Source organism: Ambystoma mexicanum, chromosome 11 (assembly GCF_040938575.1).
Source record: "Ambystoma mexicanum isolate Mex_15411 chromosome 11, UKY_AmexF1_1, whole genome shotgun sequence".
Classification (NCBI taxonomy): Eukaryota; Metazoa; Chordata; class Amphibia; order Caudata; family Ambystomatidae; genus Ambystoma; species Ambystoma mexicanum.
In genome coordinates, this window is record NC_090934.1 from 554,608,223 (window position 1) to 555,749,993 (window position 1,141,771).

General features: G+C 46.4%; 2 protein-coding genes across 3 annotated transcripts; one reads left to right on the plus strand and one right to left on the minus strand.

The window, feature by feature from the left end:
- The first annotated feature begins 40,063 nt into the window (after positions 1-40,063).
- LOC138504743 (uncharacterized) lies at positions 40,064-47,690 on the plus strand. Of its 2 annotated transcripts, none has more exons than XR_011279941.1 (3): positions 40,064-40,177; positions 45,592-45,714; positions 46,643-47,690. XR_011279941.1 is itself a non-coding variant. In XM_069625263.1 (3 exons), exons 1-3 carry the CDS (start codon positions 42,540-42,542, stop codon positions 47,209-47,211), a joined length of 1,095 nt encoding a protein of 364 aa, XP_069481364.1. In that variant the 5' UTR covers positions 42,292-42,539; the 3' UTR covers positions 47,212-47,690. The 2 variants fall into 2 exon arrangements, 1 of the variants encoding a protein (XP_069481364.1); XM_069625263.1 differs by lacking the exon at positions 40,064-40,177 and adding an exon at positions 42,292-42,942.
- A 165,233-nt stretch (positions 47,691-212,923) lies between these two features.
- TFIP11 (tuftelin interacting protein 11) lies at positions 212,924-856,212 on the minus strand. Its single transcript, XM_069623380.1, has 13 exons — positions 856,088-856,212; positions 788,880-789,082; positions 785,805-785,961; positions 745,151-745,307; positions 651,599-651,726; positions 650,476-650,628; positions 547,893-548,399; positions 437,869-437,972; positions 343,583-343,751; positions 269,633-269,876; positions 239,724-239,866; positions 237,733-237,898; positions 212,924-213,919 (listed from the first exon to the last, which is right to left on the minus strand). Exons 2-13 carry the CDS (start codon positions 789,074-789,076, stop codon positions 213,564-213,566), a joined length of 2,481 nt encoding a protein of 826 aa, XP_069479481.1. The 5' UTR covers positions 789,077-789,082; positions 856,088-856,212; the 3' UTR covers positions 212,924-213,563.
- Between the last annotated feature and the right edge of the window lie 285,559 nt (positions 856,213-1,141,771).

Consider the following 1,141,771-nt stretch of genomic DNA (forward strand, 5'->3'; position numbering starts at 1 on the left):
CCCTACGACAGTCCCAGTTGGCAAAAGCAGCGTTATCTACGTTTCATCCTAAAGGCGTAAGGAATAGGTCGGCAACCTCCTACAGCCCAGTCAGGCAGGTGGGCAGCACCACCTTCAGGCATCCAGTCTGAGACAATATCTGAAAAAGCAACAGCAACCCTGTTGTGGCTTGAAAGAGCACAGACCCAAGACAACATGTCCTGCCGTGCAGACGGCAGCCCTCTGACCCGCACCAAACTAAATACTGAAGGCTGCAGGCCAAAGTCACTCTGCGGTTCCCTGCACAGGCCCAGAGGTTATTTGCCAGGCCTAACGCAAGCTACGCAATTAGTCTCGCATAGACTCTACTCAAGCATGAGTAGGAGAGGGAACAGGGACTCCAGTGAGGAGTCGGACAAGCCACAGCAAGTCCATAACAGGGTCGATCCCAGCATGGGACAGGTTGTACAATAAAAAATATGCGCCGACTTGGGACCACTCAGCAAGCAACTGAGCACATTTGAGGACTGGATAGCCTTCTTACATGGGATGAGACAGTTGAGAGGGATCGCTCCAAGAGAGCCTTAAGATTCCAGTTCCAAGTTAGGGGGAAGGAAAAAAGCCAGCCAGGCATACAGGGGCCTCAACCTCCTGGGCTCACTGGACGGATTGGGGTTAGAAGCCCGTGACGGAAATGTTCGAGGGAGAAAAGACAGTAGATTATTTTTCTGAAAATAACCTTTGTTCTTTTCTCCCCTGAAAATATGTCTGACTTGGCTCACGCCCCCGTCTGCACCCACATCCACACCCCCACAACCCTAACTTACCTTGTGGCGGCACACTTCACTGTGTGCCGCCGACTCGCTGTGTCCCTGCAACGCTTGTTCCCTTTCACTCTGTGATCGGGAACCGGCGCCACAGGATCGTTTCCTTTTTTTTTTTACTTTTTGGGATCGGCTACGGGGAACACCCGTGAAAAATGTTCACAGGTTGCGTGATTAAGACACCCCTGCATCCCCGCCACCCTTAGCACCAAATGGGGGACATTAAAAAAGGCATAGACAGATCTTGGAAGTCCTGTCAGGGCAAGATGTTGGACATGGTAGGGCTCATAAAATGTTTTCAGATGGCTGAGGAGGAGAAAGAGGAGAAGGAGAGCGTAGATCCCAGCATTCTGGCCAGCTAGTCCAGCGAGCCATCTGTCTGTTGTGGAATGCGAACTGTGCCATTGCAACAGAGGGCAGGAGGTCTATCTTGGTCAAGATAGATGGCAAATTTGGAGAGCTGGCCTCCTCTGAAGCAGTGGCAGCCACCCAAAGGAAATCTTTTTGGTGATTTGTTTATTAAGGACATAGCCGCTGTGTGGGGGAAACTTGCGCAGTGCATAGAAAAATGGCAAGAAATCACTGGGGGCGCTTGGGGTCTTGAAACGGTGCAAGGCTTTCACTTAGGGTTATATCAAGAGCCGATTCAAGCGCAGCTCCCAGGCTCGATAGTTTTTTTTTCGAGAGGACAAGAGGCTGTTGGGAGAAGAGATTGCCGGCCTGCTGCGAAGGTACGTGATCGCGCTGGCAGCAGCCCTCTCAGAAAGGTTTGTGAGCAATGTTTCTGGTGAAAAGGAGCACAAACTGAGACAAGTCATCAACCTCCGTTCACTAAACATTTTCCTGGCGTACCGCCATTTCAAGATGGAGGGGATTCACCTACTGTGGGATATCCTGCAGAAGGGAGACTGGCTGAGCCAGATAGATCTCAGGGGCGCTTACCTAATGGTGCCAATCTTCCAGCCTCATCGTCGTTTCCTGCAGTTCTTTTGGCAGGGCCAGCGATGGGAATTTCCATGCCTGCCATTTGGTCTAGCATTGGTGCTGTGGTGCTTCACCAAGCTGCTAAAGCCGGTAGTCAACAAACAGGCTCATAGTGTATCTACACGACATCTGCATAATGTGTCAGGGCAAGCAGGTGCTGCAAGAGCAGGTGACTCAAACGACCACGCTCTTTTAGGACCTGGGTTTCCTGGTCAACTCTCAGAAATAGAAGACTTCTCTGTCTCAGTCGATAGAGTTCTTGGGTTTCGTCGTGGATGCAGTCCAAGGGAAGCTGAGCCTGCCGCTAGCAAAAGTGAATGCAATCTAGAAAGAGATCAAGGCAGTCATGACAAGAGATGGGATATCCCTGAGGGAGCTAGTGAGAGCGGTTGGTTGGCTTTTTTCCTCGATTCAAGCAATTTTTCTGGGGGCACTGCATTATTGCAGCATCTGAAAATCCAGCATCTCAGGCAGGGCCTCTTTTACGAGAAGAGGGTACCCCTCTACCCAGAAGTGTGGACAGAATTGTCTTGGTGGTTCTACCACATGGATGTATGGAACGTGAGAGCGATCTTCAGATCCTCTCCAGATCTGGTGATTGAGTCAGACGCCAGCCGGCGGGGCTGCAGAGCTCAATCTGGGGAGATGGCGACAGGAGGGAAGTGGTCAGAAAGAGAGCTTTTCTAGATATCAACTGCCTGGAGTTGCAAGAGGGCTATTTCACAGTGAGATGTGTGGTAGGTCATAAGGAGACAGGGTCACAGGTGGCCTTTTAGTAATCTGTTTTATTTAAATAATAAAGGAAAAGGCCTAATAGTGTGGTGTTTGCCCTAACGAACGCAAATCTAAATAGGGCATCAGTGAGAGTGTCCACATTAATAAACTGTCCTCCATCCCAAACTTATCTATTCTGTCCACGCCACTTTAAAAAAAAAAGGCTCAAAGAAAAGAGGGGTCCAGGAAAATGACCCCCTTCTCCTGGACAGGCTTTTATAGCCTTTGCAAAACTTTCTTGGGATGGCTTTTGGTGATTCTTTCAACAAGTTCCTTTAATTCTTCAAAGGGGCTCTTGTGCCTGTGGGGCTTCCCCTTTCCAACTACTGGCACAGCTCCTTATTCAAGCCCAAGCTTTCTCTCTCTGTTCCTTGTCAACATTTGAAAGACTTGGGATCCTCCCCTGTACTGTGGGTTTAGTTTCACATTCATTCTCTCTCTCTCTCTCTCTCTCTCTCTCTCTCTTTCCCGTTACCTCTGTAATACAGGATAGGGGTTATCGGTTCTTACTGCGGGGTCGGGTTTGGCTGTCTGACATAACCTGGATGGACTTCCTCGTCTTCCTTCTCCCTTCTTCCTTCTTCCGTACGTGGCTCCTGGTACAGTCTCAGTGTTGTTCACAGACTGCTCAGTCAACCCTGTCTGGGTCACACCACCGTCCCCAGGCCTCCTTGGGAGTATCAGTTCTGGCTTGTGCTTCCCAAATGCTTTTCTCTTCCCTCGGTCTGGGCCACCCGCTCCACAATCTCTGTCACTTGGACCTTACTTGGTTTTTATGAGGAAGTGTTGGGTCCTTTGTTTCTTTCCATGGTGCATTCATCATTCTTCGCCCTATATTCTTCGTCTCAGTGTGGCTGGCTGCCAATGACTGATTACTCTTCATGGTTCTCCCCTTCTTCTTCACAGTATGAGTGGTTGGTGAAAGTTGATTACTGATAATGTTACAGTAGCAAATAATGACTGGTTTGGAGGGAATGTTATGATTCTTTGATGTTATAGTTACCTCCTCAGGAGAGGACATAGGGCATTCCTGGACGGAACGGGAGTCTTTGCTCCCAAGAGAGGATTCTCCCCCTGTGAGGTCCTGCTGACTGCCACCCCAGGGGGATTATTGCATAGCGGAGTCAACTCCATAGCTCATAAGGAAGAGCTCCTCTTTGGGAGAAGTGACGAGATCCTGTGAATCATCACCTATCCCCTTGCCCTGAGGGACCTGCCTTCCCCTTGTTCATCGATGGGAACCTACTAAGGATATTGACCTTCACTTGTTCCTTTCCCTTCCTTTGTTCTACGGTGAAGCAGTTCGGGTAAAGGTCAAGGAACCATCGCATTACCCTCGAGTTGGTGTCTTTTTTTAGACTTATCCAGGTCAGAGTGCAACGATCAGTCATTAATCTGAACCTTCGCCCCATCAAATGATACTTCAGATACGTCACGGCCCCACTGGTCGGAGTGTATGAAAAGAAGTAGTATAACTATGTTCCCCACTGGCCTGCACCGCTCCCCACAGACCCCATCACCACGCCCCTTCCCATGCACAATAAAAACCACCAAAAACATGTGCGTGCTCTTTAAGTAAACGTCCTGCAGTGCACTGAAAGTGCAAGTTTCAACTTCTTCTTAGACTTTTATTTTAAAAAGAAACCGTTCCGGAACAGTTTCTTTTTAAAATAAAAGTATAGGAGTGGTAAAACTTAATTAAAATAAGTAGAGGAGCACCGCTCCTGACCGCTCCCGACCACTGTCGCCCACTTCGACCACTGCACGGCCCACTTAATAGAAAGGGCCTCTAACTCAATAGTGGAAATGTTTTGTTCTCGAGGGAAGAGTTTCATGCTAATTTACAGGAAATTATGTTCTACTCCCTCATATTCCTGTGAAAGCAGGGCCCCAATGCCACATTTGGACACATCTGTTTGGAGGATACACTTCTTGTTGAAATTTGGGTCCTTGAGAACAGGTTTGCTTCATAGAAGATACTTCAAGGTGTCAAAACTATCTTGGTCCCTCTTCCCCCACTTCAGTTTTTGTGGCTAAGCCTTTTTAAGCTCATCTGTGAGACAAGAAGTAATGGAGGGGGGTTTATAGTCATAATGTCGACAACAAAAATGTCGACAGTCAAAAAGTCGAAAAAAAAATGTCGAAAAAAAAAATGTCGACTTTTTTTTTCAATGCATTTTTTTTTTTTAAATGGGGGGGTTCCCCCCCAGCCCCCCTTTTTTTTATTTTTTTTTGATTTTTCCCTTTTTTTTTTACTCCCGAACCCCTAAAATAAATATATAATTAAAAAAAACGAAAGTCGACATTTTTTTTTCGACATTATTTTGTCGACATTTTTGTCTGTCGACATTTTTTTTTCGACATTATGACTCCCCACCATGGAGGGGTAACTAGGGATAAACCTGTGGCAACACCCACTGAGGCCTAAGAAGGCTCAGAGTTCCCTTTTTGTTTTTGGGTCTGGAGTCAGGTATACAGCTTTTACTTTCTCTAGTTGCGGTTGTAACAAACCATTACCCATGCAAAATCCCAGGTACTTAACTTAACTGGGGCAGGTGGCCCTTTTTGGGGTTTGGTGGTCAAGCCAGCCTTCCTCAGGGCCCTTACGATCTCATGATCTCATATCAATGCCAACGTTGATCCTCTAGGTTTCACTGTGTATGAGGATATCATCAAGGTATGCACATAAAAATGGGACGGTGGCGGGGGGCCTGTGTAGTCAGAAGGAAGTACTTTCAATTGAGACAACCCCCTCGGAGTGGAAAAAGCATTTTTACCCGATCTGAAGGGTTTAGAAGAACCTGCCAATAGCTCTTGGTAAGATCAATTGTGGAGCTGTATTTGGCAGGTCCCAGTTTGTCAATTAAATCATCTATCCTTGGCATAGGATAATTGTCAAACTTAGAGATGGAATTATATTTGCAAAAGTCAATACAGAATATCCATGACTGATCTGGTTTTGCAACAAGGACTATTGGTGAGGACCACAGATTTTCCGAGGGTTCGATTATATCGGCTTCTGACATGCTTTACACTTCCTTGAAGAATGTTTCCTTTTGGGCTTCGGGATCCGATAAGGTTTCCGGTTTATCACCTTCCCTGGGGGAGTTCTGATGTTATGCATGACGTTTTGGACTCTTCCTGGTTTATCACTAAAGATGTCCGGGAACTGGTCTTCAGGGTTAAACTCAGGAGGGACGTGACTTTCTGTTTTCCCTTCATCATTTGGAAGAGTGCCCATAGTCAGCAGGAGTTTTAAGCGGGATCCACCCGCCATTCCTTTAACAGATTAATATGATAGATTTGGGTTTTCTTTCTATGGTCTGGCTGGGCAACCACATAGTTATAAGGCCATTTTTTCCTATTATCTCGTATGTTTTGAACCATTTAGAGATCATCTATTGCTCAGATGTAGGTAGCAACACCAATACATTTTGACCCATAGAAAAGGAGCAGTGAACGGCATTTTTATAGTACTGGGCCTTTTGCTTTTCCTGGTACTGCTCCAGATGTTTGTTTATGACCTCTCTGACTGTTGCCATGTGTTGTTTAGAGGCGTTGAGCAATTTGGGAGATGGGTATAACTGCCTCTTCCTGGGTTTCTAGGAGAATATCCAGGATGTCTCTTGGCTACTGACCATATAAAGGTTCAAAGGGTGGGAATCCCAAGGAGGTGTGAGGGGATTTCCTTGCTGCAAAAAGTGGCCCTGGAATCATTGTGTCTCAGTTCTTTCCATCAGCTTCAACCAGTTTTTAAAACATTTTCTTTAAGGTCTGGTTGAAGTGCTCTACCAACTCGTGTGTTTGGGTATGATACACTGATGTCCGAAGTGTCTTTATTTGCAGTATTTCCTTCACCTCTGCCACATGAAAGTACTTCCCTGATCTGTTAAGATCTCCTTGGGAAATCCCACCCGAGATAAGAAGGGGATCAGATGCTTCATATCTGCTGGGTGGTGTTGTCCCTAAGCACAAAGACTTCCGGATACCATGTTTCATAGTCAACTATGACTAATATGTATTTGTTCCCCATTTTAGAAGGCTCAAGTGGACCAAGGTATTCAATCCTTTGTATTCCCCACCAAGGCTCGAGAGTGTCTGAGAAGGCAGGAAGCGAGGGAGGAGTCCAGAATTCTGCAGCCCTTTGTCTTTCACCTTGCCTGAAAGGAACCAGTTCCCACTAAGGGGCTGGCGGTCCTGATTGGACAGAAATAGTTGGTTGTAGAGGTGCACTCGTAATTCGCCTAAAAGGTTACTTAGTAGATGTAATTAGAACCAAATTGAATCAATTCTACGGTGCTTCCTGTTGGATCTGTGTTACCAGATCCAACATATGAGTGAAAAAGGATGGTGCCTCGAATTCCTCGAGGTACAAACCGGGGCACAGCCTATGCAACTAAATAAGCTGTCAAAAATATTAGAAAAGATCTCGCATGAAAGTTTAAATGATATTAATTATTAGTAATTGTATTCACTGATGAAAAGGTACTTTACATCAAATTTACAAAACAATTCAACATGGAAAATATTAGCATTTTTCAAGTATCAATTTTATACACAATTTTTCAAAATCAAAACACAGCCTGAAATTTCATAGACAAGACAGTTGAGAATCAATTTCTTTGATTTACAAAAACCAGTCTCCTATTTTGGTTAAGACTGGATGGTATCCTGATATCTAGACAGGGGATTACTATCTAAGTGTGCTTAATAATTCATCAGCTATCTTAGTACTATGTGTTTCGGGCATGTTGCCCTTCTTCAGGTATTGATAATGTGGATATTTCTTTCTGAACATTTTAACAAGAATAAATACATTTTAGTGACTTCATCTCTATTTAAATTGTAGGCGTATTATACAAAGTAAAATTGAAGGCTCACTACACTAACCTGTGAAGTAACTCATCACAAGTGGATGTGCTAGTAGTTAACTGCCTCAGAAAAATATACCGCTCCTAAAGGTGAAATAATTTGGCCATAATTACTCAAAATGCACTCCCTCGGTTATTAACTATCATACCCCTGAACTGATCTGTGGCGGGACAAGTCGTCTTTATTTGCAGTATTTCCTTCACCTCTGCCATGATCTTCAACATGAAAGTACTTCCCTGATCTGTTAAGATCTCCCTGGCAAATCCCACCCGAGATAAGAAGGGGATCAGATGCTTCATATCTGCTGGGTGGTGTTGTCCCTAAGCACAAATACCTCTGGATACCATTTTGCATAGTCAACTATGATTAATATGTATTTGTTCCCCAGTTTAGAAGGCTCAAGTGGACCAATAATGTCCTCTCCAATTCTGGAAAAAGGTATTCAATCATTTGTATTCCCCACCAAGGCTCCAGAGTATCTGAGAAGGCAGGAAGCGAGGGAGGAGTCAAAAATTGTGCAGCCCTTTGTCTTTCACCTTGCCTGAAAGGAACCAGTTCCCACTAGGCGGCTGGTGGTCCTGATTGGATAGCCAGACCGCCCCTTTCTGTAAACTGCAGGGATAGTTTTCAGAGGTTGTACTGTAGTTCCTGATAAATACCCTGATACTGGAAGCTGCTAACAAGTCGACCAGTGGAAGCAAATCTAAAGAGGAATATTAAGAAACGACGGCTGTAGCCATTTCCAGTGACCGAAGAGCCTGTGGTGTAACTGGAACCTGATGTAAACCTTCCTTCCAAGTGACCAAAAATTATTACACCTACCCAGAGACTGGTGAAACCCCTTAGTCTCCAGAAGACCAGCATTTTGAGCCATCCCACGACGAGCTGCAACCTTGTTGGGCTGAAAACCGCCAATACCCAGGGAATTCAAGCCAGTGTGCGATACATGGTCTTCCGAAGTCCAAACCTCACTGAAACTTTAGTAGACTCCTCTGGACCTCTAGAGTCACGATTAAAATCCCTGAAGTCCCCTCACCAGAGTGCAGGACTAAGAGTGAAGAGAATCCGACTGGCAATATTCATTCTCCTTCTGACTCCTGTAAAAAAGCACCAAATCAACAGAGCTTTTTTTTTTTTTTTTTTTTTTTTTTAAATATATTTATTGATTTTTCAAAAAACAAAACTTATACAAACAGCATCATCCACATAGCCATCAGTTATATATCCACAATAACTTCCCATTCCCTCCTCCCCCCATGCAAACCCGGACCGGGGTTGCGCGGTCTGCCATTGGTGTTAGGGTGAGCCCGGGCTGTCCGGGTCCTCACCTGAGGTACTGACTTCTGTAGGGCGGAACAGGGCTGTCGTGAGGGCTATCCATTGCAAGAGGTCTTCCGAGTCACCTGTCTTCTGCTGTCGCTGTGCCAGCTCCCAGGCCCCGGTTTCAGCCATAGACCACCTACGAAGGTCTTCCCACCATGCCACAAGTCTAGGGGCCCTGGGGCACTTCCAGGCCATTGCGATGCGCCTTTTTGCGAGGATGTACATCAAGTCCTTGAACCTATTGAGGGGTTTGTTTTTTTTGCCTCGCGGGTATGAGCCCAATAGACATGCCTTAGGGGATTGCACGTCTAGCGTTATGTCCTCCTCCGCCAACCTGGTCTGAATTTACGACCAGAAGGTTTGTATATCCGGGCAGGCCCAAAACATGTGGGTCAGTGAAGCCGCGGGTTCTTGGCACTTGGGGCACGGAACTACGCCGGCACCATTAAATCTCGAGATGACAGCAGGGGTAAGGTAGGCCCTGTGGATGATGTAAAATTGGATAAGCTGGAATCGGGCATTCCTGGAGACTTTTTTATGGTAATGTGTTATTGTTTCCCACTCCGTGTCTCCGAATAGCGTGTTTAGCTCGGCTTCCCATTTACCCCTGCATGTGAGTTCGTTATGTGTGGTGTTGTCAATTAGGATCTCATAAAGCCTAGAGGTTTCATGTCCCCCCTCTGCAACGCCCACCAAATTCTCAATGGACTCGTGTCCGGCGCATTGGGATTCCGCTTCCGGCCATCGCTTCCTAAGCCTGTCCATCACCGCCCCATGCAAAAGGAACTGACCCAGTGGAACCCCAGTCAACTCGTGCAGTTCGGAAAATGTGTGAGTGCCCTGGTCATCTATCAGATCGCCCAGGGTGGCAACACCGGAGGGTTCCCACATATTCCGGATCGCCTTCCGGTCCTCCGGTCTAGTGGACATGATGGCGGCTATAGGGATTTGTGGGGAGTAGGGGTCGGTCAACCCGACCGATTTGCAGGCCCGACTCCAGATCCGAGTGCCTAGGCGGATGAGGTATGCATCCAGTGTTTTGGGTATTGGTCTGATCCAGAGGAGGTCCCTAAGCAACCAAGGTGCGTCTGGGGGCTGCAATAGGCGTGTGTCCGTCGTGGCATCATCGGCCATCCACTGGATCACATGCTTAAGCTGGGCCGCTATGTAGTAGAGCTCAAAGTTAGGGGTCTTCAGGCCTCCCCTCTCGTACGGTCTTTGAGTTACGTCTAGGGCAACTCTGTGCCTCCCCTCCCGCCATAGGAGTTTCCTACATAGTTTGCTCAGGTCTTTGAAGAAACGTTGGGGGATGTTGTAGGGGACGTTAGTGAAGAAATGTAGAAGACGCGGGAGAGCAACCATTTTGAGGAGTCCCGCCCTGCCAGCCATTGAGAGGGGCAATTTACACCATAGGTCAATTGATTTAGCCAGTCCCTCCTTAGCCCTGCCCGTGTTTAATGCGTGTTCGGCCTCGGGGTCCCGGTGGATCGCGACGCCCAGATATTTGAACGTGGTGGGTTCCCACTTCAGGGCCAGAGGGGGGAGGTGTTCTTTCTCGGTTCCACTAAGTGCAGCCAGGGGGAATAGGCAAGACTTGCCGTGGTTAATCTGGATCCCGGTGCATCTGTGGAACCCATCTAGGGTTTCGAGAATGTAGGGGAGAAGAAATTCGGGATCCCTTAGGTAGAGGAGCATGTCGTCCGCATACAAGGAGACAAGGTGGTTCACTCCATTTACCACTATCCCCCCGTCTCCATACTCCTGCCTGAGGTATGCCGCCACTGGTTCAATCGCCAGGATGTAGAGGAAAGGGGATAGGGGGCACCCTTGCCGGGTGCCCCTGGCCAGACTCCATTTTTCCGAATAGGTGTTGTTGGTTCGCACTCTGGCTGTGGGATTAGTGTAAATGAGTTTGACCCAATTCAAGAAAGCCGTTCCGACCCCCATCTTGTCAAGGGTGGCATAGAGCCATGTCCATTGGACCGAATCAAAGGCCTTAGAGGCGTCTAGGGACACAACTGCATATTTACCGGGCATGCCGTTTGTGCTGTGTATCACATGATGCAGCCTTCGCAGGTTCTCAGACATGGAGCGGCCCTGCATGTAGCCTGTCTGATCTTGGTGTATAAGGTACGGGACGGCTGTACGCAGCCTTCTGGCCAGTAGTGCGGTAAGGATCTTATTGTCTACATTCAGCATGGATAAGGGGCGATATGAGCCGCAGTCAGAGCTTTCCTTGCCGGGCTTAAGTAAGGGGATGATGGTAGCTTCGGTCATGGAGTCGGGGAGGTGGCCTGTTTCATACGCCTCGTTATATACTTTGGACAGTAGGGGGGCCAGTATGTCCTCATAGGTCTTATAAAATTCGCCCGGGAGACCGTCCGGTCCCGGCGTTTTACCGGAGGGCAGTGCCCTAATGGTGGCTGCGACCTCATCTGGGATGACGGGGCCTCCGAGGGAATCTGCCAAATGGTCCTCCAGGCGAGGGAGCCTGATGGCGTCCAGGGCGTCTTCGATCGTGTGGTCTGGGGGCTGGGCTGGATCGGAGTAAAGGGTTTGGTAATATTGCTTAAACACTGCGTTAATACCCACTTGCGTGTGAAGGGTCAAGCCGTCTGTATTACAGATGGAGCATATGGGGTGTCTGGGGGTTTCTCGTTTATAAAGCCATGCAAGGAGTTTCCCGGGTTTGTCGCCCAGGGCGTGGTTCCTTTCCGTGAATTTGGCATAGCTGAGCCTCCCCAGCGTCTCCCAGTGTGTTAGGCATGTTTGTTTAAGTTCAATCATTTTCTGCAGGTGGGCGGGATCAGGGGGCGGGGTGGCTTCGAGGTCCTGGAGTTCGGTCTCAGCGTGCTCTAGCAGGGTCGTGACGGATTTCAAGGCCCCTCCGGCCGCGGCTATCATTTCCCCTCTAGTTACCACCTTGTAGGCTTCCCATGCTGTGCCCAAGTATCTAACGCTATCAATGTTGGTTTGCCAGTAGTGTATGGAGCCCTCCCTGATTTGTTCATTGAAGGCTTTATCTAATAGCGCTTCACTTCTTAATTTCCACGTCGGGATGGGGGGCCGGGGGGCTGTGGTCACCCAAGAGGTCATCAGTGGGGAGTGGTCTGAAAGCACCCTGGCCAGGTACTGCGTATCTTCAAACCCAGCCGCGTGCTCTTCGCTAATGAACAGGCAGTCTATCCTGGTGTGGACCTTATGTGGGGGAGAGTAGAAGGAGTAGCCTCTGATTTTGGGGTTTTGCGCTCTCCACAGGTCTTTCAGGGCATATTGCTGTGTGAGGGCGTTCAGTATCTTGGCGGGTGGGGAGGGGTCGCCATGCTTGCCATCCGATCTGTCTATGCGAGGGTTTAAGGTACAGTTGTTGTCGCCCCCCCATATCGTTATACATTCGTTACTCGGGGACAGTCGGGCGTACAACGAACGAAAGAAAACAGTGGCATCATGGTTCGGGGCATAAGTGCAAATCAGGCGAACGTCACGCCCCTCTATGGTGCCCTGAATTAGGGCCATCCTGCCTTCATTGTCCGTCTTGGTGTGGATCAGCTTGACTGGGACAGAGGGGGCAATCCATATCAAGACTCCTCTGGAGTAGGTGGAGTAGGAGGAACCCACTAGGGTACCTCGCCAGACCTTAGCTAGCGCTGCAAGCTTAGGGCCACATAAGTGGGTCTCCTGAAGGAGAGCGATGCCGACTCTGTGGCGCTTCATGTAGGCGTAAACGCGGCGCTGTTTGATGTAGCTGTTTAGTCCCCTGACGTTCCAGGACATGACTCTGATCCTCTCAGCCATAGTCTAGGTGTGGTCGTGTTGCTGTGGGAAGCCTGAGGTTGAGGTGTCCGGTGAACTTGGTCGTCCTGGTAGCAATTCCGCTGCACTTGGTCCCGGTCCGGTTTATGTCCGATTCAAACTGTGATCCCAACTTGGGGTTCAAACCCCCATGAAGAACAACGTCTAACTTAACTACAAACACAACTTCAAACACAACACGTCTAGCGAGGTTGCCCTTGCTCTGACATCCCCGTTTCTGCCCCATCAGACCGAGGTCTTCCGGTGCCCTACGGGCGGGTGAACTCACCCAAATTATCCTGGGGATAGGAGAGGGGCTACCTCCGAGGGTGTTATCAGGAGGTGCGCCACGACCAGCGCGGCTCCGGTACCATCAGTGTCGCCACTCTTACTGGCATATTAATGTACAAACGGCTACTGCAGCCAGTAAGTGGTGAGAAGAAGTCCCTTTGTTACAGGCGGCTAAGGCCCGCGCTGCCTCCGTTCAACGTCTGGGATCTGTTCACTGTCCATCCATTCGCAGGCCTCTGCGGGAGTGTCAAATAAACGTGCCTTATTGTTGTGCAGGACCTTGAGTCTGGACGGGTAGAGGAGTAGGTAGCGCAGGCCTGCCTCCTTGAGTCTTGCCTTGGTGTGGTGGAACTGGGCTCTGCTCCTTTGAACCTGCAGGGTGTAGTCGGGGTAAATTGCAATCTTCGCGGCGTCCCTCTGTATGGAACCGCCCATCCTAGTAAAGGCCAAAATGGCCTCCCTGTCCCTGTAGTTGAGGACTTTGGCTATTATGGGTCTGGATGGGCTCCCCGGTGGCGGCCTCCTGGCTAGGGAGCGATGGGCTCTTTCTATGGTGAAGCCCTGCGACAGTTTCCCAGCCCCAATTTCCTGAATGAGCAGGTTCTCGATGTAGTTGGTGGGGTCGCTGCCCTCGATACCCTCGGGCAGGCCGATGATTCTGATGTTATTCCTGCGGGCCCTTCCTTCAGCTTCCTCGGCCCTGTCTTCCAGATTTTTCACTCTTTGCGCCAAAATGTCCACATCCTTTAAGAGTTGAGTTTTGGCGTCTGTGTTGTCCCGGACTTGGATCTCAAGAGCGTCCGTTCTGCCGGTGATAGAGCGCACATCCTGCCTCAATAAGTTCAGGTCGATGGCGACCGCGTCTATTTTGTCCTCCATGGTTTTCTGGAGTGTCTTGATGGCCTCTAGCAGTTGGGAGTTGGCCGGCTCGGGCCTCTCGGAGCCCGATGCCTCCCCAGGGGCTGGAGCCTCCCTGGGTTCGGTCGCTCCAGCGGCCGCAAAGGACTCCATGGTGGTTTGGCGGTGTTTGCTACGGGCGCCCTTAGTGGACATGTCCTGTCCGCGGGATCCGCCTGGGCACTATACGGTTCACTGGCGCCGGCGTGAGATGCTTCGTGAGGGGGGGTTGTGTGTTGTCCGGGCCGTATCAATGGGCCGCTCGGCAGGGCGGTCGGGCCCAATCCTGCCGCAAAGCTCTTCGCTCCGGGCCCAGCAATGGTGCAGTTAAGGCCGCTCCAGGTGCCCCCCCCTCCGACTCCTTACCGCGCTTCTTCGGGACGCTGGAGCGTGAATCTCAGCTTAGGCCACCGCCGCCGCTTCAGTCCGAGTTCCACTAAGGCAGATCCCTGGTGAGCTCCTCTGGGGTCGATCACAGGGCTCCGCTACAGCGCTGGGCCAGGGATCATCATGGCCGCCATTTCCTGCCCTCGCATGGCGTTCTGTTTCTTTTCGCTGGTGCGGGCCAACAGAGGGACGTGAGGTTCCCAAACTTCGACAGCAGGCGGGTCACACCTGCACACGACCTGTGTTCGTTTTTCGGATGACTGCAGTCAAGTTAAACGATGGTTGGCGGCGGATCCATAATCGTATCGAGCGGAGCTGCCCCGAACACGTCTCTCCTACATGGCGGTTAGCCACGCCCATCATCAACAGAGCTATGAGAAAGCATGAAGACTCCTTTGCTGGAAGCCTCCTCTGGTGACTGCTGCTGCAAGTTCCCCTCCAGTGTCCATATCTTCAGTCTCCAGACCAAGAATCTAGGGACCGGGTCCTGTGCTGCTCCATCTTAAAGGCATCCATCCAGAAGCTCTTATTTTCTCCTACAGTACTGTGTGGGCTTGGGTAATACTTACCTTAAGTCTTGTGTGCATCCCGTGAGGCTGAGTGCGTGATTCGTGGGGTTAGGTGTTTGCCCATATGACTTGCCCAGGCCTAATGCTAGAACACATATAGGGATCTTTCTATAAAGTACCTGAACAATTTCAACTAATTCTAATGTGAATACTTACTTGTTTAAGAAGATATCCTCTGGAACTCTGACTTTCCTGCAACTGAACCCTATCCTGACCTGCCTACAGCTGGCTCTTAGAACACTAGAGCCCCTCTTCTGCCCCCGAGAAAATTCATGCTATTGACTAGGGAAGGATTTTAAAAGATAAGGCTTCTATCTGGAAAATTATAACAAGCATGTAAAAGTACTAACTTGATAAAGAAGTTACTGTAGTAACTGTATCTCTGTGACAGAAGAAGTTACAAAGTGTCATTAAGTTTATACTTACCTTTGAGTTGTATTCTGCCCCTCTAAAAGGTATATAAGTTATCTTACTGGCTTTGAATGGTGCTTCCCCCCCATCTAAAAAGTATGACACCATATGTGAGACAGGCACAGTATTAATAGAGACACAGACTCAAAAGGGTTTGTTAAAAAACCTTTATTTACTACGTTTCCTGGGTTGGTGTAATGCCTGACAGGCCCTAACTCTAAAGGGGTAATTCCCTTAACTGATGTTTCTAATGGCTGTCATTGTCTAAGAGGCCAAATTTAAAGTCTGTCTGTGTCTAAACCTATGCTTGCCCTCACTGCATACAAAAATGTGATAGGAAGTCTTTTAAAAATAAAGAAAAATAGTGGTTAAAAAAATGGGAACCAGAGTTGGTTTCAGGTGGTCTTCTTACCAGTTGCTGCTTGGTCAGTATCACACAAATAAGTTCAATCCACAGGGTTACTCGTAGGACCTTCTCCACAGGCCCCTTGTAGTTATTCCAACTACCGTCAGTGTTCTAGAGTTCCTTTGGATTCCCTTCCCCAAGCTTCAGCTTAATCAAGTTTCAAAAACACCATAAAGAATTGTAGCACAGTTCCTTTTGTAAGCTTGTTGGGGTTCCCTTTCCCACGCTTCAATGCTGTTAACAGTACAACAAAAAAGAACAAGTCTTGTAACTTGGCTAGGCCTCTTAGGGTTCCCTTCCACAATGTGAGACACCCAAAGGTGTCTCACCCGCTAGTCCCCGGCGATCTGTCATCCAGGTGGGCCAGGACACGGCCATCGCTATTGGATCCAGTTCCTAGGGGTGGACCAGTGCGGGAGGATCACCTGGATGGGGGGTCTTCGGAGAGTGGAAGTGGGACACCGAAGGGTGAGATGCGGTATCCTATTTCTTATGACACCTTTTCCCCATCCTGCCCAGTAGGATATTTAGAAACTGTACTCCCCTTTTCCGACACACTTTCTCACTCTGTGAGTGAAAACGGATTAACACCAGAGCCGTTTACCTGACATATCCCAACACAAGGGTCAAGCAGAGTCAGGCAATTGCCGATAACTATACACACCTGACTACCCTTTCGCTTCCCCACAGGGATAAAAGGCAGAGCAGGAGAGCACACTTTGAGCAAGGCAAAACGCACGAGGAAGCAGCTATTCCGGGACGGCAGTTCAAACAGAGGAGAAAGGCGGTGAGACCTGAAAGGAAGACAAGAAGGAACTTGCCCTTGCCCTTTTCATCCCAGACCAGCGAAGCCTCCAAAGAAGGAAACGTAAGACCAGGAATCGCAGCTGGTGAATGGTGTGACGGATGTGAGCGGTACATGGGACCCTCCCGCAATGATAGCCAGCGCGGGGAGAAGCGGTTGCCATCGTGGTACCCCCCTTGACTCCAGCGAAACAATAAACACCAACGAGTTCAGCACAACCAGTGAGTCAGAAGAAATTGAAGGTGGACCAGACTGTGTTAGACTCAAGGTTGCAGTGGCAACATCATACATAAAGAAAGAACATAATAGACAGAGGTTTTTTTGGTGAACGAACTTGGTACCAAGGACAGAGTAGTTCCGATGCCATGTGGGCACCCATTCGAATGTCTCTGACTGGTACCCCTCTCATGAAGAAAGAGAAGGTATTGAATTAGGAACTTTTGTTGTTGGAACTAAAAATACCAAGGGGCCTAGCGGAGGTGTCGTGAAGTGAAGTGGTCATACGAGGGTTATGCCAAACCACTTGTACAGTCGAAAGTCTTTGACATGTTGTGGAAGCAAAGTAAACTGTGTTATTTATGCCGGCTGAGGGATGCCTGCGAATTAATGTGGACAATAATACCCCTGTGAACATAGTGTTGACAAGCATGAACCCGACTAAGGGATGTCCACAGTGAATGGTTGGTCTGAGCCAGATTGACAGAGGCTATTGTTGAGAGAAGGATCGGAGCCCAGCTGAGGAGGATCCAAGGGCGAAGAGTAATCACCCAACTTGAAGATTAACCCATGGAACGTTTTGTTTGTTGTTTACGACACATCAGGCCCTCTGAAGCAAGAGACTTTGCATGAAAGCGACTTGGGCACAGAAGGTCCTGATATTGAGAAAAGGAATTGTAAGCTCGTGCCAGAAAAGCCCAGAAGTGTGCTGTGCTCAAGAGTCCCGCCTTGCCCCGTGCTAAAACCATGGGGATGGGAGATCTCGGCCATAACATCCAGACCTATCATTTTGTGAACACTTCTTTCTTTTCTTGTGAACATTATCCCACACTATTTTGTAGCGTAGCAGTAAGGATTGGCAATAGTTTTTTTTAGTATAGGCCCTTTTTTATTTGACTAGACTCCACTGGGACTGCATTACTATTATTTGATGGTTGTAGCTTGCTTCCATATTAGATTTAGGTTTAGATTAGGTGTTTATTACACCCATTGTTACAGTGTAATAAACACCCTTAAGCTATGATCACTTGTATCTGTCTTACTTTGATACCCTGCCTTCCTTACACCAAGCGCAGACCCCTTTCAGCCTTTAAACACAAAGTCTCTGTTATCGGGATGCTTTCTTTGATAGGCCTCTCAGGGTTTCCCCCACCCCCAAGCCTTAGGCCTCTTCCAGCTTTCAAACACAATATATCATTCAACACAGTTCTTTCCTGAGTTCATAGCGTGCCCTTCCTCAGGTTTAGGCCTCTCCAATTCACAACACAAATTCCGTTGGTCAGGATGTACTTTTTCTGATTAACAAATATTTTCCACATACCATCCTTTCATGGTGTAGAATCAGAGGCTTTCGAAAACACCAGGCTCTTTGCTTTTCGTAGCCGCGACCACTCTGACACTTTTGCCCTTGTCCTGGTTTCCTTGATCTCACTTTCTGACACTTCTTTGTTTCCTTCAGATGCTTCTTGCACCCCTTTTCTTCTGCTTCCCTTTCTGTGCACACTTTTACCCCTTTTAACGTGCCTGTGGCACCTTTCTTTATCTTTCTGTCTGCTTTTGTTTCCGTGCACACTTGCACCCTCTTTAGGGTGCCTCTGGCACTTTTCTTTACCTTTTTCCCATGCCCCTCTCTTGTTACGGGTCACTCACTATATCGTTTTCACCTTCTCTCGCTTTCTACTCCAATCTGTCTTTTCCTCGCTTTTTGCTCACATCTGCTTTTCTGTTGTTTTTCACAATGCCTTTAGCCTTTTCTGTTTTCCGCTTTGCCCTTGCTTTTTAGCCTTTTTATTCTTGCTTTCAATGTTCACAATCTTTTCTTTCTTATTCTGTGCCGCTTTCATGTCCGTGCCTATCTCCCGCTCCGCTTTCATTTTAAATCACGCTCCCGAGTTTCTCTCACATTAACTATGAAACTCACTGGGCAGCCTTGAGTTGAGAGGCGGTTCCTCCAGGCGTTGCAGGGTTAAGGTCAGGGTCTCACCACCTGCTCCCAGGCATCCTGGGGGTTGGCACTGGCCCCAAGGGAACAAGCGCTTTCCTGGACCAAGCCAGCAGAATGCAGGCAGCGGCTGCCCAGATCCCTGGAGGCACGGCTCCCTCGATATGCTGCAGCCCAAACACACACTGGGCCAGGGTTTCTGGACGCCATCTTCCTCCTGCCTGCAGCTCCTGCTGCTCTCTGCTCCTGAGCTCCACCGATTCGGACTGCATCCCCAGCTCGTTTATCTGTTTGTGAATGACCATTCCTTTTATAGCTGAACACACAGTCAAGTGGAGTCAGATGTGAATGTTCTACCTCAAAGAAGGCTTGTGTCCTCTTCTTCATATCTGTTGATGTTTTATGGGTATAGGGTTTTAGGCGGTTTTCCTGATGATCTGGAGAGGACGAATAAATCTTGCTCTCAATGCTCTGATCATGCATTATTTGCGCCTTCCGCCCTCTCCTTCTTGGGTAATCAGCTCCTTCCCATCTCCCTCTGGGGCGATGATAGTGCGAGATCTAAGGATCTTGCTACCTGGATTTGGGCTATGGGAATCAAGATATCCCAAGAAGGCATCTGGGACTTCCTCCTCCACCACTACCTGGTTAGAATACCACATCTCTCCTAGGGTATTCTCCTTAGGGCAAATTCTGGCCTCCCCTATCCAGGTGATCCTCCCTCGCTTGTCAAGCCCCAGGGTTGGGATCCAAAAGCGATGGCCCTCCCCATCCCACTTGAATGCCCCCCCATGCCACCTGAATAGAGGAATAGAGGATTTGCCCCAGGTTTCTCACACCTTCTATTCCACTGCCATTTGGTCGTCATACCTGGGCAGTAACTCCTGAAATACAGAACACTATTTAGTTACCTTAGTAAAATCGTTGAAGAGTATTTTATACCATCATAAACACAAGTAATTTATAACTTACCTGTAAAGGCTCATTAGAAGCATTGTGGCTCTTGATACTTTTGAGAACAAGGCCCCATTCTTCTTAGGGATTGGACTGCTTAAGTTAGGGAAATAACATATGACTTGGTTCCATCATTACTGTATTTAACCTTACTTAGCTTGTGTGTTGAATAAGTGATTTGAATGCATTTATGACCCTGTGGTGAATGTTTATAGCTGGTAAAATGGCTTAGCAGGTTAAGTGTTTGTTGCTGTGAGCTGTGTTTGAGCTGCAGGTTGCAAGTTCAAATCCCAGCATGGTCGACTCAGCCTTTCATCCTTCCGAGGTCGATAAAGCGAGTACCAATTTCGATTGGATAGTAATAATAATGTATGTAAATATGCCTTATATAAGCACTTTGGATAAAAAAATGCTCTATCTAAATAACAAACTATTATATGTTTATTATTGAGTATTGTGTGATAATATTACTTGTTAGTTTAATTTTTCAATGTGTGTAGAAGGACTAAAATAAATCATCATATTTTTATACATACCTGTCTGAATTTAATGATTGTGTATTATATTGTGGGGACTCATTGAGGGCCCCAGATCCCACATACACTATCCTGAGAATAGCCTTGACTGCTTTCCACGTTTACCTTGATTGGGTTTTGGTTAACCTCTCAGAGTTTCCGCTTCACCATAACTAGGGTGGGCCTCCTAAAATCTGTCCACCAGGCCAGATTCCAGAAATCCATCTTAACAGTGTGCACAAGTAGTGTGCCTGAGTTAAAGCACTTATGCCGCCGCTGTAGCTGTATGCTTGAGGTGGCACAACTACAGGGTGATTGCTGGAATGTTTTGAATTGATTATAGCCTTTGGCATTACTCTGGGAAACCTTCCAGGCCATCTTCTTTCAGCCTGCCATGCCATTACACAAGGGGAAAGGCCATATGCACATTAGACTTGGTCCCAAACCAAAAGGGACAGTCCAGGCTGAACTTCTAGGTCATATCCTTTCTGCACGAGACCACAAGCGACCTCAGACATGTTTTGCCTTTCTTGTACGTCATCAGGGAGATGTAGCAAGGGTCTCTTGAGTTAGTACAGCAATTTCTGAATAAAACAGAGGGAGTTTGTGTGCACTGATGTGAGCCTGTGCGCTTGAAGTGTTTTGGAATTTGGTGCATTGACATAACTTGAACCATCTCCCGACCATGGTGGTACAGTGACTACAGACTAATTTCCTCTATTGTCTCTAAAGAAGAGGAAAGGGCTCAGGAGCTTATCTGAGTAGAGTATTTATCACAAGCATCATGGGACAGCAGGTTACACGGATTGAGGTTGTTTGTTCGTCCTGGTGAACTGTCCAGAATATATCTGTTCGCACTAGAACAATTATCAGACGAACAAACAACCCCAATAAATATGAAACCGAAATGTGGCTGCCCCCTCCCAACCTCCCCAACTTACCTGTTTGCTTGCCTCCACGTCCTCTACACCCCTGCAGCATCAGAACCGTCCCTCTAACGCGGGTCGAATCCGACGACGCAGGGGCCCCTTTCAGTTTTCTTTTTTTTTTGGTCCCCCGCCTCCCCTGTTGAGGGAGTGGAGACACCCATGCAACTACCCCCCCCCAGGCCAAATAAACTGAACATGGGGAGCAGGGGTCACCCCCAAAACCCCACACCACATGTTCGGTATGTTTTATAATCAATCGAATGGTACTGGCAGAATTCGGTCAAATGTACCATTCGATCAATTATAAACTAACAATTTGGCTAATTCCGGTTACACATGTATCAACCACATGTATCAGCAGTCTCACCTTCACAAGCATACTGTGACAATCCTTCAGATAGCGCCACTTCTCCCCAGGGGTGATCCCCTTTCCATGAGGCTAGGGAGGTGAGGCCACTAACCAATAGTCCCCCTAGGGGTGGTAACATACAGGAGGACCTCATGGAGAGGAACTTCCCTCCTGGGGATAAAGACGCGAGTGGGAGACACAGCCCCTTTAAACCCCTATCCCGCAGGCTTATGTTAATTCCTGAATCTTCTACACATAAGATCAAGTCCGAAATTATGTGTTATTGTACAATATCAAATCACCCTGATGTAATAGGTACAGGGATGAAGAAGAGCTTGATAATGCTACAATCGAGCGGGAGGAATGCTTGACCAGCTGCTGTCCATTGGACTGACGTTACCCGTCCCTGCTATTTAAACTGAACAGCAAAGGACAGTGTTCTTCATGATCTTCTGACCCGTCCAGCAATGGCCCGTGTGGTTCTGGTATGCTGAAAGGTGTTGTACATCCAGAAGGAGAAAGTGAGAACCAGAAGCGAGCAAGGTGGCCCCATCGGAGCACGTAAGGTTGAACTTCAAGAGACTGCAGCAAGGCACGTCTTCAAAATGAAAGAGACGAACAGCGGGTTGCCCAGGAAGCACCTTGTGAGTCGGTTGGGAACTGGCGCGGCAGATCTGAGTTGGAAAGGTGGTGGCGCAACCTGTAGTGGGTGGACCATCCGGTCCGACAACGCTGGAGAGAACACCTACCATAGTCTACAGCAGAGCTGCTAAGGGAGTGTGCAGAGAGTGCAAAAGACTGTGGGGGTGGCGTGACCTGTTGTTGGTGGACTGAATGTTCCGACAACAGTGCTGAGACCCCTAACAGTAACTGGCCGTGGAGAGAAGCAGGCTGCAGAAGTAGCTTGAAATACATCCAAGCAGAGAGAGTGGATTTGCGACCCCTGGCGAAGCCGGTCAAGAGTTCCCCTGGAGAAGGTAACAGAAAAGGTACAAGTCTGGGAGGGTGACAGGAAGATTCGAAACATTAAACCATGAAGAAGTAGATGAAGTAGTGAATCACTTTGTAGCACAATTTCCTGGGCAGTTTCACAAGACTGTGGTACCGGAGAGTCGAGTGGGACTCAGGGAGCATCTTTGTCATCCCGGGTGGGGGCAGGATAAAGAAAGCAAAATGTGTTGAGACTTCCTTGAAGGAAATACATGTTTTGTTGAAAACTATAAGGAACATTGGGGAACCAGCTAGGAGAAGGGAGTCATTCTCCTAGCCTCACGAGGATCCTGTAGAACTGTCTGTTACAAAAATCCTGGAACCTTAATGGAACTTTTACTTTGAGAAGACTTGGCACCTTTGAGACACTCTGCATCCAGGAGAAGGGAGTCATTCTCCTGGGTCACGATCAGAACCCAAACTTTGTTATTGTTTATTGTAGTGACAGGGATAGCATAGGAGCTTTTGGACTGGGATGGGCCCTTTCGATTTGGACTTTCACTGACTTCCTGACGAGCACCTGAGTTTCTTTAGTTTAGGTAGGGAAACCCCATTAGAGTTAAGGACAGATAGGTTTATCTTTTTTTATTAAATAAAAGTGTATAACAATCACCACGGCACCACTTGGTCAAGCTCTTCATTCCTTGTCACCACAGTGTTCTCTCTCTCTCTCTCTCTCTCTCTCTCTCTCTCCCTCTCTCTCTCTCTCTATCTCTCTCACTCTCTCTCTGGAACCGTGCCTCATTTGCATGTGGTTTTTCTCCTTCTGTAATGAAACACGTGGATGAAAAACAATGGTTTGAAGGTTTGCCTAAATCAATGCCACTGTTTCATCTGTTTCATTCAAAAGTGTTCCAACGCTAGGGTTGCGTGTGGTCTCTTGCACAAGGGTTGTGACTGTCCCTTTGGTGGTGGAACCAAACCTGGTTTGCAAATGGATGTTGTCTTCTGTAACGTCTCAGCATGCTGAAATGATGGTTTGGAAGGTTTACCAGTGCATGGCCAGTGGTTATGATTGATTCAAAACTTCTACCCATAACATTTGGCCTGTTCAATTCACCTTTACCTGGACGTTCTGAATTGTTTGGGAAAAGGTTTCCAGGTTTTCTGTACATGAGGGAGGTCCGACCCATGCTAATAGAAAAGGATTAACCATTTAAATGAAACAACACTCATTAGAATTTATTAAACTAAATTATGAAGACATCCTCTGATTCAAGGGTATGCTTTGTAGAAAATAGATCTGCCAAATTAGAGTGTTAGAGTGCACAAAATGAAAATGTGTATCAGCACAGATTATTCATGTGCTGTAATTCTGAGGTTAAATCCTATGATCATTTGCGCTGGAGATGAAGGCCGTAAATAAACATTAAGGAATTACTCTTTTCTACTAAAGAATAGAGTTTTCCCTTATTCTACATGATATGTTATGCTTACAACTGGTGATATTTTCCTGACTCTTGTCAGTCAGAAACGTTGCTCTTTACACAGTTTATTGTATCAAAGTGTCCATTTCTATTCGCCAAATCTGATAAGTAACAATTCACTCTGTCCTGCCAGCAAAGTAGAAATCTGCATGCCTTTCCAGAGCAGTAGTAACCTTTAGCCCATAATTTCACAATTCGAGTATTCACCAAACCAGGTGTTAAAGTCCTGTGCATATCTCCTGCCAGGTGGCTGCGTTGTCTCTTATCCAGTGCTTGTTTGCAATGAAATCTCTATATCAACCGGGCACTCTGTACTGCAAACTATCTTACCAGAAGGGGGGTTATTTTGGTGCACAGTGTAAGGACGATTGGCGAGATAGGTTAGTGGGAGACAGGAACATTGTACTTTGTGGTAAGGTTGGACGATGATAATGACAGAGCAGGCATAACCGTTTAAAACTATTATTTCTACAGGTCAGATGGTAGGACCTTGTAGTGTAACCTGGTCATGGGTCACAGCTCTGTTTGTGAAATTGTAGACCTTTACTCCATGCCTGATAATCTGTCTTAAAGTCTCTATTTCAATTGGTTCTGGGAACTTGGACTTAAATTCTGAGTGGATACTTAGGCCCTCATTATAAATTGGGCAGTAAATCCGGTGTGGTGGGGAGAGTGCCACAGGACTATGTGGACCACAGTAAGAGGTGGAATCACCTTAAAGCCAGGGTCCACACCCTAGTAGCCAAACAGGGTAGGGAAACAGCAGCCACTGAAGGAGGGACAGTGGAGCTCCTGCAACTCACACTCGAGGAGGAGACTGTGAGCAACATACCCCACTTGGCAGGCCTGGAGGGTGTAGGAGCGGCAGAGGTCAGAGCTGGCAGCCAGGAAGACCATGGTGAATACATGAGTGACCCTTGGGCCCATTACCCACAAGCCCCAATTGAATATCATCCTACACACTTGCAAACACCCTGCAGAGCATCACCCTGCAGAACATGGGTCAGCCAATGCACAAGCACAATCAACACATCAGACACCAGAGAACTGTACATAAGGAGGCATGGCAGATCTCAACCCCCAAAAAGGACCACCATAGAGAAGGCCATTCATGTAGGAAATTCATTAGAAACTTGCTAGTCTAGTAGCCTGGACTGAAAATGAATCACAGAGTACTTCACCAACCACTGTATAGCGCATAGCGCTAATCCGACAGATGCTAGTAACCTGTATAACATGTGCAACAGATCAGTAGCAGCGAGGCCTCTGTATGTACAGTGTGTTCCCCCAAATGTCGCACTCACACCATGAAGGGTAGAAGTGCGCCTCTCAGGCGATAGGATAACGAATTGCAAGAAGAACATGGGCCCAGGTCTACATGGGCACCCATGAGCTTGCAAAACCGGAAAGTTCATGAGAACATAGGCCACCCAAGAAAAACATTCCCAAAACTTCAAAATCACAACCAAACATCAATCCAGTCACCTATGACATTGCCTGCCATTCAAACAAGCCCCTTTTGGGGCCTTTGCCCCCCGCACACAAAGTATTCCAAGAGCCTGACTGCTAAACTTCATGAAATCACACCCGACAATATTACTACAAGGGTAATCATGCCATGTTCCATGTCTCCCAACCAACACACCAGACAGACAGTAGGCCATGAAAGGGCACAGCAAATCTGCTGCTTCAGCTCATACAAGTGCCACTATGGCAACAGTGCATGCTGCAATGTCCAATGATGCTGCACCAAAGAAGCCAAGTAGTCGTGGCCACAAGGACACCTCCAGAGAGCACTGCTACAGCCACCTCCGAGAGCACCACTAAACTTTCAGTGATTGTGACAACCACAGCGGCCATAGGGCTCCGTGCAGAGGCCCCCACCAGCAAAGAACTGCTGGTATTACCGGCACCAGTAATACCAGTGCCGGTTATACCGGCAATCCCCACCATGAAGTCCGTTTTTCTTCTCCTCCTCTCTCCAGATATTCTCTTCTGTTTCCTCTATTGCCTCCAAATTGCTTGCTTGTCATTCTCTTCCTTTTTCTCCCACACTCCTCTCTCTCCCTCCCCTCTGCCTGCCTTTACGATTGCCTCCAATCCTGTCAGCAGTCTTCTCTAATCACATTCCACCCAATTCCAGCAACCAACAACCTCTGTCTGAGGATCCCCCATCTTATTGCTTGTCCGCTCGGTCACTACTCCTCCAAGGCTGGATTCTGAGTAAGAGTCGGTAGATGTGTGTGTTGTTACTAGGTCTCATACATGAATGTTGTGTCACTAATGCTCTCCATGCCCCTTTCATTATGTTAAAGGGCTGCATGACAGTGGTCTTCGCTTGAAGGCAGCATTAAAAACTGCTATAGCCATCTTGAAATCTTTCTTTCCCTGCCCAGTGCTCATGTGTGGAAGCATGGAGGTGCTGCTCTGTATCCACACATATTTTCGTCCCCACCGCAAATTATCCCTGATAAGGGAAAACAATTTTGGGACTGAATATAGTGATGAATCCTACAGAGTCCTCACAGAGTACTATCCTAGAGTATCCTCCAATGTGGTCAGAGGAAGGCAGTTGCTACCTGATCCTGACCCTGGGGGCAGTATTAAGAGGGAGGATCACATGGGAGAAGGCTATCAAGGGAATGTGGTGACTCTGTCAGGAGAGACACGTATTCCTCCTCTTTTGAGGATGGGGTCCCCATGGTACCTAAATGTTTAATGGCATCTTGTCATAGGCAGACCTCCATTTCAGTTACAGACCTGTGTGAAAATCTATATGCCCTCCAAAATCTTCTCTTAAACATGTGCCCTGTAAATCCCTAGGCAATGTATATTAAGGGATGTTATAACACCTAGGAAAATTATGGACTTCATGTCCCATAATGCTCCTAGTACTGAGACGTAGAAAAGGGATCAAGAGTTTCTAAAGCTTGAGGTGCAGTCTAGTTGATCTAATGACCCACACCTGAGAAGGACAGTTAAACATATAAAACCTGTCAAGATGCGAGCCAAAAGGAAGCAACAGGGGGCCAGGAGAAGCAGCAGACACTGCAGAATGAAGCGGGGACGGAGGCCGCCGCTGAGAGCCTGAAAGAGGTCAGAATCCTTAAAGGCAGAGGACGCGCAGTGGGAATCAATATTGGTGCCGGTGGCCACAAGGGAGAGAGAAGCTCCCTGCGTCCCCAACCCACTCCGGCGTGTGGAGTTTTCCGGTGAGCTTTATGGGATGTACAGGCTGCGAGGACAGGAGCCATCAAACTCTGCAGAAGTCCCAACAAATCAAGAAACGGTATCAGCGTGTCAGAAGGAGACTCCAGGAAAGACCTGTGAGTTTGCCTAGTGTAAGAAATCCCAGGGTGCTTTGAGGGAGACAGCTGAACATTTTTTAATACTGAACAGTTGAATGTAGGCAAATTGGGTGCATCTCTCCTATTATGAGATGTCAGATTGGAGATTGTAGTAACCCACATTGCCAAAGTCAAACTGGGGATATCTAGTAAAACAATATTCTAACTTGCATTGTCCAAACAAAAGAGGGGCAATAACAAAACAAAGAAGATACACATTTCCTGAAGACGGTTATCTAAAAAAGGGAAATTGTAATCTATGTTGCCAAAGTCAACCTAGGTTGAGACTGACATCCAGGCAAGTGAGATTCGAGAATCCCATATCAGGATACCTTGAGTGAGGGAGTTGTGAACCATACTACCAACAGCCAAAAGGTTATATTAAAGAAAGACTGATACAGCTGGAGAAAGCCCCTTCTTGTGACAAGGAACAAGGGGGAGAGAAGTATAACCTGCAATGCCTATGGCAAACAGATCTATGTGAAACCTATTGTCTTTTTGTGTAGCATGTTGGAGAACAAACTTGTATGCCAAATATGTTAACAAGCTTTACCACACTACATAAGTTGTAGAAGTGGGGGTTTTGTTTATCCGGGCAGGAGAGTACACCAGGAGAGGTACAATTAGTAGTAGTCCTGGCAAACGAGTGGACCAGGAAGAAGATAACAAAGTTTAATGAATGTGGTACAAGGTTGTAACAAAGAAGAAGTGGCAATTCCATTATTGTGTTAGATGAACTGTGACAGAAAAGTAGTGACAAAACCATGATTGTTTTTGATTAACTGTGGCATAACCATCCTAAGAATCTGTTTTTAAACGGGAAATATTGTTTAACTACAATTGTTTTAACTTTCAATTGGAAGAGTGGATAGAAAGTGAAGTCACTTTGGCCAATACAGAATATTTTGAATGAACAAGAACTTTTAACTTTACTTGTAGAAAAACTTGGAACTTTACTGAAATCGAAGTTTAACTGAATGTTCCCTGAATTATTTCAGGGGAAGGGGATCCAACCCTGGTTACAAGGATTCTTGGTTATAACATTGGTGTTCGAACTTCAATGTTATTTTTGTGAAGTTAAATTGTCAAATTATTCCTGTATGATTCGTTCTGTGTATTAGTGTGAGGGACAGATATTTGGACATTAGGTAGCTCTAGTTTGTTAGGTAGGGAAACCTCTGTTAGGCTAGGGAAAGATAGGCGTTTCTTTCAACCCTTTATTATTAAATAAAATGGCGACTTGTGACAAACGTATACCTACGTGTCCATCTCACGTGTCTGACTTGTCACAATATGTTTCTGTTAGCAGGTACGTCTCGCGCCCTCTTTCATTAGTGGGACAAGGAGTTTGGCAAGGCAATGGAGCCTGCTGTGTTACAAAGGGTCTTACAAGGACATGTGTTACTCTATGACCTATGTGGCAATCTCCAGCCTCCCACACATAGGAGAAGGAGGTAGTCTGGCGATCCCCCCCCTTACCATATCCAGATCCAGAATCACACTGCTGGTGGTGGCCCCCCTAGCCTATCACCTTCCCCCACAATAAGCGTCAGGCTGGGAACCTTGTCATAGCACACAAGCCCATCATATTACACTGTGGTTAATTTAAACCCAAAGTTAAATTGACCTGGCAAGTTCCTGCAACTACTGAGTAACACATGTTAGTGGTAATTGACCAAAGTACACATATTCTCGTTTGCCTGTGATATCATTCAACCAACACAAATGTATGTTTGTGAGACGGATGTATACCATAACCCTGTGTCTCCTAAGCAATTAATCCAGTGCTGTGGAGACTAGGCCTGACCACCCTGGACTACTTGAGTGTTACAGCCTACACCTTAGTAGCCTGGGCAATGTTGAATCCCTTATGTTCTTTTTCCCAGAAGCCCTACTGCTGTAATCTGATACTGCATTTCAATAAAGTGAGAGTCCTTAGCTTTCTGGATTTTTCTTCCTGCATTTATTTTCAAATACAAATGCATGTGTTTGCTCAGTTTGCATTTTTTCTTTGTGCCTAAAGTATGTGTAGGACAAATGGAGCACTCAACGAGTTGCATTGTTGTGCATGTGTTCACTCCATGCATTAAATTCCATTCCCATTCACAGCTTTGCTGCGCTCCTTTTTCCCAACCCCTTCACATGGTGATGCACTGCTTGGGGCGTGTGCTAGAGGAAGACACACCGAGGGCCACACATCTGCCTTTGTTGACAATAAAAACAAGAGGGAAGGATGTCTTTAAGTTGGTTAGATAACCTTTTTTCCCTCGTCAGGCTCGGTAAAGGACATCCTTGAACTCTTCATTACGGCACTGATGTACTTCAAATAGACAATGCTAATAAATCTTCACTTGGTTCTCCCTCCTCTGGGCAATTCACCGACTGGACTTTCCAAGAACGATTTGTCCTGAGTTTCTTCCATCTTACCTGAGTCTTGGTTAGTGATGGATTCCTTCTCATTAGAAGTGTGAGGACAACTTGCCCTTTGGTATAACACCACTTTTGCTATATTCCATTTCCTTACATCTTCAAGTACAACATTGTTCTTACTTGCTTTTTGTATTACCTGCGGCTGGCTATATTTTGAAGGAGTAATTGTATCCTTGGCAGGCATTCCTATTTTGATTTCGTTTCCTGTATGAATTGATGGTGCTTTTACTGCATATTTCCCATCATACCCTGCCTTCACGTCAATATGTTTCCGCTTCCTTTTGTACATTATTCCCTGTATGTCGATTTCATTGGGATTAGTAGTACTCAGCACATTCATGATGGAAACAACTATGATCTACCTCTTCTCCCTCTCATCAATGGAGTAATGCCACTGGTATTATAAAGTGTCATCCTGTGCACAGATATGGCCTTCAGAGCCATTTCTTTCCCTTCCATTCCTGAGGCTGCAATCTGTTGCAGGCTTCCTTTGACAAATCTGTTGGTGTGTTCCACCTGGCCATTTGCTTGTGGGTGATAGAGAGCAGTGCAGTTACATGTCTTTAGATTTCAGGCATTGGTTCATCTATTGTGATATTAGCGGGACTGGGTGGTCTGCAACGAGTTCTGCAGTATACTCTACACTTTGAAATATGCTTTCCAGAACTTCAGTTTTTGTGGAAATAGTTATGTTGTTCACAAAATATAATTCTGTCCACTTAGCGAGACAGTCTACCAGGGTGATTCCATATATTTCTTTCACTCCTTTTAACCAGATGACCTACCCATTCCTAACCTATCGTTGCCCACAGTTGGCCTAATATGTCATTTGATTCATGGGTGCATCCCTGGTTTGCACTAATTTTAACCACAGGATGTACAAATTCATAGCCTGGTTTTGTCCACAGTTGGCCTAATATGTCATTTGATTCATGGGTGCTTCCCTGGTTGTCATTCCAAACATACGGCAAACAGTTGGCGATTCTGATTTGTACATTGATATTCATGCCAGATCACAAATATCTTTTTCTTAACCTTCTTTTTATGAAGTTGGTACATAAGAGAACTTGGTGGGTTCTTTCTATTAGGTTTTTTCTTTAACCTACACAATGTACAAATGTGTGGTTGCTTGCAAGCAGACTGTTTTTGGACGCACGTTCATAGATACATACGCAAGTTGAAGCTGCATATGCACATTTATTTCTGGAGGCCATCCATTTGTATATACCCACACGGTGCTTTTTGTCATTTGGTCTTTCATTGCATGCCTTACTCAGATTTCTATGTGAATGGCTCTTTCGATTTTATTTCTTCAATTTCCTCGACTGATCGTCCTATGCACTTATCATTCAATACATCTTCACCATGATTATGTTTAACTGCAGTATTGACGAGCTATTAGCTTGTTTTTTGTTCCACACAGGTATCTACTCAACCTAGGAAGTAAGCTCTTGTAATATGGCTGCTCGTGTAGCCATCCTAAGGGCAACTGTTTTGATGCCTCCTGAATTTAAGATGGTACAAAGTTGATGAATGGCTGCACCAGGCATGTATGGAAAACGGGCAAATCGCAAGAATAATGGTAGAAGCACAGTGGTGTGATGGAACCACCGCAATCATACAGATTGGGATGCACTGCAGGGAATTCATGGGAATTCGGGCCACCATGGCCACTACCCGAACCAGCAGGCCAAGTGGGGTTCCCCTGTGCAACACCACAAGGAAGCAATCAAGAGCCAGCACAGCACCAATCTGGAAGGAAGGCGGCGACGTGCAGGTATTGCGCAAATATGAATCAAAGGATGGGCTGCCCTTGGTAAAAGTGCCTCCTTAAAATTATCAGCAAGAGTTTGATATCTGGTTAGACTTGCCACCCGACCCACCTAGAAGAATCTGGAAGCCCAACCAGTGCGCCCTCCTGTGGTAAATAGTTGGAGTATAGACTGTCGCTGCTGCTAACCGTTTTCATTACAGCGCAAGATCCGGACAGAAGAAGCTAAGTACCTGTGTGGGCGCCCTAAAAACAAAACGCCATCAATGGCAGCAAGGTACGTATAATACACCACTCCACTGGCCGCAGGCATAGCTATCCACACACATCAGTATGCAGCAAGGACTATGATAAAATGTGGTCATGCTGATCACATAACTCTCCACCTACTTACACCAGACTTTGCCTCAACACCTCTGACATCAGAATGTGGCGCAGACTTATGACAAATTTGGGCACGCTGAACACATAGCGAGTCTCTAGCACTGACACCACCTACTCCTCTCATCACCCATCCACATGCCTCACCGCATGGGTTGCTTCTGTACCAGAACCTGGCTAGCACTGCTAAGCCTTTTTTGGCCAAATACACACACTCATCCTAATCGTACTCCATGACCTCCAACATTGTGAATTTGGTCCTCCTAGGGTGTTACAACAGCACATTGAAACTATAATAATGGAAATGTCGTGCTATAAAAAGGACCAGTACAATACAGTGTCTATTAGTGGTTTATGGTTAGTGCAGAGTTTGAAGTCTTTGCCTCAAAAATAGGATTGAGAAGATGCAGTTGCACATACAAGCATTTCTTTCTCTATGACAGAGCAATTTAACCCTGCATTAGACAGCGTTTAAGAAGCATATGCCACTATCTTTTCTAGAGTGCTCAGCTTGACACCTAATCCATAAGCACGAACGTCAACTGTTACGCACGGGTACATCATTGAGTCAAATGGCTTAGTGCACTGTACATTCGAAGATCCTAGTTTTATGTCCTTGCACGATTTTTGCATCTTTTCCGGCCAATCAAATACCTGATTACATGTTACTGTTGCCTCATTTGTTCCGTTCTTGTAGGAAAGTTCATGATGAAGTGGGCATAGATTTCCATCAGCCTAAAAAAGAATGCAATTTGCCCTTATTCACTGGCCTGTGTGCAGTGTTGACTGCTGCCCCCAAGTCAGGTTTGGGTTTTATGCCTTTACCTGAGATTGTGTAACCTAGGTTATCCACCTGTTCTTGTAAAACGTTATTTTATTACTATTTATTCATAAAAATCACAAGGAAAGCAATGCATTATTGGTATAAAAATATTTACAGAGTTTACCATTGACAAAAGATCGGAAGGCATGGGTCCTTTACAATGGGGTGAGAGAATATGCAATGAAGATCATATGTTGCAGGGGAAGGTAGAAACATAAACCAGGGACGAGGACAAGACAGGATAGAATGACACAGCAATGTCATGGTTGAGAAAGTGGGGGGCTGATGTAAAGTGCTGTAGGAGTTGTCCATGAATGGTAGGGAGAGAGGAAAACAGGGTGATGCAGTAGCATAGAGTGCTAGGAACCAGATTCGTCAAAAAGGAGGAGAGCTTTGAGGTTGGATTTAAATAGTGGTACAGTTGGAGTAATACACAGAGGGAGATGAAGAGCATTCCAGGGTAGGGGAGAGAGTGGAAATTAGAGGGAGCATAGGGGGGCTTGAGTGGTGGCAAGAAGGTGAGCAGAGGATGATCTTAACAAGCAAGGAGGTGAGTAGGGAGTGTATGAGCAGATAGGTAGGGTGGGGGGATAGTTTTTAAGATGACGAGAAGAGGTTTATACTTATCCCTTTGTTTCATAAATTGCCAGCCAATCTTGCGATGGGCAGTGCAGGTAGAAGTAAAGCAAGAAAGGTTGAAATGTGTGCAGACTGTGAAGTTATGGGCTTTGGCCATAGGTGAAACAGCATAGTTGGGAAGGCCATACAGGAGACTGGCACAGTAGTCAGATCTAGAAAGGACTAGGGAGGAGATTAGCTCTTTAGCAGTATTGAAAGGAAGAAGATGAGGCTGAGGCTGGCTGCAGTGGCAGATTTAGAGATAAACAGTGAGAGGTTGTGTGATGGGCCAAAGATAACACCAAGGATACGAGCGAAAGTAGTGTAAGGAAGGTAGTCAGGAGAGAAGAGAAGAAGAGGAGGCGAGGAAGAGATAGTCTGTTTTGCTGAGAAGCAGAGACCTTCAGTCTTAGTGGAATTGAGCATGAGCGAGTGATATGCCATCCAATATTTGATGGCCAATAGACAGTTTAAAATTGTTTACAACAGCTCATCAGATAAGGGGTGAAAGGAGAAGAATATCTGAGTGTCATCAGCGAAGAGTTGATAGTAGAAGCCATAAGAGGAGATCAGGGCACCAGGAGCTGAAGTATAGAGAGTGAAGGGAAGTGGACCAAGGACAGACCCTTGGGGAAAGTGACACGTTTCTGTCTGTAATTTTAGTCCTACCGCATTTGAGTATGAGTTCTTGATCCAGTGCTAGGTAGTGGTTTTCTGCGTAATCTCCATATCAACAAATCATCTTGTTTTTAAAGTTTTTATGAAATACAAACCTAGGCAAGAAAATTACCATTCAATTATTCCAAGCAAAGGGTATAAAGTGCGCACTGAGTTGCGCATTACAATACATAAATAAAATAAAGACGGATAAGAAAAACAAGAGAAATGGTGATAATACTTCAGGAAATTGTGGAAAACATTGACCTGCTTATATGTACAAAAGTTAGTTTATAAAAAAAACATACTAAGCTTGGGAAAAATCAATATATCTGAAAAAGTAAAAGTTAAAAGACACAATTACCTTCTTAATAAAAACAAGATCAGCACACACACCATAAACGAACTTTAAAAAGGAAACGTTGAATGAAAACACACAATAGGCACAAGTGTTCTCATGAGTTTGACAGATGTCTGCAACACAACATGCTAACAGAAAAAAACCTGCCTAGGTTCCATCCAGTGGAATGGTTAAAGGTTCAAATCGTTGGTGATGAACAGACCCCAACTTCAAAAAAGCATTGTGTTACAATTACACTGGCCTTCATGCCTGGACATGCAACCACCTTTTGTACCTCTTCCCTCTTCCTCGCCCTAGCCCCTTACTTGCATTCTGTGTTGTATTGGGAGGAGGAATTGTCTGTTACTCCAACGTACTAGGCCAGTGCTCCGCAGCGCTCTGGGACACTCCTCTGACTCCAATAAACCTCTTCAACCGTGATTAGACTCAGCTTCAACTTATCTCCGGTCTCTACAGGCCAACCTGCCGCTGCACCAGCTTTCCTGCCAGCCAGTTGTCTTATGGCATTTTGCCATTCCACCCGGCCCTGGAACCAGCACCCATGCATGCCCTAAGGAACCCTGCCTCCAGGGGCTTGCACCTCCATTTGGTATGTTCCCCGATCAGCTGGGACCCTCCTCCCACACCAAAAGAATGGAGCACCACTGCGGCCTAGCAACCGGGCCCTGTAATGCAAGGAAACAGCCAGTGCCCCATAAACCTAGTAGGTCACGGACATCCAATTCCCCAAGACCACCACAGGAGGACTCCATGAACCCAGCACAAACTGAGGGCATTGGCCACAGCACAACTATAACGAGAGGCCCCAAACCTACATCAGTGAGGACAATGCAGAACCGCAGAGAGACTGAAACACAATGCCAAAATGAAGTAGAACTGGGCAGCGCTGTCCAACCCGCTGCCACGACACAACCCGAAACAGGGAGGACCATAGGTCACATGATAAATATCTAGCACATAGAAGCACCCCCAAAGTTCTTGCAGTCGACAGTAATCCTCGCTATACCCTGAAAGAGGTGGACACAAAGAATTCATTACTTATTTGGAAGCCACATAGGGGTCTCTTTAATGGACAGAGCGGTTAGTAGACAACTCAGAGAAGCACACATCATTTATAATGCACTGAGAAAGGCAAGGCAGATAGAGGTGAAAAGAAGAATTCATGACCTGTTTGGGGTCCACAGATGAGTCAGAATACCCACCAGGAAAACGCAAAGCAATTCTCACGCACTGCATGGGGTCAGAGGTGCAAGAACACTGTAGGCATTTACCACCCGCCCCCACACTGGTGCCAGGCATACAGAGGGACGCCTTTAAAGAAACAATTTCCAAATCAGCAAAATAGTATTTAGTCAAAAGAAAGAAACGGAAAGACACCTCTTCCACAATAGGTGCAGCCAGCAAGGAGAAATCACAGAGGTGTATGTAGTGTTGCTCTGCACAATTGCTGCCACATGCAATTTTGGAGGAAGACATTCTGCGCAACAAATTAATGGTCCACACTAACTGCGACAGAACCAGCGACAGACTCGCTCGACGAGGCCATACAACTAGCTAACTGAACAAAATACAAAGCCTGGTGCTCTGGAGCAGGGCCACTGCCCCCTGTGACATAGCATTGTTTCATACCTCATCCTGTCTCCTCTTGGTTTTGTCATGGACTGACCTGGTCCAATGAAACACCACTGCGCTCTCTCTCTCTAGAAGGGGAGCCGGCTCTCTTCCCATATCTTCAGATATAGTAAAACATTTTTTAATTTTTTTTTTATTCAAGGTCATTTGGTTTACACTTCGAAAACCTTTAAACATCCATCAATTACCACAGTTTTGTCAAGTCCACGTCTGGTTGGAGTCTCGTGTCAACTTCTAAAAAAGCGGTCGTCCAATGCTCTGCTACCTGTTCCTTGTTCCCTCTTCATCCGTGACCTCAAGTTTTTTGAGCATTGTAATTACCAGCTTTACGAGGGCCATGTTCATTTTAGTATTCCCTCCTTCAATCAGTGCTCTCCACCAATCATCCGTGCTTCTAGTCGGATAAGTTCTGAACATATCCCCTAGACATTCTCGCGTTCCTGGCTTTGGCCCCAACAGCAAAGGGTTAGGTGTTTTAACGATTCTTTCTCCCCCAGGAGTTCACACAGTCTGCACCCTATGTTTCTACTCAAAATGTTTCTTCTTTGCAGTATTTCTCCAGTCAGTAATACATTGAGTCTATATCTCATTAGAAGTGACCTGAAATACCAGTTTGGAAACAGTGACAAATACTCTGGTAGCAAGTTCAGTTTTCTTGGCTGAGCCCATAATTCTCCGTAAAACATCTCTCCCTATAGCTCTTACCTCTACATCACTGATTTTAAAGGTTTCAACCTTTCCCCCTTCCTGGATGGTTGAGCCCCTTATGTTATCTCTCCTTAAACAAACTCGAATTTGCTCTGGTGGTCTGCCTCTTCCTCTCATCCAAACTTCCACTCTTCCTTAGATGGTCCACGTCATGCACTCGGCAATAACACTCCTCCCTCTGATTACACTTCTCACTTCCTTCAACCTACTCCAGACTCTCCCTCCAACCTCCATCTTTCTCCGTCAGCTCCCCTCTATGAACTCCTCTTTCTTGCCAAACTCCTACCTGCCAGACTGAACGATTTTATATAGCAGGGACTCTCTTCCCTATGGGTGGTGCTTAGTGCTATTGAGAACATCTACATTCCAAGGGATGTACTGTTAGGTGATTGGGCTATGGGTTGGTGGTCATGTGTCTTGGAAGGGGGCTGGCTTGATGTTATATATAAGTCTGCCACCATCCTCCATTCCAGAAGGCCCATAGACAGGTGTGGGTGGTGTTTGCCTCCCTCACCCTGGGAGCCATGTTGCTTTTGCCTGCGTTACTCTGAGTCCCTCAGATCTCCTAGCATGTGAATCTGCACTTGGAAAATGTCTTGGTAATCTGCCAACTAGATTTAAATGCCTTTGGTTGTGTGGCCCTTGCAGCGAGAATGAGGGTTGTTTGATTGCTTCTGTATACCACGCACATTCCTCTTTGTTTGAACACATTGTAACAGCAGGGCTTCAATGGGATGTATATGCGTGAGCTATAATGTGGAATGATTCCTCTGGCATCAGTAGTGGAGAAAATGGTGTTGTTCCTTGCTTGTCAGGGTCTTTGAAATGTGGCAATCTTTGAAATGTGGCAATGTTGGTTCTTTAAATAGGCAGGCCTCATTTCATTTACTAGATGTTTGGGTCTGTCTAGGGAACTTTATAATCTCTCTGAGTGTATTCACCTTTTGGGAAGTTACCTCCCTGATGTGTGAGAGCATCTTGGTCAGCATAATGTAGATGACAGGGGTTTGAGCATTCCGATGACTGCCCCTTCCTTAACGCAGGGACCCAGTGTGGTTGGTCTCAGGATCCCCCATACAACTCCTATGGGCCCAGCATCCACTGGCATGGAGTTGGAAGGGGCCCCTAGGGGTCCCTTGCATTATGGAAACAAGGCAAGTCACCACACACGATAGATACGCCAGACACGAGGTTGTATTCGCAAAGCTAGGGTTTATTGCAAAGCAAATAGTCTCAGTTGGCCAACTCGGTCTCACGCCCCGCAACGTGTATCTCTAGACCTCGAGGGACACAAGAGAGCGAATTATGTACATCAGTTAAATATATACAAAATGCATATCATACAATCAGCTGTGACATGTTTAACACCCCCCTTATTGGGTTTCTTTGAACTCGGTTTGATGATGGACACTTCCGACGAATATGACACCCTCAAATATCTACTCTAGTAACAATATGCAACCTTGCAAGTGCAGAGACATCTTTTCTTTGTTGAACAGAACACAGTGCTTCTGTTCTTGTAAGCAAGCTACATACGGGGGAAGAGTCACATTCCAGACCTTGCTATCTATGAGGTGCTATTCGTGTCCTGGGAGCCGACACGCTCTACAGGGCTCGGAAAAGGGGGGCCGTAAGAAGAGCATAATTCAAGCTTAGCTGCTTTAGTCTAACATATTCTACCATATAACGAGACTGGCTGGCAGCTGTGAAATGATTAAATGCCCTGCGGCTCTGCTTCAAGGCTACATTCGGGAGGAAGCCGGGCATTCCTCCCCAGAGCTGCCTACGTTGTGTTTCAACGAACTCTTATTAGCCTTGCGGCCTTGCGGCCTTGTCCTTTCACGTTCAGACAACAATGTTAACAGTCGAGCAGTGTAAGCAGAAAATGTGCTGCGAAGCAATTTGAACAGAAAGCAATGAGCAATCGTTAGAAAACAAAATGGCGATCCTTGTTACACCAAAATGGTTGTTCATTGGTAAAACTCGGAAACCTGTATTTCTATTGTTTTGTACATGAGACGGTTGGCCTTCGGCCACCAAAATACGTTTGCCGTCAATCATGAAAGGTATCCATTTTTCTAGACTGACAGAGTGGCACCTGGGCCCAGTTGACCACCTCACTGTGGGATCTCAAGGACATGCAGGGTCTTTGACACAATTCATTTGCAGCTTATGATATGATAAGTTATTTATAATGCACTTAATACCCAGGGCTTTCTAAGCGCGGACCCGGGGATCGACCCTGTGTTGCTCCGTGTCGTCTTGCTTCCAAGGCGAGCACGTTGCAGCTGAGCTTTCCTCCCAAGCTTGTTTTCTACTATAAAAGTTAACTCTATGGTTCATAATGTTATTGTTCCCTACACGTTATTTTTCAAGTCTGTTAATTGCCTCTGCATATCAATCATAATTAGGCCTCATTACAAGTTTGGGGGTATTCCCGTGGTATATGCAGCGGAATACTGCCAAAACAAGTTACTGTTACCGCCACTTGGTCTGGCGGAATTATTGTCAGATTACAAGTGGTGCTATGGCAGTGTTAGTCCTCCTTTATGGAGTGCATGGGGATTTGGCATAATTACCGCCAGCGGTATTTCCGCCAGTTTTGCTGATTTTTCGTAATAATGCAGAAGAATTACCTCCAGCATTTGGCTGAAGGTTTTTCCTCCACCTCACTACCAAAGTTATAGTACAGCGAGCCGGTAATGCAGTGGCCACTGCATTGCTGACGTTGTTTCCCACAACCCCGTACTTGTAATGAAGTCCTCCTATGTATTTGTTAAGCAGCTTCTGACATTTTTGTTAAGCAGCTTCTGACATTTTCTCCATGGAATCTTTGGAACGTCTGGATGCAGAAAAAAAAGGCTGTGGAGCATTAGCTTGTTTCAAATGTATTAGCGGTAAGTGTTGGAAGCAAGTACGTTCTTAAATGTTGAATCTGATCCCGATTCATTGCCCTTGTTGTGATCTAACGTTGCATTCCAATAACGGCAGCATCCTTAGCTTTTGCATATTTCTTGCTGTCTTTATTTCCTAATACAAATGCTCAGTTTACACTGGTTTACATTTTACGTACGGGGGAACATGGCATGCTCGAGCTGCTGTGTCACACATGTTTTCTATGCACCCTGAATCAATTTAACAGCAACTCTCTGTCTGTGGTCTCACAGAGAGAGTGGTTAACCCCTTTCCATGGTGACGCACTCTGCTGGGAGACACGGACGGAAGAAAGACTAAGCACCACATCTACCTAGATATATAGGAACGTGCACCTGATACTACACCTATTATCACGGGAGGATAGCTCAAGGGCAACATCTTACGTTCGCCTTTGAAGCTAGATGATGGAGCAACAGACGTTCGATCCTGTCCCGCTTAGAAACCTCTGGGTATTAAGTGCCTTATAAATAACCAATTATAATTATCTCTGCCCTGTTCCATTCACCTTCAATTCTGGATTCTATTTAGAGAGACAGATAGGGATCACGAAGGCTCTGTGGGGAGGGGAGGACAGCGAAGTACATGCATTTCATTCCATTGAAACATTGTTACACTGACTCAGCAAATGTACCAGTCCACGCAAGGTGTGGTAGAGGGGCAGCTGGCATAGCGGTCCGCCCCTCTGGCCACTCCCTCAGTGGACTCGCCTCCTCTCACCGAGGGGGCGGAAGTGCATGCTCCCCTATGGTTAGGCAGAAATGGCCTGGCGTGGGGAGGCGCTTAAATAGCCTGGGCTGAGAGGGCCAGGTCTCTCTTCCAACCCAGGCATCAGCAGCAGCAGGCAAGGACATGCTAGAGAATAGTCGAGTAAACGAGGTATGAGTGGAGTTTAGGGGCGGGTGCCACGTGGGTCCTCCTTTGCCGGGCTGTTGTTGGGCCTATGGCATATCCTCCACAAGGTGGGAGTTGGTGGCCGGTTTTTTCCATGCTCTTTTCTTGCTTTGTTGCACCATATGGTGAACATATCGATGCCCAAACGTCTGGTCGCCGTGACGCTTGCTTCGAGTGCTGGAGATTTGTGTTTGTAATGTGATGTGCGGTCGCCGTTCCGCCATATGTGGGGGGGAATGCTCTGAGGTTTCGGAAGAAATGTAGGTTTCGAGAGAAATGTGCAGCCGCTGTGCCACTTTGTTCCTTCGGTGTGTGGATCACTGCTGGGAGATTAACGGGATCTCGGGAAACGCGCCACTATAAGTTTCAATATTTAAGTGAATGTTTTGCGAAGAATGGGGCGGTCGCCGAACTGCTTGTTCCTGAATCCCAGCAATTGGTCGTGGAAGGACGGCGGTACAAAAAATGTGTGGTCGCCGTGCCGCGGTATGGGGTGGCTCGGCTCCCCAAAAGTTTGATATTGGATGCGCGGTCGCCGCGCTGCCGCAAATTTTGTATGTGTTTTAATGTAATGAAAGAAAGCAAATGTTTCCTTTCGCTGCGCCTTTGTTTATTTGCTTCGGATTTCGGCTACACATAGGAGATGCATTGTGCGGTCGCTGTGCCGCTTCGTTTTAAATATGCAAACTAATTTGTGGTCGGCCTTGAGTGAGGAATGGGCTTGGGGATTACCGAGGGGTCACTGCAAAGAGGGTAATGTGGGAAAAGTAAAGGCTCATTGGGCAGGGGTAATGCAAGGTTGTAATAGAGATGGAATAAGCTGTTGTATAGGGTAACGGTTTTCCCCACTACGTGGGGCTTTGCGCCTGGGTCGGTTGGCGCAATCCACTAGAGGAGCTCAGAGAACAGGGAGACCAGGGCGCACAAGTGATAAGTGCGTGGACTTGGAGGCTGGAGCTCTAACGCCGCAGTGGGTGTATCCTTGGTGATTTTAATTTTGCATGTTCAGCTAAGTATTTTCTTCAGGATGTTGCCCTTCACGGCCTGAATTTACTCGGGGGTCTGGAAGTGAGTTGCTCTTCTGCATTTCCTTCTGCTTTGCCTGTAGTGGGTGGGCACGCAATACCTATCTGTGAGGACCAGAAGGTGAGTAGTAACAACACACTTCGTCAACCATCACGCGCTTAGGGACTGATCACCGGTGCTAAGCCCCTTATAAGAGAACAATTATCATTTATTAAGAGCAATGGCAGAGTGGATAGGTAGAACAAGGCACAATGAAATAGGGATGTGGGGCTGTATGGCGGATACAATGGTTTATCTGAGGGAACTCACTGATCAAGAAGCAAATGGCAGCGAGGATTAAGTTCAAAACCCTCTGCATTGTCCACAAGGCCGCCTGGGGCCTCAATACCTTCAACTCTCTCTTACTAAATATCTCCCTTCTCGAGCTCTTCGCTCATCCGCCTCTAACTCCCTCAGGGTCTGTCGCTTCTCCAAGCAACGAGTTGGTGGTAGATCTCTTCCTTCGGCTCGGGCCTCCCTCTGAAACAGCCTCTCTGAAAATTGAAGAGAACCAGCTCCGGTTCTGGAAGCACCTCAAGACCTTACTCTTTGCTTCTGCTTTCTCTCCTCCTCTCCCCTGCTGAACTCTTGACTGAAACCGAAACTGCACTGGTCACCTGGCTACCCTCTGTTCTCTGGCCAAGGTCCCCTCCCCACCAGTTGCACACCTGCACTGCCCCCCTGGCAACACTTGCACTATGGGGCTGTTTCTGTATCCCTACAGCCCCCTACCTTTACACCTGCCACCAGCTGGCCGCACTTCTTATTTATTGTTCTTATTTTTTATTTATTCACTGTTATCCTATGAACTGCACTTGCCCTCCCCCTCGCACTTTTCCCCTTCCGACCCCCCTCACCTGCACTTGCGCGGTCTCAATGTCACCTAGTAAGATCGTTGTCTCTGTCTTCCCTCTGTTCTCCTCCCTTGCCTCGTCGCGCCTTGAAAAATGTGTGTATATGCGCGTTATAAATGCCATATCATATCAGATAAATAAAGCTTCTTTGAGGTATTAACACGTTTACCCATGTGATGTTACAGGTTCCCAACGCGCATCCAGGGAAGGCTCACTCAAGGTTTGTCACAAGGAACAAAAGGCTAAAACGAGCAGTAAGAAGGGCGCACCGGTTTGGGCAAGCTGGGCTCATGCAGGTGCCAGGTTTGCAGGTTGCAGGTTTTCAAAGGAGGTAGGGATAAGGGGGCCAAGTGACAGGTTGGGGTGAAAGGCCATTGGCGAATGTGTAGTTGCAGCAACAGTGGAGTCAGGGGCCAGGGACTAAGGGAATGGTTTGTTTATTTGTAAAGCCCTTATACACAAGTGAAGTGCCTCAATGCGCTACTGGGAGGGAGGCAAACTTGGATGTGGTTCTAAAAAGCCACTTTTGTTTTGTTTATGTACTTTATAGAAGTATAATGTCCAGCCTTGGGTCGCTGAGCTTATTTGACAGCGGGGAGGGGACCTCAGATAGCGGAAGGTCTCAGGAGAGCATGGAGGCAGCCCAGCTGATGGCACTGTTCCATGAGAGGGTGCTCGGCATGGGGACAGGCTGGGCGAAAAGACTGCTGGGGCACTCTGAGGAGGAACAGCCACAGGACACGCCACCAGCCACAGCTGTTACTCCACTGGTACACGAGCCGGTTGTGGCCACACCTGCTAAAAAGAGGAGGACGCCAAGGCAAACAAAGTGTAAGGTGGTCACGGTCATGGTTGAGGTAATCACGATGCTGGATGTCACTGTGCCTTTGTTGCCTATAGGGCAGGTTTTACAGGTGGTTGGTGGGGGGCAACCCATGGTTGGGGTGCAAGAATTACCTGTGGTAACATTAAATAATGCAGGGCCAGTAGTGCACCAAGCCAGTGTGGGGCGCAAGTAGAGCAAGGGGTTGGGGCACACAACCAGAGCATGGAGTGGGCACAAATGGTGATGACAAGGCTCATGGATCAAATGCTGCAACGATGGAAAGGGTTGAGGAGGAACTGCAGGGTGCAAACGCAGGGGAATTTGGGAACAACTTGTGGGGCCGGCTGGTTTCATAGGGACACAGAGAGGCTTTCTAGGTGTAGGAACTCAGGAGATGGGCCAGGTGAATGGTATTGTACAGACAAGTGGGGGAGTTCCACCTCCGGTGCCTTGTTTTTCAGTGCCAGCAGTAGGCTCGCCAGTAGGGGGGTTAGGGTCAGATCCTGCAGCGGAGGAAGTGCCACTGGTAACAATCGCCCCACTGTTATCAGGGAAGTCTTCACTGTCATGGTACATCACTAGACAGGTGGAGGAGCGTACTTGGGCAAGGGATTATTTCGATTTATTTTCACTACTGTCACTAGAGACAGAGGGCCCTGATGTTACCATAACTAAGGAGGAAGAGAAGTGACAAAACATTTATAGAGCAGAGGAGACTATTGAAAACTGGACTAAGGCATTTTCCTTGTTAGCAGCAGTAATGATGGAAAGGTTCCCTGAGCAGGCGAATGCATTATGGAAATACAGGGACACAATAATAGAGGAGCACAAGCGCTATGGGTCAACGGGTTGGATTGATTATGACTGGGATTTCAGGTCGGAAATGGCACAGGTACCCAGCATGTCTTGGGACCAAAAGGATATGGAGTGTTGGGTGACATACATGAGGGAAAAGAGAAAACCAGCCAGCCAATCAGTAATGGGAGCAGACCTCCCCCTCATGCTTGGCAGGATAAGTACAGCGGGAGAAGGAAGGAGACCTGGCAGCCCTTTCGGAGCAGGCAGAATTCCCAAGGTAGGGAATGGTCTCACAAGAACAGGGTGCAGGGTACCGGGAGGGGTTCCATGGGGGGCGACATGGGCATGGGCACCTGCAGGGGCTTTAACACAGGTTATTGTGGCTTTGGACAGGAGTGCATATGTGCCCACGCATGCAAGAAATGTAAGGAGTCACATCCGTCCACAACATGTTACCGAGGCGCTGGGGGACAACAAGGCGGGGGGCAGAACAGGGGAGCGTGATAGAGGGTGCTGGGTCAAGGGGCCCTCGCCCATAAACAGGATTAAATTACATGGTTGGCTACAGGATTATCCAAAGCCAAAAGGGAGAAAATTGTTGTATTAAGGGTTTCAGGATGGGTTCCTTATTCCTTATGAGGGGCCACTAACAACACAATTAGCAAGGAAACTCGCCTAGGCTGACAAGTTACCAGGGATTGTGACAGAAAAATTGGGAAAAGAGAGAACTTTGGGCAGAATTATGTGACGGTTCAATGCAGCACACCTACCCAACTGCATAGTGTCCCCACTGGGGATGGTGCCCAAGAAAGAGAAAGGCAAATACATCTGTCCTACCCAAAGGGAGTGTCAGTTAATGATTGGCTGGACCCTGACTACTGCTACAAGCTTTCACTTGCTGGGATTTTAGTGTATGGGGCAATTTTACTTTGACAGGTGTATACCAATGTGGTGCAGGGTTTCATGTGCCTTCTTTGAACAATTCAGCTGCTTTGTAGAATGGGCAGAAAGCACACAGGAGTGAAGTGGGGCCATCATGCAATATTTGGATGATTTGTTGTTTATTGGAGGGAAAGGGTCGGATGACTGCTGAGCTGCACAGGGATCCTTCCAAGAACTGATGAGCGAATGGTGCATTCCACTGGCTCAGGATAAAGCACAGGCACCCGTGCAGGTATTGACATTTCTAGGGATAGAAATTGACACGGGCAAAGGCACTCGTAGGCTGCCCAAGGACAAGGTAGATGGGCTCATTGAGGAGATTAACATCAATTTAGGACAGAACTACGCTGGGCGAGGTACAGCAACTCTTGGGGAAACTCAACTTTGCAGCCATGGTAGTGCTGGCGGGAAGGGTATTTGCCAGGAGGTTGGCGAGGGCAACTGTGCAAGTCATGTGCAAACATCACCACATACGGTTCAGTGCAGCCATTAAAGAGGATTTAGGCATGTGGCGCAGGTTCCTGCAAGGGTTATCAGCATTGAGCTGCAGATGTACTTGGACGCTTCAGGGAAGGAAGGTTTCAGGGTTATCCTAGGCGCAAAGTGGTATGCTCAGAGATGGCCTACACAGTGGCAGAAAAAGTGGAGATTGGGCAATATAATGGCTCTGAAACTATTCCCTATTGTAATTGCCTTCCTGCTGTGGCGAGGAGTTGTGCAACAGAAGGGTCAGTTTTTGGTCCGATAACAAGGCGGTAGTCCAGGCCATCAAACTGCAATCTGCCTCATGCCCCGTGGTCCTAGGATTGCTCCGAAAACTGGTAAAAGTGTGCTCGTATCAGAATATTGAGTTTAGATCATGCCATGTATCAGGAACTGTTAATGTTGCAGCTGACGCTCTTTCTTGTTTTCAGTGGGAGAGGTGCCGGAAGGCCCATCCAAAGGCGCAGCAGCTGGTGTCATGGACCCGACGCTCTGGGAGCTTGGGGAGCGCTCGCTCACACTAGGAGTGCTGTCCAGATATCAGAGAGGCTACAGTAAGTATGTGAGCATGGCACAAGAATTGGGGTGTGCAGATCAGGATTTACAGGCCCAGGTGGAATGGTTTCTCGTGTGGGCTCACAGAGAGGGGCGGACCAGAAGCTGGGTCTCGGGACACCTTACTGCTATAGCATTCTATGCCAAACTAGAGGGTGCGGGGGACCCCACTAAGGGTTTCTCAGTGAGGGCCTCAATGAAAGGTTGGGGAAAGCTGGAGGGGCACAAGAAGGATGGCCATAAACCAATTGAGTGTGAGGTGCTGGTGAGGCTACTGAGTGCGTTACAGGGGGTTTGCTCCAATGGGTTAGGTCAGGTTCTTCAGGGACGCATTTGCAGTGGCATTTTTTGGGGCACTTCGGGTAAGCGAGCTGGTCGCGACTGGGAAAGATGAAGAGTCTGGTAGGGCACTGGCAATGGGGGATGTCACATTTAGGGGCAGGGGTGTCAGTTTAAGGGTGAGAAGGTCAAAGACGGATCAGGTAGCGAGTGGTATCTCTGTGACGTTGTACGGGGCGGTGGATCAAGACAGTTGCTCCACCTGGTGCTCTCTCAGTACATATTGTATAGGCCAGCGCGGGGGGGGTACCTCCTGGTTCATGAGAATGGGTCCCCTTTGACCATGTTTCAATTCCGCTGGGTGTTGGCAGCAACATTAAAGAAATAAGGATGTCATGGGGAAGGTTGGTCTTCACCTGGTTTCAGGATAGAGGCAGCAACGACAGCATTCCAGGTGGGTATGCTGGGGTCAAGAAGATGGGTAGATGAGAGTCAGATCGGTATAAGTAATATATCTGGGCGAGAGGGCAGGACACTGGGGTGCCGCCTGGGATGTGAGAGCTCAAGGAAGAATGCTGTGGGGTCATGGGGGTTGGCGGTTTGGAGGAGGCGTACTTTATAACATGTGGTGTTTTGTTTCTATTCCAGCGGGCCGCAAAGTCTGGGCCAATGGCCATTCTTTCATCACCCGGGCGGAAAAGAGGGCCCGGGCACGGCCTAGGCGAGGGATCCACTTCGGATTTCAGGAGACAGAGCGGGTCTGGCTGGGCACACCAGGCATGCAATGGCGTGCTTTGCTCCCCGCGTTGTGCAGTCAACTGTCCAGGATGGGGGCACCTAGGATGCTCATAGTACACCTGGGGGGTAATGACCTTGCTGATTTGGATAGGGGTGGGTTACTTAAGGAGATGCAGGAGGACATCAGATTTGTAGGTCGGATGCTTCCTGAAACAGAAATAGCATGGTCAGAAATCTTCCCGAGGGGTGTATGGCGTGGAGAGGGGTTAAACGCAGCCATGGAAAAGTCTAGGAGACAGGTCAATAAAAATATGGAACGATTTATGAAGCAGGAAGGGCTGGCTTTTACCAGGCACCTGATGTTGTGCGATAGAGACACGGCAAACTTTGCTAAAGATGGGGTTCATCTGCCTGATGCCGGTATGGATACCTTCAACTTAGTGCTACGGAGAGTGATGTCAAAGGAAGGATGTACATAGTTTGATGGTGAGTATGAGAGATGTAACTGAGGTTTGTGGGGGGGTCAGGAGTGGGCCACCCACACAGCGTGGCAGTGTTACAAGGGCGGTTCTAAAGAAGGAGGTACGCTGCAATCTTTCAGTGAGCTATGACCACTAACTGCATCAGCCAGGCTGTGGGAGACGGGCACTGATACCACTAGGGACAGTTGGGACTCCTCAACAACTGATGCAGTGGCCTTTTACGCTCTATTGACTAAATGGGAGTGACTGAACTGGCAGTCGGATACCAGAGCGGGCCATTCTCGCAAGAGCGGAAATGGAAGTGAGAAAGGCTCACCAGGTTGGAAATTGGACTATGTAATGCGGGATCGGCAGAGCCACCCAGGGAAGGATGATGGTTTTGGGCCAAGCATACTTATGGCCCGAGCAGGACTGGGACCGCCCGATAGGATGACTCTAAAAAAGCAACCATGTGTTTTTTCCAATAAAATGTAATATGTTTTTCAAAATTTCAGAAAAGACTCTGCCTCATCTTACTATGAGTGGACAAGGTATATGGGGATATGATGTATTACTGGGGAGGGGGCCATAGTAGGGGTTAGCCCCGCGAAGTGCTTGCTGTTTATCGCACTTGGCCAACCATCCACCCAGAGGCACAAGTAGCAGATGCCACCTGGCCTGTTTGCATTGCTCTTATCCAGGAGCCTTGTCGCTGTGTCGCACTTTACTTGATCCGGTATCTCCTCTATGAGCACCTATGTTGTGAAAATCCTTTGCTGTCTGGCACTGGTGTAGAACGGTTCCTGGTACATCACCTGTACCAGGCCAGCATTTCGACTACACATTATTTTTTTTTTTTCAAATTCTTTTTATTGGGTTTTGTCAAACAGGAAAACAACAACATGAGTACACAATGACAGGAGTCCTATGATCGGGGACACGGCACATATCATAACATTTGACAATAAGTGACACGATAGGAACAGAAGATTTGTTCCACCCACTGGGTGGGCACACAGGGTGCTCGGGCTCTCCCATTTTTCCTGGTTTTGATGTTTATTCTTCTCACTTCCCCCATATTTTCTGGAACTTCCGGGGGCACCCCCTTGCATTGTAGATTCGTCTTTCTAGGGAGGCGCATCTGTTCATTTCATTGGACCACCGGTCTATGTTTATCTTATCTACCGAGCCCCAGGTGGCAGCCGTTAGTCTCTTACCTGCCTCTAGTACCACCCCCAGAAATGTCCTTTTGTGTTTAGTGAGGTCGGTTTCACCCCCTATTCCCAACAGAATAAGTTTGGGGTCCTTCGGAATTATGGCACCCATTATCCTGGAGAGGCGCAGTAAACATGCTGTACAAAACTCCTGCAGCACCCCACATTCCCAAATCATGTGGTAAAAGGTGCCCTCCGCCCTTTTGCATCAGCGACATTCGGTACCGTCCTTTCCTCCCCAACTGGCCATTTTGCGTTCTGGAGTAATAAGACCTGTGTAGGATTCGCAGCTGTATCAGTCTGAGTTTAGCGTCAATGCCTATTTCCCTTGGGGATATCAGAGCCTCCACCCATTCTTCCGCCTTGAGTGCACCCAGGTCCTGTTCCCATTTTTCTCTGAGGTGGGTGAGTTCCCCCGAACCAAAGGAGTTGATTGCCTGGTAGTGGGTGGAGGTTACCTTGGAAGGAATATGGTGTGGGAGGACATTTGTTTCCAGGGGGGAGCAGGTGGGTATGTTGGTGAGGTTTGGGAATTGGGTGTTAAAAGCGTGTGTGAGTTGGAGGTATCTAAAGCAGTCCATAGGTAGCAATCCGTGTTTCGTTTGTAGAGTTTCGAAGTCTATCAATCGCCCCTCATGAATTATGTCTGCCAGTGTGGATATCCGTTTTCTCTCCCAGGTTTCAAAGTGGCCCATTCTCTGGATTTTCTGGGAGGTATGTATTGTGCCACAGGGGTTGGATCAAGGTTGGTCTGCCGCCCCAGCCAATATGTCTGTGTATTTCCTCCCAGACTCGATGAATGTGGAGGGACCCGCTCAGTACCCCCCTTAGGTTCTTTTTGTCATCATACATTATGTGTAGGGGGAAGGGGAGTCGGTGTCCCTTGTTTCGACCCGGGTATGTGGGAGCAGTGGGCCCCCATGTAGCCACTCTTTTGCCACTACTGCCTGTGCAGCCCAATAATATGTGTGGATGTTGGGCAATCCGATGCCCTCCTCCCACACTGAGCGGTGAAGCGTTTGTAATGCAACGCGCGGCTGTTTCCCTCCCCAGAGTAACATACGTAGGGTCCTATCGATGTCTGCAAATGTTGCGGCCGGGATGGGGAGTGGGGCATTTTGGAGGACATACAGGAATCTCGGGAGCGCCAGCATCTTAAACAGTGCCGCCCTCCCGAGTAGTGAAAGTGGGAGAGAGTGCCAGTGGGTGACGTCATTCTCGAACTTTTGCATTATCCGGTGCAGGTTCAGTTTGAGAAAGTCTTCCAGTGTTACACTAACCCGTATACCCAGGTAGGTGAAGCCCAGTACCAAAATGGAGTATGGGCAGGGTTCTGGATTTGCTTCATCCCCCCCCTTGGACCGGGAAGTAGATTGTTTTTTGTGTGCTTACCCGGAGTCCCCCGAAGTGTTGGTATTCCTCCAGGGTTCTGGTCACAATCGGGCAGGAGGTTTTGGGATTGCTAAAGTATAACAGGAGATCATCCGCGTACAGCGAGACGCGTTCCTCCCCTCCCTTTGGCCAAGCAAACCCCACCCATTGTGTCTGTTTGTAGCCTAATCGCAAGAGGTTTGATGGCCAGGAGAAATAGTAGGGGCAAGAAGGGGAAGACCTGCCTGGTCCCCCGAGCCAGCGGGAATGTCCTGGATGTCTTCCCATTGACTCTTACGGATGCCTCGAGGAGGGTGTAGAGGAGCTTGAGCCATGACATAAAATGTTGCCCGAAGCCTATACGTTCCATTATGGCTCACAGGGCGTCCCACCCCACTGAATCAAAGGCCTTTTCAAAGTCAATGCGAGGAGGGCCAACGGAGATGGGATCTCGGCTGCCTGGTCGAGGGCGACCTGGACCCTGCGGAGGTTCGTTCGTGTGGATTTACTCGCCATAATCCACACCGATCTGGGTGAATTAGGAACCCGATCACCCCAAGCAGTCTGTTTGCGAGGACTCTAGCTAATATTTTGGCCTCTCCATTTCTTAAAGATATGGGCCTGTATGAGGCACAGCGCTCTGGGGGTTTCCCTGCTTTGAAAATCACCACAATGGTCATTTTCCGGAGGTCCGGGGGGAGGCTGCCCCTTTCCCTACTGCGGAGGAACATGCTGTGCATGTGCTTTGTTGTCGTTTTGCTCAGTCTTTTCCACATCTCTACCGGAAATCCGTTGGGGCCAGGGGTCTTCCCAGCCTGTAATTGTGAGAGGGCTTCCCCTACCTCGTCTTCAGTAATGGCTGCGTCTAGCTGTTCTGACTGTAGCCCTGAGAGGTGGGGGATCGTGATCAAGTCTAAAAAGCATGGGGTATTTGTTATGGGTTCCTGTACTGGTGGGCAGTATAGTTCCCTGTAGTATTTTGCGAAGGCCTCCACGATCTCGGAGTCGCCCGTTAGCATTTCCCCATCCTGAGTTTGGATAGCCCGTACTCGTCCTTTACTCTGCTCCTGTCATTCCAACCAGGCTAGGGTCTTGGTAGCTTTATCCCGCCACTCGTATATCTGGCTCTGGACCAGCCACTGGGCGGTTTGAGCACTATCTAGGGCCCTGTCTTTCAAAATAGCTTGGGCTGTCACTAAGGCGTCATGCGCCTCATGAGTCCCCTCCTCTAGCAGTTGTTTTTCCCGCCTGGTTACTTGGGCCTCTGCTTCAGTGATTGCCTCGTTGTGCCGCTTGCGGTGAGCGGCCACCAAGGATATTGCTTCCCCTCTTATGACTGTCTCATATGCTTCCCACCTAACTATTGGGCAGTCCACTTCTTCATTTAAGTTAAAGTATTCCAACGTTTTATTCAAGAGCCCTTCCAGTATTTCCGGTATCCCCAAATAAAAAGCTTTCAAACGCCAAGTGGGTACCTGCTTGTGTACTAAACCCTTGAGTTTTGTCAGTAGGGGGGAATGGTCAGAAATCCCTCTTGCCAGGAATTCTGCAGATAATAGTCGGTGGGCCATGTTCTTCGGAGTGAAGATATAATCGAGTCTGGAGAGGGATCAATGTGCGTTGGAATAGAACGAGTAGCACTGTCTGATGTGTGGATTGCCCTCAATGTGTCTGATAGCCCCATCGCTTCGGCGAAGGTGCACAGCTTGGTCGGGGTATCCGCCGGCTTGTTGCCCATGTGTGTTCTAACCCAAGCTATCTACATGACTTCATTAAAGTCCCCCCCTATTGCCCACGAGTCCGCTTGTTCTTCCAACATTACGGCTTGGAGCTCGGTAAGGAGTTCTGCCGTCACCGTGGGAGGCGCGTAGAATGCTATGAGGCCTGAGGTCTCTCCCCACATATCCCCAAGTACCTTCACAAACCTGCCCCGAGGGTCTGCTCTCACCTTTCTGGTCTTGAATGGAACTCTTTGATGCAAAAGGATCATACTCCCCTGGAACCTCTGGGAAACCCAGCAAGGTATGTGTGCGGGTGGTTAGATTTCTTGAAGAGTCCGCTGTTGGTACTTATCAGGTGGGTTTCTGTGATGAATGCGATATCCTGGGAGTGTCGGTTGAGGTATTGAAGTACCAGTTTTCGCTTTACACCTGACCCCAAGCCATTCACATTCCAGGTCAGCGGGGATATTTGTCTCAACTGTGTTACGTCCGCGTGTCTCCTATTTTGGGGTTATTTGGGAGGATGTGATGTATTGGCTGTGTCCCCATCGTGTCTATTGCCATGAAGTACTCCGGGCCCCGGTGCCCGCCTGTCTCTCTCGCTGTGGGATTGCTTTTGTGTACTACATGTGAAAACCCTAGAACCACAAGCTGTGAAACATAGGCCGTGTCTATATGAATGTGAATATACGGGCCATTGGGAGCGATGTTTCGGCCCTCCTTGTGTCTCGTGCAAGGATTTCTCCGATCTTTTGTTTCACTGACCTTTGGTGCTGTTGCTTGTGTCATTAAGCCTTTCCCCTTAACAACTGAAACCCCCAAACTACCCCCACCCTGCACTTCCCCCCAACCAGAAGCACCTGTTTCCCTAAACAATCGAACCATCAAAAAGAAAAAAAATAACTCAGGGGTGGTGGGGTGTCAGGAGGACCCCCTACCCACACACGTGTGGCTTAGAGTACCACATAACATAAGTGGAAAAGCCCAAGTGGGCAGGGGGGGAAGGTGTTCCTTTCTCGACATCCCCGCCAGGGCTGCCAGGTTCGGAGGTCCCTTTCTGATTCTTTTATGGGTCTCTCTGTGTGCAATCAGATTTCAAGTGGGCCCCATTTTGGCCAGGGATCCGGCTTTCCCTGCCTCCCCGCGTACTGGTGTGGTTTGCTCAGAGGGTTCGACATCGCTTTTGTTGTCCTTGCGGGGTGTGCTTCCTCTTGATCTGTCAGGCATGAGGTAGAGAGGACCTGTGTTCCTAACCGCTCCCAGGCCTCTCGGGGGTTATGAAACACGTGAACCATGCTGTTGTGATACAATTTGAAGGTTGAAGGGAAGAAAAGTGCATATTTGATGCCCAGGGACATCAGTTTCTTTTTTATGGAGTCGTAGGATTGCCGCAACTTCTGGACCTCCCTTGTGTAATCGGGAAAGAATCCAATCCGATTGCCATTATAGGTGACCAGGCCAGTCGCCCTCGCCATGTGCATGAGTGTATCCCGATCCCTATAGTTCACAAGTCTTGCAATCACTGTGCGCAGGGGGCGCCCTGGGACCGGTCTGCCCGCTGGAATCCTATGCGCTCCTTCTATGGAGAAACATTTTGAGAGTTTCTTAGGAGCCATCAAGTCTTTTAGCCAGTCTTCCAGGAAGAGTTCCATGGAGGGTCCCTCCTCTTTTTCGTGGAGGCCAAGTATGCGAAGGTTGTTTCGGCAGGAGCTTCCCTCGCTGTCTTCGGCTCTGTTCTCCAGCGTGGTGATTTTCTGCTCCATTTGTTCCAGGCGGTCCCCCAGATTTTTAACGGTGTCCTCGGTGTCGGATACTCGTTGTTCTGTTGCACATACCCTGGATGTTTGATTCCTTATGTCTTGTCTCAAAAAGGACACTTCAGAGGCAAGACCATCTATTTTTGTCTCCACCGAGGTCCTGGAGTCGCTGATTGCCGCCTTGATATCTGTAAGCAACAGCGTTTGGCCCGTGCCCCCACTCGTTGTCTCCTCCTCCGCCTCGTTTGTTGGTCCCGGGAGCTTTGCTGGGGTACTCAATGTGTATCTGTCGATTTTATTCTGTGTTGCTCCCCTGCAGTGCAGGTTTTTCCCCATTTTGGCCCGATAAGGCGGCTCTAGGTGCAGATGTGTCCCGTCGGACTGGAGCATATCCCGCAAGGTGGTCCCCAGCACTCCATCTTGTGGTGCTCCTTGTTTCTTCCTGTGCGCTATCGGTGGATTGACTGCCGTGTGTAGGCCTCTCTCACTTTCTCTGCCCGTGTTGCCGCCTGGTCACTCTTGCCCCACCAATGTACCTCCTTATAAATTTCCTTGCGGGGTAGCAGACTTTATTGACCAGTGTCCAGGCCACTGTCTGTGATAGGCCGCATATGGGGTATGGCTCCTGCCTGGTCCCAGTGTTTCGAGGGTCCCTTGCTCCGGGTGTACACCCTATCTCGTAAGTATCGGTTGGGGTCCTTTCCCCATACTATGTTCTCTTCTGCCTCCTTCCGGGCCACAACTTGTCCTATCCGTCACCTGAGCACCAGAGTTGTCATCGGCTCCTTCCCTTCGATTCCCTGCTCTATGGGATTTGTTAGATGTATCTGCCCCTAGTTGGCCCTGGGCAGGTTAGTGCGTAGAGGTGCCGTTTGAGGGCTTTCTAGTGCCAGAGTCTTGCCTCCACCGCTACCCGCTTCACCAGTCTCACCAGGCGTCAGTTCCTTCTTGATGGATCACCCCAGGGTGATGCGGCCTGCCAACGCCCTCGTGTGTCCGCAATTGGCGCGGAGCCGGTTGTAGAGGCTCCTATCCAGTGCCCCACCGTGTCATTACCACTGCTTGTTTATGTGGCTGGTGTCCGTGTGGTCCGGTGATATCAGTTGACCAGGCGCCGGCCCTTGTACTTAGATTAAATAGCCGTTTGGTGCTTCAATCCCCGGTCCAAGGTGACCCACGCCCTGGCTCAGTATCCGCCGTGGAGTGCAGTCCACTGTAGCTGGTGCGTCCCAGCAAGTTGCTGCGGACCGCATATTCCTTAATTCAGTTCAGGTATGCCTCTGTCCCCTCTAACTGCAGCCAGTGTTGGGGCCAGGCAGTCACCCCACTGGTGTGACTGCCACAATCTTAGGCTCGTGACCCAGCCTGGACCGCTCTTCCCCCGGCCGCCAGAAGTGTGTGCAGCCCCCCCAGCTGTACCTTTTTCCCAATGGATTGTTGCCCCCACGGGCACCCCTCGACCCGGGCCGCTCGGCCGCTCGCACACAGCGCACATGGCGGGCACCAGGGAGGGGGGCTCCTGTGAGGGTGATGTGTAGAAGGCACACCGGGCTATGGCGTTGCTGCCGCTGTTTTCAGCCGGACTCTCCCCGCTGTTAGCCTTCCGTCGAGCCAAATGGATTCTGCTGGCCACGGGTGAGGGGGTGAGCAACACGGCCTGCGTTCACCCCCATTCAGGCTCAACACTTCCGTTCCGGAGTTGCTGGGTTCCCAGGTAGCGCTGTCCGGTCGGGGTCTCCAATAAAGCCCACTGTGCCATCGGCAGATGTCCTGAGGCTTCGGGTGGCTTGATCGCTTTGCTAGCCCCGTTCCGCAAGGTTCGATGAGAAGAATTTGCATTCCCTGTAGCCTCCCTTGACAGCATGTGGCAACTCCACCCCGCAAGTGTTGTCACGCAATCTCCTCCACCAGAACTGTGGCGGACGGTTCTTCAGGATGGCCGGGGAGACCCTAAACAACTCTGATATTTGCAGGATGTCGGGGGTGGCGCAGATACAGTCCCCTCTCTGTATATGTCGTTTTTTGCAGTTTAAGAACCAAAAGACAGCAGGATTATGAAGGATACGGGCAGCCCCGGCGGAGCGACGCGGAGCTGGGTCTGCATTCGGTGCCACCTTGTGGTCTCCCCTTGACTACACATTCTTGAACAATATACTGCACTGGACTATGCAGCTTTTACCACTTGAGGAAAGGGGTGGTGTTAATCAATGTCCATGACACTAAAGGCCTCATGCCCATCAAGAAAAAGCAATGCCACTAACTTCCATGACATGTTCAAAGATGTATAAATAAAAAGGCAACAGGTTTCGCCACATAGATGAAACCGTTTTGTGCCACTACAAACTTCACACACGTCTATGGTTGGGTTGTGAGTACTTTGGTAGCTCTGAACACGTGTGCCTTTGGGGAGATCACTGCTAATAAGGAATTAACTCATTCAACACTGTCATAATCCAATAGCCACTATGCCTTAGTGGAGATCATTTATTCGATGAAGCCATAACAACTGCAAAGGGCGCTGTCATAAACCACCCTTGATTGCACGTGCACTATTCGTCCATGCTGTGTGGATACGCTGAGAGCAAGCAACACTGATCAATCCCCTGCGCAGATACTGATAAGGGTGGGCACCTGACCTGAGCCGACAGTGGGAGGCTCATGCAGCAAAAAAAAGCTCCCTGTCCTACCCACACCTTGCAGCAGAGCCAGAAAATAGCCAGGAAACTGTCAATTGCATTTCAGAGGAGAAATGAAATCAAAGAAGGTGTACAGGAGTCTTGCCATCCCCTTTGTCTACCTACTACCAGGACGTTATAACCAAAAAGAATCACATGGCTGCCCTGAAGTCAGGAGATCCAAGCCCAGATCACTGAAAGCAAAAAGAAGGCCCAATGAGACACACAGAGGAGGGGATGTTGCCTTCTCATTTATGGTAGGTGGAAGTAGGCCTAAGGCAGGCGGAAGTACGCCCAAGGCACTTTCATTTTAGGAGAGGACACCCACCTTTGAAGCTGCCGATGAGCCTGACCTGGATCTAGGATGAAGGAAGCTTCAACACTGTTGAGTTCCACTACTACCTCTGAACCTTTGAAGAGGGCCCTGGGACACGTGAGATTGTGAATTCTTACTATTCTCCCTGAACATGTGAAGAGGCAAGGGAGCTTAAGATAGTTTTGTCATACTATTGTGACAGATTCCCCTGCCTGACCATCTGGACATCTAGTCCATCTAGTGGAGTGACCAAGGGTGTCAGGGCCCTTCCCTATCCAGCTAATGATTGAAAAAGCCATGCTATGGGGGATCTCCTGGTCATCCTCACTTACTCTCAACCATAAAGGAGAGTACCGTCACATGACACTATAAAAGTGGCCAGCAGGGAAGCTGGAAATGACTTTAGACCTTACTATAAGGTCTGCCCTGTCCTTTAGTATGAGCCTTCCCTTAACTCAGAGAGCAGTCAAAATTGGTAACATTGACCCTTTACGGGACCGAAGCTCTAAGACTCAAAAAACATGCAGCAGAGACCATTCTTTTCTCTAGCTCTGCGAATAGTGTACTGCTCAGACATCATGGGCACTTTGAATGTTTCGACATGACCTGCTGAGCAAGTCCCTGCAGACAACAAAGGCCCCCAAGTTTTGTTGTGTGGCTCATGATAGTATGCTTGCTCCCCTACACTACTGACAACCGAGGTAACAGGCAGAGAAATGGCAGCTAGTTTAAGAATGCCTTTTTCTTGCTCACTCTCATCAAGCATAGTAAACTGTAAACACATGCTTCAGAACATCCACAAACACTTTAGGGATACGCCAGTCAAGAAAGAAGAAACCTAAATAGTGGACCAGTCTTTTAAAGAAGGCCCTCATTATGACCCAGGCGGTAAGTTACCACCTGGGTCGTACCCTTACCACAATGGTGTAAACTACGTTTACACCATGGTGGATGGCGGATTTACCGCCCCATTCCAAGGTGAGTGGGGCGGTAAATCCCCATTTCCCATTTTACCCTTCCCCATTCCCATTTTTGAACCATAGAGCATAATGGTAGTGGGGAAGGCGCTAATTACGCCACCGTAAATTACGGTGGCGTAATTAGCACCAAGGTCCCTTTGCGGCATGGGTTTTAACTCCTGCAAAAAGCAGGCGTTAAAATCACCATCCCGCAAAGGGACCTTGGAATCAGGCGTTAAGGGTCGGCGCCGTTTACGGCGCCGTAAACCTCTTAACTCCTGGGTCCTAATGAGGGCCTTGGTCTGCCCTCAGAAGCTGACATTATAAATACCCGATCTCAGCCCTGCTCCCACTTACCTTCACATCTGCAGACCCTCCCTGAAAGCCCAGCCTAATGAGACAGACTGCAAGGTTATTTAAGTCTAGGATCAAAGTCTAGCAGTGGGGGTGATTGGAGTAGGAGCTGAAAGAGTTTGGCGCGAGTTGGAGGGCGAGGAAGTCATTTTAAGGGATGAAGAGGAGAGGTGATATACAATCGGAGGAGGTGGGGTTGAGATATCAGGAGGTTGTTGTAACAAAAAAGGTGGAGGTTGGTTGGAAACATCAAAAGGCGGTTAATGCAAGAAAGCAAGGATTGGTTGGAAACTTCAGGAGGAGGTTGGTTCAAGAGAGCAGGCAGTTGCTTGAAAACATCAAAGGTGATTTGTTAGAAATATCAGGAGGAAGTTGGAAAACACCAAGAGGCTAGCAAGGCCCCAGTTAATAAGATCAGGTTGGAACAAGATGACAAACATATCCCCCAAGGCAGGGGGTATCAATGAAACCTTAACCTGTAGGAGTCAGGCCCATGGTGGGAGGAGGACCAAGCATGGTGTGTGACTTAGAGGGTCAGGACCCTAGGAGAGGGAGGTGACATAAGACTCTCAAGGTCACCTGTGAAAACTCAGGATGGAACCCCCAGTTTTCTCTGTCTCAATTCGGAGGAGAAGGTGGACTAATAACTACAGGTCATGGTGGAGGCACAGCAGCATCTACAGGAACTACAAGGTCCAGTGGAGTTGTTCATATTCTATCAACAACCAAACTCAAGTAGGAAGACTCTTTGAAATTGTAACCTTGAGACTGTGATTAACGGGAAAGTATCTCAAACCGTGTGAACTTTTAAGACAACCCTGACACTGCTGGAATTCTGGGGACGAGACAATCCTCACCCTTTTCATTTGGATCTTGACCAATTAGACAACCCGTATGTTTAATAAAATCAGTTTTTACCTAAGAAATTGGGTTCAGACGTTTGTGAACCCTTCTCAGCTATTGTCATGCGCTCCTCACGCCTGTCTCCTTGGCGTCTTTGGAGTAGCTGGCGACTACACCACCATTAGAATGTTCCGTTCTTTCCCTGTACTTCCTGTTTGTCCGTGCTAGTGTTTTCTGTCTTTCTGTTTTGGTTCCGTATTTAACCACGCCCTTATTTTGTACCAATGCGTTGCAACCCATCGCTTTTGCTCCGGGTGTTCGCACTGTACTGTTTGTGCCTTTTTTGTCAATCCTTTGCCTTTTGGGTCTCGCCCCACTTCCCCTTGCCTCCTTTTTACCCCCTCTTCCTTGCTCCCCTGCCTCTAGTGTTTTCCCGTTGTTCGTTTCGTGCTTTCTAGGAACCGGCTTCGGTTGGCTCCTCCCTATTTTCTTAGCTAGCTGCTGCTCTTACTATCCTCTGCTGTTCTGTCCCCCTTTCCGGTCCATTCTTACATTCCTTGTGGTTTTCTTACTGCACAGGTTTTTTTTCGTTACCCGTTCATTTTCTGTTCCTTACCGTTTTACTACTTTCTTACCTTTCTTACCTCTGTATCCTGTTACCGTCTCTGTCCTTCCTAGTTCCTCTTCTGTTACTGAATTCCACTCTGGGCGGCGTTCTGCTCGACAGATCCGGTCCTCGATCTGCGCACTGGAGCTGCTTAACTTGTTCCAGGAGGACAGCCAACTACTGAACACTTACTGGATTCCAGGTCCGTCTCCTATCCATTGCTGGGAAAAGGAATTCTGACTGACTACAACAACAGCAGACATTGGAGTTTGTGCCTTCTATCTAATCACCCATACCATCAAAGAGAGAGTTTTTTTTTAGCTCTTGCCTTTTTCCTCTCACTGGCATCCTCGGAAGGGGACCCTTTGTTCCCCTGTCTCTCCAGGGTATCAGGGTGGCTTCCACCCGAGGGCAGCCATATCTCTTCTCAAGAAAAAAGCAGCAGATTAAGAAAGGCCAAAGACAGAAACATTTGTCCGAGGATTCAGGTGAGAAGGAGGGGGGTCTGGAAGTGAGTCCATCGTAACCTGAGAAAGCTAGTTTTGACAGCTATATGACACCGAACTTTAAGAATCTTTTTTTTTTTAAACTTTGTTTATTAAGCTTGAAATTACCACACAAGGAAAAGTAGCTTACAAGTAAGAAGCGAAATTACAGTCAACATGTTCAATACTATATGGCAAATACAGAGTAGTGCGGAATCCAGAAGAGAAGCACATGCTAAGTACATATGACAACATAAGAATCTTTTAAACTTGAATAATGAAAAGTTGAACACTAATGAACACGTTCTTGTATATTCAACTTCGCAATTTATCACAGCATGGAGCAGCCTCTAAAATGCATGCTAGGCATTCAGACTACAGATCCCAAAGATTAAGTATTGACAGTGGAGTGGTCTAGAGATTCTTTTCTTAATAATTGCTTTAGTATTTATGAAGAGCCAACCACAAACACAGTGTTTTCGTATAAGATGTTCGGAGCAAGGACAAGGATGATCGAAAAAACGAAGACCGGCAGACAAAAAGAAAGAAGAAACCACATGAGACTCAACAAAACTAAATGCGATAGATGTGGCAGTCAATTTCACAGCAAATCACCGTATGTTCCCACGAATTGGAAAAGGTGCAAGACATGCTAGAAGAAGGGGCATTTTGGCAAACTATTCAAAGAAAAACATAGCCAGAAAGTAGCAATAGCACAGGAGACTCTGTACATTTCGATCAGGGAACGTGTCAACTTGTCCTCAGCCTCACTTATAAAGTCAATAAATCAAGAATTTCTATTCCATCATCAATGGGTTTGCGTCACATTACAGGCCGATTTAGCGTTAATCTATGCAAATGCCCCAGAGGACACATTCACTGTCCTTAATCACCAGAATGTTACACTGCTTCGACATTGACCACCACAGCCCATGAAGACCAGGCAATCCAGGTTGTGGAGTTCAGACAATATACACTAGATATTAAAGATCAGATGGCAAAAGGAAAAGTGTATGTAACAAAACGAAGATCCTGCAATACCAACAGCAAAGATCGATGGAGATCAAATTTGACACCTACCGCAAAGAGCCAGTGTCAGTACTGCAAGTTCCCAAGTGTTTTGATCTGTTGCTTAAAACAAGTTTCTTTTCCCCAGTAACCCCTCGTCCAATTTTTGGAATGAAGTCCATTAAAGTCTGTGTGACAACGTGACTGGTCGAGCATAATGTCTAGATTATGTCACTCGCAGCTAGTCTGGACTTCAGTGAATTATTGAACAAATTGATCAATATCAAGACCATTAAACCTGTAGAAGCTACAGGGTTTCTCAGTCACTTAGTCCTCCCTTTCAAATGTGATAGTATTTAAGTATGTGCAGACATACATGTGAGGTCTCATTAACATCATTACAGTCAGCTACGGAACGTAATGGAGCTTGTTTGACTTCTGAACAGGCATCCTGATCTAGTACAGTAGGCAGTTCTATCACCAGATTGATTGAACTGCATCGAATTTAGAGCCCCCGCCCCTACCCCTCCCCCCATTGCATTTGTAAGCCTGGAAAGTGTTTTTCAGTATATGAAGAGGATCACTGGATTATCCTCACCAGCATTAGAATTTTTGATAGGCTTATCTGTAACATTATTCATGAGACACACTTTCAGGATGACATGTTCATGTGTTGGGCCAAGCAGGAGAATCGCGATTGCACTTAGGAGCAAATGTTACACAGAATACATGCGAGTGGCCTGACCCTATGAAATGCTTGGTTTTAAATGAAATGAGAGGTGCTAAACGGTTTTCGAGGACATCAAGAGAGCCACTGCGAACTGCCCTTGTTAAGCACATCTTCTGGCCTATCAGGATGGACATTGTCGTTGGGTATGCCAGCACCTATGGGTTGGATGCTACCCCTGAATAATTCACGACCTACATCTGGCCAGGACATTCTACCTACATACAGACCACAAACAGTACACAGACATCCATAGTTTGGCATCCCAAAAATGGGAATGTGAAGAAGTGTCAGGCTGACCGAGAAACTGCAAGAGGTCCCCTCGAGGTGCAATACATGCCATCTTTGAGGTAGACAGGTTCACAGCCTATCCAAGCAGCCTTCAGACAGTAATGAAGTAATACATTGGACTCAACATGAATGCACAACAGCCATCATGGCACCAGAGGGTGTATCAATGAAGAAGAAGGGGTTCATACCATCACATCTGATGACGTTCTAAAGTGCCTCAAAACGCCCGCTCGGAAAGGGTAGTCTTGAATATGAATAATTCCAGTAGTACTCAAAGGTGGCAGAGTAGAACTGAATACAATCAGGACAACAGTTAGGAGTGGCATGTACAATCCACTGCACTTCCTAAGGAAAACACTCATATTCATGGCTCATGTAGGCATTACACTAGTCACAAAAAGGCTCAAGAAAAAGGAGTAGTGGCAACCAAATATAAGAAAACAGAAGACAATGTCGCCACGTGTTACCTTGAATGTATGTGACAAACACTTAGAGACAGAAATAACACCAATGGCCAGTGTTGAGAGGCGATGTCAAATAGCCCACGCAAATGCATGTCACTAGGTAAAAAATATGGCTGAGCATTTACTGATTATAATTGAAAATTGTTGGAACTTGTGTTTCTTTTATTTATTATTATTTAAGTGGATTTGATTAATCAACCTTTCACACTAAAATCCTTATAAAAATACATACAAAACCATATCTGACAATTCACATCTTATACATAAATAAATAAATACAAGTTCATCATTTAATGTTACATCGAAAGAAAATTCATTAAAAATCAATACAAACTATGATCCGGAGAGGTCCCAGTTAGGAGAAAATCACCGGGCCCCTGAGACCGGGACGGGAATGCGAAACTTGAAGTGGTATATGTATAGAAGGGGCAGTGGATAATAGCAACACCATGGGGAAGAGAAGGGGGACGGGAGATGAGTAGACAATGGCAGACCCCACGGCGGACCTCGGAGTGGGATTATGGGGTAACCTCCACAAATGCGCAGAATTGACTCAGAACCAAATAAGCGAGTCGGCAAAACAGGAGCCTGATGAAGGCAGGCTCCAGCGAACCAGATGCTGGTCACACCTAAGAGCCAGTTTGTTCAAATGGGGGGTGGGCAGGGGATTTGAATACAGGGAGGTGGTTGGGGTGATTACGTTTTTCCCACTCTCCCATTCCCGGTTTGTTCTTTGGGAATGGGGGAGAATGAAAACTCAAACATTCTGTCATGGTGAGCTGTGTAATCAGTAAAGGTGTAATTGTGCGTTTTTGTAATTTAACCATGACTGTCTACCAATAAAACTAATTTTAAATAAAAAATAAAAAAAATCAATACAAACTGTCAGTCTACCTTTAACAATCTGCCATATACAATAGGCACCCGATACCAGTATAAGTGATTCCGCCCCATATAGCGTACTCCATAATTGGTCTTGATCAATGTCCTGAAACTCAGCATTTCCCTTTTCATACACAGATTGCAAATGTGAGCATTGTGTTAGAATGTGGTGAGATGTCTCCACACTGTCTCCACATATCCTACAAAGTTTCTTCTCTCTGGGAATGCTTTTCCATGCTCCAATGTATCCCAGAACCGGCAAGATGTCAAGCCTTGAACAAAGGACAAAGTGTATAAGGGAGGCTTACGCAGCTTAATAAGAGAGCTGCATGGGGTTTCCTCAAACATTCCCTGTTGGGAGTATTGAATGTACCTTGGTTGTGATGGCAGATGAGCCAAAGACAATATATAATCCCAGCCCTTTGACTTTTTCTCGATCCCAGCCAGATGGATTTCAATAACAGACTTAGGTGCCTCACTCATGCCGATGTCAAGAAAGTGGCTCAGAACCAGGCATTCCAATTCTCTAAACCAAACATTCCTTGTACACCTACGAGAGTGTCCTAGTGAGAGGTTGAGAAGACTTAGCTTTTTAGGGTCTCCATAACTAATCTTTGCCCACAATCTTCATATAGCAATCCTCCAGAGGGAGTTCAGGGACTGGAAGCCTAGTTAAAGCCTAATCGCCTGAAATGGGACCGCACTGGCCAAGCCCAATAATGAGCGCAAAATCGTTCCCTCCAGACGGGGCAACAAGGCAACAGCGTTCTCAGGCAACACCTCCAGTGCGCACAGTATCCTTGAAATTATAGAGTGATTGTATACCCTGATCTAAGCTTCAATAGATCTACCCCCAAACTATCGATAATCCTCCTAAGAGTAAGCCATTTGGACCAGGCCTTAGGGGTGACTACCTCTCCCACATGGGTTATGTTCTTAGTGGTTCGTACACTCATACCCATATATTTGTACTCTGTTACTTGTTCCAGGGGCAATCCTCCCTTTTTCCAGGCAAAGGAGGGTGCTCCATATGCTCGCCTCCCAACAATAATTCTTTTGGTTTTTGCAACGTTAACCAGAAGATCGTTTTCCAGAGCATAAAGATGTACTACATCAAGAGATCGTTGCAACCCCACTGCAGTGCGATTGAAGATCACTGTGTCGTAGGCATAAGTGAGGCAATGGCGGTCATTACAACCTTGGTGCTAAGTGCACCAACTTTACCAACATGGTGTAAACTACGTTTACACCATGGTGGATGGCGGATTTACCGCCCCATTCCAAGGTGAGTGGGGCGGTAAATCCCCATTTCCCATTTTCCCTTCCCCATTCCCATTTTTGCCCCATAGGGCATAATGGGAGTGGGGAAGGCGCCATGGACTTAAACGCCTGCCAAAAGCAGGCGTTAAAGTGGGAATCCGGCATTAAGGGTTAACGCCGTCGTTAACCCTTAACACCAGGGTTGTAATGACCTCCAATGTATGTTCTCGTTACCAAAGTGTGTCCCTTCTGATGAAGTCAATGCAAATGGGTCTAGATGGTCCCAGGAGAAAAATCCAACAGGTCAGTGCCCTGTATACATAAGGGTCCTACATGCTTGTTAGTTTTCTTTTGTGCTGTGTCTGAGTTGAATTGTCTTTGCTACTAATGTTAACATGAATGTGGACATTGGCTGGCTGAGGGTGTGAATGATGCAGTATGGAACCACATGCAGGGATGTCATTTGGGGGTCGCCAGAGATCGCAGTTGTGACCCCAGAGGTCTCCCTTGCTATCCATGTGCTCTCTCTTGCTAGCCCTAAAAAAAACTTTAAAAAAGATTATATTTTTTATGTAAATTCCTGGGATGTGGCCAGCGCCATGTGGCTCTTTATTTTTGGAGTGGCTGGCTTTCTTGTTCAAGCCTCTTAAAAAAACAGAGGGTTCCACAAGTGTAAAACTTTTAGCAGAGACCCTAGATAACACAGAATAGGAATAACAAACAATTTGTCTTTCTGGAGTTCTATACAATAATTTCTAGACTCATTAAAGGTTTATTTCAGGCACACTTCAGGCGGTAAGTCACTGATTTAGTCTGTTCTCAAACACCTCAACTCAGCCTTTCATCCTTCTGAGGTTGATAAATAAGTACCAGCACACGTTGTGTGAAATTGTATGTGTATTTGTACTATATAAAGCGCTAAAGCGTAAGTGCTATATAATAACACATAATTATCATTTTGGCCTTGGATGTCTGCTTGCATTCACAGTAATTTAGTAATGTGGGCCTATACACACTGATATTAACAATACATAAGGTGAGCCATTCTTGTATGAAATGTACATCACATTATAGTGATATTGTAACCATATTTGTGTAGTGTTCTTAGGAACAATGTTATGTGATGTCACTTCCTGTTTTGTCAAGAGGTCCGTCGCTTCCCATGATGTCACTTCGGAGGGGGGGGGGCAAATGAATGATCAAGTCAAAGGTTGCATTATGTCACTCCCGCTACCCCTGGCATTTTGGTGATGAAATAATGTCCTTGATGCATGCACCTCACATGCTTCGGTGTGCCTGGCGTCTGAAGTGTCCTGTAAAACCCTGTTGTAAAGTTGCCCACTCTTAAGTTCATCAGTTGAGTTTGGGCCAGAGCTAGCACACAAAGCGGGTCTGCATGCATCAACATCGCAATATATCACAAATAATTCGGTGACTGATGGCAGTAATTTTATGCAGCGGAAGAGTACGGAGGGAATTAAATGCGAGATTTGAACAAGAAAAGCCTACGGTACAACTTGTAAAGGGGTCCTGCAACTCTCCAAGACGAGCATGGGGGATGAAGGAGCGCTGTAGTCATATTTCTTATAGTCTGAAAACTGAAGAAGCCAGTATCTTCCACACATTTCTGCCAAGACTGAATATACCATGCTGCTTTTCTCTGTCACTTACCACAGGCCTTTTGTCGGGGTGTCTCTGCGTTTTCCACACATCTGACAGTGAGCATGGCTGCTGGAAAAAGGTAGCCCAGCACTACCAGGTCGAGTCAAGGGGGAAGAATGGTTGTGCTTTGTTGTGTACTTTTTATTTTTTTTATTTTATTGTGCATTTGCCAAAAATATGATATTTTACACAGTTTAGAGAATAAACAAAAATTCACATACATTATACAATTCTTTTTCCAATTTCTTATTCTATGCAAAGGATAAAATAACATAGACAATAGTAAAACATTTTAAAAAATGTAATTAAAACAAGACAGATCATACGCCAAAGAGTCATTCCATAGGATTCATGACATTATCATGTGTCTGCTAAGGGCCCAACGTTCACAACACCCTTATTAGCAGTTAAATTAAGTTCCTTTAGCAGCGCACCCACCTCCAGAGTAAGAAAGACCTCAGTTCCCGAGATCAGCCTGCTCCAAAACATATCCGAACCAAGTGAGTGAAGGTCATGGACGAATCTTTGAAATTTTGATACTCTAAGCAGCCAGGTTCCTGAGCAATCAACCAGAAGGTGACGAATAGTTTGTATAGCGTTTGTGTCACATTTATCACAGATGTTTGTCACATAAATGTCACCATACCAGATATGCAGGATTTCTTGAGTTCGTAACAGATTGAGTCTTAATCGCTGATCTAGGTTTGTCACTTATCACATGTGATGAGGAGAGTTTACACAGTCTCATTTTATCTATGAGCCTAATCCAATCCATATGGTGAAGTGCTTTCTTTGCCTTCAATGGATTTGGGATTAAAGTATTGATGTAAGTATCAGAAGCAGCCAACAGCTCATTGCATCTAAATCTCAGTTTATTCAGGAAAACATGGGTGGAATTGTGTAAAGCTAAAGCCACCTCATCTTATAAAGAGGATTTTGGAGGGACCAAAATAAACATATAGGTTGACACCAACTTCGACTTCATCCATCCACCAAGAGAGAGAAGCTCGAGCTCACACCTTAGACAGGAATTTTACTTTCTACCTTGCCCCAGTCGATGTCAAAATCCAAAAAACTACATTCCATACCAAATGTGATCACCGAGACCACCTTACCGATGTAAAATATGAGTGGCGATAGAGAGAATTTGCAGTACTGAAAGCAAATTTTCTTCATCTGAGCCACCACGTTAAGTACGTTCAGGTCTATGGACTCCAGAAGGGCGGCCTTGGCGGAAAAGGCTGTTCATTTAAAGCCCAAATTACTTATTTCTTTGAAAACAGGAATAGAGGAGTTGTTCAAATACCAAATAAATGGTTTCAACTTTCTTAATGGATGTTTGAAGACCATGATTTTAGATTTGCCTGGATTTATTTTTAGGTCATTTTCCTTGGCATACTCAGATAGTGCCGATTATAAGCACTGCAGTCCAACTTATGTGTGATCTAGAACCACAATATCGTCAGCATTCGCTCTCCAATTGACTTTCATACTGCCAAATTTGGGGCCTACCAGACCGCTCTTCTTTAGCCATTGCAAAAGATCTGACATATATAAAATAAAGAGAAAGGGTGCCATCAAGCAACCTTGACACACCCCTCTCCCTATTTTGACAGACTGAGATAGATCCCCTGATTTAGAGAGGCGTACCTTCAATGACGATTTTTCATGAAGCTCTATCAAAATAGACAACGGATTATCTGGGAATCCTCATGATTTTAATTTCATCCAGACTCTATTTCTATTGATAGTATCAAACGCCTGGGTGAGATACACCCAGGCTCTGAATAGCGAGGTCGCTCCTTTCACACACAACTCTGTGCGAAGACAGCTTAGAATCAAGGTACTAAGAGTGGTAGAGAGTCCTCTTCTAAAACCTGTCTGTTGTTTGGGGATAATACCAGTAACCTCTGCCCACTTTTCTAATTCCCTCAATATAAGTCCTGAAAAAATCTTCCCATCTGCATCAAGGAGCAATATTGGGCGATAGTTCAACAGGGATAATTGCTCACCTTTTTTTATAAATGGGGATTATAATCGAATTCCTCTAGGACTCTGGGATGGTTTTACTGAGAATGATGTTATCAAATAAGATCTTTAAGACTCTGGACCACAATTCTGGATTTAATTTGAGGACTGCATTACTTAGTCCATTGGGGCCAGGAGCCCTGGAACTAGACTATTTCTTTATCAACTTTGCAATGTCTTCACAAGTGCAGTTTAAGGACCATTTTGAAGTTATTACTGGTTTAGATTCCCGAGAATCAGTGGCGCCATATACCGACAAAAAGTGGTCAATCCAGGAACATTCTTGAATGACCGTGTCCAGAGATGGTCCACTTAGCGCCTTTGTCGAGCTCACAATGGACCAAAATTTTCGAGAATTTCTCGCACATACAGCCCTCAGCATTTCTTCCTCTTCCTTCTGTTTCCTATTATATAGCTATAAGATCTCAACTAATTTTATAACTATTATTTAGTGATCTTATTTCCACTTCTAGAATGTTGGGGTCTCGTATGGTTCTCTTTAGTAATACCCTTTGACGCTGTTTTAGTTTTTTCCTTTCATAAACTATTGAGTCAAAATGATATTTATTCAGCAAACCAGCAGCCCCAGAACCTTTAAGTGGATGGTTTAAATCCCATAATAATTTACTGAAATGGGAAGGATCACAGTATTTCTCCAGTTGTTGCTTTGTGGAGTCGTTAATCACCAGCTCTAAATTGTTGTTGAGCATCCTCAACTCCTGGTCTAACATGAAGCTCCACCAAGCATGACCACTATTGTTTATCTCTTTTTCTACAGCATTGCTCCTTATTGTCTTTAGACATTGGGAGTTGAGGTCGCCCATTATAATTAACTCATCGTCTGGATATTGATTCGATGACCCCACTAGGAGGTCAGCTAAATAACCCAAAAAATCCATCAGAGGGGCAGAAGTTTGATTCCAATATAGATTGATTACAATCCCACTGGGCCCTGGATCGGCCCCTCTTCCGTCAACCCTGATCGCCAGTATACCTTTGACATCATTAGTAGGGTAAGTAGGCCACCATTCGCCGCCCTTTTAATCCTCTCGAGGCCAACTGCTGAAAAGTGGAAAAACCATCTACCCATAAGCCAATGTTTCTTGAAATAAAATCACATGAAAGTTCTGCAAAATATAAGATTTTCTAGAGTGGACAGAAAAGGAACTAAAGCCTCTTGAAATCCACAACAAACACCCAACTTCATCCTTGACTAGAGCTGCTGCTCCTGTATTCCCAGCTTGAGAAAGATTTGAGATATGATTTCAGGAACTGACTCCCACATAGCTGGCAGTAGTATAGATGGTTTAACACAAATCGATTGGCGACCAGAGGTTATTTCCTTCGTTATTTGCAAGGCCTCCTTCCTTTCTACCTCTGGAGGTGTAGTTGATATCTGGAAACCTCTTATTGCCCAGTCTTCCTTTGCACCTAAAATAGTTTCAAAGGCCAATTTTGAATTCATACAAAGCTCTGCCATATTTGTCTACAACTGAAGAGGGAAGCTCAACTGTTGTATGTCAGGGGTAGAGAGGAATTTTAGGGCAGGGATGGTAGTCATTTCCCTTAATACTCTTGAGCGATTCAGGGGGAGGCCCTTTGTAGATTAGATTTGTTAAAAAGAAAAACTGTAAGGCCTGCGCACGGATCTTGTAGAGACTGATTACATCTTAACAGATTCTGGGTCCCCATCCTTGCCTATGCTCGTCCAGTAGTGTTGTTTTCCATTCTACCTTCAGCCAGTTTCTTTTGGCTATTATTATCCGTAGTTAACCCCTCCTGTGCTAGAAGACCAGATTGAGATTGAATATCCAGCGGAACCATAGGAGGCTGAGCCAGGACCCGGGGGATTTTTCCCAGTTGAAATGTTTTCACGAAAATGGGAGCAATTTTCTTCTCTGGGAGAGCATTCTTTACTTGGTTTTTAGTTTTCAAAAAGATCGGGGCAATCTTTCTTGGTGGAATAACTGGTTCAGTTTGGCTTCCAACTGTAGCCTGAATTGTTTGTGGGCTATTTCCTGTATCATCGATATTCCCTTTCTTTTCATCTACCATAATTTTTGGGTTTTTTCCACCTTTTGGACCCGATCCGTTCATACTTTCTTTCTTTGAGGCCTCTGAATTCACACCTTTCTGAACTTCTGGGTCGTCAGTCAGGGTAATGTTTTTTTATTTTTTTTGTTTCACTAGGTTCTGGGCCTGCCTTTTAGACAGGCCTTTAGAGCCCTTGGATTTTCTCTTCCGCCGTTTCCTTGTTTTCCCATTTGGTTTCTTGCCCCTTTTGCTCTCATCATGATTCCCATCCAGGATTTCTTCTGTAATTGCTTCCTCCTCTACCGCAGTTGGTATAACCCCTTCTTCCGCCAATTGGGCTAACGGGATAAATGTGTTCATTACTGATAAAGATAGAGGAGTATTGTTCGCTTCGTCCACTGGGATAATTGGTAGGGTGGCGTGCATACAATTCCTACAACCATTCTGTGCCCCCATCTTTGTATATTCATCCATCTTTGTATTCAATTTGATCATCTCCTCTTTTAGAACAACATATTGAGACGTCAATGAGTCAATTTTCTCTGCTTGTTTGACCGATATTGCAATCAAACCATTAGCAGTTTCTTCCCTATGATCGTTGTAAGCAGCTTTTAAAGCCACCGTCGATGTATCGGTCAATTCAAGCTCTTTGGTTACTTCCAACACAATCCAGTGTGTTGTTGGGCTTCCAATTTAAGATTTTCAAAGACCCTAAACAGAGAACTCAACACAAAATTAAAGGCTACTATTGATAAAAAGCCCAGGCCCTGGTCTATTTCTACAACTGACAAGTTCTGCTTATTTGGTGCATCATTAAGGTTAAAGGAAGCTAGAGAAATTGAAACACAGGTTCCTTCTGCTTCCTGATATGCCATTAAGTTCGTAGGAGGGATCGGTGGGCATTAATGGGTCCCCCTGACACTCTCCCCCTGTTAGGGGGAGCTGGTTTATAATAGTCCAACTCACTGTCTGGGGTGGTAGAAGAGGGGTACCCTGCACCTCATCTTCAGGATGTAGAGGGGGATCAAGCATGGTCTCTTCTCCGGTAGGTGGAAAATAATTCCCAATTGTGGACTTCATTGTTGTGGCCATTAGAGTATAATTGAGGTTTGCTGAGAGCATGTTTTTCATCAGAGGATTTATTGGGGTAGAGGCACTAGTTGTTCTAACATCAAACCCCAAATTTGGTGCAGTACCCGAAGTCGTGGGTTCCTGTAGATCATTTGCGAAGAAACTCTGCGGGGGGGGGGGGGGAGAAACAACCTCCCCCCATTTGTGTATGGCCTAAATGAAGACCCCCTCCCGTCTTTAAAGTTTAAGGAGAGACGTTCACCTGGTGGTCTTTAACATTTGAGGTTTCAGGTAACCTTGCACTTCGAAGATTGTAGGGCTTCGGACATATCTTTTAATGTCCAAAGACAAGTTAGTGGTGTTGGTGTCGGTATTGAAGCAGCAGAGTATAATTTACTAATACTCAACATGAGAGGTTTTTAAGTTCAAAGATTCTCCTATTAAGCAAAGGAGCAGACATGAAGACGTCAGACTCCTCTGCTCCAATGTATAGCGTGTCAGGCTCTGTGTCGCAAAACAGCATAGAGAGATGGCCAGTAGAGCAGCCACCACCCGGCTATCCTCTTCTTAATAGGAGGGGGAAACACACCCTCTAAGCAAACAACAAGCTTGATTACAGTGGCGGGCGAGTCAAAGGCATGCGCCTGCAGTCCCCACCCCCACAGAAAGACCAATGAAAGTTCAATGAGGCGACTCGTGAGGTGTTATGTCAAGGCCCAACGCTCAACTCTCAGCTTTCCCAATTTAAATGTTTGTTGTATACAATACCGGAGCCTTTACGCTGTGCTCCACGTCGCCCAAGACGACTTCAGAGCATTAAACTGACACCTTACCGTGCCACAGCAACGACGATGGTAGGAGAAGAAAGTGCATGGCTCACGTCAGATAAGCTCCTTGGAGAGGGACTATCTCTTCACTATTAATTACCAATGGCCGGGCTTTACCGAGTCCTAAATACGCTAGGGATATAATGTAGCACAATATATATACCTCAATTACTCTCATGTGAGAAATGCCCACGACACCCAAATGACCCCTTCCTCCCCTTAAATAAGTCTGAGGTTTTATGTGACTTTTTTAAAAGACCGATTTCTCAGCTACTTGTATTAGGTGTTTTCTTTTACGGTAGAACTAATTTGTTAGGGACGTTATGACCCACATACAAGTCTGTTGTAATAGGTTAGCACACTTCGTTCCCAGGATACCGCAATTTTGGACCATGACCCCTGCCACCGAGGCTAAATCGTGTTATGTATTATGTGGTCTAAAAGTCGCGGTGGTTTAACTTTCCTCTGACGTTAAAGGACCAGAAAAAGACTTGTTTGCACAAACACGACTGAAACAGCCTGTGCCTACAGGGATAACAATACCAACAATCCAAGGGTCCAAAGGGCCCTTTGCTACTGGGTCAAGATTCAGATCAGTGGGCAAACGAGAGGGACACACAGGAAGCTAATGGTGGAAACAGATTGCGCATTCTCTTCATATTCTGGCTGTACAACTTAACTTCAATCACCTTCGTTGCAAATGCAATACTTTAGCACAATCTACACAGGTTTGCGGTTTTTACAAAAACGTTGCTAGGAAAAACAGCAAAAACAGAAAAAATTACCTTCGTGGGGATTCGGGCACTCTTTGTTGGTGGCTCTCGCTCCTTCATAACTTGCTCGGAAGGCCTGCTCTTGCAGGCTGGCCTTTGAAGGTGCTCCACAGATGCTGCAGGAAGCTGCAATAGAATTCAGAATAAAGAACCCGGTACAGGTACACGATAACTCAGCTGCACTGAGCCCCCTGCTGTTCTTGTAAAGCGTGTTTAAGGGCACCTTGCCGCCAGCTCCGTGTCATGGAAATAGCGTCAATTCAAAAATAGGCGCTGTTTACATGACTCTAAGCTGGAGGGGGCAATGCGCCCTTTATTGTGGGGGCGCCCTTGTGCGGCTGCACCCTCTGAGCGCACCTTGAGCTGGTGCTCGGCACTGGCATATGCTTGAGGAGATGCGGAGGAGGGAGAAATACCAAGTAAGAGTAGATTAATTGCGCGTTTTACTGGCGCTCCCTCCTTTGCAACTGTTTGGGAAAAGGACACACAGCCAAACGGAGATGGAGAGGAGGTGCAGCACGATCGAGAGGTTTCCACCAAATCTGTGGAGCAGCAGGCATACCGCCTGGAGAGGTCCAGAGAATGGCGCTTGCAGAGCACGCAGGAAGTAGCCCAGGTGGCCGACCGACAGATCCCGGAACTGGACATTGCCTCTGGAAGGCTGCAGATGTTGCCCTACGTCTGGTGGAATGAACAGGGCTTCTCTGTTTAACAGGAAGACAATGCAGGGTGTATGTTTTGGTGATAAATGACACACCATTTGGCAACGGTTGCCTTGGTGAACCACCACCATGACTGAGAAAAGGTTTATCCGACCTGCAAAAAGGTAGGGTTCTTTCTTCCTTGAACTTAGACTTCTGGTCACATCCAAATTGTGGAGAGATTCCTCATCTGGACAACCATGAGGCAGTGACTAGAAGACAGATAAATAAATCTCCTAGTTCAAGTGAAAATCAGAGAGTACTTTGGGGAGGACAGTTGGAAACTGAGAACCACCTTGTCAGCATGAAAGACCATGTAAGCCATCTTACATAATAAGGCCTGAAACTTACTCCCTCTCCTAACAGTGGTGACGGCAACTAGGAAGGCAGGCTTCCAGGATAGGAGGTCAAGGTTACAAGAAGCCATGGGCTCAAATGGTTTCCTCAGACCAAACTGAACTAATGTGGAGGGTATTTACAGAGGGGTAAAGGTGAAAAAGGCCATAATTCTGGTGAGAAAAGAGATTGTCCTCCCTGTGCACATAGGCCGCAATAACCAGAAGACAGTCTTCTAAGAGCCAGTGTTAATGCTGGTACTGACCAAATGTGACATGAAAGAAATAACATTAACCACGGATGCAGTCAAAATGTCAATGCTACTCTCTAGAGCCCAATGACAGAAGCTGATCCAGGCCTCGCAGGAAGGAAAAGTCTTCCAAAGCGTCTGAGGCAGGAAATCCACAAACCTGTCCATCTGCGGCAAGATCTCTGCAGATAACATGGTAGGAATAGGATAGAGATATTGCTGTCTGGCAACATCCCATGCTCTACTTTTCCTATCCAAGGAATGCGAGACCTGGGAAGCCAGTACTTTTCCTTTCCCTAATGTAGCTGACACTACAGCCCATTCTGCTGAAAGGTCGCCCCCTGAACTATTACAGGATTCACATTAGAAGATATGCACTTCACATCAAGTATCTAAGCCATGGCATGCTCTGTAAAGAGCTTGTTCCAAAGCAAGGCAGTTGAATTAAGTATTGAGGTCTAAAAAGGAATAAATGAGGAAGACTCTTTTGGCCTGATTTTAACAAAGAGCTCAAAGCCTTTTCCAGAGGAGGGGAGCATGGAGCTGACACCTCTTAACTGCCTATTAGGCCTCGGAGGAGGAGGAGGTAGTGCTACCAACTGTATCAGTACTATTGAGAGGGAACTCAGCCATTTGGTGCCAGAATGCATGAGGAGGGACGGGCAGAGTATCTATGGGGTCTCACTCCTGAGGCTGGGCTGGGGCAGGAAGAACCCTGTGCCTGAGGATGTCTGCAAAAGGTTCCAGGCACTTATCGAAAGATAACATTTTCAGGATTAGTTATGACTCGACTAGGAGAATGTCAATGCACCCAAACCAACCTCCGACAAACAATGGAAGGCCGCGCTTTACTCACTCGACTATAACCTGTCAAAGTTACTGTGTTTGATGTGCAACTCACCTGGTGGGAATGGGTTTTCTTCTTCTTGTTGTGTTTCCTTTTTGTTGTTTGGGGGGGTTCACATTTTATATCCAAAAATGTTGGAGTTGACAGTGGAATATTCTGAGGGTATATACGGAGGATTCATGGGTGAGGTGTCAATTTGGCTCATTTGCTTTGAACTGTGGTTACATTTGAGCTTGGCTAGTAAGCGTTCGATTTGATTTGAAATTTATAATGTACAGTCACACCTTCATCTTCTCATGCATTGTTCCAGTATTCTGGTTAGAAATGTGAATAAAAAGATGTTTAAAAAAAAAAACAATGGAAGGCCGTGGGCAAGCAATAGTTATCGCTCACAGAGGCCTAGGACTTGAGGAGGAGTCTGGAAAGACCAAGGACAAAGGCACCAGCAGTTGCAGCAGGATATAAAAAATCGTAAGGATAGGACACTGAACTCTCGTTACAAACACACTTGGTACCATGGGGATAGCGTGAGACAGCAGCAGGATCCGCAAAAAAGGAGATACATTGAGAGTTTCCAGGAAAGAATCCACTCTGTGATCCAGGATAACGATCGCTGAATATTCTGGGCACTGCAGACCAACCAAGAAAATGCCCTGTAGTATTAAACCCAGTACCAGGGTAGGTACCTCCTTCCCAAGGAGGATGGACGTATTTTCTTGGCTTCCGACTTTTTCTTGTGGTGCCTCTTCTTCAGAGACAATAACTCTGGTACCAGAAAGCCAGGTCTGGTATGATTGAAGTCGTGTTTCGTCTCAGGGTTTATCAGAAGATCTAGCTTGAGACCCCATTTGCTGCATAGGCGCATTATAGATATCCAATAAATAAGCTGGGGAGGATAGAGCTCTAGTTGGCCAGACCCGAGAGTTCTTGCATGCTGTTAAGAGTCTCTAACTCCAAAATGCTGGGTTTGTGGCAGGATTAGTACTCAAACTTCAAAGGATGGACCAAGCGTACCACCCCTGCCATATCAGAAGATCCGGCTGGAACAGGATTAACCCCAGAGGTAGAGGGACCATTGTGGTGCGGAGTTGATATTGGTGCCCCTATTTATTACTGTAGTTAGCGTGCCCACGAATGAAAAGATGAGTGCACAAAAAGGGCAATTCTAAAGAGAAAAATTCATACGACGCCTAATTCTTTAAAAAATAGTTTGATCCCAATATAACCTTGTTCAAAGTAAAACTAGCGGCAGGCATTAGGGGCAGGTGACAGTGGAGCTTCAAATTGACCCCAATTGCATCAGAACATTTAAATTGACCACACAGTGACCAGGGACAGAAAATGTAAATGAGAGTTAAACCAGTTCTCAATATATGTAAATAAAAAGAAATCAGACTGGGAACCAGGTCACTATTAAACCAACGTACAAGCTCTGCCACAATATGTCAAATGTTTTACGCTAAAAATGATAGATTGCTACACAGAAATTTAACCCTTCAATCTCCAGGACTTTCCCAAGGTTTTGGGACACTATCGACGCAGTACATCATTTTAATCATCCTGAATAGCAAAAGCTCAGGGTCTCTTCTGTATCTATGCTCAGCACACACGCCCTGCAATCAATTCTAAGGCTTTTTCTGGAGATTATAAATAGCACGATTGCAACATCTGTGCCACCAAAAGCCCAGAAATGGCAATGGTCACTCGCTTATTAAAGTAGCAGCAAGCTGGCTCTGGCACACACTCACATTTCATGATCCATAGCTAATCTCAAAACTAATTGAAAGATAAAGCTTACAACATCTAAATGACTATGTCTAGCACCATGGCATTATGTGCCCAAATAAATCAAGCAGGTTTCCATCCATCACATGGTACAGAATTAGTCATTTAAAAATATGTTAGATGATTTGGGAACCCTAGCAGGTACAGCGGGAGTGGACGCTGTCGCTTTATTGGATCTCAGCTATGGTTTGACATCATTGAATACCAAATACACTTTTGTCTTCCCACTCCAACTTCGAAAATACACCATGTGGGATAGCACAGGTGGGTAGCCCTTTCGCAGCTGCTCTTTAACGTTTACATTTTCCTGCTCATGAAGTGGCTAGATTTCACGGGATGAGGTATCTGAACTATGTGGATGACACGCAAATCCTGCTCAAGATCTCTTTTGCACTTCTTGACTACATAATCTACTTTACAAATGAATGCCTGGATGGCAGCAAAAAAGGTGAAACTTAATTCCTCCAAAATGGAGATCACGATAGGCGATAGTTATACAAGAAGCCATTGAGTGAGTGTAATAAAGTATTTGATAAAGTAGCTTGAGAGTTAAATCTAACAAGGGAAGATATAGCCCTATTGATAATGAAATCTTCATCCTCAAGAGCGGGCAGCCCTAAAGGACTAACAAGCGCGATTCCAAAAATCTGACTTTGTTACTTGGTCTAGAAAATTGTTGGTGTTATTTACCAGTGTAATAGGAAATTTACAGTACCCACAGACCTGGATGATCACAGTCATAATCCTGATCTATAAAAAGGGTGATCGGGACAATCCTGTCAACTATCGCCCGATAGCCCTTCTAGATGCTGACAGCAAGGTCTCAGCAGTCGCTGTCTTGATAGAACTGCAAGCATGGGCCAATGCCAGGGGTATCCACCATAAACACCAAATTGGCTTTAGAAATGGTTAGCCAACTTCCCTAAATGATCTTATTCTAAATATCATATGTGGAAAGAGTTGGTCCAAGGGTGGCCCGATGATCTATGGGGCTTGGGAAGATCTCTCACAAGCCTATGGTTAAAATTAAAGTAATGGGGATTGCCCGCAAGCCTCCTAGCAATAATAATTAATCTGAATGAAAACACACAGATAAAAGTGAGGCTGGACGGTCAAGGTCATTTGACTAGTCCAGTACCAATTGAAAGAGCAGTGAGGCATGGGTGCATATTAGCTCCCTGCCTCCTTAACCTCTACCTGGCTGATCTATATGAGGCCTTGGATCCACATGCTTTGGGAATGCCTAAAATAGGGAATCAAACAGTTAGCTGGATCACCTATCCGGATGATATAATCTTAATGGACTATACTCCGATAGGCCCCCAGTATCTGTTGAATGCACTAAAGGAAAACTCAGCAAAGAACGATCTGCTAATTAATTCTACAAAATCAAACACCATCTGCTTCAGTAAACCGCTAAAAAGATTGACTGGCTTTAAGTGGACTCTAAATAGTCAATTAGTCCCTGTGATTAAAGAGGTTTTACACTTGGGTTTCGGAATTAGATCATACCCAAGTATTGCCTTTGTAGAGTCAGTTATACAGGGGAAAAATTGATCAACTGTCCTGCCAAATGAAAACACTTATTGCCAGATTGTGCAGATTTTCCATTATGCCACTGATACATTTCTATAAAGGCAAAATTATACTAACAGTTTTGTATGTGATGGACATAGACCCACAAGCCTGGGCTATTGACTGGACCAGAATAGAGGGTAGGTTGTGGAAAAAGGTACTACATTCAACACAATCCCTCCCGATGGCAAGCTTCCAACCGAACTAGGGTTACATTTGTTGTGGGCTAGTCTGGATTGGAAGCCTGCATCCTTATATAGATAAATATTCGCACCCCAAAAGCAATCCCTATGTGAGGATATTGGCCTATATTATAAATGGGGACCAGTTTGACTCTGTGTAACTTGAAGGAAGCCGTGGCCAGAATTTTGGTGAATTGTAATCGATTAGAGAAAGTCTGTGTTAGGCAGAATTATATGCCGTACCCTTTGGGAACACCACACACAATTAGGACTACAAGTGACAGTACAAATTCACCTTTGGTACAAGCCTGTACTATATAGTAAAGTGGTAGCGATGGCTGAGCAGCCAGACTTATCTCAAGAGTAAAGTGAGCAGTACCAATAGTTACACAAAGGACAGCAATTACTATGATTCAAACAAACACTGACTCAGGGTTTCTGAGTAAAAGAATATACATTTATTTACACATCAGTTATTAAACATTTCACTATTATCAAGCAGTTGAAAAATCACGTTTCTAATATGCTACACCACACCCAATAGATTCTGGACAAGTTAGGCTCAAACCGAAGTGTGAGCAAAATGGCACTCCAGTAATTTAAAAGGGAGGGAAAGACAAAGTTAGACAGAAGTTGAGCAGCACTAACAAGTAAGTAAACAGGGCAATCTAGAGAAAGGAACTACAGCGAGGAAATCAAATCAAGAGGCCAGGGCCAAAGTCAATGGACCAAAGTCTTTGCAGAGGATCACACAGTTCAGAGTAGTTCGCGGTTAAGTCTTTGCCAAGAGTTCAGAACGAAGTTGGTCAGACGAAAAGTTACTTTAAAGAATAGAGAAGGACAAGCCCTCGGATTGGCAAAAGATTTCACACACTTTCACCACGGCTGAACGAAACGAACAACTGGGTTAGCACAGTACCTTTAGAGCAGAAGAATGCTGTAGCTGTGGCAGATGTTCCTGGCAGGTCCTGCAGGCTCACGGTTCCTGAAGCGACTGTCGGACTGACAAGAAGGAGGAAGAACCAGCAGCGCAGCAAAGCGACGAATAAAAGGTGCGCTCCTTAAAACCCAAGCAGGGTCCGACCTTCCTGGCTATCTGGTTCACGGTAGCTGTGCACAGCAAATTCGACCAGAGGAGGGAGGCCTGGCTTGCAGTTTGGCGAACTGGTTGTTCCCACCAGCTCAAGGGGAGAAGATTCCTTGCAGATCTTCCCTGTTGTCGAAGTTTGGAGATTCGGACCCGCAGCAGGGCTTCACCGGGAGGTTCAGTCATGGTAGAAGTCCTCTTCTGTCAGCTTCTCTTCGGTTCTCTCGATCCAGTGGCGACTCTGCCTTCTCAGTCCCAGAGACCTGCTTTTTATGCAGTTTTCCCCCATTCACACAGCCTGGCTGTCAATCACACAGCAGGGGGGCTATCCCGCTGGGACAGTCACTACAGCCAATCATACCAGAGTGCGACATGGGTCTCCAAGAAGACCCTGTGCAGGGAGTCTTAAACCCCTCTTTCACATCCTGTCCCCCTCAGACATTCAGGTGCCTAAGGAGGGCTTCTGTGCAAAAGCCCGCCAAAGGTCGGTGAACAAAGGAATCAGACCTGGTTTGGCACGCAGAGTAAAACACGAGGAAGACTTTTACAAAAAGAAATGCCAAATAAACACAGCCGGAACCGTATAAAAGTAAATATGGTCCAGCGGGTTTAAGTTCGAGGCTACTAAAATAGCCTAAAACAATACCAAGGCTATTTAAAATAACAGTGGTAGGAAAAATAGGGTAGTTACCACTGCTATCAGCCAAATCTTAATGAAAAGGGAATGAAACAATGTTCCATGGGAAACAGACAAAAAGGGGTAATTATTAACCCTTTCCAGAACTCTATGTAAGATAGTTTGTACTGGGTCTGTGATTTTAAAAAGACTAATAAAGTTAATGGCAACTTTACATTAGACAGTAGTCAGTCCCAGAAAATGGAGTTTCAGTTGGGAAGTCTGAAAAAGACAACCCTGTGTCACTGCACTGAAGGTGCTGTGTAACACACAGTAAAAAGATGATGCCTATGGAGTAGGTGAGGTTATACAGTCTATGAACACAAAAATGGTAAACTCACACATCAAAACTCCTACCAACAAGAAAACAAACTACTACCACATCATGACCACCAAGGCGGCTAAATGGCCTTCCTCCTCGCCCGACCTATCCAAGACCACGCCTCATACCAGCCCTACCCCACGCTCAACCCCAGCCAAAATAGACAATCAGCCCCTCAAAGGAGCTCTCCTCAATTCGAGGTCCTTCGTGGCTCATGCCATTGACATAGCCGACTTAATCACATAAGACAATCTGGACTTCCTAGCCATAACGGAATCCTGGCTACACGATGCTGCAGGACCCGCACTCATGCTAGCCATCCCTGAAGGATAAACCATCTCTAGACAAGACAGAGATGGAACTTGAGGCGGCGGAATAGCTATCATCTCCAGAGAGAGCCTATCAATGAGAATAGTCCCTCCTCTAACCTTGCAATCTTGTGAATTCCTCTGCATCAAACTCTCGCTAAATAACTCCCAATCACTCACCATGCACGTAATATATAGATCTCCTGGGCCCATTGGAACATTTGAGGAGGACCTGCACAATAAACTTGCCAGTAAGCTTAAACCTACCACCCAAGTACTACTGCTCGGCGACTTTAACTTAGGCTTTAAAGACCCTTTGGACAAACAGGCCTTACAAATTGCCAATGCCATCAATGCTTTAGGACTATCGCAAAAAGTAAATGAACCTACCGATACTAAGGGTAGAACCTTGGATTGGGTAGCCGACTACAACTGCATAGCGACCATTACGTGTCCATGACTCTATCCACCACCAGACCAATAATCACAGTTCCCCAAGAAGCACCACCTTGTCTAACCAGATTGAAAAGGAACATCACAGTGGACAATCTGATCCCCAATATTCTACCCACCCTAAATTCTCTGCCCGATAATCTTGACCCAAATACCTTGGTGCAGGAGTACAATAAGATTATGCTCTCTACACTGGACAAAGTTGTCCCTCTTAAACTGAGACCAGGCAAAGCCAAAGCGCACCTTAACAAGTGGTTCACTCCACAATTAAAAGACTTGCGACTACTGAAAAGAAAATGTGAAACCGCCTGGCGGCTTTGCCTTTCTAGTGAGAACAAAAAGAAGCTAACTTCTATGGCTGTACACTACAAAAACGAAATCTGTCTGGCAAAACATAACTCATACAACAAACGCATTGCCAACTTCAACTCTAGCATGAAAGAACTATTCACAATATTATGGGAATTGGAGTCCCCCATCTCTACACCTGATACCTGTATCAAAAACAAGACCTGGTGCTCTGAGATCCAACAAGCCCTAACCAATAAAATAAATACCTTACAAATTCAAATAAAAAATAAGAAAGACGCTCTGAATTTACCCCCCACCGAGTAAAAAAAACATTGACCAAAACAACAGATTCCACTTTACCAAAACCTCCATCTTAGAAGTTGAAAAAACGATCCTATCACTCAAACCTTCTAACTGTAAAGGAGATGTCTGCCCAGCTCACATCATAAAAGATGCCGCAAGAGACCTCTCTCCATTTATTTCCAAGCTGATTAACACCTCTTTTGCCTCCGGCACAGTCCCAGCTAACCTTAAACAATCCTGGGTTCTCCCACTTCTGAAGAAGCAAACATTAGACCCACTCATCACCACAAACTACCGCCCCATCACGACAGTACCATTTTTACTTGGATTTTGGTTAAAGTCGCCTATTCGCATGATCCAAAAATACCTTCAGCTACACAAACTCCTAGGGGTCAGACAATCAGGATTCTGACCGTTACATGGGATGGAAACGGCATTGATAGATTTGAAAACACAAATTGACGAGTTGAGAGACAAAGGAAAGACAGCATTATTGCTGCTACTTGACCTATCAGCTGCATTTGATTTGGTGGATCACAAGGTCCTCTGCAGGCACCTTGATTCAGCAGCCCACTTCTCCACAAATGCTGTCAAGTGGATTGAATCATTCCTGAGCGACAGAACTATCAGAGTGTTCTCCCCCTCGGCGGCGGCTGATCTTACCCCATTCGTGTGTGGGGTCCCTCAGGGCTCATGCGTATCTCCAATCCTGTACAATATATTCACCAAACCTCTGTTCGATGATTTGGACATTCTGAGTATCACCTAAACTAACTACGCAGATGATACACAGATTCTCCTCCCGGTTTCTGGGGATCATGGTAAGGACTTGGCTTTGATGAATAGGATCTCCTCATCATTCAGGCATGGATAGCCACACATGGCCTATGCCTGAATTACGACAAGACAGAGCTAATAATTCTTGGTATCCCCTCTAACATCTCCAAACTAGGTCATGAATATGCCTCATTTATCATTGATGGCAATAATACCATAGTCTCAAAGGAGGTAAAAACACTAGGTTTCTACCTGGGCGCCACTATGTCTTTCAATAAACAACTGAAATCCCTGGCCTCCACGACAGCCTACACGTGCAAGCTTATCAGAGCAGGGAAGCCCTTCCTCTGTAACAACAGTTGCATTATATTGGCCAGAGCATTAATCCTCTCCAGGTTAGACTACTGTAATGCTCTCTACAGTAGTGCCAACAAAGCTAGCATCCAAAAATTACAAACACTACAGAATAATGCTCTTAGAGCCGCCCTAGGCATTACCAAAAGAGTGCACATGACCGCCATCAGACACCAATACAACTGGCTATCCACTCACAATAAAATACAACTAAAAATTGCCTCCCTCACACACAAATCATTACACAATGCTGCCCCCAGTTACATAAATGACAAATTGGCAAGAAGAACCTCCAGCAGGCCTACCAGAGTTGTCAACAAAAATTGTCTGGTGGTACCAAGATTCAAATCCTCTAAGATTGGCGGCAGCAGCTTCCCTGTGAAGGCCGCCAAACTTTGGAACTCCTTGCCACATGAGCTGAGAGCTGATCAACCCTACCCTCATTTTAGAAAACTCAGCTGCTTACTAAAAATGTAACAAAAGCAAGGGAACGACCCTCAAATATTTGTGCCCCTCCTTTATGAGTAATCCCAAACAGAATCAGACATGGCTACAAGTGGCACAGAGCAAGGGATTCCATAAATGTGGGGGCTGCTCAATGTGCATTCATGCACTAGAAACGTCAGTTGTTAAATTTGGAAAATTGGGAAATCACTGTATTGATTCATTTATTACTGCAACTCCAAATTTGTTGTATACTGTATCATTTGTGTTTGTGGATTACCGTATATAGGGAGTACGATTAGACCACTGAAAATCAGAATCAGAGATCACCTTTCTACAATTGGCAGTCAGGAAGCCAAATACCCACTATTCAGCCATCGGCAAAATACACACCAAATGAATACTAAACAGGATATAAAGTTTGTGGGAATAGCTAAGGTCTCGCTTCCACAGCGAGGTGATAATCTGATCCTCAAACTGAGGCAATTAGAAGCCAGACTTATACTAGACATACTAGTTACTTACCCTTTGTATATACATGCTTCCGCACAGACACAGCGGTAAGCGCTTGTCAACTTTCACTTCAGCTGCATTATTCCTAGCGGTAAGACGTTTGTTACGGTCCCTAAGACCCCCGCACAATAGTGGCATGTAATGATCACCTTTGGAAATAAGCATTAGTGTGGCACTGCATTTATTTTTGTTTTACATCTAATCCATTGATACTTAACCGCATTGGACAATACATCAACGGCTTAACTCTTCTCCTGGAAATATGATTTGATATGAATGTAATAGACTCTTCCACAACTGCGAAGTGGTAGAGGTACGCTCTTAGTTTAATCAACATTAATTTCTTAATTGACACTTAATTTTCCTATATTGCATTTTGTTACATTTATTTTTTAGTAAGCAGCTGAGTTGAACAGACATGTTTCATTTTGCATTCTAGCAATAGAGTACCAGAAAGGGTGTCCAGCAGGCTAATTACCTGTCTTGTAAGCTTAAGTTTTGTTCTTTTTCCCTTCCCTTTTTCCTCCATGAAAAAACTTTATTTTCCAAGAAGTTCGGTTGGTTATTTATATGGAGTCGCCAATTTGAATTTTCCCTTTCATGCTCAGGGTCCGTCTTTTTTTTTTATAAAGATTGGCAAAGGCAATCAAAAGACACAAGGTACTTTATATATTTCAATACATTTTGTGACCTGACTCTGGTGGGTTTGCTGTCTTGGCGCACATCTTGCGCGCCACTTTAATTTATTGAATAACAAAACTAACCAATTGCCTTTTTTTCTCTTTTTTTATTTTCTCTCTTTTGTTTTGTCTACAATATATGCATCAAATGTTGTTCATGATGACTTGGTTAAACCGTTTGTGGAATTTTTTGATGACCAATGGATATTTTGTGGTTGAATGGATTTGTCACTCTACAACGAACAATATATGAATGAACCTATATTAATGCATTTGACATATGTTTGACTGCCGTTTTTGTTACACCTTGGTTGGTTCCTTGGTTGATTCATTTATATTATGTATATACATAATTGTTCTGTATAATAATTGTTACTTAATGTCTGATCAGCCTCGGATGAAGAGCACGTATGCTCGAAACACGTGTCAGGCTGAACCGCTATACAATAAATCATATGCGATCTAGCATACAATAATTGAAAGTTTTGGCACAGTGTCACTGGATTGTTCTCATTCTATTGTCAAACCGTGGTGTACACAGGCAATATACACACACTTTCCAGCAACCCGCAGCCTGTCTGCATCTTGAATTTCACCTGTGCAAGTGGTGTGGATTCTATCTCATTGCCACTAGGAGTGCCAATACAATAGATCAAATGCGTAGCTATGTCATAGCAAATCATTCTCAATCCTTGATAAACATAAGGGATGCCCACCATCGTATCTAAAGTGATTCCCTAATTCTTGTGAGAGGGCAGAGTTTCTGAGATTTCACCCCAATCTGGTACCAACCGGTGCAATCCTGGCAGTGCGCAATAAGGAACTTGGTGAAGTTATGATATGATATGATAAGGCATTTATAAAATGTCTATACACAAGTATTTAAAAGTGCGACGAGGCAAGGGAGGGGGAACAGAGGCTAGACAGAGACAACAGTCTTACTAGGCCAGGTGACATTGAGATTGTGCAAGTGAAGGGGTGGGGGGGCAGGTAGTGCGGGTAGGAGGAGGGGCAGTGCAATACATAGGATCAACAGTAAAAAATAAATGGAATAAATAAAAACAGTAGGTAAAAGTGCGGCCAGCTAGTGGCAAGTGCATGGGTAACTGCAGACATCAAGTGTCAAGAGCTGGTGGGGACGGTAGGGATACAGAAACAACCTACAAGTGCAGGGGCTGCCCGGGATGCAGTGCAGGGGTGCAGCTGGCAGGGGAGGGGACCTGGGCCCGAGATCAGTGGGTAGCCAGACCAGTGCAGTTTCAGTCAGGAGTTCAGCAGGGGAGAGGAGGAGAGAAAGCAGAAGCAATGAGGAAGGTCTTGAGGTGCTTCGGGAACCGGAGATGGTTCTCCTCAAGTTTCAGGGAGGCTGTTCCAGAGGGAGGCCCCAGCCGAAGAAAGAGATCTACCACCAACTCATTGCTTGGAGAAGCGACTGACCCTGAGGGAGTTGGAGGCGGATGAGTGAAGAGTTTGTGAAGGAGGATATTTAGGAAGAGAGAGTTGGAGGTTTTGAGGCCCCAGGCGGCCTTGTGGACAATGCAGAGTGTTTTGAACTTAATCCTTGCAGCCACTGGGAGCCAGTGCAGAGATTTCAGTCCTGGAGAGATACGATCCCTGGGCAGACATGTTTCACTTTGCATTCTAACAGTCCTGTTCTGGATGAGTTGCAGAGGGCTGAGAGTAGAAGCAGGCAGATTTAGAAAGAGGCTGCTTCAGTAGTCCAGCCTAAAGAAAACCAGAGCTCTGGAGACAGTGAGCTTCTGGGTGAAAGAGAGGAAAGGAAGAATACCTCTGAGGAGGTTCAGCTGGTAGTGTGACTTCTTAGAACCGTCAGAGATGGGAGGAGAGAAGGAGAGAGTGGAGTCGAAGATGACCCTGAGGTTTTTAGCCTCACAGGTGGGAGAAGGAAGAGGGCCAAAAGAGGCCGGTCAGAGACCGACAGGAAAGGAAGGAGCAGGTGTGCCAATGACGAGAATCTCAGTCTTACTAGCATTAAGGCAGAGATCATTGGCGGCACACCACTCCTGGATAGCGGACAGCCAGTCAGAGATGAGAGAAGGTAGTGAAAGGGAGACTGAAAATGAGCTGAGTGTCATCCGCATAGCACTGAAAGTTGGGGCAGAGAGCGGCAATGCGGTGGGCAAGAAGTGTCAGGTATTAGTTGAACAGTCAGGGAGAAAGGTTAGACCCCTGGGGGGCACCACAAGTAGCAATAGAGCTAGAGGAGAGGAAGGACCCAAGTTGGACCTGGGAGGGTCGATCAGAGAGGAAAGAGGTTACCAAACCAGGGCCTGATCGGTGATACTCAGGTTATCACAGAGACGGTTGAGCAGGATGGCATGGTTGACCGTGCCAAAGGCAGAAGAGAGAGCAAGTAAGATGAGGACACAGGGGATATTGGAGTCAAGGTTGGAGAGCAAGTCTTCACGGATGTTCAGGAAAGCAGTTTCTGTGTTTCTGGCAGCTCTGAAGTTGCCTGCTAAGTTGAGCAGTCTGCAGTACCTGCATAGTGGATTTTCAGTCCACGGAGCAGTAGTTCAGCATAGAGAAGCGGCTTGTCTGAGGCTCCTCCTCTACCACTATGAAGCCTAATTTCCATCTGCGAAGTTGCCTGCTAAATTGAGCAGTCTGCAGTCAGCTTGAAGCACGCAGGGGTGCAAATTGAAGGTCAAAAGAGTCCTTTTTCAGCCTTACACAACTCTTTGGCGAGCCTTGTGAATTAAAGTTTTCTAATTATTTTAAAATACAGTTTTGCGCTGGGCTGGACTGTGGTTTTCCTTGTCTGAGACTGATCAGACTGAATACATAAATCAGTACACGGTCCTTTGAAAAGACGAAAACCTGTTGAATTGCGCCCCCAGCGCATTTCTTTGTTGTAGTAAATAAAGAGAGGAAGTCTGATTTTCTTAATTTGTCCGTAGTTTTATTATTGCTTATTATTTCCAAAGCTGTTTGTGCCATTGACACGTGTTTCACTGTCTTTTTATAAATATTGTCAGACAGTTCTTCAGGAGGGAAAGGAAGCCTTTTTCTGGCTTTTAGTTCGTCAACATTTTTAATTCGTCAACATTTGTTTTCAAAGCACTCTTTGGCGTTTCTTTTGGTTATTTTTGTATGTGGGAGAAATATGCCTTAAAGCGCATTTCTTGCTCTCACATTTTTCTATGTTGTCTGGTAGGTAGACTTCTTTATTCGTAAACAATCCTTTCAGATGCGGGATCAAGCACGAAGGGGTTTGTATCGGCTACTAACGCTACATACAGCTTTTCAAAACACTCTGAAATGGCAGTCAGAGAGCAAATGTTAGAAATGGCAAAGGAGTTGCCACTTCCGGATTCACCAGCCCCGGTCCCTCAGGGAATTAAGGAGAGGAGTATAATGCAACACAAAAGGACAGCTATGCAAAGAAACACGGTGGGTTGTGGCAACTTAGACATCATTGAGGAGCACTCGCAATTGTATAACATCCAAGGGGGATTAGCAAGAAGTAAGCCCTCTCTAGCTGTCCGATATCAGATGAAGAGTTAAACAGAGTCGCCGAAAGGCAGGACGAAAAAGTAGCGCCGGAGGTGGGGGGGGAGTTTTTTTCCCTTCATTCTATTCAGAGGTGGAAGAGGGAGAAGAACAAAACGACTCAAGCACATCTTATGCCTCCGCTCCACGACCGTCCTCCGGACCGGCTTCCAGATGAAGTTTTTTTTGCCCACAATATCGGCAGAGATTTGAAACCGACTCCAAGACACAAATGGCCCTGACAACCCTCAATTAGGTGATGTCAACCTTTGCAGGACTATATGATGCTATCAAAGCGGAGATGGGCCTCCACACGATTGTACTAGGGGCAATTCAAAGTAAAATGGACATTTTGTTCCAGTGCACCAGCATGAGGGTACCCCAGTCATTATCTCAACATGATGAAAGATCAGATCTATCACAATCAGTGTTTCTCATTCAAAAGGCTAACTCAGAATGTGGAAACATTCAGACCCAGTCCCAGCATCATAACGTAAGCGGTCAGTGAGGGGCATCTCACCAGATACCAACAAATGCAATTAGGATAAGGGACAGCAATCCAACGACGAGAACTGCGAGAGTGATAAGTGACTTGCCTATGACAGTTGGGTCTGGGTTGACTGAAAGTCTGCCCCAAGGAAGGATATGTAAAAAGGTGTTTGGGAAAAGTAAAACACCACGACAGTGCTGCAGAAAACAACGAAAGAGATGCACAAGGAGGAAATTAGTATTGCGTGCATTAGCAAACAACTGAGGAATTTGACTATTCCTGAGGTTTTGGCAGCACAGAAGCAAAAAAAAGATTTAATGGGAAACACGGAAAGGATTACAACTAAGATTATCATTATTGATAATTCACTGGAAGAGGAAGAATTGGAGGTTCCTGGAAGGATTGAGTCCAGAAATGTGAACGATGGAAGGGTTTTGGTGGAGACCTTTGATCACACCCCATTTATGGTGAAGCCATTCAAACACTCCATGCATACTCAATGTGACTGCATTATGAATGGTGGAGCCCCTCCTAAATGCTCAAAATCAACAGCCAATATGGAGAAGATGTTTGAAAGACGAATCAAAGAAGTTTGTTTGTGTCACACGCAGTACAATGGGCCCCAAAATGGAGGAGGCCAGGTCATCAGGCTTTAAATGGACACAAAGAGGACCCTTAACTCCGCAGATCACTAATTTCAGAGAACCTGACTCACAGAAGGAGAGAATATGGTTTGCCTGGTCAAAGAACTTGGGGTGTGAGGATTCGCCGAACAGTTGCGAGGAGATAGGCAGGACCGTATTACTAAATGGGCCACATCCTGATTCATCATACCTGCCAAGGAAAGTGTTTCACGTGCAGCGTGACCTGCCAAGCCCTCCTCATGTCACGAGGATTGGCACTGAGAGAACCAACATCGATATAGATGAAATACACAGAGGACATCAATTTTATGAGAAGATGTGCAGGAGAGGGAGACCTCTTGGCCCACCTTGGGGGTGATACTCTGAGAGGCACTCCCCAGGCATTACTGATTTAAATGGAGCGCAATAAATTTATGAGAAACTGAGCTCGAGAAGGTCCCTGGCCTTAAATGGTTACTCTGTCCAAGTGGACTCACGAGCTCTGAAAATTTTCTCAGTTTTGAAAGGAGGAAAGGGTAAAGAAGTGAATAACTTTACAAGAGGTGTGGTACATGAAAATGAGTACACAAAGACATTGACTGTCCACATACTCAACAAACAGTACCCTTTGTCAAGACAGCCAATCCTTAAGGTCTCACATGAAAGCATTTTTAGATTCGGCAGAGGCCTCATCCTTAATCGATCTGGTATCTTATTGTTGTTCCCAGAAATCACCAATCTCACTGCGATTTCAACTTGTGATATTGAGAACGTTGAATTTATTAATTCACAGAGAACTAATAAGGTGGTGTTAGGTTTTGAGTCTAGAGTTTTTTATGATCTCCTAATGAGGGAAATAATTACGCTGAGGAAAATTGGATTTTTGATGTCCATGTCCTCTTTTGATTCTGGGCTGGAGGCTATTGAAAGCAAGAATGTTGCATGTACGAAATATGGTGGTTCAACCACTGTTAATTTTAGGAATGACTTCCCCAACCTAATAGATCGGTATTATTAGATACCACGGGGAAGGAAACCGAGATCCGTCATAAGGATTGTACATGAGTTGCCACGGCCGTAAATGATCACCATTTTCAGGAGTCGTCCAAAAGGAGGCACTAGTGGAACCTCACCGCAATCTGGTGTCATGGAACTCTAGGGGCCACGTCCACCTGTTCTTAAAACATGAAGTGGGTCTTATACTAAGGAAATTTCATGTGATTTGTATCCAAGAGTCCCGGTTGACTGAAGTTCCTGCTTGGGACGGGTACTAGGCAGTATCCCAATTGGCATTAATGGTCCAGGAGTGCGACCTACAGGGGGTATCATCACTTTGTTAAAATCAGATACTGGTTTTGCCAGTGTCATGAAATCTGACATTAGAGAAGGCCTGCTGGGAACAGAGTGGGGCACAGTGGATGGGGAAACTCCAATATTTATTTTGTTGTGCAATATTTATTGGCATGAGGAAATGTGTCGATTGGAGTTGTTCTTAGACTCATTGGCACATTTTTTTATACAGTGGTTGGAGAACCATGTTAGTGGTCATGTGATCGTTCTTGGTGACCTCAACTCCACTTGCATTCAGCCTCTTAAAGATAGAGAAGTAGATAGCAGTATAGCTGCAGGGTTTAAAGATTCTGTAGCAGAACTTCTCAGCATGCAGGATAAAGGGGGAAATGGCGTAATTGTCTGAATAATTTGGGACTTTATCACCTGAACAGGGTTATCAAAGGGTATTGGTGGGCCACTCCACTTCGGGTAAGCAGAGTTCAACATTGGATTACATTTTTGTCGATAATTTTCTGATGGGGAGGTGCAAGGACATGGAGATCGTCAAGAACGGTTGGAGTGATCATGGTATGTTGCAATGTTCATTTAGGCGTGAGTCATGGCAGGAGCGGGTGACTTATGATGAAAGTGTGTTAATTAACGCAGCAAGCAATAGAATAGTTTGGAATCATCGCAAGATGGAACTGATGAATATTGAAATGGGGGAGGTGATCGCATCCACGAATTACAATTGGAAATTGTTAACCTTAACTCATGACAATTTCAATATTCCATTGAGACTTGCTGTGGAGCTGGAAACTATAAAAAATCTCCAAAGTATGATGAGGCACTGGGTATGCAGAAAATTTAAATGGGGGCAAGTATTAGATTTATCCAAAAGATGAATCCTCAGGAACCAGGAACATTGGGAAGAATAAAAAGGCAAAAACACAAGAACTGGATAAGAAACCATAAGGTCCAAATGGTGTAAGCAGATGCAGAGGAAATGCTGGGTGGTCTGTTATGGAAGGACTCACAAACCGTCTGGGCTCTAATGAATAATCAGTCTAAGGGAAATAGGGAGCTTGTGATCAATGCCATTACAGAAGCTGATTGGATGAAACATTTTCAGGATTTATACACAGAACCTGATCCCCATGTCAGGGAGAGAGATGGTGGGATTGTTAGCTTATGACTTTAGCAAAATATGTAATCTGATAATGAGAGCCAGCTATTCGAGGGCTCCTGGGTCAAATCAGACCTCAAACGTCTGTTTAAGGGATCACCGTTGGAGTGGGTGGGAATCCTGAAAATGCACTTTGATGACATTTTAAAGACTGACACTTTCCCAGCTTCTTGGCAAACTGCCTTCATTAACCCAATTTATAAGGCAGGCAGTAGAGCGGAACCAAAATATTATAGACTGATTTCGATATTACACTCTGACAGTAAAATCTTCACCAGCCTGATTTTGAACCATCTGGAATCGTGGGCGTATGGCAAGGGTCCTATTAGTAAATATCAAACAGGGTTCCACAAGCATCATGGAACTTACCTTAACAGGTTTGTTCTGCGGTGTTGTCAAGACCTCGTAGTGAAAGGGAAATACAATGTAATACATCTGGCATCTATTGACCTTTCATACGCTTTCAACACAGTATTGAGAGTGAAATTGTGGGAAAAGCTATCAAGTTGGGGAATTCCGCACGGCTTGCTTAGACTCATAGTGGCCTTACATGAAGGCTCCAATGTGAGGGTCAGACTGAATCAAGAAGGCGCCCTATCTCAGAAAATTGCGACATAGAATGGTCTCAGGTAGGGGTACATTTTGCCCCTTGTCTGTTCAATTTATACATAGCAGATGTTGGCACCTCATTGGAAGCAGCAGCCTTTGTAGCTCCTAAACTTGGGGCTCTGTCAGTGAGTTGGTTGGCGTACGCGGATTACTTTTTACTGATAGATTGCATGGGGGTAAAGGGCTTCAGAGACAGCTGGCTGCTTTTGAAGGTTTTGCAAATCAAAACTGCCTCTGAATCAATTCACGACAAACTAAGATTTTGTCTTTAACTAAAAGGAAAAGGAAGGCAGTATTGCAATGGAAACTAAATGAAACTATCCTTACCAGGGTCCACTCTGTAGTGTACTTGGGGTTTTCCATTATGGGCTGTCCATGCAAAACCAAAATCAGGAGCTATTTAAAATCGAAAGTAGAGGCGCTTATTCCTCAGTTAAAGCAGATAAAACAATGGATACTGCAAATTCTCGCTAATTCCCCTAATTAAATTTTTTTGAAGTAGCTTCAAAGTTATTGGATGGTATTGAACTCTGAAAAGACTGGGTTTTGACAATCTGACCGTGTTAGGTCTAATTTGGCAAAGGGTGCTGGAAGTCGCCAATGCAGTGCCAGTCACCGCTATTAGATACAAGTTGGGACTAAACTCACTTAAAGTAAAAGGGCAGTGGCGTATCCTGTCATTCTACAAGAAAAGTTTAGCAGCTCCGAATAACACCCTATATAGTGACTTTGCTGCTATGGTGGAGAAGGGGACTGTCTAAACTGTGATGGAACTCGTGGAACAATGCACAGTAATACTGCAAAATAATGGGGTTTCCACTGCTGATCTTCTAAATGAGCCTGTTAAGGTGAAAAAATCTATTCTTTATCTGGATTGATGTTTGAATCTGGAGAGGCTCCATGGGTACACCAGTTTGAGGCACTTACAGGGTGAACACAAACGTGTGGGTACACCGGCCCATTACTTAGATATGTTTCCTTGCCTAAGGATAAGGAAGGATATTCTCTGGTTTAGATGGAACCTATACTGTATGGGTGAGATTAGATGATTAGGACGTAACCAGGTGCAGAGTGCAGATTCCGCAAGCAAGATAATTTGGTTGAATCCAGTAAGCACCTTTTGGTAGAGTGTTCCCGCCTCTGTACACTCAGGTATCTACATTTTAGAAACTTCTTTGAGGTCCGTTAGCGTGGATTGTGAATCACTCTGGGAATCATGCTTACTTGGTTTGCAAGTATCAACTGTCTCAGCAGTGGTACATTTTTGTAAACTACTTGAAGTTAAATGATTAAGGAAACTTGTGTTTTTTAATTAGAGTACATTGTTAGTGTGGGGGTTTTAAGATGTGAAATTGGAGTAGTATGAATTGTTGTGTAAATTATTGGAGATAAGAAAAGCATTCTACTGTAATCAGGGTTTATTCATTTGATGTTGTTAATGACTTGTACATTGCATCTTTTTCTCTTTTTCATCTTCATATGGTAAATATTGTTAAGGTTGAATACATTTTAAACAATAAACAATTATAAATAAAAAAATAAGGAATTTTATAACGATGATAATTGTAAATTGTGAGGGGAATCAGAATTTGAAACACATTTTGATTGAATGTCGTGCGGCTCAGAGTCTTCCATTTTATGCGTTTTGTTGAAAACAAATAATGGTTAAATATGGATGATTTTTGGGAAAGATTATCCTTAGAACACGAAACCTATCTCTGGGTTTCAGTACTAAGAATGCTGAATGTTTTAAGCTTTATTAATTTGTGGACTGTTTGAACCATGTGAAGGAGGGCTATGTAATGCCCAACACTGTGTTCCAAGGATTGATAGTTTTTTTGTAAATATTGAATGTTTTATCGTTTGTATCTATGTGTAACGATGTCTAATGTGAAAAGTCGAATTGATTGTCTAAACCAAATTAATAATATATTTTTTTTAAGAGATAGTGAGATATTCACAAACAGGATGGGCCAACAGAAATATGGCTGTGGTCCCTGCTCTACCCCGATAGCACACATGCGTAATTTGGACAGCCACACCGACGCCAAGTTGCTGCCACTTTAAAGATGCTACATGTCCTTAGATGCCTACTTTCATTTTTAGATTCCAAACACAAGGTCCAGGCCATATTTGTCTTGGTGATTTCACGCATAGATTATGCCAATCATAGTTCCATGGGTCTTTCGGCCATCTTTTGCAACAAAACACAGGAGCATCATTGCTATGGGTTTCATGGACCCACTAACCGAGGCCCTTGCTCATTTACACAGGTAACCAGACCAGAAAAGAATATTTTTTCAGATCCTTTGTATTACTAACAGAGCTTTCATAGCACCGTCCCAAAATGTATCTGCGAGAAATTCAAAATAACACCCAAACAGATACATGTGCTATCAGTCAGTGTACATTTGAGAGCCTATCAAATTTTTAAAAATGAGAATCGGCAGTGGGGGCTTTGTTTAGTAAGCTACATTTCTCTCAACAGTCTTTTTTAACCCTGAATCTTTTCAGCTCAGCTTATGTTATCTTTCTTTCACTTCAGCGCCGAGCAGTCACTGCACTTTAGAAAATCATCAAAAACATAACACCCAAAAAGACGCAATTCCCACATAAAAGTGTGCAGATTCACAAAGGTTTTTAATAAAAGTGACTGTATCCCTTTTCTCATAAACTGCGTATGTCCACAACATGCATGAATGAGGAAACGTACCACATAATATCTGTAAAACGGTAATGTTCGAGTCAGAAAAAATATATATTCCCCAGAAAAAGAACGGACAAACTTAGGGCATCTTGCACTTGTTGGAATTATATGTCTTTGGGATGGCCACACAAATGTTTAACAGAGCCATGAGGCTACCAAATGGTGAAAGTTTACAAGACCACTTTCCAGTAGATCACCAAAACGTGGTTTTTGCATGATGGTGTTATTTTCTCTGCCAATGTGTGCAGAGATGGTTTTATTGAGTACTCATGCAAAAGATGCATTATTGTGCCAGAACAATTTTACTGCAAATTCCATAACATTGGATTTTTAATATCAAATTTAACCAAAATTATAGATGGGAGTGGGGTCTAAATGAAGGTGGGAGGGATGTGTGATGAGGCTCTGGGGGGTCTCCCCTTGCATATATCGGTGCAGAAATGGGTTAAAGGGAGAAAAAAAACAATCAATGTTATGGGACTCGCAGTAAAAAGTTTGATGTTTTGAGGTAGATCCAAACACGCTACCTATAGGAACATTACTATGCCTGGATTCTTATTAGTCATTAATGGAAGAGGTGAACTAGTACAAAATATGAATCTAAACTTGATGATTCTATTTTTTATACATAACATTTGTATTAATTCTACCCGCTTTGATGCTGGAAATGCTTCGGAGGGACAGGGCATCCTTGTACTTCGGGGTCTTTGGTATGTTTTCTGCCACAAGAGTCCAATCTGGATCTCTTGCAGTGAAATTCGTCATCTTTATTATTTGGTGAACTATACCCATGGGCTACACTTATGGCAACCATGGGTAGGAGTACACCTTGGTACCCCTAATGTGTGTTTTTGGGCACCTGTGTTTTGCCCACAGATCAAGGTAAGGGCTGGTAGCAGCTACATTCTGATTTGGCAGTGGCTCTGGGTCTCCCCCCAGTTTGCCACAGGCCCTGCCACAGAATCAATGTATTCCTGAGCAAAGGCAAGATGGCCACTGAAAGCCTCATGGCTTCCTGCCTTTCCCTTCCCATTTCTGAAAGTTCTGAGAAGCCTGGCTCTGTCCCCCTTCCCCTGATTGGATGTTGGGTGTAAGGACCATATATATGGCTCTGGGGCTGACCCCGCTAGACTGGTAGGAGCCTCCCAGAGACTGCTTGTTTTGGGTACACCCTAGGGGTCATACCTGAATGAATGGAAAGGGGAGTCCTTTCACATTCTGTGTTGTGGGTGTCTGGTTTTGGTTGTGTGTCACAATGCCTTTGGTTTGCCTGAGACAGCCCTGTCTGAAACTGGAGTGAATGTCGTGTTGGCTCTGAAAGGCTGGGATTTGCCCCAATACACATCCACTGAGTTGAGTGTTTGGTTTTGGGTGAATGACCTGAATGCCTGACAGCCTGATTGGGTGTTGTGTGAGGAAGGCCCTAGTGTGTGATTTGGTAACTGAGCTTAGCTTGAAGAAGTTCTGCTGCTGCAACTCTCCACCAAATCTAAAGGCTGATGTGCTGATTCAAGAACTGATCAAGAGAGGACCTGGATAGGTGACCTCTTCCTGTAACTATGAGGGGACATTGTGCAACTGCTGTTCTTTACTCAAAGTGGCCTGGAAGCCAGTCTTGAGTGCCTGCCGTCTTGCAGAGGTATTTTCGTGAGTCCAGAAGAGTGTCTGGATATTTTGCACCCAAGAAGTCCACCAGCATTGTCCTGTGTCCAGAGGCTGTCAGTTACCACAAGAAAACCAGATTGCTGTGTATCATCCAGAAGAGCGGGTACCCTGGCATAGTGCTGCTCGACGCCCAGAGCTTGCAAAGTTCCAACCAACTGAAGAAATCAAGTGGCACTACAGACACGACATCTGTCCACTTTTCCATGGCTGAGGAAGTTCTGTGTTGCTGCCTGCAGAGAAGTGCCCATCTGTGGGTTTCCCACCATTCCAGACTAAACAACAAGTGCCAAGAGTCGTTTATTTGTATATAGCCACATAACTTTTATGTTAGTTAATAAAAGATCTTTGGTAGTACCTAACATCGTGTGTAAACATTCCTTTGTGGGGGCATGGGGATTCACTGTACCTAAGAACCAGCCTGCATCACTTCCCTTGAGTTTCAGCCTTGGTTGCTCGCGACGTTAACCAATTGAGAACCGTGGCTGGGATGCCTCTGTGTCTCTACCCCAAACATATAGTGGGGTACTAGTGCAGATACCGCCCTCCAGTCTTTACACCCAGCATAACAATGATAGTGTTTGCTACACATACTGCAATGTTTCAACTACTCGGATGTCAGACTATAGTGCACTGATGATCCCAAAAAGGGTGCAATGCACATGTGGTTGCCTGCATCTTTTAGAGTGTTTTGCTTTTAGTTCATAAAAATATATAACAATTGCAATACCCTAGAAGACAGACAATTTCCTGGAGCAAAAACCATGCCTTTGAGCTAATTTGCATACCCACCGTGCATTGCTCAGTGACTCTGAATTGGAGGTGAACTTCCAAGGATGGCTACTGGGTTGTGCTGTGTGGCTTTGTTGAAATGGAAAATTCTACACTGTTAATGTAACATGAAATACAAGTCAAGTGGGGATACAGTATACATTTAACTAAACATCATGAAATAATAAAAAACATAGAAATACTGTGTACAGTTAAGAGCGAGAACAGAAAGTACTGTAGCATATGCTTTGTATGAGTCTCAAATGACTGCTATCGGGACTTGGTTAGCAGGCGGCACATATTTCTTTTTTTAGAATGAGAGAATCTATAAATACTTAATCCAGAGTTAATATTCGTGTGCGAAAATTAGAGGTTTTGGGATGAAGTCTTCACAAGAATGAATCATGTACTTGACACAGAACTACTGCTATTGTTCAACCTAAAGCAGATGATTAGGTGCATGCTGAATACTGTTCTCAAAGCACCCAAAAAAGCAACCTAACAGTGTTCGAGAAATTGCTAATTTCAGTGATCAATGGGGTCTTTGCGTTTTCCAGCTTCAAAGCATACCATTGTGGCTTTGCTTTAAAACATGCATGGCTCTGGACCTTTCTGACTTTAAATTAAACACCTATATGGGAGGAAGCAGAACAATTTGCCTGTATTTTGCTCTAAATTGGCTATTAGAAAGGGAGATAAAAGATATCTACCATCAAAAACACTGTGCATTTTTGTGATAAGGGGCTATGGACTAGGAGTGCAGTAGCTATTATGGTGAGTAATTCTATCTTACTCATACATTCCATCCCTTTTCCTTCCTACTAATGGTAGTTCATAAAGTAACCATTATTTCAGGAGATGGATTTTCCCAATGCTGAGAGAAATTCCCCAAAGATATTACAAATGACCTCCTCCCTGAACATTCTGTCGGATCTACAACTGGAGTGTACTGAATAGGGTATACAGAAGGCATACAGAGTAGTCCATGTAGCGGCTTTGCAGATGTCTTGGAAAGCTACGTTTCGCTGAAAGGCAACCACAGTCACTTTAGTTCTGAGCAGGTGGCCATGAGACCGCCTGGAAGATGGACCCTTTTTCAATTTTTATCACTCCAAAAGGAAAGAAACAATACAGCGTGCTATGGACTATTTAAGTCACTCTCATAAGTGATAAAAAATGTGAAGCCTTGAAGTGTTTCGAAAGAAAATATCAGCAACATCCAAGCTTTGCCTGAATCTCTCTGTATCTGAAGATGAATTCTGGATAAATACAGGCATATTAAGCTCTTGGTTCAAGAAGAACTCTGAGACCACCTTAGGCAGGAATTTAGGATGGATACAGAGCTATACCTGGTCTCTGTGATAAATTAAGAAGGGCACTTCTGTTCATAAGGCTTGGAGCACAGTGATCCACTGTGCAGAAGTCTGAGCCACAGATGAACAAATTACTCACACCTGGTGATGTTCTTTCGACTGGACGTTCCTCCTACGTATTCCTCATCTTTGATATATTCGTAAGTCTGCTTGCAGCTTCGGAAACATTTTTCCATAGTTTCAGATGCGTGCATCGTCGAGTTGTAGCCCTCGACGGCCTTCGGTCTGTCCTTAGCAGTAACGTCGACACTGGTATAAGAAGATTGTGCAGCACCCATTATTTTTTTCTTACCAATGCTCAGCCAAGTGTATGACCCAGGCATTGAAAGGAAGGAAGGTGCAAAAATACGGAAATTCTGGCTAAGATAGAGGGGTATGATATGATATGATAATGATACGATATGGCATTTATAACGCACCTCTACACAAGTGTTTCAAGGCGCGGGTAGGATGAGAGGCCAATGAGGAATATGTGGGAGGAACATCCAGTATAAAGAACATTACCAGTGGTAAGTAATTTGTTCTTCAAATGGATTGTGTCCTCCTACGTATTCCTCATCTTTGGTAGTCTCCCAAAGGACTCTGTTGAAGGGGGTGGCAGAGAATGATTTGTTGATTAATGCTGTGAAGCACAGCCCTGCCAAATGTTGCTTCCTGACCCTACATTGACTCCAAGCAACAGTATTTGCTGAAAGTGTCCATAGACGACCAAGTTGCTGCACTGCAAATGTACTGTATGGGCACCCCTCTCTGAAGAACCAAAGAAGTGGCCACTCCTCAGGTAAAATGCATTCTGAAGCCTTTGGGCAGATCTTTGCCAGCTAAGAAATAGCATTTAAGAAATGCATAAAATTATCCAGCGGTGGATGGTTTCCTTGGCAACGGCTTGTTCCAATTTGTGACCTGAATAGCCCACAAAGAGTTGGTCATCTTGCCTGATTTTGGACATTCTACTAATATAGAAGCTTAAAGCCCTTTTTGGGTGCAAGTGATGTAACCTCTTCTCCTTAGAGGGATGAGGAGGCGGGTAAAAAGCAGGCAAAACTATCTTCTGAGCCAAATGGAACTTCAATACTACTTTTGGTAAATAAGAAGGATAAACCCTCAAAACCAACTTATCCTTAAAAATGGTAGTAAAGGGTGGCTTAGAAGAAATAGCCTGAAGCTCACTGACTCCGCAAGCTGATATAATCGCTATTAGAAAAATAGTCTTAAAGGTTAACGTTCTGAGTGGACAAGAATGCAAGTGTTCAAAAGGTGCTCCCAGTAGAAACATTAACACCAGATTTAAGTCCCAATCTGGTACAATCAAAGGGTCCAGGGAAAGATATTTGCTAATCCCTTTAGCAATTGAACTACCATAGGAACTTTGAAATAGGAACCCTGATCTGGCCAACGCACAAAAATGGAAAGCGCTGCTAGATAACCCTTCACCGTGGAACCTGAAGCCCCTGATGGGCCAGATGTAGTAAAAATGATAGTAGAGAAACCTAGAATTCAGAAACGAATCCTAATGCGCTCCCCACATTTGGGCGGTCTGGGAGTTCCAGAAATTGACAGATACATTAGGGCGGCACAACTAGCACCAATGCTGCGATGGGCGAAACCAGAGGATTATAAAGGTTGGTGCAGAATCGAACAATCAGTCTCATTCATCCCCCTAATAGCCCTCTTGAGCCTGAGCAAAGAAAACCGTAACAGCAGAGGAGCTCTACTAGAAATGACGAAATGGTCTTTACTAAGCTGGGACAAAGGCCGGAAAAAGAAACGCATTCCTGGTGGATTGGGCCCATATACGCCACTGATGGGCAATCCGGACTTCACACCGGGTCTCCAACGGGGATACTGGGTGGGCTGGTCAGGGGCAGAATCGATGCAACTGAAAGACTTGTACAAAGACGGCGCTCCACTGCTCTTCACAGATTGCCAGTTAAAATTCAACATAGGGGAAAACGAACGCTATAGATATGCGCAAATCAGGCACTGGATTACACACCCAATGGTGAAGAAAGCGGGTACGAGGACGCCATTAGGCCTAGAAATGTCGCTTCAAGAAGGCAATACAGCGAAAGGGGTCTCCAGACTCTACAAACTCCTCTCCAATGACCTGCCAACCGATTATCTCGCATACAAAACAAATTGGGAGAGAGATATGCAAGAGTCACTAACGGAAGAGGAATGGTACCAAATATGGGCACGTGTACACAGCACCTCCAGATGCACCACAATAAAGGAATCTGCGTACAAATTGTGCCTCAGATGGTATATGTCCCCGAACCGCATCCACAAAATTGCAAAGTCCTACTCACCAAACTGTTGGCGAAACTGCGGTGAGAAGGGAGACCTGTTCCACATGTGGTGGACGTGCCCTTCAGCAGTTGCCTACTGGAAGTAAATACTAAGCTAAATAAAAGACATTTCAGGGGTGGATCTACCGAGATCTCCGAAGACAATCCTCTTAGGGGTCCCTAAAGAAGGGAAATACGCGATGTCAGGAGCGACAGCTAAACTCATCACCCATCTACTATCAGCAGCTAGAATGACTCTCGCACAAAATTGGAAAAACAAAGAAGGTCCAGTCTCAGCATGCTGCTGGGTTAAGATCTGGGGGGTGATGGCTATGGAGAAGATATGCGCCATCAACACCGGCAAATACCTAAGATTCCTAACTGTATGGAATCCATTTCATGAACATGTACGGGACAGAGAAGCCCATTTCTTCAAACCTCGCCTGTTCCGAAACACACACGTAACCTGAACTCTCTCAAAAATAAAGATAAAGAGACGCCTGGTCAAGAAAGGGAAGAACACGGTTAAAAACCTGGACTCTGAAATATAAAATAATACTTGTAGGGGGGTTGAGAATTGTATAGAGATGGAGGGACTAATAAAAAGGAATGGAGGGGTAAGAGAGGAGGGATGAGAGAGGGAGGGAGAGAATTGGGGAACCTCAGGAGGTAATGCGAACTATAATGTTCTGTAAGACAAGAACTTGAGTAAAAGGTAGAACATAAGAGTCCAAGGTGCTCAAGAGCTATGCTGTAATACCTTATATGCCCTGGAACCAAAAATAGTCATGGAAACTAGACTGAAATGGTAATGTCGGACTGAAAAACAGCCTTAGAATGGACTGTCACTAAGACACAACTCGATCCTATATAATGTATGTAAGTGAAACTGATTTTGTGTATATAAAGCTGGTTAAAAGCACAATTTCTTTTCGAAACAACACCAAAAGAGAATGGCCTAAGCACTGGTGGTAAGTAATTGAGTTGAACAGAGTTGTAATTTACAATGCCTTCAGAGGTAGTCCAAATTTATTAACGCTTCAGTAAAACATTGACGGGGAGATGAAGCAAGGAAGGCAATGTATTGCAAAGTTTTACAACGGGAACCTTAAGTTAGAACCCATTGCTGCGGGCAAAATACTTCCCGAAAGTACCCACTTTATGTTGCATATTCGATCTCAAGCCAAATCGGACTATGTAATAAGGTTCCCAAATGTAGTGGGGAGGATAATCGATTTTTGTTTATCAACTGTTCAATGGCTTTAGGAGATGACCTACTGTTGCTCTTATTCTTGTTGAATGTACGTAGGAAGAACTCTATCGAACTGTTTCTTATCATTACTGCTCTATGTGTTATAAATTGAAAATCTAATAAAATATTTGTTTTAAATGTCCCAAAAAAAAAATGATAGTACAGAAGGAGTTCTGCATGTAAACAGATCAATATTCTTATTACCTGCACCAACTGAAGAATTTATTCCAACGGCAGCAGTACAGAGATTTAGTTGCTGGCCTTCTGATCGAAAGCAACAGCTCCATTATATCTTCTGGAAGGTCCCATTATTTGTACCTTATTCTTTCAGAAACTTGGGGTGAAGATTCAGATTTCAGATTTCTGCATGGAGAAGGCAACCTCCCTCCTGCAAGAGCAAATCCTCTCTTTGGGGAAGACAAATTGGAGGGCAGATGGCCATCTCTAGAAGGTACCACGTTCTCCTGGCCCAATCCAGAGCAATCAAGATCATGGATTTCCCGAACTTCCTCAACCTCCTGATGACACGGACTGGTGTGAACGCATACAGGAGTGGAAATTACCAGTCAACTATGAACGCGTCCCCTAAAGCTCCTCTATGAGAAAATTCCCTGGAGCAGACACTGGACGCAAACAGATACACCTAAGGGGTTCCCCAAAGGGTGAAGATCTCTAAAAGGGCTTCCTGAGCCAACTCCCACATGTGGGAGACAGTGCTAGTGCTAGGTGAACTGCCAGTAGAGATATTCCTTTTCATAAAGGCCAGAACCAGAGGTGCATTGCCTATCTACACAGTGGCAGTGACCCTACACGTCCTCTTTTGTTGAGTTAATACATTGCCACTGTGTTGTCTATCATTATCAGGACAGTCTTCCCCCGTACAGAAGACAGAAAAGCCACCAGCGCTAGTCTGATTGCTCTCAGCGCAATAAGATTTATGTGAAATCTGGACTCCCTCAGAGACCAACGGCCACTGATGGACACTTTGTTCATGTGGGCTCCCCACCCTGTGAGGGAGGGGGCATCTGTCACAACCACTATCTCCAGCCATGGTTGACAAAATGTTTCCCCTTTCATCACTTTCTCCCGACATCCTGTCTGACCTTGTTCGGGACCCTGCTGGGAAAACTGTAACCACTGGGATCTGAGCGCCCAATGAAGAGACCTCATTCTCAAATAGGATTCTGGCACCAGAAAAATGCAGGATGCCATGAGGCATATTGGGCAGCCTGAAACTTTTGGACCATCTGCAAAAGGTTTTGAGCCCTCAACTAAGGGGGATGAGGCTTTCCCATATGACAAATCCAGGACCGCTCCAATAAACTAAAGCTTCTGAGATGGTGTCAAGTGGGACTTCTTGAAATTCATGGAGCAGTCCAGCCTGTGGAGGAAGAGGCAAGTCTGACTGAGATGGGGAGAACCATCTTCAGTTCTGGAAGCACCTTAAGACCGACCTCCTTGATGCTGCCTTTGCACCCCCCTTCCCCTGCTGATCTGTTCTCTCCCGGCACCAAGCACCTGGCCTACCCTCTGTCTTCCAGGCCCTGGCAACGGAAGCCAGAGGATAGCTCATCGGCAACGTGCTCGCCCTGGAAGCAAGACGACACGGAGCAACACAGGTTCGGTTCCCGGTTCCGCACTTAGAAACCTCTGGGTATTAAGTGCATTATAAATAACCTATCAGATTATATCATACCTGCTCACCCTGCCACCTTTTTCTTCCTGCACTTATCAGACATACCTTGTCTGCTGCCTTAAACCCAGCACTTGCCACTTGCTGGCCGCACTACCACTGTTTGTTGTCTTTTATTTATTTATGTATTATTATTCATCTGTTTTTCTCCTTTGTTCTGCACTTTCCACTTCTCCCCCCTCCCATGCACTTTTCCCCTCTCCCTCACACTTGCACATTCTCAATGTCACTGGGCCTAGTAAGATCGTTGTTTTATCCTCCCTTGTTTCCCCTCCCTTGTCTGGTCGCGCTCTGAAACACTTGTGTACAAGTGAGATATAAATAAAATATCAATATCAATGATCCTAAGCTCGTTCCGGAGAACAAGCTCTAGTCAGCCAATCGTTTAGGTAGGGGTAGATGTGAATCCCCTCCCTCCTTATACGTGCTACCACCATCACCATGAGCTAAGTGAGAACCCTTGGGGCTGAGGTGAGCCCGAATAGCAAAACCCGAAACAGAGTGAGAACAGCCAACGGCGAACCTCAGCTACTTTGTGCGCTTGGGATGAATTGGCACATCAAAAAGTAAGAATCCTGAAGGTCCAATGACACCAACCAATCCTGGAGTCGAAGGACATGAAGAATCTGCAAAAGAGTAACCATCTTGAACTTGTTCAAGCATCTCAAGTCCAAGATGGGTTGCAGTCCTCTGTCCTTCTTGGGGATTAGAAAATAAGGCGAGTGCCAACTTTGATTCCTCTCCGTCACAGGTATCGACTATCGCACCTTTCTCCCCATGATGAGAATTTCCTGTAAGAGGAGCGGATCCAGATCCTTCAAGACTTGGCCTCTTGGAGGAAAATGCAGGAGTCTTTTTAGGAAAGGGAGGCAGTAGCCGTGAGCCACAGTCTGAAGCAGCCAAGCATCAGAGGTTATGCCTCGCCAACTCTCCATATGCTGTATCAGCCTGCCCCCGCCCCACCACAGTCCTGTGAGACAAGGACTCAAATGGATTTTGGGGTTGTAGCTGAAGCCGAGGTCAAAGAAGCAGAGGCTGAGAGAAGAGTTTTTCCTCCTCCTCCTTGTGAGCCATGGGGAGCTATTCTTTGGCCCCTATGTGCAAACCGGCCTTTCCCTCAAGCAATTGATGAGTAGAAATGAAAAAGCCGACCTCTCCAACCATGGAAAGACCATTGAGATTGTTGAGGCTGGAGTATCGCTGCTCCCATCAATTTAGCTGCCGCCTGGGACACCTATAGTTTTCTAGGTTCCCATCGGCTTTGGAGCAGAAAAGCTGGAAGCCATCAAATGGCATGTCCAAGAGTCTTTATTGGATGTCAGGTGCAAAACCTACCTGACTTTCTCAACCAAGCAAATCTTCTGGTGACAGTACTCGCCACCCTAGCTCTGCTTGCCAAGTCTGCAGAGTCTAGTCTAGACTGGAGACAGAGGCACAATGCTGTCTTGCACCAGGTTAAGAAACCCCTCTCTCTCCTCCGCATAGGGGATATGCTCCACAGCCAATGCCATATACTTGGCCAGGGCACACATCACAGTAATGGCCTTCAGGGTCATGCTGCCTGTGGAAAACACCCTTGTCCCTAAGTGTGGGACCGTAATGGACATGTTGGTGTCACAATCGGAAACATAGTTTGAAACCGGTATTCGGTGTAGACATTTTTGACGAACTTCGAAACTACTGAAAATACGCAATGAGAAATCGCTGAGGCGATGAACCGTCCAAAGCGTGATGAGTATGCAGAAAACCAGATCTGAGGCAACGGGTGCCACGCAAGCTTCTTATACCAGCGTCGATGTCACGGCCAAGAACAGGACTTAGGCTGTTAAGGGCCATGACTCGATGACACCCAATACTATGGCAAAAAGTTTCTGAAGCGGCAAGCAGACTCACAAATATATCAAAGATGAGGAATACGTGGGAGGACACAATCCATTTCAAATGTTGTTTTGTTGGTAACATACATGACATATGCAGAGGCCATTAGCTCAAAAGGCTTGTGCACCAAAGCTGATAATCCTATATTCAAATCCCAGCTGGGATGAGGTTCTCTCACTTGTGTGGGAAAGGTCTCTTGAGGCCATTAAAATGTCTTTTGACAATCAATTTGGCCAGGGAGAAATCCACCTGTTCAACCTAACCGTAGGCACTCAGGGCTTACAAATATATTTTGCACACATCAGGATTAATGCCTGACTGGGCAAAGTCTGAAATGAAAGAGGACATTGTCTAGTGACATGCTGATATGAGTAATGTTCCTTTCTATCATACCAATATACCCCCTTACTGATGTATTTACTCCTGGTAGTCTTTTCCATGCTGTCTTGAGGATGTCTTGAGGATGTCCATGTCTCTAGATGATAAACCAAGAATTCAACCCAGAATTTCATCTCCTCTGAAGCCAAGCTGCTAAGAACTTGGACTGAGGGGATGGGTGGAGATGCCACCACCCCCACTCTGCTGTGATAATAAGGTCTATCTGCAAGGGGCGATCTGTGTTCCTGTACTGAAAAGTCCAGATGGTTAGAGAACCAAATCCTCCAAGGCCAAATGGGGACTAGTACGATCATCTGGAACTGCCCTGGATGGCTTGAGTTTCTGTAAAAGCTTAAGGATAAGGGAATGTGGAAAGAATGTGTAAAGCAGTTGGCCATCCAAAATAGCAGAATTGCATCTCATAAGGAACCTGTATCCCGTCCCATCCAAGAGGCATAGAAGAGACACTTCTTGTCCTGTTGAGTCACAGAGGTCCACTGGGTCATAGGGAGGAGGGGTGAGTACCGCACTTGTGAAATATCTGTAATGGGATCATCTTCAGTACCTCTTACTTGGGTGTGCTGTAAGGAAGGCATGGTATCAAAGTAGTGAAGACAGACACAAGTGACCACAGTTCAAGGGTGTTTATTGAACTTACACACTGGTTTGGGTTAGAAAAACCCCTACCTAAACCAAAATCTAAAGATCGGAGCAAGCTACGACCATCAAATAATAATAACGCAGTCCTAGTGGTGTCTAGTCAAAATAAAAGGCCTATACTAATAAACTCATTGCTAATCCTTACATCTAAATACAAAAATGTGTATAGGTAAACGGGTTTCTTAAAGGAAAAATCAATGTGGAACATAAATGTCAGAATGGCAAGTATTTATGTTGCTATGTCTCCCTTTCCCCACGTTTATATGGAACATGGATTTAAGGTGTAAAACTGGTACTTGGAAACGTTTTGATTGGCAGACACTTCGGCAGCTTGCTCTGTCCTTCAGAGTCTCTTTGGGTTCACAAAAACAATGTCTCTTCCATCTCGCAATAGTTCACAAAGGGCTCCCCTCGCTCGGGCTCAAGCCTTTCCTTATTAATCAGCAATAGTTCACCAATGGCTCCCCTCACTCGGGCTAAAGGCTACAATGTCTCGCTTTATCCTTCAATTTCCTGGGGTTCCCTTCCCCACACTTTTGCTAGTACTCTGGTATTGGTAGTTTCTTAAACACAGTTCATTTTCACTTCCGTTCCCCCCAGTCGGGATCAAACAGTTCAACTTTAAAAACCTTCTTTAGTTTTCCTCAGTCGGGCGTAAGCCATTATTCACATATTCTTTGGTTTCCCTCAGTCGGGTGCGAACCGTTATTCACCATTAGTACTTTCTTTGTCTTTCCTCAGTCGGGCACGAGCCGTTATTCATCCACTATGGTTCCCTTCAGCTCGGAACCTCAAGCGCTGTTTTTTACATTTTTCTTTCTCTCTTAATCTCTTCTAAATTCATTACACATTTCACAGAGACTTTCAACTAGGCGGTTTCCCCTTCGCCTGACCACTCGGTTACTATGTATCCCTCTGTAAGCGCTGGCTTCAATCGTGTTTTCCTATTACTCGGCCATGCCTTCAATTCCTGATACACTGTTGCAGCACTCTGCTCTACACAAACAAGACTTTCATCTCCTTTTCTCGACTCAGCGGTTGCGATGGGAGACTTGCCACTTTCGCGGCTTTCCCTCTGGAGTCAAGACCGTGGCTCTTGTTCTGCTGTTACCTCCCCAACTCTGCCGTTCACCCGGGAGGGCAGCTATTAACCTCGTGGTACTGGATACAATTTTTTGCTTCCCGCTGGGCTGGCTTGAATAACGTTCTTGGCGTCTTTGAATTCTAGCTTTCTGACAATAAGGGGATTTTGCTTGCAGCCTCTCTCCCCCGATTCTCTGGCCTCCTGCGTTTCTCTGCTGGGTTATCCACCTCTCTGGACAAACAGCTCCTCCCTGTGCACCGCCTTGCTCAGTGTGTTTTCGTGCTCTGCCTTTTATCCAGGTGTATATGATTGGGGTGGAGTACCTGATCCTGCCTGGCCTCGTTAATGGGACAAAATGGTGGTGGTTCATAGGAACTAATGACCCATGAGCTCCCAAGGGTAATCCTCATTGCTCTATGTTTGTTCTTCTTCATCACAGTCATGTCAGTAGGTTAGAAAGGGTGAGGATTATGAGAGTTGTGTTTTGAAAAATGAGGCAGAAAATAAATTTGAAAGGGTTTCAAATAGAATGCATTTTTCGGAGAATGTTTCTTAGAGTAATGTCTGGGAAGGGGATTTGGGGATAGTGAGTGGGGGACTTCCTATTGCTATATGCAGGGACGGTTCTACATTTTAGAGAAGGATATGGATGTGGTTGAGGTAGAACAACAGCATCCTACAAAAGCTGAAGGGACATCGGATAAGGACATTAGAATAGGGGAGGGAGAACACCCTGTGTCGCCTAATGGTGTTCTCCTCCTTTGGCGTTCTTCGCCGAACTTACCACTCAGCTTGGGAGAAGTAGGGAAAAGACTGTTGCGTTTTTCACAGTGCTCTGCATGATTCTCCTCCTAAAATCTTCTCTGACATTCAGAGATCCTGCAAGGTGAGTGGCCAATGGAGAAAATATTTTATTGATGTCCCAACTCCAAATCTCCTATGGCAATTCACATAGCCTGTGAAAAATGGCACCTCCCTGTTTGTTCAAATGAAACATGGCCATCCTATTGTCCATCCGGATGAATGCTCTGGCTCTCTAATGGAAGGCAAGAAGGACTTGAGAGGCAGAAATATGGCCTTCAGATCCAATTTCTGGATATGTCAAATCTATTTCTCTAGTGGCCATACCCTGTGGACCTGCAATGGGCAATTCTGGCTCCATAACCCAAAATGGATAAATATGTTGAGATCAAATTCCATGGTCCTAGTCGATTAAGGGGATGCCCACTCTCAAGCGGTTTTCCTGTAACCACCATCCTGTCTCTGCTTTCAATCGCTGTGGTACTTCGATTAGGGAAAACTGTGGTTGATCTCTTGTTCCCAAGGGGCTGAAAGGTGTTATTGAGTTGATCCCATGTATTTTCTGGCATAGAGCGCCTTAATGGCAGAGAAAGGTATCAAACCCATGATCCTCCGATATGTGATAACCGGGACGCTGTCTGTGTACAGAGGAACGCTCTGTACAAGATGTTTTGACATTTGTCAATACCCTGAGTGCAGAGTTTAAACTGAAAGATAGTACCTTCATTTGGAGGCAACCTCAAATTGTCACAAAACTGAGGTATTTGTGACAAGGACCTCCAATTGGAACATGCATATAGGCACCCTCAAGGTCATTTGCTAGGCGGGAATCCAATTCCCCTCCTCCAAAGCTCTAAGTATCTGTTATGGAGTGACTATTTTAAATGTCCATCAAGGCAGATATTTGACCAATCCAGTATTGTGTGATACCCCACCTAATCTATCTTCGTAATCGCAAGAATTCTGAAATAAGAACCATTCCGCCTCTGAGCTGCAGGTACTCTCTGAATTACCTCCAACTGTAGAGGTTTCTGTATTTCCCCAAAGAGATGATTTGTTTAAAGTTATTAGAGGGAATGGGAGTGAAAAGGAAGGCGGGAACACCAGCTGATGACCCAAAGGACCTAGGGATCTTGAGAAACTGCCTCCCATACAATCACAAAGGAACCCACCGCAGAGGGTTGTTTCCTGGGTAGAATTCAGTCCGTTTTTACATTTGTCAGTAGAGGTGGTGTGGTGGTGAGAGGAAAAGCCTCCTGGCTGTTCTTTGCTTGCTTCAGTATGGGGGTAGTATGGAAGGTAGTGGAGTCTCTAAACTCCCGCCTCTTGTGTTCTAGCTAGAAAGCCCCATAAAGCTGGATAAAATATTCTCTCGAAAACCAGGGTGTGAGTCGTAGTTATCTGTCTTGAAATAGATTGTGTTTTTGCTGTTAGTGAACTAGCTACTTCACTGGCCAAGATGTTATGCAGTGAGGAATTTAAAAGTTGAGTACCATAGAATGAAAGGCACCAGACCTTCTCCAGTACCACCGGAAGGAGGTTTGTGCTTTTGAGGCAGGAGAGGTTTGCATTATATCTAGGTCTGCACACTTGTCTCTAGTGGCAGTGTCAACATGCCCAGAAGCATTTTCAAACCTTCCAGCCATCACCTTTTTGTTTTGCTAAAGTCACCCGAGTGGGACGGGTATGCCCAGACGTGGGTCCCGAGTCTGCCCAGCATATAAACCCAAGCTATTCCTCACTGATGATGCCCAACAAGGCTGAAACATGTCTGGGGATGCTTGTGGTCTCGTGCAGAAGGGATGTGACCTAGCAGTTCGGGCTGGCTGCCCTTTTTGGGGTACAACCACGCCTGATTTGCATATGGTTTTTCCCCTTCTGTAATGGCTTGGCAGGCTGAAAGACGATGGTCTGGAGGGTTGCCCAGAGCTATGCCTCTGGTTATGATTAATTTAAAACCTTCCAGCCATCACCGTTTTGTTAAAGTCACCGCGAGTGGGACGGGTATGCCCAGATGTGGTTCCCGAGTCTGCCCGGCCTAGAGACCCAAGCTACTCCTCACTGATGATGCCCAACAAGGCTGGAACATGTCTGGGGATGCTTGTGGTCTCGTGCAGAAAGGAAGTGACCTAGCAGTTCGTGCTGGACTGCCCCTTTTGGGGTAGGAACACGCCTGGCTTGCATATGGTTTTTCCCCTTCTGTAATGGCTGGCAGGCTGAAAAACGATGGTCTGGAGGGATGCCCAGAGCTGTGCCCATGGTTATGATTAATTCAAAACCTTCCAGCCATCACCTTTTTGTTTTGCATTTTCAAACACAACCATGAAATAATTGGTCTTCCCTACGCCCACAAGGAAGTGATCTTATTTATCCACAGAAAGGTATCTGTAAATTCAATTTTCCACAAAAATCTAAAACTGCAGGCCACAAGTATGGCATCATCAAGTGCTTACCTCAAATGCATGGTGCTGTTAAGTTATACCTTTAGCCCAGTCTTTTGCCATCTTATCCTTGCCCATTGTCCTCAACACACTTACTGGCAAACCTAATGAACAAGGGTCTCGAAACACGAACATGGACACCATCTCCAGAAGGAGACAATCCCGGATCGAGAAACATTACCTTGCATATACCGAGAGGGCCAGGTTGACCAGTGATAGTTTTCTAATCCCTACAGGTGGAGAGAGATTTAAGCAGGGGGCAGGAAGTGTTGGCTTTTCGGGTGATGTAAGAGGTGGAGGACGACGATTAGACCAGAAGGAGGAGGGTGTGGCGGCTTGTGGAGGAAATTCATGGAGCAGGTGAGATATTTGCTTAGGTGTGACAGTGCTTCTGCAGTGTGAGTGTGCGTGTTTGTGAGAAGAGTGAGTAGAGAAGATAGATTAAAGTGTGAATGTGAAGTAAATGGTACAGGGTGAAAGGAAGGTGTCTGAGTAGCAGTGGGTGGAAAAGAGTAGTGTAGTTTTGCGGAGGAGAAGTGAAGCAACATCAAAGGGTGGATACGAGACTTGGCAATAAAACATCTGAGGGTCGGCGCACTAGTGAGAGTAGTAAGCCAAAGGGGTGTGGTAGTAGGAGAGAAGAGGTAAGTGTTTGTTACTGAACTAGACAGTATCCAACAGGGTAAGTGCAAGGTACTATCCAAACACCCATTGGAACACTAACCCTTGGTGAGAGTAGGGAGAGTTAGACAGTCCCTAAGGGAGTTAGATAGCCAGCACTTAAAGAGCTCCCATTAGAAGATTAGACAGTGGGCATCATCAACATTCGGGTGTAGTCAACATTCGGGAGTACTAACCAGTGGTTACAGATGCCTGGGTTAAGGAGGTTGTTTGTGGCAAGACAAGAGAGAGGAAAACAGCCCTAGCTAGGCCCAACAAAATAAATACAAAACCCTGACTGCCTCAAAGATTTAGCGTTTTCTGTGCCATCTGTCACACTGGCTTCTTTACTGATAGGAGTAGTGTAATTAATGACTGACAGGCTGAATAATTATGCCTTGTTCTCGAAAAGACTCAAATACCATGGCAAAACCTCTTTTCTGCTTCGGGTTGCGATGGATGATGAGGCTTCCCTGGAAGGGGGTTTGCAGGATTTACATGAATATGTGCTCCATCTGCTTTTCAAATCTTTCCTTTGCATGCTGTACTACAAACCTTCGGGTATCCTGAACAGTAGGTCAACATGGTCGCCACTAAACTCCCTCTCTCTAGGGGTGCCTTGCTGAGTTTAGCTAATACACTATCTGCATTTTCCTGGTTAATATTCGCATTCTCTGATACGCAATAAATTGTGCATCCCAATTTACCCCATAGGTCGCACCCTAGAAAATTCACTGATGATGGGGAGCCTAATGAGAGTTCATGTTGAGCTGAGAATCAACCTAGAGTTACAAAGGGCAACTGTAACAGAATATAACACATGGTTATTAGAAATGCCAATTGCTTTTGCAGTTACTGAAGTATGGTAAGGTAGGGAAATGGATTACATTTCAGAACGATTTGTTTTTTGATCTGTTAAAAATGTCACAATCTTACACCTAATTGTCTTAGTTTAGGATTAAAATTCTGTGCATTCACATTATGAAATGAGGGAGCACTGGGAACCTGGGCTGAAGTCTTTTGAGGCACTCAAACTTTAAATATCCTTTTGCTTACAATAATGAAAGGCATTATTTCTAGTCACAAATTCATTATGAAAACAGCACATTTAGAGAACCGGGGGCACTACCCTTTCATTCTCTGCCTCTTCCTCTCCTGAGATTCAGACATTCGTGTTGACATTTGCATTTCTGTTCGCACGTCGGCCTTACCCTTGTAAATTATGTAATTGCAGCGACATTAATTTGAACTCATTCATTTCTTGCCTTTGTTCTTCACAAGATTCAGTGATTGCATCAGCTACCAGATTTTAGCAATATCTTCAGTCTGGTCAATTTATACAAAACTGCGTTATCACAACTATTGACAATATAGCACCTTCTACTATTGCAAGCATTTCAGGAACAACTGCAACTGGCAAATGGACATAAAAATGGGCTAATCACAAGAACAGAACACAAAGCACAGCGGTTGAGATAGGACCAATGCCTCCTCCACCACATTTGAACACCTAAATCACATAGAAGAATCGGGCCTCCTGTGGTGATTAGTTGGAACATAGACTGTTTGCTGCTAACCGTTTCTTTCATAGCCACAAGAACCAAGAGAAGAAGCCAAATACCTGAGTGGGCGCCCTAACATCAAAGCGCCTCAAACTCGAGGCAATGGTATGTATAATACACCACTCCACTGGCTGCAGGCACGGCTAACTGCACACATCGGCATACAGGAAGGACTATGACAAAAATTGGTCATGCTGTTCACATGAATTCTCTGTCTACCTTCACCTGGCTACGCCTCAACACCTCTTGACAACAGAATGCATCACACTCCTATGATAATTTCAGGCACGCTGAACACATAGCGAGTCACTAGCACTGACGCCACCCCCATTCTTCTCGGGCACCCATCCACATGCCTGACTACATGGGTTGTTTTTCCACTGGAGCCTGGTTAGCCCTGCTAAGCCTTTTTTGGCCAAATGCACACACGCATCATAATCGTGCCCCAAGACCTGCAACACTCTGGACTTCGGTCGTCCAAGAGCGTTCCCACTAACAGCGTATTAAAAACTATAACAATGGTAAAATTGGTGCTATACAAATGACAAGTACAACACAATAAAGTACAATAGGAGTCAGGGTAGGAGTTTTGGAAGCAGAGGGGTTCCCAAATTGATATGGGGCAGCAGCCCCCACTGCCAAGAGGGAGGGTTGCTGCTTAAACAATTCTAAAGTTGGCATGAGTTGAATTTTGCAACCAGATGTTTACTCATTGGGGTGACCGCATGCAGGGAGGCCCAAGGTTCCTTAGCATCCTTTGGGACATCCGGTTGTACAGAGAGAACGGTCCTTTCCATCTTGGAGGGGAGTGCTGCTGACAATATTCCAAGTCTCCATAAAGGCAGGATCCTGAATCTCCAATACTAAATATTCCATAATACCCAGAAGGCGTTCGTGGAAGGCTTTAATACCAGAGGGAGTATCTTTCTCATCTCAATCTCTGTTATCTGTTATAAGGGGAGGTCGAGTTACTGGGACAAGTGGTTGACCAGGAACTGGGTAGCTGAGACATAAGAGGCATTAAAGCCATGGAGTGAGGAGGTTGTAGAGGTAGGCACTGTCCGACCTGGGCTTCTATTGAGGTAGGCACCGTCTGGATTGATACTGCAAGCCCTTGTATCTCTGGAGTCCAAGGCAACACCTGCAAAATCATGTCATAAAACAAGCCTTGCATGGCTGGAACCCCCATTGAAGTTCAGATCTTGATTAGCATGGTCTCTTCTCATGAAGAGGAATACTCTGGAGAGGTACTGGGGATTGATCCAGCAGGTAAGGACTGATATTGGAAAAAAGCAGGCCTGTACACTTGAGGCTGCTCTGGTAGCCTGTAGGTCATGGCACCTGGTGCAGCTTGAAGAGCATTACACCAAGGCTCAAAACCAGATTGCACATGGACCCGAGGGACCCTGTTCCCCTCAGAATCTCCATTGGAGATGGGGGGAGCGAGAGGCCTAACTCTCTGATGAGAGTTGTGAGGCTGTATCATTCTCCACCACAGCATGCTCCCCCTTTGAGGAAAGTGCCTTACACAACGCCTTTGCGAACTCTCTTGTAGGCTTTTTTCTGGCTTGTACACCATGCGCGCGTGTCTGTTCTCCATTTTGTCCCTGTGTCTGTGGTGCTTGTCTGCTAATTTGCTTACCCTAATGTGGATGGTTATGATCCAGCCTGGAGGGTCTAGAGTGTTCTTTGACTGAATGTGTAGCTCCCAGGCGGTGAGCCAGTACAGCCTTTGGAAGGTTACAGGAAGCCGGTGTTAACAAAATGTTTATCCGAGGATCTCTTCAGGACACTTTTGCCTCGCGCTGGAGTTAGCCCACTGGAGCGGCAGTTTAAGACATTCCTCCTGTGCTAGGTGCAGATAGTTTCTCGACAGTTGCAACAGAATAAGGCCGATACCACCTTGGATGAAGATCCTGAAGAGGACTGTGTAACCTACCCCTTTCGTTTTCGAGTACGTGCCCAGAATGTGCTCACCTCGTCGTGGATCTTAATAATAAAAAAAGCCTGTTTGCTTACCTTCCTGGAGGTGAGCTGTTCTAAAGTGCCCTTCCCAGCAGGAGCTTGCATGAAAAGGAGTATTGTATATGAGCTTCCCATAATGGGGAGGGAGGTCAGAAATGGTCCAGACAGAGGGCAGGACCATGAAAGCAAGCCCCCCCCCCTCTCTTGACAGATACTTCTTGAACCCCAGAGTAAGGGGCATATAAATGCAAGGGAAACGAAAAATAATGTAGGAAGAGGCAAAAAGTTACACACCTGCTTCTTGATGCTACCACCTCATACGCATTCAAAAAAGGATTGCTAGTTGGGTCCGGGAGCATGCGCCAGGGTGGTGCCACTGGGACTGTGGTTGTATTTTTTCTATTTAATAATACTGCCCAGCATCATGCTCCAGTCCCATGTTAAAGGGTGTAATGTCACAAAAATATAGCAGAAAGATGGACGTTAGTTTCTCCCATCTCGTTTCCTTGCAGATCAGTTGCTCCAAATTGCCTGCCCTGCCCTCCCCTCCCGTTTGCTTCCCGCTCCCTTGTATCTCACTCAGTTCTCCTCACTGTGTACTTGCCCCTATGACTTGTAAAGCGCTCTGTTGCCTCCCCAGGCAAGGGCAGCACTCAATAAATAGCCTATTAATAATACTATTAATATAGGTATTCAGTGAAAATGTATCCCAAAACATTTAGTCGGTGGTGAAAATACCTCTGCAATGAAAAAGATGCCAAGCAAAAAGTAGTCAAATGCAGCTGAAAAGCAGCCAGAACCGTGGTGCTGCTAGGGTAATTGTTAGTGTTAAGGAGCATGTAATGGACTTGTGATTGCCTGGTTTAGGGTTAGTATAGGGGTTAGGGTAAGGATAGGGGTTAGAGTAAACATGCCTGGATTTGGTTAATCACTAGGGTAGATTAAGTGTCAGGATTAGTGTTAGGGTAGGAGTTATTGTAAGACTAGAGCTAATAGAGTAATGGTTGGGGGAAGTGTTCAAGAAAGGGATAAAGAGGTTGGAGAGGGCTGGTGATGTTGGCGTAGAATAACGGTTAAGATAAACCTAAAGGTTAGGGTAGAGAAAGCATTAGGGTAAGTGGTAGCATTTCAGTTAGGGCAAGGCTAACGTTGGTATTAGAGCAAGAGTTTGGGTTAGGGCAAGAGCTATGTAATTTGTGACGAGCTTTGATACATTTTCAAATGACATTTTCCTGGGGAGATTTTTACATAGAACCACAATATATGCTCTATGGGATTTATAAAGCACAAACATGGCTCGGAAACAACGGAGCGCTGTACATAGAGGGCAAACCTAGTGGGTTTCAAGTGAACGGCTTGGACTTAGAAGGGGAGCTGCAATGGATATGGGGAGCAGGGAACAGGGGGAGCTCAGGGAGGGAAGAAGTTGTTTTTTTAGTGGAGTGATTAGTGATTAGCAAATGCTCCTTGAAAAGTATGATCTTCACATTCTTTCTGAAATGTAGGATGGAAAGGGAGCCTGTATTTGGAACACGTTTCCCTCCTGCAGCTCTTGGTTCTGTGAGGAGCCAGGAATGAGACACACAGGATTCATGGTAGTTGTTATAAACTTTTATTGAAATAATAAAAAAGGGTTGGAACATGCCTAACTGTCCCTAATCCAGGAGGCATTTTCCTACCTCAACCAAAACTAAGCATCTGTCAAGAGTCAAGATGTCTAACGCAAAAACAAACGCTCTGTATCCGAAACCTATCCTAGCCCTCACATTCTTTTTTTGTAATTCTTTTTATTGTTTACCAATGAACAGTAAACAAAATCATCAACACATTGGCATTAATCCGTTCCGTTAGTCGTTTCCGCCACTCCCAACATCTCTCCCCCCCCTAATTCCATCCGATCCCTGGGGTAAACATGCTGCCCATATCAGGGATTGTCATGCTCTGATCCTACAAACTAAGTGAGTTCCAAGAGTTTCAAGCATTGACGACTCCATAGTCTTCCTTCAAAAAAGTCAAAACCTCCCCCAGTCTTTTGAAAAAAAGGGCAGTCTATTGTTCATAGCATATGTTGCGAACTCCAGCGCCACACAATCCCACACTTTACGCAGCCAGCCCTGGAGAGACGGGGTCTCTGCCCCCTTCCATCTTTGCACTATGAGTAGCTATGAGTAGCATCGCCGCCAGCATTAGCACCAATCAGGCTTTCCTTCGACCTCTGGACATATCCTCCTTCGCACGCCCCCCAATATCAATGGCTAGCATTTGGGCCTCCTGTACTCCACCCGGGCCCAAAAAGGCTCAATTTCGGGACAGTTCCACCAAATGTATGACCATGAACCTATACTCCCATACCCTCTCCAACAAACCTGTGAAGATTCAGGGTATATTCTATGCACTCGGGCCGGGGTATAGCGCCACCTAAAAGTCAACTTTTACCAACATTCCTGCAGTTGTGATGCCTTTACCAGCCTCAGTACTAGCTTCCACAATCTCTCCCAGCCATCTACTTATTTCCTTCCTATTGATTTTTCCCATTGCACCATGTAAGGCCACGACACCCTGGGGGTGTAGCGTCATCTAAGATTTTATGGCGGTCTGATATAAGGCCCCTCATCCCATCAAGTTTGGAGACACATTTTTCAAAAGGTGTGAATGGGTGGTTCGCTGCTGCCTTAATGTCTGGGTTCAGGAGCCAATGCCTAATCTGGCCACTGGAGAAATGACCCTGGCTCCATTCCCAGAGTTATGAAAGATAAGGCATAAACGGGGAAGGGAATGTTGTGATACCATATTTCCTGGCTAATATATCCCAGGTGGCGGCCACCAACTTAGTTATCGCACTTAGGTACATATGTCCAGGTCTACCCTGATGCGTCATCCAAAGGATGTCGCACTGATGATGCCTCGTCACCACCCGGTCCATTGCAACCAATTGTTTACCCCCCCATGACCCGCCATAACCCGTCAATCATTAGTTTATTATCCGGATCTGGGTAGCCTCATAACATAGTTGGAAATTGGGAACCGCCTCCCCCTCCCCCATTCATTCCGCTTATCGGCCCAGCCACGAAATTCTAAATGTTTTCCATTTATGAAGGTCTGCTGTGATAGTGTCCAACATGGGGCGGATAATTGTGGCATACCAGCCTGAGAGTTGTGGAGTAATATGTATCTGCAGATATTTTATCCCCTTCAGGCTCCATATGAAGGGCAAAGACACCTTCAGTGTTGCTACTTCTCTTCCCCCACTGTCAGATTTTTTAAAAAACTTTTTAAAAAAATGTTTTATTGGCTTAAAAAAGAAACATAGAAATCAAGACCAAATACATGTTACATGATCTTGTTAATGAAAAACCTTTAACATTACAACACAATCATCATCCTTCTCTCTAGTAGCCTTCAATTTATTTCTAAAAAAAGGAACCTTTATCATTGCAACTCAATCATCATCCTTCACTCCAGTAACCTTCAATTTCTAGTTGGGAAGAGAATATCTCAAACCCCTTTCACCCTCTCCCTTCCCTGACAACAAAAAATCCAGCATTTTCATTGTAGCAATTACCAGTCGAGTTTGCTCCCCTATCAATACCCATTTCCACCATTCAATCGGGCTCAAAGTCGTTACTTTCCCCATATGCTCTTTTAAGAAGAAATGTCTGACGTGGGCCACCGATTGGCAGACCATTATCAAAAACATGGGGCATTCCACCATTTCTGGCAACTTACAAAATCTACACCATGGATTTTGGGCCCCAGGCAACTTCCTCCTCCACTGTACTTCCCTTGTGTCTAAGATGTTTAAACGACATCGAAGTAGGAGATCACAAATCTTTGAAGAGGGAAATTGCTGCAGGTAGATTGGAAGCTCATTCATGCCCTTACCATCCTCAATCAACTGAGATTTAATACATCAGACTTGGTTTTGTTGATCTTCAGCCCTGAGCCCGCTCCAAACTCGGAGAGGACTCCTCTGCATGCGCTCAACAATGTCTCTGGGTGCGTGAGGGAGAGGAGCATGTCATCCATGAATGCCACCACCTTATGCTGGTCCACCCTCCCCAAATGGAACTCCCAGGACTTTGTTAGATTCCTGCATGCGTTGGAGTAGCCCTTCCAAATATATCACGTAGAGCAGAGGGGAGAGGGCACACCCCTGCTTGGTCCCTCTAGTTTGATTAAGTCTACAAGAAAGTGTCCCATTGATAAGTAGCCGCGCCGCCAGGATGCTGTAATTAGCCTGGACCCTCTTAATAAAGTCCATCCCCATTTTCTCCATCACTCTGAACACAAATGACCATTCAGCTTGGATGAAGGCCTTCTCAGCATCAAGGGACAGGAGGATTGCAGGAGTCTATGTTTTATGGACTTTTTCCACCAGATGAACAATGCGTCTTATAATGTCAAATGTTTGAAGGCTTTGTACACACCCCGACTGGTCAGAGTGCCTCAAATCTGGAAGGAATACCTCCAACCGGTTAGTCAAAATGTTAGTATAAACTTGTGCATCAACATTAGTTAGTGCTATCGGTCAATAACAGCTGCACCTGGTGCGGTCTTTGGTGGGTTTGGGAAAAGGGTAATTTTAGCCTCTTCCATGAATGCCAAGATACAACCACTTTTCTGAAAGTGGTTAAAGTGTGCAGTAAGATGGGGGACTATGGTTCTCACAAAAGCCTTGTAGAAGGCTGCAGTGAAACTGTCCGTGCAGGGCGCTTTGTTGAGGGGCAGTGCTGATATTACTCTGCGCACCTCTTCTTCATTTATATCCCTCCCCAACACTGCCCTCTCCTCATCCCCTGGAATTGGCAGCCTAATATTCTCTTAGAAGTCCTCCTGAATTTGATCAGAGGGGCTTGCACCGTGAACAGATAAGCCTAGTACCGCGCAAAGCAGTCTTGGATGCTCACCATGACAGTATGGTGGCAGCCTTGCTCATCTATTACAGCTGTCACTTTTTCTTACTAGCCTCTGCTCTAAACAGCCGAGCTAGGAGCTTATCGGCTTTGTTTGCCTTAGCATAGTAGTGCTGGCAGGTCGACATTACCCTCTCCACCGTCTTCGTCCTGACAACATCCAGCTGACCTGCTGCCTGCCTATATTCCCTCATGACCCTCCTGGATCGGGTTGTCAACGATCGCTGTCTGATACCCTCCACTTCTGCTTCCAATTGGGTCTCCAGAAGCATCATTTGTTTATTCCTTTTTGCCTTAGCAGCAATAAACTCTCCCCTAAGCGTGGCCTTGAACACATCCCTGCATAGTCTCTCCCTCGTGTCTGATGCTGCATTTAGCTCAAAGAAGGAATCAATCTTGTGCTCCATTTCCCTCCTAAGTACAGCGTCCCTCAGCAGTTTCCCCTGGAGTTCTCCATCCCCAGATCCCTTGACTGCACCCTGGGATGCGCAGGGCCATTGTAACTACTGCATGGTCGGCTATACCTAGTGGGCCCACCTCTATGTTAGTGATTCCCCCGAGGAGCAGGGCTTATACCCAGATGTAATCATTTTGGGAGTGTGAGTTGTGTACATTAGAGAAGAAGGTGAAGCCCTCGCTGTCATCATGCACTCCCCTCCATGTGTCCCTGACACCCAGGGCTTCAAAGCGTTATTGCAGCATCTGGACGCTATCCCCACCCTTATGTGCTGTCCCCACCGATCTATCTTGTTTCCCAGACCAGGCCATATTGAAGTCCCCCATCAGTATAATGTGGCCCCTCGCAAATCCCTCCAGTGTACCCAATAGATCCTTCAAGAAGGTCTCCTGGCCCTCATTAGCGGCATAGACCGACGCTACTGTATAAGCCCCCTCAGTCTCCTACAACAATATTATACCTGCCCACCCTTGTCTGCCCTGGAGTCTGTTATGCTGAGAGCTACTCAATCTCGGAGTGCCAGGGCCACTCCACCCCCTCTCCCCAGCACGGTCCCCAGCACGGTCCCCAACCTCTGATGCATCCCATTCCCCACATTCTCCGTCTCCGTCCTATCCCCCCAACTCAGGGACTCACCCGTTTTCCTTCCTCATCCCCCACCTCCAACACCCCTCCCCCTCAGTCCTCCTGCTAGGCGTTCTCGCCCTCTCACAATCCAAGATGGAGCAATCTCCTGTGCTCCTAGTGCCCTACTGCATGCTTTCCATGTTCATCACCCCTTTGATAATGACAATTAGCAAGCTTTACTTCGACTCATGCCTCATTCCGCTGATGTCGACCATCCCTCCTCCCCCCAAGTTCTGGGTTGGGGGCCCCTGAAGGGGGGGTCTACACCTGCATCATTGTCCTGCTGTTGGCCCACTCCCAGGGTCTAGGTCTCCAGCGGATCTCGGGTTGTGAAGGGTGATCCTCCTTACAGTTGTGGTCTACATCCAGCTGCAAAAGAGCAGCCCCTTACCGAGTGGTTGTTATGCGCTTCTGCGCGCCTTCCCATTCAAAGACCAACCCAAATTGAAAGGTCAATTTGTAACAAATTCCCCTGCAGGCCAGCTCCCTAACAACCGGGCCCATCTGTCTCCTCTTAAGCAGCATGGACCCCGCCAAGCACTAGTATAGCTGGATGGGGGATCTCTGGTATGTTAGCGGTTCCCTGGCCCTTGCTGCTCGTAGCACCGCCTCCTTCTGAGTGTATTGCGTGAATGCCTCTAGTACATCCCACGGCCTAGTGCCCGGGCCCTTCACCACCCTGCTCATTCTGTGGATCCGACCAAGGTCAATTTCCTCCGGGGTCATATCTCCTAGGATGTCAGAGAAAATTCCCTGGACCTTTAGCTCTCTGTCCGTCACTGACTCTGGCAAGTTTGTTACCCGTATGTTAATTCTGTGTTATCTGTTCTCTACATCTTCCGTTTGCAATTCGAGGTTCCTAGTTGCTACATTTAGTCATCCTATGGCCTTGCTATTTTCTTTCGTGTCCATGTCCACTTCCTGGAGGCCCCTTTCAAGGACATACGTCCTTTCTCCCAATTGACCAACTTCTTGCCTCATCCCAGTTAGTGACATGTTGAGATCCGATCTCATTAACTGAAACTGCTCCTGAAAGGCCTTGAGTGTTGACTGTTGGCACATTAGGTCTTTTCTTAAATTTATTTTTTATTGTATTTGGTTTCAAAAGGAAGGAATCCTTTACAAAACTCTCAATAAAATCAGAAAATAATCATTACATTTCCAAATTGATATTACAGTTAAACACAAAACCTCCACAAAGGAGAAAAAAAAGGTCTTTGTGAAAATCTTGCCTCAATAAGAGCTTGAGCGGTTCCTGTCCAGTTGAGTCTGCCGTATCCTCCATATTGGGTGAAGTCTTGCTGGTTCCCCTCCCCTCACTGGGATGCCTTATCATTGGAAGAGTGCCCAGCGGGTCCCCAGCAGGAGCCTGCTTTAACGCCCTTGCTTTGGCCCTCGACATTCTCTCTGCCCCCTATTTGGGTTCTGTCTTTAATGCTGTCCTGTTGGGAGTTTCTGCCTCAGTACTGGGGGCCTTGTCAATACCCCAGCTCCCTAAATGTCATCCAGGGCTTGGTGTTCCTCGTTGCATTGCGTTCACTTGCCCAGGGGTTCTTTCCTCTCCTGGGTCCTGTTTCTGGCCATCCAGTGGGCAGGGGCAAGGCTTTGGTCTGGTGGGCTATATCTCTGCTGCCCTCTTCCCCCCCACAGGTGCTGGCAATCTCCTTGGGATCCCCTCATACCCTGCTCTAGGAGGTACCCAAGTGGTATGTAAGCTGCAGGTATATGGGTGGAGGGCCCAGTCAACTTATGGAAGCCTCTGTGGGGGACCGCTCCTTCTAGGTCCTCTGCTGCTTGTACTTTTGTATGGGGCTGCACAGGGGGAAAGACATCTCTGGCCTGGAGTACCCCTCCTCCCCACCCAGTCCTCTGAATGCCTGCTCAGAGCACCTCTGATGTCCCCTGGGCTGCCACACAATGTTCAGGTCCCTCTCTAGGCCACCTCTGCATCAGCCATGCATTGATGCCCACCTGGGAGTGCTCTACTGATCATGCTCACCCTGCTCTGCTAGTCCTCCACGGGGAGCAGAGCTGCGCTTTGCCTTAGTCACCTTTCAGGCCCCAGGCCACCGGTTAATGGTGGACCCTGCTCCAGGCTGCCTCACGAAGGTTCCGCTCCCATTGGCCGCCACCAATGCACTTGGAGTGCTCCTTCTTTCTCTGGGGCCTCCGGCTGCCCTCCTGCCCGGCCAGGGGCTGGGGGCAGGAGCCACCAGGTCTCCGGTCCCAGATCGATCCCACTGGCGGCGGGACCAATGCTTTCCTGTTGCCTGCCCTCCATATGTCTGCCCCTTGACGGGGCGTGCACTGGGCCTAATTGCTGCAATGAGCCTGCTTCTCTGTGCACTTCGGGCTGTGGCTGGGTGTGTGCTTCACCCCCCCAGGGACTTTTTATAACTGAAGGGATAGCCCCTACTGTGGAAGGAAAAAGGGCTGGAAAACAATATGGAACAAAGAGGGCTCCAACCACAGATAGACTTGTCAACACTCTCCTAATGTTGGGGTGTATTAATAATTCTTCAGGGACGACTGTCGTTGGCTACACTTCCTCCATGGCTCACGGGAGCGAGGAGGCGACTTCTGGGGTTGTGGAAAGTGGAAAGTGCCAAAACTCCTGCAAGCGGCTGTCAGCGCATCTACAGGGTGCCGGCAGCCATTTTTGAATCTTGCCCTCGCATTCTAAAACTAACTGTAAGGTGTTAACGAGATTGTCTTTTGTTTAGAATGTGCACAAATGTTCAAGGTCAACAAAAAATAAAACTCCAACAAAAGTTCCAAATGGATAATGTTTGCAGTTCCAGAGGGAATTGCTCCCTTCCCTGGGATTCTCTTCACCAAAACAAAAGTTCAAAGAATAACCAAGTTCTTTATAGTTCAAGTGGATAACTCTCTCCTCCTGTGGTTCAATTCAGTCTAAGGAAAATGATGACCTTCCCCAGGCCTTTTCGACATTCAATACAATTGCAAATCTTGAGGGCATGAGTCTTCCTTAGAATTCTCACACTCGGAAGACACCTGGTATACTACCCTGCCAGGTTCTTTTGTGCAATACAATTTAAGTGAGAGTCCCAGGCTTGCAAAACACCTACTATGCTCCCCTGCCAAGTTCTCTTGTGCAGGTGCAGGGCCCAGACTCGTAAAACACCTGGTATACTCTCCTCCCAGGTTCTCTCATATAACAACATTATTTATGGGTTTGGATCCCAGATCCGCTCTTCAACTGGTATACTCTCCTGCCAGGACTTTGTTATAATTTTTCTTTCTTACTTCAGTATAAGGGGGCATAGGTCGTCTCCAAGTTACTTTATGGAAAAGTACTGTGACAAGATGACACTGATTCCAATGAGAATTACTCTCTTTCTCCACTCTAGGCAACCAATTCACACTTCCAGGGTCTCCTTGCCTTAGTTTCGGCATTCCCTTCTCCCATCTGGGTTCACCAATCTCATCTGCATTCGCTCGCTGCATTCGCACACATTCGGGTACTCCCCTCGGTATCCGCTGAACTCAAGCAGCTTTCCCTAGTCAATGGCATGGAGAGTTCTTGCTCCTCACATCGGAAACGAAGCAAGTCCTGTCTTCTAGTTCACGCCGCAACTTCCATTTTTGGGCACATCCACGGACAACTGGGCACTACTTCCCAACATGGCTGATCCAGAGCTCGCCTTTACATCTCTCTTCTCACCGGCAATGCTCTGTAGCCACGGCTTGCAGTCCTGTCTTCTTCCTGGTTCGCCCGACTGGCTAGCAGCGCTTCGGTGGGCTCCCTCTCTCGCCGCCACCACTCACCTGCCTTTGGGGTTCGTTCCCGGACTGTGATGCCGTCTGCTCTGCATTACATCCTGCGCCTCTGCGCGGTTTCCAAGCCGACACTTGCAAAAGGAAGGTCTCTCCGTTATCTAGTAGCAGCTGATTTAAACTCCTGCCTCCAGGTTGGGAAATGTTCTGGACCAATCACATTCTTCACAACAGTTAACAGCACACTATGGTTCACACCCTTTCTCATGGCAGTCCTCTTCCTCATCTCAGTCTTCTCCTAACCTATGACAAAAGAGGGGTTAGAAATACCTAACATGTCTAATTTAAGATGATTATCAGCACCATCATAAACAATAGACGGGGAATAATGACTATAACAGCTGCATACATTTTTACTCCTAGCATTACAGGATGCCATGGAGGCTTGTGGAATTACGGAGGGGTAGTCAGGGTTTAAGGGAAAAGGGGGAGACCATGTTTCACCTGATGATGTGTCACTCCCCTGAGGGTCACCTTCCCCCATGTGGTCCTCCCTCAAATAGCCACTCCTAGGGTCAGGTAGCGGCTGCGGTCCCCTGGCCACATGGGGAGAGGCTATACCCGGGAGAGGAGTGATGGCATCATCAGATTCATAACAGTTCCCAGTTTGGTGATGTTGTGGCTTCTGGCAACAGGGTGGTCTCACAAGGTGGGGAGTATCCCAGCAAGAAGAGCAGTGTTTTAGTGGCGACTACTTAGTAGGTAATGCAGGCTGTCCTGAACATCATGTATTCTTGAAGGTGTAGCCAGTGCAGCTCCTTGGGAAGGACTGTGATGTGGCCGAATTTTCTTAGTCCTATGATGTGGTGTGGTGCAGCATGCTGGACAGCTTTCAGAGGGGCCAAAGTGGGACCGGACTGCTGCAGGAAGGGTGCTGCAACTATTCTGGTGTGAGATGATCAGATTTGGACAACTGTTGTGCAACCTGGGGCAGGAATGAAAAGCATCACTTCATGGAGGAGCACAAGATAGTATCATGCTGCTTGGTTCTTCTTGGTGACATATGTTTTCAATGAGAGGTCACAGTCAATGGCAAAGCAAAGAGATTTGGCTCTGGGTGAGAGCTGAGGCTTGAATCGGTTGAGCTTTATGTCAGTTCATCATTTCTGGATTTGGGCATGCTTGGTGGGGTTTCCCATTATAATTAATTCAGTGTTTGCCAGGTTAAGCTACAGATAGGTACTTCATATACAGGCTTCCATGAAGGACAGACTGTGCTTGAGTTGATGGAGGTCGACGATGCAATTAATCTTCAGGTAAAGCTGCATGTCATCTGCATATTGTTGTATCTTGATGTTGGAGAGCATTCCCCACATGCCCCGTGAGGTTCCACATAGAGGTTGAAGAGGACAGGGGACCATATGAAGCCTTGTAGAACTCTGCAGGTTACTCAGTGCCATAGGGATCTTTTGGGGCCCTTCTGGATGAGTTAGTTTCTGTTAGAGGTAGGGGGCGAACCATTGTTGGACTATACTGTCAAAGCCCATGCGTACAGCAAAGATATTAAGAAGGGCTTCATGGTCATTTGTATTGGAGGCAGCAGAGAGGTAGAGTATTGCGAGTAAGCAGGGGACCCCTTTGTCCTGGATGCGTAGAGCATCATCGATCGATGTCGGAACCCAGATTGGAAATCCTGTAGGAGATTGTGCCGAGTAATCCTCCCACGTAACTGGATGGCAAAAGTATTCTCAATCAATTTGCTGAAAAAGGGTAGATGAATGATGGGGCGATAGTTGGCTGGGTCGCATGGGATGAGTGTGGGTTTCTCCAGCAGGGTGATGATGTGCCTCATTTTCAGTGAATCTGGAAAGATGCTTTGTATGAGGGTTGTTTTGAGGACTTTGAAAAGTGCTTGATTCCTTCAACTGAGATGAGCTTTACAGTGTAGATGGGGAAGATGTCATTGTTGTTTGGTGGGGCGTTTGGAGCTGTCAATGTGTAGCCTTATCTTGTCTATATTATCTGTAAAGAAGTTGATGGTGTTGCATTTGTCACTGTATTGAGGCAGTGCAGAGTGTGGATGGGGTCGATCTAGCAGGGGTTGATGTAGTGCCCCATGGCTTGAAAGATAGCTTTCCTTCTTGAATGATTCCATGATAATTATGTAGTAGTTGGCTTTTGTTGTGATAGGGGGTGTCCTGCAGGGTTCTCAGGGTGGAGGCATTCTTATTGGTGGGAGTTTCTCTGTAACTTTCTTGTCTGTTGTTGGTGCTCTTGGACCAATGAGTTAATATGTGTACCAAAGTGTCGATGGCTTAGGTTAGTTGAGGAGAATGGGTGTTGGTGGTCTGAGTTAAGGTGAGGTTGAGTGCACTGAGCTGGGTGTTGACATTTTCAGAGGGGTCAGACGTTGATCCAAGGTGATGTGGCCTTCCAGTGCATCCTCTGATGAATCAGGAGTGATTCCGCCCAGATAGCTGGTCTGTGACCCTTCTAATGTGGCCAGGAAAAGGCAGATGGTTCCTGATCCCGGCCTTGTGGGTGGTGTACTGCAGGAGGATCACATGGGGGAGGGGAGGCCAGCAAGACTGGGAATTCTCCTGTTTAATTTTCCCCATAATCCCACACTTTTGATGGCTGTTTGCCAAACAGCAGAAGTTAGACAATTTAATTTTGTTGTTGAGGTCTACAGATCACATAGGTACTGGGACAAGGAAGAGGACTTAAGAGTTATGCTGTAGCAGTAGTCAGGCAATTAGGTCCAACAGCCCACACCTGAAGGAACATGGGAGGCATACAAGGCCCCCTCAGGTGCAGGCAATTAGAAGGAGCTGCAACTTTAACTGGAGTGGGTGTAGTAGCAGCAAAGACAGAAAGAGGAAGGCACAGTGTTGGCAATTAAAGCAGAAGTGTGAGAACCAGAGGGATGCCTGAACATGGATGCAGAATATTTCACCTGCTTGTTCTGAGAGGGTCCTGGCTCCCCCGAACTCTGAAGTGTAGAGGCTGTGCAGCGGAAGGCCTGCAGGAAGACTGCCTTTCCCCATGTGAGCCTGATTGCAGTGGAAAGAGGATCACAGAAGCCAGCAAGTCAAACCTGACGTTCTGATTCCTTGTGAGAGCACTGCCGCCAACAGTATCCAGCTTAATGTTAACTCGCATAGAAGCAGAAACAAGTTGAAGTTGTGTCTTGAGTTCCTAACAAGGAGACAATGAAAAGTAGCACTCACATGTGATCAGAAATATCACTTTTACTACTATGAAGAAGTGGTTGCAGAAAGCCATCATTGAACATTTAAACCTTGCAAAATTTGTGAAGAGGTGGTCACATGTGCCTAAGTTCGTTTTCCAAGAGAAGACTGAACATTACCTCTTTATTCACGCGAACAACCATTGTTCATAAAAGAAGTTGAGTGTATAAACATGGTTACCAGTCATTTGGTCGAAACCCAAATGGTCAAATGACCATTTGATCGAAGTAAAATGGTCGGAAAAAAAAGGTCGAATTTTTATTTTTTTATTTTTTTATTTTATGGGGGGGTTCCCCCCCAACCCCCTTTTTCTTTATTAAAAATATTTTTTAAGCAACCAAAATTTTTTTTAAAAAATAAATAAATAAATAAAGAAATTCGACCTTTTTTTTCGAACATTTTGATTCGATCAAATGGTCATTCGATCATTTATTTTCGACCATTTGACCGGACATATATAAACATTGCATCTGCAGTTGGAGAGAGCGCAAGAATTGCCCAAGCCAAGAGTATTCCCTTTTGAGATTGAAAGCAGCCTTTCTCAAAGCCAGAAAATGGTCTAATTGAGCACAATAAAAGTTCAACCGTGCCTACGATGCATTACTTGAAGCCAAGAAAGTGGCACTAAGGCTTCTGGGTAATCATTTGGCTAACAGTTGGCTGAAAGGTGAAGGCAAAGTTGGGGAAGGGAAACCTTTCTGCCTATACAGATTACTTGAAGTTGATATAACCTATATTGCGGAAGACTGCAAGAGAAAGAAAGAAGTGGGTCATAAAGGCAAAATTTAGTTGCTAGCAGACAGACAAGAGAAGCAAAGAGGCTGCCCCTTTTGAAGAAAGATATTCAGAGGAAGAGTGCCTTGCATATTTGAAGGTGATGCAGTGCCATAAAGTGAATCTTGTCAGAATCTGTCCTCAATCACAAAATGCTGAAGCTGTGGTGGTATATTTGGTTGTCAGTAGATGCAAGACCTCAGTATTACAAATTAAGTTGAATGCTATGAGGCAAAGGCGAATGTCCTTATGGTAAATTCAAGTAGAAGTGAAGTGGTTGAAGTAGAAGCAGCCGCACTGTGACATCATCCTGACAAATATACCAATTGTGAACCCTAATCTTTTGAATAGAGATAATAACTGTTAACCAAGACTGGTATTTCACTAACATTTATAGAAGTTGGATTTCTTTTGAACTGTATCAAGTCTTCTTGGATAACTGGAGGTGGTAGCAAAGCATTGTGGCTGGAAATAACATTGGTGCTATTCTAAAGAAGTGGAAAGTCTTTATTTCACCAATAGGAAGACCTGCAATGTTGTTGGAACTTTGCTTAACAGAACTTTACTGTGACATTGAAACATCAAGAATTGAATTGAGACTTTAGTACCTACGTGGATTTCCATGTTTCCTTTTTATGAACATTGAAGCTGACTTTATTTTGAATCCTGCGGAAGGGAGTTCACCCAGGTTACTGAAAGGTTATCAAGAAACTGTGAACATAACTGTTAATGTTATTTGAATTGCCATATATTTTCTTTGTGTATTTATGTTTAAGCGTGAGGGCCAGACATTCAGTGTTAGAGTGTTTCCCTTTAGGTTTTGTAGTCAGGGAAATCCTCATCAGAGAAGAGATTGTGAGGCATTTGACAGCATTTTTCATTTAATAAAATGGCATATTTTAAGCAATCATCAAAAAGTTGCCTGCCTCACATTGCTGACTCCTCACAATCCATGGAGATGTTCATGAAGGAGCGGTGGGGAGCCTTGGTCGGTTAGGGTAGGGGGAAGTGGTGTAGAAGGGTAAGCTGGAGTAGTCTTTCCACTCCAAAAGTAGTATAAGTGGAAGAAATACAATGGCTGGAGAGGTGTGAATACCAGGTTGAGCGATACCTGTGTTGTGGGTCAGTTTTCTCTGAACAGTTACTTCATGTCCATGGAGTCGAGTAGGTATAACGTATTTGGTGAGATTATATTGCTAGATACTGATAGAGTGGGAGGTTGAGCTTTTTCTTTCACGGCTACTAAACTGTGGAACAATTTACCTGCAGGTTTGAGGAGTACAGAAAACCTTGTTTTAGCTGCTGGTTATGACCTTAAAATCCTCGTGCCAAGATGCCCTTGGGTGAACGTGCATGCTATAAATTCCCCTAAAATAACATAGCAACATTGCATATACATGCCCAAAAGCATTATATTTTAATTGTATTTATTTATTTTGTGTATTTGAGTGTGGACATAGCTTCGAGAAGGAGCGCAGCACTGTACATCAGTGGGTTAACAGGAATACAGGGAAGGGGGTACAAATTAGAACAGGGCTTTGCTGCATTATTTTTAAACAACAGCAGCAATAAAAGGAGGAGATGGTTGACCTGCAGGGAAATCAAGGGTGTTTAAGGTGATTGTAGAAGGTGCTCCAGAAACAGGAGGGATTTATTGAGCTACTTTCTGAATTGTAATTCACTCTTTGTTAGGTTAAGATTGGGGTAGGTGCTTCATATACAGGTGTCTTTGAGGGACAAACCATGCTTGAGTCAATGGTGGTCGACGATGCAACTGATTTTTAGGTAAAACTGTGTGTCGTCTGCCTGTGTTTTGGTGTACCTTGTTGTTGGTGAGTAGTTCCTCTTCCTCCGTTCTGGATGAGCTAGTTTCTGTTAGAAAGACAGGGGGCGAACCACTGGTGCAAGTTTAATGTTGGTTACAAGGTTCCACAATCTGGTGATGTAGACCGAGCATGTCAGTTGTTCCTTTTTTCGGCAGCTATACTGTTGCTGCGTCCTAGCTTCTTGTGGAGCATTGATCAATTAAGTGCACTGAAGATCAGTTTAGTGCACCAATCACACTAGTTACTAACCACACTATTTTTGTGTTGTACTTCTGATAGACTCTGTAAGAATTACATAAAGCATTTGTGTTGTGCTATATAATACGTACAATGACGTGTTTTAATACTTATTTTGTAACACTTATAGTGAGTGAATACATTTTGTTTTATTAGCATATGACTGCTTTCTGATCAATACAACAGGGGGATCTGCACCCCAGTCTAGCTGTTGGCTACTATCCGTACCATACTGTGTGGAAAGGTGGGCTAACCTGTAATCAATTGTGTTTCTAGATTGTTTGATTACTCCCTCACGAGTCAGGCCTCCCCCCCCCCCCCTGAACAAAAAAGAGGGTCATACCCACATTTGTGTTTGACGCATTGGTCGCCAATGCATGTCATCTAGGTATGAAGCAAACAGTGGTTCCATGTTCCTACATCGCCAGGTTTTTTTCCACTGATTTGTTGGCTGAACATTTTCGGCTGAACAAAACTAATCAAATTCGTTTTTTTAAGATTTGAGGGGGGTTCCGAACTATCTTTGCGAACGAGCGAGTGGAAGGTGCAGCAGTGCACGAATTAAGGTGAGCTTTTTATTCATCGCTTTTCCAGTGTAACACGTGATAGATAGCATTTTAATGGCATTACCACTTTTATTTATATTATGCTACTGAAACCATGTTTTTTCAATGGAAGTAAAGCTGCACGTATCATGCAAAGACAAAATGTGGACCACAGTGGCTTCACACCCCTACCTCTTATATCCCCTTACGCACTTCCGCCCACCCCCTCATATTTTTCAATTCGTTTTTTCAGCCGAAAATGTTCGGCAAAAAAACTCTGTTACATCGCCAGGCTTTTAATTGCAAAGTTGTATCCAAAAGGTGACTGCTTTGTAAATGATGCAGCTGGGCTAGAAGGCGATGCATGCGTGTAGGGGTCAAGCAATGTAATTTGACAAAGTGTGGGTGTAAGGTTAGCACATTTGCAGAGGCCTTTGTTGAGGCAGGGCGCTGCATGGATTCTTCTCATTGATGTCAGGTTGGAAGTGGGTAGGCTGGTGAGCAGGGCATTTCTGTGGAAGTAAGAACAAGGGCCTGTACCTTTCTTTGGAAGTAATTGTGTGGAAGGAAGGGCTTGATTTTCCTGCAAGAGCGATAGTTGGTACCAAGCTGTGTTTTTTTTTGTTGGTTTGTGCATTTTGCCAGAGAGATGGCAGTCAATGTAGAATCTCAGGGCCCTGGCACATAGGACAATTGCAGGTTGAAGCCCTCTAGGTTCATGGCAAACAGCCTAGTCTGGATGTGGGTGCATTCAGTGTTATTGGAGAGAATTACCTTTTGGTGTGATTCAGTGTGACCTATGTGCTGAAGATCCAGGTTTGTATTGGGGTGAGGGGGCACTTGAGGTGATAGATGTCATTGGTGGAAGCCCGTCTGAGGTAGATTTCAGCATTGGCTGTGTATTGAAGGATCTAGATGTTGTGGCTCACAAGGTGGGATCACTGGGGTTCCAGGTAGATGTTGACCATCAAGAGTGATGGGATGGATCTTTTTGGGACTTCACCAGTGACAGGTGGGGGAGTAGATATTGACAAAGGGATGGCAATCTTTTAGGTAAGAGGTGAATCACTGGAGGACGATCTCACTGATTCCCATGCAGTTGTGCAACACGTCAAGTAGGGCTTGATGATCCACTTTGTTGAAGCTGTGGAACGTTCACGGCGGCAGGAGTGTCTATCATCGATGATGCTGGGTGCATAGTGTACCACTTAGATGGTGTAGTCTCTGTGATGCATCTGGGTCTGCAGCCAGATTGGTAGGTTTGTAGGAGTTTGTTGGTGTCTATTTGTGCTTGAAGGTGAATGGTTACAACTCTTTCGAGGATCTTGCCAAGGAAAGTAAGGCATGTGATGGGGCAATAGTGTTTGAGGTCATCATAGTCCAGTGCTGCTTTTTAAAATGTTTTTATTTTTTTATAGCAGGGTATTTATCCGGTTTTGAGGGTAGTGGGGAATGTTCCATGGGTGAGTGATTCATTGATAACCAGGAGTTGATGGAGTGCTTCTGTGGAGAAAGTCTTGAGAATGGAGGCTGGCAGGATGTTTAACTTGGTCAGATGAGCAGGCACTGTGTCTAATGCGGTTGGCATTGATGTTTTGCCTTTTTATCCGATTTTGTCAAGGAAGTTGCTGATGGTGATGAATTTCTCATGGAATAAGGGATTGGAGGCTCAGAAAGAGGGCTGATTCACTGTTTGACTGCATTGAAGACAGCTTTGCTTTCATTGTTGGCTTGAACTATGTTTGTGTCATACACCATGTCCCCATACCTGCTAGATTCCCCGCAGCACGTCCGATTCCAACATTTCCCACCTCTAGTACATATGCAGGACGGGGGCTGCGTGAGCAGCTTGGGGCCCACAATCCTCATTTATGGCATGGTACCTTTCATCACAGTGGAGGTCACAATCAGTCCCGATTGTATCCGTTCCTGCATTGGCAACTGCCGTGGCGTATTGGGTCTGGCAAAGTCAGGCAGTCACGTTAGTTTCCAGACCACGTGACAAGGAGGTCCCGGTCACGTGACAAGGAAACAGCGCCCACGTGACAGGTTTCCCGTTACAAAAGCCGATTTCCAGCGGGTGCACATTGCTTCACAGCTGTTTCTTTTCCAACTCTGTTTGGCGCTCTCAACTCAAACCTTGATTCCTGGATAACTCGAACACGGACCTCGAACTACAGACTTCCTTTGTCTTCTCCTTCTCATTTGGCGCTACTCTTCTGGATCTCTGGCTATTTCGACTCAAGGACCGTCTTACCGGACGTCTTTGCTCTACCCTGGATTGATCTGCTCCTCTCACGAACTTACCTGAATCCACATTTTGCTCGGATCATTCCTATGGTTATTTTTGTTTCATCAAGGACCACGTCAACAATTGCAGGTGTGCTCAATAACTGGTATTCCACATACACAGCGGTGACCACCCTGGTTACCCTTCCAAGGTCACCATTGCCAGCAACAGAGGGTGCTGCCCACGCACCCCCACGCAACTGTATACCAGGTCCCTGTGTGGTTAGCAGTGTCCTTACTACTACACTTAGGCAAGCCTCTTCTCTGACATTACCAGCCCATTCTGTATACCGTTGCTGTGATTGTTTGTACTAATACTTGTTTGCCTTACAGCGGCCTTGGGGTTTTCCAGTGTTACGTGGTTCCGGCGTTCCAGCATCTCCCACCTGTGGCCTCAAGAATCACACAGTGAGTCATTTTATCTCTCCCTGTGGGCTTTTCTAATCTTCACGACAATTAAGTCTTGACACTTTTTATAGTAGTAGATGTCTTTCAAGGTGAACAGTTTTCTGCTAGCAGTCCAGAGTTCTTTAAATCAGGTTAGGCCCGATGAGGTTTAGGACTCTGTGGCAACAAGGAATTAAGAGACTGACCACGTGGTGCCATAGTGGTTGCCATAGACTTATCAAATGAAAAACTAAACCTATCTATCTCTAACTCTAGGGGGATTTCCCCATCTAAACTAAAGACACTTGGGTGCTCGTCAGGAAGCTTGTAAGAGTCAAAAACGAAAAAATGCACTGTCCCGGTCACAAAGGCTCCTACTCTATCCATGTCACTAGAGAAAAACACCATGAAGTCCAACTACTGTTCGTAATCCAGGAGATGACTCCCTTCTCCTGGATGCAAAGCATTCAACCCCCTGTAAGGTTGTTCAAAGCAAAAGTTACATGAAAGTTTCAGGTTCTCTGTAACCCAACAGAAAATCAAATAAATCACAAAAGTTCTCGTGTGGCTAGGATAATGACTCCTTTCTCCCAGCTGGTTCCCCAATGTATTTCGCAGTTCTTAATACGATTTGTAGCTTCCTTATGGAGGGTTTCACAATCTCTGGGTTTTGCACATCTCTTGATCTGCCCCCACTGTGATGATGAAGCTGTTCACAGAGTCCCTCCTGACTCTCCATCACCACACTCCTGTGGAACGGAACTGGGAAGTGTATCACAAAGATAATTTACGGTTTTCTCCATTTTTTTAAGGTTTTTCAGTCTCACAGGATTCTCGATTCTCCTGGCTTTCCAAGCAAGAAAGAAAATGACAACGCCAATGGTTTTTCTTCTTATCTTGAGGAAGGCATGGTTAAGGTCAAACTGACAGGATCTGGTGTTAACCAATCAGCAATGTGTAACAGACAGATGACAGAAGATGATTGGGATCTGGCTTGATGGACCAGTCCTAGATAATTTTGGGGTGTGTCCAGGAGGACCTCTACATCTCTATCAAAGATTGCCCGCCTGAGGATTCTGTTCTGAACAGGTTTCAGTTTCTTCGGATTGTACTCGAGAAGGTAACCCCTTGTATACGGCTCAAGGGGCGTCTTGTTTCCGAAGCTGTACTGACAGACACTTTAATCCCAGTGGCCAAGAGGAGGGTTAGCTTGGTTACTTTACTACTCAATCTTTATTCGTGTTCAGCTAACAGTTCTTTACACCCTCCTGATATTATTCATGTCTTCTGAGGCTCTCTTAAGTTTCCCTGGGCACTCTCTCTGACTTTTAATAATTCCTGTTACGTGGTACTTGGGGGTAGGGAGTCTTTACTGGTTCGGTCTGGGTTTTCGTGATGGTCAATTGGCTTTTTCCATGCTCGTTGTGGCTCGCTTCATGGGCCCTGTATAGCTGACTGTCTGGAAGCTGAACAGGGACCCGACCTTCCTTCCCTGTACAGATCGTCCAGCCACCACCTCTCTGGATACTGTTCAGGTCAGTGTAGGTGGCTGTGCGAATGGGTAGGGTTTGAAGTTTCAATGCAGTTGTTGGACTGCCCGGTTCACACACTACAGGTCACGCCACCACAACCTAATCTCTGTCCTTTGGTAGGGCTGACTCTCAGGCCGACTGGTACGACACTTTCCAAGCGTTTTAAAGACAATGTACTTCTGGTTAACCTGGGTGTTCTGCCACTCCTCCTCCTGCTCGGCTTGACCCTCACCCACCGGCCACCAGGTTTCACTTGTACAATGTTTGGTGCTCTGCTTTCATGTAGGATGCCTATTCCCTTCATTTCTGCTTTCTCCATGGCTAACACCCAGTCAGCCTGCAAGATTTCCTTGTGCGTTCCCTTGACCCACACCCTCCACATCTCTTGCTCGAGCTTCGCAAGCCTATCTTTGGGTTTTCTCTCACGATCGATCTGTCTCTGTTCTCGATTTCTTCCTCCGCCTCAACTGCTCTCTCCATCTCATTTTATTTTTCCGGTTCTGGTACTCTCCTCGGTACTCTTTCTGGTACCCTTCCACCTTTGTTTGTTTCCGACGCCCTGATATAATAATAAAATAATAATAATAATTAGGCTTTTATATAGCGCTACAAACCCTCAGGTATCTGAGCGCTGCTTATTATTACCCACGGTGTGTGGTGCTCATTTATCGACCTCGGAAGGATGAAAGGCTGAGTTTGGCCCCGCCGGGATTCGAACCTGCGTTAACAGGCTCTGCACGGGTGTCAAAGCGGGCGCTCTACTCGCTGTGCCACTTGACCGGCTTGTCTAGGGCCTAGGGCCCGCCCTGGCATAATGTCCATTCCATTGACTACAGCTGTTCTGGTGTTTTTCCTGGTCACTTGGATTGTTCTTGAGTGTGTATTCATCTCAGTACCTAAAACATGAGGATGGTTCAATGTTTCACAATAACACATGGCTTTGGATGAGAGTTTAAACCCATAAGGTTCAGGTACTATCATCAGCCTACCGGGTTGAGGTTTATAGGGTCTGTGCCTTCCAATCGCGTCCTTATCCCCAGGAGAGGAGTCTCTCCATGAGATACTCCTGCATGTCACCACCTCTTTGGGGACTATTAGTTAGCAGCCTCACTTCCCTAGCCTTATGGAGAGGGGTTCTCCCGGTGACACCATCTCACGGATTGTCACAACTCGCATCAGGCTCTCTCTTGCTTTCAAATTACTTTTTTACTGATGTTAAAATCCTTGGTGGGGGGAAGAAGGATTATGCCTGATGGTTCGTTGTTTCTCTGAAGCATGTATGTTGATCTTCAAGGTATTATTGAGAGCTTCTATTGCAGTCCTTGTACTAAGGTCCTGATAGAAAGGCGGTTATGTTGGTGGGTCATCAGTGTGCGGTTTTATGAGGAAGAATTTGAAGGATTATAATGTCTGCCTGATAGGCTTTGGTTGTGTGCGGTTGGTTGGGGACGACACGGTTGATGGTGAATGGAATAACAAAATGATCAATGAAGGGGTGAAGGTGTGTTGTAACGGAGATAGAGCCTTGTTTGTTTGTTTGTTTATTCATTTGTTAGGCGCACCAGACTCGTGAGTAAAAAGGCGCAACAATATGGAAATGCAAAGCTTACAAGGGTTACGAGTATACACAGGATACAGTATTTACATGGTAGCGAGAAATACAATACTTACATGATTACAGGATATACACAATGTACAGAATAGAGGTGAAGACAGGGAATAGCCAATGTAGTTACAGAAATAAACAATAGACACTGTACAAAAGATATCTATGCCAAAAATGGGGCCCTTCGTGTAACACTTAGGCTCCCGGGTAGATTACATTACACAAGGTCTTCAGAGTTAACGCAGTAGTACATTATTAATGCAGGATGAACATGTCTCTTTGGATGTGGGCAGGTCCCCAGTGGGTAATGGGAGACTAGGCGTCAGTAGTGATGATGTGTTTTATTACATTTTTCCTGAAATGTAGGTAAGGTTGGTCTGCTCTAAGATCCTGAGCCAGTAAATTCCAGAGTTTAGCTGCCTTTACAGTAAAGCTATTACCCCCCAATAGTGGTGAGCTTATATTTAGGTATGGTCAGACAGTTAACATTCCCAGTTCTGGTAGGGCTGAGAGAGATTCTTCTCTGGAGTTTATCTATAAGGTAGCTGGGGGCTTTGTAGGTCAAGGAGAGTGTTTTTAGTTGTATTTTGTTAGATGTGGATAACCATTTATGTTGGTGTCTCAAGGAGGAGATGTGAGTTTTCTTGTTTATGCCTAGGGCCGCTCTTAGGGCATTATTCTGAAGTGTTTGGAGCTTTTGGATGGTAGATTTATTGGCACCGCTGTATAGGGCATTACAGTAGTCATTTCTGGAGAGTATTAGAGCTCTAGCCAGGATCAGGCAACTATTGTCAGAGAGGAACGGCTTATCAGCTCTGAGTATTTTACAGGTGTAAGCCGTGGCAGAGGTGAGAGATTTGACCTGTTTATCAAAGGACAGTGTAGAGTCCAAGTAGAATACAAGGGTTTTTACTTCCTTGGAAACTTTGATGCTGTTCCCGTCAATATTAAATTAGGAGAATTCTTGGCCTAGTTTTTTAATATTAGCCTGTGAGCCCAGAATTATAAGTTCCGTCTTATCATCGTTCAAGCACAGGCCATGAGTGGCCATCCATGCTTGGATGATAAGGTAAACTTTGTTCACTAAACCCTTGTCCGTGCTGTAATCCCCAGAAAGTGGGAGGAGAATCTGGGTATCATCTGCATAATTAGTGTAGGTGATACCCAGCTGGTCCAGATCGTCTAACAGTGGCTTAGTGAAGATATTTTAGAGGGTAGGCGAGACGCAAGACCCTTGGGGAACACCGCATAGGATAGGTATTGGGTCGGCGGCTGCTGAGGGGGAGAAGACTCATGGTTCTCTCACTCAGGAAGGACTCGATTCATTTGATGGCACCCGTGGAGAAGTGGGCTGCAGGATCGAGGTGCCGGCATAAGACTTTGTGATTGACCAGATCAAATGCGGCAGAAAGATCAAGTAGGAGCAGGAGTACTGTCCTACCTTTGTCTCTCTGCTCGTCTATTTGGGACTTTAGGTCAATTAAGGCTGTCTCTGTTCCGTGTAGTGGACGGAAACCAGATTGTCTGTTGCCTAAAAGTTTGTGCAGTTCAAGGTGTTTTTGAATTTGGATGTATGTATCTTTATCCAATATTTTTAGTAGAAATGGGACCGTGGTAATAAGAGGATCTAGTGTCTGTTTCTTAAGGAGGGGTAGCACCCAAGATTGTTTGAGGTTAGCAGGTATGGTGCCTGTGGCATATGAGGCATTTATCAGTTTAGTTATGAATGCGGAGAGTTCTCTGGCAGCATATTTTATTAGTTGTGCTGGGCAAACATCGCCTTTGCAGTTTGAGGGCTTCAGTGATAGGATCATTTTTTTCTACCTCCAGGATAGACATTTTAGAAAAATGGAAGGTAGTATGGTGTGCCGATGGTGACACGTTGGGCAAGAGGGTGTTGGGGGCGAGTGTGGAAGGTTCAGTACTTCTTTTTTTGGTGGAATTTTATTCTGGAGTGTATTAATTTTATTAGCTAAAGCATGTTGGATGTCTGTACACCAGGATTTGTCCTTGGTGCAGACATCAGGTATAGGAATTGGGGACTCAAGTTCTTTGAGTATAGAAAAGAGTTCTTTCATACTCGAGTTAGAGTTAGCAATACGCTCGTCGTATGAATTGCGTTTTGCCTGGAAAATGTCCTTCTTGTAGTGTGAGGAAAGTGAGGTTAATTTAGCTTTATTCTCATTAGAAGGGAAAAGTCTCCAATTGGTTTCACTTTTATTCTTTAAGGTGCGAAGGTCTTTAAGTTGTGGAGTGAACCATTTGTTTAAATGGGCTACTGGTTTGCTAGGTCTGAGTTTGACAGGGGCAGTTTTGTGGTGAGTGTGGTGAGCATAATGTTGTTAAATTCCTGAACTAGGATGCTAGGGTCAAGATTTTCTGGTAGTGCGTTGAGGATGGGAAGAATGGCAGGGATAACTTTCTCTACAGTAATTGCTTTTTTTACTTCTAGTTGAACATGGTGGTGCTAATGGTTGAACCAATGGAGTGGGTCTTATAGTAGATAGGTGGAAGGACACCAGAAAGTGGTCTGTCCACGATAATGGCAAGATGGATGAAATGGTAGCTGAGCAGTTAAGGTCCACTATCCAGTCCAGTATTCTCCCTTTTAGGTGGGTGGGTTTGACTTTTTGGGTGAGGCCTAGTGCGCTGATAGTGTTGGCTGTATCTGTTTTTATCCATTTGGTCATTAAAACCTAGGTTGAAGTCTCCTAATAGGAGTAGTTGCGAGGTGGGCTTAAGGTTATTCATAATTATGTTATGCAAATCTTCCTCAAAGGTACCAAGAGGGCCAGGTGGTCTATATATTAGGTGCATAGTAAGGGATTGGGAATTATTTATCTGAAGTTTGGCAGTGAGAACTTCACATGATTGTGATAGATGGGTGGGGGCTAGTCTAAGGCCAAGAGCAGTTTTAGAGATAATGGCAATGCCACCACCTCGGGCATTATCTCAGTCTTGTCTGACTATGGTGTAGTCATCAGGGATAGCTAGCATAAGAGCGGGTCCTGCTGCATTATGGAGCCATGTTTCCGTGATTGCGAGGAAGTCCAGGTTCCCTTCAGTGATTAAGTCGGCAATATCGGTAGCATGTGCGACAAATGACCTTACATTAAGAAGCTCTCCTTTGAGGGAGGGGGCCTCAGATGCTTTGTTGACTCGGATAGGTTTGTCAGAGATGTTACACACTTTAGGCTTATAGTTATTGAGCTAAGGGGTATTCATGTTCAAAATGGACAGTGGTGGAGACAACTTTGCGTGGCTAAGTCTCAGGTTGAGTTTTTGGTTAGTTTTGAGGTTAGTGGCCGGTAGGGCTCTTCTCAAAGGTTCAAATAATTTGGCTAGTCTGGCGCGGAGTCTGTCATTTCTAATAGACGTGGCACATGCTAGAGAGGCGTAGGATCCTGTCTCTAGGGCCCTATAGTTTATGAATGGATTGGATTGCGCAATATTTATAGGGGTTAGCAGGCTAGAGTCTAGGATAGGTACTAGTGACTGAGCAATGAATTCTTGGCTTCTAGAGTCCACATGCATGGCAGCAGCCATAGTACAGAGCAGTATTGCTATGAATAGCATCCTTCCAATTCCAGTATCAAAAATAGTGACGTATCAGCGATAGGGGATCAGAGATAGGGGATTCAGTAGCAGCTAAGTGGCGCAGATAAGTAGGTAGAACTAGGAAGTGACTAGCATGATTCGGTCAACAACATTAGGCAAGGCATAGCATGACGCACACTGATGTCAGTGCAGTGATAAGGCATAGGCATAGTGATGGCAGTAATATGTCGCCACAGCTAAAAGAGGTCCAATAATGGCATTCGAATAGAAGTTATGGCACACATGCAACAGTGATTAATGTGACTAGGAGTATGTGACACTTAAGGGAAAGATAGGTCACTCCAGGAGATGCAACTTAAACACTATAAGTACAACCGGGCACGTAGGCTAGGAGTACTGTGGAAACTGCCATGGCAGAATCAAGTTGCTAAGGCAGTGTAATGCAGGCAAGAAAGGCAGGGCTAGGTAAAATGCAACAATAGGCAGATTCGATTTTGCTGGCAGTGTAACACAAGCTAAGTAGGCAGGGCTAAGCAGTATACAATAGGTAGGTTCAGTTTGGCAAATAGTGAGCTAAAATAGGCAGGTTTAGTTGCGCTGGAGGGCGCATGGGGTATTCAAACAATAAACACACTAGGCATGGGTGCCTCGTAAGTGGGGCATGAAGAGATTGTTCAAGTGGCAATCAAGTAGCGTTGGTAAACCAGGCAAACCCCAAGACGATTGCGCCTCTTATAGGCCGATCTTATTGATTAACCTCGACAACAAGATTCTGGCCAAGATCCTAGCAAACCGTCTCCTTCCCCTCATGCCCGCACTGGTCCTGGGTGACCAAGCCAGCTTTATTCCTGGACGCAATACGACATACGGCATTCGCCGACTGTTTGGAGTCATTGCAGCACTCGACCCAACACAGCAGGCCATCGCAGTTTTGTTAGATGCCGAAAAGGCCTTCGACTCTGTCGAATGGCCAGATCTCTTCGCAACACTCACACAAATGGGTCTGGGAAAACTTTTTATTAGGTTGGTCTCATTACTATATAATGACCCCCGCTCCTACATCACCCTCGGCTCTACCAGATCTCCCGGAGTTAGGTTGGAATGCAGAACTAGGCAAGGATGCCCCCTGTCGGCCCTTATATTTGCCTTAATTATGGAACCACTTGCCTCCAGGCTAAGAACGCACCGAATTAATAGAGGCCTCACCCTAGGCCCACATAGACTGATCGTCTCCCTTTACGCGGATGACGTGATGCTGTTCATCAAAGATCCCCAAACAAATCTCAATCCAATCATGCGCGAGGTGATCCGATTTAGGGGCATCTCTGGTCACAAAATAAATCATTCCAAATCAGTAATATTTCTGCTAACAACAGCTACTCCTCAGTTCCGAGACGACCACGGATTTAAGTGGGAAAGCACCAGGGTTCGCTATCTTGGCATTCTCATGTCACTTAACCATGACGAGATATTTAAAGACAACTAAGGGCAAGTGTTCCAATCCCTCCGTGAGCGCATCCAGAGATGGAAGTCGCTTCCCCTAACACTATGGGGGAGGGTTTAGTTAACTAAAATGATGATTCTCCCCAAACTCCTCTATTTGTTCACGAATATACCCCTAATACTCCCACGCACATTCTTGTAGAAAATTAGAAGTCTCATTTTAGAACTAATTTGGGCTGGCAAACCAGCGAGAGTTGCCTACACGACACTGACATTACCGGTGTCACAAGGTGGCCTTGCACTTCCTGATATAGAAAAGTACTACTGGGCTGCTCAGGCTCAATTTCTTAGCCATTGGTATGCCTCTGAATATGTCCGTCCACATGTTCAGGTTGAGCGCGCCTTGGCCTCCCCAGACTTCTTAAGAGCTGTCATCTTCAGAAATCTCCTGGTCCCATATGGCACGCTAAATACAGTCCTATCCTCATACGCCCTCTGGAAGAAAATCGCCCGTAATTACGAAATACAGATAAGATACTCCCCGTTACTACCTGTCAAGTTTATCCCTGGCATTCCCCTAACCAACGAAAAGGTTTTTCTGATCTGGCTAGATAAAACCAACATAAACTCTATGGGAGACCTGTTCCCAGATGGTGTGTTCATTACCCCACAAATGATCAGGGAGAGGGGCGGCACCACCTCACTCGATATTTTCCTTTACTTCAGACTGCGTCATACCCTGCAGGCCCACTTCCCAACATTCCCCAAACAACCACCGACGTGGACCCTGTTGCATGATGTGATCCAGGCCGAGGGAGAGGGAAGGTTCGTGTCCATAATTTATAGATCACTGCTCGCTGATACAACTGTGACCGCCGCAAGGGCGAAACACAGATGGGAGGCGGCCCTCCATGCCACAATACCTGAAGACGACTGGACCTACATTCTCCGGCAAACCCAAAAAGTAGCGTTAAATACCCACTACAAGCAGACCCACTTTAACTTCGTGCATCATACATACTATGCTCCCCAAAAGAAACAACGTCACCACCCCGAAGCCTCAGACCAATGCGAAAGATGTGGCGCCCCCTCCGCTGACTTCGTTCACCTCGCATGGCACTGCCCGGGAATAGCCCGATTATGGTCCTCAGTTCTACAACACACGAGCGACATAATAGGAGAGGTGCTGGCCCCTGACCCAACCGTCGCGCTCTTGGGTATGACAAAACACCTACAAGCCCCAGTGCGGAAGTTGGCTTCTCTGCTCCTAGTGCTCACCCGTAGAAGGGTAGCCCTGACCTGGGGACGTGGCCCCCTTCCTCTACTTACCGCATGGAAGAAAGATATCCTTTACTGTCAAGACATGGATACTGAGTTCACACGGACTCTTCTCCTGCATGCGCGACCACCTGACATTTGGGGTCCATACATTAGTTACTTACTTGCTGCTACCGATGTTGCACATTCCCAATCTTAAACCCAGCGAATCACAACCCAGATAAAGGTCCAGGTCCCACTATTCACACAAGTACCCAGCGGAATAGACTTTCTTAAAAAACAAATATTCCGATGAATATTCGATTCACAAATATCTGATGTGTATTGTGTGTGCTATGAACGTAACGTTTGTGTTTTTTTTTTTGTTAATTGAACCTGTAGACACAGGCCGTTTTTGTATGCTTATGTTAAAACCCTAAAATAAATTTAAAAAAAAAAAAAAGTAGCGTTGGTAGACCAGTCTGTGGCAGTGGGTTACACGTAAGAAGGCAGATCAGTGCACTGCAGTGCAAATTACACAGTGTTGGACGTGCGGTGTACGGTAAGCGTGGCTTGACTAGGTGCAGGCGAGCTGGAGGGGGAATGGAAAGTTACCTCATAATAGGGGATTCGGCAGTCGATCGGCATCGAACAGGCATAAAACAGGCATAAAACAGGCAACAGCCTTGATTCATTGGGCCTTGGAGAACGTGGGCCGGCCACTGGCAGGGCAGGGAGGTCTCGAATGTTGCCTTGGTTGGGAGTTGGGGCAATTGAGTGTTGGATGATGTTACTTGCGTCTAATTATCTGAGCACTGCTTCCTTAGATATTTTGGCCTTCCTGCCTGTGAGATTGAAGTTGCAGAGGAAGACGGCCGGCGTGTGTGAGGAACATAATGGTGACAAGGTCGGCAAAATCATCAATGAAGAAGGTGTTGGGTTTGGGTGTCCTGTAGATTAGATTAGAGGTGATTGGTTCAGTGAGTGAGACAGGTAAGTTGCAGGATTGTGCTTTGAAGGAGCTGATAATGACTTCTGCATTCAGGGATAGGTCCAGGAGGATTTGGGGATGATCAAAAATCCTCCACCAGTCTTGTTCTGCCAGCCACAGACTTGAACGCCACAGGAGTTAAAGACATATAGGATGGAAAGGGGTGAACCAGGTTTCCGTGATGAAGTGTACGTCCCGGTCATGGGTGGTAATGGTGTTTGCAATGTCAGCTGCATGTGTGATTGTTGTGTGGGCATGGATGACCTCCAGCATCTACGTTTTTGTAGGAAGTGATGTGTGCATTTGCTTGAGGGCAAGCAAGATATATAGGCGAGTTGTCATTCTGTTAGTCCATGATGGTAACAGAGTTGTGTGTCAAATCTGTTGTCTGATGAGAGTAGGGCTGCGTTATGAAGAAAGGGGTTTTAAACACATTGCGTGTGGTGTTCTGGAGGTGTCTGGTGTAAAACGGCAGTCCCCCTAGTAAGCCCTTTACCTCTGGGACCCGGGAGAGGGTGCACCGCAAGGAAGGATGGTTAATAGTGGAAGTGAGAGGGGAATATCCGCATTTAACGCTGGAGGGGAGGGGTTGGAAATAAAACAAAAAAATCCAGGTGCATGTGGGCCCTTAGCAGTGGTTGCATGGCTTATTGCTACTAAGCCCAGGAGGCACGGATAAGGTGGAGCGGGGAGGGGTAGAGTCACCTAGAGGGCAAGGGATGGACTGGCAGAAGAAAACAGGAATAAATGGGAGGAAAGTTGGCAAGGAGAGGGGAGGAGCCGCAGAGATGTCTAGAAGCAGTTGGGGGAAGAAAACAAAACATGCAGAGAAATAGGGGAGGGAGAGGAGAGAAGCAGCACAGAGGTCTAAATGTGGGTGTAGGGAAATAGAAAACAAGCCTTGGCAAAGCCAACGTTTGTGGCTTTTGTGTAGGCATTTGTCTGGCACTGAAATGACATAAGATGGCAACAAATGGAAACTAGTGCAAGTACCTGAGCATATGATGGCAGTGTCTAGCAAATGCTGATCTAATGCTTATGCAAGACCAAAAATGTTGTTTTGCTTGCCACAAGAATTCCGTGCAAGGATCAGATATAGGGACACATGCTGCTTATAAATCAAGTGGCTTAAGGCACACTTGATTAAGACATTGGTTACAACTGCAATTAAAATATCACCTTTCAGAAGACTGCTTACAAATAACATGACAGCATCATAATAGCACATTGTTTGACAGGGAACACAATAAGGGTTGGATAAGCAGGAGCTAAAAGCACCTCATGGCCCTCTAGCATTAACCAGTCACCAAAAGCCATCACTGGAAAACAAGGAACTAGTAAATAGCGTACCACAAATCCAGCTCTCACATAAGATGTAAGCATACCATTTTGTCCAATACTCAAGACCCCCTATGCTTTTTGTGTCGTATAGATGTGTTCTGATAGTTATTTATAGATCGCCCCAAACGCACAGAGTTAAATTCACATAGACGTGTTTGCTTGGCATCAGTTGGGGTGCCAACTGTTGATGTGAAGGTAACTGTGATATTCTTCCACGTGGGCCGCCTCACGCTAGGTCATCGATCACTCAATCATTCACACAATGATTAGGCCGACACGGAGTTGGGGTGCAACACGTCTTTACTGCATCACAGTCAGACTCGAACTGCCCTGGGGGCGGTAACCCTGCCCCTTAACCCACGTGGGTCGCAGCCCACCAAAGAACAGAAGTAGACAGAGGACTCGGCCTCTAAATGCAGGCAAGAGTGGCGACACCACACCCTCCCGTCACTAAACTTTATGTCCCGCCCTCAGTTCATTTCTTCAATGAGGCGATGGGGTTTCTTTCTCGTTCTCGTTGGTCGATACTCTGCTCGGACCAGCGGATCTGGCCAGGTCTCTGGTGCTATGTTGCCTTCAGAGTCTTCTCTGTCGCCTTCATAGGGAGCATCCCATGGCGTGAACTCGTCACTCTGGTTTTTGTCGCCCCCGACTGGGACTCCCGGCATCCGTCTAAAGTGAGACGAGTTTCTCGTTATGGACCTGCGGTCTCCCTCCGCAGTGATGAGTGATCCCTTCCTTTTGACGATGATGAGTGGTTCCTCACTGAACGGTACTATGCTTTTCCGATGCTGAGGTTGGCGGACCACCACCAGGTCTCCTGGTGCTAAGTCGCTCACTTTGGCTCGTCGGGTGGCGTCTGCGTTCCGTTTCATGTTCTCCTTCATGTGTTCGTCTTTCTTTCTCATTTCTGTGTCCTTGTCATATTTATCTTCATCAACTGCCACATGTGGTAATCGTGTCCTAATCGTTCGCCCAAACATCACTTCCGATGGTGTCTTCCCAGTGGTGCTGTGTGGCGTGTTTCTGTAGTCCCTCATGAGTTGGTATAGCAGTTTCTCAACTGGCTCACCAGTGATGCGTGCGATTTGTGTTGTGCGCTTAATGTTGCTCATAAATCTTTCTACTTTGCCATTTGCTTGTGGCCACAGTGGTGTCACTTTTTGGTGTCGAAAACCCATGTATTCTGCAAATCTTTGGAAGTCTTGCCCCGTGAATGGAGGTCCATTGTCTGACTTTACTACCTTGGGTACTCCGTAGGTAGCAAACATCCGATCTAGGGCGGGTATGGTGTGATGTGCTGATGTGGACGGGACTATCTGTAGATCGGGGTATCTTGAATATTCGTCCACTACCACCAGAATGTATTCTCCCCCTTCCATGGGCCCAAAATGGTCGACAGCTATTTCCTCCCATGTTCCTTCAGGCAGTGCGGTCATGTTCAGGGGTTCAGGGGATGTGTGTGGCTTTACAAGCGCACAGGTAGGGCAGTCTTGCAGTAGTTCTTCCACGAGGTGTCTAGTTGCGGAAACCATAATTTCTGCCTTAGCATTCTTTTGGTAGATACGATCCCTCGGTGTCCTTCATGGGCAAGTTCTAGTACCTTCTGCCGCAGGCTGTGTGGAATTACGAGTTTGGTGCCCTTTAGCAGCAGCCCTTCGTCTGATTTTGCGAGTTCCTCCTTCACGGCTAGAAGGCATGTGATGTCATGCTTCACGTCCTCATTCATTGTCTCTCGAATCTGTTTGGCATGTTTCCATCGCCCTGTTCCTAGGCATCGTAGAATTACTTGTATCCCTTGGTCAGAGTTGGACTCACGAGTTACGTGATCCATGTCAAGTCCTTGTGGCGTGTTGCTGTGGATGACATATCTTATGTACTGGTCGGCTGTGGAGTGCTCTGGACCGCATGTGTCCTTTGGGTGTCTCGAGAGAAAATCTTCCGGGTTCTGCTCTTTCCCTGGCCTGTGTGTGATGGTAAATTGATAGTCTTGTAATCAAAGTGCCCATCGAGCTATCCTGGGTGGCATTTTTGCCTGAGGGTTGCCATATATGAAGATGAGGGCCTGGTGGTCCGTTACAACTAGAAACGGCTTACCATACAGGAACAAATGGAAATGTTCGCAGGCCCAGACCACAGCCAGACCTTCCTTTTCTGCCTGAGAGCAGGCTTGCTCGGTTTTGGAGAGGCTTCGACTGGCATAGGATATTAAATGCTTTCCGCTTTCCTCTCTGTCATCCAGTTGGGTTAGAATGGCACCTGGGCCAACCGGACTGGCGTCAACGATGAGTTCTGTGGTCTTCTTGGGGTCGAAGTATGCCATATTCCGGGCGTCGGAGATGCGGTCCTTGATGATTTGAAACGCTTCTTGGCATTGAGGTGATCAGACGAATTCTGTGTTGAGCTTGGTGAGAGCTCGGAGAGGTTCGCTGATGGAGGCGAAATCTCTTATATATCTGGTGCAGTAACTTGCAAGTCCCAAGAATGACCTGAGGTCTGAGGTGGTGGTGGGCGGCTTGGCTTCTCGGAGCGCACTAACTTTCTCTGGGTCTGGTGTCATGCCCTTCTCCGAAAATATGTGCCCAAAGAAACGGAGTGTTTTCTTGCAAAATTCACATTTCTCCTTGTTTAATGTAAGCCGTGCGTCTTCCAAAGCCATGCACACTCATTAGCGTGTCATCATGTTGCTCTTGATTTTGGCTGAAGACCAAGATGTCGTCACTGTAGTTCAAACAGTTTGGCACGTTCTTGATGACATTGTGAATCTCTGCTTGAAAAATTTCGGCTGCGGAGGACACTCCAAAGCTTAGTCGCTTGTAGCGGAAAAGTCCCAGGTGGGTAGCGAATGTTGTTATATAGCGAGAGCTTTTGCAGAGCTCCAGCTGGTGATATCCTTTGTTTAGGTCCAGTTTTGAGAACACGGTCGCCCCATTCAAGAGATGCACCATGTCTGTTATTCGAGGGGCTTGGTGGCGTTCTCTTAGAATGGCCTCATTCGGTCTCCTCATGTCAACGCATATTCTGATGTCTTGGGAGTCTCTCTTTGGCACCGGCACGATGGGAGAGACCCATGGAGTGGGGCCTTCCGCTGGCTCAATGATGTCTGCCTCCAGCAATTTGGTCAGTTCGCTTTCAACTTGTTTTTGAATGTTGATGGGGATTCCCCGGTAATGTTGGGCTACGGGTGGGACACTGGTGTCGATGTGGAGCTCGATCTGTCTGTACTTTAATTTGCCAAGACCCTTGAATAGTGATGGAAAGACTTGGTCTATGCTTGCTGTGGGGTCTAGGTATTTGTGTACCATGAGGCGATATAATATGTGGATGAGTCCCATCTCTATGGCTGCTTGATAGCTTAGTATGCATCTGCTCTCAGTGGCCGCTTCCAGGACGTGCATGGGGATATCTTTCTTGTGCTCTTTATATCGACACGATGCTATGAAGAATCCTTTGCATGCCAAGGGGCTCTTTGAGCCATATGGATAAATAAGTGTTCGATCTGGTTGCAGGCGAGGGGCGTTTGGTATGCTTTCATAGGCTTTCTCACTGATTACATTCACGGTCGCCCCTGTGTCAATTAGAAATTCAGCCGCCGCCTGGTTCACCTGTATTCGGAGTATCGGCTATGTTCTTTTGCCGTACTATTTCCTAGTGCGTATAAATATCCCTTTTTCCGTGGCGTTTCCGGTTGTCTTTCGAGTCGATGGGCCCTCTCATCTGATGATGCACTCGACACACTGTCAGACTGTGACTGCTCAATGAGGCACCGTACATATCTTCGGGGTCTTCTCCTGGTTTTTGATGGTAGGGTCTTGCTCTCCCTCCAGTCTCTTCTGTCTTGCCTTCTTTCTGGTTGTTCGTCATGGTGTTTGTGGCGCCCTTGTTCGTGGGGCTGGTATGCTCCCCGATGGTAGTGGGGTGTCGGCTGGTTTTGTTCCGGTTCTGCTATGGGTTTGTTGCTTCTCCCCGCTCCTCTCATTTTGCTGTGGAATATAAAACACACAGCCTTGTAATGGTTTTCCCCGCCGCACGCGTAGCAGTTCTGACCCATTGCAGGGCACGTTCCTTCGTGGGGGTATTCGTGTCCACACCGGTAACAGGAAAGGTCACTGTTTCTTCCCGTCCCCTCTAGCTTGTTGATGCTCTTGTGCTTTCCGTGGGTGATTTTTATGTCGTCTAGGCCTTCGACTTGTGCGGCGAGAGCAGCATCAGATCGCGCCAGGCGTAGGATTTCTTCTAGGCTGCGCGGCTGTTGCAGCAGTCATTTGCGGAAGTCAGCGCTTTCGCACCCCACTATTATTTGTGATCTGAGAGCCTCCTCGTTGGAGTAGTTGTTGAAATCACAGTGTTTCATTTTTGCTCGAAGTCTCATGACCAATGCATCTATGGTTTCACCTTTGTTCTGTTTGGTAGTGTGGAATATGTGTCGTTCATAGTCCACATTTGTGTGGGGTGTGAAGTATTCTGTGAGCGTTGTCTTCAGCTTAGTGTATGTGTCTATGTTGCCTTCCGGTATTTCCTCAAGGATGTCTCGCACGTTTGGTCCCACGGCATGGTTTAACAGGTTGAGTTTCTGTTCATCCTCCAATGTACCTGCCGCTTTTAAACACACTTCAAAGTCCCTCAGCCACCTCTTCCACCTTGATCCAAGGGTGCCGGTGTCAGTGAGGTCGGAATTTGCTGGCAGCTGTGTTAGTAAGCTGTCTGTCATTTTCCGGTGTTCTGTTCTGGCTGGAGTCACCGGAACTGTTAATGATTCTCCGAGAGCCGCTCATGAAGTGACGTTGCACTTGAGTTTTCCTATGAATGTGCTGGATGGAAGTTTCTTTGATCTAGTGCGATGGGGCCTTGGCGCCACAAGGGGGCGCCGCTCTGGTTTGCAGGTAGCTTGCAGGCGTTTTCCCGCCTTGTGCGTTGCGATTTTGCGCGCCAACCGGGGGGGCGCTGTGCCGCGTGTTGGCAGGCTTGTGAGGCCTAGTGTCTTGCTGGGGGCCCTGATCTGCAGCCGTGGTGTTGTTGCGTGCGCTGTTGGGCCATGTGGAGGTGAAGAGAAGAAAAAAAAAGGAAAGGGAGCGCTTGTGCTTACCCTTTAATGTGCTCTCGTTGGAGCGGGAGGTTCGCGCCTCCACCACTCGTCTTTGCTCGTTGCCGTTGGCAGGAGGCCAGTGCTCCTCCACCGCCCTGAATGCGTGAGCAGGGAGTTACTGCTCTACCTGCCAGTGTTTCAGCGTGCGCAGTAGGCCTTGCTGTCGTTGCCGTTGGCGGGAGAAAATCCGTTCTCCACCGCCCAGATGATCCGCCACGCGGGGAGCCGTCGCAGTTGCTCCACCCGCGGGAAGTGTGTGCGCCAGAGCTCGGGAGATGCTCACGCAGGGGGGCTTGTCCCGACGGTGGGGAGTCTTTGCGCTCCAACCCACTGAATCAGACTTCCCCGACAGGTGCGGTCCTGCGCTTCCAGTGGTGTCAGGCAGTACACCACGAGCACGGTGGACCTGATGATGGCAGGCACGGTGGGACCTCGTGTCCACCTTGTCCCCAATGTGATATTCTTCCTCGTGGACCGACTCATGCTAGGTCATCGATCACTCAATCATTCACACAATGATTAGGCCGACACGGAGCTAGGGTGCAACACGTCTTTAATGCATCACAGTCAGACTCGAACTGCCCTGGGGGCGGTAACCCCGCCCTTTAACCCACGTGGGTCGCAGCCCACCAAAGAACAGAAGTAGACAGAGGAAGGCAAGAGTGGCAACACCACAGTAACCAGGCTCTTTTAGGCTACAAGCAGGAGCTAAATAGCTCCTAGCTCCTCTTCTTTTCGAACATGTTTTGATGTTACTATGCAACAGAGCTAGCTCAAAGCTATCGTTGCATGGTGCGTGTTGGGCATGTAGTGGATTGGAATGGCCATGGGGGGGTCGCATTGGTCATGAAAGGATGGGTAAAAGGCCAAGCTACATCCACAAGGCTGTGTCCCCCCCAGCAGATCTATATTCCTATGCTAATAGTTTTGGCTGATAGGTGGGTGCTAAGGCATCACCAAACACGCAATACTAGAAACAGCGGGAAAAGATAGAAGAACAGCATTACAGGCTGGAGGTGGTCGGGGTGGGGGTAGAAAGAGATAATGCCAGGCAGGGGTGTTGCTAGGTCTGGAAAAGATCTGGGGCTACACTAATATCGGGATTGTTGGGACTCGGGGCTAGCTAGCCTTTTGGTTGTAAACCCTGAGATTCCATCCAGGGCTACAACCAAAAGACCCAGGGCTATAGCCCCCTAAACCACCACCTACCAACGCCTCTGAGCAAGCTGGTGGTTAGAAAGAGAATGCCAGACAGAAGTGGCCCAGTAGCAGTGGTCATGTCACCCATTACTAATACATGTGTATTACTACTAAAAGAATATTGTAAAGACAAAATGAGGTTAATGAGTTGGAATACATAATCCGAGAGACTATTTTACCTTTTAACCACCTACATTGGAAATTTCAGTCTGAATACTATGTTTTATTGGGTCTATATCATTGTATAAACTATTCAATCGAATAGACATGATCTAGGATGTATTTTGTATGGTTTGTATAAAACTGGTACACATATACTGGTGTTAATTTCACATTTCTGAATAGGAATCGGATGGCTTGGTAATGCAAATAGACTGAAAAATTGTTGGTGTTTCCTTGCGTTTCCGATGTGTTCTGGCGTGAGCGGCGGTGCACCGTAGCTAGCAGCAATGAAACCAGAGCTCTGCTTTTAACAGCCGCAGCAAGGATCTCTGTGGTTACGTGACGTACGTGAAGTAAGTGTTGGGGAATCCACGTCTGTGTGCAGACGTTTGCACACTACATATTCTACATGTCATACTGCCCATTTGATTGCCTGTCCCAGCTTTGCCATCTGTATCACTGCTACTTGCCGCTCCACATTGGGAAAGCTCCCATTCTTAAATTGTGGGCCACCCCCCTGAGAGAGAGAGGCGGCGGTGTGTCTGTGAATCCCCCCCCCCCCCCCGCCCTAAGCATGCGTAAACGCTGGGCGCCTAATCCCATTAAAACACGTGCAGGCAAACGAGCAAAGGTGGCTACTCAAGCCTCCTTTGAGGGTCCGTCTGTCTCTTTTGCGTGCAAGCAAGGCCCTCCACTGGGTTTGGCTGCATCCCCCTCACGCTCCTCATTACACCTTTGAGGAGTGTTGCAGAGGAACCACTCCTCATTGACTTACAACAAATTGTCTGCCCTAAAAAAAAACATGCCCGCTGTTGTCTGTAGGATCCAAGAAAGCTAACAGGGGCAACTTATCTGCTTCTAAATTCATGGACTATTACCCAGCTAATCATCATCGTGTGATTTTCCTCAACAATGGGGCTGTGGTTTGTGGGGGCTCCAGTGGGGTTCCCAAAGCCTCTACTGTCCCCATTGATGAAGCCTTTAGTACAAACTTAACCAACGAACTGCTGGCCTCTATAGCCTGTACTGGATCCAAAACGATTGTGGTGGTTCTGTAACAGCATTGATTACTCTGAGCACTGATCTGGGCAACCATGCCTCCATTGCATGCCATGATGCCCAACTAGGCTGAAACACGTGTATGGCGTTGCTGTGGTACTATTGTTCAGAGGAGAATTCAGGGACGTAGGAGATCCATAACATTTGGGGGGGGGCAGGGGACACCTTGGTACTTTGCTTTATTTATTGTATTTTAGTGAAAGAACTCGACTTTTCACAAAATTAAAATAGCAGTAGGTATTAAATCACATATATCATCACTGTATAAAACAAGAGAAAAGAAGAAAGAAAACAAGAAAATTAAGAAAAAGAAAAGCAGTTCAGAGTACAAAATCCTTAAATTCTGTCGTCCCTCTTAACACTATGTTTACTTTTTTCAATGTTATAGTCGTATTCACTATTTTTTTAAATAACAAACACAATAGTTTCAGGGTCTTTAAACAGCTTGGGTTATTATAACATAACGCAATGGCATTTATTTGGGCAACCTCAGGAATAAAGCACCAATTCTATCCCAGTTACAATCAAACCTGTGGACCACATGATCGATAGATCTTTTATGTCTTCCCCGAAAACACCTGCTCTCAGCCTCCCTTCACTGGGGCGCAAGCTAGGGGGAAACCAGCCAATTTTGTGCCATGAGGGAGGCAGGCTCTGTCTGCTGCGCTCCTCTGAGCAGTCTCTGCAGCCACAGGACTGGAGGGACTGTCTCAGCTACCACATCTGCCACGGCGGGAGTAGCCACCCAGCCAGATCTGACTTGCACAGATCCCCTTACGTTACCAAGAACAGTAAGTTACTTACATCTGGTGACGACAGTAAAACGACTTGAATTCTTGTATGGACTTTAAAAAGCGCAGACGAACATTGCACAAAAAACTGGAGGAGACATTTGGGACAGGTTGCTTTCAACATGTATTAGTGGCTGCGGTAACAAATCTGCCTCCAATGGGCCTAAACTGATTTACAACTAAAGGTAATGCACACACCTCCCCTCAGCCACAGTCACTGTCTTTTCCTGTTATCATGATTCATGAAATGAAACAAGGGTACGCCCCTCAAGTTTCTCAATTCATGAAACAGTTTAAGAGGCCAGGATTCCTTCCCTGAAGTGCCCATCTTCCTGTAAATACCTGAACAAGCAACTTGTTTATTGGTCTCAGTCGCATCTCACAATAACTCTGCACTCACCTACTACTCCATGCTCTCACACTAGGGTGGGGACCTCTCTACAAACTCCACTGGAGGCACCAATGTTTAAGCTTTAAAATACATATTTAAGGTCTCCAAATCCTTATTGGAATCATCAGCCATGGGAATGAAGCAAACAAGGTCTCCTGTTGATACTTAAAAAGCTGCACTCGCACAGCAGCCTTCTCAGTGACTGTTCGCCTGACATTGCTGCAATTAGATAACAGAACCAGAACCTGTGTCCATTTTGATTGGAATATAGACTCTGTGCGCGCTTGGCTTCTGTTGAGTTGATATGGGCCGGATGTGCCAAGGAATGGGAGTATCTAAGACTTCATAATGGTAGGTGATCCCCAATCACGAAACACTCCTGGTTTCAATGCATACAACGTTTTGAAAGCTTCAAAGCAATATCTAAGAGACGCATATTACTATTTAACATATCGCACAATAAGAGGCAACCACTTCTTGCGAGGATACCATACACAAACTCCTTACTCTGAGGCATGACTCAGCATTTCCGATTATGGCCATTAACTGAGCTGAAACTTTAGAAACATTATACACCGTTGGAATGACAGAGCACGATGTCTGGCTGATACTGGTCTTTCATTGTGGTGTGCGCTGCTCCATCTAGTCCTAAACCTGCCAGGAGAATGGCCCCTTTTAGCAGAGTTACATCTTAAAAAGATTTGAAAACACACAGCATTGTGTTGATGTTTGCTCTGGTAGCCCAGGTTTGTTGGTGCGTGGCGTGACGTCTGCTTAATGGGTTTGAACTGTGCAACTCGAACAGAAAGTTTTTCGATGAGTCTTTGATGTATTTCTCGCTTACACAGATTTGAGTATAAATAGTGCACTACAAGCTGTAGTGAGTGGACACACGGAGTGCAATGCAGTGGGTCTGCAGTGCATACACGCTTAATGAATTTCCTTCAGCTTAGTTGCCAGCGTGATAGGAAGGCATCTACCGCACCGTGCAAGGCCCCTGTGCCCTGCGAGGGTAGGGGAAGTTTGCCGTCTGGCACCCACCTCATGACAGCCCTGTACATGATCAGTCATGCCATGACGTTTGCATGTGTCAGAATGTAAGCAATCACATTTTGCTTCGTCGCTAGCCAGTAGCAGATTGAAAAACCATGACTACACTGTGCGCAGTGCCCTAGGTAAAGTGGGGCGGGGGGACTTTCTAGTATATAGAACAGAACATCAGGACTCATGCAATGGGACATTGTTTTGCCAAGAGTTGCTCCTAAGCAGAGGACATTGCATTGTTGGTGGGTGAATGTCTTCCTCCCATAAACTCTCCTTTCCCAGCCCAAGTGCGAGGCCTGGCAGTGGCTCACAGCCAAGCTTGGGTGACAGTCCAGCCAGCCTTCAGCATTCAGTGTTCTGGGGGTTCCAGGGCCTGTCGTGCTGGGTGGGGGGGCAGGCAAGCACATGCGGGACATGATTCATCCAAACCCTGGCCCCGGGCAGAACCCACCAGGTCATGAGCGTGTTCCCAAGCCCAGTTTGGAGCTCGAGACTCATCCCGTCCACAGCTGTGCCAGAGAAGATCTTCAGGGTTCTACTTGACAACCACTGCCATCGTCTCTAAAGGAGGGGAGGCCTGAGGACACCTCAACGAGGGGCATCAGGGCACCCAATGCCCACGAGGAGAGCGGGGAAAAATGAAGGGGATGTTGGTCATCGCCTTTCTGGCGCTGTGGAGTTTCTCTTTGGGTAAGAACGATGCAAATACCACTGTCGTCACCATCATTAGCAGCCGATTGGGGTTTGGTTTTTTTTTGGCATGGTGAACGAAAAGAAGTCCCAATGGCTGTTTAACGTGTGCCTTATTCTTTTAATGTGCAGCTGACATGAGGAATGTAGGAAGGACAAGGAAGGAAGGGTAAGGAAGGAAGGAAGGAAAAGTAAGAAAGGAAGGAAGGAAATGGAAAAGGAATGAAGGAAGGAAGGAAAAGGAAAGGGAACGAAAGAGGGAAAAGGAAAGGGAATGAAGGAAAGAAAGGGAAAGGGAATGAAGGAAGGAAGGAAACGGAAATGAAGGAAGGAAAAGGAAAGAAGGAAGGAAAGGAATGAAGGAAGGAAAAGGAAGAAAAAAAGGAAGAAAAAGGAAGGAAAGGGAAGGAAGGAAGGCAAAGGAAGGAAAAGGAAGGAAGAAAAAAGGAAGCAAGGAAAAGGAAAGAAGGAAGGAAGGAAAAGGAAAGGGAAGGAAGGAAAAGTAAGGAAGGAAAAGGAAGGAAAAGCAAGGAAGTAAGGAAGGAAAGGAGGGAGAAAGGGAGGAAGGAAGAAAGGACCTTGTTTACCCGCTGCAGCTGTCTGAAGTTTGTTGCACGCATCACTACACAGGCTGCAGAGCGACACAAATTGGGGGAAACTGGGGGGATAAATGCCATTTTATCCCCCCCCACTTAAAATTGTGTGGGTGGATGTGGCGCTGCCCGATGACGGGGTGCGCACGCAGCGGCGTGACTAGCAATATAAGTGAACGGGGCGTTTCCTGGCCGCGCAGAGCGACCGGGAAGCCCGAACCACAAGGACGTGTGCGGCTGATTCCTTGGGGCAGCCGGGGCTTGCGGACAGTGCTGGGGGGGCGCCAGTAACCCCCAACAGTGGTGACGAGTGGGGGAGATGATGCCCGGGCCCGGCGGTGATCATTTCTGATAAAAGATTTTTCATCAAAACGAGGTTGGATCACGACTTCGTTTCAGGCCGCGGGTAGTGCGTCACCCACGCGGCTGGCAGCCATTTTGTCTTTCAGGCCGTGGAACTTCACAAGGCTCCGGTTTGAGCTCTGAAGTGAATCCAGACCTAATTTTTGGAACCTATGGTAGCAGGCAGCTATACCTACACACACATGTGCCCAGTTGGTGATTTCTTCATTTTCTTGGGTCTCCTACGTCGAGTGCAAGCAAGGAGGAGGGCTAACATGGCTCGGCCTGCATAGCCCATTGTTCTTCTTGCCTCAATTTTTGGAACAGTCGAGGGCTGGAGCCTTCTTCATCCTTTTCATCATCACAGAGGTGTGCTGCAGTGACTTTAATGCTTCTTCATCAGGCTGGAACCATCTTCATCCTCTTCATCATCACAGAGGTGTGTGGCAGTGACTGTTTTTCCTCCCTGGTGGTGTTTTGAGTCCAAGTTGCGACCCCTTCTCCCACACTGGGGGTGCCTGTGCACTCGAGCTCATGAGTGACTCTGAGGATCAAGACAGTGCACCAGCAGTAGCAGCAGCAGCAGCAGGAGCAGGACTGCAGGTGCAGCAGCCTCTGGGTGGGCAGGCAGGTCCTCCAGGTCCGCTACCTCCTGTGCAGCCGGCGGTGGTACCCGTTCTCCAACAAATTCCTCCAGCAATGGCCCAACCTCGTGCACAGGCGGCCCTGCAGCCCATTCCGGAGTTTGATGTGTCGGGTCCACCTTCCAGCTTGGGGCCCAGATGGAAGAGTTGGGTCGACCGCCTGGACATGTACTTTCGAGCCGCTCAAGTGACTGATGATGACTCCAGATTGGCGACCATGTTATATTCAGCAGGGCCCTCAGTTCAGGAAATTTTTGAGTCTCTTCCGTCGGGTGATGGGTCCTATGGTCAGGCGAAGGCCGCCCTTCAAGCGCATTTTCTACCTCTAGCCAACGCGGACTATGAGCGCTTTGTGATGCTATCCGCCAAAGGAGGACGAGACTCTGGACACTTTTTATGGACGCCTGAGGTGCCTGCCGTTGGCTTGCGCGTGGGGTGATGCTGAAGATATGATCAGGACCATGCTCATACAGGCATGTTCTTCAGGAAAGCTCAGGCGACAAGTGCTAAGTGAGCATGGAATCACACTCCCACGCATCCTTGAACTGGGTAGGTGCCATGAGGTGTCCGAGGCGAGGGCAGCGAGAATGGAGACTGGGTCGCGCTCCATCAAAACCGAGGAGGTGTGTGCGATGTGGCGCGGTGGCAGGGGCACCAGAAGACCTGGCGGTGGCCCCCGAGACAGAGCGGAAGGGCAGGTGAGTCTTGCCAGAAGTGTGGCTACGACCTGCCCCACCCAACGGAATGCCCTGCGGCCGGAAAGACTTGTGGACGGTGTGGGCTACCAGACCATTTCTCAAGAGTGTGCAAGGCGGCAATGCCTGTGCTGGTGCCGCGAGGACCCGCCCGGCCCATCTTCAGTCGCCAGGGTCGACCGCCCAACGTCGCTCAAGTAGACCAGGGAGAAGAGGATGTTCAGGCAGAGGAGGCTGTTGAAGATGAGGAAGAGAACATCTTTTTTGTCTCAAGTGTGGAGGTCCTGAAAGGAAAAAACAGGAGACAGCCACGATGTGTGGTGGAGGTAAACCATTAAACGGGGCGTTTCCCGGCCGCGCAGAGCGACCGGGAAGCCCGAATCACAAGGACATGTGCGGCTGAGTCCTTAGGGGAGCCGGGGCTTGCGGACAGCGCTGGGGGGGGCGCCATTAACCCCCAACAGTGGATTTGTCCTCCCTGTCCCCCCCATGTCCTACGCCCATGGGAGAATTACCTAGCATTTCGGTGCTGGACTGCCCCTGGACAGGAGAAAGACTGATATGTGGGGAAATTTCTTCTCTGTGAAAAGAACAGTGAGCTAAAGACTTGGTTGAGACTCTCCCAGGGGCCATCCACCCAAGAACAAGTCAATGGGCTGTGTTCGTGCTGGTAGAGTTTCCCAGACCCCCCTCTGTTTTGCATACCAAGTAACTTTGGGTCTCACCCTAAGTTAACAGGGGAATCCAGATGTGGACCCCTTGCTCACTGCTCTTAGAGAGGCACAGCCTCACCTCACTGACGATGCCCAACTAGGCTGAAACACATGTATGAGTTTGCTGTGGTACTCTTGTTCAGAGGAGAATTGCCTAGCATTTCGGTGCTGGGCTGCCCCTGGGAAGGACAAAGACTGATATTCGGGGAAATTTCTTCTCTGTGAAAAGAACAGTGAGCTAAAGACTTGGTTGAGACTCTCCCAGGGGCCATCCACCCAAGAACACGTCAATGGGCTGTGTTCATGCTGGTAGAGAGTTTCCCAGACCCCCACTCTGTTTTTTAATCCCAGTACTGAGATTGAAAGGCTTTATGAGAGGATGCTGCTTGGGAATGGCGTCACTTAATCTTGCAACTTCTACAAACGTAACTGCTCCAAACATCATGCTAAGTGAAAACAGGCAGAGCCACTCGAGCACCACGCCCTTACCTTCCTGCCTGAGAGAAGCTATTGATGTTGATTCGGAGCCCTTGGTGGAGGCCTCAGGGGTTTGGGGGTGGGGGGATAGGGGTGAGGTCCTACTGGCCACCCAGGTGGAATACATCAAACTCAAGGTGGCAGGTGAGAGTAACATGAGCACCTCCTACGAGGGGATGTTCAATGTCTTAGGCACATTATTGGAGCAACTAAAATGGAGAGGTGACGATCTGTCCTGCTGTCTGACAAATGTTTGGGGACAGTCAGGTCAAATTATGGCCACTCTTCTTAAATTAATCAATGTGACCGGCACCATCGCCCAGCTGCAGGAAACAACCAATGCAAGACTATGTGAGCGTCAATCTCTGTCTAAAAAAACCGCTCATTATGCTATCAAAGTCGGTTCTTACTAAGCAAAATTCAGGTAAAGACAGATTGGACTTGAATACTACAGCATGGTACCTAAGCAAAAAGAAAGCACCCAAACAGGCCATAATGAATGAAGAACTTGCAACAAAGAAAAAAAAACAGAGCTTAGCTTCCCAGGCCCCTCCCCTCCAACTAAGCAGGGACCCGTGATCTTACGGGATTCCCCAACTAAAGGAGGGGCGTGTGGGGCAAGAAGCTCCTGTGGCTTGTCCAAGACTAATTGCGCGGTGACCATTGCATCTACCATTGATTTTGTTGCCAGAGGCCTGTACCATGGCAGATACTGCCGAACCCTCTCGTCTGCGAAAAAGCAACCACAGGCTATGCGACAAAAGAAAAAAGCAAAAGGCCCAGCAGGGGAATAAGGTGTCCAGCTCGGGTAGCAAAACTGCCCATAAACAGACGACCGAAACACAAGTCATTACCAACACAGAGGACACTACTTACATTCTGGAAGGCCTATTCTTGCCTCAATCGTCAGAGTCTGTGGCAATAATTGGTCAGAGTTCTTACACGACAACCACTCAAATTGAACTGGTCCAGGATGTCTCTCTGCTGGGCACCACTGGACCTCTTTCTTAGTCCACTAAAATAAAGGCCATACAAATATAAGGCATCTTTGGTGCCCCAAAAATAACCTACATCAATAGATCTCGAGTGTTCGAGCTTTTCTATTCTGTGCTCCCACTTTGATTCATCGCCAGTAACGACATACGAATTGTGGAAGATCAGTGTGACAGGAGGGCATTGTCCAATATCTTCTTCCACTCTGAGTCTACAATGACATATGTCCTGGACTATGGCTCGGTTCTGTATAAGCTTGGCTATGAATGCACCTTAATTAATGTAGATTGGCATGCAAATGGGAGGATGGGTTCAAAGTATGATGGCAAACAGGCTGGCCCAAGTGTGACATCCCAGCGCCAACCATCACCTCCATCCCTTCTTGCTGCTCCATCGGCTATGCAATTGAGTAATAAATGTATAGTGGCAAACCAGGCCGACAAATTTCATTGGTCTTGGCTGGCCCATTTGGTCGATCAGCGTGGAAGGGCACCATCCTAGCCGAGAATCTGGTGACTAATGTTGGCTTCTGAATTGGAATACTCGAGGGAACACACATTTTAGAAGAGGGTGGCTTACTTGTCTTTATTGACAATTTCGTAATTATAGCTCTACAAGAAACATGGCTCACCTCTGATATAGTGATTGATGGTTGGACCACTCTTTCTTCTCTTGCAGTTCAGGGTTCGAAAGATCGCCCGAAAGGAGGGCTGGATCTGGGTGTCAAGAAACCTTGGTCTTTAGAAGCTGTGCCCCTTGGTGTAGAGAATGCTTTGGTGGGTAGAGTTTGCACTTCCGAGGAGGTGGCTTTTATACCCAAGATAGCCTTCTACTTAGTTAATCTATATGACCCACCCCTCTACAAAAGGTGCTATGCAACGACTATTGGGGCCGTAAAAACATTTCTTGATCATTTAGGCCACAGCGCCTTGGTAATCATTTGCAGAGATTTTAGCACAAGGATCCCGAGGACTGTCTGCCCGCTTACAAGCAAATTGGCATTCACTTCTCTCCCCATGCAACATGGTAGATTGGATAAGCCTTGCCTATGGAGTTTCAGCTGGGCTGAGCTGTTGCACTCATACAACTTTAGCATGTTCAACGGCTGCTATCCATTTGATATTCCACATAGCTATACACGGATTGGGAACAGTTCAAGTAGCATCATAGAGTATGTTTGTGTGCCTAATCAATGTGACTTGGTTAAGGACATGTAGGTCATGCAGTGGGATGAAAGCGTCCACCTTCCTTTGGTGGTCTTGTTAAAACTGGGGGAGGGGAGGGGAGGGGGGGAGTAATTCCCACCCCTACTCATCCTGGGCAAGTGCATGTCAACTCAGCCCTGAGCCGCATTTCCTGGCATGAGGGGAACTTGGAGAGGGCATCGGCTGCAGCCCGGGAAACTCTTGATAGCTATGTAGGCTCTTAGGGCATCACTGAAATCCTTCCAGGTGCTGCACGCAGATGGGCCTACAGCTATAAACTACTTTGAGGCCTGTATGGAAAGTATCAGGGCCAGTTCTGTGCCAAGGGGTACAACTAATAATGGGGTGGGTACTATAACAAAGAAAATAAATGTCTATCAGTTTGATGAGGGAATCAAGGAGAGGAAAAGATCACTTCATCAAGCCCTGCGTGCACTGTCCTGAGAGTTTTTAGATCCGCCTTCCTGTGCACTACGGGCAAAGGTCTTAAAAAGGGATTATGCTGGGTGGCTCAGGAGGCACAGACTTGAGAGGGAATGGTCTACTTGGTGTCTCCTTGTATACTCCTCGCAGACCTATGATTTTACCCGGTTTCGGAGAATAATCGATGGCCACTCAGAGCTAGGGACCTAAATGGAGCTGTGGGGTCAACGTGGGAAGCATTCAAAGAGCAACATTTTGGAGGTGGACGCCAGAGCGATGTTCTTGCGACTTTGAGTCAGCATAGATGGGTTTACGGGAAAAACATCTGCAATATTCATAGAATAATCACTATGTGCAAATTGTCCCGTGCCCCCGGCCCGGATGGGATTTGTTTTTCTCTTATGAAGAGAGACCCTGCCCTCTGGGCCGAGGTACTCCACTGGTTATTCGTTTGGATCAGCCGTGTGCAAACAATAACACCTTCATGGCGTGACGGCATAATCATGCCTGCACACAAGAAAGGAACCCATTCAGATCCAAGAAATTATCACTTGTTGGCAATGCTGGACACTTCATCTAAGATCTTCTCTCGTATATTATTGTTGGAACTTGGGGGAATGGTCTAGCAAGCATAACATCATCCCCTTAAATCAGACTGACTTCCGTAAATGCTCCAACACCACAATCAATTGCTTGGCCATGTATACTGCTATGTAGCAGACATGGCTTATTAGCGGGTCGATAGTGTATGCAGCATTCATTGATTTTAGTGCTTTGTTTGACACCGTTGACAGGGGGTCGATTTGGAACAAATTGCTGCTGGGTGGCATATCGCAGAGTCATCTGCAGATGATAATTCATCTTCATGATCAGACTCGAGTAAAGGTCTGTATGGACCAAGCCGGCAGGACAACTGGATGGATTACAACCACCAAGGGTCTCAAGCAAGGGTGCACACTGGCCCCCATGTTATTTAACCTCTACCTAGCCGACCTGGGAAGAACATTACCTAGCCATTCTGCTAACCCACTATGGCTAGGCGGGAGAGCTGCGTCATGGCTGGGTTACGCTGATGACCTGGTTTTACTGGACACTACTCTTGTTGGCCTGCAGGCGTCCTTGAATAAATTAGCAGACTTTGCTAAATCCAACTCTCTGCTAATAGACAAAACCAAAATCGTGGTGCTTTGCCCAAAGGCAGTTAAGGCGATAGGCCTCAAATGGGCGATTGCCGGTGCCACAGTGGAAGTCGCTGGGGTTTTCAAATACCTGGGCATCCATTTGGATGAAGGGCTAAGGGGATCGAAGCACCTTGAGCATATTAAATTAAAGTCTCTGACAATGGCGGGTGCCATAAGTGCCTTTGCCTCAAAGGACGGTGGCTATTCTATAGGTGCAATTTTAGAACTGTACCAGGCTAAGTTCACCTTCGTCATATCATATGGGGCTGAAATATGGGCTCTGGGGCTGGTTACGGAAACCAGCACACTGGAAATCTTGATAATCAAGAGATTACTTAGATTGCCCTCACGAACATCTATTGAAATGCCCTATTTAGAGTTTGATGCAATACCCACACACATGACGCTACAACTGAGCTACAACTGAGCTGTCTGTACCTGGTTCGGAAGATACATCATTGCTGGGGTGGATTCTATGCTGGGCATACTGTATGAAGTGTTCAAATCCAGACTCAATTTCATGTCCAGCAGTTGCCTGGTCAAATTCTGGCTTGTAGCCAGGAGATAGCTTGTTCTTGCACCAAATGATGCATTGGCTGGCCTTTCTGAAATACAAAAAATGTATGAAGGCAATCGTCCTCACTCAGTGTAAGGAGCACCTAATGATAGATCTCGCTTCTCAGAGCCATGCAGCTGCATTTATTGCATACTATCTAAATAGAGTAAAGGTGCCGAATTGCATCTCTAGCTTCCTTGTATGGGTTTACCTAAAGGTGAAATGCAATACCATCAATACACACAACATAGTTGGGACATAGGGCAACATACCTAGACATCGCTGCCTCTGCTGTCTATGTGGGGGGACAGTGTTGAGACTGCTAAACATCTTTCATTGACTTGCGAAGCACTGGTGCACATTAGGGAAGGGTTCTTTGGTGCGATAGTCCGATGGAAGAGGCCAGACATAGAAGTACGGCAACCCGGAGTCCTATATTCACCATTTGTCCATGTTTTGGAGAAAGATTGCTCTTATTCGTGATGAACTTGGTGAGTTTATAGGTTTCCTTTTTTTTCTGCACTTACAAGACGTGATGTAATTAATGTAATGCTATGTTGGTTACGGTATTTTAAAAGTGGATTTGTTCGACTGTATCAAATAAAAAAATAGAAAAGATTAATCTCAGTAAAAGAGGGGAACGGTTTTTAGTCCAGCAACTTGATAAACCTGAGCACGCTTTTAAAACATTTACTGGATCTTAAATTAAATGCAACGATTGTCTAGTTATAGGTCACTTGCCCAAAACCCCCAAAAAAGCTGATTTTCGAGGGACAGATGGTTGCAAAAACAATCATTCTGCACAACGGAAGACATAAAATGCACTAGTAGTTGAAGTGGCAAAATGTTTGCTCTGGCACCCTTTAAAAGAAGCATTCCAAATGATGAGTGCTTAGAAGCAGTAGCAGAGGCAGCTTTTGGTGCGGGAGGGGGGGCGTCTAATAGGGAACCAGCAGGAGGCTTGGGGGCACACTGGGCACCAGGGAGGAGCCGGGTGGGGGCAGGAGCCACCCAGCATGTGATATGATATGATATGATATGGTATTTGTAACGTGCCTATACACAAGTGTTTCAAGGCGCGACGAGGCAGGGAGGGAGGGAAACAAGGGGAAAACAGACAAACGATCCTACTAGGCCAGGTGTCATTCAGATCGCGCAAGTGCAGAGGTAAGGGGAAAAGGAGGAAGTGCAGGGGGGAGGAGGTGGGGGGGGAAGTGCAGTACAAGGTAAGTAGCGTAAAAAAAAAAAAAAAAAAAAGTGTTATATAGATCAGTAATGGTATACGGTCATTGCATCGAATCCAAAGCATCGACAGACCATACCATTGAATGCATTTTTTTTAAAATGGTGAAGTGTTCAGTTTAGTAAAAATGTGTTTTAATGTCTTGGCTATTGAAACATGTCTGTCGGTGGCTATGAGGTCTATTTGCATTCCCCTCAATTTGAGATCTTCCAGGGATTTGATAAAACCATGTTTCTCCATGGCCACTGAGGATTTACATTCGGACACCTGCATGACCACCGAGCTCACAACTTTTTATAGTTTCCCTGTCCTGAAAGTGGTATCTGCAGTACTTTGCTGAAAATCTGGGGCTGTCACACTGTCCATCGCCAGCTAGCCTGAAGCGTTTGTCAGAGAATGTCCTTTCAATTGAGATTTGTTCAATTTTCCAAGCTTCACTAATAGCAGGGAATAAATATTCTCGTTGATATTTGTAGTACTATGTTTTAGAAAGGAGCTGGAGTTCCACAAATTGACAGAAACTGGACAACTTACTAGAAGTAGAGCCACTGAAAAGTAAAGCTGCTGCACACTGTAGATTTCCAGCTGGCACTTTGCCCACAATCGGTTGAGCTGACCATGAAAATGTAGCATGGAGCAGGACTCGGGTGGCTTGGATTTCCAGGTTTGTGCGTTGTGATACACGAGTTACATTCACCAATGACTGCCCGCATACTTCCCCACTCACTGGATGGACATATTTCAGCATCAGTATAATCTGTACCAGGCAGCTGTTGAATACAACGCATTTGTGCTCCTTTATTAGAGTATCGTCCTGCATGAATGTAGTTTGTGACTCAACTGTGGTGGACATATCGGCCGAACAGGACACACTGAAGGTGAGATATTTGGCTAATTCCTCAGTCAATTGTGTTGAGGCTTCAGCATCTGTTATTTCAGTTTGTGTTATTTGCACACGAATTGGAGAAACCATCAATGTCGATTGTTTATTGGGTGGCCCTTTTTTTACGGGTGTAGATTGTGTGAAGTGGTCACTGAGTAATTGATATGATATGATAATTTATTTATATTGCGCTCGTACACAAAGTGTTTCAGAGCGCGACAAGGCAAGGGAGGGAAACAGGGGAGAACAAAACGATCTTACTAGGCCCAGTGACATTGAGAACGCGCAAGTGCATGGGAAAGGGAAAGGGTAAAAGTGCATGGAAGGTGGAGAGTAGAAAGTGCAGAGCAGAGAACAAACATATAAATAAAATAGATAGTAGAGGCAATAAACAGTGGTAGTGCAGTCAGAAAGTGCTGTGTTTAAGGCAGCAGACTGGGTAAGTAGTGCAGAAAAAAGAAGAAAATGGGGGTGTGGGGAACTGAATGGGTACAGATACAGTCCACCAGTGCAAGGGGGGGCCAGGAGGCAGTGCAGGAGGGTGGCAGGGTGAACAGGTACCTGGGCCCAGGGGTCAGAGGGTGGCCAGGTGCACGGTGCCAAGAGAGCAGTTCAGCAGGGGATAGGGAGAGCGAAAGCAGAAGCAAAGAGGAAGGTCTTGAGGAGCTTCTGGAACCAGAGATGGTTCTCCTCAAGTTTTAGAGTGGCAGGGAGGCTGTTCCAGAGGGAGGTCCCAGCCAAAGACAGATCTACCCCCAGCTTGTTTCTTTGAAAAACGACTGACCCTGAGGAAGTTATAAGTAGATGAGCAAAGAGCTCAAGAGGGGAGGTATTTACGCAGGGATAGCTGAAGGCATTTTGGACTCAAGCCCCAGAAAGCCTTGTGGACAATGCAGAGAGTTTTGAATTTAATCCTAGCGGCCACTGGGAGCCAGTGAAGAGATTTCAGAGCTGGGGAGATACAATCCCAGGGCTTGAGGCCAAGGACAAGTCTTGCAGTCCTGTTCTGGATTAGTTGCAGAGGGCGAAGAGTAGAGGCAGGTAGATTGAGAAAGAGGCTGTTACAATAGTCCAGCCCAGAGAGAACCAGAGCTTGGGAGACAGTGAGCTTCTGGAGGACGGAGAAGAAAGGAAGAATACCTCTGAGGAGGTGCAGAAGGTAATTTGACTTTTTAGAGACCTTAGAGATGTGGGCAGAGAAGGAAAGTGTGGAGTCAAAAATGACTCAGAGGTTCTTAGCCTCGCAGGTGGGGGTAGGAGGCGGGCCAAGGGAGGCCAGCCAGAGAGTAAGGGGAAAGGATGGTGAAGTTGTGCCGAGAAGGAGGATCTCCGTCTTCCTGGCATTCAGACAGAGATCATTGGCGGCACATCAATCTTGAATGGCAGTTAGGCAATCAGAGAGGGAGAGGAGGTGGCCGAAGGAAGCCTGAAAATGAATTGAGTATCATCAGCATAGCACTGGAAGTTTGAGCAGAAAATGGCAATGCAGTGGGCGAGAGTTGCCAGGTATTGGTTGAAAAGCCAGGGCGAAAGGTTAGACCCCTGGGGAACACCACAGGTAGAGAGGAAGATAGATGATCGGAAGGACCCAAGTTGGACCTGGGAGGGTCAATCAGAGAGGAAAGAGGTCAGCCAGGCCAGTGCCTGATCATTGATACCCAGGTTATCACTGAGACAGTTGAGCAGGATTGTATGGTTGACCCTGTCGAAGGTAGGATGAGGACAGAGGGAATATTAGAGTCAAGGTTGGAGAGCAGATCTTCACGGATGTTCAGGAGAGCAGTTTCCGTACTTCTGGCAGCTCTGAAGCCAGACTGAATGTCATGCAAACAGCCAACAGAATCGGAATGAAGGTTAAGCTGAGAGATGGCCAGCTTTTCCAGGAGTTTCCCCAGAAAGGGAGTAATGGTAATAGGGCGATAGTTTGCCGGACAAGAGGGATCAGCTGTAGGTTTCTTGAGAAGAGGATGCACAAGGGAGTGCTTCAGAGCGGAGTTGGAAGGATCCTGAGGCAAAGGAGTGGTTGCAAAAATCAGCAAGCACTGTAGCAAGGGTGTCAATGTGATCCTTGATGGTTTTAGAGGAACAGGGATGAACCTGTTTTGATGAGGCCTTCATAGATCGGACTTGTCTAGTGACCTCATCAGGGGAGAAAAGAGGAAAGGACGAGAAGGAGGGTGGTGGAGTGGTAGAAAGAGGGTCAGCAAGCTCAGACTGAGAGGGAATAGGAGGTGATGGGGAGGAGAGGGTGGACAGGATGTCCTGGGTTTTTGAGATAAAGTGAGAGGCCAGTGCATTGCAGAGCTTGGGAGGCAAGAGGAGGGGTAGAGACTGCAGCGGGGTTGGCAAGCTCCTTGCAGATTTTAAAGAGTTCGGCCGAGTTGTTAGATGCCGCAGAGACACGGGCTTGAAGGTGGACTCTCTTCTTGGTGCGGACAGAGTCGGTATTGCCTTTGGAGCAGGCGACAGGCCAGTTTATCAGAGGGTGAACAAGAAGCCCTCCATTTCCTCTCAGCCACCCTACACCTATGTTTAAGTGTGGCTAGGTCAGAGTCATACCAGGAATTGCACTTGGCTTCGGACTTCAAGCAGACCCTCATGACAGGGGCAAGAGTATCAAGAGTATCAGAAATAGAAGAGTAAAGAAGGGACAGGGCTGTGTCCGGATGTGAGACAGCAGGAGGATGAGGGGGCAGAGATAAGGTGGCAGCGAAAGCCTCAACTGACACACGCTTCATGGGCTGGATGTCCGAGAAGGTAGGTGGCAGTGTTGGGGTAGGCTTGGCTTGGGGGGAAGAGAGTGAGAGATGAGAGGAGAGAAGGCAGTGGTCACTCCAGGAGAGAGGAGTGGTCAGAGGGATAGAGAGGGGGAGGCCAGAGGAGATCAAGACATCAAGTGTGTGTCCTGAAGAGTGCGTCGGGCCGGAGGGGAGCATAGAGAGGGAGAGGGAATCGCAGAGGTCGCGAAAAAGCAGGAATGAGGGACAGGGAGAATCAAGGTGGAAGTTGAGGTCACCAAGGAGGAGGAGTTGAGTGATAGAGGTCAGGAGGGAGGAAGAGAGGTCAGCCCACTCAGAGAGAAAAGAGGCGAATTGACCAGGGGGCCGGTAGAGAGTAGCAACAGTAAGAGAGTGGCTGGGAGAGAGAGAGAGAGAGAGCCTGCAGACAAGGCATTCGAAAGATGAATAAATCTGAGTGGGAATGATAGTGGCAGGAATCCACTCAGGAAAGATCAGGGCTACGCCCCCTCCAGGCCGAGTGGATCTGGGTACAGAGAGGATCTTGTAGCCATCACGGAGGAGAGTGTCAAAGCTCGTGACAGAGCTGGCCGTGAACCATGTCTCAGTGAGACCAAGGACATAGAGGTCCAAAAGCATCTTCCTTATATTCAGTTTCTTCTTTATCTTGTTGAGTTGTCACATTGTAGCAATGGTCCAAAAACACTTTGCTTCCTTTGCCAGTCACATTCAATTCATTTTCTGGCCATTGGGCATAAGCATCTCGAGTCTGCTTCTTGACTGGACTACGCCACGCCTCAAATATTAGTTGCTCCATGGTGGAATCTGTTTGGCAAGCAGCATCTTTGGTTTCATTTGTTGTCTGTGTCTTCATACTATGTTTTCTTCTGGGCCTCTAGGAGATGGGTTGTAAAAACATGTTCAAAGAATGTTATGAAGACAAGACCAGCCCAAACCACTTTTTGTAATTGAAATTGTTTGTTTGTTACCCTTGTTTTCTTGATTTTCTGTAAATCCGTGTTCTTCACTGTAACGACCGCACCAGCAAGCTAGTCCGCCACCTCCATGTGGGTCCTCTTCTAATTCCCGACCTTGTATACGTCCCTTGAATAGAATATTCATTAAAAAAAGTCAATCTTTTTCAAATCAAATTCTTTCCTCGCACACATCGTAAACTGTGTACGTCGTTTAGTCAAAATATACATTTCAAATTTCACTTGATTGATAGCTAGTGTACTCGATCAGAGATCACTGTGCCAAACCCACTGATTGTAATTTTGCACTCAAGCATTTTGCATTGTATTCGGCATTAGGGTAGAAATTGTAACGTTAGAACTGAAATGGTAAAGGTTTGAAAATATGCTTGTTTATAATAATGTCACTGCTAATAGTATCAGATGTAGGATATACTTTCTTTTATTCAACGGAACTGTCAGTACGCATATCTCATGCTCTGGATCAGCTCCAAAGGATGATGTAATTGTAGTTGAAGTACCAGCATCCCCATGCAACACAGTACTTGTTTTAGTATGGATGAAAACAGTGAAATTGAACAGACACAATCGGATGTAGTCAATGGTACATTTCAATAAAAACCCATAAATGAAACGTTATGTAAACAAACGACAGGATACGTAAACTATTTCATATCTAAAATTCCATGCCTATTACATTTCCGTAATCGAATAGGGAAATAAAACTACCTGATAGACGCTCGAAGTTGTTGTTGACTCTGGGAAAGAAACGGATGCATAATCTTGTTCCTTCATTTTCAGTGCATTGTCACGAAGTGGTAAAGGGAAAATTAGATTTGCATTAGATATGTGGGAAGATCCAACTCTCAAGAATATGAACTTCAACAAGTCTGTATGGCTCACCATTGGTATACTGGACGTGTCGGTGATGTCGTCACTACCAATAGTCTGTGCTTCAGTCAATATGCTCGCCTAAAAAAAATTGACATGTGAAGCAATCGATTACGAAAAGATTATGCTTATTTCGAAGGGCACGATAGCATAGTTTTCTGTGTATATAAATAATTTTCTATGATGCTCCTAAATCCAGGGACAGATGTCTAGCAAAATGGGATATAGATATAAAGCAATACAATCTGGTAAATATGCAAAGTTTAGTGAGAAACATTTACACCAAAAGCACCAATCCGTCCATGTAGTTACCTGTTCAGTACCCCAAGGCCGACAGCTAATTCATGAACCGTGACTCATCTGAGGCAGCGTGTGCATGAATAGAGTTGGAATTGCATTTGGAAGCAATTTACGAGACGTTCTGAGTCAATGCTTCTTTGGTCGTACATATTCGTGGTAAAGTGCAGGCTGCAGACGCAGAATAGATCACCCCTCAAGTCCCCCAAGACACCTGGGCTCTACTTTCAAGCTCGTCTGGCGCAAATTCACAATATCTGACCCATTCGCTTATTAGATCGATATTCCTCAGAAATATATGCATTATTGTGCCTTTAGGTTTGGTATGGATCTTAGAACGGCAACCGTAAACCATATAAGCAGGCATTGTCAAAAAATATGCTAAAAAAAGTCCACATCGTTAAAAAACTATTTTGCATTAAATGCGTGAGAAAGATGGAATTATATCATACATTTTTCTATGCAATGTTTGTTTTGGTCACAGAAGCAAAACCTGTGTAGAATTTATTGATGGGGCGCAAATCATAACGTGTTACTCGTCCCTTGAATGTACTATCATGCATCAAAAGGAAACCTGCTTATAGACACGGTCCGCGAAGGATGCAATTCTATTGACATTGATGACAATTGCTATATATCGAGAACAGAACAAATTAAACAGAAGTCAATGGTAATGGCAATGAGATGAATCAACATTACACTACTGGGTACATTCGTTCGAAATAGATAGAAATTTAGAGATCAAGAAGAGATGATTAGTTGACCTGCCCTTAACTTCACCAAGAAAAAGTTTGACTCAGCAAGCAGGGTAGTTAGTAGCAGGAGAACAGGTAGCAAGATCACAAGTTGACTTTGTGGTCACAGATGTTCTCAGGTAGCACGATCACGAGTTGACTTGCGGTGCTCACAGATGTTCTCACAATAAAAATTAAGTGGTTTATAAAGAATTAGAAAAGTGGGTGTGTATGTGAAGGGAATAGTTTCTTACCTGTAACTCCATTTCTCCAGCATTGGTATCTTTCATGGATTCACATGCTTAGAATATTCCCCGTCGACAGAGTGGGAACCCTCGGTTTGGTTCCCAGTCTGTCGACGGGGAATATTCTAAGCATGTGAATCCATGAAAGATCCAATGCTGGAGAATGAGTGACGTGTATATGGCGTGGTCTTATGTGGATTGCAGGGGCACGGCCTGCTTCAGTGGAGCCTGCATGGAGACACTGGGTCTGACTAGGCCGTGTGTACAATGGCCCCTGCGCAGAAGATACCTTTAAAGTGTACATGGTGTTTGGCACCTTGGCTGTTCCCATCCCTGCCAGCCCCTTTGGCAGCGCACATCCACAGGTGCGAACTGCCCCTGATAATGGAGGGCAGATGGATGGGCATGAGGCGTGCAGACAAGGCCCGGAACACTGCTGAAGGGAGAGACACTTATGTGGATTGCAGGGGCACGGCCTGCTTCAGGGGAGCCTGCATGGAGACACTGGGTCTGACTAGGCCATGTGTACAATGGCCCCTGCGTGGAAGAAACATTTGAAGTGTACATGGTGCTTGGCACCTCGGCTGTTCCCTCCCAGTCAGCCCTACCAAGACAAGTGTCATGATTCCTGCCCCTCATGTCCCCAGCCCTCCAAGATGTCAGGCTGGAGCCAGGCCGCAATCATCTACATGGCCCTCAAGGGCCTCTCCATCTCTCCAAAGACCCACTTGGAGTCAGACTTGGCGCTTGTGGCACCAGACTCACTCACTCACTCCCATAGGATAACATTGGGGATTGGACTTGCAGTGCATAGATGGGGACAAGATGGATGCCCCCACATATTTCGGTTCCAAGAACTGCATGTGCAGTCTAGTCTTTTGGGTGTGGTTCAGCCCAGAGACACCTGGGATACCCAGACACTATTTAAGCCACGCCCAGCATGAGAAACATGCTTTGCGTTTTCTGCACCTGCAGCGTGACACTCACCGTGTTCGGATCGGTCTCCAGTAGGACCGCATCTTTCTTCTGCGCTCAGCTCCTACAAGAACAGCGTTAGGAACAGCCTTACCTTGCAGCACTTCTGCCCATCATTCATCGCTCCTTCTGTTCTGCTGGCATCTTCGGCGGCGTCATTCCCATCCCGGCACGCCGCTTCCTAAGGAAAAGGGAAAAGAACAGAAAAAAGGCATTAGTAAGCATTCTGCAAATCTTCGCTTATTTTTAAATACTGTTCGAGCTTCAAACGCTTACCTGAATCCCAGCCGCTCTGGAGGAACTCTGTCTCCGGAACTTCTCATCCATCTGCAAGAGGGGAAAAGACACTCCAGCTTAGCGTGGAAACATCTAGAGGCGCCGCATACCGCGCTTACTCATCGCATTTGTTCTTCATAACTGGCATCCACGCTGAAAACATCGCGGCACCTAAAAGACACAGAAAAATAACTCTGTTCAATGAAAATACGAAAGGGGTGCATCGCGCATCGTGCTCTCACTCACCTTCAGCGCTACTCATCTCAGCAGCACGCCGCCATCCCCGGCCGCCGGCCATCATCTAAGGAAGGAAAGGAACGAAGTTAGCGAACTGTTCAAAAGACTCATTATACTTACCTGTCGGGCTCTTGCCAGTGAAGTAACTAGACAGCAACGAGCCCGCATCAATCAACGCGCCCCTGCACACTATCCAAGAAAACAAGGTGAGCAGTGGATCAAAGGGAAGGCTTGGACCCCGGGGAAGAAGGGGTTCAAGCACACAGACAATAGGGAGTTAAACACTACCAATCCTGTGTTTCAGGCCCAGTCTCCAGTCGAATAGCCTCCAGGGAAGGGTTTGAGGTCGTAAGAGGTCAGAACAGGCTGAGTGACGTCCCGTGGATACCAGGTGAGCGTTACAGAACTCAAAGCCTCACATCGAAATCCACATGGGCATCATGGAAACGTCAGAAGCGAACAGTTAGCCCACATGTTGGGGCAGTTACGTTCCGAAGTACATGCAGCCAGGCAGGAGACCAACACCCTGAGGAGAGAGCTGATAGTAGCCAAAGAATGCACTGATGATTTAAGCCGGCAACTTCTCCAGTCACAAACAGGGCATGCACCATTGCCGGGAAGCATGACCTCGATGCCAGCACCATCAGCCAATCCCGTTCAGAAAACCCTTCGTGGGGCAATTCCCAAACGATTTACGGGGATCCCAAGAGGTTTGCAACGTTCATGAACCAGTGCCGCCTGCACTTCCTTTGTAGGCTAGGGGCCTTTCCGAATGACCAATCACGGGTCGCTTTTGTGCTATCCTACCCAATTGGTAGCGCCGCGGACTGGTCTGTACCCTTTGTGGCCCAAGACGATCCTTTGCTGCATGACTTCAAGGTTTTCAGCAGGAGATGGAAAAGCTGTTCGCCCGTCGTACTCATGGGCAGGCATTAGACAACAAACTTCTGTCCCTACGCCAAGGGAATCAAGACCTATTAACATAGCCACGTTCAACAGACTCGTAGTTGAAGCATAATGGCCAGTGGAGATGTCATGATGCCTACTTCCGGGAAGCCAGTTCAGGACCAGCGTCCCCGAAAGCAGACATGTCCCCTGGGAGAGACCCAGCAACTCCTTATAGGGGCTCTTTAGACATTGTCCTGGCGCCTTTGGCGCCCGGCTCATAGAAGGCATCAGTCCTGGCACCATAGGCGCCAGGCTCATTATGGGAGTGCTTGGATGGACTTACCTGATGCAGACCATGCTGCCTGATCCAGACCTCCTTGAGGTCTGAAAGGGACTATTTTACCTATGGGACTATTTTACCACTCGGGCGTGGCGGAGGAAGAATACTTACCTGGAACTACTTTGGGGGCTATTTAAACCACGCCCAGACAGCAGCTCACGCTTCGCGTTGTTCTGCATCTAGTAGCTGGACGCTCACCGTGTCTGCTCCTGCATCCTGGCTCCAGCCACGCCCGCCTGCAACACCTGAAAAGGAAGGAAAGGAGAGAAAGGTGAATAATTGAACTTTACCTACCTCCATCCGGAGTCCGGAACCATCACTCCGACGATCCTGAGAAAAGACATTTTTAGAAGCGCATCGCATCGCTCGCTGCAGCGCCGCGTTCCACTCACCTTCACGAGGCGCCCTCGGGCTCTTCAGCGACCATTGGTACCATCCGTCGCCTTTCAGCACCTAAGGAGAAAAAGAGACAAAACAAAGGTGAGCGAAGGAACAGATTGAGGAAGGTCTGATTCTTCCACCTTAAGACTTGCCTGATTATTGTTGGGGCAATCTTTCCTCACCTCGGGTCGGCGCCGCTTCTTTGGCACTTCCGTACCCCGGCCCCTAAGGGGGAAAAAGACACACGCATTAGTGGGTGAAAGCAAGATCACTAAGGGAACCATCCATCAAAAAGACTCACCAGAGTTTACCTTCGGCGAATCCATTCCTCAACGCAGATTCTTCATCCTGCATCTGAAATAGAGAAAAGGACAATAGACAATTAAGGCTTGAACTTTTGCAACTGAATACTTACGGCCTCATATCGGAAAAGTCAAGCAGAGTTGAATGCTCACCAAACCCGAGATCCAGTGAAGTAACTGGAAATCAACGCGCCCCTGCATCGGAAGCAGGATGGAGAGCTCGTCCTTTCAGACTCTAAGGTGAGACTCTACGGGGAATCGCGGAGGGGGTTCGAGGAGTGTGAGAGGGGGAAGGAGGGAATCTGACACATTATCCAGCAGACAGTTGATCCCCTTTTCCATCTACAGAAGGATTCTTCTACGGGCCAGACAGGCGAGGTTTGGGGGTCCGGTCCAGTCCGTCTTCCGATTCCTGCGCATCACCTTAGAAGAGGTCATAGCAGTCCAGAACAGGTCGGCGTCTCCGTGGGAATCAGGTGAGCGTTACAGGAGAAGAGAACCACGTTATTTCATCAGGGGTTGCGGGGGGAGCTCAAGGATGTTCTCGCACAAGTAGTGAACCCCCCGAAAGACTGCTCAGAATTCATTGACCTTGTTGTTCAACTGGATCATAGGTTGCAGGACCGAAGAGCAGATCGAACCAGACAGGACCTGTGCCCTATGTATGTGCATTCAAAGGACAATACTGCCCGAACAACGGAAGGTTCAGGAGAACCAATGCAAATCGGGGGGGTCAGATCCCCCCCCTTGACTAAAGCAGAAAGGGATAAAAGGAGACAGCAGCAGTTATGTCTGTACTGTGGAAGGTCAGGTCATTTCCTTAAAGAGTGCCTGTGAAGCCACCGAGGAGGGCGATGGGGGCCACGGACAAGGAAGATACCATCAAGGAATCTGAAAACTCTCGAGCCTGGCAAGTTTAGGGGTCCACTTGTCGAGCGAAGAAAGTGAACTACAGACCTCCCATTTTGCACTATCTTTGGTCTTGATCAATCACCAACAACCATCTCGGATGCACGCAGTAAGAGCGTACATAAACAGTGGAGCCGTTGGGAATTACATCGACCAGGATCTTGTGGCAAAGATGGGGCTTCCGTTATGCCCTAAATCAACCACCGACACTGTTACCACTGTCGACGGCACGGAAATAGCTTCTGGTCCAGTATCCCAATGCACTGCAGCTTTAACCCTTCTGTGCCAGGATGGACACCAAGAATCTATCAATTTCAACCTCATTAAAGGCACCACAGTTCCGGTTGATTTTGGGAATGCCATGGTTGGTAGCTCACAATCCTCGAATCGATTGGCGAGCAAAATAATTGGCCTTTCCCGAGACTTGCGCCCACACATGTTATCGACAAGAGAAACAACCAATAGACACCAGAACCTCCACGCTTGCGACTGTGGCAATCGGCACCCTACCAAGTGAATACCAGGACTTTCAAGATGTCTTTCAGAAAGAACAGGCTAATACCCTGCCACTGCATAGACCATACAATTGCCAAATCGACCCGATACCCGGCGCACAAATCCCTTGTGGGTGAATTTACACATTCACGGTACCAGAAAACCAGCACCTGAAAGCCTATCTTGACCAATACTGGCCAACGGGTTCATCCGTCCCTCGAAGTCTCCAGAAGCTAGTCCTCTATTCTTTGTACCAAAAAAGGAGGGGGACATGAGAACGTGCATCGACTATCGCGCACTGAACCAGATTACCGTAAACAATCGTTACCCCCTGACACTGATCCCTGAATTGCTTGATCAAGTCAAAGATGCCCAAATCTACACAAAACTAGACCTGAGGGGGGGGGCATATCACCTTGTTCGCGTAAAACAGAGGGACAAATGAAAAACCTCTTTTCGCATCAAATACGGCTTGTACGAATATCAAGTAATGGCCTTTGGCCTTTGCAACGTGCCTGCTGCATTTCAATACTTCATGAACGATGTCCTATGGGAATTGATTGATGTCTGTGCTCTAGTGTACATCGACGATATCCTAGTATATTCCGCATCAAAGCAGGACCACGTTAAACACGTCCGATCCGTATTGGAGAAACTCTGTCAACACCAGCTCTACGCCAAGCTCGAAAAGTGCTCATTCCACATCTCCGAGGTGGAATTCCTGGGCTTTACTCTCAGCCCGAATGGAATCCGAATGGAATGTACATAATGTAGATGCTATCCTGAACTGGCCATCCCCAAATTCATTCAAGGGGGTTCAAAGTATGCTGGGTTTTGCAAACTTCTACCGCCGGTTCATCCCAGGATTTTCACAAATCGTGCATCCCATCACGTCATTACTTAGGAAAAGCAACAAAAAGTTCCAGTGGACAACAGAAGCCGAAGAGGCTTTCCAGGAACTCAAAGCAAGATTCACATCTGCCCCAATCTTACGCCACCCTCGCCCTGATCTCCCATACCTGGTGGAAACGGACGCCTCAAGCATGGCTATGGGAGCCGACCTCTCACAAAATGACCCCAAAACGGGCCAGTTACACCCTGTTGCCTTCTGGTCACGTAAATTCACACCCCCTGAACTCAATTACGCTATCACAGACAAAGAACTCCTGGCCATTAAGTCAGCCTTTAAGGCATGGCGGCACTACCTCTTGGGCGCCAGACACACAATCACCGTAATAACTGACCACTGGAACCTCCAGTACCTAAAAAGGCAAATGCCCAATCCTCACGACAACTACGTTGGGCTCTTTTTTTTGCTGAATAGGACTACGTGATTACATTTCGACCAGGGGTGAAAAACGGGAAGGCCAATGCCCTTTCCCGTATGGGGGTAGACGATCAAGGGTATCAGACCCCTGACCCAATAGCAATCATCCCGAGTGACAAGCTCCAAGGAATCAAAGCAACCATAACTCAAAGAATTACATGAAGAAATCCAAAACCTGATGAGTCCGGAGCAATTACAAGCGTGGAGTGCGCAAGGAGAACATTACATGATAAAAGATCAGTTGCCCTACTTCAGGAATCGTTTATTCTTACCAAACCAAGAACTACGAGAACAAGTTGTGTCCGGTTATCATGATTCCTTGATCGAGGGCCACCCTGGAATAGCTAAAACCCTAGCCAAGGTAAAACAAAATTATTGGTGGACTACGTGGCGTAAAGACATTATCCAATTCATCCTATCTTGTGGAGTGTGTGCTCAAACAAGTCATCCAAGCAGAAACCGTCTGGGCTATTACAACCATTGGAAATCCCACCAGCACCCTGGCACACGTTGTCCCTCGATTTTATTACTGACTTACCACCCAGTCAAGGGTTTAACACTATTCTTGTGGTCGTGGACCTATTTTCGAAAATGGCACATTTCATTCCTCTTTAGGGGCTCCCAAATGCTTACACTCTGTCAAAGGTATTTCTTGAAGGCATCGTACGGCTCCATGGGTTTCCTTCAGTTTTGGTCTCAGACCGAGGTACTCAGTTCGTATCTAACTTCTGGAGAACATGCAGCTGTATGGCCCAGATCGACATCCGGCTGTCCACCAGTCACCATCCCCAAACGGATGGTCAAACTGAGAGGACAAATCAGACGCTCGAGCAGTATCTGCGTTGCATGTTACACCAAGCTGAAGGAAGCTGGTTCAACCTATTATGGATAGCTGAATATGCTTATAATAATTCCCTACACACCAGCACTGCGCAGACACCCTTTTATACCATGTATGGTAGGCACCCACGTACTTCTGAGTTGGACGTTCCTACAACCCTGGAAATGCCAGCAGTCAAAACCTTGCACATGACCATTTCTCAAACCTTTAAAAGGGCAGCTGAACACCTACTTCAAGCTAAGAATCACCAAAAGAAGTTTGCTGATCAACACCGAGCAAAGGACCCCAAATACCAAGTGGGAGGCAAAGTCTGGCTGGCATCTAAACACGTCTCCATTAAAGGAACCCTAACTTTCTGTCCAAGATACCTGGGTCCATTCACTGTCACCTCCGTGATAAATCCTGTGGCAGTCAGACTAGCTTTGCCGTCAAACATGCAGATTCATCCTGTGTTCCACGTTTCTCTCCTTAAACCTGTTCAACCTGGGACCCGGGTAGCAACGCCACCGCAGCCAGTAGTAGTCGCCGGGGAGCCAGAATCCTAGATTCAAAGTACGTCAGATCCAAATTATACTACTTAGTAGACTGGAAGGGGTATGGTCCAAAAGACAGGACATGGGAGCCTTGGGAGTACATCCATGCACCTTGCTTGCTTAGACGATTTCATCAAAACCATCCAACCAAACCAGGACCAGACAGAAGAGCCACCTTGAGAGGGGCCTTGGGGGGGGGCTGTCATGATTCCTGCCCCTCATGTCCCCAGCCCTCCAAGATCTCAGGCTGGAGCCAGGCCACGATCACCTACATGGCCCTCAAGGGCCTCTCCATTCCTCCAAAGACCCACTTGGAGTCAGACTTGGCGCTTGTGGCACCAGACTCACTCACTCCCATAGGATAACATTGAGGATTGGACTTTCAATGCATTGATGGGGACAAGATGGATGCCCCCACATATTTCGGTTCCCAGAACTGCATGTGCAGTCTAGTCTTTTGGGTGTGGTTCAGCCCAGAGACACCTGGGATACCCAGACACTATTTAAGCCACGCCCAGGCTGAGAAACATGCTTTGCGTTTTCTGCACCTGCAGCTTGACACTCACTGTGTTTGGATCGGTCTCCAGTAGGCCTGCATCTTTCTTCTGCGCACAGCTCCTACAAGAACATCGTTAGGAACAGCCTTACCTTGCAGCACTTCTGCCCATCATTCATCGCTCCTTCTGTTCTGCAGGCATCTTCGGCGGTGTCATTCCCATCCCGGCACACCGCTTCCTAAGGAAAAGGGAAAAGAAAAGAAAAAAGGCATTAGTAAGCATTCTGTAAATCTTCACTTATTTTTAAATACTGTTCGAGCTTCAAACGCTTACCTGAATCCCAGCCGCTCTGGGGAAACTCTGTCTCCGGAACTTCTCATCCATCTGCAAGAGGGAAAAGACACTCCAGCTTAGCGTGGAAACATCTAGAGACGCTGCATACCGCGCTTACTCACCACAATTGTTCTTCATAACCAGCATCCACGCTGAAAATGTCGCGGCACCTAAAAGACACAGAAAAAGAACTCCGTTCAATACAAATACGAAAGGGGTGCATCGCGCTCTCACTAACCTTCAGTGCTACTCATCTCAGCAGCACCCCACCATGCCCGGATGCCGGCCATCATCTAAGGAAGGAAAGGAACGAAGTTAGAGAACTGTTCAAAAGACTCATTATACTTACCTGTCGGACTCTTGCCAGTGAAGTAACTAGGCAGCAACGAGCCCGCATCAATCAACGCGCCCCTGCGCTGAAAGCCGGATGGAGAGCACACTATCCAAGAAAACAAGGTGAGCTGTGGATCAAAGGGAAGGGTTGGACCCCGGGGAAGAAGGGTTTCAAGCACACAGACAATAGGGAGTTAAACTCTACCAATCCTGTGTTTCAGGCCCAGTCTCCAGTCGAATAGCCTCCAGGGAAGGGTTCGAGGTTGTAAGAGGTCAGAACAGGCTGAGTGACGTCCCCGTGGATACCAGGTGAGCGTTACAACAAGTAAGAGTGTCCTTGATTCACTGAAAAATTGAAACAACCATACATAAAAGTTCAGTTGCATTTTATTTTGTTGCTGATGTTGAGGGCACACATGTACTACACATTGTATACTTTGGGTTGTGTTAGGGAGAAGCAGCTTTGCTGGATTTCTAGGATTTATTTTTTTCACCTGGTAAGAGTGTGAGCCTTTTTTTCCCCACTAGTACATGTGTTTTGATGTGTGTGTTTAACATTTTTGTGTTCATAGACTGTGGAGCCTCACCTACTCCATAGGCATCATCTTTTCACTGTGTGTTACACAGCACCTTCAGTGCGGTGACACCCGGTTGTCTTTTTCAGACTTCCCACTTTAAACTACATTTTCTGGGACTGACTATTGTCTCCCAGAACATGTAAAGTTGCCATTGACTTTATTAGTCTTTTTAAAACCACAGACCCAGTACAAACTATCTTACATAGAGTTCTTGAAAGGGTTAATAGTTATCCCTTTTTTTCGGTTTCTGATGGAACATTATTTCGTTCCCTTTTCATTAAGATTTGGCTGATGGCAGTGATATCTACCCTATTTTTCCTACCATGGTTATTTTAAATAGTCTTGGTATTGTTTTAGGCCATCTTAGTAGCCTCGAACTTAAACCCGCTGGACCATATTTACTTTTATTTGGTTCCGGCTGGGTTTAGTCGCCATTTCTTTTTGTAAAAGTCTTTCTTGTGTTTTACTCTGCGCGCCAAACCAGGTTTGGTTCCTTTTTTCGCCGTCCTTTGGCAGGCTTCTACACAGAAGCCCTCCTTATGTGCCTGAATGTCTGAGGGGGACAGGATGCGAGGGAGGGGTTTCAGACTCCCTGCACAGGGTCTCCTTGGAGACCCATGTCGCACTCAGTGTGATTGGCTGTGGTGACTGTCCCGCTGGGACAGCCACCCCGCTGTGTGATTGACAGCCAGGCTGTGTGAATGGGGGAAAACTGCATAAAAAGCAGGTCTCTGGGACTGAGAGGGCAGAGTCCCACTGGATCGAGAGAACCGAAGAGAAGCTGACAGAAGCGGACCTCTACCATGAATGAACCTCCCGGTGAAGCCCTGCTGCGGGTCAGAATCTTCAAACTTCAACGACAGGGAAGATCTGCAAGGAATCTTCTCTCCTTGAGCTGGTGGGAACAACCAGTTCGCCAAACTGCAAGCCAGGCCTCCCTCCTCTGGTCGAATTTGCTGTGCACAGTTACAGTGAAACGGATAGCCAGGAGGATTGGACGCTGCTTGTGTTTTAAGGAGCGCACCTTTTATTTGTTGCTTTGCTCTGCTGCTGGTTTCTTCCTTGGGCAGTGCAGGACCCTCCAGACTTCCTACTTCGTGTCAGTCCGACAGTCACTTCAGGAACGGTGAGCCTGCAGGACCTGCCAGGAACGTCTTCCTCAGCTACAGCCTTCTTCTCCATTTAAGGTACTGTTCAAATCCGGTCCTTCATTCCGTCCGACCGCGGTAAAAGTGTTTGAAATCTTTTGCCAATCTGAGGGCTTGTCCTTCTCCATTCTATGAAGTAACTTTTCGTCGGACCAACTTCGTTCTGAACTCTTGGCAAAGACTTAACCGCTAACTACTTTGAACTGCGTGATCCTCTGCAAAGGCTCTGGTCCACTGACTTTGGCCCAGGCCTCTTAATTTGATTTCCTCACTGTAGTTACTTTTTCTAGATTGCCCTGCTTACTTACTTGTTGGTGCTACTCAACTTTTTTCTAACTTTGTCTTTCCCTCCCTTTTAAATTACTGGAGTGCCGTTTTGCTCACACTTCATTTTGAGCTTAACTTGTCCAGAGTATATTGGGTGTGCTGTAGTGTATTAAGATTGTGATTTTTCGACTGCTTGATAATAGTGAAACATTTTATAACTGATGTGTAAATAAATGTATATTCTTTTACTCAGAAACCTTGAGTCAGTGTTTGTTTGAACCATAGTAATTGCTGTCCTCTGTGTAACTATTGGTACTACTCACTTTACTCTTGAGCTAAGTCTGGCTGCTCAGCCATCGCTACCACTTTACTGTGTAGTATAGGCTTGTATCAAAGGTGAATTTGTACTGTCACTTGTAGTCTTAATTGTGTGTGGTGTTCCCAAAGGGTACTGCATATGATTCTGCCTAACAGGTTGCAGCACATTGTGGGGAAATCCCCTGTATTGACCGCTGCCACTGTGGAATGTGTCTCTAATGGCACCAACAACACAGGCGGGTATTACTCGTCAAACGCAGTGTCCAAGCCTCCCATGAATCCACCATATAAACGCACGATAGACCATAAGCCTGTACCACCTGTTGAAGAGAAAGATACAAACTGCATTTAAATGAACAAGTTAAGTGTATCAAACTTCAGTTGAAAATGCAATCTTGTATCCTATGGCATTGGTTCCAGTACAAATGTTACTTCACGGATCAATCAACTTGGGCTTTAAAGTGTAGACACATTACAAAAGTGAAGAACTATGCATTCCATTAAATTTGGGACACAGCGAAATATTGTTTCTTGGTTGTACGTGAAAGACACATAAGATGACCAATATCATTTCCCCAAATTGCGAGTGATGTAGAGAATTGCAAGACTAGATTCATTTGGCAGTGATAGATCAAAGTTACGACAATATAGGAGGCAAACATGAAATGTTAGTGGCCTAAGTGACATCACATCTCGAGTACACTTACTCATTACTTGGATTGTGAGGGTGAACTGTTGTGCAAAGTTCATGCATAAGCACCATCATAATCCTCAAAAAAGGACTGTGAGGCAGGCTGCCCTGAAGTCATGCAGCTCGGTAACGCATTGCATCCGTGTCTAGTCTTCTGATATGTAGGACAAGCATCCCGAGTTTTCTCAGCAGCAGCAGTTCTCCTCCTTGGTTGGCATTACCTCGCACCAATTGCAGGTACACCAGGTGGAGACATCATCCATGCGACCCGGCTCAGGCTCTTAATCTGGTGATTCGTCCTCCAAACTGTCGTCTGAAGCCCCATCGTTTCCGCATCTTTCTCTTTTGAGTAATTCCGCCTTGGAATACTCCGGCTCATACTGGTAGGGCTGTATTGTTGCCATTATGTGACAAAATTAAAAAAGATAGTAATGATAGTACTATTATCTGTTCGCATGGGCTACAAGCAACGAAGATAGCTGGACAGAGCAGAAACAAGCCACAGGATACGCAAAACAAGACAGTGAAAAGATTGGAAAAGCAAATCGTAAGTTGTCTGATGAAAAGCGGTCTGTTTATACTTATTAAGGAAAGAGGCGTCCTGCGATTTCCATGGAGGCACGTCATTAGCTGGAGCACACAGAACGTTGACACGAGACGTGCATTGGCATTGTGAAATGGGCCTTACGTGTCTACTGAGGTCAGCTTCAGGGGGTATGATTTAGTGCCGCCAGGGCAGTTCACCTTAAGGCGATGTGGCAATGGATAAGATTAGCACAAGATGGCCACACCCTCCTGCCTGATTTTGCATGTGTAAAAGTGAGGAAAACTACGCTAAGGTGTATAGGAAATGTATGTACGATCAATCAACGTATGCTTAAAAACACATGCCCGAACGCTCGGGACAATAATATTTTTGAGCGCACTATTCCTTTAATGCAATCAAGATGGTGTTGTGCAAGTAAATACAGCATAAGTAACAGGATGCTTTGTTATCTGGCACTTTCCCTCTTATCACACGGCCATGTTTAAGGTAACATTCTGTTATCGGGCATATTTTGTCTCTGATATGATTGATTATCTAGGTTTCTACGTCCAAGTAGTTTAAAAGAACCTTTACTGCATTTAATTTGGCCAGGATGGAAGGGAAGAGGAGACATCCTGTGTCTGTGCTTATAGGACCTTTCTCACAGCAGCCCATTTAATGAAAGCGACAAATGCTTTTCAAGCTATGTGCCTGAAAAGTTATTCACCCCAGACCTTTCCTTGTCGAAAGCGCATATGCAGTTTGCCCAAAATATGCATTTTGAAAAAGTGGTAATGAACCTCCTGCAAGATTTCGGTACCAACTGAAAAGATTCTGTGGAGTTGAGAAGATTTTCTGCTGACATATGCCAGTGCCTTTTTTAAGCAGCCTACAGGGACATGTGTATACGGTGTGATCCTGGCGAAAGACCGCACTTAGGTTTCAAATTGTGAGTACTTGGCAGTCTCGCACTGGGATAAGAAAAACCTGGGCACCAAACTAACGGGGTTACAGTCACAGATTACAATTCAATGATTTTCATAACATATTGAGTAGCCCTTGGGGAACTGATTTTGCAACACTAGTATTGTAAGGTTCTTTATTAAGCACTTTGGGCCACTCCGCATAGTGTAAACTACCAGATGCACAGTGCCATGAAACAGAACTCCTTTGGCACACAACGCTGGGACGGGTAGAGCCATTTAAATATTGTCCTGTTGCACAATCAGCCTATTACACCAAACTCTCTGTAATTAAGTATAGTGTTCTGATGTAAAAGATAAAACACAATTGCAGAGGCAGATTTTAGTGTTATGGAGGGGTGGTAGTTTCTGACGGGGCACCAAGATTAAAGATTATTCATGTTAAGTCGCAGTTAGCAAACATTCTCAAATTAGCCGGAAGCGACTGAGAAAAGTGAGTGAGAACAAAATCAAAAAAATATTAAGGGGGATTCGAGGAGTGGGGGGTTCTTCCCCGCAAGAATTTTTTTGCAAATAGGGTGTTGAGATGGGTCATTTTAAAGCACAATTTCAGGGGGAAAAGGGATCAAACCCATAAAATGTACAATTGGTTTTCTAGGGTAACATGAGAAAAATCTATTAAATGCTATGCTATGTCATAAACAGTAAACAGGAGCATTTTACAATATTTTCCTGAAGCTGCACGTACAATTGTTCTAAGCCACTAATGGCCACAAGGTAAATCACTTGCATGCTGCACCCACAATGTAGCTATGTCAATAAGAGTTGCGCAAAAAAATTACTTTCCTGACGCTGCACCCACAATCTATCAATGCTGGAAATGGCCATACATTAAATAACTTTCATAAAGCGCTGCCCAGAATGTATCTATGCCAATAATGGTCACTGTAAATCATTTTTCTTAAGCAGCACCCACAATCTATCTATGCCAGTAATGGTCACACAGTAAGTCACTTTCATGGAGCTGTTCCCAGAATGTATGATACTAATGGTCACTGTAAATCACTTGCATGAAGCTAAGTCCACAATCGATCAATGCCAGTTATGGTCACACAGTAGACCACTTTCATGAAGCTGTGACCAGAATCGATGACAGTAATAGTCACTGTAATGAAGCTGCGCTAATCTATCTATGCCTGTAATGGTCACTGTAAATCACTTGCATGAAGCTGCACCCACAATCTATGCTAGCAGTGGTAACACAGTAAATCACTTTCGTGAAGCAGAGCTCGATTCCCTCTATTTCAGTATGGTCACAGAAAATAATGTTCATTAAGCTGAGCACACAACATACAACATCAGTTGGTTGTAGTAAATCACTCATTGATCTATGTGCACAAATTAGATGTAATTAGCCTTTCTACTGACCGCCCATACAACACAATACACATACATGCTCTGCATTCACACTCAGACACCTGATCTTATACTCAGACAAGCGTTTGTGTACATACATAAAAAACAAACTCCGACCCTAACAAATATGCAGAATCAGTCTTGCTCAAAACCTTTATGAACACACACTGCAAGCATGATCTTCAAACATTCAGGGCCGTAAAAAGTACACAAACACTTGTGTTCACCAGCTCTGTTACCTGCATTTTTCCTAACAGTAGGAGGGAGCGCCACTGTGCCTAAACCTATTCAGGAAGTGCCGGCTAGCCATGAAAAGACTAACATACAGGGTGCACCGGCTGATGAATCTGTTTGCTAAGCAACCTGAGGGGCAGTCTGCACACGGAGCTTCATACTCCGGTGCATGCCTTTAAAAAAAAAAGAAAAGTTAAATTAATTGTGAAGTAATGTGTGAGGCATACTCAAGACCTATGGGAGCCGGGGTGGACAGTACACCGAAGAGGAGTCCGGGGGTGGATAGGTAACCACCCCTCCGTTCCCTGACACTCCATGGACAAAGGAACTTGCATCAGAACGAGTCATTCATGTTTTCACTTAAAAGGACCCTATGCCCTAGAATAAACATTGTGGGGGGGCAAGGGTGCTCTTGCTAGAGATCATACCATCCTTCGCATTCATAGAATGAAAGCCATTTGTACAAGAGGACAATAAGTTGTTTAAATGGATGACGGAAGAAGCAAACCGATGTCTAAACAGGGCTTCATTGTGGGGTCTTCTGCAAATATGCATGTTTACTTTGGTGCATCAGTTCCTTTATAAGAGTAAACAAATGTTTAAAGCTACAGTACCACAGTTACTAAGAATACACTAAATGATATAAAAATAGTGTACATTTACAATTAAGACACAGGTTAACAAGAAGTCTTGAAAAATGAGAAAGCATCATACAAGCAAAAATTACACACAAAAAGTAACATCTTCTAAACCCACAGCCTTTCTGATGAGTGCACCTTCCAAGGGCGCACCATATTTGGTCATGTAACCAAAAGTATGTTCCTTTGTTTGTCCAACACCACTTGCCACTCTTCACAGAGTAAGGCATGATCTTTTTTTTTATCAGACATCAAGCCACATTATTTAAAAAAAATGGGGAAGAGAAATATCACACTGAAATTAGGTTGGGACGGAAGGTTAAAGACTTTGCGGGAACAGGCAGATTCCTGTAAACATGTTCAAAAGTGTGCATCCTAACCCCCACCTCCAAGAAACATCTGTTCTAATATTTCAGCTGCAGGATTCAAAGGGTTTAAAAAACAAAACTGTTTCAGTCAATAATTCATAGAAAAGGGAGGTGCTTGAATACTCCATCTTCAAGGGAAGTTTGAAAATGTAGAGGGCAGCAATGTTTCACTTCTTTTTTGTGTGTTAAGAGTAAACCCAACCCCTGCATGGAAGGCATCCCTAGTGTATAGGCAAACACCTAATTACTTCAACCCAAGCAGGCCCACCACCTGAGGGACAAGTGCATGTTTTGTATGTAAAATAAGTTTATTGTACAATTGGCCAGGGGGTGGTTAGATGGTACCAAACTGACCCAAGTCTCAACGAACCACATCAGTTGATATATTTTATACAGTTTGCAACAGTTAAAACACTCTCAGATACTTTAGTACAATCTACCCCCACATGTGATTGGACAAAACCTCTTCAAAGAAATCCTATCTTTCTCCAATTTTACACTCATTGGTAGCCGTTACCTTAGCTACCATCTTAAGATCAAAATGGAAGTCAACCGTTGCTGGGGATTGGTCCGTGCTAGGTCGTGACATCATGACATAATAAAACATTCACATAGGAACATAATTCATTACTAGAAACAACTGACCTAAGGCCTTTTAACCTTAAGTGTGATTGCACATAGTCTGCACGGATAGCTTAGCAACATGAGGAAAAGTTGAGCAAACAGGATCTCTTTGAACTACTGATTGCTATCTCACCACCTTAGTTTACTGGCTCCACTTAAGTCATTCTAATTAATGTGACTACCACTCCAGCTAGTATGTCCTCCAGTTCCACCCTGAGAAAACAATTGACCACAGAACACCAAGATGGTACCCAAGAGAACAAAGACTCAAGACCCGGATCATTGGTAGTTGTCATGATGCCTACCCCCGGGGAACCAGACCAGGTCCAGCAACCCCGGAAGCAGGCATCAAGTTATTTTGAGCAAGCCCAAAAACCCCTGCTAGGGGCTGTTTGGGTGCGGTCCTGGCGCCTATGGCACCAGGCTCATATGGAGAGTCAGTCCTGGCGCCATAGGCGCCAGGCTCAGAGTAGAACTTACCTGATGCAGACCATGCTGCAGAGCTCCAAGCCAAATGAGGCTTGGAAGGGACTATTTTACCTAGGGACTATTTTTTACTCGGGTGGGGCTGGGGAGGAATACTTAACTGGGACTACGTTGGAGGCTATTTAAACCATGCCCGAAGAGCAGCACACGCTTCGCGTTATTCTGCATCCAGCAGCGTAACGCTCACCGAGTCTGCAAGCCTGCATCCAGTGTTCTGCCACGCCGGCCTCGAGTCTGCGGCTCCTAGAAAAAGGGAGGAACAGAAGGAGAAAAGGTTAGAATAAGAGCAAAACCTTCGATCCTTACCTGAATTCCGGATCCACCGCGCCTTCGAGCTGGAAGAAAGAAGCATTTTACGCGTGCTGCCTCGCCTGCTGCAGCGCCGCGCTGAACTCACTGGCCTTCGCAGCATCCTCACGATCCACTGCATCCTTCTGCACGTTCCCGCCGCACTCTGGCACCTAAGGAGAACTCAAGAACAGCAAAGGTGAGCCAAGGGAATAAACCGAGGCAATAGTAACTACCCCCATAGACTTACCCGATTACCGCCGGTGGTACTATTCCTCTTCATGGGTCGACGCAGTCTCCATTGCATCCTCGCCGTACCCCGGCCCCTAAGGGGAACAAAAGGACAACAAGGTGAGACAAAGGGACAAACAAGGGGAACTCTTCCCACCGCAATAGACTTACCTAATTTTACCACCGGAGGCATTATTCCCCGAACTTCATATTTTCTCTCCACACCTGAATAAGGGAGCAAGCAACAGGTTACATTCTGGCCTTATTTTATTGAACTGTGTAGGATAAGCCAAATCCTTACCTGAACTTCGTCAGCTACCGCGAGGAACTCTTCGCTGGGGTCAAGCTGCAAACTGCAAGGAATCGGACAAGAGTGAAAGTCAGACATGTGAACTCTTACGAACTACATACTTTTCGGAGTCAATATTGTTCTGGAACAACAATGGTTGTTCTGGAACTCACCAATTCCCTCGAGCCAGTGAAGCAACTGGTTATCAACGCGCCCCTGCGCTCAATGCAGGATGGAGAGCTCATCTTTTCAAACCATCAGGTGAGACTACAAGAGGGGACATCAAAGGTGATCTGTGGGGAGAACAGCGGGGGTGAGGGGATTTACGCTCCAACTCCACGGGTGGTTAATTCCCTTTCTCCATTTGCAGAAGAATATTCCTATGGGGCAAGCAAACAAATCTAGGTGGGCCAGTCCAGTCCGTCATCTCGGCCCTACGCATCACATTGATGGAGACCGCAGCTGTCCAGTTCAGATCGAGGCCTCTGTGGGAGCCAGGTGAGCGTAACAGAATGCGAAGCCTACCCACAAATTCCCACCCGGGCGTTATGGATACCTCAGAGACTGACCAATTGAGGGCTCAAGTGCATTCCGCCCGTCAAGAAACCAATGCTCTTAGGAGAGAACTGATTTTGTCAAAGGAGCGAACTGATGACCTTGCTAGGCAACTATTGCAAAGCCAGGCCGGACAAGCACCCCTACCTGGTTCCGGGGGAAATCCAGCTCCTGTGTTATCGAGTAACCCTGTGCAAATAAACCTACCAGGAAATATTCCATTAGCTCCACCCCGAACGCTTTGCCGGAGATCCCAAAAGATTTGCCGTGTTTATGAACCAATGCCGCTTGCACTTTTTATGCAGACCTGGAGCCTTCCCAAACGATCAAGCCAAGGTAGCCTTTGTATTGTCATATCTCAGCGGCAGTGCAGCTGATTGGTCAATTCCATTAGTTACTCAGGATGACCCAATTCTTCGGGATTTTCAGGGCTTTCAAACAACAGTCTTCCAAGGACAGGCCCTGGATAACGAACATTTGTCCCTACGACAGGGTAACCAGGACCTTCTATCCTACATCGCAACCCTTAATAGGTTGATTGTGGAAACTGGATGGCCTGAGGTAAAACAAATCACATTATTTCATCGAGGGCTTCGAGGAGAACTCAAGGATGTCTTGGCTCAAGTCGTGAACCCCCCCTCAAGACTGCGCTGAATATATAGACTTAGTGGTCCAGTTAGATCACAGACTTCAGAACAGAAAGGCTGATCGAGCCAAGTTTGAGAATCGGGTGTTGGTCAAAACCCACGCTAACCCCAAAGGAGCAGATGCTTCATAACCCATGCAAATCGGAGGGGTTAAAGAATATCGTCTATGTATACAACAACACAGAAGTCAAAGACTTCACGAAGGACATCATTCATAAAATACTGGAAGGCTGCTGGTGCATTGCACAACCCGAAGGGCATCACCTGGTATTCGAATAACCCGTACTTAGTGCGAAAAGCAGTCTTCCATTCGTCGCCTTTCTTTACACGTACCAGATGATATGCCTCTCGGAGATCTAATTTAGTGTAGATGCAAGCGTCCTTTACTTGGTCTAGTAATTCGGGGATCAGAGGCAATGGGTATCGGTTCTTAACCGTGATCTGATTCAATGCACGGTAGTCTATGCACGTTCTGATGTCACCTTCCTTTTTAGGCACGAAGAACAAAGCTGAAGATGCAGGGGACTTGGATGGACGAATGAAGCCATTAGCAAGGTATTGGTCCAAGTATTGTCGTAGGTGAAGGTTTTCGGGTTCCGTAAGGGCGTAGATCCTACTACATGGAGGTTGTGCACCGGGTATGAGATCGATTTGACAATCATATGATCCGTGAGGTGGTAGGGTGTTTGCCTGTTGCTTTTGGAAAACATCCTGGAATTCTTGATATTCCTGAGGTAACTGCACAACTGGAGTAGTGACTGTGGCCAGGCCTTGGTTCAAGGGTTTTTTCGGGTAACAAGTATGTGCACAATCCGGGAAGGTTATTCTCTTCTCTCGCCAATCAATACAAGGATTATGTGTTTGAAACCAAGGTATCCCCAGTATTATTTGGAACTGCGGGGCTTTGATTAAATCAAACACAATAGTCTCTCGATGCCCATCCTCCAAAGGAGCAGATGCTTCAGAACCCATGCAAATCGGAGGGGTTAAAGGACCCTTAAGCCAGAAGGAAAGAGAAAGGAGGTGGCAAATGCAATTGTGTCTATATTGTGGAACTTCTGGGCATTTTCTACGGGATTGCCCTGTAAAACCACCCAAGAAGGTGGTAGGAGCTGCTGATAAAAGCCATATGGAGTCAGACTCGGGAAACTACCACGCCCGACAAGTGTAGAGGTCCGCTTGCCGAGCTTGAAGAAGGATACTCAGACCTTGCATTTCATCATACCAATGGTCCTCGTAGATCCAGGGCAGCCATCGCGTATGCACGGAGTAAGGGCATACATTGATAGCAGGGCCATGTTACGCTCACCTGGCTCCCACAGGGGCGTCCGTCGCACCCGGACAGCTGCGGTCTCCACCCACGTGATGCGTAGTGCAGCGATGACTGACTGGATCTGCTCTCCTAATCTTCTCTTGTTAACCCGTAGAAATATTCTCCTGCAAGTGGAGAGATGGATTTAGCCACTTGTGGATTCAACTGATGGCACCCCCATAGTCTTCCCCAACTAATCACCTCCGAAATGCCCTCACAACAATCTCACCTTATATTCTTGAAAGATGAGCTCTCCATCCTGCGTGGATTTGCAGGGGCGCGTCGATTCCAGTTACTTCACTGGTTTGAAGGCTCGGGAGAGTTCCGGAGAGTATTGACTCTGAGGTTCCTGGTGAGGACCAGTAAGTATTAAGTTCATAGATTTCAATATGTCCGATGTTCACTCTTGTTGCCCCCTTCCTTTCTTGTCTTGCAGCTGGCTTGTGAAAAGATGCTCTTGTGGCAGCTGGTGGCGCTCAGGTAAGAGTCTGTATTACCCGGCGCTGTCCAGTAAATGTTGCACGTGGAAAACGTGTTGTTTTGTCTCTTTACAGATGCGGCACGTGAAAATATAGAGAGTCACAAAAGGATGCCTCCGGTGGTAAATCAGGTAAGTCTATGGTGGTAAGAATTATATTTGTTGGTTCCCTCGGCTCACCTTGTGGTTTTCTTTTGTCTCCTAGGTGCCGAAGTTCGGCGAAGAAATGATGGAGCAGCGCCGACCCGAAGGATGCTGTGAAGACTGGCGAGTATGGCGCGGCGCTGCAGCTGGAGGTGCGGCACGTGCAGAAATGATGTTCTTTACAGGTCCGGAGACGGGATGGATCTAGAATCAGGTGTGGAATAGAAATAAGTTCGTTTTCTAACCTTGTCCCTTTCTTTCCGCTTTGTTTTAGGAGCTCCAGATTCGGGGTGGGCGTGGCATAAAACTGGATGCAGGCTGCAGGCACGGTGAGCGTTATGCTGCTAGATGCAGAATAACGCGAAGCGTGTGTTGCTGGTCGGGCGTGGTTTAAATAGCCTCAAAAGTAGTCCCAGGTAAGAAGTCCCTAGAACCACACCCAAGTAAAAAATAGTCCCTGTAGAAAAATAGTCCCTTTCAGGCTTCATGTTGGATTGGAGTCATTTGCAGCATGGTCTGCCTGAGGTAAGTAATGACTATGAGCCTGGCGCCTTAGGCGCCAGGACTGATTTCTACTATGAGCCTGGTGCCTAAGGCGCCAGGACTGAACCCAAATAGCTTTAAGCCCCTAGCCGGGGCTGCTGAGGTTTTACTAAATGTCTAGATGCCTGCTCCCGGGGCTGATGGGCTTGGTCCGGATGCCTGGGGGTAGGCATCATGACAGGCCATAGGAAACTATGTGGACTATGAATTGGCTTCCAGGATGAATCTACCTCTCTGCCGAAAAACCACCTCAGATGTCATCATCACAGTCGATGGAACTGAAATTGCCTCTGGGCCTGTAACTCATTCCACTGCAGAGATGACACTATTGGGTCAGGATGGGCATCAAGAGACTATTGTGTTTGATCTAATCAAAGCCCCACAGTTCCAAATAATACTGGGGATACCTTGGTTGGAAACACATAATCCTTGTATTGATTGGCGAGAGAAGAGAATAACCTTCCCGGATTGTGCAAAAACCTGCTACCCAAAGAAAAATCAGAACGCAGGCCTGGCCACAGTAACCACAGCAGTCATGCAACTACCTCCAGAATACCAAGAATTCCAGGATGTCTTCCAAAAGTAACAGGCAAACACCTTACCTCCTCACAGTCAAATCGATCTCATACCCGGTGCACAACCCCCTTGTAGCAGGATCTATGCCCTTACAGAACCTGAGAACCTTCACCTACGACAATACTTAGACCAGTACCTTGCCAATGGCTTTATTCGCCCATCCAAGTCCCCCGCATCTTCAGCTTTGTTCTTCGTGCACAAAAAGGAAGGTGACCTCAGAACGTGCATAGACTACCGCGCATTGAACCAGATAACTGTTAAGAACCGATACCCATTGCCTCTGATCCCTGAACTACTAGACCAAGTGAAGGGCGCTTGTATATACACTAAATTAGATCTCCGGGGGGCATACCATCTGGTACGTGTAAAAGAGGGCGACGAATGGAAGACTGCTTTCCGCACTAAGTATGGGTTATTCGAATACCAGGTGATGCCTTTCGGGTTGTGCAATGCACCAGCAGCCTTCCAATATTTCATGAACGATGTCCTTCGTGAACTACGTTTGTGTTGTCGTGTATATCGATGATATTCTAGTATACTCCTCTTCAGAATCTGACCATGTGAAGCACGTCCGAGCAGTCCTTGAGAAATTGCGCCAGCACAAACTATATGCAAAACTAGAAAAAATGTGTTTTTCATGCCACAGAAGTTGAATTCCTTGGGTTTATCCTGACTCCAAAGGGAGTCCGAATGGACTCACGAAAGGTGGACGCAATCCTTAAGTGGCCATCACCAAGTTCTGTTAAAGGAGTACAAAGCATGCTCGGCTTTGCCAATTTTTACTGCAGATTCATCCCAGATTTTTCACATGTCGTACATCCCATCACAGCACTCTTGCGAAAAAATAAACGCTTTATTTGGACTGAAGAAGCTGAAAAAGCCTACAAAGAGCTGAAAGCGAAATTCACGTCTGCACCCGTGTTAAAGCACCCGCGCCCTGAACTTCCATACATAGTGGAAACTGATGCATCCAGTCTAGCCATGGGAGCTGTCCTGTCTCAAAAGGACCCTGAAACGGGCCAGATTCACCCAGTAGCATTTTGGTCCAGAAAGTTCTCGGCACCCGAGTTAAACTATGCGGTTACCGACAAGGAGTTATTAGCCATTAAGGCTTGGCGGCACTATTTAAAAACAGCCAAGGCCCAATCGTCTCGTCAACTCCGATGGGCTTTGTTCTTTGCAGAGTTCGATTTCGTGATAACCTATCGACCAGGTTGTAAGAATGGTAAAGCAGGTGCCTTATCCCGAATAGGGATGGGAGAGGCAAAAGTGAACCCAGAACCAGTACCTATAATTTCCGAACAAAGGATTCTTGGCATGACCACTCTACAGACACTAGAGGACATTCAGGTAAAGATCCAGAAACTCTTTGATCCTACAGCCCTGCAGGACTGGGTAAAGAACGGCCCAGACTACTCTGTCACCAATGATCTGCCTTATCACCAAGGGCGACTATTTCTGCCACACAAGGAACTACAAGAGCTAGTCATTTCCCGTTATCATGATACCCTAATGGAGGGGCACCCAGGTATTGCAAAAACTGAAGCTAAAATTAAAAGACAATTCTGGTGGCCCACCTGGTGAAAGGATATTAAATCATTTGTGATGTCTTGTGGCATTTGCGCCCAAAACAAAAGTCAAAAGAAAAAAACCAGCTGGACTCTTACAACCTTTAGACATTCCGCCTACACCATGCACACCTTATCGTTAGACTTTATTACTGATCTACCTCCTTGTATTGGGTTTAAAGCCATTCTAGTTATTGTGGATCTTTTTTCCAAGATGGCCCACTTTATTCCTTTAAAAGGACTACCTTCAGCCTCAATCCTGGCCAAAGAATTCCTCGAAAACATTGTTCGCATACATGGATTTCCATCTGTGTTGGTCTCTGACCGGGGCAGTCAATTCATTTCACATTTTTGGAAGAAATGTTGTCAATTGGCGCAAATCGACTTGAGATTATTGACCAGTCACCACCCCCAGACCGATGGTCAAACGAAGAGGACCAACCAGACTCTTGAACAATACCTGCGTTGTATGTTACATCAAACAGAGTAATTGGAAGGACATTCTTTGGATCACCGAATATGCATACAATAATTCAGTACATTCTGGAACTGGACAAAGTCCCTTTTATACCCTATAAGGGCACCACCCTCGAACCTCAGACCTTGACTCACCCCAACACTTAGAAATGCCTGCAGTGGACCATCTACACGCTACGATTACACAAGCCTTTAAGGAGGCACTGCACATTTAAAACAGGCGAAGGAGAAATATAAGAAAGATGCTGATCGGCATAGAAGTGATACACCACAGTACCAGATAGGGGACCAAGTATGGTTGGCCACAAAACACATACCTCTCAAGGGAACACGGACCTTTAACCCTAGATATTTGGGACCTTACTCTATTAAGGCCATTATCAACCCGGTGGCCGTCAAATTGGACTTACCTGCTAATATGCAAATTCATCCCGTCTTTCATGTGTCACTTTTGAAGCCAGTGCAACCAGGGACAAGACTAACCAAGCCACCAGACCCCGTCCTTATAGATGGGGAACCCGAATTTGAAGTTAAGAACATCCTGGACTCCAAGATGGTGAAGTCAAAACTTTATTTAATCGACTGGAAAGGTTACGGACCACAGGAAAGGTCTTGGGAACCTAGTGACCACGTGCATGCACCTCGATTAGTGAAAAGATTCCACCGAAATTTCCCAGACAAACCAAAACCATGGGAAAGAACCACTTTTGTGGGGGGAGGGGAGGGGGGGGGTAGTGCTGTCATGATGTCTACCCCCGGGGAACCAGACCAGGTCCAGCAACCCCGGAAGCAGGCATCAAGTTATTTTGAGCAAGCCCAAAAACCCCTGCTAGGGGCTGTTTGGGTGCAGTCCTGGTGCCTATGGCGCCAGGCTCATATGGAGAGTCAGTCCTGGCGCCATAGGCGCCAGGCTCATAGAGTAGAACTTACCTGATGCAGACCATGCTGCAAGCTTACCTGATGCAGACTATGCTGCAGAGCTCCAAGCCAAATGAGGCTTGGAAGGGACTATTTTACCTAGGGACTATTTTTTACTCGGGTGGGGCTGGGGAGGAATTCTTACCTGGGACTACTTTGGAGGCTATTTAAACCACGCCCGAAGAGCAGCACACGCTTCACGTTATTCTGCATCCAGCAGCGTAATGCTCACAGTGTCTGCAAGCCTGCATCCAGTCTTCTGCCACGCCGGCCTCGAGTCTGCAGCTCCTAGAAAAAGGGAGGAACAGAAGGAGAAAAGGTTAGAATAAGAGCAAAACCTTCGATCCTTACCTGAATTCCGGATCAACCGTGCCTTCGAGCTGGAAAAAAGAAGCATTTTACGTGCGCCGCCTCGCCTGCTGCAGCGCTGCGCTGAACTCACCGGCCTTCGCAGCATCCTCACGATCCACCGCATCCTTCTGCACGTTCCCGCCACACTCTGGCACCTAAGGGGAACACAAGAACAGCAAAGGTGAGCCAAGGGAATAAACAGAGGCAATAGTAACTACCCCATAGACTTTCCTGATCACCGCCGGGGGTACTATTCCTCTTCACGGCTCGGCACAGTCTCCATTGCATCCTCGCCGTACCACGGCCCCTAAGGGGAACAAAAGGACAACAAGGTGAGACAAAGGGACAAACAAGAGGAACTCTTCTCACCGCAATAGACTTAGCTAATTTTACCGCCGGAGGCATTATTCCCCGAACTTCATATTTTCTCTCCACACCTGAATAAGGGAGCAAGCAACAGGTTACATTCTGGCCTTATTTTATTGAACTGTGTAGGATAAGCCAAATCCTTACATGAACTTCGCCAGCTACCACGAGGAACTCTTTGCTGGGGTCAAGCTGCAAACTGCAAGGAACCGGACAAGAGTGAAAGTCAGACATGTGAACTCTTACGAACTACATACTTTTCGGAGTCAATATTGTTCTGGAACTCACCAATTCCTTAGAGCCAGTGAAGCAACTGGTTATCAACGCGCCCCTGCACTCAATGCAGGATGGAGAGCTCATCTTTTCAAACTATCAGGTGAGACTACAAGAGGGGACATCAAAGGTGATCTGTGGGGAGAACAGCGGGGGTGGGGGGGGATTTACACTCAACTCCACGCGTGGTTAATTCCCTTTCTCCATTTGCAGAAGAATATTCCTACGGGCCAAGCAAACAAAGCTAGGTGGGCCAGTCCAGTCCGTCATCTCGGCCCTACGCGTCTCATTGGTGGAGACCGCAGGCAGCTGTCCAGTTCAGATCGACGCCTCTGTGGGAGCCAGGTGAGCGTAAATTCCTATCTCATTTTCCAAGATCACCCTGCGCTTATGCAAGGCATCCATACTCTGTGTTAAAGTACCATTCTCAGTGTCTTTGGGGGGCTGAAATGTGCAGCACGTTCTCCGATTCCGACATACTCCGCCCTCCATTGCTGTTAGGAAGTTGAGTATGTACCGGTTCGGAAAGTTATTAGCCTTAGTAGCCCAGGGGGCTCCAGCTTCCCAGCCATTGCTGCTACACACTGAAACGCCCTACCGGCGCACATCAGGGGAATAGACTCCCACCTAGCGTTCTGCAAAGCCATCAAAACAAGACTATTTGCCTAACTGCCATCTGCTAACTCCCCAGCTTTTACTTAGTACACTACTGCAACCAAATATGAACACCCTTATCTGTACTTTGTAACTTAGCGTATATGTTGTAACCAAGTAACCACAGTTTTGAATTGTAATCTTGCTTACGTACACATTCTTGTAAAAAAGCGCCTCAATGCCTCTGGGCTGCAGTGCGCTCTACAAATGTAAAAAAAATAAAATTAAAATTAATAACCACAACTCTTCCCTAATGGCACAAAACTCTGGCTCAGACATGTAAACAAATAGTAGAGGTTCATACCTGGTCACCTGAAGCCATTTGGCATTTTCTGCTGCTTGGACACCAGGTGCCAGAAGAGAGGAAAAGGTCTCAGTATGACTAAATAACTGATATTGATCAGGAATGACCATTAAACCTGTTGATCATGCTGATGAAAGATAATTGGACCTTCTGATTTGTTACAATTGTCCTGATTTTCGCCAGACAGTCATAGGTTTGTCCATATAAACTGATGAAGGGAAGCAGGGGGCACAGATTTAGCCTTGGGCACTGGATGGGCAAGGACCAGGTGCTCCTTAGGGGATGAGGACTGGCACGGGGAGAGTAGAAAAGGCGCACAGACCTCAGCATGCTGGAGGCAACTGCCTATATGCATTTGGTGCACAGGTCCAGAAGGGCAGTTGTAACTCCAGTCAGAGCAGCGATGCGAAGCGTGCAACCTCAGTTCCCATTTGTGCCCACGGACAATGTGCCATCGCCCTTGAAACACAGAGAAAAATGTCTAAGTGTCTGTATCTTAACAGGTTTTTCAGGCTCTTTGAGCCACGTCAGATGCTGCAAGTAATTTCTCTATAGAGTCCCACATTCTTGATTTATTTGTGCCACCCCTTCTTCTGAGAATCCTCTCATTCCTCCATGTCTGCAACTCTTCATCCCTTGCTCCCAACGATTTTTTTAAAAAATAGCCCATACTAGACTCAGTTGGGCTCTCTGGATACCCGTATATTTTTCTGCTCTTTACGATCAGAAACTGAACAGTCTTCATCGATTGGAAGGATTGATGCTGTGACTGATTGCCCTTTAAACTGCCCTCAAACCCTGCATAAGGCTAGGTGCACCAGGCATAGTGCCTCTGCTACCTCTACCTCACTCGGTATAAACATGGGGGGGATGAGAGAGCAGATGTAGCAAATATCCTACTGATCTCCCTCTCCCAACCCTCATGTGGCCATCCCATATGTTATCTACTGCTAAACCATGTTGTATGACCCAATTCAGCATCCTGATCATTCAAAAAATCAATATCAGCATCTTTTTTCTCTGGACATCATTTCTTTGAATGCCACAAAACTAGATACATTTAAACCTTCTGTATTTACACTGGTTGCCATCCTCAGACATGACAAGAGAACAGTAAAAACCATGAAAACATTGTCGCAGAATTTACAAATGTAAACATTTCTTTTACTAAACAAAAATATAAACATTCTGGACCTTTATTCACCACCCCCCCTTTGCACTTGGCTGAACGGTGGGTTCTTAGGGCATACTTCATTTTGTGCCTGCTCCTGTGCGGGTGGAGGGATGCTGGTATTCCTTCTTGTATCACTGAAAAGAATCACATTTTTGTTGACCTCCACCCTCACAGCAATTGGAGTCGAGTAGATCATGCAATGAGGCCCATGGAAATGCTGTTCGTTCCAGCAACGCACAAAGATACAGACAATGATGCGGTTTCCTGAGAGAAGCTGTCTCTTCCATTGATCGCAGGTCTCTTTGCCGTTTTCTCCTGTAGTCTGTTGGTGAGAAGACACGACCTGTGAAAATATAATATTAACAATTCTAGTTAAAATTCCCTAAGTGTGAAAAACCTGAAGGTACTCTCACATCTACTCCCCTGGCATCCTCTTTTCAAGTGGCCAGGGAAGGGCCATCACTCTTGGATCCTGACCCTGGGGTTGGACAAGCGAGGGCAGATCACCTGAGTGGAGGGTCCTTTGGGATTGGGGAGAGTGTTCCTGATGGTGAGACATTGTATCCCCATTTCCGGACACTTACCTGCACTCCCATTCCCTCCCTTAGCCTTTATGGGCTATTGCCAGTCTCATTCCATCATCCCCTGTTAATTCCCCTTGAGTACTGGGAGGAAGAAGATGTAACTATGAGCAATGCAGATTTCCCATTGTAAAGACCACTGTGGTACTGTGACGAGGAAGAGAGGCTTAGATACATATAGCCATGAAGATCAGGCATGCCACACTAATGAGTTTACACAAAGCCACGCAATTAGGAATCACTTGTTCCACCTGAAATCTATCAAAAGCCATGGAACACATAAAAGATGGCGTGCAAAAGGAGGAAGGCAGAGGTTCGAGAAGTACGAGCACTGCAGAAGGTGCAGGAGGACTGGAGAACATGAGAAGAGCTGTGCAGAGGGGACGAGAAGCCGAAGCACCAGAACACCAACAAGCTTCCTGGGAGTCCCGCCGGGGATACAGTGCCAGACTGGGAACTGCTGTCAGGAAGGCGTAGAGCGACCGCTACAAAGAGCAGAGGTGGAGCCCAGCACAAAGGCCGGGAAGTGCAGAGGGAAGCAACCGCCAAAGTGGAGTTGCAGCCCGGTAAGTGTCAGTAGACACTTGTGAGGCCAGGGCACTCCAGGAGGGGCGGTTGAGCCCGATGCTCACAATCTTGAATACCAAACGTAATGAAAAGCTGCAAAAATCACAAAAAGCTTAATGTTTGTAATCTTGAATGCCGAACGTAAGGAAAAGCTGAACATTTACAATCTTGAATGTTGAACGAGATGAGACGGGCTACTGAGTCCATACAGTGAAATATATATATATATATATATATATATATATATATATATATATATATATATAAATAATTGACTTTGGCAGGAGTGGCTGCAGAGGCAGACACTACAGGAATTAGTGAAGTGAAGGACGTGAACCATTGAATATCAGCTATGAGAAATCTAGGGTTGCATGACCCGCGATGGGTGGACCTTTTGATCTGACAACTGCGCCTAGACCCTTAAGTTTCCTATGGTCAACTTTGCGAACATCAAGACCATCACAAGCAAGATATGTGGTTGCGTGATGTATGATGGGTGGACCGTGTGGTCCGACAACTGCGCCTGCACCAGAAGCCACAGAATATTTGACAAGCATCTAAGAGGTGTGAAGTTAACCAAAGGAGAGGTCAAGTGGACCCTGTGTTCTCTCATGAACTTGTGAATTTAATGTCCTGTGAATTTCAACTGTTGGAAGAGACTCTTTGGGAAGGGAACTCCGAGTAAAAAATTGGAGAAGCTTTGTCTTGGGGAAGGGAGTCCCACGACCACAGTGTAGTATATGCACATTTGTGGTGTTTGGGGAAGGGAGACAACCCTGACGTGAACTGTGATACTTACAAACCTACAGAAGGTTACTTCAGAGCATGCTTAGTCCTTGCTGAAAGGAAGTTACATTGGAACTGTGTTGAATTTGAACCAGAGAACTTCAGAAGAACTTAAATTGCCCCCCTTTGAACATTTGTTTTGGAGCACTAACTTTTTGGTTGAGAGCTTTTCTCCATTAGTTTGTTTGTAGTTGTGAAGACCAGCATAGATGCGCATTTTGGGGGAAGAGCTTTTTGGACAAGAGCTGTTGCGGCTGGACCGCTCTCTTCCTTCTGGACATTGTTTTACCTCCATTAGGTGAAATTGTACGATTCTCACTCCTTAGCCCAACATCCTCCTCTCTTCCCAGCATTCTACTAAAACTAGAGCACACGCACATTTTAAGGATGAGTTTTTTTTGGACAAACCTGTTGTGGCTGGACCGCTCTCTTCCTTCTGGACATTGTTTTACCTCCATTTGGTACGCCATCAGAAGAATGTGTATTCTGCTAACGGACTTGATACAAATACGTGTTCAAGTATTTACTATCTTTTCTTTATTTACTTATTATTAGGTGAAATTGTGCGATGCTCACTCGGTTTGCCCAACATCCTCCTCTCTTCCCGGCATTCTCGCGCCTTGAAACACTTGTGTATAGGCGCGTTACAAATGCCATATCATATCATATTCTACTAAAACTAGAGCACACGCGCATTTCGCGCACGCGCATTTTGGGGAAGAGCTTTTTGGACTGTTGTGGCTGTTAAGGCTGTGCAGGGCGTGCCGTGGCGGTTTGTAAGCTGCTGAGCTCACGCTGTAAGCAGTTTTAGTACCAAAGTACCCTGCATGTCCTACAAGAATTAGACATTTAGAAACACGACTACCACGATTACTAACGTAATCTCCATATTTGATCAAATGCCTCTGCTGTGAACGTTGCACGTGCAGAAAGGTAATCATTTTAAATGGTACACTTTAGCGACGGATATGCTGTCTCCGTCTAAATTAGAAACACTAAAACTTGATGAGCGCCTGAAGCGTACCCCTTTCAAATCCGACAAAACCTCTATTTCACAAAATGAACCCTCCTCTGGCACCTGCTCCCGCCATCAGCCTTTATTAGCTGACATACGCCAGTTTTATTCCGCTGTAATTCGTAAACCTCATCCAAGCCGAATATGACTTGTGAAACAGATAGGTACAGTCCTGAGAAAAAAGTTACAGCATCCAACCCCTTTGTAAGCGATAACAGAATGGTAAGCTTGCCGGCCACGGAAAACCGCATCCTGCTAGATTTAGAGGGAAAGGCCAACTCTTCCGACGCGAGTCGGAAATATGCAATATTGCAGACACTTGATTTAAAAGCTACCAATTACAGGCTTCTTGACAAACGGACTCTCCGACTAAAGACAAAAGTTTTGACCTTTTAGCTGAACCCACATGCTTTGCTAACATTTCAATGCAAAACCTCAGTCCCTTACAAGCTTCTACACAAAGTCCATCTATCGACCAGGGTATACAAAACAAGCCACTTCCTTATTTTAATTTATCCCAATCGCCTGAAATGTTCACGGACACACCGCATAATTCATCAGAGTTGTCCTTAAATTCATCGCGCCATGCCCGTGCCAAATGTGTAGAGCAAGACAGCTCTTATTTATCACCTCTGACTGTGCCTTCTGTGTGTCCGCTCTTACCATCTACCCTATCGGCCATTCACCTGGCCTTATCTTCCATTATGAAACTCTACGTGACCCTTGATGCGAAATTGTGTACACAAAACACTTTATTAGAAAACATTCTTCACCAACAGACGAGCACAACGACTGTTCTTGCGTCACTATCTCTGGCGGGGCCCTAAGAAATTGCACCAATGAGAAGACACTCATTCAAATATCATGTTAGAGAGTGCTCCAATTATAAAATACACAGCCGAGATCCTTCAAAACCTGACAAAAGCCATGACCGATCGGTTGCTAGCTGGCACTGAAGTGACAACCCTTACTTCAAAGACACTGCCAGAGCACGTACAATCTGTAGAGAATTCCATTGCATTAATAAACGAACCTCACCTGATTGACTCAACAGAGAAAGAACACACCAAAGCTGCTAAAAAGCAGAAGTCGAAGAAAAAGAGGAGTGGTCAAAAAAACAAAGGTGGCCAAGACATTACCGCCTTTTGCAAACCCATAAGTAAAAGCATAACTTCAAAAGAAAACATACTGAATGTAAAAAAAAAAAGAATATGAAGAATGGTAACCCATTCGAACAGGCAGCCACTAAGTCATTCTTGAAAAACGTATCTAAACCAAAAGACTAACTAGAGCCACAATCATCAGAAAATGTGCAAATATGGGTAAGCACAGTGCGGTAACGTCTCAGTCCCCCAAACCACGCCCATGACACACACGCGCGATACATGAACCACTAGATGACTTGTTGCACGCGAAAGATAGTACAAAGACACCAACGGAAGATCCTCCAAAGCAGTCCATCAATGAAAATGAAGATGTGCAAACCCACGCTTCTAAAAATAAATCCTGCGAAGATGAACTTGGTTCCTTGGAACAAAAACTTGCATATATAGAGAAATCAATCTATAGTCATCACCTGAATGTACTATCCTCTCATAAAGGCCCTAACATTCAATCTACCATGTCGCCTTACATATCCAATCAGGACCAGACACCCTCTACGCAGAGGCATGAGGCTTTTCCAGTTTGCAGACTTTCATACTTGCTTAGTCATAATTGCATGCCTGCATGACTGATGTAGCCCCTCATTCCATGAGGTGGGGCTTTTCCAGTGTGCATCCACTCATATCTGCTTGTGTTAATTGCAGGTGTGGTTTCCATAATGCAGTTGACCTACTTGTACCTGCACTTTTAATTTGTTTTGTATTTTGTACCTCTCCCCTTTCCACCTCCTGCACTTCCCTTTCTCCACGCAATCCTCTTTTTCACATCTCAGCACTTGCACAATCCGAATCGTCTCCCGACCTAGTAGGAACGCTTTTTGTTGTTTTTCATCCCTTTCTCCCCGTCCTGCACTTCCCCCCCTCCCCCTCCGCCACTTTGATCTCATGTCATAGCACTTGCGTTGTTTCGATTGTTCCAAGAACCTTTAGTTTTATACTGTTTTTTTCCTCATCCCTTCCCCCTGTCTTGATGTGCCTTGAAAGACGATTTATGCGGTATAGTGCGCATTACTAATAACCAATGAGTAAAATTAAGGCCTCATGTAAATATAGTAATCAAAGATCCATCAACTACAATAGCTACAGAGCCCCAAAAACTGCTGCATCTGTTTCACCTTGACTGGCTGCAGCATATTCTTAACTGCAGTGGCTCTGTCCAAGACTACCTTCCTTCCTGCAGGCGACATTACTTGCCCCAAATATACTACCTCTGTCTGGCAGTACTGCAAGTTTTCTTTGTCCACTACGTACCCCTTCTCCACGAGCTGGGTGAGAAGCGTAATCAAGTCTCCTCGACACTGCTTCTCTGAAGTGCTATAAACAAACAGATCGTCCACGTACTGAATTACGGTACTGGACACATGGCAACCCCCCAAATCCATTTGTACCAGTCTGTTAAAGACATCCAGAGATCCACAGTACCCCTGGGGCAACCTCGTGCGCTCAAATCTCTGACCACGATACGTAAATGCTGTGAGGTACTCCGAATCGGGGTGTAAGGGAACAGAGAAAAATGCATTTTTTAAAATCAATCACTGTGAAGTGGGTCGAAGCAGTAGGGATGTAAGAGAGAATGGCGGCAGGATTTGCTACCACTGGGAATTTCGCATCAACATTATTGGGGGCCGCAAATCCTGAGCCATCCTCCAAATGGACCCCTTCACTTTCTTCTCAGTGTAGAAGGCCGTATTGCATGGGGACACAGAAGGTTGTATTACGCCTTGCTTCTACACAAGCATAATCGTCTCATACATCCCTTTGACAGCCTCTCTAGACATGGGGTACTGCTTAACTCCTGGTAATACTGTACCAGGTTTCAATTTTATCTGCACTCCAACATTCTTTAGCAGCCCCACATGAGGATTGCTGGTCCACAAATGGTCCGGCACCTTTCCCAAATCCTCCTTCCAATACGGTGATGTATTTTTAACCAAGAGCATGGTCTGTGGTATTTTCCTTTGCTCTTTCGCCATCTGTCAAGGCACCATCAATTTCAAATTCCATCTCTCCTGTGTCTTCAGTGTCTTCGAACAATTGCTCGAGGACACGTTCCTTAGCGATTAGGTCAGATCGATGCACAGAACATCATTCTCCGACTTCCTAATCTGTGCCAGAGAGACCCACCATGTTCTTCTTGATGACCACAGCCTCAGAGAATCACAACAATGGTGCCTGGTGTTCCTTCCTGCGGCACAACAGGCCAAAATAAAACTCCATCGGTACTCGACATGTCTGATTTCTGATCCCTGGGACCCAACGCAACAATGCCATAAAGAAAATGTTGAATGTACCGGGATCCCCCTAATTGCGCTATCGCTACAATAGTCATGCAAACACGCTGCTTCTCTTACCGGATACAAACCTGGAGCATATACCTCCTCCATGAAAGCAATCGACATCTGTAACTTGCTCAGGAAGTCCCTTCCCAAAACATTTGCCAGTGTTTCCGTAGAATACAACAAAGGGACAGATACATTTTGATTACCTACCTTAAAACAGAGATCTCCAGTATAAGGAACTAACATCGTTTAGCCTGACAAGGAGAACTCACCTTCCTTAATGCAACCTTTTGTTGCCCCTGTGTCAACCATAAATGAGAATGTTTGATCACCTACCTGGACAGCCATCCAGGGTTTCTCTTCCAGATCGGTGTAACGGACAGCACTGGACGCAACAAAGACCCTTGTGGGCTGTCCTATTCCTGGTACTTATTAGTACAGGGGAGCGAAAAAGGACTCCCTCCAAACACACTTGCTCCTCTGTAGTGAGTAACCGTTCCTCGGGGTAAAGGATTCTTCTCCCATGTCTGCACCGATGCTTGTGCTGGCATGGTCGGTGGGCTCCCCAGTCGCTGGTCTCATGCCTGCTGCGACTGTACAGAGCCTGGTGCATATGGCAGAATCAGAGATTGCATCTGCTGAGCTCCCATGTTAAAATACTGTAGCGGGTCATGACAATCTCGTGACACGTGTCCCAGTCTTCCACACGACCAACACTGAATCCCATAGAACCCTCCATAATTATTAAACCGAGGACCCATTCCTCCGGACCCACCAAATAACCCACTTCCTGCGGAAATCCTCTGCTGCCCCTTTGAAACCCTCTTTTGTCTTGGACCGGAAACATACCCCTCCATCCACCCCTGTGTCATACCCGATTCACCCTGTGGTTCCAATTCCCCCAGCTGTCCCTCCATAGAGTTCGTAATTACTGCCCCTTGCAAAACAAATTTCTTTTGAACAAGCTTAGCCTTTGCTTTTTGTGCTTGCTCTTGACTCTCCCTTTTTTTCCTCCTGCCTCCTTTTACAAAAATGCACAATATGTGCTTGGATCGCAGACCAACTCATTGCCTCCATTCCTACCACCTTATCTAACTCATGCTGGACCACCTTAGGGAGCATGTGGTAAAAAATGGCATCCTTCGCCCGTCTCTGCCCTCCACATCTCCTGAATCAACTGGATGTGTGCAGCAGGATCATCTTCCAATTTCATTGTTTTCGTTTGAATCTAATTTATATCCGGCATATCCGGATACAAAATCTGCAGGGCCCACCAAACCTGTGCCCTATGATTATTAAAAGCTCCTCCGTCATTCGTATTCTTATCTAAATGAACTCCCGGATACCCCGCTCTTTTCCAAAGCTCATCTGACCGCTCCCCCCATCAGAGTCACAAATAGGCTTTATATATCCCCTATGGCCAACATGACACCAGCGGAATATTTCTCCAATGCATCAATCCACTTCCCGTCCCTGCAGTGAGCGAAGGGAGTGTCTTCATCAAGTGGTTTAGTCCATGTATGGCCACGGGACATAATATGCCCTTCCTTGGCCCTTCTAAGGTAATGGAAACGGAGTTATACCCGTTTTTTTTCCTGGGCATCCCCCATCTCTCCCCTACTACTTGCTACGGCCATGCAAGTACCCTGGGGTGTTCTACGACTCCATGGTGTGTTTTATATTGCTGCTACTAGGACGAGAGGTAGGGTGACTGCGCCCTGCTCGGCATCCCAGTCTTCTTCCTATTTATCTCCTTTTCTGATTAATACCACCCCTGACCATTCTACAGGCACAGATGTTTACTCAGCACTACCATAGGGTGCCGTCTCTTGTCTGCCCTGCTCAAGCCCTATACCTGTGGCAGCATTCCTGTTCTTCATATCCACATTAACCATTTTGATAACCGATTTATGCAATCTCACAAGAACCTGCCCACGCCTCCACCTTCCTTCTTCTACATCCCTTACCCATCTTCTCCCTTCTTCCTGCTTTTCATCTCTTTGCCGCCGAAGCAGAACTACCTCTTCCTCCACTAGGCTCAGTGCTTCTTTCATGTGTTTCAGCTCCTGAGTCTCCACCACTCTTTGTAATGTATCCTCTATCCTAGCCTGATAGCCCTGGTTCTTGACCCTCCATCCACGCTTCTAGCTGCCGTCATCACTCTCTCTCATTCCTTCACACTTAATCAGTCTGCTAATCCAGCATTCGGGCAGTTGTGCCAGTCACGCTCTCCGTTTGCAACCTCTCTGCAGCCCTAACCATGGAATGAGTTACCCTTCCACTTTCCTCGAAATCCCAATTCTTAGAAATTGTAACTGATGGAGGCGTTATCTGTGCCAATCTTGCAACCACTGGAGTTGTGGCTGGGGAAAATGGAGGTTTAAACAGGGTCTGTATACCCCTCTCAGGGAGATAAAGGATAGCACACACCTGGGGGCGGTGCAGAAGGAAGTCCTGCATCCTCCTTTTCTGCAACCTTTTTCCATGGTTTTAACAATATGGCCCTTCCCGCCTTTTTCATACATCCTCCATACTCCTAAACTATTTAACTGCTTCTCTAATCTGGAGGCCTTGTGCCTTGTAGTCAAGAAAGTATGCAAGTTCTCCAACACCGCCGTGTTATCGGTCACCTCGATATGCCAATAATTAGGCATTTTCCCCTTAGTTTCAGTCGTTCCCTATGGTACTTTAGAATTTTCGCCTTACTGCCAGGAAGTACCCAACACAAATGATTCTCCATACTTCACCCCAATTTATCCAAAATAATTTCACAAAAAACAATACAGAGCTGAACCTCAGGCACAAAAAATGTCCACCCAAAGAATCCCTCATTTTACCCCTATCGAGTTGTTTTGTCATTCCCCACACTGACTCACTATACTCGTTTATACTGCAATTACCTCGCTCAGCTACTCCCTTTAATTCTACTTCTCACTCTTACACAAAAGACAGCATCTTATCAATAACACTTGCCGGCCAACATCTACGAGATATCTCCCCCACTCGAGCATAGTTGGAGCACAATGCTTTTCACTACAGCACTGCTGCTCTCGCTTCCTTTGACTAGATTGGTCTCCTCTACTATAAAACTGTCTTTCCCTGACTACAGGAAGTTTCTCCGTCACTACTTCGACTAACCAAGAAAATCTAAGTGAGGGCTCCGCCTGCACAGTCAATACAGTATGAAAGATGCCAAGGGTATACTTCAGGAAGGTATCTATGGGTGGACTTACCATAAGAGGCCACCTCACCTCTAGGTGATGGCTCCCACCAAGCAACCTGAAGGATATCAGTAAACACTTAACACAGGCTGTACTGGATGGGATACCACCTCACACCTCTAAAATAACAAACTAGGTAAAAAATATATACAAGGAACTTACAACGCAAGATAGTTCACACACTCCCTCGAAGCACTCACCTTTTCAATCCTCGTAACCTCACCTAACTCAACACCCGTACTCCACGTCTACCCTTACAAAACCCCTTACTTCAAAGAAACAACCCACTTTTACCCGCATTTCCCCTCTTGCTTTACCTCCCGAAAGTGCACTCACGTGAACCAGAGGCGCTCCGATGTGGTGCTGTGTCAAGTCGTCCTGCACAGCTGAGCCACGGTACCACAAATCTGGGGAACAGACGGGCCTTTAACCAATATGGCATCCGCAGTCCCCTTGTTCACTGTGCACAGACGAGTGATTCCAGCAGTGAGTTGCCAAAGCAGAGTGGTGCGGACAGAAGTCCCCCCCCCCCCTCCAACGTCTTGGAAAGCTTGGGTGCCTACTTGGCTCACATATTTGTAGGCATGGACACTGAATTACCTGAACCTAAGCGTGCCCACCACCCGAGAAACAAGTGCCTGTTTTGTACATAAAGCAAGTTTATTGTACAATTGTCCAGGGAGCAGTTAGATGGTACTGTAGCACCAAACTAACCCAAGTCTCCATGAACCACATCAGTTGATACATTTTATACATTAAAACACTCCCAGAAACATTATTACAATCCACCCCCCACATGTGATTGGACAAAACCTCTTCAAAGAAATCCCATCTTTCTCCAATTCCTACACTCTCATTGGTAGCCGTTATCTTAGCTACCATTGGCAGATCATATTTGAACTCCACCTTTGCCGAGGATTGGTCCGTGGTAGGTCATGAGAGCATGTCATAATTAAAAATTCACATAGAAACATAATTCATTACTCGCACAAACTGGCCTAGGGCCCTTTACCCTAAAGTTGATTGCATATGACCCGCACGAATATTATAGCAACATGAGGAAAAGCTGAGCAAACAGGATCTCTTTCAACTATTGATTGCTTTCTCAACCGCCTTAGTTTACTGGTTCCACTTAAGCCATTCTAATTAATGAGACTACCACTACAGCATGTATGTTCTCTAGTTTCACCCTGAGAAAACAATTGACCACCGAACACCATGGCCCTGGGCGCCATTTTATCCCATCTTTATTGCCGGTGCAAGCAAATAGCCAAACCCTTCTGCGTGACTTCAATGCAATGGGCAAGAGTACATCTGTTCCTTGCAGAATTGTCAAGCCATAAACCACTGCGTCCTGTTCACCGGCTGACCTTCTACTGGATGGCTCATTATTCCTCTGTCAAGCTCCCATGCATTTAGGAGATTACATCTGCTATCTGCAATGTTTATCAAACCATAAAAACTATGGCCGGCTCCTTCATCTGAGTTGACCATATCTAAGGTCGTAGTTACTTATCATCCCATCCACTGGCCTTTGAAACTCAGTAGAACAAATTTCTGAAACTCACCCCTGACTGCCATGTTTTAATTTGCTAACAAAAAGCCCACTACATGTTGATTCATGAATCCCCTTTATAGGTTTGTTTTCTCAGTGTGCATGCATGTTTGATAAATACCATCTTTCCTTTACAGCGGATTCTTGCAGGACAGGCCCCCATTCTCGCATGCGCATGTTAAAAAACCTTCATTGCCTGTTCCTGCGCATTCCATTGTACATTATGCCTGGATCAAATTTATATTTCATTTGTAAGTTTTAGCATTTGTCCTTCTAGGCGCGTGCAAAGCTAATATGCATCTGTTCTAACCAAGAGTAACACTAAAAGTAACATATCCCATCCATAATTAACTACACTCAACACATACGAAATTGCAACATCGCGCCCAGTTCACCGCACCCCCAGTCATGAATATGGTGCGTGCAACATGAACACCCTCTTGCTTGTGGGGACCCTTCCTGACCTCCCCAACACTAGTAGTGTGCAGAGTGTACAGTTAAAACAAGAGATGCAGTGTGCAAGGCACAAAGGTATAGAGCACTACAGTTCTAAACAATTAAGCTTACTCTAGAATTGCAGGCACAGACTATAAAACTAAAAACCTTTATTTGAGAAAGTATAGTAAGCTAAAATGAAAACAGATCGAGTTTTTTTTGCTATGCCAGGTTTCAGCACATGATCCCGTCTGGCACAGAAAATCACTTCTTTTCCCAAGTGAGGAATTTCAGCCCATGTTAATCATAGAAGCCTGCGACTCTGAGCCCAGCTGGATCAATGTAGTGGGTCTTCCAGTCTGTAGTCCAGGCTTGCTGTTACATCTCCGCCTCTCTGTGCTCCACCCAAGGCAGGGACAAGTTAAAACAACTATCATTCAAGTTGGTTGCTGCAAGCTCCTTCTCAATCACATGTTTCCTAATAGTATGCAAATGTGAAAGAAAATTGATTATTGGCCAATTTTAACCAGTGGAGTGTGTGGTAAATTGTAAATCAAAGGAGTGGGGAGAACTAGGGAAGGGTGAGCACTATGAATGACTTATGCATGAGTTGTGAAGAGGTGTACTAAGGTGTTAGGACCAGAATTGATGACTGAGGAGGAGGCGTAATGACCAAGAAAGAATGAGGAATAATGATTTATGAGGCGGATGAATTATCATGCCCTAAAAGGTACAGTGTGTGAGGAGTAAGGTTGTGGAGGATTAATAGGTGTGTGAAGGGGGTGAAAAGTGTGAGAAATGAGGAGTGAATAGGATGACCGATGAAACAAAAGGACAGATGAGCAGTAAGGTGTAGAAGTGAGGCAGAATTGAGGTGTGGTCTTGTTCGTCCAACACTGAAGGCCCTGCACCATCTGTTTCTCAGCAGTATTCTCTTCAGTCCTCAAAAATGAAGCCAAAACGCTATCTATGCAAAAGAATTGTGACACAAGCTAGTATTTTCCCCTTTTTATTAAGATGCAGCAGTTAGTCTGGGTAAATTGCTACCTTGTAAAAGTAGCTTGTCGCAGGTCTACCATCCCTTCTATGGTGACTTTGTTATGCAGCATTATTGGAAGAACACATATTTTACATGTTTATAATTACAGCCTTTAATATGTGTCCTATACGGAATGGAGACCACACAGCTCGATGAACAGGTTATCCCTTCAATCGAATTCACTGGATCGAAATTCAAATCACACACTTCCTTCTGTAGCTTGTTGCTTGCACCATTTTCAGGTAGGGGTGATGCAGCAGTGACACCTAGTGGTCAGAACACAGCACTAGCAGAGGGCTTCAGCTTGGCATAGAAGTTGAGGAATGAACACAGAAGAGAAGCCAGCAAAAAGTAACATGTAATCTCAACCGTGACAAAGCTGTGGAGGTACTGCGCTTCCGAAGCCGGGATGTACATGAGCCAGGGTCTAAAATACCTGCTCCAAACTAATTTTTTTTAAAAAAAGATTTGTAAAAGTATAAGATGGACACGTTGCTGATCTTTTGTGAGCAAAAAGCTTCTGCTCAATGCAGTCATCCGTCAATGAAAAAGTGAATCCAAGAGGTAAACGAGAACTTGTATCCTCACAGCAGCTTACTTTGCCATGTCAATTAAACTCTGCAGAGACGTTGGCACCCACGTCTTCTCGCCTTGAACAAACACAACACCCCTGTCTATGTATATAACAATGCGTCCAAATGTATACAGTTGTTTCCCTTCATGTCGCTTGCCAATGACGGGCATGAAGACAATGTTGTGCTCCTCTGCCTTGGTTTGGATAAGGTCCTTGAAGTTCATTGGCACAGCACTAGCTGTGACTCCGATACCACGCTGGGCAATGGTCTCAGCATCGCGGCGCTCCTGCATGGCTTCGTACTGGAAGTCCTTCCTTCTCTCAGTGTGTGTGAGGTAGGCAATGTTCTCCCGTGCGCCTGGCTGCATGTAGGCACCTGGAGGAGGGACAAAAGAAGGAAGGCATCAGGAAGCAGAAACACACAGTACCCATATTCGACTTAGCAACCACAACATCTCCACCGGAAAGCAATCCATGGCACAGGTATTTTCGGAAAGATGATACTTGTTGTTAGAAGCCCAAGGGAAATAATGTGTGTAAATGGAGCTCCCACCACCAGCTCTCCCTTCCTCCCATGCAACTCTACAACTGCGGGATATCCAGATAAATGTATTGTTGAAGGCGTAGTAAGAGTCCTACCTACAGACATGGGGCTGGAGGAGAGGGTTACCCCAATTACCATATTTCCTTATTTAGACAAAAAGTTACTTCAATTCTTTTATATGGTGCAGAAACTTTACCGATTGTGTCAGAAATGGTTTGGGAAAAATTTGAGGCAAAGTTTTGGAGACGTAGTCTATGTTTACCAAATTGTATACCGATTGCTTTCATCCGCAACGAACTTGGCTTGACATCCTTGTATAGCCGCTATTTGTGGCAACTAATCAGCCTGTTTCGTAAATGCCCTGTAGCATAGAACTCAAATACGTTATTGGGGACTCTTGCACATCATCTTCTTAATTCTAACAATACCTTCCCTAAAAAATGGAGACAAGAGCTTATTAATGCAATTTCCTATGCTGATGCTTCAATTGAATTATTGTTACAAAACCCTACCCGAGTAAAAACTAAGCTGTTCCAATGGGACTGGGCCAGAAACAGACTTACTTGCTTAAAATACAAGGACTTTGATGAAAGGGCTTTTGCATACAAAAAATATAGCCTTCCAGAATCTTATTTGATAAAGTCCCCTTCAAGGAACCATAGATCTAATTTCCCGAGAATAAGATTTAACCTTTGGTCAACACTAGAGGTACAAATCAAACGGAAAATCGTCTCTCCACAAGTCATTCTCTGTAGATTTTGTAAGAGTACCTTAGAAGTCGAAACCTTAAAGCATATACTAATTGAATGCACTGCTCTACGAGACAAGAGACTGCTATATTTAAAACCCCCACTGAAAGAACATAGTGATGTATCGAAAGAAACATTATGGCTTATGATTATGTCGGGGCTTTTAGTATCATCGATAATTGGCACTATTCACTTTCTGAGTAGCATCCCTGAGTTAAAGAACTATATGGGAGACAGAACTTGAACTTACAAAATCAGTTCACCTATATGCCATTGAAAATATTCTGGACTCTGCTTACGAATAGAGCTGAACAGACCAGCCTTTTTATTCTCTATTTTTTATTATATTTCCTGTATGTGATGCTATTATCCTCAATTATATCAACTTTCTGTCTCTCTTCCTGATCCAGATGCTTTGAATTGTTATATTGTTTCATGTTTCTTTTCTCTTCTCTTGTATGTTCAAATGGAATTGCATATTAAGAATGAAAATATTGTAAAGTTCAACTAAACACAATAAAAAAAAAAAATATATTTCCTTATTTTTAACTCGATGGCTGTATTGGTCTTGAATTCTCATTCTGACTCCCTGATTTACATGAGTTACTCCCAGATTTTGGTCACTGTGAGCCCCCTGCTTTCAACTCCAACGTTGCACTCTGTTCTTAGATCCAGACAATTGAGTATGCTGTGTGCACAATACAAGCAACCAACATAACTATTTATCTGGCCTAACTATGAAATAATAATACACCAGTGATTCAGATATAATTATGGTGTTGGCCCAATTAGTTAAGAACCACTAGACTTCCAATAGAGAATAGGGGCTAGACCTTTCTCCCTCCAGCTCGACAACTCTATAATACACTTTGCTTTTATTTGTCATATCAATAGGCTCCAGGAGCTGTTAGGTGACCTGGATCTTATGCTGTGAGATGCATCTAAGACCATTATGATTTTCAAAGTCACCCCACCCTGGTACTGCCTTCGCATTGTGTCATGTCAGTTCTGATAAAAATGACACCCTTGCTGCCAAAGAAACAAATATTATTTTGCGACCTTCTAATACCATGGCAGGCCTTGCAAATTCTTAATAGTCCCACTAGACCTGCATGGCGAGATCCCTAGTTTACATACTTGTCCTAAGATAAATGCACTTGTCCCATTGTAACGGGTAACACAATATTTACCAATGCTTTCGGTAAAATGGTCACCAATGGTCACTTAATATTTGGTGCAATGCTGCAAACCAAAAGGTCAGCCAAACACAATGAAACGTGTTTGCCATTTGCTGCAAACAAATGTGTTTTCCAATAAATGCCAAATAAAAGTTTCTAACATCCCCATATCGCCAGCAAAGTTGAAATTGATGAAAATGCTATTCGTCCTTTATAAAACGTCCTGGCCAATGTGAGTGGGCAAGCCCTGTTACTGGAACTTCTTTCCAAGATTCATATAAAGGTCAGCCATTGAAACACTGCTTGGAATTTTAGCTCATCTACTCGGTTGAGCAATTTGGGATGGCCTAGAAGTAGAATAAATGGGAAGACGTGCTCCTTTCAGAGCTGCACCCGTTGTCAAAGCTATGGCTGTGGCTCTAGACCAGGGATCACTCATTTTCTCAGAATCAGAGTATCGAAAATGTATATAAACATCACAAAATTAATCTACCAGTCCCCACTGTCCAACCTTCAACCTTTATGGATGTGGATCACGAAATCAAAATAGGTTGCAATTTCATGGTGATCAGACAGTCTTACCCGTCCTGAGTCAGAATGAACACGGCTCTGATTATCTTAGCTAGTCGGTTTGGACACAGACTAAGTAACCCAACTGAGTTCTGAGAAGTTCTCGTTATATTTTGTGAATGCTATAGGATTATGCACCACCATTGCAGTTTCAAATATCAGAAGTACGCCCGAAGTACAGGGCTGTTTGGCTGGGGACGCTGGATGGTCGTGACGACTTGCCTGAAACGCTGTGTATGCTGCATGCACAAGTGGAAGCTGCCACATTTGCCGAAACACGTTAAGGATTGTTGTAATAGAAGTTGTTTGGACCTTGTCTGTTGACCTTGTTTGGTTTGGACTCCACAGTGCTTACCTCCCTTCTTTCTGTTTGCTTTTCCTAGACTGGCCCGCCTTCACTATCAGCATGTGGCCCGCCCCCCCCTTCCCAGCATTCTATTTTACTATAATGCGCACGCACCAGAAGTACGCCCGAAGTACAGGGCTGTTTGGCTGTTCGGGTGGGAGGGTGGCAGTGCGGTCTTAAAAGGAGGTTTTCACTTTGATGCTCACTAAGATATTTGTATTTACTGTTGCATTTGTTTATATTTTCAACGTACATGCTGGCAAGCGTATGGTATGCTGTCGTAGTTGGGACTGAGCTTGAGGGTATTTATGCTATGCTCTATGTCCGCAAACTTGTAAAAAAGTCGATCAAATAGCAGAAGCGGGCAAAAGGAGACCCCAAAAAGGGGATTAAGAGGGAAAAGAAAAAAATATATATATGTATATAAACAGTGTTTACTGGGTCCTGTGCTAGTCAAAAACCATGTCCTCACGTTTGCATAGTGGGTGGTTGGTTAATGAGTCTCCGCAAAAATCAGTTAAAGTGGCATGCGTGAAGGACACCAAGTTTGATGTACAGAAGCAGAAGCCGCCTAGTGAAATCAATACGGGAGAAAGGTTTCCTTTCATGGTTTCTGGTGATACAAACACACATTCCAAATCCTCACCAAACCCAGAACCATATGCCATGAAGTTGCTTTCGCTTATGCGAAATTGTGTAACAATCAACACAGACCGTCAGTTAGACAGACTCTACCTTTCACTCCTAAAAATCAAAAGGAGAACGTGATCAATTCTAGGAAAGGTTTTGAGCATGAGAGAGTGTGGAGAGTTTGTGCAGACTAAAAACGCAGGAGATGTTTCTTTGAATTCGCCCTCTGATGTTTCCATTCTTGCTCCTGCCGTCCTAATTGAACTGGAAAATCAGGTTCAATTATCGGACGGTCCCTCTACTCCTCTTAGGGCTAATTGCTATTGTTCACTTACATAGTAGCAACCAAGTCTTCCCAATAAGAGCCCCTAACGAGTCTTACTTGGATTAAGAGATTCCAACCAAGGAACGAATTCCAATGGTTCGTGACAGTGATATGGATGATGATAAATATATGACTAATGATAAACCACCGGTGGGGGTCACTAAAGACATGCCATCAAAACATCCTAGTGCAGATTATATTCCTCCACTGGGTGTTGATCGACTAAATCCAATTGATGATATGCACACATTGGAAGCTTCGTATCCTGTTCGCGCTAGAATCCTTAATTTATTGGATAGGGGCCATGACTGCACACACTACGAACTCAGGGATGTGAAAGCCTTCCAAGTAGAAACACTATCCAAACTAAATGAACTGGAGGGTTTTATTTTCTCCGATAACTTTAAACGGGAAGGTTGTTGAAAATCACCCTTGCCCAAGGCTGTGCACACCACTGCTGATGCAGCTACACAAACGGGTATTTGTAAATCAAATGAAAAACAGCGCTACAATCATGATGGTGGTCCCCCGACATTTATCTTTCCGCAATCTTTTGCACAAACGGTTGCAGAACCAGGATCTGCTGAAACGATCCAGATTTTTACCAATTTCCAACTTTGTCAAATGGTTTCCTCCAATGCTGAGAAAATAGATCAATTGCTATTTTTTACTCAGAATAATTATTCAGACCAGGAGAGGGTTTCCATTAAGGAACCAGTTCCATTCAGGGGAAAACGAGTACCCTGACAGTCCCACAGCACTAACAGCTCTAATAGAAGCTGAAGCTACTATTAAACACCTACAAGTGGAGTGTGAAGTAGTTAACGAGAAAATTCAATCTCACGCAAATTAACAATACTTAACATCCAGGAAAGAAAAACGGCTATATCTGCGGGCACTCAAAAGAAAGAACAACTGCCTAGCTGCTCAAACAGAAATAGATAATACAACTAAAAACGATAATAAAAAGAAACAAAACAATAAGAAGGAAACCTGCAACGCTAGAACAGATTAAGAAGGCACCAGCCAACCAAGGAGTTATATCTTCCCTCTCCACTGAACACAGCATTCATTTTGATAAACTGTCTGTGGAAAGTAAGTTGGCCTTGCAACTTGATTACGGGGTGATCCAACATGTACCCCCTATAGGGAATGCCCAAATGCGTCATGACAATACTAATGTATTGCAACCGAGCATTCTACCCAAAAAAAGCATACTGAAAAGGAGAGACTGAACTAATTCTAGAAAAGCAAAGTGAATTTACCTTCACTCTGACATTGCCTCAACAAACTCAGTTATCAATGTACTAAAAACCTATTGCGAACAAGAGAACTGATTTGGGTAAGGCGATCCGTGTTAGTGAGGGGAAAAGTGGTATTCCTAGGTTTGAGTTGTGATGTCTCAACTCTGAGACAGAAGGGAAATCTGCGGGGAGTCCTGGTCTGAACGGGAAGGCTCTATTGGGTACAAGCTTTCCCTGTCCCTCCTCGAACGCCCTTTTGGTGGATGCTTTGAACCTGGTAAAGTCACTTGGGAAGTACTCCACTAAAGTGAATAGTGTACATCTACATGACAAACAAATGAACAGCAAACTTCCCACTGAGTCTAAAGCCAAAGTTGCCTTACCAAAAGACAAGGTGGTAACAGCACAGGAGGATGACTACTTTACCACCCCGAATGTGCCCATCATTATGGGGTGGCTGAGTAATTCAGAGATTGAACCGATCATTTATGCTCCAGTCCTTTCAAGAAAATCCCGGCCTTGAGAACCTTATCCACTAAGGATATTAAGTGGATTACATTACCGCCAATTAATACTATTGGATGGTACTTAAAGTACAATCTGCAATAATTGCGGAACTGGTCTAGAACCACAGGATAGAACTTAAAGTGATCGGCTTAACCTTATATCCATTTGACTCTATTAAAGAGGCCATTGCTTTTAATGAGATGCCCCTCGAAACCCAAAAGTCCCCTCCAAACAATGATGGTGGGATCCCATTACCTATGCTTCCGGAAACAGCTGTGATAGCCCAACTCGGTGTACTTTCCTCGACAACCAAAGACTGGTCGTGGTTATCCGCGCTGGCGGGCAACTTCCAGACATCGGGTAATACGGCTTCCACATAGCAGCAAAACCTCACTGAAGATTGTTTCTTGGAATTTGTGTGCGCTCAAGAATTTCGCAATCTGGGCTGATCTCTCTAGCCCGCACAAATTTGTTGACATCATGTTGTGTCAAGAAACAATGTGTGAACACCTATTTCAACTAAAGGGTTTTGCAGCACTTCATGTGAAGCCTCAGCGCGGCTTACATGGGAAGCCCTATGGCAGCCAAACAATACTTCTCAATACTGACATGACTTTTCTGATTCACAAATTGTATAGATCACAGACTTTTTTGGCGATTGTGGTGGAAATCAGTGGGCTTGTTGAGGACACCTACCTAATAATATCCCTCTATCACAATCCACTTCAAAATCCGATTGAATCCATATTTGTAAAAATTGCAAGAATGTTTGATGAGGTGATCGCTGTGTGGCTGAATTGTAAGATCTTATTGGGAGGCGACTTTAACGCAGAATGTATAATCACTCAGAAGTGTGGGGTATTGTCTGACAGCATCTCGAAGTCCTCGTCACGAGACGCTGAGGAGTGCAATGGTGTGATTTTTTGGCCAATTGGAACATTTTTTTTATTGCCATTCAGGCTATTGGACACATCACGTGGAAGCGGCAGCATAAGAACTCCTGCATTGATTATTATGCTGCTTCTGCTAATCTTATTCAAGATGGTAGTGAGACTGTACTCACTTCTCCGGGCCTCAGTGACCATTCAATGTTAGGATTATCAATAGAGGTCATGAGCCTACAGATGGAGAGATATCACACAATGCCTATTAGATACTGATCGACCAGGCATGTCCCTGAGGTGGAGCGTCTACGTATGTGACGAGATGAATTCACTGATTGAACGTGAATTACATCCAATATGGTCCAACGGACCAATATATAGTACATTACATTTGAGAGTAACAAATCTCTATGATGATGCGTACTGCAATTGAAAAATTGGTAAAGTCTCAAAATTTTAAAAAAGAAGTACATCATGCTCACTCTTACAGTAGACTAATTAAACTGGCTAAAGCAAACAAAAATGCTGAGCTAAGACATTTAAAAACAATGTCCCTGGATAATGGGGAATTTCAGAAACGTAAGAAAATATGCAATTTATATAGAAACAAATGCAAAAATCATGGACTTTACTTACACCATAAAATCAATCAGGTGATATTGTTCAACTTATGTCGCAATGATAAACGCTCCACATGGGCTCTAATACGTTCAAATGACCCAAGAGCTACTTTAGAACAGTCTTCGAACATTACTGCAGATGTTTGGATACAATTTTCAGTCAAAAATTCGAATTACCTATGAGATTTACTAAACAACATTCCAAATTCACGACCATGACATCTGTTGACATTTTTGGGTGGTCCAAAGAAGAAATTATCATAGCCATTGGGTTATTGAAAAACTCAAAAGCGCCCGGGCCTGATTCTATTCCTCCATGTGTCATCAAGAGGAATCCTTTCTTGTGAGCTGCATTGTTAAAAGTTCAGTTTGACTACATCTTAGAAACTGCCAGAATCCCCGCTTCTTGGCTGCAATCAATAGTGGTCCCGATTTATAAAAAGGACAAGAAGACGGACGCGGCCAATTTTAGGCCCATTGCCTTGATTAATGCAGGAGCAAAGGTACTTGCAATCTTGTTACTGCAAGATCTCCAAACCCATATTGGTTCTCACAAAAGCCTGTCACGATTCCAAATTGGTTTTCGTGCCCAAATGGGCACAACCCTAAATGCATCCATTTTGGCCCACCTTCTTGTAAAAACTAAAATCCCTAATAAAGGCCGGATTTATTTGGCATCAGTTGATCTCTCGGCGGCTTTCGATTGTGTGATCAGAGCAAGATTATGGGAGAAGTTAGAACGTTTGGGTGTTCCCGAATATCTTATTGCCCTCATAGCAAAATTGCATCACAACACTTCATACCTTGTAAGGATCAACACTTCCGGTGCTACAACGCAGCCGATTCCCACGGGGGTAGTGGTTAAACAGGGTTGCAACTTAGCTGCAACCCTGTTTAACCTCTACCTCTGTGACATCGATGAGATCTGGGCAAAAGAGATCTCCTATCCTGCAAGGCCTGGCCATTTAAAGATCCAGTGGCTCGCCTTTGCGGACGACATAATATTTGACTGTATGCCCTTTGGACTGCAAATAAAGCTTAACATATTTGTGGATTATCTTTTTAATCATAATTTACAATGTAGTGTCCAAAAATCAAGGGTCTTTATATTTGGGAACTTCAAGAGGAGAACTCCAATTATAGAATGGACCATCAATCGTATTTCTATTCCTAAAGCTATGACCTTAACATATCTAGGCTACGATATAACCGACTCCAATTAATTAAAAATGTGGAAGAGTGGGTTGAATGAAAAGGTCACTGTTTTGGTTACGCAAATGCGGATTGTTTATGCTAAGTTTTGTAAATTTTCAATGGTTCCATTGTTTGAATTCTATATGCTCAAAGTGGAACCGATTATTCTGTATGGATTGGAAATGTGCCTCTTCAACATTGATAGTATCCTTGACCTGATACAGGGTGCTCTTTGGAAGGGCACTCTGTGCCTGGCCAAGTCACTGCCCAATGCTGTTCTTCGCCAGGAATTGGGGTTGACTTCCTTGTTGACTAGACTCCATTGGCGGTGTTTGACTAACTTATCAAAAACGCTGTATCCTCCGCCTAACTCACTATATGAAGAATTGCAACGAATAATTATGGAGAGAAATCCACCATTGGTAGCAAAGTTTTATGACTCTATGGTCAAACTGTTAGATGATTGTGCACACTCTCCAGCTGATCTAGAATTTCGTTTGCAACATGTGAAGAAACGCTTATTTGAAAATGACTGGGTAAGAACTTTGGAAGCGATTTCTGCAAGGAGACTATATGGTGAAGCGGCTTTGTTTGCATCTAAGTGGCTGCCCCGCCAAATGCACTTGTTGAAGTTTCCCTGCTGTTTATTGAGGGATGTCCATCTACGATTTAAGTTAAATCAGTTGTACATTCTAGAAAGAATTATGAAATGGGCTAAGATACTTGTAACCGAGGGGAGTATGAGGTGTCGTTTTTGCAACAATGCAGCACAGAAAGAAACCTGAAAACATATTGTAATCTAATGTAAACATTTTGAAACAAGCAGGCCGCATTCTTGGGGTGTTATATAGTAGGTTCAACGATGTGTGCTAGGGAATGGTGCTGGATGTCTCTCATGTGGGGATATTCAACAAAGGCAGTATTGTCCTTAGCAAAATATTTGGTAGTGCTGTCTGCTGAATTAGAACAAATGCGTGTACAATGCCAATAGTGATACTTCTATCTTGTGAAATCTATAAAATAGGACTAACTAATGAAATTGTAAATAGTAATTGTTGTTTTATGAAGGACTTTTGCTATTCTTATATTAGAGTACAGTTTTTTGTTCTTTTTTGTGAAATCGATGCGTGATGGTATTACATCGCCTTTACGATGTTTTAAGAATTGCCTTTTGCTAATATGTGATGTTGAGCTACTTGTTCGTAATCAAGAATGATATATTTGGAAAGATTCTTTTTATACATTATGTGAATGTTGTAAAAGTTTGTTGAACAAACTATAAAACAAGTGAACAATAAAAACAAAATATCAACCACTTCTGTTGCTTTCCTAGTGCTTGCGTGTGTACTTATTTAGATGTGCTTGTATAGGTTACTACTACATGTTCCTGCTACTTCTCGCATAAAAACTAAAAAAAAAATGCACTAACAAACAGTTTGTTATACCCATTTAAAATAGAGAGTGCATTTTAAAAAACATCCACTAACATGCAGAAGGAATATCTTACTTACCTGGAACTCCTGTTGTCCAGTCCAGCATTGGTATCTTTCATGGATTCACATGCTCTTGAATATTCCCAGTCGTCAGGCTGAATCCTCAGTAACATTGAAGTAGTCTACCTTTACATTTCATTTTAAAACCTTTATTTTAAGATTTGAGAAGTGCATCACATATGTCCAACAAATGTTGAATGTATACAATTTTAATATACAACAGGCTATGCAATATTGGGTTTGGGTCCACTTTGCATTATACGTGTGGTTGACTGTTTTCGTGTTCTCGGCTTGGTCTCTGGGATATTCCCATAGATCCGTTGGCTGGGTCATTGGCTGAGCTGGATGACTCAACTCCCGAAGTGTCGGGGGATGTCCTCAGATATCTCCTCAGTGGGGCCCAAATATCTTTCGGTCTGCAGGTGGGCACCACGTTTTTAACATATATTTCTTCAGTTTCCTGTACATGTATTAAGTCTCTCATCCAGGCTTGCCGAGTGGGAGGGGTTCTTGCCCGTGCGATTGCAAACAGGCAACGTGTTTTAATCGATGCCTTCCCGATGTCGCCGAGCAGGTATTTTGATGGAGTTTGCTGGAATTCGAAGCCCGACAATGTCACTCACCGTCTCGCTACCTCACACCAGAACTTTTTTATCAGGGGACAGTCCCAGTACATGTGGAAAGAGTTTGCCACTTGGATCTGGTATTTAGGGCATTCTGATTTAGTCGTGGGGTCGAATTTGGCGATTTTATTAGGAGTGATATGTAGATGGTTCAATATCTTGAATTGGATTAGTCTAAAGTTGGTGCATATGGAGACTGATTTGGTGAATTGGCAGTATTTCACCCATTGGGTGTCTTCAATGGTAATCCCCAGGTCCCTTTCCCATTTGGCCTTCATTGTGTTCTTGGAGGGGGTATGCCGTTGGACCGCATTATAGAGGGTGGAAATTCCTCCTTTGAAGCCCTTGGGTGTCATGGTATCGGTCAAGAATTGGTGAGTGGGTGGGCCTTCCGGGAAGGATGGCCATTGCTTCTTACATGCTGCCTCAAGTCTGTAGTATTGTAGTGACGTGACCAGCCGAGTCCCAACTTTCGCCTGGACAGTCTTCTGGGGTGCAAACTTCCCGTCAGGATATAGGTCTCCGAGATGCATTTCTTTCCCTGCGTCCCATCTTTTCTGGAGGGTCTTGTCCAGGGTGGGTTCAAGCTTTGCGTGATGCCATAGCGCGGTATGTGGCCAGTATGGGTTGTCGCACACCACTGTCCATTAGTTTGGACCATGCTCGCACTGTGAAACCCACCGGGTCAACCCCCCCCAATCTCTTAGCGCCTTTGAGTAGGGCATTGCCCGTAAGCTGAAAGGGGCTGCCTCAAACTTTTCAGCTTGTATGTGTGCGTATGTCTCGGTCGAGTCTGACCAGTATTTTGCAAAGTGGGTACCTTTACATTTATTTAAAAACTGCTTGTCACTTTAGTACTCTATTAAGAGTCATTTTGGGTCATACTGCCCGCAGTCAATTAAACAGGACCCCTTAGAACCACCGCTGTTGGCCATCTTTAGATTGGGCAGTGCATGTAATGTGGCAGTATGAGTTGGCAGTTCACCCACCCATCTGGCTGACGTAATGCCAACCAGGAATGCCGTCTTCCAGGAGAGGAACTTCAAGGAGGCTCTCCCTAGAGGCTCAAAAGGCGGTCCCATCAGCGTTGAGGTGAGCACATTTAGTTCCCAAGCTGTAACAGGGGCTCAAACAGGGAGATCCACACAAAACGGTCCTTTGAGGAATTCTTTCACCAATCTGTGTGCCCAAAAGGGAAGGCTGATCTGAGGTGCACGTGGAGCGTGAAATGGCTGATAAATGTGCATCAAACCAGCATTTGCTAAAGACAGGAGGAATGGCAAAATTTCCGCTTTCCGAACGTGCAACGGATCCAGGTGTTGACTTGCGCACCACATGGTAAGGCGTTTCTACTTGAATCTGTAGCAGGACAACGTAGATGGTGCTCTTGCCCTGACCAAGATTATTCTGCATTCTGGAGATAGCAGAATTTTTCCAAATTCTACGGCTGCAGGAGCCAGGCCACCAGGTGGAGGGATGTTGTGTCGTGGTGAAGTACCGACCCGGGGCAACTTGATGTAGGGTGCCACTGACGGGTGAAGAAGATCTGAGTACCAATTTTGCTATCATCACGCAGCTGTTATGTTTGAGTTTACTGAGACCTTTGGGTAGCAGAGAGATCCGTGGGTTTGGGGGGAATCATAAGCGAACAGCCCTTCCCATGGGAATGAGTATGCGTCATTCAGGCTCCCCTCTTGAGGAAACCGGCTTGCAAACGTGGTGTATTTTCGGATCAATCTCTGGACACCCCCACTTGGAGAATAGACAGAGAACTTGGCTTTGGTGAAGTTCCAATTTGTGGCAAAATCCGAGTTCCCTACTGAGTGAATCCCCTATGGTATTGTGGATCCCTGGCAGAGGGAAGGGAATTTGGAATATGTTGTGCGCCAGTGCCCATAGCCACAAAGACAGTGCCTCTGCAGACAGAATCAGATTGTGGGTCCCATCCTGCCTGTGGATATAGAACATGGTGGTGGTGTTGTCTGAAGATATGAACCACTCTGGTCTGCAACTGTGGTTTCAAAGACTTCAGGGCCCAGAACACCGACCTTAACTCTAGAACAGTGATGTGTAGGGCCTTTCCTTCGGGCAACCACAGGCCTCTGGCTTGGAAGTCTATTGTGTGGGCTCCTCATCCCTCCAGGGAGGCATTTATGGTCACTGTGACTTCATGCCCCGTAAGGCGAAATGGGGCTCCCTAAGCAAGGTTGAGAGAGGGACTCCACCAATGGAGAGTTTGGTGGAAGGATGATGAGAGGCAAAGCATGTCCTTCCAGACACTGCCAATAGGCATCTAGGAACTCCAGAAGTGGTCTCATTTGGAGCCTGCAGTGTGTGACCAATTAAATGCATGAGTACATCTTTCCCAGGAGGAACTTGAGCAAGCAGACTGACGCGACCGGCAGTCTTGACGGCTGCTGGACCTTATTCAGTAGCGTACTCACCCAGTCATCTGAAATCGTGGTGACACACCCAAGAGTGTTGAGACGTGAGCCCAAGAATAGCAAGTTTTTAGCAAGATGTAAGCATGACTTCGCAAAATTCACAGAGAACCCCAGAGATGTCAGACACTGAATGGTTTCCTCAGTGTGCTGCATCACTAGAGGTAAAGATGGGGCACACACCAACCGGTAATCCGGATACGGGTAAAAGCAAATGCCTAAACCACTGTAGCTACCTTGGGGCTACCTGGATCATTGTTCCTTTGTGGAACTTAAACTACATAAGAACCAAATGCTGGTGGAAAAAGGGAGTGGAATTGAGTACAAAGCTATCTTCTTGGCACTTGTGACTCTAAAGGACACGAGGCCTACTTCCCTTACCAGGGAATTACGCAAGTGCTAAGGGCCTTATTTTATAAGGCAGGGTATAACTGTTTCAATTTCTTTAACATTGCTTCACCTTGAATTTCAGTTGCTTTGCATTGCTTAACTATTTTTTACTAGCTTTACTGCGCACAGTTTTCCATGTTTCATATCTGAACCACATTCAACTGTCTCTAAAGTAAAGTGTGGGTGATCTCCAGTGAGATCATTAGCAGTGAATGTTATTGCGTCTATAGTACTGATTTAATAGTACTACTTATCTGTGAATTGTATAGTTTAGAGAGTGTTGAGGCCTAATAAATCAGTGGATTATGCTTACTCTCTAACTGGATTTGAGCTGTGTGTGTTTGTCATTGTACCATTAGCCCCCTCCTCCCTCCACATCTCCTGAAGCCTAACCCTTACTGCTCTACCACTTACCTTGAGTCTGGCTAGACCAGAGTGTCTTTTCCTGGTTCACTAAAATAGGGTGGGCCTCTCAAAACCCCCTTTCAGGGCCGGTACTGAAAATCCATCTTTATAGTGCAGGTTACAAAAAAGATCCACTTAGAGATGCCTGCATTTATACAAAACGTAGTCCACCACAGGCTGATGTAGAGATCACTAGTGAGACATTGACTGCAGCCTGCTGAGATGGACTACTTTATTACACGTCATTGAGATGGAATAAGTTACTAACCCTGTTCTCCAGCATTTGTATCTTTCATGGATTTACATCCTGTGAATATTCCCTGTTGTCAGGATGGGAATCCTCTTTAACAGTACAGTTTAAACTTAAACTGAACACTTTCAGTCACTTTTGTGTTCAAGTAAAGTCATTTTGGGTCATACTGCCTATAGCCAATAGGAACAACTCCCTTAACTCCTCCCCTGTAGGCCATCTTCAGATTTGGCAAGTGCACGTGAGTGGCAGTAAGAGCCAAAAGACGAGCCATTTGGCGTAGGTGGGAGGGTGGCATGTGAATCTATGAAAGATACCAATGATGGCGAACCAGAGTTTCAGGTAAGTAACTTATTCCTTCTCCAGCATTGGATCCGTCATAGATTCACATGCTGTGAATAGATTACAAAGCAGTATTACAACAATACATATGGGCGGAGGCACGCTCCCTGCATAACTTAACACTGGAGACTTTCTAACCTCACGCAAAAAGGTTCTGCAGAACCGACTGGCCGACTCTAGACTCCTCTGCAGAATCTCGGTCGACACAGTAGAACCTGGTGAATGTATGCACCGATCTCCAGGTAGCTGCACGGCAGATGTCAAGCAGCGGGATTCCAGAGAGAAACGCAGTAGCCACAGCCACTGCTCTGGTGGAGTGAGCCCGGGGCCTGCCGGGAAGCCAGCTGCTGGTAAGCAGTCTGCTGGCCTTTTGATGACAGAATGAAATGCAGGCAGCAATTGAAATGGAGAACTTCAAGAGAGCCTTCCTGGGCCAAGAAGGCCCAAATGAAATGGGTTAGTGCGTGCCACATAGCACTTGAGGGTGCGCACTACATCCAGCGTGTACAGTGTTCACTCCAGTGGAGACGGGTGTGTGCCAAAGAATACAGGCAAAATCACCTGCTGATTGAGATGGAAAGACGACGGCACCTTCGGCATAAAGGTCGGGTTAGTATGTAAAATAGCATTGTCCTTGTGAAATGTCAAATAGGGCGGTATGGAGGAAAATGCCTGGACTCCTCCCACCGATGTTATGGCCACCAAGAACACAGTTTTCCAGTAAAGATGCCAAATGGATGCTTAGTGCATAGGCTTGAAAGGCGGTCTCATGAGCCTTGCGAGCAGCACATTTAGCTCCCACGCCGGCGCCAGACAGGTGGAAAAGACAGGAACAGCCCACGCAAGAACTTCTCCAGCCAGTGGGACCACAGGGATGGCACCCCTGCAGAGCGATTGTACCTGGAGATTGCCGCCAAGTGCATCTAATTGAAGAATGCGACAAGCCAGACTGAGCCAGGGACAACAGATAAGGTAACAGATTTGTGGCTGGATGGATGAGGTCGCAGCTGATGGTTTCTGTACCACACTTGAAAACCTTTCCACTTGCTCTTGTAGCACTTCAAGGTGGACAAGCTCTTGACCATACCAGGACCTCCTGTCAGACTTGTGGAAGGGACAGAGCTCAGAATTCTAAGAACACAGGAGCCAGGCCATCAGATTGAGCGAGGCTGGGTCATGGTGCAGCACCGCCCCCTGGTTCCTGGACAGGAGTGACTGGTATGGGTGCAGCTTGATCGGAGTCGCTGATGAGAGGGTGTAGAGGTCGGAGTACCAAAACTGATTCGGGCAGGGGCCACCAATATCAGTTTGCACTGATACAGTATGAAGGAGCGTAGGACGTGAGGCACCAGAGGAATCGGAGGGAATGCATACAGTAACTTCCTCTCCCATGGAAACGCAAAGGCATCCCCCAAGCTCTCTGGATGGGGGAAGCAACTGGCAAAGGATTTGGCAAGACTGTTGTCATAGGTGGCAAAGTGGTCGATCTCCGGAGTGCCCCACGTCCGAAACAATAGGGAAAGTTGATCCTTGTGCAGCTCCCACTTGTGGCAAGAGTGCAACTCCCTACAGTGGGGATCTGCCAGAGTATTCTGATTCCCCAGCAGATGAAGGGGAATGAGAAACATGTGCTGTAGATCCCACCGTCCCCGCCAGCAGGGGGAGGAAAGACCGCAGGGCCAAGAAGATCACACGCAGCTCCAGAAGGTTGAGGTGTTGTCTCTTCTCCTCCTTGGACCAAAGGCCTCTGGTGTGTTGGTCTTGACAGTGGGCACCCCACCCTTCCAGTGAAGCATCCATTGTGACGGTGGCCCAGCAGCCTGAAAGGGGTACCTTGCACTAGATGTTCTCTAACCAACCACCAGCGAAGGCTACTCCGGAAAACCTGAGTCAGGACAATCCGGTCGTCCCAGGACCCAGAGGCTTATATCCAATGGGCATCCAGGAATTCCTGCACCAGGCTTTTGTGAAACCGGCAGTGGGTGATCAACGGGATGCACAATGACAACATCCCCAGCAGAGATTTGTAATCGTGCACCAGGGTCACATGGGCACTGCTGAGACAGCGCACCTTTTCCATAAGAGCCCCCCACCCTCTTGTGCGAGGGCCTGGCGGTGCAGGTGTCAAGTTTTGCCCCGAGATAGAGCGCCTGTTGTGATGGAACCAGGCCGACTTTGGGAAGTTTATGGAGAAACCCAGTTGCTGTAGACACTGGATGGTGGCCGTGGTGTTGACCTCTGCCAGCTGTTAGGAGGGGTCTCTCACCAACCAGTCGTGGAGATAAGGGTACGGTTAGAGAGAATTCTCATTTTATGGCTAATTTCCCTCTCCTAGTGAGTCCCCCAGCAGCTTTGCTGGATTTCTGGAGTTTATTTTTTTCACTTGGTAAGAGTGTGAGCTTTTCCCCCACTCTTACCCATTTTTTGCCATGTGTCTTCTACCTGTTTTTGTGATTGAGGACTCTGGAGTACACCACTTCAGTAGTCCCCTTCTTTTGTGCGTTACACAGCACCTTCAGTGCAGTGACACAGGGTTGTCTTTTAGACTTCCCACTCCATTTCTGAGGCATAACTACTGTCCCCCAGAAAAGGGTAAAGTTGCCATTTACTTTACTTGGTCATTTAACCACAGATCCAGTACACCCTATCTTACATGGAGTACTGGAAAGGGTTACTAAGTATCCCTTTTTATCTGTACCTCCTAGAACATTGTTTCGCTCTTTTAACATTTAGACTTGGCTGGTTGCAGTGGTATCTACCCTAACTTTTCTACCGCGATTATACTATATAAACGTGGTATTGTTTTAGGCTATTATATAAGCCTCGAACTTAAACCCGCTTGACCAAATACTTTGTCTTTTGGCTCCGGTCGGGTTTATTCGCCATTTCTTTTTGTTAATGTCCTTCTTGTGCTTTACCTTGCACGGCAAACCAGGTTTGCCTTCTTTGTTCACTGTCTTCTGGCGGGCTTCTGCCAAGAAGCCCTCCTCTACGCACCTGGGTGTCTAGGTGGGCTGAATGTGAGGGAGGGGTGTAGTCACCCCCTGCACAGGGTATCCTAGGAAACCCAAGTCACACTTGCCAGGATTGGCTGAGGTGGTTGTCCGGGCCGCACAACCCCCCTGTGTGATTGACAGCCAGGCTGTGTGAATGGGGGATTTTTGCATAAAAGGCAGGTCTCTTGGGCTAGAAGTCAGAGTCGCCACTGGAACTACAAGGAACCGAAGAGAAGCGGAGAAGAAGTCGACTGCTGCAACTATCCCGTCCTGGTGAAGCCAAGCTGCAGACCTGAGCTATCTACCCTTCGACTACCAGAGAAGATCCAGTCCGGTGTCTTCTTCCCTTGAGCTTGGTGGGATAACCAGCTCATCTCTACAGCCAGAGGATCCTCTTCGTGGTCGAAATCGCTGCACACTGCTGTAGTGGTCCGGATAGCCACCTGAACAGCCTCTCCTGTTTTTAAGGAGCGCACCTTTTATTCACCGTCGCTGCTACCGGCTTCATTCCTGTGTGTTGCAGCCCCCTCCAGACGTCCTCTTCGGATCGAAGCTCCAGGAACTGTGGGTCTGCAGGAAACTACCAGGAACAACTGCCATGGCACCAGCTTCTTCACTAAATAAGGTACTGTGTTCTGCTTGAGGAATTTGGCTGAATCCTTTTTCTTCGCCTCCAAGGCTTGCCCTCGTCTTCCCTCCTTCTTATAACTTTTGCTTCCTCTGTTGACAATAGCTAAGTACTCCTGGCTACATTGAATCGTGAACTATCAGACTGTGATCCTCGACAACAGGAACCTGGTTCCACTTGACACTGGCTCCGGCCTATTGACTTTTGAATTTCTGTCTAAGAGTGTTCTCTGGTTCTGTCTGCCTTGACAAAAGTATTGCCTATGATTTTTGCCCCCAACTCTCTCTGGGTATCTCAGGTGCTAAGTGTGTTTTTGCCCTGGTAACATTTCTTGCCGCGGATACGCGTTTCTTTAGTAAGACCGAACTGTCATTACTGTCAAAAAGTGATTGCAAGTGTTTTCCCGGTAACGTCTTTTGTTTCACAACACTGGTCCGCTAAAACACAGGGTACTTACCTTGAAGTATACCGTACAAAGTGAATTGGTTAGTTGTAGTGTATTTTACGTGTGGTTTTTGAATTAATAGAAGTGTCGTGTTCATAACAAATGGTTTAAAAAGAAATGTACTTTTATTTTTTTACCTGAAACCTTGAGTCAGTGTTTGCTTGAGTCACAGTAACTGTGGTCCCTTTGTGTAATCTCTGCTACTGCTCATATACTCTTGAGATAGGCCTGGCTGCTCCACTACTGCTACCACTTTAACATAGTAGTACAGGCTTGTACCAAAGGTAAAACTTGTATTGCCATCTGTAGCCTTAATTGTGTGTAGTGGTCCCTGAGGGCACTGCACAGGAATCTGCTTAACAGATACACGTGAATGCCCCTCCGCCACAGGTGCCACCACTGGTGCAATGCAAGTGCAACACCTGTGGAGCAGAGTGCAGGCCGAAACGAAGGGGATGAATTGAGAATGCACTCCTGCCACCATGTAGCATAGGTAGCGCTTGTGAGATTGGTGAATAGGGATGTTAAAGAAGGTGTTCTTGAGGTCGAGGGAATCCAAGAAATCGTACTGCAGCTGGGACTACACCTGCTGCAGTGTGACCATACAGAACGTCTGTGCTTTTAGGAATTTGTTGAGCACCCCAGATCTAAAATGGGCCTCCAACCCCCTGACTTGTTGTGCAGAGAGTTTTTCCTTACCAGGAAGTAGCAGGAGTAGACTCATGTGCCCACTTCATTGTTTGGAACTTTTTCCACTGCCCCTTTCTGTAGCAGAGGTCGCACTTCCTGCAGCAGGAGGTGTCACAACCTTTCTGGCTTGCGTGCGGTAGGAATGTCTGGTGGATAGTTTATCAACTCCAGTGAGTGACCCTGCTGGAGGAGGGATAGTACCCATTTGTCGGTTGTGATGTTTTCCCATTCTTCGATGAACCATGACAGTCGTCCTCCCACTGGGGAGCTGAAGCGGAGGACCGGGCCCTGGGCTGGTCATGGTTGCTTGCCAGACAGGCACCTAGACTGGGTGGAGCCACGGTGGTGCTGCAAACCCCTATAGGATTGGGACTTTCTTCTATACTGGTCTCCTGATGAGTACAGGGTCTTGTAGGAGGAGGAAGACTGGTATGTGGAGCAGTTGTCCCGCGAAGTCCCCTTTTCCATAGCAAAAAGACTGGCGCCTCTGCTGTAGTGTGCCCTGGAAGCAGGCGGTTTCTGTGTCAGTTTTGATGGACTGTAGGGCCTCATCCACCTTCTTCCCAAATAGGGTTGTTCCGTCGAAGAGCATATCAGTTACCCTGAAATGGCCATTGGGTCAAAAATCTGTGGCCTTGAGTGAAACTTGCCTGCGTAGAACTGCCCCATTCCCAAGCTGGCAATAACCGGCATCAGCAATGTCCACGGAGACCGTGATGGCATGGTCCGACGCCAATTCACCCTCATGGGCAATGTCCATGGACTTTTTCTTGTTATCCGGCAGAAACTCTAGCAGGGGTCGCATCTTGTACCACAGCTCACGATCATAATGTGCGAGTATACCCATTGCATTTGCCACCTTGATAGTCGCAGCTGCGGTGGTAATCACCTTCTTCGCAAAGGCATTTGCCTTCCTTCTCTGGAGGGATGGAGCAGGACGACTATGGATTAGCCGACCTGTTTCTGGCAGCAGCAAAGACAGAAGAGTCTGATGTGGGTTGGGTATGAGGGCACGCAGGGGCGCTCTCTGGGGCCCTGCACTTTTTGTTGAACTGGTCCTTTTTTGATGGGGCAGTAGCAGGACGCGCCAAGGTGACCAGGCCCTCTCCTCCCAGACGTCTTCCAACAGTGGTATGGACATAATAGATTTTCTGTGCTGCTCTGTGTGCTGGTATAGCACACAGTCTATGTGCTGCTCCTCCGGTGCAAGGGCAAACATCTTGGTCGCCCTGGACATAAGCACGTGGAAAACCCCTACCTCATCCTGGGGGGAGTCCCAATAGGAAAATCATCCGGTTCTCCATCACCTATGATGAAATCCTCAAATTCGTCAGTGTGGGACGAATGTGTGGAAACACGTCATCAAACTGGTAGGGATCAGTGTTCGTCCCTGTATCGGTCAGCTGCTGTGGCTTTGACAAGTGTTCACTCCTTCTGGGTGGACCTGGACAATTATCCTCATTCCTGGAGGGCACAGGGGTATCCATGTGAGGATATCTAGAAGGCACCATAACTGGTGCAGGTGCAGTCAGCTTTTGTTTCAAGGTTGAAACCAGCGTGGTCAGAGTAGATAAAATGTCTTGAAACATGTCTCTTTGAGGAGGCAGCAATGGCACTGGCTGCATTAAAGGTAGGTTGTCTTGTGCCTGAGCTGAATGCATAGGAGGCAAAGGTTGTAGTCTGATCAGGCTTGCCTCACTGCGCAGGGAAATGGATTGCCTTCTGGGAGGCAATGTTCTATGTGGCGGCGAAGGAGGCAGTGGCAATATGGCCACTTCCTCTTGTTCTTCTGTATCTTCTGACTCTGGTATGATAAGTCCCCCTGATAGCATAGCCACCCCAAGGTTAGGGAATGATGCTCGTGGACGCGCTACCAATGCTGACATTGTGCTGGTATGGTTATCCGAGACGTTTGTCACGATGGCTGTGGTAACAATTTTGTGCGGAAATCTACTTTCCGTCGGCGAGGTTGTTGACAGGGCCGTCGACGAGGACATCACGGCCGTCGGCATCTTCGCTGATCTAACAGTCGTGGTCAGTGTCAGCAATGATCTTGCTGGCGGGTTGCCGGTATGCTGCATCAACGGCTTTGGAGTATATGACCTGGAGGGAGGCTTGGCAATCGACGATGACGTATTCACCACTGATTTTGAAGGGGACGTCGACTGGGTAGCTTTCCCCGCCGAAGACGAAGAGTGGCTGCCAGACTTCGACATCGATTTGGCTGCTCCCTTGGGGGGATGGAATAGGGCTTGGCTCTCCTTCTCTGCGGACACCCCCTGGGCACTGACCTTTGGTGAAGACCGGTCCTTGTGCAAGGTTCTGGGCTCGTCGGCAGTGGATTCTTTATGCCTCCTTTTGCTGGTGCCGTGGACTTCATGTGATCTGGATCTCTTACTAGAGGTGATTCGGTGGGCTGTCCTGCCCACTGTAACGAGGCATGGCTCTGTACAGATGAGGAGTCACTGGCATCCTCGAGCCACGCTACGAGACGACGATCCCTCAGCATCTTGTTGGAGAACGACTGCGAGATTTTGAAGTCTTGGATGACATGATGAGGATGAAGACAGTAGAGGCAGTCGTTGTGGTTATCCTCCATGTAGAAATTTTTCATTCCACAGTGGGCACAGGCCTTGAACATGCTCTTCCTTGTGGAATCAGCCATGAGGTAGGCCCAACTACGCAGACAAAACCTCGGTCCACAGATCCAGCACTTTCGCTGCCAACGCCCGTCGTCGGAAAAGATGAATATTTCGTAGAAATATTGTTAAAAACCCAAATTATTTGAAGATAAGTTAAAGAAAAAATATTTCAGGACTCCTTACACCAACGTGCGGTAAAAAATCTGAAGATGGTCGTATTGGCTGTGTGGGCAGTATGATCCAAAATGACAGTACCAAAGCACAAAAGTGATTGAAAATGTTCAGTTTAAGTCTAAACTGCTCTATATTACCGAGGATTTCCAGCCTGATGAAGGGGAATATTCACAGTTTGTGAATCTATGAAAGATCCAATGCTGGAGATGGGCCCTCGCATGTCATGGATGTGCCGTCACAACTTCCTACAACTTGTTGATAGGAGAGCAAAAGCCTCAGCAAGCAAGTTCTGTTTCTTTAGGCACCAGCTCACCAGCATACTGATCACCAGCAGGCTGTCCTTCAAAGACCAAGGACCCTGTCACCGGGACCTTCAGAATCTCAGCTCTCATAGTAACATCGTCTTTCAAACTCTTGCCAGAGGAACCTGAAGATTACAGGATACAAGAACCCCAAGCAGCCTCTAGAATTCCCAGGTTACAAGTAAGTCTCCTGGTTTGAAACTGGCAAGCATGTACTTAATCACTTAAAACTTCCCTGGACAGCATTGACTAATGGTGATCTGAAACAACTGAAGATAGCCAATCTTCTCTCTCCTTGAAATCTGATCTCTTTCACAAAGGTACCAGTGTTTCATTTTACATTGGGACTGTCTGGAACAACAGCATCAGGACCAGTATCCCTCTAAGCCCATCAGAAATTGGCCCCTTGCACATGCAATTCCATGAGGGACTTCCTGGTGGAGCAGGTACACATGCTTAGGCATCTCTGGGGTGCAGACTGCCAAAAGTGGTACCAAAAGGACACACTTGAATTTTGACTTCATGAGTGAGCCAAAACTGCAGGGTCTTAACCCTTAATGAAGATGTTTTACTCACCTGTAGTGCGCACAAACATTTTACTTACCTTTTACAAAAGAAAGAATATTTTCCCAAAGCTTCCTGTAAGCACTCACAATTTTGTTCAACATAGTACTATGCGCTACCCAGTATCTTAACCAAGCACACTTTCCAGCATAAGAGTGCACCGTGATTACTCAAAATTGTTACTCCTTGAAGACAGGCCTGAGGGAATCCTCACCTACAATTACAAATCAGGATATATTTTTTATCTAGCACCTTTTGGCTTTCTTAGCTGGCTCGTTTCCATCCAGAAGGCTTCTGTTACAAGGCAATGACTGGTGCAGGATAATGGAGCTTTCTGGATAACAATTGGCCTTAAATAACAATGTTGTTGTAAAAGGAGAGGAAATGCAGCAACATTTCACCGTAACCTCTTCTTGGAAAGGTAATGTCATGGTCAGGGTATTTTTTAGAGTGCACAACTGTCATTGATGGGACTTTGCAGGTCCGTCCTGCAAGGTTAGATGGCATTTGTGTACAATGGGCTCAAATCGGAGGTCATGTACAACCCCTTCTGATCTTGAGCTACCCCTGTTGGGTTTGAGCAGTGATTTTCTCTTTCACTGCATTTTGGTTCATGTAGTTTTTAGTTTACCTTTAGCAATCCAGCCATATAAGGACCAAAATGGAGAGACAAAACAGGAGCTCATAAGCTACTCGCACTTGACATGGTATAACATCTACCGTAGCAACCCTTTAAAAAATAAGACCATGGATTGCATGCGCTTAAATCAATTTTTGACAGAGAACACAATGAATGTCCCATAATACGATTTCATAATATAAACATGCAGGGGCCTTTTGACGTTCAGAGTTCACAGGCAGTTGTTCTGGTGTGAATAACAGAATATGTTTGTAAAGCTTGCTTCTGTAACACTCAACAGCAGTACATTTTGGCACCAAACTCGGTGATCTGCTCAAACTTGTTGTCAAAAGTAGACAATATTCTAGGCCCACATCTTCAGCCTTTTGCTTACCAGCACTGGTAGCAACCGCCCTGTTCATGATGTCAAGTGCCTCATTGAACTTATCCTTGACAGTTGGGTGAGCCAGCACCTGGTCTGAGAACATGGACTTCCAACCAAGGTACCACTTGGTGATCTCTTCATAATTTGGATTGTTGCTGAGCCAGGAGCACAGAACCTATGCAGACAGGATGAAAACATGTACTTGTTTTAAAATGTCACAAAAGTAGCAGTCAAGTTCATCAATATTTCTCCAGTTAGGGCAATCTTTTTCTGAATCATAATCTTTAGAACACCGTGCCTGCTGCTTTATGCCGGGCGACAAGGGAGGAATTGTACATTTTATGAAAATGCAAAAGATACCATATAGGAGAAAGTCAGTAATAGCTGACGGGGCAGACTGCACACAGGTGAGGTCTTGCACAACGCCGATCAATATTTAACCAGGGCGACCTTTGGGCTCCCTCCAAATGGGCACACAGATAAGATGGCAGCATTGTGCAATTGATTGTGCAATAGGGCTGCAGAGCTCCCCATCGCTGTGCATTTGAACGCAAGACAAACAAGTTGTCTGGAAGTTTATACAAGACCACACAGTATCTCCTTTTATGTTCCCTAGTTTAAAAGGTGTTCTGGTTACTTGGTGACCTGCTTTTTTGTGTCTCTTGTTTTACATACTGAAGTTCAAGTAGAGAAGCGGTTGGATGTAGATTTTCTAAACCGAAGGCATTGGACACGTTTTAAATTAGTTGGTAAAGAATATTGCTTTCATCTGGCACTACATCTGCAGAAGACTGGCCTATTATGTAAAGCGTTAGGAGCTTGGTTACACTTCAATGCTATTGTTAGCATGGCTCATGTTTTGCATATGTTAATGCTGTTCTTTTAAAGGGGACTAAATCCTACACACTTGATTGCAACCCCCTTACTAAAGCATGGCACAACCTCCAAGGGATGGGGCTGGCTCTTTATTTTCCTTACTGTACCTTAACTTCTTTGTAGACCATTAGCAAATGTAATGGACCAGTTGGTCAAAGACGTGTTTCTGGGGAGTGCCCGCAAGTTATTTGTCACACATTCAGCATTCTTTTCACGATAAACAATAGCACTTTGTATGCCAGAACTTGTAGGCCATTTCTAATACGGGAAAACAATCTTCATGTCCCCAGAATGTACTCTGCTGTTGGCCTAAAAAGCCAAGACTAGCTCAATGTGTCAAATGATGCAAAAGGTGATGCAAAAAAACCTTTCTAAGTAGTGGAGTGTCCATCGTGGAATTGAGCTCTATGGAGTCAGTTGAGTGGGGCATTCAAGCACTTAAGAGCCACCCAATAACTGGAGCATGCACATCTAGAGCACAAGTGTGCCACAATCTCCTCTTGACTTCTGCACTGTGACCCATTGCTCCCATGTGGATCTGCTGCTTTTTAAGACTAACTCCAGGTTTTCAGTGAAACATTCTGGTGCCTGCCTTTACTGCAATTAAATTGTGACTGCAGCCCAGAGTACTTGTTATGTACAGTGTGATGTAGGGTATCCAGAGATCACACCAGTGGTCAGAAAATGTATCAGGGATACTATGTTTTCTTTCTCCCAAAGATTTTAGACCTGGAGTTTCTTCATGTTTATACTGGTCTTCGACTATGTTGGAAGCCTGATTAGTTGGAGAAAGAAATTCTCTGTTGACCCCAACAAACTTTTTTGTCACTAGTGTAATAATGTAAGGGTCACATAGCATTATTTGCATTGAGCTATATGTGAACCACAAAAAAAGGAATCATTTGTAAATTGATGTGTAACATTTTTAATCTGGCAAAAAAGGAGAATTGTGGTAATTGTAGAATCTAGATATGACAGAGTATTTTTTATTCACTTGTGCACTAGCCATAGCACTGCAATTATAAAAAGTCTAACATGATCTGGTGACCATAATCCTCTATTCAAAATCATGACAAAACCTAGGAATGTTTCCAAATGCTAGTCATGTGAGATGAAATACTCACCTGTAGCCACTTTGTAAAGAAGTTTTTATCCAGTAACCCAACCAGGCTGGAGACAGAGATCATGCCTTCCCAATCAATGACCCAGGAGAAGGTATCCATGTGCTGCTGGTGAGGGTTAATGACAAACTCATTGAGGCACAGAGCTGTTGGAGCAAACAGAAGACAAGTCAAAGTTTTAAGCGGCAAGCAACATCAGCCACTACACAACGGGTAACTATTGAAAAAACTCATGTAATTGTGTGCCTAAATCAAAAGTCACTTCATGGGCCAGGTTACAGAAAAAAAACACCTTTTAACCCACATTAGAGAGCGTTTTGTACTTTGAGGATATATACACATTAATGTTGTCCTTCCTTTGTGTTCCTGACTCTCAAAGTGGTGATATGTCCCTAGTAACCAAGGCAAATGTCAAAGTCCAAATAAACTTCTAGTATGGCTCACCAGCTACAGAAACAATGTCCCCCAAGTCCCAATGTTAAGTGTGAAAAGGCAAGTAACTGGGTCTTATTCAATCCAATCCAATCTCTTTATTTTTCCAGGAACACCATAAAAGATTAATACAACACAGGATAAAATAGTACATACAAATAATTAAAAACCAACGTTAAAAAAACAAACGTTCATCACAGATAATTATGAAGAACAACATTTTAGTGCATCAAAAGCCAAATGAATAGATAATGTATTTTGGGGGACCCATAGTGGCCTAAGCCATTGCTACCTCTCTACAAAATAAAATGTGCTAAAGAAAAAACCTTGCACTTCATTTTATATTTCATCAAGGAAGAGTGGGCAAGCAGATGTGTGACCCTTACTCCACTTGGCAGTGAAATAGCCCAGTGGAAGGATGTCCAAACAAGACTATGCATACCAGCTTTTAAGGTTGGGGTCCAGCTGATATTCTAAATATGCTTCTAAACCCCAATCCTTTTTTAGCTGCACAAAAACGCAGACTTTTTCCCTGCCAGGCAGTTATCAATCATCTTACTAAAAGTCCACTCAGTAAAACATTTCTTAACATGATCTTTGTACGCGGCCCCAAACTTTTGGGGGTTTTCCAAATAGGTCCACAAGCCCAATACTGGTTAGCATACTTCTAACATGTCTAGACCATGAGAGCTGTCTTCCACCCGGTGTGAGAAATACCTCAGATAGATCTTCCCGATATAACATAAGGGCTTCAGTATTCCAGAAACGTAGCCAATATAAACCAGGCTGAAACATAATCACATTTAATTTCTATTATACCAAACTCATAGGCCACCGGCGTGGATGGTGCACTTGAAGGAGGTCCCTCAAAAATCTATTCTCGGCTGTCTGGATGGAGGTGCAGTCACCATAACCCATTAATCCGGCTCTGCATGTTACTGCAGGAATCAGTTTGGCTCTGAAATCTTAAGAGGCATTGAGAGCGCCTCTCCATCCAGACGGTTCACAAGACTCGAGATTAACCCACACTGGCGTAGATGGTTTAATTGGCTTTTTTCAACCCGATTACACCATTTTAATTTATTAGAAAAAAATCAGCCCCAACTAACTAAAAGACTCCACTGACTCCAACAGCCAGGAGTTCAAATGAAATCTCACCCCCGTACGCACCTTACGCCCGACCTGAAGGCACTGCATAGTTTTTGTTTTAGAATAATTGATGCGCAGACGTTTTGCAGAGCACAGCTTATCAAAGACATCCAATTGATTATGCAGCCCCATCAGAGTTTTGACAACAATCGTTTGTTGTCTGCAAACAGAAGGAGACTTCATTTGTGACTTCCCAATCTCTGGGCATTCCCAATCTCTGTATGCAGTGCAGAAACCATACTATTAATATATAATAAAAATAGCAATAGGGCCAAAACACATCCCTGCCTGACCCCGATACCTATAGAAACTGGCTCGGTAGTCTCTCCATGTGGCCCCAAACAAATACGTGCATTATTGTTAAAATACAATGACTTGATAGCATTAGCGAGGGTTGGTGGGATACCCATTTCCGCCAAAACTATCCAAAGAAAATCCCTCTGCACAGTGTCGAAGGCGGCTTTAAGTTCCAAAAACCAGATACAGGCTTTGGGAGCCTGGTCTGACATGGCAACCGCTGGCCTGAAGCCCGCCTGGTCATGTTTAAAGATGCCCAAGTTATCCACCCAATCCTCCATACAATGTAGTATCACCCTCTAATATGTTTTTGCCAACGAGTCTTTCAAAGAAATGGGCCTATAGTTGGAAGATGTATCCCTGTCACCTTTCTTAAAGAACGGAAAAGGAACAAGTTACTTACCTGTAACTGTTGTTCTCCAGCATGGGTCTGGCATGGATTCACATGCTCATGGATATTCCCCGTCATCAGGCTGGGAATCCTCGGTAAAGAAAAAATCAGTTTCAGTTTCGTTTCTGAACTGTCTTTCTCCTAATAACCAATCACTTATCTCTGGGTCATACTGCCCCCAGCCAATGCGCGATGGGTTGTCCAGAAAGCCTGGCCAGCATTCATCAAAGTCATACTGCAGACCTCTCCTGCCTCACGCTCCTGCCAGCACTGTGTGAAATAAACACCAACCCTTCAGAAAAGTCGGAAATACACAAAGCGCACCTAAAATTCTATAACGCCAGAAATGACAAACGTAAATCATGATACTAATAACCCAATAATAAATAATAAGTCAACCATGCAAAAACCAGAACAATACAAAGATGTTGTATCGAGTCACGTTGCACAAGACTACGATTCATCTCCCCCTATAAAGAATAACACCGCGAGTGAAATCTGGCTATCTCCAGCCAAAAGGCGAAACACGCTCGCAATTGTAAATAAATTGCTGCTAGACTTGACTGAACTAAATGGGTCTTTAAATCTAAACACACTGGCAGCAAATGAAACGAAATCTAACCTAGAGGCTTCGAAAAGTGAATCCTGTAGACCACAGCCATCTTTAATGGCATCAGTCAAGGAATCTACCCCGCGACATCAATGGCCGATGGGTGCCAGAAAGAGAAGACACGAGGCAGCAAGCCTGTCACCCCCTTTCGAATGTTCACAGAATAGAGTCAGACAATCTGACAAGAACTCTCCTCTAAAACCAAACCGCTATGAGCAAGAGAAAATCATATCATCTACGAACCTTTCTTGTTCGAGTGTTGATGAGAGGTCATAGTTATCTAGTAATGACGAATCTCTATTGAACTCACCAGAGAAAGAACGGAATAACTTAAAATCAAAACGTTCGCATAACAGAGTTCCGTCAAATCAAAGCAGAGGCGATGCTCATGTTAAAAAATTAATCAAGGAGGCGCTATATGATTTAAGACCTTTCGTTATGTCCTCTGACAATAGCGATAGCCCCTATGCTCAAGCTGTATGAGCAAATCAGCAAAAATATAAAAGATCTCTCAACGCTGTCTGCCCTGATGAACTCAATACTGCCATTGCCTAATCCACAAGGATCCATGGTAACCGATAAACTATGGGCAAGCATCCAAAGAATAGATCAGTCCATAAAGGACTTAGCAGACCAAAAGAGAAATAATACTGAAGACAAGATAGCGCTAGCGGAAGTGACAAAAGAAGCCTCGGGACTATTGAAACTTAGCCAAAAACGGAAAAGGGATGAAGTAGAAGTAGCGACAACTCCAATTCTGCACCTTCCAGCAGTTAGATGTTACACAAAAGTCAAATATTGATGAAATGAGTCAACAATCAACAAGAGTTACTGACACCCAAATGTTCGTACCAGCCACACAAAAAGACAAGATCATGGTGCAAACAGAAATAATGGATGGTACGAATCAAGCCAATTCAGGATTTCTACGTCCCATTTTTAAGTAATCTACAGCCTCATCCTGTCCACCACTTTACGGTACAAACGAAGCCAATCCTTGTCATTCTGTATCGCCATATCCAACTATTGCCAATTATTCTGAAAAGGAGAGGAACGCAGTTGATCATAGTAGAGCTCCTCAATCTGAGGAGATTCCAACTACTTCTGCCAATGCAGACGGCATAATTGGGTCTGGTGAGGCCCTTATGCAAAGTCAACAAGTCATTCGGACTCCATTCGAACAAAGTGAAAAGGAAAAGTCTGCAAATGTCCCTAAAGAACTAACTGGGACTGACACATTTACTCCAGTCGTGGCAAAGGAAGTGGGTAGTATTAGACTAAGTGTGGAGATGTCATCTGAACAAATCCCTAGTAAGGATAAAACTTATGACATATTTCTAAAACTAAATTTGGTCAACTCAAACCAAGATTCAAGAAAAAAGCCTAAAAATCAGAAATGTAAAAGGAAAGAATAATTTGGGGTCTAGGAAATTCTTAAGGAATTTGAAGGCAGTGAACGTTTTTGTAAATACTGAACAGTCATCTGAAAACCATAAAAAAGTACCCCTAAACACAAACACAAATGAAAGAATTATCCTTGAAGAAACAATTATTAAGGCTGAAAATGTGGAAAGTCCACAGAGTTGGCTTCTAGATTTATCCACCTATGAAGATGAAATCTGTTATGAAGATAGACGAACAAACCGCTGAGGAAAGCACAAAATCAACCAGTGCACAATCCAAGGATAATTCTAGTGATAAAGTCTAGTTTAGACCTCACAAAAAGTGGAAGACTATGTCAATTAATATTACCCATTGAAGACTCAAAAGTTTCAAAGCCGATTCAACAAGAGACTAAGTTTGAGACTATGGATGAAAAAAGAAAACGTCAAGGAGCGGCCTACAGAGTGGATGAAACTTCGCAGGACCGAATTTATATAAGGCCCTCTTTGGATGAAGTAAAGGAGAAAGAACCTGGTGTAATTCAATGGCCTCACATTCCAGCTGGTGAACCGGCAAACGGAGCGTGTCTAGGGGAACTTAACACAAGAACAACTGCCAATAAATATGATAGAACAAAGACACTCTACACAAAAAAATAGCGCCCGACATGAGAAGCACAAAAAGCCTGGAAGATATGTGCTGATTTTGGAACGAATCTTGGACACAAAGGATGGCCTAATACTAAATAGAAATAATGTATTACGCCTATTGCAAAATGTGCCTGGTCTTCGCTCCGTAGAATCAAATGACAATCAAACTGTGGAATTTGTAAACGACCACCAGAATGTCAGAGTCCGACTTCACATTGACTCCAGATTAATATGTGATCTACTTATTAACGCAATCCATTTTTTGTTGACCCTGGGGTTTGATATTCATGAAGAGCGAGCCTTGCATGATATAGTTGTAAACCGTGACGATAACACAAAGGGAGACGCGGAAGCAACTAAAAATCAAGAAAGAAATGCTGTAGAAACTGATGCTGCCCAAACAGCATTGATAACAAAAAAACCAGACGAGCAATTGAAAACAATTCGGCTTGAAAAAGAGAGAGACGAAAAAAAACAATCATGCTTTAGGATAAGTGAACAAATTAAAATCACGATAAATGGAAATGTAAATACTGCAATAAACGAAAATAATGCAGTAGAGATACAGAGAAGTTTAATAAGAACTCGAATTGGAATTGGTTGGCTGGTGTTCTAGGTGGAAATTCGAGCTAATGCCAACAAGGGCCCGATTACAAACATCTTATCCTGGAACACGAGAGGCTTTGTACATTTATTCAATGACACAGAAAACTGGAGCGAAGACTTGACTGCAATCTGTTTACAAGAAACACGGATGGCAAAAATGTCCATTGTCAGATGCATATGAGCTTGCATTTAACCCTGCTATAACAAAAGCTAAGGGTCGCCCGTCATCTGGACTATTGACCATGATCAAGAAAAATTCAAGCTGGAATTTAGTGAAATCATTAAATCTATCTCCATTCATACAGTTTTCCGTAATTGCCACAAAAAATGAGTTGGATAATACTATAAAACAAATCCATATCATCAATTTATATTGGCATCATAAAAATGCGGGAAGATATAAATTCATAGGTATGGTGTGTAATTTGATTGACGAAATAAATAGCGTTCACCGAAATCCAAACATCATATGCTGTAGTGACCTCAATTTAGACTGTGTGAATGAAATGAAGACATCTGGACCGAAGACACAATACAAAAATTGGCAAAAAAATGGTGCGTTGATCTTGAGGAAAGAAACGTTACCATTGTAAACGGGACAATTGCGAGTGACATCCCGCCAGAGAAGACTTGGAGAGGCATGAAGCAGTCTTCAACTATAGACTATTTTTTTCTATCTGAGAATCTATACCAATGAACATTGTCGCTGGTAATCACACCTAACTTGAATAGTGACCATAGTCAATTAAAATTGTTGTTACAAATGGCGAATGTCAGGAAGCCTCAACAATGGCCCAACCAGGTGACTGTTGAACCCAATAGGTCCCGGTTGGGATTAAAACCTCAAGAAGTTAAGTCTTACGACAGGTACGTATCGAATACGACACAAATGAGAGTTGAATACAACTGCCTCCTTGAACAGTTTATGACTGTAGATAACGAGAAGACCATCCTTTCAAGTGATACACCATTTTGACAAGCAAGTTGGTGAAAGAAAGCAACAACTCCGAAAAGAATTGAGGCAACATAGATTCCTCAAAAACGAAGAACAAATGCAGGCAATCAAAAAGAGTAAACAAAAATACAACAACTGGCATATTTCTCACAAATCAATTATGTAGCAAAATGAAAGCGAAGCTATGTTTGCCAGCCTTGATAATAAAAATTCATCTGAGTTTTGGAAGCTAATAAATAGCATTGATTGCTCGCAAGATGCTATTCAATCAAGTATGGTGAGCGAAAGAGATTGGATCAAGCACTATAATACTGTGTATGAGAAAAAAAGTACCACCGCTGATCCAAATTTGCCTGAGCTATCAAAATGGGACTTGCAATTGAATAAAGAAGACATGGAGTATCCAAAGAAGCTCCTCTTCTAGGGCCCCTGGACCTGATGGTCTAACAAACTTTACTCTCAAACAAAACCCGGGAGAGTGGGCCTACTTCGCATCAAAATTGTTTGCTACAATTGCCAGCGAAGGAAACGTACCAACTAGTTGAAAAACAGCGATTGTTATCCCAATATTTAAAAAAGGCAACAGAGCAGAACCTACAAACTAAAGGCCTATTGCTTTATTGGACGTATTGGGAAAAGTATTCGCAACCCAATTACAGAAACAACTACTTGAATGGATACAAAATTCAAACCATTTGGATTGCCGACAAGCGGGATTTGTCAAAGGGATAGGTTGTGGATTAAATCTCCTTCTGTTGAACATACTCAAGATGGATGGTATAAAAAGAAATAAAAAGATCTACTTGGCATTCGTGGACCTGTCACAGGCCTTTGACAGTATCGACAGAGAGCTACTTTGGAAGAAAATTAAGGATTGGAAATGCCCAATTAGCTTGCTTCTAGCAATAAAAGCATTGCATACTAACACAGAGATAAAAATAAGACTAGACAAAAGGGGGACCTTGTCAGCTCCTATAAAAACATATCGAGGAGTAAAACAAGGGTGCCCATTAGCATCGATTATTTTCAATCTAATTATCTCAGATCTGGGCGACGCCTACACAAATGCTAACACTTTTTCACCAAAAGTGAATAGAAATGACGTTCACTGGTTATTGTATGCAGATGACCTAGTTCATTAGATCTGACTCCAATAGGCCTGCAACGTAAACTCGGAATTCTAGCACAATACATCGACCTAAATGGACTAAATGTAAATACCCAAAAATCGGAGATCCTAATCCTGCAAGACCTTCAAAAGAACAAAAAACCTGTTGGAAAAAACAAGTTCACATGGAAACTGGATGGTGGTACGATTGAGCTAAAAAATGAATCAAGATATCTAGGCATGCTGTTGAGTGCAAGTATTAATGACTACCCATGGGTAGAAAAAGTAAAATCGAAATGTAAACAATTGACAGCGCAAGCCTGCATCGTGAATATGAAATATGGAAAATACTCTTGTCTTGACCTTTTACAAGTCAAAAGTCATACCAGCTTTAATCCATGGTGCTGACTGCGCCTTTGGATGTCCAGCTGGACTATGGGCCTCCTTGGAGCATTCGTTTTGGTCTAAAGTCTTAAATTTACCTCCTGGCGTATCAACCGCCTGCATAAGACACGAGCTAAGTCTCTTATCCATCAATGGGAAGATTACGTGGAACTCACCCAACGAATACCGTAAAGCATCCGCTGAAACTCCAACCCCTCAATTTAATATGTTAAAAATGTCAACTATTAATCAGAATACCACCATTCTTTCCGTGTGGGTCCACCGATGTGAAAAAATCCTAAGCGACATAGGAGCGGACAAAAGTCTACTAAAAGAAAATCCAAATAAAGTGAAATCATTGTTGTGGTCACAAGACTGGATAGACACTGGTGACACGTCTAGAAAACATCGAATAATGAAGCTAATGCCCATTGCTGAGAGAAAATTGAATGAGACTCAGCCATATCTGCATAGATTTCCCGATAAAAATCGTCGAGCGATATTTATGAAATTCCGGCTCAACCAATTCGCGACACGAGAAAACATGATTTTACGGAATGGCGCGGATTCTAGCTCCACCATGTGTCACCTGTGTGGAGAAGACAATGAAACATTGAAACACCTAACGCTAGTTTGTTCAAAACTGACTCAGGAATGCATAAAGCACTTTGGAAGGTTCATACTGGCAAAACCTTCTGTGTCTATTGAAGAATGATGGAGACAATTTTTTTCAAGACTCAGATCGTAGTCTAACAATTGAACTAACTTTCTTCCTGGAATCAATGATGGAAAAACTTACAAAGGCAGAGATGAACTCAAATCACTAGTAACTATAGCCATCAGCGATGGCTAGTTAAATCAGCATGTGTGAAAACTATGCTTTATCAGATATCATGCAATATCTTTTAAAATGTCATGGTGAATGAGCAAAGTGCATGCATCAAGATGATGCCACTCGACGGCTGCCTTGTTCGTTTCCGCATGTTATTTAGCTTTTTGAGAGTTTTGTTGGTTCTTGTTTGCAACGTTTTAAAGGTTTGTAATAAACCCATAAAATAAAAACTAAATACATTTTAAAAAAAATAGACTAAGAACTTTGTTTTAGCAATGAAGGAACAGTTTGTTTGCGCAAACACACAGTGCAACCACATTCTTGTGATACCTGATATGACAAAAGGTACGGCAGCAGTGATGGATTACTACTGGGTTTGTGGCTGACAAACCTACATGCACCTCCCACCATCCTGGAGGTGTAAGTGTTCACTGGACACCCTGCAATGCCCCAAATTGAGACAAAATGTTGTATGAAGAATGGGTTAAATGCCATCAAAGTAGATCTCCTTGCATGGGGACTCAGGACGATGCAGAACCGCTACATGCTCACCATAGAAGGAGGAGCGGGTAAAAAGTTGGGCAGCAGCTGCTGCACTTTTGCACCCCCGGAGGATGCAGAGAATGGGTCACTATCCCACGTCATCAAGGCGTGCACAATCTAGGTGTTCAAATGAAGAAAGAAGGTGGAGTTCAGAACACGCATTGGCTATCGCTTGCCTTTGATTGAGTCCTGTCATGGCTGGGGGCAGAAGTAAAGATACTGGTGCCTGTTATCGTATTTTTCTTGGTCCTGTTCTGCACATGCCAATTGGGTCTCTTGTGTTGTCTCTATATAGCTCTTATTAGTGCAAATAGGTATCAATTGGGGGATCTAAAACACCTTCCCATACAATAAACAGAAACTCAAACTAATATTTCTGGGGTTGTAGATATGTTGGGGGGGGGGGGGGAGTGTTACTGTAGAAGTAACGAAAGGGGGAATGTTGGGAAGGAAACAGGATCCTCGTGCACCCCCCAAGCACTTTAGAATTAGGCAAGTCGTCTTTTAGGCACTATAAGGGACCAGGAGGAAGGAGGGGCACTGGGAAGGTCTCTTATGCAAATATAATCATATACACAGACATGGGCAGGCACTGAACAAAGGTAGTTATTGTTTAAATAAGCTGCAATCAACTATTAGCTGAATACATTTGTAAATGTCAGATCCTATGCATTTGTAAAATCCCGGAAAAAATGCAGCCTGTGCTAAAATTGGACTACAGGCTGTTAGCAGCACATGAAGGTAACTCACCAGCTGGCTGCTGTCTGTCAAGAGCCCATGCAGGTTAAAATGGGATTTACATGCTCGATGTATAAAATCCAGAAATGGGACCTATTATGAGTGTTAAGGGTGGGAGGAACCTACAGGACTCAGATACACATGAGTAGAATGAGTGAAATATGGAGAGAATGAATGGAAAATGTTTTTGTACATAAAATATTCATAGGTTGCAAAATGAAGGAAAGCATGCGCTACAGTGTATTTTTGCATAGGCTAGCAAAATGTAGAGCATCATGTTTTGACAGAAAACGCGGACAATGAAGCAAGGAATGCTTTGGAGCATCCCTTGTATGGAAGAAGGATGGATAGGGATGGACACAGCCTGTATCCAGGGACGCCACTACAGCAAGATCAGACTATATAAACTGCTGCCTGGCACCAGTTTGGTAGGATAAAGGAACAGATTAGGGACAGGAGAACACCGTTCAGGCAGCAATTCTTTGCTACCATCCTCATTTTTGTAAAATTAAACTTGTTATCCTTGCAAGATAGACTCCTGGTCTTACGTCCCTAGAGGGGTGTATTTATTCTGGTGTTTGAGCATAATTAGGTGCCTCCTTATAATCAGGGCCACCCTTACAAAGGGTGGGCGCATGGGAATCGAAGCAGATACAATCATCAGAAATGCTATTACGGTAAGTAATGCACCTCTTCTGATGCTTGTTAATCTGCTTAGAATCACATGCTGTGCATAGACAAACGAGCAATTCCCAGAGATGCTGGGATGTATGAAGGAACAATAGCAAAGAGGTCTTAGCACAGCTTGTCCCACCTGAGAATCAGACCTAGAGTGTGTGTCTAGGCAGTAGTGTTGTGTAAAGGTCTGTACAGAACTCCAGGTTGTTGCTTTACAAATGGACTCTAGGGGAACATTTGCAATTAATGCTATGGAAGCCCCTGTGCCCCGAGTAGAGTATGCTCTATGCAGTTTACGATCCACTTTGAAATAGCTGATTTAGAGACTGGTCCCGTTTCTCTATCAGCTGCCACTGGAACGAAAAACTGGTTTGTTTTCCTTAGTGGTCTTGTCTTTTCCAGATAATAGATCACGGCTCTCCTCACATCAAGTGTGCGGAGGCTTCTTTCTGCCACGTTAGTGGGGTTCTGGAAAAAGGTGGGTAGTTCTATTGATTGGTTCACATGGAACTTTGAAATACATGTAGGTGCAAACCGCGGGTGAGTGCGCAGGACCACCTTATCCTTGTGAATCGTGACAAATGGGACTTGAACTCAAAGGGCCTGCAGTTCACTAACTCTCCTTATTGATGCGATTGCTACCAAGAAGTTGGTCTTGTAGGCGAGTGCTTGAAGGCTAGCCTTATGCATAGGTTCAAAGGGAGGCACCATTAGTCTAGTAAGTACAACGTTCAGGTCCCATCCGGGAGATGGGTTGGAAATAGGGGAATTAAGTCTTAATCCCTTCCATAAATGCCTTGATTACTGGAATTTTCCACCGCAAAACCTTATGGGACATGGAGTATGCTGAAAGTGCAAGGTTATTGAACATTATTGGACTGGGCTTTAAAAGACAACATAAGTTACTCCCTAACCTTTCCATTACAGGTTGCCCAGGTTGGGGGGCGGGGGGGTTCCTACACTTGTACACCCTGACCAGAATGGGTTTATCCCCCCTAGATCTACGGCTCTTAACCTTCGTAGGCTCTTTGGTATTATGGCCCAAATGGAGCCGGGCAGAAAAGCTGTAGCCGTATCATTAGACGCGGAAAAGGCCTTCGATTCTGTGTCGTGGGCCTACTTGCTGGCAGTGCTGGAGGCATTTGGTGTTGGCCCCAACTTCATAAGATACGTGGAATTACTCTACACGGAACCTGGGGCGCGGGTATTGACCAACCAGTCAATTTCGGATTTGTTTTTATTGGGAAGGGGCACCAGGCAAGGCTGCCCATTCTCGCCCAAACTATTTGCCTTGACAATAGAGCCAATGGCTATAGCGGTCCGACCGACACTCCAACAGGGACATCAACCTTAAAGGGGCTACTCAGTTAATCTCGCTATACGCGGACGACACGCTTTTATATATCCGTGAACCAGAAATCAACTTAGCACCTATTATGGCTGAGATTCAAGAGTTCACCGCACACTCGGGGTACTCCATAAACAGAGACAAGTCGGAGGTTTTCCCCCTCACACCATCAGCCGGTTGCCCCGGCTCCCTGGGTGGTCTGAAGTGGTCTGGGGAGTCCATCCGATATCTGGGGATACTTGTCTCGCGTGGGAAACGCACGTTGTACACAGACAACTACGATGCCACACTACAGGCCTTGAAGACTAAATTGCTGTTATGGGACCGCCTGCCTATGTCTTTGCATGGTAGGATAGCAGTCCTAAAAATGATAGTCCTGCCAAAGCTATTATACCTATTTGTGAACATCCCAATATGGCCGGGAAGACCCTTCTTTAATAAACTCAGGTCTATGGCGACGACCTTTCTTTGGAATGGGAAGACTCCAAGAATAGGGTGGGAAAAACTAACTGAACCATACTCCGGAGGCGGCTTAGCAGCACCTAACTTTGAACTGTATTATTATGTTTCCCAGGCCCAGTTCTCGAATTATTGGTATTCCAAAGTCCCCCCATGTGGAGGCAGAGGAGCTCACCACTTCCCCCACGAACATACAGTCCGTAATCTTTGATGCACACTACAGGGACTCATGCGACTTCAACCCGGTGAGCTGTACAATTGGCGCATGGAAAGCTATATTTAAAAGACTGGGAGTACTAGCCCCGTATAATCACAAGGTTTCCCTCTGGAACTACCCTAACATGCCACCAACACACGACGCCAGCCTACGTGAGACCTGGGATCCCAGTGGAGAGATGAGACTGGGGGATATGTTTATAGATGGGAATTTTGCGACCCTTCAGCTGATCATGGGGGCGGTTGGCAGGGGCCCACTTAGGACACTGCAGTACTAGCGTATGAGATCGGCCTTCCAGAGGTGCTGGGCATCTTTCCCCGATGAACCCCCTACACACCCATGCGTGCAGATGATAACGGCTGGCGACCGATTGGGGGTGTCCAGTCTGTACACTGTAATACAGGCACACACACCCTCGACCAACCTGATCAAAGGTAAATGGGAAAATGATCTCCAAATCCCTATAGACGATAAGACCTGGGAAAGGTACTGTTCCCTTACCAAGAGGGTTTCCCTGAATGCTGGCCTACGCCTAATACAATTTAAAATTATAAACAGATTGCACTACACCCCGGCCAAAATAGCAAAGTTTGTTCCGGATAGTCCAGGCAAGTGTCACAAATGCAAGGCGGATCAGGCTGGTTCATTCCACATGTACTGGGGCTGTCCGGTGGTGGCTGGCTTCTGGAGGGAGGTGGCGGATATCCTTGAGGAAATTACACAAATCCCTCCCGGTGTTGACCCCACAGAAATATTTATTCGGAGATATAGGCAAGTGCTCTGAAAAAAATCAGAAGACTATTCAATGTCTCGTGCGCAGTTGCCAAATAATGTATTCTACAATGGAAGAATACTGCGCCACCCACTGTAAAGCAGTTCCTCTGGGAATTGACATATGTAAATGAGGCTGAAGAACAGTTTGTCCTCACCCGCCCATTGGCTAGCAGACCTAAAGATATTTGGGGGCCCTTCAGAATGTTTTTGTGTGATATGGTCTCCGATGAAGATGAAGCTATGTAAACGTACCACCTTGATGAGATGTATGATATCTGTACAGATTTTCTATTTTGTCACGTTTATTTCTAGCTGTAAGGTAAAGCTGTAACTGTGTTATGTATCTTCTGTACCACTAATTAAAAAAAAAAGTGTTAAAAAGAATCCACCTGAACTGTCTGCAGTTAGTGCATCTATTACTGGATTTAAGTAAAGTGTGGTACCACATAGAGTGTATATAAAGAAGCTGTGTTATCACCCAACATAATGTGTGGACATTCCTTTGTGGGAGCTTTGGGGAACCATTGTACTGAAGAACCTGCATGCATCAGGCTTGCTGGGGTGTTCTGTGCCTTTACCCTACCGTATAGAGGGCAGAAGTACAGATACTCCTCTCCAGTCTTTACAATCTTCCTCTCAGGGGACCAGGGAAGGGCCATCGCTTTTGGATCCCGATCCACTGGGTGGATATGCAAGAGAGGATCACTTGGGTGGAGGGACCTTCGGGATTGGAGGAAAGGTGCCATTAGGTGAGGCATGGTATCCCCCTTTCCCATGTCAAAATACATCCTACCCTCCCTAACCTTCATAAGTAATTAACACTCTTCCCCCCACTGTCACACATTCCACCTATGGAATCATCAAAAATGACAGTTCATTAAACCGAATAGGTGGTTTGGCCGAATTTCAGCCGTTCGAAAAATCACAACGGCCAAAAATTTCTACCAAATCACCCAGGCAGTGCTAATGGTTGCAGGGGTGTCCCCTGCACCCTTGCTCGCTATATTGTGAGCGGGGTTTGCGGGTGTGTCCCCCGCAGCCATCCTGAAAAAGCCAAAAAATAAAAAAGGAAAGGACCCTGCAGCGCCAGTTCCTGATCACAGAAGTAAAAGGGAACAGGTGCTGCAGGGACACTGCGAGTCAGCGGCCACAAGTTAAGTCGGGCTGTGGGCAAAGTTGGAAATGTCAGGGGAGAAAAGATCCAGGGTTATTTCGGAAAAATAATCTTCAGTCATTTCTCCCTCGAAGATTTGGATCTCGGGCTTTCAACCCCGATCCTCCACCTATATTCCATTTAGGTTCCTTTAAGACTGGGACAAGGAAGAGGTGATTAGGAGGAATGCACACTTCCACCTATGCATACCACTATGGTTCTGGGACGAGGAAGAGGACAGTAGAACACCATTCTGAAAAGTCAGGCATGTCACAGGGAGAAATTTAATTGGAGTCAGGCAAAGGACTTGCACCTGCAACCGCTTAGGAGGCTACAGGTGCATATAAGAAGCAGTGACCCGCATGAGAGAGGGAGATCGCCTGGGAAAGCGAGCTGAGGAGGAGAAACCAATGCAAAGTATGCTGGCGGCTGCAGGAGAGAACGAAGGACGCTGAGGCTGGAGAGAGCCGCAGGAGTCTCCAGAGCCCTGCAGAGCTCAGAGCCGTGTGTCCTCAGCTAGAGCTGGGTGACACAGAAGTTTACACTTGGCTCAAGGGGGCAGCAAGAACATGTGGGGGAGGTAAGCACGACTCGCCGGTGCTCCCAATGTGAGAGAGGGGAGCAAGCAAGCGAAAGCAGAAAAGGATTGCACAAGCACCCAGAGGAGCTGCCGAATATGAGTGAGTGGAAGGGGAAGAGCACTTGTACCGAGGCGCTCCTGGGGCTTAATCTGGGCCAAAGAAGGGGCTAAACAAACTAATGCATATAATGAAGGGGTATGGAACAAATATTGAATACCGAACTAAAGAAAAGTTATGCACAAGCGAAATGAAAATACAGCATGAATGGAGAGAAAGTGATGTGTATTTACAAGCAGAGTGAAATTAAGGAAAAAGCATGTATGAACAATGTGAAAGCGAAAAGCCAAGTGAAAACCAGTAATGTGAGTTGGAGAAGCATGTGAAAGGCAAATAAGCACTATTGGTTGGTGTGAAAGCAAAGTGAAAAACAAGTAATAAACAGCGCAAAGTGAAGTGTGTGAAAGGCACATGTTGGCAGAGTCAAGAGACTGCCAAGAAGAAACAAGAGTGTAAATGGACTGTCACAAGTGCAGAGTGGAAACATATGGTGCAAAAATAGTCCAATGAGAATCAGTGAACATTATAAAGTGCAAAGGGCTATCAGTTAAGTGACCTGGGATGAGTGGACCGTGTGATCTGACAACTGCACCTAGACCGAGTAACCCCTACTTGGGGTGAGCCAAGGAAAACAAGGAGATTGAAGTTGTTTTTTCTCATCATTCTGGAAGTGAAAAAAGGGAAGGAAGAAGCAACCAAATGATTAGGAAGCCTAAAAGGTTACCATTTATACTGAAAGCTGACGAAGATGAATTAACTGTGAACTGTGTTGAACTTGGGGAAGGGAACCCTGCGGTTATTTGGAACTGTGTTGACCTTAAGGAAGGGACCCCTGAGATTGATTGGAACTTGGTTGAACTTGGGCAAGGGAGCTCTTTTGTGGAACTGTTTTGAAGTTCAGGAAGAAGAAGCTGAAAATAAACTAAGAGCTAGACGAAGCTCAGAACTTTTCTCTGAACACTATTTCTTTGGTTGCAGACATCCTTACACATTGTATAGATTTAGTTGTGAGGGCAAGCATATGTTTTTGACAGACAGAATTTTGAGTTGAACTTCATGACACAGACTATCCTTAGTTTCTTTAGGTACGGAAATCCCGCATTAGCATAGGGCAAGTTAGGCCTTACTCCATCCTGACATTTGAGAAATAAAAGCTTTATTTTAGAAAAGTGAATCTGTTGTCTGTCTTTCACTTCATGATGCCTTCACAGACTATTAAAATGACACTGCTCAATATTGTTATATCTTATTAGCATGCGTCACCTCTCCATGAAAGACTTCAAACGCATCTGCAAGGGATTCCATAACTTTTCAGGGGGTCTGGAGTAGCGGGGGTAAAAGAACAAAGATACCCATGTTGGGTTTGTGAACTCTCCATCTCAGTGGAGTTTTTGGATTTGGGTACTTCATGAACTAACCATTACTATCGTGCCTTCACTCAAAGACTCAAAAACATTGGGCCCAACTAGAAATACGGTTGATATACACGAGGCCTCCATGATCTATTGAAAAGCTCTTGATACACTAATGCTAAACTTAACGTGCATTTGAAAGGGCAAAACGTCCTCCTCTCCACAATCAGCATTGCCGAAAAATAAATCCTGCTGCCAAAATTGGAGGGGGTGGGGGAGAAAAAACATAATGGAAAGACCTAGCAAAAAGCTGGCATCTTGCCCTTCAAAAAGATAATGCGACAGGGTTCCTTAGCAGACTTTTTTAAATTCAAGTACAAGCTAAGCAATTGCAAACACGACCAATATGGGAACCTGGCGGGCTGGTTTATTGTTTTCTCTGCACTATGTCATACATAATTGTACTCCTCACATGCCTTACTAACACTTACCCAGATCTCACCACTCTCTGCATCCACCATGTACGAATGAACCACAACTACTAGTGACAGTATAGCAATGCATAACTGCAAAATCATCTGCAACACTTTTAGACACACTCCTTTCAGATCAGCAATGGTGGTCAAAAATATTTGCCACTCCCATTAGGACTAAATTGCGCTTACATCTACGGTGTACAAAACAGAGGATTGCCTTCTATCTTTCCTGGGCACAGGTAAAGATGAAGCAGTAAAATCATACACTCTGGACCTGCAAAAGCAGTGTTGGGGACACTTTGTATGTTTTGGTTCTGTGACAAACGTCTGACTTCAGGGACGATTTGATAAAAAGAAATTCACTCGATAAGAAATTCCTCCATTCCAGCTTTGCCCAAGTTGTGCATTCTGGTTTGGCAACCCCAATCAATACAGATTTCTTCGATGGCCATTAAAGGGCTAAACAGAGCATTAGGAATTGCTACAATTCTTAAAAATATCAAATCCAGCATGCCACCCAATATAGATATTTGGATATCAGACGTTGTGCTACTTTCTGAGAGGGGAAAAAGTAATGTCCCAGGGGAAACATTCATGAAGAAAACAATCTAATGGGGACTCAATTTAATGATAACTATGTGCAGGTGCCCGTAACCCTCTAGATAAAGTATTATCACCAGCTGTGTACATTCATCCTGTTCTCCCTCCAGCTTGCCCCTATTTGAGCCGTTACAATATTGTGAATTGTGGGGGATACATATAGTCAACATGGTTTAAGTTACTTACCTGTAACTAGTGTTCTCCAGCATGGATTCACATGCTCATGAATATTCCCGTCAGGCTGGGAATCCTCGGTAAAAGAAAAAACAGTTTCAATTTCACTTTAAAACTGTATTTCTCCTCTAAATCAATCAATGTCCTCTGGGTCATATTGCCCCCATCCATTGACAGTACTCTCCTTAAGTCCCTCCTCTGGCAGCTATCTTCAGATATGGTAAGCATGTAAAGTGGCAATATGGCCAAGAAGAGCGCAGAGGGGGGCGACAGGAGTGTTCGCATGTGACTCCATGCCAGATCAATGCTGGAGAACAATAGTTACAGGTAAGGAACTTAAATCTTCTCCAGCACGGGGTCTGGCATGGATTCACATGCGCATGAATAACAAATACACAACAGTACAACATAACACGCACAGGAGGTGACATGGCTCGACAGAAGCAATTAACTCTTACCTCTGGAACAGACTTGCCTCATGCAAACAGGTTGCGTGGCACTGCTTGTCTGACTCTGGACTCCCCCTGGAAATCCCGGTTGACGCAGTCGAACTTCATGAAGGTGTGAGTAGACATCCACTGAGCAACCTTGCAGATGTCCAGCATGGGCACACCAGAAAGGAAAGCCGTTGTCGAAGGGATCGTTTTGGTGGAGTGGGCTCTCGGACGGCCTGGCAGCGGTCAGTTAGCCAACCAATGACGGTGCATGATGCAGCTGGAGAGCCACCTTGAGATGGAAGCCTTGGACAAGGCCTTCCCATGGTTCACAGGACCAAAGTTCACAAATGGCTGTGAAGTCTTCTGAAAACTCATAGTGCGTGTCACGTAGAACTTCAGGGCACGAGCAACGTTCAGCTAGTGCAAGGCCCCGTCAGCCAGCTTTGAAGGTTTCGGGAAGAAAACAAGCAACACCTAAGGCTCGCTAAGGTGGAATTCCGACTGGACTCGGCATGAAAGAGGGGTGCGTATGCAGAACCACTCTTGATTCGTGGAAAGTCAGATTCAGTGGCTGGCAGGATAAGGCCTGGATCTCACCCACACATCTGGCAGACGTGATGGCCACAATGAAAGCGGTATTCCACAAGAGGAACTTGGCAGAACCACAATGAGCTCCCACAAGTCTGTGGGACCACAGAGAGCATTTCCCTGGGTATCTGGTGTAGCGTGAGATGGCCGTCAGGTGTACCTTGATGGAAGCGTGAGCCAGTCCAGCTTTTTCCAAGAACAGCAAGTACGGGAGGATCTGCGGAGCCGTGACCCTCAGAAGGGTAATCTTCTGCGAGCAAAGTGCTTTCACTTATGGCCGTAGCACTTCAAAGTCGATGACGCCCTGGACTTGACGAGGACGTCCCTGAAGTCCGCTGGCAACTCGTAACCTCCAAACTCTAAGGCTGCAGGAGCCATGCCTTCAGTTTCTGCGATCCTGGGTCGTGATGCATTATTGCACCTCCTTCCAAGGTGTGCCCCTGGGTGAGAGCATCAAGCACCCATCTGTCGGTGGTGATCTTTCTCCATTCGTTGATGAACCTCGTCAGCCAGCCTCCCACCAGGGTGCACAAGTGGGGGCCTACATCTTGGCCGTTTCAGGCTTGTTTGGGTGCTGGCATCCTGCAATGCGGGCAACGCTGACCTTCACTACCGTAGGCCTGGGAGCGGCCTCTGTAGGCCTCTTGCGTTGAGGAGCGGGAAGGCTGTTGGTATGGCCTGCTTCATTTTCCCCTGGAGGAGCGAAAAGACGAGCTGTGCTGCTGAGGCGTGCCAAGGGAACGTGCCATCTCTGTATCTGTTTTGATGGCCTGGAGAACTCGTCGACGGCCTCCCCGAACAGATTCTCGCTGTTGAAGGGCATATCCAGCACCTTCGCTTGGACCTCCTGACAGAAGTTAGTAGTTTCATCCATCCCTGGTGAGGAAGGCAGACACCGTTCCCCATTTGCCCGGAAACCCGTACCGGCGACGACCACTGCCACTGTGATAGCATGGTCCGATGCCACTTTCCCCTTCCCTGAAAGAGGGCCAGGGCTTCCATCCCCTTGTCATCTGGGAGGAATTCCAGGATCGGTTCTAGCTTGTACCACAATTCCCTGTTGTACTGTTAGGGAGAATTCTCAGAAATATCCTCTCTACCTTAGAGACCCCCAGCGACTTTGCTGGATTTTGAGGACAGAGTTTTTAACCTGGAGAGAGTGAGACTCTTTTTCCCCACTCTCATGTATTTTAATATGATTTTGAACTCTTGTGTTTCTTTTGGTTGTGGATTCTGACAAACTCCATAAGCATCATTGTGTCACACAGCACCTCCAGTGCAGTGGCACAGGGAAGTCTTTCAAATTTCCCCATGGTTTAAATACCTTCTCTTGGATAAACTACTGTTTCCAAGAACATGAAATTGACTTTACTTACACTTGTAACTTTCTAGACCCAGCACATACTATCTTACAATAGGGTGCTGGAGGGGTTACTTAGTATCCCCTTTTTCTAGCTTTTCATGTAACATTATTATGCTACCCTTTCCTCGCTGGATGGCTGGTGGAAGTGGTTTACTTTTAACTACCGTGGTGTGCCTTTTTACCGCAGGCTGTGTTTTGTCAAAATGGCTCTGGTCTTCTTTTTTCGACATTTCTTTGTGGAAAGGTCCTTCTTGAGATTTACTCTGCGCACCAAAACCAAGTTTGGTCCCTTTGTTCGTTTTTCCTTTGGTGGGATTCACAACTGAAGCCGGCCTCTGGCTCCAGGGTGTCTGGCGGGGGTAGGAAGCGAGGTAGGTGCCCAAAACTCCTTGTGCTTAGTCTCCTAGGAGACATGAATGCACTCTTGGGTGATTGACCGGCTGGCTGTCCGGCAAGGACAGCCACCGTGCTGGGTGACTGACAGGCTGGAATGAATGGGAGAAACCTGCATAAAAGGCGAGGCTTTTTGGCTTGGAATGCAGAGTCTACCACTGGACGAAGGAATCCAAAGAAGAACTTGAAGAGACGCCTGCTGCAACTCCTGGACCGCTGGTTTGCCAGGTGAAGCCCTGCTGCTGTGCTGAAACTCAATTTCGTATCGCCTAGAGAAGCCCTGCAAGGACGACTTCTCCCTTTGAGTTGGTGGGACTAATCAACTCCAAAGTAAGATACCTGGACATCCTCTCAGAGCCGGTTGAAATTCCACTGCAGTTGCTGCTGGAACTAAATAGCCAGAGAGAGGAACACCAGATAATGTGCATTGCTTTAAAGCTGGTCAAGAGCTCCAGGAAGATCCCCCAGACTCCCAGGAAGCAGGACCAATTTGACATTTACTTGCCTTTATGGTCAGATTGGCCTGCTCAAGAGTCTGCAATACATATCCTAATACATTGCTAGATGTCCTCCCTCTTGTCCCCACGACTGAGGCCCGGAAACACTAAGATCTGCAGAGCCGCACAGGAACTGAAGTCATCTGCTGCCCTTTTTTATTCAACGGTACTGTACAGTCTAAGAGTACTTAACTCTTGTTGTGTAACTGCACTTGTTCTCTGTTGGGGAGACATGTTGTGGTTGCTCTGTAGAGTTGCTGATAGTTTCTTTACTTCACAAGTCTAAACAGCTTGTGGCCCTACTTTGAATTCTTCTTTTCTACAAAGACTTCTAAAACATTGTGCAAGACTTACCTGTAAGAAGTGCTTCAGCTCACCTAGACCTTTGCCCGATTGACATTGGCCTAGCCTGGCTCCCTGAAGGACTCTTCTGCCCTCTGACATTGGGCCTCATTACGCAGTAGGAGGTAGCCATGGTGCTATTAGCGCATATCGGGTCCGGGTTCTCAGAATGGGTACGTACCGGGTCATTCCAACCTTGGAGGACCCGTTAAGTCCCCATTCTGAGAACCATTCCCCATCCCCATGTGAGCCCCCATAGGGCTCAATGGGAATGGGGATCTAGCTAATAACGGTACCGCAATTTGCGGTACCGTTATTAGCTCTGAAGTCCCTTAGCGGGTCCCGTCCTTAACACCTGGTCAGACCAGGCGTTAAGGAAGGGACCCGCTAAGGGACCTCTGAATTTGGAGCTAAGGGATTACCGGCACCCTTACCAGTGCCGGTAATACCTTACCTCCTACCTCGTAATGAGGCCCATTGAGTTTTATCCTCCTTCCAGGAAGGTGTTAACTAACTTTGATTTGGGGGGTTACCAAAAGTACGTACCTGCTTCAGAATATTTGTGTGATCTCTTGTTCTGTTCTAATAACCTTTCTCTTTGACAAACTATTAAGTCTGATTCTAAATGCAAACAGTGGTATATTAATGTAAACAGTGTCCTAGTTCCTAAAGTCACCTGACGGTGTAGGAAGTGTCTGTGTGCCATCCCAAAAGGGTACTTACTGATTTAGAAATATTAAGAGTGTGGATTTGGGAGTGTATTTATGTGCTACTGTTATATTGCCTTCTTCTGAAGAAGGCTTACTTTAACAGACTGTTAAAATAAATTAATAATTGTTTAATCAAGAAACCTTGTGTGTACGAGTTTATTTGAATACATGTCACTGTGAATCTCCTTGTAACTCCCCTACAGCTCACAATGACCCCTCTTGAGATAAGCCTGGGTGCTCAACACGCTACCAACCTGTGTAGTAGATGTTATGCAGAAACCTGTGCAGTTCCCTTAAGGACCACTGCAAAAAGTTTAAGACCACAGGAGTAAGCAGTAAACCCAATTGGTAGCAGTCTGCACCACCCAGACTTACCTGGTAGCTGTGGCTGAGCAGTCAGACTTCTCTCAAGAAGAGTTAGGCAGTACATAGAGTATACACAATAGGGCTAGAAATACAGTAGCACAAGCACACACTGACCAGAGCTTTGGTATAAAATTATAGAATTATTTATTTAAAAACACACTTATGAAAATACACTGGCACTAATATATCAAGCAAGTTCAAACACAGTCACTAAGTATATACACCTCCCCAGTTAATTATTCGACAAGTCTAGGTTAAAACACCACTTATTTAGCGAAACAGGTGATCGTGTAACCGTAGATGGCACTCCAATAATTTGTTTAAAAAGGGAGAGAAAAGGCAGAGTAGGAAAATAAGACAGTACCAACACTTAAGAAACCACAGCAATCAAGAAAGGCAGGGTCTACTGTAGAGCAAAAAGTTCATAGGCCATGCCCACTCTTAGAGAGAGCAAGGTGGAATGTGCCCAAGATCACACAGTGGAAATGCACTCAAAATCTTTGCAGAAAAGTCAAAAGAGGTTGGATCAGTTCAGAAAGGCAAAGTTAGCAGGTCTGAGGTCAAGCCAGTTAGAGAGTCAAGGATTTACGGGACACCTTGGACAATCTGTTGCAAGGGAGAGCAGGCGGGACACAGTACCTGAAATGGTGAGAAAGCTCCAGCGTTGGCAGTTGTTCCTGGCAGCGGGTGAAAGTTGTGGCTTCAACCAGAGGAAGAGATGATCTCGACGAGGATGAAAGCTGGAGGTCGTTGCACTGCCAGGGAAGAAACCAGCCGCGGAGTTTCCCGATTAAAAGGTACAACCCTTTTATTCGCGGTAGTGGTGAAGCGTGGCTATCCGGCCGCCGGGGTGCTTGGCATGGGCGATTCGACCACGAGACGGTCCAGGAAGGCGAAAAAGGTGAACTGGCTGGTCCCACCAGCTCAAAGGGAAGAAGACTCTCCTGGAAGAAGATCTCCTCTGCCGTCGGGGAAGTGGTGAGTTCGCACAGCAGGGCTCCACCGGTGGCGTCGTTGTTGTAGATGGCTCAGCTTCTCACCTCTTCGGATTCTTTAGGTCCTGTGGCGACTTCTGAAGTTCCAGTCCCCAAAGCCCTGCTTTTATGCAGCAAAACCCCCATTCATCAGCCTAGCTGTCACTCAAACATGCTAAGTGGTGAGCCGGGCGGCTCACCACTGAGCCAATCACACAAGAGTGCGACTTGAGTTGCCAAGGCAACTCAGTCCATGGTGCCTAATCCCCCTCCCACACATCACACATCCTGTAGACCACAGAAAGAATGGCACCATTTGGAGGGCTTCTGTGGAGAAGCCCGCCAAAAAGTGGAACAAAGGGCTCAACTTGGGTTAGAGTTTCAGAGGCAAACACAAACACCATTTTAAAACCGAGTCCTGGCAAAAAGACCCAACCTGGGAATAAATATTAATAAATAACCCGGCGGTATCTTTAACATTGCACCAAAAAGTGGTGCGTTTAAAATGAATGGGAAAATCCCATAGAAAATATTCCGGTGGAGTATTTTTGCGTGGTATCCACTGCCACTAGCCAGAAACTCGACAAGGGGGGACTGGACAGTGCCTCCTTGGGAAACCGACCCAGGGACAATCGAATTACCCCTACCAGTACTTCCACAATATGATGGTTTGTACTGGTTCTGTTCACAATTTGAGACTAGTAAAGCCAATGGTGACTTTACATGCCCTGGGAGACAGTAGTCAGTCCCAGGGTATGGAGTCTATGTTTGGGGGTCACTATGACACCCCTGTGTTACTGCACTGAGGGTGCTGTGTAACACACATACCAAAAACACATGAAGCCCTATGGAGTAAAAGACCCCATAGCCCGTAAAACACATTCACAGTCAAAGGACATTCTCATATCATGCCTAAGAGTGGGAGAAAAAGAGTCTCGCTCTTAGCAGGAGAAAAAAAATAAACCCCAAAAAATCCAGCAAAGCTGCTGGGGGACTCACTAGGTTTGGGAAATTAGCCTTAACCGAGAATTCTCCCTAACAGTAGAGACTTATACCAAAGGTTGGGTTCCTGTTGGCAGGAGGTCAGGGTTGTTGTAGTGCACCCAAAGGGTACTGCATACAATTGTTCCTACCAAGTACCTGGCTAGGATCGCGAAGGCGTTGGCCGCTTTGATTGTGGACAACACCGTGTTGATCACTTTCTCCCAATAGAGTCCATCCTTTCTCCCTCGCTGTCCGGAGGGACTGACGACAATGAGGCTGGATTAGCCGACCGTTTCCTCACGGCCGCAGACACCACCGAGTCCGGTGATGGTTGCAACCTCAGGCACTTGGGTGCAGAGTCTGGCACCCTATACTTCTCCTCCAGCCTTTCCCGCTTGGCTGGCGCCGTACATGATAGTTTTCCTTTTGGCCTCTCGCCTTTCATACAAGAAGCCCTCCTTCTTTGTTTTCTCGGGCAACAGCTGGAATAGCTCAGAGGCCCTGGCAATCATGAGTGGTACAAGCCCACCTGGGGAAACTCTGTGAGGAGCATCCAAATGTGGTGATTCATTGTCTGCTGTGTAAGGAAGGCATGGTATCAACAGTAAGACAGTTACACACACAAGTGACCACAGTTCAAGGGTGTTTATTGAACTTCAAAAAGGTTTGAAAAACGCCCATCTAAACCTAAATCTAAAGATCGGAGCAAGCTATGACGTTCAAATAATACTGCAGTCCTAGTGGTGTCTTGTCAAAATAAAAGGGCCTATACTATTAAACATATTGCCAATCCTTACCTCTAAATACAAAATAGTGTGGGAAACAAAGTTATGCAAAAGAAAAGTGTTCAAGAAATTATACATGTTAGGATATCTGAGCCGTTAGCTCCCATTCTCCACGTTTTCAGGACAAGACAAGGCGGCACACTTGAGTTTAGCACAGTCTCTGGCTTCTCTAGCACGAGGATGCGGTTCAAAACATCACTGTCAGGGCCTCCTATGCCCAAGTATCTTTGCCACTCAAAGTCTCTACCTTCAGAGGGACTGATGCAACAAACAAAGTTCCCCTCTTCTCAGTATTTCAGATGCACAAAATGTTCTTAGGGGATTACTGTTCACCTCGGCTCCTTCGGGCTCAGATCCACGTTAACATCAATCTTCAATCAGTCTCCCTCCACCGGGTTCGGACCAATAACACATACTTGCTTTAACTCTTGATCCCCCCTCTGCTGGGCTCGGACCAACTTTACTTTGCCACAAAATTTCTTTATCAACATAGAAGACTTTCGACTGTGCGCAGGATTTTGCTTGGCCCATTGCAGGACCACTTCGATTCACAATCCTTTGTCACTCTTTCACTTTTGTTAACTCTGAGCTGGATACCTTCCATTGAGCACACAGGCGGTGCCAGACCACTCTGCCAAAGGTATCGTATCTTGGTTTCAAAGTTTAATCGCTCATATGTCGTTCAACCATCACTTGCGTTAGTATTTGCACGTGTTTCAAACAATGTTCGTTTCAGCGCTCCCCACACAATGTTGCCGCTTGCAACCTTGGCTTCAACACAGACCGGTCCTGTATCGGTATCTCCAACTCCCCGGCTGTGTTGATTTCACCAACGCTGCTTGTTGGAGCCAAGGACAGTACCACGGCAGCTGTCTATTCTCCCTGCCTTGATCATCAACACGGGAGAGCACCCGGGTACATCAGACACACAATATAGGATTCTTCAGCTGGGTTTCCTGGCCTTATGTTTTCTATTCTCGAGGTTTCATGAAAGTAACATTTCCCTGTCGAAAAGGTCAAGAGAACTTCCCTCCTTGTAATCCCTTTCTGGTTTCGGCGTCTTCCACCTCTTGTTAAACTGCTATCTTGGAACTGCCGTTTCCTTGTGGTCTTTGCCTCGCTCAGAATGTGCTCTCGGGCTCCGCCTTTCATCCGTATAGGGAAGTGTTCGTGTTGTAAAGGGGGGTGGGGGGGTTGAGTTCCTAAATATCCTACCCGACACAATGGGGTAAAGGTGTTACAGAGAAGGGGATACCACGTCTCACCATCCGGTGTCCCACTCCCACAAGACCCCTCACCCAGGTGATCCTCCCGCACTAGTCCCCCCCCGAGGAACTGGATCTAAAAGCAAAAGCGATGGCCGTGCTAGGGCCACCTGGATGACAGAGCCCCAGGGACTAGTGTGTGAGTCACCTTCAGGTTTCTCACAGCTGGGACAAAGTCCTCGTTCAACCCGTGGCAGTATCCATCCCAGTACCCATTTCCGGGTCCGCTGGGGGAGTTGTGGTCCAACGTGGTGGAGGCAGTTGGTATGGGGGCGCGAGATGATGCTTCCTCTTTTTAGGCAGAGGCTGATCAGGAGCCTGGGATACTCCAGGCTCCGGAGGCATCCTCATCTGGATCTCCAAAACCAAGGTGTGGAGAGTCGATAGAATGTCCAAAGAAATATACCCCGGCTGAGACGGTAAGGAGGGACAACTAGGCCCTGCGCTGTCGTTCTCTTGGACCGTGTGAACGGACTATTGCTTGTCGTCGTCCATGGACGAGACATCCATAGGTTGAACGGTGACCTGGGGGGCCTGTTTTGGGGCGTCCTCGCCCCCCCCCTTTTCCTCCCTGAGGTGTCCAAACCGGAACCTGGGCTGGTACCTTTACCCCTTCTGGAGTGCCTGCGGCCTTTGTCGAAGCCTCTGCGGTGGTGTCACATCATGGGGGCATGGACACCTTTTGCGCTCAGGGAGCCACCCTCGTAGGATCAGCGCCCGTAGTTGTAGATGTCGAAGAAGTCTCTGACGAGAACTTTGTCTGTGCCGGCTGAGCCTGCTTGGGCTGCGCAGCCTTCTTCTCCTCTTCTGTCCTTGGCTTATCCAATTTCTCCCCCAGCTTGGCTGGGGTGGATGACTTCCTCTTTGAACAGAAGCTCTATGGTAGGCTGGCTGTGGATGCAGAAGGTGAAGCTGATTGCGCCCTATCCAACTTGGGACCTGCATCAGCAGCGAACCCGGTGGACTCGGACTTGCAGATTTTGTCCTTTTCTTGGACCCCCATTGATGGGGCGACCTCAAAGGACTTAGAAGACCTCTCTTTGGACCGGCCGGTCCTGGATGAGGCATTCCCTGCTTGGAGCAGAGTGCTTGTTCGAGTTAAGCCATGCAGCCAGCGTACTATGTCTGTCTTTCGTCATCTTCTTCGAGACGCCTAGGCATATTTAGCACACTACCTCCTTATGGTCCGGGTGTGGGCAGTAGAGGCATTGTAGATGCTTGTCTTAGACAAACACATTCCATAGCCCGCATTTGGTGCAGGGTCTGAAGAGGGAGCTTCCCTCCTTCTCCTCTGTCAAGGTCAGAGGTAGACCCAAGAGGGCCTTCTAAAAGCTTCAATGAATCTTCACCCTTGAGGGGCACCGATCTTCACTGTCAACGGATCCCTGTTGCCAGCAGATGAGGAAAAGAGCACACAGGCTCTTTGGAATAATAATAAACTTTTTTCTCATCGAAAAACTCGAAAAAACTTACAAATAGCTTACAAAAAAGGACTCCCAACACTGAAGCGTGAAATAAAAATCTGAAGATGGCTGCCAGAGGCGGAACTTAGGGAGAGGATTGTCATTGGATGGGGGCAGTATGACCCAGAGGACAGTGATTGGGTTAGAGGAGAAGAACAAGTTACTTACCCATTGTAATGTTCTTTCGACTGGATGTTCCTCCCACATATTCCTTATCTTTGATACACTCCCAAAGCAGTTTACGTAATTTAGAGGTAGGAGTAGAAATTACTGTGGTTATGTATGCACTGAGTGCAACACTGCTTTTCCAAAAGCAGAATCTTGGCCTGAAGGAGTCTAAACTGTAATGTTTAGTAAAGGTGTGCACAGACGAGCATGTGGCAGCTGCATATATTTCCTTTATCGAAACTCCCCTCTGCAATGCAGACGAAGTTGCAATGCCCCTAGTCGAATTAGCTCTTAGATGTTCCGGAGGGTCTTGACCTGCCAGTTTGTAACACACATGGCCTCTGCTTGAGTGACAGTAAGACTGAGCTTCTCCTCCTGGGCTCTCAGTCCAGATTAAATAAACTAGACAGGCAAGTTAAATCCTTCATCACAGATGGTACTAACACTGCCGTTTCTAACAATGTGAAAACACTGGGGTTCTATCTTGACTCGTCACTAACGCTGACCAAACAAGTCAATGCAACATCCTCCTCAACTGCTTGCACCTGCAAATTAATAAATGGCTGCAGACCCTTTCTTTCGTCAAAAAAAGCCGAATCGCCTTAGCCAGAGCACTCATCCTTTCTAAATTAGATTACTGTAACGTTTTGTACATGGGGATCAACACACGCAATTAAAAAAAATTGCAGACTTTGCAAAACGCCCTCAGAACTGCCCTAAATATACCCAAAATACATCACATATTGGCGGCTAGACAAAATGCACAATGGCTATCCATTAAGGACAGAGTAGCCTTTAAAGCTTTAACACTCACGCACAAATGCCTAGCCAATTCAGCCCCAGAATATCTATCTTGCAAATTTGTCAGAAATTTCTCAGACAGATCTACCAGAACGCCTCAGTTACACTGCCTCAAAATCCCAAGATTTAAATTGCAGAAAGCAGGAGGGAGCAGCTTTCCCATACTAGCAGCAAAAATGTGGAACTCCATGCCTGTACCCCTAAGAGCAGAACCGTCGTTCCATTGCGTTAGGCATAACATAAAAAATTGGCTCACCTCTGAAGAGGCTTAAAAATGCCTAAATCCACCCACCTATCTGTATATATTTAATCTACCTCTCCTCGACATTTTGTAACTCATTTGTGATACTACTGGCCCTTGTGACTGGCCTATTCACTCCTTGAGCACAATCCTGTAATGTTTTCTTCCTGACTTGCATTGTATATACTATCCTGTACATTCACTCTTTATTGCACTGCTTTACTGCATATAACCAATTGTCTACATTGTATATACTATCTTGTCCATTCTTTTTACTGTACTGCTTTTACTGTGTGTAACCATTTTGCTTTGAGCCCAGATACCTCAGGGTTAGGTTCGCCATATAAATAAATAAAGTAAAACTATTTTCTTTTAACAAGGATTCCCAGCCCGACGACGGGGAATATTCATGAGCATGTAAACCCATGAAAGACCCCATGCTGGAGAAATTAGGTTTGGTTAATACTTATTTCTTAGACAGGTTTATTGATTTACTCGTACACTGGGTCCCATATTGATCATTGTGTTAAGAAAACTGTGATTAGAACCTAGCCCAGGCACTACTTGAATTTCTTGGCTTTTTCTCACCTAGTTTAGGAACAATATTTTTGACCATAAAGGCCTCCCAGGATCCAGGGGTGAACACGTCTTTCCATGGCTGGAGAATGAGTTTGGCAGAGGCGTCGCTGGGGTGCCACTTCTGCAATGCATTAGCCAGTTTGTTTCTAATTGGTGAGTAGAGAGGTTCCAATCGCACCTGCATCAATGGAAGCCAGGGGTGGATCCAGGAATGAATAGGGACCGTGTCAGTCAGGGGATTCCAGTTATCAACCTGAAATAAAGAAAATTCAATTCCGTCAGGCAGTTATTTCATATATTGTCATAGTATTAAAGTAGGTTTCCAAGCAAACTAAAACATGAAAACAATCAGTTCTGACATTATGTATCATTTGTCAATAACACATTATGACCCGAACAGAGCTGGCACTAAGATGAGTGTTAAGATTTTTTCACAGCCAATTGAGGAGAAAGTAAAAACCATCTATCCTAAGGGAGAGACTTGGTTCCAACCAAAAGATGGATAAAACCTGCTTATTGATATGTATGGCAGAGCAGTTGGGCGCGACACTCTAGGGAGAAAGGAAGGTCTGGTGATAAGGTAGAGTTAGTCCGAAGAGACATCATACATTATGCAGGTATACAGAAAAATGTACCCTTTATTATAAAGTTACACAAAAGATACCATAAATTCATAAGTACTTCGAATTAGACATCACACCATGAGCACAATGTTTTAAAAACAGTAACGAAGGCCAAAGTAGGCTCAACCAACTCCTTAAGCCTCAGCTAAGATTAGACCCTAGTGGCCAGTCCTGAGCCTTGGAATGCTAAAAAAAGAAAAAAAAGGGGGGGGGACAAAAGGGAATCCCTGAGCATAAACACAAGTTACATACTTTAGCGAATTCACACAACAAAAGCAGAACCTTAGGTCAAGTCCTTCCCACTGCCTACTAATACCAGACCTATACCTGATTGCAACTTGTAATATCAATATACTAAGAGAGGAATAGAAGGGATCCCTAGTTAGGTGAACACAATCGAAAAACAGTAAGAGGACCCACAAATGCCTAGGAATGGATTAGCCAAAGATTTCCCAGAACCTTTCACACCTAGTACACACACAAATTACAACAGGATGCTCTGACATGTTTATAGGGCAGTGAGGAGCTTCACAGGGTAGTGACGATGGAGCAAAGGGATTCAATACCATTAGGAACAAGGCCCAGTGGGCCAACCAAAAATCACAGGTAGTTCTGTTCACAAAGCCCTTTCTAAATAGGCTCAAGTCCACTCCGAGAAACATAATGGAAAACTTTGAAACAAAGTGTCAAATGTTAGTCAACTGCAGGAGTGACTTGCAGTAATGTATTGTATTGTATTAAAGACTCCGATAAAACACCTGTATCCAATACAAAGCCCAGACTTGGCTTAAAACTCCATCAAGGAAAATGTCTAGTTCCAGAATGACTTAAGTCATTAGGTGGGGTTTCAAAGTTCTGACACGTTTCCCTCATAGGGATGAACTAGACAAAGTCCATAGGCATGGCTGCGAGTATAGGAACGAGTCAGGTAGGAACAAGTTATCTCCTGTGGGTGCAGCCAAAGCAGCAACTAGTGCAACGATGTTCCAGAATGGACTTCCAATGAAGAGTTCCAGCGGCGCGTTTGAGCACCAGCAGGCCAGAGCAGTATGGAAGGAAGACAGGAATTTCCCCCAAAGCAAACCAATGGAGAAACATGGTGAGTGTACTTAAACAGCCTTATTCACTCAGGCCTACAGAAGACAGAAGCGCAGAACCAATGGATGAAAAAAAGACCACAGGGTCCAAGTTCTCATCACAGCTTAGAGATCCAGAGACAATCACACACAGCATCAGATAGGAGAGTACAGCCCAGTGTCAGGTACAGCATAGGTTTCCAGTATCCCAAAAACGGAATGAAGCAGTTCAGGGACAAAGGCAGGGGGGTGTAGAATCATCAGAAAATTGTCCCACAAGGAGGACAACAACCACGAACGGAACCACATGCTTCACAGGAGAGAAGAAGTTGACTAACAGTAGCCACTCAGTTCCAGGTGAAGGGCTCGAGCAAGAGACACATTTGAGTCACAAAGGGCGCAAAGGGAGGCAGCACAGCGACCCATTTAGCAGACCAGCAAGGGACTGCCAGCCCTATAGCAAATCAGATGGAGGAGGAAACCCCCATGCTTGGGGACTTCGAGCAGCGGAGTAGGAGATGGCAAGAATCCAGACCAAGGAGGGGTTTGGGGAGGCAGGGGGGAGACCCTGGCAGCAGCCCATCTTCCAGTGAGCAGTTTCCTCATGTTTTCTCTGCCCGAGACATTCAAGTGTCAGTAAACTGGCTTGGTTTGAATCTAATGTACCAAAAACTCTATTTGTTACAGGGAAACGAACAGATGTACTTTGATAAGGTTGTCTCTTTCCTAATGAATTTTGACTATTCACAATACTGTGAGTAGTAACTCAATTTATCAACAGTTAGGCACCAATCTCTGTCATACAATTGCCTTTTCACTTTAATAGGATTAACCAATTCAATAACGTCTGTACCCATCTCAGTTAGCAAATGAACAAGAGGGTAACTCAATTTGGCCAAAGATACAACTGTGTTATCAATTAAGATTTGTTTTTAATATTCAAATAAGCTATTTGGAGGATGTTAGGGGAGTATTGCTAAAGTCTACCAACAGGTAAGACTCTATAAAACTATCCCTTGGTATACAGGCCCCCAACTCTTAATATAAGAGTGTACTACCCAGAGGTTTGGTAGAATAGCAGAACAGCAAGGCTTATCTTAGCAGAAGGATGTGAGCTGTAGGTAAGTACAATCAACTCAGTAAACACATAGGCCCAGACAAACACTTCTAGTTATAGTAAAATAGAAATATATATATATATATATATATATATGTATATATATATATGCATTTTACCGTGCTGCCCTGCATATGGATTCTGCAATCTCAAAGTGAATGCCTAGCAGCACATAGGCATTTTGTTTTCTGCTGCCTACTTTCTCTGTTTTCTTGGGTGAATCCAAGATGGCGACCGCTTTCTCAGCATGCTGAAGGCATTGTGGCTGGTCTCCCAGTTTTCCTACTGTGCTCCCATTGGGCACTGGAGTGCTTTTCCTAACCAACGGGGGACTGGCAGGCTTGTAGCCGCCCCCCTCATCTTAGGGCCATTTCTAAGTACTTTATCTGCTCCCGATCTGCTCTCTGGCCGGGACTGTGGGTCCTCCGCTTCACACACCCCCCCATGTACACATGGAGGCAGAGGAAACCACCACGGTCCCAGAACCCAGGGCAAGAAATTAACTTCTGATCACTCTTCTGAATGTCAGCACCTTCTTCTAGCTTTCTATTCACTCCCCCACACTGGACGACCTCTCACTTTACCTCATCTGCCCTTCATCTAATCTAGCCCTGCCAGAAACTGAATGTGTTCTCTGTGCTGGTTTAAAATCGAGTTTAGCCTGTCTAGTGTTGCTGCATTCACCTGCCCTGCTTGGTTAATTGATTTTTAGCTGTGCTTTGCATCTGTCTGTGTTCCCACAAGGCTCAACTCCCTCTGTCCCCTCCACACCCAAGTGCATCAGTGCTTCAGTCCAGCAAGTGTCACCACTCCACTTATACCTATCATGTCACTATCTCTTCTATCCTCTCCAACTGATTCACTATCACCTATCCTTCCATCACTAAATCTGGTCTGAAGAAACTTAAGAAGGACACACTGGCCTCCAACTCAGGCCTTCCTATTGCAGACACAGACGTCAAGGCTTCCGCCAGAGAGACTGTTACTGACATCCTTTTCTTCGATAACTCACCTGAGCTATGGACTCGCTAAATGGTCAGCTTTCTCTCGCCTATCGTCAATTCTCCCATTAATGTTGGCACTTGCTGGGAGGTCCTCCTCGACCTCTTCAACATCTCCAGAGTCATCATTAATGTCTATTTCAACGGAACCATCATGGTTCAGGGTCCTCAACCCAACCTTCTCTTCGACGGGATCCTCCCTCACCTTGCTAATCTTACCTCTCCTTCTGGCCAGGTTCACTTGCCCACTGTGCCCGCATCCTCCTCTACATAGTCCCCCTTACCCACTATGCCTTCCTCTGTACAGGCGCCTGAGCCTTACCTTACCTTACTGTCCCGGCTCCCTTGTTGGCCTTGACTCCTCCTCCATCCATTACTCTCCCTCTGGCCCTCTTGCCACCCTGGGGGGGGGGGCAGGGGGGTGCACCACTGTCCCATGCGCCCCCCCCAGCAGAAGACCTTTAAGGATGGCAAACTGCTCCACATTGCCACCCTTAACACGTGCTCTGCTGTAAAACACTCAACCGATATCTGCAACCTCCTCGAACTCATGGATCTTGATGTGCTCGCCATCACTGAGACATGGTTCAAAGACATCTCTGTCACAAGCTTTGACACTCTCCTCCCTAAAGGCTACAAAATCCTTTCTGTGCCTAGGCTAAAGAAGGCAGGTGGAGGAGTAGCGCTGATCTTCCCTGAATGGATTCCTGTGTCTACTATCCCTACTCAGGCCTACTCCTCCTTCGAGTGCCTAGTCTGCAGGCTCCCACTCTCTCCTAATTTTTCTCTCCTCGTGGCCACCTTCTATTTGCCACCTGGACCGCTCACTCTCTTCCTTTCTGAATGGGCAGACCTAGCCTCCTCTCTACTCTCCTCCTCCTCCTCCTCCCCCTCCTCTCAACTCCTCCTGCTAGGTGACCTCAACATCCATCTGGAACTCTCCTGACTCGTCAGGACCTTTCCGCAATCTATGACTCTCTCTCTACTCTCGATTCTACCCTCTGACTCCACTCACTCCGCCGGCCACCCATTGAATGCTCTCATCTGCACTGACCTTCCACTCTCTATCCCTCTCACTACCTCTCTCTCTTGGACCGAGCACACTATCAACTTTCCTGAAGCTCTCCTCTCCTTTGGCAGCAACACACCTGGCACAAGCACTCCGCTTCAAGGTGACCACACCCATGAAAAAAGTGACAGTGACCGCTTTTGCCTCCACCTACTCTCCTTCTCCCACTCCAGTGGCAGACTCCCACCCTGACACAGCCCTCACTATCCTTAATCTCTCCATCTCCAACACTCTTGATATCCTTGCCCTGGTCATGAGGGTCTGACTTAAGCCTTCCAAAAAGTGCAACTCTTGGTACGACTCCGACATGGCTTCCCTTTAACGCAAGTGTAGGGCAGCTGAGCGGAAATTGAATTCTTCTGGTGGACCAACTGACAAACTGGCCTGCAGCCTCCTTCAATGGCAATATAGACTCTGCATCCGCTCCAAGTAAAGAGTTTTTATTCAAGCCTGCATATCCGCGGCATCAAACAACACGGCAGAACTTTTCAAAGTCTGCAAGAAACTGGCCAATCCTGCAGCAGCCGCCTCCTTGATCGCTCACACCCAAGACCTCTGCTCGGCCCTGGCAGCAGACTTCACCACAAAAACCCAAGATATCTCTCCTCCCTTCCCCCCACACCACTTCACACACCAGCACTGGTGCCTCCCTTGGCTCCACCTCCACATCCATTTTTCTCACTCTCTCCCGTCACAACTGATGAGGTAGCCAGACCAGTCAGGTCTATGAAGGCCTCATCCAAGCAAGTGGACCCTTGCCCTTCAAAAACCATCAAGGACAACATTGACTCCCTCGCACCAGCCTTGGCTGACCTTTGCAACCTCTCCTTTTCCACTGGAGTTTTCCCAACTGCTCTCAAGCACTCCCTTGTGCACCCTCTGCTCAAGAAACCTTCTGCTGACCCCTCCATTCCTTCAAACTACCGCCCAATCTCTAGCACTCCTTTCCTGGGCAAACTCCTGGAGAAGCTGGCTATCTCTCAGCTAAACCTCCACACAGAAGCAATCAGTTGTTTCCACAACCATCAGTCTGGCTTTAGAGCACCGAGAGGCACGGCAACTGCTCTTCTGAACACCCGTAAAGACCTGCTCTCAAATATTGACACTAACACTCCCTCTGTCCTCATTCTCCTTGACCTCTTCTCTGCCTTTGACACGGTTAACCACAACATCCTGATCTCACGGCTTTGCGACACCCTGGAAATCACAGATCAGGCTCTGGCGTGGTTAACCTATTTTCTCTCCAACCGCCCATACCAGGTCAAACTTGGTGCCTTTCTCTTGACTATCACCCTCTCAACCTGCTGCGCTCCCCAGGGTTCTAACCTATCCCCCTGGTTTTTCAATGACTACATGGCCACCCTGGCACGTGTGATTGCCACTTTCACCTCCAATTTCCAATGTTATGCAGATGACACGCAACTATCCTTCCGGCTACCGTCGGCCGCCTCCTCCTCACTCATACCTGACTGTCTGTCCGCTATTCAGGCTTGGTGTTTGCATTTGTTAAGCACACCTAACTCGGAGGCATCTAGCCTCCAATTACATAAGAGTAGCTGTTACAGTAATTCCATGTTATCTTAGATCACAGTCCATGCATGTTACATTAGGTTACATCATATGACGGGTTAGGTTACTGCAAACGACTTCTGTCTCAATGCCAGTAAAACTGAGATTCTTTACATTGGGACCCCCTGCTCCCGCTTTCCCCCTCTCAGTCTGGCTGGCTTCCCTTGGCCTGCTCCGACCCCCGCCTTTGAGGCCAAAAACATTGGGATCATCTTCGACTCCACTCTCTCCTTCTCCTCACACATTTCAGACATCTCCAAAAAGTCTACCTATCAACTACACCTCCTCCGAGGCACTTTCCCTTTTCTCACTTTCCCTCAGCAGCTCAGTGTCTCCAGAGCCCTGGTTCTCTCTAGGCTGGACTACTGCAACAGCCTCTTCCTCAACCTCCCTGCTTCTGCCATTCGCCCCCTGCAACTCGTCCAGAACAGAACCGCAAGACTTATCCTTGGCCTCAAGCCCAGGGACCACATCTCTCCGGCACTGAAATCCCTCCACTGGCTACCCATGGCTGCAAGGATCAAATTCAAGACCCTCTGCATTGTTCACAATGCTTTCTGGGGCCTGGGACCTACTTATCTTCAACGTTGTCTTCCTAAATAATGTCATTCCCGAGCCCTCCGCTCATCTACCTCCAACCTTTGGCGAGTGAGCAGGTTCTCCAAGCAGAGATTTGGAGGGAGATACCTTTCCTCAGCAGGTGCCGCCCTCTGGAACAGCCACCCTGTAACCCTCTGTCTTGAGCCTGATGTTCTTAAATTCTGGAAACTCCTCAAGACCTTCCTCTTCTCCTTTTCCTTCTCTCTCACCCTGCTAACCTAGCTCTCTGCTCTTCCCTCTCTCCCTCCTTCCATGCAGCTCACTGACAGGCCGCGTGGTGTACCCCAGAGTCTCACAGGTTCCAGGCACCCCAGCCAGTCCTTCTGCACTTGCCTCAGGGCCCTGCACCCCACCCACTCACTGCACTGGCAATACATCCTGAGAGCTTCTCTCTCCGCACTTCCCCAGTCTCTACTGACTGGGTGCACTTGGTCCGCTGCCCCTCCCTCGTCCTGCCTGCACTTTCCCTACAGCTCTGCCTGTAGATCTTTCTGCCCTTCCTTGTTTTACCCCTTAATGTGCACTTGATAAAAACGCAGAATCGCTATCAGGCCTATTTGTTGTATTTTAACTGTTAAATGTACCATATCCGCTTAATCTGCCTGCGCAGACAGTTATCGCTTCAGAAATTCAAGGGCTCTGAGCGACAGTTTTCCCTGTGTTCCAACCCTCCTTGAGCGCTTTGAAAACACTTACCTGTGTATAGGCGCTTTATAAAAAAACAAACCATACCATACCACAAGGAAAAGTTATATTCAGGTAAGTAAGTACTATTTCAATTTATCAACACGATAGAAAACATAAGCAATACTTTAGGTGAGTAAACCAATAGTAGGGAAATATACAAATTGCGAACACAGTTCAATGGTAAGTAAAATCACTTGTTCAGAGTCTTCTGTCAAGGTAACTAGAAGCACAAGATCTTTAATAATGCTCTCATATAAGGCAACCTTATCCACCATCTCCTAATGCTCATTCTATGTTCTTATGCAATCTACTACCCAGTCTGTATGTTGCAACTGATTTCAATGTGCAACGACTGTAACCTTACCCGTCATATGATGTAACCTAATGTAACATGCATGGACTGTGATCTAAGATAACATGGAATTACTGTAACAGCCACTCTTATGTAACTAGCGGCTAGATGCCTCCGGGTTAGGTGTGCTTAACAAATGTCAAAAGAAATAAATAGAAGTGAGGTGGGGTGTGTTTTTGTGTGGGGATACTACACAGGAAGTCTGTTTTGAAGGCTGCCCGGAAGTTCCAAAACCTCACCCTCCTAGCGGAGCAACGCAGAGTGAGGGAGTGTGTTCTCGCGTTGCCATGTCCTGTGGCCCGGTGGACCTGAACGATACTGTATCATCAACTGGTGAGTGCAAACGAGACTGAACTAAATTCTGTGTACAAACTATTGAACTTAACAGGTAGTGAAAAAGCAGAGCAGTGTACTAGAGAAGGATTGGCAAGGTTTTCATTGTTAATCTAAATCCCTGCGCGATCTCTACATCAGACTCGTAAGAAACTTTTAAAAGAATCAATTTGTGAATGTAAGCAGCTTCAGAGACGATAAGTATGACTTTGCTATATTATCTGAGAAGCGGGAGTTGAAAGGATAATTTGAATGCTCCTGAATTGGATGCAGGCTCGATAATGCATTGTATGAATAGTGTGGCTCAAAATACTCACAAGGAGTAGATCGAGGAGTGAAGCGCCGAGAAATAATTTAGAATACACTCTTACAACAACTTCAATGAAAAAGAGGATTACAGACCGGTTTACAAAAAGAAGATCCAGGAGCCTGAGAGATTCAGACTTGCTAAATATATCAAATGCCTTTTTATCCCCATGGCAAGGCTCTTCACATCTGAATTCTCAAATGAGGGAGGAGCTCTCAGTCAGAGAGGAGATTCCTACAAATAATACTTCTTTGGTGGGCTCACTGGTTGGGACTTTACCAGTCCCGAATGGCACTCTACAAGTTATGTGTCTAACAAAGGAGGCTGTTGATATTCTTCAAGCTATACTGACTGCATTACACTTTGTCCTGAACTCTCTGGTCAGTGTATTTGAACGTTTTAAAGGTGAAGTTCAAACGCACTCAAGCATACCTTTGGAAATTACTTCTGAAATAAGTAGTCATCGTTATTAGGACTTGTGAAAAACCACAGGGTGTTTCACAACCTAGTCCCCGGGGATTCCATACTGAAGTGGCAAGGGAAAGGCCATCGCTTTTGGATTCCGACCCTGGTGGTGGACAAGCGAGGGAGGATCACCTGGGTAGGGGTTGCTCGGGTAGTGGGGGAGAAACACCTGATGGCGAGTTATGGTATCTCCCTTTTTCCACAACCCATCTAACCCCTTATTCCTGCTTATTTTATGGGAAACTACAGCTCCCATAATTTCCCCCCACTGCACATTGACAACACTACTGAGCCGAGGAAGATGAGGAATGAGGCTAGGAAGATTACCTCTTATGACTTGTAATTGCTCTGTCCCTTTAAGGAGACCACACAGAGTCAGGCACGTAATCCTAACTATACACACATACCACTTGTTAACACTCCCTGTCAGGATAAAAGGTGGCATGTACACGCACACTCTGAGCGAGGCAGGGTACAAGAAGGAGCAGCTCTTTCGGGGCTGATGCGAACCAGGCTATGGAAGTTGGAAGGTGAAGGGGCTGATTGGCGGCGGCAAAGAACGAGAGAGAACAGGTGAGAATTCCTCAGGAAGACGTAATCGTTCCAAGGCTGAAACAGAGTGAGCTGAAAGGAGAAACTTTCAAGATGCTTCAGAGTGGCCCACTACCCACCCGGGTGAACAACAGAGTTGGGGAGGAGCAGAGGAGGCGTTGGTAAAGGCCTTAACTGCTACATGAAAGACCCTGAAGAGAGAAGCCAATTAACATGACTGGTGAGTTATCAGAGGCAACAAAAGCCCAGTTTGTGCTAAAAACAAAAGTAACTGTAATCAAGAAAGTTGAAGGTTGCGTGTGTGCCGCTGAAACGCATAAATGGAAAGGATGATTGCTGAATGATGAAGAAAGTATACAAAGCCGGGCGGAATCGCAGATTCGAAAGTCTCTGAAATGTTCTGAGTTGAAGTGTATTAAACTGGAACCAAAGGCAAGAAAGTATCTGTGATCCCAAACAAAAGTTGAATAAGTGAAAAGCAAAGTATGTGAACTCTGAATATGCCGAGAGGGCAAAGTATATGAACTTTGAAAGAGGCCAAGAGGGCAAAGTAAAGAGAATAAGAAAGGAACAAGTTACTTACCTGTAACTGTTGTTCTCCAGCATGGGTCTGGCATGGATTCACATGCTCATGAATATTCCCTATCGTCAGGCTGGGAATCCTCAGTAAAGAAAAAATCAGTATCAGTTTCGCTTCTGATCTGTCTTTCTTAGTAGTAACCAATCACTGGTCTATGGGTCATACTGCCCCCAGCCAATGAATGCCCTCTCCCTTTGCCCCGCCCCCAGCAGCCATCCACAGATTTGGTAGCACGTAAAGTGGCAGTATGACCAAGTGAAGAGCCGCAGAGGGGTATGAGGGAGGGTTCACATGTGAATGCATGCCAGACCCATGCTGGAGAACAACAGTTACAGGTAAGTAACTTGTTCCTTCTCCAGAATGGGGTCTGGCATGGATTCACATGCTCATGAATATTAGAATACATAGCAGTACACAGATACACAACCACGGGAGGTGGCAAAGGCTCAACATTAAGCATTACATAAACTCAACATTAAGCAACTCTTACCTCCTCACCAGGCCCAACTTCAGGCGAACAGGTTGTGCAGCACTGCTTGGCCGACCCTGGACTCCTCCCTGGAATCCCGGACGACGCAGTAGAATCTCGTGAAGGTGTGCGTCGACCTCCACGTAGCCGTGGTAGCAGTGATCGCTCTGGTCGAATGGGCTCTCGGACGGCCGGGCAACGGTTGGTTTGCCAATCGGTGACAGTGCATGATGCAGCCGGAGAGCCATCTGGAAATGGAAGCCGTCGAGAGGGCCTTCCCTTGGTTCACAGTTCCAAAGTTCACAAAAAGCTGTGATGTCTTCCCAAAACTCTTTGTGAGGTCCACGCAGAACTTCAGCGCTCTAGCTACATCCAGCGAGTGCAAAGTCCTCACGGCCGGCGACGAAGGCGACGGGAAGAAAACTGGCAACACCAAGGGCTCATTGAGGTGGAAGTCCGACGGCACCTTGGGCATGAAGGAGGGGTGCGTCCTCAGCACCACTCTCGTCTCGTGGAAAGTCTAGGATGGAGGCTTGCAGGATAGGGCCTGGATCTCTTCCACCAGTCGTGCGGAGGTGATGGCCACCAGGAACGCTATTTTCCACGACAGGAACTTCAACAGTGCCAAATGCAGAGGCTCTAATGGTGGCCCCATGAGCCTGGTCAGCACCGCGTTGAGCTCCCGTGCCGGGGCTGGAGCCTTCACCGGCGGGTCCGATCGGAACAGTCGCTTTCATAAATTCCTTTACCAGGCGATGAGACCACAGGGATGACCGTCCTGCAGTCCTGGTTTATCGGGAAATCGCTGCCAGATGTATCTTGATGGAAGCGTGAGCCAGTCCAGCCTTGGCCAGCGACAGTAGGTACGGTAGCACTTGAGGGGCCGTAATCCGTAGAGGGTTAATCTTCTGTGTACGGCACCATACAGAGAACCTCTTCCACTTGTGTCCATAGCACTTGAGAGTTGAGGACGCCCTGGCCTTTGCAAGAACCTCTCTGCAGTCCGCCAGGATATCGTACCCTCCAAACTCTAGTGCTGCAGGAGCCAGGCCTGCAAGTTCAGCGACTCCGGGTTGTGATGAAGGATGGCACCTCCTTCTCTGGAGAGAAGATCTGCGTCCGTCGACAGTTTGACTGGTGGGGACGCTGACAAGTCCGGGAACCATATCTGTCTCGGCCACGCCAGTGCGACGAGGATCATCCTGCACCAGGACCTCTTGAGTTGGTTGACGAGTCGCAGTAACAACAGCAACGGAAGGAACACATACAGGAACAGGCTGTCCCAGGGGATCTCTTACCTCCTCACCAGGCTCACCTTCAAGCAAACAGGTTGCGCAGCACTGCTTGGCTGACTCTGGACTCCTCCCTGGATTCCTGGTCAACGCAGTAGAATCTCGTGAAGGTGTGCGTCGACCTCCACGTAGCTGCCCTGCAGATGTCTAGTAGGGGCACACCAAACAGGAACGCTGTAGATGCAGCGGTCGCTCTGGTGGAGTGTGCTCTCGGACGGCCGGGCAAAGGTCGGTTTGCCAACCGGTGAGTGCCTGATGCAGCCGGAGAGCCATCTAGAAATGGAAGCCTTAGAGATGGCCTTCCCTTGGTTCACAGGGGCCAAAGTTAACAGCTGTGATGTCTTCCGAAAACTTGGTCCACGTAGAACTTCAGCGCTCTAGCCACATCCAGCGAGTGCAAAGTCCTCTCAGCCCGCGACGAAGGCGACGGGAAGAAAAAAGATAACACCAAGGGCTCGTTGAGGTGGAAGTCCGACGGCAGCACTACCCTCGTCTGGTCGAATGTCAGGTACGGCGGTTTACAGGCGAAGGCCTGGATCTCTCCCACTCGTCATGCGGAGGCGATTGCCACAAGAAATGCTGTCTTCCACAATAGGAATTTCAGGGGTGCCGAATGCAAAGGCACTAATGGCACACCCATGAGCCTGGTCAGCACCACGTTGAGCTCCCACACCGGGGCCGGAGCCTTCACCGGCGGGAACGAGCGGAACAGTCCTTTCATGAACCCCTTCACCAGGTGGTGGGACCGCAACGATGACCGCCCTGGAATTCTGGTGTAGCGCGAGATAGCCGCCAGATGGATTTTTATGGAGGCATTTGCCAGCCCTGCCTTGGCCAGCGACAGCAAGTACGGCAGCACTTGAGGGGCCATAATCTGTAGAGGGTTGATCTGTGCGCAGCACCAGACAGAGAACCTCTTCCACTTATGTCCGTAGCACTTAAGATTCGACGATGCTCTGGCCTTGGCAAGTACCTCCTTGCAGTCCGCGAGATATCGTAGCCTCTGAACTCTAGTGCTGCAGGAGCCAGGCCTGCAGGTTCAGCGATCCTGGGTCGTGATGCAGGATCGCGCCTCCCTCCCTGGCGAGAAGATCTGCGTCCGTCGGAAGCTTGACTGGAGGGGACGCTGACATTTCCAGAAGGTCCAGGAACCATATCTGCCTCGGCCACGCCAGTGCAACGAGGATCATCCTGAACCGAGACCGTCTGAGTTGACGGATGAGTCGCAGCGCCAGGCACTTGGTGAAGACCCTTGGCGCCGACTTCAAACTGAAGGGCAGTGCCTTGAACTGGTAGTGCCGCCCCTGGACCACGAAGCGTAGAAACCTTTGATGTCTTTTGTGTTTGGGGATGTGGAAGTATGCATCCTCCAGGTCCAGCGACGACAGGAAGTCCCCTTCTTCCAGCTGTACCAGCATGTGCAGAAGGGTGACCATCCAGAATTTTTTGTTTTTTTTGTACCTTTTGAGGTGGCAGAGGTCCAGGATAGGCCGCCAGCCGCCGGTCTTCTTTCGGACGAGGAAGTAAAGTGAGTATACTCCGGAGCCTCTTCGGGTCGAGTTCTATCGCGCCCTTTGCCAGCATCGCTCGTACCTCCAGAAGTAGTTGTGGGATGTGGTTTTCCTTCCTGGCCACTGGTGGAAAGTCTGGGCACTTCCTTTGGAACTCCAGAGTGTGCCCGTGGGCTAGGGCATCCAGCACCCAACGGTCGGTGGAGAAGGATTCCCACACGATGATGAATTTCGCCAGCTGGCCTCCCACCGGGGTGCTCGGGTGGGGGCCCGACGTCACGGGTTCAGTCCTGCTTCACCGAGGCCTTGCCCCTTTGTGCCCCTTGGCGACAGCGACGATGTCCACCGGCCTTGTTGCAGCCTCTGTAGGCTTCTTGCGCTGAACAGCTTGGATCCAATAGGCGTTGAGTCTCCTTTGTCTTGAGCCATGACCACGCGGGGTAGGCCTCAAAGATCTTCTGGAATCCTCCAAGAAGTGAGATTCAACGAAATATCACCGTCGAGGGGCGTAGAAAATTCCGAAACGGGTCCCCATTAATCGGAAGATGAATCAGTGGAGCTTGAGGATCGAATTTGACCGAAAAATTTGAGTAAACTCTTTGAAAAAATGCAACACGCAGTAAAAGCTCGAGAGCTAAGCACGAGGACTGCCAACACTTGAACGTGCGGTAAAAATCTGAAGACGGCTACCAGAGAAGGGGCTTAGGTAGAGGGCAGTCATTGGCTGGGGGCAGTCAGAGACCAGCGATTGGTTATTAGTATAAAGACAGTTCAGAAATGAAAATGAAACTGATTTTTTTTCCTTTACCGAGGATTCCCAGCCTGACGACGGGGAATATTCATGAGCATGTGACTCCATGCCAGACCCCATGCTGGCAAAGTTTTCTTGAGGTCAACATACAATTGGAACTTATGAGATAAGATTTCAAGAGCCTCAAATCGATTAAATCAGGGGAGGAGCTACAAACAGTGGCTTCAAGTCCTTTGCACGCGACAGTGCCTACCTACTCAGTTTTGGATGACACTCCCTTTTTCAACTTCAGTTATGTTTATGTTTATTGAGTTTATATAGCGCTTTACACCAAAGCGCTTCACAGAATAACAACAGGTACAGTAATGAATGAAGCATAATTTACAAATATGAAACAAACCAGTGATACAGTATTTAGAACAATTTACACAGAGGAGGGAGGGGGAAGCAGGGAGGGGGAAGCAGGGAGGGGAAGGGGGGGACCCCGGGTGACCAACGCACTAAGGTGGTTGCAGTATCTAAATTGGGGTTATCGGGGGAGGGGCAAAGGGCCGGGGAAGGGAAGGGGGAGAGAGGTAGGGAAGGAGAGTCAGGGGGGGAGTGAAGAAGAAGGGCTTTGAGGGAGGAGCGGAAAGATGGGTAGGTAGGGGAGGAGCGGATAGCGAGAGGTAGGGAGTTCCAATGAGGGGGGCAAAGACTTGGAAGGAGCGGAATCGCGAGGAGGCACAAGGGGTTGGGGGTACAGCGAGAAGGTGGAGATCAGCTGAGCGGAGAGAGCGGGAGGGAGAGTAAAATGAGAGGAGGGAGGCAAGATGGGGGGGCGAGGTCGTGGAGAGATTTGTAGACAAGGCAGAGGAATTGGAATTTCAGTTGTGGGAGGAAGGGGAGCCAGCCGAGTTGAGAGAGTGAGGTAGAGATAGAGTCTCGAGGGCCAAGAAGACAGAGTGCAGATAGAGGAGTGGTAGATGGATTTTAGGGGAGTCAGGTGAGAGACAGGGAGCCCAACGAGAAGAGAAGTAGAAGAGGCGGGAGAAAATAAGGGAGGAGATTAGGAGTTTAGAAGCGTGAAAGGTGAGGGAGGAGCGTATCTTAGATATGTTGAAGAATAGTTATAAGAAAAGTTATAGAAGAAGTTATTAGGCTGGTGCAAATTGGAGATGAACTTCGCCTGTAAAAGATCTGGGACCGGTTTCTGTCAGCCCTAGTCTTAACCAGATGTCATACAGCATGCAAACTAAGATTGCAACAAATACAAATAAATAAAACAAGAAAGAAATAAAGGCCAGGGAAGTGAGAAAGACTGGAGTCAGAAACCCAAACAAGGGAGGAAGGGCCCAAAATGAGTCAGAAAGGAAGAGGTAAGAAGGTGGGTAAACAGAATATCTTCCAAGCGCTAAATAAAATCTCAGAGGAGATTAAACTGCAAGAAAAATTGAATACTGCCAACGCCAAGCTAAAGACGCAGGGCCTACAGACGATGAGGCAGGTGGAGCATTCTCCTGCTCCTGATGACCTACCATTATTGCCTACTGAAGGTGTGAAGATTAAACGTTTGACTGTGCCGGATGTTACTGAAGGATACAAACACTTTTTGGGTGGTCAAACGGGAAAACTGTCTACACAAGCAATTAGGTGGGAACCCATCTTCTACAGAGGTAGAATAAATGAATGTGTTGACTCAGATAGCAAACCTCAGGAAGTGGCATCCTTGAAAGAGGTGCCAAGGGCCTCTACATTAGCAAGAGTCAATCTATCTGATTCGACAGAAACTATCCAAGCTTCTGACATGGACTGTCAAGAAGACGCGGTAATAGCAATGGAAGGAGGAAAGCAAGCCGAAGTCCTAAATAAAGCACAATGGAGAATCGGTCAAAATGAACATGGAGTACAATCAACCACACAAACCTTGAAGCCTTTTGCAGTGCCTAAAGTTTGGCTGAGTCGAGGAAATAAGGAGGCTGGCTCTAGGACTTTAAATTGTGGTGAGATTCTATCCATTTTGAGGGAAATCCCATACTTGTTCTTGTTTTCATCCTATGACATCGAATATATTTGCTTCCCATATCCGGAGGCTACATGCCTGGCTTGACTCCGCAATGGAACTGAGAAAGAAGGGAACTGAAATAACGACAGTCCTTGCGGCTCTTGAGGGTAAAAAAAGAAAACTGGTACTGAGATTAAGAAGAGGAATGGCCTTGAGGTGAAACTGCAGTTAAAGTCTGCTGGAGTCAATGGTGCTCTCAATGTCACACCAGTATCTAATAACTCTAGATCTGTTCTCTCTTGCTAGACATCTTGATTTAGATACGCCAAAAACTGAGTGAACGCGAAGAGTTACTTTAGTGCATCCTATGTGGAAAATGTTGTGCTGGAATATGCGGGGCTCCAATTCTTTTGAGATGCAATCCATGAGGGAATATATCTTTTGTAATCATAACCTAGTCCTCTTGCATGAAACATGGCTTCAAAATAGCCTCAGAATTGACGGCTTTGAGGTGATCAAACAATTAGCTGCGCACCTTAATCACGATAGGCCGTCAGGTGGTTTATTAATAGCTGCACGTAATTCATCAACTCTAAATTTAAACATATAAGAAATGAGGTGGAAGGGATCATGGTTGCTAGATTGTTCCTCAGAAAAAATGTCTTGATAAAGTCGATGATCTTTAACTTGTATAGGAACCCCGCTAGAGCCAGACTATCCTCGTATTTGGAAGATCTTTTGATACTGTTGACAATGGTAAACCCCAGATATGGAGAGGACAGTATATTGTTAGCAGGTGATTTGAACTCTCGCTGTCGTTAATCCTCTCTGGCCCTCCCGATTGTTAGGCAGAATACTGTGCAGTTCCCTTGGGGATCACTGCAAAAAGATTAAGACTACAGGAGTAAGCAGTAAATCTAATTGGTAGCAGTCTGCACCACCCAGATTTACCTGGTAGCTGTGGCTGAGCAGCCAGACTTCTCTCAAGAAGAGTAGGGCAGTATATAGAGTATACACAATAGGGCTAAAAATACAGTAGAGCAAACAAACACTGACCAGAGCTTTGTATCAAAAGTATATAATTATTTATTTAAAACACACTTCAGGCAATACACTAGCACTCGAAATCAAAAGCAAGTTAAAACACAGTCAGGTAAAGTATAAACACCTCCCTTGATAACTATTCAGAGTTAAAACACCACTATTTGTTAAAATAGATGCGAGCGCGTAACCTAGATGGCACTCCAATAGTTAAGCTAAAGGGAGAGAAAAAGGCAGGGCATAGAAATGAAACAGTTTCCAAAACTTTTAGCAGTTCAAAGCAAGGGAGTAAAGGCAGTATACACTGTAGAGCCACAGTTCATAGGCCAGGCCCACCTTAAATGGAGCAAAGCGAAATGTGCCCAAGATCACACAGTTCAAAATGCACTAAAAGTCTTTGCAGAATGTTCAAAAGAAGTTGGGGTGATTCAAGAAATAAAGTTAGAAGGTCTGGGGCCAACCCAGTTGGAAAGCCACGGATTTAAGGGTCACCTTTAGCAATCTGTGGAAAGGGAGGCCAGGCAGAACACAGTACCTTAAAGAAAGCGGAAGCTCCAGCAGTGGCAGTTGTTCCTGGCAATGGTTGCAGTTCGTTGTTTCGACCAGGGGAAGAGAGGATCTCGTCGAGGAGTAAACTTGGAGTCGATGCACTGCACAGTGATGAAACCAGCTGCGGAGTTCGTCGGTTAAAAGGTGCGTTCCTTTTATTCACGGTCAAAGTGGTGAAGCATGGCTATCCGGCCGCCGGGGTGCTTGGCACGGGCGATTCGCCCAAGAGACGTCTTTGGAAGGCGAAAGGGGCAAACTGGCTGTTCCCACCAGCTCAAAGGAAGAAGACTCGTCCAGCAGAAGATCTTCTCTTGTCGTTGGGTAAGTGGTGAGTTTGTTGCAGCAGGGCTCCACCGGTGGTGTCGTCGTTGCAGATGGTTCAGCTTCTTCCCTCTTCGGATTCTTAGGTCCTGTGGCGACTTCTGAAGTTCCTGTCGCAAAAGCCCTGCTTTTATGCAGAAAAACCTCCATTCAACAGTCTAGCTGTAACTCAAACATGCTAAGTGGTGAGCTGGGCAGCTCACCACTGGGCCAATCAGAATAGAGTGTGACTTGGGTTGCTAAGGCAACGCAGTCCAGGGTGCCAACCCTCCCCACACATCCTGTGGAACCCAGACAGAGTGGCACCATTTGGAGGGCTTCTGTGGAGAAGCCCGCCAAAAAGTGGAACAAAGGGCCTGACCTTGGTTGGAGTTACAGAGACGGACACGAACGCCATTTTAGAAAAGAGTAGACCCAACCGTTGATTTAATATTAAATAAATAAACCGGCGGTATCTTTAACATTGCACCAAAAGTGGTGCGTTTAAAATCAATGGGAAAATCCCATAAGAAATATTCTGGTGGAATATGTTGCCTGGTAACCACTGCCACCAGCCAGAAAATCGACAAGGGGGGACTGGACAGTGCCCCCTTGAAAACAGACCCAGGGGCAATCGAATCCACAATATGATGGTTTGTACTGGTTCTGTTCACAATTTTGGACCAGTAAAGTCAATGGTGACTTTACATGCCCTGGGAGACAGTAGTCAGTCCCAGGGTATGGAGTCTATGTTTGGGGGTCACTATGACACCCCTGTGTTACTGCACTGAGGGTGCTGTGTAACACATACACAAAACCAGATGATACCCTATGGAGTACAAAAAAAAAAACACAGCCCATAAGCACACACAAAGTCAAAGACATACCTCAAATCATGTCTAAGAGTGGGAGGAAAAGAGCCTCACTCTTAGCAGGAGAAAGAAACAAACCCCCAAAATCCAGCAAAGCTGCTGGGGGACTCACTAGGTTTGGGAAATTAGCATTATAGGAGAATTCTCCCTAACACCGATCCTGTATTGCGGGTTGCATTTGCGCTGGCGAGTTCCCGCATGCCGCAGGATTTACCTAGGGATGCTAGGCCTCCACTTCTCTACTGCAGGGTGCGCAGCTGTGACTCGCACCTCCTCGATGGCGGTGGTCCAGGGTCGATGGGTGCCCCCATGTTGTTACAGTGCCTCACGGACGTCACATTGTTCATCACATGATCGCATATGTCAACCCAGGTGTTGCCAGGCAAGCAGACCCAAAAACCTCATTATGGCGCTGGGGCATAAAAGGACTGCAAGCGCCAGCTCAGCGTGTCTCAACTTTCTTGTTGTCCACACTCCCTTCCTTTCTTCTGTTCTCTTCACCTGTGCTGGGTGCTTCCTTGCCCCGACTGCTTTCCTAGCTTTGCCTGCCTTCTGTTCTTTTCCTTTTGGTCTCTCTCTCTCTCTGCCTACTCCTTGCATCACGTTAATCTGGGGCACCTATGGTGGTGCAGGAAGACCAAGCCTGCACCTGGCCCCGATTCATTGTTTACAGTCGGTTGGCAGATGTTTTTTTTTTTGGTACCGCCTTTATTTCATCAACTCTGCAGACAAAGTGGCTACCACGGCTCAACGGTCTTCACGGTCAGGTACGCACCTGAGCTCAGTACTGCTTGACGGATGCTGCTGATACGAGTTACGGGATGAAGTGGTGGCACTTCACCAGGAAATGACAACCCTAAAACAGGAAAATCAGATGCTGAAAGAGACCACTGCACAATGTACGGTAGCACCTCTGGCAGAAAGCACTATGGCCTCCACTGAACCTATCAAATACGATGGAGATCCCAGGACTCTTACCGAATTCTGTAATCACTGCTGGGTACAGTTTCTATTCCGACCAGTGCATTTTGTGAGCGACAGGGCCAAGATAGGTTATATATCTTGAACAACCTAACTGGGAATGCCCTAGCATGGGCAACACTTTATGTATCGGCTAGGAGTCCAATCATGGATTCTTTCGCGGATTTTGAAAAGGCTTTTCTTGAACTGTTCCAGTCACCTAACAGCAGCCATGGCCCAGCCATAGCCCAGAACGGTCTTCTGGACATCGAACAAGGATCACAGAACATCATCCGCTACATTAGCTGGTTTCGTCATTTGAACAATGAAGCCCTATGGTCTGAAGAGACCCAAAAGACGTTATTCCGCAGAGGATTAAAAGAAGAATATAAAGACGAGTTGGTCCATGCACCTGAACCCATGTCTATTCAGGCCTTGATCGACCAGGTGATCAAGATAGACCATCACCTGTCAGAAAGGTGAACAGAACGCCGGCAAAGTGAATTCAGTTGACCTGTTACACAATAATCTCAGGCTCCTAGAGGTCCCATACCCTCTGGGGATGTAGTGGTGGAAACCATGCAGCTGGGGGCTGTATGGGGTCTCCCATCTGAAACAGAGAGGAGGAGACGACAGACCAATAACTTATGCCGATATTGTGGTAATGGGAGCCATTTTCTGAGCATATGTCCTGTGCGACCCGCAAAACCGAGGGGACACTCGCAAGCTTGTCGTCAGTCGGGAAGGAATCGACAAGCCCAGTTGTCCAAACCTGCCTTCCTATAGAAGCACTGCAGGCCATGCCACCTCACGCTTTGTGTTACAAGTGACACTATCCTGGGGCGCCATCAAACGGTCGGTGAACACTATGGTGTTGGTGGATTCAGGAGCCTCAGCCAATTACATGGATGAATAATTCTGTGTGCAACAAGGAATAGGAACCCATCCGAAGATACACACAGCCGTGGTGGACGGAATTGACAGGACACCTCTGGCCTCTGGTCTTCTGACTCATGAATCTGAGCCTGTCACGTTGACAATTAACCAACATTACGAAGCATTGGTCTTCAATCTTATTCAGTTTCCCTCCTATCCATTGGTGGTTGGCCTGCCATGGCTGGTCTTCCACAATCCCCATATGAATTGGGCTACTCATACGACGGACTACCGCACCAGAATGTGTTGTTCGATCTCTCAGTCTGCTTCTATCCGGTTTTCTCTTACCAATACGAGTCCCATACAGTCAATTTCCTTCTATCTGAAGCGGCCTTCTGAATATGCTGTCTTTGACAAAGTCTTTTCCTCGCCAGAAGACATATCACTGCCTCCTTCTGACCCCTACAATTGTGAGATACTTTTGTGTTGCGATCAACCTATCCCTCATGGTGGAGTCTATTCTATCACAACACAGGAACGCAAAGATCTGCGGCGTTACATAACAATGTCTCGAGAAAGGCTATATCCAACCATCGCATTCACCAGCAGGCGCACCTTTGTTTTTTGTGCCCAAGAAAGAGGGACCCCTTAGACCTTGTGCCGAAGATTGCCTGCTAAACGATATAATCGTTAAGGACAGGTACGCGCTACCTCTTATCCGAGACATACTAGAGTCCTTACATGAGGCCCGGGTGTTCACAAAGACCGACCTCTGCGGTGCTTACCAACTGATGAGAATCAAACCAGGGGAGGAATGGAAACCCGCATTTAAATCTAGCCTGGGGCATTTCGAATACTGCATAATTCCTTTTGGTTTGTGCAATGCCCCGCTGTTTTCCAGTGGTTTATGGATTCCATTTTTCCTAACTTGCTCGGTATAACCACTTGGTTGTGCCTTCAGGACATTCTCATTTTCTCTAAGTCCCTCTAAGACCATGTGATGAATGTGTCCAAAGTCTTACAAAGGTTGAAGGACAATCGTGTATATGCCAAGGAAAAAAATGCTCTTTTCATCAGTCACAGATGGAATTTCTGGGGTACTTGATCGATTCAAGTGGCATCCAAACGGATCCCAAGAAGATCAAGGCCATAAGGAAATGGTCCAGTCCTCGCGATGTCAAGGCAATCAAGCGTTTCTTGGGGTTTGCCAACTTCTACAGGCGTTTCATACAGGACTTCACCCAGAATTCGATGCAAAGGTGTTGCTTTCTGTTGGGATGAACTTGCAAAACGGGCATTGCAGGACATCAAAGCAGAATTCATGAAAGCACATCTTGCGACACCCTAATGAAGTATTTCCGTTCATAATTGAAACAGATGTGCCTGCCTGTGCCATCGGCTCTGTTCTCTTGAAAACGGAATCTTGAGACCAATCTCGACCATCCTATTGCTTATTATTCCTGTCAGCTTACACCCTGTGAACGGAACTGTGCCATCAATGAAAAAACTACTGGCCATTAAGGACAGTTTCACAGAGTGGAGGCATCACCTCCTTGGTGATCAGTATCCAGTGGAGGTCCGGACGGACACAAAAACCTACAATATCTACAGGCCTTGGGGCTCATTACAGGTCCGGTGGTAACAGTGCAGGTGCTATCGGCGGGTTGCCGCTGGACCTGTAAATATTTACCTGCGCCTGAATTCCCAGTGCCACCAGGGGATTACAATCCTGGCGGCCCGGAAAGTCAGCCGCAGGTAAAATGTTGTTCCCCATTCCCATCGAGTCCCATAGGACTGTATGGGAGGGGGGGACCACAGAAGCAATGGCACTGTTGATAACGATGCCAGTGCTTCTGTGACGGTCCGCCTACCAAGGCCACTGTGCCTGGCAGGGTCAGACCTGTTGGGCATTGCAGCTCCGGCAGGCAGACCTACCGGCACCGTTGTTTCCGGACTGGCATACTTGTAATGAGCCCCTTGTCTTATATCAACAGTCACAGACTACCCCCTTCTCCCGTTTGTTATAGCTTTAGACCAAAGTTAGCTTCTATTGGCTGACACTCATGTTTACAGACAAAAGACAGTCCCACACATCAGTGTTTTTTTTACATACCACGATTATCACTTCTTTCATTCATTTCATGGACACCTCCTGTGTGGCGAGGGTTTTGTACTAAAAACAAATCACATAACACATTGCATTATAAAGTGCATCATTTCATTTGTCACAGGTTAGTATAAAGGTACCCTCCTTTCTCTTGTACCAAGGATTTGATCTATTAACCGAAAACAAATGTTAAAGATGTTCAATCAGTTCCCGAACATTTCTTATCAGAGAAATCAAAAGCAAGGAAAGGAATCACAATTATGTTTTGTCTACTCCCTACCGATAAGGGACCTTGTATTTCTATATGATCATTCTACTTCATGTGGGTTCTTGTTGTACACATAACCTTAGGCTGTCCTCTGTTTCAGTCCTTTCTTTGCATATCTTAATCTCTGTGGGATAATTTGTGTCGGTTACCCCAATACCTTTTTACCAAAGGATGTACATATAATATTGTGTCGACGCTCTGCATTTCGGCCTAAACATCAAGGGATAATCCCATCCTAGGTAAGGTTTCCCTGATCGTTTCCATACGGCCTTCGTCAGGATAAAAGTTTGTTATTCCTCAACTGATCCTCATTCTTCTAACCAAAGTGCATTCCAGCCACACCAGCACGCTGCACAGGGAGACAGAGGCAGTGCCAGAACTAATGCAGATATGCGAGCACAGCACATAGAAGACAGAGGTATAGGCTACAGCATGTTAACAATGAAGTATATACTGTATTGACCGCTGCTGTTGAGATACATTTAGAACAACGTAGGGGAATCAGTCGTGACTGCACTAAGAGCTCTATAGTCCACACAGAATCTCAATTCCTTGGTTCCTGCTTCTGGCACTAGTACAACTGCACTAGCCCATGGACTGGTAGATGGCTATATAACCCCAAGATCAAGCATCTTCTTGACCTCTTCCTTTATGTGGGATCTTACATGGTCTGACATTCTGCAACCCCTGCTTTTGAAAGGGAGACTATCACCAGTGAGAATATCATGCTGGCCCCAAGGGGTCAAGTCTGGTGTTAGTGAGAACAGGGAGGCAAACTTATTTAACAGAGCCTTGCACTCCTCCTATTGTTGCAGAGTCAGATCTGAAGAGAGTTTTACTCCTTCAATTGTCTCATCTGAGGGTTGTCCATGAAGAGATCAGGGAGAGGCTCACTCTCCTCCAGCTCCTCTTGATCAGATGCTAGAAGCAAAGCTCCTAGTTCTGGCCTGGAAGCATAAGCCTTCAAATGGTTAGTATAATAAATCCTGGGGACCTCCTTGGGATTGCCCAAGTCCACTAAATCGACTTCTCCAAGATTACCCACAACCTTGAAGGGTCCAATCCATTTGTCCTATATGGCCCTCGGCCTTGTAGGTACCATAACTAGCACAAGCTGGTCTGGAGTAAACTCCACCATGTTAGCCTTCTGGTCATGTCAATGTTTGACCAGAGCCCGATCTGCTTTCAAGTTATCACAAGCTTCTGTCGTCATGAGTGCCATTCTCCTCCGGAAACCTAGCACATAGTCAGTGACTCTCAATGGCTTCAGGGAGGGAGCACTCTCCAACCCTTCCTTGATCAGGGGCAAAGGGCCTCTAACCGAATGACCATAGAGCAGTTCATAGGGGCTGAACCCAACCCCTGCTTGAGGGACTTCTCTATAAGCAAAGAGAAGGCATGGCAGTAGAAGGTCCCACTTTCTTATAAGGGGTTCCTCTAAAGCCCCCATCATGCTCTTCATAGTTCTATTAAACCTCTCTTTGAATCAGGCACGCCGCCCACGTTCCCATGACAACGAAAGCCTCGTACACGAACGCAGCTTTCGCCTATATGACAACGTTAACAGCACAGCAAAACCAGAGCTGACGGCTGCACACAGAGATGCGGACAGTCCTCGTCCACCTTACGCAGAAGCCACTGCCACTGGGAAACGAGCCTCGGCAGATGGGAGGATAGAGTTTGATAATATCAAGACCGCCACGGCAAGGCGCACCGCTGCCATTCTGTGGACCTTGAGGCTGGCATACCTGTTCAACCCCTACATAAGGGCACCTTGGTTTACCTGGGAACGGATTTATTACACCCTCAACCGGGACCAAAGAAAGAAGTACGGACACCTCAGTCCACACAACTAGCACCTGCATTAGGTACAGCGGCAACCCCACAGGAAGATAAGGTGCGCCTCGTTTCTCCAGCCCACTCCACAACCCAGAACTCGGGATAAGCTCAACTGCAGGGTCCCGAAATAAAATGCCCTGATGAAGGCGGATGCATGCGAGAGCCACAAGACCGCCGAAACGTGAATAGCTGGGATATCTCTACTCAGAAACATGTTGGCAAAGAATTCTTTTACCGTACCAAGACCCACAGGTTGGGCAAAATTGAAGCCCATAGAAAATAAATTTAACCAAACCCTATGGACAAAGGATTAGTTTAGTTATACCAATCCATATAGGGTATTAAGGGAAGCTAACTAGTAAAGAACTCCCTACATTCTCGGGGGTAACTACTTCATTTGAGTTTCCCCAAAGCTTGTTTGTTGTATGTTTTTCTTTCCTCTGTAATTTTCGTTGGATTGCACTTAGTAGCACACCTGTTGCAATTCTAACTCATGTTTGTCAAGTTGTCTTTATGCTTCAAAACAATTTACATATGTTTTCTTTCATATTTTCACACAATGCACCATGAAACTGAATGATCCATGTTATGTGTATTCATGTACTATACTTTGAAGAAATCAATATAAAGTTTTTTTTAAAAATGCACAAATGTTTTGGAGGAAATAATTTTTCCGAATGAGTATTTCTTCTATGATTTTGAATTGCTTAATGACTATAGGTCAACATATGACTGTTGTTCTTTTCCCTCCAACCAGCTCAACTTCACTAAAACAAGGACAAATGCCAGTATTAGTGAATTGAGACAATTTATAGCACTCTCGAAAAGAAATTGCCGTTTGTTTGCTCTCCTAGAACTCACTTCTAATTAGACTGCACTAAGAGGGTAGGGTACACCTATGTTTTATGGATTTCTATTAAACCTCTCCACCAACCCACTGGTTTGGGATGGTAGGCTGTTGAGAACTTGTAGGTCACTCCACAGTTTTTCCACATGGTCTGCATGTGGTGGGACATAAAATGTGACCCCCTGTCAGAGATGACCTCCTTAGGAAAACCTACCCTGGTAAAAATACCAAGGAGGGCCTTAGCTACTGCCTGAGCAGTACAATTTCTCACAGGAATGGCTTCAGGATACCTGGTAGCATGGTTTACCACACAACCAATATAAATCGGTTGCCTGGAGAAGTGGGAGGGTCTAGGGGAACAACAATGTCAATCCCCACCCTCTCAAAGGGGACTCCCACCACTGGGAAGGGCACTAAAGGTGCCACATTCTTGGCTCCACTCTTGCCAGACGTCTGACAAGTGTGGCAGCTCTTACAGAATTCTTCTACATCAGCACCCATCTTGGGCCAGTAGAAATACAGAGATAGCTTCTCCTTGGTTCTCTTGAAACTCAAGTGGCCAGCTAGAGGAATCTAATGTGCCAACTGTAAGAACGGTCATCTCACCTCCTCAGGCACTACAAATCTACTGTAGTCTCCTGGGGTAGGCTCAGTAGATTCACTGTAGAGGAGGCCATCCTCCCAGTAAAGCCTATGCTTCCATGGCTCTTGCCCTTCCAGCTGGGAAGCAGTCTGTTGGTGAAGACCTTCTAGAGAGGGACACTCTTTGACCTCTGTTGAAGTCTGCCCTAGAGGGTCCACCTTCTGCAGGTAAAGTCTGCAGCTCAGGAGGGTCTTTAGGATCAAGATCAACATAGGGAAGGTTTTCTTCCAGCTCTGTTTCACTAGAAGCGGACTCTTCCGAGTTTGGTTGGTCCTCCCACTCAACCTCAGCTGGGGAAGGGGTCACTGTGGTGACCTGGGACTGTCCTCTCAGGGATGTCCTTGTCCTGTGAACAGGTTTAGGTTTCAATCCTGTCTTTTTCCATGAGACCTTGGGTTTCCCCTTGATCTTCTTTGGGTTGGAAATAGAAGGGTGGCCTTCCTGTGGACTGGGGGTAAGGGGAATCTCCTCAAACCCCCACTGAGAGTCTCCTAAGGTTGCCTCTCTGGCCAATCTTGTTTGCTCCTGCTTCCTTTTATTGCGAGGCCTGGGGGTACTAGATACAACTCTAAGAGTTTTCAAATCATTCCCCAACAGGACTCTCTTAGGCACCTCATTTTGTACACAGACAGGTATTCTAACAGTCATATTATTACACTGGATGAGAGCTGGCAGTATAGGAACCATTTGGATAGGGCCTCCTGCAAGTTCAGTGGGACCTTTGGGTGCCTTAGCCACAACCTCAGGTTTGAAATGATGTTAATCAACCACTGCAATTCTTGCCCCAGTGTCTCTAATGGCAGGAGTCTCCTGACCATTTACAAGTACACTGTCCTTATTTTGTGTCATCTGGTATGGAGTTGTACACATCAACATTCTGTTGTTCCCATAGACCCAGGGACACTAATGAAACACTGGCCTGAACTCCAATGGGGTCTTCAGCCAGTAATTGAATGTTACTACTTGCCATATGAACTTCTCCCTCAGGGATGAAGGCTAAGGAGGCAGCGTGGATCCCTGAAGGTTTACCCTTGCATCTGGGACCCCCTTTCAAATGGTCAGTAGACCTGCATACAAAACACTTCCCAAATGCTCTTTGGAATGGGGGTTTCTGCTAACCACCCTCTGGTTTAGCACTAGGGGTTTCATTAGACCTACCAGGTTTCCCATGGAACGTATCCTTAGTATGTTTGTGGCCCTCTTTTGGATAGTTGGAATTAGAATTCTCATTTCCCTCTTTCTTGTGCTGCTTCCCCCCTTCCTTCTTGTGAGTTGCTCCAGAGTCCTTGCGATTGGCCCTGTTGACTACCCACAAGTCAGCAGCCTGTGCTAACTTTTTGGGATCAATCTCTTTTGAGTCAGCCAAGTTCTGTCTCAGTTCAGGAGAGCATGCATCAAAAATAGATTCTAACAAAAAACGATTTCTCGTTCCTTCAAAAGGTGGTCTCTAGAACCCTTAACCCAACCATCTAAGTTCTTTAAACACTCACATATCCAGGTAGCCCAAGGGGTACCATCAGTCTTTATGAGGGTCCTAAACCTCTTAAAGTATTGGGAAGGAGTTTTCCCAAATCTGGCTATTAGTGCCAGTTTCACAGATTCATAATCCTTTTGCTCAATGGCACCCAACTCCATTACAGCATCACAGCCATTCAGGCGACGCCTAGACATGAGTCAAGCGATTAAATCATTCCCACCGATTCCTTGAATAACATGTGTGTATTCAAAAATACCCAGCCATCCAATACATCAAGTTTTGATTCATACATACTCACTGCTTCTTTGGGCAGGCAAAGCCTCTTGGGACTAGCAGACCTAGAGGATGGTGGAAGGGAAGCAGACTCAAGGGACAATCTTTTCATATTTATTTCTTGTTGCATTTCCAATTCCCTGAGTTTGATGTCTTGATGTTTGGTTTCAGCGTGAGCCTTCAAACTTTTTGAATTCCAATTGCAATCTCATGGTTTCAAGAGAAACATATTCTGGGTTTAAATGTGGACCTTATGGTGTCCCAATGGAAATAGAATGAGGCAAAAGGGCAGGCTGTGGCAAAGAGGGTCTCTCTTCCCGAACCTCCTCTACCTCCTCTGACTCCCTTTAGAGGTTGGAGTTAGACTCTAAATTGTCATCCTCATCAATAATTTCCACATTACTTGCGATAGTAGGTGTTGCAGGCCTACTACCCAAACTTTGGTGATTCAATAACTTCGCAATTAATTCACATTTCTTTCCTTTTACAGGCAGACCCCTGACTTTGCACATATCTTTCAGTTGATCTACTGTCAGAACAAATCAGGGCTGCCTCATTGACGTTATCCATATTTGGCATGTTACAATTACTTCACTTTTTGAAAGAGCTTAGCCTTGTGGCTGGTTTAGTTGGGCACAAGTACGGCACAAGTACAACAAATAGTCAATGTAACCACTCTACACAAATCCTCACGCCTGCCACCAGTGTTGGGCAGGATTGTATGCAGTAACCCTGGGGAAAACACCAGTCTTGTCCTCTTTGTATTAGGTAACCCACCTATTGGTATAGGTCTAAACTACATATGTTGGTAGAGTGACAGAGCAGCCAGACGTATCTCAAGAGGGGTAAATGTGAGCTGTAGAGCTGTAGCATTGACATCCACACATACAAGTATCCAAATAACACTTACATCCAGGACAAGAGGGAGGACGTCTGGAAGACTCCTGCACAGCAGTTTGAAGGTTGGTTGCAGCCGGCTCTTTTCAGTTCAGCTGTACTTCGCGGTTTCAGCTACCGGTCAATAGCACCACCGCAGATTTTGACACTTGGAGTATCTTCGCTCCTTGAGCCCAGCACTCTGGTGAGGTGACTCGAGCTTGGGCCATTCTGCTTTGGGAGGGTCCTTAGGATCTTCCTGGAGCTCTGGTCTGGCTTAAAGACGATGCACTCGACTACGGATTTCTTGACCCCTGGCACTCGGTTCCATTAGCAGCAAAGTACAGCCAGTTGGGGAAGGTCTTCCAGCAAAGTTCGTCTTGGGGTTAGTTGGTCACAGTAACCCAAGGGAAGAAGTCATCCTCTCCGGAGCTGCTCAAGTCGATTCGAAAAAGCAGTTTCAGAACAGCAGCAGGGCTTCAATGGGCACTTCAAGGGTCCAGGAGGATGCAGCAAGCTTCTCTTCACGATTCCTTTGTCGGATGTTTCTTCCAGTGTTCGACTGTGTTCTGTTCAAGAATCCTCACCTTTAACGCAGGTTTCTCCCCTTCAAGCACAGCCTAGCTGTCACTCACAGAGCAGGGTTGCTGTCCTGCAAGGACATCAATCAGCACTGGGTGCATTCAGGTTACCAAGGACAGGGAGTTTTGGGCACCTGCCTCGCTTTCTGCCCTGCCAGACACACTGGAGCCAGAGGGGGGGTTCAGCACTGGAGCCTGCCAAAGGCAAAACCAACAAAAGGGTAAACCTTGTTTGGTATGCAGAGTAAAACCCAAGCAAGACCTCGCTGACAAGAAATGGCAAAAAAAGAAGACCAGGGCCATTTTGACACAATGGTCACCCATGGGTGCTATACTGCAGCTGAGGGTTCAGCTTGCGGTAGAAAAGCACAATGGTAGGAAAATTAAACCACTGCCACCAGCCATTAAAAGTAGTGAAGGTAACAAAAACATGTTTACATGAGTAAGTAGAAAAAGGGGCTACTAGGTAACCCCCCAGCACTCCACATAAGATGGCGTGTGCTGGATCTACAGAGAGAAAAGGTAAGTAAAGTAAATTTCACTTTACTACTCTTGGGAACAGTAGTTCACCCAAGAGAAGGTATTTAAACCTCAAGAGAAATCTAAAGGATTTCTCTGTGACACTGCACTGAAGGTGCTGTGTGTCACCATACAAAAAGTAGATGCCTATGGAGTTTGTCAGACTCCAAAAACAAAGAAAACACAGAATCCAAATCCGATCAAAAATACATGAGAGAGTGATAAGGTCTCACTCACTCCAGGATAAAAATTAAAAGTCCTAAAGTCCAGTAAAAGAGCTGGGGGTCTCGAAGGTTGAAAGGAATTAGCACAGAATTGAGAATTCTCCCCAAGAGTGCGCTGGTTGGGCACTAAAATGATCAGATTCGCCCTGGGAAGGGGCACTGACTGCTGGACTCCCACCTTGAATTCTTGCATCAAGCACAAAGAAGGTCCAGAATTGTTCCAGATAGCACCGATTGCTGTGCAAATCAGACCTGCTAATGAAGTTATTGTACTTAAGATATCTGGTGGTGCGCCCAGCTTGACTGTGCTAGCAAACTCTTACCCACAAAAGCAGTGGCCGTGACATGACTACCGACTTGAGGGTGGTCGGTGATCATATACTAGTCATTACAACTGATGTGTCAGTCCCGACTGCGATTCACCCATTGACTCTCCTGAAGGAAACTCTGGGTAAACTGAGTGGATCTCTTCCTGAGGGTGAAACCACTTACTTCATCCCCCCCCTCCGGAAGGTTCGTTGTCTGTATCTCCATTCTTTTTTCCTTCTTCCTCCAATGATAGGCTTAGTCTCCAGAGCAATGATAGCAGAGACTCTGCCGTGGTTTGATGTTTTGGAGCATATGCTGCTTACCATAATGGGCAGATCTGATGACATTTTGTCATATTTTAAAAAAAACAAGACAAAACACAATCTTTAATCATGGATGCAATAGAATCTGTGGAAAACTCTCAAAGTCATCAGTATTCAACCTTAGGGAAGGTGGTCTGAGTATTGAGAACCTGACTATTGCAGTCAATGGGGCTGGTATTATTAATGCCAGTGCTGCTACTGCGGGAGTCACCTTGGGCACTCCTGAACCATCTACAATTACTACTACGGCCCAGCGAATACAGTCAACTGTTCCCTTGGGCCCGTCTGAACTATCTACGATCACAACTACGGGGCAGGTAATACAATCAATTGCTCCCGTTTATACTTCCAAGTATCATTTCCCTGAACCTACCTCCTTCTCTGTGAATAACTCTCCCGTTGGCCCAAAGAGGAAAAAAAAGTAAAATAATTTGCCAAGCAAATAAGTATGGAACCTAGCAGCGGCTGCAGAACATTGCCACTTATAGCCTGTGTTTGAATCCTGGAGCCCCCCCCCCCCCTCACTGAAGTCTATGCAGTGCTTAGGAGAGGGTGTAAACCCAGTCATACATTGGAGATAAGTAGTCAGACAAGCAACTGTGAGGGTGGGGCTACTGCCCTCAACGTCTCGCCTCCGTTGCTGAGTGTGTTGGCTCTCTCGGGGGAACCAGATAATATGTCAATCGCTAAGGTTTGCTTGTTGAATAAACCGTTGACTAATGCTGCTTCTAATTGGCTTACTCAAGGTTCCCTGCATATAGTGGAAAATCTGAATCACCCTCTTGACTTCTGGGCAAATTCTGGTATCGAAAGCTGCCTTAGTGGATAAGAGTTCTGAGTACTGGTGATATATCTAAACATACCAAAAACAGAGCATCTGAAAGCAAAAAAGGTATCTGACCATGTTCCGGTGTACAGTTTGAGGACATTTTTTAATTTACCTGATAACTTGGTAGACTCGGTCCTCATCTGTAATAATACTGACTCTGTAGTAGCCAATGTTGGCATTCCTGAAGTTAAGAACACGGGTTCGTAAAGTCACCTTTCAAGATGGTCTTAATGATGGTGTTAACTCTGAACAGACTGGATCTAAGACTTTGCCTGTGTTAGAGCAATCAATCTCTTTGGATCGTGAAAGGGTGCTGAAAATTCAAAATCTATTCCGCAGTGACCCATATGACTTTTCAAATCGTGCACAAGTGATTGATCTGTTTCATTCAATCTTACCACTCCGCACGATTTGCCCTGCTGATATTAAATTAGTATTTCAAATTGAAAGAGTGGACTTTGTCACTTCATTGGTATACTTTTCTACTGATGGAACTGCAGACTACGTGGCTGAATATGCCCAATACTTTTTTGTGCTGGTTATGAATGCACTGTCCTGTCCTTCAATAAAGCGCAAATTACTAAATCTAGTAAGAGTAGCAGGACCCATAATGAGTTCTTGGTTCCTACCAAGCCACTGAACAAGCAAGTTATCTGTCACCGTTCACGTGCCGATCACTAGCTTTTGGGATGACGTCCTACAGCGTATGGAGCTTGTCCTAGGCTTATAACTTCCTCATACCCCATTGCTATGTGTATTGGGTTTGTTTCAGGTAGGTATTGATTGGGCTGAATCAGCTAACATTATACCTTGGAACCAAACTGGTTTTAAGAAAGGCTGTTCTACTTCAGTGAACGTACTGGCTCGGACATCTATTATAAAGCAATCATGGTTGATTAGAAAATGTCCTGTTTAAGTGGCGTATGTCAACTACAGTGCAGCATTCGACACAGTGAACCGAGCCAAGCTAGGGGGGGAAACTGAGCCACTGGGGGATCCCCCAGGGGCTGTTAAAGATGATCATTCTGCTACTTTACGATACAAGAGTAAACGTGAGGCTTGAGAACAAGGGGTGGGGGATACAAATTGGATTAAGACCAGAACGGGCCTGAAGCAGGGTTGCAGGCTGGCTGCAATATTGTTCAACCTATAACTCTTGGACATGGGGAACGATCTCCATGATTCTAGATGTAATCCCCCAAAGTTAGGTACTAGAGCTATTCAATAGTTCGGGTATGCAGATGACATTGTCTTATTAGACCTCACTCCATCAGGCCTACAGCTAGCTCTAGAAGCATTACATGTCTTTTCTACGAATAACTTCCTAAAAATGAACAACAAAAAGACGAAGATTATGGTGTTCAAGCCATTCCGCAAAAAAGGGAAATCTATTAGCTTGAGTCTAAATGGAGTTAACATCGAAGTTGTCAACCCGTACACCTATCTTTGTGTGGTTTTTAATGCCAACATGAAGACTGCAGACCATGTCTCTAAATTAAAGCTGCGTTGTGCCCAAGCTACTGGCGCTCTCTGCTCATTTGCGCTAAAAGGAGGTGGATTCTCAGTGGAAGTTCTCTTAAGGATCTACCTTATGAAAATTACCACTATGATCAGCTATGGCCCTGAGGTTTTGGCTCACTATGTGATGGAAGCGGTACAACAAATTTAAGTATTATCTTTAAAGAGGTTGCTTAGACTGTCAGCATTTGTTTCATCTGAAATGCCCCATTTGGAATTTGACATTCTACCAATTACTAGTCGAATAGTGTTGTCATCTCTTACCCTATATTGGAAGTTGGCCAATGCTGACCTAAACTCATAGGTGGGAAATGATCAGTTACGCACCGTAGTGACTAACGTACTCCTAGTCCATAGTCCCCTTTACTCCATACTGCATGGGCGTCCATTGCTAGGGACGGGAGACAGAACCTTTTCCAACAGAAAAATCATCTTCCCCCTTTAAATTTAGATGCAGGTGTGGGGCGTGGCCCTGGGAGCATCCGCTCCCCTGACTCCGCCCAACAGCGCCATTTCTCAGTCCACCTTGATGCATTGAGAATATGAACATTGCCTAATGACACCTGTTTTATTAGGGGGGGGGAGGTGGTGGGACGTATGAAGGAAAGGGGACTATGGACTAGGAGTACATTAGTCACTACAGTGAGTAACTGATGATTACTCCTACGTCCCATCCCCTTTCCTCCATACTGCATGGGCGATTACAACTGAATTGTAGCCCCAGGGTGAAGAGTTGCCCCTCCTAAGAAAACAAGTTCCTTAAGACTGCTTGAACAAATGCCGCCTCTGACCTGGAGCCGGCATCCAAGCAGTAGTGCTTGCAGAAGGCTAAGGGCGTAGCCCATGTAGCTGCTTTGCTGATAACCTGCCACGGCATGTTCCTTTGGAACGCGACAGCTGTGGCCTTACCTCTGATTCCATGAGCATGCATGTTCGCTGGAAGAGGTTTGTGGTGCCCCTCAAACGCCTCCTTGATGGCCGAAGCCATCCACCTAGCTATGGAAGCCTTGGAGGCCTGACAGCCCGGCTTTGACCCACCGAAGGTGATAAAGAGCGTCTGATTTGCGGAAGCTCTTGATCCTGTCAAAGTAGAATTTTAAAGCGCGCCTGAAATCTAGACAGTGCAGCACCCTCTGAGCGTCATCCCTAGGGTCCGCAAAGAAAGTTGGTAGCACTATCTCCTCATTCAGGTGGAAAGAGGAGACAACCTTAGGTAAGAATACAGGGTGAGTTCTAAGCACCACCATATCCTTATGAAAAGTAGTATAAGGCTCTGAGGCCACCAACGCCTGGATTTCACTGATCTGGCATGCCGAGGTGAGGCCCACCAGGAGGGCCATCTTATAGTGTCTAGCGTGATGTCCGCAGACACCATAGGTTCGAATGGTATGTGCACCACGGCGCCCAAGACAACGTTGAGGTCCGACACAGGGTGTGGTTTCTTAATGGGTGGGTGGGTAAAGCATGGTCAGACCCACCAAGTGTCTTTTAACCACCGGATTGGAGGATGGAAACACCTCATCCTTTGAGTTCCTGTAGGCTCCAATAGCGACTAGATAGGTGAGGCACGTGTATACCTGCACCCCCACGTGTGCGAGGTGTGCCGAGAAGGATAGCACATTGTCCAACGTGCAGGTCAACGGATCAACCTCCTTTGATTCTGCCCAGTGACAAAACCTGGTCCACTTGCTTTTGTATTGGCTCCTGGTAGCACCACTCCTAGCCCCTAATATAATGTCTAGGTTGGCTTGAGACAGCTGTAGATGCCCAAGTGTGACTTGTTCAGGAACCACGCTGCGAGGGCTAATTTCTGAGGGGCGGGGTGGATGACTGTGCTTCTCTGCTGAGAGAGTAGGTGTGCTGGACCCAGCAGAAGGTGCACCGGGGCCTGATCCGACAGGCTGAGTAGTTCCGAGAACCATGGTCTTGCTGGCCACCACAGAGCGATCAGGATGATACAGAGGTGCCGGGACTCCCGGATCTTGGCGATTACCCTGTGAACCAGTGGGGTTGGAAGGAAGGCATCCGCATTAATGTTGTTCCATTGGATCTCATTGCGTCGACCAGGGAGCCCCTGCTCTGTCTCTGCCAGGACGCAAACTGGGGAACCTCCTGTTGTAGCAGGTGGCGAAGCAGTCCAGCTGAGGATGACCCCACCTGTCGAAGATCCCATGAAGGACCTGTTTGTTCAACTGCCATTCGTAGTTGTCCACACCCAGCCTGCTGAGTCTGTCTGCCTCCAGGTTGGAGTCCCCCGGGAGGTGTATTGCTGACATGTGCATGTCATTAACCAGCGCCCACTCCCAAATGTCTACTGATAGAGTGCATAGGGGAGACCAGCTGGTGCCACCCTGCATGTTGAGTTAATACATACTGATGGAGCTGTCGGTCTGAATAAGGATCGCCCTGCCGCTGGTCATAGGGAGGAAGGCTTTAAGAGCAAGCCAGATGGCCATCAACTGGAGCCAGTTGATGTGAGCCGCCTTCTCCTGATGGGACCAGACCATGCGAGCGTTGTGGCTGCCCAAAGTAGCTCCGCAGCCCTCTAGGGACAAGTCTGTGGTGATGGCGACCGGAGGTGCTGGTCGACGGAAGGGCCTGCCTATCCGCAGGTTGCTACCTTCTCCTGGATCCAGGAGGCTGCAAAGTGTAGCTGCAAGCGCCTCATCCTGAGTATCGTATGCGGCACAGCGACATGCATCATGATGCCCAGGAGGTGTTGGTACCACCACGCGGAGGTCATTGCTCTGCTGAGAAAATGCCTGTGGCCTTCTTGATGGCTGTGATCTTGTATTCTGAGGGGAATATCCTCTCAGAGCTCGTATTCCAGATGAGGCCCAGGAACGCTAGACTTTGCGTGGGCTCCAGCTGTGACTAGAGATTGATGGAAAATCCCAGCTCGTGTAGTGTGTTCATGAGCCGGAGGCGGTGTGGTGCATTGCCTCCGGAGACCTTGCTCTGACGAGCCAGTCATATAGGTATGGCTAGACATGGTGACCCTGGGCCTCCGAGTAGGGTTGCCACTGGAGTCTTGTGAAGACCCTGGGGGCCGGATTGAGGCCAAAGGGTAGAACCTTGTATTGGAAATGAAAGCCCATGATCCTGAACCTCAGAAAGGACCGATGGGGCTGCCAGATACGTTTAGGTAAGCATCCTTCAGATGCAGGGAGCACATCCAGTCTCCTTTGCACAATGTCTCAGCTGTAAGCGCTGGGGTAACCATCTTGAACTTTTGAAGAGGGAGGGAGAGGTTCAAGGTGGAAAGGTCCAACACAAACTCTCAGGCCAGCCTGGTTCTTCTTGTGTATGGCGAAAATCTGTGAACAGAAACCCAGACTCCGCTTGGAGGCTGTGACTTCCTCCACTGCCTGATTCTCTACAAGCGAGCGAATTTCCACCAACAGAATTGTCCCAATCTGTGGGAGTGGAAGGGAGGAGAGTGGAGAAGGAAGGATAGGGATCCGGAAGCCCCTGGATACTACTGAGAGGATCCATGGGTCCGTGAAGCTTGTCCGCCAGCGCTGAGAGTGAAGGGCAAGCCTGCCCCCCACCGGAGACTCATGGATCCTGATGGCTGTGTCATGCCTTCTTTCCCTCTGGAGGCTGGGGCTGAAGAGGTGGACTGGAAAAAGCGCTTGTGAGACGCTTTGTGCTGCTTGCCCCTGTGCTGACTCAGTGATCTGTCCGGTTGTCTGGACCGTCTCTCCTGGAAGCCCCTGAAGCCACCCAAAGACCGACCCTTGTCTGAGTGCTGGTGTGTCTGGCTTTATGCCTTGGGGGTGGTCTGAGTGCTGGTGTGTCTGGCTATATGCCTTGGGGGTGGACCTTGTGAGGATCAATAAGGATTGGGTAGTCTGCAAACTATTCTTCTTATCGAGTTCCTCGTCCGCGGTAGAATGGAACATATCACCACCCTCGAAAGCTCCTAGACATCAGGGTTGAACTTGTTCACCCATAGCTAAGCCGTCCTTTTCATGTCAGTAGCAATACATATGGCACAGCCTGAGGTAATGTGAGCCACTGTGGACTCATTTAAGTCCTACGCTACTATTTTGGCCTCAGCCAGCCCAGCCTTAAAGCACGCCTGGCTCTGCACAGAGAGCTCAGGAAGGAAAATCGGCGATCTCTCCCCAGAGCCTTTGATTGACAGCAGCCAGCCTGGCATCAGCATTGGACTGGCACAGATGGAGAGAAGCATTGGAATAGATTTTCTTTCCATATGCTTCCAAAATATTCTCCTCCTTACCCAGGAGTGCAGAGGCTGATGTAGCCGATGACGATTGTGGCTTGGAATAGAGTGAAGCCGTGGCAATCACTGAAGAGTGTGGCTGGAGGTTAACCGACAGCAAGAGGGGGACGCCCTCCAGTTGCCTAAACTTGGCGTCGAGGTTCCTATTGGTAGGCTGTGCAGAGTGTGGTTTGAGCCATCCTTTTTTGGCAAGCGCCACCACATCCTTTTGCATTGGAATCCCCATTCTAGCTGTGGGGCGTAGAGTGAGGATTTCTGCCAGTACCCCCGCCTCTGGTTGTTCGACCTCAGGCTGTGGGAGACTCTCCTACTCGGCCAGGCCCGCAATCCGTTCAAGAAAGGCCTTGGCCGGCGAGGGCATGTCTGGGTCCTCCTCCTCATCTGTGTCCAACAATGTGTCCTGTTTGTCCGGTGCAGCAGGAGGAGTGGTGGGCGCAGCTGGCTGCGGCGTACTGACAGGCACCTGTGGCTGGCAGAGGCATGGGAGCCGGTGTCATTGTAACTGGCACAGCTGGGGCTGCATTGGACCCGGAAGTGCTGGACCCAAGGGCGGGGTGGCCGTGGGTACTAGCGGCAGTACCGGAGGGAGCATATCCCTGATAACATCCTTGGAGGATGATGCCCATCTCCGGGGGACCTTGTAAGTGTCAGGAATTTTTCAAAAACACTTTCTTCACAGGCCAGCGGAGCGCTTGGTGGAGTGGGCGTGGGGCCTTGAGGTTGCAGAGACCTGGGCACACTGTCTTGCTGTATATGGGTGTATCTGCCCTGCGACGCTGAAGGATATGCTCTGGGCCACGTGCCAGGCGATGACCAGTCCCACCTGAAAACTTGTTTGCCTACCTGGTCCCCAAAGGAGGATGGTGTCAGGCGAGCCGCCATTTTGCAGGCTGCGTGCTACGTGCCTGTGTCATGGCGCTTGCCGTGCTGGGCCCGGCCTCCTCCAGGACTCTTGGCGGTGGAGGTTAAGGCCTACCCTGCACCTCAGGACAGGGCCTGGTAGGCAGGCTGCCTTCGGCTGTGGTGCCGGTAGTGCTGCATACAAGCCCCCCCCTCGGACATCTGTTCGGTATTAGGACATAGCCCCTCGGGTTGAAACCCGGTAGTAGAACTTTGCGGTCTCTCAGTATAGTCACCGGTAGGATCTCACGACCACTCTGCCTGGTGGCCGGTAGCTGAAGCAGCCTTGGTCCCTGCACTTGTACTAGGACCGGAGGCCAAGGCAGTGGAGGCAGAGAGCGTGGGGGTCAGACGTAGGGAAGAGCCCCTCGCAGGCTGGACACATGCTGTAGCCCACTGACGTGGACATGCGCCGGGAAGGAGCATGGCGCCAGAGGACAGAGGTACCTGATTAAAGACAAGAAAAAAGAAGACAAAAGTACTTCTCCGGGGAAGCGCGCGTGGAATTACTAGGCCGGAGGTCAAACCCAGGAGCGCTGGTGAAAGCGGTCTGCTCCCGTTGACGTGGAAAAGAGGACTGAGGAGTGGCCCCAGTGAGTGGAGTCAGAGGTGCGCATGCTCCCAGGGCCACGCCCCCACAAGCATCTAAATTTAAAGGGGAAGATGATTTTTCTGGTGAAAAAGGTTCTGTCTGACATCCCTAGCGAGGGACTCCCTTGCAGTATGGAGGAAAGGGGACAGGACATAGGAGTATTATATATAAAGGTCTTCACCACTACTTTACCTTATATGGAAACATCAACACTAGGACACGTATCCCGTCTATATGATACATAGTGTTTTCGATCTATGAATTTTTCAACTGCAATGCTTCTCTTACTATCTAAGCGGTGTATGAGGTTGACACTTAAGGCCCTTAATACGGAGTCCTTGATAGTCAATATGGCTACTAAATCCACTGCATTTGACCATTGTCCATACATTCTTGAAAGACTGTCAATTCCTCGGTATATTAATAACTGTTAGTAATCATTTGGTGCGGGATTATCTGAGAATTAAATTGAACGCAGTAAAATCTCTGGAAATCACTGGTCGTTGGGCTAATGATCAGAGTGTTAATAGGCTATGCAGGTTTTGTGGTGACCAGGAATTGGAAGCCACTTGCCATTTACTGACTGAATGCAATGCTATGGCCTGGTTGAGATCAAAAGCTTTGATCTCAATGGGGCTTACTACATCAATTGATGCACCTGACTTACGGACATTGTTTTTAAGTGGCAATCATGAGGGGTGTATAATCTATCTCACCTTGCTATGGCGAACAATTTATGAAATTACATTAACTGTTGAATCCTAAATTGGATGTGATTGTAATGATTGATGTTTTAATGTAATTGATGAAATTGGATTTGTGATTGTGGATAGTATTAAAAGTCAATAAAATGACTAATATTACATAGAAATAATTTTTAAAAGTAGTCCATTGCCATCTATGCTTTTGAGGGTCAAAAAGGTTTCAGGGACCTTGGGAAAGGCTCCCTATAGGTGCACAAGCATTAGGTGTAGGCAAACAGCATGGGTGAACACCCAAACGCCGGAATCAGCACTCCAGCAACACAGCAGCGACGAAATGGCTTGAGGAAGTACCCAGAGTCCCAAAGTACCTGAGGAGTGATGAAGAAGATGCATCTAGATTTTTCACGGTCCAACAGTGGTGGACCTGGTCTCCTGTTCCTTGGTCGTGGTGACAAAAGGAGGGACTCTGGAAGGGATGTTGCAGCATCAGTCGAAAGAAAGTACTCTCAGCAAAGGGATCTTTGTCCTTCCATGCCTGGGTGCAGTTTTGGCCCCTTTTTACAGGCTCCAAGCATGAACGTTAGGCTCCAAGCATGAACGTTTTACCCCCCGGTCAATCTGCCTCGATTCTTCGTTCCTGCACCCTGGTGAGGGGACTTTGAGGAGGGGATCTTGTCTCTGGAGGTCAAAATGGAGCTCACCAAAGTGAGGATTCGTTCACGGATGACGGTGCACTGCAATTGGGTCAGATGTCCCCGGTTATTGGCGGTTTGGAGCCCAGCAAGTTCACAGCACGTTGGGGATGGCTCGTTCTGCAGGTCATTTTATGGCTAGTTGGTCATCCTCTTCTGAGCTCCTTTCTCGATTTGAAACCAGGGTCAAGACAGCAATGGTCTCTTCGCGGTTGCTGGAAGGGGCTGCAGGCATCTGTGGTCGTCTTCTTGGGATCTTCTGTTCCAGTGGTCGACTTGCCTTCTGCCTCAGGAACCTCACCTTTCTTTTTCAAAAACTTTTATTTAACATACGGTGGGAAACGGCAAGTGCATGAACATTAGGAACACATTTCAAAGAGTCATAATGAAGGAGTCCACAAAAGTGCCATATTTTCTGCGCAGCAGAATAGGTCAACCAGCCTAAAGCCCCATCCAACCATAAGTACTTCCAACCCTCTAACCACCAGCCCCACCCTCCAAACAAACGTTATTACAGCAATGAAAGTTTTGCATAAGCAGGGGCTTTATCACAATCGCCAGGTAGTTTTCCGTAAAGTCAATGAAAGACTTCCAGACGGTGACATATTTGACGTATCCCTCCTCACATAATGTAGTAAGTTGTCTGCCACCAGAATGTCCCATATTTTTACCCACCACATCTGGGCCACGGGGTCTTCCACAGATTCTCAGTTAAGGACAATAGTTAGCTTAGCCGCCAAGAGAAGGTGCACAATCAGAGTGGCCATTGGACCTGCCAAGGGGAATAACCCATCACCCGTAACGCCCAGTAATACCACCCGGGGATCCATAGGAAGAGACAGCCCTGTGATATCCTCAATTTTGAACAGCACCTCCTTCTAGAAGAGTCCCACTTTCACACATGTCTGCATCATGTGAAAGAGAGAACTGTTAGGGAGAATTCTCAATTCGGTGCCAATTCCCTTCAACCTTAGAGACCCCCAACTCTTTTGCTGGACTTTAAGACTTTTAAATTTTAATCCTGGAGTGAGAGCCCTTTTTCTCACGCTCTCATGTGTTTTGACCGGATTTGGATTAAGTGCTTTGTTTTTGGAGTCTGACAAACTTCAATGGCATCTACTTTTTGTATGGTGACACACAGCACCTTCAGTGCAGTGTCACAGAGAAATCCTTTAGATTCCTCAAAAGGTTTAAATACCTTTTCTTGTGTGAACTGCTGTTCCCAAGAATAGTAAAGTGAAATTGACTTTACTTATCTTTTCTCTTTGTAGGCCCAGCACACACCATCTTATGTGGAGTGCTGTGGGGTTACTTAGTAGCCCCTTATCCTACCTACTCATGCAACATGTGTTATGTTACCCTCACTACTTTAAATGGCTGGTGGCAGTGGTTTAATTTTCCTACCATTGTGCTTTTCTACCGCAGGCTGAATCCTCAGCTGCAGTATAGTACCCATGGGTAACCATTTTGTCAAAATAGCCCCAGTATTCTTTTTTCGCCATTTTCTGTTTGTGAGGTCTTTCTTGGGCTTTACTCTGCACACCAAGCCAGGTTTGAGCCCTTTGTTTGTTTTGCCTTTGGCGGGCTTCAGTACTGAAACCCGTCTCTGGCTCCAGTGTGTCTGGAAGGACAGGAAGTGAGGGAGATTCCCGAAACTCCCGTTCTTTGTCTTTAGGAATGCCTGAATGAGGATTTGTGCATTCGCACCCATATCCCCAACCATGCATCATCCTCTATTGGCCCACCCAGGTCATCCTCCCACTTATACGGCAAACGCACAACTGGGCCCCCTGTGCCCAGCAATTTATATAGTTGTGAGACCCGACCCTGAGAGAACCCCATCATGGACAGCCAATTCAAGTGTTCCGTGAGCGGCTGAGAAACCCAGTGCCTCAGTTGGGCATAGTGAAACTGCTCCGTTTCAGAGAGGGCAAAGGTTTCCTTACACTCTTTGAAGGTTGGCAGATACCCATCCTTATACAGCTACTGCAAATCACTAGTTATCCACGACTCAAAACTCATACTATCCCACGTTGGTCGGAAGCCTGGGTTGTTCCAGATCGGTTCAAGCGGCCCCAGTTTTGTGCCCCATCTGCAGAGCGCCCTACCCATGTAGTAAAGTGTTTGCCTAGTTTTAGCCAATAAACAGAAATCGATTAACACAATGAACAGGGCTCCCATGGTCAGAGAAGGATGAATGAGGGGAAAGAGAACTCATTTAGGAGAACAAGAAAAAGGTCCAGAAGTCCAGAAAAAGTGCTAAGGGTCTCACAAAGAGAGAGGTTTAAGCATGGAAATGATAAAATCTCCCTAACAGAGGGGAGTTCCAGATCTTAGTGTAAAGAGGCAGCTTAGCTTCTTCCAATTTACCAAAGATTCAAGGGATATGAGCCCCAGCTCCTGTCTCAATATACCATTTGGTATGCTTATGGCCAAAGCAAGAACTTCCAAAGAGCCTAGAAAGGGCACCAAATCAACAAGAACCACTTCAAGTCCATAGATTAATGCAGGGACAGTTATAGCGGAATACAACTTTAACGCATGCAAAATTGGAAAATGTACAGTAAGTTAGGTACAATCGCGTTAATTCAGCAGACAAAGGAGAGGACAGAGAATTCTGTTCCAACATTGACCAATGTCTAAATTGGTTTGCACCATCCTTTAAAGAAGCTAATAACTGAAACAGCTTCTTCACAAGCAAAACATAGGAGACAGCAGCCACACAATCACAGTATGTGCTTTAAGTATATTATTTCCTAAAGAAAACAAAAATCTATAGTTATGGAGCACTTCATGTGAACAACATAAGGCTGAACAATTCATAAACATTTATGTTTCCACAGTTCAAATGTATTAACATTAGTTACTCAAATATGTATGAGATTTCAAACAATAAAAAAAGGGGTCTGTATAGACTAAAAATCTGAAGGTTTATTTACGAATGCTGGCGATTTCCATGAATCCCTGTTACCCAATAAATCACAGCAAAATATTTGCCAATGTATAAAGCATTTCACAAACAATTCTTACAGTAGCACTAGTAAACTTGTAAAGCAGAAGAAATTCAATAGCACACATGTGCAAAGGCTCAAAGGGACCTCTATTGAGCTTGAGATACAAGCATTGTTTTCAGCAAGTGCAAGACAAGACCACAGCTGGAGCTGTCCCTCATTTCCCGTCGAAAATTGTAACAAGTGGGCACCCAACTGCCCTTTATGGTAGGTGGTGATACTTGAAATATGTCCTCTCCCTAAATCATGAGTTGAGGTATACGTGCCAGACACAGAATCCAGACTCTTTAAGGTAAACACAAAAGATAGAAAAGTGCAGCTAATCCATCATAATGTAAAAGGTCTTGATCCACGGAGGACCACAAAGCAGACCTTTTTTCACTTACTATCATACATTCTATACAAACATGCTAACTCTATTTTATCACATGGATGCTTTTTATGCCACCATATGCCACTTTCCAGTCGCTTCAAAGCACTTTCTGTACAGAGAGTAAAACAGGAAGAAAGGGCTAGTAGGCATTGGTAGGACTATCTGGCAGATTCCATTGGCTCACATGGATGGAAGATTAGGGTTAGGGAATAAAAGTGCAGAAGTAGTAGAGGGGACAACAAGGAGCAGTGATAATCTGTTACATAAGAATTGATGCTGTCTGGTATTAGGTAACCCACCTTTTGGTCTAGGTCGTACTACACAAGTTGGCAGTGTGACGGGGCAGCCAGGCCTATCTCAAGAGGGGCAAATGTGAGCTGTAGAGTTGTACAAATGAAATCTGTAAATACAACTAGCCAAGTAACACTTACACTCAAGGTTTCAGTTATAATTATTTAATTAAAAACAATTTTTAAATAAGCATTCTTTAAAAAGGCAATTTGTGTACCAATGTAAATATACTTTAAAATTACTTTTCAGAATCAAAACAAGTTAATGGATAATCTTGGGATGTGCTTCTTACACAATTCCTACACCCGAAGGTGACTTCAATCACAAGGACAGTAATGGCATTTATATATCACACTAGTTCTACTTTGCAGAAAAAAAGGTTAGACAAAGAAAAAGGTTACAGTTTTTCAGGATATGAGAGGACAACTAAAATCTTCTATTGAAATCTAGGTATGCCTTTCCCAGCGGTAAACAAGCTACCACCAATGGCGGATACACAGTATCAAGGTTAATGGATTAGAAGAGCCTTCAGGGATCCAGGACAGCCAAAGTCAATTTATACACAGTCTATGGATCTGTTGCACTTCTTAAATCAACCTCTTGCACAAAGTTAGAGAGTTAGTTAGAAAATCACTTGTAGCGTCACAAGCTGTTAAGCCTGTGAGAAGGGGAGTTGATTACTCTAAAAAGGTAAGCCAATGCAATTCTCAACTGAGAAGAGCGTGGGTACAAGGCAATAAGGTAAGTACCCCAAGCCTAAACAGTACCTCTGGTTTGAAGAAGAGTGGTCCAGCTAGACCATCGTTCCTGAGCCTCAGTCGTGGGGACAAGAGGGAGGACGTCTGGAGGGCACCTGTCAAAGGTCCAGGAGGTTGCAGCAAGCTTCGTTCACGGTTTCTTCATCGGGTGTTTCTCCCAGACTCTGCCTGAAGTCCCAAAACCCTCACCCTTTAAACAGGTTTCTCCCATTCATGAACAGCCTAGGCTGTCAATCACACAGCAGGGTGGCTGTCCTGAGAGGAGAGCCAGCCATCCAATCAGGACTAGTTGCATTCAGGCATTCCTAAAGACAAAGGACAGGGGAGTTTCGGGACCCTGCCTCACATCCTGTCCTTCCAGACACACTGGAGCCAGATGCAGGTTTCAGGGCTGAAGCCTGCCAAAGGCGAGACAATCAAAGGGCTCAAATCGGTCTCAACACACAGAGTAAAACCCAAGAAAGACCTCACAAACATAAAATGGCAAAATGGTCACCCATGGGTGCTGTACTGCAGCTGAGGGTTCAGCCTGCGGTAGGAAAGCACAATGGTCGGAAACATCAAACCACTGCCACCAGCCATTTAAAGTAGGGAGGGTAACATACAAATGTAACATGAAAATGTAGGATAAGGGGCTACTAGGTAACCCCCAGAATGCCACATAAGATGGTGTGTGCTGGACCTACAAAGAGAAGAGCGAAGTAAAGTCAATTTCACTTTACTATTCTTGGGAACTGTAGTTCACACAAGAAAAGGTAGTTAAACCTTATAAGGAATCCAAAAGGATTTCTCTGGGACACTGCACTGAAGGTGCTGTGTGTCACCATACAAACAGCAAATGCCTATTGAGTTTGTCGGACTCCAAAAACAGTGAAAACACAGAATCCAAATCAGGTCAAAAACACGAGAGAGCGAGAAAAAGGTCTCACTCACTTCAGGGTTCAAATTAAAAAGTCCTAAATCCAGCAAAAGGCTTATGGGTCTCTAAGGTTGAAGGGAATTAGAACATAAATGAGACTTCTCCCTAACACTTATCCCCTCCCAGACTAAGGGACAGGAGGATTTAATCCACTCCTGGATGAATCTCGTATTCCAGTCAGTCTGGAGAGACCATCAGCATTTTGGTGATTACACCCTGACCTGTGTTCTATGGTAACATCAAACCCTTGGAGGCTGATTGACCACCTCAACCATTTTGGATTCTACCCCTTCTTCTGCATTAACCATCTCAAGGGTTGGTGATCTGTCTGAATAATGAAAGTAGAACCATACAAGTATGGCCTAAACTTCTTCAGAGACCACACAATAGCAAAACATTCACTTTCTATGGTTGCCCACCTTGTCTCATGGTCCTTCAGGTTCCTGCTGATGAAGCAGATAGGGTGTTCACTGTCTTTCTCATCCATGTGGCTCAAAACTGCACCTATCCCCGTATTAGAAACACCTGTTTGCACAATGAAGGATTGGTTATAATTTTATTCAGGTAAAAGCCTGTAATTGTGTCAAAGAGTGTGGCACAGTTTTGTCCTGCAATTAATTCATCTTAGTTTCATCGAAAATGATTTCCTCGAGAATGGCTTTTCACAGATCCGACTTGTTAGAGTACTTGTGGGAGACCTCCAAAGTCATCTGACTAGTGGTCCCCTAGCCATGCTCTGCTTCAGTAGGTTCCGTGGGCAGGGCCTCGTTTATCTGTTTGAAAGCCATTTCGAGTAAATTTGTCATGTCCATTGTCCACCTAGTGGCTTCACCGGCGATGAGTCTGTTCCACAAAGTTTCTTCTTGAATCATCCAATGATTCGTGATCAGCGGTGATAGGTAGGTGATTCTATTCTGTTTCGTGCAGGGGCAGTTTAGAATTAAATGTCTGATCCTTTCCACAGTGTCTGAGTTTTTACATAGTCAACATACTTGGTTTTCCGCCATATTTCGAATGGCGAGTATTTGTTTAGTTTGTAGTAAATTTAGTCTTGCTTTCATAAACAAATATCTTTTTTTCTTGTCCGGGAATTTACTCAAGAATTTCATTGGAACCTTTGGTTTGTTGAACGTTGGTGGGAGATGTTGTAATAGTTTGTTTTCTGTTGCTGCCTCTATTGTTTTAATCCAATCCCTTTCTTCGAGTTTCCGTTTGATTTTATCTGGATTTTCTTTTAGGTCCGTTTCCATGCACAGTATTTCAGACAACCTTTCCTTTCTTAATTCTGCCCACTTCTTGAATAAGATGCAATTTCCATTGTCAAGTTCTTCTTTAATCAATGCATAGATTGGCAGGGAGTCAGCAAGGATGATTTTTCTGAATAGTCTCATTGCGTTGACATCGACTATCGAGGCCAAGGATATTAACCCAAGCTCCCTTCTGATAGCCGTTATTGCGGTTGATTTGGGAAGCCCCAGAACGGTTCTCCAAACAATGCCTTCTATTTTGTTCCAGATGTTCTCCGGGATACACAGTGATGCTTCCGTTCCACATGTCAGCGAGGGCACCAATTTCATTATATAGAAATGTATTGCCGGGGTTAGCGTAAATTTACCAAATTTCTTATCCAACGTTCTCATTTGCGCCGTCAGTCTCTTCGCTTTATCCCAGAGTGCTACTTGCATTGCTTTATCTGTTGGTGTGTTATCTAGTTCAAATCCCAGTTATCTGATGTTGTTTACTTTTTCGATTTTTGTATCGTCTAAGAACCATGACTCCATTGTTGTAGTAGTTTTCCGTTGTTTCTCAAGTGTCATGATTTTTGTTTTGTTTTTGTTTATCTCCAAGTGATTTTCCTCTAAGTATTTTGTCAGATTTGTCAATTTCCGCTGCAGGCCCACTTTCGTCTGGTCGCATTCCCTCAGAATCACGTCATCTGCGTATAGGAGACGAGGAATTGTGGTTTTTCCTAATTTAGGTGGAAACGTTCTGATCTTGTTTTCTGAGTACTGCAGGTCCCCCAGAAAGTCGATAAGGAGTGCGGGAGCAAGTGGGCAACCCTGTTTTACACCCCTTTCCACTTGTATTTCTTCTGATAAGGTTCCCTGTTGATTAAGCTTTACTCTCACTGTTGTGTTTGAGTGGAGCGCAATTAGTGGGTCGAGTAGTGATCTGGGGCATTTCCAGGCTTCCAATTTTTTCCATAGCATGTTTCTGTCCACTTTATGGAATGCTTTTGACAGATCTACAAACGCTAAGTAGATTTTTGGCGCCCCTTCTTTGACTTTTGCTTTAAAGATGTTTATTATCAAGATGTTAATTGCTATTGTTCCATTTTTTTGGAAGCCCGTTTGCAAGATGTCTTTGCACTCTGCCGATTTTTCCCATATCCTCAGATGGTCCAAGATGAGAGAGGAAAAGATCTTTCCTAGGATATCTAGCAACGCGATCGGTCTGTAGTTCACGGGGTCCTCCCGGCAGCCCCTTTTATAAATCGGGACGATGATTGCTTTAGACCAAGACTCCGGAATTTCGTGGGTTTGTTCACAAATGCTAAATATCATTCCAATTAGTTCTGACCATTCCTTCGGGAATTGCTTTAGCATTATATTTGTGAGTCCATCGGGACCTGGTGCTCTAGATGTTTTAAGGTTTCTTATTTTTGCTTCAATGTCTTCTGCGTTCGATGTCGTCACCCATGTTGTGTTTTTTGTTATTTCCAGGGGCTCTACCGATGTCTCGGGTTTGTCAAACTCTCTCGATAGGTATTCCATCCATTTTTCTTCTGAGACTGCATTTGTCGGTGCTAGATTGGATGCCCAATTGCTCTCTTTGATTAGGGACCAGAAGTCACTGGATTTATTGGTTGATAATTTTCTCATCATTTCTTCTGCGTCCAACTGGTATTGTGTTGCTTTAGATTGTTTTCGCCAGGTTGTATATCTTTTTTTTTCACATTTCCAATTTGCCCAGTCTTGTTCAGCTTTTGATTTCCTTGCCTTCCTTTTTAGTTGTCGGCCTAATTTCCTTTGTTCAACCAGCTCTTTGTTGTATACATGGCTGGGTTGAGAGGCCGCTGGGTTTCTAGTTCCTATTGGTTTTTGGTAGGGTGCAAGGAGAGGAAGGTAGTTTGGTTTCTCGCTTAATTTAGAACGATGGTTTGCTGTTACTTTTTCTTCCCAAGCTGATTTTATTTGTTGGATATTGGCTTCCGTTATTCGTAACCGAGTTTGTTGAACGTTAGTTTCAACCCTGGTTTTGTATACAAGTTTCGTTGGTCTCCGACTGCCCCACGTACACGTGAGTAAGTTATGGTCACTGTTGGTCGTTTTTACAACTTTAAAGCTGACTATGTTTGCTGCCAAGGCGGACAAGGTGAAAATGTAATCTAAGGTTGCTTTTGATGCTCCCCTTTCCCAAGTAGGTAAATTCTGTTGATTTGGAAACAAAGTCGCTATATTTTGTAGGTTTCTGGAGCTGATTACTTCCAACCAGGCTTTTCCACGTTCCAGTGTTGAGGTCTTCCACATTCTCTCGGTTACTTTATTACAGTTGGCGTTGAAGTCGCCGCATATCATAATCTCAATTTCGTCAAACTCTTCATAAAGCTGATCAATGGTTGCACTCATTGAGGAACAGAAGACTTTCGCTGGCGTACGCTGCAGGTTCCAATAGCAATTTATGATTGCCAAGGTGTTGCTTTTGGCCCTCATGCTTTTCCCCGTGGCTGGGGACCATGTGGACAGGGTCACCAGCATTTCGTATGATTCTCTCCATTTCTTTGATGGGTCTAGACCTAGGCCGTTTTTGATGGCTGTTAACAGGCCAGATAATGGTCTTCCTAAAGGACCCCTAGTTGCAGCAGAGATTTCCAAACAAAATCCGTCCAGCATTGGTTTCTCCAGTAACCACGTCTCTTGCAGACATAGAATATCAAAGGCCCCCAGATTCACGTCTCCAGGCGTTGTTAAGTGGTTATGTCCTCTGGTGTTCCAGGATCCTACAATATACTGGTCTTTGTCGGGCCGTTTCTTAGAGGGCGTCGCTGCATTCTCTCCCTCGAGGCTCGGCCCTTTCTGTTGCTATTTGACAGCTTTCTTTGACCAGGTAGATGTGAACTAGTCCCACGGGCCTCTCATTGGACGAGTGTCCTTTGTTTTGTCAGCTGAATTCCTCTCTGGTGTTTCTACACTGTCAAACCGGTTTGATTTTGATGGTTCAACCTTTTTCCCACTGTTTCTGTTTGGTCTCCTGTCGTACGGTCGCTTGGTATATTCCGAGGCCCTTCGTGGGTGCGAGCTTGGTCTCTCGCACTTCAAGGTTCCTTCCAGGTCAAACGGTGCTGGTCTTCGGCGATGTTTCAGGTCGTCTCGAGAAATCTCATCCTCCTTCCTTCTATTCCACCGATTCTGACAATACCGTTTTTCTGTTATGGAATGGTAATGTATTCTATGATTGTTGACTGTTGTTTTTTGGACTTGCTCCTCCTGCTGCGGCTTTGTTAGTTCGGTCAGCCGAAATCCCATTGATGCGGTCTTCGAACACCGATTTGTCCATGTGTGTGATACTCTCAGCTTTTACGTGTAAGTAAGATTTCGCAATCTTGCCCTGATGGTATGGTTCGACCAATACCAGATCTTTTGTTCTCACGCCCTTGAGAGTCTTAGATTTTTTCAAGATCTGCAAGATGGTTGGCCGGTTTAGGATTAAATTGATTTTTTTGAGGTCTTGTTGCTCTAGCTTAAATAGGCGAGTTGCGCCCTTTTCTGCTGGTTCCGTTTTCTCCGTTACTCTTGTGGGCATTTGTTTTCTCGGGCTGCTTCTACTTCTTGAGGTTTGGCTCTGCGGCGTGCATTTGTTGTCCTTCTGAGTTTTACTAGTTCGCACGTTGGCTACTCCTTTGTTGGATGAGTTCTCACTATCTTTTACTACTTCCCATTTATCCTCTTCGTCGCTCAGAGCTCTTATTTCTTCTGTGTTGCTTTTTTCTTCCCTCCTCATTTTGGTTACCGGCAAGGCAGTAGCCACCTGTAATCTACTGGCTGTTTGAGTTTGTTCCTCGTACAATGAGACATTCATCAACGACGAGTCCAACAAAAAATCTTCTGCCGTCCTCGGTGACCTCTGAGCGGGGGACTTTGACGGGGACAGACCGTCCCGGGTTAAGCAATCATCTTTCTTCACCTCTGCTTTTTGTTTTAAGGTTGGCACCCGAGGTCCCAGTTGCACGTTGCTATCCCAGGAAAGTGTGCGTGGTGCACTCGATGTTGCTAATTTGTTTTTGATCAATGGCTGATTTGCCATGTTCTTTTCTGTATTGGCCACCTGCGTATTTAGTCCTATACACAGGTTCTGTGGTTTGACTGTTGCGTGCTTACCCGCTGCTAAATCTTGGGTTACTACGGAGCCGATGTTTTGTTTCTCCAAGTGTTCTATTTTTCTTTCCAGAATCTCGATTTTATTTTCCCAGAGCGTTTCCTGAATACCTTTTTGTGCTTCTACTGCTGTTATGTAACGTTCCACATGTGACAATTTTGCTATCATGTTCGTAAGGATTGCTGTGTTGTCCTGCAACTCTTCTTTTAGTGCTTCATATAGTTTACAGAAGGGCGCTAAGACAATGGACATTGCCGACATAATTGTTACCATATCAGGATTCTTGTTTGAAGAGTCTTTGTGAATTGCCATGGCAATGTCGCTTAGCCGGCGATTTTTTGATGATAATTTGGCTTTTTCCGTCCTTTTTGATGTGCCTGGGGTTTGTAGGCCTGGATAGTCCATTATGGAACTATTGTCCTGGTCTATTAGCTGTCGACCCATCCTGGTATCACTCGGAGTGCGTGTCGGCTGTTCGTTCCTTTTTATTAATTCCGCCGTGTTTTGCAGACCCTTAGTCAGGTGCGGTTTCGTCCATGTTAACCGCTGATCTTTATCATTCATTGCTTCGAATGGTCTTTGTGTTGCCTTCGAAAACGGGCTTGAGGTACGGTTTTCTTTTGTCATCACTGCCTCACCCCCCTTGTTGACTTCCGAGGATGGTTGTGACTTGTTATTTTGTTCCGAGCTGGCCTTATCAGGGTCCCATGTGGGTTTCGTGTGCATTGACTCTATGTCTCTGATCTGAGGTTGGTTCTCCCCCCAGATCGTAGTCTGCGTTTCATTAGCTCTCTCGTTGCTGTTTTTTGCATTTTCTAAGGATTTCAGTTGGGGTTCTGGCCTCACGGTCTTTGACGGGGTTTCATCTGTTTTTCTTAGGTTCGACCCTGACGTCGAGTCTTGCATCACTTCCAGCATCTCTGCATCTGATACCTCTGAGTCCACTGTCAGTTTTCGTTTGTGTTGCTGGGTGAAGAACGCTTTTAAAGGGCAGGATAATGCAGGTAAGGATAGATTAGTGGTAGAAAGTCTTTTTTTTTTTTTTGGATGGTCTTTCTTTCCTCTATGAATTTGTAATTTACGTCTTTCGTATTTTTTTTGTTTATTTGCGGTACAGGTATCTTCCTAGGGGTTTGGTTTTTCTTGGATTTCACTTTTTTCTTTCTTTGTTGAGTTCGACCTGTCTTTGTGTGCTCGTCTTCTGTTTCCTTGTTAGAGTCCTCCTGTTCACTTAGACTAGGCGATTCTTCTGATGTATAGCACTCTACGAAGACTTTGTCACTCTCCCTATCTGAGGGTGATTCACCGGAGTTAATCTCAATAGGTCTCTTATTGATATTCGTTGAAGAACGGCCCGGTTGTGTCGATTTTGATCCATTGGGCTTGATGTTCTGGTCAGTGTCCTGAACTGTATTTGAAGAATGTATCATTGCTTTGATGATAGAAGACGTCTGCATAGTATCCGTTTTGGGTTCTAAGTCCAAAGGTGCGGATGATAAATTTGCTTTTCTTTGATCCATAGTAGTCTGATTTTGAAGGTTGCTTGCCTGTAGTGGTTCCGCATGTTGGCTGCAGTGGTTATGTAGTCCTTGCAACACCGGGGGATTAGATCCCAGCGAGATCTTCCTTTTGCTCGTTGAGGTTGGGCCTCTCTCATCTTGGGTGCTGAGACTTTTTACGGCTCCCTTTTGTATCGGGACCCTGTGTTCCACTGGTCTCTTCAACACCTCCAGTTCCTCGAATCCGGGCTCTGATTGTTTTGCGCCACTTTCCCGCGGGACTGTCCCGCACGCGGTTACACCGCCTCCGTCCTCCCCCACCCACCGACCCCCCCCTCCCGCCCCGCAGTCTGGGCCCCGTGAAGGGTCCGCCGCTGGCCGTCCTCCGACAGCTTCAGCGTCTTCCCCGCTCGTCACCAAGACAGTACGCGTGCCCTTTGTTGCGGCACAGTCGGACGGGGCGGGCGCGGCTGCTGCTTTCCTCACACCGCACGCGTCCGTCACCTCGGACTCGCTGGACCGCGGCTCCTCCTCCCTCGCTGGCCGGACTTCCCGGGCTCCACTCTTGCCCACCGTGGCGCCAGGTGGATCAGAGGACTTCTGGGTTAAGACCGGGGAAGATGAATTTGTCACCCACGTAGTAGGTAAGCCTGTTTGTAATAGTTTCTGCTGTATTTTTAGTAGAGGCTTACCTCTGGGGTTTCTTGGCTTTGCTGGACGTACGTCCTCTGATATCTTACAGGCGGCAGCCATCAATGCCTTTTCTTTGGTGGTCCGAATTAACGGCAACAGTTCTTCCACCTCTGGCGTTTCAGGTTGCCCCCTGACACCCCCGATACCGGGGCTGTTCCAGAGGTTTCTGTAATCACTAAGAGCGGCCGCACTTCTGTCTCCATTGCCCGCTTGCTACGCGTCTGCAGCGGACTGCTGCAGACTGGCTCCACCTCGGCTCACACCTCCGCTCACCGCTCTGCGATGTACTGGCTGTGATAAAGACTTCCTTACACAACGATGTGGTTGGTTATAATCAGGAGCTCTCAAGGCTGGTGCTTGACCAAGGGCTTTCTTCAGCCCTTCAAATGCCTCAGTGCACCTGACCTTCTTGGGGAATTTGGGCAAGGAGATCACATGTAAGGGAGAAGCTATGGCCCCACAGTTCTCTATGAAGTTGCCGTAATACCCAGTGAGACCTAGGAAGTCTCTCACTTGAGTCAGAGTAGTAGGGGTGGCTCTGTTTTATACAGCTTGTACTTTGCTAGGCAATGCCCTAGTTTCACCTCCTCCTACCTCATGCCCAAAGCAGACCACTTTACTCTGACCAATTTGGCATTTACTAGCCTTTATGGTCAGATGGGCCTGTTCCAGAGCCTGCAATACATATCCTACGATGTGAAGATACTTGTCCCAAGTAGGGCTGAACACTGCAATGTCATCCAAGTATGCCATGCAGTAGTCCTCTAATCCATTCAGAACTTGATTCACCATCCTCTGAAATGTAGCAGGTGCATTTGTAAGTCCAAAAGGCATAACCTTAAACTGGTATAAGCCTCCAATAGCCCGAGGTCAGGTCAAATGTGCTGAGGAACTTAACTGAACCAAGTTTGTCCACCAGTTCGTCTGTCCTGGGTAAAGGATGGGCATCAGTCGTGGTGACTGCATCAAAAGCCCTATAGTCCATGCAGAATCTCAATTATTTGGTTCCTGCCTTTGGTACTAGTACAACTGGACTAGCCCATGGACTTGCAGATGGCTCAATAACCCCATGGTCATGCATCTTCTTGACCTCTTCGTTTATGTGAGATCTGGCATTCTGTAACCCCTGCTTTTGACAGGGTGACTGTCACCAGTGAGAATATCATGCTGGGCCCAAGGGGTCAATCCTGGTTTCAGTGAAAAATTATAAATTACTCACCATAGTGACTAACATACACTTAGTCCTTAGTCCCCTTTCCTCCATACTGCATGGGAGACGGAACCTTTTTCACCAGAGAAAAACATATTCCCCTTTAAATTTAGAGGCAGTGGTGTGGGGGGGGGGCAGCCCTGGGAGCATGTGCTGCCCTGACTCCGCCCTCCAGCGCCACACCTCAGTCCCCATAGACGCGTCGACTATGGATTACAGGTAAGTAACTTGTTCCTTCTCCAGCATGGGGTCTGGCATGGATTCACATGCTCATGAATAAAAGAATACATAGCAGTACACACATGCACAACCACGGGAGGTGGCAAAGGCTCAACATTAAGCATTACATCCAAAATTCAACATTAAGCAATTCTTACCTCCTCACCAGGCTCACCTTAGGCGAACAGGTTGCGCAGCACTGCTTGGCCGACCCTGGACTCCTCCCTGGAATCCCGATCGACGCAGTAGAATTTAGTGAAAGTATGCGTCGACCTCCACGTAGTAGCTCTGCAGATGTCCAGCAAGGGCACACAAGATAGGAACGCTGTGCTAGCTGCGATCGCTCTGGTGGAATGGGCTCTCGGACGGCCAGGCAGCGGTCGGTTTGCCAACCGATGACAGTACATGATACAGCCGGAGAGCCATCTGGAAATGGAAGCCTTCGAGAGAGCCTTCCCCTGATTGACAGGTCCAAAGTTCACAAAAAGTTGTGATGTCTTCCAAAAACTCTTTGTGCGGTCCACGTAGAACTTCAGCACTCTAGCCACATCCAGCGTGTGCAAAGTCCTTTCAGCCGGCGACGAAGGCGACGGGAAGAAAACAGGCAACACCAAGGGTTCGTTGAGGTGGAAGTCCAACGGCACCTTGGGCATGAAGGAGGGGTGCGTCCTGAGCACTACCCTCGTGTTGTGAAGAGTCAAGTACGGGGGCTTGCAGGAAAGGGCCTGGATCTCTCCCACCAGTCGTGCGGAGGTGATGGCGACAAGAAACGCTGTTTTCCACGACAAGAACTTCAACGGAGCTGAGTGCAGAGGCTCGAACGGAGGTCCCATGACCTTGGTCAGCACCACGTTGAGCTCCCACGCCGGGGCCGGTGCCTTCACCGGCGGGGACGATCTGAACAGTCCCTTCATGAATTGTTTCACCAGACGATGAGACCACAAAGACGTCCGTCCCGTGGTTCTGGTGTATCGGGAGATCGCAGCAAGATGAATCTTGATGGAAGCGTGCGCCAGTCCAGCCTGTCATGATCTCTGCTTCCAAAAGGTCAGGGTTTTCCCAACTCCCTTGGAAGCAGATCCATAACCCAGGTTCCGAGTGCCAACCAGTCCCAATTGGGACCTTTTGGACCCAGTCCTGGCGCCAGTGGCACCAGGCTCATAAATATGCCCAGTCCCAGCGCTGGAAGCGCCGGGCTCATAATGCTTGGGTGGACTTACCTGCAGCAGACCATGCTGCTTACTTGCCTGCCAGTTGAGCCTCTGATCCTCTTCTGTTTGGAACTACTTTTCCTGTTGGGTGGGGCAGGAGCCACTCCCTAGATTCAGAACACTGGAACTCTTCTGGAAAGCAGGAACTCTTTTCTTAGGCGTGGCTGTGGAAGGAGACATCTAAGCACTACAGGAGGCTATTTAAACCACACCCGATGGATGAATCTTGCTTTGCGTTATTCTGCATCCTCTGCAGCAGAACGCTCATCGTGTCTTCTGCATCTGATCCTGGGCCTAAGGAAAAAGGCTTACCATCCTGAATCCAGTCTTTAGCAACACCTATAAAGACAAGAAAGAACAGGTTAGCATTACGGTCTTCAGTGACAGCTCTTCACTTACCTGGTCCATCGGCTGTCACCAACGCCTCGCGCTGCATTCCGGCATCTGAAAGACAAAGGCTTACCTACTCTTCGTGCGCTCCGGAGGTCTTCACACTGCATTTCGGCATCTGAAAGACAAAAGCTTACCAACTCTTCGCACGTTCCGGAGGCCTTCGGCGCTGCATCCCGCATCTGAAAGACAAAACAAGGTGCGTTTAAAGACATTGGGGAACTTTAATACTCACGTGCCATTACTCCTTTCCACATCTAACCCAGTGGGTATTCCGGCACCCTGCAGCCGCTCCGAACTTTTACCTGCAAAATAAAAAGACAGTTAGAGCGCATCGTGAAGCAGGCAACAAGCGCTTACTTACGTGCTTCCAGGCGCTTCTATTCATCACACGGGCTCCATCTTCAACTCACTTCAGCCCGTCATCCGCCATCGCCGGAACCCTGCAAAACAAGAGACATCATTACTAAAGACTTTAAAGACAATAGAATTACTCGAAACTTACCGTTCGTGCAGTAAACGACGGACAGCAGTCCTCTGAAGTCAAGAGGCCTGCTCCCCTTATCCAGTGAAGAAACTGGTTACAGCACCCTGCCCCGAGGCAGATGGAGAGCACAGCGTTCACTTACCTAAGGTGAGAGCGTTAACCTTTGGGGTTCTACAGGAGAAGAGAAAGGGAAGAAGAGAGAGACATTCAATAACCCAGTTCCTTAATCCCATATTTTCTATCTGCCGACATCTTACCCTTCAAGTCAGACATACAGTGCACAGAGGTCCAGCCCAAAGAGCCAGCCGTGTGTTACACATCACCTTTGAAGATACGGTATACGCCCAGTCAAGACCGGCGCCTCTACGGGAATCAGGTGAGCGTTACAGAACGCAAAGCCTACCACAAAACTCCCGTCCAGGCGCTATGGAAACCTCGGATACCGACCAGCTAGCCCAGTTACTTGGGGAACTAAGGGCAGAAGTGCATGCAGCCCGTCAGGAAACAAACGCTCTAAGAAGGGAACTGATTATTTCCAAGGAGCGAACAGATGATCTCGCTAGACAATTGCTACAGTCACAAGCCGGACAGACCCCGTTACCCGCATCTGGGGGAAATCTTCCTTCTACATCCTCTATGAATCCAGTGCATATCAACCTACCTGGGAATGTACCTCTGGCTCCGCCCGAACGATTTTCTGGTGACCCAAAGAGGTTTGCAGTATTTATCAATCAGTGCCGGTTGCATTTCTTATGCCGGCCAGCAGCCTTTCCAACTGATCAAGCTAAAGTAGCTTTCGTGCTTTCGTACCTTAGTGGCAATGCAGCAGACTGGTCGATCCCTCTAGTAAATCAAGATGATCCGGTCCTCCATGATTTTCAAGCTTTTCAGCTCAGTATGGAAAAACTGTTCGCAAGACATTCACAGGGGCAGGCCTTGGACAATGAGCTTCTTTCGTTGCGACAAGGTAATCAAGACCTTTTGGCTTATATTGCGTCTTTCAACAGACTGATAGTGGAAACTCAATGGCCTGAGGACAAAAGGATTACGCTGTTTTATAGAGGTCTACGTGGAGAGCTCAAGGATGTGTTAGCCCAAGTAGTGAATCCCCCACAAGATTGTTCGGACTATATAGACTTAGTTGTTCAAATAGATCACAGACTGCAGAACAGGAAGGCCGATCGTTCCAAGTTTGATGCTCGAGTATTTTCCAAACCGCCAACTCCTTCCAAAGGAGTAGACTCCGGGGAACCCATGCAAATAGGGGGTCTGAAAGGTCCTCTAACACAAAAGGAGCGGGAAAGGAGAAAACAGTTGCAATTATGCCTCTATTGCGGAAACTCAGGGCACTTTCTTCGAGACTGTCCGGTGAAACCTGCCAAGAAGGCAGTAGGAGCTGCAGTTACCAAAGTTACAAACTCTGAGCAGGGAAACGACCTCGCCCGACAAGAATAGAGGTCCTCTTGCCGAGCGTGAAAACCAGTTCCGTGACCTTGCATTTCGTGATACCTATGGTCCTCATTAGCCCTGATAATCCGGATCGATTACATGCAATTGAAGCTTACGTCGACAGCGGTGCCATCGGCAATTATGTGGATCATGAAATGGTTTTGAGGATGAATCTAACTCTTTGTCCCAAGGCTGTAAAGGACGTCATTACTACGGTGGATGGTACGGAGATAGCCTCCGGGCCAGTAACGCATACCACTCAAGAGGTGACGCTAGTAAGTCAAGATGGACACCATGAGAAGATCGTGTTCGATGTGATCAAGGCCCCTCAGTTTCAGATTATTCTAGGAATACCTTGGTTAGAGAAACACAATCCTCTGATCGATTGGCGAGCAAGAACGGTCCAGTTTCCAGAATGTGTCTCTACTTGTCACCCTCCACCTGGTGTTGCACTGGCAGCAATTTCTTCAGAGACTCCCCAGTTACCTCCCGAATACCTAGAATACCAAGATGTTTTCCGGAAGGATCAGGCTAACTCTCTACCTCCTCATAGGTCTTATGACTGCCAGATAGACCTGATACCTGGATCTACTCCTCCTTGTAGTAGAATTTATGCCCTCACCGAGCCTGAGAACCTTCACCTTCGACAATACCTGGATCAATACCTGGCAAATGGGTTTATTCGTCCTTCCAAGTCCCCTGCTTCTTCAGCTTTGTTCTTTGTTCCAAAAAAGGAAGGAGACCTTAGAACTTGTATAGATTATCGCTCCCTGAACCAGATCACCGTTAAGAATAGATATCCGTTACCTTTGATCCCTGAACTCCTGGACCAAGTCAGAAAAGCATGCATATATACAAAGCTGGATCTTAGAGGAGCTTACCACTTGGTACGAGTAAAAGAGGGTGATGAATGGAAGACGGCCTTCCGCACCAAGTATGGGCTATTTGAATATCAGGTCATGCCCTTCGGACTTTGCAATGCCCCGGCCGCCTTTCAATATTTTATGAACGATGTCCTCAGAGAGCTCATAGATGTGTGTGTTGTTGTTTACATTGACGACATCCTCGTTTATTCTTCATCGGAATCTGAACATCGGAAACACGTGAAAATGGTCCTCGAAAGATTGCGTCAACACAAACTTTTCGCTAAGTTGGAAAAATGTGTTTTCAACGTGACTGAAGTTGAATTCTTGGGATTCATATTATCACCTGGCAGAGTGCGTATGGATTCAAAGAAGGTCGATGCAGTTCTCAAATGGCCATCACCATCCTCCGTAAAAGGTGTGCAAAGCATGTTAGGCTTCGCTAACTTTTACCGCAGGTTTATCCCCGAATTCTCTCGAATAGTCCAGCCCATCACTGCCTTGTTAAAGAAAAACAAACGTTTTGAATGGTCTACCGAGGCGGAACAAGCTTTCCAGGATTTGAAGACTAAATTTATCTCTGCACCAATCTTAAAACACCCTCGCCCCGAACTCCCCTACATCGTGGAAACTGATGCTTCAAGCCTTGCCATGGGGGCAGTTCTATCACAAAAGGACCCGCTAACCAATCAGTTGCATCCCGTGGCATTTTGGTCCCGCAAATTCTCGCCTCCTGAAATCAATTACACGATTACTGACAAGGAACTTCTGGCTATCAAGTCTGCCTTTAAGGCTTGGCGGCATTATCTGCTGGGGGCCCGACACACCGTTACTGTGACTACGGATCACCGAAACCTGCAATATTTGAAAACCGCAAAAGCCCAATCCTCTAGACAACTCCGTTGGGCATTATTCTTTGCCGAGTTTGACTTCATAATTACCTATCGACCTGGTACAAAGAACGGTAAAGCTGATGCCCTTTCTCGGATGGGAGTGGAAGAACACTTGATCAACCCTAAACCTGTACCAATCATTCCCGAACAAAGCATTCTGGGTGTAATCGCCACAGAATCCATAGAGGAAGTTAAGGATAAAGCCAGGCAACTTGTAACTCCAGCAGACATACAGAATTGGCATCTGCAGGGAAAGGACTTTGCAGTAAAGGACAACTTATTGTATTTCCAAGAACGATTATACCTACCCAGCACAGATTTACAGAAAAAAGTAATCTCTTGTTATCACGATTCTTTAATGGAAGGACATCCCGGTATGGCCAAGACCTCAGAAAAGATCAAGCGCTACTTCTGGTGGCCGTCTTGGAAAAAAGATATCAGAGACTTTATAATGTCCTGTGGAGTATGCGCCCAAAACAAGAGTCGAAAGGAAAGACCAGCAGGCCTCTTACGCCCTATTGACATCCCACCTCGCCCTTGGCATACGCTTTCTATGGACTTCATCACCGATCTACCTCCATGCTCCGGATACAATACGATTCTAGTAATCGTGGACTTATTCTCCAAGATGGCGCATTTCATTCCGCTCAAAGGCTTGCCAACAGCAGCAACTCTGGCCCGAGAATTTCTCGAAAACATCGTCCGACTGCACGGTTTTCCTTCGGTTCTAATTTCGGATCGAGGTAGTCAATTTATTTCTCATTTTTGGCGAAGTTGCTGTCGGTCGGCTCAAATTGATGTGAGACTATCGACCAGTCACCACCCTCAGACCGACGGACAAACCGAGAGGACCAATCAAACTCTGGAACAGTATTTACGCTGCATGCTGCAACAAACTGAAAAAACTTGGAAAGACATCCTTTGGATAGCCGAATATGCCTACAATAACTCTGTCCATTCGGGAACTGGGAAAACCCCGTTTTTTCTTTTGTACGGCAGTCACCCTCGAACCTCGGAGTTGGATCCCCTCCAAGATCTTGAAACACCAGCAGTAGACTACCTGCATTCTACAATCACCCAAGCCTTTAAGGAAGCTGTTTCTCACCTTCAAAGGGCTAAAGAACAATACAAGAAAGGAGCAGATCAACATCGGAAGGAAGCCCCTCAATATCAAGTAGGAGATCAAGTCTGGTTATCCACCAAATATCTACCTCTAAAAGGGCCACGCACATTCAACCCAAGATACCTTGGTCCCTATTCCATCACTACCATAGTAAACCCAGTAGCGGTCAAGTTGGACTTGCCCCCGCACATGAAGATACATCCGGTCTTCCACGTCTCTCTATTAAAACCCGTGCAACCTCAAACCCGACTAACTAAATCTCCAAAACCTATCCTAGTTGATGGAGAACTCGAGTTTGAAGTCAAAAGCATTCTGGACTCCAAGATCTCCAAATCTAAACTATTTTACCTAATTGACTGGAAAGGCTACGGCCCCCAAGAGAGATCCTGGGAACCTGCTGAATATGTCCACGCTCCTCGCCTAATCAAAAGATTTCACAGAACATTTTCTGACAAGCCAAAACCCCCGGAGAAGCCCAGTTTGGGAGGGGCCTTGAGGGGGGGTACTGTCATGATCTCTGCTTCCAAAAGGTCAGGGTTTTCCCAACTCCCTTGGAAGCAGATCCATAACCCAGGTTCCGAGTGCCAACCAGTCCCAATTGGGACCTTTTGGACCCAGTCCTGGCGCCAGTGGCACCAGGTTCATAAATATGCCCAGTCCCAGCGCTGGAAGCGCCGGGCTCATAATGCTTGGGTGGACTTACCTGCAGCAGACCATGCTGCTTACTTGCCTGCCAGTTGAGCCTCTGATCCTCTTCTGTTTGGAACTACTTTTCCTGTTGGGTGGGGCAGGAGCCACTCCCTAGATTCAGAACACTGGAACTCTTCTGGAAAGCAGGAACTCTTTTCTTAGGCGTGGCTGTGGAAGGAGACATCCAAGCACTACAGGAGGCTGTTTAAACCACACCCGATGGATGAATCTTGCTTTGCGTTATTCTGCATCCTCTGCAGCAGAACGCTCATCGTGTCTTCTGCATCTGATCCTGGGCCTAAGGAAAAAGGCTTACCATCCTGAATCCAGTCTTTAGCAACACCTATAAAGACAAGAAAGAACAGGTTAGCATTACGGTCTTCAGTGACAGCTCTTCACATACCTGGTCCATCGGCTGTCACCAACGCCTCGCGCTGCATTCCGGCATCTGAAAGACAAAGGCTTACCTACTCTTCGTGCGCTCCGGAGGCCTTCGGCGCTGCATCCCGCATCTGAAAGACAAAACAAGGTGCGTTTAAAGACATTGGGGAACTTTAATACTCACGTGCCATTACTCCTTTCCACATCTAACCCAGTGGGTATTCCGGCACCCTGCAGCCGCTCCGAACTTTTACCTGCAAAATAAAAAGACAGTTAGAACGCATCGTGAAGCAGGCAACAAGCGCTTACTTACGTGCTTCCAGGCGCTTCTATTCATCACACGGGCTCCATCTTCAACTCACTTCAGCCCGTCATCCGCCATCGCCGGAACCCTGCAAAACAAGAGACATCATTACTAAAGACTTTAAAGACAATAGAATTACTCGAAACTTACCGTTCGTGCAGTAAACGACGGACAGCAGTCCTCTGAAGTCAAGAGGCCTGCTCCCCTTATCCAGTGAAGAAACTGGTTACAGCACCCTGCCCCGAGGCAGATGGAGAGCACAGCGTTCACTTACCTACGGTGAGAGCGTTAACCTTTGGGGTTCTACAGGAGAAGAGAAAGGGAAGAAGAGAGAGACATTCAATAACCCAGTTCCTTAATCCCATATTTTCTATCTGCAGACATCTTACCCTTCAAGTCAGACATACAGTGCACAGAGGTCCAGCCCAAAGAGCCAGCCGTGTGTTACACATCACCTTTGAAGATACGGTATACGCCCAGTCAAGACCGGCGCCTCTACGGGAATCAGGTGAGCGTTACAAGCCTTGGCCAGCGTCAGCAGGTACGGCAGTACTTGAGGAGCCGTAATCCGTAGAGGGTTAATCTTCTGTGCGTGGCACCAGACAGAGAACCTCTTCCATTTGTGTCCGTAGCATTTAAGAGTTGAGGACGCCCTGGCCTTTGCAAGAACCTCTCTGCAGTCGGCCGGTATGTTGTAACCTCCAAACTCTAACGCTGCAGGAGCCAGGCCTGCAAGTTCAGCGACTTCGGGTCGTGATGGAGGATGGCGCCTCCTTCCCTGGAGAGAAGATCCGCGTCCACTGGCAGCTTGATTGACGGGGACGCTGACAAGTCCAGAAGGTCCGGGAACCATATCTGCCTCGGCCACGCAGGTGCAACGAGGATCATCCTGCACCGTGACCTCTTGAGCTGGTTGGTGAGCCGGATCAGCAGCAGCAATGGAGGGAACGCATATAGGAACAGGCCCTCCCAGGGGAACGAGAAATCATTGCCCATGCTCCTCGGCTGGGGAAACCTGCTGGCGAACCTCCGGCACTTGGAGTTCGTTGCTGTCGCAAACTGATCGATCTGGGGTGTGCCCCACCGTCGGAAGAGGCGGCCTTAAAGACATTCTGAAGCTGGCATCCAAGGCAGAACCTGAACAGCTTTCCGGGCGTCGAGCTTCCCTTCTCCTGGGCCATGATCGAGATGGGCCTGAGAAACTTCTGGAGTCCTCCAAAAGCGTGGCTCGACGAAATCTTCACCCTTCAGGGGCATAGAAGAATCCGACACGGGTCCCTGTTGATCGGATAAAGAAACGGTGGAGCTTGAGGCTCTTTTGACCGAAAGAGAGAAAATGTTCCTAAGAAAAAGCACGAAAAAAGCACTAAAGCTCGAGAGCAATAGCACGAGGATCCCAACACTTGAACGTGCAGTAAAAATCGGAAGATGGCTGCCAGAGGCGGGGCTTAGGGAGATGGCAGTCATTGGCTGTGGTCAGTATGACGCAGAGATCAGTGATTGGTTACTACTACGAAAGACAGATCAGAAACGAAACTGATACTGATTTTTCTTTACCGAGGATTCCCAGCCTGACGACGGGGAATATTCATGAGCATGTGAATCCATGCCAGACCCCATGCTGGAGAATTACTCTTACGCCCCGTCCCCTTTCCTCCATACTGCATGGGTGATTACAACCGTGTGTAGCCCCAGGATGGAGAGGAGACCCGCCTTAAGCAAACAGGTTTCTAAGAACCGCCTGTCCAAAAGCCACATCTGATCTAGAGCCGGCATCCAAACAGTAATGCTTGCAGAAAGCCGAAGGGGTGGCCCAGGTGGCTGCCCTGCTTATGACCTGCCAGAGGACATGCCGCTGGAAAGCGGTGGCCGTTGCCTTGGCTCTGACCGCGTGGGCATGCATGCTGGCCGGTAGTGGCTTATGCGGTCCCTCGTATGCTTCCTTGATGGCGGAGACCATCCACCGGGCTATAGAGGTCTTGGATGCCTGATACCCCGGTCTTGATCCACCGAAGGTGACAAATAGTGCATCCAACTTGCGGAAGCCCTTGTCCTGTCCAAGTAGAATTTTAGGGAACGCCTGACATCGAGGGAGTTCAGAACTCTCTGAGCCTCGTCCTTAAGTTCAGCAAAAAAACCTAGGCAGCACCATCTCTTCGTTGAGATGGAAAGTAGAAGGCACCTTAGGTAGGAATGCTGGGTGTGTCCGCAGGACCACCTTATCCTTGAGAAAAGTAGTATAGGGCTCAGAGGCGACTAGCGTCTGGATTTCGCTCACTCTGCGAGCCGAAGTCAGCCCGACTAGCAAGGCTGTCTTAATGGTGACCAGCCTGATGTCCGCGGACGCCATCGGCTCAAATGGTTTGTGCACCAGGGCACCCAAGGCTACGTTGAGGTCCCATACGGGGTGTGAACTCTTGATGGGCGGGTAGTCTGGCGAGGCCCATCAAATGCTTCTCGACTATCGGATTAGAAGAGGAGAATACCGCCTCCTCCGAGTTTCTGTAGGCCCCTAAGACTGCCAGTGCAGCAGGTGTCCACGTGCAGGCCTGAGTGGGCGAGGTATGCCGAGAAGGAAAGCATGTCGTCCAACGTACATGCAAGGGGGTTGATGCCCTTGGAGTCTGCCCAATGATAGAACCTGGTCCACTTGCTCTTATACTGGGTCCTGGTAACCTTGCTCCTTGTGCCCTGTATGATCTCTAGATTAGCCTGGGACAGGGTGAGGTGCCCTAGCATGACTTGCTGTGAGGGCTAGATTCTGTGGCGCAGGGTGGATGACCCTGCCCCCCTGCTGCGCCAGAAGGTGTGCTTGGCCCGTCGGAAGGTGAATGGGCGGTCTCTCCGAGAGGCTGAGCAGCTCAGAGAACCATGGGCTGGCTGGCCACCACGGAGCTATTAGGATGAAGCTGAGGAGGTGAGACTCCTTGATCTTGCATATCACCCTGTGGATCAGCGTTGTGGACGGGAAGGTGTATGCTGTCATGCTGTTCCACTAAATCTGAAATGCGTAACCAAGGGAGCCGGGGCCCTGTCCCAGCCAGGACGCGAACTGTTGACACTTCATGTTGTCCCAGGAGGCAAAGAGGTCCACCTGGAGGTGTCCCCATCTGCTGAAGATCTCCTGTAGCACGAGGTCATTCAGTTGCCACTCGTAATTGTCCACTCCCAGTCTGCTGAGCCTGTCCGCCTCCAGGTTGGATTCCCCCGGAAGGCGGACGGCCGTGAGGTAGATGATGTTCTCCAGGGCCCATTTCCACATGCTGACTGCCAGTCTGCACAGTGGAGGGGATCTGGTACCTTCCTGCTTGTTGACGTAGAACATGCTGGTCGAGTTGTCTGTCTGAATGAGGACGACCTTGTCCCCCGATAACAGGAAGGGGGAGCCTAGCCAAGACATTATCCATGGAATCAAATCATTCCCACTTATTCCTTGCAGACTATAGGTGTATTCAAACATACGCAGCCAATCCAACACATCAAGTTTAGGTTCATACATACTCACTGCTTCTTGGGACTTAGTAAGGGTAACATAAAAATGCTACATGAGAATGTAAAATAAGGGGCTACTAGGTAACCCCCCCAGCACTCCACATAAGACGGTGTGTGCTGGACCTACAAAGAGAAAAGGTAAGTAAAGTCAATTTCACTTTACTATTCTTGGGAACTGTAGTTCACACAATAAAAGGCAGTTAAACCTTATGAGAAATCTAAAAGGATTTCTCAGGGACACTCACCATACAAAAAGCAGATGCCTGGATTCCAAGATGGCTGCCGGGGCAGAGAGACGTGCTTGAGTCTCGCTCCTGCCGGGCCGCACTGAAGCACCTCACTTAGCACCAGATCCGAGGGTAAAAAGCACCCCCAACAGCTGCCGACCCTCCCTGGGACTCACCGCTGCTACGGAAAGGAGAATCGGCACGGGGGAGAGCCCAAGCAGAGGCATCGGAGTGCCACCCCTCCCCCACCGAGGACGCAGCGTGCCCTGAGCGACCGTTGAAAGGAGAGACCGGGACAGGGACCTGTCTGCGGACGACAAGCCGGGGTATACAGGCACACAGACACATACCCACCAGGCGGAGGGGACCCACTGGCAAGGGATACGCCCGAAGCGAGGCACGGGGGGCCGCGGGCGGGCCACGCCGGATCTGCCCCTCCCCCCCTCCTAGCAAAGCACACTACGCGCCCGGGAACGGAACAACGACGGGAGCGGCGGCCCGGCAGTGCACCGTCTCCTGGGAAAACAACATCTGGCAAGAGGAGCTCCCGCTAGAACTCCAGAGCCGCGGCTGGGCCTTACCACGAGAGGAATAGATCGAAGGAAGCGTATGGCCCAAGGACCCGAGGAGTCTCAGTGACGGGCCGGACTGCAATACAGGTGAGAGGGCCCACCCCAACTGCACAGAGGCTCCCCCACAAGGCCAACCAAGCCACTCTGCATCCAGGGGGCAAATCCTCATACACTTCAGCCCATGTACTTTGGACAGAGTTAACGGGAAGAGACAGACTAGAGTCAAGGACTCTACCCCCAGACCTCCTAACAGCAGTGGGGGCAACTAGGCAAGAGGTATCCGGAGTCTGAAGGGCGAACAAGCGCCTCTGAAGAGAGGAGGCAATATAACTCGGGGCACACTATCAACCAAGCTCACCCCGCCAAATCAAGAACGGCTACGCAGTAGCGCCCAAGGCACAACGAAGCAACCAAGGAGTAAATAAACCCAGAGAGTACTTCACACTGCAAGGGCAATGTCCAAGACAAAGGGGAAAGGGGGTGCGACGCAACCAAACCAGCAGTCGACTAGACAAGATTCAAGCATACTTCAAATGTGGGCGTCCGATACCCCTATAACCACCAGGGGAAGGTCGCAGGATGAACCACCATTGGACTCCATCCCCCCCAACGCAAGTAACCAACCCCCGTCAAGGGACGACATGCACGCCTGGTTCATAGAGCTGTAAGACAAACTTATGTCGACGGTTCAAGACCAATTCGCCACGATGAGGAACGCCATGAAACAGGCAGTTCAGGACCTAAGGCAAGATGTAGCCAAATTGGAAGAAAGGACGGACACTCTAGAGAAAATTGTGCCAAACGTGGACGAAGAGTCACAACAAAATAGCGAAACCCAGGAACACCTAGTGAGATTAACCCACAACTTAGAAATCCAATGTGAGGACCTAGAAAATAGGTCCCGCAGATCTAACATCCACATTAAAAACAAGCCTGAGACCGTGCTGGGCAAAGATCTTAAGAAAGCGGTACAGGAAGTGTTCAGGGACCTAATTGAAGCACAGGAAGCGGACATCATAGGGATCGACAGAATACTCAGTGGGCCCGAAAAGAACGGGCGCCCCTGGGGAAAGACCTAGGGACGTACTGGCAGCCCTCACATCGTACCCACAGAAAGAACATATACTGAGGAGAGCGAGGCTGGCAGACCATATAAGGATGAATGGGGCAGACATACAGCTTTACCAGGACCTGGCTTCTGTGACGTTACTAAAGAGGAGGGAAATGGCACCACTAATAAAAGAGTTGATAGCAAAAGAAATAAGGTACACATGGACATTCCCTTTTGGCCTGCTATTCGAGTGGGAAGGGAAACAAAGGAGAGTGACAACTTGGGAAGAAGGGGGCTCCAAATATTGGACATACAAGCAGAGGAGGAAGGCGACAGGGGCATCAAAGCAAAAAGGGAACTGGAAAAAAGGCCGAGAGGTTGGGAGGTGGTTCGGTAGAAAAAGAAACCAAATGGTAGGAGGGGGGGGAGGGGACACCAAACCGGCAGCAGTGGAGTAGAGGAACACCCATACAGGACGATGTTAGGGGGCACCCCCCAGACTACGGAACTTGCAGAGGCACTCTACGAAGGAACTCGGAAAAAGCAATTCCCAGCGGCCCGGCTGAGGATCAGGTACGAACACGCAGAAGGTCTGAGGAATATGCAGGGTTTAGAACTCCCTGCAAAGTTTAACCCGAGTCCACAGAGGGCAGGAAGTGATAGGCGCAACGCCCTAGCATCCATAGGTACCCGGGCGCTACTCGGGATCAAAGTTGGTTGTTCGTTTATAACGGGGGGGAGATGGGAAGTTGGGGGGGAGGGGCGGGAGGGCTACTCCGGAGGATAGCCGGGATCACAACACTCTGGCTCACATGACACCTGATCATGGTCAACTGCAATGGGGAAAATCAGAATCTTAACGTTAAATGTTAGGGGCCTGAACTCCCCAGTGAAGAGGAAGAAAATAGAGAATACGCTTAAAAGGGAGAAGGCGGACATCCTACTACTCCAGGAAACACATATAAGAGCACAAGACAGACAGAAGGTCTATCTCAGAGGGTACAATGTACTGGCACAATTGAACGCTATAGAAAAGACGATGTCGCGAATAGATTACTTCTGGGTGTTGTTGGGGATGTTGGGCAAAGTGCAAGGGATGGAACTTGGCCCAATCGCAATCTCGGACCATGCCCCACTCTGGCTGGACGTACAGACCCCAGGGAAGGGTGGGGGGATCTGGCGATGGAGACTCCCTCAGGATATGCTTTCAGACCCGGTGACTGGAGAAGCAATCAGGGACAAGGTAGCAGAATATTTCGAACAAAATGACACAGGGGAGGTCCCACTGGTTACGGTTTGGGAAGCGTTCAAAGCAGTTACCCGGGGACACATGATAGCTCTGAAAGCCACCAAGGACAAACAAAGGCACAGGTGGGAAAGGGAACTAGAAAAAAAACTCACTGACATACGACAGGAGCTTCTAGTACACCCTACCAAAAGCCTTAAGAAAGCACTGAGACACACGCAAGGGCAACTGGAAATGCTTCGAATAAAAAGGCAGAGACATCCCTCCTCTATCTCAAGCAGAGATACTTTATCAAAGCAAACAAGGCAGACAGACTCCTAGCGAGGCAACTCTGCAAAACAAAAATCATTTACCATTCTAAACATTAAAGATGCACAAGGCGAGCCCCATACACGCACAAAGGACATAGGGGAGGTATTCAAGTAATTCTATCAAAAACTATACGCGACTGAGCACCCAGACGAGGGCGATCAAAACAGATTCCTGCAGTCTCTCCCCATCCCAAAGATATCGGAAGAACAGAAAATAGCTTTAGAAACCCAAATCACGGAGGAAGAGGTGAAGAAAGCAATAGCGGGACTCCCTTATAACAAGGCACCAGGCCAAGACGGCTTCACGGCCCCCTTCTATAAAATATACACAGATATCCTCACCCCATTCATCACAAAACTACTAAACACCTTCAAAGAAAGCGGAGACGTAACCCCATCTATGAATGAGGCTAAGGTCCTGGTGCTCCACAAACCAGGCAAAGATCCCTCCCTCCCTGGTTCTTACCGCCCAATTGCATTGATAAACTTAGATTCAAAAATGTACACAAAGATCCTAGCAGCCAGGCTTTCCCCGCTATTGTCCTCCCTAATAAACCCAGATCAATCAGGCTTTATCCCAGGCAGGCAAACCCACGACAACCTAAGAAGAGTGATACACTTAATAGAAAAAGTAGGCATTACACATACGCCAGCTATACTACTCTCACTCGACGCCGAAAAGGCTTTTGATCGGGTGGAATGGTCCATTCTTTTCAAAACGCTAGAGCATGTGGGTTTTGGAGATCAATTCATAAAAATGGTCAAAGCCAACTATATCTCCCCATCAATAAGAATAGCGATCAACGAAGAAGTCACAGACAGGGTGGAGATTACCAGGGGAACAAAGCAAGGATGCCCACTATCTCCCCTCCTATATGCGATATTCCTGGAGCCGATGCTAATTAGGATTAGGGAAACTACCCAAATAAAAGGGATAGAGATGGCAGGTAGACAACATAAGGTAATAGCGTATGCGAACTGGAGGCATTTGGGGAGATATCAGGCCTGAAAATCAATAGGAACAAATCCGAAATACTATTATTGGCAGGGGACAAAGAGGCACAGGAAAGGAGCACAAGGTCTAAAAATTGCAAATGAAGGAATAAGGTACTTGGGCATCACACTCACGCACAGGGTGGACTCACTGTACAAAGGCAATTACCCCTCATTACTGGCCACAGTGAAAAAGGACATGGAACGATGGTGCCCTCTGAGGATCTCTTGGTGGGGTAGAATCCAGTCGGTGAAAATGAATATTCTACCTAAGCTACTATATCACTTCCATGCCCTCCCGATAACAATTCCTAACTTATTCTTCAAAGCACTGTCAAAGGCAATTTCTTCATATATTTGGAATAAGAAACCCCCAAGGGTCGCAAGATCGCTCTTCACGACACGTCAAAGAGGGGGGAATGTCACTACCACACTTCAGGAAATACTACCAAGCAGCGCAATTATGGGTCCTGAAAGAATGGTTGGGGGATGACCAATTCGATCTGGGTAACTCAAGATAGGGCAGTCGCCAGATCTCCTCTGGAAGAGATCCTTTGGAAGCTAAAACAACATAGACACCCAAATCTCTGCATCAGTGAAATCATGAAAACTACACTGAGCGTATGGGACGAACAGACACGGAAGGGCTACATGACCACGGCGACAGCACCATTCACGCCCATCTGTAGGAACCCACAATTCCCACCAGGACAAGAGCCCGGGGCCTTTGAGAAATGGGAAGAGGCAGGCTGCAGGAAAATAGGAGAAATGTTCCTAGACAAGGAAGTACGACCCTTTGCAGACTGTAAAACTATGTGGAACCTGACAAAGGCGGATAGATACAAGTACGAACAGCTCACACACTGGCTGGCAACGCCACAAGGGAGTTAACCCCATTCGAAAAATACATCTTATCCAACTCAGGAACTAAGAAACTGATCTCCACACTATACAACTTCATCAATACACAGGACGAAGAAATAAAATGGACTTACATGAAATGATGGGAAAGAACATTAGGGGAAGAGATCCCAATTCAGCAGTGGCAGAAGCTGTGGGCAGGCATTCCCAAACTAACACGAGCGGTGCAGACCAGGGAAATGTGGATAAAAATAGTCACACAATGGCACTACACTCCGGAGAGGCTTAACAATATGTACCCAGGAACGCCCGACCGCTGTTGGAGAGGCTGCCCAGAAGCCGGCATGTGGAGGCATATCTGGTGGGACTGTCAAGAGGTCAAAGGATTCTGGTTGGATCTAATAACAGAAATGAATAAGATGTTCCCAGAGGTGGACCAACTGGGGGAGAAAGTGTGGATATGCGGAATGATAGGGCATCAATCCAAGAAATATAGCCAGGCACAATTGAGAAGCTTCATGAGCCTGGTCATAGCGGCATGGGCCACTATCACCCAAAACTGGAAAAAACGAAGACCCACCATTAATATACACTTGGTTGCAAAAGGTCTGGTCGCAAATGACAGTGGAAAAGATCACACACCGTCTACAGGGCTCGAATGGGTCATTCGTGAAGGAGTGGGGGGGAGTTCTGGAATACCTACAATCGGACTATATGGCACAATGGTGCCCGCACAACATCAGAATCACGGACATATTTACCTCATAGACGATCCCGAGGAAAGTTGGAACATGGAATATGCCTTCAGGAGGGAGTGGGGTGGGTGAGGGAGGGGGGGGGATCTAAGGGGATGTTACTCTGTTATATTGTACTATGATACACTGTAAAACAATAAAAATATGTTTTTTAAAAAAAACTAAAAAAAATAAAGCAGATGTCTATGGAGTTTGACTACAAAAACAGTGAAAACACCGAATCCAAATCAGGTAAAAACACATGAGAGTGGGGAAAAGGTCTCACTCACTCCAGGGCTAAAATTAAAAAGTCCTAAGCCCAGCAAAAGAGCTGGGTGTCTCTAAGGTTGAAGGGAATTGGCACAGAAATGAGAATTCTCGTTAATTCTTTTTTTTTTTTTGATGCTGTAGTTTATTTCAAAACTTCTCCCTAATATAATCAGTCTCTGTACATTGTAGTCAGAGTTCATTTGAATTGGTTTTAATCATTCAATCTCGTAGTCACAGCAGTCAAAAGCTTCCTTAAAAAGGTATACTTTTAAAATATTCCCCAAAGCTCAACACATTTCCGAGTCAAAAAGCCCATCTGTAGTCAACGTGACAATTGCAGTGGTTTAAAAGGCTTGTGCCAAGTAAAAAACATAATATACATCGCTAAAGACACAGAAGAGAAGCGGTCAATGTGTTAAGCGTCACAATCAATGTGTACAGAAAAGAAAAAAAACATGAATATGTTGAAAAACAATGGGTTAATGTACGTCTCAAAGTCTTTATAGGTCACAAAACAAAAGGTTTGTGCCAAATATCCTTTTATGTAGCGGAAAAATACACCAAAGACTAATGCTGGAAACGTTGTATATGTTACATCAATGTGCTCAGGGTGCCACTGCCAATAGCATGGATGAGTCGAAATCAGACATGACTGCCTATCAACAACAGGATATTCCACAGCATGCAACCCGATACATCATCTCATGCTGCCACATTACTAATGATCACATATTCACCAATGGATTATCTACTGGGTGCAGCATGAACAGAGAAGGCCTACGTCGTTCTGGATAGCTTTAGATTTTATTTTTCATTGGGTTGAACAGGATTAGGTCACAGCACATGGACAGCTAGTGATATTTGGGTTTTCCTACACCAACCCTCCTCAGCTCCCCTTGAAATAAATGTTAAGAAATGCACAATGTCTCCACTTGTTCTCTTCAGTGTGGAATGTTGTCCCAGAGTCCTGTTGCCTGCTCATTTTCTGTTTTGTATTTTCCAAATAAGAATGGAATTGAAATTCGGGGCCCACTTGTTAACTCTAAACTGGCCATTACCTGAGTAATGGGACAGATTTCTGCAAGTGCTTGGGATTGGTTCGTGCTTAGGACTGCACTTTTTTGAGACATGCACTGCACACTTTATTACCTTTATGGCACCGCTTGAAGACACATTTACCTAATGCAAACAGTTTCAGAATACAATAATATCAATGTCAAGCGCTCTCTGCTTATTTACATGGGACAGTTTTGTGCTATAGAAAGTTACGAAGTAAAGAATGATTTCAGAACGAGTGGTCATTCAATGTAGATACAGGTGTAGCGCTAATGACTTCCATTTTTTTTTTACCCTCACCTCGGTCTGTAGTTTTGGGAAGATTAGCTGATCCAGAATGTTGTCCATGATCCAGATTGGGATCAAATGCGACCAGCAGTCCAGAAAGTCCACCATACGGTCGCAGTTTCGTGGCTGCCAATGATTTATGACATTTCTTATACGTGGAATCCACATTTCCCAGATTAGTCTGAAATGGGAAAAGGAAACGTTCATGGTTACAACAAAGTAAACCCAAAACAACCCTCACATTTCATTGTGTACTAGGAGGCTTTTAGGAATAAGCTTCGGCAACATGCAGGGCAACTACCTGCATTTCTCTGCGCGTCTGGGGTGTTACGCATGGGGTTTCAAAAGCAGTGCAAGTTAAAAATGGAGTTTTCTGTGCTACAGGCCGAGATGTATAATACTGAACGGATAGCATGAACTGACAGCACCACTGACAAATCATTGGCTTACGATTGTGTCCCGCTGGCTAGGTGTAAAAATAAAAAACCCAAGGCACTCCATATATATATATATATATATATATATATATATATATATATATATATATATATATATATATATATATATAGATCGGTCAAAACGCACATAATTTATCCAATTTAAAAAGTCACCATTAGCGCACGCAACATTATCAATCATTATGCAAAAATCACAAATACCCAACCCTAAGTGTGGGGCACACGTAGAGATGGCTCCATTCAGCCGACAAAGGATTCTTTGTTTCAGGTCAGAGAAATCTGAACTCGGATTCCAGTTTTAGGTAAGCGCCCATTTTAGAGCCTTGTTCCATGGCTTTTTTTGTGCTCTAGGACAGAAGTCAATGAGCTCTGGCAGATATTCAGACTCAGCAAGAGGCAAATACAAGATTGCAGCGTTATTCGAATGCACATTCTACTCCTGTCAGGCAGTGTCTCTCAGCGTGATTCGCTTCACCTTCTTATAGCTGCGGCAAACACCAGGAGTCTGCAGCCTTTGGATCTCTAGATGTTTTGGACTACAACTCCCATCAGCACCAGCAATCAGTTCATGGTGATCGGTCATGGGAGTCTAAGTGCAAAACATCTGAAGAGCCACAGGTTGTAGAACCCTGGCTGAAGGGTGAAGGTCTGTGTACTCGTTTCTGGGTACACAGTGTAGAATCTTCACTCTACCTTTCCTGCTCTGCATTTCAACAACATCTCTGAAGAACCCATTTCATAAATTCAGCATAATTTTGACGCTCAACTTGTGGAGCTCTCTCAACAGCGGGTGAGTGCAGACTGTGGGAGCTGTGTGAAGGGGTGGGTTGGAGACACCCTGGGACAATTAACCAGGCATTCCGTTTTCTGCCCTGATCACCAGATGAGAATTGTTCTTTGCCCGACTGGCAAACCTCCAGGTGGTCCCAATGGAAACAACCTCTACAAGGTATGGTGATTAGCGACATGGTCCCCAACCTGTCCCTAGAACACTAAGAAAGGAGAAAAGGGGGAGGGAGGAGTCTGATATAAAGTTTCCTCGGGCAATCTCTCAACACAAACATTCAGACCGCCCAGAACCCCTGGTTCAGGTCACAATTTGCTTGCTTTGCTCTCGTTCCCACAACTTGAGGGCATGCTTCAGGGTCCATTCCCTATTGAACGCTACTTTTCCATTTCACTTCCCTTCTGGAACCATTTCAGGTTTTTGGCAACCAGTATGTTTATTTACTGAAATGCCTTGCTCATTGCTTCATCTCCACCCTAGCAGGACAGAGGTTGGGTAGAGGTTAAGGGACACATGTCACTGGTGGGTTATAGAAAACATCATGCCTGTAGCATGCGATAGTTTGCCAACTTTAAAAGTTTCCGTTTGCTGCATTTCAGTATTGCACATTGTTGCAGTGGTCAGGTTTGTGGTCGGTCCCTGGTTCTGTATTCTTAGTTTTTAGTTCTTTTTATCTGGTTACCAAACCCCTGGATTTCTAATTTAGTGTGGCAATTAGTATTTTCTGCTTCCTGGTTTACCTTTTCTGGCTTCCACTTTTTTTTTTATAGTCAGCGCTTTCCTGTGCTGCCAAGTTTGTCTGTGTTCTATAGTTTTTGACCTTGCTTTGTTCTGCACTGTAAACTCGATCCTTTGGACACCCCTCATTAAGATAATTCCTATTTCTGCACCTTTTCTTACCTTTCCTGGTGGGAAGGGGGGGGGGGAGTGTGTGGCTAGTACAGTTTAAGCTACTAACCTTTAACTATTGTTCTCCAGCATGGTTCTGGCATGGACTCACATGCTCATGAATATTCCCGTCGTCAGGCTGGGAATCCTCGGTTAAAGAAAAACAGTTTAACTTTCACTTAAAAACTGTATTTCTCCTCTAAACCAATCCTGAGTCATACTGCCCCCATGCAATGACAGTCCTCTCCCTAAGCCCCTCCTCTGGCAGCCATCTTCAGATTTGGTAGCACGTAATTTGGCAGTATGACCAAGAAGAGCCACAGAGGGGATGGAAGGAGGGTTCGCATGCTAGACCCATGCTGGAGAACAATGGTTACAGGTAAGTAACTTAAACCTTCTCTAGCATGGAATCACATGCTCATGAATAATGAATACATAGCAGTACAACATTACGCAACCACGGGAGGTGGCAAGGCTCCATAGAAACAATACATTCTTACCTCCGTAACAGTCTCACTTCAAGCGAACAAGTTGAGTAGCACTGCTTGGCCGACTCGCAACTCCCTGGAATCCCTGTCGATGCAGTACAACTTTGTGAGGGTGTGCGTGGACCTCCACGTAGCAGCCATGCAGATGTTCAGCAGGGGCACATCAGACAGGAACGCTGTTGTCGCAGGGATCGCTCTGATGGAGCGGGCTCTTGGATGGCTGGGCAGTGGTCAGTTTGCCAAACGATGACTGTGCATGATGCAACCGGAGAGCCACCTTAAGATGGAAGCCTTGGACAAGGCCTTCCCATGGTTCAGAGGACCAAAGTTCATGAACATCTGTGAGGTCTTCCGAAAACTCTTTGTGCGTGTCACGTGGAACTTCAGGGCACGCGCAATGCCCAGCGAATGCAAGGCCATTTCCAAGGTTTAGGGGAAAAAAACAGGTAACACTAAAGGCTTGGTGAGGTGGAATTACGACAACCTTCAGCATGAAAGAGGGGTGCGTCTGCAGCACCACCCTCGATTCGTGGAAAGTCAGGTATGATTGCTTGCGGGATATGGTCTGGATCTCACCTACCCTTCTGGCAGAGGTGATGGCCACCAGGAAAGCAGTTTTTCATGAGAGGAACTTGGGAGGGGCCCGATTTGTAGGCTTGAAGGGGGCTCCCATGAGCCTTGTCAGAACCACATTGTGTTCCCACGGCAGGAGCCTTCACCAGTGGGGAAAGATAGAAAAAGTCCTCTGAGAAACTCCTTGACGAGTCGATGGAACCAAAGTGAAGATCTTCCTGGAGGCTTAGTGTATCTGGAGATAGCCGCTAGATGTACCTTGATAGAGCCGTACGCCAGTCTGGTCTTGGCGAAGGATAGTAAGTATGGAAGGACATGCGTGGCCGTGACCCTCAGCGGCACCATGTAGTGAAACGCTTCCACTTGTGACTGTAGCACTTCAAAGTCGACAACGCCCTGGCCTTGGCAAGGACTTCCCTGCAGTTCGCAGGCAATTCATATCAAACTCAGAAGCCACCCCTCAGGTTCAGCGATCCTGGGTCGTGATGAAGGATTTCGCCTCCTTCTCTGGTGAGAAGATCCAGAACCACCGGCAGCATGACCCGAGGAGACACTGACGGGCTGAGAAGGTCTGGATACCACACCGGGGTTGAGGAGTATCATCTTGCATGGGCACTGTCTGAATGTGTTGAGGACTCGTAGCAGGAGAGGGAACGGGGGGGGAACGCGTAAAGAAACGGACCTTCCCACAGAAAGGAGAACGCATCCCCCAGGTTCCTTGGCTGGTGGAACCTGCTGACAAACTTCTGGCACTTGGAGTTTGCTGCCGTCACAGACTGATCAATCTGGGGTGTGCCCCACTTAACGAACAGGCCATCCACCTGATCCTGATGAAGCTCCCACTCGTGGCAGGAGCGCAGCTCCCTGCTGAGGGAGTCTGATCGTGTTCTGGACTCCCGCCAGGTGGAGGGGGACGAGGAACATTCCCCTGTCCGACGGCCCAGCGTCCCAAGTCCTGCACTTCCTTGGAGTGCCACAGATTTAGTGCCCCCCCTTGCTTCCTGATGTAGAACATGGTGGTGATGTTGTCCATAAAGATCCTCACCACCTTGCCTTTCAGAGACAGACACTGCCCGTAGCTCCAGGATGTTGATATGAAGATACTTCTCCTCCGGCAGCCACAGGCCTTTGCGTGCAGACGTCCGGTGTGTGCTCCTCATCCCTCGAGGGAGATGTCCATGGTGACCGTCTCCTGTTATGGTGGGCTTTGAAATCCAGTGCCTTGGGCGATGTTGGAGCAAACACCTCACCATACTATCGCCAGACAGAACTCAGCGTTGAGCGAGATCTTGTCCATGAAGCTTCCAGACACCTGTATCCTGCGGGCGTCCAGGAATTCCTGAAGGGGTTGCATTTGCAAGCTGCAGAGCCGGACGAGGTAGCTGCAGGACGACATCATGCCCAGTAACGACTTGATGGCCCAGACCTGGCCCGTCCTACTAGATGACAGCCGTTGCACCTTTTCTAGAATGGCTGCTATCCTCTCCTCCGAGAGTGACGCCAAGCAAGACAACGTATTGAGTCTAGAGCCTAAGAACAACGCATTCTGTGATGGCATTAAGCAGGACTTTGGATAGTTGACAGAGAATCCCAGATCCGTTAGTAGCCAGACGGTCGTCTGCGTGTTTTTCGACGGCTAGCTCCTGCAAGTGGGCGCGAATCAGCCAGTCGTCCAGGTACGGGTATACGTGTATGCCCTGTAGAGGTAGATGGGCTGCCACTGGTGGCAGGCATTTCGTGAACACTCTTGGGGCCGACTTCAAGCCAAAAGGTACGGCCTTGAACTGGTAGTGCTGTTCCTGCACCACGAAACGTAGAAACTTTCAATGTTTCTTGTGAATGGGGACGTGGAAGTAGGTGTCCTCCAGGTCCAACAACGTCAAGAAGGCTCATCTTTCCAGCTGGCCGAGCATGTGTTGCAATGTGACCATCCTGAATTGGTATTTGTTGAGATGCTGTAGGTCTAAGATGGGCCTCGAGCCCCCCGTCTTCTTTCTGACCAGAAATAACTGGAATAGACTCCGGAGCACCGGAGCTGTTGGGGAACCAGCTCCATCGCCCCTTTTCGCAGCATAGCTGTACCTCTTCCAGGAGCGGACAGATGTGCTGGCCCTGGCAGGGAACCGGAGGGATCCGCGGACACCTGCTTTGAAACTCCAGGGTGTGTCCTTCGGCGAGAGCATCCAGCACCCATCTGTCAGTGGTGATCTTTCTCCTCGTCAGCCTGCCTCCAACTGGGGTGCACGAGTGTGGGCCAGACATCCCGGCCGGTTCAGGGTTGCTTCGGCACCCTGCCCTGTGGGCGACGACAACACTGTCCTCCGCTACCGTAGGCCTGTGAACAGCCTCTGTAGGCTTCCTGGGTTGTGGATCTGGAAGGCTGTCGGTATGATGTTGAGAAACCTTTGGAAGACCTGCTTGAGTTTCCCCTGGAGGAGCAAAAAGAAGAGTGGTGCTGCTGGAGAGTGACAAGGGAACAGGCCGTCTCCGTATCCGCCTTGATACCTGGAGGGTGTCATCGATGACTTTCCCAAATAGATTCTCTCCAAAGGGCATGTCCAGTACCTTTGCTTGGACCTCCTGATGGAAATTCGTGGCCTTCATCCAGCCTTGGCGATGAAGGCAGAGATTGTTCCCCATTTGCCGGAACCCCGCGTTGGCAACGTCCAATAACACCGTGATGGCGTGATCAGACGCTACCTCCCTTTCCTGAAGAGAGTGATTGCCTCCATCTTCTTATCGTCGGGGAGGAACACCAGAATAGGCCCCAGCTTGTACCACAACTCCCTGTCTTACCTGGCTTGGACCGACAGTGCGTTCGCCACCTTGATAGTGGACACCGCAGTGTAAATCACCTTCTTTCGCATGGCGTCCATCCTCCTCCCCTCGCTGTGTTGAGGGACCGAAGATGAGGACGGGTTGGCCAACCGTTTCTCGCGGCCGCCGATACCACTGAATCCGGCGATGGCTGCGACCTCAGGCACTTGGGTGCAGAGTCTGGCACCCGATATTTCTTCTCCAGCCGATCCCGTGCAAGGGTTCATGAGGGCCAGGCCCTCTTCCCAAACGTCGTCCAGAAGGGGCACCGCCATGATAGTCTTCCTCTGGGCCTCACGCCTCTGGTACAATAAGCCCTTCTTGGTTTCCTCGGGTACTAGCTGGAATAGCTTGGAGGCTCTGGAGATCATGGAGGGGGAACCACCCCACCTCATCCATTGGGGACACCCTATCTGGAGGGGGACACCCTATGTGGAACATCCAAATGTAGAGATTCACCATCCGCTGCAACAATATCCTAGTCCGTCATCGTGGCTGTATCCATCCCCGTGTCTGGGACTGCTGGGGGAGAAGGAACCCAACGTGGAGGCAGAGGTTGACATGGTGGCGTCGTATGACGCTTCCGCTTCTTCACTGGAGGCTGATCGGGGTCCTGGGGGGGAATCACAGATGCCGGAGCCGGAGGCATCCTCATCTGGATCTTTGACACCAAGGTGTGCAGGGTCGACAGATTATCCAAGGAAATGTCCCTCGGCTGCGAAGTCAGAACAGGAAACTAGGCCCTGTGGCGTCGTCGTCATCCTCCTCCTCCTCCTCTTCCTCCTCCTCCTCTTCTTCAACGTCCTTGTGTACCGTGTGCAAGGACTCCTGGTCTTCGTCATCCGTGGACGAGACCTCCATGGCTTGGGCAACAGCCTGGGAGGGCTGCTTCAGGACCTCCTCGCCCACCCCTTTTTTTCCCCCGTAGAGTCTTGAACCGGGGCCTGAGCCGTTTCCCCACTTCTGGCGTGCCAGCAGATATTGCCAAAGTCACTACAAACGTGTTGCGCCTTGGGACACCTGAGCTGCAGCTTTGCAGGATCAGTGCCCTTTGCTGTCGTGGCAGTAGCAGTCGTCGACGCTGGCAAGATCTGAGCCTGTGCCGTTTGAGCCTGCTTGGGCTGTTCGACTTTCTTCTCCTCCGTCCGTGGATTCTCTGATTTTCTCACGTAGTTTAGCCGGGCTAGATGACTTCCTCTTCAGAGAGGAGCTTGATTGCCGGCTGGCAATGGCGGTGGAAGGTGATGTCGATCACACCCTATCCACCTTGGGAACAGCTTTCACAGCGAAACCTTGTGGATTCGGACTTGCGGCTCCTGGCCTTATCTTGGGCGCCCACGGATGAAGCGCCCTCAAAGGACTTAGAAGACCGCTCCTCGAACAGGCCGGTCCTAGGTGAGGCATGACCCTGCTTGGAGCATGGGTCAGAGGCCTTGATGTTAAGCCACGCCACCAGTCGACTGTGCCCGTCCTCCGTCGTCTTCTTGGAGAACCCGAGGCATATCTCGCACTCCACCTCTTTGTGGTCTGGGTGCAGGCAGTAGAGGCATTGCAGGCGCTTGCCCTCCATAAACACATTTCGTAGCCTGCATTTGGTGCAGGGACTAAAGGGGACCTTCCCTCCTTCTCCTCTGTCATGGTCAGAGTGCGCGAAGTAGGCCCAGATGGCCTTCCTGAATCTTTGACGATCTTCTCTCTTGGTGGCGCTGAACATCACTGACAATGGGTGCCTGCTGTCGGAGGGTGAAGCAAAGAGCACACAGGCTCCCTTGAAACAAAAATAGATTTTTCCCCGTCAAAAACACAAAAACACAAATCGCTCCGAGAGCAAACTCGAGGACTCCCAACACTGAAGCGTGCAGTAAAAATCTGAAGATGGCTGCCAGAGGAGGGGTTTAGGGAGAGGATTGTCATTGGATGGCGGCATTATGACCCAGAGGACAGTGATTGGTTTAGAGGAGAAATACAGTTAGTGAAATTGAAACTGTTTTTTCTTTTACTGAGGATGCCCAGCCTGACGACGGGGAATATTCATGATCAAGTGAATCCATGCCAGACCCCATGCTGGAGAATTGTGCTTTCCCTGCTCCTCAACTCCCTCTTGGACTCTCTTCCTGGTTTTCACCTGCACATCTCTTGGTTCCCTATTGGTTAAATGTGTTGTACGGTTTAGTCCTTCTCCTATGAGAATGCCTCGGTGTTCTTTTCATTCCTGTAAGCACTATTCCTACTTGTCCCTTATCAAGAGTATTACGTTCTCTTCCCTTTTTGATCAGCATGGTTCATGGACTTCAATGGTGTCCCAGGTGATGTTGCTCACCATCGTGAGATCCTTATACAACACTATCAAGGGTTTCACCTCACAGATTCTGTTATTCCTTGTCATATATGTGGACTTACAGCTGACAGTACCTGTACAGCAATTGTGGGTGAGGAACTTGCGGCATGTCCCTGTAATCATAAGTTGCTTGTAAGTACTTACTCCACATGTCTTTTTATATATTTCTATCACTTTCTACTTGCACATCCTCTGTGCTAGGGTGCATGTATCTTGTTTGATGAGTACATGTTGCTCGTTATAGATCACTCACTGTATGATCATTTTAACATTTCCCAAGCCATATCCACTGCCCTCTGGTCTCCCCATGAGAGTTCTGCATGTAGCCTAATAAGGTAATGTCCCTGGAAGCTTTTCTGCCACTTCCTTATCCCAGTTTTACACAGCATGCAATGTATCTTGTGAGAGGAAGGAAACCAACAAGGGACACCGTTATACATATTCAACCCACTCACTCAGACTTTCCCAGGGATCATGATGGATCAACTGGGGGAGGGAGGGATATTGCTGGGAGCGTGATCTTCTGTCCTTTGTTCCAGTGAGGCGGTTGCAGTTGCATAGATTCTTCTGGTTGGGTGCAACTGTGTTAGTTAAGAATTGGTGTAGTCACATTGTGTGAGACTACACAACACTTATCTGCTTAGTATCAAGTAACCCACCTTTTAGTATAGGTCTGTACTGCACATGTTGGTAGAGGGACTGAGCAGCCAGGCCTATCTCAAGAGGGGTAAATGTGGCTGTAGCAATGAAATCCGTATTTACAAGTAAACAAGTAACACTTAAACTCAAGGTTTCTTGAGATAGTTATTGTCTAGAAATAGTTATTTAACATGTAAGCATTCTTTAAAAGGGCAATTCATGTAGCAATCAAATATACTTTATAATACTTTTCAGGATCAGCACAAGTTAGTGGATACTCTTTTTACACAATTCCTACACCCGGAGGTGACTTCATTCACAAGGACAGTAATGGCATTTATATATCACACTGAATATACTGCAGATTCTGAGGTTGCAGAAAGGAAAGGTTAAAAGGAAGGAAAAAGGTTAAACAGGTTCTCAGGGCTTGTGAGTATACTTAAATCTTCCGATGAAGTCTAGATAAGCCATTCCCAGCAATAACAGCAATAACAGCCTAGAACAAGTCACTACCTATGAGGGATAGATATATCAAAGCCAATGGACTAGAAGAGTCTGCTGAGAACCAGAACAGCCAAAGTCAATGGGAGCACAGTCTATGGAACTGAGACACTTCTTAGATAATACCAGTCTTGCACAAAGTTAGAGAGTTTGTAGAAATCACTTGTAGGGTTACAAGCTGTGAAGCCTGTGGAAAGCAGAGTTAGAGCCAACTCTAAAAAAGTAAGCCAATGCAAGGCCCAACTCAGACGAGCACAGTTAAAGAGACATGAGGTAAGTACCCCAAGCCTCAACAGTACCTCTGGTTTGAAGACGGGTGGTCCAGCTGCATTCTGTCCTGTTACAGCGTTGCAGGCCCTGTGTTTCTGAGCCTCAGTTGTGGGGAAAAGAGGGAGGACGTCTGGAGGGCTCCTGCGGCAGCAATTTGAAGGTCGTCAGCAGCTACGGGCTCTTTTCGGTTCAGCAGCACTTCGTGGTTTCAGCGCTCGGTAAACAGCACCAACGCGGTTCGGCTTCTTGACGGTCTTTGGGAGACTCCTGGAGCTTCTGGACAGATTTCAGACGTTGCACTCGACTACGGATTTCTTGACCTTTGGCACTCAGTTCCAGCAGCAGTGAAGTACAAGCCGGTCGGGGAAGATGGTCCAAGATGGTCCAATGGAGTTTGTCTCGGGGTTAGTTGGTCCCACTAACCCAAGGGAAGAAGTTGTCCCTTCCGGAGCTTCTCTTGTCGATTAGAAAAAGGAGTTTCAGCACAGCAGCAGGGCTTCACCGGGCAATTGAAAGGTCCAAGAAGATGCAGCAAGCTTTGTTCACGGTTTCTTCTTCAGGTGTTTCTCCCAGTGGTCGACTCACCTCTAGTCCCAAAACCCTCGCCTTTTAAGAAGGTTTCTCCCATTTAGGCACAGGCTAGGCTGTCAATCACACAGCAGGTTGGCTGTCCTGAAATGACAGCCAGCCAGCCAGCCAATCAGGACTGGTTGCATTCAGGCATTCCTAGAGACAAAGGACAGGGGAGTTTCGGGACCCTCCCTTACATCCTGTTCTTCAAGATACACTGGAGACAGAGGCGGGCTTCAGGGCTGAAGCCCGCCAAAGGCAAAACTAACAAAGGGCTCAAACCTGGCTCAACAAGCAGAGTAAAACCCATGAAAGACCTCACAAACAGAAAATGGTGAAAAAAGACGACCTGGGCCATTTTGACAGAAATGGTCACCCATGGTTACTGTACTGCAGGTGAGGATTCAGTCGGCAAATTAAACCACTGCCACCAACCATTTAAAGTAGTGAGGGTAACATAACAAATGTTACATGAGAGTGTAGGACAAGGGGCTACTAAGTAACCCCTCAGCCCTCCACATAGGATGGTGTGTGCTGGACCTACTAAGAGAAAAGGTAAGTAAAGTCCATTTCACTTTACTATTCTTGGGAACAGTAGTTCACACAAGAAAAGGCATCTAAACCTTATGAGAAATCTAAAAGGATTTCTCTGACACTGCACTGAAGGTGCTGTGCATCACCATACAAAAAGCAGATGCCTATGGAGTTTGTCAGAATCTAAAAACAGAGGAAACATAATCCAAATCAGGTCAAAACATGAGAGAGTGAGATAAAGGTCTCACTAATTCCAGGGTTAAAATTAAAAAGATCTAAGTCAAGCAAAAGAGCCTGGGGTCTCTAAGGTGGGAGGAATTCGGCACTAAAAATTAAAATTCTCCCTAACAAACTGCAAGATGCAATCCCTGTCGAAGAAATGTGGATTCTAATGATGCAGAACAGCGCAGTATGGTGTCCATTCATGAAGGTTTAGCTTGGATGCCAACACATACTTGTTAGGGAGAATTCTCAGAAATGTGCTAATTCCCTTCTACCTTAGACCCTCCCAGTTCTGTTTTGTTGGACTCTTGGACTTTTAATTTTAATCCTGGAGAGAGTAGGACCTTTTTCAAACTCTCTTATGTATTTTTTCTGTGATTTGGACTCTGTTTCTTTTGGTTATGGAGTCTGACAAACACCATTAGCATCATGTTTTTCTACATTGTGACACACAACACCTTCAGTGCAGTGTCACAGGGAAGTCTTTCAGATTTCCCAAAGGTTTAAATACCTTCTCTTGGTTAAACTACCGTTTCCAAGAGCAGTGAAGTGAAATTGACTTTACTTACATTTTGTAACTTTCTAGACCCAGTTCACACTTTCTTACAATAGGGTGCTGGAGGGGTCACTTAGTATCCCCTTTGTCTAGTTTCTCATGTAACATTTTTATGTTACTCTTTCTACAATTAATGGCTGGTGGCAGTGGTTTACTTTTTACTACCATTGAGTGTTTCTACCGTGGGCTCCAATTGCAGCTGCAGTAAAGCACCCGTGGGTGCCCATTTTGTTAAAATGGCCCTGCCCGTCTTTTTTCACCATTTCTTGTTGGAAAGATCCTTCTTGAGAGTTACTCTGCGCGCCAAACTAGGTTTGGTCCCTTTGTTAGTTTTGTCTTTGGCGGGATTCACTGGTGAAGCCTGCCTCTGGCTCACGTATGTCTAGCAGGGGCAGGTATTGAGGGAGGTGCCTGAAACTCCGTGCTTAATCGTCTTGGTTACAGGAATGCATCCAAAGGTGATTGGCTGGGTGGCTGTGCTTGTAGGACAGCCACCCTGCTGTGTGATTGACAGCTAGGGTGCAAATGAATGTAAGGAACCTGCATAAAAGGCGAGGTCTTTTGCTTGGAAGGCACAGTCAACCACTGGACGAAGGAATCCGAAGAAGGACTTGGAAGAGACGCCTGCTGCAACTCCTGGACCGTTGGTTTGCCAAGTGAATCCCTGCTGCAGTGCTGAAGCTCCGAATTCGCCTTGACTAGAGAGGCCCTGCAAAGGACGACTCCTCCCCTTGGGTTGGTGGGACCAATCGACCCTGAGACGAGCTCATCTGGAAATCCTCTCGGAGATGGCTGCACTCCCATTGCTGCTGCAGGAACCGAATGCCAGGGAGAGGACCGCCAGAATCGAGTAAGTGTCTTTAAGTCGGACCCGAGCTCCAGGAAAATCCTCTGGACTCCTATGAAGCAGGACTGACCAAGCCGGAGCCACCTCAACACAGTGCTGGACCCCAGATGCGAGGAAAAACCACCAAGTGTCTGAGAACCGCAGTGGTGCTATTCGCGAGAATCTGAAACCGCAAAGTGCCGCTGATCTGAAGTTTGCCCATTGCTGCCGCCGATCTTCAAACCGTAGTGCAGGAGTCCCCAGACGTCCTCCCTCTTGTCCCCATGACAGAAGCCCAGGAACAACAGGATCTGCCATACTACAACTAGAACAGAAGCCAGCTGGAACCAATTTCTTCAGACCTAAGGTACTGTAAACTAAGGGGTACCTACCTCTTAGTGTGTAGCCTTGCTAGCTCTCAGTTGAGACTTGTCTTGGTTGCTTTTGCAGAGTTGCTTGCAGCTTTGCCCCTCACAAGCCTCCCAGCTTGTGGCCCTACAGAGATTCTATTTTCTAAAAAGACTTCTAAAACATTGTACAAGACTTTTTACATACCTTCAAGAAGTGCTTCAGCTCCACTAGACTTTGCTCAATTAACATTGGCTTTCCTCGCTCCCTGAAAGACTCTGCTATCCTCTGACATTGTGCTTCAACTATCCCTCAACAAAAGTCACACATTCCATAACTTGTGTAGCTGGGAAAGGGATAATTTACTTTGCATTGGAGTACATGAGTACTTACCTGCTTAAGAATATTTGTTAACCGTCATTTTTTTCCCCAAACCCTTGCCTTTTGACACCAAACTCATTATTGCTCTAAATGTGCCAGTGATATATAAATGTCTACAGTGGGCTAGTTATTTAAGTCACCTCAGGCTGTAGGAAGTGTCTGTGTGCCATCCCAAATGGATATCTACTGATTTATTGAAAATGAGATAGTGTATTTCTGAAGTATATTTTTGTGTTACATTACTTCCTTCTAAAGAAGGCTCATTCAAACTGACTGTTAAATAATTGTTTAATCAAGAAACCTTGAGTGTAAGAGTTTATTTGGATACTTGTCACTGTGAAACTGTGTTACAACCATACAGCTCACATTGACCACTCTTGAGATAAGCTTGGCTGCTTGCCAAGAGGACAAAGCTGGTGCAGTCTCCCACAGGGTACTGCATACAATCTTGCCTAACAATACGTATTGCAGGTTCACAAAGATAAGACATTTAGCATGACTGTGGCTGAATGTGGTACTGGATGTTTCTGGATGAAAGTCATATTTTTGTCAAAGGGTTTTTTTGTTTGTAGATACTAAAAGTTGGCTTATCAGCAAAACAATTTAGCAGGTTCTGGACTGTTGACAATATCATTCAGGGGTGAGGTGAGCCTGGATGGATTTATGTAAATGGCTCTGTCAAATGCTCCGAGGCAGTGGAGTGAGAATTAGGGCCATAATTCATTTCACTGCAGAGAAGTCAACTGCAGGAAGCTGGTAGTTGTTCAAAATGTTCATAGAAATATAACAGTAGAACAAGAAATCAGTGGTCTAAGTGTACGAAAAGAAGTAGTGGAACTATGTTCCCTACTGGCCTGCACCACTCCCCACAACCACCATCACCACGCCCCCTTCCATGCACAATACAAACTCCAAAACACATGTGCCTGTTGTTTAAGGGAATGTCCAGTGCATTGCACTAAAAGTGCAAGCTTCAACTTATTCCTACACTTTTATATTAAAATGAAACCATTCCGGAACGGTTTCTTTTTAAAATAGAAGTATAGGGACGGTAAAACGTAATTAAAAGAAGTAGAGGCGCACCGCTCCCGACTGCTCCCGCCCACTTCGACCACTGCAAGAAATAGATCACAAGTGTTTTAGTGATCTTTTTGCAGCTTGCTGGGATATTAGCATATTGCTGTCATACTCGCATATTGAACTGAAGACAATTGAATCAAGGTTACAGTGCTTTGCAGTGTGCTGAAGATGAAGTCCTAAAAGGTAATGAATTGGGCTTATTTTATGTGGTTAGCCTTTTTTCTTAAGCAATTTGGTTTGATTTGCTTCTGAAGTTTTACTCTGATTTACACACAAAGATACTGCTCGAAAACATATAAGGAACAGATTAAAATTGAGTGATGTTGAGGTTTTGATCTCAGGACACAGGCCCTCATCAATAATGCAGTAGAGTTCTAACATTCGAGCTATCGCATGTTAGAAACTCTGGAGCACTGATGTTTAATTGTGGCAACCACTATAATATGATACAATGTGTGAGACTGCTAAACAGGTGGTACACTATCTTGTTGGTCCACCTGTGGCCATTTTGAATGAAAATATTTCCCTCATTTGACCAAAATAAGAGTTGTGTGGAATGAATGTACAACTGTGTCAGATACGGGGCGGCGTGGCTTGAGCAGCCATGGAGTAGGACGTGCTTCCCGTGTAGCTCCGGAGGATCCGACAGATGATCCGTACAAACTACCTTTAAAAGTGCGCCACTGGTTCCACTGGTTCCAGAATCGATCACACACGCATGGGAATGGATGATTCGCTCATTGTAAAAAGAGCGAGAAAAATCGTAAGCGGGAGTCTGGAGGAATTGCTCGACGAACGACGGCGGCGGCTAGGTCCATTGTCACACAAGATGGCTGACAACAAAAGAAACTAAACCAGGGTACCCGAAGAGGACGAATAGAGACGGCGGCCACAGGGAAAGAACGACAATGGCGAGGTGAAGGCGGAATACAAAAATCCCTGGGGGCCGTGGGTCTTGAGTCGTGAAAGCTTGGGCGCTGGCCCGGACGGCAGGGGCCCAGGACAGCAGAGGTGTGAAAATGCAGGCCGCACCACGACCAGCACGAGATGCGCTCACTCGGCATTGAACTAGCAGCGGCGAGAGGAGGTGGAGGTTGCGACTGCCTGGAAACCACCGCGACAGTCGGCAAAGAGCGGAAATTGCGGCTGGGGAGACACTTGGTCGCTGAATCGGGACAGGGAGACCCAACGGTAACCAGAAAATGGCGGCGCGGGGGGCCGTGGGCAAGAATAAGACCAAACAACCCACGATGGATATTTTTGCGAAAGCACACCTGTCTCCTGTGGCCACCTCAACCAAAGGCCCGATAGAACAGGCTGAGGGCGTGACAGCTGCTGATAATCGTCAGATTTTGGAAGCCATTACGGAGCTGAAGGAATCTTGGGGGGTTGCGTTGATGGACCTACGCACTTCCCTGGAGGCTAAAATTGAAACAGTGGGCATCGAAGTCTCCCTGCTGAGACAGGATGTCAGGGGACTGGCGGAACGCACAAGCAGCCTGGAGGGCGCGGTAAAATCTAATACGGACACCGGTGCCAACAATACAAAAGAGATCCATGTCCTCAAGCAACAGGTGGCAATCTTGGAGTCTCGAGCAGAAGAAGCAGAAGGGAGAGCGAGGAGAAACAACATTCGTGTGGTGGGTCTGCCGGAAGGCGAGGAGGGCCAGGACCCGACTGATTATATTGAGAACTTACTCCTACAAGGAATCGGGGCCGGTACACTCTCGCAAGGATTTGTGGACGAGCATGCACATAGAGCCCTCATGCGGAAGCCGAGACCGGGGGGCCCTCCACGAGCGATAATTGCCAAGATACTGAACTATAAAGACCGGGAAAAAATATTGGAGTATTTTCAGAAAGGCGGAACAATCGAGAGGGCCTCGAGCACCATCACGGCATACCCGGATTACACTATGCTGGTCCAGAGGCAGCGGTACAGCCATGTACCCATCAAAAGGAGGCTGCGGGCGGCTGGGATAAAATATATGCTGCTGTACCCTGCAAAATTGAAGGTCGTGTATAAGGGCAAAATTCACTTTTTTGACACTCCGGAAGATGCGACAACGTGGTTGGATCTGCAGGGCTGCCCGGATCAAGACACGAAGGCGACACAAAATGGACGTGAAAAGTGACTTAGACACGGTATGCATTTTGCTATGGCGGCGAGCGAACATCCTAGGCGACGGCGGAGAATGAGGGGCCTGGCTGTAGGAGGCTGACATTCAGTAACATACTGTGGATTGTGAGAGACTTGATGGACTTGAATATAGTGAGATGTGCTATTGGAGCGGCAGGCCGGTAGCACCCTACCCCCCGAATTGTAGTTGTAGTTACAGTAGGTTGGCCACTAGGGCGGCCTCACCCTGCGAAGCTTCGAGTACAGGCAAAAGCCGGAAAGAGCTAGATGCGGGGGAGCCTGAGATCCAGGGATGGAGCTGGGCAACAGTTGGGGGGAAGAGTGTTGGGGAAGGGTGGAGAGGCGGGGGGGGGAAGAGTGAGTGGGAAGTTCGGTTTGTTTTTGGTTAACAGGGTTTTAGAAGGGGATGCAGGCCTATATAGATTGGAATGGAACTCAAGGTTACACTGCACCTGGGGGGGGAGGGAATGGGATCATACCAGGCCATGGGGGACCTTAAAATACTCACATGGAATGTGCAGGGGCTTAACAGCTATTTAAAAAGGAACAAGGTTATGCTGTATCTGCGCAGGCAGAAAATAGATATTGCATTGCTACAGGAAACCCAACTTACACGTGAGAAGATGGACACGATTGCGGGAAAGTGGAAGGGGGTGTTGGTGGGTTCTTCGTACTCAGCCTACGCAAGAGGAGTACTTATATGGGTGGCGCCACATGTCCCGTTTCAGCAGTTGCAAGTGGTGGCTGGGACAGACGGGAGGATGGTTATGCTGAGGAGATTGGTAGAGAATAGGGAGATAAGTATTGTTAACACGTACGGCCCGAACCAGAACACAGTGGCCTACATTAGGACACGGAGTGCGAACCTGAGCGTGTGTGTGGGAAGCGCAGTGATCTGGGGAGGGGACTTCAACTGTGTATTGAACCCAAGGGTGGATAGATCGGACGGGAAATTGGATAGACCGGCCCCTGCAGCCAGGGCGCTACAGACACTGCTTGATGACTTTGGGTTGGAAGATGCATGGAGAGTGTGGCATACTGGGGAAAGGCAATATTCGCATTATTCTGCCCCACAGCAGTTATCAACAAGGCTGGACTATGTCTTCGCATCACCAGAAATGATAGCGGAGATTGCGCACATAGAGTACAGGGTCAGGGTCCTCTCGGACCACTTGCCCCCGATTCTTGCGTGGCAATATTGCCCCCCGAGGGCGAGGATCCCGGCATGGCGCCTACGAGCGGAGGCGTTGAGAGACCCCTTCTTTAGAGAAGATTTACGGGAGGAGATAGTAAATTATTTTGAAACCAATACTGGGAGTGTGGACTCGGCGGGGACACTATGGGAGGCCTTTAAAGTTGTTATGAGGGGGGCGGCCATGGCGAAGTCCAAGGGCCTACAGGGTGGGGTTTCAGCAGAACTGAGGGAGACAGAAGCAAAATTGGAAGAGGCCTTAAAAGCCGGCGACGATACAGTGGAGAAACTAGATTTGATACTTTAGCTGCAGCAAAAATGTGCGGATTACTGGGAGAGGTTGTGCAACTATAAAAGGTACATTGAGAGACAGCATGCGGTAGGTGACAAACCGGGGAGACTTTTGGCGTGGTTGTATAAGAGCGAGACCCCAAGAGCCACAATCAGAACTATAGAGAGGGAAGATGGTAGCGTAGAGGACACCCAGGAGGGGGTTAATCAAGCGTTTGTGTACTATTATAAAGAGTTATACGGGGATAGTAGCCGGACAATGATGGAAGAAACGCTTGAGGATATGGGGCTGCCCAAGATAAGTGAGGAGGAAAGAGGAATTGGACTCCCAGATTACCCTGGAAGACCTGGGGGAGGTGGTGAGGCAGTTGCCTACTAGTAAGACCCTGGGGACAGACGGGCTCCCAAGCGAATTTTACTAGATATATATAGAAGAGGCCCCCCCTCCCCGCTGCTAGAGATGATAAATGAGGCGTTCGAGACGGGCCGCCTGCCGTAGTCACTGAGAGAGGTTGTTATAGTACCTCTCCCTAAACCAAATAAACCAGGGCGCAGCTGTGGTTCCTTCAGACCGGTGTCAATGTTGAACCAGGACGGCAAGATATTAACTGCGGTCTTGGCGAACAGACTGAAAAAGGTCATTGCTTAGTTAATACATCTGGATCAAATGGGCTATGTCCCCCATAGAAACATCACCAACAATCATATGCAACTTCAGAGGATCATTGAGTTTGGCAGTGGAAGTGAGGAGGAAATGGCGATCGTGTCCCTAGACGCGATCAAGGCCTTCGACTCCGTCAAGTGGCCGTGGCTGCTGGCGGTCCTGAAACACTATGGGTTAGGGCCTGGCTATGTAAGGTGGGCGGAGATTTTGTATAGCGAACCGCTAGCCAGAGTAAAGACGGGATCGGTGATATCGGAGAGGTGGCAGCTTAGTAGGGGTACTAGACAAGGATGCCCGTGGTCCCCTATGCTCTACATTTTGGCCCTGGAGCCTCTCGAGATCTATTTGAGGCAGCAATATGACACCATCGGCATCGGGGTGAACGGGGAGCGGCATTTGGTCTCCCTATATGCGGACGACATGTTGCTGTATGTGCGGTATCCGGAGGAGAAACTCCAGTACATTTTGGAAGTGCTTGGGAGATACGCTGTGCTGTCAGGCATAGCGGTGAACCCCCAGAAGTCTAGTCTGTTCCCGTTGGGGGGGGTATGTAGGGGTTCCAGCAGAGAGGTTACCGGTCTTACAGGTACCGTGGGCGGTTAGTACTTTTCGGTACCTGGGGATAGATGTATATCACACTGTGGGGGAAGAGCATAGGTGTAATACAGAGGTGGTTTGCAAAGGTAGCGGGCGCCCCTCTCTCGACAGAACAAGGCCTGATAACCTGTTCAGTGGTTATTAACCACTTGAGAGTTTGCAGCCACTGCTTTTACTCACTGTGCCTTTCACAGATGGGACATATCCATTTGCATATCAGTCTTTGTCCTGCCCAGGGGCAGTCCAGCACCGAAATGCATTGGCAATTCCAACCTGAACGAGAGTACCACCAGCAACCCAATACACGTGTTTCACCCTTGTTGGGGATCATCAGTGAGGTGAAGCTGATGCCTCTCTAAGCACAGTGAGAGGGAGACCACGTCTGGTTGCCCCCAGGAGACCTAGGGTTACCAATCCCAGGTTCCTTGAAATTTAGTTTGCAAAGGTAGCGGGCGCCCCTCTCTCGACAGAACAAGGCCTGATAACCTGTTCAGTGGTTATTAACCACTTGAGAGTTCGCAGCCACTGCTTCTACTCACTGTGCCTTTCACAGATGGGAAATATCCAGTTGCTGATGGTACTCTTGTTCAGAGAGGAATTGCCATAGCATTTTGGTGCTGGACTGCCCTTGTGGGTGGGACAAAGACTGATATGCAAATGGATATTTCCCATCTGTGAAGGTACAGTGAGCAAAAAGCAATGGCTGCGAACTCTCAATGTGGTTAATAACCACTGAACAGGTTATCATGCCTTGTTCTTTCGAGAGAGGGGCGCCTGCTACCTTTTTTGTATTTTTTAAAGGAACTTGGGTTGGTCACCCTAGGTTACCTGGGGGCAACCAGACGTGGACTCCCTGCTCACTGTGCTTAGAGAGGCTCAGCTTCACCTCACTGATGATGCCCAACAAGGCTGAAACACGTGTATGGGGTTGCTGATGGTACTCTTGTTCAGAGAGGAATTGCCATAGCATTTCGGTGCTGGACTGCCCTTGTGGGTGGGACAAAGACTGATATGCAAATGGATATTTCCCATCTGTGAAGGTACAGTGAGCAAAAAGCAATGGCTGCGAACTCTCAATGTGGTTAATAACCACTGAACAGGTTATCATGCCTTGTTCTTTTGAGAGAGGGGCGCCTGCTACCTTTTTTGTAATACAGAGGTGGCAATCCAAAAAATTGAGAAATGCATGCGGTTTTGGACAAAGCTGCCTTTGGCGATGATGGGGCGGGGAGCGATGCTAAAGATGGTGGTCCTGCCAAGCCTCCTACATTACTTCGGGAATATATTGTACCCGATTCCTAAGGGGTTCTTTACCAAACTGAATAGCATGTGTAGGGACTTTCTGTGGCATGGCACGCGAAATAGAGTGGCGTTATGGAAGCTTCAGAACTTCCATGACAAAGGGGGTATGAAGCTGCCCAATTACGAGGCGTACTATGTGGCGAGCCAGTTGAATATGTTGCCAAATGGCTATCTGATGAAGAGACTTCCGAATTTAGGCTGTTTGGGCGGGATTGTGCACCCTTTTATTTGAAAGAAGTTATGTGGGCACCTAGGGCGGAGATGGTGGGGCGCCCTAAAATGATGCTGCTGGGGTGGAAGGTGTGGCGTAGGGCATGCCAATTGATGGGGAACCCGTCCCCATACTCGCCGCAAATGCCACTGGTGGTATTGACAGGGGCAGATGCTCAGCTGCGACATACTCCGGACCCACTGGGAGCCGGCTGTGGTGGCAACGATGGGGATATTTGGCAGGGGGACTCTTGTGTTACATTTGAGGGGCTGCGGGAGGAGGCTGGGTTGCACGAAGGCCAGTACATCACGTACCACAGAATGGTACAAAGGATTCATAGGATCTGGCCCGAAACTGTGTTGGAGGAAGAACTCGACGCCACCATAGACGTTATATATGATATAGCTGAGGGGGGCTATGAGGTCTCCAGACTGTACAAGATGTTGATGTCTAAACTGGGGAAGGAGGTCACGCAGCTGAGATTGGACTGGGAAACAGAGGTTGGGGCCCAAACGGGGGATGGGATGTGAACGGGTGCAAAGGTATCATAAGAAGGTGTCTAGAAACGCGAGACTGAAACAGATACAGCTTTACATAACACACAGGGCTTATATGACGCCTGGGAGGATATCGAGGTTCGAGAATGCAGGTCGGCAAGCATGCCCTAAGTGCGACGAAGAGAAGGCAGGCATGGTGCATATGTTTGGTCTAGCCCGATCATAGAGAGGTTCTGGAGGGGTATAAAAGAGAAACTAGAAGGAAGAGGGGTCAAGATAGTAGTGGACACAGTATGGGCCTGCCTGCTGGGGGGTGGGGGATTCCCCAGACCACGGAAACTCAGGCATGTAAGCAAACTAAGGGACCTGGCTTATGTGCTTGCAAAGAGAAGGATTGCCATGGGATGGAAGTCATGCCATGTGCCGAGGATAGAGGTGTGGTGGAAAGACTTGCAAAAATGGGCAGAAGCCGAAACCATAGTATGACAAGAGGCGTGCAGCAACGGGGGAGGGAGGAGGAGATTGAGTCCCTGATGGCCTGGAAATCACTGATAGCCAGATTGTTTGGGTCATTAGAAGACCCGACAACCTGCTGAGGAGGAGACCGAACCACAGGGTGTGGAATCTGATGACTCAAGGTGATAGACTCGCAAGGGGGGTGGGGTAGTTGGAGTTTTGGTTTGGGAATTTAAAAAGTGTAATAAAACTGTTGAACGTGCACTGTTTGTTTGGTTTTATTGTTTGTTTGTTTAAAAATGTAATAAAAACTTTAAAAAAAAAAGAAAACTGTGTCAGACACCCACGCAATGTGTAACGTTCTGATGTCATTCTTTCGGATAATGCAGGAGTTTCACTTGCTAACACCACACTATGTTTTTTTACGTGGTTCAATTTTTTGAAATAGAGTTTTTGGATTACCGTCTCTACTTTCACTAATAGTAGCAGGTGTTTTAGGATAAATTATTCCAATATTAGGTCTCACATTGTTGGTTTTATTTTTATACAATCTTGGCAACCGGTTAAATCTTACTATAGAAATGCATGAGGAGTCTTGAGTGAGCACAATCATTTCGACATTCAGGACATTGCCTAAAGTGTATTTAAAAGTGACAAGTTCTCCCAGACAATGTTTCCTACACATTAAGGGGGTGCAGGGGTCAAGCCCAAAGACGTATCTGCAGGGTCAATTCCGCCACCACCTGTTACGGGAGTTTTCCTAAAGTCCTACTGGTAGTAAGACTTTAGTAAGCTTTCCCAGTGTCTTGTAGATCAGTCTGTACTAGCTCAGGACCTTGGTAGTGTCTGGCAGAGGCGTCAGGCTTATTTTAAGAGGAAGATGTGAGCTGGAGGTAAGTACTCTGAATCTAAGCTAGACAGGCAGAGCAAAAAAGCACTTACACGTATAATTATATAAAAGATATATATTTATTATATTTACACCAGAATCGCATCAAATACTTCAGACGGTAACGGTAGAACACTTAGGAATACAAGGGCATACACTTCAAAGGGCACTTTCACTTATGTGTTTGCTGCGCTTAGATTTGTAGCAGCATTATAGGGGAAAGACAAGGCTATCGCATCATCAGTGATTGCGCACTCATGCCTTTTTCAACAGGTTATACGGTAATGCATTTACTCTGCAAACATATATAGAAAAGTCACTTAAAGGGAGGAAAATAAGTGGTTAGTGCAACATGAGCTTAGTTCAAGGTTATAGAGACGGTTTCTTCGCCTGGCAAATCTTTGAAGTCCAAAAACGCAACCATAGCTAAAGGCAGTTCAGAGAGGGCTTGAAGTCTTGGCAAACAGCAGAAAACAAATTGCTCCTGCGGATTTCTTCCAGTGTCTTAAATCATTGAAAAAGCAAGTTAACAACCAACATCGGAGACTGAGAAACAGACTTTAAAAGAGTAAAAGGGACACAAGCAGCAGCTTGGGTCAGAGGTAAGAGGGGGTTGCCCTGGACACCTCTAGGTGCACACCAAAACTCTGGAGCGAGTTCCAGGAATCAGATAAGCAATACCTTTTTCCCCACAGAACTTTGAGTTTGAAGAAAGTGTTCATGTGGACTCCTCCACGATGTTGCAGCTCTAGCGCTGACCTCCGGATTCCTTGGTCTGGTGACGAAAGGCAGGACAATGGACAGTGTCTTCCAGCAGCAGTCTCGAGGGGGGACCTGTGGCATGACTTTCAGCAACTTTTGGTTCACGCTGCGGTTTTTGCGCCTTTTTAGCAGCACCAACAAAGGACACGGATCGCCTGGTCAATCTTCTTTGCTTCCTGCAGTCCCACACTCTGATGAGGGGGTCTGGGAGAGTTGGATCGGATCTCTGGAGTGTCCTTACGGGCTCAGTACAGATTAGGACGGATTCAGCCTTTCTACGATGAGGCACTCTAAATGGGCAGCAGGTCTCCTGGTATTGGGGTTCCGCAGCTCTGGAAACTCCTTGCACCTCGGGAGATGTTTTGTTTGAAAGTTCATCTTGGGACTTGTTGTTCATCCTCTTCGGAGCTCCTCTGTCGCATAGAAAACGGGGTCAGGACAGCAGTGGTAGCTTCATGGTGTTCCCAAGGGTCTGCAGGTGTCTCTGGTCTTCATCTTCGGTTACTTCGGTTTCAAGTGGTCAACTTGCCTTACACTCCAGAAGCCTCATCTTTTATTCAGTTCCAGCACACACTCCTCTGCAATCTCTCTTAGTTTTACAGAAAGGGGCAGTTGGCTGTCCAATCAGGACAGCCAGACCACCAGTGGGAGCTGGTCCTATTCAGGCACTCTAGCAGACAAAGGACAGGGGGTGGGTGGAGGACGACTCCACCACTTCCTGCCTGCCCAGACACTCTGGAGCCTAGGCGGGGATAACTACTGGTTCCCGCCAAAGGCAAAACGCACACACAGACCTACCTCTCCAAGAATGGTAGAAGGGCCAACAAAGAACAACCACGCTAGCAATGGCAAAAAAGAAGGGAGGCCCCAAGTTGGTACTTGGGTGCCCCTATTGTGTACTACCAAGGCTATGGACATAGCCTGCGGTATAAAAAAAATACACAATAGTTTGTAGAACACATCTACTGCCATAACATAACTAGGTGATCGTCTATGACTAAAAAGTCACAGGAGCAGAGACTCCATAGTACAGGTAAAATACAATGAATGGAGTTCCAAAAGAGACAGCCCATAAGAATGAACGAGTGGAAAAAGGCTCCACTCATTCAGGAATAAAATAAAAAGGTCTAGAAGTCCAGCAAAAAGTGCTGGTGACTCACTAGGAGAGGGGATGAAGCACACCAACGATAAATCTCCCCAACACCACCATTATGATTCCCATTTACTAGTCTTCAAATAGCCTCTGAGTTCTTGGCGGCTTCAAGGAGGAGTCAAATTCCAATAGCTGATCTCTATGTTACTACTCCAGATCAAGCATTTTAACCATTTGTGAGCAGACGGGATATTATGTGACCATGAAGTAGAGGACATACAGCTAAAAATGTAGCTGTGGATTTTGCAAAGCCGCACCTTCCCCCAAGCAGAGAGACTTGTCATCAGCAGAGTAGAGCCAGGTTAGCCTCAAAGAAGGTAGCGATTGCTGTGTTAGGTTCCCATTTAAAGGCGACATGTAGCATTGCCTGTGGTTTAAACTGCTAAATAGGCCTTCATGTCAATTCCTCATCAAAGACAAGGGTCCACTTTTTTGGGAAGTGGTCTAAAACAGTGCAGGAGTGGTTAATACAATATTGATGCAGGAATGCATATCGTGCACCGAAGAGAAAAACAAGAAGTCTGTCTTTTCACGGTTGAGCGTGCGCCACAGATCATGAATCTCAAAAAAAGACATTGCCTTGTGCACCTCTTGCGCTGCTGGTGTCTGGGTTTAGAGCTTGACCCGTCTCTAACTATGTCCAATATGGTATTGAAATATCCCGCCCAAATTATCTGTGTGCCTGCATATTTCAGAAGTGTATCGGCCAGGATTGAGAAGAATTGGGGGTGGTCTGTGTTGGGGACATAGATATTGACTAGTGTGATGCATGTCCCAAGCAGGGTCCCACAGGACATATATCAGCCCTTGTGGTCAATCTCTGAGGACACCATTGTAAATGGAAGGGTTCTGTGGATTATCATTAGCACCCCCTTGAGTTGGAGGAATATGACATGAAATAACGGGCAGGAACCCACGGCTTGGCAAAGGGGACTTGGCCTGGTCCTGTAAAGTGGGATTCCTGGATCAGTATTATCTTAGCATGTTGGCGCTCACAGTAAGCCTGAATCTAGCTGGCTTTGACCACATAATTAAGACCATGGACATTCCATTTAATAATCGTGCATGGTTTACCAATCCTCAAATGAGACATCCACTGACCATCATAATGCCCACTAGATGGAAGAATCACAGACGGTTAGGCACTGCCATACAATAACTATCAAATGGCAAGATAATTTTGAAAAACAGTGCAGTTATGAACAAACAACAACACGCCCCCATTAAGCACCATATCCTCACTGGCCTCCCAAACTAGCAGTGGTTCTCCCAGTTTCCCAAACAAACTACGGTTATCGCCCAGGGCTGTACAGAAAGCCAGTCCTGATGAGCCCTGAATGGGGGCGGAGGGACAGCAACACCAGAAGTACCATGACCACAAAGCGACTCAGACCAATACGTTACATTCTTGTTTACGGTTCCAAGCAAATGAGCCATGGCAAATCAATGTACATAAGTATTGAGCAGAGGGTGCGGGTGATGAACTATGTACTCTGCGCAGTGCTTGTGTCACGTCTTAATGATTTCGTTTTTTGTTGTGCCTGCTGCATGTGCTTTGGTCTGTGGCCACACCCGAAGTGCGCAGAGGGGGGTTGAAAATGGAAAAAGAATGACCAAAGGCAGCTTTGCGCATGCAGTGGATATCAAGGTGTTCGCTCCAGAAATGTATTAGTCAACATGTGAGATAGGTCACGCCTATATTCGTGACAAGTAGATTTACAATCTTCAAAATGAATAAACAGTGTTTAAAGGTTAGAACAGCCAACAGGTGTTTCAACCACAAGGGTCTTTATCAAGGCTGTGGTGTTTAAGTGACAAACAAATGTGATGCAGGGGCCTGATCTGGGCCCATGTAGGTCAGCCTCGTATCTGCACAAGCTCCTGCCGAGATCCTGCAGGCTGATCCTGAAGAAGCGGATTAAGGCGCCCTTTAGCTTGTTTAGAGGTGGATTTGTGCACATGAATATCGCGACAACAGGCTGATGAAACTGCGATCGTATTAGTGGCCTGGTGGGCTAGAGACGCTGTGTGAGAGAGTCGCTGGGGGAAGAGGCAAGATGGCAGAACGCGCTGCACAGGCTGTGTGGGCGGTGGTGGTGGCTCCTCGAGTCCTCCGGAAGAAGCTAGCAGGGGGTATCGCAGAGTAAGGCTGCCCTTTAGGAGTGATATACAGAGGCTGCAGCTGGAGCCACATTGAAGACTGCACGGGAAGGGGCTGCGACGGGACACAGAAGACAGAGGAGCAGACAGGGACGACATGGCGGTGCAGCTGGCTGACCGACTTGCAAGTAAGAGGCGCTGGATTGTGGAACCTGCATGTACGGGGACGTAGGACGCCAAATAGTGCGCTGCCAGAACAAAGGCGCACTGAATTGAGGGACAATAGTGCCCGACAGGCACAGGAAACGAAGTATAACCACTTTGTTGGCTTAGTCCAAGACACAGACGTATGCGGCACGAGAGGACCACCCACTGGGGGAAATGCCACAGCCTGGCTGCTGCAACGCACAGGGGGATTAACACTGCAGAACAAAGTGCGCTGGGAACGGGATATTAGCCGTGATCTGGGTCTGAACAGGTCTGGAGAGGCTTGCTGCACTGGCACAGTTGGAATTGCCCTGGGGGGCACCCTGCACAACGGTAGGCTAGATGCACCCACATATACCTCTTAAACAGTGAATTGCACTATACAAGCTACAGTTGGCTGCATGCAGGGACATGGTCAGTGCACTCTTGACGCTGTAGCTGGTGGAACTAGCTGCAGCTAGGCGACGCTGGGCTGTTAGTGGCCTGTGGAGCAGTGACTGGCGTGAGTCGCTGGCTGAGACTTGACTGTGGGCCTGCACTAGCAGGGTTACCGGGAAGTGAGAGGGTGCACAGGTGTGTCATTAAGCCAGCACTAGCGATGTCCCCTGCAAAACGCAAACAAAAAGGGGACAACCATGGACTCTTCTCTTCGTAGGCTTAGGTCAGGGAGACAGGACCGGAGGCCGTATTACCTTAGGAGGCAGCGTCCGAGCCCCTAGAGGATCCACATGAATCAAAGGTGGTAGCTGCAATCCTACACTTAAAAACATTACTGGAGGGGAAAATAGATGCAGTTGGGATATATATGAAGATGTCTGCACATTGGCAGAGAGAGTGACTACTACTGAGACTAGGCTGAAGGAGGTATCACCCTGCCACAGCCGACCTAACCGAAAGAATTTGAAAACTAGAATCCCGAAATGCTTCCCTGGAGGCCTGGGTTGAAGAGGCGGAAGCAAGGTCACGCAGAAACAATGTAAGGGTGATTGGTCTACCGTAGGGAATTGAGAGCCGTGACCCAACTGGCTACATCGAGAATCTCCTACTGCAGGAAATTGGGCCTGAAAAGCTGTCACAGCGTTTTGCAGTAGAGAGGGCCGACCGGTCCCTCTAAAATAAGCCCCCACCAGGATCATATCCTAGATCGATCTTTGTGCGAATACTGAACTTTAGAGATCAAGAGGTGGTGCTCAGTTTCTCCAGGGAAGGGGTGTCCCACAAAGAGAGGAGTGCGACAATTGCTATTTATACAAGCTATACCCCCCTGGTCCAACAGAAAAGGAACTTGTTCATTCCAATTAAGGCACTGCTTCGGCAGTTGGATATTATATATGCTGATGTTCCCGGCACGGTTGAAGATCATCTATGGTAGGAAGACCCACTTTCTTGAGATCCCGGCGGCGGCAGCAATGTGGCTGGATCATAACAATTTGGGTGACAAGGAGGATGAGGGCTCCCAAGATTACACGACTCACCCCAAGTAATCTGGAGATGGAGGGGAGAGGGCTTTCCTTGGAAAAGTCTGTAATAGAACTGAGAGACCGGCAACTGTGACTGAGCTGGTTATTGATGGAAGCTGCGGGTCACTGCTGATGGGAACTGTAGAGGTGCAGACTGTATTTTCTTGCAATGCCACTTACGCATGTGTGTCTGAGTTAATGGGAGTGAGCAGACACGCCACTAGGTTGTACCTAGACAAGCCCACACTTGGTGACTTTAGTCGGTTGGTTTGACACATGACTCAATACCTAACGGCCGAGAACGGTCTGGGAGGTACGGGCCTGCCTGAACAGGTTACTTCTGTTGGGCACAGATTACCCTCGCAGTTAGAGGGGCTAGTTTTGTTGTACTTGCTTATTTGTTTTGTTGAGCTGGAAAATGACTTATGCCAGGGTAAAGACACATGGACTAACATTGTGGGCATGGTGGGGGGGGGGTGGGAAAGTGGGGGGGTAAGGAGAGGGGGCATTCAATATGGGAGGTGGGAGCAAAGGGAAAAGGTCAATTTTGGAGGGGAAGAGGTCATTGAGAGGGGCCTTGGTGTTAAACCAATGAAAGTAGGCAGTGATGCCCAGGATGGTTGGGGGGGGGAGGGAGGAAGGAAATCAATTGAAGATCTTGTCCTGGAACGTTAGAGGTCTGCGGTCATATGAAACAAAATGGGATACGATCCTACCTCCAAAGGAAGCGGATATCTGTGGCCTTGCTACAGGAGACCCACCTGCTTCCTGAAAGTCAAGAGTTGCTAGTGTCCAGGTGTGGCACGGTGGGATATGAATCCACGTATTCAGTTTGCTACAGGGGTCCTTATATGGGTGGATGCAGCGGTGCCGCTGCAGGTATCGGAGGTCATAAAAGTTGAGGAGGGAAGATCTGTCATCCTGCTGTGTGGGTATATTGGCCAGAAGAAAGTCTGTATTGCGAATTCATATTTTCCCCAATACTTGGATTCCGGCACATGAGGGAAAGCGTGGCAGTAAGCTGGCTATGAGGCGGGACTTGACACGAGTGTGGGGAGGGGATTTTAATTTTGTGTGCAGTGTGCTGTTGGATAGGTCAATGCTACAGTGGCTTTGAACACCATTTAGTCTAAGCTGGCCTGTGTAAATGTTTGGAGAGAACTGCATCCGGGGTCAAGGGATACTCCTTTTATTCACCCCCACATGGCCTATACACAAGGATTGATTATGTGCTTGTGGGAACGGAAAGCCTGCTGGAATTAGTGAGTGCAGAATATGCTGGCCGCACTGTGTTCGACCATTCCCTGCTGGTAGTATTGTGGGAATTGGGCAGCCCAAGAACCCCTATTCCAACGTGGCAGTTCCCCGCTGCTGCCTTAAATGATAGGATATTTACTGACTCGCTGTACAAGACAATTGAGTAATACCTTGAGGTTAATGTTGGGAGTGTAGATAGATGGAGCACTGTGTGGGAGGCGCTGAAGTTTGTAATGCGAGGAGACACTGTAACTAAGGAAAGGGGTATCCGCAAACAACTGAAATATGACCTTGAGGTGTTGGAAGGGGAGATTGCCAGAGTAGAGGCGGGGTCGCCAGGGGCAGGACTCCACGAGAATTCACTCAAAGAACTATGCACGCAATGTGCACAGGCTTGGGGTAGACTATCGAAGTTTAATTACGAAGTGAAAAAGGAGAGAGTACATGCAGAGGGAGATATGTCTGGGAGGCTACTAGCCGGGCTGTGCAGGCAGGATGTGCCCCGGGTGAGGACTACGATATTACAAGATGAGACATGGGCCCCATGGAGGTCCCAGGTCGCCATAAATGACATATTTAAAGAGATTTATGCCCAGTTGTATAGTCACGGGGCACAGGTACCACAAGAGGAGATAGACACGGCCCTAGAGCAGATCAAGCTCCCGCAAATATCAAGAGAACAGGCCCTGGAATTATACCAGCCAATTACGATCGAGGAGGTTAAAGGTGCCATCTCGGCATTGGCTGCCGGTAAAGCCCGCCAGTATAGTCATCATTATTTTAGCATCATAATTTAATAGAGCTAATGGGCGATGAAAATCGCAGTACTCTGCAGGCTTCCCAGGTTTCAGTATCTGCAACACCAGTGTCTCCCTTGTTCCCAGCAGGAGCATGCCAGCATCGTATGCCTCCTCGTACACTTGCATCAGCGGCGTCAATATCAGGGAGCTATATTCCTTGTGTAATTCCGACAGCAGACCATCTTTGCCCGGGGCCTTACCGGCAGCCAATGCCGAGATGGCACCTTTAACCTCCTCGATCGTAATTGGCTGCCAGTAATGCCCCGGGCAGTGATGGTCTGCTGCCGGAATTTCACAAGGAATATAGCTCCCTGATATTGACGTCGCTGCAGCGAGTGTACGAGGAGGCATACGACGCTGGCATGCTCCCGCTGGGAACAAGGGAGACACTGGTGTTGCAGATACTGAAACCTGGGAAGCCTGCAGAGTACTGCGATTCTCATCGCCCATTAGCCCTATTAAATTATGATGCTAAAATATTAATGACTATACTGGCGGGCTAGCTCCGTAAAGTGATATCAACAGTTATACACCCAGACCAGGCGGGTTTGTCCTGGGTTGTAGCACGTCCCAAAACCTTCGTAGGCTGCAACATGTGATAGACTGTACTAATAACTGCCCGGAACACCTATTGGTGGTTTCACTAGATTCTATAAAAGCCTTTGATTCAGTCTTCTGGGAATGGCTGTATGCAACACTTCAGGGATTCGGATTTGGGAAGGCATTTCTGCTCTGTGTCAAACTACTATGCACCGAATTGGTGGCGAGGTTGAAATCGGGGAAGCACATCTCAGGGCTGTGGGAAATACAAAGGGGCCCTAGGCAGTGATGACCTCTCACACCAATGATCTATATATTAGCTTTGGAACCCATAGCAATACATCTCAGGCAAGAGTACTTGGAGGCTGGTATCCTGATTGATGGGAGGAGGCATCTTATTTTGCTATATGCGGATGATGTCCTATTATAATTGTGCGAACCAGAGCATAAATCTCCCCATCTTCCTCGATGTGTTAGACGACTTTGCTGTGTTGACTGGAATAAAATTTAGCAGGCAGACGTCCAGCTTATTTCCCTTAGCGAGTCTGCGGAGGGAGGATGAGTTAGACCTTCCTGACCTGAGGTTGAAATGGGAATCGACCATGTTTAAATATTTGGAGATTCAAATTGCACACAGCCCGCAGGACACTCATACTTCTAATACTAACCGCGCAATAAGGGGGGTAAAACAGTTGAAGTTTTGGGCCTGCCTGCCATTCTCTCTAATGGGTAGGGTGTCCATAGCTAAGAGGATTATACTTTCTAGGCTGTTGTATGCGTTCTCCAATGTTTGCTATTATATAGAACCAGGTTTTTTTTAAAAGGCTGGAGGCTTTACTAAGGGATTTTCTCTGGGTTGGGGGCCGACGTAGGATTGCCTCGAGCACATTATGCTTGCCGTACCAAGAGGGTGGAGTGCAGCTTCCACATTTTGAATTGTACTACTTGGCTGTGCAGCTCCGTTATGTTGCAATGTGGCTGTTGGATGAGGTCACTGCGGAGACTGGCCTGCTAGAGGAGGGTGAGAAACCGGCTCGGTTCAAGGAATGTTTATGGGTGCCAGCGGCATGTATGGGTTCTCGGTGCTTGCTACTGCAACTAGAACGGCAGGTATTGAGCAGGACACTAAAGCTGAAGCACCTACCGTGTCCATATTCTAGGAATCCTCCAATTGTTGCGTATGCCTGTTCTAATAAAATGGAACTCAGGGAGGACAGAATTTGGGAGAGACACAGGGTTTATACATACGGGGGCGGACCGGTTTGAGAATGGCCAATTTAGGGAATTGAATAACCTTATAGTGGAAGAAGGCTTGCCGAACGTTCAATATATCCGATACATGAGGGTTTGCAAAGGGGCTATGCAGAATTGGGGTGGGGGGGTGGACTGCCTGAGGAACCAGATGAGGTGGCCCTATTGACCTTACTTTACCAATTCGAGGATGGGTTTAAACCAACCACTAGGAGTTATGAATGTCTGAGAGGTATGGATAAGGATGAGGATGGGTTAAAACCAACCACTAGGAGTTATGAACGTCAGAGGTATGGATAAGGCTATGCATGGGAGGTTACAAGGTAAATGGGAAACTGATGTCGGGATGCAATTTACAGAGGTGCAATGGGAGCAGGTGCTGATTTTTGTTAAGCATGTATCGCGAAACATGAGGTTTCGTTTAATAAAACTAAATGTGTTGCATCGTACCTATATGGATCCCTGCGGGGTGGCGAAGTTTAGTAAGGGGGCGGCTCCTGGGTGTCCGTGGTTCAACTCCAAAAGTGCTGACCTGATGCATATGCTGTGGTGATGTGCCCGGGTACAAACGTTTTGGAGCCGCATTGAGCAAGCCTGCTGGGCAGTGGGGATACAGAGGTTTGAACGGTACCCAACGAAATGCCGGCTGGGTATATACCCCAGACCCACTAAATATAAACATGTGCTTAGGTTCATGGATTTAGCATGCAAACTAGCGAAAAGGCGCATAGCAATGTCCTGGAAGAGTAGACATGGTCCGGTGTATAAACAATGGTACAGGGAGCTGAAGAGCTGGAGCCTGGCTGAAGCAAAGGCATGGGCTGGGCCAAGCCAAGGGGTAGATGAGGAACAGTCAGACCAACTAAAGGCGTGGAACAGCCTACTGCTAGCAATGTTCCCTCCCTCCCTCCCTCCCTCCCTCCGTCCGTCCCTCCCTCCCTCCCTCCCTCCCTCCGATGAGCTGCCACCCTGAACGTGAACGTGAGATGTGCAAGCATTGACAGGCTAAACATAGTTAATCCTAGTGGGCTGATGCCCCCTGGGGTAGAAAGTGACCCCTGTTGCAGAGCACTCTAATATAGCACAATATCTAACCCCTGGCGTGTTTAACAAGAATTGACACATTTGAGCTCCGTTTGTGAGTTTGTTAAAAGTTGCTGTTATTGTATTGTATATGAAAGTTGATGGTAAAATCAACACAAAAGCGTAACTGCTGTGTTAGTTACTGCGGACTGATTATCGTGTTGTGTTATTGGATAATGGCTATTGTACCATTTGTTGGGTTTAAATGCAATAAACAGAGTTTAAAAAGAATTCATAAATCCTGTCTTTTCCGCACCTATCGTACTGCTAAGTTTTTATGCTCCTCCCTTGTATTCTCTTGCCATTTCCACTGTTCTGCTATTCTTCTCCGTCTTCCTGCTTATCGACTGGCCCCTCTTAGTTCAATCTATAACTTCTACAGAATAACAGAGTTAATTCGGATTTGGCCAAATCAACAGTGTTCAAAGTAAAAGTAAGGAGAAAGTGGAACTCCTCCGTGGCTCCCTTCCCCAAGTTCTAAGCACTCAGATTTAGAAAGTTCCAGTAAGCCTTAGGATTCTCTTGGCAAGTCAGATTGACTGGATAAAAGTTCACAATCCCTTCTCTTATCAGGATATTCTTCTGTAGCAGGTCTCTCGGGCTTCCCTTTCCCCGAGCTGGACCCCCTTGACTGGTTTACACTCTGCAAAATGTGTAACTGGCTCACCGTTGTCGCTTGTATAGTATTATAGTTCAGTTCACTGCACTTCATGCAGTTTGGGGCTCCCCTGGTCGTGGCGCAGTTGTCAGATCACATGGTCCACCGACTACAGGTTGCGCAACCAGGTGCCTTACTTGGTCAATGTTTCTTCAGTTTTCCTTGTGGGCTATCTGCGGCCCTCCTGGATCAACCTCCTGACTTGGGGCCACCCAATGCTTCTGTACACTCTTGGAAAGTCCCTTTTCCTTTACTCTGGGATTCTGCTCCCACTTTGGTTTTCACACAGCTCCCCTTTTCTGCACAGGCATTCCTCATTCAACTAGAGACTTTTGAGAACGTACACTCTTGTACGTGACCACTCTGTTAATTTGTTTCTCGTTTCAATAGAGAGTTCCTAGATACACTCGCTTTGCTTCCATTAAGAGCTTTCATTAGCGTGCAGCCTGCATGCGTTCACTCACACATGGTAGCGATAACATCACTGACTCGCGTAATGGGTTTCTATCACTCAGAGGTGGTCACCGGTCTGCTGGCTTTGTCTTCAACCGCTGAGGCTAGGGTCTCACCCCCTGTCCCTCAGACAGCCATGGGCTCCTTCTCATTGCCCAGTGGAACAAGCAATTTACAGAGTCTTGTAGGAATCGCATCGCCTCCCAACTACATACTTTGGATCCTTGCAGACACGACGCCCTCGCCACCTGTCCTCCTCCCTGCCTTACTCTGCAGGAGCAAGCGTCTTGGCGTCCTGCTCTCTGCATTCAGGTCCTGGGATACTCCGGCTCAGTTGTGACGTTCAATCACACTCCTGCTTATTTCAACCATTGAGTGCTTGTGTGCTTTTTATACTGATTTAAAGGTCTTACAGGCTGCAGGTGTGCATAATGAAAGTCAATTGCCTGACTCTGCCTGAACTTGTTAATGGGACACAGAAAATTGAGAGGTGGATGTGCCTTGATCTGCATCATCTTCTCAGTACTATAATGGTGTTTTTCATAGAAAATCTGTACTCTTCTTGATCTTCTCTTCTTCACCCCAGTACTGAAGTGGTGTTTGGGGGGAAAGAGTAGAATGTGCCTGAATAAATCCTATGAAGGCCAAGGAGTGGTGGGGAGTGGAGTTGGGTAGGTCCTTATCAAGAAAGGCAGATACCATGTCTCGCCCTCGGGTCTTCACTTTCAGAGGACCCCTCTACCCAGGTGATCCTCCCTCGCTTGTCCATCCCCAGGGTTGGGATCCAAAAGCGATGGCCCGCCCCTGGCCAGCTGTTTAGAAGATCCCCGGGGAGTAGGTTGGGACAGACCCATTTTTTTTTCACATACCCTTTCCCTATGCAATGTGGGAGGGTCTGCTTTGCAAGAGAATTTCGAAAGGAAATCAACGTTGCCTTGGTCTCAGCCCTTTTGATGTTCGACTGAGAAGCAGTATGGTTTTAATTCCAAAAACCCTTGCATAACTCTAGGGTACGATTCTTTCCTTGGGCTAATCCAGACTAAGTGAGAGTGGTCTGAACCGTCTGACAAATAGATAGTACTTATGATGGAGGATGGCCCACTTGATGGCTAAGGCCTCCAACTCCAAAACAAACGGTTACTTGATGGCTAAGGCCTCCAACTCCAAAACAAACGGTTACTTGATGGCTAAGGCCTCAAACTCCAAAACAAACGGTTATTTTCCCTAAAGAACAGTTTTCTGCTAATTAACAATATTGGGGTGTTCCATCCAGTCATGGTTTTGAGACAGGACAGCACCCAACCCCGTCAGGGAGGCGTCGGTTTGGAGGATAAACTCCTTTGAGAAGTCTGACAACTTCAAAATGGGACTTTGACACAATGGGCCTCATTACGATTTTGGCAGTAGCCATACCGCTATTGGCGGAATGGCTGCCGCCAAAATCGGGTCCGGGTTCCCAGAATGGGGAATTACCGGGCCATTCCGAGTTCAGCGGGCCCGGTAATTCCTCCCTCCTGGAACCCGGGCCCGGACCTTCCCCATTCCCATTTCAGCCCCCATAGGGCTGAATGGGAATGGGGGAGGGAGCAAACAACGGACCGGTTACGTTTGTTTGCTCCCTCTTCCCCTCGTGGGACCCGGGACCCGGTTTGACCAGGCGTTACTTACAGGGTTCCACGAGGGGAGCTTGTAATGAGGCGGAACGGGTTTAACGGGTCCGCATCCTTTAGCGGGTCCCGTTAACCCATTCCGCCTCACTTGTAATGAGGCCCAATGTCTGTTTCAAGATGTTAAAACAAATGTCATTATTCTATTTAGTTTTTGTGGCTCAGCATTTCTTAGTTCATCGGTTAACCTAGATGTTTTACCAAAGAAGAACAAGTTACTTACCAACTCCAACGTTCCTATGACTGGATGTTCCTCCCACGTACTACTCATCTTATGATATTCGTATCCTGCCAGCTTTGCTGCTTCGGGAAAACAAAATTTGAGAGGTTGTGGCGTTGATGTCCCTTGACGGGCTCCGTACTGTGTCGACATCACCATCAGTATAAATAGCTCCTGCAGCACCCATTGGCTTCAGTTCTGCTTTTTCGAGGAAATATTCGAGGAACACCCAGGCGTGCCTCATGACTGTACTGCGGGGTAGGATGGGAGGGTACAATGAGGAATACGTGGGAGAAACATCCAGTTGGAAGAACGTCACAGTTGGTAAGTAACTTGTTCTTCTTCGAATGGATTGTGTCCCCCCACGTATTCCTCATCTTATGATAGACTCCCATAGCAGTGGTAATTTTGGAGGTGGGAGCACTAGTTATTTTTCTCATGGACGGAATGAAGTACCGCCTTGTCAAATAAACCTTCATTGGAAGAAGAGGCATCTAAGCAATAATGCTTGATGAAGGTATGCATTGATGCCCATGTTGCAGCGGAACAAATATCTGCTGCAGCGACTCCCCGCTTCAGAGCCGCAGAAGTAGCCATCCCCCTAGTGGAACGGGCTCAAAGCCCATCTGGTGGGTCCTTTCCCGCCGATCTGTAGCACTCAATTATAGCCAGAATGATCCAGCAGGATATAGTCCGTTTTGTCACCGCTAATCCCAATTTATGGCTCGTATAACCTACAGAAAGTTGGTTTTCCTGACGCAATTCTGACATTCTTGAAATGCAAAAACTCTGAGCCCTTTCATGGTTCAGTCTATGCAAACTCTCCTCTTCTTTTCCCAAATGAGGAGGAGGATAGAATGTTGGTAATATGATTTTTTGTGACAAGTGGAAGTCAGAAGAACAAGTTACTCTCTTACCTGGTAACGTTCTTTCGATGGGATGGTCCAACGACATATTCCATATCTGTGACAGGTAATCACCACAGCTGTGCTGCTTTGGAAAATTTTCGGCATCTGCGTCGATACACTGTCCTAAAGGGCCTCAGTCGAGCCGACGTCACCGGATGTTATAAGTAGGACGCACGACGCCCGTAGTTTTTTCCCCCAGAACGTGTGGCACCAAACTACTGCCAGTATGACCACAGAAAGCCTTGCGGAAACGTAAACTGCAATCGCATAAGAAATTCTGTAGTGGGGCAGGTAGGGAGGGAGCGATATGGAATACATCATCGGACCATCCCATCGAAAGAACGTTACCAGGTAAGAGAGTAATTTGTTCTTCAAGGGGATTGGGTCCTCCGACGTATTCCATCTATGACAGACTCCCAAAGCAGTACCAACGTATGGAAGAGGGAAAAAGAATATAGAATATAGAAATTTAGCATGCCCAATCAAATTGCAGAGTAAAGGACCGCCTTGCCAAAGGCCAGATCCTGCCCATGGATAGAATCTAGGGAGTAGTGACGTACAAAAGTATGGACCGAAGCCCATGTGGCTGCTTCACAGATGTTATGAATAGGAACACCCCTCTGCAGGGCGGTAGAGGCAGCCATACCCCTAGTAGAATGGGCCCGTAGGCCTGCCAAGGGTCCTTACCCGCCAAGAGTTAACATTCAGAAATTGCCAAGATAATCCATCTAGACAAAGTCTGCTTAGTAACAGCTTGTCCCAAACGCCTTCCAGCGTAACCAATAAAGAGCTGATCGCCCACTCTGACCTGGAACATGCGTGAAATGTAGAAACTTAACGCTCTCCTAGGATCCAACCTATGGAGCCTCTCCTCTTCCTTATCAGGACGCGGAGGAGGATAAAATGCGGGAAGAATAACCTTCTGGCTTAAATGAAATTCCGACACCACCTTCGGAAGAAAGGAAAAACTAACTCTAAGGACAACCCTGTCCTTATGAAACACAGTGAAGGGTGGCTTAACTGACAGTGCCTGCAACTCACTCACTCACTCTGCGAGCGGAAGTGACCGCAACTAAAAATACAGTTTTAAGTGTTAACAGCCTCAAAGGACAAGAATGTAAAGGCTCAAACGGAGCACCCATCAGGAATTTTAGAATAAGGTTCAAATCCCAACCAGGCACATGGAAAGGTGACGGCGGAAACACATTAGCAAGTCCTTTGAGAAACTGAGAAATTAAAGGAATTTTGAAATAAGAACACTCCTCAGACAAGCACTTAAATATAGACCGCTCCGCCAGGTAACCTTTAACGGTACCAACTTGCAGGCCCCTGTGGGCCAACAAAAGCAAAAAAGACAGAACCACAGGAATGTTGCATGAAAAAGGATCCACATTCTTAACCCTGCACCAGTCGCAGAACTTTCTCCAACGGAAACGGTACAGGGACTTTGTTGCCGGCCGTCTGGCCGAAAGCAACACCTCCATCACGATCCCAATCCTTATACCTCAACCTTTCAGAAGCCAAGCGTGAAGGTTGAGGGATCTGACCTCTGGATGGAGAACCTTACCCCCCCCCCGTGAGAGCAGATCGTCTCGGTAGGGAAGACGACATGGAGGGCAGATGGACAAGTCTAGAAAGTCCGGGTACCACGTCCTCCGGGCCCATGCCGGAGCAATGAGGATCATCCGGGAACCGAACCTCTGTAACCTCCGCAGCACTTGCAGGGACTGGAGGAAACAGGTACAGCAGTGGGAAGGACCACTCCACCACAAACGCATCTCCTTAGGCTACTTTTAGAGGAAATTCCCGCGAGCAGAACCTTTCGCACTTCCAGTTGACACTGGAGGCGAAGAGATCCACTTGAGGGGTTCCCCAAAGGGCGAAGATCTGCAGGAGAATCTCCTGAGCCAGCTCCCACTCATGAGAGATTGTGCTCTGCCTGCTCAGAGCGTCCGCCGTCTCGTTTCCGTCTCCGGCCAGATGAACTGCCAAGATCGAAACTTCCTGCTGGATGGCCCAGAACCAGAGCTGCATCGCCTCCCTGCACAGAGGAAGTGACCCTGCCCCCCCCCCTTTTTGTTGAGGTAGTGCATGGCCACTGTGTTGTCCATCAGAATCAGGACATTCTTCCCTCGCACAGACGGCAGAAAAGCCTTCAGGGCAAGCCTGACGGCCCTCAGCTCCAACAGATTGATATGGAGTCTGGACTCCGACGGAGACCAACTACCGCTGACTGTCAACTCGTTGGCATGAGCTCCCCATCCTGTGAGGGATGCGTCACCTCCGGCCAGGGTAGCCAAAAGGAGCCCCCTTCATCAGATTGCCTACAACGGCCCACCACAGAGGATCCTGGGCGACTGAGGGCGGCACCTGAACGAGGGCGGCACCTGAACGAGGGCGGCACCTGAACGAGGGCGGCACCTGAATGGGGTCCGGCATCCTGCCGCAGGACTGTGACCACTGCATCTTGAGGAGCCCATTGCAGAGATCTCATCCGCAACCTGGCCTCTGGCACCAGAAGAATGCAGGATGCCATGAGTCCGAGCAACCTCAAGAACTCGAACGTCGGGAGACTCTGGGCGTGTTGAAACTGGAGCACCATCTGCTGAATGTGAGGAGCCCTCACCTGGGGAGGAAAACACTGCCCTTTTTTAAGTTGAGGGAGAAGCCCAGCTTGTGAAGGGAGAGGCAGGTGATTGACAGATGATCCAGGACTTGCTCGGGAGAGCACACCCTGATCAACCAATCGTCCAGGTAGGGGTAGGCGTGAATCCCCCCTTTCCTGAGATACGCTGCCACCTCCACCATGAGCTTGGTGAAGACCCTCGGGGAAGAGGTCAATCCTAACGGCAGGACCCGAAACTGAAAGTGCGAGTCGCCAACCGCGAACTTCAGGTACTTCTTGTGCTTTGGATGGATCGGCACATGAAATTAAGCGTCCTTGAGGTCTAGAAAGTCACCAAGCAGTCCTGAAGTTGAAGGGCCTGGAGAATTTGAGAAAGGGTAACCATCTTGAACTTGTCCTTCCGGAGGAGCTTGTTCAAACCGCGCAAGTCCATGACGGGTCTCAATCCCCCGTCTTTCTTCGAAATCAAAAAATAAGGGGAATACCATCCCTTGTTCCTCTGCGCTACAGGCACCAGTTCTATGGCACCTTTCTCCAGCAGGGATTGAATTTCCTGCGCAAGGACCGGATCCAGACTCTTCAAAGAGAGATTCCCAGGTGGATTGTCGTGAGGCCTCTGCCGGAAAGGAAGACAGTAGCCGTGGGCTATGATCTCCAGAACGCACACATCTGAAGTAATGGCAAGCCACTCTACAAGATGCTGCGCCAGCCTTCCCCCAACCGGCGAACCATGGCACATGGCCTCATGACTGCGCTGAAGCGGCTGCAGCAGTGCCTGAGGGCAAAGAGGCAACTGCCCGAGCGGCCTTGGCACCTCGAGTACCCTGTTTTCCACCTCTGGCACTATTACGGTGGCCCCTTTGACTTGCAGCTCCTCTCGATTTACTAAAGGATGAGTAATATCGAAAGGAACCTCCCCTCCATTGCTGTGCACTAGGATGAAAAGGTGGAGGTTGGCGAACTGCAGCGCTCAACGACTTTGCTGCAGCTTTTGAGGTCTGCAACCTCTCAAGGCTCTCGTCAGCCTTGCTGCCAAAAAGATGTTCACCATCAAAGGGCATGTTGAGGAGCCGGGCCTGCACATCAGGAGCAAACCCCCGACTTCCGCAACCACGCTAACCTGCATATTACGGTGCCCGCGCCATGGACTGGCTGACACAATCTGCCATGTCCAGACCCGACTGAACGGACTCACACATGGCATCCTTGCCATCCTGTACAATAGCAAGAAAACCATCCCGTTCCTCCCCTTCGGGAATATGTTCAGCCGCCAATGAAATACAGTTCCACAGAGTGTGCGCGAAACGTGACAAGGCACACACGGAGTTGGCTGCCTGTAAAGCCATACCCCCTGAAGAAAACACTTTCTTCGCCCAGCCATCAAAACGCTTGTAGGAGTGGGGTGCGTGGCCAAGTAGCAGGGGTCGCTATTGGCTGGGTGGTATTTTTGCAGCAAAGACTTGCTCACTGCCGGGAGACTCTCCGGAGCAGTCCAAGCCGCTGCCACCCTTCTTCGCAAGGCCATATGGAATGGCAGTACCGGGTCAGTTGGAGGACCTTGGTCGAGGATATCAGTAAGGTCATCCTGCAGAAAATCCACAGGTGGTGCAGACCACCCAAAGTATTCCGTGACCCTCGACATAAGGCGCCGGTACGAGGACTCGGCATGGGTGCCAGGCTCAGGCCCACAGAACTCCACCTCCGGAGAGGTGTCCAGACCACTGGCGTTTTGCAGCAACTGACGCAGGTCTTCAATCTGGCTATGACCAGACAAAATCTCTTCCGGCACCTCCTCAGGCACCATACCTTCCTGAGACCTCCTCATCCCCCTCAGAAATATAATCCAGAGGTTGGAATGAGGGCACAGAAAAAGGGACAAAGACATTTCTAGCTTTGGCCTGAGCCTTTCTGGGGGGTTCCACTGTGCCACGGGGTAAATCCGACAAAGCAGCCTCGAAAGGCGTTGACGGAATCGGTGTCGACATCGAGTGTGGCGCCGACAGCTTCGATGGCGTCGACAGTCCCTGAGGGCGGTGCCCCGAGCATGTCTGTCGACAGCCTGGGCGCTGATGGCGTCGACGGCTTCCTCAGAGGCGGAGCCTCGAGAGAGTCCCTCGACGACCTCTGCGCCGATATCTTCCTCGAAGACTTCAAAGGCTCCGACAGTCTCGAGGGCGTCGTGGACCGGGACCTGGAATGGGCATGTCTAGAGCGATCATCCTTGTCCGACTGGGACTTCGAAGGCACCCAGTGGTCGCAACGACCGCTCGAGCCCGAAGGCGGACGAGTGGCGTCTCTAGCATGTTCGCGGCTGGCGTCTTGACGGCGCGGACGGAACGGAGCCCTGCGACTGAAAAATCGCCATCATCTCCTGCCGGAACGAATCCCATTCTGCAGGAGTGGAATGCCTGTTGGGACAAGCACGGACGAGGACGGGGATAGGGAAGGCGACCGGTGATGGCGCCTCCGTGAGTGCCTCGAAGAGGCAGAAGAATGACAGGACCTACTCCTGGACCGAGACCCCCGAGACTTACGCCGACGATGCAGAGAGTCGGCCCTTGAATCGTCAGTTGAAAGCCCAGTGGATCGCGACTTCCGGGGCTTTGCCACCTTACCAACAGAAAGCTTCTTTTTATGCTCCCGCACGGCCTTCGATGGAAGCGACTGGCAGTTGATGTTATGCTCACCTGGCTCCCACGGGGGCGTCGATCTGAACTGGCCAGCTGTTTCCAACAGTGAGACGCGTAGTGCCGAGATGATGGACTGGACTGGCCCACCCAGCTCCGTTTGTTTGACTCGTAGGAATATCCTTCTGTAATGGAGAAAGGGAATTAACCACCTGTGGAGTTCGAGCGCTAACCCCACCTTCCCCTCTCCCGTAGTTCTTCCCACAGGCCACTTTTGGATTCCCTCTATGCTCTCACCTGATGGTTTGGAAAGATGAGCTCTCCATCCTGCTTCGAGCGCAGGGGCGCGTAGCTGACCAGTTTCTTCACTGGTGTGGAGGAGTTGGTGAGTTCCAGAACGGTATTGACTCAAAGAATGCCGGCGAGACGCCGTAAGTCTGTAGTTCCTAAGAGTTCAAAAAACATCTGACCTTCACTCTGTCCAATTCCTTTTAGGTTGCTTAATTGCCCTTATGAAGAGTTCCACATGGCAACCGGTAAGATGCAGGTAAGGGTTTATATTATCCGGCTCAGTTCGATAAAATGGTGTCAATGTATAACATGTGGCTTTTCCCCCATTCAGGCGCTGATGTGGTATGAGGTCTTGGGGATTGATGCCTCCAGCGGTAAAATCAGGTAAGTCTATTGGGAAAAAATCGGTTTCCCCTTATTGCGCCTTGCTGTTCTGTTGTTTCCCCATAGGGGCCGGGGCACGGCGGAGATGCAGCGGAGGCTGCGCCGACCCGAAATGAGGTAAGTACCCCCTGTGGTAAATCAGGTAAGTTTTGGGGGGGTAGCTTGTACAGTCTTAGAGTATCCCCTTGGCTCACCTTGCTGTTTTTGTCCCCTTAGGTGTCGGAGAGCGGCCGCGAGATGGAGAAGAGCGTGATGGAATGCTGAAGTGCTGCAAGGCAGGTGAGTACAGCGCGGCGCTGCAGGATGCGAAGTAAGGCGTTTTTAAAGACTTCTTCTTCCAGCTCCGTGGCGTGATGGATCAGGATTCAGGTAAGGATTAAAGGTAAAACTCCTGTTCTGACCTTTTCTCCTTCTTTCTTCTTGTTTCCAGGAGCTCCGGACTCAAGGCGGGCGTGGCTGAAGACTGGAAGCTGCTGCAGGCACGGTGAGCGTTACGCTGCTGGATGCAGAATAACGCGAAGCGTGTGCTGCTGTCCAGGCGTGGTTTAAATAGCCTTGGAAGTAGTCCCAGGTAAGTATTCTTCCACAGCCCCACCCGAGTAAAAAGTAGTCCCCTAGGTAAAATAGTCCCTCCTAAGCCTCATTTGGCTTGTGGCTTCTTGCAGCATGGTCTGCATCAGGTAAGTTTGCAGCATGGTCTGCATCAGGTAGGTTTTCTACTAGGAGCCTGGCACCCATGGCGCCAGGACTGACACTATTCTTAAGAGCCTGGCGGCATAGGCGCCAGCACTGCACCTAAACAGCCCCTAGCTGGGGTTTTTGGGCTTGCTCCAAATGGCATGATGCCTGCTTCTGGGGTTGCTGGGCCTGGTCTGGTTTCCCGGGGGCAGGCATCATGACAGCACTCCCCCTCAAGGCCCCTCCTAAAGTCGTTCTTCCCCTTGGCTTTGGTTTGTTTGGGAAATCTCGGTGGAATCTCTTCACCAACTGAGGTGCATGCACGTGGTCACTAGGTTTCCAAGACCTTTCCTGTGGTCCGTAACCTTTCCAGTCGATTAGATAGAAGAGTTTTGACTTCACCCTTTTTGAGTCCAAGATGTTCTTAACTTCAAATTCGGGTTCCCCGTCTATGAGGATGGGATCTGGTGGTTTGGTTAGCCTTGTTCCTGGTTGCACTGGCTTCAAGAGTGACACGTGAAAGACGGGATGAATTTGCATATGAGCAGGTAGGTCCAACTTGATGGCCACCGGGTTGATAATGGCCTTGATAGAGTAAGGTCCCAAATACCTAGGGTTAAAGGTCCGTGTTCCTTTGAGTGGTATGTGCTTAGTGGCCAACCATACTTGGTCCCCTATCTGGTATTGTGGTGCTTCACTTCTGTGCTGATCAGCATCTTTCTTGTATTTTTCCTTAGCTTTTCGTAAATGTGCAGTTGCTTCTTTAAAGGTTTGTGTAATAACCGCATGGAGATGGTCCACCACGGGCATCTCTAAGTGTTGGGGCGAATTAAGGTCCGAGGTTCGAGGATGGTGTCCATATATGGTATAAAAAGGACTTTGTCCAGTTCCCGAGTGTAAAGAATTATTGTACGCATACTTGGCGATCCAAAGAATGTCTTTCCAATTACCCTCAGACTGATGTAGCATACAACGCAGGTATTGTTCAAGAGTCTGGTTGGTCCTCTCTGTTTGACCGTCGGTCTGAGGGTGGTGACTGGTCGAAAGCCTAACATCTATCTGCGCCAGTTGGCAACATTTTCTCCAAAAATGTGAAATGAATTGACTGCCCCGGTCCGGAATCAACACGGATGGAAAGCCGTGTTGGCGAACTATGTTTTCAAGGAACTCTTTGGCCAGGGTTGAAGCTGAAGGTATTCCCTTTAAAGGAATAAAGTGGGCAATTTTGGAAAAAAGATCCACAATAACTAAAATGATGTTAAAACCATTGTACGGGGGTAGATCCGTGATAAAGTCGAATGACAAGGTGTGCCAAGGAGTAGGTGGGATGTCCAAAGGTTGTAATAGTCCAGCTGTTTTTTTCTTTTGACTTTTGTTTTGGGCGCAAATGCCACAAGACATGACAAATAACTTAATATCTTTTCGCCAGGTGGGCCACCAGAATTGTTTCTTGATTTTAGCTTCAGTTTTTGCAATACCAGGGTGTCCCTCCATTAAGGTATCATGGTAACGGGAAATGACCAGCTCTTGTAGTTCCTTTTGTGGCAGAAATAGCCGCCCTTGGTAATAAGGCAAACCATTGGTGACAGAGTATTCCGGGCCTTTCCTTGCCCAGTCCTGTAAGGCAATAGGATCAAAGAGTTGTTGGATCTTCCCCTGAATGTCCTCCAGTGTCTGCACAGTTGTCATGCCAAGAATCCTCTGTTCGGGAATTATGGGTACGGGTTCTAGGGTCATTTCTGCTTCTCCCATCCCAACTCGGGACAAGGCGTCTGCCTTACCATTCTTACAACCTGGTCGATAGGTTATCACGAAATCAAACTCGGCAAAGAATAATGCCCAATGGAGTTGGCGCGAAGATTGGGCCTTGGCTGTCTTTAGATATTGCAAGTTTCGGTGATCGGTGATGACCGTAATGGTATGTCTGGCACCAAGTAGACAGTGCCGCCAAGCCTTGAAGGCAGACTTGATGGCTAACAGCTCCTTGTCGGTAATGGCATAGTTTAATTCGGGAGCTGAAAACTTTCTAGACCAAAACGTCACTGGGTGAAGCTGGTTAGTTTCAGGGTCCTTTTGAGTTAGGACAGCTCCCATGGCTAGACTGGATGCATCAGTTTCCACTATGTATGGGAGCTCAGGACGCAGGTGCCTTAATACAGGGGCAGATGTGAATTTCGCTTTTAAATTCTTGGAAGGCGTTTTCGGCTTCTTCTGTCCACACAAAGCGTTTATTTTTTCGCAAGAGTGCTGTAATAGGATGTACAATGTGTGAAAAGTCCGGGATAAACCTGCGGTAGAAATTGGCAAAGCCAAGCATGCTTTGTACTCCTTTGACTGAGCTTGGTGAAGGCCATTTAAGAATTGCGTCCACTTTACGCGTATCCATCCTGATCCCTCTCGGGGTCAGAATAAACCCAAGGAATTCCACTTCTGGGGCGTGAAAGACGCACTTTTCCAGTTTAGCATATAGTTTGTGCTGGCGTAACTTCTCTAGGACTGCTCGGACGTGTTTCACATGATCAGATTCTGATAAGGAGTATACTAGGATATCATCGATATAAACGACAACACAAACGTTGATAAGTTCTCGAAGGACATCATTCATGAAGAATTGGAAGGCTGCTGGTGCATTGCATAGTCCGAAAGGCATCACTTGGTACTCAAATAACCTGTACTTGGTGCGAAAAGCAGTTTTCCATTCATCGCCCTCTTTGACATGTACCAGATGATATGCCCCTCGAAGGTCCAGTTTAGTGTATATACAAGCGTCCTTCACCTGGTCTAGTAGTTCAGGGATCAAAGACAATGGGTATCGATTCTTAATGGTTATCTGGTTCAGTGCGCGGTAGTCTATGCACGTTCTGAGGTCACCTTCCTTTTTGGGCACGAAGAACAAAGCTGAAGATGCAGGGGACTTGGACGGGCGAATGAAGCTATTAGCAAGGTACTGGTCTAAGTATTAGCGCAGGTGAAGGTTTTCAGGCTCCGTAAGGGCATAGATCCTGCTGCAAGGGGGTTGTGCGCCGGGTAGGAGATCTATTTGACAATCATACGATCTGTGAGGTGGTAAGGTGTTTGCCTGTTCTTTTTGGAAGACGTCCTGAAAGTCTTGGTATTCTGCAGGTAATTGCACGGCGGCTGGGGTTAATGGGGCCAGGACTGCGTTTAGTGTTTTCTTTGGGTAACAGGTGTGCGCACATTCTGGGAAGGTTATTCTCTTCTCTCACCAATCGATACAGGGATTATGTTTTTCCAACCAAGGTATCCCCAGTATTATTTGGAACTATGGGGCCTAGATTAAATCAAACACCATAGCCTCTCGGTGCCCATCCTGACCCAGCTATGTCATCTCTGCGGTGGAATGAGTGACAGGCCCAGAGGCAATTTCCGTTCCATCTACTGTGGTGATGACATCTGAGGTGGTCTTTCGGGTGAGAGGTAGATTCATCCTGGAAGCCAATTCATAGTCCACATAGTTTCCTATAGCTCCGCTATCAACGTATGCTTTTACCGCGTGCATACATGATGGCTGCTCTGGATCTACAGGGACCATTGGTATGATGAAATGCGAGGTCTGAGTGTCCTCCTTCAAGCTCGGCAAGCGGACCTCTACGCTTGTCGGGCGTGGTCGTTTCCCGAGTCAGGTTCCAAATGGTTTTTATCTGCTGCTCCTACAATCTTCTTGGGTGGTTTTACAGGGCAGTTCCGTAGACAATGACCAGTAGTCCCGCAATATAGACACAATTGCATTTGTCGTCTTCTTTCTCTTTCTTTCTGGGTTAAGGGTCCTCTAACCCCTCCGATTTGCATGGGTTCTGAGGCATCTGCTCCCTAGGGACTAACCTGGGTTTTGACCAACACCCTATTCTAAAACTTTCTGTTTTGAAGTCTGTGATCTAAGTGGACCACTAAATCTATGTATTCTGCACAGGCGGGTTCATGATTTGGGCCAAGACATCTTTGAGTTCTCCCCGAAGCCCTCGATGGAATAATGTGATTCGCTTTACTTCAGGCCATACGGTTTCCACTATTAATCTGTTAAAGGTTGCAATGTAAGATAGAAGATCCTGATTACCCTGCCGAAGTTCGTTATCCAGGGCCTGTCCCTGGGAGTGTCGGGCGAATAGTCTTTCCATGCTTGTTTGAAAGCCCTGGAAATCCCGAAGAATTGGGTCATCCTGATTGACTAGTGGAATGGACCAATTCACTGCACTGCCACTGAGATATGACAGTACAAAGGCTACCTTGGCTTGATCATTTGGGAAAGCTCCAGGTCTACATAAAAAGTACAAGCGGCATTGATTCATAAATACGGCGAACCTTTTAGGGTCTCCGGCAAAACATTCAGGTGGAGCCAATGGAACGGATCCGGTAGGTTTATGTGCACCGGGTTACTCGATGGTACAGGAGTTGGACTTGCCCCAAGTCCTGCTAGGGGTGTTTGCCCAGCCTGGCTTTGCAATAGTTGTCTGGCCAGATCATCTGTTTGTTCTTTTGATACAATCAGTTCTCTCCTGAGGGCATTGGTTTCTTGGTGGACGGAATGCACTTCGGCCCTCAGTTCCCCTAATAGTTGGGCCAACTGATCAGTTTCCGAGGTCTCCATAACACCCAGGTGGGTGTTTGTGGGTAGGCTTTGCGTTCTGTTACGCTCACCTGGCTCCTACGGGGGTGCCGATCTGAACTGGCCAGCTGTTTCCACCAGTGAGACGCGTATTGCCGAGATGATGGACTGGACTGGCCCACCCAGCTTCGTTTGTTTGACTCGTAGGAATATCCTTCTGTAATGGAGAAAGGGAATTAACCACCTGTGGAGTTCGAGCGCTAACCCCACCTTCCCCTCTCCCTTAGTTCTTCCCACAGGCCACTTTTGGATTCCCTCTATGCTTTCACCTGATGGTTTGGAAAAATGAGCTCTCCATCCTGCTTCGAGCACAGGGGCGCGTAGATGACCAGTTTCTTCACTGGCGTGGAGGAGTTGGTGAGTTCCAGAACGGTATTGACTCAAAGAATGCCGGCGGGACGCCGTAAGTCTGTAGTTCGTAAGAGTTCAAATAACGTCTGACCTTCACTCTGCCCAATTCCTTTTAGGTTGCTGAATTGCCCTTATGAAGAGTTCCACGTGGCAACCGGTAAGATGCAGGTAAGGGTTTATATTATCCGGCTCAGTTCGATAAAATGGTGTCAATGTATAACATGTGGCTTTTCCCCCATTAAGGCGCTGATGTGGTATGAGGTCTTGGGGATTGATGCCTCCAGCGGTAAAATCAGGTAAGTCTATTGGGAAAATATCGGTTTCCCCTTGCGCCTTGCTGTTCTGTTGTTTCCCCATAGGGGCCGGGGCACGGAGGAGATGCAGCGGAGGCTGCGCCGACCCGAAATGAGGTGAGTACCCCCTGTGGTAAATCAGGCAAGTCTTGGGGGGTAGCTTGTACAGTCTTAGAGTATCCCCTTGGCTCACCTTGCTGTTTTTGTCCCCTTAGGTGTCCGAGAGCGGCCGCGAGATGGAGAAGTGCGTGATGGAATGCTGAAGTGCTGCAAGGCAGGCGAGTACAGCGCGGCGCTGCAGGATGCGAAGTAAGGCGTTTTTAAAGACTTCTTCTTCCAGCTCCGTGGCGTGATGGATCAGAATTCAGGTAAGGATTAAAGGTAAAACTCCTGTTCTGACCTTTTCTACTTCTTTCTTCTTGTTTCCAGGAGCTCTGGACTCGAGGTGGGCGTGGCTGAAGACTGGAAGCTGTTGCAGGCACGGTGAGCGTTACGCTGCTGGATGCAGAATAACGCAAAGCGTGTGCTGCTGTCCGGGTGTGGTTTAAATAGCCTTGGAAGTAGTCCCAGGTAAGTATTCTTCCACAGCCCCACCCGAGTAAAAAGTAGTCCCCTCGGTAAAATAGTCCCTCCTAAGCCTCATTTGGCTTGTGGCCTCTTGCAGCATGGTCTGCATCAGGCAGGTTTTCTACTATGAGCCTGGCGCCCATGGCGCCAGGACTGACTCTATTCTTATGAGCCTGGCGCCATAGGCGCCAGGACTGCACCCAAACAGCCCCTAGCTGGGGTTTTTGGGCTTGCTCCAAATGGCATGAAGCCTGCTTCTGGGGTTGCTGGGCCTGGTCTGGTTTCCCGGAGGCAGGCATCATGACAGTTGACAGTCATCCGTGTCGTGGTCCTCCCCGAGGCACCAAAGGCAAGCGTTGTGCGTGTCCGTCAACGACATCTTGGACCCGCAGTGCCGACACTTCTTAAAACCCGGCCGCGTGGTGGAAGAAGCCGAAGACGACAGACTTCACAACGAGCAGGTTCGAAGAACCGAAGAACAGAACTCAGTAGAACCGAGGCATGCCGAAATCTCCGAAGCGAACACGTTTGTGGAAAAAACGGAACTGAGGCTACGGGCATCATGCATCCTACTTCTAATATCTGGTGACGTCGGCTCGACGCAGGCCATCGAGGACAGCGTATTGACGTCATCGACGCAGGCGCCGAAAATTTTCCGAAGCAGCACAGCTGTGGTGATTACCTGTCATAGATATGGAATACGTCGGAGGACCCAATCCCCTCGAAACTACTTTTGGTAAGAAAGAGGGTTTAACCTTAAGAACCACTTTGTCCTTGTAAAAAGTAGTATATGGAGGTTTACATGAGAGAGCCTGTGGCTCACTAACCCTGCGGGCTGATGTTAAGGCCACAAGAAGGACAGTTTTTAATGTTAGAAGCCTCAATAGACAGGAGTGCAGAGGCTCAAAAGGTATACAAGTTAGAAAGCACCATTGAGGTGCCACATTGAAAAGGGTCCACATCCTTATCTTTGCACCAGTTACTAAAGTTTTTCCAACCACACCGGTAAAAGGATTTTGTTGCTGGCCTTCTGGCCGAAAGCAAAATCTCCATTACATCATCCAGAAGATCCCAATCCTTGTATCTCAACCTCTCAGAAACCATGCATGAAAGTTGAGTGTTTTCACTCTGGATGCACAACCCAACTTTCCTCTTGCGAGAGAAGATCCTCTCTTTGCAGAAGACTTATTGGAGGGCAGATGGACATGTCCAGAAGGTCCGGGTACCACGTCCTCCTGGCCCAATCCGGGGCAATTAGGATCATGTTTTCCTGAACTTTCTCAACCTCCTGATTACATGAGGAATCACAGGGACTGGAGGAACGCGTACAGAAGTGGGAACATCCAATCCACCACAAACGCATCTCCTAGAGCTCCTCTTGGGGGAAACTCCCTTGAACAGAACTGTTTGCACTTCTGGTTGACTACGGTCACAAACAGATCCACTTGAGGGGTTCCTCAAAGGGCGAAGATCTCCAGAAGGACTTCCTGAGCTAGCTCCCACTCGTGGAAGACTCTGCTCTGCCTGCTCAGAGCGTCTGCCGCCATGTTCTGCTTTCCGGCTAGGTGAACTGCCGTTAGAGAGATTCCCTCTCGTATTCCCCAGAACCAGAGCTGCCTTGCCTCGCTGCACAGTGGTAGTGATCCTACGCCTCCTCTCTTGTGCGGTAGTACATGGCCACCGTGTTGTCCGTCATTATCAGGACATTCTTTCCCTGTACAGAGGGCAGGAAGGCCTTCAAGTGCTAGTCTGATTGCCCTCAGCTCCAAAAGGTTGATGTGTAGTTTGGACTCCGATGGAGACCAACGACCGCTGATTGTCAGATCGTTGGTGTGGGCTCCCCACCCCGTAAGTGAGGCGTCTGTCACTTATCTCCGGCCATGGTTGCCAAAAAGATTCTCCCTTGAGGATATTGTCGGTGCAAGCCCACCATAGTAGATCCTGAGCAACTGCGCTCGGGACTTGCAGAAGTTCTGACATACTCCTTGAGAACTGGGACCACTGAGTTCTGAGGGCCCACTGAAGAGATTTCATCCTGTGTCGAGCCTGTGGCACCAGAAAAATACAGGCTGCCATGAGGCCGAGCAACCTCAAAAAAATTGAAGGCCGGTTGATGTTGGGAATTCTGGAACTTTGTTACCATCTGCAGAATGTGGGGAGCTCTCACCTCAGGAGGCGAGGCTTTGCCCGAGGAAGTATCCAAGACTGCTCATCATGTGAGACTTCTTGAAATTGAGGGAGAAGCCCAGTTTGTGAAGGAAGAGACAGGTGATCGACAGATGTTCCTGAGCTTGTTTGGGAGAACACGCTCTGATCAACCAATCGTCCAGGTAGGGGTAGACGTGAATCTCCCCCCCCCCCCTCTCCTGAGACTGGCTGCCACAACCGCCATCAGTTTGGTGAAAACCCTCGGGCGGAGGTTAGCCCGAATGGCAGAACTCTAAACTGATAGTGAGTACTGCCAGCTGCGAACCTCAGGTACTTTCATGTGCCAATCCATCCCAAGCACAGAAAGTAAGCATCCTGACGGTCCAATGATACCAACCAGTCTTGGAGTTGGAGAGCCTGAAGGATCTGAGAAAGGGTTACCATCTTGAACTTATCCTTCCTGAGGAACTTGTTCAAGTTTCTTAAGTCCAAGACTGGTTTCAATCCTCCATCCTTCTTTGGAATGAGAAAGTAAGGGGAGTACCAACCCTTGTTCCTCTCCGCTAGAGGTACATGTTCTATTGCACCTTTCTCTAGCAGGGTTAAAATGTCCTGCAACAGGAGCGGATCTGGAATTTTGACAGAGTTGGTTCGCGGTGGATGATCCTGAGGCCTTTTTAGAAAGGGAATGCAGTAACCTTAAGCTACTGTTTCCAGTGACCAAGCATCTGTAGTAATGGCCCGCCATTCTTTCAGATGCTGAGGGCAAAGATGCCGTTCCTGAGGCTGGTTTTGCACTTTTTCCCTCGTCCACCAACATCGGCATTTCTTTTGCCTCTTTGTATGGATTGTCCTCTTCCTCTACCAAAAAGAGGAGTAGTACCAAAAAGAACAACCTCTACAGGAAGATGAGCCCGAATAAGGTTTCTGAGGCAGTCGCATAGAGGCGCTAAGAAATTTATCCGCCGCTTTTGAGGTCTGCAGTTTTTCTAAGCTTTCATCAGCTTTACTACCAAACAGCCTCAAGCCATCAAAAGGCATGTTGAGTAGCCTGGCCTGCAGGTCTGGTGCAAACCCCGACTTCCTCAACCACGCAAATCTGTGTAACACTGTGCTTGCAGCCAAGGATCTGCTGATACTATCGGCAGTATCCAGTCCAGAATGGAGACATTCCCCCATTGCCTCCTTTCTGCCTTTGACAATATTCAGGATGCCTTCCCTTTCCTCGTCTTCCGGAATATGTTCAGCCACCGCTGAAATGCAGTCCCACAGGGTATGGGTAAACCTGCCCAGGGTACAGGTGACATTAGTTGATTTGAGAGCCATGCAACCCGATTTAAAGACCTTACCGGCCCAAACATCCACCTTCTTATTCTCTCTATCCGGGGGGAATAGATGGATAGGCTGTTTGTCTTGACGAAGTTGCAGCCTGAATAACCAGACTTTCTGGAGTGGGATGACTACTTAATAATCAGGGTCAGAACTAGAAGTTCTGTACTTCTTTGGAAAATTACTGTTGACTGCAGCAACATCATCAGGAACTTCCCAGTTTTGTTCTACTGTTCTCTGAAGTGCCCTATGGAAGGGGAGAACTGGGTCCTTCTGGGGGCCCTGGTCAAGTATATCAGTCATATCATCCTGATCAAATGTGGGTGAGGCTCTACCCCAGCCCATGTATGGTCTGACCTGGCGGGTTTAACACCGCCCGCCTGCAGGCGGACGTGGAATCACCAGCACCATCACGAGATTGTGCCGGTGTTTCCACTTCCTCATTGAGTCCTATCGGACTCAATGGGAATGGGGATTTACCGAATTCCGCCTCCGGAATTCCCGGGACACCAGGGTCGTAATGCCCTGGTATTTCCTGGAGTCACGGAGGCGGAATGGTAATACGAGTCCGGCGGTAACCGAGGCAGTAAAACCACCTGGTTACCGCCGGACTCATAATGAGGCCCATAGACTTAAAGAAGTCTGTCTTAGGTAAAGGAGTAAATCTCCATTCCTGTACTTGAGTTTGGGTCGAAGGGAGCGTCAATGGTATCGAAGGAGTCTTCGAAGACACCAATGACGTCTTCAAAAAAGGTGTCGAAAACGCCTTTGGCTTCAATGTCGAAGCCGATGGCGTCGACAAAGTCGTCAAGGGCTTCAACGACTTGTGTTTTTTTAGTCAGTGTTGGGGAAACACTCGCTTCTCGATGAATCTTTGACGATTTGACGTTGACTCAAGATTTTTGAGGTTCAACTTTATTACTGGATCTTTCCACAGTTGTTCCCGACTTCCCTGTGTCGTCCAAAGGAGCGACCGGGGTCTGGTTCTTTTGAGGCTTCTTTGAGGGGGTCGAGGCCACATTCTCAAAGACTTTCATCATCTTCCTTCTAAATTCATCCCATTTTCTTGGGGAATCCGACTTAGTCGGACATCGTACCAATTCGGTAGACCTATCAGAGGAAGAGGAGGGAGATCTATGTCGCCTCTTAACCTTCTTTGAAGAGGAAGATGAAGCGCGTCTCGTTCTACTGCGTGATCAAGACCTCTTAGAATGTTTACGGCGATCAGATTCTTTCGAATCGCTCGATTTCCTAGGTTTTTTGACAAGGCCTTCAAGGAGGACTTGGAAGCTTCCCGCCCCACCGCCAGTTTACCTTTCCTCTCATGAAGGGTCTTCTCCGTCATCGACTGACAGGAGCCACAGTCGCCGGTTCGATGGTCTGAACCTAGGCACCAAAGACAAACACAGTGAGGATCTGTAATCGACATTTTCGATCCGCAGTCGATACATTTTTTAACGCCGTGTTGGGAGTAGGGGATGGAAGAAGATGAAATTTTCTGAAGATGTGAAGCATGCCGTTCGAGAGCGAAGCAATCAGAAAAACTGAACTGAAGCCAACGGGCGCGGCACAAGCTATTTATACTGATGGTGACGTCAACACGGTACAGAGCCCGTCGAGGGACATCGCCGCCACGACCTCGTGCACAGCGCCCTCTGCCGAGAAATTGTTTTTCCGAAGCAGCGAAGCTGGCAGGATACGAATATCATAAAATGAGGAATACATGGGAGGACACAATCCATTCAAAGTTGGGAACAAAGAGGCAATAATAACCAATCAGCCCTAAAAAGGCCCTCCAATCCTTTTTGTTCTTGGGAGTAGGTGTCTCAAAGACAGCTTGTGCTTTTACCTGTTGAGGTTGGACACCCCTGTTTCCCAGAAAGAACCCCAAGTGCTTTACAGCTGACTGGGCCAGTTTACACTTTTTGGGGTTGGCAGTTAATCCCTCTTTTAGTAAAGCTCTTGTGATGGCTTACAGATGGTATACGGGGTCTTCTCAGGTTTTTCTATGTATTATGATGTCATCAATATATGCACCGCAAAAATCTGAGTAAGGTTTTAAAACTTGATCCATTCATCTTTGGGACATAGCAGGAGAACCATGTAAACTGAAGAGTAAGACTTTGAAATGTAACAGCACTATGGGAGTGGCAAAACAGTCTTCTCCTCATCAGGCCCATGTAAGGGAACCTGCCAGTATCCATTTGTAAGATCTAGGGTTGACAAATAGACAGCACTACCCAGCCTATCTAGAAGATCATCAATGCATGGCATTGGGTAAGCGTCAAAGGCGGATATCGAGATTACCTTCCTAAAATCTATACAAAATCGCCAGCTCTGGTCAGGTTTAGCCACCAATACGATGGGAGAGCACCATAGGCTGGTGGAGCATTTGTTCCACTTCTCTGACCACCAATTCTTTACAGGCTTCAGGCAGTCTGTAGGGTTTTACATTCACTAACATGGCTGTTGAGGTACGTATGTGATAATAGGTAGGTGCCTTTTACTCTTCTGGGTTTTTCACAGAACACATCAGGAAATTGGTTTATAAGATCCATGAGATCTTGACTTTGGTTATTGGTACATTCTAGGGGAATCAAGGGTATTTACTTTTCTTCGGGTACCAAACAAGATAATATAGTGGCAATGGACTATTCGATAGTTAAAAAGGGCCCATCTGCTCCACCACTTCATATGGTCCATGCCATTTTGAAACATGTTTGTTGACTTATGTAGGGAATAATACCAAGACTAGATAATACCAAGGCCAATAGAAAAAGATCTTAAAAACACCTTTGTATCATAAGAAAGTTTCTGCTGTTGTTGGGCCTTTTCCATGTGTGTTTGTACCAGAGTCCTGACAGAAGCCATATGTTCTTTAAATCTTGTGGCTGTCTGGGAGAGTGGTAGTATTGGGGCCTCTTCTCAGGTTTCTCACATAACAATTCAAAAGGGAAAAACCCTGTAGCAGCTTGGGGTGTTTTTCTAATAGTGAAGAGAGCCCGGGGAATCATCTGGTTCCAATTCTTCCCATCTTCGTCTACCAGTTTTCTCAGGATAGTTGAGTTTTATTAAATCGTTCTACCAAACTGCCCATTTGAGGGTGGTACACAGAGGTCCAGAGGGTGGTAATATGTAATTAAATAATTGTTCTTTTATAACGTGCTTAATACCAACCAGTGGATTCTAAGCACAGGATTGGGATTTAAACCTGTGTTGCACTACATTATCTTGCTTTCAAGACAAACGTGTTGCCCCTGAGCTATCCTTCCTCTCCTCCCCCTCTTTTACCTCACCCAGGAGTTTATCCATGAAACTGGTACGCTGATCGGTCAATATTTTCCATGGGAATCCTACCCAAGAAAAAAATGGGGAGTACGTGTTTTAATATTTGTTGCGTGGTTTGGTTCTTAAAGGGAAGGCCTCCGTGTATCTCGTGGCATAATCCATCACCAGTACATATTTGTTGCCCAATTTGGAGGTTTCAAGAGGACCAATAATATCCATTCCAATCCTAGAAAAAGGGATTTCAATGATGGGCAAAGGGTTAAAAGGTACTGATGAGGGAATGTGTGTGCTGGTCCGTTGACAAATGTTACATGCTTGTACAAAAGGTTTGATGTCTGCATGTGTCTTTGGCCAATAAAACGTGTTACTTATGCGGGCTTGCGTTTGGTGTGACCCAAATGGCCCCCTGTTAAGTGCGAGTGAGCTATTTCCAATACAACTTGTTTATGCCTTCGGGGTACTACCAGTTAGGTTTTTGTTATTGCCTTCCCCTGTTTCTCCTGAGACGGTTTTTAAAAAAAGCAAGAGCCTTCTTTTCCTCTCCTTCAGTTTCAGGTAGTACCTTTAGAAAGGTCTCTGCTAATAAAGGGTTGTTCCTCTGGACAAAGGCCAAATCGGGAAGGGTGTCTGGTTCTTCGCTAGGTATAGGGGCGATAAGTGGATTGGATCGTTCATCTGCTTCCATAAAACCCAGGTTCTCCCCTTTCTCAGATTCCTGTTTGGGTACGGGAATCGAGGCTCTCTCAAGTATCCGTTGGGTTATTTGATCCCCAGGTTGGATTTTAAATGCCCTTTTACCTGTGGTTCTGTAAAAGAACTTTCATATCTCCTCTAAAGACCTTATCAATAACCCCAGCCAGGAAATCTAGTCCGAATTTCAAGGCGATTCCTAACTTTAGAGCCAATCTGATATAACACCCAGAAGGCGGTATTAGGATTAGATCAGTAGGTATTAGCCTTCTTTCCCCTGGAGGTACTGTTTCTTCTTGACTACTACAGATGCCAAACTTGATTGAGTCTTTTGTGGCAACAATAGGGTTTGAGGCTGTTACTCAACTTCATACTTTAGGGTCCCCCAACCTGTTTTGGCTGCCAACACCATAATCATATATGAGACAAGCATAATATCAAGAGATGACAGACAGGAAAATAGACTTTCTTTCAGTGATCAGGATGGGAAAATACCTAACTTGCCCCAACTCTAAGGTGGGAATGTTCCCCAACAAAAAGGAAAACGAAGGGGCGTCTGAAGTCAAAAGTAAAAGTCTGTCTGCATCAAAACCTATGCTTGCCCTCACTTCTACAGAATAACCAGGTGAATGGGATTTGTCCAAATCAACAGTATTCAAAGTAAAAGTAGGCAGATAGTGGAACTCCTCCGTGGCTCCCTTCCCCAAGTTCAAGGCACTCAGGATATGTTCAAAAAGCTCCTGCAAGCTGCTATTTTTACGGGCAACCTCTGCGAATCGGGCCACGAAGCGGGCCGGGAAGTGGACTGGAAAGTGACAAATTAAAAAAAGAAATCGGCTGACTTTAAAACTCCTCGTTCTAACTCAGTCTTTCCCCCAATTGCGGGCCAACGATGTATGGACCACTACTTTGTGAAAACCATTGCCACAAGTACGGAACTAAAATCTGTGGCCCCAGTGAAAGGGATGGCCATGCTCGATCACTCTGTTATGAAGGAACGGAGTATCTCGATGGGCGTAAAGATCTCACTGACCTCAGCATAATCGAATTTGCTGACCTGGCCATGGAAAACAACTTGCATATGGGGGATTTTGCCAAATGACACTTGGCAGTGCCATAAAGCAAACATGTGATGCTTCCAATTTGGGCTTTCCATCTGATCTAGCTAACATCATTGAAAATACTCCATTACTAACGATGGTCACACAAGACTCCTCTGCCGAGAGTCGATTTCACTGAACACGCTGCAATGCAACACACTCTTCGTGAAGTCGACGAAAGAATCAGTCTATCGTTTTAAGTTATTTGGTTGCTCTGTACACCAACATTAGGAATGGGCCGACATCCACAAATTCCATGATCTCTGAGGTGAATGGCAAACTGGATACCATTGGCTGAGAGTTGTGCTTCCACCCAACTGTGGACTGTCTAGCAAGTCGTGGAGGAGAGTCCTTGCCATCTACTGGAAAATGCGCTTTCTCCGACGAGGTAATCGAAAAAGCCGACCAGTCCATCGACCAGTCTACTGAAATTGTTTTGGCTCCTTCCTATGACGCACCTCCATCCCAGTGTTGCAATTTGAATGACTTTTTTTGCACCCCGACTAACCATCACGGGAAGTGCATTTATCAATTTCACTGAGGAATCTCTGATGCCTTCTAACTTGAATAAACCTAAAAAGGCTTGTGAGGAGATGCATGGCCTGAGCTCATGAAGTGAGGTCTGAACTGCCTGATGCTCCCACTGTGATCCTGCATTGATCCTCATAGTGGCGACTAAAATCGTTCATTCTCGCAGCTGTTTTCACATGCCTGCAGGGGAGTTTGGCACCTGCTGGAAGGGAATTTGTCCAATGCAAATCAGACCAGGGAACACAGAGAACTTCGACCTGAAACTTGAGACACGAGTTTCCCAAGATGGCGGCCGCGCTGATTCTTTTGAGCCCTCCGGGTCTTTGTTGTTCATTATACAGCTTTGCTGCAAGTTCCCCGGAAGGTGATTATCCCTCACTGCTTTCCCTTGGTGGGTGGGCAGGTCTAGTTGGAAAGACACCCGACCAGGAAACAGAACAGTTGCTGTGCCTCAGCCTGTGGCACTATCAGGTGAGCGGACTGGGGAGATTGCCTATCCGCACTGAAACTGTGTGGGGCTGCATGAACAGCATTTACAGTTCCCTTTGGAGCGGCAGCCCTCCTGGCTCCTGCCTCATCCTCTACACGTGTGTACGAAGCAGGGCTGCTGCTTGCATTGCAAGCGTCAGGGCAGGACTATCCAACCCCCAACTGTGGCGCTACACGCCAATGGCCGATTTTAAAGTGCACGGCCCCCGGCTCGTGGAACTACATCTATTGGAACAGACTTGCCTTAGGAGCACTCTTGGACACTGTCTGGTTGCCCTATTGTTTTGGTGCCCTCTGGCCCCACTCTCACTACGATATTCCATCTGTGGCTTCTGGGGTTGGCGGTGGACAAGCTTTTACAGCCTGGTGTGTGCACACTGAAAACTGCTGGGTTCTTGTAAACCTTGACGACACATGCTTGCCTCAAACCACGCCCCCACCCCTCCCTTGTGCTTGTATGTGAATTTGCATCTTTGTGTTGGTTACACCTAATGTTACAAATCTGTAGAACTAGCCCTGTAGTGGTGGCAACCTGATAGGGAACCCCATGCATTATAATTTCCCAAGCTTGCTGGACACAGACTCTGTGCTGACACTGGGACAAGAGGTCTACCCTGCCGTACGTGGCCTGGGCCTACTTGTGCAAACTACTAACACCCGCAGATACTCTGACTTCACAGTGTAGCATTACGCTTTTTTAGTTTGTCCCTGCCTCAGTGTCATGAAATGTTACCTACAAAACATAAGGGCAAACCACCAATCATGGACTTCTTCACTGGCCAAATTAAAAACTAAGAAGCCATCCAGACTGAGGTGGTGTCATGATGCCTACCCCCGGGCATCCAGACCAAGTCCATCAACCCCGGAAGCAGGCATCATGTTACCTGGAGCAAACCCAGGGACCCCTGTTAGGGGCTATCTGGGTACAGTCCTGTCGCCTATGGTGCCAGGCTCATATGTTAAAACTTACCTGATGCAGACCATCCTGCAAGGGATCCAAGCCCATTTAAGTCTTGAAGGGACTATTTTATTTTAGGGACTATTTTGTTACTCGGGTGTGGCTGTGGAGGAATACTTACCTGGGACTACTTTGAAGGCTATTTAAACCACGCCCGAAGAGCAGCACATGCTTCGCGTTATTCTGCATCCAGCAGCGTAACGCTCACCGTGTCTGCAGTCAGCATCCTGCCACGCCCGCCTCCAGTCCAGAGCACCTAGAAAGAAGGGAAAGAAGAAGAAAGGTTAGAACAAGAACTTTACTGGATTTCTTACCAGATTTCGGATTCAGCGCATCTTCGAACCAGAAACAGACTTCATTTTAAATGCGTCGCATCGCCAGCAGCAGCGCCACGCCATACTCACCGTTCCTCGCAGCATCTCTACGATCCGGTGCTGTCTCCATCACCTGGTTGCCGCATTCCAGCGCCTGAGGGGGACAAGAAAACAACAAGGTGAGCCAAGGGAACAAACAAGGACAATCTCTTGCCACCATATGCTTACCTGATTTTACCGCAGGAGGTATTATCCACCAGCACGCCAAATCTTCCTACGCTGCACCGGCAAGAAAAGAGAAAGCAGCGAGTTAAACCTTGGCATCATTTACCGGACAGTGTTACAAAACACAGACTCTTACCTGAACGCTTTGAGCTGCCACAAGATGATCATCTTTTTAGTCTAAACTGCAAAAGAAACAAGGAATTGGACAAGAGTGATTAATCGGACATTTTGAACTCATTAGAACTATATACTTACGGCCTTTCGCCCGGAGGTTTGGAGCCAAGATTTGTCCAACTAATGTCTTCCAATATCCTCAAGCCAGTGAAGTAACTGGCCATCAACGCGCTCCTGCATTCTTCGCAGGATGGAGAGCTCATCATACAAAACTATAAGGTGAGCTTTGTGAAAGGGAATGTCAGAAGTGATAAGTGGGGACGCAGTGAGGTGTTAATACTCAAATCCACGGGTGGCTAATTCCCTTTCCTCGTCTTTAGGAGACTACTTCTATGGGTCAAGCAGACAAAGCTAGGTGGGCCAGTCCAGTCAGTCATCTCTGCACTACGCATCACGTTAGTGGAGACCGTGGCTGTCCAGTTCCGCTCGACACCCCTGTGGGAGCCAGGTGAGCGTAACAGGAGGGTGCACAGGCTGGGCCGCTCACTCCTGCACAGAACCCACAGGAAGACCAAGTTCTTTTCACAATTGCCACCCTGAGGGCATCACTTGAAACCAGAATTGACGAGGTCAAGATTGATGTCCATTTACTTCGGCAGGACGTCGGGCAATTAGCAGAGAGGGTCACAACTGCCGAACTAGGGTTAAAGGAGACCGCAGACACCCCCAAGGATCTTGTGCCACGAGTCATAGAACTGGAAATGAGAAATACTGCATTAGAATCCTGTGCAAAGGACACAGAGGGTAGATCCCACAGGCACAACATTTGCGCACTGGGCCTACCAGAGGAAGCTGAGGGACCAGACCCAACCATGTACATCGAGAACATGGTGCTGCAAGAAACTGGACCTGGCAACCTCTCACAGGGCTTTCGCCGTTGAACGTGCTCACTGCGCACTCCAAAAAAAGACTCCTCCCGGATCTCACCCAAGGCCGGTCATAGCCAGGATCCTGAATTACTGTGACAGGGAAGTAATCCTGAAATACTCTAGAGAAGGTGGTGAGATTCGAGGGACAGCTCCAAGATCGCTATTTACCCATATTACATTCCTACGGTCCAGAAAGCAAGGAACTCATTTGTGCCGATAACGGCGAGACAAGTGGGCCTCAAATATATGCTCATGTACCCTGCTAGGCTGAAGAGCCTATACAACAGCAAATCATACTTCCTTGACAGTCCTGCGGAACACACAATCAGGCTAATAACGGTGCAGACACCTGAATGAACGCTTAACACCAACAGCTCCCACTATGCCATGTGTAGACCAGATGGTTAGGTTGCGCTTTACTGCTACAGTAAGGTTTGGGGGAAGCTGTGGCCTATGTGGAACCTGGGTACCGCACAATTTGTAAGCCCATCACAATGTCGCTATAATTATAACCAATGCCACTTCAGTAATTTATTTTTTGTTCAGTGGGAGCAAAAAAAGGCCATCACTCACTCCTGGTCTTATTTGCCCGCTCCAAGTTGACACTGGGAGCCGGCCTGTTGCTGGTTTCCCCTACCTGGTACTCAATGGCCGAATCAGGACTTGAAAGTACAGGCATGCCCGAGCAATATGTTTTTGCTGGGCAGTGTTATATAGTTTTGTTACTATTGTTATTTCTTTTTTGTTTACTCTGTACATTATGACTCTTAGGCCCTCATTACAAGTCAGGCGTTAAAGGTTTAACGGCGCCGTCGGCGCCGTTAACCCTGAACGCCTGATTCAAACTTTAACGCCTGCTTTTTGCAGGCGTTAAAGTCCAAGGCGCTAAGCGACCTTGGTGCTAAGTACGGCACCGCAATTTAAGGTGCCGTAATTAGCGCCTGCCCCATTCCCATTATGCCCTATGGGGCAAAAATGGGAATGGGGAAGGGCAAATGGTGAATGGGGAATTACCGCCCCACTCACCTTGGAATGGGACGGTAATTCCGCCATCCACCATGGCGGAATCCGGCATGGACCATGGTGCTAATAGCCTGACTTGTAATGAGGGCCTTAATGTGTTACTGGAAAGGATGGTGGGCGGGGAGTACGCGCCTATGGTCTGCTTGCATTCATGCTGCGTATTTGGTCAACCAGGCACTGGCGATAACACGCTATTGGTGACTTTGTTCTATGAGACTGTCATGATGACCTGGGGTGAGGCCAGTTGAATTTTGCTGGCAAAGTTTCCCCATGTTGAATGTCCATGGCCCCTGTTAGAATATATATATTTTTTCAATCTTCTTTTTATTGTTTTACAACAGATTAAACTCCTCTTCCCTCTCCCTCTCCCTCTCGCTCTCCCTCTCCCTCTCCCCCTCCCCCCTTTTCTTTTCCCAGAGCCCCAGCGCTTCCTTGTCCTGTATGTTCGCTCTTCCGGGAGGGCGTTAGGTCTGGTACAGCAGCTTGAGTCTTTGCTGGCACCACTGGGACCTGAAGTCCCTTTTCACGAAGGCCAGTGACTCTCCCATTCAGTAGCAAATTTCCCCAGGTCGTTGTTCATGGCGTATGAGACGCATTCTAGAGCCACCAAGTCCTATACCTTCCGCAGCCCTTTGTGCTCTGTTAGGATTGCTGGTAGCTTCCATCTCTGAGCTATGAGTGCCATTGCTGTTAGCGTAAATATCACCTTTGCCTTTTCCCTCCCTCTCCCCCCCCCCGTTCAGTGCCTGTGTCTCGTAGACCATCAGGATAAGCTTAGGGTCTCACCCCCTCCCACAATGCCTGCTCCTGTGCCTGCTGGACCTCCCCCAGAATGGCTTAATCCTAGGTCAATCCCACCAGATGTGAGCTGCTGTCCCCTCTTGCCCGCACCCTCTCCAGCACTCCTTGGACACCTCCGGGTAGATCATGTGCAGGTGTGCCAGGGTGTAATGCCACCTGTATAGGTACTTACATCAAGCTTCTTGGAGTTGTACAGCCCTTGCCACCTTGGGTATTCTTTTCCATAATCTCTCCCAGTCATCCCTCCCTATGCCTCTCCCCAGCATCTGGTCCCATCGGGCCATGTACGCCAAGCTATGTCTCGGGGTGGCGTTCTCAAGTAGTTTATATAGATCTGAGATAAGCCCTTTGACCCATCCTTTGTCAGAAAGAACCATTCAAATGGGTTGACCGGGAGGGTCGCTGCTTCCTTAACTTCCTTATTCATCACCCAATGCCTGATCTGGAAAAATCTTTGCCCTTCCCCTTCTCCTATTCCAAAGTCTTGTTTACATTCCTGGAAGGACCTTATTCTTTGACCTTGACACATGACCCCAATTTTCCTACAGCCCCCTCTCCTTCACGGTTCGACTGCCCCCCTTTCTATTCCCAGGGTGAAATCCCCATTATTGAATAACGGGGTGAATGGGGAAGGGAATGTAGTCATCCCCAACTTCTTTACCACCCTGTCCCATATGTCCGCGAGCCCCTTTGTTATATTTCTTAGGTATAGATATCTTGGTCTGAGGTGGCATGGGACCCAAAGCACCTCCCCCAGATCATGCATGTTGAGCCACCGCCCTATCCATCTGCACCCACTGTTTCCCTTCCGTCCCTGAGAACCATTCTCGAATCACCCTTAGCTGAGCCGCCTCATAATACAAGTGAAAGTTGGGTAGGGCCAGGCCCCCCTCCATTTTTGGCATCAACAATAGACAGCGGGCCAGGCGTGGCCTCTTTCACTCCCACACAAAATTTCTCATTATTGCTGAATCTTTAAAGAAAATCTGGGGCACTGCTAGCAGGATAGCCTGAAACAGATAGAGTAGTCTGGGTAGCGTGACTATTTTAACCACTGCCACCCTCCCCAGCCATGAGATTTTAAGGTTCCCCCACCTCTGGAAATCTTTTTTTTAAATTGTTTTTAGAATGGGGAGGTAGTTTGTCGTGTACCAGCCTTCCAAGGATGAAGTTATATTGACCCCTAGATACCTGACCCGACCCCCCCCCCCAAACTCCCCTGGGCCTCCACCTGAATGGGGACCCTGCCTTTAGACCTGCAGTGGCTTCTTTGCTCACTGATTTCTTCCAGTTAATTTGTAATCCAGACACCTCCCCGAACCTCTTCAGCAGAGCCATGCATGCCACCACTGACTCCCCCAGATTTGTTAGTGCCAGGAGCATGTCATCAGCAAATGCTGCTACCTTGTGTTGCCTACCCCTGGAAGCAATGCCCCGAACCTCCTCGGCCTCCCGTATCATCTGGAGCAGGGGCTCCTGGTAGATGGCAAACAACAAAGGGGGGAGCGGGCACCTCTGCTTGGTCCCCCGTCCCAGGTTTATTTTGTGTGACAGCCTTTCACCATCAAGCGCGTCGTGGGGTTTTTGTAGTTGGCTTGAACCATTTTGAGAAAGTACCCTCCCCAGTCCCATAGTCTCCATGACCCTAAACGGAAACAACCACCCCACCCGGGCAAATGCTTTCTTCGCGTCAAGGGTTGGCAAGACCGCCGGAATGGCAGTTTTCAGATTTTTTTTCACAATATGCGCCGCCCTTCTAATGTTGTCTGCTGTCTGCCTTCCCAGGGCAAACCCCCGCGTGGCCCTGGTGGACCAACGACAGGAGGTGCTTTTCTAGCCGCTTCACTAATATCTTAGTGTAGATTTTTGCGTCTGTGTTTATGAGGGCGATGGGTCTGTAGGAGGTGCAGTCCTCTATATCTTTTCCAGCTTTGGGGATGAGCATAATCTTAGCCTCCTCCATTGTTTGTGTGATACGTCCCCCATCTTTGAATGTATTGAATACCTGTGCCAGCTGTGGGGATAGAATATGGGAGTATGCCTTATAGAACGCTGACAAGCCTTATAGAATGGTGCTGAGTAGCCTTCCGGCCCTGGGGCTTTATTCCATGGCAGCTGCGCTATGGTGCCCCTCACCTCCTCCACTGTTACTGCCTGCCCTAGGAGGTCCTGCTCGTCTAGACATAGCTTTGGGAGTCGTATTGATCCCAGGAGGTCGATCTGTGACTGGGTCGGTGGGTTTTGGGAGGAGTACAGAGTCTTCTAATATCTGGCCAGAGAGTCTTGTATCTCTTCCGTACGAGTATGTCAGTTACCCCCTTTGTCTTTAATAGCAGTGATTGGATTCTGACATCTTGCCCCCCCCTTAGTAGACGTGTCAGGAGAGCATTTGCCTTGTTGACCTTGGCGTAAAATTTCTGCCTCAAGCGAAGCATAGCGCCTTCCACTTTCTTGTTTCTTAGTACCCCCAACCGGCCCACCACACACCTATACTCTTTCAGCGCTTTCCTTTTGGGGCATCCCTCACCTTTTGGCGCGCTTCCTTGACTTCCTCCTCTAGTGGGGTTTCTAGAGCCCTCATTTGCCTATTCCCTTCTAGCCTAATGTGCTATACATTCCCCTCTCAATGTGGGTTTAAACGCATCGCATCCCGTGCTTTCGCTTGTGTCAGAGCTCTTGTTCAGCTCGAAGTAAGCATTGATCTTGTCCCCCATTTCCTCCCGAATCACCAGGTCTCTTAACAGCTCCTCCGGGAACTTCCATTTCCAGACCCCCTGCCTCTGTTCCCGTAGGCCCCTTTTCATTTGTACCACACTGTGCTCCGCTATCCCCAGGGGGCCAGCCTCCACCTGCTCTACCATTCCCAGCAAGCCTGTGGACACCCAAATGTAATCTATCCTTGATTGGGTTCCATGGCCCCTGATAGGAGCGTGTAGCCCTCCTTCTGCCCCTTGAGTGCCCTCTATACATCCCTTATCCTGGCTCCCTCAAATCGCTCCCTCATCTGGGGGGAGGCCACTGCTCCCCTCTTGCCCCCTCCTGGAGTTGCTCTGTCTCCCCTCTTGGTCCAGGCCCGGTTTAGGTCCCCCATTAAAATAATGTGCCCCTTCGCAAAGTCTTCCACCATCCCCAGGAGATGGCTTTAGAATTGCTCTTGATCCACATTCGGTGCATATACTGACGCAATGGTATAAGGTACTCCCATGTATTCTCCCCTAGTCACCACATATCTCCCTCCTTTGTCCCTGTGGGTATCCAGCACTCTAAATACTAAGATTATCTGGGAGAAGCCCCTGAGGCGGAGGCGCCCCTGTTCTTTTTTGAGGAGGTGGGTTTCCTGCAATGCGAGCACATCTGGGCCCTGTGCTTTGGTAAATCTTTCTAGCTTTTTCCTTTTGAGGGGCGTGTTAAGCCCCCTTATGTTGTGTCATCCATTTAAACTTGGATCTCTATGCTGCTGCTGCTTCTGTTCGGGTCCCTGTTCCGTTCCTCTGGTCCTCCCAAGACTGTTTCCTTTTTTCCGTAGTCCCGGTCCCTCGCCTCTTCGGATCCTCCCTCCATTCCTGACCTATTCTTTCACATTGTTGTTCAGCCCGCTCTGGTTCAAGCTCTCTCCCCCCCTTGTCCTTGCCCCCCCCCTCCCCATCCCATGCCCCAACTTTGGGATGCGCTGGTCTTCCCCCTCCCCCAATTCACCCATACCCCCTATACCCCAGGTGTTCCCACACTTACTGGTTCCAACATGTTTTCTGCTCTCCCCGCCCCTTAGCCCCTCAACCTTATGTATGTCCACCACCCCCTTTATGTTCTCATTTACTGGGAATGCTCCACCTGAATCACCCTTCACCACCCGCCGCTTCCACCTCAGTCACCCCGCCCTTCGAGGGTGGGCCCCTTAAATTTGCCCACCTCCTGTGCCTCTCTCCTGCCGTCGACCACTCCCAGGGTCGGGCCTGACTCTGGCCTCCGATGTGACGGGCCCTCACGCCCTCGCTCGATGCCCAGGTCCTGGTGCATTATGTCCGCCACTTCTTGTGGGGTGGTTACTTGTTTTTGCACTCCTTCCCAATCGAACAACAAGCCGAAGTGGAAGGTCCATATATACTTAATACTTCTCTTCGTCAGTTCCTTCACTATCGGGCTCATATGCCTCCTTTTAAGTAGCGTAGTGTTCGCTAGGTCCTGGAACAATGCTATCTGTTGACCCTTGTATTGAACAGGCTCTTGTTGTCTGGCCGCTCTCAAGAGCGCTCCTTTCTGGGTGCATCTTGAAAAAGCTTCCAGGACGTCCCGAGGTCTGGCATTGGGGCCCTTATTCAGGCTGTCCACTCTATGTATTCGGTCCAGTTCAATTGTTTCAGGGCTATTAACCCAGGAGCTCTGCAAAGATCCTCTGTGTCTCCACCTTCAGGCCCCTGTCCGTAACTGTTTCCGGCAGAATTTTAACCCGGACGTTCACTCTACGTGATCTGTTCCCAAGATCCTCCAGCTGTAGTTCCAGGTTCTGTGTCGCTACATTTAGCCGTTCCATGGATTCACTGTCTCTGTAGTTTCTTTGTCCACCTCCTGGAGACCTTAGAGTAGGTCCGTTCTCTCACCTAGTTGCCCAAGCTCGTGCCTCATTTCTCCCAGTGCTGTTCTGAGGTCTAACCTCATCAGTTGGAACTTTTCTTTAAAGGTCTTGGCCCGGGTCACCTGTAGGGCTTGCCTCGTCATCTGCGCCATGTTGTCTTCCGCCTCAGGGTCCTTCCGTTCTTTCCTGCGGTCGTGGTTTCCTTTACTCAGCTTCCTGCCCTCCACGTTGGGCCACATTGTGGTGCGAGGACCCGGTGGGGGCCCCAGCTGTGGGCCTGCTTTCGCCGTTCTTCACTTCACCTTGGAAGTCATGTACAGCTGTCAGGCTTCCTTACCATCCGGGGTATTCCGGCATTCCCCCGGAGGCTTAGTTGTCCTCGGTTATGTGCTCCTGGACTAGGCTCATGTATTTTTTTTTTGTTTTTTTATTGTTGTGTTCATAGTTTACAGAAAACCTTACACAACATAGACAATATATGAAAACAATAGATGGAGGAAAAAAACTACTCATACAAATCTCCTTAAAAGATACATTAAAACATATATCAAGAATAAAGGATTCAAACGTACATCATAGATGATGAATATAAACAGGGGGCCTAATTACATCAAAGGTGGGCCAATGTAAAATATTCTGGATAGCCTACACTGACGATTTCTTGTTATTCCACAAATGTAAGGTTGGTCTAAGGTTGGTCTTCAAAGGCTCCTGAACATCTTCTTGCAATATGCCAAAGAGAATGGGCTTCCAATTAATCCTAGTAAGAATGTAATCTCTCTTGGTCTGTGGAAAACGTAATGTTTAAGACAAAACACAGTCTTGTCTATCTGGGTTTCAGCTTTGGGGCATGTTCAGGCTTGAAAAATATGATTGAGTTTCTCTTACAAAAAGCATTTGAGCTCCAAAACCAGATATTTAAGATCAATCGCAAATTCGGAAGATTCTCTATAAAACCTGCACTCATATTTTATGAAGGCAAAGTCGTTCCGAAAATTACACATGGCCTTGAAATAAATGGTGAGTCTATTTTCAAATCTCAGGCTCTGATTGAGGCAAAGATGTGGCGCAAGATACTGGGGGTCCCTAATGCAATCCCTCTTGCGGCCATCAGATTAGAGTTAGGAATCATCTCTCGAAAAGCTTGTGTTGAGTGGCGCTTGCCGTCATACTCAAAAATTATTTCCCCAAGTGCCGATTCCATCTATGAGGTTTTAGGTGCAGCCCTTGGGAACTCTAAAGATTCCCCAAGGAATTTGCAGTCCTTTGTCCAGTTTGGACAGAAACGCGAAGCAATACTTTCAAGAATCTCACTAGATCTAGATATCTTAATTGCAATCTGACCAAGGTTAAAAGGGCCTTGTATGACTTAAGAGTGGGTCATTACGACTGACCTGTTCCACTCCTATCCTTCTATGAGACACTTAGTCCATGAGCACAAAAGACGGGGGGGCCTCTCTCCACTCAGTTTTCACAATTTCCAAACCGGCACCATAGGTAGAGTTAAGACCTAATACCAACATTTCTACAATCAAAAACATACTGTCTGAAAACTCCTCTGATACTAATCAACGCACACCTCTTACCTTTGCTATGAAATCATTTTTGGAGAGTACAAACGACAAAGGTCAATTTGACTCTACAGACAATTTCGCTGCTTCAACAAACCGCTTAAGCAAGCTAGACTTTACAGCCCTAAAAAACAGGTCCAATACGATCCAGTCTGCTCTGCTTCCCGCTTTGCCCGTCTCACCTGTGGTTATGCGACGGCCACGAGTCTGATCTGGAGGCGCTCCCCTCGCCCCCTGTGCTGACTCCGCCGAGGGTGGCATTGGCGATTTTCTCCTCCTCCCTGCGTACCGAGCCTCCCATTCAGCCTATTCAGCCCACCCGCCAGACTCCCGCAGTAGCGAGGGGTGCCCAGGCTTCGGCTGTCGGATGACGGCTGGTCTCGGTCCCTGTACTGGCGGTACTGAATGGGGCTGAAATGGCCCCCGCGGTCTTGAGAGAGGGAGTCTGAGATAACGCTGGAGACCTGGAGGCGGGTCCCAGGGAACAGCATCAGTTGGACTTGCCCCTTGAAGCAATGAGCCCTTCACGTATCGCCCTGGAACCAAAAACCTTTGATCAGCCTTCGCTGAATACAGACCGGTCAGTGGCCCCGTTGGAGGGCTGCCAAGGGGGTACAGTGACGGACCGGAGACCATTGACAACGCAGGTCTCAGCACAAATACATGCTGTGATGGACCATCTAACTGGGAATAATACCTGTCTCCATTCTGTCTACTCTGGAAAGAAATTGAGATATTTCGGAAAATTGCCATGTTCCTGTTCTGGCAGCACCGACAGACGCTGCAGGTCGCTCAAACCCTAAAGAGCCCCTACCTGCTATTATCAACAATGTACACAAATCTCTTGCAAAACAGAGGTGCTTTGGATCGGATTCCCCTGAACATGTGATCACAGAACGACTGAATGAATCGCATAGCAAAACTGAAAAAACATTCAAGGCAGAAAAGCAAATATATCCAGAAAAAGACAAAAAAAACCTTACAAAAATCCCCAAAGGAATCAAGATATCCTCTGTGTAAAAATCAACTGATACAGTACAGAAAAAAGGAAGTAGGAAAAAAAAAAAAACTTCCTTACCCGCTTCTTTCTAGTGCTCTTGTGGATTTTTTAAGAAGCAATGTAAAAGAAAGCAGGACCAAGACCAAGAACTCTCAGACGCCGAAATCCTGGAGGCTATCCAAAACACACCTATCCAGCTAGTAAAGCAAGAAAAGTGACAGCAACAATCCTGAAACAGGTATTTCCTCTACCAGTAACTGATAAAGCCAACCCTGAAAAAAACACTGCAAAAGCAATCTGCCAGCTGCATGCGAGGATGATGCGACCTCTGCAGGCACTGCATGCCCAACCGATGCAAACTCCCCCCCTGAGATGACGAATCAAGAAGAGCTGTTTAAAACAGGTCCAGAGTGCCTTGAAGAGAAAAAGCACATGGAGTAATCTAATACATCTGCAAAATCAAACAAATTAAAGGGGAGGAAGACTTTCCCACCACTTTACAATTTGAATAAACCAAAAGAAAATTCATCTACACGACCAAAACCAGTATTTTCAGCGGCTTCTAGACAGCCCCCTATTCAAGATCTCACGTGGAGGATTCAACCGGAAAGCGAACGCTCCTTACCTCAATCTAAAAATCATGGACGGACCTACTCAAACAGAAGAGAGCTCTTTTGCCATATCACCATCGATCCCAACTACACCACAAGGCCGATCTCCTTTGAAAAATAGGAGACTAAGCAAAATAGCTCCACCAAGCATTAAAGAATCACTGGCAAAAAAAACTGATCTTACAACTATTATGTCGGCTAGAACAATTGCCTTAGCACCCTTTGGAAAGCTTTACAAAGCCATTAACGACTCCTTGAAAGATAGTGTCACAGTAACCGCGATGATGCACACCAAGCTGATTTTTGTGGAAGGCTATATTACAGCACTAGACCAAAGAAATAAGGACCACAGAGACTCTTGGGAATCAAAAAAAACTCTACTAGAAGAAAAACTAAAGCTTCTCAAATCTACCAGCCCCGCCAAAGTGAGGACCCTAAATAAAGAAACTCAAACAACGCCAGAGCTTCAGCCTGTAGAATTGGCTCCTCTGTAAGACCAAACGACAAACATCCTCGACCCTCGACCACATGCGCTAAACCTATGACATTAAGTGACAGCCAACAAAAAGTCACTACCACCAGCAAAAAGCACCCACTGCTGAAACTTTCAGGCATCTGCCAATCAGAGGCCCTCCACTCGAAAATAGTGACTGCCTTAGATCCTTTATCGGCTCCAAAAAAAACAACTAAAACAATAACGGGAGAGATGCAACGCCCCGCACAAGACAAACAAAGTATAATAAAGCAGCGGTAGACGCTTCCACCTCCCCCAAGACAGCAGAGGAATTTATGGTCCAAAGTTCTTTGATATTTAACTCATCATTGCGACTTAACATAAGGTCCTGAATCTCAAACCAAAGTTCTTACAATACTCGATGTATGGAGATATCTGAAAAAATAATAAAGACAAGTTTAAAAAAAAATAATAATAAAATAAATAATAATAATACTAAAGCAAGTGGATATGCTGCAGGCCTTTAAATCAGATGGTTTTACCTTGATCGAGCCATATCACAGGAACAAACAAGCAAAGGCCTACCTCCATATCAAAAACTCGGCACTTCGCGAGATGTCTACCCCGAACTAGCCCACCTAGGCTATACTCTGCACGAGATCCCAATCTTGACCACGAGCGATGAACAAGCAGATAAACACAGAGAACCCATAAACAGAAATTATAGACAAATTATGAACGGAGGACCTATATAGATCCAACAGAAGGAGAAGAAGTCCATCATCACCAACAAAACCCGACTATAGACACAGTAGACCAACTTTGGAATGGACAAATTCCACCAAACGATCGAAGAATGCTTCAACTGAAAATGCATAGACGCGACAGAAACTATAATGATTCTGGGAGACATCAGGCTCATTTAAACTCACCCCACTTCAGTCATCGAGAATACACAAAAACAGTGCAATATGTAAAGGACAGAAAAAAAATACCAGAGTCCTCCACAATCTGTACAGAGGAAGCACTAAACAAGGGCAGATGGTCATGGATTCGAGATGCCCTGACATCCAGCTCTAAAAGATAGCAACCACCAGGGGGTGTTGTCTCAGTCTTACAGCTACCCCGACTAAACCACGATCATCCAAAAACTGCCTTGAGCATAGCCTCATGGAACACCAGAGGCCACGTCCACCTAACTAAACCCGACAGTTATGATCTGGGAGCTTATGATGTTCTATGCCTACAGGAAACTTGGCTGCTGGAAAAACCGGCCCTAGACGGATTTATCATCGAAATCTCGTCAGCATCTAAAGGGCCGCTAGCTTCATCTGGCGTCCTGATAGCCACCTGCCTAGGTTCAGGTATAACCATCATAAAGAAAATAGCGGAATGCTATGAACACTTGGCTGTCCTTACTACGTGGACTCATGCAAACCCAGCCGAAAAGATATCTCCCTCTGACTCCTTGGCCATCATTAACGTTTATTGGAAACCCAAAAAACATCAACAGTGAACTTCTGTGACACAGCAGCCAACACCATTGATGGAATAGCGATAAAATATCAGACCTCTAACATCCTTATCTGTGGAGACCTCAATGCTAAATGTATTGAGTCCAATTTGCTTATGACGAAATCACCCCCCCCCCACTCTGACGGAAGTCAGGGGTTTGGCATGGATGAATCTAATGAAATCTAGGAATCTCCTTAAAGCAGCAATCATAAGCAACGACCGACCCTTGATACCTACATGGGAGTTTGATAGATCATCGGCTACGCTTGACTATATTCTTACCTCTGAAACTGTGCATCTACGCATAAACTCCTTTGAGGTAATCAGAACTAGGGAGAGTGATCACAATTTGCTGAACCTCATTTGCAACACCAGTGCTCGACCTCAGCAAATCTACAGAACATCTATTGAGACCAACCCTCAACAAATCCGTCTGCGTATGACCACCACGGACATCCGTAAGCTTTCTGGTAAATATAAAAGCTTGATGTCAAATACTGAAGCTCAAGAGGCAACCTTCAGGGCAAGCTACATACCCCTGCTCCTCACTTTTAAAAAGCCCAGGAGGGGTCCTCATAAACTCACTTCAAACCCCAACCACACGCACAATGTGAATTTGGTAGCTAAACAAAGAGGTTTGAGGAAATTATAGAGAGAAGCAATAAGGAACAAGTTAATTACCTGTAACTGTTGTTCTCCAGCATGGGTCTGGCATGGATTCACATGCTCATGAATATTCCCCGTCGTCAGGCCGGGAATCCCCGGTATAGAAAAAAATTAATATCAGTTTCGTTTCTGATCTGTCTTTCTTAGTAGTAACCAATCACTGGTCTCTGGGTCATACTGCCCCCAGCCAATGACTGCCCCATCCCTAAGCCCCGCCTCTGGCAGCCATCCTCAGATTTGGTAGCACGTAAAGTGGCAGTATGACCAAGTGAAGAGCCGCAGAGGGGTAGGCGGGAGGGTTCGCATGTGAATCCATGCCAGACCCATGCTGGAGAACAACAGTTACAGGTAAGTAACTTGTTCCTTCTCCAGCATGGGGTCTGGCATGGATTCACATGCTCATGAATAAGTGAATACATAGCAGTACACACATGCACAACCACGGGAGGTGGCAACAGGCTTAACATTAAGCAATACAACAACTCAACATTAAGCATCTCTTACCTCCTCACCAGGCTCCCCTTAAGCGAACAGGTTGCGCAGCACTGCTTGGCCGACCCTGGACTCCTCCCTGGAGTCCCGATCGACGCAGTAGAATCTTGTGAAGGTGTGCGTCGACCTCCACGTCGCAGCCCTGCAGATGTCCAGCAGGGGCATACCAGACAGGAACGCCGTGGTAGCAGCGATTGCTCTGGTCGAATGGGCTCTCAGACGGCCGGGCAGCGGTCGGTTTGCCAACCGGTGACAGTGCATGATGCAGCCGGAGAGCCATCTGGAAATGGAAGTCTTCGAGAGAGCCTTCCCTTCATTCACAGTCCCAAAGTTCACAAACAGCTGTGATGTCTTCCGAAAACTCTTCGTGCGGTCCACGTAGAACTTCAGCGCTCTAGCTACGTCCAATGAGTGCAGAGTCCTTTCAGCCGGCGACGAAGGAGACGGGAAGAAAACTGGCAACACCAAGGGTTCGTTGAGGTGGAAGTCCGACGGCATCTTGGGCATGAAGGAGGGGTGCGTCCTCAGCACCACCCTCGTGTCGTGAAACGTCAAGTATGGCGGCTTGCAAGATAGGGCCTGGATCTTTCCCACTCGTCGTGCGGAGGTGATGGCCACGAGAAACGCTGTCTTCCACGACAGAAACTTCAATGGTGCCGAATGCATAGGCTCAAATGGGGCCCCCATGAGCCTGGTCAGCACCACGTTGAGCTCCCATGCCGGGGCAGGGGCCCTCACCGGCGGGAATGATCGGAACAATCCTTTCATAAATTCCTTCACCAGTCGATGAGACCACAAGGACGCCCGTCCCGTAGTTCTGATGTATCGTGAGATGGCGGCCATATGTATCTTGATGGAAGCGTGAGCTAGTCCAGCCTTGGCCAATGACAGTAGGTACGGCAATACTTGAGGGGCCGTAATCCGCAGAGGGTTAATCTTCTGTGCACGGCACCAGACAGAGAACCTCTTCCATTTATGTCCGTAGCACTTGAGAGTTGAGGACGCCCTGGCCTTTGCAAGAACCTCTCTGCAGTCGGCCGGGATGTCGTACCCTCCAAACTCTAGTGCCGCAAGAGCCAGGCCTGCAAGTTCAGCGACTACGGGTTGTGGTGAAGAATGGCGCCCCCTTCTCTGGAGAGAAGATCTGCGTCCGTCGGCAGCTTGACTGGTGTGGACGTTGACAAGTCCAGAAGGTCCGGGAACCAGATCTGCCTCGGCCACGCCGGTGCGACGAGGATCATCCTGCACCGGGACCTCTTGAGCTGGTTGATGAGCCGGAGCAGCAACGGCAGCGAAGGGAATGCATAAAGAAATAGGCCGTCCCAGGGGAACGAGAAAGCATCGCCCATGCTGCTCGGCTGGGGGAACCTGCTGGCGAACCTCTGGCACTTGGAATTCGTCGCCGTTGTGAAGAGATCGATTTGGGGTTCGGCCCATCGTCGGAAGAGTCGATCCACTTGATCCTGGCGTAGTTACCACTCGTGGCACGAGCGCAGCTCTCTGCTGAGTGAGTCGGCGATCGTGTTTTTTTATTCCTGCCAGATGAAGAGCACCAGAAACATCCCTTGGGCGACGGCCCAATGCCACAGATCCTGGGTTTCCTTGGATAGGGCAGGGGATCTGGTTCCGCCCTGCTTCCGGATGTAGAACATGGTGGTGGTGTTGTCGGTGAAGATCCTCACCACCTTACGAAAGAAAAGACCTGAGGGCCCAGAACACTCCGCGGAGCTCCAAGATGTTGATGTGGAGTGACTTCTCCTCCGGGAGCCAAAGGCCTCTCGCGTGAAGATCTCCGGAGTGCGCTCCCCAACCTTTCAGGGAGGCATCCGTCGTCACCGTCACCTGGTGAGCTGGGGTCTGAAAGTCTGTGCCCGCCGACAAATGAGAGCGGGTACCCCACCACCGGATCGCCTGACGGAACGTCTCGTTGAGGGGGATTCCTCGACTGGACTCAGCGGGCGTCGAGGAACTCTTGTAAGGGGCACATCCGAAACCTGCAAAGGCGCACCAGATAAATGCAGGAGGACATCATCCCGAGGAGGGACTTGATAGATCTTACCCTGGCCATGTCTGTGGCCAGCAGACGCTGCACCTTGCCCAGAATGGTCCTGGTCCTCTCCTCTGACGGCGAGGCCAGCCGCACCACTGTTCGAGCTTGGATCCCAGAAACACGGCAACTTGCGACGGAACCAGGTGGGATTTTGTAAAGTTGATGGAGATTCCCAGGTCCGTGAGCAGCCGGACGGTCTTCGCAGTGTGCTCCACGGCGAGCTCCCTTGTCCTTGCCCGGATGAGCCAGTCGTCCAGGTAGGGGTAGACGTGGATCCCCTGTAGGCGCAGCTGCGCCGCCACCGGTGCGAGACACTTGGTGAAAACCCTGGGTGCCGACTTCAATTCGAACGGGAGGGCCTTGAACTGGTAGTGCCGCCCTTGGACCAAGAACCTGAGGAACTTTCGGTGTCTTTTTAGAATGGGGATGTGGAAGTACGCATCCTCCAAGTCCAACGACGACAGGAAATCGCCCTCCTCCAGCTGTCCCAGCACGTGCTGGAGGGTGACCATCCGGAACTTCTGTGCCTTGATGTACTTGTTCAGTCGTCGCAGGTCCAGGATGGGGCGCCATCCTCCGGTCTTCTTTTTTACGAGGAAGTACCTTGAGTAAACTCCGGAGCCTCGAAGCCTCTTTGGGACGAGCTCGATGGCACCCTTCTTGAGCATTGCCCTTACTTCCAACAGTAGTTGGGGGACGCGATTTTCCTTCCTGGCCACGGGTGGAACGCGAGGGCACTTCTTCTGAAACTCGAGGGCGTGCCCTTGGGCCAGGGTGTCCAGCACCCAACAGTCAGTGGAGATGGACTCCCACACGCTGCCGAACTTCGCCAGCCGGCCTCCCACCGGGGTGCTTCGGCGGGGGCCCGACCCCACGGGCGGTTCAATCTTGTTTGGAGGCCGCCTTGCCTCCTTGACCTCCCTGTCGACGACGACGGGCACCACCTGACTTGCCGCGTCCCCTGTAGGCTTCCTGGGACGAAGATCTTGCCGCTTGGCGGTACGTGGAGGAGCCACTGCCGGATCCCTTGGAGGCACCTTGTCTGCCTCCGGAACTCCGAAAGGACGGCCGTTGTTGTTGGAGCACTCCCAGTGCCCGGGCAGTCTCCGTGTCTGTCTTGATGGCCTGAAGGGACTCATCAACCGCCTTCCCAAACAGGTTGTTCCCGTCGAAGAGCATGTCCAAAACCTTGGGCCATCCTCGTCATCTCAGGCAAACGCTGTTGCCCAACTGACGGAAACCGGTGTCGGCGATGTCCGTTGCCACCGTGATGGCGTGGTCCGAAGCAATCTCTCCTTCCTGTAGGATTTCAAGGGCCTCAGCCCTTTTGGCGTCCGGAAGGAAGTCCAACAGAGGGGCGATTTCTGTAACGCTCACCTGATTCCCGTAGAGGCGCCGGTCTTGACTGGGCGTATACCGTATCTTCAAAGGTGATGTGTAACACACGGCTGGCTCTTTGGGCTGGACCTCTGTGCACTGTATGTCTGACTCGAAGGGTAAGATGTCTGCAGATAGAAAATATGGGATTAAGGAACTGGGTTATTGAATGTCTCTCTCTTCTTCCCTTTCTCTTCTCCTGTAGAACCCCAAAGGTTAACGCTCTCACCTTAGGTAAGTGAACGCTGTGCTCTCCATCTGCCTCGGGGCAGGGTGCTGTAACCAGTTTCTTCACTGGATAAGGGGAGCAGGCCTCTTGACTTCAGAGGACTGCTGTCCGTCGTTTACTGCACGAACGGTAAGTTTCGAGTAATTCTAATGTCTTTAGTAATGATGTTTCTTGTTTTGCAGGGTTCCGGCGATGGCGGATGACGGGCTGAAGTGAGTTGAAGATGGAGCCCGTGTGATGAATAGACGCGCCTGGAAGCACGTAAGTAAGCGCTTGTTGCCTGCTTCACGATGCGCTCTAACTGTCTTTTTATTTTGCAGGTACAAGTTCGGAGCGGCTGCAGGGTGCCGGAATACCCACTGGGTTAGATGTGGAAAGGAGTAATGGCACGTGAGTATTAAAGTTCCCCAATGTCTTTAAACGCACCTTGTTTTGTCTTTCAGATGCGGGATGCAGCGCCGAAGGCCTCCGGAGCGTGCGAAGAGTTGGTAAGCTTTTGTCTTTCAGATGCCGGAATGCAGTGTGAAGACCTCCGGAGCGCACGAAGAGTAGGTAAGCCTTTGTCTTTCAGATGCCGGAATGCAGCGCGAGGCGTTGGTGACAGCCGATGGACCAGGTAAGTGAAGAGCTGTCACTGAAGACCGTAATGCTAACCTGTTCTTTCTTGTCTTTATAGGTGTTGCTGAAGACTGGATTCAGGATGGTAAGCCTTTTTCCTTAGGCCCAGGATCAGATGCAGAAGACACGATGAGTGTTCTGCTGCAGCGGATGCAGAATAACGCAAAGCAAGATTCATCCATCGGGTGTGGTTTAAATAGCCTCCTGTAGTGCTTAGGTGTCTCCTTCCACAGCCACGCCTAGGTAAGAAAAGAGTTCCTGCTTTCCAGAAGAGTTCCAGTGTTCTGAATCTAGGGAGTGGCTCCTGCCCCACCCAACAGGAAAAGTAGTTCCAAACAGAAGAGGATCAGAGGCTCAACTGGCAGGCAAGTAAGCAGCATGGTCTGCTGCAGGTAAGTCCACCCAAGCCTTATGAGCCCGGCGCTTCCAGCGCTGGGACTGGGCATATTTATGAGCCTGGTGCCACTGGCGCCAGGACTGGATCCAAAAGGTCCCAATTGGGACTGGTTGGCACTCGGAACCTGGGTTATGGAGCTGCTTCCAAGGGAGTTGGGAAAACCCTGACCTTTTGGAAGCAGAGATCATGACAGTACCCCCCCTCAAGGCCCCTCCCAAACCGGGCTTTTCCGGGGGTTTTGGCTTGTCAGGAAATGTTCGGTGAAATCTTTTGATTAGGCGAGGAGCGTGGACATATTCAGCAGGTTCCCAGGATCTCTCTTGGGGGCCGTAGCCTTTCCAGTCAATTAGGTAAAATAGTTTAGATTTGGAGATCTTGGAGTCCAGAATGCTTTTGACTTCAAACTCGAGTTCTCCATCAACTAGGATAGGTTTTGGAGATTTAGTTAGTCGGGTTTGAGGTTGCACGGGTTTTAATAGAGAGACGTGGAAGACCGGATGTATCTTCATGTGTGGGGGCAAGTCCAACTTGACCGCTACTGGGTTTACTATGGTAGTGATGGAATAGGGACCAAGGTATCTTGGGTTGAATGTGCGTGGCCCTTTTAGAGGTAGATATTTGGTGGATAACCAGACTTGATCCCCTACTTGATATTGAGGGGCTTCCTTCCGATGTTGATCTGCTCCTCTCTTGTATTGTTCTTTAGCCCTTTGAAGGTGAGAAACAGCTTCCTTAAAGGCTTGGGTGATTGTAGAATGCAGGTAGTCTACTGCTGGTGTTTCAAGATCTTGGAGGGGATCCAACTCCGAGGTTCGAGGGTGACTGCCGTACAAAAGAAAAAACGGGGTTTTCCCAGTTCCCGAATGGACAGAGTTATTGCAGGCATATTCGGCTATCCAAAGGATGTCTTTCCAAGTTTTTTCAGTTTGTTGCAGCATGCAGCGTAAATACTGTTCCAGAGTTTGATTGGTCCTCTCGGTTTGTCCGTCGGTCTGAGGGTGGTGACTGGTCGATAGTCTCACATCAATTTGAGCCGACCGACAGCAACTTCGCCAAAAATGAGAAATAAATTGACTACCTCGATCCGAAATTAGAGCTGAAGGAAAATCGTGCAGTCGGACGATGTTTTCGAGAAATTCTCGGGCCAGAGTTGCTGCTGTTGGCAAGCCTTTGAGCGGAATGAAATGCGCCATCTTGGAGAATAAGTCCACGATTACTAGAATCGTATTGTATCCGGAGCATGGAGGTAGATCGGTGATGAAGTCCATAGAAAGCGTATGCCAAGGGCGAGGTGGGATGTCAATAGGGCGTAAGAGGCCTGCTGGTCTTTCCTTTTGACTCTTGTTTTGGGTGCATACTCCACAGGACATTATAAAGTCTCTGATATCTTTTTTCCAAGACGGCCACCAGAAGTAGCGCTTGATCTTTTCTGAGGTCTTGGCCATACCGGGATGTCCTTCCATTAAAGAATCGTGATAACAAGAGATTACTTTTTTCTGTAAATCTGTGCTGGGTAGGTATAATCGTTCTTGGAAATACAATAAGTTGTCCTTTACTGCAAAGTCCTTTCCCTGCAGATGCCAATTCTGTATGTCTGCTGGAGTTACAAGTTGCCTGGCTTTATCCTTAATTTCCTCTATGGATTCTGTGGCGATTACACCCAGAATTCTTTGTTCGGGAATGATTGGTACAGGTTTAGGGTTGATCAAGTGTTCTTCCACTCCTATCCGAGAAAGGGCATCAGCTTTACCGTTCTTTGTACCAGGTCGATAGGTAATTATGAAGTCAAACTCGGCAAAGAATAATGCCCAACGGAGTTGTCTAGAGGATTGGGCTTTTGCGGTTTTCAAATATTGCAGGTTTCGGTGATCCGTAATCACAGTAACGGTGTGTCGGGCCCCCAGCAGATAATGCTGCCAAGCCTTAAAGGCAGACTTGATAGCCAGAAGTTCCTTGTCAGTAATCGTGTAATTGATTTCAGGAGGCGAGAATTTGCGGGACCAAAATGCCACGGGATGCAACTTATTGGTTACCGGGTCCTTTTGTGATAGAACTGCCCCCATGGCAAGGCTTGAAGCATCAGTTTCCACAATGTAGGGGAGTTTGGGGCGAGGGTGTTTTAAGATTGGTGCAGAGATAAATTTAGTCTTCAAATCCTGGAAAGCTTGTTCCGCCTTGGTAGACCATTCAAAACGTTTGTTTTTCTTTAACAAGGCAGTGATGGGCTGGACTATTTGAGAGAATTCGGGGATAAACCTGCGGTAAAAGTTAGCGAAGCCTAACATGCTTTGCACACCTTTTATGGAGGATGGTGATGGCCATTTGAGAACTGCATCGACCTTCTTTGAATCCATACGCACTCCGCCAGGTGATAATATGAATCCCAAGAATTCAACTTCAGTCACGTTGAAAACACATTTTTCCAACTTAGCGAAAAGTTTGTGTTGACGCAATCTTTCGAGGACCATTTTCACGTGTTTCCGATGTTCAGATTCCGATGAAGAATAAACGAGGATGTCGTCAATGTAAACAACAACACACACATCTATGAGCTCTCTGAGGACATCGTTCATAAAATATTGAAAGGCGGCCGGGCATTGCAAAGTCCGAAGGGCATGACCTGATATTCAAATAGCCCATACTTGGTGCGGAAGGCCGTCTTCCATTCATCGCCCTCTTTTACTCGTACCAAGTGGTAAGCTCCTCCAAGATCCAGCTTTGTATATATGCATGCTTTTCTGACTTGGTCCAGGAGTTCAGGGATCAAAGGTAACGGATATCTATTCTTAACGGTGATCTGGTTCAGGGAGCGATAATCGATACAAGTTCTAAGGTCTCCTTCCTTTTTTGGAACGAAGAACAAAGCTGAAGAAGCAGGGGACTTGGAAGGACGAATAAACCCATTTGCCAGGTATTGATCCAGGTATTGTCGAAGGTGAAGGTTCTCAGGCTCGGTGAGGGCATAAATTCTACTACAAGGAGGAGTAGATCCAGGTATCAGGTCTATCTGGCAGTCATAAGACCTATGAGGAGGTAGAGAGTTAGCCTGATCCTTCCGGAAAACATCTTGGTATTGTAGGTATTCGGGAGGTAACTGGGGAGTCTCTGAAGAAATTGCTGCCAGTGCAACACCAGGTGGAGGGTGACAAGTAGAGACACATTCTGGAAACTGGACCGTTCTTGCTCGCCAATCGATCAGAGGATTGTGTTTCTCTAACCAAGGTATTCCTAGAATAATCTGAAACTGAGGGGCCTTGATCACATCGAACACGATCTTCTCATGGTGTCCATCTTGACTTACTAGCGTCATCTCTTGAGTGGTATGCGTTACTGGCCCGGAGGCTATCTCCGTACCATCCACCGTAGTAATGACGTCCTTTACAGCCTTGGGACAAAGAGTTAGATTCATCCTCAAAACCATTTCATGATCCACATAATTGCCGATGGCACCGCTGTCGACGTAAGCTTCAATTGCATGTAATCGATCCGGATTATCAGGGCTAATGAGGACCATAGGTATCACGAAATGCAAGGTCACGGAACTGGTTTTCACGCTCGGCAAGAGGACCTCTATTCTTGTCGGGCGAGGTCGTTTCCCTGCTCAGAGTTTGTAACTTTGGTAACTGCAGCTCCTACTGCCTTCTTGGCAGGTTTCACCGGACAGTCTCGAAGAAAGTGCCCTGAGTTTCCGCAATAGAGGCATAATTGCAACTGTTTTCTCCTTTCCCGCTCCTTTTGTGTAGAGGACCTTTCAGACCCCCCATTTGCATGGGTTCCCCGGAGTCTACTCCTTTGGAAGGAGTTGGCGGTTTGGAAAATACTCGAGCATCAAACTTGGAACGATCGGCCTTCCTGTTCTGCAGTCTGTGATCTATTTGAACGACTAAGTCTATATAGTCCGAACAATCTTGTGGGGGATTCACTACTTGGGCTAACACATCTTTGAGCTCTCCACGTAGACCTCTATAAAACAGCGTAATCCTTTTGTCCTCAGGCCATCGAGTTTCCACTATCAGTCTGTTGAAAGACGCAACATAAGCCAAAAGGTCTTGATTACCTTGTCGCAACGAAAGAAGCTCATTGTCCAAGGCCTGCCCCTGTGAATGTCTTGCGAACAGTTTTTCCATACTGAGCTGAAAAGCTTGAAAATCATGGAGGACCGGATCATCTTGATTTACTAGAGGGATCGACCAGTCTGCCGCATTGCCACTAAGGTACGAAAGCACGAAAGCTACTTTAGCTTGATCAGTTGGAAAGGCTGCTGGCCGGCATAAGAAATGCAACCGGCACTGATTGATAAATACTGCAAACCTCTTTGGGTCACCAGAAAATCGTTCGGGCGGAGCCAGAGGTACATTCCCAGGTAGGTTGATCTGCACTGGATTCATAGAGGATGTAGAAGGAAGATTTCCCCCAGATGCGGGTAACGGGGTCTGTCCGGCTTGTGACTGTAGCAATTGTCTAGCGAGATCATCTGTTCGCTCCTTGGAAATAATCAGTTCCCTTCTTAGAGCGTTCGTTTCCTGACGGGCTGCATGCACTTCTGCCCTTAGTTCCCCAAGTAACTGGGCTAGCTGGTCGGTATCCGAGGTTTCCATAGCGCCTGGACGGGAGTTTTGTGGTAGGCTTTGCGTTCTGTAACGCTCACCTGATTCCCGTAGAGGTGCCGGTCTTGACTGGGCGTATACCGTATCTTCAAAGGTGATGTGTAACACACGGCTGGCTCTTTGGGCTGGACCTCTGTGCACTGTATGTCTGACTCGAAGGGTAAGATGTCTGCAGATAGAAAATATGGGATTAAGGAACTGGGTTATTGAATGTCTCTCTCTTATTCCCTTTCTCTTCTCCTGTAGAACCCCAAAGGTTAACGCTCTCACCTTAGGTAAGTGAACGCCGTGCTCTCCATCTGCCTCGGGGCAGGGTGCTGTAACCAGTTTCTTCACTGGATAAGGGGAGCAGGCCTCTTGACTTCAGAGGACTGCTGTCCGTCGTTTACTGCACGAACGGTAAGTTTCGAGTAATTCTAATGTCTTTAGTAATGATGTTTCTTGTTTTGCAGGGTTCCGGCGATGGCGGATGACGGGCTGAAGTGAGTTGAAGATGGAGCCCGTGTGATGAATAGAAGCGCCTGGAAGCACGTAAGTAAGCGCTTGTTGCCTGCTTCACGATGCGCTCTAACTGTCTTTTTATTTTGCAGGTACAAGTTCGGAGCGGCTGCAGGGTGCCGGAATACCCACTGGGTTAGATGTGGAAAGGAGTAATGGCACGTGAGTATTAAAGTTCCCCAATGTCTTTAAACGCACCTTGTTTTGTCTTTCAGATGCGGGATGCAGCGCCGAAGGCCTCCGGAGCATGCGAAGAGTTGGTAAGCTTTTGTCTTTCAGATGCCGGAATGCAGTGTGAAGACCTCCGGAGCGCACGAAGAGTAGGTAAGCCTTTGTCTTTCAGATGCCGGAATGCAGCACGAGGCGTTGGTGACAGCCGATGGACCAGGTAAGTGAAGAGCTGTCACTGAAGACCGTAATGCTAACCTGTTCTTTCTTGTCTTTATAGGTGTTGCTGAAGACTGGATTCCGGATGGTAAGCCTTTTTCCTTAGGCCCAGGATCAGATGCAGAAGACACGATGAGCGTTCTGCTGCAGAGGATGCAGAATAACGCAAAGCAAGATTCATCCATCGGGTGTGGTTTAAATAGCCTCCTGTAGTGCTTAGGTGTCTCCTTCCACAGCCACGCCTAGGTAAGAAAAGAGTTCCTGCTTTCCAGAAGAGTTCCAGTGTTCTGAATCTAGGGAGTGGCTCCTGCCCCACCCAACAGGAAAAGTAGTTCCAAACAGAAGAGGATCAGAGGCTCAACTGGCAGGCAAGTAAGCAGCATGGTCTGCTGCAGGTAAGTCCACCCAAGCATTATGAGCCCGGCGCTTCCAGCGCTGGGACTGGGCATATTTATGAGCCTGGTGCCACTGGCGCCAGGACTGGGTCCAAAAGGTCCCAATTGGGACTGGTTGGCACTCGGAACCTGGGTTATGGATCTGCTTCCAAGGGAGTTGGGAAAACCCTGACCTTTTGGAAGCAGAGATCATGACAATTTTGAACCACAACTCCCTGTCGTAGCGGGCTACGATAGCCAGGGCGTTGGCCGCCTTGATAGTCGTCACTGCAGATGAGATGACCCGTCGTCCCATCGTGTCCAGCTTCCTGCCCTCGCCGTCCGGCGGGGAAGTTGATGTCGAGGCCGAAGCCCCCCTAGCTTTCTTCTTGGCTACCGCCGAGACGACCGAATCCGGGGTAGGGTGCGCCCGAAGGCACAAGGGGGCAGCGTCAGGGACCCGGTACTTCTTCTCGTACCGGTCCCTCTTTGCAGGCGCCGTGGCAGGGTTCTTGAGGAGGGCGAGCCCCTCATCCCAGATGTCATCAAGAAGTGGTACGGCGAGGACCGTCTTCCTTTTAGCCTTGCGCGATTGGTAAAGGAACCCCTCCTTCTCTTCTGGGCAGAGCTGGAAGAGCTCGGATGCCCTGGAAATCATGGCATGAAAGGATCCAATCTCGTCGGGCGGGGACGCCCGAGCAGGGGGCGACGAGGGACACGTCCCGTCGTCGCCTCAGTCGTCATCTGTACCTGTCGTAGCCGTGTCCGTGCCTGTATCATCCCTGTGGGTAGTAGACCGGGGGGAAGGCAGAGCAGGCCGCAGAGGTGGGAGAGGTGGCGTAGGATGCGTCCTCTTATGCAGTGGACTTTCCGAAGGTCCCGGCTCCGGTTCCCCCGTCGGGTCTGGCTCAGGTACCTCCGTCGGGGGCAGGGGCAACCTTGTCCTTATCTCCGAGCATAAGGACTGAATCGCTGACAAAATGGCCGCCGAAATGTCCTGCGGTGCCGGAAACTATGGGCGCGAGGGCTCTTGAGGAACCTCGTTGGCGACACCGTCGCTCTCGTTGTCGCCCTCGTCGGGATCCCTCCCGATGAGCTGGGCCTCTTCCACGACTTCGATGAGCTCTTCTTCAGAGGTCGTGTCCGTATCCACGATGGCCACCTGCCCCTCCCCCACCTTTTCCAAGGAGGACTTCGTGGGGGTCTTCTCAATGGGCCTGAAAGACGACTCCGTCCGCGATGGCAGGGAGATTGGGTCCTGAGGTCGCTTCCACTGGCGTAGCCTCCACAGGCTGAGCCAGGGCTGCTACGACATCCTCAATCGAGGTCTTAGCAGGGTGAATTAAGGCCATCGTCACCTTCTGTACACATGGGGCCTTCACCTTGGGGGGGGGGGAGGGTCCGAGCCTCGCTCCCCTTCTGCCGTAATCTTCGAGATCGACCGGGGCCTCTCCAGAAGCTTCGCCGGGTTCTCGGACTTCCTCTTACCCGAGCCAGAGCGTTGGCTCGTGGTTGATGGCGCCGGGGAGGATGCGCCCTGCCTGGCAGTCAAGGAGCCCGACTGTTCGGCGCTCCCGGTGCCCGCGGGACTCCCGGTGCTTGGCCTTTTGTTGGGCCCCCGTCGCCGGGGCGCCCTCACAGGATTTAGAAGACTGCTCGGACTTCTTTTTCTTCTCGCCTGACGGGCTCTTCGCTTCCAGCCAGTTGGCGAGACGGAGGTGGCGATCCTTCATGGTCCGCTCCGACATGTTCCCACAAAACGCACAGTCCTTCTCCGTGTGCGTCTTGTCCTCATGGAGACAGTAGAGGCATAACGAATGCTTGTCCTCCTTGAAAACATTCTGAAGCTGGCATCCAGGGCAGGTCCTAAACAGCTTCCCGGGCGTCGAGCTTCCTTTCTCCTGGGCCATGTCCGGAGTAGGCCTCGGAACTTCTGGAAACCTCCAAAAGCGTAACTCAACGAAATCTTCACCCTTGAGGGGCATAGAAAACTCCAAAATGGATCCTTGTTGATCGGATGTAGAAACGGTGGAGCTTGAGGCTCTATTTAACCGAAAAATGAGAAAAATCTCCTGAAAAAGCACGAGAACGCAGCAAAAGCTCGAGAGCTACAGCAAGAGGACTCCCAACACTTGAACGTGCGGTAAAAATCTGAGGATGGCTGCGAGAGACGGGGCTTAGGGAGAGGGCAGTCATTGGCTGGGGGCAGTATGACCCAGAGACCAGTGATTGGTTACTACTAAGAAAGACAGATCAGAAACGAAACTGATACTGATTTTTTTCTATACCGAGGATTCCCGGCCTGACGACGGGGAATATTCATGAGCATGTGAATCCATGCCAGACCCCATGCTGGAGAACCCTGAATATAACAACATTGTGGGAAATTTTCCACGTGGAGACAGGAAAATACAAACCATGGCTCAGAAACACAAGATTTGCCTTCTACCAGTCCGACGCAGAAGATGTGTTAGGGAGAATGCTCTCTTTAGGCTGAATTTCCTAACCTAATGAGTCCCCCAGCAGCTTTGCTGGATTTCTGGAGTTTGTTTTTTTCTCCTGCCAAGAGTGAGACTCTTTTTCTCCCACTCTTGGACATGATTTATGGTGTTCCTTTGACTGTTAATGTGTTTTCTGGGCTATGGGGTCCTTTACCCCATAGGGTCTCATGTGTTTTTACTATGTGTGTTACACAGCACCCTCCGTGCAGTAACACCGGGGTGTCATAGTGACACCCCACAATAGACTCCATGCCCTGGGACTGACTACTGTCTCCCAGGGCATGTAAAGTCACCATTGGCTTTACTAGTCCCAAATTATTAACAGAAACCAGTACAAACCATCATATTGTGGATGTACTGGTCGGGGCAATTCGATTGCCCCGGGGTCTGTTAGTCGAGGGGGCACGTCTCCATCCCCCCTGATCGAATTTTGGCTGGTGGCAGTGGATACTACTTTTTATATCCGACCGCGAATATTTCCCTATGGGATTTTCCCATTGTTCGAGGCTACTAACTTTAATTATTTAATTCTCATAGCCTCAAACATACATACGGTTTATTTAATTAATATTAATTCGCGGGGTTGGTATTTTTTGCCAGGACTCGAATTCTAAAATGGCGTTTGTGTTCTCTTCTGTTACCCCAACCCAAGTCGAGCCCTTTGTTCCACTTTTTGGCGGGTTTCTCCACAGAAGCCTCCAAAAGTGGTGCCACTCTGTCTGGTTACCACAGAGGGTGTGGGAGGGGGTTTAGGCACCCTGGACTGAGTTACCTTGGTAACTCAAGTCGCACTCTTGTGTGATTGGCCAAAGTGGTGAGCCGGCCGGCTCACCACTTAGCATGTTTGATTGACAGCTAGGCTGAGTGAATGGGGGTATGCTGCATAAAAGCAGGGCTTTGGGGACTGGAACTTCAGAAATCGCCACAGGACACGAGAATCCAACGAGGGAGAAGCTGAGCCGACCTACCACGATGACACCACCGGCGGAGCCCTGCGGAACCGACTCACCACTTCCCGACGACAGAGAAGATCTCCCGGCTGGAGAGGTTTCTTCCCCTGACTGGTGGGCACAACCAGTTTACCTTCTTTTCTTCGCACCCCAGACCGGTTTGTGGTCAAACTGCCCGTACCAAGCACCCCGGCAGCCGGATAGCCACTTACCACTGAACCGCGAATCAACAGACCGCTCCTTGTACCTGAGAAACTCTGTGGCTGGTTTCTTCCCTGGCAGTGCAACAGACTCCTGTCTTCCTCCCCGATGAGATCCTCTCTTCCCCCGGACGAAGCACTGACTTGCATCCGCTGCCAGGAACATCTGCCCCCGCTGGAGTGTTCTCACCACTTTAAGGTACCGTGTCCGCCAGGCCTCCCTTTCTAAAGATTGCTACAAGGTAATAAAAGCCCCTTAACTGTCTGGACTGGGCTGGCCACCTTGACCCTCTAACTGGTCCCTTTCTTTGGTCCAACTCCTTTTTGAACCGTTACAAGACTTTTGTGCACTGCAACCGTGTGACCTTGGACACATTTCGTTTTGATCCTCTTAAAGCGGATCCGGCCTACTGACTCTGAATTCACAGTGTTACTTTGCCTTCCTCTCTTGTTGTGTTCGTGAAAAAGTGTTGGGATCTGTTCCGTTTCAATTTATTCTCTGCTTTTCTCTCCCTTTTTAAAACGAACTATTAGAGTGCCATCTACGTTAAGCGCTCACCGCTGTCTGAAAATAAGTGGGGCTTTACTTAAGACTTGTCTAATATTCTTTTAAGGGAGTGTATATCTTTTAGTGACCGTGTTTTTTAATTGCTTACTATTAGTGCCTGTGTGTGTTTCTAGATGTGGTTTTAAATAAATAATGATATCTCTTTTACACCAAGCCCTGGTCAGTGTTTACTTGTTCTATTGTGTTCTCTTGACCTATTGTGAATACTCTGTATACTGCCTAACTTTTCTTGAGGGAAGTCTGACTGCTCAGCCACAGCTACCAAGGGAAACTGTGTGGTACAGACTGCTACCAAGTGAGTTTACTGCCAAACACCTGTAGTCCTAAATCTTTTGCAGTGGTCCCAGAGGGAACTGCACAGGTTTCTGCCTAACAATATGCTCAAAGCACTAACTAACAAAAAATCTCACACGTTTTGGTCACTCATTAACAAATCAAACAAACATCTTAACAGCCAAATGATCAATTCAGTCTCAGAAGCAAATTGGATCAAGCATTTTTCTCACCTTTTTGAGCCCCCTACACAGATTAACAACCGGACTAACCGTTCAACAGACGGAAACTGGGTGGACCTCTCTGACAAAGAAGAGATAAAGAAAGTCATACTAAGGCTGAAGTTGTCGAGAGCGCCGGGACCCGACGGTCTCGCCAGCACCGATCTAAAACAGCATCCAGACGACTGGGCAACTTTAATCAGCATGATCTTTAAAGACTGCAAAGAAAGAAAAATAATCCCAGATTCCTCGTCCCGAGCAGTAATCGTCCCGATTTTCAAAAAGGGCATTAGAGAAGACCCTTTTAATTATCGGACTATAGCCCTCCTTGATATCATTGGAAAGGTTTTTGCAACGATACTTCAGAGCCACTTTCACACATGGGCCCACATATCCCCGAACGCTGATCCACTCCAAATGGGGTTTCGGAAGAACGCCAGTACAGGAGCCAACATAATGCTATTAAACCTAATCATGGCAAAAGTTCTGTCAGGAGCACTGCGGGTCTTTTTAGCCTTTGTCGATCTATCCCAAGCCTTTGACAGAGTCGACAGACAAAAACTATGGGCTAAATTAAAGGCGTGGAACTGTCCTGAAGCAATCCTGGAACCTATAATCGCCCTACACTTCAACACCAATGTTACTGTTAGCCTAAACAACCAAGGCCTACTCTCTGAAGCAAAACTTCCCAACGCGGAGTGAAGCAAGGTTGCCCCTTGGCACCTGCTCTTTTTATATCTTTTCTCAGCGACTTCAAAGATAGTCAAGCCACGATCAGGTCTTTTGCACCTAAAATAGGGAAGGAGATGGTCCCAAGACTTCTATATGCAGACGACCTGATACTATTGGATCACACCCAGATTTGTCTCCAGCGCCAACTTGACAATCTCACACAATACATTAAAGACAATAACCTGGAGATCAATAAAACAAAAACCAAAATTTTGATTTTTCAAAAACCAGGGAACAAAAAAGAAAGAGAATCTGCAGTGGTATCTAAACAAGACTAAAATCGAAATCGTTCCAGCGTTCAAGTAACTGGTAGTCCAAATTGACAGCTCCAAAAAAGCAATGAAAATGCAGCAGACACTCTGGGCAAAAACAAAGAATCTAACGACCCAAATACGAGCAGTCGACAAAGTATGGTAAATGTTCCTTACTGCCAGCTATCCAGTTTCATAAGGCAAAAGTCATCCCGTCATTGACTTACGGGATGGATGCGACGCCGTCAATTTCGCCTTCACTGTGGTTAAAGCTGGAAGCTTTCATCTGGAGATCAGTACTAGGGCTTCCTAACTCTACATCTCTCGCTGTGATAAGAAGAGAACTAGGTCTACTCTCACTAAATGCAGTTGTGGAACAAAGCACTATGCAACTGTTTAGAAAAAACTTGCACCCAGAGAGCCTGCCAATTTACCGAATGATCGCCGAAGAAATTGTTAAAGGAAGCTACCATCTCCTAAATGATTGGGCTAATGCCCAAAAGAACAAACTGTGGGAGATTGCTTGCACAGAAGAGGAGCTGCTGCAAAATCCACTAAGAATTAAAACAAAAATGGAATGTCAAGATTGGATTGAAACAAATGCAAAAGCAGTTTCAAATAAACTACTAATTTATCTCCCAATGACTTAAACTAAAAGGAACCTATGGCGTACTGTACTAAATATCCGGACAATCCTCTAATGAAAACTTTAATGAAAGCGCGTCTCAACGTGCTTCCTACTCAGGAAATTATAGCAATAAGGACAGCCAGTGATGAAGACGTGCAGACTTTGCAAAGACCCGCAAAAGCCAGAAACGATTAGACATCTTCTGATGAGTTGCCCTGCAATGAACCAGGAAAGGAAAGCTTTTTTCAGCCCTCTGCTTCTAAACTCTTTTGTCAACGACAAAGAAATATGGTGGAACCGCCTCATCACAGGAGCTCAAACCAGATGGTCAATAGCGACAGTGAAACTTTTGAACATCGCTATGGATAAGACTAAACCATGTCTGATCCCCTTTGTAACCTCCACCTGAAAACATAGTCGAATAGAAGATTTTCTTCTCTTCTTTTCCTTGCTTTCTTTCCTTTCCAGTTTTGAACATTCAACGCTGTTCTACTCAACGATTTTTCTTTAATTTCTTGCTGAAAACGTCCTTGTAAAAATCTAATATGATTATATGCAAGTAAATAAAAAAAATAAAAAAATAACAGTGGAGCTCCTTTGCAGCTCCATTCCCCCAAGTTCAAAGCACTTAGATTTAGAACATTTCACAAAGTCTTAGGATTCTCTTGGCAAGTCAGATTGACTGGATAAAAGTTCACAATACCTTCTCTTGTCAGGATATTCTTTTGTAGCGGGTTTCTCGGGCTTCCCTCGCCCTGAGCCGGAACCTCTTGACTGGTTTACACTCCACAAAATATGTAACTGGCTCACCGTTGTCTCTTGTATAGTTATTATAGTTCAGTACACTGTACTTCATCTAGCTTAGGGCTCCCCTGGTCGTGGCACAGTTGCTAGACAGCACGGTCCACCAAACCACAGGTCGTACAACCAGGTGCCTTACTTGTTCAATGTTTCTTATGCTTTCCTTTCGGGTCTCTGCAACCCTCCTGGATCAACCTCCAGCCTGGGGGCCACCCTAATGCTCCTGTACACTCTCAGAAAGTCTTTCCCTTTACTCTGGGATTTTGCTCACCCTTCGTTTTTCACACAACTCCCCTTTTCCTCACAGGAGCTCCTCATTCAACTACAGAGTCTTGCGAGAACGTACACTCTTTTATGCAACCACTCTCTTACTTTGTTTCTCGTTTCAATAGTTTGTTTCTACATACACTCGCTTTGCTTCCATTAAGAGCTTTCATTAGCGTGCTGCCTGCACGAGTTTGCTCAGACACACTGTAGCAATAACAGCACTGACTCGCGTACAGGGTTTCTTTCACTAAGAGAAACTCACTGGGTTCTGCTGCTTCTGCTGGCTTCGTCTTCAATCGCTGAGGACAGGGTCTAGCACCCTGCCCCTCACACACTCCTGGGCTCCTTCTCACTGCACAGGGGATCAAGCAATTCACAGTCTTGTAGGAATCACGTTGCCTCCCAACTTCGGACTTTGGCTCCTTGAAACAAAGACTCCCTTGCACCCTTCCTCCTCTCTGCCTTACTCTGCAGGGGTAAGCATCTCTGCATCCTGTCTGCCTTCTGGTCCTGGGATACTCTGGTTCAGCTGCGACTACCATCCCCCCTCCTGCTTGATTCAACCATTGAGTGCTTGGGTGCTTTTTAGACTGATTTAAAGGTCCTACAGGCTACAGGTGTGCATAATGAAAGTCAATTGCCTGACTCCGTCTAGCGTTGTTAAAAGGGACATAGAAAACGGAGAGGTTGATGGGCCTTGATCTGCATCATCTTCTCAGTACTATAATGGTGTTTCTCAGAGGGAATCTGCACTGCTCTTGATCTCCTCCTCTTCGTCCCAATACTTAAGTGGTGATTGGGGGAAAGAGTAGAATGAGCCTGAATGCAACCTGTGAGGAGTTTGGTAGGTACTTATCAAGAAAGGGGGGATACCATGTGTCACCTTCGGGTCTTCCCTCACCAATCCTCAGGGACCCTCGCCCTAGGTGATCCTCCCTAGCTTGTCCACCCCCGGGGTTGGGATCCAAAAGGATGGCCCGCCCCATGTCACCTGTGTAGAAGATCCCTGGGGAGTAGTTTGGGAAAGACCCTTGGTTTTTTTTACATACCACAAAAATCATTTTACTCCCAACTTTAAAAAATGGGGAGTAAAATACTACTCCCACTTCCAAATCTTATCTGGAGCGGTGGCTCCAGTTGCTCCCAGCCCACTAGCAGCCCCAGGAAGAAGAGGCTTTCTGAAGCCACACTTAGTGCCCAACTAGTGACACAGAGCTCAGGACCCTGAAAACTGGCATGCTGTAGCTGAAGAGCATTTAGCATGGTTGGTTGGCATGTCTGAACCTCTGCGGATGGGAGGTGTGGTACTGGTGTATATAGATCCTAATACTAAGGAGGACTGTCCGTCAGATAAAAGTAGCATTAGTCTGCATGTTACCAGACACAGGACCTCTTAAACTGTCGCACACATTGCATCTTACTTGGGGAAATGCTAAATGGGGTGGCGGGAAGGCTTTACTGGGGAGCTCCCTCTGCAACAGAGAACCTTCCGACATCCTAAATGCTGATTATCAAAAATGTAGTTCACAGCACCCTGTCCTCTTGCTTAAAAGACTGAATGCCTAATCCAGATTTCACTTATCACTGGTCTCATTTAGACTTGTGTTTTACTGAAACTCTTCCAAAGATTCTGGTTTAAAAGCCATTTGTCATACTGACTGCTACAGGGATCACCGCTCCCCACAATATGCATTATCAACATAGTTAGAAAAGCATGACTAAAAGTAAATGTTTCCCAACAAAACATAGCACATTTTCAATGGATTAAATAATTAACATTGGGTATTGTGTTGAATCAATAGATAACTTCAGCAAAATCTAACAAAAGAAAAATCATACAAGGGACGTCCTCCAGACTTTCCTAAAAACTTCACAAAAGTCTAGGAGTAGGACAAAATTGAATGCACAGGTTTAACAAAAGGTTGCCATACCTACAACAAAAAAATATGCAACAGGATGCCTGATGAAAACAGTGCAAGTTATCCAAGCTATTCACTAAAGAACTTCAAGGTGTCGTTAACCACAAGCCTGAATTACAAGCAAACACAAAGAATGAACAGCGGGAAGAATCACCTGTGATACGGATCCGTCGCAGACTCCTGAGCACTATGAGAGAGGTGGCCTTCTTCCAGGAGGACTCTCCACCGAGTCATCACATCAATGCCATAAGTGGGTTCCTTGGAAGAAGAGAGAAGCAAATGTGTACATATGTGACAGATGCACATGCAAGCAGCAAAGGTATCTTTGGTCTTGCAAGCAAACGCAGTTGTGAGCTACAATCTAATGACATATACAATTGTGCAGCCTGGGTTACCATCAGGTCGACACAGGGCTGCATATAATAGAATAATAATATTCTGACTCTAAGCACTCAAGGGAAACATGAATAGCCTGTAAACGAAGATAATCATTGGCGGCTTCAAATTCACATAAATTAATAGCTCCATCTAAGGGTGGGACTGTGAAAATGTATATGTATGCATACATTTAAATACATCTTAGTTTGAAATTTGAAACTAATCATGCATATCTAGCGTTACTTCTTTTTGTTTAACAAATTCCTCCCAAAAAAGCACAGACTGCTGCTTTTCACTTGTTACCATTCCCATGCAAAACATTCAAAGTGCAATGCAACTATATTATTTTAATGACTAAGAAGAAGTTCCTTACCTGCAAGTGTGGTCTCCGGTATTTGTGTGTTGTACGGTTTCCCATACTTTTGCAAATGCCCACCCATCAGGCTAGGAACATCACAACCTTTATAAATAGGATTTAATATGAAGAAAATAAAAGTTACTCACTGTAGTGACTAGAGTACTCATAGCCCTTTGTCCCCTTTCATCCATATGTGTTAGCGTCCCCAGCCATGGGGACAGTACGGAACCTTTTGGCAGTGAAAAAAAAAAAAAAGCTTCCCTTTAAATTTAGTATAGCACTCACCTCAGTCCCTTTTTGACACATCAGATGCTAGTAAACCTGGCTATGCAATTAATTTAGCTTTATGGCCTACTAGCGGGGGAATGAGGGTGTGACGTATGGAGGAAAGGAGACTAAAGACTATGAGTACTCTAGTCACTATGGTGAGTAATTTATTATTCATATGTCCCGTTCCCTTTCCACTAGTCTTGTGGGTGATTCCACTGTACAAGAACGGGGCAGAACGGACCTAATGGCAGACAATTCAGCTCGAAGCAAAGAGTTTTCCTAAGGACTATCTGCCCAAACTCTGCATCCTTCCTGGAGCTGGTGTGCAGAGAGTAGTGCTTGCAGAAAGCAGATGGCATGGCTCAAGTAGCCGCCTTACTTATTATCTCCCAGGAGGCGTGCCTAAGAAAAGTCACTGCGGTCACCTTAGCCTGTATTGCGTGTGCTTGGATTCCTGGAGGCACTTTATATCCTGTGGCCACATATGCCTCTGAAGAGGCCAGGACCATTCAATGGGCGATGGAGGCCTTAGAGTCCTTGGTGCCCGGGCCGAGCCCCAAAATATGGGGATAAAACCGAGCTTCTGATAATTGGTTAACTAGACACACTTAAGAAGTTGGATAAACAGTACAGCTCCTTTACTATTGACCACTCGTCAATCCCAGTACTGCAAACTGTAAAAACCCTAGGAGTCTACCTCCACTCGGACCTCTCAATGAACAGACATGTCAATGCCATTGCCTCGACTTCTGCATATCATTCCAAACTCATCAATGCTGTAAGACCATATCTCTCATCGGATCAAGATTAGACTACTGTAATGCCCTCTTCCTAGGAACTTCCAATAGAAACCTCTCCAAACTACAGAAAGTCCAGAATAACGCCCTTAGGGCAGCCACTGGCATCTCCAAAAAGGGAACACATCTCTGACACAAGAAAACAAGTCCATTGGCTCCCCATCAAGGAGAGGATAGCCTTCAAAGCCCTGGCTATAACACACAAATGCTTCCACAACCAGGCACCCCAATACCTGGTGCAAAGGGTTGTTAAGCAAGAACCTACAAGACCCACCAGATCCGCCTATGCTAACAGGATATCCGTTCCTAAAACGAGGAGAGCGCGAGGAGGAGGATCCAGCTTTCCAGTTCTGGCAGCAACACACTGGAATGCCCTCCCTCCACACGCTAGGAACACTGCATTTCACCTGGCATTCAGGAAACTGATCAAAACCCTGCTGTTCATCTGAGCCCTCCTTAGATCACCTGACTGATGCACTCTTTTACCACAAGCTAGTGCATTCTCCTGTACCAATTTCTCCACTTGTAACTAATGCAACATTGTTTCTTAAGCTCAATGTAACCAAGAGCTAATTATCTCAGCGTAACTAAGCTAAATATGTGCATATAAGACAATCTCTGCAACAGCGCCTCGGTGCCTGCGGGCTGCTCGTGCGCTTTACAAATACAAATAAAATGTGACGAAAAGCGCTTCTGACTTTATCTGAGAGAGATCGAATTTGAGCACCCTCCTCCGATACAAGGAACGGAGAGCCCTCTCTGTGTCAGACTGCGGATTGGGGAAGAATGTTGGAAAGCAAATTTCATGATTTAGATGAAATGGAGACACCGCCGTGGGCAGGAGTTTGGGATAGATAATGTTCCAATTTCTCGCTGAGAAGGCAGCCAGGCAAAGCTTGCCCATGTCCAGGTGGCTCCACTGCCCAATGCTGCTGTGCAAGTGTTAGGCAGAAACCTGTGCAGTTCCCTTAGGGACCACTGCAAAAGATTTAAGACGACAGGTGTTGGCAGTAAACCCACTTGGTAGCAGTCTGTACCACCCAGATTTACCTGGTAGCTGTGGCTGAGCAGTCAGACTTCCCTCAAGAAGAGTTAGGCAGTATGCAAAGTATACACAATAGGCACTCAGATACAGTAATACAAGCAAACACTGACCAGAGCTTTGGAATCAAAGTATATAATTATTTATTTAAAAACACACAGTTTGAAACACTCTAGCACTCTTATTGTAAAATATTCTAAACACAGTTACTATTGTGATATATACACCCCTTTTTCCATATCAGATAAGTCACAGTAAAACACCACTTATTTCATACAGAGGTGAGCGCTTAACTAGATTGCACTCCAATAAGTTTGTGAGAAGGGGAGGGAAAAAGACAGAATATGAAAAGGTACACCACTCTAAGATTCAGGAACACTGTTAGCAAGGCAGAAGAGCAAAAAGTCACTGGTGAGCCAAAGTCCAAAGGCTGGGCCCACTCTTAGAGAGAGTAGAGCACAAATGCGCCCAGGATCACACAGTTACACTATGCTTAGAAAGTCTTGCAGAGGGTTCAAAAAGGGTTTAGAGAGGCTTTAAGAAAGTTTAGCCAGGGTGTCCCAGACTAACCCAGGTTCGAAAGCCGGGGGCTAAATATACCCCGTACAGTCGGTAGCAAGGGGAGCCAGGTGGGACACGGTACCTTAAATGGGAAGGATCCTCCAGCGGTGGCAGTTGTTCCTGGTAGTGGGTGCAAGTTGCGTCGTCGTCCAGGGGAAGAGAAGATCTCGACTTGGAGGAAAGATGAAGGTCGTTGCACTACCAGGGAAGAAACCAGCCGCAGAATTTTCCAGTTAAAGGTGGTACCTTTGTTTCGCAGTCGTGGTAAAACGTGGTATCCCGGTTGCCGGGGTGCTTGGCACGGGCAAGGCAGCCACGAGGTACGTCGGGAAAGCGAAAAGACTGTGAAACTGGTTATCCCCACCAGTCAAAGGAAGAAGACTCTCCGGCGGGAGATCTCCTCTGTCGTTGGGAAAAGTGGTGAGGCAGTCCAGCAGGGCTCCACCGGTGGTGGTGTCGTGGCAGGTCGGCTCAGCTTCTCCCTCGTCGGATTCTTAGGTCCTGTGGCGACTACTGAAGTTCCAGTCCCCAAAGCCCTGCTTTTATGCAGCAAACCCCCATTCACTCAGCCTAGCTGTCACTCAAACATGCTAAGTGGTGAGTGCGACTTGAGTTGCTTAGGCAACTCAGTCCAGGGTGCCTAAATTCCCCTCCACCCCTCCTAAGTACCCCAGACAGAGTGGCACCACTTTGGAGGGCTTCTGTGGAGAAGCCCGCCAAAAAGTGGAACAAAGGGCTCGACTTGGGTTGGAGTCACAGAAGAGAGCACAAATGCCATTTTAGAATCAAGTTTTGGCAAAAAATACCAACCGGAGAATTAATATTAATTAAATAAACCGGCGGTATGTTCGAGGCTACCGTAAATAATTAAATAAAGATAGTAGCCTAAAACAATGGGAAATCCCATAGGAAAATATTTGCGGTTGAATATAAAAAGTAGTATCCACTGCCACCAGCCAAAACTCGATCAGGGGGGACGGAGACGTGCCCCCTCGACTAATAGACCCCAGGGCAATTGAATTGCCCCGGCCAGTACGTCCACAATATGATGGTTTGTACTGGTTCTGTTCAGAATTTAAGACTAGTAAAGTCAATGGTGACTTTACATGCCCTGGGAGACAGTAGTCAGTCCCAGGTTATGGAGTCTATACTGGGGGGTCACTATGACACCCGTGTCACTGCACTGAGGGTGCTGTGTAACACACATCACAAAAACACATGAAGCCCTATGGAGTAAAATACCCCATAGCCCATTAAACACATCTAGATTCAAAGAAACACACTCAAATCATGCCCAAGAGTGAGGGTAAAAGAGTCACTCTTGGCAGGAGAAAAAAATAAACCCCAAAAATCCAGCAAAGCTGCTGGGGGACTCACTAGGTTAGGAAATTCAGCCTAAACAAGAATTCTCCCTAACACTCGCCCCCCCCCCCCCTTGCGACTGTCTTTTTTTAACATAATGGTTTTGTAGCTGTGGGAGAATTTAATCCACTCCTGGATGAACCTCATACCTCTAGTCGATGACATACATCCTAGAGAGTCCATCAGCATTTTGATGGTGACACCCTGACCTGTGCTCAATGGTGAAATCAAACCCTTGCAGGCAGATTGACCATCTCAATAGTTTTGGATTTCCCCCTTCATTTGCATTAACCATCTCAAGGGTTGGTGGTCAGTCTGAATGACAAAAGTATAACCATACAAGTATGGCCTAAACTTCTTCAGTGCCCACACAATAGCAAAGCATTCTCTTTCTATTGTTGCCCACCTTGTCTCAGGATCCATCAGTTTACGGCTGATGAAGCAAATGGGGTGCTCCCTACCCTTCTCATCCAGTTGGCTTAGAACTGCACCTATACCTACATTGGAAGCATCTGTTTGTACAATGAAAGTTTGGTGGTAGTCAGGAGCTCTCAATACTGGAGCTTGGCAAAGAGCTTTCTTCAGTTTTTCAAAGGCCTAATTGCACTCCTCATTCCATTTCACCTTTTTAGGGAATTTTGGAGAGGAGATTACATTCAGTGGAGAAGCTATGGCCCCATAGTTCTCAATGAAATTCCTGTAGTACCCAGTGAGGCCTAGGAAGGCTCTCACTTGGGTTTGAGTAGTAGGTGTTGTCCAGTTTTGCACAGCTTCAATCTTGCTGAGCAAAGGCATTATTTCTCCACCTCCTACCTCATGCCCAAGGTAGACCACCTTACTTTGACCTATCTGGCATTTACTTGCCTTGATAGTCAAATTGCCCTGTCCAAGAGCCTGCAAAACATGTCCTAGGTGGTTCACATGATCCTCCCAGGAGTGGCTGAAGACTGCAATGTCATCCAAGTATGCCATGCAGAAGTCCTCCATCCCAGCTAGAACTTGGTTCACCATCCTTTAGAATGTAGCAGGTGCATTTTTTAATCCAGAAGGCATGACCTTAAACTGGTACAAGCCAACTGGGGTGGAAAATGCAGTTTTCTCCTTGGCATGGTCTGTCAAGGCTATTTGCCAATAGCCTGACATAAGGTCAAATGTCCTGAGGTACTTGGCTGCACCAAGTTTATCCACCAACTTATCTGTCCTTGGTAAAGAGTGGGCATCAGTCTTGGTGACTGCATTAAGAGCTCTATAGTCCACACAGAATCTCAAGTCTTTGGACCCAGCCTTTGGTACTAACACAACTTGGCTAGACCATGGGCTAGTAGAGGGTTCTATTACCCCGAGATCAAGCATCTTCTTGACCTCCCCCTTGATATGGGTTCTCACATTTTCTGACATTCGGTATCCTCTGCTTTTGACTGGCAGACAGTCACCAGTGAGTATCTTGTGCTGTCCCCAAGGGGTCAAGCCTGGTGAGAGTGAGAACAGGGAGGCAAACTGATTTAACATAGATTTGCACTCCTCTTGTTGCTCAGGTGTCAGATCTGAAGAGAGACTGACTCCTTCAATTTTTTCATCTAAACGGTACACCTCTGAGGAGATCAGGGAGAGACTCACTCTCTTCTTCCTCTGCTGCTGAAGCTAGAAGCAAGGCTGTCGGAAGCGGCTGATCGGCTAAGCGGTTGAGCTAAGCGTTTTCAATGCGGCTTGACGGGTTGACGTCTCACATCCTACGGTCCTTTCCTCTACGGTAGAGGTGCGGCTTTGCGATTTGGACTGAGCAGGAGTTGAGCAGCTGAGGAGCTGAGGTCGGCCGGCTGTTTACCGAGTGCCGACTGACGGTTGGTGGCTGCCGAGTGGCGAGTGGCAAGTGCAGAAACAAGCGCCGAGTGTTGGATTGCGTGGCGTGGCCCGGGGATTGCCCTCGCTGCTCTCTCTTTTTATCTATCAGCCTCTCCTGTGCTGAGCTGTTTCCCGCGGGACCCGCTAGATCCGCCCTACCCACTCAGAGTGAGTTGTGCTGCGGGGGGTGGTGGGGTAGGCAGTAGGTCTGTAGAAAACTGCCTCCTGCCAACTCCCTGGTGCCTTGGTGCCAACTCATAACGGATAACGGGTAATAAACAAAAGGTAAAGGGTCAAGGCAAAGGTGTGGAGGCTTACTTGAGGAACTCAGTGTCGGCCTTTTGTATCTGATAAAGGCAGAGATAGGGCGAAAAGGGCTTCCATAAAAGAAATAGCCCCCCCCCACATCCTTACATATCCCTACCTGACCCACCCTTACTTACCAACTCTATTACACTCTATTCTAAATTGCTTTGTCAAGTGTGGTCATCAATACCTTTGTGGCTATAATAAGTGACAAAGGGTTTGACCAGGTGTTATCAGGAGTCGAGGGTGGTAGCGGATAGATAACTAACGGGTTTTGAGTCTGCAATCTGCCTGTCTGTATTGCTACTCCGCCCCCTCTTCCTGCCCCTTGGGGGTGCCGGACCTAATTTTTTTTTGAAGAAGCACTTCCTTCAGCAAAACTTTTGCTTTGATTCGAATAGGGGGTTATGTATGACCTTCGGAGTGCGGCTATTCCCTCAGAAGCTCAGAGACCATTACACTCTACTCCGGTGGATATGGGGAAGAAGGCTCCATGTAAAGAAAAGGCAAGAGCGAGGGAATACTTTTTCAAACCCTATAAAACGGGTGGTGGTATTTTCCTTCCTCCAGGTGTATACCCATCAGATGATCAGGTTCCAGCAGGCTCGGCTCTGCCATACTCTGTAACACATATGGAGGACTTGTCAGCACCTTTAATTCAACCTACTTGTACGCAATTCCAAGGTGATATTGATTTCACCCTGAGGACCTCTACCATGAAGAACGTGATTCTAAATCAACTGGGCTCCTTGGATGACCCTTCCCTGACTAATATTATGCCTCATTTGTTAGTCCCTAGGATCGGCGTAGTCCATTTAGAGAACTCTGCGATTCAACAGCCGGAGGTCTCCATTGAGCCAAGAGATGAGGACATGTTGGAGTTAGAAGCCGTAGTCTCAACTCCTGATAGGGGAAGGCCTTTAACATCGGTTGAAGTAAGTTCTCGGGAGATCCCCTCAGGAGCTGCCTATTTCTCTACCTGAGACAGAAGGGACCGGTTGCGTCTGTTCAGAATTCTACCGAAGAACTTGTACCACCCACCATAACAGCTCTAAACTTCGTTCTATCCTCTCTGGTTAAAGTCTTTGAAAACTTGAAAACTGAGGTCTACCAGCATACGGGTATACTAATGGAGATGAATAAGGACTTGAAACTAAATGAAATTGCCACGATAGCCTTAAAATCAACAGTCAATGAATCACTGGGAGGGTTTCTGACTGAGCTCCATAAAGAAGTAAAGGATCAATCATGTAAAATGGCCCTTTTGACTGATTTATGTGGGGATTTAAAAAAGATGTCCCTGATCTTATTAGAAAAAGCTGATCGCTCGGATAATCAATCACAGGAAGGCCCTTTAGGTCCCCCCATTCTTCCTCATGAGGTGACCACGGTTGATGATACTCCCCTCTCGATATCTGTGATGGAGGAGTTCATGAGGTTGGCTGCCCTGGCGGATAGTGATCCTCAAGTGGGGGTTCCACTTGAGGGTTCTCCAATAGATATTTCCTCTTCGGATTCGGATGTAGCAGTCCCTAGGAAGAAGAAATTAAATGAGAAGCCCAAAAAAAAAAAAAAAAGTGTAAAAATAGGAGGCTATCAGCCAGCGAAGCCATCACCCCTGTAATCAAAAAGGGGAAAGGAAAGAAAAAACAGATCAACTCAGGATCTAATCAGCATCCACGAAAATCAAATGTTGACCAGGAAACCCCTGAAAAATCCGTAAAGATTGTGGCTAAGTCTCCTTCCTCCAAAAAAGGGAAGAGAAATCCCAAATTAAAATCCCAAAAAGCACATCCTGTGGATGAAACGATATTGCCTGGTGGTAAATCCACAGTGGGAAGTCAAACTGACTATGTGGACAATTGCTCCAAAAAAAATTGCTCCAATCTTTTTAATGGCCAAACAAAAAAAGCTGCCGTCTAACCCTCTGGTTAAAATTGCTCCTCTCTTCCTGAAAAAATCAGCGAGGTTGGTGATAGATCAGGGAGCCAAGGGGGGGATCTGTTAGCTGTGAAAACTTGCAAGCTAATACTGCTGCGGTAATCAAGCGTCCGTCTGCTGGATTGGCTTGCCCTTTGTATGATGGTGCACCTCTGGCTGCAGGAATAGATGCCCCATCTGGTTTAGTCTCTTTGACGGAGAATGGTAATTCTGTCCTAGCATCTCAGTTGCCTGATGAACTATACAAACAGAACCCAGATCTGACAGTTTTTTTATCAAGACAAATTGCATCTTCATGTGTTGAGTCTCCATTAAATCGTTCGGCAATAATAACGGAATTGAAGTCAATCCCAGCTCTGAAGTATTTTTCTTCAAATGACATTGAAGCAGTGAGCTTCCCATATGATACTGACACTAATATAGAGGCAATAGAACTGAAATCAAGTCTGGGTTTGAATCCAATTATGGGTGAGGCGATGGCATGGGAGCAGAGGGGCCTGAAGATCTCTCGTACTTGCCCGATAACTACTGTCTCCGAGTCCTGCCGGACAACCAATCAAGATCACCGATGGGGGGCAACCAGTAAGGATTTCTCCACAACTGCCTCAACGAATATGTGGGATATGTTACCTGAAGTGATCGCCCAAGTTTTTCTTAAGATGGGGATGACCCATCCGAAGCTCTAGGGTCGCCTCAAGTTAATGTGCTATTATGGAATACTAGAGGCTACACATCCTTTTCTGAGGAGCCCAGGAGATCGGAAATTTTTAAAACTTTCGATCTAATTCTTTTTCAAGAAACTTGGCTAACTGGTCTAGTAGGCCTTGATGGATTCACAATTTTTCAACAGTTGGCCTTGGCTCCTGGGATGGATAGACCAATGTGGGGTTTGCTGGTGGCCTCTAGTAACGAGATGTTTAAATCCTCGGTAATTCTCTCAAATAGTATTCAGGGGATCCTCATGGTGAGAGTATCTTTGAGAAAACGCTTGAGCTGGATTGTGGTAAACCTTTACTAGAACTCAGGCGTTTCTCTACTTAGTGAGTTTCTGTGTGCTCTCTCGGAGGGTTTACTGGATTGCTCTATCCGTTACCCGGGGGATGAAATTCTTATTGCAGGGGACTTTAACTCTCAATGTATCTCTACAGTGGATCTCAGATCAGGCAAGTGTAAGCAGGAGTCTATGAATGGAAAAATATGGTTAAGGTTTATGCAGGATTGGAATCTATCAATGTTGAATGGAAATATAAGGGGGGATATTCCTAATTCCCCAACTTGGCACAGAGGTATTTCATTCTCCACGATAGATTATTTCTTTGTCTCTAACAATATTTTTGAAAATTGTAACAGTTTGATAGTTGGAGAAGGGAATCCTGATGACCATGCTTTGCTGAAGTTGACCTTATAGTACGATTGTGCTCCAGTAACTTTTAGTTATGATCAAGAGCTCCTTGTTAATAACTCAGGCAATGCCGTTAGAAAATTTCAAAAAGGAGGTCAGCTATTAAATAGTGAGCTTCGCCTTAGGACGAGCGATTTATCTAATCAGTGTTTGTCTGACTTCTGTATTCCTAGCGTTTTCCTGAATTTTCTGTCTGTACAGGCATTAGTGGAGCCCCACGCGCAGAAAACTCACAAGTTACATAAACACTCTTTTAATGTTCAAATTATAAATCGTAAAAAGGAATTGAGGTCTCAGATAACGTTCCTAAGGAGAGCGGGCTTGTGTGAGAAGGCCTATGGGGAGGGGTTGGTAACGCTGAAAAATAACTACAGGAATTGGATTCGTGCACATCATCTTCTGATATTACAGCAAGATGCTGAGAGAATGTTATATGTCCTGTCTCTTAAGAATTCCCGAAATTTCTGGTCTCTAGTCAATATGAACGAGACCACTCAATATCAGAAACAAGATTCTATTATTCAAGAGGGGGTGTGGATTGAACATTTCTCGAAGGTGTATGGTTCTGATGCCTCATTATGCTCGGTTGCTGACGTAATCCAAAGTTGGGTGCTTGAGTTTAATGTTCCAGTTATAGAACTGTTAATTAAAAAATCTTCAGCGTCCAGAGCTTCTGGACCGAATGGCTTAAGTAACTCGATCTTTAAATCGGATCCAGAAACATGGGCGAAGGTCCTTAAAGCCCTTTTTGATAATATTATCGCCCGGAGGAGAATCCCTGATTTGTGGAGACTCAATAGTCATTCCTATTTATAAGAAGGGAGATAGGCTATTGGCTTCTAATTATCGCCCCATCTCTCTCCTAGAAGCCGATAGTAAAATTTTCTCGGGTATTGTTCTAGGGGAGTTGGAACTCTGGGCAAAAACGAAGGGAATTATTCCGAAGCAGCAATCTGGATTTAGAAAGGGTCTGTTGACGTCACTGAATGGGTTAGTCTTGAGCTGCTTACCTGCAAAGTCCTTCACTAAGGGAGGCCCTCCTCTGTTTGGAGCATGGAGTGACTTATCACAGGCCTTTGATATGGTTGATAGAAATCTTTTATGGGGGAAATTAGTGGCCTGGGATATACCCGCTGGCTTACTCTCTATTTTAATAGAGTTGCATTCTAACAATCACATGCGGGTTAGACTGGGTAGGTCCGGTTTCCTCTCTGACCAAATCAGGATAACTAGAGGGGTCCGCCAAGGTTGTTTATTGGCTCCCTTGCTTTTCATCCTTTTTATAGCGGACCTAGCTGATTGGCTACAGAACATTGGGTTGATATCTCCCTCTATCGGTAATTCCAAAATTAATTGGCTAGCTTATGCCGATGATATAGTAGTGTTGGACCACTCTCAAGTGGGGCTGCAGCGCCTGCTAAGTGCTTTAGAATCTTATGCCAGGATTAATAAATTAAGAATAAATCCCTCAAAATCTAAGATTCTTGTATTCAGGAGGCCTAATAAAATAGTGAAGAATTTGAGTTGGAAGTTAGACCACTCTCTGGTAGAGGTTGTCTCTGAATTAACCTATTTGGGAGCAGAATTAAGATCCTTCCCATCTAGGTTTAATCTGATGGCATCTATGGATTTAAAATTGATCATGTTGGGATCCCAGATGAAAAAAATCCATTCTAAGTTTGGCAGATTTACCATCATTCCCCTTATAAGATTCTATATCGGGAAGGTAGTTCCCATTATTCTATATGGCATGGACTACAATTCTCTAGCCTTTGACTTAGACTGGGATGTTCTAGAATCAAAGATTTGGAAACGCACCTTGGGGCTCCCTGATTGTGTTCCGATCGTCTCCCTACGATATGAGTTTGGTCTGTCCTCACTCAGATCATGGCTAGCCTGGAAGTGGCTTACTCTTTATAGGTCAATTCTTGATCCCCCTAAGAATTCACTTTTCGAAGATTCTGATGTAGAGCGGGTACATGGCAATAACGTTTTTCTATGTAGGTTAGAATCAATATGTTTGGAATTTCTGTCCCGTTGTGATTCTGATGTTGAGTCCCTCCTACAAAACCCTTTAATAGTGAAGAAAAAATTGAAACTGGTTGATTGGATTCATACGATAGAGGAGATGCGGGGAACCAAAAGATCAGCTTCCCTCACACTCTTAGATAAGCGTTTATCGTTCCTTCCGGCATATCTTAAGAAGTCCCCTAGTTTTTGGTTTAGATCTGCTTTCTTGAGATTTCATTTAAATCTACTCCCTACCCTGGAATTGCTTGCAATAAGGGATAAAGAACGGGGTACTGCTCCAATCTGTGATAGATGCTTAACTATGGAAGTTCAGACCACTAAGCATTTACTTTCTAAGTGCCCGGGGACTTGGAGTGTCAGGGCTAGTTCCTTTGGCAGATTTGTTCATGAATCTCATTTAAATTCTGATGATTTCTGGGCGAGGTTATCATCGGGCAATGAGGTGGCTTTATCAATTGAAGTGGGTAGAGTTTTAAAGGAATGGAAGCTAATAACAACTTGATTTCTTTTTTGTAAAAAATGTGGTTGTTAAATTTTCTTTTTTTTTTTTTGTTTCATCTTGTCTTTTTATCTTGATTTTTCCTTATTTTTCTTTTATTATGAGATATGTGTACTTAAAAAGGTTTGTTTTTACTGCTTATGTAATAGTTTGTCTGTGAAATGTGTTAAAAGTCAAATTGTGGCTAATGCACTTTAAATAAAAAAATAAAATAAAAAAAAAGAAGCAAGGCTCCTACTTCAGGTCTGGAGATGTACGCTTTCAGTCGGTTGGTGTGGAAGACTCTAGGAGCTTCCCTGGGTCTGCCCAGATCCACCAGATAGTTTTCCTCTCCAAGTTTTCCCACAACTTTGAAGGGTCCCATCCATTTGTCTTGCAAGGCCCTCTGCCTTGTTGGGAGCATAACGAGAACTAGCTGGTCTTGAGTGAACTCAACCATGTTAGCCTTTTGATCATGCCAATGCTTGACCAAAGCTTGTCCAGCTTTCAGGTTATCACTAGCTTCTGCCATCATGTATGACATCCTCCTTCGGAGACCTATCACATAGTCAGTCACTCTGACTGGCTTGAGGGGAGGAGCGCCTTCCAACCCCTCCTTAATCAGTGCCAATAGACCTCTGACCGGATGGCCATAGAGAAGTTTAAAGGGAGAATAACCTACTCCCTCCTGAGGGACTTCTCTATAAGCAAAGAGAAGGCATGGCAGTAGAAGGTCCCCCTTTCTTTTCAGAGGTTCCTCTTAAGCACCTATCATGCTCTTCATGGTTCTGTTAAATCTTTTTACCAGCCCATTGGTTTGGGGGTGGTAGGCGGTTGAGAACTTGTAAGTAACTCCACAGGTTTTCCACATGGCTTTCATGTAGTGGGACATAAAGTTTGACCCCCTGTCGGATATTACTTCCTTAGGAAACCCAACCCTGGTAAAAATACCAAGGAGGGCCTTAGCTACAGCCGGAGCTGTAACAGTTCTCATAGGTATTGCCTCAGGGTATCTAGTAGCATGGTCTACTACAACAATGATAAACCTGTTGCCTGAGGAGGTAGGGAGATCAAGGGGACCAACAATGTCAATCCCTACCCTCTCAAATGGGACTCCCAAAACTGGGAGAGGCACCAATGGTGCCACATTCTTGGCGACAACCTTACCAGAGGTTTGGCAGGTATGGCAGCTCTTGCAAAACTTATCTACTTCGGCCCCCATTTTTGGCCAATAGAAGCAGAGTGAGAGCCTTTCCTTGGTCTTCTTGAAACTCAAGTGACCAGCCAAAGGAATCTCGTGGGCTAAGGGCAAGAACTGTTGTCTGTTTTCTTGAGGTACTACAATGCGTTTGTAGTCTCCAGGTTCAGACTCAGTTGGTTCACCGTAGAAGAGGCCATCTTCCCAGTGCAACCTATACTTCCCAGACTCTTGCCCATCAACCTGAGCAGCTGCCTGTTGGCGGAGACCCTCCAGAGTTGGACATTCTCTTTCTCCCTTACGGAAAGCTGCCCTGCTGGGTCCACCTTCTGCCAGTAAAGACTGCAGCTCAGGATGGTCCTCAGGGTCCAGATCTCCAATAAGTTCTTGGCCTCCCACTAGCTCTTCTTCAGAGTCTAGTTCAACCATACAGGGTTGTACCTCCCTCTCAGCCTCAGCTGGAGGTGGAGTTACAGGTGTAACTGTTGGAAGCACTGGAGTGCTTGCTACTGACTTTTTCCTAGGAGTGTTGGGTTGCCCCTTTGCTCCTGATCTGGTAGTTACTGCAGTGAGCTGCTCCACTGGTAAAGGAGTGATCTCGGTAATCATCTCCTGAGATAACCCTTGCAGGGTTTTCTCTCCTGCAGGTTTTGTGAGCTCCTGTAACCTTTTACTAGGTGGTCTGGGGGTATGTGACAACTCCAAGAGCTTTTAGGTCATTACCCAACAGAACCCTACCTGGCACTTCACATTGTACACTGACTGGTATTTTTACAGCCATGTCATTACACTGGATGAGAACTGGTAACTGGGGACACATCTGCACAGGCCCTCCAGCTAACTTGGTGAGGCATTTGGGTGCCTTAGCAACATCCTCTGCCTTGAAAAATGATTCATCCACCACAGTTATGCTGGCCCCAGTGTCTCCAATGGCAGGAGTCTCCTGACCATTTACCTGGACACTGTCTTTATAATACTCTTTAGTATTATCTGGGATAGAATTATACACATCTAAATTCTGTTGTTCCCACAACCCCAGAGAGACTAAAGAAACACTGGCTGAGACTCCAATGGGTTCATCAGCCAGCAGTAGAAAGTTTCCACTTGCCATTGGGACTTCCTCTTCTGGAGCAAAGGCTAAGGAGGCAAGTTGGATCCCTGAAGGTTTACCCTTGCATCTGGGATCTCCTTTCACATGGTCAGTAGAGCCACAAACAAAGCATTTACAAAATGCCTTCTGGAATGGAGGCTTGTTCTGACCTCCCTCTGGTTTAGCACCAGAGGAGACACTATTCTGCTGTGGTTTCCCTGGTGGCTTACCCTTCTGGTTTTGTTTGGGGCCCTCTTTGGAATTTGCAGTATTAGAATTCTCTTTGGAGTCCTTTTTAGGCTGTTTCCCCTCATCCTTTTTCTGAGTTACCCCAGAATCCTTGTGAGTGGCCCTGTTGGCAACCCACAAGTCAGCAGCCTTAGCTAGCTTTCCGGAATCTAATTCCTTTGAATCAGCCAAGTGCTGTCTGAGCTCAGGAGAGCAGGCATCATAAATTGACTCCAACATAAAAAGATTCTTCATACCTTCATGTGTGTTCACTTTGTAACCCTTAATCCACCCCTCTAAGTTTCTCAACCCTTCACTCACCCAGGTAGCCCAAGGGGTACCATCATGCTTTTTGAGGGTTCTAAACCTCTTAAGATACCGGGAAGGGGTCTTCCCAAACCTAGCTATCAGAGCTAGTTTCACACATTCATACTCTTTCCTATCCTCCTCCCCCAACTCCATTACCACATCAGTTGCAACAGGGGGAAGCCTAGAGAACAACCAGGTGAGCAAGTCATTTCCTGCGATATTCTGGAGCCCATGATTATATTCAAACAGAGACAACCAATCCAACACATCCAACTCAGGCTCATACATACCAACCAATTCTTTAGGCATCCGGGGTCTTTTAGGACTGGAACTTCTAGAGGAGCCAGAGAGAGAAGCATTTTCGACAGATAATTTCTTCATTTCTAGCTCATGCTTGAGCTCCATTTCCCTTAGCCTTAGTTCTTGATTCATTTCGTGATGTCTCTGTTCAGCCAGAGTATTCAGTCTCTTGAACTCTAGTTCAAGTTTCATTTTCTCTAATTCGAGATATTGAGGACTTAGTGTGGGGCTCGGCAAAGGCCCAGTAGGTACAGCAGGTAGAGCAGACAGAGGCCTAGGGGGGACAGTCACAGCAGCCTCACCCTCCTCTTCTGACTCTTCCTCAAGATTATCAACATTTTGATCAATATCAATTTCTATACTGTTATCTACATTTTCTGGCATGGTAGGTTCCTCAGAACCTTCATCCAGACTTTGGTTAGCTAACAACCTTTCTATTAATTCCATTTTCTTGCCTTTAGTCAGGAGGTTATTATGCTTACATAACACTCTTAAACAATCAGAAGTTTTTGTAGCAAGGGACTCTTCACTATAAGTTTCCATAGTTGACATGTTAGAAAGATTACTTTTTCATTGCTAAGCTTTGTGGTTAGTTGTACTAAGGTATCCTAAAGCACTCTAAAGTGTATACTCAATACAAATCCCACCGCTGTACACCAGTGTTAGGCAGAAACCTGTGCAGTTCCCTTAGGGACCACTGCAAAAGATTTAAGACTACAGGTGTTGGCAGTAAACCCACTTGGTAGCAGTTTGTACCACCCAGATTTACCTGGTAGCTGTGGCTGAGCAGTCAGACTTCCCTCAAGAAGAGTTAGGCAGTATGCAAAGTATACACAATAGGCACTCAGATACAGTAATACAAGCAAACACTGACCAGAGCTTTGGAATCAAAGTATATAATTATTTATTTAAAAACACACAGTTTGGAACACTCCAGCACTCTTATTGTAAGATATTCTAAACATAGTTACTATTGTAATATATACACCCCTTTTTCCTTATCAGATAAGTGACAGTAAAACATCACATATTTTCATACAGAGGTGTGCGCTTAACTAGATTGCACTCCAATAAGTTTGTGAGAAAGGGAGGGAAAAAGACAGAATATGAAAAGGTACACCACTCTAAGATTCAGGAACACTGTTAGCAAGGCAGAAGAGCAAAAAGTCACTGGTGAGCCAAAGTCCAAAGGCTGGGCCCACTCTTAGAGAGAGCAGAGCACAAATGCGCCCAAGATCACACAGTTACACTATGCTTAGAAAGTCTTGCAGAGGGATCAAAAAGGGTTTAGAGAGGCTTTAAGAAAGTTTAACCAGGGTGTCCCAGGCTAACCCAGGTTCGAAAGCCGGGGGCTAAATCTACCCCGTACAGTCGGTAGCAAGGGAAGCCAGGCGGGACACGGTACCCTAAGTGGGAAGGATCCTCCAGCAGTGGCAGTTGTTCCTGGTAGTGGGTGCAAGTTGCGTCGTCGTCCAGGGGAAGAGAAGATCTCGACTTGGAGGAAAGATGAAGGTCGTTGCACTACCAGGGAAGAAACCAGCCGCGGAATTTTCCAGTTAAAGGTGGTACCTTTGTTTCGCGGTCGTGGTAAAATGTGGTATCCCGGTTGCCGGGGTGCTTGGCACGGGCAAGGCAGCCACGAGGTACGTCGGGAAAGCGAAAAGACTGTGAAACTGGTTATCCCCACCAGTCAAAGGAAGAAGACTCTCCGGCGGGAGATCTCCTCTGTCTTTGGGAAAAGTGGTGAGGCAGTCCAGCAGGGCTCCACCGGTGGTGGTGTCGTGGCAGGTCGGCTCAGCTTCTCCCTCGTCGGATTCTTAGGTCCTGTGGCGACTTCTGAAGTTCCAGTCCCCAAAGCCCTGCTTTTATGCAGCAAACCCCCATTCACTCAGCCTAGCTGTCACTCAAACATGCTAAGTGGTGAGTGCGACTTGAGTTGCCTAGGCAACTCAGTCCAGGGTGCCTAAATTCCCCTCCACCCCTCCTAAGTACCCCAGACAGAGTGGCACCACTTTGGAGGGCTTCTGTGGAGAAGCCCGCCAAAAAGTGGAACAAAGGGCTCGACTTGGGTTGGAGTCACAGAAGAGAACACAAACGCCATTTTAGAATCAAGTTTTGGCAATAAATACCAACCGGAGAATTATTAATAAAATAAACCGGCGGTATGTTCGAGGCTACCGTAAATAATTAAATAAAGATAGCCTAAAACAATGGGAAATCCCATAGGAAAATATTAGCGGTTGAATATAAAAAGTAGTATCCACTGCCACCAGCCAAAACTCGATCAGGGGGGACGGAGACGTGCCCCCTCGACTAACAGACCCCGGGGCAATTGACTTGCCCCGGCCAGTATGTCCACAATATGATGGTTTGTACTGGTTCTGTTCAGAATTTAAGACTAGTAAAGTCAATGGTGACTTTACATGCCCTGGGAGACAGTAGTCAGTCCCAGGGTATGGAGTCTATACTGGGGGGGGGGGTCACTATGACACCCCTGTGTCACTGCACTGAGGGTGCTGTGCAACACACATCACAAAAACAAATGAAGCCCTATGGAGTAAAAGACCCCATAGCCCATTAAACACATCTAGATTCAAAGAAACACACTCAAATCATGCCCAAGAGTGAGGGGTAAAAGAGTCTCACTCTTGGCAGGAGAAAAAAATAAACCCCAAAAATCCAGCAAAGCTGCTGGGGGACTCACTAGGTTAGGAAATTCAGCCTAAACAGAGAATTCTCCCTAACATTGAGGAAGCCCCTGCTGAGGACTGGCAGATGGACCGGGCCCTGTGACCTGAGCTGTAGGAGGTCAGAAACCAAGCCCTTGATGGTCAGTGCAGAGCTATCAGAATAATGGTGCCTCCTACAGAGTTCCAAAACTTGCAGCGGATCCTCTGGAGCAGAGGAGGGGGTGGGGGGAGGCACAGCAGTTGTGGCAGTCCCAGCCCAAGCAGCTGTGAGCCTGCCCTGCCCATAAAAATAAACAATAGTGTTCCTGTGTAGATAAGGTTGTCAAAATAGTTCAAAAACACCCAGCGTGTTATTAGACTGGTGAATATATTGAATACATCTTAAGTAGAAGTATGATACCTGATATACTGTGGAGGTGCAATAAACGGATTGTGATTATTGACACAAATGGAGCAAAATAAATCAATCTGGAACATATAAAAAACTATGTTTTATTATTCCAATGGTTCAAACGAAGAAAACATCTCATCACAAAATTAGATAATACAAAAGACATGATAACGGTTGAAAACAAATATATCAGCTGAAAAATTATGTGGAGCTGATAAATTGCACCAGCAAGTGTTTGCAAAATAGAAATTTTTGGTTAGGGAAAATATTTTAAAGTTCAGCAAGTGTAGGTCAAAACTGAAAATCTATTCAGAATATGATTTGTGATCCACAAACTGAATTTGACAATAGGGCATCGATACTTAGCTTTTGTGGAATCTAGCTAACTGTCTCTAGCTCAATTGCTGCCGATTTCATGAGTCTGTAACACAAATGCTTGTCTCAAGATTAGTGAAAATGAGGCTGAAACACTACGCCATCCGCTGTCGTGAGTGGTTAGAAGCGTGGTCAGCCACGTTCACTAGTCACGAGTGTGATCACACCCCTAGTGCATGGACAGTGGAAATCTGGCATTTCAGTGGCAGAAGGAATATACCACCTTCATCAGGTTGAAAAATTGATAACTCAGCCCCTGCAAAAGTTGCGGATGCTTATTAAAACTTGCAAAGCATACAGCTATAATGGTGCCATTTTTTGAGTGTTCATGACATTGAGGAAGACCTCGGAGGTTTCCGTCAGACTCCATAGAGCAATGCAATCTGCCTGTTTGGATTATTTTTATTTAGAGTATATCCGGAACTTGAATGATAGTTACAGATTGCTCACACCATGAGGAGAAAATGCTGTAGAGGACGGTCAGAGAGAATCAAATTGCTCGTATCGATCGTAGCGTAACAATAAATGAGAAAGCTTCTATGTGCACACGTATCAGTTGCCTACGTCACAATGAATGTGAAAACTTCTACTATACGTGCGGTAACAGAAAAGCATTGCCCTGCCCATGACACAAAGAGGGGGCATTTGGACTTCTGTGGAAACGCAAACAGCTTGAGATCCGGAAAGCCCCACCTCTGAAAGAGATGTGACAAGGAGTCGATGTCTAATTCCCAGCCGGCGCAACCTGCCCGCTTCTGCATTGCTGTCCCCCGGGAGATGAACTGCACTGATCCAAATCCCTTGCGACAGGGACCATTCCCAGATAGAAATCGTCTCCCTGCAGAGACAGCAACTTGGTCCCGTCCTGTTTGTTCAGGTAGAACATCGTAGTTGAATGGTCAGTCCTAACCAAGACTGCTTTTTACCCTGGACCAAATGGCAGAAAAGCTTTGAAAGCCAGGTCCATTGCCCTGAGCTCCAGAAGTTTTATGTGCATCAAGGTTTCCTTCCTCAACCATGAGCCGTGAATTAAGAGGTCGCCCAGAGTTTCCCCAGCCTTGCATGGAAGAATCTGTTGTCCCCACCAGAGAAGGCTCCAGCTGCGAGAACGGAGCCACTATGGCCACATTGCAGTTGAGGAGCCCCCAGTGGACATCCGGGTGAAGAGTGTGCAGGGTGCAGGATGAGCAGCCTGTCCGACTGCGACCTGGGCTCCTGGTCTCATGAGGACAACAAATGAAGTTGAAGACGCCTCATTCTGAGTCTGACGTGTGGTACGGTCAGGATCAGCAAGGCCATGAGTCCCAGCAGGTGCTAAAACCACCACGCTGAGGTTGAAGGGTTGGACAGAAAAGTGTGAACTGTCTTCCGTAGAGCTTTTGATCCGTCAGCTGTGAGGAAGACCCTCTGGACCACTGTGTCCCCCCCAAGACACAAGATCCTGCAAGGGAAGCAACTGCAACTTCATTTGGTTGAGGGAAAACACCGGAGGACATCCGCCAACCTTTGGCAGGAGTGGAGCGCTCCTTCGGGAGAGCTGGCCCTCACTAGCCAGTCGTCCAAGTAGGTGGTGGTTCTCCAAGTAAAGAAGGTCCACCACTTCATTCATTAGCTTGGTAAATGCATGCGGCGCCGCATTAAGACTAAACAGGAGTACATTGTACTGGAAATGGTGTGACATCTTTGTGAACCGCAGGAACTTCCAAATCAGTTGGAAGATGGGGACATGCTGGTACGCATCCTTTAGTTCTTGGGAACTGCAGAACTCGTGGAATAATATCCAGAGCACCTGTCTGGTTCCAACACTAGCATGTTCCACAGGTGTAAGATATGGCTGGAGATCCTATCTACAGTAACGGTGGGGAAGAAGGAGGGAAAGAAGGAAGAGGAAGACTGAACCCCTTCCACACCAATGACAGAATCCAAGGATTGAAGAAAAAAACACCTCCAATTGCTCACGAACAGAGCCAGCTGACCCCCCACAGAAGAACTGTGGTCCCTGACCTGAAACTCATTGTTTTCTATTGTGAGAGTCAGGCGTGGAGGAGTGGGAGCGAAAGAAACCCTGTGTGGTCCGCTGCGGTTTTCTACTGTGCTAGATCAGCGACCTGTCTGGTTGGTGAGCCCTCTGCTCGCGGAACCCTTTGAACCCTCCGAATGATCATGGTTTGGAGTTTGACCTGCCTTGCCCTTGGAGGAAAGGCTTGTGTCCCGGCTTCTTAAGTATTACCAAAGACTTTGCTGTTCGTTAAGTAGTCATCCGTGGACGAGTGGAACAAGTCTGAACTCTTGAAAGGGAGGTCAAGGATTCTGTCCTGACCATCAATAGAAAACCTGGTTGCATGCATCGAGGCGGTCCTTCTCATTTCTACATCAAGGCATAGATCCCTTCTGGCAGTATCGATATGGGAGACTGAAGACTCCAGAAGATCCTGCGCCAATGTGCACACTTCCGCCAAAACCGGCTTCAAAGGCAGCCTGATTATCCAGCTGCAAGCAAGGGAGAAAATACCCAATTTCCAGCCACACCTGTGGTTTGTGGCAGAGAGGTTGGTGTTACAGTGCGAGAGGTGTAGCCCCGTATTGAGGAGGGCCCGTTCCCAAATGACTCGAGAACCATGTCCTCTTTAGACAAGCAATTGGAAGCCGATCAGCCTGCCGATTAACCTGAGGGTTTAAAGTACACAGAAGCAGCAGCCGAAAATGGCGGCGTGAGGTTGTGGGTAAGAGGATAGTAACACCTGTTCACACTCCAGGAGTGAAAGCGGGCATCAAACTTCTTGTTCAGCTGTGCGTTGGCCCTCGGTTTCTCACAGACCTTTTTTGCTAGAGTAAGGACGTCCTTTTGCAAAGGGATGTCTCAGCGGCATGTTGTACAAAGAGCTAGCACCTCCGCTAGGATCCCTGGTTCTTGCTGCACCTGTTCTGGCCGCAGCACCCCAAGAAACTAAGCCAGCCCCTGAAGATGGTCACAAAAGGCCTTGACCAAGACCGATGCCTCCTGAGCATCGTCATCCCAGTTATCGTCCTGCGAAGGGATAGAGGAGTCTGGGGTGTCAGCGGAGGGTCCTCCCCACCACTTGATCCGTGTCCTGCGGAGACTGAGCCGGCGCTGGCAAGGCTGGTATACCTGGTAGACCAGTTAGCTGCAGATTGCAGAGCTGAGCCCTGAGAATGCGGGGTGGATCCGCCCTGCGCTGCCCACTCCAAAGTAGAGGGAGCTGCCGGAGACCTAATGCCCACGTCGAAGATGGGCGTTTCATTTCCGAGAGCTATGTTGGCCCTTTTTAGGGACCCCTTACCTTCCTGCTTTTTTTCCATCTTATGTTTTGGATCTGCGACCCATTTCTGTGGCGAGGGAGACTTCAACTAAAGTCCCACTGCAATTGAAACCCTTTAAAGTATATTGTACTGGATATATGACATTACATAATGGTGCACATTTCACCACATTTTCACACACAATTTTTATGGGGTGAGACCCCAATGCCCCTCACTTCTAATGTCCCACAGTTGTGAAAGATTTTCTTTTTGCTTCTTTCCCCTGTAGACCTCTATGGGACACATTTTCCTTTTGCTTTGTTTTGACTGCTGACCTAATAACTGGGCGTAAATAATGCCTTCTGCTTTCCTTCCCATGTCTTTTTGCTCATTCTTATGGGGAAACTGATCAGCCTCTAAGACAATTAGTGCTGGGAGGCTATGTCTCCCTTAGTGGATTTCTTAAAGTGAAGTGCAGTTAAGACACTTTGTATACTTATAACTTTTTCTTTTGTGGCTTTTTGGTTACATTTACAATGTGTTAAACATGGGCTGGTAGCAGAAGATATTTCTTTGCTGTTTTTTGAACTTTTTACTTGTGCACTTTTCCAATTACCGCAAATGGCAACTAAGAGTGGCTAGCACTCTAAGATGGCTGTTCTATGAGAATTTCGGCTGTCCTTTGGCCATATTGTTCGTTTGGCCTTCTTCCTGCCCTCTCAGGTCTGGAATTGCCATATATGGGGTGCCCTCTCCTAGAGAAAGCAGAAGTCGTGGTGTGTATAAGCCAGATGTGGGGACTGGGACTGTCTGGTCTCAGTCCACCACCAGGTGCCTGAATGTCTGTTACTGTGCAGAATGTGTGGTCAGCAGCTATCCATGATTGAATGGCCAATGCCAGTGTGAATGGTGCAGATCCTTACCATTTGTGTACCTGGGGGAGTTTCCAGTCCAGATCTTAGAAAAAAGGAGGACTGCAACCATTCGATAGATCATCGGTGTAGTCAAGATTCCTGGGAAGAGGTGCAGCCACTGACGACCCAATGACGTCTTTTGCAGGTAACCAGCATCAATTCCAGTGAAGTCATGGTGAAGCCCTGGTTCTCTGCCTGATCTCAAGAAGAACCTAATGAATGCTTCAATCACTGGAACCAGTTCTGACCCGCTGCAGAGGATCCATGCCTTGGGAATTGATACCTAGCCGGTTCTCCTGGGCTACCTTGCTGCAGCCGTCGCTGTTCCAAGTGCACCCTTGGCATTAAGAGGATCTTCAACGTATACAATATGTCGCCTGCTCCAGTATTTTCAGCATTCTAGTCCCAACTGAAGTCATGCAGAGCCTGCTCCTTTGTTCGTCCGTTGAAGATCGCCTATCACCACCTAATCATGGCGATTCCTTTTGCAACCCATTTTCTGCACTCCGTGAAGTGTCCTGAGGTTTCTCTGCAGAAGTCTTAACTTTCTCACAAGGGTGTCACCAGGATAGTGCCTGGAACCAATATTCAGGTATCGCGGCCGACCAAAACTAAATCCCGAGTCTGATTGGGACTTTTGAACCCCAGAGCCCCCGACTCTCCCCTCGACCAAACCAAGCACAGAAGAACGGGTCTCCAATGTAATACAGAACCTCAGCTGTGGTCTCTGGAGAAAAAGGAGTACGTGGGTATGTTAACGCACCTGTTCCTTTTCCCCCTATCCTGCATAGGGTTACATGGTGTAAAGTCCTGTCCCCATCTCTCTTTCCAAACCTAGATTGGTGGTTTCCTAGTCAAGGATTCCCCTCCTGCGCCTACCCTAGTGTAGTGGGATTGAGAGTTACTTATCTGAACTTTCCTTAACTTTTTGGAACTTTTCGCAACCATTGGCATTGTCCAATCACATACTAATCCTACCCGAAAAATATATATATTTGAACTGACGCCTTTAGTGCACTAGGGCCCAATCTATCTTAGGGTTGCACTTCTTAAGGAACCGTTTTAGTGTTCCTCTAAAGTGTTACTGTGTTGTATGCATCTTATTACTTACCTGTATTTCACTAATTTTGAATCATATGAGTTTCTATCTTCTCACAAGAGTAAATGTATATAGGTATTTTACAGCATTTTTAAAGGCATAATAAAATCATATTTATTGTACTCGTCTATCTAACTGGAATTTGCCAACCTTTTCCCTACTTAAGCAGCCCTCCAGCTTATTTTCGTTTGCAGTTGGTGAGCAGGTTTAAGTTGATCTAGGTCATGTGGCCTAAGCCCGCTGACGTGCCAATCAATGATAAACTGTTGGTGCCTTCCTGTTTTGCCACCCTTTTTCCCTACTTAAGCAGCCCTCCAGCTTCTGTTCCTTTGGAGTTGGTGAGCAAGTGCAAGTTGATCTAGGTCACGTGGCCTATGCCCCACCCCCCCTTTTAGCCCTGCCTCGTCCTTTCTTCTCTTAACTCTTAGATCAAGGGTGTCTCTCACCCGGGCGTCTGAACTGAAGGGCAAACAAAGAAAAGGGCAATTCCTGTTTGGAACTGTTCGGACCCAGAGCCCAAACCCCATAAGAATGCGCCAACATGTTTTTTCTCCCTCCGTCCCGACAGACCACCATCACCAGGCAACGTCAACAACATCGCCCCCTCCTCTAAGGCATGGACTCTGCAATGCAGCAACCTCACCCATATCCATCTGCCTCAAGCCCATCAGCACCCCTTTAACGTCCATAAAACGGAAGTTGATGCTCGGCAACGTCCGCTCAGCTATCAACCATGCAGCAGACATTGCTGACACCCACCTCTACCCACATCACAGACGTCCTTGTCCGAGACGGCTACAGCATCCAACACAGAGACCAGCCGAACAAGACAGGCGGAGGCCTCGCAGTCATCCACAAGACCGTGTTGCCCTGCACAGCACTTAACATTAACAACACAGGATCCTTTGAAGTCCTCTCCAGCCACATGCCGCTCTCCCTGAAGGACAAAGTCACCTTCCATCTCATCTACAGACCACTCGAACCCAACATCCCCTTCATCAGAAACTTCACCAACCTGGTCACCACCATGTCCCTCACACACGCCAGCAACATCTTCCGAGGCAAAGTCAACCTCCCAGGCATCAAGGCCACGAAACCGTTGAAGGAAAATCTCCTCTGCCTTTTTGACACCCTCAGCATCACACAGTGCATGAAAGACCCAACGCACGAGAATGGTAACATTGACCGAATCATCAACGCACTGCCTTACCTCCACTACAGCTCTCATCTACCGCTTGACTGGTTTGACCACTTGGCTGTGCCTTTCAACATTCAGCATGCCACACCAGTCAAGCATTTCCAGCAGAAACCCATCAGACAACCTTTCAGGTCCTCCAAGATCTTCCCGGTGGAAGCTCTCATGGAAGACCTCGCCAAATTCTACGTCACATTGACTGAACACCCCCAACCAAACTGCGACTCTATAGGATGCACTCAACACCACTCTCTAAGCCACCCCATCAACTGACAGGCGCCTCTGAAATAATACCTCCAAACCGAAACCATCAACACACTGGTACACACATGAACTCAACCTCAGCAAGAGTCATCGGGGAAAAAAGAAAACCTGGAGCTGCCCCATGAGCACATCTGACCTGGCGCAAGGAACTCGGATCAACCCACTGATAGTAAATCGGCCTTGGCAGTGTTGATTAGTTATCAGAAACCATAGCAGAAGCCGATAACAGAAGCAGAGCCCTCTTCAAAGCGGTCAAGCACTGCGTCAACCCGCTACCCGAGTCTGCCATACCACATTCCATCGAAAAATCCACCACCATCAACACCTTCATCAACAAAATCAGCAAGATTCACCGGCACATAGACAACCGCTCTGCATCCACAAAGCCACCTCACCTCTTGCCAAATCGCCACACCATGGACAATATTCAAGACACTCTCTACAGAGTACCCGGTAGAAAGCCTGGCTGCCCTCAAAGCCACATTGTATACAGACGACATACTACAAGCATCCATCCTCAAAACACTCCCTGAAGAAGTTCTCCTTCCCTTTCTGGAGATCATCAACAGCTCCCTAACGCAAGGCATCTTCCCATTGACCCCAACGATAGGACAAATCTTCCCTCCAATAAAGAAACACTTTGGATCCCGACAACATAGGCAACTATTGCCCCATCACCCATCTTCCCTTCCTAGGCAAGGTCATCAAGAAAGCGGTGGCCACGCAACTGCAGCAACACATCGACACCAACAACCTCCTCCAAACCAACCAATCCGGGTTCAGATCCAGATCCAGATGCAGCGAGGTGGTTGACGACTCCCTCAACATACTGGACTATGGCCACCCCTTCTTCCAAGTCCTACCGCGCCAATCACAGCAGTTTGTTCAGATGGACTCCTCTAGATCGCCAATGCTACCAGTCACCTGTGGAGTCCCGCAGGGTTCCATCTTCTACCCAGTGATGTTCAATCTATACATGGAGCTGCCGGGAACCTCCTAGCCACACACAACATCCACATCCATATCCACATCCACCAAAACCTGCCTCTCGCTGATCCAGTCTTGTATGCCTAGTGCATACTTGAAGCACAACCCCTTCAAGACTGAATTCCTACTTCTCACCAACAACACACAAACACCTAGACATATAGACCTGCCTATCAAACCATGAACCCTGAAGGCCTCACAGCTGAGTTCACCTCCTATGCCAAGTCTGTGCCCCTCTGTATCCTACCCCCGCTGTACATTTGTATTGTTGTATACCTCTGTAAAGCGCTCCATTGCTTCTCAAAGCTAGGTCCGTGCTCAGTAAATACCATAATAATAATCATAGTGTTACTCTCTATGAACTCACTGTAGCCCTAGACCACTATCACAAGCCAAAGTCTAAGCTTGCCCGTTCTGCTACTTACCTTGATTGGGTTTGGCAAGACTCCAGTGTCTTTCCAGTTCACCATAACATGTAGGCCTCCCATAATCCACCCACAGGGTGGACTTTAGGAAATCCTTAGCACTGTGGGGGAAAACCTGGGGTTTTAACATTTTAAAAAACGTCCCTGACCCTGGGTGCATTATAACACTGTGCTGCTAATGCAAACTGCCATATTTAACAAATGCCTTATTGCCATAGTGAGGTGATCCTTATGTTCTACTGCGCACGTTCTAACCTCAACAGCTTTATCGCCTAGTGTGCATCAGCGCTCGCCTTCACAACTCTCGCTTCTGATGTGATTCCCTTTTGGGAAAAGTAAGCGTGTTTTAGGCTGTGTGAGGAAAGGACTATATTAAGAGCACAAGAACACCACTAGCTACCCAACTTCCCTACACAGTGGTATTGGGATGGGTATTCCTACAAGCGGCCATTAATTCCACTTAGCTGTACTGATCACATTCACATTGGTATCAGAAAAAACTTTTTTTAATTAATATACACATTTTTAAAACAACCATCTGTAAGCGTTATTTTGTGGTACTTCAGAGTACAAATCAAGACATCAACATCACATACGTCACAAAAACATAGTAGTGACAGCTTTTCAATTTTTTGAATAGATAGTTCTCATTATTTCTATTCCGACAATTGTGATGTTAGTACAAAGGTGACATTTGGTTAGCATGACATCATAACTTTGTGATGTTGATGTCTTGATTTGTACTCTGAAGTACCACAAAATAATGCCGATATCTTTATCGTATCTTTTTTGTGTTTTAGTCAGACCATTGAAATGCCTGTCTTACAGATGGTCGTTTTAAACATGTGTATATTAATTAAAAATGTTTTTTCTGATACCAATGTGAATGTGATCAATACAGATAAGTGGTATTAATGACCGCTTATAGGAGTACCCATCCCATTACCACTGTATAGGGAAGTTGGGTAGCTAGTGGTGTTCTTGAGCTTTAACAAACAGAAGCCATCATTTAGTATGCATACTTGCCTACCTGAACTGTGTGAGAACTTTAGAAGTAGCTTGAATTACATGAATTACTGTATCATTAAATGTCTTCTAGCCCAATTGTATTTTTAGTATGAGAACACAGCCACTGCCTGAGACTTGTATGCTGAGGCACGGTCCTTCCACCGTCAACATTGCTTCTGTCTCATGTCCGAACTTCCCTCTCTATTGAAATGCAAGAACACCTTCCAGTATATAACCCAGGACGTTGAGGTGAGTGGGGGTTCCTTGCGCCGAGTCTTGTACTGCCGTTAGTTGGTTGTTGTCCTGCGGCTTTGCTATTTCTAATAAAACAGTTCACCAATCCACCAGAATAGTCTGTAAAACACCCAACTAAACCCATACTCCCCATTTATCTCCCTCCTGACCTGCTGCCCCCTATACAAATACTATGGCAAAATGTGGTGAAATGGCACACAGAGAAAGGGCTGTGGTGGTTTGGGTAGATACCTATTCTCACATAGCGCATATGGTTCCTGGGACAGGGGTGCTTTTTAGGCCCTCATTTTGGACACAGGAGGATTCCATCACCTATGGGAGAATATTCATTTTTCACTTTAGTCTCAGCGGTCGTGTGACTACATAGCCAATCACTTTTCATTGCAGCTATGTTTGTTTATGGGAACTTCAATGAAATGAATGTGTCAATTCCCCCCCCCCCCTCTCCCGACAGCAAATCCCTCTGCCTCCAACCCTCCTCCCCAACCCAGGAACATGCAGACTTACGAGGCAAGAACATTGAAAGGCACTGGCATGTGCAGCAAGGGAAGATGTCAATTCTGGCTATCCTCCATCGGGCACCTTCTAGAAAGAACTGGTCAAGTGATTTATGTGGGAGACATCCTCTTGCTTCATAAATTGGACAGTATTTGAAGGCCTCCTCCCCTAAGTGTAATATGAACGTTTTGTTTTTTCTCAAATATTCTGGGTAGTTTCAAATAGTTTAGTGCTGACCTATAAAGGTGGAGGCCTGGTGGGAGGGACATATTGTCTTTTTATGTTTCAGTAAATAGGCTGCCATTATCTGTATATTTCTTGAGCCTGCCTTGCTCAGATACAGTTTACATTGGTTTTAGAGGGTAGGCTGGCTGGTCGCAGCTATAATTGAATGTATGCCTCTCCAGAGGTGCAAGTCGATTTATCTTCTTAGTAGCACAATGTACCTTATTGCTACCCATTGGGGTACTAATGTCTTTTCCTAAATCCCACTCTCGGTCATTTTGTTTTAAGGCCCCTTTGTTTTGGGAAACCATGAGGCATGCTTAAAATTGACCCTGCATGGTGGTTTAGATCTGTTCCTGGCACTGGGCAGTCAGTTTCAGATCATGTGAGGTGGTATTAAATGACTGGCGATTCATAGGGGCCAGCAGAATTGGCTGGCCACCTATCCCTATGTCTTTAACCGCTTAATGTGATTGCTGGACTGGCTTAGGCCAACCTCTGTGTGTGTCAATTCATCTAGAGAGAGCGTGAGAGAACGAGAGAGAGACCATGTGCCTACACTGCAGTTCTGCTGGATTTTTGAGGAAGGGAGGTCGTTTTATTCCTTGAGGGAGGATTTCTGCTGTTTTTGAGCCATTGCTGGATTTTAAGAACCAGATCTGGGTACACAGGCCAGATCAACCATGCGTCCCAAGCCAACTTCCGGTTTTGATAATTGCCTGCTTGACGTCCTTCCCAGGCCTTCCTCATCCTCCCTCCAGTCCTGATCGCTGTCTGGGTCAGTCTTCTGGGTTGTTTTACTGCAGTTTCCCATTTTCACCGCTTGGGCCTGCCATGATGGTGGAAGCTGCAGCTACCTGGCAGTGCGACAGGATACCAACATTGTATCCCTCCTTCTCTGGGCCGTCCTGGGTCACCTCCAAAGTCATCTCTGCGATAAGACCGTTTCTTGCTGGGTGGCCATTTTTAATTGTCTGTTGAGCCAACGGAATCAGCTCCGTCAGGTTCCCCAGTCTTTCTGGAGTCGTCCTCTCTATCCTTTTCACCTCTGGCTTGAGGACCTTACACTTGTCTGCCATTTGGGTTATTGTTGCCTCAGGGTTCAAGTTTTTGGTGGTTTGAATGCTGTACACCGCAACTGGAAAAGAAGTGTTGTACCTACTGGTTGTCTGGATTTTCCTGAGCAACCCTTTTGAGAACCATCTTCACAAGTACCTATTTCGGGGCCCCTGGTGGGTTATTCTTAATGCTTTCTGTCAGGGGTCCCCCATAGTCCGTGGTTGAAGCTTTCTGCAGGCAGACTTAACCAGCATTTTCCCATTGAATTAAACTGGGTCTGGAACCTGCTGTGCTGCATCTCTTCCTGGGGCTGCTAGGTTTCGAACCTAGAGCTGGATCTCTTTCTAAAAGGCAGATTCCCGCTGTTACCAAACCATAACATGCTTTTCCCCATAACCACAGCATTGTCCATTGACTTTGTCCCAATGATTGCAATGGGGACATTTTTGCTCACCTGAAACTCTTCGAATGTGACTTTGGGGGGAACTTACCTGTGCCTGCACATTTTTCCTGTACTCCAGCGAGTTTTAGGCCACAGACTAGAATTTTGCTTTAAGCAATGATTTGATATGCGTTTTTAAGTCTGTATCACACTTCCACCTATGAGAATGCCTAAATACACTATCTCTTTTAAAGAATTACTGTATCTATTTTTCTCTAGGAGTAGAACTATTTGTTACAGTTTTCTAAATGCATCTTAGCTTTTTGTGCCCTCTGCCTGTGTGTCTCCCCCCCCCAATCTAGGCACATTTGCAGCCGCTACAATTTTGGGACCAGATCTGGCCATATTGGCTGGGTCCTATGTGCTTTTCTTAGCTCCAATTTCTTCTCTTGGCTGCTGAGCATCATTCCTGGGCTGTCATACCGCTTGTCCACCTTAACGGATGGGTTGGAATCTCCATGCTGAAACCATTTATGGACTGTTTTCTCCACTGCTTCGCCAAATAAGCACCTGGGTTGTGCACCTTGGGGTAGGAAATTGCGATCTTCTAAAAGGGTGGAGAGACACCTCTACTCTGCCGCTGCTGATCCTCTGGGCAGTCCTGGGTCATCTCCACCGTGGCCCCAATCCTAGGACCGTTTTCTGCTGCCTGCCCAATTTTGCCCTCCAAACTTGCCCTCTGTTCCAACCCAAACAGTAAGTGCGAGGACAAACTGAGGACGATTATGTGTTGTCCAGTACATCACAGGAGCAGGGAGGTGTAGTGGGGGAGATTGCGGATGGCTGCTTCACCTTGGTAGCTGTGGGTGAGCACAGATTTGTAGCTGCTTATTTTACTGCTCAAGACATTTTCAATAACAAGGCTCTTTCAGCAATACCTGCTGGATGACCAACCCCCATGCCCCCAACAACAATAGTACTGTGCCACTTGTGACGAATAGCAAGTATTAGTCCCCTCCCCCCAAGGGGGAAACTCCCCCTGTGAGGCTAGGGAGGTGAGCCCATTCCACAAGACCCTCTTGTAGGGGTCAAGGCAAGTGAAACCTCACAGTCAAAGACTCCCCTTTGGGGACAAGGACTCCCTTTCCTGTAGGGAACTCTGCAAGTCAAACACCATGGCTACATATATTGGACTATCTCCTATGAAGAGTAGAGTAGTGTGGCAAATTTATGTTTGGCTGAAGACAATGTGAAAAGAAACATACTTGGAAGAAAAAAGGAAGATATCCCTTTAACCAGAGACATGTACTTAACTTTAATGAGTCGGAGAGAAGGAGAGTGCTATGCGCAGAGGAAACCCCTGACATCACACTGTGTGAAGGTGGAGTCAAACCATGTAGCGGAGTCTGTGACTTTCGAAGAGCGAGAGAAACAGTGGGAGATGCTGGATGCCCAGCGTATGCAACTGCAAAGGAAGTGGTATGAGAAGGAACAAAGTAGTACCTGGTAGTTGCTTGACCACGCTTGCATACTGGTGGGCAGGATGCCAGAGGAACAGCGCAGAGACTACTGAGACGGGAAGCCCAAAAGGCAGCCAATCACCAGCGTCTGTGGAAGGCAGGCACCCAATGAAGAACCGAGAACGGGAACCCGAGCAGTGAGAATAGAAATAAGCAGTACCAGAGTGTGAGCCGAGTACTACAACACTTCCCTGTACAACAAAAGGTACTGGAGGAGTCAGGAATAGCATGAGGCTGCTGGGTAATCAGGTGTATGAAGAAACTCATCCCAGTCCTAAGGATGAGAACGAAAATATAAAATTGAATGAGGGTAACTGTAAAAACCAGAGAAAGCAAATAACTAATCCGGTCGGGGAAGACCTGTGTCTCTTGAAGAGAGAGACTTGTCCCAGTCCCGAAGACGAGATCGTATTGAAGAAAGTATTCAAGGGGTGTGACCCAAATATAAAAGAAAGATTTAAGCAACCCAGGTGGGGAGTCAACAAAGACCGGGAACTAAAACCACCCTATATCTGCAGCGTTGAAGGCTGGAGAAAGCACAACAAAGAAACACATAATGAGAAAGACGAGATAAAGGTCACGAGTGAACAAGATAAAAGAGCAGATACCCTTAGACAGAGAAACTATGGCAAAGAAAGCCTAAAAGCGAATCAGGGCAAACACAATTTAGGAAAGCCTTAGAAAAGAGACTGGGCAGAAAATATATGGATAACAAGAGAGACTGGAAATAACATACATGTGATAACAAGAGTGTGGGGAATAGTACTCCAAAGCTAGGGCCACAGAAAGCACAAGACCCAAGAGTCAGTTTGGAGAACTTGATAAGAGACTATCAAAAGGGGATTACGCTAAGAATTACATAAGCCAAAAAGAAACCTGTATATAAAAAGACTATCCAAGAAGAAGAAAAGACCATGGGAAGAAGAGACATTCCATTGGCCTATTTACTTTAGATATATTTAGTGGTAGTGTCAGATAGAGTTAGTTTGGACAAAAGACATTTACTTTGCACGTCCTGACATCTGACGAGCACCTTTAGTTTAGTTACTTTAAATAGTGTGACGAATCCAGGGAATTCGTCCCTTCTCCCCAACAGGGTGCCCCCCCAACCCCCAGTGAGGCTAAGGTGGGACCTCACCGGGAGAGGCTCTCCTTTTGGGGACAAAGACTCCCGTTCCAATGAGGAACTCCCTTCAACAGAAAACACTGTGGCATAGATGGTACTACCAAGTCTTACCCAGTACCAAGACTAGGCTGAAGAATAGATTGAGGGATGCTAAGGAAAAGTAACCAATCCACTGAGATGAGAGGATGGAGAGGAGAACACCTGTCATATAGAGGAAGAGAACGAGGACTGGGAGAGAGAGATAGAGAGATAGCGAAGTTTGTCTTCAAGCAGGGGAGGGGCCCTGCTGATGTGAGCCTGGGAAGAGGCAGAGCCAAGGAATTGTAAACTTGCTGGAAAGCAAGCGAGTGAATGCCGAATGGTCAGCATACCAGAGAGCCTGAAAGGAGAAGATGTGGTGGTGGTTGCATGATCCTGGGCCATTCAGCGACAGCAACACCATCCGAGGAATGCCGTTGCAAGCTACGCGGCTCACCGGTGGGATACTGAAGAAACCAGAAGATGTGCGAGGACGCAGGTAAAGGATGCAGAGGAAGCTGACTCGCAGGTACAGCGAAGAAACCAAACCAACACCATACCCGTAAGAGTCCCAGGATCGCACAGGAAGAATAAAGAAGAGTATAATACAGAACAACAAACTCGTCCCAGTATAAATAAGGACAAGTTACTATATTGGAACTGTGATAAAATAAACACAAACCCAACATTGTAAATTTAAGGAGAGTTGAATACAAGTGAAGTAGCATTGCTAAAAGTGAACTTTGACAATACCAAGAAAGAAAGGACAACGTTCCCAAAGAGGGAAGTGAAATACCTTGTCTAAAAGAGATACAGAAATCCTCAGAGGAGGGCACGAAATTCGGAATATATTCCTACCCTGGAAAGACGGGAAACATTTTGAGACACCCAGTAAGAATGTGAGACAAAGAATCTCATGAGTCCCAAGGCCCATCTAGCCTATACAATCAAACAAGTTGAACAAAGTAAAGACTTGCCTGAAGCGAGATACAAATTGTCTAATGTGAGAAAGGAATTATCTGAACTGATAGAGTTGCCAAAAAAGAAAAGATACTAGGAAGCGAAGCGCTGGAAGCACGCAGCAGATTCATTTTGGACATTGAGGAAGAAACCACTGACTAGCACCTTAGGTATTCTGGGGATATCTAGGCCTTTCTGACTTTAATTTAATGAAACATTACATAAAATGTCCTCAAACAGTCTGCGTTCTTCTTTGGACCCGTCAGAATAGGCAGGGTATTCCCTTTAGCAATAGGGAGAGAAAAGCCTTATTCTTTTAATTTGTATTACAACGAGTACAGAATGTATTCAACGTGTTCAACTCCTTCTTCCGACTCAACACATACTGTATAGAATTCCATACTGATGTAAAGTGCCGAGTTGCTCTTGAGCTAGACTTGTGCAGGGTCGGACTGGCCTATAGGGCAAAGTTTCTTTGGTCAAAGTAGGCCACTTTTCTGGCCAATGTGGGCCAGTTTTTTGAGTTACTTCACTATGTGGCTAATAGTTATTACCAGTCTTGCTGAATAAATATTATTTAAAATGCACAATGTGCATCACATTTAATTAAAAAACTCCTCCTTGGGTACTATTCAAACAGTGTCACAAAAGGAATGAATAGCAATTTGCAACTGTGGGCCACTTTTTCATTGGTTCCAAAGACAAATTTAGTCCGACCTTGGGCTTGTGCTATAAGCAATAAAATAATTCTTTAAAAATTGTCAGCATGAGAAAAAAAATAAGTGTTCTAATTACATAGCCCTTGATGGCAGATTCCTTTTCCTTCTAAGCACTTTAGTAGGTGTTATTATAACCCAATTTAATGGTTCTCAATGTATCGACCTTGAACGTTTGAGTGTATCCTGCAGCAACATTCAAACTTTTCCACAGAGCAGAGGCACTTGAACTATTTTCCAGGTACTCCTACAGTGGAGGGAAATTCTTTGAATGTTTCCATCCCTCCTACAGAACAGAGCCCCTCCTACAATTTCTAGGCTCTCTGAAAGAGGATAGAAGTACCCTCACAACTGCCCCTTTCCTCCCCCTCATCCATCTATCTACAAGTTGAAATGATGATGCTTCAGCATGTGCCTCTCTGCAGCATCCTATATAGTCATATGCTCCACCTCTCCCGACTGGCCATCTAAAGACAATGCAAGCAGCATGTCGCTTCTCAGCAAGGTTTGCACTTTATAAATCTCATACACAGATTATAAATCCCAAGCACTGAATGGCTGTGCATGTTCTTCGCTAAAGGAGTCACAGCCACAATGATTGTGCGCGGTTGGGATGAGTTTGCAGCAGCATGCAGTCCCGTCACTGCTGGAGAGTGCTGTGGAATCGGGGGCAGCAGGTGCCATATACAAATTGCAGGTGGCACTGTAACATGGACAAATGTGGATGTGCCAAGCTTCTGTGCGACTTGTACATCTGCATGCCATGCACACCACAGCTCATTCCTCTCCTTTGAGAGTCTTCCCTTCCAGCCGATCTTATAACTGCTACACCCAGGGCCACGTGGCTCATGGTGCACTTAGTGAGGACATCTCCTGGCCCGTATAATGTTTGGCCAAGGAGTCAGACACAGGCCTAGTCTCCCCATCCACCACACATGATGCTGCCTGCTGATCCTTTTCCAGTGCTTTCGCCCCTTCAGTCCTGCTACAAGACCCTACCCAGACAGCCTTTTCATCCAGAATTTTCATAAGGGGCACAACACCCAATACCACGTCCTGCTCCAACAATTGGGCTATGGACTCCCATAAACATCTAGAATGCCCTATTCCTTCTCCTTCTCAGGCCCAGCCATCAGCTGTTGTCCATGTACACCCCCTCCCTCAACACACTAATAACAGAAATAGTTTGTCACCCTCAGCAAGCAGTTCCGGAGCTACACAACAACTACTTGCCCTCCTAAAATGAAATGTCAGACTGTTACTGGGAAGAATAATAGGCCACAACAGTGGCCAGCCCCATATTCACAACCTCCTCATCAGATACAAGAGACCAAACTGGCCACTAACAACTGTTCCCTTGACATGATCTCCTCAACTCAAGTAAAAAGGGAACACACAAGATAAAAATTAAAGAAAAAGTGGGAAATTAAAAAAGGGGGAAAGCAATAGCGGAAACGGGAAGCCTTTTCTAGGGGGGAAAAAGAGGGCCAGGGCCATTTTTTTCTTTATCCTGCCGGTAATAAATCTAATTCCATTATCCTCTTTTTTCGCCTTGGATTTAAATAGGTCTAGTCTCATCAGCTGTTCTGCTTTGCCATAGCTTGCTGCCACTGTGTTTTAGGGTAGCCTCTTTGGATGAACCTTTGACCAATGTGTCTGTCTTCTGATTGATAATCAGAGTCTTTATGCAGGCTCGTTTTGCTCTCAGGAATTGCCCATAAGGAATGGAGTTCTTTAGAGCCATGGGGTGGTGGCTCTTGGCGTGGAGAGTTCAATTGGAACTTGTTTTTCTGTATAAACTAGATGTGGGCTGATTATCTATAACTTGAAATTTCACATCTAGAAAAACTAATTCTTGCTTACTGCATGTGGTGGTAAACTCTAAATTTAGCATGGTGGTATTCAGAATGCTACTATTTTGGCATAATTCTGCTTCAGTACCATCCCAGATTATAAACAAACCGTTGATAAAACGATGCCACATGACTATTTGTTTAGTAAAGTGTTCCAATTCTTCTGACCAAGCCATTACAGTCTCCAACCACCCCATCTATAAATTGGCATATGTTGGTGCCATGCAGGACCCCCTGGCTGTCCCCTGGGTTTATCTAGGACTGCTTTTCATACAAGAAATAATTGTGCTCCAGGCAAAACTTTAACATATCCAAAAGCATGCTATTGTGCGGGTGATAACTTATAGATCTACTTTCCAGAAAGAAACGACAGGCATTGATGCCATGTTGATGATATATTGGATACATTACTCACCGTAATCTTATTTCTGATGCTTGTATCTGCTTAGATTCACATGCAATGGATAGGCCGACGTCTAGTGGAAGCGGCAAAGTATTACAGTGGTTTCTAGTGGAAGCTGCAGAGTATGACAGTTGTTTTTGAAATTCGAAAAGGGATGTCGACAGGGCGTGCCAGTAATACTATCCCTAGTGTGACGTCCACTGTACCCATGGTCTTTCACGCGTAGAGGTCCCTCAGATTGTTTTGTTCTGACATGAGGTTGCATGAAGTGTGGCGCGAGTACAGGTGTAGCCAAGCAGATAGATAACAGAAATCTCATAACATTGAACAAAACAACAGAACATAACAGAAAGCTCTCCACATTGATAAGACTGAAGTCTTATTCTTCCCCTCCAACACTCCCCCCCCCTTTATTCATTTTCCCCCTCTAATCTTCCTTTTTCTGCCCATACACGTAATCTAGGTATTTACTTTGACTCCCCCCTCTCCTTTACCCACCATATTTCTCTTAGCTCTCATGCATGTCGCTACCACCTTTTTAATATTCATAAAATCTGCTCCTCGCTCACCTTCCATGCCACTAAACTTTTAATCTCCTCCCTCATCTTCTCTCGTCTTTTCTACTGTTCTTCTCTCCTCTTTGGACTCCCCGCTTCCCTTCTTGCCCCCCTCAAATCCCTCTACCACTCTGCCATCCGTACCCTCGGTCTTCTCTCTCCTCATGACTTCATCTCCTCCTCGCTTTCTTACCTTGACTGGCTCCCCTTTCACTCCCACCTTAAATTTTACTTCCTCTGTCTGGTCTTTAAATCTCTTCACAACCTTGCTCCCCCATATCTCTCCTCTCTCCTTTCATTCTACACGTTCTCCCGCTCTCGCCGATCTGCCGATCTCTATCTACTCTCTGTTCCCCTGCCCCCATGTGCATTCTCTCATTTCCTTTCCTTTCAGCTCCTTCCCCCCTCTACACTGGAACTCCCTACCTCGCTCTATTCGCTCCATCCCCACCTATTCCTCCTTCCGTACTTTCTTGAAATCTCTTCCTCTCCACTGCCCACCCTGACACTCCTATCCCCTCCTTTTACTTTCCTCGCTCTTCCCTCATGCCCTCCCCTTCTTACCTTTCTCCTCCTGCTCCTTTTCCTCTTATGTTTCCTCTCCTCCTCTCACATATTCACTCTATTCCTCTTCCTGTCTTCCCTTTTCCCTCCCCTTCTTCACCCCCATGCTTTCCCGTTTATCTTCTTAGGCAAATTGTTCTACTTGCTGTTTTACTGGTATGATTCATGTTTTGTAATTTGCTTCTACTGTTTTCATCTTCAATGTATTCTTGTTATAATGTAAAGCGCTTTGGCGTAAAGCGCTATATAAACATAATAAATATAAATATAGATCATCATATATAACATCTATGCACCTTCTCAGGCAAGGAAGGGTGGGTGCATGTGAATCTAAGCAGATACAAGTAACAGAAATGCGATTACGGTGAGTAATGTATCCCTTCTGAGGCTTGTGGAATCTGCTTAGATCACATGTTAGGCATAGATAAGCGAGCAGTGTAAGGAGAACGTGGTGGGTTGTGAGAAGGAGCAGCGGCAAATAGATGTTTTAGAACCGCTTGTCCCACCTGTGAATCTGCTTTGGAATGGGTGTCAATGCAGTAGTGCTGAGTGAAAGTGTGTACTGAGCGCCATGTAGCTGCTTTGCAAATGCTGTCTAAGGGGACATTTGCTATAAAAGCCAGAGTAGCTCCTGTGCTCCATGTGGAGTGAGCTCTTGGTGTAAAAGGCAGTGTCTTGTTCGATAATGAATAGCATAATTGTATACATCTGACTATCCATCTGGAGATGGCATTCTTGGAAATGCGGTCTCCTTCTCTGCCTGATGCTACAGAGACAAACAGTTGATCTGTTTTCCTAAGCGGCCTGGTCTTGTTTATGCAGTAAAGGACTGCCCGCCTCACATCCAGTGTGTGGAGTTTTACCTCAGCCAAGCTAGTTGGAATCTGAAAGAAAGCCGGAAGCTCAATGGATTGGTTAACGTGGAATTTGGAAATGATTTTAGGGGAGAACCTAGGATGAGTATGTAAAACCAATTTATCTTTATGGATGATAAAGAAGGAACAAGTTACTTACCTGTAACTGTTGTTCTCCAGCATGGGTCTGGCATGGATTCACATGCTCATGAATATTCCCCGTCGTCAGGCTGGGAATCCTCAGTAAAGAAAAAACCAGTATCAGTTTCGTTTCTGATCTGTCTTTCGTAGTAACAACCAATCACTGGTCTCTGTGTCATACTGACCACAGCCAATGACTGCCCTCTACCTAAGCACCGCCTCTGGCAGCCATCTTCAGATTTGGAAGCACGTGAAGTGGCAGTATGACCAAGTGAAGAGCCGCAGAGGGGTAGGCGGGAGGGTTCGCATGTGAATCCATGCCAGACCCATGCTGGAGAACAACAGTTACAGGTAAGTAACTTGTTCCTTCTCCAGCATGGGGTCTGGCATGGATTCACATGCTCATGAATAAAGAATACATAGCAGTACACACATGCACAACCACGGGAGGTGGCAAAGGCTCAACATCAAGCATCACATCAACTCAACATTAAGCATCTTACCTCCTCACCAGGCTCACCTCAGGCGAACAGGTTGCGCAGCACTGCTTGGCCGACCCTGGACTCCTCCCTGGAATCCCGGTCGACGCAGTAGAATTTCGTGAAGGTGTGCGTCGACCTCCACGTAGCAGCCCTGCATATGTCCAGCAGGGGCACACCAGATAGGAACGCCGTGGTAGCTGCGATCGCTCTGGTGGAATGGGCTCTCGGACGGCCAGGCAGCGGTCGGTTTGCCAACCGGTGACAGCACATGATACAGCCGGAGAGCCATCTGGAGATGGAAGCCTCCGAGAGAGCCTTCCCCTGATTGACAGGTCCAAAGTTCACAAAGAGTTGTGACGTCTTCCGAAAACCCTTCGTGCGGTCCACGTAGAACTTCAGCGCTCTAGCTACATCCAGCGAGTGCAAAGTCCTCTCAGCCGGCGACGAAGGCGACGGGAAGAACACAGGTAACACCAAGGGTTCGTTGAGATGGAAGTCCGACGGTACCTTGGGCATGAAGGAGGGGTGCGTCCTGAGCACTACCCTCGTGTCGTGGAAAGTCAAGTACGGGGCCTTGCAGGAAAGGGCCTGGATCTCTCCCACTCGTCGTGCGGAGGCGATGGCCACAAGGAAAGCTGTTTTCCACGATAGAAACTTCAACCGGGCCGAGTGCAGAGGCTCGAACGGAGGTCCCATGAGCTTGGTCAGCACCACGTTGAGCTCCCACGCCGGGGCCGGAGCCTTTACCGGCGGGAACGATCTGAACAGTCCCTTCATGAACTCTTTCACCAGACGATGAGACCACAAGGATGTCCGCCCCGTGGTTCTGGTGTATCGGGAGATCGCAGCAAGATGAATCTTGATGGACGCGTGTGCCAGACCAGCTTTGGCCAGCGTCAGCAGGTACGGCAGTACTTGGGGAGCCGTAATCCGTAGAGGGTTAATCTTCTGTGCGCGGCACCAGACAGAGAACCTCTTCCATTTGTGTCCGTAGCATTTAAGAGTCGAGGACGCCCTGGCCTTTGCAAGAACCTCTCTGCAATCGGCCGGTATGTCGTATCCTCCAAACTCTAGCGCTGCAGGAGCCAGGCCTGCAAGTTCAGCGACTTCGGGTCGTGGTGGAGGATGGCGCCTCCTTCCCTGGAGAGTAGATCCGCGTCCGCCGGCAGCTTGATCGGCGGGGACGCTGACAAGTCCAGCAAGTCCGGGAAACATATCTGCCTCGGCCACGCAGGTGCGACGAGGATCATCCTGCACCGTGACCTCTTGAGCTGGTTGATGAGCCGGATTAGCAGAGGCAAAGGAGGGAACGCGTAGAGGAACAGGCCCTCCCAGGGGAACGAGAAAGCATCGCCCATGCTCCTCGTCTGGGGAAACCTGCTGGCGAACCTCCGGCACTTGGTGTTCGTCGCCGTCGCGAACAGGTCGATCTGGGGTGTGCCCCACCGTCGGAAGAGGCGATCCACCAGATCCTGCCGTAGTTCCCACTCGTGGCACGAGCGCAGCTCCCTGCTGAGTGAGTCGGCTATGGTGTTTTTTATCCCTGCCAGATGAAACGGCACCAGAAAAATCCCTTGGGCGACGGCCCAATGCCACAGGTCCTGCGCCTCCTTGGACAGCGCTGGGGACCTGGTTCCGCCCGGTTTCCTGATGTAAAACATGGTGGTGGTGTTGTCGGTGAAGATCCTCACCACCTTGCCCTTGAGGGACGGAAGGACCTGAGGGCCCAAAACACTGCACGGAGCTCCAGGACGTTGATATGCAGGGACTTCTCCGTCGGGAGCCAGAGTCCCCTTGCGTGCAGATTTTCGGTGTGCGCTCCCCACCCTTCCAGGGAGGCATCCGTGGTCACAGTCTCCTGGTGGGCTGGGGCCTGGAAGTCCATGCCCGCCGTCAGATGCGCGCGGGTGCCCCACCACCGTATCGCTCGTCGGAAGCTCTCGTCGAGCTTGATCCTTTCCTCGAAGCTGCCCGTCGTCTGGATCCAGCGCGCATCCAGGAATTCTTGCAACGGGCGCATCCGGAGCCTGCACATGGGAATGAGGTAGATGCAGGAAGACATCATCCCGAGGAGGGACTTGATGGACCTCACTTTGGCCGCGTCGGCCACCAACATCCGTTGCACCTTGCCCAAGATGGTCCTGGTCCTCTCCTCCGACGGGGAGGCCAGAAGGGACACTGTGTCGAGCCTCGCTCCCAGAAACAGTGCGACTTGCGCGGGCACCAGGTGGGATTTGGCGTAGTTCACGGAGAATCCCAGGTCCGTGAGGAGTTGGACGGTCCTTGCCGTGTGGACCACGGCGAGCTCCCTCGTCTTGGCGCGGATGAGCCAGTCGTCCAGGTAGGGGTAGACGTGAATCCCCTCGCGGCGCAGCTGCGCCGCCACCGGTGCGAGGCAATTGGTGAATACCCTGGGTGCCGACCGTAGACCGAAGGGAAGGGCTTTGAACTGGTAATGACGCCCTTGGACCACGAACCTGAGGAATTTCCGGTGCCCCTTTAGGATGGGAATGTGGAAGTAGGCATCCTCCAAATCCAACGACGATAGGAAGTCTCCTTCCTCCAGCTGACCCAGGACGTGCTGGAGGGTGACCATCTGGAACTTCTGCGCCTTGATGAACTTGTTCAGACGTCGCAGGTCTAGGATGGGGCGCCATCCTCCCGTCTTCTTCTTCACGAGGAAGTATCTCGAGTAGACTCCGGAGCCCCGAAGCCCCTTCGGGACGAGTTCGATGGCGCCCTTCCTGAGCATCGCCTTTACCTCCAGGAGAAGTTGAGGGGCGTGAAGTTCTTTCCTGGCCACGGGGGGGACGCGCGGGCACCTTCTTTGAAACTCGAGCGCGTGGCCCCGGGCCAGGGCGTCCAGCACCCAACGGTCGGTGGAGATGGACTCCCACACGCTGACGAAGCCCGCCAGCCGGCCTCCCACCGGGGTGCTTCGGTGGAGGCCCGACCCCACGGCCGGTTCAATCCTGCTTGGACGCGGCCTTGCCGCCTTGACCTCCTTGGCGACGACGGCGGGGTCCGCTAGACTTCGTCCGTCGTTGCTGCAGAACTCCAAGGGCCCGGGCCGTCTCAGTATCCGCCTTGATGGCCTGAAGGGAATCGTCCACTGTCTTCCCAAACAGATTGTTCCCGTCGAAGGGCATGTCCAGGACTCTGGTCTGGACGTCCTGCCGGAAGTCCGTAGCTTTGAGCCATCCACGACGTCGAAGGCAAACGCCGTTGCCCAGCTGGCGGAACCCAGTGTCGGCGATGTCCGTCGCCACGGTGATTTCGTGGTCCGAGGCCACCTCACCTTCCTGCAGGATCTCCAGGGCCTCCGCCCTCTTGTCGTCCGGCAGAAAATCCAGCAGGGGAGCTATCTTGTACCAGAGCTCCCTGTCGTAGCGAGCCACGATAGCCAAGGCGTTGGCCGCTTTAATCGTCGTCGCTGCCGACGAGATGACTCTACGTCCCATAGCATCCAATTTCCTTCCCTCGCCGTCCGGCGGGGAAGTCGATGTGGAGGCCGCACCCCCCCCCGCTTTCTTCCTGGCTGCCGCGGAGACGACGGAATCCGGGGTAGGCTGCGCCCGGAGGCACAGGGGGGCCGTGTCCGGGACCCGGTACTTTTTCTCGTACCGGTCTCTTCTAGCTGGCGTCGTGGAAGGGTTCTTGAGGAGGGAAAGGCCCTCATCCCAAATGTCGTCCAACAGAGGCACTGCGAGGACCGTCTTCCTCTTGGCCTCGCGCCGCTGATAAAGGAAGCCTTCCTTTTTCTTCTCCTCAGGGCAGAGTTGGAAAAGCTCGGAAGCCCTGGAGATCATGGAGTGGAAAGATCCGATCTCGTCGGGCGGAGAAGCCCTGGCGGGAGGCGACGACGGAAAATCCTCGACGTATGCCTCGTCGTCCGTACCCGTCGCTGCCGTGTCAGTCCCCGTATCATCCCCTCGGGTGGACGGGGAGGAGGGCTGGACGGGGCGCGACGGTTGAAAAGGAGGTGGTGGATGGATCCTTCTTTTCTTGGTAGGGGGAACACCAGAAGGTCCCGGTTCTGGATCCCCCGACGGGAGAGGTTCCTCCGTCGGTAACGGTAGCCTCGTCCTTATCTCGGAGCATAAGGACTGTATGGCCAACAAAATGGCCGCCGAGTTGTCTTGCGGCGCTGGCAGAGGGGAGTCCGACGGGCGAGCAGGGGCCCCGTCGGTATCCTCGACGATGTCGTCGTCGTCACCTGCGTCGGGGTCCATTCCGACGGGCTGGCCTTCTTCCACGCCTAGGCCATGGCTTAAGACCTCGATCAGCTCCTCTTCTGAGGTTGAGGCCGAATCTACGACGACGCCCTGCCCCCCCTTCTTCTTCCCCACGGAGGGTTTCACGGGGGTCCTATCGATGGGCACAAAAGAAGACTCCCTCCGAGGAGGCAGGGAGATTCTGGGCCCCGAGGTCGCCACCACTGGTGCAGCCTCCACAGGCTGAGCCAGGGCCGCCGCGACCGTTTCGATAGAGGGCTTGGTCGGATGGATCAAGGCCTTCACCACCTTAGGTGCGCTCACCGCCTTATCCTTGAGGGAGGGGGCACTGCCACGCTCCTCCTCTGCCTTAGAGCTCGACCGGGGCCTCTCCAGGAGCTTCGCCGGGTGCTCGGCCTTCCTCTTACCCGACCCAGAGCGTTGGCTCGTGGTTGATGGTGCCGGGGAGGGTGCGCCCTGCCTGGCGCCCGTAAAGCCCGACCGTTCGGCGCTCCCGGTGCCAGCGGACTCGCGGTGCTTAGCCTTATGTTGGGCCCCCGTCGCCGGGGCGCCCTCAAAGGTCTTAGAAGACCGCTCGGATTTCTTCTTCTTCTCGCCAGACGGGCTCTTACCCTCCAGCCAGTTGGCGAGACGTTGATGGTGGTCCTTCATGGTCCGTTCCGACATGTTGCCGCAAAACGCACAGTCCTTCTCCACGTGCGTCTTGTCCTCATGAAGGCAGTAAAGGCAGAAAGAGTGTTCGTCCTCCTTAAAGACGTTCTGCAGCTGGCATCCAGGGCAGACCCTGAACAGCTTTCGGGGCGTCGAGCTTCCCTTCTCCTGGGCCATCTCCGAGACCGGGCCTGAGAAGCTTCTGGAGTCCTCCGAAGTGTAGCTCGACGAAATCTTCACCCTTGAGGGGCACAGACGAATCCGACACGGGTCCCCGTTGATCGGATGTAGGATCGGTGGAGCTTGAGGCTCTTTTGACCGAAAGAATCGAAGTTTTTTGTGAAAAAGCGCGAAAAATAGCACTAACGCTCGAGAGCAATAGCACGAGGATCCCAACACATGAACGTGCGGTAAAAATCTGAAGATGGCTGCCAGAGGCGGTGCTTAGGTAGAGGGCAGTCATTGGCTGTGGTCAGTATGACGCAGAGACCAGTGATTGGTTGTTACTACGAAAGACAGATCAGAAACGAAACTGATACTGGTTTTTTCTTTACCGAGGATTCCCAGCCTGACGACGGGGAATATTCATGAGCATGTGAATCCCCATGCTGGAGAAAGGGTCCTGCACTGACAATGCTTGTAATTCACTTACTCTTCTTATGGAAGTAATAGCCACTAAGAAGGCAGTCTTGTATGTCAGATGTTTAAGACTTGACTTATGCTTAGGCTTGAATGGGGACCCCATGAGCTTTGCTAGTACTACATTGAGATACATTGAGATCTCATCCTAGCGGTGGGTTTGAAATTGGAAGGTGGAGTCTTTTCACTGCCTCCATAAATGCCTTAATGACTGGAACTTTCCACCACAATACTTTACTTTTGAGAGGTAGTATAAGCTGATAAAGCCGCCAGGTGGACCTTTATTGAGTTGAATACTAACCCCAAATCTAACACGTGGAGCATATAATTTAGAATGTGTGAAGGAGTACATTCTATGGGGTTTATTTGTTTATACTGGCACCAAACTACAAATCTCCTCCACTTGTCGAAATAACAGTGTCTAGTGTTTGATTTTCGTGCCTCCTTGAGAATATCCATACACCGCTGTGGTAGATTAAGGTGTCCGGAGTCATGCTGCCAAGTTCATGGAGTGTGGTTGAGGGTGCACTGTTGTTCCTCCGTGTTGAGTTAACAGGTTGGTTTGACGCAGGAGTTTGATGGGATCGCACATCACCAGCTTGCGCAAATGTGGATACCACGGCTGTCTCGCCACATGGGAGCAACTAGAATGCGCATCATCTGTTCTCTGTGCATCTTGTTCACTATCCTGCTCATTAATGGAGTCAGGGGAAAAGCGTAAGCACATTTCCCTGACCAGTTCATCCATAGGGTGTTTCCCTTGGAGTCTGGCTAGGGGAACCTGGACGCAAAGTCTGGGCATTGCTGGTTTTCTCCTGCAGCGAACAAGTCTAGTGTGGGGTTAGCCCACTGAGAGAAGAGGTGGTCTACGACGCTCAAGTCTAGTTGTCACTTGTGTTTCTCTGGTAGGGGATCTCTGCTCAGAGAGTCTGCTAGAGTGTTGAGTATCCCTGGAACGTGTTGGGAGGATAGGGATATTCCCCATCTGAGTGCCCATTTCCAGATTTTCTGCGCCAACTTGGACAGACCTGGAGAGTGTGTGCCCCCCTATTTGTTGATGTAGAACATCGCAGGTGTGCTGTCCATTAGAATTTGAACTGACTGGTTCGTCAGCTGCGCTTTCGAATGCTTGAAGCGCTTTGAATACTGCTAGTAGTTCCAGCAGGTTGATATGGTTCTGTACTGTGATGCGAGTCCACAGATCATGCGCTGTGTGGTGAAGGTAATGAGGCCCCACTCGGAGAGTGATGCGTCTGTTGCAATGATTGCTTGCACTTTCGGATTGTGGAAGGGTTTTCCCTTTAACAGGTTTTCTCTTGTCCACCAGTGTAGGTTTTGAACTAGTGTTGGCGAAACAACCACTAGATCGTCTCACTGACTGCTTGCCTGAGACCACTGTTTCGCCAACCACTCCTGCATCGGTCACATGCGCAGACGTGCGTGTGGGACTAGATACATGCACAATGTCATCATGCCTCGCAAACACATTGCTTTGCGTACGCTTATCCGGAGCCCGGCTTGATACTGGGGTGTTTGCCAAAGCATGTTCTGCACTCTTTCCATGGATGGAAAGGCTAAGCCTGTTTTTGTATCTAATACAGCTCCTATGAACTGTTTTGTTGTGTTTGGTACAAGACTTTACTTTTTCTCGTTTACTGAGAAGCCCAATTGAAAGAAGGTTTATGGTTCTTTGTGTGTTTTGTTTGCAAAGATGGGGAGTTTCTCCGGTGATCAGCAAGTTGTCCAGTTAGGGGTACACTGGGATTACCTCCCTGCAGAGGTGCATTGACACCACCGCCAGTACCTTGGTGAATACCCTTGGAGCTGAAGCTATTCCGAAGGGTAGCACCTTGAAATGGTAGTGCTGGTTTGCTACTTTGAACCGCAAGAGACTTCTGTACGCTGGGAAACATTGAAATATGAAAATAAGCATTTTTCATATCCAATGTTGCCATGTAATCCCCCCGCTTTAGCAGGGGGTTTTCCTTTTGTAGGATTGTCATGCGGAGCTTTACACAAGTGTTTGCAGGGCGTAAGTCTGATACTGGACGCATAGTTAGATTTATTTTTGGCACAAGGAAGTATGTTGAATAAATGGCCTTGTTTACCTTGTTGGATGGCACAATCTCGATGGCGTCCTTGAGATCGGCGCATGGACTCCTACCAGGATGAGCTTTTCATCCTTTTTTGTCTTTCTTTGGCGTGGGGGGGTGGTGCAATGGTTTTTCTAGGAGCTCCACACAATAACCTCCCGCTACTGTTGATAACACCCACTTGTCTATGGTTATTCCCTCCCATGCGTGGGTGAAGTGTGAAATCAGTCCGCCCTACTGGGGAGGCATGGGAGACCTGTAGCAGGCTGTCATTTTTTGGGAGGCGTTCCTCTACCTCTAGATTTGGAGGCTCTACCCCGGCCACGGGATCTGCGCTGGCATCTTGGATAACCCTGGGAAGCTTGCTGTTCCACGATGAATTTTGACTTTTCTGTATTCGGAGCCTCTTTGGGAATTTTGGCCACGAAAATGGCAAAATTGTTCCTGCCCCTTTGGCCAGGTTGTTTATTAGTCAGTTGCCCAAGGGATTTGAGGGTATCATATTCCTCTTTGGCTGATATCAGAGCGTCCTTCACCACTTTTCCGCGTAGTACGGTCGGTTCCAATGTCATGTTGAGTAACGCTGCCTGTGTCTCAAGCTTAAAGCCAGATTGGTGAAGCCAAGCGTGGCACTTGATAATGGTTCCTTCCTTAATAATATGGCCCGCATTATCTGCAGCGTCGAGGTTGTTCTTGAGGATGCAGCTGGCAGTGGCTTTGCCTTCCGCTGCTACTAGGGCAAGTCTAGACTTTAGAGGCTCTGGAGCTGAGTCGACAAGGGCTGTGATCTCCTCCCATTTACGGCAGTCATAACTCGCCAACAGTGTGGAATTGTTGGGGATCCTAGTTTGGAACGCTGCCGAAGTTGCAACTTTCCTTCCAATGGTATAGAGCTTCTTGCTCTCGATGTCTGGGGGAGCCTCTGAAGAGGCTAGTGGTGTACCTGCTCCCTTTTGCATAGTTGTGACAACAAGCTAATCTGGCTTGAGCTGTCCCCTGATATAGAAAGGATCAGATGACACCGGGAGGAAACGTTTTTCTATCTGCGGGTTTACTGCCCGTGTTTGATTGGGTGTTTCCAGTGAAGGTTGGATTCTTCTCTGGACTGACTTTAAGATGGGGATGAACGGAGTGGCAGCTTTTTTTGTCATCCAGGATATCTTCGACAAAATCTTTGTCTTGCTGAGTCTCCTGTGTTTGAATACCGAAGTGCTCAGCTGCTTTGATTAATATGTCATTGAATAATGGCTGATTATCTACTGGAGAATCAGGTAGTGGGGAATCCTGTTGAATTGGAGAAGACATAGTATTAACCTCTACCTCATCATCATCACCATCATAGTGTTGGTAGTTCTCCTGATCCCCTTCAGTGTCTGTATGAATGTCATAAAGGTCAGCAGTAGTGCAAGACCTTTTTGCTGATGGCTGGGATGAAGACAGTGGCTGAGAAGTGGAAGACAGTGGCTGAGAAGTGGAAGACAGTGGCTGAGAGCTTGAAGCCCGAGTAGTAGGAGGTGTGATCTGAAAATGTTCGATTGCTCAAGGTTTTTTTTTTTCTCAGAATAATTTGCAAAAAAAGTCATTCTGGACATCACCCTATCTATGTCCTCTGCTGTCCATAGGGCTGAGCTGGGGATGACCCCAGGGTAATGTATGGCAGGGACTTGAGGTGTAGGTGTGGGTAGGCCCTTATTCTGTAAGGCCTCATTTAAGGAACCCTCTTCTTGTGGGACAGGTACAGTTTCTTTAGAAGGGGTAGATTTGTTCCTATGAGACTTTTCTTAGTTTTTATGAGAACTGTCTCTATGATCAGAACTCATGGAGGAAGACTTCTTGTAATGAGTAGCCTTTAATAGGTTTTCTGGGACATGTTTTTTAACCAGGTGTGACAACCCAGTGTTTTTGGACTTCACAGTCGATTTAGACGAAATGTGTCGACTTTCGGCATTGGAAAGGACCGCAGCCTCGTCTGTAGATATTCGGTCGAAGTAGTTTTATGGGGCCTGCCATGGGGCGACCGGGACCTCGAGTGCCCAGAGGATAGGGAATCTACAGATCTCCCCCTAGATGCCGAATATGGGTGTTCATCACCGCGGGGTGTGTGTTTAGTGGCGTGGGATGTGGAAGTGCTCTTGCCGCTGGGTGTCGCCCCCGTAACAGAGCTGCCGGCCTGTCTTAGGGTCGGGGGCTTGCACTTGGGAACTTGACTGTTCCCTGTCGCCCTCGCTGTCCGAAAAGACAGTGCCGCTGCCGTCACTGGAAGCTCCCTACACGTCCATGGCAGCCTCGACCTGCATGAGGTGATGGGCCCAGCGTTTGGTTCTGTATTCTTTAGGGTCTTAGGTTGAAAGAGCTTGCAAGCTCGACAGTGCCCTTCGTCGTGGTCGCGATCCAGACACAGGTTGCACACTCTGTGTTTGTCAATCCACAGACATTTTTTATCACATGTGGGGCAGAATTTGAAGGGTGTCCTATCCATGTCTGCGAAAGGCAGCCGGGAGATAAAGGGAAAGGGTGGGACAATGCATCGTACAATGACTGCCCCACACTCTCCCTACTGTAAGGGCCTATGCCCGCCCGGTGGGCCTAGCAAGGCCAAAAGGGTCAGTAGAAACTTGACTTTGTCCAACGGCGCTGTCTTTTCCACCTTGTCGATGAATATCTCGATGTCGGAAAGGAAAAGGACAGAGTAACTATATTCAAACTTATCATAAGCAAATGGCATCAGTTGAAATTGAACTCTGCGAGAAGCATCTGCTCACAATGATGGAAAAAACAATCTGAGGGACCTCGACACGTGAAGGACCATGGGTACAGTGGACGTCACATAGGGGATAGTATTACTGGCATGCCCTGTTGATGTCCCTTTTCGAGTTTCAAAAATAAAACTAATACTCTGCAGCTTCCAGTAGATGTCGGACTATGCATAGCATGTGATCTAAGCAGATTCCACAAGCCTCAGAGTCAGTGAGACACACACACAAACACACACACACACACTTCAAAGGGAGGAAATGATCACATAGGGTCATGCACTTTTGCAGGCATCTTGCAAGAAGTGTGCAGAATATCCTGTGTATTATTGAACTGCCTGGAACTGTGTAGAGGGGCTATCTGGCCATAAAACATTTCAGCCACAGTGAGGTTATCATTGGTGGCCAGTTCCTGGGAGAGCTGGCTGTCCAAACCTGGACAGCCACTCAAGTTTGACTGTTGCAGGCCTTTTATTGGTGGGTAGTGGTCTCTGGAATATTAGATAAAAAGAGTTTTCCGAGCCATTTGGGATGTTAACCCTCAGAGACAAGTATCCATTTAGGAAGAACAAACAGCGCAACACAAAATGACTGCTGTTGCAACCAGCATTGGCCAAGCCAGCTACTGCATAGTTAAACTATCTTTTCAGGAGAAACCTGCAGCCGGTGCCTCCCTCCCTTGGACTGGTGGGCAAAACTGCTCTGGAGTCCTGCTCTGCTGTCCTTGCCTCTCGGAGCTCAGAAAAGTAGTTGGGTCTTCAATTGGCTTGAACCCTCCGGGGTCTGGACTGCCTCTGTAGGTAGACACTGTGCAGCCGTGGGGCTGGAAACTTTGCAAACATCTCCTCTAGATGCCGAGGACCGTGCCACCTCGCTGTCGCTCCGCTTCAAACATTGAGAGGGGCCAGACAACAAGAGTCCAACAATCTGACTGTGCAGTGCCAGATGGCCTGCTGACCATTTTTGGGGTTTCTGCAACTTCTTCTCCCGGGTCAATATGCATTGTGAGAAATCAAGTTGAGCTGTGTTCGCGCCATCTAGGATTCCTTCTGGTGTCTGTCTTGGCCATCAATAGAAGCCTTGCAGCCGCAACAAGGGAGCCATCTGCTGCGGATCCAATGGCGAGTTAAGGTTTCCTCAATGATTCTCTGTTATCAGGGTAGTTTATTTCATTTAGAATTCAGGGGCCTGGATGGTGTGCCTGTAAGCCCTCCTTTTCCCCATACTGAATCAACATGGAGTCCACTGCCGCAGCTATCTATGCTTTGCCATTGGTGGTACAGAGGAGACTATTGATATTGATTCCCTTTGGGAACACAGGACTGGTAGGTAGTCTGCACTCATCTTTCCAGGAAAACGTACCTTTTGCCATATAATGATTTTTATCCTAACTCTTAAAATATTTGCTTTTTAGCCAGTGCAATGCTGATTGTTTCTGTGTGGTTGAACCAAAATAGCACTGTTTGAACCATCCTTAAGTAACCTGTTAGGTGTGTTTTTCTAAAGTCCAACTTGTGTGGGATTTCAAAAGACATATCTCCTGGTATTACGGACCCAACTCTTAATATAGGCCTGTACACAGCTAGCAACTATTAATAACAAATACACTCTCCTAGAGGGACGTAGGCAGTCTGTTTCCTAACAATAAAAGTGTTCACAATTAAAGTCTATGGAGGAATCAGCATTGCCAAAGCCAGTAGGGTTACGAAGATGGACCTTTGGGAAACCAGCAATGCCAAAGTCAAACGGATAGCGCCAGTTCTGATGAATATCTACAGAGGACAAGTTAACCAACCAGTCAGTGGTTCATGTAGAAAACACAGAAGCTCAAGGGGAGCCTTCCTGATGGGACACAGGCTATAAGGCCTGCACAGAGGAGTTGAGGTCAATTTTCAATTGAAGAAACAAGCACTTCCCAAACAAGGAAGCACCGGAAATAGCACAAGGTAATTACACCCCAACCCCCACAGTACTTTAAAAGTGAAGACATTGTAGCTAGCTTCCTTCTAGGTGTAGCATTGTAGACCCAAATTCCTGCTCCTTGGTCATGGTGACGAAAGCGGGGACCTATGGCGGCCTTCTGCAGCAGCACGAGGGGTTGGCAGAAATGGATTCGTGTCACTTCAGTTGCTCTTTTTCTCAGCGCCAAGAAGAAACTGATATCGCTGGTTGCATTCTATTCAATTCTCTTCAATTACTCTGTTCTGAACTCTGGTGAGGAGACTTTTGGTGAAGAATTCCTGCCTCTGGAGGTCCATATGGAAGCCAGCAGAGTTTCAGCCATGTTCGAACTTCAGAAGACTATGCAGTCGATAATGGTCCAGGTACCTTGGTTATTGGTGTTCTGCAGCCCAGGAAAGATGCAGGATGTCAGTGATGGCCCAAAATGAGGAAGGTCCTAAGGCTAGTTGGTCTCACCAGCCTGAGGGAGGATGCCGTCTTTGGGAGATCTTCCCTGTTGATTTGAAAACTGGGTCAGCACAGCTGCAGGGCTTCACTTGTGCTTTTGCGATCCTGGATGGTGCTGCTGGCGTTTCTGCTCATCTTCTGCTTCACATTCCTTGTTCGAGTGGTCAAATGTCTGTAGGCCAAAAAATCCTTGCCTTGCATCCTGGTACCCTTTCATTCACTCCCATCGAGCTAGCAATCACCTTGGGTAGCCTGTCCTCCAGGACAGCCAGCTGCCCAGTTAGAACTGGTTTCAGTTAGGCATTCCTACAGACAAAGGACAATGAAGTTTCAGGCTCCTCCCTCACTTACTGTCTTCCCAGACACACTGGAGCCTGGGCAGGCTTCAGGGCTGAAGCCCGCCAAAGGCAAAATTCTCAAAGGACTCAAATCTACTCTAAACGATAGAAGAAAACCCCAGAAGGAACTGACAAACTAAAAATGGAGAAAAAGAAGACGGGGCACGTTTGAGAAAATGGTCACCCATGGGTGCTGTACTGCAGCTGAGAAATCAGCCTGCTAGTAACCTGCACAAAACGTAGTAAAAAGAAACCACTGCCACCAGCCATTAAAGTTTAGTCAGTGTAACAAAACGTTACATGAGAAGTGGTAGAAAGGAGTTACATTTTAACCCCCCCAGGACCCCACATAAGGTGGCGTGTGCTGGACCCACAAAGAGAAAGGTAACTAAGATGAAAGTTATCTTACTACTCTTGGGAACTGTAGTTTCCACAAGATAATGTATTTAAACATTAAAGAGAAGTGCAAGGGAATTCTCGGTGACATTGCACTAAGGGTGCAGTGTGTTACTAAGGAAAAAGCAGATGCCTGTATTCACATAAGGAGGTAACCAAACTCCATAAAACAGTAAGAATAAAAATCCCAGTCAGAAAAAAGATTTAGTGGTAAAAAGTTCAACTTTCTCAGGAGGTTAAAAATCAAAGAGTCCAGAATCCAGCATACGTGCTGGGGGCCCCTCAAGTTAAAGGGAATTAACACAGAAACTAAAAATTATCCCCAACACCTGTACAAGTATTATTGTCTACATGTGATACTGCTGAACATTGTTGTAGTGTATGGTAGGGAAGTTTTCCCAAAGTCCCACTTGGAGGTAAGACTTTAGTAAGCTATCCCAGTGGTTTATAGTTCCCCAACTCTTTCTTTCAGTCTGTACTACTCAGAGACCTCAGAAGACTGGTGGAGCAGTCAGGATTATCTTAAGAGGAAGATGTGAGCTGTAGGTAAGTACACTGAACACAGTTAATAATGCACCTCAAAGAAACACTTACACATAAATTTATATTCAAATATAAATTATATTTACACAAGAGTCACTGTTAAATACTTAGCACAATATACCAACACACATAGGTATATTTTTCAATACTTTCAAAAGGCCACTTAGTTGGTAGTTGCTGAATGTGCACAATTTAGTTGCTGAATGTGCACAATTGTTACAGGAGTTTGACAGGTCTACTGTATTATCGGTAATAATGTGCACCCACAAAGTAATACAGTAATTGCATTTAGTCAGCATACACAAACAAGATAGAGATTTTTTGAGAAGGAAAACAGTTGATTAGTGTTATCCTAGCAGAGCTTCAGGTTCTGGAATCAGTTTCTATGCACAGCAAGTCTTTTAAAATCCAAAACGCAACCCAAGCTAAAAGGCAGTTCAGAGAGGCTTTAAAGTTTTGAAAAGCAGGAGAAGTCACAGGATACTTTCTAGTCTCTAGGAAGGAAGATAAAAGAAGGCTTAACCAATGGTGGAGACCATGTTAAAGGATTTGCTAAAGGGACCCAAGCAGCAGCTTGAGTCTGAGTTAAGAGGGGGTTGCCCTGGACCCCTCTACGTGCACTCCAATGCTCTGAAGTGACTTTCTGGAACAAGGTAAGCAAAACCTTTTTCCCCACAAGTACCTTAGGTTTGAAGAAAACGTTTGTGCTGGAGGTTCTGCGATGTTGTAGCTCTGGACCAGACCTCTGGATTCCTTGGTCTGCTAATGAAAGGTAGGACAATGGAAGGGATCTCTCAGCAGCAGTCTCAAGGGAGGACCTTTGGCACGGCTTTCATCAACTTCTCTGATCACTCAGTGAGTGTAGCACCAACAAAGGACGTGATTCTCCCGGGCAATCTTCTTCGGTTCCTGCACTTTCAGACTCTGATGAGGGGGGTCTGGACGAGCTGGATTGGGTCTCTGGAGTGTCCTTGAGGGCGCAACAAAGACGTGGACGAATTTGACCTTTCCACGACGATGCACTCAAAATGGGAAGCAGGTCACCTGGTATTGGGGTTCCGCAGCTATGGAAAATCATAGGACCTAGGGAGATGGCTCAAACCATAGTTTGTCTTGGGACTGGGTGTTCCCACCAGTCAAAAGGAAGGAGTCATCCTCTTTGGAGTTCCTCGGTCGCACAGAAAATGGGGTCAGGACAGCAGTGGTTGCTTCACAGTGTTGCAAAGGGCATGCAGGCCTCTCTGGAGGTCTTCTTCGGTTGCTTCATTTTCCAGTGGTCAACTTGCATTTCCCTCCAGGAGCCTCACCTTTTATTCAGTTCCAGCACTCACTCCTCTGCAATCACTCTCAGCAATTTACAGAAAGGGGCGTATCAGGACAGCCAGGCCCCCAGTGGGAGCTGGTTCTATTCAGGCACTCTGGCACAAAAACGACAGAGGGGGTGGAAAACTCCCCACTTCCTTCCTGCCCAGACACATTGGAGCCTAGGCGGGGACACCAATGGGTTCCCGCAAAAGGCAAAACACACACATACTTCCCTCGCCCAGAATGGTAGAAGGACTAACAAAGAACAACCATGATAGAAATGACAAGAAAAAGAAGGAAGCCCCAAGTTAGTACTTGGGTGCACCTATTGTGCACTACCAGGGCTATGGACATAGCCTGCGGTAGAAAGAAAAAAAAAAAAAAAAATATCACACAATAGTTGGTAGAATACGTCCACTGCCACCAGCCATAACTAGGAGGTTGTCCATGTGACTAAAAACCTAAAGGAGCAGAGAGAAGGGGGATACTAGGTATCCCATTTGCACTCCACATAGGGTGCTGTGTGCCAATCTGTCAGAATATATAGCTTTCGGAGAGATACTAAGTATCTCACTATCCTTAAGAAACGTAGTTAATCTAGGATAAAGAAAATAATCTCCAAGAAGGACCCATAAGGAGCAGTGTGCTGCAATAGTAAAATACAGATGCCTTAAGGGGTTATGGAGAAAAATAGACTCCATAGGACAGATATGATACAACGAACAGAGTTGCTAGACATAGGCCATAAGAATGACTGAATGAGTTGAAAACAGCTCCATTAATTCAGGATTAAAGAAAAAGGTCCAGAAGTCCAGCAAAATGTGCTGGGGGTCTCACTAGGAGAGAGGATGAAGCATACAAATGATACATCTCCCCAACAGTGAGTTTCTTAAGTTAAGCGTTAGAAGCATCCTATAATCAAACAAGGATTGTAATGTGTGTGTAAAATGTCCACCAACTGTTACAGTAGTGGTATTGAAACCGTGTTCATACTAAAGTGGTGTGAGACATTGTGGGTTAACAAACTGCAGAGTCATATCATGTGTCGTAGATATTGCTTTGCTTAGTTTGCAGTGACTTACTAAATTGTATATTTTATATAGTCATGTGGGGTGTCAAGTTGCAAAATATTCACTGAACACATTTTTCAGTGCAGAATATTAGCTTCAAAATAAATTCACTTACAATATATCAATGAAATTTTTTTTACAGATAGTACGTTTGGCAAAGGGCTTTTGAGGGTGTTGGACGTTCGGCGCTAACAGAAGGGTGAATGAGGTTTCCCCGCGCATTCTGCTTCTGCACTGAATTGAAAAAAAGAGAAAGAATATCAGAAAAATAAATAAATCGGTGTAAATTAAAAAATGAAATATTCTCCAATTCCTTAAGTCTAAGTCTTACAGTTCACCCTTGTTACCAAGTGAGGGTTTGGTTAGAGGCTGCTGTGTGAAAAACATTTCCAGGTCCACTCGAACCCTACAACAGTAGTATCCCTTCCCCAACAGACACTTTCCACAAATACCTGAAAAAGCACCACAGCATACTAAAATCTTACACCATCCAACTAGCCCAGTTTCATCATCTTCCCAAAAACCTACTGTTAGGAAAGAGTTTTCTTTCGGCAGCTTTCCCTCCATAGTTCTATTGACTTCAAACATTTTCGGGCCGATTCATGGAATAAATGTGCACCGAAAAGGGGAGCGCAAGTGTGAAAATCGCAGTGCAAGCGTGAAAATCGCAGCACACGTGTGCCAAATCCCGGCACATTGATTAATGGAATTCAGTGTGCATGTAAATCCTGGGATGTGCGCTAAATTCGTGGGTGGCGCACGCGGGCGCACACGTCATTAAACAGCGTGCGCTACGCGCACAGGAAAAGCGCATATAGCGCAGCGCACACAACAAAAGTGGGTGGAACACGGGTGTAACACGCGGAATGGGGAACAACGCGTGAAAATGTGGGCGTTACGGGGGAAGTATAGGAGGTAAATGCTCGCAACGCCCACACGTGCGCCAACAACACGTATTCATGGAATCGAACAAGGGAAAGGCGTGCCCCCAAAAAAGACGCGCTTATCTGGAAACACGTACGCCAGCAGGAAGCAGGCGTAAGGGCCCCGCGCAGCATAAAAGTGCGCGCAAACAACAAACAAGCTCAGACGCTACGATGAATATACCGTTCCTCGCAGCAGTGGTCGTGGGACACCGGAGGAGGAGGAGGATAGCCAGGCCCCGCATTTTTTTTACCCAGGACCAGCCTTTTTGGGATGCCTGATGACCAGGTGTATGGGAGGTACAGGTTTCCACCACACATAATCCTAGACCTGGTGAGGGAGTGGGAGGATGAACTCACATCACCCACCCTGTGCTCCCAAGCACGGAGCCCCTTGGAAAAGGTGCTCAATGTACTTCACTTCTTGGCTACTGGTTCATTTCAGTGGACAAGTGCCATAGTGGGGGGGGGGGAAGAGTCTCACAGGCTATGCAGTCACGCTGCCTACACCAGGTGTTGGCAATCATCACTGCGCACCCCTCAGTCCGCAGGCACATGTACATGCCCAGAACACCTGCAAAAAGGCAGGCTGTTGTCCAGCAATTTTACGGGGTGGTACACTTCTCCAAAGTCCTAGGTGCCATTGATTGCACCCATGTGGCTCTATGTCCACCCAGGGCCACTGAGCACATCTATCGGAACCGTAAGCACTGGCATTCCATCAACGTGCAGGTTGTATGTGATGCCAAGGGAATCATCACCTCAGTATATGCCAACTATCCAGGGTCCAGCTATGATAGTTTCATATTCAGAAGGTCACCCCTAAACCGGAAGCTGGCCGGCATGGCGACACATGGCTAATTGGCGGGTATAAATGCCTCTGCACATGCATGCATGTCAGAAACTGAGAAATGGGAAATCCCCACTAATGACAACCATCATCACCTCCGCAGGGGACAGTGCCTAGCCTCTGAGCACCTACATGATGACGCCAATTCGGAACCCCACCACACCACCCGAGGTAAGATACAACACAGCCCATATTGCAAGCCGAGGCATAGTGGAGCGCACATTCGGAGTGCTCAAGTCACGTTTTCGCTCCCTTGACCGCTCTGGTGGGCAGCTGCTATATGCGCCCCCAGTAGTGTGCAGGATCATAGTGGCAGCATGTGTTCTGCACAACGTTGCAACCCGCTGGGGCGTGCCGGTGGACATGGTGGTGCCCCCACATCCCCAACCACATGCATGGCCGCTGCGCAAGGGAGGTGAAAGGGCACTTGGTGAGGCAGCCCGTACCCAGCTTTTGGCAAATTACTTCACCTAAAATCTCACCCCTGCAGAGTGCACACAGGCCTGGCACATACCAGCAGACAATCAATGATGATGACAAAAGGGACTGTCAACTGTCACAACCATACCAGGCTGAGATTGTTCACCGGGAAGTGTTAGATTGTGTGCATCCCTACCTCATTAAAAACACCCAATGCTGTGTCACAAAAAGACACACATTCATGCAGCAGGAATGACTACCCCCTTGCAAAATACCACATCAAAATAGTACCATGTCACACAACCCCTCCCCATCTCAGCGACCCAACACACCATGCCACGGCATGCAATGTGAAAGCAACCAAATGAATGCACAACACATGACACAAGTGTCACAAAGTGCACTGTCCATAATGTAAACAGGCCACAGACAATATGCGCTCAGAAATCAATAAGAAACAGCACACATGAACAAATACTTACCAGCAACACAAAACATCAGTTCAGGATGAAACCGTGTCAATATATGACAGTAAAAAATTGAAGTAGTGCAAGTCTCACAACCTGACTAAGGCAGCACATCGACCCCTTCCAACTGCAGAGTGTTGCTGTCAGGCAAATGTCTCAGTGTACTGCATACAACATGAACTGCATCTGCAAAGGAGACGGCCTTGCGAAGACATGAAGAACCTACATGTAAATAAGGAGAAAGACATGGATGCACAAGCACATATCAATACACCACGCAGTGCAGAATCCAACAACAATCCCCACTAGGGATGTAGACACAGTTTTGACTACAGACTGCCCACACAACTCATGGGAGCCCAATGTCACTGTGTAAGTTACTGCCACTTGGTCACACCCTTTGCAAGCCCATGGAAAGGGGAAGCAGGAGGGGTGTGTGTGTATCAGGAAACCAAGCATCTAACCCAAAGACAGGACGAGCCTGCATGTGCCCAGCTGGAATACACAGTGGATGCCCACGGGAGCCACACAAAGCAACACACTGTAAAAAAAATATATATAAAAAATGGCCATGTGTGGACCGGGGGGGAGGCCACCCAGGAGGTTCGAGGTACAGGGTGCACCCCAACACCCACATGCGTGGATGTTGAGAAAAAAAAAATACCTCCATGGGACATGAGCCTGCCGCATGAGAGTCCAGTCATGTGTGAGGCACATCAACGGTGTAAGAGTACAAAAGCATTATGGGCAAATGCATGTTGGGGTGCACACATGTTTATATATCTGTGTATGTACCATGGCATGGTTGGGGTGTGACACATGGATGCGGGTTCCACCTTCATGTACGTGCATGGTGTACGTGTGTGTGTGTATGAGGGTATTTGACATGTGCCACTGTGATACACCATGGATGCATGTGACACTGACATGTAGGAGGCTGATTGGCAGATGTGAAATGGATGCCGAGGATTTGACTGCAATAGGTGGTGTAGATGTACAGATGCATGTATGTCTGGTGGCGTGTGTGCATGTGTTTGGCAATCCCCGTGTTGCACGAGACGTCAGGCTAACCTTCGGATGGTCATGGTGTTGTATGTGTATGGATGGTGCTGGCTGCTGCAACATTCCTGTTCATTTACGCGTGTGTCTCACTTGAAATGATGTGTGTTGGGGAGTGCGATGCCATGTGTGAAGTTTGACACTGCCACTCATCTGCAACGGTCATGTGTGTATCAGACCATTGTACAGTGCCCTGATGCCTGTGTTCTGTCTCTCCCTGTCTGCAGCGTCAACTGATGAAGAGGGCGGAGACAGTGCTGTGGAGCACACAGGCAGGGATACCACCGCCAGCCGGAGAGGCAAGGCCCATCTCCCCTCCCAGGTTGCTATCTCGTCGGGGAGTGAGGAGTCTGGTGCCGCCTCCGCGGCGGCAGCTGCTGGGGGTAGGTCCAAGAGGCGGAGGTCGGAGGTGGACTCCTCAGCAGCAGAAGGGGCAGCTGAGACCCCACAGAGGCCTACGGAGGAAGATGGCACGGAGCCATCCTGGTTGGTGGAGGGGGTTTGGTTGAGGAGGCGGCCGTGGAAGTCACACACACGGGGCCTGGAAGGGGGGATTCCACTGGTGCCAGTGGTGCAGTCCAGGGGCAGGGACAGGAGGCAGCCCAGGCCACCGCGGAGGTGCCTGTGTGTAATCCTGTTCCCGATCCTGTGACTGCATCATCCGGCACCAGCAGGGATGCCTTCATCCAGACCAGTTTTCAGGGAGGGGATAGCCGCACAACAACTGGCCTTCCTCTCCATGCGGACGTGGCAATTCGGGACCAGCTTGAGCCTGTCCTGGGTGGGGTGGCATTGCGTGTTCGTGACATTCGGGATGAAGTGCAGTGATCTCGCGAGGACAGCGCACATCATTTCGAATGTCTCAAAGACTGCGTCAACCTACTGGGCGGGGTCACCATTGCAGGGTTCCTCCGTGTGCTGGAGCTTCTGCCGACCCCCCCTCCTCATCTGAACACCCTATGCGCCGGTCGTCCTCCGTGCCATCTTCCTGCCCAAGTGTCACCCGGGCACCCTGTGGAGCTGTCCCTGACCCAGTGGCCAGGCTGGTGGAGGACACATCCCTGCCACAGTCGGGAGTCGGAGGTCCAGCAGGGGTGGCCACCCCAACAACTGGACCCCAGCAGGAGGATGACATGCAGGAAACAATGGGCAGGGAACATGCACAGCAGCAGCAGGCTGAAGGTGGGAGCGATCATGTCTCGGGGCCAACATCAGAGGGGCAGGCATCGGCCGTAGGGCAGAAGGACCCTGGATTGGGAGTGTCTTCCTTTTGGAATCGTTTGGGCCAGCAGATAGATGCGGAGCGGCGGTGGGCAGAAGAGGCACAGCTCACAATGGTCAGGGGAGAGAACTCCATGCGGAGGGCGCTGAGGCGGGCCGAGTGCCTCGAGGCAATTCGCAGGGAGTTGGAGTTGAACATGGCATCGTCCCTGCGAAACCTCAGGGCCATGGAAGAGGCCCGCCTCCAACATAGACGAGGAGTTCGATGATGCCCTGGCCCGGGAAATCGAAAAGTGAACCATCAGACTAGCCCGCCGCCATTGTATATAGTTTGTAGTGTTAGGTTTCATTTTCGTTTTGCTTTATTTTGGGGTGATTGGACTATGCCCCACACTTTTGTATATAGTTATTTCCTAGGTCGTTTTTTTGATAGGTTTCATTTCTTTCGTTGGGCTCATGGACCCTGGATGAAATCGTTGTACATAGTTGAACAGTGGATTTATGAGAGAATTTTATTTTTTTACTCACCATGAATCAATGGATTTTACAATTTGCTTTGGTGGACCGAGAGTTTGGACAAATTTTCTTTTGGATTACTTTGGATTGGTTCTTCATATTTTTTTAATTCTGTTTTGGACATGCATTTCATTTCATGTTTGAAATATTTTTCATGCTTTCATTTCATTCCATTCATTTTGTTCATAATACGTTTTGATTTATTACTTCCATGTCTGGTATTCGCTCATTGGGTTACTGCATGGGAAAATGTGGATTTACACAATCACTGGCACCCAGTGTGTGTGTGTGAGGGACATGTATTGGTGTACATAGTTGACTTTTGGTTTGTGTCATGAAATAGGCATTTCAGCGTGGGGTGGATTGAGGACTTGATTGCCTCTCAAGACTGGGGTGGCGTGCTGTGTGATTTTGGTGGACATGAGGCCCATGATTGTGCATCTTTATGAAGTGTTGGGGGAGGGGAGGACATGAGTCGGGGCCTGCTGGCAGGTGCCCATCAATGCTGGGTGGGTGGGGGCACAGGGGGACATGAGTTGGTGATCACTAGTGCAAGGTGACATGTGGGCTGGCTGTGGGTAATGCCCATGGTGGATGGGCTGCCTGAGGGACACGACCAGGGGTGCAGGGTAGTCCCCTGTGGCGTGGGCTGTCTGCAGGGGCGGGGAGGCGGTAGAGGGCACACCTGGGAGGACCCACACTGCCAATTCATGTGTGAAACTCCCCACGCACCCAAGAAATACACGTACCCTGCTCGCCCAAGGCCTATCACGTGTGAGACTCCCCGCGCACCCCACTGGATACACGTACCACGCTCTGCAAGCGAAATCGCGTGTAAAACTCCCCGTGCACCCCAGAAATACACGTACCCCGCTCGCCCAAGGCCCATCACGTGTGAAACTCCCCGCGCACCCCACTGGATACACGTACCCTGCTCTGCAAGCGAAATCGAGTGTGAATCTTCCCGCGCTCCCCAGAAATACTCATTCCCCGCTCGCACGATTGCAGTGTAGCGGCCCTGTTAGCTGGTCCAGGGTTAGCGCGGCACTTTGAGCTGCATTGGGGATTTCAATGGTTTTTCCTTGCGCAAGGGGCGTTCTTGTGGGCGTAGCTGGCGCTGCGGGATGTTCTCTGCGCCAGCGCTCAAAATGGCTTGGCAATTCCATGAATACGCGGTGCACCAGAATGCTGTTTAGCGCACACGGCTGGCGCACGCTGGCGCACGCTCCCTCTCTGCACTGCTCGCATGCGCTGCCTCTGCGCTGAAATCTATGAATTACCCAGTTTGTTTTCGGAACCGGTCCTGACTTTTTTTTCTAATCCTTTTTGTGTTTTTTGTATTGATCATACCGTTCGCATTCTAACATTTTTATCAATACATCAAACCCAATTATCCTATAAAACAAATTCAAATGATAAAACACAGTGTTCTGGTTAAGACCTATGCAATAGAAGATTTAAGTACCATCATCATCATTATTAAAACCTTTATTTATGTGCTTTTTACAGGTAAACAAACATAATTGTTAACCGAAAGAAGGTTGCCATTTAACCAATCCCTCGCCGCCCCCCAAGGTTCAAAGTCTGAGTCTTTATCATCACTGGCTTCACTCGGTCACTGCTGTGCTGCCCAAGTTTGTAGGATGTAATCGGCATGGTTACTTGCCTTGCTGACAGCGATCTGCATGTCCGTTTGTGTGGGCAAGCTGTCTGGTCATGTTAGCAGATAGTTTACAAATGGACTCCAGATATCTGGTGGTCGGGTGAGGGCAAAGAATATTCTTATTACTCTCCTCCACACGATGTCCACACCAGGATAGACTATATATATTCGCAAGCAAAGAGCAGCAGGCCAGGTTCAGTGCTGCACAATACTTAGCCAGAGTTATATCAGATCATGCCCCACTCCTCGTCATCTGGAAGGAGTTTGCCACTAGACCCCCCATACCTGCATAGCGGGTTAAAAGTGAGGCATTGCTAGATGTCGCCTTCCGAGAACAGATCAGAAAAAGCACGCAAGAATTTATAAAGATAAATGAGAATAGCATACAATATGTTGGTACAGTTTGGGAAGCATACAAAGTTGTTATAAGGGGGGAAATGATTGCTGCTGTCGGGGGAGCCCAAAGGTCCATCGAAAACACATTAGCATGCACTGAAAGAACTAGAGGCGGGGGCTAAAACAGACCCAGAACACTTGAAAAGAGAGGTGGAGCTCAGACAGGCTCGTTTAACACACTGGGAAAAATTGGGGAAACTTAGCTACACGAAACACTTGGAAAGGAGCCACGCCCTAGGTGACAAACCAGGGAAACTATTAGCTTGGAAGTATAAGCGGGAAGCCCCCAGAGCACCGATCGGTCATGTCCTCACCCCGGAGGGCAAGACCGTGCACACACAAACTGAAATAAACACAGTCTTCTCTGAGTTTTACCAAGACCTTTACGCCAGCACCCCTTCAGCTACAGATACCGAAATAGAGGATGTACTTGACATCATTAAGTTACCCAAATTAGATGCTCAAATGGCCTGGTCACCATCAGGTCCCTTCCATCAAGTAAAGCCCCTGGGACAGATGGGCTCCCAGGAGAATTTTACAAGGCATACAAAGACGTCCTGGCACCACTCCTCACCAAAGTATTCAATGCAGCGTACGAAGAAGGCATCCTCCCCGATTCCATGAGGGAGGCTGTAATCATCCCACTACTAAAACCTGGGAGGGATGGGGCAGAGTGTGGCTCATATAGGCCCTTGTCTATGTTAAATCAAGACAATAAAATCCTGACAGCACTCCTGGCAGGTAGACTAAGAAAAAGTGATCCCCCTACTGATCCATCAAGACCAGACGGGATACGTGCCAGGGCGGACCATTTCCGAAAACTTGCGCAAACTGCACCACGTTATACACAGCACCAATGGCAGTCCCGGAAAGTGCGCAGTGGAGTCTCTGATGCCACTAAGGTTTTCGATTCAGTCAGATGGAATTGGCTGTACGCCACCATGGCAAAGATGGGAATAGGACCAGTCTTCTTAAAATGGACCAAACTCATATACACGGGCCCAACGGTCAGAGTGTGTACAGGCAAAACGTACTCTGATAAATGGCAGTTACACAGGGGCACACGACAGGGATGCCCACTTTTCCTGATGTATCATTGCCTCGGAACAGATAGCTGCCTACTTACGACAGGAATATAGCCATGGGGGCATAATAATAGATGGGGTACTACATTTAGTGTCTATGTATGCTGATGACACGCTATTGTATCTGAATAACCCCAAACACATACTACCGTACATATTGGAGACACTAGACAGGTTCGGTAGATACATGGTTCCATATAAACAAAGAGAAGTCATGCCTCTTCCCCCTGGCCGCTATGGGTGAGGAAAGAATCGAGAATCTCCCTGCCATGGCCCTCCAGTGGAGGGCAACCTCCTTCAAGTACCTTGGAATAACTATGCATCGAAATCCTAAAATGGAACACACATCGAACGAAGTGAGGGCTAGAGAAGGCCTAGAAAAATCAATGGACTTCTGGAGTAAACTACCACTCTAAGTAGCACCAAGCTAAGTACCTGCAAGTACCTCTTTGCCTCGGGATGCTGCTCGTGAGACCTTGGACCAGCTGTAATTGCTGCAATCATCGTTCTCTGCTTCGTCCATTGTCTAATTTCCTGAATGGACTGACAGTAATATAACCGTAATGAGAAAGGACTAGAGACTTTAAACGTTACAATGTTTAAATAATCAGAGTAACATTGTAATAACTGCTTGTCTGTATTCCCGCAGCGTTTGAAGCCACACCCCCCCTTATTTGCCGTCGTCAAAAACAGACGTGCACGCGCACGTGCACCAAGCGAAGTACTTGCATTTACCTCTTTGCCTCTTCGCGGCAGAGGGGCGAGAGGTGCTTCCTGGTAGCATTCCCTTAGTCGTGAGGGTGGGAGCAATAACAAGAGGCGGTTTTGAACAACGCGTTTAAATTGAGTCCCTGTAGCATGAAGGTCCTTTCCATGAAAACAGGTATGCCATCTAATCTTCAAAATTTACCAAACTTATTGAATCCATCGCTACCCCCTCATGCAGCCATGCTTTTGAATTCAACACCAGTTAGAAACAAAGCAGTTAGAGGAGGTTCGCTTAACATGGACATTAGAATGTTTTGCAGTGGTTCCTTATCAGCCCATAGAGCCAAAAGTAGACTGGAAATGAATCCACCTCCCGCTCCACAAAAGGAACAGTGCAATGGCTTGCCCGATGGGCCTTTGTCTAAACCTAAAAAAGTAAATGGAATAGAACAGGATTGCTCCATGAAGAACCCAAGCGCCCATCAATCGATATCTGACACAGCTATGTTAGAGAATATACCAGCAACAGCACAACCAATTAAGTCTATTTATTTAACGCTGTCCGCAAAGGACGTTGCAGTCATTGATCTAGATCTTAATGATTCGGTGTTCTCTGATAAAATGCTATCGGAAAACCTCTTGAAATCCTTTAATGTTTACTGAAGTCTCGCACTCCACATCGGAAACTAACTACAACCTCAAGTATTGAAGTCAGTAGGATACAAACACACACGCATGGAACCAACACATCCACAGGGACTCACAAATATGACAATAGAGGTCACACTGAAAGCAATGAATTTGGCCATCCAAACACTTAGCAAAATATTGAATTCAGTCGACAAACGATTGGCAGCTCAAGAAGCACTCATGCACAAAATGCTGTCCATACAAGATCTGATGCAACCAAGAACACAATCTCATATGACTTCCAATCATTTAGCACTGCCACATAATGCACATAAGATCCATTGCGTGCCAAACGATTAACCAGAATGAGGAAAGGTCACAAACCCTCTCGACCCTAAAAAGCGGAAATGGCACCAAGCTTACAAACATCCTGCCTTGTTTTAGTGCCATCATATATGATCCCTCTTAGAACATTGACCCACAGTCACAAGATCCAACTGCAAACGCTCCTGAGGAACCTACATCAGTCCCTCAGGGGAAAATTGACTCTATTTTTAATGTGGCAGCCTCTAAGACTTCTAAAAATAAGAATCAATGAGTGGAGAAAATCAGTCAGCCAAAACAAGCTGTGACAAAAAGGAAGCAAAATGTTAAAAAAAAAGCAAAAGTTGACAAAAAATAGTAAAAGTTTTGAATCAAAACTACCAAAAAATAGGAGTGCACCGAAACAGGGGAATGGGTCAACGAAACGTTTTATTAAAATGATATCATTACCCAAAAAAAAGCATAGTAGCAACACAGGCCATCAAGAAGAAATATCTCTCACAAACAGCTAATAAAATGAAAAGGTGTTTGGGAGTATTCCAACCTTCCCACCCCCTAGATTATCCCCCATTAGAGGAACTCCTTAAGATGCTGAAACAACCAAACCTTGATGACGCATCAATTGTGGTCAACGGTGGAAAACCATGTAGCCCTGCCTTAGGGGCGCCACAACAATACTGTAATAGAAAAGCTGCATCAATTAATGGTCAAGAAAAATGTGAAATGAGAAAGGCAATTGATGCCTATATGTCGGGATATGTGCAACCCTGCATTGAGATATATAACAAAGTATCTGAGTCTACACCACCTTCCGAGGTAGAACTGTGCCAATCGAGCAATTCCACGCCTGAGAGTCAAAATACGTTGGAGCTAGAAAAATACAAAGTGTGATCCAACAAAGCTATGTAATGGGGCCACCATTAAATGAAAAAACGATGGATGATTTCACAGGGGTGGTTACTCGCTTAATTGAGAATGCTCTAGGAAAATTTAAGACCTCCAATTCGACTGAGCAAAGTGCACTAAAAATTGAAAAACCAATGAGTAATACTCTGAAAAAAAAAAAAAGTCAAAAATAATCCAGCGTCATTTTCCTTAGTGCTGTCTTGCAAGCCTCCTCTATCAACTCAGTATGACTTGAATCGTAGAGCGACAATGGCCATATTTTCAGAAATTCAAATATTAAAAGAAATCAGGTCGAGTGACCTGGCTTTGGTCGAGTTCCCTGATAAAAAATTTTTTGAATGCAATTAAACTCTGTACGAACTGGAGAGTAATGCAGAGTCTAATCTGGAGTGCAAAGGAACCTCTGTTTGAATTAAGTTTCCAGTTGAGCTTTGATCAAATCCCTTCACAAGTGTCCGCATCCTTTAAGAGTCAGCCCCGATCAAATCACAAGACAGTCAATACAGGACGCAATGCCATATCAAATGGCCAGTGTGTTTGCCAATGTAATATGCAACAGATATAACTAAGCCAAGCTATAAGCATCCAGCCTTTTTCCCTCGCTAGTTGGAACTGACGAGGGTATAAGCATTTAACAAATACCAACCAGCATCAACCAAACAATCATGATGTTGTACTTCTTCAGGAAACATGGTTATGTATTGCCCCTATATGGGTTGGGTACGAGGTATTCCTGAATCCAGCCGTTAAGTCAACACTGGGGAGGCCTACGTCAGGCCTCGTAACTGCTGTCAAAATCAAAAAGGGTCTTGTATCCAAGCTGTGGGCGATGCCGAATGATTTTATGATGCTGGTGAGAATTGATGTGGGTATGGACAACTATGCTGTCTTGAATGTTTATTGGAACCCTGTAGCCATAAGTGATGAGTGTTTCCTTAAAGATCTAAATGACTTACTTGATATGGTGGTGGAAGATAACCACACAAGGTACCTCATATTAGCGGGTGATTTGAATCTAAAGTGTTTGAACATTAAGAGTACGCAAGTCGATCAGAGGCTGCTTCGATGGAACAGATTAATATCAGATAGAGGCTTGCATATGCTCAATGGTTCATTTGCATCTGATATACCGCCGGCTCCAACTTGGCATGAAGGCTCACTAACCTCAATTATAGATTACATTTATGTTAACTCAAATCTGTGGCCTGATGTCTGAATTTAAGATCGTGGATACTAATGCCAGTGATCATAACATGTTGCTAATGAAATGGGGCTCACAAATACTACATAATTGTACTTCAAAGATATCAGCGAAGGGCTGTTTGGTGGCTAATATGAGAGGAAACCGTCTCTGATGGACGGAGGATGCTTTAGTTCACTTTAATGAACTCTTAGAAACATCGAGAACTGGAGACAATAATAAAATAGAAAATGTTGGCATCATATATAGCGATGTCATTCAAACATTTCAGCAATCTAAAAGATTATACAAAACAAAATCATTTGCATGTTTTCGATAATATGATTCGAACAAAGAAGACTGCATACCGAGCTGAATTAAGGAAAAATAGACATCCTCCGAACCTCAGAATGGCTTACTCCAAACAATTGTGTAATGTTTATAGGAATTGGGTCAAGAGTCATAGATCTGCTTTGCACCAAAGAGATGGAGCCAGAATGTTACATACTCTAGCTAGTATGAACATCTCCAAAATGTGGTCTACAATAAATCAAACTGTAGTTCAGCATAAAATTGTCACGCAGACCAGTGCGGTTAGTGTGCAACAGTGGGTAACGCACTTCTGCCCCTAAAGAACGCCCCAGCCTTGAAACAGCAAAGACAACCATTACATTCAATTTACCCCTTGATGAGATGGAGATTCTTAATTTAATCAAAACAGCCCGTAAATCAAAAGCTGTTGGACCGGATGGCTTGTCCAACTTTGTTATGCAAATGCATCCGGAGTTGTGGGCATCTATATTATTCAAAATCTTTAGTGCGATTAATAACTGCCAAAAACTACCACGCACATGGACTGAGGCGATAACAGTACCTATTTACAAAAAGGGTGACCAGATAGTTATCGGCCAATTTCTTTGTTAGATGCTCCGGGCAAAATATTCTGCAGAATAATACTCAAGATTTGGGCTGAAGACAACTTGTTATTAGATCCATTCCAAGCGGGATTTGTGAAGGGCCATATTTGCACTTTCAATGATTCAAGCTTGTCAATCATCTCAGAAACAACCACTTTACCTAGGATTTGTAGACTTTAGAGCCGCGTTTGACTCGATCGATCGAACCGTACTTTTGACAAAATTAAGAAAACGAAATTGTCCCTCCTCTCCGTTAGCATTAATTGCCCTCTTTCATAGCAATACATCAATGCGTGTACGAGTTTCGTTAGATGGCGTGTTTACACCACCAATCGCCACATACAGAGGCTTAAAGCAAGGCTGTGCCTTAGCTTCATTTCTGTTTAACTTCTACATTTTAGACATTGGTGATCATCTCACAGACTGTGTGGGAGACCCCCCCAAAAATTGGGACTCAGCAAGTGCCAATTCTACTTTACGCTGACGATCTAGTCCTTTTGTCAAAGACGCTGATGGGGCTACAAAACATGCTGGACCGATTACATGCGTATGCCCGAGCAAATAATCTCAGTATCAATAATCTGAAGACCCAAATTCTTAATTGTAACCCCAATCGAGGATCTAAGTACGCAGATGTGAATGGCATCTGCACCAGTATAAACTAACAAATACATGCCTATATAGAAATCTTGGAGTGTCAATCCAACATAATAAAACATCGACACAATATATGTGTGAGTTGAAAACTAAGTTACAATCACTGGTATCTCAATCTAAGATACTAATCAAAAAAATTGGCAAGTTTTCAATGAAGCACATCATTTTGTTCTACAAAATGAAAGTCACGCCGATATTGCTATATGGCATTGAAGCGACTTCATCAAAAGAACGCAAGTTTTGGGACTCCATAGAGGCATCGTATTGGAAACAAGTTTTACAACTACCAAACAGTACGCCACTTGCGATCATTCGATATGAATTAGGACTCACCTCACTCAACTCACATGTATACTGGAAGAGGTGTGCCTATTTTCGCAAATCCCTGGAAAATCTAGGTAAACCATCTATATTGCAAATAACAGCCCACAGCTTACTCACATCAAAAAGCGAATACACACAAAAATGGTGTGAGCACATTGTGGATGTCTTAAGCAATGCAGGCATCACAATTCAATTACTGATGGAAAATCCTGATCGAGCAAAAATTCAGATATTTCAACATGATTGGGCGGAAAATTTCACGAAATGCTCATCACACAAAGATTTTGACATTTATTTGTTTGGAACTAAGAGACACGGGATAACGGCTGAATATCTAGTTAAATATCCATGTATAGTATTTTGTAGAAAATATGAGATTTAGATTGAATCTGTGGGAGACTCGCAACGTACTACTCAGGAGAAAAGTTATCATGTGTGAGCAAAATTATTGCCGATATTGTTTAGACACCACCCAGACCGAAACTTTGAAACATCTATTAGTTGATTGTAAGGTACTAAATAGCGTGAGAAGCAGATGCTTTAAGTGTAAAGTAATATTTCAGAATCACCTCTCTCAATTGGAAAAATGGCAAATGCTATTCTCGAACGCTAGAATTACAACACAAATTGCAATTGTTAAATTTTTTAATACTGTTTTACCATCCACAGAGTGCAAAACAGTCTGCAATAACTCTGATGACCTGATTCAGTAGTAAAAAAAAATCAGAAATATGTTTTGCTATTTAGCAAATATCTTGTTGAAGATTATTAATTTTGAATATGTCTGAGAATGATTTAAACATTTCTCTCCCTCTTCTTTTTGTCCTTGTACATATTTGTATAATTGGTACATAAATGTGATGTTATTTTTATTGTAAATAAGCTAAAATATTGTAAGGAAGTGTCTATTTGTATCTGTTAGAATAATTTGAAAAGTTGATATATCAACTAATCAAATAAAAAAAATAAAAAAGCAGGGAGGGCTGGGCTCCTCAAAATGGTGCCATTACCCTGGGTGTTGCACTGCTTTAGCAATGTTCCATTCAACGTCCCCCCACTATTTTTCAGGGACCTGGATAAGCTCTGTAGATGATTCCTCTGGGAGGGGGGGAGGCATAGAGGCGCATTACAAGTACTGCAGAGACCCTACGAAAAGGGAGGCCTAAAAATCCCCAATTTTGAACTGTATTGCTTGGCAGGACAATTGCGACACATAGAGAAATGGATGGCGGATGAGATCACGACGGACACTCGACTCTTACAACCGGCCATCCTGCAAATGCTCCTTAGAGATCTACTCTGGGCCCCTGCAAGCGCTACACAAAACTGTCCCTACTTGGTGAAACCTGGGATCCAAATCTGGAAACGGGTCTGTAGGATCACGAAAATAATAGACCCGATTTCCCCCCCAGATCCCTATAGGAGCGACCATGGAGGGTAGACCCTGGGGTCACATGGAAATTAGAGCTGGGTGGGAGCCCTGCGGTGTAGCCACACTGGGGGAATCTGATGAACGACCATGAGATCATGACCTTTGCTGACCTGCAGGAAACTACGGGACTGCCCGCAGGACAGTTCCTGCTACATAGGGCAGTGACTGAGAGGCTCATGGAAAGATGGCCCGACATTAAGAACCAAGAGACAGAACATGAAGCTATAGAGAACATGCTAAATGTCGCTGAGGGGGGCAATGAGATTAAGGCTCTACGAGACACTGCTGGACAGTTCATCCAAAGAAGAGCTTAGATGCAAGGCGAAATGGGAAAACGAATTGGGCATGGAAATTGAGGACACGTCATGGGAAACCATAACCTACTACCACAAAAAGGTCTCCAGAAATGCCAGATTGCAGCTAATACAGTTCTACATCACTAACAGAGCATACCTTACACCGGAGTTAATCTCCAAGTTCAAGGGGCAGGGGCTAAGGAATGTCGTAAATGCAAAGGGACAGATGCCGGAATGACTCGCATGTTTTTGGGGTGCCGAGTAATACAACTTTTTTGGACACAGATAGCAACAGGTGTGGCTAAGGTGGGCATAAAATTGGACATACGAACCCCGGTAGCATGCATTTTGGGCAGATATAAGAGAAGTCGAAAGAACAAACCACTGAACAAGCTAAAAGATTTGATGTACATTTTAGCAAAAAGACGCATCGCCATGGGGTGGAAAGACATCAAAAGCCCTAGCGTGGTACTGTGGTGGGGAGACCTCCAACAATGGGTAACGGCAGAATCTGGGGCCTGGGAAAACACACTACGAAAACAGAAACTAGACAACAGTGAAGATCTGCAACAATGGGTGGCGGTCACGGTGCCTTTCTTCAACTGAAGGAATGAAGACACTACCACGGAAGAAGCAGGCAGCTTGCAATCGGAGCCCTGAATTGATAGACTCATCTGACAAATTTTGGTCTTGTGAAGGGGGGGGGGGGGTAAACAGGGGAACACGAGAGACTGCTGAACAATGTACCGATTATGTTAAATTGGTCTGTTGGTATTAAAATAAAAACAAATTTACAAAAAAAAAGCTGTCGTCAAAAAAGCAATCATCTATTGTGGTTATTTGGAGTTTGCTCAATAGGTGGTGGTACACTGTCTCGGTGGTTATCGGCAGTCCCGGAATAAACTTAGCCGGCAGGAGTGGGGAGTAGCTGCACGTGGTGCCCTGCTTTTGTGCTATCCTTTTCCAAATCTCATAGGTGATCAGAATTATGTTCATGGTTTTCGGCGGGACCGGCTGATCTGCAAGGATCACCGCTCTCAAAAGATTGGGGGTGGCAAGGGCCCTTTATATCTGGACGTGCGGTCTGATAAATTGGGTCATGTACCAATAACTCAGAAACTGTGCTTGCGCAGCCCAATAATAGCGTTTCAGGTATGGGAAAGCCAGCCCTCCTTTTGCATTGTGTTGAATCAGCATGGCATACGCCACTCTCCCCGGCTTGCCTGCCCAGATCAGGTCGAGGACGAGTGCCTGCAGCTGCTGAAAGAAACACTGTGGTAGTAGCAGTGGAATATTCACTAATAGATACAATTTTGGAAGGATCACCATTTTGAAATTGGAGACACGCCCCCATAGTGTTAACGGTAAGTGCTACCAACGTGTTATCTTCTCTGAGATCGATGCAATGACCCTGCCGTAATTGTCAGAGGATCTCGCCACGGTCTCTGGATAGCATGATTCCTAGGTAACTGACGCTGGATTTGTCCCATCGAAACTGAAAGTCATCAGCGAATTCTACTGTGTTGGGAGTTAGTGGGAAAATCACTGATTTGCGGTTGAATTTTGCGGCCTGAGATGGCTCCGAACTTGAGGACTTCGCGCATTACTCGATTGAGATTGGTCTCTGGGTCGCTGAGAAGCAGTGCCACGTCGTCTGCATAGAGGGAACGTATCCGTTTGTGTGGTCCGATGGTGATCCCTCTATCCATGAATTTGCTCTGGAGGTTGGCTGCGAGGGGTTCCATAGCCAGGGCGAACAATAGGGCCGAAAGGGGGCAGCCCTGTCTGGTGCCTCTGCTCAACTCTATGGGGGCTGATTTTGTGGTCCCTAGAGTAATACGAGTCCTGGGGTGCTGGTATAGGAGCGCCACCAGCTTTATAAAGAAAGCGCTGAGGCCCATTTGCAAAGGACGGCGAAACGGAAAGGCCATTCCACAGAGTCGAATGCCTTTTCTGCATCTAGGAGAACAGCGATGGCCTGTCTCGATGGGTCTACAGCTTCCATGATGCCGAATAGGTGCTGAATGCCGAAGGTTGTGTTCCGGCCAGGAATTAAGCCAGCCTGGTCCGCCAGCACCAATCCCGGCATTAAGGGAAGGAGTGTGTTGGTCAGGAGTTTGGCCAGGATTTTGCTGTCCATATTAATCAATGAGATTGTCCTGTAGGAGGCGCAGTCTTCCAGGGGACAGGAGAAGTGGGGCAAGCGAGGGTCTCATTACCTTATAGAACTCGCCTGTGAGGCCACTTGGGCCTCGTGCCTTTGAACCTGGAAGTTCTTTTATGACATTTTGGATTTCTTCGGCAGTGATTTCTTTGTTAAAGTGCTCTCTCATCTCATCTGATATCCAAAACAGCTCAGTGTCGTCTAGGTATTCCCAGAGTGCTGCTGTGGTGCCCGTGGATCTAGAGTTGTACAGTTCCTTATAGAAGCCTCTAAAGGCCTCAACAATTTCCCTTTCCATGTGGACAAGAGTGCCCTGGTGGTTGCGGCCACAGTCAATAATCAGTGACTTTGTCCGCCGCAAGTATTCTGGCCAGGAGTGCCCCCGGTTTCTGCCCCTCTCCATACTGGCGTATCAAATGGCGTCTCGATAAGTTGCGGCTCTCGCGTTCTGCGTTTTTATTAAATTAATTCAATTCAGTTTTAATGAGGGCCAGGGTAGCTTGGTCACCTGTTGCTTCAAACGTTCGCTCCAGGTCTTTCAGACAAGATCCATTTTTCTGGAAGTCTCTCCTTATTGTCATTAAGACAGCGAGTTCCTTGGCGATACAGATCCCACGCGTATAGCACTTCAGGGTTTCCCAGCGGACACCGTGGGATGGGGCAGACTATTGGTTTGCTGTTAGGAAGAGCGTGATTTCTGCTGACAGCTCCTGGGCAAACACTGTGGGGGTCATTCCGAGGTTGGAGGTAATGGAAAAACGATGCCGGTAAAGGAATACCGGTATTGCATACGGCTCCGGGCTATTCCGACCTAAGACACCGCTATTAGAGGCACCGATAATAACGGTGCCTAAAATAGCAGCATGGGCGCGGGCACGCGGCCAATCATACCGCCAATACCGGCATGGCGCCAATGGGAGGAAATCACAAGTCAGGCGGACAAGCAAATACCGGCATCATGAAGGCGCTAATAGGGGATACCGGCATGCCGGTAATACTGGCATCGTGAACCAACCGTAAAATGCTATGTGCAGTGTTCCCAACTGCCACAGGTGTACACAATCAGCACAGGTGGAGGCAATGGAGTCTGGGCCAGTACAAAAGGAGCACACACCACACCCCTTCCCACACCAAGAGGATTCCAATAGTACTAGCAATACTGGAGCTGGGGGGCATGCTTGCATTGCCACACCAGTAACAACAACAACAACAACAACAACAGCAGGCACCACAGAGGAGACAGGAGGAGAAGGAGGGTGAGACAGGCCCAGCATGCCCCACCAGTGCAGCCTGCGGTACCACGCAGGCAGCCCCCAATCCCTCGCATCAGAGCCAGTCCTTTGAACCTAACGCCTGAGCAGATCCACACCCTGTACCGTCTGGACCGGGACACTATCACCACCATCGTGGACATGATACACAACGACATTGTCAGCCTCATTGAAATACGCACTGCCATCCCCCCACTGCTGAAGGTAGTGTCGGTGCTCCACTTCCTTGCCACAGTCACCTACCAGCACACAGTGGGGCACATACATGGCATATCACAACCCTTATTTTCTCGCATTCTGAAGCAAGTGCTGGATGCCCTCCTCAAGCACACAAGGGACTACATATCCCTACCACGGACTCCCCAGGAGATTTCTGATACAAAAGTTGGCTTCCATGCACTGGCAGGCATGCCAAATTGTATAGGTGCCCTCGACTGCACCCACGTGGAGTTGATGGTTCTGCATGCCATGGAGGTGGTGTACCGCAACCGCAATCAATACCACTCCATCAATGTGCAGATGGTATGCAACGCCAGCAAAATCACCACACATTATTGTGGCCGATAACCCGGATCAACTCATGACTATGGTCCTGTGGAACTCCACGCTACCACGTTACATGGAGCGACATGCTGGATGACGTGCCTGGCTGCTTGGTAAGTTGCATGACAGGCACATGGCACTGAAATGAGGGGAGAGATGCACACACGACCAGGGTGTCAATGTTGATGTGATGGCACAATGTGCACATCACTAAACACTGTGCCCCAAAGCATCCCAAACAGAACATGACACCCAAATCCCATGGGAATGAAGTAAGATCGACACCAATCACAACATGCCAAACAGTAAACCACCCCACATCCCACAACACGTGCACCACTCATCAGCGGACTTCACCCGCCGTAACACCATCCAGCAACATGCAGTGTATATGCACTATGTTGCTGCCTCCAGCAAATCACCACACAGGACAAGCATCCATGGGAGTGCATTGAACCGAACCACCAAGGGATTCCGCTGTCTGTCACAGGGCCGCCACAACCACAGGAATGGTGCACGTCACCATGGGAAAAATCAGCGCAGAATGCCTAATATTGCAGAGCCTACTGCCAATGCTCCCATTCAGAAAATCATACAGAACACAACACATCACAAATTTGACACGAACACAGCTGTATGCGTACACAATGCATGAGCAACAAGACGGCAGTGCACACCGTGTATCATCTTTAAGATGCAACCCACGCCATTATTCCATGGCACAGGACACATTCAGGGCCTAAAAATGGCGTGCATACAACCAGGGACATGTGCATGTGACCAACGATAATCTGCGGGCATGTGTGACTAGTACAGCTGTCCATCATAAATCGACTGACATACCTTTTTCCGCCTCCCATGCAGGTGACAGTGGCTATTCCTTGAAGCAGTGGCTCCTCACCCCTGTCTGAAACCTACAGAACAGGCACAAGGAGGACTACAATCGATCCCACACCCGTACCCGTGTGGTCATTGAGCAGACCTCTGGCCTGTTCAAGGCACGGTTTCGCTGCCTTAGCCGGTCTGGTGGGGCACTCCTCTACAGGCATGAGAAAGTGGCCAAGATCATCATGGTATGAGTCATGCTGCACAACAGGTCTATCCGACGGAACGTGCGGCTGCCCCCTGACATTGAACTGCAACCACCTGGTGATGATGAAAGGGATGAGGAAGATGTGGCTGCACATTATCGCGGTGCCGATGCACAGGAGGGACGTGCTGTGCGTCAGTCAGTGATAGCACAATATTTCTGACACACATGGCTGCAGAGGGTGACATGATAGTTGGACAGAGGGCACTGGGTGTGGGTGTACATGTACACTATGCACAGTATATGAATAAATGACATGCGCATTAATGAAGGTCCACTCAAATAATTCTTTTTAACACAACAGGTGTATTTTGAAATGTACAATGAAGATGAAAGTGTACTAACCCTCCACCACCCTCAACCCCTCACACACCCTCACCCCCCCTACAACTCCATGTCTCCGACGCCTTCAATGGCCTCCATGCCGATCAGGCTTGCACATATGTCCTCCCACCGGGACAGCTTTATGGGAGAACTTGCTCCTCCGCCAGTTGCCATGGCCTGGCTCCTGTTAGCCGAGAGGATGTTGCGGACTCGCAGGAGCAAACCCTCCCACCTCTTCATGCAGTCCTTGGTTGTGTGGGGGGTATTGCCAACGGTGCTTACTTTTTGTGCCACTAGTACCCAGATCTCCTTCTTACGGATTGCAGCCTCCCTCTTGAGGCTCAGGGCAAAGAAGACATCAGCATTTTCTGCTAGGGTCTCCGCGAGCATGGTTAATTCGTCTTCGTTAAAGCGCTCCTTGCGCTGGCGGGAGGTGCCCTTTTTCACAGCCTTGGGCATTGTGGTGTTGTTGTGGATTGGATTTCACACACAGCAATATCCTACAGGTCCTGGCTGCTGACGATGGCAATGGACTGTGTTTTTAAAGATGGCCGCCGTGCTCTTTCCCGTTCCTGTGCGATGGCGCTACTTCCGGTTCCGCTTATTTACAGTGACCGTTATTAGCGGTGACCGCTGATAGCAGTCACCGCTAATAGTGGTGGCCGCTAATGCCGTCTTGATTCATGCCGGTAGTACAAACTACGCTCCGATTGATGCCGCTAAGGGCCATTTTCAGGACTTTAGTGGCATATCGGTAATGTCATTCTCGGCACGGCGCAAAGCTCGTGCCCGCAAGGTCGTAATAGCCCTCTATTAGCGGGATCTAACCTACACGGACACGGTATTTGCTCTATGCCGGTAATGACAGTTACTTACCTCCAACCCCGGAATGACCCCCTGTGTCTTGGAGATTCAAGTCAGGAGCTCTCCAAGAATGAGTCTGCATGCTGCCGTCCGCTGGGTTGGTGTCCAGGATGACTGGGGAGTGGCCGGATAGCATCCGTGGTAGGATCTCACATTCTCCCCACTGTAGCGGTCCAGATCTTGACACTAGCAGGTAATCGAGTCGGGAGCTCGTCCCATGTACCCAGGAGTGGAACGTAAATTTGTGGATGGTTTGGGGCGATTGCCTCCAGATATCCACCAGGTCGTAGGTGTCGCACATTTCTTTAATTTGGGAGAAGGCTTTAGACCGTTGCACGCTGATTGCGTTGGATCTGTCCGATACCGGATGAAGTACGGCATTGAGGTCCCCTCCCCATATGATCGTGGCGTGTCCGGAGTCTGATGGGTTCTGCATTACCCAGTCAAAGGAATTGGTGCCGTCTACCTTAGGGCCGTAGGAGTTGACTAGGACTAGGACGGTCCCGGCCAGGACCCCCTGCCCCAGCAGAGCTCTTCCTTCCGTGTCACGATAGACTTATCAATTTAAAGGAGATATTCTTGCTGATTAGGATTGCAACCCCTCTTGCGTATGATGAATAGGAGAAGTAATAGCGGTGGCATCCACTGACCGAGGACCACTGGTTTTCTGAGGAGCGAGTTAGGTGGGTTTCTTGGATGAGGGCAATGTCCACTTTGTGCCGTCTCAGATAGAGGAATATCTTCCTGGTCTTTGCAAGGACATTAGCTCCTCTGATGTTCCAAGTAATTATCCTGAATGGAAAAACCGGTGTGAAATATTTTGTGGAGACGTTACTGAACTGGGGTCTGGTAGTAGACGAGTGGGTTAGCACACGAGTGACTGCTATGGCTGTTCCTAGGATGGGCGGGCGGTGTTGGCCAGGTCTGGGGCCACTGCAACCTCTTGAACATATTTCCCAACTTCTCTGCTTCCCTCCCTGCCGAGCAACCCCCAACTTGCCCGATGATACCCCCCCAACCCTTTAAACAAAATAAACATGAACAGTGCAGAGCGTGGGGTGCTAGTGCCTTCCAAGAGCTGGTGCCCCTGTTAAAGTGAAATGTCTACGTGCTCTCATAACGTGATTGAATTATTCCTGATCACGTGGCAACCCGGGCAGCACAACTTCACGGAGGTTCTCTCCCCCCTCTATCCCGCCTCTGTGGTCTAGGCTTGTCACGCAGGGGACCGCAACCAATGCCATCAAGGAAGGGGTTGGCTTCTTTAGGGGAGGTGAAGAACTGGGTCTTTTCTGCATGGAGTACACGCAGTTCGGCTGGGAATAGCATGGAGTATTGAATCTGACTATCACGTAGTCAGCGTTTTACCGCTGCAAAGGCTTTCCGAGAGGTCTGCACAGCTGGTGAGAAGTCTGGAAATATTTGAACCTTGTCTCCATCGTATTGCAGTTCGCCTTTTTCTCTCGCTAATTTGAGGATGGTAGCCCGATCTCTGAAATTAAGGAGCTTTGCAATGATGGGCCGGGGTGGTGCTCCAGGGACCGGCGTTTGGAAGGGACCCTGTGCGTCCGTTCCACCACAAACAATCGTGAGAACGCCGCCTCCCCGAAGATATCTTTACACAGTGACTCCACAAAGTCCTCGGTCCGCGTTGGGGCTTGATGTTCTCTTATGCCCACCAGGCGTAACAGTTCGGCCGTGTGGACAGCGGGTCGCCAATGGGTGTCTTTATTATGGTTGATAACTGTTGATCAGGTGGGGCCGTTGCCTTCACGATGTGTGTGTCACTGAGCAAAGTTCTGTGGCTGAACTGGGCATACAATACTTGAGGATCTGCAGGGGGTCGCCGTCTGCTGGGAACTTAAGTTGGTGTGTACGCCGCAGCTCAATTCATAGAGAAAGATGAGGGAGTTGCTGGTATTCTTGTCCCTCACTGGATGTTGATAAAGGGTGCAGCACCTCAGACCCCAGACCTACTCAAGGCAGGTAAGGCCGTCCAATGTTTTGTGCTTCGGGAGCCCGACACAGCAGTCTTCCACTGGGCACCTGGGGGGTAGAGGGGTCTGGGACCCCATGCTCAGCAAAAGGCAGTGGCAAGTTCATTCTGACCCCACGGTAATCACTGGAGTTTGCCTGAAGTGCTCAGCTCTGCTGGCGGGTAGCATGCTCAGGTTTCCTCCAGTATAAGAACTGTCAGCATGCCGAGGTCAAGCCGTGATGTGGAGCCGCTAGATTTGTAGTATTTGTGTAATTTTTTATGATAGGAAGGGTCTTCAGGCTAGCGAGGGAGTTGCGGGCAATGTCAGGTGCCCTCTGTGTTTTCCGTGGTGTGGCGGGTCTGAGGATCCAATGATTTAGGGAGAGCGTGATGAATATTGCTGTGCCGCCTTCGTAGAACCTTCTGCCGTATGAGAAGCTCTTCAAAATGGGGCTCTGCAGGGCAGGAGGAGGCAGCGGGGAGCGCGGGCTTTGCCCTCACCTGATGGGCTGCAGGCCTCCCTGGGCTTAGCGGCGGTGGCGTCTCTTCTCGTGCTGCTCTGCTCTCTGCCGACACGTTCTCTCACTGGCACGTCCAGCAGGCCCGCACACTTCCCCAGAGATGTCACAACCGCGGCTTTCCTGGTGCCCACCACCTTCACCGGAGGGGTTGCTGACTCGTGGCCTGATGTCGCCACCAGGGTGGGCGGGCAGGCTCCCGACTGCCTCCGCCCCGCGAGTGCACAGGCCTTTGCAAAGCGCTCACGCGCGGATGTTTAGCCAGGGGCGCCAACGCAAGCCCCGTCCGCCCGCCTCCTTCCCAGGTGAATTGCGGCCAGGGCTCGACACGTCGGTGGCAACCGAGGGAACCAGCTCACTCGCCCTATGGTTACAGCACAGCCACTGCACTGGGCCGCACAGGGGCCTCTTCTCCCGCCGCGGCCGCAGCGCACGTACGTTCAGCAGGGCCGTCGAGCTAGATATTTGCAGGGTTTTGGCGCTGGGGGCTGCTCGGGTGCCTGATACTCCGTCTCGAACAATACTGGACGGAAGACTGCATTCAGAGCGCTGTTTTTCAGGATTTTGAAGGGGGACCAGCACGGAGCTCTTAGTGAGCTGCCATCTTGGATGGCTCACTAGCGCCCTCTCTAAGTACCATCATCATGTATAAAACAGACATTAGTTAAAAAAAACACAATATTGAAATTTAAAAACTTCAACAAGAAAAGAAAAAAGAATTACAGAGAGACCTCTCCATCATACTAATTAATAAATGATCTATTGAGGTCACTGCCATTTTCTAAATACTTAATGCACTAATTTAAAAATGTCCATTAAAAATCTTACTAACGCCAATATGAAGGATACTTGCGTTCCATTCATAAACTTTTCCCACAGTGCTCGAGACGCAACACATGAGGTGGAGGATACAAATGGACCTAAACAATTTATCCTAAGCGACAGTAATGCAAGACATTCAATAACAACATGGTACAAAGTTTCAATACATTGATTATTTTTGCATAACCTACACGATCTTAATTCTCTTGGAATTTTCCGTTTTGGGCCAACAACCTCCAAAGTAGGTAGAACAAAATCTAATTTACCATGTTCTATACTCATGGGAGGGAAATGTCTGTAGGTGTGTTTGGATTTCATTTTTCGTAACATACCAAACAGTCTTTCCCATAAACAGTTTCAATCTTTGCAGATCCTCTATATCAATTATTGTATGCCAATTCCGAACTTTCTGCTGAATGTCCCTATAGAAGTCTTCATCCTTTATAGTCGAATTTGCATAAACTGCACACACCTTTTCCCAAAGTGACGTAAGTACTTATTAAAATCGCTTTTAAAGTCTCACCTAAAATACCAGCTAAGCTAGCATCATCCATAGTGATCATTTTCTTATACAAGGTAATACATTTTGATGTGTACAAAGACCACCAAGACTGCAAATTCATCTCCAACTGTACGACACTTACAGGAACTGATCGAGGTATATTAAGAACTTCTCTCCAAATATGACCATTCAATATATCAAAACGTTTTCTATTTTGAAAGAGAATTATTTCGAGGGGATTGGGTCCTCCGACGTATTCCATATCTATGACAGGTAATGTCCACACCTGTGCTGCTTTGGAAAATCTTCGGCGGCTGCGTCCTGCATCGATGACGTTGATGCGCCGTCCCCGAGGACCTCCTCCGACGGCCGACTTCACCCGATGTGATAAGTAGGACGCACGACGCCCATAGCCTCAGTTCCGTTTTTTCCGCGAACGTGTTCGTTTCGTGAATCTCGGTACGCCTCGACTCTTTGGAGTTTGCTGTTTTCTTCTTGGTTTGTTGAACCTGTTCGGTTTTTTTGTGAAGACCTGTTCGTGGCGATGTCTACTTCGTCTTAAACCCTGCGTCCGGGCTTCAAGAAATGCGGGGACTGTGGGTCCAAGATGTCGGTCACGGACTCGCACAACGCCTGCCTCTGGTGCCTCGGGGAGGCCCACGATACGGACGACTGTGTCGACTGCCAGTCGCTCACAGCAAATGCCTTGGGGGACCGCAAGAAGAAGCTGTCGGTAGGTCGGGTGTCTAAGCCCCGGAAGTCGAGGTCTGCGGGGCTTTCGACGGATGACTCGAGAGGCGACTCTCCATGTCATCGTCAGAAGTCCAGTGGGTCTCCTTCCAGGAGTCGGTCTCGCCACTCCTCCGCCTCTTCGAAGCATTACCGGAAGCGCCGGCATTGGTCGCCTTCCCCGTCCTCTTCTGAGGACTCCGCCCGTCGGCGGGTCGCTTATCCCTCCATGCAAGCGACACCGGAGGAATGGGCTTCCTTCGGGAAGCAGATGCTAGTGATTCTTGAATCGCAGGGCACCGGTCCGTCCGCGCCTCCGAGTGGGGTCGGTCGGCACCGGTCGAGAGACACCGCTCGTACGCCTTCGTGCTCGGGTGGTCAGCACGGCTCGTGGGAGAGGTCCCGCTCGGACAAGGGTAGCCATTCTCGCCATGCCCGTTCCAGGTCCTGTTCCTCGACGCACTCAAGACTGCGTGATCCTGTGCCGTCTTCGAAGAAGACATTGACGCCTGTGGTGCCGAGGTCGTTGACTATTTCTCTCAAGGCTCCGCCTCCAAGGGGGTCGTCGACGCTGTCGGCGCCTAGGTTGTCGAGAGACACGCTCAGAGCTCCGGCTTCGAGGCCAGTGTTGACGCCGTCGATGCTGGTGGCGCTGCAGCTGACGTCGACGCCGTTTCTGTCAACGCCGGCGCCGACTTGTTCGGCGCCCTCGACGCCTTTCGAGGCAGTGGTGTTGGAGGGGCCCTGTGGCACGGGGTTAGCCCCTAGAAAGGCTCTGGCTAAGGTCAGGCACAGCTTTGGTCCCCAGATGTCTTCCTCTCACCGCCTGGAGTACATTTCAGAGGGTGATGAAGGCTCTGATGACGGCTTGGTTCCGGTAACGGTACCAGATGAGCTTATCTTGGGCCAAAGCCAATTTGATGACCTGAGGCAGTCACTGCATGATGCCAGTGGACTGGACACCTCTCCGGAGGTGGAGTTTTGTAGGCCGGAGCCTGGCACTCTTGCCGATTCTTCATATCAGCGCCTTATGTCTCAGGTCACCGAGTACTTGGGTTGGTCGGCTCCCCCAGGGGAGTTCGTTCAGGATGATCTCATGGACATCCTTGATCTTGGTTCCCCCACTGACCCGGTATTGCCATTTCATATGGCTCTGCAGAGAAGGGTGGCGGCGGCTTGGACTGCTCCGGAGAGTCTCCCGGCAGTGGGCAAGTCTTTGTCGCGAAAATACCGTCCAGCCAATAGCGACCCCTGCTACTTGTTCAGGCACCCCACTCCGGAGAGTTTGGTGGTGCAGGCAGCTACGGCCCCGGCAAAGCAGGCATCGTATCCTACCATCCCTCCGGATAGGGACGACAAAGTTTTGACAGCTAGGCGAAGAAAGTGTTTTCTTCTGGGGGTATGGCGCTTCAGGCGGCCAACTCCATATGTGCCTTGTCTCGTTTCACACGCACTCTCTGGAACTGTGTTGCATTAGCGGCTGAACATATTCCCGAAGGGGACGAATGGGATGGTTTCCTTGCTATGGTTCAGGATAGCAAGTATGCCATGTGTGAGGCCGTTCCGCCGGGTTTGGACTTGGAAGATTGTGTCAGCCGGTCCATGGCGGCGAGCACCGTAATACGCAGGTTTGCGTGGTTGCGGAAGTCTGGGTTCGCTCCTAATGTGCAGTCCCGGCTCATCAGCATGCCCTTTGATGGTGAACATCTTTTTGGCAGCAAGGCTGACGAGAGCCTTGAGAGGTTGCAGACCTCCAAAGCTGCAGCGAAGTCGTTGGGTGCTACAGTTCGACAACCTCTGCCTTTTCGTCCTAGGAGACAGCAATGGAGGGGAGGTTCCTTTCGCTATTACTCGTCCTTGAGTAAAGCGAGAGGAACTAGCAGTCAAAGAGGCCACCGAGTGCCATAGGTGGAAACAAGGGTACTCGAGGTGCCAAGGCCGCTCGGGCAGTTGCCTCTTTGCCCTCAGGCAACGCCGCAGCCGCTACCACTGAGTCATGAGGCCAGGTCCCATGGTTCGCCGGTTGGGGGAAGGCTGGGGCAGCATCTTGTAGAGTGGCGAGCCATTACTTCAGATGTGTGGGTTCTGGTGATCATAACCCACGGCTACTGTCTTCCCTTTCGGCAGAGGCCTCAAGACAATCCACCCGGGAACCTCTCTTTGAAGAGTCCGGATCCGCTCCTTGCGCAGGAAATTCAAGCCCTGCTGGAGAAAGGTGCCATAGAACTGGTGCCTGTAGCGGAGAGGAACAAGGGATGGTATTCCCCTTATTTTTTGATTTCGAAGAAAGACGGGGGATTGAGACCCATCATGGACTTGAGGAGTTTGTTCAAACCGCGCAGGAAGGACAAGTTCAAGATGGTTACTCTCTCTCAAGTCCTCCAGGCCCTTCAACTTCAGGACTGGTTGGTGTCTTCCGAACTCAAGGACGCTTACTTCCATGTGCCGATCCATCCCAAGCACAAGAAGTACCTGAGGTTCGCGGTTGGCGACTTGCACTTTCAGTTTCGGGTCCTGCCGTTCGGATTGACCTCCGCCCCGAGGGTTTTCACCAAGCTCATGGTGGTGGTGGCAGCGCATCTCAGGAAAGGGGGGGGATTCACGTCTACCCCTACCCGGACGATTGGTTGATCAGGGGGAGCTCTCCCGAGCAAGTCCTGGATCATCTGTCCGTCACCTGCCACTCCCTTCACAAGCTGGGCTTCTCCCTCAATTTAAATAAGTCCCATTTGACACCAACACAGTGGCTCCAGTACATCGGATCAGTGCTCGACACATCCCTGGGGCAGTGTTTTCCTCCTCAGGTGAAGGCTCTTCACATTCAGCAGATGGTGCACAAGTTTCAACTTGCCCAGAATCTCCCAGCGTCCGAGTTTTTGAGACTGCTCGGCCTCATGGCATCCTGCATTCTTCTGGTGCCAGAGGCTCGTCTGCGGATGAGATCTTTGCAGTGGGCACTCAAGCTCCAGTGGTCTCAGTCCTCCGGCAGGCTGTCAGACTCTGTTCAGGTGCTGCCCTTGGTCGCCCAGGACCTTCTGTGGTGGGCCGTCAAAGGCAATCTGATGAAGGGGGCCCCATTTTGGCTGCCCTGGCCGGAGGTGACGATCGTGACAGACGCATCCCTCAAGGGATGGGGAGCTCATGCCAACGAGTTGACAGTCAGCGGTCCTGGGTCTCTGTCCGAGTCCAGACTCCATATCAATCTGTTGGAGCTGAGAGCCGTCAGGCTTGCCCTGAAGGCTTTTCTGCCGACTGTGCGAGGAAAGAGTGTCCTGATTCTAACGGCCAACACAGTGGCCATTCACTACCTCAACAAAAAGGGGGGGGGCAGGGTCACTTCCTCTGTGCAGTGAGGCGATGCAGCTCGAGTTGTGGGCCATCCAGCAGGAAGTTTCGATCTCGGCTGTTCATCTGGCCGGAGACGACAACGAGATGGCGGACGCTCTGAGCAGGCAGAGCATGATCTCTCACGAGTGGGAGCTGGCTCAGGAGATTCTCCTGGAGATCTTCGCCCTTTGGGGGACCCCTCAAGTAGATCTCTTCGCCTCCAGTGTCAACCGGAAGTGCGAAAGGTTCTGCTCGCGGGAATTTCCTCCAAAAAGAGCCTCAGGAGATGCCTTTGTGGTCATTCCCACTGCTGTACGCGTTTCCTCCAGTCCCCGTCATCCCGCAAGTACTGCGGAGGTTACGGAGGTTCGGTTCCCGGATGATCCTCATTGCTCCGGCGTGGGCCCGGAGGACGTGGTACCCGGACCTTCTCGACTTGTCCATCTGCCCTCCACGTCGTCTTCCCTACCGAGACGATCTTCTCTCACAGGAGGGGGGTCAGGCTCTCCATCCAGAGGTCAGATCCCTCAACCTTCACGCTTGGCTTCTGAAAGGTTGAGGTATAAGGATTAGGACCTCCCTGAAGACGTGATGGAGGTGTTGCTCTCGGCAAGGCGGTCGGCAACAAAGTCTCTGTACCGTTGCCGTTGGAGAAAGTTCTGAAACTGGTGCAGAGTTAAGAATGTGGATCCTTTGGTATGTGACATTCCCATGATTCTGTCTTTTTTTCTTTTCTTGGCTGTTAGGCAGAAACCTGTGCAGTTCCCTTTGGGAACACTGCAAAAGATTTAGGACTACAGGTATTAGCAGTAAACCCACTTGGTAGCAGTCTGTACCACCCAGATTTACCTGGTAGCTGTAGCTGAGCAGTCAGACTTCCCTCAAGAAGAGTTAGGCAGTATGCAAAGTATACATAATAGGCACTCAGACACAAGAGCACAAGCAAACACTGACCAGAGCTTTGGTATCAAAGTATATAATTATTTATTTAAAAACACTGTTTGAAACACTCCAGCACTCTTATTGTAAAACACTCTCAACACAGTTACTACTATGATATATACAACCCTTTTCCTTATCAGACAAGTCTTAGTTAACACCACTTATTTCCAGACAGAGGTGAGCGCTTAACTATAGATGGCACTCCAATAAGTTCATGAAGAAAGGAGGGAAAAAGGCAGAATATGTGAAGATACACCACTCTAAGATTTAGGAACACTTTTAGTAAGGCAGAAGAGCAAAAGTCACTTGTGAGCCAAAGTCCATAGGCTGGGCCCACTCTTAGAGAGCAGAGCACAAATGCGCCCAAGATCACACAGTTACACTAGGCTTTGAAAGTCTTGCAGAGAGTTCGAAAAGAGTTTAGAGAGGCTCAGAAAAGTTTAGCCAGGGTGTCCAAGGCTAACCCAGGTTCGAAAGCCGGGGGCTAAATTTACCCCGTACAGTCAGTGGCAAGGGAAGCCAGGCGGAACACGGTACCTTAAGTGGGAAGGATCCTCCAGCGGTGGCAGTTGTTCCTGGCAGCGGGTGCAAGTCTCGGCGTCGTCCAGAGGAAAAGAAGATCTCGACTTGGAGGAGAGATGAAGGTTGTTGTACTGCCAGGGAAGAAACCAGCCGCGGAGTTTTCCGGTTAAAGGTATTACCCTTTATTTCGCGGTCGTGGTAAAACGTGGTATTCCGGTTGCCGGGGTGCTTGGCACAGGCAAGGCGGCCACGAGATGCGTTGGGAAGGCGAAAAGACGGTGAAACTGGTTATCCCCACCAGTCAAAGGAAGAAGACTCTCCGGCGGGAGATCTCCTCTGTCGTTGGGAAAAGTGGTGAGACGGTCGAGCAGGGCTCCACCGGTGGTGACATCATGGCAGGTCGGCTCAACTTCTCCCTAGTCGGATTCTTAGGTCCTGTGGCGACTTATGAAGTTCCAGTCCCCAAAGCCCTGCTTTTATGCAGAAAAACCCCCATTCACTCAGCCTAGCTGTCACTCAAACATGCTAAGTGGTGAGCCGGCCGGCTCACCACTTGGGCCAATCAGGACGGAGTGCGACTTGAGTTGCCTAGGCAATTCAGTCCAGGGTGCCTAAATCCCCCTCCACCCCCCCTAAGTACCCCAGACAGAGTGGCACCACTTTGGAGGGCTTCTGTGGAGAAGCCCGCCAAAAAGTGGAACAATGGGCTCGACTTGGGTTGGAGTCACAGAAGAGAACACAAACGGCATTTTAGAATCGAGTTTTGGCAAAAAATACCAACCAGAGAATTAATAATAATTAAATAAACTGGCGGTATGTTCGAGGCTATCGTAATTAAATAAATAAAGATAATAGCCTCGAACAATGGGAAAATCCCATAGAGACATATTCGCGGTTGAATATGAAAAGTAGTATCCACTGCCACCAGCCAAAACTGGATCAGGGGGGACGGAGACGTGCCCCCTCAACTAACAGACCCCGGGGCAATCGAATTGCCCCAGCCAGTACGTCCACAATATGATGGTTTGTACTGGTTCTGTTCAGAATTCAAGACTAGTAAAGTCAATGGTGACTTTACATGCCCTGAGAGACAGTAGTCAGTCCCAGGGTATGGAGTCTATGGTGGGGTGTCACTATGACACCCCTGTGTTACTGCACTGAGGGTGCTGTGTAACACATCACAAAAACACATGAAGCCCTATGGAGTAAAAGACCCAATAGCCCATTAAACACATCTAGAGTCAAAGGAACACACTCAAATCATGTCCAAGAGTGAGGGTAAAAAGAGTCTCACTCTTGGCAAGAGAAAAAAAATAAACCCCAAAAATCCAGCAAAGCTGCTGGGGGACTCACTAGGTTAGGAAATTCAGCCTAAACAGAGAATTCTCCCTAACATTGGCCCACAGGGGCTTGCAAGTGGGGACCATTAAAGGTTACCTGGCGGCGCTGTCCATATTTAAGCGCTCGTCTGCAGAATGTTCCTATTTTAAGATTCCTTTAATTTCTCTGTTTTTGAAAGGGCTCACTAATGTGTTCCCTCCGTCACCTTTTCTGGTGCCCGGTTGGGATTTGAACCTTGTTCTTAAGTTTCTTATGGGTGCTCCGTTTGAGCCTTTACATTCTTGCCCTTTGAGACTGTTAACTCTGAAAACTGTGTTTTTGGTTGCGGTTACTTCCGCTCGCAGAGTGAGTGAGTTACAGGCACTTTCAGTTAAGCCACCCTTCACTGTGTTTCATAAGGACAGGGTTGTCCTTAGAGTTCGTCCTTTTTTTCTTCCGAAGGTGGTTTCGGAATTTCATTTGAGCCAGAAGGTTGTTCTTCCGGCGTTCTATCCTCCTCCACATCCTGGTAAGGAAGAGGAGAGGCTCCATAGGCTTGATCCTAGGAGAGCGTTGAGCTTTTATATTTCGTGCATGTCCCGGGTCAGAATGGACGATCAATTTTTCATTGGTTACGCTGGAAAGCGTTTGGGACAAGCTGTGACGAAACAGACTTTGTCTTGTTGGATTATTTTAGCTATCTCCGAGTGTTACCGCTTGGCGGGTAAGGACCCTCCGGCTGGCTTGCGGGCCCATTCTACCAGGGGAGTGGCTGCGTCTACTGCCCTGCAGAGGGGTGTTCCTATTCGTCACATCTGTGATGCAGCCACTTGGGCTTCAGTACATACTTTTGTACGGCACTACTCCCTCGATTCCATCCGAGGGCAGGATCTGGCCTTTGGCAAGGCAGTCCTTTATTCCGCAATTTGATTGGGCATGCTAATTTTTGTGTTCTAAATTCTTTTCCCACCTCCTTGCTTGGTACTGCATTGGAAGTGTCATAGATATGGAATACGTCGGAGGACCCAAACCCCTCAAAGAACAAGTTACTTTCTTACCTGGTAACGTTCTTTCGATGGGATGGTCCGACGACGTATTCCATATCGCTCCCTCCCTACCTTCCCCGCTGCTGAATTTCTTTTGCGATTGCAGCTTGCGTTCCGCAAGGCCTTGTGTGTCTGACTGGCAGAAAACTGGTGGCACACGTTCTGGGGGAAAAAACGACAACTGAGGCTATGGGCGTTGTGCGTCCTACTTATCACATCGGGTGACGTCGGCCGTCGGAGGAGGTCCTCGGGGACGGCGCATCGACGTAGGACGCAGACGCCGAAGATTTTCCGAAGCAGCACAGCTGTGGACATTATCTGTCATAGATATGGAATACCTCGTCGGATCATCCCATCGAAAGAACGTTACCAAGTAATAAAGCAACTTGTTCTTCTGTTCCATATAACATCAGATTTACTTTAATGCAATAGAATTCAAGGAGAGGTTTTTTTGAAGAGGCACACAATCTTGTTCTTAAGGATTTCATTAAAGAGATACTTGCTCTAGCTTTGACATCTTGTCTTTCTGTATCTTTAGCGCATTTCTATTAGAGATAATAAAACCCAAATAGCAGAACAAGTCCACTTCTTTTGTAGGTGTTTCATTGATAGTACAATGAATTAAATTGCCTTTTGCGCCGTCTACCGATGACTATCATTATAACACTTTTTACAGGGAAGTGAAATCATCCGCTTCACTCCCCTGGTCCTTTGCTCATTTTGTTATGGGGCAACTGATCAGTCATTCAGACTATCAGTAGTGGGAAACAATGTTTCCCGTTTGACTTTTACACTTTTGGAACTTTTTAACCTTGCACAATGTGTTTTACAATGAAGTTCAATGGAGATACTGTTGTATCACCCTAGTCTTTTACACTTGGGATTTTTGGTTACTTTTGAGTCTCTGTGTGTGTGGGGTGTGTGTGTCAGGAAGGGGGTGGGACTGGCTGGGTCCAATGTTGGGGTCGTCGATAAAGGTCCCAATGAGAAAGAGTGGCGTTAGGAAAGATTTCAATTTATGGGTCATTTTTCCCTACAATTGTGAACTCTCCCAACTTTTTGTTGTTGCCTGACCATCCTAGCCTGACTTTTACCAGTGGAGCCCAGCCTTGTGCTGTACTCCGTTGGGCTTTTGCTTTTTTTTTAATCGGGAAACTGACACGCCCTTAATACTGTCAGTACTGGGAGACTTCGTTTCCCTTAGTCTTTCACTTTGTTGCTATTTCTTAGTAACATTTAATCAGTGCACAATGTACCTTACAATACAGTGCGCTGGGGTCCCTTTTTCATTTTTAAGGCCTTAGACACCCTTGAAGTATTGTTTGTGAATGTACAAGTGTCCCCAGGACAGAGCTGGTGGCAGCAGTTACTGTTAAAGCAGTTTTGACTCTTTCTATGGTCCAAACCGTGTTTACTGTGTTTGGCCCAGAACAGTGGCCGGTGCCCAAAATGGCCATGCCACAAGGTCCTTTGTTTTGTACTTTGGCCCGCTTGTCCCCTTGCCTTCCCCAGGTCGAGCCGACCCAGGAAATTCCTTATTTGGTCATGCAGACCCCCGCACAAACCGAAGCTTTCGCAGGCTTCTGTATGTCTTGTGTGTGTGCGCCCAGGATGTGGGCTGGAGGTGGCTAGTTCCAATACACATCCTGGGTCCCAGGGTGTCTGGTGTGCTGGGATGACTGCGACCACAGAGGTCTGCGATTGGTCCACGTCTGGGATGGCTGAATGTGAGCAGATCTCATATTGGTTTCTCTTCGTTTTGGTGCAAAGGAGATTTTGGATAAGAGAAGGCACCTTACACCCATTCCAGGTCTATCTTCTGAGTTCACACCAAACTTAGTAAAGGAGCCAAGTATCCTGAACCAAAGAAGCAGATCTGTGGAACCGCCGGTAGGTTTGGCACCCTGACCCCGTTGTTGTCCCGTTAGAGCCCCTGTTTCTCATCGATCATACAAGGGCTGCAATGGCACTTCAACCCGTTGGAGTAGTGGGACTAACTACTCTAGGCACCTCGTGCTTAACCTGCAAGCAAGCCTTTTCGGAAGTGTTCCTGCACCACCCAGTGAACTGACCGTCTCGTACAGGACCTTTGCCTTGGAACCCCGTCTCGAGTTTCGACTTGAGCCTTTGGAGACTGTAAGCTCTGGGCATAAGGCACTCTCCCATCGAGTTTCATACACCTAGCATTCAGAGGTCTGGAATTAGGAGAGTACGCCTGAACTCCAGCAAATGCAGTCAATGTGTCGCCCAGCTGTGGGGACTATCTTCGTGGGTGCCTTGCTGCTGTGCCCCTCTGCGCCCTCAGACGAGCTGCAGTGGAACTGGCCTGACCCCTTCCCCAGGAGCAGAGAAATCAGCACTGTTCCGCCACAGAATAAATCTGTGAACGCAGTCCCTGAAAGCTGCAGAGCTGCACAACTGCAGGATTTGAACCTGCGAATTAACTGGACTGGCGAAGTTTGGTCCGGAGTGCGCCGAGGGTCGGTAAGTACTTGCATCCTTTAACGGTGGCCCCTGGCACATCCATAGACTTTTACGCACAAGTGTCCCCTGAGGGCCACTCCTTTGTCGAGGTAGCATGTGCTACAGAGCTATTTCCAATTCTTGGAAACTGCTCTGCCCTCTTGGGGAGACCCTCCTTGAATAGTGGTAAGTTATTCTCCATCACCCCACCCACCTTCCTGAGCCAGGACAGCCCCCCCCCCCCCCCGGAAGAAGGTTGATTTTAAACTTAACTACGCGATCGAGTGCTCCGGCACTGAATGTACTTTTGAGCGCAAGGCTCCACACTTCTGACTGCCTACTAGGTAGTGTTTGAATTGTTGAAGGACTGCCTAAAGTATATTCGTCCTGTGTGACCAGTTTCTTTGCAGGTTGTGGATCTCTACTTGTGTAATATTCCTTTAGGCCACTAGTTACTGTATATATGTTACCTAGTTAGTGTTGTGTTAGTTTTGTTAATACTGCAGAAGATTTGCTGTGTGTTTGACTTAAAAGGCCTTTGATAAATGTATATGTATTTTTGATATATACACCCGACAGAGTAATTTGTGGTGTTGTTTACTGTGTGTGCTCAATGTGGTCTTTCGATCACCCTCACCCCTCCTGAGACCTAGCCTTGACCACCGCTAATGCTACCTTGATTGGTGTGGCTTGACCGTAAGTTTGTTTTTGGTTTGTTTACAATTTCTATTGATTTCAACTTAGTAACCATACAGTGCAACAACCAGTATGCATTTCAATTCTCATATACAGTTTCATGTTGTTTTCTCCCCCGCCCCCTCAACCATCCCACCCCCTTTCCGAGCCTACTACAACTTTAGCCTTCCACAACCTCTTCTATGGGCATTCCTCCGTCTTCACCCCCCTGAGGGGCTCCTCTTTCGGGCTTGCCTGGTCAGACCCATCCAGAGTAGCAACTATTTGCTTCCAGGCCAACGTGTCCGCCTCTTCTTCCCCACCTCTATATGCTGCTTCTTTCCACACCACTGTTTCAGCATTCACCCATTTCTGGAGATCATGCCATCAGGCTTCTATTTTCGGTCTCCTACTTGCTTTAAATATATGTATATATGCCAGGTCTTTGAGTTTACTCACGTGTTTAAGTTTACACGGTCTGGGGAACACCCCCTAACATGAATGCCCACAGGGAGTCCACATCCATCGTTATCTCTTTCCCGGCCATGAGGTAGGCCACTTCCCCTCCAGAATCTCCTTATTTCAGGGCATGCCCAGAACATGTGCACCATTCCTGCGTTCACTTCCCCACGTTTCGAACATGTCTGTGTTCCTGCGTCTTTGAACTTGACTATCTTCTTAGGGATCATGTACGCTCTGTGGGTGACATATAATTGAATCTGCTGTAACCTCACGTTCCTTGATACTTTCTTGTGGTATCCCTGTGCCCTGGTCCACAACCTGTCTCCCATTGATTCCCCAGCTTCCTCCTCCCAGTCTCGTCTAGATCACCTCTTTCCCCACCCTGGACATCAACAGATCGTATATTCTGGAGACCTCATGGCCCCCCTCTGACACATCATAAAATGTTTCTATGGCAGCATCGGGCTGTTGGGTTAACACTGTCTCTGACCATGTACCTTTTATCCTTTTCACCAGCCTAGCGTATGTAATACATTGTACTTGATGTACCCATCAGTTCCCACTGCCTCCTGATGGTCCGCCGCACTTGCTCATCTATCCCATCTAGCGTCACTAGCAGTATCTGTGAGGAGCACGGGAACGGGTTCCCCGTTATCTGGCAGGCTCTTCGCCACATCTCCCCCACCCTCCCCAGATCCTTTAGTCTTGGCCTCTTTTCTCGTTGTGATTTTGGCAGCCATATCCATTCTTTCAGAAAGTAAGGAGTGCACTCGGCTCTCAACAGTTTGGACTCTGGGGTAGGGTTCTCTGATAACCACCTTGCCACATACTAAAGTTGGCTAGATAAATAGTATACCTCGAAATTGGGCTATCTAATGCCCCCTTGTTCATAGGTTTTGTTTTAGTTTCCACAGCACTATTCTATTCCTGGAGTTGTGCCATATGAACCCCCTACATATACTCTGAACTTTAGTAAAGAATCGTTTGGGTATCATATGGAATGTTCGCAAAGTAGTGTAATAGCCTGGGCAGTACCACCATCTTTAACAGTGCCACTCTCCCCATCATGGTCAGGGGTCTCTTGGCCCAAAATGCCATGCTATTTTCAATTTTAGACACCACCTTGTCTGTGTTTTGTTTATGTTCGACATCAACATTGTGGTATACATCTATTCCCAGATATCTGAACGTCTCAGTTTCCCACCCTATTTGTAATACCAGCAGTTTATGCCGTGGTATTCCTATATATCTACCCAGGGGGAATATGCTGGACTTTTTTAGATTAATTGTTATGCCTGACAGCATCGCATATTGCTCCATTACCTCCAAGATACACTGTAGGATTTCCTCTGGATACTTCAAATAACAAAACACATCATCTGCGTACACCGATATCAGATGTTGCCCTCCCTTCGTGCCGATTCCTACTTCTCCATATTGCTCCCTTAAGTATATCGCTAAGGGCTCAAGTGCCAAAATAAAAAGCATCGGGGACCACAGGCATCATTGTCTGGTACCTCTACTAAGTTGCCATTGTTCTGATATGGTCGCTCCTGTTCTCACCCGAGCCAATGGTTTGCTGTATAGCAGTTGGACCCACCTCAAATATGTGGTTCCAATTCCATATTCCTTCAGGGTAGGCATTAAACAGGGCGATTTGACTCAGTTGAAGCCTTTCACCGCAATGAGATTATTGCCACCTCTCTGGATCCTCCCTCCGTCTGCTCTATGACATGATGGAGCCTCCTCAGGTTGTTCGATATACTCCTGTGCGGAACGTATCCAGTCTGATCAGGATGTATGAGTTTATTTATAACATGGTCTCAACCTATTGGCCATCACCGCTGTGAGTATTTTACTGTACTGGTTGAGCATTGATAGCGGTCTTTATGATCCGCAGTCCGTGCTTGGTTTGTTGGGCTTAAGGAGCGGAACAATAATCGCTTCCCTAAGGGACTCTGGCAATGTGCCTCTGTCAAATGCTTCGTTTAACATTGCTAGCATCGGGGGGAGAAGTTCTGACCTGTATGTTTTGTAAAACTCACTTGGCTGTCCATCTACTCCTGGGGCTTAGTGGGTAATAGCTTAATCACATGTTTTAATTCTCCTAATGTAATTGGAGCTTCTAAGTTCTCCCTTTCCTCTGCCTCAAGTTTGGGAAGATTAATCTCAGTCAGTGTTTCCAACGCATCATTCCCCCCCACCCCCCTCGGTTATGTCTGTGTACAATCTCTGATTGTATTCAAAAAAGCATTTGTTTACACCTTCCTGGGTATCTCGTGTCTGCCCATCCGTCCCTTGCATTACTCTGATCGTTTGTCTGGTTGCATCACTTTTATATAGCCACGCCAGTAATCTGCCAGGTTTATCTCCTTCTGCGTGCTGCCTTTCTACATATTTTTTGTAGTTTAGGTTGCATAATCTTTCCCAGTGATCCCTGCATTCTTGTTGTAGCAGGTGTATGGTCTCAGCCTCCTCTGGGGAACAGCCCCCTTCCCACATCTTGGCCTCCACTTTCCTTTCTGCGTCATGCAATTCCTGTATTATGCAACCTTGCAACCCTTTGGATTTTATTATTGCCGCCCCTCTCACCACCACCTTGAATACCTCCCACAGTACCAGCCGATCCTACACTACCGGTGTTGAGTTCAAAGTATTCTTGTATTTCTTTCCTCAAGTCTTCTCTAAACTCTGTATGTTTTAGAGCCTCTGCTCTAGGTCTCCATGTCGGGATTCTCGCCCTAGTGGGCAAGATCTGCCTTGTTACTATCAGCGGCGCATGGTCTGAGAGGACCACAGCTTTGTAGTCTGTTCGCATCATTTCTCCCGTTGGCTCCGATGCTACAAATATATTATCTAATTGAGTGTAGAGATTTTGTGCGGCGGAATAGTGAGAGTATTCCCTATTCTGCGGGTGGTGCATTATCCACACATCTACTAACCGGAAATACCTTAAGAGGGTACCCAGGGCCTTTGCTACTGGGGTAGGCCCCTCTACCTTCTCATCTGATCTGTCGAGCTTTGGGTCCAATTTCCAGTTGAGGTCCCCACCCCATATAACCGCCCCATCCGTATATGGCCTAATCTTGGCATATTAGTTTATTGAAGTAAGCAGTGGTGTCTTGATTCGGCGCACAACTGTTAATGATGTCACTTCTTTATTTTCTATCAACCCTCTTATTAACACTATCCACCCATTTGCCTCTATGGTGGACTGTATTAGCTTAAATGGAATGTGTGGTGATATCCACGTTGTAACCCCTCTGGCATATGCTGAGTATGTTGCTCCTATAGTGGTCCCTTTCCATTTCCTCACCACTCTCTCTTGTTTAGCTTTGGTTAGGTGGGTTTCCTGCAACTGGGCTACATCTATTTTCTGTCTCTTCAGGTACATCATGATCTTATTCCGTTTGATGTAATTGTTGAGCCCCCTTACATTCCAGGTCACTATCCTAAGGTCTCCCATCTCATCCGTTCCCTACTCCGCCGACACCTCTCCTACCCTCCTCTTCTTACACAGTGGCTTGTGATTGTAGGCTCGTCTCCTCTTAACATTCAAAACCACCCCCCCTCACACCACACCCCAGCTATCCCTCATCCCTTCACCCACCCCCTCCCAAACTGTTGCTGCCCAACTCCATCCCTGGATCTCAGGCTACCCCGCATCTCTCCCCAACCCCGGCAGCCGCCGGTGATTAGGGTGCAGCCGGAGGATATCGTACTACTGATATCCCTACTAACCCAACTACTGGGGGTATTGACGTGTTCCCATGTGTTGCTTGCAGTAAAGCAGCACCAGTATCTCCCGCTATTTATTATCCATATCTTACAGGGTCAATTAGCTATGCTCAGAGTAATTCGACAGTTTATAGTAGTTGTGGATTGTAGGTCATAACTTACTAGCATAACTTGGTATTTAACTGAGCTCCACACTCCCTCTACTAGTACGCTCAACAATGTACAATGAAGAAAGTGCAGAGTCACTTGGCCTCCTCCGTCACCACCCGATGCTCTGTGTCAGCTAGGCAATTCATTGTGTCCATCCATCTCGTCGCGTCTTCCAGAGTCTCGAAAAAAATTGCTTTGCCCTTATGCAGAACTTTCAGTTTTGCCAGATACAAGAACATGTATTTCAGCACTGACACCCGCAGCCTCCTTTTGATCGCCATGAAGTTCAGGCGTTGTTTCTGCACCTGGAAGTTATAATCCGGGAACGCTGTGATGGACACCGATGCTCTGTTTATTGTTCCTCCTTTCCAGCAGTGTTCCAGTATTCTCTCTCCGTCTTAAAAATGTTGGCCTCCTTGTCAGAGCTCCATGCGCTCTCTCCACTGTAAACCCCTGGGTGAGCATCCCTGTCCCTATCTCTTGCAGGAGCATATTCTCAATGTAATTTGTCGGATCCGGTCTTTCCTCTTCTTCCGGGAGTCCCACTATGCGTATATTATTTCTGCGGGCTCTTCCTTCTGCAGCTCTGTATTGTTCCGTACCTGTTGTAGTGTGGTAATTTATCTGATGTTATCTGTGCAGGTGCCTGTGTTGGCCTGGACGTCTTTTTCCAGCCTTCCCGTGCATTCTGCCACTGCCTTCACGTCCTGTCGCAGGAGATGGACGTCCACACTGAGCACATCGATTTTGAATTCTAGGGATGTTTTGAGCTCTGCGATGCCAGCATCCAGTTTGGTTTCCCAAGACGTTCTCAATTCCGCTATGGCCTCTAGGGTCTATTTAGCACCTCTTGACGGGGCTGCTCCTCCTGTGGTTTCCTGACCACTTGCCTTTGCGGTGTCCAATACTTGCGCTGGTTTAGTAAAAATGTCTAATGATGACTGTTTCAGCTTCTTTGACGTCATTTTCAGTTCTGGGGTCAGCTCTTCCCACTACAATTGCCACAGAGTTCCTCTGTTTGTCTGGTGCACCAGTGGGCCTTCTTCCGGCCCGTCAGCAGCGATTCTTTGCTAAACTTTAGAGCAGCACTCTTTTCCTCCTTTTGTGTGTTCAGATGTCCCTTTCCCCCAGTGCGGGCTTTACTGTGTGGGGGCTTGGTGCACCGGTCTGTCGTTAATCTTGGTTGCTGTTACCTATAGGATAGCCTTCCACATCCGGGTATGGTGCAAGCCTGTTGTCATAACACTAGACAGCGTTCTCCCGGGCCCGTGTGGCATTTTGCCTTGTTTCTAGGTGTGTTTTCCTCGCTGTTAGGAGTCTATTTGTCCATGGGTGGTGTCATTTACCATTCTGCACCCGTTTGCTTGCCTTCGATTTCGCTCCTGCATCCGATTCCCAACTGCTAGGTATAGGTCTCCCCACCTACATATGTGCTGGAATGGTTCTCTGGATTTGCCGCCTTTCCACTGGTTCCGACGGTGGTGAGCCGAGTATCGCTGGGCGTCACGCGGTTGCCGGCAGGGTATTACTCCGTGCTCTCTCTAATTATGGTCCCGGACTGGATGTGTACTTTGGTACATCCGGTGTGGATCTGCCTCTTATCTTATATTGTCCTCTGTTACGGGGTTCCTGCTCATCTGCACCCTCTATTGTTGCCGCATCTGCTACAACGTTGCCTGATGTTTATTCTGTTTGCCCCGGTGTATTCCATAAGTCCTTTTCCTCGTCACTGCGTCCTCTGGCTCCAGGACTGCACTATGTGTTCCGGTCGGTTTATCCGGGCGATGTCTTCCTGGCCCGATCTCCCTTTCCTGCAACCTTGGGTTTCAAGATAAGCCTCCCATTCTTGTTTTGCTACATTAGAGTGTATGTGTCAATGGGCGTATCTTTTCATTGCCTACTTTGTTGTCGTACCTTAGTCTGTGTGTCAGCCAACTTTCTCGAGCAGTCACGGTTCAAGCCCTAGTCTTCCTGTGCATTCACGCTTTCCAACAGTGCTTAGTGGTGCCATTCATTACAGCTACTTTCGGTTTGCTTCCTGACCCATCCGACGTCGTCTGCCCGCACTTATTCGCTTTGTTCAGCAGGCGTCTCCTCACTCAACATGGCCCCCACTGTGGTGTCTGTATGGTGTAGTTTTGCTCAGTATTCTTCTAACGCAGTGCAGGGGCCGTGACCATGCAGTATGCAGAGGCACCTGTCTCTGTGCTGCCGCTCCAGCACGTCCTGCTCCAGCTCGCTCTGTGCCATTGCCTTCACTTTGTAGCATTCCTCTGAAACCAGGATCGCTGATGTGTATTCAGACTTGCAACGCTGTAGCAGAGCTACTATCCCTTCGTTACTGTGTCAAACGGTCTTTGTTGCCATTTATTGCCCACTCACAGTTCACTTTTTGGCGGGCTCCGCTGCGGTCTGTTCCTCTTTTCTCATACATGCGTTGTCCAGTACTCTTACGTTCGGCGGGGGTACACTCTACAAGTACCCTGTTGGTACCTAGCCAGGCTCTGCTGCACCGTGCCAGCCAACACTCGTCATCAGAGGGAGCCGCTGTTGCAGGGCGCACGCTGAGTTTCACAATGGTTCTTGCTCAGTTTATCCACAGTCCATACTTTGATGTCCACCTCTTCGTCTGGTCCCTTTGTTCTTAAACAATCACCATTTTGAGGACGCCTCACGCGCTCAGTCGCTGTCTTCTTTGAGCTCCATCTCCATGCATCGCATTACCTGTCTGTCACAGACTGCCTCCATTTGTGCCCCAGTACTACATGAGCTATCACTTGTCATTATCTCAGAGTCAGGAACTCCTAATATATGCTTTTTATACGGATGAACGTAGGATCGGCAGGAGCTCCTGTGGATAAATGTCTCGTTACACAGCTCTCTAGCCACACCCCCCCCCCCAGGCTTGTCCAGAAGGTTACACTGTTCCAAGAAATTAGACTGGCCTTCTGAACCTATGCCCACTAGGTCAGAGTTCAGAAATCCATCTTAACAAGGAGTTTGCATTGAGCACACCATTATGGTGACTGGGGGAGGGGGGGCGTCGATGTTGCAGTTTGGCATGTATCTAGTGTAGTTAATGGGAATGGGATACATGTTACTTTGTGTTTAAGTTTATACATTTTACATTCACATGTACGCAGCAAGATGTCAAATCTGCAGATGCAAATCTAAACAATGTAGGTGTATGTTATGCCTCGTAGCACCTAAAGTTGGGCAGCAAGGAGCTTTATATGCGCATGCGATTTAGGAGATTTGCAATGAAGAAACCACTGTGGGAGGACACGGTAGTCTTGAACATACATGCATAGACATGGGTGTATTTAGGGACATGTGTTTGGGACAGTTGGGGGACATGGTGAATATACAAATCTGTATGCTGCAAGTCCTCTCACAGCTAGGGATTGTGCAGGCCCACAGGCCTGGGGTGGTGGGATGAACCTGTGACTGGAAAACAGGTTTAGCAAGGTTGAAAGTTGAGGAAAGGCAGTGGGCAGCTGCGATAATATCAGATGGTCAGCTATGGCCAGGCTCTAGTTTTTACGACTTGGTGCGTTTGTGGAGGCAAGATGCAATTTTTTTAAGGGCATGGAAGCCTGTTAATCATTCACCAGGGAAGTCCGGCCATCTGGTAGTGTTAATTTAGGACCAAGTAACAAACACTTCGCAATTTAGGCTTAAGGTCAGAATGAACAAAGGGTTTATGGGTTTTGATCAGGTTCTCAGATTGTGCCCAGAGGCCAAGAGTGCTGAATTGGTAGTCGTATAGATTGAGTGTGAAATAAGGATGCCAGCAACTCTGGGTGGATAATATATTTATTGCCAGTTCAAAGGGAACTTGTTTGTGTCTCTCCAACCTCTCCAACCTAGTATTGTTGCAAAGACCATGTGCATCGCTCGTTCAGGGATAGAGGACCCTGCTATGTGAATATGAAGCTATGGGGGGGACGACATGACCTACCACGGAAAGATCCCAAATAGGGGTGTGCTGTAAATATGAGCTGATGCAAAGATATGTTGAAAGGGGATGGTAGTTAAATAAATGTGTCCAATAAGGAAGAGTGCAAATTAAAGGAGATTACATTTCTTTGTATAGGCTTAACCAATCATTTGTGCGGGGATGATTTGTAATAAAATATGTGGGAGTGTTTTTACTGTTGCAAAATGTATAAAATGTGTAAACTTGTGTGGTTCGAGGAGACTCGGGTTAGTTTGAATCCACAGCATCACCTAACTCCTCCAGGCCATTTGTACAATAAACTTGCTTTACGGACAAATGTGCACTCGCTTTTTAAGAGGTGGGCCTACTTTGGGTTAAGGTGATCGGATGTCCATCCACACATCACTCCACATCTGTGATGCCTGAAAGTCTGGGTGTGGGGCTGTTAGGGAGAATTCTCTGTAAAGGCTAATTTCCCAAACCTAGTGAGCCCCCCAGCAGCTTTGCTGGATTTTTGGGGTTTATTTTTTTCTTCTGCTAAGAGTGAGACTCTTTTCCTCCCACTCTTAGACATGATTTGAGGTGTTCCTTTGACTTTGTATGTGTTTTATGGGCTATGGGGTCCTTTACCCCATAGGGCTTCATGTGTTTTTGGTATGTGGGTTACACCGCACCCTCCGTGCCGTAACCCAGGGGTGTCGTAGCGACCCCCAAACAGACTCCATACCCTGGGACTGACTACTGTCTCCCAGGGCATGTAAAGTCACCATTGGCTTTACTAGTCTCAAATTGTGAACAGAACCAGTACAAATCATCCTATTGTGGACGTACTGGTCGGGGCAATTCGATTGCCCCAGGGTCTATTGTTCGAGGGGGCACTGTCCAGTCCCCCCCGACCGAGTTTTGGCTGGTGGCAGTGGATAATACTTTTTATATTCGACCGCAAATATATTCCTAGGGGATTTTCCCATTGTTCGAGGCTACCACTTTTTAACATAGCCTCGAACATACCGCCGGTTTATTAAATTAATATAAATTCACCGGTTGGTATTTTTTGCCGAAACTTGGTTCCAAAATGGCGTTTGTGTTCGCTTCTGTGACTCCAACCCAAGTCGAGCCCTTTGTTCCACTTTTTGGCGGGCTTCTCCACAGAAGCCTCCAAAAGTGGTGCCACTCTGTCTGGGTACCACAGGGGGAGTTGGAGAGGGTTTAGGAACCCTGGACTGAGTTGCCTCGGCAACTGAAGTCGCACTCTTGTGTGATTGGCCCAAGTGGTGAGCCGCCCGGTTCACCACTTGGCATGTTTGAGTGACATCTAGGCTGAATGAATGGGGGTTTTCTGCATAAAAGCAGGGCTTTGGAGACTGGAACTTCAGAAGTCGCCACAGGACCTAAAGAATCCGAGGAGGGAGAAGCCGAGCCGACCTGCGGAACCATCTCACCACTTTTCCCAACGACAGAGCAGATCTCCAGTCCGGAGAGTCTTCTTCCTTTGACTGGTGGGGATAACCAGTTTGCCAGTCTTTTCGCCTTCCTGGACCATCTCGTGGCCGCCTTGCCCGTGCCAAGCACCCCGGCAACCGGAATACCACGGTTTACCACTACCACGAAGAAAAGGGTGGTACCTTGTAACCGGGAAACTCTGCGGCTGGTTTCTTCCCTGGCAGCGCAACGACCTTCAGATTTCCTCCACGTTGAGACCTCCTCTTCCTCTGGACGAAACATCGACTTGCACCCGCTGCCAGGAACAACTGCCCCCTGCTGGAGCGTTCTTCCCACTTTCAGGTACTGTGTCCCGCCTGGCTTCCCTTGCGACAGATCGTTCGGGGTGACAGTAAATCCTCGATTTTCTAACCTGGGCTAGCCTGGGACCTGTTAACTAACTTTTCCTGACTTGATCTCAATCTTTTGTGAACTTTCTACAAAGACTCTTTGGGCATAACCCCACTGTGTGATCCTGGACACATTTCGCTTGCTCTCTCTAAGAGCGGGCATGGCATTTGAACTTCCTTGCTCTCCAGTAGACTTTGCCTAACCTGCCTCACTGTGGTTCTTTGAAAAGTATTGAAATTTGTGTGCTTTCATAACCCTGCCTTTTTCCCTCCCTTTTTTAATAACTTATTAGAGTGCCATCTTATGTTAAGCGCTCACCTCTGTCTGAAAATAAGTGGTGGTTCTCATTAAGACTTGTCTAATAAGTAATTAGGGTTGTATATATATATATATATATATATATATATATATATATATATATATATATATATGTATATATAATAGTGACTGTGTGTTGAATTTATTTACCTCTTTGTGCTAGCGTAATTTACAAGTGTGTCTTTAAATAAATAATTATATACTTTTACACCAAAGCTTTGGTCAGTGTTTGCTTGTGCTACTGTATCTCTGTACCTATTGTGTATACTCTATACACTGCCTAACTCATATTGAGAGATGTCCGACTGCTCAGCCACAGCTACCAGGTAAATCTGGGTGGAACAGACTGCTACCAATTGGGTTTACTGCCAACCACCTGTAGTCCTAAATCTTTTGCAGTGGTCCCTAAGGGAACTGCACAGGTTTCTGCCTAACAGGGGCATGAGTGAAACCAACAGTGGTCCCTGATTGGACCACTACTGGCAGATTGAATGGTGCAGATCCTTACCATTGGTGGGCTTGGACTTGCTTCCAGACAAAACTTTGGATAAGACAAGGACTCCTGTAGCCGTTTTCTTGAGATCAGTGTTGAAGCCAAGAATCCTGATTTGGAAGAAGAGCCGACTGAAGATCCGAAGAAGACTACAGACGAAGCCCATCATCGTTTCCTGCGTCTGGCCCAGTGAAGTAATGTTGGACTACCTGACCTGCAAAGGCCCTGTGCAATGCTTCAACCACTGGACTGGTGGGACCAGTCTCAACGTGTTCTCAAGGATCCAGCTGTCTTGAGCCTTCAGAAGTGTCCCTGGACCACCCAGTGGACTGACCATCTCTCCAGTGGGCTACCTCGCTAGAACCGTTGGCACTCGGTTGGCACTCGGTGTTGGAACTTCGGTGGTCACCAGCTTGTGGTGTAAGTCGCCTTCCTGCCGAATGTCGGCCTCCCAGCTTCAAGGGATCCTGCTATGGAAGGTCTGCAACCGCAACTGAAAGTACAACTGCTGTCGTCTTTGCGCGTTAGCCGTCGCTGGAACTTACTTTCCCCAGTCCTGTGAACTGTCCTGAAGAGGTTTGCATCAGTGCTTCTTGCCTTTTTCCACCGACAGGGGTTGCACTCTGCTCCTGGACCCGACCACAAGAATCCTTGAATCCAAAGCTTTTTGGCAGCTCTCGCCGGATATGTAAACACAAAGCATTTGTCTCCCCCTGTCCTCCATAGGATAACATTGAGAACTAGTGTCCGTTACAATCACCGGGTATCCACGGGGACGCCACCCAGCCCTGGTTGGATGATTTGCACTCTTAAACCCTCTCCTGGTCCCTTGGTAAGGCCTCTGGTTAAAGATGGGTCTGCGATATAGGAGAGCTGGATTCAATACCAGATTGTCTTTATGTTTTCCCACCTCCCTTGGTCTCAACTCCTTTCTCCCCCTTGGGCCTTCTCCTCACCTTAATATTGTAAGAGGTGGATTTTCTGTCCTGCTCCTCGTGGCACGGGCGCGTAGATGCGGGGGGCAAGCAGCGACCAACTTACTTCATTGGTGCAAGCCCCCACTGTGGGAATCCAGGCCTGCTGCAACTACGTAGGTTTCCTGCTTTACAGTCTTTAAATGCAGTTCTTACGTTCCTCTTAGTTCGAATAATAATGTCTTGCTTCTTTCCTTTTAGGTATGGAAAAGTATTTTGGTGTTGTCATGCAGCTTGAAGCTGAGCATGGGCCGGTAGGCGAAAGCGCAGTGTGCGCGATGCTGTACGGTGAGTAATGCGCGATGCGCGGCGCTGTTTCGCCTTTTATATTGCTAACCTGTGTCTTTTCTCTCCTTGCAGGTTGCGATGTTCCTGGCCGAGCGCCGTAATGTTCCAGCAATGATACTGACCAGGAGACGACTACCCAAATAAGAATTGTGTGGCTTTCTTCATTCGGGAGGAAACGTGAGTAAACTCTTACTAATGCTGTCTTTCTTTCTCCTCTTTCCAGGTTATGGTATTCCAGGATGCATGCGGTGTCGGATGATGGAGTTCGTACCTTCAGGTGAGTGGAACTGAAGTCAGCGATGGATTGAAGACAGGATACTGTTTCAGGTAAGTTTCGTAGTGTTCTTTCTCTCTCTGGAGGTCCTTGGTTTCAGGTAAACTAGCATCAAAGAACTGGACACAGTGAGCATTACGCTGCCCACAGCAGAATAACGCAAAGCATGTTCTGCTGTTTGGGTGTGGTTTAAATAGTCTCGGGTAAAGTAGTCCAGGTAAAATAGTCCCAGGCCTGCCACACCCAAAAGACTAGACCGCATAGCTCAGTTCCTTGTAACTGAGCTATGTGTGTGCCTTCATGTTGGCTGAACCCCCTCACCCTGCAAGTTAAATAGTCCCAAATAAATGGTCCCATTCTAATGTTGGTCTTCATGATGGTTATAAGCCTGGCGCCAAAGGCGCCAGGACTGACCCCAAGAGAGTCTTGGATGAGGTTTTAAGGCCTTTGACCTGGCCCTAACTGGAAGGCTGACTTGCCAGTGAGGGCCAGGGGCAAGGGTCAGGACGGTCTCTTTGTATCCTTCTATTCCACTGCTTTTTGGTGGACGCACCTGAGCAGTGAAACCTGAACAATAAGAACTTTTCTTACCAGTAACATTGTTGCATTTCTTCTTTTGAACAAGCCACCAACAAAAGAACTTGACCTGCATCAGATACATGCTGGATAGAACAAGGCCCCACTCTTCATAGGGATTGGACTTCTGAAGCTAGTGCATATTTGTAGTGACTTGGTTCCATCTTACTGTATCACTTAACTTATATTATTAATTTGTCATTGAATGCATTTTAGACACTGTGCTCGGTTGTGTTTTTCTAAATTCAGAGCACACATTTCTCTGAAATGCTTTCAGAAACGTGCAAGAAACCAGAGTAGAATACATGACAGAAGCGGAACTGAACAGAGTTCATACATTGTTAGGGAGAATGTTCATTTCGGTTACAAATTCCCTTTAACCTTTAGAGACCCCCAGCTATTTTGCTGGACTCCGGGCTTTTTTATTTTTGCTCCAGAGTGAGTGGGACCTTTTTCTCACTCGTGTGTTTTTCTGACTAGGATTTTCTGTGTTCCTTACTGTAAACTCCATAGGCATCTGCTTTTGCATTGTGACACATAGCACCTTTTGTGCAGTGTCCCCGAGAAGTCCCTCGGACTTCTCTTAAGGTTTAACTAAATTTTCTTGGGTGAACTACTGTTCCCAAGAATAGTAAGAGGACTTACTTAACTTTACTTTATGGGTCCATTACACACACCACCCTATGTGGAGTGCTTGGGGGTTACATAGTAATTCCTTTAACCCATTCCTCATGTGACATTTTGTTACACTAACTCACTTGAATGGGTGGTGGCAGTTGTTTCTTTTTTACTACCTAGTGTCATGTATCTGCATGTTGATACCACAGCTGCAGTGCTGCACCCAAAGGTGACAGTTTTCTCAAAATGGCCCCAGTTTTCTTTTTTGCCATTTTTTGTTAGTTTCTTCCAGGCTTTTACTCAGTTTGCATCAGGTTTGAGTCCTTTGTGGGTTTTGCCTTTGGCAGGCTTCAGCCCTGAAGCACACCCAGGCTCCAGTGTGTCTGGAAAGGCAGGACGTGAGAGAGGGTCCAGAAACGTCCCTGTCTATCTCTAGGTGTGCCTGAGTCAAACCAGTTCCAATTGGCCGTCTGGCTGTCCTGGGGGAAAGCCACCCTGCTGTGTGATTGACAGCCTAGGGCTGTGAATGAATGAGCACTTGCATAAAAACCGAGGTTTTTGGGGACTAAGAAGAGTCGATCACTGGAAGACAACATCCGAAGCAGAAGACGAGAGAAGACGCCGGCAGCACCCTCTTGGACCGCAAAGTGCCCGGTGAAGCCCTGCAGCTGTGTTCACCCTGTTTTCTAATCAACACGGAAGACCCGTAAAGGACGACTTACTCCCTTAGGCTGGTGGGACTAACTAACCTCGAGACAAACTCTATTTTGTCCCAATCCCCGACTTGCCACAACATTCCAAGGCTGCAGAAGCCCAATACCCGGGATACCTCGACCACTTGTGAATGCATTTTCTGTCCGGATTCGGACTTCGGAAGATCTTCGTGGGCATCCAGAGGACCCTATAGAAGCAAGAAATCTGCATCCAGAGTTCCGTCGCCAGAGTTCAGGACCGAGGGATCAAGGAAATCCTAACCAAAGCTTTTTGTTCTTCTTTGGCGCTGAGGAAAAGACGGCAAAACTACAAAGCTCAACGGAAATCCATTGCTGCAGAGCCCCTCTCTCGAGTGCTGCCACAGGAGCCCACCAGACGTCCTCCCTTTCTTCACCACGACCAAGGACCAGGAACAAGGCTCTACTGCATTGCATCGTGAAGGCAACCAGCTGAAACACTTTCTTCATTTCAAAGGTACTGTGGGGCTTGGGGTATTTTATCCTTTTGCCATTTGGAGTGCTTCCTATCTTTGTGAGTGCGATTTAACCATACACTAAGTTGACCTCAACTTAACTGCATTGGCCTTACAGCTTGTGCTTTCTAAAGGGGACTCCTCTTGAGTTGCTCTGATTTCTCCTTTGAACACTGACTATTTAAGAACATATTTCTAAGAAGAGCATCATAACTTTGACGTTGCCCATTGACTTTAGCTGCCCTGGCTCCCTAAGGCCTCCTTCTTAACCTATTGGTTTTGGCAGTGTTTGTTCCCTTACAGGTTTTAAATGTTGAACACTTTAATGCTGTGATAATAGACTGCATGCATCCCTTTGGGAGAATCTAACTGTTCTTATAACCCATCAGTCTGTTCTGATCTAACCCTAACCTTTCCTTCCGTGATAACTCAATTTTAGAAAGGTGATACTATATAAATGCTATACTGACCTCAAATGACGTCACTTCCGGGTGCTGGAATATGTTTAATATATGAATGAATTACTCACCTGCTTTATTGTTCACTTTTTTAATTAACCTACCTTGGGATTAATGTTACAGCTAATTACTGCTTTTTAAAGAATGCTTTAAATATCTTTGTGTATAAATCAAAAAGGTTATTATACAACTATAAGTGTTTAACTGGATACTTGCATTTACTGATTTCATTGCACAGCTCTACAGCACACATTACCCCTCTTAAGATAAGCCTGGCTGCTCAGTCACACTACAAACTTGCATAGTACAGGCCTATATTAATACCAAGAGATAAGTCTTGTGTAGTCCCACACCAGTTGGGCTGCACTAATTCTTACCTAACATACACAAAATGTTGGTCACTATTATGCAATTCAGCACATCAATGCGTTTATTTCACTTTTTAAGATGGAGGCTGCAGCTCATTCCCTTCCTAAATCGCATGTGCGTATCTACTCTTAGTGCGCAGATTGCAAATGCTATTTTATGCTCTTTTCCATTTACGGTTTTTGTGGGCAACTCGATTGTTTTCAACACTGATCCAGTGTGACGGGGTGGGGTGGGGGGGGTGTTTGTCTTAGGAAAAAACATGTATTAATAATGTTGAAGGCAAATGCTCTAGATCTTGAAAAGCCACCATGTTACACCCCTCAAGGTTCGGGGACCTTGAGAAGTTGGAGACCTACAAGAAAAGAAGTTTCCTTCTGCAAATCAGGATCCAATATTATGTACCAATTCTGTGACACCATAACAGGAAAATAGAAGTTTCAAAAACCAGTGCCACCTATGAGAGGAAAGACAAGCCTATATCACCATCCATCACCTCCCATGTTATTCAGTTAATTTTGTTATCATTTTAGATCACACACTGCATCATGATTCATGATAAGATATTTCTTTCCTGAAAATCAGACGCTTGCTACTTTGCATATTATAATAACATTTAGACAAGTGGTATTCAAACCTTTTTATACTGAGCCCCCATGGAGTAAATATATTTTTTCCGGGCCCCCCACAAGCTATAACTGCATACATTTTCTATTAAAAGCTTTCAAAGTAAACTCGTTTTAAAGAACCTCAAGTCCCCCTTGCACATCCTTCGGGCCCTCCCAGATAGCGCCAGCCCCACAGTTTGAAGACCACTTTTCTAGACTCTCAGCTACACCGAGACTGAACAAAAAAACATGCTGTGTAATATATAAAAGAGTACCTGCAACGGGTCCCAATTGTCAAAGTAGTCCTTCATCAGAGGATATACAATGGCTGCTGCCAGGTCAGCACGCTCAGACATTCTGTACTCTTCATAATACTTTTCCTGCAGCGCATCGAATATGTCCGCACACTCCTCCAGTGTGAGTGGGTCCTCACAGCTGGGTTGCAGTCGCCGTTCACATTCCTCCACTGTCTCAAGGACCTTTGACAGGTTGTGAATGGCCACCTCTTCATGGGCAAGAACTTCAGTCAGCTTCTCCATCTCGTGGGCCAGGTTGATCACCATGTCCTTCTCATACTGCAGCTGCCGGTCATTCTGGATGATCTCCTGTTCCGTCATGTCAATGAGAAGTTGCAGGTTGTGTTCCAGCTCTGGCAAGGCAAAGCCTTGGGGCTTTGTGTCTTTACCTGTTGATGGGGGGTGGTCCTCTGGTATGTCAGGTGTGTTGCCAATTTGACTGTAACTGTAATAAACCTTTTGCTCACGACCTGTCATATCGATCACCTTGAAAAGAACAAATCATTAATTACCCTATTTTGGGTGTTCATTTGAAACAAGCTCAGTGCTATTATACAGACAGTAACAGTCAAGGACCTCATCATATTTGAGATCATATTACCCCATGTTGCAGAACATTAATATTCCATGGAACACGCTCAGCTGTCGTATTAAATGTATTTATTTCCTTGTGCCATTTATGCAGCCCTCATCTGAACTGTTGAAATTCCACCCAACCTCACACATTGGGACATCATTTAGCGCTTTAACCAAGTAGCTATTTTCATGTGTACACCTCTTGTCAATGACTTGATTGGTTTATATCTGTTCATACACCATTCCAATTGGCCAACAGCGAGAAGACCATAATTGCTGTGTGCTATTTGGATGATCAGATTTTAAAAGCACATTACATTTTGCACTTCATAGTTGATATAGAGCCAAACACCCCAATGAATAAAATCAGTTGATTGCTTGAGGGCGTGACCCAATGCACAAAAGGAAAGTAAAATCTAGTGGTCGGTTTAGGAGTTTAAGTATGATATGATGTGATAATGATGTGGCATTTATAACGCGCCTGTGTTTCTAGGCGCGACAAGATAAGCAGGGAGAAACAAAGGGAGGACAAAATAACAATCTTACTGGGCCTTGTGTCATTCAGATGGCATGTTAGGGAGAATTCTCTCTTTAGGCTGGATTTCCTAACCTAGTGAGTCCCGCAGCAGCTTTGCTGGATTTCTGCAGTTTGTTTTTTTCCTCCTGCCAAGAGTGAGACTCTTTCTCCCAATCTTGGACATGATTTATGGTATTCCTTTGATTGGTAATGTGTTTTATGGGCTATGGGGTCCTTTACTCCACAGGGTCTCATGTGTTTTTCCTATGTGTGTTACACAGCACCCTCGTGCAGTAACACAGGGGTGTCATAGTGACACCCCACCATAGACTCCATACCTTGGGACGGACTACTGTCTCCCAAGTTACCATTGGCTTTACTAGTCCCAAATTATTAACAGAAACCAGTACAAACCATCATATTGTGGACATACTGGTCGGGGCAATTCGATTGCCCCGGGGTCTGTTAGTCGAGGGGGCACGTCCCCGTCCCCCCTGATCGAGTTTTGGCTGGTGGCAGTGGAAACTACTTTTTATATTCAACCGCAAATATTTCCCTATGGGATTTTCCAATTGTTCGAGGCTACCAACTTTAATTATTTAATTCTCATAGCCTCGAACATACCGCCGGTTTATTTAATTAATATTAATTCTCCGGTTGGTATTTTTTGCCAAGACTCGATTCTAAAATTGCATTTGTGTTCTCTTCTGTGACTCCAACCCAAGTCGAGCCCTTTGTTCCACTTTTTGGCGGGCTTCTCCACAGAAGCCTCCAAAAGTGGTGCCACTCTGTCTGGGTACCACAGGGGGTGTCGGAGGGGGTTTAGGCACCCTGGACTGAGTTACCTTCGTAACTCAAGTCGCACTCTTGTGTGATTGGCCCAAGTGGTGAGCCGGCCGGCTCACCACTTAGCATGTTTGATTGACAGCTAGGCTGAGTGAATGGGGGTATGCTGCATAAAAGCAGGGCTTTGGGGACTGGAACTTCAGAAGTCGCCACAGGACCTGAGAATCCGACGAAGGAGAGAAGCTGAGCCGACCTACCACGACGACTGCACCGGTGGAGCCCTGCAGAACCGACTCACCACTTCCCGACGACAGAGAAGATCTCCCGGCTGGAGAGGCTTCTTCCCCTGACTGGTGGGCACAACCAGTTTACCTTTCTTCCTTCGCACCCCAGACCGTTTGTGGTCAAACTGCCCGTGCCAAGCACCCCGGCAGCCGGATAGCCACTTACCACTGGACCGCGAATCAACAGACCGCTCCTTGTACCTGAGAAACTCTGCGGCTGGTTTCTTCCCTGGCAGTGCAACAGACTCCTGTCTTCCTCCACGACGAGATCCTCTCTTCCCCCGGATGAAACACCGACTTGCACCCGCTGCCAGGAACAACTACCCCGCTGGAGTGTTCTCACCACTTTAAGGTACCGTGTCCGCCAGGCCTCCCTTTCTAAAGATTGCTACAAGGTAATAATAACTCCTTAACCTTCTGGACTGGGCTGGCCGCCTTGACCCTCTAACTGGTCCCTTTCTTTGGTCCAACTCCTTTTTGAACCATTACAAGACTTTGTGCACTGCAACCGTGTGACCTTGGACACATTTCGTTTCGATCCTCTTAAAGCGGATCCGGCCTACTGACTCTGAATTCACGGTTTTACTTTGCCTTCCTCTCTTGCTATGTTCTTGTAAAAGTGTTGTGATCTGTTTTAAATTGTTCTCTGCTTTTCTCTCCCTTTTTAAAACGAACTATTAGAGTGCCATCTACGTTAAGCGCTCACCGCTGTCTGAAAATAAGTGGGGCTTTACTTAAGACTTGTCTAATATTCTTTTAAGGGAGTGTATATCTTTTAGTGACCGTGTTTTTGGATTGCTTACTATTAGTGCCTGTGTGTTTTTCTAGATGTGGTTTTAAATAAATAATGATATCTCTTTTAGACCAAGCCCTGGTCAGTGTTTACTTGTTCTATTGTGTGCTCTTGACCTATTGTGAATACTCTGTATACTGCCTAACTCTTCTTGAGGGAAGTCTGACTGCTCAGCCACAGCTACCAAGTGAATCTGTGTGGTGCAGACTGCTACCAAGTGGGTTTACTGCCAACACCTGTAGTCTTAAATCTTTTGCAGTGGTCCTAGAGGGAACTGCACAGGTTTCTGCCTAACAGCGCAAGCGCGGGAAGAGGAAGGGGGAGAAGTGCCAGGGGGAAGGGATGGCGGAAGTGCAGTTAACTCACAAGTACAGCCAGCTGGGTGCTCATAAGTGCAGCAAGAAGGGTCTGTACGGTTGCAGATACAGACCCTTAAGTGCTGAGGAGCCCAGAAGCAGTGTGAGGGCAACTGGGCATGAAGGATCCTGGGCATGAGTTCAGAGGGTGACCAAGGCGCGGAGCAGTCAGTTGCATTAGCAGGTGAGAGGAAGAGAGAAAGCGGAAGCGAAAAAGGAAGTTCTTGACTTGCTCCCAGAACCGGAGAGGGTTCTGCTCAAGTTTGAGAGAGGCAGGGAGGCTGTTCCAGAGGGAGGCCCCAGAGGTAGAGCAGTCCCAGGCCCCGGAAAGCCTTCTGGATTATGCAGAGGGTCTTGAACTTGTTCCCTGCAGCCACGGGGAGCTAGTGAAGAGCTGGGGAGAAGTAGGATGGTTAATTGGCAGTACTGGCTGCCTCTCAGTTATTCAGCTACATATTAGTAGCACATAGCAGCAATTTCCCCACAATGAAGCACTGGAAAACATTGATAAAACTGCACAAGAGAGCAAACTCAAACTGATAGGAAGGCTTCTCCTTCAACGTATCGGATTAGGTTTGCTGTATTTTGTTTATATTAACTCAATAAAGAAACACATTTACTGGTCCATTATTCTCAAACAATGTGCAGACAGAGGCTTGGTAACCTTTCTTGTTGCATTTTAAACCATATTAGTAACAAGATGTGGTTTATTCACACCCACTGCCTTGCCTAGGACTATGATATGGTAGTACATTGTTTATTTTACCTTTTCAGGATACAGGACCTACAGCATGTGGCACACTTTACTTAAATTTACATTGATAATTCCACACCTGCTTGTCACTACATCACTCAGAGTGGGGGATCCAAGTAACATGGGTATACTGGGTTAGCTTTTTTTTGGGCAACATGTGTCAACCTCCTTAAAATCCATGGGATTACAAAAAGAGACTGGCAAAATGAATTGAAAGTCCTGTGAAAACCTTTAGTAACATCCCCTCGAGTGTTGCACCGACTGAATAGCTACAGGCTTCATGCCTCTAACATCCATAATGTGAGGACACTGAATACCAAAAGTGGTGCAACTGGAGAGAGAACCTCTGGTTTCGTTGGTTTGAAAATCGAGCTTCTAACACTACAGAGAGGTGACGTTTGGAATTCAGATAGGCTGCGGATGGCCCATCTCTGTAATGTCTAACTTCCAATTTCGTATTTATCATCAAACACAAGTGTCAACATACAAGATATTACCCACCTCGAGACTTGATTGTTCCCTGGAGGTTGAGATTGTTCTATTGAAGACCAACGAGGATCCTAGGGATCCCTTCATTACCCGCTCCAAGAGTCGGGACGTAAAGGAGCCCCCAGGGAAAACCCCCAACAGGGGGGAAAAAATCCTGTGCTGGGCTGCTAGGGTTCGTAGAATCCTGAGGACTGCTAGGATGATGTGCCTCAGCCACAAGGCCGTTGGAAAGTCATCAGTGGAACAGGAAACTGGGTGTTATTCGGCCAATCCTAAATGTAAGAGAAAGGCGGGTAGAGGCTCACTCCTAATCTAAATGAGCGCCTGGGCCAATAAACCGAAGTAAAATCCCTTTCCTGTACTTCCGGGTAGAATCTCCTACTTCTTCTTGTGCTGTAGCTAGAATCAGAAGTGCTGAAAGAGCCTCTGAAGAAACTAACAGAACCCGTAATGGTGGAAAGACAATCAGCTGGAATCTCGGTTGGTTCAATGAGTGTACAGCTACTCAGGAAGAGAGAAGCAACGCGCGTTGCCACAGGTTGAATGTCCGGATATACTGTGCGGAAGCCTGGGGGCGTGGCCAACAATCGGTTGAGATCCGGCAAAAACGCTAGAGCGTTGCAGCTTGTTCTGCAACCACCCGGAACAGTTTGCGCAGCATATGAGAGTCGGGATACAGAACCGATAACCATATTAGGTGTAACAATCTCACCATCCAGGAAAAGTGCAGGCTAGGACAAGTGCTGTAACTCATTTCTCAAAGCAGCAGAGGTAAGAATATTGAGAAGTGGACCCTTATTCGGCAGATCGCCAGCGACGTCTGCCCTTTACGTGATCTAAAATGGCCTTACAGCAACATTAGTGCTGTATCAAAAATAATTAATCAAAGGTTATACTGTGGGTCATTTTGGATCAGTTGCTAATACCTTTGTGAAACCTAACTAAACAGCACTAGGAGGAGCTATTGTCCTTACAACTATGCTTCCATTAATGAGAAAGATACCAGCTGGAGCATACTACTCTAGTGCTTCTCTTGAATAGGGAGAACAAATGGAAGAATTGACTTTGATACCCATACATGTCCCTTGAATAGCAAGACTTGAGAGTATCCTGTGAGAACAAAAGTTCAATCTTTACTTCTGGTGGATGTCAAGCTTTTTTCATTTTCCCAGGCTTGGTGGCACGGAACACTGATTTTGACATATATGGCCATGCATGGCTACTGCCTTCCTTGGAGAGCTAGGGACGCAGCTGCCAGAATTAAACACAATCTGTTTGTGAAGAGAATTTTGGATTTAAAGCCTAAGAGAAAGCATGGGAGAAAAAAAAGGTAAATAAACATGGCAACACAGTTTTAAGTTATGTATACCTACGACTTACAGCGGAAAGACCATCGTAACCAACAACTTCAGATTTAATCCAGAAGTCTTCATCCTCACCTGGCTGAACATGGTGGCAAGCCCCGAAGCATGCAAGATGAATGAGCCATGAGGAAGCTCTGCTGGTTAGTAGTCTGGAATATCACACTCTGCAATACATCTGTGTGCCTAACGGTCACAGTACTCCTTAAAAGGCACTGCAAAAGTGAACAGTCCTGCTTTCAGTATGGGCCAGGTTATCTTGGTACATCACAGTTGCTCCCACAGCCTGCTACACAAGCCCACTTCGTCATGTGCCCTTTTCCTTGCAACATCATTTGTTCCCATTGATTTTGACGCTCAGACCGGTGCTATTTAGACTTCGTCATTCTGTAAGCTGAAGTCTCACCTTTGTGGTCTCGCCTCTACAGCAGCTTCCAGCTAATTGTTATTTGATCTGTACCTGGGCTCAGTCTGTGACAAAGTGGATTCTGCTCTACAGGAGTTCACAGATGAGTATGGACGAAAATGCCCTACACTTCTACAAACCAAGATCCAACAAAATTATAAAGAGAAAACAGGCACAGTTAAGAGATATACCTCCTTTGACTTTTGTGGTAACATGGCCCAAGAGAAGGCTATGCACTTAACAGGGGTGTGAATGTAATTCCCGTAGTGACCCAAACAACACTAACACAGTCCAAAATGAAGGAAATGTCCAATCAAGGTTCTATAAAAATATATATACTTTAATCAAACACACCATCTGCAAGAAAACGAACTAGAAAACACTGTATAAAACCCACCATTGTGGAACGAACAGAGAAGATGCGTTAGATAAAAGAATGTAGCACTCAGAATATGAATACAGGGGTGATATGCAATTTATTAACCACAAAAAAGATAAATCTTTGGGTGAAAAAAGGTGCAAAAAGACCTATCCAGTCTCTAAGGCCCAAGTGTACAAAGGGGGCAGTTATTGGCCCACAGTACCTGGTTTAGCATCTTTGGCAGGTTAACAGCATTGAAGCCGGCTTAGAGTGGTGATGCAAGCGGATCGAGCTAAGTTTGTGTAACGTGGCTCATTTGGACCCAAGCCGTAAGCGGGCATCAAGCAGGTGCAAATGCGGTAGCTCTTTGCGACTCGAAGGTGGCTTTCGACAATACAGGTTGGACGCTCACCAGGAACTCGGAGGTCAGGCAGGTCAAAACCACCAGGAAGCAGCGGTTCGAGTCGGCAGGCAGTGGTGGTTGAAGTGGTGAACCTGTTGTCTTAATGTGCATTTCAGCGAAGGAGCAGTTTTGAGGATCATGAAGAGTCATGGCATACCCCCTGCTTCAAGTCAGTAAGTTCCTCTCCAGCAGTGCGAGTCAGGTCCCGGTGCTGAGTAGTCGATTCAAGCCTAGCAGGTGATAGGCTTAGCAAGGGCATGATGCAGCACGAAGCGGGCTCAATGTGCAAGCAATTGTTTGAAGGTTTGGAGGAGTGCCAGAAAGTAGAACCGGCAGGATCCCGCATCAAAGGAATAGATTTTGCCTTGGTCATCGGTGCAACCGTTTGAGGAGGCAGAAAGGGACGTTTTAGCAGATCTGGTCCGCCAGAGTCTGTGAAACCCAATTCAGGGGCTTGAGACAGGGCAAGTCTTTTTAGGGTCTGCTCTCGTAGCCCTTGGAGATTCTGGTGCAAAATGGCAGTCCTATGTGATGTTGTCAAAGGGATTTTATCAAATTTTCTTTTTCTGGGGTAGATATTGCGGCAAATATATGCAGGGTGAGGCCCCCCCCCCCCCAATGACCTCCCCCCATAAGTCCACTACATTATTTATTTACCTAAACCCACCCCCCCACATATACTTGCGGCAAAATTAATTAAATGAAAAATTAGATGACATTGAATTCAATGAAATCTGCCATGGCAAAACATCCCTTTCCCCAGAATGGCAGGTCGTGGACCACAGCAAGTTTATCCCCAATGTGCCCTGGGAGTGGGCAGGGGGCAGAGCTCTCCTCTGCCTTGGACTGCTTCTTCTGCACCCGAGTGGTTGAGGGCTTTGGAAAGTGCAACTCTCCTAAAAGAGGTCCTATCAATCCTTCTCAGGTGTTGCTCCAGAGTGAATCAAAGAAGTGGTTGGATACCTCTTCTTTTAAAAGGTAAAAGTCCACGGGCGATTGCACTAACGCTAGCCTGCCTTAGTGGTCCAATCTCAGTTCTTGAAAGAAGTAGACTTTAGCCTTCTGACTCTAGAGGCAGTGGAGGGGACAAGAAGGATAAAGAGAGGCAGAGAAACAGGTGGTAGTCTTCCTCCACTGGACAGAGCCCTCCTGTCACCACAACGCCTGTCCCCTTCCATTTTCACTAGGACCAAAGGCCTTTAGAAATGCAGCACCATGGTGTGAGGCTGCTCCTGAATGGGTGTGCTCCTTTGATGCCTGGTCCCAGAACAGCTGCCTATGGTACGGCTGTCCCTGGAGGAGGGTGTTACCTACCTACACAAAGGTCAAAGAAGAGGCATGGCTATTCAGGTTCCTGTACGGTCATTTGGCAGACTGACCCTGTCTGGCCAGAATACACATCACCTTCCACCACTGAGCTGGCTCACAGGAGCCGACACATTGTGATATCAAACTGGATGTGGCTGCAAAGATCATATGTAGTGCCATGTGTTAGGCAAGATTGTATGTATTACCCCTGTGGGAGACTACACCAGCCTTGTCCTCTTGGCAAGAGGTAACTCAACCTTTGGAAGAAGTCTGTACTACACAAATTGGTAGAGTGACTGAGCAGCCAGGTTTATCTCAAGAGGGGTCAATGGGAGCTGTAGGGTTATAACAGAGAGTCACAGTGACATGTATTCAAATAACACTTCTACTAAAGGTTTCTTGATAAATTAATAAATAATTATTTAAACAGTCCATTTTAAAATAAGCCTTCTTTAGATGGGAGCAATATGCAACACTTAAAATATACTTCAACAATACACTCCTTCAGTTCAGTCAAGTAAAGTAGATACCCTCTTGGGATGGCACACAGATACTTCCTACACCCTGAGGTGACTTCAATAGTTAGGACACTGTGGACATTAATATATCACTTTTCACACTTAAATTGAAATACTGAAGTTGTGGCAAAAAGGAAAAAGGTTAGGGAAGGAAAAAATGGTTAACAAGCTTCTCAAACAGGTAAGCATTTTAAAATTCCCCAATGCAATATATATTAACCCCTTCCCAGCTATACAAGTAAGGTATGTATGACTTTTTGGAGGGACAGTAAAACACAAAGTCAGAGGGTAAGACGAGTCCAGGACAGCCAATGTCAATTGAGCAAAGTCTAAGGGAGCTGAGGCACTTCTTGAAGATAGGTAAAAGTCTGCACAATGTTAAAGAGAGTTTTGTTGAAAAAAAGAAATCACTGTTGTGCCATAAGCTGGGAGGCTTGTGAAGGGTAAAGCTGCAAGCAACTCTGCAAAGGGCAGCTAATGCATATCTCCAGTGAGGCAAGCAAGCTACACACAATAAGAGGAAAGTATCCCTTAGTTCACAGTACCTTGTGTCTGAAGAAATGGTTCCAGCTGGCTTCCATTCCTGTTGTAGTCCTGCAGATCCTGTTGTTCCTTGGCCTCAGTCATAGGGACCAGAGGGAGGACGTCTGGGGACTCCTGTACTACGATGTGAAGGTCGGCAGCAGCAATGTGCGCAATTCAGATCAGCGGCACTTTGCATTTTCAGCTACTCGCAAATAGCACCACCACAGTTCTTGGACACCCTGTGGACTTTCCTTGCTTCTGGGGTCCAGCACTCTGTTGAGGTGGCTCACGCTTGGTTAGCCCTGCTTCGAGGGAGTCTTGAAGATCTTCCTGGAGCTTGGGTCCGGCTTAAAGGTGATGCACTCAATTCTGGTGTTCCTGTCCCCTGGTACTCGGTTCCTGCAGCAGCAATGGAATTACAGCCAGCAGAAAGAGGGGTTTCAGTAGAGTTCATCTTGGGGTAGATTGGTCCCACCAACCCAAGGGGAGAAGTCGTCCTTTCTGGGCTTCACTAGTCAATGTCGAAATTGGAGCTTTAGCACTGCAGCAGGACTTCACCGGGCAAACCAACGGTCCAGGAGGTGCAGCAAGCTTCTCTTCCAGTTTCTTTCGTCGGTTCCTTCTACCAGTGGTCAACTCTGCCTTCCTTGCAAAAGAGCTCTCCTTTTATGCAAGTCGTCCCCATTAATTTGCAGCCTAGCTGTCACTCACACAGCAGGATGACTGTCCTCCAAGGACAGCCAGCCAACCAATCACCTTTGGGTGCATTCCTGTAACCAAGGAGACTAAGTACAGGGAGTTTGGGCACCTCCCTGGCTTCCTGCCCTGTCAGAGGTGGGCTTCACCAGTGAATCCCGCCAAAGAGAAAATGCACAAAGTGGCCAAACCGGGTTTGGCACGCAGAGTAAATTTCAAGAAGGACCTTTCCAACAAAAAATGGTGAAGAAAGAAGACTGAGCCTTTTTGACAAAATGGACACTCATAGGTGCAATACTGCAGCAGAGGATTCAGCCTGTGTTAAAAACACACAATGGTAGGAAAAGGTAAAACACTTCCACCAGCCATTAATTGTAGAAAGGGTAACATAAAAATGTTACATGAGAAGATAGACGAAGGGGATATACTAACTAACCCCTCCAGACCCCTATTGTAAGATAGTGTGTGCTGGGTCTACAAAGAGAAAAAAAGTAAGTAAGTAAAGTCAATTTCACGTCACGACTCTTGGAAATAGTACTTTATCCAAGAGAAGGTATTTAAACCGAAGTAGAAATCCAAAGGATTTTTATGTGACACTGCACTGAGGGTGCTGTGTGTCAGAATGTAAAAAGAAGATGCCTATGATGTTTGTCAGACTCCAAAACCAGAAGAAACACAGAATTCAAATTAAAGAAAAATACGAGCGAGTGGGAAAAAGGTCTCACTCTCTCCAGGATAAAAATTAAAAGTCCTAAAGTCCAGCAAAAGAGCTGGGGGTCTCCAAGGTAGAAGCGAATTAGCACATTTCTGAGAATTCTCCCTAACACCATGCACCATGCCTTAACTCAGGCATAGCTTATCTTTAAAGTTTATACCAGCCTTGGCTACTTATGATCATCATAGTTTTAATACCGGAATGCATATCTTAAATGCAGCCCCCTGAGATGCAGAGACTTGGCTATCACTGCAGCTGTCAAATGGGCAAGCGCCACCCCCCTCCCACCCCCTAAACCTGCACTGTGCCACTGGTAGAGCAGGCACTGCAGATGAGGATACTGATGCAACAAGACACAGATACACATTATGCTTTTGGCATGGAGAATCTGATCAGCAGATTTCCCTTTCAGTGATGGAATCACCTGCATCATTTTATGAATGAATACACATTTTAAAAAGCCAGGGCTTTCATTACCTTGCCAGAAAGCAATGCCTCACCCAGTCCTCCAGAACAACTCATTCACTTTGTTTTCAGTGGCTCTACCGCCTTACAGCGGGGTCAGTGCTTGGACTGCACACCTTTCAAAGAATGGCATTGAGGGGCAAGAGGGCGCCTGTGAACTACGGAACAAGACAGCCTCTGGGGAACCTATTTCCAACTGGCCATGTTGTCTCCACCCTCAGTTCCAGTGGACTACCACTACACAGATGCTTCTGCTACACACCATCTTCATACCTCATCTAATGTACATCCTAGGGAGATGTCCGTTTCAGTTCTTTCAAAGCCAACTAATTTCTCATACAGCCGATAATCCATTAAGGGACTGCTGGGAGGGTGAGAGTATTGGTGCTGGGCTTTCATTGGTTCCTGTGCGGTTTCAGTGAGTTGAGCCTGAGAGCTACACTCTTGGAAAAACTTCTCGGATGGTGATGTTCTGGCAGGTATGAGGAGTACACCAGGCTGCTAGAGATCCGAGTGGGAACCAAGGGATCAGCAATCCCTTCCATTGGACCCTCAGGAACAGCAAAGACACATGCTCAAGAAATACTTGTGTAAGAAAGCCTAGCTTGTCGTTAAAGAGAGGACCAGATACAGAGGCGCAAGCACAGGGGAGCATCAGGGAGAGAAGGCTACAGTGATCAGAACCGGGATATAGCTCAGGAAGAAGCCCAAGCAAATTGATCTGCCAACCAGTAATGGGGTGCTTGCTAAAAGTTTTAATGTATGCAGCAATGTGACTTCAAGCTAAGTGACTATCTTAGACCACAATTTCCTATGTAACACAAAGGTCTGCATCCTTACCTTGTAGAAATAAGGGATGAGTTGTGAAGCATAGAAGAATATGCCAATCCAAAGAAGAATCGTGATCAAACTCTGGTGGGCCATTTATTTTTCCAAGAAGTGTTTTGATGGCGAAATATTGCACAGTATCTATGGGCACACAACTTCTACAGTGAAGAGACAAAACGGGGGTTCCCGTGATAGCCTCCTTTAAATTGGCAGGCAAAGCTGACTTACAAGCTCAGGGAAGCCTTGAACTACAATTCATTCATACGCAGACTCGACATGCAGAAAAAGGAGCACAGACCACTAGGCAAATCAGCAACTGCCAGAACCAGCAGGGTGTGAAACAAAGACAGGTAGACCCACAAACAAGACCTAAAAATGTTGAGACAAAAAGAAATCTGTGACAAGTAAACTGGTTGCAGAAGCATGCATCCTTCTAAAATTATAGCTAATTATACAAGGAGCCAAACAGGGCAACATACTTGAAGAAATAGACTTCAGGGTGCCTTTGTGGCAACCTGACTGGGGACCCTTCCTGACTCAAATACACATTCCAGAGTTACATTGATGGGGACTCCATGAAAAAGGAGGTTAGCCCGCCCAGAAGGGCAAGCAAGATAAGTCATGACACTAAAATAGGTTGCAGAAGATATTCGACCCTACAAACTTTTAATTATCAATGGGGATCGATGAGCATCAGAATAGTATCCCACTCAGCCAATCCTAAAATGATAAATCTATTCCGTAGTTTCCTTTAACAGACCGACAACCATTCCTGTGCGGACGTTCATTTATTCCAAGTAATAGTTGGTTACATGGTATTCATGTCCACTTTGCTCCCCACTGCTACCATTAGGTGTGTGTGGTAGCATGCAGAACCCAGAGTAATTAAACAAACTAAACTGAGAGCTGAAGCAGGGGCGGCCAAGCCATGCTGAGCACCCCCTGGCCCCCCACAGAAGCTCCTTAACCAAGCACAGGGTACGCCACACACCAGGTTGGCCCACATCACCACGTGTGTGCAACGTTCATGATGATTATGACGCAGCATGGGCATGCACTACTCCAGTTGAAAGATGTCAATGTTTTTTTAATCAAAGCTTAAATGTGTCACCTAGCATAGAAAGAAGGGAGTGGTGCCTGGTCCCCAAATATACCAGCCACCAGTGGTGCTGGTGAGTTGTTTTATTAGAAGGTGTCAATATTTGCCACAAGTATGCGATTGCGACCAATGAAAATAGGTTTGGCGGGGGAGGGGATCGGGGGAATCTTTTGAATAATGGGTTTTTAAATGGTGCATTACACTGGGGAAAAAGGCCAGACAGTATGCATTAGGGTTTGTAGGATAATTCTCGAAACAATACAATAGAAGTAAGTCACTATAAGTGCACAAGCACGTTTCCCAATGCATTTACAGAAGTTTCCCTGCAATATATGCCAGTATAAAAATCATTTTCATGCTGGCTGTGCCCTTACATTTCCATGCTGGCTTCAGCAAAATATGCCAGTATTCCCATATATTCATGTTCACTTTGACATGTTTTTTAGATTATAATTGCTGGCATTATGCACAAAGCTGGCTCTGCCATTATATGCCAGTACTCATATGTAAGAACATACTCCAGTTGGCCTGGCCATTAAAAGTGATATGCTACAATAACAAAACATATCCAAGGCCAGTCTAGACTCATAAGAACGCTTATCACACTTGCTTCATCAGAGATGTTCAGTTAATAAACAGTCATGCTACAGTAAGAAATAGCAAGGCCGCTACACCAAAATGTCAGTCTATCAATGTAATACTACTCATCATGCTTGCTTTATCAAAGATGCTCTGTAATAAATGTCATGCCACAGTAAGCAATGGCTAGACTGGCTGCACCAAAATGACAGTCTAGCCACGTAATAACACACATGAACTTGGATTTTCCCAAAAATACCAGTAAAACATGCCATGTCAATTAGAGATGTATCAAACATGCTTTAGTGATCCCCAGCCTGCCAGGGCCTTACACAAAATCACACATTCACAGTCTTTCATTTCACCCGGCCACTCACCCACACATCATCTTGTATATTCAGTCACACTGCGTTCTCCACAGAGCCAGCCAGCCACCCCCACCCACAACGTTCAAACACAAACTATCACACTCATAACCATTCACCCACAGACCCACTCACTCGTACACTTTCACACCAGATCTGTGGGCACCTGCCGCAGGCATGTGTCCCCATCCATGCACTCTAGAATGTGGCTCTGTTAAATTCCGTCTAGCTGCTCGCATAGTCGTTTGCACTGAAACCGTTGGCGTATCTCAAACACTTCTGCCATTGGTATACAGTGACAACCTATGACACATTTGGTCTAGCTGGTCAGAGTCTCCTGTACCGGATAACATAAAATAATAATATAAGAGCAGTGTACTTGTAAACGGCCAGGAGACTCCTGCCATCAGAGACACAGGGGCCAGCATTACAGTGGCAGAGAGGAGTGTGTTTTCGTATGTTGCACTGCTCGACTTCAGTCTGCTTTCACTGGCGTTTTAAGAAGGCAGCAGCCCCTAACACACAAGAACTCCAGTTAAACAAGCAAGAGCACAGCTATGAGTGCAGAGAGGAGTGTGTTCTCGTGTGTTGCCGTTGGGACTGTGGGACCTTGGGGATTGAAGGAACAGTGGCTTGTAGTTATAAGAGCTACTCTAGTACCTGGACAGCCCCAGCGAACAGCTGATTTCACATCTCTCGCTTTTGGGAATACAACATCTTGAAAAGACCATTGAAATATACTTTCGTCAGCCGAGCTCTGTCCTTAGACCTATTTCAGATTGCAAACTGCTGTGTGGGATACCGCAGATCTAACTTAATTAGATCAGCTGCTCCCAGTACAGCTTGGGAGAATTGCAAGGGCAGTGCAGCATGGAGGAGGCCCGATGGCTTCGCCGTGAAGAGGCTCAGAATGAAGCCGGCGCAATGCCCCTATCAGACCTTTGGATCCATCTGCCTACAGCGTCTACAGGACGTGGATCCTTCCAAAAGTCCATAGGTGACGATTCTATAGCATAGCTCTCAATCTTTCATGGCCGCTAGGTGGGTGAAAACACCCGATATTCTATTTGGCGGGTGAAAGCCCATTGATTGCCATGGGCGTGTGGGGAGCTTGGCGGATGAGAGAGCTGCCTAAGTGGCGGGTGACACCCGCCAAAAACGGGTGAGTTAAGAGGTATGCCTATAGTGGAGCCAGGTAAGATGAGAGACTACCGGCTACGGTAAATATATCACTCAAATTAACGCCCCGGATATCCCTCGACCTATGAGTGATTAATGTACCAAGTCTAACGTAAGACTAATAAATCCAGGCAGGGCTCTACCACTAACGGAAGCCACCCCCCCCCCTAACGGGCATAACTCAACACATTTGGAGGTCACGTGTCCATTATCAAAAGATCAGTGCTACGAGTTTAAGAAAGATTTGTGTGGAGAGTGGGGTGGAGACGGAGGACATCAGAACTAACAAAAGACTAAGCTATTTGAACTGTCCCAGAAGTTTGAATGGTGAAATTAGTGCTGATTCAACCGAACACCAGGTAAATGACCCACCAATAAAATCTCCTGCTGATTCCAACACTGAGCAGGTTGCTGACAATGTACAACAGGGGTGGGGGGGGGGAGCTTAAAACGACCTGAAGAGGAACTGACGGGTGCCAGATTCAATATTAAAGCTCAAATCCACACTATAATTCAAACTGCTGGAATGACACAAGAAAGTAGAGTTAATCCGACATCAGAAACTCATAATTCAGATGCAAGAATAGATAATGGATCCCTAAAGCGACCTTATGCAAAATCAAACTGCGATTTCAACCTTATACTGCACACTGGGAAGAGGCGGTTTACCTCTCTGAAATTCAAATCCTAAATAACTCAAAAGAAGCGTCACTGGGATAGCGAAAGTGGCGAGAGGATGAATGAATGTGGCGCACAGCTGCCTAAACAGCGTTCTAACAATACGCCAAAAAATAAAAATGAGAAGCTTTCCATCCCAAAAAAACATAAGCCTGCTAAAGCAGCAACAATTGTGGGGCTAAAAAGATCAGCGCCCATACAAACAAATTATAAAGAAAACTGGGATCGGTAATAAAGATCCAAACACCTTTTTCCAAAGAAAGTTTAATTCTGCTATTACAGGCAGATTAAAGGAAATTTCAGACGCCAAACTATTTGAAGGGATTTTTGAGCACAACGAGCAAGAGGACTATGCAGTAAGATTTTTATGGGGAACTTTCCAGCTAAAACTCCTACCACCAAATGGCACTTTAATCCGGTTCAACTTAAGGATACTAATAATGAGAAATTCTATCCTAAAGCTTGCAGCCGTGAAAAAAGATATATATATATATATATATATATATATATATACATATACATATACATATACTACATCTGAAGCCCAACCAAACCTACAGCAGTGCTCAAACGAAAGAACAGAGTGTTTGAATGAAACAAGGCAGAACAAAGACATTTCACGAAGTCGATGTTACCATTAGTGAGGACTTGGTATCAGACTTATTACAAGATACTGGAACAGTGGAATTGATCATCTTAGAAGGTATTGATACCCATGCATCGACATATCGGCAACAAATTAAAAAGAACTTGAACTCCCACGAGTATGTGGAAAACACCAAATCTACAGAAAATATCAAACCATTGGTACCTCAGGACGTGTTGGAAAAGGATCGGGATCAACAAAATGGCAACCTTGATAACCAAAACCAGAACAAAAAACACTGTTGGCAATAATGTCTACCCTGACTATCGCTCTGGCTCCCTTCACTAAGCTTTACGAGGCGTTAAACGATTCAATTATGATAGCAATGATCCACTCTAAGTTGATCTTTATTGAGGGTTCCCTAACGGCTGTGAAAGATGAGAACCAACAACAAACAGCCTGTGGAGCCGAGACTCGGAACCTTGCGGCATCTGAATCCCAAAGATCGCTATAAGATATGATATGATAGGTTATTTATAACACGCTTAATACCCAGAGGTTTCTAAGTGCGGACCCGGGGATCAAACCTGTGTTGCTCCGTGTCGCCTTGCTTCCAAGGCGAGCACGTTGCAGCTGAGCTATCCTCCTGAGACAATCACTGTAATGAACATCTTTATAGGGAGATAATGGGCCGCAATACAACTTTGCCGGTGCGGGAACTAAGATACCGGTAAGCTTGCAAGTACCGTAGTTCCTGGACCAACAAACTACGAGTTCTGCTTGCGGGTGCAATTACGGCCAACAGGTCTGACCTGGCGGCCGTAACAGCACCCGCGAACAGGTGCCGGTGCATCAGTCCTCCCATTCCCATTGAGCCCTATGGGGATCAAGTGGGAATGGGGAGCATTCCATTCAGGCGCCCGCGAATGAGCAATTACCAGGTCCGGCAGGGCCGTAAAGAACCGGTAATTGCTCATTCGCGGGTGCTAGAAAAAATTGCAAATTTGGCGGCAGCCTGCTGGTTTTACCAGCAAGGCTACCGCCAAACTTGTGATGAGGCCCCATGACCCAAACAGAGGGAAAGACCACAAATTGTGAGGAACCAGAGAAAGAACTAAGGCAACCTGAAAAGTCTTTGGAATTGATTGACCTATGAAGGTCCCCTGACCAAAACCAAAAAGAACATCAACTAGAACATGTTCCTAAGAGAAGAGTAACATTACAGGGAAATAATGGATGCGTTGTAACAACCTGAGATTAATTGGAAAAATTGACTAGTTCAGATAAAGAGTTGATCGCCAAGCCATCTAGAAAGAAAATACGTTGTGGCCCGCCAAATCCCTAATAGTAAAAAGGATCCAAGAGATGGTCCCGATCGCACGAACTCAACAGAAAAGGGACCGAGCAAACAAGACGGGATTCACAATGAGCTAAAAAAAGCTACAGCAGTACCGCGACGAGTGGAAGATAAAAGCGCAGAGTACTCAATTCTCTCGGCGCAAAAGAAAAATCAAAACCAGGAGGCAAAAATAAGCCAGACCCCACCTGAACGAAGAATAAGCTTGGACCCCAAGTATGATCTAAAGGGTAAAGGAAAGGGAAACATGAATCCACCTCAACCAGCTCCAAGAACTAGAGTTCTAAGAAAACAATTGTTAATAAATCCTCTAGATAACAACTTGGATAAAGGAGCATTGTCAAGGGTTGTGCTGTTTCCACCAGTGGATGACTCACGTTTTTCAGGATCCGATGGATCTATCAACCTATTCAGTCAAACAATCGAATCAGAATGGGTAGGAAATGATAGTAACTGCTCGATGAGTAATGAAAAATCAGTGACAATAATAGATCTCATAGAAGAACGGGAGTTGGTGGAAGAACCAAAAAATGTAACCTCTCCAGAATTTAAGACCTTGAAATAAAAGCGACGCTCTGCGGATTTGCGATTCTGTTCAACACAATCTCCTTCAAATGAACTGATAAAAACAAAAGACCGCATGCAGAACAATCGAGATGGTCCAAATAAAGAGGAAAAACCAAGGGACCAAAAGGAGTACAGCAAGGCCCAAGTAAGGATCCATACTCCTATCATGGGAGAACGCACAATAGGAAAACATCGAGCGGAAGACCTTTTCAAAAATTCAAAGGTGATCAAAGATCGCAAGAAAAAATTACTCTGACGTGAAGTTTCAACCTTGAAAGAATTTTGGATAAAGGGTACATTTATACATTGAACAGAGCAACGACTTTGGCTCTATTCAAGTGTATGCCGAATCTTAGAAACTTATGATCAAATGACCTGCAAATTATAGAATTTGAAAGGGACAGTCGTACCTACAGCGTCTTTCTCCACGTTTCATTGCCAGTATTCAGAGGGATGCTGAGGGAAGCAGCTGAAAGCCTACCGATGTTGGGGTTCGACTTGACAGAAACAAGACAAGGGTCGGCCACACGAAACGAGGGCAAACTACCAGAAGTGAGGAAATCAACTTATATCGAAATAACAAGACATCTCGACTCAAATATGGAGATGGAGATAGTAGGTCATAAAGAGCTCAAAGAACCCCCATATATTGGGAGATACCCTAAAGGTCTGAAATTAAGTTTGAAAGTAACATTTAATCCATCCACTCAGTCAACGGACTTAAAGAGGCAAAACCCTAATGAAGATCCCAATCTTGAAGACCAGGATACAGAAAAGTGGGCCTGGATCGCAGCTGCCTTGGCAGAGCAACAAAAGACATAGCAAAGGAGATGTAAGAGCCAGATAAACTCCCCTCCAAAAATGGAGGTTATCCCACCGACAGGACAAACAGCTAAAAATGATGTGTTGGAATACTTGTGGCTTCAAACACTTGACAACAGCCAGTGACGTTAATTTAGGGGAGTTTGACCTGCTGTGTCTTCAAGAAGCTTGGCTGAGGAAGAATCCGGTCAAGGATGGCTACGAAATATTTTTATCCCCAGCAAATAAAGAGGCAAAAGGCTGACCAAGTTCTTTCAAAACCTATTCATGCAGCAGCTTTTACTAACATGGAGCCATTCCTGGAACAAGTCCAATCAACCAGAAATCACACCTTTAGTAGTTCTAAATCTCTACTTGAATCCGGCAGCCCAGACAAATGAAGTTTTTCTGACTATGGTCTCACAGCTCATCGAAGATGCCTACCTTATACATAATGCAAGTCATAATAATAGGCGGAGATCTGAACTTAAGTTTGAAACAAAAAAAAAAACAGGACAAATAAAGTGAAAGAGCTAATTTGCGTGTCTCTTTGATGAAAACATGGGACCTTCATAATTTGTCCGAAGATGAGACAATTCTAATTCTGACGTGGGAAAGAAGCAATCAGGTGGTTGATATAGATTATATTTATGGGTCAAGAAGTCTCTTCTCGTTATCAACTTCCTACACAGTGACGCGGACCAAGAATAGTGATCACAATTTATTATCTGCTACCTGGTGTGTAGTCACTGAGGAAAAAAGATCTAATTCCACAACCCAGGTGGAAGTATGTCACGCCGGAACAAGATTGAGAATGAGAAGAACTGAAGTACAACAATAAACAAAATCCTATGACAAACAGAAGGGAGGAAAAAACATCACGGCATGGCACTCCGTTCAACTATACGACACCATTGGAATGCTATCTGATAAAAAAGGGTCAAAACAAAAGCCAAAGATCAAGCATCCATAGCTATGATCCCTTGCTAGTGGCAAAAAGCAGAGAAGTGAGAAAACTCAAACGTCTATCCTCCTGGACAAAATCTGAGGTGGATGTGAAAATGGCGAAAGAAGCAGCAAAGAAATATAAATCTTGGATAACAAACTACCGCCTAAGGCTCCATCAGAAAGACTGAACATGCTGAGAACTATGGTTGGGAAAAAATCCAAGGAATTTTGGTCTCTAATAAATGAAATCAGACCTAATAAGATTGATCCTCAACAGAATGGTGTCCCTGAAAACACCTCCAGTGACCACTTTGAATTATATACCGAAAGTCGTCAACTGTACCAGACGACATACACAGGAAAATACAGATGCTCAGTACATCAAGCGCACCAGTCCCTGACGGGCCCACTAATGCCATTTTAAAAGTAAATATAGAAGAATGGTCCCTGTTCATCCATAAACTATTTAAAAACATCATCGTAAACCACACAATTCAAAGCTATTGGAAGACGGCCATCGTCGTACCCATCTTTAAGAAGAGAAAGAGGGAAACGCCAAATCATTAGAGGCCATTTACATTACTGGACGTAATTGGGAAGGTTTCGTCTCCCTCCCACTACAAAAATTCCATGAGTGGACAGCGGGGAAAGAACCAACAACCCTTTTCAAACATGGTTCATAAAGGGGATTGGAACAACAGCAAAGACAATGCTTCTTACCATCTTGAAAGATAAAAGTGGCAGAAGGAAAAACACAGACTCTTCCTGGCTTTCGTAGACCTCACACTCAAGCTTTCGACCAAATTGATCGCGGCAAACTATGGGGTAAACTCTTACATCACGACTGCCCAAAGGAAATATTGCAGCCAATAGTGGCCCTACACTCTGGTACCTCTATTAGAGTGCGCTTTAACAGGGCAGGACGTTTGTCAGCAGAAATACCCATAACCAGAGGAGTAAAAGAGGGCTGCCCTCTGGCTCCGACCCAGTTCAACTATTTCTTGAATGACATCAAAGACGATGAAGTCTCAATCGGATCTTTACCCCTGCCCCCCCCCCCCAACGATTGGAGGAGTGAAACTGAACCATTTGCTTTATGCGGATGATCTGATCCTTATAGATCAGACTGCAGTTGGTCGTCAATATGAACTAGCTCTACAAAACTACATAAAAAAATAAACAAGAGATAAACAAGAGAAAACAAAAATCTTGTGCTTTGAGAAAGGTGTTAAGAGAAAAGAAAATTTAACTTGGTATATAGATGGCACAAACATTGAGAAGGTTCAACAGTTACGGTACCTAGGAGTGACTAACAGCAAAGTGGAGACCTCTGCACAAACGTCGCTAAGAGAGAAGACAAAAATCTTGGCGACGCAAGGCGTTAGAATTATTAAAAAATGTTGACGTTTCTCTCTACTACCGATAGTATACTTCTAAAAAGGGAAGGTGGTTCCAGCAATCAGAGCTACAGAGTGGAAGCAATACCACAGATACCAGTTAAAATCAGGCCTGCATCAGAAGGGTTGTTTTGGAGGAGAATTCTGCGCTTGCCAAATTTAATGCCGGTAGCTGTAATTCGAAGAGATCTAGGCCTACTATCACTAGAAGCAGTGATAGATTTGAACACCATGGTCTTATTTAGGAAAATAATCCAACCAAACCCCCCACAAATCTTCGAAATCATCAATGAAGAACTAAGGAGGTTTAGGGGGGAGGCTGGGAGGAAGCAAACTTATGAATGAATGGTCGACCAAATGTAGAGGGAAACTACTGGATCTAGGTTGTTCTGAAGAAGAGCTAGTAGGAAACCCAACGGAAATAAAAAAGAAGTTGGGAGACCTGGACTGGATTAAAACACAAGAAATTGCATCATTTTATAAATAGATGGAAAATCTCCCATGGGTATGTAAAAAAAGAAACCAATTGGCAAGCTACCTGGTGAAATTCCCGAATAGATCTTACTGGGATGTATTCTTAAGATTGAGACTGAACTTGCTTCATATAAATGTGATCTTGAAAAAAAAGAGGCCTAGTGGAATCCAACCATTGCCGTTTCTGTAAAATAAGAGACAAAGAAGAGAACCTGGAACATCTAATATTGGACTGTAAAGAGAGGAGGACGATTAGACATTTCTTCCTGAAACCTCTGGGTTAAAAACCAAACTTTAAAGAAAGATAAATGTTGGTCATTTCTGTTTAACCGAGAAAACCCACCCACTCTAATAGCAGTGGTAGCATTTATGAATAAGATTCTCCCATTCGAAAAACAACAGAATTAGATGCAGTAAACTACAATCTAAAAAGCTACCTACAAAGGGTTCTCATAGAAGTAACGGAATGAAGAACTCGCCCACCGAAATTAACTTAAATCTAAGTAAAAGAGGACGGGAAAAACAAAAATTGTAATTTATAAGGTCATTGGAACAATTTAGAGTTTCCTTTTATTCTTTTATGTTTCATTTGATACATTTGTAAAACTTGTAAAGTACAATTAAATCAAATAAAAATACAAAAAAAAAAAAAACAGTGGTTGATGAACACTTCTTCAACCTGAAGATGTCGCTAAGGCACCCAAAGGCCCCACTGAAATTGCTGGAGGACCAATCCACATGGTACTTATTTTCCCAGGCCTCATCCAGTACAATAACATGAATGTAAACATTCCTGAGGGTGTGTAAACTGAAGTACCTTAGAGAGTTCTGTTGGGGAATGACTTGAAAACTCTTGGAGAAGTCTCCAGTATCCCCAGGCCTCCTGGAAAAAAGAAAGGAGCTGACAAGATTGGCCAGAGAGGCAACCTTAAGAGACTCTCAGTTTGAGGTCAGGGAGGAATCCAGTACCTCAAACCAGCAGACAGACCAACCTTCAACTTCTAGAAAGACTAACGATACCAAGGAGAAATCCAGAGTCTCTGGAAAGAAAAAGGGTCTCAAACCCAAACCTGCGTTGAAAACAAGGACTACCCCCCCCCCCCCGAGAGGACAGTCCCAGGTCATCCCAGTGACCCCATCCCCAGTTGAAACTGAGTGGGTGGACGAACCACCTCCTGAAAACCCAGCTAGTGGTGAAACTGAACTGGAGGAGATCCTACCCTGCTTGGAAGATCTGCGTCCTAGAGACCATCCTGAGGTGCAGACTTTGCTTGCAGAAGGTGGACCCTCTACTGCAGATTTCAGCAGAGGACAGAGGGTGTTCCTCTCTAGAAGATCTGAGACAACAGACATCTTCCGAGCTGGAAGGGCAAGAGCCAGGGAAGCATAGACTTTACTGGGAGGATGGACTCCTCTACAGTGAGCCTACAGAATCTACCAAAGGGGACTTCAGGCAACTGGTAGTACCCCAGGAGGTGAGATTTAAGCTACTACAACTGGCACATGAGATACCTCTGGCTGGTCACTTGAGCTCCAAGAAGACCAAAGAGGCTTTCTCTGTACTTTTACTGGCCCAAGATGGGTGCAGATGTTGACAAACATTGTAGAAGCTGCCATACCTGCCAGACCTCTGGCAAAAGTGGATCCAAGAATGCGACACCTTTAGTGCCCCTCCCAGGGGTGGGAGTTTCTTTTGAGATGGTTGGGATTGACATTGTTGGTCCCTTAGACCCTCCTACTGGCTCAGGCAATCGATTTATATTGGTTGTGGTAGACCATACTACCAGGTACCCTGAGGCTATACCTACGAGAACTGTTACTGCCCAAGCAGTGGCTAAGACCTTCCTTGGTATTTTGACCAGGGTTGGGTTTCCTAAGGAAGTTATCTCTGACAGGGGATCTAATTATATGTACCACTACATGCAGACCATGTGGAAGAACTGTGGAGTAATTTACAAGTTCTCAACTGCCTACCACCCTCAAACAAATGGGTTGGGTTGGTAGAGAGGTTTAACAGAACAATAAAGAGCATGCTATGTGCCTTAGACGAACATCTGAGAAGAAAGTGGGACCTTCCACAGCCATACCTTTTATTTGCTTACAGAGAGGTGCCTCAAGCTGTAGTGGGTTTCAGCTCCTTTAAGCTCTTCTATGGTCATCCAGCCAGAGGCCCCTTGGCACTGATTAAAGAGCGTTTGGGGAGTACTCCATCCCTGAAGCCAGTCCGTGTTACTGACTATGTGCTAGGCCTCAGGAGGAGGATGGTACTTTTGATGACGAGCAACAGAAAACCTGAAATCTGGTCAGGATCTGGTCAAACATTGGCATGGCCAGAAGGCCTAAACGTTGACGTTACTCCAGACCAGTTAGTATTGGTTATGGTTCCTACAAGGCAAAGAGCCTTATAGGACACATGGCTAGGACCCTTCAAGGTTGTAGGCAAACTTGGAGAGGTGAATTATTTAGTGCACTTGGGCAACCCCAAGGAGGCACCTAGGGTCTTTCACACTAACTGTCTCTAGTCCAGAACTGGGAGTTTTGCTTCGAGCATCCGACCAAGAGGAGGAGGAGGAGAGTTAGCCTCTCCCTGATCTGCTATGGGGACACCCTTCAGATGAGACAATGAGTCAAACTCTCTTCAGATCTGACTCTGCAGCAACAGGAGGAGTGCAAAGCTCTGTTAAGTCAGTTTGCCTCCCTGTTTTCTCTGACACCAGGCGTGACCCCTTGGGGCCAGCATGTTATGCTCACTGTTGAGTGTCCCGGTCAAAAGCAGGGACTACAGAATGTCTGATCATGTCAGAACTCATATTAACCCTTTAAGTGCCAAGGACGAGGTATCTCGTCCTTGGAAGTGCACACGCAGTGCCAAGGACGAGATAGCTCGTCCTTTTCGGCACCTTGTTTTGAGCGATCCCAGCAAAGCAGGGATCGCTCAAAACTGTAATCCAACCCCCGGGCTATGTGAGGGGGAGGTCCCCCCTCACTGCCCGGGGGTTGGATTTCCTTCAGTTTCACGCCGACGTGCGTGACGCACGTCGGCGTGAAACGGAAAGTAATTCCAACGCAGCAGCCATTTTCGGCTGCTGCGTTGGAGAGAGAAGGTGAGTGCCCTTCTTGTTCCGCCTCGATCTCCGGCTGTATTTCAAGCCGGAGATCGAGGCGGGTATCGTTGGAAAGGGGAGATCTTCCCCTTTCCAACGATACCCATTGTGTGGCTTTGCTGCCCGCGGATCGGGCGCAGGGCGCCTCGATCCGCGGGCAGCAATGTCACGGATCAAACGAAGATCCTTTTGTGACGCGTGGGGGTGGGGGGGCTGCTTACTAGGTAAGCGGCCCCCTTCCCCCGTGGCCCCAAAGCATGGGGCCACAGCGCCAGGGACCCCTGGGGGCAGATGATCACTGCCCCCAGGGGTGGGGGAAAAAGAAAAAAAAAAAATGTCGAGGGAAGGAGGGAGGCGGGAGGGGGTTTTGGGCCCTGGGGCCCACTGGGCCACCAGGGATTGACCTAAAAGCGGTGTCCCTGGAAAGGGGACTTTCTCCCCTTTCCAGGGACACCACTCATATGCCGCATTGCTGGTCACGGATCAGCGCAGAGCGCTGATCCGTGACCAGACACCCACTAAACCACCATGGATCTGTTTGTGAGTTGGGGGGAGGGGGGCTGCTTCAGGTAAGCAGCCCCCCCCACGGCCCCCAAAGCATGGGGACATATGAAAATGAACCCTGGGGGCAGTTGGCTGACCATCTGCCCCCAGGGAAATATATAAAAGAAAACATAATAATAATCCGAGGGATGGGGGGAGGTGGGAGGGGGTTTATGGTCCTGGGGCCCACTAGGCCACCAGGGATTGAGCAGAAAGTGGTGTCCCTGGAAAGGGGACTTTCTCCCCTTTCCAAGGACACCACATATGAGGCATTGCTGGTCACGGATCGGCGCAGACCGCTCGATCCGTGACCAGCAACCCACTAGACCACCATGGATCTCTTTGTGAGGTGGGGGGGGCTGCTTCAAGTAAGCAGCCCTCTCCCCCCTCCCGACCCCAAAGCATGGGGGCACGTGCATGTGAACCCTGGGGCAGATGGCTGACCATCTGCCCCAAGGGAATGTAAAATAAAAAATAAAAATGAAATGATGGGAAACAGGGTTGGGGGAAGGGGTGGGGGCCACTAGCCACCATGGATTTTACTGAATGAAAGGGGGGGTGTCCCCCGATGGGGGGGTGCCCCCCCAACCGAAGTAGAAAGGGGGCACACCTTGTAACCCTCCCTGGGGGCAGATATCTGTTCCTAGGAAGGGGCATCTGACCCCAGGGAGGGATGCATGAGGTGGGCCCCCCCCCCTATCTGCCCCCAGGGAGGGTTGCATGAGGTGGGGCCCTCCATTTGGGGTGGGGGAGGGTTGAGGGCCACCCCCCGTTGCGGTACATCATGCGCTGCCAATTTAGGGTGGCCCTCAGCCCCCCTAAAAAGCAGCCTGTGATTTTGTATATTTTTTTTTGTTTACCCAACTTGGCTTGGTGCAGATGGGCCCATTAGTGTGGCTATCTGCCCCCAGGGTGCCCAAACCCTACTGCCCCATCTATTGGGGGTCCTGCCCCACCTTTTGGGGTGGCCCTCTCCCCCCTCACCCCAAATGGAGGTGGGGTGTACCTCACGCAGCCGTTTGGAGGAGGCCCAGGGAGGCCTGCATGAGGTGTGTCCCCCAGCCATTGGGGGTGGGGTGGGGGGCACCCCAAAAGGTGGGGCAGGACCCCCAATAGATGGGGCAGTAAGGATTGGGCACCCTGGGGGCAGATAGCCACACTAATGGGCCCATCTACACCAAGCCAAGTTGGGTAAACAAAAAAAATATACAAAACCACAGGCTGCTTTTTAGGGGGGGCCGAGGGCCACCCTAAATTGGCAGCGCATGATGTACCGCAATGGGGGGTGGCCCTCAACCCCCCCCCCCACCCCAAATGGAGGGCCCCACCTCATGCAACCCTCCCTGGGGGCAGATATCTGCTCCTAGGAAGGGGCATCTGACACCAGGGAGGGATGCATGAGGTGAGGCCCCCCCTATCTGCGCCCAGGGAGGGTTGCATGAGGTGGGGCCCTCCATTTGGGGTGGGGGGGGTTGAGGCCCACCCCCCGTTGCGGTACATCATGCGCTGCCAATTTAGGGTGGCCCTCAGCCCCCCCTAAAAAGCAGCCTGTGGTTTTGTATATTTTTTTTTGTTTACCCAACTTTGCTTGGTGCAGATGGCCACATTAGTGTGGCTATCTGCCCCCAGGGTGCCCAAACCCTTCTGCCCCATCTATTGGGGGTCCCGCCCCACCTTTTGGGGTGGCCCTCTCCCCCCTCACCCCAAATGGAGGTGGGGTGTACCTCACGCAGCCGTTTGGAGGAGGCCCAGGGAGGCCTGCATGAGGTGTGTCCCCAGCCATTGGGGGTGGGGTGGGGGCACCCCAAAAGGTGGGGCAGGACCCCCAATAGATGGGGCAGTAGGGTTTTGGCACTCCGGCGCCAGATTGGCACACCAATGTGCCCCTGTGCACAAAGGGGAGTTGGGTTACCAAAGGAAAACAGTGAAATTGTTGGAAGGTTTTTTTAGGGGGGCGGTGGAGCACCCCAAAGGGTTGGGAAAGCTTCTAAAGGAATGGGGCGTTAAACCCCCCTGCCCACAATGGAGTGGGTGCCATGTCATGCAGCCCTCCCTGGGACCAGATATCTGCTCCTAGAACGGACGCCTGAGCCTAGGGAGGAGTGCAGGACAGCCTTCCCCCTTATCTGCCCCTTGGGAGGGCTACATGAGATGGGCCGCCCCTCAAATTGGGGTGGTGGTGGAGAGGTGCAACCGCCCTCACGTTAGGAAATTCCACAGCGGTGTAGGGGGCCCCTCCGCCCCCAGAAAAGGGCAGCCTGCCATTTTGAATTGGGTTCTTCGTTTACTATACCTGCCTTGGCGTAGAGGGGCACATTGGTGTGCCAGTCTGGCGCCGGGGTGCCCAAAACGTACAGGCCAATGCAACAGGGGGGCCAATATGGGTGGTCTGGTATTTGGGTGGGCTGACACAGATAATATATGTTTTGTTCTTCCTTTACAGGTCTTGAGCAGTTCAAGCTTCTCCCTTGTTATGTACGTATGAAATTTTGCTTATTCCAACATTTTATAGTGGGTGGAGGGCACATTGCTATTGGGTTGGGGGTGAACAGGGCCTGTAGTGTTCTGTTGTGAAGGAAGTGGGTGCTCTGGGGAGGGATTGGGGTGGCCAGGAACACACTTGCCCGGGTTGCGGACAAAACGCCCCCCCAGTGCAGCTGAACAGTGCTGTTTCCCTGGGAGGGAAGTTTGCCACTTAGCCATCTGTGCAATGTTTTTTTTGTGTGCTGGGGGTTGCCATGCACCCATTGGTCTTAGGCCAGTTTGCTATCACTGTGCAGTCCAGCCTTCTGTGGAGGTAGATGACTGAGAAGTTTCATGTATGTGGTGGAAGGAGCTGAAAAATGTACAGATATATGCCAGACAATTTGGATGTGTTATTGGTAGGCAAAGCACTGAATGTAAATCTTTTATGTTTCTGTTGCAGTTGCGGCTACTGAAAAGCTTATGCTGATTTATGTAAGTACCACATATATTACTTGGTAATGTGCGGGTGGAGGGTTACTGTGGTGGGAGAAACTGTGGCTGCAGTGTCAGTGGTATGGTTGAGAAAGGGTAGTAGGGCGGTTCGGGGGACACTGATGGGAGTGCCTTGCATTGAGGAAGGTGGCTGCTTTGCAGAAGGAAAAATTGGCCGACATAAGTAGCAGCTCCTTTTCAAAAATGTTGCCGGTAGTAATGCAGATGGTCATTTTGTTCTGAGCATGGTACGCGTACTTGATACAGAGAACACTACTTTTACTGCAACGATCACCATTTCTGTGGTCCTTTTCCAGCAGTCGTCCCAGTGAGCCCCGCCAGGCTCCCCATCCTTTTGCAGGGGGAAAAGCTGTAACGCAGGGTAGCTAGAGGGGCAGGAGGGGTGGGGGATGAAGTCATTGCCCTTGGGCGTCCATCTCCCAGATGGATATTTAGTCCCTCAAAAGCAGCAGTGGGTGCAGGGTGCCCCGGCACGGTCCCCATCCCGTCCTAGAGGGGAAAGCTGCAGTGCTGGCCAGGCAGAGATGTAGTGTGGTGGTGGTTGATGTGTGTGACCTTGGCTGCCTCTCTGCCTTGGTAGTTGAATGGCCCCAAGTTCACCAGTACTTTAGGAGCTGCGCCCCAATTTCTCACAATCAAAGTGTCCAAATTTGCATGCATGTGTAATGAATGGCGCACATTCTGTCATAGGAACTATATTCGGAGAGGTTACAAAACACCCTTGCTGCACAGGTCATATCCTCTGTCAGACTAGTCACCCTGCCAAAGTGTAATGGTGTAGCATGTGGAAGTCACCTTACCACCGTGCAGTGCAGGCGGTGGGCCACAGGAGCAGACAAACTTTACTGATTACAATTGCCCCAGCAGAACTGTGTTATTGCCACAAGGTGACATACTGTCTTCCTCACCTCTTTGCCACCTCCTTCCCCTAAAACACAAGTTCCAATTACGTAATGACCTACTGTAAATTCACATGAGAGGTGCATGTCCGAATGGGTGAAGTGTGTGTCTGGGATTGTTACAAGAGCCATGTGTTCACACAATCATTCAGCTAGTTTGTAAACTGTATGTATAGGCATATTCATGGGGGTTCACTTGTTTCCATATCATAGTGACGATGAGGGTTGTGTAGATAATTGCCTACTCTTTCACCCAAAGGGCTGCACGATTTTCCGAGGGCCAACCACATCTGGCTCTCAAAGGGATGCCCTCCTGGTGCATTGGTTTGGGGTTAGGGGGAAGTGCTTTCACCAGCTCAGAGGAGCCATCAGCGATGTCCATGCAAAAGGAGATGCAACCCCAACACCCTACAGTGGTGCAGCTGGGAGGAAAAGATTTAACGTCTGTGGGAGGGGAAGGGATACATGAGCTGCTAATGGAGGAACTGGAATGGATAGCACAGATGTTTGCAAACAGTGATGGTTTGGTGCCAGATATCCGGGATTTATTTATTTTTATGTTTTTTCTGCAGGATGCCATATGCCCACTTGTCTTATTTCCATTTCCAATCCGTGTGCAGTCTAGCCTTCCGTAGTGGTAGATTACTGAGAAGTGTCATGGAACTGGTGGAAGGAAGTGAAAAATGTACAGATAGTAGCCAGACAGTTTGGATGTGTAATTGGTAGGCAAAGCATTGATTTTAATTCTTTTATGTTTCCTTTGCAGTTGCGGCTACTGAAAAGCTATTGCTGACTTATGTAAGTACAACATTAATTACTCGGTAATGTGGGGGTGGAGGGTTACTGTGGTGGAAGGAATTGTGGCTGCATTGTCAGTGATAAGGGTGGGAAAGGGTAGTGGGGAGGGTCGGGGCCAGTGATGGGTGTGCCTTGCATTGAGTAAGGCAGCTGCTTTGCAGAAGGAAAGGTTTGGCCGACAAGTAGCAGCAAATTTAAAAAAAAAATTCCAGTAGTTATATAGATGGTCATTTTTTCTGAGCATGCCATGCACACTTGTTACAGAGCTCATTCCTTTCACTGCAAAGTTCACCATTTCTGTGGTCCAATTTCAGCAGTGGTCCCAGAGTGCCCTGTCAGGGTCCAATCCCTTCCAGGAGAGGAAAGCTGTAGTGCTGACCAGGAAGCTATGTAGGGTAGTGGTGGGTGATGGGTGTGACCTTGGCCACCTCCCTTCCTTGGTAGTGAAGTGCCCCCAAGGTCACTAGTGGTCCTGGAGCTATGGTCGAAACACTCACATTGAAAGTGTCTGAAGGTGCACCCATTTGTGGTAAATGTGGCACATTCTGTCAGGGTACCTATATTCAGAGAGCGTACAAAGCACACTTCCTGTGGACTTCATATCCTCTGTGAGACTAGTCACCCTGCCAAATTGCAACGATGTAGCATGTGCAAGTCACCTTACCACCGTGCTGGGCAGGCGGTGGGCCACAGGAGCAGACAACTTTTACTGATTACAATTGCGCCAGCACAACTGTGTTATTGGCACAAGGTGACATACTATCTTCTTCACCTCCTTTCCCTGAAAATAATGTGGCAATTATGTGTCGACCTACTGTTATCTCAAATGAGAGGTGGTTTCCGAATGGGTGAAGTGTGTGTCTGGGATTGTTACAAGAGTCATGTATTGGTGCAATTGTTGTGTAATGTGGTAAAATGTATGTGTAGCCATAATCATGGGGGTTTTCCTGTTTCCATTTCCTAGTGAGGATGAGGGTTGTGTGGATTTTCGGCCACTCTTATATCCAAAGGGCTGCACGACATTTCCGAGGGCCACCTACATCTGGGTCTGGAAGGGATGGCCTTGCAGTGCATTGGTTTGGGGTGGGGGGATGCGCCTTCACCAGCTCCGAGGAGCCATCATCGCTGCCCAAGCAAAAGGAAAGCCCCCCCCCCCTGACCTTATAGTGGTTCACCTGGGAGGAAATGATTTTGCGTCTGTGGGACGGAAGGGGGTACGGGAGCAGCTCATGGCAGACCTTGAATGGATTGCACAGAGGTTTCCAAACACTGTGGTGGCCTGGTCCCAGATGATTCCCAGGATGGATTGGAGAACTCAAGGGAATAGAAGGGCCATCAACCGCTCGATGTGGAAAATGAATGCCGAGTTCACTAGACTGACAGAGGGCAACACCAGAATACGGACCATTCACCATGGCAATATCAAAGGTGCTGTGATGTTTCACAGAGATGGGGTGCACCTTTCCAAAACAGGCATGGAGCTGTTCATTGGAAACATAATGGATTTTGCCCAGACGCTATTTTAGGGGGAGTTTGCCCAGTGACTGATGGACACACTGGAAGATGTGAAAAGTGAATACAAATGGTAGTAAGTATGTTGGCAGTGAGACTTCCACTTTCTAGCAATTGTTTGCATTCATGGCATGTCAAAGCATTCCGTATGTGTCTGCTACTGAATTCTTAGGTACCCATCACTACTTGCTTCAGCCTACATCAATTTGCTTGCCCTTGCAATAATGTTGTCCTTGTGAGCTTTCCCCTTACAATAGACACCCCTATATGAATGAGCAGGTGTTTTTGTCAAAAGTGTGCCAGCAGTTGCCCGGAAGGGCCAGCCGTGTACTTTATTTATCTTCCCTTTCTGCTTCTTCATTGCCTATGGCTTTTCAACTCACCCGATTACTAATACGTTGCATGGTTCCTTCTCACCTCGAATTACCATCCACGAGCATCCCATGGAGCAGAGCATGGTGCAAAGCATGTTGGCCGTTTCTGAATAGGTAGTGTGGCTGAAATCCTCGTCCCCACGCTTGTATTTCTGTACAGTTTAGCGGAATAGTACATTGTCCATAGATTTTTTGTTCTCTTTCTTTTAGGTGCAGGTGTGTTGTAGCTGTCTACCCACTTGTAGGAAAGCAGTCAGCTGGTCCTTAGCATTTCACGTGAGTGTTTGCAAAGTACTACTCCGTTTATTGTAGCGTGCAGGGAGTACTTCATATTGCAGAGGGCTGCTACAGTTTGTGAGCAAAGTCTGGACCTTTTGGTGTACTTGTGTGGAGTAGGTTTGTGGCACTGAATACCACTTACTGTGCTACGTTCCATACTTTCAGAAGCACACATACTTCTTGTTTCAGTCTTCATCTGGTCTTTGGGCAGTGAAGGGTTCCATAGGGAAGGTACTCATGGCTTCTCGGCGATCAATGTCTGGTGCGGAGGCATTAGCTGCAGTGATGGAGTCTGGCTCAGAGCAAGGCACAGATGTGTACATGCATTCTGAAACAGATAGTGCTTCTGAGGGGCACGAGGGAAGTGATTGGGGAAGTGAGATGGCCATTGACGAAAGTCCCTCCTCCCACTCATCATCGTCATCATCTGATGATGAAGAGGAAGGAAGAGTGCGTCCACCTTTTCGCACACTTCCCACACGCAGGGGACCTGTAAGGGGGAGGGGACGTGGAAGACGGCCACGCAATGTGGCAGTTCCTGACATGACTCAAGATTCGCTCTGGGTGCCTCCAGCAATGGCTCAGCCTGTTGTGCCCCCTTTCACTGGTATATCAGGGTGCACAGTGAATACAGAAGGGTTTCAGCCTATTGATTTTTTGTACCTTTTTGTTGATGATGGGTTCATTGCAGATGTGGTTGAGCAAACCAATTTATACGCTGCACAGTTCATGAGGTCTAGGGGTCCCACTCTAAAACCCCACTCCAGAGCACAAGCATGGGTACCCACAAACGATGTTGAAATGAGACAGTTTTGGGGTCTCATTTTGCTCATGGGAATTGGACACAAGCCGTCTGTCGCAATATACTGGACTACTGTAGCACCACTTTATTGCCCGTTTTTTTCAGCTACAATGAGCAGAAATCGCTTTCAAGCACTGCACCGTATGTTTCACTTCAATGACAACTCGGCAGCATTACCCAAAATGGACCCAAACTTTGATAGGCTGTTCAAACTTAAGCCATTTCTGGACCACTTCACTCACCGATTTGCATAGGTGTATGTTCCTAGCCAGAACATATCAATTGATGAATCGTTGGTGTTGTTCAAAGGTCGCCTTGTATTCAGGCAATACATTCCTAGCAAGAGATCACAATATGGGATTAAAATGTGCATGTTGTGTGAAAGTACCACTGGGTATGTCAGCAGCATGAGAGTCTACACCGGTAAAGACTCTACCCTAAACCCTCCGGGCTGCCCAGCCCATTTAGGGACAAGCGAGAAGATTGTTTGGGATCTTCTCACACCATGGCTCCACAAGGGACATCATTTGTATGTAGACAATTTCTACACCGGAATTCCACTGTTCAAGGAATTGTTCAATGTGGGCACACTGGCATGCGGTACAATCCGCAGTAACCGCAAAGGCTTCCCCAGACAACTTGTGCGTAAGAAGTTGGCCAAGGGACAATGTATGCATTGCGGCAGGATGAATTGTTAGCAGTGAAATTCTGCGACAAAAGGGATGTGTACATGCCAAGTACTATTCATGATGAAAGTACTTCAGCTGTCCCTCTGCGCAGGCAGACTCAGCAAGTGTTGAAGCCCAATTGCATTCTGGATTACAACAAGTACATGGGTGGAGTAGACAAAAATGACCAAGTGCTTGACTCATACCACGCTGAACGCAAGTCGCGTTTCTGGTACAAAAAGTTAGCCACACACATTGTGCATATGGCAACGTACAATGCTTATGTGGTGTACCGTGCAGCTACTCCACAAAACAAGCTCTCCTTTTTGGATTTTGAATTAGAAATTGTTCAATCTCTGGCTAATGTTCATGTACAAATTCCCTCCTTTCCAGAGGTCGAAGATGTGGCCAGATTGCAAGAGCGACACTTTGGTGATTATGTTCCTCCCACTGCCACGAAGGCACAACCGTACCGAAAATGTAAGGTGTGTACAAAACAAGGAAAGAGGAAGGATACTCGGGTGTACTGTCCCCAATGCCCTTCCCAGCCTGCCCTCTGCTTTCAGCCTTGTTTCCTTTTGTATCGTACAAAGGAAAATTATTGGGAGATCGACTGATTTCCGAAAATGCCCATCATTCCTTGAAAGGGACCCTTAGCCCCTGAAATCGTGCATGTCTTGTAAAGGAATGGCACTCTTGCACCCTGCCCTGGAGGAGTACCTTCAATGAAAATGCAACAGGATGTCAACTCACTTCACTTGATTTAGCGTGCATTCACGAGCATCGCTAGTCCTGCTTCCTCCACTTGAGGCCTGCCTTGGAAAGGCAACCACAGCCGTAGCTTTCCCTTGAGGCCTGCCAAGAAAATGTACATCAGTCTAGATCCCTCAGCTCAAAGCGTGACTTGCAAAGGAACGCTAATCAGGCTCCTTCCATTGGAGGCGTGCCTACGAAATAGTAATCATTATGAGTCCCTGTACTTGAGTTGTGCCATGCGGGTCTTTCCCCTTTGGCGTGCTTTGGCAAGCAATGCTAGTCCTGCCCCCTCCACTTGAGGCCTGCCTGGGAAAGAGACATCACCCCCGGTACCTTTCCCTTCAGGTCTGCCTCATAAGGAAATGGCAGTCTAGCTGCCTCTGCGCGTGGTGTGCCTTGCAAAGTAACACAATGCTTGTTTCTTCCAAAGCAGGCACATCTTGGAAAGAAATGCCACTCTAGCTCCCTCCACTTGAGGTGTGCCTTGGAGTAGGTGGGGACAGCACTCTGCTTTACTCCCCTTTGGCGTGCTTTGGCAAGCAATGCTAGTCCTGCCCCCTCCACTTGAGGCCTGCCTGGGAAAGAGACATCACCCCCGGTGCCTTTCCCTTCAGGTCTGCCTCATAAGGAAAAGGCAGTCTAGCTTCCTCTGCGCGTGGTGTGCCTTGCAAAGTAATGCAATGCTTGTTTCTTCCAGAGAAGGCGCATCTTGGAAAGGAATGCCACTCCACCGCCTCTAGTTGAGGCGGGCCATGGAGAAGAAGGGTGGAGCACTCTGGGTCACTCCCCTATGGGAGTGCAGCTTGCTCCTGTTTGGGATTGCCTTACAAAAAAAAAAAGTCTGGAAAACCCCATCCGCTTCCGGCGTACTTTGGACAGGAACCCTAGAGACACAGTTGCATTGTACACACATGTCCATGTGGTGTAAGTGTGTAGATATGCTCATGTGTAGATATACTTGCTCTGGTGCTAGTGATTTGGTAGAAGTGCAACTGCTGAAATGGATGCCAACTGACTGCAGACACGAAAGTGATACGAATGGCCAGTGATACGGTGGGTGCCTTGTCGTGGCATCACTGCTCACAAGGACAAACCTGCTTGTGCAACACAAGGAGGTTTGTCCTTGTGCTAAATCCCACCTTGCGTGTCTAACTGCATTGCGTCTGGTATGTATGGGAAGTGTGAGGAAAGGTGCATGTGAAATGGCTTACTGCCAGTACTTTACTGTTTCCCAAGCGCACTACAGCAAAGTTACTATACTAAAGATGTACCCATTGTCACTCAGGTACCACACCTGCACACAAGAGGTCAGCCTCTCATTGGGACACGTGTGGCGATGCGGGAAGGTAGGCCACGTGTTGTTGGCGGTGTGTTTCGGTGAGTGGCCAGAGGGAAATGTCTGAGATTTGTCTTCATTTCCGGCCAATTTCAGAGACATTTCCCTGTGTCCACTCACCGAAACACGTCGCCAACAGCAGATGTCATACCTTCTCGTGTTCCCACAGGTGTTCCGACGAAAAAGGTACCTCGCATGTGTGGGTGCACCTACCGGGGTCGCAAAAGGAAAAGGGTAACCCGCTGGTAACCCCAAGCCTTTCGCCACAGCACAATTTGTTCATGTGGGCAACCTACAGATTTGGGCCTAGGGTGTCGAAGCCAGCAAGGGAAACAGGGAACCCCATGCATTTCCCAAAAGAGGACACCCGTGGGAAAGCACAGAGGTCTGATTTGCGCGAAGTGGGCCAGAATTTATTACCCAGACACCCCTGCAAAGTCCGGGGGTGTCTGGGTAAAAAAATCTGGGGCGATGTGTGCAAATCACACCTCTGCGGATTCCCACGGGTGTCCTCTTTTCGGAAATGCATGGGGCTCCCTGTTTTCCTCGGTGGCTTGGACACCCGAGGCCCATATCTGTATGTTGTGCCGGTCGGCAGAATGGCTGAGATTCCCCTCTGCAAACAGACTGGGGGTTGCTTGCGTTTTTGGCTTGCCCCTTGCCGGCCAGGTAGGTGCACCCACGCATGTGAGGTACCGTTTTCATCGGGACACCTGTGGGAACGCGGGACGGTAGGCCATGTGTTGTTGGGGGCGTGTTTCGATGGGTGCGTCGAGCGAAATGTGTGGAAAAAGCGTTTTTTCCCCCCACATTTCGGACTTTGCAGGGGTGTCTGGGTAAAAAAACCTGGGGCGATGTGCGCCAATCACACCTCTGCGGATTCCCACGGGTGTCCTCTTTTCGGAAATGCATGGGGCTCCCTGTTTTCCTCGGTGGCTTGGACACCCGAGGCCCATGTCTGTATGTTGTGCCGGTCGGCAGAATGGCTGAGATTCCCCTCTGCAAACAGACTGGGGGTTGCTTGCGTTTTCGGCTTGCCCCTTGCCGGCCAGGTAGGTGCACCCACGCATGTGAGGTACCGTTTTCATCGGGACACCTGTGGGAACGCGGGACGGTAGGCCATGTGTTGTTGGGGGCGTGTTTCGATGGGTGCGTCGAGCGAAATGTGCGGAAAAAGCGTTTTTCCCCCACATTTCAGACTTTGCAGGGGTGTCTGGGTAATAAATTCTGGGGCGATTTGGGCATATCATACCTCTGCGGATTCCTACGGATGTCCTCTTTCCGGAAATGCATGGGGTTCCCTGTTTTCCTCGGTGGCTTGGACACCCGAGGCCCATATCTGTACATTGTGCCGGTCGGCAGAATGTCTGCGATTTCCCTCTGAAAAGAGACTTGGGGTTACTTGTGTTTTAGGCTTTCCCCTTGGTGGCCAGGTAGGTGCACCCACACATGTGAGGTACCGTTTTCATCGGGACACCTGTGGGAACGCGGGACAGTAGGCCATGTGTTGTTGGGGGCGTGTTTCGATGGGTGAGTCGAGCGAAATGTGAGGAAAATGCATATTTTTTCCCACATTTCGGACTTTGCGGGGGTGTCTGGGTAATAAATTCTGGGGCGATTTGGGCATATCATACCTCTGCGGATTCCCACGGGTGTCCTCTTTCCGGAAATGCATGGGGTTCCCTGTTTTCCTCGGTGGCTTGGACACCCGAGGCCCATATCTGTACATTGTGCCGGTCGGCAGAATGTCTGCGATTTCCCTCTGAAAAGAGACTTGGGGTTACTTGTGTTTTAGGCTTTCCCCTTGGTGGCCAGGTAGGTGCACCCACACATGTGAGGTACCGTTTTCATCGGGACACCTGTGGGAACGCGGGACAGTAGGCCATGTGTTGTTGGGGGCGTGTTTCGATGGGTGAGTCGAGCGAAATGTGAGGAAAATGCATATTTTTTCCCACATTTCGGACTTTGCGGGGGTGTCTGGGTAATAAATTCTGGGGCGATTTGGGCATATCATACCTCTGCGGATTCCCACGGGTGTCCTCTTTTCGGAAATGCATGGGGTTCCCTGTTTTCCTCAGAGGCTTGGACACCCGAGGCCCATATCTGTATGATGTGAGAGTGTGACATTTCCGGTGTGAAAACAGACTTGGGGTTACTTGTGTTTTAGGCTTTCCCCTTGGCGGCCAGGTAGGTGAACCCACACATGTGAGGTACCGTTTTCATCGGGACACCTGTGGGAACGTGGGACGGTAGGCCATGTGTTGTGTTTGTGTGGTTTTCATAACGTTTTGACCCATTTGCTGGAGCCCTTTGTCTCATAACCCTTTCTTTTCCCAAATGTGACCTACATTTAGTCGCTGCTTTAGCCACCATACACTTTTGTAACCTGCACAAGTCACCTACCCTTGAAAAGGTCTGCCTGTGCTCTTTCAAAAAATGTATGGCTGCCGTTCCTCACCACATTGGTTTTCCCAATTTACACATGCTAAGTGCGTCTGGTCAGGCCGTGAGCGTAAAACTCCTGTGTACCATGGCTCAGTGTTTGGCTTGTGGTATTGCTTGTTTTGTACAAACACTACAAAAATGGTATGCTCTCCTAACTGCAAGAGTCGGGGGAATGTAGCGGAGCATTGCTTTTCTCAAAATTCATAGAAGCCATTGCCGTACCAAGCCAACCATGTCCAACACATACCTTTTTTTTCAGTCATTTTCCCGCTTTTCCCCCATTCAATGGCAGTTTCCCCTACCTAGTTGTTGGCTGACCTATGCAAATCACCCCTTCCTAAACTTGGAATTTTGTCTACTTTTCAGAAATATATGCCTTTCTGTCCTCCAATTTGGCTTTCCTGCCCTTTTCTTCCATTCCGTCCATGCATGTCCAATTGGCAAAAATGGCAAAAATCGCCTACCTCTCACCAAACGGTTGATAACCCCATCAAAATAATTTTTTTCCATTTCCACTCAACCTGTTCCTGAAAGCCAACACATTGGGGAACTCAGAACAGCAACCCATTTGTTCCTAGCTCTTACAAGGAAAAAACCACAGGCTTCTTTGTACATCATTTTATTGGCATTTTTTGAAAAAACTCAAAATTTTCGCACATTTTCCTTATTTTCTCTCACCTCTCTACAGCAACCTGGGATTCCTGGGTGGCGTTACGACCGCCTACATGTGGGAAAAAAAGGAGCCAAATTTGGCCGAGATATCTCATGTAACGAAAAAGTTACAAGCCATTGAATGGCCACATACCAAAATCACCAAAAAAGGCTCTGGCACTGGGGAGAAATACCCATGGCACTTAAAGGGTTAAGGAGGAGGCTAACAAGATGCTTGACCTCAGGGTTATAGAGCCATCTACAAGTCCCTGGCCTAGTCCAGCTGTACTAGTGCCAAACGCAGGAACCAAAGCATTTAGATTATGTGTGGTTTATAGAGCTCTAAATGCAGTCACAAACACTGATGCCCATTCTTTACCAAAGACAGATGAGCTGGTGGCTAAACTTGGATCTGCCAAGTTCCTCAGCACATTTGACTTGACCTCAGGCTATTGGCAAATAGCACTGACAGACCGTGCCAAGGAGAAGACTGCATTTTCCACACCAGGAGGCCAGTTTAGGGTTATGCCTTTTGGACTAAAGAATGCTCCTGCTATATTCCAAAGGATGGTGAACCAGGTTCTGAATAGGGTAGAGGACTTCTGCATGGCATACTTGGATGACATAGCAGTGTTCAGCTCCACTTGGGAAGACCATCTTCATTACCTTGGATATGTATTCCAGGCTCTTCAACAGGCCCATCTGACCATAAAGGCAAGTAAATCTCGATTTGGTCAGAGCAAAGTGGTCTACCTTGGACAGTAGGTAGAGGTGGTGAGATTAGGCCCTTGCCTAGCAAAGTACAAGCGGTACAGGACTGAGCTACCCCCCACTACTCAAACCCAGGTGAGAGCTTTTCTAGGTCTCACTGGGTGCTACAGGAATTTCATTGAGAACTATGGGACCATAGCTTCTCCCCTGAATGTCATCTCCTCTCCTTAATTTCCTAAGAAGGTCAGATGGAATGAGGAGCGTGCCAAGGCATTCGGAGGGCTGAACCAAGACCTCAGGAAAGCTCCATTCTTAAGAGCTCCTGATTACAACCAATTAGTACAGACACTTCTAATACAGGGATAGGTACAGTTCTAAGTCAACTGGATGAGCAAGGCAGAGAACAACCTATTTGCTTCATCAGTGACACAAGGTGGGCAACTATAGAACGTGATTGGTTTGCCATTGTGTGGTCTTTGAAGAGGTTTAGGCCATACTTGTATGGTTCTACTTTCCTTATTCAAACGGACCACCAGCCTTTGAGATGGTTAATGTAAATGAAGGGGGGAAATCCTAAACTAATTAGATGGTCTATCAGCCTCCAAGCGTTTGATTTTACCATTGAGCATAGGTCAGGATGCAATCACCAAAATGCTGATGGTCTCTCCAGAATGTATGGTAAACTCCATATGGATACGCTTTTACATAGTCACACGCAGCACATTTTGTGCAGTGCCACTGAGAAGTCCCTTGGACTTCTCTTAATGTTTAACTACATCTTCTTGGGTGAAAGACTGTTTCAAAGAATAGTAAAATTACCCCTCTCTTACTTACCTTTACTTTATGGGTTCAGCACACAACACCCTAAAGTGGAGTGCTGGGGGGTTATATAGTAATTCATTTAACCTGTTCCTCATGTAACATTTTGTTACATTAACTCATTTAAATCTGGTCGCAGTGGTTTCTTTTTATTCTTTTTATTACTACCTAGTGACATGTATCTGCAGGCTGATACCTCAGCTGCAGTGCTGCATCCAAGGGTTACCATTTTCTCAAAATGCCCCCCCCCCCCCATCGTCTTTTTTTCGCCATTTCTTGTTAGTTTCTTCTAAGTTTTTACTGTTTGAGTCCTTTGTGTAGTTTGCCTTTGACGGGCTTCAGCCCTGAAGCCCACCCAGGCTCCAGTGAGTCTGGAAAGGCAGGAAGTTAGGGAGGGTCCCGAAACATCCCTGTCCTTTGTCTCTAGGTGTGCCTGAGTGAAACCAGTTCCTATTGGCCGGCTGGCTGTCCTGGAAGTCAGCCACTCTGCTGTGTGATTGACAGCCTAGGGCTTTGAATGAATGGGAACTTGCATAAAAAGCAAGGTTTTTGGGACTAGGAGAGTCGACCACTGAAGGACAACATCCGAAGCAGAAGACGAGAAAAAACATCAGCAGCACCCTCCTGGACCGCAAAGTGCCCGGTGAAGCACTCCAGCTGTGCTGACCCAGTTTTCAAATCGACATGGAAGATCCGTAAAGGACTACTACATCCTTAAGGCTGGTGGGGCCAACTAGCCTCGAGAGAAACTATTTTGGCACAACCCCCAACTTGCTGCGACTTTCCAAGGCTGCACAAGCCCAATACCCGGGATACCTCAACCACTTGTGAGTGCATTGTCTTCCGAAGTCCGAATCCAGCCAGATATTCATGGGCATCCAGAGTCCCATCACCAGAGTCCAGGATCGAGGGATCAGGAAAATCCTAACCAGAGCTCTTTGTTCTTCCTTGGCACTGAGAAATAGGCGCCAAAACCACAGTTGCTGAATCGCCAGAAATCCAATGCTGCCGAGTCCATCTCTCGAATGCTGCCGCAGCAGCCCACCGGACGTCCTCCCTTTCGTCACCATGACCAAGGACCAGGAACAAGGGTCTACTGCATTGCATCGTGAAGGCAACCAGCTGGAACACTTTCTTCATTTTCAGGGTACTATGGGGGTTGGGGTATTTCAACCTTTTGCCATTTGGGGTGCTTCCTATCTTTGGGAGTGCGATTTAACCCTACACTCAGTTGACCTCAACTTACCTTCATTGGCCACACAGCTTGTGCTTTCAATAGGGGACTGCTCGAGTTGCTGCGATTTTTCTTTTGAACACTGACTATTTAAGAACATTTTTATAAGAACAGCATCAGAACGTTGGGCCTCATTACGAGTCCGGCGGTAACCGAGCCGGAAAAACGAGCAGGTTACTCCCAGACTCGTATTACCATTCCGCCTCCGTGATTCCCAGAATTACCAGGGCATTACGACCCCAGTGACCCTGGAATTCCAGAGGCGGAATTGTCCAAGTCCCCATTCCCATGGAGTCCCATACGACTTCATGGGGATGGGGACAGTGGAAACACTGGTTCCGTCTATGACGGAGCCGGTGTTTCCATTTCCGCCTGCAGGCGGGTGGTGTTAAACCCGCCAGGTCAGACCTGGCGGGAGTTACACCTCCCGCCTGCAGGACTCTTAATCAGCCGGTCAGAAAAGAACAGTGGTGGCGGTTTTACCACCACCGTTCTTTCCGGACTGGCTGACTTGTAATGAGGCCCTTTGACTCTGTCCATTGGCTGGAGCGGTGTGCAAGGCAGTGTGTTTCTTGGCATTGAAGTGGCAGGAGGCAGCAGGACCCTTTCATCCAGCTCATTCTCTGTTTTCTCTTGGATTAACTTCTATTTCACTACCCCATTTTCAGAAGGAGGACAAAAGCACCGTGCACGCGTGGTGTGCAAGGCAGTGCGTTTCATTTTGGTCAGTGGAGAATGGCAAATGGATTGAAAAGAGATCAGTTTCACCCAAAGCTACGGTGAGCCATCGACTGGGTGTATCTTGAAAAGACCTATTGCTGTCATCATGGAGTGAGATTCTCATAGCCCTTTTATTTTCGGTATCAATAGATTTTGGGAGTGAGCTGTTATCGTTACCTTACCTTAAAAAATATTTAATACTTTCGAATGTATTTACCGCTTAATCAGGGAGTGTGAGTATTTCATAGCCCTTTCGGTATAATTAGGGATTGGGAGACAGAGTTGTAATCATTGTTGCTCATAGCCCTCTACCTTATACCTTGGATTTGTTCCTTCTTGCCTGGGATTTTTTTTACTTTATGTGTAGAACTTAAGCATGTTTTGCTTTTATATATTTGATTATTTAAATTGGAAATTACCAAATCAGCAGCCATGTATGAACTTTGCAGTGGTAAACCTATGAATGGAGCTATCAAGGCTGGCCAATACATATCTGACGCAGATATGTTGGTGGCACTCAACTTAACCCTTCCCCCCACTCTCCTGAACCAACTCAAAAGTGCTCTGACCTTTGTTCTCGTCCTGTGGTCAAGCCACCAATAAGTGAGACTGTAACAGACTCCTCTGGAACAAACTCTAATCAAATTGCGAGTCAAGCGACATCAAAAGCCTTAATCACCTCCTCCTTTCCATCTGAAGGAAAAATGAAAACGGGAAGTAATGTGACTCAGGTTCCAATGAAAACAAAGGCACAAGATGAATTGCAGAGAATACTGGGCAGGATGAGATGTCAACTAGTGACTTTGAAGCGTTGTAGAACATAGTTTTGCTGACACTCCGCCAGATATAGTTAGTGACTCCTCCTCGGACACAGATTCCTTTTTTGACTCACACCCAGCGTCAACCCAGCTAAGATGAATTTCTGCTCTGACTTCAGGTTTACCATGCCGGTGGAACTCTCCCTTAAACCAAACATTAATTGAGATGAACCAGGTCCTGTGTATTTTGGTGTCTCTCTTTGAAAGTTTGAAGACCAAGGTTAGATAAAAATTCAGCTGCCCTGGAGTGTCTGCTATTTAAATTTGAGAATATCAAATCACATATTGCAGCTAAAGAGTACCATTTTCAGCGAGTGGGTGGGCATGACCTAATGTCCACAGGTGGTGCCCCTATGCTGGCTACTGTCGCATTGAGGAGCGAAAAAATGTCAGAGTGGAAACGATTCCTATAAGGGCACTGGGAGTCGTAATGATGATAAAACTATGAAACAACCCTACTCTGACACACCTGCAAAGGTTCCACTCTTGGTTGTAATTTCTGACTCCCCATCTGACGATGATGTGCCACATTTAATATCTACTGTGAACATGGATTCCGAAGTTGATGCTTCTTGCTCTGTATCACCTGTATCGTCCATGTCGATTATTACCACAACTGAGCATGCCAAGAGCAGACAGAACAATGAAATCCATCAACGTAAACCTAAGAATATGCCAGCCCTCCAAAAAAGTAATCAGCATCCAAAGCATTTCTTATACTCATTCTTTAAACAACCTAAGGTGATGACTGTTCTCTCAAAACCAGCATTCACTTCCACAAATTCATATAAAAATCAAACACAAGTAAATCCAACTGCTATGTCTAATCCCCACTCCAAAAATGATGGTCTAACTAGCGTAGGGCCTGGCAAGAAGAATATGATTTTTGGCAATTTTGTAGAACCTCTGATTGAATCTACTAGGCATGGTGCAGCTAAATCATGCTCTATAAGAAATGGAGTAGGTGTAAGTATGCCTGATAAATACGAGAGTACCGATCAAACAACTCTTACAGGCATAATTACATGTAATGGTCAACTTACTAATGGGACCTTGGCGTTAGGACATTTAGGAAATACTGATCAGCGCCACTATAATAATCTAACAAACCCCCTGGCTACCAATACTTTTCCTTTACATGCTAACATAGTGGGCATTCAAGCTTTGGTGCAAGGGAGCAAGATATCATTAGGTGTCCAAAATTGTGCAAAACATATTCATACTGCGTAAAGTCAGGTTATGGTTGCATGAGTAGATTGGAATTAGATAAACACAATCATAATGGTTATGGTGTTACATAAGGGGTACACACATGTGATCCACTATATTTAAATATGGTGTACCCAAGTCTTACTCCCAAAGATCCCAAAGTATAAATCAATGTGCAAATGATGACCGGAGGAATAGGTATCCGGTTGGCCCAAATCATGTGAAACCACAAGTGAAACATCTTGAAATGCTACAACCGGGTCGTCAGTCTTCTAATAATAGAGGAAAAGGGAGAGAAGCCATTCATGGATTTATCTTTGAGGCGATATTACCGGAAAATGACTCTTACGCTGAGAAGAACTGCAATTTTGCAGTGGTTTTGGGATTTACCGACGTTGGCTGGTATCTCCTCAGATGATTTACAAAGGGTTGATTTTATTGATCGTTCTAGAGCTGATCGATCTATTGTCTTCATACAATCCAAGTTAATTTGAGATAGTATTATGAATGACCAAGAGAATTTCGGAATTCTTGGTTTTGACTTTTCTGAATACCTATGGGATAAGAGACTTGATCTGGGTGCGGTCGAGGTACTTTCTGATCCTAGGGCAGATGTACAGCTCTTGAAAGATGGGATTCAAACCTCAGAGCAAACTAATAATTGGTCATGGTTACTGAAGGCATCCCCACAAAAGTGATAATCGAAAAAACGGGAAGTATGTACGAGTCTAGGACTCACATTGATTTCCTGGAACACCAGAGGAAATATGCACCTCTTCTCATACGCTGAATTGGGTACGAAGCTTCAATCTTTCGGAATTGTTATATTACAGGAGACATGCTTGCTGGAGATCCCAGCGATGGAATGGTATCATTTAATGGGTCAATTGGCAAAGCGACGTACTGCTGCACGACCATTTGGTGGCCTTTTGATATGCGTTCGTTCCAGCCCCTTGCTAAATTTAATATGGTCAAGTGAGATTTGTCATGGTATCCCAACTTCTCATGTGCGTTTGTCGAATGAGCCTTACCCAGATTATCTGATTCTATATGTATACTGACATAAAAAAACGGGAGACCTGGGAACTATGTTAGAAATGTCGATTAATTATTTGGAAGTCTGGGGCGAGACCTTTTTGGGTGGCCATATAATCTTAGCTGGTGACCTAAATTTCAATTGTACCAATTCTGAATTGCTTGGCGAGATAGGGACAAAGGGGACTTGGGAGTTCCAATACAAAGGGAAATGCAACCCGATGGCTTAAGTGTCTGAACGGCTTAGGGTTGGAGATGTTGAGTGATAATTCTTCTACTAAAGTCGAACCAACATGGACAGATGGTCTTAGATTTTCAACTATTGACTACATATTTGTGAGTAGCTGGTTATACTTGCGCTGTACTGTGTTCACGGTGACAGCAATAGATTGTAGTGATCATTCAATGCTGGAAGTGGCCTTTGAGACTGAACTGGCCTTTGAAAAGGATGCTTTGATGGATCTAGAGATCGTACTTTGAACAAGGCAGGTAATAGAATTACATGGAATGCTGTTAATTTAGACCTTATAAATGGTCAATAGTCTAAATTTGTCAAATACACTCAGAAGGTTATGAAGAGAAAAATCCTTGCTCCAGAAACATTTGGGCTGTTTGTTAAAACTCTGATAGCTAATGCAAGTATTTGTATAAATGATAGAAGACGGGAGAAGGGTAAAAGTGAGGGACACCTTCATTCATATAATGAAGAATTGGTTAATAGAGAGCGAATTGGGAGGAGTGCGGTAAAGTACTATAAAGCTCAATCTAATTTACCTTGGGAAATGGCGTATGCTCTTAAGAAAACTTGGCAGTCCTATAAAAACTGGATTCGGAAATTCCTATGCCAAAGAATTACAGAAAGACTCTGAAGCCATGTTGGTCAGACTTGTTAATAAAAAGTCCAGAGCAATCCAAAGCCCACTCCAATAGTTCCATGTACTCCATCCGTTCCATGTACTCCAACTGTCCATGCATTACGACCGTGTCAAGCACTGAAAGCCGTTCGTTTCAATGCTCTTTCAAACCATTCCATGTAAGTCACGCCATTCTATGCATTCCAAAACATTCCATGTACTCCAATCCGTTTCATGCACTCCAGTCCATTCTATGCATTCTAGTCCGTTCCATGCACTCGCGACTGTTCCGTGCACTCGTGACTGTTCCGTGTACTCGTGACTGTTCCGTGCACTCCACTTTCCAAGCACTCCAGTCCGTTCCAAGGACATCAACAATTTTATGCATACCAACCATTTTATGCACTGCTGCTTTTATTCTTTCTACCTCACATTATCTTTTCTCCATGCATCATCCATCCACATACGCCATCTTCACACGTTCCGTCCACTTAACTGGTTCTAACCATTTCACATGTTCTATCCTCTTCAGCCATTTCACCCACTTTACCGGTTCCATCCACATACTTCACCCGTTTCTTCCACCCGTTTCACCCATTCCTTCCACATACTTCACCCATTCCTTCCACATACTTCACCCATTCCTTCCACATACTTCACCCATTCCTTCCACATGCTTCACCCATTCCTTCCACATGCTTAATCCACATACTTCACGCGTTCCATCCACATACTTCACCTTTTCCATCTATATACTTCGTCCGTTCCACCCAGTCCGTCCGTTCCACTCAGATTCATCCGTTCCACTCACATACTTCACATTGTCCAATTTCATACTTCCTCCGTTCTGACCATAATTTTCATTTTATCCATCCACTTCACCCATTTCATCCACATACCTCAATCGTTCTATTCAATATATTTGACCTATTTTGTCCACATACTTCACCCGTTCCTTCCTCGTACTTTACCCGTATCGTCCATAAACGTTAACCGTATCGTCCATAAATGTCACCCGTTCTTCCAGCTCCATCCTCCGTTCCTACCACCCACTTCCATCCACATACATCACCCGTTTGATCCGCACTCTACACCCGCTCTGCAATCTACACCTGCTCCTCGCTCCGTATAATACACCCGCTCCGCACTCTACACCCGCACTATACCCAACGTCTGCTCAACGCCTCACATCGGCTCAACACCACTGCACCTTACATCTGCTCAATAACCTATATCCGCTCAGCACCCTACATCCGCTCCACACCCTAAATCTGCTCAACATCCTACATCCTCTCCACTCTATTATCCACTCATACCCTACATCCGCACCATGACCTATATCCGTACCACAAACTACACATTCTTCCGCTCCGCGTACTCATCCGCTCCACGCACTCATCCGCTCCACACACCTCATCCACTTCACTGACTTCGTCAGCTCCACTCACTTCGTTAGTTCACCCTTATTAAAAAAGAAAAAATATTTTTCACTCATTCTAATTTTTTTGTCCTTTTTAGTTAACCAATAGAGGTTATTAGTTTTCGATCACTCGCGCGGATCATGATGCTACATGCTATTTATGATTTAGCAAAGTCAGTGCGATGCTGTTATCCAGTTTGAGTTTGCGGTTGGTTTTAGGGGAAGAGCCAAGTTTTCAGTAATTTGTGGAAAGACATGAGGTCCTCATTGAGTCGGATATGTAGTGGGAGTGCGTTCCACAGCGTGGGGGCAAAGGCTGAGAAGGACGATCCGCCTAACCTGACTGAGTTTGTTTTTGGTATAACTAGGAGGTCGGCTGAACTTGACCTTAGAGTACGTGCTGGCTGGTAGGGTTTTAGTTTGTCTTTAAGATATTGAGGTCTGGTTTTATGCAGTGCTTGGTGAGAAATGTATAAGGTTTTGAAGGTCTCCCTTCTAGCCACTGGAAGCCAGTGCAGAGTTTTGGGGGCTGGGGAGATGTGGTCTCTCGGGCCAAGCGCTAGTAGATTGTAATACATTATGGTAAAAATTAAAGTGTGGGGCATACATTCAGGATTGCTGCGATTGATTGTCGGATTGTATAGGAATACAAAGATCCAAGTTCACCTAAATCATCAGGGAGGCTTATCTCGGCCTATCCCTACCATGTGCAGAGTTAGACAGGGTTGTTTTTTAGCAGCTTGTCTATTTAAACTATACCTTGTGGATGCCGATGACTTCCAACAGTCCTCAGCTTTTGCGTCACCTACATTAGGTAATTTAAGAATAACATCCTTGGCCTACGCTGACGATTAATTGCTTTTGACTGTACTGCGGTTGGCCATCAACGACTGATCAACTAGTTTGTGAATTCAATCGAGGATCATTCCCTATGAGAGAACCCGGAAAAAACTAGGATAATGCAGTTGAATAGAAGAAAGACAAAGTGCTCTTATCGATGGAAGATACAAGAGACAAAATTGGACATTGTCCACTCTATCATCTATTTGGGATTTCCAATAAACTCTCATCCCAGTATTGAGAAGCAAAAATTGCGAATTTAGTCTTTCCTCTCCCTTCTCAGATGATGAAGATTGTTAAACAATTGTGTACATTTTCCATTAGGCTGGCTATTAAATATTATGAAGCCAAATGTATACCCAAACTGTTGTATGGGATCGAAACTTATCCATCAGAGGTAATTAACTATCTTCCATCTTTAAAAGCTATTTTTTGGAGAAGAACTTTGAGGTTGCCAAACTGCATGCCCATAGTACTTGGGAATCATATCTTTGCAAGCAAGAGCCGATTGGCAAATTCTTTATTCCGCAAGATCCTGTTTCCCACCGCAGGATCCCTTTATGTTGATCTAAATGAAGTCTTGCTGAACCATAATTGCACTTGGATGCTTTCAATTACAGAATGATGTATGGCTACCTTAGCAGAAATTGAATGCACAATTGAAGACTTGGTGCAAGCTTCTGTGCGGGTGAGATTATCATTGTTTAAACATGACTGGATGAAATCCATAGATGCCCTGCACTCCAATCCTTCTATGAGTCACTTATCCACCGACTACAAAAGGCAGGGTATTATCGCCCCCTTCCTAAATATCTATCCTGACCGAGTAACAAGGGCTATATTCCTACGATTTCATTGGAATCTAATACTAACAAGACCGATCCCAGCAAGGTATGGTCAGATCTCAAAAGAGAATATTATGTGTAGATTCTGCTGTGAAAAGGACACTTATGAAACCCTAAGACACTGCTTGATTGAATGTAAATCTTTGTTGTAGAACAGAAAACTATATTTGGATAGGTTTTTACCATCAAATAAAATTACTGACAATAAACAACTTTGGAACATATCCCTGGGGGGGGAGAACAACCTGTGCAGTAGTTGCAGTGGTAGGATTCATATAATCTCTGGAACTTGCAGCAAATCCTTACTTAACTGTCTAATTAGCCTTGTTGTTAACAGAGATACATTTGTGAAGAATTCTTGCATTGATTGGTGGTATGGTATATTCCGGCAAATACGTTTTTAACAAACTATATAAGATTGATTAAAAAAAAAGAAAAGAGTTGAATTGAATTGTTTACATGCTTATTTTAATTGCATCATGTGATGACATTTTTGTATGATGAGATTGGATTGTAAATGAAATATTCTTTTAATGTGTAATGTATTAAAGGTTGAATGTTTTTAAACATAATATATTTTTTTTTAAAACTTTGTCTATTGACTTTGGCTGTCCTGGCTCCCTAAAGGACTCCTTCTGACCTATTGGCTTTGGCAGTGCTCGTTACCTCACAGGTTTTTAATGTTGGACACTTTAATTCTGGGATAATAGATTGGCTGCACCCATTTGGGAGAATCTAACTGTTCTTATAACCTACCAGTCTGTTCTGATCTAACCCTAACCTTTCCTTCCTTGAAAATTCCATATTGCAAAGGTGATAGTATATAAATGCTATACTGACCTCAAATGAAGTCCCCTCCGGGCGCTGGAACATGTGTAACATATGAATGAATTACTCACCTGTTTTATTGTTCTTTTTTTTTTTAATTGAATCCTATCTTGGGATTAATGTCCATTTATTCAGCAATTTGTATAGCGCTCCGAAACCACAGGCATCAAGGCGCTGTTCTTACAGCTAATTACTGCTTTTTAAAGAATGCTTTAAATATCTTTGTGTATAAATGAATACATATTCATTATAGAACTTTAAGTGTCTAAGTGTTTAATTGGATACTTGTATTTACTGGTTTCATTGCACAGCTCTACAGCTCACATTACCCCTCTTAAAATAAGCCTGGCTGCTCAGTCACACTACCAACTTGTGCAGTACAGACCTATATTAAAAGGTGGTTTACCTAATACCAAGAGATAAGTCTTGTGTAGTCCCACACCAGTTTGACTGCACTCATTCTTGCCTAACAATTTTTGAGGCTAGTGAATGGGAGAAACATCAAAACATCAAGTAAGTGGGTTTTCCTCGCCTTGGTGGCAGAAGCAGGCTCAACTGCCACAATTTTCACCACTCAGGATAACCATTGAGGATAACATGTGCCCATGGGGTTCTTGGTTCTTCGTTCCATTGAACATGGTTCTGTCCTGGAGGAGACCCAGTGGGCTAGAGATTGATCTTGGCTGCCAGGGATCTTGGCGGGGAGGTCGGGTGGAAATTGGCAAGAAATGGGGCCTGCTAGCCCAGGTATCCGGATGGGGTCCTGGAATACAAGGGGTCATTCCCACCTTTTACAAAACAATGACAATCCCCCGATTGCCCTGGATGTTTTTGTTTAAAAGAGACATGTCTCCAGGAGGAGATTATTGATGATGGTTATTCCCTGGTCTCAGTGGCAGCTAGTAAAGGAGCGCAGGGAAGACTGACATTGGGGTTATTGATTGCATGCAGAAAAGACCAGGGATTGAAGCTTATTCTATGGCACTCGCCTAATGGGTTCTCGCAGGTTAACTAGATTGATCTGGGAGAGACCTCAAAGTAGTCCAGGGAGTTCTTTGGGTATCATTAATCTATACTGGAACGCTTAGGGATAACAGTTAAAGACTTTATGGAGGGAGTTCCTTTTACTGGATGTCAGGGATAATTCCTCCCCACCCTACTTGGTCTAGAGGCAGCCATGCAGCCACTCTGGACTATATTTTTGTCTCTAGGAATTTGTTTGACTGTATAGTTGACCTGGCGGTGATCACTATTTGTGGGATCACGACTTGGTCACTATAACTTGGGCTTCCTAGATTAACCCATATGTAAGAGACATATTTTGGTAATTTGAAGGTGACTTCGAGGAAAAAACCGTTTTATTTGGTGGACTAATTAATTGAAGCCTTTGAATAGGAAATTGGTTCATCTAGGTAACCAAATACAGAATTATCCAATTATATTATATCGATTTATAAGTAATGGAGCAGGTGCAGCCAACAATAACCATGCCTTTGACCCATTGGTGGTACAACAACAAAACAAAAAAGGGCAATAGGCGGGAAATTAGGAAGATTGACCCGCAGCATACAGATGGAGGGCAGAAAGTAATTAAATATCTTAAACGGAAACTTTGCAAAAAACAGTGCTGCAATCTGGTAATTGCTAAATTATAAGAACGATTTTAGACAATTAGAACTCCAAGCCAACATGATTCCAGAGGAACCTTGGGTTGGCCATTTCCGAGCTCTTTGTGTCCTCAGTCAAAGATAATGGGGGAATAGGTCAAATACATGAGGAGAATGGTCCCTAGTACCTTCCTTTTGATATGGAGAATATTATAAGGATTATAGCTCAAGCTTCTACCTCAAGAACACCTAGTCCGGTTGGGCTTTCTAACATGATGTTGAAAGCCCACCCGCAAGAATGGGCAGACATACGTTTAAACTTATCCTGAAGGAGGGCAGGGTTCCACACTCATGGAAAAAGACAGCAGTATATCCAATCTTTAAAAAAGGGCCCCCGTGCAGACCCTCAAAATGAACACCCTATAGCTCTCTCGGATGTTTCTGCTAAGATTTTTGCCTGATTGATTTTGAGGCACTTATTAGACTGGACAAGGGAAATAAGGGTATTTGACATCTACCAATCTGGGTTTGTTGCGGGTTTAGGGATCTCAATTGACTTGGCCACTCTGGACCCATTAAAAGAACAAGTAAAGCGTACGGGTCAACCTATCTTCTTGGCATTCATGGATTTTAAATGAGCTTTTGATTCAGTTGATTGTTTTAAACTGTGGGCAAAACTGGAGATGCCCTCCCCACTTACTCATGCCAATTAAGGGCTTATATTTTGAAACCTTTATGCAGGTCAGGCTAAACCGGCTAGGGCATTTGTCCAAATAGATACCGACGGAAAGACGTTTAAAGCACAAGTGTATTCTGGCCCCTGTTTATTTAATCTTTACTTGACTGATATAAGGGTTTTATCTGAGAAGGACCAGATTGTTCCCTCCGAAGATAGGAGGCCATTTTGTTCAATGGCTCATGTATGCGGATGACCTGGTCTTGGTAGACCAGACACCAGTGGGCCTGCAAAGAAAACTACATGGGCTGGAAACATGCTTCCCAGAGATAGGGTTCAAAATTAACCCTAAACTTTTTTTTATTTTTTTATTCAAAAGGTTATGTGCTTTCTCTGTAAACTAACTAAGAAAATAAAAATGAGGACTATGAAGATTGAGAAAGCCCACTTGGAGAGGGTTCACGAGTACCGATATCTGGGTATTTTAGTAAGTGATTCATGGACAGAGAATCCTTATAGGAATGATTTAAAATTGAAAATGGACACAGCTGCTACACAAGGGGCCTCATTACGAGTTTGGAGGCAGCCATGGTGCTATTAGCAGGGCTCCATTACTGGGTACCTTCAATGAGGAATAACCGGGTCATTCCAACATTGGAGGAACCGTTAATTCCTGTCCTTGAAGGAACCAATGGGAATGGGTAGGGAGGGGTAGGGAGGTAATAACGGGCACATTACAAGTGGGCCGTTATTACCTCCTCTTCCCCTCGCGGGACCCGGAAAAGACGTCTGGTTTTACCAAACGTCTGGTCCGGGTCCCGCAAAGGGAACTTCGTAATAGGCACTCATGTAATGAAGGGTGCCGGTCCCGTACCGGCACCCTTCATTACGTGAGCGCCAGGGTTGTAATGAGGCCCAAGGTCTCTTGTTATTACGATCGATTGCTGATTTTTTTATAAAAAAAGAAAGTGGTCCCAACCATGACGTATGGCACTGAAGAGAAGTTGTTTCTGTTAAAGTGGGACTGGAATGTACTGGAGGGTCAATTTTGGAAGAAGGTGCTGGGTCTCCCACGGGGAATTCCGATCCAGATTATACGCCATGAGTTTGGCTTACTCTCGTTATCAGCGAGGGTATAATGGAAGTACATATCATTTTTCAGGAAAATAATTCTGGCACAAGGTGACTCTATTCTCCCTATTCTGAGGTCCTTATTAAAGGACCGTCAGGTGGAGCCGATATCTGTTTAGAAGGAGAACTGCTTGACCTGGTTAAATATGGCAAAAATGTCATTGGCATTGCTCGTTAGGGGACAGACTATAGCCAAGCAGAAGTTGTGGAGAGTAGACTGGTGTAGGAGAATTGAAGTATGTCAGGGATACAAGATCTTCCAGAATTACACTTCTGAATGAAGAGTGCTCCATTTTTTGCCAAAGTATTTAAGACGCTTCCCCTGTGCAAGAATCAGAAGAGGGTTTCTAAAACTTTGTTTAACTTTATGGTTGACAAGGGAAATCAGGGGTATCAGAGGCAAAGGTACAGTGGAAGCAAGGTCTTGCTGTTTCTGTACAAAAAGAGAGACATTGAGACATTTGATTACAACGTGTCCAGCTCTGACTCCACAAAGACAATTATTTTTAAATATGTACTTTGAGAATTTTAAATATGTAACTGAAGGAAGGGTTTGGGCAATGATTTTTAGTGGGGAAAAATACCCCATTGATTTTAGCAACAATTAGATTTTTTAGAAAGTATAGAGATATGAAATAGTTCTTTTTTTTAACTGAATTAGGGAGTGTTAATTATGGGGGGGGTCCCTGAAGATACTAAAGTATTTAATTATGTGTTACTAACTGTGGTGAGTGCTGATCTTTTGTGGTTTTGTAATTGATATTGATATTGTAAGGATTGTTATGATTATTATTGATATTGAGTTGTTTTAAAGTGTTTAAGAGTTGAACAACTCAGCAGAATCCCAAAATCCCAAAAAATAAAATGTAGACTGATTGTTCCTACCGGTCAAGGGGTCGATGCACCAACAAGGGTCTTCTTGACATCAGGAAGAGGACAAGGCTTTACTGGAGTTGATGCTGGTCAGCTGCAGGAGTCATCCTCGGGTCATCAGCAGGCTGCATTTCTTTGAAGGGGTCCTGGCTCCAAAGATGATCTGTGGAATGGCTGCAGGAGTTGTCCTTTTCCAGGATTTGGCCTGGAAGCTTGCCCAGTTCACCACTGTTAAGGATCTTTACCCTTTAAACTGGCATTGGCCACACAATCTGTCCAGCAACAAACATTCAGGCACCAGGATGTGGACTGGGACCGGACAGTCCTCAACCCCAGCATCTGGTCACACACACAGTTCACCCATCAGCCAGCGAAAGCAGCAGCTTTCCCTGGGAAATGGCATTCCAAATAGGCAATTACGGCCCTTAGGGGCCAGGGAGAAGGCCAAAGAACAATATAGTCAAAGGACAGGCAAACATCTTGTGGCATGGCCATCTTGGAGTGCTAGCCCCTTGAAGCAAACATTTGCAGCAATTGCAAATGTGCACGAGTAAAAGGTTTGAAACACAGTAGGAAAGTATTGCTGCCACCAGCCCATCCTGGACACATAAGTTACAAAACAAAAAGAGGACAAATATTAGATACCTGTAATCTAATGTTTGCAATTGCTTGAATTCACATGCTTTGCATAGGCCGTCATCTAGTGGTTGGTGCGGAGTATTGCATGACTTGATTTTGAAAACAGACATCGACTAGGCGTGTGTGCAATACTATCCCTAGTGTGATGTGCAGTGTACCCATGGTCCTTCACACGTCGAGGTCCTCAGAATGTTTTATTTCTGACATGAGGAAGTATGAAGTGTGTAGGATAGTAAAGGAAAGAAAACAAAGGTGTAAGTTGTCTATGTACCTTCCACTCCCAAAGAGAGGAGGAAGGGTGGGCACATGTGAATCTAAGCAGAAACAAGCATCAGAAAGACAATTACAGCTATGTAATATTGGTCTTCCGATGCTTGTGGATCTGATGCTTTGCATAGGCTAGCGAGCAGTACCCGGAGAAGGAGGTGGGTTGATAGAAGGTACATTGGCAAAAAGACGCGTTAGGGAGAATTCTCAGAAATGTGCTAATTCCCTTCTACCTTAGAGACCTCCCAGCACTTCTGCTGGACTTTAGGACTTTGACTTTTTAACCTGGAGAGCAGGAGACCCTTTTTCCCCCACTCTCTCATGTATTCTTTCTGTGATTTGGACTCGGTTTCTTTTGACATTGAAGTCTGACAAACTCCATAGGCATCATCTTTATATTGTGACACACAGCACCTTCACAGGTAAGTCTCTTAGATTTCCCAAAGGTTTAAATACCTTCTCTTGGTGAAACTACTGTTCCCAAGAGCAGTGAAGTGAAATTGACTTTACTTACATTTTGTAACTTTCTAGACCCAGCACACACCATCTTACAATAGGGTGCTGGAGGCATTACTTGGTATCCCCTTTGTCTAGTTTCTCATGTAACATTTTTATGTTACCCTTTCTACAGTTAATGGCTGGTGGCAGTGGTTTACCTTTTACTACCATAGTGTGTTTTTACTGCGGGCTGTGTTAGTTTTGTCAAAATGGCCATAGTCGTCTTTTTTCGCCATTTCTTGTTGGAAAGGTCCTTCTTGAGATGGACTCTGCGTGCCAAACTAGGTTTGGTCCCTGTGTTCGTTTTGTCTTTGGTGGGATTCACAAGTGAAGCCCGCCTCTGGCTCCAGAGTGTCTGGCAGGGGCAGGAAGTGAGGTAGGTGCCCGAAACTCCCTGTGCTCAATCCCCTTGGTTACAGGAATGCACCCAAAGGTGATTGGCCAGCTGGCTGTCCTTGGAGGACAGCCACCATGCTGTGTGATTTGAAAGCTAGGCTGGAATGAATGGGAGAAATCTGCATAAAAGGCAAGGCTTTTCGGCTTGGAAGGCAGAGTTGACAATTGGACAAAGGAATCCGAAGAAGAACTTGGAAAAGATGGCTACAGCTACTCCTGGACCGTTGGTTTGCCCAGTGAAGTAATGGAATGGCAAGTAGTGATGATTAACAAATTCCTTTTATTTTTGTGATGTTAGAGCCTTTGTGGATGACACGTGTTTCGGCAGAGCTGCCTTTATCGAATCCAGGCTATATAGATAGCTCATAAGTCACTGCATAATGCATAAAGGTGCTGAAGTTCACAGGGATGAATCCCTCCTGGTACAAAGAAGTCCTCCGTATGACACTCGTACATACGGAGGACTTCTTTGTACCAGGAGGGATTCATCTATATAGCCTGGATTCGATAAAGGCAGCTCTGCCGAAACACGTGTCATCCACAAAGGCTCTAACATCACAAAAATAAAAGGAATTTATTAATCATCACTACTTTCCATTCCATTATTTTTCGGCACACTATCAAGGGATAGCTCAACACAACCATTATATATTGTCACAAACGGAGTGGAGGGACTCTAAGTCTCCGTGGTAGCTAAACCTGGTGCGACGCAAGATCTTTAACATCACCTCAACTTTCATGGACAAACCCTTTTAATTTAACGGGGTGCGTAGGTACTGCAGCAGGTGTCATCACAAACAGTCCCTCACCAAGAATGCAATATTTGCCCAGTGAAGCCCTGCTGCTGTGCTGAAGCTCCGAATTCACCTCGACTAGAGAAGCCCTGCAAGGACGACTTCTCCCTTGGGTTGATGGGACCAATCAACCCCAAAATGAACTCATCTGGACATCCTCTCGGAGCTGGCTGTTCTTCCACTGCTGCTGCTGCTGGAACCGAAATGCCAGGGCGAAGAACAGCAGACTGGGTGCATCCCTTTTAAGTCGGACCCAAGCTTGTGGAAGATCCTCCGGACTCCCAGGAAGCAGGACTGACCAAGCCTGAGCCACCTCAACAGAGTGCGGGACTCCAGATGCAAGGAAAGTCCATAGTTGTTCTGACTTGAGTGTCGTGTAGACCGATGAGTCCTCTGTCCCCAAGTGACGCACAGGGGAACTTAATAGAAACCCGCTGTGCGACCTTTGAGGCCACAGGTGGGAGATGTCTTCCCAGATCCACGGAGCCTCTGGAACACCGATGCTGCTGTCGAGAAGGAACGGGGTTAAGTACCAGGCAATCACAGTCAGATAAACAAAAGGATCTAAAATGTCTTACCTATCTGGTGTAAGGGTAACCCAGGTAACCTAGTAGAGAGTTTCGAGGCTCAGTTGATGCGGCGGTCCCTGGAATGGTAGAACCGCAGGATAGCGTGGATGAAGGGCTAGCCACCTGTAGGAGAGAGGGCTTGGCTTGAATCCCAAGAAGGGAAAGGGCGTAGAAGTTCAGCAAGGTAACCAGGGATGATCCAAAGGCAAGTCGAGGTGAAGTCCGAAGTCCGGCAACAGGTCAACAGTTCCAAGCAAAGGTACAAAAGGGGTGTCCGAGGGAGTCCGAGGTAGAGTTCCGTGATCAAGATAGCAAGGAGCAAGTAGTAACGCCAAACAGGGTCTGAAGCCAGCTGAGAAGCAATGAGTGTTCTGTCTCTCAGACCTTTATACTGTGTGTCTGGGAGTCATGTGACGTCTCTGGATCATGTGACGTCCAACAAGGACACGTGACTCTGGATCACGTGACCGACGTGGTGACGTAACACCGCCCCTTCTGCCATACGCTCTCCAAGGCAATTGCCAATGCAGAAAGGGCTGCAATCGAGCCCGTACACCAAAGCTGGTACGGGGTTTCCGGTTCTTTGGGTTAACCGAATCACCTGAGCCTGGAACCGTGGGAGGGGATGGTGGAGACATGTGAGCAGTGTTCTGATGTGTAGCGTACTGGTGTGCAGAGGATCGTCTAACAATAGTGGTAGCCGAGAACCGCAGCGGTGCGGTTTGCTTAGAGGCGAGGAGCTGAAACCGAGAAGTGCAGCTGAATTGAAGTTTGCCCTTTGCTGCTGCTGACTGACCCATTGCAGTGCAGGAGTCCCCAGAAGCCCTCCCCTCTTGTCCCCACAACTGAGGACCAGGAACAACAGGATCTGCAGAGCTGCACAGGAACAGAAGCCAGCTGGAACCATTTCTTCTAACCAAAAGGTACCCTAAAACTAAGGGGACTTACCTCTTGTTGTGTAGCCTTACTTGTTCTCAGTTGAGACTTATCTTGGTTGCCTTTGCAGAGTTGTTTGCAGCTTTGCCCCTCGCAAGACTCCCAGCTTCTTGCCCTAGATTGATTTTCTACAAAGACTTCAAAAATATTGTGCAAGACTTTTACTTACCTTCAAGAAGTGCTTCAGCCCACCTAGACTTGTTCAATTAACATTGACTGGCCTGGCTCCCTGAAAGACTCTTCTTCCCTCTGACTTTCTGTTTTATCTTTCCTCCAGGAAAGGGTTAATTTACTTTGCATTGGGGGTTCAAAAGTACTTACCTGCTTCAGAATATTAGTGTAATGTTTGTTTTATTCTTAAACCATTTTCTTTGACACCCAACTCAATATTGCTCTAAATGTACCAGTGACATATTAATGTACACAGTGTCCTAGTAATTTATGTCACCTCAGGGTGTAGGAATAATCTTTGTGCCATCCCAAATGGGTACTTGCTGATTTAGAGAAAATAAGAGCATATTATGTAGTGTATTTGTTACGCTCACCTTGTCTCTGCGGAGGCATTGGGGCACGGTTACAGTCCTCCCTGAACTTGAATCACCCCCTTCAGGCCTCTCCCTCAGTAGAAAAGCTGTGAGAGGTGGTACGTGGCGATACTGCTTCTGCGTGGAGTGTGCAAGTGCGCCTGTTAGGCAGAATCCTGTGCAGTTCCCTTGGGAAACACTGCAAAAAGATTAAGACTACAGGAGTAAGCAGTAAACCCAATTGGTAGCAGTCTGTACCACCCAGATTTACCTGGTAGCTGTGGCTGAGCAGTCAGACCTCTCTCAAGAAGAGTAAGGCAGTATATAGAGTATACACAATAGGGCCAAAAACACAGTGGAACCAGCAAACACTGACCAGAGCTTTGTATCAAAAGTATATAATTATTTATTTAAAACACACTTTAGGTAATACACTAGCACTCTAAATCAAAAGCAAGTTAAAACACAGTCAGATAAAGTATAAACACTTCCCTTGATAACTATTTAGACAAGTCAGAGTTAAAACATCACTATTTGTTAAGACAGATGTGAGTGCGTAACCTAGATGGCACTCCAATAGTTAAGCTAAAGGTAGAGAAAAAGGCAGGGCATAAAAATAAAACAATTCCCAACACTTTTCTAAGTCCAAAGCAAGTCAGTGAAGGCAGTATACACTGTAGAGCCAAAGTTCCACCAGCTCAGAGGGAGAAGACTCTTCCAGCAGAAGATCTCCTCTTGTTGTCGGGAAAGTGGTGAGGTTGTTGCAGCAGGGCTCCACCGGTGGCGTCGTCGTTGCAAATGGCTAAGCTTCTTCCCTCTTCAGATTTCTTAGGTCCTGTGGCGACTTCTGAAGTTCCAGTCCCAAAAGCCCGGCTTTTATGCAGAAAAACCCCCATTCAACAGCCTAGCTGTCACTCACACATGCTAAGTGGTGAGCTGAGCGGCTCAACACTGGGCCAATGAGAATAGAGTGCTAAGGCAACGCAGTCCAGGGTGCCAATTCCCCTCCCCACACATCCTGTGGAACCCAGACAGAGTGGCACCATTTGGAGGGCTTCTGTGGAGAAGCCTGCCAAAAAGTGGAACAAAGAGCTCGACCTTGGTCAGAGTTACAGAGACGGACACGAACGCCATTTTAGAAAAGAGTTCTGTCAAAAAGACAAAACCGTGGATTTAATATTAAATAAATAAACCGGCGGTATCTTTAACATTGCACCAAAAAGTGGTGCGTTTAAAATCAATGGGAAAATCCCATAGGAAATATTCTGGTGGAATATTTTGCGTGGTAACCACTGCCACCAGTCAGAAACTCGACAAGGGGGGACTGCACAGTGCCCCCTTGAAAACAGACCCAGGGGCAATATAATGAACCCCTTCCAGTACTTCCACAATATGATGGTTTGTACTTGTTCTGTTCACAATTTAGGACTAGTAAAGTCAATGGTGACTTTACATGCCCTGGGAGACAGGAGTCAGTCCCAGGGTATGGAGTATATGTTTGGGGGTCACTATGACACCCCTGTGTTACTGCACTGAGGGTGCTGTGTAACACATACTCAAAACATAGATGATACCCTATGGAGTAAAGGACCCCAAAGCCCACAAGCAAACAAATAGTCAGAGACATACCTCAAATCATGCCTAAGAGTGGGAGTAAAAGAGTCTCACTCTTAGCAGGAGAAAAAAAAAACCCTAACAGCGCCAATCTGTGATTGTTGTACCTCTCGAACCCTTCACCCCAAAGTATGGTTTCTGTGAGCATACGCTGGCCCATAAAGCTCACCTGTGAATTATGGAAGATAAACTCTCCGTCCAGCTACTTCTGGCAGGGGTGTGTCAAATGGGATCTAGTTCCTTCAGTGATCACAGATGAGGATTAGTCCAGTCCAGCTGCGACTCTGCTTCTCCTTATGATTGGTAAGTCTTTGAGCTCTTGTGATGCTATTCGTTCTGTTTATAGTCTTTATAAGTTGCTCCTATTTATGCCCGCAATAATGTCTCTTCTCTTTTCTTCCCTTAGATGGAAATGCATCCTCAATGCAGCTGTGAGAGGTGAGACGCGGCCGGATGGAAGATGGATGCTACCACAATGTTCGACAGCAGGTAAGTGATGGTATGACGAAGGACAACCTTAAACTGACTGTTTTTTCGATGTCTAACCTTGTCTTCTGTTTTTCCTTGAAGGCGCTGCTGTCGACGATGGAGCGTGTCGTGCTGCGGTGCCAAGATGAACATTTTGACATTCCGGAAAGTGCAAAGATGAATACTTGGTTCGCCAAAGAGATGTATAGGTAAGAACAGCTTTCCCAGTTGGTAAGTATGCCGGCAGGAAGCAGGATGTCCAGGAAGCAGGATCTTCAAAGTTAAGTCTGACCTCAGGCGACGGTGAGCGTTCCGCTGCTTGCAAGTGCAGAATAATGCGAAACGTCTGTCTTGAGGATCGGGGCAGTTTATATAGCTAAGATCGTGGGCACGCCATTAGGGCCAGTTTACCAGCCACACCCTGCCACTCCGAGAGTGAGGGAATCCATTAGCAGCCACACCCAAGAATACACTTGGGGCTGCTTAAAGGATGGAATGTTCAAGGTTAATGCATCTGAAGTGCTATGTCCATAATAAAAGCTTTTTGGTTTTAAATGGATGTTCTTGTTTACTTTTGTTCAGGAGCCTGGCACCAAAGGCGCCAGGACAGTGTCCACCCAGGTCTCCTTCAACTGACTGTTAAATAAATTAATAATTGTTTAATCAAGAAACCTTGAGTGTAGGAGTTTATTTGAATACTTGTCACTGTAAACCTCTGTGCAAGAACACTACTGCTCACATTGACCCCTCTTGAGATAAGCCTGGCTGCTCAGCCACACTACCAACCGTTGTAGTACAGACTTAAACCAAAGGTTGGGTTCCTATTGCCAGGAGGCCAAGGTTGATGTAGTCTCCCAAAGGGTACTGCACACAATCTTGCCTAACAAGATGTCTTAACACCACCTGTCCCACCTGAGAATCACTTCTTGTTTGGGTATCAACACAGTAATATTGAGTAAACGTGTGAACCAAACTCCATGTTGCTGCTTTACAAACTGCCTCAAGTGGCACATTTGCCATGAACGCTAAGGTTGTATCTGTACCCCGAGAAGAATGTGCTCTGGATGCAAACAGTAGTGACCTTTTGGATAATGCGTAGCATTGTTGAAGGTGTCTAGTCAAAGGATCGAAAAAAAAGGGTCGACAGGACAAAGGATTGATTTTTTTTTAATTATATATTTATTTTTAGGTTTTCGTTTTGGAAAAAAAAGTGATTTTGGGGGGGACCCCCCCCCCCCCAAAAAAATGTGAAAAAAAACATTAGATCCTTTGTCCTGTCGACCCTTTGGTGTCGATCCTTTGACCTGTCGACCCTTTCACTGTCGATCCTTTGACTGGCAACCATTGTTGAATGCATTTTACAATCCATTTTAAAATTGCTGCTTTAGAGACAGGGGCAGATTCTCTACCAGCAGCTAATGAAACAAAGAATTGATCAGTTTTCCTTAAAGGTTTAGTTTTGGCTTGATAGAACATAGTCGCTCTCCTCACATCTAGTGTATGGATGGCTCTTTCGCCAGCGTTCTGTGGGTTTTGAAAGAACGCTGGAAGAAGTTCGATTGATTGATTGACGTGAGATTTTGAAATAGATGTAGGTGAGAAACGTGGATGTGTTCTTAAGAATACCATGTCCACGTTTATGGTGACAAAGGGGTCTGCAACTGATAGCGCTTGTAGTTTGCCAACTCTTTTTATAGAGGCTAGGGCTATAAGAAGGGCCATTTTGTAGGCGAGCTCTTTAAGGCTTGCTTTATGAATGGGTTCAAATGGAGGCCCCATAAGTTTGGTTAGGATGACATTTAAAGTCCACCCTTGAGGGGGTGTTGACATTGGAAGATACATTCTTTTAACCCCTTCCATGAAGGCTTTGACAACTTCTACCAAGACATCTTGCTTTGTGAGGTAGTGTAAGCTGAAAGCGCTGCTAGATGGACTTTAAGCGAATTGAACACAAGATCTAAGAAATGTAGCAGGTAGTGCACAATATTGGGAGGTGAACAGTCAATAGGCTTGACGTTAGCCCCTCTACACCATATTACAAATCGCTTCCATTTACTGAAGTACCAGTGTCTTGTGTTTGGCTTACGTGCTTCCTTCAAGATGTTCATGCATTGTTCAGGTAGGTTAGGCTGTCCAAACCCTATGACCTCAGGAGCCAAGCTGCTAAATTGTCTGAGTATGTGGATGGAGAGTAGTTCCCTGATGTTGTGACAGCATGTTGTCAGAGTTTGGCAGTTTGACCAGTAGGCAAACTGACATTTTGAGCAGGTGTGGGAACCCGGATTGCCACACCCACATTGGAGTTATGGGGATCATTGTGAGATGCCCTTGATGCATCTTGTGTATTTTGTTTGAAGTGGTGTTCGGGGGGGAAGCACATATGCAAATGACCAATTGATCCTCAGTGCATTCCCCTTGGACTGTCAGGGGAAATCTGGATACGCAAGTGTGGCATTTTGCCTTTTCTTGTGTTACAAAGAGATCTATGTCTGGATGCCCCCAATCTTTGAAGATGTTTGTTTACATTGTCTGTGTGCAATTCCTACTCGTGTTCTGATGGAAGCACTGTGTTTCTGCTCAGCTCATCTGCCAGACAGTTGTGTTCCCATGCAACGTATTGACAGGAGGAAAAGGTTTCTCTGAAGGGACCCTCTCCAGATTTCCTGTGTCAGACTGGACAGGTTGAGTGAGTGTGTCCGCCTTGTTTGTTCATGTAAAACTGTGTTGCCCGCTAATGGGTGTTGAAAAGCTTACACAGCTTTGACTACAGCCAGTAGCTCCTGGATATTGATATGTTTGTTCGACAGACTGCGTCCACACTCGGTGAGCTGTGTGGTGGAGATACTAGGCCCCCCCCACCTTGAAAGCGGTGTGTCTGTTGTTACGCAACATAGGCAAGAAAGGGTCTGCCCATCAACATGTCCTCCTTTGTCCATCACTGCAAGGACTGCACCACAGTTTGAGAAACGACCGCTAGATCGTCCCATTGACCGTGTGCTTGACACCATGGTTTTGCCAGCCACTCCTGTACTGAACACATGAGCAAACTTGCATGTGGCACTAGAAAGATGCAAGAAGCCATCATTCCGAGAAGGTGCATAACCTTTCAGTTATCCAACGACCGGCTGTGTAACAAGGAACATGAAGCAGCATGTTTTAGACCCTCTCAGAGGGGAAGAACAGAGTGTCTACTGTTTGAATCACTGCCCCCAAGAATTGTTGGATTTAGCAGTTTGAGACTTGATTGTTTCTCTTTGATGGAAAAACCGAACTGAAACAGGAGGTTGATTGTACCCAGAGTGTTCTGCAGACACTCTTGTGGTGTTTCTCCCGTTATTAGCCAGCCGTATAGATAAGGATCCACTGGGATGGATTACCTGCGTCAATGGGCTGCCACAACTGCTAGCATTTTCCTGAACACACAGGGGCTGAAGCAATCCCGAAGGGAAGTAACTTGAACTGGTAGTGAGTGGACCCTACCTTGAACCGGAGGTGCTTTTGGCGAGTTGGCAACATTGAAATATGAAAGTATGACATACATTACTCACTGTAATCTTATTTCTGATGATTGTATCTGCTTAGATTCACATGCTCTGCATATATATATATAGTATTTAAACATAAGTATAAACAGAGTATTGCATCTTTTTTTTCGAAGATCGAAAGGGACGTTGAGATGGGTGCGACTAACACTATCCCTAACTTGACGTGTAGTGTACCCAAAATCCCTCACACGTCAAGGTCCCACAGTTTGTTTTTTTCTGCCATGAGGGAGCCTTCTAGTCTGCCTAGGGAGTACAGAAGAGAGAAGGTGTAAGAAGTCTCTGTTCCCTCTATTCCAAGAGAGGAGGAAGGGTGGGCGCATGTGGATCTAAGCAGATACAATCGTCAGAAATACAATTACGGTGAGTAATGTATGTCTTCTGATGCTTGTGGATCTGCTTAGAGTCACATTCTGTGCACAGACTAGAGAGAAGTACCCAGAGATGGTGGTGGGATGTGTGAAGGAACAGTATCAAAGAGATGTCTCAGTACAGCTTGTCCCACCTGAGAATCAGACAGAGTGTGCATCTAGGCAGTAGTGTTGTGTAAAGGTGTGAACAGAACTCCATGTTGCTGCTTTGCAAATGGAATCTAGAGGAATATTTGCAATGGATGCTATGGTGGCCCCTGTGTCTAGAGTCGAGCTCTAGGAAATAAGGGTGGATCTCTTTTGGCATGAGAGAAACACAGTGATGCAGTTTACAATCCACCTTGAAATAGTGGATTTAGAGACACGCTCCCCTTATCTACCAGCTGCCACAGAAACGAAAAACTGGTTTGTTTTCCTTAGTGCCTTTGTCTTTTCCAGACAGTAAATCACCACTCTCCTCACATCCAGTGTGTGGAGGCTCCTTTCTGCCACGTTAGTGGGGTTTTGGAAGAAGGTGGGCAGTTCGATGGACTGGTTCACGTGGAACTTTGAAATACATTTGGGCACAAAGCAGGGGTGCATGCGCGAAACCACCTTGTCCTTGTGAATCGTAACAAAGGGGTCCTGAACTGAAAGGGCCTGTAGTTCACCAACTCTTGTTGATGGCCAGTAGGAAGGTAATGTTGTAGGTGAGTGCCTTAAGGCTAGCCTTGCATAATGGTTCAATGGGAGGTCCCATTAATCTGGTAAGAACAACATTCAGGTCCCATCCGGGAGCTGGGTTGGAGATAGGGGGAGTCAGTCTCTTTACCACCTACATAAAGGCCTTAATCACAGGAATTTTCCACCAAGTAATCTTGTTATGCGACGTGGTGTAAGCCGAGAGAGCGGCTAAGTGGACCGTCAGAGAAATGAAAACCAAACCTGAATCTAACAGGTGAGTTAGGTAGAGGACAATGTAATTAGGGGAGCACTGAATAGGATTGACGCCTTTGGTATTACACCAGGTAACACAATGCTTCCACTTACTGGAGTAGCAATGTCTGGTGGTAGGTTTCTGTGACTCTCCGAGTATGTCCATGCATCTCTGAGCTAGTTGAAGGTGCCCAAACTCTAGGACTTCAGGAGCCAGGCTGCTAAACTGAGTGTTCAGGGCATGGATGGAGTGTCACTCCCTGATCTTGAGAGAGCATGTTGGAAGGGCATAGCAGTTTCCTAGGGGGTGAGACTGACATGGTCAAGAGATGGGAGAACCAACGTTGGCGGGCCCACATAGGGGCCACCAGGAACATTGTGACATGTTCCTGGTGCATTGTGTGAACTATTCTGGTCAGGAGGGGAATCTGGGGTCGGGGGCGGGGTGTGGGGATGGGTGGATGCGTAGGCAAATCTTCCGGACCATGTTATCCAGAGACTGTTCCCCTCGGAACGGTTCTGTGGGTATCTGGAGGCATAGCTTGGGCATTTTCCAGAGTGGCGAACAAGTAGATCTCTAGGAAGCCCCATTCTGCAAAGACATTGAGTAAAATGTCCTCTTGCAACCGCCACTCGTGCTCTATGGTTAGGGGGATATCACTGCTGTGTACGTCTGCCAGAAGATCGAGTTCCCCTGGAACATGCTGTGAGAGGAGGAACATATTGTGTTTGAGTGCCCACTTCCAGATGTTCTGGGACAGTCTGAATAGCCCTAGAGAGAGTGCCCCCTTGTTTGTTCAGGTAGTCCATGGCTGTGGTACTGTGCACGAGGACTAGAACTGTCTTCTCCTGGAGGTGTGTCTGGAAAACCTTTAGGGCCTTGTGCACCGTCTGTTGAAGGAGGTGAGACAGAGATGTGTCTGTGGTGAGAGTGGCTTCTACTGCGGGTGTGGTGAAGGTCTTTCCCCATAGGAGGTTCTCCCTTGACCACCACAGCAGAGACTGAACGAGGGCTGTCAAGACAACCACTAGATCGTCCCACTGGCCGCTTGCCCGACACCATTAGCTCAAGAACCACTCTTGCATGGGGCGTATGTGCAGACGAGCGTGAGGGACAACGAAGACGCAGGAAGCCATCATCCTCAGCAGCCACATGGCTTTGCCTAGTGACTGGCTACATATTGAGGGATCTGGAACAGCATGTTTTGGACCCTCTCGTTGGAGGGAAAGACAAGCCAGTCTTCTGTTCGAATTAGAGCCCCCAGAAACGGTTAGTCTTGGCTGGGGGTCAAGCTGGATTTCTTTTCGTAGATAGAGAATCATAAGTTAAAGAGGAGATCTACGTTCTCTGGGTTTTTGTTTGGCATGTTCCGTTCGAATCCACCGTTATAAGCCAGTCGTCGAGGTAGGGCTAGACTGTGATGGACTGCCTGCGCAGGTGAGCCACCACTACCGCCAATACCTTTGTGTACACCCTTAGGGGCTGAAGGGGAGAACCTTGAACGGATAGTGTGTGTCCTATCATGAACCTGAGGCGCTTTCTGTGCGCTGGCAACATTGAAATATGAAAGTATGCATCTTTCATGTCCAACATGGCCGTATAATCCCCCTGCTGCAGCAATGGGCTTACTTCCTGAAGAGTTGTCATCCTGACCTTTTGAGGTTTGACATACTGGTTAGCAGGGCCAGGTCTAAAACGGGGCGCATGGCGAGAACCTTTTTGAGTGCAAGGAAGTACACTGAATAAATACCCTTGTTTACCTGGAGAAGGAGGACGACTTTGATGGCGCCCTTTTGCAGCACGACCTGAACTTCTTCCATTAGGATGCGCAGGTGCTCTGGCAACAGGTGTCTGCTTCTTGGTGGGTGGTAGCGAGGTGGTCAGAGAAACTCGATGCAGTACCCATGGTCAATGGTCTTTAGTACCCACTGATCTGATCTCCTCCCAAGCGTGGATAAATGGTAACAGGCGACCCCCGACCGGGGAAGCGCGGGAGGGGAACCGTACCGGCGAGTCACTTGGAAGAGGCGGCCAGTGAGTCTCTGGAAGCAGAGTTTCTACCTCTGCCCTTATCCCGACGAGAACCTATTTGCTGATTTTAGAAATTGCCAGAGGAGCCCTGTCTGGAGGACCTGCAGGCACCCCATGAGCCGTATTGATCCCTGGGGTGAGCGGGAGAAGGATTGGCATTGGTGCTGCCGCACTGGTGAAAGGGTTTAGCCGAGATCTGGCTGAGTGACTTTAGCGTCTCATGCTCCTTTTTTGCTGTTTCCAGGGCATCGTCGACCTCCTTGCCGAATAGGTTGGATTCCTCCACAGGCTTATTAATTAAGGAGGCTTGTGTTTCGGGTTCTTCAGCAGCAAGACAAGCCGCTTCAGCAGAGTACCCTGGGTAAGGGTGCGCCCTGTGGTTTCAGCCGAATCCAGACTGTTCTTCAGGATATTCTGGGTAACTTGCCTGCCTTCAGCCACGAAACGCCTGCAGGCGTGATCGTGTAGGTCCTGGAACTTCCTGAAGGCCATCCTGTACTAGGCCCCAGTGAACATCACTATAGCTCGCAGTAACGTGGTGTTGTTAGCAATCCTCGTAAAGTAAGCTGCAGAGGCGGTGACCTGTTTACCAAGGGCGTAACATTTTTTACAATCCTTGTCTGGAAGGGATTCTGCCGAGGACAGTGGTACTCCTGCCCACTTGCGAGTGGTGGTTATAACCAAGGAGTTCGGTGTGGCGTGCCCCCATAATGTAGAGGGGATAAGAGGGGCCAGGATGAAACTATTTTTCCACACATGGATTAACTGCCTATGTAAGGGAAGGGGAGAGGAAGGAAGGAGATAGGTGTCTTTAAATGGAATTTAATAAGGGAATGGCTTGGTTAACCAGAGCTTTCTCCTTGGGGATGTCTTCCACAGCTTCGTGCATAGTAATTTTAAAATGGTCAGCTGCCTTTTTTAAGAGGGAGTTAAATAACATTTAGTCGTCAACTGGCGACAAATCTCTTTGCAGAGGAGTAGTGGGGGATCCAGACAGATGACGTCTGGGTCAGTGTTACATGGCGGTGTGTGCCATGAGCCCTAGTTCTCTGCCTCATCCCAGTCTGGGTTTTGATAGACGGGGTCTTGGTCATAAGGGTCAAACCCTCCCTAAGAAACATGCTGACCCCGGTCCTATGCGTCATCCCTAAAGATATTAAAGTGGTGTTCTTGTGGTTCCTCCAAAGAGGAAACTGGGCACCAGGGGAAGGAAGTTTCCGAGATTTAGAGGGGATGGGGCATGAGTCCACTTCCCTATGTCTCTTCAAGGCACATACTGTTCCAAAAAGTCTGCCATCTTAGTCATACATTCCAAACCTCTCCCTGGTCCATTCAGAGGAAGCTGAGGAGTTAGGGGAGGGCTGCAGAAAAAGGGGTGAACCCCTATGTAAGGCCTTATAAAGGGTACAGGAGGGCTCAGAATAGTCCTCGGTAGCCAAAAGCTATTCGCTAAGCTTTGGGAGCATTATCAATAGCCTAGAGGGTTTCAGAGTGTCTGTAAGCGATGCAGCGATCAACGCCACCACCGCTGGTTTTGGCTTTCCAGCACCTTTGGACGGTAGTGTCTGGGTGGAAATTTTAAGGGAACCGCCCATACCAGAAGGTTTATGCCCATTCGCATACTGCAGTAGCAGCTGCGTGGAGGGCGCCGAACTACGAAGTTCGGAAGGCTCCGCCGAAGTCTTCAACAGGCCTAGAGGCGTTGAGGCCTTCTTTGACGACGAAGGGACCTTGTGGGTTGTGTGTTTAAGAACACGCGTTGTGTCGGTGCCCCTGTACCGGGGTGTGACTTTGCCATAGCAGTGCCAGCGGCATGCCTGTCGGGGCTGGGACAAACAAATGGGAGCACGCAGACAACTCGGGGGAGAGATTCTCTGCCTGCAAAGCAAAAGCCACCCAGCGCTTAGTTTGTTTTTCAGCGCTTTGGGCCGAACAGTTTACAGGCCTTAGAAGTGTGTTATCGTGGTCGCGAGGAAGACACCTGTTGCATTTACGATGGGTGTCCCTCAGGAAATTTGCTGTTGCAGGAAGGGTAGAATTTAAAGGGAGTCCTCTCTGTTAGGCAAGATTGTATGCAGTACCCTTTGGGTGCACTACACCAACCCTGACCTCCTGTACTACACAGGTTGGTAGCGTGTTGAGCAGCAAGGCTTATCTGAAGAGGTGTCAATGTGGGCTGTAGGGGAGATACAGAGATCAACAGTCACAAATATTCAAATAAACACTTACACACAAGGTTTCTTGAAAAAACAATTATTAATGTATTTATCAGTCAGATAGAATAAGCCTTCAGAAGGGAGCAATATAAAAGCAACACACAAGTACACTCCAAAACTATACATTCTTAGTTTCTAAATCAGTAAAGACCCTTTTGGGATGGCCCACAGTCACAACCTAGACCCTCAGGTGACTACAATAATTAGGGTCCTGGGGACATAGAACACTTTCGATTGGATGTTCCTCCAACGTATTCCTCATCTTAGATGTATTCCATCCAGCTTTGCTGCACTTCGGAAATTTTATCGGGAGAGGGCGCCGTGCGTCGATGTCGTCGAGTCGATAGCCCCTCGAGGGCCTCCATCGAGGGTGATGTCATCGGGTGTATAAGTAGCACGCACGGCGCCCATTGGCCTCAGTTCTGTTTTTCCCCTCTTTTGTATCTGTGATCTTGTACTGTGTAGATTGTGCCGGCAGACAGGTATCAGCCTTGCGAGATTTGAGATGGCAATAACCCAGAAAAAATCTACAGAGGGGTAGGTTGGGAGGGCGATGAGGAATACGTTGGTGGAACATCCAATCGAAAGAACGTTACCAGGTAAGAAGTAACTTGTTCTTCGAGTGGATTGTGTCCTCCAACGTATTCCTCATCTTAGATAGGCTCCCAAAGCAGTATTTTGCATAGTTCCTCTGGAGGAGGGGTCAGATTTTTTTTTTTTTTTTTTTAACTGCCCTTAGATGGCAGAGTAAAGCGCTGCTTTTCCAAAGGTTAGCTCCCTATACTGGGAAGCATCCAGGTTATAGAATTTTGAGAAGGTGTGAAGCGAAGACCAAGTTGCTGCTTCGCAACTGGACCTTACAGGGACACCTCTTTGAAGGGCTGTGGAAGAGGCGATGCCTCTGGTGGAATGAGCTCTTATCCCTTCAGGTGGGTCTTTTTGTGCTAGTCTGTAGCATTCTGAAATGCAAAGCACGATCCAACGCAAAATTGTTTTGTTACTGATTGACCCAGCTTTCTTCCAGTGTAGCCTATAAACAACTGGTTGTCCACTCTAAGTCTAGAAAGCCTAGAGATGTAAAAGCTTAAAGATCTTTTTGGGTCCAGTCTGTGTAGTCTTTCTTCCTCCTTAGAAGGATGAGATGGAGGATAGAATGAGGGTAAAACAATTTTCTGATTTAAATGAAAATCAGATATTACCTTTGGTAAAAATGATGGTTTAACCCTCAACACAACCCTGTCCTTAAGGAACACAGTATAGGGTGGCCCAGAAGATAGTGCCTGCAATTCGCTCACTCTTCTTGCTGATGTTAGAGCAACTAAAAATGCTGCTTTCCATGTTAATAATCTTAATGGACATGTGTGCATAGGCTCAAAAGGGGCACACATTAAGAATTTTAATACCAAATTTAGATCCCAAATCGTTACTTGAAACGCGTGAGGAGGAAACACATTAGTGAGACCTTTTATGAATTGTGTTATCAAAGGAATTTTGAAGTAGGAGCATTCTTCCGATGAGCGCTTGAAGATGGAAAGCGCTGCAAGGTAACCTTTTATTGTTCAGATATTCAGACCTCTATGTGCTAGGGTCAGAAGGAAAGATAGTACTTCCGGAACAGAACATAGAAAAGGATCGACATTCTTTTCCCTGCACCAGTTGCAAAACTTTTTCCAACGGCAACGGTACAGAGACTTTGTTGCTGGCCTTCTTGCCGAAAGCAACACATCCATAACATCATCTGGAAGGTTCCAATCCCTGTATCTCAGCCTTTCAGATACCAAGCATGAAGGTTGAGTGTTCTGACCTCTGGGTGGAGAACCTGACCTTCCATTTGAGAGAGAAGGTTCTCTCTCTGAGGAAGACGTACTGGAGGACATATCTAGAAAGTCTGGATACCACGTTCTCCTGGCCCAATCCGGGGCAATTAGGATCATGCGGTTCCCGAAGCGTCTCAGCCTCCTGATGACCTGAGGAATGACAGGAATCGGAGGAAACGCGAACAATAGTGGGAAATTCCACTCCACCACAAACACGTCCCCCAGGGCTCCTCTCGGGGGAAATTCCCTTGAGCAATACCTTTCGCATTTTCGGTTGGTACTGGTTGCAAATTCTACCTGAGGGGTTCCCCAAAGGGCAAAGATCTCTTGAATGACTTCCTGAGCCAATTCCCATTCGTGGGACACCGTGCTCTGCCTGCTCAGAGCATCTGCCGTCATATTCTCTTCCCCGGCTAGATGAATTGCTGTTAAAGAGATTCCCTCTTGAATCGCCCAATACCAGACCTGCATTGCCTCTCTGCACAGGGGTAGTGACCCCACACCTCCTCTTTTGTTTAGGTAGTGCATGGCCACTGTGTTGTCCGTCATTATCAGGACATTCTTTCCCCTGACAGATGGCAGGAAGGCCTTCAGCGCTAGTCTGATTGCCCTCAGCTCCAAAAGGTTGATATGTAGTTTGGACTCCGATGGAGACCAGCGACCGTTTATTGTCAAATCGTTGGCATGTGCTCCCCACCCCAGGAGTGAGGCGTCCGTCACTACTGTGACCTCCGGCTATGGTTGCCAAAAGGGTTCTCCCTTTAAGATGTTCTCTGCACAGGTCCACCATAGAAGGTCTTGTTTGACCTTGCTCGGAATCTGAAGAATATCCGTCATTTGACCCGAGAACTGGGATCACTGAGTCTTTAGGGCCCATTGAAGGGATCTCATCCTCAAGCGTGCCTCTGGCACCAGAAAAATGCAGGATGCCAGGAGGCCGAGCAACCGTAGAAAGTCATAAGCCTGGAGATTTTGGGCATTTTGGAATTTTGAAACCATCTGAAGAATGTCTTGAGCCCTCGTCTTGGGAGGTGAGCTCTTTCCCAAGGATGTGTCTAATACAGCTCCTATGTATTGAAGCTTTTGGGAAGGTGTCATTTGAGACTTCTTTAAATTGAGGGAGAAGCCCAGTTCGTGGAGGAAGTGGCAGGTGACTTTCAGATGATCCAAATCTTGCTCGGCAGAGCGTGCCTCTGATCAGCCAGTAGTGCAGGTAGGGGTAGACATGAATCCCCCCTCTCCTGAGGTGCGCTGCCACCACTACCATTAACTTGATGAAGACCCTCGGGGCGGAGGTCAACCCGAATGGCAGGACTCAAAACTGATAGTGTGAGTCGCCAACAACGAACCTCAGGTATTTTCTGTGCTTGAGATGAATCGGCACATGAAAATAAGTATCCTGGAGGTCCAATGACACCAACCAATCCTGGAGTTGAAGGGCCTGAAGGATCTGAGAAAGAGTAACTATCTTGAACTTGTCCTTCCTGAGGAACTTGTTCAAGCTTCTTAAGTCCAAGATGGGTCTCAGTCCTCCGTCCTTTTTGGGGATCAAAAAATACGGGGAGTACCAACCCTTGTTCCTCTCCGCTGCCGGTACTGGTTCTATGGCACCTTTCTCCAGCAGGGTTAGAACTTCCTGCTGTAGGAGCGGATTTGAAAACTTCAACGAGGTTGCTTTAGAAAAGGAAGGCAATAGCCTTGGGCTATTATTTCTAGAGCCCAAACATCTGAAGTAATGGCTCGCCATTCTTGCTGATGATGCGACAGCCTGCCGCCTACAGGTGTTTTGTGGTGCAAGTCCTCAAAGTGGTTTTGTGGCGGATGTTGCAGCCGCTGATGGCAAAGAGGCTGCAGCTGGAGCTGGCTTAGCACGTTTTCCTCGTCTACCACGAGTGGCTTTTCTTTGGCCCCTTTGACTGGCCATTTCTCTCGTCTTCCCGTATGAGGTATAATAACGATAGGATCGTCCCCTCCATGATTGTCCTTGCGCACAAAAAGGCTGAGGTTGCCTAATAGCAGCTCCTAAAGATTTGGCCGCTGCTTTTGAGGTCTGCAACCTCTCAAGGCTCTCGTCAGCCTTGTTGCCAAAAAGGTGAGACCCGTCAAAAGGCATGTTCAGGAGGCGGTTCTGTACGTCCGGTGCAAAACCCGACTTCCGTAACCACGCAAACCTGCACATTACCGTGCTAGTGCCCATGGACCTGCTTACAATATCCGCAGTGTCCAATCCAGATTGAAGGGATTCCTGCATGGCCTCCTTTCCATCTCTAACGATGGCTAGGAAACCTTCCCTTTCTTCCCCTTCTGGCATGTGCTCCGCCGCCATTGCGATGCACTCCCACAGTGTACGAAAATTTTGCCAAGGCACATGTGGAGTTGGCAGATTTTAATGCCATGCTGCCGGCTGAAAATACCTTCCGTGCCCAACCATCCACACGCTCATCAGCCCTGTCTGGAGGGATAGACGGGTACGCAAGTTTGTTGGAAGCTGTGGCTGCCTGTATGACCAAACTCTCGGGAGTAGGATGTTTTGACAGATAGCCGGGGTCGCTACTGTCTGGGCTGTATTTTGATGCTAGGGATTTATTCACCGGAGGAATAGAATCCGGAGTTTCCCAATTCTTGGCCACCCTGTTTTGTAAGGCTACATGAAAAGGTAAAACTGGGTCTTCAGTGGGACCATGATCCAATATTTCTGTCAAATCGTCCTGGACGAATTGGGCTGTTGGTTTAGCCCATCCCAAGTAGTCTACCACCTTTGTCATTAATTGACGATAAGATGGACTGGCATGCTCTCTTTGATATGGTCTACCAAAATCATTCTCAGGAGAGGTATCAATGTCACCTGCATCATGTAAGGACTCCACCAAATCCTTCATCCTGCTTTCTTCCGATATTAAGCATTCTGGGACATTTTGGGTGCCATACTCCAACCCAAAAGGTACATCTTCCTCTTCGGATCTCTCCTGATCCTCAAAAATTGAGGTCAAGGATTTGAAAAACTCCTTCCTAGGGAGAGGCTTGAAAACCTTCTCTGGGAGAGGAGGAGGCGGAGGTGGTGTAATACTAGATTTTGAAGAAGATACATGTCTTGCAGTTTTCTCCTTCTCCTTTTCTAGCTGCCCTGGCTTGGTTGGAGCCTTTGGCGCCGAAGGTTTCGGCGTCGATAAAGTCGTCGATGACATCGTGGTCGTCGACAGGGTCTGCTTTGAGGGCGTCGAGGCGGCCTTCGACAGTTTCCCCTTTGAGGTGTGGAAGGTCTGACGGTGTCGGTGACCTCGAGCGGTCGACTCGACTCGAGCGTTTTTCACTCGGCATCCTGGAAGGTTCTCTTATCCTTCCTTTTTTACGATCACCCGGGCTCGAGGGCGCGCAAGTGTCGGAGCGATGACGCTCCCGGCCGGCTTCCGAAGAAGGCGCGGACCGAGGCTTCGCTTTCTCAAACACCTCCATCATTTTGACCCTAAATGCTTCCCACTCTTCGGAAGACGAATGTTTTGTGGGGCATTTCATTTTCGAAGACTCGTCTGACGACGAGGTGGAGGGAGATCTATGGCGTCGTTTCTTCGACTTTTTCGACGAAGACGACGAGCATCGCTTCGAGATCTGGATCTATGCCTTTCGAGTCGAGGAGATTTTTCCCCATGGGGTCTCGACTCAACGCTAGAGGCTTTCCGATCCTTCCGACCTACCTGTAGCTTTCCTCTCCTTTCTCGCAAGGCCTTTCCCGTCATCGCCGGACACTTCGAACAGGCCTCCATGTCGTGGCCTTCCCCGAAACACCACAAACACTTGCGGTGCGGGTCCGTGATCGCCATTTTTGAGCCGCACGACTTGGATTTCTTAAAACCCGATCTTGGGGTCGTGGTCGGCGTCGATGACGAGGACATTATTTCTTCTCGTAATATTATATTTCCTGACAGAACTCGAGGCGTGCCGAATGTCCGAAGCAACGTACTGCGGAAAAACGGAATCGAGGCCAACGGGCGCCGCACGTGCTACTTATACACCCGATGACGTCACCCTCGACGGAGGCCCTCGAGGGACTATCGACTCGACATCGAGGCACGATGCCCTCTGCCGAAAAAATTTCTGAAGAGCAGCAAAGCTGGATGGAATACATCTAAGATGAGGAATACGTTGGAGGACACAATCCAATCGAAAATATCTTACTGTTGCATTTAGAATACTCTTAGAACTTGGTCAAAGGAAAAGGTTATTAGAACAAACAAGAGACTACAAATATTCTTAAGCAGGCAAATACTTTTGGATCCCCTAAACAGAGTCATTCAGTATAACAGGTTAAGCCAGAATCAATGTAGGGCCACAAGCTGTTTAGGCTTGTGAGTAGTAGAAGATGCAAGCAACTCTACAGTAAGAGGTAAGTTCTCTCAGACTTAACAGTACCTTTGGATTGAAAAAAAAGTGCAGCAGATGACTTCTGTTCCTGTGCAGCTTTGCAGATCTTTCTGTTCCTGAGCCTCAGTCGTGGGCACAAGAGGGAGGACTTCTGGGGACTCCTGTACTGCAATGGGACGGTCAACGCTCGCAACCGGCAATCTTCAAACAAGTGGCACTTCAGTGTTTCAGCTCCTCGCGACTACCGTAAATAGCAACACCGCGGTTTCTGGCTGTCGAGATGTACTTTCCTTGCTTCTGTGGTCCCGCACTCTGTTGAGGGGCTCAGGCTCAGTCAGTCTTGCTTCCTGGGAATCCGGAGGATCTTCCTGGAGCTCTTGGCCAACTTAAAAGCAACGCACACAATCTGGTGTTCCTTTCCCTGGCTATTCGGTTTCTAGCAGCAACTCCGTGGAAATTCAACCAACTCCGAGAAGATGTCCAGGTGGCTTACTTTGGAGTTGATTGGTCCCACCAACTCAAAGGGAGTAGTCGTCCTTGCAGGGGCTTCTCTGTCAATATGAATTTGGAGTTTCAGCACAGCAGCAGGGCTTCACCAGGCAAACCAACAGTCCAGGAGTTGCAGCAGGCGTCCTCTTCAAGTTCTTCGGTTCCTTCGTCCAGTGGTCGACTCTGCCTTCCAAGCCAAAAGCCTTGCCTTTTATTCAGTTCTCTCACATTCATTCCAGCCTAGCCATCAGTCACCCAGCAGGGTGGCTGTCCTTGCCGTAAAGTCAGCTGGACAATCACTACAGAGTGCATTTGGGCCTCCTAGAAGACTAAGCACAGGGAGTTTCGGGCACCTCCCTCACTTCCTGCCCACACCCACTCTGGAGCCAGAGGCAGGCTTCATTTGTGAATCCCGCCAAAGGCAAAGCGGACAAAGGCACCAAACCTGGTTTGGCGCGCAGAGTAAATCTCAAGAAGGACTTTTCCACAAAGAAATGACGAAAAAAAAGACCAGGGCCATTTTGACAAAAATGGCACCCTTGGGTGCTTTACTGCAGCTGCAAACGCAGCCCGCTGTAAATGCACGCCACGGTAGTTAAATGTAAACCACTGCCACTAGCCATTCAGTGAGGAAAGAGTAACAAAAATGTTACATGAGAAGATAGACAAAAGGGATACTAAGTGAACCCTCCAGCACCCTATTGTAAGATAGAGTGTGCTGGGTCTAGAAAGTTACAAATGTATGTAAAGTAAATTTCACTTTACTGCTCTGGGAAACAGTAGTTTATCCCAGAGAAGATATTTAAAACCTTTGGGAAATCTGGAAGACTTCCCTGTGCCACTGCAGTGAAGGTGCTGTGTGACACAATTTAAAAGATGATGTCTATGGAGTTTGTCAAACTCCATAACCAAAGGAAACAGAGTTCAAAAATCACATTTGAAACACATGAGAGAGTTGAAAAAGGGTCTCACTCTCTCCAGGTTAAAAAAAAAATCAATTCCTCAAAATCCAGCAAAGTTGCTGGGGTCTTTAAGGTGGGGGAATTAGCACATTTCTGAGGATTCTCCTGAACACACGTCCCCCCCACCCCAGACTAAGGGACAGCAGGAGTTAATCCACCCCTGGATGAATCTCCTTACTCCAGTAGGTCATACTTTCTGGAAAGACCATCAGCATTTTGGTGATTACACCATGGCCTGTGTTCAATGGTAAAATCAAACCCCTGTAGGCTGATTGACCATCTTAATAATTTAGGATTTTCCCCCTTCATCTGCATTAACCATATCAAGGGTTGGTGGTCTGTTTGAATCACAAAAGTAGATCCATACAAGTATGGTCTAAACTTCTTCAAAGACCACACAATGGCAAAACATTCACGTTCTATGGTTGTCCGCCTTCTTTTAGGTTTCTTCAGTTTTCTACTGATGAAGCAGCTTCGGTGTTTCCTGCCTTTCTCATCCAGCTGACTCAGAACTGTACCTATACCTGTATTGGAAGCATCTGTCTGTACAATAAAGGATTGGATGTAGTCAGGAGCTCTTAAGACTGGAGCTTGACAAAGGGCTTTCTTAAGTCCTTCAAATGCCTTCGTGCACTCCTCATTCCACCTGACCTTCTTGGTGAATGTGGGTGAAGAAATCACATTCAAGGGAGAAACTATGGGCCCATAGTTCTCAATGAAGTTCCTATAGTAACCTGTGAGACCTAGAAAGGCTCTCACTTGGGTTTGAGTAGTAGGGGTGGCCCAGTCTTGGGAAAGCTTTTCTGTTATATGGGTCTGAGTTTTGGGCTGACACAGATGTAAGTGTGCTATCTCCAAGACCACCTGCTTGTGATTTTTACTGACTACCACTTCTGCAGTGTGTCTGCCCTATATAAAAAAAGGGTCCCCCTTTCTCACAACCCTCAGGTTCCGACGATACAACTTGCAAAAACGCTTCTGCCAAAAAGGGGTTGTTTCTTTGGGCAAAGGCTAGGCTCTTCATTCTTAACCTTTCTGGGTTCAGGGTTGGGAGGGCCATCAGATGTCTCATAAGCCCTCCCAAAGCCTTGAATCCCTCACTCTGCGGTTTCATTCTCCGATTTTTACTTAAGCCTAGGAAACCCTGCTTTCTCAAGCACCCTTTGAGCAATCTTATCCCATTGATGAATTTGGAATGGGTTTTTCCATGATTTTGTAACAATACCTTAACATCACAACTGAGGTCTGGGTCTTTTACTCCTGCAAATAGATTTATTCAAAATCTCCAGGCCAGCCATGACTTGGGTGCTAGTCTGATCTATGTATCAGGAGGTGGAATTAGGATCAAATCAGTGGGTATTGTTATGTAAGATTTTCATATTTATGATAAATCTTCCTGACTCGTGTCAACCCCAGAACCTTTTGCTTGCACTTGGGAATTATTATCCCTTGTCCGTCTGTGAAGGGGAATCTTTTTCTCCTCCCACCTAGTCTTTTACTCTTTTTATGGTTGACCTTGTTCTGTCTCTCCATAGTGTGTGGATGGAGTTATAGTTTCCTATAACTTTTGGGCTTTGGCTGGGTTGCCCCTTTGGACTTCAGTTAATTTCTCTTTAATGTACTTGGGTGAACTACTGTTCCAAGGGGTGAAGAGGTATTTTCATCCCCCTTTACATTTTATATACCCCAACATATTTGGAGTGCTGGGAGGGTGGGGGGGATACACTGTATCCCCTTGCCTACTTACCTGTAGCAGTTGTGTTGCAATTCCAATTTTACTTGAATGGTGGGTGGCAGTGGTGTTACCTTAGTGACTTTTTTGTCTTATTATTTGCAGGCTGTTAAAAATTAGCATTGGTAATGCATAGAAGGGCCTCCATTTTGCTAAAATGTTGGACTATTTTTTCGTCATTTCTCATTGGCTTGTAGTCTGAGGTCTTCCCCTACAATTCTAGGCGGGAAAGACCTCTGCAGAAGTTTTGTCTTCGGTGGGAATCCTTTATATTCCACGCCCATGCTCCAGAGAGTCTAAGAAGGCAGTAAGTGAGGGAGGAGTCCAAACCTCCACAGCCCTTTGTCTTCCACCTTGCCTGAAAAGAACCCAGTCTCAGTGGAGGGCTGGCTGTCCTGATTGGACACCCAGACTGCCCCTTTCTGTAAACTGCAAGGAGAGATTGCAGAGGTCATGCTGTTGTTCCTGATAAATATTCAGAACCTGGAAGCTGCTGACAAGTCGACCACTGGAGCTGAAACCGAAGAGGAAGATGAAGAAAAGATGTCTGTAGCGATTTCCAGCGACCGGAGAGCCTGCTGTGTAACCAGAGCCTTATGCAACCCTTCCTTCCAATCGACCTGGGGGTCGCAAATGCGAAGAATCCTACCCAGAGGCTCGTGAGATCCACTAGTCTCAAAAAGAATTGCATTTTGAGCCATGCCATGACGTGCTGCAATCTTGCAGTGCTGTAATACCCCAATACCCCGGGACCATGAGCCATTGTGCAGTGCATGCCGAATCCGCCTGAAACTTTGGTGGCCTGACTCTCCAGAGACAAGATTCGAATCCCTGCAGTCCCCTCACCAGAGTGCAGGACTGAGAGACTGAAAAGAATCCGACCGACGATATTCGTTCTTCATCTGGCTGCTGCAAAAAAGGCGCCAAATCCACAGTGCCGCAAGGATCCATGAAGAAACTTTTACTGGAAGCGTCCTCTGACAACTGCTGCTGCAATTTCCCATCCAGTATGCATTCTTTCGTCTCCAGACCAACAATACACAGACAGGGTCATGTGCTGCTGCATCCTGAAGGCATCCACCCAGAAGCTCTTCATTTCTCTTAAGGTACTGTGTGGGCTCGGGTAATTACCTCCTGTGAGGCCGAGTGGGTGATTCGTGCAGTTGGGAGTTTGCCCATACTACCTGCCCAGGCCTAATGCTGGAACACATAGGGAGCCTTCTGTGAAGTCCCTGAAAACTTTAACTCTGAAAGTGAATACTTACTCATCCTTGGAACTTTGAATTTCCTGCAACTGAACCCCATCTCAACCTGCCTACAGCTGGCAGCTAGACCAGTAAGGGTTTGACTTCTGCCTCTGAGAGAACTCATGCAGTAGACTAAGGAAGAACTGGATAAGAAAAGGATTCTGCCTTGAAAGTATAACAAGTGTAAAAGTACGTACTTGCTAAAGAAGTTAGTGTGGTAACTGTATATCTGTGAAAGAAGAAGTTACAAAGTGTCATTAAGTTTAGGCTTAGCTTTGTGTTGCATTCCGCCCCTCTAAAAAGTCATTTACTAACTTTTAATGGTGCATCCCCTTCTTCTAAAAAGTAATACGTGTTGGTACTGTTTTAGTATTCTAACTGAACAAGTGTAAAAGCTCACCAATCGGGTTTGCCTACCTTGAACAACATTTGTGTTCTTTTTAAAGTGTAATTGGGTTTTGCTCCCCCTGATCTGCTTTATACAGACGGAAAACAGTCTAGAAGTTAATACTTGTCTTATTATTTGCTTGAAGCTGCTCTCAAAATTATATTGTTACTTACCTTGATTATCTGCTGCTCTTCTAAACTTGTAACACTGGGTTGTGCCTCCCCTGAAACTGCTTAGAGCATTTCCAAAATAGTTATAGGGTGAATTACTACCTTCAAATACATTGTGTCTTTCTTAAAGTGTAATAGGGTTTTGTCTTTCCCTGGTTTGCTTAGTGCATTCTAAAATAGTTATTGTGTATTCATGCTTATCCTTGAGAAGCTGGAGACCCCTCCAGAAAGTATATGAGTTGATTTAATTGATCTGAACAGAGTTTTAAAAAGGAATGTTGCAAGGAGTATACTTGTAACAGGGTTGGTCTATTATGTAATTTCATAACTGAGTGTCACTGCACAACTGACATGGTCAACTACCCTTGAAATATTGCTGTTATTCTAAAAGTATATCTAGCCTGGTATTATTCCCCAAGAATAGTAGATTACTTTCAGGAATGTAAAACCTTAGTCTAGGCTCAACTCATCTTGACTTGCTTCTTGCTCCTCTAAATAAGGTTATATCTTGGTTTCATACCATAGGTATTGAGTTTGCTTTTATGCTTGCATTTATATGATGGTATAGTACTTACCCAAGATTTATCTTGGTCTACTTATATTTAAATAACCCCTTTATTTTTACAATACAGTATTTCTTTGGACCATATGTATGCTACAATTTCTTTATACCAAGCTACAGCCCCCTTCTATCTCCCCTAAAATACTAAGAGTGGAGCGTATGTACTGCCTCTGATATGGTTTTTATTAAGTCTGGTAGGACTTTAGAAAAACTGTTCTAACAGGTATCAATCTTCTTTCACCTGGAGGAATTGCCTCATCCCTACTACTACCGATATCAAATCCAATAGAGCCCTTTGTAGCTACTGATGGATCTGATACTCTGGCATTTAGCTTTTCAAATGTTAGGGTCCTCCAACTTGTATCAGGAGCCACATTCCACTCCAGACACCATTTGTGAAGGCATCATGAAGCAAGACACAGACAACAGACTTCAAGTTCAAACAAAAGATATTCATTAACTTAAATGTCAGGATGGTTGAAGGCCTAACTTGCCCTATACTAAAGGTGGGATTTCCCTACCTGAACAACTAACGAATGTCAGAGTCAAAGAGTTCAACTTAAAAGTTTGTCTGTGTCCAAACCTATTCTTGCCCCAACAACTAAAGCTCACCAATGTGTAGGGATGTTACTAACAAAATAAACAATGCTTAACTCAAAATTCTGTTCTTCCAGATCTCAGCTTTCGTTCAGCTTTCCTTCCCCAGGTGCAAGAAAGTTCAATAAAAGTCTCAAGATTACCTTTCTCATGTACAAAACACAGTTCCAAATAATCTTCGGGGGTTCCCTTCCTGAAGTTCCAAGCAACCCAGTTAACAAAAGAAAGGGGTCTTGAGGCTTCGCCCTCAAGACTACACGTGCAGTTCCTCAAGTCTCGGGGTGCCCTTGCCCAAGACTTCAAATCAAGATTATTTCAGTCCTTTCAGAAGTGCAACAAAAACTCAAGGTCAACCTGATCCTCCTTCTGGTCTGCTTCACCAGTTCATTCACAATGTTTCCCCTTGGTTTGTTTCACAACTCATTCAGGGCTAACTGGTCTAGGCGCAGCAGTCAGACCACATGGTCCACCCATCACAGGTTGCACATCCAGGATCCCTAGGTTCTGGGTCACACTGGTTCTTCAGCTCCTGCCACTGTGTAACAAGTCACTTTCACTCAATTCCACTTTGTTGGCCTCCTTGCTTTATGTGCAAGATTACACTTCTTTCTCCTTGTCAATCTCTTCATTCTGCCACCATGCGTCAAACACCTCTTGCCAGCCTGTGGCCTTGCTGCATTGCATTCACTCATAGCAGTTAACCTTAGTGGGTTTTTTTCCTATCCCACTTCCTGTGGCGCTCTTTCAAACTTATGCCATTTTTCCGTTGTTTATTTTCACATGGGCAATTGTTCTTCAAGATTTGCTTTGTTCATAAAGTTTTTAGTGGACTTAGCATTAAATATATTTAACTTCAGGCTTTCATTCAGTTTGGTATTCCAGATGTTTCTGTTATGGTTAATTTCACCTTTGTTAGGGAGAATTTTCATTTCGGTGCCAAATCCCTTTTAACCTTAGAGACCCCCAGTTCTTTTGCTGGACTCAGGACTTTTTATTTTTTATAACTGAGTGGGACTTTTTCCACTCGCTCATTTTTTTTTCTTCTGACTAGGATTTTGTGTTTCTTACCGTTTAATGGAGTCTGGTAAACTTCATAGGCATCTTCTTTTTGCATTGTGACACACAGCGCCTTTTGTACCGTGCCACTGAGAAGTCCCTTGGACTTCTCTTAATGTTCAACTACATTGTCTTGGGTAAACTACTGTTCTCAAGAATAGTCAGAATGACTTTTGTCTTACTTACCTTTTCTTTTGTGGGTCCAGCACACACCACCCTATGTGGAGTGCTGGTGGGTTACATAATAACTTTATCCCACTTTTCAAGTAACATTTTGTTACACTAACTTGAATGGCTAGTGGCAGTGGTTTCTTTTATACTACCTTTGTGCCATGTATCTGCAGGCTGATTTCTCAGCTGCAGTACAGCACCTAAGGGTGACCATTTTCCAAAAAATGGCCCTGGCCTTTTTTCACCATTTCTGGTCAGTTAGTTCCTTCTGGGCTTCTACTTTGTTTGAATCAGGTTTGAATCCTTTCTGCATTTTGCCTTTGGCGGGCTTCAGCCCTGAAGCCCGCGCAGGTTCCAATGTGTCTGGAAAGGCAGAAAGTAAGGGAGGGTCCCAAAACTTCCCTGTCCTTTGTCTCTAGGTGTGCCATAGTGAAACAAGTTCTGATTTGCTGGCTGACTGTCCGGGAGGACAGCCAACCTGCTGGGTGATTGACAGCCTAGGGCTGTGAATGAATGGTAACTTGCTTAAAAGGCAAGGTTTTGGGGACTAGAGGCAGAGTTGACCACTGGAGGAGAACATCCGACGAAGAAGACGTGAAGAGACACCAGCAACACCCTCCTGGAACACAAAATGCCCGGTAAAGCCCTGCAGCTGTGCGAACCACGTTTTAGTCGACTGGGAAGACCCGGAAGGGACGACTTCCTCCCTTGGGATGGTGGGACCAACTACCCTTGAGACAAGATTCATTTTGGCGCAACCCCTGTCTTGCTGTGACTCTCCAAGGCTGCAGAATCCCAATGCTCGGGGACCTCTGACCATCGAGTGCATTATCTTCGGAAGTATGAATCTGGACAAAACTTTGTGGGCAGAAGCAGGAAATCTTTATCCAGAGTCCCTCAGCAGAGTCCAGGACCGAGGGATCAAGTCATTTCCAACCAGAGCTTTTCATTCTTCTTTGGCACCAAAATACCACAAAAGGCAGCTGATTCAAGGAGCATTCATTGCTACAGAGACCTTCTACCAAATGCTGCCGCAGAAGCCTGTCAGACGTCCTCTCTTTCGTCACCAGGACCAAGGATCAAGACCAAGGGTCTGCTAAACTACATCAGGAACTAATTCTTCAATTCTCAGGTACTGTGGGGATTGGGGTACATGCACCTTTTGACAATTGTGGTGCATCCTAGCTTGGGTAGTATCATTTTTTTTTATAGGACAGCACACAGGTGATCACAAATTAAACATTAAATGCAACAATAAACCTCGACATACAAAGCAATAAATCCCCAATCCCTTCCCCGGTGGCCCCATGGGTCAGCTTGACTCTCAGTCCGAGTGGGCCTGGTTGTGCACCAGTTGTTTGCTATCCGAGTGCAGGGCTCTCGCGATCAGGTGCGGCTTATAAGTCAACGCCAGGTAGTTCTGATCATAATCCAAGAGTGGCGCCCAAATGTTCGCAATGTGGTGAAGGGTGCCTGGCCTGGCTGCAGTAACCTTCTCGGCTATCAGAACGTTCCAAAGCTTAATCCACCAGAGTGTCATCAGGGGACCTTCAGTAGACTTCTAAGTGCGGGCCACAGTAATTTTTGCCACCAGCAAGAGTTGGGTTATCAGGGCAGCTTTTCTGCCCGTTCTCGGAGAAGAGCCCGGGACTGGGACCCCCAGAAGGACGTTTTCGGGCACCAAGGAGATTGTCACTTGGGTGATGTCTTTTATAGTGGCGAGGCATTGGGAACAAAATTCTTTAACCTTAGGGCAAAGTCCATCACATGTGGACATAGGAACCTGGGAGTCTGCAGAGACGCCAACATTGGGGGTCTAGAGCCTGATGGAAGTGGTGCAAGCGGAGCGGGGGGGTAGTACCATCTAAGGAGCAGTTTGTGGGCGCACTCGCTGTTGGTAATGCAGGGGGAGGACATGCAGGTTCTCGACCAGATATCTACCCAAGTCTGATCCTCTATGGCGTGTTGTGGGATATTTCAACCCATGGCAATGCACCCCTTTGCCAATGGGGGAAAGAAACTGCCAGAAATTGAGGTGCTAACTCCTGTGCGCGCCAAATCTGCAAAACTGTGCATGGTTCATAAATCACAAAAAGGCTGCATCACCCTGCCACACACAGGCAAAGTTGATGTCAAAACAGAACTACCTGCAGGAGAATGCCAGGGGGTGCCGTTACCTGTCATATGAAGCAAGGCCATAAAAGTGGGCTAAAATCCAAAAATGCCTTTAAAATACAGTTCTCCTAATCAATTGAAACCTCCAAAGTGCTGTTTTGGTGCTCATTTCAGTCATTTTCCCAGTGAGCTACTGAAATGAAAAGTGGGCTGAAATCACAAATTCTCCAGGTGGTTCAGAGAAAGCCAGAAAGCCGGGCCTCACTAACTGACAGCTGCATAAGAAAATGAGATGTCAAACCCAGTTTAAACAGGTTTCTTTTTCCTCAAGAAAAATTCGCCTATTTAAAGCATGTTTGTGAAGGGCTTAATTCTTTTAAATGGTCAAATCCCTTGTAAACTGTGCTTATTTTTATATGTGTGAAATGAAAAGACTGAAAAAGTGAATTTAAAGCAATCCAGTATTGGAGTTAAGGAAATACTTAATTCTGACCTGACAGTGCAAGCCTAGGAAAGATTGACACTTTCAAATTGACACTCCTTTGCTACAGGAAGCCTTAATGGTTCCCGCATATTAACCACAAGGAGCACAATGGACTCATCAGACTTTCGTCTGTGGCTGAGCCAAAAACAAAGGACAGGCTGAGCATTGACCTCTGCTGGGGAGGGGAAGGATGCTTCCCTCTACACCCAACCCTGATCAAAGGGATCTGAGAGCTGGCATTTGTTGAAAGGAGAGAACAAATAACTGCTGGAACATTTTCATGTTTAAACCTTTATTTGTGATTAAATGTGAAACTCTAACTGTGCAATCTGAGAGAGGATAAATCTAAAAATTGGTAGATGTTAACCTAATTTTAGGCTTTTGCTTTGAAGACATTAATGGACCCTGTACCACCTAAGAAACCAAAGTTACCGGAAAAACCCTAATTGTAGCAAAACTATTAATGTTGCCAGTCTGAGATTGTATATACATGATCCAGTGATAGGCGCCCAGATAGGTACCGAATTAGAAATTATTAGTCTAAACCGTTATGGTTCAAATGGATTAAATTCTATAGAATGACAAAGACAGCTCGCACAGAGATGGGGAATGAATGTGAATATAACCCATCAAATATATAATGTATGTGTCTGATTTTATTAGGGGACATGATGTTAGAAATGTACATTTATGCAAAAGTTAAGTTTTGGGTTAAATCAATGTGGGAGTTCTTAAATCCCATCATAAGGATGACAGCTCTGTTCTGACTGCCAACTAAAACAAGACATGTGCCTGTGGCCACTCACAGCCGTGGGGGTGTGTTTTTAAATTCTGCCCACACCATAAACTGTGTGATGTCACTTAGGAGGATAAATATAGGAGCTTCACCACACATAGAGACACATTGCTTCCAGTTCCAGAACATATCCAGATTTCCGCGCAGCGTCTTGTTCCTGATTTCTCCATCTTGTCCAGAACTCTTCACCTTGCAGTTGACTCCAGACCTTTCAGAATCCAGACTTTAGCATTGCTGAACTCTTTCTAGCTAGACCCAATTTCAACCATCCCACACTTGAGGGGATTTAATTATGATTCAGTCTGGCTTGCTACCATTAAGGCTTGTCCGCTGAAACTTGTATCCTGCAATCTGCCGTGTCCAGTGACCAGAAGGGCCCATCCAAATCGAGTCTGAGGTGCAGTCCAAAATTGAATAGAACCGCACTGCTGATCCAATCCCGCCAGAGGTGCCCTGCTGCCGGTAGACCTGACCCGATCCAATTACCAGAACCTGACGGTCCATTTTAAGCACAAGGGACTGTAAGTATTAACCGGAAGAACAGTGACCCATAGTACATTTACATTGTCTTATTCCAATCTCAAACCATCCCATCTTTAATTTCAGAACCTTAATTTCTGTTTTCATTTTCATGCCTATTTTGCAAAAACACCTCTCACTAAAACCTCTATAACTTCTTCAATTTTATAGATAGAAAATAAATTTCAACTCTCACTGATACCCAAGACCCTAAGCTACATCCCCCTAGTCATGGGATGGGAGCACCAATGTCGCAGTTGGGAATAGGTGAACCTGTCCATTTCCGCTAACCGGAATGTCTCCTTGCATTGCTCAAAGGAGCGTGGGCGGCCCTCCTCAAAGAGCTGGCCTAGGGATTCGAGGCCTCCCTCAACCCAGTTCTGAATGTTCAAGGGGCAGGAGCCCGGCGAGAAGGCCGCGTTGTGAAAGATTGGGGAGGATGGGCCCAGGCCACCCGGGGTGCCCCTATGTTTCCGAGCCCAGTCCCATGCTTTCACCAGATGTTTAGTAAGGGCCAGAGTATTCGGCCAGGTTTGGCGCAGCGATGGGGGGACATATGGGAGAAAGCAAAGAGGAAGAGGGAGGCGGGACTGCTCGATCTCCACCCACCCTGAGGCTATTCCCCATGCCTGAAGGTGGGCTAGTTGTGTTGCAATCTGGTATCTACGGAGGACAGGGACCCCCAATCCACCCAGTTTGGGACTGCCCATCATGGTTCTCTGGGGGATTCGTGGCCTCTTGCCCCTCCAGATGAAGCTAATCATCTTTCTTTGCAGATGCCACAGAGTGGGGAGGGGGATCGAGACGGGCAGAGAGGAACAGGCATAGAGGAACTGTGGGAGGAGATTCATCTTGCAAGCCGTAATGCGGCCCAGAAGCGAGATCTCCTGCGAGAGCCAATGGTTAAGGTCTTTTTCCAACTCCTCAAGGGGGGGGGGGAAGAGGGGAGTTTGCCTGATAAGAGGTCTCCCGGACGGGCTGGGATCCGCACCCCCAGGTAAGGGATCGTCCCGGAACTCCATTGTATTGGGGATTGCTTCTCTAGGGATTCCCTTTCCCCAGGACCTAGCCCCACCCCCAGATTCACTGATTCCTCAAAGTTGATGGCAAAACCCCGCCACTCTCCCGAACCTCCGAATTTCGGCTAGGGCTGGCTTTATAGAAGCCGAGATGTCAGTGATGGTCAATAATACATTGTCCGCATAAAGGGCAATCTTGTGCTGCGAGAGGGTTCAGGCGGATGCGTTGGGCCAAGGGCTTCATGGCCAGGGCGAACAGCAAGGGCGATAGGGGGCACCCTTGTCTCGTTCCACACGTCAGGGGGATCAGGTCAGATAGATGGCTATTAACTCTCAGGACAGTATTAGGGGACCGATCGTTAGCTAGCACCATCTTTTGGAATGTTGGGCCAAAGTGAAAGGCTTCGGGGGAAGAGGCGCAGGAATGTCCAGTCTACTCAAAGGCCTTAGTTGCGTCTAGGGCCAGCAGGGCGATTGATTCTTGATTCGCAACGTCTATTAAATTTAAGGCTCTGCCGTCTGAGGTCGTCTCTCGTTGACCTGTGAGTTATGAAACCAGTCTGGTCCAGGTCTATAATATCTGGGAGAACAAGCGCTAAGCAATTTGCAAAGATCTTAGAGTATATATTGGCATCAAGGTTTAGCAGTGAGATGGGTCTATACAAGGTATTGTTCCTGGGTCCTTTACAGGCTTAAAAATAAGAACTGTGGTCTACTCCTGCATAGAGGGGTTGATACTTACTGTGGTGGCGAAGGAATTAAAGGGGAGTGTCAAGGGCGCCACCAACTGGGGGCAAAAGATTTTGTAGAATCGGGTGGAGAATCCGTCTGGGCCCGGGGCTCTGGATTTAAGGATCTTAATGGCTGTGTCGACTTCCTCGTCTGTGATGGGAGCCTCGAGACTATCCCTTGCCGTGGCCTTGAGGTGCGGAAGAGCAGCAACCTGCAGGTAGTTCCGTTGTTCAGTTTGGTCTCTTGGAGATGCTGTCATTGTCTCTGAAAGGTGGGCCAGCACCAGCCGCAGCTTCTCGCGTTCCGCAAATTGGGCCGTGCCATGGAGGTCGCGGAGGCCCAAGATGGTGTTTCTTTTATTGGCTTTGGCGAGTTTGTCCACCAACAGTTTATTTGCTTTGTTACTTTTGGCGTAATACCACCGTTTAGTTTTGGTTAGCAAGTGCGCTGTGGGTTCGGCTTAGTGCGCCTCCAGCTTCTTCCGTGCCTCCTGTAAAACCAGATAGGATTTCAGGGACCAACCCTTCCGCTTATGGGCGGCCTCAGCTTCCAGAAACTCGTTCTCCAGGGCCGTGCGAGCAGCACGTCTACGTTTGTGGAAAGCTGCACCCTGGGCGATCAATTCCCCACTCAGCACTGCTTTCATGGCATCCCAAGTGTTGACTGGGCACATGTCCTCATTCCGGTTTTACGCTAAAAAGTTTTTAAAATCGACCGAGCAATGGCGTCTCTTACCGCCATGTCATTCAAAATGGGGTCACACAAGTTCCATCGTCTGCAGGGGGGGGGGGGCGGATCAGGATCGTGTGTTCGCAGGATCAGCGAGACTGGAGAGTGATCAGAGAGGACCCTGGGGCCAATGGAGATATCGTCTGTAAAAGCCAGGACCTGAGGGGAGGCCAGCAGCAGATCAATCCGGGAGAAGGTTCGGTGCACGTACGAGTATAATGTGAAGTCTTTCTCCTCAGGGTAGATTACTCTCCAAGTGCCCATGACATCTAGGGTCCGAAAGAGGTGAAGCAGGCTCTTTGCCAACTTGAAGTCTCTGGAGGATGGGGGATGTGACCTGTCCATAAGCGGCTCAGTGGGTTACCTTGAAGTCCCCTCCAATGATGACTTGCCCCGTAAGGTGAGAAGAGGGAGTAGAGTCCAAGATTTGCGGTCTGAGATCTTTCACAAAGAGGATTGCTCTGCCCCCCTTCTTAGTGCCATTAGAGGTGAGGAGTTGCAGAGGAAAGAGTCTACTGCAAAGGTGGGAGAAGTCCGCTGGGATCAAGTGAGGTGACAAATTTTAGTTTTTGTTGCGGAGGTGGGATCTCTGGAGACGGAGTAGACCCCAGGGGTGGGGGGAGCAAGAGTCAGCCATAGTCGACAGGTTCGTTCTTAACTTGATCATCCTGCGGCTGAAGTTTTTTAGGTTGCCTCCAATGGGCGGAAAGGACTTCCAACGGGAAGCCAGAATCTGAACTTGCGGGGGCCGATGTCATCTCATCGGCGATCCCCCTAGCCAACAGGGCTATAGCCAACCAGGAAGGTGGAATTCACTCCAAGGGAAATATGGTGATATGCACCCTGGGGTCGGGTATGGGCCGCACAAGCGTTTGATAATGTGTGTTCCAGTGCTGTATGTTCCTCAAGGGCGCTGCCGGACATTACTTAATTTCGCGATTTCTTTGCACTCTTGATCAGGATGCCCGCCTCGGCTTAGGGGAAGATCCGCCTGGTCCAGACTCTGCAAGGTCGAGAGAGGGAGGTTTTGCGCCTTCAGGAGAGCGGGGGTGAAGGATTGCTGTAGCATCGTCGAGGTGGCTAATCGTTTGGGGGGTTCCGTCATGAGAAAACTGGAGGCCTGTTGGAAATAGCCACTGATAGCGAATCTGGTGATCTCTGAGAAAAAGCGTGAGCGGTCGAAGGCTTCTGCAGTGTCAGGAGAGAGAGAGAGAGAGAGAGAGGTCCTGGAAGATTTGCAGCGGGGAGCCTTGGAACGTTAGTTCGTCGCGCGAATGGCCTATTGCAGCGATGGCTTCCTTGGTGGTATAGAAGTGGACTCTTGTGATCACATCCGGAGGGGAGTTCGAGTCTATTCCTCGTCGTGGGTGCAATCTAATAGTAGCTGAAACTTGTCCAAGTTTGGCAACAGCGACTGAAAGAAATCGCCCACATACTCAGCTAGATCCTTATCAGGAACTGAGGAGGGGACCCATCAAATCTGCAGATTATTACGGCGAGCTCGGTTTTCAAGGTCCTCTTGTTTGAATTAGAGGATCTGTTTTGTCTATCCAGGCCTGAATTGTGCGCTGCACCTCCACGAGGGTAGTAGAGTGTTCTTGGGCTAGGTTCTTGGGCTAGGTCTTGGCCTCCCCCAACCTGTGCTCAATGTCCGAGACCCTCTGGTCCGTCTGCTCCAGTTTCGAGGTGAGCTCTGACATGCAAGATCTGAATTTTGACTTGATGTCAGACATGAAGGCTTGGAGGTCTTCTTTGGTTGCAAGGGTCCCTCTGTCTTCCAGCATTTTTTGAGGTGTATGTTTCGGGCGGGTGGGGAGTTCGGATTTAATGCCCCAGTCTGTGGAAAGGAGCATGGTGGATATGTCCGTCGTCTTGGGAGGCTTAAGATGTTTGGCCATCGTATCAGGTCTCGTTTACGGGAGCACTTATGCGAACCCGGGCATGAAGCGTGGAGATGAGGCGGACCCAAGGGGGACCGCCAATGGAGGGTAAGATCTGCGGATTCCGTCCAGTACTGAGCAAAGGGGGAGGCCCCCAGACGTGAGAAATCAGACTCTGGGGAGCCGGACTGAGGGCGAGGCAAAAGCTTGAGTGGTTAATAGAGCCTTTGGCCAGGACAGCGTAGGATAAGGCAAAAGTGGTACGGAATGAGAAAGTCTAAGCCTCCCTAGGCGGGCAACAGCAGAGCCTGCGTCTCCAAGCAGTGAGCAGGGCAGTGGGCCGGGGGCGCTCCAGGAAGCAGAAAGTCAAGCGGGTGCAGCCGAGGACTGGCTGAGGGTGGTGGAGCCAGGCGGAGACCGGCCGTCAGGTTTGGGGGGGTTGCGGGGGAAACCCCTAAAGACTGCAGTGCCGATTTTACCTGATTATGAGGGAGCCAGAGCTTTTAGATGACGGGGGGTGGAGGGGAAGGGAATCCAAGAAATCCTGGGCCTTCAGAGGGGTGGGTCCGGAGCGGGCTATGCCGCAAAAGAGTCTCAGTGCTGGCGCTGCAGGCACTCACTCCCGGGGGTCGGCGCTGGGCGCATAGGAGTCGAGCCTCTTCTTTCCAGACACAGAGGGGGGGGGGGGCCGCAAGGGAGGCAGGAAAATTCCCTGGGCGCTTTGGGCTGCGGGGAGCATCAGAATTCTGTTTTTGACTGGATGGCAGTGTTAGGCAGAATCCTGTGCAGTTCCCTTGGGGCACACTGCAAAATGATTAAGACTACAGGAGTAAGCAGTAAACCCAATTGGTAGCAGTCTGCACCAATTTACCAGACCAGGTAGCTGTGGCTGAGCAGTCAGACTTCTCTCAAGAAGAGTAGGGCAGTATACAAAGTATACACAATAGGGCTAAAAACACGGAGCAAACAAACACTGACCAGAGCTTTGTATCAAAAGTATATAATTATTTATTTAAAACATACTCTAGGCAATACATTAGCACTCTAAATAAAAAGCAAGTTAAAACACAGTCAGGTAAAGTATACACACCTCCCTTAATCACTATTAGACAAGTCAGAATTAAAACCCCACGATTTGTTAAACAGATGTGAGCGCATAACCTGATGGCACTCCAATAGTTTGGTAAAAGGAAAAGAAGGCAGAGCATAAAAATAAAACAGGTCCCAACACCTTTAGGAGTTCTCAGCAAGGGAATAAAGGCAGTATACACTGTAGAGCCAAAGTTCATAGGCCAGGCCCACTTTAAATGGAGCAAAGCGAAATGTGCCCAGGATCACACGGTTTAAAAATGCACTAAAAGTCTTTGCAGAATGTTCAAAAGAGGTTGGGGCGATTCAAGAAGGTAAAGTTAGAAGGTCTGGGGCCAACCCAGTTGGCAAGCCAAGGATTTAAGGGTCACCTTGCTTGGACAAACCGAAGAAAGGGAGGCCAGGCAGGACACTTTACCTTAAACAGAGAGGAAGCTCCAGCGGTGGCAGTTGTTCCTGGCAGTGGTTGCAGTTCGTTGTTTCGACCAGGGGAAGAGAGGTTCTCGTCGAGGAGGAAACGTTGAGTCGTTGCACTGCACAGGGATGAAGCCAGCCGAGGAGTTTGTCAATAAAAGAAGCGTCCCTTTTATTCGCGGTCAAAGTGGTGAAGCTTGGCTATCCGGCCAGCGGGGTGCTTGGCGATTCGACTTCTTTGGAAGGCGAAACGGGCAAACTGGTTGGTCCCACCAACTCAGAGGAAGAAGACTCGTCCAGCAGAAGATCTTCTCTGGTCGTCGGGAAAGTGGTGAGGTAGTTGCAGCAGGCCTTCACCGGTGGTGTCGTCGTTGCAGATGGCTCAGCTTCTTCCTTCTTTGGATTCTTAGGTCCTGTGGCGACTTCTGAAGTTCCAGTCCCAAAGGCCCTGCTTTTATGCAGAAAAACCCCCATTCATCAGCCTAGCTGTCAATCACACATGCTAAGTGGTGAGCTGGGCGGCTCACCACTGGGCCAATCAGAGTAGAGTGCGACTTGGGTTGCCGAGGCAACGCAGTCCAGGGTGCCAATTCACCCCTCCACCCCTCCTGTGGAACCCAGACAGAGTGGCACCATTTGGAGGGCTTCTGTGGAGAAGCCCGCCAAAATAGTGATACAAAGGGCTCGACCTTGGTCAGAGTTAGAGACAGACACAAACGCCATTTTAGAAAAGAGTTCTGGCAAAAAGACCCAACCGGGGATTTGATATTAAATAAATAAACCAGTGGCATCTTTAACATTGCACCAAAAAGTGGTGCGTTTTAAAATCAATGGGAAAATCCCAGAGAGAATATTCCAGGGGAATATTTCACGTGGTAACCACTGCCACCAGCCAGAAACTCTGCAAGGGGGGACTGGACAGTGCCCCCCTTGAAAACAGACCCAGGGGCAATATAATTAACCCCTTCCAGTACTTCCACAATATGATGGTTTGTACTGGTTCTGTTCACAATTTAGGACTAGTAAAGTCAATGGTGACTTTACATGCCCTGGGAGACAGTAGTCAGTCCCATGGTATGGAGTCTATGTTTGGGGGTCACTATGACACCCCTGTGTTACTGCACTGAGGGTGCTGTGTAACACACATAAAAAATAGATGATACCCTATGGAGTAAAAAGAAAACCCCATAGCCCATAAGCACACACAGAGTCAAAGACACTCAAATCATGCCTAAGAGTGGGAGGAAAAGAGCCTCACTCTTAGCAGGAGAAAGAAACAAACCCCCAAAATCCAGCAAAGCTGCTGGGGGACTCACTAGGTTTGGGAAATTAGCCTTATAAGAGAATTCTCCCTAACACGCAGGGCCACTTGGTGGGATCCACGTCAGGCCAGGTTTCAGGAGGATGCGCGGCTAGTGCAGTGTTGAAGGCTCAAGCCCTGCTCGCCTACCGGGCAGTCTTCCCTGTACGCCAGCAACCTTCTGTTGCAAGCCCTACATTCCAGCAATCGGAGAGGCTTCTCTCCGGATGAGGACAGCGTCCTCTCTCTCCCCCCTCTCCTGCTTCACCTGCCGCTTCTGGAGGCTTCCCCACCTGTGCCACAATACAGCCCCTTTGTCCTGGGCCACACAAGTTCCTGGGGTCTCTATCGGGGACGTGGCTCCTGCATTGGTTCCATCATGGCTGCCTCCACACATGAAGGGATCCTCTGCTGGTCTCTCACACAGAGCCTCCCGGTTGTGTCTCTTGCTGGTTCGCTAACACTCATTTTTATACACATGCAGGCAGTTGTGTCTTTACTGAGGTTTGCCTGACCATGATTAAAAGGGACAAGCCCGACTCTGCAGGCATCTTCATCCCAGTACCAGAGTGGTAAAAGGAAGGTATAGTGTTCACTACTCGGTCTCCTCTTCCTCGTCCCAGTACTTTTTAACTCTCAAATGTGGAGAAATGAGGGGTGAAGTCTTGCATAAAGGTCGAGGGAGGGTTAGGTTTGGGAAAGTGGGACACCATGTCTCGCTGGAGGGCACCCCACTCCCAAACTCAGAGGACCCTCCACCCAGGTGATCTCTTGCTTCTCCACGCCCAGGGTCAGGATCCAAAAGCGATGGCCTTTCCCTGGCCACCTTAGAAGAGGATCCAGGGGGTTTAAGAGTGAGAATACCTTCAAATTTCTCACGGCGCGTAGAGGCTCGAGCACCGCATCCAATTGCTCTTCTACCAGATAGCATTGGGCCCCATTATAACTTGCCATTACTGTGGCCATATTGGCAATTCCAGTTTAAAAAGCTGCGGACGTAGCCATTTTGTTTCCCAAACTATAAATATGCATGCACTTCTTATCTGGAGGAGCTTATGAAGTCGTTAAGGGGGTTCCTGCCCTTTTACAGGTAGTTGTAACCATAAGGGAGCCTGTCATTAGGTGGGATGAGACATGGCAGGATGCGGTTATTTACAGACAAGGGAATATATTGGCCGACAGACTTCTTTACATTTCAAATATTATCTACAAAGTCCGTACGCTCCTCTGACTCGTGGGTGTCCATGGTAAAGTGATCTGCAGCTTTCTTCAATAGATTATTGAAGAGAATCTGTTCATCAAGAGGCGAATTAGCCACAGGCTCATCAGGGGATTCAATGAGGGCCGTCAATCTGTACCAGAATTATTGTCCATGAAGATATCATCTCATCGTCCGCATTCAGACTAAAAACTTAGTATATGGTCAGAGATGTTTTCCACCCTAGGTGTTTATGCTGGTGGTTTTGGTTAATACAGTGTTTTTCCCAAAAATCTACAAATTAAGACACATTATCCATTGTGGCTTGAAAGAGCTCCTTGGTTCAGGTGCCTGTAGCTGGGGTTTCTTTTCATTGGAATAATACTTCCTCTGGATTTGTAGGGTAGGAGTTGCTGTGCAAGGCTTCTGTCAAAGGGGAAGTGACCTCTGTGTATTGAGAGCCTTTAGAAATAGTTTGTTAGTTTTGGTGGCTGTTTCAGCGTTTGTGTGGGCATTTGTGTGGTAGAAGATGCCTGTTTGTACATCTGATTCAGCGCCAGCGTCTGACAAGACGAAAGCATCAGAGATATGCGCGGTAACACCTGCGCTCTGCGGCCGTTTAGATTTTGAGTCGTGTGCTGAAAGCAACGCTGTAGGCGCAGAGGCCTTTTTATGCACTGAGTGAACTACCTCAGAAGCACTTTTAGGTACAACGGACCCACTCTTCTGCATTTTTGACGAACTGTGGCTGGGGCACTAGTGTGTTTCTATATGCTCCTGTTGCCAGGAGTTGTCTCCACAGCAGTGGGTGACGCCTGCCGTTCGGAGCTGGGGACAAGCACGCGGGAGTTCGCAGACTCCTGCTTTGTCTCTTCAGCATCACAGGGTGCTGATGCGGCCTTGTTCGTCGGTGGACTCCACCACGCTGGTGGGGTAGTCTGCCGAGTCCTCAGCATGCATGGCTTAGGCCGCCCACCATTTTGTCCTTTGATCCATTAGGGTCTTTGTGTGAAAAGGTTTGCACACTTTGCACCGCTTTTCCGAGTGGTCTGGAGGAAGATAATGAATACACACATTGTGTGCATCTTTCCACAGAAACATTCAGTTACACGATGGGCAGAATTTAAATGGGGTTTTCTCCAAGAAAATAAGCTACGACATCTAGAAAATTAGTGTAACATGGAAATGTAATAAGAGACATTGTCTGAATGAGAAAGAAATGTGTCTTTCCCCCTCACTCTCCCCACTGTGTAGGCCAAAGCCTGGTGTAGGAAGGCGGCTTGTTGAAGAGAAGCCATTGAAAAGCGTTAGTATCCCTGGCTATCGTCTTGTGAAGCACTGCTGGTTTTGTCAAGCGTTGATGAGTGTCGAGCAGAGGCAATAAATATTAAATCTAAATATCACTCTAGGTACAACAGCCAAGAACTCCACGTAATGCGACCAACTCCGGCGGAAATAAAATCTTGAGGGCCTCAACATGTGAAGAACCATGGGTACAGTGCAAGTCACACTAGGGATAGTTTTACAGACATGCCCTGTCAATGTCCCTTTTTCGAAATTTGAAAACAAGACATGCAATAATATGCACCAACCACTAGATCTCTGCATATGCAAAGCAAGTGATTCTAAGCACAAACCTCAGAAATAAGGATACAAAGTATCCTAACACCACTTCACTTTAGTGTGATGTGTGCAATTGTAAAAATACAAAAAAATCCATAAAGAGGGAATCTCTCAGCACTGATATTCTTATGGACTGATTAGTCTCCCTATACAAATGAGCACAAAGCAAGGTAAGTAAAGCAGAAAGCTTTACTTACCTCCAAAAAGACAGGGCTGGGGTCAAAACCAAAGAAAGGATATCTCAGAAGTCTATGGAAGGAAATCAGCAAAAAGAAAATCTTTCCTAACAATTCATATTGTCTGAGGAGATCAGCCCAGGAACAATGGGCAGTGAAAGACTGCAGTCCTCTTAACTATACTTTGAAAATCTTTCTCAACTGGAAAAACATTCATTTCAAACAAACATAATGAACAGAAGTACAGTGGTTTTCCTTCAACCCAGTTCCCTTGATTTCAAAAGCCTGTTATTCTAGCCATTGATTTAACATACAGGGCAGTATTAAAGTATTTGGCGTTTGTTTTGTCTGGTCATTTTAAACATCCTGTAATCAGGATCATCAAAATAAATGTAGATGTACTCATTACTTAGACAAAACAAGTTTGGCTTATAGTTTTGAGAAAACACAAGACAGCCTTCATCCTGGTGAAAGCATTTACTTTATCACAGTAGTAAATGGGCCCAAACTAGTAAAGTGAATTTTCCCAAAGGCTAAATCAGAAAGTTTTTTATGGATTTTCATTTTATTTATATTTAAAGAAAGACAAGTGGAACTCTTAGAATATATTTGTTTTGTGACACACCCATAGGTAATATTTTTCTTACTTTGCTGTGCATGGGTGAAAGCAAGCTGGTAATTTACCGTGAGACCTTGTGCATATGGTCTTGGTGAAACTTGTTATGCGAAGCGCAATTGATCCGGTCCTCGTCTCATATTAATTAAAGTGGTCAAGATGATTTCTGTCAGAGAGCCTAATGCTTATTTGCACAGCAGCGTCTGCTTTGCAGAAGAACAAAGCTGGGAAGGTACTTGGGGAAGGTTTAGGACATTACAGATCGGTTTCCTCTGCTTCTTTTCATAGAGCCTGTATTAGATGAGTAATTGACCATTCACTGATCAGCTGGTTCAGACAAGGAGGTAATGGAGAAGCCTGCTTTTGGAGATAATCTTGGCCTTTTACCAACAAATAATTTGTATGCAGTGGAACATGTTTTCTCAACTGAGACCAGTGTAGCTCTTTCAATGCTGGTGCAAATTCTATGCTATACATTTAAATATATTCTAATTGTTTGCGTTTGGGTGTACTCTCTTTATTCAAAGACCCTGCATCAATAACAGTACAGTGGTCCACCCGTGACATAAGTAGGGTCCTGGTGATTTTGATCCTGTGCTTTGCCCAGAAAGGCAGGAGACCCTTTTGCCGCATCATGAGCTAAATGGTGATCTGTGTAGCAATGGCTATAATCTGTTAAGGAAGGAAAAGTCAAGATCAAACAAAATCAAGATACTTCCCAGTTTCTGTGTAGGGACATTGTCAGCAACTAATTAAGTAAGTGCATTTGCAGTTGGGCCAATATGGACTGAAATCAGTCTTAGATTCATCCTCTTATAAATAGTCTTACTCCGTTATGTATGCTCCTCTTATATCCAATATTTTGAATTTCTCTTTAGCAGGATGTGCATTTGCATGTCATTCACATACAGTTTGAATTTCACTTGGTGTAGTGTGCTGACCTTCTCCCTACAAGATCCGTAAATCATAGCTATTTGATTATTTTTCCCAATACAGAGGTGTAGTTGGGCCCTAACGAACTTGGCCCTATACAGCTACATTTTGCGTATAAGGCTCAATGAGACAAAGTAGAAAAATTGGATAATGCATATTTTATACTGTACATTACCCGTAGAATATCATTTGGTAGATTGAAATGGAAGGTAACTCGGCTCCCAATTTCAGGGTCACCAGTTTTCAAACATTTGGCAACCACCGAATCACTGTGGGTTTCACAGACTTCTCCCAGGGATTATTGTCTGGTGTGGGTTCAGGCTTCAATACAGACACCATAGACCAACCAGTCATATCTTGTTTTCTTGGTTTCCCAGGCAGGCAGTAGCCATGACCATAATGCCTGGCTGAGGCTGTACCGATGAACACAGAGGCTCCGTATACCTCACTAGAATCAAAGGCTGCCACCAACTAATGTAACCCACACAGGCAGTTGTCAGACAAGTCTTGCACAGAGCTATAGTGAGCCCTGGGGCAGCCTAAGGCACTTCAGTTCTCTCAGGGGGGCAAAATCAAAGTATACTTTGAGTCTTGTGCTAGAGTTGTAGGGTGGAATTTATGATCTTACAATTTTTCACTGAGAGTAGCAAAACAGCAGCTTCTCTCATCGTGCCGTATCAAGCGAAATAGCATGGTAGCGATTAGGAAAGACTTTTACTACTAGAGTGGATAATATGGCTAAACCTGCTGCTTAAGCCCCATCTGTTTGTTGCTGTTGCCAGCCTTCCTCCCTGAAAGGGGTAGGAAATGGCAACCTTTAGTCATGCTCTTCACAGGCTCTCGTCATACCTTGGGAAGTAGCCTTTGTGTGTTAGGAACAGGTTTGGGCTGGGTAGGGAGTCTTAGAGACCATAATCAACATTCAAATCAGAGTGAGGTCACCACTGTGGCTGAGCCAGCTATCCAAGATTAGATAGCCACTCAGTTTGAATGTTGGATGTTCTCTGGTAAGTGAGCCGAGTCACCTTTGGAGCTATTCCGCAGTTCGACCACTGGCACTGAAGATCAGAAGCATGAGGCCTCAAAAAGGGATGCCTGCAACAAGGTCTGCCAAAGCCAAAGCTACGGTTGACAAAGTTCAGCTCTCCATCGACTCAGGGATGTCATAACTGTGTCTCCATGTCTTAAGCTTGAAGGAACTACTTGTTCGCTGCCCAGAATGTTGCTGAAGCAAGGCCCTCTCCAATCTTGAAGAAGAAATGGTCAATTTGCTGGTTTGCACAATCCAGAGTGTGGACTCCTTTGTGCTGGGACATTTGCGCAGCCTGCGCAACTTGCCAGGCGAACTCGAGAGACACAGACACTAAGGCTCTGCCACCCTGCATCAGGAAGAGGGACGTTGCAGAAGTCCTTTGTTTAACATCTTTACCTGCTTGCCCTAGTTGGGTCGCCAACACTGTATTTCGTCTGCTGCATCTGTGGATTCCACCTTCATCGTGGATACCATAAGAGACCTATCCTCACCGAAAGCCTACGGAGCAGTATGGTTAAATACTGAACCGGAGGTAGATATCGGAGCCACCAACCAGCAGGACCCAGCTGTCAAACAAAGCCACCCCTGCACCCAGACCCGTGGACCATCAGTGCCTCAACCAACTGTCTCCATGGCCCTGGCTTCCCTGCCACATTTGGGGTCCTTGGCCTGGGTTCGAATAGCTGGGCTGTATACCTTTTTGTGCACCCACCCCTGTTCCAATAGGGCAGGGGTCTGCAATTTCGGCTCTTCAGATTGTCAGCCACGGCTCCAATGAATCCCTCAACATTGAATGTGCTAGTTAGGACTAATGGGAAGTGTAGTACAAAACATCTGGAGCGCCAAATGTTGTAGACCATTTACATGTCCCCTGTGACACTTAATATTCTTAGCTGCACTTTTCTCTCCACAGGAAACCTGTATGCACTGTCTTACGAAATTTCACTATACAACCACACTTCACCATTGTATTAAGCCCCAATTAATCTAATGTGAGTAATTGGTTAATTATTCTAAAACCCCCCAAAGTATCCACAACTGGTTACTTACCTTTAACTACTGTTGAGCATTGGTTCCTTGGATAGGGTTGGCCTGCAAGTGTATTTCCAAAGTGTTGGTGTACCTTATAACGAAGATGATCGCGAACATCTACCTCCTCCCCACTTTAGCTTTGTAACAGTGTAATACTGAATCCTTTATTTTTAATTGGAAGTGTGGTTGGTGTCACTCCTGGATACCTATGTTTACATGTGGATGTAATTACCTCTAGTGTTCTTATCTTAATGCATCTATTCCTTGACAACCCCTTGTGTATGTTATCTGTATTTTACACAAATCTCCTCCCCTCCTTGGTTTACACTTTACTGCTCTGTCAATCTACCAAGCCAGAGTTTGGGTTAGACTTTTGGTAAATGTTGCAGGTCCACAAAATGAGTTCCCAGAACATAACTACACTAGTGGTTCTGAAAAACCCTCCTATCAGCAGTTTTCACACAGCAGCAGCTATTTTCATTCCATATAGCATCAGATGGCGCACCACCCAACTATCTAGTGCTGGTTTTTCCCCAGATATTCACTTTTCAAGACAAATTGCAAACACTTTTTTGCTCAGTCCCGCAGAATGGATGCTCACCTTACCTTCACTTGTGAAACGTCCTTTTGCGGAGCAGATAGTGCCTTGCCATGCCGGCCCTTTGCTTTCAGCTCTTCCACGGTCTTATACGAGTATTTGGGTTTCTTTTTATTTCCAGTAGGGTCCTTCCGCCACTGGCTGAGCTCTTTCTGGAATGCCTAAATGTGAACAGATTGATCTTTTAATGCAATCCCCCTATTTCTTCCCACTTTTATAACAGAACTTCATAGTGCACTCTCTTTCTAAATAGACAATTAAAAGGGACATTTTCTGTATACCTTTTTTTTTTATAAATCTGTACATTATGTCACTTTCCATAGAATATCAAATCTGATTGAAATATAACATTTATCGTGTCTGCTTGTGATCTGAAATGTTGCCCTCAGTGCCATTCAGGGAAAGGGAGTTCTAGAGTTCACACACATCATTTCATGTATGAATGACTATGTTTCTGTATCATGGAAGAAATGTAAAAAATATTTTAATCTCTCACTTTCAATATACATTTAACTAAACAAAACTGCAGCTCTTAACACTGCAAAACAGGAATGACTGAATGGGACATCTTGCACAAGGTAGCTGTGAAGGGAATTAACATATCACATGCATAAAAAGACCCAGTGGCCGTTAGGTGGTAGCATACAATTGGAACCTATATGTTCGAAATTCAGATTTTACTTTTCCATAATTGGGAAATCCCATTAGAATGCTGAAAGTAAGTGTGATGTGGGGAATGAGGTGAGCACACCAATGTCTTGTTATATAAAAAGGTTTATTGCATGAGTCCAATGAATGCCCCTCTCCACTGTAAGGCTGTAACTACTGAGCTTCACCAAGGGTCCTCCCTATATACACACAGAACAGTCTACATGTCACAATGCAACAGGCTGGACAGGAGACCCAGTCGGAAGATAAACAGCTTTAAAAGAACACATGGGGTCAAACCTGTTAAGGAAGGGAAATGTAAACAAATAAATGGACAAAAACAATATACTAGTAAGGTTCAGGAACAAGCTCTTTATTTTCACCAATACTAGCATGCTGCTTAAGGGTGATAAAACAATAGCAGGTTTCCAAACTATGACTTAAACAATTAAAGTATGCAGAAATAAACAGTGTTCAACTCACCTCTACTTCCTCCTCTTCAGAGTCGACAGTTGGGAAATCCTCCAATGACTGCTTCGTCCTCTCTGACCCATATGCCCCAAGAGCTGCTTTTCCTTTCCTCTGCTTTGCCTCAATGGGGTTGATAATACCTAGATGATGCAACAACAAATAATGGAACACTAATAACAGTAGCTGACGTAAGCAAAATATTTCCAATGCATTGCTTGAACTACCTTGCGGATCAGACATTGTAATTAGTATTTAAATAAATGACATGTCTTTAATTAAACAGGGTGCCTTTTGAATGGTGCAATTTAATGTTAAATATAACAGGTAGAAGTGCATGTTTTCCAAGCAAAATACCAGATGCAAAGATATTTTGTTTGGGCAGCCATACATATGAAGACTTCTACACATTATATTTATTGTTCTGCTAGACAGGTCGACATGCCTTGTGAGGTACAGAATGAGCTAAATTTGATATGGCCTACATTTCTCAAACTGTCATTACCAGTAGAATTGCACAGAGCATTTTGTTTTCTACGTTTAACTTTAAAATGGCTAAGTTAGCTCAATTCTGGTAAACCTGGGCTGTGTTTATCCAGAGTTGAGCTCTCAAGCCAAGAAGCGCCAAGGTCAGCTTTATGTAAAACATACCCCACTAGTAATCAGTGGCTAACCTATTGAAATAGATGAACAGGCACAAAAAGTGCACTAAAAAAAAAGGCCAAGGCCAGTTTTTGAAAAAGGCAAGAAAAAGAATGGTAAACGCTACCTAGTACATAATGGAGTTTGTCACCTATTATGAGGGATACGAGTTCAGAAGTATGTTAGACAGTGCACAGCTACTCCAGAAGAGCAGATGCCTACATACAACTCTGAAACCTGACCTAGCAGAGCAATAAAACATCATCCATCATGTGTCTGCTTCATGAAAAGCACCCTATTAAATTGTTTGTTCCCCGATCGTCTGTCAGCAAATATTATCTTTAAATAGCAAGATGGGCAAGGCACAGCTTAAACACCAAATACGTTTAAGTCACAAAAAATTGAAAATACAATATTGGCTTTAACTTTTGATCCTTTTCTCGATTCATTCAAAGACTAAGACCAGAATTGGATTCAGTAAAGTGGTCACATAGAAAGTATAATCGTTATGAATTATGAATCCATTCACATATTGTAATAACTTTATTATACTTGCTGCCACAAAGCCTGAAGTATGTCAGTGAATTCAGAATGTTCTTGCAATTCTGACTAAATGGGCCTCAGTAATGGTGATGCAGCCAAGAAATAATATGGAAAAGAAGGAATCAGATCTTATGGTTTGAGGGGTAAGGGGTAACATACAGTGAAAAACAATCCTTTACAATATGGAAAATATGTTTGACAAATGAAAGCACGGGGGAGGATTTTATGGGTGCGGGTATGTGAAGGGAACCTATCATAGGCTCCATGCAATACGAAATTACTGTGATCAATAATGCATGGGTGGAGTTTGTGAAGAAAGATACACTTAGGAAATTGAGAAACGTCTTGGGGAAAGCAGCACAGAGGAAGAGCGCTTGTCAAACACCAGATGAGCTGTTGGGGTTCCACTTGGATATAGTTGATGGAAAACTTCCTTAAGAAGGAATTTTCCAGAGGGAGTTAAATGCACAAGCCTTTCCCAAGACTGGACCGGATTGCTTGTGCTGGATTTGGGAGCATGGGACATAAAAAGAAAGTGCACACTTGGTATATTTGTCTGGAGCCGTTAGTGTCCCTGCTGCTCCTGGGTCTTTAAAATGACAAACCAAAAAACGTAAGTACAATAAACCCAATGAATTTAGAAACATATCCCAACAATTAATTAAAATTCCAGGTAGCGGTTTGGGAGAATTTTCATTTCTGTGCCAATTCCATTAAACCTTGGAGACCCCCGCTCTTTTGCTGGATTCAAGGCTTTTTCATTTTTACTCCTGAGTGAGTGAGACTTTTTCTCCCACTCCGTTTTTTCTGACTAGGATTTTTTGTTTCTTACTGTTTCATGGAGTCAGGCAAACTATCGGCATCTGCTTTTTGCATAGTGATACACAACACCTTTTGTGCAGTGCCACTGAGAAATCCCTTGGACTTCTCTCAATGTTTAAATACATTTTTTGGGTGAACTACTGTTCCCAAGAATTGTGAGAGGACTTATTTACCTTTTTTTTTTGTGGGTCCAGCACACACCACCCTATGTGGGGTGCTCGGGTTTACGTAGTAACTCCTGATCCCACTTCTCATGTAACATTTTGCTACATTAACTAACTTGAATGACTGGTGGCAGCGTTTCTTTTTTTACTACCTTTGTGCTATTTGTCAGCTGCAGTACAGTATCCAAGGGTGAGCATTTTCCCAAAATGGCCTCGGTCTTCTTTTTTTTTTCGACATTTCTTGTCAATTAGTTCTTTCTCGGGTTTCAGTCCTTTGTGCATTTTGACTTTGGCGGGCTTCAGCCCTGAAGTCCGCCCAGGCTCGAGTGTGTCTGGAAAGGCAGGAAGTGAGGGAGGTCACAAAACTTCCTTGTCCTTTGTCTCTAGGTGTGCCCGAGTGAAACCAGTTCCGATTGGCCGGCTGGCTGTCCGCTAGGTCAGCCACCCTGCTAGATGACTGACAGCCGTGGGCTGTGAATGAATGGGAACTTGCTTAAAAGGCAAGGTTTTTGGGACTAGAGACAGAGTTGTCCACTAGAGGACAACATCAGACAAAGAAAGCATGAAGGGACGCCAGCAGCACACTCCTAGACCGCAAAGTGCCTGGTGAAGCCCTGCAGCTGTGCTGACCATGTTTTTGTTTCGACTGGCAAGACACGAAAGGGACGACTTCCTCCCTTGGGCTTGTGGGACCAACTAGCCTTGAGACAAGCTTCATTTTGCCCCCACCCGATTTGCTGTGACTTTAGAAGGCTGCATAATCCCAATGCCCAGGGACCCCCGACCATCATCGAGTGCATTGTCTTTGGAAGTGCGAATCTGGCCAAAACTTCATGGGCATCCAGAGGTCCCTACAGAAGCAAGGAATCTTCATCCAGAGTCCCCTCACCAGAGTCCAGGACCGAGGGATCAAGTAACTTCCAACCAGAGCCGTTCATTCTTCTTTAGTGCTGAGAAAAAGGCACCAAAACCGCAAAAGGCAGCTGAATCAAGGAGAATCCATTGCTGCAGAGTCCCTCTCTCTCGAGTGCTGCCAAAGTAGCCTGCCAGACATCCTCCCTTTCGTCACCACGACCAAGGACAAGTGTCTACTACACTGCATCAGGAAGGCATGGTGCTGGAACCAATTCTTTAATTGTCAGGCACTGTGGGGATTGGGGTACATCTACTTGTTTGCCATTTGTGGTGCTTCCTAGCTGGGGGGAGTACTATTTTAAACCCTTTTGATTAGACCGCAAATCACCTGCACTGGCCTCCCAGCTTGTGCTTCTTCAAGGTGGCCCTCTTGTCACGCCGCTTCCTAGACCACGGACACACCTCCCCACTCGCCCCTCCTTGCCTACCCATTCCCGCACTCCCCAACACTCGTGCACCGTGCCCCCCACTCACGTCGCACACATCAGGGCACGGCATGGCATATATGGGGGAGCGGGTGTTTATCGCCCCTCACGGCGGTGGCAGATCAACTGGAAGCTCGGTCACTTCAGGAACTTACGTCCTTTGCGGAGACCGGCGCTTCCCGGTGCTTCACGGATCACGTGACTTCGGTTGCCTAGCAGCATTGCAACGCTTTCAGGTCACGTCACACGTGACTATACGTGCGTCCCTTCCGAGGATAAAAGGAGTCGGTGAACCGAAGGTGTTGCTTCACAGCTGTTTAGTTTCGGATCACGTGACTTCTCTCTTCGTTCAAAGACCAGCTCTGATTCTGACCTCGGCTTGCTCCACGGACTCCTCTTGCTTAACCCTTCAAGTACTTTTGGATTTGCCTGTTACCGACTCACGCCTGCTCCACGGACTCCTCTTGCTTAAGATCTTCATTTGGCTAGGACCTCGGTCCTGCAAATAGGTGGTTGCCTGTTCTACCCTACAGCACGTTTCCAGCCTAAGCTAGGAGACCCACGCCTTGACCCAAGTACTCACAGGTATTCTGGTAGCTTTGGGGTTTATGTACATGAAGGTATTCGGGCCCTGTTTCATTGCTTAACCTCTGTATCTTGCTTTGCAGCGCTCAAGGGGTTCTTCCGGCTGTTCCCGCGTCCTGGCTTTCCGGACTTCCACCTGTGGCCTTAATATTCACACTGACCATATAACCAAATCGGTCAGGGTGTTTCTTGGGGACAGAGGGGTTGTTCATACTCTACACGACCAACGAACTTCGTAACAGACTGTGAAGCCTATTTTTGGTCGTCCAGAGTATGAATCCCTCCGCCGGGGATCCAGTGACCGCCTTGTTACAAGCAGTAGCGGCTCTTAGGGCTGACATGACAGCAATACACCACCGTCTGGATGCCCTACAAAGCACACGTTTTCCGTTACCCACGGATGCAGAATTCGGTGACACAGTCCCCTCAGACCAGCCAGCCCCAGCCATGGCCCCTGCACCCACTCCTATACTGTTACCTACGCCTGTTCCCCTTGCTGCCCCCGAACGTTATCAAGGGGATCCCCGGAAGTATCGCACTTTCATTAATCAATGTAGATTACATTATTTGTGCAGACCCCTAGCGTTCCCCGACTCTTGTACTAAGGCTGCGTTTCTTCTATCCCATTTGTCCGGGGTAGCGGCCACTTGGGCCAACCCGATGTTAGAGAATGACCATCCTGCTCTCTATGACTTCGACCTTCTTGTATCAGAAATGGCCAAAGTCTTTGATACATGACATAAAGCCCATTCTAGAGATCTCGAACTCTTGGATCTAACACAAGGCAAACAGACACTGATAGAATATATCACCAAGTACAACCAACTCGCTGCTGAGACCTCCTGGCCTGAGGAGAAAAAGGCAATCGTGTTCTATCGTGGTCTATGCAACTCCATGAAAGATGCCCTCTCAGTAGTTCCTGCTCTTCCTTCAGGGTTCTCGGATTTGGTGGATCTTGCTTTACAGATAGACGCAAGGAGATCCGAGAGAAGGGCCGAAACATCCTTCTCTATACACTCCGGACCTTCCGTATCCACCACCCCTGTTGAACCCATGCAAATAGGAGGTATCCGTAGCCCGATAACCCCATTAGAAAGAGAACGCCGGAGAAACGACAATGCCTGTTTCTATTGTGGGTTAAACGGACACTTTGTAAGGGAATGCCCCCGACGTCCCAAGAACAAAACACCGGGTTTTCCGAAGGCTCGCCCATGATACAGGGGGCACCGGCGAGCCTGTCTTCGACCCCCTCCGAACCTGCCTTTGGCCCTATTAGACCGATAGAGGTCCAGGCTCTGTTAAAACCCGCTGGAGAGATCAAACACACAGTCCATGTTGTGATCGATTCCGGGGCCACTGGTTGTTTCATCGATATTTCCCTGGCCCGTCGCCTCAATCTGCCCTTGGTTAGGAAAGAACATCCGGAACCAGTACATGCTGTTGACGGTACTTCGTTATCCTCCGGTCCGATTAAGTTCCAAACCGCTCCTATGGAAGTGGTGATCCAAAACATCCATAGAGAAACCCTGGCATTTGATTTGATCAATACACCACTGTTCGGCATAATACTGGGAATACCATGGTTACGACAACATAACCCATTGATCAACTGGGGCAACGGACAGGTCACGTTTGAGTCGGAGGTATGTCAACATTTCTGTCTCCTCGACACTGATTCCTTGTCCACTCCTGCCATGATTCTTGGTGCCATGGCTGCCACCCATGTCAACGATAGTGCTTCAGACCCGGTGCCTTCACACACTGTGGGGGCTGTCACAGCTAACATCCCTGCGGCCTATCACGATTTCCACACGGTGTTCGATAAGGCCACTGCTGAGGGTCTCCCCCCTCATAGACCGTACGATTGTCCGATTGACCTGGTCCCAGACGCTCCTGTACCCAAGGGTAGGGTTTATTCATTGTCACGGTCAGAGGAACAAGCCCTTAAAGATTACATACAAAAAGCTCTGGAGTTGGGTCATATACGTCCTTCTTGTTCTCCAGCTGCTAGTCCGATTTTCTTTGTGCCGAAAAAGGAGGGCGATCTCCGTCCATGTGTGGACTACAGACGGTTAAATGCCATCACCATTAAGAACAGGTACCCTCTTCCGCTCATATCCACGCTACTAGACAGGTTGACTAAAGCATCTGTTTTTACCAAGCTGGACCTGAGGGGGGCGTACAATCTGATTCGTATGCGGCTTGGGGATGAGTGGAAGACGGCGTTTTGCTCCCGACAGGGGTTATATGAATACACGGTGATGCCCTTCGGGCTTTGTAATGCCCCTGCCACGTTCCAACGTTTTGTCAACGAAGTGTTCTCAGACATCCTGGACACATTCGTGGTGGTATATCTGGACGATATTCTGATCTATTCGTCCTCCCTGGAGGAACACGTCGGGCATGTTAGGGAGGTGCTCTCTCGCCTGAAGACCAATGCCTTGTTTGCCAAGCCTGAAAAATGTCTGTTTCATTCCAAGGAAGTGGAGTTTCTGGGTTTTCGCATATCCCCTGGGGGCCTGTCCATGAATCTATCTAAGGTCCATGCTGTCACCGAATGGCCGACTCCTGTTACTCTGAAACAACTCCAGTCTTTTCTCGGCTTCGCAAATTTCTATCGGCGATTCATCGCCGGCTTCTCTTCTATTGTTGCTCCACTGACCGCCCTGACCAGCCCCCTTGTCCCGTTCACTTGGACCTCCGTCCATCAGAAGGCTTTTGAGGAACTCAAGGCCAGGTTCGTGTCCGCCCCTGTTTTACAGCATCCTGATCCAGAACTCCCCTACATTCTGGAGGCTGATGCCTCCTCGTTTGCTCTAGGCGCAGTATTGTCTCAACCTTGCCCAACCACGGGTTGTCTACATCCAGTGGCCTTTCACTCACGAAAGTTTTCGGTGGCTGAAGCGCACTATACAGTAACCGAAAAAGAATTGTTGGCCATCAAGGATGCTTTACAAACGTGGCGTCATCACCTCATGGGTGCGAAACATCAAACAGTGGTGTATACAGACCACAAAAACCTACAGGACCTGGCCTCGTTAAAATGTGCTAACAGCAGACAGGTGCGTTGGCATTTATTTTTTGCCGCGTTTGATTTTGTGGTCAAACACAGACCAGGTCGCAGTCATGGCAAAGCTGATGCCTTGTCCCGTTCTCCCGGAGGGGAGTCCTTGTCCGTGTACCCCGACACACTGCTAGGAAAGGGCCATGTCATCTGTACTTTTACCCCATCCCCCACCATGCTTATCGACATCCGGCGTTGGGTTTCCCAGAATCCTCAGGCTCTCAACGAATGGGACATTGATCTTCACGAGGGGTTGCCTTTCATCCACGACAAACTGTTCCTTCCCACGTGTGACGTCCGCAACCAGGCGTTAGCATGGTCACACGATGCTGCTGTAAACGGCCATCCCGGGCAACAGCGTACCCTGGACCTGTTGCAACGCTGGTGCTGGTGGCCTTCCATGAGAAAAGATGTCGAACATTATGTTAACACTTGTTCCATATGTGCCCAATGCAAAACACGCAAAGGACGGCCTTTAGGGCTGCTCTTACCTCTTCCCGTACCTCCCAGACCTTGGCACACCGTCTCGATGGATCTCATCACTGACCTACCCCGCAAACAGGGCTACGACACCATATGGGTTATTGTCGATTCATACACCAAAATGGCCCGCTTTATCCCCTGTACTGGTATACCCTCTGCTCCAACTCTGGCTCGCTTATTCTTCAGATCTGTCTTCTGCCTCTTTGGTTTACCACAGGTCATCATATCAGACCGTGGTTCTCAATTCACGTCCCGTTTCTGGCGCGCGCTCACCAGACTCCTGGGGATCGATGCTCGCTTTTCTTCAGCTTATCACCCCGAGAGTGACGGGCAGACCGAGCGGGTTAACCAGGCTTTGGAGCAGTACTTGCGGTGTTTGTCCCTCCAGTATCAGGACTCATGGGCCAAACTGCTGTATATTGCTGAATTTGCGTATAATAACTCCCGTCATTCGACCACAGGTTTTTCCCCCTTTTATGCTTTATACGGGCAGCACCCACGTGCCCTCCCACTTCCCGATTTCCCCTCCACTACTCCCGCTGCTAATGCCTGTGTTCGGGATCTTGCCGGTGTCCATGCCCAGACCTTGGTCCATCTCCATGAGGCCCAGACAGTTATGAAGACTAAAGCGGACCGCAAACGGGCCGCAGCCCCGGAGTATCGGGTGGGCGATAGGGTGTGGCTTTCGACCAGGCATTTGCGGATCCCTGGCTGTCGCAAGTTGTTGCCTCGTTTTGTGGGCCCTTATAGGATCTCCAGGGTTTTGAATCCTGTGGCCCTCAAGCTTTCGGTTCCCCTTTCTTGGAGGATTCACCCTGTCTTCCATACTTCTCTCTTGAAACCTTACCTGGCTCCTACCCGTGTCCTGGTCCCGCCCGCTCCTGTCTCGGTGGATTCACAGGATGTTTATGAGGTCAGTGCCATCCTTGGGTCCCGTTTCCATCGGGGTCGGCTTCAATACCTGGTGGATTGGCTGGGCTATGGTCCCGAAGATCGCTCTTGGGTTCCCGCCCGGGATGTCCATGCCCCGCTTTTGGTTTCCCGCTTTCACAGGGACAGTCCTGCTAGCCCACGGGGTCGTGGGCCTTTGAGGGGGGATTCTGTCACGCCGCTTCCTAGACCACGGACACACCTCCCCACTCGCCCCTCCTTGCCTACCCATTCCCGCACTCCCCAACACTCGTGCACCGTGCCCCCCACTCACGTCGCACACATCAGGGCACGGCATGGCATATATGGGGGAGCGGGTGTTTATCGCCCCTCACGGCGGTGGCAGATCAACTGGAAGCTCCGTCACTTCAGGAACTTACGTCCTTTGCGGAGACCGGCGCTTCCCGGCGCTTCACGGATCACGTGACTTCGGTTGCCTAGCAGCATTGCAACGCTTTCAGGTCACGTCACACGTGACTATACGTGCGTCCCTTCCGAGGATAAAAGGAGTCGGTGAACCGAAGGTGTTGCTTCACAGCTGTTTAGTTTCGGATCACGTGACTTCTCTCTTCGTTCAAAGACCAGCTCTGATTCTGACCTCGGCTTGCTCCACGGACTCCTCTTGCTTAACCCTTCAAGTACTTTTGGATTTGCCTGTTACCGACTCACGCCTGCTCCACGGACTCCTCTTGCTTAAGATCTTCATTTGGCTAGGACCTCGGTCCTGCAAATAGGTGGTTGCCTGTTCTACCCTACAGCACGTTTCCAGCCTAAGCTAGGAGACCCACGCCTTGACCCAAGTACTCACAGGTATTCTGGTAGCTTTGGGGTTTATGTACATGAAGGTATTCGGGCCCTGTTTCATTGCTTAACCTCTGTATCTTGCTTTGCAGCGCTCAAGGGGTTCTTCCGGCTGTTCCCGCGTCCTGGCTTTCCGGACTTCCACCTGTGGCCTTAATATTCACACTGACCATATAACCAAATCGGTCAGGGTGTTTCTTGGGGACAGAGGGGTTGTTCATACTCTACACGACCAACGAACTTCGTAACACCTCTTGAGCTTCTGTGATTTTCTACTGAATTACTGATTATTTTGAAACATTTTCTAAAAAGAGAGCATCAGAACTGAAACTATTGGCTTTGGCAGTGCTTGTTCGCTTACAGGTGTTATTTGTTGAGCACTATTATTGCTGGGATAAAAGACTGCCTACATCCCTGTGCGAGAATGTAACCGTTTTACTACAGACAAAGTATGTTCTGATCTAACTTTAACTTTTCCCTCCTTGAAACTCAATATTGAAATGGTGATCACAAATAAGTGCCAATACTGACCACAAATGAAGTCACTCAGTTGCTCGAATAGGTTTAGAATAAGAAAAGTTTACTCACCTACTTCATTGCTATTGTTGAACTGAATCCTAACTTTTATATTAATGTTACTATTAGTTGCTGCTTTTTAAAGATTGTCTAATGATCTTGTCCTTGTGTATATATGAATATTTATTACTATAACTTCAAGTGTGTAAGTGTTTACTTGGATACCTGTATTTTCATTGTACAGCTCTACAGCAAACATTAGCCCTTATAAAATAAGCCTAGCTGCTCAGTCACTCTACCAACGTGTGTAATACAGGCCTACATTAAAAAAGTGTGTTGCCCAATACCAAGAGATATGTATTGTAAAGTCCCACACTAATTGGACTACACATTCTAACCCAACACTGGTGGGATTGGTGTAGAGTGGCTTACAGTGACTATTGGTTGTACTTGTGTCCAAAATAAACCAGCCACAAGGCAAGCTCCACCAAAAAGTTAAGTAACTTGTAACAAAATTGCTAGAAATTGATATTTTAATTAACAGTCAGTTCCTGAACTTACAATGGAATAACTGAAAGATTTAGAACAAGGGGACAGAGTTTAAGGGAAGACAAAAGTGAGTTGATTACAAAGTTGTTAAATCACCAAAATCATAGGAGTAGGCCCATAACCCCAACTTCCAACATTGATATGGAGGAAATTGAGGAGAATGATGGCTGAGAGCTTAGCTCCAATCTGCTAAATGAGTAGTCAAAGTGAGCAGGACCTCAAGGGGTGAGCAACCCCCCCTCACAGCCTTCTCCCGTACCTCAACAACCTCCCATCATGACCCCTGTGGCTCACAAAGTCAGCCCAGAATATCTCTCATTTGAAAGAATGAGACTAGAACTAGAATTCAAGAACGTGCAGTACAATCTGAGGACAAAGACAAGGAGAGAAGGCTCAGAGAAAAGGAAATGCAGCACGAGTATGGTATGAAAAAGGTGTTACTTGATTCTGCTTCCTATACAGGGTATTCTCGGTCTACTTGTCCCAAGAGACCTTGCCTACCAAAAGAGGCTGCAAGTATGTATGATCCTAAGCTTGATGTGTTAGATTGGTTAAGTGCATTTGAATTCACCTATGGTTTGCAAAATATTTGTGGGAATGATTCAGTTGCATGGATCATGTCTAGGCTCCCCCAGAATGGTTGCAATGCTATTATGGAGTCGAATGCTAATGATAGGAAAAATTATGAACTATTCAAACAGGCTCATATAGCCAGGTTTGGGAAGACTCCTTCTCAATACCTTACAAGATTCAGAGACCATAAAAAGGATGGTACCGCTTCGGCTACCTGGGTGTGTGAATGCCTGAAAAACCTAGATGGCTGGGTTAAGTGTTACAAAGTAAACTCCTTTGAAGGAATGAGAAATGTGTTTATACTAGAGAATATTTTTGATGCCTGCTCCCCTGAGCGGAGACAGCACCTGGATGACTCCAAGGAACTTGATCTCAAGACGCTAGCTCAAGCTGCTGACTTATGGGTAGCCATCAGGGCCACTCATAAGGATTCTGGGACAACTCAGAAAAAGGATGAGGGTGAAAAAGCACAAGAAAGTTAGTAAAGAACATTCTTATTCTCCACCACCAAAAGAGGGCCACATAAACCATAAGGGTAAATACCAAGGGAAGGCATACAGGTCTAGTGAAACCTCTAGTGCTAAACCAGAGGGAGGTTACCAGAAACCCCCATTCCAGAAAACCTTGGGTAAATGTGTGGTTTGTGGGTCTAGTGACCACATGAAAGGGGATCCCAGATGCAAGGGTAAACCTTCATGGGTCCACACTGTCTCCTTCGCTTTCATTCCTGAGAATGAAGCTCCAATGACAAGTGCTCACTTTCACCTACTAGCTGAAGAACCCATTGGAGTTCAAGCTAGTGTTTTAGTGTCTTTGGGTCTGTGGAACAACAGAATATAGATGTTTATAATACCATACCTGACAACACAAAAGAATATTACAAGGACATTGTACTTGAGGATGGCCAGGAAACACCTGCCTTCAGAGACACTCGGGCCAGCATTACAGTGGTTGATGAAAGTTTCTTCAAACATAAGGATGTGGCTAAGGCACCCAAAGGTCCCACTAAACTTGCTGGAGGCCCCATCCAAATGGTCCCCATTTTGCCAGCCCTTATCCAATGCAATAACATGACTAAGAATTCCTGTTAGTGTGCAATCCCAAGTACCTGGGAGGGTTCTGTTGGGCAATGACTTAAAAATGCTTGGGGTAGCCTCCAGTACCCCTAGGCCCCACAGCAAAAAGAAACAGGAGCTGAGAAGATTGGCCAGAGAGGCAACCTTGAGAGACTCTCAGTTTGAGATCAAGGAGAAATCGAGAATCTCAAACCAGCAGGTAGGCCAACATTCCACTTCAAGAAAGAAGACCACCAAGTAGAAATCCAGATTCTCTGGTAATCTCAAAACCAAACCTGCTCTGAAAAGTAGGACTTCCTCCAGAGGACAGTCCCAGATCACCCCAGCGACCCCATTCACAGCTGAGTGGGTAGACGAATCAACTCCTGAAGAGCCAGCTACTAGTGAGACAGCTGGAGGAGGTCCTTCCCTGCTTTGAAGATCTGGATTCTAGAGACCATACTGAGGTGCACAATTTGCTTGCAGAAGGTGGACCCTCTACGGAAGATTTCAGCAGAGGACAAAGAGTGTCCCTCTCTAAAAGGTCTGAGACAACAGACAGTTTCCCAGCTGGAGGGGCAAGGGCCAGGGAAGCCTAGAATCTACTGGGAGGATGGTCTCTTCTACAGTGAACCTACAGAATCTACCCCAGGGCACTAAAGGCGACTGGTAGTGCCCCAGGAGGTTAAACCCAAGCTCCTACAACTAGCACATGCAATCCCTCTGGCTGGTCACTTGAGCTCCAAGAAGACCAAATAGAGGCCTTCTCTGTACTTTTACTGGCCCACGATGGGTGCAGATGTTGATAAACAGTGTAGGAGCTGCCACACCTCTGGCAAAGGTGGTTTCAATGATGTGGCACCTTTAGTACAGGCCCAGTCAAACCAACTCTGGGAGAAATCAATAAGCAACTTCACTTTCACTCGCACAGGAACACAAGTTTATTTCTTTCCAAAAGTAACCAGGCTCAGCAGTTCAAAGACTTTAACTCTCTGAGCCAGGTCAGTGTCATTGTATCTATACTTTTGCATTCAAGGAAATATAGCTGCAAAGACAGTGTGGGCAGCTGAGGGAGCTACCAAACCGAATTTAAAGAAAGAAATGCTAGCAGTTTTTAAAACATGTGGAAAAATGGGATTTGCTGACTGAAGAAAACAAATGGCCCGTTTAAAAATAAATGGTTGAATGAAAGCCTGCATACTTAGCAATGTAAAGGGGCTTTGTTGCTGGTGCAAATATACATATGGGTTATGTTCTTTCACAGGTTTGTTTAATTCAGGGCCCAAAAAGCAGGAAATGAAGATTTTGAACCAACTGTGCTGAATTTGCAAGCTAAAAAGAAATAAGTTATTCCAGATGGCAGGCTGAAACTTCCCCCAAGGGGAAGGGGACCATCATAACAACTCTCAGCAGATACTGACAAACCCCTGACAATTACAGGGTTGAACAGACTTTTGTCTCTGCTGGGACCCAAACAATGAGGCGCCCAGGGAAAGAAGCCTGAGGTGTGATGAGGGCAAAATAACTCCAGTCAAGGGAGAATTCCCCACCCTGCTCTAAAGGAAATGACAGTTGGCAGCAGTGGAAGGACAGGAAATAAATTGATTCAGGAACAAAGACTACCATTTGTTCCCAAAGACTATTGCAGGAATAAACTTTAAAGACTTCTATCTTTTTCACAAGACATTGGAAAATTGTAAACATGTGTTCCGATCACCTGGGTTCCACAGGGGCGCCGAATGAAGCTGGACTGCAGCGGTCTCCACCAATGTGACTCATAGTGTAGTGTAGTGATGAGTGACTGCACATGCCCACTCAGTTTCTTCTGTCTGGCACGTAGGAGGATTTTCCTAAAGTAGTAAAATGGTAATTAGCGGACCGTGGTAAAAGGGGTTAACTTTGTCTTTTCCGAAACCACCTTGTGTTCCCCTGATCATATCTCGTCTTATTGTTAGGAAGGATGGGCTCTCCATCCTGCGTCGGCGTGCAGGGGTGCGTAGAAACCAGTTAACTTCACTGGTCCGTAAGCTTATGGCAGAGTTTTCAGACAACGATGACTCTGAGGTAAGTTTTATGCCAATCCAAAGTATAATGCAAGTTTTAGAGTTGGATTGTCTTATAGTTCACTCTTGCTCCTTTATATATTTCTTCCCTCGCAGAATGTCCCAAGGTGAATGTTCCATCTCCAAAGGATTGAGGTAGCGCCAAGGTAAGAGTCAGTTTTGCACCAAGCACTAATCTTAGCAAGCGATATTGTTCATTAAGAGATTAACCAATTGTCCTCTCTATATTTTGCAGGTGTGGCGCTTCTCCGGAATGAGGGACGTAGGATGACGACTAGCGACACCTCGAGCGGTAATGTACCAAGTAAGTATCTTGCGGTATGAATTTGAATGTCTTTTGCAGAGCGTAGCTCACCTGTTTTTCTTTCTTTTGCAGATGCAGATGCTCCGAGCGGTGATTTCAATAGAGCGCCTTGCGGGATCGTGTGGATGAAAGGAGCCTTGGTGAGTATGCCGCGGCGCTGCTGCCGACAGTGCAGCGCTGTAACAGATGTTTTCTTTTCCTCACAGGTGCAGCGACTCCCCGATGAAAGCGACGACTAATGGTGTGGCTCCTGTTCTAATCTGCTTTTCCTTTTCTCTTTTTCAGGTTCGGTTCACGGAGAACAAGATGGATGTAGCTGTAGACTGGATGCTGAGCTGCAGGCACGGTGAGCGTTACGTTGCAGACATGCAGAATAACGCGAAGCGTGTGCTGCTCTCTGGGTGTGGTTTAAATAGCCACCATAAAGTAAAATAGTTCCAGTACCATACCCAAGAAAAATAGTCCCTGGAAGAAAGTAATCCCTTCACGGCCTCACAGTGGCCTGTACATGATTTCTCTACAGGTTGTCCTGCTTAGTTTTAAAAAAGGCAATATGAGCCTGGCGCCAACGGCGCCATGACGGAGTCCATAAAGTCCCTAGGCGGTCCCTTGAGCCTCCCTAAGTTCTCATGGGTGCCTGTACTCTGGGGAGATGGGCCTGCTCTTGAGGTCTGGGGGCAGGCATCGTGACAACATGTTGCAGTTTAAAAGTGATTTTTCGTGCTTGCTTTAGAGACGTGATAGAACTCACTGACATATTGGGGACAGAAAGGGCAAAGTATTGAGGATAAATCGAAAAGTATCAATGTTGCAAACGAACAAGTTACTTCTTACCTTGTAACGTTCTTTCGATGGGATATTCCTCCGACGTATTCCTTATCTTTGATAATAGATCCATCTCCCAGCTTGCTGGCCTCTGATTTTTTTTTCAGTAGAGGGCGCTGCACGTCGACGTCCCTCGAGCTGATGTCCCTCGACGGCCTCTGTATTGGCGCCAATTTCATCACGCGTATGAATAGACTTGCGCAGCGTCCTTTGCTCAGTTCCGTTTTAACGTTAACAGTTGTTTTGCATGAATTGGTTATTGACCATGAAGGAGCGCAAGCTGCAACGACAAGGGAAGTATTACTGTGGGGATGGATGGGAGGGGCGATAAGGAATACGTCGGAGGAACATCCCATCGAAAGAACGTTACAAGGTAAGAAGTAACTTGTTCTTCGAAGGGATTGTGTCCTCCGGCGTATTCCTTATCTTTGATAGACTCCCATAGCAGTGGTGTGTAATTGGAGGTGGGAGTAAAACACCATGTTTCCTTTTAGGAATGAACTGAATGTAATACAGCTTTGCCAAACCTAGTCTCTTGACTAGAGGAGGAATCCAGGTTGTAAAATCTTGTGAAGGTATGTGCGGACGACCATGTGGCCGCCGCACATATGTCTCGAACCGGAACCCCTCTTTGGAGGGCTGAGGAGGCTACGATACCCCTGGTTGAATGAGCCCTAAGATTGTGAGGAGGCTCTTTCCCTGCTAGTTTGTAACATTCCAGGATGGCCAAAATAATCCATCTGGAAATGGTTTGTTTTGTTATCGGTAGTCCTAATTTGTGCCCTGAGTAACCTACGAACAGTTGGTCTGCTTGCCTAATCCTAGCAAGTCTGCTGATATAAAAGCTTAAAGCCCGCCTTGTGTCCAGCCTATGTAGCCTTTCTTCCTCTTTCCCCGGATGGGGAGGCGGATAGAATGAAGGTAAGGTAATTTTCTGAGTGATGTGGAATCCAGAAACCACCTTTGGGAGGAAATTAGGCTTCACCTGTAGGACAACTTTGTCTTAATGAAAAATTGTATGAGGTTGTTTACAAGTAGAGCTTGTAATTCGCTCACCCTTCCAGCAGATGTTAAAGCCACTAATAAGACAGTTTTAAGGGTGAGACATCTTAGCGCACAAGAGTGGAGTGGTTCGAAAGGAGTACCCATCAGGAAATTTAAGACTAAAGTTAAGTCCCATAAAGGAACCTGGAAAGGTCTTGGAGGGTAGACATTAGTTAATCCCTTTAGCAATTGTATTACTAGGGGTAATTTGAAATACGAAGGCTACTCTGCAGTGCGCTTGAATATCGATAGCGCTGCGAGATAGCCCTTGATAGTGCCAACTTGAAGGCCTGAATTTGCCAAGTAGAGTAGAAAGTAGAACACCGTTGGTGTACCACATGAAAAGGGGTCGATATTCTCTTCTCTACACAAGCTGCAAAATGTGTTCCAACGGCAGCGGTATAAAGACTTTGTTGCTGGCCTTCTGGCCGAAAGCAACACTTCCATGACGTCATCAGGGAGGCCCCAATCCTTGTATCTCAACCTTTCAGAAGCCAGGCGTGAAGGTTGAGGGTTCTGATGTCTGGATGGAGAACCTGACCTCCCTTCTATGAGAGAAGATTCTCCTTGAATGGAAGACGAATTGGAGGGCAGATGGACATGTCCAGAAGGTCCGGGTACCACGTTCTCCTGGCCCAGTCTGGGGCAATTAGGATCATGGTTCTCCGGAATCTTCTCAACCTCCTGATCATTTGAGGAATGACAGGGACTGGTGGAAACGCGTACAGGAGTGGAAACTCCCAGTCCACTACGAATGCGTCCCCTAGACCTCCTCTCGGGGGAAATTCCCTTGAACAAAACAGATCACACTCTGTTGCTACTGGTGGCAAACAGATCCACTTGAGGGGTTCCCCAAAGGGCGAAGATCTCCTGAAGGACTTCCTGAGCTAGTTCCTACTCGTGGGAGACTGCCCTGCCTGCTCAAAGCGTCCGCCGTCAAGTTCTTCTCTCCGGCTAGGTGAACTGCCGATAGAGAGATTCCTTCTTGAATTGCCCAAAACCAGAGCTGCATTGCCTACCTGCACAGTGGCAGTGATCCTACGCCTCCCCTTTTGTTGAGGTAGTGCATGGCCACTGTGTTGTCCGTCATTATCAGGACATTTTTCCCCTGTACAGATGGCAGAAAAGCTTTCAGCGCTAGTCTGATTTCTCTCAGCTCTAACAGGTTGATAAGTAGTCTGGACTCCGATGGAGACCAACGACCGCTGATGGTCAAGTCGTTGGTATGAGCTCCCCACCCCGTGAGTGAGGCATCTGTGACTACTGTTATCTCCAGCCATGGTTGCCAAAACAGTTCCCCCTTCAAGATGTTTTTCTTGAAGGCCCACCACTGAAGGTCTCGAGCCACCTTGTCCGGAACCTGAAGGAGGTCTGTCATTCTCCCTGAGAATTGCGACCACTGAGTTCTCAGTGCCCACTGAAGAGATCTCATTCTCAGGCAAGCTTCTGGCACAAGGAAGATGCAGGATGCCATGAGGCCTAGCAACCTCAAAAAAGTCGAAGGCTGGGAGACGTTGGGCATTTTGAAACTTGGTGACCATCTGCAGAATATCTTGAGCCCTCACCTCTGGTGGCGAGGCTTTTCCCCAGGGAAGTGTCCAGGACCGCTCCAATGAACTGGAGTCTCTGTGATGGTATCATCTGCGACTTCTTTAAATTGAGGGAGAAGTCCAGTTTGTGAAGGAAGTGGCAGACATAATTTAGCTGGATCTGAGCTTGTTCCGAAGATACAGCTCTTATCAGCCAATCGTCCAGGTAGGGGTAGACGTGGATCCCTTCCCGCCTTAGACTTGCAGCCACTACAGACATTTGCTTGGTGAAGAACCTCGGGCGGAAGTCAGCCCAAATGGCAGAACTCGAAATTGATAATGAGAGCCGCCAATCGCGAACCTCAGGTATTTCCTGTTTTTGAGATGGATTGGCACATGGAAATAAGCATCCTGGAGGTCCAGAGATACCAGCCAGTCCTGGAGCTGGAGGGCCTGAAGGATCTGAGAGAGAGTTACCATATTGAACTTGTCCTTCCTGAGGAACTTGTTCAATTCTCGTAAGTCCAAGATAGGTCTCAGTCCTCCGTCTTTCTTCGCTATGAGAAAGTAGGGGGAGTACCAGCTATTTTTCCTCTCCGCTACAGGTACCGGTTCTATGGACCCTTTCTCTAGCAGGTCTACAATTTCCTGCAAGAGGAGCGGATCTGGAACTTTCAGAGAGCTGTCCCCCGGTGGATGACTGAGGGATGCGTAGAAAAGGCAGGCAGTAACCTTGGGCAACTGTCTCCAATGCCCAAGCATCTGACGTAATAGCCTGCCATTCCGTCAGATGTTGAGTTAACCTGCCCCCTACTGGTGTTTTGTGAAGAGAGTCCTCAGAGCGATTTGGAGGCTGCTGATGCAGATGCCGAGGGTAAAGAGGCACCTGCTGCGGCTTTTGTATTTTTACCCCGTCCACCTCGGGTGAATGTTTTCTGACCCCTTTGAACTGGCTGTCCTCTGCCTTTTCGAAATGCGGAATAGAAGCGAAAGGACTTACCTCTCCAAGAGGTTCCTGAGGGGCGATATGGTGTCTGACGGATTGCAGCTCCCAGGGATTTTGCTGCTGCCTTTGATGTTTGTAGTTTTTCTAAACTGTCATCCGCCTTCTTACCAAACAAGGAAGAGCCGTCAACGGGCATATTCAAGAGTCTGCTTTGCACATCTGGAGCAAAACCAGAACCAAGCAAATCCCCGGGTTGTTGTACTTGCCGCCATGGCCCTGCTGATGCTGTCAGCAGAATCAATGCCAGTTTGAAGGGATTCGCACATAGCGTCTTTACCATCCTTGAGGATGTTTAGGAACGCTTCCCTTTCTTCTCCCTCCGGGAGGCAGTCAGCCGCTGACGAAGCAGACTCCCAAAGTGTGTGGCTGAACCTTGCAAGCGTACAAGTAGCATTGATGGATTTCAACGCCATGCTATATGCGGAAAAGACTTTTTTGGCCATAGAGTCTTATCTCTTATCATCCCTGTCCTGTGGAACAGTAGGGTAAGCCGATTTACTACCTGCTGAAGTAGCTGCCTGAACAACCAGACTCTCCGGAGTTGGGTGTTTGGATAAATATTCAGGGTCAGCAGAAGACAAATATTTAGCTGATAATTTTTTGTTAACCGCCGGGATTACCTCAGGTGTTTCCCAGTTTGCCAATATTCTCCATTGTAATGCCGCATGAAATGGCACCACAGGATCCTCCTGTGGACCTTTGACCAAGATATCTGTGAGGTCGTCTTGCTGAAAAGCAGGAGAGGGTGTGGAGCACCCCATAAACTCCATTATCCTTGCCATCAAGGTTCTATAAGGGGTTTCAGCATGTTCCCCTGGGTCTGGTGTGGCAAATTCCACTTCTGGAGAAGTGTCCAACCCACTTGCTTCCTGTAGGGATTCATGGAGGTCTTTCAACCTACCTTCCTCAGAGGTAATTCCTCTGGTGCAGGAGTTGCAGATCCCTGCAACTCAAAAGGTCTTTCCTGATCCGAATCCTCCCCTTCTTCATAAATAGAAGATAAGACTCTGGAGTGATCAGGTCTTGAAAATGGTATAAACCCCATTTCCAGAGCAGAAGGAGCCAAATTTGTCATGATTGGCTGAGAAAACGTTGACATCGTCGACGCGGACGTTAAAGGCTTCGAAGCCATCGAAAAAGGTGTTGAGAAAGGTGGTAGAGGCCTCGATGAACTCGAGAGTATCGGGATTCTACTCGAGGTTGTCGACGACATTCTCGTGCTCGAGGCTCTGGCTGTGAGGTGGCCGTGGATTTATCCTTTCTCGGCGTCGAAGACGGCGTCGACTTGACTGACCTTTGCGAAGAAGAACCCTTCGATAACGGCGTTGACGACGCCGATCTATGCGTCAAAGGGATCTTCGACGACGGCGAAGACGCAACTTTGCCTTTACTCGAGGGTTTGTGACGCTCTCGAGTGGCTTCTTTCGCCGGGTGCTGCAACTCACGGCTTTTTGATTTTTCGGGTCTTTCACCCAGGGTATCACCCTCAGCAGTCTTCGAGAGGGTCGAAGCCGCTTTCTCGAAGACACTTTCCTGAATTCCTCCCACTCAGCCTGAGAGCTATGTTTTGTGGGGCAGGAGACCCTTTTTGGGGAAACAGACGAAGAAGGGGATCTTCGACGTCTCTTTTTTGAATGCTTAGATCTCGAAGAGTGATGGGAACTGCTTCGAGACCTAGAACGAGAATGTCTTTTGTGATGGCGAGGAGACTAATGTCTCGACTCCGCCGAGGAAACTTTCGAAGAAGTTTTAACTGCCTTACCTCTCTCGAGCTTCCCCTTATGCTCCTTCAAGGCTTTCGCCGTCATGGACATGCAGTCCTCGCACTCCGAACAATGGTGCTCGATTCCCAGGCACATAAGAAGATCCTGTGAGGATCCGTCAACGACATTTTCTTTCCACAGTCTCGACATTTTTTGAAGCCGGACCGTGGAGTCGTCGGTTCGGGTGAGGAAGCCATCGAGTACGAGTCGGTATTCATGAGGAATAATGATATATTTGACTGAAGAACTGAGCAACGATATTCCGAGGCCCCACGAAGCGCGGAAAAATGGAACTGAGCAACGGACGCTGCCCGAGTCTATTTATATGCGTGATGACGTCGGCACCGATACAGAGGCCATCGAGGGACATCGGCTCCAGGGACGTCGGTGCGCAGCGCCCTCTACTGAAAAAAAATTCCGAGGCCAGCAAGCTGGGAGATGATCTATTATCAAAGATAAGGAATACGTCGGAGGACACAATCCCTTCGAAATACATTTTTGTACATACATTCTTTGGGATAATTCGCATCTGTGTATATAATTATGGAATTTTAGGAAAAAGCTTTCATGTTTAAAATTACCAAAATGTATCAGAAGGGCGAAACAAGGTCCCACATACTTGCGGATTGTACTTGTATGTGCTGCACATAATATGTTACCTGTGTGTATAATTTACTAAGAGATTGCAATTGTATAAATGTATGTTTTTGGCAAAATCGGATTTTAAGTAAAGTAAACGTGGGAGTTTTTGGACATTGTAAAACTCACCTCATAAACCTGACATCATTCCCTTGGAAATCGAACCAGTTGAGAGCAAGGTGGAGATAAGCACCCCTGCTCAATCCAAGTAGTTTCGGAGCTTGCTTAGTTAACCCTGCCCAGCCTATAATTTGATGATATCAATATGCACTATAAATAAGGGTCCCTGACAAGACTCTAGACACACACTTCCCGATTTCCTGCGCTGCATTCCTTTACCCGTCATCTTCCTGATCCAGAATCCAACTGCAAGGCCAAGCATTGCTGATCCTGCTCCAGGGTCCACTGCAAAACCTAAGCATTGCTGGTTCCATTCCCAGTATGGCCTCAAATCTGAAAACCACTAAAATTCCCAAATAACCAAAAGGGAAAAGCTGTGGTGTTTTTGGGAAACATCCTGATCCCACTAACTGCCTGCTTGCTGCAATCCTGCTATCCAGCTAACCTGTAGTATCCAGAAGTGCCCGTCCAGAAGTGCTACCCGGTAACCAGAACTGCCCTGCTGATCCTGTCCCGCCGATTTTGTCCGGCTGTCCTTTGTTAGACCAGATCTGTGTGGTGACCAGAACGCTGACTGTCCAAAAACTAAAAAGGGGACTGTGAGTATCAATAGGAACCATAGTATACCTTGCCCTTAGTTTCCCTCTCTAAGTCACCCTATCCTTACCCTGATAACTTGTGAAACTGTCACAATCAATCATTCTTGCAACCCTGCCATTGATTTCTAGTGCTAGCGCCATCTCTTTAGTAATTTTGTCTTGTGAAATCCTAAGCTATTAATCCTATTTCGAGTGATGGGACTGGTTCCGCCAGGGCAGGAACTGGGGAGCTGGGGTTGAACTCGCCAATCAACCCCAGAGCTTACTGTGTCCCTCTTTGGTGGCCTAGCCGGAACACTTTACTGTAGAGTAAAACTGTTTTTGTCAAAACTGATTTCCTTTCCTTTTTCACCGCTAGATTTTAATCAAAACGCACCTCACTCCATCTTGCATAACTCACTCAATTTACCAGCTAGAGACCTAATTTCACTTCCATATTGAACCATTGCAATTTACAATATTTCACCCATTTTTATTAAAAACCGTTTTAGTAATTTCAGGCGGGAATTGCAAAGTTTGCAAACTTTCCAACGTGCCATTTGCTGCAATCTGTTTTAAATCTTCCACTCACTTTTCAAACTGATGCTCTTGCTAATACATTGCTGGTGATGGTTAGTACCTTTACATTGTTGCTTTCGTGAATAACTGCATTTGCTTCAAGGTTTTTGCACACATTCACCATATTTAGTCATCCATTTCCTTATGTCATGTTTAACATTGCCAGGGTTTCAAATCTGTTTTTCTCTCTTGTTTGGGGGTGCAGGGGGCGGGGTGAGGGGGAGATTCCAATTATGTTTCCTGTTCGTCATTCCCGATTACCTGCTGCTTCTGCTTATCCATTTAGAAACATTTGTGGGTTGAGGGAACATTGCAGGGGGAAATTCTAACTCAAGTGCTAGCTTACCTAAAATCAAAAAGTGCTCCTATTCCCTGGTGTTTTGTAGATGCAATAGAAGGTTAAACTAAGTGCATTGCCTGCATTCCTATTGTTATTATCACCCCATCGGTGATTGCTTCCCCATATTAAAAAGTGTATGATTTCTTTTAATTTTCAAATAAATATGTATTTTACCAACCAGCCTGGTTCATGGTCCATTGTGACCTGGGGTATTTGAAAAGGGGGGGGGGGGGTGATATGAGTGGTGTATATCTCAATATTGAATCTAACATAAAAACATAAGCATTTCAATCGTGCGCTGCATACTAGGCCGAGCCGAAGGTGTGTGTCGCCTGATGGAAATCCTTAACATTAGTGTAAAATACTCAATATAGGTTTCTGGTTATAATGTTGCCCTAACAACATAGGTTGTTTGAGCTCTAAAACTCTGTAAAATAATGGAATAATGCTCTTTGTACTAGCAACAGGTAAATGGTGAAATCATAGCCTATTTTAGATTCATTTATGTGTTGTGGAAAAATGTACTTTTTCTCTTTTTAGGTCGATCGATTTCTGTTATGTTTGTTTCCTTTGGGTTGTATAACTTGTGATCTCTTTTTGAGATTTGGTTTCTTCTTTGTAAAGGTTCATGGTAGAACCATATACAAATAAAAAAAATTAAAATATGTTTAGCATAAGAAAAGTTTAATCGCCTACTTTATTGCCCTTGTTGAACTGAATCCTAACTTTGATATTAATGTTCCTGTTAGTTGCTGCTTTTTAAAGATTGTCTAATTATCCTTGTGTATATATAAATATTTATACTATAACTTGAAGTGTGTAAGTGTTTACTTGGATACAGCTCTACATCTCTCATTACCCCTCTTAAGATAAGCTTAAGAATCCTCCCTCCTAATCGAATTGATTTTGCCCGCAGGTAGTAGATTTGATCTAAACCTCAAAAACTGCATATGTCAGTTTGAATTGTGCATGAAGGTGATATATTTACAGATTGTACCCTAGCTACGCAGATCCCATTTTAAGTGTCGATATAATTTATAATTTAGAGTTCTAACCAGAGTTTCAGACCACTCCTTATTCAGGAGTCTTCTTTTAGATTCCATAGAGTCTCAAAAAGTAAATATGGAGTGATCCTACACCCTGCCATGTCGTGTTTGGCTTTTTCGGACATGCATTCCTAATTCCTCGGCTGTGTGCATTTAGATCCTCATATAGAGAATTCTCAACACGGAGTACGTTTTTCCTATAAAACTGCAGCATAAGCCAATGGATCTATCCCTTCAAAGTCAGTCCAAATCCATAGCGTAAAACAAAGTCTGGGACAAAATTTGGCCAACTCCTTTCCAGATTTTCCCCTCAATAACACTACATTCATTCTGGTCAGCCAGAGGACTAATTTCAAAGCCATATAGAAGAGATGGCACCACCTTTCTTGTATAAAAATGTAATAAAGGTTGCACTGAAAAGCGACAATACCTGTAGTTTATTCGCTTCAAACTGTGATATGAACGTATTTGCTTTTACATAAGAGAATAACATCTTTAGTCAGATGTGACCACAAGTGAAAGCTAAGGTAAGTCAGCTCATCAGTTGTTTCGAATACCTTACTGCCTGCATTCCATCTGAAGCCATGTTTTTGTTGCCCTTTTGTTACAAAACTTTTTTTGTTTTGGTAGCATTCCATTTGAAATAATTTTCAGCCGCATATGCGACAAATGAATTTACCAATCGTAACCCAATCTCAGTGTAATCCAGCAGTAGGACGTCATCTACATATGCAAGCCAACAAAATTTAGATATTTCTATGCTCAGGATTACAAATGCTACTCTTGGCAGGACACCCTCCCCCCAATTCAATAAATAGAAGTTGAACAAACAGGGGGCCAGCACACAACCCTGCCGCAGGCCATTCCCAGAGTCTATTGCATTACTCATGTCCCCCTGCATGGTCACCCTGACCTTCAGCTTATTCTCAGAATGTAAATAAATGATTATATTTAAAAGTCCCTCATGAAGTCCCCACTCTTTAAACTTCTGCCACAACTTTTCACGATTTATCATGTCAAATGCCATGGATAAGTCTATACTGGCAACGTGTAGAGGCTTACCTTCGTTATGGTTTGCAGAATGTGCCAAAGCCTTGATTAAGAAGACTTTTAGTATTGTGCTATTGCCCCTTCTTAAACCAGTTTGAAATGCGCCTATGCACCCAGACTTGTTTGTCCAAGCTGCAAAAATGTTGCTGTCAACATCCAGGAATGTGATGGGTCGGTAACTCTTGGGACTCTCTTTATCCCCTTTCTTATAAACGGGTACGATATGGGGGAGAGCAATGTATTGCACTTAGATGGTTTTTGAGCAGGGTAGGCAATGTATTGCACTGAAGGTATTTCTGAGAGTGGCCAACATGTTGAACCACATCATTAGAAAAGTGGCCATTGCTTCTGCTCTTAGAAGATTTAAAAGTGTAGCCAAGGTTTTTTCCCTGCGAATATCCATTAGGGTAGCCAACATGTTACACTTGGTACATTTCTGGGGCTGGCCTTCGTGATGCACTTGGAATAATTCAGGAGGGCGACCTGAGTTTTGCTCTCGGTGGATTTTGTGAGGGTGGCCATTGTACTGCACAGATTGCAGCCTTTGCACCAGCGCATCTCTTGTGATAGCCATTGTATAGCACTTGGAAGGGTTGTGCAGTTGACTAGGGTGTGGCACTTAGTTGAGTGGATGAAGGCAACCATGTTATGGATTTTAGGTGATTGTAGAATGTGTTCCACTACAGGGAATGCAGGTGTTTGCAGAATGCTGCCTTTACACTCAAGTTGGGTCTTGAATGTAGCGACTTAATGATAGCTGGAAGCATGCAGAATATATCCACCTTAATTTGTCAACCCAGATGTTTTAGCATTTGGCAGAATGCACCAATTCCAGGTTTCATGTGATTACAACCAATGCAGTTTTCCTCTAGCACTCAGCGGTTTTGGAATTAGCCAGAGGCGCGGCCACACGCATCTGCTTTAACATACAACTCGAATAACACTAGCTACCGTTCACAAAAAAAAAAAAAAAAGAAATTGCATAACTGACTTTCCTCTTACACACACCCTCCAGCTTATTTCCATAGTGTACATCTCCCCAACAATACAAGTGCCAATTAGACATTGGTGGCTCGCAGAGACTCTGCTAAGCCCCGATAACCGTTAATGGCCATTATGCACACGCATACTAGCACCTCCAAACTTTCCCATACTTCTATCTTCTGCCCCTCCGAGGGATTTCAAATGACAGCGCGTTAGGACCATGACCATGGTAAAAGGCTATGACGAAATGAAAAATGAAATAATTTCTAATTGTCAGGTGCTTTCCCGTTTTACAATTGTGTCCTGGAACAATATGTACAGAATAGTTGCCCATATATCCGGAGCATGTTTAAATACAGCATTGCTCAGGTCATTTGGACCGGGGGTTCTAGACGTAGAGGCCCTGCCAATGAAAAGCCTTATAGTATCGACTTCAAAAGGTAAAGGTTTAGGGTACAATGGCTATAATCAGGGTGTCTACCGAGATGGGGTCTTTATACACATTTAAAAAGTATGCTTCCCAAGTAATAGCTGCAATTGGTCACCTGCATGATAGTTTGATAACAAGAACGAATTAACAACCAAAAATAGCACAATTTGTTTTTCAAAAGGTCACTTAGCACGTTTGCACTTTCTTGCTAAGGTATACCTGTGAGTTTTCAACTAATTGTTGTATCCTTGTCTCAGCTTACGTACCTTAATGGTTTTTGCTTCAGCTGTCTGAAGCCCCGAGTAGTTTATGGCTGTCTATTAGGTCCTTTTCCCAGTAGCCTCTATAGGACCATACATGTTTCCTAGGAATTAGGCCTTGATTAAGTCTAGATAACTTGCTCAATTGGGTTCTAATAAAAGAAGTAAAAAAAATCCACCTGTAATTTATTGCATCTGTCTTACCAAGTGGTGACAGAATAGAAAAGCTGCATCCCTCCATTAAACTTTTCCACGTTCCTTGGTTGCCAAGAAATAACATTTTTGTTGTTACGATTTACAGTGAGAGTATGGTTTCTAGCAAACAAATACAAAACTGAATACTAAAAGTCGCCACAAACATGATATAATCACTTAAGAGTGTTTTCCCAATGCGAAAAGGGACACTTTCTAAAAACAATTCATCAGACACAAAAATGTAATCAATGCAAGAGGAAAAACATCAATTTGTCCAAGTGTTTTGTCGACCCAAGTCCAAATCTGCTTTTATTTTTCCATTACGCATTTGTAGGCCCCATGAATCAGTCAATGATTTCCATTTCATTCCATGAATTAATCTCCTATCACAGTTCATGACTGCGGACTGGGTCTGGGGCCTACAATTGCTACAAACAGAATTGAAATCCCAACTATAATCCTTCACATCTGAACAACTCCATAAACCTCATTCAGTTGCCCAAGTAAGTATCAAGCGTGGTATGGGAATGGTTCCAGTAAACAGTGCCACCAATCTACTATTGATGTCTTGCCTGAATAGCCAGAATTCCATAGTAGGAGACTTCTATAAGATCCCTAAAGTGGCTGGTATTTATTGTTCAAATTAAGCCTCCTGGTGGTCTCCCTCCACTTCCTCTAATGGAAAGCTGCTGGAAGGTTTTATAGCCATCATTTCTATACTCGGTAATAGCTACACTTCCTGTAGCAAGACTACAGAGTGCAATCGCAAGCTTGCTCCCAATTCTGGATTATTAAAAAGTTGAGCGTGCACCCTCACATTTGACGAGATTTCAGATAGATTCATACTTTTAAAATTAGGGTTACAACATAACCCATCCCAAACACCCCCCCCCCCCCACACACCCCCAGATTTTGAGATAGGATGATTCTCAGCCTAAAGAGTGTTTGGAAGCAAACTCCAATCCTCTGCCCCTCTTTTCTCCTTCACCTCTAAAAACAGGCATTTGTACTGTTCTATAGCCAGCCTTATTAAAACAAGAACATTGGATTTGCAGGTTAGTAAACTTTCCATCCACTTCTGCAGGGTCAAAACATTGAAAATTGACAGATCTGCTTATTTGCTTTTCCAGATTCCAGGGACCGTGAAAGGGGGTTAAAACATATCCTATCTCAATCAATCAGGTATTTATAATGCGCGCCATCACCAAAGGCATCATTGTGCAGTACACTACCGGCAAGAGAAAACATCAATCAAACAAACAAATGGGTTTTAAAGCCACGTCTGAACAGCTCAAAGTCTGTGGTACGTCGCAGGGTTAACCGAAGAGTAGTCCAAAGTTTCAGCCCTGCGATAGAAAAAACCTCTGCCCCCCCCCCAGCTGCTCTTTACAATAGTTTGGTATGCACAATAGCGCGGCTTCCATAGACCCAAGTGGCCGATCTGGGCACGAATGCTGCAATTTGTTCTTGATTGCCAGGCAACCTTTCTCGCTCAAAGCTCGGTGGATAATACAGGCAGCTTTGAACTTCATAAATGCAGAAACAGGCAGTCAGTGCAGGGATTGACGAGCCTTCGTAACATGATGGCCAAATGGAATACCACTAACCAAACAGACTGCTGCATTGTGCAGAACCTGGAGGCGGTGGATTAAGTATGCAGGCGGGGCAAGGTAGGTAGCAATGCAATAGTCGAGGCTGCCATTGAGGCACACTCAGACATCTTGAGCATAGAGGTCCTTAGGAAAGGGAAAACATTTAGCTGCTTCAATTAAAGGAAACCCAGGCCACAAGCCGAATGGCTGTCCATCGCCAAAGTGAAAGATATTTTAACGCCAAGATTCCGGACCATCATCGATGGGGCCGGCAACAGTTCCATGGCCGTCTTGACCTCTGTGTACAAGTTAATGTCTAAACTGCCAGCAGGCCAAATGTTAGGGTCATGTACTGAGACCTTGTCCTTCGTTGACCTGTGTATAGAGGATCACCTGCAACATCAATACCAATTCATGAACATATATCGTGTACAATACTGTTTGAGCATCTTATGTGAACACATGTTTAACTATATTGTATAAAGATATGTGCAAAGGCTCAATGGGAAATCCGAAGACACACTGTTGCTATTGTAATTTGTTAGCGAATGGACTAAGGATAATTCCTAAATGTATGGATGCATAAATTAGGAACGACCTCGGCACAAACCCTAGATCCAAGATTCATTAACCTGCAAGTGGGTTGGACATTATGTTTTGGAGTGTATAAAAGGTGCGACTATTCTGATGTACAGTTCCACTCACTGAGCACACCGAACAGGGCTGGTTTTCGCTGTGTTGTACTGAGGGCCTGATAGCTATCTGTTGCTTTGTCCTTTGAAACTTGTAGAATAAAGATCTGTGCATCTTTTGAACCCGCGTTTGGTGTATTTCCTTTTGGGGTACTGAGCCTCGATATCATAGTTTTGCCTTCACAGATGGCGCACAAATAGGGACCCTCAAGATTGATGGCAGCTTGTTGAAGGTTGACGCGGCTATCGGACCGGCATCGGACGATGTAAAAGGGGCCCCTTTCCTGAATGAGAAGCGACATCAGCAGCGCGCCACGGCCCGATCCCTGGACGATGAGCACGCGGTCCGAGTCAGCATTTATCGAGGCGGGCAGATTTGCCAAAATCACCAAACGCGAGGTAAAATCTGTTAGAAAAACTTTGAAATCCGATCGGATCTCCTTAGGCTTCATCAGGTGAGTTGTAACCCGATTCTTAAGTATCCTGATAATTTGTTTTGGCGCATTACACTTGCAAGTGCAATTACTGACCAGGTAACACCAGTATTCTGATATGCCTGGGAAATTGTCTGCCTGCTTCAGGGCATTATTCCGCAAGGACAGACAATCTTTGGAATTTAGCCATCCGGCACCACAGTAGGGGTCGCCGGCTTGTACTATGTACTGTAAGCATGGCATTGGTAGTATAGCGTTTAATATTTGGCACAGACAAACTAAACATGCTTCCAAACTTCAGTGGCCAATCAATGGTAGTTTTGAAATCCCTCGTATTGAGTATTTAGAATCTATATTATTAAAGAAAAAGGCTAGAACTGCAGAATTTGATGTCTTACAGAATTGGAAGAAAGAAGCTTTACAGCAGCTTAAAAGAAGAGAAAAACATGTGCGCCGTCATAAGACGAACGCCAAAAAAGCGTTGTTATATGACCAAGATAAGCACTCTGAATCGGCTAGGAATATGGATAGGGCTTTCTCACTTGGTATCCATAAAATCTATCCTTCTAAAGACTTTCATGTTTCCGATGAACTTATCGATAAGTTGTTAAATGAACAAAGGCCTGGTGTCACTGCGCCACCTCCGTACATTGCTCTTCCTGCTGGTTTGCCTCTTCCTGCTGTTATTCCTCCTGCTGCTCCTATCGTTCCTTCTGCTGTTCCCGCTCCTCCAGTTGTTGGTCCTCCTTTTGGCGCTGCTCCTCCACCTGCTCTTCCACCTGTACCTGTTGCACCAGCAATAACACCTCTGTTAAATTTGCCTATTCTCCCTCTTGCAAGTGGTTCATTGCCGCTTGTAGTAGATCAGGGAGCGGGATCAAGGGTTGTCACTCGCAATACTGTACCTCCAGAGAAGAAACGTGAGTTGATTGTAAGCATTGTATGGAGAGGGATGATCAAGCTGGTGTTTTTGCCACACTTTCTAATATGGACAATTTTCCTGAGAAAAATGTTTTTATTGAGGGATTAGGGATTCATTTGTGTGTAATGTGGGACAGATTAAACAATACAGATCTCTCGCAAGGGTTGAGGGATCTGAACACCTTAGCATCCTCTAGAGACACTGCGGAGAGAGTACAAGAGCATGTTGAGAGGGTATTTGAGTATAGAAAGGAGTTGGAAAGGTTACAGAATGAGGATGAAGATGGAGATAGTTTAGACATTATGTATGTGCAGAAACGGTTCCTTCCTGGTCGTAAATCGATATCTGAGGAAATGCGAATCTGCACGAAAGATGCGATTAGATGGATCTCAGACACATCGATAACTCTTATTGAAGTATATGACACATATAGTCAGTATACGCCAGAAATGCAGAGGAGAGTGATACAGGTCATGGTAGAATACCTACAGGATGAGTGTGTAAAAATAAAGATTTGTTGTCCCGCAGAGTTATTGAGTATTTATAAGAGAGCTTTTTCATTTGACACTTCTTCGGCTGCTTTAGCGCTCGATTTAGCCCTGTTGCTTAGTAAGCGTTCGGAGTTGCCTACTTCTCATTTGCCTACGAGAGATGTTCCCCCGACATTCTTTCCAAAAGTTGAGATCCCTACTAACATTGCAGCAGGTACGCCAGTTCAGGACACCCTGCACACGATGTGTCACAGTTCGTTCACGGCCCGTTCTCAAGACAGGAAGTGAACACCATTAGGCAATCTATTCCCGACATTAGGAAAAATCTGACAGGGTTCTATAAAGAAATAGAGTCTGTTTTGCAATCCTCCGTATTCACTTTAAGTGATATTGACCTGTTATTTCCCACACTCCTACCCGTAGATTTATGGAAACAGGTTAGAACTATAGATGATGTAGCAGGGTTAGGAGATACATGGGCTAACATATCAGACTCGATGGAGAAAGGCCAGCTGGCAAAAGACCGCCTCAGGTGATACTAACTTTGCCTGACAGAATTGTTACGAAATTGAAAACTATAATTCCCGAAAAGAGAATTATCTGGGACAAGCTTACTGCCTGTGTCCAAGGGAAGTCTGAGGGTGTTACAGAGTTCTTTAATAGGTTCGAACAAGTATTCTCGGATTTCAGTGGACAAGATTTGGGCACAGAGTCTGGGAAAAGATTATTTGTAGACAAATTTGTGCGTGGATTGTTGCCTGACATCCAGTTGCAAATCATGTCTTCTGAGAGCGCTTGGCAACCAAAGTCTCAATCAGAAGTACTGCACATGCCTCAGTACTATGAGAATCGTGTCAATAACGAAAAGGAAAGAGTCGAAAAGAGGAAAGGTGATTTGAAGACAAAAGTATTGTTACAGTAAATTGTTAGAGGCCCTGGAGGGGGTAATTCACAAATTAGAGGTCAGTATGTTCCACAAGGAAATGTGCCCTTGGGTCCTGTAAACATTAACCAGTGTGCCGAGGGTCATTGGCGTGCACAATGCCCGATCCTCCGACAGCGGTCAAACAACACATTTGGGAATATGGGTAGGCGATCCAGAGGTCGCCCGGGTGTAGGGGGCCCTGGTAGAGGTCAGTTTGCACAAGATTCACAGCAACCTTTTTACAGGATAATCAGGTTTCAAGTGAGGATACTAGAAACATTTTTGACCATCCTTCTGCCGCTTACCTCTCTGAAGAACTTCCTTTTGATGACATTTTTCGCTAGGATTGCCCGAAGCAGGGTTTGGAACCGATGCCTATTCCCGTTATTCAGAAAGGTCCCTATGTTGAAATGTTAGTGGGAAATAGGAACCATCTATTTTTGATAGATACAGGGGCACAGAAGTGTTCCAGCGATCATTTTCAGGTTCCAAACATTCCATTGTCAGGGCAAACAAATGTTTCTGTAGGGTTTTCTGACACACCAGTTGTCTGTCCAGTTTCTCCGCAGGTACCACGGTCCATTCCTTTTGACTTCGAATTGTGGAGAAAATTTGCTGGGGTTGAATCTGTTGAAGGAATTAAATGCGGTAATTCATTGTTCCTCTGATGGAGTGCGTTTGATGATTCCCCACAGCAACTTTCTGTCTCTCAATTCTTGACCAGACCTTTGCCGCCAGAATTTTGTCATGTTCCGGAGTGTCTGTGGGCTATTGACGACAATGAGGTCAGTGTTTTGCAAATTGAGCCTGTTAAAATTGTCTTGAAACATGGAGTGAAGCTGCCACGTATTCCACAGTATAAGATCTCGGTTGTTGGTGAGCAAGCCTTGAAATGTATCGTCTCCGATTTTGTGCATCGAGGAGTGATTGAGGAAATTGCAGGTAGTTTGTGCAATAGTCCGATTTTGCCCATGTACAAAAAAGGCGATAATGCAATTCCTTTTTTCGTTTCAGAATTGATTTGCGTGCCATCAATAAGATTGTCGCTCCACAATTTCCAATTGTGCCTGATGTGATGACGATATTGACTACGATTACGGCTTCAGCTACTTACTTTAGTGTTGTAGATCTAAAGAATGCTTTCTTTAGTATTCCTATACACAAGGACAGTAGATATTTGTTCACGTTCACCTTGGGGGGACGCTCCTTCACATTTACCCATGCACCACAAGGTTACATGGAAAGTCCTAGCATCTACAGTAGAGCTTTGAAAGAGCAGCTCAATACCCTTGAGTTGCCCTCTACTTGTACACTGCTTCAATATGTTGATGACTTGCTTTTAGCGACCGACTCAGAAAGCACATGCAAGGATGGCACTGTGTTGTTGCTTATTCACCTGGCTAAACACGGACATAAAGCTTTGCTAAAAAAATTCAAAATTGTTGCCAGGAGGTCGCCTATCAAGGCTATCTCCCGTCAAAGGAGGGAAGAAGATTGACGCCTGAACGGATAAAACTCATTTCTAGCATGTCTGTTCTAAATACACAGAAAGAAGCTAGAGCCTTGATTTGAATGGCTTCTTACTGTAGGCAGTGGATCCCCAACTTTTCGTTAACGATTAAGCCGATGTTGGCTCTAACGAAAAAGGGCATTTCTTCGCCATTGCCGTGGAACATGGAGCACCAGCGTGCATTTGATTTGATCAAGACTGCATTGTGCTCGGCACCGGTTTTGGGCACACCAAATTATGACAGGCCTTTGTGTTTGTGCATGAATGTGATGGATGTGCTTTGGCTGTATTAACACAGGAACATGGAGGGAGGAATAGGCCGTGCGGTTACTTTTCCTCCGCCCTCGATCCTGTAGCATGCGCTTTGCCAAGATGTTTGTGAGCCGTCGCTGCTGCTGCCGCGTCTGTAAAACAGTCTGAGGGAATGGTCCTAGGCCATGCTTTAACCCCGATGGTACCTTATTCTGTAGATGTTCTACTAAACAGAACTCAAACGCAACACCTCACTTCCGGAAGGTTGACGAGATATGAATTGATCTTGTTTGCACCACACATTCAAATTAAGAGGTGTTGTGTTCTTAATCCGGATGAACTTTTACCTTTCCCGCAAGGGACTGCTTGCAGTGACGAAGAGTCACATGGCTGTCTTTACACTACCGAACAAGAGAAAGGGTAGAATTGATCTAAAAGATACTCCTTTGAACAGTCAACAAGGGACTTGCTTTGCGATGGCTCCTGCTTCAAACTTCCGGATGGTACATCCACAGTTGCTTATGCAATCACTACACTGAGCACGGTCGTGGAGACCAAGAGAATCACGCATAACTCCTCGCAGGCCGCAGAGATTATAGCTTTGACCCAAGCTTGTGAAATTTCAGAATGGGCTAACTGTGAATATATACACTGATAGTCAGTATGCCTTTGGGGTGGTTCACAACTTTGGGAGACTTTGGTCAGAAAGAGGGTTCTTAACTTCACATGGTACAAAGATCCAGCATGGCTCCCTGATAGTACGGCTACTCTCAGCGCTTGCACTCCCTACTCAGTTGGCTATTGTAAAATGTGCAGCACATCAAAAGATTGTAGATGATGTAGGAAAAGGGAACGCTTTTGCTGATCAGATAGCTAAACAGACTGCCACTGAGCTCTCTTCAGACATGTATACTTCGAGGGAAGCCACAAATGCCTGTACTATGGATGAGGGTATTGATTCTGTAAGGGATATCCAAGCTGATGCCACATTAGAAGAGTCTAAGAAGTGGGCTGAGGGCTTGGGGAAACTTGATGATGATGGGTGTTAGGTGGACAGAGTTGAATGGAAATGGCTACTTCCCGACACGTACATTATGATGATGGTTGTTATGGCTCATGGTCCCAAGAGGCTACCAAGAGTCATCTGATTGGACAATGGTCCACATTTTATCGCTGCTGTAATTCAGCAGATGTGGGCGGGATTACAGATCGATAAACGGTTCCATTCGGCCAGACACGCTCAGAGCGCCGGACTAGTGGAAAGACAACGGCATCATCAAAAACAAGCTCGCTAAAACGTGTGCCGGCACCAAACTAAAATGGCCGGACGCCTTACCTATCGTGTTGTTATCAATGCGTACAACCCCTCAAATTAAGACTGGGCTCTCTCCCTTTGAGGTGGTAATGGGGAGGCCTGCTAATATCTGGAACCTTCCAAAATGTCGTCCTTGAGAAATGTTGAAAATGTACTTCTTTCAGATTACTGTAGCCAGTTGACTAAAAACTTGTATTTGATTTATCACCAGGTGCGAGAGGCTTTACCTGTACGATACGAGGGCCCCGGTCACAGCATATGACCTGGGGAGTGGGTCCTCACAAAATCCTTCGAGCGATCGTCTTGCCTTGCACCTCGTTGGTGGGGCCCCTTCCAGGTCCTACTGGTCACACAGACGGTGGTGCGAGTGGCAGGCAGGAAAAATTAGATCCACGCGACACACACCAAGAAAATTCCACACCCAGTGCTATACGATACAGAAGAAGCAGAACCCCCCACCAGTACTGCAACCAACGATCCCGAAGCAGAAACTAGCATTGAAAGTGGGTTGGGGATTCTCCCTGATCCTGTGAGGTCTGGGGAAACAGCCATTCTACCCCCACACACTCCAACCATTTTGTTTCCAGATGCGATACCCAATTGTGCCTCTAACATTACTTCCGTTCACTCGCCGCTTCCAGTGGGAAGTGACGACACATTGTTCACAGATCAATCAGTACCAGGGATCGAACGGTACGATCAGCATCCAAGGAAATAGACTTACAGCACGGTTCGGCTGTGCGCTCGGAGAAGAAGAAAATCATCAAGGGCTTGCTTTTGGCCCAATCAATTGTTTGAAAAAGGGGATTCTGTTGGCTAGGGTTTGTGGAAGGACTAAGAAGGCGCTCGGCCTGGAGGTCGCCAGCTAAAATCATTGGTGTTTTTCGTTTGAAGACTACAATGCCTGCAACCACTTCCACTCGTATGGAAAAGAGAAAAGACTGTGTGACCAGTTACGGAAATTAACATTTAGTTATGTGGGCCCCGAAAACGTACTGCTGTTTTGTGACAATGTTAATTAGTTTTATAATAGTCATTGTTTTAGGCTTCTGGTATCTAGAAGAAGTACACCCGCTTGAGAATTTGTTGCCGACTGAAAATGTACCTACTGTTTCTACTCCTTTTGTGCATCTACACACTATCTCCTAGGGACTCTCAGCACAGACAGAGATATCACAGCAACACATTATTACTTATCATGAATGCTACACATGGCATCATTAATAAATCCAACTGTTGGGTCTGTTCACATTTACCGCAACACAGGGATAAGGGGCTAGGTTGGTATATTCATCCTTTACCTTTGACAACTGCATGCTATGCTTCTCTTAGAGCACTATACTTTGGTCACTGGAACTATAGCATCTCAGGGAGATCTTGATGGACTAATTTGAATCAGATTGAGAAACGTGTTCTGACTCCCCTGGGATGTTCGCTCTTTGCAAATAGGAGTAAGCTTAATGTTGCTTAATGCTTCCATTAGGCCTTCTGATAGACTGTCTCGTCCTTTTCAATCTTTGATTTCTTTTAAAATGGATCCTATAGTCACAGAGCTTCCGGGTGATCTGCCACACAATCCTTATAAACGGCTGAAAAATGGCAGGAGACCCTGAACAAATCGCAGGGATGCCACCCAGAGGGTCCAGGGCACGCACAGGCGAAAGCCCGAACAAAATCGGAGGTCGGAAAGACCAGAAACGAGGCGAGGTGGAGGAGCGGGGCCACCACACAAAATGGAGGCCGCGGCCCACTGAGGATCCACCTGCGCTCCGAAGGGTAGCAGAAGCTGAGTATGCAGACGGCTGGCCGCAGGGGCGCAGACGGCTGCCCACCGGATACCCACACACCACCCGCGGAAGATTTAGAGGCACCAAACCCGACCACCCTCCCTAACAGGGACGTGGAACGAGGCGCAAACCACCACACAGCGTGAAGGGGGAGCAGGCAACCGAGGATAGTGGCAGAAGAGAGCGAAGGGCCGAGACACAGGAAGAAGACAGCGCCTGCGGCCCGAGGCACTGACAGGGCGCCCCCAGCACACAGAAGTCCTACCAGAGCGCGCCCACGCAGCGGTAGACCGGATGGGGAGACCCTGACCCGGCCCTCGACAGCAGAAGGCAAGCGGGCTACCGGCCCGGGGCCGCAGCGGCGCAGCAGGCAGCAGCAACCAGCAGAGATGCAACCAGAGCCCCCGGGAAGTACGAGGCAGCAGAGGCAGGAGATCGTAACGGCCCCGGCGAGGCTGCAGCTGGACAGAGCGGCCACAAAGACTTTATCTGCTGCGCGCCGGGCCAAGGGAGGTGCTGGGGAGCAGCAGGGCCGACGAAGGTCTGGGGACGACAGGGCCACGTCTGGGATAACCCGCAGGGAAGGGAGAACACTGACTACAAAGTGGAAGCCGCCTGACAAACAGAAAGGCAGCAGAGGGAGGCAAACAAGCATGGAGACATTTGCCCGCAAGAGCGAGGACTCGCAACCTGGGATGGCGGCGGCGGACACAGCCACATCATAGGCTACGCAAGTGGAGGGCAGTATCCTAGAGGCCACAGAGGGGCTAAAGGCCTCAATAGAGGGCAAGATGGATGCAGTGATCGTGGACGTGGGGCTCCTCAGGCAGGGCACGAGGAACCTAGCAGAGAGAGTGACAACGGTGGAACAACAGGTGCAGAGCAATACAGCAAACGTGACCACCACTGTCGGATGCACTGGAGCGGATTAAAACACTAGAACGCAGGACAGAAGATGCGGAAGGCCGGGCCAGGCGTAGCAATGTGCGCATCGTAGGGCTGCCGGAGGGGGTGGAAGGTAGAGACCCCATAGATTACGTAGAGAATTTACTGCTCCAGGAAGTAGGTGCAGGGAGCCTGTCCCAGGGCATTGTGGTAGAAAGGGTGCACAGAGCACTAACCATGGAAACCCTGCCCGGGCACGCCACCGAGACCCATGATCGCAAAGATCTTGAACTTTAAAGACAGGGAGAAAATCCTGACATTCGAGGGAATGCGGGGAGATAACACGCAACGGAGCCAGGATAACCATCTACCCTGACTATAAGGGACTTGTGAAAAAACAGCAAGCCCAGTTCTGGCCGACCAAAGAGCGCCTTCGGGCAGCGGGGGTGAAATTCATGTTACTTTACCCGTCCAAGCTCAAAATCCTGCACAACGGGAGGACACAGATCTTTGAGACCACGGCAGATGCCCAGGAATGGATGGACCAGCAGAGGATCCCACAACTAAGAGAGGGGGTTGAGAGGAGCCGTGAGGCACCCAGGCGAGGCAGGGAATGAGGGTGCGGACAAAACACTGAGGACACCATGCCGAATCGAGATACAGCAAGAATGAGAACCGAAAGCATAAACTAATGGATTAACCCGGGAGCTCGAGGCCTGAGGCACTGGATCGCCAAGACCCACAGAGGGGACCCCAACTAGCGACAAGTTAGCAGTGTCAGTTTTAAGGCACTATGCCGCGACGAGTGCGCCCGCAGATCGAGGGCGGCACCTGGAATGCGGCGGGGCCCGAGCAGGGGGAGGGAGGCTGGGCGTTGGTTTACAGTAGTTGTAGTAGTGTGGTTAAGTTTGTTAAGAGAAGGCACGAGAGGAGGCAAACAATGAACAAGGAGGTCACGGACATGGCAAAGACAACGCAAGGGCGCAAGTGAGGCTACACTCAAAAGCGGGAACCCGGCACGGAACACCAAAGAGTGGAGCTGGAGAGAAACGGACACTGGTGGCAAGGCAGTCCGCCAGGACAGGGGAAGTAAAGAGGGAAGGCGGACCCGCAAGCTACCAGGGGAATAACTGGGTGAAGATGATGGACGGACCTCCCAGGCTAGCATGCCAGAAAGGGAAAACTAAACAGGCCGATGGGAACGAGCGGGCCGCAGGAAACTGTAAGACACAGGAACCGAGATGAACTAAAAGTGGTGACTTGGAACGTCAGGGGGCTAAACGCCTACGTGAAAAGACTGAGGGCTTACGCATGGCTAAACAAAGCGAAAGTCCACATCGCAATGCTGCAGGAGACCCACCTGACGGAGGACAAAAAAGCCAAGATGGCCAAGAAATGGGGTAGCCAGACATAAAGCTCCACATACTCCAACTATGCGATAGTGGTAGCAACCTGGATCGCCCCGGGTATCCCATTCCAACTCATCAAACAGGAGAGAGACGCCGAAGGCAGGGTCCTCATCGTACACGGAATGCTGGAGAACCGGGAAGTGTGCCTGGTGAAGACCTACGCCCCAAACCACGATGCAACAGATTTCTTTAAACCACTCACACCCCGGCTGGCCCCGTATAGGAACGCCACGACTATCTGGGTAAGAGATCTGAATTGCACATTGGATCCCAGGCTGGATCGGTCGGACAACAAACACAAAAGAGCCGTACCACCAGCGCGGGTGTTGCAGAAGACACTGGACCAGCTCGAGCTAGAGGACGTCTGGCTGAAGGTAGATGGGGGCGAAAGGGGATACATGCACTATAGCGCCCCACACGGGACATTTACCCGCATTGACTATTTATTCACGGGCAAAGAGACACTAGGCGAATTCACTGGGGCACACATTCACGCACAAACCCTATCTGACCACGCCCCACTGGAAGCAACATGGGCACATACATACAGGAAAGCCACCATACCCACGTGGAGACTTAGGGCGGAAGCACTCCTAGAGGGGGATTTCCAAGACCATATCCAAACTTCAATAGACTACTACTTCGAGCACAACACGGGTAGTGTAGACAGTACGGGAACGACATGGGAGGCCTTTAAAGTGGTGATCAGGGGGGCGGCAATTGGGAAAACGGGAGTCCTTAGGAGAGAAACCCTGGCTGAACTGGATGAGATCGAAGGGAAGATAAAGAGGGCGGAAGCACAGGCAGGGCGAGAGGGGGGGGGGAACGGGTGACCTCACCACTCTGAGACAACAGTGTATGACGGCCTGAGAGAGATTAGGGCGGTTAGACTATGGGGAGTACATACAAAGGCTGCACGCAGAAGGGGATAAACCTAGTAGACTTCTCGCCTGGCTGACCAAACAGGAGACCAAGCAAGAACCGATAAATGCAATTTGAAATAAGTCAGGGGGCGATTGAAAGGTCCCAGGAGGGTATAAATACATGTTCTCGCAATTCTATGAGAAACTATATACCAGAGTACAGGAAGCAGAAGAGGGAGACCTTGAAGACGCATTTACGGAAATCAAACTCCCACGACTGTCATAAGAGCAGGCCCAGATGATGGACACCCCCCCCTTACTGTGGAGGAACTGACGGAGGTTATTGCCCAGTTACCAACAGGGAAGTCCCCGGGGCCCAACGGGTTACCCGGGGAATTCTATAAAAGATACAAAGATAGCTTGGCTCCGAGATTACTAGAGACACTGGATGAGGTGTACGAGTGCGGACAACTCCCGAGCAGTATGTCAGAATCTGTAATAGTACCGATACTTAAAGCAGGGAAGCCGCCCCTCGAGTGTGAGTCCTACAGGCCAATCTCTCCGATAAATCAGGATTCCAAGATACTGACAGCGGCATTGGCCAACCAGCTAAAAAGGGTGATACCCACACTGGTACACACAGACCAGACAGGGTATGTACCAGAACGAAACACGGCATGGAATCTCCGGAGACTCCATCACGTCATGGACAGGACGAACCAATAGGAGGGAGAATATGCAGTGGCGTCATTAGATGCAATTAAAGCGTTCGATTCAGTGAACTGGGACTGGCTACTGGGGGGCGCTCGCCCACTTCGTGATAGGCGGGGGTTCCTACGTTGGATAAAGCTGCTGTACAACGACCCGAGGGCCCGAGTTAAGACGGGGAGGCATGTCTCAGGGGAGTGGAGCATAGGGCGAGGTAGGAAACAGGGGTGCCCGCTGTCCCCGATGCTATATATATTGGCGCTGGAACCGTTCGCGGCCTTCCTAAGGGCGGAGTACGGAGACACCGGCATAGTGATAGATGGGGAAACACACCAGATTTCAATATATGCAGATGACATGCTGTTTTACGTCCAGACCCAAGAACCCACTTACCAGATCTACTGGAGGCACTGGGAGCGTTTGGCAGGTTTTCGGGAATCACCATCAACAAGGGGAAAGTCCTCACTGTTCCCCCTGGCGCGCCTGAGGGCGACGACATCAGACCAGCTGCCACATCTGGGCCTGACGTGGACCCCAATCACCTTCAGATATCTGGGGTGGACATATATCACGACACAGCGGAAACACACATGACCAACATGCAGGTAGCCCTGGACAAAATAGAGAACGCCATGCAGTTCTGGAAAACACTACCGCTGGGGATGGTAGGCCGGGCGGCCCTAATGAAGATGATAGTTTTACCCCGACTCGTATATTATTTCACCAATATCCCCTATAACATCCCCAGATCCTTTTTCAGACTATTACACTCCAGGACACAGACCTTTCTAGGGGTGGGGAGGGAGGAACAGGGTAGCACTGAGCACATTACAAAGGGGCTACGAATGGGGAGGGATCAAGCTCCCGGACTTTGAGCGTTACTACTTGGCCGCACAACTTCAATTTGTGGTCCGATGGCTGGGGGAAGACACCTCCATAGATGTAATACTGTTTCGACCATCGCTCCAGCGATACTATTTGAAAGAACTACTGTGGATAAACGAGATCCAAGCAAAAACCCTTCCCAGAATAATCCAACTAGGCCGAGCACTGTGGAAAAGAACATGGAAAGTGCAGAACATAAGAGACCCCTGTTCAAGGCACATCCCCCTGGCGGACTGGTAGACACCCGTATAGCAAGCATGGCAACGTTCAGAACACAGTGGGAAGACAAAGGAGTGGCCGAAGTAGGTGACCTGTGGCAAGAAGGACATTGGGTAGACTTTCAGACCCTGGCGGAGGAGCAGTGGCCAATTTATACTGTGTAATAGGATGGTCCAAGGAATAAGAAAGAGGTGGGAGACCCTGCCGGAAGAGGGAGACATGGATGGGCCGCTGGACGCCTGGTACAATGTATCTGAGAGGGGACACACTGTGTCCAGACTTTACGAACAATTGCTGGGCACCATCAATTCTAGGACACTGAACAGCCGGACAAAATGGGAGGAGGTGTTACGGTCACCTGACTGCCACAGAGGCGCCGGTCTGATCTGGGCTGCTGCGGCCTCCTCCAGCGTAATGCGTAGGGCCGAGATGTGTTGTTTGTCTGGCTGGTAGGAGTAGTCTTCTGTGAATGGAGAAAGGGGAATTAACCACCCGTGGAGTTGAGCGTAAATTCCCCCACCCCCGTTCTCCCCACTGACCACCTCCGATGTCCCCTCTAAAGTCTCACCTTATGATTTGAAGGGGTGAGCTCTCCATCCTGCTTCGAGCGCAGGGGCGCGTGATGGACCAGTTGCTCCACTGGTCGAAGGAATTAGTGAGTTCCAGGGCTATTTTGACTCTCCCGGCAAGACGTAAGAGTATGCAGAGTATGCAGTTCGTAAGAGTTCAAATGCCTGACCATCACTCCTATCCAATCCCGTAAACTGTGGTCTTCTCCTTTATTCAGGTGCTGAGAGTCGAGGAGTTATACTTCCGGCGGTAAAATTAGGTAAGTCTATGGCGGGAGGTAGCTCCCCTGGATGGTCCTTTTGATTCACCCCGTTGTGCTTTTGTTTCCCCTTAGGGGCCGGGGTATGGCGATCGTGCAGTGGGAGCTGCGCCGACCCGAGGAGAGGAATGGTTCCCCCGGTGGTAAATCAGGTAGGTCTTAGGGTGGTAACCAGTATTCCTCTATATGTTCCCTTGGCTCACCTTATTGTCTTTATCTCCCCCTAGGTGCCGGAATGCGGCGGGAACATGCAGGAGGCTGCGGTGAAACGTGAAGATGCTGCGAGGAACGGTGAGTGCAGCGCGGCGCTGCTGCTGGTGATGCGACGTGTTTAAAAATAAAGTCTTTCCTTTGGTTCGACGATGCGATCGCTCTGGAATCAGCTAAGAAGCTGGTAAATGTTCTGGTTCTAACATTTCTCCTTCTTTCCCTTGTTTCTAGGTGCACCGGGTTTAAGGCGGGCGTGGCTGAAGTCTGGATGCTGCTGCAGGCACGGTGAGCGTTACGCTGCTGGATGCAGAATAACGCGAAGTGTGTGATGCTCTTCGGGCGTGGTTTAAATAGCTTCCAAAGTAGTTCCAGGTAAGTATTCCTCCTCCGCCACACCCGAGTGGCAAAAGAGTACCTAGTTAAAGTAGTTCCTTCTAGGCCTCTTGAGGGCTTGGATCCCTTGCAGCATGGTCTGCATCAGGTAAATCCAGGTAAGGTTTCCCCTTATGAGCCTGGCGCCTATGGTGCCAGGACTGAGGTCTCATATGAGCCTGGCGCCAAAGGCGCCAGGACTGTGTCCAGATGGCCCCTAACAGGGGTCTCTGGGCCTTTCCCTGGGAACGTGATGCCTGCTCCTGGGGCTGCTGGACCTGGTCTGGTTCCCCGGGGGTAGGCATGACAGGAGGAACTTCAGCGACCCCTCAGGGACGAAGAATGGAACAGAGCCCTTCAATACGCGAAGAAAGTTTCCAGAAACGCAAGGTTCAGACAGCTGCAGTTCTACATAGTGCACAGGGCATATTTAACGCCTAAAAGAATGTCAAACATGGGGGACAGTCAAATATGGAGTGGTCCACGCTGCCAGGAAGAACAGGCAGATATGGTGCACATGTTTTGGACATGCCCGGGTGTGACAGCCTTCTGGAATACGATACAGGAAAGTGCGTTGAAGGCAGGAATCCATATGTGAGCTTTGTCGCTGGCGTCCTACATACTGGGCCTGGTCCCGAGGGGTGACAAGCAGAGCATCCTATAGCTAAGATGATAGACCTGATGACAATACTGGCGAAACGCTGCATCGCAATGGCATGGAAAGCAAGCGCAGGACCATCGATAGAAGGCTGGTGGGTGGACCTACAAAAATGGGCAATAGCAGAAACTACGGTCTGGACCAGAACCTCGCAGAGGGGAGAAGAAAACAGTGGGGTCAGAATACTAGCGTGGAATACCTTGGTACAAGACTTATTTGGGAGTGACGAGGAAAACATTGCAACTGATTTGAGTGAGCCGGGAGGAGAGGAGACTTGACCTGCCCGCACCCATGCGCAGCACGCAGACAGGAACGAGGACAACACGACGGAGGAGGAGGGAGGAGCCTAGCCGTGACCTGAGCGGATAACGTACATTATGAACTTAAACCCGAAAGTGCCAGAGCAAATGTTGAGAGTTGTTGTTTATTTGTTTTGCGTTTGTTGTTAAATGAAAATAAAGAAAATTGTTTAAAAAAAAAAAAAAAAAATTATATATATATATATATATATATATATATATGGGATACATTACTCACCGTAATCGTATTTCTGATGCTTGTATCTGCTTAGATTCACATGCTGTGCATAGGCCGACATCTAGTGGAAGCTGCGGAGTATTACAGTTTGTTTTTCGAAAGTCGAAAATGGGCGTCGACACAGGCGTGCCAGTAATACTATCCCTAGTGTGACGTCCACTGTACCCAAGATCCCTCACGCGTGTAGGATCCTCAGATTGTATTTTTTCTGACATGAGGAAGCATGAGGAGTAGCGTGAGTACAGATAATCCAAGCAGATAGACAGAAAGGTAAGACTACAAGCAATCATGCGCCTTCTCTCGGAGGGGAGGAAGGGTGGGTCGCATGTGAATCTAAGCAGATACAAGCATCAGAAATACGATTACGGTGAGTAATGTATCCCTTCTGAGGCTTGTGGAATCTGCTTAGATCACATGCTGTGCATAGATTAGCGAGCAGTACCAGAAGAAGGAGGTGGGATGTGAGAAGGGTCATGAGCAAACAGGTGTCTTAGAACCGCTTGTCCCACTTGTGTATCTGTCTTGGAATGAGTGTCAATGCAGTAATGCTGAGTAAAAGTGTGAATAGAGCTCCAAGTAGCCGCTTTGCAAATGGTGTCGAGGGGAACATTTGCAATGAAAGCCAGAGTGGCACCAATGCCTCTAGTAGAGTGGGCCCTTGGCGTAAAAGGCAGAGTCTTTTCAGAAAGAGAGTAACACAGCTGTATACAGTTGATAATCCACTTCGAGATAGCGCCCTTAGAGACGCGATCCCCCTCTCTGCCTGTAGCTACGGAGACACAGTTGATCTGTCTTCCTTAGCGGTCTGGTTTTATTTACATAGTATAGGACCGCCCTACGCACATCTAGGGTGTGTAGTTTCACCTCAGCCGAGCTTTGCGGGTTTTGGAAGAAAGCCGGAAGCTCGATGGACTGGTTTACATGGAACTTGGATATGAATTTAGGTGAGAACCTAGGGTGTGTGCGTAAAACCAGTTTGTCCTTGTGGATAGTAAAGAAAGGATCCTGCACTGACAGAGCCTGAATTTCACTGACCCTTCTTATGGAGGTAATGGCTACTAAGAAGGCCGTTTTATAAGTCAGGTGTTTGAGACTACTTTTATGCATGGGTTCGAATGGGGGTCCCATGAGCTTAGCTAGCACCACGTTGAGGTCCCATCCTGGCGGTGGGTTCGAAATAGGAGGGTGAAGTCTCTTTACTCCTTCCATGAAGGCTTTAACCACTGGTACTTTCCACCACGAGACCTTGTTATGGGATGTGGTGTAAGCCGAGAGGGCTGCCAGGTGTACTTTCAGCGAGTTAAAAACCAACCCTGCATCCAGCAGGTGGAGCATGTATGTCACAACGTTGGAAGGAGTGCAATCAACCGGGTTGATTTGTTTATTCTGGCACCAGATAACGAATCTTTTCCACTTATCAAAGTAACAGTGCCTTGTATTTGGTTTCCTGGACTCCTTTAGAATGTCCATACACCTCTGTGGTAATTTGAGATGTCCAAACTCTATGACTTCAGGAGCCATGCTGCTAGGTTCATAGAGTTGGGTTCCTGATGCACTGTTTGACCCTGTTGCTGGGACAGTAGGTTGTACCAGGCTGGGAGTCTGATGGGCTCGCACACCGCCATCCTGCGTAGGTGTGGAAACCATGGTTGTCTCGCCCACATGGGAGCAACTAGGATGAGCGTCATCGATTCCTTGTTCATCTTGTACACCACCTTCCTGATGAGGAGTTGGTGGAAAAGCGTACGCAAACATCCCTGACCAGTTCATCCACAGGGCATTCCCTTGGGAGTCCGGCTGGGGGAACCTGGATGCAAATCCTGGGCATTGTTTGTTTTCGCTTGTGGCGAATAGGTCTATAGTGGGGAAACCCCACTGAGAGAAGAGATCTTCTACTACGTCTCTGTGAAGGACCCATTCGTGTTCTTCTGGGAGGGAGTCTCTGCTTAGAGCATCCGCTAGGGAATTGAGCTCCCCTGGAACATGTTGCGATGACAGGAAGATGTTCCGTCTGAGTGCCCATATCCATATTTTCTGGGCCAGCTTGGACAGATTTGGCGAACAAGTCCCCCCTTGCTTGTTCAGATAGAACATGGCTGTAGTGCTGTCCGTCCTGATCTGCACCGACAAGTTCAGTAGATGGGGCTTGAACGCCTTTAGCGCTCGGAATACTGCCAGAAGCTCTAGCAGATTGATGTGGTTCTTGGCTACTGAGTGAGACCAGAGACCCTGAGCTGTGTGGTGGAGAAGGTGAGCTCCCCACCCAGTTAGGCATGCATCTGTAGTCACCACGGCTTGTACTTCGGGATCGTAAAAGGGTTTCCCCTTTGCGAGATTCTCTCTTGTCCACCAGTGTAGGCTCTGTACGAGTGTTGGCGAAACGACCACTAGATCGTCCCACTGACCACTTGCCTGAGACCACTGTTTCGCCAACCATTCCTGCATGGGACGCATGCGCAGACGCGCGTGGGGGACCAGGTAAATGCATGACGCCATCATGCCCAGTAACCGCATAGCTTTGCGTACTGTTATCTGTTGACCTGACTGATAAGGCGGAATTTGCAGAAGTATATTGCGAATTCTCTCTTCCGAAGGGAAGGTCAATCCTTTCTGAGTATCTAGGATAGCTCCTAGAAACTGTTTTGAGGTGCTTGGCACCAGACTTGACTTTTTCTCGTTGATAGAGAAGCCTAATTCGTGGAGGAGGTCGATAGTCCTCTGAATGTTTGACCTGCAAATTCCTGGGGTTTCCCCCGTTATGAGCCAGTCGTCCAGATAAGGGTACACCGGGATTGCCTCCCTGCGTAGGTGTGCAGCCGCCACCGCCAGTACCTTGGTGAATACCCTTGGTGCTGAAGCTATCCCGAAGGGCAGTACCTTGAATTGGTAGTGGCGACTGTCCACCTTGAAGCGCAAGTACTTTTTGTGCGCTGGGAGCATGGAAATATGAAAATAAGCATCTTTCATATCCAAGGTTGCCATGTAATCCCCCTTTTTTAGGAGGGGGATTACCTCTTGTAGCGTGGTCATACAGAATTTTTGGGGCTTGACATACTTGTTGGCAGGCCGTAGGTCCAATACTGGGCGCATTGTCAAATCTTTTTTTGGCACAAGGAAGTAAGTTGAATAGATACCCTTGTTTACCTGGTGTCCTGGGACGAGTTCTATCGCGTCCTTTTCTAGCAGAATGGCGATCTCCTCGAGAAGGATCCTTTGATGCTCTAGGGAGTGCACTCTTTGTCGTGGAGGATGGTTCCGGGGACGCTGCAGTAGTTCTATACAATATCCTGCGGATACTGTTGACAGCACCCATCTGTCTGAGGTGATCCCTTCCCAAGCTTGGGTGAAGGTGGAAATGCGTCCCCCTACCGGGGTTGCGTGACAAGGGACCCTGAACTGAGCGTCACTGTTTTGGTGGAGGCGTGCCACCTCCCTTGTTGGGGCTGCCTCTGCCTCTTCCACGACCTCTCTTGTTACCCCTGCCGTAACTCTGGGTAGACTGCTGGTTGTTATTCCATTGTGTACCCTGTCCCTGGGCATAGTTGCCTCTTTGTGAATTTTGGCCGCGTGGGCGACGAAAATTACTGTTCCCCCTCTGGTTAGGGGGTTTGTTGGTAAGCTGGCCAAGGGATTTGAGAGTCTCATATTCATCTTTGGCATTTTTAAGTGCGTCTTCGACCGCTTTCCCAAACAATAGGTCGGGTTCCACTGGCTTGTCTATTAAAGAAGCCTGGGTTTCTGTCTTGAATCCCGACTGCCGTAACCACGCATGTCTCTTGATAACAGTACCTTCTGCTATCAATCTCCCTGCGTTGTCAGCGGCGTCGAAAGTTGCTTTTAAAATGCAACCAGACACGGCTCTCCCCTCTGCCGAGATCCGAGCCAGCTGGCCCTTTAACGGTTCTGGAGCAGAGGCAATGAGCGCCGCGACTTCTTCCCATTGATGGCAATTGTAACTAGCCAACAGGGTGGTGGAGTTCGCAATCCTTGCTTGGTAGGCGGACGTTGAGGCTACCTTCCTGCCAAACCCGTAAAGTTTTTTGCTCTCCTTGTCGGGAGGAGCTTCTGATGAAGATAAGGGCGTGCCAGCCCTTTTTCTAGTGTTGGTAACCACTAGGGAATCTGGTTTAAGATGTCCCCTTATATACAGAGGGTCAGACTGGGCTGCCCGGAAAATCTTCTCAATTCTGGGGTTGACAGCTCTGGTGAGGTTAGGATTCACCAGGGAAGGATCTATTCTTCGTTGGATGGATTTGAGGATAGGGATGGTCTGTGCGACCGGTCTTCTCTCTCCTACAAACTCCTCCGCGAAGTCCCTTTCCTCCTGTACACCGTGGGTGTCGATGTGGAAGTGTTCCGCTGCTCGAGCGAGAACCTCGTTAAGGAGGGGCTGGTTATCAACTGGAGAGTCGGTAACTGGGGCTTCGCTTTGTACTGGGGAATCTACTCTGTAAATTTCCTGCTCATCTTCTCCCTCCTCCAGGTCCTCATCCTCTGCATAGTAATCTGTCCCGGTTTGTTCTTCCATAATTTCAAACTCCTGGTCCTCTTCAGGGAAAACTTGTCCCTGGTAACTGGGGAGTGGAGTAGAATATGGAGTGGAGTAAGGCTGAACCTCGAAGGGTTCAGGTCTTTCGAACCGGGGCTTTTTACTTAGCGGGATAGGATCGGAGGAGCCTGAGGGTGTGGCCCCTTGAGGGTTATATGAAAGAAAGTGGTCTGGGTTCTTATCATAAAAATCAGCCAAGGAAGACATCCTAGACATAACCCTGTCTATGTCTTCACTGGACCATTCCCTGGAACAGGGTATTACTTTAGTAGGTGATGATTTATGGGATTTTTGAAGGGTAGACTTGTGTTTGCTTGTCTGCCTAGGGTGAGAGGATAGCTTTACAGGGGTGGAAGGCTGTGCTTTCCGCTGTTTCCCCCCCTCCCCGTGCGTGGAAAAATGTTTTCCCTGTCCCTTGGAGGCCCCAGAGACTTTCGACGCCTGGCGCCGAGGGTCTGGAGAGGTATCTGTGTGCTTCGGGCGTGGGGCCTCACTGGTGTTAACCGCGGTCTCGGTATCTTGGAGCGCGGCTTGGGGGTAGAAGTCGTCTTCGTCTCCCGACGATCGAACTTCCGTTAATGTGTGTAGCGAGGCACTCTTGGCAAGAGTGGATGATTGCCTTGCGTCGTGAGGTGATCTCGATCGAGAGCGCCCAGAGGACACCGAGTCGGACCGTTCTTTTTGTGCCTCCTTCCGGGAAGTCGACGTCGTCGAAGTCCGGTTGGTCTTAGTGTGTTTAGTGTGTGTTAGGTGTGTAGCGCTTGCGTCGCCGGGGGTCTTCCCCATAGCCGCCCTGCCGGACGACCGTCCGAGGTCGGGGACCTGCGCTCGCCGGCTGTCTTTCGACGCCGTAATGCCCTCGCCGTCCGAAAGTACGGCGTCGCTGCCATCGCTGAAGGCGCCCTCCGCTGCCATGGCCTCCTGCCTGGCGTGGTGGGCCCAACGCTTTGTCGAACGGTCCTTAAGTGTCTTAGGTTTAAACCTACTACACGCTCTGCAGTTCGCTTCGGGGTGATCCCTCGGCAAGCAGAGATTGCACGTGGCGTGCCTGTCGACCCAAGGGTATTTGCGATTGCACTTGGGGCAGAATTGAAAAGGGGTACCCTCCATACGCACCTTAAGGCAGCGGGCTGCTAAGTGTAGGAATATATAAATGTAACTATATATCAAGAGTGAAGAGTATGTACCACCCCCCACTCTCCCTACTTGTAAGGGCCGAGGCCAGCGGCCTACTAGGCCCGGGCCGAGGCCAGCGGCCTTCCGAGGCCCAGATCCGTCGTGCAGCAGTCGACGGTCGATGACTTCTCCAGCCGTCGTCGAGGTTGAGGGTCGACGTTGGGGTGGGGAAGGGAATGAATAAGAATTATAATTATAATAACAGCAAAAGTAAGGCTAAGGCCAGGGAACTCCGCAAGATGCTTCCGACCAGTATGGCGGAAAAAAACAATCTGAGGATCCTACACGCGTGAGGGATCTTGGGTACAGTGGACGTCACACTAGGGATAGTATTACTGGCACGCCTGTGTCGACGCCCATTTTCGACTTTCGAAAAACAAACTGTAATACTCCGCAGCTTCCACTAGATGTCGGCCTATGCACAGCATGTGATCTAAGCAGATTCCACAAGCCTCAGAAATATATATATATATATATATATATGCTACGCCTCCTTCCTACACTGTTAACCATAGCCCCGAGTCAGTTTCTTTCTGCATACAGAGGGAATGGTACTCAGTCAATCGGTGATCGTTGCAAATTTGACTGGGGAAGACAGACCTTTGTATGTAGGCGAGCCTGTCTACTGTTTGCGGTAATGTAGCATTTCCATGGTTACCAAGGGATTGGCAGGGAACTTGTTATTTAGGGATCCCGTTACCCGGGATATTCATAGCTAGTACTGTAGAGGTTTCAAAGTCTCGTCCACGGCAGGACGAGAATGGTGACACTCCAGCACAAGTTCTGGGAGACGTAGCGAAATCCTCTGTGCCATTTTGGGGACAAATACTGAACTTTGAGGAGATCAGGAGACTAGCGAGAGTACTGGAGAGAACCATCAACCGGACCACTGACATACTCTATATGACTTTAGAACAGAAAGCAATAAGGTTAGTAGCACTTCAGAACCGGATGGCATTAGATGTCATCCTGGCTGAACGTGGAGGGGTATGTAAATTAGTGGGGTCCGCTTGCTGTGTTTTCGTGCCAGATTCCTCCCCAACTATCTTCAAGGCAATACAGAATATGCATGTCCTAAATTCATAAGTGCATGTTCCCGAGGGAAACTGGGATTTTAGCGTTTGGTTCTGGGACTTCTTGCGATCTTGGGGTTGGAAGGTACTTTCGGTCTTCCTGATCATTTTGGGAATTCTGTTGTTTTTGTTGTTGTATACAATGTCTTCCTGGTATATGTTCGATGCTAGGGGGATGTTGCGCACATGCAATGGGTACATTAGGACGCAAGATATACGCCCCAGACAAGAAATCTAATGAATATGTGTTAAAAGAAATGTTATTAACTGATCTAATGGCAATAGACATCGTTGATGGCGATTCAGGGTATATGGACGTTGAGACGTGGAGTCATTCGTAAAGTGATTAGAAGTAGTTTAGCGCTTGGCATAGGCCAAAAGGAGGGTTTGTCTAATGGGAAGCCATATTATACCCTCTTGATCATATGCGTATATATATATAAATTGGCCTAGGCCCAGTCGCTCTGCGAGGAAATCCGCGTTGCAAGGTCCTGACCTTAAATCTGTGTAAGCCGCCATTTTAGGTTCATCCGCCATTTTAGATTCTTATTCTAAAGTCACCCTGTGTTCTAAGATGGTGGACAATGTCGTTTATGAATGTAACATGGCCATCTTGACCTCTGTGTACAAGTTAATGTCTAAACTGCCCGCAGGCCAAACGTTAGGGTCATGTACTGAGACCTGGTCCTTCGTTGACCTGTGTATAGAGGATCACCTGCGACATCAATACTAATTCATGAACATATATTGTTTACAATATTGTTTGAGCATCTTATGTGAACACATGTTTAACTATATTGTATAAAGTTATGTGCAAAGGCTCAACGGGAAATGCGACAACACACTGTTGCTATTGTAATTTGTTGGCGAATGGACTAAGGATAACTCCTAAATGTATGGATGCATAAATTAGGAACAAACTGGGCACAAACCCTAGATCCAAGATTCATTAACCTGCAAGTGGGTTGGACATCATGTTTTGGAGTGTATAAAAGGTGCGACTATTCTGATGTACAGTCCCACTCACTGAGCACACCGAACAGGGCTGGTTTTCACTGTGTTGTACTGAGGGCCAGATAGCTATCTGTTGCTTTGTTCTTTGAAACTGTTCAGTTGTAGAATAAAGATCTGTATCTTTTGAACCCGTGTTTGGTGTATTTCCTTTTGGGGTACTCAGCCTCGATATCATCTTTTTGCTTTCACACTGGAACTACACCCCCTGCACCTTCCAAACAGCCCATCGTTACCAATGTTGGGGAGTGTTGATGGGATGGCATAGAAAAGGCTGGCAGGAAGCTCAGGCTGCTGGAGCCGGCAGGAGTCGAATTGCTCTGCAGCCCGCAAATCCATCAGTGCAGGCTAACTAACAAAGGTACAGCAAGCTATAGTCAGTGGGTTCTGTGAGACAGCCATGGTATCCAGAGAGATGACAGAGAACAGAACAAGTTTCAAAGAATACTTTATTCAAGTGTCAGGGTGGTGTAAGGCCTAGCTTGCCCTATAACTAATGTAGGGAGTTCTCCTACCTAAAGAAAAGTAAGGGAAGTATTTATCTGCAATACAAATCAAAAGTCTGTCTGTCAAAACCTATGCTTGCCCTCACATCTAGAAAAGAACGTTCTTATTAGCCATCAAAATAGTGTTCAAAAGTAAAGTGTCAGCTTTTCTCAGCTTAAGTTCTTCTTGGGCTCCCTGTCCCAAGTTAAATACATTAGCAATAGCTGCTTGTCTCACCAATGTTCCACCAGGTCTTGGGGTTCCCTTCCCCAAGTTCAATCTAACACAGTTCACACAAAAAGGAGGTCTTGAGGTTCCCTCCCCCAAGACAGTGTTTCTCAGTTCTTTTGGTTCTGAGGGTTCCCTTACCCAAAATTTCACTGTAGCACTTCAACTACTTTCACTTTCTCAATGTTCACTATAAGAAAACAATAGGCCCACTTGACCTGCCTTCTAGCTTTCTTTACCATTAATTTCACAGTTCTCCATGGCTTACTCACAAGGTCTTTTGCTCGTCACCATTTAGGGCTCCCTGGTCTGGGTGCAGTTGTCAGACCACATGGTCCACCCATTACAGGTCATGCAACTATTCAACTAATCTTTTCTTGAAGGTAGACTCACAAGCGTATTCTCCGACCAAGCGTGCGCAACCCCCGCCCTCATCCACTGTGGAGTCTCTCAGGGATCCTGTACCTAACCCACTCTCTACAACATTGTTACCCTCCCACTTTCCAATGACCTTGACAATCACAGCATAAGCTATACAAACTATGCCGATGATACTCAAGTTCTACTCCCACTTACTGGCTCATACGAACAAGATACAGACACACTCAACAAGACCTATGCCCCATCCAGGCCTGGATGGCGGCTAATGGTCTATGTCTCAATGGAGACAAGACCGATATACTACTGGTAGGTCCCAAACAAGTCCTCAAACTGGATAGTAAATACACATCATTCAACATTGACAACACGACTAGCACCTCCTCAGCGGCAACCAAAACTCTAGGAGCACTGACTCTACCCTCTCTATGTCATGAAATGCTAATGCCATCGCCTCATCCACTGCACTAACAACGAAGATCATAAAGGCTGTCAAACCCTACCTCTCATCCAAAAACTGCCTATCCATAGCCAGAGCTACCGTGGGAGCAAGGCTGAACTACTGCAACATCCTGTTCCTAGGACCATCATCCAAACACATGAAGAAACTCCAAACCACACAAAACAACGCCATCAGAGCGGCCCTCAGCATCCCAAGAGGGAGCACATCTCCCAGGCCAGGCAGGAAATGCCCACTGGCTCCCGGTCAAAGAGTGCATTATCTTTAAAACCCTCCACATCACACTTTCACACACAGCACCTCACTACCTATTAAACTAAACTATTCACCCTGCCACCTCAAACAGACCAAAGCGGGCCCAGCACGGCAACCATCTCGTAGTCCCAACCTTTAAAAGATCCAAAGCAGGAGGCTCCAGCTTTGCCTTCCTAGCACCAAAGAACTGGAATGCACTACCACCCGCCTTGAGGAAAGAGACATCACTCACAGTGTTCAGCAAGGCACTGAAAACACAACTCTTCCGCTAGCCCGCCCACCTTCTCAGAATGCTCCACTTGCAACTGCCCAACCCCTTACCGCCTAGATGTAACTGTTACCATGTTATTGTTCACAAACTGTTGCCATTACTAATGTATCTCACCATTGTACGAGTGTCATACCACTGTAACGCACTATGTACCACTGTAACGCACTATGTAAACTGTTCGCCGAAGCAAGTATCCTGAAACAGCACCACTATGCCCCACGCCCGCTGCACGCTTTATAAATTCAAATAAATAAACCATAAGTTCCTTAGTCTCGTTTGGCCCCCCTCACAGGCTCTTAACTTCTCACGCTTGTATTCTCTATTTTCTGCATCAATCTTTTGCCTTGCCACAGACTTATGGTTCTGTCTCACATTGGTGGTTAGAATACTCAAGGTGATCGTTCAATTTTCCACATACTTAGTTCTGCTCACAATGCTGTTTATATACAGTCTGACATTCAATATGTCGGTTTAACTACAAATGTTTGTTTGGTATTCAATATGACGTGATCTGATTCAATAGTAATTTCCATTCAGTTCGGTATTCAATATAGTTCGTATTCACTTATGTTCATGGACTGTTACTTGCCTGCGGACCACATGGCATCGCCCCGGTCTTCCAGTGTCCTCTGACACTCACTGGCTCTTCGCGTCTCCCCCAACGGTGGTTAGCACTGCTCCCGCTCACCTTCTCCGTAGCCGGGAAGCAGACCGCTTTGGGTTCTACTCACTCACCAGACAAGTCTCTGCATGCGCCAGCATTATTATTGCATCTCATTGGGCGCAGACCGCGTCCCCTTGATGCCGGCTGTCTCAGCAACACCAGCTGCACCTGGGCTTCGGTATGGGCGCGGATGGCGTTGTGATGCTGGAGAGGTCCTTGTCCTGTAGTCCTTTTTCATTTGTGTTCTGTATTGTTTTCTGCCCGGGAGTCCATGTGGGACTCCTGGCAGTGCAGCTCTTCCTGTTTTTGGTTTGGTGTACAGACCCATGGGATACGATTATGGCACCCATGGGTGGAGGTGCAACCCTGTGCCCCCATTGTATGTTTTTGGGCACCTGTGTGTGGCCCACAGAGCAGGGTATGGGCTGGTGGCAGCTCCATGCTGAATTTGACAGGTGCTCCGAGTATCCTCCATTATGGGATACCCAGGCCCTGCCATTGGAATCAGTTGATTCCTTATAGTAAACAAGATGGCCCCTGTGGCCTCTTGCTTTCTATAGCCTGTTACCTTGTTTTCCCAAAGTCCTGGGAAGCCCTGACTCTGTCCCTTCACCTTGACTGGCTGTTGGGTGGAAGTTCCATATATGGTGTTGTTGTGAAATCCAGGCCAGACTGGCTAGAGCCTTCCCAGTGACTGTATGCGGTGGGTACACCCTGTGGGTGGGAACTGGGTGAATGGAGTGTGTGACCAATATGCACTTCTTGTTGTCGATGTCTGGTTTCTAGTATGAAATACAATGACTGAGACAGCCCTGCCCGAAACTGGTATGAATGCAGTGTGTAGTGTTGAATGGCTGGGTACTTGTCCCAATACACATTCCTTGTTGTGAGTGTCTGAGAGGGAGGAGAATAACCTGAATGCACTGCATGCCTGATTGGCTGAATGACCGCTGAATGCCCTTCTCAGTGATTGGTTGCCTGAATGTGACCCTGCAGAATTAATGGGAGATCAACTAGTATATCTGGGGGCCACTCACTGCTAGAAGTCGTTCAGAAGCTGAAGTTGAAACTGATGCTTGATCTCGACAACCGAGCCTGAAGAAGAAGGTTGACTGCTGTCTCCCTATGCCGAAATCCGAAAGGCGCCGAGCCATCGAGACTGATCCAAGAGAGGGCCTGGTTAGGCACCCGCTTCCCGCTCTCCGAGGAATCATCGAGCACCGCTAACATTCGCCGAAGCTCCCTGGAAGTCAGACCTTCGACAGGCTGCCGACCGGAGACGGGGACCTCCGAGGAGAACTAAGATAAGCACCGGACATTCCGTCCACCGACGTCGACCAGGGTTTGCAGGTTTGCTATAACCGCTGGAGGCCAGTTGAAGCTGTGTTGCCCAGAAGCGGGGACCACTTGACGCTGTGCCATCGACGACCGGAGCCGCACGATCCATTGATCAAGACATTTGATTCCAAGACATGATAGTCTGCACCGCCGACCGCTTTATCCCGTCAGAGAAGGCCAGGCAGTCGACGCGCTGAGGAGCATCCGCCGGTGGGTTTCCCGCCACCCCAAATACCGAAGAGACGCCAGACGACACAATGCCCTCGCTGGGCCACAGTTCTTCACAATCTCTTTGCGGTCCTGAACTATCGAGGTGCCCTGCACGCCTCTTCCTTGCAGAACGTCTTCGCTCTGTCGTCGACGAGCACCGCTGGGACCGAAGCTGCCGCCACGCCAAGTTCACTTTCTTAGAGGGATCTCGACGATCCGTGGTTCCTGCTTTAAAGGGAGCCGCTCAAGAAGGATCAGTCGACGACTCGTCATCGAAATCTGCTATTCCAGGTACAGTGGGGAGACATAGAAGGAAATAAGACTTCTTGAACAATATATGAACTGGGCTGGTAGCATATCTTTATTTTACAGGTTGCCCAGGTGGGGGGTCTCTACACAGAACTGTCTCTAGTGGTAGGGGCCAGTATTTTGCCAATTGTTCCAACCAACTGCTTTCCTCCTATATCTATTGTTGGTTATCTATATTAAGTGATTTGTGTGACATTTAACCAGAGTACAGTTGATAGAGTTTAAAAGGAATCTAATAATAATTGTGGTACCACTTAGTTAATCTACAATGGCAAATATATACAGTTCTGAGCACAAAGGGAGTTATTGTGATTGTGTATATAACCTTGAACCATAATTATATAAACACTGTTTTAACTAACACAGTGTGTGGCCATTCCTTTGTGGGTGCTGGGGGACTACTCTGTACTTAAGAACCAGCCTGCATCACCTTCTGAGAAGCTAGGTCTTGATTGCTCGGCTACGTTACCAATAATAGAGAATTTTGGCTGGGGTCCTCTGTGCCTCTCCTCTACCATATAGAGAGCAGAAGTACAGACACCCCCCTCCAGTCTTTACAGGCATCCTATCTGCTCCTCAGCCGTTTGGCAGCTCCAGCTGCCCACCTTCGAATTTGAAAAGGCACCCGCTCATGCACCCACCACGCAACCTGTTCACTCCGGGTCCTGCAGGTCTTCTGCGATCGTTGCCGGCATTCAGACCTCCTGGTCTCGCTTCACCACAGCAGTTCTCCTCCTCTCACTTGCTCGGGTTCTCTCCCTTTATACACCCAAGCCCTATTAAGGGGCTTCAGGTGTGAGTCGTTGGCCTGTCTTGCCTGACCATAAGGAACCCAATTAATGGGACATGCCTGACCTTTAGTACTGGATACCTTCAGACCCCTCTTCTTCGTCCCAGTACTAGAGTGGTGGTTGTAATAGGAAGTGTGCACTACTCGTAATCGCTTCTTCCTCTTCCAAGTACTCGATGGGCTTTTACAGGGGAAAAATAGGGCATGATTGGAAGTAGTTAATGAAGGCTGAGCCAAGGGAGGTTAAGTTAGTGTTAATTGTGAGAAACCAAAGGGTGTAGTCCCTTGGGATCGGTCATCTAGGTGGCCGAGGCAGGACCATCTCTATTGGATCCAGACCCCAGGGGTGGACGAGTGCGTAGGATCACCTGGATGAGTGGTCCATGGGGAGTGGGACACTTGGAGGAGAGACGCAGTATAGAACACCCTCATTCCATGTACTATCTAGGAACTTTATTGCCCCCCCCCCTTTCTACACAAACTGCTGCATGGACAAAGCGCTTCGGGGAAAAGACTCACAACCAGTCCGTTTGACATGTCCCAACATCAGGGTCAGGAGAGTCAGACCTGAATCCTGTTACCTTTCCCCACTGGGATAAAAGGCAGAGCATGAGAGCACCCGGAGAGCAAGGCGAGAAGGGCAACCAGAGCGAACAAGACCAGCTGAATGGAAGGGCAGGAAATCCCGGGAAGGCGACGTGACTATGGAAGCAGAGCAGACAGGACCAGTAGGCGAAAGAAAGGCTGTGGTCTTACAGGCTGCGAGGTGAAAGTCGCTGCAGAATCCCAAAGTGGCAACTCCCTGCCACTGCAGAAGATCACGGCAGTACCTCCTTCATGTGCAGCGTGAGGACTTGAAAGGAGGCTAGCCACGCTGGGCCAAAAGCCTGGACTGAAAGGAAGGATTTTCAGTTGCTGCCCGCGAGTGAAAAGGGAGACCGTCTTGTGTTGATAAATGAAAAGTACATTAAGGTTTGATGTGCTCGTAAGGTTGTTGAGAAACTGCGAGCGAAAGCACATTGTAGCAAGAATGAAGAATGCAGAGATTGCGTGTGTGAGAGAAGCCACGAAAAAGAATACCTAAGAAAGGAGGCGAATAGTCAAAGTGGTCATACGAGGATAAAGTCAAGGGTACAAGCCCCCTCGTACAGTCGAAAGTCTACGACAAGAAGTGAAAGGAACTACAGATACCAGAAGGCCTCGGGAGAAGTAGGTATAAACCTTTGAACTGTATCCGGTATTGTGGGTTGTGCGTAGAACGGCAGCCGTGAGAAAAAGGAGCTGGATTGTGAAAAGTAAACACACTTACTACAGTATAACAGAGTGGCCCAGCGAGACACGATCGCCTATCGGAAGTCTCTGTATCGAACTGGCAAGTACGTAAAAGTTAAAGCGTGAAAGATTGCAAAGTATGTGCGATGTTGGCGGTTTGAAGGCTTGCGCCCGATCGAGGGAAGCCATAACTGCCTACAGAGGAAGGTCTGGGCCTGGAGGAGGGGGACCTTAGTGAACCGGCGAAAGTGAACCAAATATTTGTTTAAAAAGTCATTAGGAGTTCCTGAATGCCATAAGCTAGTAGAACTGGTAGAGTTAACTGAACTGTGATTTGAAGGCTACAGTGAATCTGACGAAGGGATGCCAAGTGAAAGCAAGGGAAAGTGAATCCTGCATTTTGATAAAGTTGCTGAACAGTTGTGTAAAGACTATGGTTGTAGCTTGCTCCCATCTTAGATTTAAGTTTAGATTAGGCATTTTTCTCACCCATATACTGTTCAATAAACACCCTTGGATTGTACTCCCAGTGTCTGTCGTACTTCTGATAACCATGCCTTCCTTACATAAGGAAAGGGGGATACCATGTCTCACCATCCAGCCCCCTCTCCCTAATCCCCAAGGACCCTCAACCCCAGTGATTATCCCTCGCTTGTCCGCCCCCAGGGTTGGGATCCAAAAGCGATGGCCCTTCCCTGGCCACCTGAACATAAGATCCCTGGGGAGTGGTTGAGAGAGTGCCTTCTGGTTTGTCACAGTTCTCACCTTAGTTTGCTGCTAAACTGTCAAACTGTACTCTCTGCAGTGCTCCACAGTTTATTCTGTTCAGTGGTGCACTTTGAATCCACTGAGAAACACAAGTTGCACAAACAAAGGGCCACTACCTGCCGCCAAACTGTAATCCCTGCAGTACTCCCCCAACCAAATGTTATTCTCTGATGCCAACACTTGACGATGATGCCAACACTTGTCGATGGTGTCAAAGGAAATTAAGCAAATTGTGTCATTGTAAACAATAATGCAAAAAATGTTTTTGTTTTTCTTGTGAGGATAATAAACAGTGATAATATGATACGGCATTTATAACGCTCCCTTACACAAGGGTTTCATGGCGCGACAAGGGAGGGGAGGGGAAACAGAGGCAAGACAGAGACAGCGATCCTACTAGGCCAGGTGACATTGAGATCGCGCAAGTGCAAGGGGGAGGGGAAAAGTGCGGGGGGAAAGGGGAGGGGGCAGTGCAGTATAAAGGATAACAGTAAAATAAAGACAATAAATAATAAAAGTGCGCCCAGCTGGTGGCAAGGGTAAGTGCAGACATCAGGTGTCAAGTGCTAGTAGGGGCTGTAGGGATACAGAAACAGTCCCTGAGTGCAAGGGTTTCCAGGGGGGCAGTGCAGGTGTGCAACAGGCAGGGAGGGGACCTGGGCCTGAAATCAGAGGGTAGCCATATAACCAGTGCAGTTTCAGATTCAGCCAGGAGATCAGCAGGGGAGAGGACGAGAGAAAGCAGAAGCAAAGAGGAAGGTCTTGAGGTGCTTCCAGAACCAGAGATGGTTCTCATCAAGTTTCAGAGAGGCAGGGAAGCTGTTCCAGAGGAAGGCCCCAGAAGAAGAAAGATCTACCACCAACTCGCTGCTTGGAGAAGTGACTAACCCTGAGGGAGTTGGAGGCGGATGAGCGAAGAGCTCGAGAAGGAAGATATTTAGGAAGAGAGTTGAAGGTATTGAGGCCCCAGGCTTCAGAAGGCCTTGTGGACAATGCAGAGGGTTTTGAACTTAATCCTCGCCGGCACTGAGAGCCAGTGCAGAGATTGCAGTCCTGGAGAGATACAATCCCTGGCCTTGAGGCTAAGGACAAGTCTTGCAGTTCTGTTTGGATGAGTTGTAGAGGGCGGAGAGTAGAGGCAGGCAGATTTATAACGTGGTTGTTGCAGTAGTCCAGCCTAGAGAGAACCAGAGCTCTGGAGGCGGTGAGCTTCTGGGGGAAGGAGAGGAAAGGAAAGACCCAAGTTGGACCTGGGACGGTCAATCGCAAAGGAAGGAGGTCAGCCAAGCCAGGGCCTGATCAGTGATACCCAGGTTATCACGGAGACGGTTGAGCAGGATGGCATGGTTGACAGTGTCAACGGCAGAAGAGAGATCACGTAAGATGAGGAGACAGGCAGTGTTAGAATCCAGGTTGGAGAGCAGGTCTTCACGGATGTTCAGGAGAGCAGTTTCCATGCCTCTGGCTGCTCTGAAGCCAGACTGATGGTCATGGAGACAACCAACAGATTCAGAGTGAAGACTAAGCTGAGAGATGGCCAGCTTTTCCAGGAGTATGCCCAGCAAAGCAGGGATGGAGATTGGACGATAGTTAGCCAGGCAGGAAGGGTCGGGGCAAGGGTTTCTTAAGAAGAGGGTGCACAAGGGAGTGCTTCGGGGGGGGGGGGGGGAACTCCAGTGGCAAAAGAGGGGTTGCAGAAATCAGCCAGAGCAGCAGCCAGGGTGTCAATGTGGTCCTTGATGGTTTTGGAGGAACAGGGGTGACCCTGTTTTGTCGAGACTTTCATAGATCAGACTTGTCTAGAAACCTTGTCAGGGAGAACAGGAGAAAGGCAGAGAAGGAGAGAGAGAGAAGACAAGATGTCCCGAGTTTTAGAGATTAAATGAGAAGCCAGTGCCGTGCAGAGGGCCTGGGAGGGGACAGGAAAGGTAGAGAATGCAGCAGGATTGGCCAGCTCCTTGCAGATTTTAAAGAGTTTGTCCGAGTCGTTAGATGACACGGAGACACAGGCTTGGATGTGAATGTGGGCTCTGTTCTTGGTGCGGACAGAGAGCCGGTATTGCCTTTGGAGCAGGCCAGATTGTCAGGGGATGTGCCAGAAGCACGCCATTTCCTCTCAGCCACTCTGCACTTGCGTTTAAGGGTGACGAGGTCTGAGTCATACCAAGAGTTGCACTTGGCTTTGGGCTTCAAGCGGCTCCTCATGACGGGGGCAAGACCATCAAGAGTATGACATATAGCATAGTGGAACATGGAAAGGGCTGTGTCAGGGTGTGAGTCATCCAAGGGGTTGTGGGGGTGAGAAAGATGCAGCGATAGCGTCAACCAACACATGCTTCATGAGTCGGATAACCAAGAAGGTAGGTGGCAGTGCTTGAGTTGGCTTGGCCTGAGGAGTAGAGAGGGTGAGATGGGAGGAAAGGAGAAAGTGATCGCTTAAGGAGAGAGGAGTGTTGAGAGGGATCGAAAAGGGAAGGTCTGAAGCAATCAGAACGTCCAGAGTGTGCCCTGCAGAGTGAGTCGGGCCAGAGGGGAGAAAGGAGAGGGAGAGAGAGTTGCAGAATGCTCGAATGCTATGAATGCTTTTATACAACAAAGGGCTGTTGGTCTGCCTTGTGAATGTAAACATTATTGAGATAATACAAATCAGGTTGTAAGCAAGCTGCATTCATTTATTTAGACTACTGTGGGGGACTTCCCTAGTACTGAACAGTTAGGGGACTACTTTTAATTTCTTGATTAATTTGAACTAAAACAGAATATTCAGATTAACAACAGTCTCCTGCTTACCCAGATTTTGTGGCGGTATGGTCGTGGTGGAGGGTTTTAGATCACAGGCATTTATCTGTAGAAGTACTGTTAATATGGATTTTCAGAATCAGCCCTGTAGACAGATTCTGAGAGTCCATCCTATTCTAATGAACAGGGATAAAGACTAATGTCTGGGTAGTGTGACTGCACAGCAAGGCTTACGGAGAGGAATGAGAGTGGCGAATGGTGCAGTTAAACACACACACACACACACCTCCGTCGACGACCTCAGAGAACTCCCATGATGCGATGCATGCAACTAACAGCGATGTCCATTTTAAGACAATAGAGCCAAGTGACCCTTGTGGGGGAAACAAAGAAACTGGTCCTGCACAGCCGCTCTTGTTCCATTGGCTGAGGATATGCAAAGTCCCATGGTTTATCTCAGATCAGCGTTCAGTACAGCAAAGTAGCCCAGGAGGATTCTGGGACTCTTCCGGGCACTTCCAATATCTGGATCTTCAAGCAGAGGTCAGAACTGGTTGTTCCCATCGGTCATGGCTTCGAAGCACCAATGAAGGGCTTCATGCAAGGGAAGACAGTGTTGCTAGCAAACTTCAAGCCACGAGGTCAGGGTCTTAAATTGGCTGCTCTCCTTCGTAGAGGTCTATGCTCCAACAATGATTTGAAGAATGGCTGCAGATGTCCCCCTTTTATCCAGATTCAGGGCTGGAGTTCCCCCAAAGCCCACCAAAGGCAAGGATCTGCACCAATCAAACTTGGCAGGGGCTTTCCAATCATGGACAGCCTCTGGCCACCGCATTGGCCCAGCAACAGAGGGGAGGGGGGGGGGGGGTGTGTGTGTGTGTGTGTGTGTGTGTGTGTGTGCCAGAAAGGCTGCTACTGAGGAGGTTGTGAAACCAGTAGTTTTTCCTGATTGGACAACTACTGGCTGTTTGAATGGTGCAGATCTTTACCATTGGTGGGCTTAGATTGGCTTCCAGCTTGCATTTTGTACAAGAGAAAGGTCTTGAGATCTATGTTGGAGACAAGAATCCTTCAATGATGAGCAGACTGTTTATGAGCCAAAAAAGACTCCTGAAGTGGCCCACCATCCCTTCCAGAGTCCAGCCCGGTAAAGCCCTGCTAATCTGCCTGATCTCTGTAGAACCTGAGCGGTGCTTTAGCCCTTGGGACCAACTAGTCTCGGGACCTTAGAGGATCCAGCCCTTCTGAACCTTTGCAAGTGTAAGTGTCCCTGGTCTGCCCGGTGGACTGATCAGCTCTCTCGTGGGCCACCTTGCCGCTGTCGCCATTCCGCGTTCGAGTCCGGTGGTTGTCAGCTTGTGCCACTAGTAGCCTTCTCCTTGATTTCAGCTTCCTAACTTCAAGTAAACATGTCCTAGAGCAGCTCTTGTGGCAGTGCCTGGAAGGACGCCTGCCAACGGTGCCCTCAATAGGATAACATTGTGTATAAGTCCCTTTGTCATCTGTCTCCCCTCACCTTTCGTCATCGAACCTGGGTCAGGTATCCTGCCCCTGGGTTAGTCGTAGGTCTGGAAGAAAGGAGAGCACCGCGACAAGCACATTGCATCCTTTTGAAAGCAAACGTATGCACAAAAGTCACAGGGCCCAACACAATGTTTCTCACAGGTAAAAAGCTTCATTCATCTTAAGAGTTTTGTGGCAAATCTCATGATCGAACCTTTCCATTAGGCCAGGGAGGTGAGGCCGCTACCCTTTAGTCCCCCTGGGGGTGTTACTCAGCGGGTGGATCTCATGGGTAGGGGTTCCCTCTCTGGGAGACAGGGAGTACATCTGGAGCCAATGCAGTCCAAAACACATTCACCCACCTTCCCTTCCTCATCTTCTTTACCCCCCCCCCCCCCAGTTCCATAGTCTCCTCTATGTATCTCTGTTATAGCAGACCTATTACTACTGTGACGAGGAAGAGTAGGGATGACTCCACTGAGCTGTCCTCTCAAAGTACTGGGATGAGGAAGATCAGGACTAACTCCATTGTGTCATCCCTCAAAGTACTGCGACAAAGAGAATACACAAAGTCCTAACCAATCTCTCAGATAACCCAAGAGAATGGTCCAGTTATCCAGCCACAAATAGCTTAAAGAGGGAAGAGGGACACACGTTGCTGTCAATCTCTCCTCGCAGGCATTATAAGTGGAGGTTCTTGCCCGTACCAGGAAGAACTGAAACCACAGCTGATGAGCGTGACATAACAGGGAGCATTCTGGAGTCCATACCAACTTTAGCGAAGTGCGATGTACCAAGAACAATCAAGACTGAAGGCCCGGGCGCAGGAGAGCGCTGCACGATGCACGCGAGCAGGTATGTGCTGCACAGCCCCACAGGAGAGTGGTGAATCCACACAAACCAGTGCGAGAACAGAAACAGCTAAGAAGAGCTGCAGGAAGACGAACGAGACACAAAAAGGAGGCGAAGGACCGGGAGCTCCGAGAAGGTACCGGGGCTGCCTGGGGAACTCTGTGACACTAAGGAAACCATTGTAAAGGGGTCTGGGACCCACATTTAATAAGCTTGAATAAAGGGGTCTGGGACCCACAGATAAGAAGTCAATACAAAGGGGTATGTGACCTGTACATGAAAAGCTGAAAAAGGGGTCTGGGACCCACACATAAGAAAGACAGCCCCTGGCAGGAGAGTATACCAGGGCTGTCCAGTTAACTGCCAAGTGAAGCCGAAGAAAGACCTGGGGAAGGGAGACATTCCCCTAAACAAAGTGAACCATCAGGGAAGCCTGAGAAAGGCCTGGGTAGGGGAGACATTCCACTCACCACATTGACTTGCCAAGAAAAGCCAGAGAAAGGCCATGGTAAGGGTGACATCCTCTCAACTACAGTAGACTGTCAAGAGAAGCCTGAGAAAGGCCTGGAGGAAGAATAGATTCCACCTACTTTTCAAACCATACCGCCCAGAAGAAGGGATTCCTTCTTCTGGACCCTGAAGACACTAATCCATTTTAGTTTTGATATAAGTGTGAGGGTTAAAAGAAGGATTTTGACACAGGTAAGACTTTTCAGTTACAGACATACAGACATTTCCTTAGTTTTCTTTGAGGCAGGGAAATCACTCAGAGTTAGGGTTAGATAGGCTGCTTTCTTTCTTTTGGTACAAAATAAAAGTCTTTGCCCAAAAGCATGGTTCCTGTGGGTCAGTCTCCTCATTCCACACCCCCACAGTTTGGACTTTTAAAGTTAGAAGATTGTACTTGTGACTGGTTGCCATCATTGTATTGCATCTACAGTACTTACCTGTTTTCCTTGATAAGTTATTTGCTGATGTCTATTAAGTACACCTAATGGTTATTGTATATATTTGTATTATAGAGTAGTGTGTGACATAAGGAACAAGTTACTTACCTGTAACTGTTGTTCTCCAGCATGGGTCTGGCATGGATTCACATGCTCATGAATATTCCCCGTCGTCAGGCTGGGAATCCTCGGTAAAGAAAAAACCAGTATCAGTTTCGTTTCTGATCTGTCTTTCGTAGTAATAACCAATCACTGGTCTCTGCGTCATACTGACCACAGCCAATGACTGCCCTCTACCTAAGCACCGCCTCTGGCAGCCATCTTCAGATTTGGAAGCACGTGAAGTGGCAGTATGACCAAGTGAAGAGCCGCAGAGGGGTAGGCGGGAGGGTTCGCATGTGAATCCATGCCAGACCCATGCTGGAGAACAACAGTTACAGGTAAGTAACTTGTTCCTTCTCCAGCATGGGGTCTGGCATGGATTCACATGCTCATGAATAAAGAATACATAGCAGTACACACATGCACAACCACGGGAGGTGGCAAAGGCTCAACATTAAGCATCACATCAACTCAACATTAAGCATCTTACCTCCTCACCAGGCTCACCTCAGGCGAACAGGTTGCGCAGCACTGCTTGGCCGACCCTGGACTCCTCCCTGGAATCCCGGTCGACGCAGTAGAATTTCGTGAAGGTGTGCGTCGACCTCCACGTAGCAGCCCTGCATATGTCCAGCAGGGGCACACCAGATAGGAACGCCGTGGTAGCTGCGATCGCTCTGGTGGAATGGGCTCTCGGACGGCCAGGCAGCGGTCGGTTTGCCAACCGGTGACAGTACATGATACAGCCGGAGAGCCATCTGGAGATGGAAGCCTTCGAGAGAGCCTTCCCCTGATTGACAGGTCCAAAGTTCACAAAGAGTTGTGACGTCTTCCGAAAACCTTTCGTGCGGTCCACGTAGAACTTCAGCGCTCTAGCTACATCCAGCGAGTGCAAAGTCCTCTCAGCCGGCGACGAAGGCGACGGGAAGAACACAGGTAACACCAAGGGTTCGTTGAGATGAAAGTCCGACGGTACCTTGGGCATGAAGGAGGGGTGCGTCCTGAGCACTACCCTCGTGTCGTGGAAAGTCAAGTACGGGGCCTTGCAGGAAAGGGCCTGGATCTCTCCCACTCGTCGTGCGGAGGTGATGGCCACGAGAAAAGCTGTTTTCCACGATAGAAACTTCAACGGGGCCGAGTGCAGAGGCTCGAACGGAGGTCCCATGAGTTTGGTCAGCACCACGTTGAGCTCCCACGCCGGGGCCGGAGCCTTCACCGGCGGGAACGATCTGAACAGTCCCTTCATGAACTCTTTCACCAGACGATGAGACCACAAGGACGTCCGGCCCGTGGTTCTGGTGTATCGGGAGATCGCAGCAAGATGAATCTTGATGGACGCGTGTGCCAGACCAGCTTTGGCCAGCGTCAGCAGGTACGGCAGCACTTGGGGAGCCGTAATCCGTAGAGGGTTAATCTTCTGTGCGTAGCACCAGACAGAGAACCTCTTCCATTTGTGTCCGTAGCATTTAAGAGTCGAGGACGCCCTGGCCTTTGCAAGAACCTCTCTGCAATCGGCCGGTATGTCGTATCCTCCAAACTCTAGCGCTGCAGGAGCCAGGCCTGCAAGTTCAGCGACTTCGGGTCGTGGTGGAGGATGGCGCCTCCTTCCCTGGAGAGTAGATCCGCGTCCGCCGGCAGCTTGATTGGCGGGGACGCCGACAAGTCCAGAAGGTCCGGGAACCATATCTGCCTCGGCCACGCAGGTGCGACGAGGATCATCCTGCACCGTGACCTCTTGAGCTGGTTGACGAGCCGGATTAGCAGAGGCAAGGGAGGGAACGCGTAGAGGAACAGGCCCTCCCAGGGGAACGAGAAAGCATCGCCCATGCTCCTCGTCTGGGGAAACCTGCTGGCGAACCTCCGGCACTTGGTGTTCGTCGCCGTCGCGAACAGGTCGATCTGGGGTGTGCCCCACCGTCGGAAGAGGCGATCCACCAGATCCTGCCGTAGTTCCCACTCGTGGCACGAGCGCAGCTCCCTGCTGAGTGAGTCGGCGATGGTGTTTTTTATCCCTGCCAGATGAAACGGCACCAGAAGAATCCCTTGGGCGACGGCCCAATGCCACAGGTCCTGCGCCTCCTTGGACAGCGCTGGGGACCTGGTTCCGCCCTGTTTCCTGATGTAAAACATGGTGGTGGTGTTGTCGGTGAAGATCCTCACCACCTTGCCCTTGAGGGACGGAAGGAAGGACCTGAGGGCCCAAAACACTGCACGGAGCTCCAGGACGTTGATATGCAGGGACTTCTCCGTCGGGAGCCAGAGTCCCCTTGCGTGCAGATTTTCGGTGTGCGCTCCCCACCCTTCTAGGGAGGCATCCGTGGTCACAGTCACCTGGTGGGCTGGGGTCTGGAAGTCCATGCCCGCCGTCAGATGCGCGCGGGTGCCCCACCACCGTATCGCTCGTCGGAAACTCTCGTCGAGCTTGATCCTTTCCTCGAAGCTGCCCGTCGTCTGGATCCAGCGCGCATCCAGGAACTCTTGCAACGGGCGCATCCGGAGCCTGCACATGGGAATGAGGCAGATGCAGGAAGACATCATCCCGAGGAGGGACTTGATGGACCTCACCTTGGCCGCGTCGGCCACCAACATCCGTTGCACCTTGCCCAAGATGGTCCTGGTCCTCTCCTCCGACGGGGAGGCCAGAAGGGACACTGTGTCGAGCCTCGCTCCCAGAAACAGTGCGACCTGCGCGGGCACCAGGTGGGATTTGGCGTAGTTCACGGAGAATCCCAGGTCCGTGAGGAGTTGGACGGTCCTTGCCGTGTGGACCACGGCGAGCTCCCTCGTCTTGGCGCGGATGAGCCAGTCGTCCAGGTAGGGGTAGACGTGAATCCCCTCGCGGCGCAGCTGCGCCGCCACCGGTGCGAGGCACTTGGTGAAAACCCTGGGTGCCGACCGCAGTCCGAAGGGAAGGGCTTTGAACTGGTAATGACGCCCTTGGACCACGAATCTGAGGAATTTTCGGTGCCCCTTTAGGATGGGAATGTGGAAGTAGGCATCCTCCAAATCCAACGACGATAGGAAGTCTCCTTCCTCCAGCTGACCCAGGACGTGCTGGAGGGTGACCATCCGGAACTTCTGCGCCTTGATGAACTTGTTCAGGCGTCGCAGGTCCAGGATGGGGCGCCATCCTCCCGTCTTCTTCTTCACGAGGAAGTAACGCGAGTAGACTCCGGAGCCCCGAAGCCTCTTTGGGACGAGTTCGATGGCGCCCTTTCTGAGCATCGCCTTTACCTCCAGGAGAAGTTGAGGGACGTGAAGTTCTTTCCTGGCCACGGGGGGGACGCGCGGGCACCTTCTTTGAAACTCGAGCGCGTGGCCCCGGGCCAGGGCGTCCAGCACCCAACGGTCGGTGGAGATGGGCTCCCACACGCTGACGAAGCCCGCCAGCCGGCCTCCCACCGGGGTGCTTCGGTGGGGGCCCGACCCCACGGCCGGTTCAATCCTGCTTGGACGCGGCCTTGCCGCCTTGGCCTCCTTGGCGACGACGGCGGGGGCCGCCAGACTTGCCTCGTCCTCTGTAGGCCTCTTGCGACGACGAGCGGGCCGCTTGACGGTAGGAAGCGAAACCGCCGCCGGAACCTTTGGAGGCGCCCTTGCCTCCGCCGCTCCGAAAGGGCGTCCGCCGTTGCTGCAGTACTCCAAGGGCCCGGGCCGTCTCAGTATCCGCCTTGATGGCCTGAAGGGAATCGTCCACTGTCTTCCCAAACAGGTTGTTCCCGTCGAAGGGCATGTCCAGGACCCTGGTCTGGACGTCCTGCCGAAAGTCCGTAGCCTTGAGCCATCCGCGACGTCGAAGGCAAACGCCGTTGCCCATCTGGCGGAACCCAGTGTCGGCGATGTCCGTCGCCACGGTGATGGCGTGGTCCGAGGCCACCTCACCTTCCTGCAGGATCTCAAGGGCCTCCGCCCTCTTGTCGTCCGGCAGAAAATCCAGCAGGGGAGCTATCTTGTACCAGAGTTCCCTGTCGTAGCGGGCCACGATAGCCAAGGCGTTGGCCGCTTTAATCGTCGCCGCCGCCGACGAGATGACTCTGCGTCCCATGGCATCCAATTTCTTTCCCTCGCCGTCCGGCGGGGAAGTCGACGTGGAGGCCGCACCCCCCCCCCGCTTTCTTCCTGGCTGCCGCGGAGACGACGGAGTCCGGGGTAGGTTGCGCCCGGAGGCATAGGGGGGCCGAGTCCGGGACCCGGTACTTTTTCTCGTACCGGTCTCTTTTCGCTGGCGTCGTGGAAGGGTTCTTGAGGAGGGAAAGGCCCTCATCCCAAATGTCGTCCAACAGAGGCACTGCGAGGACCGTCTTCCTCTTGGTCTCGCGCCGTTGGTAAAGGAAGCCTTCCTTTTTCTTCTCCTCAGGGCAGAGTTGGAAAAGCTCGGATGCCCTGGCGATCATTGAGTGGAACGATCCAATCTCGTCGGGCGGAGAAGCCCTGGTGGGAGGCGACGACGGAAAATCCTCGTCGTATGCCTCGTCGTCCGTACCCGTCGCTGCCGTGTCAGTCCCCGTATCATCCCCTCGGGTGGACGGGGAGGAGGGCTGGACGGGGCGCGACGGTTGAAAAGGAGGCGGCGGATGGATCCTTCTTTTCTTGGTAGGGGGAACACCAGAAGGTCCCGGTTCTGGATCCCCCGACGGGAGAGGTTCCTCCGTCGGTAACGGTAGTCTCGTCCTTATCTCGGAGCATAAGGACTGTATAGCCAACAAAATGGCCGCTGAGTTGTCTTGCGGCGCTGGCAGAGGGGAATCCGACGGGCGAGCAGGGGCCCCGTCGGTATCCTCGACGATGTCGTCGTCGTCACCTGCGTCGGGGCCCATTCCGACGGGCTGGTCTTGTTCCACGCCTAGGCCGTGGCTTAAGACCTCGATCAGTTCCTCTTCTGAGGTTGAGGCCGAATCTACGACGACGCCCTGCCCCCCCTTCTTCCCCACGGAGGGTTTCACGGGGGTCCTATCGATGGGCACGAAAGAAGACTCCCTCCGAGGAGGCAGGGAGATTCTGGGCCCCGAGGCCGCCACCACTGGTGCAGCCTCCACAGGCTGGGCCAGGGCCGCCGCGACCGTTTCGATAGAGGGCTTGGTCGAATGGATCAAGGCCTTCACCACCTTAGGTGCGCTCACCGCCTTATCCTTGAGGGAGGGGGCACTGCCACGCTCCTCCTCTGCCTTAGAGCTCGACCGGGGTCTCTCCAGGAGCTTCGCCGGGTGCTCGGCCTTCCTCTTACCCGACCCAGAGCGTTGGCTCGTGGTTGATGGTGCCGGGGAGGGTGCGCCCTGCCTGGCGCCCGTAGAGCCCGACCGTTCGGCGCTCCCGGTGCCAGCGGACTCGCGGTGCTTGGCCTTATGTTGGGCCCCCGTCGCCGGGGCGCCCTCAAAGGTCTTAGAAGACCGCTCAGATTTCTTCTTCTTCTCGCCAGACGGGCTCTTACCCTCCAGCCAGCTGGCGAGACGTTGATGGCGGTCCTTCATGGTCCGTTCCGACATGTTGCCGCAAAACGCACAGTCCTTCTCCACGTGCGTCTTGTCCCCATGAAGGCAGTAAAGGCAGAAAGAGTGTTCGTCCTCCTTGAAGACGTTCTGCAGCTGGCATCCAGGGCAGGCCCTGAACAGCTTTCCGGGCGTCGAGCTTCCCTTCTCCTGGGCCATCTCCGAGACCGGGCCTGAGAAGCTTCTGGAGTCCTCCGAAGTGTAGCTCGACGAAATCTTCACCCTTGAGGGGCACAGATGAATCCGACACGGGTCCCCGTTGATCGGATGTAGGATCGGTGGAGCTTGAGGCTCTTTTGACCGAAAGAATCGAAGTTTTTGTGAAAAAGCGCGAAAAAATAGCACTAACGCTCGAGAGCAATAGCACGAGGATCCCGACACATGAACGTGCGGTAAAAATCTGAAGATGGCTGCCAGAGGCGGTGCTTAGGTAGAGGGCAGTCATTGGCTGTGGTCAGTATGACGCAGAGACCAGTGATTGGTTATTACTACGAAAGACAGATCAGAAACGAAACTGATACTGGTTTTTTCTTTACCGAGGATTCCCAGCCTGACGACGGGGAATATTCATGAGCATGTGAATCCATGCCAGACCCCATGCTGGAGAACTGTATTTTTATAACAAACTGTCTTACTTGAATTATTGTGTGCTATTCTCTGTGGATTAATTGAGGGTCCCTGACCCCACTCACACTCTCTGGAGTCTATGACTTTGACTGATCATCTACGTACTTTGATTGGGGTTTGGATAGAGTTCCCATGTTCATAATTAGATGGCCTCCTAAAATGTGTCCACCAGGCCAGATTCTAGAAATCAACCTTAACAGGCAGGACTATTACAGTTTGTTTACTAAACCTTCAGTCAGCCCCTCCCTTCCCCACCCCAGAGGCTTATAGTAGTTTCATGAGTGCTTAAAAACCCACCAAATCAGCGGTTTAAAAAATATATACAACAGCAGTTTTGCAAAAACAGCAATGAAATGTGTTTTTGCAAAAACACTAGCGAAAACAGCAGTTTTTACAAAATCACCAAGAAAAATGATTTTGCCAACACAATGGCAGTTTTGTTTTACAAAATGAGGTCATGCTAAGAGGGTTAAGAAAGGAAAAGAGGGAGCTGTAGGCAAGAGGGAGCGATGCGCGAGAGGGCAGGGAGGGAGTGGTGGGTCCAAGTGGGAGCAGTGATCACTGGGCCAGAAAGAGTGATGAGTGTTTCAGAGAGGGAGGAATGAGCAAGAGGACAGCGAGGGAGTAATGGGCCAGAGAATGAGCAGTGGACCAGAGGCCAGAGAGTAAGCTGAGGGCCAAAAGGGGACCAGTGAGCATTTGGCCAGAGGCCAGAGAGCGATGAGCATTGGGCCAGGAGGCAGAGAGGAAGCAATGAATGCTGGGCCAGCAGCCAGAGAGGAAGCAATGAGGGACTGGACAGGAGCCAGAGAGGAAGCAATGAGCATTGGGCCAGGAGACAGAGAGGAAGCAATGAGCGCTGGGACAGGAGCTAGAGAGGAAGCAATGAGCGCTGGGACAGGAGCCAGAAAGGAAGCAATGAGGGACTGGACAGGAGCCAGAGAGGAAGCAATGAATGCTGGGCCAGCAGCCAGAGAGGAAGCAATGAGGGACTGGACAGGAGCCAGAGAGGAAGCAATGAGCATTGGGCCAGGAGCTAGAGAGGAAGCAATGAGTGCTGCGCCAGGAGCTAGAGAGGAAGCAATGAGCGCTGGGACAGGAGCTAGAGAGGAAGCAATGAGCGCTGGGACAGGAGCTAGAGAGGAAGCAATGAGCGCTGGGACAGGAGCCAGAGAGGAAGCCGTTAAGATGAATTTCGAGAATCTGGACTAGTGTGCACATTTTAGGAGGCCACCCCAGTTACTCTGAACAGGGGAACCCGAGAGGTTAGCCAACCCCCAATCAAGTTAGCAATGGAGAGCAGTCAAGGCTATTTGCAGGAAAGTGAGTGGGACAGGTGTCCACAATGAGTCCACACAGTGAAGCACACAATAATTAAATTTAGACAGGCAAAAGTACAAAAATACTATATTTATTTGAGGCCCAAAATACACACTAGAAAATGAAACAAGCAAGTGATCATATCGCACAACACTCAATTATAAACATATACAGTCACCGTAGGGTCTCATAAATGCATTCAATAACTTCATTAACAAAAGAAGGTAAGTGATGCAGTAAGATGGAACCAAGTCACAAGAAATATGCCCTAGCTTCAGAAGTCCAATCCTTATGAAGAGTGGGGCCTTGTGCCCAAAAGACAATATTTCTCCTCAGAAAGTGTGTAATTAAAGTAAAGTTCTTGTGTTGGTGAATGCTCCCCGAGAAGATATGCAACAAAGTGATTGCTAGATAAAAATATGTGTTTCTACCCTCCAAGTACAATTACTTTAGAAGCAATGATCAAAAAGCAGTGGAATGGAAGAATACCTCTGGCTTATTCTAAGGTTTATTCTAAGGAGAACAAGAGGGGGACAAATGCTACTCCCCAGACTCTGATTTTCCCAGATGACTAGATGGGTCGAGTGGGGGTCATTGGAGGTAAGCTTTCTTGCCGTCGATTCCAATGAGAGGCACCAAGGAGCTGAGTGTGCAAGGAGTAATCCCGTCGTTTCAGGAGCAGAGTTCCAGCTGTGAACACTGAATGGTGACGGTTCAAGAGAGGTAGGTCAGACTGGTTGGTCCCACCAATCCACCGGCTAAGCACTGCAGAGGGCCTTTACAGATCAGGTAGCCAAACAGGGTTTCACAGAGCTAGATGCAGGAATGGGTCCTGTGCCTCTTCAGGAGCCTTCTTCATATCTTCAGTCGGCTGTTCTTCTACACAGGATATTTGGCTCCAACACCGATCTGAAGAAATTGCTGCGGGAGTCCTTCCAAAATCCGCCCTGGAAGCAAGCCCAAGGCCATCAACGTTAAGGATCTGCATCATTCAAACAGCCAGCAGTGGTCCACTCATGAACCACTGTGGGTTTAACTCATGTCCCCACCCTCAGACTTTCAGGCACAATGGATGTGGAGTGGACCAGCCAGTCCCGCCCCCCCTTCCCGGGCCACACACATACAATGGCTTTAATGGCCTGCGAAAGCAGCACTTTTATCGGGCAAGTGCAGGCCCTTCTATGGGATTTCCTGTCCTGACATGGCAGGAAGAAGGCCAAACAACAATATGGCCAAGGGAAAATATTGTGACGTGGCCATTTTAGGGCATTAGCCACGTTCACTAGCCATATGCGGTAAACGCAAATGTGGACACTAAAAAGGATACAAAAATTGTAAAAAAAATGCTGCCACGACTTGTCTTTAGGCACATATAAAAGTAACCAAAAATCCCAAGTGTAAAAGATTAGGGTGATGCAAAAGTAAGATGCTATGAGCATTATCAAAAAGTTACCAAAAAAGGTAAAAAGACAAAAGGGAAACAGTTTCCCAGTGCTGATGGTCTGAAGGACTGATCAGTTTCCCCATTAAAACAAAAATGAGCAAAAGGCAAGGGGGAGTGAACTGCAGAATGTCAGGACAGGTTCAAAAGCTAGTTTGGGGGTCTATAGAACAATGCACCCAGAGAGGGAGCAATGAGCTTTGGTCAAGAAGCCAGAGAGGGAGCAATGAGCTTTGGTCAAGAAGCCAGAGAGGGAGCAATGAGCGTTGGTCAAGAAGCCAGAGAGGGAGCAATGAGCGTTGGTCAAGAAGCCAGAGAGGGAGCAATGAGCTTTGGTCAAGAAGCCAGAGAGGGAGCAATGAGCGTTGCCAAGAAGCCAGAGAGGGAGCAATGAGCGTAGGTCAAGGAGCCAGAGAGGGAGCAATGAGCGTAGGTCAAGAAACCAGAGAGGGAGCAACGAGCGTAGGTCAAGAAGCCACAGAGGGAGCAATGAGCATTTGGCCAGAGAGCAGTGGTTGGGGGAAGAGGAAGCGAGCAGTGGATTGGGAGTGATGACGAATGGAAGGGAGGGGGCAACAGATTGAGGAAACAAGGGGGTGGACAGAGGCAAAGAGATACTGAGAGAGAACAAAGGACTGGTGAGTGCAGGAGTAAAGCATACAATGCGAGCTGAGAGTGTGGCAGGGACAGGCAGGCTTTGCAAATTCTTAAAAATCCCATTAGGCATGCAGGGCGAGTTCCTCAGTTTACATACTCGACCTAAGAGAAATGTACTAACCCCATGGTGATGGGTGCCAAAATATTTACCAGTGCTTTCTTTAAAACGGTGCATGTCATCATAAGCACACCTCATTTTTGGTGCAATACTAAAGGCCAAACATGTACAGTGAAAGCTATTTGCCATTCACTGCAAACAAAGTTTGGCCTAGTAGAGTTTGCAAGCTCCATCTATATTCAGATGGAAAATTGGTGAACGTGAGGGGTATTGACGACTGGGGGGGATTAGAGAACATAGAAGAGGAATATTTGCACCATTACATATGATCACACTAAAGCTAATATATAATACAAATGCACTTCACACTGGTACACTGTTGTAATTTAAAGACCAGGGTAAGTACTAGAAGGATAGTAAAACACAGGTGTAGTTACATTAGAATAGCTTTTAGGGTAAGAAATCACAAAGAAAGAAATCTACCCTAACACTCGCGCCCCCAGAGTGAAGGACAGGAGGATATAATCTACTGCTGGATGGATCTCTTGATCCAGTCGGTTATACCTTCTGGAGAGTCCATCAACATTCTGGTGGTGATATCCTGACCTATGCTCTATGGTGAAGTCAAACTGCTGGAGGCTTATAGACCGCCTGGGCAGTTTAGGACCCCTGCTTTTGTCATCCATCCGACTCAAAACTGTCCCAATTCCTGTATCTGATGCATCAGTTTGTACAAGGAAGGGATGTGAATAGTCTGGAGCTCCCAAGATGTGAGCTATTAATAGGGCATTTTTAAGACCTTAGAAGGCCTTCTGACATTGCTCTGTTCATTTCACCTTCTTGGGATATTTTAGAGAGGATATGGTTGTCTGTGGTGGTGTTCGTGTTACACAGTCAGCAATGAGGTTCCTGTAATATCCAGTGAATCCTAAGAAGACTCTCACTTGGGTTTGAGTAGTGAGCGTCACCCAGCCTTGTACAGCCTGTACTTTACTGGGTAAGGGATTGATTTGACCCCCCCCCCCTTCTACCTCATGTCCAAGGTAGACCACAGAACTCTGACTGGCTTGGCATTTGCTGGCTCTGATGGTCAGATTGGCCTGCTGAAGAGCCTGCAACACCTGACTGAAGTGTGAAAGATGTTCTTCACAAGTGGGGCTAAACACTGCAATGTCATCCAAGTATGCCATGCAGAAGGTCTCAAGCACGTTCAGGACATGATTCACTAGCCTCTGGAAGGTGGCTGGTGCATTCTTCAGTCAAAAAGCATCACCCTAAATGTATAGAGGCCTTCTGGATTAGGAAATGCAGTCTTCTGCTTGGCAGGGTCAGTCAGAGCTATTTGCCAATAGCCTGAAGTCAGATCAAATGTGCTGAGCAATTTGGCTGAACCCAGTTTATCCACTAGCTCACCTATAATCCACACAGAATCTAAGTTCCTGCCTTTGCTACTAGCACCTCTGGGCTAGGGCATGGACTGGTGGGAGTGTTCAATTACTCCCAGGTCAAGCATCTTGTTGACCTCTGTCTTGATTCGATTTCTCACAGTATCTGACATTCTGTAATCCCTGCTTTTCACAGGGACACTATCACCAACATCATGCTGGCTCCAGCGAGTCAGACCTGGGGTAGTAGAGAACAGGGGGCAGCCAACAGAGCTTTGCACTCCCCTGCTGTTGCAGAGTCAGATTAGAGGAGAGTTTTACTCCCTCTCCTGGGCCATCTAAAGGTTATCCTTTCAGAAGATCTGGGAGAGGCTCACTCGCCTCATTGGTCAGAAGCTAGGAGCAAAGCCCCTATCTCTGTCCTGGGGACATAAGCCTACACATGTTGGTGTTAGAGGCCCCAGGGACCTCCTTGGGGTTGCCCAAGTCCACCTAATAGTTCACCTTTCCAAGCCTGCCTACAATCATTGAAGGGTCCAGTCCACTTATCTTGTAAGGCTTTGGGCCTTACTGGGACCATCACAGTAACTAGTTGGTCTGGAGTAAACTCCACCACGTTAGCCTTCTGGTCATACCAGTGTTTCACTAGGGCTTGGCCAGATTTCAGGTTCTCTGTTGCTTCAGACCTCATTTGTGCCATCCTTCTAAGACCTAGCACATAGACCGTGATGTTCACTGACTTGGAAGGTGGAGAAGACTCCAATCCTTTTTATTGAGCCAAAGAGCCTCTGGCCTGACGTCCATAGAGAAGTTCAAAGGGGCTAAAGCCCACACCTGCTTGAGGTACCTCTCTATAAGCAAAGAGAATGTATGGTAGTAGAAGGTCCCACTTTCTGCAAAGGGGTTCTTCTAAAGCTCCCATCATGATCTTCAAGGTTTGGTTGAACCTCTATCAAAACCCATGGGTTTGTATATGGTAGGTTGTTGAGAATGTATAAGTTACTCCACACGTTTTCCACAGGGCTTGCACATAAAGTTGGCCCCTCTATCAGAGATCACTTTCTTGAGAAATCCTATTCTGGTAAAAATACCTCGTTGGGCCTTGGCTACTGCCTGTGTGTTAGGGAGAATTCTCAAAAATGTCCTAATTCCCTTCACCTTAGAGACCCCCAGCAACTTTGCTGGATTTTGAGGACTTGATTTTTTTTACCTGGAGAGAGTGTGCGCCTTTTTCCTCCACTCTCTCGTGTATTTTGATGGGTTTTACCTCTGCTTTCTTTGGTTATGGAGTTTAAATAACTCCATGGGCATCATATTTCTATTTGTGTCACACAGCACCCTCAGTGCAGTGGCACAGGGAAACCTTTCAGGCTTTCCCAAGGTTTACATACCTTCTCTGAGATAAACTACTGTTTCCCAGAGTAAGTAAAGTGAAATTGACTTACTAGTCTTTTAAATTCCTAGACCTAGCACACCCCATCTTACAATAGAGAGCTGGAGGGGTTTCTTAGTATCCCCTGTGTCTAAATAGTCATGTAGCAGTCAACTGCTACCCTTTCCTCTTAGAATGGCTGGTGGCAGTGGTTTTACAACGAACTACCATGATTTTTCCCGACTGCAAACTATTCATAGCTCCGGTAATGTTAAATCACGGGAGCCTTGTTTTTCAAGATGGCGTCTGAGCACCCCTCTGTAAAAACAGGTTGAGGTCTTCTTTTTTCGCCATTTCTTTGTGGAAAGGTCCTTCTACAGTTTGTCTCTAGGCGCCAAATCTAGTTTGGTCTCTTTGTTCATTCGCCTTTGGCGGGCTTCAGGAGTGAAGACCGCCTTTGGCGCCCGAGTGTCTGGGGTGGGCAGGAAGTGAGGGAGGTGCCCGAAACCCCCCTGTGCTTAGTCTCCTAAGAGACTCAAATGCATTCTTGGTGATTGGCTGGCTGACTGTCCGGCAAGGACAGCCACCCTACTGGGTGAGTGACAGATAGGCTGGAATGAATGGGAGATAACTGAATAAAAGGCGAGTTTCTTGGCTTGGAAGGCAGAGTCGACCACTGGAACGAAAGAACCTAAGACAAGCTGGAAGAGGACACTGCTGCAACTACTGAACCGTTGGTGTGCCCGGTGAAGCCCTGCTGCAGGTCCGAATTGCCAAGTTCACCTCGACAGAGAAGCCACTGCAAGGACGACCAATCAACTCAACATTAAGCCACCTGGATACCCATCTTGAGCTGGTTGCATTTTCCTTAGAGTGCTGCAGGAAACCGTATAACCAGGGAGAGGGACACCAGCTTGTGTGCGTTACGTACAGCCACTGGAATTGAAGTTTGCCAGTTGTGAGATTTTTGACCAGTCCAAGTTCAGACGTCCTCCCTCTTGTCCCCACGACTGAGGCACAGGAACAGCGAGATCTGAAGGAACTGCCAGGAACAGATGTGTCATGCCCCAGCTGTGGAAGTGGTGGAGCCGGTGGAGACCGAGACATTGATCACTGGAACCGCTCTGTGCGGTCTAGTATTCTCCCAAGATGGCCACTGCTTCTATTTCTGCTGTCATTTCCGGGGTGCTCTGTGCGTTGTATCCGTTCTAGGACTCCTACGCTCTGCCAGTACTTAGTTTTGTGGTACCAGCTATTGCTATGTTCAGACTTTTAGCTGCTCTCTCTTTTGTGCCTTTTATTACTTTTAGGTTCTGCCTTCCTTCTGTTCGCTACTGTCTGTCATCAGGGTTCTGTTTTGGCTATTGCTGCCTTTCGTTTTCACTTTGACTTTAGTTTCACTTTCCTGTTTATTCTGTTTCCTTGCCTCCGTGCCTTTACAAGGTTGCTTTCCCTTTCACCCTTTCATTTCCTTTTCCTTTCTTTGGCCCAACGCCTTGTGTCCAGTGTTTAGGGCTGTCGTCACCACTCTCCGGTATGTTCTTTATCTGCTCTGTCTTTTTTCTTTGATTGTACCGCTACCTTGATTTTTGGTCGAGGGCTGCTGACATCGCTTATCAGTACGTTCTTTTTCGGCTCTGTATTTGTTTCTCTCCTTGACCGCCATCTCTCAGAGGTACTCCTTTCTTTCTAGCTGTCATTTCCTATCCTTCGGGCTTACGGCGGATACTTGCCTTCTCTCTTTCTTTCTCTCCTTTCGTGCTGCTTTGTTTAGTTCTACTGAGGCTTACATTTCTAGTCTACGTCTTTCTCTAGACGTATTCCGCTCTGTTTTCTTTGGGGTTTGTCAGTCTGCTTCCTTACTTCAGGCGGTTCTTTCCCCATCATTGCAAGGTTCCTGTTTTTGACTTCACTTAAGGCTGCATTGTCCAGCCGACTTCTGATTCCGGAGACAACTTCCTGTTTGGAGTTTTATGCCCATCTCCTTCAAGAAGATTAAAACACATTTACCAAGGAAAAAAGAATCTCTCACCTCCACTGTTCAGTGTGGGCCATCTCCAATACTAACAACTTTCCCGAACCAAAAGGATTAACTACTGATTTCACCGTCACATTCCGCCGAAGCGCCCTACAGGGATTTTTCCACCTTAAAGGCTTTTTCCCTGGACTTTTTGGGAGCTTGCTCCTTGGTGCTCCCCCTAACCTTGTTCCTTGCGGGTCACAGTGGCCTCCGAGGGAGCTCGCCCCTATTTGCATCAGAAGGAGAAGAAGCCTAAAGAAACCAAAAAGACCAGGAGAAAGAAGGACTCTGAAACATATGAAAGCACCATTGAAGACTCGGGTGAGGAGAGGGAACGGGAAGGTTTTGCAAGTCTTGACAAGACATCAGCTGCATCTTTCTCTTCATTGTAAGGTACTGTGAAACGAGACAGAGTACTTACCTCTCCCGGTGAAAGTGCTTGAAACTTTTGAAACTCGCAAGCCTAATCAGCTTGTGACCCAACATATGATTGTTCTTTTTACAAACTACTTCTGAGAACTTGTGTAGAGACTTTACCGTTTACTTAGCAGAACCGCTTTATCCTATCCAAGACTTTAGCCCATTGACTTTGGCCTAGCCTACTGAATTGAATTGACTCTTCTGGTGAACTCAAAGTATATGTACTGTCAAAGAATAATTGTAACCTTTCATGTTCTAATAATCTTTGCCTTTTATTCCTCTTGAAAAGTATTCTGAAATAGTATTGAAGTATATTTGTGTGTTATACAATTGCCTCCTTCTATTGAATGTTTTATAACTGACAGATAAATAAGTATTTATCAAAGAAACCTTGAGTGAAAGAGTTTATTTGAACACCTGTCATTGTAGACCGCTGTATAACAAACATCATTGCTGCTCACATTCCCCTTGAGATAAGCCTGGCTGCTCAGCCCCGCTACCAAAACTGTATAGTACGGACTTCTACCAAAGTTTGGTTTCCTTACACCTGTATCCATAGTTGTGTGTAGTGTTCCCATAGGGTACTGCATACAAACTTTGCCTAACACTGGGCAGTAACGGTTCTCATGGGAATTGCCTCAGGGTATTTAGTGGCATGGTCCACTACAACAAGAACACATACGTTGCCTGAGGAAGTGGGAGGTTCAAAAGGGACCAACAATGTCAATCCCAATCCTCTCAAAAGGTGATCCCACAACTGGGAGAGGCATGAAGGGTGCCATATCCATAGAAACAATGGCACGTGTGCAAACTTCTGCAGTATTTGTCTAACCGTCTGGGTCTAGTTGAAATACAAAGATAGCCTTCCTTGGTCTTCTTGGTACTCGAGTGACCAGAAACCTCATGATCCAACTGCAAAAAAAGATGTCTTACTGCCTAGGGAACCACCAGTCTCCTTTGGTCGCCGGGAGTAGACTCTACAGGTTCACTATATAGGAGACCATCCTCCAAATAGAGCTGTGCGTCCCAGGATCCTGCCCTTCAAGTTGGGAAGCAGTTTGCCTGGGCAAGCCTTCAAAAGCGGGAAACACTTTGTCCCTTGCTGAAGTCTGTCCTAGAGGGTCCACCTTCTGCAAGTAAGGTCTGCCTATCAGGATGGTCTCTAAGATCCAGATCGAACAAGGTTGAATCTCTGTCACCAGAAGGTGGGTCTTCTGGAGATTCAGTCACCTCAGCCTGAGCTGGAGTCACAGCAGTGACCTTAAGCTTTTTTGGACCTCAGAGCTATTTTCCCCAAGTCTTGGGCTTTGGGGGCCTTTTGCCCTTGAGAGACACTGAATTTCTTCTTGAGCTATTTAGAGAGGTCCTTTAAGGTGGCCTCCCTAGCCTTCCTTGTTTGAGCTCTGGTCTTTCAACTTGGGGGCTCTGCTGTGTCCGAGACAACACCCAAAGTCTTCAGCTCATTGCCCAGGAGAACAAGACCTGGCACTTCTGCCTGCACATTGACAGAAATCCTGACAGTCATGTGATTACATTTAAGGAGGACAGGCATTTTTGGGAGTATTTGGATAGGGCCTCCTACAAGCTTTATGGGTCTCAGAGGAGCTCGACCTACTTCCTCAAAGCCAAGTAAAGAATCATCAACCACTGAGATTCTGGTCCCAGTGTCTCTAATCACAGAGGTTTCCCGCACAGCATGTGATTCTAAGCCAATTAACATGCATTATGCATTTCTGATGCTTGTATCTGCTTGGATTCACATGCGCCCACCCTTCCTCCCCTCATGGAGTAGAAGGAACAAAGACATCTTACACCTTCTCCCTTCTGTACTCACGCATGCTGACTACAAGGCGCCCTCACGGCAGAAAAAACACAAATCAGAGGGACCTACATGTGTGAGGGATTTTGGCTACACTACACGTCACGTTAGGGATAGTGTTACAGTCACGCCCACGTCGGCGTCTCCTTTCGATCTTCGAAAGATGCAAAGATGCAATACTCTGCGATTACCACTAGATGTCAGACTATATGCACAGCATGTGAATCTAAGCCGATTAGCAAGCATCAGAAATATATACCCACACATCTCAAAATGTCCCTATGTATTGTACAGTCTAACCCACTCTACAGAGTTAAAACATTTTAAATTACCTTAAATGCAAGCTTGGAAGACCCATAGCCTAAACCACACACGGGTAATAAACGGCCAATCCGTTGCTCAATTTCACTCTTGAAGTGTTGGGTATTTTGAATAATTGCATAAACAGCAATGTTGTAAACTGTATTTACCACTTTATTTGTCATAAAAGATTCCTGCATTGTACAGCTGCGAGGAATGCTGTTGCTTCCCACACATGAATGTTCCGGGTCACCCTTATAATTACTCCACCGTGAGAATGCACAGCCAAAGATTACAAGAACCTTCTCCAACTGTCTTTACTCTACTGAGGTGTTTATGGCAAGGCAGATTTAAAAATAATATAACATGTGATTTTGCCATATTTTAATGGCGTTCCAGCCCAAGGCACTGGAGGTACATCGGCTGCAGCAGATAACTTGCCTTCTTTCAATTTTGCCCCTGCTAACATCAGACCTGTAACCATGAGAAAGGGATAGTGTCCTTTTCATTCAACATTGTTATAAGAACTGCCTGTACCACTTGCATATATTTCATGTGTAAACTTTACCACTTGATAAGACCGGATGTAGAAATTGAGTTAAGTTGCATTAATATTACAGACCAGTCTAGGTGCGTCTCAGAGTGACAACAGGCCATTTGTGAGAGAAAACAGATATTAGCATTGAAACCAAAATTCCTCATTCCATCCTTCTCTCACTAGTGTGCAGTTGGCAGACATCTTATGTGCTGATCACTTGCTCTAAAAGATTGTTTTGGTACCCAACCGAAAGTAGACAACTAGCCATAACATTTACCTCTAGTGCACTCAACTGCAGAGCACACTGCCTTCTCCAATATTGGGCAGCAGAGATCTGATAACACTCTTTCTTTTTTTAAAACTTTATTTATTGGTGCACACAAGCCGAGCGCATGCATTTACAAATCCAAACTGATTACACATCAACAATAATACACACTCATTCAGTACCCGATTCTGATTCTTCCGCTAGAGCTTTGTCTGCAAGGTACTGCTTGTACCGGTCCCATATATTCCTGGGTCTGGCGGTGGGTAATACAGAGTCTATATACATTTCTTCAGTGTCATTTGTCCATAACATGTCTCTCTCCCAATCTGCCTTGGTTGGGGGTGTTGCACTTTTCCACTTCAACAATATTGCCCTCTTGGCGATTAGCAAGCTCAAATTCAGTAGTTTACGCCACGTCGGATTCATCTTCCCCACCGCACCCAGCAAACACAACTTTGGTGACCACGAGACAGGTAGATCTGCCATTACATCTAACGCTGCACAGACCTCCCTCCAATACTCTTTCAGTCTTATACATTCCCAGAGCATATGGTAAACATTTGCGCCCTCGGCATGGCATCTCGGGCACCTTCGCGAAGTGGAGGGGTATATTCGCTTAAGCTTTGCGCGAGTATAGTGTAACCTGTGTATTACTTTATAGTGTATCAGCTTATATCTGGAGTTACAGGAAATTCTTTTGGTCAACATACATATTTGCGTCCATTCGTGGCCCTCCATTTGTTGCCCCAGGTCTAATTCCCAGTTGGCTCTGGACGGGTGTACCCCTGCTGGGCGCGTCTGGGTTATGATTTTATACAATGCAGAAGCTGTGACTTTCTGGGAGCCGCCCGTGAACATGTAACCTAACCCCATATTTATCTCTCGTTCTTCCGGGAAGGACGGGTAAGCACCCTGCACGACTTCTTTAATTCGGTCGTATTGCCATTTGTGTCTATTCGTGTTCGCCACCGTTTCCTTTAGGTCCTCCCATGTGGCAAAGAGCCCGCCCCGGAACAGCTGCCCCCATTGAGCGATCCCTCTGGAACTCCAGTGTATGGCCACCTCCCCATCCAGTGAAAAGAGCGATTGCGTGTCCCCCCATATCGGCATACTCAGATGATATAACCTATCTCGTCCAAAGATATCTGTAATTTTTACCCATGCTGTAGTTGTCACCTTCGTGGGGTCTAATGAATTATGATGTTTAGGGGTCAGTTTTGTTATCTTATGTAGTGCCAGTATGGATTATCTTGCTTGTTGGTCAGGTGGCGTTGCTGATGACACTCTTTCACTTAACACAACATAGAAGATGACAGGCTTGAATTAATAGAGTGGAAGCAATAACTTTCTAATCCCTGCAACCTTAAAAACGTGTTATGGAGACAAAATGGGGGACAAAATGGGTGTGAAAGGGCATAGAGTTTGGCCAACACAGACAGAGTTCATTGAAGGGGTGGAATCTGCCAAAGGTGCAGAGTCTGGCAGAGGTGGAGTAGAGTTTGGGGGTGGGGAGGAGGGCGCATGCACTTATTTGGGCCTAGGGCAGTAGGAAGCCTAAATATGGCACCGATTGTCGTAAAGGGCCAGAATTACTGTGGATTTGTGGTATCGCCTCAGGGGCCTGGGGGACTTTTTATTTTCCTGTGTGTTAAAATATTACAAGAGTGGATTAGTGGATTGTGTCTTGTTGGACAATGTACTAAATATTGTACAGGCACTAAGCATCTTTAGCTGTTAGAATGTCTGGATCCCTTTTTCTTTATCCCCTTTGTCACTGCATGCTGTGGATGGTGGACCCATATTCAAGTATGTACTGTGTATTTTTTTACCATGTGCAACATGTCCAAGTATATGCATGAACAGATACATTTTTATCTGTGTAATATAATGTATATATTTTGCAGAGTGGTGTATTTTTCTTTTTTTTTCTTGCACAAGAAATCAACATTGTGAATGTATACAATCAGACGGTACTTGTACAGGAATCAATATGATGATATACAAACAGGTTGCATAGTACACAGTTTTTCAGGGGGAATTGTTAATGACACATTAGATCCCAAGTTGACTGCTTTTTCAATCAGGTATTGACTGAAGCCACCCCAAATATCTTTTGGCCGGTTCGTAATGGTTAGTAGGCTGGCATACACTTCCTCCTCATCATTCGCCCAGGTCCTATCCTTCTCCCACTCCTCCAGTGTAGGGGGCACAGCACTCTTCCTCTTCTGCAGTATAGCATGCTTAGCTAACAAAAGACCAATCTTAATAAGCTTACGCCTCTGCGGATTCATTTTCAACATATACCCCAGAATGCACATTATTGGTTCCCAGCGTATCGGCTGACCCGCCATCAGCTGGAGTGCAACACATCTTGTGCTAAAATTCAGTGAGCATTCCACAAGATCACAACATGCACAGTAAGTCTGAATCTTCACTACGGCATCTAGGGCATCTCCCGTCCGCTGTTGCATACATTCTCTTAAGACGGGCTGGGGTCAGATGTGATCTATTCAGCAGTTTGAAATGGATGAATCTATATCTAGAATTGTACGACACTGCCTTGTCAGTTTGCATAGCTGGAGCCAGTGCGCATCTGTAAAGGATGTGCCCAGGTCCCTCTCCCAGTTGCCCCTAATGTCTAGTACGCAAGTCCCTCTAGTCGCCAGTGGCAATTTATATATTGCAGAGGCTGATTTTTTTGGCCATTCCTGGGGAGATTGCGTAGTTTAGGATTTGCTGTGGGGGGTCGGGGGGGGGGGATCCTGGGGCAAAACAGCCCACGTCGCCACCAGTGCTGCCGAAGTCTATAATACTGCAGTTTCTGAAGCGCACTGTCCCCAGTCTGTGTTTTCATATCCTCCCAGGCCATGAATTCACTATCACGGTACAAGTCCCTAAGTAGTCAATACCTGCCGCACGCCAGAGTATGGCCAGCTGCACATCTCTAGAGGGACTCAGGTATTGAGCATCCCAGACAGGAGCGACCGGGCTGTACATTGTCACATTATTGGGTTTTCAAGTCAGTCTTCACCATGCTTTTCTTGTGGTTAATACTGGGTCCAGGTGGTTTCTGTTCCTCTGACCGCCTGTAACCACCTGGTGTAGAAGTGTGGCCCTGCTCAACCCCGGTCTCTCTAGCTCTTCGTGAGCTTTATGTGGCATCCCCTCCACCCAGTGAGTTTCATAATACGCCTGAGCAGCTAAATTGTACACCTCGTAATCTGGAGCAGACAGACCACCTTGTTCGTACGGTAATGTGAGGCGGCTCCAGCTGACCATAGCCTACCCCTGCACACAAACGTGGAGCATGCCCTGTAATTTTTATGAGGCACCTACCTGGCCACAACAGTATGGTGCTGAAGAGGTAGAACAATTTAGGCAGGATGATCATCTTTACTAATGCAACCCAGCCCATCAACGAGATAGGGAGGGGTCACCATCGTTCCAGTTTAGTACACAGCAGTTCAAGCAGCGTATCATAATTCAAAGAGCGCACTAGGGACGCAGAGCGTGTGACCTCAACCCCTAGATATTTCACTTGTTTGGGCAACCATCTTAATCCGAGCATATTACTGGGTTCTCTCGTGGCTTCCGTCAGTGGAAACACCTCAGACTTTAGTGTTCAGTCGAAGGCCTGAGTAGGTCCCGAATTCCTGAACCGCAGATATCACCCTCTGTAAGTACTTCTCAGGGTTTCGTACATACATCAGTGTGTCATCAGCATAGAGTGTTATCAAGTCTGTCCGCCCTGCTGTGACTATGCCCGCTTGAGTATGGCACGACCACATGAGATCTGCTAGGGGCTCTATTACCAGGGCAAATAATAGTGGCGATAGCGGGCATCCTTGCCTGGTGCCCCCGCTAGTGTCAACACTGCTAACAAGACCCAGTTGGTGCACACCATGGAATGTGGTTGTGTATATAGAAGCCTCACCCATTTTACAAAGTTGGGACTGAACCCATAGTTATGTAGCACCATGAAGAGAAATGGCCAGTGTACTGTATCGAAGGATTTCTGCATGTCCAAGGACAGTGCAACCCCCTCAGTGTCTTTTGGTATGTTTGCCAAAACACTGTATAGCCTCCGAATATTGGATGCTGTAGATAGTCCTTGTATGAAACCAGCTTGGTCCTTGTGCACCATATAGGGCATCAGTGGATGGAGCTGAGATGCTAGTATCTTAGCAAATACTTTCACATCTGTGTTTAAAAGAGAGTGACGATACGATCCACAATCCACTGGTGGCTTCCCAAGTTTCAATAATAAGGTGATGACCGCCTCCCGCATAGACTCCGGTAGGACACCAGATTCCAGAGAATCATTCCAGACTGACAGTAGGCGAGGGGCTAAGATGTCCTTAAATCCTTTGTAAAATTCTGCACCTATCCCGTCAGAGCCAGGTGCTTTCCCACTTGGCAAGCTCTTTATCGTCTCCTTTATGTCAGCGATTGTTATAGGTATTTCAAGCGTATCTCAGGCTTCGGCAGACAATGTTGTGGGTATCTTTGCTAAGTATTCATCTATCTCATTTTCTGAGGCTATACTTTGTGGCGAGTAAAGATCCCCATAGAAGTCATAGAATACAATCACATATCTCTTCAACTGTTCAACACCCATCCATCTCGCCTTGCTATACATGGAATGGGTGCATTGCCCCTTTCACCACGAACCATCTGTGATAGGAGTTGACCTGGCCTCTCCTGTTCCCCATATTAACAAGCAGCCGCCAGCCTCTCAAAGTAGCGTCATTCTCGGTCCGCCATTCCCCGCTAATCTGAGGTGACTGGTTCCATGCGTGCTCGTCTGTAATATCAGTAGGGCCTCCTCTCGTCTCTTGAGTCCCCCCCCCCCGATGTTGCAAAGAACTCCAAACTCTGTGGACATGACAACCCCCCGCATATAGACCTTAAAGGCCTTCCACAGTGTAGCTTGCGTGTCTACTGACCCTTCATTATTGTCGAAGAATTCAGTAATGTGTTGTGACATACTGGACAGAAACACTGGGTCCAATAAGGACGAGGCCTTGAAATGCCACTGATGCCTCCAGGTGGGGGGGGGGGGGTTCGAGAATGAGAATATTGAGCAACACCGGGGAGTGATCAGAAAGCGTCTGGGCAGTATGCAGATTTCAACCACCCACCCCAATACTCTCTGTGACGTTAGCCACAGATCTATGCGAGAGTGCACGTCATGCACCGTTGAATAAAAAGTGAAGGCCTTTAGTGAGCCATGTAGCGCATGCCATACATCCTTCAAGCCCAGGTCTACAATATGGGTATGGATCATGCGTGGTGCCCCCGTCAGGGTTCTGGACGTTTCCGTTGTGCGGTCTAAGACAGTGTCGAAGATAGTGTTAAAGTCTCCACCACAGATCACCATTGCAGTGGGGTATTTAGCACATTTACGGAACACATCCTCATAGAACTCGGGGTCTTCTGTATTAGGGCCATAGATATTTATTAATAAGACTTCAGCATTACCCAGTTTTCCATGCATAAGCATATATCTTCCACATGCATCGCTCCGTTGCATAATGTACAAATGGTAATGATCTGTGGATCAATATCCTCACCCCTCGGGCTCTGGTGGAATATGATGTATAATAGCGCCGTTCCCCCCACTCTGGGGCTACTCTTCATGCCTGGGGTTTCAACAGGTGCATTTCTTGTAGAAATAGTATTTGGGTCCTTTGCCTATTCACACAAGTCATTACCTTGCACGCTTTTATAGGCGAGAGTAGCCCCCTCACATTCCAGCTCAATAACTTCACTCCGGTCGGGCCCACTTTAGCCATCGTCCCTCACATATTTCCATACAACCTGTACATCCCCATATCATATGATACATTGTTCATAGCTCGTTGTGATCAACCTGTGCATTTTCAAAACTCCCCTTGCCCCAACGTCCCTTGAATCCCACCTTCCCCCATCCTAATAGTGCCCCAAATTTTGACTATGTTGCCCCTGAGACTCCTCCCCGTCCCTCCCTTCTTAACTAGTTCAACCACAGTGTGCACTTGGATTGGGGGCAACTACTCCCGTGGTGCCTGGAGCTCTCAGCATGCTTAATCATCGAACTTGAAATGAGCTAGAACCCGTAGCATATTTAATGTCTCGTTACCAACACTCGTGCCATTTGACAATTAGTAGTTGCAATTAGCCATTGAGCCATTGACAGGGACACTCTACGAAATATACATTCTATAGGCCAGTGTGACAACGCCAGCACATTGGGTACCTTCACATAAAAATTGTGGCCCTGCCCGCTGTCACTGCCCCTCTCCCACTCGATGTGTCTCTGGAACAGGAATGCTGGCCTCTAGAAACGATGCAGCTTCCTCTGGAAACGTAAAGAAATTGGTCTTGTATTTAAATTGTATGAGGAGCCTGGCTGGATATAACATTCCGCAAGGCACCTGGCGCCCTTTCAGTAACATTTTGACTCCGACAAATGAGCGCCTTTCTTTGTGTACTGCTGCTGTGAAATCAGGGAAAATGCGGATAGCACTCAAGTCCATTTTCAATTCACACTTTTCTCGTGCTGCTCTCAACACCATGTCGCGGTCACAGTGTTCCTCAATCTTGGGATGATCGGTCCTGGGAATGCCCCAGGCTTAGGTTTTGCCGCCAGATACATGTGAGCTTGCGCCACCACAAACATTTGCGATCAGCCAGGGTCTCCCAGCAAGTCTTAGTTGGCCCTCAACAGCGATTTCCATAGGGCCCTTTAGCGAGTCTTCCGGCACCCCCATGATGCAGATGTTTCGTCGCGATCTCGCCTCTCCTCGCACTTCATCTTGACACAGCCCAAGTCTTTGGCCATCGCTGTGACTGTGTTTTTGAAATGACTCTATGGTATCTCCTGCCACGCCCCCTCGGGTCTCAGTCTCCGTGATGCGAGGAGTAGCTTTCTCCAACTGGGCTCTGATCGTAGAGATATTGACATTGATGCCATCCAGTTTGTCATTTATCGATGCAAACCCTTGCCACCACTCCCTGTAAGTCCGCGGGAGGGTGGTACAGGGACGGCGCTGACACATCCCGGTCACTGGATCCCACATTGCTGGTTTCTGTCCGTTTGGCAGTGGGTTTAGCAAACTTCTCCATAGTGCCTCTTTTTTTGTGGGCTGGCCCCTTAGGCATTCTAGGAGATGCAGGAACCTTTCCTTTATGTGGGGTGGTGCGCCCTGGAGTGCAGATCTAAAGGCCAAGTTTCTTCTGTGTCCAGCTGTAGTAGTATTTCAGTGCGTCAACGCATGCGTTTGCTGGCAGGAATCTATCCTTCCAGGGACTTCAAGACACTGCAGATCCTGCTTCCCTTGCTTATTTCTGTGTTGTCACCATCTGCAGTGTAGGGATTACAGCCCTGGGGCACTCAAGACCCACCGCCCTGTATGAGGAAGGTGGGGGGATTGGACACAGGCCCAGTTTCAGGGTATCAAGTATGCAGACTAGTCCAGTTGCCCCAGCCGTCAAGAGCTTTAGTAGGTCCTGCGCCGATGAAAGAGAAGGATAGGTTCAAGAGGGGCTGGTGGAGTACCCATTCGCAAATTATATTCCTTATCTCAAAAGCCCACGTGCCGCAGATCTGTCCTAAAGGTGTAAGTAAAAGCGGCCTTGGGGCCGACCTCTCCTGGCTGCGCACCCTATGTGGGGGAGGTCTGCAAGATCTAGGACATCGCCCTAGTTTCCTCTTAGGGGCTGGGCCAAATTCAGGATTCTGGGTTGCAGCAGGGAGGCGCTACACCCAGAGTCCCGCCACAGGGGACACAGACCAAAATGAGGCGCCCCCCTGCCTGTACGGTAACTCTGCCGCATCAGTTGCCCAGCAACGCTGCATAAAATATGGACTATTTCTATGGAGCGGCATGGGCCAGAGGGTCCCGTGCAATGTCAATACTTGTCGCAGATATCAAGCCGCCCCAGGGTGTCCCTTCGAGCCAAATTGGCACCCCACCATGGTTGGTCACCCACCTGTTGTCTTAGTGTTCCAAGGGGTCTCTGGGGCAAAGTCAGGAGAAGTCCAGAGCCGCTCCCCAGCCCAGGATCAGGGTTCCGGGATGCAGCAACGGGGTGTGCAGCGAATGAGCTGGGGTTTGAAGGCTCAAGAGGGGAGGGAGACAACAGCGTGGCCCTCCATCGCTCGGGAAGTCTGTAGGGTCGCTGGCACTCTTCTGGCACCAAAGGATCATAGCGAACGCGCCGGTGCTTGAAGAGCCTGGCTGCGCTGCACATTAACCGAGGACCATGAGCAAACTCGCTCTTCCTGCGTTGTGCTGGTGGAACGTAACAGCTCCGCTATCTGTTAGAGATCTGGTGACCGCGAATGCCCAGGCAGATCAGCATATCCCATCATTGGGGGTCGGGGTAGCAGCATCTGTCCACCCACAGCACAGAGCTGAGCGGATAATGCCAGTCCACAGCAGTCACTGAAGTCCTTTGTTGTCTCACTGCACTGGCCCTGCCGAGCGTGGTCACTCGGGAACACCGCAGGCCCGCCAGTTATCAGAGGCGGTCCAGGGAGGCGAGCCCCCTCTCAACAGCATCCGCCGTGGGTCCGGTGGCCGATCCCCACGGGCCTCTCCGTCTGAGGCGTGTTACTTCTCCGGGAGTAGTATTGCATCACAGGGGCACGTCCATGTGCCGGTGGGTGACAGTGTGCCTCAGTCTTGGTGCTCCGGTCCCTCGACGCAAACCAGGTGCCCCTCTCCCCGGTCGAGGTATGTAGCTGTGTGTGTCCGGAGGGGGACTACGCCATCAGGTCGAGTATCTCTGGCGTTGTTGCCTCAACGCTCCTGCAATTAAGCCAGTGCTTTCAGGTTGCCCTTATATCACTTTTATTTCATTTATATATGTTCGGGATTGCTCTGATGCGGCAAGGATCGTGCCGAGAGCTCTCTGCAACCACAGAGCTCATGCTGAAGCAGCCATCTTGCCGTTTGCGCAACAGCGCCCCCTGGTGTATTTTTCTATGTGCAAGTGTGTAGACTAATTGCACCTCCTATCCCTTCCTGAGAATTAAGCCACTTTACATACCTTTAAGAAAGATTAGCCTTTCTTTTTAGCTGGGTGCTTTTGCCCCCTAGGGTTGGGGGTTGTAGAAAAACTGCCTTTACTGCAATGAAAAGCTAGGGGGTGGGAGGTTTGTTGAACCCTAGGAAAGGCCCAGGGTTAGTTTAGATGGGCTAGTTTACAACTTACCTACTTTGAAACAGATGCTGCAATTGGTGGGGAATTAACAGGTCCATTTTAGGGAACAGTCTGATGCCCATGGTCGAAGTTAAATCTATTAATGAGTCTAAAGTGATCCACAGGGTCATAAGCTGCCGAGAGGGCTAGCAGAAGGAATACCAAAGCAGAGTTATAACTGAGTGCTTTGAAGATCTTGTCTCAAACAAAAAAGCTGTTTCTGTGCTCCTGAACAATCTGAACTCGAACTGGTTATCAAGTAGTGAGTTAGATCCTTCACTAAATTAGGATAACTGCAGTGGTGTTCATTTCAATATTTGTGCCAGGTTAGGAGTAATAAACAAGGGTTACAGATGTTTGATTCATTGTAGGCAATGGAAGTTGTTTTTCAAATTTTTTAGCAAAGGATATTTGGTTGCTGTTGAAGTGGCTGTTGATAATCTAAAAAAGTAAGAAACGGGCCCTACATCTAGTCTCCAGACTTTTTCTTTTTATAAATTACTGGTTGTACATTAAGCATAGTGGTGTTTTAGCACAAAACACGTTACCCAACAGTACATAACAAACCAGTGAGGCCGATACAAAGATGCCAACTAATTGGTAAATGAATGAGCAATACAAAGTGGACCCATTTTTGGAATGGTCCGGGGACCAAACACCCACTCTGCCTAGTAATGAGGAGCAACCATTAAGCTGTACAACACTAAGTGAAGCATGCACATTCAATATTGGCAACAGGACTGCCCTCTTGTCTTGTAAACATGGGAAGCTTACACCACTGCTAGATGTGCTGGTAACTCATCTGCTTTGTGGATCACCTTGGATCACCTTCAAATCTAACAGTATTAAAATGAATTAATTTCACACAAATTTAAAGAGGTGGGTCTGCCTGAGATTCAGTGAATTCATAGTTGTGCGGCGCAAGTCCCAAAATTGAATTATCTTTAGCAATGCACCTTGAAGCAATACCTTGAGCGTTTTTTCCAAGGCCCCTTCCAGCAACGTAACCCATTTTCTGCAGAAGCTTCTGGCCTATTCCCTTTGTGTGCTTCTCCCAGCATCCGAAGTCTCCGCTGGATATTCCACCGGCAAACACCCGCTGTTGTGAAGGTTTAAAATTACCACCCTGTGGGAAACAAACACATTGTAAGTTGCTGGCCGCAGGTGGCAAAGATCATCATCAGTTGGCAACCAATTGATGGCTCAAACATTTGGGAAACATGTGCCAGTTACTTCCTAAAAAAGCTCAATCCTGTTTCAGCTATTTTACTATTAGTATGGCAAGTATTCAGGCAATCCGTCAAATCTCAAATGGCATGGCGGCAGGGGTTTAAAGTAGCACATCTCAAAACCACCAAACCAATTGCAACAGCACGGGAAGTCAGTAGGAAGTCAGTAGTGGTCTGACCCATGAAGGACTTTTGGCACACAAACATCCAAACCCTTTCAAATAGGTTGCAAAACACAGATGATTTATTAATAGGTCATTGTAATGCGCCTATGAAAAACAAATTTGCTTCAGGGTGCATGAAGACAAGAGGACGGTCAAGCGAGGGATTTCAGAAGAAGTTAGAAAAGACATAGGGGAAAAGGTACGCCTTGGTGTATTTGCTGAAACGAGTCATGAACAAAAATACAATGTTATCCTTTGTAGAAATGTACCGCCAAATCTCTATATTCTTAGGTATGCAAGAGACATTGCAAGCTGCATCATCAATTGCGAGTGCTTTGGAAAATGGATCTGGAAGACACAAGTTTGAGGGGGTTGTTAGATTGATTATTAAACGAAAGGCTGTTGGCATTCCACAACCAAGCGCCTCATTAGGCGCATAGTTTGAACGGTAAAAACGTTGCATTTTACATAGAGACTACATTTAAAAACACATTCCAATTATGAGTTTGGATCACTTCAGATATTTACCAAGTAGTTTATATATAAACCACTAAATGGGGTACAAACCCATACTTTCCTGCTGCAATGATTTCTATGGCCAGCACATAGTAAATATCCAATTCCACCCCAGCTCATAATTAAGAGGTACTTTTTCAAAATAAGCAGTATTTAAAATACCACTTGTTATTACTATTCACACCATACTGATAATGGGGTTGCTACTTAACATTTCCTTTCGAGCTAGAAGGGCTTTTTCTTTTTTTTGGTGGCCCAATCTATCATCAAACCATGCAAGGTGAAACAGAGTTCCTTATTCTTGTCATAGGGCTGTGGAATCTGATCATGTGGCATGGTGCAAGTACATAATTGAAAATGCATCTGAACAGTGCAGACATAGATAGAGTGACAAGGTCAGTAATCAGACTTTCTCATGAGGAGAGAGGAACCCCTCTTAGCCTGGTGTGTTTGGACTACCAGGGTGGAAGTCAGAGCCAGTTCTTTCCCAGAGGATGATAGTGGCAATTGAGAGCGCCCCAATTCCTGTCTTGTCCACAAGTGCCTGCTTGTATATGTACAGTACCAACTTGCATCACCCCATACCTCTTCATGAAAATTCTGACAAAGTTACTCTTTCTTTCCTAGAATCAGCAGTGAGACAGCAGCAGCATCGGGTGACCGACCGTAGTACTGTAACCCACCCACACCCCACACAAAGGTCTATAGTCATCTGAGATGCAGAGCCAGCAGAGAGGGGGAGCCAGCGAACGAGAGCCCAGAGATCTATGTGGCTGCCAGAGATGCTGCGCACTGCTCCACAGTGCCAGCGCACACAGTAACGAAACACCATACTTACTTCAGCAGTGACATGTCTCAGAGCAGTGGTTAGTTAAACTTATCTGGTGGGGGACTGCACTTATGCCCCCTAACACGAACTGGGACACTGCAAAGCGGACCACCGTTGTTGCAATACAGTAGCCCCCACGGAGAAAAGGAACAGGGCTTAACCTGCTATTTTGAACTTCTACTGACTGTAAACATCACCCCAGTGGGGAAGAACAGGACAGATTGGTCAGGGCCAGCAATTCATTTGGCGAAGGAGAGGGGAGGTAAGAGGGGCAACAAGAAACTGTTCATTGAACGGTTGAGATTAGAGGAGGAGGAGGAGGAGATGGCAGACTAAAATCAGCAGGAGGAAGGACAGTGGATTAAAGTGTGCAGGCGAATTGCTGAAAAGGTGAGGTATTGGTTGGTGAGAGCTAGTGGTACCGTGTGGTGAGTATGTGTGCAAGGTAGGCAAGTGTTCGGAAAGATTTCTCTTTTGGCAACTTTCCCTCCACAGTTTTACGACCCCCAAACGTTTTGCTTTATTTTTGAATTTGTTCTGACCTTTTAATTTTAAAATGATTCCTTATCATTGATCAATTTTGTCAATACATTCAATTCACTAATGACAGTTCCAGCACATTCATTCTCAAATGAAACTGAACAAGTAAAGTAAGAGGGGGAATACTAAAAAGAACCAAATTATAGTCCAAAACTGTTCTGACTTTTGAAGAGAAGTAGAGACTTCAGCTTTGCTTCCCTTTTGCTAATATTTTATGGGGAAACTGATCAGTCCTTCAGGCATCGGTACTGGGAAACTATGGGCCTAATTCACGGAGCATTTTCCAGTGGGGGTTTGCCATTATAAAACGCTTCTGTGAATTAGGCCCTATGTTTCTCTTTTGCCTTTTGTGACTAACATTGCACCCATCATCTTACAAAGCAGTGCAATGGAGATGCGTTTGTGTCACCCTAGCTTTTTACACTTGGGATTTTTGGTTACTTCTATATGTGTCTAAAGAAAAGGTGGAACTCATACAACTGTTTACCCTGCGGTGTTAATATGTTATTTATTTACTTTTAAATGTGCCTAAAGACAACTTGGTGGAGATAACAAGTGTGGTCCTGGGAGACTCTCTGCCAGACATGAGTCCAGGTTACAAGAGCCTTACCCAGAGTCTTTAGCTCACTATCTTTCACAGAGAAGAAATATCCCACACATCAGTCTTTGTCCTGCCCTGGGGCAGTCCAGCACCGAAATGCTAGGCAATTCTTCTCTGAACAAGAGTACCAACAGCAATCCCAGACACGTGTTTTGGTCTGGTTGAAACTCATCAGTAGGGTGTAGCTGTGCCTCTCTAAGAATAGTGAGCAAGGGGTCCACGTCTGGATTCCCCTAGTAACTTAGGGTGAGACCCAAAGTTACTTGAAATATGCAGATAACAAGGGGGGTCCTGGGAGACTCTCTGCCAGACATGAGTCCTGGTTACAAGAGCCTTACCCAGAATCTTTAGCTCACTATCTTTCACAGAGAAGAAAAATCCCAAAAAGACAACTTGGTGGCAGAAGATATATTTTTACAATTTCTTGCATTATTTTTATTGTGCACATTTGTGTTTACCACGTACGGTTACTAAACATGGCTAGTGCACTAAAATGGCTGTGTCACAAGATTTTTTCTTGTTTTTTCTGGCCATATTGTAATTTGGCCTTCCTCCCGTCTTGCCAGGTCAGGAAATCTCATACGGTCATGCACTTGCCCAGGAAAGCTGCTGCTTTAGCGGGCTAGTGCTGCATCTGTGTGTGCCCAGAGACCTAGGTGGGACTTGCCAAGTCTCATTCCACATCTGTGGGCCCAAAGAAACTTTGCTGCTTACACCTTCCATACCACTGCCTTTTGGTCGTTGAACATGTGTAGTATTTTCTAAAAGATAAGAACACAATTACTTATGTTAGTAACATTGTTGAATATCTTCTTTTAACCATCACCAACACAAGTAAATTAGAATTTACCTACAAAGGCTACATTCTGGGGAGAAGCATTGTGGCTCCTGTGACTTTTGGGTACAATGCCCCATTTGACTTAGGGCTTGGACTGCTGAAGTTAGGGAAATTCACTTGTGACTTGCCTCCATCATCGCTGCATTAATTTACTTACCTCTTGTGTTGATTAAGTCACTTGAATGCATTTATGAACCAAAGGTAAATGTATATATGTTCATCATTTTATTGATTAGGGTGCGATAATATCACATGCTCGTTTCATTTTCTTTTAGTATCTCCAAGGCCTAGAATAAACATTTGTATTTTTATACATTCCTGTCCAAATTGAATTATTGTGTGCTTCACTGTGTGGACTCATTGTTGACCACTGACCCCACTCAAGCTCTCCTGAGAATAGCCTGGACTGCTCTCCAGGTTTACCTGGATTGGGTTTTGGCAAACCTCTCAGAGTTCCCTGTTCACTATAACTAGGGTGGCCTCATAAAATCTGTACACCAGGCCAGATTCAAGAAACCCATCCTAACAGAGTGAGGTTGTCAGAGCGAGTGTAGAGGGGGAGTAAAACGTGTTTGGGAGTGAAAGACGGGTGCATGGGAAGAAGGTGGAGTGGAGTGCTAGTAGCAGTGTGGCAGAGGGACTAGTAGTGTGGAGGGGAGGGTGGTAGTGGGGAGAGGAGTAGTACAGTTGAGAGTGGATAGTAGTAGAGCGGGGAGGTAGAGTACTGTTAGGACAGCGTTTCTGAATTCCAGCTATGGGCTTAGTAAAACCATTCAACTGAGGCAGCACAAGACTCCATTCTTAGTATAACGGTGTACCACCCGAGCACATGGTAGCATAGGCAGAGAGCAGCCAGGTTTATCTTAGGAGGTAGAGAGGGCTGTAAAATCAGTACAAATTAAATTGTAATGCAAATGATCCAAAGAAGCACTGAAACACTTTGTATTGTAAAAATAAAGGATGTATTTAAATACAGGCATGCCCAGATAAATCTAGGGGCAAGTAAGCACTAACACATTATATGGATTCACAATATACAAACACAACACTATACTTGAAGGTACACAGACCAAAGTAAAAACCTTATTTGGAAATACCGAACAGCAGTTCTAGGAAAGTCAAACTCTTTTCATACACATTCAGTATAGTTCACACCTATTCTTGGGGAGTAAAAACCAATGGTTACTTTCACAATTCCATACAGTAATGCAAGGGCAGTAGACCCACCAGTTATACACTGACTCTTAGTACAAATAACTTAATCAGTAAACTGGGCAATATACTTTTTGTGAATAGTGGAACACTTATTCCAAGTGCAGTAAAAACCTATAACTACTTTTGTGATAACACACAGTTACAGTAGGTGAGTAAAACCTAAAGATGTAATATACAATTAGAGGTGCTTCTGAGATCAGTGAACCACAAATAGAGATGAGCAGTAACTTGTGTAACGTATTTTTGGATGGCACACAGCTAACACAAGGGAAGTAAAAACCACATACTTGTTTAACCTCACAATGAAGGGGAAAATAAAACCCAATGTTAATCTTTACTGAATGACTCCAAGTTATTCTAGGTAGGCAACAACCTAATGTAGACTTATTCTGGACAGGCTAGCAGCAAGTCAGGGGAAGCAATACAATTATCCTCAAAGGACTAATCTGGCCATACCAACAGTTGGAGGACACTCATACAATTACCCTGCAGGAATAATCTGGTGAAACCAACACTTTACTTTTGGAAAGAGGCACAACCCAATCACCATAAGAGTAAAATATCTTCAGATCTACTTTCTATTAGAATGGCAAAACAGTTTCTAAGGAAGAACAGATGTTAACCATACTTTTCAGAATAGTGCATCACACATTCAAGATAAGTATGACCTTTTGTAACTGTTCACTCTTAGAATTACAGTTACCAACCAACTCTTTACAAGTAAATAACTTTTAAACATGTATTTTCTTTTCTAGGCAAAAGGCCCAATCCTTTCAAAAGTCTTTCCCTGGTTCTTGGAGCATATGTGTTCTCAGTGGCAGAAGGGGGGGTCACTAGAGACAACAGACAGTGTCAGAATAGGTTCTTTAGTAGAAAAAGTCCTTAGGAAAACTAGGCAGACAGGTGAGTACTTTACTTCTGAGTTAGAAGAGGGTCCAGGGGCTTCACAGAAGACACCCCAGCAGGATTCTAGCAGTGGGACTGGGTGTACTGGACGAGAGGCCTCCCCAACAACCCACAGCTACGCAGATATAACAGGCTTAAGGTAAGTATATACCCAAGCCAACACAGTACCTCAACATTGAAGAACATTTTGCAGCAGGAGGACTTCAGGGTCTGCAGCCAAATACCCGGTCAGTGGATTGCTTGTTGTGGTGACTGAAAACAAGAACTCAGAAGAAACTTTGCAGCAGGGATCGATGAAGGCTCTAGGCAAGGTTTCCCTGTCGGCTGAATGCGGTTCTGCGGATTTGGCACATTTTCAAGGAGCACAGAAGAAGACAGAAAATTGTGGTGGAATTCTCGCTGTTACAAAGGTCCAGCACTCTTTTGAGGGGACTTTTTGGACTCGATTCGTGTCTCTGGAGATCGCACCAGGATGCCCACGAAGTTTCAGCAAGAATCGGAATTCGGAAGAGGTCCCAGGGTATTGCAACAACGCAAGGTTGCACCAACGCGTGGGATGGCTCAAAATGCAGGTCTTCTTGAGTCTAGTGGGTCTCACCAGGCTCTCTGTCGGGATTGTCGTTTTCGGAGTCCCCAGGTCGATTGGAAGGAAGGGCTACAGCAGGCTCCGGTTACACAGCAGGCTCTCCGGTCGCTGGAAATCATTTCAGCCGCGTTTCCTTCATCATCCTCTTCGGTTTCAGTTCCAATGGTTGACTTTTCTTCAGCTTCCAGGTTCGCAGTGTTTATCAGAACTACAGCACAACCTCTGCATTCTCTCCCAGCATTTTACAAGAAGGTGCGGTCTGGTTGGCCAATCAGGACAGTGAGCCCCCCACTGGGATTTGTCCCCATTCAAGCAAGGCGAAAGAAAGGGTTGGGGGGTTTTAGACCCCTCCCTTGCTTCCTGCCCTCACAGACAGACTGGAGCCTGGTCGGGGAATCCAGGGGACTCCCGCCGAAGATAAAAATCACACAAAGTAATTTCCCACCCTGGATGTCAGGGGAAGGCACAAAAAACGACAAGAAACACTAAAATGGCAAAAAAAAGAAGACAGGGCCATTTTGGTAAAATTAGCACCCTTAGGTGCCTTTACTGCAGCTGTGAACACAGCCCGCGGTAAAGATGCACCAAATTAATACAAGGTATCACTGCCACCAGCCATTGAAGGGAAGCTTGTCCCTCTAACAGAATTGTACCACTTTAGTGTAAAAGGGGATACTTTGTATCTCCCCAGCACTCTACATAAGGTGAGGTGTGCTGGCTTCACAGAATAAAATGTAATACGGATCCAAAGATCATTTCTACCCTTCGGAACTGTATTCTCTCAACGTTAGCAAAAGAAAGTTAAAAGGAGAGCCCCTAGGGCAACCCAGAAACAGAGACTTATTGCCAATAAGTTGTTAAAGATGATAACTTTAAAAAGACACTATGGAGAGTCTAAAAAATGACACCCATAAAAAGAGTTAAAGATTATGTGAGTGAGTGTACATCATAGTGTTGAGGTCGAACACAAGCAAAACACAGAAAAGGCGGTGGCTAAAATTGAAAACAGCATGAGGTTCTGGGCCAATCTGCCTTTGACTATGATGGGGAGAGTGGCACTGTTAAATATGTTTAACGTGTTTTTTTGGGGTTTGTTCGGGGTACAACTTCTTCTGTTGGCGACCCAATGAATGAACCATTGGGAAGTGTTGCGTTGGTGTGGTAATCATTGGAGGAACCAGTACCCCTGCCTCCTTGGTTAATGAAGAAAAAGGGATTTTCCACACATTTGATTTCAAGTGGTTTGCATTTATAAACAAATCAAGCAAAACATAAATGATTTGCCCACTGATAGTCAACACGTGTTTCGGCCACTCAAGGGCCTTTCTCAAAACAAAACGATTTGGGCAATTAGATCATGTCCATATTATGATCACAGTTACAAAATAGAATTAAATACATTCAGCCACATGAAATAATAAACACCAGAGGAAATGGATGGGGATGAGGATTGAAATAATACGATTTCAACATAAATCAAAAGACAAACACGAAACACAGAACAAAGAAGAGAAAAAGAAAACATTTTTGGTTTGAATGTAAGTTAGATGCCCTTCCATTCCATAAAACGTAATCATTAAAAAACACATTGGCAAGTCAAATTCATTGTTAACCAACAATTAGTATGAATTATTAAATCAAAATTATTCTGATTACATTATGCGCAATTCACAAGTTTACTGGGATAATAACTATAATGTACTACAGCTGGTACATATCACAGTATACTAGGAAGTCTCTCATAATCCGTACTGATGCCTGTCTCAAGGTTTACACACAGACAATCGCAAAGTCTTTTAAATGAACAGAAAGAAGCTCCTTACCAAATATGTATTCAATTATGTCCCGCGATAATCCCTAAAATGACAAAAAGCATTTGTCTAAAAAAAGAGCCCCAGGTTCAGTTTCTGCACGCCTCTGATAAAAGTGAAAGAGGATCATTTTGAATAGCGCCAAGCCTAATTTCCATAACCCCTTCCTACTTCGAATGCTCAGAGTCAGCCAAATTCATCCTTATAAAGAATTTCCCAATCAGTGTAAGACTATCTTACATCCAAGTTCACTGTCCGCTTACGTACCTTTACAAAATACCAAATTGGTCATGTTATATCAAGAATCCTGGTATGGGCACGGGTCGCGGGCATAAAATAATGTCTCCCCTACCCCCTCCAGTCTTACCTTCTTACTCAGAACACAGCGTTCCTCGCATCGGCAATGCAGGAAGAAAAGCTGCCGCGCGAATCTTACTTTTTTATATCTAGTTGCCCGGACAACCTAGGTTGTCCCTTCTCACCGTCAGGGCCATTCAGACTGCCCGCCATATTGGAATGGTGTCGCTTCTACATAAAGAACATAGTAGTTTCCCCTCAAACAGTGCATTCTCCATCGTTTTAAATACGTGTTTTAAAATCCGCTGAACGGAAAAATAAGAATGGCTAATACCTGACAGTTCCTTAAGTGGATTAGCACCTTCGAGATTAATTGTACTTTTAACTACTTGGCGCACGGTGTGACCCATGCCATTTGAGACGTTCGAATGTCTCAATGATAACAATCAGCGTGTGCATTAATAAACTGCCCCCACATAAAGCAATCTCCTTATCAATTTGGGGCATGTGATCAATAATATACTCCCATTTTAAGGCCACACAAGCTAATGGATGATACCAGCTGTAGATATTCATGCAGAAACTCTCCACCTGTATTGTTAATGTCACATGCAATATGACATGTCTGTCCGGCTTCAGTTTATGTCCATCTGGACTATCCATGCATTGGCAGGTCACATGTGTGCTTTTATGTCCTAAAGGGACTTGGCAAGAGACAATAGTACATTCTCACATAGCATATTTAATTCCACAGCATTATTAGCCCCCCCCATTTTAAATTATACATTACGTGTCCATGGTCGAACATCTGTGCAAAAGATATTATTTACATGTTTACCAATAATCCTAATTCATAAAAAATGAATCATCTCATTGTCCTTGTTAAGACCAAACTCAATTGATCTGAATTTACAGATTAGTCTTGCTTCCATCTGTCCGAGCCTTTTCTCCAGATTTCCACCTCTTCTTCCTAGTTTCACTTTTTGTAATCCAATAAATTTCAAGTCTTTATTGTCATCCATCTGGTGTTGTAATTGCCAGTGCTGGGCCAGGGGCAGTGACGCATCCTGGCTCCCAACTGCTGAGAAATGTTCACGGATGGGTATTCTAACTTCTCTTATTGTGCTCCCAATATACATCAACTTGCACGGACAGATTATGACATAAACAGTATATTTAGAGCGACAATTGATATTCTCATTTATGTTCATACGTGTTCCTCTTGCATCCTCAAAGCTCTTAGTAGTTTCGTGAGCATAAAAGGCACTTGGTACATGTCCCACATTTTCGAAAAGCCAGACACTCCGGTGTCCAGCCAAGTTCTTGTCGGTTCTGGATTTTGATCTGGCAGTAGCGAAGGACTGAGTCATTTTAATGGTTTTGGCTTTATGGTATGTGATCTCAGGCTTTTCACTAATGTGGTCTGTGAGATGAGGGTCCAGTTGTAGGAGACGCCAGTTTTTGTTGAGTGTTCTCCTCAAGTCCACATTGTTCTTACTGAAGGTCGTGATGAAGTTGATCTCATTCCCCTGTTGCTTCTCTTTAATTTGGGCATCAACGTTTGCTCCCATGTCATGTTTGTGGCCTTTTGCCTGGCTGCTCTAAGGCATGCTTTTGAGTAACCCCTCTGTTTACAGCGTTCTTGAAGTAAGTCGCATTCTTCTAAGAAGTCTTTGGTGTCTTTGCAGTTGCGTCTTGCTCTAATAAATTCGCCCGTCGGGTTGTTCCATTTCACTGGTGTGTGGTGACAACTCTGAGCATGTAGAGTCGAGTTGACCTCTGTTCCTTTCGAAATGTACCAATGGACAGTTTCATGTCTTCCATAAAGATTGTCAGGTCCAGAAAGTTATTGCACTTGGGCTGTCGTGGCCCAAGAATTATATTTCAAGATCATTATGATTCATTCTGAGTCTGAAGTCATTTAGTTCCACACTTGTACCATCCCAAATCAGTAGGACATTGTCAATAAAGCGAATCCATAATACTACATGTGTTGCAAATGCTTCATGCAAATAAACTTGTTGCTTTCCATACATCCCCATAAAGAGGTTTGCCAATGCCGAAGCATTGGATTGCTATGGGCACAAACTATTTAGGACGTATATAATAAATATCAAGGCATCACATCATTTAGTGATATCCTCCGTCCTCCCCACTCCCTCCCCACAAACTCGAGCCGTCCTATCCGTGCCATCTGCATGAGCATTTTCAGGCATCTCAATGCTTGTCGACTCGTCTGAGTCTTCCGTTTCATGATTGACCTGGTGGGGGTTTGCCATTGAGGTCACCAGCTGCCTCCAGGCTATCAAGTGGCCCACTTCCTCCCCGCCCCCCCTAGTGACTGCCTCATACCATACCGCAGTTTCTGCTTCTGCCCATTTCAAGAGGTCTGCCCACCACATCTCCACTCTAGGCCTATGGACTGCTTTCCAGCATATTGCAATTCTGCGTTTGGCCAAGATATAGGCCAGGTCCTTCATCTTGTTGATATGTTTTAAATTACGTAGCCTGGGAAAACTCCCAAGCATGAATGCCCAGGCAGATCTCACGTCAAGCACCACTCCCCCGCTGGCCATTCTCGTCTTTATTTCTTCCCAGAATCTCTGCACCTCTGGGCAAGCCCAGAACATGTGCAACAGCCCTGCCTCCTCTTCACCACACCTGGGGCATTTCTGTATTGTCGAACCACCAAACCTGGCTATTCTTCCGGGGGTCAGATAAGCTCTGTGGGTGACATACAGCTGGATCTGCTGGAATCTCGCGTTCCGGGACACCTTCTTGTGGTACCTTTGGGCTCTATCCCACTGTCCCTCTGTCATGGGTTCTCCCACCTCCTCCTCCTCCCAGTCAAGCCTCAGTTGGGGCAGCTCTTTCCCTGCCTTTGCACTCAGGAGCTCATATAGCCAAGATATTTCGTGCCCACCCTCTGAGACATCAGACATCATTTCCAGGGTGGCATCAGGTTCTTCCGCTAATACAATCTCAGACCACCTCTCCCTCACCAGTTTCGTGATCCTGGTATAAGTAATATATTGGCCCTCATGCACCCCTGTCTCCTCCTGCAGCCTCTGGAATTCCAATGCCTCCCCTTTCTGCCATATATCTCCAAGAGTGGCTAGACCCACCAGTTCCCAGTACCTACGGACCCCCCTGAACCGTTGGGAGTCTTCCCCATGTAGCCTCACCAGCGGGACCTGTTGAGAGAGCGGGTCCGAGTCGCCCACAGTTCTCCATGCTCTGCGCCAGACTTCCCAACCCAGCACCAGTAATCTCCCCATCCTCGCCATTTTAGTTCTATGCAGCCACACTATCTCTCTCAGGAAGTATGGAGCTGTCTCGCCCTGCAGAAGCCTAGCCTCTGCGGAGTCCTCTGCAGACAACCACCTAGCCACATAAAACAGCTGTCCCGCTAGGTAATGCAATTCAAAATTCGGCAGGTTTATGCCCCCCATATCACATGTGTTCTGTAGTTTCCACAAGGCCACCCTATTCCTAGAGTTGTGTCATAGGACGCCCCTGCACAGGCCATGAAGTCTCACAAAAAAGTGTCTAGGGATCAAGTACGGGACATTCATGAAAAAATGCAAGAGTCTGGGCAAAACCACCATCTTGAGCAGCGCTGCAATTCCCATCATGGCAAGGGGTAATCTGGACACCATGCTATTTTTAATTCCTTCAATTGCTTTCTTCGTATTGTGTTTGTGCTCTGTCTCGATTTTATGGTAAATATTTACGCCCAGATATCTGAACGTCTCGGTCTGCCAGGGTATCTGCAGGATGGGCAGCCTTTTCAGTTGGACACCCCTATACCTTCCCAAGGGGGAACACCCTGGACTTCCCGGGGTTCACCGATATGCCCGAGAGGGTGGCATAGCGCTCCATCACCTCCAGCACATATTGCAGATTCTCCTCCGGGAAGCGCAAGTAGAGGAGCAGGTCATCTGCATACAGTGATATCAGGTGTGTGCCTCCTGTAGTACGAATCCCCACCTCCCCGTATTGTTGCCTCAGGCAAATTGCCAAGGGCTCTAATGCCAGAATGTATAACATTGGCGACCAGGGGCATCCCTGTCTGGTCCCCCTACTTAGTTGCCATTTATCCGAAATTATAGTTCCTGTTTTGATCCTCGCAATCGGGGAGCTATATAACATCTGAACCCATGTAATGTATCCTGGTCCCATCCTGTATCCCTTCAGGGTCGCTATTAGCCATGGCCACCTCACTGAATCAAAGGCTTTAACCGCGTCCAACGACACGATAGCCAACTCGCCCGGGTCTTTCTCGGCTTGATCAATGTTATGATGCAGCCTCCTAAGGTTATCTGTGATATTTCTGCCGGGGACATAGCCCGTTTGGTCCGGGTGTATCAACTTGCCTATTACTCTCTTGAGTTTGTTGGCCAGCACTGCCGTGAGTATTTTACTGTCCTGATTAAGCATAGACAAGGGCCTATAAGACACACACTCCACTTTCGGTTTACCCGGCTTCAGGAGCAGGATGATCACTGCCTCACGAAGGGACTCCGGCAGTTCCCCCTGCTCATAGGCTTCATTGAGCATGGCCAGTAGCTCCTGCTTATATGTTTTATAAAACTCACTGGGTAACCCATCAGACCCGGGCGCTTTACATGTGGGCAGGTGTTGGATCACTGCCTCCAGTTCGTCCGAGGTGATAGGGGCCTCCAGATCTGCGCGTTCTGAATCATCCAAGGTGGGCAGCCCTATATCCTCTATTGTTTCCCGTATCTCTTTACCCATATCTTCTCCTACGTCTTCATATAATCCTTTATAATACTCTAGGAACTCCTCATTTACTCCCTCCTGGGTATTACAGATTTGACCCTCTGCGTCCCTGACCTCTGATCACCGGGCAGGGGGGGAAGGGGGGAGTCTCATTTTTGTATAACCAGACCAGTAGTCTGCCTGGCTTGTCCCCTCCCGCGTGTTGCCTCTCCATGTATTTCTTATAATTTAGCTTGCATAATCTGTCCCAGAGTTCACTGCAAGCCTTCTGTAAGTCTCTTATCTTAGCGCTGTCCTCTTGGGAGGTCCCGCCACTCTGTATCAGGCCCTCTAGCTCTCTTTCAGTTTCATGTAGTTCCCATTCAATACACCCTTGGAGCCCTTTGGATTTTGATATAGCTACCCCTCTCACCACCACCTTGAATGCCTCCCATACTGTTCCCATGGATCGTACACTGCCCGTATTGATATCAAAATATTCTTCGATGGCCTCCCTCAGATCCTCTCGAAATCCCGCATCCCGTAGGGCCTCAGCCCTGAGCTTCCACGTCGGGATTCGCGCTCTGGGGGGTTGATGTCGCCACTCCACGACCAGGGGCGAGTGGTCTGAAAGCACCCTAGCTTTATATTCCGCGCCCACCATTTCTCCCACTACCTCGGCGGCAGCAAACACATAATCCAACCTCGTATGTAGGTCATGTGGCGCTGCGTAGAGAGTATTGCCTGTCCATTGGGTGCAATCGTCTCCACACATCCTTTAGGCCGAGGTCTGTAAACAGTGACCTCAGCGCTTTAGCTGCCGGCGCCGGCTTTTCTGACTTGTCATCTGACCCATCTATCCCGGGATTCAGGGTGCAATTGAAGTCCCCTCCCCACACAATTGCGCCACCCAACAGGGGGCTAAGTTTACTATGTAGGGACCTAAAATATGCCGCTGTATCATTGTTAGGGGCATACAAATTTATAATGTTCACATCTCTGTTCTCCAGGAGTCCCACCACCACCACCATTCTACATTCTGGGTCTGTCGTTGATCTAAGCAGCTGAAACAGCACATGCGGTGCCACCCATGTGATCACCCCTCTTGAATATGCCGAGTATGTGGCACCTATGATGTTACCCTTCCATTTTCTTCTGACCACCTCCAGCTTCTCCTTGGTGAGGTGGGTCTCCTGTAGCAGAGCTATGTCAAACCGCATCCTCTTTAAATACATCATCACTTTATTACGTTTTAGATAACTGTTGAGGCCCCGCACATTCCAGGTCACGACTTTGAGATTACCCGATGCCATTGTCTTGATGTTCTCCCCTACCCCTCTCTCTCTGATGTGTTCCTCGATGGCCGGTTTCCCGACTCTTATCTCTCTCAACCTCAACAAATTCCCCCCACCCCTTTTCCCAACTCCACCCCACTGCACACAACCTCCCCCCCCTCCACCCTCCCTACCCAGCCCCAACAAATGCCCAGCTCCATCCCTAGATCTCAGGCCCACCCGTGTCTGGTCCTGTCTCGTGAACCGAGGACTAGGACCCCGCGGGGCGTCACCGGACTAACAGTGACCCAACTAAGCGTAATGCAGCGTCTCCCAGAAGCTCCCACTCATCTGATGAGGATTATAGCTTCTAGCGGATCTTACAAGCATGTATTTCCTGCAAGACATTCCCCACAAGCTTTAGTTAATACTATATTCAAGTCCCAGTGCCATGTGCTATGTCACCAGAGATGGACCCAGCTGCGTGCTACTTATCTTCTGTGGCTCCTGTCTGGATACCCGGTTCTTGGGGGCGGCCCAGCATATCCAGCCATTCCATAGCAGCCTCTGGCGTCTCGAAAAACAGGGTTTTGTTCTTGTGGAAGACTTTCAGTTTGGCCGCATAAAGCAACATATACCTGTGGCCACCCTCTCTCGGCCTCCTTTTCACCGCCCTGAAGTCCATCCTGCTGCATTGTACGTGTAAAGTGTAGTCCGGGTACGCTGTGATTTTCGCCGGCCCCCTTTCGATCGTTCCTCCCTTCCGGAAGAATTTGAGTATCTTCTCCCAATCCCGGTAGTTTAGAATCTTTGCAATCAGCGGCCGCGGGGGGGATCCCGGGGGCAGTCTCCTCGCCAAGGCCCTGTGCGCCCTTTCAACTGCAAACCCTTGGGTCAGCGCTCTGCCAGGTATTTCCTGCAGAAGCATGGATTCCGCATATTCTGTTGGGTTAGACCCTTCCATTCCTTCTGGCAATCCAACAATACGAATGTTATTGTGTCTGGCGCGCCCTTCTGCCTCCTCAGCCCTGTTCTCCAGGTTACCCACACGCTTCCGATGCGTGGGCGGCTCATGCCGCCGTGTTTGGGGCCATCTCCTTTTCCAAGTTTCCAGTGCGCTCTGCGAGCGTCCTCACGTCCTGTCTCAGCAAATTAACTTCTTCCTCGACCGCTCCGATCTTTAGGTTCAGACCCACTTTTAGTTCATTCATTGCCAGGCCCAGTTTGTTCTCCCAGACAACTTTCAGGTCCGCAATTGCCGCTAGCACCTCCTGGATCGTGCCTGGTGGGCCACCATAGCAGTGTGGTCTTTGCTCTTGCCCCCTTCTGCCCCCGGAGGTGTCTTGGCCTAAGCATCGAGCGTGGGCTGTTTGTTCCTGGGTCTGACAATTTTATTAGACCTTATGCTGTGCCTGCCGGGCGTGAGCCAGCCGCACCACCCCACGCGCGAAAGCCAACGTGGTGCCGGGCCACTCTTAATGTTTGGGGGTCGCTTCAGCCGTGTCTGGGAATGGGCTGTGTCCTCCCACGTGCCTGTGCTCATGCAGTGTCGCTCCAATGGCCTCCGCCGTATTTGTGCTATACAATGTTTCATTCCACCACTTTTGTTATTAATGTGCGCTACAGGAGTTGTTCTTCCAGTTTATGTGCCCTGCTCATGTTGGGTCTGAATGCTTAGCTGTTGTGTCCTCCCAGCTTGTCCGCACCCCTGTCGGTCATGTCCCATTGTCCTGGGGCTTTTGATTGCCTCCAAGTCCTGGGATATTTAGCTTCTTTCTGCGGCGTGCAGTCTGCCCCTGCTAGGTCTTGCGGCGCTGGTGCTGTTTTATTCGTCTGCCCGTGTTCACCGGGTCATGGGCTGGCACCGAGCCCCTTCTCACCGTGGGCTCACTTCCTCTATGCTCAGCTAGTTGCCCATACCCTCACTAACATATGTTTTCATACTTTCCTGACACATTGTTTCTCATCCAAATGCCTTGCCATCTACGTCGCCACCCTCACCAGGAGCTCCGGTCCACGCTCGCGGCGCTTTTTTCACGTGCGGTCATGGGCAATGCTCCACTCTGTTAATGCGTGTCCGTCACTACTGGGATTCCCACCAGCTGCGACTTTTCAATTCCACTATATGCTCATTGAGCCCTTGCTGTATGTCGCCTCATAGCTACCTTGTCCGTGAATATGGGTGAGACTATTTCTGCTGCTCCATGTTGCATCCCACATGTGCTCGTTCCCCAGCTTTCTTCCCTTTGCGGCCCGTGATGTCTGGTTACTGGTGCCTCGGATCCGCTAGGGCAACACTCAGCCCCTGTCGGCTGCCCTCTGGTTTCATCCAGCCGCCTTTATTCGTTGCAGGCGCCTCAGCTGGCAGTCACCCGCAGTCTTTCAATCGTGGTTGTTGCACAATCCCCGAGATGGCACTTTGATGAACCGAGCGGGGCGAATCAGTCTGACTCAACAACAGTTTCAGCTACACAGATCGATTCTCTGTGTTCCATGTTGTTACAGTGTAACACGAGGATGGTGATCCGTTACGTTTCTTTCGCCCGTACTCGAGTGCTTTCTGCCAGCCCACTGTAACAGATGGTGTGTCTCTGCAGCCGTGTCCTAAACTGGGAGGGTCGCTGGGTGTCAAGGTTCCTCGCAGTTTCTCATGTACCCGTGCCGGATTCCGTGTGTTCTTACAGTTTATGCCTACCATCGGTGCAGCTACATTAGTGCTCCACTCTCCTCCGGTGGGTCAGTGTTGCGCTGTCCCCCTCTGTGTCCTCTAATTCGGGTCAGTGCAATCCTGGCGTCACCATCCACGGCCGTCCAGGCATCGGTGACCGCCTTCGTCCAACGTCCCTTTGTTCTCATACAGCCACCATCTTGGATCTGCTGTTCGTTGTTTGTGGCAGACTCCTTCGGGCTCATTATTTCTGTATCCCAATGCCGATCCGTTTAGGAAAGCTCACTGGTTTCTCTTTGTAGCTTCCCACGCCGGCTCGTTCAATTATTACTATTTTCAGGTTGCCAAAATCACAGCAAGACAGGGGGACACAGATGCTAGACTTGGGTTGGAAGATATGGCAACGGGATTGCCGGGTCATGGCGAACCCGCTCCCGTGTTCCCCACAGATGTCGCTAATGGCACTGAATGGAGTGGATGAGCAATTGAGGAAGAGAACCGATTGTTATAGCAACCCTGGGGGACGTGTGGCAGGAGGGGAAGGCGGCGGAGTTTGACACACTGGTGGAAGACACTGGTTTACACCGGGGACAATATAATCCCTTATACTAGGTTGGTGCGGAAGATAAGAGACACTTTGTCAGAAATAGTGCTGGAGAGTCAGCCCGACACGGCCATAGAAACATTTTATGACGTGTCAGACGGAGGCCATGAGGTCTTCCGAATTTACAAACTGCTGATGTCAAGGGTGGGGAAAGAGGTGACTCAGACGGGATCGGGAGGAGGAAGCCGGCAAAACTATGAGTGATGGGTTGTGGATGAGGGTACAGGGATACCACAAAAAAAAGTGTCCAGGAACGCGAGGTTGCAACAAATCCAGTTATATTCTTATTTTGTTTTTATTTTGCATTTGTAAAGCGCTTGGCAGCCAGGAGGCATTGCGGCGCTGTTTCAAGAATGTGACTTAGTTACAGGCGGTGGATTTGATACATATGTCATTCTTTACAGACAGTGTCACAGTGGTCGTATGCCAAATTGGCATGACGAGCAGGAGCACAAAGAGAAGTCCGAGCATGTAATATATATTGTGGCTGTTTACACGAACAACAATATTTTTATTGCTTTTCTGAAGACCATGTGGGATTCAATGCCTCTGATAGCGAGAGGTAACAGGTTCCAGTTGGTCTATGTTACCCATAGAGCATATATGACCCCTCAGAACATTGCAAGGTTTAAGAACACAGGAACACAAATATCATATGTCTTAAATGTGGAAGGAGAGTGTGGGACTGGTGCATAGGTTCTGGGCATGCCCGGAAATAAGGAGATTCTGGTGGGGGGAAGGGGGAGGGGAAAAGGGGTGGGTGAGTGGCCCACCTCTTAATCGAGAAGGAGATTAATCTGGAGGTGGAATCTTTGTGGGCATGCATGGTGGGGGGGGGGGGTTTCCTAGGACGCGCAGATTGAAACATGTGAGTAAACTCAAAGACCTGGCTTATATACTTTCTAAGCGCTGAATTGCGATGAGCTGGAAAGCAAGTAATAGACCAAAAGTAGAGGTTTGGTGGCACAACCCTTCGGAAATGGGCGCAGGCGGAAACGGTGGTGTGGAGTGAAACAGTTAATAGAGGGGGAGATGAAGAAGCAGAGACATTAATAGCCTGGAGGCATTTAGAAGTTACATTGTCTGGGTCTGGCAGAATTGCTTAGAAGACGATGGTTCCTCGGGGGGAGCGGAGAGAGGGGTGTCCTCAGATAGAGCGGTAAAAGGCGGTAATGAAAGGTAGGCTCGGGATATGGGGGGGCAACGGGGACGCGGTGGACACATCAGGAAACTGTAGATGAGACTCGAAATGTATAATTCTTGTTCACGGTCTGTTTTTTTCCTAGCTGGTTTTGGTTGTTGAAATTAATAAAAACTTAGATTATGTGAGTGGAAAAAGGTTCCCATTCACTGAGGTATTAAGGAAAAATAGCCCACTAATAAAGCAAAAAGTTCTGGGGTTGACCCAGGTCAGGAAGACTTACCAGTTCTGAGAAAATCTTACCTAACAAGTAGTAATATCAAAGAGTGGTGGTAGTTGGGAGAGACATTGGAGGGACAGAGGGGGAAGAGAGAGGCGTGAGGAGAGAAGGTGGGTGGAGTTGGACAGAGGAGAGTAGTGAGCGGAGGATAGCCGTAAGAGACAGGGAGAGGAACAGCAGGGCATGAGAGGAAGGCAACCAAATCAGGCTTGAGCATCCAAAAGGTACAACCCTGAACCCCTTTTAGATCCAACCTCCATGATAGTGAAGGGCTACCATAGGAAGTCCTGGGGGAAGTTTAGATAGATAAGGTGCGCTCAGGCCATTGCCATCTTCCAGCTAGCTATTAGGGAGAAACAATCAGTATAATCAGCCTGGGGAGTATGGACGCCTGGGTTAGGGAGAGTTTGGTGCATTCTAAAAGAGTGAGGGACTGCCTTAGTGCCCTGCGAAAGAAATCAATAAAAACCCTTGAACCTTCTATGGGAGTTGGAGTGTTTCTTGAGCCATCAGTGAACGTAGACACTGCTTGAATCACATACCAAAAGTTGAGCCAAGGAAAGTTTAAGAATTGTCCGTTTGCCTAATCGTGGGAAAGGGACAGCTCACCCAAAATGTAAGGATGGGATATATAGTATAATTTACCTTTAATTTGCTTATCTTGCTTGACGCCTTCAGTAAGTATACATGCGATTGGTAATATAATGAAGTATTTTCAGTTTCAGCTTAAACTTCAAGATCCTTCAATTATGCCCGATAGGGTTAATCCACCAAGTGCTTTCCATTTGATTCCTTATCTGAATGCATGCATACAATCCTGTGTATGAAGCAGGACTTTTCTTTTAATTAACATTTGGTTTATAAAATCAAATCTTACTGCTGTGTACCAAACAGAATGTTAAACACAAGACACTGAAAATCATCCTCTAGTAAAAAAGGAGAAAAGAAATTAAAAAAAAGACAAGGAAACATAAAAAAAAAAATAATAATTTCACATTTTAGCAGGGGGTCATAACCCCTCCATTTAACTATTTAAAAAGAAAGAAACATCACTTGTATTAAGGTCCTGTTTCCCAATTTAATGTTGGGACACTTTTTCTATCATTGAGAATACGTCCTTCAAGTACGATAATAGTGCCGGTGTTACAGAGGCACAGTCACCTTTAAGTAAAATGCTGCATCAATCCTCCACAGACAACGGAACAGTATGCATTAATAATCTTCACAGCCACCTTGTTCTTTGTAAATGCAATAACAGGCATATAAAAAAGGGACAAATGGAACAGTGTTTCCCTGTGTCCTTTGCACAGTCTGCAATCAAAGTTCCTCAGCGACTTATCTTTTCTCACTTCCGTGATTTCGCTAGTTGGCATCAGATTCAAACGAAATCGCATGAATTCACTTCTGAGAGTGCTGCTTAGAAATCTTTCCAAATATGTTGCCACTTTTCCCCTAGATCTACATTCCAAATCAGGATGAACATATAGTTTCATTTTTCTCCCCTTTTCATGTGCGTCAATCTAGTCTTGGTCAAATAACTTCCGTTTAAACTTTCCTGGGTTAATCTTTAGGGTGTCTTCAGAAGTATTCAAATCCTGTAGTATCGCAATATAGATCGTTTTCCGTGCCACTTGTTGTTCTTCTGTAGAGCATTATTCAAAACTTTGAAACCACCGTCTGATTATCCTAGCAGGCATTTGCGATAAAATGATAATGTTTTCCATATGGTAGCAGCAAATAAATGAAGATAGGCCTAGCTCTCATCTTGTCATCTGGATGGGAAAGGAGGTTGGCAAAGAAAGCACTCTTATTCCAAAATATGGCCTCCAGTTTGGGCCATACTCAAGCTGGAAGTGAAACGAGGCCTCCGCTCTGTAGGTCAAGATTGGTGCCACTTTCAGTCGGTAAAATTCAATCACCAGAACTAATTAGAACTTGCAATGTTTGGATTGTATAAGGCGTGCCTGAGGTGCCAAGTTTCTGGTCTTACTTCTTAAGATGTCTTCTTGTTGGACATCTGCCACGCTGTTATGTATGCACATTCCTAGATAGGCGATTGTTGAAACTTCACTTATCTTATTCACCCTTTATGTAGCATGATGTTCTAGTCGAGTTCTTCTGTCCTGTTCTGCCCCCCAAGGTCAGGGACTTTTGACACATTGATTTTTAAGCCATTAGCTTCGACGCAGGCTTCCAGCGCATTCAACTGTGTTTGATCTAAAAGAATCAAGTCGTCTGCATAAAGCAGGAGACTCACAGGTTCCCCTGCTATTCGAGGTGGGAAGCATCGGACATCCTTACATTTTTTTTCGATGTCCGAGATGAATAAATTGAACATAGCCGACGCTAAGGTGCATCTCTGTTTGAGCCCTTTCGATGTCTTTATGGGGTCTGACAAGGTGCCTCCTTTGTCCAGTCTGACCTGTAGAACGGTGTTTGAGTACAATGAGGCTTCTCTTATATCCCAAGGACAGTCCCAGGCTTTTAGCTTCTCCCAGAGTTTGTCTCTCAATGGTGTTGAAAGCCTGGGAAAGGTCTATTGAGGCTAGATACACTTTTCCCATCCCTTTTTGCTTTGATCTTTATTTAATCAAATTAATTAAAAAGAGATTTAAAGAAGTCCCGATTCCTTTAACGCAGCCTGCCTGCCATTTATCATACTGGCCTGCCTTCTGGCTCCAATCTTTAAGGACCTTCAATAATTGTGCTCCAAATACCTTACCAATTACATCTAAGAGGGCGATAGGCCTATACTTACCTGGATTAGACCTATCGGCCTTTTTGAATATAGGTACAATGATGGAAGAACACCAGTAATCAGGGATCATCCTTGTTCTTTTAATATCCCTAAACCAATCGTATATAATGTTGGACCATTTTTTCTGGATCTTTCTTTAAATGTGCAGTTTGTGATGCCGTCAGGACCGGCCACCCTTGAATTGTGTGCAATTATAATGGGGTTCTCTATGCCCCCTTTCTCAGGGGGAATTGACCAAGTTCCCTTCATCTTTCTTTCTTCCTTCCTTCCTTCCTTTGGCTCTGCATTGTCTTTAGAAAACAGGGAAGTGTAGTGATTGGTCCAAACTTCTGCCGGCACTGTGTTCGTAATCAGGGAAGCCTCCGGGGCACTTATATTATTAAACACCCTCCACATTTCTGAGATGTTTTTAGTTGACACCGTTTAACATAATTTCAGTGTCCCGTTGGTGCATTGCCCACTTATGTCCTTTGTGCCAATTTTTGTAGCGCTGTTTTAGTCTTTTTACAGCGAGTATGTCCGCTGGGTCTTCATTTTGACATTCTCTTATACACCTTTTCAGTTCTTTCTTCTACTGCCCCGGCAAAGGCGTGCCGCTTTGAAAAAATAAGGCGATTGCCCCCCGTCCCCACCCCTCAGACTCCCCAAGTTCCTTGAACACCATGAGATTTTGCTGCCCTAAGGAGTGTCTGCTTTTTGGTCTTTCATGTTGCCTGCCTCCCTGGCGGTCCATTTGAATTTTGAGCCTATTTCTTCCTGTTTCAAACCTAGAGATTGTCCTGCACCTTCCTTATGTTCATCCCCGACCATCCCTTGATTGTCACACTTAGAATGCCATGGTCGCTAGAATTAGTCATCCGTACCTGCAAATTGCTAAAATTCGCATGTGTGATCTCCGATGCAAAAATATAAAGCAAGTGTTTTTTTTTTCTTGGATTCTCATACTGGTGGAACAAGAGTGGATGTCCCCTTCAATATGGCCATTTACGATGTGAATGTTTTTTTCTTCTAGATTGACCCTCCAAACTAGGCCTCTAGTTTCTTGTGGGGGTCACAGTGTTTTAGAATTCTGTTATCAACCTTGCTCTTTCGTCAAAACAATAGCTATTGAGATCTCTGCATATTAGAATCTACAGATAATCCCATGGCCCCATTGCCTTCTTGATCAAGTTTAGGACAGATCTTCAAATCCCTCAACTGCCACCGATGCAATGTCCCAGTATAAATTAAATATGAGAAGTAGCCTCTTGTTTTTACCCTCTGTTAATCCTGAGGAAATTAACAAGGCCTGGATTACGGACGATGGGCATTTTACAAAAATTACATTTAGGTTTAAGTTATTATTCAGTGCCAATAGGAGCTCTGCTGCCGGGTGGCCGGTTGGGGACTTGGTTGCTGGATTTATGAAGACTGAATAGCCCTCCAATAATGGTTTGTCCTGCAACCATGCCTCTTGCAGACACACTATGCCATGTTCCTCAAAGTTTAGCTCACCTCTACCAAAGAGGTGGGCGAAGCCTCTCGTGTTCCTGGACACTAATGAAATATCCCTGGAGAGGCCTTCCACGTGTGTGTCTGCCAACAGATTTGGAAGCTATGCTGAGGAGTCCTCTCCAGCTAACGCCCCGGCCAGCCATTCCCAGGTCTCTTCTTTACTTTCCAGCCTCGTATCATCCTTACACTGGGGTCTCTGCAATTTATTGTCAACTGTAATACGATAATTCAAGTATTTTTGTTGATATATGCATGTCCACGGTCCTTGGCTTCTCTCATCTCCATTGTAGTGACTTTTTAATGATTGTGTCATAATTTGCTTACCCACACTTGGATTTTTTTGATTGTGTCAATGCGCCTCCCCTTAAGCTTTTTAGGGCTCGCTTTTCGTCATAGTTGGATAAAGTTAATACCATCGGCAAAAGTCTCCCTCTTGCAGAAGTAGATTTTTCTTCTCAAGAGTCGATACATAGACCACTACTTTGTCCAGTCTCCTCTTCTGGGAATTCAATCAAATGGAAGTCAAGGGATTCTATGCCCTTGAAAGCCTGTATACAGTGTAGTAGGCAAAGTATATTCGCCTTATTTAATATCAGGTCGTCATTTATCAGTAGAATTCTTTGGATGAGTAATCGGTAGGCAGTGTTATCTTTATCTCCGCCTCTCCTTTGCCCCGTTCTATACCTTCCAAGCCTTATTATCAGGTGCTCGGGTTGCACCCTTCAGATCTCTTTGCAGACTTTTTACGTTTGCCCTTTTCTGCTCTAAGCTTCGAAAGGGGCGATTTTTGCTTCTTACTTCCCTTGACAAATTTATGGAATAAAATTTAGTGGGTTCATCCTCAAATTCCTCCTCTGTAGCTGACTGCAGCTGCCTTCTTTTTGTTTCTGGCATTTCTGACTGACATTCAATTTGAACGATTTTCCTTTTAACTTTTCTCTTTTCAGGGCCCGATACTGAGGCTTGTATTTGATCTCCTTCATCTGAACTTTCTTCCGACATACTATTGTCGTCCTGTGAATCCACTAAGTTATGAGTTTCCGGTCTCCTCGCATCTCCTACCAGCCTACATTCTTCACCCTCAGTAATAGTATAGGTGGATAGGTTAGTAAGGTCCTCCATCTCGTCATCCTCATTTATGTCCTCTCTAAATGGTTGAAAATAAACTGGCTTCCCTGCTGGGGTAAAATCACTAGATTCTACTGGGGGCTTAACTTCAGCAGAACCTTCCTGTGATGGTAGACCTCCACTATTAGGTAGGTTTATGTTTTTCAAGAATGGTCTTGTCCTTTGTACTCTTGGAGGCTGCCTGGTTTTAGGCTGCTTTATATTTGTTTTTTGTTTCTTCTGCTTGATCAGGTTTTCTTTTAAAAGCTCTTTTTGTTTGAGGTGACAGAACTTTTTTCGTTTCCTCTACCAATTTAGTGAATCTCACATTTCTTATTTTGAGCTCTTGTATCTGTAACCTTGTCTCCTTCCAACAGCCACACTTTTCTTTTTGTCTGGGATGTAGGGGCTGTGTCTACACTTTCTTCCATTGTAATTAAATCCCCCTTGTGGGGTTGGATTTCCTGACTCTCAGGATGTGATACCTTCCTGCTGTCTTTCGGGTCAATGGCCGGCGTTATCTTATCCCTCGAGTCCTTTAGTCTCAATTTGCCCCCCTAAGCCATCAAGACTTTGTCCAGCGTTACTAAACGCACACTATAACCTGTACATTCTTCTGGTCTTATGTCAGCGTCTGTTTGTCCAAATCCGCTCGTCTCTTATTTTTGTCTTGGATAATGGGATCTATTATACTATGTAAAATTCCTGTAATCTGTTGCGTGTTTTTGTCCAGGTTACTCTGAATAGCTGTAACAAAGCACTTGAAACACCCCATCTTGGAATGAAGTATCGCCAGCAATGTTGATTGGTCCCCGATTTGGTCATTTAATGCCTCGTGCAATTTCATATAGGGGGTCAAGGTTAATGTGAGAGTCGCTATCAGGTCAGCGTCTACTGATGTTTTTTTTGTCATCTGTTCTTCCATTTGCACAGATGCCATGTCCATTAAAAGGTCCTCATCCAATAAAGATATCTCCAAGTCTCGATGCGAGCACCCCACCAATGAGTTGGACATTTTGTTTTTATTTTTTGGCTCCCCTGGAAAGGTACCTCGTTTACCCTTATCTTCCATTCTAGAGACTATAGGGTCACTCCTCAATGCACTCAAGCTTTGTTCAAAGTCAATTGGGTCGTCATTTTGATTGATATTTTTATTGGGATTTGTTTCACCCCAATTTTGTCTATTGTGGTTTTCCACACCCCCGGCCCGTTCCTCAAATATGCTCCGTGAGGTTTTATTATCGGTCTTTCGAAAAAAAACTCTTTGGAAAGTAACGTAGCTGGAGTTAAGCTCAGTGGCTTCCAAATCGATTTTAATTATGTTTGAGTCGTTTTTTTAATGCAGAGTTGGGTGTGGGTTTGCCAAATCTATATACCATAGATTGAGACTTGGTGGTTACTGTTGTTGTTATTGCTGCCTCTATAGGGGCTGTGTGGTCTTCCCCCAAGGTTTTAGAAGCTCCAACTGCTTTTAGTAAACCTTCTGATGCTTGAGGTTCCACCATGTCAATGGTCTGCACCACCTTGTCACTATCTACTTCCCTTTGGTCATTTGAAGATGTTGTCAAGTTGCACGGATTGCATTCCTTCTCCATTTGTAGAAGGTTATCCGACGATGCCGTCGAACGGCCTACTTCTACCCCAATATTGATAGAGCCTGCACTGAGTGCCCATTCCTTGCGAGACTGGTTCTGCTCGTCACCGGGTCCCTTCTCCCGACTTTTTCCAGGCTCCTCGGCAGAGGGGGGTATGATATAGTCATTTACACCACCTCTATTCCATCTTACCCTGGTCTCAATTCTACCTCCAACATACTGAAGGCCTATCTACCAATCTACCCTCGCGTTGGTCCTTCGGTGTTAGGCACACTACTGGGACTATGGTTCGTGAATAGTATTCCCAATGCCAAGACCAACACCTGGGATTGCAGCGGGCATCAAATGGGATGACCCCCCCACCCCCCACAGTCTCCCTGCGGCACCCCGTAAGGCTGGCTGATTAGTGTGCCGTTAAACCAGTTTATGCTCTGTAGATAGTCTCGCTAGTATCCAAGGTCAACACCTGGGGCCGCCGCTGGGATCAAAGGGATAATCCCCACAGTCTCCCGGCGGCACTCAATTAGCCTTGCTCTTTGATACAATTAAACCAGACCTTTCTAGAAATACAACAAAAGGGATGTGTAGCGGGAGGCAAAACAGAGTAAAGAGGATTTTTCACATAGTCTTCAATGGTCAAGGGGTGGTTCAAAAATTTTAATGAATATATCAGATTATTTCAGGTGCAAAAGACACCCTGGGAAAAACTGCACAAAACAAAACCGGTTGTTGCCAATCGGTAACCGTATTATGCACTCCTTAGGGGACTCAATATCCCAGGGTGATTAAGTGTCTAGAGAGTAAACAGGCTGCCAATAAAGGAAGACTCCTCTCAGTAGACCATAGAGGTAACTAATTCACAGTATCTGATTAATCTCTTATTTAGCATACATTAGTAACGGGATACATTTGCATGTGTAGTAATCACATTCTTCTTAATTGTAGAGGTAACAAAGTCAAGACAAAGATTTCAGAAAAATAAATGTGTTTAGTATTGTGTTCTTGTCAAAAACAACCATCTGTGTTCAGTGGCTAGTTTCCAAAATACAATGAAGTAAATCTTTTCAACATAAAACTAAAAAAGGTAGGTCAATACAGATCAGCAGTTTGTACATCATGTTACAATCATCATAAAATCTCATGTGATTCTGGAATGAATAATCCAACACACTCCTTTCAAAGTAATTCATGCAGACGCGTTTCGGATTCAGTTGAATCAATCTTCAGGGCAGGGAGCGTTTGGTTTTGTAAAATGTTCAAGGTTTGTTCATACTCTAGCCTTGTGTTGCTAGGTGAAACGTTGTTCAGGAATCCTACAAGGCAGTCATAACCATTCCAGGAGCCGGGTAGTGAGAATGTAGAATTGCTGCTCTCTCATTGTGTAAATAGGCTTCCCACAGTGTGGGACTCCAGCCAGCTGTCTAGAGATCCACTCAGAGTTCAAAATGTCAGCGTTCTTACTGCAGTCAAAGCCTGACCAAGCAGACACCAACAGCTCTTAAACCCACAAAGCGTGACTAGTACTTACACGTTTGGGATTCTTGGCGGTGTCTCCTTTGTTGCGTCAAGCAGGGAAAATGATATATTTCTTACTGCTAACGTTAATGTTAACTGTTTAAACCACTCTGCGACCGCTTCGCAGTGCGTACGTGGTTAAGAATGAAAGCGGGAGGGGGGGCGGGTTGAACACAACCGCTCAACACAGCCTCCCCTTGGATCTTAAAGCAATATCAACCTTATTTCCCTCGTGGTTGCAGGTTTGTACACATTAGCACTTGGAAGTAACTCTCACACTGGAAAGTCAAGCGGTCTGCTGCTTAACTGCTGCCCACTTAGCAAACCACTTTGCATGAATTTCTTACCCAATCTAGTGGAACATTTTATATAACTGCATGCAGCAAGAACATCTCATTTCTTGCATGCTATCCAGCACCCAGTGTGTGGAAAAGAGCCACAGGGGGTCAGCCGTCACTGCAGGTGGAATGGGCTTTTAGTCTAACACGCAAGCGTACAGAGATTACCAATACATTGCATTAGTGCAAGGAGCAGTAGCTCTGGCGTTTGTGCCCCTGTGCTATTTATTTTATTTACAAAATCATTTGTTCACGCAATGTCTTTTTTAAAACAATTTTAAACTTTATTTATTAAGTGCTTGACAAGGTGACAAGGGCAATCATATCGGTAGCGTTATACAAGGTAGCATGAATTTAGCTGTGATCTCATTCCCAATTATGTTACAGTACATTGCCGCTGTGTGGTTCCAAACGAGGAGTAATAAGTTCCTAACTAACACATACAGTTTTCAGAGTTCAAGGGGGATCAGAGGAATCAAGGGGTTCTGTGTCTCTCAAGCCATCAGCGGCGATTGTTTGCAGGTAAGCTCGCAAAGGGAGCCAAATGTCTGGTGGCGTGCAGCAGGTTGGCTGCAGGGAGATCCAGCGTTCCTCAATTTCTGATGCCCAGGTGACATCACGGAGGCACTGTTCAATGGTGGGACTAGTAGGTCTAAGCCATAACAACAATATACAGCGCACAGCAAGGATCATGCAAAGACTAGTAAGTTTACGACAGGTTCCCTGAAGTGTCAAAAACTCATGAACAGGCAGTTCATAGGATTCGGATCAATTGTGCAGTCTAGCATAGCAGAAACAGCAATACAAACCAGTCCAATACCTAGAGATTCTGGGACAGTCCCAGATCATGTGGAAGTAGCCAGCGTCGTCTATGTGGCATCTGGGGCAGCGGGGAGAGCAGTTTTGAGACATTGTGTGTAGTCTAGCTGGGGTGTAGTTGAATCTATGCAGCACCTTGAATTGTATCAGGAGGAACCTGGCATTAAGGGAACCCTCCCGAGTCCGCATGCACATAGCCTCCCAGCCCTGGTCAGTGAGATTAGTACCCAATTCTCTGCCCTATGTCTCATAGAGCTTAGAAAGCCATTTATTAATCTGGTCCTGAAGCAGCTTGTACAGTCTAGATACTACCCCAGTAGGTACTACACTTCCTGAAATTAGTGCTAAAAGTGGTTCATCCAGAAGTGGCGAGGGGAACTCCCTCCATGTCTTTTTGACTGTGCGGCGGAGCCCTGCATACTTCAACCACCGGGAGGACTGCACACTTGAATATTTAAGTAGATCAGTCCACGCGACAAATGAGCCCATTTCAGGGGTGTGGCCAACTAGCCATGGAATAGGACGTGCTTTCTCCCGCTGCTCCGGCCAATCCGACAATGATCCTGGAATCTATGCTTAAAACGACCTAGGCGTTCCAGAAATAAAGATACGAGTGTTCGAACTAACGCTCTGCAGCAACCTCTGCATGCGAGTGAATTGAGCCTGGCACTCAGGAGAAAATATAACATCAAGCGGGCGGCCGTGCGGATACATTGTCACCAAGATAGCGGACAACAAAGGGATTGTGCCCACAGTCTCGGAGAAGACCGAAGAAAGCTAAGCTGCCTAGCAGAGCGAAAGAAGTGAGCCACCGCGAGACACGCATAACGCTTTGCCTCCAAAGCTTGCTCCTGTTGCTTCCTGATGGCAACAATGTGGCGGCGCTCCAGAGCCTGAGCGGGCGAGCTGATCGTGACACGGCAACAGTATCCCCTATGGCGAAGACAGGCAACTGAAGTGTAGGCGGCTCCCTGACGCTTGCGACTGTTGTTGGGGGAGGCACAGACTGCAGGCGACGGCGAGATCTATGAGAGAAACACCAGCCATGAGCGGCTTATGAATAATTGCAGGCCCCGGACGTCTGCCGAATACAGTGAGCGGCAACAAAGCACCCGCGAGTGCAGGGCGAATGGATGCAGGACCTGAGCCTGGCATTTAAAAAAAAAAAGTTAAATAACAAAAGGATGGTGGCGAGCAGCATGGGATGAAAGTGCATGAGACCAACAACAAACATCCTTGGATTGCAGTGGTCTACAAAAACTCCGATTTGTATGCAGCCCTGTTGCATCGCTAGTTGGGAGCTGTGTCCCACAGACTGTAGTGATGGTGTAGCGCCTGGAGTGCGCCAGAAGCCCGCTCTTGTATGAGAGAGGGCCCAGGAACTGTACTAATACAGGGAGCAGTGAGAGCAGCCAGAACCTGCATCAAGATACTGGGAGTGCACCCAAGCGCTGCCAGGCGAAACGGCTACTTGGGTATACCGCCATTTCAGTAGCAGGAGCAGCCTACGTGCTGGCTCCTCTTGGACATATGCCGGATGCTGTGACAGCAAAGCGAAAGGTGGCAGGCATGGAGGTGCACATGTAGCATTGGCCACATTACATACTGGAGTTGCACTGGTGGTGGAGAAGGAGGAGCACCTAGCGACCTGGGGGAATAAGCGAAAGGGGGGCCGACCACGACAGTCAGAGAAAGTATGTGCGAGGACATGCCCCACTCAGAGGATTTGGAGACGTAGCCAAGCCTGCACGATGACAGTAAAAGGGCCCACGGCAAGGACTAAGCACTCCACAATGGAGGTCTTTGCTAAAACACAACGGACCCCCTACTGCTCCGGTGCAAAGCACACCGGCAGCCCCAATGGACGCTGCCCATGAAGGAGAAAACAACTCGGTCCTGGCAGCCATAACAGAGCTGAGAACCTCATGGGCGACAAAATTGGCGGATCTACGAGAATAAGATTGACGCGGTTGGAATCGAAGTTACTCTGCTGCCAGAGGATGTCAGAGCTCTGGCGGACAGGACAAGCGGGCGGATAGGACAAGCAATCTGGAGAGTGCTGTGAAACCAACACAGACACCAGCACGAACAATGCGAAGGAGGTCCATATACTAAAGCAACAGGTAGCAAACCTTGAAAATCGAGCAGAAGAGGCGGAAGAAAGGGCTAGACGGAAACAACATCCGGCATGGTCGGCCTGCTGGAGGGAGAGGAGGGCCAGGACACCACAGATTATGTGGAGACCATGATCCTGCAGGAGATAGGCGCAGACAAGCTCTCAGAAGGGTTTACGGTTGAACGAGGCCACCAGGCCCTCATGAGGAAACCGCGGCCCGGTGCCCCTCCCAGAGCGATCATCACGAATATTTTAAACTATAAAGATAGAGAAAAGATACTAGAGTACTTTCGGAAAGGTGGAACGATAGAAAGGGCTTCTACCAACATCACGACGTACCCCGATTACACCATGCTGGCGCAAAGACAGCGATACAGTTATGTGGCGCTCAAGAGGAGACTGCGCGCAGCGGGGATAAAGTACATGCTTTTGTACCCCGCAAAGCTTAAGGTACTGCATAAAAGTAGAGTGTTCTTCTTCGACACCTCAAAGGAAGCGGTGGCATGGTTGGACTTGCAGGGTTGACCGGAGCGCAATGAGGAACAAGATCATCTGGAACGTGACAAGTGAGATGGAGGTGCTGGGAATTTCGAAGGGAAAAGGGAGGATCGGGAGGGGGGGGCAGTGGGGGAGTCCTAGTAAAAGACCGAGGGACAATTGTATGACACTATGATAACTTTGGTACTTCCTGACTCTGTTGGACTAGAATATAGATGATTAAAAGCACAAGTAAATTGGATAGTGGTAGGTGTAGTACGCTTGACGCAATCAGGAGCAGCAACACGGAAGCAACCTACCCCCAAGAACTAGTAGTAAAACAGCCATTAGGGCTATTCTTTTACCCTGCTGAGCCGCGAGTATGGGCTGGTGCCAAAAAAGGGCTAGATGCGGGGGTGCCTGAGATCCATGGATGGAGCTGGGCAACAGTTGGGGAGGGGGTTGTTGGGGCAGGGAGGGCGGGGCAGGGAGGGGGCGTTTGTTGTGTTGTTAGTTAAGGGGAGTTTGAGTTGGGAAACGAGCCCATATAGACGAGTTAGGTGGTCGGAGTTGGACTGCACGGGAGAAGGGAGGAGTGGGACTTTACCATGCCATGGGGGACTTTGAAATAATCACCTGGAACGTCAGGGGGCTCAATAGTTATTTGAAGAGGAATAAGGTGATATTATACCTACGCAGGCAAAAGATGGATATAGCCCTTCTGCAAGAAACACATTTGACGCGAGACAAGACGGAGGTGATTGGGAATAAATGGAAAGGGAAAGTTGTGGGATCCTCATACTCGGCGTATGCTAGGGGTGTGATTATCTCGGTGGCGCCACATGTCCCATTTCAGCTGTTACAAACGCAGGTTGACACGGACGGGAGGATGTCATGTTGAGGGGATTGGTTGAAAATAAAGAGATAAGCTTAGTAAATACGTACGCCCTGAACCAAAATACAGCGGCATATTTTAAGACATTGTGTAACAACCTCAGCATGTGTGTGGGGAGTGCAGTGATTGGGGAGGGGGCGGGTATTAAACCCAAAGGTAGATAGAACGGATGGGAAAATGGACAGACCTGCCCCCGCTGCTAGAGCGCTGCAAATACTGCTGAACGACTTTGGGTTTGAAGATGCATGGAGGGTGCGACACCCCCAGGAGAGGCAATACTTGAATTTTTCTGCCTCGCAGCAGCTACATACAAGGCTAGACTATGTATTTGTTACACCAGAGATACGAACGGAGATCACGCATGTTGAATGTAAGGCGAGAGTTCTTTCGGATCACTCGCCTTTGATCCTTGGATGGCAATATCGTCCTACGAGGGTGAGGATACCGACCTGGCTCCTCAGAGCAGAGGCGCTGAGAGACCCCCGCTTTAGAGAAGACATGCGAGAGGAAATTGTCAACTATTTTGATATAAATACTGGCAGTGTGGACTCAGCGTGCACATTGTGGGAGGCCTTTAAGGTTGTGATGCGGGGGTAGCTATAGCGAAATCAAAAGGGCTGCAAGGAGGATCCTGGCTGATCTCCGGGAAACGGAGGGCGAGTTGGAAAAGGCACTAAAGGGAGGAAATAACACTAAAGAAGACGCTGAATTGATACTTAGGCTGCAGCAGAAATGTGCTGGGCACTGGGAGAGACTGTGTAACCTCAACTACAAAAAATATATAGAGAGACAGCATGCGCGAGGGGATAAACCTGGGAGGATTTTGGCATGGCTATACAAGAGTGAAACCCAGAGACCCATGATTAGGACGATAACATGGGAAGACGGAGGAGAGGTTGACACCCAGGAAGGAGTCAACCAGGAGTTTATTTTATGGGCGGCTATATGAAGATGGGTAGGATAATCGCGTGATGATTGCAGAAACATTGGAAGACATAGGATTGCCGCAGATCAGTGCTGAGGAAAGGGAGGAACTGGATGCGCCGATCACCTTAGAGGAGTTAGAGGAGGTGGCAAGACAGTTGCCCACTAGTAAGACCCCGGAGGCTGATGGACTCCCGAGCGAATTCTATAAAGCATTCAACGGAGAATTGCTTCCCCCCCTGCTAGATATGCTAAATGAGTAATACGAGCTGGCCAGACTGCCAGAGTCACTCAGAGAAGCTATTATAATACCGCTACCCAAACCTAATAAGCCCGGGCAAAGCTGTGGTTCATACAGAACCCCCTGTCAATGTTAAATCAAGACAGTAAAATACTGACGGCTGTTCTGGCAAATAGACTAAGGAGGGTTATCGGTAAATTAATACACCTGGACCAGACAGGCTATGTCCCCGATAGGAATTTGGCCAATAATCTCAGAAGACTCCACAGAGTCATTGAATTACGGAAACGAGTCTGATGGCGAACTAGCAATTGTGTCCCTAGACGCAATAAAGGCTTTTGACTCGGTCAAATGGCCATGGTTGCTGGCGGCCCGGGGTGGCTATGGGATGGGTCCTGGATACTTACAATGGGCCAAAATGTTGTACAGTGAACCGCTGGCCAGGGTTAAGACTAGAGCAGTGATATCGGAAAGGTGGCAACTCTGAAGGGGCACCAGACAAGGTTGCCAGTGGTCCCCTATGCTCTATATCTTGGCTCTGGAACCCTTAGCGATCTACCTGAGACAACAGTATGCCACAATAGGCATCGCGGTGGGGAGCGAACGACACCGGATAGCCTTATATGCAGATGATGTGCTGCTGTATCTGCGACATCCAGAGGAAAACCAATATATCTTGGAGGTAATGGACAAATACGCAGAGATGTCAGGCATAGCAGTGAACAAATGAACCCATTTCAAACATGCCGCCGCCGCCTGGAGTGGAGTAGACATCCGCCGCCCATATGTTCACGGTGGTTCTGCTTATTTTAGGGAACCCCGGGCAGATGTTCCATAAGGGTTGGTGCTTGTCAATGGGTGTAGTACCAAATAGCGGAGGTACCGGGATCCGGTAGCGTGTCGCTCGATTCTTACGTGAGGGAGTGGAGGGCCATCAGCGAACCAGTACGCTGCATATTGAGTCTGGGCTGTCAACCAGTATTTTTCGAAGTCTGGGGCCGCCAGGCCACCTTGGTTATATGGTCTTGTGAGTGTGGCCCATTTTAATCTTACCGCTCCAGCATGCCACAAGAATCCGTTTATCTCGGACCTCTGCTCATCAAACAGCGCAGTACAAGGACATATTTGGATATTCAAAAAGCAGTACAGTAATTGCGGCAGTATTATAATTTTAAGAAGGGACATCCTGCCCGCGAGGGTTATGGGCAGCTTAGCCCAAGCACACAGTTTCATCCTGAGCTGTTGCAAGTCGAATCCAAGGTTTTGCATGTACAATCAACTCTGCTGCCTCGTGATTATAATACTAAGGTACGTGGTCTCGGTAGGAGACCAACCAAACCCCATGAGGTCAGCCGGGGCTGCAGTAGTGTCAGTCAGGGGAAATAATTTGGACTTGGAACAATTGACCTGAAGCCCGGACAGAAGTCCAAAGTGGAGGACATCACACATGATGGGAGAGAGGTTCAGCTCAGGATCCCTGATGTAGAATAATGGGCCCGTAAGCCGTATCCCCCTGTGCGCATGCTACTGTCGCATCAGATCAGCTAAAGGCTCTAGGACTACTGCAAAGATAAATGGAGAAAGCGGGCAGCCTTGTCTGGTCCCCCTGCAGATGTCAAATGGCGCGGAGAGCCGGCTGTTGGTGCAAACGCTGGCCACCAGCATTGGATAAAGTAGCTGTATCCATGAGATGAAGGGGGCCAAAGTTGCATTTGTCGAGCACTGCCCAGAGAAACCGGCAGGATACCCAGCCAAAAGCCTTCTGAACATCCGGTATAGCAGCAACTGCCCCAACGTCGGGATCAATTTGGGCTAGCATGTTAAAATAGTCGCCTCAGGTTGAGAGCCGTGAAACGGCCAGGAACAAATCCTGATTGGTCAGTTTGTATTAGGTGTGTCATATAGGGAGCAAGCGAAGGGCAAGCACCTTTGTGAATATTTTAACATCACTATTGATGAGTGATAAGGGGCGATAGGAGCCACAGTGCGTAACTGGCTTACCAGGTTTAAGAAGCAAGGTAATCACGGCTTCTCCGAGTGTGGGGAGGTAGCTCCCCCTCGCACAGTTTCGCCCAATTTCTTTGGCCAGGGCCATGCCACAGATATAAGCCTTAAAGGCATCCCAGAGGGTAGCCAGGGAGTCCACTGTGCCCGCATTTATCCTCAAATAGTCGTCCCCACATTTCCCTAGCTCGGCCTTAAATACAGAGGGCCTCCTCACGAGTTGGGCGGTAGCGCCGGCGCTAATAGCCCTACCGCCAAACCCCCCGGCGCTATTAGCGCCGGATCACGGGTTTGGCAGAAGGGTTATTGCCCATTCCCCATTGGGCCCATTCGGGAATTCCTCAGGCCCAATGAGGAAAATCCCGCCGACGTAATCGCGCCGAAAATCGGTAATTTTGCCACGGATTTCCCCCCAGCTCAGAGCTGGGGGGAAATCCACCAAAGCCATGATCTGGCAGACCCTTAAATGCAGCGGTAATAGCGCTACCGCTGCATTTAAGGGTTACCCCACCAGACTTGTGATGAAATTCATACAATGAATATGCTTTTCGATGGAAAAGCATTTCAATGAATGAATTTCGATGGCTAATGATTCAATGGAAATTATTTTGATGGAAAAACAGCTTACCCCCCCATAACTGAGATAACAACAACATTCGCAACATAGCTTGGGGGGGCTGTTCGCAGCGATCAACCCGGTCCACAACACAGCAGAGTAGGGAGACGCAAGTATAGAAAGCACAACACCATACAGTTAGAACCTTTGCAGAGGGTGGGGGGGGGGGGGGGAAACAGTAGTTGGCACTGCGGAACACAGTGCAGCAATACGCGGTGAAAGGATAAGCAGGTTCACTCAGGAAGTGTTGGTACAGGAATTTCATCGCTTCTTCAGGGATTGTAAAGAAGTAAACTTTCTCAGAGTGCTCTACTCTTAACTTGGCAGGGAACAGCATAGCATAATTGACACGCAGGTCGCATAGTCTCTTTCACAGCCATCTGATATGATGTATGAAATGGTATTCATAACAAGCCTATACACAAGAGTTTCAAGGTGCGACGGGGGGGGGGGGAACAGAGGGAAGACAGAGACAACGCTCTTACTAGGCTGGGGGTGAGGGGGGGAAGTGCGAGGGGAAAGGGGGAGGGGCAGCGCAGTGCATAGGATAAACAGTAAAATAAATAAAAAATATAAAAACAAATACAATAAGAAGTGAGGCCAGCTGGTTCATGGGTAAGTGCAGACATCAGGTGTCAAGTGCTGCCCGGGAGGGCTGTAGGCATACAGAAACAGCCCACGAGTGCAAGGGTTGCCAGGGGGCAGTGCAGGTGTTCAACTGGCAGGAAGGGGACCTGGACCTGGGCCTTAGAACAGAGGGTAGCCACGTGACCAGTGCAGTTTCAATTTCGGCCAGGAGTTCAGCAGGGGAGGAGAGGAGAGAAAGAGAGGAAAAGAGGAAGGTCTTGAGGGGCTTCTGGAACCAGAGATGTTCTCCTCAAGTTTCAGAGAGGCAGGAAGGCTGTTCCAGAGGGAGGCTCCAGCCGAAGAAAGAAATCTACCACCAACTTGTTGCTTGTAGAAGCGACTGACCCTGAGGGAGTTGGAGGCGGATGAGCGAAGAGCTCGAGAAGGAAGATATTTAGGAAGAGAGTTGAAGGTATTGAGGCCCCAGTCCCCAGAAGGCCTTATGGACAATGCAGAGGGTTTTGAACTTAATCCTTGCAGTCACTGGGAGTCCGTGCAGAGGTTTTAGTCCTGGAGAGATTCGATAACTGGACTTGAGGCCAAGGACAAGTCTTGCAGTCCTGTTTTGAACCTGTTTTGGATGAGTTGCAGAGGGCTGAGAGTAGAGGCAGGAAGATTTAGAAAGGCTATAGAGTAACCCGATCTCTGGAGACAATGAGCTTTTGGGGGTAAGGAGAGGAAATGAATACCTCTGAGGAGGTGCAGCTGGTAGTGGGACTTTGAGACGTCAGCAATGTGAGGGGAGAAGGAGAGTGTGGAGTCGAAGAAGACCCTGAGGTTTTTAGCCTCACAGATGGGAGCAGGAAGCGGGCCAAGAGAGGTCGGCCAGAGAGTGACAGGAAAGGAGGGAGCAGGTGAGCTGATGAGGAAAATCTCAGTGTTACTGGAGTTAAGGCAGAGATCATTGGCTGCACACCACTTCTGGACAGCAGTCAGATGAGAGAAGGAGAAGAGGTGGCTGAAGGGAGCCTGAAAATGAGCTGAGTGTCATCTGCATAGCACTGAAAGTTGGGGCAGGGAGGGGCCCCTGGTTTAGGCTTTGTGGTCAGTGAACAGTGAGCACATTTTATGGCAAATTGAGGCGAGAGCTTGGGACCAATCAAGCAGGGAGAGAAGAGTGCGCTCCAAGTAGTCCTCCATGGCACCCCAATTATGCATATGTTATTAGGCCGTGATTGGGACTTTTCTTGGTGACAATTTGCAACTGCTTGGTGAGTGCAGGCAAGCAAGTTCTGAGTGAGTTGATGTAGTCTTCAGCCAGCCCGACCCTAGACTCAACCTCGGTGACACAAGTATCGGTTTTCTCCATGTGAGCCTTTCTGGCCCTAATAGTGCCACTCATGTCGTCATGTTTGGTGTTGAGAGTTGTGAACCCCTCACGCATGAAGTCCATCGCCCGCTGCAGTTCTGTGGGCTTCCCAGAGGAGGAATGGGAGGGGCCCGCCACAGCCTCATCAGTTTCTCCTGGTTCTCTGGTGGCAGTTTTGGTGAACATGTTTATGGAGCTTTGCTTTTTGCCCCCTCCTTTGGTCCTGGCTGCACCTCTTATTAGGATGATGGGTGGGTGGGCTGAGTGGGGCAGTGATTGCCAGTAAGAGGTTAGGGAGAGCTGCAGGTATGGAGGGTGCAGTGTCTGGGGTATTAAACCCCCCCCCGGGCTACTGAATGAGCAGGCAGCGGCGGCGATGCTCGAAAAGGCCGTTAGCCACCTGACCAAAGTGCAGAGGGCCGTCAGGGGGCAGACCCAGTGGGCTCGCAGCCTTTTCAAGCTGTAGAGAGTGCAGCTTTGCCGGAGTAGCAGTCGCAACCCAGGTATAGTGGTTCTTTTGAAGATTTGCCAAAATGCCCAGGGCAGGTAAAACAGTTGTGGGACACGTAGCACTACAGTACAGTGCCACCCTGAAGAAGGTGGCCTTTTTATTCGGGCAGAGCGGATGGGCATACCAGTAGGTGTCTCAGGTAGTAAGGGTTTGGGGCGCAGGGGCGCGCAGTCACTCACTGCACTGTTAGTATGGATAGGCGGTTTGCTCCGCAGGCTTGAGAGCGTTGGGTCATCAGAGGCAGAAGAGGCTAGACGATTGTGGGTGCACAAGAGCCCGTTGACTTCAGGGCCAGCAAGCAGGCACTCGTGGCACGTCACGGGCCAGCTCACTCAGGCCAAGTGTCGCCCCTGCCGCCTCACTGTCAATGCAGAGGGCGCAGGGGCTGGCAATGTCCAGGACCAGCATGGGAAGTAGTGTGTCCCCAAAGATCAACCCACTGCTGTTTTCAGCAAATTTTGTGCACAGTAAGGGCGTTTATGCTGCTGTGTCACGATCGCAAATCACAGAGCCACCGGGTCAAGCAGTCTTATTATTTGCATTCTGGGCAGTGCGCCCATCAGGACAGAAGTGCGTAGATCCAGGTAAGAACCTCCGGCCAGGGTTGGTTTCTGTCTAGGTCATGGGTCTGCAACCTTTGGCTCTCCAGATGTTTGGGACTATAACTCCCATCAGCCCTAAGCAGCACAGTCAATGACAAGGGATCATGGGAGCTGTAGTCCAAAACACCTGGAGAGCCACAGGTTGCAGACCCCTGGTCTAGGTAGATCAGTCACAAGGAGTGTGGCCAGGGCCTGCAGTGAGCATCCACCCCCCCCCGTGCCCAAAAGGGGGGCCCCACTCCAGCCCTCAGGGGGTGGCAGCAAGTTGTTCAGATTTCGTAGCTCCGATGACACAAAGCAGTGGAATGATGTTTACCAGGTCCAAGATGTGCGTCTGGTCTCTCCTACGGGGATATGCTGTTTCTCGCTCTGTTGCCTTCACAATAGTGGACCTTGCAGCCAGGTCTGGGGGTCCTGGCTGTCGGGCACAATGACGCTTGATGGCTGTTTTCCAGGCCTCGGTCCGTCCCAGCAGTGGCGGGGCATCTCTTGCGTCCCTCTCCAGTGTTGGCCTACCCGCAACCACCACTGGGAGCTGCAGCGTGGGCGGGTTGGCAGGAGCAGCCGAAGCGGACCAAGGAGAAGGTCGCGCACAAGCAGACCACAGCAACAAAAAAGGGGGCTGGTTGCTGTGTGACGCAAAAACCCACGCCACCCTGGAAGCAAGACGTCCAGCTGGCCCCGGGCTGCTGACCCGGTAGGCACAGTGGGAGTTAGGTGAATGTGGGGGAGCAGGCAACTGTCGACACACTCCACCGCAGGCACTCCTCGCAGCCCTCCCCAATGTCAGTCCTCCGCTCCTGTGCCTCAAGTGCTCCGATTGTCGTTGTGGGTGCTGCGCCAACAGACCAGGGCGCACTAAGAGGCCAGTTGCGGTCCAGGTGTACCGATATGTCCCAAAGTCAGCGGAGGAGGTATACCCCTCGGTTCAATCACCAGCTGGTTTCGAAATGTTTGGTGCACAGGAAGGGTGCTTCTCGGATCAGGCGGCCATCTTGCTTGCGCGCAACAGTGCACCCCCTCACCCCACTCGCCAATGTCTAATAATATTGCTTCAATGGGAGCAGTCAACTTAGAACAGCAGATAGTGATCTATACCAGATGGTGAGAAATGATCCAAAACTAATTACTGGACATTCTTGCACACACACATTTTGTAAAGCAAAAATTAGGTTTACATTTTTTTTTTTTTAAATGTCTCTTGTTCAGCACTACAACACTTCATTAATTGAGCGAGTATTACATTTGGTAGTTTGCAAGTTGCAGCTTGCTGATGGGGAATACACTTTCAAGTACCAGAGCCCCACCTAATCTGTTTACTTGGGAAATAAATCAAAATCTCAACAGGTACCAAGGTGGAGTTTCCATGCGCCAAGGAGGTTTTGTAACAAAATCGGCAGCAACCTTTTCATTGCAAACACTGAGGTTGCCGACGACAGCCCACACAGACTCACAGTTTTTAACTTTTTTGGCTCAAACTCTTTCGGGAGCTCTTCACGTATCACAGGCACTTCTTCATCAGAATCCGAGTACAGCTCATCCTTCTCCTCTGGTGCCGGTCTCCTTATTCCTGCACTGATAAAATTTACAGGAGCTGTATAGTCACGGGATCTGTGGGAAAAACAAAAACAGAATCATCCTTCAGTGAAAATATATATACTGTCACTTATTTCAGAGCAAAATGACATAGTAACACATTTCAAATCTTCAGAAGTAACAAAAGCGTATATAAAAAAAAGTGTTAACAAAACAGCTAATTTTTGTTCAGATCCTTTAAGCTACATCATCCTATTTCATGGCATATGGTGCAGAACAGCAAACTGAATGACATATCAAAGTTTTTAGCAAAGGCATTTTATTCCAGTAACTAGTTTGTTTGACATATATACACAATATAGACTGTTTAAAATGAGCACTGTACATTGGTGCCCATCTTCCAGCACCACCCGGACTACAATGGACCTCAATTACATGATTCCCCTTAGTGCATTTGGTTGAAGAGATCATCCCACTAGTCCGACAAAGGCAGCCTAACAGCTCCATCTGGGAAAGCAAATGTTTGCAACCTTTCAGGTGACCAATGGGTTTCATCTTCCCAGGCCACCTACACCGCACAATCCCCAGCAAAAAGTACTTGCCAACCACTTGTGTCCCAAGCACCTTCCTTCCGTCCAACCAACCACCTTTTCCCAAAAGTGAACCTGTAATGCTGAAATCATTAGGTGACCAACATCTCACTTTTGTGCATAAAAAAAAAAAAGAAATTCCAGAAAATTAGGAGTAAAACATTTGTCCACGAATTGAAAGGATTGCGACGTGGGGGACCAAATTTCTGGAAATCTCTGGCGGACAGTTGAGCATCAGATTTGCATGAAATTCCTCACGTCTAAGGAAATGAAAGTACTTCACTCTCTGAAAACATGCAGCCCATGCCTTCAGCTGATGATTTGACAACCCATCAAATCGACCAACTGTGTCTAACCCTTCAGGGGACTAAAATCTTTCAACCTCTCAGGCAACCAATGCATTGAGAACCAACACCTTCCAACTTCTTAGATGAAAAAAACATTCTGCCCATGTTCCCAGCTCTGGTCCCTTCTTTTAAAAGATAAATAACATTGATAAACGCATTATTGACCTTTATATTACAATCTACGGGGATTTGGGTGACTATATCTTTGATGGACAGTATTAGAAACAGATATCATTTTTCTGTCAGAGCTTGGCATTTCTTGGTGAAGCATCGATTAACTTGTTCCTTTAAGTTTAACAGCAGACACCCATAAACACTCAGAAATGCTCTAACATCACTAGGAAGAAACAAGAGTTTCATGCAAAATAAATTCAGCCAAATGCCCATTTCTATAAGATCTAAACATAGTTACTATCATCACAGAGCAAAGCAAAGGCACAATGAGCTTCAGTAGATTGGAGAACCTTTCAAACAAACTATGCTTCACTCATCAAGGCAGAGTGTGAGAGAATCACTGACACTTTATAATGACAATACGAAATGAACTCATGCCCACCATAAAACGGTGTCTTCATTTCTAATACTGCACACAAAGTTGACTCCCTCGAGTACAGGTGCAGCAGGGGTCAACGTGCGCATGGGCATAGAAAAACAATGTCTTCTAACCCACTAATGTTCCAAGGACATGAGGGAAAAGTTTGACCTAGCTACAACAGATAAATTGCATGGGGATACCACTCTGCTGCATAACATAATACAAGACACTGACACACAGGAAAGACCTATCATGAGCCTCCTCTACCGGAAAAGAGAGTGACCCACTGACTCATCCATGTTGTCGCATATAACCCTAGTCTAGCACAACCACTCTGGAACAACAGACATCTCCTGGAGGTGAACAAACTCCCTAAATGGCAAGCATGGGCCCAACTAGGTATTACGAAAATTGGCAATGTGCTGAAAGAAAATGTGATAATAGCATTTGCGGATCTAGCTGCCACCTTTGCACTCCCACCGAATGAGCAATACCACTATATCCAGCTCAAACATGCGTTGCAGGCCCATCTCCCTGAATTGAGGGACATACCTGATTACTCTCCACTAGAACGTAATGTATTCCCAGAACTGCTTAAACAGAAAGTCACATCGACTATGTACAGTGCTATTAACTCCTTTGCTACGAATGAGCGGTCGAGTCTGAAAGCCAAGTGGGAGAGGGAGGTAGGTGATATACTCCCAGAGGAATGGGTGACTGCGTTGATGTACCCCAGAGAATCAACTATCTCCTCCAGGCTTAGATTAATTCAACTGAAGATACTACATAGGATTTATTACCCAAGGGTGGCACTGTTCAAGTGGGGAAAGGCTACGAATCCATACTGTTTGCGATGTAAGAGGGAGGAAGGCTCCTATTATCATATCCTGTGGGACTGTGCCATCATTCAACAATACTGGCAACAGTGCTGTGATGAACTGTCAAGGGTAATGGGCAAGAGGATACTTGTAAATCCAAAGCAATTACTGCTGGGGATAGAAGGAGACACTGATCTAACGTGGTATGAGAGAGCGTTCTTATCTACCACCACTGCGATACTCAAAAGGAACATAGCGCAACTTTTGGGCTCCGAGAGACCACTGAGCCTTGAACAATGGATCATGAATGTGGATATCTGCATTGCGATGGAAAAGAGAGTTTATACTGCCAGGGGGTGCCCAGAAAAAGCGCAAAAAATATGGCAAAGTTGGGAAGAGGCGCACTAAAAGTAACTTATAATACTGTAACGTTACGCTACCCAGAGACTTGCAGATGGACTGGTGGGTGTAATGCGAAAGGGACAAAATGTTGTGGCATGTTTTGAAGCTCGTTGGTAAGGGACCACAGCGGGGAGTTCTTGGCGGGCGGGTATGGGAAGTTTTGTTTACCCCACTGTGTGGGGCTGTATGTTTTGTGTTTCCAAAAAAACAATAAAATGTGGCATTATAAAAAAAATAAAACAATGGCAGCACACAGCCCATCACAATTACTGTAACATCACACATAAATCACTTCGCATACTTTTTGCCCCCAAAGCTAGGTCTTTCGTCGTCCGAGTCGTTCTGTGCCCAAATCCCATAGGTGGTATCCTCCTTGGTTTGGAAGTGCCGCCGGCGGTTAGGGTTAAATTCATTTTGTAGATCCCAATCTGTAATCTCAAAACGCTCAATCTCCACCCCATCATCATCATCTTTGCCATAGAGGTGTGACATCGACATGGTGCTCTAAAAAGGAAACAAAACACGTTACTTTTGTTTTCAAAGTTTGCTTGTCAGATGTCCTATTACAACAATCTGAGCCACATCACTGAACATGGCCCCGAGGAAATAACGTGCATTTGAATGTGTTGAAGAGGCCTAGACTACATGGTTTGTGCGACGTCACAGTTAATGCATTAAGGTGCAATTATTCCTATGTTGTGAAACTACATAATTATTTGGTCCTTTCCCAAGTTGCTTAAACAGAGCTTCCTAACAACATCATAATTAGTGGAAATTCTTGCCTTAATTAACACATTGTTATTCTAATTTAATGACATTAAGTGGCTAAGGAGAAGGTGAAAATATTTCACAACTGGTTGCATATTCTAGCAAGCTACAATATTCTGAAAGAAAAATGGTTTGCAGTGCAGAGTAAAAGCCTGCTCTGACCATACCCCTCAGCAATGGCAAGTAGATGGAAAGAGTGAATTAGTTCTCATTGCTATGCAGAATTTAACCTAGAGTACCCTTAATACGTCCACTTGCACAGGTACACATGCCCAAGTCAGTGCCTGAAAGGGATTCTATAAGTAGTACACTTTGCAAGTTGCTGTAGATTTACCCTTTTATATTATGCAGTGATGTGGCACCATTCGATGGCTCTACCCTTGGATGAAAAATAAATGTCTTCAGTTGGCCACTGTATAACCTCTCTTCTGGCGCCTAATACAGAGTCCCTTTTAACCATAAGACTCCAGAGGAATAATGAGCCCTACTTAACCTGGATATGATAATATCAATAACGTCTAGTACTGTTGATTCCTACAATTAGTACTAATGTAATTATATTTAACACACAGTGTGGTGAAACAACTCATTTACAATAATACACAAATATTTATTATCAAACTTATCAGTTTCTTATAAAAACACAGTGGCTATCTATAACAATTGAAACTAAGTTACACCACACATCAAAATATAAAAAACAAATACGTACACATCTGTAACAATTTCTTACAAACATAATGCGACTAAATGTACAAAAGTCTTGAAAAAAATGTAATTAGAAGTACATGAACAATCATGTCGGATTGTACGTTTCTGTTCTCAGTCGTATGTTTGGAACATTCATCAGGGATGCAGATTTTTGCAAAAACAGGTGTATTGCCCATCTTGGCTTCACCCATTTGGAATATCGTAGCAACAGTTAGAATAATATATACTTGCGTTTCTTAATTATTCCTCTTTCTTGTTTAGACCTATTGATTTAGGATTTTAAAACTTGTATTTTTTAGTTAGTCTCCATATTTTTATGCCACCAGTATAAATGATAAACTATAAGGTTTATATAATTTGATACGTCAATTAATATTTTCATAACTTTTTCTTTGATCATACATCCTTATTTTCTAATATGTGGGATAAAGGATTGTATCCCCTTCCCATATCCGGCTCTGCTTGAATCCAAGCTAATTTTGGGTCTGTAAAAACAATGAAAACAGATTGATGATTTAGTTAGTCTGTTAACTCAGTGATATTCAAAATAAAGGGCCCCACAAGTGGAAGAAAAAAACCCACTGTTCTCATATAAAACAAGTTGCGAAAGATATAGACCGCAAATAACATACATTCTACATAGCTATCCCAATTAAAATCTCAGTGACCAGACACAGAGAGCCCTGGCATTGCGGGTTTCTGAAACTATTATTGATTTATTGAACATCTGTATGTTCTCTTGTCCCAAGCTTTCCTCGCTAAGGCAAGCACCTCATTCACTTCTGAACACTGTAGAGGAAAATGAAAAGCAGGTTTGCAATGCCTAACACCACTCCCTTTCATAACGTCGACCAACAGCAATCTCCTAATATCAGCATAGAGGGGGCAAAAAAATAAATTAGCCAGTGTCTCCCTATCCCCACACAGACATGAGAAGGCATCTCTTTTTTACAGCATCATGATTCCATCTGGCTGTTCTGTCCCTCGGTAGTGCATTTTGCCAGGCCCTACAGATGAAGACCCTATCATTTGGATCCGTAACCACAGACATTTAGTCAATAGATTCCTCCTTCAGGTTGGCTACATAATCCCACTTAGAAATCGGTCAGCTGCCTGGAACTGCCGTGTGAACCCATGTGCGTATGTATTAGATTTCTAAATTCATCACGCATTAAATTTCTTTCCGTAATGTTAACAGCGCATCAGTTACCTTAATGAAGACAGCGACTCCTCTAGTTAGAGGCCATGTTTCACCATGGAAATAGTTTGTTCTTCTGGAGTTACGATGTATATCTGTGTGTATTCATATTAGATTGTATTTCACACTCTAATCATGCATTTAAATTGTTGTTTACCTTATTGAAGAATGCAGCTCCTCTCGTTAGCCTACATTCGCGCTCTCCCTTACATTTGCCGCTCTACTACTGATCAGTAAGCCGCAAGACGTCATCAAAGCATCATGGCATCATGTAACCTAATCCTGTGCGTGTAGATTAATGCAATACATTTGATGTTTGATTTAACCGCGGCATCTTAAAGCGGAGTAGTAGATTATTAAGTAGAGTAATGATATAGTGGTCACTGATATTAGTCAAACGGTAGATCGGTTTTAATACTTGTTACCCTCTATTTTATACCCTCTAGCTGTATTACCTCGGTTGGCTTTTTAACTAAATACGGCAGGCCGTTTCTTCTACATGTATCCTGTATCGCATTAAAATACATTTACTAATCATGCATCTCTTATTATCTTTTGGTGGTTTTGAATAGAATGGTTCAGATCACATTATGCCACTCAATATTTTCATTCAACCCCACAATATGGCTATTGGTAAGGAACATTATTTTTTGTTCTAGCTTGCATAGTTTGCTTTTAATTTGGGTTTCATTGTGACTAGTGACTCATGACCATTGTCCAGCAAAAAGCATCATAGTTATATGAGGCTTCCTAACAGTGTGTAACTAATGGGGGCGGTTTCGATATTTTGTTAACAGCTACGATGTTCTATAATTCTGCTTTTCACTTTTTGTCCCGTCATCCCAAAGTATCAGCCCGCAAGGACCATGTATCATGTACATGACATTATTTGCGTCACAATTTGCGATGTTTGAATACAAGGCTTAGGTAGGCTTATATCAATTTCTTTACTTCTTTTAGACTGTGCATCTGCTGCATGGGTAATGTTATTTAACAGGATCCACAACCCAACTTCGTGTTATGGTTTTTGCCAGCATTTCTTTCTCTGCGATATTCTGTACTTTTTTTAAGGCAAAAATTGTGTAGTTAGCTCCTTCTATATTTTGTGAAGAATCTGTGGATGTCATTCCTTCTCCTGCAGGGAGAGACCTTTCTCATGTGGCCAGTGCGGTGAGTCCACAGTACTGAGGGTGGTGCACCAGGGAGGATCATATGGGAGAGGAAGCCCCTTATGAGTTTAGGATTGACCATTCCCAGAGAAAGCAGTATTCTTCAGCTTTTTTTTTAGACACTCCCTCCTTCCCACAAGTCAAACTCTCCTTCCCCGTTACAAATCAGTGGCAATGTCTTCTATTTTGAGGGCAACCAACCTGGTACGTTCGACCAGACTAGACTCCCTGGAAATATTAACTGTTTCTCATATGTTTCCCAGCACTGTAAAGATGATCAGGAGTATGATGATCACTCCGGAGAACCAGAGTGAATGGTCTGGTCTCTCACCGCATTTGATTGGTCCAGGGAAATACAAAACAGTAGAGGGGAAAACACATGGAGAGAGCCATCCTCCTACGTGAAAACCCAAGAGATGCCGACCCCGGCAAACCGGGGACTGCAGCAGGAGGTGCTGTGCATGGAAGCAAACAAGGGCGCAAAGGTACTCCTAGGACTTTGCATGCTGCCCCGAGCAAATCTTGCCTCACAGTCCGGCAAGCTGACGGAAAGCAAAGCTGCATCCTGAGAAGAGAGAATAGACTTGCAGAGAATCTGCCACAAGAAGAGAAACCCAAAGGCAAATTGACCAGTGGGGATGCCGCCAACCATAGAGAACACTTGAATGCTGACGGAGCCTCAGAGGGAAGCACCGCTGCTCGGAAGTCGCTAGACCACAAAAACGGGTACATGGGCAGACCGAGAGGTGCTGGAGGTCTGGGAGGAATTGGGAACATCTGCAGAACATGAGATAAGAGGGTCTGGGACCTACACCCATATGAGAGCAAGAGAATAAAAGGGTCTGGGACCCTGAGAGAAAAAGAGGCCGTACAGAAGGAAGCATATGCTTGACAGGGGAGTAAACCAAGCTATTGCAACAGAGCATTGAGAGTCTGGTACCCGCACCCATGTGAGAGCCAAAGAAAAAAAAGAGGGTCTGGGAATCCTGAGAGAAACAGACAGTCCACAAGAAAGCATACTGCGACTACACCTTGCGAGTCGGAGACCCGCACCCACATGTGCAAAAGAGTGTCTGGGAACCTGAAAGCAAACCAGACAGATCAGAAGTAAACCTATGCTTAGCAGGAGAGTAGAACATTTCTTTTGTCATTTTTGATCAATCGAGACATTGGGAACTTTTCTGTTGGCAACAACGGTCATTACCACTTTACTTTGGAAGAGAATACCATTGCACATTTGATTTAGGTCATCAGTGTTCGAGTCAGAAGTAGGTCTTTGGGACACAACAGTGACAGACTCTTTCACATCCTCACATTTTCACTCGTTTTCTTTGAGGCACGGAAACCCCCTTAGCTTTAGAGACACAGAGGCCATTTTCCCAACCCTTTAACTGGTTAATAAAAGTTTATAGCCAAAACCATGCCACCTTGGTTTCGGAGCCTTACTTCTGCACCCTTACAAGTTTTATTGTAACATTTCTTCCAATTCTTTTTGATGGCATCTTTGATCTTGTATGAGATATCTGGGAAGGTAGTCATGGGTTCCCATTTGGGTTTAGAACTTCTAAAGTAGTAAGCTCTTTTAGCAGGCCTTCTTACTATCTTTTTTGGGTAGACCCTTTGTATTAACTTCTTCGTGAGTATGCCAGTTTGTCGTTTTACTACTGTTCCATTTTAGCCTCAAGAATTATCTAAAAGGGTATATTATCTTTTACATGCCCTGCTTCATGACTGTTGTAGTGGAATAATGCATTACGGCCAGTAGGCTTACAGTAAGAATTCCAGATGGTCATTATCACCATATATCTTATGGTTAGGTCTAAATCATTAACTGCTTCTTTGCTCATTGTGTAGTAAAACAAATACGGATTCCTACTATTAATCTACACCATACATTCTTTGGCTCAAGACTTGTTGCAGGATCAAATTAGTATCACATCATCTATATAACAAAACCATTGCTTAATATGGACTCTAAAGGATTATCTTTAAATTATGTCTCTTTAGATTCAAGCATATGAACATATAGCTAAGTGCCATGATGGCCCCCATAGCTGTGCCTTCAATTGGTTTGTAAAATGTTCCTAAAAATTGAAATAGTTCTGAGTATGTTCCAATTCAATACACCACAAAAGATATTTATCATTGGAAACAGATCCGCTAGAAAATCCCACTGGATTGGGAAAATCAGCCCCACCGCTTTAGAAGTGGTTGATAATTACATCTATTTGGGCTTTCCGATCAAATCTTGTCCTGCAATAACCTTTTATGGTAACCATGTAATGCCTAAGGTACTGCAAAAGTGGCTGGTCATCAAAAGGTTTATAGCTAGGAAGGGCAGAAATAATGTGGAGAGTCTGCTGGCCATATATCGTGCGAGTGTTGTACCGAGGATGGCTTGGAGCCATTATCTGATCACCATGTGGAATGGTTGGGAAGAATGGAGGGGAAATTTATTTGTTCTTTGCTGGTGTCCCCAACAAGGTACAGTTGAGGCACTTGGGTGTGGATTAGGAAGTCCATCAATTAGGTCGCTATGGCTTTTAAAATTATGTAAATTCTACCTGCAAATGTTCTCTCAATATTCAGATACTAGCACCCTACTGGGGCTTATTGCCCATATTATGCAGGAAGGAAGTCTGAATGCCTTTTTGCAAGGATTGGGAAAAGCTGCATTATCACATCTAGATAATATTGACCAGCCTGTGAAATGGATGTTGGACTTGCTTAATGCTCTGACCCTGTTAAAAATCAAAACCAGACTTGGACAGAGCGGACAACATGGCAGAATTGCAGGGGAAAAAAAGCAATACAAAAAAAAAAAAAAGATGCCAACAATACTGGTCACAAGGCTTTTGAGAGTTGAGAGTCCCCCTGCACATATTCATCTACATTGTGTGCCGGCAATCTGAGAAGATGTATTCTTTATTTATGATTCAATACACTCCCCACCCTTGAATATACGGGAAGTTGGACTAAAATCCCATATGGCGCAAGACTGTCATATGTGCCACGGCCCAGTTGAAAGCAGTCGGCATGCATTAACTTCTTGCCCAGTTTTAAAGTTACAATATCATAAGAGAGATACCGGGGGTGGTTGATCATGAGAAGATATTTATAGTGACCAATCAATTCTGGAGTGAACATTATGGGGCTGAATCCCTGGTTAAAACCTCAGCTTCTTTTCTATATCGGGAAAGAAACATTGACTTATTTATGGCCGCACCCCAATGAGTATGTCTCTCTCTGCACACTCAATTAGCCTCAAGGCAACTGGCTTGTTCTTAATTAGGAGGAAGTGTTAATCATATCCCTCACATGTATACCAAGAAACTAATTGGTGGGGTTGGACGCATTAATCATGGTTTTGTTTTAATTATAAAGCCCATATGTTGCAACTATGAACTTTTCTTAGAGTGTTTTATATCTGTAATAGTATTCCTCTCAGATTAAATTAATTTTAAAATGTTAAATGTACTGTAATGCATTTTGATAAATATTTGGCACTGTGTAATTTTAATATTGTATAAAGTGCTTAAAGGTTTGTTTAACCAAATGCACACAAAAAAATAAAATATACACCACAAAATGAAAGCATTAGGTACTGGAAAAGTGTCTTTTCGCTGCAGACATGTTTCGACCACTTCCAAGAGATCGTGGCGTTTTTATTAAAAGAATAGTTTTCTAACTTTTGAATAACACTTGTAGAGGGTCCTACAGTAGGAACCCATGTTCTGTACAAAGTGTTTCCTAAAAAAGAGTCCAAGACACAGGGGAGGGCGGGGTGTCGATCGAAGTTTTGTGAATTTTAGACAATATGTACAAGGTAGGAATAGTTGGTTTATCATTCACCAAAAATTCTGCTTCTTGTTTAGATATCCAACCTCTAAGGCTCTAGCTACTTTCTGAGATGTGAGTGATAATAGTTCTTCTGTGGTATAATTTTTTTTGTTTAAGATAGCTACATTCCTCACTAAGGAGGCGCTGACATTAATTCTTAAGAACCATGATTACTACTGCACCTCCCTCATTAGCTCTATGTGTTATGTTGGGATCTTTTCAAAGACGCACTAGAATATTATGATCTTCTCTGCGCATATTGAACCAGACCTTGTGTTGAGGTTCCAACTTTCAAATGTCTTCAAAAACCATATATAAATAACAGGATTCCCTAGAGAATGATAGTGGAGTGTGATAGAACGTTTAGGGTTTTCTCCGGCCTGTTTCATTATTAGCTTAACATTCCAAGTCATTAAAGCATTGGTGTCGTCTAATTTTCCTTATAAAGTGGCAAGGGAAGGATCATGTTGTTTAGTGATAACAAAACTCCGACCCCTATTAAGCACAGATTTAGCTTTAGGAGTTAATAAGTTGTCTCAAAGATTTGTCATTAGAGTTTGCTGCTTGTCATTGAACAATCAGCCCACTCTTGTCCGTTTGGGCCTTGTTCCAAAAAAGAATAACGGTGTTGTTGGTTTGAGCATTTTGTTCCCAGTCCTCTATTCATGGGCCCTCGTGAGTTACTACCAATACTCTGCTGGTGTCTCAGTGTTGCTGCTCTGCTCGTTTCCGCTATAACAACTGCTGGTAAAACATACTCAGATTACTTCTGGTCTTCCAATGCGAATTTGCTGTATTGTTCAATTTTTAGCCCTCTACTATATATTTATTTTATAACCTTTATAAAGCGCGCACGAACCCGCAGGCAACTGGAAAGCTGTTCTCATGAGCAAATTTGGGAAGATCTTTGACTCTATCATTTGTGGTCTGTATCTTAAAGTCGTCAATTTCTTTATTTACCAGTCCTAGTTTTCCTTTGTAGGCTTCCAAGGTTACTGCTTGTTTGATTGGTTCGTCAACGAACAGTTCAAAATAAAATGGATTTACACAGCTAACAAATGCGAGCACGACAGACTAATCCCCTTTATAGATATGGCTAGAAAAGTTACCCAAAAAATGTAAATAGATTTAAAACAAACTTGGTGAAGCCATCAAACAAGCAGTACCTTTCAAAGCAAAACTAGAGCTATTAAATAAATAGCCAGCTTAAAAAATAAAATAAATAAAAAAACTGTGAATGACAGGATTCAAAAACGTATGATCTTAGCAAATTGACTCATGAGAAAACCTTTCCCTATATAGCTGAAGACTATACATTGAACAATAAATCAAATTCTCAACAGACCACCAAAAGTAATCAGAGAGTATGTTTTACTAACACTTGTTAAACCTCAACTGAGGACAGCAGCAACACTGATGGTTAGGAAGGTACAGACCATAGAAACCTGCAGAGTATTAGTAGTAACTGGCGAGGGGAAATGAATAGAAGACGATGAACAAGACACTCTAGACAACAATACCAGTAATTTATTTTTGGAACAAGGCTCAAACAGAGAAGAGTTGGCCGATAATTAACCACGAGAAGCAGCAAATGATAGTAATCAATCCATCAGACCACTTAACTCGTAAAGAAGAATTCATGCTTAATAGGGGACGGACCATTGCAATCACAAAACAACATGATCCAATCCTTTTTAGAGCAAAGTTTTACCAATGAAAACAGAAACTTAGATTACACAGATTCTTTAAGGACAGATAATGTGAAGCCAATAATGAAACTACAAGTCTAAGAAGACCCTGGACATTCTCGCCCCTCCACAATCATTCTCTAACGAATCTAAAGGTTCTAGAAGACAAAGTGGGAACAACAAGGTTTGGTTCAATATGAGCAGAGATGATCATAATATTCCAGTGCATCTTGGAAAAGACCAACATAATATCATGCAGAGCTGATAAAGGAGGTGCAATAGTAATCATCAAATTGTAAGAATTACATCAATGAATGCCAACAACTCCTTAGTGATGAATGTAGCTATCTGAAACAAAAAATGAACCTACCGAAGAACTATAAACACGTATCTCTCTGAAGGTAGTTAGAGCCTGAGCGGAAAGTTTAATATTTAAACATGAAGCAGAATTCCTGGCAAATGACAAACCTATTAAAACGTCACTATTCCGACCTTCTACATATTGTCTAAAAGCTGGGATCTCATATTTTAGAACCAGTGTCAAAATATTCTGGCTACTTGCTGAATCCCTTTGAATAGAACATTGTTAAGTACTTACTGTACAAGTGTTATTCAAATTTGTATCCAAATTATATGTTTCAGAGATCTTGATCAGCTTAGATATTGAATCATTGTACACTCTGATTTCACAATGCCCCACTTTGAAGTGGTTGAAGAATATCTTCAGAGAAGAAAAGAGTCTCTTCCGGTATCTAATGCTTTCCTTTTGTAGGGTACTGAAAAGGTGGGAACATGCCTATCTTGCCTTATGCTAAGTTGGGATTTCCCTACCTATCTGAAACTTAAGTCCAAAGTAAAGGTCTGTGTCAAAAACCTATACTTGCCCTCACATCTATTTTATGCTGACATCCCAACACGTTATGTACAAATGGAAAAGTGTTCACCTACAAGTTTAGAGCTTCCAGGGTTCCCTTCCCCAAGTTTCAAGACAGTTCACAGTGTCTCAAGGGGTTCCCTTCTCCAAGCTTCAAGACTTTTAGTGTCTTCAATATTCAATTACCTGGGATACATCCCAGCTCCTCTGGTTATAAATGTTCCTTTCACTTGAAACACATAACTTGCAATATCTTTGATTGCTGGTCTCTTGTAGCACAAAACTTCCTTTATATTCAATAGACATGTGTCCTTGGTCTATGCGCAGTTGTTGGACCACACGGTCCACCTATTACAGGTCACGCAACCGAGACACAATATTTGGTGCTTCTCAAATTCCTTTAAGCACAGGATGCCTACAGTGGAGCCTGGTTTACTCACCTGCCAGGCTAAAGGATTTCTTGTATTCCAATTCTGCATACATTTTCTCCATAGGTGGTTGGCCACCTTTGGTTTCCTTCACCAACAAGATTTTTATCAATCCTAGTTTTCAACTTTCTCTCAAGCTGGTCAATGTTTGCGTTACAATTCATTAACAGTTTTGGGACACATTTATTCTTAAAGTTCAATATCTTTCAAACACACGCTACATATTAACTTTCTTCTTTGTTGAGTTTTCAATCTTTCAGGTCGGTATACAAAATACTTAATGTTCAACAACTCATGCAGGCTCAACCACCCCCTTGCCGGCTCTGGCCCCCTTCGCTAGGCAGACTCACAGACTTCTGCATACGGCAGCTCTGCAAGTCTCTCCCCTGCCACGGTTCAGCTTCTCGGTGTGGCGTCTCGCGTCTGAGGTGGGCTGGCGTTTGGCGTCTTTGCTTCTTCCATCGGCAGGCAGTCAGCAGGACGGCACTTCCTCGCGGGTCCTCCGGCTCTTGTCTGCTTCGCTCCAGCAGTCCAGCCTGGATCTCTTTCTCGCCCCATATCCTCTTTCCGCTGCCTCAGCTCCCACTTCCCAGCACTCCTGCAAACCTCTCACCTTTGCACACGCCACAGATTGTGGCTCTGGCTCTCTCAGCTGGATTCAACCATGTGACTCCTTCTCCACAGGCGCTGGGGACTTTAAAGTCCCCACCAGACTGATGGTCTTCTGACAACTACACTGCTCACTCTCTTTGTGGCAGTCCCTTCTCTATGTTGATCATGTTGCCCTCTTCCTTGTCTCAGTACCAAAGTGTTATTTGGTGCTCTTCTTCGTCCCAGTACCAACATGGTCTGTCCGTCAGTGTCAATGGAATGATAGGGACATGATTGGTAACACCCTACAAAGGACTGGGGGATATTTGCCTCCGTATGAAAGGGAAATGGTTAATGCAGAGTCTCATCTAGAAGTGCCTCATCCCCACTCCCCAAGTCTCCTCACCCACGTGATCCTCCCTCGGATATCCACCCCAAGGGTCAGGATCCAAAAACGATGGCCTTTCCCTGGCCCCCGTGGGAGGAGGATATATTGGGGAAAGAGGCGAGGACGCCATCAGGTTCCTCACATACGCTTCCCCTGTGCGAGGTGGATCTGGATGTTTCACATGGGTATCGCGACAGGAAGTCATCATTTCCCAGCTCTTTGCCCTTCCTGTGCTCCACTGTGAAACAACACAGTAGGAGATCCAGAAACCACTGCATATCTCATGGGTTGGATTCTGTCCTTTGGTCAATCTATACCAGGGGTTAATGGCCAATGACAAGCCTACGTTTCTGTCCTAACAATACTTTCAATGGACGATAGCCGATTTGATAGTTAGGGCGTTGAGCTCCTTAACCAAATAGTAGTTCTCTCTGGGGAAAAAGCTTACTACTCATGTAGAACATTGGGTGTTCCAGTCCATCATGATCTTGAGAAAGGACAGCGCCTTCCCGCTAGAGAGGCATCTGTCTGTAAAACAAAGTCTTTTGAAAAGTCTGCTACTTTTAGTATGGGACTTTGGCAGAGGGTCTCTTAAGCTGGTGAAACATTTCTGGTCTTCTTCATTCCACCTATCATTCTGGGGCTCAGCATTCCTTAATTTATCAGTAAGTCTAGTGGTTTTGCAGGAAAAACTGGGGATGAACCTACAGTAGCTCCAATTAGTCCTAGGAAAGCCCCAAGATCTTTTTTTGGAGGGGAGGGGGGGAACTGGGATATCTGGGACTGCCTTGACCTTGTCTTGTGGTTGTATCGTGCCATTGCCCATAAATAACCTGAAGTATTTAACGTGGATTAGGCCAATCTGCATTTCCTAGGTGTAGCGGTCAATGCTGCTGATTTTAAGACCCTCATGACAGTGTAAAGATGATGCATGTGATCCTCCCAGGTCTTACTGTGAACTAAAATGTCATCGATATATGCCCCACAAAAGTCAGAGTAAGGTCTTAAGAGTTTGTTCATCAACCGTTGGAATGTTGCAGGGGCTCCATGTAACCCAAACGGGAGGACTTTCAAATGAAACAGGCCTAGGGAGGTGGCAAAGGCAGTCTTTTCTTTATCTGGACAATATAATGGGACCTGCCAATAGCCTTTTGTAAGGTCTATGTTAGAGAGATAGGCCAAGTTACACAGTTGATCAATAAGGTCATCAATCCGAGGCATCAGGTAAGCCTCAAAGGCCCATATTGCATTGACCTTTTGAATGTCAATACAAAACTTCCAGCTCCCATCAGGTTTAGCTACTAATACGATGGGAGAGGACATGGGACTGGTAGAGGATTCAATAATATTGGCATCCAGCATTTGCTCGACTTCCTGGATGATGGTCGCTTTCCTTGCCTCAGGTAGTCTATAAGGTTTTAGGTATACTACTTTGCCCTCAGCGGTTCAGATATGATAAAATACTTTCACTCTCCCTGGCTCCACTCTAAACACATCTGCAAATTGAAAGAGTAGGTCATAGAGATCTTGTTTCTGGGATTACTAATTTCAGGAGGAATGAGTACCTTCTTATCCAAATCATTGGGTATCAAACTTGGCAAAATGGTGGTAGCTGCTCTGCAGGGTTCCTCCTTCCGCTCTTTCAGGAGATTCAGGATACACCAGAGTTGTTAAGCGGTGGTCAGGTTGGGAAATATTGTAGTTGCATGCTCCTGTCTGTTCTAGCACCGCATACGGTCCATGCCATTTAGATATTAACTTATTTTCAGAGTTGGCAGCAATTCTAATACTTTTTGTCCTACAAAAAAACATTGTAAAGTGACTTTGATTGTGTGGTTTTCTGTTGTTCCTGTGCCTTGGGCATGTTCCCTCTAAACTGTGCGCATGCCCACCTTCCTTCTGGGTGCCGCTCAAATTTGAGCAGCGCACACTGACAATTCCCACCTATTCAAAAAGATGTAATAATGCACAAGGCACAGCAGTTACCTAATATTTGCTTTCTCTCAAAATTAAGCTAAATTATATGAACTAGTATTGATGTTCTGGTCTAGCTTGTTTACAGTGCCCTACTATGCAAGTTTGACCTTAAAAGCCCCCAAATCCTAAAAGTATAATACATCCAAAATAAGTTAAAAACGAATATGAAAAAGTTACTGCATGAAAAGAAGATATAATTAAGAGATGTCTGCACACAGTAACCAAATTGTCTCCCCTCCCTACCCATGACTCCTATACTTGACTGCTCACACGTATACCTTATGACTCGAACTTCCGCTCCAGAACTCATTCAGATATATTACCAGACAACCTTGACTCTGCCTACCTCGTATTGGAGCCTAGCACAGGAGCCAGGATGGGGTACAGATGGAAGGGCACAGGAGAACACCTCTTTGGGGTAAAAACAAATCCACAATGTTCAAAAACCAAAATCAGATGTTTTGGCAGGGCAGTACAGTGAAGGGAAGGGAAGGTGTTTGTTTTCTGAAGGATAGGATACTCTAGGAACAGCCTAGGAAACTCTGCCTTCGTTTTCTTTCTCTGCTCAGCTGCTGAGGGATTTTCAATATGATAATGTGTTTGTGTTTATTGCCTCTAGCATCCCCATGTATCCTGTCCAACTGAGAACAGCGAGGGGTCCCTAGTTAAAGAAGAAAATACTCAATCTGTTGTACCTATGAACATTGCTGATATTGAATTAAAAAGCAAATATGTAATTTTTTTCAAATGGTATTCCAGACAAAACCTCAGCAAGACTCTAGTGGAATTGCGTCTAGGATGTGGTGAGAAAGGGTGGGCCGAACTGTAAGCTGCATTATGTATCCTGTCATATCACTTCCTATGTCAGGGTTACAAGGAGGGCTCTGATATGATGTTACTCCCTACTCCGAATCAAATGATTTTTCATGGAGTAAGAAAAGTAATTAGTTTTGCCAGAATGGATATTTCATGTTTATTAAAATATGTTCTTTCCCCTCAAATTTCCTCTTGAGATTGGGCAGTAGTATTATTTGAGTTTCTACCAGTGCCACTGCTCTGCAGGTCACCGATTCAAAAACAAATATCAGTGGAACTTCGTGGGTAGAATCAGGGAGTAGGTTCCTATATATTCATGGTTTCCCGTTTTCGTTGGGCACATTTTCCTGTTTTGAGGGAATGACAATGGATTGTGTATATGCCGCTTAGCTGCAAGGCTGGTTTTGAGCAAATGTCACAACTCACAGGACCACATAATGTGGATAGCAAGCAGAGGCTCAGGAATTCTGCTAATAATTCTGTGGTGCAGTTATTCAAATGTAATTATGTTCTTACACACATTTTGAGGTATGTGCTCCTGGCCCTTGAATTACTTCCTTTTAGTTGCCATTATTTCATTTGCAAACATGTTATCCTGTCTGAATGTTTTGACAGCCACATCAGTGATAAGTGATATTTGCTTTTTTGGAATAAACATGAGTCTTTATTTCAAAAGGTTTTACACTTTCTGCATTGTCTCTAAGCAGTGTCCACAACTAAACATATTGTTTAACCCGACCATACACAGCCATTTTGTGCATACACATTTTTTTCTCTGCACAGGAGCCATTTTGGTAAGGCACTATGGCATATCTTGAAGTCTTGGACTGGTTGATGAGCTCTCCTTATAATGACATATAATATATATATTTTTTTAAAGCCTATATGTTCGGAAAAACATTATCAACGTATTCAATATGCACTTTTTACACTGACTCGTAAAGAATTGCAGTGGTTGGGAAGGAGAATTCCGTTCCAAATTCTTGGGAGATGGTAGCTCACCAACTACACATGCTCACAAAGTAGCTTACCTCGCAATTTAGTTGCGCAAATGGAAATAAGTTGCGCACGAAAGCTAAGCATTTCTGCACTTAAGGAAAAATAATTAGAGGCAACATTGGTTGGACTAAAGCTCTTACCACAGTCATAGGTTCTTTAATACTGCTGTTTTGGAAAGTGGGATTGGGGCTTCCTCTCTCCCAGGTTTCTCTTAACATGTCCAGGATGTTTGGAGGTTCCCGGACAAAGTAATTCAAAAGGGGACCATCCTGTTGATGCCTGTGGGTAGGGGTTCATGGGGGGGAGGGGGTTAACAGCAAATAAAGCCCAAGGTGTCATTGATCCCAAAGCCTTTTGTCTTGTTCCACTAACTTCCATAATTTTGTCTTCAGTGTTTTATTAAACCTTTCTACAGGGCCATCTGTTTGGGATGTTATACTGAAGTCCTAAGGGTGGTAATATGTAATAGTTGTTTCACTTCCACCATGAAGCCATTGGCATTTATGGACCGGTGAACTACAGTTCCCAGAGCCCCTGCGTCTAACACCTCTCAGAAAAAAACCAAGTCACAGTCCATGATGCTTGTCAACAAGTTCCAGACACGCAGTTGAACCGCTGCTATTTGCAGATTTATTTACCGTAAATGAACCTGGCTCTTGGTATACTCAACCAGCGCTTCTTACTTCGCTAAATTTGACACTCTGTGCACGACTTTGGCTAATTGTAGGATTTCATTTCTGGTTCTGTCTCTTAAAATATTACCTTGTGTATGACATTGGCCTGACTAAATTGAGTATCAACACTTTATAAACTCCTCAATCGTTTTGACCCCCCAAGAACATTTGTCTTGCATGTTAATATTGGAGCAGGACCTACGTCACCATATTGGGGATGAATCCTGGGGCAGATTTGGGAAAGGAATTACTGGGCGTCCCTTTGTACTACTGATGTGTCAACAAAAATGGTGCTATAGACGGTATTTACCCCCTGATTGGCTCAACAAAACGAGTCACTTATATCCCACTGTATGCTGGAGATATTGTAATGACATCAGAAGTTATTTCCATATGTGGTAGACATGTGTGAAAGCACAACACTGGAAGGAGGTTCTCTGCCACATCTAATCTATCAATGGTATTAGTATGGACCTGGCGATAGTACTCCTGGGGATCGGGTAGACTAGATATACCCAGGGGTAAGGGAGCTACCCTTATTACTCATCTCCTTTTTGCACTGAAAATTGGGCGACCTGGCTGCCATTCATCAACCATGTTAACATACCTGGTAGTAGGAAATACAATATATATATATATATCACTTACAAAAAACGTTGTTAAAAAGGGATGTTATGGTTAAGTTGCACCACAAGAAAACCTATGAAATTTAATGGCAAAACATTGCTACAGGGACGTTATGGTTTCAGGTAAAACCTAAAAACCTCAGAAATTCGCAAGTTATGGTACGGTACGCAACCATAAGTCGCGCTACCACTGTGCACTGCAAGGACTAACACCCTGGACATCAAAAATGTCATTGATGACATCACTGATGATATCATAAGTCTCGCTCCCTCTTTTTTTAGTTTAGTGAGATATGTACATTAGGTGATTTTCTTCACTAGCAGTGAGGTATTGCAAAGCGAGAAGGTACTACATTTGAACACCCTACCTTCTCATATGTTCTTAGACTGCTTTCCTTAGGGTTCAGTGACATCATATGTTAGATATATATACAGAGGAAGAAGGAAGCCTGAAATACATCACTTATTTCTGTGCAATCAGTTAGGTTATAAACACTTTGTGGTAGTACTGCTAGGTTTTTGCTTACTTTACTTACTTTGTATATTCTACTATTGGTATGTGTTGTGCTGTCTTTCAGTTTTGTGTGCAGTAGTATATTTAAGTAGTAACTGAGGGATTGGTAGCTATTTATCACATGTTTAACAATCCACAAAAGTCTAAGAGCAAAGCATGCATCATTTCACTATGCAACATGGGAAACATGTGGATATTGCACATGTATTATACGTGCTGCACACACTGCTTACGCCTGTACATGAGTTTGGTCTTGTAATGGAAAGAAATGTGTAATGCAATATTGTTTATAGCAATGCCTTGTATAATTACCTACTTATGTAATGATAGTTCTCCCCATGATCTCTGATAGTTGTATGGCAACATAACAAAGACCATCCCTTCTGGAGGCTTTTCATGACAGCTAAATATACATGTGATGTCATCAATGACATTTGTGATGTCATCTTTGATGTCATGGGTGTTAGTCCTTGCATTACACAGTGGTAGCGCGAGTTATGGTTGCGTACCGTACGTTTTTAGGTTTTACCTGCAACAATGTTTTTCCATTTAATTTCATCGTTTTTTTAGCGGTGCAATTTAATCATAACGTCCCTTTAACAATGTTTTTGTTAGTGAATTTCATAGGTTTTCAGTAGGGCACTTTAAACATAACATTCGTATGTTATAGATTTTTCAGGAAAGATGATAGAGTTTAAGGTGCACAAGTGAACCATAGTGTCCCTGTAATAATGCGTCTTGCACTGAATTGCATTAGATGTGTACAGATATGCTTAGTGTGTAAAGATGTACTGTGCAACATACTGAAGCAAGAGGCTGTATAGTAAGAGGCACAAAGGTTGGGGACACTGCCTCCGTTTGCTGGTATTGGGTTGAGTCCAACGTGCCCTGAAAGTGAGGGGGGGTGAGGTCATAAAAAGTTATAACATTCAGCAAAGACAAAAAACATATACAAACAGCTTCAAGGACGTGAATTAGAAGGGAAAATGCCATACCTATAAAAAATCTGTACTTTCGCAATAAAGTGCACAAAGGCATAATGTATGCAGCATAAAGAAAAGCACCAACAAGATAAGTGATGTTTGCCTTCATCAATCTTACCGCACACCTGCTGCACAATCAAAGAGGCAGAGGAGCAAACGGTAACTACTGTGAACAGAACGTCAGAGAAACGTACTAAGTACACAAATGTTTTTGTTGTAATTGCACAGGTCCGTTAGTGTACAATAGTAGAAAAGCATGATTTTTCTGTTTGTGCGCAGCAATGGCTTCCACCCTAGAGTGGCTGGAGGAGAATTTTCTGCATTAAGAAATGAGTGATGGCGATAGGCCCATTGTTACCGGCCGCACTGTGAAAAGGGAAAGAGTTACTGGAAGGGCAAGCACCCTGGAATGGCTGGAGGAGAATTTTCCGCATTACCAAATGAGTGAGCATAGTAACCCCATAGGCAATGTTCCCTCGAAGCTGCGCGCATGTGCGCTTGCCCAGCTTCCTTCTGGGTGCCGCTCAGAAGATTTTTAGCAGCGCACACAAGACAATTCTCACCTATACAAAAAGATTTAATAAGGCACAAGCCACAGCAATTACCTGACAGTTTCTTTCTCTTAAAATAAGCAACTAGTCTTCATATTCTGCTAATTTGAATTACACTACTATGCACCTACAATCCTTAACAGCAAAATACAACACAAGATGTTAAAAACTAATATGAAAAACTGGCTCCATGAACAGAAGAATCTAAAGATATGCCTGCACACATTAACCAAAGATTTTCCCTCCCCAACTATGAATCCTAAACCTGACTCTACCACACCCTTATGACTCTAACTTCTGCCCCAGAGTACATTAAGATACTACTGGACAACCTTGACTCTTCCTCTCTTGGCTCTGCGAATGGTTAGCAGATGTATACCTAGCTTATGTTTGTTGTAACATGAATAACGTTCACATGCCAGAATGTATGTTACTCATTGTGCCTTATGAAAAGCGTCACCCCACTACATAATCGAACTACCAGCTCAAATATTGTATACTGGCTGCAAGTAAGCAGGCTACTTGGATGCGTAACCAAATCTCATACTTCCTCTTCTTTGTACTTCTGTCGTGCAATTGCTTTGAAGTGGCCCCCTTGTAAGTTAACGCATTATAAAACTCAAATATTATTTTCCCCTATAAAGATTTTCAAAAGACAAATGTAATGCCCAGTGTCTCTTTCAGCATTACTACCATTACCCTATAAGTAGAAAGCAACATTGCAATATCATTTACTTGCCCTACAAGGGATAATGGGTATGGACTATGCCTGCGATTACTAGACCATAGTATCAGTGCACCTGATATTCAGACAGAAGAATGCTTTTCACACAATCTGCATCATTTCCAGGTGTTCAGAGTTCTTTGGGCATAGACCTTCACACATTATATGGTAACTTGTTTCTATACAAAAATGGTTTCACTGATACCTTGTGTAATCCTACACAATGATATAAGGGGGTGGGGGTATGTTGCAAACAATCGTGTATGCACTGCAAAGGAATTGTGTACATGCAGAGTCATGACATTCTTAAAATTCACATCATGTGTTGTCATTTAAACATGCCTTGCTTGCAAAGTATGGTGGGTCTGCAAATATCCCAGTGAGTGTTTACTGCTATAATCCCTTACTTTTTACAGTGCTCTATAATAATAATTTAGCATTTATATAGCACTACAAACTCATTTATTGACCTCAGAAGGATGAAAGGCTGAGTTTGGCCCTGCTGGGATTTGAACCTTTATCAGCAGGCTCTGCACAGATGGCAAAGCGAGTGCTCTACTCACTGTGCTATCAGACCGACTGGTCTATCAACTAGTATTGGAGGCAAGCACAGGGGTCGGGGGAAGGGTATGAGTGGATGCATCACTCCTTGCGGGTGATGAACAAAGCAGCAAATTCCAAAGACCGGGCCAGAAGTTTCGGCAGTACACTGAAGGAAATGTGTTGCATGTTTGATAAAGGATAGGACATTCTAGTACCCATCTAGACAACAGCACCTTCTTTTTCTTTCTATGCTCAACTGCTGTGGGCTTTTCAATATTGCCATGTTTTCTGTTTGTGCAGTTTCTAGCATATCCCTGCATCTTATCCAACTGATCAAAAGGAATTACAGAAGAGGGATCCATAGTTACGGAAGAAGGCACTCAATCAGTTGTACCTCTGATGAATTGATGCAATTACCTTAAAAAGGCATATATATGTGATTTTCTTCAACATGGCTCCATAATAAACCTCAGTAAGGCTAATTTTATCTAAGCTGTGGTGCGGAAGGGTGGGAAAAACCATACACTTCCCTGTCATTTCACTCCCTATGTTAGGGGTACAAGCAGGACTCTAATCAGATTTTGCTCCCTACTTGGAGTCGAATGATTTTTTAGGGAGTAAAAAAGTTATTAGCTTTGCCAAATAGGGATACTTTCTGCTTATTAAAAAGATGTTCTTTCCCCATAATATTCCTCTTGAGATCGGGCATTAATATTATTAGAGTTCCTGCCTTCCTATGCCACTGCTCTACTGTTCACTAACTCGAAAAAATATCAGTGGAGCTTTGTGGGTTGAAGCAATGAGATGTTCATTGTTTCTCTTTTTTGTTAGGCACATGTTCCTTTTTAGGGAGTAAAAATGCATGGTGCATATGTCTCTTACCTCCAAGGATGGTGTTATCACTACCCATAGGAGAACATAATGTGGATAGTAAGCAGAGGCACAGGAATTTTGGATCATCATTTTCTAAGGTGCAGTTATTCTGATGCAATCATCATCCTTACACAAATTATTAGAAGCATGTTCTCCTGGTCCTTGAATGACTTCAGTAAAATGGCACCTGAACTCCTTTCAGCATGTTTTTGACACATTGTTTTTAATTGCCATTAATCCATCGGAAAATATATTCTGAGTTTCTTGACAGACACATCAGTTATGACAAGAGATCTTTGTGTTTTGTAATACAAATGAGTGATTTTCCAGTGGCATAAAACATACCCATTTTAAGTATGTTTGCAAGGTACTGTGACAGATATTGAAGGCTTGGGCTGGTTGATGAGTTTTCTGTATAATCACATATGACATTTTATTTTAGCATATGTGTTTGGAAAAAGTGTTGTAAGATTTTTAAAGAATTGCAGTGTCTGGGAAAAGGAAATTCCTTTCGAAACTCTGTTCTGCGACAGTAGCTCATAAAGTGGCTTTCCTCATTAGTCAGTTGCGCACTTGGAAAATAATTGTGCGCACAACAGCCAACCGGTTCCGCACATAGAGAAAAAAAATTAGAGGGAACATTGCCCATAGGTAGGGAACGAGGTGGCAAGAAGAACACAAATCGCAATGTAAAACTTCATGTCAATTAACCACATTTGTTGTCTTTTAACAGAACATACCGGAATGCAGAGCTGTACACCAGAAGCGGCACCTTTTCCACAGAACATACGGCCACCGAAACTGATCTGAACGCTGGGCATATGAAAGTTGACCGCCTGGACACTAAAATCGAGCAGTTGCTCCTCCAATTTGCTGCCATGAGAACGTTTGTAGAAGAACATATAAGGGCCAAAATAAGATATCACTGCACAACTTGCACATGTCCGCCTTCCCCATTTCCCAGGCCCGCTTCCCTGCAAAATCAGTGTCATGAAAGACGATTCAATGAGAGTTCAATCCCTTCTTCCCCTCAGCAGCAGCTTGTTGAAATGGAAACATAACCAATATATGGATCTGTTTATTCTCCCTATCCATAGTTGCTATGAATGTGTGCTAATAAAGAGTGAAATGTTAATTTGTACGGATTGTGTATGTCCCTTTTTTCCGTTTAACAAGGCCATTGTAAGTGAGATGGGCACAGCAGTAGTGGGGATGATTGCAAGTGAGAAAAATGGAGGAGGCGGACGACCGCCGCACTTGGCTACCCTATGCGCAATCACAATACAATCATCCGTAGGACGCCACTACGGGCTGCATGTTTGCATGCACACATCCGTCTGGAAAAAGTAACAGGAGCGTCCGTTTATCTGTAGCACAACTGTGCACATACATATATCGTGCTGCGACGGCCGGTAAAACTTTCTCTAGTGAACATAACCGAATAAACGTGTGGTATAGTTGTACTAGCTGGAAGCATGCACCCACGGTCTGCAAGTATTTTTCCAGTTAAACATCCCACCTACTCTATAGTGCTCACAGCAAGCATAGGTAGAAATGTGCAATGTACGTGTACCATATGTTTAAGTAGACCGGGGATGGCAAACGTATTGGTAGTAGAACTATTCACGTGCCACAAAGTGTAACGTCCAATATACGTCCGACAGACAAGCGTGCAAATGGAAAACAATGGCAACGTATCAATGGTGCGCATCGTCCTTTATTTGGCGGACACGAGCCAGGTGCGTACACATCGAAAGAGGACATTTCTCTGCAATGTACAGAGTGTTACATTCATAGTGCACCCTTAAAGTGATCCTCCACTCATCCTTCCACATGTACCTTCCACATGTAGATATTGTAGGGAATGAGTTAATGCCACTTTGCAATGTCACGTGCTCCACAGCAGGCCTATAAAAGCGAGAAATGGCTTTCTCACCAATTCTGTACCTGCAAACTACTTCTCCAAGTAATGGCCACCAGAGCTTCTGCTACTACCTCTGACTCAGATGCACCCACACCCTCACCACCAACACTTCCTTCTAAAAATCCTGAGCAAGTGGACAGGCGTCATAACGGGGAGTGACATCAAAAAGGAAACGAGAGTAAAGTAGAAGGAATCCCCATTGCCTACAGCCAGCGGCAATCATGGGTGTGAAAACTATTTAGGACCGTTGGAAATGTGCCAAAATCTTGTGCTAGATGCAGTGCACTCAGTCGCGGGGAAACATGGCTTTTACAGCTATGGCCCCACTTCCATGCGGCGGCACCTGAGAGCAAACCACCAGGCAGCTATTTGGAGTTTTGTCCCCTTCCAAGCAGGCAGTACTTGTTTTTTGTTTTTTTATTCGTATTTATATAGCGCACAACAGCCCGAGTAAATTGTGGCACTTGTTGCAGTACAAAGCTTAGTTACTTAGTTACATGGTCATTAGCAATATATATATATATATATATATATATATATATATATATATATATATATATATATATACACATATATATATATATATATATATATACACACACACACACACACACACAGGTTGCAATATAGTTATTTTACATTTGTGTTATGTTACAATAAACATGGCAGAAGTAGAGGAGGCAGTCCTCCACATGCTAGTTGAGGAGAGTGGCCTTGAGGTTGTTGCGGAAGACAGATGGAAGTTTCAGCTCTAAGGGTGGCAGGGAGTGAGTTCCAGAGTTTCGGTGCAATATAGGAGAAGCCTAGACCTCCCGCTGTGGCTCTCTTAATGCGTGGTATGTGTATCTGGTTGGTTTACTGAGCTCTGGTGGGGCAAGTGGATGTGGTCCTTGATATTGCTTCAGATAGGTATGCTGGAGTGGTTTTTTTGATGCATCTGTGAGCGATGGTGAGGATTTTCAGAGTAATATGGTCTTTGACCTGGAACCACCGTGCTTCACTTCTGGCGTGGGATATATGGTCTCGTCTAGGGATGCTCATGGCGGCTCGGAGGGCATTGTTTTGTGTGGTTTGCAGTCTGTGAATGTTTTTGGTGGAGGTGCCAGCTAGGAGGGCATTGCAATAATCTAGTTTGGCTCCTATAGTTGCTCTAGCTTTGGCCAAGCGTTGGGGTGGATAAATAGGGTTTAATGGCATTGATGAGATTGGTGCTGAACGCGGATGCAGAGGCTATGGCGCTGACTTGTTTGTTCATCGATAGATTTGCATCAATGTGAACACCTAGAGTCTTGACAGAGGATGATACGGAGGTGGTTGAGTGGTCTATGTTGAAGTTGTTGCATTGGGGGCTTAGTTTCGATGTGTTTGTCTATCTATCTATCTATATTTTTGTATTGCGCCACCAACCCATAGGCCTCAGGGCGCTCACAAGAGGAGGAAAGGGACAAAAACAACAGAAAACAATATCAGACAAGGAGAACGAAAAGACATGAAAACTGGTGAAATCTAAACCTCATAAAGACCAACAGAATGAGGAAGAAGATAACGGAGAACTGATTTCAAGTACCGAGAGAGAATTTCAGTCTTCTCCCCGTTAAGACAGAGGCCACTGATTGCCATCCAAGTTTGGATAGTGGCATAGATATTGGGAAGGGCCGTGGCGTCTTGGTGATGGAGTCCAGAAAGGGGTAAAAGTACCTGAGTGTCGTCTGCATAGTTTGTATATGTAACACCCATGGAGTCAAGTAGGTCGAAGAGGGGTTTTGTGAAGAGGTTATAGAGGGTGGGGGCTGTACAAGATCCTTGGGGGACACATCAGTTTATATTTATAGTGGTAGGATCTGCGTTAGCTGTGTCGGAGTAGACCTTTATGGCTCTTCCTTCAAGGAAGGAAGTGATCCAGGATCCTGCTTGAATAGAGAAATGGGCTGCATGGGTGAGGTGGGTGGTGAGTGTTTGGTGATCTACCAGGTCAAAGGCAGCTGATAGATCGAGAAGGAGGAGCAAGGCAGGTTTGCTTTTGTCCATGATCTGTGAAATTTGATTTTTTAGGTCTAATAAGGCGGATTCTAATCCATGCCCGACACGGAAGCCAGATTGTCTTCTGCCTAGTATGGAGTCAGCTTTTATGTATGATTGGATCTGGATGTGAAGTGCTTTGTCCAGAATTTTTAGGAGGAACGAACGGGACTGTCGTTATCGGTCTGTAGTTGTTGGGAAGCGCTGGGTCAAGTGTGGCCTTTTTTAGAAGTGGCCGCACTCAGGCTTCCTTGAGATTGTTTGGGACAGTTCCTGTGTGGAAAGATGCGTTAATGAAGGCAGTAATCAGGGGTGCTTGGTCATTGCAGCATTCCTTGATGAATTTGGGAGGGCAAATGCCTGCTTTGCAGAGGAATGGTTTGAGGTTTTCACCACTAGGGACACTCCAGTGGGCCATCGCGTCCTGCAAGCAACCTTGCAGGACATCCGCAATACAACAGACCCCTACCTTTCAAAGGTCACTATAGTGTGCATATACTGCGACGCGGTACTGTGTGAGGGAAAACATTTGCAAAGTGCTTTTGAGGCTGCGGTCCGGGACCATGGCAAACAATGTCCCCTAGCCAAGTAAGGTGCACCTTACATCTTCTGCTCTCCATGTACCATTTCTTATCCCTGTGGTTGGTACGCTTTGTCAAATCTCCCTTCCACTGCTGTCTTTTTTGGCGTCTTATAACAGGAAAAATGCTACACAGCCAGAAGGTGGGGGGAACAAAAAGGCTCTTTTCAGAGCCACCTTGTACTGTTCAAAAATAGAAGGTCAAATCAAGCATGCAGGCGGTGACGCTGCCTATAAGCGCCAAGTACAGAGATGGCAACAATGAGCGGCGGGAAGCAGTCAAAAGCATTGTACGCATTTCAACAAAAAAAGTAGTGGCTCTGAAAAGAGCCTGTTTGGTACGATTTATATTTTGAACGTTACAATTGGTGAACAACCACTGGGAAAATGCATCCTACACTTGCAGGAAGCGCTGTACAGCATTTTGGATATTATGCAGAAAGATCTCATTGCCAGCATCAGTCAGACGAACTCCATCTGAATGAAAAACGTTCCTACTACATAATGTTTTCATTGTGGAAGGAGAACATGCCAATGTCGCGCAAAAAGCGCACACAGCCTTGTTCACAATGCGCCACGCTTTCTCCATTTGTGGGCCACAGAAGGAAGAACACAGCCACATCTGCTTCTGGGCAATGCGAGAAAAAGATTGTGTAATTCTGGAAATATTTCCATTAGTTGCCGATGTCTCCTTCATTGCAAACTGCAGTGAAATGCCGGTAACATGCCCTAAACTGTTCTCTCCACAATGAGCAATAATAATGTCTTGACGAGGAAGTGTTACTAAACTAGCACAAAAAGGACCCACATGGAACCACTGCATTCCACGTATTCCGTACCAGTGCAAAGCAACATTATCGAATCCAAGGTGTGCCGCTAGTGCACAACGCTCTGCGTAAACTTGTACCCAATGTATCCACGAGTCGCCCAACAGCCATTAGTCCGTCTACTTAACAGCACACCTGTCCCCATAGCCATGTCCAAACAGACGTTCTGGCACAATCTGTTCCTACACACCACACCCACAAATTCCTATTGACCAATCCCAACTCCTGCATAGTCCCATTTCCATTGCACCCACCCTCACAATACTTGGATGTAGAATGTGCGCTCCCCCAAATGCGTGGCTTTCACCAACATATTGCTCTGTGTACGGGGCTACACAAACACATATTAAGCATTAAAAAAAAATCAGCATCTTCGTAGAAGTTTTGCCAAGCATTTATTTCTAATTTTGGTAAAGGTACGTGTCAAGAAACACCTTCTTCTGTGCTCCTTATTATGAGTTGCTCGAGGCTTGTGCTCCGTACATTACTACATGTGTGTCTGCAACGTACATTGTATATACAGCAACAGATTAACAATTGCAATAGTGGAAAAAAAAAAATCTACAACTAATTTCAGAGCCCACAAAAGAACATCCTACCATGGAACACAAAAGCGTACATACACGTGAATTGCTCAACCGTAGTCCCATTTCCATACCAAGCACATTACGAAGAACAGCATTTAGCACGTGTGATTTCCCAAACTACCGCGAGGGCCGCGGCCCTGTAGAGCAGGCCAGTCCTTCCCTTTCAAGTAGTCTTTCAGGCGCACTCCCCGATTGGCTACTGTTAAAGTATTACATACGCATCCACCAATTACATCCAAGAACTGTGCATTTAATTCTATCACATCTAATGAACAGTGCATAACAGCCGTTACTCACGCAGAGGTGACATATCTTCTAAATCAAAAGCACCTCCACAAGAAAGTACGGGGCAACAATCTATGCGTTCTGCACCCACAAACATCAGCATCACTACCCATCAGCACACCCAGTAGGTGTTACTATTCTTTCTACAGTACAGTGCCAACTGTGTTATACGTCCGCATACCTCTCAAATCACATGCTTTGGTGGGTGTCACCCGCCGCTTATGCAGCTCTCTCACCCGCCAAGCTCTCTAAACGCCCATAACAATCAATGGGCTTTCACAAGCCAATTACAAAATCAGTTGTTTTCATCTGCCCAGGGGCCATGAAAGGCTGAGAAGTATGTACGATGCGTAGCAAAAGAGTACCTAGGTGTAAATCTCCATAACGTACTCAAAATGTTTACTGTTGTGCCTCCCATCACCTACCATTAAATTGCTCCTGCAGTGGTAGGTGGTGGCAAAACTTCCATTTGGCCAGAACACGCATTGGTAGACAAAAAATGTTACGGTGTTCTTTTGTTCCATCTTTTTTACAATTGTTTCCCCCATTACACCACCTCCTAGCAAATTTGTACAAATCGCAAACACAACTATCATGCAGCCTTTCCGACCAAACTATGAAAAGTGCACACATTTCAAGCATAACAACAGTTTCCACCTGTATGTCAAACATAACAGCAGTTAAGCAATAAAAAAGTTACCACGTTCAAAACAGTAAAATACGTAATTGTGCATAATCAAACGAAAACCCTGAAGCAATGCCTGTACTCATGTACTAAGCATACATATGCACAGAACTGCATGCAAATGGATGCCCAAAAACATTGCGCTTTCCACCTTTCCGCACCTTTGTCTCATCCTCCAACACTGCACAGTACTGCATTTGTCAAGTAAATAGGCCTACACTAATACACACACATTTTTTCATAACCTGTGATACACTAAACTCCCAAATAGCCCACCAACTCCCTTAACAAACATGCTTATACTCCCAACCGCCCTTCATATTGTACACCTTCCATTCATATACACACACTTCATCTTCCTGCCAATACATCCCCCTACAGTTCTCAAGAATGTAATTTACAAATGTAAGCACTGTGTCATTACCCAACATATTTTCTTACCATCTTCTTATACAGGAGCGGTACCCACCTGTCTCTGGAAAGCTACTGGAGTGAACACTTCAAAAATACAGCCTAGACGACACCTTCTGTCTGCAATCAACCAAGTAAGTACAATAGCAGCATACTCTTGTATGTCTTACTAAACAAGTGCACTCATGTTCTACTGTAGCATATACATGTGTGACTGATTACACCTCTACAGGTGCTAAGTGTTTGTTATGTCGCCACCATTACAATAATACCCACAAACTAACATAGTGTACCCAACCTAACCTTACACACCACTGCACAGCCACACACTTGCACTTAAATAGCTGCCTACCCTCCCATTCACCCACTGGCGACATTGCACATATATGCATGTCAGAATTTGCACACCCACACTTCCCTTTCTTTGCAAACAGCTACAACACAATGCCTACCAAACGGCAATTCCATAGAAGGCAACGCAGAAACAGAGCCACGCAACCTACAAATACAGAAAGTAGCCATCCACTGCAATCTCAACGTAAACAGAAAGGTGCAGGAGAAGAGTGAATTCAGTCATTGAGGAAAACAAATCCATCTACCAATAAAGACAGTGTAGATAATCGGGCAAAACGTGAGAATGTACAGGAAACCACAAAATACAGTCCAACGCACCCTACTCCTAAAAGAGCACGTACAAATGTTAGTGTAATCACAAGCAAACATTTTTTAAAAAAAATAACAAAAAATGTTCCACCACAGAGTCCTTCAGAACCTTACAAGTAGAGGAAAGAAATCGCAGTCAACCCTCAAAACCTACTGCATAAAAGTCATCCTAGAAGCTCTTGTAGACACTGCTCTAAGTGTGAAGCGGAAATTGTTTATAGTAACTTTGAAGAGAATGAAACCACCAACAAGATTAATTGGTCAATTTCAAGCACTACATCAAAACAAACGCAATGTCACCATAGATACCTTTGGCCACATATGTACAGGTGAGTGGAGTCACACCACCAACACAGAGCCATACTTCAATGAAGAATCCTACAAACAACAACTAACTAACCAAATTGCCCAACATCAGAGTGGACAAGGGTATGAAAAGATAGACAATACATTTTAGAAGAGGAAACACTTCTTTCAGAAATATCCTCATCAAACTTAGATGGCACTCTCCAATCCACCAAACCAACACGCCTCACCTGCAAATGGCCTTGTATATCAATGTGCAACGTTCGCCCATGCCTAATCAAACATTTGCAGCAATAACTCAATCAGTATGTCAAAGGCTCTGACAACAGAAACATGAAAATACTACAAACTATGGACTCCTGTCCAGTGTGCAAGTACACTGGAATACGACATTCCTTAGCTTGCATTTCTGGAGCAGATTGCAAAAGCACCTTACACCGTATTAAAATGTTAGCAACCAATCATTCAACAATCAGAAATATAGTCTACAAACTGTACTATGCAAAAACTCCAGCTTTAGCACTCCATCATTTAAATGATATTCTCCTACACGGTACAGCCTAACAAGCGCGCTATGAAAATGAGCCCATTCAAATGAAATACTGTGAAACTGAAGAGCACTTACCCACTCCAACATTGTCAGCCAACAATACTGACAACAGTGCAGCTATGAACCTTTTACATCACACATACAGAAAAGAAATACAAAAGTTCAAAAGCACTTCTGGTGAAATGCCAAACCAAGTATGTGTCTGTTGTCGTAGAACTTAAAAAGAGCACCAAAACTGTTGACATAATTCAGAAAATAGAAGGCAATGAGGAATCTCAATGGTTTCAGTTAGCTCTGTACCTTCTAGCAGAAAACAAGTACGACACTACCAACTTCTCCATACTGTGCACATACTGCACTGCAAAACTTGACAACCACCAAGGCCTTCACGGGCAATTAGTAATAATTTGGAACTGTTTTCACTGCCAAACGCACTGCAGCAGCTTAATTTGTATGAGAGCGTTATAATACAAACAGTGCACCCGTTTCAAGCAATGATACGTCGTCAACCATAAATTGCAAAATTACCGCCCACCGAATTACTGAAACACATTTGTGATAAAGTAGTTTATTTACCGTTAGATCTCAAAGAAAATGTAGACACTCTACGAGTGCAAAGGCCAATATACGAATCTTTGATTATCCTGGTAAATGGTGTACCTGCAAAAGACAAAACAATTTGGCAACACCTAGTGGACTAGTGGACTTGAGGCGTTGCAGTACCTTAAAGAAAACAATGAATACTACAAGGAAATAAACATTCAAGAAAAATTGAGTTAAACAACCAAAATAACAAGTGGCCAATTTGTACATCTAGATCCTAGTGCAGCCTCCAGTATTTTAGACCACTATACAATTCATCCACTGCACTCCAGAGACGATGCACTAAAAACATATCAAATGCGGCAAGCCAAAGGAGCCCTAATCAGTATATGGGGAAAACGTGTGGAAGCACGAGCCTTTCCTCTACTCTTCCCCACTGGAAAAGGTGGACAATATGAGGAAAGAAGCACACAAATAACAGCATCAGAATACTGCTGTTTACAAATGTATCCTGAAGACCCTAGATTTAGACAGAATGTGGAGTACATATTCCACCTGCTCTTTGAAAGTGAACTAGCAATGCTATGTTATGGAGTTGCGCACACATTAAAAACAGGTGCCCATTTCCAAAACATGTCTGCTACACAACTACTTCAAAAAGCGCAAGAGAAGGACGAAGTTTTACAATCAAGTGTTACAAATCTCTTGGCAAACATGCATGGTATGAAAGAGTACTAGTTCCGACGAAGCACAGATGTACAGTGTATGCTACGCAACCTTGGCTCTCCCACATGGTTTGTCACTTTAAGCTGTGCCGAGTATGCATGGGACACTTTCCTAAGCATAGCAAACAAAAACAAAACCGGTGTAGACATGAAAATACCTGGAGAGCTGTGCTCTCTCGATCCAGTAAATATTTCACACTACTTTCATCATCGCTTCCTTGCTATGCTCCATTTGCAATAAAGCACTTCCTCCCCTCGGAGAAGTGGATCACTTCTTTTGGAGAAAAACATATCAAGTCAGAGGAGCACCACACATCCACATGCTTTTGTGGGTGAAAAAATGCTCCTAAATTTGGCGAGGAGAGTGATGAAACTGTTTTGCAGTTTGTTCACAAATATGTCACTTGCGAAATACCTTCGGCAAGTACCCATTGTGACCTACGAGCACAAATTCTACAATTCCAAAGACACAAGTGTGGCAAGTATTGTCGATGCAAATATAGGAACAGAGGCAAACACTACACCAAATGCTGCTTTGGTTTCCCTAGACCAGTTTCAACAACAGCTTCAGGTCTTCGGTTCGACACAGTGTGAAAGAATAATCTCCTAAAAACACATACTGCATAAAAAGGAGCGAAGCATCAAAGTTCATCAATGATTACAATGCAATTATTGCCCTCTTATGGAATTCCAAGGTTGATGTACAGAACATTGCAGACAACCCCACTGCTGTTGCACGATATGTCACCGCCTACTTAAACCAAGCAGAGAAAACAGAGCTGAAAGACCTCTGGGATGATATATCCTCTGACAAAACACTGGCACAAAAATTGTACAGCTTTGGCATTACAATGCTGTCCGATTGGGAATGTGGCAGCTACGAAGCCGCTGACCGCTTAACTGGCACAGCCTTATATGGGAAATCTGATAACAGTGTGGCTAAGCATTGGGCCTTCTGCATCCAGAAAAAAAAAAAAAAAAAAATTAAGAGTACTTAAATCATACGAAGACATACAAACAATAGCCAAAAGCAATGCCAACAGCCAGGACATTTTGAATAACAACTTATTGGACACATACTACCGAAACACTTGTGCTTGTACCAAGTAGGCCAAAACTTCTCATATGAACACAACATTACACAAAAAGAGGAAAAAGGTAGATACAGAGTGGAAGGTTGTGAAGGCAGCCTGGTGAGACTTACCAAAAGCAGTCTAATCATATTAAGTTATCCTTAAAAACTCCTCAACACAAAGAACTGTACTACATGGCTCTACTGCAACTTTGTAAACCATGGAGAAAAGAAGAAGATTCATTAGCCACCTACAACTCCTATGAAGATGCTTTCAAAGCCACTGAAAGTACAATTACAGATGAAAACTTTACACAGTACAAAACCATATTGCACAATGAACACCAACAAGAAGAACTTCAAGTACAACTAACTGTAGACACTTCTGAGAGCAGTGAACCTTCACAAATAGGCAGGCAAGAACCACGGAGAGCCACTCATAGCAAATGAGGCAGAATTAGCAATGACTGAGGTAACCACCACTAGGCTTCAGTAGGAGTACTCTACAGAAGAGTTGGCAGTACTGAAATCCCAACTAAACGATGAACAGCATTCCATTTGTGTAAAAGTAAGTGAAACCACTGAACATGATCTACAGCACGAAAGTACAACTTGCACCTGTGAAACCTAAAAACCTGTACTGCTATATGTAAGTGGTGAAGCTGGGTCAGGTAAAACATTCTTAATAAAGATTATCAGTAAATACGTCCAACTATTAACAAATAACAACCTTTCTCTTGGTTATAACTGCCCCTAGAGGTTTGGCTGCCTATAACATAGGTTGAGTCACTCTACACCGATTGCTACTCCTTCAAGTAGAACATCAAAACAAATTAGAGTCCTACAAACTTTCACCACAATCTGCTATGGAGTTACGCAGAGTTTTAAAACAAATGATGAAAATGCTCCTAATAGATGAGGTGAGCATGGTCTTCAACCGAATGTTGGTTTTGATTAACGTCAGATTGCAAGAGGTACTCAAAACAGACTACAAAGAACTCTTTGGAGGAAAACATGTAATTGTTTTCGGAGATCTCCTTCAATTGACACAAGTCAAAGGTGAACCTATCTTCAAAACGTTAGGACACAAACAGTGCTGTAAACGTCTAGGAAGCATTGGGAATGTTAATCTTTGGCAACATTTCCAATGTAGAGAACTAACGCAAAACATGCGTCAGTCTGCAGACCTCATCTATGCCAACATTTAAAAAAACGTACAGATTTGTGCACTATCAAAAGAAGCGCAGTCTACCCTCGATAGTAGATGCATCCATGAGCTGTACGGCCGTAACACATGTATTACTGATGTCATGGAACAATTAACTCAGAGAAATGTCACCTGTATGGCTTTAATGCTGACTCTAGCAAGCTGTGCACAATTTAATGCAACAATGCTGCAAAAAGAAAAACAACCACTAGTGCAATTTCAAGCCACAGACAAACTGGCCGTACACGGAACAATTAACTCAGAGAAATGTCACCTGTATGGCTTTAATGCTGACTCTAGCAAGCTGTGCACAATTTAATGCAAAAATGCTGCAAAAAGAAAAACAACCACTAGTGCAAATTCAAGCCACAGACAAACTGGCCGTACACGGAATGACAATACCTATGTGTCAACAAGGCATAGCACGACTACAAGCCTTGGAAAACTCCATCTCCAACAATGCAGGTTTGGAGAACATTTTAAATGTATGTGCCAACTCTAAGAGTTATGCTAAAGCGTAAAATTGACGTAGAACAAGTTTTAGTGAATTGAGCACTTGGTACAGTTGTTGGCTTCCGGACATAACCACGGGACAATAGCATTCCGTTTGTAAACATCAAGTTTGATCAACTTTCAGAAATCAAGGGGGGGCGCTAGTGAGCCGAGCAAGATGGCGGCTTCCTAAGGAGCTCCGTGTGGCTCGGAATTAATCCTGTCGAATCCATCCTGCTGTAGGAACGTCGCCGCCGGCAATCGCCAGAATTTGACTCCTGAAGCCGAGCTGTGCCCCCCGAAGCTTTCCTGGGCCCGCTCCTCCGCCTACATCCTGAGATATAGGCGCCCGACTGCAGGCCGCGGCCCGACGGATATCAGCGCCTGCGCGACGCTCACGGCTGAGACAAGAGGGCTGCTTCATCGCGAACCCAGACAACGGTCCGTAGAATACTCAACTACCTCCCTACCAGAGCGGGCCCGCGCTCTGTGGCCTGCCAGTTCCCTAGGGCTGATTGGTGCGAGTCCAGGAGGGAACAGGAATCCTGAGCCGGGCTCATAACCCGAGGCCCGTGAGACGACACAGCGGACGAGTCGGAGGGGGCAGCGCCCGGCGGGTGTCCCGTGGAGCGGTCCCCAAGAGAGTGCAGAGACCGCGGTGTAGCGGTTGGAAGATGCGGCTGTCCCCCGCTGTGCCGTACCCCTGAGGTGGATGGGCCGCCGGACTGCAGCCGAGAGCTCCCGCACGAAGGTAGGAGCCCTACCGGGCACTTCCGATGCTGCACCGGGCTGTATCCTGAGAAAGTCGCAGACGCCATTGCCGAACCCTATCACGTGGGCACCACCATTCGGGGTCTCTGTAGTGTATATGTAAGGAGACGCCCGCACAACATCTCATTACTCGCCCCTACAAGGCACAGTGTTTCCGGGTGGTCGTCTGTGGTCACTGCTACTCCTCTGGACTCAGGCGCAGCAAAAACATTTCTCTGGACATTCACTCTGCAGATCATCCGGAAAGGGGCTCTTCGGAGCACGACCGCGTCCCCAGTCCACGCGGTGCCCCACTCGAGTCCTCCGGTTCGCGAAGAAATGCCACGCTCCCTCCTGGTACTCCATCCCCCGGCTTGAGGAGATCAGCGGCAGATAATATACGACTATACGCCAGCCACTTAACGAGCGGGACGGTGCTGGCAGCGCCGGAGGCGGTTGTCCGGAACCCTGCCGGTGCATGCCCCCAGAGTGGAGCGACGTCCGGCGGGCAGTCGAAGCGCCGCGCGGGCCCTCATCGGCCCGGTCACGCTCGGCCGCGACACGAGATTCAGCGCCCAGCAACAAAACACTGCCACAACCACACTGCGCTGGCCCTCACCTCAGCCTGACCGTGAAGAGGCCCTAAGAGATCCCACAGCATGAGGAGGAACGATAAGTCCCAAAAAAAACTGAATTTCGAGGCCAGTGCCGCCACCAGGCCTTCGAATGCCGCGAGCAGGCCAGCGTCCCCGGCGCCAGACGACGGTGCCATCGGGGTCCAGGTCCCCGAGCTCGACATCAAGGAAATCCTGTTGGACCTGAAAGCGGCATAGGTGACTTGGGAAGCAAGCTGGACAATTTGTCGTCTAAAGTGGACCGTATCCAACATCGCCTTGACCAACACGCCGAGAGGCTAGACACTGTCGAACAGCGGGTGTCCGATCTGGACGACGGCGCGGTGTCCCTGACCACTAGGGTCTCTGCGCTGGAGTCCCAGGTAAAAAGCATCGCTGCTAAGAACGAAGACTTGGAGGGCCGTTCCCGGAGGAACAATATCAGAATTATTGGAGTTAGAGAGCAGCAACTCCAAACCAAGATGGAGGACCATGTTGAGCACATTTGCACTGAGCTGTTCGGCCCGGAGGTTCTCTCACGTCTATTCATTGTGGAAAGAGCGCACAGAATCCCTGCGGTTAGACCGATACCAGGAGCGCACCCACGCCCAATTATAGCCAGATTACTTAACTACAAGGACCGCGACGCTATACTCAAAGCGGCGAGGGAGAAAGGGAATCTCCAATTTGACGGCGGCTCGGTTCAGTTCTTTCCCGACTTCTCACCCTCGGTCCAAGCACTGAGGCGCTCCTTTACGGCAATCAAACGGCGGCTACAAGTCAACCAAATACTCTACTCGATGCTGTTCCCCGCCAAACTTCGCATCCAACACGAGGGGAGGGCCCACTTCTTCGCCTCACCTGAGGAAGCCGCAGAATACTTCGATCGAGCGGGCTGTAGGCAGGCGCCCAACAACCAGAGCCCGCGCCGGGGAGAACGCATACGTAGGAATCCACCATAAAATGCACAGAAGCGGCAAGCTGCGGCGACACAGATCCTTTTGAGGCCAGCGACACCCTCTAGTTCCTACAGAACTGCAAGACTAAGTGTTTCTGAGCCACACTGCTACTTGCAAGGCGTCTTGCGCCCCAAGCACGGCATTGTCTGTGGTTCTCTTGTTAAGGGTGGGTACATCGTGGGCGGGTTGGGGGTTGCCCACGCAGGGGAGGGTTGCAAAAGTACTCCATCCCGGAAGCAATGGGATGGGGAATCCGCGGGCCTGTTGGGGGTTGCCTGCGCATGGGAGGGATCCAGCAGGAGTTTCCAAGTTGTTTTTATCTCAGCACTTACGTTCGGACACATTGCAGTTCCAAAACCCTATGTCAAAACCTATGACCAGCAAAACGCTTATTGACAACCGCGTGCCCTGTATGAGCTGTAGGGTCGTGGCGACACCAGTCCACTCCATCATATCACCACAATCTGGGGTCACTTAAAATTGCTACATGGAACATTCGTGGTGGGAACCAGCCCTCCAAACTCAGGAAAGTCCTACAATATCTACGGCGGCACAAAGTTAACATAGCAATGCTACAAGAGACCCATCTAACTCCAACAGCAGAGCAACCCTGGGCCCGGTCATGGGGCTGCCACAGATACTTCTCCTCATACTCCTCGTACGCAAGAGGAGTGGCAATACTGATTGACAAAAGAACCAACTTCAGCCTGATCAGCTTCAAGAAGGACGAAGAGGGCAGGTTCCTGTTAGTGAGGGGCCTGCTCGCCGGGAAGGAAATAGTTTTGGTGAACACCTACGTCCCCAATGTTGACAGTCCGAACAACTTCAATTGGATTATGTCCAACCTTAGTACATACACCTCAGCGACGGTCATCTGGGGAGCGGATCTCAACACCCCGCTTGACCCACAAATCGACAAATCACACGGCTGCAACAGCAGAGCCTCCAGGGCCAGCCGCCAAGTCACAGAGATCTGCCAAGCCTTCGAGCTGTCCGATATATGGAGACGCAGTCACCCGAACTCCAGAGACTATACGTTTCACTCAACGGTCCACAACACCAACTCCCGCATTGACTATCTTTTGGTATCAACACTCAGCCCATACAGCTGGGGTCCCTGCCACATCTTGCCACGTTCCCTCTCCGACCACTCCATGGTCACAGTTGACTTTGCACTGTCAGAGATTCCAAGAATCCCTGTGAATTGGAGATTTAAACCTGGCTCACTTTCCGATCCGATCTTCGCGGATGGGCTCCGTCAAGACATCACCACCTTTCTTACGATAAACCAGGGTTCAGTAAGCTCAGCCGGCACGTTGTGGGAATCACTTAAATGCTATGTGAGGGGAGTATGTATGGCTAAAGAAAACGGCATTCTCAAACTGATCCGGCGCGAGTTGATGGAATGTGAACAACGCCTGAAAGCCCTAGAAAATACCCTGGCAACTTCCCCTGACAGGCAGACCCAAGCCAAACTAAAGATTGAATTAGATAAATTCCAGGAGACAGCAGAACGCAAACTGAAATTTCTGAGCCGGAGACATAAGATTAAACAGTATGGAGAAGGGCAGAGACCCGGGGCGCTCCTAGCCCGCCTGCTGAGGCTGGATCAAACGCCCCCCCGAGTTGAATGTATCCGGGACACACAGGGAACACTATCATACACCGAAGAGGGAATCACCAATACATTCCATAAATTCTTCCAAAACCTGTATAGCTCCAATACCACCAGCAACCCCGAAGAGATTCAGAACTACCTGAATGACACTGAACTGTACTGGGTAATTCAGGAATTGCGCGAACCACTGAACGCACCTATCACCATAGAAGAAATTACCGATACAATAAAATCTCTCCCGAACACTAAGGCGCCTGGCCCTGACAGCTTGACAGGCGAATTTTACAAAAGTCATGCAGATGTGATCGCCCCGATACTCCTCCAAGTGTACGAAGAAGCCCTAGAGCGCGGCATACTCCCTCCCACCCTCCGTGAAGCCAACGTGATACTCCTGCATAAATCAGGCAAACCACAGGACGATTGTGCCTCTTACAGGCCGATCTCACTGATCAACTTAGACAACAAGATCCTGGCCAAGATCCTCGCTAACCGCTTCCTTCCCCTCATGCCCGCACTGGTCCTGGGTGACCAAGCCGGATTTATCCCAGGCCGCAGCACGACATACGGTATTAGACGACTCTTCGGCGTCATCGCCGCACTCGACCCCTCACAGCAGGCCATCGCGGTACTGTTAGACGCCGAGAAGGCGTTCGACTCGGTCGAATGGCCTTTTCTCTTTGCTACACTCACACAAATGGGCCTGGGGAAAACTTTTGTCAAAATGGTCTCCCTACTCTATAATGACCCCCGCTCCTATATCACCCTCGGCGCCACCAGATCCCCCGGAGTCAGGCTAGAACGCGGAACTAGGCAGGGATGCCCCCTATCCGCGCTTTTCTTCGCCTTAGTCATGGAACCACTCACCTCCAGATTGAGGGAGTTCCGTATGGATAGAGGCATCACTCTGGGCCCTCACAAGCTGATCGTCTCCCTCTACGCGGACGACGTGTTGCTTTTTATCAAAGATCCGCAGACAAACCTCAATCCAGTCATGCGCGAGGTAATCCGATTTAGCGGCGTATCTGGGCTCAAAATAAACCATTCGAAATCGGTAATATTTCCACTGACGTCGTCCACATCTAGGTTTCGCGACGACCACGGTTTTAAGTGGGAAAGCTCCCGGGTGCGCTATTTGGGTATCCTCATGTCGCTTGATCACGACGTAATCTTCAGGGACAACTACAGCCAGGTGCTCCACTTCCTGCATGAGCGGGTCCAAAGATGGAAGTCTCTTCCATTAACACTCTGGGGAAGGGTCTCACTCACCAAAATGGTGATTCTTCCCAAGCTTCTCTATTTGTTTACAAACATACCTCTAATACTCCCACGCGCTTTCATTCAGAAAATCAGGACCCTCATCCTAGAACTAATATGGGCAGGCAAACCAGCAAGAGTCGCATATACGACACTGACGTTGCCGGTGGCTCGAGGTGGCCTCGCACTTCCAGATATAGAAAAATACTACTGGGCAGCCCAGGCCCAATTCTTAGGCCATTGGTACGCGACTGAATATATCCGACCACATGTTCAGGTTGAGCGCGCCCTAGCGTCACCGGACTTCCTAACAGCAGTCATCTTCAGCGAGCAATCGGTTCCGCATAACACGCTAAACACAGTCCAGTCCTCATACGCCATCTGAAAGAAAATAGCTCGCAAGTGCGAAATACAGCTAAGATACTCTCCGTTATTACCCATAAGGTTTATCCCCGGTATACCTCTGACTAACGAAAAAGTCTTCCTGATTTGGCTGGATAAAACTAATATCCAAACTCTGGGGGACCTCTTCCCGGAGGATAAGTTCTTAACCCCGCAAATGGTCAGAGAGAGGGGGGGCAACACCTCGCTCGACATGTTTCTTTATTTCAGGCTGCGGCATACCTTGCAGGCCCTCCTCCCAACATTCCCCGAACAACCCCCGACGTGGACCCTTTTACACAGTGTGATACAGGCAAGGGGAGAGGGGCGGTTGGTCTCCACGATTTATAGATCTCTGCTTGCTGACACTATGATACCAGCCGTCAAGGCGAAACTGCGCTGGGAGAGAGCTCTCCATATCACAATACCTGACGTGGACTGGTCCTTCATCCTGCAACAAACCAAAAAAGTAGCTTTAAACACTCGCTACAAGCAGATACACTTCAACTTCGTCCATCAGACATACTATACCCCCCAAAAGAGGCGGCGTCATCACCCCGAAGCCTCTGATTACTGCGAGCGATGTGCCTCTCCCGACGCTGACTTTGTTCACCTTGCATGGCGGTGCCCAGGTATAGCCCGTTTCTGGTCCTCAGTCTTACAACACACGAGTGATGTGATCGGGGAGGAGATTGCCCCACAGCCGACCATCGCCCTCCTGAGTATGACCAAGCACCTACAGGCTCCGGGGAGAAAGCTAGCTTCTCTGCTCCTAGTGCTCGCACGCAGAAGAATAGCCCTGACCTGGGGTCGCGGCCCCCTTCCCTCACTGACAGCGTGGAAAAGTGATATCCTATACTGTCAGGACATGGACACTGAATTTCTACGGACTCTCCCCTTACACGCACGTCCTCCAGATATATGGGCCCCCTACGTCAGATATCTGCTCTCTACTCCTGATGTCCCTACCTCCAAATCCTCGCCCACGATTCAGGACATAGCGGCGAGTCCGACCCCGACCAACCTCCAAGGCCCGCGGCAAAGTACTTTATCTTAAAGGTCATCTAAACAGTTGTGTATATGACTTTCAGAATTGGGAATTGGCATTGTAATTGTGATGAACGCACTATTTCTTGCTGGTGTTATGTGGCTTTGACCTGCCCTTAAAGGTCGTTACTGTACGTTCTTGTTAAAACCCCAAAAATAAAGTTTTTAAAAAAAAACTTTCAGAAATCAAAAATATAGGACGCACAACTACAAGGTTCCTTCTTTTCAAAGACATGTGTACGCAGAGAGCAGTTTTCTCTGTTGCTAGCTTATGCAGTAACTATTCATAAATTGCAAGGTCTAACCTAGATAAGGCATTGATTGATATTGGCAACAGTCTTGAAAAAAGGCACCAGTTACGTAGCAACGTCATGGCTACGTACACTGGAAGGGCTGTATCTAGTTCATTTTGATGCAACTGCAGTCAGTGCAGAAATTCCTTGCATCATAGAGCACAATAGACTACATGCACTGTACACACCCCATCTAAAAATGTACCCTATTCCTCAAAAACCAAAAGCTTTTAAAAGAAGGCTCATTCCATCAGAAGTACTAAATGATTTCGGCACATACCATCAAAGAAATTAAAAGAAACTGATACTACAGCAACTACCAAAAGCAAATCCAAAAGGAGTAAAATAGAGAAACCATACCCAACTCCACCCATAATTTCATAAAAAAAAAAAATGCCTCTGCAAAGAAACCACGTACCCTTCCATCAAAGAGCTCAGACAGTATCTGGACCATTCAAATTTTCCAATACAACAGGTGTTAATTGCTATGCAAATGTAACAATCAATGTTCTATTCCAAATACAAGCAGTTGTTGAAAAAATGTATACTAACCCCTTAAGTGCCAAGGACGAGATATCTCATCCTTGACATTACGTACGCAGTGCCAAGGACGAGATAGCTCGTCCTTTTTGGCACTCTGTTTTGAGCGATCACTGCAATGCAGGGATCGCTAAAAACTGTAATCCAACCCCCGGGCTATGTTAGGAATAAGGGCTGGAGCTGGAAAGGAGTGCTCAAGGGGGTTTAAGTGCAGGTTGAATGGCGAAGAAATTACAATGCCCAGCAGCCCTTGGGAAAACGTGTAGTTTTTGGACGCGCGCATTTCCAGCTGTTGCTAATTGCGAACCGTTTATGAGTGAGCAACGGCGCGCATCAGGTGTGGCTTATTGACTTTTGTGGTGAGTTCGGAGATGGAGCAGGAAGGTGGGGTTCGTGCGAGGTACCGCATTCTGGACTACTGAGCCCCTCGGCACACGCACTGAGGCTGCAGAGGAAGCAGAGCCTGAGCGGATTCACGGCTGGAACTCTTCTCGTCCGGGAAGTCCTGCGGGGCTTCTCGGACTTCAAATAAGTGTTGGGGAATTGCGGGCGGGATGGTTTGCTTCTGCATCCGCGATATGAACAATGCCAAACACAACTTCTCTGCTATGCCGACGGTGCTTAAATGCGCAAACTTTATGATATCAAGAGGCGGGAGCATATTTTCCGTTTCATGTCTTTCAGTGCGTTCAGACGGCATCAAGAACGCCATTCCCAAATAAGTTACGTAATTTTGGGATACATGCCGTTACTTCATGAAAGAGTCAACTCATATGGCTAAATAAGTTAAAAAACATTTTTCTGTTGTATGTCATACATGTTGCTAATGTTTGCCCAATGGGCCATGAGTCTGTGTCAATCATATATGGGTAAGATCCCATTGTATGTGTACATCATGCTTTGCTAATATGTCTTATATGTTGGGTTCTAATTCTAGCATACGTATCAAGGTGTGTATGTATGTTACATTCAAGATAAGCAAGTACTGTTTAGGGTTAGAAAAGGTTCTTGAGTATCACTAAATGCTATATGTTGTGCATGGTCTAGGTAGGGAGGTTTTTCCGTGTGCTTCCCCATGTCCCATCCAACTTAGGCGTTCCCCAACCCTCGTTCCCGTGTTCCTTATTCCCCCACCCTATCCACAACCTCTCCCCAACTCCTCTTCCCCCCATTGGCCGCCACGTGGCGTCCTATATTATATATCAGGCGCCTGTGCCAACCACCGTGGGAGGGTCGAATTCATTCGGCATCTGTGGTTCGGAGGAGAGTGTCGAGCTCTTTCCTTTTATGTGAGGGGAGGTCCCCCCTCACTGCCAGGGGGCTGGATTACCTTCAGTTTCACGTCAGCGTGCGTAATGCACGCCGGCATGAAACCGAAAGTAAATTCACAGCAGCAGCCATTTTCGGCTGCCGCAGTGAAGAGAGAAGGTGAGTGCCCTTCTCCCTCTGCCTCGATCTCCGGCTATATTTCAAGCCGGAGACTGAGGCAGGTATCGTTGGAAAGGGGAGATTCTCGTTGGCAGCGTGTTTCGTTGGGTGAGCCGAGTGAAATGTGTACAGAAAATGTGTTTTTTTCACCACATCTCAGACGTTGCCAGGGTTTCTGGGTAATCAATTTTATGCCGATTTACGCAAGTCAGACCTATGCGGATTCCCACGGGTGTCCCCTTTTCGGAAATGCATGGGGTTCCCCGTTTTCCTTGGTGGCTTGGACACCCAAAGCCCATATCTATATGGTGTGCCCGTCTGGAAAAATCATGAAATTCAGATGTCAGAAAAGACTTGGGGTTAGGGGTGTTTTAGGCTTTCCCCTTGGCGCCCAGGTAGGTGCACCACACGTGAGGAACCGTTTCCATCGGGACACGTGTGGGAACGCGGGAAGGTATGACATTTGTTGTGTTTGTGTGGTTTTCATAACGTTTCGACCCATTTGCTGGTGCCCTTTGTCACACAACCCTTTCATTTCCCAAATGTGCCCTACATTTAGCCACTGCTTTAGGCACCATACACTTTTGTAACCTGCACAAGTCACCTACCCTTGAAAAGGACTGCCTGTGCTCTTTCAAAAAATGTATGCTTGCCGTTCCTCACCACATTGGTTTTCCCTGATTTACACATGCTATGTATGTCTGTTCAGGCCGTAAGCATAAAACTCCTGTGTACCACAGCTCAGTGTTTGGCTTGTGGTTTTGCGAAACACTACAAAAAATGTGCGCTTCTCTAACTGCAAGAGTCGGGGAAAGTAGCGTAGCATTGTTTTTCTCAATATTCATAGAAGCCATTGCCGTACCAAGACAACCATGTCCACCACATACCTTTTTTTGGTAATTTTCCCGCTTTTCCCCCAAACTATGGCATTTTCCCCTACCTAGTTGTTGGCCGACCTGTGCAATTGACCCATTCCTAAACTTGGAATTTTGTCTACTTTTCAGAAATGTATACCTTTCTGTCCTCCAATTCGGCTTTGCTACCCTTTTCTTCCATTCCGTCCATGCATGTCCAATTGGCAAAAATGGCCAAAATCGCCTCTCACAAAACGGTTGACAACCACATCAAAAAAATGTATTTTCGTTTCCACTCAACCTGTTCTTGAAAGCCAGGAAATTGGGGAAGTCAGCACAGTAAACTATTTGTTCCTAGCTCCTACAAGGAAAAACACACAGGCTTCTTTGTACATCATTTTATTGGCATTTTTTGAAAAAAAACACATTTTTTGACCCTTTCTGGTTATTTTCGCTCATCCCCCTATAGCAACCTAGGATTCCTGGGGAAAAAAGGAGCCAAATTTGGCCGAGATATCTCATGTAACAAAAAAGTTACAAGACAATGAATGGTGACATACTGAAATCACCAAAAAAGGCCTTGGGACTGGTGGGGGGAATACCCATGGCACTTAAAGGGTTAATGGCGCAGACCAGTTGTGTTTGCAAATGCTAGTCATAGAAATGCAGTAAGTAATCCTGCCACGATTTACAGTGTCTCAGGAATAAGGTAAGAATTGGACTACAGTGCTGGGATGGTGACATTCACTTTAAACCGACAAGAAGATCCTCAGGAATTTCCAATGTACTTACTACAAATACTCAAACGAAAAAACATACTTATAAATGAAACCTCACATTTCTGGAAACCTACATGCACTCTGTGCAACCATGTAATTCAGGAACACGTCCCTAACGAATGCTTTGTGTATTTATCAATACCAAACTGACTCCATTCCATTTCAGCAACTGAAAAACCATAGCATGTGGTGTACGTTGTGCAATTCTAATATTCGTTCAACGCTACATATCCACTCACAAAGTCAATATGTGATATTAATGCTCTTAAGATTCAAAGCCGACGGTACCAAAAACAACTGCAAACTACTGCCTTCACACACAGACAGGTATCACTTGGCAAAAAAAACCTTGACAACTGTAGCCATATCTACCACACAGGGGATTCCACCAATGGAGTCCACTATACTGCATACATTAGAAAGCAATCGTCATGGTGGGAATGCAATGATGCTTCCATCAGTCCAAAGCACAGACTACCTGTAAATCTTGGACATGCCTACTTAATATTCTGGAAACCAAACTTTACTAATTGATGTACAAACCTACTACACCTTATTCCCCAGCACCAACTATTACCTTCGTAAGTGGACAAAAAATATTTTTCCTTCCACACCATCGACCTAACGTAACGTACCATACTGGAAACATTGACGAAATGCACTACAGTGTGTGTTGGGCAATGTTATCCCCAATAAACCCAAGGAGTACAGTAACACAAACAGTATGTCTACACAAAGCACAGTACCAGTATTTTCCACTGGATAAGTGGAAGGGAAAGTGGCAAGTATGAGGGTTCAAAACTAGCCTCAGTAACCTCCGAAATCACGACTTACGCAAATAAGTCACCAGCTCTCCGACAATCATACCACTCCAACACATATGGACGTAGCACCACATAAATCCGTAATTCGGCAGTGCCAGTTCCAAATGTACACAGATGTCCAAACAACCACTGGAATGCACAAGCTTCTCTACGTACCCTTCACAAACAGGACACTGTAAACAGTTAGAATACGCCACCTGGTATCTAACTGCAACCTGAATATGACGATGTTATTTGCAGCATCACAACTACCCAACTCAACCTTCAACAACTACTGTGCTACAAACATAGCGTCAAACACTTCCAAAGTATAAGGAGTTACAATATGCCAACGACTACGTAACTACGGTCATAATACTGCATTAGCACAGAACAGTGTCATAATACTTGCAAACCACCAGCAGAAACCAAACGCATAAAGAAACAATGGTACCAAAAGGAAGCAGTAAAACATTTACAATTCACCACCTGCTATAAACGCCACTCATCCTACCAACATATATAGTCCAGATATCGTGGACCATTACATTTCCGCCTACTTCAAGAGTACACCTTAGAAATTGCTGTAACCACTCCAAGCGTCACGATCATTCATTGTGCACCATATTTTTTTTTGTGTTTAATTGAATTTACAGTTTTTACAAAATGTTTCCTTGCTTCAAAACGTTTATGCCATTGTTAATCTTGGTGGTTTATTCTGTCAAGTTTGTGTCTTCCTGTTGAGTTGGCACTTTTAGCTTTCCTTCCAAATCCAAACTCTCTAGGAACTTGGCTGTTGCCAAAGTCAGAGTCGTGGAATCTCCACTAATTATCTTGTTCCACCAGTCTTCTTCACTTGATGTCAAATATTTAAGTCTATGTGGCCGTAGATAAGTTGTTCTTGGTTTGTCTGTTCCTGGGCAATAAAGAAGGAGGTGTTGCACTGTTTCGATGTCTGAACTTGTAGAGTAGTGACATTTATTATCCAGTGATTGCTTCCTGAGCTATAGAATTTCCTTTGTCTTCAAGACATTCAGACGCGCTCTTAAAAAAGATTATTCGTAGTCTTTTGTCTGGAAATTTCTTTAAGTAATTCCTGACCACATCAATCCTTTGAGTATTAATTGTATGATGGTTCAGGGATGTGGACTCTTCTGCCTTTTCCAGTGTCTCGATCCAGTCTTGAATTTTTAACTTTTCCTTTAATTTCCCAGAAGTACGTTCGATGTCCCATTCTGAGCAGCCAATTTTTTCTGCCTGTTTTATTAAGGTGTTATACCATGTTGTCATTAAATTTTTCTTGCTCGTCATTTCTTTGAAAATGATAAAGAATTTTGGGACGTGGGCTCCTTAGAATTTTTCCCAGGAATAACAGGCTGTTTCTTTCGACCACCGACTTCATTGATTGGAGGCTCAGCTCACGTCTAATTACTGCTATGGGAGTAGAGTTGGGAGGTCTTAGTACCTTACGCCAAAACAGGCCCTGTAATTTTACCCATAGTGTCGATGGAAGATGTGGCATTGCCTCTGCATCATAAGTTATTGCTGGTGTGACTTTAGCTTTGAAGAAGCTCATTATCGGAAGAATTGTGAATTTGCCAAATTTTTTATCCAAAGATAAGGCTTGTGCTGCGAGTGTCTTTGTCTTGGTAATGAGGTGCTCTTGCATAGTAATTTCTATTTGGCTCCAAGAAATTTTCACCCCCCAAGTATGTAAAGCTTTTCACGGTCTCTAGTTTTTTCGAGTTAGCAACCCACTGCGATCTTTTAGTTGGTTTCGTAGATTTTTCCATGATCATTATTTTGGTTTTAGTTGCATTAAGGTCCAGATAATTTTTCTTCAGGTATGTTGAGAGACTGTCTATTTGCCGCTGCAGACCTATAGCCGTTTGGTCCAGTAAAAGAATGTCATCAGCGTAGAGCAGTCGCGCAACCTTTGAGTCTCCTATTGTGGGTGGGAAAGAACGAGTATCATTTTCTACATCCACAAGGTCAGCCATGTACGCCTTGTATAGAGCTGGGGCCAAGGGACAACCTTGCTTGACCCCCCCTTGCTGTCTTTATAGTTTTTGACAACAGTCCTGCTTCATTCAATCGCACTCGGATTGAAGTATCACTATACAAGGCTTTGACTGTTTCTAGGAATGATGGAGGACATTTTAGTTTTTTTAGTTTTCTCCACATGTTCTCCCCATTTACGCGATCGAAAGCTTGAACCAAGTCGATCGATGCTATAAATATCGTCGGATGGCCTCAGAGACTCTCGCTTTCAAAATGCCGATCATCATTATATTGACCGAGGTACCTAGGTTTTTTTCAAAGCCAGATTGAAATGGATCTGTTTTTGCTTCTTTCTGCCATTCCCTGAATTCATCTAATATCAGAGATCCGAAAGGTTTTCCCAGCACATCCAGGAGCACTATGGGTCTGTAATTTTTCGGGTCGTCCCTAGGGCCCTGCTTATAAATTGGGACGATATTGGCAGTTTTCCAGGTGGCAGGGATGGATCTTGTGACCTGACACACCTTCTGAAGATTTCCGTTATAAGTGGTGCCCATGTTGTCGCCTCCTGTTTGAGGTGGATATTTGAAATTCCATCAGGACCCGGGGCACGATAATTATTCAACTTCTTGATCTTCTCCATGTGATCCATTTATTTATGCCGCCTTTAGTTGTTGTCCTTGCATTCGGTATTGGATGTTTGAATAAGTTCGCAAAATGTTCCAACCATTTGTCTTCGCTAACACTATTGATGATAGCCGTCTCTGTAGGTGTCAATTTGTTCTTCGTTATTGACCAAAAATCTTTGGCGTTTTCAGTGCAAATTGCTCGCAACATGGTCTCTGCGTCTTCTTGATACAGTTTCCATCAAAATGATTTTAACCAGGATTTGTAGTTTTTTTTTCTGGGTATTTGCAAAATCTACGTTTTCTTGCATTGGATTATTTCGGGCCCATTTTATGGCTTTTCGTAGATCAGATTTCTTTAGCTTTAATTCCACATTGTATTTATGGAGATGAGGATTTTTCTGTCCAGTTTTGTATCTCGCCCATAAATACGGAACAAGCAACAGGCAGTAATCCAACTGTTCTGATGTTTGGTTGATGGTATTTTGCCTATTTTTATAGGTCGTGATGGAAACTATTGCTTGCGTTGTCAATTTTAGCCGGTTTCCTTGCAAGTTGGTTTCTACCTGGTGCAGCATTATCGTAGGCGAGCGTTTCACTGCAGACCATGTCGCTGTTAATAGGTTATGGTCACTCCAGGTGGTTTTGACTACCTCAAATCTTTTGATCATTGAATATAATCCCTTAGAGGCAAAGATGTAGTCAATAGTACTTTTCTTTCCTTCACCTTCCCAAGTTGGAATCCTGGGCAGGACTGTGTCCAGCGAATTAAAGTTGTACAAGTCGCGGGACTCCATCAATTCTGACCATGCTAGACCCCTTTTAATTGCATGTGAACTGTAGTTTGTTTTATTTAAAGATGTGTTATTTTTTCATCTGAGGCTGGACAGATGGAATTCAAATCGCCACAAATTAGAATACGATCCACACTGAAGGTTGATGTGGCTTCAGTTTTTTCCACATTGTTTAGAAACTCTTTTGTTGTGATCACTGCAGAGTTCCAATAGATTTTCCGTAACGTTATAACATCTAGGTTTGCATTCCCCTGTTGATCTCCATATGTTTCCCATTCCAGCAACATTGCTTGAATTGTCAAGGATGATCAGGCTGTGAGCTATTCGCAAACACCCTCCAGTACGTACAGCTGTTAGGAGGCCTGATGTCGGACGACCTTTTTTCCCCCTTTTGAGCTGGAGACAATAGGACCTCGAAGCCGTCCATACTAGGCGGGAGTAACAGGCAAGTCTCTTGTAGACTTATGAGATCAAATCGGCCTAAATTTATCTCACCCGTTAGCGTGAGGAGTGCATGGCCTCTGGTGTTCCATGATCCAATGGTGACGTTTTGGTCAATGTTTTGATCGACGGTTTTAATCCTCGCCGATTCCTTTCCAGTACAAGAGAAGCTGAGAGATGGTTGCTATTTTCTAGTATAGCGGGTCAGGACCGAGGGGATCCAAGCCCATCTTTTTGAGTCCTTATCAGCCATATCTTGCTGTCCATTATTCAAAGTATTTTCTCTCGAAATGCCTCTCACTTTACCTCTGGCAATCTGTAAGCAATTCGGGTCCCTCGATTTATGGGTTGGGGTTTTTTCTGGATCCTGGTCCTCATTGTTTCTCTATCCTTTAATGGGAGAGTGACTCTCTTTTCCTCTGATGGTCTGTGGATAATTCGGACCCTATGGTTTACGGGTTAGAGTTCTTTCCACATTTTTTCTTTGATCGCTCTTCTCCGATGTATGATGTATTTTTGTTTCTTCTTTCTAAGAGTCTTTTTTTATTTACTGTCTGCTTTATCCAAACTCGCCTTTCTTTTTCTTTAGACTGACGATTCTGGTCTCTTTTCATTTTGTTTTTGCTTTCTTTATTATGGCCTCTTTCTTCTGGAGTTGTTTCTCGTAAGAGGTATCCCCTCTTTGATAGTTGTTCTGCCATCAGAAGCAGACAGAAGTTTAACTGTTTGGGACGTATTATGTAGAAAAATACTATCCCTACGCCCCCAATGAGCAATTTCCACTATGTTTATGTCCGAGCTTCTAATTTGGTCTCCTTTCGTGATTCTATCAAGAAGCTTCAACGTGGCTCTTCCGTTTAACACGATTTTCTCTCCAGTGCTGACTTGTTTTTATAGTTTCAGCGTTCTTGTCAAGTTACTCTTGTGAGTAAAGAGTGCTGATGTTCGAGTTTGGTTCACCTGTCGAGACAAAGGGAAACTTTTTTGATCAGATTGTTGCCTTTTTTCAAAAGGTTTTTCTCGTCGTCTACTGCCTTCTTCAGAATGGCCGAAACGTCTTTGATTGTGTGCGTTATCCAGTTTTCCGTTCTGTCTCTCAGTGGACGAGTTGTTTTTTCTGTATTTTCTTTCATTCTTCGATGTTTTTTCTTCAGACTTTACCCCTTCGGGTGTTTGGATTTGTCCTTTTTTTGAGATCTTTGGATAATATCCGTTGTAATCACTGTCTCTCGATTTGACTTGATTTATCCTTGTACCAGACAGTCAAAATAATGTTCGCCTTTCTGGAGTAATCTGGTTTCTTTCATTTATTTTTTCAGATGTGTTTTTTCATGGTTTTCTTGGGTTTGCTGTGTAGTCCTGATGTTTTTGCTTGGAATCTCGCGATGAACATTTATCATCCGCGAATGATACCTTTCTTTTTTTTTGCTGTTGGACGTGGTATTTCTGACTCTGAATTTTCTACAGAGTAAACACTGAGATTAGATAGGTTGAATGTGCTTTCTTCTGATACATCATACGACTCTTGTTTATCTCTCTTCTGGTGGAGTCCATTCTCCTTGTCTGAAGATTTTTTATCTACAACAGTTATCCACTTTGTCATGAGCTCATTTGTATTTATAGTGTTTTCTGGTTTCTTCTGTGTGTATTGTGATTTTAGACTTTTATTTTCTTTTGCTGAAGTCAGTTTACTTCGTGGTGTCTGCCCCGCTTCTTGCAGTTCCTTCACAATGTTATGTACTGCAAGACTTCAATCTTTACCTGTGCTTCCAGTCTTTTATCATCGTTTTGAACCTTTTCCTCATCTCAATTTTGCGTTGAGCCCCAGGGCTTGCTTTGGCCTTGCTTTAAGGGCTCAGATTTCAACTGCTCTTCCTTGGTTCCACCTTGTAGGATCATTACCTCTTCAAGTGATTTGTCCTTTGAAGTCTTCGTCGTTTTTATGCTACTGGATTCATTTGATTTCTCCTCTTTTTTGTGATTGTTACACGTAGCTGTGGATCTTATGTTGAGGTCCTCTATTATCTTTATTTGAACTCTGTCTTTCATTTTTTCCAAAACCTGGGCCTGATGAGTTTGGGTGCCGATATTCAGTGATTTTTGCTTAAACTGAAACACCTCTTGCCTAAATTGTTCTGGAGGGTTTGTTTCCGTTTCATTTTTATCTGTCATTGTGCCTTGGTCTCTTGTATTCTCCTCCCAGGCTTCTATGGCCATTATATAGCCTTCCAGGTGGGTCAGCTTCGAGCTGAGAGATCCTAGTAACGACGTGTGATCCTTTAATGTTTCGTTAATGGATTCGTATAGCTTTCCGAATGGCGCTAAGGCAATAGTCACTGCTGACATAACAGCCAAGATATCAGACTTTTTCCCACGGTGAATTTTTTTCCTTTGTCTTGGGAATTTCCAATTCTGATTTCACTTTTTTTGGAGTAGAAAGGAGAGATCGAGATATGTCCACTGGGGCATCATCCTTGCTCTGCTTTAAGGTCAATTTCAGGCGAGGAATCAACTCTTTGTTTGGGCAGGTTTTTTTTGATGTGAGGAGTCTTCTGCCAGTTTAATTTCTTTGTGAACCCCTATTTGAGGGGATTTTGATTTCAATGTGGTTTCTTGATTTTGAGCCTCTTCGGTGGTTTTTGCTTTTGTGTACAGCACCTTTTTCCTAAGATCATCAGAAGTGTTGGCTTTGTCTCTGAATTACCCCTCTCGCTATTCGACTTAGATGTTTCAGTTTTAGATTGAGGGGTCTTAATTTGACCAAAGTGCCAACGTACTTGGGGCAGTAAGCAACCACTTGTAGCCGTTTGTGCTACAGCCAATTGTTTGAGGGGTTTTGACAGTGTAGTCCCCTCGAGCATTTCAGCATCCAATAGTTCGAATCGATTTACCATAGGGGTTTTCCCTAGTTTTTCAAAGAACCTTCCAATTTGGTTGTTAGTTGAAGTTGCCAGTTTGCCTAGCTTTTTAGGCTGCTGCTTCGTTGGTACTCTTAAATTTGGGGTCAAACAATAAGTTGTAGTAATTTGGGGTCAAACAATAAGTTGTAGTAAGTTTTCTTCCTGTTTGTCTTTCGAGGTTTTTATTTACTTGACTTTCATCACAAGTTGACTCAAAAAGTTTTTTTTCTTCTTATTTATACCCAGTAAGTGATTGTTTCGATTCCTTTTGACTAAATTCCTCATCTGATTTTCTGTTACTGAGTAAGTTGGAGTTTTGGCCCAGTTATGTTCTCTCAGGATATTGAGGTCATCTATTTCCTGTTCGTCTGAGTCTTCCATATTTGATAGAGTTCCATTAAATGACATTTTTTCTCTAAAATCTGTCAGATTAAGTTGGGGGTTTGATAAGTCTGCCCATGCTGCTACTGGATGTACCTCTGTTCCAGCTTGATGGTTTAAGCCGAGTACAAAATTCTCAATTCCTTTTCCTTTGTTTTCAATATTCAGTTCAAGAATCTTTTTTGATCTTTATCTACGCTCAGGCATGATAGGTTTGTTTATTTGTGATTTAGTCGCAGTTTCGTTCAGTTTGTTTTTGCTGTTTCCTACTGGTGTCACTGTTTTCAGCCGCGGCGTCACAGGATCCTCCTCCCTCTCTCCTGGATTCCCGGGCCGGCGTGAATGCTCCTCTACCACTTCACGGAGGTGGCCACCAGGGGGCAGATCGCAGCCCGCAACCGCATCGCTCACCCCTCCTCCGTCCCAAAGGAGCGTCGAACAAGGCAATCCTCGTTTGCCGTCTGACCCACTCGGCATCACCTCCTCTTCCTCCCATTCCCCTAGCTCCGAGGCCCACCCACTTCCTCAGGCAGCCCACAGTGCTGGAACGGGCCGGCAGCGTCCCATCCTGCCACTCCCCGTTCCCGCGTCTTCACCACCTCCGACTAGCCCCCACCCTCCCTCTGCTCCACTCTCCACCACTCCGAGGGCGGCCATCCGGGGGCCGCCTCCCCAGCGGAGTCCACCACCAGGGAGCCTCGAGGGAGAGCAACATGCAGGTAGCGCCGCACCAGACGGCGCGACGCAGCATCCGAAAGCCGCATCCGACGGCGCGATTTCTTCCCACGGTAAGCCGTGCATGTAGGGGGGGGGATCTAAGAGGGGGAATCGGGGGATAGAACTTTGTCCTTGGCGCATATTGTGGGTCAGATGTTTCTCTCGGGTTGATGTTGTCGGCACTTTTCTGTGCTTGATTTTCTAATGGGCTTTTTATAGTTAAAGGTCCACTCTTCAGCAGGCGGCCCGTTTCTTCCTGATCAGTCGCCTGAGGGGCTTCTGCCAGGGGGGGCCTCCATGTTGGCAGGACTATCCATCTTGATCTTTTTTATGTCTGCAGCCGTCTGCTTGTTATTTTGGGTCACAGTTTTTTTGGTGCGAATATCAAATCGGGGTGCCGCCATCCTGTCAGCCTGTCTGCCAGACTGCACCTCCTCGCAGCTCTCCGTGCACCATATTAGCAACAAAATTTCAAAGTTTTTTTTTTTTTTTAATCCAGCATGGATTTTTTTTTTTTTCCACAGACCGAATGATTATGGAAAGAACCACAGGAACTGCACTGATTGCACAGTACACTGGTTCAAAGCATAGTACTTATGAAGTGCTAGTTATGAGGGTTCACAAAATAAAGAAATGTATGCTATGTAGTGTACTGCAAACTAACGAAATACCGGTGCTAACATATTGTGTTCTCTTTTCCCACAGATAATGCAGCAACCAGTACGACAACATTTTACACTCCATACACAAAACACAGTGCAGGTCTTCCTCAATGCAAACAGTAAGTCTTCAACGATTGCCATTATACTTGTGTACAATAACCGCAGTGCAATAAGTGCACTTATTTCTGCTATAGACATACCAATACCACCACTGACAATGCACACCTATATTACACTATGCAGCTTGTGGCCATGCCCTACATGCTTTACTACACCCTGTACATTGTGGGGCCTCCAGCCATACACTAAACATTGTACACCCTACCCACTATTGCTGCTGCACTGCAGAACTATACATACAAACATCTATTCACATACAACTAACCCCACAGAACACAGCCACCTACCACTTAGCCACTGCAGCTTACATTGCCTACTATTTCTTCCACAGAATACATAACCCGGTTCCTATGTACACTGGTCACCTAACCCTACCATAAGTGCAAACACTGAATTAACAACAGTACAGTAACCTACCCTACAATTTGCACAATCACAACAATACCACATCATGCATGCATCAATACATTTTACGTAACTCTCCTAACATTTGGCTCCTTGCTTTACACTGCCACCATGTAGGCCATTAGGTCATTTTCATTGTTATGTACACCATTTCCAAAAAACGTAGCCAACCCATATTTCACTACAGCGCATACATCATAGCTCCCCAGCCACATTGCAACCACTACCTTACTACTTAACTTTTTAAACTTTCGTTACCCTTTTTTCTTGTGTAAAGAAAACACCATTTAAAGCCCATAACCGCCTTACAATGTTAGACAAACGTTCACACCAACTGCTTTCCTTTCCTAAACAGTAGCCCCAAAAAATGTAATGCAGTACGACACCAAGCTGCTACTATGGAAACGTGTTCTCAAACAACAATCAGTCTCACATTACCCACTGTTGCCTCGTAACACAGTGCACATCTAACTTGTCCTTACCCATTGTAAAAGCACATTTTATGTATTTTGCCATCTGTGCATTCACGTCACCATTTGTACAGCACCATCATATCTACTTGTACGTTGCAATACCTTCACTGTAATGACACTACCAACATTCGTAAATTCATGCTACACTTGAAACACGTTCCCAGCTGATTCCTTCCTTTTTTTTCTGCTTCATCTCCAGAAATCGAAACCTAACATACCTCTCCTTAAACAGGACACAGCCTTGAGGGGGGAGCATGTTTAGCTCCAAGGTCACATATTGTATAGAAGTCTAGCAAAAAAAGATACATAACTTGCACTGCAGTTCCTCTGTCCATGTGCCCCAAAGGTACTCTGCAACGATCTCATATGCCGTACACTGCAATTTCACGCCCTCCCAATAGAAGCATGGAATGTGCCAAAATTATGCAAGTACACCTTTACATCACATGTGTATTACGATTAACAGTTAAAGTGCTCCTCGGTATGCATATTTAAAAACTTGCTCTACCGCTCACTTTCTCTCCGTACATTACACAGACCTTTGTGACGGCAGTAAAAAAACGCTGTTACACTGCCATGTCTCCACCATTCATATTAAATTGGAAATGTCATTGTACTTTCTTTTGCTTCCATTCTTCCCCACCCCCTCCAAATGCAGACATACATGGCTCCACAAACATGCAATGCAAGTCATACACTAAAGCACCTCACCTTTTACGCACTCACACACTGCTACATTCCCTGTTCTCCCCTTTGTATGCCCTTTCTCACAATTACTACGTCTACGCACCCTCAGTGTTCTATACGTTATAACGGACACAGGTGCACGCAGCAGTCAACCGGCACACAAACATGTACAGCTCACATTTCATTCACGCACTTCTTACCAAAGCAGCTCCTCCATTCTCCAGCAATTCGAGGTGACCCCTATGACATTTCTTATTGTATTGCTTTCCTTGTAAACACACAGACACATTATGCCATGCATCCAACTACACCTGCTACCACTGTCAACTTTTGTAAAAAAGCAACACATGAAAACATCTAGTCCCAACGGTTCCAACATACTTTCTTCTGTGCACCCGTACAATCACTGTATTACCTACAAACCAGATACTACGGCAGCGAGTTCACATATAGAGCTACGCACAAACACACACTTCATGGTTCATCAGTCATGCAGCCATTAATACATTATCCTTCCCGCAAAGTGTTGCCCTGTACGCTACAACCAATACCCGCTACTTACATCTACTCTTATTCCTCTTTCTACTCAGATATCTTGCGCCCTACTGCGCGTGCCACACTCCACATTCCAAAAGACGGCTGGTGGACCAACCATTGGAAGATTACCATAAGCAATGTCTTTTCCATCGTTATTATCTGGGCCGACCTCTATGGGCCGGAATGTCCACTTGCGGTTCCTGCTATACGAACCAACCTGCAAACCTTTATTCTATAAGCCATCCCAGAGGCACCAAATGCTACCTTCGCTACCTTTCAAAGAAAATGTATTCCACACGGGCCACCAAGCAGCACTACGTACTCCTTTTCCCCATTGTGCTACACGAGAACAGAAGAACAGAATTGCACAGACGGCATTGGTCACTGGATTCTGTTTGCGAAATAAAAGAGTGGTGAATCCACCAACTGCGTTTACATTCTGTGGCAAAATAAAGCGCTTCCAACCACTCACTGTATTGTTAGTAAAATATGGAATGATCTGGAACCGTAAACTGTCTTCGCTTGTCCACTTTTGCTTATGTTGTTCCTTTCCAGCGTTAGGTGCTCACATGACAGAGCGCTACGCTTGGCATGCACATCAAATAAATATCTAGAGTGCACACTGTGAGGAACTAACACCATCAACCACTGCAACTGTTTTCTACACTTTCTATCCAAATGCTTGCTTCTACTGTGTTTTGGGTGATAGAGCAAGCACATTTTGCTGTGCATTGTCACAGGCCTTCCACCTCCACTTAAATATGTAATCCACCATTGCTATGTTCTCCCCATTTTATTTTGGAAGCTCTCTTCACAATTCCTTCCAAGCAAGTTCTTTAAGGTTCATTTCCGCCATAGACAACTTTGTCTGAAGACCATGACCACTGTTGTATGGCGTGTGTCTATGTAACACAGGTGTATTTTCTCCCATGGTGAAACATTCCTGTTCTTCATTCTCAGAGAAACCTGCTGGCTTCCATTCTTTCTTTTTTCAGAGCTTGAAAGAAAATCCTGCCTGTATACGTCCAGCCCATTAGCTTCTCCAGAGGCATTTCACCAATGTTAACCAAGTATTATGGCACCATGCTTCAAGGGGGTCTTCCTCCGTGCTGATAAAGTACATCCTTGTCAGGGCACAAACAGGCAGAGGGGGGATAAAGAGAGGAAAGGGGAATAAGGTGGACAAGGGATGGGTGCACAAACAGGAGGGCCCGGCTACCTTTTTACATTGTGAATCAAAGCAGCAAGTAGATCTGCCGGTGAAACCCCAGTCTGTGTCACATTGTAGGTCATCCAAATGCACCCACCAATGTCCCATCAATTCCTCTGTGCAGTCAGCGCCAGTGAGCCCATTTCCTGTGCGGCCTCCAAAGCATCTGCAGAGGTCTCTGGCTCCCTCAGCTTCGCCCTGTGCCAGGTGTTAAAGTCCTACGCTGTAACACACAATACCTTTAAATGTTTTGCCTTCACTGAATTTGTTCACCAAGCTTTTTCCATACTGGATCCTACCCCAAAGCCTCACTAAGGAGCTGTGTGTTGTGCCCCTTGAGATCTTAAGGCACCCAGGGTGTGGTGCCCCAAAGAAAACCCATGTTACCTTGAGCAGAGCAAGTAACTTTGATCATCTCTGATTTAGAGACACCAACATGATGCCAGCGATAATGAGTTGCAAGACATGTTCAATTGGGAACCGTAGCCCATCAAGGGACACACAGGGCAGAGTCATATTCAAGTCCCCCCCCACAAACCCCCTCAGCAGAGGGCACCATTCACTTTCCAGCTAGTGTTCAAAGAGCCACAGCTCCTTTCTCCAATCTGAATGCTACCGCCTTTACCCCTGGACCCACATTGATCAAGAGCCTTTCTGATTACCGGAAGAGGTTGAGATCCTGGACAGCGCTCCAATTCCAGTAGATCAAGATGGCCTATTCTTCCAGTGGTATGTGTGGGGGTCTCTGCACCATGCCTAGTGGACATAGAGATCAGCCCTGCAAATGGAGGTTTTTCCTGATGTGCTTATGTCCAAAGTGAAAGCTGTTGGTATATACACAATACTCCAATTATGCACCCTGTTGCAGAACCAATTGCCATCATGCATGCATTTCTTTTAAGCCCCACCACATAGTAAATTTGCTCGGCATAGATCCTTTATGTAAACTTAGGTGTACTAGAGATGGAGTGGTGTCCCCTTGGCTAATACTAAAGAAGTCCTTGGAGAGCTTTGCATCAGAATTGGGGCCATGCAGGTGACCTGTTAGAATTAAAGTAGACATTCAAAAAATTGTTCCATATTCCTCAATGCATAGTGAAACTGAATTAGGGATCACTCCCATCGAGTCACTCCTGAGTAAGGGGATTTTTGACCCTACTAGCAATCCGTGCAATACTCATATTGCTTGTGAAAAAACTGGAAGGTCCACTTACTGTTTTGTTCAAGATTTAAGAGCTGTAAAGGCAAGTAGTTGGTCCTTCTTTACCAGTGGTGGCAAGCCATGCCACTAACCTCTCTTGTATTCCTTTCAATGCCACCCCTTTAACTGTGGTGGATGTCTGTTCAGCTTTCCTCTCTGTCACTATACAGCAAGATAGTTCATATTTGTTTGCATCTTCGCATAATGAAGTCCAGTACACCTGGATGCGATTAACCCAGAGGTATACAGAGTCCCCCTACCCTCTTCTCACAGCAAGTAAAAGGGTATTTAGATGATAAGATTACCTGGAAAGTACGCACCGATTCAATATGTAGATGATCTACTGCTAGCATCACCTTCGTATGAAGCTTGTAAGCAGGATACAAAGATATTTATGACTGCCCTGGTCGATAAAAGGCACAAGGCGTCTAAGCAGAAATTACAATTGTGCAGAGAGGTCACTTTTTAGGACCAGATTATGAAAGGTCACCAGTTGATATCTCCCTCTCAGAAAGAGGCTGTTTTAAAAATTCCAAAACCTCAGACTGCCACACACCATAGCATTTTTTGGGTTGGGTTGTTACTGCTGACATTGGGTTTTAGGCTATGCCGAGATATTTAAGCTTCTTCAGCAGTACACCAGAGTTCATAATGTGGAGACCTTACAATGGACTCCGGAGGCAAAAGGAAGCCTTTGCGTAGATAAAGTTATGTTTAGCTGAAGCTCCTGCTATGGGACTCCCAGATTATTAAAAAAAAGGATTCACTCTGTATTGTCATTAGAAGGATGGTTTGCTTCATTGGTCATTACCTAGAAACGTGGCATTCATTACAGATCTATTGCTTATTATAGTAAAGAAGTGGACCCTGTGGCTGCTGTATTACTGCCTTGTTTGAGATTTATTGCTGCAGTGGCATCAGTGGTAGAGCAAAGTGAAAATATTGTGTTAGGATCTCTTTGGGGGTAGAATGCGGTCTCACCGTTACTGAAAACCAAGATGCAGCACGTGTCTGTTTCTAGAGCAAGCAAATATGAAATTCTCCCTTTGAACTCCTCAAATATGACCCTGACTAGGAGCTCTGTGTCGAATCTAGCAACACCACTCCACACTCCCAAGAAGAAGAAACATGAGAGTTTATTATTAGCACCCATGGCGGGGGAGCCAGCCAATCAGGAGGCATGGAATGCAGGCTGAAACTGCTAATCTAAGCCCATGTTCCAAGCCACCTGATGGCCAGTACCCCAACCCGCCATCTTCCCCCATTGACCGATCAGTAATTTGTCCTCACACCACCCAATCCCCACTTACCCGATTTTGTATTTATTTATTTATTTGCCTTTGTATAGCGCACTAGCAGCCCGGGGGCATCGAGGCGCTGTTAGAGGTTTTAATTCATATGTTGACGGGCGACCAAAGGTTTTTTGGTTACAAATACAGACTGCATGAAATACAGATATGGTCAGAGTTACATACAGATGATTAATACAATGACGTCATTTTACAGGGTGATCATTGAAATTTTCCTTTGACAAAAAGCTTGGTTTTGATAGCTTTGCGGAATGCTTGGTGGGATTCGATCATTCTTACTTAAGATTTGCCAGCGTCACAAAGTAATGAGTTACTTGAAAAAGCTGCCATGTGGTTGAGTTGGCCCCAAATGTTTTTGTAAGGAAATTCAGCATTGGGGTAGGGGTGAAAAGCACACTAAGCTATTCTAGCTATATACGATAGGATCTTCATAAAAATGAGTTTATACCCACACAATTTAAAATGGCAAGGACCACTTCCCAGTGAAACAGACCCCCTACTTATTTTTGCAAGGTACCTGGGTAGCGGGAAAAAATTGGCAATACATCAGTTGCTGGGGAGGTGCCGTTGCAAGTCTTACACATGAAACTTAAGTAATTGAAACTCTTGCGGCTGGCCGATCACTGGGAAGAAGGGCATCAAGAGACTACTATTCATCAACTTCAAAAAGGCAATAAACACCCAAAGAAAAACGAGCATTAAAAACAACTTTATTTTATAATACTCCTGAGCAACAGGTGTAGTTTATGTTGCAAAAGCCAAAGGCTGTGCTCAACACAAACCCTAGTGTCAACAGGTCTGAAGTAGCTGTGCAGTCACCACCCTTGGGATGGACAGGTTTACACTGCGCACCAGCAAACTCAAAGAAAAAAAAAATTCAACAGCCCATTCAGTGTTTTGGAACAAACATCTGGAGCTGCTATAGAAATTATTCAATTTGAACAAAAATGCTTTCCCACAACAAAATGTCCAATGTAACTGGGACAGCCTATGCTGCAACAGTAGGTGCTACCATTTCGTAGCACATGGTGACCGCACACTGCTGATGGCGGAGGTAATCCAGAAACATTTTAATTTTGCCAGTTTACAGAAGATGCCAAGGGGGTCCAGCCGAAGGTGGGTCGATGCCCACTGTTCAGCGCAGCCGCTCTATGTACAATAGCCAAACTGCCTTCGGTGCTCCGCCCTTATGCGCATTTGTCAGCTAGTCTGAAGCCGCGTCTGCTTCTCTCAGCTTCTTTTTTTTCTCTTCTTGCTGCGGTCAGTAACTGAGGTCTCTTGCTCTTCTGGACACTCTTCTTGGGCCATCTCTTCTCGGGCCTTCTCCTTTTTCTTCTTTTCCTTCCATCCGTTACGGGCAGTTATTCAGGAGATGCAGGTTAAGATAGTGGTCCAATGGCATCTCACCGCAGAAAAACTACATAAATGCTACCCAACTGCGTCAGCGCTCTGCTGGAGGGGATGTGGAAAATAGGATTGTGGAAGCATATCTGGTGGGAATGCCCAGTCATACAGCCTTATTGGGACATGATCTGTGCAGCAATGTAGTATTTTTGGGAGTCAGATGCCGGACAACATATGAATGGCCATCCTGGAAATTGGTGGGGTTCTGGAAAATCTACCCTCGAAAGCTCAAAGAAAGACATACGTCATCCTGATAGTGGCAGCAACGCTTGTGGTAGCACAGGAATGGAAACAAAAAGCTTCCCCACAGAACACGAGTGGGTTAGTAAAATCTAGAACTTTGTGGAACTGGAGTGGGTGACCTATTCGATTCAAAAGGGATCACCAAAGGTTTCTCTCAGACTGGGACATTGTCCTGCATCATCTGAAATGAGATTGCTGGGGCTGGTGTGAACTCGCCCCACTTGGGAGGGCGACTTCACAGGAAGCTGGGAGAAGATATGGCTGAGGTTTCTAGGGGAGTTAAGGACTATTGGGGGGGGGGTTCTCAAACGGTGCATGGGACCTTACAACAGCTGGCGAGAGAGCTGTCATTCACAGAAACTTTTAGACCAGGAGCCATCTACAGAGTTTATGGACTCGGGTGGGACAGGACGGGGTGCGTTGTTGGTTACATGTGTTCTTACTGTTGAAAATGCCAATAAAATATATATTTTTTTAAAGTGCATTGTTACTGTGCTGCCCTCAACCGCCAAAATCACCTGGCCCAGCACAAACACACCCACATTCTTTGACTCAACATTCACTCACTCATTGCATGAGAGGATCAGAAGTCCTGCATATATCCCCTGCACCTGTTCTAAATAGGCATAGGCAAATGTCTTTTCCCCCTGTGCTTTGAAAAGTGCACCTCTTTTGAAAATCGGGATTTACTTGAAAATGCCCAGAACCCCCTTCCCAGCCTCTGCCTAGCGCATTTGGTGGGAAAAGAGCATGTGCACAACAATGATGCACACATTTAAATGGCCTTTGTGCACGGTTCACCAGCTTTTTGTCGCAAATGAAGTGAACGAGCATCCCATCAGTTGCAACACACACGTTTTGAAAATCGTGGCACGACGGTTTATCCCTACTGATCACTTCTTTATGCTATACGTTCATTTCAGAAAGTGTGGTTCGAGGTGTCAAAGGGGAATTAGAAATAGGAAAGGACACACGAGAAGAAAAGGATGCATGGGGTTTTTACTGTTTCTGCAGTCATTTACCCCAGATTTGCTCATGAGCAGGTATTGTGTTAAATACCATTAGCTCCAGAGCAGATACTGTGACTGGAATAGTTACACCCAAAGTACTTACTGTGGATGACATCATTCAGGTATTCTGTTATATGTAAGGGATTGCTTTGACCGGTAATCTTTATTACTCCTAGTCCTACTCTTCCTCGTCACAGTACTTACCTCATGAGGCCCCTGCCTCAGACACAGGACCTTCTTCTATTTCTTTAAATTCCTATAACTCCTCCCCCACATCCACATCACTCAGTTTCATATTACCAAGCGGAGCATGGGACCTTCCCCGCAGGCAGGGTGAGGTGAGGAGGGTCGTCAGTACTGTGACGAGGAAGAGTAGGACTAGGAGTAATGAAGATTGCCAGTAAGTAATCAGAGCATTACCTCCACGTCCACTCTTCCTCGTCCCAGTACTTACCTCATGAGGTATACCAAAGCAGCAACAGGGAAAAGGTCCCAATGAGACACAGAGCCAAAAACAGTGCAGCAAAACACACCCACAATAACTCTTAATTCACATCCCCACAGACAAAACTCCAACCACGAAGGAACCAACCCCCGAGTGGGAGAAACTCAACCCATAGCGGTTGATGAAAATGCCTAGACCAGCCAAGGCGGCAGCCATACAAATCTCTTGCAGAGAAAACCCTCCTTGCATCGGCCCAGGAAGCCGCCAAACCCCTGGCGGACCGCCCTTGATTGTGCGCAGGCACAGGCCGGCCAGAAGCCACGTAGGCCCTGGAGATCACAACCCGGAACCACCATAAAATGGAAACTACAGATGCGTTACGCCCAGCCCCAGCCAGACCACAAGCAATCAGAAGACTATAGTGGAAAAAAAGCAAACCTAGCCAAATACTCCAACACGTCCCGCCGGACATATTGTTAAACCAAGCCACCTCTTCAGGCATTCTCAGATCACGAAAGAAGTCAGGAAGAACCAGTTCCTGAGAGGTGTGAAAACCGACATACAACTTAAGGTAGGAACTTCAGACCACACCTCAGTACCACCGAGTCTGGCAGCACCCTCAGGAAAGGAGGGTGAGATAAGAGAGCCCCAATCTCCCCAAGCCTACAGGCAGAAGCGAGGGCAATAAGAAAAGCAGATTTCAGTGTAAGATGTTTGATATCAATCTCGGAAATGGGCTCAAAGGAGGCCCTTGAAGGAACCGTAATACAAGAGGGAGATCCTAAGGGGGAAGCCCTTTATCAGCACAAGGACGGAAAGAAGAAAAACTTCCCCACCAACGCCTCCCCTTCCAAGTGACCATCAGAGTCCCCCAAAAGGAATAACATGGACGCCCACTGAGAGCGAAACCTTGAAAAAAAACTGCCAGGCCCCTGTCAAATCCCAACTGGAGGAATTGAAGGATAGCAGAGAGGCCAGAACGCAGGGGAGGGATCCCAGACCGCCCATACCAGTCTCGGAAATGGCCCCAATGCCTGCCAAACACCTTCAGAGTGGAGGGTCTAAGAGCATCCATTATGGACTCAACTACAGGATTTATCAACCTAGACTGAGCAATAGCCACATTGCCCATTGCATCCGGTGGACTTCCAACCGCAGATCCCCTTGAAGGGGACACGGCCACCTCGGAACCAGCCAAGGTTCCTAGGACTGAAGCTCCAACAGAAAGGGGAGCCAACTCCGGCGGGACCAGAACGGAGCCAACAACAACAGAGTCACCCTGGACACTCTGATGCGCCAAAACCACCTGGGGCAGAAGGGGAATAGGCGGAAAAGGCATAAAGGAAAACCCTAAGGCCACTGTACTGAGAGGGTGTACATCCCCCAATCCCCTCATCCTGAAACAGAGAGCAGAAGAGGGGAACTTCTGCTGAGGCCGGGGATGTAAACAGGTCTAGAACCGGGGACCCGAATCTGACACAGGTCACCACAAAGACCTGAGCCGACACGACCAGTTCCGCAGAGGAGTGATACCGGTGACTGAGAAGATCAGCTTGAACATTGTCCACCCCTCTGATACGTGAGGCCACCAGATGAGATTCCTCCCAGGTGCCTATCAGCGCTGCCAGAGCATTCAAGGAGCGGCCGGAACCCCTTTTGCAGTTGACATATGCCAAAGCCGTCGTATTGTTCGATCGGACCAAAAACCGCCAACCGTCCAGTAACTCCTCGAAGTACACCAGAGCTTGGATAATGGCACAACTCTTGCCAATTGGATGATCGCCGGCTCTCCCCAGATCTCACAACCCTTGAGCTGAGAGGATCCCCAATGTAGATCCCCCAAACCATTCTGCTGGCGTCAGTAGTAAGAGAGGCCACAGGAGGAAGGACCATGCACACCTCAGCCTGTAGACCTGAAACCCCCCGCCACCATAGCAGGGGATGCAGCGCTGGGGACACTGAAACCAAAACCACGAAAGCCGAGACGTCAGGAGCCAGTGGAAGAGAGTATAAGACACCAGGGGACGTAACTGAAGACGGACTCAAGGAACTGGAAAACACCCAAGACGCCACGTGCCCCGTAACTTCAGCAACAGGTGAGCCGAGACATACTGCCTTCTCAGAACCAAGCCCAGAACAGCCAGCAAGCGCCCCCCCCGCACAACATCCAGAGTACATTCCGCAAAGCCCCCACATTGAAGCGTTCCATCCAGACAAGCAGTGCAGGGCCTTTGACCCATAAGCAGGTGACACATCCTAGAAGGCATAGGGAACAGGAACACCCGCAAGTAGAAAACTTGACCCTGAACAGGGAGAGGAACGGGCAAGAAGGTAACCCACAACCACCATTCGGAGAGAACGGATCCCATGACCAACTACTTGGACCGTGAGCTGGGTACCAAAGTCCTAACCATGCAAACCTTGAAAGGAGGAGACAGGAACGGCAACTGATACCCCCCTCCGGAAAGAGCCCATTACCCAGGAAGCCGAACCCCACCAGTCCCATACACCTCCGAGAAGATAGCAACGAGGAGCCAGGGAAAACCGCCAGTCACTGCACTTGCACCAGAAGAAAATCACAGGATGTTGAAGCATGCCTGCACCACAATATAACAGCATGCTTGTCAGTACACAAACAGATCCGACTTATCAAAAGGAAGACACAGGACAGCCCAGAAGTCCAGCAGACTATGGCCCCCTCAGCCGACAGAGGAGCCACCAGGCTGGCGTCAAAAGGGCAGAGTACTGTCACAAAGCGGAGCAAAGCAATCCATCCCGGATAGCAGACATCAAAGGCAACCCCCCACCTCGGGTATGCCTACATTGGAAAAACCCACTAAGTGACATCCCCTTCCACCGGCACCAGGGGCTCTAAGAACCCCTCTAAGCACAGACATGTGCCACATTGTGCCATATCACTTCTCACAAGTCTGGGAGGAGGCGTGAAAGCAACACGTCGGCACCAGAGGACCTAGGCCCTAAAAGAAGAGACACTGGGAACCCTCTCCATGGCCATTACTTCCATGATGCATTTTCTATAATTCCATTCCGGACAAGAGAAAAGAAAATCCTCTCCTTTAACCTTCCCTTGTGCAGTTCAGAGGAAGAGGACAGGACAAGGAGTCTGCGTCCATAGCTAGCACAGACCCAAACACACCACTAACTCGCCACATGACTGAGAGGTGGCTTGAGCCCTGTATCCAAAAGCTGGTAGCCCCATGCTCTCAATCTTTCCAATGCGTCGGTCTAGGAAGGATGAAGGGCCAAGACAGCACCGCAGAGACTCAAACCCGAAGTGTAGACTATGCAAAGCCCGTACCCTTCCGGCCGCTTGCAGACGTGTCCAAATCTGCGCCGTTTTCACAGGCTGCACGCAAAGAATGCAGCCAACATCCAGTGCATCCTGGGCTGCGTGTGTGAGGAGCGGGTGGTATGTCACATGCCTGTTACAGAACAGAGCCCCCGCACTTTCAAAGACTCTCTGCCACTGTCACCCCACGACAAGAAGCAGAGAGGCCTCACAACAAAAAGGGAAGGCTAGCCCATACTGCCAAGTGCTTGCCATCATTTCCAATAAAGATGTACACACAAAGCACGAGGAAATGGCATGTTCAAGGAGTCAAGATGGCCAAAACAGGAGGAGAGGGGAAAAACATCAAGCCCAGTCCTCCCCTCTCCTTGCCTTCCCCCGGGCCGTGCTTACGCTGCGGTCCTGAGCCCAGCAAAGAACCGAGCGAGACAATCCCGCTCAACTGTGACCCCAAACCCAGCAGGTGGTCAAGGAGCAGCGCCGCACCTGAGGGAGCCAAGGGCACCGCCACACAGCCCCCCACTGCCCCCCCAGGGGGCCAGCAATCGGTGCTCCCCAGTGCCCCACACCGGGAAGAAAAAGGCCAACCTGCCAGAGGCAGGAAAAATTAAACTGAGTGACGTGGATGTGGGGGAGGAGTTATAGGAATTTAAAGAAATAGAAGAAGGTCCTGTGTCAGAGGCTTCATGAGGTAACTACTGGGACGAGGAAGAGTGAGCGTGGAGGTAATAGCAGGTACTGTATCAACATCATTAGTTCCAGGGCAGGTACTGTGTCTGTAATTTGCCCCAGTTCAGGTATTGTCAGACGTAGCTGATGAGCAGGTACGTACTGTAATGGAACTCATTAGCTCCAGAGCAGGTATTGTGCCTGCACTCATTCGCTCCTGCCAGAGGATGTGATGGGCCTGTCTGCTGATATTCATCGGGGTGTTGTTTCTGTGTCTGCAGCCATTAGACCTAGAACAGACACTGTGCCTGCACTTATTATCCACAGAAGGGTCATAGAGCCAGAGAAAGTACCGGATCTGAAGCCATTACCCCTGGGGAATCATTACTTTCAGAGTAGGCACTGGAACCGGAGATAGTACCCGTCTGCAATCATTAGCCGTCGCAGGTATAGTCACTTACAACAGACCACGTCTGTTTAGAAGCTAAAAGGCAGTTACTGTGTCTGCGAGCAATCCAAAAGTTGAACTATACTGTAAATGAGCTTCAGGGCAGCTCCTGTGTCTACGATACCAACTGGCTGCCCTGTGTAATTTCAAAACCAGATGTTTAGAAAGTCACGTACTTACATTTTTTTTATTTCAACATGTGATAAGTACAATGCAAAGAATAACAGCTTCAGCTGCAGCCGCTTCCTTCAACGTGTGTTTCCAGAGGTTGCTAAAGATCTCCTCTTATCAATACAACAACAAAGGGGCGAGAACGATCTAAATTAATTGATGCTAAAGAAATGCACATAAAATTCACTACAAAGCTGGATCGTATGTACTCACCTGCTAACTGGAGACTCACAGAAAAGGAGCTTTTGGTAAAGGAAGTCCTTATGTTGCTTTCATTATCAATTGAAATACACATTTAAAGTCCTTAAGAGACCCGGTTACATCGCGTTCGTTTAAAAGTTTGCCGAGACTTTCTCAAATGCCTTTAACGAGTGATGACGTTTTTCACGTTTTTATGAAATGTCGTTTAGTCGTCGTGACGTTTCAAGTAGGACGTCTACGTGTTTAGGAAGAGAAACACGGTGGACTGATGACTCCATAGCTTTTACGGAAAGCTATTTATTTTTTTGGCGTGTTTATAAGGCGCTTATAACATCTCGGAAGTGTTTGGAGGTGCCAGGTATATTTAGGTGCTGGTGGGTTTGTTTTTCCTATTTTGATTTTGGCTGCAGCAACAGCGTATCTTTGTGTGTCTTATTGGCTAGTAAGTATTATCCCCATCTCCCCGCACCCAAACAAAAATGATGTATGGCCGGGCCGCGCACGCCGAGGGAATTTCAGGGCAGATGTATTTTGTAAATCCGGCTGCCATCAAGTCGGATTTATTGTTTGGTGAGCGTACTTGAATGTTCCACCTCCAGATGGCAGTAGCCTTTTGCTGTATTCACGGGCTTCCTACATAACTGTACATGTACCATACCTGCCTAATCACCCACTCCACGCCTCCACAGCGCCATTCCCACATATGTAAAAAAAAAAATCACGACTACCAAGAAACCAGGATTTCTAGTTTTAAGAAACAACTCTTTGATTTTGTAATTTTACTTTTTTTTTCTTGCATGTTTCGTTTGCTCTCTATTGCTTCCTCTGTTTTGTTCACCTTCATTCTATCCCTTTTTGTTCTTTTACAGAGTAAATATCTCTCTGTACATTGTATTAGGTTTTATTGCTTTATGTAATATATTAAATGTATAAATAAAGTCTTGAAGAAAAAAAGACACTGAATCTCGTAAGGTACGGGTACTCACAATAGCAGTTCACGCTGCGGACTCATGGCCACTAGCCAGTCCTACAGCCCAGAGCTTTACAGCCCATTGGGCAAATGCACATTCCGAGGCAAAATAACCGTGGGCAAGTTAATGGCAAGGGGAATGTGGCTTACAAAAACACTGCTCTTTGTGTGTGCTGTTCTTTGAGGTAAATTAGAAACCCATTGAATAGGGCCAAGTTGATGCAAGAACTTGCCTTCTGAACCAGTTGGTTAATGGTTCATTTGGGGGACTCCCTTTTGTGTGTTAGGATTGTAAAAGGACAGACAGGCATCTGGGCCCGAATTCAGAGCTTGACCAGGTGACCAGTGCATGGATTAGGCAGGTGATCAGCAAGGGAGCGGAGGAGAGAAGGCAGAAGCAAAGAGACAGGTCTTGAGTTGCTTTTGGAACCAGAGATGGTTCTGCTCCAGTTTAAGAGAGGCAGGGAGGCTGTTTTCAGAGGGAGGCCCCAGCCGAAGAAAGAGATCTGCCCTCAACTCTTTGCTTGGAAAAGTGACTGACCCTCACAGAGTTGGAGGTGGCGGAGTGGAGAGCTCATGCCATCCTATATATATTTATGCATGTGATACAAAAGTTAGTCCGGCATAAACCTTTCTTCAGTAGAGAAATCTAACTTTGCTGTAGTTGATTTGGAGTTGTATTAATAAACCATATTTGGGATCCTGCACACAAACTCAAAGGGTGGTTTCTCGAGTCTCCTGTTTGCGGAGGTGCCGCTGCTGGCTGAGTGCAGAAAATTGTAAGGGGGGCTCACCAAATGTTTTGCCCCGGGCCTCACCACATCTTCTGACAGCCCTGCACAGCTATAGTACGAACGCCCTTTTCAGAAAATAAAACACGCATGTGTTAACTTAAGTAGTTTATTTATCTCCCCTCACCCGTGTGTGATGAGCAGTCGTCATTTTGACATTGCTACCTGACCAAATGCAAAGTGACATGCACCCAATGATTCCTGCGTCACATCAAAAGTCGATTCCTTTTACTTGACATGCTCCTTTGGCCTACCAGACCCTTCAGTTATAACACATACATCCGCCCTTTAATGTCCATAAATAAGTCCGTTCGTACGAGTTGCCTGTACCGATATGAACGTGAAAACCATTTGCAAACGCAGCTTCAAAGGATGTCTTTCGTGGTATTTCTTGGGGACGAATGCGATTATTCGTTCCATGCTGAGCCTCCACCCACGCCTCAATGTGGTTGTCTTTAGGTAGCCAATCACATGGGGGTATGGGTGGAATTTCTCGCATTGCCAAACAACCCAGAGACTCCGTGCTCTTCACCGGAGACCCGGTGAAATGCATAAAAACTAGGCAGGTATGGTGTAAACTGTTATCTTTGGACTGGCCCCCAGGGTCCAGGCACATAGTTGCTGGGGGCACCCAGCCGACAATCTAATAACAGGGATCACCCTGTTAGCCCATGGTCCCATGGGGGCCCCATGCCCAGGGGGCACCGAGGCCATTACAGCACACGCAGCCAGAGTTGCCATGCAGGGGCTCCGGGGCACGGGTGCAGAGTTGTTACGCAAGGGCTCTGCTAATTACAGATGGGCAGCATTGCCTCGCAGGGGCACTGCCATGATGGAGGGCTCTGCAGGGCAGGCCGTCTGCCTGGGATGCAGCGCTGCAAAAAAACGCATATCAGGCATGAGTCTGGTGGATCAGACTGAAGAGTGGTGAAGCTGCTTATTTACTTAGTCACATGGTCACAGACTTGTGACTTCAGCACAAGCCCTTAGCAGGATCTTGTTATCTCTAAAGGGGCACAACACGGCTTTAACTGTTTGAACAGCAAGTGACTCACACAGTTGGCAATTAAGCCCCATGTCGATCCCATTTTTACCACATCCTAGGGTGACCAGATTTAAAAAGTAAAAAACCGGGACAGGGCAACTAACATAAAAGTAAGACTAACTCGTGAAGGTGGCTATTAAGGCACTACACTTCAGTAGCGGTTGGAGGAGAAGGGGATTTAGTCTTACTGTTCAAATAAACACACAATTAAATTTTTCAGTAATTTATCCCAAACAAACACTATCTTAAGTTGCAAAATGCAGTATTTCTTCTGTGCAAGCTCTGCCAGCCAGCTATAAAGAGCTACTACCAAAAACCGGGACCGCTGCAGTTTCCAATGGAACCCTAATCTTGACAAAGAGGGACAGAGCTCCAATTTCCAGGGCAGTCTTGGCGAAACCGGGACGTCTGGTGTTGTACTGTGCGTGGCTCTGTGTACCTGTTTGCCGGGGCTCTTGTTTTGACCTAGAAGCCAGACTGGGAATGCAAGTGTTGAGGTGGTGATGTAACGCAGGGAACCAACCCAACTGCCTCCCCTGACCTGGAAGTGGGTCAGTTCTGGGTTGGCACCGAATGCCACGGGAGAGTGCTTCCCTGATTACCATGACATTGGAGCAGTGCAAGCAATGACAGGGAAGGCCACGTAGTAGCCAATGGTATACTGGCAGAAGGGCAGCAGGTGGAACTGGATCTCACGACTGATACAGCCAGGAAGAACTCCACAGGAAACCAGGCTGATGATTAAGACTACCAAAGCAGATGTGCAGGGTGTCTTGTAGCCATGGCAGATGAGGCAGATTCCAGAGCAGGATATGAGACCAGGCAGACTGGAGGAACCAGGAATCCCAATCGGGGAGTAGACTGGAGGAGGAAAGGCAGGGAGTAGAGGACAGGAGGGAGGCTGGCCAAGAGGGAAGGAACCCAGTGGGAAAATGGCAAGGCAGAGGAAGCCAGGACTGGGCACAAGGGAGAGAAGGGCAGAGTAGTACCTAGAACCCAAGGCAAGGAGCAGGAGCGAAGGCACGGCAGACGAACAAGCCAAAAACCACATTGAGACGCACTAAAGTATATGTCGCTGGTCCTTTAAATAGGGCTGTGGGGAGAAAGTGAGGCTTGCCCCGCGAGCGTAACCAACCACGCTGCTTGTAGGATTGCGCATGCGTGAAACGCTGAACACTGATGTCCGCGCATGCGCAGTAGTGATACAATGGTGGTGCCCAGAGGAATGGGACCCTGCCGGGCACCAATGTGAGCGCCGAGACAAGCACCAGGACAGAAACCTGAAAGCCCCCTGCTGCTGCACGCGAGGACCGGCAAGTGGCATGACATCTGGTCACCCTACCACAGCTGCATGCTTGCCTCATTTTCTGCACTGCTGCACAGGCTCACGTGGGCTGCATGCCTCTGGGGCTGCCGAGCCCTCCTGCGCTGGGGGTGATTGTTCATTTATTTGTAGCACGCGCCAGACCCGAAGGTATCGGGGCGCAAAGACAAGAATACTTTAAGCTTACATACAAGTTACAGTTACATAGTCACAGAGCTACAGGTCAGTGCAACAATACAGCATGTAATACATATTCAGTTACAGGTATGGATCCACAGCTGAAGGACAGGGTCCAATCTAGGTTACAAGGTAAAGTACTAGGAGTAGCCGGTAATGCTAGAGCTACAGATCGTTTTCTTTAGGCAAGATTGTATGTAGTAATCCTGTGGGGGACTACACCAGCCATGTCCTCTTGGCAATAGTTAACCTAAACTTTGTTATAGGCCTGTACTATACAGGTTGGTAGTGTGACTGAGCAGCCAGGCTTATCTCAAGATGAGTCAATGTGAGCTGTAGGGTTGTAACATAGAGATTCACAGTGACATGTATTCAAATAACACTTATACTCAAGGTTTCTTGATAAAATAATTATGTATTAATTTAACAGTCTGTTTTAAAATAAGTCTTCCTTAGAAGAGAACAAATATGCAAAACTTAAATATACTTAAACAATACACACTCTCACAGTTTCAATGAATAAGTAGATACCCTTTTGGTATGGCACACTGATGCTTCCTACACTCTGAGGTGACTTCAATTGTTTAGGACACTGTGGGCATTTATATATCACTTGTACATTTAAACCGATAATGAGCTTGGTTAAAATGGAAAAGGTTAGGGAAGGAAACAATGTTAACAAGTTTCTCACACAGGTAAGCACTTTTCAATCCGCCGATGCAACATAGGTTAACCCTTTCCCATCTATACAAGTAAAGGAATGTCTAACTTATTTGAGGGACAGTTGAACACAGTCAGAGGGTAAGAAGAGTCTTCGGGGAGCCAGCACAGTCAATGTCAATTGAGCAAAGTCCAGGGGAGCTGAGGCACCTCTTGAAGATTAGCACAACAGTCTTGCATAATGTTAAAGAGAGTTTGTTGAAAAAGAAATCTGTTTCAGCTACTCGCAAATAGTGCCACCGCGGTTCTCGGACACCTTGTGGGCTTCCTTCACTTCTGGGGTGCAGAACTCTGAGGTGGCTCAGGCTTGGGAAGTTCTGCTTTGAGGGAGTCCGGATGATCTTCCTGGACCTCAGGTCCGACTTAAAAATGATACACTTTCATTATTTTTTTTTTTTTTTTGGAGGTTCTTTCCCCTGGCACTCGGTTCCAGCATCCACAAAGAAGTACAGCCAGCAGGAAGAGGGTTTCCAGGCAAGTTTGTCTTAGGGCTGATTGGTACCACCAACCCAAGGGGAGAAGTCGTCCTATGCAGGGCTTCTCTAGTCGATCAGAATTCAGAGCTTCAGCAATGCAGCAGGGCTTCACCGTGCAAACCAACGGTCCAGGAGGTTACAGCAAGCGTGTCTTCCAAGTTCTTCTTCGGTTCCTTCGTTCAGTGGTCGACTCTGCCTACCTTGCTAAAGACCTCACCTTGTATGCAGGTTTCTCCCACGTTTGCAGCTTAGCTGTCACTCACACAGCAGGGTTGCTGTCACCCAAAGACAGCCAGCCGGCAAATCACTTTTGGGTGCATTCTAATAACCAAGGAGACTAAGCACAGGGAGTTTCAAGAACCTCCCTCGCCTTGCTTCCTACCCTGCCAGACACGCTTGAGCCAGAGGCGGGCTTCAGCAGTGAACCCTGCCAAAGACCAAACGAACAAAGGGACCAAACCGGTTTGGCTCACAGAGTAGTCTCAAGAAGGACCTTTCCAACAAGAAATGGCAAAAAAAGAAGACCGGGTCCTTTTCCGGGGCCATTTTGACAAAATGGGCACCCATGGGTGCAATGCTGCATGCAGCTGAGGATTCATTCTGCGGTAAAAACACACAATGGTAGTACAAAGTGAACCACTGCCACCAGCCATTAATTGTAGAAAGGGTAATACAATAATGTTACATGAGAAGGTAGAAGAAGGAGATACTAAGTAACCCCTCCAGCAATCTTATGTAAAATAGTGTGTGAGGGTCTACAAAGATCAAAAGGTAAGTAAAGTCAATTTCACTTTCTTACTCTTGGAAACAGTAGTTTATCCGAGAGAAGGTATTTAAACCTTTGAGAAATCCAACATACTTCTTTGTGGCACTGCACTTTAGGTGCTGTGTGTCACAATATAAACATATGATGCCTATGGAGTTTGTCAGACTCCAAAACTAAAAGTAACAGCGTTTAAATAAAAATACTTGAGAGACTGGGGAAAAAGGTCTCACTCTCTCTAGGATGAAAATTAAAAGTCCTAAAGTGTAGCAAACGAGCTCGGGTCCCCAAGGTAGAAGGGAATTAACACATTTCTGAGAATTCTCCCTAACAGGTGATCTATATGCCGCCACCAGAGCGGGGGATGAATTCGGCCGCAGCCTGGGGTTCTGAATGAAGAGCAGCGGGCGGGAGCGCTACGGTATGAAGTTCCCTTATGATTTCTGTAACTATACTGTCTTTACGAGGTGAGAGGTTCTGATTTGAACATTGCAGGGAGATGTGTCTAACTTTATCGCTCAGTGCTGCCAGGCAGTGCATTGAGCTGTACCGGCTGGAGTCTGTCCCACAAGATGTCTTTCTTGATTTGCCCCCCACCCCCGACATTTCTTCCGCTGTCCTGTATAGGACCAAGGTCCTTCATTTCCCTGTGTTGCGTCACTGACTAGATGCCTGCATGTTCATGTATACTATGCTAGTATACAGTGAAAATGCGGACTCGTATGTAGTCTTGCCAGCAGGTAACAACAATTGAGTATTTTATCTTGACTAGCTTACTGTAGGCAGAGGTCTTCAATCTGTGGGGCGCGTGATCCTGGATAGCAAGAAAAGAGAGCAATATCTTATTTTTGTCTCACCTAACTCTGTATGGCAAGCCACTGGCACCCCCATGCACAAGCTCAGTCAGTGCGACATGATGGGGGTGTGGCCACGAAACGGGAAATAAATGCAGCCTGGACGCGCGCTTTCGTGCATTTGGATTGTGCGTCTAAATAAATGCATTGTTGCTTCCTGCTGGTGCCGCCAGCGTCGTCTTGCCTGGTATTGGATTGCTTTGCAACTCCCCCACATCACGGGTGGAGGGGGTGCTGAGAAGCAAGTGTTTCAGGCCTTTCCCGGTCCCTCTGCTCCCCTATCTCCCTGCGGATCGACAAAGGCAGACTCGTTGGGAGAGGAGGCGAGCAGGGAGCCAAATCCCTGTAGTGCTGGTCCTCCTGCGTCCCCCTGTGCCCCCACCTTAGGGGCTACGGGGAAGAGCAGGTGTGCGAGGACGGAAGCATCCATTGCCAATGTTGTATGATATCCGGCTCCCCCACTCCTGTGGGGGGGCCGGAAATCGTACAACACCGATCCCCCCTGCTTTGGCTGCACCTCTGCCTCGTCGCCACTGTGGGCCAAGGGACGGCTCTGGCCGGGTCCGAGATCCCGCATTAGATGTCTGGCCGGATCTTGGGAACCGGCCTGCCTCAGCCCTGACCAGGCTTTACCAAGCTCCCTGCTTTCCCCAGGGAAGCTGGGGGCTCGGTGACCTTATCTTCGCTGTTCTCCTTTCCCCAGCCGTTGCGTGTGTATTTCCTGGCTCTGTTTGCTCATCCCGTTTGTTATCTTTTGTTTTCTTCAGTAAAAGACCGGAATCAATGGACCATGAACATCACTGGGGTGGGGATGGGGGCGGGTATCACTGTTGAATTCAGGCATTCTACATGCTGGGCACATTATTGTTGTTCAAATGTGCATTTTACACATTCATAGGAAAAAGTAATTTCCAAACTCAAAAACGCTGCTGAAACTTGCATTCACTAGTTTTCTTTGAAATGGGTTTATTTATTTTTTGTCGGACCACCACACTAATGCTCTGTAATTTGTGTGCCCCTTATGCGTTAATTTAATAATTTAGCATTTTATATATCGCTGCAAACCCTTGGGTATCTGAGTGCTGCTTATTATTTACCCACAGTGTGTGGTGCTCATTATCGACCTCTAAAGAATGAAAGGCTGAGTTTAGCCCTGCCGGGATCCGAACCTGCTTTGGCAGGCTCTGCACGGATGTCAAAGCGAGCGCTCTACTCACTGTGCTATCTGACCGGCTGCTTTGTGTTTGATCACAGGTTATAGTTATAAATATGCAGAGTTGGCTCGCCGAGTTGCGAGCAGTCTACAGCAGTCCACAGACGCCATGGACAAGTCCGAGGTCCTGGAAACACTTCTACTTCCAAGAAAAAAGGAAAATCCGGTCCACCCTGCCCAGCCAACAGGTTCCCCCGACCCCCGGCCGTGTACTGAGGTCAGTACACCCGACTAGAACGGCAAAATGAAAAAGGCAATACTCAAACTCACTTAACATCAATAAAGGGAGAAGTTACAACAACACCCTCCTTTCTTGCCTCCAGCCCCTTGCATGTTCACTCGCCTGCAGGTTTCCCTGCTGTCTTTGGAAGAAGTGACAGACAACGTGGGTCTCCATCACAAGACTCCGAGCAAAGTGCAGAGGAAGACGAGGTTTCTGGACATATCACCCCCCCTACCGCATGCCTTGAACTTACCCGCAGTGACACTGAGAACTGCTGGGAGGGGCGACCAGGGGGTGGCCAGGAACCGTCTGCTGAAGCTCCACCTCCTTCCGGTGACGATTTCTAGCGACCGGCTAGCCGCCGCCGCTGCGGCGAGTGGGCCCACGACCAATGGGGTCGAAGGACGCCACCGATCTGAACCTGTCGCGCATGATGCACAGCCTCGACATGAAGACCTAGACGACGGGGTACCATCAGAAGGAAACTCTCATAAAACAACCCCGTCACCAGCCGTGTCAAACGCGGAAATACAAATCACTACTCAAGTCGAAGTCCATCCAAAATCAAATTTCCTGCAGTTTGACTTATGTGAGGACGGAAGAGTCGCGGCATCTCCTCTGTCCCCACATCCGTCACCAGGCAACAAAGTAACAGAGTTCCTGTCACGCCCCTCTTCAGTTCCAAACGAGGGAGAGCAGACTGGAAACTCTGTAGGAGTCGAAACGTCACTCGACACCTTGAAAGTACCACCAAGTGAGCCTTACACACACCAAAGACAAACAGCATTGGCAATATTCAAAAAGAAAGCTCTGTTAAAAAATAATCGAGAGACCAAGGGGAGCAAGTAAACCCAGGTCTTCAGCAAAGAAAATACTGTGCAACAACAAAGAAAACTGACCCAGGAAAAATGACATTTCCTAACCCTCTAATGTCGCATGCATTGAAGAACTGTTGGATGCGGTTTCAGAAAATCCTTCATCCCCCAACCAAAGGAAAACTCTGGAAAATAGCTCCCAGGACCTACCTACAGAGTCTGCACTGTCTCAGGTGCTCAAGACACCAGCCCCCTCATCTGAAGAGAACCAACCGTGGAATAATTATTCAAACTCGCCACCACGGGTAGTGGCAGCAGCTCCGCACTGACTGTTTGATGAAGGTGACCCACCGCAAATATTAGGGAATAACAGTTTGGAAAAAGAGCCACGGAAACTGCTAGCAAATACCCAACTGGGTGTAACTGCACCAAGAACCAAAATCCACCTAGCACTGAATTGCTCCCCTTTTGTTATCAGGGAGCCAAATAACAAAGCCAATCGACCCTGATACACCACGCTCGCCTAAACAAAACGCCCACTCAAAAAATGCATCTACCTCGATAAGAAATAGAAGATCTAGTGACATTTCCGTGAACCAACACAAAGATACACCAGGAAAGAAGCCCGACCTACTAACAATTATGTCAGCAATTACGGTGGGGCTGGCCCTTTTTGTACAGTTGTATGAGTCAATAAATGACACCATGAAAGACTTGCTCTCGCCATCAGCAATGACGAACTCAAAGGTAACTTTTTTGGAGGGTTTCATTACAGCACTAGACCAGCAAAACATTGAGCGAGAACGACTTTGGGAATTAAGAATCGCTCGACTTGAAGATCAAATAAGAATATGATCCGTCACACACGCCTGTTTGGTTCATCAACAAAGCTCCCAAACAGAAACTCATAAAATGGCTGAGAGATCTGACATTGAAAAGAATGAATTGGCAAAAAATATCTCAAACTAAATGGCTGCATCCCAAGCAGTGATCCGGAAAAACACTTCTACAGAAACACTGTAGACGGATCATATGATAATCGAGTTGGACACCTCCCATCCACCTCCAACAGATTCGATGGTGAACTCCTCGTTAATGGATCTAACAGTACACCTGGATCAAGACAAAGCCACCAGTGTACACCAAACTCCGGATTCAACGTCAAACAAAGTCTCCATACGTTCTCCCCCCGATAAATCCACAAAATCGACTTTGGTTGTGTCTAAACCAGCTACTCCTCGAATAGAAGCACAATCTTATGACACTTTGCGAGGGGTACAGACCAAAAAAGCATCTAATAAAATACAAGCCAGCCATACCGAAACCCGAGAGTCTCATAAAAATGATCGCTCAAACATTGCCAAGGTGGCAAATTTGAAAATAAACCAGTTAGATCGAAAAGACCAAAAGCGACCCAACCTCTCATCTCCACACGAACAAAGACTAAGCGCTACTCGCATCTTTAAGATGGAGCAGCTGGCAGTAGGAAAAAACTTCCTGGTGTTAAACAGAAAAACAGTTCTAAATATTTTAACAAAAGTACCCAACTTGAAGTCTTTGAACACGACAGACTTTGTTCGGATCGAGCGATACCACAGGGAAAAAAGGGCCAAAGCATATTTACATGTTAAACACTTACCACGACACAAATTAAAACAAAGATGTCCACATGGTCCTTGAGCAATTGGGCTTTGGCTTCTCAGAAATATTACTTGCGTCAGCACCACTTAAAAATCCACCTCCATCAAACAAAACAGAAGCGCTATGCGACCACTTTAAGTCCAAAACAGAAGACGTGTATAAAAACAAAAGATGGGTCAATTGTATAGACGTGGGTGAGCAACGACATGGGAGGCTTCAACATGGCTACAATGCACGAAACGAAAGAACAAACTATTCAAGAACAGAAGATGGAGAATATTCGAAAAGAAGGTGATTAAGATCGGACAGAAAGTATGTAGATGACCTCCTGCCAAAACAAAGAGCAGTCCAGGATCAAAGCAAGAAACGAGAACCAACAGGCCCATGGAGATGGCTGAAAAAAAGTCCTGAACCCAAATATCCAAAATTGGCAATGAAAAAGATTGGACCTTCAACCTACAGACCATCCACTTCAATCGTGCGTCAACGATACCTCCCAAGTAACAACTATGTGTTCACAGAACACAGTATGGGGCATGAACACCTGACAAATCCTGACATGCAAGATCTAGCCCAATTCGGTATAATATGTCTCCATATGGAAAAACCGGCACTCGATGGCTATGAAACTCAAATATCCCCTGCGGTGAAAGGCACTCTAGGCAGACCATCGTCGGGCCTTTTAACTGCAGTTCGTATCGGCTTGGGCATTTCCATAAAAACGAAGGTGGCGGAAACTTACGGGGTCTTAGCTCTACAAACGGAAAGGGTAGATGAAAGACAAACCTAGCCATTATAAACGCTTACTGCAACCCCCAAAGAGTCAGTAATAACGACTTCTGTGACACAGTGACCAACATATTAGACAAATTTACAACTGAATTGAGAACTGATCACATCATTATCTGTGGCGATCTTCTACTTCCGCACCAACCACAGCACCCGTCGAAAGAGTGCTATGATCAAACCTGGTGGATGCCAGAAATTTCCACAACGTAGCTTCAGTGCGAGGTCAACTACCCACCTTTCCAACATGGGAACGAGCAGACGCATCAGCAACGTTGGACTACATCTTTATCTCACACGCTCTACTACCACACGTGAGCTCCTAATGAGGTTTACAAAACGAAAGAAAGCGACCATAACTTGTTAGCCACAGTGTTTGAAACTATCAGCGTTCAGAAAGAAACCTACACAGCTAACATAGAATCATCGACTAAACAAATACGAATCCAACTTATGGCGGCAAACATAAGAGCTTACACAAAAATATGACGAAGAATCCAGAAACGCCTGTGACGCGCCAGTAAGGCCAAACTATCTCCCTCTCCTCTTACCACAAAGGGCAAAACAAGAGAAACACACCAGTTCAGCGAAATTTGGACCACAAGAATATAACAAATTGCTCGTCCTTAAAAGAAGAGAACAAATTGCTCGTCCTTAAAAGAAGAGAACTGAGCAAGTTCCGGCACCTGTCCAGACCAAACGACAATGACTCCAAAAAAGCATTTTGAAGTTGGCTACAAGATCGTACAGATCTTGGATAAAACACAAAGCAGTAATGTACCAAAACGACGCAGACCAAATGCTTAAAACTCTAATCTCAAAGAGCACAAGAGATTTTTGGGTCCTAATAAAGAACAAAGACCTACAGACTGATAGTCAAATGATAAACTCCATAACGGAATCAACTTGGATAACTTTTTTTGCTAACCAATTTGCGCCCATCCCCTTCTCACCAAAAACTGTCATACTCCCTAAAGAAACGTGTGAATTTAGCAAATCAGGAAGACGTGTTACTGGCAATTTCCAAACTGAAATCATCTAGGGCTCCTGGGCCGGATGGTCTAACCGACATAGACCTGAAACAGCACCCAGTGGAATGGTCTTGCTTGATAACCAAAATCTACGAGCAATGCCACGTTGCCAAACAAATTCCAAAAACATGGACTGAGGCAGTGATAGTCCCAAATTTTTAAAAAAAGGAAACCGATAACCCGTCCAACTATCGCCCAATAGCCTTGTTAGATATCATGGGCAAGATCTTTGCGACTCTACTCCTAACTAGATTCCGAAAATGGGCAAGAAACTCTCCATCCTTAGACCCACTGCAAACAGGCTTTCTGAAGAACGCTAGCACCAGCATCAACATTATGATTTTGAACATCATAAAAGAAAACCTAAAAAACGGTGCGCCGAAAGTGTTTGCGTTCATTGGCTTGTCGCAAGCTTTCGACAAAATCAGTCGACAAAAACTGTGGTCCAAATTAACTAACTGGAATTGCCCCATGGAAACTTTAGAGCCAGTAATCACACTCCACACAGACACAAAAATTCGAGTATGACTAAACCGGCAGGGCATGTTGTCCAGTTTAAATCAGAACATGGAGTTAAACAAGGCTGTCCCCTTGCCCCGGCCCCCTTTATCGCTTTCCTGGGGGATTTTCAGTACACCCAATCATCTGTCAGAGCATTTCCACCAAAAGTCGGGAATAATTCAATACCAAGACTCCTCTGCGCTGATGACGTGATCCTTATGGATCAAACGCAAATAGGCCTCCAGTGCAATTTAACTAACTTGGCAAAGTATATAAGTGAAAACGATCTGGAGATAAACACGGAGAAATCAAAAATTTTGATCTTGGAAAATGAGCGTTCTAAAGGTAGAGTAAACAGAAACTGGTTTCTCAATAATACAAAGATTGAGATAGTGACAGAGATAAAATACTTGGGTATAATGATCGACGCAACAAGGTCTGAGAAATCAACCCATCCATCCCTATGGAGTAAAACAAAAATGCTGATTACCCAAACGAGGCTAGTTGACCGTAAATATGGGAAATGTTCCCTTTTACCAGCGATCCAATTTTATAAACGGAAGGTGGTTCCCTCACTAACCTACGGAATGGACGTGGCGTTAAACATACAGGAAACAATATGGCCAAAACTTGAGGGCCATCTCTGGAAAGCAGTTTTGGGCTTGCCCAAATCAATGTCGATACCAGCTATCAGACGCGAACTTGGCCTCCTATCGCTGGCGGCTTCGGTGGAACAAGGACAAATGAGAACCCTCAGGAAAATCATAATGCCAGAAAGTCTTCTGATTTACAAAACGATACAGGTGGAACTTCAGCAAGGGCGCTGCAAAGCCCTGAACATTTGGGAGCAGAAACTCTGAAGCTCAAAGATCTGGCCTGTACCCAAGACGATCTAATACAAAATCCTGAAAAAGTTAAATCCAAAGTGGCCAATGAAGATTGGATCAAAACGTGTGAAATGGCAACAGCAAACACATTACTATGCCATCTACCAACAAGCTGAAACTGCCACTGAACTACTGTATAAAATTCCCAAACAAGAATCTTCAGAAATCTTTCATGAAAATGAGATTAAACCTAACTCCAACTCAAGAAATTCGGGCCATTCACTCCCAAAGAGCTTCGAAAACCTGCAGACTGTGCTCCAATGCCGAAATGGTGGAAACTGCAAGACACCTGCTCCTGAACTGCCCTAAAACAGCCCATCTGCGGGAAGCTTTTTTGTTGCCTCTATTCTATGATTCTTCGTTCAGAGACGAAGACATATGGTGGTCTCGCTTGGTTGCAGGAGAAAAGACAAAATGGTCAATTGCCGCATTCAAGATGCTGGAAGCAGCACTGAAAATGGCCACAGAGACTGAAAATTCCACCATAAGCTAATTACCCAAGCTAGACCTAACTGGACGCAACTACACATTTTTACATTTACACTAAATGCGAATTGTGTCTTGTAAATATCAACTTTGTTTTGATTATGAACAAGTAAAATAAAAAATATATATGTGTTTGCAAAACTGGTTAATCACAAATAAATGCTTCAGTTGGGCTGACAGCAGTTATTAGGAACATAAACTATGGGTTCATGGGTGTCGACTTTTGATTTTCATTACATAGGCAGAAATACCCCAACCCATCCCCTGGCCAAACACATTTTATAGCACTTCCTTTTTCTTTTTTTTTATAAGTAATTGCAAAAAGTCATTCGATATCTCAGCAATGGTCTGTTAACCTGCTGAGCTACCCCAGTAGCCATCTACTGTAGATAGTTTATGCATCCCTTCATGTACTAAAAATCACTGCATTACCAACAGTACTTTGGGTGCACCACTGCCATAGAAGTGATTTTTAAAGAGGAATTCATGTATATCCTCCTCATGCCAGGCCTTTGCCTACGTTGGGCACCATATGTTGCAGAGAAGCCACAGGGGCCCTTGTGTCTGGCACGGCAGCCCGCGGCAGAGTCTGCTTCTACTTCAGCGCTGTTGCCAAACTGCAGTAAAAACTAAATGGCTGTTACTCGATGTGTCCGAAAGTTAGCTTGGTGGGTTAAGCAGTACTGTGTCCAATTCTATCTAAGGTATGTAGATGAATGATTGGAATGCCAGCAGGCTGGACTTCTCAAGACTTTCTCGTCTTTTCAATCTATATCTGCACCCGTTTCCGATCACATCTTTTGGCGTCTGTGTTTATACCTACGCGGACGACGCGCAACTACTCTTTCGCCTTGACTTTTAGAGATCCTACCCAACTTAAAGAGTTCCTCTCCGCAATTGCATCGTGGATGACCAACAACCGGTTAAGATTGGCAGTAAAACGGAAGTGTTGGTCATCGGCACTCCCAACCCTATACCTGTCTGGAACTCCCACTTTTGTCCTGCGTCATTGCGCGATCTTCCTGCCCCTTGTACACTAGTGAAAAGTCTAGGGATTAAAATCTCTCCTTCCTGCTCCCGGGAAGCCCAGATTGCCTCAATGTGCAGTGCGGGTTTTCTTAGATTAAAGCGACTAAGGAAAGTTTTGCCTTTCCTTCCATCTACTTGCTGTACTACTGTGGTCATGTCCACAATCGTGGGCTCTCTGGATTATTGTAATGGAATCTGTCTGGGACAACTGGAATTTTTTGATCCAGAGACTCCAAATCCTTCAGAATGCTCCAGCCCGACTGGCTTTCTAGAGCATTCAGCAACACTTTTAGGCAAGCTCCATTGGTTACCGGTCATAAGGCGAATCGAGTTTAAGGCTTTGTGTATTGCACACCAGGATATTTATTCTACCGGCAAAAAAGAGAGAGCAATCCGATAGGGATAGCCGCGTCCCCTGCACACTGTCTAGCAGGCCGAATGGCCTAATGGAGTTGATAATCCGAAGATAATTTTGAATGTTTATGAATTTCTTTATATTCAAAATACAGAAGATTTAGGAAAAACACATTCAATAGACAATTAGTGATCATCAACAGTAAATTCTGTTATTTATTTGTGTTTTCAAGTGCCCAACGCGTTTCGAGTCGAAAAAACTCTTCATCAGGGGCGACATATTCATCAAACAATTTCTACAAAAGGAAAATTATATACAATATATTAGTGCTTTAGATAGACTTAATAGTCAACAAAATATAACAACAAAATCACATTTGTTATGAAGACAGTAATTAGCTAAACATTTTTGCTGTATTGGTGGGTAACACATTCTATTGAAAAAAAGCCCAACATTACCCCAGTCTTTCCACATTCACCAAGTTAGTGTGATTATGCCACATGTGTGTCTATATAAATCGTGGGTAGCTGACCCTATATTTTGCCCTTGGCGCAGTGAATTTTGGGGGGATAATTTATTACTAAGGAGTGCAAATTATTGTGCTCGGTTGATGCAAAATGAGCTCTTACCTTGAGTTATGCTTATAACCAGCAAAGACTCAGAGGGTAGTCGATTGTGTATTGTCCACTAGGCTCACGGAATCTAGTTCTTTTAAGTCTGTTCCCAATGGGGACCGAAGGCAGAAGCGATTCTCTCAAGCCTAGAGAGAAGAAGAGATATTTTATAAAAATGTATGTGAAAAGCTTTCTAAAAGGCAAAAACAGGCTTAGAGCCCAGAATTAAGTGCGTTTGCTAAGTAGTTTTAAAGTCCGGTCTAAATACTCACTTCGATTCACACCAGCAATGTAGGAGGAGTTCAGGAGCCGTGGGAGCCTGCAGTTGAATGAGCCTCTCTCACATTTTTACGTGTTTTTATATTGTTAAGTGTTATGACGTCACTCGCGCATGCGTTGGCGTCGTCACGCTGACGCATGACGTCACCCGCGCATGCGCGAAGTGATGTAAACAATCCCCCATGTTGTGTATGAGTTAAAATGCAGCATTCTACCATAGGCGATCAATAAAAAGAAGCAATGATATCAATTTTTAATTATATGGCGTCACTTAGTAAAAGTGATAGCCGTAAATATGTATTTCTAATCTAGAATTTGATATAGCGGTAATCCGTGCACCTCGATATGGGCCAGAGTAGATCAAACGGGCTAATGATTAGGCTTTTGTACTAGGGCAACTGAAGAGAGTAGGTTACTCTCTGAATTGTGATGTTATGTAATTATAATCTGTGTACATGTCATCAACAATACTGTCATGGAAACTTTGTTTTAGACATTTAGCATTTTTCAGACCCTTATAAACATTTCTTAGTTAATCAGTGGAACATAAGGAAAACACACATTTCATTTATAGAATCCAATCACATTGACATAACAGAATACAAAAAAGGATAAGGTTTTAAATGTAAAGAATTAAACCGAAAATGGCTTCTAAGTGACATGTAATTTGTTCAGAAGGTTATATGTAGTGTAAGGTTGACCTATGTGAGTGAGACTAAGATGGCTACCTCCTTGTAGTGGGAGTTCATAGGAATGGCCCTAGAAAATAGTCCTCATTAATTCCCAGGGGTGTCATAGCGTCCAATTTGTTAATCCAGAAAAGTTCTCTTTGTGCAAGCTTTTTAGGAAGATTTCCACCTCTACTTGATGGTCGTAGGACCTCCAAAACCACAAATCTCAATTGTGAGATATTGTGTTTTTTCTCTTCAAAATGTCTATAGACTGGGGATTTGCAATTTTTGGTCCTGATGCAGGATTTATGCTCCGTCCATCGGTCTTTAACTTTCCTGTTTGTTCTCCCAACGTAGTATATACCGCATGGGCAACGTATAGCATAAATTACATTCTTGGTATCGCATGTTGCAAATTGTTTTAACAAGATTTTCTTGCCGTTGTAGGGGTGTCTGATATGGTCTCCTTTTATTACATTATTGCAATGTTGGCAATGTAGACATGCAAACGTACCAAGTTTTTGTTTACTGAGAGTTGTCTGTAATGGTTGTTTTGGTTTCTCTGCCTTAATCAGTTGATCTTTCAAATTTTGCCCTCTTTTGTAAGCCATCATAGGTGGATCCGGGAAAAGCTGAGCAAGCGTATTGTCTGATTTGATAATGTCCCAATTTTTGTGTATAATTCTTTTAATCTGAAAGCTTTGGCTTGAGTATTTTAGTATATGGATTAGTCCTTTCTCGTTCTTCTTTGGGTGGCCTTCCAATAGTGTATTTCTTTCCTGGGTTTCTGTGCGTATTATGGCTCTTTCTACCACTTCCGATGGGAATCCTCTATCCAGAAATCTTTGCTTCATAGTGTTATATTCTCCCTGGAGTGTATCTGTTTCTGAGGTGATTCTTTTGAGCCGTAATAATTGGCTGTAGGGTAAATTGTCTTTCAGATGCTTTGGATGGTGGCTTGTGTGGTGGAGACAACTATTCACATCCGTAGGTTTTCTGTATAATTTAGTTTTAAGTGAGGTCCTTGTTAATTCAACAGTGACGTCAAGAAAGTTCACATGTGGTTTGCCGATTTCCATAGTGAAACCTATTCTTGTATTACAGGTATTTAGAAAATTCCAAAATGCTTGTAGTTCTGTTTCTGTGCCTTTCCATATCCCGAAGACGTCATCTATATACCTCTGCCAGCATTTGATCTTATTCGTCCAGGTTGGATTGTCCAATACATATTGTTTTTCAAAATGATACATGAAGATATTGGCATAGGATGGGGCCACGGAGGACCCCATTGAGGTACCAGAAATTTGTAGGTAGAACTGACCATTGTATCGAAAGTAGTTATTGTAAAGTATGATGTTAATTAACTCCAGTGCCAGAATCTTGTGGATTTTTACTTGTCGATTGGATAATAAAAACCATTCTAGAGCTTCAATTCCCTCGGAGTGTGGAATAGAGTGTGGAATAGAGGTGTATAAACTGTTCACGTCCATGGTAAATAGTATCAGGTTGTCTTCTGTTAGTTGTAATGTTTGTAAATTTTACTATCCAATCGACAAGTAAAAATCCACAAGATTCTGGCACTGGAGTTAATTAACATCATACTTTACAATAACTACTTTCGATACAATGGTCAGTTCTACCTACAAATTTCTGGTACCTCAATGGGGTCCTCCGTGGCCCCATCCTATGCCAATATCTTCATGTATCATTTTGAAAAACAATATGTATTGGACAATCCAACCTGGACGAATAAGATCAAATGCTGGCAGAGGTATATAGATGACGTCTTCGGGATATGGAAAGGCACAGAAACAGAACTACAAGCATTTTGGAATTTTCTAAATACCTGTAATACAAGAATAGGTTTCACTATGGAAATCGGCAAACCACATGTGAACTTTCTTGACGTCACTGTTGAATTAACAAGGACCTCACTTAAAACTAAATTATACAGAAAACCTACGGATGTGAATAGTTGTCTCCACCACACAAGCCACCATCCAAAGCATCTGAAAGACAATTTACCCTACAGCCAATTATTACGGCTCAAAAGAATCACCTCAGAAACAGATACACTCCAGGGAGAATGTAACACTATGAAGCAAAGATTTCTGGATAGAGGATTCCCATCGGAAGTGGTAGAAAGAGCCATAATACGCACAGAAACCCAGGAAAGAAATACACTATTGGAAGGCCACCCAAAGAAGAACGAGAAAGGACTAATCCATATACTAAAATACTCAAGCCAAAGCTTTCAGATTAAAAGAATTATACACAAAAATTGGGACATTATCAAATCGGACAATACGCTTGCTCAGCTTTTCCCGGATCCACCTATGATGGCTTACAAAAGAGGGCAAAATTTGAAAGATCAACTGATTAAGGCAGAGAAACCAAAACAACCATTACAGACAACTCTCAGTAAACAAAAACTTGGTACGTTTGCATGTCTACATTGCCAACATTGCAATAATGTAATAAAAGGAGACCATATCAGACACCCCTACAACGGCAAGAAAATCTTGTTAAAACAATTTGCAACATGCGATACCAAGAATGTAATTTATGCTATACGTTGCCCATGCGGTATATACTACGTTGGGAGAACAAACAGGAAAGTTAAAGACCGATGGACGGAGCATAAATCCTGCATCAGGACCAAAAATTGCAAATCCCCAGTCTATAGACATTTTGAAGAGAAAAAACACAATATCTCACAATTGAGATTTGTGGTTTTGGAGGTCCTACGACCATCAAGTAGAGGTGGAAATCTTCCTAAAAAGCTTGCACAAAGAGAACTTTTCTGGATTAACAAATTGGACGCTATGACACCCCTGGGAATTAATGAGGACTATTTTCTAGGGCCATTCCTATGAACTCCCACTACAAGGAGGTAGCCATCTTAGTCTCACTCACATAGGTCAACCTTACACTACATATAACCTTCTGAACAAATTACATGTCACTTAGAAGCCATTTTCGGTTTAATTCTTTACATTTAAAACCTTATCCTTTTTTGTATTCTGTTATGTCAATGTGATTGGATTCTATAAATGAAATGTGTGTTTTCCTTATGTTCCACTGATTAACTAAGAAATGTTTATAAGGGTCTGAAAAATGCTAAATGTCTAAAACAAAGTTTCCATGACAGTATTGTTGATGACATATACACAGATTATAATTACATAACATCACAATTCAGAGAGTAACCTACTCTCTTCAGTTGCCCTAGTACAAAAGCCTAATCATTAGCCCGTTTGATCTACTCTGGCCCATATCGAGGTGCACGGATTACCGCTATATCAAATTCTAGATTAGAAATACATATTTACGGCCATCACTTTTACTAAGTGACGCCATATAATTAAAAATTGATATCATTGCTTCTTTTTATTGATCGCCTATGGTAGAATGCTGCATTTTAACTCATACACAACATGGGGGATTGTTTACATCACTTCGCGCATGCGCGGGTGACGTCATGCGTCAGCGTGACGACGCCAACGCATGCGCGAGTGACGTCATAACACTTAACAATATAAAAACACGTAAAAATGTGAGAGAGGCTCATTCAACTGCCGGCTCCCACGGCTCCTGAACTCCTCCTACATTGCTGTTGTGAATCGAAGTGAGTATTTAGACCGGACTTTAAAACTACTTAGCAAACGCACTTAATTCTGGGCTCTAAGCCTGTTTTTGCCTTTTAGAAAGCTTTTCACATACATTTTTATAAAATATCTCTTCTTCTCTCTAGGCTTGAGAGAATCGCTTCTGCCTTCGGTCCCCATTGGGAACAGACTTAAAAGAACTAGATTCCGTGAGCCTAGTGGACAATACACAATCGACTACCCTCTGAGTCTTTGCTGGTTATAAGCATAACTCAAGGTAAGAGCTCATTTTGCATCAACCGAGCACAATAATTTGCACTCCTTAGTAATAAATTATCCCCCCAAAATTCACTGCGCCAAGGGCAAAATATAGGGTCAGCTACCCACGATTTATATAGACATACATGTGGCATAATCACACTAACTTGGTGAATGTGGAAAGACTGGGGTAATGTTGGGCTTTTTTTCAATAGAATGTGTTACCCACCAATACAGCAAAAATGTTTAGCTAATTACTGTCTTCATAACAAATGTGATTTTGTTGTTATATTTTGTTGACTATTAAGTCTATCTAAAGCACTAATATATTGTATATAATTTTCCTTTTGTAGAAATTGTTTGATGAATATGTCGCCCCTGATGAAGAGTTTTTTCGACTCGAAACGCGTTGGGCACTTGAAAACACAAATAAATAACAGAATTTACTGTTGATGATCACTAATTGTCTATTGAATGTGTTTTTCCTAAATCTTCTGTATTTTGAATATAAAGAAATTCATAAACATTCAAAATTATCTTCGGATTATCAACTCCATTAGGCCATTCGGCCTGCTAGACAGTGTGCAGGGGACGCGGCTATCCCTATCGGATTGCTCTCTCTTTTTTGCATATGTTCCCAGCCTAGATACCAAGGCTGTGTATTTTCTCCCCTGCACCTTGAACTCTGTAATCATTATTTTGAACAGTCCTCACTTTACAATTTGAATAGTTATCAACTTGGTGTGCAAGTGTATTTACCAGTTTGTGTTTATTTATTCTACCGGCCCCAACTTTTTGCAACAGAAATTCAAATCTTGCATGCCTTCTCGGTGGCTATGATCTGGTGACAAAATTCTAGGAGTTCCTCGTTTTTGTAAATCCAGATCCGGAGGCTGCTTCATCTTGGTTAGAGCACCCTTGCTCTGTGCCCTTCCTCAAGCACTTGAGAACCACTTGACCACTTCAGTTTTTGGAAACATTTAAAGACTTTGCTGTTTAAGAACTAACCTCCACTGTTGCTTTTGTTCCTACGGGGTCTCATCAGCGCTCAGATGCCCCGGGCCTTGGTTTTTGCAGTTGGTTTGGAGGCAGGTAAGGATTTCTTTTCCCTATGTACCCTTGGTTGAGTAGAAGTGCTAAAGGTTTATATCGGCCCTGCATCCAGGTGTGTTTTTCTCCACCAATCAATGGCCTAGTCCAGGACCACACTTAAAAAAAAAAATAAATAAATGAAATAAAGAAATTCAAGCTAAGCTAGGACTTAACAGGGAGTCTTCTGAGACTTGTATCAATGTGTTTTAATTTTTTTTAATCCACCCAGTATTTCTGACCCATTTTTGCGAGGGTCTTATTTTCCCCCAAGCTTTTCACATGGTTCCATTTGAATCTTTGCATGTGTTTGCCATTTTTAATCTTTTTCTTTTTTCAAATTTTTCTTTTTGAAAAACTTTTTTAAGAATTTTTGAAAACTTGAAATGGTTTTTAAAAACGAGTGATATACACAAAAGTGGGGGTTTGCAATGTTTTAAGATTAAGGCTCCTTTTTTTGGATGCATTGTTGATACTAAGTGAAAAGATCTTTTTCACTGTACCGACGGGGAGGGGGGAAGGTAGATTTAGAAAGACTGCTCCGTGACTGCACAGATCGGTCTTTCTAAATCAAACTGTCATACCTGTCAAACTCCTCGTGCACACTAGTGCGTGCAAGGGCTTACGGGCTCTGTGAGCCCCAGCAGAGTCGTCCGAGGTGAGATTTTGACTATATGTGGGTATGTGTGGGGAGGATGCGTGTGTTGATGCAGGAAGGGGTGGTGGGTGGGCAAAGTGGGGTTCGGGTGAGTGAGTTGGTGGCAAAGGAGGGGGGCAGTATATTTCTGTATTTTAAAGCCAACACAAACGCCCAAAAGAATCTGTCATTTTTTTATTCATGCTTTAAAATGCAGGAATATTACATAGAACCGGATAGGTTCCGAGTGCCCATGGTAGGAATCTTAAACAAAAAGCAGAAGGCGAGGTGGAAACAGACAAAAGATGCAAAAACACGAAAATATGTAGTCTCTTATTTGGACTTTGGGTTCACGTAATTCACAGTTGCTGGAGAAGTTAAGCTGTAGTGTGCGATTTGTGGTGCCACATGAGCAAATGACCGCCTGAAGCCAACAAAATGAAAGCAGCATTTGTAAACAAAACATGGCATTTAGCAAATAAAGACCAGGGATTTTCTTTGTACGGCAACTGCAAGGCATACAAAAGCAAAAAGACACTGCTAAAAATGTGGCCTCGGTACCTACAAATGCTTTGGAAGCTTCTTACCACATTGCATATTACCTGGGCAAAAACAAAAAGCCTCTTTCAGATGCTGAGCAAGTGATTCAGCCAACAATTCTCAGTCAACAGGGTAATGCTTGGTGATGGTGCATCAAAGAAATGGGAAGTATCCCTATGTCCGACACCACAATTTTCCACCTCATCACTGACCTGTCATCTGATATCACTACAGAATTGTTCACAACTTCCTATGTTCCCACTGCCTAAAGTGGGAGCTGTGTGTTGGTATTTGCATGGATGGTGCTCCTTCAATGTGTGGTGCTAGTACTGGGTTGAAAGTAAAAGTGTTGGCAGTAGCGCCACATATATTGTGGACACACCGCATGATACACCGGGAAGCTTTGCCTGTGTGCAATATGGGGAATTAACTCAGAGGTGCTACTTTTGTTGTACAATCTTTACATTTTATTAAGATGCACCCTACAAGAGTCTGTCCGTTTGCCACATTATGTGCATAAAGTGGAGCTGAACATGATGCTTTGTTTCACACGGAGGTCAGGTGGCTCTCCAGAGGAAAGGTTTTAAATAGCATTTATGAACTCGGGAACAAAGTGAGACACTTTCTCCTGGGTTTAGACCAGACGAAAGAAGAGCCTCTAATTCATGCTGGCTTGTACTGTTAGCTTACCTTGTTGACATCTTTGAAAAGCTATATTTTCTAAACCTCTCCCTGCAAGGCACAGAAACCACATCATTTGCTAAGAATGCAAAAATATCAGCATTCAAGAAGAAGCTGGAGCTTTGGAGAAGGAGGGTTGATGTTGGCATTACGAATGCGTTTCCATTATTAGTAGATGCTCTTGAGCAGACGGAGCACTATCTTTCATGTGTTGCTGAACTAATAGGAAACCATCCCAGAACCACTTTGAGAGTACTTTCCAGAGGACAATTGTTACATCAATGACTGGGTGGTTCAGCCTTTCCTAGCAGACATAGGGACCCACCTCCCAATACACCTTCAAAGTGACCGCCTACCGGAGAGCCAATTAAAAAAATGTGTCTTCAGGTGGATTTTGGCAAAATGCGTCTACAGAGTTTCCAACTTTATCCAAATGTGCGGCGGATGTACTGTTAGCTTTCAACACCTCGTACCTTTGCGAAATAGGATTCTCAGTACTTGCAGACATCGGTCAAAGCTGGACGTGGAAGAAAACCTGTGGTTGGCTATTGCACAAATTTTACTTAATAGTGACAGGCTGGCTGCTGAAAGATGGGTCCACCCTTCACACTATTATCCAATATGCCACTGACTAACTTGCAAGTGACTGAATTGATAGTAATCTCAATGTTTGTTGTACTTAAGAAACAATTGTTACATCAGTTGTATGTGAAACGTTACTGTAGGACAGCAATATTGGCTGTTTTCTCTTGTGGGGAAATAAATATCCAACACTACTTTTAGTCAAGTCCTCTGTACTGTAGCAAAACATTCTGAATGCTACGTTTACAAATATTTGCCGTCCAAACTGATTTGAGTTATTGCAAGCAATGCATTTGAAAGTATTTGGGGCACCAATTCTACACCAGCACGCGATAGCCGTTCGCAACCGATAAACATTTTTGAGTCCATGTGTATAGGGGGGGGGCACAAGCCAGGCAAATTTGTCTTGGGGAGGGTACGGGGGTTAAAAAAGTTTGAAGACCACTGCTGTAGGGTGATTATCTTGTTATAAAGAATAGTTCTTTATTTTTTTGACAAAAAACCTAATTGCTGGCAACGTGTTAACATATATTTTGATTTCTAGTTTGAAAGAGCACTTGGACCCTCCCTGTGCTAGTTTGGAAGGGCACTTAGACCCTCCCTGGTCCCTAGGGGAATGTGCACGTGTGAGCTTGAACGGCAGAAGCTTAATGTACTAAACAAACCTTTGCAAAATCCCTGGTTGCTTTTTTACTTTTTAAAGTGGTCCATTATCCATGTGCCTGCGGTGCCCTTGTGTGCAACGTTGCTATGGTGCATATACAACCCGTACACATGACCGCACCATCAGTGGGTACACAGATCATTCCAGTGCTTTAATGTGAAGGAAAGGGGCCCAGCGAATCTCAAGATTTGACTATCGTCTGCTTAAGAACATTGCAGTGTTGCGTAGCCCCTGTGAGAATGTATCTCTTGTATATAAAGGCCACAGTGGTGCTATGCTTGTTTTTTTTCAATAAGTGGCCCAGACAGCAGCATGCCGGTGCACAGACGCCTGCTGGCATAGATTACATTTGTTTGAGGATTGCTGAAGTGTGACTTTCACAGCATCCTCAATATTGCTTAATTCTGAGGCAGGGTGCCAAGGGGCACAGTTTTGTTTGGCTGGCATGAAGGCTGGCTAAGTTTGAAGTGTGTGGCAGACTGTTTGAGCCGCTTTGTGGTAGGGGGTGTGGTGCACACACCGCCAGGTGCAGGCCAGGTGCAGTCTCAGGCCGGGGATGGTTTAAAAGCCTTGATGAATGCACTCTCTGATTCCTGTCTTCCTGCTTCTGGTAGCACAGTGCGTTTTGTGTTTACTTTACAAAAGCTCCAAATTAGATTTGCTTTATTCTGCGCACAGAGAATGGTTGCAGATATTGGCCATCCAAGCTCTCATTAAGAAGGGAGGAAAAAAGGCTTCTCTAACCAACAGTGGACCGATGCCCCCATTTATTTATTTCTCTTAACATAGCCCACAGCCTGATCATTGCTTTCACTTGCTTTCACTTAAGTTATTGAAAAACAGCCAACAAAAAAAAAGTCAAAGCAAAGACAGAATGCCACTCTTTAAGTGGCATCCATTAATTGTCCAGCAACTGAAAGAGATTTGAATTATGAGAGTCTTGAGCCCTTGTCCCTGCTTTTACACCTTGTTCTTGTGGGGGAAGATTGTTTACAGTAAATGCATCATTTTGAGATAATGTGAAAAGTGTACAGGACCGGTACACTGTTCTCAAGTTATGTTCAAGGACAAAACCACCCTAAAGAAGTTCTGTTAAGCTGCCCCCCATGAAAAGTGAACTGTCTGGCATTCAAAGACTTTCATTTTGTATTGTAATGCTTTTGAATATTATTTTTTCACTGCTGGAAGTTACGGATGCTATACCCGTAAAACAGAGGTGTTGTATTGCTTTTACGCAATTTATTTTAAAGAACATATAGCGAGAGCTTGTTTACCCCAGTTGATATTTCCATTGCCTTTTCAGTTCACAGTAGGGTGAAGTTGTGCTAGACTTTGGGCGCAAAGGACAGTGTTCTAGTTCCCTCCATGACTCGTGCTCTCCTCCATCTACGTTCAGTTTATGTTCAACACTTTGGGGAAATCGCCACATGAATTAATAAATACAAATGCAAGTTTCAGTGAAAGGTACAGTGAGCTAAAGTGTGGCTGCAGACTCTCAAGAGGGTACCTTACCAACAACAGGTCATTTAGCCGTGCTCATTCTCGCAGAGGGGCACCTGTGACTATTTTTTGATTGTTTAAGGGACTTTGGTTTAGTCACCCTAAGTTTCCTAGGTTCATCCAGATGTGGACCCCTTGCTCTCTGTGCACAGAGAGGCAGAGCTCCACCTCACTGATGAGGCCCAAGAAGGCTGAAACACATGTCTGGGGTTGCTGTTGGTACTCTTGTTCAGAAGAGCATTCCCTTTTGTGAAAGGTACAGTGAGCTAAAGTGTGGCTGCGGACTCTCGAGTGGGTACCTTCCCAAAGAACAGGTCATTTATCCATGTTTGTTCTCGCAGAGGGGCGCCTACGACTATTTTCTTTAGTAAGTTTCAGGGACTCTGATAGATTACTGCATGTTCTAGTCTACTTATGCCCCATTCTCTATATAGGTTGATGAGGTTCCCAGAGGGATTTTACCGCCTCTTCAATGTGTTCTGTTTTTTCCCTTTACAGGTAAACTATCTTGAATTGACTGCAAACTGTATAACTTTTATTTATTGAATGCTAGCCAGGGCTAGTTGTCATCACTGTCATTAATTAGAAAATATTCTTTTTTCTTTCATCATGGTTTATGATGAACTTGGGTGAATGCTTTCCATGATGATGTTTTTTTGTTGTCAATAATGATGGGGCCAGTCCATTCTCATTAGATGTTGTGAAGCTTGGAGCCATTTTCTTGCTTTTCCAGATTTTTCAGCAGCCTTGTGTAACCGAGGACTGGCGCGGTAGCTGGCGTTTTCTGACCTGGGCGTGAAAGTAGTGGTGTTAATTGCTTTGCTATGTGAAAGTGGGAGGTCACTTTATTCCCTTAAGGCAGTGGTCTTCAAACCTTTTTATACTGAGCTCCCCCCTCTCTTCTGTAAAAATATAGTTTCTGCCTCCTACCCCCACAAGTGCTTATATTTTCTATTAAAAAACAGTCACCATAATCCAGCTTTGCACCGCCCCCCTCCCACCCAGGGCATCTTCGCCCCCCCCAGTTTGAAGTCCACTGCCTTAGGCACCCTAGCTGTTCAGCATACAGAGGCCCCCTTTTCGTGGGTGCGGCGATTCCTTCCCTTCCCAGTTACGCACAATGACTGTTCTACTGATCAGTCTGATCGCTTTCAAACTGTTGCGAAGTAGGGGATACATGCTCCTACTGGCTTCCCCTCTCTGGCTTTAACACTGTTGCTGCTCCAATGCCCCCACAATGTTCCACATGAATAGGTCTGTTCCTTCCTCAGATGGGTGCACCCGACCCTCTGAGTAAAAGCTATCTACGTGTATCAGGCCGTGGCGCATGTGAGAAACCATACCTCGGCAAAATGTACGCATGGTTTGGGTTGCTTTTCTGCAGGATTTTTCCACTGCTTATGAGCGCTGCACTATTTCAGCTGTAGTACATAATTTATGGCACAGTAGCAATGCTTATGGGGGGCGGGCTGCTGACCATTCTGGAAGATGGTGCTTGGCTCATGTTAGCAAAGGCCTGCATGCTAAGGTGTAATATTTACTTTTTGTTCCCCCAGTAAAGATCACTTTGGTCATGGGTTCGGTCCCTGCATGCCCTTCTTTTTCCAGTCCCTATAATTTTCTGTACATGTTGCTTGTCACAAGCTGGGACTCTCTAAGGGTGATATTTACATTTAAGAAACTGAAACAGGTGCTTGTCTTTTAAAGAACACACACAAAATGACTCTGCTGCATTTTAGGTACAAGAGCTCTGCAGTTAAGAACATATTGCCTCTCAAGAACACCCACCTCTAATTTTATAATCGACCAGCTGGAACTAGATGAAGCCACAATGGGTGAAGTTTTGGAGGAAGTTATCAAGCACTAAGAGATGCTTCACTCACAAATCGAGACACATCAGGCAGGAACATCCATAGCAAGCCCACTATAAATGGTTTTGGGTACAGACCAGTTCCACAAATACTTGGATCATACTAAATTAACTTTTTTCTGCCTTTTTTTTTTTAGGCAATAATTCAAATAATGGCACTCTTTAATGTGCTTTTCTTTGATTCCGAAAATTCTCTGTGTATTTGAAAGGATGGGGAATTTGAGCCTTCTGCAATTCCTGCTGAAGTTAATTGTAAATGGCTGATAGAGGGTCTTCATGACATCCCTACACGGAAGCATTCCCTTTTTCACACATACAGATGAGTGCTGCACAATGCCCACCACTCTTACAGCATCTCTTAACTCTAGAGTAACTCTTAAAGTATTAGATGGTCTACATGATGTCTCTTATGTTATTGGGTATTTGTAGAGCGCCTTTTACCACTAGTATTATCTCAAAGCGCTAAGGGATGGATGCCCTCGGGGACCGTAGTCCAGGTCACAGTATGTGTGCAGCTAGACTGAGTTGTGGGTAGCTGCATGTGGAGGGAAAGCGCTAAGGAGCGCAAGAATAAGCACAAATGAAACCAAGGCGACAGATGGGATCATGCTTAATGGGAGTTGCTTACCACAGTGTACAGCTCAAGCAAAATGTCTGTTGTATTGATAGTCACGTTTTGAAGTTTGAACTTCCCTTTTTCATACCCACAGCCAAGAAACAGTGTATTAAGACACAGAAAACATGTGATGAAATAATCTATTGTGATGCAGAGGGACTAATTTGGGCTTTAAAAAGAAAGCCAGAGGAGGAAAAGCAGCTACCGGTGGAATCTGGGTAATAACAAAAGAAAACCGAATGATATCGTAAAAGCTGATAGATGGAAACCAACTATTCCCAAACTTAGTAATGGCTGTTCATAGTTATGGTCACAAAAGCTGGAAAACATAAGTCTTTCTTAAGTCTTTTGGCAGATATGGTTAGTGTTCCTCATTCCTCCTACATTCCTGCCTCAGAACCTGCCTCTGTTACTTCACCTGGACAATTGAAACACACAACAGTGAATCAGCAGATGTCTCTGCGTAATGTTGCTTTTCCCCACTATCAAGTAAGTCAATTGTCTGCTATAAAATTTGTCACAGATCTAATTTGACAAGCTCAAGTCTATCACCATGTCTTCTCAACAGTGTGTCCTTGTTAAAGTGTGACGGTTATGCCTGTTTAGACAGTGAAGTGACACCTAAACCTTCCCACAGACCTGCTCAATCATTCAGGTTACGGTCTTTAAAAACAATGGAATTGGAACATCCCCCCCACAACCGAGTATGGTTGCTACGTCAGCCCCTGCTTCTTATCGACAATGTAATTGTAGCTCACATGCTGCTGTGTGAGACTGAAGATGCAAGTGCTCTAGTGTGCAGAACTATATAGTTGATATGGTGAATTTGTAGGTTGTGCCAACTTGTAAATAGTACATGTTTTTGTGCTATTGGGTATGGTCTATGATTTCTGGTGTGGTCAGCAAGTGTTTTCTTTGGTGTGGTGAATGGTCAAACCAATTGTTGGCTGTTCAGTGATATTGGGTGAAGTGACTGTCGGCAGTCTGTCATGCATGAAGACCTTTAACGGATTCTGTTTAGGTCACTGAAAGTGTGTATTTTAGTTCAGTGATTTGTAATTGAGGGAGTTGGGTGTGATGCCATGTTAGCGAGAGGGGAGAACTGAAATGAGGGAGTTTACAGGTTGGTTGGGAACATTGTGGGATGGATTTGTAGTTTTGTGTACTAAATCGGCAAGCTTAGTTAAGAACATTTGAGTGCTCTAGCATAGAAGGCAAAGATGGAAAGTGACGGCTGCAAATTCCCTTGAGGTTTTCCAGTACACTATACATAAGTCTAACTAGACTCATCCTGTAGTAATACCACCTGTCTTACACACATGGGATACATCCTGGGTTAATCACTCTTTTCCTAAATCTTTTGGAAGCATCATGAAAGGACTCCTCCTGACGTTGCCTGCAATAATCATTCACAATTCCAAATCCATCAAAGTTTTCATGGAACCATCCTGTAGTAATCCCCCACCCATCCTGAAGTTGTCATGGGGTCATCGTGGAGTAATACAAGATAATCACTGGACGTAATCGACTCATCCTGGAGTAGAGTCATCTCATTTAAATATTTCAGCCTGTAATTATACTTCAGGATGGTTTCGGACGATCTTCCTGAACTAGCCATGGATGACTCCAGAATTATTCCAGGAGGATCTTCCTTTTTGACTTGGGCTGTGATGAGGAACAAAGCAGGTGGAGACAAAGCCCCAAAAAGCCATTTTGATGAGTTGGTAGCAACGAGTTGGTAATTTCAGGGGTTGGCTTGCAATGGGAATTAGTTATCAAATGGCTTTCCTTAAAGTCTTGTTATCAGTGCACAGTATTTGCTTCGCTACTGAGACTTGTAATCGCAGGTTATGTGGCATTCTCAAGTTCATGTTAATCTAAACATGAAAGGCCCAAGCCTTTCCACAGGAGCGGCGACGGGGAGCGTCCACTTTGTCCCTCTGTCGCTCCTGTCTTGGTAAGGCTAATCTGTGTGCATTAGCATTGCAGTCTCGCAAGGTCACGGCGGCTGCTGTGATCTTGCAAGGTTGTATAATGTAAGGCAGGCATGGTATCACAACTATGACACTACAAAAGGTATAATTTGTAAAGCCTTTAATCGGTTCTCGGAGTTTGGAAAAACTCCTACTTTGCCCTACAGATAAAATGGGAGTTGTCTCTACCAACAAATAATAAAAAAAAACACAGTCCTAGTCAGTCTTTGTCAAATCAAAATGGCCTATTTTAACAAAACCTAATGCCTCTCCTATCGCTTCTACAAAGTGTGTGAAGGGGAATATGTATGCAAAGGAAAATCAGTGTAAGAATAAAGAATAAAAGTGGCTCTCTCCTCACCACGATGGACAGCACAGAGTAAGGCAGTTCCCGTAGATAGGATGACACACTCTGGCTCAGGTTCTCAAAACAAAGCTGTTCAAAATGTGGATCGAGGCCCGCCTGGCCTTCCACTTTTAGACCCTTTTCTACCCTTCTTAAAGTTCCTTCACAGTTCAACTAAAGGATTCACAGGTCAATCAAAAGTTTACTTAGGCCTCCCTCGATCGGGCTGGGACCTCTCACTCACAGCACTTGTAGGGTTTCCCTTCCCCAAACTTTATTCACATTCGTTAGGGGTTCCCCTTCCCCTAACCTATCACACGTCCGGTCTCCCTCAGTCAGACTCTAACCTTTTCCTGATGTCGAAGACTTTTGCTGTAGACCTCCGCAGGACCACTTCGACTTTCCCTTCACTTGCACTCTTGTGTTATCAGCCACAGTGTCTCTTGGTCCATGTAGTTCAATTGCATAAGCACACAAGTTCACAATTCACTTTCTACTTCCCCTTTTGCCGGGGTCGATCTTGATTGTCACACTTTTAAAGTTAATTCACTTAGTGGCTTTATTCAAGAACATTTCACCTTTTGCTGAGACTTTCGAGTGGGTTACTTCCTTTCGCCAGACCACTCCACAACTCTCCATCACAGACTTCAGTTATCGGTAACTTCAAAGTTCACCACAGGTCTGCCTTTCTTCGTGGCTCATCCACACACATGCAGCCTTCAATTGTAAGATATATTGTTGCCACTTCAATCTTTCCTTAACACGCACCTGTCTTTCATCTCGCTCAATAGACTCACCGGCTGTGGGCATTCCTTTCTTGTCTTGGTCGTTTTAATTCATGAGTCAAGGTTAATACCACAGGCTTGGCCTCACCTCCCCAACTATCGTTCACATGGGAGGGTCACGGCTGCCTCTCAAACACAATGCAGTCGTCTTGTCTGGGATTTGGCCTTCTCCGCGTATCTCGTACGGCTCTTTGGAGGCAACAACCTCCTGCAGGGAACTCCTGGGATCCTTTACCCTTGGTTCTCGCCCTTCGATCGTCGCTCTGCTCCGGTTTGCCTTTGCATCGGAGAATCCTATGAAATAGGAGAGGTCATGGGTACGGAAAAGGGGGGAATACCGCGTCTCACGATTGGTCATCTCTCCCCCACTCCCTGTAGACAGCTCACCCAGGTGATCCTCCCACACAGGTCCACCCCCAGGGTCTGGAAATGGCCGTGCCCTGGCTACGAGAGATAGATCCCCAGGGACTGGTAGGTGAGATACCCTTTGTTTTCTCACAATCCCCACATTCCTCCTTTTGTCGAGCAGCTTGGTACTACTCCACCACAAAGTCCCTGTACCTGGTTGGTCTTGTCCTCTCATGCTGGGGATGACTCTCACCCGGCAATGGTCACTGTGATCTAGTGTCTGCTCCTCTCACTCTTCCTCTGGCCTGCGGTGACAGGACTCCTTCACCTTGCAGTTCTCTTCCTTCCTGTGTGGTATCACTGGTACTGCTCTCCTCCTGAATCTCTTCCAAACTATTCTCTGTTTCCATTGTCTCCTGCTCTTGATAAGGTTCTAGATATTTTGGTGCTGGTTCTGCAAAAGATGATTTTCTCAAATCTGGGAGTAGTCTTTTGAACACAGCAACTCTTTCCACCTTTTAGCATTTCGGGTGCATATGTGATTTGTGCCTCTTTGTATGACCTCGACAGGTTGACTGCACTTGGATCCCGTTACTTGATCCTTGTGTGGCAATTCTATCTTCACCATGACCCCTTCATTGACCCCTGTTCTTGGAGCTGTCCTTTGTGTGTCACTCTGTGTATTTTCATCTAGTCTTTGTTCTTTCAGATTCTCCAGACCACATACTTCATGTTGACAGGGGCATCTTGTCTCACTTTGGATAATCACGGGAGCACCACAGTGAAAGCGGCTCTCCTCCCCCTCAGCAGCTGGAAGGGCGACGCATTGGTGATTGCATTTGAGGTTAGGCAGTGAGCTGCTGTCGCTTCCTTGGCCGTTTTGTAGGGATCCATCCCTGAGGCTGCAGCCAGTTGTAAGGCTTCTTTAATGAACCTTTTTGTCCTTTCAACCAGTCCGTTGGCCTGGGGGGTGATGCAGGCTAGCTTTGATTTGCTTGATGTTATGATTTCGTGGGAACGCCTACATCTCTCTTGAAACTATCTGGATGCCATTTTCTGTTAAAATTTTTAAGTTCTTACCACTGAGACAGTTTTTAATGACTGTGTCGGTAGCCATGGTGATATTGGGTACGAATTCTTCCTCGATCCATTTGTTATTTTTAGCCATATTTTATTGATTTTACAGTATAGTATGGTTACAAAAATGTTCAACTCCCTGAGCCCTCCCTCCCTTGGTGGTGTGGATTGCTTCTTCGGCTGGATGTGGAAAGCTTTACAGAATGTCTAGAATTCTGATGTTGTGCGGGCAACAATGAAGCTTATAGTCGCTTTGCAAATAAGCTAGGATATGTCCCCAGTCTTTCCGAAAGGTTTCAGGTGCTCCTTGAAGTTTGTCATCCATCGAGCGACAGGAATCGCCACACTTTTTGCAGCCAGTCGTAAATCGTGGCCAGGGTTTTTTGTGTCCAGTGTTGGGCAGTTGTCAGCCATGACGCTGTTACCAAGATCATCATTCCCTTCTGTTGTATTTTCGTGTGGGACCCCGACCTGGTTCCCACATTCACGCCATCCATACACTATCCCGTAGTTGGTCTGTTCCCTGCAACATTTCGCCTACTTGGGATTTCTCCTCCCCCAGAACTGCTGGAGGTTCGGATAGCTCCACCATGTGTGCCTCCAGTCCCCTTTGGTGGGGCATCCTCGCCAGCACGTGTCACTGGTGGACTGGTACATTGCGTGGAGTCTCTCGGTTGGGGGTGCAGTGCCAATGCAGTATTTTCTGCCACATCTCTCTCACCTGTATCGAGCGTGTTCGCTTGGGGACTATGCTCCATATGTGTTTCCCGTATGCTCCATATGTGTTCCCCCGCCTCAATCCATTTTGATAGGTAGTCATGACTGCTCCATATTTGTGACTGGGTGGCATGGTATCCAGCGGACCAATTAAGTCAAGGCCCATCTTGTGACATACTCCTGCGGGAATCACGGTGGGGGAATCAATGGCGCTTGCCGTACTTTGAGCCCCTGTTCGCTTTCATGCACTCGTGGCATCTTTCAATCATCACTCTGATGTCTTGAACCATGCACGGCCACCAGTATGCTTCTTGCACCGTTCGAGTGGTCATGTTACTGCTAAGATGGCCTGAGTGTGCCCTGCATAGAATTACTTTCTGCCTTTCTGCATGCCTACCGGAGGTATTACTTGATCGTCTCTCATTAACAACCCATCGGCTTTATAAATGTCCTTGCTTACTTTCCATTATGGTCTCAATCCTTCTGGTATGGTCCTTTCACTGGCCACCCATTTTGGGCCCATTTGGCAAATTTTCACAGGGACGCATCTTTCTCTAAATCTTCCCTCCAGTGGTTTTTGCTCATTTGCAGAAATTCCTGGCTTCTTATATCACCTACAGATGCTACTCTGCATTCATCCTGAAGGAACGTAGTAGCTGATTCTCCACGATCCAGCAGACGCAACATGCAGTCTGCTTGTGCGTTCTTCCAACCTGCTATATGCATCATTTCATAGGTGTACTCTTGCAGTTTGGCTGATATCTACGCCTTTCTTGGAGTAGATGTCTTTGTGCCTCCTGGGCTTAGCATGTGAATTAGGGGTTTCTGGTCCATTACTAAGCGGAACTTCGTTTCCCATACATAAGTCCTGAAATACTCCTCCACCCAGGCACATGCAAGCATTTCTTTTTCAACAGTGGAGTAATTCTTTTCTGCATCGGAGAGTGCTTTGGATGCAAATGTGACAACTTGTTTGAGGTCACCTTTCTTCTGGGTCATCATGGCGCCTAGCCCCTGGGCGCTAGCATCTGTGATTATTTACATTTCCCATTCCGGGCTGAAAGGTTTCAAACATGGAGCATTAACTATTCTCCAAGCTTTTGTTCTTGGCACCACTCACAATTTACCCCTTTTCTCAGCAGTTCTCTCAACGTGACTGTTGTCATCGAAAAACATGGTACAAATTTTGCGTAGTACTCTGCGAGTCCAGGGAGGATCATAGCTCATCCCTTGACTTTGGCGCTGGGGCTTTAACTATGGCTTGTAGGAGATTCTTCTTCGGACTGATGCACTCCTTTGAAATTGTGAATCCTGGATATTCTACCTTGTTTAATTATGCACTTTTCATATCTCTGGGGTACTCACTTTCCTCAACACTCTGTGTGAGGGGTCAGCAATGCAAGACTCAAGACTTTGTTTTTCTCAAGATTCAACATTTTATTTTAAACCAAAATAACCAATAGACCCTAACTAAAACTGCTCTACCAGGGAATTCCCTACCTAGTCTAAGATCTAAGGGAAAACCTCCTAGGATTCACAATACTAACCCTCATACTAAACAACATAAACATTTAAAGAAACATGAGAACCTAAATGAAAGGTTACCCAAACAAACAGTGTCTTGGATGACTTCTACTTGTCCTGTGCAGATATTGCTCCCCCAGGAATGTCCCAAAGTGAATTCGTCCAAGGGAACGGAAAGGCTTGTAAAATTCCAAAGAAAGAAAAGTTGATACAAATAAAAATCCACTGGTAACAGTTCTTCGCTTGATGAAAAGATTCCCCTTTTTCAAGTTCCACAAAGAAGTGAACAGCACCAATGGGATTCCTGGATAGCCTTCTTCCAGTAAAGAATTAACAAACTTGAATACAAAAGTGCCGCTTCTGCTCAACAACTATTCTTCTTGGAACTTTGGCGGTGTCTATTATGTACAATTTTTTCAGGATGCTTCTGCTTAAGGTTTGCCTTTTCTCCAGCAATTCCCTTGATAAAACTGTGCGAGCAGACTCACTCACCCCACAGTTGACTTTGGCTTCTGCTACATTCATCTACTACAGTTCTGACAATTGTATTGGCGACCACAGTTCTGCTGCTGCTACTGCATTTATCGGGTCAGGCAACTTCTACAGGTAGGCGAGGCACTCTTCTCTCTCATGTGGTAAGGGAGGACAGCCTCTTTGCCTTCCTTCCGCCTTGTTGCTACTAACCACAGTTATTTAGAACAAGTACTCGGCTTCAACAATACTTCCGGAGGTAACACAGCTTCAACAACTATTAAACAAGTGTGTTCAGTTCTTAGTTGAGTTAGATATGCTGTAATTGGGTTGAGTCTATTGGCTTTGGCAATACTTGTTCACTGCTCAGCTTCCACCACTTCTATAACTTCTACTTCATTGCTCTGGAAGTTACAAGCCGTCAGTTTTCCTTTGAACTGCCACTTCAAAACTGCGTGTTCCCACCTTTCGGTTAGCTTTCTAGCCTCCAATGTATATGGGAAAACAATGTATCTTACGCAACTTCTTCAGATATAACTGTGCTTGTAACACTTCGGGAGAGTCAATTACGATTCAGTAGGTTTATCAAGAGGCATGCGACCGCTCGAAATTGAGTTATATTTAACAATGGGAAAAGAAAAGGCTTTCACGACACGCAGGTGTTTCAGCCTTTATAATTTCCTCATGTGTTATATTTAGTTTGTTAATATGACTTCCCACATCTACAAGCAACTTTATCTCACTTGACTATGCACGCAAGTGACAATAAGCGTGCTACTGTTACCAGTAATGTATTTAAGTTGATTCGGAGTATGGAGCTTCTCATTCCTGACTCCACAATCACAGCGACGGCGGGCTGCTTCTGCTTCCTGGCTTGGTTTCTTCTTATTCAACTACTACTGCTGCAGGCACTCGAAGGACCCATACCCCTCTGACGCACGGGTGTCTCTGATCCGGCCTCATCAGAGGAGCGACTTCTACTCTCCAGTTTCCCTCGGCTTGCTTCTGAACATGGGCCTTGGGTGGATGCACGAATTCAGCTCTGCATTCACCGCAAATAGGTGCAACTGGAAAGACTGGCCTTTTGTCCAGACTCTTCCAATGCTGCCACAGCCAACCAGGGTTTGTGAGCACAAGACCAACTCGGAGCTTGCAGGTGAAATCGCCCTTCTGCTCCGGCTTCCCTTCTGTGGTCACCCTTCCTTGTGAACTTCCAGCTCCTCCTACTTATGCTAATGCTGACCTTCCAGCTTCTTTGTACAGCTCCTCCCTGCAGCAGACATTTTGTTTTGTAACGTATTTTATTGACATTTGTTCAATTGCATACGAGTAATAACAGTTAACGAGTACTAACAAAATGAACAGTTAACCAAAACAGTCTTCGTATTATGCTATAGTGTTCTCAACATTTAGTTTGGGCGGGGGGCATAGAGGGCTGACAGTTCAGGTGTTGGAGGGGACCCAGGTCTTGGGGCCTCCAATGCTTGGATGGTCCTTAGTTCAATTATATTGGTTTGGGTGGTCTTCTCAAGGGGGCTTGTGGTCGGCAGCGAAGTGTATGTCTCGTAGAAGGGCCTTCCACGAATCGAGAGTGTCATTCGTGTTATCTCCACCTGTATTGGCTCAGTCTTGCCAGGCTCTGGTCTCTGCTTCCGTCCATCTTTCCAGCTCTTTGATCCAGCGTTCGTGTCTCGGGCCTCCTGGTGACTTCCATGCCATTGCTATACTTCTCTTTGCGAGGATGCAGGCAATGTCAATCAGCTTGACTACGTGCTTGTATTTGCTCACTCTGGGATGAGCGCCTAGTAAACATTCTTTTGGGTTCCACTCCTATCTGGTTATTCCAGCTTCTGTGCAGGTCTGTTTAACCCTGGACCAAAATTTCATTGTCTTGGTACAGGTCCAGAACATTTGGATCAGATCTGCTTTGTCCTGTTCGCACCAGGGGCATTTTACTGATGTCTGTTGAAACTGGCCACTCTCTGTGAGGTCATGTATGTCCGATATAAGACGTTCAATTGTATCTGCCTGAATCTGGCGTTTCTAGACACCTCTTTGGGGTAGATTAATACTCTTTCCCATTCCTTATCCGTCAGCGTAATTTCTAGGTCTGATTCCTTCAGTGTTGCACTTTTGGGGTTGGGTTTGTCCATCAACCGACTGTAGAGCCGGGTTACTGGTTTCCAGCCATCTGTGAGGTCATGCATCTCCTGCAGAAGGGAGTCTGGGGTGGGTTCCTCCGGCCAGTTGCTCCATTTCTTCTTGGCAGTCTGTCTGAGTCGATGGTACCACAGAAACTGACCACTCGTGAGTCCCTCCCTTCTTTGCAGTGATTCGAACTCTCTGAATTCACCCTCATCGAACGTGTCTCCCCATGTATAGATTCCAGCTCTTTCCCAGCTTCTCGCTACTGTGAGATCTGTCTGGGTTTTGCATGTGTCTTCCAGGATGGGGGTACTGCAGCAGACTTTTATGCCCCTCAGGTGGGTTAATTGGTTTCAGGTACAGGCCCTTAGAACTAATTGCCTGACCCTGCCAAAAGCGATTAGGCTTGCCTGCCTGACCTGAGCTCCTGCATGTCTCGTTAGCCCTCTTCTTCACATTACCTGAGGGATTCTGGGGCATGCAGTCTGTTGTAGAAAGTTTGCATTTCTCTACATCTTTAAAAGGATTGAGTAGAGGTTTCCCTCCCTTGATGTTTTAAAATGTATAACCTTTTTAGAGACAGAGGGGGCAGAATAAATCACTGGTTCCCCGTTCCTGTTGGCATATTTTTGGCATTGTGGAGGATATTGAATTTTTGGGGTACAAAAGAATGGTTCTGGAAAATTAATATCTTTAGTCATTTTGGTCCCAGATTTTCCGGGCTTGGGTTTAACCCTACACAATAACAAGATGCCATGACCTCTCACTCTTGGCCAATGAACAATGCCAGGTCTCATCCTGTGAAATTTCCCCACTACCCTGTGCCTTGTCTCCACCTAGGTGATCCTCCCACAGTACACCAACCCCAGGATTGGGGTCAAGAAGCGTCTGCCCTCTCCTGGCCCCCTTGGAGGAGACTTCACGCAGGGTTTTAGTGGGGGGATCTGCAGGATTCTCCACAGTTCAGAGTCTCTGCATCTTCTCTGTAGATGAGAAAGTTATCTTGAAAGTACGACACATTTCCCATGTTGCGCAGCAGAGAGTCCATCTTCCTTTGAAATGCTGAGGTGGCTGATGAGAAACCTAAGGGCATTCAGGTGTATTGATAGGTGCCAAACGGTGTGATGAATGCTGTGAGTGGTCTGGACTTTTATGCAGGCTTATCTGGTGGTATGCTTCTGGCATATCTAGTTTTGAGAGAAATATGTTGCCTCTCATGAGGATTAGTTCGTTGAGGCTGGGCAGTGGGTAACTGTCCGGTATTACCTCTATGTTCAGGCTGAGCAGGTCGATGTTCACTCTTAATTTGTCTGCTGCTTCTTAATGAGCACCACCGGGCTCAGCCATGAGGGCTCCATATTCTCGATGGTACCTTCCTTAACCTTTTAGTTGGCTTGTATGGCGCTTCTTGCAGTTGCAGGCACCGACTTCAACTTGTTTGACTGGAACTGCATTGGGCTTCCTGGCGGATTTTGTTGACATGGTTTGTTTTATTTTCCCTGGCACTTCCAAAAACAGGGTAGTAAAGTCCTCTCTCGACACTGATGCTCCTCCTGTTTTGATTGAGAGCACTTGATCATTGGTGCTTAGGTTCAGCTTGCGCTGGCCATCCCACCCCAAGAATGCCGTACCGCTTTCAGAGAAATACATTTTGGTTGTGGTTTTCTGCCTTTGAACTCTGTTTCATTTGATTTAGCCCAACAGGTCCACTGACGCTCCCCCGAACAATGTGGGTTTGTGTTTGGTTCTTCTGACCTCCACTTCACAACATCCCACCATGTCCTTGTATGTTTGGATGGGCAGGATAGTTAAATTGGAACCCAAGTCAGCCATCACTCGAGTCTTGTTGCGGTCCACTTTTATTAAGCAATGTGGTTTCTCTTTTCTCACTCTTGAACTGTTCACCATGTTGCCTGTAGACCTATCCTCTTCATCTCCACTCATGTTTCCATCCCTTCGATGTAGGTGACTTTGTTTCCCCTTCCGTTTGCAGGCTACTGCAATGTGCCTAAACCTCCTGCAGTTCGAGCAGTCTTTGCTTCTCGCAGGACAGTACTTCTCATTCGCTACATGCCGTGTACTGGTACATCTATGACATTTCAGAGGCGCTCCACAAAGTCCTGTCTAGGCTTGTTATGTTGCCTTTTCCATTGCACTGCATTCACATCACCGGCCGGCGGGGTTCCCTCCATTTCATTGCGTCTGCACCAGGTCTCTTCCTCCACTCTGGCGATCTGTATGGCTTTATCCAAGATCAACTCTTTCTCTAAAATGACTGTCCTGCACCTTGCTGCAGTTGGTATGTACCACCAACATGGTGCAAATCATGTTCTCCGCATTGTCGCCAAAACCACACAGTGCAGCTAAGTCACTCAGGTAGATGACGTAATCATGAACCGGTTCACTGTTTTCCTGCTTCCTGGTGTAAAATTTAAATCGGTGCAGCTCTATGTTCTCCTTATTGGAAAATCTTTTAATGATCCTGCGAACAGTCTCCCTGAATACGTTGTAGTCATCCCCCTCCACTGGTTCAGGCTTCAAGCCGGCTAATATTCATTGCCCTTCGACCCCCATGGCATTGAGCAACAGCTGTCACGATGCTTGCCCCCGGAAAGCCAGACCAGGCCCAGCAACCCCGGAAGCAGGCATCATGCCACTTGAAGCATGCCCAAAAACCCCAGTTAGGGGCTCTTTGGCTACAGTCCTGGCGCCTTTGGCGCCACGCTCATTACAGAAATCTTACCTGTTGCAGACCATGCTGCAAACCTACCTGATGCAGACCATGCTGCACGAAGCCACAAGCCAAATGAGGCTTAAAGGGACTACTTTACCTCACGGACTCCTTTCCTCTCGGGTGGGGCTGTGGAAGAATACTTACCTGGGACTTCTTCCAAGGCTACTTAAGCCACACCAGGACAGCCACACGTGCTTCGCGTTATTCTGCTTGCTGCAGCGTAACGCTCACTGTGTCTTCAGCAGCTCAGTCTTCAGCCACGCCCGCTTCAGCCCTGGAACACCTGGAACAAGAAAAGGAGGAGGAGAAGAGGTCAGAACAAAACCCTTACCTGAATCCTTGATCCAGCACATCGTCGATCTGGAAGGGAGAAGCCTTCTCAGCTGCATTGCCACGCACCTCGCAGCGCCGCGCTGAACTCACCAACCCAGGCTGCATTCCTTTACTCCATCGCAAATCCAGCATCTCCAGGCCATTCTTCAACACCTGGGGGAGACAAGAACAGATAGGTGAGCAAGGGCAATACAAACTACCCCCGAAGAATTACCTGATAACCACAGGGGGGTACTCACCTCATCTCGGGTCGGCGCAGTCAATCCCGCATCACCGCCGCACCTCGGCCCCTAAGGGGAAAAAACAAGGACAATACTACCTAACCCCAAAGACTTACCTGATTTACCACAGGGGGGGTACTCGCCTCATTTCGGGTCGGTGCAGTTAATTCTGCATCATCGCTGTACCCTGGCCCAAAAGGGGAGAACCACAATAGACCTACCAGGATCTTACCAATTGCCACTTGGAACTCTTCTGGTGGTTTAAATCCACAACCTGCAAGGAATCTGGCAGAGTGAAGATCAGACTTTTGAACTCTTACGAACAATTGGACTTCGAGTCAATACTGGAACTTACCAATTCCTCCACGCCAATGAAGTAACTGGTCGTCTACGCGCCCCTGCGCCCGACGCAGGATGGAGAGCTCATCTTTCCAAATCTTCAGGTGAGATTAAGAGGGAACTTCAGGAGTGGTCTGTGGGCAGACAAGGGGAGTGGGAAGGCGGGTTAACGCTCAGATTACGGGAGGTTAATTCCCTTTCTCCATTGCAGAAAGATATTCGTACGAGTCCAACAAACGAAGCTAAGTGGGTCTGTCATCTCAGCTCTACGTGTTACTCTGGTGGAAGCAACAGTGGGCCAGTCCAGATCGACGCCCCCGTGGGAATCGGGTTAGCATAACAGAACGCAAAGCCTACCCACAAATACCCACCTGGGCGTCATGGAGACCTCAGAAACCGATCAGTTGGCCCAATTATTAGGGGAACTAAGGGCCGAAGTGCATTCCGCCCGCCAGGAAACCAATGCCCTCAGGAGGGAATTGATAGTGTCAAAAGAACAAACTGATGATTTGGCCAGACAGCTATTACAAAGCCAGGCTGGAGAAACACCTCTACCTGGACTCGGGGCCAGCCCAGCTCCGGTGCCACCGAGTAACCCTGTGCAGATAAACCTTCCTGGAGCCGTTCCCTTGGCTCCGCCTGAACGCTTTGCCGGAGACCCTAAAAGGTTTGCTATATTCATGAATCAATGTCGCTTACACTTTTTATGTAGACCTGGAGCTTTCCCAAGCGATCAAGCCAAGGTAGCTTTTGTACTGTCATATCTCAGCGGCAGTGCAGCGGACTGGTCCATTCCGCTAGTAAATCAGGATGACCCGATTCTTCGAGATTTCCAAGGTTTTCGAACTAGCATGGAAAGACTGTTCGCCCGACATTCCCAAGGACAGGCTTTGGATAACGAACTTTTATCCTTACGGCAAGGTAATCAGGATCTTTTATCTTACATTGCAACTTTCAATAGATTAGTTGTGGAAACCGAATGGCCTGAAGCCAAGCGAATTACATTATTCCATCGAGGGCTTCGGGGAGAACTTAAGGATGTTTTAGCCCAAGTCGTGAACCCGCCTTTAGACTGTGCTGAATATATATGTTTTGTGGTCCAGTTAGATCACAGACTTCAAACCAGAAAGGCTGATCGAACCAAGTTTGAAAACAAGGTCTTGGTTAAAACCTACGTACCCTCGAAGGGGGTAGATGCCTAGAACCCATGCAAATCGGGGGGGTTAGAGGACCCTTAACCCAGAAGGAAAGGGAAAGAAGACGGCAACAGCAATTATGTTTATATTGCGGAGCTACTGGTCATTTCCTTCGGTACTGCCCTGTAAAACCACCCAAGAAAACTATAGGAGCAGCAGACGAAAACCACTTGAAACCTGACTCGGGAAACGATCACGCCCGGCAAGCGTAGAGGTCACCTTGCCGAGCTTAAAGAGGGACACTCTGACCTCGCATTTCTCCATACCCATGGTCCTTATAGATCCAGAGCAGCCATCACGCATGCACGCAGTAAAGGCGTACGTAGATAGTGGAGCCATAGGAAACTATTTGGACTACGGATTGGCTTCCAGGATGAATCTACCTCTCACCCGAAAGACCACTACCGATGTCGTCACCACTGTTGATGGAACTGAAATTGCCTCTGGGCCCGTAACTCATTCCACTGCAGAGTACTTTGCTGGGTCAGGATGGACACCGAGAGGTTATGGTGTTTGATTTAATCAAGGCTCCACAGTTTCAACTGATACTGGGAATCCCTTGGTTGGAAAAACACAATCCCTGTATTGATTGGCGAGAGAAGAGACTAACCTTCCCAGAATGTGCTAACACTTGTTACCCAAAGAGAACTCTAAATTCAGTACTGGCCCCAATAATCCCAGCTACCATACAATTACCTGCTGAATACCAAGACTTTCAGGATGTCTTTCAAAAGGAGCAGGCAAACACCTTACCACCGCACAGATCGTATGATTGTCAAGTAGATCTCATACCAGGAGCACAACCACCTTGCAGCAGAATCTATGCCCTCACGGAACCTGAAAATCTCCACTTGCGCCAGTACCTAGACCAGTATCTTGCTAATGGCTTCATCCACCCGTCCAAGTCCAAGTCCCCTGCATCTTCCGCTTTGTTCTTCGTGCCAAAAAAGGAAGGCGACCTTAGAACATGCATTGACTACTGCGCGCGGAATCAGATAACTATCAAGAATCGGTACCCATTGCCTTTGATCCCTGAACTACTAGACCAGGTAAAGAATGCTTGTATATACACAACTAGACCTTCGGGGGGCATATCATCTGGTACGCGTCAAAGAGTGTGACGAATGGAAGACTGCTTTTCGCACCAAGTACGGATTATTTGAGTACCAGGTGATGCCTTTCGGACTGTGTAACGCACCAGCAGTCTTCCAGTTCTTCATGAACGATGTCTTCCGAGAGCTCATTGATGTTTGTGTAGTCGTTTACATCGACGATATCTTAGTATACTCCCTATCAGAATCCGATAATGTAAAGCACGTCAGAGCAGTCCTAGAAAAGTTACGCCAGTATACGCTAAACTGGAAAAGTGCATTTTTCACACTACGGAAGTAGAGTTTCTTGGATTTATTCTGACCCCGAAAGGAATCCGGATGGATACACGGAAGGTGGACGCAATTCTTAATTGGCCTTCGCCAAGCTCATTCAAGGGAGTGCAAAGCATGCTCGGCTTTGCCAATTTCTACCACAGGTTTATCCCGGACTTCTCACACATTGTACATCCCATTACAACACTATTGCGAAAGAAACTCTTTACATGGACAGAAGAAGCCGAGAACGCCTTCCAAGAGTTAAAAAAGAAATTCGCGTCTGCTCCTGTATTACGACACCCGCGCCCAGAGCTTCCCTACATAGTGGAAACAGATGCATCCAGTTCAGCTATGGGAGCAGTGCTCTCCCAAAAGGATCCTGAAACTAACCAGCTGCATCCAGTGGCATTTTGGTCAAGAAAGTTTTCGGCTCCCGAATTAAATTATGCTATAACCGACAAGGAACTGTTGGCCATCAAGTCTGCCTTCAAGGCTTGGCGGCACTATCTGTTGGGCGCCAGGCATACCATTACGGTCATCACTGATCACCGCAACTTACAATACCTAAAGGTAGCCAAGGCCCAATCTTCACGCCAACTCCGTTGGGCATTGTTCTTCGCCGAATTTGATTTTGTAATAACCTATCGACCAGGTTGTAAAAATGGAAAAGCTGACGCTCTGTCCCGAATAGGAATGGGAGAAACAGAAAGAGCTTTAGAACCTCTACCCATAATTCCTGACCAGAGGATCCTTGGTCTGACATCCATACACTCTCTGGATGACATTCAAGAAAAGGTCCATCAACTCTTTGATTCCGATGCCTTACAGGGCTGGGCAAGGAAAGGCCCAGAGCATTCTGTCACCAACAATCTACCTTATTACCAAGGCTGGCTATTTTTGCCACTAGAAGAACTACAGAAACTTGTCATTTCTCATTACCACGACACCTTGATGGAAGGACATCCTGGCATTGCTAAAACTGAAGCCAAAATCAAGAAACAGTTTTGGTGGCCCACCTGGCGAAAAGATGTCAAGTTGTTTGTCATGTCTTGTAGCATTTGCGCTCAAAATAAAGGGGAAAAGAAAAAACCCGCTGGATTATTACAACCGTTAGACATACCACCTACTCCTTGGCAAACCTTGTCATTAGACTTTATCACGGATTTACCCCTGTGCAAAGGTTATACCACCATTCTAGTTATTGTAGATCTTTTTTCTAAAATGGCCCACTTCATTCCTTTAAAAGGAATACCTTCAGCTTCAATCCTGGCCAAGGAGTTCCTTGAAAATGTTGTCAGTCTACATGGTTTTCCTTCCGTGTTAATTTCAGACCGGGGAAGTCAATTTATTTCACATTTTTGGAGGAAGTGCTACCAGCTGGCACAAATTGATGTTAGGCTTTCAACCAGCCACCATCCCCAGACCGTCGGTCAAACTGAGAGAACCAACCAGACTCTTGAGCAATACCTGCGTTGTATGCTACATCAATCTGAGGAGGATTGGAAAGACATTCTTTGGATCGCCGAGTATGCATACAATAATTCTGTACACTCAGGAACTAAAAAAAGCCCTTTTTTTACCATATATGGTCACCATCCTCGAACCTCAGACTTAGATTCTCCCCAGCATTTAGAGATGCCTGCGGTGGACCATCTCCACGCTGTTATCACACAAGCCTTTAAAGAAGCGACTGCACATTTACAAAAGGCTAAGGATAAATACAAGAAGGATGCTGATCAACACAGGAGTGAAGCACCGCAATACCAAGTAGGGGACCAAGTATGGTTAGCCACCAAGTACTTACCACTCAAGGGAACACAGACTTTTAACCCCAGGTACTTGGGACCTTATTCTATTAAGGCTATTATTAACCCAGTGGCCGTCAAGTTGGACCTGCCTGGTCATATGCGTGTTCATCCTGTTTTTCACGTGTCTCTTTTGAAGCCTGTGCAACCAGGAACTTGACTAACCACCCCACCTGAACCTATCCTCGTAGACGGGGAACCCGAATTCGAAGTCAAGAATATTTTACTCTAAAAGGGTGAGATCAAAACTCTTCTATCTTATTGATTGGAAAGGGTATGGCCCACAAGAAAGATCTTGGGAGCCTAGTGACCATGTGCATGCACCTCAATTAGTGAAAAGGTTCCACCAAGAATTTCCAGACCAACCAAGAAAAGCTTTAGGAGGGGCCTTGAGGGGGAGTGCTGTCACGATGCCTGCCCCCGGAAAGCCAGACCAGGCCCAGCAACCCCAGAAGCAGGCATCATGCCACTTGAAGCATGCCCAAAAACCCCAGTTAGGGGCTCTTTGGCTACAGTCCTGGCGCCTTTGGCGCCAGGCTCATAAGAATAAAGTCAGTCCTGGCGCCATGGGCGCCAGGCTCATTACAGAAATCTTACCTGTTGCAGACCATGCTGCATACCTACCTGATGCAGACCATGCTGCACGAAGCCACAAGCCAAATGAGGCTTAAAGGGACTACTTTACCTCACGGACTCCTTTCCTCTCGGGTGGGGCTGTGGAAGAATACTTACCTGGGACTTCTTCCAAGGCTATTTAAGCCACACCCGGACAGCCACACGTGCTTCGCGTTATTCTGCTTGCTGCAGCGTAACTCTCACCGTGTCTTCAGCAGCTCCAGTCTTCAGCCACGCCCGCTTCAGCCCTGGAACACCTGGAACAAGAAAAGGAGAAGGAAAAGAGGTCAGAATAAAACCTTTACCTGAATCCTTGATCCAGCACATCGTCGATCTGGAAGGGAGAAGCCTTCTCAGGTGCATTGCCACGCACCTCGCAGCGCCGCGCTGAACTCGCCAACCGAGGCTGCATTCCTTTACTCCATCGCAAATCCAGCATCTCCAGGCCATTCTTCAACGCCTGGGGGAGACCAGAACAGATAGGTGAGCAAGGGCAATACAAACTACCCCCAAAGACTTACCTGATTTACCACAGGGGGGTACTCACCTCATCTCGGGTCGGCGCAGTCAATTCCGCATCACTGCCGCACCCCGGCCCCTAAGGGGGAAAAAACAAGGACAATACTACCTAACCCCAAAGACTTACCTGATTTACCACAGGGGGGTACTCGCCTCATTTCGGGTCGGCGCAGTTAATTCTGCATCATCGCTGTACCCCGGCCCCAAAGGGGAGAACCACAATAGACCTACCAGGATCTTACCAATTGCCACTTGGAACTCTTCTGGTGGTTTAAATCCACAACCTGCAAGGAATCTGGCAGAGTGAAGATCAGACTTTTGAACTCTTACGAACAATTGGACTTGGAGTCAATACTCGAACTCACCAATTCCTCCACGCCAGTGAAGTAACTGGTCGTCTACGCGCCCCTACGCCCGACGCAGGATGGAGAGCTCATCTTTCCAAATCTTCAGGTGAGATTAAGAGGGAACTTCAGGAGTGTTCTGTGGTCAGACAAGGGGAGTGGGAAGGCGGGTTAACGCTCAGATTACGGGAGGTTAATTCCCTTTCTCCATTGCAGAAAGATATTCGTACGAGTCCAACAAACGAAACTAAGTGGGTCTGTCCAGTCTGTCATCTCGGCTCTACGTGTTACTCTGGTGGAAGCAACAGCGGGCCAGTCCAGATCGACGCCCCCGTGGGAATCAGGCGAGCGTAACAACATGGTCTTCTTTCTCCCAGTCGCATAGTCCATGCCTCCCACAACCTCAAGTATGTATTGAATAATAGTTCCCATTACGGCCATGGTATCACAGGGGTATTACCCAAATTCACCTTTTACAATTCACCTTTTACAATTCACTTTTTGCACAGTTGCCCTAATTATAGTGGTCCCAATTGTCCTTCTGCACAATTGACCATTATATTATTTTAGGTATTTTATGTATGTATTGAGTTGGTTTTGAATTATAAAGGGGGATTGCGGGGGGTTTCCCCCCACATATATGTCCTAATTGACCTAAATTAGGTCATGTTTCCCGAGGTCCATTAGTATACAACCATCACAGGCCTACCTGGGGATTGAAGAAATGCTGGCGGGGCATAGAACATTGCATGTTGAAGTCAGTGGGTTCCTTCCTCGGTCCTCCTTGCCAATTATGTTGTGGTGTACATATAACGCAACACAAGAGTTTGATTGAAGGGGTTTAATTGAGGCTTACAAATACAGGGTGGGAATTAGTAATTAGATGGCTGTCATTAAAGTCTTGTTATCAGTGCACAGTAGTTGCCTCACTACTGAGACTTGTAATCACAGGTTATGTGGCAGTCTCAAGTTCCTGTTAATATAAACTTGAAAGGCCCATGCCTTTACACCGAAGGAGCGCCGGGGAGAGTCCGCTTTGTCCCTCGGTCGCTCTCAGCTTGGCGGGCCGATCGACATGCATGCGCATTGCAATCTCTCAAGCGGCTGCCGTGATCTTGTGAGGCTGCATCCCCTCAGCTTACTTCCAGCCTGCCACAAGTTTTGCTAGTCATGATGCTTAAGTAAATACATTTGAGTGACTATAACCTATGGACTAGAACTGCGTGATCACAATTTTTGGAAAGGTCTGGCTGGACTGGAGGGACTCGATGAAACCAGTTTTTGGTTGACCAAACTCTTTCTTTACCAGTAACCTGTTAAGAGTGTAATTCGAATTGTCTTCCCTGGGGCCCATCATTATATGGAAAAAGTTGCAACTGCTACGGAAATAATTCTGTCCCCTCTGGAAATGTCTGTTTGGGGTTATAAAAGAAGCACTTACAAACCACTTTTTGTAGCAGTTTGGGACTGAAAGTCTTTCCTAAAGCAATTGGACCCAATACAATTGACTTACTAGAAAATCCCAACCAAACTAAAAAGAAATGACTTGATCATGAAGGGCCAAGATGGCTGCCAGGTAGGTTGTGCTGCTCAGAGGCTTCTATTAAAATGTTAGAGATACGTCAAAATATCTATATTCTACCGAGCCTTCTACTGGTTTTATGTGCAGTTACCAATTGCTGTATGGGTGGGTAATTTCCTGATGCGTTTACCCTGATTTTCAGGAGAATAGTAACTGTTTTTTGCTGTTTGGTCACTCTACTTGGCTGCTTCTCCTTCTGTGCTCTCTGCTCCCGCCGCTCCATACTGGTCCTGCGGGGTACTGTCTTTCGGTTCTGGCACAGTTGTTGGACTGAATGGTCCACCTCAGCGAGGTAACACCACAGATGACCTTTGTCCAGCTGCTGGTTGCCTTAACGCAGATGCATTCTCCAGAATGTTCTACCCATCGAGGACCAAGCTCTGCATCTTGTCTCTCCGCTACCAGGTTTGAACTTCCTGGGATTTCCAGCATCCACACCGGCTACTTTCTTTATATTTTGAAGCTGGTCCCACCCCAGCAGACTGTTTGCATGGGGTGATCTTCATTCTACTCAGGATCTTACTTCTCAGTACTGTCTAGCTTTGACGAAGGAGTAAGCTGCATCACTCCTTCGATCGTCTTCTTCTCAGTACTTGAGGAAAAGGTATATAAATGCCCTTGCCTTTTCCTAGTCATATTTTGTTCAGTCTGTAAATGAGTACAGGAGTGAGTATTATGATACATGACGGTAGTGCTCTCAGGTTGGTTAAACTGTTGTTTGTGGAGATCTTAAGGCTTCAAGGGCAAACGAGTTAGGGAGTTCCACCATGGAACAGGAGTCTGTATCCCCATGATGGAAATTCCTCCCTGTGAGGTCTTCCTGCTTTTTACATCCTTAGGGGCAATATTGTGTAGTGGCCTTACCTCCCTAGCCTCATAGATAAGGGATCCCGTCGTGGTGAGAAGTGATGTGATCCCATGATTCGTCCCAAAGGGCATTGGCTGCTGAGCCGAACAGCGTAAGGGAAGTGTATGCTCCTGAAGAGGTAACATCGTTGACAGGAGTTGTAGGGGCCAGGGGGGAGATATCTGAGGCTGGGAAAGCCACAAGGGTTACAGGAGTCAAAACACTCAAACAGCAGATGCCCCACAAAAGGCCATGCTATAGTAAGCCTGTCAGAGGGCCAGAGCACTTTGGGGATCCCAGGAAACACAAAACATGAGGAACAGAACTGTGAGCCAAAAGGGAGGGTTCCAATGCTTAACAGTACAAAACAAGGACACCATCAAGCACCATGTCCTAACTGGTGGAATTGTGTTGAGAAAATATTTAATTCCTGGAAAGAGAGCCATGTGGAAGATATGAGAAACTTAGGATTTGGCATACAGAACCTAGAGAGAGGGTGAGGACTGTACTGGGAGAAATTGATGAACTTTAAAAACCTTCTTCGAAAAGGAATCCAAGTGATTGGGCCAGGCAGAAGCCAAGGACCAAGGCTATTTGTCATGAATCAGCCTTACAGCCTGTGGAAGCGTTGGTGGCTCCGTTTTGTCCCTCCACGTGCTCCCATCCGCATTAATTGCAGAAGTCGAGTCTTTTCCAAGATCGCTGCCGTGTGCATATACTGGCGCCACTTTCGCCGGTCGGAGCATTGCAACCCTTGTTCCTTCATGGGGTAAGACGCCCGTAGTTCGCATCTATCCTTGTTTTGTTTCCTCACTGTTTTTCTGCCATTCTGTTTCCCGTTCCCGCTGGCTCCTCTCTATAGCAGCGGTGTCCCTCCTCCCTTGCTGGCTTTTCGGTGTGGAATGGTGCATTCCCACTCCTGGTTTCTCCCAGTGCACAGTGGTGTACTCTCACTCCTGCTGGCTTCTCACTACGCAGCAATTTCCTCTTGCTCCTTGGCCATCTTGCCTACAACAGCAGTGTTTTCTCCCGCTCTGCTGTAAACATTCTCTCTCCTCTCCCCGTGGCCACACATTGGTGATTGCTCAAACTCCTGCTGCTGTGTTTACCTGTTACCCACTGCGGTGGTCTCTCACGATTCGTACTGTTGCCTATTCCCTTGTCATCTCATCTCCATCCTTGCTACTGCATATCCATACCCTCTTGCAAGGTGGACCTAGAACTTCTACCACCCAGATGTTTGCCTCCCATAGAACGTTCCAGTTTAGATAAGGATATCCAGGGTTTTTCTGCCACAGGTCTTTTTCCCTGGTCAGGGATTGGCTCCTCTGAGTCCCCACTGCCTGGCTTGTTGCTCATTCAGGCAAAGTGGCATCCAGAGGAGCACGCCCTTATCTCTTCAAGAAGAAAGAGAAGAAACCAGAATCCATACAGCGGAAGAAGAGTGAATCTCCAGAGAAATCCTCTGAAGACCCTGGTGAGGAGATCGAAGAGGAAGTGTCCTCCGATTCTGAGACTATTGCTTCAGCCTCCTTTTTGTGTTATATTTTTTCTGAGTGGTAGGGCTAATTGGATTTGGACTAAGAACTATTTCATTTGGACTTTGATGAGCACCCTTACTTTTAGTGTGTTAGACTGCATTCTGCACATAGCGGTAGGGCAAGATAAGTGTTTTTCTTATTGTTTAAATAAATACCCTTGAACATGCCACACCTTCCTTCTTCTGGTTTGCCACACAACATATGCATTCACCCCCACTACGTACACATTACAAACATACACTCAAACGTACACACTCACCCAATCATCATGACCACACACAACATACGCTCACTTCACTGCGTGGTGCAAGCTGACATTCACAATTCTGTTTAGTTGCGATGCAAGCTAATTTTTACAATCAGGTCTAGGTGTGGTGCAAGCTGACATTCACAATTCTCTCTCGATGTGACGCAAGCTAATCTTCACACATCTGTCTAAATGTGATGGAGGCTAATATTCACAATTCTGTCAGCTAGTATTGCAGTTGTCTAGATATGACGCAGTGCTAATATTCACAATTCTGTCTAGATGTGACTCAAGCTACTATTGCAATTCTCTCTAGATGTGATGGAGGCTGTGGGATATATTGACCCAACTCAGCTGTGCTTCCCCACATCACAAAGCTGCATTTCCGCAGAAACGGCAAAATAGCTGTGCTGGCTTCTGTGAGCTCCATTGCCTCAAAACTGCGTTTTGCAGCAACAAAAAGATGGCTGCACCGTCTTGCCAAGCACGCATTGGGCAGGATGGAACAAGGGGGGACACACCGAGGGAGCATGTCAGTGTGTTCTGACATACAAATGAAATAAAGTGAAAAAGCAGCGTTGCTTTGCTGCCAGCCCTAAACCCCCATTAAAAAGGAAACTTTTTCATCTTTCAAATAATGCTGCTGACGCTATTATCGTCTGCTCTTACTGTTAAGGCCCTGCCATGCCCTGTATATCCCATTGTGCTTCAGCAAAACCAAGCATGATTTCTAATTGACAGGCCCTGTCAAACCAACTCTGTGAAAAATCAACCAAGGAACTTCACTTTTACCCGCATAGGGAAACCCGTTCATTTTCTTCACAAAGTATCAAAGATCAGTAGTTAAAAGGAACTACTATCTGGGCCATGTCAATTTCAATGCATCTGTGCTTCAAACAAAACTCTGTCATACAAGAAAATAACTGTCATGACCCTTACCCCTGGCCCTCACTGTAAAGTCAGCCTTCCAGTTAGGGCCAGGTCAAAGGCCTTAAAACCTCATCCAAGACTCTCTTGGAGTCAGTCCTGTGACTACTTTACCTCGACTACTTTACCTGAGACGATTTAAACCGCACCCAAACAGCAAAACATGCTTTGTGTTATTCTGCTGTGGGCAGCGTAACGCTCACCGTGTCCAGTTCTTTGATGCCAGCTTACCTGAAACCAAGGACCTGCAGAGAGAGAAAGAACACTACGAAACTTACCTGGAACAGTATCCAGTCTTCAATCCATCACCAACTTCAGTGGCACTCCCCTGAAGGTATGAACTCCATCATCCGGCACCGCATGCATCCTGGAATACCATAACCTGGAAAGAGGAGAAAGAAAGACGGCATTAGTAAGCGTTTACTCACGTTTCCTCCCGAACAAAGAAAGCCACATGATTCTTACCTGGGTAGTCATCTCCTGGTCAGTATCATTGCTGGAACATTACAGCGCTCGGCGAGGAACATTGCGACCTGCAAGGAGAGAAAAGACACAGGTTAGCAATGCAAAAGGGAAAACAGCGCATCGCGCATTACTCACCGGACAGCATCGCGCACACCGCGCTTTCGCCTACCGGCCCATGCTCGTCTTCAGACTGCATGACAACACCAAAATACCTTTCCATACCTAAAAGGAAAGAAGCAAGACATTATTATTAGAACTAAGAGGAACATAAGAACTGCATATAAAGACTGTAAAGCAGCAAACCTACAGAGTCGAAGCAGGCCTGTATTCCCACAGGGGGGCTTGCACCAGTGAAGGAACTTGGTTGTTGCTCGCCCCCCACATCTACACGCCCCTGCCACGAGGAGCAGGACAGAGAATCCACCTTTTACAAAATTAAGGTGAGGAGAAGGCCCAAGGGGGAGGAAGGAGTTGAGGCCAAGGGAGGTGGGAAAACATAAAGACAATCTGGTATTGAATCCAGCTCTCCTGTATTGCAGACCCATCTTTAACCAGAGGCCTTACCAAGGGACCAGGAGAGGGTTCGAGAGTGCAAATCATCCAACCAGGGCTGGATGGCGTCCCCGTGGATACCAGGTGAGCGTAACAATAACTATGGCTGCAAAACAGTGTTGGAATCTGATGGAGATGCAAAACTGAATTTAAGAAGAAAAGCCAGCTTGCACCACATGTGTAAAAGAAAAAAAAATAAAGAAATAAAAGTGAAACTAACTAAAGGGGAAAAATGCCTGTTTTTAAAAGTACAACTGTTGAAAGACAGCCTGCCATTACCTAGCAATGTGAAGGGGGTTGTTGCTGGTGAAAATACACACATGGGCTGTTTTATTCCACAGGCTAGTTTTAATTCATGACCAAATATAAGAAAATAAAGGTTTTAAACTGCCTTGGTTGGATTTTGCAAGCTCTCAAATACAGGTTATTCCAGTTGGCAGAGCTAAAGCTTCCCCCAAAGAAGGGGAACCACCATAAACTCAGCAGATACTAACACCCCAGTGATAATTATTAGGTTGGGCAGAATCTGGTCTGGGCTCCATTGCCTCAAAACTGCGTTTTGAACGCCCCCCCCCCCCCCGACAATGGAAACTCCCAGGACAAAGAAGTGTGAAGTGGGGAAGGGGCAATAAACCTTCAATCAAGCTGGGAAACCCCCACCTAGCTCTGGAGGAAATGAAAGTTGGTGGCAGCTGAAGAGAAAATAAAATGGTCCAGTGGCAAAGGACTGCCATTTGTTTCCAAAGACTATTGATAAAAATGTAAAGACTTTTATCTGTGCAGCAAGACTTTGTAAAAATGTAAATATTTCACAGTTTAAAAGTGATTTTGAGGGGTATAATTTGAGAGATTGTAGAATTCACTGACACCTTGTGGACAGAAATTGCAAAGAATAGGGGATTATGAGAAAAGTATACATGATCCCATTGTGAATGTTCATACTTGCCTCCCATATGATAATTTACACACATGTATAACGTTATGGAATTTTAGGCCGAACCTTTCATACTCAAAATTTCCAAAAAGTATTAGAACGACGAAACAATGTCTCAAAAGATTTGGAGTGGAATGTTCTGCATAAAACATGTAACCTATTTATGTAGGTTGCTAAGAGACTTCAACTGTATAAATGTACCATTTGTGGCAAAATCGGATTTTAGCTAAAGTAACTGTGGGAGGTTTTTGAACATTGTAAAACTCACATCATAAATTTGACATGTTATCCTGAAATCCAACCAGTTGAGAGCGAGGCGGGGACTAGCCCCCTGGACCAATCCAGTCGGTTAGAGGTGTGCTTGGGTAAGCCTGCCCAGCCATATACTTTGATGTAACTATGCATTATAAAAGAGTCCCTGATAAGACTCTAGGCAGACACTCTTCCTGATTTTCCTGCGCCGGCGTTCCCATTCTATTCATCCTGCTGGGTTCAGATTCCAACTACAAGGCCTAAGCTTTGCTGGCCCTTCAAGCAAGGCCTCAATTTTAAAAATCCCAAATAGCCAAAAGGGAGAAAGCTGTGGTATTCTTTGGGAAGCATCCTGATACCATTAAACTACTGCCCACCAACTGCATCCAGCGGTACCTGTGCCATCCAGTGACCAGAATAGCGATCGGGTGACCCCAACGTTGCCCAGCTGTCCTTTGCCAGGCGCGCTGCTGTGTGGCGACTAGAACCTGTTGACGGCCCAAAAATCCCAAACTAAAAGTGGACGAAGTATAATCCCTAGCCCATAGAAATCCATAGTCTTATCTTGCATTTGTCCTTATCCCACACTCTAAGCCATCCTATCCTTATCCTGATAACTCGTTAAACTGTCAGAATTATGCGTGCAACCCTGCCCTTGATTCTAGTGTTGGCACCATCTCTCTTTTCATGATCCACGCCAACGCTGCAGGTGAGCCCCTCATGGTCCAAGGACCTCGTGCTGGCCCAATTTTGTGTAAAAATCATGCCCCAGGTCCCGTGTCCCGTGTTTCCCTTCCTTGCTTCCCCGCTCCCCTTCCTGGTGTGTTACCCCCCCCACCCCCTCCAAACGCTCTGATTGGTTATCTGGTCCTCATTACTTGAGTCTAGCGACACATTTCACCAAGCAGCTGGCCTTTTCCTGATCCACGCTAACGCTGCAGGTGAGCCCCTCATGCTCCAAGGACCTCATGCTGGCCAAATGTTGTGTTAAAATCATGCCCCATGTCCCACATTTCCCTTTCTTGCTCCCCCCTCCCCTTCCTCGTGTGTTAGCCAATCAGAGTGTGCGGGGGGGGGCAGGCTAACTGACCTGCACATAACTGCCCCTTCCTGGGCAGCCCTCTGCGGCTAAGGACCCCAAGGCAAAGGGCAGCTCCAACAGAGGCAGCTCCAGAAAGTGTCTGCAGGGGAAGCCAGCAAAGCCAGCAGTTAACAGACCAACAAAAAATGTAAGTGTGGCATGGGTGGGGTGTAGAGCCGTTACTCTACTCCAGAAAGCCCCTGCCACTCTCCCTTACCTTTTCAGAATGTAAACTGCCATAGACTTGCCCCATGCATACTTAGAGAGATGTGTACCCCACACGCCTAAATCTATTCATGGCTGGACTATAAAAGCTGCATGCATTGCATATTTGCATACTTGCCAAAGCTAGCTTGAGAGAACTGTGAACTTGGCATACGTCACACCTAGATAGAATTGTGAATGATTAGCATGTACCACACTTAGATAAAATTGTGAACTTTGGTGGCCGGCGTCGCACCTAGATAGAAATATGAATGAAAGGAGTGGAAGGAACAGATGGAACGGATGGTATGGATGAAGTGCCTGGTCTCAGGCACTACTCTGATAACCACCATATCACACCACTATGCCTACTCTCTTCTATAAACCACCATTCAACTAGAACACAGCTATACCCCTGATAATTTGGCCTAGCTGCTCACATACGAACACAACCCCACAAAGACCTCATCACCCTAATAAAACACAGCTAGCTGAGCACATTCCGGCTAGCTCAGGTGTTCCTCAGGCCTAACGCAGCCAGAACCTAATCTGGATGTCCACCCACCAGACTGAACACATCCAACTGATTTCCTCAGCACCACACCTATCACTATGAAGCGGCTATCATCCAACAACCACACCAGCTGCACACATATCCGGTGCACCCACGCACCATACGACACTCTTTCTCTCTACTGACTTGAAACCAGCGCTTTGAGGTCATACCAATGATATATAAGGCGCTATATAAATGCCAAGTTACATAACATAACAAAAGCACACAATATTACTATAAAATTCTAACCATTTCACACATAGTATTCTATAAAATCATTCAAAACTATATTACATGTAGACCTATAATATATTCTAAAAGAAAGTACAACATATTTGCATAATACAAAATTGCTCCTTAATAACAAACTTAAAATATACACAATCCTAATTCCTCCATAAAGCTGCAAAACAAAATACAGAATATTTTCTAAAATAAATCTACAATAACAATTTAGATAAGCATTCAAGTCTTATACTTTACATATACAATAATATCAATTAACAAATAACTTTATACAGTAATACAAATATTAATTAACAAGTTGCATATTGTTAATACATATAATTCCCTAAGCAATACATCAACATTATACAAATAAAACGTACACAAAACCAATTCAAAAATTGAAATGTCATATTGTAAAAGCTTAGTAACGGATTCCAAGATGGCTGCCGCACCCTAAAGACGTGCATGCGGAGGGCTCTGACAATCCCGGATGCTTAAAGAGCATCGGTCCTTCAGAATATGCACTCATCGTAGGTAATTATTGTCCATGGTAACCCCCAGGCTCGCAGGAATGGTGAGGGGCTATGAAAGAAGATTCTATCGGTGCAGCACGAATAAAGCAGAGAAAACGCTGTGGGTGAGGCATGGCCCGTGGGACCCAGAAGCCGGCAAGAAATAGAATTAAAGGCCCAGATTCGCCCCCCCACTCCTGGTAAGGGTCGCTACATAGGTGGATTGTGCCCCCGAAAGGGGTGGCTTGCGCATGCTGCATGGAGGTCGCGCACCAGGAGGGGCATGGCCTGCAGACTTGGAGGTCAGCAGTCAAAGGGACAGTATTTGTGGAACAGCCCCCCAATTTGCCCCAAATTGTGGATGAGTGGCCTAGCCCCAAGGACTTTTGATTTGGGCATCGCCCGTCCTTGGTTTAAGTGGGACTCTAATGTGAGCATTGGACTAACTCGCAGGGAGGATTCTGCAATAATCTGTGGGGGTTTCTTCAACGGATGAAATAAAAAGCTGGTAGCTCACCACAGAACTTTGGAAACTAGGCTTGAACATTACTGAATTCTACAAGCGGCCAAGTGTGACTTAGTATTGCGGTGCCCGATGCAAAGTGGGAAGGTCCACTACCGAAACCCTGCTGTGGAGAATCAAAGCGGCATCCGGCCAGAAGTGGAATTCTGCAACACATTACAAGACTGTGCAGTATCTTCCAGGTGAGCAGAACCTCAGCAAACTGAACACTGGTCATAAGGTACTGCTCCTACAAGATCACATGCCGAGGGGGAAAAAGAAGCCAACCCTAGCGGGACCTACTACAGATCTTCAGACTAAATCAAACTCGCTACAGAAACTGTGGGCACTGGGCCAGGCGACACATGTAGCAGGAAACGCACCGATACTTGCCCCCGAAGAGGAGCCCAGTAGTCTTGACTCGGGGATGGCGGCTTCTAAAGAAGACTTTGTAATGAGCTTTTAGGAGAAATTCTTAGCCTCTTTTCAACAGTTCACCACTTTCACTGCTTAAAACGGACAGTCACTCTCCAACTTCAGCAAGGACATTGCGTCCTTTGGGGAAGGCATGGATAATAATGAGAAGGCTATACAAGAACGCGGGAGAGCACACCGGCTGACATTGCTCTGGAAGATCTTGCCAGGCTAACACATAATCTGGAGGTACCATTTGAAGATCTTGAAAATAGATTACAACTTTCTAATCTACGCATAAGAAATCTATCGGAATCCATCACTGATGCAGGCCTGAAAGACACTGTAGCTCACATCTTTAAAGACTTAATTGCCGGGGATGGAACTGCCTCGGTCTCGTTAGACCATCATCACAGAATGGGCTCAAAAAGAGCTGACCTTGGGGCCTGCCCACCGGATGTCCTCGCAGCATGCTCCTTATACCCGCAAAAGGAGCAGATCTTAAGGCAAGCACAGGAATCGTCCATAATTGAGATCCAACTTTTTCAAGATCTCTCGCAGATTCAAAAACTGCATGAGATACAGCCGGTAGTCAGAACACTTCAAACAAGAGGAATTAAATGTGGACGTCCCCTTTTGGCTTGACCTTTCCCTTTAGAGGGCAGATAATATAGGGTAACATCATGAGAAGCAGGTATGGCCTTACTTCAAGTCGTGGATCAAGAAACAAAAGGTTCATTGGAGATTGAGGATAGGCGAGTAGCCCAACAACGCAAGCCTTGGGAGTGATCAACCGTAAACCGGCGTGGAAGGAACCAAACCACCAGCAGAATAAGGGGCTTTCAAGCAGGTCTTGTTTTCGCAGATGGATCAAGGACGGACACAAGGATAACCAGGGGCTGGGGACTCGGAGCACACATCTTGGAATGTACCTGTTTAGGAACAGATGGAGTACTAGATTGCCGCGCACGTTGCCCTGGGGTTAAAGTTGACTCACAGCTGGGGTCTTGTACCCTGGGAATTGTTAGTTACCATGGCTCACACCAGGTGTTCTGGGACTCGATTGGGAGTGTTGTGGTGTGGGGGGAATGTTTGGGAAGGGGGAGCACTAAAAGGGGGGGATCAGGGGTCTACTGTATGGCATGAGTGGGATTCTGAACAATGTTTGGTTCGGCTGCCCTCTTGATGGTACGATGTCGACTTGTCTTTGAAAACTATTCAAGTATTTAAAGCTTAGTATTCGGGGCGTAAATGCCCTGGCAAAACGCAGGAAGCTAGAAGTGCTCTTGGGGCGTTACCAACTGGACTTGGTGGCCGCTCCAAGAGACACATATTTGTCAGGCAGACAGAATTAAGCTCCGCCTGTTATCATACCCTGTGGTGATACTGACAAATGCGGAGGGCAAGGTGGCTGGGGTGCTGATGGCGATAAGAACAGCTCCATATATCAAGGTGCTCTGTCTGAAGATGCACAAAGAGGGTTGCTATGTTTTTATAGTTGTGGCCATTGGCCCTAAGAAGGTAACAGTGGCTTCAATTTATGCACCCAACAGTGGTATGGAAGGGTTGAGGGATTTAAACTTGGCTTGGGACCCGATCCGAGATCGAAGCACGGCCACCTATGCTCTGCAATCGGTGCCTTCGAAGACCATAGAACAAAAATGTGCATGTTTAACTTTGGTAGATGTGTGGCCATCAATTAAGGGGCCTGACAGAGGATGCACCTTTTATTCACATGTTCACTGGACCTTTTCCTGAATCGACTAAATATGGGTCTGTAAGCCACTTTTGGGATTGGTTACCTAAGTTTCATGTATAGCGATTTCATTCTCGGACCATGCACCTCTTATCATAGATCTGCATATGGCTGGGGCAACTCAAAGGGTTTGGGCTTGGCACTTTCCATCCAAAATCCTGGTCGATGTTATAGTGGAAAATAAAATTGAAGGTAAGATTATTCAGTTCTTTGAGTTTGATTTGCTGCAAGACACTTCAGCAAACATATCGCTGGTCCGATAGTACAGCGAGTAGAGTGCTCGCTTTGACATTTGTGCAGAGCCTGCTGATGGAGGTTCGAATCCCAGCAGCGCCAAACTCAGCCTTTCATCCTTCCGAGGTCGATAAATGAGCACCACACACCGTGGGCAATAATAATCAGCACTCGGATGCCTGAGGGTTCATAGCGCTATACAAATGCTAAATTATTATTATTATATCGTGGGACCCTTTTAAAGTGGTGCTTCATGGTATCTTTATAGCAGAAGCGACATATAGATGCAAACTAAAACAGCCTTCGAGACAGAACTGGAGCTATAACAAATAATGGGAAAAATGCAGGAGCTATAACAAATAATGGGGAAAATGCAAACAAACCCTGGTCCCTCTATCCAAAGAACATATAGAACGGTGGCTGGTAAATTTAAATCTACTCCAGTAAGAAAAGCTGTAAAGTCTAAATTATACCTCAGACAAACATATTATGTTAAAGCTAATGGGGGAAGACCGTTTGTTAGCCAGACAACTACGCCAAAGTATTCTCTCAAACTCAATTCAGTCCATTCAAACGCCCTCCGGGGAATTAGTCACAGAAACACCCCAAATTATCTTGCAATTTCACATTTTTTACTCTAATTTGGAGTGTCCAGATAAAAAAATCAGGCGGCATATTTAAAAGCAATTAATCGTCCCCAAATATCACTGGAAGATTGGGAAAGCCTAGAGGGGGACATCACTTCAGAAGAAGTACTCTGGGGGGGGGGGATATACACTATTCCCCCCTCACCCCCCAACAAATCACCAGACCCATATGGCTTTTTCGCCCAGTTCTATAAAACCTACCGGAAGGTATTGACCCCAAAATTAGTAGATATATTTAACTCGTTATCACAGTCTGGGCATATCTCCCCCACAATGGAAGAGGCAGAAATAGTTCTATTTCCAAAACCTGGGAAGACCCAGGCAGATGTGGATCCTATCGCCCTAAAGCCCTCATAAATATAGATGCAAAAATGTATTCTAAAATATTGGCTAATAGGATTGAGAGTCCCCTTCCTACAATTGTACATCCAGATCAATCTGGTTTAATAAAATACCGGTAAGCCAATTATATTAGACGTACTTGTCACATTTTGTAAAAAGTTGGGGAAAAAGGGCACATCTTCAGTCCTACTTTCCATTGACGCTGAAAAGGCTTTTGACCCGGTTGAGTGGGCGTTTCTTTTACGAACGCTAAAAATGTGCTTTGCCCGAAATGTATAGAGAAAATAAAGGGAAATTATAAAAAGTGATTGCCCATCTTTTGATTAATGGACCACCCCATCCCCATATTATACTTCAAAGAGGGACTAAACAGGGATGCCCGATGTCACTGTTGCTTTACGCCCTCTTCTTGAGCCGCTCTTGGCAAAGGTTCGCCAAACTAATGACATATGATGTCGGTGGGTTATCGCATACAATTATGGCTTATGTAGACGATATGTTGTTTATAACAGATCCGTTAAGAACTTTGACATCAGTGGAACGTGAGCTAAAGAATTATGGTTTGGTGGGAGGCTTAAATATCAATCCTACTAAATCCGAATTTTTTTTATCTTTCTCTCACTATGGAGGAAGTACAGGCACTTTGTACGCAAACACAATTTGGCTGGGCACAAGATAGTATTAAACTATTAGGCGTTATAATAACTCCAGAATTAACAGGGATGTATGAAGCTATTTACCCTCCACTGTTGAAAGAAATAGCGAGCCAATTGAGTAAATGGGGCCCAATGACGATCTCTTGGCTAGGTCGCATTAATACGATAAAAATGGTAATCCTCCCTAAATTTCTCCTTTTTTTTTTTTCTTTTTTTTTTTTCTCCAAGCTCTCCCAATCCGTATTCCACCCCTCTACTTTAAAAAGCTACAGAGACTGATCTCTCCATTTGTCTGGAATAACAAATCTCCATGTGATGTTTTAACCACACCTGCAAAAAAGGCAGGACTGGGTCAATCAAATATGCAAAAATGTTATCAAGCAACACAACACTGAATAGTGAAGGACTGGTGGGGTAAGGAGTCTGAGAAAAGGTGGGTGCAAATGGATCGGGCGATAGGTGGGCTGCAACTCAGACACTTTATGGCTCCCCAAAAATGACTGCTTCCATAATCTCCATAAAAGTAAGCTTGGTCGAAGAAGTGTGGGATATAGTGGTTAAAAAATACCAATTCACATTCCACTCTCCTTTCACGTTGCAATTTTTTAATCTGCAATTCACTATGGGCCTATAACAACGGGCCTTTAGTAAGTGGCAACAGGCTGAATGCACAAAACTGCGAGACATGTTTAAGGGCACAGATCCTAAGCCCTTTACTCAATGCAAAATAGAATTAGGACTAAATGAATTAGCCCATTTTCAGTACTTCCAGGTATGGCACTGGATACTGGCTCCCCCGAATACACATGCGGCAACTAGAGAGCTTACCTCTTTTGAAAGATTTGCTAGCTCTAATCCTGGGAATAAGGTGTTCATCTCAAATTTAAATACAATTATTGCAGAGGTTCCTCCTGCTACTCCCCCGTGCTATAGATCCCGATGGCAGCTAACTCTGGGAGAACAAATTTCGCAAGTAGAATGGGAGCGGCATTCAAATGATATTCCCCCAAATTCACTCGCTCAATCCAAGTAAGGGAATTTTGGTACAAGCTGCTAGTTCAATGGCATTCCACGCCGCCCACCTGCACAAAATGAGACCAACTATTTTATCGCAATGCTGGGGGCAATGTGGCTTACCTGGGGATTGGAGGCATATTTGGTGGAGCTGTCCGAAATTGAGAGGATACTGAGCAGAAGTTGACGATAAAATGGCGCAAATATTTGGTGAACTGAAACCTAGTTATCTTAAGTCTAATCTTTTGTTGATTCTTGAGTGAAAAATGAAACCATGATCGAAACAAAAAGTTAAAACCTATGTTATACTGCAACTGGCTGCTTTATTAGGTATCCACAGAAATGGAAATCTAAAGACTCCACACTTTGCTGAATGGTTATCCAGAGTATGGAACTTTGTCGCACGTGAATGGATTACATGCATTATTCAAGGAGATCAGTTGAAATTCTCACAGAGCATGGCAGAAGTTCTTAAATTCTTACAAAGTGAATATAACATTCAATATTGTCCTCAGCACCTTTCAAATCCTGGGCATTTATTGACTTTTCTTTTTGTTCTGACTTTCATCTTCTGAATATGTACAATGCAGAGACAAAGTGGGTCTGGGGGGAGGGGGTTGCTTGGGCCGAATCGAGGGGGTGTGGGGGTAAATTACTGTTTGTTATATACGAAATGCCAATAAAAATATATTTTAAAAAAAAGCTTAGTAACCTTTCCTTCTATGAATATCATTTACATATACACATTTATAGTTATCACGCTGTGCATAAACAATGCAAACATGAAATATGTTCTAAATTAAGTTTGAAAGACAGCGCTGGGGTAATAGCACCAACCTGATGTCACTCAGCACCCGGTTATATGTATTTGTGCAAATTAGGATGATGTCGGAGACTTTGGAGGGACAAGACCCCACCTCTCACAACTGGCATAAAGAACACGCCCTCCAACAAATGATTCTGTGCCACACTTGAGAACATTCGATTTAGAAGAGTGATTATTTTAATCAAACACATAATTTGGAAAATAAATCACACTTTGCCCATTGGTGACACGTGTTTCGGCAAAAGACTCATTGCCTTTTTCAAACCAGGGCTTTCTTGTACTGTATCAAGTAGGTCTTCGTGTTCTACCATGATTAGTGGTCAACGGGATAGCTGGGTTAGATCCCCCTGTGAATGCAGGGCTGTGCAGCGCGTCAGCTGCGGACCATATGCGCTGCACGGCCCTGCATCCATCCATTTGCGAGAGTAGAAAGCCACCGCATGCCAAGTACCCTCCTTATCTTTCTGAGACAACACTGCCTCAATGCCACATTAGATGCACCTGTCTCAACCTGAAAAGGCTTCTCAGGATCTGGATGCCTCAAGACTGGTGCCATAGTAAACACTCCCTTCAGCTCCTGGAAGGCCCACTCCGCTTCCTCATTCCAACCAAATCTTGCAGACTTCCTCAGCAATTTAGTTATTGGGGTCACAATCTGAGAGAAATTGGTAATGAACCTCCTGTAGAAATGGGCAAACCCCAAAAAGAACTGAATGTCTCTTATGCATTGAGGAGTAGGCCAATCGGTAACCGCCTACGCCTTTTTCTTATCCATTACAATGCCTGTGGGGGTTAATATTAACCCCAAATATCCACCTGCGTTCTATGGAACACACATTTCTCCAATTTGATATAAAGCTGATATTCCTGCAGCTGCTGTAACACTGCTCTTACATGTGCTATATGTTGTTCCTTGGAGGAAGAATAAATCAAAATATCATCGATCCACACAATGACAAATACGTCAATAAACTCCCTCAACACCTCCTGCATGAAATATTGGAAAGCGGCCAGAGCATTACACAAGCCAAAGGGCAGCTAAGTATTCAAACAACCCAAACTTGGTTCTGAATGCAGTTTTCCACTCATCACCTCCTTTCACCCTTATCAAATGGTACACTCCCCTCGAATCTAGTTTTGTGTATATCACCGCCGCTTTGACCTTATCTAATAATACCGTAATGAAAGGCAATGGGTGCCTGTTCTTAATTGTCAATTTATTCAATGCCTGATAGTGAAAACAGGTCCTGGGTGTCCCTTCTTTCTTAGGCACGAAAAATAGGGGTGAGGACACCGGCGAGGTAGAATGCCTGATGAACCCCTTTGCCAACATCTCATCCAAATACTCCCTCAAATGTTGGTTCTCGGCTTCAGTGAGAGCGTAAATCCTACTACAGGGAAACTTGTCGACAGGTTCCAACTCCATCACCAGGTCATAAGATCGAATGAGTGGCAACCTCTCGGCCCCACTCTTGTCAAATACTCCAGCAAACTCTGTATAATGGGACGGAATTCCAGTCCCCACTGCTCCCACAATCTGCGGTACCTGTGTCCTGTCTACCAAAGACATAGCAGGTCCCATCTCCCCCTCCATATGCCTCCCTCCCTCAAAAACCTCATAAAACACCTCCTGAGTGGCCCAATAAATCCGTGGGTTATGCTGCACTAACCATGGCATTCCTGTCATGATGCCTACCCCCGGAGCACCAGGCCAGGCCCAGCACCCCCGCGAGCAGGCATCACGCCCCGGGTAAAAGCCCAGCGGCCCTTTATAGGGGCTCTTTGGACTCTGTCCTGGCGCCGTTGGCGCCAGTCTCATCATGTTGGACATCAGTGCTTATAAGGGGGAAGTGTTTGGTGCACTTACCTGATGCAGACCATGCTGCAGACCATGCTGCATGAAGAACCAAGCCAAATGAGGCTTAGGAGGGACTATTTTTTTGAAGGAACTATTTTGTTACTTGGGTGGGGCTGTGGAAGAATACTCACCTGGAACTTCTTCCAAGGCTATTAAAGCCACGCCCGGACAGCCACACGTGCTTAGCGTTGTTCTGCATCCCAGCAGCTGAACGCTCATCGTGTCTGCTCCTGCACCTGGACTCCAGCCACGCCCGCCTCGAACTTGGAACACCTGTAAGGAAAGAAGAGAAAGGTGAAAACCAAGAACTTATTCAACCTTCTGACCTGCATCCGGAATCTTCACGCCAGCATTCCTGAAGGAAGACTTCCATTTAAAAGCACTGCGTTGCTCGCTGCAGGGCCGCGCTTCACTCGCCTGTTCCCGAGACGCCGCCCGGCTCCATCGCGGCTCTCAGCACCGGTCGCCACATCTCTGCACCTAGGGGAGAGAAGAAGAGACAAAAGGTGAGCAAGGGAACACAAGAGGAAAGCCGAATTTTCAGCCATATTACTTACCGGCTTTTCTTGGTGAACCATTCCACCATCTCGGGTCGGCGCCGCATCTTTGGCAGGTACCACACCCCGGCCCCTATGGGGAAAGGACAAAAGACATTACTGGGGAATTATAAAGACATTTAGAGGGGTCGCCCTCATCACTAACTCACCTGATTTTACCACCGGCAATTTAACCCCTCAACGCATCGCCTTTGGTCTGCACCTGAAATAAAGGACAGATCCCAGGTTAGGAAAAAACAACATAAAAGGAGGCTCACACTTGAACTTTTGCATCTTCATACTTACGGCGTATCGCTCAGAAAAGGCAAGTGGATTTGCCAGCGCCATTCTGAAAACCAGTGAAGTAACTGGACGAACGCGCTGTAACGCTCACCTGGTTCCCACAGAGGCGCGGGCGTGGTCTGGACGGCAGTGGCCTCTTCGAAGGAGATGTTCAGCACCCTGAAGATGGAGTGGGCTGGGTTCCCAAATCTGGCTTGGATGAATACCCTTCTGTGAGCGAAAAGGAAGGGTTAATACTCTGCGGGTTTTGTGTTGATCTCCTGTTCCCCTTCTCACCCTCCTTGCAACCCTTTTGTAATTCCCTGTGGAGACTCGCCTTAGGGATTGAGAAGGCAAGCTCTCCATCCCGCTTCTGATGCAGGGGCGCGTTGGGATCCAGTTACGTCACTGGATAGTAAATTCGAGTTCGCTTGTCTGTTCCGGTAAGTACCGTAAATGTTTATGGCAAGCTTGAGTCTAAACTGTTCCCCTTCTCTTTTGCAGGTAATGGAAGACTCCGGGCTGAGGGCGGTTTCCGTCGAAAACCTGATTTCAGGTGAGTTTTGGTGTAGGCCCACTACTGTCTTTTCCTGTCTCTTTTTCCTTAGGGGCCGGAGTTCGAGAATGCCGACGAAATGGAGCCGGCACGAAGCAGAAGCTGAGTCCGACCTGTAAGCAGGTAAGTTTTAAATAGTTCGTTTGCTACGGTTCTTGCATTCACTAATGTGATGTTTGCTTTTTCCCCATAGGGGCCGGGGTGCTGAAATGCCCAAGGAATGGCATCGACCCGAAGGTAAGAATTAGCTTGGCAGGTAAGTGCTTCTTGGTTATTTTCCCCTTCTCACCTTGCTTTCTTCTCTTCGTCTCCCCGTAGGTGCTGGAATGCTGCAGGAGATCCGGATGGGCTTCACAGAGCCGAAGGTGCCACATGCAGGTAAGAGAAGTGCGCCGAGATGTATGCGACGCGGTGAGTATTTAAAATGTCTTTTTGCAGGAACGTTGGCGCGCTGAATCCGGAATGCAGCTTTAACAGGTAAGGTTTGTTTTCACCTGTTTCTTCTTCTTCCCTTTTTCTATCCTTAGGTGTTTCCAGGATGCTGGCAGGCGTGGTCGAGGACTGGAGCAGGAGCAGGCACGGTGAGCGTCCAGCTGCTATGAGCAGAACAACGCGAAGCGTGGTTTGCTGTCTGGGCGTGGCTTAAATAGCCTTTCAAGTAGTCCCAGGTATGTATCCTTCCACTGAAGGTATGTATCCTGCCACCAGCCACACCCGTGTGGTTAAGTAGTTCCTTTTTCATACTGGAAGTTGTAGAATGATCTGCCAGGTAAGGAAATTGCAGCATGGTCTGCCAGGTAAGTTTGCACCAAACAACTTTTCCTTCCATATCTTGTATGAGCCTGGTGCCAGTACTGTTATCCCTTATGAGCCTGACGCCAACGGCGCCAGGACTGAGTCCAAAGAGCCCCTATCTGGGGTGGCTGGGACTTCCCTAGTATACATGTTGCCTGCCTCTGAGGGTGCCGGGCCCTGTCTGGCTACTTGGAGGTAGGCATCATGACACGCGCGCCCCTGCACCAGAAGCAGGATGGAGAGTTCATCCTTCCAAAGCATAAGGTGAGCTTAAACCGGGGGTTTTGGAGGAAGTCCGAGAAGAACGAAGGGGAAAGGGGGGGGAAGCAAGCACACTATTCAGCAGACAGTTAATCCCCTTTCTCATCTGCAGAAGGATATTCCTACAGGCCAGACAAGCAAGATTTGGGGGTCCTGTTCAATCGGTGGTCCGAATTCTGCGCATCACGCTTGAAGAGGCCACAGCAACCCAGTGTCATGATCTCTGCTTCCAAAAGGTCAGGGTTTTCCCAACTCCCTTGGAAGCAGATCCATAACCCAGGTTCCGAGTGCCCTTTTGGACCCAGTCCTGGCGCCAGTGGCACCAGGCTCATAAATATGCCCAGTCCCAGCGCTGGAAGCGCCGGGCTCATAATGCTTGGGTGGACTTACCTGCAGCAGACCATGCTGCTTACTTGCCTGCCAGTTGAGCCTCTGATCCTCTTCTGTTTGGAACTACTTTTCCTGTTGGGTGGGGCAGGAGCCACTCCCTAGGTTCAGAACACTGGAACTCTTCTGGAAAGCAGGAACTCTTTTCTTACCTAGGCGTGGCTGTGGAAGGAGACACCTAAGCACTACAGGAGGCTATTTAAACCACACCCGATGGATGAATCTTGCTTTGCGTTATTCTGCATCCTCTGCAGCAGAACGCTAATCGTGTCTTCTGCATCTGATCCTGGGCCTAAGGAAAAAGGCTTACCATCCTGAATCCAGTCTTCAGCAACACCTATAAAGACAAGAAAGAACAGGTTAGCATTACGGTCTTCAGTGACAGCGCTTCACTTACCTGGTCCATCGGCTGTCACCAACGCCTCACGCTGCATTCCGGCATCTGAAAGACAAAGGCTTACCTACTCTTCGTGCGCTCCGGAGGTCTTCGCACTGCATTCCGGCATCTGAAAGACAAAGGCTTACCTACTCTTCGTGCGCTCCGGAGGCCTTCGGCGCTGCATCCCGCATCTGAAAGACAAAACAAGGTGCGTTTAAAGACATTGGGGAACTTTAATACTCGCGTGCCATTACTCCTTTCCACATCTAACCCAGTGGCTATTCCGGCACCCTGCAGCCGCTCCGAACTTGTACCTGCAAAATAAAAAGACAGTTAGAGCGCATCGTGAAGCAGGCAACAAGCGCTTACTTACGTGCTTCCAGGCGCTTCTATTCATCACACGGGCTCCATCTTCAACTCACTTCAGCCCGTCATCCGCCATCGCCGGAACCCTGCAAAACAAGAGACATCATTACTAAAGACTTTTAAAGACATTAGAATTACTCGAAACTTACCGTTCGTGCAGTAAACGACGGACAGCAGTCCTCTGAAGTCAAGAGGCCTGCTCCCCTTATCCAGTGAAGAAACTGGTTACAGCACCCTGCCCCGAGGCAGATGGAGAGCACGGCGTTCACTTACCTAAGGTGAGAGCGTTAACCTTTGGGGTTCTACAGGAGAAGAGAAAGGGAAGAAGAGAGAGACATTCAATAACCCAGTTCATTAATCCCATATTTTCTATCTGCAGACATCTTACCCTTCGAGTCAGACATACAGTGCACAGAGGTCCAGCCCAAAGAGCCAGCCGTGTGTTACACATCACCTTTGAAGATACAGTATACGCCCAGTCAAGACCGGCGCCTCTACGGGAATCAGGTGAGCGTTACACCCAGACCAGACCAGCGCCTCCGTGGGAGCCAGGTGAGCGTTACAGAACGCGAAGCCTTCCTACAAATTCCCACCCAGGCGCTATGGAAACTTCTGAGACTGACCAGTTGGCCCAACTACTGGGGGAATTACGGGCCGAAGTACATGCCGCTCGTCAAGAGACTAATGCTCTCAGGAGGGAAGTGATTGTAACAAAGGAAAGAGCTGATGACCTGGCTAGACAGCTTTTGCAAGGTCAAGCTGGACAAACTCCTTTACCCGGTTCCGAGTGAACCCCGCTCCTATGCTTTCCAGTAACCCGGTGCAGATTAATCTACCTGGAAACATGCCGCTGGCCCCACCCGAACACTTTGCTTGGGACCCCAAACGATTCGCCATATTCATGAATCAGTGTCGTTTGCATTTCCTGTGCAGACCTGGGGCCTTCCCTAATGACCAGACCAAGGTAGCCTTTGTATTGTCATATCTAAGCGGCAGTGCTGCCGATTGGTCAGTTCCACTGGTAACTCAAGATGACCCGATTCTTCGTGATTTTCAAGGATTTCAAGCAAGCATGGAAAGGTTATTTGCTCGTCACTCCCAGGGGCAGGCTCTAGATGACGAACTTCTATCTCTGCGACAGGGCAATCAAGACCTCCTTTCCTACATTGCAACCTTTAATAGACTAATTGTGGAAACTGGGTGGCCAGAGGATAAAAGAATCACGTTATTTAATCGAGGTCTATGCGGAGAACCTAAAGATGTCCTGGCCCAAGTTGTAAATCCGCCCCAAGAATGCTCAGAATATATAGACTTAGTGGTCCAATTGGATCACAGACTGCAAAACAGAAAAGCAGATCGGTCCAAGTTTGAGACCCGGGTGTTAGTCAAGATCCACGCTAACCTCCAGGGGGCTGAAGCCTCTGAGCCAATGCAAATCGGAGGAGTTAAAGGACCTTTAACTCAAAAGGAACGTGAAAGAAGACGGCAGATGCACTTATGTCTTTATTGTGGATTCTCTGGACACTTTCTACGAGATTGCCCGGCAAAGCCACCCAGGAAGGTGGTAGGAGCCGCTGATAAAATCCATGAAACCTCTGTATCGGGAAAACGACCCCGCCCGACAAGCGTAGGGGTCCGCTTGCCGAGCTTGAAAACGAACTCTCAGACCTCGCATTTCATTGTGCCAATGGTCCTCGTAGATCCGGAACAGCCTAAGCGGTTGCATGCAATAAAGGCATACATCGATAGTGGTGCTATAGGAAACTACGTGGATCGTGAATTGGTCTCCAGGATTAACCTCCCTCTGCGTCCTAAAACCAGCAAAGATGTCATCACCACAGTTGATGGAACCGAAATTGCCTCGGGACCGGTAACACATTCCACAGCTGAGGTGACACTTGTAGGTCCGGACGGCCATCGGGAGGCAGTTGTGTTTGATGTAATCAAGGCTCCACAGTTTCAGGTTATTCTTGGAATCCCTTGGTTAGAGACACATAATCCTCGAATTGATTGGCGAGCGAAGAGAATAACCTTTCCGGAGTGTGCACGAACCTGCTACCCAGAAAATCTGAAGATCAGTCTAGCATCAGTAACCTCTGTCTCCATGCAACTACCCCCGGAATACCAAGACTTTCAGGACGTCTTCCAAAAGGAACAGGCCAACACGTTACCTCCTCACAGATCGTACGATTGCCAAATCGATCTGGTGCCCGGTGCACAACCCCCTTGTAGCAGGATTTATGCCCTTACTGAGCCGGAGAATCTGCATTTGAGACAATATTTAGATCAATACCTAGCCAATGGTTTGATTCGCCCGTCAAAGTCTCCGGCATCCTCGGCTTTGTTCTTCGTGCCAAAAAAAGAAGGCGACCGTAGAACTTGTATCGATTACCGCGCATTGAACCAGATAACTGTTAAAAATCGTTACCCTCTGCCTTTGATCCCTGAACTCCTTGACCAGGTGAAGGACGCTTGCATATACACCAAGTTAGATCTCCGGGGGACTTATCATCTGGTACGAGTAAAAGAAGGCGACGAATGGAAAACGGCCTTCGGTACAAAATATGGACTATTCGAATACCAGGTGATGCCTTTCGGGTTGTGCAACGCGCCTGCTGCCTTCCAATTCTTCATGAACGATGTCCTTCGGGAACTCATCGATCTGTGTTGTCGTGTATATCGATGACATTCTGGTGTACTCCTCTTCGGAATCAGATCACAGAAAACATGTCAGGGCTGTCCTTGAGAAATTGCGCCAGCACAAACTGTTTGCAAATCTGGAAAAATGCGTTTTCCATACCACCGAGGTTGAGTTTCTTGGATTCATCCTGACACCTAAAGGGGTCTGAATGGACTCACGGAAAGTGGATGCCATCCTCAAATGGCCATCACCTAGTTTGGTGAAAGGTGTCTAAAGCATGCTTGGTTTTGCCAATTTTTATCGCAGGTTTATCCCGGAATTTTCACGGGTGGTGCAACCCATCACTGCACTCTTGCGGAAGAATAAACGTTTTGAATGGACCGAGGAAGCTGAACAGGCCTTTCAGGAATTAAAAGCTAAATTTACGTCTGCATCTATTTTGAAACACCCGCGTCCTGATCTCCCATATATAGTCGAAACCGACACAGCCAGCTTAGCCATGGGAGCTGTCCTGTCTCAGAGAGACCCCGAAACCAACCAACTGCACCCCGTAGCATTTTGGGCCAGAAAGTTCTCGCCGCCGGAGATAAATTATGCAATCACCGATAAGGAATTATTAGCCATTACGTCCGCCTTTAAGGCTTGGCGGCATTATCTTCTTGGCACCAGGCATACCATCACCGTGATCACTGATCACCGAAATTTACAATATTTAAAAACTGCCAAGGCTCAGTCTTCACGACAGCTCCGATGGGCTTTATTCTTTGCTGAGTTCGATTTTGTAATCACTTACCGTCCCGGCTGTAAGAATGGTAAAGCGGACGCGCTATCTCGAATTGGAATGGGAGAAATGGACACAAACTCAGAACCTGTGCTGATAATTTCTGAACAAAGAATCTTGGGGATAACCACTTTACAAACCATTGAAGACATTCAAGCACGGGTAAAACTATTCCTGGACTCTTCAGCCTTGCAGGATTGGATCAAAAGGGGGTCTGACTTTTCAATCAACAATGGCTTACCTTACTTCCAAGGACGTTTTATTTTTGCCAGAAAAGGAATTGCAAGAACTGGTTATTTCCCGTCATCACGAAACTCTGATGGAAGGACATCCTGGCATTGCCAAAACAGAGGAAAAAATTAAACGACAATTCTGGTGGCCGTCCTGGCGAAAGGATATTAAATCTTTTGTGATGTCCTGTGGAGTTTGCGCCCAAAGCAAAGGTCAAAAAACAAAACCCGCCGGTCTTCTTCAACCCTTAGACATTCCACCAGCACCTTGGCACACCTTGTCACTAGATTTTATCACGGACCTGCCCTCTTGTAATGGATACAATACTATTCTGGTTGTGGTGGATTTATTTTCCAAGATGGCCCATTTTATTCCGTTGAAAGGATTACCTTCAGCTTTTGTTCTTGCCAAGGAATTCCTCGAAAATATCATCCGTCTGCATGGATTCCCGTCCATACTAATCTCCGATCGGGGAAGCCAGTTTATTTCTCATTTTTGGAAAAAGTGTTGTCAACTGGCACAAATCGACGTAAGACTCTCAACCAGCCACCACCCACAGACCGATGGTCAGACAGAGAGAACGAACCAGACCCTTGAACAATATCTACGATGTATGTTGCACCAATCGGAGGGTAATTGGAAGGATATTTTATGGGTGGCTGAATATGCATACAATAACTCGATACACTCTGGAACTGGGCAGAGCCCCTTTTATACCATATATGGACATCACCCTCGTACTTCAGACTTGGACTCACCTTTGAGCCTCGAAATGCCTGCAGTGGACCATTTGCATTCTACAATTACTCAAGCCTTCAAGGATGCTACTGCACACTTACAAGATGCGAAAGGGAAATACAAAAAGAATGCGGATCTGGATCGAAAGGAGGCGCCTCCATACCAAATAGGGGATCAATTATGGTTGGCTACCAAACACTTATCGCTCAAGGAACCTCAGACTTTTAATCCAAGGTATTTAGGCCCTTACTCGATCAAAGCTATAATTAACCCAGTGGCAGTCAAGCTAGATCTACCAGCTAACATGTGGATCCACCCCGTTTTTCATGTGTCGCTTTTGAAACCAGTGCAACCAGGAACCAGATTAATAAAGCCACCAGAACCAATCCAGATAGAGGGGAGCCTGAATTCGAGGTGAAGAACATTTTGGACTATAAGATCTCAAAATCAAAACTTTTCTATCTAATTGATTGGAAGGGGTACGGGCCTCAGGAAAGATCTTGGGAACCCCGCGACCACGTACATGCACCTCGGCTACTAAAAAGGTTCCATCGGAATTTCCCGAACAAACCGAAACCTCCTGAGTGAACGACCTTGGGAGGGGCCTTGGGGGGGAGTGCTGTCATGATGCCTACCCCCGGAGCGCCAGGCCCAGCTCCCCCGGGAGCAGGCATCACGCCCCCGGGTAAAAGCCCAGCGGCCCTTTATAGGGGCTCTTTGGACTCTGTCCTGGCGCCGTTGGCGCCAGGCTCATGTTGGACATCAGTCCTGGCGCCATAGGCGCCAGGCTCATAAGGGGAAGTGTTTGGTGCACTTACCTGAAGCAGACCATGCTGCACACTCACCTGATGCAGACCATGCTGCATGAAGAACCAAGCCAAATGAGGCTTAGGAGGGACTATTTTTTTGAAGGAACTATTTTGTTACTTGGGTGGGGCTGTGGAAGAATACTCACCTGGAACTTCTTCCAAGGCTATTTAAGCCACGCCCGGACAGCCACACGTGCTTCGCGTTGTTCTGCATCCCAGCAGCTGAACGCTCACCGTGTCTGCTCCTGCACCTGGACTCCAGCCATGCCCGCCTCGAACCTGGAACACCTGTAAGGAAAGAAGAGAAGAGAAAGGTGAAAACCAAGAACTTATTCAACCTTCTTACCTGCATCCGGAATCTTCACGCCAGCATTCCTGAAGGAAGACTTCCATTTAAAAGCACTGCGTTGCTCGCTGCAGCGCCGCGCTTCACTCACCTGTTCCCGAGACGCCGCCCGGCTCCATCGCGGCTCTCAGCACCGGTCGCCACATCTCTGCACCTAGGGGAGAGAAGAAGAGACAAAAGGTGAGCAAGGGAACACAAGAGGAAAGCCGAAGTTTCAGCCATATTACTTACCGCCTTTTCTTGGTGAACCATTCCACATCTCGGGTCGGCGCCGCATCTTTGGCAGGTACCGCACCCCGGCCCCTATGGGGAAAGGACAAAAGACATTACTGGGGAATTATAAAGACATTTAGAGGGGTCGCCCTCATCACTAACTCACCTGATTTTACCACCGGCAATTTAACCCCTCAACGCATCGCCTTTGTTCTGCACCTGAAATAAAGGACAGATCACAGGTTAGGAAAAAACAACATAAAAGGAGGCTCACGCTTGAACTTTTGCATCTCCATACTTACGGCGTATCTCTCAGAAAAGTCCAGTGGATTTGCCAGCGCCATTCTGAAAACCAGTGAAGTAACTGGACGAACGCGCGCCCCTGCACCAGAAGCAGGATGGAGAGTTCATCCTTCCAAAGCATAAGGTGAGCTTAAACAGGGGGTTTTGGAGGAAGTCGGAGAAGAACGAAGGGGCAGGGGCGGAGCAAGCACACTATTCAGCAGACAGTTAATCCCCTTTCTCATCTGCAGAAGGATATTCCTACGGGCCAGACAAGCAAGATTTGGGGGTCCTGTTCAATCGGTGGTCCGAATTCTGCGCATCACGCTTGAAGAGGCCACAGCAACCCAGACCAGACCAGCGCCTCCGTGGGAGCCAGGTGAGTGTTACAATTCCTAAAATGAGACCAAACTGAGAAGCCGCTATTGAGTCAAACGTAATCTCTTCAACATGACCTGAACCACACACCATTTGTAATGGTTGGGTTGTTGTCGAATAGGACCTGATGTCAATGGAGATCCATCCACTGACTGTACTCCCTCCACATGATGTTTATCCTGCAACAGCAATCCTAATTGTTCTGCCAAACTGATGTCAATAAAATGCCCTGTGGCTCCAGAATCAACCATTGCTAAGACCACCTGCTTAGTTAATGCAAAGAACAATGTCACCAAAATATACAAATGACTTCCTACTGTATTTTCTACCTAACCAGGGAAACTTGATTCATACGGGCCTGTAACCTGAGTTCCCCTAAGACCTGCGAAATCCTTTTCCCGTCTTCCCCCTTGCTCCGATCCCCTCCTAACCCTTTACTTGGAGTATTGGGGCAGGTAAATATAATGTCCCGATTGCCCCCATTACAGACAAAAATTATTGGACTTGTGCTGTACCTTTTCTGCGGCAGACAATTGCCCTCTTACACTTCCATTTGGCATAGGTTCTCCTTCTCCACTCCTTTCTCCCCAACCCTTATCCAATCTCACAAAATGTAACACCTCCGGTCTCTTCCTGTCCCACTTGCGTTCATTCATACAGTGATCTAATCGTAAAGCTAAATCAATCATGGTAGTACATGTAGTTGGTTGAGGCTCCACCTGTGCAATTGCATCTTTAAATTACTCCTACGTCCCGTCCCCTTTCCTCCATACTTATGGGACATCTCTCCGTCCTGTGGGACGGGACCGGAGCACTTTGTAAAAAGCATCCACATTTTTTTCAAAAATGTGTTGCTCCTCTTTCCTGCGCGGGACCCGGCACGTGGCCGTAACCCCGCCCACCTTGGCTCCGCCCCGCGCATCGCCCATCAGTCCTTTTCTCCGCACGATCGGGGCCGGACGCACTTGCATCCTCAGTTTTTCTTCCGTTTTTCCCTCTCTGGCTCTCGCTAGCGTTCGTTTACTAGTCTGCCTGTGTCTTTTAAACTAGATTTTCCAGACTGTTCATCGTGTCACCGTCGCTTCGCGAGGGCGGATCCCCATCCTCTTTGTTTAAAGTGTTTGGGTCCGGAACACCGTTGGGACTCCTGTTTTTACTGTGACTCCCTTTCGGTCCGGGCTCTTCAACGTCGGTTGGAGCGGTGGGAGGAGGTGTTCGGACAGACTCCTCCTTCTCATTTTCAGGCGTTCATCAACGAGAAGAAAAAACGCCCGGTAAGTTCTTTGATTTTCAGAGCGCGCCAGCCAGAGGATACTTTCCCGGGTTCCTCTTGAGCCGAGAGCGGCGTTGATCGCTCTGTTACAGGGGTTCGCCCTGAGGTGCCTGTCGGGCCTAATAATTTACCGGAGTTTTCTCCGAGGGTCTCCGTAAGGGGCCTGTGATCACCGGAGTACACTCCGAGGCCCCTCCTGTAGGGGCTGTGTGTAGACCAAGTTCTACTGAGTTGTGGGGTACCGGATCTTGCTCTGAGGCCTTCCCTCAAAAACAAAACCGGGGCCGAGGTCCCTCCTACAGAGGCTAAGGCTACCAACAGTTCTGAGGGGCCAGGCAAGGCCCTGTCGGTGACAGCGCACCGTTCCCGCTCTTATGGTGACACCAGATCTGTTGAGGGGGCAAAGAAGAAGGTTTCTTCTTTTACCGACAGTGCCGAGCTCTTCCTTCGAAGGCTCAGTTGGCGGTTGGTATGTTGCAGAAACATTCCAGGCCTCATAGTACCGGCTCTGCCAAGGTTCCTTACGTTAAGGCTAAAATTAAGACCCCTGATCCATCGACGGCGACCCCTGCCTCACTTCCTCACGTGCCGCAGTTCCCCTTAGATGAGGACAAAATGGCGCCCGTTCCCGCCACGACCACGGCGGGCATTTTAGGTACTACCCCTACAACTACGCCATCGGCCCCTGGTGTAGGGTTCGGTCCTACGGGTGAACCTAAGGTCCCTTGTGCGCATCCTTACCGGCCAGTTTATGATTGGAACGCCTGGATGCCTCTTCCACACAATGTTTCGTTGCCCGCGGGGGCGGCTCCCTTGATTTATGTGGATACGTTGGCGGAGGGGCTTGTGTGGCACCCTTCTCCATTGCGTCCCTGGATTTTTCCACCTCATGAGAGGCCTCCTCAGGTTTCGAAACAATCTCCTGAGGACGCCTTTTTCGGTAAATTTCAAGCGCTTATACGCAACGACCCCATGAGGGAATATTTCAAGGGGCTTTTCAAGGAGATATGTCCACCCGTGCCTCCGGCTCCACCCGTCCCGTCGGTGGTCCGCCGGCGCCTCCCTTGCCCGTGGTGCCTCCCCCTGCACTTCCGCCTGTGCCGCCATTGTCCCCGGTGGACAAGGCAGTGCCTGACTCGGCTCAGCAGGAGCCGGACCTGTCAGATGACCCTCAAGGCGATCAGGACAACGAGGACCTGCCCCACTCTACCAAAGCTTTCCATGACCGGGTACTGGACATGATGAGCTTCTTAGATGTTCCGGTGCCCGAGGCACCTGCTCCGCAGGAGGGCATGCTTTCTGGGGCGTTCACCTTGTCTCCTTTGGAGCGTACCAGCCTGTTCTTGCAGAAGGATGTTCTGGCCGAGGTCCGTAGAGTTTGGGAAAAGCCACACTCGGGACTTTTTGTAAATAAAAAGATTGACGCAAGGTACAGGCTACATTCCTCGGAAGAAGTGGCCTTGGCGTCTTGTCCGCCTCCCTCCTCCACAGTGGTGGCTGCGGCCAAGTTGCAATCCAGACCTGCAGCTTCCTCCTCCGCGACGGTGACTCAGGTCTTGGGAAAGGAGGACAAGCTCCTGGACTCCCTAGGGAGGAAAATCTTTGCCAATTCGGCCTTGCAGCTCAGGCAGGTCAATGCAGAATTGATTTTGGCGGGAGCTAACATGCGGATGTGGAGAGGTCTGTCGGAGTTTGAGGAGCATATCCCGTTCAAGAAGCTGGAGGATTTCAGAGGAGGCCTTTCCGATGCCAGGGTCTTGGCCCAGGATCTCCTGGAGGCTGCGGCTCATCACGTAGACACCTCGGCTCGGGGTCTGATGTTAGGGGTTGATACCTCGCGGCAAGCATGGCTGCATGCCACTAAGTTCTCGAAGGAGGTGCAAGACAAGGTCCTGGACCTTCCGTTTGATGGTAAGGAGCTTTTTCACTCTTCTACTGATGTAGAGCTCACCAAAACCAAAGACAGCACTCAGACGGCCAAATCTTTGCCTGTTCAGGTTAAACCTCCCTTCAAGACTCAAAGGCCGTTGTCGCAAGGTCGACCTTCCTCTGGTTTTAGGGGCTTCCTCGACCGCAAGAATCGCAGAGTGGATACTTCTGTGGGGAATAGCCGCCGTAGACAACAGCGTACGCGGTATTTCTCGCGCTCCTCATCCTCCTCATCAGGTTCAGGTGGCACAGCCGCCGATAAACCTGCCAAATGAGGGTTTTCCGTGCTCGCACGAGACCCCAGTGGGAGGACGCATTGCGTCTCCTTGGGAGGCATGGCAGACCATCACAGAAGACAGATGGGTCTTGTCAGTCGCTCGAGCGGGCTTCCGCTTACCTTTACCCCCTACCCCACCCCTCAACCCTCATTTTCAGCTGTCGGGCTCACCCTCCCTCAAGGCCGAGGTTCAGAAACTTCTGCTCCTCAGAGCTGTGGAACCCGTTCCCCTTGGGGAGGTAGGGGAGGGCTTCTACTCCCAGCTGTTTACGGTGCCCAAACCCAACCAGGCTGGCCTGCGCACCATCCTAGACCTTTCCCAGTTCAATCTTTCCCTACCCCAAGAGAAATTCAAGATTATTACGCCTGGCCAAATTCGCTCCTCGTTGCAGGCGGGCGATTGGCTCAGCGTGGTAGATCTTCAGGATGCGTACATGCATATCCTGATTTGGAACCCACACAGGAAATACCTCAGTTTCTCTCTGGGAGAGGAGCACTTCCAGTTTCGGGTGCTTCCTTTTGGCCTCAGTTCGGCGCCGCGTGTCTTCACGATGATGTCGGTGATCGCGGCCCATCTTCGTCTCCAGGGTGTCCATGTGTATCCCTATTTGGACGACTGGCTCCTACGCAGCCCTTGCCCGTTGGCAGCAGCGGGCAACCTCCAGTCTCTCCTTCAGCTCCTGTTCTATCTTGGGCTGTCGGTGAACTGGCGGAAATCCTCCATGACGGTCTCACAGGACCTGACTTTCCTGGGTTTTTGTTGGAACACGATAGACTGCCGTGTGTATCTGACAGGGGACAGAATGGCGGATCTGTTGGCCACGTGTCAGATGTTTACGCAGTCGGAGAGCATGTCGGCTTGGTGGTTCCAGAGGCTTCTGGGCCTCGTGGCCTCGTGTGTGCTGGCTCTTCCTCTTCTCAAAATGAGGCGGACCCAGATGGCTCTTCGGAGTTCCTGGTGTCAGGCTGTGGTCCCGGATTCCAAACGGATAATGATTCCGGATTCCATGAGCGTGGACCTGGACTGGTGGTCTTCTCTCAGCAACCTGTCAGTGGGTGTCGGGTTTCAGGACCCAAGCCCCATGGTGACGATTACGACGGACTCCTCCCTTTTTGGGTGGGGTGCGACGTTAGATTTTCTTTAGGTCTCGGACCTCTGGTCACCTCAGGACAAGCTCCTGCACATAAATCAGTTGGAGCTTCTCGCGATTTTTCTGGCGCTCAAGGCGTTCAGACCTCTCATTGTCAACAATGTGGTCCCCATAAGAACGGACAATGCGGTGTCAATGTACTACATAAACAAGCAAGGGGGAACGAAGTCTCCCCCTCTCGTGGACCTGTCCATCTAGATTTGGGAGTGGGCCGTGCTTCATGGGGTCTGGCTGCTTGCAGTGCACATCCCAGGCCGGCTGAATGTCACCGCGGATGCCCTCAGCCGGCGGACAGTAGTCAGCTACGAGTGGGAGTTGAAGGCGGAGATCCTATCGGGGATTTTCTCACGTTGGGGCACACCGGAGGTGGACCTCTTCGCCGCGGCGGTAAACAAGAAGTTTCCTCAGTATGCCTCCAGAGGGGGGCTGGGAGCCTCCTCTCTGGGGGACACACTCGAGATCCCATGGCACAACATGAGAGTTTACGCCTTCCCGCCTCTTCCTTTGGTTCATCGAGCAATTTGGAAGTTGAAGAGTTCTGTCAACTGTTCTCTTCTACTGATAGCTCCGTGGTGGCCGGCCAGGTTTTGGTTCTCAGAACTTCAACACCTGTCGGTGTGTCCGCCAATCGGTTATCAGTAACTCCCGATCTTCTTCACCAAGGGGAACAACAGATGTGGCACCCCTCCCCACAATCGCTCAACTTGGCGGCATGGTGCCTGAGTTCACGGCTCTAGAGCCTTTAGGTTTGTCTGCGGATAACATGCACATTATCCAGGCATCCAGAAAACCCTCAACCAGATCCCAATACAAGAGTAAATGGCTCAGGTTCTGTCATTGCTATTTGAAGAAAGAATTGGACCCGAGGGTGGCGACGATTGACACAGTGCTGTCCTTTGTCTCCTCCCTAGCAGAGTCAGGGGTTCATGTCTTGTCCTGCAGGACTCCTCTCTCTGCGATTTCCCCCTACCTCTCTACAGACCGGCGTATTTGTTAACTAACCCAGTGGTGAAGAGACATTTTGCTGGTTTGACACGCGTCTACCCTCCAGTTTGTAGTCTGCACCCGCCCTGGGACTTAAACGTAGTCCTGACGGCGCTGTGCCATAAACCTTTCGAGCCAATGGCTACGGTTGACCTCAAGTACGTGTCCTGGAAAGTGTCCTTTCTGGTCGCCGTTACGTCAGCGAGAGTGAGTGAGTTCCAGGCATTGTCGGTGGAGCATCCTTTCTTGGTCTTTCACAAGGACAAGGTAGTCCTTCGTACGAACCCAGCTTTCCTACCAAAGGTAGTGACCGAATTCCATCTGAATCAGTCGATTTCCCTTCCGGTCTTTTTTCCGAACCCTGCCTCGGAGGCGGAAAGGGTTCTACACTGCCTGGATGTCCGAAGAGCTCTTAAGTTCTACCTGGACAGGACGGCCGAGCTTCGGAGCTCTTCCCAACTGTTTGTGACCTTCGGTAAACCCCAGGGCAGGCCAGCGTCTAAGGCATCCATTTCCAGATGGATTGCTGCCTGTATCACAGAATCTTTCACCGTCCAAAAGCTGAAACCTCCTAAGGGTATCCATGCACATCAGGTGTGAGGCCAGGCAGCTGCGGTTGCTTTTCAGAAGTATGTTCCCTGGGAGTCCATCGCTAGAGCGGCTACCTGGGCCTCCCCATCTGCTTTCTGTAAGCATTACTGCCTCGATATGAGCTCTAGGGCTGACGCTCAGTACGGCCAGGCTGTGCTGAAGAACCTGCTTCAGTAAGGGGTATTTCCATGCACCCATAGTTCCTGTAAGGAGTGCTTGAGAATCTCCCATAAGCATGGAGGAAAGGGGACGGGATGTAGGAGTATTACCAGGTTACTCACCATAGTGACCACCTTACTCCTAGTCCATAGTCCCCTTTCCTCCATACGCCCGCCCGCTGTCCCCTCTAATAAGGTTCCTCTGTTATTGCTAATGGGTCTTGGACCCTGCGATAGAAAAGGACTGATGGGCGAAGCGTGGGGCAGAGCCAAGGTGGGCGGGGTTACGGCCATGTGCCGGGTCCCGCGCAGGAAAGAGAGGAGGGACACATTTTTTGAAAAAAATGTGGATGATTTTTACAAATTGCTCCGGTCCCGTCCCACAGGACGGAGAGATGTCCCATAAGTATGGAGGAAAGGGGACTATGGACTAGGAGTAAGGTGGTCACTACGGTGAGTAACCTGGTAATCATCCCTTAAACCTTGGTAAAGCAGCACTGGCTGTTTGGTCTCCAGTCAATCTCTCTATTACTAACCGATTGAACTGTGTCACGTACGACACCAAATCACGTATTCCCTGCCAATAATTCCTTATCCTGCGCAAATGAAACCTCCTGTCTGTCAAACAACCGCCCAACTCTGTCAAAAACCCCTCCCAGTTATATAGTAAAGGGCCATCCTTCTGGACCAGAGGCATGGCCCAAGCAGCAGGGTCTCCAGTCAAAGCCTGCATTGTTTCAAAGGCAGCAGGTTTACACAAAAAGTGTAACCTACATTGAGTCAAGAACATCATATACTTCCTAGGGTCCCCTACAAATCTTTCAGGTGCCACCAAAGGCACTAACTGTAGAGGCCCTGCCTGCCACCACCCCTCCTGAGGGTCTAGCAGTGGCTGTTTTTAAATGGGTACCCTGTGCCACTAACCCCCTGCACCTAGGCCTTCAAAGCGGTTGATTCCTGCCTAGCATGAGGTAACTCAATTTGTATATCTTGTAAAGCCTTTAGCACCTCTGCTAAAGGCGGAGGGTTTGACTTCATTTGGCCTGGGTGGTTAATATACCCTGCAATTGGGGGTGGATTATTCTGCCAAGACCCAACAAAGGAGGAGAGAATATCAATACTCTCCCCCCGAACCACAGAAGCTTAATAGAGCGACCCTCCCCCCGTGGTTGGCAGGTATTACCCAAATTGTTTGAACACAATTGTTCGAATAACCTAATTGACTGAAAGTCAGGGGTCCGTATTGACCTTTGCACAATTGACCGCACATATACATATATATATTCACTAAAAAAACTTTGTTAAGGGGACGTTATGGTTAAGTTGCACTACTAAAAACCTGTGCAATTCACTAAAAAAAAACGATATAAACGTGACATTATGGTTGAAAGTAAAACCAAAAAACCCCTGAAATCTGCCAGTTATGGTAGGATAAGTAACCATAACTGGCCGCACCACTGTGCACTGCTAACACTAACACCCAGGACATCAAAGATGACATCACAAATGTCATTGATGACATCACTGATGTCGTCACATGTCTGGCTCACTCTTTTTCCTTCACTGATCTATCTGGGGCAGTAACAGGCAGAAACTAAAGTCACTATAATATAGTAAAAAGTACTATGGTGACAGCACAGATGACATTACATGTCCAGCTCCTTCTTTTTTTTGTTCACTGACATATGTAAGCCAGGTGGCTTTCTTCACTGTCAGTCAGGAGTTTAAGAAGGTAAAAGTTCTATATTTGTAGTCCTTATCCTTCTCATTTGTTCTAACAATACTTTCCTTAGGTTACGGTTACATCATATCATACATCTGCATAGAAGAAGAAGGAATCCACAAACACAACAATCTTTTCTGTGCATGAAGTTAAGTAGTTCGGGTATAACCATTTTCTATTAAAACTGCACTTTTTGGTACATGCTTTACGTTCCCTGTATATGCTTATATTTGTATGCATAGTGCTCTCTATATGTTTTTGTGAGCAATAGTGCAATTATGCAGTAAAGCATATGTAGATACTTATGTTTCACAGTATGTAAACATTTGTAAAGGTAGCATTTATCAATGTGGTATGCAACATGGGAAGATTGCAAATATTGCACCTCTGTAGTGCATGCTGCATACAATGCCTACACATCTTCATGAGTTCGTTCATGTACTGAAAGAACTGAGTAATGGAATATTTTTTTTCAGCAATGCATTGCTTAATGATCTACGTGGCATATCTTAGTTCTTCAATCATCTCTGACACTTTTCTGCCAATGATATAATTAAAATTCCTTGTGGAGCCTCTGCATGAAAACTAAATCTACCTGTGATGTCATCAATGGCATTTGTGATGTCCTGGGTGTTGGTGTTAGCAGTGCACAGTAGTGCGGCCATTTATGGTTGCTTAGCCTACCATAACTGGCGAATTTCAGGGGGTTTCGGTTTTACTTTCAACCATAATGTCACGTTTATAAAGTTTTTTTTTTTTAGTGAATTGCACAGGTTTTTAGTAGTGCAACTTAACCATAACGTCCCCTTAACAAAGTTTTTTTTTTTGTTGTAAATTTTATGGGTTTTTAGTAGGGCTACTTACTCATAACATCCCGTTAACAAAGTTTTTTTTTACTGAATGTACACTTTCATCATGTGAATTTGGGAGATAGGTACTATAATTCCTTTACTTTATATACATGTAACACAGAACATACCGAACCCCCTTGCTAATCATATTTGAAAGGCACGGACTGAGCGCCTGTCTGAGGATGAGATCAACACTACCCAAACAGTCCGGGGGTATCTGAAATTGTACTATTGTGCCATATGGGAAATGAACAAGTTTTAAAAAAAAAAGAACACATAAACACAGGTAAGTACAAATAACTAACCAATTGAACCTACACGTCTCACACATTACCCATGCATTTAATTACCATGTAGAATGAAATGGATTATCCAATAACAAAATGAGATATGCCTCCAACGTAATTGCCTCACAGAAACTGTGCAGCCAGAAGTTACAGTAGACGCACAACGAAGACAATTTACAAGAAAATAGTAAGTGAACTTAATTTTTCTTGTGTGTGTACTTTTTTGTATGAGGTGCAGAAAAAATAATGTATTTCTGTTGGTTTGATACAGAAATGTGCAGTACTTTGGAGTGGTTGGAGGAGAATTTTCTGCTTGGGGGAAATGTCAGAAGATAGCGATAATAATAGTACACACTTCGCTGCATAAGCAAATAAACAGTCAGTATTTTATGGACATTTTTTAATATATATATGGAAAAAGCAAGGAAAAGTGCGCACCCCAATTCTCTGCATAACCTTCCAGGCCACTGGTGTACTCCTCCGACCGGTTTCTGTGCCAATACATGTCATCAGGGAGGCTGTGTGGACTTGCAGCTCACCACAGGGGGGGGGGGGGGGGAGTGTGGCCTCAAATGAGGCACTCCAAAGCCGGGCATATATAACCCTGGTGCGGCACCTTGTCAGGTCTTGAGGATTTCACCCTTCAAGGTCCTGCGAAAAATGGAAAAAACAAGGAAAGGTGCGCACTCCAATTCTCTGCATAACCTTCCAGGCCACTGTGTACTCCTCCGACCGGTTTCTGCAGGATCTTGAGGGGTGGAATCCTCAAGACCTGACAGGGTGCTGCACCAGGGTTATATATGCCGGGCTTTGGAGTGCCTCACTTGAGGCTACACCCCCCCCCCCCCCTTTCTCCACTGTGGGATTGGGCGTGAGCGTTTTCTCTGCTGACCTGATGACTACATCCACCAGAAGCCCTTGCAGCAGATTTTTATCACCTGCACCTGCGGTCAGCTGCAAGTCCACTCAGCCTCCCTGATGACGTGTATTGGCACAGAAACCGGTTGGAGGAGTACACCAGTGGCCTGGAAGGTTATGCAGAGAATTGGAGTACGCACCTTTCCTTGTTTTTTATATATATATATATATATATATATATTCATATTCATATTCATTTTTAACAGAACAGGTAAAAAAAGAAGAAAGTCCACCAAAGGACACAGAGCAAGACAGCCTGAAACGGATACAACAGAAAATGGACATACTGAATGAGAATTTTAACAGTTTAAGGCAATTTGTGGAAGAGTACGTAAGAGGAAAAATAAGATACCACTGTCCCACCTGTACCTGTCCCCCTTCTCCATTTCCTAGTGACCCATCCCCAAACCCTCAAGAGGAACAGAAATGTTTTGACGAAACATCCATCCCTTCATCCCCTCACAACCAGCCTGTGTTAAACCCTAATTCCCCTATATTCGTTTCAGTATCTGCTTCTCCCTGTATTTCACTTGATTTATGTGTGTGTGTGTGGGTATTAAAAAATTGTGTATGTTAGTTGTAGAGGAATGTTTTGGATTAAAACATTTTTTTTTAAAAAGAGTTAAAATTGTCCGCGGACAGCGCGCCTGTTCGGACTGGCCGTAATCAATATAGTATGGATGTTCTAGGGGCAATACACCTACCCGAACTAATCTATAACGCACCAGGTGTCCAAGTTGTCTGTAAATGAACAGAATGGGAACGGCCTAAGGACATTAGACCTCTCCGTACTAGTCACAACCAAGATAAAACATGTTCTTAGAACACACCAGGTGTCCGGGATGTCTGTAAATGAACAAAATGGGAGTGTCCTAAGGACACTATACCTATCCGTACCGTCCGCAGCCAAGATGGAACTGTCCATAGAACAGGCGCGGTGTCCGGCATGTCCATAGACAAACAAAATGGAGGTGTCCGAAGGACACTGCCCCTGGCCGTGCAGTCAGCAGAACATCTACGCACATGCGCACCACACCCATAAGTACTGCGAACAGCGCGCCTTTTCCTAACTGTCTCCCTTGTGTCGCACTTTTGATTAGTTTCAGGACCTGAACACTGTCCGTAGAACTTGCGTGCGCATGCAAACGTCCGTTACTCTGCATTTGGTATCCAGCGGGCACCCATTTCCTTCGTGGATGTGTTTACTACGTCGTCATGTGACCGCACCCACACTGAGCGTGTGGACTAATTTGCGCAGTTTGTCTGCTTCTGCAACATTTCAAAAGAACTTATACAAACATGGGAAATTATTTTACAGTATAAAATCACCATTTCACATGTCCCATACAATGGCCCTACCTTTCAATGTATTGTTTAGAATTTTTGCAGCGCTTTAGAGTGATCGATATGGTCACGAGCCGCACCACTCCACCCCTATATATGGCCACACCCCAGAGCTCATCTTCATTGTGCTTCTGGCTATAGCAGATTGAGTTGTGCTGCCTTTACTGCTGTAGCGAACATTAGCCGACTAATCCTTATGGCATCCATGGCTGCTGTTGCTACATTAGCCTCAGCACCACACCCAAACCCTCCACCACCACCACCTCCCCAAGGGCCTGCAGAGGGAAATACGGGTGAGGATGTAGAGAGCGAGAAAGAAGAGGAAGAAGAGAATGAGGTGGAGGAACTCTGCACTGCAAGCACTCGCCGGGAGTCGTGGGTGTGACGGTTGTTTACCGTTTTTGGAAACGTACCAAAAGCAAGTGTGAACCAGGTCATGTGTAAGCAGCGCAACTTGGTACTGAGTCGCGGGAGACCTGGTGCATACAGCTTTGGTACGACAACCATGAAGCGACACCTAACTTCGTTCCACGGTGCGGACATTCGCAAGGTGGTACCATGTGAAGAACGTACTAGATTGAGTTCCTCCACAGCATCCTCCGTGTCCGATCCTCTCACCACAAGAGACACTCCTGTGGTGGAGCGCATCCCTCCAGCTGCCTCACAGGCCATTCGCGATGCTGTTGACCCTTACCTTGCGAGGGTCACAATATTGTGTATGTACTGCGACGCAGTACTCTGCACGGGGAGAGTCTTCGAAGTGCTTTTGAGACTATGGTCACGGAGCACCAGAAAAACTGCTCCCTACCTAAGTAAAGCCCACCCTACATCTTTCTCCACCTGCCCTTTCTTATCCCCATGGTTGGTGTCACTTCCTTGCCCTCCTTTACCCTCCTCTCCTAGTGTGTCGTGTGCTGAAAAGCAATAAACTGAATAACAAAAATTGCAAAAAAGGCTCTTTTCAGAGCTGCCTTTCTCAGTTTAACAATAGAACTATCAAGTGACCGGTGTAGGCCCCCACGCGTTTTTCAAAAAGTCCGCGGACAGTCGTAGGACGCACAAAAATGGAGGGTGCAAGCGGAGCAAAACCAATGCACTTTTCGCTGGGAGTAAGTGGTGGCTCTGAAAAGAGCCTTTCGGTGAGGTTTTGTGTTTCAAAAACTGTGGATTCGAAAAAACGGATTGCCAAATAGGTGACTATAAATCCAAAAAAGGTTGCAATACATTTTGTACATTGCGAAGAAAAATCTGATTGCCAGCAAATGTGAGATGGACTCCATCTCTGCGAAAAATGAAAGTGCTGCGAAACAAATTGTGGAATGAGGACATGCCAACATCTCTTAGAAAGGCACAAACTGCCTTATTGACATTGCGTCTCGATTTCTCCATTTGTGGACCAAATGCAGAAGAACGCAGCCATATTTGTCTTTGTGCAATACGGGAAAAAACTATTTGGCAATTTGGAAACGTGTCCCTGACCTTCGCAAATCCTTCCTTCATTGCAAATTGCAAAGAAATTCCAGAGACATGGCCTAAACTGTTACCTCCATAATGAATGATAATTATATCAGGATGACGCTCTGTCTGTAACGTAGCACAGAGAGGTACCAAGTCCAGCCACTTCATTCCACGCACTCCATGCCAGTGCATTTCCACATGAGAAAATCCAAGATCTGCAGATAGACCGCAACTTTCTGCATGCACCTTCAACCAATGTATCCATGAGTCTCCCAAAATCCAGATAATCTGTTTTCGAGCACACAGAGCCATGGCTGTCTGGTCTGCTGTCAGGGAAAAGCTGTTCTCACTAAATTTCTATGTTCAGAACACACCCACTGAACTTTACTGACCAATCCCTAGCTTCGCACATTCTCATTTGCATGCGTCTCCACCCCAGAAACCCTGTTGGTAATACTCACTGCCTGCAGACTACTGCCATGTCCACAGACACGTAGAGGATCTGAGCGTGACGACTGTACATTTAAATATTATTCCCCTTTTCCCCTTCAAGGTGGGCTCTGAAAAGAGCCATTTTTTTGTTTGTTTTTTGGGCAGATGCCTTACAGACACCTGTTATTTTGTTTATTTAATGATTTTTTTTCTTCTTACTTTACTCCTACAATCATTACAGAACCTTCTCCAAAGCAAGCCTTACATTCCAAAAGAACATGGCATTTCCCAAAGAAGATAACGCAACACCATCTGCTTCAAAATAAGCCACATTACTGGGAACAATGTTCTCGTGGCTGCAGAAAAACATACCAGCTCGTAACATGAAAGCACGCATGCCGCGATTGATGTTACACCTCCCAATACTTTGATCAGGACAGAAAACGGAACTGTTGTCCCATTTCCCTCTAGGGAGTAAGCCAGAAAAAATTACATTTGCAGTTGGAAAGATGTTAATGACTGCTTGCACCAACTGTTCCAAATCTTCCAACAAAGTACGTGAACTTGCGTAGCCCAAATGGCAAGCACATGGGGACTGGTCATCCTACGCATATCTCTGTAAACTTAGAGAATTGTCGCAACATTGCGATCAGTCTCGGTGCTCCACACCACCATCACTCCTCTCGCATCGAAATTGTGTGCCACATGCCTACTTTCGGAATAGTGCTGTAAACCATGGACAAAAATCTCTCTGAGCACCAAACCCCTGACTGTCTCCACCTGTGCCATCTTCAGTACACGGACTGTCTTCCAACAAAAAATTAACAATGTGAACATCTGATTGGCTGATGCCTACAGTCACCTTTCCATGCTGGATTTGCTGTAGAACCCCGTATGTGGCATGCCCTACCCGCGGACAAGCGCTGTCTACATGCGGCACGTAACTCTTAGCCAGTCCCTTTCCACATTACTCGCAAATCCATTCCCTCATTGGACACAGCTAAGCAGTCACACAACCATCCACCAATCACATTCAACAGCTCTACATCTAACTCCGTCATCAAAATTTTGCACTTCAAATGTACTATTGATCACTGTGAATGCAAGTCGCATATCATTGCAAAGCACCTACTTCAAAAATTACTCTGCAAGTGTCGCGGATTTCTACGTACAGCTCCATGCATGCGCACATGCATGAGTACAAAGTACAGGTATGCATATTTTAATCAGAGAACATGTGCAACCCTTATGATTTCATTTAAACAAATGAATGCCACTAAATCTGCATAGCCAATACATACCAACGCTCCCCCCTTTAAGTGCAAGACTTCAGATTTTTCATTGGGAAACCGCACTACTTTTTACTGTCTCCCGCATAACCTATATATATGTAACAACCCTCCCGATTTAGGCGCGAAACTCAATTTTCCATTATAAAATGTCACCATTTTTTACTGTCTACTGCCTAAATTAATGCTACTTCCAATGCGATCGGACGAGAAAAATGAATGTTCCCGATTGCTGTGGTGACATCTCCCTCAGAGGGTCTCCCGATTTTTCGGATTCGTACTTATAATATTAAAGTAGTGAAATTTTTCCCATCTACTATAATGACCTATCACTTACGAGCCTCTCTGCTATTGACAACGCAGCTTAAAAAAAACGAGGCATTTTCAGAAATTGAAAATTGTACTCATTTGCGAATCAGGTTCAACTAACATACTGCAAATAACATATAAAGGCAGCACATAGTGAAATGAAATGCACACATGTACTGTGTTGAAATATCAAAGGAGAATACTCGGACGAAAGATGCAAAATGAACGTGTACAGTAACATCACTGCTTTAAACACACAAAGTTACTAACTTCCTCCTTTTACAATTGCAGTGAAGACTACTCTCCTGAAAATCAACAGCATCTACACTGTAAACGACATATCCGAAGAAACCTGGTCATTCCGCAAAAAAAAGTAAGTACACTACTACCTTTATATTCTTACTGTTCCTCAAAGAGACTGTGTGGGTTATTTATGTAATTTGCGCACCAAAACAAACATTGATTTCTGAACCATTCTACCCACAAATCCCCATTTATTAAAGAAAGAATAACAGGCAGAATGGCTCACAAATCCCTGTGTTTTTGGAACACAAATGACATACAGAAGCCTTAGAATGTTAGTACTAGAAAACAAATAGCTGTTTTAATTTTATACCATTTACGTTTACTATTAATGCTTCTCCTCACCACTAGCTCACTTTCTACTCTCATCTGAAGCACAGTGTAGTAATCTACAAACAGAAAAATAGCCTTTCCAGCTCATTGTAACTACCCAATGCACATTCACACACCACCACAAACGGCTTCCCCATCAAACTCATGCCCGCATGCACACAGCACACATACATTGTACAATAGATCAAACCATGCCTTCTTTTTTTTCAACAGACCCCAAAGAATGCCTACCAAAAAGCAAGTCTGTAGAAAGGAACGCAGAAATAGAGCAAATGAAAATAGGTGTCCAAAGTAAGCATCCATCTGTAGCAGAGTTTGTAGAGAACGTTGGAACAAAACAGCTAATACAGTCGTTTAGCGAAACAAAGGCAGCTTCAACTACTGAAACTTTGACTCCTCTATCAAAATGTGGCACGAAACAGAAAACGCTTTACAAAAAATCGGCTACCAGTACTGCTAAGAATGCTCCTATTAATCCATTAGTAATTTAGCAAAAACGACTCATCATAGAGTACTTCAGAATCTAATAAGAAGAGGACCGAAATCATCATTAACCCTTAAAACCTACAGTAGAAAATGAATCCTACAAGCTCTCGTAGACAGTGCAATCCTTCTCAAAAGGACGTTATTTATTTTAGCGTTAAATAGGATGAAACCACTAACAAAACTAAGTACTAAACTACAAATGAAACTTCTCAATAAACGGAATGTCAACAAAAATAACTTCTTAAATATTTGTGAAGGTGAATGGAGTCACACAACAACCACAGAACCATATTTTAATGAAGAAGCATACAAACAAAATCAAACAAACATAATTGCCATCCATAGCAGTGGACGAGGGTATGACAAAATCAATAATACCATCATGAAGCAAGAAACACTGCTTGCAAAAGTATCCCCTGAAAACTCAGAATTACCTCTATTCAACTGAACCAGACCGTCCAGTATACAAATGGCTGTGCACGTCAATGTGTGACATTCCTAACACATCTTTCAAGTCTTTATGTCAGTTCCTCAATCAGTATGTGAAAGGTAAAGACAAAATCAAAATGAAAGTGCTGCAAAATATGGATATCTGTCCAATGCGCAAATACACAGGACTACAAGGACATTCATTAGCCTGCATTACACGACCTATTTGCAAAAGCACCTTCCATGATATCAAAAGGATATCAATACATCATTCACATGTAAGAAATCTAGTGTATAAACTGTACTATGCTAAAAGTCCAGCTTTAGAATTAGCCAATTTAAATAACACTCTTCTACAAGGCACACCCAAATACCTACAAGAAGAAATCGACCGTATCCAAAGAAAATATTTTGGAAGTGAAAGCCACAAAATGCAATAGTTTTAGAACAGACTAGCAAAAATTCTGCACATAGCAATCTTCTATTACACACATACAAAAAAGTGCATCGGCTGAAGTACCAAACCATGTGTGTGTGTGTTGCCGCAGAATGTTTTACAAAAAGAACACAAAAACTATAGACGTAACATACAAAATAGAAGACAATGAAGATTCCAAATGGTTTGAATTAGCTCTGAACCTTTTAGCAGAAAACAAATACCAAATAAGTGAACCCCTAATATGTTGCAGTTACTGCACTACAAAACTGGACAACAACAAAACTCCCTTCACGTGCTATCACAAATAATTTGGAATTATTCCCACTACCAAAACCTCTGCAACAACACAATTTGTATGAGAGCATCATAATTCAAACAGTTCACCAATTTCAAGCAATAATACGCCTTCAACCAAAAACAGCAAAATTACCTCCCTCTGAATTGGTGAAAGGCATTCGTGGCAAAGTAGTTTATTTGGCATTAAATCTGACAGAAAATGTACACACTCTAGGAGTGCAACGTCCAATAGAGCATTCTTTAATTGTCTTAGTAAATGGTGTACCAACAAAAGACAAAAAAATTTGGCAACAACTGGTGGACTTACATAATGTTAGACAAGCCTTGCAATATGGGAAAGACAATAACGAATGCTACAAAGAAATAAATATTAAAGAAAGCTTAAGGGAAAACACTAAAATAATTCAAGAGTCATCAGAAACTGGTCAATTTGAACTTCTGGATCCTGCTGCAGTATCCACTCTTTTGGACCTTACACAATTCATCCATTGCATTCCAATGAAAGCATAGATGATGCACTAGAAACTTACCAAATGCGACAAACCAAAGGGTTACCAATGAGCATATGGGAAAAAAGTATAGAAGCATGTGTTTTTCCACTGCTATTTCCTACTGGCAAAGGCGGAAGATACGATGATAGACCCACTCATATTACGGCATCAGAATACCGCTCATTACGAATGTATTCTCAAGATCCCAGATTTAGACAAAATGTGGAATACATATTCCACCTACTCTTTGAAATTGAACTAGCAACCCTATGTTACGGAGTTGCACACATTTTGAAATCTGGAACCCACTTTCAAAATATGTCAGTTAAGCAATTAATACAAAAAGTACAAGAAAAAGATGAGGTTTTACAATCCAGTATAACAAATCTGTTTGCAAACATGCGTGGTACAAAAGAATACTGGTTCCGACGGCACAAAGACATACGTTGTGCAATCAGAAACCTTGGACCACCGACTTGGTTTGTTATACTAAGATGTGCAGAGTATGCATGGATAGATTTACATGAGTTCCCACGCATATCAAACAACAATAAAACCAACATACATATACTAACACCTGGAGAACTTTGCTCTCTAGATCCAGTTGATTTGTCAAGATATTTCCATGATCGTTTCATTGCTATGCTACACTTTATTTTTAATAAAAGTGTTCCTCCCCTCAGAGACGAGCAACACTTTTTTGGAGAAAAGAATACCAAGAGAGAGGAGCAGCACATATTCACATGCTTTTATGGATCAAAGGTGCACCTAAATTTGGTCATGACAGTGATGCCACTGTTTTGCAGTTTATCCAAAAATGTCACTTGTGAAATCCCTTTACAACGGACACATAGTGACCTGCATGGACAGAATTTACAATTTCAAAGACACAAATGTGGCAAATATTGTTGTCGCAAATACAAAAGCAAAGGGAAATACTACACCAAATGCCGCTTTGGTTTCCCTAGACCAGTTACAGAAACAGGTGAAGTGAAGTTGTTCACTTCACAACTTCATGTCTTCAGTTCGACATAGTGTTAAAGGTAAATCACCTAAGAACAAGTACTACATAAAAAGAACAGAAGGATCAAAATATATCAATGATTACAATGCAATCATTGCCCTCTTATGAAATGCAGACATGGGTGTGCAGCACATTGCAGACAATTCCACTGCAGTTGCACAATATGTTACAGCCTACTTAACAAAAGCAGAAAAAACAGAACTTCAAGACCTCTGGAATGACCTATCGTAGACAAAACACTATCTCAGAAATTGTACAGCCTAGGCATAAAACTGCTCTCTCATTGAGAATGTGGCGCCTATGAAGCGGCAGATCGTTTAACCGGTACTGCTTTGTATGGGAAATCAGACAACATAGTATGGCTAAGTCTTGGTCCTGCTAAATCTAGAAAGAGTTCTGAAATCATATGAGGATATAGAAACAATTGCCAGAAATGATCCCAACAGCCAAGACATTTTAAAAAACAATTTACTGGACACATACTATCCGAACAGGAGTATCACTTTGGAAACCATGTGTCTATACCACATAGCTCAAAACTTTGCATACAAAAATAATATAAAACCCGATTAAAGCAAAGGCAGATATAGAGTGACAGATTGTGAAGGCAGCTTAGTGAACTTACCAAACGAAGCTTAATTAATCATGTCAAATTGTCATTAAAAACTCCTCAACAGAAAGAACTATATTACATGTCTCTGCTACAACCTTTTAAACCATGGATAAAAGAGGAAGAGATGCTAGATAACTATGACTGCTATGAAGATGCTTTCAAAGCAAATGAAAGCGCTATCACTGATGTGAACTCTACGCTGTACAAAATAATGTTGCACAATGAGCAGCAACATGAAGAACTTGTGGCCCAACTATATAAGGACACTTCCGACAGTAGGCAACCTTCTGTATCAGGAAGCCAAGAACCACTAGGACAGCCACTAATAGCAAATGAGGCAGAATTAGCTATGACATAAGTGGAAAAGACATGTGTGACTAAGAACAAGATATAGAAGACTTAACTGTACAACAAGCAAAATTTAACAAAGATCAGCGCACCATTTTTGAAGAAGTAACAAAACAAATTGAACATGGTGTACAAAACGAAAATAGAGAATGTACCTGCCAAAATTACAAACCTATACTGCTGTACGTCAGTGGTGAAGCTGGGTCAGGAAAAACATTCTTAATCAAAATCATCAGCAAGTTCCTTCAACAACTGACAAACAACAAACTGTTGTAACTGCCCCCACAGGTTTAGCTGCCTACAACATAGGCGGTGTCACTTTACACCGATTACTACTCCTTCCAGTAGAACACCAAAACAAATTAGACTATTACAAACTTTCTGTAGAAGCTGTAACGGAACTACGCAGAGTATTAAAACAAATGAAAATGCTACTAATAGATGAAGTGAGCATGGTCTCCAACCTAATGTTGGCTTTGATTCACCTCAGATTGCAAGAAGTACTTAAAACAAACTACGAACAACTCTTTGCAGGGAAACACATTATCGTTTTCGGAGATTTTCTACAATTGATACAGTGAAAGGTGAACCTATTTTCAAAACCTTAGGACACAAACTCTGCCGTAAAACTGTTGGCAGCATAGGAAATGTCAACCTTTGACAACATTTCCAATACAGAGAGTTAACAGAAAACCTGCATCAATCTGCAGATCTCACTTACGCCAACATTTTAAAAAGTATTAGAGTTGGTGTGCTATCTCAAGAAGCACAAGCAATATTGAAAAACCGGCACATTCATGCCCTTTATGGCGATAACGCATGTGCTAATGATGTTATGGAACAATTAGCGCACAAAAATGTCAATTGTATGCTAACTCTTGCAAGTTGTTTCAAATTCAATGAAACAATGTTAAAAAAAGAAATGCAACCAATAATGGAAATTTGCGCCACAGACAAATTAGACGTACATGGTATGACACTGCCCATGTGTGAGCAAGCCACAACAAGACTAAATATCTTAGAAAATTCAATCTCCAACACAGCTGGGTTGGAAAAAATATTAAAATGATCCTTAAATTGTAGAGTAATGCTTAAATGTAACCTTGACGTGGAGCAAGGGCTAGTTAATGGGGCACTGGGTACAGTTGTTGGCTTTCAAACATACCCACGTGACAAGAACATTCAGTTTGTCAATATTCGCTTTGACAAACTTTCAGAAGTGAAAAGGATGGGGCGCTCAACTGCTTGATTCCTTCTCTTCAAAGACATGTATGTATGTAGAGAACAATTTTCTCTAACTCTTGCATATGCAGTCACCCTTCATCAATCCTAAGGTCTTACCCTAGACAAAGCATTGATGGATATAGGAAACAGTCTTTAAAGAAGGCATGAGCTACGTAGCACTATCAGGCTTACGTACACTTGACAGTCTATTTCTAATCAACTTTGATTCAAGTAAACTGAACGCTGATATTCCTTGCATTTTAGAATACAATAGACTGTGTTCACTGTACACCCCCCATCTGAAATCGTATCCTGTTCCAGAAAAAGTAAAACGTGGTAAAAGAAAACTAATTGAAACAGAAATGCAACAGAATCTGACGGCAAATCCTTCAAAGAAAACAAAAGAAGCTAAAACTTCATCAATTACCACAAGCAAAGAAGAACCTATTAGGGAAAGTAAATCAGGTACTTCTTCAAAGAAGGAACACAAACTCCGAAAAAAGCACTCAGAGACAGAACTAGCTGGTCTATTCATATTTTCAAATGAAACTGGTGTAAGTTGCTATGCAAATGTAGCAATGAATATTCTATTTCAATTGCCACCAATTGTTAACAATATTTACTTACACAGTACAGACCAATTGTGTTTGCAAATGTTAGTCCTTCTTAGAAATGCAACAAACAATCCTGACAACACATACAGTGTTCACGGAATAAGACAACAATTGGACTACTGTGCTGGAATGGTGAGATTCACTATAAACTCACAAGAAGATCCACAAGAATTTCTAATGTACTTACTACAAGTACTGGAAAACAAAAACATACCTATAAATGAAATCTATGAAACACACATGCACTCTCTGTAACAATGTGATACACGAATCGCTCATTTGGGATTTGTTCCTGTATGTATCCATACCTAATTGTGAATCCATTCCATTTCAGCAACTTCTACAGAATGCAAACCATGGCAGATTATGTACTATGTGCAATTCAGATAATCGCTCCACCTTACTGATACAAACACGTACTAACTACATAATACCTATGCTTACGTTACAATGCAGATGGTACCAAAAACAACTGCAAGCTGACTGGATTCACACACGGTCAAGTGTCACTTGGGAAGAAAACCTTTACAACAATAGGTATAATCTACCACGCAGGAGCTACAACCAATGGAGGTCACTACACTGCATACATTAAAAAGAAATGTGGATGGTTCGAATGTAATGATAGCACCATTACTCTAAAGCAGAGATTGCCAGCTAATCTTACAAATGCGTATTTATTTTCTTAAAGCCAAAATTTAATAACTAATGTGTACTTCAACATTAACAAAAATTCTCAAGTAAAAGACTATAAACAGTTAGAATACGCCAACATGTATCTAACTGCCCAAGAGTGTATAATGACCACACAGATAAATGAATACCACAGATCCGTAACAAATAATGCACAGTCAGAATACGCCAACAGGTATCTTAACTGTTTTTAAAATAATCTGCAACAAGCCAACAGACATGACATTAATCAGAAACAACAAGTAAACACTCAAAGGAAACAAAGAAGTAGTTTGTAGCATAGCAAAGAAAGGGTTTTTTTAAATCCGACAAGGATTTTTTTCCCCCAGACCCAAGGATTTGAAAAACAAACACAGAAACTGAGCAAAATGCACAGTACACTGGTTTGTAAACTAAATATGAGGGTAAAAAAGCTAAAATATCTATTATACAATGTAATAAGTCTTTATAAAATACAAACACTAACATGCTCTTTTCTTTTGTCACAGAAATTAAAATGGGATATTTCCACCAAGTACTGAAGTCATGTAAGAAATATATGGAATCGCAACAAAGTAAACAGTAAGTATAATTTCACACGTCATACATATTCTAATCTATACGTCTAATCTATGGCAGTAATATGGTGCAGTGGCTGTTGGCAGGGCCTAGCGTCTTGGATGTATAACCTACCACCTACACCCTGCGGCCAAGCAACCAAGACTATAGGTCCTACCCACAACCATCGCAGCATATCAAAACCATGGTGCTTATCATTTCACTACTTATATGTTCACTCTTGGGTGCATGGTCTGCGGCTATGCACCTAAGACTCTAGGTCATGCACACAACCACCGCACCACAGCACACCCATGCTGACTTATAACCTCACTGCTTATGACTTCAGTCTTGGGTGCATGGCCTTTGGCCATGCAGCCAAGACTCTCGGTCCTGGCCAGAACCACCACAGCATATCGCACCCATTGTGGCTTCTAACTTCACTACGTATAAATTTGGTTTCGGGTGCATTCGGCCATGCAACCAAGACTGCAGGCCTTCCCCACAACCACCTAAGTGATGTTCGATACTACGTGTGCATCTATAGCTGTGATATGCTGCAGTGGTTGTGGCCAGGGCCTAGAGTCTTAGGTGTATGTCCATAGATATTTGAATGTATGGGTGTGCAGTGGCTTATAACTCCAGTGCTTATAACTTTGTTCTTGGGTGCATGGCCTCAAACACACATACTGCACCAAGTGCAACTATCCTAACAAAAAGAACACCCCATGCAAAACACACACAGCACACCACCAAATACACACCTGAATGCCACACACACAGCTGTTTAACATCATACACAAACAAGGACAGCTCAGCTCATACAGAGATGATGCACACCACCATATACATCATGATGCCACATGTCCTGTTTTGAAGGCACATAGTGCCACTCCATAGCTTCCATCACAGGAAATGTATCCCTGCAACTTGGCGATAGCACTCTCTGCACAGGAATGACACGATGCTGCCACAGCTGCAGCGACTTCACCCCAGGAGAAGACCGGGGGCAGATTTTCTGCACCAGGGTCACCCTCCTCGGTATGGCAGACACAGGTGTTAGGAAGGTAGCACTTCCCTCTGCATGTTTATTTTTATTTAATTTGTGTGTATATATGTACACAAATACACACAGAAGGAACAATGCTCTTTTGAGCACAAAAGAATGTACAATGGATAAGAAATCAGATTAATGGGAAGCAGTGAGCTTCTTACAATGGGGTGAGTTTGAGGGACCTTCTGGCTAGGTTGTGGAGAGGAGTAGATGGAACAGTCAGTGGGGACAATACATAACTAGCCATACATGAATTAAGGATAATGAACATTAGGACTTTTTTAAGTGCAGGCATGTGTTACAGCCAGCTGTGCTCGGGATGTGACCATAATGAGTGAAGTGGTAGAGTGGAGGCAGAGGACGTGATGGACAGAGGCAGGTTCGAGGCGAGGGAAAAATGTTAGCTAGCAGGCAGATGAGAGGTAGGCTAAGAGGGTAACATGGAGGTGAGGAAGTAGGCCTTTAGTTTGGTCTTGAACAAATCCATGTGGACGTTTCTAGGATGGGGGAAGAGAAATCCATGCAAGTAGAGCAAGAAGAGAAAAGAAGCGGAAGCAAAGGTAGTCGAGGAGGCAGCGCGTATATTACAAGAAGGCTTGTAGAGTTGGATACAGTGGTGCCTTACAGTGGATAGATTTGTGAACCAGGAGAAGAAATTTAAATCTGGCCCTGTTTTGATTCGTTGGCCATCCAGCTTGGTGGCTGTACAAGGAAGTAGGTGTGAAGTGAGGGGAGTTCAAAGAGGGCCCTGGTAGCGAGTGTGGTGATCTTGCCGAGAGGACAGAAAGCATAGTTGGCGAGACCAAAGGGGATGCTGGCACAGTACACCAGTTTAGAGAAGACAGTGGTTAAGAGATGCTTGACTGTGTTGAAAGGAAGGAAGGAGGTGCCTGTTCCAGTTTTGGAGATGAAAGTAGAGCAGGTATGCAAAGGTTTATAGATGACGCAGAGGTTTCTAGCTGAAGAAGAGTAGGGCAGAGTGTCAGGTGGGAACTGGATATGCAGAGAAAGAGATGAGAGAGAGAGCATTTGGCAGGGAAGAAGAGCACCTTTGTTTTGGTAGAAATTAACACTGGAGATTGAATATTTAATTGCAGAGAGAGAGAGTGTGTAATGTTGGTAGAAAGATCAGAGGAGTGTTCAGGAAAAGAGAAGAAGATTTGGGTATCGTCCGCAAAGAGTTGGTACATGAACCCGAAGGAGGTGATTAGTGCCCCAAGAGCAGAGATGTATAGTGGAAAGAGGAGTGGACCCAAGACAGTCTTGTGGAACGTCCACAGTTGGAGGAGTTAGTTGAGAGTTGTTGTTGCTACAGGAGACAGAGAATTGGTGAAGTGCAAGATGAGATTAATTCCAGGAAAGGGCTTGATCGAGGTGCAAGGTAGGATTCATTCCGGGAAAGGGCTTGATTGCGAATCCAATGAAGAAAGAGAGTATTAAGGAGATCAGAGTATCAACAGTGTCAAAGGCAACAGGCAGGTCAAGGAGAATTAGGATAGATGTAAAGTTGGAGTGCTTAGCAGAGGCGATGAAGTTAGACACATTCATGAGATCAGTTTCCGTGGAGTGACAGGAGCAGAAACCTGCTTGTAGGGGGTCTCAAAGGTTGTGGATGTCTAAGAAATTAGTAGGACAGTTGAACGCACAGCTTTTGAACACTTTAGAGTAGTATGGAAGGAGAGACACGGGGTGAAAGTTAGCGGTAGGTTCTGGTCAGTTCCTTGCTTTTTTAAGATGACTGTGGCAGTTTTGCAACAGAGGGAAAGCAAGCAGAGTCAAAGGACAGGTTGAAGAGTTGAGCTAGATGAGGCCACTAAAGGGGCAATAGGCTTGACTAGCTGAGGAGCAAGAGGGTCTGATTGGGCACAAGAGGGGATAGCCTTCATCAGTATTAGTGTGACTAAAGTGGGAAATGTGCAGAGGATGATGGTAGAGTAGGTGGAGTGTAAAATGTAGGAGGAGGAAGTGTGAGGAAGGTCAGGAGAGAGTCTATAATTTTGGAAATGTTTGCAGCAAAGTATTCAGCTAGGTCATTAGCTGTGAGAGTTATCAAGAGTGGACTGAGAGAGTTCAGGGCTGAGAGGTAGAGTTGCAGGTCCTTACGAGAGTAGCCACGCCTCTATTTGCTCAGGAGCCAATGCATGTCTGTGTGGAGAGAGCATATGAATGGGGCGACCCATGGCTGAGTATGCCATCATGGACATGTTGCAGGAGTGGGAGGCTGACTTGCACCCCAGAATCACACATTCGCATGCAATCTGCAGACATTTTAAGCTCTGGGCCGCCCTGCATTTCTTTGCCTCTGGCTCTTTCCAGAGGACCAGTGGCATCACTCCTGGCATCTACCAGGCCACCCAGTCATGTGCTCTGCACCAGGTAGTGGCATGCCTCATATCATGCAGCCAGTACAATGCCCATATACCCACAACCCAGGAGGGACGCAGACAGGTGGCACGCATATTCTACGCAGTGTACCGATTCCCCCGGTAATCGATGCCATTGACTGCACCCATGTTGCACTATGCCCTCTCGCTCCCCCCGCCCAGACCAATGCGTACATCTTTCGCACTGTTGGCACTCAATCAACGCCTAACTGGTCTGGGAATGCCGGTGGCCTCTTCAAGGATGTGCATGCCATGACAGCCACATCTTCCGGTGCTCAAGCTTGTGTGTGCAATTTCAAAGCCGGACACTACTGGGACATGTATCAACTAGGTAAGCACGGAAACTCCGACCACATTCTAGCACATGCACATGCCATTGCAGGGTATACACAAAGACAACTCGCTTGCATACAACAATCCACACGAAGGGATCACCCAATGCGTACTAATACAAATCCTATCCTTCCTCACGCAGGTGATGCTGGTTACCCATTGTGCACCTACCCCATGACGCCCTACAGGCGGCCCACCAATATGCAACAGATAAGCTACAACATGGCACACAGGGCTCCAAGGGCCATAAAATGGCAGTTCACAGGCATCCAGATTCAGATGCCTAGATCACTTGGGTGTGGTGTTCCTGTACAGGTCGCACATTGTGTGCGACATCAGACATGCTTGTTTGTTGCGTCCTGCCTAACATTGCAGTGCACTAAGGTGTACATGCTGAGCTGGTGCTTGACCTTAGGGCACAGCCACATGCAAGGCCACTGACCCGGGGGCAGCCCAGTGTGACTGCAGCGAAAGTGAGAGAGCGGCTGGTCAACAGCTTCTTCACATGAGAATGCATGCAGCTTGGAAAGAACAGTGACTCTACAAGCTACAGTGTCCATGATGAAAGGATGACAAGTGCCGGGTACACCTTGCACACAGTCACCTGGAAATGTGTGGGTGCTGCGCATACTGTTTCGTACATGTTTGGACACCATGCAAGATGATGTGGCCTCGATTAATATACCTATTAATAGGCTGATCATCTCCATACCTGATAACGACAGTTCCAGCAGCTGCATGACCTGATATGCACATCACTGATGGAGTGGACAGAGTGCCTGCGTCACAGGACTACTCACCTGATGTACGTGTGGGTGCTCCTGTGCATCATGACACAATCACATAGACAAGCCATGCAAATGTGTGCAGGTCAGGAAATTGGCATACATGGCACAAGTCTGAAGGCCATACAATGCCATGACAAAGGACACACATGCCATGGCCATGTGCAGGCTCAAGGTTGACCATGTACTACCCACCCCATGATACATACGTACACATTACGCATGCCAGTAAAAGTGCACACGAGTCATGATGATCTGTATTGAAAATACAGCACTGTGTAAAACCAATAAGGGAAAAAGTTCACATAGACATGGCCATGGAATACATAAAATAAATCAGGATTGGAGGTAAAGCTTGTGAATACAGGTTCCATCCATGGAGGGGGGTTAGATGGCCAAATGTGAAAAACAAACAAAAGATACAGTGCACACTTGGCAGGGAGAGTGAAATGGGATGGATACTTTGGGGGAAATCTTATGTCACTCTCTGACCCCTCATCATGGCTGTCCCCCACCAGGGACGTATCAATCTCCTCTTCCTTCAACTCACCATGCAGGGGCATTTGGCTTGACTAAATAGAGGAGAAGGAAAAAGATGTGTCCCGTTGGCCACCCCTGGGCATAGAAAGAGTGAAAGTGGCCAAAGCACAGGGGATGATTGAGACAAAAGGGCTGTCTGTGGCAGTGACAGAAGTCAATTTCTTTTATTGTGCTTTGGTTTAAAATAAACCATTCACAAAGGTCACTGGAATATATATATATATAAAAATGTGTTTGTGGCAGGATTTGTGGAAAAGCTTTGTACCTTATACAATTCCACACTGTTTCCACATCTTTCATAGTTACGTATTAGGACCCTCTGGACATTACTATCTACATGACATATGGACACCCCAACCCTTTCCCTGGATTTCAGCAAAAGTCAAAATTTGTGTGTGGCAAAGTATACAATTACACACTGTTTCACCAATCTGCACCAAATTTTGTATAGTTATCTGTTAGGACCCCCTGGGCATTACTATCTACATGACATTCGGCCACCCCACCCATTCCCCGGATTTCAGCACAAGTCAACATTTGTTTGTGGTTCGGTGAAGCGTTGTTCCTTATACAATTCCACACTGTTACACCAATCTATACCAAACTTTGCATAGTTAGCCGTTTGGACCCTCCAGACGTTACTAGCTACATGACATTTGGAAACCCCACCCCTTTCCCCAGATTTCAGCACCTTCACACATGACCCGGTTGCCTGAAATCAGCGAAACGTCAATGTGGTTGTAGAAGGACCGATCCCGATACGAGGAACAAAACTCAAGGTTCAGGCCCTAGGACCAGATTCAGGATATGCTTCCAGGCACAGTTACTGAGTACAACTCAATCGATACAGTGGTGAATGCCGACAAAGCCGTAAACTATCTAACAGAATTACTCAACTCACTTGACCCCCCCCCCTTCCACCCCCCACCCTGCAGGAATGCCATCGCATCACCTTTGACTGAAAGTTGGGTCAACCATCATGCTGCTTCGCAATCTCGACCCACCTAGCTGCGTAATGGCACAAGGCTATGCGTTAAAAAATTGCTGCCAAACATAATTGAAGCAACAGTGTTCACCGGGAAGGGAAATAAACAAGCCTTACCATCAACATGTACTTTAGTCATGTTGAACTTTAGGTCCATAGTTGTTGGCACTGTCGGCATCATGTCCCCTATCGTGCTGCTCAAACCCCCCCTAGGCAGCTACCTCTTTGGCGCAAGCATTATTTTACAATCCAGATGGTTATACTTTTAATTAAACAAGTCCAAAATCTGTATTCTTCATGGGCACCAATTTTCACAAAAGTCTTTGTGCAAAAAGTTCAATACAAGTTCCCAATCTTTCTTAAATTTCCACTGTTCCCCCTGCAACAAATAAGTGACCCGTTCCAGAGAGACATAATGCCAAATTTTCATTAGCCACTCGTGTTCTGTTGGGGCCCCAGGTTATCCATTTCTACGCTATAAGAGACACTGCAGCCACCGATAATATCATATATGCTTTCCTTTTTTTCTTTTCAGTTAAAACCTTCAAAACATCGTCCAGACCTAGCATCGCTTCCCCTGTGCCCCTGCATAGTTGAAAAACAAAAATCTCATACATTGCTTTAGTCACATTTCCCCAGTAATCTTTTATTTTCGGGCATTGCCACCATATATTAACCAATGTTCCTTTTTCTTTACATCCCCGCCAACATTCACCGGTCACCTTCTTGGAATACCTATGCAACTTCTCCGGTGTCAGGTGCCATTGTACCAACACCTTCACCCTCATTTCCCATATCTGCCCGCATCCGTTTTGGCATTCCCTTCCAAACCGCCAGCCACTGGGTCTCTGTCATAGGAATACCTGTATCTTTCTCCCATAACTTCATGTATCCCCATTCCATTTGACTTGAATTCTCACCAGTTATCCTATACAATGTCCCAACTATATGGCTATCACCTAAGTCTGTTTATCATATAATTGTCGAACACGGATAAATCCCTTCAATATGAAGTGCTAATTGACCATTAGCCAATGACGTAATTGCACGTACCTTAATCTTTCATTTTTGTTCAACATAAACGCCTGCTTACATTGCTGGAATGTTCTAATCTCCTGACCTTCGAACATGTCGCCCATCTTCAAACATCCTGCTTCCTCTGGGTTCTTAAATGCGTTTGGTTGCAATCCCGGTGTAAACTGGGGATTGCAAAATAGAGGGGTGAAAGGAGAGGGAAACTTAGTGATCCCTGATTGCTTCACCACGGTATCCCATACCTGTGCCACCAGTGCTGTTATTTTGCTTTTGTACATGTTAATGGGTCTATCCTGTTTTTGACACTGTAACACTTCCATAGGGGTTTATTAACTACTACTCTGTCCATGCATACCCAAATCTTTTCCGAGTCCCCTTTAAAACATTCCCTAATGATCTGCAGTTTGGTGGCCTGATGGTATAATTGCAAATTCGGTACCCACATCCTTCCCTTTTGTACGGGTGCCATCATTAGTTTCTATGCAACCCGGGACTTCTTGCCTTGCCAAATATAATCCTTCAGCATCTTACTTAGCATATTAAAGAGTTTCAGGGGGACTTTTATCATTAATGCCTGAAAGACATACAACACCTTTGGGAGAACCATCATTTTTATGACATTTATTCTTCCCATCCACGATGTTGTCAAAGAGTTACGTATTTTAAGCCACTGCTTAATTGACTCCAGGAGAGGGAGATAGTTTGCTTGATACATTGACTCCAAGGAGACTGTTAATTGTATACCCAGGTATCGTATACCCGGTTGCGTTACTATAAATTGGTTTTTATGGCCTTCTCTTTTTCCTGTTGTTTGTCCATTTTAAATTTTCATCATGAGTGATTTTTTCAAATTAATTTTTAGACCTGCCACCTGCCCAAATTGTGCCCGTTCTGTTGCTAAAGCTACTAAAGGGGAAGATTTATCAGTCAATGTTAACAATAAGTCTGCAAAAGCCATTACTCTGTTCTCCCCCAAATTGAATCCCCTTGATTTTCTCCTCATCCCTGATTGTTGACAACAATGGCTCCTGGTGCAATGCGTACAGTATCGGTGATAGTGGGCACCCCTGCTTGATCCCCCTAGTTACTTGAATCTCGTTAGAAAGTCCCCCATTGATGGCTAGATGTAGAGTCAGGGTTTTGTAGTTTGCTCTTATAATTTGCAAACAAAAAAGACCATTCAACCCGATTGAACGCCTTCTTGGCATCAAGCGTTAATACCCCTGCTGTTAATCTTGCCTTATTCAATCTATCAGATAGCTCGTTCGTGTGGTGTTATATTGAATTTTTGCCTACCCATGACAAACCCAGATTGATTGGGGTGAATCAAGAGGGGTACTAGCCTTCCCAGCCTAGTTGCTAATATTTTAGTATATAGCTTAGCATCGATATTGATGAGGGCTATAGGTCGGTAAGATCCACATTGAGTCCTATTCTTCCCTGACTTTGGGAAGAGCACCACCTTTGCCTCTTGCATTGAGGGTGTAATAATGCCCTCGCCCTGAAGGAATTAAACCGTGAAGTCAACACCAGGATCAGGTCCTCAGTATAGGTTTTATAAAATATTATTGGGAAACAGTCTGGACCCGGAGCCTCATGGAGCGGCAATGACTTGATCGCTTCTCGTACTTCCTCTGGTGTTATCTCACCCTCCAACCGTTCCCAATCGGCTAGATCTCATTTATTTAACCAACATTGTTGCAGGTAGGACATTTGTACTTTTGGAGTCTGGGCTATCGGAGATATATAAAGCTGAATAGTATTCTGTGAAAGCATCTATTATATGCCGGGAAGAGAACCAATTTTGACCTTGCCCGGATTCAATGGTACGGATGATCCTAGTTTCATCCTTCATTCAAACTTGACGTGCCAACAGGGAGTCAGCCTTGTTGTCTTTGAGATAATATTGCTGTCTTAAGTACAACAAGGCCTTCTCAGCATGCCGGGTATGTAGGAGATCTAACTGTCCCCTAAGATGCCTATGTTTCTTACGTATTTGTGGCCCTTGATTAGTCTCCATCTCCTTCATGACTAATTTTATTTGGGTCTCCAGTTCCAGTTGGGGTGCTATTATTACTTTCTTCCTTTGAGGTTTTTTTGCAATTAGTTTTCCTCTCATGGTTGCTTTAAAAGCATCCCAACCCATCTTTTATTTGTGTCTTGAACCCCATTTAGTTCAAAATATTCTTTTATTTTGTCACATTTCTTTACCCATTGCCTGGTCTTTTATTACATGTTCTGGAAATGTCCATCGCCATAGCCCTAACCCTTCCTTATCTACAGCAATTTTTAGCTTTAGTGGTGAATTGTCCGAAAGTTATTGGGCCTATTTCCATCTGTTTTATGCGCCCCAACAAAGAAACTGAAACCCACATGTAGTCAATCTTTGGAAACGTCAGCTGGACTGATGAATAAAATGTATACCCCTCGTCCCCATGTTGAATTTCTCTCCAAGCATGTATTAATGATGTGTTATTTCATGGTCATTTTCAATTCTTTAATTGGGGGTCGTTGTACTGTCTGACCTACCCTACTCCTGTCGATGTGGGGGTCACAGGCCATATTGAAATACTCAGTTAGGATCATTTGTCCTTCTGCGAACCGCTCTAATTTGCTCAATACTCCCCCCCCCCCTTTAGCTACTTCTACAGTAACAAATTCACCCCCCCTCCCATATTTTCATTTGTTAGCACGTCTTTCTGCTTCATTCCATGCTGGGGTACCCTTTATGGGCATCCATGCTGTACAGACACTTCTCAAACTTTCCCCATGTTGTGTATGTTGTTCAGGCGTACAGGTCATGTATATGCATCCCCCATCCCCCACTAAATCTACCAAAACGTCCTTGTAATTTTCGGGGTCTGGTGGGGTGTAATGGTTGTGTTGTATAGTCCACCTCATCCCCGTGGCCATGATACAGGGCAACCATATGATATTTAGGGTCATTATTAGTCTGTCTGGATTTCTACTTCCTGTGTGTCACGAGGCACCTTTTTATTATTATTCCCAATTGTCACCATCATCATTGCACTATTAGGTACTTCTTTGGCACAACAATGGAGACCCAATTGGCACGTGCAAAAAACATCACCAAAATGAACATGATAATAGGGACCAGCATCTTTACAGTCATTCCAATGATGGTACCCAGCTGAATGCCATGTTTGCTCAATCATCCTCTTGGATTCCTGCTTCCGTTTTCATTTTCACTCAAAGTACATGTACTGCTGCTATTACATGTGATAGTGTTCCATTTTAAGCATCTGTAGAAGGTACGAATATGCAACATAAACTCCCGATCTTTTTGCAAACCCCGCCCTACATGGCTGTGAGGAGGTCGAGGACGTACCTGTTTTGCATTGTCATTAGCCTAAGTGCTCTCATTTCCACTTTTATAACGTTGAACCCTTCTTCAGTGTCGTTAACCAACTGGATCTGTTCCCATCTAACGATTTGGAGCTGCTTAGCATTGGCTCTTGTTTGGATGCTGGGCACGAGGGATGCAAGAAATGTCTCTGCTGAGCTGTACATTTTATATTCATCCAGTATTTGTGCAAGCAGATAAGAGGGATCCTGGGACAAGTAGTTGGAGGATCATTTCTTTCTATTCAGTTGATCATGGCACTCTGCTTCTGGAAGGACACGGAAGTCTGGAGGTGAAACAGTAGGTATAATTTCTGTCATCTCTGGGGTCACTTGTTCTTCATCAGGCAATGGTCCCCCCCCCTTTAAGTGTTCTTTTGGTACTATGAGCAGGGCTGAATGCAGCATTGCAAGCGAACAGTAGCCCCTCTATGATGACGGGAGGTGCAAGTACGCCTTCTTGCCACAGACCCAGTAGTAGTCCATCAACTCTGAAGTTCCCTTTCAGAGGTCTGGAATGAGCAATGTTCTGTTGCATTGTTTGTTGGACGCTATGGAGACAGTTTCTTCGCTTTAAAAACAAAGTTCATAGTTTTCTTCTTGGTGCACTTTCACTGGCTTCTCCATTGCTGTGACCCACATCAGTTTTGTGATTATGTTCTGTCCATATTCGTGCACATGTTTTATCTGCCAGAGCTAGCATTTCTTCAGAATAACTGAGAAGTCCTTCAGCTTTACACATGAACGTTGCTTCTTGCCACTTGTTTTCTGCAAATGTTGTGCCTTGTATGGCCAGAAAGGGTTCCTTGAAACACTTGGGGTTGGTAGAACTTGTTTTGCATTTGCAAGTGTCTGGCTCAAGGAGTTGTAACTGGACGCTCTGTGCCTGAAACGTGCCTTTTATCCTACATAGTGCAAGATGAATCCGACATTGTGTTCTTCTAAGGGTACCTCTTGCGGCACGAAGACCTTGGGCGCCCCAGATGCGTGCATTATTAAGGAACAAACATAGCAACTCCCGTTAGTCGTTCATCTTCCCATTGCACTCATATCTGAGTACCAGCTATTTGAGTGGCCGGGATGGCAAAGGTCTTCCACTGTGTGTAATTCTAAACCATGATAGGCATCCTATTTATTTTGGCGTGTTTGTCGTTTTCGTCTCTCACTTCGCAGGGGAGATTTTCTTCCCTCCAACATTGTTCTATATGGTCTACTTCTGTTTTTAGCTACCTTTTTATACATGTGGTGTGAATAGCTGAAACATTAAACTATTGCACAATATGGATTCGGAGTTGCTACACGTGATATTTGTGGTATTTGACATTAGGCCTCATTACGAGGTTGGAGGTAGCCTTGCCGGTAAAACTGACAAGGCTACCTCCAATCTTGCATCCAGGTCCGGCACCCGCGAATGAGCAATTACTGGGCTATTCCGGGCCATCCGGACCCGGTAATTGCCCTTTCGCAGGTGCTGGGCCCAGTACATCCCCAATTCACATTTGAGCCCGTAGGGCTCAATGGGAATGGGGAAGTCGGATGCACCGGCACTGTTAAGAACGGTGCCAATGCATCCGACATGCTGTGCTCGCGGGTGCCGCTCTGCCCTCCAGGTCAGACCTGGTGGGCTGACAGGCACCCACGAGCACAGCTCGTAGTATGGCGATACGGTAGCAACGGTGCCGGTAGAGCCACCGGCACCATTGTTGCCTTACCACCATACTTATAATGATGCCCAATGTGTGGTTTCCTCCAGCAACCAAAAAAGTGATGGGTGGAAGGTTTTGAATGAATCTGAACCAATGGTAATGCTCGAGGCAACCTTCCACACCACTGTTTTTAGCGGGTCTGCGCCATTGCCAAAGGGGTTCAACCTTATGCAAATCAGTTGGGTACTGCCACCAATGGTATCAGCCCAGCCTGAACTGCTAGGCCAGGTCCCCTCTGCATGGGAACACAAGCAACCCGAGGCATATTTCAGCCTTGTTTCCCCCAGGAAAGACTGCTCAGTGCTTGTTATTGAAATATTGCTACTTTCACCCTTCCTTATATTCGGGGGAAAATGCGAAAAACCTGTAACCATGTTAGGGGCTTAGTAGACAACATGTTAAATACTGAGGTCGATGATTGAGCATTAAATACTATGGATGGTGCAAAAGCGGCATTTGGGGCATCTGGGATTTTTCAGTTATATGTTCAGTGGATATAAGAATACTGTCACAATGCCCGCTCCTGGGGAGCCGGCTCAGGCCCTGCGTCCCCGAAAGCGGACATCAAGTCCCCGGGGAAGGTCCCAGCAACCCCTTATAGGGGCCCTTTGGACAGTGTCCTGGCGCCTATGGCGCCAGGCTCATAGAAAACGTCAGTGCTGGCGCCATAGGCGCCAGGCTCATTATGAAAGTGTTTGGGTGCACTTACCTGATGCAGGCCATGCTGCAGAACCCCGGCCTCCTTGAGGCCTGAAAGGAACTACTTTACCTGTGGGACTCATTTACCACCCGGGCGTGGTCGGGGAAGGATACATAACTGATTGGAGGAAGGACACATTCTAGGAACTTCTTCCAAGGCTATTTAAACCACACCCGATCAGCCACACGTGCTTCGCGTTGTTCTGCATCTAGCAGCTGGATGCTCACCCTGTCTGCTCCTGCATCCTGACTTCTGCCACGCCTGCCAGCATCCTGAATCACCTGCAAAGGAAGGGAACAAGAGAACAGAAGAAGGAAAAGGCCTTACCTGCTAAATCTGCATCCCGGAGACATTTCGCCGACGATCCTGAAAAGGAAGACATTTATTTTTAAAAGCACATCACATCGATCGCTGCAGCGCCTCATTCTACTCATTTTACAGGGCGCTTCCATGTTCTGCAGCGACCATCCGGATTCACAGTCGCGCCCCAGCGCCTAGGGAGAAAAAGACAATAACGAAGGTGAGAGAAAGAAGGGAAAAGGGAAGCTAAATCTCCATGTTAAGACTTACCTGCTGGGTCATTCCCTTTTCGTTTCGGGTCCGCGCCGCATCCAGGCATTTTCGGACCCCGGCCCCTAAGGGGAAAAAGACATCAGCGTTAATGAGCGAATGAAAAGACATTACCAAGACGCTCATTAAAGACTTACCTGATTTCCACAAGGATTTCACCTCTCATCTCGGGTCGGTGCCTGTTCCCCGGCATTCCGTACCCCGGCCCCTATGGGGAAAAAGACACTAGCATTAGAACATTAATGCATGGACACAAGGGGAACCACTTATCAAAAACTTACCTGGAAGCCAAGCAAGTTTGGTTCTCACCAATCCGAAAATCCAGTGAAGTAACTGGATACCAACGCGCCCCTGCATCAGAAGCAGGATGGAGAGCTCGTCCTTCCAGACCCTAAGGTGAGACGCTACGGGGAAGCACGGAAGGGTTTTGAGGAGGGTGAGAGGGGTAAGTGGGAGGCCGATTGCATTACCCCGCAGACAGTTAACCCCCTATTTTCACCAGCCAGATTTGGGGCCCGGTCCAGTCCGTCTCCCGACCCCTGCGCATCACCTTAGACGAGGTCACAACAGCGCGAACCAGGCCATCGCCTCCGTGGGAGTCAGGTGAGCATTACAAATACCTGGGACCTTTCTTGTTGCATTTTTATGTTGACTTGTGAGGTTTTAGGATACATTTCCATTCCAATTCCATTTATACCCATCCCACGTCTGGCCCCCCCTGATCACCTTCATTTATATGGGACCCCCAGATAAGGTACTCTCCAATAAATACCTAATATAAACATTTACAATGTAAACAATATTGTGTGAAAATGCAAGCCTCAGTTGAAACTGTATGCTCCGGTAAAACTAATTCTATTCCTACTGCTATCTACATTTGTCTTTTCGTTCAATGGTGTCATCTCCATAATCGTTGCACCTGAGTGGGAGAGAATGGGATGGGTTATTGAAAAAGAGAGCGAGACTTTTTTTTTTTGTAGTCCATGCTCTAGCAGCAATGCATGTTCTTTCTTACATACCACATGCACAGATACAATTGGACTAGGGCTACTTATGTTGCGGTAGTGGCAGTTTCTCCAGTTAGTGTCCCTTGTGGGGTGTGGTCTGGTGCTTTACGAACATCTGAGAGGTGTATCCAATATCTCAGCCTTTTTACTTTTTCTGCAAAAGAGGTGGAGAACATCACTTCGTACGGTCCGTGGAATCTTGGTGTGTTCCACTTTCAGATGAAACTCCTGACAGATCCATTCCCGTGGCAACAAGGGTTGGGTTGGGGTGGTGTCTGTTGGGGCCCCTGTGGTAGTTTCCCTCTCTTCTGTGTGTGGGGGTCCATTTGTTTTGATAGTATCGTATCGCACGTGTGTGTTGTGGGAGGAATTGTTTGATTTCTTCCCCTAATACTGTAGCTGCTCTGTGGGCATCAGATGTTCTCCTAACTGGTGACAGTGGTGTTTGCATGCATTGGCCAGTCACTATTTCGTGGGGGGACAGGTGGTGGTCCATGCTCGGTTGTATGCAAAGTTGAAACAATGCAACGGTTAGGCAATATACCCTGTTCTTTTTCAGGGTATTGCATAGTTTTGACAATCTGCTTTTAATTAGGCTGTTTAATTTCTCTCCCGTTCCCTTGGCTTGTGGGTGGTAAATGGAGCATATTTTGTGTTTGATCCCCATAAGAGTTGTTACTTCCTTTAATAGTTAAAAAATCCCATTATCTGAAAGGATGATGTCACATACTCTCCACTGAGGGAATACCTCTCTGACAAGGAATTTTGCGACATCACAGGGCCCTGCCTCCACCCATCGAGAGAATGGACACACCACCACAGTCCAGTATCGTGCTCCATTGCACCTTTCCCCATGTGTGCGTAATCTATTTGCAACTCACGAAAACGGACCAACAGGACGGGGTAATGTTCCCTGTAGAGTTCTCAATGTCATCCCTGTGTTGAATAGTTGACACATGGTACACTGAACCACCATTTGTGTAAGGTGTTCCTGCAGGTTTGGAATTAATCAATCTTCCTGGAGATCGGCAGCAATATGTTCTTGTCACGCACGGCGATCGCTGGCAGCTGTGGAAACGCTGGCGGTGGAGCAGCTATTGACCTAGCCGTCACGCCGCCCGCGCTTTCCTCGGCAGCGGTCTAGTCTTCCAGCCATCCGACCGGCGACGTACTTTTAATGAGCGCCAACCCGGAAGCAAGCGTGTTGCAACCATTTCGCGTTAGGCTTCTGGGTTGGTACGCTTCAGTCCTTTCCTTCGCGGCTTCTGCCGCTCTCCCTCCTGTTTGCTGGCCGACTTTCTATTTGCTCTCAGCTCGCCTCTGCTCTACTTTGGCTCTCTCGTTCTCTCTCTCCCCTGTTCTCCTGGGTCCTTCCCCCTCAGCCCATTTCATTGGCCTTCCCAGCTTTGTAATATTGTTTCCCCCCTGGAACAGTCGCCTTACTCTACTTACTGTGGTTTTGCTTATCGGCTGGATCAAGTTACTCAGTTCTCACCTTGTATCCTGCTGCCATCTTCATCAAGGAAGGGGTTTTTTGTGCCTAACGGCTTTTTCCCCTTAATCGGTCTGCCCCGGTACGGGGGCCCCCTTGGCCCCGTGTCAGAGGGGCAGGGTGGCTTCCTCTCGAGGCAGACCTCATCCACACTCCAGAGAGGAGGCATTGAAAATAAAGAGATTCGGACTCGCATCGGACGAGGAGACTACAGGTGAGCAGGAGGGTGTAAGGGGCACTCCGGGAAGAGGGGTGAAATTGACGGAATCCAGGAGTGAGCTTGACAGTTCTTTTGAACTGTGGGCTGGAAAATGCAATTGTTCGAATGCTGTGTAAAATAGCCCGAAGGAATTGCAACTTTTCCTGTCACCTGCTGCAGCCACAAGAGATCGGTGGGTGACTTTCACCTACGTTTAAGCAATAGATCTTGTTCTTCAGTTGGCGCCCTTCATTGTAACTTATTTGGGCTATGGGGAGTGCTGTGTATGCGTCTGAGTGGCTATGACACATCCTGCACCCATATGTATTGGGAGATAGGCTGCTGCCTCTGCTGCAGCATTTCCCAATGATATTTCATCTGTGTTATGAGTGTGAGCTAGGCATTTGACCACTGCTACTACAGAGGGATCTGTGTTGCCAAAATTAATGCATTCGGTAACTCTGCATGTTGTACTGGGGAGCCGTCTGCCCTTCTGAACCTCCTTCTCCACCGGAACAGACCTGTGTGCACCGTGGTGGTGACGTACGCAGAGTCAGAATAAATGGTAACACAACACCCCTTTGCTGTCTTTAGCACTTCGATCAATGCTACAAGCTCTGCTGCTTGCGCAGAAAAATGTCTGGGCAACCTTTTTAGGATAAGTGTCTCGTATTCACCTTCCTCCATTCTCACTACTGCAGCCCCAACATGTTTTTCACCTGTTTCCTAATCTATGGATGCTGACCCATCAACAAAGAACACTTCTCCCTCTTCCAAGGCACTATATTTGGCTTTAGGGATATTATCCACTTCTCCCTCATATGTTGCACAGTCATGCTGCTTCATGTCCGCAACAGTGCATGCTCCTGTGAGAAATGTGGCTGGGTTTACTGCATTTTACCACATGGATATTTGGACTTGACAAGATTATTTCATAGGCAGATGCCCTCTATGTGGTCAAGGTGGATTTTCAGCGTTCCAATATTGCAAACAATGAATGCTCGACATACAATGTTATGGAGCATCCCATCATGATGGTGGAGCTTTTTTCAATGGTGAAGGCTGCTACTGCTGTGAGTGCTTGTTCGCACGCGAACTGGCCTTGCATGACAGAGTACAGTGTGTACCACTGTAATTGGCTAGCGGTTTGTGTCCCATGGTGCTCTTCTGTGTCAGTACTGGGGTCATGAGTGTACCATTTGAATGTGAAAACAGGTAAAACTCTTGTGAATTATCTGGGGTCGCTAGAACTGGGGCTGTCGAAATTAAATACTTTAAATCATTAAATCTAGTTACCATTTCTGCTGTCCACTTGATGGGTGTTCCCTCTCTTTGTGCCTCTTTGAGGCCTTGTAGGAGTGGTCTGGTATATGCTGCATAGTCCAAGATCCAGGCTCTGCAATAGTTTCAAAGCACTAAAAACCTTTGCAGCTCTTTGTTTTTTTAAAAATTATTTAAAAAAAATGTATTTAAGTTTACAGCATTTACAACCAAAAACATCCAAATGAAAAACAGAAATTGTAACAAGTTCACAAAGTATACATCTATACATATTTACAATGTCCCACCCTGCCCCCCCAATCCCAGGATTCACATCCATATTTTCTCAAATAGAGCAAGTTTTTTGTCTCTCCGATAAATGACTCTCTCCATCTCTGCCAAACTACGCATTTCATCAATCCATATCTCAATCAGAACTGGGTTCATCATCTTCCAGCCCCTCAGTATAATTTTTTTTCCCACCATTGCACCCCGATGGATACATTTTTTTCTGGCATGTGGACAATGCCTCCAGTAGTACATCACTACCAAGTATTAAGGTTTTAAAATCAAAGGCAATCTTCATCTACCACAACCTCACAAATTCTACCAAATTTAAACCAAAAGCCCCTCACTCTGCTGCAGTTTCATAACATATGTTCCAATGTGCCAGTGTCGTGTATACATGCCCAACAATCAGAACTGTCAGCCATACCTCTAGTAAATAACCTTTCCGGAGTCCAATAGACCCTATTGATGATTTTAATTTGGCGGGACCTCTCTGTCAAACTTAAAGAGCACAGCCTTGTGTTCGCATACATACGTGACCAGTGATCTTCATCAATGTTCCCGATCCTCCAACCCCACTCCTCCCTCAACAAAACATTGCTTTTAAATTCTCCTACAATCAATCCATAAACACTGCTTAACAGACCACACCCATCCACTTTCGGTTTTTGCCAAAGTATGTTGACATCAAGGCTTCTCTCCAAGTTAACCTCGCCAATTGCTTTTCGAATTTTTCGATAATCAGCCACACAGAAATTAGGAATATTAAATTTAGATTGTAATCCTCTTGCACTCATCCATCTTTCCTTCTTAAAAAGGTTGTTTAACCACTGTATACCGGCTAGAAACCGCTCCGACCAAAACAGTCTTTCCCTCCTATTTAATACTCGGATTGAACCAGATAGAGGCATTAGGATCCCTCAATGCGTCGTATCCCAAACAATTATTCAGACTCCTCCAGGAACTGGGTAGACATTCAGTCAAGGGGTCACTAATACCACAATATTTCTGTACAGTCGTTAAGAAAGCCTTGGGTAGTAAAGGACCAACATGACTACTCTCTGCACAAACCCAATCATTAGGATTTGGCTTCATAAATTCCATTAAGGTTTGTGACCTAAAAGCCAAATGGTAAACCCTATAATTAGGTACCCCCAAACCACCTTTTTCCAAGGGCAATTGTAATTTACATATATTTAGCCTTGGTGGCCTGTGATCCCATAAAAAACTTAGAGTAAGTCTATACAATTCTAGCCAATAATTCTTTCCAATAACCAATGGAATCATGCTAAGCACGTAATTATTGGCGTGGAAACCATTTTCTACGCATTTACTTTCCCCTATAAGGACAAATGCAGTACCTACAGTCTCTCCAAATCCATCTTGTATGCAGTACAAACCATATTCATATTTTATTTGATAAAATCACTGATATTCAGCAAAATCCACACTCCTAAATACAGTAATTTTTTCGTACACCACTCAAATCCCCATTGTGTAATGAAATTCTTGTCACAGAATGGTACCAAGGGTAGGACCTCTGATTTGGCCCAATTTATCTTATAACCTGAGAATTGATTAAAGGTCGACAAAGTATCCATAAGTATGGGTAATGAAAGCCTAAGATTCTTAAGAACCAAAAACAAATTGTCGGCATATAACCACACTTTTTCTTGCATGCCCCAACAACTCACACCTTGCAGACCACTTTCCGACCTTAGTGCTACTGCTAGTGATTCTATACCAATAACAAAAAGTGATGGGGATAAGGGACATCCCTGCCTCGTTCCTCTCTCTAATTCAAACATTTCAGATCTTAGTCCATTGGTATTCACATCAGCCGTTGGCTTGGAATAGAGCAGTTTTATCCAAGAAATGTACTTGGAGCCAATTCCCGTTTTCTCTAGGATCCTAAACAGAAATTGCCATACCCTGTCAAAGGATTTTTCAGTATCTAAAGAAAGGACTGCATAATCTTCCATTGACTCAGTAGCCACAGATCTGGTGTGTAATAGTTTCCTAATGTTACTGGAGGTATTTCTCTCCCTCACAAAGCCTGATTGATCAGGGTGAACCAGTTTTGGCAACAGATTTTCTAGTCTTAAAGCAAGTATTTTTGCCAATATTTTGTTATCAACATTGAGTAGACTAATCGGTCGGTAACTTGAATCTAAAGTCTCATCTTTTCCTTTTTTAAATAACACGGCTATCGTAGCATTTCGTGTTGTTGGGGGGAGTAAACCCTCCGAATGGGACGATGTAAACATGTTCAATAAGAGAATCAGTGTTGAATTGGGTAACCATTTGTAAAATTCTACTGGTAGTCCATCTGGTCCAGGAGATCTTCCTGTATTTTAGTTTTCCTATTGCTCTCTTCACCTGATCAAGCATTATATCATTATCTAGAGTATTTGATTCCACCTCAGTGATCTTAGGAAGTGTCAATCCTTCCAGGAATCCACCATCATTTGTAGAAATATACAGTTCATTTTTGTATAGATCTGTGTAAAAAGTCTTAAAAACCTTATTAATTTCTTTTGGTTTAAAAGATGATTAGACCATCTTCCCCTCGGATAGAAGTAATTGTCCTTTCTGACTCTCTTTTCCTCAGTCTAAATGCCTACCATTGATCACATTTTTCCCCTTTCTCAAAGTATGTGCACTTCTGCTGAAAGAATCTTATCCACTCTATCTGAAATTAGATTTTTCAATTCAAATCTCAATTGTTTAAGTTGTTGGATCAAAACTGAGTTAGCTGGACTAACAACCAAATCCCTTGAAATATCTTTAATGATTGACTCCAGTTCCAGATACCTTCTGTCAGATCTTTTCTTTAAACCACTTGCTAAACTGATGAGCATACCACTTATTATACACTTGAATGCTTCCCTGTGCAATTTTCTTTCACAAAGTAGTATATTTCTGTGGCAATTCTGTCCATTTCCTTTTCATTGTCGAGCACCCTAGTATTCGGCCTCCAAGTATAATGTTTGTTCAAAGCAAAGTCTAGTTTCACATCTATGGCAACATGAGCATGATCCGTCAATATCATATTTCCAATTCTGGTTGTTAAATAGTTTTCCGAAATTCTTCCTGATGTTAGAAACATGTCTAACCGTGAATATGTCCTATGCGCCCCTGAATAAAAGGTGTATTCTCTGGCCGCCGGAATTTCCATCCTCCATCCATCTTTCAAATTGGGTTCCTCCAAAAGATCTTTCAGAGCTCTGGAGTTCATGTCTATAATTCTGCTACATCTAGAACCAGACCTATCCATATCTTGATCCAGAACTGTATTAAAATCCCCACCTAATACAATGTTTCTTGACCCTAGATCTTGAATGATTTGAGCAACCTTCCTGAAAAAGGAGACAACTACTGTGGGCGCGTATATATTACAGAAAAGTACCCCTGTGCCTTGGATATTTGTCAGAATGGCAACAATTCTACCTTCACTCTCGTTTCTTTCTTTCAAAACTTTAATAGGGGAATTTTTCCTAATCAAGATAACGACTCTAGATATTGAGTTAAACGTGGACCCATACACTCTTCCAACCCATCCCTTCTTCAGATCATCAAGCTCCTCCTTTATGAGGTGCGTCTCTTGAATAAGACACACATCGCCCTTGAGATCATTTAAATAAGACATTACTTTTTTCCTTTTTTGTATATTGATAAAGCCGTTCACATCCAAGTGACCACTCTTAATTACTATCCATTCTGCACGTCCGACTCCCCACCAATTCCAAACTTTGTAACCACTCAATACTTGGCCCTGGATCCTCTATAGAGTAGATAGATGTGAACTCCAACCCCAATGTTGATGCAAAACACAAGGAACAGCGTAGAATATGAACTCGTATGCCACATTCCAAGATGTCCAGCGCCCTGAGCACCTCTCCTAAATTAACTGAACTCTAATACATTTGAAAAACACTTAGTAACTAACAACACCTAGCCCAATCCTATACCCACAACCCATTCATTAAGAACCAATGTCATCCGCACCTCACCCTTGCAACACAAAATATCAACATATATTCAATAATCCTCTGTACTGACCCATTTAAAGTTAACCCCCCACTCACAAATTGAATGCTCCGTCTAGTCAGCACAATTCCATTCCATTAGAGATAAGCATAAAAGATAGTTGGCCAAAGATCTGTAAACCTGGATTCACCACAGAGTTGTGTAGTTCGAAATTCCAGAAATTATAGTTTTCATGGAATTATTCAAGCATATATACATACATTTTCCCAACCTAACTCACCCAGTTCTCCAGTCTCAAATCAACACTCCTAAATAAGAAACTATAGATACCATATAACATCACATTATGTACAATATTAATATTATATAATATTACAGTTCCATATAAGGCTTTGTAATCATAAAAACTATGCTCAATAGTCATACCATACCGTACCCCAAACATATTATTTAAGATTTCGAATGGACTATATTTTGAATAATCACCATATATCCAATCTATTGCTTTCAACCTATTTGTTATTGCAGATAACATTTGCTCATATCTAAAAACATCCAGTCACATCCCAACCAACCGAGGAAATAAAGTGTACGTATTTAGACCCCCCCTCATCTGGAAATATTAATTTTAATTCTTTAAATTCCATTTGTGGGCTCTCCATCATCGACCGCATACTCTTGTTAAACTTACAACATAGACAAACCGACAAACAGGTGCAATCTCTACTATCCATTCACGTTGTATAGGTTGAGGAAAGGATCATCATATAGCTGAAATATTATGCTTAGTAATAATGAAGCTGAAATATGATGTTTAGTTATGCATGCACTAGCCATAAACACTGTGAGACTATTGTGTGGTAAATTGAGATACAGAGATCGCAACGGGGTACACTATGACCTGGACACTCAGTCATAAACTACCGGGTACCAGAATATGCAGAACAAACCATACCATGAATAATACTCCCCCATTGTAGCAACTAAATCACCTACGAACGGGCGTCCATGTATCATTATTCCTTCAAATTGCTGGCAACAATTCCTCACTCTGTCACCTCGGCCTGCAGGCAGACAGTGTAATTAAAGATAGAGCCAACTGTGTAGGGGGCAGATGTCCATGTCTCCACATAATCTTTTAGTGGACTGTAACAGATACACACTTGTGCATGTGGTCAGGGGAGTTTTGACCTGTTTAGGGCAGTGGTTGTTGTATCCGGAAAAGCGCACTTGTAAGAATTGTCCGTTGGTGATGTATCATATTAGGCCTCATTGTGTCCAAAATATACAAATCATGACAGTGCTTGTGACCATAACAAATGTATATAAGTGCATGTGATCAGGGGAGTTTTGAACCATATGGGGTAGTGAAAGCCGTTATGTGAAAAAATACACCCACTCCCCGACACCCAGCCAGCACGCCCAAAGAAAAACATTGTAAAAACACCCACACATAATATAATACAGGTGACCGCTCAAACAAAACAACCCCTTCTGCCATAGAGTGACCGTTATTAGAGTCATGCCCAATTTTACCACAAAATTCCATTTCACGTTTGCTGTAACCAAGTTCAAAATGCCTATTGTAGGGGGAGGCGCTTTATGAACACATTAATAATATAGCTCATTGTCAGGCTGTGAAACGTCAAACCGGAACAGCCCACAAACGAGAATCGTCTCACTGATACAGGGAGATGGAGGTTGCCTCTCCGCTCCCCGTCACAACACGGGACTCTGCATGTACCTCTGGAAGAATGGGTGGTTCTAGAAGGCACTGCCTGCGGACCCTGACATAGGGCTGGTCCTCAGATTCCAGCCCGCCTCCGCTCACTTCAGTACCATGGGAAGCTGTCACTTCAATCCTGCAGCCAGGCCCCATCAGAAGAGGCCACTCCCTTTTTTTACTGCAAGCTCCACACGTACACATGGCTTTCTCACTGGAGAGTGGGTCCCACGCAGGTTGTCTCAGTGCTTTCAATCTCTTGCAAGGAACAGCCCCCTGACGGGTACTCGTCACCACGCAACCCAGATGTAAGCCCCGACACCCGCCGGCACCGATCCCCGCCCGGAGCTTCCCCCAGGTAGGAAATCACTGCAGGAGGATACCAGAGCCCCCACCCAGGCCACACAACACCAAGGGCCCACCAGAGAAGCACCCTCCTGCCTGACACCAGCAAACGGATACGCATCCTCAGACACAACTGATGCGCACATCAGTAGTACGCGCCATTTGGAAAGTCAGCTGACGTTGAACAACATGCTAGGTCCATTCCTCTAGCAATTTAAGTCCTCGCTCGTAGTGAAGCACGTATGATAATGATGACGATGAGCATTTTTCGAAATATGAATTTGGTCAACTGTAATGTCGATCAGGCCCATTTTAATGTATGAAAATATGAAGATTTAATGGTTTTGAAGGGTCATAAAATATGAAGTAATAAAGCTTACCAGCAGAGAGGACATTGGTAGGAAAGTCAATCAGTTCATTGTATTGGAGGCATTTTTCATTGTGTTTAGCCATTTCACAGCTTCAGTAGGATCCGATGTGGATTTTTCACCATTAGGAAATGCCAGTGTCAGCAGGTTAATTCTGTTTAAAAAGGACTTCACGCCCAGAGACCTTGCCAAATCTTTGGGTCCCTTAAAGGACTTCCTGATCTCCATTACCTCCTTAGGGTAATCTGGGTAGACAGAGACCCTGATGCCTTTGAAATATGCAGTTTCCTTACTCCTAGCAGCCCTCAATATGTCCTCTTTACCTCTGGTATTCATGAAGGAGACCAGGATCTGCCTTGCCTTGGGTCCCAATTTCCTACCCACTCTATAAACGTTATCTATGTCCACAGAGGTCATGTGAGCACATTTGTAGGTGGTCTTTAATACTTCAATCACAGTTGGAACCAAATCCTCCTCTGCTGACTCTTGAACTCCCACAATTCGCAAGTTCTTACTTCTGATCTTAAGATCAATCTCCATAGTCTTCATTGTCCCTTTGTGGAAATCATCCTTTAGGTTTTTGTATGCCCTGTAGCTGCTTGATATTTATTTCAGAAGACATAGAAGCAGTCCCACTTTCTAGAGCAGAAACTCGACCGTCAATCTGGGAAACTTTCATAGAGAGATCTTCTGTAGAAGATTGGACATCCCCCACATCTTGTGCTACTTTACCTAAATCTTGTGCCACCTTCAAAAGGAGGGAGTAGATATCCTGTGGGCTAGGTGATTCTGCCATCTCTGAGGTTGCTTTGTTTTTTAGGGACTGGGTTATCAACAATTTCAATCTTCTTTTGTTTTGAGTTCATTATCTTTCATAATCCATAAAAGGAGAGGGGCAGGGGCTGCAGGAATGTGCTGCTGCCTCTGCTGTCTGCATTCCAGAATCCCTTTGCATCTCTTTCACTGTTGTTGGTTTGGCAGTGGCACGCACTGTGGTCACTGTGTCTGGAATTATCCTCTTGCCATCTTTGGAAATTAACTGGCCCAAGTACAAGACCTCTGCAAAACAGTACTAGACTTTTTTCTTGTCCACTGTGAAACCTTTTTGTGGTAGGAGCTGAAGTAAAGCAATGGAGTCCCTTCGACAGCTCTGCTCACTGTAACTGCAGGCCATTAGGGCATCTACGTATTGAATGATCATTCTGGGGACCTGAATGTCACCAATAATTTCATGCAGTATTCTATTAAAGATGCTGGGGCTTTCACAGTACCCTTGTGTGAAGTGGGTGGCCTTTTTCGGGATGCTTCACAGTATTGAGGTAGGGTTACGAACAAGAGGAAATTCTTTCTGTACAATCATTAAGGGGGCGTAGGTCCTGGATCATTCTCCAGCTCCCCCCTGTTGCTTTTTTGATCGGATAGATAGCGCTATTGCATGGTGACGTGGAGGGGTCAATAATTCTCTGCTGTAAGAGGGCCTGTGGTATCTCCTGAATTCCCTCCTCTGCTTACCTATACAGAGGGTATTGTCTCACTCTTGGCAAAACTGCACCTGGATGGAGTGTTTTTTTGACAGGTGTCGCTTCTTTTAACATCACCACATCATGAAGGTTAGTGGTGCACAGGTGGGGTGGGACCTGGCGCAAATCACTTTCACAAATCGAGGGGTGGCCACTGACAATAGCCATAAGGGCACTCTGTACTTTTTCAGTACTGCACCACAATGTCTCAGGGTATACAGATCGCGAGTACTATCTCTCTATCATTGTTGTTGTCCTCAAATAGGTCCTCATCGGTCAGTTCTCTCAGAGGTATATTGGGTTTAATGCATAAAACCGCGTGCCACTGGCACCAATGTATATCTGTTGCCAGTATTACAATTCTCTTAGCCGACACTGTAATCCCTCTAGATCTAAGGACAGAATGGTGCCATCAACCACTTCGGGCATTGCTACAGGGCGAAAGATAGTCAGCAGGTACTTTCCATTCTTTCTTAGTGAGCTGGGGCACTGCTCTAGCAAGCACTATAATGCCATAGATGAACATATTTGGGTTCATAGGTATCCCCCTTACCACTATCTAATTTGCCACTGCGTGTATCACTAACATCGCTCGAAGGGAGCACATGCCAGGGATGGCGCAAACAACCCCTCTGTCTGTAAAAGATATGGTCATGTTTTGTTTGCTGAGTAGGTCCCTTCCCAGTAAATTGACAGGGGATCTTTCATAGTAGAGGAGCGGTGCTCACACAACCCCCGCCCCTATTTTGATGTCCAAATTGTATGTGTATGGAACAGTTACATGTCGAGAGCTTGTCCTGATAAAGGGAAGCCACCTTTGCTGATAAATCTTTTCCGCCCCTGAATCTTACCATAAAGATGAATTGCTTGTTTCCTATCTCTGCCCCTGACAGCGATTCCTCTTCTGGATGCAAGGTCATTGATAGTACTTGACACGCAAGTGCTCTCTGTGGGCTGTCCTAGTCAGGATATGTGTCTGTCCCCGGACATGCAAAGGGGTTCCCTCCCATTACAGAGGCACCCTGATAGGGGGGCGCTGCGCCGTTCGGTGCTGTGGCAAAAGTGTGTCGGTTTCCCTCGCCCCATGAGTTGGGGCAGTTTTGGTGTGATTGCATGTCATGTGGTGGATGGCGGTAAGTGCTGGGGTGGGCATCTGGGGAGGTAACTGGGTGTAAGCTTGGTGTATTTTGTATGGGATCATGGTCGATCCTTGGGGTCCCTGTGGACAAGTGGGGAGGGGGTTCCCATATTGTTGATTATAGTGGGGTTGATTATATCGGTAGTTCCCTGCCTGGCTGCAGCGACATTCTGTGGTGAAGTGGTGAAGTGCCCCCACCTCCCGCATGACCAACACTGCCCTTGCCCTCCTCCTCTCAGCCCTTGCCCTCTGAATCCCCCTCCTCTTTGTCCTCGGAACCCACCTCATCCTCTTGGTGGACCTCCTTGCCATTGGGTCCTGCAGATTGTTGGTTTCTTCCTCACTGTCCTTGCCTGTTGTCTGCCCACACAGCTGCCATCCTCGTCTGTGTGGCAGCTGAAGCACACCCTTCTTCTCCCATCTGTTCTGGGGCGGTACTACTGATACCATTGCTACTTTCACTAGTTTGTTTTGAACTAAGTTTCGCTTCCTCGGCCTGTCTCTGTTGAATAGTTTCCTTTTCTCTCTCTTTGATACTCGTGCATTTGTGAGAAGGATGCAGTGGTCGATGGTGTCGATGTGTCATGAGGCATAGATTCCGCTGGTCGTTGTGGCACAGGTGGAGACAGGTGGGCTGTACCTTATGGCACTCCCCCCAAGATGGCACTGATGCGCTGCAGTAGCCTTTCAGTTGTTCAGGACTCTCACTATGGCTTGGCTCCGCCCACGTCTCTGGGAACTGCTCATATGGATTCCCTGCACACAGCCTGCATGTAAGTGATTCTCTCTGTCCTAAGCTCCTAATTTCTCTCTGCTCCTCTGTGTGCCATTCATGGTTTCTCCCTCTTAGGATTCCCTCCTCTAGCGGATTGCTGTTGCATTCATTATGCTCTATTCCAGCTTCTTGTAATCTTCCGGATAGGAATGCCGGACTATCGCTCCCATGACAACGGTAACAAAACCCAATACGCAGCTGCTCTAACTTTCTACCTTTCTTCGCAGACGCCCTATGTGCTGCGCCCGTTCTCACAAGTACCCAAGCAAGCCGATCCTCATTTCCTTACCTGCAACAGAAAGATCTATTCTTGCAAATCTCTCGGCGAGTCAGCCGCCGTTACCAGCATAGCTTCCTGTTGCCAAGCAACAGGTAAGCAGGGCGCTTTCTACGTTCCTGTCTCCGTTTACCTTGTTCTCTGCTTACAATCCTGACTTCTGTATCTTCTAGACACATGCCGTTTTCCCTCATTACCAACATCAGCAGCCAAGCCCTTTTTGAACAATCCCCCACTTTCCTGGAAGCCCTGTGTTCCTGGAACCTTTCCTTGGAACAGGGAGACAGGGTGACCAGGAGGATTTTCAAAGCCTTAGTACTGCTGCTAGAGATTCAGGTCAGTGGTAAGCCTCTTCGGATATTGTAAAGCACATTTGCATGCCAAACGTTACAGATAGCAACGGCCATAGTTATTTGCATGGATCAGATGCAGCAGTTGGTGGCTGCAGTGCAGTCCCTCACTTGGAAGTGCAATCTCTCAAACACAAAAATGTTGTCCTTCAACAGCAAATGGTTGGCTGTCCACAGAGCTCTGAGATTCCCCCCAGGTCCTCTTCCAGAAGGTAGGTTTGACGGTAACCCACATAAATTAAGAGTATATTAAGCCTGCACGGTTCAGTTTACATTTAAGGCTGCCTTTTCCCTACGATCATGACAGTCTGCCATATGATTGCCCATTTTGCAGGCCGAGCATTGGTGTGGGCCACACCATTAGTGACTTCGAACAACCCCCTTCTGGATTCATATCCAGCATTTGGAAATAGCTTAAAAGCCATGTTCGGTAGACCGGAAATAACTGCAGCATCTCAAGAACGTCTGTTAGATTTTAAGCAAGGGTCCCTGGATCTAGCCGAGTTGATAGCATTGGTAATGCAACTAGACTACCGTATGCATGAGCGACATGCAGAAAGACGGAAACACAGATACACCCAAGCCCCTCTTGAACCCTACGCTTCATCCAGCAGAACCCCTCCCGCTGGGATGGCTTTATTATCGGAAGAACCTATGCAACCTATATCCCCTGAAGAACGAACCAGAAGACAATCTTTAGGGTTATGTATGTACTGCGGAGATCATTTTCATTTACTCTGTGATTGTCCAGTGGCACCACCCCGAATGTTGGGAAACTCCAATGTCCGAACATGAGGGGAACCGCTGGTCGGTGTCAAACTGTTGGTTCCCCTATTACTAAAATATTTGCTTTTCCTTCTAATCAATCGGACCCTATCATGATGGTGTTATGAGTATCATTTTCATGGGATAACTTTGAAATCACGCAAGTGCCTGCATTAATCGACAGTGGGGCTGCAGGCTGTTTCATGGCTAATAGGTGGGCTGCGCAACACGGGGTCCCTCGTTCTTTGAAGCCAGTTGCTGTCCCTGTAGAAAGCGCGGATGGCAACCTGCTAGCATCCGGACCTTTCAAGGAAAACGCTCTCGCTCTAAGAATGTCTGTCTTCTCACCAGGAAGAAATCATTCTGGACTTGATAAAGACAGCTCACTACCCCGTTATTCTGGGTCTGCCCTAGTTGTGGATTCACAGTCCGTACGTACACTGGACAGCTGGATCATTTTTTTCTTGGTTCAGAATTCTGTTTATCACATTGTCTACCCTGTGAGGCCGTCGGATTCCATATCCTATCCTCTGCTGACAATGGCCCTTCCACCACCACAATCCTTAACCATGAGCAAGACATTCCAAAGCCTTATCTTCCATTGCAGGACGTTTTTGCCATATCAGAATACACAAAGCTGCCTCCTCATCGCAGGGATGACTGTGCTATTGACCTAGTTCTGGATCAACCCCTGCCGTTTGGCAGGATTTATATCCTCTCTGCCAAGGAGAAGGAGGAACTCTGAGTATTTGCAGACAAACCTACGTAATGGTTTGATCGCCTAGTCTACATCACCCGCCGGGGCATCTTTGTTTTTTATTATTAAAAAGAACACCACAGAGCTGCGCCCTTGTATAGTTTTCCGTGGTCTCAATAAGAGAATGATATTGGACAGGTATCCTATGCCCTTAATCCCAGACATCCTTGTAGCTGCCAAAGACTCTAAAATCTTCACTAAGTTGGACCTGCGTGGGGCATACATCATCAGGATACGGCCGGGGGATGACTGGAAGACTGCGTTTCTCACTCCATTCGGGCACTATGGTACCGGTTAATGCCCTTCAGCCTGTCCAATGCCCCCGCAGTGTTCCAACGATTTATGGATCACATATTTGCTGACATCCTACTCCATTACGTCATAGTATACCTTGACAATATACTGATCTTTTCCTTGTCCCAGGAGAACAATACTCTAAATGTGCAGGAAGTAGGAAGTATTGAGGCATCTGAAGATCAACCATCTCCTTTGCAAACTCAAAAAGTGTGAGTTCAACCAGACTAGTGTGTCCTACCTAGGTTACATTCTATCCGCAGAAGGGATCTCGATGGATCCAGGGAAGGTCTCTGCTGTTCTGAATTGGCCTCCTCTAACCTCAGTTAAAGACATTGAACGTTTTTTGAGTATTGCACATTTTTACAGGCGCTTCATCCCAGCATTCTCTAATGTTGTTCGCGCTCTGACCCAACTACTGAAGAAGGGCGTTCCAGTCTTATGCTCCAGGGAGGCCCAAGCCACCTTTGACACCCTCAAGACAACTTTCACGCCTGCTCCCATTCTTCTCTCACCTGATAAGGAGAAAATATTCATCTTAGAATCTGACGCCTCACAACATGCACTAGAGGCTGTTCTGCTTCAGCAAAACGCCAAGGGGGTCGAATGTCCAATTGCCTACTTATCCAAGGCACTGCCTCCATATGAGTTGAATTACACTGTATTAGAGAAGAAGTTCCTAGCTATCAAGAGCATTCGAAGAATGGAGGCATCTACTGTTGGGTGCTAAGTTTCCGATCGAGGTTCGCACTGACCACCACAACTTGAAGGCACTTCAGTATGCACAGACACAGAATAGCCGCCAAGCTCGTTGGGCACAGTTTTTGTTCAACATTGAAATTACCTTCAATCCCGGCAGGACCAACCTACAAGCGGATGCCGTGTCCAGGAAGGAGCCCATCCTGTTTCTGCGTCTTCATTCAGAACCCATATTTCCCGAGGCTATATTGGTTATCTTGGTACAGGACTTCTTACAAAAGGTGGCATTGGAGACTTCTACGTTTGAAACCCTCAACCCTCGATTCTAGTCAGATAACAATCTGGTAGTGGATCAAGGTTGTTGGTACCATGGGCAGACAGTCTTTTTACCCAGTTATGGGTTAGAAAAAAGAGGTGTCGATCTGGAAAAGTGAATACCCTTCATTTGGATGATGGACGTATCTTGATGGCCGAAGGCCAACCGTCTTATGCACAGAATTATAGAAATACAGACTGCTATGCTTGACCAACAAGCGACCATTATAAACGTAGCAAGAATCGCCATTTTGCTTGTTAACCATTGCTTTCTGTCTAAACTGCTTTGCAGCTTGCAATTCTTGCGCATTCTGCTAACTCTGCTCAACTGTTAACATTGTTGTCTGAATATGAAAGGGCAAGGCCACGGGACTGAGGAGTTCGTTGAAACTCCTCATGAGCAGCCCAGGAAGGAATGCCCATGCTCCCTCTCTGTAGCCTTGAGGGAGAGCTGCAGGGCATTTAATCATTTCACAGCTGCCAGCCAGTCTCGTACTGTGGTAGAATATGTTAGAATAAAGCAGCTAAAGGCTTGAATTATGCTCTTCTTAAGGCCCCCCTTCACAAAACCCTTTAGAGCGTGTCGGCTCCCAGGACAAAAATAGCACCTCATAGATAGCAAAGCTTGGAATGTGACTCTTCCCCTGTGTGCAGCTTGCTTCCAAGAACAGAAGCACCGTTTTCTGTTCAACAACTAGAAGATGCCTCCGCACTTTCTAAATTTCACATTGTTACTAGAATAGACATCGAAAGTGTCATAATTGTCATACTCGTCGGAAATGTCCATCATCCCGAGTTCAAAGAAACTCAATAAAAGGGGGGTGTTAAACATGTCATAGCTGATGATATGCATTTTGTATATATGTAACTGATGTACGTAATTCGTTCTCTTGCGTCCCTCGAGGTCTAGAGAATACACGTCGCGGGGCGTGAGACCACAGTTGGCCAATTGGGACTATTTTGCTTGCAATAAACCCTAGCATTGGGAATTTGAACCTCGTGTCTGGCGCATCCTTTCGTGTATGGTTATTGCCTTGTTTCCATATCGCGAGGGACCCCTAAGGGCCCCTTTCAAGATGGTGTCCGAATAGGGACCCTCCCCCCACTTACCCCTTCGTAGACGTTGTAACGGAGTAAAGGCAGAGAACGGCAAGGACGGGACGATCGAGCCGGGCTCAAGAGGTGTACGGGGCGCCCTGCAGAAGTGAGGAGAGATTCCTTCGCAGATCTCTACACATCTGATCCCTGATCGACGTACCGGGCCAGAGGGCAAAGGAGGCGTGGGTCCCGAAACGAGGCAGAAGCCAGAGAAGCGCATACACGACGTTGGGAGGGGTTGCGTCAGGACACAGGCGACTTGTTTTATCAGGTGAGTCATTCCCCGATTCAAACGAAACCCTGATTATTGGTAGAGTGCTGATTTTGCAAATCCAAACATCCAGAGTAAGGTTGGTTAACCAAGGGGAATGTTAAAAACATGCCTGGAGTACTGTCCACTTTAGCTGGGCTTTTCCGCTGCGGCAGACAGTCCTTGGAAAATGGCCAAAGTGCACCGCCTGGGGGGAACGCCGGCTTATGACATGTATGCAAAATATGGTGTGGGTGCGATTAATATTTTGTGAAATTTGGCATAGGCAAACTAGAAAGCAACAGGACCATCAGTGGCCGATTAATGGTAGCTTTGAGATTGCGAGGATAGATAACTTAGAAAGGGTGTTGATAAGGGAAAAAGCACGGCCCGCAGCTTTTGAGACTATCAAAGATTGGAGGATGGAAGCAATGCTCCGACTTAGGAGTAGAGAGAAGCATGCGTGTAGGCACAAATCGAAGCTTGAGGTAGCAGAAGAAAAGGAGGAGGAGGAGTGGACGGCAAGTCTAAGACGGGAAGGGAGACGTGAGCAAATGAACATAGAAGGAATATACCCGCAGCGGGAACTACAAACAGCAGACGAATTAATGGAACATTTGTTAACCCATACGGGTCGAGGCCCAAAACCAGGATTGAAACCAAACATGCCAGTAGTGACTGCACAGGCCCAACCAGTAGCTCTCATACCCCCTCACGCAGCCCAAACACTTCCCCTCACGCAAGCATTAACCCACGCCCCACCCACAGCTCGAGCCCTCCCACAAGCGCAGACCGCACACGCGCAATTTCCCAGCACCCAGCAAGGCCCTTCACAGATGCCACCTGTGTCACTTGTCCCATCCGCACCTCCCGCTCCAGAGACAGATTCAGCACCATCCGCCCCTCCCGAAGTCGAAATTGAGACCGGGGGGGCGAGAGGCGGGGCTGAAGGAACAGGATTTGGACGGGTAACTCGCAGCACGATCAGCAAAGAAAGAAAGGTTGAATTACAGCAAGAGGCAGAAATGTACATAGAATGAAATGATGGGACGGCAGCATTGGTCTCATTATATGGGTACCGAAGAAGCAACGATAGACAGGTAGTGTTGGAATACATGGGGAAATGTTTGGTGGGAGAATGGAAAAAGTTACTTGGGAAATTACTGCCACAACGATTGTTAGATTTGAACCAATTAGCATGTTGTAGAATAAAAGATGAAGAAGTAAAGGAACATGTGAATGGACTTTTTGATCTTAAAAATGAGTTGGATAATGATTACGCTGAAATGTTTGCTGCACCTAGGCACAGGGGTTGGGATATTAGAAGAGATGGGAGAGGGACGGTAGAACCATACAAACAGCGGAGACATTCAATGTCCTCTGTACAGAGGGGTGACAAGCTGAAAGTATGTATACGGGAAGCGATAAAGTGGATGTCGAATCCTAGTATCCCAACAATGGTCATACATGACATATTTGACGATTATTCCATGCCAATGAAAAGAAAGGCACTGCAATCGATGGCTGAACATTTAATAGACAAGGATATAAAAAACAATAAGGCTAGCCCACCTGAGATACTAGCGGTATACAAGAGAGCATTCGAGCGAAGTACAGGAGAAACGGGCCTATCACTGGACTTAGGAATACTATAGAACCTAAGAGAAGGGGGAGGGATTGTGAGTGGGGCATTTCCAATGAGAGAGGTTCCGCCCACGTTTGTACCAAAAGTAGAGGTCCCTGCGATGGGAACAGTAGAAGCGCAGGTAACACCAGCCCATTTCACCGCCCAGTATGTGCATGTCCCCTTTTCCAGGAAAGAGGTGAATACTATAAAACAGACGATTCCCTATATAAGAAAGAATCCAGCAGGTTTCTACAAGGAAGTAGTCAACCTTGAGATCAGCAGTGCTTACTATGAACGATATAGATTTGATTTTCCCAGTCATTTTGCCAGCAGATATATGGAAAACAGATAAGGACGGTAGATGACGTGGGGGCTTTTGGCGCCACATGGGTGGAGTTACTATTGGAGGACAAAAATAAAAAAAGTAGGGGAAAATCCGGGAACCTACCAGAACGGATAATGCAGAGATTGAGAGAAATAATTCCAGAAAAAAGGATTCAGTGGGACAAATTAACTACATGTGTACAGGGCAAGGATGAGCCAGTAACAGATTATTTCAATAGATTTGAAGGAGTATTCACAGACTTCAGTGGGCAGGATGTGAGCACAGAGTCACGGAAAAGGCTATTTGTTGATAAATATGTGAGGGGACTAATATTACCAGTTCAAGATATGTTAATGGCGTCAGAAAGGGCCTGGGCAGCAAAACCGGTGAGTGAGATATTACACATAGCCCAATATTACGAGAACAGTGTAAATGTGGCGAAAGAAAGAGAGATGAAGGATGGAGTAAATTTAAAAACGAGGGTGTTACTGCAGCAGGTAATTGGATGCAATAGAGGTAGAGGAAATGCACAAGGCAGGGGAAATTTGAATAATATGCACGGGGTGTCATTGGGATTAAATCAATGTGCGTACTGTAAAGAGGAAGGACACTGGCGAGCGCAATGCCCGCACCTACAGAATAGAGGTGGGTTTGGCCAGAGAAGGCCTCATAGAGGACATCAGGGGTCAAATGGCCCAAGCAGAAATAGCATGCAGCAGCAGCAGGGATATACCAATGGAGGGAATCAAAACCAATCCCATGGTCAGAACCAAGCTCAACAGAACCAGGCATTGAACCAAAGTGTTCCGAATCAAAATCAGGGCGGGCAGGGCCAACAGAGAAATGATCAGAGTGGAGGACACCGAGGGGGAAATGGGAATTTTTGATACACAGCTAAACACGTATTATAGCAGCAGCGGTGACTACACATTGGACGATGTGTTATTTTTGCAATAGGACAGCCCACGGCAGGGGTCGGAACCAGTGTCTATTCCCGTGAATCAGAGAGGACCCTACGCAGAAATGAGAGTCGGGAATAAGGAGCACCGTTTCCTTGTAGATCAAGGGGCACAAAAGTGTTCGATAGACCACCACTTGGTTCCGGAGATCCCACTGTCGGGGCAAAAGAATGTTTCTGTAGGGTTCGCAGGTACACCAGTAATTAACACCGTGTCCGAAGTTGTCCCAATTACAATAGGACCATTTACGGAACAGTGTCCATTTCTTCTGACAGAAAATTGTGGGGAGAACTTGCTAGGATTAAATTTGTTGAGAAAATTGGGGGCAGTTATACATTGTACGGCAGATGGGGTGTTCCTCACGATTTGGCCTCACGATGCACCGGTGACGGAATTTATGTCAAAAGCGTTGCCAGAAGAGCTAAGTAGAGTACCAACCTGTCTGTGGGCAATGCATGATAACGATGTAGGATGCTTGAAAATAGAGCCAGCAAAAATAACTTTGAAAGAAGGTGTTACATTACCACAAATTCCCCAGTATAAAATTTCTGTTGAAGGTGAGAAGGGATTAAAGAGTATTGTTACTGACCTGGTGAGATTGGGGGTGGTTGAAGAAATTGCAGGTAGCACGTGCAACAGCCCGATTCTTCCAGTTTACAAGAAAGGAGGCAATGAAGTACCATATCGTTTCATAATTGATCTGCGCGCATTGAACAAAGTGGTAGACTCACAATTCCCTTTCGTCCCAGATGTCACAACAATACTGACAATGATACCGGCCATTGCAGAATACTTTAGTGTAGTTGATTTGAAGAACGCGTTCTTTAGCATTCCAGTGGATAAAAGCAGTAGATATTTGTATGCGTTCACTCTAGGAGGTTGATCATTCACACGAATTCCACAAGGATACACAGAAAGCCCAAGCATTTACAGCAGGGCACTAAAGGAACAGCTAGATATGCTAGAACTACCAGCAGGTTGCGCACTCTTGCAGTACATAGATGACTTGTTACTAGCTGCTGACACAAAAGAGATCTGCAAAGAAAGTACTATATTACTATTGACACACCTAGCGACCCATGGTCACAAGGCAAGTTTGAAGAAATTCCAGCATAATCAAAAGGAGGTGTCTTATTTGGGTTACCTACTTTCGAAAAAAGGGAGAAGATTGACACCAGAACGCATAGAAAGTATTTCTAGTATGCCTATTCCAAAAACTCAAAAAGGAGTGAGAGCTGTAATAGGCATGGCCTCTTATTGTCGGCAGTGGATCAGTAATTTTGCGTTGATTGTGAAGCCGATGATAAAATTAACTAAAAAGGATGCAGTGATGCCTTTACAGTGGGATGAGGAATGTCAGAAAGCGTTTGAACAATTGAAAGTTGCATATGTTCCGCGCCAGTTTTAGGCACACCAAACTACAAGAAAATATTTAGACTATTTGTGAGCGAGAGTGAAGGATGTGCATTGGCGGTTTTGACACAGGAACAAGGTGGAAGAAATAGGCCGTGCGGCTATTATTCTTCCGTGCTGGACCCTGTAGCGCGCGCACTACCACGATGTTTTAGATCTGTTGCAGCGGCTGCTGCGTCAGTGAAACAAACGGAAGGAATGGTATTGGGGCATACTTTAATTCTGATGGTGCCACATGCCATAGACGTTCTATTAAACAGAACACAGACGCAACACCTCACCTCTGCTAGACTAACAAGATATGAGCTCATCTTGTTTGCACCCCACATCCAAATTATGAGGTGTAGCGCATTGAATCCTGCAGAATTAATGCCACTGCCCATAGCAGAAATTGGTGACAATGAATCACCACCCCATGATTGTTTAATGGTCACTGAAGAAGAGACAAAGGGAAGAGTTGATTTGAGCGACACCCCACAGAAAGAGCCAGATGGAGAGTTGTTTTGCGATGGCTCTTGTTTTAAATTACCTGATGGCACATCAACTACCGCATATGCAATTACTACCCTAGAGAGTGTTGTAGAAAGCAGTAGAATCCCCTACAATTCGGCACAAGCCACAGAAATAATAGCACTGACCCGAGCCTGTGAACTCTCTGAAAATTTGAATGTAAACATATATACTGACAGTCAGTACGCATTCTGGGTGGTTCATAACTTTGGTCGACTCTGGGCTGAGAGGGGTTTCTTGACATCACATGGGGCCAGGATTCATTTGCAGACAGGAGTGCGAAACAAACAGCCACTGATTTGAGAAATAAAATGATGACAGTGCAGACTGAGGAAGTACCTTGTATGATAGAGGATGGAGTTGCCACAGTCAAAGAAATGCAGGCTGAGGCCACGACCGAAGAGATTCAGGGGTGGGCTGAGGGCTCTGCTGAGTTAGATTTGGAAGGATGTTGGGTGGACAAAGAGACCAAGAACTGGATGTTGCCAAATTGTTATGTAACCTCAATGGTTACAATGGCGCCCTACCCACATTTGCGCGAAGAAGATGGTACAGCATTTATCCACAGTATGGAAAAATGAGCACCTAAAAAAAGAATGCAGAAAGGCTAGTGCAGAATTGTATTACGTGCCTGCAACACAATGTAGGGAAGGGAACCGTGACTCCAGTAGGTAGTTTTGGCCCACCCTCTATGCCATTCGGGGTGATCCATTTTGATTTCATGGAAAGGTGCCAGAACTACAAATATGTGTTAGTGGTGATTTGTGCATTTAGCAAGTGGGTAGAGGCATATCCTTTAAAAGACTGTACTGCCATGTCAACGGCAAAAGTAATGTTGAATGAGTATTTCTCCCGGTATGGGCTGCCCCGTGTCCTGTGGTCAGATAACGGCCCACACTTTGTGGGCGCAGTAGTACTACAGATCTGTGCAGGTCTGCAGATTGACAAGCGATTCCACAGCTCCAGGCATCCGAGTTCCGCCGGACTTGTTGAGAGACATAACGGTATCTTAAAGTCAAAGATAGCTAAAATCTGTGCTGGGAGCAAGTTGAGTTGGGTGGATGCATTACCCCTAGCGCTATTGTTCATGCACACGTCTGTGCAGACTAAAACTGGGCTCTCTCCCTATGAAATTATCATGGGGAGACAGGCAAATGTATGGTGCGCACCGCAGCCCAAAAGATTATGTGAGGTCGAGCATCCTGTGTTAAGCACGTACTGTGGCCTTTTAATGCAGAAGTTCGTTTGATTCATCAGCAGGTGCAGGAGGCGTTACCAGTGCGATACACCGGACCGGGGCACGCGCTGGAGCCTGGAAGCTGGGTCCTGATTAAAAACTTTCAACGGGAGACGTCATTAGCACCCAGGTGGCGCAGCCCCTACCAAGTACTTTTGGCGACACAGACGGCCATTCGAGTGGATGGTCGCAAGGCATGGATCCATGTGACACATGCCAAAAGATTCCCAGGAATGCTGACAACTTCCGACGACCAGAGAAAGGAAACGGTCTCGGAAACGAAAGAAACTGTTGCCAGTCCACTGCCACAGCATCAGCCTGAGCGAGAAGTGAAAGTTGAAACAGAGCCTGAGGAGGCTGCCAGGAAGGGGAAAGGGCAAAACGTGCCCCAACATTGCTCAGCAGAAACAACATCACTGCCGAGCGACACAAACTCTGCATTGCAAACACGAGCAGAAACAAAGCGTGTACCCCTTTGGCGCCCACCAGCTTCTGCAAACGCACCAAGGCCAGAGAAAGAAACTACATCATTGCCACGGCGCTCATCGCTAACCATCATTGTGCCGCAGGCTGACACTGAGCCTGATACTGGAAGTGCAACGGCACTATTCACGGATCATACAATACCAGGAGTGAAACGGTATAATTTGCGGCCTCGACAGGCAAAGTGATCCACAGATCTTTGGTGCTTTTCTTTTGCCTTTGGTTCCACTCACGGACGGAGTAGGAACCAGGGGCGTAGAGGAGAGAAGTGTGAGAGTTGTGCAAGTCGGACAATTCAAGACTCACGGCTCCTCGGTGCGCTTATAATAAAGTACATGTGTCAGGAGCCAGAGCAGGACAAGCTGGACGCACATAAGTACTAAGGCTGATAGAATACATGTGTCCTAAGCCAGAGCGGGACAAGCTGGATGCACATAGTACTCTGTCAATAAAGTACTGTTCAGAAATCGTCTGAGCAGTGGGAGAAAGAACAACTAATCTTACTCTGAGGGGATAAGTGATCTAGGCTGTGAAAGGGCTGGCAGAATTGAACTGTGACATTTTCATTGAACGAGAGACATTTGCGATGAACTTTGCCAGCAAGAAGAAGGACGATGAAGATCAAATCAAGACCGGTTTCAGCTTCCACCTGCACCCCTGCTGAAAAGATGATAGTTTTAGAGACTGTAAATTTAGGGAAAAAGCATGGTAAAAGGAATAAGGTACTGACTTGGACATTGGTCCCGTGTTCTCTAAGTATGGTAGTACCAACAATAATAGCTATTACACTATGGTTCCTGGAGTCCGCGTACCCATTAGAAACACTTTTGCCAAAAGCAGCTACTGAAAGCCCGGTTCATGTAATTACTGTTACTTTGTCCCCAATGGAAGAAAGACATAGAGGAGGATATGGCAACAATACATTGTTGCTCATCATGAACATGACCCATGCGGTTTTAAAGAAAAAAGATTGCTGGGTTTGTGCCCATTTACCACAGCACGGTGGGAAAGGGATAGGCTGGTATGTACAACCGTTATCATTGGTTTATTCATGTGAAGTATCGTTGAGTGCAATGTTCTTTGGGAAATGGAACAAGAGTAATACGGGTCAGCTAGATGAGACCAATATGAATGAATTTGAGGAAGTGATCATGAGACCTGTGGGTTGTTCTATATTCCACAAAGCTCGCGTGTTTTCACCAGATCCCATGAGGAAAAATACACAAAAGACAAGACTAGATAGATTACATAGGCAGAATAGACCGACCCCGCCAGCAGAAGAAACATCAGTAATGACATTTCGAATGAGGGATGAATGGAATAAAGATGCTGTGCCCCCTGCCTCTACAGTGGATTACAGCCCCAAAACTGCTCCCCTATGTTTAAAGAAAAAAGGTTCCTATAAAGTAGGAACGTTTAACAGCTGCCTGAACACAGTGGTTTTCAAGCACGAAATAGAACCTGTGTACGTAGGGGACCCTGTTTACTTTATATGTGGGGAAAAAGCATATCCATGGTTACCTAGGAACTGGGGAGGTACATGCTACCTAGGTCTACTGTTTCCAGGAGTGTTCCTCTTGGAAACAGCAGAAGTAGGCAGACGAACAAAAGGTAGAACTCGGAGTAGCGAAGATGGAATGATAGCAATGGATGTAGCCAAATCGTTTATACCATTCTTGGCCCAAATAGAAAATTCCTATAACATAAGGAAACTGTCCAGAATACTAAAAAATACAATAGATACAACAACGGATATCTTATACAACATGACGTTGGAAGAAAAAGGAATTAGGCTAATGGCACTACAAAACAGAATGGCTCTTGATATAATATTAGTTGATCGTGGGGGAGTTTGCAAACTTGTAAAAACTGCATGCTGTGTGTTTATAGATGATTACTCCCCTACGATATTTAAAGCAATCCGGAAATTACATGTCCTAAGTTCCACACTCTCTACTGAAGAAGGGGGTTGGGGGATAGGATCCTGGTTTTGGGGACTATTGCGGTCCTGGGGATGGAAGCTAATTTCGATACTAATGGTGGTACTTGGTATATTCATAACATGTTGCTGTTGCATACAATGCCTACCAATAGTTTGCACTGAAACAACTGAGGGATGTACTAAGGGATGTATGCACATGGTGTCGAGAGGAAAACAAATGCATGGCCGAAATAACAGAGACACTGATGAAACAAAAACAGTAAAACAATTCATGGCTATAGACATTAATGATGAAGATGATGCTCATGATAGCATGAAAGGTTCAGACATAGATATCCCAGACTTATCCTCATCAGAGGAGGATACAATGAATGAATAAGACATTTGGCATACGGCCAAAAGGAGGGTTTGTCAATCTGGAAAAGTGAATACCCTTCATTTGGATGATAGACGTATCTTGATGGCCGAAGGCCAACCGTCTTATGCACAGAATTATAGAAATACAGACTGCTATGCTTGACCAACAAGCGGCCATTTTAAACGTAGCAAGAATCACCATTTTGCTTGTTAACCATTGCTCATTGCTTTCTGTCTAAACTGCTTTGCAGCTTGCAATTCTTGCGAATTCTGCTTACTCTGCTCAACTGTTAAAATTGTTGTCTGAATATGAAAGGGCAAGGCCGCGGGACTGAGGAGTTCGTTGAAACTCCTCATGAGCAGCCTAGGAAGGAATGCCCACGCTCCCTCTCTGTAGCCTTGAGGGAGAGCTGCAGGGCATTTAATCATTTCACAGCTGCCAGCCAGTCTCGTACTGTGGTAGAATGTTAGAATAAAGCAGCTAAAGGCTTGAATTATGCTCTTACGGCCCCCCTTCACAAAACCCTTTAGAGCGTGTCGGCTCCCAGGACACGAATAGCACCTCATAGATAGCAAAGCTTGGAATGTGACTCTTCCCCCGTGTGCAGCTTGCTTCCAAGAACAGAAGCACCGTGTTCTGTTCAACAACTAGAAGATGCCTACGCACTTTCTAAATTGCACATTGTTACTAGAATAGACATCGAAAGTGTCATAATTGTCATACTCGTCGGAAATGTCCATCATCCCGAGTTCAAAGAAACTCAATAAAAGGGGGGTGTTAAACATGTCATAGCTGATTGTATGATATGCATTTTGTATATATGTAACTGATGTACGTAATTCGCTCTCTTGCGTCCCTCGAGGTCTAGAGAATACACGTCACGGGGCGTGAGACCACAGTTGGCCAATTGGGACTATTTTGCTTGCAATAAACCTAGCATTGGGAATTTGAACCTCGTGTCTGGCGCATCCTTTCGTGTATGGTTATTGCCTTGTTTCCATATCGCGAGGGACCCATAAGGGCCCCTTTCAGAGGTACTCAGTTGGTTTCATGATTCTCCTGTGGCTGTTCACCGTGGGATCATGGTACGGGCAATCTACTTCAGCGTCACTTTTGGTGGCCTACTTTGCTTTTTGATGCAAAGGATTAGGTCTCTTCTTGTACCATATGTCTACAGACCAAGACCCTAAGGAGAGCCCCTTTGGGGTATCTGGTTAGGATGCCTCTACCCTATAAGCCATTCAAATTATCCACAGATTTTATTGTGGACTTACTGAACTGCGGGGGTTATAACAAAATCCTGGTGACTATCGATACTCTTAACAAGCTAGCCAGATTTGTTCCATTGCCTGGAGTACCTACTGCCGCTCGGATGGCTCGAGTATTTATCGAACACATATTTTCTAGACATGGAGTGCCTGAGACCATTATTTCGGACAGAGGTCCACAATACACGTCATGCTACTGGAAACACATTTGTGCTATTATGACGATCAAAGGTGCCCTCAGCTCTGGCTTCCACCCCCAGACCAATGGCCAGATGGAATGGCTCAATCAGACCTTGGAAGTTTACCTCCACTGCTACATTTCTGTGGCGCAGGACAACTGGTGCGAACTCCTGCCCTTGGCAGAGTTTGCGTACAACAATACGACACATACATCTCTCAAGTCCAGTCCTTTTTATTGTACTAACGGCTTCCATTCTGCCAGCTTCCTGACCGGAGCATCGCCTTCCACACAGATTCTGGATTTGGATGCTTTAATTACTGATATGCAGCAGGCTCATAAATCAGCCAGGTCCGCTCTTCAGGTCGCCCAGGACTGTTTCAAGTTGAATGCAGATCACCGTCGCTGTCCTATGCCTGTCATCTCCATTGGTGACTCTGTATGGTTGGCATCTCTGTTCTTATCCCGGCATCTTGTGCCCTCCAAGCTATCTCCCAGCTACTTTGCACCCTTCGCGGTCTGGCCCTTCATGGGGAAGTGGCCTTTCTTTTGCAACTACCACCGTCCTGGTCTCGGATACACTCAGTGTTTCATGTGGCTGTGCTAAAGCCTGACTTGTCTGACCGCTTTGGTCGTGGATCTGCTCCTCGCCCTTCTCCGATCTCCATGACTTCTGGCCCCGAGTACGAGTTTGCAGGCATTTGCGACTCCCGGTACCGGCGGGGCACCTTGCAATACTTGGTTGATTGGAAAGGTTATTCTCCGGCTGATCATTCTTGGAAACCCGCTTCGGCAGTTGATGCCCCCGCCAGGTCCACCGTTTCCACCAGTTTCACCCTGGCAAGCCGGGGGTGGGGGAGTCTCTCCTTCGGAGGGGGTATACTGTCATGAGGCATAGATTCCACTGGTCGTTGTGGCAAAGGTGGAGACAGGTGGGCTGTACCTTATGGCACTCTCCCAAGATGGCGTTGATGCAGTAGCCTTTCAGTTGTTCAGGACTCTCACTTTGGCTTGGCTCCACCCACGTCTCTGGAACTGCTCACATGGATTCTCTGCACAGAGCCTGCTGCGTTGCTACGTTTCATAGCGAACACATGTAAGTGATTTCCTCTGTTCTAAGCTCCTAATCTCTCTCTGCTCCTCTGTGTGCCATTCATGGTTTCTCCCTCTTTTAGGATTCCCTCCCCTAGCGGATCACTGTCGCATTCATTACGCTCCATTCCAGCTTCTTGTAATCTTCCGAGTAGGAACGCAGGACTATCGCTCCCATGACAACGGTAACAAGACCCGATCCGCGGCTGCTCTAACTTTCTGCCTTTCTTTGCAGACGCCCGATGTGCTGCGTCCGTTCTCACAAGTACCCAAGCAAGCCGATCCTCATTTCCTTACCTGCAACCGAAGGATCTATTCTTGCAAATCTCTTGGCGAGTCAGCCGCCATTACCAGCATAGCTTTCTGTTGTCAAGCAACAGGTAGGCAGGGCGCTTTCTATGTTCCTGTCTCAGTTTACCTTGTTCTCTGCTTACAAATCTTAACTTTTGTATCTTCTAAACACATGTCGTTTTCCCTCATTACCAACTTCAGCGGCCAAGCCTTTTTTGAACAATCGCCCACGTCAGAAGGGGTATTTAGTCTTCTCAAGTCTTTGCTCGCTTTGCTACACCTTCTTTATGAGCCCCTGTGTATTCATTTCTATCTCCTGTCATTTTCTTCAGTTAACCACATCCAGTCTACACGGAAATTGAGATTCCATGCCATTCAAGACCGATCTGCAACATTAGGCTGCTGACGAGCTCTGAATCCAACCAGAGAAGACCCAGGGTTTTCTACCTGAGAGGATTTCCCTGGAAGCTCTGTGTTCCTGGAACCTTTACTTGGAACAGGGAGACAGGGTGACCAGGAGGATTCCCAAAGCCTCAGTACTGCTGCTTCAGATTCAGGTCACTGGTAAGCCTATTCGAATATTGTAAAGCACATTTGCATGCCAAACGTTACACAATGTGGACGAGAAGGCATGAGTCACCCTTATCCATGATTTGGAGAGCATCATCCACGAACTGGATGGTGGCTTTTTCGATGCTACACTTGCAGCGGAACCCTGACTGATAGTCATTTAGGAGCTGGAGTTGATTGATTCTGGGGAGTAGTTGTGAAGCAACTACCTTTTCATTCCAATGACACAAAGAATAGTCCCGAATTAATGAAAGTTAATAAGTTTGGAAGAGTGCAACCATCCATTGTGACTCAGACGCAGGGTAATTATAGGTTAGAAGATCTATGAAAAGTAAGCTCAAGTGTTAGAGAAAACCTTAACACTTGAATTAATAGTAGGTAAACTACTCAAAAACGCAGGGTGAAATTATTCAAAATGCAGGCGAACGTGACGCATAATTCAAGAACACTGTCTATTCCTTAGAACAGACACAGATAAGCCACCTGCCTTGCCCCTCAGACATTGGGCGCCATTCATGGTTAACTACAAAGTTGATCACTTTGGCTCATGTCCTAGGAGATGAGGGATGGTGTTCTTCTTGAAGTAAGCAAGTGGCTTGTGGGCCTCTCTTCCCCTACTCCCAGTTTGGCTCATGTTTTGGTGACCTGTCAGTTGCTCAAGGTTGGTCAGTAAGGTACCAGCCAATGAAAACCACCCCCAATGCTAGGCTGCCCAGTACATGTTTCAGTAACCAATCATATATTGTAGAAATGACATGTATCCGCTATTATCAATTTAGCGGTGGTCTCAGGTGGAGCCATCAGGTAAATATATAATGCATATACAGTCAATTCCCTTAGCCAATCTCTTCACCCCAAAGGTTTTTGTAACCAACACAGTAGCATGACATCAGTAATGACAAAAGTCTGACGTATAATCTGTTGTTTTGCATTAAGAGCTCTGAGAGATATGAGATTCTTGATGCATCCCTGCTTTATGTTGGATTGTGAATAAAGCGTGTTTTGCCTTCCCCTATTTCCGTCATTCAGTGCAGGATTTCCCTGACAGCTTAACATAAGCCTGTGGGTTGGCATACTACTGGAGTTTGGAATTTGTGTAAGGGCCTAGGCGCAAATCATCTACTCATCACCAGGGTCTGGCTGGCTGCTCTGACCGCTGCAGCTCCTTCACCCTTCAGACCGGTTATCTGGAGTATGCTGCTCACCCTCTCCTATCGTGGTGTTAGTTGCAGGGGCTCTACTGTCCCTCTTCAAGTGGTAGCTGTCTCCTTATCGTGGTGGGCTATGAGTCTATGGAGCCTGGCCTTGAGATCATTTCACCTTTTCTGTAGCTCCTCAGTCTTGGGGTACTGCACACACTGCCACCTGTTGCGTTTTTCGTTTCAGATGGCAGTCCTCCTCTGGTTGGTGGTCTTCTTGTTCTGGACCCCAATAATCCCACCTGTATGGCCCATGACCTGCTCTGCCAGCACATTTTGCTCTTTATCTAGTGCATTTCTGGCACCTTACCTTTTGATTTCCCCCATGTCATGATGCAGCCTTCTTTCAGGTTTAGATGGCAAGTGTAAAAAAGTGATTTTAAGTGGATTGATTTTTCAAAATGGCTGCCATGAAGCTTCCCGTTTTTCCTGTTTCTTCCCAGTGGTAATCCTGCTGCACATTTTTGAAGGATTGACAATTCAGTAATTTTGCCATTACCAAAATGCAATAAATATAATTCTTCCAAAAACGTGTGAAATTAGGACGCAGTAAGGAATGTTTGTATTAATTCCTCCTGGCGGAATTCATGTTACCGCCAAGCCACTTGGTGCATGTCCTTGAGCCTCGTAATATGGCAATAATTCAATTGAACATGCCAGTGATACCGGTAATTGCCTATAGAAAAACGACCGCCATTTTTACCGCCGACATTTCATGACACGCAGGTCACACAGCACACCGAGAATTTAACAGGTCAAGTGGCCCCTTTACTAGGCTTTCATTTTACATTGGTGTAAAGGGCTGGAGCCCGTTTGTTCAAATGAGCTTGACCAATACTTCAACTTCCAGAATGCACGTGTTACTTGGATAAACGCCAAGGACTGAGAAAGTGATGGAATGGTGACATGGAGTCATCTGCTCTCCCTACTCGTACATGACCGGCTGAGCCACCTGGCAGCTATACATATGCATGTACTGTGGTTTCCGTAGAAGCAAGGTGCCTAATGACTCTACCTACTAGAGTCCATCTGACCCATGGTTTCCTCGGCTTCAAACAGTCCAGTGTCTGCTTTAAAGGACTGGACATCCGCTTCCACTGTGCTTTCCTATTACTAGACCTCTGCTACGTGCACCTGTTTCCAGTACTATATTTGCTTTTACTGTGGCTTTGTTTTTAAAGCTGCTTTGTCTGTTTTCGGTGTTTGTTTTGCCTAGAGCGCTAAAATTGGATCTCCAGAAAATTCCCGTAGTCGCAACAGGAATATATACGTGACATGAATCCGTTTGATGCAACATTTAAATGTATGCATGTTTTACGTGAAGCCGTCGGAGGGTGTTTAGAATACATCAAATGTAACATGTGGATGTCCTTCACTACACATTAATTCCACCAGGTGGGGATCTTGTCCAAGCAAACAACCCGAAAAGTAGCTGCATCATCTGCAAGCAATAATCTGTTGCGAATTTAGGGGAAAAGACAGAAACCAGACCTCGATTTTTCATGTCCAACTGCATGGTTCAAGGTCAGAATTGTGTATGTTACAGCACAAAGAGTCCTTTCAGAACGAGCAACGGTGTTTTCGCAGCGAAAGGAATGGAAAAAAAGTTCACTTTTTTTATGGCAGACCAGGAGGCAAATGAGTGTGTGAGTATATTTAGATTCTGAGCTCAGGCGGCCGGCTGCTATCTCTCACGAACGGGTTTGCAGTTGAAAGAAATTGCAAACAAACAGAGTAAATGGCATGTTTGTAAGGGTCGGAGTGAGTGGATTCAGTGAGCTTGCTCATTCGTTTCTTGGCGTCTGCACTAGGACAGTTCGAAAATGTGACCTTCATCAACAGGTACTCTGTATGTATAGTCCAGGGTCCCGCAGAATATGGTCGTTTTAAGGCGAATAACACGGTGACCTACGACTTCTCTCAAATCGCTAAAGCCACTGGGGCTGGCCTGAGTGAGAGCGATACCTATGGGGCCAACGGCACACACTAGCACACACTAGGCACGACTTTAGTCTAGTAAATGGCGAAACAGTAAGTGTTGGGGTCTGTCAGTGCCCCCACTCCCGATATCCGTGTGCCCCCAAAACCCCCACAGACTCAGCAGACATCCGTAGTGTTCGGCCTCCCCAGTCGCACTGATGCGGCCGAGAACGCCCCCTTTATTTATAGTGCACGCGGTGGAGTGCAACGTCACTCCGCCGCGTGCTTCATCCCTTAAAGGGGCAGCACCACACTCCTCATTTTTCATGAGGATAACAAATTTACGTTATCAAAATCACACAACAACCAAACATATCAACCAATGTAACCATAACACATCACCCAGTAGTACCCCTTCTAATAACAGCCGCCCTGGGTCCCGCCTATGACTACTACGACCCGCGGGTCATTCAGGATACCTGTCCTAACATGTCGCTAAGACGAACAGGTTTCCCTCACCCTGTCCTCAGGGGGTATCTCCTGCTCGCCTCCGGCATGGGTGATCCATCAGCCGGCGTCCCCTCAGTGGGAGATGGAGCAAAGGGTCTAGCACCCCTGCCCTCGTCGGGTACCTCCACACTGTCCTGCTCCTGGGGTGTATCAGTCCTCGTTCCCCCCCCATCTCTTGAAAAAGCTCACATTCCTTGTGACTGATGATCTGCCATCGGATGCTGTCACCATCAGGCCTTTCACAGCTACAACATCCAGCAGCTCGGGTTCATAGGGCAGGGACAGCTTCCCGTAGGGGTGCCTATTTCGAATCAGCAACTCATCCCCGGGTGCCAGGTGTTGGGGCTGGAGCCCTCTCCTCGCGTTCTCTTACTCGGTCCTCAGCCGAAGATCACACTCCACTTGCTGGTCGTCAATGACCCTTGGTTCTTTTTCCGTGACCTCTGGCAGCAGTTCCCTTGGGCACCGCTTGAACAGTGCTTTCGCCGGTGCCACCCCCGTTGATGTATGGGGAGTGGACTGTTAGACCCGCAGAAATTGGAAGAGTGCTCTTCTCAGACACCAGCCCTGGCCTTGTGCTATGCAGAATGTCTTGTTCAGAGTCTGCATTAGTCTTTCTGCCTCCCCGTTTGCTCTTGGCCAGAGCGGGGTGATCTTCCGATGTTGAACCCCATAACTGTCCATCAACTCTGTGAACCGCTCGCCCTTCAAGGGCACCCCATTGTCCGAGCACAGGGTATGGGGGAAACCGTGAGAGGCGAAGACTTTCTCTAGGGCCACCACCACATGTTCAAAGGCCACGACTCGACGAATTCAACCTCCGGATATCGGGAGTATTTGTCCACCACCACTAGGAAGTGAGTACCCTGTGTGGAGGACCCAAAGTCAGCATGTACCACCTCCCATGGGCACGTGCCTCTGGACATTACCTCGATAGCGGGCTCTAGTTGTGCGGGGGAAGCCGCCTGGCACCAGACGCATGCGGCTACATTTTCATCCACCCGTCGCTCCAGTTCCGGGAACCACACTTTGAGGCGCAGTCGGACCTTGGTTTTTGCGGCCCCTTGATGTCCCTGATGGGCCAGACTTATTACTTCCTGGATCTTGGCCTGAGGGACAACAATCCGGTCGCCCCTCAGCAGGAGACCTGTGGCGGAGAATGATAGTTCTTCCCTCACCTTCCACAGCTGTTCATCACCCCTTTTGCCTCTTGTGTGTGCTCTGCCAGGGATTCAAGCACACTCTTACAAGATCCCTGTTGCATGGCGGTCTTTAGGATGCGAAAACGTTCATCCTGGGCAGCTGCCGCCTCCAGATCCTCCAGCGGCAAGGTGTTCAGGGTTGCTGCTTCCACCACCATCTGCACGTGGTCTTCCGATTCCTCTGCACATGCGTCCGGTGCGCCTCCACTGCCGCTCCCCGGGTGGCAGGACAAGTAGTCCACTGCATTGTTGGAGCTGGGTCTGTACACCAGTGAGACCCCATACTCAAGAAGCGTGAGCATCCATCCTTCAATTCTCGCCGGTGGTTTTGATGACGACCCAGCCAGAATGGGGAGCAGCCGCTTATGATCAGTGACAACAGTTACGGGTCTGCCCAGGACGTACAGCCTGAAATGCCTGCACCCCCACTGAACAGCAAGGGCCTCCCGCTCGATCTGGGAGTGACGCTGTTCGGTGTCCGACAGCACCTTGCTTGCATACGCCACTGGGCGGACGCTGTCATCAGGGCCGATCTGCGTTCGGCCCCCAGGCCAAACGGGCTGGCATCCACAATTATCTCTGACTAGAGTGCAGGGCTGAAGAATGCCATTGTGTCCTCTGCTGTGAGGGCACCTTTGATGTCTTTGCCGCCTGCTCAAGCGGGCCCCACTGCCACACTGTCTTTCTTGGTGAGGGCCCTCAGGTGCTCTGACCTGGACGGCAAGTTCTTAATGAATCGTCCGCAGTAAGTCACTATCCCTAGAAAACTCCTCACCTCAGACACATTCTCCGGGGGCCAGGCCTCTTTAATGTCCTTCACTTTCTTTGGGTCTGGGGACACGCCACCCACTTTGAACATGAAAACCCAAAGAACTCGATGGTTGGCTGTAGAAATTTGCATTTCTACCGATGAGGGTAAGGCCCAGCGACTGCAGCTGCTCAAAAGTCTTGGCCAGCTTGCATAGATGGTCTACCTCAGTCTTTGCAAATACAAGGATGTCATTGCTGATGTTCAATACCCCATCAAGATCTGCCAGGGCACCTCTGATCATATTTTGAAATACCTCGGCCGCCGATGACACCCCAAAATGGAGTCTTTTGTACCTGTATAGGCCTCTGTGTGTGGTGAAGGTCGTGATGTATCTCGACTCTGGTTGCAGAACGACCTGGTGATATCTGGCCCTGTGGTCAAGCTTTGAGAAGAAGCGAGCTCCATGTAGCTCTGTGATAATGCATTTGATGGTCGGTGTTAGGTGTCGTCCCTCTGTATGGCCTTGTTGGGAAGCCTCATGTCGACGCAGATCCTTACTGAGTGGGGTTGTTTGGGCTTTCTGACACAATAGGGGACACCCACGGTGTGGGAGCTTCAACCTTTTCGATGATGTCCAGGTTGACTGAATTGTCCAGTTCCTTGTCCACTAGGTCTCCCAGGTGAAAAGGCACTCTACGGTGTTTCAGAGCGATGGGCTGCACTGACTCATCGATGTGTAGCCTCACTGGATCGCCAGCCATCTGTCCTATCCCCTGGAACAGGCGAGAGTACTTGTCTAGCAGGTCCTGAATGTCCTCCAGGTACACAGAGCAAGCAAAACTCACGATGCCCAGGGCCTCCGCCGCCGCGCATGTCAAAAGTATGTTGGTGCTGACCGGTGTCACGTAGAATCTTGCTGTGATCCTTGACCCAGCATACTCTACCTTGGCCACAAATGCCCTGTCCAGGGGGATTGGTTCGGACCCTCTGGATGTAAATATGCAAGCTCTGCGGGTGACCAGCTTTGGTGGGCTGTCCATGGCATCATGATGTCCTCGGGCCATCACGTTGACCGAGGCACCCGTGTCCACCAGCAGTGGAACGGGAGACTTATTCACTGCAACAATGCATCGTGGTTGTAGTCTGCTTTTTGACTTGAGAGCCTCCACACTCGACTCAAAGAAGATGTTCTCCTCCTCTTCTTCCTCGTCTACCTGGGCACCTTCCTCCCCTTGGTTGACCTGGGCCACATTGGATGGGCAAGATTGTCAAAGGAAGCCAGACTGCACCAGGCCTCTGGGCACCATTACTGGCAGAGATGCCTTGCACACCCGGGCGTAGTGGTCAGCAAGGCCGCACCGCCTACAGGTTCTTCCTACCGCTGGACACTCCGCAAGGTGGGGCAGGTCATAGCCGCGCTTCTGACACGCTTCTCCAGCTTTACCACCCCTGTCGTGGAAGTTGCCGCTGGGTCTCCTAGCACCTCTGCAGCCACGCCCCACCGCCCACACCTCCTCCGCTTTCACAGGATGTGTGCCCGCCTCCATCCTGGATGCACGTTCCTCCGAGACCTCCTGGAAATGGCCCAATTCCAGGATGCGAGCGAGGGTGGTCCCGGGCTCCTCAGCACTTGTCATTGTAGTTTCCCCGATGAGCACGCCTGTATCAGGAGGGTTCTGATTATGTCATCGGGGGTCACCCCACGCACACGCCAGAGACAGGCATCTGAGATGACCATAAAATGTGTCCAGTGTCTCATCCTCTTTCTGGCGAGCCGACAGCATCACAAAACGTTCATAGTTTGCGTTGGCTAAGGGAATGAAGTGATTGCGGAGAGCTGTCTTGGCTGCATCATAAGAGGCATCAGCAGTCTGGAGGGACTCGAATATTTCTTGCACCGCAGGCCCTGCAGCATATAGCAGTGTCGCCAACTTAATGTTCTCGTTGGACTCCATAGTAGCCCTGAAGTACATGCCAAGACGGTCAACCCACCGCTTCCATCTAGGCCCCAGACTGGATGGAGGGCCTGAGAGGTCGAACTCGGGGATTGGCTGGAGCACCGCAGGAGCCCGCATTTGTGCCATGACTTGAGGCGCAGGCTGAATGATTGGTTGGGCCACAGGTGGAGGCTGATTTTGAGGTAGTTACTGGTCCGCAGGTTGTCCACCGTCTTGGTCACCAGGTGCACTCATGGGTTAAATGCACAGACACCCCAGCTAGAAGAAGCAGGGGCTGCAACTCACCCAGCCAGAACAGGCTTCCCAGGCCGTGAAGTACACCAGTCCAGAATCCTGACCTGAGCTCAGCATCCAGACCTGATGATGATGATCTCCAGCAGGCCCTGCAGGTCACAAAGTCCACCAGTCCAGAATTGACTTGAGCTCAGCAGCCAGTCATGAGGATTATGATGGTGATCTCCAGCTGCATAACTGCACAAATGGGCCACAGTCCAACAAGGATGTCCCAGAAATTGAACCAGGGAGGTCCAGGGACAAAGCAGGAATCAGCAGTCTTCTCCAGCACTTCGCCTTCACTCTGTGTAATTCGCCCAAAAATGGAAAAAACTTCAAAATGTAGGCATGTGTCGGCAGAGATAGCCACCCACTATCATTTTATCAAAAAATTGGGCCTGGATGGCATTCACGGGCCCCTCCGGATCACTGTGATCATCCACTGCCTGATTCGCAAAATGGCCGCCTGCCGCATGGTAGACACCCGGCCCACGGCATAGAACAAACAAAATTTCTCATCCGCTCCGCTTCAAAAATTGTTTCATTCATCACCGCCAGGCCGGGGCGACATCTCATCCTCATCACCACTGTTGGGGGTCTGTCAGTGCCCCCACTCGCGATATCCGTGAGCCCCCAACACACCCACAGACTCAGTCAGCAGACGTCCGTAGTGTTCGGGGTCCCTGGTCACACTGACGCGGCTGGGAACACCCCCTTTATTTATAGTGCATGCAGCGGAGTGAAATGTCACTCCGCCGCATGCTACATCCCTTAAATGGGCAGCACCACAGTAAGGCATGCTAAGAGTGAGTGCCCGTTTATTTATTTATTTTAATTTTTGTAACGCGCCACATGCCCGTGGGCTTCAGGGCGCACACAAAGAACAAAGACAAACAAAGGACAGGGCAGAAAGAAGCGTGGGACCAAGAGAAATTATTCTAGGTTAAAAAAGTGAGTTTTTATGACCTGTTTGAATGCAGTGTTGCTTTGGATCTGCCGTATCCGAGCTGGTAGTGTGTTCCAGAGAAGGGCTCCCTGTACATCAAGGGTGGTACCCCCAAACTTAGCTGTCCTAAATCTGGGGTGTTTGAGAACGACGGCTGTGGATGAGCGAAGATTCCTCTCATTAGACTTAATGCTAATGCGATCAGACAAATATATGGGGTTGCTATGGCTCAGGCATTTCTGCGTAGTGTTCAACACCTTATGTGTAATACAATGTTTTACTGGGAGCCAGTGAAGTTTCTTCCTAAAGGTGGTGATGTGGGTGCGGCGAGGTTGGTTGAATATAGTGCGCACAGCATTGTTCTGGGCCACCTGTAAGGACTGGATGTTCATGGCTGCAGAACCAGGTAGAAGACTATTGCAGTAATCTAATCGAGAATTTATCAGTGCTGAAGATAGAAGAGCACAGTCTTTTTCAGTGATAAATGGGCAGATATATCCTATTCGCTTGTTAATTAGTCCACAGCTGGACCTTATGCTAGAGACATGAGATTTCATGGATAGCTCTTCATCCAGAACAACTCCTAGGGTCTTCACTTTCTTTTGGACAGTGATAATGTTATCCGCGATAGGAAAACTGGCGTAGTTAGAGTCAAGTTTAGTCCGAGTGCTTTTGGAAGACACTATCGGGAGCTCAGTCTTTTTGTCATTTAAAGCCAATGAGTTGCAGGCTATCCAGTCCTGAATGGCTTTTATATATGTTGTTAATGATTTCAGCGTCTTTGCTGTATAAACCACTCAGTTGTATCACAACCTGCGTGTCGTCAGCGTAATTCGTATATTGAACTCCCAGTTTGCTCAAAAGATCGAGAAGGGGGCGGATATATAGATTAAAGAGTAGGGGCGACAAACAGGAGCCCTGTGGAACTCCACAAGTCTGAGAAATGGGGGGGAGTGATTATTAGATTGAGTGTAAACGGCCGTTGAGGCAATCTAGGAGTGACTGCCCGTCTAAGTCTGTGGGGCCATTGGGGGCAGGCTAATAAGGAGTCTATTAAAAGTGATGGGGTCGGGTACAGTAAGGATTGCTAAAATAGTGCGTCCATCAGAGTTTCTGAGGTCTTTGAGGCAATCGAAGAATGACTGCCCATTCAATTCTATTGCTTCTGCAACGCACTCTTTCTTTTGCGGAGGGTGCCATATGAATGAGCACTAAATGAATCAAATACAGCAACAGTAAAGCAGGCCAGGAGCGAAAGTCCGTTCACTTTCAAAAGGGGTGTGAGGCAGGCGGGTGAGTGTCCATCAAAGACTATTGAGTCACTAATGCAGGACAGGAGTGAGTACCTATCACAGTCTATGGGGGTATTAAGACAGGATAGAAGAGTCTCTTGCACTCTATGAGGCCAATCAGGCTGCATGATTGGGGTTAGACTATTATAATTTGGGGGGCCATTTCGGCAGGATACTTGTTCGCCTTTTACAGTCTGTGGGGCAATTGAGGTTGGAGACGAGTGAGTCTAATACAGACTGTGGGGGCATTGAGGCAGGATGCAAGTGAGTTTAATACAGACTGTGGGGGTCATTGAAGCAGGATACGAGTGGCTCTTTTACAGTCTTGGGGGCCATTGAGGCAGGATATGTGTTTGCACCTCTTACAGTGACTGGGACTCAGAGCACCCCCCTCAATTTACCACCACACTTAAAGCACTGATGGTAGTCTTGAGGCAGGATACGAGTGAGTCTACAAGAGTCTCTGGTGCCATTGAGGAAGGATACAAGTGAGCCTATTGCAGCCTGGTGGGCCAATGAAGTAGTATTGGAGTGCGCCTATTGCAGTCTAGGGGGCTATTGAGGCAGGATATGTGTGCGTCTCTTAGAGTCAATGGGACCAGTGAGGCAGGATATTTGTGAGTCGATTAGTCTGTGGGGCCATTGGGGAAGGATACGTTTGAGTCTATTACATCCTTGTGGCCATTTAGGCAGTATAGGAGGGTGTCTATTTCAGTCTGTGGGGCCATTGTGTTAGGATACAAGTGAGTCTATTACAGTCTATGGGGTCGTTGATGCAGGATAGGAGTGAGTTTCTATGGGGCCATTGAGGTAGATAAGGAGTGAGAGTCTATTATAGTCTGCTGGTTCAATGAGGGAGGACAGGAGTGAGAGTATCTTGCAGTCTATGAGGCTATTGAAGCAGTAGTGAGGTGAGTCTATTATAATCTAGGGACCATTTAGTCAAGATATGAGTGAGCCTATTACACTCTAGGGGTTATTGAGATAGGATACAAGTGATTCTGTTATAATCTATGGGCCACTGAAGCAGGATAGAAATGAGTATATTACAGTCTGCGGACCATTGAAGCAGGATATGAATGAGTCTATTACACTCTGTGAGGCCGTCGAGGCAGGATACTAGTGAGTTTATTACAGTCAGGTGGGCCATTTAGGTGGGATACTAGAGCGTCAATTACATTCTAGGGGGTCATTGAAGCAGGATATGAGTGAGTTTATACCTGTCAATGGGGCCACTGAGGCAGGATACGAGTGAACCTATTACAGACTGTGCGGCGATTGGGGCAGGTTACGAGTGAACCTATTACAGTCTTGGGGGCCACTGAGGCAGGATAAGAGTCAGCCTGTTACAGTCAGTGGGGTTATTGAGGAAGGATACAAAGGAGTCAATTACAGCCTTTGCAGCCATTGAGGCAGTATAGGAGCGAGTCTATTACTGTCGGTGGGCCCGTTGAAGTAGGATACGAGTGAGTCTGTTACAGTCTGTGGGGCCATTGAGGTAGTATATGAGTGAACCTATTACAGTCTAGGGGCCATTGAGGCAAGATACAAGTGCATCTGTTACAGTCCAGAGGGGCACTGACACAGGATACCAGTGAGTTTATGACAGTCTGTGAGGCCATTCAGGAAGGATACGTTTGAGTCTATTACATCCTTTGGGGCCCTTTAGGCAGTATAGGAGGGTGTCTATTACTGTCTGTGGGGCCATTGAGGTAGGATACGAGTGAGTCTATTACAGTTAGGCGGGCCATTGAAGCGGTATATGAGAGTCTATTACAGTGTAGGGGGTAGGATGCAAGTGGGTCTATAGCAGTCAATGGGGCCATTGAGGTAAGGTACAAGTGAGCCTATTACCGACTGTGGATCTGTTGTGGCAGGATACAAGTGAGTCTGTTACAATCTAGGGGACCATTGAGGCAGGATGCACGTGAGTCTGTTACAATCTAGGGGAACATTGACGCAGGATGCAAGTGAATCTTTTACAGTCTATGGGGCCATTGAAACAGGCTATGAGTGCGTCTATAACAGTCTGTGGGGCCATTGAGGCAGGATGTGATTGAGTCTATTACGGTGAGGTGCGCCATTGAGACAGGAAAGTAGAGGAACTATTACATTCTAGGAGGCCACTGAAGCAGGATATGAGTGAGTCTATAGCTGTCAATGGGGGCCATTTAGGCAAGATATGAGTGAGCCTATTGCAGTCTGTGGGGACATTGAGGAAGTATACAAATGAGTCTATTACAGCATTTGGGGACATTGAGGCAGTATTGGAGTGAGTATATTATAGTCTGTGGGGCCATTGAGGTAGTATAGGAGTGAGCCTATTACAGTCTGGGCGGCCATTGAGGTGTAGAGAAACGGGCAGAGACGTCATCCTAGCTCCCGCCCCCTCACCTCCATCATAATGGAACAGGAGACGAACCCTATATGGGACTCCAGGTATAGTATGAGAGATGATATGCACTTACAACCAAATCGAATATGCCCTTACACTGAAAGGGTGGGAGGATGTCTGCACAGACCATTGGACATCGAAGAGCTAGAAGTGAAATCAGACATGGCAGAGTGACATCATGAAGGAAAGACACAAAGGCACACTGAAATGATATGCAAACAGGACTAACGTGGCCATGATGGCGAAATGGACGTCTGGCTCGTGGTGAAACCAATCGAGCTACCTCAGAGACAGACCTTGGCTGGAGAGTCAGGAGACGCTGGAAAAACAGCTTTGTGTGAGGAATAAAGAGGAGTCTATTGGCCTGGGATCAAGGATGCCACATCAAGGAATAATTGCCAGGCACAAAGGGAGTCAAGAGGATAAGCCATGTACATAAGACATATTTGTCTTAGATTAAGCAAAGAAGAAAAACATCTGCAGGTGCCAAGTATTGGAGAAACACAGATGCGAAAAGCATATGCAAGGTGGAGTGATCAAGTCTCCAGAGGCCAAGAGGAGTAACAACACCCAGTACAATCAAATCAAGTGGCAGTAAATAAAAGGTTGAAATGGTCAAAATCGTGGTCTACTCGCACGTTAATCAGAAGTCAAAAACGAGGGCTATTCATGCAGCTCTAGACGAAGATAATGGTGTACCTACACTCCCTTGAAAGTCCCAGAACAGGGAACAGGCTGCAAGGTCAACTACAAAAGAGAAGACTTGGCTTAGGGCCTGACTGATGAGAGATGGACTAATTGGGCAAGTGTTCTATAATAGGTCACCGCTCGTCATGCGCCTCTCCCGACAATATTTGAGATATTAAGTTCAATACATTTGCTTGTGTTTCAAGAAACTGTTTTATTTGTCTTGATGCCCCTATGTCAACACGTGTTTTGACCACATATGGTCCTCTTCAAGACAGGGCTATTAGACAAAACCAATCAATACAAGAATACAAGTTACATGCAACACATATTTGTTATAAATTATTAACATATGCATACATAAATGATATATATTTGATAGTCAACAGTGACATAAATTATAATCAAGAAGTTACATTAAAGCCAGTTAGGACAGACAAAATTGAATGGGGATGGGGAGGATCAGAGGGAGCAGCAGTGCACATGGTTCTGGTCCAGTCAACCTGGGCCCTATCAAGACTCTCGCCATTAGCCGGAAGATCGTGGAGCTTCCTGTGGCGAATGGCTCGCAATACACATGTGTGGAAAGAATTGGTTGGCAGGTGCCCCTTTGATGAAATTCCTGTCCAGACCCTGCAGGTGCCCTGCGGACTGAAGGCTAATTGTTTGATTGGGGAAGAATTGATGCAGAGGGACTCGAGCTGAGCCACGGATGTAAGTAGAGCATAGAAAGTGGCAAATATAGGGGGAGGGACTGTATTGTAAATATATGTACATCAGTAACAGATTTTTTGGGGATTAGAAAGAAGAGAAATGGATACCTCGCTCGATTCCTGGTTCAAAGAGGGGCAGAAGGGTATGCACTAAAGCTCTAAGTGGGGGTATTAATTAAGGATTCTTGAGGCAAGGCCAAGAAGAAGAGTGCGTATCAAACTCCAAAATGGGGTGAAAAATGAGATGAGATACATTTACAAGAGATAGTAAAGGAAGGCGTACACAAAAATGTAAAAGTGCACATGTGTATGGGGTTATAAATATGTCCGTTTAAAACATTTATTGTGTGTAGATTAGGAGATATAAAACTATAGTAAAAAAATTAAGGCGATTGTCAGATTTTTAAATCAAGGGATTGACGTCAATCAGGATAAAAATCAAAGGAACATAATAAATAAATAAAGAAGAGATTCTTAACGTGTCAATAAAACGAGGCAGCAAAAATTGATAGAAATTGTAAACACAGGGATAAAAATAACACCATTACATACATTTTTTAAATTGGTAATGGGCTGCGATTGATGGTGCTTGCTCAAATCAATCACAGTGGTATTTTTGATAACATAAATAAAAGAATAAAAGATCTGGTAAGTATTGGCAGTCAAAATCGACTTGTCATCATGGGGACACTCCTCTTTTATATTTATGCAGGACCACTGCCAAGATATAAACACAAGATAAGGCAGTATCACGCGGAATGGGTGATGGGCATGAGTAATGGACACTTATGCTCTGGCCTCAAGAAGGTTTGTTGTTAAAAACAGTATTGCGACATATGACAACATATTTGCATGCTGCATATAAGGGAAAGAAGTGACTGAAAAGTTTGGCCATTTTAGAGTTATGGGAAATGTATCAGAGTGAGAAAGAAGATCCACCAAAAAGGAGAGGATGCTTAATCAGCATGAAGGGGAGGATGTAACGGCTTCGGCTCCTCTTTGCCCTTCTGAAAACAAGAGCACATATACTGAGAAGCAGTGATTTAATCCTTTAAAGGAATTGAAAGTAGCGGCGGTGTATGTTAATCTGACATATGAGCCCCCCCTTATGACAGTGAGGACAATGCGGAAGAGAGCAAAAGTAGATAACACAAATATATGTCAACGCGCAATGAAAGTAAACAGCGTGATGATGGAAAGGACAGACGGATAGAGATAGAGGAAGAAGCAAAGAGACAGAGAAGTGAAGATTAAGGCTAACGGAGTGACAATAGTACAGAATGAATGCATGGGAGGACAAATATTACTCAAACTAGATGACAAGGGCATTGATGGGGTTAGAGAAAGAGAAGAATGAGAAGAGTGGGAAAAGAAACAAAGAGAACAAGAGAGAGCATACAAGGAAGAGAATGAAAAGGAGAGGAAGTGAAAGGAAGAACAAAGGAGGTATGAGGCACAGAAAGAAAAGGAGAGACTAGACGAGAATAAACGAGAGGAGATAGAAACGCAGAGATTGAAAGTACGTAGTTTGCAAAGAAGGCAAAAGGAAGAAGAAATGAGAGCGATGAGGAGAAGGGAAGAAGAGATGAACAGAAGTAAGGGGCAAAGGGATGACAAAAAAGCATGGTGTCGATCAAAGCACGAGAACGATTTGTGTTAGAGAGAGGGTCCCAACAGCCTCACAGAGAGCTGCAAGGGATACAGAGAATACAAACATGGGCTGATGAGCATGCAGCAGAAAACATAGGGAAAAGGATTGAGGATTTATATTAGCAAATAACGGATAAAGACTGGTATAAAACCAAAGAACATGCCAAAGGATCTATATCGAGGGAAGCAGGAGGTAGGTCAGATGACGCAATTACAGATGAGCTTAGAATGCTCTCTTTAAGTAGACTACATCTTGATGATGTGGAAAGGGATGAAAGCCATACAAGCTGGGGTATAATGATGTCAGAAATTGTGAAAGAGTTAATATAAAGGCATTACAAGAAGTCCCTTTAGATCCAGAAGTATTTTTGTATGGAGTGACTTTTATTATCATGGTTACCCAAGTTGGTAGGTAAAATATTGAGAATACCTGAAGAGTTTTGTCTGGACCAAAAATACCTATTCATGATGAAGGACATGTTATTCCCTTAGAGTTAGAAGCAGCAGTGGTAAGAGAAGAAAGGGTGGGATGGGAAGAGGATGGAGAGCAGTAATAGCCCTCAGTGAAGGATATAGGTTGACAGACTTGACAGATGAGGAGCTTTTCAAGGATGATTACTCAGATGATGAATTAGTATTTTTCATAAGTCTCACTTATTGCATTAAAGTGGATAATAAAGAAACACCACAGAGAATGACAATGGTAAAAAATAAACCGTCATTTTTCCAGGAAGTTTTGGAGAAAGCGCCAAATATTTTATGGAGTAACAGTCAATATGACTAGGGTCTATTGAAAGGAGTAGGAGCAGTTCAAATCAAGCTTAAACCAGGAGCAATCTTGCCACGAGCAAAGCAATATCCCACATCCAAGAGAAGCGGATTAACATATATTTGTGACTATTTCCACTTTACTGAAGCATGGACTATAGGTGCCATCTGAGTCCCCATGTAACACGGCTGTGTATCCAGTGAAGAAATCAACTGTGGGGCCATGGAGGTTTATTCAGGATCTCCGTCCCCTAAACAATATTGTTGAAGCAGAATTTCATTTAGTTCCAAATCCCACTACAATATTATGCAACATCCCATCTTAGGTTGAATATTTTACAGCTATACATTTAAAAAAGTGTTCTTCTCAATTCCCCTTCATGAGTACTCACAAGATTTGATTTCATTCTCAAATAGAAATACCAGTCTGAAACATATTTGTTTGCCTCAGGGGTGCTGTCAGTCCCCCTCAATTTTGAATAGGGTCCTCCAGATTGACATACGTAATTTACAGCTTGTGAGTGCAATAATTCTATACGTGGATGACATATTAGTGTGCAGTGAGACAGAAGAAAGATGCAGAGAAGACTCAGCCGACCCATGGCCATACCAGCCAAAAAGGGATATAGGGTGGACAAGGAAAAGTTACAATATTGTCATGAAGAGGTCCTGTATATAGGACAATTAATCTCTGAAGAAGTGAAAAAAAGTGACACCTGAAAGAGCAGAAGCAATTATGAAGACTTCAGAACCTACAACAGTGAGGGAAATGCAATAATGTTTAGGCCTATGTAACTATTGCAGGGCCTGGGTTTTCGATTACAGCACATATTTCCGACCCCTTCCAAAAATACTTCAAGAAGCACAGGTAGACAAAAGTAAGAAAACATGGACAGCTGAAATGACTGAAGGATTTGAAGAATTAAAAGAGCCAATCAGTACAGGCCCTGTGTTAGGAATTCCAGATTATCATGAAGAATTCTATTTATTTTCCCATTCAAATGGATAAGTTATGACAGCAAAGCCTGTTCATGCCTGTTTGCGGCCTGATTCGGTGGTCAGCGAGGGATGCTGCCTTCATTGTGTGCTGTGACGGTAATTAACTGAGGAACCATTATCATAGAGAGGTATGGAATTTATTTCGATGCATACCTGAAGATACTAGCCAGTACATAATCCGATGAATAATATTAGATTAGATAGTATGGCACTGCACCGTTTGAGGAATGGTAAAGGCTCTCTATCTCTTTGGCCTTAAATGAAATCTGTGATCTAGGTATCAAAATAAAGAGAGACAATTTGGCACCGGTAGAACCAGCAAGGGGTATAACCCTTAATGCAGGACTGCTGAATGTTAGATCAGCAGTGCGCATGCAGTAGAAATAAATAATCATATGGAGGATTATAAACTATATATACTTTTTCAAACAGAAACTTGGTTCAGGGACACATCACATGCTATGGGGCATATTCTGTTACCAGAAGGGTACCTAATGCAAAACACTGATCGCATTAGGAAAACAGGAGGAGGAACCACAGTTATCTATAAATCATAAATAAAAATCTCATATTTTGAAATTTTGCAGTGGGATGTATTGGCAGAAATAGGACATTTGGTGATATCTACCCCACTGAATAGCTCTATACAAATATTACTTGCCTATAGGCCCCCAGGCACTGCTAGTACATTTATAGAAGGACTGGACAATGAAAATGATATTCTCTGTTTAGGTGATTTTAATATCTGGCTAGAGTTGGAATCAGGACCATATGCTAAACAACTGTGGGAGATAATGCAGTCTCATGACTTGTCACCTCTTGTTATTTCAGCGTCCCATAACCTCGGCCATTGTTTAGACATATTATTGGTAAGAGGAAAGGGAACTGTGATGAAAGGAACATTGCCCATTTCCTGGTCAGACCACTACTTGAGGCTGTTCTCGGTGGATGGCAATAGGCCCAATAAAAAGCCTCCTAGTGCAAATGGCTTGAGATCAAGCCGCAAACCCAAAGAACTGGAGATAATCCAAGGCACGGAGCTGTGGAAATATAATTGGATTTTAGCAGGTCAATAGGGGAATGTGCTGCTTTGTTTAAGAAAGGGACCATAATGATGGAAAACATCTGTACACTAAATGCTCCACTAAGAGCTAGAGCACCAATGAAGGTTTCTAAACCGTGGTTCACCTCCCAGGTACTTGAACTGAACAGAGCATGCAGGGGAGTTGAAAGAAGATGAAGGAAAGCAAGAATCCTAGGAAATCTAAATAAAGTTAAAGAAATGTTGTTAAAATATAAAATAGCAATCTTTAGAGCTAAAGCAGACTTTCTTAGTGGCAAGATAGATGCAGCTGCCAATGAGGCACAAGAACTTGGATTATTTCAAATTTTATCGGTCAAAAGAATACTCACTGTGGGGGGGAACCTTCAGTAGAACAGGCTAATATATTTAATAACTTCTTTTTGAATACGATTAAGACTATACAAGGAAACCTCTCACTGGTGAGAGAAGTAGAAGTGATGGAGACATGTAGCCACCCTGATACAGGACTCATGGGGGGAGGGTGATGGCACACTCTTTAGCTTTAATACAGTAACAGAAGAAGTTATACATCCCCTCGTAATGGCTCTTAAACCTACTAATGATCTACTTTTCCACTTTCCTGCATGTGTGGTTAAGCAGCTAGCATCAGACATAACACCATTCATGACAAATGTTATAAATAGGTCACTGAGCCAGGGACTAGTTCCAGATGAACCTAAAATCTCCATCATTATGCCACTGCTGAAGAAGGCTAGTCTAGACCCGGATAACATCCAAAGTTACCGCCCAGTGGCAGGACTCCCATGGCAAGGAAAAATCCTAGAAAAAGTGGGCACAATGCAGTTCCAGGAATTTGTGGAGAGAGAAGGTATATTGGACCCTTTGAAATCAGGGTTTCATCTGACGTACGGAACTGAAACTGCACTGGTTGCGGTATGGGATGAAACTGCTACAGGCAGGAGACCAAGGAAAACAGTCTGTCCTTGTAATGTTGGACTTTTCGGTGGCCTTTGACACTGTGGACGACAGCATCCTTATTGAATGATTGAGGAAAGTGGGAAAGGCTTTTGGAAGCGCCCTCAAATGGTTCACCTCGTTTCTGTCAGGCCAACAACAACAGGTGAAATCAGGGTGCTTTCTTTCAGATACCCATCGGCAGTGTTGCGGAGTCCCGCAGGGGTCATCCTTATCGACGCTGATATTTAATCTTTATCTCCGTCCTCTCATGGATATAAGACATAACATTAGCTTTCCGTCATATGCGGATGACACACCGGTTTTCATCAGACTAAACAATGTTGAGGAATCCTTCCTGCAGGTTAGTAACTGCCTGAATGAAGTCGAAGCTTGGATGTCCGCAAACTGTTCCAACTTAATCCAAATCAGACAGAGGTAATTCTGTTTGGCCCAAAACATCTGACGGATGGAACGAGCCATTTTCTCTGGCATCAGAATTGAAATATGCACCTAGAATTAAGAATTTGGGATGCATGTGGCAGAGTAACCTGGTTTTTGACAGTCACTCAAGTGACAGTGAACATTTGGGCTGCTTTTTACAATCAATGGCTGCTCCGACAGGCACTTTCCTGTGTCCCAAAAAATGACCACACCACAGTAGTAGGAGCCCTAATACATTCTGGACTATTGTAATAGTCTACTGATGGAGGCGCCTTCAAAACAAATCCATCGACTAAAAAAGGCACAAATTGCGACAGATAGAGTCGTGTTTGGAGTAAGAAAGTCAACACCCATATCAGGCCTGGGCCGATCGTTCCAGTGGCTTGCAATCAATAGGATGTACCATTTTTAAATGACTGAACAATCTAGCCCCTAGTTACTTGGTGGAAAAGATACATCGTTACCAACCAACTCGGTCGCTGAGATCAAAAGACAGGCCCTTGCTAACGGTTCCACTAACTCAATGTGTGTCTAGAGGAGACTGGAGATTTTCAATTTTTTGACCAAAATTCTGGAACAGACTCCCACTCGATTTAAAAAGAACAGAGGCTTTTTCCAGCTTTACGGAAAAAAATTAAAACCTATTTGTTTAAATAAATACGAGATACACCATCTGAAAAGGCAGAGTGAGTTATAACTACTGATGGACTGATTGAGCCATGCTCTCAGTTCTAACATCTGCGATGTGATTCGATTCAGTTCGTGATACATGCACTATACAAATATCTCAATCAAACAAACAATCAGCAATCCTCACACAGAAAACGAAGTTAGGACATGAACGCAAACCATTGGCTTACTATAGTGGGATTTTAGATCCAGTAATGAAAGAGCATTACCCATGCAAACACGCTTTAGGTGCTGCTGCATTTGCTATTGAAAAAGAAAAGCGTCAAGTATTACAATGGGGTGCTCAGTGACATTATTTGTTAAGCATGCATTATTTGCTATTTTAGAGAAACCCAAAAGTACATTGACTACACAAAGGGCATCAGATTATGAGGTAATTATTTTGAACCCTGCAATAAAAATTGTTAGATTCAGAATAGTCAGCCCAACTCTCTTTATTGACGGTTCTTCAAAAATTTACAAAACGACTGGCGAAAGGCATACTGGATCAGCAGTAGTAGAGCTGAACCATGAGGGTGAATTTGAGGTAGTAACCAGTGCAAGATTGCCTTTGCATTGCTCAGCACCGGCTGCAGAATTAGTAGTGCACATCACTGCGCTTCAAAAATACGAGGATGAGGAAGTGACGGTGTACTCTGGCTCCGCCTATGTGACGCCAACTGTACACACAGGTTTGTCACGCTGGAAAAGGAGGGGCTTCCACCGCGCAGACAGCACATCAGATTAGAGGCCAAAAAGGCAGAATATTGCCAAAATATTTTTGATTTTGAAGTAAACAGTGTTAAACCAATTGTCAGGATGATGTATGATGGTAAAGGAGGGTTTTAAACACGCTGTCTATTGTTCAATTAATTGGTTTACAAGGTCGAGCCTCACAAGAGGAGCAACCCCTAAGGAGAAAATGGGTGTGTTCTTTATCCCCACTGAGGCAATTTGGAGGCAGGATAGCAGAGAGTCTTGCTGCTATAATTGCAGGTGATTGATTTTCACCAAATTTATTAGAACACGTGGCACGCTTTATTGTTAACTGCATCGTTTGCCAGAAATGTACAGCAGAGTGCACTTTGCGAACATTGAGAGGCGCAATCCCTAGACCGAATGGCCTATTTCAGCACCTAAATGTTGATTGTGGATATGTTGCAGACATGCAATGGGTACAGGTAAATGCTATATAACAAATGAAATTTAAAAATAAATAGATAAATGCTGGTAGTGGTATGTCCCTTTTCTAGATGGATTGAGGCAGGAACCCATGTATTCACCCTGATGCCATATGCCACATTGCACTGCCAAGTTCCTCATGCGGGGGGTGTTTCCAAGATGGGGTGTGTGCAAAGTTTTGCGGTCTGACAATGGACCGTATTTTGTAAATGAACTATTCGAGCAGGACTATTAGGTATAAAGCATACATTTTCTTCTGACTTTCACCCACAGTCGAATGGAATTTGTGAACATTTGAATGGACTCCTTAAATAGAGGCTAGGTAAAATCAAAATTACTTTAAAGAAGGGGTGGTTAAATTACCTACCCCTTGCATTATATGCACTGCGAAATCAGCCTGGCTCAGATCACCTCCTAACTCCTCATGAGTTGGTGACTGGACGCTGAATGAGAACACCTCTTGCTCCTCCTACCAGGTTAGAAACTGATGCCCACACTGTAGCGAAGACATCAGGTGATGAGATGTCTTCGCTACAGTGTGGGAATCAGTTATTAAAGAATAACATGTGGTATCAGCACATGGGGCAGGTGGGTGAGAGAATATCAGATGAAAGCTGCTACGTATGTTCTCTCATCCCCTATGCCATGATTGCAGCCAGAACATTAATTACAAAAGAAATACCTGCACATAATGCAAAGTGCCTCAGTCATCTACCCGCGTGCACAACGAGAGGACAATTTGAAGGAGGACGGGCAACCCAATGATGGCGATCAAGGAGAACATTTCCATATAAAGATGCTTATGTGAAAACACAAAAGATGGAAAAAGAGAGAGGCTGGATGAGCAAAAAGCTTATATATTCATCCCTGACTGGAGAACGAGTAAAAGTTGTTTAAAAGAAGAGGATTGAATGTTCAGACATACTGGAAAAATCAGGATTAATAGGATGCTGGGAGAGACCTCAACTATAGGTATATGGACGAGTTGCCACCAGTACAGGATGGGAAGAAGGAATGTTGTCTTGCACTGCACACTTATTAACGAAGGAACAAGTAAGCATAATTCAAATAGTAAATGTCATGTGCTTACAGTCATGGGCCAAGTACTATATGCTACTAACATGGGTTGACAATGAATCAGGACCAGTTTCCATAGTAACAATACAAAATGTGACAACATGCTTCAGGAACAAAGGCCTGGTTCTGGATGGAGAAAATAAAGGACGTGGCAGATACTCGAAGTACCAGAAATGAATGGAGGAACTGCCAGGCTGATGGATCAATATTGGGATTGTGGATCCAGAGCTTATATACAGCTGCCTGAAAATTGGGGATGAATGTGCTCCATTGTGGTCATACGCGTTCCTGCATTAGTAATTACCCAAAGTGACCTCCATATTGAAGAGTTTCCAAAAATGAATGAGCACCAGAGAAAGAAGAGGTCGCTCAATCTCTGTCAGCTGAAGAGGGAGAACTATTTGTCATGAAAGTCAATAGCAGCCTATGACAATATTCCAGCAGAGCCTACATTATTCAGCAAGACAGCAATGATAATTACATCTATATTTATGCCAGGACTCCAGACTGCAGTGAATGCCAATTGGCTGCAGATCACTAGGTGGGAGCTGTTACAAATGATCAACGCAACAATAAAAGGATTTAATGCAATCAAAGAAGAACTGAGGGCCATCAGGCTTCTGAACCTACAGAACAGGAGTGTCCTGGACTTAATTACAGATGGAGGCATGTGCACCAAGATCAGGCCCTGACAGAAGCAATAACTGTGTTGACAACCCTGCACACGAAGATGGAGGATGAAGTTGATAGACGGAAGGAGATGCCTTCAAGCTACTTGGCGCAATACTAGTGTTGATAATGCTAGGATTGTGTCTTATAAGGATCATTATTGGACAATGCAAGAAGACAGCTAAGAAAGCTGTTGGGATGAAAATAATGATCGATGTGAATGGGGGCCATAAGCCACAGACTGAAGACACCACCCATGAGAACATAAAGAAGAGTTTGCTGGCACACCCAGGTATGAAGTGTTATTACCCAAAGGATCATAAGAATTATATTGGACGTTGGATATTCTGACAACCGACTGGAGAATGCTGTCACATGAGCTGGATTGTGGAGGAGCAGATACGAATGTAGGTGACCTGAGGGGGTGACAAAAGTATGGATTCCAAAGAAACCAAAGTATGAAGAAAAGATTAATAAGATTGAAGAGGAGGAGGTGGTCAAGTACTCGACCAGAGGGGAGGAATGTAGAGGAGCAGGTGGACACGTCAACCCTAGCTCCGGCCCCCTCACCTCCATCATATTGGAACAACAGGAGAAGAGCCCTGTGTGGGACACCAGGTATAGTCTCAATACCACGTCAAGTGTATGAGAAACGAGATGCATTTAGACAACCATATCGAGTGTGCCCTTGCACTGAATGGGTGGAAGGATGTCCGCACACACTAGTGGACATCAAAGAGCTATAAGTGAAATCGGACACAGCTTGAGTGACGTCATGAAGGAAAGACACGAAGACTCACTAAAATGATATGCAAATACTTAAAGAATGAAGATGTAACTGAAGTAACAAGAGAAACATGTAATCGAATACGAACAAATCATATGCATCAAAGAAATCAGTGAGTAGAGACAAAGTGAATATCGAAACGCAGAAACTCATGGTAGACGACACATACAAAGGCTTGCTGCACAAGAGAACATAATGTGGCTAAGGTGGCCATGAGGGAAGGATGGACATCGGACTGCGGTGAAACAAATCAGGTTACCTCGGACACAGACCAGTACTGCAGAATCAGGAGACCATGGAAAAACTGCTTTGTGTGAGGAATAAAGAGTCTATTGGTCTGGGATCAAGGATGCCACATCAAGGAATAATTGCAAGGCACAAAGGGAGTCAAGAGGATAAGCTATGTGCGTAAAATATATTTCTCTTAGATTAAGCAATGAAGGAAAACATCTGCAAGTGCCAAGTATTAGACAATCAAGGATGCGAAAAGCAAATGCAAGGTGAAGTGATCAAGTCTCCAGAGGCCAAAAGGAGTAATAACACCCAGCACAGTTAAATCAAATAGCAGTAAATAAAAGATCAAAATGGACAAAATCATTTTCGCCTCACACGTGATTCAGAAGTAAAAACAAAAGGGCCATTCATTGAGCTCTAGATGAAGATAATGGTGTACCTACACCCCCTTGAAAGTCCTAGAACAGAGAACAGGCTGCTAGGTCAACTACCAAGGAGAAGCCTTGGTTTAGGGCCTGACCGATGAGAGATGACAGACTAATTGGGCAAGTGGGTAGTAGTCTGATGTTACTCTCTGCACCTCGGTTTTGTTTTTGAACTCGTGGACTCCAGCCCTAAGACGAGGTAGCAATACCTCTGAGATAGATGAGGATGCAGAAATTATTCAAAAATCAATCATCAAAATGACTCAGGTAGTTGGCAAAAAGATAACTGTTTTAATATCAAACATCTAAAACAGGGAGTACAATGGACATCAGCGGATGTCTCCGCCTAAGATCTCTCAAGGCATCTAAAAAAAGCAGTCTTTTATAGCAGAAAATCGTCATTGATGACGTTAACCTACGTATTACTAACGTCATCCTTCATGCAAACAACAAAAACCGAGTGGCAATTGTGATGGGCTCCTAAAGAACCTCTAACTATACGATCCATACTCATCTAAAAGAGTGAAGAAAACTGATAGGTTTCTTAACATCAGGTGGGGCAACTAACACAAACTATAGGACCCTTAATCATGCGCCCCCCTACAACTGGTTGGCACTCTAACCTCTGTCAGTACTTTTCCACCTATGTTTAGCAGCACGCAGGCTGGCCTTCTAGGTGCTGGTGAGCTAGTCTTAAGCATAGCTTCCCACCAATTAGCAAATTCATCACCTCAGTGGTCTGCTGTCAATTAAGGCTTTGAACTTGTCATTGAGAGTGTTTTCTGCTCTGAAAAATTCAGGGGAGTGAAGGCACGCTCTGCCCTCATGTGTATGTGTGACCATTGTGTTCGTCCAACTTCATCCTTCCATGTGACTGAAGACCACAAAATCAAGCCCTAGTGTATTTAAAATACTATTTTCTAATAGACCTCTGACGTCTTCCTTGTTTTTGTCCATGTCTTCTAAACAAGAGTTTCGTTCTTTCACACAATTTGTACCCAGTGTCTGCTCACCCCAAAATGTTAAGACCTTGGCATCTTGGGGCTCGTCCAGCCTTGCCTTTCTGAGATCTGCTTCTGTAATTCAATTGCTTTTTTAACTACAATACACTGGAAACAAGGCCTTCCTTCTCTGGTCCAGCTCTGCTATAATACATAGTGGAAACATCCATTCTTCACTCTCTTCAATATATATATATATATATATATATATATATATATATATATATATATAAACAAAAAGAGAGGAGAAAGTGAACCGCACTCTGCGCGGTCAGTTTGAGAGACCAAAATCCATGGAAAAAACCACAAATAGCACAGCTCGCAAGAGAGGTAAAGGTCTTAAAATATTTTAATATGACCAGAAAAATTGACAAAAATACATAAATTATGGCTAGGGAGCAGCGGCAAAAACAGAGGCAGGACGCCGGTACGGGCAACCCGCACACAACGCGTTTCACACTCAACTGAGTGCTTGTTCACGTGAAGAGAAGGAGGACTAAAGCACTTTTATAATTTAACAAAAATAGTCCTTTTACTATTTCCCTGGAACAACATGGATACCTGCACAGACGGAAAAGGCGGCGGCCACATTGGAGTGGAATGGCAAAGAATAAACAAAATAAATGGCCAAGTGGCGTCACCATGAAAAGAGCGCAAATGGCATGAAAGTATAAGGGATGGTGAATTGACCATGATATTAAAACTAGAGCACGCCTTCCATATAGGGCAGGACCATGGTTCCAGGGTACCACCAGATATACATAACAGTAGTAGTACAAAATTGTGATCGATGATGCACTAACACAGTCAAAAAAGTATTAAATACACAACCCTAATGAATAAAACCATTATATGGAATTAAATGGAAGTAAACATACAGTCTACCAACAACATTAAAGGAAGAATGACATCAATCTGGAGCATCATAAAACATAGATATACCTAATAAATGCCGATGAAATGAGCATGATATTAAAAACAATTCTAGCAGCCAATTGATGTGCAAAATTGCAAAACAAAAGTGACAATGGCAATATGTGTAAACAAGGCAAATGGCAGCATTCGGGCAAATGGAATAAAGTGCAAATGCATATAATAATAGCAGCATAGTTGTGGAGCGCCAGTGCGCTACGAGGTGGCAATATACAGATCTAAAACAATGCAAAAGACATCATAATGGTCCTATTAAAAATAGTAGTGCGGTGCGAGTGCGAGCAGCATACTAATGTGCAAATATACGGGGCCATTATTGCAGAATAAAAAATTGCAACAATTGCAAGGTGTCAGCACCATTAAAAGAAACAATTGCAACCTCAAGAGATGTAATAAACAAGAGCCGGAATGATAGCAAGGAACACATATAAAATCACATATTATATGGCTGACCAAGAAAGGAAAAAATGATATAAAGGATGTCCCGAGTCATAAACCCTAAAAGAGTGGTCGAAAGACGGAATAACTGATATTAACAAAAATATGCTAATACAAAAGTACAAATAAAGAGAGAGGGACGACTGTGAAGCTACATCAAGGAAAAGGTGGAACCAAAAGAATAGGAAAAGTAAAAGGACAACTAATAATGATAGTAAGAAAAAAACAATAATAGGCTTAAGTACCATCAAATCATGCTGCAGCAGATAGGCAAATAGACATAGATGAGTCTAATTCAGAAAAAATAAATACAGAAACACCAAGAAAATAAGGTGTAAGATAACTCAAGCAGGCCAAGGAAACAGAATATGAAGGCAAATGGAGATTAAAGACACCGGAATCAGAGAAAAAATCAAGATAGATCAGCAAGAGGGAGAGCATAGCAACAGATGAAAAAGTCAACAGCCTTCAGTCCCAAGGAACGTATAAAGCTCCTCATCGAGGTTGTGTCCATTGGGGAACTTAGTGTCGAGGTCCAAAATAAATCGTGTCTCCAATTGTCTGAGCTTTAAAATGCGGTCTCCACCCCTAGGATGAATGGGAATGTGTGCCACTACAAAAAAAGTAAGCAAATTGGAATCATTTGCATGTTCCTGCTTGAAGTGTTTACCCATGGGGTACGCGGGATCAGAGTTTTTAATAGCCCTGAGATGCTGAAGAATCCTGAGTTTGAGCTTGACAGTGGTACTCCCAACATACCACTTCGTGCAGGTGCATGAAAGAACATAGACAACGTAAGTAGTGTCGTAATTGATGGAATAATTGATGATTTGCTTGCTTTTAGTAACTGGATGCAAGTGAAATTTGCAGGGAGAAGTGTGGGCACACGCTTTACATTTAGTCATTTGGTAAAGCCAATGGGGGAGACCGCCAGCCATTTGGAAGAAGGTGGACTTTTGTCAATGGGTGACAGAAAGCTGGAGACTAACTTGTCTCTGAGTGATGGTACTCTTTTGTATGTAATGGTGGGGCGTGTGGAAAATAAAGAACATAAATCTTGATCCAAAGTTAAAACACGCCAATGTCGCTCAATAATCCTACGTACATTCTTGGAGGCATTATCGAAGGAGACGCTGAGTCTGGATTCATCATCCGTAACAGTTTTACACGGTTGAATGCCATACAGTAATTTGTCCCTACACAGTCCTCCGGCCTTATTGTAGGCCATTTCAATGTTCTTTTTGGTATAACCTCGTTGCAGAAAGTCAGAGGCAGCTCGGGCACAATGCTGATCAAAGGAAACTAAATCAGTGCAGTTCCTGCGATAACGAATACATTCGCTGTAGGGAATACTGCGTTTACATGGCCCCGGATGACAACTAGTAGCATGCAAGGGTGAGCCAGTGTTGGATGGTTTCTTGTGGAGAACTGTGTGGAAACCAGATGTATCCAGGGTTACCACCACATCGAGATAAATAACCTCTGTGGTACTGTGACATTCAGTAAAACATAAATTCACTGTGTTAGTATTGATGGTTCTAACAAAAGGTAGCCAATCACCGACGGTCCCCTTCCATATTACAAAAACATCATCAATGTAACGCCACCAGGCAGCAATTTGGGTGGAAAAACTAGATGCAAGTAAATCGTGTAAAAATGTGGCCTCCCACCAACCCATCGTCAGGTTCGCGTATGATGGGGCAAAGGTACTGCCCACAGCAGTACCCCTGACTTGCCGGTAAAAAGTGCCATCAAACAAAAAGACATTATTGGTGAGGCAGAAAAACAACATCTCCAAAATCATGGAGCTGTGACCATGAAAGTTCAAAGACCGTGTTTCCAGAAAAAATTGACAGGCCTGCATACCAACTTGATGGTCAATAGAGGTATACAGTGATACAACATCAAGGGTGGCCAAAAGAAGACCCTCTTCCCAAGGAATATCATTAATATGCTGTAAAAAATCCCTAGTGTCCTGCAAATAAGATGGCAAAACAGAAACAAAAGGAAACAAAGACTCATCAATAAACTGGGCCAAGTGCTCAAGAAGGGAACCACATTGTTTCTACAGCATAAGTTTCTTCATCTTGATCCCAAGATGTCACTTATCTTCGATACCTTCTTAATGCCTTATAAAATATCTGCATTCTCTTGTCTCTTCATCTCTTCCATGTATGTCCGCTTAGCTTCATGTGACGTCACCATTCTTCCCTTTCATTCATTGGTCCATCATACTGTCTCGTATGCAGGTATGGATTTCTCAATGGGAACCTTGCCTCCAGGATTCTCTTCGATATCAGTATTTACACTGGTACCGCACGTGTCTCTCCCACACTGGTTCCCAACATATATGCAATATTGGCGAAGTGGTTGAGGTGGGGGTACTTTGCTCCTTCTCTACACTCCCCCCACTGGGCGATGCATCGACCACTCTCCCATCATCCTTCATATCTAAACATCCTTGTCTGAATAAATGCTTCTTTTGATCCATATGTTTTTGACTCTCTTCAGGCATCCAGCTGATCTCACATGCTCATCCTTGTTCCAAGTCATAGGCATGCACTGTCCACTTGGACTGCAATAGATCCACTTTCCCACATACTTCTTATGGTTCTTTGGATACAGGAACTTTGTTCCCTCAGGTGCATGGATACTGGCCTTCACAAAGTCTCTGATTTCTTCGTCTGTCAAGTCTCTGGCCTTCCATCCTGATTCAACATCAGTCATGATTTTCATCCCTATGGTTTTCTTTGCTGTCGTCTTGCATTGTGCAATTATTATCTTGATCACACAAAATCCAAGCAATACCAACATGATCAGGTCTCCAAGGAACTTGAACATGTCTGCCATCCATTGTGAAACCCAAGAAAAGAGGGATAAAATCCAGTGTCATCAGCAATGTCTTCTACTTTGTCTATCATGTGAACATGTAGCTTCGTTTGCATCTCCATGGCCTCTGTCAAGGTGCCATTCTTGTCGTCATGAGAACGTATAAACGTGCAACATAGTTCTCCGATTTTTGTACAAACACCTCCATCCATTGCTGTAATCATGTCCAGGACGTATCTATTATGAAGAGTCATCAGTCGTATGGCTCTCATCTCTTCTCTGATAGCATTGAATCCCTTTATGGTAGTGTTGATTGTCTGTAGCAATTCCCGTCTGGTAATCTGCAGCCATTTGGTATTTGCTCCAACCTGGATTCTCGGCATGAAGATCAGTGTGAAAACCAACGAATTCTGGCTGAACAGCCTGTGCTCATACGGGGTGGAGTCAAAAGCTTCTATTGACTTGGCAGAAAAATATTTCTCCCTCTTTATTCGATTAATCAGCTCCACAGATCTCCTCTTCCTCAGGTGAGCATCTGCTTTCGGGAAACTGTCAAGGTTCAAATCACTTTTAGGAATCACCAATGCTGAACATGAGCATTCACTAGTGAGCATCGTCCTCCCCAATCCTTGGGTAGCCTCATATATGGACACACAAGCCCAATAGTGATCCATGATCACTGTTGTTCCAAGTTTAATTCCTGGTATATCAAAGATTTGACCACAGTTCTGGTACTCTCCAACTTTTCTTTTGCCATTGTTTCTGAAGCACAACTTTACCCTCTCCAAAGGCACTATCTGCAAGGGTCCTCCTCTATCTTCAACCCAGTTCAGTAGTTTAGCAAGTATGGGCCATAGTGGCTTGCAGCCATTCTGCACTATGTCAATGGTTGGTTGATAATAACCAATGGCCACCAAGGCTCTGCATATCACCACCCCTTCTTCCCATCCATCTGGTGATAGCACTGATCCCCAGATCTGCATTTGGCCTCTGTTCTTCCATCTACGAATTTCTTCTGCAGATTTGCCTGGACTCTCAAGTCTTCTGTTTACGTCCCATCTGATTCCAGCTCCTTTCATGCCAGGTTTTTCGTATCTGATCACGTGATTCTTAGTGTGAGCCCTATTTCTTGTCTTGGTGTCTTGGATATAATCATCTTCATCTGGATATGTCCATTTAGTTGCCCATTTGCGATAGGCATCTTGACCCCATGAACTGGCCCCTTGTATGACAGAGTGCTATGTGTGATAGATGTCCAGACAGCACATTGTCTATTTCAATAGCTATGAAGATCTTAGACTTCCCCATGCTATAGGACAGGAGTGCACATACAAAGCCTTCCTCCTTTTGAGGTCCTCCTTCCCACTTTTTTCATATGCTGATACCATATGTTATTCCCCAAGTGTGCTGTATTATCCAGGTAATCCTTCAGCTCATGATCATCCTCCCTAGCATTTCTCTTAGGTCTCGTTCTTTTCTTACGAGTTTCTCTAATCATCTCATTCAATATGTCAGCATAGTTTCTCCTTACTGGACCAACCATAGAAACATTTGTCAGTGGACTGGGTGTTTTTACATGTGCTATCTGTGTAGGAGAAAGATCTAAAAGTCTTTTCCTATCCTGAAACCCCATTTTAGCAGCAGCTAAAGCCGGCCATATGAAGTCTGCTATAATCTCTGTATGTGACCACCCCCCAAAAGGTAACCCAGGCTTATCTATCACAGGACCAGGTGCTCTTGTGTATATCTCTAGAGTAGGAACAATCACATAAGGTCTTGGCTGCCTTGTAGTTGCCACATCAGTACCCTCCTTCTGTACAGGAAGATGAACAGGAGTCTTTGCTCCACTTATGTCTATATAGTAAGCAGTACGTACTGTAAGTGAGAGCAGTATCACTATGACTAGAATGCGGGAGTAAATTACGTACAGATAAGTCCATTTACAACAATAGCTTCTTGCACATCGTGGAAATCTCTCAGGATCTGCCATAATAATATTATTTTTGATGCTGCCCATTTTTACTCTTTTTTTAAGGAAGGAAAAAATAAACTTTAATCGGGCAAAATTATGCAATGCACTGGAAGCTTCCGAGTCTGCTCCACAAATTCCCTTGATCAGCTTCGGCTGGCTGACTATGCGATAATAAACAAAACTTCCCAGTAAATGTCACAAATTGACCTTTTACCAGAAGACATGAAGATTCTCCTTCACCATGAAGCAAAGTACTTTAACCAGTAGACTCTTGGATCTTTACCCTCGAAAGTCTCATTTAGTTCACAGTGTTCTCTCAGAGTAAAAGTTCACCTGTGCGATGATGTCTCATTAAGTGCAGCATTATTCCTCGGATCCCTCAGGAACGTTCGGACATCAGTTTGTCTCCCAACGAGATGTGGGCATTCCTTAGTCAAATAATAGAATACTAAACTGCCCAGTCTGTGTACTATCTGCAGATAGGGGCATTTGGGTTTTCCCCACTGTACTCAGCAAGCTGAAGGATTTGCTCAATGATAGCTGTAAGCAATCTCCTCATGATTAGACCATTCCTAGGATCTTACAGGAACAGATGAACGCTAGTAGTTCTCCCCACAAGCGCAGGGAATGAGCGCAAAAAAAACAGAAAAACTGTGAGAACGATCTGTGAAACATTGTCATGGGGCACCACCATGGGCACCTCTGAAAAAAGAAATTCAGTGAGAAAGGAATTGGGGAATTGTTCCCTCTTCCAGTCGTCGAAAAGTAACTCCAAATCTGGCATGCTCTCCTTTATGATCAAGACTTAAACATGTCTCAGTCCAATGTCAATAAACATCTGTGGCTCAAGAACAAATAGCTTCCCTTAACTCCTTTTTTAGTGACTGAAAAGAGTTCCCGAAATAAGCCACAGTCCAATGTACTCTTTATCTTTATTCAACAGCTTCTGCCCTCTTCTTCCTCGTCATAGACCTAGTCTCCACATGATGTGGTTCTTCCCTGATTCTTGCTTCTGACAGGGGTGGGGGTGAAGGGGGTTCTCCAGCATAGATTTTCACATCTCCAAGAAATATCCAGGCACGTCTGCCCTGCACTTTGACTGCAGATGGTGTCACGTCTTTTACTATGACGGGACCATTAAAACATGGCTCGTGCCACCTCCTGGTGAAATTTCTGATCAAGACCAAATCACAGAGGAAAGGTTTGGGAACACATAGTTTTTCAACTCCAGTTGCTGTAGCATCTCCTTCTGTGTTCTGAGCTGCCCAACAACCCTTCCGCTTGAGCTGATCTGAAATAACAGAGATACTTGAGGTCATGTACATTAAGTTATCACGTAACTCCTTTCCTAACTCCTCTGCTGTTGTCTGGGCATCACTTCTAGTTCTAGACGGAGGTGTGAGAGGTGTCCTCATTCGCCTCCCTGTCACTATTTTATGGGGCGTAAGATGGTGGTCGGAACCTAGTTGATTTCTCAACATGTACAATACCGGTGGTAGACAATGCAACCATCCTTTCTTCAGGGTAAGTTTCAATTTGGCTATTCTCTCTTTAAGCAAGCCATTGAGTCTCTCACAGACCCATTTCCTTGCAGGTGATATGCTGATGAAATCTTGTGCTTTATGCTAAGCAACAAGTTTATTTGTTCGAAGACTTCATTAACAAAATGTGGGCCATTATCTGATATTAATACTTCACATGTCCCCCATCTAGGAAAAACTTCTCGTACAAAAAATGTTGCTGCACAGGTGGAGACTGGGTGTATACACGGTCCAGCTTCAATACACCTCGAAAAGGGACATATCACTACAATCATATATCTGTATTGTTACTCACTGAACCGGGAATGCCTGAGACCGGAGACCACCTCCCTGGTGTTGTTTAGGATTAGATTGTAGAGTTTGGGTTGGAGCCTCCACCCGAACCTCCTCTCTGTGAGGGAGAGAGCTCTTTTTAATGATATGACCCTTTACTGAGGAAGCAGTAACAAAGGGCCTGATCACTTTAAAGAGCGGGGAGAACACACCGCATGAAACCAGCTGCAATGAAAAAAGAGACCATGAGTAACGAGTGACAAATGATTGTATGCCACCTACAATACCGTCTATAGACTCTAATCTACCTGTTGTATTCTCCCCCAGGCTTGTCACTAGGAACACAGGGATGGTTTTCTACCTATAATAAAGAGTAGTGCTGTGACATCACATAATGACCCAAATAACAACCCTAGCGCCAAGTGCAAGGAGTAGTAGAGGAATTCTTACCACTGAGGGTACTGGTTTCTCTTCAAGGGAGACAACGACCGGTACAAAACAACAAAAGAGGAAGGTTAGTGAGGGTACTACTCCTGGGCAGCACAAGGAGCGCGCTAGTTACGGGTTGGTGCACACACAGCTTAGCGTTCTCTGTGCACATTGGAAATATTTGGATTCCAGTACACGTTGTTATCAGTAGTGGTCGGTGGCAATGGTAATTCCCAGGAGACTAGAGAAGACAGTTGCAAAGGGAAGAGCAGAAAGCTTCACAGTCAATATAATACAAATCCTCAATGGTACAATGAAATGGTGTAACTCACCAACCACGCATCGGGCAGAGTGCAGCTGTGGAAACACGTATTAAAGCTGTACCTGTTATTGATAGTAGGTACATCCAGGAAATGGCCGGGCAAGAATGGTGGTAGCAAAACGGTAAGCAAGAGCAGTCCGTAGTACAATCCAAGGGTTCAGGTACATGGGCGGGCGGGACTCAGAGCAAAGACAAATACTGGAGCCGTCCGTAGTTCAATCCAAGGGTTCAGGTACACGGGCGGGCAGGACTCAGAACAAAGACAATTGCCAGAGCAGTCCTTAGAAAATAGGCCAGAGGTCGGATACACAGGTGGGCTGGTTTAAAGTCCCAGAACAAGAAAACAGTTTGTATGGAAAACAGGAAACAAAGAGGACGGAACTTCAGAGAACAACTTCAATCAGAAGCAGCGAGGCACATACTACGGGTGCTTATGAATGCGGACCGCAGCTGAGAGAGAGTCAACGTGAGGGCATGATCGAACAGCTGATGCGTGCATGCACAGAGCAGCATGGGAATTGTAGTCCCTTCTATGGCTCATGGTGCCGTACTCTAACCCCGAAGGCTCAACTGGATGAGAAAGAGTGAAACGAAATGCCTGCACCCCGCAAGGAAGAGTGATGAACCTGCGCCGCTTGTGTGGACTGCGAAGTGCGACATGTATCCATTACATACTTGCAGCATGTCGACCTAGTCGATATACAAATGTTGAAAGGGTCCATTAGGTCTTGTAATAACTCCTCTAATTGTGCGCAGTGTGGGCTCAGCAGTAAACTTTTAACATACGATACAATTTACTACATAAAATGCATTGTGTTCTACTATATTTGGAACAAACCAATCCTCTGCAATAGTTGCAGTGAGGCTCTCTCTAGTAACGTGCGCAGGGTAGTGTAGCTTTTCCAACGCCACCCTTAATAAGGCTATATGCATCACCGGTTTACCAGTGCTGTCTTGTCGCCACAATGGTTAAAAGAACACCCTCTCGGAACCACAAGTTTTTTTCATCTTGAGGCACTTCCCCCTTGAATCGCTGCCAACTGAGTCCTAGACAAGTTATTATAGCATTCAGACACACTCATCATCACCGCCATGCTTTCATTCACATCAGGCATATGAAACAACATAATAATATCTGTACATGCAACTCGCTTTGCTTCCTCATCTGCTTTTTGATTTCCGCATGAGATAAAGTCTGCTCTCTTAGTGTGTGCTGTGCATTTAACTACTACGATGGCTACTGGGAGTTGTAGTGCTCTAATAAGCCTGTCCAATAAGGCTGCGTGCTGCACTGGAGTGCTGTCTGCTTGGAGGTAGCCCCTCCTTTTCCAACGTGCTAGCACTGCGTGCACTGTTGACATCACATAGGCGGAGTTACTGTACATAGTTACTTCCTGGTCTGCGTGTCTCTCGAGCGCGATAATCAGCGCCACTAATTCTGCAGCCTGTGCCAAAATGTGAGATGGTAGTCGTGCACTTATCAGTACTTCAAACGTGCCATTGGCCCTGTGCTTCACCATAGCGGCACCTGTATATCTTTGTCCATCATTCTGATCAATTCTAGAAGAACCGTCAATAAAGAGAATCTCTCCATCTGCCAATGCATTTTCCTTCACCCTCGGGAGTTCACCATAGAATTCCACATAATTCGAGCAATCATGCGCCTGCTCGTCCTCTGCCAGGGGTTCTGCTACAAACATGGAAGGATTCACTATTTTGCATTGCACTATTTTAAGCACCAGATTTGATGTGACTATCTCATAGGCAGAAGCCCTTTGAGATGTCCAAAATGGCAAACAATGCATTTTCAACAAATAACGTCATGGAACACCCCATTACTATCCCAGAAGCCTTTTCAATGGCGAACGCGGCGGCAGTCAAAGACTGTTCACACGGAAAGTGAGCCCTCATTACTGGGTCTAGAATCCCATTGTAATATGCAAGGGGCTTGTACCCCAACGTGGTTCTCTGCGTAAGTACAGCTCTCATAACAATGCCATTCGTATGCAAGAACAAAAAGAATTCCTGAACATAATTGGGAATCCCTAAAACTGGAGCTGTGCAAATTGCCTTTTTCAACTCTTCAAACCCTTCCTACATTTCCTCAGTCCAAACCATTTTCTCCTGAGTTGCCTGTGCTTTCTTCAGAGCTTGCAACAAGGGCCTTATGTATGAACTGTAATCAAAGACCCTGCTCTTACATAGTTACACAGTCCGAAAAATCTTTGCATGTGCTTTATTGTGAGTGGCTTTACTGTTTTCAAAATAGCCTTAGCCCTCTCAGGAGTAACTTTCTTTCCCTCATGCGAGATTAACTGACCTATGTATAGTACTTCCCTTTGACAATACTGTAATTTCTCCTTGTCTACTTTATATCCTTTTTCTGCAAGAATAATCATCAGTGAAACTGAACCATGCCTGCACTCTTCCTCGTAGGTGCTACAGACCATATGTCCTCCATGTATTGCAACACAACACTTTTCTTTACGCAATGGGATTGAAAAAAACAAAATTTTCAAGTCAATCACAGTAAAATATTGTGCTTCAGCAAGGATTTTATATAAGATTGTCGCAAGATTAGGAAAAAGAGGGAACTAGGCCTCTAGAATCTGGTTAATCGGGTGTAAATCCTGAATTCAATACCACAACCCCCTTTCCCTTTCTTCACAGGATAAATTGCGGTAATACACAGTTACTCTGACGTCACCAGGATGCCCTGTTCCATCATAGCAGATATCGTCTTAAAAATACCTTCATCTGCCTCTGGAGACATAGGATACTGTCATGCTCGAGGTAAAATTGCTCCTGGTTTCAATTTAATCTTCACCTCTCCAACTCCCTTCAATAGGCCTATGTCATAGGGGCCTGTTGTCCATAATGAAACTGGCACTTTCGCAATGTCTTCATCAAAATACTTGGGGCGTTTCTGTGCTAACATCATTTGCTGAGGAACCTCATGTTTAGTTGCTCTTACCCAATAAGTAATGCTCATCTCAAATACTACTTCGTCATCTGATGGATGGTCTCCAACCATATCCTCATCAGTGACGTCAGTCAATCTGTAACCTTCCCCAATGGCAATCACTGTGCACCATTGTCTTCCTTCATAATCATTCCCATCAAGCAAAGCCATTTATCCTCGCACTATGGCTGCTTGTAATTCTAAAGGAAAGATTCCCCCTTCCTCTTCATCCATAGGTATCTTTAGCCTAAATAAGAATTCATCAGGTAGTCACATAGTTCTGCCTGCTAAACCTGGCAGCCATGTCAACAGAATGCGTACCCCATAGTGAAAAACATCTGGTTCTAACGGTACTCCCTGCATGGCCATCTGTCCTGCAAATGCCATAATATATTCACTCACGTTTAAATAATGCATACCTGGTGTTGAATACACTATTGTACAAGAGGGCGGAGTGACCTCTGACAGGCCCATAGGATCAGAGCTCACCCTCGAGTACTTTAGGACGAGATAGCTGCACCTTGAGGTGGATGGGGTGCGGGATTCTCTTACTCCAACACCAAACAATAAGGACAACTCACTGGTTTGGCAAAGGGAAGTCTGTTTAATGACAAGTACAAAAAACGGGGAATCGTGGAGGAGGTATCGTGGAGGGTTGGAAGGGAGTGGGAGGCTTGAGCATTGTTCCACAGTTGGTAATACTCCCTTTTCACGCACAGGAGGGTATCCAACGAGCCAGGGAAGCCAGAATAGAGGGGCCCTTCCTGCCCATCTTCAGAGTTCTGCGCCTTCGACGCCGCGCCTCCGTGGGAACCAGGTGAGCGTTACAGAACGCGAAGCCTTACCACAATTTCCCACCTGGGCGCTATGGAGACTTCCGAGACAGATCAGCTGGCCCATCTTTTAGGGGAATTACGGGCAGAAGTGCACTCAGCCCGCCAGGAGACTAATGCTCTCAGAAGGCAACTAATCCTATCCAAGGAAAGAACTGATGATCTGGCCAAAAGGTTATTGCAGGGCCAGGCAGAGCACACTCCTTTACCTGTTTCCGGAGATATTTCTAAAACAATGGGTTCGAATAACCCGGTACAAATCAATCTACCTGGACACATGCCTTTGGCCCCGCCGGAACGTTTTGCGGGGGATCCCAAGAAATATGCCGTTTTTATGAACCAATGCCGTTTACACTTTTTATGCAGGCCCGGGGCCTACCCCAACGACCAGACCAAAGTAGCCTTTGTACTATCTTACCTCAGTGGCTGTGCTGCCGATTGGTCTATTCCATTGGTAAATCAGGATGATCCCATTCTCCGGGATTTCCAGGGCTTCCAGGCCAGCATGGAAAGATTGTTCGCTCGACACTCGCAGGGACAGGCCCTTGACAGCGAACTGCTATCCTTACGACAAGGTAATCAGGATCTTTTGTCCTATATCGCCAGCTTTAATAGACTAGTTGTGGAAACCGGATGGCCTGAAAATAAAAGGATCACATTGTTTCATCGAGGCCTGCGCGGAGAGCTTAAAGATGTTATAGCTCAGATAGTAGATCCACCCCAGGCCTGCGCAGACTACATAGACTTAGTGGTTCAACTTGATCACAGACTTCAAAATAGAAAAGCAGATCGGCTCAAGTATGAAACCAGAGTACCTATCAAGACCCACGTTAACTCCAAGAGTACTGACGTTTCCGAACCTATGCAAATTGGCAGTGTTAAAGGACCATTAACGCAGAAGGAACGAGAGAGAAGGCGACAAATGCAACTTTGTCTGTATTGCAGAACTTCCGGTCACTTTCTTCAAAGTTGTCCGGTTAAACCACCCAAGAAGGTGGTTGGAGCCACTGATAACAAGTTATTGACACCTGGTTCGGGAAACGACCTAGCCCGACAAGCGTAGGGGTCCGCTTGCCGAGCTTGAAAACAAACTCTTTGACCTCGCATTTTGTCATGCCAATGGTGCTTGTGAAAGCAAAACAGCCTCAGCAGTTGCATGCTATAAAAGCATACATAGACAGTGGAGCTATTGGAAATTACATAGACCGTGAATTGGCTTCCAGGATTAAGCTTCCTCTCCGCTCGAAAGTAACCCAAGATGTAATTACTACAGTTGATGGAACCGAAATAGCCTCAGGGCCTGTAACGCATTCCACAGTTGAAATCACTCTGGTGGGTCAGGACGGACATCGGGAAGCAATCGTGTTTGATGTGATCAAGGCCCCACAATTTCAAGTACTTCTTGGTATCCCTTGGTTAGAAACACATAATCCGAGAATAGACTGGCGAGCAAAGAAGATAACTTTTCCTGATTGTGAACCAACCTGTTACCCAAGGAATCCAGCTATGGGTCTAGCCTCTGTAACTTGCACCCCTGTACAGCTACCATCTGAATACCAAGAATTCCAAGACGTTTTTCAGAAAGAGCAGGCTAACACCTTACCTCCCCATCGATCTTACGATTGCCAAATCGACTTGGTACCCAATGCACAACTACCTTGTAGTAGGATTTATGCTCTTACTGAACCTGAGAACCTGCATTTGCGCCAGTATTTGGATCAATACCTGGCCAATGGCTTCATTCGCCCATCAAAGTCACCAGTCTCTTCCGCTTTGTTCTTCGTACCTAAAAAGGAAGGAGACCTTAGGGCCTGTATTGACTACCGCGCCCTAAATCAGATAACGATTAAGAATCGTTACCCTTTGCCCCTGATTCCTGAGCTTATCGACCAAGTAAAAGATGCTCGTGTGTACACCAAGCTAGATCTCCGAGGAGCTTACCACCTGGTACGTATAAAAGAGGGCGACGAGTGGAAGACTGCATTCCGCACCAAATTTGGGCTCTTCGAATATCAAGTAATGCCCTTCGGTTTGTGCAACGCACCTGCCGCCTTTCAGTACTTCATGAATGATGTTCTTCGGGAACTTATCAATGTTTGTGTTATCGTTTATATTGACGACATCCTGGTGTATTCCTCCTCAGAATCTGATCACAGAAACCATGTTCGGGCAGTTCTTGAGAAATTGCGCCAGCACAAATTATTTGCCAAGCTCGAAAAATGCGTTTTTCATACCACAGAAGTGGAGTTTCTCGGATTCATCCTGACACCTCAAGGAATCCGAATGGACTCGCGGAAAGTGGACGCCATTCTCAAATGGCCATCTCCTAGCTCTGTGAAGGGAGTGCAAAGCATGCTTGGCTTTGCCAATTTCTATCGAAGGTTCATCCCGGAATTTTCTCGAACTGTTCAACCCATCACAGCTCTCCTAAAGAAAAATAAACGCTTTGAATGGACTCTTGAGGCTGAACAAGCCTTTCAGGACCTGAAAACCAAATTCACCTCTGCACCTGTATTGAAGCACCCGCGCCCAGATCTCCCTTACATCGTGGAAACCGATGCATCCAGTTCGGCCATGGGCGCTGTCCTGTCGCAAAGAGACCCAGAAACTAACCAACTACACCCTGTAGCCTTTTGGTCCAGAAAATTCTCTCCACTTGAACTCAATTACGCAATTACCGACAAAGAACTACTGGCTATTAAATCAGCTTTCAAAGCTTGGCGTCACTATCTTCTCGGTGCAAGACACACCATCACCGTAATTACGGACCACAGATATTTGCAGTATTTAAAGACGGCCAAAGCTCAATCTTCGCGACAACTCCGATGGGCTTTATTCTTTGCGGAATTTGATTTTGTAATTACCTATCGCCCTGGCTGCAAGAATGGTAAGGCAGATGCCTTATCCCGGATAGGCATGGAAGAACCCAATTCGAGTTTAGAACCTGTGCCAATCATACCGGAACAAAGAATTCTGGGCTTGACTTCATTGCAAACCATTGAGGACATCCAAGCTCAAGTAAAACAGCTTTTTGACTCTTCTGCCTTACTGGAATGGAGTCAAAAGGGTCCTCACTACACCGTTAAGGATGATTTACCCTACTTCCAAGAGCGGTTATTTCTGCCAAGTAAAGAATTGCAGGAACTTGTCATTACCCGTCATCATGAATCATTAATGGAAGGACACCCCGGTATCGCGAAAACAGAAGAACAGATCAAACGCCACTTCTGGTGGCCTTCTTGGAGAAAAGACATAAAGTCATTTGTGTTGTCTTGCGGAATCTGTGCCCAAAATAAGAGTCAAAAGAAAAGGCCAGCCGGCCTACTTCAACCTTTGGACATTCCACCAGCACCTTGGCACACCTTGTCAATGGACTTTATAACTGACCTGCCTCCTTGTGGTGGTTACAACACGATTCTCGTAATAGTGGATCTATTCTCCAAAATGGCCCATTTTATCCCTTTAAAAGGATTGCCGCCAGCTTCCACCTTGGCCAAGGAATTTATGGAAAATATAGTGCGGTTACATGGTTTCCCTTCCATATTAGTCTCAGACCGTGGAAGTCAATTTATCTCCCACTTTTGGAAGAAATGTTGCCAACTAGCACAAATAGACGTGCGGTTATCCACCAGCCACCACCCTCAGACCGACGGACAAACAGAGAGAACCAATCAGACTCTCGAGCAATATCTGCGGTGCATGTTACACCAATCCGAGTTAAATTGGAAAGACATCCTTTGGATTGCAGAATATGCATACAACAATTCAGTGCATTCTGGAACCGGACAGACTCCTTTTTATACCCTGTATGGTCACCATCCTCGGACCTCTGACCTAGATCCACCTCTGACCCTGGAGATGCCTGCAGTAAATCGCCTACATTCCACAATAACCCAAGCCTTCAAAGAAGCTACAACCCACTTACAGCAAGCCAAGAAAAAGTATAAAGAAAACGCTGATTTGCACCGAAGTAAAACTCCTCCTTACCAAGTAGGAGATCAGGTATGGCTAGCAACTAAACATCTACCCCTCAAGGGTCAGCGAACTTTTAATCCCAGATTCATTGGGCCTTACCCCATCAAAGCTATTATAAACCCAGTGGCCTTTAAACTCGATTTACCATCCAACATGCGGATTCATCCCGTTTTTCACGCATCTCTTCTAAAACCAGTACAACCTGGAACCAGACTGTCTGAGCCCCCAGGCCCTGTCCAAATTGATGGAGAATTAGAATTCGAAGTGAAAGACATTTTAGATTCCAAGATACTTAAGTCGAAACTCTTCTATCTTGTTGATTGGAAAGGATATGGACCTCAGGAAAGATCTTGGGAACCCAGTAACTATGTTCACGCACCACGATTAATTCAACGATTCCATCGAAGATTCCCGCACAAACCAAAACCCCCGGAGGAAAAGACCTTGGGAGGGGCCTTGAGGGGGGGGTACTGTCATGATGCCTACCTCCAAGGAGCCAGGCCGGGCCCAGCAACCCCAGAGGCAGACATCATTTTCCCCAGGGAAGTCTCAGCGGGCCCAAGTCGGGGCCCTTTGGACTCAGTCCTGGCGCCTTAGGCGACACGCTCATAGCGGACCCCAGTCCTGGCGCCTTAGGCGCCAGGCTCATAGAAGAGGATATGTGTTTAAGTGCTTGGGTGCACACTTACCTGATGCAGACCTTGCTGCTTCATCCAGGCCCTCTTGAGGCCTGAATGGGACTACTTTACCTGTAGGACTACTTCACCACCCGGGTGTGGTCGGGGATGGATACATACCTAATTGGTGGAAGGATACATACCAGGAACTTCTTCCAAGGCTATTTAAACCCCACCCGAACAGCCACACATGCTTCGCGTTGTTCTGCACCTAGCAGCTGGACGCTCACCGTGTCAGCCCCTGCATCCTGACTTCAGCCACGCCTGCCAGCACCCTGGAACACCTGCAAGGGGAGAAAGGAAGAGAATAGGTGAAGAAAAGCCCTTACCTGCTAAATCTGCATCCCGGAGTCATTTCTCCAATGGCCCTGAAAAGGAAGACATCATTTTAAAGGCATTTTGTTTCGATCGCTGCAGCGCTGCATTTTACTCACCTTTGCAAGGCGCTTCCATCTTCAGCAGCGATCTTCCGGATTCAGCTACGCCCCGGCGCCTAGAGGAAAAAAGACAAGAACAAAGGTGAGAGGGAGAAAAGGAATAAGGAAAGCTCAGTTTCCTTTTAAGTCTTACCTGTTGGATTATTCCCACTGCATTTCGGGTCCTGCCTCTTCCTGGCATCAGCGGACCCCGGCCCCTATGGGGAAAAAAGACAAAGACATTGAATGAGCGAATGCAAAGACATTACCTGAGCGCTCATCCAGAACTGTTTCACTTCGGGTCGGCGCCATATCTCCGGCACTCCGAGCCCCGGCCCCTAAGGGGAAAAAGACATAAGCATTAGCGCTTGCTGCAATTAGACAACGAACATTATTATTAAGCTTGAACTTTTGAACAGAACTTTTACAGCGCCTTACCTGAACAGTCAAGTTTACCTGAACTCCCATCAATCCTCAATCCAGTGAAGTAACTGGGTTTCAACGCGCCCCTGCATCAGAAGCAGGATGGAGAGCTCATCCTTCCAAACCCTAAGGTGAGGCTTCACGGGGAATCGTGGAGGAGGTATCGTGGAGGGTTGGAAGGGAGTGGGAGGCTTGAGCATTGTTCCACAGTTGGTAATACTCCCTTTTCACGCACAGGAGGTTATCCAACGAACCAGGGAAGCCAGAATAGAGGGGCCCTTCCTGCCCATCTTCAGAGTTCTGCGCCTTCGACGCCGCGCCTCCGTGGGAACCAGGTGAGCGTTACACCGGGCCCTAGTGTCGTCACCATTCACCTTCGATTAATGCCCTTTGGGTCTCTTCTGCGACAGTTTGCAGGTAGTCTTCATTTCGTGTCAGCTGCTAGTACGGTTGTCTCAATGGATACCGTACTGCCCATGGTTGTTTGGTTATTGGCACTTCAATGGGCATTGCTCTTCTGATGGGCACTGGGCAGAGCCCTAGTGCAGCTCTCTGTTGGTTTATTTGTACATCATATGTCACATATCTTGGCATGTACATTCCTGGTACTTCAAAATGGGTGGCTGGAGTGCAGGCCATATCTGGGACCTCCTCTACACTATGCCTTTATCAGTGAACTAAATCGTCATGCTCAACTTGGTCGTTAAATCTCGACCTAATGTATTGACAGGTGTCTGCCTTGAATATAACAACGGCACACACATGTCACACTCTCCTATAGAGACTGTCAATTCTTAGGTAAAAGGAACTCTATTTGTAGCTCCTGTGAACCCTTGAGTATTCATGACATTTCCAGACATTGAAAATGTCCCCTCTCCTAAACATGAGCGTTTTGCCCCTGTGCCTACTAAAAAAGAAAAAGATTTGACTCCTATATTGACGTCAACCCTCGGTTCCTCTGGAGGATTAGGCGTCACTGATAGTATTGAACACATCAAGTCGCCCAATGAGCTGTCCTATTGTGGATACATTCTCATCCCTATACCTGTGAAAGGATTTCCTCCTTCGACAGCGACACCCCCTATTCTAGGAGTCATTAACTGACCCATGCTTGTGCTCTGCTGTATCTGCATAGGTGACTGCTGTGACTGCCCTTGTGGCAGATTTATTATTGCCTGCTGTGTTTGAAAATCTTGTTGCATTCTCTGCGCTTGAGTTTGCTGCACTGTCTGATTCTGAGCAAACCCATCTCCATTCTGCTGCAAATATGCAGGCGGGGTTACTGTCCCCCCTCTTGAAAATTGCCCATTCTGCACAAATCCTTGATTTCTACATGTGCGAGCATAATGCCCTGACATACCACATGTCCAACATATAGGAGGAGGAAGTCTCCTAACTTGCCCCTCCTGCATGCCTTGACTATCGTTCTGCATGTTTTGAAACCCACTTTGATTGCTCTGGAAGTTTCCCTGATTATTCTGGAAGCCTCTACCTTGAAAGCCTCCCCTTCCCCATGGTGCAACAAATGCATTATTACCTTGATCAAACTGTCTTTGGTTATTCACCTGTGGCATGCTTGCTGTTTGCTGTGAACCCGATCCGTCTCCACTAGTCAACATCGCCCCTTCAATGGATCGTTTTTTCTGCAGTAACTTTGCCTCTTCACCTTTCCTAGCATCGTCTTTCTTTCAATTCTTCTCTTGAAAAAGCCTGCAATAATGCGCAATGGTCAGCTGAATTTCTGCTCATGGCTTTGCTTCCATGCCCACTAATTTCATGAGCTGCTTTTGTACTGCTTCTGGCAGCCCTTGGCATAATATATGATAAAACACGGGTATGGATTTCCCCCAAGCCGCGCGTGTCTCCAAAGCCCTCTGCTCTTGGAAATTCTGAATGTAAATAAGAGGATCCTCCCCTTCCTGCATCTTTTTTGCCATTATAGCTCCCATGTCAGACATGTCTGGAAACAGTACTCTAAGCGCTTTCCAGAGCGCCGCCCTACAGTTATTGAACGGTGCTCCATCATGAGCAGTGTTTACCATGGTAACACTAGAATACCCTGCTCTTGCCCATACGTCATCAGCCCTTTCCCCAAGGATGGCAATCAGGAGACCTTTAATGTCCCCTATAGCTAACACGTTTCCTCCTGTCATTTTCTCTAACTCAATGTCATTTCCCAGTGCCAGGAGTTAAAATCTGGAGTTTACACCTCAAATTATCCTTATCCATTTGTGGCCAAGGTATATATTGTGGCCTGCCTCCATCCCTTGCGAGATCGCAAACTCACATTAGTCTCCCATCGTCTGTCTATCCATGACATAGACAATGGTTCTGCTCCACCTTCTACCTCGCAGCGACCTTAACCTGCTCACATAAGGTGGCGAGTCCCCCCTCTCACCATGGGATCGCCCTCTAGGTGGATCTAGCCACGTTGATGATTCTGACACCCGAGATTTGGGTAGGTCTAGATCCGACCATCTTACTTCCTTATCCATTGAAAAGCCCCCTTCAGGGCCACATGCATTGCCTTCCTCCTCCCTATGGAAGGTTTCCCTGTCCTCGTCTGACATATCCTGTCCCCAACTCGTGTGACTTGTGTGACTTTTCTCCTCTTCATCTCTATTCAGAGTAAGTCTATCTAAAGACAGGTCCTTTGGCTCAAAACTGCATGAGGCTCCTTCTTTGTCATACAACTGTGTACTCTCGAGTCGATAATTTTTACCCTTCCCCTGCAGCACTTTCTTAGTCCTCATATCATGATATACTTTATCGATAGTGTCCCCAATGCTTCTAGAGTCAAACTCTTCCTCTAGATTTACTCTAGATGGACCTGCTATTGGTTCATGTGCTGGGAAGAACTTTTAAAATATATATATTTTTTATTAAGTTTTCTCATAATAAACACAACATCACAACACACCCGGCAGTGACAATATTACATTTTCAAACTCCATATACATTCCATTCACATATGTTGTCGCTGTCTTCCTGTCCCTCTTCCCCTCAACTTGAACTTATATATTACGCTTCTGCTTTATTCCTCTTGGGGCTCTTCTTCTTCTACGCTCCCAGAGGTGTCACGTTCGCTTAAGCTATCGCCCGCAGGTTCAGTTAACCAGGCTATTAGTTGTCTCCAGGCCATCAGCACTCCCACTTCTTCCTCTTCCCCCTTATAAGCCGCATCATACCATGCTTCCGTTTCCGCTGCTGTTATTCATTTCAATAGGTCCTGCCACCATACCTCTAGTTGAGGTGTCTTGTTTGCTTTCTACCCCATGGCTATTCTGCCTTTGGCTAGGATATACGCCAGGTCTTTAAGTTTACATATGTGTTTCATGCTGCGTGGTCTAGTAAACCCTCCCACCATGCATGCCCAGACTGATTCTACATTTAGTTTGATACCTTTTTTGGAGAGGCGGTGGGTTATCTCTCCCCAAACTTTTTGAATCTCTGGGCATGCCCAGAACATGTGCTACATCCCCGCTTGGGGCACCTTTGTGTGTCTGTACCTTGGAATCGGGCTATCCTCTGGGGGGTCATGTACGCTCTGTGTGTTACATATAGCTGGATCTGCTGTAGTCTGGCATTCCGTGACACTTTCTTATGGTATCTCTGCACCCTTTCCCATTGCCCATCTTGCATGGGTTCTCCTGCGTCCTCTTCTCAATCTTGCCTTAGCTGGGTCACCTCCTTCCCCACTCTGGCCATTAATAGTTCATATATTCGGGACACCTCATGCCCGCCCTGCGAGATGTCGTACATTGTCTCTACGACCAAGTCTGGTTGGTCTTCTAATACTACTTATCTGCTTCACCAATCTGGTGTGGGTAATATACTGCCCCGGGTGCACCCCAGTTTCCTCCATTAATGTTTTACGAAATCCACTGTTCCCCCCTCCCGCCATACATCCCCCAGTGTTGCTATGCCCACCGGTTCCCAGTGCCTGTGTATTTTCCTCAGTTGGTCATCTACTCCCCGTAGTGCACAAGCGGCACTTGGGGGGAGCACAGTGTCAGGTTCTCTACGACCCGGCATGCTTTATGCCACATTTTCCACCCCAATTCGAGCAGTCTAGATCTCCATTTCAGCTCGGACCTTGGCAGCCACATTAGTTCTTTTTTAAAAAAAAAAAGGTGTGCATTCAGCCCTCAGCAGTCTGTACTCTGCAGTTGTTTCCTCGGTTAACCACTTTGTTACGTACTGTAACTGTCCCACCAAGTGGTATATCTTGAAGTTGGACAATTTTGTACCTCCTCTCTCGTAAGTGTTTTGTGGTTTCCATAAGGCAACTCTATTCCTGGTGCTGTGCCAGATGAAACCTCTACATAGACTATGCAGTTTATCAAAGAAGCGTTTAGGTGGCAAATACGGAATATTCACAAAAAAGTGCAGTAATCTAGGCAAAACAACAATTTTCAATACCGGCGTCCTACACATCAAGGCTAAGGGGAGTTTGGCCCAGAACTTCATGCTATTCTCTATGTTAGCTACCGCTGACTCTGTATTATATTTGTTTTTTCAACCTCATGATAGACGTCTATCCCCAGGTATCGGAATGTACTAATTTCCCAAGGTATTAGTAACAAAGGTAGTTTGTTTCACGCAATACCATTATATATCCCTAAGGGGAATACACACGACTTCCTGGGGTTTACCACTATGCCAGAGTACATTGCCAACCGATTCATCACTTCTAGGATATATTGCAAGTTTTCCTCCGGGTACTTCAAGTACAGCAACATATCGTCTGCGTATAATGATATGAGGTGGGGCCCCTCCATAGTGGAGACTCCTATCTCTTCATATTGTTGTCTCAATAGGCCAGGGACTCCAGTGCTAGAATATACAACATCGGGGACCATGGGCAGCCCTGACTGGTGCCCCTGATGAGTTGCCATTTGTCAGAGATGACCGCTCCTGTCTTGACGCTAGCTAATAGTGAGCTATACAATAGCGTCACCCACCTCAGGTACCTGGGTCCCATCCAATATTCCTTCAGAGCCGCCATCAGCCAAGGCCATCTCACTGAATCGAATGCCTTCACCGCGTCAAGCGAGACTATTGCCAATTCATTCACATCCCTTCCTGTCTGTTCAATGACGCGGTGAAGCAGCCTGTGGTTATCAGCTATACTTCTACCCGGGACATAGCCTGTCTGAATATGATGTATCAACTTGCTTATGACCTGTCCTAGCCTGTTTGCCAGCACTGACGTAAGTGTTTTACTTTCTCGGTTTAACATAGATAGCGGTCTGTATGACCCGCAATCTGTGCTTGGCTTGTTTGGCTTGAGAAGCGGAATGATCGTTGCTTCTCTGAGTGATTCTGGCAATCTCGCAACTTCAAACGTCTCATTTAGCGTTGCTAATAACAGGGGTAGCACCTCCGACTTATAGGTTTTATAAAATTCGCTTGGGAGCCCGTCCGTCCCTGAGCTTTGCCAGTGGGCAGCTGTCTTATCACTGATTCCAACTCCTCTAATGTTATGGAGGCTTCTAGTGCCTCCCTCTCTTATGCACATAATTTGGGCAATCCTATATCTCTCAGTATCTCTTCCATCTCACTCTTGTCCGCTACCCCGCATCTGCATATAAGTGTTGGTAAAACTTCTGGAATCCCTTGTTAACATTCACTTGTGTATCTAGCATTTGACCACTCTCATCCCTTATTTCTCTTATCATCGTTCTGGGCATTTCCTGTTTGTATAGCCATGCTAAGAGCCTTCCTGGCTTATCTCCCCCTGCATGCTGCCTTTCTATGTATTTCTTGTAATTCAGGTTACACAGTCTCTCCCATTGTCCCGTGCGCTCTTGTTGCAACTAGCTCATTATTCCTGCATCTTCCTGGGTGGCATCCCTTTTGTTTATCAACGCTTCCATTTCCTTCTCCATTCTCTGTAGCTCTTTCTCTATGCCCCCTTGGAGCCCTTTGGATTTTGAAATCGCTGCCCCCTTTACCACTACTTCGAATGCCTCCCACAGGGTAGTCTCTGACTCCACGCTACCAGTATTTTTCTCAAAATATTCACTTATCTCTTCTCTCAGATCCTCCCTAAACTCTGTGTCTTTTAATGCTTCAGCCCTGAGCCGCCACATTGGAATCTTGGGTCTGGGGGGCTGGTGTTGCCATTCCAGCAGCAGCGGTGAGAGGTCTGATAAGACCCTTGCTTTATATTCCAACCTTAGTATCTCGCTGGTAAGTTCGGAGCTGACAAACATATAATCTAGCCTGGTGTACAGGTTTTGTGGAGCAGAGCAGTGCGAGTAATGTCTATCATTAGGGTGCTGCTGCCTCCATGCGTCTTCTAACTTGAAGTCGCCTAGCAGGATCTGCAGTATTTTGGCTGCAGGGTTGGGCCTACCTTGCTTGTTATCCGATCTATCCACCCTGGGGTCCAACGTGCAGTTAAAGTCCCCTCCCCAGACTATCGCCCCCCATATATGGGCTAATTGTACCATATAGGGTCTTAAAGTAGGCCACTGTATCTTGATTTGGGGCATACGTATTTATAATGCACAACTCCATGTTTTCCACCATTCCTCGTATCCCCACCATTCTCCCGTCTGCCTCTACTGTATGCTGTAACAACTGGAAGGGCACATGTGGTGCTATCCAAGTGAGAGCCCCTCTGGCATATGCCGAGTACGTTGCTCCTATGTCAGTCCCTTTCCATTTTCTCTTTATCAAATCTTGTTTTTCTTTTGTAAGGTGGGTTTCCTGTAACATTGCTATATCAATTTTTGTCTCCTCAGGTACAACATGACCTTATTCCTTTTCAGGTAGCTATTAAGTCCTGGGAAGAACTCTTTTATGTCTTCCCATGCCACTACTGGATTAGGATCTATTAATTGCTCTTCCACACATTCAAGATCGCATGCTCTCTGCCTCCTCTTTCTTCCTAGTTTGTCATCAAACTATCTTTGTTTGCTTGCTTCTTCTCTTATTCTTGTTTCTTCTCTTATTCTTGTTTCCTCTTTTTTTTCATATCTCTCCTTTCATTTGCCTTTCTTATTTCCTCGTCTTTTCATCTTTGTATTCTTTTATCCCTTAATTACTGTTCCTCCTCTTCCTCTATTTCTTTCTTCTCTTTCTCGTTCTTCGATTGCCCTCTATTGTCATACTTTCTCTGTTCCTCTGCTCTTTCTTGCCTTCTCAGTTGCTCCTCTTGATACAACTGTTCCCATCTTTGTCTACCCTTCCTTTTTGCTCCGTCTTCTTTCAAACTCCTCTCTTTCTCTATCCTGTTCATCCTGTTCATCTCAATCTTCCCTTTGCCTCACATCCTCGATGCTCTTACCATCAAGTTTGAGCAAAATCTGACCACCCATCCATTCGTTCTGTATAAGTGCCAACTCATCAGTCTTATCTTTTTCTCCTTTCCATCTCTTTTTCTCAACCTATCTCTAAGGATGTACTTGGTCGATCACTTCTCTCCTTGTCGTGTCTCTCCTTGTCCCTCGGGACCTTAGAGAGTGTATCTCTCTCAGGTATTTTCTCTGGGCCCTCATCGCTGTTTTGCGCAGGCAACTCATATGCCGGATTACTGAACCCCGTTGCTGCCTTAAGCTCTCTTAATGGGTATAACCCATCATCTTTCTTACTATTGCTGTCTGCTTCAGGTGCGGGGGTGGAGCAGAAGGCTCCTCGCCCTCCTCTTTGCATATGTTCAATATCCAGTCTTCAGGAGGTGGCTCTTCTCTCTCCTCCTGGTACATTTTCCAGAGCTCTAAGCTCGCTAATCGTTTATCCGACTTTTTCCCCATATATGCTGCATGCAAATATGTTGTCATATGCTGCAAAACTGTCTTTGATAAAGATCCCCCTTGTGGCCATGGCATGAACACTTTGTCTTCTGTCCCTTTAACCCATTCCGCACTATACTGTCTAAGCTTGGGTGCGTGTTTCGGCAACTATTTGCAAAGGTGTATAAGTGGAGTAATATCCTCCATTCTGACTCATCACACTTGACTGTCAATACTGACCTTTGCACTTTGCAGATTTCAAAAAATAAGTTTCAGAAAAACACAATATGAGCATGCACCATTCGTCGCAGGCTCCAAACCCTCTATAGCACGTTTTTTACTTTAATCTACTTTTTCACTAAACACCATCAATTCAATTTCCACTAAATAAATGATTAATTCTCAAACCTCATGTTTTCTTTTCACATCAATTCCTCTATTGTTTTTTTCACCATATTTAGTCACATAAAACAAACAGACAAACGGACATACTCGACAGGCCACACATATTTCAGTGCTCTCCTAAAGACCGACCTTTACCTACCCCTGATAATACCCCGATTGGGATGTGAATCATCCTCTTTAAACTCATCTTTAACTGAGTTCGTAGTCTACGTCACCTGTCTATAGGGCTCTAAGAGCGATTTGTTCTGTTACGTTCTTTAAAACGCATGAAACTGGGTGTATCCTTTACGGTGGCACCTTCCCTCACGATACTTTTTAATTGCTTGGTCTCTCCTCAAGTCAATTACCTTAATATTTTAATGCTCAACATTCTCATGTTACTTTACCCCAACCGCCCTCCATTAATCGTTTTTCCCTTTATCACTTTCTTCACCCACTGCCCACTCACAAATTTGCCACCTAACTCAGTTTTACTCACCAATCGTTTTTCAACTTCCGGCCCTCAGGATCGTGTGCCTCTTTAACAGACGTTTCAACTTTCAGCTTCCTGTAGACGCCAGGAGGGGTTTCTTCTTGAAAACAAGGGACCCATCTGACTTGGCTTGCAAGACTTGCTTTACTCTAATATCCGCTATCTCCAGGGAGCTTCATGTCCTTTCAGCCGAATGACAGAGGTTGTGCGATATTTCCGGGACCCCAAAGCCTACTAGCTCAATGGATTTTAAACCATCCCCTCCCCTACCACGTGGACTCCAGCCCTTTAAGACAAGGTAGCAATACCCTTGAGATGGATCGGGATGCAGAAGTTACTCAAACATCAATAATCGAAACGTCTCGGGTGGTTGGCAAAAAGGTAACTGTTTTACTATCAATTATCTAAAACAGGGACTAAGGCGGACGTCTCAGCCTAAGATCTCTCACTGCATCTTTAAAAAAACATTCTTTTATAGCAAAAAAACATCATTGATGATGTTAACCTACGCATTACTAATGTCAACCTACGTGGCACACTACAAAAACCTAGTTGCAATTGTGATAGGCTCTTAAGGAACCTCTAAGTATATGATCCATACTCGTCCAAAAGAGTGAAGAAAAGTGATGGGTTTCTTCACATCAGGTGGGGCAACTAAGCCCTCCCCTTAAGCAGGTCACTATGAACTTCACTAAATACACAATGTCCCATTGGACACAAACTATAGGACCCTTAATCACGGGGCCTCCTACAATTGCTTGGCACTCTAACCTCCGTCAGTACTTTTCCACTTGCGTTTAGCAGCACGCAGGCTGGCCTTCCAAGTGCTGGTGAGCTAGTCTTAACCATAGCTTACACCAATTAGCATATTCATCTATCATCACCTCAGTGATCTGCTGTCAATTAAGGCTTTGAACTTGTGAGTGTTATTTTTCTCTGACGAATTCAGGGGAGTGAAGGCATGCTCTGCCCTCATGCGTAGGTGTGACCATCGTGTTCGTCCAACTTCTTCCTTCCATGTTACTGAAGACCACAAAATCAAGCCCTAGTGTATTTAAAATACTATTTTCTAATAGACCTCTGACGTCTTCCTTGTTTTTGTCCATGTCTTCTAAACAAGAGTTTCGTTCTTTCACACAATTTGTATCCAATGTCTGCTCACCCCAACCTGATAAGACCTTGGCTTCTTGGGGCTCGTCCAGTCTTGCCTTTCTGAGATCTGCTTCTGTAATTCAAATGCTTTTTTAACTGGGACACACTGGAAACGAGGCCTTCCTTCTCTGGTCCAGCTCTGCTATAATACGTAGTGGAAACATCCATTCTTTTACTCACTTCAATATATATATAGATTTATATGTTGGTGCATGCCGCAATCTATGCACTATAAAGCTAGCCTCAAGAATACTTTGTCTGCTTGCATTTCTTTGAATCTGTAAATGTGTAAAATAACTTGATATCTTCATCGTTTCTGAAACATGTTTCTTCATCTTGATCCCAAGATGTCACTTATCTTTGATACCTTCTTGATGCCTTATAGAATATCTGCCTTCTCTTGTCTCCTCATCTCTTCCATGTACGTCACCTTAGCTTCATGTGAAGTCACCATTCTTCCCTTTCATTCATTGGTCCTGCTTCTTCTGGGATTTCATTCAAATGGCCATCATATTGTCTCGTATGCAGCTATGGCTTTCTCAATGGGAACCTTGCCTCCAGTATTCTCTTCAATATTAGTATTTTCACTGGTACCGCATGTGCCTCACACTCTGGTTCCCAACATATAGGCAATATGGGTGAAGTGGTTGAGGTGGAGGTACTTGGCTCCTTCTCTACATTTTGTTTACGTGCTGCTAACGAGCCAAAAGTCCAAGGTTAGGATAGAATGCCAACCAATCATAGGGTCTATATAGCAACATGCTATACAATGCTGCACAAGCCAACCCGCTGCTCTTATTCTGATATATTCTGTATTGTACATATTTAGAGGTGGTTCAAGGCGAGCCTACCAGATAAGGAGCCTCCAGTGATATTACTAATACATATATGTTATGTTATGCTATGTTAGTTTGCATTTATATAGCGCCTTATGTACCATTGGTATGGTCTCAAGGCGCTGGTAGGTTGAATGCCGTCGGGAACCGAAGTTCAAGTCAGTAGAGAGAATAGAGAGTCAAAGGTGCGTGTGGGCACCGGATATGTGTGCAGCTGGTGAGGCATTCATGTGATAGCTGCTTCTTAGCGGTAGGTGTGGCGGTTGAGAGATCAAGAGTATGTTTTCGTTCTGGCAGGTTTTATCCAGACCGATTCTAGCTGTGTTAGGCCTGAGGAGAACGCCTAGGCTGGAGGGTGTGTAACCAGCAGTGTTTAGTTAGGGTGATGGGTAGTATGAGGCAAATTATGGTATGAGAACAGCTATACCAAATGGTGTCATAGTATCGCTGTGTTCTAGTTGAGTGGTGGTGTAAAGAAGAGAGTAAGCGTGGAGATATGATATGGTGGTTTACCTTATGTGCTTGAGATCAAGCCCACTCCAATAGTTCCATGTACTCCATCTGTTTCATGTACTCTGACTGTTCCAAGCATTCCGACTGTTTCAAGCACTCAAAGCCCTTCCTTTCAATACACTCCAACCCGTTCCATGTAAGTCACTCCGTTCCATGCACTCCACTCCGTTCCATGCACTCCAATCCGTTCCATGCACTCCAATCCATTCCATGCACTCCAATCCATTCCATGCACTCCAATCCATTCCATGCACTCCAATCTGTTCCATTCACTCCAATTGGTTCCATGCATTCCAATCCATTCCATGCATTCCAATCCGTTCCATGTGCTCCAATCCGTTCCATGCACTGCAATCCGTTTCATGCATTGCAATCCGTTCCATGCACTCCAAGCTAATTTATGCAATCCAACCATTGTATGCAATCCAACCATTTTATGCACTGCTCCTTTCATTCGTTCTACCCAGGTTATCCTTTCTCCATGCATCATCATTCACATACGTCATCTTTGCACATTCCATCCACTTCACTGGTTCCACCCATTTCACACGTTCTGTCCACTTTACCTGTTCCACCCACTTCACCGGTTCCACCCACTTCACTGGTTCCAACACATCACCCATTCATCCACCTACTTCATCTGTTCTACCGTTTCACCCACTTCACCCATTCTACACCCGTTCATCCGTTGCATCAACATATTTCACCCGTTCCATCCACATACTTCATCCGTTCCATCCACATGCTACATCCGTTCCATCCACATGCTTCATCCGTTCCACCCAGTTCATCCATTCCACCCAGTTCATCCTTTCCACTCACATACTTCGCCCGTTCCAAACTCATACTTACTCCGTTCCAACCACATTTTTCACTTGATCAATCCACATCACCCGTTCCCTCCACATACTTTACCCATCTCATCTATATACATCACCGTTCTTCCAGATCCATCCTCCATTCCTACCACCCACTTCACCCATTTCTTCCCCTTACTACACCCATTCCTTCCAACCACTTCACCCGTTCCATCCACATACATCACCCGTTCCATCCACATACATCACCCTTTCCATCCACATACATCACCCGTTCCATCCACATACATCACCCATTTTGCTCCGCACTCTACACCCGCTCCGCACTCTACACCCGTTCCTCACTCTGCACTTAGCACCCGCTCCTGGCTCTGCACTCCACGCCCGCTTCGCACTCTACACCCGCTCCACACTCTACACCCGCTCCGCACCCACACCATACTCTACATCCGCTCAACACCCTACACCTGCTCAACACCATCATGCCCTACATCTGCTCAACACCCTACATCCGCTCCACTCTATTATCCGCTCAACACCCTACATCCATATCATAACCTACATCCGCACCATGCCCTCATTCATTCTGCGCATTCATCCACTCTACGCACTCATCCGCTCTACACACTCATCTGCTCAACGCACTAACCGCTCTACACGCTTCATCCACACAATCGACTTCACCCGCTCCACTCGCTTCGTTCATTCATCCTGCATTATCGGTTCAGCCCATGTCACTTGTCGTACGCACTCAATCCGTTCCGTGCTCTCCATCTGGCCCATGCACTACACCAGTCTCATGAACTCGAATCATCTATTCTGTACTTTCCATTATACCATGCACTCATACATTCCATACCATCTGCTGTGCACTCATCTGTCTCTTGTATTCATCTTTTCCATCCTCTTCACTTTATTCCTTTCGTCCATTTGATTCCTTTCATCCATCCAACATCTCAATTATTTCAACCGCTTTACTGCTTTCGTACTTTTTTTTTTTACTATCCACTTCACAGCTTTGATCTACTTTACTCATTCTATTCTGTTTTTCCTTTTAGTTTACATTAGAGGTTATTAGTTGTCGATTTCTCGCTTAGATCGTGATGTTATATTGTTATTTGTTTTATTGTTATTTAAGATCAAGTAGTTTGGGTTCGTTGAATTGTTGTTATCCACTTTATTCCTCGCGTCCACATTGATCCTCTTGTTCATTACATTTATTTTGTCCATTTCCTTAATTTCAACCACTTTACTGTTCTCGTACAACTTATTCTTTTTATCTACTTCGCAGGTTTGATTCTTTTTACTCATTCTAATTTGTTTGTCCTTTTTTGCTGACCAATAGAGGTTATTAGTTTCCGATTTCTCGCTCGGATCCTGATGCTGCATTGCTGTTTATGGTCTAGCATTTGGTAAAGTCATTGAGATGCTGTTATCCAGTTTGAGTAAGTTTGAGTTCAGGTCGGTTTTAGGGGAAGAGCCAAGTTTTCAGTAATTTGCGGAAAGACAGGAGGTCTTCAGTGAGTCGGATGTGGGGAGGGAGTGCGTTCCACAGCGTGGGGGCCAAGGCTGAGATTAATGATCCGCCAAACCTGACTGAGTTTGTTTTTGGTATGACTAGGAGGCCGTCTGAGCTTGATCTTAGAGTACATGCAGGGTGATAGGGTTTTAGTTTGTCTTGAAGATATTGAGGTCCAGTTTTATGGAGTGCTCGGTGAGAAATGCATAAGGTTTTGAAGATCACCCTTCGGGCAACCGGAAGCCAGTGCACAGTTTTGAGGGCTGGGGAGATGTGGTCTCTCGGGCCGAGCGCTAGTAGCAGTTTGGCTGCGGCGCTTTCTGCTCTTTGTAATTTAGTCAGTTGTTATGCGTGAACTCCGAGGTAGAGGGGGTTTGCGTAGTCCAGTCTTGATATAACAATTGATTGGACCGCTGAGAGTCTGTTGGGAAAGGAGAGGTATGGAAAAATGCACCTAAGAATTTTAAGGTGGTAGTGGCAGGACTTTGAGACGCTGTTGACTTGGTGCGTGTTAGGTCAGAGTCTAGGGTGCATCCAAGGTTTTTTACTAAATTAGAGGGAGTCGGAGAGTTGCCCATGGCAGATAGCCAGGGTAGTGGGTGTGGAAGAAGTTGGGTGTTGCCACATACCATGATTTCGGTTTTGTATGGGTTTAGCAAGAGGTAGTTTGTGGTCATCCAGAGCTCTATGTCGAGGAGGCAGGAAGCGAGGTCAGGTCAACAATTGGGTTTTGAGTTCAGGAGTTTTAGAATTAGTTGAGTGTCATCAGCGTAGTTGTAGCACAGGATGTTGTGTGAATGAATTATTCGTGGGAGGGTGGCCATGTAGAGATATGATATAAAGGTTTATATGCTCCCTTAATCAATCCCTCCCTTCAATAGGTTTTACAGTTTGCCACGTAGAATGACGTCATAGCTGCCGTACATTGAGGTATAAAACCTTTGTATAATAAAACTTAAGTGCAAATGCGTGGACTACAGTTTGTTGTTCGCCAGATTGCCTTACTTTATTTTGAAGTGATAATAAAGTAGTACTTTGCCATATTCTTTGAGTCTGTCCGGTTATTTGGGTCTGAGATCATTATTGGTAATTCCATTGAGCACACGAGATGCTTCAAGATGGTAGAGCACAGAGGCACGATACAAGTGCATCTGTTCCAGTATAGGGGGCCACTGAGGCCGGATACAAGCAAGTCTATTACAGTCTTTGTGGCCACTGAGGGGGGGATACAAGAGGGTCTATTACATTCTAGGAGGCGATTGAAGCAGGATAGGAGTAAGTGTATAACCGTAAATGGGGACATTGAGCCAGGATATAAGTGAGCCTATTACAGACTGTGGGGCCATTGGGGCAAGTTACGATTGAGCCTATTGCATTATAGGGGGCCATTGAGGCAGGATACAAGTGTGTCTGTTAAAGCCAGGGGGCACTGCAGCAGGATACAAGTGATCCTATTACAGCCTGTGGGGCCATTAAGGTAGAATATGAGTGAGTCTGTTACAGTCTGTGGGGCTATTGAGGAAGGATACATATGCGTCTATTACAGCCTTTGGGGCCATTGAGGCAGTGCAGGTTTGAGTCTATGACAGTCTGTGGCTCCATTGAGCTTAGATACCAGTGAGTCTGTGGGGCCATCCATTGAGAGAATATAGGAAAGGGCCTATTAGAGTCTAGGGGGGCATTGGGGCAGGATACGGGTGTACCTGTTACAGACGATGGGGGCAGTGACTAAGGATACGAGTGAGTCTATTACAGTCAATGGGGCCATTGAGTTAGGATATGAGTGAGCCTATTCCAGTCTGGGAGTCGTTGAGGTAGGATATGAGTGAATCTGTTACAGTCTGTGGGGATAATTGAGGCAGGATACAAGTGAGTCTATTACAGTTTGTGGGGCTGTTGGGAAGGATTTGATATGCAAGGAAGACCAGAAATTAGGTGATCTTTTTTTAAGACGGTTGGGTCTAGTGAAGGTTTTTTCAGTAATAGATGGATGCTTTCAGAGAGTGAGCCACTTCCCCTCGGTGAAGAGATACACCGATACAATTTGTGGTGTGGATGGAGGACATATATGTTTTTTCTGTCTTTTCGGTCATTCAGGTATCTCTTATTTTGGAAATAAAGAGTTAATGGCATTTGTCCCTTTCCTCAGAGAGTTGCAAAGTGTGCTAACACCGTGGGTCCGAAAAAGAATACACAACTTTAACAAGTTGATTGGGATTGATATCAGCCAAGGATCTCTTTCTGTAAAAACTCTTGGCCTCATAAATTACTTTTTTGTCCTTTTTAAGGACAACTTTACACATAGCGCGAGATTCTGTGCTAGTACATTATCTCCTCTTTTTTCCTTCCTACAATTAACTGTTTTCAGGGAGTTAAGAAGTGGCCAGAACCAAGAAAGAGAGACACTTTTATTAGTTCACAAAGTGGGGCTGTAGTACAGCATCAAGGATATTTGAGTATGTGGAAAGGTGGGTGGGTGTGCTTAAAGGAGCTCTCGGAGTTGGATTGAAATTATGTTTTTCTTATTTCTACCTAGGCTGGACCTTGCAACCATGAAAACATTATTCATGTTTTACGAAATTTGGCTCTGTGCTTGGATTTGGCCTACGAGTTTGTTTGCCAAACTTGGTGAACTTTCATGGATGATTTTAGAATGCAACGTGTGAGGTAATCTTATTAATAAACTAGCAGATTTACCTGGAGTTGCCTAGGCTACAAAGTAAACAAACATAGATGGCTTTTCGCTGCTGCCCTGGCTGGCTGCCTCTTGGCGCTTTAAGCATCAGACGACTGCATCTTGTCTGGCTTGTCTCTGTTCTGGTGTGCCTTGCTGTCTCAGTGCTGACTGTCTGCTAGCTTGTGCATGATGTCTTTGATGGCGTTGTTCAACTGTCTCTGATACTCTGGCTGCCTCTTTACACCGAGCATTAGACAACTTTCCAAAAGTGGATCACTGCTTGGGTGGCATGATGATTGGGTTACAGGTTTTCTGTCACTTGGGATGTGTACTTCTGGAGTGTTGCAGATCTTCTTGTATTCATTTTCACAGATTACTTGTGCTACACTTTGGCACATTTGGAGCTTTCATTATGGCCATTTAGTGGATTTGTAGCTTTTGTTATGGTCGTTTGTTAGGCAGAATGAGCTTCAGTTCTATTTTTATCCACCAGGGGCACTACTTAAGCAACTTCAAAGTCAGCAAAATGAGTGTTAATTTTGAATGTATCCACCAGTGGCACCACTTCAGCAACTTTCACCCACACCATTAGATTTCTCGTGAAATGTTACCCTCTGTTACACCCCTTTGCAGCCCTCTAGTTACCCCTCTATTTCTATAGCGGACAGACAGACCCACATTCAGAAATGTATATCAGAATAACCATAACTATATATGTATTCCTACACACAAACCCACATTCCTATACATCATGTTTACACATATGGAAAGCAGGAGAGAGAGAAAAGCTACTGTTAGACAATATTCAGGGCATTACGAAATTATATATGTTTAGGTGAAGCTTAGATTGCCTGTAGCATATCTTCTCAATGCATCCCTATGGATTGCTCCCATAGACTTGCTTATGTTTATAGTTATGCCCATAAACCTCCATGAAACAGTTGTATGTTGCACTGAATTAAAGAAAAGGAAACTGTTCTGCTGATCCCAGCATCGCCATTGCATATAGAGTGATGCCCATTCAATCAGGCTAGTGTACAGAAACCAACCCACAACTTGGAGACCTTGGCCAGACAAAGTGTAGAGGCTTCTTAAGACATTGGGCCTCATTGTAAGTTTGCTGGTCCAGTAACAACGGTACCGGTAAGGTTGCCGGTACCATTGTAACCAGACCGACAAACTACGAGTTCTGCTCGTGGGTGCCTTTTCGCCCCCCAGGTCTGACCTGGCGGGCGGACCGGCACCCGCGAGTAGACCACGTATGAATGGTGCCGGTGCATCCGGCCTCCCCATTCCCATTCGAGCCCTATGGGAATGGGGAGCATTTTTTTCCGGCGCCTGGGAATGGACAATTACTGGGTCTGGGAGGTCTGTAATGACCCGGTAATTGCCCATTCCAGGGCGCAGGAAAAAAAAGGATACCGGCGGCAGCTGTGCCGGTTTTACCGGCATGGCTGCCGCCGGTCTCATAATGAGGCCCATTGCATTTAAAGGCCATCGGTCACAAGTTCAGTGGTTGACTAAGGCAGTTGGCAGCCAGTGTGACTAGGAGCACATCCTTGTATTTCCCTGTAACTGTGCTTCTCTGTTGAAAACTGAGAGCCCTTCGTGTGGGATTTCATGCATCAGGTGCTGTCAGCTAAACAGCACAGTTTCCAAGAGCTCTGTGGTCTGGATTCACAAAGGCAACATTTTCAGTAGATAACGTACGAGTATTTGTACATGTAAACAATGCTGGGACGTTTAATATTCAATGAACCACGTATCAAGTGTGCCTACACTATTTCTGTATCAGGGACACATGGTGATTTGCTTAATTGGAGGGGAAAACATACGTCCCACAAATATGCCAGAGAACCGAGCGTTGCGGGGCAGCCCGAACCAAGCAAGGGCGGTTCAGGGGTGTTCTCTCCTGCAAAGGTTTTTGAATAACAGGCTAAAACTGTGCAATGTACAGCACACTTTCGGTGAAAAATTGAGTCAAAAGCTAGACCGTTAGCAATCAGTTTTGTAGGGTAAATCATGAAAAATGCCATTAGCTGATAGTCACTGATAGTGCACAGGAGTATATCCCAATGCATTTACATGATGCCTGTGCCCACAATATATGCCAATATAAACATATGTTAATTCTAGCTGTGTACATACATTTCCATGCTAGCTGCACCAATATATGCCAGTATTCCCATATAAGAACATACTCGTGCTTGCTTTTCGCATCCTGGCAGTAATGATATTATAAGAAAACATGTCCAAGCTGGCTCTGTCAATATCTGGCAGTATCCCCATGTAAGAACATACTCCTGTTGGCTTTGCCATTTAAAAGTCCATGTCAGTATAAGAAAACATGTAAAACTCGATGCACCAATGTATGCCAGACTAGACACGTACTATCACTTATCATGCTTTCTTTACCCATGATGTCAGGTAAATAAATGCAATGCCACAATAATAAATGATAGCTAGACTGGCTGAACCATAGTATGGCATTCTAGCTCTTAATAGCACCAACCATACTTGCTTTATCATAGATGCCTATTAAAATGTGCATGATGATGACATAGTGCCTCATTACGACCCAGGCGGAGGACCATGGTGCTATTAGCACCATGGTCCATGCCGGTGTCCGCCATGGGGGAATGGGGAATTACCACCCCATTCTGAGGTTGGCGGGGCGGTAATTCCCCATGCCACCATGGCCCTTCCCCATTCCCATTTTTGCCCCATAGGGCTCAATGGGAATGGGGAAGGCGCTAAGTACGGTGCCGCAAATTGCGGCACCGTACTTAGTACCAAGGTCCCTTTGCGGCACCCTACTTTAACGGCTGGTAAAACCAGCCGTTAAGGTCGGGTCCCGCAAAGGGACCTCGTAATTAGGCGATAATAGGTTAACGGCGCTGCAGCCTTTTACGGCGCCGTTAACCCATTAGCGCCTGGGTCGTAATGAGGCCCATAGTATTGTGTGTACTCCCCCCCCCCCACCCGCCAACATAGGCGACCTGGCATAAACCCACGTGCACATTTACACAACATTCACACACAACATTCACTAGCTCATTCACACACAGCATTCACTCGCTCGTTCACATATGCACCCATACACCATACACTCACACATTCACATGTGCATTCAGCCACCCATTCATCATGCTCTCACTCATTCATACACGCACACCTAACATGTTTTAAAATTAAAATTCATCTCACCTTCCTCCCTGGTTAGGGCTCTGCTCCTCATCACTGACGCCTACCACGAAAGCCCTGCAGTTCCTGCATAGCACGAACAGGAACTAAGAAGATAAGAGCACTTTCTGGTTCCTGCACCTGTGAGCCAAACTCAGTGCCGCAGGACGCACATTCAGAGAGGGGCGTTTTGCTTGGCCATGCAAGACTGGGTAAGCAAAATGCCTGAGGCCTTGCATGGTCGTTGGACATGAATGCTGGAGAACAGACACTGTCAAATGGAAACTCGGTGGCCGAGTTAGCCCTGGAGTGCTCCATCAGCCACTGAGTGGCTGAGGGAGCATTCAATGTTTACACTGGGCTAGTGCGGCTCCACCAAAATGGGCAGCGGTATCAGTGGGCCGTGCCCCATTGCCAATTATAGATGAGCTACCCGTGTTCTGTAGTAAAAAAAACATGTCATTTAAGGACCTCATTTAGAGTTGGCCGGTACTGCCAAACTAACATACTGTGACTGCATGCAGTGAGAATGTAGTAACAGAAAGGGTACCCATAATTTAGAGTTATGTGGGCCCTTCAGTCATTCCCCATTTGGAATTCTCATTGGACTCCATGGGGGTTGAATATTACAGCAGGTGGTGGTGGTTTTGCGTGGAGGACGTTGCCTCCACAGAACACTAGACCGTTGCTACGGGTTTCAATTTGAACTTTGAATTTGGTTGGGTGGTAAAACAGGCAGTAATTCGGTTAGCACCACGTGTGTACCCCACTGCCAAGCTATAAATGTGGCCCTCAGTAGGAATTCTAAAAGAAAGTACACGATAAGTGCAGTCTGTGGCAGTGAAGCCTGTGACGAGCTCTCTACCTGTGCAGGAGCTGCTCTCGTGATTGGGTGTCTGGGTCCGAATTACGAGGATCTTTCCTCTCTTAGTACCTGGAGAGTCTTTTTTTTTACCGTGCTGCTGACTGTGCTGGGGGCGGCCCATTAAAACCATAGCCGCGGCACGAAGCTCACGCAAAGTGCACGATAAGTACAGTCAGTGGGGTTCTGCGTGGGTTCGGTAAATTGGAAACTTCAGCTTTTCCTTATTTATTTTTTAATGTATGAGCTTCGAAGTAAAACTGTCCCTCTGCACTCTTCTATTGTTAAAACTGCCTCCTTATCTTATGCCACACCCGTTCATTCTGCAGCACCCCTCCATTACACCTGCAACCTCCCCTAAATAGCCCACAGCAGCTTTTCGAGGACGCTGCTTCTATCAATAAGACTTTTTCTAGGATCACTGACTATTATCACAAAAAATGCGAAGAGATGGTATTGTACTCTTTCGCTCCCACTTCATAGCAAGCTGTTTCACCTGTTAACAATGGGAAATCAGCAGCTAAGGCCGTAACCCACAGGGGGGGACCACTTGCCAGCATTCCATCAGTTCATATATCCTCCTCAGATCCTACGCATGTTTTACTTGATGATAATTCTCTCACGCAACTCCTGCCCTTTTTTTATTTAGATCAGATGCCTCCAGCACCCATTCCAGTTTTATCTCGGAGCCCTCATGCCCCTGATGGTGATCTTTTCTCTTCTCGTCTCGTCTAGCGTTACTTGGACTCCTTCCTTGACCTCTCAAATTAGCCTTGTGTGGGCTCGAGCCCTCTTGAAAGCTGTTCATCTCCGGATCTACCTCAGTCCCCCTTGATGACACCTAATTTGGGTTTCACTTCTGACGCTTAATTTTGTCCTCAATTCTCTTGTCAGATTGTACGACAACATCAATAATGAGCTATGGTCACAGCAATACACTCTTCATGCCGTGAACTCTAAACTTTCTTTTATTGAGGGGCTGATTCTAAAAGGATCTAACAAACAAAAGGAGGTCATTTATTTGGGTGTAGTACAACTACGTGACAAACCATCTATTGAAACACTTGTGTATAGGCGCGTTATAAATGCAATATGATATCATTAATGAAGTGGTAACTGATGCGTCAGGACCACGCAATCTAAAAAAATCAAAAAAGATGAAAGGAAAGCAGAACAACAATAGTTGTGGTTCGAGAACGTTTTTGAGGTCACTGTCAAAACTGGCAACAGACCCACTTCATGCTGCGACTTTTGACGAACCCCTGCTACTGGAGAATTATACGACTCTCAATGACATCGGCGCACATCGTAAAAACAAGTCTAAGACGAAACAGAAAAAAGACAAGAAAAACATGAAATCTTCTTTGTCACAGACAATATATGATTTGGATGGTAATATCTTACCGTTCCTGTTTCCATGCAAAAAATCCTCCAAAAATACATTGATAGAGGAAAGCGTAGAGGAAGCTGACTCACTTGCTGATGTCCTCATGAACATGTCGGTGTATGATTCTGATACCTCTACCTTGGCGCCTAACAATAATCAAAAAACTTTTCTATGAATGATCCGAGACTTGTTGAGGATTCCTCACACAGCCCAGGCTTTTTGCCCATTTTCCCTCGTGCTGTAGACAGGACTGGATCGGGCGGCACTATAACTGTCAATCCACCCAATAAGGTTGCCAATATGAACATTCGGGATGCTGACTTGATCATAGAACCATTTCTGTTTTGCATTGGTATTGAATATATTTTCAAATTAGATCAAGCTACTATTCTAAACCAGGGTAATATTTTGAAAATACTTCATACAGTTCTTTGTTTACAAACAATTATATCCGCAGACATTGACTTGGTTCATTTTCCGTATGTTAATCGTACTGACCTGGCGTTATGTTACATGCACTCTAAACTTGTTTTTGACATGATTCTTAAGGAATCGCGCGTCTTTCTAAAGACTGTGTTTTTTATTTATTTTGTGGGGATTCATGTCACTGGTAGAATCCAGCTGCGCAGATTGATGATCACACTCTTTCCTGGATTACTTGGCAAAACGCTGGCATTTGGAGACTGCTCCAAGTCTATGATGCCCAATGTATGCTTGATTTTGAGTTCTTGAGTTTCAAATATAAGCTGTGACAGTCTGAAAGTTGCCGTTATTATGCTTTGAGGGATCTTTTTGATGTGTTATTTTCTACCTCAAATGATAGAGTGCATGTTTTGCCCATGGTTTTACATTTGTCTAGGAGTATGCTGCTTTCTGCCTCCGTGCTCTCTAAATTTCTCACTCTGGCCGGATTCAATCTAGCATCTCAGCACGATAAGAACAATTGGGATTCAGACCTTTGTTATATAATGTCTGATATTGAATAGAATTGAGTATGCACAGGTCCCAGCAGGTATAAAGTTGACTTGGATCTGCGGTACATTCAACAGAGGATTACCCATTATATGGTCCCCGTGGAAAATGTGGCCCTGTAAATTGACCTAAGATAATATCTGTTGAAAGAGGAAGAGGGATGTAGGTACTACCTTCCACATGTTCTGGCAATGCCAGAAGGTTTGACCGTTCCGTGATGAGGTTTTTCAGCATTTAGATTTTGCGATGTGTCTCGTACGCTGCTGATTTGTGTGTTAGGTCTGCTTCCTGCTACTATTGATCTGTCTGCTGATAAACTCGTTTGGATATACAGTGCCCTCTTGATGGCTAAAAAGCACCTCTTGAGGCTTTGGAAGAGTGACGTGCAACCTAGTATTGATGATTGGCTGTATAGTTTCTCACTTCTTTCAAACAGGGAGAGAGTGTCTTTTCAAATCAAACAGCAGCAGGATAGGCATGATGATATTTGGGGTACTTTTAATGATTTATACGTTTAATACTAAAACATCTTAATGGATTGGTGCAGTGATAATGGGAGGGGCAACATCATTATTGCAGGGGACTTTAATTCTACAGATGTTATGGTTCCTGATATGCCGGACAAGCATTATAATATCTTACACAGATCTTATCTGCTGTAATGACATGTTTTGAACTTTGGAAGATTTGAGTCTTATTACCCTTAGTGGCACTGCACAAACCCTTAATGGCACTGCACACTGTGCTGTTCCACCCAAGACTACCTGGAACAGAGGTCACCCTTCTTCTATTATTGACTATGTTTGGGTTTCTAATATTCTTTTTCAAATTTGCGACTCTTTTAAGATTGATACTGATAAAAGTGACCACAATATCCTATCCTGTGTATTTCTGGCCAAGCAAAATAGGGGCAAACAATTGATGGGCCTTTCAGATGTTACCCTTGTTTATTCACAAAAATCGCCTGTCTTGGATCCCAAAGCATAACTATACTTTCAACGCTAAAATGTATAATAAGCTTGAGACCTCCTTCAGGGCCTTAAAACGTAATTTTTTCTCTCCATCTGAATATTCTAACACTTTATTCCTTATGCAGCAAAAAGTGATTGAATCCTCCTCGCGTCCAGGTTTTAAAACACACAGCATTCATTGGATCATGAAATTACTTGGGTGGAATCTGCCCTCTCTTAAATTTAACCTTGATGGGCCCTTAACCATACAATTGCAGCAGAACTACAGGAACTTGTTAAAGGCCCACAAATGCTTCATGCTTCAAAGAGCTAATGAGCATATGCTTTCCATACTTGTCAAGCTTCAAACCCATTCATTTTGAAACCTTGTTAATGCCCACACTATGGGCTTAATTACGAGGTTGGCGGTAACCCGTCGGTGCGACCGGCAGCTTGCTGCGAACCCCGTAACCCTGAATCCGGCACCTGACTTCCCGGTGCCACTGGAATATTGCAAGTCCCGGCGGCACAGGAAGTCAGGTGCCGGATTTTGTAACTCCCCATTCCCATAGAGTCTCATAGGACTTTATGGGAGTGGGGAGACGGAGGCACTGACACCGTTGGTGCCGGTGCTTCCGTGAACAGTCTGCCTACCGGGGTGTGACGGCCCCGGCAGGCAAAATCATAGTGTGGTGCTCCGTAAAGCTTACCGGCACCCTTGTTTCCGAACCGCCACACTCGTAATGAGGCCCTATATCTCAGCACTCTTTCCAATTAAATATTATCCATGAATTGGCTTGGATTGCTTATTACGAGAAGCTGTACTCTCGTAAAAATGATTCAGAGTCCCTGGTGCTTGAATAGTCGAATTGTACAAATTGGGCTATACCTTTCTCATTGGACGACATAATTACACTGACCCAAAATCTAAAGAATTTACAGGCAGCCAGCCCGGACGTTCTTCCTAATGTTGTTTTAAAAAACAATCCGATTATGTGAGCCAATATTTTGCACACTCTATTTTCCATGTTCTAATTCATAAAGTTATCCCTACATCCTGGCAAACAGTGTTTGTGGTCCCACTTTCTAAAAAGGGTGATCGTCAGAACCGTGCAAACTACCGAGCAATAACCCTTTTAGACACCAGTTCCAAAATCTTTTTATCCCTTGTTCTTAAACAAATGAATGCCTGGGTATCTGGCACAGGTAGGCTGAACATTTACCAATCCGGTTTTTGGAAAGGGGTAGGCACTGGACTTTATGGTCTCCTATTTTCTCTCCTAATCCAGCAATCCACTTTGAAGCAATCTCCCTTGTACATTGCATTTGTCGATTTGTCAAATGCTTTCGTCAATGTCAGAAGAACCGAATTATGGAATAAACTTGCATAGTGGTGTATGACTGCTTTGCTTTTAACTGTAGTGGTCAACCTACACGTCAATTCTTCTTTGAAAATTTGGTTTGACATGTTAGGGTTAATGTCTGAAAAAATATCCACTTTTGCCGAACTTTGCCATGGGTGTTTCCTGCCACCAGAATTGTTCAATCTCATTTCGGACCTAATTTTTTTTCTACATTCTACATTCCTCCTAAACTCCCAAACGGAGCCCTATTCCTTTATTCCTTTTCAGTTTCTGGCATGTGCCGATGATTTGGTTTTGTTTGATGGAACTCCTATTGGACTGCAGAGATCCATCAACGCCCTAGAGGATTAATTTTAATAGCTATGATTTGCTTATTAACAATTCTAAAACAAAAATCCTTACAATAACTGCAGTACTGAAATTCTCCTCCTTTTATTGGCACGTGGGTAATATTAGCTAGATTTGGTTAAGGAATTCACCTATTTGGAATGACGGATTTCCTCCAAACCTTGCCTTGAAAGTTCATACAAAAACCTGCATCAAAAAGTTTTTATCTTTGCAGCCCAGATGAGTCTCGGCCTCAAGTATGGCCGTTTTTCTATATTACCTATTTCACGTTATTATAAATCCAAGATGGTGCCCTCTCTGTTGTACGAAGCTGAACCTTTACATTTTAAGGACACTTATTTGAATCGTCTGGAGGGTATCCTCTGTGGGACAGTCATAGCCCTACCTAATTCTACTCTTTGTGGTGCTATTAGGTTTGAGTGGGGCATTACGTCTTTGGTAGCCAGAATCAAGTTGTAAAAAATCCTTTTATTTTGAAAAATCTGGGTGTGTCCTTCCGATATTTTATTTCATTTACTGTTGACAAAGTTATAAATATTGACTGTCAGGTCTTAACAGTTTGGGCCAATACTTGTGATTGAATCTTGTCTGGCCTGGGCGCGACCAGGGATGGCCTTATTGCCAGTACGATGTGAATAAGGAAATTTCGTTGGGATACAGCTTGGGGCCTAACATGTAATTGTCCTAATAATATGGAAAGTTTGGAACATTGGTTCGTGGAATATGTAAAACTGCATGCATTATGAGTTACAACATTTGGGCATTTTGTTCCGGATATCTCGTTTTTCATATGCTAAAAACCTTTGGAATAGAATTTTAAATGGGCGACAGACTTCACAAGTTATTGCGGCAACCAGTTTTATTAGAAATGTCTTGAAAGCTGCTAATCTTAATTTTCAGGTCTAGGTTTACATTATCTGAAATTAATTTTGCTTAGGTTTCATTGACTGGATTGTATTGAATTTGCATTTTTACATTTGTAAACTGTTTACTGAACTGTGTGAAAAGTTTAATAATTTAACTATAAGACATTTAAAAAAAAGAGTACATTCACACTGCAAATCTGAATCCCTACGTGTGCATGCAGCAGGCAATGCCAATACATTATGTATGAGTAGGGTGACAAATAATGGTATTTATAAACTTAATCCTGTGGTTTACCTTTTTTAATGTCTATGAATATGTTTAACCTTTTTCCTTCCAGCACACATACACGACAAAAGAGAACACACATTGCTGCACTTTTGCACATTTATTGCTCACTTACACCAAAACCCTTTAGGGGTACGTGCGCTGGCAAGCACACCAAAATCATGCATTCACCTTTGTTAATAGGCCAAAAACCTAACACTGTGTGGGAGTTAGGCTGTAACATAAAAATCAGAAGGTATTTCTAATACTACCTGTTTTTAATGATTGTGGAATCATGAGGTATTTACCTTATGTGGTATTCAGGGAATAGAGAGAAAGAGGTCGAAATCCACCTCAAAATACTCCATATTTTTTGCTTCGCAGAAAAGATGGCGGTGAAAATAATCACTCCCACAGCGTCTTAACATGTTTTTGCCCTTTAAATGAAGCAATAAAATAAAATAAATGAATACATCTGCTAAAGTAACTCTTCAATTTATCAGACGGAAATATGCATGGAGGAGTGGCAATGTGGGCTTCTCAGATTCCCACATGACTACCACCTTTCAAGCATAATAAACAGAAGGATCGTTAATGCTGTTTTTTTGTCAAATTCTTGGGCCATTTGTAGTTATGGCCAAATGTTGCCAAATACATAGAAGAGGAAGATTGACTGTTTGAAATACTCTTACCAAACCTCCCATTCTCTGAATACGTACCGCATGGCAAGTACTGCATTGAAAAAGGATGCACAGAGCACAAAGTGCTGTAAAGTACCCGGTTCTGAACAGAGAGAGAGAGAGTGATCAGGGTGTTCACTTGCAGTTTCAGGGCTGCAGTTGCACTGAGGTTGTGAGGGCAATGTCCTTCCACGCAAGATGTATGATACATTTTCAATGATATGACTACCTTGGCATATGATGGCAATAGCAGGGAAATGGTGAATGCCTGGCAAATAGCCATGCAATGTCTATAGCAACGGAAACACTATGTGCCAATGCGTGTTCAGTATCGGACCTAGTTTTAGAACATCATTTTTGGTACACCCCTTATTAGGCTCCATCGCATAGTTTAAGAGTCCTGCTTTCATCGTCAAAAATAGTGAGAGACTCTAGAACATTCTTTCGCAGCATGTAAAAAGATCCAAAATATAATTAAGTGAAATCTATTTATAACAAAGCATTACTGAAAATACCTTTAGAAACATGCTACAACAGACGTTTTGAAGTGTGGCAAGACCTTAATTAGGGCAGAAATTACAATTAGCACCGTGGGTGGGTGCCTCAGCCAATCAGTGGGCTTCAAACTCAAGCTAAATCTCCGGATCTCAGCTCACGTTCGAGGTGAGATGAGCCTTGGACACACCACCTCCTCCATTTCCTCTCCCTCTTCGCTACCATACCCCCACTTGCCCGTGCACCCACCTGCCAAACAGACCCGCCACGTCATCCCCCTCATCTTTCCACTCCCTACCACACTTACTTTTCATCCCCTGACACTCGACTGTCACTCCTCTGCCACCCAGAACATGGCTGCCAGGAAGATGCAGAAGGGAGAGAGCTGTTCTCTTCTCATTTTTTTCAGCAACCATTTTTTGTAGTGCTTATTTTTTTTTAAAAAACGAGTCAAATTGCTACTATTCTGTGAAAGAGTGCCATCTGCGTGGGTGTACAATCATAAGGTTTTTATGTTTTTGCTATGCGACATGAGGGTTATTTTCTCTCTCAGAAAGTGGGCTCTGCTAAACAGGTTCCACTTTTTTTAATTTTGTTATTAGTGCACGTGGTTATACAACAAACCTTTTGCCCATACAATATTAAAATTTAGAACATAGCATTAATCCATACATACAATGTATACTAATAACGTTGTGCAAGTATGAAAGAATATAAAAGGACAGCTAATAATTACATGATAGATATGAGAGAACAATAAAATATTTTAAACAGTTAAGATCCATTCAGTAGTGCTATTAGACGAGTGGATTCGTTCAAAAGCCGCAAATATAGAGCTCCAAAATTGATCTGTAGCAACAAAATGAACATTAGAAACATAAAAAATGTAATTCCGTGCATAGCAGGACTCCAAAGCAAAGCATTGTGTGAGGTGATGGCGAGCTGCTTCAAGTGTCGAATTGTAAAGGCGACAAAACCGCTCATTATAGGGTAATTTGTGCCATCGGCCTAAATGTTCTCATTTGGGTAATATGTTAAATCGCAGATAGCTGATAAATCTGCATATTCTTGAAGAACATAGTTTAGTTAGGTAGGAGCAAAGATGGTGACGCCGAAAGCCCTGTGTGCATTCACTGCATACATTTTCTTATTACTTAAAAGAGAGATGTTTGAAATGAGATCGTGGTCTCTAGTTTTCTTTTTTAATATTGCAGAAGCATAAGGATCTTGTAGCAGATCTTTTAAGGTCCTGCCAATGTAAGCAAAATGCTCAATAGCAGTGCAACGTAGCAGCATTAAAAAAGTATGCACACATTCCAGAGAATATTGATGGGCCACAAAACCTATACGGGTGTTAGAGGAGGCGGAGGATGCATGAATGGTAATAAAGAGGTTACATCGCTGAATGAGCCAAAAGGCACTGGTTGAAGGAACTCCCAGCTCACAGCGAAGTGCCTTAACGAGTCTTCTTTGCGGCGCCAAACACTTTGCATCGAGGTGGATCGCACGCCTCATCTTCGCAGGACTTCCTTGAACGATCGTCAAAGAGCACCTCGAAGGTCGAAGCTGTTGTCTCGACGCCAGCGTTCACTTTTCTTCGGGGAATCTTGACACCCTGTGGATCCTGCATTAAATAGAGACCGTTCACGAGGGATCCGTCGACGAACCGTCGAAGAAACTCTTCCAAACCAAGTACATTGGGGTGGTTGAACTTTTTTACCAGGAAACAAGACTGATTAAACATTAATGGACTGGGCTTGAGAATACTCATTATTACAGCCTGCCCAGGTGTAAGGAACCTCACTCAGAAATGTGTCTTAGTAGCTAATGAAGCATTCTGCCATTGTTTTAATCTAACCTGACTTCCTTCCTTCCTTTTTATCTATGTTGTTACACCATGCTGCATGATTTGTATGCCATTATAACTGTCAGCAGTTGGTTCCTTTTTTTAAGGAATCTAAAACTATGTGTGGTAGCACATATACAGTGTATATATTTGCCATATTAGAATTGCCAGAGAACAAAGTGTGTTATTAATTGTGAATATATCTCTGAACCTTATTTGTATATAAAGAACTGTATTGGCACGTAACATAGTGTGTGGACATTCCTTTGTGGGGGCTTGGGGACTACACTGTACTTAAGAGCCAGCCTGCATCACCTCCTGAGAGCTTACGCCTTGTCTGGGGTGCTCTGTGCTTCTACTCCATAGCCATATAGATGGCAGGAGTACAGATACCCCCCCAGTCTTCACAAGTGCATCAAGAGGAAAATCCCTTGTTTCAGTGGAAATGTAGTTACATTTAACGGGGACACTAGAGGGCACGAGCTATCTGGAGATAATCTTCAGAACATCAGAAGACAGGGAGGAATTGCTGGAATTGAAAAACAAGCTTTCAGAAGCCCCTGGTAAGAAGTGAAGAGACTTTAAAGGACTATTTTTAAAGAATATCCCAAGACCGCCATCAAGGATGTGGGAGGTGGTTCAGGATAAGGGAGTAATTGTCCTGACCACACTCTCTTTGTTGAATCAGAAGCTAGTGCAAAAGATTGTTGGAAAAGAGATAAAGACTGAGCCAGTCACCAGGAGAAGGGAGTCCTTCTCCTGATATTACTTTCATTTGGAAGCTGAACCCTTTTGTATACTAGTGGTAGGTTTATGGACAGAGGACGGACACTTTTCATTTAGACAAACATCCTGACAACGAGTACCCGAGTTGATATTTGTTTAGCTAGAGATAACCCTTTGAGAAATAGCGAGAAGAAAGGACTCTTTCTTTGTCTCTACAAATCAAACTTGTTGAAACATGCCACCCATTTGTCAGACTCCTTACACCACCTCACCACAATTACTAAAAACAGCCTGCTGGAGTCTAATTGATTCCAACGGCCATGGTCCACTTTTAGAACTACTGGCACCCATGTTTCTAAAAACACATAACTGCATCTTCTCATTGACTGGTGGCAGTTCTTTGGTTAAATATAAATATAAGCTTTATCTGTTAGATAAAGTGGAAAATTAGTAAATACAGTCAAAACCCAATACAATGTCATTTTTATTATCCACTTGTACCCTGCAGCTGCTGAGCCATTTGTGTATTGCATCTGTGCCTGAGAGTTCCACCCATGACAAATGATGGCTTGCCCAGGAAGCTCTTGTTTTCTGCTGGGAAGCTTTGACACCTTCCTAGGAGAACATGAGATACATCCTATAGGGTTGTGGTAGCAGCTGGGAGCTTGTAATGGGCCTCTGAAGCATAATCGGAAAGTCACACCATGGAGATTACTGGAGTCCTTTTGATCTGTGGCAGATAGGTGATAAGGGGAAGGGCAGTGTAGCTGGGAGAGGACCTTCACACTTGGGAAGGTGCCAGCCATCTTAGATAGGTCATATACAATTCCCTTCCTGAGACACCCTCTAACCTCCTGCAGATAAGGTACTCTGGGAGATGAATTCACCTGGAATAATCCCTGTTACAGCAGCAAGGATTGAACCCTTACAGAAAGCCTGGAAGGGGCCAATCTGCTATAGCAATGTGACTATATAAGGAGGTGACACCCTACCATCAATTGCATTATCTTTAGGATCATTTTGGGAATCATCTTCCTGTATCATCCCAAGGAACTATCTTGGATTTATTTGATGAAGATTTAACTGGAACCTTGTTGGGGAGGAGGCTGCCCAACGTCCCATCTATTGGGTGAAGAGAAGGACCTCCAAAGAGGGTGCAGACACTCGGCCCAATCATATCTATGGAATATTTGGGATGACTTGCTGGAGGTAAGCCTGACTACTGCTGTACACTTGCACCGAGGACTCTTTCTGTCTAAGTGGCAGCTCTGCAAGTGTCCATGACCACCTTACTGGCTGGGAAGGGAAGAAGATGGACTCACTGGTTCTCAGGGACCCAGTCAAAGGCCCCACAGCACACCAATGACCTTTAGATTTCTCTGCAATTTTCAGCTGCTTCAAGCCACTGCGAGTGTACTGAACTGCTTTGTGCTGCTGCAAAGACCCACAAGAGCTCTCTCAACATTGAGCTGCTTCGATCCCCTTCCAGCTAGGTTGAATGGAACATTGCTTTATTTTACAAGCTTTGAGCAATTGCTGCTTGTTGAACCAGATCGCTCTGTTGGATCTAGTAGTGCCAGCTCACCAGTGAATCTCTGCTTTCCTTGCTTCGAGACCCAGGCGAGCCTTTAAGTTACGCTGTCACAATTCTTGCCTGTCCCAAGCGTGTTCTAACCACCAGCTGTTGCTTCTTGTTGAGCTGCATTGTTTTGTTGAATCTTGTTAAGCCAGCTTGCACATGGCGTTTTTCACCAGAAAGAGCTCAGAAACACAGTTTCACGCTGCCAAGACCAACCCTGAAAGAAGACAAGAAGGCATATATCTGTGATTCTGTTTCCCTGGCCTTATTCTATGGGTCCATGTGACATTAAAGGACCCAATTGTATACCTTAAAGTCATATTATTGAACTTGTTTGACATTTCTACAAGACTCTTTACCTGCAGACCCTTAACACCCATAGTGCCCTTATGTATCAAAGACTGCATTTCTGTGTATCTTATGATATAATCGTTTTCCTGTCCTTTTAGTTTAATTAAAGTCTTATTTGTATGGACCCTTGATTGGGCATTTTTGTAATGTTGGTACTTAATGTACTATTGTTGTTTCAGATACTTCCGTGCTGCCTCGCACCCTCTTGATGGGTATAGCATGTCCTCAGCCCGCACAACATGTTGTGCCCTTTTCATATTTATGATTGAGATCACTGCTTTTCTAGTTTTAGTGTGGTGCTGAGTGCACTGGCATAACAGGGGCCCGTGCAGCCCCCGTTGTGCGGGGGGCCCCACATATCCTGGGAGGGGGCCCCACTTGGAGAAAAGAAAATAAATGTTTTTTAAATTCTTTTTTTAATGTTTCTTTTTAAATTCACTCTGCATTATAAAAAAAGAAATAATTTCTGTAACAGAGACTCCAGGATGGAGGCCTCCATGTCATGGGGTCAGAGGAGCCCTATGACTTCAAAAAGAAATAGTTTATTTTTGAAGTCACTCTGCCTTCATAAAGAAATTATTTATGTTATGGTTCGGTCTTTAATGGAAATAATTTCTTTATGAAGTCAGAGTGACTTCACAAAGAAACTTTCTTTTTGAAGTAATAGGGCTCCCCTCAACCCCATGACGTGTGCGTGTGTGAGTGTATTTTGAAAGGATGTACACTTAAATGTGTAGGTGGCTGCCTGTGTGAGTGTATGGTGAAAGGGTACCCACAAATGTATGGGTGGCTGGTGTGCATGTACGGTGAAAGGGTGCACACTTAAATGTATGGGTGGCTGCCTGAGTGTGCCTGCATGGTGAAAGGGTACACACTTAAATGTATGGATGGCTGCCTGGGTGTGCCTATATGGTGAAAGAATATGGATGGCTGGGTGTGCGTGTGTGTAAATGGTGAATGGTGTTTGTGCTTGTGTTCAGGGGCGCAACAAAACCTACATTTCGGGGGGCTAATCCTTCAAATGTTAGGAAAGGCACTAACTTCACCGACGTTGGGGAGGGGCAAACATATTTGTGTGGGGGCATCTAACTTATTTATGCATTTTAATGAGACTATTCTAGTGCAGCTTCAATGTTACAAGCAGTTAACTGTGGGAAGGGCTTGAGAAGGAAGGTATTTTGAAAGAAAGCATTAGATGTAGTGTGGGCCCGACCCCAGAAGGCCTTGTGGACAATGCAAAGGGCCTGGAATTTGATCCTTGCAGGCACCGAGAGCCAGTAGAGAGATTTCAGGGCTGGAGAGATATGATCCCCGGGCTTGAGGCCAAAGATAGTTCTCGCAGTCTTGTTCTGGATTAGTTGCAGAGGGCAGAGAGTAGAGGAAGACCGATTGAGAATGAGGTTGTTGCAGTAGTCCAGCCTACAGAGAAACAGGGCTCTGGACACAATGAGGTTCTGGGGGTAAGTGAGAAATGGAAGAGTCCCTTTGAGGCGGAGCAGCTGGTAGTGGAACTTCTTGGCGACGTCCGAGATGTGTGGAGAGAAAGAGAGAGTGGAGTCGAAGAGGACACCAAAGTTTTTTGCCTCGCATGAAGGCGAAGGAAGAGGGCCCAAGGTGGGTGGCCAGAGTGAGAGAGGGAAAGCAGGGGCAGTGGTCCCAATGAGAAGGATATCCGTCTTAGTGGCATTAAGGCGGAGATCGTTGGAGGTGCACCAATCCTGAATCATGGATAGACTGTCAGGAATGAGGAAGAGGGGAGAGGAGACTGAAGTAAAGCTGAGTGTCATCCACATAACACTGAAAGTTAGAGGAGAAGGTAGAGATTAGGTGTGCCAAAGGGGCCAAGTAGAGGTTGAAAAACCAGGATGAGAGGATAGAGCCCTGTGGAACGCCACAGGTAGAGAGAGAGGTGGCGGAGAGAAAGGGACCAAGTTGGATTGGATCTCTGAGGTGCAGTCCAAGCGGAAGCAGGTCAGCCACTCCAGGGCCTGATCCATGATGCCCAGGTTCTCACGTAGTCGACTGATCAGGATGGCGTGGTTGACTGTGTCAAAAGTAGAGGAAACATCAAGGAGGATTAGGTCAGAAGGAATGCTGGAATCCAGGTTAGAGAGCAGATCTTCACGGGTGCTTAGGAGAGCTTTTTCCGTGCCTCTGGCAGCTTTGAAGCCAGACTGATGGTCATGGAGACAACCAACAGATTCAGTGTGGAGAGTAAGCTGGGAGATGGCCAGCTTTTCCAAGAGTTTGCCCAGGAAAGAGGTGATGGAGATTGGGCGATAGTTTGCCAGGCACGTAGGATCGGTAGAGGGCTTCTTGAGGAGTGGGTGCACAAGGGAGTGCTTAAGGGGAGAGGCAAACATTCCAGTGGCGAAAGAGTGATTGCAGAAATCAGCCAAGGCAGGAGCGAGGGTGTCAATATGGTCCTTGATGGTTCTGGCAGAGCAGGGGAGCACCTGTTTGAACGACACTTTCATAGATCAGACTTGTCTAGAAACCTTGTCAGGTGTTGTCTGAGAGAAAGGCGAGAAAGGAGGAGGAGAGGTAGAGATGGCTAAATGGGGGGCCAAGAGAGGAAGATGGAGAGGAAGAGGAGATAGAGGACAGGATGTCCTGAGGTTTAGCGTAGAAGTGAGAGGCCAGAGCCATACAGAGGGCCTAGGAGGGAACAGGAGTTGTAGAGACCGCAACAGGATTGACCTGTTCCTTGCAGATTTGAAAGAGTTTGGCCGTGTTGTTAGGGGCAGCAGAGACCCGGACTTGAGTGTGTGCTCTCTTCTTGATGAGTGTTTTTGAGTTGACTTGAATTTTGTTTCAACCAGTCTAGGTATATATCTAAATGTGTCCTGGCATGCTTTACTGTAATGTTATTACGTTTCTACACTGGTCTACATTGTGCAGCCAGTGGGACATGTTTTCAATGTGGCATGGCATTTTTAATAACAAAGCATTAATGTTCCTGTGCACTGTTGGTGACTTGCATGTATTGGATTGGTGTAACTCTACAAAATAATTGCAAACACTCTGGCTTTTAGGCACCTTCTCTCAGAAAGTGTTCTGTATATTGCATTAAAACACATATCTATATCTTTCTCCTAGTGCAGTGTGCAGCATACCCCTTCAGCAGCACATTTGTGCCTATTGTACAAGCGTGCTAATCTAGGCCAGCCTTGCCAAGCTAGGGGGAGGGGGGCACACTTTGTGTTAGGCCACTGGCTGAGTGAGAGTTTAAAAAACACTGCTCATCCTTGTACTCCTACAGTGCTGTAGTTATTTCGTCACACGCGCTGATTCACAAGTAAAAAAAAAAAAAGCTGTTAGCACACTTGGATTGGTCCTGGGGTGCTAATGGCGAGCATGCCGCCTCTAGCTTCACCAGCTGGTCACAGGTCCAGGGCCCGGCATTAAGGCCCTCGCTTCCCTCCCAGCTATAACTTGGCCTCTGGGCCTTGATGGGCCAGGGAAGGGGCATGATTGCTGGAGGAACTTCCCACACTTATGTTTCCTGGCACATGATGCAAATGTACTAGGCCGTGTTCACCAACACTGCTTCACGTGTTGCACGTTCAATGTACGCATGCTGTTACATACTCACAATATACTCCTGAAGATGAATAGTGTACTGAGTGCACATGCACAGCATATAATTATATATTTTTTGAGTTTAGTGGTTCTGATATGTAATTTCAACAGTACGTTACCACTTTTTAACTAGAGCAATGCGTACACATACACATTTTTTTTTAATGTAATGTGTGTTGAGTGCATTCTGTCTGTGTGGCACACAGGAATACTTTTCAAGCAACAACAATTCGAAAATGTATTCTGGTAACCATGTTCTAGGGTACTGTAATGTTATTGTGGATATCTCACGGCTTAAGCACTCGGGTCTGACATGGTGTCCGTGCACCGAGTTCGAATTTCAGGTAGGGCTAACTCAGCCCTTCATCATTCTGAGGTCGATTAATTGAATGCCATTAAGTTGGGAAGTAATGACAGCTACTATTAAGGTGCTTAGAAGCCGGAGGAATCTGTCAAGCTATTATTATTGAGGGGGTTGTAGTAACACAACAGTCCGTAACTTTGAACACACAGAAAGGGACATACAAATTGGAAATGTTCTGAAGTGGAGGAGTGCATCTACATACGAGCTTTCCCCCCCCCCCCCACCGAACCCCTACACACCTTTAAAGTGGAGCCATGCGTACACAGCGACCTAGTACAGTCGTTGGTTATGGTGGCCAGTTTCAGGATTTCTGAGATTTTGAACACTTACAAAATCTTCTGCTATCATTTTGTTCCACAGTACATTGGTTCCAACTGTCGGGTACAATTGTAGGCACAGATATATAGACACATAATAATTAAAAACGCATCCTACTAAGCCAAATCGCTAAAAAGTAGTACATTAGTCAAAGACTGAGAAATTGGCAAATTTGCTGAAGTTCTGCTACGCCGTATATTAGTTGCATATGAGCCCCTGAGGCCTCAGGAGATTTGAATGTCTTCTACCCCCAGTTCCTCCGAACCCAAAGCCTAATAGACTGTGTTCGGTGGTGACTGGGACGGTGGCGACTGGGACGGTGGCTTGTCTCCACCTGGGTTGCTTGTTATTACATTTAGTGATGAGCGTTGCACAGTCTTATCTGGTGTGCACGTTTCATCATCCTGTGCGGTTTGCTTCTTCATTTAACAACACATGATAGCAGTCTCCCTATATGACTCCTGTACTCCAGCACAGGATGTGGTGCCTCAACCTTGTACCCTTTGCCTCATTTCATGGCGAATGGTGCAATGCCTCATCCGATGAGGCCATGCTGACGTTTGGGAAATGTACTCTCAACCATTGATCCTAAGTTTGCTCTAAGTGTTTTATGTCATGATGTCACATCCTATGATGTTTTATTATTCCTTCAATACTTGTAAGTGTATTTGTAGGCACGAAGTCAGGACCCACAATTGAAGCCAATTGGAGCAGATCTTCCTAACAATTGCCCACTGACACGAGACACACTTAACTGCTGCGTCGAACAGTTCCCCCACCTGGTCACAAACAATCTCACCAGTCATGCACCAAGCACTAGCAACAGATGCAGCCCACCACACTGCCGCACAATGCAACCTGCAGAATGACTGTATGGTCATGAAGTGGTAAGCGATAGATCACGCTGATGCAATGATATGCTTCCACTTTCTTTTCTTTTTCATCCTTACTGTTATGTAGTTTCACATGAAATTCTGATGTGCATATGTGACCTGTGGTCTGCTATGCAGTGTTGTGTAATGTTAACAAGCTTATATACTGTGCCCATCACCACCTTAGTCCTCTTACGGCAACAGCATTTCTGGGAAATGACATAGTGTGTCCCCGGCCTACGGCAACCAGACCTTGGTTTGGTGAAGGAAGAAAAAAACCTTTCCCTTTGAGGTATGTATGCTTAACTTTGTATAAACAAGATAGAAGGGCAACAGTTGTGAGCAGACTCTCTTTTGTATGGGTTTTGCAAGTGTTACATGCACGGTATCCAATGGACTCACGCAGCCTACTGAAGGCCCTGCCATTTTTTCAGAGAATAAGAAATAACTTGGAGTTATTTCACACAAATCTATCTCTCTTATTCTACGTATTTCCAATGCAACATCAAATACCAAGGAACTGTTTGCAATCCTCCGAGAATTGGAAATGCCCACCTCCCCGTCAAGCACCATCATTGCCAGGAAAACCTGGTGTACCACCATTCAGAATGCCCTAGCCTCTAAAATCAACTCCCTCCAAGCAAAAATCTTAATAAAAAGGAAAACCCAATTTGACTTCTCCCCAGTCACCCAAGACCAAGTAATCAATATGATTTCTTCCCTCGAACCATCCTATTGTAAAGGTGACAGCTTACCTGCTAAATTAGTCAAAGAATGTTCCCTGATGTTAGCTCCCATTACCATCAGCTTCATTAATGCGTCCTTCAGCACCAACTCAGTCCCAATTAGACATTAAAGAAGCCTCGGTAACGCCACTACTAAGAAAAACACCCTAGACCCCTCCACTGCTACTAACTACAGACCCATTACAACAGTCCCCATTCTCCTCCAAATAATTGATAAAATAGCCTACAACCAAGTACAAGCCCACCTCTAAAATAACAATCTACTAGGCGATACCTGAACATAGCACTGAGATAGCTCTTCTTGATTTAAAAAATCAGATGGATGCTCTCAGAGACTCGGGTAAACTATGTATCCCATTACTACTAGGCGGTTACTCCGTCAGTTGCCAGGCAACAGAATCTGGCTATTTACTACATTGCATTTACGATTAGATATTTCATACATTACATGCAACTTATTTAATTGCCAGTATGGTATATGTTTGTAGTAAGATATGCAAGCTCCTATAGTTACCTGCTCAGCGTTTGCCTTTAAGTACATATAGCGGTCACAAGCACACAAAGTAGTTGCGTCGCCATGACAACGGAACTACTTAAAGAATGCCAGCGCATTCAGGACTCTGTTCGAGCTCAGAAGGGAGAGGAAAGGAAAGACTATCCTAGCCGGCAGATGCGTCCATATACACACTCAAAATAGTCATACATCTACCTCCAAGCAACACACTAATATACTAAGTCATTATTATTTTTTTGCAATACAGATTGAAATTACTGTGGCGCTTTCTGCCACATTAGTGAATCCCATACGGCTATCACGTTGTTGAGCTTACAGCAGGACTCGCTGTTTAGTAAATATCAGGACTCACTCCTGCAACGCACACAGTTCAACAAATGCACCCAGTTCAACAATTACACAGGTAACCGGCTTAATGTAACATTTTTCTTTTACTTAAAACAGTAATTAGGTTCATTTCACTTACTTGCTTTTTTATTTTTTCATTTCTGAATTTCATGCGCTGATGACACTTTGACAACATTATGGACATGGTATGTTTTTTAACCTTTATTTCATTTCATTTAGTTGATTATCTCATATTATCTCATTTTATCTTATACCATTGATATATCACTGATTTAATTATGTTAAACAAGATTCTCCCTGATGAAGGAGGAAACTCCGAAATGCATTGGCAAAATAATCACGTATTGTGGATATGACTGCCTCCTCACTAAGAAATGATTAGTGAACTCAATTTGAATACAAACCTTATGGATAAATATTATTTTGAAGAAGAATTATGACTTTGATTTTTTGATTAAGTCAAGTAAACTTGAGCACAATATTTTCAACTACTTTTTACAAATTAAGAACTGACACAACCCAGGTTGGGTGTAAACAGAGAGCGACTGTGTGGCTTGGTCTGGTTACCCAGCCTTTTGCTCCACAGATTTTTTCGAGTCCGGGTGTCTCTAGACTCTTCACAGTCAGCTCCTGAATATTTTTGAATAATAATTTTGAATGAACACATTGCATTAATTTTGGATCTCATGGAAAGATTTTTATAGTGTGGTACCCACTTTTTTCTCTTTGCTACTTTTCTCCCTCCTATTACTACTAGACCTGTCCGCGGCATTTGGTCTAGTGGACCACGATAAATTATGTCTAACATTATCCAAAAACTTTACTTTTTCACATAATACAACCACCTCGATCAAATCATTTTTATCCGAATGAACTTCTAGTGTAGCCATAGGTGAGGAAGCAGCTGATCCCATACCTGTCCCCCTTGGTGTACCACAAGGTTCTTGCCTTTACCCCACATTATACAATGCGTACACTAAGCTACTCCTCGCAGCATTGGATGCCATGGAGTAATACACACCAACTTTGCGGACGATATGCAGATACTCATCCCAATCACAGGAAATAAAGAACAAGATACCACCACCACAAACAAAATCTACTCCCTCATCCAGAACTGGATGGCAACTAACAGTCTTTGCCTGAATGGCGAAAAGACAGAGATCCTTATTGTCAGATCCCCAGCCCAACTGAAAAAATTGCCCCAAGACTACACCTCCATTGACATAGATCGTACCCCCAACCCCATCTCTAACCAAGCAAAAACATTAGGGGTTTATCTTGACTCTAGCCTCACCATGAGCAAACACATCAGCTCTCTTGCATCCTCCACAGCCTCACAGCCAAACGTGTCTCCCTCAGCCGCAAATTTCTCTCATCACAGAACTGTATCACGCTTGCCACAGCACTCATCAGTTCTAAGTTAGACTATTGTAATATTCTTTTGCTAGGCACTACTAAGAAAAGCCTGACCAAATTACTATTATTACAAAACAAAGCCCTGAGAGTAGCCCTAGGTATAAAAAAAGGGACCTTATCTCACAAGCGAGGAGATAAGTACACTGGCTACCGATTCAAGCCAAAATTCTGCATAAAACTCTCACTACCACACATAAATGCATCAACCAAAATGCCCCCACCTATCATAATGAGTGCCTCATGCACAATACACCCACCAGACTCCTGATATCCAACACTAGTACTCACTTGTTTGTAACTCGCTTCAAGAACCCGAGAACTGGAGATTCCAGCTTCGCTGTCACAGCCCCCAGGATATGGAATTCTCTCCCAACAAACATTAGTAATGAAACATCCCACACCCAATTCAAGAAACATTTAAAAAACATGGCTATTCAATAAATTCTAAATCCACTGTTTTGAATCCAGTACACCATCTCTGAACTGTCAGATTTTCTGCTGTATATATATGTTTCTCCACAACTGTACCCTTTGATCTGTATTACCCCACTTTGTTATGCATATAGGCTTTTTTCTTTCACATTGTGCTCATTTCATGCCTTGTAGTGATGACTTCTTTCCATTGTCGTATTGTATTCGCCATTGTATTAAGTATGCATCTTCTTTTATTGCAACCAGCAAGCAACCCATCTCTCCTGCAATTTACGCTGTGATACCTCTGGGTTTGGGCCTATTAACAAATGCAATAAATACATAAATAGTTAATTAAACGTGAGATGGAGGGAAAAGCAGGCGTAAGGTCAGGAAAACAGACAGAATAACAAGTGGAAGGCTATAAACGGATTGAGGTAGAGGGAATGTGATTGTAGAAGAAGGAATTAATTTATAGGGGTTCAGGTGGAATTCTGAGCAGTAAGAGCGAAAATTTAGCATATCGTGATAGCAATTCTTTTCCAGTGATGGCAGTTTCTAGCACCTGGCAGGTGGTAGTAGAATTAGAACCTGGTTGCATGATGGATCCGAGATGTGCTCCGACATGCCATTGAAGCATGGAGGCCTGACTTCCAGCGAACCTTTTCAAGCATCCCCTGCCAACCCTCAGGGAATTATTCTTGGGCTGCCAAGCTCACTGTCAGTAGTGAGTGAGAAGAATCAGCAGTGTAAAGGTGAATGTGTAGAGCACTTAGGGAAAACTGTTGCTGGCACTTTAAGAGCCATACCGTAATGTCTCCCAATGAGGGCTAGTTCACTAATACGAATTGTGGGTGTAGTACCGTGATGTACATAGGTAGGGCTATTTCCTTATAGTGATGTGGACCTGTCTATATAAATTGGGGGGTTTGTGATATACATTTTAATGACTGGGTCCAATGGCGAAGTAGACATTATTGAAATAACGTATTTTCTAGAATACCGTGCATATGTCCCGCTTCAAGACCAGGGTGCAGAAAATCATACAGTGATTGGCCATTAGCCTTTAGGCAGAACTGATGGAGGCCATCATTACACTGCCATTGGGCACAAGCAGTGGAACCTCTTGCAGAGAGAGGGAGACATAAGGTCTCCAGTCCCATCCAGTAAGCTCCAAGAGGGAAAATAACAGTTATTGAACAAAACATTCATCCCACCAGCATGCCACTGTGCAAATGGCCCACCCGGACCACATAACATCCGTCTGAGCGATGCAATGGAAAAATCCCTAGGTAGGCCTCAACCAGCTTGGAGCCAGAATGCAGACTCCATATCATCAGTTTGAGAAATACAGAGGGCAAATCCCAACATGGCTCCCATCAAGCATGGAGAGATGATGAAGCCACCACCATCAAGCAGGGCAATATTTGGATATGATATGTCGTAATATATTACCTAAGAGTGCAGGCACAGCACAGCTCAGGGTTCAAATACAGGAGGCTGTCCTTGTCACGACACGAGGCAAGGACATGTTTGCATAGCACTTTCTGCCGCAGTGAGGCCAGTTTATGGCGTGGAGGGGGAGGAGCAGGGAGAGAGTCTTTGAAGCTGCAGGCTTCTACCATGTAAGAACAAGATGTGGACAGATTTACACCGGAAGGCCCTGCAACCCTGAAAGGTCAACATTTGCCAGTTCTGTTGTAGGCATAATACGTCCACGTTATGGAGCCTTCAGTAGGTTACTTGCTGGGAATACATGCCTGAGGCTACTGCCGAATGGTAATTGGGCTCTGCCAACGGTTCTATGGGGATTCCTAGGATGTTGTGGACACTGGCAGTTGGTGGGCTCCTCTGGTAATAATCTACATCTGTACCACCCCTTTCCAACCACTTCCCTGAGCTGAAGTTGCCTAGTTTGGTGACCAGGAGGCAGAACGTTGAACACAGGTAACTGTGGAATAACAGCTCATATTATCGGACAGCCTGTTCTATGTACAGCACTGCGAGAGGATGAGAGCGGAAAGGAGTGTGTGAGGTTTGAGGAGGAAAAAAATTAATGTGCCAAACTAACCGGCTACCATTCGACAATTGACTGATTCATGGGAATGGCTTGGGCATATTCCACTAAATCACTGGGAAGTGACTTCCCTGTGGTGGGATTTCCGAGTAGGCTGCAAATGGGTGAGGAGTAGAGAAGTCTTTAGGCCCCAAGTGGAGTAAATGGGATTGCGACACAAATGAATGTGCCAAAAGGGACTCACAGGCAAGAGAAATGGTAGTCTGGGCAGCTGATACACTCGGAACCCCTTTAAAAATACTGGCAAAATAGCATTAAAACCTCTGAAAGCACAAATGCATTTGGTCCAAGTGTATTTATTTATTTATTGGGTATTTATAATGCGCCTACACACAAGGTATTTCAAGGCGCAACAAGGCAGGAGTGGGGAATCAAAAAAACGGATGAAGAAAAACAGAACTGTCCTAGCTGGCCTTGTGAAATTCAGATTGTGCAAGTGCAGTAACAAGAAGGGAGGTGGGAAGCGCTGGTCAGGTTGGAAGGGTAAGTGGGTTGAGTAAGTGTCAAGGGAGGTCAGGTGGACGGTGCCAGGGGAATGCAGAGAGTGCATGGGAAAGAAGGTCCACGTGCTAAGTGTGAGGTACGGGGCTTGAAGGGCTTGAGGGGTGCAGGCCCTCCCCGGCTAGTGCAGGCGGAGGGAGCACAGAGGGCAAGTGCAGGTTGGGGGGCAGTGGAGACCAAGTGCAGGGGTAAACTGGTCGAGGAAGGCCTGGCACCCTGTAAGAATCTGAAGGAACCAGGCAGCCAGTCAAAGAGGCAGAGGGGGAGATTAGCAGCGTAGGGGGAGAGGGAAGAAGGAAGAGAAAAGGAGGGTCTTGAGAAGCTTATGAAACTTAAGGAGATCCGGCTCAAGTCTGAGCGGTGCAGGCAGGCCATTCCAGAGGGAGGCACCTGTCGAGGAGAGAGATCTACCCCCCACTCTCTTCCTGGAGAAGTGTCTGACCCGTAGAGAGTTGGATCTAGAAGACCGAAGGGCTCTAGCAGGGAGGTGTTTAGGGAGAGAGAGTTGAATGCAGCGGGGTCCCAAATCACACTCCAGGACTACACACTTAGCCAGCAGCTGGAGAATTGGTAATTTAGCCAGTGGATAGGTTTGTAAATCTGTAATTTAATCGCACCTGGAGTTGCGACAAATTGTGTAAACACAAATGTTTTTACTCAAAATTAAGACTCTTGCAATAGACACCTCCCCCAGCAGGAGGAGAGATGTTATGATAGCTTAAGTGGCATTTGTAAGCACTTGACTGCCATTGCTACAGTCTCAAAGTGCTTAGGCAGTCTGGAGTAACATGTATTACAAAGTCAAGCCGTGCATTGCATAATATGGGTAAGGAGTCGTACATGAGAATGGCCCACTCAGAAATGCTGCGCGTAAGAAAGATGCATGTGGGGCTAGTCCATATTGTGTTAAGTCATCGCAATGCAGCTGTTTGTAGCTGTTTGCATAAAGGGAAATGTATTTTAATTAATTCATAAGATTTCCAAATACATTTTTCATTTAAGGGCTTTCCAAAGAGGGCCAATGGGAGCCTGCAGTTGTCTGTCAGACCACGGTCTACTAGAAGCCAAGAACCGTGCCACAATTCGAACTCAGGGAAACCACAGTGCTAGGAGGCCATACCAGTGACAGATTAGCACTTTATAAATTACTTATACCAGTAGCAGCATTGTTTATCCACCTGACCAATCAACACAAAACATGCCATAAATATTGTGTGCATTCCCAACAGGTGTTTTTGGAACGTTACGTTTAAATCTGTCAAGATGGACGAAGTTTTAGTTTGTGAAAAATTATATGATGGTTCCTATCAGGATCATTATGAGTCTGGCAGTATACGGTAAAAGTGACAGTAATAGTGTTTCTGCTACTTTTACCATACCTCCGAATTATGAGTCAGTGCTAATTCCACGGGTGGAATTAGCCCCGGCAGTATTAGTGCCAGCAGAATTACTGCCATGACATGGCAGAATTACCCCCGGCACTAATTCTGCCTACGGAATTACTGCTGAGATACAAAAATTGGATTATCGCCATATAATGCAAGTTAAAATACAGCTGAAATACTGCCAAAAATGGGCGTTAAATCAGCCAAAAACACAGTGCAGTTACCTCCACAATGCATACAGGTGATGGAAATCAAGCTACAAGTGCACCCTGGGATGTCATTTGGGGGCCATCAGGGGTCACAACTGCGACCCCTGGGGGCCATGCTTGAAACACCTGGGCACTCCCTTGCGACCCCAACTTTAAAAAAAATTTTTGCAAAAATAAATACACCACACCAGATTTCATGGGTCCCCGGCCCAGTCCTCACCCATCAGGGTGAAGGCTGGGCTGGGGAGGCACTCAGTAGGGGTTGGAGCTGACCGTGACATGTGGCATATGTCACATGCCACGTTCAGCTTCAACTCCTTCCCCTCATGCTACCTTGCAGCTCACATACAGGAACCGGGAAGCAATTGCAGTTTCCTGGTTCCTGTTTGTGAGCAGCAGAGAGGAGCCATGGGGCTCTGGAAGGATGAACCAAAGTTGCAAGAAAAAGCTAAGAATGCTTTTTTTGTAATATGATGTGTTTTGCATCTGTGAAGTGCGTGTCAGATGTATGTATGTGAATGGTGGGTGAATGAGAAGTGATGTGATGTGTGTTTTTGAATGTTCTGGGTGGGTGGGTGTGTGCCTGTGTAGCAAATGCAATGAGTGGATGTAAGAGAAGGTGTGAGCGACTGGTGGGTGAATGAGAAGTGATGTAATTTGTGTTTTTAATGTTCTGTGTGGGTGGGTCTGTGCCTGTGTGCAGAGAATGTAAAGAGTGGACATACGAAAAACTGTGAGTGACTGGTGGGTGAATGAGAAGTGATTTGATTTGATGTGCGTTTTTGAATGTGGTGGGTGGGTGTGTGTCTGTGTAGAGAATGCAATGAGTGGATGGACGAGAAGGTGTGAGTGACTGGTGGGTGAATGAGAAGTGATGTAATGTGTGTTTTTGAATGGTCTGGGTGAGTGGGTGTGTGCCTGTGTAGAGAATGCAATGAGTGCATGTAAGAGAAGGTGTGAGTGAGTGAACGGTGGGTGAATGAGCATACATGTGGTAGTGTGTATTTGATTGTTCTGGGTGGGGTTTGGTGTGTGACTGTGTGGTGAATCCAGTGTGAGTGAGTGCGAGAGGAGATGTATGGGTGAGTGACTGGTGAGTGAAAGGTGATGCATGAGTGTGTCAGGCCCTAGGGGACTGGGGATCACAGGAGCATTTTTGCAACTTCCTTTATTGAGCTTGCATGTTTTACTGGTATTTTTTGGGCAAAGGCAAGTTCATGTGTGCCATTCCCTGGCTAGATTGGCATTTTGGTGCAGTCAGTCAAGCCATTGCTTACTGTGGCATTATATGTATTACTCTGCATCTTTAAAAAAGCAAGCATGATAAGTAGTATTATCTTGCTAGACTGATGTTTCGGTGTAGCGGCCTGTATATTCTTCACTGTAGCATGACTTTTTATTAACTGAGCATCTATGATTAATCAAGCAAGATAAGTGTTCTTATGGATCTAGACTGGCTTCCATTGGAACCAGTTGGGCAGGTTTTCCTATTGTGACATGTCACTTCCAATGGCCAAACGAACGGGAGTATGTACTTACACAGGAGTGCTGGCATATGTTGGCAGAGCCAGTTTTGTGCCCAGTTCCAGTAACGATACAATAGAAATATGTCTTAAAGCGAATATAAGTATGGTCTTGGGAATTCCAGCATATGTTGGTGGAGGCAGCATGGAAATGTATGGGCACAGCCAGCATACAAATGTTTTTTATACTGGTATATTTTGCAGGGATTGTCATGATAATGCATTGGGAAATGCCCAGTGGACTTTTGGTGGCTTGCATCGATTGTACTTTTTTCATGATTTACCCTACAGCCTATGAAACCGATTGTTGGCCTTTTACCAACATTGTTGGCCTGTTAACCAAATTCTCCCAGAAAGTGTGCACCATTTTAACCCATTATTCAAAACATTTACTTTGGGGTTTGAGAAGAATCCCCCCAAGAACCCCCCCCGACCCATTTTCATTAGTTCGGGCTCCCTCGCTATGCTCAGTCGCAATCATATAATTGTGGCAAATATTTACACCCTCCAAAAAACAACTCACCTGCTACCACTGGTGGCTGGTATATTTGTGGACCAGGCACAGACCCTTCTTTCTACGTTACGTTAAAGATTTAAGCTTTGATTGAAAAACATATTTACTTCTTTCACTTGCAGTAGTGCTGCCCCTGCAGCGGCATAGTCATTATGGGAATTTGGCACATGTGGTGGTCCTGGCCAGCCCGGGGAGTGGCGTGCCCTGTGCCTTTTAAGGACCTTGGGGGGAGCCCAACAGCATGGCTTGCAGGGGAGCTGGCAAATGTGCTACGCCATTGGGCACCAATGGGTCTGACAAAGGGGTAGTGTACACTGCGCAACTTGAAGTCTGTCAGTGAGTCCCCGGGTGAGAACAACCCATTGGTGTTTTCAATTTTAAATAACTGTGTGGTGCTATGAATATATGTGTGCAGCAATGATATTACATTAAATGGTGTTTTCTAAAGTCCTCTGGCACCCAGTATTACTCTTAGATAAGAGAAACTATGGGGGGGGGTCTTCTTGGGTATATTCAAAGAACCTTTCCCAGCTATTAAACTCCAGCAAAGATAACACTATCAGGTGCACTCCCCTCTGTGCATGCAGACCAGTCTAATAGTTGTCTTATATTGTAGTAGTAGCTGAATCATATATACATTTATAACTAGGGAATTTTGTTGATACTAAATCCTGGTCAATTTTAAGGCCTTGCTGGTGCAGCATTTTTCTCTTGGTTAAAGAGCAGTGCACACCTCCCCAGGTAAGTGCTTTTTTGGCTTGCTTAACACAGCAACACCACAGATAACACGTACTTCTGTGTCCATTGATCTGTAGATGTTTCATACACTAGCTGTAGCCTGCGTTACAGATTTCGGTTACCCTGTTAGAAATACTACATTATGTATGTTTTACATATAGACCCCACGTTGAATCTGGAAAATGGCATTCCCCAAATGTGCAATTGTGGACAAAGCATGCCTCCCTCTGTGCCTCAGTTCTTATATCTGGCTGAAATTAGAGCACCTGGAAACACGGGTGCTAGATGCATTTAAAAATGTGAAGGTTGTTTGCCATCACTTCCTGTGATGTCACTTGGAGGCTGGGGTCAAATTACATCACTTCCTGTGATGTCATCAAGAGGTCAAGTGTCATGTGATGTCACTTCCGCTACCCCTGGCATTTTGGTGAAATGACATCCCTGGGTGCACCCAATCCACTCAGGAAGGGAATATAAGGCCCACACCTTCTCTAAATGCAACTTTCCAACACCAGCTGTTGTGAATATGGACATGGAGCTGCTCCTTCAACGCCTTGAGCTGCAGAGGCTGGAAGAGCAGTACAGGGCGCAGAGAGGAGGAGGATGAGGAGATGCTATGTAAGGTAAGCCTTCAGCCTGGACCTTGACTGACAACCAGCTAATCACCCTGTAACGGCTGAATAGGGAGGCTTTGCTGAGCTGCCACCTTGATCCAGAATAACATGGAGAGCAAGATCAACATTAGTACAGCCTTACCCTGTGCTGAAGCTTGTGCTGGTCCTGTATTTCTTGGCAACTGGCACTTTCCAGCACACTGTGGGCATGCTGCATGGCATGTCCCAATGTGCTTCTGCAGGAAGCACTCCTACATCATGTCTCCTGGCACAAAAAACACACACACACACACGCGCACACACACCTCCCCCCCAATACCTGTAAAAAGCATGCACAGTGTCTATCAACATGCCGTTGTAAAAGGCAACACATCCACAATGCTCTGTTACTGACACCTATGAACTTTGAAGGTGACTGGATACCCCGAGCTACCATAGCTGATGACACCCGTGCAGAATCCACAGACGCCACAGGAGGTGACCTACAACGAGGCAAATGTCCTGAACAGGCTGTGCATTGAGCAGACCTTTGGCCTGTTGAAGGCTCATTTCCAGTGCCTACACTGGCCCAGAGGGGCATTGATGTACAGGCTCAGAGAATCATACAGCTTAAAACTACAAGCTGCAAGGGAGATACCTGTTCTGCCATGATCATCAAGGAGTGTTCTCCCATGCTTATTCCAGCCCTTACTAAATTTGTTAATACCTCCTTTGCACAAATGTGCCTCTCAAAGGTTCTAAAAGATGCCTAGATTACCCCCTATTAAAAAAACCAAATCTATGTCCTCTGACCCCGACAAATTACAGACCCATCACCAACACCCTGTTTCTTCTAAAAAATATTGGATAGGATTGCTTATAATCAGATCTCTCTACACCTTAATAGCTCAATGACACTGCACAAATACCAATCTGAATTCAGGCAAAATCATGGGACAGAGACTGCCATTCTTGCTTTGAAATCCCAGTTTCTGGTCAAGCTTCTCTACTTACGATTTTAGACCGTTCGCATCTTTTGACATGGTAGATCACTCCATCTTGATCGCCAGGTTAAGGGATATTGTCTTCTTTTCAGACCATGCCATGCAATGTATTACCTCTTTCCTGAGTGGAAGACAGGGGAGGGTTGCTAATGGGGTGGCAGAGGTGAAACAGGTCCCTCTGACCTATGAGGTACCTCAGGGGGCATGCGTCCACCATGTCTCTATAACATCATCATGGTGCCGTTTTTCAACATGTTAGATCAGGAGGGCATTTTATTTGCCAACTATGCGGATGACACACAATGTGTCATCCCTATATCATGGGCACACAGTATCTATGAGAACAACATCAATAAAGCATAGCAAGCTATCCACACTTGGAGGGTACATGGCCTGGCCTTGAATAGCGAGAAAACTCAGCTTATGATTGTAGGTACGGACACTAAGCTTGCCATATTAGGCCCGGTGTTCAATAGCTGTAATACTGACAACTGTAAAATCGAGGTAAAGAATAAAGTAAAAACATTAGGCATCATTTTGGATATGAATCTGAACATGAAAGCTCAGGTGAGAATCTTGGTCTCCACATCATCATATTACATCAAGTTGCTTAGACACCTCTGTCCACACATATCTGAAAAGAACACGGAGACCATAGCCAGGGCCATTATCGGCTAAAAAATTGATTACGGATGCAGCCTCTTAGCTGGCATCACACAAGCAGACACCAACCGCCTTCAGGTTATTCAGAATGGCGCAGTCAGGGTGGTGAAGGGTCTGAGACGGAAGGATCGTGTGTCAGAGGCAAGACAGAGCTTGCACTGGCTCCCTGTCAAAGACAGAGTACATTTTAGGATGTTACTCATCACGCATAAATGTCTCTCACAGGTCAAATGCCAGCCTATTTATCAGAGGTGATTGTGAAAAAAGAGAGCTCAAGATCCTTAAGATCCAACAACACCATTCTCTTAAAAACAATATTCTGTAAAACAAGTAAAGCCCTTGAGGGAGCTTTTAACATAGCAACCCCATTGGCCTGGAACGCTCTGCCTCCAGACCTCAGGAACATTGAGTCCACAGACATGTTCAAAAGGAAATTGAAAACACTTTTATTTTGCTAATATGAAGGAATCTCTGGTCCGCCTTGCCTATGAGTCTGAACTACCATTCTCCCCTTTACATGTGCGTACTGTTTGTATTACGTTTGTGCCCTTAAGCTTTTGGGTTCCTGGAGCGTGTTAGAAAATGTCATGTAAAGTAAAGTAAAGTCCAGAGAAGGTCAGAAAAATTGCTCTTGCCTATGCCATGCTGCACAACATTTGCCTCAGGTGGAATGTCCCCCGCTCCACTGATGAGGACATGCCACCACCAGAAAAGGAGGACTCGCTCCCTGTAGGTGCTTTGCTGAAGTGAGCAGGGTAGGGATGGACATCCGGTTCGGCAAGAACGGATGGACAATTTTCTTTCAACACATTGATATCCACATGCTACGCACCTATGTGTATAGTCACATTAAGAATTAAACACATACACACAATAAGGAATGTCCTGGCATTCCTTCAAGTGAACTAGTATTTAATCAGCAAATGTGAAAGCACCCACCCCACTCCCCAAAACACCATCCCCAACACACCATCCCTGCTCATCTCCCCCTTCCCAAAACACCATCCCTAACACACCCTCCCCCCTCAAATCCCCCTCTACAAATCACCCTCCCAAACACACACACCCACCAGCCTGCTCCCCAAAACACCATCCCCAACAACCCCTCCCCACCCACCTCCCTTGTGAACATGAACATTGCTTCAAGTGAATTAGTATTTAATTAACAAATGTGAAAACGCCCTCCCACCCACCTTCCCTTCCCCAAAACCCCATCCCCAACACACCATCCCCCTCCAACTCTCCCTCCCCAAAACACCAGCCCTAACACATCCTCCCCACCCACCCTCCCTCAAAACACCATTCCCAACACACACACACCCCGCCCACCTTCCCCGCACCCAAAACACCATCCCCAACACACCCTCCCCACCCACCTCCCTTGTGGCAGTGAACAAAATGTCAATTTTGATTTTCACTTGAGATGCCTCTTGCCCCTGACAGCCTGCTCCAGCACCTTAAGTGTGAGCTAGTCCTGGGCAGTGAACCGTCCATGGGAGTGATAGAGGTGAAGGGCTCAGACCCCTCGCCCCAGATATGCTGCAGAGTCAGCCGCATACAATAGTTGAGGGACTCTGCGATGGACCAAATGCCCTCTTTTCACTCGTCCTCTTTCCAACCATGATGATGGCAGCGAGGGTCTGGCAGAGGGAGCGGGAAATCCTGTGGCACATTCTCTGCAGGGAGGCCCTCATGGCCTGCATGTGCTCCACCTGCTGGGCTGCCAGTGTTTCTATTGAGGCCTGGCGCTTCTCAATGGCATCCAGCCTTGCCCAAATGGCTGCCATGTCATGTTGTGGCGAGGTATGGGGCTGAAACAAGGCGAGCACATCCATGTGTCCTCTACCACTTCAGTGGTGTCATCGCTGCCTCTGTCAGGATGGTGTTGGGGCTGGTGAGGCACGTCCCTAGATGGTGAGGATGGGGTGCCAGGGCCCTGATGTGTGGGTGTCAGGGCGTGGACTATATCCATGTGGATTGCCACAGGGGCCAGCTGTGCAGTGGCTGTGGCAGCATCAGTGTCTGCCATGCCTCCTGCATGTCTGGTGGAGGGGCCACTGGGCACTGATGTGGGGACCGTGCTTAACTCTATGCCTGCCACAGTTACCACAGAGGTGGTGTGCTGTGGTCTTGCTGTGACCCTCCTGCTCTTCCTCCCGCTGACTACAGATCCGGCCTGTGCAGGGGTGGAGGTCGACGAGCTGGCAGCAGTGGAGGTGTACCAACCGTTGGAGGGCCGGGCCTCATCGGCTTCTGCGGACTGTGGACTTGTTGGGTGGATAATGACATGCTGTCAGTCATCTTGCATACATGTCAGTGGGCTAGCAAGACACAAATGCAATATTGAATTTGTTCTGCATACATACATTTAGCATGATGGCCATAGGTGGTTTTAGGGTGGTGAGTTCTGCTACTGCTAGGTGGAGGTAGTGCCTGCTGAGGGTGAACATGCATGTGCACATTGCCTGTTCGACTGACAAAGTTGCATGATGTTGTGGGTGCACAGGGTGTCCACTTGCCAACATGAACAGACATGGCACACATGGGTGCATCTCAGCCGGTGAGTTGGGGAGATTGATACCAGCCGGTCTGTGTGGAAACCCAGGTTGCAAGTTGCTACATTGTAAAAAGGAAATTGAAGAGAACAGTGCATGAAGCGTATGTGGCAAACAATGCAAATATAATTAAAGCAGCAAATGAGTGACTGAACTTTGAAGCTAAGATTCCATACTGTAAACAGAGGGGTCTGACACCACGTGGATGTTCATTCGAAAGCCTCTGTTAGGTATCCAACCGAAAGGTGATAAAGGTTAAAGGGAAGCAATTGTAAAATCAAAGTGGTCCTACAATGGGTCAAGCCAAACCTTGTGCACATTCGAAAGTCTTCGATACTTGATGTAAATTGAAATTGGTCCGAGCCTGGCTGAGGGAGACTAATTGTATTAAATACAGATCTGAGCCCAGTTGAAGTGGGTCCGGGGTGAACTGTTAGTCATCCGAAAAGAATATCCCACAAACATTGTGAGAAGGGGATCTGAGCCCGGGTGAGGGGGATCCAAAGACAATAAACATTGTACTAAAGACATCTGAGCCTAACTGAGGGGAATCTGGGTGAATAGTGAATCACCTAAAGTGAATACTTGTGAAAATCCAAAGAGGAAAATAACTTGCCTTTTTTTTGTTCACTTCCATCAGGCCTTCTGAATGAAGAGACTTTAAGAAGCAACGAGACTTGTGTACAGAAGGTCCTGATGCTAATGATCGAACTGTATCCTTGTGCTAAAGAAGCCAGAGACTTGAGCTAGGCTTGAGTGAACTGCCTTGTGCCATGCTAAAAACATGGGGAAGGGAGGCCAATGGCCTGAACATCCTGACATATCATTTTGAACACTTTTCTTTTTTTCGTAACACTATTCCCCACATTATTTGTATTTAGAGGTTAGGATTAGCAATAGGTTTATTAGTATAGGCCCCTTTATTTTGACAAGACACCACTAGTACTGCATTATTAGTATTTGCTTGCCGTTGCTTGCTCCCATGTGTAGATTTAGGATTAGATAGGCGTTTATCATACCCTTTTTGAAGTTCAATAAACTTGAATTGTGGTCACTTGTGTCTGTTTTACTGATGATACCATGCCTTCTTTACATTTCCATGTGTTGGCATGCACATTTTGCCTGCAGTGCATGTGTATTTCTACATTTTCCTACCTCCCCTGGCACATGCCTGTACTCACTGTGCCTTTGCACTGGTTGCCATGTATTTGCTCAGGCCGCTGGACCATTGTGGCCATCTATGCTTGGGGGATGCATTTGGCAAGTACATTCACATATTAGTGGGGTTTGATAGACTTACTATCAACGCCGTGGCTTGCTGCTCTAGTCTCTGCGCTCCCAATCCCCTCCATGTGGAGGATGGAGCTGACCTTGTCCTCCCATGGTGTGAGGACGAGGGGTTCGACAGTGGCACCTCCTGTGGCTGCACTCTCCCTCATGTGGCGGGAAATGAGGCTGCAGACCCTGGCCTTTAAGTCGTTTCACTGCTTTCGACAGTCTTCAGAGTCACATGGGATGATGCCCACTGCCACCACCTTGTCCCTGATGGAGGACCATGTGGCAGTCTACCCCTGGGCAGAGGTCTTGCACTGTCTGATGCCATACAGCTCCTCGATGTGGCTCACAACTTCATCCACCAATACTTTTAGTTCTGACTCTGGAAACTTCTGCTTCTGAAACCTAATTTCCGGTGATCTTTCCCTTCTCCTGTGACATTTTCCCCAACTGTGGTGTCTGGATGTCAACAGGACACTGGAGATTGAGAGTGGGTTGTGTTTTCCAATATGGCTGCTGCAGTGCTTCCAGTTCGGGCTATGACGTTATTCCCACCTACGGTAATACCGCCACACCGCCAGCGCTAACGGTAATAACATGATATTCAAATGGAATTATCGTTGGACACTTCACCACAGCGGTAACAGTAATACCGCAGAGGTGGAATTACTGCCGTATTAACATCCAACTCATAATGAGCCTGTATACTTTTCAGTATATCATTGCAGTTGTTGAATAATATCGCATTTTTTAATAATCTTTGAGCTTATTCCTCCTGTTTCTAAGCTTATTCCTCCTGTTTCAGTATATCATTGCAGCTGTTGAATAATATTGCATTTTTTAATAATCTTTGAGCTTATTCCTCCTGTTTCTAAGCACTGCAGTAATAAGAATTATTATTAGCCAATTTAATGTTACACAATTTATCAGTCTTCAATGGAGGAAAGGCTAGGTTTACCCAGCAGGATTCAAATTTGCGACTTCAAGATGTACACAGCTGTCTGAAGCAAGTGCTTAACCCATTGAGCTCTGTTACCGGCCTGCCTCCTGTCAAAGCCCAGGTAGCAGCACCGCTTATGCAGGTATACATACATTAATTCAACAAGCGGTTATATCATTGATTAAGTAATAAAGATGTTTTATATTGATTTTGCTTAATGACAAGTATATTATGTATTTAATTTAACAACATGTGCATGTATTAATGACATTTTTTCTGTTTTAGGGGCTGTAATAATAAAGGTGTTATGTATAACTAGCTTAAATTGTGTGCAATTCATCAGCCTTGAAATGAGGAAGGGTTGAAGTGCCTGTCATTGCATGTTGCACACAAGCCTCTGAATTAAGCAAGTGAATCGCTGAGCTACCATACCAGGAAGGCAATTCAACTGGATTTGACCCTTCACAAAAAGGCAAGGATTTCACAACTCAGGCGCCTTTGCAAAGATATTTTTTGCAATGTGCTTTGTCTTTGTCAATGGTTGTGAACCATGTCTTGGTGAGACTGAGGACATCAAGGTCAAGTTCTTCCAGGAGGTGGCAGATGTTAGATGAGTGTTTGACAGCAGAGCGAGAGTTGAGACTGGCAAGATGAAGAAGGTTGCCAGCCTAAAAGGCCTTCCGTGGAGGGATACAAATCAGAGGAACGCCCTGCGGAGGTGAAGAAGGAGGAGCCTGAGGGGGGGTAGAAGAGAAGGGAAGAGAGGGCAAGGTAGCCAAGGGAGTGTGGAGGGGACAGTAGGAGATGAAAGGAAATTGATAAGGTGAGGGAAGCACCTATCAAAGAGGAGGAGATTGGCCTGAGGGCCTTGAACCATGACAGTGCCATTTAGGTAGACACTAATTATGACCTTACAGGAGTCAAAGGGGGCCATAAGGGCTTCCCAGCGAAAGCCACCATTAAAGGGAGAGGAGGAGAAAGGACAGAGCACAGAGATCATATGAAGAGTCCATAGATCTGGCGAAGGAACGACAAAGAGGATGTCGGTGAGGGTTTATCTGGCAGAAGCGCTGGAATAGGTGTCAGCAATAGGGAGACCAGGGTTGGAGGCCAAGATATCCTTTTGAACTTCTTCCTACCAGACTTACTGAGAAGGGAAGGATAGTCGATGGAGAAACAGTTGGAGAAGACAGGAGAAACAGAAAGCACCATGAGTGAGTAAGAGAGAGATGGGGGGAGAGGGAAAGCTCTAAGAGTTGAACAAATAGAACGGAACGGAACAGTGCAGTCGCTGGGCCAGCAGGTTACAGAAAAGCATGCAATACAAGCAAAAAGCACGGCAAGTTTGAAAACACAGCTAGATTTGACTTTCAACTAAAATGCAAAACACAGCTAAATTTGACTTTCAACTAGAATGCAAAAAACAGCTAGATTTGACTTTCGACTTAAATGCAAAACACAGCTAGATTTGACTTTCGACTAAAATGCAAAACATAGCTCGATTTGACTTTCAACTAGAATGCAAAATGCAGCTAAATTTGACTTTCAACTAAAATGCAAAACACAGCTAGATTTGACTTTCAACTAAAATGCAAAATGCAGCTAGATTTGGCTTTCAACTAAAATTCAAAACACAGCTAGATATGACATTCAACTAAAATGCAAAACACAGCCAGATTTGACTTTCAACTAAAATGCAAAATGCAGCTAGATTTGACTTTCAACTAAAATGCAAAAAACAGCTAGATTTGACTTTCGACTAAAATGCAAAACGCAGCTAGATTTGACTTTCAACTAAAAAGCAAAACGCATCTAGATATGACATTCAACTAAAATGCAAAACACTGCTAGATTTGACTTTCAACTATAATGCAAAACACAGCTAGATTTGACTTTCAACTACAATGCAAAAAACTGCTAGATTTGACTTCCAACTAAAATGCAAAATGCATCTAGATTTGACTTTCAACTAAAAAGCAAAACGCAGCTAGATATGACATTCAACTAAAATGCAAAAAAACTGCTAGATTTGACTTTCATCTAAAATGCAAAAAACGGCTAGATTTGACTTTCAACTAAAATGTAAAACACTGCTAGATTTTACTTTCAACTATAATGCAAAACACAGCTAGATTTGACTTTCAACTAAGCATAGTTAGGATACAGAAGGGCACAGAGGAGGGCTACAGCTGTACCGGCTGGCGGGGTGGTGAGGGGCGGGCGGCATCTAGCGAGTCAGGTGGCGCACGGGGTGATGTGCTGGCCTAGGTGTTGAGGAGATAGGTGGGTCTTGGGTTATTTTCGTAATTGTAGGAGCGTGGGTGCGAATCGGATGCTGACGGGGAGGAGGTTCCATAGTCTTGAGGTGTAGGCGGCAGATTTCCAGTCTGCACATGTACTGACTTCTTTCGGTGCACTGTCCACCGGAGATGCTGAGTTTCTCCACAAGGTAGCTGGGTGACTTGAGGGCGACTGGCTTATAGATGATGCAGCAAGACTTGAAGATGATTTGTGCATGCATTGGAAGACAGTGCAGGTCAATGAGGGCTGAGGTGATGTGGTCGTATTTGCGTAGACCCATACTGAGGCATGCTACCGCATGTAGGATACTTCTCAGGGGCACAAGGGAGGATGACGGGAGGCCTTTGAGGAGTGCATTGCCTTCATCCAGGTGGAATAGGACCAGTGCTTGAACAGTGGATCTAAAGTTGTCCGGATCTAAAGCATTGTCCTTGGTTTTGTGTTCAGAGACCTTCCAGCAATTCCACCCTAGGAAGCTTGCTGCAGAGCCTAGCATGGCACGCTGTATGTTGGCTGGGTACCCGTTCTGGAGCGGCTAGAGGGCCCTCTAAATTCTGGACATCCCTCTGTTTCCTGGGAGATGTTTAGGGTAGGGATCTTTCTTCTTTCTTCTGGAAATCCTGGCCTTCCTTCATGGAGGAGGATGTGAGGGAGACTATACCTTCAGCCAGGGTCCAAGGATGGGTTCTTCTTTCTGTTTCTGTTGAAGCCTTCAGATGATCTGCTCAATAAAGGGGCTTGGCCCTCTTTTAAAGCCAAGTGGGCCACAGTGATTAGTGTAGGCTAAGCCTACCTTAATGAACCAATCGTAGGGTCCCCACCAACAGTCTCCTGTATACATGAGGTCATAACTAGAGGGGCTTTTGCAACAGGAAAGGTAAAAGGGTGAAAGCTTGTGACACATAGTCCCAACCTTCCTCCTGTCTGTTGTGGATCAAAGAGTCTCTCTGGTTAATGGATCTCTCTGTGGTTCCTGATTAAAGCGGTAGGTCTCCCTTGAAGCTGCGGCGAGACCAGACTCTCTGAAAATAATCAGTCTCCTGCAAGCCACATTTGCGTACCTTATGAATGGATAGGGTACCCCTGCAGGGTGGACTACTGTAAACACGCAGTCCCAGACATGACAGTTCACTGTCAATGATACTGCGAGTGGGAGCTAGTTTCAGGTTGACACAGTTACATATGAAAGGTTTTTGGGGTTTCCTGTCTCCTTTGTTAACCTCTGCAGCCAGGCCCCATGTGGGCCTGTTTGAAATACACTCTATTCCTATGATAATTGCTGCCACCAGCTGCACAGCCTAACAAAAGAGCAGGCTGGATCCATGGAACCTTTTATTTATTTATTGTTATTTATATGGCACTTATACAACAAGACTGGGTTTCAAAATACAAAAGGGAAGGGAGCAAGGGACCAAATAAACAATAGAAATTACAAAGAATAAATAAGAAAGCTAGCAAACAGTGGTCCTACTAGGCCTTGGGACATTCAGAGCGTACAAGTGCAGAGACAAAAGGGGATGGGCGGTGGGGTAAGTGCTAGAGGGTCTCCCAGAGGGAGGGGGAAGGAGATGGGGACGGTGGGGTGTTAGTTAATCAGGCTGGCCACGGCAGAGAGAAGGTTTGGTCCTCCCTCTCTCTGGAGATGATATGGTGTACTCCTGGCCATCATATCCCAACTATATATGACAGGGTGGGCTGTGCGTGTAGGCGGTGTTCACCCAGAGTACATGGGTCTATGCGTTTGTCATGGTGTGAGCATAGGAAAATGTGTGTGGATTAGCCCCACACATTTTTCTGAGGATGGTTTACCATCATTCCATTTAATTAAAACATTTCAAAAAAGCCCAGGAGAGTGCACACCCACTGTGCGGATGGTCAAATTCCTCACAAGCAGGGTCCTGGTTCAAGTGTTCAGGCAGCAGGTAGGTCTTGTCGACATAGTAGTTCACCCAAAATGTCCCTCGGAGATCAGCAAGGGGATGCTATTTCTTCCTCCTTGGAGGGAGCCTTTATCTTCACCTCTATGGCAGAGTACTTTGACAGACTGTACCCTGATAACGATCCAGTTGAAATCCTTCTTCTGAAGTCCAAAGATGATTCCACTGAAGGGGTGGTCTCGCCTCTTTATATAGTCAATCTGTCGCAAGGGATTGGTCCATTATAAGACTTCTGTAAGGGTCAAGTCTTGGCTGGAGTGATCAGTGTCTTTTCCTGGTGACATCAACCCCAGTGTGTATTTTCTGCAGGAAGTGAGGAGTGGACATAGTAATGGTGGGAGTCCAGGGAGACTGCAGCATAGTGGGACCCTTCTCCAGACTGCAACTATTCACCTGGCCTACTCTAACTTCACTCTCTACCTGACTTCCTACTACAAGGAGTCTATTGTAATTACTGTACTGCTGTTACTTCTCCCTTGCTGACAGAGCTTCTCGTTTGAAGCACAGGTCTCTTTCCTGCGGTTTGGGGGCAGATGCTCTTCTCCTGGAAGTTGACAAGCCTTTTTAGAGAGAACAACGGGTTTGCTGGAGCTGGACCCAAATGGTTTGCTTTGGGTGAAACTCAATCCCAGATGGTGAATACACAGACAGACCTGACAGAATGTGTCACTAGAAACGAAGGAGAGAATAAAATGATACCAACAGGTTTTGAGGCCACAATGTCAAAACTAGACATGGCTTATATTTATTTATTACCCTGCCAATAGGCCATGGGAACACACAATGTGATTATTTGGATCAGGGCTGCCCACAGTGAAAAGCAGTCTCTGGCTGTTGGAACTTTGGAATTCATCGGGCTGTTTGCAGGAATGCACATGTTACTCTACAACTGCCATGTTGCCAAACAACAATGCATGCGTAAAGGTGTGTCAGAAGACAGGCTGTGCAAAGAAAAATGTTTACACTATACTATGCAATATGGAGCGTTATGAAAGTGAGTCTGAGTTGCAGGGATCACTTTCAGAGGCAGAATTACCTTCAACATTTTGGGTTACAGAAATCTGACAAGTTTAGGCTAGTCTGCCCTCACAGATGGCATTCTGTCGCACATGTATGTAGTGCTGAATAATGGAAGTTAACCTACCCATTCCCCATTCAAATTTTTTCAGGGCGTTGACTTTAGCAGAGCTGCATTTGTTTCTATCATACCGATGCTTCATCTACTCCACCCTTGAACAATCGGAATAAAGTATGCATTTTGACTTAAATAATGCCTGCCTAGGTCTAGAGCTCCACCCATGATCTTTGCATATTTCTACCAAACACTTTTAAAATAAAATTAAATCAAACCTTGACCTTTTTCCAGAGATGGTCAAAAAATGACAGAAGTTTGCTGTTCTGGGCAGTGCGATTTGTGCTCTATCGGGTGTGTGCAGGCTATAGGTACACCTTGATGCCTATATTATACCATTGTGTGTGTGTGAGAGACAGTAGCTTTGCATCCTGCTGCATGCACCGTGCCTGTGCTGTGTGTGCCAGATGCATGAAATGCAGCTGCCTTTATTGTGCCTGTTCTGTTTTTGAGAGATGCTTGCCCACATTATGCATGAAGCGTTCCTGTTTTAAGTGTCTTTGTGTGGGGGTTGCTCCTGTGTTTTGTGTGAGGTAAGCATGCACTGTTGCTTTCCTTGCTGTGCATGTTCTGTTTGTGGGGAATCTGGCAGTGCTGATGCTTCTGGAGAACCTGTTCTATGTGTAAGAGAAGCTTGCACTGTTGCTGCCTGTACTGCGGCTGCATTGTCACTGAGAGAAGCTTCCACTGCTGTTCCACTTGCTGTACTCATGTGTGTGGCGAAGGAGGATGCGGGAGGGCAGAAGCTTGAACTGCTGGTGTTCATAATATACTTTGTATACGAATGTGTGAAGTTTGCACTGCTGTTCATCATGTGCCCGATGGAAGGAAAGCATCCACTTTCTACCTGTTCTGTGCATGTGTGTTTCTCTCTGTGTTAGGAAAGATACTCCTTTGTTGCTGCTTTGTATCCATAGACATCAATGGGACACCCTACTTCTGCTATTGTTTTGACATTTTTCTGACTTTTGAAGGAAAGTGAAGCCTTTTTGCTCCACTTACCTTGCTAGGTTCTTCTGTTTTGGGGGAACTGATCAGTCCCTGTGGCTATCAGTGCAGGAGAACTCTGTTCTCCTTATTAAGCTATTTTTTTAATTTCCTGCACAGCTCACTTGAAATGCGGCAGGGACATGTTGTGCCCCTGTAACTTGGTTTTTGGTAACTTTCTGGCTACTCGCATGATGTGTCCAGGATGGGCTGGTGGCAGCTGATCATTTTGTAGTGTTTTCCTTTGTATAGTCTTGTGCACTTTTGTATGTTACTGCTTAATGACTATTAGAGTACCATATACTCTAAAATGGCAGTGCCATGAGATTGGCGCTGTCTTTCGGCTGTCTTGTATTTTGACCTTCTTCCTGCCCTCGAGTGGCTGGATTTTCCATATATGTTAACCCCTTTCCTGGTGAAAGTTCCATCTTTTGTGGGCAAAATGGCCGTCTGTGTGTATGGCTGGATGTTGGGTGCTGAGTCTGTCTGGCCCAAGTCCACATCCAAGCCAGGTGGGTCTATTGTTCGGCAGATGCAGTGGCCAAAGGCTGTTCGGGATTGGACAGCCTCTGACTGTTTGAATGGTGCAGATCCTTGCCATTGGTGGGATATCGGAGACTCCTGCAGCCATTCCACAGATCATTGTTGGAACTCGCCATTGGAAGACCGCCAGCAGCCTTTTCTTCACTTGCCATTCGAAACCTTGCCACTTGCAGATCTCCTGAAAACCTTCATCAGTGCTTCGACCCCTGACCAAGTGGGAACAACAAGCCCCAACCTCTGCACAAAGTGCCAGCCACTGGAAGTGCTTAGAACAGTTGCAGAAACATTTTGTGTGCTAGCTAGATGTCCTCCTAGGCTCCTTCGCTGCAATGGTCGCCATCTGAAGCTGGGCATTGGGAATCCAAAGATCATTAGCAGATGGAATGAGAAGCATTTCCCTGAAGTCCCTGCTCTCCACCATGAAGAGCGGCCTTGCAAGACCAGTTCCTTCGTTCTTGCCATGAGTAGCACCTTCTGCCATTTTCTTCAAGTGGTCAGCTCTTTTCGGAGCCTACATCTCATCCAGGCAGTCCTGTGATATTGTTGCCTTAGTGGTGATCGTGGGTGTTCAGCAGTCTGGATTTCAGAATCTGGTCCATTGGAGCATGGAACTGCATACTAGCCGGACCCAATAACCCGACACCTGAAGTGACCACTGCACCCACGACTCCTGGGCATCCTCGAACGGAACCAAGGCATGAATACAAAAGTTTCAGTGATTTCAGGAACTCCTACAAGGGTCACTGAGTTAATCGAAGTACAGGGGGTGAACACACATACCTGTTTTGACCCCTTGCCCCCCCGCCATAGGGTTCTATGGGCATAAAGTCCTAGCCCTATCCCTCTCTTGCCTAGCCTTGAACAGTGGTGTTCTGGCCTGGTATCCTCTTCTGGGTCTTCTCTAAAGTGGTTGGATTAGGAGAGGGATCTTTTTAAGTCTGTCCTCTTATTTTTCCTATACTTTGGAACACTTACATCTACTTGTTAGCTCAAGCAACACTTGAAATCTTCCCATAGAGACTCCTAGCCTACTAAAAAGACTGTTGTTGGAACCTGTGACTCTAAGGGCACTGGGTCCCTTTTATCTAGCTAGGGAATGACTTCTTAAGGTTTGAACCTTGACCCTAAAGTATTAAATGGTGTTTGCTAACTTCTTTATTCTAAACCTATTCGTTCTCAAAGTATTGATTACTTCAGAGACTGAGCCAGGGGCGGCTGCCTCCCCGGTTCCCCCCGGTGCGACCCCTCCCCCCAGCCTCCCGCTGCCACCTGCTTATCCACCCCCATAGCACCAAAATGTTGCCTGTGCCACTGGACTACTTACCTGGTTCTATTTATCCATTGACTTACTTTGCTACATGTACAATATATTGAAAAGTGATCAAAACTCTATTTAAAAATAAAGTGTTAGTGCTCTTAGCACAGCAACTGATTTGAATATGTTTATATTAGTACTGTATGTTTTAGTGTGTCACTTACCTGTGGTTTTTCAGGATTGTCCGAGACCGAAATAAATAACAGTATTTTTTTATCTATTTTGCCTTACTTATATTAAGAAGAGTTCTGTATGTGTGCTCAACTGAACCCTTCACCAGAATAGGAGGGCCTCTCAGAATCCGTGCACAGGGCTGATTCTGAAACTCCATCTCAGCAGTGTGTAAGTGTGGACGTTTACTTTATCGGTCACTCAGGGCCAGGGTTCTGCTACACTCCTTCAGAAAATGAATGCCAGGTGAGTGGGGACACCATAGAAAAGGGGAGAAGTCCTTTCAGTCTGTGCCTATGCTTTCCGGCATGTGTGTGCTGTATGAGAGGGGTTCGTTTTGGGCACAGTGGAGGTTATGTGTGTGTCTGAACTTGCTCGCCCACTTTTTAAAACGTTAACTCTTTATTCCTCTGCTGGCCTTCCACTCACACATAGAGTGCATGGGCAGAGGCGAAGCCCTTGTGTGCTGGCATTTTCACAGATGCCACAGCGCCAACAAATGCCTGACCAATGCTGATCTTTAAGGGAGAAAAAGAGGGTGAAAGAGACATAGAGAAAGCGAGAGTGTGAGAGGGGGAGGGACAGAGAGAGATAATAATACCATTACCTCTTGCTGCAGTGCAGGTGTCACCACTAAACCATTTGTATAGTGCCTTGAAGTGTCCACACAGACTTTACCTGTTCTCGTTCCATTTTAGGCAATGTAGGCAGCCTGCTAAAATGAGCTGCATATTTTAGGCCTGCTTGCATAGGTTTCACGATGACATTTGCTTTTCATGTAACTGTTTACATACTGAAAGCTCATAGCTTGTAACTCTTGATATTGCCTGATTCAGGCGTCCATGTTGCTCTGCAGACTGCACGATGCACTAATCATTTTAAATGCGGAGTGCACTAGGTAGCTCTCCGCCAAACAAATGAGGTTGGATTTGCATGATGCATTTGAAATATTGCGCTCCGATGGATGGTTTTTTGAAATATATAATTTAATTATACATTTATACACATCCATTATTATATTGTAGGGATCAAAGCTGTGGTTATCAGGTGTTTATGTATTTACAATGCCGTAGGTCCTTGAGCATGTCCTTGCTGGTTTGGCTTTGATCCCTACTTTGCTTAAGAGTGTTACGGTTTTCAGTGCACGATGCACAATGAGACGAAAACGCCCATACATTTTTGATTGTGTGCTTTTTGTCAGGTTTTAAGATTTGTATACTCAAATGTATTCATTGATTGGATCCACCATGTTATGAAAAGTGCACATGTTGTATTGTCCGGGTGTGCAGAGTGACGTTTAGGAGTGTCAAAGATAAATCTGCTTTATACAGTTGAGCATAGCTCTTCAGCCCAGTGAGATCAAATGGCCACTGAACACATTGGTTGGCTGTCATATTTGTCAGGTTTTATTAGGGTAACCAGAAGTCCCGGTTTTCCCGGGACAGTGCATGGAAATCGCCTCCGTCCTGGGGTCCTGAGAGTTTTTTAATTTAATGAACCCCGTCCCGGGATTGGATGGGCGGGTGGCTGTGGTTCCGTTTTTGCCGGGAACCTATTCAGAAATCCTGAAATCGGGGGCCTGACGCGACTCTTCCCGAGTGTGAAGACGGTTCACATCCCCATTTCCTCCCCATTCCCCTCCCTGGTCGCTCTCCTCCAATGAGAGGAGTGTGCCTGGAACACACACCTGCAACAGCCCAGCAGCATAAAAGTAGGACTAAAGTTTTATCAGAGCCCTGTTTGTGTTTACTGTAGAGTCCTACATCTATGTCTATGGCCTATTCCGTTTTTTTTTAATCTGGTCACCCTAGTGATCCCGTGGGTCTTTTAAGACAAGGTTACACTCTGCAGAGTGGATGGGGATGCAGAAGTTACTCAAACATCAATAATAAAACCAACTCAGGAAGTTGGCAAAGATGTAGCTGGGAGTACAACAGACATATAAGGATGTCAAACAGTATCACTCTCAATAGCATTTAATAAAAAACAACCTTTTATACTAAAAACTCATCATCTCTGATGTTGTACTACGTGGTCAAATAAGAAAACTTATGTTGGACTGTGGATGGCTAACAGGAAACATCTAAGTATACTTTCTATGGGGTATGGGGTTGTGATTGGGTCTCTACTGTCAGGTGGACAACTCTGCCCACCCTTCGTGCAAGTCATTGTCAGTGTCATCAATTATACAATGTTTCATTGGGTCTCTAAAGTATAGGGCTCTTTGATACGTTGCCCTCTATAATTGGTTGGCACGCTTGTACGCTTCTGGAATATTCGAGGTTCTAGCAGCACGTAAGCTGGTACCCAAGGTGCTGGTGGTGTGGAATCAGAAAAATACAATATTAAGGCTTTTACACCATGCAAAAGGAAAATACACGACACAGGCTTGTAAAGATTCCCAGAATCTTTATTACAAAACTGAACAGTTACAAAACAAAGTACACAAATAGCTATTTGGCCGTCAATACATCACAGAGACCACCAGCAGGGTTCAATGTGAGCAGTGAGCAGGATTTGCTAGCTGGACATCGGCGTATTTATACATTTTCGTTATGACGATGTCCAGCCTCTTTCAAGTTAATCATCTACTGGGCTAGGGCCACGCCAGGTTTGTTCCTAATTTACATATCTTGTGCATGCGGTATACATTTTAATACATTTACTAACAAACATTATTATTCTCTAAGTTTATCTTTACACATTACTTTTACACAGATTCAAACGAATGTTTCGCATGTCGTATTTGGATAGCGTTATTGTTCTTGTATACTTGTAGGTTAACATCGCTGATTCAAGTAATCCCCTGATCCCGAGGTCAACAAAGGACAAGGTCTACATGACCCTAACATGTAGCCTGAAGGCAGGTTGGACATTAACTCTCCTACAGAGGTTGAAGAGGTTAAGGCAAGAACAAGAGCACACGAGACAGCCATTTTAGACCACAGTGTGACTTTGTACAATAAACTAAAATGGCGGCTCTAACCTAAAATGGAGGCTTGATTCACTTAAGGTCACAACCTTATAATACGAATTTCCTCGCAAAGCGACCTCATTGTATATGTTGGCATATGCCAACATATACAATGAGGACGAAACCATATTATATCAGTTCTAACAAACCCTACTTTTGGCCTATGCCAAGCGCTAAACTACCTTCAATCATTTTGCGATTAACTCCACATTTCAACGTCTATACACCCCGAATCATTGTCGGACATATCTATTGCCATTAGATCAGACACCAGAGTTTCTTTCAACACATACTCTTTGGAAACCTTATCTGGGGTGTATATTTTATGCCCTAATACACTTGTTGTTTGCGCGCAACACCCCCTAATACTGAACATATATCAGGGAGACACTGTATACAACAACAAAGGAATAGAAAACTTCCCAACATAATCAGCAGGGCCGAAAACAACTTCCATCCCCACGACCGTAGGAGGTCCCAAAACCATGCACTAAGTTCCCAGTTTCCCTCAGGAACATGCACTTCTGAACTAAGAACATGTAGATTTTGGATAGCCCTAAAGATCGTTGGAGAGGAGTCTGGTACGTAAACGCAGCAAGCGGACCCCACTAATTTACATACTCCTCCAAGCTCAGCCAGAATGACATCTAATGCCATCCAGTTCTGAAGAGCCACTAATCTTATTGCTTTCTGTTCTAACGTCATATTATAGAGTATGTCAGTGGTCCGGTTGATGGTTCTCTCCAATACTCTCGCTAGTCCCCTGATACCTTCTGAATTCGTAATTTGCCCAAAAAATGGCACAAATGATTTCATGATGTCCCCTAGAGTTTGTGCTGGAGTATCCCCTTTCACACCTCGGCGTGGACGATTTTTCAAAATTTCTGCAGTACTGGCAATAAATACCCCAGGTAATAGAATCCCTAAATAACAGGTTCCTTGCCAATCCCTGGGCAACCATGGAAATGCCACATTACCGCAAACAAAATAGACAGGTTCGCCTACGTACAGAGGTCTGTTCTCACTAGTCAAATTCGCAACGTTGGCGCACTTTCTAAAATTACCCATTGACCGTGTTCCATTCCTCTGTATGCAGAAGGATACTGAATCGGGGCTATGATTTACAGAATAAGATGGAGGCGTGGCATCCTTGTTGCCTATAGGAGCCATTTTGAAAGAGATCAAAGACTGAAAAGGACCAGACAATCTATCAGAGGGTTTAACAGAAGCAACGTTCGGTTTACTCCAATTTGCAATCAGCGAGCATCCCAGGGGCATCAAAACACGTTTTTCAAAACTATTCAAATTTGTACCATCAAAGTTCCCTGAGATGCTGTCATTCCATCGGCCAAAGAATAGTGCTCTAAGAGAAGCGTAACAGGCAGTTGTCAAAGGTAGGGGATGATTATACCAACCTAGCCCCTTATCCCCATGTTGCGGTAGATGTGAACAGATCCAGCAATTGGTTCTATTTAAAATTGCGTGAGTGGCATTCATGATTAACAAAAGGGTATTATTCTGATAGTTCCGTCTATGCGAAGAATCTCTAGGCGATAAAGTATGCAATTGCACGGAAGGAGTGGGGATAACATATACGTTTTCAATAGGTAAAAGGTCCTCTAGCGGATATGCTTCCTCCAGATACCATAACCCAAAACCAACAGTTACTAAAAATCCAGTTATTATTACAAAAAGGCAACAATACACTTTGGGGGTCCCATTGCATGCTTGATCATTGTCTCTGCTAGTCACATATTTATCTAAAAGTTTGGTACGTGCGGTAGCGGGTGCAGGCATTGTAGTCTTCAATCGAAAAAACACCAATTGTTCGTTTGCTGGCGACTCCAGTCACGCGTCTTCTTAATGTCTTTCCCACAACCCTTAGCCAACAGAATCCTCCTGTCCAGTCGGGCCAAAAGGCAAGCCCTCAAATGATTTTCCTCAATCGCACAGTCAGACCGTGCTGTACGTCTATTTCCTTGGACGTAGATTATATTTCACAATTTCTGGTGAGAACAAAGTGTCGTCACTTCCTACTGGAGGTGGCGAGTGAACGGAAATGGGATCAGAAAAGGATTGATCCGGAAGTTCCACTGTTGGAGAGTGAGGAGACAAGATGGCCATTTTGTCTGGCCTTGCGAATTCTGGAACGGTCTCCGATACTCGCTTGTCGGTTGTTGCTGTTTCAGGCAAATTAGTTACAGCAGTGGGAAGTGATTCTGTGTCTTCTGTATCATATGGCACGGGCTGCGGGATCCGTTTGGTGTGCGTCACATGGATCCTGTTCTTACGACCCGCTACCCGCACAGCAGTCTGGGTGACTAGCAGGACTTGGTAGGGACCCCTCCACCGAGGTGCAAGGCAAGACGACCTCTCAAAGACTTACATGAGGATCCAGTCCCCCGGTCGTAGACTGTGACCAGGACCCTCGTATCCTACAAGTAATGCCTCTCGCACCCCGTGATAAATTGAAAACAGATTTTTAGTCAACTGGTTACAGTAATCTGAAAGAAGCACATTCTCTATATCCCGCAACGAACTGCTTTTTGGCAAACCCCAAATATTAGCAGGTCTCCCCATTACCACCTCAACGGGAGAGAGCCCAGTCCTAGTTTGAGGGGTTGTTCTCATCGACAGCAACACAATCAGTAAGGTGTTTGGCCATTTTAACTTGGTGCCAGCACACATCTTAGCGAGCTTGTTCTTTATAATGCCGTTATGCCTTTCCACTAATCCAACACTTTGGGCATGTCTGGCCGAATGGAACCGTTTATCAATCTGTAATCCTTTGCATATTTGTATGATTACAGCAGCGATAAAGTGTGGCCCATTATCCGACCAGATGACTCTCGGCAGCCCGAACCTAGGAAAAAACTCTTTCAACAGAGTTTTTGCCGTGGTTATGGCCGTTGCATTTCTAACCGGGAAGGCCTCAACCCACTTACTAAAGGCACAAATGACAACCAACACATATTTAAGATTGTTGCAACGTTCCATTTCAATAAAATCAATGTGAATAACCTCAAACGGAACAGACGGTGGAGCAAAACTTCCTCTAGGAGTCGAGGTACCTTTTCCTACATTATGCTGCAAGCAGACCATGCACCATTGGACAAAGCGCTCCGCAGTTTTGAAAATCTTATCATTGGCCATACACTGTGTAGCATTTTAGTCAATTTACGCGCACAGACATGTGTCGACCATGAGCCATAATAACCATCATTGTAATATAGTATATAATATATGTTCAACATTGTCCACCCAACACCCATCATCAACCAGTCTTCCTGCACCCTCGACCCATCTCTTAGTTTCCTCTATAGTAGCATCTGCTTGAATGTCTTTTACAGAATCGATACTTTCACCCAAAGTGCAAATATTTACAGTTTCTCTTACAGCATACATTTCTGAACTAAAATCAGTGGAAGTTTGTTTAGCTATCTGATCAGCGAAAGAATTCCCTTTTCCTACATCATCTGTAACCTTTTGATGTGCTGCACATTTTATAATAGCTAGTTGAACAGGGGGTGCTAGTGCCGAAAGTAATCGTACTATTAAAGTGCCATGCTGAATTTTCGTGCCATGCAAGGTCAAGAATCCTCGTTCTTTCCAAAGTCTACCAAAGTTGTGGACCACCCCAAAAGCATACTGACTATTGGTATATATATTTACTGTAAGCCCTTCAGAAAGTTCACAAGCTCAAGTTAACGTTATAATTTCTGCGGCCTGCGCGGAATTATGCATAATTCTTTTGGTTTCCACAATCGTGCTTAAAGTAGTAACGGCATAAGCAGCCGTGGATGTACCATTCAGAAGTTTAAAACAAGAGCCATCACAAAATAGCTCTCCTTGTGGGCTATTCAAAGGCGTGTCTTTCAGATCGATTCTACCTTTAGTCTCTTGTTCTGTCGCATAAAGGCAATCGTGTGACGTTTCATCACCTTCAACAGTATCTTGCCCGACAGGTAAAAGTTCGGCCGGATTTAATACACAACACCTCTGAATTTGAATGTGGGGGGCAAACAAGATTAGTTAATATCTTGTCAATCGTGCGGAAGTGAGGTGTTGCGTTTGAGTTCTATTCAATAAAATATCTACAGAGTGAGGTACCATTAGGGTTAACGCATGACCCAGGACCATTCCCTTTTTACAGACGCAGCAGCAGCAGCAACAGCTCTCAAACATCTCGGCAAAGCGCATGCAACAGGATCAAGGGCAGATGAGAAATAGCTGCACGGCCTATTCTTCCCTCCATGTTCCTGCGTTAACACAGCCAAAGCACATCCATCACGTTCATGCACATACAACACAAAGGCCTTGTCATAATTCGGAGTTCCTAAAACCGGCGCTGAACACAGCGCGGATTTGAGCAAATCAAATGCTGTCTGGTGTTCCAAAGTCCATGGCAATGGCAATGGCAAAGAAATGCCCTTCTTTGTCAAAGCCAGCATTGGTTTAATCATTAACGAAAAGTTAGGGATCCACAATCTACAGTAAGAAGCCATACCTATCGGGGCTCTAACTTCCTTCTGCGTATTTGGGACAGACATGCCAGAAATAGTCTTTATTCGTTCAGGTGTCAACTGTCTTCCCTCCTTTGACAGGAGATAGCCTAAATAGGCGACCTCCTGACAACAATATTGGAATTTTTTGAGTGAAGCTTTGTGGCCATGTTTCGCTAGATGACAAAGCAACAACACGGCACCTTCTTTACAGGCACTCCCAGAATCAGCAGCCAAGAGGAGATCATCTACATACTGTAGTAACGTGCAAGTAGTAGGCAACTCGAGAGTATCAAGGTGCTCTTTTAATGCCCTACTATAAATACTTGGACTCTCAGTGTACCCTTGTGGTGCACGTGTGAATGTGAATGTGAATGAGCGTCCACCTAGGGTAAACGCGAACAAATACCTGCTATCCTTGTGTATAGGAATACTGAAAAACGTGTTTTTAAGATCTAAAATGCTAAAATGAGTGGCAGAAGCTGGAATCATGGTTAGTATCGTTGTAACATCAGGTACAATAGGAAATTGAGGAGCCACAATTTTGTTAATAGCGTGTAAATCAATCATAAACCGAAAGGGAATCACATTATCACCTTTTTGTATACTGGCAAAATGGGGCTGTTACATAGGCTACCCGTAATTTCCTCAATTACTGCATGATGTACAAAATCAGAAACTATACATTTCAAAGCCTGCTCGCCTTCAACTGAGATCTTATATTGCGGGATGCGAGGCAATTTTACTCCATGTTTCAGAATAATTTTAACAGGTTCCATTTGAAGAATGCCCACATCATTATCATCAATTGCCCATAAGCATTCCGGAACATTACTGAATTCTGGCGGTAAAGGTCGAGTCAAAAACTGAGAGGCGAGTGATTGCTGAGGTGAAATTGTTATCCGAACTCCGTCCGGAGAACAATGTATTACTGCATGCAATGCCTTCAACAGATTTAACCCCAGCAAGTTCTCCCCACAGTTTGTGGTAAGTAGAAATGGACACTGCTCCGTGAAGGGACCCAGTGTTATCGGTACCGGCAAAGAGACCGGACAAACTACAGGTGTGCCTGGAAACCCTACGGAAATGTTGGACTGCCCTGACAGGGGAATATTCGGAACCCGTGAATGGTCAATGGAACATTTCTGTGCTCCCGTATCTACTAAAAATAGATGCTTCCTATTTCCCACCGCCATCTCAATGTAGGGGCCTTTTTGATGAACGGGAATAGGCGTCGGTTCCAAATCCTGCTTCGGGCAATCCTAGCGAAACAGAATATTATCAAAAGGAAGTTCTTCAGAGAGGTACGCGGTAGAAGGGTGATCAAAAATGTTTCTATTATCCACATTCGAAACTTGCTTATCTTGTGAAGGAGGTTGCTGTGATTCTGGTGCAAACTGACCTCTGCCAGGGCTCACTGTACCTGGGCGACCTCTGGATCGTCTACCCATGTTCCCAAATGACCTTTGCTGCAAGGTCGGACATTGTGCGCGCCAGTGGCCTTCCTGTCTACAATAGGCACACTGGTTAATGGTTACCGGAGCCAGGGGCGTACTTCCCTGTGGAAAGTACTGACCTCTAGATTGATTACCCCCTCTAGGGTTTCTAACAATCTGTTGTAATAGGACTTTTGTTTTCAGGTCACCCTTTTTTTTCTCAAGTTTTTCCTTTTCATTATTCACACGATTTTCATAGTACTGAGCCATATGCAGTACTGATTGAGACTTCGCCTGCCAAGCGCTTTCAGAAGACATAATCTGTAACTGGATTTTAGGCAACAATCCACGTACAAATCTGTCGACAAACAGCCTTTTCCCTGACTCTGTGCCTAAGTCTTGTCCACTGAAATCTGAAAATACCTGTTCAAACCGATTGAAAAAAATCGGTAGCACCCTCAGACTTTCCTTGGACACAGGCCGTAAGCTTGTCCCAAATGATTCTTTTTTCAGGAACTATAGTTTTCAGTTTTACAATAATCCTATCAGGCAAGGTTAATATCACTTGAGGCGGTCGCTCGCCAGCTGGTCTTTCTCTATCTAGCCTAACCATGTTATCCCATGTATCTCCCAACCCAGGTACATCATCTACAGTCCTAATCTGTTTCCATAAATCAACTGGCAGGAGTACGGGAAATAATAAATCAATATCACTTAAGGTGAATACCGACGACTGTAAAACCGACTCTATTTCTTTATAGAACCCGGTCGGATTCTTTCTTACATCGGGAATAGATTGCTTTATGGTGTTCACTTCCTGTCTTGAAAACCGGCATGAACAAACTGTGATACGTAATGTGCAGGAATGTCCACCGCGAGTATTCCTCGTGCAGCATCGGCCGCAATCTCAACTTTCGGGACAAATGTCAGAGGGACCTCTCTCATAGGCAACTGAGAAGTAGGCAGCTCCGAACGCTTACTAAGCAACAGAGCCAAATCAAGCGCTAAGGCGGTCGAAGAAGTATCAATCGAAAAGGCTCTCTTATAAACACTCAACAATTCTGCGGGACAACAAATCTTTCTTTTTACACACTCATTCTGCAGGTATTCTACCATCACCTGTATCACCTTCTTTTGCATTTCTAACGTATACTGACTATATGTGTCATATACTTCATCTGGAGTTATCGACATATCCGAAATCCATCTTATCGCATCCTTTGTACAAATTCGCGCTTCCTCACCTTTTAATTCACGGCGAGGAGAAAACCGTTTCTGTAAGTACATAATACCTAAACTACCACCATCTGCTTCCTCATTCTGTAACCCTTCCAACTCCTTCCTATACTCAAAAATCTTTTCGACATGCTCATATACTTTCTCCGCAGTATCTCTGGACAACGCTAAGGCGTTCAAATCCCGTAACCCTTGTGGGAAATCTACATCGTTTCATCTATTCCACATTATACTCAAATGAGTCCCTAATCCTTCAATAAAAACATTTTTCTCAGGAATACTTTTTAAATTTTCGAGTGTGGAAACAACATCAGCTTGTTCCCCCTTCTCCATACAATGTTTAGCCCAAGCTATCAATACATTCTTTTTTCTGGGGGCACAGTATTACGAGTCACAACCCTTGGTCTCGCTCTCTGGTCTCCTACAAGCGATGCAGAATCACTTGGAAGAGGAAGAGTAGGCACATTCTGAATATCAATAGGTGGTGGCAAAGGGGCAGGCAAAGGAGCGACAGCTGGAAGAACAACAGGAAGAACAACAGGAAGGACCGGAGGAACTATAGGAGGAGGAATAACAACGCGAAGGGGCAAAGCGCCAGGAGGAAGGACGTACGGAGGTGGCGCGGAGGCACCGGGCCTTCGTTCATGCAAAAGTTTATTAATCAATTCATCTGACGTATGAAAATCTTTTGAAGGGTACATTTTCTGAATGCCTAATTGAAACGCTCTGTCCGTGTTCCTAACTGATTCCAATTGTTTATTTTGATCATATAACCATGCCATTTCGACACTTGTCATATGTCTATGCACATGTTTCTCTCTACTCTTTTGTTGCTGTAAAGCTTCTGTTTTCCAACTATGCAATGCGTCAAATGCTGCAGGTCTAGCCTTTTTCTTTACTAATACAGACTCTAGATATTCTATACAAGGGATTTCAAAACTACCATTGGTTGGCCACCGAAGATTAGAATTATGTCTGGTCTGTCTGTGCCAAATGTAATTAAATGCTATACTACCAAAGCCTTTCTTACAGTACATAGTACATGCCGGCGACCCCTCCTGTGGTGCGGGACGGCTATCTTCCAAAGATTGTCTGTCGCTGCGGAATAATGCCCTAAAGCAGGCAGACAATTTCCCAGGCTTATCAAAGTTCTGGTGTTACCTGGTCAAGTAATTGTGCTCGCGAGTACAATGCGCCAAATTCAAATTGTCAGGGTTAAATTAAGAATCGGATCACGATTCACCTGACCAAAGGACTGGGAGGCCCGATCGGATTACTAAGGACAATGCTAAGGTCCCACGTGTCTGGTGATTTTCGGAAAATGTACCCACCTCGATATATGGACACTCGTCAAGACGTCGTCTCGGGCTACAGCTCACCGTTCAGGGATCGGATCGTGCAGTTTTGTTGAGGAATTCACTTCTCGTCCAGAGAGGCCGTTTCTGTTGGCACCATCCGATCCTGGTCCGATAGCTGAGCCAACCTTCAACGAGACAAAGTCGATCTTGAGGGTCCCTATTCAGGTGCCATCTTTGGAATTAGAAAAATACAATATTAAGGCTTTTACACCATGCAAAAGGAAAATACACCGACACGGGCTTGTAAAGATTCCCAGAATCTTTATTACAAAACTGAACAGTTACAAAACAAAGTACCCAAATAGCTATTTGGCCGTCAGTACATCACAGAGACCACCAGCAGGGTTCAATGTGAGCAGTGAGCAGGATTTGCTAGATGGACATCGGCGTATTTATAAATTTTCGTTATAACGATGTCCAGTCTCTTTCAAGTTAATCATGTACTGGGCTAGGGTCACGCCAGGTTCGTTCCTAATTTACATATCTCGTGCATGCGGTATACTTTTTAATACATTTACTAACAAACATTATTATTCTCTAAGTTTATCTTTACACATTACTTTTATACAGATTCAAACAAATGTTTTGCATGTCGTATTTGGATAGCGTTATTGTTCTTGTATACTTGTAGGTTAACATCGCTGATTCAAGTAATCCCCTGATCCCGAGGTCAACAAAGGACAAGGTCTACATGACCCTAACATGTAGCCTGAAGGCAGGTTGGACATTAACTCTCCTACAGAGGTTGAAGAGGTTAAGGCAAGAACAAGAGCACACGAGACGGCCATTTTAGACCACAGGGTGACTTTGTACAATAAACTAAAATGGCAGCTCTAACCTAAAATGGAGGCTTGATTCACTTAAGGTCACAACCTTGTAATACGAATTTCCTCGCAAAGTGACTGGGCATAGGCCAACATATACAATGAGGACGAAACAATATTATATCAGTTCTAACAGTGGTTTGGCCTGGTCATGCCTCACCACCCAATTAACCCACAATCCATCATCACTCCTGCTGTCTGCCAGTCAATTAGTCTTTGAACTTGGCCTTGCAATAGCCTCTCGTCTCTGGGAATAAAAGGGAGTGTGAGCATGTCCTTATCTTCTGGTATCGAGTAGCTCGGCCCAAAGTCTATTTTCATCTGATCATGTGACTGGAGACCACGTTTTGAGCTCCTTTGTTGCATTTAATACCATTTAATGAATAAAACCTGGTGCTTCCAGTGTTTTTCCATTACACCTCAAACAGGAGCTGGACATTCTTCTCACGTCCATTGTATCTTCTCAAGTAGATAACCCGGGCTCTTGGCAGGCCTAACTCTTGACACTCGGCCAGGCAAGACTTCTCGAATCTTCCTTTGCCGTCAGCTGTTCTATTTTGCTGCGCCATACTTCCAACCCTTTTATTCACAGGGCCCCCAAGTTTACTTAAAATTTGTCGGCGAATTTGCAGATTCTATACACACACACACATATATATATATATATATACACATTTATATAGATATATTTTGGCGGCACCGCCTGCAATCAATTCACTACGTAAAGCCAGCCTTATGATTACTTTGTCTACTTGCGTTACTGCATCTGTACATTATAAAACGGTTTTAAATTTTCTTTCGTGCTCTTTACACGTGCACTCTTCGTTCCGCACGTAAAGGGTCACTCGATTCTTTACTTCATCATCAGATTCTACATGGCCTATTCACCTTCTCTCTTGTCATCCTCTTCTAGGTGCATCATTTTGCTTTATGTGACGTCACCAGTCTCCTCTTCCATCCGTCTTCACTTGCTCTTCGGCGATCTTTCCCAAGCGACTATCAGCTTTCCGTGGATACATAATGAATGGTTTTCATAATGGATACTTTGCTTCAAAGGCTGCTCGTCTTATAGGCATCATCACAGGGTCGCTTTTCTCACTCTTTTTGGTACCCAACATATTGGCATGTTAGGGGCGGGACTTCCGCTAGAGGCTTTTGGCTCCTCCTCTATACTAGGTTTTATGGACTTTTTAAAACTTACAGATGACTGTCTCATGAGCTGGCCACTGACTGTTGTGTTATGTAAGATTGCGACTGCACACTTGTTTGTGCTCCCATCTTGTCTGAGAGTCACAGCTATAACAAGACGCAGAGCGTCTTCAGCTAGAGATGCTCCTGCTTGGTTAACTGATGCCATTGTATGTGATATTTTTTTGATGGGATAGACATGTCACGTGATACAGTCGGAATCTCATCATCATTAGATTTATCTCCTGAACATCTCATGATTTGGAGATAAGGGAAGTTGGCAGGAATAAGACCTGGGTGGTTCCACACTGGCTGGGGGCAGAGTGGAGCTGTACACGGTGCCTTTCTTTTTTTTAACAAATGTGGCATGGGCCCGCTATATTTTCCGTTTACGTGGAGCTGAGCCAAACTGTAATTGATAATATATTTTCTCTGAGCCTGGATAGAACGTTTGATTATTGTCTTAATTTGTCTTAATTTGTGAGAGCCAAAGTTTCATTAACTTTTCAAATGCAGAAAATGTCAAAACATGCATTCATTATAGCATGCATAGCGCTGACGTGATTTTCTAATAATGTGTCATTTGGTTCACGAGTAGCTTCTATAGAGTAAATTCAGTTTTTGATTGACATACATTTGGGGGAATAAACTCCATCTTCCCATGGTTTATTTTTTCTGAGGCTTGCCTGCTGTGAATTCCGTTTTCGATTTTCGAAATGTTAGTAGCTTCAGCCGTGCTGGGAAGCTCATTGCCCCTTCCTTGGCAATACCGACATCTCTTTGATCAGTGACAAGAGGTTCTTTGAGCGCAATTGGATTGTCTCATGTTTCAGATGACTTTGCACAATTAGGACTGGTGATGGAAGCTAGCTAGATTAAAAGCAGCTAGAGGTTGTGGTATTGATTCATAGCAATGGAGATTATTTCTGCAATTTAACCTTGCTTTTGGTGATTTTTGATGGTTTTTATGCTGGTGTGATTTACTACGAGAAAATGCATCTATTGCTCAAAAGATTAATGGAGGGGAGCATTCACTTGCCGTATGTAAAACACCTCGGGCAAACCAAGGAGCTGTCCTGTATAATGGACCTCTGGTTATCGCTTATGGGTGCGCCTGCAAGCTACAGGGAAACTCTCTATGTACATCTCTGAATGCAATATAATGTCCCAGCTGTCCTGCGTGGTAGAACACAGCCATAAGGCTGTGAAATATCTGGCTGTTCTTCAAAGGGTGAGGGTTCTAGCTGATGATCTCGGAACCTTACCAATGCGTCTGCCGGGGTTTTGTTCTGGATTCAGCTGTAAATTCTCTCAACAGCCTCAGGTGGATTTGCCAATGCTTCTCAGGTGGACTTTGGCTCCGTCAAGCAGGCATGATATGAAAACCTTGACAATACTAGTGTGGTGGAGCCTCATGGGACATCATGTCAAACTAGTCTTTCCGAGCAGGGATCCCTGTTAAAGGAATGTAGCAGACAGCAATGGGCCATCCTATTCAATTCCCACCCTGCTGCAGTTCAAGGATTACAGCTGAACTAGTATCGTAGAGTGATACAGACCATCTTGTCCAACTCCTGATTCAGTTCAGTGTAGTAAAGTGCCATGGACCATCGAATCCAACTCCTGATTCAATGCAGTATAGTAAAGTGTCGTAGATGATCATGTCCAACCCCTGATTCAGTGCAGAGTAGTAAAGTGCCGTAGACCATTGTGTCCAACTCCTGATTCAGTTCAGTGTAGTAAAGTGCCATGGACCATCGAATCCAACTCCTGATTCAGTGCAGAGTAGTAAAGTGCCGTAGACCATCATGACCAACTCCTGTTTCAGTGCAGTGTAGTAAAGTGCCGTAGACCATTGTGTCCAACTCCTGATTCAGTGGATTGTAGTAAAGTGCCGTAGACCATCATGTCCAACTCCTGATTCAGTGAAGTGTAGTAAAGTGCTGTAGACCATCATATCCAACTCCGGATTCAGTGCAGAGTAGTAAAGTGCCGTAGACCATCATGACCAACTTCTGATTCAGTGCAGTGTAGTTAAGTGCTGTTGACCATCATGACCAACTCCTGATTTAGTGGAGTGTAGTTAAGTGCCGTAGACCATCATGACCAACTCCTGATTCAGCGCAGTGTAGCTAAGTGCTGTAGACCATTGTGTCCAACTCCTGATTCAGTGCAGTGTTGTAAAGTGCCATAGACCTTCGTGTCCAACTCCTGATTAAGTGCAGTGTATTAAAGTGCCGTAGACCATCATGGGCCAGTTTGATAACGTACTTCACCATGCAGCTAGTAGTTTTGACCAATATTCCTGAATAAATATTCTTTAAAATGCACAATTTGCATCACATTTTATCAAAAACCTCCCCATTGGGTACCACTGAAACAGTCTGTGACAAAAGGAATGAATTGTTATTTGCAACTGTGGTCCACTTTTAAATTGGTGCCCGAGAAAACGTTGTGCTCCAGTCTGACCCTGCACCGACCCCATGGGCTTTAACCCAACACACTTAGGGGATCATTACGACCCAGGCGTTAACCATGGTGCTATTAGCGCCATGGTTGACGCCGGAATCCGCCATGGTGAATGGCGGAATTACCGCCCCCATCACAAGGTTGGCAGGGCGGTAATTCCCCATTCATCATTGGCCCTTCCCCATTCCCATTTTTGCCCGATAGGACTCAATGGGAATGGGGAAGGCGGTAAATATGGTACTACAAATTGCGGTACCGTAATTGCCTCCAAGGTCCCTTCGCGGGCCCGTTCCTTAACGGTGGTAACACCAGCCGTTAAGGTAGGGACCCGCAAAAGGACCTCGTAATTAGGCGGTAAGGGGTTAACGGCGCCGCCACCTTTTACGGCGCTGTTAACCCCTTATCGCCTGGGTCGTAATGAGGCCCTTAGTCTTACTAGCACAGAGAATGTGTGCTTATCCTATCTTCCCTCTACCTTTACACCAAACCAACGCCAACCCATCCCTCTCTCTGATAGGGCTTAGCACCAGAAGACGACACAAATAACAGAAGCAGCATATACAGACCCAGTTCCATTGCATTGTATACATATGTTGTGCCTGCTCTGTGTGCAAAGGATCCATCCTTTAATTACTCTGCGTATGGAAGTTATGTTGGACTTCTGACGACTAGACTCCCCCTGTTCTGTGAGAGAGGAGCTTGCACTGTCTTTGCCAGTGCTTTCCTTGATCAACGTGCCTCTCAAGAACGTGACTCCTATCTTTTTGCAGTGTTTCTCACGTGTTATGCTTCTTGTATGGGAATGTTCCCTTTTTGCAGCTCCTTGTATCAGTTAGTTGTTGTCTCTGAGTACATTCCTGGTAATTGCCTATTTTGTGTCCCTTTATTTGGGGAAGATTATGTTTTAATGGGTGCGTTTGGTATCTTGTAAGGAACAGCCATTTATTCCATCGAGCCACGCTGGATATTTCTGAAAGGCCGAGTTAGTGAGATGGGCTTGAAACATGCTGTGAAATGTGTATAATAGAGGTGCTTAGTTTCCAGGTACCTTAAAATCGTTGGTCCCTTTACAGAGATCAGGGCCTTGCTTAAAAGTGTGGCATTAGTGCTGAGAAGCAGGAACAATGTCCCACTGAAATCTGCTCAGAAGTGTGAGTGCTGTTTCTTTAGCGAAGGGGTCTGCAACCTTTGGCTCCCAAGATCTAATGCACTACAACTCCCATCATCCCTTGCTAGCATAGTAAATGATGGAGGATTCGTGGGAGTTGTATTCCAAAACCGCTGGAGATCCCTCAAGTTGCAGACCCATTCTGTAGGCTATTGCGACCCTGGTATTAACCACTTTCAACTGTAGCAGTACTGCTGCAAAGTATTGCAACAGTTGCAATTAAAATGACAGCACTGCTGTGCAGTCCCATTACAAGTTATAGCAGCCCCACTGACAAGTGGTAATGCTATTGATATGTTATTGGTAATTTGTAAGGCACCTACATACCAAACAACTCACTTTCAGCAGCATTCAATCACTTCTGGGAGGTACTGGTATTGACCCAATAAGGATATACAATTCTCATTTGAATTATAGCAGCCTACTGAGATGTGCATATACTGTGAAGACCTCCACATCCCTCTTCCCCACCTTAGTACTCACTTGTGAGGTAGCCTATATCGATCCTCAAGAACCCTTCCTCCATTCTACTTTTCTTTCCCCCATGCTCTGCCCCTCCCACTGTGGAAATGGCTATATGTGACTTTCATGTTTACCAAATGTATTTTCCACCTTGCACTGCATATGACTGTATCCCCTGCGTGTGTATTGTTTCTGGCACACTGGGCATCGCCCATCATTGACATTGTGTCTTGAGTGTGTGTGTGCAGGTGACCCTACCTTGCTATGTTCACCTGTGTTGAGTTTCTACCATTGGGTTTGGTCCACTCTGTCCCCTGCACCTGGGGTATGTGGGGGTATGGAATTCATCTAGCCCTGGGAAAGGATTCCAAAGAAAACCAGTTACCCCTGTCATTAAACCTGTTCACCACTCAGCTGCCAGAATTCCCGAGCCAACAATCTGGCCTGACCTTTTTACCCATTTGTTCCATCCTGCAATGGCCATCCCCATTTTATCCTGTCCTCCCTGAGTCCTGCAAAATTAGTTCCACCTGTGTGTCCATCATGGGTGGGGAAGTGGGCTCTGGAAAGTCACTTGTCCCAAACCCAACAATTAACCTCCCCTAACCTAGGAATCACACAGAAGCTAGTTTCCCCTATTTGGGAATGGGTGGGGGTAGGCTCTAGAGGTTCACGTCTTCTCCACCATGTAATTACCTGCAAATGTGTGCCCAACCCAGCACCCCATATCCCCTGGTAACCACACAAAAATGGGTCTCTGGCAACAGCCAAACAAACCAATTGCACATGTGTTCGTGGGTGAAGGGGGCCCTGGAGTGGGCGAGAGCAAGAGTCTTATGTAAGCCTGTGGAGAGTGGACTGGGGACCTCTTTTTTTGGCTGCTGCTGGTGTGTGCTGACCGGAGGGGTTGAGGGCAGAGAGGCCTCCTATCTAAGGTACCCTTGTTCCCAGTTTACCCTTCATTGTCTCCCTCTTCACACTGTTCTATTTCTCCTCTCTGCCCTGCTTCCCCCTGGTCTTTCTCTTCTTTCTCTCTCTCTTTCCCTCTCTCTTTCTCTTTCTCCTTCACATCCCCTGTGTGCACTCTCTCACTGGGCTCCCCCACTCTCACTGGTCACTCCCGCTCTCACTGGGTGCCCCTCTCTCTTTCTCCCTTCCTTTCTCTTTCTGTCCCCCCCCCCTGGCTCAGACTTCTGTCTCTGCCAGCCCCTTTCTCCAATTTCCTCTCTAACCCTTCCCTATGGGTCCCTGCTCTAAGGTACCCTTTTCCCCATTCTACCCTCCATTTTCTGCCTCTTCCCCAAACTTTTCTTTCTCTTTCTCGCTCTCTCTTTATCTCTCTTTTTGTCTCTTTCTCCCTCGCGTGCCCCTGTGTGCGCTCTCTCACTGGGCTCCCCTTCTCTCTCACTGGGAACCCCCTCCCTCACTAGGTGCCCCCTCTTTCTCCCTTCCTTTCTGTTTTTGCCCCCTCTCACTCAGCCCTCTGTCTCTACCAACCCCGTATCCCATTTCCACTCCAACCCTTCCCTTTAGGTCTCTGGTCTAAGGTATCTTTGTCCCCAGACAACCCTTCATTTTCTCCCTCTTCCCCAAACTGCTCTTTCCTTTTCTCTTTTTGTCTCTATCTCCCTTTTTCCCTTGCGTACCCCTGTGCACACTCTCTCACTGGGCTCCCCCTCTCTCACTGGGCACCCCTCCCTCACTGGGTGCCCCTCTCTCTCCATTCCTTTCTCTTTCTGCCCCTCTCTGAGCCCTATTTCTCTACAAACCCCCTTCTCCCATTTCCTCTCCAACCCCTCCATTTGGGTCCCTGCTTCCAAGTACTCCCCAGATCCACAGGTTCCATGCCAGTGGGTGTGCCTAGCTAGTATCCCTGCCATCAATGCCCCACCTTGTACGCACAGCCCATTGTATGCAATCACCTGTGTCTGTTGTGTCTAATTTGTCCTGCTGGCAATGGGTTTACTCCTCTTCCTGTAATAAGTCTGCTCCTGGTTTCTACGAAGACTTTGGTGCTGTCATTGTGTTCCCACTTTTCAGTGCAGCCTGCCTGTTATTGCCAGAGGGGGGACCCAGTCTGTCTGCGTACACAACACACCCCCACCGGGTCTGTTCACTCCCTGGTCCAGAACTGTGGTCCTGACTGGGGTCTTCCACACGGCCTCCCTCATTTTGGCCTGCCTCCCTCTTCCACACCACCAGGAGCACAATACTCACCTTTTCCAGTATGAATTAGTTGAAAATGGCCTGCCTCAAGCAGGGTCCCCGGAAGGCAGCAGACCATCTTCTGCAATGTATTCCTCTCCCTGCTGGGCTTGGAGAAATGCTGCAAGTTTTATCTCTGGCAGGCCTCTCCTATGCAGCGTTTGATGGACCCTTCCAGAAGGAGGATTGTTCCGAACTTTGCTACAGGGCGATAGGCTCCAGGTTGAACATGGACCGAAGCTGCAACATATCACTGGAACCAGGGTGGACTGGGGCATACAGTTTTCTCAGGCACCTATGAAAAAGTGGTCCACAGTGGCAAATGGGAATTCATCCCTTTTGCGACAGACTGTTTTAGTAGTACCCAATGGGGAGGTTTTGGATAAAATGTGATGAGAATTGTGCATTTTAAAGAATATTCACTCAGTAACACAGGCCACAACTACTAGCCGCATGGTGATGTAACTTATCAAACTGGTCGACATGGACCAAAAAACTGGCCCACTGTGACCAAAAAAAAAAGTACTCCACACTAGCATTTTGTATTTTTAGTTTGGGCATTGCCCTATTGCCCGATAGGACAGTTCGAGCCTGACTGGAACTGGAGCATAGTTCAGATAGAAAAGGGCTGCAGAGGAATTGGTCGGAGCGGGTGTAAGGACACAGAGGGGAAAGGGATGATTGCACGGTGCAGTCAGTATCCATGGTAACATTCATGCAGGTGAACCCAAGAGTGAAAAAAAACGCAGGATCCTGTGCTAATCCTTGTGTCTCCTGGTGAACTGTTTGCATGCCCACCGGTGAGGTGGGAAAGCATTCAGAAAAGAGAAGACGTGTGGAAGAGGAGGTGGTTTGTACATCTCCGAACAGAGCTAGAAAAACGAACAAGAAGAGGGCTGGAATTTCTGCAAAGAGACTAGTAGAGATTTTCAGGAAAGCCATTAAGCAAAAAGGAATAAAAAAGAGGAAAAGTAGAAGATCACCCTCTTCGTTGTTTACCAGCTCGTCATCTTCATCTTCATCAGTCTCATCCACGAGTCATTTTCCTCTATGGAGAAGGATCAGAAGGGGACTTTTTTGGATAAAGAGGTAGTTGCTTCTGTCCTAATTGAAGTGGGAAACTAATTATCAGGGAAATGGGGAGAGTCCCAGTCCATTGTGCTGCAAGTGGGGAAGTAAATGGCAGCGTGACAAGTCGCTCTGGGGGCAGTGAAAGAGGGTGTGCCTCCCTAACACACCTGTTGACAAAGGTTTGTGTGAACACACTGCCACACCTGGCACCCACAAATATATAACAAATAAACAACTGGAGTTCCAGAGTGGTGTGATTTATTTGTTTATATGTGTTAACTGTTAAGGATTTTAAAGATAGGGCACACTCCAGACCAGGACTCTTTCTACTGGCCAGGGATGCAGCGCACAATTAAAACGCTTTTAAGTTTATTACCTTCAGATTCAATGTTTGAGAAGGCAGCCAACCCGTCTCACACCCCCCTTAACATACACCCTGTGTCGCAATGGACCATGAACCAGGCCAGTGTGTAATAATGAAATATTTATTTATTTTAAATTTTTAATAAAAATCAAACACATTCAATATAGGGCAGCAATCACCAGTGTGGTGATAGCTACACAGAACAATGATAGGATACACTTAGTTTAACCTTCTACCATAAGAAACACAATGCACAATTGGATGAAAGCAAGATTACTTTTTGAGTAGTGCTTTTAAATGCACCACAGTTAGGCATTCCCCCTGCAACACTCCCTCAAACCCCTTGTTATTCAAGTTGTGTGTGGGTGGAGAGGAGTAGCAAGGTGTCAGGCATATTAGGCAACAATCAGCATGAGAATCTGACCTACCACCCCTGAATGGGAGGCCAAAATCGGATGAATCTCCCTTGGAAAATGAGCAAGATGGCACTCAGAATTACTGAATGGTGATTTTACATGTGCGGTTCAACGGATAAGGCAAGAATGTGTGTGGCTGTATCAAAGAAGCAAGAAAACTCGCAAGCTACAAGGCAAGGTACTAACAACGGGCATAAAGTTTAGAAAATCGACTTTGGAAGGAAATAACAGTGCAGCAAGAATCACACGTGGCAAAATTTGCAATTGCTTTGTCTCATGGGTTTAAAATAGGCAAACAACTTCAGAAATTAGCTAAACAGACAGAATCCAAAATCGGTTTTGCTGATGAAGGACAATGGCACATAACATGTATGATACTAAAGTGAAAGGGTGACTCTTGATGGGGACAGTATGGGATTCTTAAACGGAAGGGAAAAATTGGATTTTAGAATGAAAGCAGTTACACGGGCAAAATCGGTTTTAAAAAGAAAAGGACAGGTTCTACTGAGACTTTTTTTTTAGTGGCTAGATTATTAAAGAAGGACACTGCCTGTGAGAAAGTTAATTTGCAATGTTAACCCATTCACACCATTTGCCTCTGTATATGGGAATTAATGTATTCCAAATAGTACTAAGGACTTATACAACGGACTGAAATGATTTGGAAAGAATGGTGCTAACACATGGAGATTAACACAGATTTTTTTAAGGACAGGATACACAGGGGATTCTGGCAATTTAAGAATTTACTAGGGTATGTATAGGATTTCTATGGGATTGTACATAATACAAGGTTACAGAGCAATGGATGCAGCTTTCTTTGGTTACTGGGAAGGGTGTTACTCACAGAAAGAACTTGAATGGGGTAGCTTGGACAGCCAGCTCGGGTCTCCGAACCGCGGGACAGGGATCTGGTCAATGGAATCTGGAATCTTGCAGGGTGAATGTTGAATGCCTGGATCTCTGGATGTTAATTCATGAATGTCCTGATTCATGAATGTCCAGAATTTTGACTGTTTCCTCCTTATACAGGCCAGATGACATCAGAGGTTTTTTTACTATATGGGAGGAAATAACCTCGAACTACCTCTAAGATGGGATAGGTCAGGCTGTAAATGTCGCCGCCTCCCTGTAAGCAGACTGAACTGAAGGAAGTGACTCAGTTTTAGTGTGGGTGTTTTTATGAGGTGCTTTGTTATACCATAGTTACTTTTGCCAAAACCTAGTTAGTTATGAAACAAAACCCTCATATTTATAAACGTCACCTTATAAAAAATTAGATAGGCAAATATCATATTTCACATGGAGTATGCTATTCCATACCCCAAGTTTGTACATTGCTGTTTAGTCCTTCTGGCAATCCTTTGCAATTTCTATGGCAAATATTTACCCTAAAAATAAATCTACAAATGGGTACACTGAAGCTTATCAATGTCGGACATATTTGCATGTAAGTTTCATAACTGTAGAATGTACACTTTCCCCAGAAATATCACTTAAATGCCATTTGCGTCCCCTACTTGCTAGGAAGATCCACATCATCTTATTTTCATGGCGCAAAAATCACATTCAAGCTGTCAACATTTTACATCACTGCTTCTTTAGATTACTGACATACATGTCTTTATATGAAAAGTCTTTTCAATCACATGGGCCGGCTTTGTTCCCAAAAGTGGCCAGTCCTTTCAACCCCCCAGCCAAATGTCATGCTTTGGTCAGCTTTGCCCAGAGGTTGCCATGGATTCTCCTTTGAAGTCCTTAGTTTGAAGCTGAGGAGAGGTGTCAAAGGAATTCACAATTCAGAGACAGGGCTGTCAATTGTCCCATGCTGCAGCAATGCCGCTCATTCTGACGAAGTCGCCACTTCCCACACCTCTGGGCCTTTTCTTGTGGTAAAGGAACTTCCTTTCCCATGGGGCTGGCACATTAGTAGTGCCTGCCTTTGCAAAAACTGGTTTGACAGCAATTTCTGGGCCTAGCCAGGATGTTGAAGCTCATTTTGTGGGGAGAAATAAATTGCATATAGTACAATTTACCTATATTTTGGCAGCTTTTCTTCCCAACATATATAGTTTTGTTTCTGGGCATGTTACAGTATTATTTCCATTGAGCTTGTACAATATGAACTCACTGCTTTGCAGAGCAGTGCAACACTAGTTCATTTTACTTTCCCTGGTCATTTACAAATCCGATTTTCCTCGCATATTCATTCTGAACATTTCCATAGCTCTGGTCAATTTCTGATACACAGGAATCTGTTCAAGAAAAGGGTTCTTTGAAACTGACATTAGCAAAGGGAGAGAGAGAGAGAGAGCTGCCTGTGAAGAGTTTTGCCTGAGTTCATTTGTTGCAAAAGGAAATGCTTGCTGTACGGCCTGAAACAAATTTCTCTGCTCTTTCACAGTTTTTACTTGAAAGAGGAGGTCCCAAGTATAGCCCACACTCCAACTGTTCATTTTGAAGTACCAGGAATGTTCACACCGGGATATGTGACGTGTGATGAGCAAATAATCCAGCAGAGAGCCGCAGTGGGGCTTTGTCCAGTACCTATCAGTAGAACAGCACCTATTGAAGTACCAAAACCAAGGAAACCATGGACAGTAAGGTATCCATTGAGGAAGCCATATCAACCAATAAAACGAAATGAAGATCGTCTAAATACAGTCCCTGAAGACACCAAAAAGGTCTTGATGGAAGATGAATGGTGACGTCACAAGAACCTGGACTGACTCACATATATAAGAAATGACAACCAGAGAATGACGTAAAGAGACGAAACACCATGAATAAAGGATATCGTGAACCTAAAGTGAAAGGACAATGTCAAACATAAGAAGCTTAAGCCATGAGCAATGGTGAAGATAGTCAACCAGGTTTACACGTGTACATATGCCTGGAACCGCAAGACAGCTAAGAAAATCGTGCGGCTTGCTATGCTTAGTAAAAAGATAGTGCGGCAAGCGCCACTATACATAATCTACCTCAAAGAAGTACGTTATATGAGTATATTTCCACTTTGCCCAAGAAGCAGAATCAACCAAAAGGTTACTAAAAGGCCACACAAGAAGAGTTTCATATTTGGCGAAATCAAGACTACAGTGGCAGAAACGAAACTCAGCAGAGGCAAATCGTGCCTGAGAACCAAGGTCGTATCTGTCAATATGGACAAACAGTGGCTACAAGTAATTGAAGCAAAGAACAGAATATACTGCTCTGAAGGGTCAAGATAAGAAGCCGAATGCAGGTGGTGGGTGAAACAAAAGTGAAATACACACATTTTACAAAGAAGAGGCAAATTCACGGTGTCTGAACCACGTGACCAGCTGAGCGAACAGAAGTAAGCCTTTCACACCTACGCATGGAGCCTTATCATACCCATCCTCCTTAACTTTCTCAGACCAAGAGGCAGACTCAAGGCCAAACTACAAGGCAGTAATTGAGACACGGCCACTAAGGTGATGAATGGCTGTAACATAAATTGAAGGAAAGCTGGGGTACAGACTTACTCCCTGCACCTGGTCTCATTATTCTGTGTGCAGCTAAGCAAAGTGGAAATGTACAGCGGGGTTGGTGCCAACCCAATCACAAGGGACCAAGTAATCTAGGGTCTTATAGTTAGTAGAACCAATGAGACATTGGCCCTCATTACGACCCTGGCGGAAAGTGACTGACCGGACCGCCACAGCGTAAATAGCGTTTCCGCCATTGCACGATGGAGCAAAGTGCGGCCCATTCCGACCCATCGGGCACGAGCACCACGCCATGGCGGAAGTGCAAAGTCCGCGATGGCGGAAATGACCCCAACACGGCCCACACCGCCGCCGTACGGCGCCCTAGGTGCAATACCGCCACCCATCATAGCGGACACCGCAGTGAGCGCCAACCGGAAAGTACGGCGACCGTAAATATACGGAAACGGAAGTAAAAACATGTGCCCGGAACGGGAAACAACACCCCGTACACCTATAAAACCACAAAATACACACAACCACTAAAAACACCACCCTGAGACACATCCCAACCCGTCATCCACCCTAGTGAAACCAAGAAAAATGGGAAAAGTAGCGAAGAAAGCGTGCGACCGCAAGCGGCAGGTCCACTTCTCCCGTGAGGAACTCACCGTACTCACAGAGACCCTCCAGGAGAATGCCTCCGCCGTCTTCTCCACGCAAATGACCAGGACGGCACTTGCGAACAAGAAGGCCATATGGGCCCTGGTGGCACAGCGGGTAAGTGCGGTGGGGACCGCACCCCGCAACCCACAGCAATGCAGGAAGCGGTGGGACGACCTGCGGATACGCGTCCGTAGCATACTTTCTGCCAACCGCAACATTGCCACAGCCACCGGGGGAGGGTCGGAATCACCCATCAAGTTGACCCCCTGGGAAGAAATCTGTGCCTCCACCATTGGAATGGAGAGCATAGAGGGAGTCGGAGGGATGGAGAAAGGAGTGCAGACATCCGGAGAATCAGGTAGGTGGCCCAAATAAAACCATGCCAAATCCACAATGTCCAATCATGTGACTCACATGTGTCCACATAGCGCAACAGCAACACATGGCCAGGAGAACGTCCACACACATTGGCCTGATAGCGCACTTTAAAACACACAATAAATACATAAATAAGTAAAAACCCCAAAAACACCCACTACACGTGCAGCAGGCACACCCTAACTGCAGGCTGCCAAACAACTGCACCCTCACTCCACACACAAATGAAAGCACCTCCAAGGCCCCGACCCAAATCACCCTCAGGTACCACCCCAATGCATGTGATACATTGCCATTCCAATTCCCACAGACCCATTAATAACGCTCGCCCTCCTTTACTCCACCACAGGGTCCGATCCAAACGTCGAGCTCCAGGACACCCCTACCAGCACACCTGCAAAGAGGGCCAAGACCGACGGCCAAAGACCCTCCACCTCAGCTGCACGCATCAAGACACGGCAGCAGCACATATCAAGTGGCAGCACACAGGAGGGAACATCAACAGGCACCCCAGCAGCCAGCATGCCCACAACAGCACCACCACAGGTCCCCCCAATGGATGCCACAGAAGGTACTGCCTCTGGTGGCAGCAGCACCATAGGTGACACCCCATTAATGGCAGCATGCTTCGACACAGAAGACGGGGATGTCGAAGTCAGATCCATCCATGACCTGTCCCAATCCCCCTGTCTGTTCCATCCCGTACACCATGAGGATACCACGCAGGGGCACCCACAAGACGACGACTGGCCATCCCCCACAAGCCCTGTGGCAGGGCAACATGAGGCGAACAGCCCCTCTGTGACACCACCGCAAATGGCCATGGCCCAGCAGAGGCAACAGTCCCTCGACCAGTTAATCGTGCAACAGCAGCAACTGGCCACGCTCCTCAAGGACCATGCCGATGGAAGTGGGGGCACCAAGGCAGACATAGAAACATCAACTGAGACACTTAGGGCACAAATGGAGAGTAGCACCGAGAGCCTGAGAGTCCAAATGGAGAGTAGCACCGAGAGCCTGAGAGTCCAAATGGAGAGTAGCACCGAGAGCCTGAGAGTCCAAATGGAGAGTAGCACCGAGAGCCTGAGAGTCCAAATGGAGAGAAGCACCGAGAGCCTGAGGGGGGAACTGCATGCGACGTCCAAAGACGTATGTGCCGAACTTGCCGCAGTGCGCCGTGTGCTCACTGAGCTCTCACAAACCCTTAGGGACATGCATGGACGTGAGCAGGCAGAGACATCATCCGTTGCAAGTTCCGTCCAGGGCAGCCCCCAACGTAGATCTGGGAGGAACCTGCGCTCCACAGGCAGGGGTGCCCCTGATACCCGCAGAGGGGGCTTGCAATAGCGACTGCCCACTGACAATGAGCATCTTTGGACACTGGTGTTCGGGGGGGAGGTGGGAGGGTGAAGGGGGTGTGTTGGGCTCACTTGGGTGGCGGGTCGATAGGGTGTTCCACATGATATCACATATGCCATAAACAATGCACGATCAAACAATGAGATGTGTGGACAATGATCTTTGTGTACTAGGCCATCATAGGCGTACAGTCCATATTGTGCATGTACCAGACACACACAGTGCCACGAGTCCCGTGTCCATGTATTAGCCACCAGGCGTGAGTGCTAGAAGCATGCATCTATGAGATGCTGACGAATTTCACGGCCCTCCTGTGCCTCGCAGACTCCTTGAGGTGCTGCCACATCCCCACCCTCATCATGACCATCTTCAGGTGCTTGCAGTTCTGCGTCAGGGGGCATGGGCACATTTCTACGTACGCACATGTTGTGGAGCATGACACATGCCATCACCATCTTTGCAACCTTCTCTTGGCGGTACAGGAGTGCCCCGCCAGACCTGCTGAGGCACCGGAAACGAGTCTTCAGTAGGCCGAATGCCTGTTCAATGACTACACGGGTACGTGAGTGGGCATGGTTGTAGTCCTCCTCATGCTGGTCCCGTGGGTTCCGGACTGGTGTGAGGAGCCATCTCTTCAGTGGATATCCGGCATCACCTGTATGTGGACGATAAACGAATTATGTGGAATGCCATTGCTACGTACGCACCCGCCCCCCTTCCTGCCAGGTCATTGCCGCATCACATACCCCACATCATCATGCATGAAATGAGACTCACCGAGTAGCCAGGATCTGTTCCCTGCGTGTCGCTCCATGTAGCGTGGTATTGTAGAGTTCCTCAAGATCATAGAATCATGGGTTGATCCAGGGAATCGGGCACAACAATGTGTAATGATCCTGTTGGAGTCACACACCATTTGTACATTCAGTGAATGAAATTGTTTTCGGTTGTGGTACTGGGCCTCCATGGCATGTGGGACGACCAATTCCACATGGGTGCAGTCGATGGCACCAATGCAACCCGGTATGCCGCCAAGTGCATGGAATCCCACTTTTGTGTTGGTTATTTCCTGCTCCGAGCGTGGTAGAGAGATGTAGTCGTCTGCGTGCTGCAGGAGGGCATCGAGCACTTGCAATAGTGTCCGTGAGAACAGTGGCTGAGAAATGCCATGCAACTGTCCGACTGTGTGCTGGTAGGTGCCTGTGGCCAGGAAGTGGAGTACAGACACCACCTTCAGTAGGGGTGGGATGGCGGTTGGGCTATCTATCATGCTGACAAGGTCAGCCTGTGTCATGTCCACAATGGCGGCTATGGTGTCCCGGTCCAAACGGTAGAGGGTGTGGATCTGCTCATCAGTGAGGTTGAACGGATGTGCTCAGAGGCGTGGGATTGCGGGCTGCCTGCGTGGTGGTAGTGGCTGTGCTGGCAGCCCTTGCTGGCCCTGCCTTGCCCTCCTCCTCCTCCTGCGTCTCCTCCGTGCGGCCGGTTGTAGTTGGTGTTCGTCTTCTTCTTGGAGTTGGAGTACTTGCAGTGCTATCAGGTCCCCCAGGGCCAACATCGCGAGTCCTGCCGGTAGCATTTCGGAGTGGTTGTGGGAGGAGACTGGGCGTGCAATTTATGTGTTTTCAGGCTGTATGGCCTCCACCTGTGGTGATTCATTCCACCTGTGCAAGCTGCTCTCCCCTTTGGGCGAGCACGTCCCGCACACAACGCTGCAATTCGAGGAATGGCATCTTGCTATTACAATCATGTATTAGTACCCGATGGCCGTGTAACATTGGTTGATATGTTCATTCGGCTATGGTCCCATTGTTTCACATGCATTCTTTGCAGTCGCGAACAGACTTGTGAAGGGTCAGTGGAACGTAGTACTCGAGTAACGGTGGACCCTCATGCATCACTGTACCGAGGTTCACCGACGGGCGGGGCCTCCCATTTGTGAGTGAAGGCAGTTGCCATTTTCACACACAGCCGCACTAGATGGATTAATTTGTGATTTCAAGCGGACACAGATGCCTTTTCGACGTGATGTTGCAAATGAGGAATTCGAAGGGCGGCGCTTTCGGTCTTCAGCTAGCGGCGAGGAGATGCCCACAGGTCTGACTGCAAATATAACGTTCTATTGTTCAGTGTCCTTGGGACAGGGGCCATGGCGAGGATGCAATGATTGATATGAATAGTTTGGGATGCGCAATAGCGAAGTGGATGATGAGGCCGGACGTTCCCAAATACATGTTACTTCACAACACTGGAATTACGGGCTGGGGCACAGTGGATTTTGCAGGCTGCATAACGCACAGACTCTATGGAATTCTCACATGTTATGTGAGTATGGAAACAGGCGTTATCATTACGGGATGAGGGAATGATGAATGGATGCATGGGCAGATGATTTGATACGGTGTTTGCCATGTACAGGGCTTCTTGGAATCTGTCCGCCTCCCCTGCGCTATGTGATGCAGGGCTGCCATAGTGGGACCATCGTCTATCTGGCCTTGTTGAGCCCTCCCTGTCTCGACGCGCCTTCAGACACTTGTGTCCATGCACGTTACCAATCCCATCTGATGGATTCTGTTTTCACAGACGCATGCACAGGTACACTCGTTTGTGATGGTGTTTTCACCTCGATATGGATAGTTATGAGTCGCAAGTGGTTTTGGGGTGGTGATGATCCTTTGGAGTGGGCTAGCATGCATATGGCTGTGGATCTAGTGTGATCATTGAAGTGAGTTGTTCGAATGTAGTTCTGATGGCCATTCTTTTCTTTTTCTTTTCTTTTGGTTGACAGGTATCTCCTCCCCTTTTGCCACTGCCATCTGTATGCCACTCCTGCAGATGGGTTTTACTCCCGACACCTGCTGCTTCGTGTTAATCAGTGGAGCAGCATTACGATCTTATGGGACGATCGCCAATGGGCCACATGCCCTTACGCAGTACTAGTGGCTCGGAGCAACATTTCGGCCTTTCAGCTGGACTAGTGCCTCCCTATTGGGACGGCCCTGCGGTTCTAGGCGCTTCCATGTTGCCTTTTCGTACGAGAATGTAGCCCCTGTGTACCATGAAGGAACAGGGCGTCACACAAGAAGTAGCTGGTCATTTATTGCGGATGCAGCCCACAATGGTGAAATGTGTTTTGGAGTTCATGGCCTAATGGCTGTATGGGCTTGGTGAATTTGTTGTGCATTAAATTTCTATTCTGATATGGGCCGTGTAGCGTTCTTCTTTGCAAGTGATGTGGCATATTCCTATTTGGGGAGCGATGTATTGTGAGGAGATCTGCATTGGGTTCCAGCTTCGGAGTATAGTTGCGTGGTACTGTGCTGGGCGCGTTTGCCTACGAAGCCCAGTGAGGTCAGGGGTGAGGGCTGCCAATATGACTGTTTGGATGATGTCATGCTCAGGGGCGGGGGATTAGGTTTTGTGTAACAGATGCCGGTCAGCCAGGTGGATTGGTGGAATGATGTGATTATCGGAATATTGCTGGTCACAGGTGCCTGTGTTTGCGTGCGTTTCTTGGTGGGAGACTGAGGTCATGTCCATTGGTATAGCTTCTGTATTCGTGCCATCTGTGCCCTGCAGCTCCCATTGGCCCCTCTTGTGATTCTTTTGTTCGTTGGCATGCATGGGTGACTTGTACATTTCACTGGTTGCATTGTGACTTTGTTGCACCTACGGGGAGTTGTACTATGTGGCCAGGGAGCGGTGTACAGGCACTCAGTGGGGCCGTTTACGGTTGATTCGCGATGCCGTACTTCTCACCATGGCGGAATGGTACTTTCCGCCGTGCTTGATGGCGTTAAGTACATGTCCGCTAGGGTCGGAATTCGCGTACCCTTGCGCCATGGTGCTAATTACGGTTTGGCATGGCGCGCGCGCGCGTACTTGGTGCAGTTAGCGTTGGCGTTCACTACGGTGTCGCTAATGGCATCGTACTTTACGGTGACGGGTCATAGTTGCACCGAGCGCTATTCGATGGCGGTATTGCATTTCCGCCATCGTTTTTCGATTTCCGCCAGGGTCGTAATGAGGGCCATTGTACTCTTAGTGACGTCTACAGTAGCTAGTTTGAAGGTAGGGCTTAGATGCCCCACCTGACAGTGTTTACCCGATCCCCTTACTCCGTTACCATATACAGATATAGTACCTATAGTAAAGTTACCTTTCCTGAACCAATAGAATTGTATGCCAACTTTTAAGCATTATATGTCAATGATGACGAGTTTTCAGTATAAATGTTATGATTTTTATGAAGTTAGTTCGAGATGAAGCGAGAAGGAAGATCGCACTGCTGCTGATATTCATAACTCCCCGTTTTTGTACTTGTCATTAAACGGACTCCCTTTGCCAAACCGTAAAGTTGTCATTATTGACTTGGTGTTGAAGTATTTAATCTGCACCCCCATCCATCTCATGGGTGCTGCTATCTTGTCTTAAAGTGCTTCTGGCAAACCCCGACTCTATGGGCCGGTTGGGGGTCCTGGAACACACACACAATGCCTTTCAGGGAGGAATGGCCCTCCTTTGATGGTTTTCATCCTGAAGATAGATGGGCATGGATGTGTTTCACTGGAACCAAACGGTGTAATGTTGAAAAGATGGAAATAGCACCAGTGCACAGTCATTTTAAACACAGAACATTTTCTCTTTCAGTTGGAAGTCTTGAGCTGGCAGCATAGCAGCGCTGAGCCAGACTGCTTTGAATTCTTCTTTTTGGTGCACATGAAGAAAATAAATGCGGCCATTCTCGGGGTGTTCAATGTTCCATCTCGCCCATGTGTTCAGCAGAGCCAGCGCAGCCATTATTTTTGCTAACTGCTAAAACGCAGTTTTGATGCAAGGGAATATGTGATCAGCAGACCCAGCATGGCCATTATTCTTGTAACTGCTGAAAATGCAGTTTGGTGGCGCAGGGGAGTTCTGCTGGGCTGGTAAATGTACCCCAGATAACAAACAGAAGTGTTAGATGTATATGAAACAATCTCAAAGAATAATATGAGTTGAAGATACACAAATTGACATAAAGTTGTCCAAGGTATAATAAATTAACCTTAAAGGTTAAACAGGAGATCCCCAAAGTTCCGCACAGGATTCAGCCAAGACGGCGGACTGACTGCAGCCATACCCAGGGGGAAAGCCTACCAGCGAACCACCCGCAGTAACCTTTAAGACTACCTATTTATATAGCCATTTGCTCATTGCATGCCGAATAGGCATTGCTAGTGCAATTTCATGCAATTCAATTATTTTCCTGCTCCCAAAACAACCATCCAATCATCCCTGAGGAAGAGCAGTGTCGGCAGAGCACAACCATTTGACTAACTGATAAGGCTTTACTCATGCCTCTTCTATGTCATTGTTTTTTTATTTATAATACTTTGAACAGCTTTATGTCAATTTGTGTATCGCTGACTTATATTATACTTTGAGATTGTTTCATATGCATCTAACACTTGTGTTTGTTAACACACATAAAACAAAAATTCACACCACTCTGGAACTCCAGCTGTTTATGTGTTATATATTTGTGAGGCATCAGGTGTGGCAGTGTGTTCGCACAAACCAAGTGGGAAACTACATGGGGGTTGCAGACCCAGGGCTACACCGTTCTGACAAAGCAACCAGAGCCCTGCCTCCCCAATTCAAGCACACCCTAAAATATGGGTTACCGTTGCATCCAGAAGTGAGGAGATTTTAAAGGAATGGCGGGATCCTGAGAAGGAGGTGCTTCCAAGATATCTGGCCAAGTTATATCCCTAGAAGGAGGTGAAGACATTTCCACAGACTATTTTAGTGGATTCAATTTTTCCCAGTATGGTGGGCAGTCTTCCATGGCCCCAGACGAAGCCATCAAGGATTCCAGGGACAGGTAGGTGGACGGTGTCTGGAAAAGGCCTATTGGAGGGGCTCATCTGGAATGGCAGGCATCAACGTATTAATCTTGCATGTCAAGGACTGCCTGACAGGGCTCAAGAGACTGTCTAAGGCCATACATGATGGTGCAGATCCTATGCCTGTGTTACAGGATGTCGGGACTCCAATTGAATTTATGTCACATTTGGCATATGGTGGGGTCAAGTATAACACAAAGGTAGCCTAACAAGGTAATTCATATGCAATTTATGAACATGCGTTATTCTTAGTTGGCACTGGACTGCCCATGTGGATGGGACAAAGACTGATATGCAAATGGATATTTCCCATCTGTGAAAGGTACAGTGGACTAATGTGTGGCTGCGGACTCTCGAGTGGGTACCTTCCAAAACAACAGGTCATTTAGCCGTGCTCTTTCTCACAGAGGGGCGCCTTTGGACTATTTTTGGATCCGTTTACATATGTAGGAGCTTCGGGACACCCACGTGGGATCTCTTCTCCTCACTGCAGAACTCAAAGAACTCCAGGTCCTTCTCCAGATTCCCATGCACAGGGGCCTGGGTAGTGTGTTTACCAGTCAGTTGATGTGATGGTTATCCAATTGCTGTGGGGCCTATTGTATGCCTTTCCTCCTCTCCCACTGCTCCCGAAGGTGGTGATAAAGATCCAGGACCCTGCAGCAGAGGTCATCCTGGTAGCTCCAGTTTGGCCTTGCAGATGATGGTTTCTGGTGATTTTGTCTTAACAGGGTGTCTCCCAGTCCTCCCGAACCCTCTGCATCTTTCAAACGCTTTTAGAGGGTGGGAGACCTAAGGGGACTGGTCTGGGGGGCCTGGGAATTGAAAAAGAGAGGCTCCAGCTCCAGAGGCTGTCTGCTGATTTAGCACAGACAGCCCAAAGGATAAACGTTCTTCCACGCTCAGGAAGTAGGATAGACACTGGAGTAACTTCCAAGCCTGGTGTGAAAGGAAGGCATTTCTAGCTTTAGAATGTGGGATTCCAGATATGTTCCAATTTCTTTAGGAAGGGTTTGGCATTGGACTGGCAGCCTCTTCCCTACTGAGTCAATTGGTGACTATTAGGTAATTCAGGGAATCCTGGGAGGACTCTGGGAGTGTGAATTTGGTCCACCAGACTCCTGGCCTATTTTTGTGGCAGGAGTACCTCCATGGGATCTTCAGTTGGCAATTTGGGACTTACAAGTAGTTCCATTTGAGTCGACTGTGGAAGTTTCATTGACATGTTTTACCCTAAAAGCAGTGTTCTTGGTAGCCGTCCCCTCGGATCCAAGATTAGGTGAAATTGAGGCTTTGACATGCAGAGCTCCGTATCAAGTAGTCCAAGACGATGCCATGTTCCTTGGTGTGATGCGCCCTCCCTTCCTAAAGTGTTATTAAAGTTTCACCTATCCCATGGGATCACAATTCCTTCCTTCTTTCTGCACTG

Bases quoted from the DNA above. Each gene is read 5' to 3' on its own strand.
- LOC138504743 (XM_069625263.1), top strand. From the start codon at position 42,540: ATGGTTTGTTTATTTGTAAAGCCCTTATACACAAGTGAAGTGCCTCAA. The intron at 42,943-45,591 runs GTAAGGTGGTCA...TCTTGTTTTCAG, and splicing joins GACGCCAAGGCAAACAAAGT to TGGGAGAGGTGCCGGAAGGC. The intron at 45,715-46,642 runs GTAAGTATGTGA...TTTCTATTCCAG, and splicing joins CAGATATCAGAGAGGCTACA to CGGGCCGCAAAGTCTGGGCC.
- TFIP11 (XM_069623380.1), bottom strand. From the start codon at position 789,076: ATGTCGATGTCACACCTCTATGGCAAAGATGATGATGATGGGGTGGAG. The intron at 785,962-788,879 runs GTATGCGAAGTG...TTTTTCCCACAG, and splicing joins CCTAGCTTTGGGGGCAAAAA to ATCCCGTGACTATACAGCTC. The intron at 650,629-651,598 runs GTGAGTTGAACA...GTTCACATTTAG, and splicing joins CTGAAGAGGAGGAAGTAGAG to GCATTCCAGAAAGAGCTCAG.